The sequence below is a fragment of the Saccopteryx bilineata genome, chromosome 5 (assembly GCF_036850765.1).
Source record: "Saccopteryx bilineata isolate mSacBil1 chromosome 5, mSacBil1_pri_phased_curated, whole genome shotgun sequence".
Lineage (NCBI taxonomy): Eukaryota > Metazoa > Chordata > Mammalia > Chiroptera > Emballonuridae > Saccopteryx > Saccopteryx bilineata.
The window spans coordinates 145547075-146700507 of record NC_089494.1 but is presented as its reverse complement, the minus strand read 5'-3'; the positions used below and the strand labels follow the sequence as shown (position 1 = coordinate 146700507).

Here is a 1153433-nt window from a genome sequence, read left to right as displayed (position 1 = left end):
TAAACTCTGGGGGCCCTTATCCGTATAGACTCTTAGGAAATATAAAATCTTATCACTTGGCATAAATTCCTGAAGTTAAAATATCTTGTCCCTACTGGATTTACTTTCCCTCCTGAAATGAATGGACAAACAAAAACTGGACAAAATATACAAAATAATTTGGAGTACGTTGGCCATTAGGCATGAAGGACAGTGATGACTAAACAGAAAACAAATGAGGTGAGTCCATGATTATTGTAGTACACTTGAGAGAATTCTCGGGTGGGGTGCAGGGTGGAGGAGCCAGTGAAGAACCCAATGGGCTTTCTAAACTGCAGATACAGAGCTGAAGAAAGCTGGACCTTCCTTGGAGTGTGTAACTGTCAAACTTGCCCTCATTCTTTGTCCGTTATAGTTTAGATTTTTCTTTCCTGGCACTGGTTCTTGTGAATTTTTTTTTGGTTAAGTCATCTCTCTACGTGCCTGTCTGTCTCTATAACAGAGAGGAGAGCAGTTGGCCCTGTGAGCTGTCCTCTGGTAGATCTAAGAGGAGATACCGCTTTCAGTCTGGTAAGCCTTTTCTTGCTGTGAGATGAGAGTAATGATTCCAAAGCTGGACTAGAACCTGGAGCTCAACAATTCATCTTGCACAAATGTAAAAATCCAGAGCAGTGGAAAGAAACAATCTTTTCCATCAATTGTGCTGTGACAACAGAAAATACATAAACAAGAGAAAAACAAAACTTCTACTCATTCCTTGCACTTTATACAAGTCAATTCAAAATGGATTATAGATCAAATTTTAAACCAAAATGAATAAATCCTCTAAAAGACAACATAAGAGAATTTTTTTCTTTGCGTTAGGCAAAAATTTCTTAGATATGAGACTAAAATTGTTCCCTAAAATAAAATATTGATAAATTGGATATCATAAAAATTAAAATCCTCTACTTTTTATTAAACACTGTGAAGAAATAAGAAGATAAGCCAACAGACTAAAAGAAAATACTTGCAGTCTTAATAAATGGCTTATATCTAGATTGTATGAAGAACTCTTAAATCCCAATAGAAAAGCAGACATCTTAATTAAAAATGAAAAAGAATTTATACAGATGTTTCACAAAAAGATATACTATTGACATACAAATGTATGAAAAGTAATTAACATAATTAGTGCTTAAAGCAATGCAAATAATGTCTCAGTGAGATACCCCTACTGTCTAAGGGAATGGACAAAATAAAAAAGTGACCATAGCAAACGTTAGTAGAACTCGACAGAACTGGATCTCTTATAGACTGCTGATAGCATGTATCGCTTTGAAAAACTGACAGATTCTTGCAAAGTTAAAACATATCTACTATATAACTGAGACATTCTGCTCCTAGCCACTTAACCAAGAGAAAGAAAGCATATATCCATAGAAATACTTGTAAGTGAATGCTCATGGCAGCTTTTATTTGTAATAACCAAAAACAGAGAACAACTCAGATGTCCATCAGTTCATAGCGAATAAACAAATTATGGTGTGTACATAAAATAAAATATTACTGAGCCACAAAATAGAATGGACTATTGTTATACACTATAACATTGCTTCTTCTCAAAATAATTATGCTGAGTGAAAGAAGCCAGATTCAAAATACTATGTATATACTAGATAATTTCACTTACATAAAATTATTTTAAAAATTCAAACTAATATATAGAGATGGTACTACTAATCTATAAATCAGTAGTTGCTTGTGGGCTAGGTGGGAGACTTGGAGGAATGAGATAAAGCTGGGAGTGATGACTTGGTCAAAAGACTTTCCCTTTAAAGCCCAGCCTTTTGTTATTCCACCCCTGTGGCCTCAGCTCCAGTCCAGAGATGTCAAGGCTGGATGTTGTGGAACAGTTTGAAGAATTGTTCTACCTCAAATATTAGTAGTATCTCCGTCATGAAAAACTGCTTTTGAGTCTGAGCTGAAACATCCATTTTAATGTCACAATGCAGTCATCTATGCAATTTGAAATAAATGGAGACCACATACCATGTTCACGGATCAGAAGAATTAACACAGTTAAAGAGGCCTTATTACCTAAAACAATGTATAAATTTAATGCAATCCCCATTAAAATCCCAATGTCATTTTTTAAAGAAATAGAAGAAAAAAGTCACCAGATTTTCTATGGAACCATAAAAGACGTTGAATAGCCAAAGTAACCTTAAGAAAAAAGAATGTCAAAGGTATCACACTATACAGAGCCACAATAATCAAAACAGCATGGTACTGGCAGAATAACAGGAATATTGATCAGTGGAACAGAATAGATAGCCCAGAAACCAAACCATGTAGATATGGACAAATAATCTTTGACAAAGAAGCCAGAAACACACAATGGAGAAAAAAAAAGCCTCTTCAGTAAATGGTGCTAGAAAAATTGGCAAGCCACATGCACAAGAATGAAACTTGATTATAGTTTGTTTCCATGCACAAAAATTAATTCAAACTGGATCAAAGACCTAAATATAAGATCTAAAACAATAGATTACAGAGAGGAAAACATAGGGACTAAACTTATGGATCTTGGTTATAGAGACTATTTTATGAATTTGACCCCAAAGGCAAGGGAAATAAAAGCAAAAAATAAACAAATGGGACTACATTAAAGTAAAAAGCTCTGCATAACAATAGAAACCAACAACAACAACAACAACAAATCCAAAAATCCAAAAAGCAGTCATCCAAATGGGAGTTGATATTCACAAACAACAGCTCCAACAAGGGGTTAATATCCAATATATATAAAGAACTCACAAAACTCAATAGTAAGCAAGCAAACAATCCAATTAAAAAGTGAAAAGAGGACCTGAACAGACATTTCTCCCAAGAGGACATACAAACATCAAATAGATATATGTAAAGATGCTCATTTTTGCTAGCTACTAGAGAAATGCAAATCAAAACTACAATAAGATACTACCTCACATCTGTTAGATTGGCTATTATCAAGACAGGTAATAACAAGTGTTGGAGAGGCTGTGGAGAAAAAGGAACTCTCATTTACTGCTGGTGGGAATGTAAACTGGTACAGCCACTATGGAAGATAGTGTGGCGGTTCCTCAAAATATTAAGACCAGAACTAACATATGACCCAGAAATTCCTCTCCTGGGTATATACCCCCAAAACTAAAAAACATTGGCATGCAAAGACACATGTGCCCCCATGTTCACTGCAGCAATATTCATAGTGGCCAAGATGTGGAAACAACCAAAGTGTCCCTTGATAGAGGACTGGATAAAGAAGATGTGGTACATATATAAAATGGAGTACTACTCAGCCATAAGAAATGATGACATATTGCCATTTACAACAACATGGATGAACCTTGAGAACATTATGCTAAGTGAAATAAGTAAAGCAGAAAAAGCTAATAACTGCCGATGGGTCATAAACATGATATTCATGGACATAGATAAAAGTGAAGTGGTTGCCAGAAGGAGGGGAGTGAAGGGTGGGGATAAAGAAGGCCAAATACGTGGTGACAGAAAATGATTTGACTTTGGGTGATAGGGCGCACAATACAACCAACAGTTCAAATGCCATAAAGATGTTTACCTGATATCTATATATTCTTATTGACCAATTTCATCTCATTAAATTTAATTTCTAAAAAAAAATGACACTGAGACAATAAAATCTATTCTCAGGGAATTAGTATGGAATGTGATTCAAATGTGAATCAAATACGTTTAGAGGTTTTATTTAGGTCTAGCCCACCCTCTTCCTCCATATGATATTTTAGAGAAATTTGGTTGGACATTTAAAACCACAAAATTAAAGAAGTTGAACCATAATTAAAATTATTAATTAAAGCCTTTATTACAGTCCTTGGTGATGGTTACACAATGTTAATGCCTTATGTTTAGAACCTACTGATTTCTTCTGTGCTATTTAATTATAACATCTAATTTTTTATCCTTAGATATCAGTGTAACTCTGTACTTCACCTTCCTGCCATAAATGATTTTTTCCATGACGTACTTGCCCTAGGCCACCAAAACATTCTTGGGAACTAGGAGTAAGTAGCAAAACTTATCTGGTTTGGTATTTAAGTTTCCTCTCTTTTCTGAAAACAAATGGTGAAATGACAGAAAGGCAGGGAGAATATAATTTCCACTTTTGAAATGCTGTTTTTCTTTTAGATTTACATTTAAAATTTTGATATATATTTTTTAAAAGAATTTGTTGAATGATTGATGCTGTATCTTCAGTAGCACTAGTAACACCTGACATCTGAAGGGAAACCACTTTATTTTCTCATTTCTATAATCTGTTATTTTCTCCCCCAGCCCCCTTCTTAGTGATTAAAAGGTCTCATAAAATATAATTTTCACTTTAAGACTTTTTTCTGTTTTCTCATGACATCTGTGAAATATCACTTTTTAAGAAAATTGGACATTTTGGCCCACCTCCTTGAGAAATACTAGGTTCATAGGCATTATAACGGTTTTATGATTCACCTCCAAGTTGAAATTTAAGATGTTGAGTTTAAATGAACAATGTATGATTGGACTTTAGTTACCTTAGAAAATTGCCCTTTTCTCCTAGAGTATCAAAAAATAAGAAAGATCAGTCTGTGTGTTCTCACTACTGTTTCTGTGATCAAACTTGAGGGGAAGCAATGATAATATATACTGTTCATATTTTTGGATTTCACATCTCTTGGTTACATTGAGATAAAAAAAATTTAAAGCAGTGCAAAACTTATATTTTGAGAGTTTATCTAGGTAGGTGAGATTTAGCATGACATATTTTATCATTCAGGTCTGGCAATTGGAAAAGATAATTTTTCTCAAAAAGATATGCTTGTAGGATAACTGAATAATTTCTGTTAAAAGTATTTTTGTAGACATTTATCTGAATTATTCTGTCTGCAAGTTATAGGCTTAAATTTTTATATCTTCATTAATAAAAATGTTTATTTACATTTATACTTCTGAATGTGCTATGCTTTTAGACAATAGTGCTGACCTTCAGCCTAATAGTACAAATTTAGAGACTTGAAGAGTGTATGAAATACCTTAACATAAGTGAATTGTATAACTGTAGTCATTCAGAGCTAAATACACGTTAGAAGTGATGAGGAAGCATTGTGGTTTTTAAAAGTTTTTGGAAATGTTACTGTTCATTATACACAACAAAAAACATTTATTTCTGGATTTCTTTTGTATATGAAAGTGTGGTTTTAGCACTTTACCAGAAATAATAAAATTATGAGTGTGTAGTGAATCTTTACAACATGTCAGAATATCTTGGCCACGTTTTTGATAAAGTTTCTACTACATTATTTATTCAGTTACCGGTTTGGATATTTTTTAAAAAAAGAAACAATATGTAAACATGTTTCTGTTCCTTGTGAGAGTCATAAAGCCACATCTCCCATGCCACGGTGGACTATTTACTAAAAATGCAAATTCTTAATTTTTATTTCTAAACTTTTAAAGGAAGTATCATTCTTTTACAATGACATTTGTAAGGTAATTCTGAAAAATAAAATATATTGAGGTTTATGTTGCTTATCCTCATTTTTCTTTTAAGCTATTACTATAAAATTATAATTTTTAAAATTTATATTTTTAGCATTTCTCCCATACTTTTTACCGGTACAGAATTTTACTAATATGCACTTATAGCTAGCTGTTTTCTTTATAATGTACATTTTTATTTTATTTAATTTTACATGAGACTTCAGCAAATGTTGAAATTCTCAGTAGATTTTTTTTTGGTTTTTTATTTTTATTTTTTATTTTTCTGAATTTAGAAGCAGGGAGGAAGTCAGATAGACTCCCACATGCGCCTGACCAGAATCCACCTGGCATGCCCACCAGGGGGCGATGCTCTGCCCATCTGGTTCATTGCTCCATTGCAGTCAGAGCCATTCTAGTGCCTGAAGCGGAGGCAATGGAGCCTTCCTCAGCACCCAGGCCAACTTTGCTCCAATGGAGCCTTGGCTGCTGGAGGGGAAGAGAGAAAGAAGAAGGAGAGGGGGAAGGGTGGAGAAGCAGATGGCTGCTTCTCCTGTGTGCCCTGACTAGGAATCAAACCCAGAACTTCCACACGCTGAACCAACACTCTAACACTGAGCCAACTGGCCAGAGCCTATTGTTTTGTTTTGTTTTTAAAGAAAAATATTGTTATAGGTAATTGAGAAATATCTCTGGTCCTACCTTGGTAATAAATATAAAAATTATTATATATGTTTTATTAAATTGGTGTATTATTGGACATTTCCATAGACAGTAACAGCAGGGTTGCAGTGGTGAGTACAAATGAATTGATTATATTTGATGTCTTTCTCCTTTACCATTATTAACAATTACTTTAATACTTTCTTCGCACTTCCTCAAAATTCAGCCTCTCAATTTTAAATATTTCATTCTTGATATCCAATCTGTTCCATTCATTTTCTTTGACCTCACAGAGAACTCTAATCCAGTGATCATGCTAGTATTTCTATCGATCATTACTCCATTTTTTTAAACTTCTCTACTACTCAACACTAGATTTCAGAATCTATTATTAAACCCAGCTGTTCAACTGTTGTTTCTGCTCTGAGAAGCTAAATGTTTCTGGAGCAAATCACACACTTGATAGATTAATTTTAGTTTAACTTAATTATCATAAAACTCAAACAGGCACTCAGAACTACTCAGCAATGTTCCTATGAGGCTCACACACAATCACACATACATATATATAATTCATATATGTACATAAAATAAAGAAATCAAGAAAATGAGATTTTAGGGAAAGTATTATTTCTTTGGTATATAGAAATAGATGTTTTGTGAGAAACATAGGAGGCAAGTTGGGTTGAGGGCAAGATAATGAATTCAGTTTTGTATAGATTTCGAAGTAACTTTGTAACATCTTAGAGGAAATTTAGGCACTTGTTCTCTGTATCTGAAATGTAGAAGAGAGTTCTGTACGAAAAATGTCAATCTAGCAAATATTGGTGATGGCCCTGGCTGATTGGCTCAGTGGTAGAGTATCAGCCTGGCGTGTGGAAATCCTGGGTTCAATTCCTGGCCAGGGAACACAGGAGAAGTGACCATTTGCTCCCCCCACCCTTTTCTGTCTCTCTTCTCCATACTGCAGCCCTGGCTTGAAATGGTTTGAGCAATTGGCCCTGGGGGCTGAGTACAGCTACATGACCTTGCCTCAGGTGTTAAAATAGTAGAATTGCTGAGCATAAGAGCAGCGGCTACAGATGGGCAGAGCATGACCCGGTAGGGGGCTGCTATGTGGATCTTGGTTGGGGTGCATGCAGGAGTCTGTCTCTTTGCCTCCCTCCCTCTCACTAAAATAAAAAATGAAATAAAATAAAAAAGAAAATACTGGTGAATCTAGGAAGAGAGCATATAATGGGAAAGAAAGAAGTAGAACTGAACCTTGCTAAACTTTAACAGCTAAAGACAGTGAGAGTGGATGAGCCTGCAAAGGTGAGGTAAGAATGTAAACAAATCACTGGAACAGTGGCTTGTCATCGAAAGAATGACTTTGGAAGGCAAGAAGGTTCATCAGTGTAGAATGATGTGGAGATGTAAAATATAATAAAACTCTAATACTAAATTTTGTCTTATGGACAATTGACAGTGAGGTCATTGTTGACCTGAGGTTCAGAGTAGTTTTGATGAGCTGTGGAAGTCAGATAGAATGGGTGTAGGAATTGGAAGTGAGGAATGGAGACAGATGCAGGATGTTTTCTCAAGAAATGATGCCATGAAGGGGAAACATGAGAGAAGGTGGGGCAGTATGTAGAAAAGGCAGGGAGTTGAGATTTTTGTTCCCATTTTTACTTTAAGAGAGATTGAGCAATCAAATACAGTAATACCTCAGTTTTTGTTAACTTTGGTTACTGTCGGTTTTGGTTTTCTTCAATTGTTTTCTGTGAAAAATTTGTCTAGGTTTTCATCGGTGTGCCCATGTGACCTCGCTGCTAATTTTGCGAAAACAAAGGGTACCCCTCATGTTCTCCTGCTCAGTGTGGCATAGTTTCTCACTGTGTGAGCATCACCCCATGCATCTAGCCAAACAATTCCATTGTTTTTCAGTATTTTTGTGCTTTTTTTTATTGATTACACATGCTAATCCTACAATTACATGTATGTGATTACTGCATACAGTAATTGGATTTACATTGATTCATATGGAAATCATTGCCTTGGTTTTTATTGGTTTTGGATTTCACTGATTGTTTTTGGACAGATTGTCAACAAAAACCGAGGCATTACTGTAGAACAGGGGTCCCCAAACTTTTTACACAGGGGGCCAGTTCACTGTCCCTCAGACCGTTGGAGGGCTGGACTATAAAAAAAACTATGGCCCTAGCCGGTTGGCTCAGCGGTAGAGCGTCGGCCTAGTGTGCGGAGGACCTGGGTTCGATTCCCGGCCAGGGCACACAGGAGAAGCACCCATTTGCTTCTCCACCCCTCCGCTGCACCTTCCTCTCTGTCTCTCTCTTCCCCTCCCGCAGCCAAGGCTCCATTGGAGCAAAGATGGCCCGGGCGCTGGGGATGGCTCTGTGGCCTCTGCCTCAGGCGCTAGAGTGGCTCTGGTCGCAACATGGCAACACCCAGGATGGGCAGAGCATCGCCCCCTGGTGGGCAGAGCGTCGCCCCATGGTGGGCGTGCCGGGTGGATCCCAGTCGGGCACATGCGGGAGTCTGACTGTCTCTCCCTGTTTCCAGCTTCAGAAAAATGCAAAAAGAAAAAAAAAACGAAAAAAAAAAAACTATGAACAAATCCCTATGCACACTGCACATATCTTATTTTAAAGTAAAAAAACAAAATGGGAACAAATACAATATTTAAAATAAAAAACAAGTAAATTTAAATCAAGAAACTGACCAGTATTTCAATGGGAACTATGGGCCTGCTTTTGGCTAATGAGATGGTCAATGTGCTCCTTTCATTGACCACCAATGAAAGAGGTGCCCCTTCCGGAAGTGCAGCGGGGGCTGGATAAATGGCCTCAGGGGGCCGCATGTGGCCCGTGGGCCATAGTTTGGGGACCCCTGCTGTAGAAGCATAGCTTAATTAATAGTATCAACTCATCTGAATTCCAATTTATTATACCTTTTTTAAGTAAAAAATGTTTATGGGGATTATATTGTTCCTGACTTTTGGCTCTTTTAACTACTAATTGAGTCTTCCTAGAAACTCTAGTATTAATAAATTGGTTCAGAGGTTTGTTAATATTTACATGTTTAGTTAATTTGAATCACATTTTGAGAAACTTTTGAGTAAATTAACATAATACAGTTTGTAGAATTTACAAATAAACAAGTTATAGACTGTGGAACAAGGTGTCTGCACATAGATTTTATTGACTCAAACTAGTATATTGGTTTGGTTCATCAATTAATAAGAGAATTAAATATAATAGTTGCTTTTTTATACAGCTCTTGCCTTATGCTTTTGTGTATTGCTAAAAGAAGAAAGGCTATTATTATCATTTTTTTTACAGATAAAAGAAGGAAGGTTCAGATAATTGTGTTTAAATTTACTTTAGAAATATTAACACCAACATAGAATAAATAGTGTAAAGAAAGTTTGTGAAGCCAGATTAAAGAATTACTGATACTTGCCACTTTTGTTTCATCTGTGCTGTCTCTCCCTACATCCTCATTATATTAAAATTAAAAATTTTTCAAATAGAGTTGAAATTCAATATTTAATTAGTTTCAGATATACTCATAAAGATTTAACATTATATAACTTACAAAGCAATCCCATGATAAGTCCAGTACCTACCTGGCACCATACATAGTTATTTTAATATTCCCTATGGTTGTATTTTACATGCCCATGACTATTCTGTAACTGCCAATTTTTATTTCTTAGCCCATTTACCTTTTCACACATCCCCTAACCCCCTCCCATCTGGCAACCATTTTGTTATTGATATATATGAGCTTGTTTCTGCTTTGTTTGTTCATTTACTTTGTATTTTAAATTCTACATATGAGTAAAATCATATGGTATTTGTCTTACACTGTCTCACATATTTCACCTAGCATAATGTACCCTCTTGGCCCATCCATGTTGTTGCAAATGGTAAAATTTTATTATTTTCCATGGTCAATTAGTATTCCATTTTATATGTATACCACATCTTTATCCAATCATTTATCAGTGAACACTTAGGTTGTTTTCATATTTTGGATATTGTATATGAAATGTCCTTCTTTGTCTCTTGTTATAGTCTACACTTGATCTTAGCCAAAAGGCCGAGAAGCGATGTCTCTTGTTATATTCTCTGTTTTAAAGTTTATTTTGTCTGAGATAAGTACTGTTACCTCAGCCTTTTTGAAATTTACACTTACATGAATTATCTTTTTCCATTCATTTACTTTCAGTCTATGTGTGCCTTTTGATTTGAAGCCACCACACTTTTCATTCCTATGGTTCAGAGAATTTAAATGCCTTGTGGAAGGCTACACAATTAGCATGATTTTCAAGGCTCCCTTATGGGTGAAGTGCTAAATGAGTCACTAAGAATACAGAACAAAAAATATCTGGTCCTTTTCGATAACATCACCACCACCACTGTCACCACCAAATATTTATATATTATCTGGCATATCATTATATTAATAAATTATGTAATTAGTGATTTTCATGTGTGCACTACAGACTTAAATGGCAGTTTTGTTACTTTATAATTCAAAGGAAAGTGGATAGAAATGCAAACTTACAGCTGTGGTGCTAATAGGAAGAGGAAGAGGAAAAGAAGAAGGAAGGAAAATTAAATGAATAGGTGGTTGAATAAATATTTTCTTCATTGTTAAGAAACATGACTTTGTTTGGGGTGGAGGGTGCGTGATATGATGTGTTGATGGTGTTATATTGATTTGTATACTTAAAACCTGTGTGTTTTTGTGAGCCATGTCATCCTAATAAATTAAAAATAAATAAACTTATTAAAAAAAGAATCATTATACTTTGAATCAGACATTGGATAGTTGAAAATTATCACTTACAAATGAAATTCTTCTTAGAGTGGTCAGTTGATGTTAGAATTTGTATCTCTTGATTTCAAGTCTAGAATTGTGCAATGACATCATATTTATTTTGCCAGTTATATATTTTTTTCATAAGTGCAAGCAAAATCTTACATTTAAAGAGAATTTTGAAAGACAGTTACCTACAAGGGAGCTCTCATATGACTGCCATCTAATTTTGCAACTAAAACTTTGCAGGCCCGATGGGGGATTCACATGAAATATGCAAAGTGATGAAAAACAAGAACCTACAACTATAACTACTCTCTTTGCAGCAAAGCTGTCATTTAAAATTGAAGGAGAAATAAAGGCTTCCCAGACAAAAACAAACAACCCCCCCAAAAATACAACAACAAAAAACACTAAACAAGTTCATCACCACTAAACCAGTATAACAAGAAATGTTAAAGGGATTTCTTTAAGAAGAAAAAAGGAAAAAAAAAAAGAGGACCATAAAAATGAATATTAAAATGTCAATAACTACATACCTGTTAATAATCACTTAAGCCTGACCAGGTAGAGGCACAGTGGATAGAGCGTCAGACTGGATGTGGATGACCCAGGTTCAAAACCTTGAGTTCATCTCTGCGCCTGTGGTGGCGCAGAGGATAAAGCGTTGACCTGGAACGCTGAGGTTGCCTGTTCAGAACCCGGGGCTTGCCCAGTCAAGGCACATATGGAAGTTGATGCTTCCTGCTCCTCCCCCCTTCTCTCTCACTCCCCTCTCTCTAAAAATGAATAAATAAAAATCTAAAAAAATTTTTAAAAAAAGAAGCGCTACAAATCCTCTGTTTAAAAAAAAAAACAACCTTGAGTTCTCCAGCTTGAGCGCAGGCTCACCAGCTTGAGCGTGGGATCATAGATATGACCCCATGGTTGCTGGCGTGAGCCTAAATATCACTGGCTTGAAGCCCAAGGTTGCTGGCTTGAGCCCAAGTTCACTGGCTTGAGCAAGAGGTCACTCACTCTGTTACAGCCTCCCAATCAAGGCACATATGAGAAAGCAATCAGTAAACAACTAAGGAGACTAGAGAGCCAGAACAAAGAACTGATGCTTCTAATTTCTCTCCCTTTCTTTCTGTCTGTCCCTATCTGTCCCTCTCTCTCTCTGTCTCTGTCACAGAAAAAAAATTACTTTAAATGTAAATAATTAAATGCTCTAATTAAAAGACATAGGGTAGCTGAATGGATAAAAAAATAAGACCCATTTATATGCTGTTGACAAGACACACAATTTAGATCAAAAGACACACACAGACTGAATGTAAAGTATGGAAAACGATATAGGATGAAAAGAGATATTTCATGTAAATGGCAGCAAAAAAGTGAGGTATCAATATTTATATCAGACAAAATAGACTTTAAAACAAAGGCTGTAATAAGAGACAAAGAGAGACATTGAATAATGATATATAATTGATCCTAAAAGAAGATATAACCCTTGTAACATTTATGTACCCAACACAGAAGCATATAAATATATAAAGCAAATATTGATGGACATAAACAGAGACATTGGCAATGATACAGTCATTGTAGAAAACTTTTTTTATTTATTTTATTTTTATTGTATTTATTCATTTTAGAAAGGAGAGAGGGAGAGGGAGAGAGAGGAGAGAGATAGAGAGAGAAAGGGGGAGGAGCAGGAAGCATCAACTCCCATATGTGCCTTGATCAGGCAAGCCCAGGGTTTTGAACCGGCGACCTCAGCATTTCCAGGTTGATGCTTTATCCACTGCGCCACCACAGGTCAGGTCATTGTAGAAAACTTTAACACTCCATTTATAGATAGATCTTTCAGACAGAAAATCAACAGTGACCTTAAATGACACTTTAGCCCAGATGGATTTAATTGATATCTTCAGAGCATTTCACTTCAGAGCTGCAGAATATCCAATTTTTTTCAAGTGCATGTAGAACATTTTCCAAGATAGATCACATGTTAGGGAGAAAATAAGTCTCAATAAATATAAGAAGATTAAAATCATATCAATCATTCTAACTACAATGGTATAAAAAGATCAATTATAAGAAAAACTAAAAAACACACAAACACATGGAAGCTAAATAACATGTTACTAAATAAACAATGAGTAGGTTAGCAATGAGACCAAGGAAGAAATCTAAAGTTACCTTGAAACAAATGAAAATGAAAACATTACAGTCCTAAATATATGGGACACAGTGAAATCAGTCATAAAGAAGAAATTCACAGCAATACCAGTGTACATTGAGAAACAAACAAACAAACAAACAAACAAAGAATTTCAAACGACATGATGGTACACTTAAATAAACTAGAAATAAAACAATAAACCTTCAAGTGAGTAGAATGAAGAAAATAATAAAGATCAGGATGGAAATAAACAAAATATAATCTAAAAAAAAAATTAAAGAAACCAGGAGCTGGTTCTTTGAAAAGGTCAGCAAGATTGACAGAACTTTAACCAGACTCACCAAGAAAAAAGAGAGGACCAAAGTAATTCCAAGTGCTGGAGAGTCTGAGGAGAAAAAGGAACCCTCATCCACTGTTGGTGGGAGTGTAAAGTAGTACAACCACTATGGAAGAAAGTATGGTGGTTCCTAAAAAAACTGAGAATAGAGCCTCCATATGGCCTAGCAATCCCTCTACTGGGTATGTACCCCCAAAACTCAAAAACATGGGTACATAAAGACACATGCATCCCCTTGTTCATCACAACATTGTTCATAGTGGTCAATACATGGAAACAACCAAAAAGCCCTTCAATAGAAGATTGGATAAAGAAGATGTGGTATATATCTAGTATGGAATACTACTCAGCCATAAAAAATGATGACATAGGATCATTTATGACAACATGGATGGACCCTGATAACATTATACTCAGTGAAATAAGTAAATCAGAAAAAACTAAGAACTGTATGATTCCATACATAGATGGGACACAAAATTGAGACTCATGTACATAGATAAGAGTGCAGTAGTTACCAGGGGGAAGGGAAAGAGGGAGAGAGGGGCTTGGAAGAAGGGGGGTATAAAGAAAACCAAATGAAGGGTGATGGAGGATGAATCAATTTTGGGTGATGGGTATACAACATAATAGACTGTCCAGATGATGTGGAGTTGTTTTCTCTAAATCTGTGGACTCTGGTTGACCAATGTCACCTTGTTAAATTTAATTGTCTAAATAAATAAAAGAATAAAATAAAATAAAAAATAAAAGAGGAGAAGTAACAACTGACACCACAGAAATACAAAAGTTTTACAAAGATTGTATTGTGAACAACTATATGCAAACAAATTAGACAATATGGACAAAATAGATAAATTCCTAGAAATATTCAGTCTTCTAAAACAATCAGTAAGAATCAAAAAATTGTATAGAGTGATTACAACTAATGAAATTGAGGCAATAATAAAAAACTCTGAACATGTAGAAGTCTTGGACCAATGGCTTCACATGTAAATTTTACCAAACAGTTAACAATAACAAAAACAACAACAACAACAAAACAACTAACACCTACCCTTCTCAAACTATTCCAAAAGTTCAAGAAGAGGGAAGACTCCCAAGCTGAATTTACAAGTCCAGCATGATTCTAATTCTAAAACCTGATAAAGACATTACAAAGAAAAAAATTATAAGCCTGTATCCTTTATGAACAAAAATGTAAAACTCTTCAACAAAACATTACCAAACCAAATTCAGTAATTCATTAAAAAGAGCATACACCAAGATCCAGTGAAATTTATTTCAGGGTTGTAAGATTGGTTCAATATTTGCTAAGCAATTAATCTGATACACCACATAAACAAAATGAAAGGTAAACATTACATAAGCATATCAATAGATGCATACAAAGAACTTCACAAAATCCAAAAATCTTTTTTTTCCTTTTTTTTCTTTCTTCCATGTCCCCCTAATCACAACACAGACCAGGTAGAGAGCCAGGGTGGAGGTGTCTATGGGGTGGGTTTACTCTGCCTCCTTTCTGTACAGTCAGTGTAATAACACAGCCTGCAATAAGCACCAGGAGGTATCAAAAATCATTTTTGATAAAAATTCAGGAAAGTGGGCATTGAGGGAATAAATCATGAACATAATAAATGCTTTGTTTGGAAAACCCGTAGCTAACATTATTCTCAATTGGGAAGAACTAACAACATTTGCCTTAAGATCAGGAAACAGGAAAGGAATGTCTACTTTTATCATTCTTATTCAACATAGTATTGGTAACCCACACCACAGTGATCAAGCAAAAAGAAGACTGGAAAGAAAGAAGTAAAACTGTCATTATTTGCAGATGATATGATACCGTACATAGAGAAGCCCAAAGATTCCACCAAAAAATTACTAGAACTGATAAATGAATTCAGTAAAGTGGCAGGATACAAAATAAATATTCAGAAATTAATTTTATTTTAATACACCAATTATGACTACCAAAAAGAGAACCATAAAAAACAATCTATTTACAAATTGCATCAAAAATACCTGGAGCCTAACCTGTGGTAGTACAGTAGAAAAAGCGTTACCCTAGAATACTGAGGCCACTGGTTCAAATCCCTGAGCTTGCCCGGTCAAGGCACATACAGAAAGCAACTATTTTGAGTTGATGCTTCCTGCTTCTTTCCACTCTTTCTCCTTTCTACAAACAAACAAAAAAAACAAACAAATAAATAAATAGAAATTTAAAAAAGGAAAAAGAATATCATTTTAAAAATACTAGAAATAAATTTAACCAAGAAGGTAATAAAAACTATACTCCGAAAATTATAAGACATTGAAGAAAGAAATTGAAGAGGATACAAATAAATAGAAGCATATACCATGCTCATGGGTAAGAAGAATTAGTATTGCTAAAATGTTCATACTATCCAAAGCAATCTATAGCTTCAGAGCAACTCCTATCACAATATTATGATACCATATATTTCACAGAAGTAGAACAAATAATCTAAAATTTATGTAGTATTACAAAAGACCTTGAAGAGCTGCAGCAATCTTGGGAAAGAAGAGCAAATTGGTATGTATAACATGACTTGATATCAAACTATGACAAGGCAGTCATAATCAAAATAATATGGTGCTGGCATAAAAACAGTTATATAGATCAATAAACAGAACAGAGAAACCAGAAATAAACCTATAACTCTATGGTCAATTAGTACACAACAAAGGAAGCAAGAACATACAATGGGATAACGACAGACTATTTAATAAATGGTGCTGGGAAAATTAGACATATACATGCAAAAAAAAATTTAAAACTAGACCAGATTCTTACACCATATATAAAAATAAACTCAGAATAAATTAAAGACTTATTGTAAGACTCAGAACCATGACATTCTTAGAAGAAAACATTGACAGTAAAGTCTCTTATATTTCCTTTAGCAATATTTTTTCTGATATATTTCCTCAGGTGAAAGAAAGAAAATATGAAATAAACAAATGGGACTACACTGAAAAGTTTTTACACAGCAAGGGAAACCATTAACAGAACATAAAAACCTACTGAGTGAGAGAACATATTTGCCAATGGTATGTCTCATAAGGGGTTAATATTAAAAATTTATAAAGAACTCACAGAACTCAACATAAAAACAATCCAATTCAAAATGGGCAATTGACCTACATACATAGACAATTGAACAAAGAAGACATACAGATGGCCAAGAGACATATGAAAAGATGCTCAACATTACTAATCATCAGAGAAATGCAAATTAAAACCACAGTGAGATACCACCTCATACCTGTGAGAATGGCTATCTCAATAAATTAACAAACAAGTGTTGATGGGACTGCAGATTGGTGCAGTCACTGTGGAAAACAGTATGGAGGTTCCACAAAAATTTAAAAATGAAACTGCCTATGGTTCAGAATTCCACTTCTGGGTATATATTTAAAGTAACCCAAACACTAATTAGAAAGAATGTATGCACTCGTACGTTTACTGTAGCAGTATTTACAATAGCCAAGACCTGGAAGCAACTTAAGTGCCTATTAATAGATGAGTAGATAAAAAGTGATTGATTATATATATCTGCAATGGAATATTACTCAGCTACAAAAAGGAATAAAATATTATCATTTGCAACAGCATGGATGGACCTAGAGACGGTATTATGTTGAGTTAAATAAGTCATAGGAAGAAAAGTATCATATGATTTCACTTATATATGAAATCTAAAAACAGTATAAGTGAACAACCATAATAGAAAGAGACTCAGATACAGTGAATAGATTGATGGTTGCCAGAGGGACAAGGGGTTGGGGGGGTTGGGTGACAAAGGTGAAGGGATTGAGGAGTGGAGAATGGTAGTTATAAAATAGGCACAGGTATGTAAAAGTACAGGATAGGGAATATAGTCAAAAGTATTGTAATAGCTATGTGTGGTGCTAGGTGGGTACTGGAAATATGAGGGGATCACTTTGTAAAGTATATGATTGTCTAACCACTGTGTGTACACCTGAAACCAATACAAAATCACATTGAATGCCATCTGTAATCGAACCATAAAATAAAAAAAAAATAATAAAAAGAACACTAAGATTTTGCCCTCTGTCTACAAAAACTAACCCCTTTCTTTTAAAGAAAACAGTAGTAACAGGCTGATATATATGTTTTAAAGCTTGAATTTTAAATATGCAGTCAGCTGTGGTAGAATCATTTTCAGGAAGAAAAATGACCCATAGGTAGAATATATTTCTCATAAAACAAATAAAAAAGTATTTTATAGAGTAAATATCACTATTGTATATTAAATATAAGTCCTTCTTGAGAAATATACTCTGTTCTTAGAAATCAGTGTAATGTCACAATGAGTTCATCAGAACTTCTTTGTTTATTTACATGTTTGTTTTAATGCATGATCTTTGAAAAAAACTGTATCTTTAAGAAAAAAAAAACAACAAAACAAAACCTCTTTATGACTGACAACCAAAAGGCAGTTCCTTGGTTTGGCATTGAGAGTGTGCCAGGCGGAAATTAGGCTGCTTTTGACTGATGAGCTGTTTTAGAGGTACATTGTACTCTAAATTGCTTCCACGTTTATTTTGTAAATGGGTATGGAAGGTTATATTTCTAGGTGCTTGGCAGTCTGCTGGCTATATATACTGTTCAGCAAGAAAACCCTTTTGGTTGTTCATCAAAACAAAGTCTCATGCTCCCATTTACCTTACAAATTCTCTTTGAGCTTTAGATGGAAATAAACTAACTCTCACTGAACTCACGTTCCTATTTAAAAAAAGAAAAAAAAAAAGGAAGGAACAAAGCCTCTGTCACAATGATTCATTCCAGGCAACCGCCCATATCTCAGTTCATCTAAAGTTCATTTAAGTTCCAATTCCTTCAAATGCCAAATTCCAATAACAATGTAATCCAAAAAGTCAAGGAAATAATTTATCCCAGTAGTTTATATGCTTGTAAATGCCTTGCTAGGCTTGTGGTATACATGGTTGTGTCAGACTCATTACTATATTTGACAAGTTTATACGTTATCTTTGGGCAATAGAACTTTTACACAGTAGGAAACATACCCATTGGCCATGTGTTGGCTAGCCACACATTTGAATTCTATGTTAGTATGCATATTTTCTAGGTTTGAAATCATTCCTTTGAAGAGTTTTGCTCTTTTAGAAACTTTTAGAATTTAATTTGAAGAAAATAAATGTAAGTTCTACTTTCTAACTTTCATGCCTCTTATATTTATTATTATTATTATTATATTATTTTACAGAGACAGAGAGAGAATTAGAGAGAGGATAGATAGGGACAGACAGACAGGAACAGAGAGAGATGAGAAGCATCAATCATCAGTTTTTCGTGGCGACACTGTAGTTGTTCATTGATTGCTTTCTCATATGTGCCTTGACCATGGGCCTTCAGCAGACCAAGTAACCCCTTGCTCGAGCCAGTGACCCTGGGTCCAAGCTGGTGAACCTTGCTCAAACCAGATGAGCCTGCGCTCAAGCTGGCAACCTCGGGGTCTTGGACCTGGGTCCTCTGCATCCCAGTCTGATGCTCTATCCACTGAGCCGCCACCTGGTCAAGCTAAAATTATTTTTGAGAGGTACTATACTTCCTATGTGGCTAGTTAAAATTCAAAGAAAATGTAATATATTAAAACTTATTTTAGGCCTGACCTGTGGTGGCGTAGTGGATAAAGCGTCAACCTGGAAACTCTGAGGTTGCTGGTTCAAAACCCTGGGCTTGCCTGGTCAAGGCACATACGGGAGTTGATGCTTCCTGCTCCTCCCCCTTTCTGTTTCTCTCTCTCTCTCTCCTCTCTATAATGAATAAATAAAATCTTAAAAACAAACAAATAAACAAACAAACAAAAAAACTTATTTTATTATATGCATAGATATAAAAAACATAAGAATTAAGAAAGATAAATTTGATTCTGAGAAAAAAAGAATTATATTATTGGTGAGGGTTAATACATTAGACACTTTAATAAATAATTAACATAAAATTACATTGTATTTTTGGTTAAATATTAAATTTTAAAGAAAACTACTTGCTAGATTTGTGTTCATTTTAGATATTAAAATTGGCCTGACCTGTGGTGATGCAGTGGATAAAGCGTCAACCTGGAAATGCTGAGGTTGCCGGTTCAAAACCCTGGGCTTGCCTGGTCAAGGCACATATGGGAGTTGATGCTTCCTGCTCCTCTCCCCTTCTCTCTCTCTCTCTCTCTCTCTCTCTCTCTCTCTCTCCTCTCTATAATGAATAAATAAAAATCTTTAAAAAAAATAAAATTGTTTTTGTGATATTGTCCAATAGAATCAATTGTTAGAGAGGATGCATTTTTCCATATTAGACCCTTACTGAATAGGATTATGACTGAGTGTACCATTACAAATATTGGTTGTATTCTGAGGAAGATAAAGTTATAGTATAGAATATACAAAAGGAAAATATAAATTGCCACTTTGACATGATTATTACTATAATAAAAAGAACAAAATATATGATATTCATAAAAGTTAATTAAATATATTAAGCAATAATTTAGATTCAAAGATAAGTAAGTCATACCCTCTGTCTTTTGTCATATCTCTTCTGAGAACTATAGGATGTATTCTTTTTTTCCTTTATTTTTATTTTTTAACTTCATTTCACTTCATCTCATTTATTCCATGTAGGGCATCACTGTCTACGCCTTTTAGTTACTTTCATAAAGATATCTATGGGAAAGTAGGCAGAACTCATCTTCACCTATTTAACAACAAATATTTGCTCAATGGGTATTATGTTCCAAGCACTGTTCTTAATATTGGGGATATAACAGTGAAGAAAATAAGCAAGATTCCTGATCTCAAGGATCTTACAATTTAGTAGAGAGAATCAGATATAAACCAATAATCATATATCAGTTTATCAATAATGCTACATATCTCTATCTTAGATGGATATGAATAAACACATATTAGAAAAATAAAGCTGGGTAAAGACATATAGGGTAAAGAGGTTTACTATTTTTGCATGCTTAAGGGAGGAGACACTGATAAGAGATTTTTTTTACCAGAAGCTATAGAATGTCAGGGAGCAAACCATGTAGTTATCGGGAGGAAGCATATTCTAGGCAGAGGAACATGCCATGAAAGGAGAGTGGGCTTGGTGTGTTTGAGGATCATTGAGGAATCCAGTGCACAGGAAGGACAGACAGTAGGAGGGTAGGTCAAAGAGTAGCAGGCACCTGGTTATGTGGGGCCCTTGTAAGGCATTAGGTATTTATATTGAGAGCGATGGGGAGCCACTGAAAAATTTTGATCAGAGTGATATGATTTGACTTATATTTAAGAGGATTGTTCTCATTGCAGTGTGATAATAGAGTATAAAGGCACATGAGAGTATGAGAGAAATCAATTCAAAAGCTGCTGCAAGAATTCAGTTGAAAGACAATGTTGAAGCTGGGGAGGTGAGTGTAGTGGACCTGATGAGGGAAGGAAGAATTCTGAATGTATTTGAGTCACAGCAGGATTTGATGATGAATTGGATGTGGAGAGTAAGAAAAAGAGACTAACTTAAGACCTATCTTCTCTGATTTGCAGAACAGCATATTTTATCCTATTTTCTTTCTGTCTTGTTGTGGTGGTGGTAAGATCGAGTAGGTGGGCATGGCAGGAGATAACTATTGAGAGAGTTCAACTTTGGCTGGATTCAGCCTTTATATATGCTATTCTCATGTGTATATTTCCCAAGTTTCAGATTTTTCCTTCACTTTGGTCATTGGATTGGTTTCCTAGGATTACCACAAACTGGGTGCCTTAAAACAGCAGAAGTTTGTTCTCTCATGGTTCTGAAGACCAAAAGTCTAAAATCAAGGTGTCAGCATGGTCATACTTCTTCTAAAACTTTGGGTAGAATTCCTTTTTGACTCTATCTAGCTCCTGGTGGTGCCAGTAATCCTTAGAGTCCCTTGTCTTGTAGATTCATTTCTCCAAACTCTGCCTTTATTGTCATGTGGCTATCTTTCTGTGTGTCTCTGCCTTCTTATCTTCTTATAAGAACACCAGTCACATTAGATTAGGATCCCATCCTTCTTCAATATGACCTAATCTTAACCAATTACTTCTGAAGCAATATATTTCCAAATAAAGTCACATTCTGAAGTACTGGGGTCTACTACTTCAACCTAGCTTTTGGGGGACACAATTCAACCTATAACAGTTATGGGAAAGAAGAATCATGGTGGTGTCACTGAAAACCTGAATATCTTGTGGTTGTGTTAGCTTTTTCCCCTGAGAGTTTTTTCTTAGTATTTTTGGGTGTTTCCATCTCTCTACCCTGATAGGTTACTTTCTTTTTTTTTTTAGTTTTTTTTTTATTAATAAATTTTTATTAATGGTAATGGGATGACATTAATAAATCAGGGTACATATATTCAAAGAAAACATGTCTAGGTTATTTTGTCATTAAATTATGTTGCATACCCCTCGCCCAAAGTCAGATTGTCCTCTGCCACCCTCTATCTATTTCTCTGGTCCCCTCCCCCTCCCCCTAACTCTCTCCCTCCCTCCCTCCCATGTCCTCCCTCCCCCCACCCCTGGTAACCACCACACTCTTGTCCATGTCTCTTAGTCTCATTTTTATGTTCCACCAATGTATGGAATCATGTAGTTCTTGTTTTTTTCTGATTTACTTATTTCACTCCTTATAATGTTATCAAGATCCCACCATTTTGCTGTAAATGATCTGATGTCATCATTTCTTATGGCTGAGTAGTATTCCATAGTGTATATGTGCCACATCTTCTTTATCCAGTCTTCTATTGAAGGGCTTTTTGGTTGTTTCCATGTCTTGGCCACTGTGAACAGTGCTGCAATGAACATGGGGCTACATGTGTCTTTACGTATCAATGTTTCTGAGGTTTTGGGGTAAATACCCAGTAGAGGGATTGCTGGGTCATAAGGTAGTTCTATTTGCAGTTTTTTGAGGAACCACTATATTTTCCTCCATAATGGTTGTACTACTTTACAGTCCCACCAACAGTGTATGAGGGTTCCTTTTTCTCCACAGCCTCTCCAACATTTGCTATTACCCGTCTTGTTGATAATAGCTAATCTAACAGGGGTGAGGTGGTATCTCATTGTAGTTTTGATTTGCATTTCTCTAATAACTAATGAAGCTGAGCATCTTTTTATATATTTGTTGGCCATTTGTATCTCTTCTTGGGAGAAGTGTCTGTTCATGTCTTCTTCCCATTTTTTTATGGGATTGTTTGTTTGTTTGTTGTTGAGTTTTATGAGTTCTTTGTAAATTTTGGATATTAAGCCCTTATCTGAGCTGTTGTTTGAAAATATCATTTCCCATTTAGTTGGCTGTCTGTTTATTTTTATATCAGTTTCTCTTGCTGTGCAAAAACTTTTAATTCTGATGTAGTCCCATTCATTTATCTTTGCCTTCACTTCTCTTGCCATTGGAGTCAAGTTCATAAAATGTTCTTTAAAACCCAGGTCCATGATTTTAGTACCTATGTCTTCTTCTATGTACTTTATTGTTTCAGGTCTTATATTTAGGTCTTTGATCCATTTTGAATTAATTTTAGTACACAGGGACAGGCTAGATTGACAGTCATAATGCAATTTTAGTATTTTCTTTTTTTACCAGTAACCTTTCTAAGGGCTGGCAGTGACATTGGTGGTCACACAGAGCAGAAACTTCTGTCTTACTATCCTTGACCTACCACTCTTTGAAATCTTTTGAGCTTAAAGTATACTTACTTCTTTAGTAGATTGTTGCTACTTTTTATTAATTTCACTAGGTACCTGAGGAGGAAATATGTGGTCTAGGTTAACTTTGCTATCATTATCCAGAAATTTAATTTAAAATATTTTAGCATAACATTAAAAATATGTATTATAAACTATTGTTAAGAACTGTGTATAGTTTGAGATTTTCCCATATATGCAGTCTGAGAAGTTAGCCTGTCACAGTTTCATGATACTGCTGGAATAAGTAAGCATTTTGGGTCAGAGATAAAAGACAGTATGTTGCTAACAGCAGCAGTAGTAGCCAGAGTGTAAGCATTTTTCACCAGTTTCTCAAGCTCCAATTGCTACCAGGTGATGTGAAGAGAATAAGAATATACCTGCAGAGAGACTCCAAGATGGTAGCAGAATAGGCAGATGCACAGATTGCCACCTCCCATGATTAAACTGGATTACAAATTAATTTAAGAACAATCATCATGAAAAATTAACTTTGGACTAAAAGAACAAGACTTTAAAACCAAGGAGCACAGAAAAATCCACACCAATCCTGGTAGGGAGTGCAGGGGCATGGTGGGGGGCTTCCCTGCTCCCAAGAGGGAGTGGAGGCTGAGGTTGAGGGTCCAGGAGGGCTCCTATTGCAAGGAGAGAAACCCTGAGAGGCAAGGGTCCTCAATCTCAGGACTGGAACCCCAGCCTAGAAACCCATGGACTGGAAGAGACAGCCTGATATCATTGAGTAGGGAGAAGAATGAGAGTTCTGTCTGTGGGAAGTGGCTGGTGAAAGAAAGTGCAATCTTAAAAGGCCAGTGCAGAAAATATTACTCACAGCCACTTGCTGAGGAGGCCTGAGGGGACTGGTCTTGCATGAGGAAAGGGGGGAGACTGAGTCATGGAGACACAAATGGCGATGAAGAGAGAAGAGCCTGAGATGATCTGAGTCATTCTCTAGTGCTGAGATAGCCATAGCTGGGGGAGGAGTCGTTCCCTCTGCTCTGCATAAGCCAAGCATGGAATAAGTTGACCCACCAGCAAAAAGCTATCCAGCTCCAATCAGCATGACAGGTTGTTCAGAAAGGAGGAAGTAAAGGGCAGGGGCAGTGACTCAGCTTTCCAAGGAGACCTGAGCTACACCATCCCTTTCATACTGAGACTGTGCCCCGCCCCCAAAGAGGCACTGGCAGAACACACCTTCAGAATTTCATAGGTCACATCAATCACATTCCTGGATACAGTTTCAACTAAAAAAAAAATATGCTCACTTATCCCCTCCTAAAGCCTCCTAAAGACAGAAGCCCCCTGCTAGGATCAGCAAACATAGAAGCTCCCTGCTGTGATCAGCAAAAACAGACAGTTCCTACTGGACTCAGCAAATAAACAGCAGGGAAATTAAGACTTTTAAGTGGCTCTACTAGTTAAAAAAAATCAAAATTCAAGCAACAAGCAGAGGCTGAGGAATAAAGTCCTGGAGGAGAAGCCACATTCCATAAACCAACCTCAGACTCACAACTCTAACAAGCTTGCAAACAACACACAGAAAGAATGGGAAGACAGAGGAATGTAAACCATATGAATCAACAAGAAAAATCCCCAGAAAAAGAATAAATAAGATGGAAGTAATCAAATTACCAGATGCAGAGTTTAAAATAATGACTGTTAGGATGCTTAAGAATCTCAAGCTACATTGGCCATGGCCAGTTGGCTCAGTGGTAGAGCTTTGGCCTGGTGTGCAGGAGTCCTGGGTTTGATTCCCAGCCAGGGCACACAGGAGAAGCACCCATCTTCTTCTCCACCCCTTCCCCTCTCCTTCCTCTCTGTCTCTTTCTTCCCCTCCTGCAGCCAAGGCTCCATTGGAGCAAAGTTGGCCCGGGCACTGAGGATGGCTCTGTGGCCTCTGCCTCAGGTGCTAGAATGGCTCTGGTTGCAACAGAGCAATGCCCCAGATGGGAAGAGCATCGCCCCCTGGTGGGCATGCCTGGTGGATCCTGGTCGGGCGCATGAGGGAGTCTGTCTGACTGCCTCCCCGTTTCCAACTTCAGAAAAATACAAAAAAAAAAAAAAAAAAGAATCTCAAGCTACAATGGATGAACTTAATGAGCAACTAAATAAAGAAATTGCAATCATCAAAAAGCATATTAAAATAATAAAAAGGAATCAATCAGAAATGTCAATTACAATATCAGAAATGAAGACTACACTAGAAGGAATCAATAGCAGGCTGGATGAAGCAGAGGATCCAATCAGCAAGTTAGATGACAAGATAAATAAAAACACAGAAACAGAGCAGCAAAACAAAAAGAGGTTCAAAAAGTCTGAGGAAACTATAAAAGAACTCTGTGACAATATGAAGAGAAATAACATCTGAATCATAGGGGTTCCTGAAGTAGAAGAGAAAGAACAAGGGATACAGAGCTTGTTTAAAGAAATCATAGCTGCAAACTTTCCTAAATTGATGAAGGAAAAAGTCACACACGTTCAAGAAGCACAGAGAGTTCCAATAAAAAGAAACCCAATAAGGCCTACATCAAGACATATTATAATTAAAATACCAAAGTTAAGAGATAAAAAAAAATACTAAAGGCAGCAAGAGAAAAGAAGTCAATTACCTATAGAGGAACCCCCATTAGGATGACATCTGACTTTTTAACAGAAGCACTTGAGGCCAGAAGGGAATGGCAAGAAATATTTAAAATAATGCAAAACAAGAGCCTACAACCAAGACTTCTTTATCCAGCAAGATTATCATTTAAAATGGAAGGAGAAATAAAAAGCTTCCCAGACAAAAAAAAACAACAACAACTCAAGGAGTTCATTACAACCAAGGCAGTACCGCATAAAATGTTAAGGGGCTTGCTGTAGAAAGAGCAAAGGAAAAAAGAAAACAAGAAAAAGAGGATAATAGATCTAAAGAATAAAATGGCAATAAACAACTACATATCAATAATAACCTTAAATGTAAATGGATTAAATGATCCAATCAAAAGACATAGGGTAGCTGCATGGATAAGAAAACAGGACCTGTACATATGCTGCCTACAAGAGACACACATCAGAACAAAAGATACACATAGAGTAAAGGGATGGAAGAAAATATTTCATGCAAATGGAAAAGAAAAATAGCTGGTGTAGCAATTCTAATATCTGACAAAATAAACTTTAAAACAAAGGATATAGTAAGAGATAAAGAAGGTCACTACATAATGATAAAAGCTTTACAATAGAAAGATATATCTATTATAAATATATATGTACCTAATATAGGAACATCTAATTATACAAAGCAGATTTTGATGGACATAAAGAGCTAGATCATCAGCAATACTATAATAGTATGGGATTTTAATACCCAACTAACATCAATACATAGAACATCCAGACAGAAAATTAAAAAAGAAATGGCAACCTTAAATGATACACTAGATCAATTGGATTTAATAGATATCTCCAGAACTTTTCACCCCAAAGCAGGAGAATATACATTCTTTTCAAGTGCTCACAGTACATTCTCTAGGATAGACCACATGTTAGGACACACAAAAAAAGTCTTAATAAATTTAAGATTGAAATCATATAAGCACCTTCTCTAACCACAACAGCATGAAACTAGAAATCAACTACAATAGAAAAACTGAAAAACATTTAAACATTTGGAGCCTAAATGGCATGCTATTAAATGGATTAACAATAAGATCAAGGAAGAAATAAAAGCCTTCCTTGAAACAAATGAAAATGAACATGCAACAACTCAAAATTTATGGGACACAGCAAAAGCAGTCCTGAGAGGAAACTTGTTGCATTACAAGCATACTTTAAGAAGCTAGAAAAAGCTCAAATTAACAATTCAACCCTGCATCTAAAGGAACTAGGAAAAAAACAGCATGTAAAGCCTGGAAGAAGTAGAAAGAAAAAAAAAACAATAAGGATCAGAATGGAAATAAATTACATACAGGCAAAAAACAAACAAACAAAAAACAATACCGAAGATCAATGTAACCAAGAGCTGGTTCTTGAAAAGGTAAATAAGATAGATGAACTTTTAACCAGACTCACCAAGAAAAAAAGAGAGAGGGCTCAAATAAATAAAACTAGAAATGAGAGTGGAGAAATAACAATGAACACAGAAGAAATTCAAAGGATTGTAAGAAAATATTATGAAGAACTGAATGCCCCAAAATGGGACAACTTTGATGAAATGGATAAATTTCTTGAAAAACACAGTCATTCAAAATCAAAATGGAAAAATCAGAAAACCTAAACAAACTGATTATACCAAATGAGACTTAAATAGTTATAAAAAAAAACTCCCAACAAACAAAAGTCTTAGGCCTAATGGCTTCACAAATGAATTTTACCAAATATTCAAAGAAGAACTAAATCCTATCCTTCTCAAGCTATTTCAAAAAATTCAAGATGAGGAAAAATTTCCAAACTACTTTTATTTATTTTTATTTTTTTGTATTTTTCTGAAGCTGGAAACAGGGAGAGACAGTCAGACAGACTCCCGCATGCACCCGACCGGGATCCACCCGGCACGCCACCAGGGGTGACGCTCTGCCCACCAGGGGGCAATGCTTTGCCCCTCCGGGATGTCGCTCTGCCACGACCAGAGCCACTCTAGTGCCTGGGGCAGAGGCCAAGGAGCCATCCCCAGCGCCCAGGCCATCTTTGCTCCAATGGAGCCTTAGCTGCGGGAGGAGAAGAGAGAGACAGAGAGGAAGGAGGGGGTGGAGAAACAAATGGGCGCTTCTCCTATGTGCCCTGGCCAGGAATCAAACCCAGGTCCCCTGCATGCCAGGCCGATGCTCTACCACTGAGCCAACTGGCCAGGGCCCAAACTCCTTTTATGAAGTGAATATAATTCTTATCCAAAACAGGTAAAGACACTACAAAGAAAGAAAACTATAGGCCAACATTACTGATGAACTTAGATGCTAAAATTCTCAACAAAATATTAGCAAATTAGATCCAGCAATACATAAAAAAAATCATACATCATTATCAAGTGGGATTTATTCTAGGGAGGAAAGGTAGGTATAATATTCACAAATCAATCAACATGATTAGTCACATAAACAAAATGAAGAATAAAAATCACATGATAATATCAATAGATCAGAAAAAGCATTTGATAAAATCCAGCACCCATTCATGATCAAAACCCTCAGCAAAGTAGGAATACAGGGAACATACCTCAACCTGATAAAGGCCATCTATGACAAATCCACAGCTAACATCATACTAAATGGGAAAACACTAAAAGCAATCACCTTAAGACCAGGAACAAGGCAGGGGTGTCCCTTTTCACCACTCAACATAGTTCTGGAAGTCTTAGCTACAGAAATCATACAAGAAGAAGAAATAAAAGGCATCCAAATTGGAGAAGAAGTAGTAAAAATTTCATTATTAGCTGATGATTTGATACTGTACATAGACAACTCTAAAGTCTCAGTCAAAAAACTACTGGACCTGATAAATGAATTCAGCAAGATGGCACAATATAAAAATCAATATTCAGAAGTCAGTGGCATTTATATACACCATGAATGAACTATGAGAATGAGAAATTAAGGAAACAATCCGCTTCTCTATTTTAACAAAAAAATAAAGTACTTAGGAGTAAATTTAACCAAGGAGGTTGAAGACCTGTACTCAGAAAATTATAAAACATTGATAAAAGAAATCAAGGGAGATACAAACAAGTGGAAGCATATACCATGTTCATGAATAGGTAGAATAAACATCATTAAAATGTCTGTACTACCTAAAGGAATCTATAAATTCAATGCAATTCTTTTTAAAATACCAATGTCATACTTCAAAGATATAGAACAAATATCCTATAAATTTACACCAAAAAAGAACACGAATAGCCTCAGCAATCTTGAAAAGGAAGAATAAAGTGGGAGGTATCACACGTCCTGATATCAAGTTATACTACAAGGCCATTGTACTCAAAACAGCTTGGTACTGGTATCAGAACAGGCATATAGATCAATGGAACAGAACAGAGAACCCAGAAATAAACCCACACCTTTATGGTCAATTGATATTTGACAAAGGAGGTAAAAGCATACAATGGAGTAAAGACAGTCTCTTTAAAAAATGGTGCTGGAAAAATTGGAGAAATACATGCAAAAAAAATAAAACTAGACCACCAACTTATACCATTCACAAAAATAAACTCAAAATGGATAAAAGACTTAAATATAAGTTGGGAAAACATAAGCATCTTCAAAGAAAACATAGGCAGTAAGCTCTCTGACATTTCTCGCAGCAATATATTAGCTGATTTATCTCCATGGGCAAGTGAAATAAATGACAGGATGGACAAATGCGACTATATCAAACTAAAAAGCTTTTGCACAGCAAAAACAACATGAACAAAATAAAAAGATAACCTACACAACGGGAGAACATATTCGCCAGTATGTCCAATATGGGGTTAATAACCAAAATTTACAAAGACCTTGTAAAACTCAACACTAGAAAAGTAAAGAATTCCAATCAAAAATTTTGCAAAAGAACTGAATAGACACTTCTCCAACGAGGACATACAGATGGCCAATGGGCATATGAAAAAATGTTTAACATCACTAATCATTAGAGAAATGCAAATTAAAACCACAATGAGATACTACCTCACACCTGTCAGAATGGCACTCATTAACAAAACAACACATAACAAGTGCTGGTGAGGGTGTGGAGAAAAGGGAACCCTCCTGCACTGCTGGTGGGAATGCAGACTGGGGCAGCCACTGTGGAAAACAGTATGGAGATTCCTCAAAAAATTAAAAATCAAACTCCCTTTTTACCCAGGTATTTCACTTCTAGGAATATATCCTAAGAATAATAAATCTCCTATTCAAAAGAAGAAATGCACCCCCATGTTTATTGCAGCATTGTTTACAATAGCCAAGATCTGGAAATAGCCCAAGTGTCCATCAGTAGACAAGTGGATCAAAAAGTGCTGGTACATATACACAATGGAATATATGTGGCCATGAAAAAGAAGGAAATCTTACCCTTTGTAGCAACATGGATGGACCTGGAGGTATGCTAAGCAAAATAAGCCAGGCAAAGAAAGAAAAATATCATATGACCTCACTTATATGAGCAATTCAATGAACAATGAGAACTGAGGAATGGAAGAGGCAGAAAAAGGGTCAGAGTCTAAAGGGAAAGGAGAAGAGAGGAGAGGATTAAAGAAAGGGAAGACATTAGTGAAAGTATATAAACATAACACAGAGAGATAGAGGGTAGAAATAGTAAATTATGGAGGAAAAGGGGGAAGGTGGTGGGAGGGGCAAAAAGGGTATCAAGGAGAACAAGGGGGAGGGAGAGAGATATATTTGGGGGTACACTTTTAACTATGTAAACACTACAAATTAAAGTCATAAAAAATAAAAGTAAAAATATACATATATACTTGCAAACACAATAGATTGCATTATAGGAAAGAAACCCTAAGCTTAGAGAACCTGAACCTATATATATTGGGTTGGGGAATAAGTTCATAGCGTTTTTACCGAAGACTTTTATTTAAACAAAAAACAATAATTATATCAATAAGTTAATCAATTATATATTTGCCGTTGCTGTTTACAACCTCTTCCCACCTCTCGATCAATTTGTTGATGCTGTTCCGCCTAAAATCGCCTGGTCTGGTGTCAAAGAAGTTGTTGAGCCAGTTTTTAAGGACCTCTTTGTTATCGAAGGTAACGCCCTTCATATGGTTTGACAGGGAGCGGAAAAGATGGTAATCAGTCGGTGCAAGGTCCGGAGAATACGGCGGATGCTGAAGGACCTCCCATTCGAGCTCTTGGAGTGCGGCTTTGACGACTTGTGCAACATGGGGCCTGGCATTGTCGTGAAGGAGTATGGTTTGACCATGTCGATCAGGTCTTTTCAGTCGAATAGCCTCATTCACGCGGTGTAGCTGGGCAATGTAGAGCTCCTTGTTGACCGTGGCATTCTTTTCGAGCATTTCCTAGTTCTTCATCGAATTCAGAAGGCCTTCCGCTGCGGCACGTGTCATCGACGTCAAAGTCGCCATTTTTGAACTTTGCAAACCATTTCCGTGCTGTAGACTTGCCTATGACACCTTCTCCATACACGTCGCAAATGTCCCAAGCTGCTTAGGCAGCTTTTTGACCTCGATGAAAAGCAAAGAAGAGCAGGGTATTCCATTTCTAAGCCTCAAAACTAATAAAAAATTAAACAACTCAAAAATACAATTAACATAGTTTTATAGAGCAGAGTTTTATCGAATGAATACTTACCCTTTGCCAAACAGCAAACAAATCATTGTAAAATAAAAGAAAATATAAAAACGCTATGAACTTATTCCCCAAAACCACATTGAGATACTACCTCACACCTGAATGGCACTCATTAACAAAACAACACATAACAAGTGCTGGTGAGGGTATGGAGGAAAGGGAACCTTCCTGCACTGCCATATATATATATGATATATATATCATATATATATATTAGACAATAGGCATGCCTGCCTTTTTCTCCATAGGAAGAATTATTTTTCTTATCTTGTTTAGTAAGCATACTTGTATCTGCCTTTTGCTGTTGAGGGAGACAGTTCTCTGTCTGTCAAGGAAGCAATCTTACTTTTTGCTTCAGAGGGAGAAATTATCTCCACTTTCCAAGGTTATTTTTTTTTATACAAACATATTTGCAAGACTGCCTCACTTGCAAGATATTTCAAGGCTAAATGAGAATTTGTCTTCCCACAACTGTAATGAAGAGATATTTTCTTATAGAAAGTATTTGTAGTGATGTTGTTATATTTCTCAAAAAACGTGATAATTTGCAGAAAGTTTGCCTGACCAAGTGGTGGTGCAGTGTATAGAGCATTAGACTGGGATGCAGAGCACCAAGGTTCAAAACCCCGAGGTTGCCAGCTTAAGCGTGGGCTCATACATATGACCTCATGGTCACCAGCTTGAGCTCAAGGTTGCTGGCTTGAGCAAGTGGTCACTCACTCTGCTGTAGCGCCCCAGTCAAGGCAGATATGAGAAAGCTGTCAGTGAACAACTAAGGTGCTGCAATGAAGACGTGATGCTCCTCATCTCCTCCCTTTCTCTCTGTCCCTAACTTTCTCTCTCTCTCTCTTTCTCTGTCTCTGTCTCTGTCACACACACAAAGAAATCTGCAGAAAGTTTTATAATTACAATATATTTAAGTGCTGAACAAAAATTCCTGTACAGAACAATAACATTGTGCCATGAGCTTCATTGAGCATTTAATATATATTTTTAGAAATGGTATTGTGCCGTAGGTAAAGTAGGGGCTTTGGAGACAGACAAGGTTGATTTTTATTGCTAATTAGGCTGTGTCTTCATACATCAGTGAATAAAAGAAATTCTTTAAGATTTTTTTCTTATTCTGTTCTATTTAATCCCCGGAAAAACAGATCAAATTGGAGAGGGTTAGTATTTTTTCCCTACGTCAATGCTAAATGAAGATACTCAGGATTCAAACCAAGGTCTATCTGACTCCCAATCCTGAATTCTTATCTACTGTATAATTACAAATTCATGAAGTACCTGATATAATCAGTGTAAGGTATTTTTCCCCGCCGAGAAGGAAGGAACAGGGCTCGGAGCCACGAAGTGTGGAATAACAAAAAGGCTTTATTCAGTACAGAGTGTTCCTTGGATGAGATTCACTGGCCTGGAAGATGGAGGTCAGGAAAATCGCACACGGAGAGATAGCGTGGGTAAATTTAAAAAGGGGTCCCTCCAGGGAAGTAGGGCTAATATGACATAGAGAAATCTCACTGTCTGACAGTCAGTCGCTTTTTTCCCAAGGATTCCTAGGAAGTTTCTTTTGGCGTGCCTGACTGTGGGCAGTCCTAGCCAAAGTTCGCGGGCCTAGGTTCCCCACATGACCATCCCTCATTATCCACCAACCTTACAATCAGTAACAGGTATTTTACATCTAGCAGTCAGAATTATGAGAGAAGTTGGCCAACATAACTAGAATGTATTCCGAACTACTCCTTGGAAACAGACTAGTGGCAGTTATGTTAAGAGCAGAGAACATCCCCAGAAACAGATCTGTCGTTGTTGTAGAAGTTGTTTTAAGAAAAAAACTTGATATAAGAAAGAAATTTTCATCCATACAGACCTGGACATTTTTTATAGGCTGCTGAGATTGTTTGACTAGAATAGCCTGTAGACATGAAATATGATTTAAATTTATATATTAATTGGTTCATATGTGCCAAAACATTGGGGCAGTGTTTCAAAATATTTACTTTATTTTTCTAGTTAGACACAGAAGAATGTTTTTTACTTCATTGGCTTGGTGTTGGTGGCCAGAGCCATGCTTCAGTATTTCAGGTAAGTTATACAAATGAGATTTATATCTGCTTATGTTTTCATCTCTGTGTACTTGGCATTATCAAGTTTGTCTAAATTCTTCTACTTAGAATTTTATTTTGTTTTCATTATGTATTTCCTGGGTGTTAATAATATGAACGCAATGTAGAATTACCAATTTGATAGGGTCTCTTCTCAGTACATTTATCATAGAAATGGAAACATAAAGTGATATTTTTCTGAGATGACAGGTGTATATTTCTATTTTAGATTTAATTCCAATGATAGGACAGTAGATTCTCAAATTCTGTACAGAGTTTATCATCTGACATATTTATTTTGCTAACCTTTAAAATTTTAATTTGGTTGACTACTGTTTTTATTATTGCTGGAATTGATGCTGTTCTATTTTTCTTGCTCAATGGTATAATTGACTCTACTGCCCAGATGTTTGGATAGAGTCCTCTGCCAATAATTAGTAAATACTAATATTTAAGGCTTAGGAAATTAGCTTTGATCCTAAAATAAATGTTTACATCTGGGACATGCATTTGACTTACCATATAATGTGAGTTTCCTTTGCCCAGATTAATGCTAGAGTAAGCTTGTGAAGAAAGCCAATTAAGTACAGATTAGCCCTAGAAAACAAATGCCTTTTAAACACAGGCTGTTTACAAAGGGGCACAGCCTATTGGCAAAACATCAAAGTAGAAAGCTGAGGAATTGCATTTTAACCCATTTTAACTACTAGATGATTAATTTGGGGCAAATCTCTTAACTTTTTGGTGATCATTTACTTATTTATGATGATAATACACGGACATCTCTAAAACTGATATATGTGTATAAAATGTATCTGACTTGCACATATAAAATTTATATGTATTTATTTCTTGTTTATTTTATTTCTTTTAACTTTTGTGTAGTGTTTAAACAAGCAACATTGTAGACACAGACAACAGAGGGTGGTTACAGAGGGGAAGAGAGTGGGGCAGAATGAAGAGGGTAGTGTGGGTCTACATATGGTAACAGAGGGAGCCTAGATTCGGGGTGATGAGCAAACAGCACACTATACCAATGATATATTACACAATTATACTCCAGACACATATAATGTTCTTAATTAATGTTACCCTCATAAACTTAGTAAGTAAAAAATGTTTATGAAGTATTCTGTAAACCTCTATGTTCTAGTTCTTATTAATGTATAACTCACTCCAAAATATAGTGGCTTAAAACAACAGCAACCTTTTTTCTCCTCCTCCTTCTTCATCTGCAGTTTGAGCACAGCTTGGTGGGGTAGCTCACCTCTGCTGGATATCAGCAGGGGCTTTTTGGATGGAAGCTAGCCAATTCGTTTTCAAGATGGCTCTCTCACGTGGCTAGCAAGTTGGTACAGGCCATTTTCTGAGAACTCAGCCAGTACTGTGGGCTGGGGTCTGGTTCATCTTCATCTGAAAGGCTCTGTTGCCTGTTAGAAGTTTCTCATAGCATGGTGACTGAGTTGTCAGAGACAGGAAGTGAAAGCTGCTACTTTTATAAAGACTGGATTCAGAAACAGATATGGTGTTACTTTTGCTATTTTCTATTTTAAATTTTCACTAACCCCTGTTCAAGGGAGGAACTATAGTTACCACCTTTCAATGAAAGGTGTGTAAAAAATTTTGTTTTATGGCCACCATATTGTATAGATGATTCTTGAACTACTGGAAAATATATCATGTATCATTGTGAATAGCATCCCTAATATTTGATTAACATCTATTTTTTCCCTTGATGTTATACATCTTCCCTCACTATTAGAGTCATAGTTTATTTTATATTTTTATGTAAGTTCTAATGAAGCAAATGGGCAAAGGACTATAAAAAGAAGCAAAACACCATTTATCTGTTGCTACTTATTTCTAAAAGTAAGACTCATAAAAATATGCAAAACAACTTGAATTAAGATAATACATTTTGACCAGGTGATGGTTCGGTGGATAGAGCATTAGCCTGGGATGCAGAGGACCAAGGTTCAAAACCTCGAGGTCACTAGCTTGAGTGTGGGCTCATCCAGCTTAAGTGTGGGCTCAGCAGCTTGAGAATGGGGTTGCTGACTTGAGCGTGAGATCATAGACAAGACCCCACAGTCATTGGCTTGAGCCCAAAGTTTGCTAGCTGAAGCCCAAGGTTGCTGGCTTGAACAAAGGGTCACTTGTTCTGCTGGAGCCCCCTGGTCAAGGCACGTATGAGAAGGCAATAAATGAACAACAAAGCAGTCACAATGAAGAATTGATGCTTCTTATCTCTCTCCCTTCCTGACTGTCCTTGTCTGTCCCTGTCTCTGTCTCTGTCATAAAAAAAAGAAAAAGAAAAAGAAAAAGAAAATCCAAACACATTACTGAAGAATGCTCTTTCAATGTGACATCAATGTATCAGCAAAAGGAAAGCCTACAGCCTGACCTGTGGTGGCGCAGTGGGATAAAGCGTTGACCTGGAACACTGAGGTTGCTGGTTTGAAACCCTGAGCTTGCCTGGTCAAGGCACATATGGGAGTTTATGCTTCCTGCTCCTCCACCCCCCCCCTCTCTCCCCCTTCTCTCTAAAATTCAATAAATAAAATATTAAAAAAATAGGAAAGCCTACAGCAGAACTACTGGTCAGTTTTTTAATCATTTTTTTATTTTTCAATTACAGTTGACATACAATATTATATTAGTTTCAGGTGTACACTCCAGTGATTAGACATTATTCAACTTTCTAGATGATCATCCTGATAAATCTTGCATCCATTGACATCATATATAGTTATTAGATTATTGTTGACTATATTCCCTATGCTCTACTTTACATTCCTGTGACTATTCTGCAAAAACCAATTTGTACTTCTTAATTTATTCACCATTTTCTTCTGCCCTCAAAACCCCCTCTCATCTGGCAACCATCAAAATATTCACTGTATCTCTGAGCCTGTTTCTGTTCCGCTTGTTTATTTTGTTTTTTTAGATTCAGTTGTTGATATATATTTATTGCCATTTCTTATTCATACTTTTGATCTTTTATTATTTTTTCTTCTTAAAGAAGACCCTTTGTCATTTTGTGCAATACTGGTTTGGTGGTGATAAACTCTGTTAGCTTTTTCTTGTCAAGGAAGCTCTTTAAATTTCCTTTGATTCTAAATTATAGCTTTGCTGCATAGATTAATCTTGGTTGTGGGTCCATGCTTTTCATCACTTCAAATATTTCTTGCCACTCTCTTCTAGCCTGCAAAGTTTCTGTTGAGAAAGCAACTGACAGTCTTATGAGAGCTCCCTTGTAGGTACTAACTGCTTTTCTTTTGTGGCTTTTAAGATTCTCTCCTCATCTTTAACCTTTTGCATCTTAAATATGAAAAGTCTTGGTGTGGGCCTCTTTGGGTTCATGTTATTTGAAACTCTCTACACTTCTTGGACTGGTGTGTCTATTTCCTTTACCAGGTTAGAGAAGTTTTCTGTCATTATTATTTTTTTTTATTGTTCCTTTTTTTAATAATTTTATTTTTAATGGGGCAATATCAATAAATCAGGATACATATATTCAAAGATAACAACTCCAGGTTATCTTGTCGTTCACTTATGTTGCATACCCATCACCCAAAGTCAGATTGTCCTCTGTCACCTTCTATCTAGTTTTCTTTGTGCCCCTCCCCCTCCCCCTTCCCCTCTCCCCCCTCCCCCCGTAACCACCACACTTTTATCAATGTCTCTTAGTTTCACTTTTAAGTCCCAACTACATATGGAATAATGCAGTTCCTGGTTTTTTCTGATTTACTTATTTCACTTCGTATAATGTTATCAAGATCCCACCATTTTCCTATAAATGATCCGATGTCATCATTTCTTATGGCTGAGTAGTATTCCATAGTGTATATGTGCCACATCTTCTTTATCCAGTCATCTATTGACGGGCTTTTTGGTTGTTTCCATGTCCTGGTCACTGTGAACAATGCTGCAATGAACATGGGGCTGCATGTGTCTTTATGTATCAATGTTTCTGAGTTTTTGGGGTATATACCCAGTAGAGGGATTGCTGGGTCATAAAGTAGTTCTATTTTCAGTTTTTTGAGGAACCACCATACTTTCTTCCATAATGGTTGTACTACTTTACATTCCCACCAACAGTGTATGAGGGTTCCTTTTTCTCCACAGCCACTCCAACATTTGTTATTACCTGTCTTGTTAATAATAGCTAATCTAACAGGTGTGAGGTGGTATCTCATTGCAGTATTGATTTGCATTTCTCTAATAACAAACGAAGATGAACATCATTTCATATATCTGTTGGCCATTTGTATTTCTTCCTGGGAGAAGTGTCTGTTCATGTCGTCTTCTCATTTTTTTATTGGATTGTTTGTTTGTTGTTGAGTTTTATGAGTTTTTTTTGTATATTTTGAATATTAGGCCCTTATCTGAGCTGTTGTTTGAATATATTATTTCCCATTTAGTTGGCTGTCTGTTTATTTTGTTATCAGTTTCTCTTGCTGAGCAAAAACTTCTTAGTCTGATGTAGTCCCATTCATAAATTTTTTGCTTTCACTTCTCTTGCCATTGGAGTCAAATTCATAAAATGTTCTTTAAAACCCAGGTCCATGAGTTTAATACCTATGTCTTCTTCTATGCACTTAATTGTATCAGGTCTTATTTTTAGATCTTTGATCCATTTTGAGTTAATTTTAGTACAGGGGGACAGACTGTAGTCCAGTTTCATTTTTTTGCATGTGGCTTTCCAGTTTTCCCAGCACCATTTATTGAAGAGGCTTTCTTTTCTCCTTTGTGTGTTCTTGGCCCCGTTATCAAAAATTATTTGACTATATATATGTGGTTTTATTTCTGGGTTTTCTATTCTGTTCCATTGACCTGAGTGTCTATTTTTCTGCCAATACCATGCTGTTTTGATTGTCGTGGCCCTATAATATAGTTTGAAGTCAGGTATTGTAATGCCCCCAGCTTCATTCTTTTTCTTTAGGATTGCTTTGGCTATTCGGGGTTTTTTATACTTCCATATAAATCTGATTATTTTTTGCTCCATTTCTTTAAAAAATGTCATTGGAATTTTGATGGGAATTGCATTATATTGCTTTGGGTAATATGACCATCTTGATTATATTTATTCTTCCTAACCAAGAACAAGGTATATTCTTCCATCTCATTATATCTTTTTTGATTTCCCTTAACAATGGTTTATAGTTTTCATTATATAAGTCCTTTACATTCTTTGTTATGTTTATTCCTAAGTATTTTATTTTTTTTTGTTGCAATTGTGAAGGGGATTGTTCTTTTGAGTTCGTTCTCAGTTGTTTCATTGTTGGCATATAGAAAGGCTATTGACTTCTGTATGTCAATTTTGTATCCTGCGACCTTACTGTATTGGCTTATTGTTTCTAGTAGTCTTTTTGTGGATTCTTTGGGGTTTTCGATGTATAGGATCATATCATCTGCAAAAAGTGATACCTTTACTTCTTCTTTTCCAATATGGATGCTTTTAATTCTTTGTCTTGTCTGATTGCTATGGCTAGAACCTCTAGTACCACATTAAATAAGAGTGGAGAGAGTGGACAACCCTGTCTTGTTCCTGATTTAAGGGGGAAAGCCTTCAGTTTAGTGCCATTTAATATAATGTTAGCTGATGGTTTATCATATATAGCCTTTATCATGTTGAGATATTTTCCTTCTATACCCATTTTGTTGAGTGTCTTAAACATAAAATTGTGTTTTATTTTATCAAAAGCCTATTCTGCTTCTATTGATAAGATCATGTGGTTTTTGTTCTTTGTTTTGTTGATATGGTGTATTACGTTAACCGTTTTACATATGTTGAACCATTCTTGAGATTCTGGGATGAATCCCACTTGATCATGATGTATTATTTTTTTAATATGTTGTTGTATTCGATTTGCTAGTATTTTGTTTAGTATTTTAGCATTTGTATTCATTAGAGATATTGGTCTGTAGTTTTCTTTTTTTGTGACATCCTTGCCTGGTTTTGGTATGAGAGTTAAGTTGGCCTCATAAAATGGGTTTGGAAGTATTGCTTCTTCTTCAATTTTTTGGAAGACTTTGAGTAGAATAGGAACCAAGTCTTCTTTGAATGTTTGATAAAATTTGCTGGTATAACCATCAGGGCCTGGACTTTTATTTTTCGGGAGGTTTTTAATGTTTTTTTTCTATTTCTTCTCTACTAATAGGCCTGTTTAGGCTTTCTGCTTCTTCTTGACTCAGTCTAGGAAGGTTGTATTTTTCTAGGAATTTATCCATTTCTTCTAGGTTGTTGAATTTAGTGGCATAAATTTTTCATGTATTCTGCAATAATTCTTTGTATATCTACTGTGTCTGTGGTGATTTCTCCTCTTTCATTTTGGATTTTGTTTATATGAGTTCTTTCTCTTTTTTCCTTGGTAAGTCTTGCCAAGGGTTTGTCAATTTTGTTGATCTTTTCAAAGAACCAGCTCCTTGTTCTATTAATTTTTTCTATAGTTTTTCTGTTCTCTATTTCATTTATTTCGGCTCTGATTTTTATTTTCTCCTTTCTTCGGCTGTTTTTGGGTTGTCTTTGTTCTTCATTTTCTAGTTCCTTAAGGTGTGAAGTTAAATGGTTCATTTGGGCTCTCTCTTGTTTGTTCATATATGCCTGAAGTGATATGAACTTCCCTCTTATCACTGCTTTTGCTGCATCCCATAGATTCTGATATGTCGTATTGCCATTTTCATTAGTCTGTATATATCTTTTGATCTCTGCACTTATTTCTTCTTTGGCCCATTTATTTTTTAAAAGTATGTTGTTTAGTTTTCACATTTTCGTGAGATTTTTTTCCTCTTTTTTGCAGTTGAATTCTAGTTTCAAGGCTTTATGATGAGAAAATATGCTTGGTACAACTTCAATTTTTCTGAATTTGCTGATGTTGTTTTTGTGGCCCAACATATGGTCAATTCTTGAGAATGATCCATGTACACTGGAGAAAAATGTATACTCAGTCACTTTGGGATGAAATGTCCTATAGATGTCTATCATATCCAGGTGCTCTAGTGGTTTTTTTTTTTTTTTTTTTTTTTTTTTTTTTTTTTTTTTTCATTTTTCTGAATCTGGAAACAGGGAGAGACAGTCAAACAGACTCCCGCATGCGCCCGACCGGGATCCACCCGGCACGCCCACCAGGGGCGGTGCTCTACCCCCCAGGGGGCGATGCTCTGCCCATCCTGGGCGTCGCCATATTGCGACCAGAGCCACTCTAGCGCCTGAGGCAGAGGCCACAGAGCCATGCCCAGCGCCCGGGCCATCTTTGCTCCAATGGAGCCTTGGCTGCGGGAGGGGAAGAGAGAGACAGAGAGGAAAGCGTGGCGGAGGGGTGGAGAAGCAAATGGGCGCTTCTCCTATGTGCCCTGGCCGGGATCGAACCCGGGTCCTCCGCACGCTAGGCCGACGCTCTACCGCTGAGCCAACCGGCCAGGGCTGCTCTAGAGTTTTGTTTAAGGCCACTATATCTTTGTTGATTCTCTGTTTGGATGACCGATCTAGAGCCATCAGCGGTGTATTGAGGTCTCCAAATATGATTGTATTTTTGTCAGGTTTTGTTTTAAGGTCAATAAGTAGCTGTCTTATATATTTTGGTGCTCCTTGGTTTGGTGCATATATATTAAGAATTGTTATGTCTTCTTGATTCAGTGTCCCCTTAGCCATTATGAAATGGCCATTTTTGTCTCTGAGTATTTTTGCTGTCTTGTAGTCAGCATTATCAGATATGAGTATTGCTACACCTGCTTTTTTTTTGGATGTTATTTGCTTGGAGTATTGTTTTCCAGCCTTTCACTTTGAATTTGTTTTTATCCTTGTTACTTAGATGATTTTCCTGTAGGCAGCATACAGTTGGATTTTCTTTTTTAATCCATTCTGCTACTCTGTGCCTTTTTATTGGTGAGTTTAATCTGTTTACATATAGTGTAATTATTGACACTTGTGAGTTCCCTATTGCCATTTTATAGATTGCTTTCTGTTAGATTTGTGTCTTGTTTGATCGTTTGATCCTTCTCCTTCATTTTTCTATCTTTTGTTTTTATTTGGTTGCATTCCATACATCTTTCCTCTGTTGCTATCTTTTTTATCTCATGTCCTTCTGTGGTGGTTTTTTCAATGGTGGTTACCTTTAAGTAATGAAAAGGGTTCCTACCCTGTTCATTGTAGTGCACTATTTTGTGAGTACTTTTGGACTCCATCGTCCTTTGCTACTGTTAATCTCCATCTTTCCCCCCCCCCTTTCTTTTTGTTGTTGTCACAGTTTAAATTTGGTTTTATTGTGTTCTTCTTGGAGCTTTTACTTGTGGCTTTGTTTTTTTTTTTTTTTGTTCTTTGTATCTGATTGGAGAACCCCCTTTAGTAATTCCTGGAATGGGGGTATTTTGATGATAAATTCCCTCATCTATTCTGTATCTGTGAATGGTTTTATTTCTCCTTCATATTTAAAGGATAGCTTTGATGGGTATAGTATTAGTGGCTGAAAGTTCCTCTCTTTCAGGACTTTAAATATTGGGGTCCACTCTCTTCTAGCTTGTAAAGTTTCTGCTGAGAAATCTGATGAATAATCTAATGGGTCTTCCTTTATAGGTTGTATTCTTCTTTTCCCTGGCTGCCTTGAGAATTTTTTCTTTGCTGTTGGTTTGTGCCACTTTTATTATGATATGCCTTGCAGTAGGTTTGTTGGGGTTAAGAAAACTTGGAGTTCTGTTTGCTTCTTGAATTTGAGGCTTTAGTTCTTTCCACAGGCTTGGGAAGTTCTCATCTATTACTTGTTTGAGTATGTTCTCCATTCCATTTTCTCTCTCTTCTCCCTCTGATATACCTATTATTCTTATGTTATTCTTTCTGATGGAGTCAGATAATTCTTGTAGGGCTATCTCATTTTTTTAAATTTTTGAGTCTCTTTCTTCTTCTCTCTGTTGTGCCTCAAGTTCCTTGTCTTCTATTTCACTAACCCTTTCTTCTATCTGACCTGTTCTATTAGCTAAGCTTGTTATTTCGTTTTTTAGCTCGTGAATTGAGTTTTTCATTTCTGTTTGATTTGTTTTTATAGTTTCAATTTCCTTGGAAATATATTCTTTGTGTTCGTTGAGTTTTTTTTCTGAGCTTCCTAAATTGCCTTTCTGTGTTTTCTTGTATATCTCGGAGGATTTTTAGGATTTCTATCTTAAATTCTCTGTCATTTAGCTCCAAGGTTTCCAATATATTAAATTTTTTCTCCATAGATTTTTCATCATCTAGCTGTGTTACCTCTCTTTCTTTTGTATCCATAATATTCAATTTTCTCTTCCTTAATGGCATCTGAGGGTGGTTTTGTTGATAGTATTCATGAGATTTAATTAAGAATAAAAAGTTAAAAAAATAAAAAAGAGTTGTTTTTTTTAAAAAATTAATAATGAAATAAAGAAAAATAAAATAAAAATTAAAAAAAAAAGGAAATTATTTTTCCCCCTTATTTTATTTCTCTCCTCTCCTCTCCCCTCTTTCTTGAGAAAATCTTGTGGTGAACTGTGAATTATATTGTACTAAATAGAACAAACAATGCCTGTAATGGAGGGCCTGAATTGGGGAGAAGTAATAAAGGGGCAAAAAAGAAAAAAAAAGAAAAGAAAAGGGCGTATGGACCGACAAAAAGCAAATAAGAAAAAAATTGGGTCAAGAATAAAATAATTTGCTTTTAGGTGTTGGTTGACTAAGAGTTATGATGAGAGGAATAAGAGGGAAACAGGAAAATGGGGGGACAAATTAAAAATTACTATTGTATTTAGTGGAAAAAGAACTAGATAAAATGGAGAGCCAGAGATGGGAGCACTGCTAGTGTGTTAAAAAGGTGAAGTAAAAAAACCCCAAAATGCCACAAACATAAGTTTGAGTCCCAGATAAGTTAATGTTCATTATTGAGGTTTGAATGAGAGGAGACATAAAGGAGAAAGGAAGAAACTAATAGAGAGAGAGAAAAGAAAGAGAGAGAGAGAGAGAGAGAGAGAGAAAAGAGGTAACCACTAAAAGAAGAAAAAAGAAAAAAGAGGAGAGTGAGAGAGAGAGAGTTAAGAGTTTTGGTGTACAACACTCATAGAGAGAAAGAAAGAGGAAAGAAAAGATAATGGGAGATGTAACACTTATGGGTAGTGTAGTTCAAGGAGAGGAAAGAGTAAGACCAGCAGAGAGTTAAATGACCAAATTGGAGGAGGAATAAAAAATACCAAGAATGAAGATAAGAGAAACAAACAAACAAATATAATAAAATGGGATAGGCTATAAAGTCTGTATATTATTCTTGATTTTGAGAGGTTATCTTCTTGCTTTTTCTTTTCTCTCCCTCTTCCTGGTCGGTGACCCTGGGTTCTGCCCCTTTGGCACGCTCAGGTAGAGGTTTGCAGTTGATAAGTCTCTATGGCAATGTCGTGTATTGTGCTTCAGTCTCATTGGCAGTCGAGGCTCATTAGCATTTATAGGCTTCGCCAGTGAGAGAGTTCATGTTCCTGGAGCCTTTCTCCTAGTCTTTCCTTCCTCAATTAGTAGCCTGATAATCCAGCTATGGGGTTGCTGCTGCCTCTGCCTGGATAGTTAGAGGCTCAAAGAGCTGGCAACTCCCCACTCTATTCCCACTCAGCACAGGGCTCTGGGTAAGGCTCAGTCAGTCAGAGTTGGTAGCATAGTCAGGTGGGGCTTCTGCCCACTCAAAGACCTCTCGCTCTGCCACTTGGAAAAGTTCCGGCATTGGAATTGGCTCTCGCTCCGTCCCCGTGCACGGCTTTCCCAGGGCTCTGGGGTAGCCCGGTGATTCCACTTTCGGCCCACACAGAGGCCTCTGACTCTGCCCTTTTGTGGGGTAACACGGGCGCCCACTCCTGAGGGGCTGGGAGGAATCTCTTGCTTACTCTCTGTGCGCGCCGACCAGGATATCAGGCCAGCAGTCTCACCTGAGTGAAACCCCCACCTGCATGGAAAAGTTCCGGTGTTGGAATTGGCTCTCGCTCCGTCCCCGTGTGCGGCTTTCCCAGGGCACTGGGGTGGCCTGGAGATTCTGCTTTCGGCCCACACAAAGGCCTCTGACTCTGCCTCTCTGTGGGACAACACGGGCGCACAATCTCGGGGCTTTGGAAGGAATCTCTCTCTCACTATCTGCGTGCGCTGACCCAGAGATCGGGGAAAATGGCTGCCCCGCTTGTCTTTCTTTGTCTGGGTTTGGCGCGAGTGTTAGCTTGTATTGCCCGGGTTGCCACAGGAACAGTTTTTCCTCGGCCTGTATCTCTGTGCCACAGCCTCGTTCAGCCGTTTGTGCCGCGGCCTGGATCTATTCATCCCCTTTGCCTGCCTCAGTTTCTATATTCTCAGTTCCCAGTGAAAGCCGCCCTGTTTAGGTTAGTGAGGAAGGTGGAGCATTTCTTACTCCCTATTTCCTTCGGGGTTTGATTATATATTTAGCCAATTTTTCGCTCGACCATACCTTCGGGTGTATTGCGAAACATCTGGAGGCTCCAAGGATAGGTTTTTCTGTTTCTGGTTGAAGATCTTGTTGAGCTTTGGGGGAGATTTATCGGTATTGCTTCCTACCGTGCCATTACTCTGACGTCATCTCTGTCATTATTTTTTAAAATAGACTTTCAACGTACCTTGACTGGGATACCCATGATGCGAATGTTGTAGGTGTCCTGTAGGTTACAGTGGCACAGTTTTCCCATTCACTGGAGCTGGGAACCCTCATGTTGTAGTTGGGGCTTGATTGCTTGTGGCATGTCAGTGGGAGGAATATAACCCCAAGCTAATTGGCTGCAAAGACTGGCTGTGACCACCATGGAGGATCAGCACTTAGCTGCCCACTTCAGAAAGTAGGAACTTCAGTGGGGCTCTGGTGCCCGCTGAGTCTGCCTCTTAAATTCATCATTTTTGGAGGTGGTTGGGTAGTTTACTGATATGGTCTGGAGCTGTCCACTGGGTACACTGGCTCTGGGCCCTCCTAGATAGGGGAGGCCTGTGTCAGCCACTGCTAGTGGTCTGCTCAGGCTCCCTGGCATGAGCTACAAAGTCATCTGCTGATGGCTGTTACTTGTGCCAGGCTTGGAGTTGCCAGAAGAGGCTGAGCTGTGAACCAAGGCTGGCTGCTCCTAGTGCTGGGCTGTGGCCACTTAGTGTGTGGTACAAGGCACACTAAAGCCAGATGCTATTTGTTTGAGAAATTTAGGAAAGTCTGATGATCAGCCAAGACACAGAGGTGGATTTAACGGCGAGTGTACCAGGCATGAGCCCTGGGCCCCAACTTCTGAAGGGCCCTACAAAACTCCAACTTTACACTTTTTTCTAATGACACGTAGTTTAGTTTTATATGTGCAATTTTAATTACATACAAGTTTACAATTGGCGATAAAACCTGATAGTATGTTTATATTTGCTTATTTTCATTATTTCATTACTCTGCTGCATATTATACACATACTACACTGCATAGGCCCCGCACAGCTGTGCTACCACTCATTGGAGCAATAGAATCATATTCTCTACTTTGTACTTACAAAGGTTCCTCTGCAGTGCAGACTTACTATATACATAAATACTCAAGGATGTAAATTAGTTTGTGGATATGTACTTGTTTAATTTACTGTTTTAAAAATAGTTTTCTGTGTTTATAAATAAAAATTTAGGTAAGTTGAAGTTATATTAAAACAAAATTTATTCTTATTGTTGAAATACGTATTAAGATAAAATTTATTCCTATTGTTACATCAATGCCTGGATTTTCTTAGTTTATGAATAACTTTTAAATTTTAATTAATCATTAATTTACAGCATTATAACAAAAAAATCTCTTTTCTAGTATTCTAATCATTCAGACTATTAAATTATATATTTTTCTTTTCACTGGTAGCTAGAATAATGAAACGACATTTATCAGGGGCTGAAAAAAGATGTGAGCAAGTTGCCAAGCAACAGAAAGGAGCATTGGACAAATTTATAACTGGCCCTGGCCATTCAGGTCATCATAATTCAAGCAACAATGAAGATGAAGAACAAGGAGTTTCTATCAGTCAACAAAAAGAGTTACTTGAAGTTGAAAACCAAGGTATAAAAGAAAGCAATGATGATGAAGAACATGAAGAACCAGTCAACAGTCATCCAGGTAAAAAAAACAGTAGAAAAAAATATAGAAGAAAGTCCATTAGAAAATATTGAAATGAAAACAGAATATATTCCATTTGAAGTTCACTAAAAGATATTGCTCTCTGGCCTAATGTTTTGTCTAATAAAATGGTTGAATTTCTAATTTCAAATAAACCAAGAAGTATAGGCAATATAACTGTACTTAAATTGGTCTATAAACATGGTGAGCATATTTACTAGAGACTTGTATAAAGACCATTTTTACAGAAAAATTTCTAATGGTGAAAAAGAAGAAAGAACATAGCTAATTTTTTTCTGAAACATCCAAAACAATTTATTGTTACCCATGCAAAATGTTTTTGGGCTCAAAGCCTAAGTTGACTACAGGGTTTCAAAATTGGAAAAATAATGTAATAACTTTGTCTGATCATGAAATGTCAAAAGAACATGTCACTTCAGTATGTACATTATACAAATGCTCCTCTATGTTAAATCGCATCAGTGTTCAAAATCTGCAAATTACATTGCAAAAAGAAAATTATTGGAGAGAAATTCTGCAAGGAATCATATCCACAATATAATTCTTCACAAGTTTGAGCATTGCTTTTAGATGCTGTAATGAGAGGGCAACATTTTTGAAAAAAGGCAATTATTTGACTAGTGTGGAGTATTTGAGTGAATATAATGATTTTTTAAAGTTGCACTTACAAAAATATGTAAATCAAGGTAGTGGACTTGTAAATTATTTATTGCATCAGATGTGTAATAAACTTTTGCAAATAATTGCCAATTCTCTTATGGCATACATTGTGGAGGAAATAAAATGCACAAAATATTATAGTATTATTTTAGATTCTACACCCGATGTTCTGCATATGGATCAGCTTACTTTTGTAGTACGCTACTGATCGGCAAATGAGGATGTTAAAGAAATATTTTTAAAGTTCTTCCCTAATGCAAGATATGATGCTGAGTATCTAGAAGAGATAGTTTTATCTACCTTGCAAAATTTGCCAATAGATATAAAATATTGCTGTGTACAGTCGGACGACAATGCAGCAAATATGTTGGGTAGGTACATGGGTCTGCAAACAAGAATAAGACAACATGCTTCATCAGCAACGTTTATTCCTTGCTCTAGTCATTCACTTAATGTAGTTGCTAATGTTGCTGCAGAAAGTTGTAGTAGTGCTTCCAGATATTTTTTATTTGTGCAAATTTGTTTGTTTTTTTCTCTGAAACAATGTTTCAATGGAACATGTTATGCAATAAAGTAGCTACAAGTTCTTATATATTAAAGAAATTTTTCAGATACAAGGTGGTCTGCCAGGGCTGATGCAGTTTTAGGGTTAAAATGTGGTTACAAAAATATAAAAGAGGCATTAGATGAGTGCAATTCAACAAAAGAAAAAATTGTTGTTATTGAAACAAATCATTACTTCAAGAAATGAATAATTATGAAACTGCTGTAATGACAGTCCTATGAAATAAAATTTTGCAAAGGATCAATGCAACAAGTAAATCTTTACAATCTGTTGACTGCACAATTGTTAAAGGTGCATCATTATTAAAATATCTAGAAATTCTTATTAATAAAAACATTAGACATAATTTCAACAAAATTGAATCAAAAGTCAAACAAATAACAAATAAAACATTTGAAGATGATTGCAAGAGAACATGTACAGAAAATCCGAAGGAATTTTTTTACATAATGTACTCTATGTGATATGTGATCATTTAATAGCAGAACTGAACCAACATGGAAAAATCTATGAAAATGTTATAAGTAGTTTTAGAGTTCTTTTTGTGTTTACATTGTGTGTAGAAGAAAAGAAAAAATGCATTAATAATTTAATAGAAATGTAGAAAGATGACATTGATTCAAGTAATTTTAAAGATGATTTGGAACAGTTTTTAATCTTTTTAGATGAAGAAGACAAGTGATCAATTAATAATATATACAAAAAAACATTAGACATGAAAGCAACTTTTCCAAATGTGGAAATTATTTTGAAAATTTTGTTAACCATGCCAATTTCAAATGCATCAGAGGAATGCTCATTTTCTTGTCTAAAAAGAATACAAAATTATCTAAGAAATTCAATATCAGAGGAAAGACTTAATAATATGGCTATTTTATATAGAGAGCTATTTACTTAAAATTATTGATTGTGATGAGATAGTAAGTTTGCAAAATAAAAAGCAAAAAGACAATTTATTTGAATGTTTTCACATTTGTAATTTTAATATCAAGTAAAATTCTATGATTTTTTTGTTCAAATTTCTGACTGTTACTCCTATTATACGTATACTATCATTAATTATAATTATACTTTTACATATGTTCAACTATTAGTTCAAAACTTTATGATTATTATGCTATTATTAATTATACTATATATATACTCAAATTTTATTGGAAATACAACATTAATAGTACATATTATTATTATTTTTTCAGAGATAGAAAGTCAGAGAGAGGGATAGACAGGAACAGACAGACAGGAACAGAGAGATGAGAAGCATCAATCATTAGTATTTCATATTTCATTGTGCATTGTGAAACCTTAGTTGTTCATTGATTGCTTTCTCATATGTGCCTTGACCGTGGGCCTTCAGCAGACAGAGTAACCTCTTGCTCGAGCCAGTGACCCTTGGGTCCAATCTGGTGAGCTTTTGCTCAAACCTATGAGCCCATGCTCAAGCTGGCGACCTTGGGGGTCTCGAACCTGGGTCCGAATCAGCATCCCAGTCCGATGCTTTATCCACTGCGCCACTGCCTGGTCAGGCCATATTATTATTATTATTATTGTATTTTTCTGAAGCTGGAAATGGGGAGAGACAGTCAGACAGACTCCCGCATGCGCCTGACCGGGATCCACCCGGCACGCCCACCAGGGGCGATGCTCTGCCCACCAGGGGGCGATGCTCTGCCCCTCCAGGGCGTCGCTCTGTTGCGACCAGAGCCACTCTAGCGCCTGGGGCAGAGGCCAAGGAGCCATCCCCAGCGCCTGGGCCATCTTTGCTCCAATGGAGCCTTGGCTGTGGGAGGGGAAGAGAGAGACAGAGAGGAAGGGGCGGGGGAGCAAATGGGCGCTTCTCCTATGTGCCCTGGGCAGGAATCAAACCCGGGTCCCCCGCACGCCAGGCCGACGCTCTACCGCTGAGCCAACCAGCCAGGGCCCAGGCCATATTATTTTTGATTTATTTAAAAATATGGTTAACATGTATTTTAATTTTCCCTGTCTCTCTGTTTTTTAAGGTGTCAATATTTTCTTTTGCGCCTGAGGCCTCAAATGACCTTAATCTGCCTCTGCCAAGACATACCATCTGTATGGAAATCCACCGTAAACACTTTGAGTGGGCCGAAAGGTTGGTGAGGTGGGGTCTTAGAAAATTATCAGGGTGGGTGAACTGTGTTAGCCAGGGTGAGAGTCTGAGATATGGTACCCACCTGCCAGCTGTGTGGGGAAGAGCTCACACAGAGAACTATAGCCTCTGCCAGCACTTCTGTCCATGACAAAGCTGTCTCTCCAGCTTCAGTCTTGCTGCCGAATACTTCAGTTCTTTCCTATATGTCCCTGGTTGCTTCTGAGCTGCTGACTCAATACTGGAGCTCAGAGAGACTGAGTCCTAGTAAGTCTGTGTGCGGGCCCTTTAAGAGGAACTGCCTAGGACTCCAATGGCCCTCTGTATTACTCAGCCACAATCCCTGCTGGTTTTCACAGTCAGAGGTTATGGGGATTTCTCTTCTTGACACTGGAACTCTGGGCTGGGGAGCCTGGTGTGGGACTAGGAACCCTCACTGCTCAGGGGGATATATGCAGCTGGAATATCCATCCCAATTTTTATGTGCCACATGTGGGTGCCACAGTTACAGTCTCCACCCCCTCCTACCAGTCTCAATGTGGCTTTTTCTTTATATCCTCAGTTGTTAGTGTTATATTGGAACAGTGAGAAACAAATGTCTTGCCACACAATGAATCAATTAGCCAAAATAAGAAATTAGGAGTCTTTAATTAGCCGGTTACGTGGACCACATGGAAACCTACGTCATTCAAATCAATGTGGCCCTGACTGCAGTTTGGGGTTAGGTTTTATAGGGAGAATTACATACTGATTGAGGAGTGGGGAGGAGAGAAAGCATAGAGTAAACAAAGCAGTGAAACAAGCTTTCTTACAATGTTTATCTATATGGTTAGTTCAGGGAGAAACATTCTGAGAACATCTTCTACTTTGCAAAGCTAGTCCAAGGCCAGAGTCTGGGAAACCAGCCTCAAGGCCAATAGGGAGTAACTTAGTAAGTTCTGCTAAAAATCTTTTTGTTTTAGAGAAAGTAAGTTTGCCAAAAATTATTTATGTTTAAGAGCCAGCCTTTCCTTTCTACACTTCATTCTCTACTGGTTTTAATTAAATTTTAATCAAATCATTGACTTATTTTTATTGCTATCTTCTTGTATTGGTGTGTATTGATTTCTGATTACTATTAATTTGATAGAGTTTATCCTCTCTTGAAAAAACCTTATTATAAAATTAATCAAACATGGTCCTACTGTCAGACAAGTTAAAATCAAAGAAGACCAATTGCTGTAGATAAAAGCTATGGTGACTAATTAAACATTCTTTGGAAGTAATTCTGACCAAATTATTTTCTTCCTTTTTTCTATGTTTTCCTTAACCAATGATAGGCTTTCTATAATTATACTAGAATTATTAGCATAGAAGCAAGAAGTTTCCCTTAACGCTGCGCATAAGCTACCTTGTTGAAGGAAAAGTAAATTTAAGTCTTTTTTATTTTGTATACAAATAAACTTGAGGCATAACATTTGCTAGAATACAGAGGCTTATTCTGTTCCCTAAGCCTGTTGTGTTTTTTTTCTCTTCATACAAACTGCTTACAATCTGCACAAACCTTCTTCAACTTACATAAACTTTCTTATCTATTCAGAAATAACTAGCTTTCATAACAACTTACTTTTTCTCTTTTCTTAAAAGTAAATTTATCTTATACCTTCTATTATCAAAACTATACAATCCATTTTTAATCAGAACTCTTAATTTTTAAAGATTTTAACCTTAAGTGACAACTTAAGTTAGCAATAAATAATTTTCTCTTAAAATGTTTGTTGTTTAATTTTTGGTGGCGTCCTCCCTCTAAGTAGCTTGTCGGATACATGATTAATATTTATATGTTACTTTACAGGAGTAGCTATGAGTATATATATTTTTTATTTACTTTGTAGGTCCCTTAGTGAAGGGACCTACAACCCCCTTCTCTATGACTCATAGCAGTGCATGCATCAAATCTTAAGATGACTCGCTCTGGGCTTCTCCCAATTTGAGCTCCTCCTCCTTCCCAAAGTTCAATTATAAAGGAGTCCCACACAGTGAGGTTCCTTAAGCTTCTGTCATAAGTAGACCAGCCAGCTTCCAGTTTGTAGCTAGAGCAGGGCATGTGTCCTTATCAGGGTAAACTTACAGGGATTGGTGGGATCCGTTTGCATCGTGTCTGTCTTCGAGGGGGTCTTCAAGGGAGCCTAGGGAGAAGGGGCATCACCCTGCCTAACACAATTCTATGTGGGTTGAATTTTTCCCAATAGGGGGTGTATTTAGCTTCTAGCAAAACTAGGGGGAGTAAGTCAGTCCAGTTTTCACCAGTTTCTAAAATAAATTTAGTTAATACTTCTTCCAGAGTTTGGTTCATTCATTCAACTTGTCCCAAGCTCTGAGGCCTGTAAGCACAATGCAACTTCCAATTACTATTAAGTGCCTTTCCTACTAGCTGTGAGACCTTAGATACAAATGCAGGCCCATTGTTAGGTCTAATATTAATGAGCAAGTAAAATCTGGGAATAATTTTATATAGCAATTTCTTAACAACTGTTATTGCAGTCCCATTTCTAGTAGGAAAAACTCCTACCTATCCTGAAAAGGTGTCAGTAAAACAAATATTTATATTCCTGCGCTAGCGGCTTTATCTCAGTAAAATCTATTTCCCAATGTTCTCCTGGGAAAGCTCCTCTAGTTGGTTATAAAGAGGTGTCTCTGGCAGTAAGCATTCTGGTAAAGTCACTAAGATTTCTCAGGACCCTACTGATTTTAAAGCAACTTCTTTGGCTGCCTTATTGCTGCTGAGGAGCCACTGAGCCATTTCACCCACAGGTGTTGTAAAGTACCAAAGGCTACAGAATTAATATTAATATTTTAGGAGGCTTGGAGAACATTTTATTAATTTGGGTTAAGAGAAATTGTGAGAATAGTCTCTGTGCTGTGTGATTAGCATAACTAGGATGGCTCTTGCCATTGCATTGTAAATGAAAAGGGAAGGAAGCATGGATTCCCTGACATTCCACCACACCTGTGGGGAAAGGGGCGAATGGCTAGCCAGGTGCAGGAAGAGAAAAGCCAAAATAAACCTTTTCTTATAGCAATGAGTCATTTGCGGGCATTTGTCCCCACCGAAACTACCTCTCCTATATAAATGTGTGTGTGACTCTGGACAGAGAGATAAACACTAAATAATATAGGAATGCCTTTAATATGTAAAGAGACATCTTTCTACCATTGTGTTGGCTTGTAAACTTTGTTTTCCCCAAAATAATGTATAGCTTGCAAATTGAACGTGGTCCTATCATGTTAAAGGACATATGACTATAACCAATAGCGGTAAGGGGCTCCTAATTGCAATTTTTGCTTCTGTACTTCCCACTTACAAAACTATAAAAACTAAGTAGGACAAAGGGCCGGCGCGCTCTCCGTCAGATTTCTGTCGGAGTTCCTGCCGCTTGGCCAAGCTAGACAATAAAGCTTTAATGTGTAAACGACGGACCTTGCTTCTGTCTTCCATAATTCGGGTCCCTCCGAATTTGGATTAACAGCTGCCTGATTTTCTTTTGCCTCTGTTGAGTTCCCTTGCTGGTGTCCTGGGTGATGAATAAGGGCTACAGTTTCCAGCAACCAAATAGCTTCTAGTAAAGCTAAAATCCCTTCTTTGTTTTTAATATCCTTACCAGTAGATGTCAGGAATCCTCTCTCCTTATAGATTGCTGCATGAACATGAGCAGTAGCAAAAGCATACCTACTGTCAGTGTAAATGTTGAGCTTCTTTCTTTTGGCCCACCTCAATGCCTGGGTGAGAGCAATAAGTTCTGCCTGCTGAGCTGAGGTCCCGTGGGGCAAGGCTTGGGCTCATATGGACTCATCAGGAGTTACTACAGCTGCTTCAGCATATTGAGCCCCATCTAGGACAAAACTGCTGCCATCAGTGAAGCTGAACTTCTGCACTAAGTAGAGGTATGTCAGTATGGTCTGGTCTTGCAGTTTGAAACAGAGTCTAACACTTCAGAGCAGTCATAAAGGGGATGCTTGGTTCTTCTTCAGGCATGAGGCTTGCTGGATTGATAGCCTGCATCTGGAAGAACTTAATGCTAGGCTGATCTATGAGCAGGGCTTGATACTATGTGATTCTAGCATTAAATATCTACGTAAGCAAAGTCTCTACTGTATGTGGGGCTTTCAGGAACAGTTCTAGCTCCATGGTTAGTTTATCTGCTCCCTTCACTAGTATGGCAGTGGCTGCTATGGCTCAGAGATAGTTTGGTCATCCAGATGCAACAGGGTCCAGCCGCTTAGAGATATAAGCAATGGGCCTGCACATGGCCCTAAAGTTTGGGTCAAACTTTATTGCTATTCATTTGCTTTTATGAACAAAGAGCTGAAAAGGCTTTGTAATGTCAGGCAAAGCCAGGGCAGGGGCCTCAGTGAGGGCCTTCTTGAGGGTTTCAAAAGCTTCTTGTTCCTTATCTGTCCAGATTAACTCTTGGGTTCCTGCTGTACAGGAGTATAAAAGCATGGCTATCTCTGCAAACCTAGGGATCCACAACCTGCAATATCCAACTGCCCGAGAAATTCTCAAACTTGTCTCTTGCTAGTGGGGGTTGGTATTCGAAGGATTGCCTCTATACGACTGGAAGAGAGTGTGCTTTCCCACCTCAATGTGGTAGCCAAGATAGGTCACCTTGGAGGTGCAGAGTTGTGCCTTCTTAGCTGACACCCGGACCCCCAGGGTCTGCAGTGTTTGTAAAAGTCCCTCAGTGGCTGTGCAGCAGCTTACCTCCGTTTCCGCAGCTAGAAGCAAATCATCTGCATACTGTAGCAGCGTTCATTCTGGATGTTCCTGGCAGAAGGCGAGCAGGTCCTGATGTAATGCCTCATTGAAGAGGATCAGTGAATTCTTGAAGACCTGTGGGAATCTGGTTTAGGTTGGTTGTCCTGAAATGCCTGCTTCTGGGTCATTCTACTCGAAGAATGGGCTGACTTGCAGGGTTCAGGAGAATACTGAAGAAAGTATTTTTCAAATCTAAGACTGTGTAAAGTTTCAAGTCTGCTGACAACAGGCTTTAAAGTGTGTAAGGGCACAGTTGGGTATATTGTCTCAACCCATTTATTTACCTCCTGTAAGTCCTGGACTGGATGATAGTCTTTGGTGCCTGGCTTCTGGACAGGCAGTAAAGGAGCATTCTATTGGGATTGGCAAGGAACAAGAATACCAGCTTCTAACAGTATTTTAATATGAGTACTTGCTTCCCTGAGAGCAGTCTGAGGAGGGCAGTGAGAACAGAGCATTCTATTGGGATTGGCAAGGAACAAGAATACCAGCTTCTAACAGTATTTTAATATGAGTACTTGCTTCCCTGAGAGCAGTCTGAGGAGGGCAGTGAGAACAGAATGAGAAGCTCTAGTGCTAGTGAGGAAGTCTACCGAGTAGCCTCCTACTTGTAAAGGCTAACAGGTGTGGAGCCCTGGCCTCGTTAGTCCTCCTTTAGATTAAGGATTCTCGGGATCTGCTGTGACTTTCCTTTCAGCTTTGGATAGTCTTCCAATGTCCTTCTTCTTTATAATATGCGCACTGATTTCTGCTTAACTCAGGCTTCCTTTTCTTTTTATTCTGCTGTTCTAAAACAGCTACAACTACCTTTGTTATTTTCTTAGTCTGTTTCTCCTGAAGGGTGCCTCTGTTATTATAAACTTCCTGAGCTATTTTTAACAATTGGTAAATTACTATCCCTGAGAAGCCTTCTAATTTTTGTAGCTTCCTCCTGATATCTGAAGCGGAGTGTGACACAAAAGCTAAGTTTGCTGCCCTAGCATTCTCTGGTTCCTCAGGGTCTAGAGGTGTGTAGACCCTGTAAGCTTCTGCAGTCTCTCTAAGAAAGCTGAGGGAGTTTCCTGGGGGCCCTGGATAACCTCCGACACCTTAGATAAATTCATGGATTTCTTAGCAGCTTCCCTGATCCCCGCTAACAGAAACTGGTGAAAAGTGTTCAAAGTTTCCCATCCTGCAGTAGTGGTAGGGTCCCATTTAGGCTGGACCATGGGGAGCACCTTATCAAGGTGGTCCCGATTGTCTTCCTCAGAGCTATTGCTCCCCAGCAGGACAGTTTTTCTAGCCTCTGATTTTATTCTTTCTCCCTCTCTAGTAGTAAACAAAGTAATTAAATGTTACTGGCACTCATCCTAGGTGGGGCAATGTGTGTACAGCACAGGTTCCAACAGTCGTGTTATAGCCTGAGGCTTCTCTGCTGTGGATGGAGCTGATGGAGGAGGAAGATATGGAGGGGGAAATCCTGAACCTTCCTGATCTAGAGCCCTCCACTGATCTATATATGGAACTGGAGGCTTAGCTATTACATTCCATACAGCTCTGATATCTCTAGGATCTAATAAGCCCTGTTTTGGTCACTTTACCCCAAAGGATGGCCATTCTAGTTCACAAAGAGTTCAAAGTCTCCTTTTGCTTAGTTTTACACTATAGTTATCAGAAAATCCAATTTTGAAATTCTTAAGCATACACTCAAGAGGAGTTTGACTCTTAGTTTACCCTTCCCCCATTGTTACAAACAATATGAGTACAAATGAATTTCCCAAGATCACAAAAGGGATCATGAACCGAGGTTTCATGTGCCAGTTCTCTAAAATGTCCCCAGTTGGATCATATCCTGAAGAACCAAAGGACAAAGAACTCTCAGACAGAAAGGGAAGGGGGTGCCTGTGGAGAGCCACACACTGGAAACTCAAGCTCAGGTGCCTGAGCTCCTTGTTCACACAGTCACTCAGGGGTTTTCAACACAGAGACAGAATAGCAAAACAAAAGTGAAGAAGGAGATCTCAGCAGAAGTAAAATCAGAGAGGGGTCCTTTAAGATAAAGGTCCTCTCTCCAGAGAAGAATGCAGGAAGAAGATACTGAAGAAGGACCATCTCCAGTAGGAGATGTCTCTTAGGATATCCTGTAAAAATAAATGGAAGTGGCAAAACAGACAGAGGGCAGGAATAGGGAACCAACTCCAAATGTGTCCTGGGAAGCTTGAGGTAGGACTTAATCCCAGCAACTGTCTTCCCAAAAGCACACAAATCCCTCTTTCAGACAACACTCTGCTAACATCTTGGCCTTGGCGAGCCCATTTTGGAGTTCAATAGTGTCTAATACTCGATGACAATAGTACAGACAGCTAGCCACAGACAGACAGATTACAGATTGAGCAGATTGCAAATCTGCTCTACTTACCTTTGGAGGCTTTCTTGATGACTCCAAATGGGTGAAAGGGCATGCTGATTGTCTACAGCTGACTGTCAGACAGAAAAGACCAGTGGGGCCATGGAATGTCTCAGGTAGCACCTGCCTTGCTAGGTTTCTTCTCCTGGCAGTCAGACCAAGGAGGTCAGCTCCTTGCTTGTGTTGCAAAGACAAAAAGATAAATGAGTGCAAAGGACTCTTATCTCACTGGGGCCTCCATATGTTATATCGGAACAGTGAGAAACAAATGTCTTGCCACACAATCAATCAGGTTATATCGGAACAGTGAGAAACAAACGTCTTGCCACCCAATCAATCAGTTAGCCAAATTAAGAAATTAGGAGTCTTTAATTAGCCAGCTACAGGGACTGCATGGAAATCTAAGTCATTCCAATCAATGAGGCCCTGACTGCAGTTTGGAGTTAGGTTGTATAGGGAGAATTACATACTGATTGAGGAATGGGGAAAGGAGAAAGCATAACAGTAAAAGAAAGCACTGAAACAAGCTTTCTTACAATGTTTATCTATAGGGTTAGTTCAGGAAGAAACATTCAGAGAACACCTACTGCTTCCAAAGTTAGTCCAGGGCCAGAGTCTGGGAAAACAGCCTCAAAGCCAACAGGGAATAACTTACTTTCAGAAAAAGTAAGTTCTGCTAAAAGTCTTTTTGTTTCAGAGAAAGTAAGTTTGCCAAAAATTATTCGTGTTTAAGAGCCTTTCTTTTCTACACTTCAGTTAGGACTTCTGTTCAGCTAGATTTCAGGAGGTTCTGAATGATGGTTTTTCTATAGTTCAGTTGTGTTTTTGATGTGAGTATGAGAGGTTCTGAGAACTACTAGTCAGTTTTGATCACTTTAGAGCATAAATACATTACATCTGAGCACATTCCCACCATTCTAATCAAGGTCACTGATAAGCATTCTCAAGAAGTCATAATCAGTTTGAGAAAACACTGTACATGATGGGGTAGAGTAGACTTGGCCATGATTAGCTCAGCATGGGAACCAGGATCTCTAAGCAGCTCCAGAACAGTGAAATAAGGTGGAGACACTGAGTAAACAGAAAGGTCACAAGTCCTATAAAATACCCACTGAAGCACAATTTCAGAGATTTTTTTAGCACAGTTTTAGAACAGTTTAGTTTGGAAGATGCGTATACAATATAAAATGGGATGAGTAGGAAAACATGAGTTTCAAAAAACAAACCAACATAGTTTAAGTCAATATAAAATACTAACTAAAGCTATAATAAATTCTAAAGACTCCTGCAATAACAGGGGCATCTGTTCTGGCCCATGTCCTTCCAGGAGTTTTAAGAAGAAAGGAGATGGCCACATGACAGTTGCTTGCATCCTGGTTACCTTCTGTAAAGATTTGCCTAAGTCCTCAAGCATAGAGAAATCCTTGACACTCCTCTCCGCTCTCCTGACAGCCCTCACTTCTGATAGTGTTAGCATAAGTGGCTAGATATTATCAATAATAAAAGAGAAGGGACCCAAACTGGCTAAGCTCAATTTGACTGGAAGCTACAGCTTCACATGCTCCAGTGGATAGCTGATTGCCCTGCCAAGTGAATTAATATTCCTCCAGAACAGCCTTTCTAATCTCCCCAGGGGACAACCAGCCATTTGGTTAGCTAGGATCATGGAGGGAGAGATAAAACAATAAAGAGGAAAGTCCCCTGCTTTTTGCATGCCCAGTAAAAGCCAAGATGGCACAGGGGGAGGTGCTTCTACTTTTTTATGTTTATTTTATAGATTTTAGAGAGACGATGGGAGAGATAAAGAGAGAGAGAGAGAGAGAAGCATCAATTTATTCCTGTATGTGCACTGACCTAGGATCAAACTGGCAACCTCTGGACTTCCAGATGATGCTCTAACCAATGGAGCTATCTGGCCAGGGTGGAGGTGCTTCTACTTTGAGGCATGTGCAATAGGAAGGAGGATGACAACCATAATGGGGAGCTCTCTAGTCTGGGAAAGGGATCAAATTGGGTAGGGGAAGGGCCAACATACCAGTGAAAGATTGAAAAAGAGATTGATTAGTTTAAAAGAAAAGCCTCTCTTTTCCAAGTCAGAGGTAATATATAATCAGCTTAACAAAGGTCAATTTTTTGTTGTTATTTTTGTATTTTTCTGAAGCTGGAAATGGGAAGAGACAGTCAGACAGACTCCCGCATGCGCCCGACGGGGATCCAACCCGGCACGCCCACCAGGGGCGAAGCTCTGCCCACCAGGGGGCAATGCTCTGCCCCTCCAGGGCATCACTCTGCTGCGACCAGAGCCACTCTAGCGCCTGGGGCAGAGGCCAAGGAGCCATCCCCAGCACCCGGGCCATCTTTGCTCCAATGGAGCCTTGGCTGCGGGAGGGGGAGAGAGAGACAGAGAGGAAGGAGGGGGTGGGGGTGGAGAAGCAAATGGGCGCTTCTCCTATGTGCCCTGGCCTGGAATCGAACTCGGGTCCCCTGCATGCCAGGTCAACGCTCTACCACTGAGCCAACCGGCCAGGGCCCAAAGGCCAATTTTTGGAGCCCTCCTCTGCCTGTTGGTTTGCTCATTCTTTCACCTGTTGAGTGTTACAGCACAGTGCCAGCAGACTTGTTGCAAGGAGCAGACTAAGGTAACCAAATCCGAACAGAGATTGAACTGGACTAAGCTTTGGCATAGACTGACCTTAACTATGCCTTGCCAGTGCCCGCCAATGGCACAGAATTTCTGGAACCTAGCCCTTCTTATGGACTTGGTGAAGACAAGGCTAGACTTATTCCTCAGCAGTAGAGCTGAGCCCTGTGGTTGTGGATAAAACATGGGGCACCTGCAGGCCATCATTTATTTCTACCCTGATAAACCTTACCACTACACCTTACACTCACATGTGAATGCTCTCCTTGTGATTCCATGGGAGAACCACATTTCCATGAGCAATTATAGCACTTTTATGTTTATTACAGTTTTTTAGGTTACATGTGCTTTTCCTTTACCTAATATACCATGATACCATAATTTATGGCATGAAATAAATTATTATTCTTTGGTCGAATGTGTAGCTTTGTATTCCATTAAGCAGTACATCCCACTTTTGCACAACCTGACTCATTCTTCTTGATTGGTATAAAACCACCTCTTGGTTCTCACTGTTAAGTTTGTAGAGAAGTATTTATCTCTCAAAAGGGCCTCATGAACCAAAAACTGGTTTCTTTGATCACAGCCACACCCAGTAATAATTTAAGATTATATTTTCAACTAGTTTCTTAACACAACATCATGCACAATTAACTTAAAAGTAAATACTTTAATACTTTAATATTTTTTCCACTGAGAAGGAAGATTGAACAATGTTAAATGGTTTATGTTGGTCAAATAAGTTTGTAAATATGATATATATGTTTGCTCGCTTATAGTTTGCATTGGGTGTGGAGGACATGCTGTAAACAGGCCGGGTCATTATAGCCTAAGGCTTAGTTTTAAGACTAAGCTTTTCCCCACACCCTTGACTGATTGCATGATCTGAGTGGTGCACTCTCATAAGGAATCCCATTATGCCTCAGATAAGTGACTTTGTATCAGAGACTTCCTTGTTTGTATATTGGATTAAAGGTTTTGATTTCTATACTATAAAGTAGGACAGACCGGGAGCTTGCTCTCTCTCAGTTCCTGCTGTCACCATTGCAGGGACCTCCCTGATCCCTTGCCCTCCATGGGAAAAGCAGGTTTTCTGCTTTTCCTTTTTCTGCTTTTCCCTTGTCTTCTCTTTTGGCTTGCCTGTCTTGGTGAGACACCAATAATCAGAATGGCCCACCAGCCTCCCACTTCGCCATTTCATTACTGTCTGCCTGAATCCAATTGGAACCTGCGTGTGAATGGCCATGATGGCGGCTCCTGGTCTTACAGTTTATTTCTGTTTTACTTATATTTGTTTTTTATTGAAAAATGATACCAAATATACATATCTTACTCTCATACCTTCTTTCTTTTTTCAGTCTCTCATCTCTGTTTCTTATGATCACCTTCCAGTATATACTGCCTGCATGCAAATTCTTGCCTTAGGCTCTATGTTTTGGGAAATCTGAGCCATGATATCAGAAAAAAGGACAAAGGGAAGAAGGCTCAGGTACTGAAGTATTCCTAAACACTGGTGGGTGTTTATTCACTTGGCTGTTCACTGCTGTCTTTACATGTTGATCTCTTTTTATTTTGTTATAGAAGATATATTTTGGAGAAAAACTGTGCTGTACAACAGCCTTTCCAATCTCCATGGTAATGGTGTTGTGTAGGTATTTACAAGAAAGTATAGAAGCATATAAGAACATAATAAAAAAAAGGCTCAATTACAAATGACTTGTACTCTATTAGTATTTTTCTTTTGCCCAATTCTACATTCAAGTACACAGGTCAACTCATAAACATGGTGCTACCAATATGTAAACTTCATGTGGATTTTACTTTCCATGTTTACAGAATTGAAAAAACAAAAATTAAAAAATAAGTTAGAAACATCAATTTTTTGAGAAATTAGAAAAATATAAGAAGCAAAGTAGACACTATTCCAGCGATGTTTTGATAAAGGTGTCTACATAATGCTTGGGTTCTGCATTTTAGTAGCTTAATTGAATTTATGTATAAGGCAATTATGTACTTGCATTTTCTGCCTTATTATTGTCTTTCTTCTTCCTTGTTGAGGTGTGGCATCATTTTTAAACACCCATTTGTGATCTTTTCTCAGCTTTGAACTGGTAATAACCACGTTGATGAGATGACTGCATAGCAAACAGTAGCGCCTTTCACATTAATCATATTCAATGTATATTTCAAATTTCTTCCTAAAATTCTGGAAAATTTGGATGATTTACTAATCTTTTTGGTATCCTTGAATAATCTAGATGTTTTAGTGCATATTTTTCAATATGAAAGATTCATGTAAGCATAGGAAAGTAACTTGCTGAACCTAATGATAAAATTGCCATTGGGTCACATAATAGATTAGAACAGCAAAATGGAATATTATCTGGAGAGAAAGCAGCAGTTCTTGCTAGTGCACATGAGTGTTCTTGTTCTTTCTCCCTAGGACCACAAGATATCCTATCTCTATTTTTCCTTTATATGTTTGCTTCATTCTTTCTCTCTCTTCAAAACAGCACCAGACTTATGTGGTCTCCCACCTACATGTTCAAGAGGTACATGCTATATTTGTACTATATATCCCAGATACTTTAAGATGCACCATTCATTTATATATTACTAAGCAAACATACTGGCTATGAAATATGATGCATAAACTATTGGCAGATGCCTTGTGATTTCAGACATGCTAAATCCTACCTCTTAGCATCAGTGAATTATGATACTGGAATGGCTTGTGTCTGGTTTTTAAATTACTGGAGAGAGAAAGCCTGAGTGGTTCAGTAGTCAATGAGTTGTCTCCTTCACATTCAGGTGTCTAACTCAGATCCAATCAGCCACAGCGCAAAGTACTACTGCTGGCTAAGGGGGGAGTTCTCAGGCAAGGAGCAGGTGGGTGGAGGGAGGACAAGAATTAAAAAGGCTGTCTAATGTATACTAGTCTTAGTATTTTCTAGAGTTTTACTTTCAATATTTTTCTAGCAAAAAAAATTATATATTTATTCTTAGGTTTTCTGTTGGTTTTGAGTTACTGGGTAATATGGGTTGAAAGCTATGAGAGCAAATATGTGTATATTATGTTATTAATTTAGAAATAAAAATGCCTCTGAGTGTTTAAAGTTTTATTATGGGGGCACAGCTATAGATTTCAAATAATTTTCACTTTGTTCAGGTTTTGGGTATGACTTTACTAAAAATTAATATTTAATTATTTATTTTGAGATAACTTTAGACTTACAGAAGAGTTGCAGAAATAGTACAGAGACATCTCAGATGCCCTTCTCTCAGCTTCCCCTCAAGCCAACATCTCACAAAACCACATAGAGATGATGAAAACTAAGAAATTAACCTCAGCATGCAGAGCATTATCAGCTAACATGGAAACTTCACTGGATTGCACCAGTTTTCTGGTAATGCCATATTTTGCTCCCATGAGCCAATCCTGGTTCCGGATCACATTCAATTGTTCTGTCTCTTTGAGTCTCCTTCAGTGTCTCCTTGTCTTTGTATTGTAACATTGCCATTTTTAAAGAGTATTGGCCAGTTGTGTTGAAGAGGGTTCCTCAATCTGGCTTTAGCTGATTTCAGCTGGATAGAATGATATTATGCACAATCAGGAAGGATACCTGAGAGCTATCAGTACATACTGTCAGGGGTCCATGATGTCAATGTATTCAATATATTATTTGTGATGTTAACCTTGACCATTTGGTTAAGGTGATGTTTGTAAGGGTTTTCTATTGCAAAAGTAACTATTTTTTTCACTTGAAATTACTAGATATTTTGGGGAGATCTTTTCGTATGCCTAAAGGTCCTGTTCTGCCATCCAGATGCATTCTTACACTCTTTGATGAATACTTTTCTCTCAGCACTTTACTTTCTGATACCACAATATGCCCCTGGCTTACCTTGTGCTATTGCTGCCTCAACCTTGAAATCAACCAGAGTTCTAAGGAACCTTTGCTCCTTTATTTGGAGAATGGCATTTGGAAACTAAGATGTGAGTACTAGAGGTGTTCATTTTCACTGGAGTGTCATTTTTTCTAATGCCTTTCAGTAAACAGAGGTAGGAAATAATATGTACATATGGTAACCCATATCTACTTTTCTCTGAATCTCTGTCCCATATTTTAAAAACACCATTCCTTCTTTAATGCAATCCACACCTTCAGCTTTATTCTAAAAAAAATAGATATTTTTTCATTATGGTTGGAATATAGAATCTGTTCAATATTTATTCTTTGGAATTTATTGAGACTTCCTTATATTGAGACCTAATCCAGTAATTTACTTTAGTAAATTCTTTTCATAGGTACTTGAAAAGAATCTGTGTTCTGCTTGTTAGATACAAAATTCTTTATATAGCTAATAGCTGAGCATATTGTCCAGACATTCTATATCTCTGGTTTTTGTTTTATTTTTTCTGCTTGATATTTGATTTCAGAATGAACTTTATTACAGTAGTTCTCAGAGTGTGGTCACGGATCTGCAGCATTAGTATGTCACTGAAGAACTTGTTAGAAATGCAAATTCTTAGGTCCCCCTCTAGATGGGAATTTTACTCCTTTGTAGATGATCAACTCTTTTCTCTCTGAAATGCTTTAGAACTTTCTACTTGTATGATGTTCTTAAAATATCCCGTCATTTGTTTTCCTGTGGATTATTATTATTTTTTCTTATCTCATATTCAACACACTCTCTGATACCTTTTGGTGAGAGTCCTTTTGTCCGTTTTTAATTCTGAGAAAGTTATCTTTATTATTTCGTCAATACTTTGCCCCTTCAAATTTGTACTTTTCTTCTAGGGTTCTTATAATCTCTATCCTGGTATTATATATTTTCAAATTCTTTAGCTTTGAAAATAACTTTATTTTTATTATCTTTTTCTGCTACTTTCTCAGCTTCTCAATTTACTTTTCCAACTCATCAATGTGCTCTTAAAACAATATTCATCTTACTGCTTAATTTATGTATCATATTCATAATTTCAAATATTTTATTTTTGTAATTAGTATTACACTTGATCCTATGTGTAATTACTTTTTCTACCTTCAAATTGCAAATAACATTTTAAATATTTTTACCAAGGGTTTTAAATAGTCATTTCTTTTTTTAAATTAATTTTAATGGGGTGACATTGATCAATCAGGGTACATAGGTTTAGAGAAAACATCTCCAGGTTATTTTGACATTTGATTATGTTGCATACCCATCACCCAAAGTCAAATTGTCTTCCATCATCTTCTATCTGGTTTTCTTTGTGCCTCTCCTCTCCCCCACCCCAACAACCACCACACTTATGTCCCTGAGTCTCATTTATATGTCCCACCTATGTATGGAATCATATAGTTTTTCTTTTTTTCTGATTTACTTATTTCACTCAGTATAATATTATTAAGGTTCATCCATGTTGTTGTAACTGATCCTATATCATCATTTCATATGGCTGAGTAGTATTCCATAGTATATATGTACCACATCTTCTTTATTGAATCTTCTATTGAAGGGCTTTTTGGTTGTTTCCATGTCTTGGCCACTGTGAACAATGCTGCAATGAACATGGGGCTGCATGTATCTGTACATACCAGTGTGTTTGAGTTTTGGGGGTATATACCCAGTAGAGGAAGTTCTGGGTCATATGGTAGTTCTATTTTTAATTTTTTGAGGAACCACCATACTTTCTTCCATAATGGTTGTACTACTTTACATTCCCACCAACAGTGGATGAGGGTTCCTTATTCTCCACAGCCTCTCCAATACTAATTATTACCTGTCTTGTTGATAATAGCTGTTATAACAGGTGTGAGATGATATCCCATTATAGTCTTGATTTGTATTTCTCTAATAGCTAATGAAGATGAGCATCTTTTCATATATCTGTTGGTCATTTGTATTTCTTTCTGGAAGAAGTGTCTGTTCATGTCCTCTTCCCATTTTTTTATTGGATTGTTTGCTTGTTGTTGAGTTTTACTAGTTCTTTGTATGTTTTGGATATTAGGCCCTTATCTGTGCTATTGTTTGAAAATATCATCTCCCATTAGTTAGCTGTCTGTATGTTTTGTTGTCAGTTTCTTTTGCTGTGCAAAAACTTCTTAGTCTGATGTAGTCCCATTCATCTTTGTCTTCACTTTCCTTACTTTTGGAGTCAAATTTATAAAGTGCTCTTTATAAGCAAGGTCCATAAGTTTAGTACCTATGTTTTCTTCTATGTGATTTAGTATTTCAGGTCTTATGTTAAGGTCTTTGATCCATTTTGAATTAATTTTAGTCCAAGGAGACAAACTGTAGTCGAGTTTCATTCTTTTGCATGTGGTTTTCCAGTTTTCCCAGCACCATTTGTTGAAGAGGCTTTCTTTTCTCCATTATGTGTTGTTGGCCCCTTTATCAAAAATTATTTGACCATATACATGTGGTTTTATTTCTGGCCTTTCTATTCTGTTCCATTGGTCTGAGTGTCTATTTTTCTGCCAATGACATGCTGTTTTGATTACCATGGCTCTATAATATAATTTGAAGTCAGATATTGTAATGCCCCCAGCTTTGTTCTTTTACCTTAGGATTGCTTTGGCTATTAGAGGTTCCTTATAGTTCCATATAAACCTGATGATTTTTTTGTTCCATTTCCTTTAAAAATGACATTGGAATTTTGATGGGAATTGCATTAATTTTGTATGTCGCTTTGGGTAATGTAATCATTTTGACTATATTTATTCTTTTCCATTTTATTATATCATTTTTTATTTTCCTTAACAATGCTTTGTAGTTTTGATTATATAGGTCCTTTACATTCTTTGTTATGTTTATTCCTAGGTATTCTATTTTTTGTGTTGTTGCAACCATGAAGGGGATTATTTTTTTGAGCTTGTTGTCTGATGTTTCAATGTTGGTTTATAAGAAGGCAATGGACTTTTGTTTATTAATTTAGTATCCTGTGACCTTATTGTATTGGTTTATTGTTTCTAGTAGTCTTATTGTGGAGTCTTGGGTTTTCAATGTATAGGATCATATCATCTGCAAAAAGTGAAACCTTTACTTCTTCTTTCCCAATATGGATGCCTTTTATTTCTTTCTCTTTTCTGACAGCTCTGGCTAGAACTTTTAGCATATGTTGAATAAGAGTATAGACAGTGGGCAACATTGCCTTGTTCTTAATTTTAGATAAAAAGTCTTCAGTTTTTTGCCACTTAATATGATGTTAGCTGATGGTTTATCATAACTGGCCTTTATTATGTTGAGATATTTTCCTTCTATACCCATTTTGTTGAGTGTTTTACACATAAAATGATCTTGTATTTTATCAAATGCCTTTTCTGCATCTATTGATAAGATCATATGGTTTTTGTTCTTTGTTTTGTTGATATGATGCATTATGTTAACTGTTTTACATATGTTGAAACATCCTTGTGATTTTAGGATGAATCACACTTGATCATGATGAATAATTTTTTTAAATTTGTTGTTGTATTTGATTTGTTAGTATTTTGTTTAGTATTTTAGCTTCTATATTCATTAGAGATATTGGTCTGTAGTTTTATTTTTGTGTTGTCCTTGCCAGGTTTTGGTATGAGGGTTATGTTGGCCTCATAAAATGTGTTTGGCAGTATTGCTTCTTCTTTGTTTTTTGGAAGACTTTGAGTAGAGTAGGAACCCAGTCTTCTTTGAATGTTTGATACAATTTACTAGTATAACCATCTGACCCTGGACTTTTATTTTTGGGGAGGTTTATTTATTTATTTATTTTTTATTTTTCCGAAGCTGGAAACGGAGAGAGACAGCCAGACAGACTCCCGCATGTGCCCGACTGGGATCCACCCGGCACGCCCACCAGGAGGTGATGCTCTGCCCACCAGGGGGCAATGCTTTGCCCCTCCAGGGCATCGCTCCATCACAACCAGAGCCACTCTAGTGCCTGGGGCAGAGGCCAAGGAGCCATCCCCAGTTCCCGGGCCATCTTTGCTCCAATGGAGCCTCGCTGCGGGAGGGGAAGAGAGAGACAGAGAGGAAGGAAAGGGGGGAGGGGTGGAGAAGCAGATGGGTGCTTCTCCTGTGTGCCCTGGCCGGGAATCGTACCCGGGACCCCTGCACGCCAGGCCGACATTCCACCACTGAACCAACCGGCCAGGGCCTGGGGAAGTTTTTGATAGTTGTTTCTATTTCATTCCTGTTTATGGGTCTATTTAGGCTTTCTGCTTCTTCATGACACAGTCTGGGAAGGTTGCATTGTTCTAGAAATTTATCAGTTTCTTCTAGATTGTTAAATTTGATGGCATACAGTTTCTTATAGTATTCTACAATAATTATTTGTATATCTATGCTACCTGTGGTGATTTCTCCTCTTTCATTTTGGATTTTGCTTATATGAGTGAGTCCTTTCTCTTTTTTCCTTGGTGAGTCTTGTCAAGGGTTTGTCAATTTTGTTGATCTTTTTAAAGAACCAGCTCCTTGTTATTTTAATTTTTTTATAGTTTTTCTGTTCTCTATTTTGTTTATTTCTGCTCTGATTTTTATTATTTTCTTTCTCCTGCAGGTTTTGGGTTGTCTTGTTCTTCTTCTAGTTCCTTAAGATGTAAAGTGAAGTTGTTTACTTGGGCTCTCTCTTGTTTGTTCATATAGGCCTGTAGTGATATAAACTTCCCTTTTATTACTGCTTTTGCTGCATCCCAGAGATTCTGATTGTTATTTTTGTTTGTATGTATCTTTTGATCTCTGCTTTTATTTCTTCTTTGATCCACTCATTTTTTATAAGTATGATGCTTAGTTTCCACATTTTTGTTGATTTGTTTACCTCTTTTTTGCAGTTGAATTCTAGTTTCAAGGTTTTATAATCAGAAAATATGCTTGGTATAGTTTCAGTCTTTCTGAATTTGTTGATGTTATTTTTATTGCCTAACATATGGTCAATTCTTGAGAATGTTTCATGTACATTAAAGAAAAATGTATTCTCTGATACTTTGGAATTAAATGTCCTGTAGATGTCTATCATATCCAATTGTTGTAGTGTTTCATTTAAGGCCAATATTCTTTATTGATTTTCTGTTTGGATGAATGATCTAAAGCTGTCAGTGGTGTATTGAGGTTTCCAAGTATGATTGTATTTTTGTCAGTTTTTGTATTTAGGTCAGTCAGTAGCTGTCTTATATATTTTGGTGCTCCTTGGTTTGGTGCATATATATTAAGAAGTGTTATGTCTTCTTGATTCAATGTCTCCTTTATCATTATGAATTGACTGTATTTATCTCTGATTACCATAATTGTCTTATAGTAAGCATTGTTAGATATGAGTATTGCTACACCTGCTTATTTTGGATGTTATTTGCTTGGATTATTGTTTTCTAACCTTTCACTTTATATTTGTTTTTAACTTTGTAGCTTAGATGTGTTTTTTGTAGGCAGCACACAGTTGGATTTTCTTTTTTAATACATTCTGCTACTCTGTGTCTTTTTATTGTTGAGTTCAATCCATTTAGATATAGTGTAATTATTGACACTTGAGGGTTTCCTATTGCCACTGTATATATTTCTTTCTGATAATTTTGTATCTTGTTTCATTCTTCTTTAATTTTATCATTTGTTTTTGTTTGGTTGTAATCCAGACTTCTTTTCTCTGTTATTTCTTATTTCTAGTCATGTGCTTCTGTGGTGTTTTTTTCAGGGGTGGTTACATTAAATTATATAAAGGATACATATCATGATCATTATAGTACATTATTTCATGAGTACTTCTGCACTCCAGTCTCCTTTGCTACTGTTAATCTTTGTCCTCTCCAGTTTTTTATTTTTGTTGTCATAGATTAATCTTGTTTTTATTGTGATCTTGATGGAGCTTTTACTTGTAGTTTTGTGGGTTTTTTTGTTCTTTGTATCTGGTTGGAAAACCCCCTTTAATATTTCCTGAAGTGGCAGTTTTCTGGTGATAAATTTCCTCATCTTTTCTGTATCTGTGAATGTTTTTATTTCTCCTTTGTATTTGAAGGATAGCTTTGATGGTGTAGTATTCTTGGATGGAAGTTCCTCTCTTTCAGAACTTTAAATATTGGGGCCCATTTTCTTCTAGCTTGTAGAGTTTCTGCTGAGAAATCTGTTGATAATCTAATGAGCCTTCCTTTATATATTATATTCTTCTTTTCTCTGGCTGTGTTGAGAATTTTTTCTTTGTCATTTGTTTGTGCCAATTTTATTATGATGTGCCTTGGAGTAGGTTTGTTAGGGTTAAGAATACTTGGTGTTCTGTTTGCTTCTTGAATTCGAGACTTTAGTTAATTTCATAGGCTTTGAAAATTCTCATCTATTATTTGTTTGAATATGTTCTCCATTCTATTTTCTCTCTCTTCTTCTTCTGATATACCCATTATTCTTATGTTACTTTTTCTGAAGGAATAAGACAATTCTGTAGGGTTTTCTCATTTTTTAAATTTGTGAGTCTCTCTCCTCTTCTCTCTCTAATGCCTGTAGTTGCCTGTCTTCTATGTCACTAATTTTCTCCTCTATCTGGCCTGTTTTATTGGCTAAGCTTGTTACCTCATTTTTTGGTTCATGTATTGAGGGTTTTTTTTTTTTATCTCTGTTTGATTCATTTTCATAGTTTCAATTTCCTTGGTGATGTATTCTTTCTGTTCATTGAATTGTTTTTTGAGCTCCCTAAGTTGCTTTACTGTGTTTTTTTTATATATCCCTGAGTATTTTTAGAACTTCAATTTTAAATTCTCTGTCATTTAATTCTAAGGTTTCCTACCTATTGAAACGTTTTTCTGTAAATTATTTCTCAACTATCTGAGCTACATCTCTGTCTTTTGTATCTATGATATTTTATTTCTTTTTCCTTAGTGGCATTTGAGAGTGGTATTGTTAATATCACTAATAAGAGTTGGTAAAAAAAAAGAAAAAATTTGGAAAAATTCAGTGCAAAATTGAAAATTCAATTGTGCTAAGTGGAACAAAAATATGTAGAATAGAGGACCTGAGTTGGGCGAGATGACAATGAGGCAAAAAAAGAGGCAAGAACCCACAAAATGCCATAAGACAGAAATTTGGATCAAGAACAAAATACTTTGTTTGTAAATGATGGTTGAATGAGAGAAATAGTGTAAAAGGAGAGAAGAAAAATAAAAAGAGAAAAATATACAGTGAAAAATAAAAATTCTATTTTATTGAGTAAAACTAAAACTACATAGAATGGAGAGCCAGATTTGAGGGAAATGCTAAAGATATAATAAGTGAAGTAAAAAGCACACAAAATGCTACAATAAATTTGAATCTAGAATAAAATAATTTGTTTTATGGGTGAGATTCAAATGAGAGAAAAAGTGAAAGAGTAAAGAGGAAACAAAAAAAAGGAAAGAGAAAAAAATTGAGTTAAGTTTTTTGGAATGTAACACTCATAAAAAAATGAAAAAGTAACACCTATGGGTAATAAAGTTCAAAATGAAAAGAAAAGAATAAAATGGAAAAAGGATAAAATGACCAAGGTGGAAGAAAAAGAGAAAGATAAAAAATACAAGAAAAAGAAATAAATAATGTTATAAAGACTGTAGATTTTTTCTGGTTTAGACAAGTTGTCTTGTTCCTTTTTCTTTCTTCTCTCTCTTTCTGGCCGGTGGCACTGTTCCCCAGGTTCTGCCCCTGTGGCACTCTTAGGCTGATGTTTGTAGTTGATGTATTGCTATAGTGATGACATAAACTAGGCTTCAGTCCCATTGGTAGGTGAGGCTTGTCAGTGTTTGCAGGCTCCGACAATGGGAAAGTCCATTTTCCCTGAGCCTCTTCCCAAATCTCTCCTTTCTGAACCAGCAGCCTGGGGATCTAGCTGTGAATTTGCCCCAGCTACTGCCTGGAAAGTGCGAGGCTCTAAGAGCTGCCAAATCCCCCCTCTATCCCTGCTCAAAGTAGGGTTCTAGGTAAGGCTTTGCCAGCCAGTGCCACCAGCATAATCAGGCAGGGCTGGGAGCCAATTACTTTTCAGGTGTCTTTCGATGAGCCTCCTGGCATATCTATTATGCCTTAGCACTCCTCAGGTCTACTCTCCCCAGGCATTTTGTACTTTGTAATCCAAATCAGCTGGCTGGAAGATGCCCCAGTCAATGCCTGCAGAGCAAGAGGTCCTAAAAGCTTCCTAGTCCCTCCTCCAGGTTAGTATAAAGCACAACTCTCTATATGAAAGCTTTGTCATCCAGAGCCACCAGCTCAAGCAGGCAGGGGAGTGAGCTAATTTCTGGTTCTACTTAAATTTGCCTCAGCTCTTCATGGGTCTGCTTTCCATAGGTTTCTCCCTTGTTAGGAAGCCTACAGCCTAGCCTGCCCAAATTCCGAAGTTTTCTCTGTGGTCTGTTCTGTGGGACTGTAGTTTTTAACCTGTATTGGCTGGCTGGAAGTTGCCCCAGCCACTGCCTGTGGAGCAAGAGGCCCTGAGAACTATCAAGTCCCTCCTCTGGGTCCCCTTAAATAACAGTCCTTGGAAAGAAGGCTTTGTCAGCCAGAGCCACCAGCATAAACCCACCGGTCAGTGAGCAGACTGTGGATTAGGCTCCTTTTAGCACTCAGAGGATCTGCTCTCCAGAGGCTGTCTGCGCACCCTTCCCCCCACCTCTTTCACAGTTCTCTTTCCCGGGAATGTGCTTTGTTCACTTGTATGGCTGGCAGAGGTGCCCATAGGAAAGCTGGTTCTTTGTGCACTTCCTGCACGCTGCTATTTGGGGCACCGAGATTATACAGAGACTTTGGTCACAGCCCATGCAGAGGGCCTCTGTTAACAGTCTCTAACCCAGCACTTCTGTCCAGAAATGTGGGCGCCCATGCCTGAGGTGCTAGGTGGACCCACTCGCACACTGCCCACGCTCGCTGATTGGGAGATCGGGAGTAAACAAGGCAACTGTTTGCCCACCTCTGCTGGGGTCTGCAACTGGTATTAGCTCTGTGTTTGCTGAGCCATGGGCACACTCTCTCCTTGGCTTGAATGTCTCTGCCCTAGCCTAGCTTTTTCCATGCCCCCAGGCCTCCCTTTCTCTCAGTTCCAAGTGAAAGCAGCCCTTGCTCAGGTCAATGAGGAAAGCGGAATACTCTGTTCTCCATCTTATTTCCTTCAGAGTGGATTATATATTCAGCCACCTTTTGCCCAATCATATCTTTGTTTGATGTATGTATATTTTAGCAAATTCAACAATTAGAGACAGAAAAACAATCACAGGTGCTCTAATTGTTGAATTTGCTGAAATTTCAGGGAGAGGTTTTGGGAGCCCCCCTTACAGTGTCATTTCTCTGACATCACTTTCTTAAATAGTCATTTCTTAATCCTTCCAACTCATTAATTCTGCTGTAGATTTTATAGATTTCTAATTTGACCTCATTTATTTGAAGTCATTTCAAACCTCAGTTGTCTAGTTATTTTGTCTGTGTGTGTTTTTCTAGGGTACCCTCTGGCAATGTGAATTTGGAAAGAGCCAGAAATCTAGGCCCTAATCTCTGTCATTCTGGACATTTGTTGGGAAAGAAGACAGGCCACACATTTGATTAGGGGACACCAGTCATCACTGAACTCTACCTTGAATAACTACACCTATAACTACCTTTTGTCCTTGATGGAGAGAAACAGCACTGAGTGGGTAATGACTCCCTTAGGTTTTATTTCACCAGCCCAGGGAGTGTTGAACAGGAGTGGAGAGAAATGCAGGAGGGCCATAGTTGTACTTCGACTTCTAATAAGTCGAACTCTCCAGCAGTTTTTGTTCAGCTATAATCGCCTCCCTAACCAACCAAAAAGACCTGGGCTGTTGGTGCAAATTTCTGTGGTAGACATAATGGTTTTCCATGGTAACATAAGGGAGAGGAAAGAATAACATTTAAACAGCTTTCCTTCACACCATTCTTTTACAGCTGTTAGTCATCTTCCTACTTCCCCTCTTACATCTACATCTACACCAAGTTAAGACTGTTTCCATTCCCTTCAGGAGTTTCTCACATTTGATTCGCTTATTTGATTCAATTTTTCCTGGTTCTGGAATCCACATTTGCTTCCTGATTTTATATTTCTCTAGGGTTGGATTTTGGGAAAAGATGTTAGCAGTTCTATGCTGCATTGCCATCTTAATTTGCATTGATCTATGACTATAGACTACACTTGGACTGAACTCTTGGATACCCTCCAGTCCCAATAGCCACTGCTGCCTTGCCATTGTCCTGGAGCATGAATCATGGCTAGTGGAAGTCAGAGAACTAGCAGAGCCTGAACACTTAAAATTCCTATTCATAAATTTTCTGCCCTTCTTTAATGCTTCTTAGGGATCCACATATGGACTATGATAGGTTCAGGGACTAATCTTTTTCCTTCAACTCTCATTTTTTTCTTCTTTTTAAAAATCATATACACATGGTTTTATTAATAAATGTCACCCCAATAAATTCAATAAAAAAGCTGTAAAAATTTATAAGAGAGTAGGTCTCACATGTCCTCATTACATAAGAGAAATGGTAATTATATGACAAAACAGTGGTTTTAGCTACGGCTGCCTTGGAAATCACTTTGCAATCCATAAATGTACCAATTCAACATGTTATATACCTCAAAGTTATACAATGTTATATGTCAGTAATATGTCCATAAATCTGGAGAAAGGGTGATGTTTACAATGAAAAAAATGTACATATTTTTAACAGTAAGATAGATCAATTTTGGATATTGAACTATTTACAAATTGTATCCTATTCTGTATTTTTCTGTGACCTGCTTTTGCTAATGTTGAGTAAGTGAAATTAACAAATTCTCCTGCCAACCCAGAAAATATCTTCACAATGGTAATAGAAAAAGAAAACAATTGTATTACTGAATAAACATTAAAGCAGTGTGATGTTCATTACAGGCAAGTGGCATTACAAAATAATCCCAAGTTGTTTTCCAAAATTGTTGAATCAACTTACCTCAGTCTAAAAAAGTATTGTTGATTGTTCTATTTATTACTATTGTTTTATTTATTGCTACTTGCTAAAGTTGGGTTTTAACATTTTTGCCAATCTAGTGAGTGTAAAACACTCTCTCATGGTTTAATATTTGTATCCCTGTTTAAAAATAAGATTAGATAAAGAAGGTGCTACATTTATACAATAGCATACTACTTAACCAGAAAAAAAAATTATATACTGCTATTTGTGACAACATGGATGGACTTTGAGAATATCGTGCTAAGCACAATAAACCAGACAGAAAAGTCAAGAACCATATTATTTCACCCATATGTGAGATATAAAACTGAAACTCATAGACCTTTGTATTGATAACAGTATTTTTTTTTTGACAGAGACAGAGTCAGAGCAAGGGACAGATAGGGACAGATAGACAGAAAGGGAGAGATATGAGCAGCATCAATTCTTTGTTGCAGCATCTTAGTTGTTTGTTGATTGCTTGTTCATTGATTGCTTTCTCATCTGTACCTTGATGGTGGGGGGACTACTGCAGAGTGAGTGACCCCTTGCTCAAGCCAGTGACCTTGGACTTCAAGCCAGCAACCATTGGGCTCCAGCCAGCAACCATGGAGTCATGTCTATGATCCCATGCTCAAGCCAGTGACCCAGTACTCAAGCTGGTAAGCCTGCACTCAAGCTGAAGGAGCCCACACTCAAGCCTGTGACCTCAGGTTTTGAACCTGGGTTCTCTGCACCCTAGTCCGATGCTTTATCCACTGTGTCACTGCCTGGTTAGGCTAAACCATAGTATTGTGGTTACCAGGGGGAAGAGGACATGGGGAGTAGTAAAGGGTAAAGGATGTTAAGTATTGTATATGGTGACAAAAAAAGACTTGACTTTGAGTGGTGGGCACAAAATGCAATATACAGATTGTGTATCATAGAGTTGTACACTTGAAACCTGTATTATTTTATTAACCAATGTCATTCCAATAAATTTAATATAAAAATGGGCTACAGAATTTTTTGATTATGGACTCAAAAGACTTCTAGCCACTCCTGACATAAAAAGATGTCAAAAATTTCTCATGTCTTTTTTTTCATGTTAAATTAAGATATTACTGAAAATAGCATTCTCTACAAGCTCACCTCAATTATTTCTTGGATGATTGCTCGAAACATCCACAGCTCTTTTTGGAATTTCACTGGGGAAGTTACAGTAGACTTGTTTAAATAGCACCCTCCTTCCTCATGGAGTCAACTCAGGATGGGCTAGAATGTCCAGATAAAAGTAGGTGTTTCTCTAAATGGGAGAACTCCACAGCTTAATGGTGTTTGTATTGTTTCAATGTGCACAGCATTGACACCAACATACAAAAATAAAATTGGGCACATCTCCATTTATTTAGTAGATATTTATATTTCTTCTTTTGCCCATTTTTCAATTTGTTGTTTATTGTTTACTTTTGATATATAGGAATCATTTATGTATTTCTGATTTATGCTCTGTGAATTATAAAAATATCTTTTATGCTTAATATTTGAGTTTACATTTCTTTTTAAAATTTCTTTTAATAAAAATATATCTTACTTTTAATGGGTCAAGTGTATTTATTGTTTAATCATGGTTGATCCTTTTGGGTCTTGTTTAAAAAAGTCATACTTAATGCAGGGTCCTGAAGATACTCACCTACGTATATTTTTTAAATTAAACAACTTAGTTCTCACATTCTAAGCTTTAATTTTTTAGAATTTATCTTTCTGTGTGGTGTGTGCTGGAGGTCCCGTTTCTGTTTTATGTGTTTAATCAGTTATTATAGCATCAGTGGTTTTAAAATGCCTTTTCCAGCTTCAGTTTTTAAGATCCAGTTCATCCCTCCTGACAGAAAGCCAGATTGTGTTTCTATGATTATAAGGGTCAGCATGGCAGCTTTCTGCTTCAGAGGGCTCTATCTGGAGCCACGGGAGTTTGGGTGCAGAAACAAATAAATTGAAAATATTTGTTTTTCTACTTTTTTATTTTCTTAAAATCTGCTATTAATTCTCTTCTTTATCTTCCTGATTTACACTTTTAAGTTTTTATGACTTTTAAAGGCTCTTTTCTGAGACTGTTTCTTTGCATTTTAATATAACTATGTTGTGATTTTTCTACTAAAAAAGAAATCCTGCGTATTTCTCAGTTTTGTCATTTCTAAAAAGTTCTTAAAAATTATTCTTCAGTTTTTTGTTTTTTCTTGCTTTTTTTCCCCTCCCACTTCTGTATTCTTTCTGTCTGGAACCTCTTAAATTCTCTTGTTAATTTTGAGTGCATTTAGGTTCTTTCTTCAGATTTATCTTCTGGTTTTGTTTTATGAGCTGTTTAATTCTCCACCTGAGTCTTGAACTTCAATGCTTATTATATTTTATTTTTAGACCTTTTACTTGGTTCTTTGTCAAATTTTCTTGGTCAGTTTTTATATCTTCTTTTTTTATTGATTTTAATTTGTTGTGTTTACATAGTTACAAATGTACCCCTGAATATATCTCCCTCCCTCCTCCCATGTTCTCATGATACCCCTTTTGCCCCTCCACCACCACCTTTACCCCTTCCCTCCATGATCTACTATCCTGCCTTCCATTTCTCTGTGTTATTTGTGTATACTTTCACTAATGTCCCTCATTTGTTTGATCCTCTCCCCTCATTCCCTTTCCCACTGCTCACTTTCCCTCTGGATTCTCTTAAACCTTCTCTGCCTCCCTTCCATTCCTCTGTTCAAATTGTTCATTGGACTCCTCATACGAGTGAGGTCATATGATATTTTTCATTCTCTGTCTAGCTTATTTTGCTTACCATAATAGACTCCAGATTCATTCATGTTGTCAAAAAGAGTAAGATTCCCTTCTTTTTCAAGGCTGCATAGTATTCCATTGTGTATATGTACCACTGCTTTTTATTCCACTCGTCCACTGATGGAAACTTGGGCTGTTTCCAGATCTTGGCTATAGTAAACCATGCTGCAATAAACATGGAAGTGCATTTCTTATTTTGAATCTGTGATTTGTTATTTTTAGAATATATTCCTAGAATTGGAATAGCTGGGTCAAAAGGCAGTTCAATTTTTAATTTTTTGAGGAATCTCCATACTGTTTTCACAGTGGCTGCACCAGTCTGCATTCCCACCAGCAATGCAGGAGGGTTCCCTTTTCTCCACACCTTCACCAGCACTTGTTATGTGTTGTATTGTTAATGGATGACATTCTGACAGGTGTGAGGTAGTATCTCATTGTGGTTTTAATTTGCATTTCTCTAGTGATTAGTGATGTTGAACATTTTTTCTAATGCCCATAGGCCATCTGTATGTCCCCTTTGGAGAAATGTCTATTCAGTTCTTTTGCAAATTTTTTGATTGGATTGTTTACTTTCCTAGTGTTGACTTTTACATGATTTTGTAGATTTTGGTTATTAACTCCTTATCAGATGTTTTGACGAATGTGTTCTCCCATTGTGTGGGTTGTCTTTTTATTTTGTTCATACTGTCTTTTGCTGTGCAAAAACTTTTTAGTTTGATATAGTCCCATTTGTTAATCCTGTCCTTTATTTCATTTGCCCATTAAGTTAAATCAGCAAATATATTGCTGTGAGAGATGTCACACAGCATACTGCCTATGTTTTCTTCCAAGATGATCATTGTTTTCTGACTTACATTAAAGTCTTTTATCAATTTTGAGTTTATTTTTGTGAATGGTTAAATTGTTGATCTAATTTCATTTTTTTGCATGTATTTTTCCAATTTTCCCAACACCATTTGTAAAGAGGCTGTCTTTACTCCACTGTATGCTTTTACCTCCTTTTTAAAATATCAATTGACCATAAAGGTGTGGGTTTATTTCTGAGTTCTCTGTTCTGTTCCATTGATCTGTATGCCTGTTTTTATGCCAGTACCAAGCTATTTTGAGTACAATGTCTTGTATTATAACGAGATCAGAAAGTGTGATATCCTCTGCTTTATTTTTCTTTTTCAAGATTGCTGAGGCTATTCATGTTCTTTTTTGGTACTATATAAATTTTGAGAATATTTGTTCTATATCTTTGAAGTATTACATTGGTATTTTAATAGAAATACATTGAATTTATATATTGCTTTGGGTAGTATAGACATTTTAATGATATTTATTCTTCCTATCCATGAACATGGTATATGCTTCCACTTGTTTGTATCTTTCTTGATTTCTTTTATTAATGTTTTATCATTTTCCAAGTACAGATCTTTAACATCCTTGGTTAAATTTACTCCTAAGTACTTTATTTTTTTGTTGTTGCAATAGTGAAGGGAATGGTTTCCTTACTTTCTCTTTCTGACAGTTCATTGTTGGTGTATATAAATGTCACTAATATCTGAATATTGATTATATATTCTGCCATGTTACAGCTTTCATTTATCAATTCCAGTAGTTTATTTATTTATTTATTATGTAATTTTATTTTTTTTCTATTTTTCTGAAGTTGGAAACAGGGAGGCAGTCAGACAGACTCCCGCATGCACCCGACCGGGATCCACCCAGCATGTCCACCAGGGGGCGATGCTCTGCCCATCTGGGGCATTGCTCTGTTGCAACCAGAGCCATTCTAGTGCCTGAGGCAGAGGCCACAGAGCCATCCTCAGCACCTGGGCCAACTTTGCTCCAATGGAGCCTTGGCTGCTGGAGGGGAAGAGAGAGACAGAGAGGAAGAAGAGGGAGAGGGGTGGAGAAGCAGATGGGCATCTCTCCTGTGTGCCCTGGCCAGGAATCAAACCAGGGACTCCTGCATGCCAGGCAGACACTCTACCACTGAGCCAACCGGCCATGGCTCCAGTAGTTTTTTGACTGAGACTTTAGAGTTTTCTATGTACAGTATCAAGTCATCAGCAAATAATAATAGTTTTACTTCTTCTTTTCCAATTTGGATGCCTTTTATTTCTTCTTCTTGTCTAATTGCTGTGGCTAGGACTTCCAGAACTATGTTGAATAAGAGTGGTGACAGGGGGCACCCCTGCCTTGTTTTTATTTTTAAGAAGATTGCTTTTAATTTTTACCCATTGAGTATGATGTTGGTTATGAGTTTGTCATAGATGGCCTTTATCATGTTGAGGTATGTTCCCTGTATTCCCACTTTGCTGAGAGTTTTGGTCATAAATGTGTGCTGAATTTTATCAAATGCTTTTTCTGCATCTATTAATATTATCATGTGGTTTTTAACCTTCCTTTTGTTTATGTGTTGAATCACGTTGATTGACTTGCGAATATTGTACTAGGCTTGCATCGTCAGAATAAATCCCACTTGATAATGATGTATAATTTTTTTCATATATTTCTGGATGCAATTTGCTAATATTTTGTTGAGAATTTTAGCATCTATATTCATCAGGGATGTTGGTCAATAGTTTTTTTCCTTTGGAGTGTTATTGCCTGGTTTTGAAATGAGGATTATTTTCACCTCAAAAAAGGAGTTTGGAAGTTTTTGCTCTTCTTGAATTTTTTGAAATAGTTTGAGAAAGATAGGAGTTAGTTCTTTTTTGAATATTTGGTAAAATTCGCTTGTGAAGCCATCAGGCCCAGAACTTTTGTTGTTGGGAGTTTTTTGATAATTGTCTCAGTCTCTTTTGGTGTAATCAATGTGTTTAGGTTTTCTGATTTTTCCAGATTGATTTTTGAATGATTATATTTTTCAAGAAAGTTATCTATTTTATTGAGGATGTCCCATTTTTATTCATTCAGTTCTTTATTGTATTTTCTTACAATTCTTTGAATTTCTGCTGTCAGTTGTTACTTCTCCTCTCTCATTTTTAATTTTACTTATTTGAGCCCTCTCTTTTTTTCTTGGTGAGTCTGGTTAAAGGTCCATCAATTTTGTTGACCTTCTCAAAGAACCATTTCTTGGTTTCATTGATCTTCTGTATCTGTATTGTTTTTTTGTTTTGTTTTGCCTCAATGTCATTTATTTCTGCTCTGATCTTTATTATTTCCTTTCTTTTACTTCCTCTGGACTTTACTTGCTATTTTTATTCTAGTTCTTTTAGAAGCAGGGTTAAGTTGCTAATTTAAGCTTTTTTTTTCTTCTTCTTCTTAAGGTATGCCTGTTATGCTATGAACTTCCTCTCGGGACTGCTTTTGCTGTGTCCCATAAATTTTGAGTTGTTGTATGTTCATTTTCATTTGTTTCAGAAAGTTTTTTTATTTCTTCCTTGATTTTATTGTTAACCCATTTATTATTTAATAGCATGCCATTTAGTCTCCAAGTGTTTGAATGTTTTTCAGTTTTTCTATTGTAGTTGATTTCTAGTTTCATGCTATTGTGGTCAGAGAATGTATTTGACATGATTTCAATCTTCTTAAATTTATTAAGACTTTTTTTGTGTCCTAATATGTGGTCTATCCTATAACATGTACCATGAGCACTTGAAAAGAATGTATGTTCTCCTACTTTGTAGTGAAAAGTTCCGGAGATATCTATTAAATCCAATTGATCTATTGTGTCATTTAAAGCCACTGTTTTTTTGTTAATTTTCTGTGTGAAGGTTCTATGGATATTAGTGGGGTATTAAAATCTCCTACTGTTATAGTATTGCTGATTATCTAGTCCTTTATGTCCATCAAAATCAGCTTTATCTATTTAGGTTCTCCTATATTAGGCACATATATTTTTAATAGTTATATCTTCCAGTTGTATTGCTCCTTTTATCATTATGTAGTGACCTTTTTTATCCCTTACTATAGCCTTTGTTTTAAAGATATTTTGTCAGATATCAGTATTGATACCTCAGCTTTTTTTTCCTTTCTGTTTGCTTGAAATATTTTTTTCCATTCTTTTACTCTAAGTCTATGTGTATCTTTTGTTTTGTGATGGGTCTCTTATAGACAGCATATGTACGGGTCCAATTTTCTTACCCATGCAGCTTCCCTATGTCTTTCGATTGGAACATTTAATTCATTTACATTTAAGGTTATTATTGATATGTAGTTGTTTATTGCCATTTTATTCTTTACATCTATAATTCTCTTTTTCTGAATTTCTTTTTTTATTTGCTCTTTCTACAGTAAGCCCCTTAACATTTTTTGCAGTACTGGTTTGGTTATAATAAATTCCTTGAGTTTTTTTGTCTGGGAAGCTTTTTATTTTTCTTTCAATTTAAAAAAATAATCTTGCTGGATAAAGAAGTCTTTGTTGTAAGCTCTAGTTTTGCATTACTTTAAATATTTCTTGCCATTTTCACCTGGCCTCAAGTTTTTCTGTTGAAAAGTCGGGTGCCATCTTTATGGGAGCTCCTCTATAAGTAATTTACTTCTTTTCTCTTGCTGCTTTTAGCATTTTTTCTTATCTCTTATCTTTGGTACTTTAACTATGATGTGTCTTGATGTAGGCCTCATTGGATTCCTCTTTAATGGAACTCTCTGTGCTTCTTGAACTTGTGTGACTTTTTCCTTCATCAATTTAGGAAAGTTTTTAGCTATGATTTCTTCAAACAGGTTCTCTTCCCTTGTTCTTTCTCGTCTCCTTCAGGAACCTATATGATGTGGATATTATTTCTCCACATATTCTCACAGAATTCTCTTATTGTTTTCTCAGACTTTTTGAGCCTCCTTCCTTTTTGCTGCTCTGTTTCAGTGTTTTTATTTAACTTGTTCTCTAATTTGCTGATTTAATCCTCTGCTTCATCAAGCCTGCTGTTAAATCCTTCTAGTGTAGACTTTATTTCTGATATTGTAATTGTCATTTCTGGTTGATTATTTTTTATGATTTCAGTGTTCGTTTTGATGCTTGCAATTTCTTTATTTAGCTGCTCATTAAGTCCATTTATTGTAACTCTGAGATCCTTAAGCATCCTAATAATCAATATTTTACTCTGCATGCAGTAATTTGGTTACTTGGTCTCATTCAGTTCTTTTTCTGGGGATTTCTCTTGTTGATTTATATGGATTACATTCCTCTGTCTTTCCATTTTTTCTTTGTGCAGTTTGCATTCTTGTTAGGGTTGTGGGTCTGAGGTTGGTTTATGGAATGTGGCTTCTTCTCCAGGTCTTTATCTTACAGCCTTTGTTTATTGCTTGGATTTTAATTCTCCTTAACTAGTAGAATCACTTAAAAGTCTTAATTTTTCTTCTGTTGTTTGCTAAGCCTTGCAGGAAGCTTCTGTATTTGCAGGGTGCTTCTGTGTTTAGAATGGGGGCAATGGGCATATCTTGTTTTTTGGCCCCAGGTAAAACTCTATCCAGGAATGCGGTGGGTGAGACCTCTGAGAACCAGAAGGTGTGGTCTGTGCAGTGACTTTCTGGGGGCAGAGTGTGTTCTTCATATCAGAAGGGTGAGGTGTAGCTCAGGTATCCCCAGAAACCTGAGTCACTGCCTCTCCTCTTTACTTCCTTTTTTCCAAATGACCTTTCATGTTCATTGGAGCTGGAGAGCATTTTGGAGGTGGGTCAACTGGCTCAACACTAGGCTTGTGCTGGATGGAGGGAACAATCCCCCACCCAACTATGGCTTCCTTGGCACTGGAGAATAACTCAGCTCAGGTATTTTTCTCCCTGTGACCATTTGTGTCCCCGTGTTTTGATTTTCCCACTCTTCTCATGCAAGACCAGTCCTCTCAGCCCTCCTATCTTCCAGAGCCCCAGGCAAGTGGTTGTGAACAATATTTTCTGCACTGGACCTTTAAGGCTGCAACTTCTTCACCAGCTGTTTTCCACAGACAGAACTCCTGCTCTTCTTCCCACTCAATGTAGTCAGGCTATCTCTTCCAGTCTCTGGGTTTCTAGACAGGGGCTCTGGTTCTGGACTGAGGACCCCCACCTCTCCTGGTCTCTCTCCTCACAATGAAAAATCCTCTGGACCCTCAGCCTCCCTTTGCTCCTGGGAGCTGGGGATCCCACACCATGTTCCTGCATTTCCTACCAGGTTCGGTGTGGTTTCTTCTGTGCTCTTTTGTTCTTGAGTCTGTTCTTTTAGTCCAAAGTTGGTTTATCACAATTATTGTTCTTAAGTTAATTTTTAATCCAGTTTTGTTCTGGGAGGTGCCAGTCTATGCATCTGCCTACTCCACTGCCATCTTCTGGAGCTTCATTTTTTATATCTTCTTGATTTTTGCCTATGGTTTGGTTATTTTTTCTTTTTTCAATTAATTATGGTTGATACATAATTTAATATTAGTTTCAGGTATACAGCATAGTGATTCAATATTTATATACCTAACACAGTGATCACCATAATGTCTAGTAATTATCTATAACTGTACGTAGTTCTTACAATAACATTGATTTCATTCTCTAGGACATACATTACATCCCCATAATTCAGTTTTATAACTGGATGTTTGTACTCTAAAATTTTTATTCCAGGCCCTGGCTGGTTTGCTCAGTGGTAGAGCTTCCACCTGGCATGTGGAAGTCCCAGGTCCAATTCCCAGTCAGGGTACACAGGAGAAATGACCATCTACTTCTTCAACTCTCCCCCTCTCCCTTCTCTCTCTCTCTCTCTCTTGCTTCCCCTCTCACAGCCATGGCTTGAATGATATGACCATGTTGGCCCTGGGCACTGAGGATGGCTCCATGGCCTTGCTTCATGGGTAAAATAACTCAGTTGCCAAGCAATGGTGCAGTAGCCCCTGATGGGCAGAGCATCAGTCTCATACAGTGGCGCCAGATGCATTTTGGTAGGGGTGCATATGGGAGTCTCTCTGCCTTCCCACCTCTCACTTACTAAAAATAATAAAATTTTCTTTTCCTTTTCCAATTATTCCCCTACCCTCTCCCCTCTGGAAACCATCACTTTGTTTTCTGTATCAATTAGTTTTCTTCTGTTCTGTTTTGTTTACTTTTTCTGCTTTTTTAGATTCCACATATGTGAAAATACCTAACATTTGTGTTTCTCTGTCCAAGTTATTTCACTTAACATTAATACTCTTTAGGTCCATTTATGTTGTCACAAATGGCAAATTTCATCCTTTTTAAAGAGGATTCATATTTCATTTTATATGTGTACCGTATTTTTTCATCCAGTTGTCTGTGTATGGACACATATCTTGCCTATTGTAAACAATGCTGCAATAAACATAGGGGTACATATACATCTTTTTGAATTGTTTTTATATTCTTCCTTAATTATTTTCTCTTCTGTGCATTCTGATATTAAATCCTTGGGTATACAAATCTGTTGTTTTTGTTTCTACTGACTCTCACTCAGGATAACTTGTTTTTGCATGTGTTTGATAATTATTGTGGAGTAATATTTTATTGTGGAAAAATCCTTTGGGGGCTGACTGGAGGATGCTTTTCTCCAGAGATGTGTGTGATCATCCTGGGTCCACTTTAATTAATATTTTGGCTTCTACTTTCCAAAATCATACAGGTAATACAAAATGAAGCCCAACTCACATGTGGTGACAGGTCTATGGACAAAATATTTAATAAAAACCATTTTTCTTCTTCCTTATTACTCCCTGGAACCAAGGCTGTGATGGATGGGTGTACTTCTTAGCTTCCTTTGCCACCAGGCTGAGTTGTTTAGGCATTTTTCATTCCGGTAAAATTGTTATTTTCATGTGTGTGAGTTTATATCCAGCAGTTTTCATTCTAGCAAAGACTCTGAGTCCTTTCTTCATTTACCAGCATGGTGAGGCTTGTGACACTAAAACTCTAGACTCCTATTTTTGGCATTTGTCCCCAGAACACTTGCATCTTCATATTCCCTTTACAACTCAACTTTTAGCTTATCACCATCATCATTATTTCCTACCTTTGTAAATTTTTCAGACTTTCTTTTTAGGTTAACAATACATTTGAAAAATATAATTTTTGTAATTTATCTAATATCAATATTTTTTAAATTTTTAAAAAATTTTTATTTATTCATTTTAGAGAGGAGAGGGAGAGGCAGAGAGAGAGAGAGAGAGAGACAAAGAGAGAGGAGAGACAGAGAGAGAAGAGGGGAGGTGCTGGAAGCATCAACTCCCATATGTGTCTTGACCAGGCAAGCCCAGGGTTTCGAACCGGCAACCTCAGCATTTCCAGGTCAATGCTTTATCCACTGCACCACCACAGGTCAGACTTTAATATCAATATTTTAATGCAGTAGGTTAGAATAGTGAGTTCAGAATATTAATTTCTAAATGGCCAGAAACAAAGTTCTCATTGTGTTTTCAGAAATAGAAGGAACTGACATTTCAATTATTCTGATTCCTTGGGGAAAAAGGAAATGAAAGAAATAAATAATTGCCTTGCAATATGAGAAGGTATATTACAAATATATCAAAATTTCGGGAGGTGATGTAACTAGATATCACTAAGGGAGAACATTTTACGTTAGTCACATTTTCTGCAATGCCTACAAGGATAAAAAAAGCTGATTTATCTATTCTCTGTGTTACTGTGAAGCTATTGCTCAAAATTACTTTTAAAGGATATAGATTGTAGTCAAATACTCAAGAAGAAGACTCAATGTACAGGAAATCTCAATTGCAGTATTTCTAATAAAGTTTTCTTGATTAAATTTCTGTTCTAAGACCTTCCTTTCTGCCAGTATCTACCACATAAATGTTATCTTAGAGTTGATAAAATTACAGTATCTGCTGAATGTTCTTGTATTTAGAATGTCCTCATTATTTTAATATAAACCAAGTACTAACACTCCAAAAATTAAATTAACATGTCTTTTATAAATTTTATTTAAAATGTAAAAATCAGGAAGAATGGAAAATATGTAGTAACCCTGAAAAATTTAAATGCCCTCCTGATTTATTTTTCTTTTCTATTTGTACCACAGAGAACTATCAGAATATTTTTTTAAAGCACCAAATCTCAGTATGTGGCCCTTCCATCATTCAAGAAACTTTAATTAATTCCTAGTTCTAATTCCTTATTTGACATTTCTATATTGATGCACATTTTATAGTCAAATATTATTTATCTGAATCCTAACTTAACTATCTCATCTCATTAAATCAAGATCTGTTAAAGTATTCCCATATACTGTATTCTGTGCAAGGCAAAGTGAATCATGGATGAACTAGGCATGGTACATATCTTCCAGTTGATGTTTAGTCCAATGGGTACAAAGATGAAGGACAGAAAACATAAAAAATTCACATGGAATGGTAAGTGTTATAATGTAAGTTTATGCAAGAACCCTTTCTTTTTCTTATTTTTCATAGCATTTTATCTTTATCTTTCATATGACATTATTACTGTCACATTTTAGCATAGTTTTTTTTTTTTTGTATTTTTCTGAAGTTGGAAATGGGTAGGCAGTCTGACAGACTCCTGCATGTGCCTGACCGGGATCTACCCGGCATGCCCACCAGGGGGCGATGCTCTGCCTATCTGGGGCGTCACTCTGTTGCAACCAGAGCCATTCCAGCGCCTGAAGCAGAGGCCATGGAGCCATCCTCAGCACCCGGTCCAACTTTGCTCCAATGGAGCCTTGGCTGCGGGAGGGGAAGAGAGAGACAGAGAGGAAGGAGAGGGAGAGGGCGCTTCTCTTGTGTGCCCTGGCCAGGAATTGGACCCGGGACTTCTGCATGCCAGGCCGATGCTCTACCATTGAGCCAACCGGCCAGGGCTAGCATAGTTTTTTATAACTAATTTTTTTGAGGTGCAAGATATGTATATTATGGTTTGTGATTTTTTTAAAAACAATTTTGTAAGAGCAGTTTTAGGATCATAGGAAAACTGAAGGGATGGTATAGAAATATCTCATATACCCTCAGCCTCCACACATGCACAGCCTCTCTTATTATCAATCTCCCTCACTAGAGTGGCATTTGTTACTACTGATGAACCTTCCTAGACACATCATAATCACCCTGAGTCCATAGCTTAATTAGAGTTCATTGTTGGTGGAATACTTTCTTTGACTATGGACAATATATGATTACATGTGTCTGTCATTATAATATCATACAGAGTATTTTTACTGCCCTAACAATCCTCTGTACTCTGCTATTCATCCCACCCTCCTCCCTATGATCTTTTAAATTTATTAACACATTTAACTGAATGCTTTTCATGGAAAAATAGCAATAATATAACAACAATAAAAATATAAATTATTTAAATATTGTTAACTATGTGAGAGTCTCTATTCTAGTGTTTGAATATATGAATTTATTTAATTTATACAACTACCTTGTGAATTGGATACTATCACTATCCCTGTTCAACTGATGAAGAGACTAAGGCATAAGTTAGTTTAATTACTTGCTCAAACTCACATAGTTACTAATGCAGAGCCCAGAGCTGGATACAGTAGGTAGTCAGTAAATATATATATTGAAGACATAACAAATTAATAATAGGTAGTTGTTTAAAAAAAAACTTAAATTCAAAGACTTGGAAATTTTACATCTAATATTAATGCATTTTCCTTTGGTTTTAGGCTCTATAATATATGGAGACTATATAACTATATGTGCATTAAAGAATTTTATTCATGTTTGATGGGAAGCCCCTTAGTTTCTTTGCCCTAAGACATGAAATATTGACACATTTTACCTTTAGTAAGTCTTTGGTTTTGTTAACTTGTTTTTGAGTTAGATTGTTCTCAAAGGACAAACTTCATTGGCATGCTAAACATTTCTCATGTTTTACATGAAAACTTCCCCAATGCTCTGAATATAAATAAGCCTCACCTGCAATGCATAACAAATGACTTTGTAACTTGCATATTAATAGAACACACTGAGCTAAAAGTCATTTGGAGAGTTGGACCCTTTTTGTCTTCCTTGTTCTTTATCTTTAGGCCCTCAGATAGCTTCTCCGAGCTCAAGTTTCCCAACCATCTCCTTTTACAGACAAACAAGCTACAGTTCAGAGAGCTCTGCCTCACCTGAGACTACACCATAAGTTAAGAGAGAACAAAAATGAGAGTTTAGAGATGAGACTGACATGCACTGAAGAATCAGATTCATGATTAGAGGATAGTGTGAACTATTACCTTGAAAAAATTATATGCACCATTCCTTGTATTCAAGCAATTTACAGTTAGGAGAAGAAAATACAGGGGTACAAGGTATTACACCATAAAGCAGGCTGATAGGGTATCCACAGGTAATAGAGGCTAGATTATATGAGATTGAGGAATAATAGAGGTGCATTCTAGCTGTTGTATTCAGGAAAGCTGCCAATTCATTTATTCATTGGACACATTTTTATCTAGAATATGTTCCAAATACCATTCTACATGTTGGAGAATCAGTAGTAAACAAGGTAGACATGCTTTGTCCTCATGGAATTTGTAGCCTAATCAAGAGAGATTGTTAACAAAGCAGAAGTAAGTGAAGACCAGTGTCAACAGAGAGAATAAGCAATGACAATTTATTCAGAACTTGGGAGTCAGCTACTACCATCACTTGCATTTGGTACAGACTCAAAGACAGGCAGAGGAGTGGAAAGCTTTATAATAAAGAGAAAGGGAAGCTTTGTGTGTGCTCTTATTGGATGCTGCTGATATGGCGAAGCTGTAGGCAGTGAACACTTTATGTAATTGGTTAGGGGTATATACTGTATTTTTCACTCCATAGATGCAACTGACCATAAGACACACCAAGGGTTTTAAGGAGGAAAATAAGAAAAAAAATATTCTGAACCAAATGATGTGTTAAAATGTTTAATAAAATACTGTATTTTTTGCTCCATAAGACACATGGGCATTTGCCCCTACACATTTCTGGGGAAAAAAAGTGTGTTATGGAACAAAAAATAGGTATTTGTTTTGTTTTGTTTTGTTTTTCCCAGGTAGCCCTAAATTGGAAGAAGTCCAAAAATTAAGAAAATGCTCAGTCCTGGCCATTTAGAGCTATTTTGTTATAGGGATTATTGTTTGGCTTCCTAGAATGGTTATTAGAGATAATAGTCTAATTTGTTATAAGTTTGATTAATGATAATAGGTTGACTTCCTGGGCTGTTTCCTGCTGACTGTGGGTAAGAATTCTATTTTTACATATGAACTAGCCCCTGATTATTTGTATATCTAGTCTTTCAACAAGAAACAAACAGTGTAAATAATACAAATAGCCTGACTAGGCAGTGGCATAGTGGATAGAGCAGCAGACTGATATGCAGAAGACCCAGGTTAGAAAGCCCCAGATCTCCAGCTTGAGCACAGGCTCATTTTGCTTGAGCACGGGCTCACCAGCTTGAGTGCAGGGTTGCTGGCTTAAGTGTGGAACCATAGACATGACCCCATGGTTTCTGGCTTGAGCTGAAAGGTTGCTGGCTTGAGCCCAAGGTCCCTGGCTTGAGCAAGGGGTCACTTACTCTGCTGTAGTTTCCCGGTCAAGGCATATATGAGAAAGCAATCAAAGAACAACTAAGGTACCGCAATGAAGAACTGGTGCTTCTCATATCTCTTCTTTCTGTCTGTCCCTATTTGTCCCTTTCTGTCTCTCTCTGTGTCACACACAAAAAATAAAATAAAATAATAATAATACAAATAAATGATGTAAAAAAATTTTCAGGTAAAGGAATGAAGTGTAATTAAGAGGTGAAAAAGGTCTTATTTTAGATATGGTAGGTCAACAGGTATTCTCTGAAGAAAAAAAAATGACCATGAGTATAGAAATTTGAATTATGTGAAGGAGAATGCCATGAGACATTTGGGAAGTGGAGAAGTGAGAAAAATCTGGTGGAGGATAAAACAAGTGTAAAGGCTCAGAGCAGAAAGAGGTTCAACCTCTTTTTTCAAGTGCTGAGGGACAGCAGGAGGCCCAGGGTAGGGAATGAGCATGGTGAGTGTTGAGGGCAGCGAGGCTGGTTCAGGGAGAGATGTCAGCTGGGACTGGGTTGTTGTTTCCATGCCCTCTAGATCTTATTCTGAGGTCATTAAAAGTCACTGGCAGTGAGACGAGCTAATTGCTAAAGGTCAGTTTGGCTACCACTTGGAGAATAGTAGCTACACAATCAAATGTGGAAACATGGAGAACAGTTAGTGAGCTAATTGTGAGTGCAAGCTTGAGAATAGTTAAGGCAGAGAGGAAGGGACATTTTGATGAAGGAATGGTATCAGCAAATTAGAGGCAGTAAAGAGATATTTATGACAGGGAATGGAGAAACATTCAGGTTGACTGGAGATCTTGTGTTCCAGGCAAAGGGTGGCTGATAAATTGATACTGTAATCTAAGGCAAAATTGCGCAATGCATAGGCTTTGTTAATTAGGAAATAAGCCTCTGTTGACAGAGTAATATCATTAAAACCTTGGTTACAATACTTTATTTCTGTGTGATTTGCTTAGTGGGAGAGGGAGTTTGTTAGCAGAAACACTGGTGCTGAAGTTATCTCAATGAGACAGTCCTGAAATAGTGTGAACAGGAGGAATCAGGGAAGGAATGGATTTTGTTTTTGTTTCAAGAACTCCAAAGAACGAAGAACAAATTCTATTGGGTGGGATAGATGCAGCTTCATATGTTACAAGGCACTACTGTAGCTGTAACACAATTTTTAATTTCATCCATTAGAGCTGGGCCAAGTGTAGTTTCAAATGATAGGAAAGAATATAAAGCAATGAGATTCTAAATAATGCAAGAGCCTCAGGCAACATGGGTCTGGAAGATACAATGCCTCTGCCTAAAGCTAGGGAGGTCTAAACATCTTCACCTCACATAGTAGTAGAAAGCCTGTGTTGGAAGTCACCGTACAGACAGTGGAGGTCAGTTTCAAAGCACATTTTAGTTTCCATCCTGTCTTCCTTCTCTTTGCGTTTTTTTTTTAAATTTTTATTTATTCACTTTAGGGAGGAGAGGGAGAGACAGAGAGAGAGAGAGAGAGAGAGAGAGAGAGAGAGAGAGGAGAGACAGAAGGGGGACAGGAGCTGGAAGCATCAACTCCCATATGTGCCTTGACCAGGCAAGCCCAGGATTTCGAACTGGTGACCTCAGCATTTCCAGGTCAATGCTTTATCCACTGCGCCACCACAGGTCAGGCTCTCTTTGCGTTTTAAAGCAGCTGAGCTGGGACTGCAGATAAAATTTCTAGTCTTGTTCTTCCTGGGTAATATTAGAATTTTCCTCTAGCATAAAACTGGCAAGCATAATTTTAAAGCATATTCATGTCTTTATACGTATGCCTTTGCTAATATTTCAAATTATTCCCTGAGGAAATACTACTAGAAGAGAAATGAGGGGTCCTTTCTAGTTTGGTTTTGTTCCTAATAGCTCTTGCATTGTCCTTGAGAATGTAGGAAGGTGGTGAGTCTTTTATTATTCTTTCAAATGCAAATGTGAGAAGTTCAACATGAATTACAGAAACACATCAATGGCTGACATGGAATGAGATAGTAGTGATCACTCAAGTGACTACTGATTTGTACTTGGGTTTTCATATATCTTTAATCGTCAAAGCAGTTCTACAACACAGGCCATTTTTATTCTCACTTTGCAAGTGTGGAAACTGAGGCTGTGAGGGTTAGCCAAAGGTCTTCAAACCTCTATATTAACTCGAGAGTCTGTGCTTTTAATATGACCATGCAGACAAACAAAATGAACTAGACAATAGCTTGACCTACATACATGTTAGTCATTCCTGGTTAACCTTGGGAAGGAGCTAGTCTCTCAAGTTCTCACACTCCTTCCATCTTCTCTCTCATCTGCTTAAACTGTTCTCCTCAGAGTTTGTGCTCCCTGTCCTCTCCACTACCACTTTCCTTGCATTAGCCCTAATAACTGTAGCCACGGTGCGGTGAGGTTTTACTGCAGTGTAATTAAGGGTTCATTACCTTTGCTTATAGTTCATTCTCCAGTGTAAATTCAGTAGTTATGGAGTAGTGATTTTGTTGTTATCATAAAATTATATGTACAAAAGACTCTGAAGAACTAAACATTCTTTATTGCGACCTTTTCAAGACCTTGACCCCAGCTACTCCTCCCCACCCCTCTTGCCAAACCCAAATTGTCCATTTGGCAGCTGCTGAGCTGTCTTCTCACTTCCGGTGCCCTGACTGCACCATGGCTGAGCTGTCTTCTCACTTCTGGTGCCCTGCCTGCACCATGGCTAACCCCACCTGTTTCCTTGAACCTTCTGTAAATGTGAACAGAAACAAATTTGCAGAATAATATCGGTTGGGGCGTTTCTTTATAAAAGATTTTCTTTAGCTATTTTAGAAACATGTTTTTCAACTCAATTGACCTGATTGACATTTGATGTCACGCATTTTAGCCACAGTTTGTAAAAACCATCTGATCTTACAAGCTCATGCCTCAACAGCGATATAAAAGAATAATAAAATCACTTACTAAGCAATTACTTACTTCCAGGCTCTGAGCAATCTCCATACACTACTGTCATTTATTTCTTAGAAGAAATGCATGAGATGTAATTGATCCTGTTTTAAAAATAATGATACTGAAGTTTAGTTTAAGTAACTTCCCAATGTCACACACATAGAAGTGAGACTTTAGTTTCTAAGCCAACAGTATTGGACCCCAAAACCCAGGTTTCTAACTTCGACAGAGCCCACATCTGACTAGACAAGGCACTCCTAAAACAACTGCAGTTTCAGTTATGTTTAATTTTTTGTTACATAATCAGATCTATAAATGCACACTAAAATTTTCTCTTTGATTAACAAATTATATTGCCTGACCAGGCAGTGGTGTAGTGGATAGAACGTTGGACAGGGACGCGGAGGACCCAGGTTCAAAACTCGGAGGTCGCCGACTTGAGCGCAGGCTCATCTGGTTTGAGCAAGGCTCACCAGCTTGAGCCCAAGGTCGCTGGCTTGAGCGAGGGGTCACTCAGTCTACTGTAGCCCCCAGGTCAAGGCACATATGAGAAAGCAATCAGTGAACAACTAAGGAGCCACAACAAAGAATTGATGCTTCTCATCTCTCTCCCTTTCTGTCTGTCTGTCCCGATCTGTCCCTCTCTCTGTCTCTATCTCTGTCATACACACACAAAAAATATATTTAAATGGGTCTTTTATTGGCTCTTCTTTCTCTCACAATACTTTTCTTGTAAAAGCAAATGTGACTGCAATATATTTTCACAAACAAAAGGCAAAAGAAAGCACCTCACTGGGCTAAAAAGTCTCTTAATTTGTGCTTCAGGGATACATTTGAAGACCATAGACCAATGCTCAAGTACATATTTTTATAGTCTGAAAGGATGAAATTATGTTATTTATTTAAAATTTAAGAAAATCTTTAAGATTGCTTGACTGAGTTTATCTAAATGACATTATTTTCTGGACAATTTTTATTAAAAATCACTTTATTGATACTTTTTATTAACATTGTTATTAAATATATATATGAGCCACTTATTTAGCCATTTGTGCTTTTCCTGAGATTGAACCAGCTTACCAGGAAATGCTTAGCTGTTGGTGGCTTCTTGCTGTCTGCCTAGTCTTTAAGATCTGACAGACAGCTTTAAACAAATCCCTTGTAGTTTCCAAAGATGACTGGACAACCGTGTCATCTGTCAGTGACGTTGTTAATTATGCTTTAGACTACGAATTCTGCAGCTAAGTCCATGTCTTAGTCATCTCATTTTTTATTCAGTTTTTCTGCATGTGCAACTGCTATTGTTCAATGAAGAGGCCACAGTCTTAATCATTTGCTGGGCTATCATTACAAGGATGGATTTTCATTAAAGCTAATCAAGCTTTTTAAAAGAAAACCCTCAAATTATATATAAGATTCAATGTTATTGATTCATGGTATTGAGTAGGTCAGTCTTTTCATGACTATAAAATATTTTTTGTATGAATATGACATAATTTTCTGTTTTTCTGTTGTTGGACATTTTTGTTATTTGCAGTTATTTATTTACTTATATTTTTTGCTATTACTAAGCAAGTTGTTTGGTTCAATATACACATATCTAGATGCACACATGAAAAATTTTCTGTGGGTCATATACTTAGGTATAGAATTGCTTAATGACAAAGTATGCACATTTTCAACTGTGTAGAAATTGCCAAATTGCTATGTAAAGTGATTGTATCAATTTACATCCCATATGCAATATATAAGGACCCCATGATTTCATATTATTGTTAAAACAATATTGCTAGACTCCTTATTTTTTGCCTATTTAATGAATATAAAAGATATCTTTAGCTGGTATTAATTTACATTTTTATGATTACTGCTTATTCTCATTTCAGTGGTCTCCTGTTTATTTTTCTATGAAATCCCTGTATTTGTTTATATTTCTATTGGCTTGTGTCTTTTCTTAATTGATTTTTAGGACTTCTTCATACATTTTGGATACTAATTATTTATTGATGAAGATAATAGTGCAAGGATTTGCCTTATGCAGATCTCTTTTAATTGGTATTAGTAACATTTATAAATTTAAAAATTGAGTCTTACATTTTTTGTTGGATTTGATGCCCCCAAACTTTTATTTTTGTAGTTTGAGGAAATGTAAATTATTAAAGACATTCTTTTTGGTGGTAACAGAAGAGCTTCTAATGTTAAAAACTAAAGTTTTTTAATATAAAAGAATACAAATAAAAAGTAGAAAGTATGTAAATTATGGAGAACTCTATTGAACCTGTAATTTATAAACTATACAATGCTTCATAAATGTAAGTAATTTGTTTTTTTATGTGCATAGGAGAGTAGTTAGGAGAGAAGAAAGTTTCTAAAATAAGATTAAAATGTCCTGTTTCATATTAATTAATATTGTAACCATACTCTGTGCCTTTAACATTATGGTTTCATCTTTATTAGCTATGGTATGTATATTGGAACCATATGTTTGTTGTGTATTATGTAGGTCTGGTTTCTGTTGATTAATATAATGTTGCAATGATTCATCCAAAGTTTTGTGACTGGCTATAAGCAATTCATTTCATTTATTCTGTTATACGAATATATCCCAATCTATTCTACTTTTTGAGAAATATTTTGGTTGTTCCCATTTTCTGTTGTTGTTGTTATCATGAACAATGCCAATGTGCACGATTTTGTATATGTCTTGGTGCACACACATATGCAGCTTTATTGGATATGTACCTGAGAATGGAATTACTGGGTCATTAGAAGAGCATATGTTCCGTTTTGGTGGATAATGCCAAACAGTTTTTCATAGTGGCTATACCAGTTTTTGCTTCCCAGCACTGTTGAAAAGTTCTTATTTTTCTACAAAATATGGTACTGATGACATTTTAAAATTTAACTATTCTGGTGGGTGGCTAGTGGTATTTTATTGTAGTTTTATTTTACTGTCCCTGATGATTAATGGTGGTAAGAATGATGCTAAGTACTTTTTCTTATATTTGTTGTTCATTGGATATTTGCTTTTTGAAATGCCTTTTGTGGTTTTTGCCCATTTTTTAAGTTTGGTAAAAATGGTTTTATATCTGTATTTGAGCTATGTGTCCTATGGCAAAGGTGTTCTCCCATGCTGTGACTTGGCTTTTCATTTCTTTTTTTTTTTTACTGCTGTTGTTTATTATAAGGATGGTCTAAATTTTAATATATAGTTTAATTTTGCAATCTTATTTGTTATAGTTAGTGATCTTTTTGTTCTAAGAAATATGTTTATATTTTAAGGTCATGAATATATTCTCCTTTACTGTTGTTGATATTCTTTATGTTTTATACTTACATCTGTAATCCAATTGAAACTTTGTATGTTGAGTTTTATTTTTCTTCCCTCAAAGGATATCCACTCACCTCTACACCAGTTATTGAAAAGACCATCCTTTCCACACTAATGTACAGTGCTATCTTTTTATCTCTCAAGTGTTTGTATAAATATGAGTCTGTTTTAGAATTCTTTTCTCCATTACATTAGTTTATTAATGTGTCCTAGTGTCAACAGCATAATGCTTTAATTGTTTTAAATTTACAATACATTTTAATATTAGTATTGTGAATCTTCTCTACTTGTTTTTCCCCCTCTAAGGGCATATTATCTATCCTTGGCTGTTGCTTTGATAAAATGTTTAGAACCAATTTATTTATTTCTATAAGAAAACTATTGTATTTAATTGGTGATTGCATTTAATCTAAGAATTTATTTAGAAAAATTTGACATCTTTTAATATCAAGTTCTTACAAATTAAGTGCCCATCAGTAAATGAATGGATAAAGATGTGGTACCAATATATAATGGAATAGTACTCAGCTGTAAAAAAAAATTACAGTCTTACTATTTGTGACAATATGTATGATTCATGCTGCACAAAGTTTTAAAACATGCAATACCTGATTATTTAGTTAGGGGCATTGACCTCTTTTTCCTTAGACTTTCAATGAAAAATGACAACAGACAATACAACAGTAGCTATCCAGTGTAAAAAGGGTGAAAGGATTAAATAATAAAAGTTGTTAGTTACTCCCTGACTAGGAGGTGGCACAGAGGATAGAGTGTCTACCTGGGATGCTGATGACCCAGGCTGGGAAACTTGAGGTTGCTGGCTTGAGCTCAGGCTTATCAAGCTTGAGTGCGGGTTCATCCAGCTTGAGTGTGGACTCGCTAGCTTGAGTGCAGGGTTGCCGGCCTGAGCGTGGGATCACAAACATTATTCTATATCAATGGCTTGGCCCTAAAGGTTGATGGTTGGGAGCCCAAGGTCCTGGCTAAGGCCCAAGGTCGCTGGCTTGAGCAAGGGTTCACTGGTTCAGCTAGAGCCCACTGGTCAAAGCACATATGAGAAAGCAATCAATGAACAACTAAAATGCCTTAAGTATGAGTTGATGCTTCTCACCTCTCTGCCTGTCTGTCTGTCTCTGTCTCTCTCTCACTAAAAAAAAATAAAATTGGTAGTTATAAAATAGTCATAGGGATATATCAATGAGACATAAAGTATATAGTTAATAGCCTGACCAGGCGGTGGCGCTGTGGATAGAGCGTCGGACTAGGATGCAGAAGACCCAGGTTCGAGACCCTGAGGTCGCCAGCTTGAGTGCGGGCTCATCTGATTTGAGCAGAAGGCTCACCAGCTTGGACCCAAGGTTGCTGACTTGAGCAAGGGGTTATTCAGTCAGCTGAAGGCCCGCGGTCAAGGCACATATGAGAAAGCAATCAATGAACAACTAAGGTGTCATAATGCACAAGGAAAAACTAATGATTGATGCTTCTCATCTCTCTGTTCCTGTCTGTCTGTCCCTGTCTATCCCTCACTCTGACTCTCTCTCTGTCTCTGTAAAAAAAAAAAAAAAGAATATAGTTAATAATATTTTAGTAACTACATATGGTGCCGAGTGTGCTAGATGCATTGAAAAGATCACTTCATATATTATATAAATGTCTAACAAGTATGCTGTATACTTGAAACTAACACAAAATAATATTGAATGTCAACTGTAATTAAAAAATATATAATAAATAAAGTAAAATAAATATTGAGTCTTCCAGTCTATGGGCACAATAATTTTTTTCATTTGTTTTGGTCTTGCACAATTTCTCTCATTATTGTTTTATAGTTTTCTATGTAGATGTCTTTTATATCTTTTGCTAGATTTACTCATAAATTTCTAATTTTTGTTGCCATTCTAAGTGATTGTTATTAAAACTATCAATTGAGTTCTTTATTTAATATATTTTATTTTTCAATTTTGTTATAGAATGTTCATTTGATCTATTTTATAGATTCTAATTTTTCATTAAATTTCTTCATTCTTTTATCTATTTGATCCATATTTTCTTAATTTCACATATTAAACCTATTTTAAAATTTTTGCTAACTATATATTTTGATTATCTGTATGCTCATTTCTATTATCTTCCCCCCTTTTTTTTATTGGTAACATTTTCTTGCTTCTTCAGAGTTGCAGTAGTTTTTTATTATATGTTGAACATTTATATATGTTAGGCATATAAAGAACTATAAATATTTCTGGTTCTGTAAACTTCTACCAGAGAGGATTCTCTATTTTCTCTATTGAGCAGATAAAACGAGAATCTTGTTATCTCAATTCAGTTCAAAATTGAATTAGGTTGAAGTGGAGTTGGAGTTTTAGTTACACAGTCTACCTCTCGCTCATCTTTACTTCTAGGATTTGTCTCTCCCAGACCTCTGGCTTAGAGCCAGGATGATCTTATTTTTCTCAGGTGGGAAACCCTGTAATAGTTCCAGTTCTATGCTTGAGAGCCAATTCCTAAAAACGTGCAGCATATTTTATAGCCTGCACATTTTTAAATTTTGGCAAAAATTGAAGGAGAAACTTGACAGTATACTTGAGGTAAGTTTTTTTTCTCCTAAGCATTGAGAAACAGAGAATTTCCATCTGCCTGTATAAGACTTTGAACTGTGTCTCCTTACACCTTTATAGTCTTAGAATGCAGAAAATGCCCTTTAAATATATCAGCGATTGTTTTAGGTCCCTCAATTTTTTAATTTGTCAGACTATTTGACTATAAATACTCAAAAACTTTTCTAGTCTACATTTTCCCATTAGAGGTTCTGTGCTTATGGAAATCTGAAGCCCGAACAACCTAGTTTTTAGTCTACAACCAAAATAACCTCGGATGACGTCAGAGTAATGGCGAGGTAGGAAGCGATACCGATAAATCTCCCCCAAAACTCAACAAGATCTTCAAACAGAAACAGAAAAAGCTATACTTGGAGAATCCAGATGCTTCGCAATACACCCAAAGGTATGATTGAGTGAAAAATTGGCTAAATATATAACCAAACCCCGAAGGAAAAAGGGAGTAAGAAATGCTCCGCCTTCCTCACTAACCTAAACAGGGCGGCTTTCTCTGGTAACTGTGAATATAGAAACTGAGGCGGGCAAAGGGGGTGAATAGATCCAGGCCGCGGCACAAACGGCCGAACCAGGCTGTGGCACACAGATCCAAGCCGAGGAAAATCTGATCCTGTGGCAACCCGGGCAATACAAGCTAACACTCGCGCCAAACCCAAACAAAGAAAGACAAGCGGAGCGGCCATTTTACCCGGTCTCCTGGTTGGTGCGCAGTTAGTGGGCGAGAATTTCTTCCTAGGCCCTGAGAGTGGGTGCCCGTGTTGCCCCACGGAGAGGCAGGGTCAGAGGCCTTTCTGTGGGCCGAGGACAGAGTCTCTGGGCAGCCCCAGCGCCCTGGGAAAGCCACGCACGGGAGGGAGTGAGAACTACTACCAACGGTGGAGATTTTCCTTGCTGGTGAGGGTTTCACTCAGAGGGAACCACGGCCGGCCTCATATCCTGGTGTGCACGCGCAGATAAGGAGTGAGCGATTCCTCCGAGTGCCTCCGCAGTGCGCGCCCGTGTTATCGCAGAGAGGGGCAGAGTCAGGGGCCTTTGTGTGGGCCAAAGCGGAATCTCGAGCCGCCCCAGTGCCTTGCAAAAGCCGCGCACGGGGACGGAGCGAGACTCAATTCCAACGCTGCAACTTTTCCCTGCGGTTGGGGGTTTCACTCAGAGCGTGAGACTGCTGGCTGGATATCCTGGTCGCAGACAGTGAGTGAGAGTTTCCTCCAAGCGCCCCCCAGAAGTGGGCGCCCGCTTGTGTTACCGGACAGAGTGGCAGAGCCAGTGGTCTTTGAGTGGGCGGAAAGCCCGCCTGATTATGCTAGCAGCTCTGACTGACTGAGCCTTACCCAGAGCCCTGTGCTGAGTGGAAATAGAGTGGGGAGTTGCCAGCTCTTTGAGCCTCTTACTATCCAGGCAGAGGCAGCAGCAACCCCATAGCTGGAATATCAGGCTACTAATTGAGGAAGGAAAGACTAGGAGAAAGGCTCCAGGAACACGGACTCTCTCACTGTCGGAGCCTATAAATGCTAATGAGCCTCGACTCCCACGAGACTAAAGCACAATACATGACATTGCCATAGAGACTTATCAACTGCAAGCCTCTACCTGAGCGTGCCAAAGGGGCAGAACCCGGGGTACAGAGTCACCGACCAGGAAGAGGGAGAGAAAAGAAAAAGCAAGAAGATAACCTCTCAAAATCAAGAATAATCTGCAGACTTTATAACCTATCACATTTTATTATATTTGTTCGTTTGTTTCTCTTATCTTCATTCTTGATACTTTTTTTTCTTCCTCCAATTTGGCCGATTAACTCTCTACTGGTCTTACTCTCTCCTCTCCTTGAACTACACTACCCATAAGTGTTACATCTCCCATTATCTTTTCTCTTCTCTTCCTTTCTCTCTATGAGGGTTGCACTCCAAAACCCTTAACTCTCTCTCTCTCTCCTTTCTTTTTTCTTCTTTTAGTGGTTCCCTCTTTTTTTTCTCTTTCTCTCTTTCTTTTCTCCCTCTATATTAGTTTCTTCCTTTCTCCTTTACATCTCCTCTCATTCAAACCTCAATAACAAACAAATTATCTTATCTGGGACTCAAACCTATGTTTGTGGCATTTTGGGGGGTTTTTACTTCACCTTTTTAACTCACTAGCAGTGCTCCCATCCCTGGCTCTCCATATAATCTAGTTCTTGTTCCACTAAATACAATAGTAAGTTTTTAATTTGTCCCCCATTTTTCCGTTTTCCTCTTATTCCTCTCATCATAACTCTTAGACAACCAACACCTAAAAGCAAATCATTTTATTCTTGACCCAAATTTTTTCCTTATTTGCTTTTTGTGGGTCCATACGCTCTTTTTTTTTTCTTTTTTTTTCTTTTTTCCTTTTTTTTTTTTTTTCTTTTTTTCTTTTTTGCCCCTTTATTACTTTTCCCCAATTCAGGCCCTCCATCACAGGCATTGTTTGTTATAACTCACAGTCCACCACAAGATTTTCTCAAGAAAGAGGGGAGAGGAGAGGAGAGGAAAAAAGGAGGGGGGGAATAATTTCCTTTTTTTAAAATTTTTATTTTATTTTATTTTTCTTTATTTCATTATTAATTTTTTTTAAAAAAAACAACTCTCTTCGATTTTTTATTTTTTTTTATTTTTTTAACTTTTTATTCTTTATTAAATCTCATTAATACTATCAACAAAACCACCCTCAGATGCCATTAAGGAAGAGAAAATCGAATATCATGGATACAAAAGAAAGAGAGGTAACACAGCTAGATGAGGAAAAATCTATGGAGAAAAAATTTAATATATTGGAAACCTTGGAGCTAAATGACAGAGAATTCAAGATAGAAATCCAAAAAATTCTCCGAGATATACAAGAAAACACAGAAAGGCAATATAGGGAGCTCAGAAAACAACTCAATGAACACAAAGAATATATGTCCAAGGAAATTGAAACTATAAAAACAAATCAAACAGAGATGAAAAACTCAATTCACGAGCTGAAAAACGAAGTAACAAGCTTAGCTAATAGAACAGGTGAGATAGAAGAGAGGATTAGTGAAATAGAAGACAAGCAACTTGAGGCACAACAGAGAGAAGAAGAAAGAGACTCAAAAATTTAAAAAAATGAGATAGCCCTACAAGAATTATCTGACTCCATCAAAAAGAATAACATAAGAATAATAGGTATATCAGAGGGAGAAGAGAGAGAAAATGGAATGGAGAACATACTCAAACAAATAATAGATGAGAACTTCCCAAGCCTGTGGAAAGAACTAAAGCCTCAAGTTCAAGAAGGAAACAGAACTCCAAGTTTTCTTAACCCCAACAAACCTACTCCAAGGCATATCATAATGAAATTGACACAAACCAACAGCAAAGAAAAAATTCTCAAGGCAGCCAGGGAAAAGAAGAATACAACATATAAAGGAAGGCCCATTAGATTATCATCAGATTTCTCAGCAGAAACTCTACAAGCTAGAAGAGAGTGGACCCCAATATTTAAAGTCCTGAAAGAGAGGAACTTTCAGCCACGAATACTATACCCATCAAAGCTATCCTTCAAATACGAAGGAGAAATAAAAACATTCACAGATACAGAAAAGATGAGGGAATTTATCATCAGAAAACCCCCACTCCAGGAATTACTAAAGGGGGTTCTCCAATCAGATACAAAGAACAAAAAAAAACAGAGCCACAAGTAAAAGCTCCAAGAAGAACACAATAAAACCAAATTTAAACTGTGACAACAACAAAAAGAAAGGGGGGAGAAGATGGAGATTAACAGTAGCAAAGGACGATGGAGTGCAAAAGTACTCACAAAATAGTTCGCTACAATGAACAGGGTAGGGACCCTTTTCATTACTCAAAGGTAACCACCATTGAAAAAACCACCACAGAAGCACATGAGATAAAAAAGATAGCAACAGAGGAAAGATGTATGGAATACAACCAAATAAAAACAAAAGATAGAAAAACGAAAGAGAAGGATCAAACAAGACACGAAACTAACAGAAAGCAAGATATAAAATGGCAATAGGGAACTCACAAGTATCAATAATTACACTAAATGTAAACGGATTAAACTCACCAATAAAAAGGCACAGAGTAGCAGAATGGATTAAAAAACAAAATCCAACTGTATGCTGCCTACAGGAAACTCATCTAAGTAACAAGGATAAAAACAAATTCAAAGTGAAAGGCTGGAAAACAATACTCCAAGCAAATAACATCCAAAAAAAAGCAGGTGTAGCAATACTCATATCGGATAATGCTGACTACAAGACAGGAAAAGTACTCAGAGACAAAAATGGCCATTTCATAATGGCTAAGGGGACACTGAATCAAGAAGACATAACAATTCTTAATATATATGCACCAAACCAAGGAGCACCAAAATATATAAGACAGCTACTTATTGATCTTAAAACAAAAACTGACAAAAATACAATCATACTTGGAGACCTCAATACACCGCTGACGGCTCTAGATCGGTCATCCAAACAGAGAATCAACAAAGACATAGTGGCCTTAAACAAAACACTAGAGCACCTGGATATGATAGACATCTACAGGACATTTCATCCCAAAGTGACTGAGTATACATTTTTCTCCAGTGTACATGGATCATTCTCAAGAATTGACCATATGTTGGGCCACAAAAACAACATCAGCAAATTCAGAAAAATTGAAGTTGTACCAAGCATATTTTCTGATCATAAAGCCTTGAAACTAGAATTCAACTGCAAAAAAGAGGAAAAAAATCCCACAAAAATGTGGAAACTAAACAACATACTTTTAAAAAATGAATGGGTCAAAGAAGAAATAAGTGCAGAGATCAAAAGATATATACAGACTAATGAAAATGACAATACGACATATCAGAATCTATGGGATGCAGCAAAAGCAGTGATAAGAGGGAAGTTCATATCGCTTCAGGCATATATGAACAAACAAGAGAGAGCCCAAGTGAACCACTTAACTTCCCACCTTAAGGAACTAGAAAAAGAAGAACAAAGACAACCCAAAACCAGCCGAAGAAAGGAAATAATAAAAATCAGAGCAGAAATAAATGAATTAGAGAACAGAAAAACTATAGAAAAAATTAATAGAACAAGGAGCTGGTTCTTTGAAAAGATCAACAAAATTGACAAACCCTTGGCAAGACTTACCAAGGAAAAAAGAGAAAGAACTCATATAAACAAAATCCAAAATGAAAGAGGAGAAATCACCACGGACACTGTAGATATACAAAGAATTATTGTAGAATACTATGAAAAACTTTATGCCACTAAATTCAACAACCTAGAAGAAATGGATAAATTCCTAGAAAAATACAACCTTCCTAGACTGAGTCAAGAAGAAGCAGAAAGCCTAAACAGACCTATCAGTAGAGAAGAAATAGAAAAAACCATTAAAAACCTCCCCAAAAATAAAAGTCCAGGCCCTGACAGCTATACCAGCGAATTTTATCAAACATTCAAAGAAGACTTGGTTCCTATTCTACTCAAAGTCTTCCAAAAAATTGAAGAAGAAGCAATACTTCCAAACACATTTTATAAGGCCAACATAACCCTCATCCCAAAACCAGGCAAGGATGGCACAAAAAAAGAAAACTACAGACCAATATCTCTAATGAATACAGATGCTAAAATACTAAACAAAATACTAGCAAATCAAATACAACAACATATTAAAAAAATAATACATCATGATCAAGTGGGATTCATCCCAGAATCTCAAGGATGGTTCAACATACGTAAAACGGTTAATGTAATATACCATATCAACAAAACAAAGAACAAAAACCACATGATCTTATCAATAGATGCAGAAAAGGCTTTCGATAAAATACAACACAATTTTATGTTTAAGACTCTCAACAAAATGGGTATAGAAGGAAAATATCTCAACATGATAAAGGCCATATATGATAAACCATCAGCTAACATCATATTAAATGGCACTAAACTGAAGGCTTTCCCCCTTAAATCAGGAACAAGACAGGGTTGTCCACTCTCTCCACTCTTATTTAATGTGGTACTAGAGGTTCTCGCCACAGCAATCAGACAAGACAAAGAAATAAAAGGCATCCATATCGGAAAAGAAGAAGTAAAGGTATCACTTTTTGCAGATGATATGATCCTATACATCGAAAACCCCAAAGAATCCACAAAAAGACTACTAGAAACAATAAGCCAATACAGTAAGGTCGCAGGATACAAAATTAACATACAGAAGTCAATAGCCTTTCTATATGCCAACAATGAAACAATTGAGAAGGAACTCAAAAAAATAATCCCCTTCACGATTGCAACAAAAAAAATAAAATACTTAGGAATAAACATAACAAAGAATGTAAAGGACTTATATAATGAAAACTATAAACCATTGTTAAGGGAAATCGAAAAAGATATAATGAGATGGAAGAATATACTTTGTTCTTGGCTAGGAAGAATAAATATAATCAAGATGGCTATATTACCCAAAGCAATATACAAATTTAATGCAATTCCCATCAAACTTCCAATGACGTTTTTTAAAGAAATAGAGCAAAAAATCATCAGATTTATATGGTACTATAAAAAACCCCGAATAGCCAAAGCAATCCTAAAGAAAAAGAATGAAGCTGGGGGCATAACAATACCTGACTTCAAACTCTATTATAGGGCCACGACAATCAAAACAGCATGGTATTGGCAGAAAAATAGACACTCAGACCAATGGAACAGAATAGAAAGTCCAGAAATAAAACCACATATATATAGTCAAATAATTTTTGATAAAGGGGCCAACAACACACAATGGAGAAAAGAAAGCCTCTTCAATAAATGGTGCTGGGAAAACTGGAAAGCCACATGCAAAAGAATGAAACTGGATTACAGTCTCTCTCCCTGTACAAAAATTAACTCAAAATGGATCAAAGATCTAAACATAAGACCTGAAACAATTAAGTACATAGAAGAAGACATAGGTACTCAACTCATGGACCTGGGTTTTAAAGAGCATTTTATGAATTTGACTCCAATGGCAATAGAAGTGAAGGCAAAAATTAATGAATGGGACTACATCAGACTAAGAAGTTTTTGCTCAGCAAGAGAAACTGATAACAAAATAAACAGAAAGCCAACTAAATGGGAAATGATATTTTCAAACAACAGCTCAGATAAGGGCCTAATATCCAAAATATACAAAGAACTCATAAAACTCAGCAACAAACAAACAAACAATCCAATAAAAAAATGGGAAGAGGATATGAATAGACACTTCTCCCAGGAAGAAATACAAATGGCCAACAGATATATGAAAAGATGCTCATCTTCTTTAGCTATTAGAGAAATGCAAATCAAAACGGCAATGAGATACCACCTCACACCTGTTCGATTAGCTGTTATTAGCAAGTCAGGTAATAGCAAATGTTGGAGAGGCTGTGGAGAAAAAGGAACCCTCATACACTGTTGGTGGGAATGTAAAGTAGTACAACCATTATGGAAGAAATTATGGTGGTTCCTCAAAAAACTGCAAATAGAACTACCTTATGACCCAGCAATCCCTCTACTGGGTATATATCCCCAAAACTCAGAAACATTGATACGTAAAGACACATGCAGCCCCATGTTTATTGCAGCATTGTTCACAGTGGCCAGGAGATGGAAACAACCAAAAAGCCCATCAATAGATGACTGGATAAAGAAGATGTGGCACATATACACTATGGAATACTACTCAGCCATAAGAAATGATGACATCAGAACATTTACAGCAAAATGGTGGGATCTTGATAACATGATACGAAGCGAAATAAGTAAATCAGAAAAAACCAGGAACTGTATTATTCCATACGTAGGTGGGACATAATACTGAAACTAAGAGACATTGACAAGAGTGTGGTGGTTACGGGGGGGAGGGGGGAATGGGAGAGGGATAGGGGGTGGGGAGGGGCACAAAGACAACAAGATAGAAGGTGACAGAGGACAATCTGACTTTGGGTGGTGGGTATGCAACATAATTGAACAACAAGATAACCTGGACTTGTTATCTTTGAATATATGTATCCTGATTTATTGATGTCACCCCATTAAAAAAATAAAATTATAAAAAAAAAAAAAATTGAGACGTGAGTGTTCCAGCTTATGCCATTAGTGTTGTCCTTATGGATTACATGGGCGAACTAGTGTGGTTGTGTGCAGCAGAAGAATACACAGTATTCTTTTTCTGTGGTTTAGTTGTGTTTTTATGTTCTAGATTGTGATCTTACAATTGTATTAGGATAGGTCAGTGACTTAGGCTAGGGTGTGTTTCAACTTACACCAAAATTTGGGTTATGTCACTGTCATAGGAACCGAACTGTGTGGTAACCCCCTGACCTCTTTAATTTTATTTTTGTGACAAAATATAACATAAAACATATTAAAAAAAAATAAATAACCTCATGTTCCGTGCAAAAAATAATTGGCTGTTATTAGCTTCCCTGAGAAAGTTTCTCCCCTTACACACTTTTTAGAATTCTCCTTAGAATTTTATTTTGTCTAACCTTTTGCTTCTTTGGACTCCTAGTACCTTTAAATATGATTTTAATAATTAATTTTTCCCTAATTGGTACAGTAGCATTTGGCCTGCTGTGAAATAGCTATAACCTTGTTTGTTTGGGTTGGTTATTTTTATTTTCCTTCTTTATTGGCTTTTTAGTTATATAGTTATTTCTCTATATTTTAGTTGTTACCCTGGATTTTACAGAATAAACTCCTATTCCTTTTTCCTGGACAATAGAAGGTATTTGTACTATCTAATTTTTGGAAAAAATTACAAAACTTAATTACCTAAACCAACAATTGTTATTTCTTGTGTTTCTGTGGTGATTAGGCTGACTTGGAGAATTCTAACTTAGATTTTCTTATATGGTTCTAATTAGATGATGACTAGGGCTAGAATTATGTATATTAAGGCTCAAATGGGCTGAGTATTCTTGATGACTCACTTATATGCTTGGTAGATAATGCTGACTATTGGTTGAGAGCTCAGCTGGGATTGTCAATTAAGAACTTTTCTATGACCTACAGTCCTTTTGTATCAATAGCTTTCTCTCTTTTCCTTTTTTTCTTTCTTTCTCTTTTCCTTTTTTCTTTCTTTCTCTTTTCTTATTCTTTCTTTCCTTCTTTTTTTCTTTCCTTCTTTCTTTCTTTCCTCCTTTCAAGTGACAGGAGAGGAGACAGAGAGACAAACTCCTGCATACACTTGGACTGAGATCCACCCAAAAAGGCTCCTTACTGGGGGATGCTCTGCCCATCTAAGGCTATTGCTTGGCAACCAAGCTAATTTTAGAGCTTGAGGTAGAGGCTCCACAAAAATCCTCAGCCCCAACTTGCTATAACCAATCAAGCCCTGGATGTGGGAGGGGAAGAGAGAAGTGGGAGGGTGAGAGTTGGAGAAGCAAATGGTGGCTTCTCCTGTAGGTCCTTATTGGGAATTGAACCTGGGGCATCTACATGTCGGGCCAGTGCACTACCACTGAGTCAACTATCCAGGGCCATAAGTAGCTTTCAAAAATCCCCTCCTCAGTGAATCATGTCCCCTAATATTCACAGCATTATGCATTCTCTTAGCCTTGAGTCTGAACTGACACTGTGACTCAATTTTTAACTATAGAATATGGAAAAAGTTATGTCACTGACTACTGAAGCAATGTCATAAGAAGCCTGGCAACTTCCACTAGGGTCTCTTAGTATGTTTATCCATGAGGTGTTTCCTTATGGAATTCAGTTAGCATGATGTTCACACTCAAATTAGGTGGAAGGCCAAGGAAAAGTGCTCAGGTTGGCAGTTCCTTCTCAGTTGGTCTTTAACTTCAAGTCAAGATCTAACTTTGAGAATCTTTATAAAGCCTTACTCTTATCTGACTCTTCTGGAATTAGAAAATATTTCTGGGGGAAAATAGTTTAAAATACTAGATTCTTCTCTAGTATTCTTCATGGCTATGCATTCTTTTTTATTGCCTCATTATGGATCTTTAAAGAACTTTTCTGCAGCCTTCTAGTTTTTCTCTGAAGAGAATACTAGATTGCCATTATATAAAGAAGTATTTCCATATATGCTTTTAAAACTTTTAACATTGAATTTCTAAGAAATCTAATTAGGACAATCCTCTACCTCACTTCAGTATCATTAACCATTCAGCAGAGTGCAACTTTCATATTGAGTAGAGATAGGACACGGTGGGGATGGAGATAAAAGACAAATTTTGTTGATTCCCCCTCTCCTTGAATTACTTCTCAAATACCCTTATCTTATAGTTTATATATTTTGATTTTGGGCTTATGCCAGCAGAATGACAGATTTTTAATACCAAAATTATATGAAAATATTTCTAAGAAAACCTGGGGGGAAAATCTATCCACCCAACCATTTGTCTAGGCTTTAAGTCCTTGATGTTGTGCCTTATTTATATCTCACTGTACTTTATGACAATGCAGTGGAACCATCTACTTATGTTTCTAAGTCCATGGTAGAAAATAAAATGTCCTCAAGGATAAGAACAATTTCTATTTATCTTCTATTCATAGCACCCTAACATGACTGTCACACTGTCACAGGACTTGGCAGTGCATCTTGATCTGACCTGACAAGAGGCACAGCTGTGGTTCTAAGGATTTCAACAGTTTAGGTCTTGTAGCTTTTAGGTATGAAGAACTAAATATAAATAAAACGGAGTTTAAATATTTTGTACTTATCAAGGACAAATCATCTAGCATTTTCTGGTATAAAATAGGGCTTAATTCAATATTAAATGATCATGATGGTCATTAAGTAAAATAAAAATATCAACATTAAGTTATCAGGAAAAAAGAATCTGTCACTAAATTTCTTCGACCATCCTATTCTTTTCTTTTGCTAGATCTCTTCCTTTCTTCTCTAATTTTTAAAAATTACTAATTATCATCATATACAACTGATATTACTTGACCTTCACCTAGCACTGTTATAAATTCAAAAATAGTTTATATGTGGAAAGCAAATATTTACTGATTACTTTTCACTTGCCAGGCATTACCTGTGACTAAAGGGAGACATGGTCACGAACTAATAAGGTAAACACTGTTTTCAATTGCATAGTGAAGTGCAAAGGAAAACACAACTAATAAGCTTTTTTTTTGTTCCCCAGAGACAGAGAGAGAGTCAAAGAGAGGGATACACAGGGACAGACAGACAAGAACAGAGAGATGAGAAGCATCAATCATTAGTTTTTCCTTGTGCATTATGACACCTTAGTTATTCATTGATTGCTTTCTCAATTGTGCCTTGACTACGGGCCTTCAGCTGACTGAGTAACCCCTTGCTCGAGCCAGCGACCTTGGGTCCAAGCTGATGAGCTTCTGCTCAAACCAGATGAGCCCGCGCTCAATCTGGCAACCTCAGGGTCTCGAACCTGGGTCCTCAGCATCCCAGTCTGACACTCCATTCACTGTGCCACTGTCCAGGCAGGCACTAATAAGCTTTATAAGTTTAAAATAAGTCATCACTGCTGAAGACTGAGACTGAAGTGGTCAGGTCTCAAGGTAAACACAGAACTGGAAGAGTGGCATGGCTTTATAAGTAGAAAGATACACTGGTTAGTTAAAATCCTTAAAATTGTGTGACCTAATTGGAGATGAATAGACTGGTTTAATTCATAGTCTATAAAATAACAAATCGATAAAAATGTTTACTTTTTGAAAGACACCATTTAGACAATGAAAAGATTTACTGAGATGAAGTATTTGCAAATAAAGTGTTTGAATAAAGATCTATATTTAGAATATATAAAGAAATATCAAAACTCAATAATAAGGAAGCAAACAACCCAATTTTAAAAATGGGCCAGTTTTCCTGGCCGGTTGGCTCAGCGGTAGAGCGTCGGCCTAGCGTGCGGAGGACCGGGGTTCGATTCCCGGCCAGGGCACATAGGAGAAGCGCCCGTTTGCTTCTCCACCCCTCCGCTGCGCTTTCCTCTCTGTCTCTCTCTTCCCCTCCCGCAGCCAAGGCTCCATTGGAGCAAAGATGGCCCGGGCGCTGGGCATGGCTCTGTGGCCTCTGCCTCAGGTGCTAGAGTGGCTCTGGTCACAATATGGCGACGCCCAGGATGGGCAGAGCATCGCCCCCTGGGGGGCAGAGCACCGCCCCTGGTGGGCGTGCCGGGTGGATCCCGGTCGGGCGCATGCGGGAGTCTGTCTGACTGTCTCTCCCTGTTTCCAGCTTCAGAAAAATGAAAAAAAAAAAATTTAAAAATGGGCCAGTTTTTAAATAAAGGACATATTGATAGAAAATAAACATTTGAAAAGATGTTCATCATTCTTTGCCTTTAGGAAATGCAATTAAAAACTACAGTGGATACAACTACACACGTTTTTAAATGATTGAATACATCAAGTGCTGATAGAATGTAGGAGACCTAGACTTCTCACACACGGCTGGTGAGAATGTAATATAGTCTGACCTACTGTATGATCCTAGCCATTTTACTCCTAAGTATTTACCCGAGAGAAAATGAAGTGTAAATCCATTCAGAGACTTGCACACTAACATTCATGACATCTTTATTTGTAATAACCCAAAAGTGGAAACAATCTGAATGTCTTTTGTCAAGTGAATGGATCAATTGTGGTATATCCATATACTAGAATATTACTAAATAGTAGAATCAAAAGAACTATTGATACATCCAACAACATGGATAAATCACAAGAAGTTTTGCTGAGTGAAGAATGCTAGACAAAAGGAGTTAATACTCTGTAATATAAAATTCTAGAAAATGTAGATTACTCTAAAATGAGAACCCTGATAAGTGGTTGCCTGGTGTATTAGCTATCTTTTGTACACAACAATAGATAAATTTACTAACTTAAAACAATATATATTTAGTTTCTCATATTTTCTTGAGTTAAATGTCTGGGCACAGCTTAGGTTGGTCCTCTACAAGGCTGTGATCAAGATGTCAGTCAGGATTAGGTTCTCATTTGAGGCCAGACTGTGAGAAAAAATCAGCTTTCAAGTTCAGGTAGTTGAAGGGTCAGTTTTCAAGTTCAAGCAACTTTTCTCTGGTTTGGAGCTAGAAGCTACACTCAGTCCCTTGCATCATGGCCCTTTCCATATGGCATCTCACAAACTAACAGCTTTCTTCCTCAGAGCTAGGCAGGGACATTGCAATCCATGTACATTACCATGCCTATGTTATCACATATATCCTGTCACCTTTGCTATAGTCTATTGGTTAGAAACAAGTCACAGGTTCAACCCACACTCAAGGGGCCGACTTGGCAGGCATCAGAGCCCTGCTGAAGTGAGTCCTGCTCTGTGAGGTGGGCCCTGGCACAGCAGATCTTCTACAGTGGTCAGAGGTCAGTGATCACCGGTCATAGCCAGTCCTTGCAGCTGATTGGCCTGGGGGTAAATCCCTCCCATTAACATGCCAACAACAATCAAGGCTCAACTACAACAAGAGGGTATACACAGCCAACACTTGAGAAGGCATCTTGAGGGCCCAGCTTGGGTAATTGGGGAGGCTGTGCCACTGGACCCTACAGGACACTTACTACATTAAGCCACTCTACAAAGCCTGGGAGACATAGCTGTTCTACCTAATATATAGAAACAAACACAGGGAGGCTGCCAAATTGAAGAGACAAAGAAATATGTCTCAAATGAAAAAGCAAAACAAAACCCCATAGAATGAACTAAACAAAATGGAGACAATCACTCTACTAGATGCGGAATTCAAAACACTGGTTATAAGGCTGCTCAAGGAACTTAGTAAGAATCTCAACAGCATAAAAATGAGCCAGTCAGACATGAAGAATAGACTAACTAAAATGAAGAATAATTCACAGGGGGTCAAGAATAGAGTAGATGGAGCCAAGAATCAAATTAAAGATTTGGAATATAAGAAAGCAGAAAACACCCAATCAGAACAGGAAAAAAAAAGGAATCTATAAAAATGAAGATAGTATAAGGAGACTCTGAGATAACTTCATGACTACCAATATTCACATCATGAGATTGTGGAAAGGGGAATATAGAGAGCCAGAAATTGAAAATCTATTTGAAAAAATAATGACAGGAAACTTCTTTAACTTGTTGAATGAAATAGACATAAAAGTTTAGGAAGCACAGAGTCCCAAACAAGATGAACCCAAAGAGGTCCACATCAAGACACATCATGATTAAAATACCAAAGGTTAAAGACAAAGAAAGAATTTTAAAAGTAACAAAAGCATTTGTTACATACAAGGGAGCTCCCATAAGACTGTCAGCTGATTTCTCAATGGAAACTTGGAAAGCCAAAAGAGAGTGGCAAGAAATATTCAAAGTGATGTTAGAAAGTAATGTCCTATAGCTAAGATTGCTCTACTAAGCAATGATATCACTTAGAATCAAAGGACAGATAAAGAGCTTTCTAATGAGTGTAGTCTCCAACCCACTGGGAACTACCACTGTCACCTGGAAAAAAACCTGCTCAAGACACAAACTGATGTCAAAAGGAAAAGGGAGAGGCTGTCAACAGAGACAGTCTGAATCTTCTTCTCCCTCAGCTTTTATTGATCAGAAGCAGAACAAAGTTAACAAAATTATAGGGGAGGGAGATCAAGTGACAAGAAGAATGACTAATGTACTTCTTGCTGACATGGAAAAAGGGCTAATTTCAGATAGTACATTCTTATTCTTTTGCTAATTAACAAGCACAAAGGAAGGAGCAATCTAGAACTCTCTAGGTTAATTTCCTAAAACCCATTCACATGCATTCCTTTGAGTCTGCACAAAGGTCACTCATTTACACAGTTTCTTGGTGTTTGTATCCAAGAGATATATTCACATCACAGTTCTTAACTAAAGTTTCCCAGTCCAAGTCACAGAGCAGGGGTCCCCAAACTACAGCCCTCCATGCAGCCCCCTGAGGCCATTTATCCAGCCTCCTCTGCACTTCTGGAAGGGGCACGTCTTTCATTGGTGGTCAGTGAGAGGAGCACATTGACCATCTCATTAGCCAAAAGCAGGCCCATAGTTCCCATTGAAATACTGGTCAGTTTGTTGATTTAAATTTACTTGTTCTTTATTTTGTTGACCGAGGGCGCACCACGAAGACTCTAGACCCAAGTGTGTGGGTAAAACAGAAGAAAAAGTTTATTACACTCGCGAGCGGGCTCAAGGCAAGGAGGTAGCCAAGAGCACTCTCAGTCTTTTTGCAAGGGCTTTTATACTTTGGTAGGCAAGCAAGCAACCGTTTACAGAAGCTGAGTTGGCAGTTAGTCGTTAACCCTTATCCTATCTTTATCAGGAACACATACCTATTTGGTAAGCAGTTTCGGTTGTGGTCGAGCTGCCTCCGGTGAACTAGCTCTAAGCAAATTTCTCAGTGGTTTATGGTAGGGAGCGGTCAATTCCTGCTTTCTTTAATTTTAGTCAAAAGGTCAAGCAGAATTTTTCCACTCGCGGTTACAATTTTAAATGTTGTATTTGTTCCCATTTTGATTTTTTACTTTAAAATAAGATGTGCAGTGTGCATAAGGATTTGTTCATAGTTTTTTTTATAGTCCAGCCCTCCAATGGTCTGAAGGGCAGTGAACTGGCCCCCTGTGTAAAAGTTTGGGGACCCCTGTCATAGAGGGTTCAAAGTTAGATGGGTGATTCCCTAAAAATGAGGAAAAAGCTATAGAAGTTTATCACCACCAAACCAGTATTATATGAAAAGTTAAAGGATCTTCTTAAAGAAGAGGGAAAAAACTTAAAAATATGAACAATAAAATGAAAAAAAACAACAACACCAAGAACAATATAAATGAACAAGCAGAACAAAAACAGACTCATACATACAGAGGTTTTGATGGTTGCCAGAACAGAGGGATGTTGGAAAGAATGGTGAAGAATGTGAAGGGATTAAGAAGTACAAATTGGTAGTTACAGCATAGTCATGGGGATGTAAAGTAGAGCATAAGAAATGTACTCAACAATATTCTAAAAACTAAGTATGGTGACAGGTGGGGTCAAGATTTATCAGTATACGGCCCTGGCCAGTTGGCTCAGTGGTAGAGCCTCGGCCTGGCATGAGGGAGACCTGGGTTTGATTCCCGGCCAGGGCACATAGGAGAAGCGCCCATTTGCTTCTCCACCCCCCCCCTTCCTCTCTGTCTCTCTCTTCCCCTCCCGCAGCCAAGGCTCCATTGGAGCAAAGATGGCCCGGGCACTGGAGATGGCTCCTTGGCCACTGCCCCAGGCGCTAGAGTGGCTCTGGTCGTGGCAGAGCAACACCCCAGAGAGGCAGAGCATCGCCCCCTGGTGGGCAGAGCGTGCCCCTGGTGGGCGTGCCGGGTGGATCCCGGTCGGGCACGTGCGAGAGTCTGTCTGACTGTCTATCCCCGTTTCCAGCTTCAGAAAAATACAAAAAAAAAAAAAAAAGATTTATCAGTATGATCACTTAGTAAGATAGGTATTGTTTAATCACTGGGGCATACACCTGAATGTAATAAAATATGGCAATTGTTGGTCAGATAAGTTTGTAAATATGATATATATGTTTGTTCATTTATAGTTTGCATTGGGTGTGGGGGACAGGCTGTAAGCAGGTAGGGTCATTATAGCTTAAGGCTTAGTTTTAAGACTAAGCCTTTCCCGCCCTAAGTGACTTTGTATCACAGACTTCCTTGTTTGTATATTGGATTAAATGTTTTGATTTCTACACTATAAAATGGGGCAGACCTGAAGCTTGCTCTCTCGGTTCTTGAGATTAGCATTAGAGAGGAGAGTAGAGAAAGGAGAGCAGAGAAAGGCTATGTGGAGGAAAGGAGAAGAAGCCAAGATGGCAGAGTGCTGAAGGAGAAGCCAGTTTGTGCAGAGTTTGTGCAGAGAGAAGGAGATGGGGAACAGAGGTGAATAAGGCTGGTGAGGTAGAAACCTTTGATTCTAGGAAACTCGGGTAAGTCAGTGGCTTTGAGAGCCCTGAATGTAAAGGGAAGTGTTTTCCCACTGTGTGTATTTCTTGCCAGCAGGGTGCAAGCTAGGATTAAAGCTAATGGCCCACCCGTTTTTGGCTCCGTTGTTTCATTACCGTCTGTCCGAATCAAATGCAAACCTGCACGGGCCAGGCAGCTATGATGGTGGCCATGGCTACTGGCTTTACAGCAATTATAATTAAAAACAAAAGATGATTTTTAAAATAATAAAAATAAAGGCCTGTCAGGTTTCTAAGAAGCAGATAAATTGAACTGAATAAGGTGAAGTGTGGATTTTAATGTGGTATGTACATATAGTAAAAAATTGTTCTACACATCTGTGAAGACCAAATATTGTACTGTTAGCTGTCTGAAAAATTTCCTGGCAAATTATGAACTGTTTCTTGTTTCCATTCTAGTATCCAGTGCATGGTGAAGGTGTTGTTTTTCTGGGTGACTCTGGGGACAGAATGGAGGTCTTCTTTGATTGTTAAGGTTCTGTTGCTTCAAGTTGAATAGTGTGGACAAACTATTCCAGGTCTACTTTGTGGATAGCTAAGATGACTTGCCTAAAGGAAAGAATTGTTCTATGTAACCTTCTAGAATCCATAAAGGATTAATTAAATTATATGAAGTTTTAATTAAAGAAAGACATTTTTCTGAATCAACTTTACTCTTTTTCCCTTTTGATGCTCATGGAATAAGAATGCATTTAAAAGTGGAAGAGTAACAGGAAAAGTATAGATGTGGTGACTGTCCAGGCACATTTCTGGAAGCCTAGACCCATCAAGCCTTGGACAATTCTTCCTCAGATTGTGGAGTTGGCTTTGCATCCTAAATAAAATGGAAGCTAGAGAGATAATAGAGAGTGAAAACATGCATAATTAAATGCATAGCTCCCAAACCAGTGGTTGTAAGATTGGTCAACAGACTGGACATGAAATGCCCTTTTCCACACATGACCATGTTATATGTATACCATGAGGGTAAAATGGTTTGAAAGTACTAATTTAACTAACTGGTGTAGAAGGATAATACTCTGTGTTGTTGTTTTTTTATATATATTTGTGCCTTACCATTATATCTTTAACACAATAAGCAACCTTTTACCTTATTATATGTGCATTTGCAAAAACAAAGCATATTTATTATTCAAAAGGAAAATCAACAAGATTTAAGGTGTGCACAAGCACATGAATCAAGTACCAGGAATAACATTTCCTTTCAAATCAGACACATCTTGGGTTACTTTGTTAATGAGGGGGTCATCAAATAAATTGGAGTGATGAAGATCTGTTCTGTAGGTAAGCAGTTGAATAAAAAAAAATTACCTTCCCTTAGTTCTAATGAAAAATGCTTCAATTTAAGTGAGTGCATTTTGTAGCACTGCTCTCCATATTTAGGGAACTATAAGCTGAAAACTAAGCATTCTTTCTGGGTCAAGATATCACCTAAGATAGATAAATCAAGGTTGCTTTGTGTTTTTCTTTTTATAAGTGGTGCTGAATTGCTATTTATTTTCTCTTGTAAGGTTAATACAAATTTTTGCAGCATTCTTTTCTCCATATTTTCTACTTTAGTGACTGAAGCCACTAAATTCTTAATCCTGTAAGTCAGAAATGTGATAGTTATCTTTGATGTGTTCTTTTTTTGTCTCTCATATTGAATTAGTCAAATCTCTTTAATATTCTCTCTATTGTTTCTGCCTTAGTTTATGATCCCATGGATTATTTCACCAAATTCTTTATTGGTTTCTCAAAATTCAAACCTCTACTTTCTCTTTTGTCCATCTTCCACATTGCTACAAGAATGTTCTTCCTAAAATGCAAGTGTGCTTTTATTGATTTCTGTTTCTTGAAAGATAAAAATCAAGTTTTTTTGAATAAAGGGTTAACAAACTCTTTTCCCTTCTACCTGAGACATTAATCTTGAATTAAGTGTTTCTTTTCCTTTAAAAACTTATAAAGGTGGAATGTCAGCTGTATTACTGGGCCATATTTTTAATGGTAAAACGGGCTGTCACTGCTATATTGCATCTAGCCTAGGTGAATTGTGAGTCGGAAACCACAGCTTTGGGCTCCTTGAGTGGATTTCTGGAAGATGTTAAAGAGAAATTTTTAAACTCCCAGCCTGCCCACCAGTCTACCGGAAATTTCATGCTGGTCCCCACCCTGATGTTGTATGAATATTATGGTCCCAATGATCTTAGTTGAATTTGCTTATGCTCAGTGTTATTTCTGCCTTAACAGTCCCTGAAATAATTTTTCTATTTTCATTGGTCTCCAAATGTAAAAAGTTTGAAAACCACTGGTCCAGAGGACTGTTACAAGAGATGTTGGTTTCCATGTGGGTTATGGGGCTACTAAATTGATGCAGCTCCTATATCCCCCAATAAAATCTCACTCTTTAGCACCAGAGTGTTGGTTGGGTGGGAACAAGAAGACTAATCTCTGTGCTCTGTGACGATTTCTTCTGAACAAACATGCTTGACACTACCTTGTTGGTATGTCCATGTCCTTCTAAATTAATCCTGTGTCAAGTGTAGCCTCTTACAGTCCTGTGGGTTTGTCTGTTTAGCTAAACTCAAAGATCAACAGGAGGGGAAGTTAGAATCGTATGCCAGTTCTTGTTTCTGCTTCCCATGTTTTTCTCCAGCAACTCTCAGACTCATTTCTTACATACTGTTTTATCTGTAGTTCTCTGCCTATGATACACTCCCTCAAGCTCAGGTTACTCTGCATTTTTTCTTTCTCCTCTTTTTCTCTTCCTTTTTCTTCTCTTTCTCTCCTTCCTATCTTCCACCTTTTTCTCCAGAACATTATTATTCTGATGAATTTTAGTATTTGAAGTTTCAGCCAATAAAATTCATCTACAATGCATTCCTTAGCTATCTTAGAGTAAGGACTGGACGACCTGGGGACAGATCAGGCTTACTGTCTGTTTCCTTTATGATCTGATGCTGTGAATAACTTTTTGTTCTTTTTTTGAATAACTGAAAAAGGAAATCCAAAGAAGAATAATATTGAGACATGTAAGCATTGTATGAGAATTTCAGTGTTCATAAATAAATTTTATTAGAATGTAGCTATGTTTATTTATTTATTGTTTACATTGCCTACAGCTGCTTTTGAACCATAGTGGCAAAGTTGGGTCATTGTGACAGACTGTTGGACTCACAAAACCTAAATTATTTACTGTCAGGAATTTTTACAGACAAAATTTGCTAACCACTACTCTAGAGCAACTGTTCAAAAGAAATTTCTATGCAATGGACATGCTTAAATTTCCACTCTTCAATATGGTTGCTACTAGCCTCACATGACTATTAACATTTAGAGTAATAAAAATTAAATAAAATAAAAAACTCAGTCCCTTACCCACACTAGCCACTTGTGTCTGGTCACTAATATATAGCACTAGTCTAGAAATCTGGCTCTGTTGTGTTGGATAATCTCACAGCACTCTTGACATAACTGTTTTACTACATTTAATAAATTGTTTGATGACTTCTTATTTTTAAAAAACTTTTTTGACATAGATAGTAAATTTTCAGAAGCAATTTCCTTTAATTATACTGGACCTTTGAGTATTAGGGTCTATTATATAGTACGTGGTAAATGGCAAAACCTCAATAAAAGTTTATCTAACTGCTACATAGATACATATGGTTTATTGAGCTACTTTTTTCAGAGTCATTATAAAGACTTTAGGAATCTACTATAATATGACTAGACTTGTCAAAATGACCAACAGCATGATCACTCCTCTTTATCAACCAGGCTTTGTAATAGGCATTACTAGATTCACTAACTTAATTTGATTCCCACAAATCTGCAAAGTAAGTTATTCATTATAGTCATCATTATATAGCTAGAGAAGAAAAGATCACTCTTCTTGCACTAAGTTTCAGTCCCCGCATTTGAGGATTTCAGATTCATAAAAGGAAGATTTTTTTGACCAATTAAGTGATTCTCTAATGCAGAATTTTAATGATCCAGAATAAGTGAGATGGGATGATATTTAGAGACAGAAAAATAATCTCTAATATTTTTTTTGAAATCTCATTATATGGGTAATTATCTACTGTGTTTTTTTTTCTTTTTATTTATTTATTTATTTAGATTACTGTTGACATTCAACATTATATTAGTTTATTAGTTTTAGGTGTACAATATAGTGGTCAGAGATTTATATAAATAACAAAGGGATTACCCAATAAGTCTAGTATCCACCTGACACTATGCTTGTGTTTTTATTCATGGATTCCAAAGATGTTTAAATAATATTATTTCATTTATTCACATGGTGGGGGTAGGTATCAGAGTCACACTACCCTAAAATATGGCACCTTGGCTTGTTGAATCTTTTAAGCTAAAGGAGTTTGAGAAAACAGCAGAAGCTGTCCTTCTCTTCTCTCTCTCCTGAAACAGATCACAACACCTTCATGGGAGAGGAGCCCTTCCTATACTCAGAGGAAAGGTACGTGGTAAATGGTAAATTATTCTCTGAAGACAAATAGACATTGAGAAGGATCTACACAAACAGGGCTTGCTCAGTTTCCTACATGTACCTCATATACTTTAACTTACCATACTCTTCATGACTGCTCATTCTTCATCAATACTCGCATATATTCTGGTTGCTCCTTCAGGTCTTTATTTCCTTATGCAGGCTCCCATATCATGAAAAACTTATGGTCAATGAATTCTCATGCTTTCCTCTTGTTAATCCATCTTTGTCAGTTTAATGTCTGTAGCATCCACCGGGTACGAGATCAAATGTCGGAGACTTTCAGGAGTTAAGATGTTACTTTATTGGCCAGTTTAACCTGCGCAGGGGTGAACTCCCGAGATGTCCGGAGACACCGTGCCCACAAGGAGCTGCAAATGGGAGCCGCGCCTGGAGCTTACAGCCAAGCCCTTATATATCCTAAGTGAGCAAGCATAGGACAGAAGCAGATGTGGCAGTTTAGCTATTGGCTAGGGAGGTCACACGCAGCATAGCAACAGGGGCCGGCATAGCAACAGGGGCCGGTTTTAGCTTAGTGGCGAATTTCAAACCTAAACTTCTGATAAGGGTCTCTGACCTTCTTTGTTCTCAGCCTCACAGGAGCCATATCAGCACTTACTGTTCCTGCAATAGTTACACTCTTTGGCAGCTCCAGTACTCCCTGAATCTAACAATGTCCAGACCCAGTCAGGGACTCTATGGCGCTCGAGCCAAACTTATTTTTTCCCCTCCATATCACTCTACCTTATCCTTTGGAGTCATCTACAATCTCTGTGAGATAAATATTGCAAATGTTAATGTATGTTCTTCTAGACCAGATATTATTTTTCAAGATATTAATCAGATTTAGCTTTTACATAATACAATCATTCTATGATCATTTTTTCTGTGCACTTGCTTTTATGGCTGAATTATATATCTTTGAGATAATTATATTAGTGCATGTCTCATTAGCTATTGCCACAATAATGCTGTGTAACAAAAGCCTCCAAAACTTTATTTTTTTTAGTATTTTTCCAAAGTGAGAAGTGAGAGAAGGTAGAAAGACAGACTCTTACATGTGCCTGACCAGGATCCACCAGGCATGCTCACCAGGGGGCGATGCTAAGCCTATTTGGGGCAGTGCTCCTCTGCAACTGGAGCCATTCTAGCACCTGAGGCAGAGGTCATGGAGCCGTTCTCAGTGCCAGGGCCAACTTTGCTTCAGTAGAGCCTTGGCTGTGGGAGAGGAAGAGAGACGCAGAGAGAAAGGAGAAGGGGAGGATAGAGAAGTAGATGGGCACTTCTCCTGTGTGCCCTGGCCAAGAATTGAACCCAGGACTTCCACATGCCTGGCTGATGCTTTACCACTGAGCCAACTGCTCAGGGCCAAAAGTCCCCAAAACTTAATGACTGAAAAACAATAGTCATTTATTACTTCTAATGAGTCCATCATTTAGTTTGATAGTTCTATCCATTGGGCTGATTTCATGTGGGTTTTAATGCATCGGCTGACAAATGTGCTAGGAGCTGGCTGATCTCTACTGACCTGAGCTGGAAAACTTGGCTGTTCTCCATGTACCTCTCACATTTCTCAAAAGGCTAGCTCATGCATTTATAACCATGGAGGCAAGGAGCCAAGAGTTGGGAGGAAACATGCAAGAGGGGTGTCAAGCTTCTGTTTGCATCAAATTTGCTACTGTCCCATTGACCAAAGCATATGACAAGGGCAAACCCAGAATCAGTGTGGGAAATGAACTAACAAGGGTGTGAGAAATTAAGGCCATTAATGCAACTGATCACAATACTAATGCAGCATGATTTTAATTCTGCATAATACAATATTGTTGTACCAAAATTTATTAATATGACCCCCATAATGAACATTATGGATGCTTATAGTTTTTACTGTTATAAATATTGTTGCAAGGGATACTTTATATACAATTAATTTTTTAAAAGGGATCGATTTCAAGAAAATCTAAATTTTTATATGTCATTGAAAGGAAAATAAATGTGTTATAAAAATATTATTTATGTAAATCCAGGAAAAAGGCTGCTTCCCTAAAATTACATTACTGATTTCTGCCTTTGAAAGCAACATTTTGTGCCCATAACTTGAAATTTTGACTTACTACTGAATTGGGGAAGAACAAAGGACATTGTTTTTTCCAATTTCCTTTTGCCCGTCTGTAATGGTTTAAAGTGGATTCCAATAAGGAGAAATAGAAGTTTAGGAACTGAACAACACATAATGTCAGGTGAAACTCTATTGTATATTTACTCTTTCTTTATAGAGTATTGTTGATGTCATAACAAGTAGGGCCTTGTGTCATTTAAAAAAAATTTTTAATTAGCATATATGGTTATTTTCTTCTGGGATCTACAAATAAAAATAGTATTAATTAAAAGTGACATTGAGATCAATATAATCATTAACAATTCCATATACCTTCTTCCTGTCCTAACTACATACATGAAGCAGTGCCTAGCATTTAGTAAGTGTTTAAAAAACTTCTATTGAATAAAAGTCAAACTTTGTTTGCAACCACACTATATGTCCCTTAGAATGGAGATTAGATAACAGGATAACTGGACTGAGGTTTGAGATCTGAGAGATCTTACGCATCAGCTTCTCAAGGACAGCTTTACACAGTATGAGGATTCTGTTTTGCTTCATTGTTCATTTGGTGTCTGAGATGCTGAAAATAACAACTTTTTACCATTATGCAATTCCATTTAGTCTTAGACATGAGTCCTTAAGGTGCAACATAAAGACCAACACAATAGAAATAGATTTGTAAAGAGCCAGGGCCTTGTTTGGGGGTCATGTAATTGAAGTCAATTTTCTTAATATAATGAGAGCAGCCAAGGCCTAAAAGCTGAATTTAAAAGGAAAAGATTTATGCAAGTATGAAAAATACCAAATCATTATATAATGAAAGCAATTTTTCTCTTCTGTGATTGCATTTCCTAATAAGTCAAGGTTCAATTTATTTTACTTATAAATGAATATCTGCATTTGTTCTGCCTCCTCCCTGTTTGATTACAAGAGTTTTAGTTCAGAGATCAGGGGATAAATATGGTGCCATCAGTCGTACTTAAAGGTGGTGATTATATATAATCACCAAATTCAATTAAGAATATGGAAAACATTTTAAAAAAACATTTCCATTTAAAAAGAAGTACAATTTTATTTTTCTTGACAAGAAAAAAAATATAATCTAAAGCAGAATAACATATTAGCTATGATTTTTGTCATCCTGAAAAAAAAATAAGAGCATATTCTTTCATTAATGATAAAGATTACCACTCACGTTATGTACATTAATCTACTGAATTTGTGCTTCCAAGCAGAAAAATATGTCAAATATTTAGAAACTCTTTTGCCCTAAAAATTTAGAAGTCTCTCAGAAATAATGCCTTAACCACATTTAAATTTAGTCTTAGAAGAAAACATGTGGTACTATTGCCTAAGGCAACTTATATTTCTCCAAGTCACACAGGAGTACATGAGGTGGTATGAGGGTCCATATAGAAATACCTCAAAAACGGTCTTCTTATATTTGCTGATGAGAAAGAGAGAGAGACAGACAGGAAGGGAGAGAGATGAGAAGCATCAATTCATAGTTGTTGCACCTTAGTTGTTCATTGATTGTTTTCTCATACATGCCTTAACTGGGGGGCTTAAGCCAAGCCAGTGACCCCTTGCTCAAGCCAGCAACCTTGGGCTTCAAGCCAATGACCTTTGGGCTCAAACTGGCACCTCCACTCTCAAGCTGGATGAGCCTGCGCTCAAGCCAATGACCTAGGGATTTCAAATTTGGGTCCTCAGAATCCCTGGCCAATGCTTGGTCCACTGCACCACTGACTAGCCAGGCTATTTGCTGACTCTTAACACTAGCTGCTCACACAGAACCCCTGGAGCCCTTCCCCCATCATGTTAGTAAGTCCCCTGGGCTGTATGAGGGCAAGGCTTTCCCCATCTTACAGTGCTCATCTTCTTCACTGCAGCCCTACCTCACCAACACTGGCTGTTCGTGACATTGCTCGGGGATGATCAGCATGGCCATAGGTGGCAGCAGTCACTGGGAGAATTTATTATGCTGAGGTGGGCTGCTTCTCTTCCCAGTGACTGTCTTTGAGGTACAATAATGCCAATTTAGAGAAACCATTCTATTAAATAGTTCATTTTTTTATGAGCAAGATCAAATGCAAGTTGTGCATGACCAACATTTCTGAAGGAAGAAATTCAGGCTTCCCTACATTTAACCTAAAATTTTAAAAGATAAGTGATGGCAATGGTGGTGATTCTAGTACAATACTGTCTGCTTATATGTTTATAATTATTATTGTTATTTTCCATTTGGGTGACATCATTACCTTTCTTTGGAAGTAAAGGGCTGAATAATTTCTGTTTAGCGAAAACATTAGTGGTGTATGATAGTGTTAGTAGTTAGGCTGAAATTTGTAATTTATGTAATTCTAACACAATAATACAGTCATAAAGTTGTGAATTTTACAGTTTATTAAACTTATGTATATTATAGAATCGGACCTTCATAACAACATTGTGAATGTAGATAATGGATTGTGTCTCTAATTAAATCTCACACATGAAGAAACTGAGGCTTAAGCACTTAATTTATCTAAAGTAGTGCAGCTAGCAACTGACAAAGACAAAATTTGAAGCCAGTTCACTTGATTTAAATAAACACATTTCCTCCTTTGCTATGAGTATTTAGAGAGGCTATTACTTTCTTATAATTTATTCCAGTGGTCCCCAACCTTTATTGGGTCACGGACCGGTTTAATGTCAGAAAATATTTTCACAGACCGGCCTTTAGGGTGAGACAGATAAATGTATCACGTGACCGAGACAAGCATCAAGAGTGAGTCTTAGACAAATGTAACAGAGGGAATCTGGTCATTTTTTAAAAATAAAACATCGTTCAGACTTAAATATAAATAAAACAGAAATAATGTAAGTTATTTATTCTTTCTCTGCGGACCAGTACCAAATGGCCCACACTCCGGTACTGGTCAGCGGCCTGGGGGTTGGGGACCACTGATTTATTAAAAAAGTCGTCTGTCATTTTGTGATTCCATTTCTCACATGTGTGAATACAGATACACACATATTCCATGAGTTTGCTTTACATATTACACGTCCCCTGTATTTTTTTGCTGAGCTTCTCCTCTTTCCTCTTTTCTTCCCTTTCCCATCTAATCACCCTGATCATCCAACTCAAGTATCCAGTGCTGACAACATGTTCTTACTCTTTTCCTGTAAAATATACAGATACATGGATATCAATAATAATTACATAATAGTAAACACAGGTTTCTACATTTTGCTTTTCTCACTTAATGCAATATAAAAATCTCTCCAAATTTAAAAGTTCTGCCTGACCAGGCAGTGGCACAGTGGATAGGGCGTTGGACTGGGATGCAGAGGACCCAGGTTCGAGACCCTGAGGTCCCCAGCTTAAGCGTGGGCTCATCTGGTTTAAGCAAAAGTTCACCAGCTTGAACCCAAAGTCGTTAGCTTGAGCAAGGGGTTACTGTCTACTGAAGCCCCACGGTCAAGGTACATATGAGAAAGCAATCAATGAACAGCAAAGGTGTCACAACAAAAAACTGATGATTGATGCTTCTCATCTCTCTCTGTTCCTGTCTGTAACTTTCTATCCCTCTGACTGACTGACTCTTTGTCTCTCTCTCTCTCTCTCTTTTAATTATTTATTTTTTATTAAGTGAGAGGCAGGGAAGCAGAAATAGGCTCCCACATGTGCCCCGACTGGGATCCACCCGATGAGCTTCTACCAGGCGATGCTTTGCCGGGCTGGACTGCAGCTCCATTGCTTGGCAACTGAGCAATTTTAGCACCTGAGGTCAAGGCCATGGAGCCATCCTCAATGTCTGGGGCCAACTTTGCTCAAATCATTCGAGTCATGGCTGTAGGGAGGGGAGAGAGAGGCAGAATGGAGGGGAGGAGAAGCAGATGATCACTTCTCCTGTGTCCCCTGATAGGAAATCGAACCTAGGTCTTCCACACACCAGCTAACACTCTACAACTGAACTAACCAGCCAGGGCCTAAAACCTCTCATTCATTCCTTTTTAATTGGTTATATATTATATCATGGTTGGTCATACTATAAATTGTCCAGTGATTCTTTCATGATGGGCATTTTAGTTTATATGCAATTTTATCCCCTATCAGCAGTGTTATAATTAAGATATTATATATAAGATATTTTATATGATATTATATATATATATATGATTGTTATGTTGAAGGGGTACAGTATTCTTAATTTTAATAGTTGCTAATACATTTTTTCCCAAAGTTTCCAATTTAGGGTTGTAAGAAGCACACTTCTACAAAAAGTGTGTGAGAGTAAACTTTTCTTTAGATTCTACCTGAAAGAAATAATTTTATTATTTTTAATTTTTGCCAATCTATGGAAATAAGATGGTATTGTACAGTATATTTTTTAAGTGAGAGAAGGGGTGACAGTAAGACAAACTCTGCATGTGCCAGACTGGGATCCACCTGCAACCCTGTCTAGGGCTAATGCTTGAGTCAACAGAGCTATTTTTAGAGTCTGGGGCTGATGTGCTTGGACCAACTGAGCTATCCTCAGTGCCCATGGCCAACACTAGAACCAAATGAGCCACTGGTACAGGAGGGGAGAGAGAGAAAGAAGGGGGAGAGGGAGGAGAGAAGTAGATGGTCACTTCTCCTGTGTTCTCTGACTGGAAATTGAACTCGGGATGTCCATACATTAGGCTGATGCTCTATCTACTAAGCCAATTGGCCAGGGCCTCACAGTAACTTAAATTTGCACTTCCTTTACTGCGACTATAGTTGAACATCTTTCAAAATATATATATTTATGTCACTTAGGAGAGAGCTTTTATTAATTGCTTTTCCAAGTCCTCAGTGCATTTTGCACATGGCAATTTACCTCTTCTGTGGCTATTTGTAAGAATTTATTGTATATTACTATATTATATTTTAATTCTTCATGGTTTGCATTATGATATTTTCAAAACCTCTTACTAAAATGTTAGATTACAATATCTTCTATTATAAATTTTTTCATTAATTTTAATGGGGTGAGGTTAAGAAATCAGGGTACATATGTTCAGAGGAAACATCTCCAGGTTATTTTGATATTTAATTATGTTGCATACCCATCGCCCAAAGTCAAATTGTCTTCTATCACCTTCTATCTGGTTTTCTTTGTGCCCCTCCCCTTCCCCAACCCCACCCTCTGTAACCACCACACTCTTGTCCATGTCTCTGAGTCTCATTTTTATATCTTACCTATGTATGGAATCATATAGTTCTTAGTTTTTCCTGATTTACTTATTTCACTCAATATAATGTTATCAAGGTCCATCCATATTGTTGTAAGTGATCCTATGTCATCATTTCTTATGGCTGAGTAGTATTCCATAGTATATATGTACCATATCTTCTTTATCCAAACATCTATTGAAGGGTTTTTTGGTTGTTTTCATTTCTTGGCCACTGTGAACAATGCTGCAATGAACATGGGGCTGCATGTGTCTTTACATACTAATGTTTTTGAGTTTTGGGGGTATATACCCTGTAGAGGAATTGCTGGGTCATATGGTAGTTCTATTTTTAGTTTTTTGAGGTACCACCATACTTTCTTTCATAATGGTTGTACTACTTTACATTCCCACCAACAGTGGATGAGGGTTCCTTTTTCTCCACAGCCTCTCCAACACTTTTTATTACCTGTCTTGTTGATAATAGCTAATCTAACAGGTGTGAGGTGGTATTTCATTGTGGTTTTGCATTTTTTTAATAGCTAATGATTTTAAAAAATTTTAGAACTCAGTAAGTTTTCCTTTTTGTTTTATAGCTACTGGGTTCCTATTGGTGGCAAATAATCTAAGAAAATCTAAGAAAATTTCTTAGCTTGTATATTGTACAAAAATCTTGTTTTATGTTTTAAATGTAAATAATTTGTACTTGTAAAATTAATTTAAGTATATGATAAAAAATGGGTTTGTTTTCATTTTCTTCCAGATGCAAAGCTACTTGCTCCAGTATCATTAGTTAAATATCACAGTTTTCTACTGAATTACAATTATTCTTTAATCATGGTGATTTATCAAATACAGACTATTTCTGGATTATGTTTTGAAATTCTTTATCAGGAATTGTGAAGGCTGAGATATTATCCTATTTCTTATTTAACAAGTTAGCCTGCCATAGGTTTATAGATGCTGAAAGATAATACAAGTCTCCTGATTCAGAGGCCAAGAACAGTTTACTGATCACAATAGCAGTAGCTCTCGTTTCTAAGTTTTCTGACCCAGGTTCTCTGAGCCCTAATTCCTTCATGGTATGCAAGAAGGGCTAGGTAACACTGCTTTAGCTGTATTACTTGAATGTTGATATGCTGCAAGTTCTTTCACTCAGTTAAAAAAATTTATAATTTCCATTGTGGATTTCTTTGGCTCATGTTTTTAAATGTGTTGTTTATTTTCAAATCTGAGGATTTCTTATATTTCTTTTATTTCATTGATAATTTTTTTATTGTGGTCAGAAAACACACATTATTTTGTTTTTTTTAGTTTTTATTTATTTTTTAAAAATATTTTTTTTACTTTTTAATTACAGTTGACATATTATATTATATAAATTTCAGATGTACTACCCACTAATTAGACATTTATATAAATTACCATATTTCCCCAGGTATAAGATGGACCTTAGATTTGGGGCACTAAATTTGAAAAAAAAATGTATTACATAAAGTTATTGAACTCAAGTTGTATTCATCATAAAATTCATACAACTCCTCATCATTGTCAAAACTCCCATCTGTGTCTGATTATGAATCACTTTCTTCAACAATGAGTGCAAAACAAGTGTGAAAAAGCAAGAAATGCAAGTAAAAAAAAATCTACAACCACTGTATAAGACATATCCAGTTTTTAGACCCCCAATTTTTTTTTAAATGATGTGTCTTATACATGGGGAAATACAGTACAAAGCAACCACCCCAATAAAACCGGTACCTATCTGAAAGCATACATAGTTACTACAATGTTATTGACTATATTCTCTATGCTGTTCACTACATCTCCATGACAATTCTGTAACTACCAATTTGTACTTCTAAATTCCTTCACCTTTTTCATTCAACCATAATGTTCTCCCACTTGGCAATGTCAGAAGTTTCTCTGTATCTATAAGTCTATTTTTAGTCAGATTGTTTATTACTTTTGTGTTTTACATTCAACATATAAGTAAAAAAATGTGGCATTTCTTTTCCTTCGACTTATTTCACTTAGCACAATACTCTCTAGCTCCATCATGAGTTGCATATGGCAAAATTTCATTCTTTTTAAGAGTTGAGCCATATTCCATTGTATTATATATGTACAACATCTTCTTTATCCATTCATCTATTGATGGACACTTTGATTGATTCCATATCTTGGCTATTATAAATAATACTGCAATGAACATATGGATGTATATGTCCTTCTGAACAAGTGCTTCAAGTTTTTTTGGTATTTCATAGAATTGGCATTGCTAATCTTTCTTTATCTTTTGTTATAGCCTTTGTTTTAAAAGCTATTTTGTCTGGTAGAATTACTGCTACCTCAGCTTTTCTGTCTTTATTTGGTTTCATTTTTATAAAATATCTTTTTCTATTCCTTTTATTTTAGTCTGTATGTATTTTTAGATCTGAAGTGAGTCTCTTATAGATAACATATGTAAGGGTTTTGTTTTATACATTCAGCCACCATATATCTTTTGATTGGAACATTAAATCCATTTACATTTAAATTAATTGTTGATAGATAGGTATTTATTGATATTTTATTTTTCACATTAAAATTTTTTTTTATTAAAGAAGGCCCTGTAACATTTCTTTGTAATACTGGTTTGGTGGTGATGTACTCCTTTAACTTTTTTCTTGTCTAGAAAGCTCTTTGTTTGTCCTTTGATTCTAGATAATAGCTTTGCAGTGTAAGTGATCTTGGTTGCAGGTCCTTGCTTTTCATCACTTTGAATATTTTATACCATTTCCTTCTGGCCTGCAAAGTCTCTGCTGAGAAATCATCTGACAGTCTTATGGGAGCTTCCTTATGGGAATTAATTGCTTTTTTCTTGCTTCTTTTAAGACTCTCTTTGTCTTTAATTTTAGCATATGATTTGTGATGTGTCTTGTTGTGGGCCTCTTGGGCTTCATCTTGTTTGGGACCCTCTGCACCTATTGAACTTGTGCATGTTTTCTTCACCAGCTTAAAAAATTTTTTAGTCATTATTTTTTAAAATTGGTTCTCAATCCCTGACACCCCCTTTTCTCCTTCTGGTTCCCCTGTGATGTGGATGTTATTATGCTTAATGCTGTCCCAGAAATCCCTTTAATTACCCCCTTTAAAAATTTTTTTTTCAGCCCTGGCTGGTTGGCTCAGTGGTAGAGCGTCCACCTGGCGTGCGGAATTCCTGGGTTCGATTTCTGGCCAGGGCACACAGGAGAGGCGCCCATCTGCTTCTCCACCCCTCCCCCTCTCCTTCCTCTCTGTCTCTCTCTTCCCCTCCCACAGCTGAGGCTCCATTGGAGCAAAAGATGGCCCGGGCGCTGGGGATGGCTCCTTGGCCTCTGCCTCAGGCACTAGAGTGGCTCTGGTCACGACAGAGCAACGCCCCAGATGGGCAGAGCATCGCCCCCTGGTGGACGTGTCGGGTGGACCCTGGTCGGGCACATGCGGGAATCTGTCTGACTGCCTCCCTGTTTCCAGCTTCAGAAAAGTACAAAAAAAATTTTTTTTTTCTTGCTGCTCTGGTTGTTTTCTGCTACTTTGTCTTTTGAATAGCTGTTTCAGCCCTCTGCTTCCTCTAATCTACTGTTCATTTTTTCCCATGTATTCTCAAATTTTTTATTTATTTATTTTATTTTTTAATTCATTTTAGGAAGGAAAGACAGAAAGATAGAGAGAGCGAGAGAGAGAAGAGTAGAGGAGCAAGAAGCATAAAGTTTTTTTATGTGCCTTGACCAGGCAAGCCCAGGGTTTTGAACAGGCAACCTCAGTGTTCCAGGACAAGGCTTTATCCACTGTGCCACCACAGGTCAGGCCATATTCTCCATTTGAATTATTGTATTCTTCCTTTCTGATTTGTTCTTTTTCAATGGAATTTATGTCATTTTTATATACTGTTGAAATTCTAAGTTCCTTGAGCATCTTTATACCCATGGTTTTAAATGCTATGTCTGGTGGTTTGTTTCCTTTTATTTGGTTCTATTTCTGGAGATTTATCTTTTCTTTTCTTTTCTTTGCTTTGCTTTTCATTGGGATGTATTTCTTTGGCTTCCCATTTTGACTGTGTTTATTTCTAAATGTAAGGTAGATCTGCTATGTTTTCCAGTCTTGGTTGGGTGGCCTTATGTTGTAGGTGTCCTGTAGGGCCTGTTGGTACAATCTCCTTGCTCATTTAAGCTAGGTGCTTCCTGAGTGCCCATATGTTGAGCTGTTTGCATTCTCTTGTTACAGTTGAGCTTTGATTACTCATCCCCTCAGTTGGAGGGATTAAATTCCAGGCTAATTGGCTACAAGAACCAGCTGTGACCACAGTGGTGGAGCAGCTGTGCAGGGGCTAACTCCAGAGAGGAATCTTGCTTCATCAAGGCTCTGATGCTCACCAAGTCTGCTTCTTGAGCGTTACTCTTAGAGGTGGTTGGTGTGGTGCTGCAGTGTGGTCTAAAGCTGGCCATCAAGTATGCCTGGACATTCTGGAAGGGGCAGGTCAAGGTCAGCTGCTGCCTGTGCCCTTCCCAGGGCAACCTGACATGACCTACAACATGACCTGCAGGTTACTGCCACTTGTGCTGGATTTAGAGGTGCCTAGCAGGGGCCAAGTTCCAAATTGAGTTCAGCTGTCACTAGTGCTGGACTAAGGGCCACTTAGCAAGAGGTATGTGACATACTGAGGCCTGATGCTACTTATTTGGTGTAGTGATCCTTTGAGAGAATTTAGGAAAGGGTGCAGCATAAGCCAAGACAGGTTATTTGTATGGAAAAGCCACTGGAAGCAACTTGGGTGGTGTTGGGAAAACAGCTGTGTTAGGCTTGCTCACTTGCACTTCGCATGACTAGTGCATGATCACATGACAGAGAAACATGTGTGTATATATAGGGCTACAGGGACCTTATATAAGGCTACAGGGACCTTCCCTCAGGGCAGATCACTTGCCTGGCACTGTGAGGGGTCGTTTGGTATATACCTTGCCTTCCACTGCAATAGGCAGTTTTCCTTTGCTTATTTACTCACCTGTCTCTTAGAACCTCTAATAAATGGAAATGGCCCAATATTTTCCAGCTCTGCAGTTTCTCTACCGTCTGCCCAAATCCAAAGTGAACCTGCTTGGACTTGGCCACCAGCATTACAGGCAGGCCTGTGGGATTGGTGAAGCAGGGTCTCAGGAAATCACTAGGGCAAAGTGAACAGTGTTAGTCAGGCTGATGGAGACTCAGATACGATGTTCTCCTGCCGGCTCTGTGAGGGGAGAACTCAGCAAAGTAATAATGACTTCTTGCAGAACTTCTGTCTGAAAGAAAGCTGCCTTTTCAGTTCTCACACTGAAACCAGACAATTCAGTACCTCCCTATATGTCCATGGTGCCTTTTGAACTGCTGCTCCAGAGCTGGAGCTCAGAATGGTTTAGTATAAGTATGTTCATGTACTGGTCCTGTGAGAGGAATGCCTGCAACTCTAGCATCCCTCTAACTCAGCTGCAATTTCTCCTGGTTTTCACAGCTGGAAATTATGTGGATTTCTCTTCCTGGGACTGGAAACCTGGGTTGGGGGGCTTGATGTGGGGCTGAAATTCCTCAGAACTCAGGGGCAATCGCTATTTCTCTTGATTTTTGAACATCGTATGTGGGTGTGGCACCAGCTTATTTCACCCCTCCTTCCAATCTTCACATGGCTTCTTTATATCCTTACTTATAGGAATTCTGTTCAACTGGATTTCAAGCACTTCTTGATGATACTTGTTGCACCGTTTAGTAGTAATTTGATGTGATTTTGGGAGGATACCAGTACTGCATTTACCCAATTTACCATCTTGACTGGAAGCTGAAGCATCTATCTTATTTAAGTTCTTTAAAAATGATTGGCACTTTCTGTTTTGGATGTCTTTTATAACCTTTTCCTTGCTTAATTGCTCTGGTTAGGACTTCCAGTAATATGTTGAAAAGAAGTGGCAGGAATGAGCAACCTTATCTTGATCTTATCTTAGAGCAGTGATATTTTAACCTTTTTCATCACATGGTCCACATAAGCTAATTACTAAAATTCTGCTGCACACCCTCCCAAAATATTATATTTTTTGCTGATCTGATAAAAATGATAGGAATAATTTTGATATATTCACACTGGGCAGATATTGTGTTGGCTGTTGTCAATTTTTTAAATTTGACAGTCTAAAAGCTTCTGGCTAACTAGTCAGGTATTGCATGCTTTAAAAATTCTTGTGGCACACTGGTTGAAAATCACTGTCATAGAGAAGCTTTAAGTTTCTTTGCATTGCATGTGGTATTTTTTTTTGTGGCTTTGCCATATATGGTATTTATTATGTAAAAGTACGTTTCTTTTATAACTAATTTGTTGAGAGTTTTTATCATGAAAATATGTTGAATTTTGTCCAGTGTTCTTTCTGTAACTATTTAAATGAGTATATGATTTTTATCCTTCATTCTGTTAATGTGGTATATCATTTTATTGATTTGTATATATTGAGCCATCTTTGCATTTCAGGGGTGAAACTCACTTGATCATAATACCTGATTCTTTTTTTTTTTTTTTTTTTTCATTTTTCTGAAGCTGGAAACAGGGAGAGACAGTCAGACAGACTCCCGCATGCGCCCGACCGGGATCTACCCGGCACGCCCACCAGGGGCGACGCTCTGCCCACCAGGGGGCGATGCTCTGCCCATCCTGGGCGTCGCCATGTTGCGACCAGAGCCACTCTAGCGCCTGAGGCAGAGGCCACAGAGCCATCCCCAGTGCCCGGGCCATCTTTGCTCCAATGGAGCCTTGGCTGCGGGAGGGGAAGAGAGAGACAGAGAGGAAAGCGCGGCGGAGGGGTGGAGAAGCAAATGGGAGCTTCTCCTGTGTGCCCTGGCCGGGAATCGAACCCAGGTCCACCGCACGCTAGGCCGACGCTCTACCGCTGAGCCAACCGGCCAGGGCAATACCTGATTCTTTTAATGTACTGTAGAATTGTACTAGTTTTTGTTGAGAGTTGGGAGAAAAGGGAATCCTTGTACACTGTGGGAATTGAAATAATTATTGTCATTATAAAAAAGACAACATGGATTCATAAAAAAAATAAAAATAGAACCACCATATTAGAAATCCCATTTCTGAGTACTTATTTGAAGAAAATGAAAACAGTAACATAGAAGAATATCTGCACCCTCAAGTTCATTCCAGCATTATTTACAAAGACTAAGACATGGAACATAAAATACATTATGCTAAGGGAAATAAGCCAGACAGAGACAAACATAACATACAGGTTCCCTTTTCTCCACATCCTCGCTATCTCTAATAATTTCTTGTCTTATTGATAATAACCATTCTAACAGATGTTAGGTGATATCTCATGGTTTTGACTTGCATTTTCCTGATAATTAGTGATGTTGAGTGCCTTTTTATATGTTGGCCATCTGTATGCCTCCTTTGGAAATATGTTTATTCAAATTCTCTTCCCATGTTTTCTTTTTTTTACTACTGAGTTGTAGGAATAATTTATATATTTTGGTTATTAAACTTTTATCAGATATATGGTTTACAAATATTTTCTTCCATTCAGCAGGTTGCCTATTCATTTTATTAATGGTTTTCTTTGCTGTGCAGAAGCTTTTTAGTTTGATGTATTTCTACTTGTTTATTTTTGCTTTTGGTGTAGATTCAAAAAATCATCGCTAAGTTTGATGTCAAGTAGATTACAAACAATATTTTCTTCTAGGAGTTTTATAATTTTATGTTTTGCATTTAATTCTTCAATCCATTTTAAGTAGGTTTTTATGTATGGTATAAAATAGTGGTCCAGTTTCATCTTTTTCCATTTGGCTGTCTGGTATTTCCAGTATCATTAGCTGAATAAACTATGCCTTCTTCATTGTATATTCTAGGGTTCCTTGAATAAATTAATTGACCAAATTACTTGCTGACTGAAAATCAAGAAATGCAACATCTCTATCTTTGTTCTTCTTAAGATTGCTTTGCCTACTCGAGACCTTCTGTGGTGCCCTGCAAATTTTAGGATTTTGTTTTCTTTTGTTTCTGTGAAAAATGCTTTTAAAATTTTGATAGAAATGCTTTTTTTAATTAATTATTTTAATTTTAAAATATCTGTCCTGCCCTGCCTGAATAGCTCCATTGGTTAGAGCACCTACCTGAAGTGCAGATGTTGCTGGTTTGATCCGCAATCAAGGCACATGCAGGAACAGCTCAATGTTCCTGTTTCTCTCTCCCTTCTTTCACTGAAGTCAATAAATAAAAATAAATAATCAGACAAAAACATAAATGTATTTTTCTTTATTTATTACATTAGAATATTTCAGTTAATCTGTCATCAAGTTTGTTGTGCTCTTCATTTGAAATTTCAAATCTGCTATTAAAATTATTCAACAAAATTTTAATTTTATATGCTATAATTTTTAGTCCCATAATTTCCATTTGGTTCACTATTATAATTTCTAAATCTCTGATAACAATTTCCATCTCTTGATTTATTCAAAATACTTTTCTTTATGGTTTTGAACATGTTTTTTATAGCTGCTCTGAAGTCTGTGCTCACTACAAAATATTTGGTGATTATAGACTGGGCCTCTGTTGATCATTTTTCTCTTGACTATGGGACAATTTTTGTTCTTGTTTTGTTTTCTTTTTAATGTCAAATTTTTTTGTTGCATAATGAGCTCTATGTTTGACATATTATAAGGGCTCTGGATTTTTGTTGTCTTTCAATGTAGAATCTCAGTTTTTATTTTAGCGGGCAGTTAACTTAGCTGAACTGCAACTCTTAACTCAGTCACCTCTCAATTAGCAAGCAGATAAAATTTCTCCTTAGTTCTTGGAGCCTTCAATTATTTCTTTTCCTTCATACCCTGGAGTATGTGCAGGTCAGGGATCAATGGAGGATTTGTGTAGAATCTGCAAACAGGTTTAGTTTCTTTCTTCATGGGGGTTTTCTCTTTTAGATCTGAACTCCATCTTCTGAGTTGAATGTACTGAGCTGCTCAGACTTAGAAGTGCCCTCACAGAAAACGTGGCATGAACATAAATTTCCCCCAGTGCATTACTCTTTCCTAAGTGTTTTCTCCTTAAGTTCTGAAAGTTTTGTTGCCCTCATACCTTAACTTAGAATGTTTATAATTGTTAAATATGGGATAGTCATCCTCTTTGCCATGAAAGAGCAATCTGTACACATACTTAGTAAAATTAAAACAATCATAAATTATAAAATTTATATTACTGTATCTTGGAAAGGAAAAGTCAAAAACCATTTTGAAATCATAATTTTTTTAAATGAACAATCAATCAAACAACTGGTTTCTATTTGTAACTCATACAGTTCAGACTGTGAAATAAATCAATTGAAGATATTCTAGTTTGTTACCTAATGCAATTGTTTTCTAAACACAAGTGTGTTTATAAGAAAGCAACAAAGGTTGATCAACTAATTCTTAGAAAACCTGACCCTTGTGATTAGCACTTGTCTAATAATGGCTAGATTTATATGTAAACTTGAAAACTTCACTGATCAACAAAAACATGAAAAAAAAAGTGTCAATGGCAACATAGACTATGGAGATTCAGGACTAGGTTTGTGGAAAACCTTTTGTTTTTGAAACTACTTAATTTGGAAACTGGCCATGAGTATGAATAATAAAGGTTATTCAAAAACACCTGGTTAGAGTGACCAGCTATTTTCTCTTTCATGTTACTGAAGCCAATTAGAGTTTGGCAACAATGGATGACTGGAAGATGATGTTTTATTGTCCTTTAAATCAGACTTTCTTTGTTTTTTGTCCAAAAGGTTGCAATTTTTATAAAATCAGTTTTATAATATGTATTTGTTTAAAAATAAACTACCCAGAGTTGGGTCATTATATACTTTTCCTTACATTGAAAATATGCTTTTGTAACATATTGAAGGTAAGGAAAAATTTTTTAAAATTTTTTATTCATATATTGTAATAAATTTGTATGGGAAACAGTCAATTATTATCATATGTGGTAGACTGCAAATGGCAAAAAAGCCTTTACAAATTTGAGGCTTAGCAAAAGGCTAAGTTCTCCCCACCACCACCTCCATATTGGCTATGAGGCTGAGTATTTGCACTCGTCTCAAATCCCCACTTCACTTGCTTGCTTAAGTTGCTGGAAGCAATTTACATGCCCTTCCTCTTACCCTTTGTTCAGATGTTGGTTGATTTCACTTATGCATGGTGGGGGGATTCCTTAAGAGAGTTCTTGTTTTTGCCTCAGATGTGTGACTTTGTATCAAAGACTTTCTTATTTGCATATGGCTAGATAATGAAGCAAACTGGGGGCTATTGGCTCTCATATGTTGTCATCAGCATTGAAGAGGCCTCCCAATCCCATCCTCTTTTCTCCATGAGTCTATTTTCTTAATTCCGCAGCGTTCTCTCTCAGGACCTAGAATTACTAGCCATGCTGGTCCATGGCAATCATATCTAAGAATTTTGAATTTATATTTCTAAGTTGTGTCTTAAGGTGACTACTGTAGTTTTATGCATAAGAATAGATTGTTTAGATTATACTGTAAATACCTTGGGGATAGAACTGCATCATACTCCTTCATACTTCAGTGTCTAGCACAGTGTCTGGCACATACTAAAAAGATAAAAAATATATCTGTTTCCCAAATCATGTTTTCTATTATAAATACCTTTTTAAAGCAATGAAGAACAATTTATATCATTCAATTTTTATCATTTCAGTCGCTTTATACATTATTTAATGGTACCTAGTTTTATTTTTTATTTTTTTATAATTTTATTTTTTTTAATGGGGTGACATCAATAAATCAGGATACATATATTCAAAGATAACATGTCCAGGTTATCTTGTCAATTCAATTATGTTGCATACCCACCACCCAAAGTCAGATTGTCCTCTGTCACCTTCTATCTAGTTTTCTTTGTGCCCCTCCACCTCCCCCTTTCCCTCTCCCTCTCCCCCCTCCCCCCATAACCACCACACTCTTATCAATGTCTCTTAGTCTCACTTTTATGTACCATCTATGTATGGAATAATGCAGTTCCTGGTTTTTTCTGATTTACTTATTTCACTCCATATAATGTTATCAAGATCCCACCATTTTGCTGTAAATGACTCAATATCATCATTTCTTATGGCTGAGTAGTATTCCATAGTGTATATGTGCCACATCTTCTTTATCCAGTCATCTATTGATGGGCCTTATGACCCAGCAATCCCTCTACTGGGTATATACCCTAAAAACTCAGAAACATTGATACGTAAAGACACATGCAGCCCCATGTTCATTGCAGCATTGTTCACAGTGGCCAGGACATGGTACCTAGTTTTAATACAAACATTTTGATCTTTTAAATTTTTTCTCTTTATTGTAAAGTATAACTTATGAGGTAAGTAAAAACTTTACATTTCAGGTATTGAATTTTGAAAACAATCTAAGCTTTCTAACTTCAAAAATGAATGCCACATTTTCAAAATTTAAAATTCAAACATAGCTAGGGAGATCATTGTTTAAAGGAAAAAAATAATTAGGCTCTGAGATTCTTGAGGTGATAGGTTAGTATACAATCCTGGTTGTTTTTAGCCTACAGTAGGAAATCAATAAATGTTGCATTAATCAATGAAGAGTGAATGCTAAGGTGTTTAAATATATCATTACAATAATAACAGTGCTTTTAACATTTCTTAGCTAATAAACTGTCAGTTAAAAAAATTATAGAGTAATAGCAATCCATTATGTGTTTGTACACTAGACCAGAATTTTCAAATAAAACATTAACTCACTAACTTACCTAAGAACAAAAGTAGGTTTATAGTTGTATGTGAGAGTTTATTCCTGTATTATTTATTAATTATTGTATTATTTCCCAACAAAACTGTAATCCTATTATTCCCTGCCTTGTATTTTGGTATCTCTTTCTACCTTTATTGCAGAATTTATTATACATATGTTAATTTATTTATATTTGCTATTTATTTACTATTCCTGGAAACTATTATGCAATGTGTTGAAGAGCTCAGTGATTTACAGTTATTCTGACTGAGCAGGATTTTGGTTAAAGGAGTGCTTGTCTAGTGGGTGAATATCCACCCAAGACTGATTAGTATACAATCCTGGAGATTTGTATACTAATTTGGAGATGGATATTCTCCTTTTCAAACTTTGAATTTGGAGATGGATATTCTCTTTTTCAAACTTTATTAGAGGACATAAGCACATAAAAGTAAACTCTCTTTAATATGTTATTGAATATAAAATATAGTTAATGAAAATATGTCCATGAATATCTCCTGGAATGTTATGATGGCTTGACTAGCTTTTTAATTCTCAGAGGAAAGTTCCCTGTGTTTGTTCAGTGTTTTTTGTTGAATTGAATTAAACAATTTATGTTTTGTGACTTCATAAAGGGAGAGAAGCACTAGGTAACTAAATTAGAAGAGACTTTTCATGCAATAATTTTAGAAAATTAATTAATTTTTATACTTATTACTTTCTTTTTAGAATTTTATAGAGAAACTAGTTGATGGGATTAGGATGTATCTACTAGTTAATACTTAAAAGTGTAATATTGTATTAGACATACACTGTCACATGCAATTTATATTTACATTTTTTAATAAGTATTTGAATGTAAAGGTATGATCATTAATGAAATTTTAAGTTTCAGAGATTTTGAGAATACTTACAGAATAAAAATTGTAAATGTATTTTAAAATTATTTTTGTATAATGAAAGATTTCAAGTGTACAGAAAAGTATAGAGGATAATATGAACATCATGTCCCTACCTACTTTGCATCAGAATTTCGAAAATTTTTTAAACAGAAGAATAAAGAAAAATAAGTATACAATTTTAGTGTATAATTACAGTACCTATTTTTATGAATTATTTATAAATTTGAGTTGATTCTTTAAAGTTAATTGTCTCCAGGAATTAAAAATACTATTTTTAAATTTTATATGGCAGGAATAGTACAGTTTAGTTGTTTTAACACTTTCATACTTCATTGAATATTGTCTGTTCAACCTCCTTTACACTTAGTTTTATATTAAAAACATAAAAGTTTTTCTATCTTTGGAGAAATATCTCATTATATTTCTCTAGTTTATAGTATATGAGAAATGAAAAGTTCTATAAAAATGACTAGAACAAGATCAAAATATGTGTGTATTTGTGCACATAATATTAATACAATGCTCAATATTTTGAGCATTGTTAAGCTCATTAATGTTTCACAGAATAGTGTAGTTGGATGAAAAGATGCTCATCTTCTTTAGCTATTAGAGAAATGTAAATGAAAATGGCAATGAGATACCACCTCACACCTGTTCGATTAGCTATTATTAGCAAGACAGGTAATAGCAAATGTTGGAGGCTGTGGAGGAAAAAGGAACCCTCATACACTGTTGGTGGGAATGTAAAGTAGTACAACCATTATGGAAGAAAGTATGGTGGTTCCTCAAAAATCTGAAAATAGAACTACCTTATGACCCAGCAATCCCTCTACTGGGTATATACCCCCAAAACTCAGAAACATTGATACGTAAAGACACATGCAGCCCCATGTTTATTGCAGCATTGTTCACAGTGGCCAGGACATGGAAACAACCAAAAATCCCATCAATAGATGACTGAATAAAGAAGATGTGGCACATATACACTATGGAATACTACTCAGCCATAAGAAATGATGACATCAGAACATTTACAGCAAAATGGTGGGATCTTGATAACATGATACGAAGCAAAATAAGTAAATCAGAAAAAACCAGGAACTGCATTATTCCATACGTAGGTGGGACATAAAAGTGAAACTAAGAGACATTGATAAGAGTGTGGTGGTTACGGGGGGGGGGGGAGGGAGAAATGGGAGAGGGAAAGGGGGAGGGGGAGGGGCACAAAGAAAACAAGATAGAAGGTGACAGAGGACAATCTGACTTTGGGTGGTGGGTATGCAACATAATTGAACGACAAGATAACCTGGACTTGTTATCTTTGAATATATGTATCCTGATTTATTGATGTCACCCCATTAAAAAAATAAAATTATTAAAAAAATAATAATAATAATACAGAAAAAAAAAGAATAGTGTAGTTGGAATAAAATTATAAATATATTATTTAAACGAGGTAAAGAATTATATGGTTCTTTTCTGAGAGGAAATAAAATGTTTAATTGGGATTTTATCTTGGAAAATAAAACTGAAATTGGTAAAAATAATTTAATTAATACTTAACATTTAGGTAATAATTGTAACTACAGGCATGATACCATTATGGGTTTTTTTTAACATCTTTTTTTGTTGTTGCTGTTCATCGATTACTTTCTTTTTTATTATTATTATTAAATTTAATGCAGTGACATTGATAAATCAGGGTACATATGTTGAGAGAAAATCTCTCCAGATTATTTTGACATTTAATTGTGCTGTATTCCCCTCACCCAAAGTCAAATTGTCTTCTCTCACCTTCTATCTGGTTTTCTTTGTGCCCCTCCCTTCCCCCATCCCCTTTCTCCTTTCTTGCCCCTTCCCCCCTCCCCCCACCTTCCGCCCCTATTGCCATCACATTCTTGTTCATGTCTCTGAGTCTCATTTTTATGTCCCATCTATATATGGATTCATATAGTTCTTAGTTTGTTCTGATTTACTTATTTCACTCCGTATAATGTTATCAAGGTCCATCCATGTTATTGTAAATGATCTGATGTCATCATTTCTTATGGCTGAGTAGTATTCCATAGTATATATGTACCAAAGCTTTTTAATCCACTCGTCCTCTGATGGACACTTGGGCTGTCTCCAGATCTTTGCTATTGTGAACTATGCTGCCACAAACATGAGGGTGCATTTCTCCTTTTGGAGCTGTTCTATGTTGTTCTTGGGGTATATATATTCCTAAAAGTGGGATAGCTGGGTCAAAAGGCAGTTCGATTTTCAGTTTTTTGAGGAATCTCCATACTGTTTTCCACAGTGGCTGCACCAGTCTGCATTCCCACCAGCAGTGCAGGAGGGTTCCCTTTTCTCCACATCCTCGCCAGCACTTATTCTGTGTTGTTTTGTTGAAGAGCACCATTCTGGCTGGTGTGAGGTAATATCTCATTGTAGCTTTAATTTGCATTTCTCTAATGATTAGTGATGTTGAGCATTTTTCATATGCCTATTGGCAATCTGTATGTCCTCTTTGGAAAAGTATCTATTCATTTCTTTTTTTCATTTTTTGATTGGATTGTTTGTCTTCCTGATGTTGACATTTACAAGTTCTTTATAAATTTTGGTTATTAACCCCATATCAGATGTATTGTCAAATATGTTCTCCCATTGTGTAGTTTGTCTTTTTATTCTGTTCTTATTGTCTTTAGCTGTACAAAAGCTTTTTAGTTTGATATAGTCCCATTTGTTTATCCTGTCCTTTATTTCACTTCCCCGTGGAGATAAATCAGCAAATATATTGCTCCGAGAGATGTTGGAAAGCTTACTGCCTATGTTTTCTTCTAAGATGCTTATGGTTTCACGACCTAAATTAAGTCCTTTATCCATTTTGAGTTTATTTTTGTGAGTGGTGTAAGCTGATGATCTAGTTTCATATTTTTGCAGGTAGCTGTCCAATTTTCCCAACAATGGGAAAATTTACTCCATTGTATATCCTTACCTCCTTTGTCAAATATCAGTTGTCCATAGAGCTGTGGGTTTGTTTCTGGGTTCTCTGTTCTGTTCCATTGATCTATATGCCTCTTCTTATACCAGTACCAGGCTGTTTTGAGTACAATGGCCTTGTAATATAACTTGATATCAGGAAGTGTGATATCTCCCACTTTATTCTTCTTTTTTAAGATTGCTGAGGTTATTTGTATTCTGTTTTGGTTCCATATAAATTTTTGAAATATGTGATCTATATCTTTGAAGTATGTCATTGGTATTTTAATTGATATTGTGTTGAATTTATAGATTGCTTTGGGTAATATAGACATTTTAATGATGTTTATTCTTCCTAACCATGAGCATGGTATATGCTTCCACTTGTTTGTATCTTTCTTGATTTCTTTTATCAATGCTTTGTAATTTTTCGAGGTCAAGTCTTTAGTCTCCTTGGTTAAGTTTACTCCTAGTTACTTTATTTTTTTGGTTGTAATAGTGAAAGGGATTTTTTCCTTAATTTCTCTTTCTGACTGTTCATTGGTGGCACATAAAAATACCTCTGATTTCTGAGTATTGATTTTATATCCTGCCACTTTGCTGAATTCATTTATCAGGTCTAGTAGTTTTATAACTGAGACTTTAGGGTTTTCTATATACAATATCATATCATCTGCAAATAATGATAGTTTTACTTCTTCTTTTCCAACTTCAATGCCTTTTATTTCTTCTTCTTGTCTGATTGCTGTGGCTAGGACTTCCAGGATGATGTTAAATAAGAGTGGTGAAAGGGGGCACCCCTGCCTTGTTCCTGATCTTAAGGGGATTGCCTTTAATTTTTTCACATTGAGTATGATGTTGGCTGTGGGTTTGTTATAGATGGCTTTTATCATGTTGAGGTATGTTCCCTGTATTCCCACTTTGCTGAGAGTTCTGATCATGAATGGGTGCTGGATTTTATAAAATGCTTTTTCTGCATCTATTGAAATTACCATATGGTTTTTCTTTTTCTTTTTGTTTATGTGATGAATTATACTGATTGATTTATGAATATTGTACCAGACTTGCCTCCCCAGAATAAATCCTACTTGATTATGGTGTATGATTTTTTCCATACATTTGTTGGATCCAGTATGCTAATATTTTGTTGAGGATTTTAGCATCTAAATTCATCAGGGATATTGGCTTATAATTTTCTTTCTTTGTGTTGTCTTTGCCTGGTTTTGGAATCAGAATTATGCTCGCCTCATAAAAGGAGCTTGGAAGTCTTCCTTTCTCTTGAATTTTTAGAAATAGTTTAAGAAGGATAGGAGTTAGTTCTTCTTTGAATATTTGGTAGAATTCAGTTGTGAAGCCATCAGGCCCCGGACTTTTCTTTGTTGGGAGTTTTTTGATAACTATTTTGATCTCTTTTGGTGTAATCAATCTGTTTAGGTTTTCTAATTCTTCCAGATTGATTTTTGAAAGATTGTATGATTCAAGGAATTTGTATATTTCATCTAGGTTGTCTAGTTTTTTGGCATTCAGTTCTTTATAGTATTTTCTTACAATATTTTATATTTCTGTTGTGTCAGTTGTTATTTCTCCACTTACATTTCTAATTTTATTTATTTGAGTCCTCTCTCTCTTTTTCTTGGTGATTCTAGTTAAGGTTCATCAATCTTGTTTACCTTTTCAAAGAACCAGCTCCTAGTTTCATTGATCCTCTGTATTGTTTCTTTAGCCTCTATGTCATTTATTTCTGCTCTGATCTTTATTATTTCCTTCCTTCTACTACATTTGGGCTTTACTTGCTGTTCTTTTTCTAGTTCTTTTAGATGCAGGGTTAAGTTGTTTATTTGAGCTTTTTTTAGCTTCTTAAAGTGTGCCTGTAGTGCTATGAACTTCCCTCTCAGCACTGCTTTTGTTGTGTCCCATAAATTTTGAGTTGTTGTATGCTCATTGTCATTTATTTCCAGGAATTTTTTTATTTCTTCTTTGATCTCATTCTTAATCCATTCATTATTTAACAACACAACATGCTATCTAGTTTCATGTGTTTGATAATTTTTGAGCTTTTCTGTTGTGGTTCATTTCTAGTTTCATGCCATTGTGATCGGAGAAAGTGTTTGATATGATTTCAATATTCTTAAATTTGTTGAGACCACTTTTGTGCCACAGCATGTGGTCTATCCTAGAGAATGTATCATGAGCACTTAAAAAGAATATATATTCTGCTGCTTTAGGGTGAAAGGTTCTGAAGATATCTATTAAATCGAGTTGATCTAGTGTGTCATTTAAGGCTGCTGTTTTATTGTTAATTTTCTTTCTTGAGGATCTATCTAGTGATGTTAGTGGGGTATTGAAATCCCCTACTATTATAGTATTGCTGTTGATCTTGCCCTTTAAATCCATCAAAATCTGCTTTATATATTTAGGTGTTCCTATATTAGGTGCATAGATATTTATAATAGTTATATCTTCCTGTTGCATTACTCACTTTATCATTATGTAGTGACCTTCTTTATCTATTACTATATCCTTTGTTTTAAAGTCCAATTTGTCTGATATAAGTATTGCTACCCCAGCTTTTGTTTCATTTCCATTTGCATAAAATGTTATTTTCTATCCTTTTACCTTCTATCTATGTGTATCTTTTGTTTTAAGGTGTGTCTCTTGTAGACAGCATATGTACGGGTCCTATTTTCTTATCCATGCAGCTACCCTATGTCTTTTGATTGGGTCATTTAATCCATTTACATTTAAGATTATTATTGATATGTAGTTGTTTATTGGTATTTTATTCTTTAAAGCTGTATTCCTTTTCTACTATATTTTTTCCCACTTTGATCTGTTTACAACAGGCCCCTTCACATTTCCTACCGCATTGGTTTGGTTGTAATGAATCCCTTGAGTTGTTTTTTGTCTGGGAAGCTTTTTATTTCTCCTTCGATTTTAAACAATAGCCTTGCTGGATAAAGTAGTCTTAGTTGTTCTGCATTACTTTGAATATTTCTTGTCATTCCCTTCTGGCCTCAAGTGTTTATATTGAGAAGTTGGATGTCATCCTTATGGGGGCTCCTTTGTAGGTGATAGCTTTTTTTTCTCTTGAAGCTTTTAATATTTTCTCATTATCGCTTAGCTTTGGTATTTTAATTATGATGTGTCTTGGTGTAGGTTTCTTTGGGTTTCTCTTTAATGGAGTCCTCTGTGCTTCTTGAACTTGTGAGAGTTTCTCCTGCATTAATTTAGGAAAGTTTTCAGTTAAGATATGATCGAACAAAGTCTCTATCTCTTGTTCTTTTTCTTCTTCTTCAGGAACCCCTATGATGCAGACGTTATTTCTCTTCGTGTTGTCACAGAGCTCTCTAAGAGTTTGCTCAGACTTTTTGAGTCTCTTTTCTTTTTTCTTCTCTGCTTTCATGCCTTCATTCCAGTTGTCCTCCAACTCACTGATTCGATCCTCAGCTCTATCTATCCTGTTTTTAATTCCTTCCATTGTGGTCTTTATTTTTGATATTTATTTGTCATCTCTGACTGATTCTTTTTTATACTTGCTATTTCTTTATTTAGGTGTTCATAATGACCATCCATTGTTGTTCTAAGATCCCTAAGCATCCTTACAATCATTATTTTGAACTCTGCATCTGGAAGTTTGATTATTTCCATATCACTCAGTTCATTTCCTGAAGGTTTCATTTGGATAGCACTTTTTTGTGTTATCATTGTCTGTGTTTTGTTTGTAGAGTTGGTTGAGTCTATGCTTGGTGTTGTCTGCCTCCAGTTTTCAGTTGTGTTATTTCTAGGTCTTCTTGGGGTGGTATCAGCTATTATTTGTAATCCACTTTCGGATTTGGGCAGCTTTGAAGTCTTCATTTGTTTGTTTTCTTAACAGGTGATAGTCTTGTTTACTGATCTCAGCAAGGGGCTTCCTTGAAACTGTATCCAGGAATGCAGTGGGTGTAACCTGAGACTCTGAAGGCCTCTTCCACCAACTATTCACTTAAGTGGCAGGGTGTTTTTTCAGCTTCAGTAGGGGAAGGTGTATCTCAGATCTCCATGGAGACCTGAGTTACTGCCCCTCCTCCCCACTTCTTGTTTTCAGATGTGTCTTGCTGCACTGACTGGAGCTGGAGAGATGTCTGGAGATCTCTGATCCAGAAGCAATTCCATACTGTTTTGTGGGGAAGGATCAGTCCCTCCCCCAGCTATGGCTGCCTCCAGCATGGATGAGTCAGCTTTTTTTTAGATCATATCCTGTATTCCTTAGTTCCTCACAATCTGTCACTCTCTCTTTCCTTTCCATTTCAGAGATAAGCTGGTCTTTTCAACACACCTTGCTCCCTGGTCGCCAGGAAAGTGGCTGTGAGCAGTATTTTCTGCTATTTTCCCTGGGGTGAGAACACCTCTGGGCTCTCAGCCTCATCCCCCCTCCGTTCCTGTAAGCAGGGGAGATTCAGGCACTCCCTACCAGGTTTGTTGTGGCTTCTTCTTTGCTCCTTGACTTTTGAGAGCTGTTCTTATAGTCCAGAGTTGGTTTTTCACACTGATTTTTCCTAAATTGATTTGCATTCCAGTTTGCTGGTGAGAGCTGGGTGTATGTGTGTCCACTTACTCTGCTGCCATCTTCAGGTCCTCTCCACCGATTACTTTCTCATATTTTTTTAACATCTTTATAGAGGTATAATTAACATGTCACAAAATTTACACATTAGAAACATACAGACAATTTTTTTTAATAATTTTATTTTTTTAATGGGGTGACATCAATAAATCAGGATACATATATTCAAAGATAACAAGTCCAGGTTATCTTGTCATTCAATTATGTTGCATACCCACCACCCAAAGTCAGATTGTCATCTGTCACCTTCTATCTTGTCTTCTTTGTGCCCCTCCCCACCCCCTTTCCCTCTCCCATTCCCCCCTCCCCCCCGTAACCACAACACTCTTATCAATGTCTCTTAGTTTCAATTTTATGTCCCACCTACGTATGGAATAATGCAGTTCCTGGTTTTTTCTGATTTACTTATTTTGCTTCGTATCATGTTATCAAGATCCCACCATTTTGCTGTAAATGTTCTGATGTCATCATTTCTTATGGCTGAGTAGTATTCCATAGTGTATATGTGCCACATCTTCTTTATTCAGTCATCTATTGATGGGATTTTTGGTTGTTTCCATGTCCTGGCCACTGTGAACAATGCTGCAATAAACATGGGGCTGCATGTGTCTTTACGTATCAATGTTTCTGAGTTTTTGGGATATATACCCAGTAGAGGGATTGCTGGGTCATAAGGTAGTTCTATTTTGGGTTTTTTGAGGAACCACCATACTTTCTTCCATAATGGTTGTACTACTTTACATTCCCACCAACAGTGTATGAGGCTTCCTTTTTCTCCACAGCCTCTCCAACATTTGCTATTACCTGTCTTGCTGATAATAGCTAATCGAACAGGTGTAGGTGGTATCTCATTGCTGTTTTGATTTGCATTTCTCTAATAGCTAAAGAAGATGAGCATCTTTTCATATGTCTGTTGGCCATTTTTATTTCTTCCTGGGAGAAGTGTCTATTCATATCCTCTTCCCATTTTTTTATTGGATTGTTTGTTTGTTTGTTGTTGAGTTTTATGAGTTCTTTGTAAATTTTGAATATTATGCCCTTATCTGAGCTATTGTTTGAAAATATCATTTCCCATTTAGTTGGCTTTCTGTTTATTTTGTTATCAGTTTCTCTTGCTGAGCAAAAACTTCTTAGTCTGATGTAGTCCCATTCATTAATTTTTGCCTTCACTTCTCTTGCCTGTGGAGTCAAATTCATAAAATGCTCTTTAAAACCCAGGTCCATGAGTTGAGTACCTATGTCTTCTTCTATGTACTTAATTGTTTCAGGTCTTATGTTTAGATCTTTGATCCATTTTGAGTTAATTTTTGTACAGGGGGAGAGACTGTAGTCCAGTTTCATTCTTTTGCATGTGGCTTTCCAGTTTTCCCAGCACCATTTATTGAAGAGGCTTTCTTTTCTCCATTGTGTGTTGTTGGCCCCTTTATCAAAAATTATTTGACTATATATATGTGGTTTTATTTCTGGACTTTCTATTCTGTTCCATTTGTCTGAGTGTCTATTTTTCTGCCAATACAATGCTGTCTTGATTGTTGTGGCCATATAATACAGTTTGAAGTCAGGTATTGTAATGCCCCCAGCTTCATTCTTTTTCTTTAGGATTGCTTTTGCTATTCAGGGTTTTTTATAGTTCCATATAAATCTGATGATTTTTTGCTCTATTTCTTTAAAAAACGTCATTGGAAGTGTGATGGGAATTGCATTAAATTTGTATATTGCTTTGGGTAATATAGCCATCTTGATTATATTTATTCTTCCTAGCCAAGAACAAGGTATATTCTTCCATCTCATTATATCTTTTTCGATTTCCCTTAACAATGGTTTATAGTTTTCATTATATAAGTCCTTTACATTCTTTGTTATGTTTTTTCCTAAGTATTTTTGTTGTTGTTGTTGCAATTGTGAAGGGGATTATTCTTTTGAGTTCGTTCTCAATTGTTTCATTGTTGGCATATAGAAAGGCTATTGACTTCTGTATGTTAATTTTGTATCCTGCGACCTTACTGTATTGGCTTATTGTTTCTAGTAGTCTTTTTGTGGATTCTTTGGGGTTTTCGATGTATAGGATCATATCATCTGCACAAAGTGATACCTTTACTTCTTCTTTTCCGAAATGGATGCCATTTATTTCTTTGTCTTGTCTGATTGCTCTGGCTAGAACCTCTAGTACCACATTAAATAACAGTGGAGAGAGTGGACAACCCATTCTTGTTCCTGATTTAAGGGGAAAAGCCTTTAGTTTAGTGCCATTTAATATGATGTTAGCTGATGGTTTATCATATATGGCCTTTATCATGTTGAGATATTTTCCTTCTATACCCATTTTGTTGAGAGTCTTAAACATAAAATTGTGTTGTATTTTATCGAAAGCCTTTTCTGCGTCTATTGATAAGATCATGTGGTTTTTGTTCTTTGTTTTGTTGATATGGTGTATTACGTTAACCGTTTTACATATGTTGAACCATCCTTGAGATTCTGGGATGAATCCCATTTGATTATGATGTATTATTTTTTTAATATATTGTTGTATTCGATTTGCTAGTATTTTGTTTAGTATTTTAGCATCTGTATTCATTAGAGATATTGGTCTGTAGTTTTCTTTTTTTGTGCCATCCTTGCCTAGTTTTGGTATGAGGGTTATGTTGGCCTCATAAAATGTGTTTGGAAGTATTGCTTCTTCTTCAATTTTTTGGAAGACTTTGCGTAGAATAGGAACCAAGTCTTCTTTGAATGTTTGATAAAATTCGCTGGTATAGCCGTCAGGGCCTGGACTTTTATTTTTGGGGAGGTTTTTAATGGTTTTTTCTATTCCTTCTCTACTGATAGGTCTGTTTAGGCTTTCTGCTTCTTCTTGACTCAGTCTAGGAAGGTTGTATTTTTCTAGGAATTTATCCATTTCTTCTAGGTTGTTGAATTTAGTGGCATAAAGTTTTTCATAGTATTCTACAATAATTCTTTGTATATCTATGGTGTCCGTGGTGATTTCTCCTCTTTCATTTTGGATTTTGTTTATATGAGTTCTTTCTCTTTTTTCTTTGGTAAGTCTTGCCAAGGGTTTGTCAATTTTGTTGATCTTTTCAAAGAACCAGCTCCTTGTTCTATTAATTTTTTCTATAGTTTTTCTGTTCTCTATTTCATTTATTTCTGCTCTGATTTTTATTATCTCCTTTCTTCGGCTGGTTTTGGGTTTTCTTTGTTCTTCTTTTTCTAGTTCCTTAAGGTGTGAAGTTAAGTGGTTCACTTGGGCTCTCTCTTGTTTGTTCATATATGCCTGAAGTGACATGAACTTCCCTCTTATCACTGCTTTTGCTGCATCCCATAGATTCTGATATGTCGTATTGTCATTTTCATTAGTCTGTATATATCTTTTGATCTCTGCACTTATTTCTTCTTTGACCCATTCATTTTTTAAAAGTATGTTGTTTAGTTTCCACATTTTTGTGGGATTTTTTTCCTCTTTTTTGCAGTTGAATTCTAGTTTCAAGGCTTTATGATCAGAAAATATGCTTGGTACAACTTCAATTTTTCTGAATTTGCTGATGTTGTTTTTGTGGCCCAACATATGGTTAATTCTTGAGAATGATCCATGTACACTGGAGAAAAATGTATACTCAGTCACTTTGGGATGAAATGTCCTGTAGATGTCTATCATGTCCAGGTGCTCTAGTGTTTTGTTTAAGGCCACTATGTCTTTATTGATTCTCTGTTTGGATGACCGATCTAGAGCCGTCAGCGGTGTATTGAGGTCTCCAAGTATGATTGTGCTTTTTTCAGTTTTTGTTTTAAGATCAATAAGTAGCTGTCTTATATATTTTGGTGCTCCTTGGTTTGGTGCATATATATTAAGAAATGTTATGTCTTCTTGATTCAGTGTCTCCTTAGCCATTATGTAATGGCCATTTTTGTCTCTGAGTACTTTTCCTGTCTTGTAGTCAGCATTATCCGATATGAGTATTGCTACACCTGCTTTTTTTTGGATGTTATTTGCTTGGAGTATTGTTTTCCAGCCTTTCACTTTGAATTTGTTTTTATCCTTGTTACTTAGATGAGTTTCCTGTAGGCAGCATACAGTTGGATTTTCTTTTTTAATCCATTCTGCTACTCTGTGCCTTTTTATTGGTGAGTTTAATCCGTTTACATTTAGTGTAATTATTGATACTTGTGAGTCCCTATTGCCATTTTATATCTTGCTTTCTGTTAGTTTTGTGTCTTGTTTGATCCTTCTCTTTCGTTTTTCTATCTTTTGTTTTTATTTGGTTGTATTCCATACATCTTTCCTCTGTTGCTATCTTTTTTATCTCATGTGCTTCTGTGGTGGTTTTTTCAATGGTGGTTACCTTTGAGTAATGAAAAGGGTCCCTACCCTGTTCATTCTAGCGAACTATTTTGTGAGTACTTTTGCACTCCATCGTCCTTTGCTACTGTTAATCTCCGTCTTCTCCCCCTCTTTCTTTTTGTTGTTGTCACAGTTTAAATTTGGTTTTATTGTGTTCTTCTTGGAGCTTTTACTTGTGGCTCTGTTTTTTTTTGTTCTTTGTATCTGATTGGAGAACCCCCTTTAGTAATTCCTGGAGTGGGGGTTTTCTGATGATAAATTCCCTCATCTTTTCTGTATCTGTGAATGTTTTATTTCTCCTTCATATTTGAAGGATAGCTTTGATGGGTATAGTATTTGTGGCTGAAAGTTCCTCTCTTTCAGGACTTTAAATATTGGGGTCCACTCTCTTCTAGCTTGTAGAGTTTCTGCTGAGAAATCTGATGATAATCTAATGGGCCTTCCTTTATATGTTGTATTCTTCTTTTCCCTGGCTGCCTTGAGAATTTTTTCTTTGCTGTTCGTTTGTGTCAATTTCATTATGATATGCCTTGGAGTAGGTTTGTTGGGATTAAGAAAACTCGGAGTTCTGTTTGCTTCTTGAACTTGAGGCTTTAGTTTTTTCCACAGGCTTGGGAAGTTCTCATCTATTATTTGTTTGAGTGTGTTCTTCATTTTATTTTCTCTCTCTTTTCCCTCTGATATACCTATTATTCTTATGTTATTCTTTTTGATGGAGTCAGATAATTCTTGTAGGGCTATCTCATTTTTTTTTAATTTTTGAGTCTCTTTCTTCTTCTCTCTGTTGTACCTCAAGTTGCTTGTCTTCTATTTCACTAATCCTCTCTTCTATCTGACCTGTTCTATTAGCTAAGCTTGTTACTTCATTTTTCAGCTCGTGAATTGAGTTTTTGATCTCTGTTTGATTTGTTTTTATAGTTTCAATTTCCTTGGACATATATTCTTTGTGTTCATTGAGTTGTTTTCTGAGCTTCCTAAATTGCCTTTCTGTGTTTTCTTGTATATCTCGGAGGATTTTTAGAATTTCTCTCTTGAATTCTCTGTCATTTAGCTCCAAGGTTTCCAATATATTAAATTTTTTCTCCATAGATTTTTCCTCATCTAGCTGTATTAGCTCTCTTTCTTTTGTATCAATGATATTCGATTTTCTCTTCCTTAATGGCATCTGAGGGTGGTTTTGTTGATAGTATTAATGAGATTTAATAAAGAATAAAAAGTTAAAAAAATAAAAAATCGAAGAGTTGTTTTTTTAAAAAAATTAATAATGAAATAAAGAAAAATAAAATAAAATAAAAATTTTTTAAAAGGAAATTATTCCCCCCCTCCTTTTTTTCTCTCCTCTCCTCTCCCCTCTTTCTTGAGAAAATCTTGTGGTGAGCTGTGAATTATAACAAACAGTGCCTGTGATGGAGGGCTTGAATTGGGGAAAAGTAATAAAGGGGCAAAAAAAAAAACAAAAAAGAAAAAAAAAAGAGCACTTGGACCCACAAAAAGCAAATAAGGAAAAAATTTGGGTCAAGAATATAATGATTTGCTTTTAGGTGTTGGTTGTCTAAGAGTTATGATGAGAGGAATAAGAGGAAAATGGAAAATGGGGGGACAAATTAAAAAATTACTATTGTATTTAGTGGAACAAGAACTAGATAATATGGAGTGCCAGGGATGGGAGCACTGCTAGTGAGTTAAAAAGGTGAAGTAAAAACCCCCCAAAATGCCACAAGCATAAGTTTGAGTTCCAGATAAGATAATTTGTTTGTTATTGAGGTTTGAATGAGAGGAGATGTAAAGGAGAAAGGAAGAAACTAATATAGAGGGAGAAAAGAAAGAGAGAGAGGGAAAAAAAGAGGGAACCACTAAAAGAAGAAAAAAGAAAGGAGAGAGAGAGAAAGAGAGAGTTAAGGGTTTTGGAGTGCAAAACCTCATAGAGAGAAAGATGTAACACTTATGGGTAGTGTAGTTCAAGGAGAGGAGAGAGTAAGACCGGCAGAGAGTTAATCGGCCAAATTGGAGGAGGAAAATAAGATTCAGGAATGAAGATAAGAGAAAGAAACGAACAAATATAATAAAATGGGATAGGTTATATAGTCTGCAGATTATTCTTGATTTTGAGAGGTTATCTTCTTGCTTTTTCTTTTTTCTCCCTCTTCCTGGTCGGTGACTCTGTACCCCGGGTTCTGCCCCTTTGGCACACTCAGGTAGAGGTTTGCAGTTGATAAGTCTCTATGGCAATGTCATGTATTGTGCTTTAGTCTCGTTGGCAGTCGAGGCTCATTAGCATTTATAGGCTCCGACAGTGAGAGAGTCCGTGTTCCTGGAGCCTTTCTCCTAGTCTTTCCTTCCTCAATTAGTAGCCTGATAATCCTGTTATGGGGTTGCTGCTGCCTCTGCCTGGATAGTAAGAGGCTCAAAGAGCTGGCAACTCCCCACTCTATTTCCACTCAGCACAGGGCTCTGGGTAAGGCTCAGTCAGTCAGAGCTGCTAGCATAATCAGGCAGGCTTTCCGCCCACTGAAAGACCTCTGGCTCTGCCACTCTGTCCGGTAACACAGCTGGGCGCCCTCTTCCGGGGCATTTGGAGGAAACTCTCACTCACTGTCTGCGACCAGGATATCCGGCCAGCAGTCTCACGCTCTGAGTGAAACCCCCAACCGCAGGGAAAAGTTGCAGCGTTGGAATTGAGTCTCGCTCCGTCCCTGCGCGCGGCTTTTGTAAGGCACTTAGGCGGCCCGAGATTCTGCTTTGGCCCACACAAAGGCCCCTGACTCTGCCCCTCTGTGCGATAACACGGGCGTGCACTGCCAAGGCACTCGGAGGAATCTCTCATTCACTATCTGCGCGTGAAAACCAGGATATGAGGCCGGCCGCATTTCCCTCTGAGTGAAACCCCCACCAGCACGGAAAATCTCCACTGTTGGAATTAGTTCTCACTCTCTCCCGTGCGTGGCTTTTCCAGGGTGCTGGGGCTGCCCAGAGACTCTGCCCTCGGCCCACATAAAGGCCTCTGACCCTGCCTCTCCATGGGGCAACACGGGCACCCACTCCCTGGGCCTAGGAAGAAATCTCTCGCCCACTAACTGTGCACACGCCAACCAGGAGACCGGGTAAAATGGCTGCTCCGCTTGTCTGTCTTTGTTTGGGTTTGGCGCGAGTCTTAGCTTGTATTGCCCGGGTTGCCACAGGATCAGTTTTTCCTCGGCTTGGATCTCCGTACCACAGCCTGGTTCGGCCGTTTGTGCCGCGGCCTGGATCTATTCACCCCCTTTGCCCGCCTCAGTTTCTATATTCACAGTTACCAGAAAAAGCCGCCCTGTTTAGGTTAGTGAGGAAGGCGGAGCATTTCTTACTCCCTATTACCTTCGGGGTTTGGTTATATATTTAGCCAATTTTTCATTCAACCATACCTTTGGGTGTATTGCGAAGCATCTGGAGGCTCCAAGTATAGGTTTTTCTGTTTCTCGTTGAAGATCTTGTTGAGTTTTGGGGGAGATTTATCAGTATCGCTTCCTACCCTGCCATTACTCTGACGTCATCCGTACCACTGCTTTTTAATCCACTGGTCCACTGATGGACACTTAGACTGTTTCCAGATCTTCGCTATTGTGAACAATGCTGCCATAAACATGGGGTTGCATTTCTTTTTTTTAGTTGGTGATATAATGTCCTTGGGATATATTCCTATAAGTGCGATGGCTGGGTCAAAAGGCAGTTCCATTTCTAATTTTTTGAGGTTCTCCATACTGTTTTCCACAGTGTCTGCACCAGTCTGCATTTCCACCAACAGTGCAGGAGGGTTCCCCTTTCTCCACATCCTCATCAGCACCTATCGTGTGTTGTTTTGTTAATTATTGCCATTCTGACTGTATCTTTTATGTTGAAAATATATCTCATTTATGTTATTTTATTATCTCATTTTATATTAGATAAAGAATGTGAGATTGTATAATGAGAAAACCAGTTCTTATTTTCAACAAGACTGCAAAGATTTAATGCATGTGCTTCAAGCTTCAGTATCCTTCTAAGTAATAATTTGCTGTGTGTCTTACTTTTTCTGTTTTTCAAATGTTGGCAAAAGAATTGTGAAGTTTATAATTTTGTTCTGTTCAACTGCTTGTAACAATATTTATTGAAATGATTATAGTTTTCTATGATATTAAAAGTTATAATTCCCTACTATTTTTAATATACATTTTTAAAATTTTCAAACACATTGCAATTATGAGAGGTACCACCCAAAGAGACTCATAAAATATTTCAAACAAACTTGCAAATTCCTTATTCATAATCAAAAAATAATATCATAAAAATATATCAAGGTCTAGGCCTCTAAAGGACTTTTTTCTCTCCAATAAAATCAATGCAAAGCAAATCATTTAATGCCTATACTCTCAATGTCTTTGTCGATATTTAGGAGATGAAAGGGCCAGCTTTATGTAAATATCTCTTATATTCTGCATCTCTATGAGATTTACTTAAGTAAGAAAGGATTACTTTAAGTAAAATTATATTTTACTTATTCAGTTCCCAAACTGCATGGCCTCATGCATGTGCATGTGCACACACACACACACACACACACAATCATTTGGGCTATGTTTTCAGCCAGCCATACTTACACAAAAGAGGAAATGGAACAATGATAGTGGTACCATGAAGGAGAAGATAAAAGGGCCATCTTTATCAAACTTGCTCTTTCTGGCAGTAAAAATAGCAGGAGAATTTCAAATAGTTCTGAAAAAAAGTAGAATGGCAGTTTATGTAATACTGTGTTGAGATAAAAATGTTAAATTTGCATTTATTACAAAGAAAGATTTTCCATGTTTATTAAATTTTTCTGGATATGCATTTTGGGAACAAAATGGCTGCAATGAAGAATCACCTGGAAATCAAATCAGTCAAATGCTATTTCTTAATTGTTTGTTGCAATGCTAGGCATCTGGAAATGCTAAACAAGATGAATAATTTAATTGCAAGGATAAGACATTATACTGAATTACATAATAATGTGTATCTAGAAAGCATGGGGCAGATAGAATTAGTAATCATGCTGTTTAGTTGAAGATAAGGCCTACTAGCTAAGTGTGACGTAGAGAGTTCTAAAAGACACAGCCTAAGAGAAGCCTTATATGTGAAAATGTGTGTTACTTGTGGGAATGGGAACTAATGACACACATGCTTTTATCATTTACTTTTGACCTAATTTTTCTGAAAAGTTTAGCTCCCGTGCTGAGGGTTGAATAATGGGGCTGGGCTTGATCCACCTCCTGGTAAGGAAGACAAGCTGTTGTCCAGATAACTGATAGTAAAAAAATGTTCAGAACCTTTGTCTTGATAAGGAAAAAAAAATGCTGGAACTGAAAAAGGACTGGTGACATTTATAAAGACATATTTGTGCAAATGGGAAAATGTCCAGGTATTTATAAAGGCCCCTTTACAATGGATTAGTCCATCTATAAGTTGTAGAAAATCCTGAAGTAACCATAAAAAAATAGCTTAAACCCTGCAAAGACAGATATTTCCTGTTTTGTTGTTGGTGGTGGTGCTTTGACAAAATGAGGAAAATCCGTAACTCTTTTCCCGTGCTGGAAGTGAGTGAAGCTGCTCTTTATGTGCAGGGTTATGACATTTCCCCACTATTTCCTCCTTCTGAGTCTTCAGCCTTGAGCTCAGATTTCCTTTACTGTAAGAGTGGAAGTGCTTCCACATAGCAGACCCAGTTCTTTGATTTCCTATGCTGTCTTTATTTTAAAATGACTATAATTCAATCGATTTTTTTCATTTTGTACATTGTGTATATTTTATTCTTCTTTTGTAAAGGGTAAAAAATACAACCAATTATTCTACTTTTTTCCTTTTGATTATGCCTGATAAAAACAAGAATTTAGAAAGCTAAAAGTCAGTGATCTCAGGTGGGGGTTGAATAGGTAGGAGTAAATTACTTAAAGTCAACAGGAAATGTTTTGTTTCTGATGTTCCCAAATGTTCACATTTGTTAGATAAAGAACATGTCTCAAGCAAAGGCACTCTAAAGACATTATTTTCTTTTGAGAAAGTAGGACAACATGACTTTTAAAATAACTTTACATTTCAATCATTCAACCAGGATATAACATGTCCTTTTTAAAGGCCATATTTATTGGATTTTTATCAGTCTTTGCACATGAATTACTGACACCTGGCAGAGTGATTTATCTGGTGTTATTGACTCCCTTGGAAAGTCATATAGTACCTATTGCCATTTTTAAACATCAATGATTCTTCAGTTTATACTTATGCATTTTTAATATCCTATCTACTTATTTTCTTCCTCAAACTATCTATGCCCTATTATGTTGTTTATTATCAAGGTAGAATGGCTGTGAATAGCCAAAACCCAACACATATCCAGTCCAAAATCTGTATTTAGAAAATCATAATTGTTTTCTAGCTTTTAAATTTCCTTTTGAACTAGGATTTGGCAGTATAGATAGGTTTCAGAATTTCCTAATACAGTGTGTCCGTAAAGTCATGGTGCACTTTTGACCTGTCACAGGAAAGTAACAAAAGATGACAGAAATGTGAAATCTGCACCAAATAAAAGGAAAACCCTCCCAGTTTCTGTAGGATGATGTGGCAGCATGTGCACACGCATAACACCATGTATACAGCGGAGCAGCCCACAGCCATGCCAGTTGAGATATGGACGGTACAAAGGAAAGTTCAGTGTGTTCTGTGGCTTGCTAAATTTGAATCCATGACTAAAGTACAACATGAATATTGGTGCGTTTATAACAAAGCACCACCACATAGGAATAACATTACTCAGTGGGATAAACAGTTGAAGGAAACCGGCAGTTTGGTGGAGAAACCCCATTCTGGTAGGCCATCAGTCAGTGATGAGTCTGTAGAAGCTAAGGAGCCCTAAAAAATCTGTGTGTGAGCCCACATCAAACTGCACTGAATAGGTATGAAACTGGGAAAGTTTTCCTTTTATTTGGTGCAGATTTCACATTTCTATCATCTTTTGTTGCTTTCCTGTGACTGGTCAAAAGTGCACCATGACTTTACAGACACACTGTATTATTGATTTTAAGATTACACATGTTTGCATATTTTTTCCACTTTTACACATTTGGAAGTGTTCATAATTGAATATAGGTGGATGTAATTGTTATAAGAATAAATTTAAAGGGTTATATTATATTCAATTAAGACTTAGAATAAAATATTTTAGGAATGCATTCATATACAATGATAAATTGTTTTAGTTGAAATTTATAGAGTTGAGAGATGATGTCAGCGTAATAGCGCGGTAGGAAGTGATACCGATAAATCTCCCCCAAAACTCAACAAGATCTTCAACGAGAAACAGAAAAACCTATCCTTGGAGCCTCCAGATGTTTTGCAATACACCTGAAGGTGTATGGTTGAGTATAAAATTGGCTAAATATATAATCAAACCCCGAAGGAAATAGGGAGAAAGAAATGCTCCTCTTTCCTCACTAACCTTAACAGGGCGACTTTCACTGGGAACTGAGAACATAGAAACTGAGGCGGGTAAAGGGGGTGAATAGATCCAGGCCGCGGCACAAACGGCTGAACCAGGCTGTAGCACGGAAATCCAAGCCGAGGAAAAACTATTCCTGTGGCAACCGAGTCTATACAAGCTAAGACTCACGCCAAACCCAGACAAAGAAAGACAAGTGGGGCAGCCATTTTCCCCGATCTCCTGGTCGGTCCACGCAGTTAATGGGCAAGAGATTCCTTCCAAAGCCCAGGGAGTGGGAGCCCATGTTATCCCACAGAGAGGCAGAGTCAGAACCTTTGTGTGGGCCGAAAGCGGGATCTCTGGGCTGCCCCAATGCCCTGAGGGAGCCGCGCACGGGGAGGGAGTGAGAGCCAATTCCAATGCTGGAACTTTTCCGTGCAGGAGGGGGTTGCACTCAGAGGGTGAGGCGGCCAGCCTGATCTCCTGGTCTGCGCGTGCAGATAGTGAGCGAGAGATTCCTCCGAGTGCCTCGGCAGTGCGCGCCCGTGTTATCCCACAGAGGGGCAGAGCCAGGGGCCTTTGTGTGGGCCAAAAGCAGAATCTTGGGGCGCCCCAATGCCCTAGGGAGCTGTGCACTGGGAGAGTGCGAGAGCCAATTCCAACACTGCAACTTTTCCGTGCGGGAGAGGGTTTCACTCAAAGGATGAGACTTCCGGCCTGATATCCTGGTCTGTGTGCGCAGATAGTGAGTGAGAGTTTCCTCCAAGTGCCCCAGGAGTGGGTGCCCACCCGTGTTACCGGACAGAGTGGCAGAGCCAGAGGTCTTTGAGTGGGCAGAAGCCCCGCCTGATTACGCTAGCAGCTCTGACTGACTGAGCCTTACCCAGAGCCCTGTGGTGAGTGGGAATAGAGTGGGGAGTGGCCAGCTCTTTGAGCCTCTAACTATCCAGGCAGAGGCAGCAGCAATCCCATAGCTGGATTATCAGGCTACTAATTGAGGAAGGAAAGACTAGAAGAGAGGCTCCAGGAACACGGACTCTCTCACTGTTGGAGCCTATAAATGCTAATGAGCCTCGACTGCCAACGAGACTGAAGTACAATACATGACATCTCCATAGAGACTTATCAACTGCAAACCTCTACCTGAGCATGCCAAAGGGGCAGAACCCGGGGTACAGAGTCACCGACCAGGAAGAGGGAGAGAAAAGAAAAAGCAAGAAGATAACCTCTCAAAATCAAGAATAATCTGCAGATTTTATAACCTATCTCATTTTATTATATTTGTTCGTTTCTTTCTCTTATTTTTATTCTTGATTTTTTTTCTTTCTTTCCTCCTCCAATTTGGTCATTTAACTCTCTGCTGGTCTTACTCTCTCCTCTCCTTGAACTACACTACCCATAAGTGTTACATCTCCCATTATCTTTTCTTTCCTCTTCCTTTCTCTCTATGAGGATTGCACTCCAAAACCCTTAACTCTCTTACTCTCCTCTTTTTTCTTTTTTCTTCTTTTAGTGGTACCCTCTTTTTTTTTCTCTCTCTCTCTCTCTTTCTTTTCTCCCTTTATATTAGTTTCTTCCTTTCTCCTGTATGTCTCCTCTCATTCAAACCTCAATAAGTAACAAATTATCTTATCTGGGACTCAAACTTCTGTTTGTGGATTTTGGGGGATTTTTACTTCACCTTTTTAACTCACTAGCAGTGCTCCCATCCCTGGATCTCCATTTTATCTAGTTCTTGTTCCACGAAATACAATAGTAATTTTTTAATTTGTCCCCCCATTTTCCTGTTTCCCTCTTATTCTTCTCAACATAACTCTTAGTCAACCAACACCTAAAAACAAATCATTTTATTCTTGACCCAAATTTTTTCCTTATTTGCTTTTTGTGGGTCCATACCCCCTTTTTTTCTGGGTTTTTTTTTGCCCCTTTATTACTTCTCCCAAATTCAGGCCCTGCAATACAGGCATTGTTTGTTCTATTTAGTACAATATAATTCACAGTTCACCACAAGATTTTCTCAAGAAAGAGGGGAGAGGAGAGGGAAAAAAAGGGGGGAATAATTTCCTTTTTTTAAATTTTTAATTTTATTTTATTTTTCTTTATTTAATTTTTTTTAAAAAAACTTTGATTTTTTATTTTTATTTTTTTAACTTTCTATTCTTTATTAAATCTCATTAATACTATCAACAAAACCACCTTCAGATGCCATTAAAAAAGAGAAAATCGAATATCATGGATACGAAAGAAAGGTCACACAGATAGATGAGAAAAAATCTATGGAGAAAAAAATTTAATATATTGGAAACCTTGGAGTTAAACAACAGAGAATTTAAAATAGAAATCCTAAAAATACTCAGAGATACACAAGAAAACACAGAAAGGCAATTTAGGGAGCTCAGAAAACAACTCAATGAACATAAAGAATATATTTCCAAGGAAATTAAAACTATAAAAACAAATCAAACAGAGATGAAAACCTCAACATACGAGCTGAAAAACGAGGTAACTAGCTTAGCTAATAGAACAGGCCAGATAGAAGAGAGGATTAGTGAAATAGAAGACAAGCAACTTGAGGCAAAACAGAGAGAAGAAGAAAGAGACTCAAAAATTTAAAAAAATGAGATAGCCCTATAGGAATTATCTGACTCCATCAAAAAGAATAACATAAGAATAATAGGTATATCAGAGGGAGAAGAGAGAGAAAATGGAATGGAGAACATACTCAAACAAATAATAGATGAGAACTTCCCAAGCCTGTGGAAAGAACTAAAGCCTCAAATTCAAGAAGCAAACAGAACTCTGAGTTTTCTTAACCCCAACAAACCTATACCAAGGCACATCATCATGAAATTGGCACAAACCAACAGCAAAGAAAAAATTCTCAAGGCAGCCAGGAAAAAGAAGAATACAACATATAAAGGAAGTCCCATTAGATTATCATCCGATTTCTCAACAGAAATTCTACAAGCTAGAAGAGAGTGGACCCCAATATTTAAAGTCCTAAAAGAGAAGAACTTTCAGCCACAAATACAATACTCATCAAAGCTATCCTTCAAATATGAAGGAGAAATAAAAACATTCACAGATACAGAATAGATGAGGGAATTTATCATCAGAAAACCCCCACTCCAGGAATTACTAAAGGGGGTTCTCCAATCAGATACAAAGAACAAAAAAAAAAAAAACAACGCCACAAGTAAAAGCTCCAAGAAGAACACAATAAAACCAAATTTAAACTGTGACAACAACAAAAAGAAAGGGGGGGGAGAGGATGGAGATTAACAGTAGCAAAGGACAATGGAGTGCAAAAAAGTACTCACAAATAGTGCACTACAATGAACAGGGCAAGAGAAGTGAAGGCAAAAATTAATGAATGGGACTACATCAGACTAAGAAATTTTTGCTCAGCAAGAGAAACTGATAACAAAATAAACAGACAGCCAACTAAATGGGAAATGATATTTTCATACAGCGGCTCAGATAAGGGCCTAATATCCAAAATACACAAAGAACTCATAAAACTCAACAACAAACAAACAAACAAAGAATCCAATAAAAAAATTGGAAGAGGACATGAACAGAGACTTCTCCCAGTAAGAAATACAAATGGCCAACAGATATATGAAAAGATGCTCATCTTTTTTAGTTATTAGAGAAATGCAAATCCAAACTGCAATGAGATACCACCTCACACCTGTTAGATTAGCTATTATTAACAAGACAGGTAATAGCAAATGTTGGAGAGGCTGTGGAGAAAAAGGAACCCTCATACATGTAATGTAAATGTATGAGGTGGGAATGTAAAGTAGTACAACCATTATGGAATAAAGTATGGTGGTTCCTCAAAAAACTGAAAATAGAACTACCTTATGACCCAGCAATCCCTCTACTATACCCCAAAAACTCAAAAACATTAATACGCAAGGACACATGCAGCCCCATGTTCATTGCAACATTGTCCACAGTGGCCAGGACATGGAAACAACCAAAAAGCCCATCAATAGATGACTGGATAAAGAAGATTTGGCACATATACACTATGGAATACTACTCAGCCATAAGAAATGATGACATCGGATCATTTATAGGAAAATGGTGGGATCTTGATAACATTATACGAAGTGAGATAAGTAAATCAGAAAAAACCAGGAACTCCATTATTCCATACGTAGGTGGGACATAAAAGTGATACTAAGAGACATTGATAAGAGTGTGGTGGTTACGGGGGGAGGGGGGAGAGGGAAAAGGAAAGGGGGAGGGGCACAAAGAAAACTTAATAGAAGGTGACAGAGGACAATCTGACTTTGGGTGATGGGTTTGCAACATAATTAAACGACAAGATAACCTGGACATGTTTTCTTTGAATATATGTATCCTGATTTATTGATGTCACCCCATTAAAAAAATAAAATTATAATAAAAAAATAAATAAATAATAAAGGTCTCATAGGTGGGGCACCCAGGCCTACCCAGCTTTCCAAAAAAAAAAAAAAAAGAAATTTATAGAGTTTAATACCCTTCTTAGAAATAATTATGCTCTATCTAATTAACAGTCATTCAGGTCTTTCTTTTGGAGCTACAAGAAAATGTGATCAAAATTATTACAAATTAATAAATTCATTGTTAATGCCTTCAAGAAAGGTAGAAAATATAGTCTACTGAGGGTCACTTAACCAAAGAATAAAATTAAATAATTGGATCATTTTTCTATACTAGGAAAAGAATTAAAAAAATAGAGTGGGAAAGAAGATATGGTGTGTATATCCTGTGGCACATTATTCAACCACTGGAAAAGATGAAATATTGCCATCCATAACAACATGGATGGATCTTAAAAATATCATGCTAAGCAAAATAAGTCTGATGGAAAAAGTCAAGAACCTTATGATTTCATTCACATGTGAGATATAAAACTGAATATAGAGTGACATCAGAGAAATGGCAGTGTAAGAGATACTCCTGATCTCTCCCTTTGAAATTTCAACAAATTAAACAACTAAAATGCAGTGACAGAATCCCAGCTGGGCTCACAGGTGTGCCTAAAAGATCCGAGCACCAAATAGACTAAAGTTGTTTTTTGTTAATATTCTTAACTATACCACTCTCAAATGCCATCAAGGAAGAAGAAATCAAATACCATGGCTACACAAGACAGAGACATATTTTATTAGAACCATGAATCCAAGAAGCAAACAGTACACTGAGTTATCATAACCCAAATAAACCTACTCCAAAGCACATCATATTAAACTGTCAAGAAACCAATGACAAAGAAAGAATCCTCAAGTTAACTAGAGAAAAGAAGAACATAAAATATAAAAGAAAGCCCATTAGGTTATCATCAGAATTCTCTACAGAAAATGTACAACCTAGAACACAGTGGACCCAAACATTCAAAGCACTAAAAAAGAATTACCAGCCAAGAATATTATATCTATCAAAATCATCCTTTAAATATGAATGAAAAATAAAACCTTTACAGACATACAAAAGTTGAGGGAATTTATCAGCAGAAAACCCCCACTGCAGGAAATACTCAAGGGGGTTATTTGACCAGACACAAAGAAGAAAATAAATCAAATCTACAAGTAAAAACTCCAACAAGGTCACAATAAAAACAAGGCTAATCTGTGATAACAATAACATAAAAGAGGAGAGAATAAAGATCTGCAGTAGCACAAAAAGATAGAGTGCAGAAGCACTCACATGACAAAGAACTCTTGCACATATGAACATTTTTTTTCTATACTTAATAACAACTATCCAGAAAAAAACCACTACTGGAATACATAGCTTATAAAAGAAGAAACAGAAGAAAGAAGTATAAAATACCATCAAACAAAAACAACTGAAAGAAACAAAAAAGAGAAGAACCAAACAAGACACAAAGTTACCAGAAAACAAAACATAAAATGGCTATAAGAAATCTTCAAATACAATAATTACCCTAAATATAAATGGACTAAACTCACCCATAAAGAGGCAGAATAGCAGATTAGATCAAAAGCAAGACCCAAACATATGCTGCCTCCAAGAGAAACATCTAAGCTGCAAGGACAAAAGTAGATTCAAAGTAAAAGGTTGGAAAACAATTCTCCAAGCAAATAATATCCAAAGAAAAGCAGGTGTAGCCATACTATTTTTCTGACAATGCTGGCTTCAAGACAACAGAGGTAACCAGAGACAAAGATGGACATTTCATAATGATAAAGGGAACATTGTATCAAGAAGACACACACTTCTTAGTATATATGCACTGAACCAGGGATCACCAAAATATATGACATGTACTAACTGATATAAAAATAGAAGCCAACAAAAACATGATCACACTTGGAAATTTCAACACACAATTGACGGCTTTAGATAGATCACTCAAACAGAAAATCATTAAAGAAAGATTAGCCTTAAACAACACTCTGGACCAAATGGACATAATAGACATTTATAGGACATTTCATCCCAAAACATCACATTATACATTCCTGTCCAGTGTGCTTGACACATTCTCAAGGATAAGCCATTTGTTGGGCCGATAAACTAACATCAACAAATTCAGAAATATTGAGATTATACTATCTGTATTTTCTGATCACAAGGCATTGAAATTAGAATTCAACTATGAAAAAGAAGTAAAGAAACCTACAAAAATGTGGAAATTAGACAACATACTTCTAATAAATGACTGGGTCAAAGAAGTAATAAAAGCAGAAATCAAAAGATATATACAGACAAATGAAAATGATGACCTAACTTATCAGAATTTCTACGATGCAGTGAAAGCAGTAATAATAAGGAAGTATATATCATTACTGGCTTATATCAAGAAACAAGAGAAATCCCAAACAAATAACCTAGCATTATACCTTAAGGATCTAGAAAAAGGAGAACAAAGACAACCCAAAGTCAGCAGAAGAAAGGAAATAGTAAAAATTAGATCAGGACTAAATAAAATAAAGATCAAAAAACTATAGAAAAAATTAATATAAGAAAGAGTTGGTTCTTTGAAAAGGTCAATAAAATTGACAAACCCCTGGCTAGACTCACTAAGAAAAAAAAAGGAAGGACTCATATAAACAAAATCCAAAATGAAAGAGAGGAAATTACCATAGATACCACAGATATACAAAAGGTCATAGCAAAATATTATGAAAGATCATATGCCACCAAATTCAATAACCTAGAGGAAATGGATAAATTCCTAGAACTATATAATCTTCCTAGATTGAGCCACTAAGAGTGGAAAACCTAAATAAACTTATAAGCAGGGAGGAAATTGAAACAACTATCAAAAACCTCCACAAAAACAAGAGTACAGGACCAGGTGGTTACACTAATGAATTCTACCAAACATTCAAAGAAGATTTGGTACCTATTCTTCTCAAAATCTTCCAAAAAATAGAAGAATAAGCAATATTCCCCAACCCATTTTATGAGACCCACATAACCCTGATACCAAAACCTGGCAAAGACAACACACACACACACACACACACACACACACACACACACACACAACAAACAAACAAACAAAAAACTGCAGAAAAATATCTCTAATAAATACAGATGCAAATATTCTAAACAAAATACTAGCAAATTGAATACAACACATTAGAAAAATAACCCATCACAATCAAGCAGGATCATTTCAGGAGCACAAAGATGGTTCAACATATGGAAATTGATCAACCTAATACACCACATCAGCAAAACAAAGAATAAAAACCATATGATCCTATCAATAATGCAGAAAAAGCATGCAATAAGATATAACATCCCTTTATGTTTAAAACACCCAATAAAATTAGAATAGAAAGAATGTACCTCAACATAATAAAGGCCATATATAACATACCATCAGCTAATATCATACTAAATAATGAAAAAATGAAGGCTTTTCTCTAAAATCAGGAATGAGACAAGGCTTTCCACTTTCTCCACTCTTACTCAACAGTGTTTTGGAAGTTTTAGCCAGAGCAATCAGGCAAGAGAAGGACATAAAGGCATTAATATCAGGACAGAAAATGTAAAGGTATCACTTGCAGATGACATGATCTAGAAAAAGGTTGAAGGGTTCAAATATATGGTGATGTAAGGAGATGTGACTTTGGGTGGTAAAAACAATATATAGATGATATGTCACAGACTTGTACACTTGAAACCTATATAATTTTATTAACCAATGTCAACCCAATGAATTTAATAAAAGATAAAAAATAGAGTGGTATATGCAACATCCAAGTATTTTTCTATTCAAAAGTCAATAGCATGTTTAATCAACAAATACACTAATAATAACATGGGTATAAATTAGAGTTTCAAAATTGTAAGACAGGTATAGAAATAAAACAGAAATAAAAAACCAAAGGAAGGACAAATTTTCACTCTCCATAACCTCATTAACAGCAATGGCTTCAATTTATTCCTCTGTTTCTAAATGTATATGAGATGCTTTCACCATCTTATTGTCCCTACCCTCTGAGTAAAACATTTTTGGTCTTGGAAGTTGCACCTTGCTCCACCAGTTCCTGAAATTCACAGCTGAGTCATCTTTACTTTCTTGATATGAATTCTTTGTCTCAGCTTTCCATTTTTCTTAACACCAGCTTGCAATAGTCTAATATCTTTTTCTCTGGCCTTTGACCTGCTGCCAATATTATAAGTGTCCTTTTGCCTTTATCCCACCAACAAAACCACTTATGATAATTTAGTTGTGAACTACCTTGTACCTGATTGAAAGTTTGCCATTATTAATCAATTTATTAAATATGAAGTTTCAAGGTCTAGCCCCATAATCCCACTCCACAATTTCTCAGTATATGCTGACCTCCAAGACATTTCTTATGAGAGCTGAAAAATAGTTATTTTTATTTTATTCTATTCAACTTCTTATAATTAATTAAACTGAGCCCTACATCTTTCTACCCTTGAGCAAGAACTCTCATTTCTCTCAGAAATGTGTCCAAGTTTTTGAGGACCCCTGGGTACATGACTTTATTGATTTTTCTTTCTTAAACCATTGAACCTAGTATCCTTTGAGCAGGAATGGAGGCAAGGATTAAGAGATTATATCTAAAATTGAAAAGAAAGAAGCAATCAGCCCTGAGTTGCTCATTGCTCTACTGAAATGAAAAATGATACAAACTTTCAGAATGAATGCTTGCCTTTAAGTATCACAAAAATAACTATCACACGTGTGAAATGGACATTATTTCGTATACATTTTTAGACACATTCTACTGAGAAGTACAGTTGATATAAAAATCTAAAACAATGTGATATTTAAACAATGATGAATTGAACTGGAATCAAAATGAATTAGGACCAGACAATTGTGGGAATCCTCACCTCTGCTGATGTGATCACAGATTAGGCACAGTTATTTCTGGATTAGGAAATTTGCTAAAATATCTTCTACTAACTTTCTTCATAGTAATTTACTGCATTTCTAATTTACTTGAAGAGCTCTATACCTAAATTGTGAGATCTATTTTTTAGGATATGAATCATTATTTCTCTGATTTTAGGGTATTGTTTTCTCTCCTGAGATGCCTCCTTTATAAAGTATACAATATTAAAATTGGTTTTGTTTGGTTTGATTTTCTAGTTTTGTGTCTGGTTCATTTCTGTCACAGGAATCAAGACTTCATTTCTATAATCTAAACTGCAAGGGAACACTGGATCTTGTTGGAAATGTTAGCACTTCATGAGATTCTTTGTTTTTGAGACCAAGATACTGTGTCAGTAACTATATATATATAGAATCTGGTTAAATGTGAAAAATTCTTGGTAGTTTTACCTGATTCTGTATCCTTTTCTTTTTTACCTTTATTTTTATATTTTGCCACTGTGTGTAGTGACTACTGTGCTGAAATTTGTGTGTCAAATGCCCAAACTTCAGATCCCAGTGCTTGCAGACTACTTCCCTCCCTCCCGCCCTCCCCATTCCCTCTTTTTCTTCCTTACTTCCACAGATATTTTTGAAACAGATAACTTGTGTCAGGCTCCATGCTAATATACGGTGGGGAGCAATATAGAAAAAGTCTCCATCATCAAGACCTCATTATCTAATAAGAAGGATACAAATTTATAAAATGCAAATCATGACTATTAACAAACTAATAAAATAAAACTGTTAAGTGCTTACAAGATAAAGTATAGCTGAACTTTCTTTCACCATGTACACAGTGGTCATTTTGGGCTACTGACATAGACCAAGCTCCTGTGGTTCTCTGAGTCTTCACACAGGCTGTTTGATTTATTTTCCTGCAGAAGTCAGATTAAAATTATTCTCATCCAGAACACGAAACCACCTGGAACAGATAAGTTCCCACAATTATAAATTTTCACATTATCCTAATACTCTTTCCTAGCATTTATCTAGATGAAATTAATCATTTACTGGTGTAATTATGTTTAGTGTCTCATTCTCCATTGGCTTGCACTATGTCCATCTTGTTCAATGCTTAGAAACAGAACATGGCAGTTCTTTGATAAATGGTTTTGTTAAATCAGGGATACTGGACTATAGTGATTGCGTTCTTTCTCCAAGATATGAAATAAAAAACTTGTGTCATTGTAGTTATTTCTCAGTATCCATTCTGTTCTTTTCCCTTTATATTATAGTCAGTGATGGGATGGTGGCCCATAGAACATGGACTCCAACATCAAGGAGGAAGATACTTACAGATCTATGCCCATGGGGTAATTTGATCACTTTTGCCATTGTGGTAGGTTTAGAACTGGGAAACTTCAGCTGTTGAATTTATGACACTCACTTGGCTGGAGATTAGAGTAGTTTTTTCCTGTCTTTTTTTTAAGGCTATTATACAACTTCATGAATGTGCAGTGGTATCTCATTGCACAATATGATGCTTTTATTTTATGAACAGTTTTAACAGTTAGCTATGAAGAGGTTACTTTGTAGCATTTAAGAGTGTGGTCTTTTGAGCCAAAGTGCCATGGTAAAAATCTAAGCATTGATAACCACTAGATCCATTCACGTAACATTGGGATATTTATTCAAGTTTTCTTTGCCTCAGTCTATTTATATATAAAATGGTGATAATATTAACTGATCTCATAAGATAGTGATGTAAATAAAACAAACTTACTGATATAGTCTTGAGAGTGTTTTTCTTTGTTAGTCATTTTTTAAATCATTCATGTAATTTTCCTATCATTTCTTGTTTTATTGTCATTGCTACCCATTACTGGTATTTCATTGAATAGCTCTTTCCTCCTCATACTGTGACTCACCACTCATCCATCACCCAGTACTAACCTTGCTAACATTTTCTATACTTCCCTTAAAGTAAATACTTTTTAAATACAATTTTTATCTTCTTGGTATTTACTCAGAAGAGATGAAAATTTATGTTCACACAAAACCCTGCACACAACTGTTTATAGCAGCTTTATTCATAATTGCCAAAACTTGGAAGCAATCACAATGTTCTTTAGTAAGGAAATGGATAAATATACTGTGGTATATCCAGACAAGGGACTATTCTTCACCATTAAAAAGAAGTGAGCTATTGAGTCATGGAAAGAGAGGAAACTTATATGCATATTGTTTAGTAAGAAGCCAATCTGAAAATACTACAGACTATATGATTCCAGATATACAACACTCTGGAAAAGGCAAAAGTATAAAGACAGTAAAAAGATTAGGTTGGGGTTGAGCATGAGTAGGTACAGAGGATTTCTAGGAAAGTGAAAGTACTCTGTGTAATATTATAACAATGGATACATAATATTATATGTTTCTTCAAACCCACAGAATATATAACACCAAGTGTGAACCATAATGTAAACTATGGACTCTGGGTGACTATGATGTGATGATGTAGGTTCATCAATGTAACATACGTCTTACTGTGGTTGAAGGTATTATTAGGGAGGAAAGCATAAATGTGTGCAGACAGGATTATCTGGGAAGTCTCCATTCCTTCTGCTCAATTTTGCTGTGAGGCTGAAACTACTCTTAAAAAGTAAAGTCCTTAAAAAAAAGAAAATAAACAAAACTACTGTTTTTATAATAGAGTTGCTATGTACTACATGATGTTTCCAAATAACATGATTTTGTCAGTTTTTGCATGTTATCATGTGGTCATTGTAAATAATAAAATTAATGCATAGTATTTCACTTGATATATGGTCTAAAATATCTAGCACATATATAGCTCCTATTATGTGCCAATGCTTTTTAATGCACTTCATAGTTTCAATTTTTATTATTTTTTGAATAAAAATCATATAGTAAAAGTGAGTTTTTATGCTCATTTATGTGAATTTTGATACAGATATAGATTCATGTAACTACTACCACAATCAGGATATAGAACAGTTTCATTTTCCTCAGAATAACCTCTCTTGTGCTACTTCTTTGCCATCAAATCTAATTCCTAATCTTCACCCTTGACCACCACTGATCTGTTCTCTATCACTGTAGTTTTGTCTTTTTGATGACATCATATATATGGTACCATACAGTACATAATTTTTTGAGACTGGATTAATGCCTTTGAGTCATGCAATTTATTACAAGCATTAGTAGTTTGTTTCTTTTTAATGTTGAGTTGTATTCCATTGTATAGCTGTAACACAATTTTTTGAATCCACTCACCAGTTGAAGGACATTTGGGTTATTTCTAGTTTGGGTGGGGGTGAGAATATAAATAAGTTTCCAAACACAGTTACAGGTTTTCTTTGCAAGATAATTTTACTTTTCACCGGGAGTTGGATGGCCATGTCCATACTGAATGTTTATATTGTAAGAAACTGCCAAAATGTTTCAGAATAGCTGTACCATTTGCATTCTCACCAGCAATGCAGAGGAATTCCAGTTGTTTTCCATCGTTGCCAGCATGTAGTATCAAATATAATTTTAGTTATTCTTTTTTATTCAGTTGTGAAAGCTTTATTTTAGGTAGTATGTTTTCATCAGCATAAGAATAAATTTTTTTATAGCACTATTTTCCATTACATCTTTAAATTGCTGCATGCAGGTTTGACCTAATTTTCTTATTTTTTTCTTTTAATAATTTTATTTTTTTAATGGGGTGACATCAATAAATCAGGATACATATATTCAAAGATAACATGTCCAGGTTATCTTGTCGTTCAATTATGCTGCATACCCACCACTCAAAGTCAGATTGTCCTCTGTCACCTTCTATCTAGTTTTCTTTGTGCCCCTCCCCCTCCCCCTTTTTCTCTCCCTCTCCCCCCTCCCCCCGTAACCACCACACTCTTATCAATGTCTCTTAGTCTCACTTTTATGTCCCACCTACGTATGGAATAATGCAGTTCCTGGTTTTTTCTGATTTACTTATTCTACTTTGTATAATGTTATCAAGATCCCACCATTTTGCTGTAAATCAGGGGTCCCCAAACTTTTTACACAGGAGGCCAGTTCACTGTCCCTCAGACCGTTGGAGGGCCAGACTATAAAAAAAACTATGAACAAATCCCTATGCACACTGCACATATCTTATTTTAAAGTAAAAAAACAAAGCGGGAACAAATACAATATTTAAAATAAAGAACAAGTAAATTTAAATCAACAAACTGACCAGTATTTCAATGGGAACTATGCTCCTCTCACTGACCACCAATAAAAGAGGTACCCTTCCAGAAGTGCAGCAGGGGCCAGATAAATGGCCTCAGGGGGCCACATGTGGCCCGTGGGCTGTAGTTTGGGGACCCCTACTCTAGTATTTTGTTTAAGGCCAATATATTTTTATTGATTCTCTGTTTGGATGACCGAACAAGAACCGTCAGCGGTGTATTGAGGTCTCCAAGTTTGATTGTATTTTTGTCAGTTTTTGTTTTAAGGTCAATAAGTAGCTGTCTTATATATTTTGGTGCTCCTTGGTTTGGTGCATATATATTAAAAATTGTTATGTCTTCTTGATTCAGCTTCCCCTTAATCATTATAAAATGACCATTTTGTCTTTGAGTGCTTTTGTTGTTTTGTAGTCAGCATTATCCGATATGAGTATTGCTACGCCTGCTTTTTTTTTGGATGTTATTTGCTTGGGGTATTGTTTTTCAGCCTTTCACTTTGAATTTGTTTTCATCCTTGTTACTTAGATGAGTTTCTTGTAGGCTGCGTACAGTTGGATTTTCTTTTTTAATCCATTCTGCTACTCTGTACCTTTTTATTGGTGAGTTTAATCCATTTACATTTAATGTACTTATTGCCACTTGTGAGTTCCCTATTGCCATTTTATACATTGCTTTCTGTTAGTTTTGTGTCTTGTTTGATTCTTCTCTTTCATTTTTCTATCTTTTGTTTTTGTTTGGTTGTATTCCATACATCTTACCTCTGTTTCTATCTTTTTTAAATCATGTGCTTCTGTGGTGGTTTTTTCAATGATGGTTACCATTAAGTAATGAAAAAGGTTCCTACCCTGTTCATTGTAGCACACTATCTTGTGAGTACTTCTGAACTCCATTGTCCTTTGCTACTGTTAATCTCCGTCCTCTCCCCCCTTTTTTTTGGTTGTTGTCACAGTTTAAATTTGGTTTTATTGTGTTCTTGGTGGAGCTTTTACTTGTGTTTTTGTTTTGTTTTGTTCTTTTTATCTGGTTGGAAAACCCCATTCAGTAATTTCTGTAGTGGGGGTTTTCTGATGATAAATTCCCTCATCTTTTCTGTATCTGTGAATGTTTTTATTTCTCCTTCATATTTGAAGGATAGCTTTGATGGGTATAGTGTTCATGGCTGAAACTTCCTCTCTTTCAGGACTTTAAATATTGGGGTCCACTCTCTTCTAGCTTGTAAAGTTTCTGCTGAGAAATCTGATGATAATTTAATGGGCCTTCCTTTATATGTTGTATTTTCCCTGGCTGCCTTGAGAAGTTTTTCTTTGTCATTGGTTTTTGCCAATTTCATTATGAAGTGCCTTGGAGTAGGTTTGTTGAGGTTAATAAAACTCAGAGTTCTGTTTGCTTCTTGAATTTGAGGCTTTAGTTCTTTCCACAGGCTTGGGAAGTTCTCATCTATTATTTGTTTGAATATGTTCTCCATTCCATTTTCTCTCTCTTCTCGCTCTGATATACCTATTATTCTTATGTTATTCTTTTTGATGGAGTCAGACAATTCCTGTAGGGCTTTCTCATATTTTTAAATTTTTGAGTCTTCTTCTTTGTGTTGTGCCTCAAGTTGCTTGTCTTCTTTGTCACTAATCTTACCTTCTATCTGGCCTGTTTTATTAGCTAAGCTTGTTACCTCATTTTTCAGCTCGTGAATTGAGTTTTTCATCTGTTTGATTTGTTTTTATAGTTTCAATTTCCTTGGAAATATATTCTTTGTGTTCATTGAGTTGTTTTCTGAGATCCTTAAATTGCCTTTCTGTGTTTCATGTATATCTCTGAGTATTTTTAGGATTTCTATTTTAAATTCTCTGTTCTTTAGCTCCAAGGTTTCCAATGTATTAAATTTTTTCTCCATAGATTTTTCCTCATCTATCTGTGCTACCTCTTTGTCTTTTGTATCCATGATATTTGATTTTTTTTTCCTTAATGGCATCTGAGGGTGGTTTTGTTGATAGTATTAATGAGAATTAATAAGGAATAAAAAGTTAAAAAATAAAAATAAAAAATAAAAAAGAAGTAAAAAAATTATTATCCCCCCCCTCTTTTTTCTTCTCCTCTCTTCTTTCTTCCTTCTTGAGAAAATCTTTTGGTGAATTGTGAATTATACTGTGCTAAATAGAACAAGGACTACCTATAATGGAGGGCCTGAGTTGGGGAGAAGTGATAAAGGGGCAAAAAAGGGAGTATGGACCCACACAATGCAAAAAGGAAAAAATTTGGGTCAAGAATAAAATGATTTTCTTTTAGGTGATGGTTGACTAAGAGATATGAGAGGAATAAGAAGGAAACAGGAAAAGGGGTGAAAATTTAAAAATTACTATTGTATTTAGTGGAGCAAGAACTAGATAAAATGGAGAGCCTGGGTTGGGAGCACTGCTAATGAGTTAAAAAAGCGAAGTAAAAAAACCCCAAAGCGCCACAAAGAAAAATTTGAGTCCCAGATAAAATAGTTTGTTCATTATTGAGGATTGAATGAGAGGAAAATTAAAGGAAAAAAGAAGAAACTAATGTAGAAGGAGAAATAAAAGAAAGAGGAAAACACAAAAAGAAGAAAAAGGAATAAAAGGAGAGAGAGAGAGAGTTAAGGGTTTTGGAGTGTAACCCACATAGAGAGAAAGGAAGAAGAAAGAAATGATAATGGCAGATGTCACACTTATGGGTAGTGTAGTTCAAGGGGAGGAGAGAATAAGACTGGCAGAGAATTAAACGACCAAATTGGAAGAGAAAGAAAATATTCAAGACAAGAAGATAAGAGAAACAAACGAACAAATATAATAAAATGGGATAGGTTATAAAGTCTGCGGATTATTCTTGATTTTGAGAGGTTATCTTCTTGCTTTTTCTTTTCTCTCCCTCTTCCTGTTTGGTGACTCTAACCCAGGGTTCTGCCCCTTAGGTAGGGCACACTTAGGTAGAGGTTTGCAGTTGATAAGTCTCTATGGCTATGTCATATATTGGGCTTCAGTCTCCTTGGCAGTCGAGGCTCATTAGCATTTGTAGGCTCCACCAATGAGAGAGTCCGTGTTCCCAGAGCCTCTCTCCTAGTCTTTCCTTCCTAAATTAGTAGCCTGATGATCCAGCTGTGGGGTTGCTGCTGCCTCTGCCTTTGCATTTAGTGAGGAACTTCTGGAGGCTCCAAGGATAGATTTTTCTGTCTCTGGTGAAGATCTTGTTGAATTTTGGGGAAGATTTATTGGTATCACTCCTTAAGGCACCATTTCTCTGACATCACTCTAGTTATTCTTATAGGTAAGAAGTAGTAGCTCATCAGGATTTTAATTGGCATTTACTTCATGAATGTTGGTCAAATAAGCTTCTAAATATGATATATATATATATATTTGCTCGATTATAGTTTGCATTGGGTGTGGGGGATAGGCTGGAAGCTAGCAAAGTCATTATAGCCTAAGGCGTAGTCTTAAAACTCAGCTTTTCCCCACACCTTTGACTGTTGCATGATGTGGGGTGGTGCACTCTCATGAGAAATCCCATTATGCCTCAGATAAGTGACTTTGTATCAGAGACTTGCTTGTTTGTTTATTAGATTAAAGGTTTTGATTTCTACACTATAAAATGGGGCAGAGAAGCCCATGCTGGAGGAGAGCAGAGAAAGCCCACATGGAGGAGAGAAGAAGCAGCCAAGATAGCAGAGTGCTGAAGGAGAAGCCAGTTTATGCAGAGAGAAGGAGATGGGGAACAGAGGTGAATAAGGCTGGTGAGGTAGAAACCTTTGATTCTAGGAAACCTGGATAAGTCAGTGGTTTTGGGAGCCCTGAATGGAAAGGGAAGTGTTTTTCCACTGTGTGTATTTCTTGCCCACCAAGTGCAAGCTAGGATTAAAGATAATGGCTCACCAGTTCTTGGCTCCATTGTTTCATTACCATCTGTTGGAATCTAATGTGAACCTGCATTGGCCAAATGGCTGTGATGGTGGCCATGGCTACTGGCCATACAATGATTAATGAACATCAATTCAGGGTTTTTATCCTATCATTATATCCTCTTTTTTTTACATTTACTCTTTCATATAATTCTCAAAACAATTCTAAGAGGCTATGAGTTAGGTAATATTAGTATTCTCATTTTATCTTATTATTATTATTTTTTTGTATTTTTCTGAAGCTGGAAACGGGGAGAGACAGTCAGACAGACTCTCACATGTGCCCACCCAGGATCCACCCGGCACGCCCACCAGGGGCGACGCTCTGCCCACCAGGGGGTGATGCTCTGCCCCTCTGGGGCATTGCTCTGCTGCGACCAGAGCCACTCTAGTGCCTGGGGCAGAGGCCAAGGAGCCATCCCCAGCGCCCGGGCCATCTTTGCTCCAATGGAGCCTCGGCTGCGGGAGGGGAAGAGAGAGACAGAGAGGAAGGAGGGGGTGGGGGTGGAGAAGCAAATGGGTGCTTCTCCTATATTCCCTGGCAGGGAATCGAACCCGGGTCCCCTGCACGCCAGGCCGACGCTCTACCACTGAGCCAACTGGCCAGGGCCAGTATTCTCATTTTACAGATAAGGAAACTGAGACATGGAACAAGTGATATGTCTACAACTTATATTACACAGCTAGAAAGTGGCAGAACCAAGATTTATATGAAGGCCACTAAAAATGGAGATTTAAGCTATTTATAATTATTTTTCTCATTATAAGTATATCCAAGAAGGATGTTTTGGGTATGACATTTTCATATTATGAGATTACTAACTTAGAATTTTTCACAGAGGTAAATTTAGTGGATCAAATGACAAGAAAAAAGTTTTGAATGTCTTTGATAGTGTCAAGTTGTTTTTCTAAGGACTCCCCAAATTTATACCACTTAATAATCTGTAACATTCTTGTTCTACTTTTCTTGGGTGTCCTGCTGAAGTGTCCCAGTCTAGGTAGTTTCTTAGTTTTCACTAAAGATAACTATGGTATATTCTTAATTATTTTAATGTTGAAATGGCTATACAGTTTAAACAAATGAAAGATACGATCTATTGAGATATAGCCTTAATGCTCAAGGAACTTTCTTTGTACTTTAATTGCAGGAAGATAATACACTTGTGTGTGGAAAGATAACTGATGCTTTAAGTATCCATATGATAAGAGTAAATGAATAGCATGGACAATAAGAATCTTGGTTCTAGCATTTTTTCTTCTGTGCTGGCATTTCCGTGTCACGAGATATTGCAGAGGAAGTCAGTTCAGATTCCATCTGCTACAAGAAACTGACTACATAAAAAGAGCATCCAGGATCCTGCATCTTCATTGCCAGCTCACCAAACTCCCATCCACAGAACCAGTTAGGGCCTCTATTACTGAGAATGATTTTCTAATTTAAGCCATATTGATTGATATTTTTACTTAGGTTTGTTTTATTATTAAAAGGAATATTCTTTAGGATAGAGCTTACTCTTCATTGCTAATTACATTTTTTTAAAAATCCACTTAATTCTTGTGAAGTTTACATTTGCATAGGGAATTGGGGACATTGTAATTCAGTTTACTCTACTTCTGAATAACTATATGTAAAATATTCTTGAGAAAGAATTCATGTAATTGCTTACATATTTTTATTTTAATTGATTTTAGAGAGAGGGGAAGGTAAGAGTGTGAAAGAAAGAGAAAGAAACATTGATTTGTTGTTCCATTGATTTATACATTTATTGGTTGATTCTTATATGTGCCCTGACCAGGAATCAAAGCTACAACCTTGGCTTATCACGCTCATACTCAACCAACTAGGCCACATGGCCAGGTGTAATTGCTTTACAGAAGGCTATTTTTTTTTATATTTTACTTATTGATTTTTTAGAGAGAGAGGAGTGTGAGAGAGAGACAGAGAGAGAGAGAGAGAGAAGAGGGAGGAGCAGGAAGCATCAACTCCCATATGTGCCTTGACCAGGCAAGCTCAAGGTTTTGAACTGGCGACCTCAGTGTTCCAGGTCGACGCTTTATCCCACTGCGCCACCACAGGTCAGGCCAAGAAGGCTAATTTTCAATCTGTCTTTAATGCAAAGGTTGGTATCTTATGACTGTGTATGGTTAGACCAGAAGGCTAATGAATCAGTTTCATAGCCTGTTTTCATGTCAACAAATTATGTTTGGAAATATGCTTATAGACTGCCATGTTTAAAGGCCTTACCTAAACAATTGAATTATTTCCCCCATCAAAATTCATATGTTGAAGCCCTACCCCAAATGTGATGGCATTTGGAGATAAGGCCTTAGGGAGGGAAATAATTAGGTTTAGGTGAGTTCATGAAGGTAAGGCCCTCATGATAGGATTAGTGCCATTATAAGAAATCTCTCTCTCTCCCCACTCCAACTCTTTCTCCCTCCCTCCCTTTGGTTCTCCCCCCCCCCCTCTTTCTTTATCTCTCTTCCAGTGATGTAAGGACCAATGAAAAGTTGGTCATCAACAAGCCAGGAAGACTGCCTTCACCAGAATGCAACCACGCTGGCACCTTGATCTTGGACATGTAGCTTCCAGAACTGGGAGAAAAAAATTTCCATTGTTTAAGTCACCTAGTCTATAGTATTTTGTATGACAGCATGAACTAAAGCACCACTTTCTTGTCTAAATGTCCTGTCTTAATTGCCATTATCTACAACTCATCTGAGGGATTTCTCTCAGGTGTTCCAAGTCAGTTCACTCAGCAGTCAGGAAAATGCTGAGAAATTCACTAATGCTCTTCCTACTCTCAGCAATTCTCAACCGCTGGTGGGTGGCCTCTCTCTGGGGGATCACTCTGAGGGTGTATTCTAAGTCACTTATCACCCACAATGCTAGCAGGCATCATCAACCACAATGCAGCTTTTATTTGGCTGCTTTCACCTTGCTGTCATATCCATAGTCCCTAATGGGAATTTCCTATGCCTCCCAAGCTACTGGTACTTAAATTCTTCCTGAGGGTCTGCTTCTGTTGGAACACAAGACATGCTAAATGCTATCACCCTCCCCCCTTTTGCCATTTTGTGGAGTGATATCGCTGATTGCAATGGAAGAAATTTCTGAAATCTTGAAACACAAACTTGGACATCATCTATTATTGGAAAAATATCTAAGCACAAGCTCTAATCCTGGTGGTTTAATAATACATTTTTTCTTTCCCACAACACCCAGGCAACACATGCATGTTTGTGTGGAGTATGTATGTATTTACAGTGAGTATTTTATTATTTTTCTGCTGGTCACATAACAGGTTCTCTCTCTCTTATGAAGCATAATTCACCCAAGCAAGGGCAGGCCCTATTGAGTCACCACACTGCAAGGGGTACTGCTTATTTGGTTTGAGTGCTCTGGGTGCCATAATCTTCACTGCAGTTATTCATCAGAGATGCATATAGATTATGTAACTAAGTCATACTAGTTGTTGGATAGGCAAATACCCCTAAACTGGTTGCTAAATGTCTGCTTTCCTGATACTCCTAAGTAGCCTTTTCCCCCTCCCTCTCTCTCCAAGCTGTCCAGACCCTCCTGACTGGTCTCACCACCCAGATCTGAGAACTGAAAGGTAAATGCATACACACTCAATTTCATCCCTACGTATTAAACAACAACAAAATATATAGGATCACTTTAATGTAGAAATTTTAAAGACATTCTTATAATTAGTTTGAATGAGTGAGTCTACTCAAAATAAGCTCTACTTATTTTTACTTAAGAATTAGCTTATTATTTATTATCAGATAGCTAAAACATAAATATATATAAATGTGTGTATATATATACACACACACATGAATGTCCATTTTATGTGTTTGTGTATGTAATCATGTATACATAACAAATATCTAATGCGTTCGTAACCACTGAGTGTCACAGTGCTGCCTCTACTCTGGTCCCACTTCTATAGTCCTGTACTTATTATCCTTGGATACTCCCTCATATTGTCCTTTATTTTTGCCAACTCTTAATGCATGTAGAAGAAAGCTCAGCTTTAGCTTAACACATCTGGGCTCCTATAGCTGGATTGTGGGGTGACCCCATCAGGGTACAAAGTACTGATCCGAACAAGGGGACTTTATAAGAGTCAGCTAAAGAGTCAGCTAAACACGTCTCCTTCTTTCTGTTGATGTGAACAGGATTCTGTCTCCTTTGTTAAAGTCCCCGGTAAGTACCTGTAGCCTGTTATCCTAGGAATGGGTTTCCTTCCACTATGGAGTTTTGTCTGGTTTCTGCTCTGTGAACTCTCTAATCCTTTTGTGCCAGTGGGAGGAGTTTATAGAAGTTAGAGAAGAACAGCTTTTGGGCTTGATAATAACCTTAAAAAGTCTTGTTTGGCACACAAAATTATGATACTTCTTTTGTTTTAACAGAAAATATTTCTCCTGATGTAGTGAAGTTGTCACCTTTTGAATGCATCAAGTCCAGTAGTGAACATTGTACTTTCAAATGAATCATTGTATTTACTTTCCTCAACATCAGTATGAGTCAGGATATTGGAAATGCTTCATTGTACATTTAAAGATGAGGACACTAAAGTTCAATATTTTGTGGGCTTTATTTCACTTCACCAATATAAATGGCCACATTAATAATGGCAACAACAAGCACAGCTTGAATGCTGTGTAAGAACATTGCTTTCTTGAGTCTCCTCACATAAATGCAGACTCCTATAGCTAGAGTCAAATATAGGCAATTTGTATGAAAAAGGATGCTCATAGATTCATATTCTGGAAGTGAGTGGGTGTATGTAAAATGTGATTTTAAAAATGCTGCTAATAATTCAGTATGTGTTTCATTTCTAATCACATCCTTCTGGCTGGCTTCGTTGCTCTTTATTTTTTATTCAGTCAACATATTACCTTCTTTTCCTCATTGTGTTTCCTCTTTATTTTTGCACTGGCCTCAGACATGATCATATGCCTAAAAATCTTTATTATTTGGATTACTAGAAAGCAACCTGATAACCACAGTTCTCTTCCCCACTTTCATGTTGTTTCTGTGAGATACAGAGAAGACAATTGGAATTCCTGGGAAAGATCATAGAGATCATTTCTCAATGAAGTGACCATACTTATGCAATTTGAGTGCCCTGGAATATCTAACATGGAGTCATATGGGCATAAGGCACATGACTGTTGAATGAATGCTTGAAGTAGAGGAGAACAAGACCAGTAATAAAAATTTACACCTTTCAAAAAAAAGGAAGGGAAAAGTACAAGAGTGACCATTTTAAAAGACATTATTTATTGATTTTATAGAGAAAAGAATAGAGATAAGGACTGAGAAATATCAACTTATAGTTTAGTTGTTCATTGATTGATTACTTTTCATATGTGCCTTGACTGAGCAAGCCCAGCATTTGAATTTAGTGACCTCAGCATTAAAGGTCAATCAGACAAATTCAGGTTAGAATGATGTGACAAAATATGTCAATTTATGTTCTATATAAAAAAATCAATACATTTTTTCATAGTCATTTAGTCTAGTCATTGATGCACTCAAAAAATGAACTGCTTATTTTGTACCAGCCTTCATGACGGATGGTATGAGGGTACCATGGATACAATGGTGAGTATAAATAGATATGGCTTTTGTTATCATAGTTTATGATTTACTGGGATACAAATAATAACTGTATAATATTTATGGTTTTTCTGATTGTAAGCAGATGTAAAATCAGCCTGCCAAAGATAAAAGTGGTGGAGGTGGGTAGGAGTTTTTGGCACATATAACTGAAAGTTGGAGGTTATTATTTAGACATTATTGGACCAGGTAGCTGTCACTCACCATTTCCTCTCGTTGTTTTCTTGTTGGGCAGCTTGTTTTCAGGCGGGCTCTCTCCACAGCTTAGCCAAGGTGACTCCTTGAGCTCTAGGTTTACATGGCCTCAGCACCTGTGAGCTCAGAAGGAGGTAAATGTTCCTTTCTCTGTTGTTCCTCCTGAGATTGTTTTGTATTGGGCTGGCAATTGCTGGATGTGGAAAAACCGCTTACCCAGGTCTGTGGCTGCAGTAGGTGAAACTCTACCCTTGTGTAAACCACTTTCTCTATAAAAAGAGTGTTTGTGTTTCAGAATAAGGAAGGAGAGATAATACACAGGCAAAACTAATTATAAATATAATATATAGTAGTAACTCTACTGTACACACTAACATATCAGTACCACATTCCTTCCAAACAATAGCAAAAATATAAATATTCATTTGAAAAAATGAAATATAATACTGGAAAATAAAGTAAAAAGCAGTTAAAGTGTTTGAAAATAAAATGACAATAAAAGTTGCTTGTACATATAAAGTGCTTATTTTATGACTACAACAATCATCTTTCTCTGGCCCTGGCCGGTTTGCTCAGTGGTAGAGCGTCAGCCTGGTGTACAGGAGTCCCAGGCTTGATTCCTGGCCAAGGCACACAGGAGAGGCGCCCATCTGCTTCTCCACCCCTCCCCCTCTCCTTCATCTCTGTCTCTCTCTTCCCCTCCCGCAGCCAGGGCTCCATTGGAGCAAATTTTGCCCGGGAGCTGAGGATGGCTCTGTGGCCTCTGCCTCAGGCACTATAAGGGCTCTGATTGCAGCAGAGCAACGCCCCAGATGGGCAGAGCATCGCTCCCTGCTGGGCATGCCAGGTGGATCCTGGTCAGGTGCATGCAGGAGTCTGTCTGACTGCCTCCCTGTTTCCAGCTTCAGAAAAATGCAAAAAAAAATCATTTTTTTCTAAAAAATTTTTTTATTGATTGATCTTAGAGAGAAAGAGTGAGAGAGATCCAGAAACATTGATCTCTTCCTGTATGTGCCCTGACCAGGGATCGAAGTGACAACCTTTGTGTATCTAGACAACACTCTAACCAGCTGAGCTATTCGGCTACGGCAACAACAATCATCTTTTTTAAATGGAAAAAACATTAGCAGTATTCCTTTAAAAATCATCAAAAAGCCACATATACTGTTGCCATTATATATTATATATTCACCAATTTACTGGAGGTTTTGGCTATGTGGTTAGTCAGTAAAAAGAAATGAACAGCATAAAGATTAGAAAGGAAGAAATTCAATTATTGTTGATTTTGTTTGATATAGTTATCTGTCTAAAAATTTTTTTTAAATAATCTACTGGCAAATTATTAAAAGTTATTAGGTCTATGAAAAGATTAGCAAGAAGACTGGATATAAGATGAACATAAATAAAGGTTTTTTAAAAACACCATTTATAATAGCAAAAAACTATTATATTTATATAAATAAATCTAAAAAGATGTATAAAATCTATAATTATAACACTTTATTAAAGGCATTGAAGCATACTCAGCAAATAAAGAATCATGTCAAGTTCATGCATGTGGGTGTGGCTGTCTTGGACGATAGAACTGAGGTAATCTATGATGGTCAGCAAGATAAAGGACAAGATAAAGACACCTCTGGGGCAGTATTTAGTTAATAATTTTTTTTATTACATTGTGTATAAAAAAGGAAAAATCAAGAGGCTTAACACCCAAGAAAAGAATCCAGTGATTTATTTAGAAGGGTTTTAGTACCTTCTGAAGTCAGTTTCTCAGAAAGCCATGTGGACATTTCTTTCCTTTACAAATGCTAGAATAAATTATATCAGTGGTGTGCTGATAAACATTTAACAACTGAATTTCCAAGAAAAAGGAAATCTGATATTTAGCATTTTCTGGTTTCTGAATTGTCAATTCACCCACCATGCCATTTGAACTTACTGAAGGTGAGTACGGGAAGAGATGCATACGTTTGAATTCTTATGAGCCAGTCCCAGCACACCACAGCCTGTGTTAGTGTCTGCCTGTGAGTTTCAATGGACAGATGTGGAGCTTGAAACATGGGTGGGATGACCTCTTTTGATTTCTGTTCTTATGATATTATACCTTCAGCTTTGAGGTCCTTTAGGTAATAGAGAATATAGACACGCATTGTTATTTCAAATATATTTGACTTCCTTACCTACACTATTGAAATCTAAAATAATTTACTTAATAATTTCTAGATTGAATTTTCAACAACAAAGAGAAGAGGTAGTTTCCCCAAATAGTGAAACATGTAAAAACAGAACATCAAGTTTAGTAATTGGTCAATTACAACTCAGATAGAACAACCTAGAGACTGATAACTTTAACATGAAAGTCACTATTAATGTTCTGTTCAATTCTTTTATCTCTTACACCACTAACTCAACCCTGAACCCCACCTCGCTCTTCCCCATGGTTACAGTTAGTACTGTGGATTATTAGGCCAAGGTTCAGACACAAGGAACAAAGATAAAACAACATACATTTGAACTTTGATATGCTGCTGCTTCTCTGTAAAGGAAATTTCCTTTCACTAAGTGACAGGTGAAATGACACCAGGTAAAAGAATAGCCATGGGTCAGTGGGAGGAAGAAAAGATAAAATAACACTATTAAAAAACTTTCAGTAACTATGAAGAAAATTCAAGAAAATCTGTTAACACCATTTCAACCAAAAGATTCTTTCATTACATGTGTTAAGCGTATATATCAAAGTATAATCTGGATATGTAAAAAAGTACTATTTCAATCTTTTACAAATAAATAGTTTGTTTAAAAGAAAATGTAGAGCATTTGAAATTCTAGGTAATTTTTTACTAAAAATGAAGATATTAAATATATTCTCCCTTTTTCTCCCTGTACACCTAAGTAGCACAGGCAATTGGAAAATAGTTATAGCAGGTATTAAAATGGCTTCTGAAACCCAATATAAAGGTTTTAGTAGTTTGGTGACCTTTCTTATTTCTAAAATATAGAGTTAAGGAAAAATGATTTAATTATGGAGAGGATTGAAGTAGTTTAGAGTTGGTAATTGACCCCATGTTCCCAGTCTCAGGTGTCCATTTACTCTGTGTTCAGTCTGGATTCGGAAGAAAGAGGCAGCATTGCAGAAGCCCTCTAAGTACACCTTCAATTTCAGCTCGGAGTCTGATCTCTGGATCAGCGCTTTTCAACCTGTGTGCAGTGGCGGGCCCTCTGCAGTGCTGTAAGTGTTTTTAAAACATGCAATACCTGACTGTTTAGTTAGAGACACTGACCTCTTTTCCCTTAGATTGTCAAATAAAAAAAATGATAACAGCAAAGATGATAACTGTTCAGTGTGAATGAATCAAAATTAAACCTGTTTTTGTTTTTTGTGTGTGGTGTGTGTGTGTCAGGTTACAGAAAATATATTTTTTGGAGTGTTCCAGAATTTTTGTAATTAGTTTATGTGTACCATGAGATGAAAATATTATAAATCACTGCTCTAAATGCAATATTATGCAAATCTCATTTGGACATCAAGCACTTAGAAGCTACCATTTTAGAAAGGCCTCAAAATTTCAACCAATGTTTAATTTGCAGCATGAAATGAAATATTAATACAGAAACAGAACAAATGGCACCTAAGAAGCTAGAGTAAGAGACTATGTCATATATTAACAAACAGAATAATATACATTGTTCTGTACTGCTCACAAAAATTAGGGGATATTTCAAAATGATTATGAAGTGATAATAAAAGAAGCATTTAATTTTTTTTATTAAACAAGAACATCAGAAAAGCAAACAAGTCAAAGAAAGTTGTTTGATTATGCAAATGAGATGCAAACCCAACTTTTATTTCATTGGGAAAATGCACTGTACAAAAGGCTAGAAGTGCTGGAGTGTCTGCACGTTCCCTGATCCCCTAATGTTTGTGAGCGGCGTAGCTTCTCCAAAACGGTGTTGGAATATACAAAATGAAAAACAAACATGCTTTGTTAAAGTCTTTGAAAAAATAGCACAAAGTAATAAAGATGACCGTAGAAGTTTTTTTGTACTTATTTTTATTTACTTATTTTTTATTAAATTATTTTTATTGAATTTATTTTATTGAATGTATTGAGGTAACATGGCTTAATAAAATTTTACAGGTTTCAGGCGTACAATTCTACAACACGCCATCTGTACACTGCACTCTGTGCTCACCGCCCCAGGTCAGGTCTCCCTCCATCACCATCTCTCCCCCATCGACCCTCCTCCACCTACTTCCAATCCTCTTTCTTTCCTGAAATCCCTGCATTGTTGTTTGTGTCTCTAGGTTTTATTCTTTCCTTAATTCCTTCATCTTTTTCACCCAGCTCCCCAACTTCTAGCCCCTCAAGTAAATTTAGAACAAATAAAATACTTATTTACATAATGCATAGGAAAATAAGGACATTATAAAATGTTAATATTAATGTTAAAGTGTCATGGATAGGAGATAACATCAATCCCTATTATTCACAGGTACTATAGTGCTAATTTACTGTCATGCTAAAATTTATTTGTGACATCAAAATCAACACTCACCGTGATTTTGCAAGTATTCATGGACATGTACAGATTGGCAAACATTTTGATTCACTTGAAGCTCATGTTCCCTAATGAGGTTAAAGAAGGCAGTATTCTACCTTCTTGTTCTAGGTCTCATACTGTAAACAAGTATCCTTTTCACCGTCCATTAGTGCCATATTTTTTGCTAAGTATCACTAATCATTAGGGAAATGTAAATCAGAGCCAGAGTTGTTAGTATGGCTATTATAAAAAATATCACAAAAGAAAAAAATGTTGACAAGGATGTAGAAAAGTAAAACCCTGTACACTGTTGGGAATGCAAAATGGTAGAGCTGTTATGGAAAACAGTAAAAAGGTTCCATTTGTTTGCATTTTTTTAGGGTGATCTGTTGTTAAAATGGCCCCCAAGGATAGTGCTGAAGTACTATCTAGTGTACCTAAGAACAAGAGCCAGTGATGTGTCTTATGAAGAAAACACATGTTAGGTAAGCTTCATCAGTCATGAGTTCTGGTGCAATTGGCTGGGAGTTCAATGTTCATGAATCAACAGTATATGCAGCTAATACATATATATAATGGGAGTCTTTAATCATAAACACAGTAGAACAAGATTAACTAATGACAGTTGAGCAAAATGTTGTGACCAGAGACCACAAAAATTTAATCCTTAGGAGCAATGGTTCAGTGTTCATTAATTTCCTGTCAGAGTGACTTTATGGGACATAACTACAATGAATAAAGAGAATTTGCTATATTTAATATGTTATGCTTGGAAACTCAGCATGTTTGAAAGAAACATCCACATTTTAAGGCTGTTGATTCAGAGTACTGTGTCACGTGAAATTACTTGGAATCAGAAAAAAACTAGACTGAGTAGACTGGTCTGATACAGTAGGCGAGGTCTTTTGTTTTCAAAATATTATTTCAAAAGAGCTGATCAAATGAAGCCCAAAGTTTTGAATAATACCAACACATGGAAGTAATAGTAAGGGACAGGGCATGGGTTATGAAATTAGAAAGAGCCAGAAACTCCTTCTTTGTCTAGACATGTGACAATTTATGGGATGCCATCCATCCTCCAGATTATCACTGACTAGATGAAGATGTAGGGTTTTTTTCTTTTTGTGGATACTAGTTTTATTTTTAATTACTTCCTAATGTAATATGATAAACAATTTGACCATGCATCATTGCAAAACTTGAATTAATATTTGTAATTACTCCTTCACATACAACTGAAAAACATAGGATATAAAGTGCTTTGATGCTTTGGAAGAGAAAACTATTGATTAACTTTTTTAAACAAGTCAAAATATGCTCTTAACTTAGTGAGTCATTAATATAATATTAGTTCTTGTTGGGCAGATAAAATATATTATGCTCACTTTGTTAAAAATGGTGCTGCCCACGTGGAAGCCCATCTGCCAGGTGATTGCTTGGGATGGGCGTGATTGTATTAATGTGTGTTGGGGGCAGGCTGTGGGCAGGCAGGATCCTTGTAGCTTGGTGCTTGGTTTTGAGACTCAAGCCTTCTCACCCTTTTTGATGTGGGGTGGTGCACTCTCATGAGGAATCCCATTATGCCTCAGATAAGTGACTTTGTATCAGAGACTTCCTTATTTGTATATTGGATTAAAGGTTTTGGTTTCTACACTATAAAATGGGGCAGACCGGGAGCTTGCTCTCTCAGTTCCTGAGATTAGCATTAGAGAGGAGAGCAAAGAAGGCCATGTGGAAGAGGCCAGGAGAAGCAGCCAAGATGGCAGAATGCTAAAGGAGAAGCCAGTTTGTGTATAGTTTGTGCAGGGAGAAGGAAGGAGATGGGGAACAGAGGTGAATAAGGTTGATGAGCTAGAAACCTTTGATTCTAGGAAACTTGGATAAGTCAGTAGCTTTGTGAGCACTGAATGTGTGGGTTTTGGAGCCCAGTGTGTGTTTTTACTTGCCTGCTGGGTGCAAGCTAGGATTAAAGACGATGGCCCACCAGTTATTGGCTCCATTATTTCATTACCATCTGTCCGAATCCAATGCGAACCTGCTTTGACCAGGCTGGTGTGATGATGATCGTGGATACTGGCTTTACATTTGGCGTAGTCTGTGGCAGGATTCAATGCAGATTGGCAAGGAGCCACTACAGCTAGTGCTCTACTTATGACCACGATTGGTTCTGACAGACCGGTCATAACACAATTTGATCGTAAGTTGAGTAGGCTATATGTACAGTACTGTGAAATGATGTTATAAAAATCTTTAAGTCATATTTTACCATAATTTTCTTTCATTATTGTTATATATCATAATTTTCTTTGTTCATTTTATGCAATTTGTATAATCTCTACACCATTTTGTTTCTTATTTTTACACTCGTCAGGTTTAAGTAAAACACTTCATTACTGGTACAACTGGTTTAATATTTGCAGAGACAATTTCCTCTTGGTAGACATCTTGGGAGTGGTTTGATGAAAAATGTCCAAGATACAAAACACAAATTGCTGTACCGAGTCTGGGATAACAGTTGAAATGGTGCACGCGGAGATGGTAGTGTTGCTGGAAGCTAGTCCGCCCTGTCGTACGCCCAGCTGGACAATGCTTGCACTGCCAGATGTGGAGCAGTCGTGGCTAGTGATTGTGATTGTGGTTGTAAAGTCAAATGGTCGTAAGTTGCATAGGTCATAAGTCGATCGATATTTGTACCACCTTTGAATGGTGGAGTAGAGGACTGGCTGCTGTTATGGTTCCCCATGGCTGTCTTTTTGGGTACCATAGGCTGGCTGACTTTTACAGCCATGTGTGAGGAAACTGAGAGCTCTGTGGAAGAGACTGCCTGGGACCCGCAAACTGAGCAGTGGAAGGAGCTGGAGCAAACATGGGAGAGACAGATGCTGACACTGGAGCTGGAAGAAGCACTGGAGGCAGAGTTTTACCAGGTTTGCAAGATTCACCTGGAAATGGAGCAGACACTGGAGAAGGAATTATAGGTTCATGAGTTGCAACTTGCCCTGGACATTGTGGAGAGCCAGCAGGAGTGGGAGGAGGCCGAGGCTGAGGCCAGAGCTAGGGCTGCAAGGTCTGCAGAGCAGAAGGTGGTGGCAGCCTGGGTCTCGAGCCTGACAGTAGGAGCTAATGTTTTCATTTCCTCTTTGGAGGAAGTAAAGCCAGTATCCATGGCCACCATCACAGCCGCCTGGCCCATGGAGGTTCGCATTGGATTTGGACAGTCGGTAAAGAAACAACAGAGCCAAAAACTGGTGGGCCATCATCTTTAATCCTAGCTTGCACCTGGCGGGCAAGTAAAAACACACACTGGGCTCCAAAACCCACTCATTCAGTGCTCACAAAGCTACTGACTTATCCGAGTTCTCCTAGAACAGCAGTTCTCAACCTGTGGGTTGCGACCCTGGCTGGGGTCAAATGACCAAAACACAGGGGTCACCTAAAGCCATCAGGTTGAGAACCGCTGTCCTAGAATCAAAGGTTTCTAGTTCACCAGACTTATTCACCTCTGTTCCCCATCTCCTTCCTTCTCCCTGCACAAACTCTGCACAAACTGGCTTCTCCTTCAGCACTCCACCATCTTGGCTGCTTCTCCTGGCCTCCTCCATGTGGCCTTTCTCTGCTCTCTGCTCTGCTCTCTCTGCTCTAATGCTAACCTCAGGAACCAAGAGAGCGAGCTCCTGGTCTGCCCCACTTTATAGTGAAAAAAATCAAAACCTTTAATTCAATATACAAAATAGGGAAGTCTCTAATACAAAGTCACTTATCTGAGGCATGATGGAATTGTACCACCCCACATCAAAAAGGGCGGAAAAGGCTTAGTCCTAAAACCAAGTCCCAGGTACAAGGATCCTGCCTGCCCACAGCCTGCCCCCAACACACATTAATATCACCTGGGCAACAGACTTCCATGTGGGCAGCACCATCTTTAACAAAGTGAGCATAATATATTTTATCTGCCCAACAATCTGTGCTTACTTTACTACCCACAATCTACATCACTGGCATCCCTGTGCAAGGAAATTAGGCATATTACACAAATTACAACATGACAAATCATACAATTTCAACAATCACAAAGGTGTATTTCATCAGTCTCTGAGCACTTTGCCAAAAGCGCAAAATGTCCTCGGCCTTCTTTCTAGCCATGGGAAAAGCTTCCCGGGGCAGGGGAGTGCTTCCAGCAAAGCCGCCCCCACCCCCATCAGGGTATTTCACATTGTCCAAAATCTGTAAGTCCATCCAACAAAGGAGCCAGTGCCCACTTCAGTCATAGTCGAAGAATCAGTCCATGCACATGGGGCGTTAGCCAACCCCCTCATTCCTGCATCCTGGCAGGTCTTACACTGTCCCAAAGAGGAGCACATGGCAATGGCAGTCAGCATTTCCATCTATGCTCCAGAGAGCATGATGGCATTCACCCCTATGTCCCAAAATGTCAGCGAACCCACCAGCAGCTTAGCAAGCACTCCCTGCTGTTCCAGGGGCCACTAGGCATGCAAGCCTGGCTTCTGGGACGTCTGCTTATCCTCCTGCCACAGCTGTCGCCGTTTACCTTGTGGAGTCTGTGAATCACAACTCCGGCCCAATTCTCCTCATCCTCCAAAGATGAACTGAAAACACCAGCTTGCGCTGCCAGAATCGAGCCCTGGGCTGCTGCCACCTTCTGCTCCGCAGGCCTTGCAGCCCCAGCTCCGGCCTCAGCCCCGACCTCCTGCTGCTGCTGGCTCTCCACAACGTCCAGGGCAATCTGCAACTCACACACCCGTGAGTCCTCCTCCAGCAGCTGCTCCATTTCCAGGCAAATCTCGTGAACCTGGTCAGCTTCCTCCGGTGCTTGCTTCAGCACCAGGGTCGGCATCTCTTTCTTCTGTGTTTGCTCCAGCTCTTTCCACTGCTCGGTTTGCAGGTCCCAGGGAGCCTCTTCCACAGAGCTCTCGGTTTCCTCTCGCATGACTGTAAATGTCAGCCAGCCTATGGACCCCAAAAGGACAGTCATGGGAAACCATAACAGCAGCCAGTCCTCTACTCCACCGCTCAAAGGTGGTGGTGGTTCCTTGCCAATCTGTATCGAATCCTGCCACAGACTACGCCAAATGTGAAGCGAGTTGCCAGGGCCACTATCACAGCCGCCTGGCCCATGCAGGTTCGCATTGGATTTGGACAGTCGGTAAAGAAACAATGGAGCCAAAAACTGGTGGGCCATCATCTTTAATCCTAGCTTGCACCGGCCGGCAAGTAAAAACACACACTGGGCTCCCAAACCCACTCATTCAGTGCTCACAAAGCTACTGACTTATCCGAGTTCTCCAAGAATCAAAGGTTTCTAGTTCACCAGACTTATTCACCACTGTTCTCCATCTCCTTCCTTCTCTCGGCACAAACTGGCTTCTCCCTCAGCACTCCACCATCTTCGCTGCTTCTCCTGGCCTCCTCCATGTGGCCTTTCTCTGCTCTCCTCTCTAATGTTAATCTCAGGAACCAAGAGAGCAAGCTCCTGGTCTGCCCCACTTTGTAGTGCAGAAATCAAAACCTTTAATTCAATATACAAAATAGGGAAGTCTCTAATACAGTCACTTATCTGAGGCATGATGGAATTGTACCACCCCACATCAAAAAGAATGGGAAAGGCTTAGTCCTAAAACCAAGCCCCAGGCTACAAGGATCCTGCCTGTCCACAGCCCACCCCCAACACACATTAATATCACCTGGGTGATAGGCTTCCATGTGGGCAGTGCCATCTTTAACAAAGTGAATATAATATATTTTATCTTTCCAACAGAGGATGAGGAGAATCGGGCTGTAGTTGCAATCCGCAGTCTCCAGAAGGTGAGAGGCCAGCAGCAAGGAGTATTTATTATGCCCCTGGTAGGTCTGTGATTTTGGGACATAGGGGTGGCTGCCATCATGCTCTCCTGAGCAGAGATGGAAATGCTGACTGGCATTGCTACATGCTCCTCTTTGGGACAGTGGAAGACCTACCAGGATGGCAGGCATGAGGGGGGTGGCTAAAGCCTCATGTGCATGGACTGATTTCCTGGACTATGAATGGAGTGGGCACTGGCTTCTTTGTTGGATGGACTTAGGATTTTGGACAATGTGAAATACTCTGATGGGGGTGAGGGGCAGCTTTGCTGGAGGCTCTTCCCCTGTCCTGGGAAGCTTTTCTCATGGCTAGAGAGAAGGCAAAGGACATTTTGCGCTTTTGGCAAAGTACTCAGAGACTGGTAAAATGTACCTTTGTAATTGTTGAAATTGTATGACTTGTCATGTTGTTGTAATTTGTATAGTGTGCCTAATTTCCTTGCACAGGGATGCTGGTGGTATAGATTGTGGGTAGTAAAGTGAGCATAGGGGTGGATTGTTGGGCAGATAAAATATATTATGCTCACTTTGTTAAAGATGGTGCTGCCCACGTAGAAGCCTGTCTTCCAGGTAATTGCTTGGGATGGGCATGATTGTATTAATGTGTGTTGGGGACTGGCTGTGGGCAGTCAGGATCCTTGTAGCCTGGTGCTTGGTTTTGGAACTGAGCCTTTTCTACCCTTTTTGATGTGGGGTGATGCACTCTCATGAGGAATCTCATTATGCTTCAGATAAGTGGCTTTGTATTAGAGACTTCTTATTTGTATATTGGATTAAAGGTTTTGATTTCTACACTATAAAATGGGGGCAGACCGGGAGTTTGCTCTCTCAGTTCCTGAGGTTAGCATTAGAGAGGAGAGCAGAGAAGGCCATGTGGAGGAGGCCAGTAGAAGCAGCCAAGATGGCAGAATTCTAAAGGAGAAGCCAGTTTGTGCAGAGTTTGTGCAGGGAGAAGGAAGAAGATGGGGAACAGAGGTGAATAAGGTTGGTGAGCTAGAAACCTTAGATTCTAGGAAACTTGGATAAGTCAGTAGCTTTGTGAGCACTGAATGAGTGGGTTTTAAAGCCCAGTGTGTGTTTTTACTTGCCTGCTGGTTGCAAGCTAGGATTAAAGATGATGGCCCACCAGTTCTTGGCTCCGTTGTTTCATTACCGTCTGTTCGAATCTAATGTGAACCTGCATGGGCCAGGTGGCTGTGATAGTGGCTGCAGCAACTGGCTTTACAGTTCTGAAAATAAATTTACTATATTCTTTAAAGCTGACTTACTAGAACATTATTTTTAATTTTAAGAATCAGAGCTTTAGAACACATATGCTTGTTTTGAGAATTCTACTTCACTAGAATATTTTATATTATTGCAATCTAATTTTGTAATAAAGAACTTCATCTATGCCTTCTCTTATTGAATTTATTGGTATGACATTGGTTCACAAAACCAAACATAGTTAAGTGTACTACTCAATAAACATCATCTGCACACTTTCTCATGCACCCATTGCCCCAGTGCCCCAAGCAAAGTCTCTTTCTGTCCCGATTTCCCCCTTCTTTGGAACCTCCACCTACCCCACCCCCTAGTCTACTTTCCTTCTGGCTCTCACCACACTCTTATCTGGGTCTGTGTGTTATATTATTTTGCTTAATGCCACAGACCAGTGCAGCTCCTAATAGCGGTGCAGATTTAAGGAAACATACTCATCAAGAAAAATGGGACCAGGAGGACTCTTCAAATGCTGACCTGACGGCAATATCCAAGTGCCCCATAGCCCCAATTTGCTTTATTATATAGCCATATGCAAGCCAAGAAAGCCCTTGATACAAAGTTACACATCCGAGGGTAAAACAGGAACTCTCCAAGGCATAAACAGGAATCCCCCCACCATGCATAAGTGAAATCAACCAACATCTGAACAAACAAAGAGTAAGAGGAAGGGCATGTAAATTGCTTCCAGCAACTTAAGGAAGCAAGTGAAGTGGGTGCAAATACTCAGCTTCATAGCCAATATGGAGGTGAAGAGGGGAGAATTTAGCCTTTTGCTAAGCCTCAAATCTACAGTGGCTTTTTGCCATTTACAGTCCACAACAGCTTAATCCTTTTATCTTCTTTTATCCAGACCCCACACCCCTCCCCTCTGACTGCTGTCAGTCTGTTCCCTGTATCTGCCTCTGTCCCTATTTTGTTTCTCAGTATATTTTGTTCATTAGCGTCCACATATAAGTGAGCTCATAGAGTGTTTTTCTTTCATCTATGCCTTTAAACATGATAACATGAAATGGGCAGTGCTGCAGAGCAATTATGTTTTAGATGAGACTTCTGGCAAACAGAAAGCTAATAGTAAACTAAATCTTTCTTGCCTTATGGAGCAAATTGGAAGTGACAGTTCAGGAGTAAATGAGTGAAAGAGCAGTAGGGACTTTACTAGATGATTGTTGCTTTTGCCATTTTGTACCCATTTGTTTTTCTCTGGGAAGAGTAGTCCAGTTTTCTTCTGGAGGATCACATTCCTTCCTGTGTAGGAAAAATACTCACTGTTTTTCTTTACATTCAATACTTCTGGTCACCAAATGTGTGAGTTGTTTTTTTCTCACACTGACCATTTTTCCAAAACCACCTTCATGTCTTACAATTTGATTCCATTCTTCACTATCTACTAGAGTTCCTATAAGTTAAGGACTTAATCTCAAAGCACTACCCCACTTTCAATGCTAATTGTGAGTCTCAGGTTGTCATCCATACTTTTGACCAACTGGCTGTAAATCGGTGATCTCGGGAACCTCAAGTTTGACAATGGCTCATAGAACTCAGGAAATACTCACCTATAGTTTACCAGTTTATCATAAAGGATATAATGAAGATCCAGATGAATAAGAGTCCTGAGCACAAGAACTTCTGTGTCCTGTGGAGTTGGTGCACCTCCCTCCTGGTACACAGATTTGTTTACTAACCTGGCCGCTCGCCAAACTCCATACGTTTGAGATTTTTATGGAGGCTTTATTATGTAAGCATGATCAATTATTAACTCAATTTCCTGCTGAAAGTCCCAAGCTTCTTACCATGGCTTGGACTTTCTGTTGACCAGCCTTTCATCCAGAAACCCACTGAGCCTCCTCTCAATAGAACAAAAGATGCTTCTAATACCAAAGAAAGTACAAGAAATTTAGGGGTTCTGTGTCAGATACTCCTACAACTCAGGAAATTACAAGGGTTTTAGGAGGTCTGTGTCATAAAACAAGATCAAAGACAAAAAATGAGCAGAAATTTGGGGCAGGTACAGATTATAAACATTTATTATTATTTATTTTCACACTCATTCTTACTCTATATGCTGAATCCTTAGACCTCTAACTCAATCTTGGCTCCTTCCAGCACCACATTTCATTGGTCACAGTGATTAGTTTAATGATGGACTTAAACTAATCAGAACCAAGGACATATCTGCTGGACTTCTAGGGGAGTGAAGCATGTGCTTTCATTGACCCATTTAGCTCCCTCACATCAAGAAGGAGGCATAACTGTCTCTCTTAAGAGCCAATGATAAAATTGGAGAATGAAGCCAGCACAGAGGAAGGCAGAGTTGAGATAAAAAAAAAACTGAAGTCTGTGACAGCACTTCACACCCTAGAATGGACTGTTCAGCTTTTAAAAAATACTAGTTTTATTTAGGTTTTTCACTCTTACAACTAAAAATGCCTCAATAGCATCAGGTATCCAACTTTCACAGTCCCAAATTTTAAAGTTGATGGATGTTTTAGTGTCAAATCCCGCATTTTACCTTATGATAAAACAGAAATAAGTATGCAGCATTTATTTTTAAAGGACAAATATACCAGGCATTCTTCATAACCATGTGGAGAGTTTAACCTTTGCCCTACAGAGGCACACTGAACATAGAATATTACCAAGAATACAAATATAACAATATTAGTTTTAATATTTTCTCTGGTTGTTTAAATTTCTGTTAAAGGCTGATATTTTAAACAAAACATAGTATTTCTTCACCACATCTTAGACGATGTTGACTACAAATGCACTTCAAATTCATTCCCATTGTGTTTAAAAATTTTTTTTTATTTTAAAAAAATAAATGTTGACATCTCCACTTATTAAGTTAGAATAGGTTGATTGATTCAACCATAAAAAATGGGCATAATTCAAATGATCTTGTCTATAATATTACATTAATCATGTTAATGAGAAGGTTCAGATACAATTTCTCTTGGTTTCTAAGATACTTTGTATAAGAAAGTTGAAGATTGTGTACTTAACATTTTTCATGTACAACTATGCTCAATTGGTTCTGCTTTTTCAACTTTCATATCTGTTAGGAGATTGTAGTACTGCATTTTAAAATCTTCCTGGTAAGGCCCTGGGCAGTTGGCTCAGCAGTAGAGTGTTGGCCCAGCATGTGGAAGTCCTGCGTTTGATTCTCGGCCAGGGCACACAGGAGAAGCACCCATCTGCTTCTCCACTACCCCCTCTCCTTTTTCTCTAGCTTTCTCTTTCCTTCCCACAGCCAAGGTTCCATGAGAGCAAGGTTGACCTTGGCGCTGAGGATGGCTCCATGGCCTCCAACTCAGGCACTAGAATGGCTTCGATTGCAGTGGAGCAATGCCCCAGATGGGCAGAGCATCGCTTCCTGCTGGGCATGCTGGATGGATCCCTGTGGGGCACATGCGGGAGTCTATCTGTCTGCCTCCATCCTCCACCCCACCCCACCCCACTTCTTACTTCAAAAAAATACCAAATTAAAAAAAAAATCTTCCTGTTAAAGTGTATTCTATACAGTTGGGTTACTAATCAAAATGATTGAATCGATACATCTAGATCCTATTTGATAAAGTACACAGATGATTTGTGCCTCTAAGAGACATTTTGTAAATATGACCTTTAATGTGAAAAAGCAAATTGTGTTTATTTGATTTTGGAAAGAGTTTTGTCATAAACCAGTCAGGCTCTCTCTCTATAGTTTTAGAACAAAATTCATTTTGAAAAATACAACTATAAATTCAGTGTGTTGCAAGTCATTTAGAGCAGTGGTTCCCAACCCCCGGGCTGTGAACCAGTACCAGTTGTGGGCCATTTGGTACCGGTCCGCAATGAAAGAATAAATAATTTACATTATTTCCATTTTATTTATATTGAAGTCTGAACGATGTTTTGTTTTTTAAAAATGACCAGTTTCCCTCTGTTACATCTGTCTAAAACTCACTCTTGATGCTTGTCTCAGTCATGTGATACATTTATCTGTCCCACCCTAAAGGCCGGTCTATGAAAATACTTTTAGACATTAAACCAGTCCATGGCCCAAAAAAAGGTTGGAGACCACTGGGTTAGAGAGAATGTGGGCAAGCCCAGGAAATGAGAGGCAACAGCCTCGGTCAGCAGATTGAAGAACTCAAGCCCAGTCCCTAACCTTACTCAGATATTTATTAGCCATTACAAATAACTCAAGGAAGTAGAAAGCAGAAGTTTTCAGTGGTAAAGGACAAGGATTCAGGATTATGTTGACTCCTAATCTCTGTTCTGAGAGCCTAAACTTTTTTTGTTACTAAATCTTATCCTGCTGTTTTGCTGTTCCCAGCATGCATTGTTTCCAGTACCAGGTCAGAGAGGCCCCTGGACTCTCTTCCACTCAAGGCTCTTGCCCTAGGGCACCTTGCTGTTTCTGATTGTTATTCCACCCTCTGATAATATTGTTACTGTGATAATATTGATAACATAAATATTGTTGACAAGTGAACTACATTGCATTCAATGATAATATTTGATGTACAGCCTTGTTTTTCTTGGAAGATACTTGTCTTTTTGTGTTGTTTGTGGCATAGTTTCTGATAGAACTGTAAAACTTCTTTCAAGATATAATGCATTATGTTCTTCCCAACACATATCAGTTTATCTTTGGGCACATAAATCCTAGAGACTAGAGACTTCTACCCGTGTCCTCTAATGCAGACTGCTACTATCTAGGTCTGCTCTATAGTTGTCATGTATGATCCAGAAATTTTGCTGCTTTCTTGTGTAGATTACTACTTCAAAAGCAAAGTGTTTGTGACCTTTGTTTAAAAAGATCCTTATTTTCTCCTTACCATTGCTTTGTATTGTACATAGAATTCTAATTTTAAATTATTTTCTTTTTTTAATTGAATTTGTTGGGGTGACATTGGTTAATAAAATTATATAGGTTTCAGGTATATACAGTTCTACAAATCATCATCCATATATTGTATTGTGTGCTCACTACCCCAAGTCAAGTCTCCTAATCACCATATATTCACGCTTAACCCTCTTCTACCTCCCCCAACACCTTTCCCTCTCGTAATCACCATACTGTTTTCTGTCTATGTGTATGGTTTTTTCTTAATTTCTTGATTCTTTTTCCAGGCTCCTTACACCTCCCTCTGACAGCTGACAGCCTGCTCTCTATCTATGAGTCTGTTTCTATTTTGTTTGTTAGTTCATTAGATTCCACATATAAGTGAAATTATATGGTACTTGTCTTTCTCTGGCTTATTTCACTTAGCATAATATTCTCTAGGTCCATCCATGCTTATAGCAAAAGGTAAGATTTCCTTTTTTTATGTGAAGTAGTATTCCATTATGTAAATGTACTACAGCTTTTTAATTTTTTTAATTTTACTTTTATTTTTAAAATTTATTTTATTTTACTCTTTAAAATACTTATTTTATGAAATTTAATGGGGTAACATTGGTTAATAAGATCATATAAGTTTCAAGAGTACATTTCTATGATACAGGATCTGTATATTGCATTGTATGCCCATTACCTAAAGTCAGGCCATATTCCATCACCTTATATTTGGCTCCCTTTACCCCCCTGCCACCTGCTACCCTTTCCCTCTGGTAACCACCACACTATTATCTATGTGTATGAGTCTCATTTTTATATCCCACACATGAGTAAAATCATATAATTCTTAGCTCTCTCTGACTGACTTATTTTGCCTAGCATAATACTCTTTCTTTCTCTCTCTCTCTCTCTCTCTCTTTTTTGAGAAGCAAGGAGGCAGAGAAAAAAACTCCCACATGTGTCCCGTTGGGGATCTACCCAGAAATATCCCTATGGGGTGATGCTCTGCCCATCTGGGGAAGTTGCTCTGTTGCTTGGCAAATGAGCTATTTTAGCACCTGAGACAAGGCCATGGAGCCATCCTCAGTGCCAGGGGCCAACTTGCTCGTACCATTTGAGCCATGGCTGTGGGAGGGGAAGAGAGAAATAAAGAGAAGGGAGAGGGAAGGGATAGAAAAGCAGATGGTCACTTCTCCTGTGTACCCTGACTGGGAATTGAACGTGGGACATCCACACATGGGGCTGACACTCCACCACTGAGCAAACCACCCAGGGCAGCATAATATTCTCAAAGGCTATCCTTGTTGTCACAAATGGCAGTATTTCATCTTTTCTTATGGCTAAGTAGTATTTCATTGTATATACATACCACATCTTCTTTATCCAATCTTCTATCAAAGGATAATTTAATTGTCTCCATGTCTTGGCCATTGTGAATAATGCTGTGATGAACATGGGGTGTGTATGTCTTTGCAAAAAAGGTATTTGAGTTTTTTGGGTAGATACTCAGTGGAAGGAGTGGGGTGTTATGATAACACTACTCTTACTTCTTTGTTTCCTTTTATTTTTAAGCTATATATCTCAGTTTTGGTTTTTGTGTGGGTAGTTTCCATTGTTATTGAGAAAGAAAGCATAATGTTTAAGGTAGTCCTATAAATTTGTCTTATGAATGTTTCTGCCCTCAATTCTCCTTTGCTAATTCAGAGATTTACCTCCTCCCCTTTTATATTTTCGTTTTGACAAATGATCCCCATGTTGTAAGTTTATTGTAAATCTCACTTGTAGTTTTGTGATGTTTTATTCTTTGTTTCAGGTAGAATACTTTTTATTAGAAGAAAAACAAAGTATTTGTTTTTCTTTGTCTGACTTATTTCATTTAGTATAACACCCTCAGGTTTCATCCACGTTGATGCAAATGGTACAGTTTTCTTTTTCATGACTGAAAAATATTCCACTGTATGTATACATACCACATTTTCTTTATTCATTATCCACTGGTGGAAACGTAGGGGCTTTCCATGTTTTGATTGAATATTGTAAATAATGCTGAAGATATCTTTTTGAGACAGTGACTTAATTTCCTTCAGAAATACACCCAAAAGTAGGATTGCTAGATCATAAAGAAGTTTCTCTTTTAATATTTTGTATATATCTCCCCACTCTTTCCTGCCCTGCAAAAATCCCACTGAGAAAACATTGATAGTCCCATAGGGCTCCCTTGTTTGAGATAAGTCACTTTTGCTGCTTTTGAATTTTTTCTTTGACTTTGATTTTTGACAATTTAGTTACAATGTGCCTTTGTGTTGTACATTCTGTGTTCAATTCATTTGGGTTCCTTTGAGCCTCATGAAACTGGATGTTTGTTTCTCTCCCCAAGGTTAGGAAATTTTTATCCATTATTTATTTAAGTAGATTTTCTGTCCCTTTTCTTTCTTTTCTCCTTCTAGGATTCATATAAAAAACCCACATTGTTTCCCTATGGTGTCCTAAAAATCTTGTAGGTTTTCTTCACTCTTTTAAAATTGTTTTATTTATTTTTAATATATTAGAAAAACATTTTTCACCAAACCATACAGATTGCAAGTATACAACTCAATACAACACCGTCTGCACCCTGCATCGTGCACCCTTAGTCTTGAGCAAAGTCGCTTTCCACCCCTCGCCCACTTGCTCTCCCCTTACCCCACCTCCCTTTCTCTCTGGCTAGTGCCACCCTCTTGTCTGTTTCTATGTGTTATGTATATTTCTTTTTTTGGCTAATCCTTTCACCTTCTTTCATTCAGTCTCTCGCCCACCTCCCTTCTGACAGCTGTCTACCTGTTCCATGTGTCCATGCTTCTGTTTCTATTTTGCTCATTAGTTTATTTTGTTCATTAGATTTCACATGTAAGTGAGATCATAGGGTGTTTGTCTTTCTCTGACTGGCTTATTTCACTTAGCATGATAATCTCCAGCTTTATCCATGCTGTCCTAGAAAGTAAGATTTCCTTGTTTTTTACAGCTGTGTAGTATTTCATTGTGTAAATGTACCACAGCTTTTTTATCCACTTGTCCACTGATGGGCTGTTTCCAGATGTTGGCCATTGTAAATAATGTTCAATGAAGATGATGGTGCATATAGTCTTTCAAATTACTGTTTCAGATTTTTGGGATATATTTCCAGAAGTGGGATAGCCGGGTCAAAAATACAGATCCATTTTTAATTTTTTAAAGAAATTTCTGTACTGTTTTCTATAGAGGCTGTACGAGTCTACATTTCCACCAACAGCACAGAAATGTTCCCTTCTTTCCACATCCTTGCTAGCATTTGTTATTTGTAGATTTGTTGATGAGAGAGAGGTGTGAGGTGGTATCTCATTGTGTTTTTAATTTGCATCTTTCTGATGATTAGTAATGTTGAACATTTTTTCATATGCCCAGTAGCCACCTGTATGTCCTCTTTAGAGGGGTGTCTGTCAGGCCCTTTTCCCATTTTTAAATTGGATTGTCTTCCTGCTGTTGAGTTTTTTTTTTTTCTTTTTTTTTTTTTTTCTGAAGCTGGAAACGGGAAGAGACAGTCAGACAGACTCCCGCATGCGCCCGACCGGGATCCACCCGGCACGCCCACCAGGGGCGACGCTCTGCCCACCAGGGGGCGATGCTCTGCCCCTCTGGGGTGTCGCTCTGCCGCAACTAGAGCCACTCTAGCGCCTGGTGCAGAGGCCAAGGAGCCATCCCCAGCGCCCCGGCCATCTTTGCTCCAATGGAGCCTTGGCTGCGGGAGGGGAAGAGAGAGACAGAGAGGAAGGAGGGGGTGGGGGTGGAGAAGCAAATGGGCGCTTCTCCTATGTGCCCTGGCCGGGAATCGAACCCGGGTCCCCCGCACGCCAGGCCGACGCTCTACCGCTGAGCCAACCGGCCAGGGCCTCTGCTGTTGAGTTTTATAAATTCTTTATGAATTTTGGTTTTCAACCCCTTATCAGATGTCTCAGTGACTCTGTTCTCTCCCATACAATGGGTAATATTTTTCATTTTGTTGATAGTTTCATTTGATTATCAAAAGCTTTTTAGTTTCATGTAATTCCATTTGTTTTTTTTTTGTTTCACATGCCTGAGATTTATTGGAAAAAATATAGCTATGAGAAATGTCTGATCTTTTACTGCCTGTGTTTTATTCTAAGATTTTTATGGTTTTGAAACTTGCATTTAAGTCTTTTTTTTTTCCTTTTCATTTCGAGTTTACTCTTGTGAATAGTATAAATTGGTGGTCTGGTTTTATTTATTTATTTATTTATTATTTTGTATGCATCTTTCCAATGTACCCACCATCATTTTTTTTTTTTTTTTGTATTTTTCTGAGGTTGGAAACCACCTGGCATGCCCACCAGGAAGCGATGCTCTGCCCATCTGGGGCATTGCTCTGCCACAATCAGAGCCACTCTAGCGCCTGAGGCAGAGGCCACAGAGCCATCCTCAGTGCCCGGGCAAACTTTACTCCAATGGAGCCCTGGCTGCGGGAGGGGAAGAGAGAGACAGAGAGGAAGGAGAGGGGGAGGGGTGGAGAAGCAGATGGGCGCTTCTCTTGTGTGCCCTGGCCAGGAATTAAACCTGGTACTCCTGCACACCAGGCCGACACTCTACCCCACCACCATTTATTAAAGAGACTTTCTTTACTCTATTGTATGGTCTTGCCTTCTTTGTCAAATATTAATTGACCATAAAGGCGTGGGTTTATTTCTGGGTTCTCTGTTCTGTTTCATTGATCTGTATGCCGTTCTTATACCAGTACCAAGCTGTTCTGATTACAGTGGACTTGTAGTATAGCTTGGCATCAAGTAGTATGATACCTCCCACTTTGCTCTTCATTATTAAAATTGCTGAGCCTATTCAGGTTCTTTTTTTATTCTGTATAACATTTTGGAATATTTATTGAAATCTGTAAAGTACAGGATTGGTGTTTTAATCAGAATTTCATTGAAGCTATAGATTGTTTTGGGAAGTATAGACATTTAATGATGTTAATTCTTCCAATTCATGAACACAGTATATGCTTCCCCTTGCTTATATATTTCTTGATTTCATTTTTCTTTTTTCAATGTCTTTTAATTTTCTGAGTACAAATCTTTTACCTCCTTGGTTAAATTTATTCCTAGGTACTTTACTTTCTATTGTTGTTGCTATAGTAAATGAGATTATTTCCTTAATTACTTTTTTTTTTTTTCCATTTTTCCAAAGCTGGTAACGGGGAGGCAGTCAGACAGACTCTTGCATGCACCCAACCGGGATCCACCCAGCATGTCCACCAGGGGCGATGCTCTGCCCATCTGGGGTGTCACTCTGTTGCAACCAGAGCCATTCTAATGCCTGAGGCAGAGGCCATGGAGCCATCCTCAGCGCCCGGGCAAACTTTGCTCCAATGGAGCCTTGGCTGTGGGAGAGGAAGAGAGAGACAGAGAGGAAGGAGAGGGGGGGGGTGGAGAAGCAGATGGGCGCCTCTCCTGTGTGCCCTGGCTGGGAATTAAACCCGGGACTCCTGAATGCCAGGCCGACGCTCTACCGCCGAGCCAACCAGCCAGGGACTAATTTCTTTTTATAATAGTTCATTATTGATGTATAAAAATGTCACTGATTTCTAAATATTAATTTTATATCTTCCTACTGTGCCAAATTCATTTAGTAAGTCTAGTAGGTTTTGGTGGAGACTTTAGGGTTTTCTATGTACAGTATCATGCCATCAGCAAATAATGACAGTTTTACTCCTTCCATTCCCAATTGGATATTTTTTATTTTTTCTTCTTGTATGATTGCTGTGTCTAGGCTAGGACATTCACTACTATGTTGATTAAGAGTGGTGACATCTTTTTCTTGTTCCTGATCTTTAGGGGAATCTTTTAGTTTTTGCTCATTGAGTATGATGTTGACTCTCAGTCTGTCATATATGTATTTATTATGTTGAGGTATGGTCCCTCTATTACCACTTTGCTGAGAGTTTTGATCATAAATATATGCTGAATTTTATCAAGTGCTTTTCCCACATCTATCAATATGATCACGTAATTTTTATCCTTCATTTTGTTTATGTGATATATTACATTTACTGATTTGTGGATCTTATATTAGTCTTGCATCCCAGAATAAACACTTTATTATGGTGTATGATCTTCTTAATATTTTGTTGGATGTGGTTTGCTAATATTTTGTTGAGAATTTTAGCATCTATCTTCATCTTGGATATTGGCCTATAGGTTTAATTTTCCTTTTCAGTGTCTTTAGATAGTTTTGGAATTAATTTAATGCTTGCTTGTAAAACAAGCTTGAAAGTCTTCCTTCTTTTGAATATTTTAGACTATTTTCTTTCTTAATTAAATAATTTTTAAAAGATCTGACATCAGGTTTTCTGTTTTTTCTTCATTTTTCAAGTCCGCTGTTGAAGATCTTCAGTGAATTTTTTATTAGAAAATTTGACATGTAACATTGTATAAATTTAGGTGTACAGTGTGCTAATTTGATACATTTATATAGGGTAATTTGGTTATTAATTTACCTTCTATTGAATTTTTTAGTTCAGTTATTACATTCTTCATTTCTAGAATTTCTTTTGATGTTTTTTTATTTGTTTGCTAAACTTCTCATTCTGTTCCTAAATTGTTCTACTACTTTTGTTTAGTTGTCTTTCTGTGTGTTTTTATTGTTTGCTAAATACTTTTTAAAACATTTGATAGGCTGTAGATCTTTATATCTTTAGGGTCAGTCATTGGAGCTTTATTAGCTACCCTTAGTAGTTGTTATATTTACCCAATTCTTTATAATTCTTGTACCTTTGCATTGGTATCTATGAATCTGAGTAAGAGGTCTCTTCTTCCAGACATTGTAAGTTCATTTCAGCAGAGAAAGACCTTGATCATTAGTTCAATTTTTGTTACTATATTGGTCCTCTGGCAGCATTTGCAGGCAGACAACTCTTGCTATTAAAATCTCTAGTTGTGTGAGGCTACAGCTTATACTCTGAATTTGGGGATTGGGTGTTGTTACATGTGCTCTTTGGTTGAGTGGGACTGCTGACCAGATTTCATTTTCAAGTGGATTTAGTGGGTAGGCTTCCCAGTTGAGCGAAAATGTGGACTGTGCTCTATAATCTCACTCTTGGGTGGGTTGTGCCTTAAGCTGTATTCCTTGAATGGATGGTTCCACTGGATGAACTTCATATGTTCAAGCAGGGATACAGGTTGGACTTTATGGTCAGATGAAGCCTCAGAATATACTCCAAACTTGGGCATGGATACAGTCTGTACTTTGCAATGAGGTGGGCTATTGGCTGTGCTCCATCTTTGGTCAAAGTCATTGGTCAGATCCTTTGGCTGGGGAGGGCCTTAAATTGAACCCACCAATTAAGTGAGGCTGGAAACTGTGTTCAGCATGTGTACAGTGAAGTATTCTGAGCTCCCTTGCTTGGTAGAATTGTAGGCTGGGATCTGCATCTGTGTGGTATCATTGACTCTATGACAACATGTGCTCAGAATAGAGACAACATGGAGGAGACACACAATGGATATGTAACAGAAGCAAGAATAATAATCTTGTCTTGGTGTAAGCCATAGTATAAGTGGATAAGTGTCTTTTCTTTCTCTCTTTCTTTCTTTCTTTCTTTCTTTCTTTCTTTCTCTTTCTTTCTTTCTTTCTTTCTTTCTTCTTTCTTTCATCTTTCTTTCTCTTTCTTTCTCTCTCTCTCTTTCTTTTTCTTTTCTTTTTTAACCATGATATAACTTGATAAAAGTTGAGTGAGGTGTGAAATGGAGTTTTCTTTTTTTATTGCCTTGAGGTATGACCATTTTATTTTCATAGGTTTTAGTCCTTTTTATAAAAGTAGAAGCTCAGTACATACTTTAAACTGAATTAGTAGTTTGTAAAGTAAGTATATCATTTTTAATGAATTTGTTTCCAAGAAAGAGAAAATCAACTTAAACTGGTTTAACAGTGAGGAAAGTTCACTGACTCACATTCCAGGGAAACACAAAGGTAAAAGAGTCTTCAAGCCTGGTTTGATAGTGACTCATTCAGTTCACTAAGAACTGAATTTATCTATGTCTTTCCAATCTGCCATTGATAATGTCAGCTTTATGCTTATTTTTCCTTATTTAAATAATGATACTGCCAATTACTGCCAGGGCTATGTGTTTTCTTGTCAACACTGGGAAGAGAGAAGGGCTTTTCTACAATAGAAACTCACAGAACAGTTACACATCTTTTTTGAAAGCACAATAAACCTCTTGAATTTTAGTGATGGGAAGTGAGTCACACATATATTTCTGAAATAATAACTATAATGTATTAACCTCAGCCTCAGAATCAGATTCAACTAGGTATGGTTAGGCTATCCTTAAAAGATATGGGAAGTGAGTTTGCCCAAGGTAAAAAATACTTATATGAGCTGGACAAAATTGCAAAGAATACTATACATAAATGCAGCTTTTAAAATCAATCCTTGTATATGAATATGTTATACCTTGTATAAGATGATTTGAATTTTTGATTTTTGCTGAATATTGCTGTGCCTTTAGCATAGCCCAAGAGAAGTAGTAATTTAAGATATTGTGATCTGGTTGCTTCACCAGTGGTTGTGCAGTGGATAGAGTATTGACCTGGGACCTCATGGTTGCCAGCTTCAATGAGGGCTCAAATGGCTTGAGTGCAGGTTCACCAGCTTGAGTGTCGAATTATCAGCAAGATCCCAACCTTGCTGGTTTAAAGCCCAAGGTCGTTGACTTAAGCCCAAGGTCCCTGATTTGAGCAAGAGGTCACTGGCTCCACTTGAGCCCCTTGGTCAAGGCATATATGAAAAGTAGTCAATGAACAACTAAAGTGATGCAACTATGATTTGATACTTCTCATCCCCCTCCCCCTTCCTCTCTCTCTTTCTCTAAAAAAAAAAGACATTATGATCAGGCAAGCACAAGACCCATTTAATATGGCCCCTAGATCATTTATCCATGCAAAATCCCAAATGTGATTCCAGTTTTTATACTGTCATGTTCTCCCTTTCACTACATAGCATTCTCTCCCACCCTCTCCTTTTCCCTTTCTCTCTCTTTCTCATCTCTCTTTATAACTGATATGTAAATATATGTTTATAATCTATTTGTATCTATCTAATCTACTTATTTATTAATTATTTATTTCAAAGAAATGCTAAAATATATTAAGTTTTGTATGTCTGTTTCTTTTGATTTGTTTTATAATTACTAAGTTAATGTTGTTTTCTGAAAAATAGCTTCAAGTTTATCAAAATGTATTTCATAGCATATTATATTCCTGGAAAAGTTGCTGGATTAATACACAACCTCAAAATGAATAATCAAAATAAATTTTAATGGAACATTCTTGATTTTCCGTCTTCAGTTGAATATAGTCAAAGTAATTATAAATACTTAGGATTGTTTTATTTTATTTTCTCGTAACAATTAACAGGTGTTTGAAGCATGATATAAATTTGACCATCAAAATTTACTTAAAATTTTGATTTTTCTTCTTATTTATCTAATTCTCAAACAGAGATGGTCCAAAGATTTTGCTGAGACACCATTTTACTTTGAATAGTTGATAATCAATGTGATTTTTCTGTTGTGCTAGATGATTGACTGATCATTTATTTATTACATGTCTCAGTGTTTTTTATTTCAAAATAAAATTTTAAAGGGCATTAAATCAATTAGAATACATTTGACAATCATTGCAGATTAGTTGTATGTGGAGCCCTAACCTTTTTTATTTTGGTAAATGTGCAGTAATAAATACAACACTGAAAACTGCTAAGAATCTCATTAAATTATTTTTTTTAATTTTTTAATTTTTATTTTATTTATTCATTTTTTTAGAAAGGAGAGAGAGAGGGAGAGGGAGAGAGAGGAAAGAGTTAGAGAGAGAAGGGGGGAGGAGCAGGAAGCAGCAACTCCCATATGTGCCTTGACCAGGCAAGCCCAGTATTTTGAACCGGCGACCTCAGCATTTCCAGGTCGACGCTTTATCCACTGTGCCACCACAGGTCAGGCTCATTAAATTATTTTTTATTTTATTCATTTTAGAGGAGAGAGAGAGAGAGAGAGAGAGAGAGAGAGAGAGAGAGAAGGGGGGAGGAGCAGGAAGCATCAACTCTTATATGTGCCTTGACCGGGCAAGCCCAGGGTTTTGAACCGGCGACCTCAGCATTCTGGGTTGACGCTTTATCCACTGCACCACCCCAGGTTAGGCAAGAATCTCATTAAAATGAGAGAAAACTTTACAATAAAATTTTCCAATTTAAAAAAATCCTTTTAATGTGTCCTAAATTTTGAAGTTTCTTTTTGTAAATGCATGCATAGATTACAAACCAGCAGTTTCCTAGTTAAAATGCCTAAATTTCCTAGTTAAAATGCAATATTGAAATTAAGTCAACCTGTGATTAATATTTGCATTTTAAAAAGAGAGTATGTGTTGTAAGGCACTTGCTTTTAATTTTCTAATCACAGTATTGAAAACTTCTTTATTTGGTGGTTTCTCCCTTTCCAACCCGTAGTTATTTCTCAGTGAATCCATCAGAAAGATGCCCAGGGGATTTCAAACGCGGTAAAACCCAACTGCATATAAAGCTCAGCAGCAATGAGCGAGAAGAAGAGCAGTTCAAGTGTTTGGCTGAAAATGAAGTTTCTGAGGGATGCAGTAATATAATTTTGGGTATTAATTGGGACCAATGCCAGTGTATCCAAAGGAGGCATTTTTCTACAGTTGGGAATAGGGTGCTTGCCTTTTTGCCTGTAATTATATTCTTAGACTTTTATTCCAGGAAGGAATAAAAGGAGGGCATAAATATATTTTAAACGCATAATGGGAAAGCAATTACTTTTCATCAGGCAGAACTAAATTTTAATCCCAATAACACCTCTAGTTTTATTTGAATTTACGGAAAATTTTATCTCACCATTTTAAGATTAGGAGTCACCACTGGGTAGTAGGAAGAGTCAAGTTAAATGAGTTGACATGGGCAAGAATCAGACTTAGCTGCCACATGGTAGGGAATGGTCAGTGCCCTCCTTGCCTGCCCTCTCTTTTTTACCCACTCTTTCTTTACATTTCTCCCCCAAAAAGAGTAAGTGGGAAGGTGCGGGCAGCTGTGTTAGGCTTGCTCTCTGGCTTATCAGCTGCAGCACTTTGCCTGATTGCTCGGTAAGCGCATGGCACTGCCACGTGTGTACGGCCTATATAAGGCTATGGGTGCTTGCACTCAGGCGGATTGTGAATGGTGGTTTGTGGATTGCCTGCCTGCCACTGTGATGGGCTATTTTTTGCTGTTTTCTTTGCCTGAGAAGAAGTTTTCCCTGCTTGTTTTTTCATGCCTGTTGTGAGAATCTATTATACGGTAATGGCCCAACCTTTTTCAGCTCCACAGGTTTTCTTCCATCTGCCCAAATCCGATGTAGAGCTGCCTGGCTTGACCGTGGCGTTACACCTGGTGTAGTGGGCAGGATTTGGAGCAGATGGGTATGGAGTTACCTATACCCTTGAAGGGTGGGGTAGAGGAGTGGTCCCTGTTCTCCAGTTTATGGTTCCCTGTGGCTGTCCTTTTGGGGGCCGTAGGCTGGGTGTTTTTTACAGTCCCGTGAGAGGAAACTGAGAGCTCTGTGTGAGAGGCTGCCCAAGGTCGAGAGCTCCAGGGTGAGCTGCAGACCTAGCGGCAACTACAGCACGAGCTGGAACGGTCACTGGAGAAAGAGCTGCAGATCCAAGAACTGCAGGTCAGGCTGCAAGCTGAGAACCAGCAACAACATGAACTGGAGCAAATGCTGGAGAGGGAGGCTGACTGGGTTTATAGCTACAGTGTGAGATACAGATTGAGCACTAATGGTGCTTAGAACTGGAATGGTCTCTGGAGAAGGAGTTACAGGTTCACAAGTTGCAGTTTGCCCTGGAAGCTGAATGTTGGCAGCAACAGCTATTGGAGAAACAATGGCGGATTCAGGAGCTTGAGAGTCAGCTTCATGCCAAGAACCAGCAGCTGCAGGAGCTGAACTGGGCACAGAAGACAGAGCTGCATTCCTGCCGGAGGAGCAGCTCTGAGTTAGCAGGTGCAGGCATTTCCAACGCCACTTCTTCTGAGTGGGAGGCTCGGACTGCAACTGCTATCCACAGACTCAGAGCCCGGCCAGTGGTTGCCAAGAAGGTAAAGACCCAGCAGCCCAGAGTCCCTCTACGGCAAGCACAGCCTTCTCCACAGGTAGTGGAACAATCTTTGGTCTGATCCTACACCCAGGAAGAGCAGATGGAGTAAGTGGTGCAATTACCCACTGAGCCCCTGGCAGCCTGGTTGCTGCAGGGGTGGATGGCATCATGCTCTCAGGAACAGAGGTGGACCCTAAGGCTGTGAGGGCTGCTGCCCGTGCTGCTCCCCGACTAACAAGAGAAATAGGCCAGTAAAGATTACCCAAACACAGATGTGGGTAGATTTGATTGTGGCTGGGGCAGAGAGGGAGAAATTAGGTAGCAAACCTAATAAAGTCTTGTTGGAGCTTTGACAGCAGCTTGATCAGAACAGAGGTTCCAGCTGCTGAAAAAGTAAGGGAATCGGGTGGCTCCAGCATCTGCCAGGAAAATGGCTGGTGTTCAGGTTCAGCTGAGAACTGTCAGGGCAGCACAGGCCTTGAATGTGTTTGTCCATCAAGCCCTGTGAGCTTGGACTTCTGAGGGCTTTGGATGGAGGGTGAGGCAATGGACAGTGCACTTATGGAAAGGTGCTGAGGTCTGTTAAGATCTATATGGCTAGTTACCTGTAATGGACTTTTTACCTTGATGATTCGCACAGACAGTCGGGCTATCTATCGTGGACTGCTTTTCACCCATTTGCAGAGATGCACCAGGTTACTTTCTTCAATGGACATGGCCCTAGACGGTACAGGCCCCCTACCTATGATGAGGGGCCTTGTTGGCATCGTGGGGTAAGGGTTAGAGGTGGGCCTCCAGTTAATTCCTTGGGCAAAGTGCTCACGGAAACATTGTGAAGGGCACCTTTGTAATTGTCATTTTTGGTGTGTATGTAATGTATCTATTACGAGGTGAGCAACTCTAAATGGGTAGAATATGGGGCAGCTGCATTAGGCTTGCTTGCTGATTTACCAGCTGCAAGCCCGTTGCCTGATTAGTGTGTGAGCATGTGGCAGTGCCACGTGTGTGTGGCCTGTGTTAGGATATGGGTGCTTATGCTGAGGGGTATTGTGGATGGCAGATTGTGAGTTGCCTTCCTGTCACTGCGATGGGCCATTTTTTGCTGTTTGCTCTGCCTGAGAAGAGGTTTTCCCAGCCTGTTTTTTCATCTGCCCATTGTGAGACTATTAAGTGGTAATGGCCCAATGTGCCTTTCGGGTTCGCAGTTTTTCTATCTGCCCGAACCCAATATGGTCCTGCCTGGCCTTGGCCACCAGCATTACAGAAGGTCCCAAGATTAATGTGTAACCCCTTGTTTAGTTGTGAGCTGTCTCAGAGTGGGACAACTGTTTCTGAAATTTATGTGAAGCAGGGACTATATTTGATTTCTTACACATTAGGATATAGGTTTTTCACATCACAAAATGGTTTTAAGAATTAGGAAAATTATTATACACAAAATTATAATATGTATAATGCTCCTGGTCGAGGCCAGGCAGGGCTGCATTGAATTTGAGCAGACAGTAGAGGAACTGTGGAGCCGGAAAGCGTTCCCATTTATTGGAGGCTCACAGAGACAGGTGAACGAATAAACAAAGGAAAACCTGCTCTTTGCAGTGGATGGCAAGGGATCAGGGCCACTGCCCCTCACGGTGGCAGCTGAGAGAATCGGGGAACCACCACACCTTGCAGTGGTGGGAGAGCCATCTGGGAGAATTGTCCCCAAGGAAAAGCACCCATAGCTTTTCATAGAGACACACATGTGCTTCTGCCATGTACTCTTGTGACTAATTGTGCAAAGTGCTTATAGCCAGAAAACCAAAGAGCAAGCCTAACACAGCTGTTTTTCTCACAACATGCTATACAAGGAAGAAGCACTTTAGAATTAGAGACACCTGAACTCAAAAACAGTGGTCCTAGAGTCATGGTAAAACCCTTTATTTTCTCTGAGTTCCAGTTTCCTCTTTCTTTGATTGAGGTAAAAACAAAAATATGTGAGAGATGGTATATATGAATTCATGCAGCACAGAGCTTGGCACTTAGAAGGCTCTCAGTGAATTTTGCATCTTGGGGCTCCATTATCACAGATAAAGTAAGCTGTGCCAAGTACTCATCCAGGAACTGCCCGCTGAAAGAATTAAAAAGTCGGCTGTGTGCAGGTCCTGCCTGGGGTCTCCCTGTGCACAGCCGCTACTGATCATTGCTGAACTGCTCGGTTAGCCTGGCAGCAAGCTGTTGCTCTCAGACAACTTGTATATTGGGGAAGAGACTTCAAATGATTTCAGAGAATATACCTGGATTTCAATTCATTCTAAAAGGAATCTCAAGCAATTTGATGACCTTCGGTTTAAACTTATTTTTTTCAAATTCTTTGACATAACTTGCTCTCTTTTAAAAAAGAAAATTGATATAGGACATAATGAATTATTTTGACAGTAACAACACTCAGTGCCAATGGTGTTACATGTTGCATCAGTCAGGAAAGAAGTAAAAGTTTATTGCTTTACTTAAAACCATTAACGCTGGGCATAAGCACTAAATTAGTTTTAAATGCTTTACATTCAAAATTCATGGAACATGATTGGCCATGCTTATAAACTTAGCTGCTGCCAGCAACTGATATATAAATTTAACAGTGAGGATCAAGTTTGGGGATTATAGGTGAAGTGATTAAGATATGCATATAGAAAGGATATTAGCCTTGGCTGTGAAATTAGCTTTGGCCATGATGTGTGTAGGGAAAACAGCCGTGTTAGACTTGCTTGCTTGCACTTTGCATGATTAGTGTGTGAGCCCATGGCAGAAAGACATGTGTGTAAAGCCCGTATAAGGCTACAGGTTCTTTCCCTTGGTGCATGGATAGCTTGCCTGCAACCATGAGGAGCAGTTTGCCTGTTTGCTCACCTGTCATGAGAAAAGATTTTCCCCTGCCTATTTGCTCGCCCACTGTTGGAAGAATCTAATAAATGAGAATGGCCTAATGCTTTCGGCTCTCAGTTCCTCCACCATATTCCCGGGTTCAATGGTAACCTGCCTGGGCTCAGCTACAGCATTACAATGTGGTTTATTGAAGAGTAAGTCCATTCTTGAGCTTGTAGCAGGCCTTTGTGGACAAAAAGGGGGCCATGTCTAAACCTGACAAACTCAAGGGTGGCCTTGCATGGCAGGCAGCCTTACACACTCAGAGACTGAAAGTAACCACAAAGGATGGTCTGAAATTAAAACTAACTAAAAGCAAGTCATGACTGTTAGTCATGCCCTAGACGGGTATCTTCTCTGACAAAGGTCAGTTTTACTTATACTGAATCTGTCTATTGTCTTTCTGCATTTAGGTAACAGACCTTTGGGATGTCAGGGTGGTTTCCTTTCTCCAGACCCCTCAGGGCACAATCACGGCACCAGAGCAGGAAACCACAGAGCCCCTCACTGTTATTGTTAGTCTGTTAATTGTTAACTGTTAACCATCCTATACCCTCCAATGTAAAAGTAGTTTATATCTACCTGTTAGTTTTACTTTTTATCCAGTCTCAGATTTCTCTACTTTGCTTTCTCCCGCCTCCCTAACACCAGTGAATGTCATGTAACCCCCTTACTTCTCCTTTGATTCCGGTGTATAAAATAAATGGTACTGCCATTTCCTGGATCATCTTCTCAATCCATTGAGATTTTGCTTCCTGGCAATTGTCATCAATTTGGCTCAAAGAAACTCATAAAGAATCGCTACAGGTTTGGACTTTTCTAACACTGGCACTTTAATACCTCCCTCTCCTCCCAGTTGCTGTTTTCAATAGCTCCCATGAATAAATACACTTAGGAGGATACTTTTGGTAACAGTTGCTTCAAACTTTTCATGTCCATACATACTGTTCACAGCTTCCAAGATAATAAGCAGAAATCTTTCACTTGAAGTAGATTCTCAGTCCTACCCTGATGGAACCAGCATTATGAATTTAGATTTCAGGGAAATCTCATGAAATTTTCTTAGCTATCTGCTCCTGCTCATTAAAGTACAGAGCAGGGATTCTCAAATTGTAAGTATATCAACAATACCTGAAGGGTTTGTTAAACTCGATTACTTGGCCTCTTTTCCAGAGACTTGGATGGGTTTAGGAATCTGTATTTCTTTAATGTTTCCAGGTTGTTAGTATGGGGAACACACTTTGAGAACCACTGGTACCAGGGAAGGGCTCAAGTAGGATGATTTATGTAACAAATAATTAAATACCTGGCTAAAGTGGCTTAAACAACAGCAATTATCTTGCATTAGTAAGAAATCCAGAAATATAAAGTTTCAGAGTTAGTGTAATGGCACAAGGGTCATCAAGGGCTTACAGTACATTCTTTCCCTACTTCTGTGACATCCTCATTGTGTTGGTTATGTTTTCCTCATATCACTGGGTAGCTTGTGTTTCAGGAAGCGATAGGATTCTTTCATAGAGTCATGAGAGATGCATTTTGGGGAGCCACACTTAGGAGGACTTGAGGCAGAGTAAGATTCACTGGAGCAAAAAACGAAGGACTCTACCCAGGTGCCCGTGTCCAGTATCTCACACATGACCAGATGAGTCAGCTCCATCGCCCTGCAGGAGAATTCCAGACCCACACCTGCACCTTGGCTAAGAGGGCCAACACCCAGAGAAGCAGAACTTCTCTGTGTCTCATTTCCCCATCCAGATGTCTCCTGCCAAGGCATGATGGCACCCAGGCTGAGTGCTCTTGGACCTGTGTGGCTGCCAGGCCCACACAGCTGCTATGGACAGAGAGCATGTGTACAAATGAGACCTGGGCCTTAGTTAAACTTTGATTCTATCTCCCTGGGTTTGGGAAGGAATAAGCTTTCTTTCAAAATAACCAATCTTCTTCCTAATGCTTGTGCTGGTCTCTCTCTCTACCCAGTCCCTTCCCTGGATCTTTCAGGCTATTGTGCCCTTTTCCTCAGATTGTGCTCAGGTTAGACTCCTCCCCTCATATCACCCTTTTGGCTCCTACTGCACATGTCTCAGAAGAACGCCCCCCCCCCCCCCGTGCCATCTTGTGTTTTACTGTGCATGGGTCCGGCAAGGAATTTCCCCTTTACTGGTTCTTCCCCCAACTACCCCACCCCTGTATACTGGGGGGTATGGACTGATTCTTTCCTGGGGAGATTAGAAAAACAGCCCTTCCTCCCTACTTGGAGGAGGAAGAGATGTTAACCTCCTTGGCGGGGCAATGCGCTGTCTTCTAGAGCAGTGGTCCCCAACCTTTTTTGGGCCACGGACCGGTTTAATGTCAGAAAATATTTTCACGGACCGGTCTTTAGCGTGGGACGGATAAATGTATCACGTGGCCAAGACAAGCGTCAAGAGTGAGTCTTAGATGGATGTAACAGAGGGAATCTGGTCATTTTAAAAAAATAAAACATCGTTCAGACTTAAATATAAATAAAACGGAAATAATGTAAGTTATTTATTCTTTTTCTGCAGGATGGTACCAAATGGCCCACGAACCGGTACCGGTCCATGGCCCGGGGATTGGGGACCACTGTTCTAGAGCGTTTGGAAATGTAGCTTCCAAGTCAATCTGGCTTAGCCAGTTCAGCTCCCTTCTCTTTTGTTAACAACTGACTTAGGCCTACACTAACACGAGCATGAGGTACCGACACAACAGTATTTGGAAGCAGACAGAGAGGATAGAAGTATTTTCGGTATCTGCTATGGGAACACTCTTAGCCAGATTCCCCAAATCTACATCCTCCAGTTTATACTATTTTCACAAAAGGAAACTTCATCTTTATAGTGCTCAGGGCGACATCTGGGACTCATTCTTGATTTTGGAAATAATTCTTTAGCACAGTTTAGTAGCTTTAACTTAACAATATGTCCCAAATCTGGCCCTGGCCAGTTGCCTCAGCGGTAGAGGATTGGCCAGATGTGTGGAAGTCCTGGATTTGATTCCCAGCTAGGGCACACAGGAGAAGTGCCCATCTGCTTCTCCACCCTTCCCCTTCTTTTTTTTCTCTATCACTCTCTTCTCCTCCTGCAGCCAAGACTCAAAGGACAGCTCTATGGCCTCCAACTCAGGCACTAGAATGGCTCTGGTTGCAGTGGAGCAACCCCCAAGGTGGGCAGAGCATCGCCCCCTGGTGAGCATGCCAGGTGGATCCCAATCAGGAGCTTGCAGGAGTCTGTCTTTCTCCTCGCTTCTCACTTCAGAAAAAAAATATATATATATATACACACACACACACACACACACAAATTTGTCCCAAATCTGACGACTTCTCAAAATTTTCATAGCTGAAAACTGATACAAACCAGCATTCTCTAGGTTGTCTCTCCTCTGGATGTTCTCACTGCTCCCACCTTGGCTTTCTTAAATTTATTTCCAGCACAAGAGGTAGAATAATTCTGTTGTTTTGTTTTGTTTTAAACTAAGTGGGAGGCAGAGAGGCAGAGACAGACTCCTGCATGAGCCCTGACCAGGATCCACCTGGAAAGCTCTCCTTGGGGAGAGCTCTGCCCATCTGGGGTGTTGCTCTGTTGCTTGGCAACTGAGCTATTTTAGCACCTGAGGAGAGGTCATGGAGACTTCCTAAGCACCCAGGGCCAACTTACTTGAACCATTCGAGCCTAGGCTTTGAGAAAGGAGAAAAGAGAGGGGGGGAGGGGGAGAGAAGCAGATGGTTGCTTCTCCTGTGTGCCCTGACCAGGAACTCAGAACTTCCACATGCCAGGCTGATGTGCTACCGCTGAGCTAAGCAGCCAGGGCCAATTCTGTTCGGATATAAGTAAGATCTTGTCACCACAGTTTAAAATGCTTCAATGGACTCATATCTCATTACAATTTGAGAACCAAAGTGTTGCACTGGCCTAGAAGGTTCCTTAATAATCTGCTTCCCTCCCCACCTTACTGCCCCTAGAACATGCCAGGTGTGTTCTCACCTTGGGACATTTGCTTTTACTGTTCTTTTTCATGATCTGTTTCTTACTTTCTTTAGGCCTTCCTTATATGTTACTTCCTGACTCAGTGGAGAGCCCTTTATCACTCTATTTACAATTTCATCAATGACCCTTGTTACTCACTATTTCCCCTCTCTGTCTGCTTTTCATTTACAACACTTATGACCACATGTTATCCTTTATCTTTTACTTATTTATTGTTTATTGATTTACTAAATTAATTTATTAATTTTTAAAACTTTCTCCACTAGCATTTGACCTCTACAACAGTAGCAATGTTTGCTATTTTAATTGCTTTATCATCAGAACTTAGAAGAGGACCTGGAACATAGATATCACTAAAAGGTATTTGTTGAATAATTGAATGAATCATCATATAGTCATTTAAAATTAATATAATACTAAGCATATACAAAGTAAAGCCAATGGTATAATGAACCAGTTGTACCAATTACCCAGCTTCAACAATGATCTTTTTTTTTTTACTATTCTTAGTCTGCTTATTTATCCTTTAGTCAATGATAATTTAGTAGGCACTCAATTATATTTATTTATTTTAAGAGAGGCAGGGAGAGAGAGAGAGACAGGAACATAGAACTGCTCCTGTATGTGCCCTGACCAGGGAATTAAACTAGCAACCTCTGTGCTCCAGGATGATGCTCCAACTATCTGAGTTATCGCCAGAGCTTAATTTTTATTGATTTTTAGAGAGATGGGGAAGGGAAGCATCATTTGTTGTTCTGCTCAGTCATGCACTCATTTTTTGCTTCCCATGTGTGTCCTAACTGGGGATCAAACCTGAAATCTTGTCATTCTGGGATAACAGTAGTAACCAACGGAGCTAACAGGCCAGGGAAGTTGTTAATTTTCTAGTTAAGTCTCTTCATGAGCTATTTTTAATTCTAAAAGTTTAATTTATTGATTTTTCTCTTGTGGTTATTTCTTTTTGCTTTCTAGAAATATTTGCTTAACTTCAGGTATAATGTAATTTTGTTTTGTTTTAAAAGTATTATGATTTTTTTTCTTTATATTTAGGACTGCTTTATCTCAGAATAATTTTTGTATATGATACGTAATATGGGTAAAGGTTATTTACTAATTTTTCCATTAAGATATCCCATTGTACCATCAGTATTTGTTGAAAAGATTTTCCTTTCCCCATTTGATTTATTTGAGAGCTTTGTTAAATATCAACTATATAAATGAGGGTCTATATCTGAACTCTCTATTGTTTTTCAGTACTCTAATTACCTATCTCTATTCCAAGTCCAAATGGATACTGTGGCTTTATAGCAACCCTTCTAGACTGGTGGCACAGGATCTCCAGCTTTGTCTTTTCTTTTGCAATATTGTTTTGAGTGTTCTAGACCCTTTATATTTCTATATAAATTTTAAACATAGCTGTTCAATTGCTATAAGAATACTTTCCTGTGATTATGATTAGTATGGCTTTCTGGCTTAACATATTGTCTGCTTAACAATGTTTACATGCATTTGAAAAGAAATATATACTACAGTTTGAAGATATAGTGTCTATAAATGCCAAAGATCAAGTTGGTTGGTGTCTAATCGTTCTATCTATTACTGAGGAGGAATGAAAAATATAACCAGCTCTGATGTTCACTTTTTAATTTTATTTTATACTTCATGTAATTTGAAGCTTTATAGGTAGGTGTAAACATTAAGTGTTATGTCCTCATGATGCATGAACTCTTTTTCATGATGAAATGTCTCTCTTTATTTTTGGTAATACTTCTTGTCTGAGTGTCTATTATGTCCACTGTTAATATAGTTCACAAGTTTGCATTATACTACTTCACTTTTACAAAAGATATTAGTGCCTGTTTATGCTACCTGAAAGAAATTTGAGAAGGATTTTCATTTTAATGTGAAAAACCATTACACTACTAATGCAGGTCTTTCATAAAAGTGAAATGGTGTCTCATGGACTTTAGGATAGGAGGGTACTGTTCAGAGGCGGATTAAGGTCAGTTGAGGCCCCAGGCACAGAAGAAAATATTGGGCCCCTTAAAAAAGAGACAAAAAATAAAAAATGCATGTTAACCATGTTTTTAAATAAATAAAAAATATTATGTACTATTAATGTTAAAATTGCACATATGAAACCAAACTTGGTGTCATTAGAAAAAGGGTAAAGTTGGGGTTTTGGGGAGCCCTTCAGAAGTCGGGGCCCAGGGCTCATGTCCAGTGTGCCCTCAGTTAAATCTGCCTCTAGTACCTTTAGTTTCACGCCATTTTGACTTACAAAAGCTTTCATAGAAATGCTCTACTTTTGGATAGCAGAAGAAACCTGTGTCATTTTTAAATCCCTTTTAATTCATTTTAATTGTATCTATATTAAAGTACATCTTTTAAAGACATTATATTATATGGCCCTATTTTTTTTTATTTAGGCTGCCAACATTTGCCTTCTTGGAGGAAAGTTTAGCTCCCTTAAAATTAATGTAATTGTTGATATGGTTGGATTTAAATCTACCATTTTATTAATTGTTTTTGATTTGTCTCATCTCTTTTTAATTTTATTTTTGTTTTTTCTTTTTTTCTGTTTTCTTTAAGCAAACCAAACAATTCTAAAATATTTTATTTTGATGCTTATAGTGACATTTTAGTTCTTATGAAAATATTTAGTGGTATTCTAGGAATTTCAGCTTTTATCTTTAACTATTAACTTATTTAGAGTTAATATTGTATTAATCCATCAAAAATACAGGAAACTTTTATCAGTATAATACTGTTTGCTCCTCTCTTTCTCGTGACATCGTACCATACATTATAACTACATGTTATCACCTCTATGATATAATTTTTGTTTTAAACTTTTATACAATATAAAAAAATTAAGCTGGCCCTGGCCGGTTGGCTCAGTGGTAGAGCGTCGGCCTGGCGTGCAGCAGTCCCAGGTTCGATTCCCGGCCAGGGCACACAGGAGAGGCGCCCATCTGCCTCTCCACCCCTCCCCCTCTCCTTCCTCTCTGTCTCTCTCTTCCCCTCCCGCAGCGAGGCTCCATTGGAGCAGGGATGGCCCGGGTGCTGGGGATGGCTCCTTGGCCTCTGCCCCAGGCGCTAGAGTGGCTCTGGTCACAACAGAGCGACACCCTGGAGGGGCAGAGCATCGCCCCCTGGTGGGCAGAGCGTCGCCCCCTGGTGGGCGTGCCGGGTGGATCCCGGTCGGGCGCATGCGGGAGTCTGTCTGGCTGTCTCTCCCCGTTTCCAGCTTCAGAAAAATACAAAAAAAAAAAAAAAAAGCTATTTTGTGATTGATTCTATTTTATATTTTGTGATGGATTAAACATGGCCACAAATACTTATTTTTTGCTACTACTTCTATTGAAATGTGGAATCTAATATCCTATCCTTGTGAACTTGGAACAGACTTTAATGCTTGATCAATAATATGCAGTGAAGGTAATGTTCTCAGTCTGCCAATGTTAGCACATAGAAAACTCTGCAGCTTTTTCTGACTTTCTTGTAACATTTTCTCTTGTAACTCAGCCACCATGTGGTGAGAAGCCCAAAGACATCTGGAAAAATCTTTAGTGAGTTCCTAGCCAGGAGCCACATCAACTGCAAGCTGTAAAGGGAGTCATCTTAATGCTCCTGCTAGTTGCGTCTTTAGATGACTCCAGCCTCCACTGCCTTCTGACTACAACCGTATGTGAAAGATCCCAAGTAAGTATTGCCCGGATGATCCCAGTTAACGTACAGGCACATGAGAGAGAATAATACATTTATATATTAGGTTACTATGTTTAGGGGTGGTTTATTAGGCTGTTATATATAATACACTCATATTCTTATCATTTTACCTCCAGTTATCACCTGGTGTCATTTGCCTTTAGTCTGAGAAACTTGTATTAATATTTCTTTTTTTTTCTTTATTATTAATTTAAATGGGGTGACATTGATTAATTAGGGTACATAGATTCAGAGAAAACATCTCCAGGTCATTTTGACATTGATAATGTTGCATACCCATCACCCAAACTCAAATTGTCTTCCGTCACCTTCTATTTGGTTTTTTTTGTGCCCTTCCCAACCCCCCCACCCACCTGTTCCTTCCCCTCCCCCTGGTAAACACCACACTCTTGTTCATGTCCCTGAGTCTCATTTTCATGTCCCACCCATGTATGGAATCATATAGTTCTTAGTTTTTTCGGATTTTCTTATTTCACTCAGTATAATGTTATCAAGGTCCATCCATGTTGTAAATGATCCTATGAAATCATTTCTTATGGCTGAGTAGTATTCCATAGTATATATTTATCACATCTTCTTCATCTATTGAGGGACTTTTTGGTCATCTATTGAAGGGCTTTTTGGTTGTTTTCCTGTCATGACCACTGTGAACAGTGCTGCAGTAAACATGGGGCTGCATGTGTCTTTATGTGCCAGTGTTTTGAGTTTTAGGGGTATATACCCAGTAGAGGGATTGCTGGGTCATATGGTAGTTCTATTTTTAATTTTTTGAGGAACCACCATACTTTCTTCCATAATGGTTGTACTACTTTACATTCCCACCAACAGTGGATGAGGGTTCCTTTTTCTCCACAGCCTCTCCAACACTTATTACCTGTCTTGTTAATAATAGCTATTCTAACAGGTGTGAGGTGGTATCTCATTGTAGTTTTGATTTGCATTTCTCTAATAGCTAATGAATATGAGCATCTTTTCATATATCTGTTGGCCATTTGTATTTCTTCCTGGGAGAAGTGTCGGTTCATGTCCTCTTCCCAATTTTTATTGGATTGTTTGCTTGACTGTTGTTGAATTTTATGAGTTCTTTGTACATTTTGGATATTAGGTCCTTATCTGTGCTGTTGTTTGAAAATATCATCTCCCATTTAGTTGGCTGTTTGTTTTGTTGTCAGTTTCTCTTGTTGTGCAAAAGCTTCTTAGTCTGATGTAGTACAATTCATATATCTTTGCCTTCACTTCCCTTGCCTTTGGAGTCAAATTTATAAAGTTCTCTTTATAAGCAAGGTCCATGAGTTTAGTACCTATGTTTTCTTCTGTGTCATTTATTGTGTTGGGTCTTATATTTAGGTCTTTGATTCATTTTGAATTAATTTTAGTACAAGGAGACAAACTGTAGTCGAATTTTATTCTTTTGCATGTGGCTTTCCAGTTTTCCCAGCACCATTTGTTGAAGAGGCCTTCTTTTCTCCATTATGTGTTGTTGGCCACTTTATCAAAGATTATTTGACCATATATAAGTGGTTTTTATCTCTGAGCTCTCCATTCTGTTTCATTGGTCTGAGTGTCTATATTTCTGCCAATAACATACTGTTTTGATTATCGTGGTTCTATAATATAATTTGAATTCAGGAATTGTAATGCCCCCAGCTTTGTTTTTTTTCCTTAGGATTACTTTGGCTATTTGGGGTTTCTTATAGTTCTATATAAACCTGATGATTTTTTTTTGTTCCATTTCTTTAAGAAATGACATTGAAATTTTGATGGGAATTGCCTTAAATTTGTCCTCTTCCCAGTTTTTGGGTAATATAGTCATTTTGACTATATTTATTCTTCCTGTCCAAGAACAAAAAATATTTTTTAATTCATTGTATCTTTTTCAATTTTCCTTAACAATGCTTTGTAGTTTTCATTATATAGGTCCTTTACATTCTTTGTTATGTGTATTCCTAGGTAATTTATATTTTTTGTTGCCACTATGAAGGGGATTATTTCTTTGATTTTGTTTTCTGATTGCTCATTGTTGGCATTTAGGAAGGCAATAATAGACTTTTGTATATTAATTTTGTATCCTGTGACCTTAATGTATTGATTTATTGTTTCTAATAGTCTTTTTGTGCAGTCATTGGGGTTTTTGATGTACAGGATCATATCATCTGCCAAAAGTGAAACCTTTATTTCTTCTTTTCCAATATGAATGCCTTTTATTTCTTTCTCTTGTCTGATTGCTCTGGCTAGAACTTCCAGCACTATATTGAATAAGAGTGGAGAGAGTGGACAAAATCTTGTCTTATTCCTGATTTTAGAGGTAAAGCCCTCAGTTTTATGCCATTTAATATGATGTTAGGCTGATGGCTTATCATAAATAGCCTTTATTATGTTGAAATATTTTCCTTCTATACTCATTTTGTTGAGTGTTTTAAACATAAAATGGTCTTGAATTTTATCAAATGCCTTTTCTGCATCTATTAATAAGATTATGTGGTTTTCTTTGTTTTGTTGATATAGTGTATTACGTTAACCGTTTTATGTGTGTTAAACCATCCTTGTGATTCTGGGATGAATCCCACTTGATCATGATGAATTTTTTTTTTTTAATGTATTGTTCTATTCAATTTGCTAGTATTTTGTTTAGTATTTTAGCATCTGTATTCATTAGAGATATTGGTCTGTAGTTTGTTTTTTTTCTTTGTGTTGTCCTTGCTAGGTTTTGGTATGAGAGTTATGTTGGCCTCATAAAATGTATTTGGAAGTATTGCTTCTTCTTCAATTTTTTGGAAGACTTTGAATATAATAGGAATCAATTCAATCAAATTGAATGTTTGATAGAATTCACTAGTATAGCCATCTGGCCCTGGACTTCTATTTTTTGGTTTTTGATAGTTGTTTCTCTATCCTCTGTTCTTATGGGTCTGTTTAGGTTTTCTGCTTCTTAATGACTCAGTCTAGGAAGATTGTATTGTTCTAGAAATTTATCCATTTCTTCTAGATTGATAAATTTGGTGACGTACAGTTTTTCATAGTATTCTACAATAATTCTTTGTATATCTATGCTATCTGTGGTGATTTCTCCTCTTTGATTTTGTTTATATGAGTCCTTTTTCTTTTTTCCATTGTGAGTCTTGCTAAGGGTTTGTCAATTTTGTTGGTCTTTTTAAAGAACCAGCTCCTTGTTTTATTGATTTTTTCTATAGTTTTTCTGTTCTCTATTTCATTTATTTCTGCTCTGATTTTAATTGTCTTCTTTCTTCTGCCTTTGTTCTTCTTTTTCTCGTTCCTTAAGATGTGAACTTAAGTTGTTTAGTTGGTCTCTCTCTTGTTTTTTCATATAGGCCTGTAGTGATATAAATTTTCCTCTTATTATTGCTTTTGCTGCACCCAGAAATACTGATATGTTGTATTGTTATTTTCTTTTGTCTGTATGTATCTTCCGATCTCTGCTTTTATTTCTTCTTTGACCCACTCATTTTTTAAAAGTATGTTGTTTAATTTCCACATTTTTGTGGGTTTGTTTACTTCCTTCCTGCCAGTGGGAGGGACCAGGTTGACCAGAACTGCAAAAGTTGGCAGTTTTAATAAAAAGGTTCGCCATCACGTGTTTACTTCTTTTTTGCACTGAATTCTAGTTTCAAAGCTTTATGGACAGACAATATGCTTCATATAATTTTAATTTTTCTGAATTTTTTGTTATTTTTGTTGCCCAACACATGGTCAATTCTTGAGAAGCTTCATGTACACTGGAGATAAATGTATATTCTGGCACTTTGGGATGAAATGTCCTATAGATATCTATCATATCCAATTTTTCTAGTGCTTTGTTTAAGGCCTATATTTCTTTATTTATTTTCTGTTTGAATGAACTATCTAGAGCTTTCAGCAGTGTATTGAGGTCTTTAAATATGATTGTATTTTTGTTGGTTTTTATTTTTAGGTCAGTCAGTAGCTGTCATATATTTTGTTGTTCTTGTTTTGGTGCATATATATTAAGAAATACTATGGATTCTTAATTCAATATCCCCTTTATTATTATAAAATGACCATCTTTGTCTCTGATACCTTTGCTGTCTTCTGGTCAGCATTGTTAGATATGAGTATGGCTACACCTACTTTTGTTTGGATGTTATTTGTTTGGAGAATCGTTTTCAACCTTTCACTTTGATTTTTTTTTTTTATCCTTGCAGCTTAAATGTGTTGTTTGAAGGCAGCATGGATTTGGATTTTTTTAAAATCTATTCTGCTACTCTGTGTCTTTTTATTTGTGAGTTTAATCCATTTATACTTAGTGTAATTGTTGATACTTGAGGGTTTCCTATTGCCACTTTATATATTGCTTTCTGATAGTTTTGAATCTTGTTTGGTTCTTCTCTTTTGTTTTTTTATCATTTGTTTTTGGTTGGTTGTATTCCATACTTCTTTTCTCTGTTACTTCTTTTTTTTTTTTTTTTTTTGCAGATATAGAATATTTTTTTCTTTTTCTTTTATTTTTTTTATTTTTATTTTTGTATTTTTCTGAAGCTGGAAACAGGAAGAGACAGTCCGACAGACTCCCGCATGCACCTGACCAGAATCGACCTGGCATGCCCACCAGGGGGCAATGCTCTGCTCTTCCTGGGTGTCGCTCTGTGGCGACCAGAGCCACTCCAGCACCTGGGGAAGAGGCCAAGGAGCCATCCCCAGTGCCCGGGCCATCTTTGCTCCAATGGAGCCTCACTGCAGGAGGGGAAGAGAGAGACAGAGAGGAAGGAGAGGGGGAGGGGTGGAGAAGCAGATGGGTGCTTCTCCTGTGTGCCCTGGCCGGGAATCAAACCTGGGACTTCTGCACACCAGGCCGACGCTCTACCACTGAGCCAACCGGCCAGGGCTCTGTTACTTCTTTTTATAATTCATGTGTTTCCGAGGTGATTTTTTCAGGGGTGGTTACCGTTAAGTAATAGAAAGGATACATATCATGTTCATTGTAGTACATTATCTCATGAGTGCTTCTGCATTCCATCCTCCTTTGCTACTGTTAATCTTTGTCCTCTCCCCTTTTTTTATTTTTCTTGTCACAGATTAATCTTGTTTTTATTGTGATCTTGATGGAGCTTTTACTTGTAGTTTTGTTTTGTTTTGTTCTTTATATCTGGTAGAAAAACCCCATTTAGTATTTCCTGAAGTGGAGTTTTTCTGATGATAAATTCCCTCATCTTTTTGATATCTATGAATGTTTTTATTTCTCCTTCATATTTGAAGGATATCTTTGATGGATATAGTATTCTTGTCTGGAAGTTCATCTCTTTCAGAACTTTAAATATTGGGATCCACTCTGTTCTAGCTTGTAGAGTTTCTGCTGAGAAATCTGATGATAATCTAAGGGGCTTTCCTTTATATGTTGTATTCTTTTCCCTATCTGCCTTGAAAATTTTTTCTTTGTCATTGATTTGTGCTAATTTTATTATGATGTGCCTTGGAGTAGTTTTGTTAGGGTTAAAATAACTTGATGTTCTGTTTGCTTCTTGAATTCAAGGCTCTAATTCTTTCCATAGGCTTGGGAAGTTTTTGTCTATTATTTGTTTGAATATGTTCTCCATTCCATTTTCTCTCTCTTCTCCTTCTAATATACCCATTACTCTTATGTTGCTCTTTCTAATGGAGTTAGACAATTCCTGTAAAGCTTTCTCATTATTTTTTAAGTCGTGAGTCTCTCTCCTCTTCTCTCTGTAGTATCTTTAGTTGCCTGTGTTCTATGTCACTAACTCTCTCCTCGATCTGGCCTGTTCTATTAGCTAAGCTTGTTACCTCATTTTTCAGTTCATGAATTGAGTTTTTTACCTTTCCTTGATTCATTTTCATAGTTTCAATTTCTTTAGTGATGTATTCTTTCTGTTTATTGAATTGTTTTTTGAGCTTCCTAAATTGCCTTTCTATGCTTTCTTGTATTTCCCTGAGTATTTTTAGGACTTCAATTTTAAATTCTTTGTCATTTAACTCCAAGGTTTCCAAGCAATTGACATTTTTTTTCTATAGATTTTTCCTCATCTATCTGAGCTACATCTCTGTCTTTTGTATCTATGATATTTGATTTCTATTTTTTAATGGCATTTGATTGCTGTTTTGTTAATAACACTAATAAGAGTTTAAAAATTAAAATTTTTTGAGAAAACGGTGAGAAAATGAAAATTCTGTTGTGCTAAATGGAACAAGAACTATATATAATGGAGAGCATGAATTGGGTGGAAATGACAAATAGATTAAAAAATGAGGTAAAAAGCACACAAAATGCCACTTGGAAAAAATTTAAATTAAGAATAAAATAATTTTTTTTTGTAAATGATCAAATGAGAGAAAAAGTGAAAGAGAAAATAAGAAACAAGAAGAGAGAGAGAGAAAAATAAGAGTTATGGTTTTTGGAATGTAACCCTCATAGAAAAAGCAAAAATAAAAAATGTAAAACCTATGGGTAATGAAGCTCAAAATGAAAAGGAAGGAATAAAATGGAAAGAGGATAAAATGACCAAGGTGGAGACAAAAGATGAAAGGTACTAGAAAAAACTGGAAAAAGTTATAAAGAATGTGATTTTTTTCTTGGTTTTGAGAGGTTATCTTTTCTTTTTTCTATTTTCTTTTTCTTTTTGGCACTTTACCCCAGGTTTTGTCCCCGTGGCACTCTTAAGTAGAGATTTACAGTTGATGTGTCTCTATGGTGATGGCATAGCTAGGCCTCAGTCCCATGATAGGCAGGGCTTGTTAGGGTTTGCAGGCTCTGACAATTTGAGAGTCAATTTTCCCAGTTCCTCTCCCCAAATCTCTCCTTCTTGCGCAAGCAGCCTTGGGACCCAGCTGTGAAGTTGTTCCAGCCACTGCTTGGAGAGCAAGAGGCTCTAAGAGCTGCCAAATCCCCCCTCTAGCCCCATTCAAAGCACAGTTCTGGGTAAGGTTTTACCAGCCAGAGCCACCACTGTAAGCAGACAGGGCTGGGAGCCGATTGCTTTTCAGGTGTTTTTCTGTGAGCCTCTGGGCATGTCTAGTATGCCTCACTGCTCTGAGGGTCTACTCTCCCCAGGTTTCTTGCAGTTTGTAACCTGTATCAGCTGGTGGGAAGATGCCCCAGCCACTGCCTGCAGAACAAGAAGTCCTAAAAGCTGCCAAGTCCCTCCTCCAGGTCCGCTCAAAGCACAGTTCTGGGTAAGGCTTTGTCAACCAGAGCCACCAGCGAAAGTAGGCAGGGCAGTGAGCTGACTTCTGCCCAGGCTCCTTTCTAAGGTTCCCTGGTATGTCTAGTTAAATTTGCCTCAGTGCTTCATGGGTCTTCTCTCCCCAGATTTCTCCGTTATTGGGAAGCCTACAGCCCAGCCCAACCAACTTCCACAGTGTTCTCTGAGATCTTCTCTATAGGAATGTGCTTTGTAACCTGCATTGGCTGGCAGGAAGTTGCCCCAGCTACTACCTGTAGAGCAAGAGACCCTAAGAACTGCCAAGTCCCTTCTCCAGGTCCACTCAAAGCACAGCTCTGGGTAAGAAGGCTTTGTCAACAAGAGCCACCAGTGTAAGCAGGCAGACTGTGGGTTAGGCTCCTTTCTAAGGGTTCCAGGGTATGTCTAGTTTGCCTCAGCATTCCGCGGGTCTGATCTCCAGAAGCTTCTCCCTTGTGCCGTTTGGTAGCCTACAGGAAACTGCTTGTACGCTTTCTATCCTGTATAAGGCTGGTGGAGGTGCCTTGCCCAGACAGGTCCAGGCCTAGGGAACCCAGCTTTCTATCCTGTATAAGGCTGGTGGAGGTGCCTTGCCCAGACAGGTCCAGACCTAGGGAACCCGGCTCTTGATCACTTCCCACACTGTTGGTCAGGGAGCCAGGATTACACAGGAACTCTGGCTACAGCCCATGCAGAAGTCTGCTGCTGACAGTCTCTGGCCCAGCCCCTTCATCTGCAAATGCACGTGCCCATACCAGACGCGCCAGGTGGAACCATTCGCACACTGCCTGCAATCACAGACCAGGCGTGAACAAAGCCCAAAGCCTCTTTGGTGTCAGTCTCTGTAGGCAACCCTCTTGACCACATCTGCTGAGGTCTGCTGCTTGCGCTAGCTTTGCGTCCACAATCTCAGGCTGAGTTGCTGGTGCACTCTCTCCTCAGCTTGGAACATTTGCCCTAGCCCAGCTTCTTCCCTCTCCCCTAGCCCTCCCTTCCTCTCAGTTCCAAGTGAAAGCAGTCCTTCCTCAGGTCAGTGAGGAAAGTGGAGTACTCCATTCTCCATCTTATTTCCTTCAGAGTGGATTATATATTCAGCTACCTTTTTGCCCAATCTTACCTTTGTTTGATGTATGTGAATTTCAGACGCTCCTGTGATTTTCTGTCTCTAGTTGTTTAATTTGTTGAAATTTCAGGGAGAGATATCGGGAGCACCCCTCATGGTGCCATTTCTCTAACATTACTCCAGCATTTCTAATGATGCAGATTTGTGGTGCTAAATGTTTACATTTTATTAATAATCTGAAATGTCTGTTTTGCCTTTTATTTTAGAAGAATAGTTTTCACTGGATATACAATGCTGAGTTTACAATTTTTTTCTTCTCTAGCACTTAATCTTGTCCCATTGTTTAGCCTCTGATGCTAATTATGAGAAGTTAGCAATAAATTTTAAAATAATTGTTCTCATGCTGCTTCAATAATTTCCCTTTTCTTTTTACTTTAGCTGTTTGATTATGATGTGTCTGACTTGATGTTTATTCTGTCTGAGGCTGGGTAAACTCAAATATATAAATTAACATCTCATCAAATTTGGGAATTTGTTGGCTATTATTTTTTCAGTTTGGGTAGTTTCTTTTAACATATCCTTAAGTTCAGAGAGTCTTTCCTCATATGTCATGTTCAGTCTACTAATGAGCCTATGAAAGACATTTTTGATTTCTGTTACAGTGTTTTTGATCTCTAGTATTTTTTTTAAGTCTTAGAATCTCCATCTCTCTGCTTGCATTTTCCATCCGTTTTTGCATATTGTTTAGTTTTCCATTACATTAGATTACATAAACATTAATCACAGTTGTTTTTAAATTCAGTAAAATAATTCTAATATTTCTGCCATATCTGATTCTGGTTCTGATGCTTGTTCAATCTCTTCAAGCTGTCTGTGTGTGTTTTTTTTGTGTGTGTGTGTGTGTGTTGGTTTGTTTTGTGTGTGTGTGTGTGTGTGTGTGTGTGCATGCGCGCACGCCTTTTAGTATGCCTTTAATTTCCCTCTGATAGCCAAATATGATGTACTGGGTAAAAAAAATATCAGTAATGAAGCTGTTAGTAATGTGGTGGTAAGGAAGGAGAAAGGGGAAGCATGTCATACTCCTATAATTTGGTGTCAGTCTTTTAGTAAGCCTGTGCCTTAAGCTGTAAAAATTATAAGTGCTTCTTTATCTATCTATCTATCTATCATCTATTATCTATCATCTATCATTATTTTTTCCCTAGATGGTACAGAATGGCTAGCAAAGATGAGTTAGGTATTTCCCTCCCCCAGGTTGGTTCAGCTCTGATAAAATTTCAATAAATTAGGCTCTGATAAAATAGTTTTTCTCGAGGGCTGGCCCCTTTTAAGAAGAACAAAGTTTTCTGGTATATTTCAAATGGTTACATTCCCCACCCCTACCAGAAGTCCAGAGGGATTTTTCTTTCACTGTCACTATGAGAACCTGGTAGCGCTCCTGGAGATAAAACTCACATCAGTGAAAGTCTTCCCCTCATATTTGGGTCTCCTTAGAATTTTTAATTCTTAGACTTGTCCACACTGAGCCTTCAGCAATTTTAGACTGACTGAAGGAGGTAACCAAAATTAGATTGGTAGGAGTTTAGATGTTATTTCAAGTATGATTGGAAGTCTTTGGAAGGTTAAATAAGGAGTGATTGGATCTGATTTACAATTTAAAAATATTTTTTCCTAATTTGTGAAGACAGGAATATGATACAGTGGGTAGGACAAATGTAGAAGTTAGGAAACCAACAAGGAGGCTCTTTCAGTTTTCCAAATGAGTGTTGATAACTGAGTGCCATTATACAGCTAGATTCTATCCTGGAGCAGCTTAGAATATTTCCAAAAGCAGAAAGGACAAATTGTATGTATTCAGTGGCCTCTGAAGGCAATATGTCATTTATACTTTACTTTCAGTTTCTGGAATAAATATTGCATGCCAGAAAGCAATGGCTTTATATTAAGCCTTATTTTCATCAACTTTATAGTCCATCCCAAATAATTATTTGTCACTTCCTGAAATTATATCATATTTCCCAATTCTGTACTTCTACACATGACATTTCTTCCTGTTGGAAATGTATTCCTTATACATTTAAATATTTATTTTTGAGATCTTATTCAAATGCTACTGAGGACAGTTTTCTATTTTCTCCTCACCTCTGATGCAATTTTATTATATTTTTCAAGGTGTAAGCTATATGCTAGTGTGCACTGTAACTGCTATTTTGTAATGTCAAGTACAATAAAAACCTAATAAGTTATCTTAATTGCTTGGTACATTGGAAATTCACAATTTCATGGGTGCTGGCAAAAGACACAAGACTCCTAAGTCAGAGAGACAAAGGATTTTAATGCTTATGCCATAAAAGGCAATATGAGCTTTATGTTTTATTAGTTGTTCTTGCCCCACAAGTTCTATAAGAATAACACAGAAAAGCCCAGGAGAATTCTGTATAGTCAGAGACTTTGTGTCACACTTGAGGAACAAAAAACTTAGGAAATCTGAATATTTTATAATGCAACACAAATAAGTCTTCTAGATTTTTCTCTAGAGGGAGACATATTTTACACTGAACGATCAGCAAACCTGCCCTTTACACTCTGTCTTCCAAGATATGCATTCCATCAACATCTTTAAAGATAGCCTGGAATATAAAGGCAGTTTGCACTTCTGTTCCTAAGACATACAAAATCATAAGAGACCAATGGAGAATAGTCTCCAAATGCCATTACTACAAGGATCCAGTTCCTAAATGTCTGATATTTAGGCCACCCAGTCTATGATATATTTTTTATATAGACCAAACTTATTGAGATATATGCTTATGTCACCTATATTTTAAACAAGTGCCTCTGCATCTAGGTACTCAAGAAAATATGTATTAAGCAAAAGAAATACCTGACTATATTGCTTCTTCCTGCTGATTGCATCTATCCAAATCTTACTAATATGTATTAATACCGATTTTATATATTTATTTAAACAAAAACATTTTAAAATGTGTTTAATGTTTATAATGATGTTAGTTCAATTTTTTTTAGAGAGCACAGATTGGGGGAAATGAACTTGTCAGGTATTTTCTAAAATGTTATAGATTTAAAGGTATGAGAGATAACACAAAGAGGTTTACCTTAATCGGAATTAAGGAAATCTTGGAAAAGGCAGTTCAGAAAATGTGTCCTGGCTAAGTATCAACTTGTCAGCTTGCACAGGGAAGAGATTCTTGAGCCAGACAGCAAGCACGTACAGTGGCTCCAAAAGAGAAACCCCAAATTCCAAGGTTCTCAGTCATAACAATCAAGTAAGCTATGATACTTAGTTCTGCAGTATTTCTGAGGGGAGCACCACTGCTGTTTTCTACAGGAAAATTCTTCATGGTTAGGAGTTTCCTAATGAATTTCAGGACGTCTAACATCTCTCACTCTCAGGTCTTTTGTGTGAGCAAAACTCTCCAGGTACTATTTGCTATATATATTTGTAAAAATATACCCTGTAGCAAAACAAAATAAAACAAAACAATCTGCCCTAAAGAAATGATATAGTTCCTTATTGAGAACTACTGGGTGAGGTGTAAAGGTCACACACTAATATACTGTGTGTCAATATAAAGATAAAATCTGATGCTTTACTGTGTCAGTGACTGAAATTGTGGACACAGGCTCTTTGAGGCAAATCCTACAGATAAGTATTAAAATTCTATTTAGATGCAATCTTCCCCATATAACTAATAAATTTTCTATATCTTGTTTATACTTTTGTGTGTGTGTGTGTGTGTGTGTGTGTGACAGAGACAGAGAGAGGGACAGATAGGGACAGACAGACTGGAAGGGAGAGAGATGAGAAGCATCAGTTCTTCTTTGCAGCACCATAGTTGTTCGTTGATTGCTTTCTCATATGTGCCTTGACTGGGGGGCTACAGCAGACCAAGTGAACCTTTGCTCAAGCCAGTGACCTTGGGCTCAAACTGGTGAGCCTTGCTCAAACCAGATGAGCCCGTGCTGAAGCTGCTGACCTTGGGGTTTCAAACCTGGCTCCTTCACGTCCCAATCTGATGTTCTATCCACTGTGCCACTGCCTGGTCAGGTTTGTTTATACTTTCTTTTTTTTTTTTTTTTTTTGCTTTGTAGATAGACTGTAATTTATTTTTATTTTTTCCCCTCCCCCTCCCCCTTTCTCTCTCCCATTCCCCCCTCCCCCCGTAACCACCACACCCTTATCAATGTCTCTCAGTTTCACTTTTATGTCCCACCTACGTATGGAATAATGCAGTTCCTGGTTTTTTCTGATTTACTTATTTCGCTTCGTATCATGTTATCAAGATCCCACCATTTTGCTGTAAATGTTCTGATGTCATCATTTCTTATGGCTGAGTAGTATTCCATAGTGTATATGTGCCACATCTTCTTTATCCAGTCATCTATTGACGGGCTTTTTGGTTGTTTCCATGTCCTGGCCACTGTGAACAATGCTGCAATAAACATGGGGCTTGTTTATACTTTCTTAATCCAGCACCTTTTATTCACTTGTTTAAAATGATTGTTGGGCTGTCATGGTGTGCCAGATATAGTTTTGGTTATTAGATAAGAAAATGCTTCTGGTTTATAAAGTTTGCATTCTATTAGGAGGAGATACATAATAAAAGTATGCAATTAAAATGAGTAATCTCATATGGTATCAACTCCTTGGAGAATACAGGGCTGAAAATTGCCATGAGGAGGGGTAAGGAGAGGTTTCCTTTGATTCATAGCAATTCAGGGAAGTTGCCATAGGATGGCATAATTAAATGGATATAAAAAAGATAATAGGAGGTTAGGCCTAGGAAGAGTTGATGGGAATATGTTTCACAGGGAGGGAAGAGCAAAGGTGCTGAAGAGAAAAAATAGTGTATGTGTTTTGTACTAATTAATTATAGGATACTACCTCATGGCATCTTTTATGATCACAATAGTAACGGTTATCCTTTATCCTGTCCTTTACAGGGACTTCACATTCATTAGCTCATTTAATCCTCACAACGATCTGAGACGCATATGTAGTTACTAATTTAGAGATGTGACAACTCTGTCTTTGAGAGGTTCAGTCACTCAACAATTTGGATATAAATGCATGTCATGTTGTCTAGTTATACCTGTTTCTGACTTATTAATTTATTTTGTTTCTCTCTTGCCTTCCTAGATAGATCTTAGGTTTTATTTAAAAAAATAATGTATTTGTCAGCTTGGAATAACATAACAAAATACTGTTACTGGAACATGCTAGGATTCATGTTTCCCATCACCCTTTCAGCCAGTTTATGAGAGACAGGGACCAAGTAGGTATAAGAGTGTCTTTAATTCAAATTGCAGCAACTTGAGAAGGCTAGGGTCTAAAAACTGTATTAACAGTGCCCTGATGATGACTGTTTTTATAGGGTTTCCAGGGCTGTTAGTAATGGTGTTAGAGGCAAAAGTCCATGCAGTTAGTCATGTGACAATGTGCAGGAGGTGAGGGTTCAGGTGGCAGGCATGGCTTCCCCACAAGTTCTTCTGATGACAACACAGGCCCAATTAGCATGGTCCTCCCTGGTCTTTTTGGTAAATCTTCAAGAGAGCCAGGACCTGATGCCTCTGAGACCATCTGCCTCTGGGAATTGTCTGCATAAAAGATTCCTTGTTTTCATAGGAGACAAAGAAAAGATTTAAGATGTGTAAACTAAGTTTCTAATTAATTTATAGGCCTTAACTTTTCACAGAACATCCTGTGACTAAGCTTTTTCAAACAACTATTGTGATTTAAACTTTTCTAATCTTCAGATCAGGCCCCAAGTAAACTTTCCCACTTTTCACTGCATTTCAAAGGCCAGGGAGCCATTAAGAGAGAATAACAAACACATTAACTATTTCCTAACCCTTACATATCTCCTATTTATTACAGCTAAAAAACGACTATAATTGAAGCCAAATTTCTAACTTTTGGGCTCCCTATCAACACTATCGACTGAGTGGCTTCAAGGAGAGAAACTTATGGCTGGAAGTCCAGGCTCAAGACGATAGCTGATTGGTTCCTGTGAGAAACTTTTTCACTGTGTCCTCAACATGGTGGGGAAAGAGAGAGCTCTGGTCTCTCTTCCTCTTCTTAGAAAGACATCAATCCCAACATGGGACACCACAGTTATAATCTCATCTAGGCCTAATGAATGCCTCTCCTCTAAGTACCATTATATTGTAAGTTAGGGTTTCACCAGATGAATTTTGGGGGGACACATTCAGTTCATACTATATGGGAACCGTGTATTGTATACATTGGGCACCCTCTAAAATACTAATCAACAAAAGAGTAAAACAATATTACTAGAAAGAAAACTAACCTATTTTGCCTAATTCCAACTTGTCTTGTAGATTTCAGTGTAGCTGCTGGCTTTCCAGGACATCAGGGGTTAGCTGTGTCTCCAAAATGCTTTCCTAATATCTTACTTAGCCATTAGTGATTTCTTGTCTTTTCTCCCTGACTTTGTAAGGTCTTTGAAAACAATGACCATTTTATTCCTAGTGGGGGTACTGTACCTTGAACACAGCAGCTCAATAATGATTTCATTAAATTGATCTATCATCCTTGGCATAGTAAAAGCTTTCTATATCTTAATTTTCTCATCTATAACATATAGATAATCTATTTCATTTGGTTAAAAGAATTCTGTGAACTGACGGCTATGGAAGGATTGTTGTGGAAGACGTCCAAACCTGTATGATTTTTTATGAGTTTATTTGAGCCAAGCTGATGGCAATTGCCAGGAGGCAAAATTTCAAGAGATTGAGAAAATGCTCCAGAAAATGGCTCTTTCACTACTTATTATATACATTAGAATCAAAGGGGAAGACGTAAGGAGTTACGTGAAATCCATTGGTGATAGATTAAGGAGGCAGGAGAAAGCAATTTAGTGAAATCTCTGACATTGGACGAAAAGTAAAACAAATAGGTACATAATTCTTTTACATAGATGGGTATAGGGTAGTTAGCAGTAAACAAATAAATATGATAATAATAAGGGGATTTGTGGTCTTTGCTCTGGTACAGTGGTTGTGTCGAGGGGTTCAGAGAAAAAGAAAATTAATTTGATATTCCAAATGTATGTTATCAGGTATGTTATCTTAGGTATAAAAAGACAACAGACAGGCTAAAGTAAAGATTGAATCTTTGTTTGGGAAATATACTGCCCTGCCAAATGACTACTTGCCATGAACTGCTTTTAGTTACAAAGTTTTCATTTCAGACCATCCTGTGTGGTTACTTTCTGTCTCTGAGTTTGTAAGGCTATACCACGCAAACCTTCTCTGAGCTTGGCAGGTTTAGTATGTGGCCTCTTTTTCATCATATTTCTTTTTTTCCCCCTTGTCTCCTCATCCACCATTTATTTGTTCTCTTTTAAAGTTCTTCACTTTACTTGCAACATACCTATGATTTAGCTATCTATAAAGGTTAAGTAAACTGGAGTAGGTGATTTCAAAATGGATCTATATTTCTAAAATAATGGGTGTAGTTCTTTAAATGCCAAGACTAAAACAGCATGATGATTGTTTTGTCTGACAGTGACCTTTATCACACTAAAGATATCAGCAATAGATTTTTTCTGGTTCTCCTGTAAAAGGTTTATAATAGCACTACATTAAGTTCTTTGATATGTCTAAATTACATTAGTGATAGGTTAAAAACATAGAGGAACAATTTTCAACCAGAAAATGAGGCCACATTTTCTGGCACACATAAACATTTATCAGGGTAGTGGGACAAAACATTAGAAATTATGACTATTCTGGAAAATCTAAGGAGGTATGCACATGGGTCTAGGTAATTTTAAGGTACATTATTATTTTTATCAGAAGTTATTTATTTTACAAAGCTCCTTGAAGATAATGAAATTTATTTATAAATATATACAAATAATATAGATATAAATAGATTTAACTAAAAATGAGAAGACGTATAAGGAGTACCTGATCATTGTATTTTTATTTTTAATTAATTTTATGTTTATCAACATAATATATGCACTTGATATTAAAATGCCAAGCTTGCCGTAAATGGCAGGAGTCTGCCATCCTAATCCTTCTCAGCCTTTAATCTCTTTCTACAAAGGCAATAACTTTCTACAAAGTCTTGCTGTTTCTTTTAACATTTACATCTATATTGTTAAACAATGTGCAAATGTTATTTCTTGATTGTTGGTTTTAGACTTTGATGCCTTCCTGTTATGGTGACTGATAATGTGCTTCTCTTAGACCACTTCACTCATTGGCCACCACCACTATCATCCTGGTGTAGTTATATTCCAGTTTTTATTTACACCAATAATCAGTGCTTGCATTATCGTTATTATGTGACTACTGTTGATGATTTTCTTTCTGGCACAACCTCTTTTTTCTTTTTTCCTGGAATTAACAGAAGCTTTGTTTTTTTAAATAAAATTTTGCTTAGTATTTTCTTTACTCATTTTGATTTTCTACCAAATACTCAATAGACCAATAATTTTCCAAATATTCAAACACATCAATTAACCCACACTTTCTGTTTCCCTAGAAGCCTCCTGCTGTAACCCTCTGCCCCGCACCTGCCTGGATAGACTGCCCTTGAAGTGAGCTGCACAGCTTTCATCCTGGGACCTCACATAGTCTAGCCCCCAGTGTTAGAAAGACTATGTCTTGAATCCCATGTCTTCCTCGCTTGGTTTTCTTCCTTGTTATTCTATAACACATTTGATTGGAGGTTTCTAAGGAAAAGAACAATGATAAATGTTTGGCACTTACCTGTTTTGAAGTATCGTTTTCTTGGTAAACTTAAAAGTTGATTTACAGTTTCACTGGGTTTACAATTCTAGGTTGAAAGTAATTTTCCTTTAGAATTTTGACCCTATTGATTTATTGCTTTTACATCCCCATTGTTGCTGTTTGAGAAGTGCAGGGCCATTGTAATCTTTTGGATATAAAATGCTTCTCTTACTCAGATATATATGGCCAGATATAATTTTATATATGCTATACACATATATATGAAAACTTTTCATTTTGGAATAATATTAAAATTCCAAAAATGTTATAATAATAATACAAATAATTCTTATGTATTCTCATCCAGACTCCCTGAGTTCTTAAATTATTTTCTTAATAATTTACTTCTTTTGTATTCTCTGCTCTCTCTAAAATCTTCATTACTGTGATGTTGAATGGACTGAGTCAGTTCTTAGATTTTCTCATATTTGTCTGTTTTTAGCTTGGATCTCCTTTCTGGTATATTTTGCTTGTTCTGTCTGGCATCTCCCATTCACCTAATCCACGTGGGTGGCAGGAATTGAGTGCTTGGGTGATGCAGTCTCCGAAGCTTGGCCTCCTGGGTCACAAAACAAAATGGAGTGAGAAGCAGGGTGGTCTGGATAAACAAATGGAGAATATCTCATTCTCTGTTGTGCACTCAAAAATAATAATACAAAAAAAAACTAATTGGAGAATATAGGATTCTGTAGAGGACAATCTTTGGTCTTCTATCATATAGAGGCCTATCTTTAATTTTCTATATAATAAGAAATGGGGGAGAAAGGGAAGGACAAGGACCTACCCATGCTAGGTTACAGACAGATCTGAAAGTCTCAGATTTGTGTACTGGACTTTAACAAAATCTTAATTTTTATTTCTGTTGAGGAAGGAGACCCCTCCTTCAAATAAGAGGCTTCAAGAATATTTTATAATTCAGGCCAAGTGTTCAGAGAGAATTTGTAAATATAATTTTGTACTTGTGTAATTTACAAAAGCTCAAAATGGCTGACATATTCCTGCTTAAGAAGGGCTGTTATACAGCCCAGATTGAGGATAGGATTAGTGAAATAGAAGACAAACAACTTGAGGCACAACAGAGAGAAGAAGAAAGAGACTCAAAAATAATAAAAAATGAGAAAGCCCTACAGGAATTGTCTGACTCCATCAGAAAGAATAACATAAGAATAATAGGTATATCAGAAGGAGAAGAGAAAGAAAATGGAATGGAGAATATACTCAAACAAATAATAGACGAGAACTTCCCAAGCCTGTGGAAAGAACTAAAGCCTCAAATTCAAGAAGCAAACAGAACACCGAGTTTTCTTAACCCCAACAAACCCACTCCAAGGCACATCATAATAAAGATGACACAAACCAATGACAAAGAAAAAATTCTCAAGGCAGCCAGGGAAAAGAAGAGTACAACATATAAAGGAAGGCCTATTAGATTATCATCAGATTTCTCAGCAGAAACTCTACAAGCTAGAAGAGAGTGGACCCCAATATTTAAAGCCCTGAAAGAGAGGAACTTTCAGCCAAGAATACTATACCCATCAAAGCTATCCTTCAAGTATGAAGGAGATATAAAAACATTCACAAATACAAAAAAGATGAGAGAATTTATCAACAGAAAGCCCCCACTCCAGGAAATACTAAAGGGGGTTTTCCAACCAGATTCAAAGAACTAAAGAAAACAACACCACAAGTAACAGCTCCACCAGGAACACAATAAAACCAAACTTAAACTGTGACAACAAAGGAAAAAAAGGGGGGAGAGGATGGAGATTAACAGTAGCAAAGGACGATGAAGTGCAGAAATACTTATAAGCTAGGGTACTACAATGAATATGGTAGGTACCCTTTTCATTACTTAATGGTAACCACCCTTGAAAAAACCACAACAAAAACACTTGACTTAAAAAAGGTAGCAACAGAGGAAAGAAGTATGGAACACAAAAACAAATGATAGAAAAACAAAAGAGAAGAATCAAACTAGATCCAAAACTAACAGAAAGCAATTTATAAAATGGCAGTAGGGAACCCACAAGTGTCAATAATTACACTGAATGTAAATGGATTAAACTTACCAATAAAAAGACACAGAGTAGCAGAATGGATTAAAAAAGAAAATCCAACTATATGCTGCCTACAAGAAACACATCTAAGCAACAAGGATAAAAACAAATTCAAAGTGAAAGGCTGGAAAACAATACTCCAAGCAAACAACACCCAAAAAAAAGCAGGTGTAGCAATACTCATATCTAATGATGCTGACTACAAGACAGAAAAAGTACTCAGAGACAAAAATGGTCATTTCATAATGATTAAGGGGACACTGAATCAAGAAGACATAACAATCCTTAATATATATGCACCAAACCAAGGAGCACCAAAATATATAAGACAGCTACTTATTGACCTTAAAACAAAAACTAACAAAAATACAATCATACTTGGAGACCTCAATACACCACTGACGGCTCTAGATCGGTCATCCAAACAGAGAATCAATAAAGATATAGTGGCCTTAAACGAAATACTAGAACACCTGGATATGATAGACATCTACAGGACACTTCATCCCAAAGCGACAGAGTATACATTTTTCTCTAGTGTACATGGAACATTCTCAAGAATTGACCATATGTTGGGCCACAAAGACAATATCAGCAAATTTAGAAAAATTGAAATTGTACCAAGCATATTTTCTGATCATAAAGCCTTGAAACTAGAATTCAACTGCAAAAAAGAGGGGGAAAAACCCACAAAAATGTGGAAACTAAACAACATACTTCTAAAAAATGAATGGGTCAAAGAAGAAATAAGCGCAGAGATCAAAAGATATATACAGACAAATGAAAATGAAAATACGACATATCAGAATCTCTGGGATGCAGCAAAAGCAGTAATAAGAGGAAAGTTCATATCACTTCAGGCCTATATGAACAAACAAGAGAGAGCCGAAGTAAACCACTTAACTTCCCACCTTAAGGAACTAGAAAAAGAAGAACAAAGACAACCCAAAACCAGCCGAAGAAAGGAGATAATAAAAATCAGAGCAGAAATAAATAGAGAACAGAAAAACTATAGAAAAAAATCAATAAAACAAGGAGCTGGTTCTTTGAAAAGATCAACAAAATTGACAAACCCTTGGCAAGACTCACCAAGGAAAAAAGGCACAGGACTCAAATAAATAAAATCCAAAATGAAAGAGGAGAGATCACCACAGACATCATAGATATACAAAGAATTATTGTAGAATACTATGAAAAATTATATGCCACCAAATACAACAATCTAGAAGAAATGGATAAATTCCTAGAACAATACAACCTTCCTAGACTGAGTCATGAAGAAGCAGAAAACCTAAACAGACCAATCAGTAGGGAGGAAATAGAAAAAACTATTAAAAACCTCCCCAAAAATAAAAGTCCAGGCCCAGACGGTTATACTAGTGAATTCTATCAAACATTCAAAGAAGACTTGGTTCCTATTCTACTCAAAGTCTTCCAAAAAATTGAAGAAGAAGCAATACTTCCAAACACATTTTATGAGGCCAACATAACCCTCATACCAAAATCTGGCAAGGATGGCACAAAGAAAGAAAACTACAAACCAATATCTCTAATGAATACAGATGCTAAAATACTAAACAAAATACTGGCAAACCGAATACAACAACATATTAAAAAAATAATACATCATGATCAAGTGGGATTCATCCCAGAATCTCAAGGATGGTTCAACATACGCAAAACGGTTAACGTAATACACCATATCAACAAAACAAAGAACAAAAACCACATGATCTTATCAATAGATGCAGAAAAGGCTTTTGATAAAATACAACACAATTTTATGTTTAAGACTCTCAACAAAATGGGTATAGAAGGAAAATATCTCAACATGATAAAAGCCATATATGATAAACCATCAGCCAACATCCTATTAAACGGCATAAAACTGAGGACTTTCTACCTTAAATCAGGAACAAGACAGGGTTGTCCACTCTCTCCACTCTTATTTAACGTGGTGCTAGAAGTTCTGGCCAGAGCAATCAGACAAGGCAAAGAAATAAAAGGCATCCATATCGGAAAAGAAGAAGTACAGGTATCACTTTTTGCTGATGATATGATCCTATACATTGAAAACCCGAAGGACTCCACAAAAAGATTATTAGAAACAATAAACCAATACAGTAAGGTCGCAGGATACAAAATTAACATACAAAAGTCCATAGCCTTTCTATATGCCAACAATGAAATATTAGAAAACGAACTCAAAAAAATAATCCCCTTCATGATTGCAACAAAAAAAAATAAAATACCTAGGAATAAACATAACAAAAAATGTAAAGGACCTATATAATGAAAATTACAAAGCATTGTTAAGGGAAATCGAAAAAGATACAATGAGATGGAAAAATATTCCTTGTTCTTGGATAGGAAGAATAAATATAATCAAAATGGCCATATTACCCAAAGCAATATACAAATTTAATGCAATTCCCATCAAAATCCCTATGAGATTTTTTAAAGAAATGGAACAAAAAATCATCAGATTTATATGGAACTATAAAAAACCCCGAATAGCCAAAACAATCCTAAGGAAAAAGAATGAAGCTGGGGGCATTACAATACCTGACTTTAAACTATATTATAGGGCCACGATAATCAAAACAGCATGGTATTGGCAGAAAAATAGACACTCAGACCAATGGAACAGAATAGAAAGCCCAGAAATAAAACCACATATATATGGTCAAATAATCTTTGATAAAGGGGCCAACAACACACAATGGAGAAAAGAAAGCCTCTTCAACAAATGGTGTTGGGAAAACTGGAAAGCCACATGCAAAAGAATGAAACTCGACTACAGCCTGTCCCCGTGTACTAAAATTAATTCAAAATGGATCAAAGACCTAAATATAAGACCTGAAACAATAAAGTACATAGAAGAAGACATAGGTACTAAAATCATGGACCTGGGTTTTAAAGAACATTTTATGAACTTGACTCCAATGGCAAGAGAAGTGAAGGCAAAGATAAATGAATGGGACTACATCAGAATAAAAAGTTTTTGCTCAGCAAGAGAAACTGATATCAAAATAAACAGACAGCCAACTAAATGAGAAATGATATTTTCAAACAACAGCTCAGATAAGGGCCTAATATCCAAAATTTACAAAGAACTCATAAAACTCAACAACAAACAAACAATGCAATAAAAAAATGGGAAGAGGACATGAACAAACACTTCTCCCAGGAAGAGATACAAATGGCCAACAGATATATGAAAAGATGCTCAGCTTCATTAGTTATTAGAGAAATGAAAATCAAAACTACAATGAGATACCACCTCACCCCTGTTAGATTAGCTATTATCAACAAGATGGGTAATAGCAAATGTTGGAGAGGCTGTGGAGAAAAAGGAACCCTCATTCACTGTTGGTGGGACTGTAAAGCAGTACAACCATTATGGAGGAAAGTATGGTGGTTCCTCAAAAAACTGCAAATAGAACTACCTTATGACCCAGCAATCCCTCTACTGGGTATATACCCCAAAATTTCAGAAACATTGATACGTGAAGACACATGTAGCCCCATGTTCATTGCAGCACTGTTCACAGTGGCCAAGACATGGAAACAACCAAAAAGCCCTTCAATAGAAGACTGGATAAAGAAGATGTGGCACATATACACTATGGAATACTACTCAGCCATAAGAAATGATGACATCAGATCATTTACAGCAAAATGGTGGGATCTTGATAACATTATAAGGAGTGAAATAAGTAAATCAGAAAAAAACAAGAACTACATGATTCCATACATTGGTGGAACATAAAAATGAGACTAAGAGACATGGACAAGAGTGTGGTGGTTACCAGGGGTGGGGGGAGGGAGGACATGGGAGGGAGGGAGGGAGAGAGTTAGGGGGAGGGGCACAGAGAACTAGATAGAGGGTGTCGGAGGACAATCTGACTTTGGGCGAGGGGTACGCAACATAATTTAATGACAAAATAACCTAGACATGTCTTCTTTGAATATATGTACCCTGATTTATTAATGTCATCCCATTACCATTAATAAAAATTTATTTAAAAAAAAAAAAAAAGAAGGGCTGTTATAAATGAAGAGGTTTTCATAGTTAGAAAGTTTTGAATAGAAGGAGGAAGGAGACTTGCACCCCCTACCTTCTATACAACTGGGTGAAAGAAGGTAAAACAGCTACAAATATAGGAGGGGAAGGGATATTTGAGTAGCCCTTTCCTCTTCCCCCTTTTTTTCCTTAATAGGAGATTTACAAATGATTATCCTCTGGCATCCTATAAGCCCCCCCTCCATCCTGAAATTGTGTGATTGACAGCAAAGGAATCAGGAGACCCATGAATGTGAACTTATGTTCTGTAAAAGGTCTATAAGATGTAAGAAATCTAATTTCAGGGAGCATATGTCTTTGTAGCTATAGCCCCGTGTGCTCTGCCAGCTTAATAAATTCTTTTTCTTATAAGTTATCTGAGTGTCAATCCTCCGAGTTTTTGCTCTCCTGCAACACTAACTTAACTTTGTTTTCCAAGGCATCAGTGCCTCCGATGTTGAAATCATCAGGATTTCCATGAGACACTAATTTTTATCCTCCTCCTCTCTGCTAAAGTCATTCACAGTCTCTCCGTCTACTCTCCAGCATGCAAACCTTTGTTGAAACCTCATTTCTGCTATTAAATTTTGTATGGCCAGTAGTCACGGCCGTTGTGGCCATTCACATGCAAGTTCCCATTAGATTTGGACAGACGGTAAAGAAACAGTAGAGCCAAAAAATGGTGGGCCATTCCTTTATTCAAGTCTCGTACCAACTGATGAGCAAACACACAGGCAAAACACACTTTCCTTTCACTCAGCTCACAAAGCTACTGACACATTCTCCGTTTCCACAACCAGGAGAATCTTCTCCAGTTCCTCTGAGAATCAAAGACCTCACCAGTCTCAGCAGAGCTCACAAAAGTCCCTCTCCTCCCCATCTGCCAATATGGCTTATTACTCTCTGCAAAACTGGCTTCTCTCTTCTTCTCTCTGCAAAACATTAGCATAACAATGGCCCTTCCCAAGCAGGAAGGTAATCTGCAATTTCACAGATCCACATATACCTGATGTTGCCCAGCCTCCAATGCAAACTATAAACCAATAACCATAAAAATCATATTTTAAACTTATTTGACCAATAAATTTCTTTCATAATCTCTGTACTTTTGCATTTATAGCTTTGGGTCTTTTATCTTTATTAGTTAGTTTAGGAATCAAGGTGACTGCTATGGTTAACTAGCATTCTTAAATATTTTATAAATTGGTTCAATAAGTCTCACAAATGGAGTCAGAAAATTCAGTAAGTTAAGAGCAGTGAATAAGAGCAATTTCATCTACTAAGTAGCTTTTTTACTCTAGAAATTCATTAATGTAAAAACTATATGTACAATGGAAAATACTGTTTTATACAGTATTTAGCATATTAAGGGGTTTATTATTGTATATTGTTTTGGTCATTTTTTTTTTAAAACAGGCAAAAGAATGTGTGATGTTACTGTTTTTAATGTGGAATCATAAGCCTGGCAGGGACATATGCGTATTCACCACTTATCCTGCTTGTCCTCTGGCAAGAGTGCTCATACACTGAACTGCAGAGCATGAGGGAGAAAGAAGGAAAGGAACTGAGTTATCCCCCCTTGAATGATTGAGAGCTGGTTGCAGCAGGCACTACCAAAGGAGATATGCTCAGGGTCCATTGAATCAAACATATTTATAACTCAGTCCTTTGCATTTGTAATTTAACAATTGAATTAGTTCCATCTAGCTGGCAGCAGATGGTGTGTGATTATTGCTTTCCTAATAAAGAAGAGCCTGTCAATACTTGTTAAATATGGATTAAGCCAAGGGTTACTGCCACTTCTTGGGTTTTCATTAATGTAGTTTATTCAGTTTAAATTTGGCAATTAAAATGTGCAGAAATCTTATACATCACCTATGCATTATGCATCATGGCACCTTAACTTTAAACCGAAGTAGTTTGGTAGTGATTTCTTCTGGAAATATAACTTTTTTTTTCTATTTTAAGTTTGAAAATAAAAATGTTCCTGTGTAAATGTAGGCAGAAGTCTGCATATTTTAAAATGATTATGTTTGTGAAATGTTATCCTCAAGCCTGGGAGACTTTGCAACCTGCAGATATACTCGCCATTCTCTCTGGTTAAGAGGAAGGCAGCTTGTGAGGAACAAACACAGGCTTCCTTACAGTCCAAGTAGCCTAGTGAATTTTTTTGATTAATTTTAATGGGGTGACATTGGTAAATCAGGGTACATATGTTCAGAGAAAACATCTCCAGGTTATTTTGACATTTGGTTATGCTGCATTCCCATCACCCAAAGTCCAATTGTCTTCTGTCACTTTCTAACTAATTTTCTTCATGCCCCTCCCCTCCCTCAACCCCCTCCCTCTCCTCCCCCCCCCCACCCTGTAACCCCCACACTCTTGTCTTTGTCTCCGAGTCTCATTTTTATGTCCCACCTATGTATGGAATTATATAGTTCTTAGTTTTTTCTGATTTATTTATTTCGCTCAGTATAATGTTATCAAGGTCCATCTATGTTGTTGTAAATGATCCAATGTCATCATTTCTTATGGCTGAGTAGTATTCCATAGTGTATATGTACCAAAGCTTTTTAATCCACTCTTCCACTGATGGACACTTGGGTTGTTTCCAGATCTTCGCAATTGTGAACAATGCTGCCATAAACATGAGGGTGCACTTCTTCTTTTCAAACAGTGCTATGGTGTTCTTGGGGTATATTCCTAACAGTGGTATAGCTGGGTCAAAAGGCAGTTCGATTGTTAATTTCTTGAGGAATCTCCATACTGTTTTCCACAGTGGCTGCACCAGTCTGCATTCCCACCAGCAGTGCAGGAGGGTTCCCTTTTCTCCACATCCTCACCAGCACTTATTCTGTGTTGTTTTGTTGATGAGCGCCATTCTGACTGGTGTGAGGTGATATTTCATTGTGGTTTTAATTTGCAGCCTAGTGAATTTAAATCATATTTTTTTCTCTTCAGGAACTAAACATATTAAAAAAATAAAAAGATATATTATTATCCAGCAAGTATATAAACCTGTTCAGAATAGTTTCTTTTTTCTAATTGACTGCTTTCGCTGAAACTAAAGTTAATTTTAAAAATCATTTGGAAGTATTCAGAGTAGAACTTCCTGTGTTAGACTGAGTAGAACCCATATGTACTGAAGGCAAAATAGTGCAAATCATTTTGTCTTAGGCTTGAGGTGTGTGTGTGTGTTTGTGTGAATGTGTTTTATGATATTTTTTTCTAGGGTTTTTTGATCACTGCTGTTTGCAGGGTTTTGCCTTTCCTGCAATTCATCATTCATCCTCACGACATTTTCCGAGGAAATCTCTATTTCAGACACAGGTCCAAGCGTAGTCCCTGGTGATGTTCCTTTTTCTCCCTCCAGGGCTTCATTGATCATTCGACTTGGTGAATTCATCACTTTCCTCTCAGCTTCTGAGAGCTCATCACTCATCTGTTTTCTGACTTAGATGCCTCTTTTTTCTACTTAGAAAAATATATTTTTGCCAGAGATTTAAAAAAAAAATTATTGATTGAGAGAGAGAGAGGAAGCTAGACACACAGAGAGAAGCATCAACTCGTTGTTCCACTTAGTTGTTTCATTTAGATGTATATTCATGGATTGCCCTGATCGGGGATCAAACCTGCACCTCAGCATGTGGATGATGATGTTTTATTCACTGAGCCACACAGCCAGGGAGCCAGTTATTTATTTTTAAAGAAAGCTTTTAGATGAATGTGTATGTGTGTATGTGTGTGTATGTAGGTGTGTGCATGTGTGGATGTCATGAGGTACTAGAATAAAATAAGGATAGTTATAGAAAGAGATAGGAAACATTGCACAGGCAGATGTATCTTGTTAAGTTGAAGAAACTTGCCAATACAATCCAATAAAATCCCAGTCTATTTGCCCTAGCTGGTTGGTTCAGTGGTAGAGCGTTGGCCTGGTGTGTGGAAGTCCCAGGTTCAGTTCCTGGCCAGGGCACACAGGAGAAGTGCCCATCTGCTCCACCCTTCCCCCTCTCCTTCCTCTCTCTCTCTCTCTTCACCTCCCGTAGCCAAGGCTCCATTGGAGTAAAGTTGGCCCAGGTGCTGACAATGGCTCCATGGCCTCTGCCTCAGGCACTAGAATGGCTCCAGCTGCAACGTAGCAACGACCCAGATGGGCAGAGCATCACCCCCTAGTGGACATGCCAGGTGGATCCTGGTCAGGCACATGTGGGAGTCTGTCTCTCTGCCTCCCCTCCACTCACTGAATTTAAACAAACAAACAAACCCAATCTATTAGGGCTTTGATCCTTCATCTACAGTTGCTCGGATATAAATTAGGAGACATATAGGTCAAATCATATACAGATTTTTAGGAAATCAGCAATTTAGAGTATCAAAACATTTTAATTATGCAATGTGATATTTGAAAAAAATTTTCAGTAAGAATTAACAGGACTTGGTACCATTGTATTAGGTGTTAAGAGAGGACAGAGTTAAATAACTTGAAAAATCTTGATCTTTGGTGTTTATCTTGAATCTAAATTCATCATCATTAATATTAATATAGATAATAGCTATCACATATGAAAATAATTGTTTCAGATATAATTCCATGATAAATATTTCATATATATGTGAATGATCATCTAATAATCTATTCTATGAGGACAATTATTCTGAATTTAGTGGAGTGGGAAAGGGAGGATCAGAGAGGTTAACTAACTTACACAGATTCAACTTCCTGACTCCAGAGTCTGTCCCGTAGGCACCAAGTCCTTCATTGTGCCCGGACTGTGTCCCTTGTCCAACAGTTGTCCCTAGTGTGTTTACTTCCTCTCATGTTCTGTAAGAGCATTTTGATATGTCTTCTTTCTCCTTGAGCCCCTGGTTTTTACTACCCTCTACTAATTTTTTCAGCTCATGACTTTGCTTTCTACATCTCTAAGAAAATTAAAGCATTCCAAAAAGAACTTCCTAACACTCTACTGTTCTACTGCTCTGCCTTACAAAGACATGATTCAAATGTGGCTACCAAAGACTCAGGAAAAACTCCTGAGTCCTTTATGATATTAACTTTTATGCAACTTAATGTATGATCTCATTTGGAGATTTGGCTTACACCTACCTAAATCTGTGATTGTGTATACTTGACCTCATTGCCAGTGAATATGGATCAGCTGCCCTGCAAGCCCCTCCACCCCCCTGACACTGGGGTACATCGCCTTTCACCAACTCAAGGGTAATCCTGCAGAAGTGCCCTCCTCTTGTGCATTGTTCATATTTGCTTTTCTTCTGGGTTATTCTCATGAACCTACAAATATGTCATCACTTCCTGCTTCTTAGACAAAGAAGCTCCTTCGATCCTACATATATTTTTAGCCCCTTTTTACTGTTTTCACCTGTGATGATGAAACTCTTAGAAAAACTTACTTATAATCACTTTCTCAAATTCCTCTTTTCTCATTTGGTTTGAACTCCCAGGAAGCTCTTGCCTGCTGCTGTTGACAAGTCACCAATAACTTGACCTTGTTGCTGCGCCCATCAGTGACTCCTCTCAGCTGTCTGCTCAGCTTCATTGACATTGTTGATCACTGTCTCCCTTTTCTTTCCCTCCTTCCATTCCCTCCTCCCTCCCTCCTTCCTTCCTCCTATTAATGTACAGGGAAGGCAAAGGCAGTTTACAGTTGTTCATTTGGAAAATAATACAATGATTACTAAATAATAATACAAAAATAAATTCTGTTTGACAGCCTCACAACTGTAAACCTACTTTTGTTCCCATCCTGTATACTATACATACAATCACTTTTATTTCAGTTTTAATTTTAATTTTTTCCAAGTACAATTAACACTCAATATAATATTTGCTTCAGGTATATAACATATGATTTCACTTATATGTGGAATCTAAAAAAAACCCCAAAACACCAGAAAATAAATGAACAAACAAAACAAAAACTCACAGATGCAGAGAACTGACTGGTGGTTGCCGGATGGGAGGGCGGTCGGGGGGCTGGGTCAAAGGTGAAGGGGTTGGGAAGTACAAACTGGTAGTTACAGAAGAGTCATGGGTAGGTAGAGTACAGCATAGGGAATACAACCAGTTTCTTTTTAAATGTAGTTTGTGGAACGACCGTACTGGCTTTCATCCTACTTCGTTTTTTCTTACCTTTCTGACCCCCAGACACTGGAGTGACCCAGGAGTGCAAGTTCCTCCCTCTGCCATGGTGCTCTCCAGCCTGCAACGTGGCTTGCAATACTGTTTACATCAGCTTTTCCTGAGCAGCATTGCAGAGTCTCTTAGACTCACTTTCTTTGGTTCTCGCTCTGCATTGCCTTTGATCCACATATCTGCACTTTTGTTTTGCTGCCTCCTGTATGACATAGACCTAATGTTTGTGTCCTATCAAAATCTATATGCTGAAACCTAATCCCCAAGATAATGATATTTGGAAGTGGGGCCTTTGGGAGTGATTATGTGAGAATGAATGAAACTTATGCTTTTGTTAGACTTCAGAGTGCTCTCTGCTCCCTTCTCCCATGTGAGGACACAGAGAGAAGGTGCCATCTATGAACCAGAACGTGGATCCTCATCAGATGCCCAATCATCTTGGATGTTATATATCAATTTTTGTTTGTGGGCTGCCCAGTCTGTGGCATTCTGTTAGAGCAGCCATGTGGACTGAGACACTGATAGAGACTTCTCTAGTAATGTCATCTGGAGACCTGTCTGCATGTGCCACTCATCCATGCTTGTGTGACCCAGCAAGGCGTTAACACTGGAGGTGAGAGCCAGTGGATAAATTCTTCTGTCTTCACTTTGCAACTGTCCTGTCACAGTCAAGTTTGCCGTCCCATTCCCTAGTGCTTTTGGTTTTTTTACTCCTTCAAAATTCTTCTAAAAATGAGAGCAAGAAAAGAATACCATTCACCTATTCAGTAAAATACTCCAAAAGGAGCTTTAACAAAAATATTATGCATCTTTTTACTATATTCCAGAATTGCCCACAACAGTTATATGCCATAATCTAATTGTGGATCGTATATTCTGTGTCTATCTACTGTGTTGAATTATACTCATTGTAAATCTTTTGATTGTTTCATAAGCAATTTCTCTGTTGCTATAATGTACCACAGATAAATAAATGATGGTTTATTTTTTCCTTGCCTAATTTACTTTCTAGTTTCCAGTTAAACAATCAGAGATATCTTGCTTTCATATAGGTGCTATTCCAGTTTCTTCTTGATTTGATCTCATCTTTATCTCAGTGAATCTTTATGGCTTTTCTCCCAGTTTTCCTTGCTTTTGTTAACCATCTGCTTTGAACTATCTCTCAGTGTCTTGCTGCAAATGTCTCCGGCCCATACTTTCTCACCTCTAGCCCATATCATTCACATTTTGTGTTCTCTGACTTTGGATTTTATTCAACTATAATTCTAAGAACTTGGAACATATCTTGGCCTTTAAAAGGTTGAAGCAGAAAGTAGCTCAAGATAAAATGAAATGGTGACTAGAGAAACACCAGATGTGTCTTTGTTTACCATTGAAAAGTGAAAAAGGAAAAAAAATATTTTTATTATTCCACTTGGACATCTTCCCTTTCAAGCTTTTGAAGCTCCACTCTATGAAGTTTTATAATAATAACAAGCAGCCTGTCCTGGGGCCCCCTTCCTCTCACTCCTACGTCTGCACTCTTGCCAAAGAACAAAGGGGAAAGGGCAAGTACAAAAGCAAATGTCAAGGAACTGCATCAGCAAGATTTAATCACAACACTTGGCATATTCTGTGTCTGACTTATCTGTCTAGCTCCATCTTTAAACCTACCATGCCAGGTCTTACTTATGTTACATGGAGAGATAAGAATTTTAGTCATTTGTTAGGTAACAAAAGTAACATAATTGAAGTTTCACTCTTTTTTTCTAAATACAAACACACATGGACACATACCCATGGACACAAAATTGTTTTCTTCATTTATAATTCTGTATTTTCTGAACTGATCACCTTAACTCCAGACATCTATCCTCACTGTGATGTTGCCAAGTTGTTCAGACCTAAGTCCTTTAATTTTCCTTTTATGTGAATTGATTACTAACTTCTCTCTGTAACCTTTTTATTTGGTGCCATTCTTCTCTGGCTGCCTTTGTCAAAGCTGGCTCTCAAAACTTTACAACAAAACCTTTGGATGAATTTATTGTTCAACAGGCAAGGAAGAATATGACCTTACAAAGCTTGGCAGTGTCTCATTTGGAGATTTGGCTTAACACAGGTCTTTCATTGTAAGGACTTGTATAGAAATGGGTAATAATTATAATATGTATTACAAGAGTTCAGAATGATTGGAAACAATAGATGAGGATTTTGTGGCAGATTCAAGGAATTTGAAGGTACATTCCCAAGGATAGTTCAGGAAGAGGAAGAAATGCTGAGGAAGACAGTGAAAGACTGCAGAGCCACATAGAGGAAGGCAGTATGATACACTTTTGACTTTCACATCCAGTCTAAGTTTTGGGATTGACAGTTTGGTTTTCACCTTCTACCTTATTTCTATCCGTGAAGAACTAAAATACCTAAAAATAAATGTGCTTTTTCTGACATGCTCCTCATGAACAGAGAGATGATTATTCTCTATCCAGTGGGGGATATTTTCTAGTATGAAGTTGAAACATGCTGGTGTCTTTGGTCAACTTTTTATGTTACCAAGTTATATGTAGTGTCTGGAACAATGTAAACTTAGTCTGTTGCCATTTTTACAATGCCATTTGTGGTTGCTATAAAAAAGTCAGTACACTAAATCCCCTTCAGTAGTGTTTCAGCCTTTGGATATGGTACACCACTAAAGTCCATTTCTTGTGCTATCGGTGTTAAGAAAAAACATTTTTACATACATTAGGGTGAGAGCTATTTCCTCATGAACTGTACCTAATGGTTCTAATTGCACCTCTTGGGTTGTGTAGAATAAGGTTTAGCAATCCCATATAAATGATCTCCAAACACTGAAAACAAGAGTATGATTTTCCTTGATTCCTTTTTCCTTCTAAACTGCTTAGGACAAACATTTGGGTCAATGTACAATCTTGATCGTCCTCTTGATCTCTTCTTGAAAAGATTGTCAATATTTCTTTTAAAGCAGGACAGTCAAACCTAAATAATTCTGAAGGAGCTGTCAGACACTCTAAATTGGGAACAGAACTATCACTTGAACCCTGAACACTATTCAAAAAACAAAAAATTAAATGAACTCTTTTGGATGTCATATCACACATTAATCACATAATGTTAATGTCATAAAAGACTCAGGAGTTTTTCCTGAGTGTTTGGTAGCCACATTTGAACCATGTCTTTGTAAGGCAGAGTAGTAGAGCAATTAGACACATAGTCTTAGGAACAGCACTACTGAGCCTTTAACTCCAGCTTCATTGATTACTAGTTAGGTGAACTTGGGCAACTCGTTAACTCTCTGACTCTTAGTTTTGAAATTGAAAATAGGATTAGAAAATGATGTATCTCATTGGATACTATGAGGATCCATGTGACGTCATGTCAATTTCTACCAACAGCGCCTGGTATGGAATAAAGGGCTGATAAATAATAGCATTTACTATATTGTAGGCGTCTCTACTTTTCAAAATAAAAATAGCATTTTATTACAAAAATTAGTACATGTACATCACTTTAAAAAGCAATCTATAATGCAAGTTATAGAAAAAATATAATTTCATAATCAAATTACCACTGTCTTAATTTTACTCATTGTCTTCTACATATTTCTGTATGTATCCACATGCCTTTGAAAAATGTTATTAAATAAAATTCTACACATGCAGTCTGTGTATTATTTAATATATGAATATCTTACCATGTCATTTTTTACAGCTCTGTTTCAAGGGTCAGCAAAAATTTTCTGGAATTGGCCAAATAGTAAATATTTTATCTAACCTGCAAGTCACATGTAGTTTTTGATACATAATATTCTTTGTGGTTTTTTGTTATTGTAGTTGTTTGTTTTATAGCACTTTATTTTTTCATAAAATACTTTAATTGAGTCATTTAATGAATTCCATAAGATGCATGTGCATTTATAAGATTTTTATTTTTCAGTGCTAACATCTAAAGGTCTGATAACAGAGTCCCCAAGTCTATAGGTAGAAACATAACTCTGTGTGACTATTATTCTAGGTTCCCATTTATTTCTTGCTAACCTACCTGAATTTTTATACTGTATTTACTAACACCACAAAGTCTAACAAGTGGCAAAGTCATAAAATTTGCATTGCTGGTTTAAAAAAAACCCAGACAATTTAGAATTATTTCGAAGTTAACCAATAAACTCCAATCCATTATTTCTTTTTTGTGGGGGAAGGCTTGATGATGAATCTTTATTTTTTTATTTAAAAATAATAATTAACGTATTTTTAACTTATTGAGATGACATGGGTCATCAAACCATTTAGGTTTCGAGTGTACAACTCAATATAACACCATCTACATACCACATTGTGTACCCTTTACCCCAAGCAAAGTCTCTTTCTGTCCCCATTACCCCTCTTTGCCCTCCTCCCCACCTCCCCACCTCCCCACCTCCTCACCTCCTCACCTCCTCATCCCCCTTTTCCTCTGGCTATTGCCACTCTGTTGTCTGTTTTTCTATGTTTGTTCTGTGTATATGATTTTGGCTGATCCCTTCACTTTCTTTCATCCACTTCCCTCATGCCTCTCCCTTCTGACAGCTGTCCTTCTGTTCCTTGTGACCCTGCCTCTGTTTCTATTTTGTTCATCAGTTTACTTTGTTCATTGGATTCCAGATATAAGTGAGATCATAGCACTTTACATATATAAAAACCATTTCTTAGCTCACAGGCTGTACAATAATAGGCCATAATCAAATTTGGCCTACAACCCATAGTTTGTCAACCCCTGATTTATAAAATAACTTTTCAATAAATAATTTGTACAAGTTATAATATTTATTAAACTTTTACACTACTTTCATTTTTTCCCTTATTTAAAGAAACTGGGATAAATTTTGGTTAATTTTTTTCTATTGATTTTTAGAGAGAAAGGAGGGGGAGAGAGAGAGAAAGAGAGGTACATTGACTTGTTGTTCCATTATTGATGCATTCATTGGCTGGTTCTTGTACATGCCCTGTCCAGGGATCAAAACCACAACCTGGAAATATTGGATCAATGCTCTCACAACTGAGTGCCCTGTACAAAATTTTATACACAAGTTTTTGAACAATTTTGCTTTCTTCTCAGAGAAAATTTTAGAACTGTAATTGTTGTGTTACATTTTTAAATGCATATTAAAAATGTTATCTTAAACTTTAAGCTAAAGAAGAGTTTAAATTAGAAACCTGATTCTGTCCCCTGGATTTTGGGTATTTTCCACAGCTTTGATTACTGGAGAATGTTTTCAGAAGCCCCACTTCTAAGTCAGTGCTAAGGTCAAAGCAGAGTGGGGTGGTGTTCAATTACCTACCTACTTTTACTTTGGTATCATGCATTTTGAAATTGGAAAATTTTTGAAACAAGAACTGAATTCTATATAACTGTAGTTTTATCAAAGATACATTTTTGTCAGCTAATTCCCAATAATATTAGAGGTTATCAAAAGACTAGCAGAAATAATGATTGGTTTCTTTCTCTATGGTTCACACACTTCATTTGAACCATTCCAAAATATTTTTCTAAATTGGTACCAAACCCTAGCCTGCAGTCTGTAGAGTCTATTGTTTATTAGTTGTGAACACTTTTCTGTGGGGTTACTCTGTCATGGGTTGAGGGTATACTGATAAGCAAGATCTCATCATCTTGTCCTCAGTCCTAGTGGGGAGCAGACTAATGGGTTATTAGACTGCTCTCTGAAATTAACACGAGATACCTAGAAGTCAAGGCTTTCTTTGTGTAGTAGCCATATTCAAAACTCGACTAACTTTAAGACTGCAAAGATGACTGATGGAGTTTTTTCCCTGAGTTGTCTCAGTATCCTGGGAGATCAAAATTGAATTAGAGGCACTAATTATGTTACTTCCCTCTATCAAATGGGTGCAGAGCAAACCTTGTGAATGAATGAATGTCTTAATAATATGAATTGAACAGAAAACTAAAAATATTGACTAATCCACTTTAATTGTTAGGTTACAGTGATAGTGGTTCTGGATTCTATGACCAGAGTATGAATTTCCTGTTTTAAGAGTTACACAAATGAGAAGAATAAAAAAAGGAAAATTAGAACATTTTGGTATTAATAGAACTATTCATAAGTCATATGTCAAGAAGATTTTGAAAGCATCATTACTTTAAGAAACTCTATAATTCTTTTCATTTGTTCTGGTGAATTCCTGGTTTCAGTACCTGGTTGCGTTTTGAGGACAAAGTGAAATTTATGTCACTCAGTGGAGTTAAGCCACTCAAAAGTTTTTGAAATCAGAAAGTACTGCTGTGGGCATATTGTTATAACTGAATATATCAGTTTTTACACCAAGGAGACAAGTGAGTCCTGAACTTCAAAGATGGATTATATAAGAGTCTTGATGGGGATGAAATCAAACTTCTTTCCTGTGATCCATTTCAGTCTTTGAGACTATATTTCATCCCCTGACAATAAATCTGATGCCTTAGAAGTGTGTCCCCTGAACCAGAACCCAGAGTCTCAGTACTAACTGAGACTCAGACTTTTCTTGTTGTAGTGATTATAATTTTTTTAGCTTTTTTTTCCTTCTGTTGACAGTTTTAATCTGTTGGTGGTAGCCACAGCACTGTAACTTAATGACAGTCCTTTGCCAATAGAAACAAAAAAAGGTGCTGTCACTGACAGGATTCACTGCCTTATTTCTTTATTTCACAAATCCCTTTTCTTTTGGTAAGTGTGTCTTCTGGTGAATTCAAGTTATTCCAGTACATCACATTTTAAGCTCAAAAGTACAAACCTTTTTGGTAGCCTACAAAGCCTCAGCCATGACTCCAGCCTGCTTTCCAGATGTAGTCCCTCTGTGCCCGCTCTGTGCCAGCCACCATGCTTAAAGCCCGAACATGGCAGGCAGTTGCCTACATCTGTACATTTGCTCAAACCCTTTTTTCTGCCTTCCAATAAGAATGTCCTTCTACCAGCTTTATCTCTCACATCAACATTTTTCTGATTCTCTAAACTGACATGCTAAAGCTTTTTAAAAATTTTTTATTAATTTTATTTTATTGTTAACATGGATTCATGTGTCCCACTCAATATAACACCCTCTCCCCAACCCCTGTGTCCCTATTTAGACCCCATTTACCCCCCTCTCCTTAATTCCTTCTTCCCCTCCCCTCTGGGATTTGCTGTCCTGTTATCTGTATCTCTGTGTTATGTATATATAATTTCACTAATCCCCTTATCCCCCTTCCCTCTGACAGCTGTCCCTCTGCTCCCTGTGACCCCACCTCTGCCTCTATTCCATTCCTTAGTTCACTTTGTTCATTAAATTCCACATATAAGTGAGGTCATATGGTATTTGTCTTTCTCTGCCTGGCTTATTTCACTTAGCATAATGCTCTTGAGGTCCATCCCTGTCATCGCAAAAGGTAAGATTTCTTTCTTTTTCATGGCTGTGTAAATTCCACTGTGTATATGTACCACTGCTGTGTGTGTGTGTGTGTGTGTGTGTGTGTGTGTTACAGAGACAGAGACAGGGAGAGGGACAGACAGACAGGAAGAAAGAGAGATGAGAAGCAATAATTCTTCATTGAGGCACCAGAGTTGATTGCTTTTGACTGGGGGTCTACAAAAGACTGAGTGGCCCCTTGCTCAAAGCAGTGACCTTGGGCTCAAGCTGGTGAGCCTTGCTCAAACCAGATCGAGGTTTTGAACCTGGGTCCTCTGCATCCCAGTCTGATGCTCTATTTACTGCACCACCACCTGGTCAGGAATGTACCACTGCTTTTTAATCCACTCATCCACTGACGGCCACTTGGGCTATTTCCAGATCTTGGCTATTGTAAACATAAACAATGCTGCAATAAACATGGGGGTGCATATCTTCTCTTGAATCAGTGATTTGGTATTCTTAGTATATATTCCTAAAAGTGGGACAACGGGGTCAAAAAGCAGTTTCATTTTTAATTTTTTGAGGAATCCCCATACTGTTTTCCTCAGTGGCCGCACCAGTCTGCATTCCCACCAGCAGTGCAGGAGGGTTCCCTTTCTCCACATCCTCGCCAGCACTTATTGTGTGTTGATTTGTTAATGAGAGTCATTCTGACTGGTGTGAAGTGATATCTCATTGTGGTTTTAATTTGCATTCCTCTGATGATTAGTGACATTGAACATTTTTTATACTCCTGTTGACTGTATGTCCTCTTTGGAGAACTGTCTATTCAGTTCTTTTGCACATTTTTAAACTGGATTGTTTACATTCCTGGTGTTGAGTTTTAGAAGCTCTTTATAAATTTTGGTTATTAATCCCTTATCAGATGTATTGGCGAACATGTTCTCCCATTGTGTGGATTGTCTTTCTATTTTGTTCATGGTGTCTTTTGCTGTGCAAAAGCTTTTTTGTTTGATATAGTCCCATCTGTTTATTTTGTCCTTTATTTTACTTGCCCGTGGAGATAAACTGGCAAAAATATTGCTACAAGTGATATTGGAGAGTTTACTACCTATGTTTTCTTCCAACATGTTTATGGTTCTGTGACTTACATTTAAGTCTTTTATCCATTTTGAGTTTATTTTTGTGAATGGTGTAAGTTGGTGGTCTAGTTTCATTTTTTGCAGGTAGCTGTCCAATTTTCCCAACAACATTTATTAAAGAGACTATCTTTACTCCATTGTCTGCTATTATCTCCTTTGTCAAATATCAATTGACCATAAAGACGTGAATTATTTCTGGGTTCTCTGTTCTGTTCCATTGATCTGTATGTCTGTTCTCATGGCAGTACCAAGCTGTTTTGAGTACAATGGCCTTGTAGTAAAACTTAGTATTAGGAAGTGTGATACCTCTCATTTTCTTCTTTATTTTCAAGATTGCTGAGTCTATTCGTGTTCCTTTCTGGTTTCATATAATTTTTGGAATATTTGTTCTATTTCTTTGAAATATACCATTGGTATTCTAATAGGAATTGCATATAATTTATAGATTGCTTTGGTTAATGTTGACATTTTAATGATGTTTATTCTTCCTATCTATGAACATGTTATATGCTTTCACTTATTTGTATCTTCCTTGATTTCTTTTTTTCATGAAGTGTGTTCGTAACATGAGAAGGGACCCTCATTTGTTCATCTTGCATTTACTAGGTTCTCTGCCATCTTACTCTACCAGAGTAAATTTTGCCTTCTAAGAAAAACATTTTATTCAGCTATAAGGCTAGGTGTCCTGTGAGTTTTCAGCAAGACCATGAGAGCACTGGAGCACTGTGACATTCACAAAGTCTTCTTTTAAATAGCTTTGACATGATACTGTACATAGAAAACACTAAAGTCTCAGTCAAAAAACCTCTAGACCTGATAAATGAATTTGGCAAGGTGGCAGGATATAAAATTAATATTCAGAAATCAGTAGTATTTTTATACACCAACAATAAATTGTCTGAAAGAGAAATTAAATAAACAATCCCTTTCACTATTGCAAAAAAAAGAATGAAGTACCTAGTAGTAAATTTAACAAAGGAGGTAAAAGACTTGTACTCAGAAAAGTATAAAACATTGAAAAAAAATATTGATCTTAAAAATAAATAAATAAAGCAGATTGACCCAAAGACAGATAGCTGAAAGTGCTGGGGGGGGGGAAGTAAAATGGACAACCACCATTATTATTAGCTCATCTCTTAAGAGTTGTGAAATTGCAACCTCCCTAAAAAATTGAAGCTACATGGTTTGTTATTCAGTGTCAGTGGAAAATGGAGCCATTCTATTTTCTTGTATTTGTACAATATATTGAGTAATTGCTGTGATTTAAATTTTTTATATTCCTGGGTAGTAACTTAAGGGTACTTCTTGTACACAACACCATAAATGCCATTAATCTTATGTGCACTATAGTTAAGATGACCTCCAAACCACATATAGATAGCATCTGCTATGGAATGATAACAACTAAAGCTTACATCATTAAGCAAATTTCTGTTTGGAAAATGCTTCAAAAGATATATCTCAATGATTCGTTTAACCCAAATTAGAGTATCAATTATAACTGTTCTTTTGGATGAATATTAAAATAATTTAGACAGGTTGAATTATAATGTTTAAATATATATTTACTTTAAAGAATTTTAAATATTAAAATAAAATTATATACAATAAAACAATAAGAGCAATGAGATAAATCATTGGTTTGTTTGTAGTTTTAGAAAATATTATTAGTTTAAAATAAGCTTTGAAAAAACCAATTGAAGAGTAAGAGAGTTCTTGGAGAGATTTTAAAAATGAACTTTCCCTTAAATTTTAAATCAATATTTTACCTTATTTCTTAAATTCAAAATCAATATTAGGTAAATAAAAAAAACTGACTAGTTTGCACAAAAAGAAGAGCTGGGCCATTTCGTTTCAGAAGTATGGATTAATCAACATAGAGGCTAAATGAGCGAAGAGGTGGAACTAAATCTGAAGTTCTTGACATCTAGAGAGGGCAGAGCAGCCATGAGAGGGACGATCTGCAAGACACAGTTGAACAGTTGAGGAAGATCTCTTAGTAAGCAGCTGAAGCTCTGAGAAGAGAGAGGGGAAAGAGGCAACTCTAGAGCCTGAGAAAATGCATGTGTCCATAGTATCAGAGTAAGAATGAGGAGAGAGGGAGAAGGCATCCATTTCCAGAGCCTCTCAGTTTTTGAATTTCTCATCTATTTCCTCCATTACCAACCAAACTACCCTGTACCATCTCCTGTTTTCTAGGTCATTACTCCATTTCTATTCCTGTTCCTCTCCTACCCTTCCTCAAGCAGGAGCCACAACAACCTTTTAAAATGTAGGTCAGATGATGAAATGCTTCTGGAAAAAAAAATCTCCTAAAGGAGATTTTCTCCTTGTGTAATTAGGATCCTTCCACCTCTCTGACCTTTTTCTAGCCTCCTTCCATGTGCTCAGCTGCACTGACAAGCTGCCTGTTCCTCAAATGTGCCATGCTTTTTCTTTTATATGTCCTAGGAAACTCACATCTGTTCCTACCTCAGGTCCTTTGCACTTGCTATTCTAGTTGCTTGGAATGTGCTTCCTCCAGATTGTCCCATGAGTGACTTTAAGCCTTAGCTTAAATTGTACCTTCTCAAAAAATAGCCTCACCTCTTTCTTTCTTTCTTTCTTTCTTTCTTTCTTTCTTTCTTTCTTTCTTTCTTCTTTCTTTCTTTCTTTCTTTCTTTCTTTCTTTCTTTCTTTCTTTCTTCTTTCTTTTTTTTCCTGAAGTGAGAAGCAGGGAGGCAGAGAGACAGACTCCTGTATGTGCCTCTCCAGGCTCCACCCGGCACGCTCACTAGGGTGCGATGCTCTGCCCATCTGGGGCATTGCTCTATTGCATCCGGACCCATTCTAGTGCCTGAGGCGGAGGCCATAGATCCATCCTCAGCGCCTGGGCCAACTTTGCTCCAATAGAGCTTTGGCTGTGGGAGGAGAAGAGAGAGATAGGAGAGAAACGAGAAGGGAAAGGGTTGAGAAGCAGATGGGTGCTTCTGTGTTCCCTGGCCAGGAATCGAACCTGGCACTTCCACATGATGGACCAGTGCTCTACCACTGAGCCAACCAGCCAGGGCCTCACCAACTCGTTTCTGTTATTACTTATTGTTTCTATTTCCCATAGAACTTAAGAGTATTTGAATTTTTTCCTTGCTTTCCACCTTCCCTCCCTCCCTTCTTCTCCCCTTCCCTTCCCTTCCCTTCCCTTCCCTTCCCTTCCCTTCCCTTCCCCTCCCCTCCCCTTTCTTCCCTTCCTCTCCCCACCCTTCCCTTTCCTTCCCCTCCCCTCCCCTTTCTTCCCTTCCTCTCCCCACCCTTCCCTTCCCTTCCCTTCCCTTTCCTTCCCCTCCCCTCCCCTCCCCTCCCCTCCCCTCCCCTCCCCCTCCCCTCCCCTCCCCTCCCCTCCCCTCCCCTCCCCTCCCCTCCCCTCCCCTCCCCTCCCCTCCCTCCCTCCCTTCCTTCCTTCCTTCCTTCCTTCCTTCCTTCCTTCCTTCCTTCCTTCCATAACTGAGACTGAGAGGGTGCTAGGATCACAGGGTGCTGCAGTGAAGTAGTTTAGGTAACTAGGGGACAGAGTGGAGGAGGGAAAGGGGGGCGAGACTGCCTTCAAAATTCTAAATAGAGTTGACCTTGCACTTGTTCTGTCTCTGGGTAGTGATAGAGATGGGAGACAGGGTATCGGGAGTTTTAAGGAGAGAGGGAGATAAGGGGACCACAATAATTTAGAAGTTGAACTAGCATTCAAAGCAATTCCATCTCTCTTCCTTCTTTTCTGCTTATTCACAAGTTGACATAGACTATGGAATATTTTTCCTTGGGGCTTAGCCTTGTGGAGTTCGCACCCCCAATGCTGAGATCTGATGGGAGGGCTGAAGCCATCTAGCCCAGCTTCTGGATTTCTGGGGAGAAACTTGTGTCAGGGGTGTTGTGAGGATACAAGCTGTCTCTTTTACTGCAGAGAAAAAGTCAAGGTGTGAAATGCCCTGAGTGTCATGTGGCTGAAAACCTGAACCTTGTGCTTACAGGTATCTTGAAAAAAGATAGTCTGAACAGCTTTGGAGATCTGACTTCCTTTCCACTCTTTTTACTTACGCACAGCCAGCTCTCTCTAGCGTAGTGTTTATTTTGTGGCAGAAACCTGTAATAATACCTACTCCACTGTGGAGGAAAGCATCTGAACACGCACTTTGGGAGATCATAGAATTTTGATTACTCCAAGCCACTGGACCACTCTTCCTCAGGTGGTAATGTGGGCTGGGCTCCCGCCATGAGCTGCTTTTGGCATTTGCACTGGCTGCCCGTTCTCAAGCTGGCTGTCCCCTCACTAAATTGGCAGTGTTATGCTGTTGAAAAGTAGAGCTAGCTGCTAGAATTCATGTGAGTGCCAGAACACACCAAATAGCTCAACTTAAAACACATCTAATGCACCTTTTTTTTTTTTTTGTATTTTTCTGAAGTTGGAAACAGGAGGCAATAAGACAGACTCCCGCATGCGCCCGACCGGGATCCACCCGGCATGCCCACCAGGGGGCGATGCTCTGCCTATCCGGGGCGTTGCTCTGTTGTGACCAGAGCCATTCTAGTGCCTGAGGCAGAGGCCACAGAGCCATCCTCAGCACCTGGGCCATCTTTGCTCCAATGGAGCCTTGGATGTAAGAGGGGAAGAGAGAGACAGAGAGGAAGGAGAGGGGGAGGGGTGGAGAAGCAGATGGGCACTTTTCCTGTGTGCCCTGGCTGGGAATTGAACCTGGGACTCCAGCATGCCAGGCCAATGCTCTACCACTGAGCCAACCGGCCAGGGCCTCTAATGCACTTTTATCCCCAAGTTTCTGAGTTGATTTGTTCTCTCTCCCAGTGAGGGCAGGACAACCAGAGAAAAAGGGGGATGGGCAGGCATGTTATACCTTTACCAGTGCAAAAGTAAACAAAGACACCAAAATGGGAATAAACAGAGACAATTTTTCAGTATTTGCTATAGCAAGAGTCAGTCTCTGTTACTGCCACAGAGACTCAAAGTCAGGCAGAGAAGTAGAGAAGCTTTATAATGAAAAAAAGGAAGGAAGGCTTTGGGTGTGCCCTCATTGGACATGGTTGGCATGGAGAAGCTGGAGGTGGACTAGCTACCTGAAATGAGGCATGCTATGTAACTGATTTGGGGAGGATAGTTGATTTCCTCTTGTTGATGCAGGCTTGGACACAGCACCAAAATGGAAAGAGACTGGCGGCCATTGAGCCATAGTCTATGTTAACTTCTGAATAAGCAGAAAAGAAGGAAGAGAGATGCAATCTCTCTGGAAGAGAAACAGAATCTCTGGAAGAGATTGCAGAGAATTGGAATAATTATTTCCCTAAATGTTTGGTATTGGTAACTAGTGTTATCATCTGGGCCTGGTGCTTTCTGTTTTAAAGGTTATTAATCATCAGTTGAATTTCCTTAATAGATATGGGCCTGGCTTGAGCCAATTTTCATGTCTGGAACCCACTGATTGAAAGGCGGCCATGTCTATAGGATGAAAGACTGTACAAAATCATGAAAAATGTGCACTATATTTTCCAAGCCCTTTCCCAGAGTTCCTATGAGCATTTAGTTGGGTGTACCCTACACTGGGTGTGTTAATCCTGGTCCTTTAAGAAGTAAACATCAGGATAGAATAGTAATTGTGCAGAAGGCCACTGCACCTGGGTGCATCTGGCCTACATGCAGCTGAGAGCAGAGGAAGGGTCCTGCTCGGCCTTGAGTGACCTGGCAAGGGAAGCCACTAAAACAACTTGAAGGCTGTTCATGGCATTGATGCCAAAAGCAGGACCAGTGGTGACACAATGGATAGTGTGTCGGACTGGGATAACAAAGGACCCAGGTTTGAAGGCCCAAGAGATTTCCAGCCTGAAAACAGGCTTGGAATCATTGTGTCTCCATCAGAGCACATGTCCCACCTGACCCAAATTCTATCTATATATCTGTTTTCCTTAATCCTCCATTGCCCCCACTCAGGTCTTTACTTCCTCACGTTTGTTGTGGCACAATTGGAATCTGCCAGCTAACTCTTGAAATATCTCCTAAAGTTTACTCTTTAACTCTTGCCTAGTAGTTTGAAACCAGCTAAAAATTGATTATAAATTATTTACAGCCATTCCACTTATAGGAATATATCCCAAGGACACCATATCATCAACTGAAAAAAGAAATTCACCCCCATGTTTATGGCAGCATTGTTCACAATAGCGAAGATCTGGAAACAGCCCAAGTGTCCGTCAGTGGATGAGTGGATTAAAAAGCTGTGGTACATATATACACAATGGAAACCTATGGGGCTATGAAAAAGAAGGAAACATTACCTTTTGCAACAATATGGAGGGACCTGGAAACTATTATGTTGAGTAAAATAAGCCAGGCAGAGAAAGAAAAATATCGTATGACCTCACTCATTTGAGGAATCCAATGAACAGTGTGAACTGAGGAACGGAATTGAGACAGAGGAGGGATTAAAGGGACCAGAGGAAAAGAGGACAGAGGGAAAGGGAATGATAGGAGGGGATAAACCTGAAGGGAAGGGGGGGAGGGCGCTCTAGGGAGAGGAGCAATGGAGATGTTGAGGGGAATGGGGGGGAGGCATTCGGGGTGACCCTAGAATCTATGTAAACACAATTAATTAAATAAAAAAATTTAAAAATTTTTTCTGCCTAACTTAATAGAATATTTTTGTTTGTTGTGTGTTGCTGATCGTTAATTGACTTGTTCACAAATATGGTTGCTGACTCTATGGTATCTAGGATGGGTCATCTTGATCTGATTTAGTTTCAAAGCAGTGGAAACCCTGTCAACATGGAAGGATTAGGCACTATTTTGTGGCAAAGGTTGTACCATTTCATTTATGTTGAAATATGGATTGAGCAGTATGTTGAAGAGAACTTGGCAGACCAAGTCACTGCTGTGAAAACCATTATGGTTGATAAAGGAATACAAGGATTATACCATCGGCTGGAGGCAATTCTTAAAGAAAGAAAATTACAGACTTAGGTTATTAAATCTTTAGCCAAAGCATGGACCAGGAAATTTCAATGCTTTCCTAAATTAGCTTTTTTTTTTTTTTTTTTTTTTTTTTGCTTATGGATTGTAAAGCCAGTAGCCACAGTCTCCATCACAGCTGCCTGGCCCATGTAGATTCACAGTTAATCTGGACAGATCGTAAAGAAACTGTAGAAACAAAAACTGGTGGTCCATTTTCTCTTATTCTAGACTCATACTTGGCAAGCGAGTAAAAACACACAGTGGAAAAACACTTCCCTTTTCATTCAGGGCTCCCAAAGCCACTGACTCATCTGAGTTTTCCTAGAATCAAAAGTTTCTACCTCACTAGTCTTATTCACCTCTGTTCCCCATCTCCTTCTCCTGTACAAACTGGCTTCTCTTTCACCATTCCGCCATTTTGGCTACCTCTTCCATGTGGCCTCCCTGCTCTGCTACAACATGGGCTCCTCTTCTCTCTACCCTGGAACAACATAGTCTCCTCCTCTCTAAGAACATGGTTTCTCTCTCCCTAATGGCTTCCTAGCTCCACTTTTAAAACCTTTCGGTTAAAAGCCCCTCTCCCAACACACATTAGCATAACCAAGCTTCTTCCCAAGCAAGAAGGGCAATTAGCTGTATCACATGAAAGCATCACCATGTGAGAGCAGTGACCATCTTTAACAGAGTGAGCAAAAAATAACTTATCTGCCCTGCCTGACATGGACCAAGTCTGTTTTTGCAATTTGTTGCTTTTAAAAATGTAGTTTGAATCTATAGACTCACTAAGGCTCTTACATAAATGTCAGGGTGTTGATTATGAAAGTGTGGGACCTTCAGAATTGGAATGGCAAATTAGGGAGGGTTTGGATGACTGCAAGTAACTCTAATTCCTTCCCACCACTCCACCTGCACTCCAGCTTCCCCTGCAAAGAGAAGTAGCCCTTCCTCCTGCTGAGCCTGGTTCTACTTGCCTGGAGTTATGCAGTCACCTCATTTGGAGAAAGGACTTCACTGAGCATTCAGGTTTTTCTTCTTTCTCATTTCCACCATTCCCACCATTTCCAGAACTGTAAACAGACCTGTGAAGAGTAGACTGATACACCAAAAAGATTTTAATCTTTTGTTCACTCATATCAGTAGAAAATGGAAAATATGCATGGCGATAAAGAGGTTGAATTAGGTAAGGAAAAACATAATTTTGAACTGAGTTGAAGATTTCTTTATTTTTAAGCATCTAGAATTGGTTTTAGGTGATTGCTCAGATCAGCTGCTTGAGACCTAGTCTCTATAGAGGCTTATATTAAGTTAATTTGGGATACCCGTAATGAAGAGGTAGGAATTCAAGACTTGGGATAATAGAAATGTTGAAGCAAATATTTGGTAACCAATAACAAATGGTCACCAGTGGGATTTTTAGTATGCTTTGTTCATTCATTGCCCATTCTATATGAAGTGAATTCTAGAAGATCCCATGTAATAAAACATTTAGAAGTACTTTGATGAACAGAATATCAGTATTCTTACAAAATATTATAGTGATTAACTTATTCATATTTAATGTAAAGTGGAGATGATGGTATCTCAAAATAATGCTGGACACTAATAAAACTAAATTGTCAGAGGCAAGAGTAGCATGATTATTATAATACTCATAATAGCCAGTAAAGCCAGGCACACTACGGATCATTGGTGGTAGCTAATGGAGCTGGCTATGCAGTGAAATAAAAGAACTGTGTCACTTATTAAAATCCTATATGGTTTGATATGAAAAAAAAATTATCTGGGTCTTGTTTCTGTGCTAGTCAGTGATAATGGCTCACTAGAAAATGGGAAATAGACCCTGGTTCTAAGTTTAGGTTAACTCATTGCTATCCAGAAAATCACCCTGGTCCTATCATTCAGAGATATCAGATGGTTAGAAATAAGTAGACTTTATATACAACTCCACCTCTCAGTGGCTCATAGGTTCTGTAAAATCATGCTGTGGGTATTTTTTTTTTTCAGAGGCTGAAAGAGTAGTTTGGAATACACATACTCGGTGGTATTTTCACATTGAATCCTGGTCCAATGAATGAGTTCTATTGTGGTGCTGTGTAGTGTGGTGGTTGCCAGGGGGAGGGGAATGGGGAGGAGAGGAGGGTATAGGGGAGATAACTGGTGATGGACAGAGACTTGAGTTGGGTTGGTGAACACACAATACAGTGTACAGATGATGTGTTGTAGAATTGTGCACCTGAAACCTCTACAATTTTGTTAATGAGTGTCATCCCAATAAATTCAGTAAAAACCAGATCAGTAAAGGAGAATGACATATGGGGCAATATATGGGGAAAACCAGGGATAACTTTCCAGAAACCTCACGTTTTGGATCACACAGCACACGCTTAATTCCAGCAACACGTTGTGACAACACAGGCAAAATGACACCAACTAGCAGAGATCCTCAGATACTCAGTGGGGGCAAGTTAAGCAGGCAGATTCTGCCTGACACATCCCCAAATTCCAGACTCCCAGAGGAAACCAAGGGTCAGTATAAACCACACTTTTGTTTGTCCAAATGGTTCAGGCATAGTGAGCCACTCTTACCATTCCAAATGCTGGAAATATTCCCAGAATGGAAGTTCCCAGACATCAATCAAAGGCCAACGTTGTAAGCATGCCTTCTAAGGACAGCAGCCAGTTCCGCTATGTCCACTCTTTCCTGCACAGGTGGGAACGCACAGAGGGGACTCCACCTCAGGGGTCTGCAGGGATTGGTGCTACAGCTGGCAGTAACTCCTCTTACCCCTAATTTGATCTACCCCTTTGCCCTTTCAGAGGGTGATGGGTCTTGGACAATAATGGAAGATTATTGAAAGTATAATCAGATTATGACTCTGGAAGCAGTTACTCTTCCACATGTAGATTCTTTACTGAAACATATCAGTAAAGCCCTTATATAGCTGTCAAAGCAGTAAATGTATTAATTTTCTTTACCCTCAAAGCAGAGAATGCTAAAAATGCCTTTGTTCTCAATTAGGAGGGACAGCAATATACCTTCACTATCGTACCTCAGAACACAATCCACTCACTTGCTGTCAGTCATAATGTGGTCTGAAGATGCCTTGATGGTCTCACCAATGCACAGCACCTCATGCTCTTCCACTGTAAGTGCAGCATTCTTCTGAAGACCCTGGTAAGCATGGATGAGCAGGACACCTAACTACGGTGATGAAATCCGCATGTCACAGAGGTTGGGTGGTAAGTGCAGTGGGTATACAGGGTTCCGATACCTTCATGAAGTTCTGGGGATGTAGACAACTCTCCAAGTGAGAGGCTGTTTGCTGCATCTTACACCTGATGCCTCTAACAAAGATAGGAAATTTGGTTGGCCTATTTGAATTTTGGAAGCAAACTGTGAACCAAAGAAAGTGTAAGGCTGTGTGGTACCTAAAACAAGGCACAGTTCCTGAGTTCTTTGGAAGATCAGTATGCTTGATAAGACTATGCCCAACTGTGTGAGGGAATCGTGTTGTAGGTCCCTACAATAGTGTGGTTAAGCCAGCAAATAGCTATTCTCATGAAAATAGCTACTGAGCTCAAATTGAGACTAAATTCCTGACACTGATGATACTGCAACTTGAGCTGCTCAAGCTACATTGAGTGTAATATAATCCATTGAATCATGACAGTGAGTGGGACAGACTGCATTCCATCACCAATGGAAGCAGTTTACATGAACCAGGACTGACCAGGCTCTGAAGACTCAAATACATTCTAGAAACCCATGGCTCATACCACGGCATCTGTTCATAATACCTTATCATTTAGATATGTGTTTTTAAATTTTTTCTCCTTTTAAAAATATTTTTTCTTTTTGATTTTGCACTGAATGCCATTGCCATCAGAGAGTCATATGCATAATACTGTCTTTTAAATCTTCTGAAACTGGTTTTATGAATTCTCATTTTTTCCCCATGTATTCTTGTTGCATGCAGAACTCAAAATATAACCATTATCTGCTGTAAATAAACCCCCTCCAGTTGTTAATCATCTCAACATTTATTTTGTCCTCTATCCTGAGTAACCATATACTAAGTTTAAGTTCAATTGTATTTTTTTCCTTACCACAATGAAAATGTTATCCAGTATCTTAAATTTGTAACACATGCCATTCTCTGATTTGTTTATATTGTTGCTTTTGAGCAGTTAACTGCCAGTCTAAATAGTATTTCTTTGTAGATAACAGGTTTTGTCTCTAATTGATTTTAAAACTTCACTTTTCCTTGGAGTTCTTCAATTTAACTGTTGTGTCTAGCTGAATATTTCTTTTTAGTTAAGCTACACCTTGAATTTTAGAGTTCATGATTTTCCTCATTTCTGGAAAATGCTCACTTCAAACATTGCCTCTCCCTATTTTCTCTTTTCTCTCCCTTATAATTTACATTTGGTCACATGTTGGACTCTATCATTCTGTGTTCTAGGCTCTTATACTATATATTTTTTCATATTTATCTCCCAATTCACTAAATGCTATATTCATGATCACTTTTAAAAACTATGCCTACTCTCTTTTTTCTTGTGTTTATTTTAAAGATTTGGTGCATAATTATTTTATTTTAACTATCACATAATGCCAATGCATACATTCTAAATTTTTTCTTATAATCTATATTTTAGGATGGTCATTTAGTAATAAATGCTGGTGTGTTGTCCTTACTCCATCCTATTCTTTTTTAACTCTGGGGATTTGCTTTACATTTTTCAAGCTCAGGACTCAGTTATATATTTCAAAGTCTTTCATATTCTACTTGGTCCAATATTTAATATTTCTTTCTTTTTTTTGTAGTTTGAGAGTTGGTTTAGTTTTTAAAATGAAAATATAATCCACTATTTTCTAGCCCAAACTGGATGTAGTGTGTGAATCTTTTAAAATAAATTCCCCAGGTTGTAAATTCTTTTAAGTCGGGGACATTTTCTTTTTCTTCCTTACTTACATCCCTCCCATCTTCCTTCCCCACCCAGTGTCTAGCATAAAGTAAATGCTCAATTTTTTCTTTTTAAAAGATAAAACAATGTGGTCATTGTAAATGAGTTTGCTCTGTCAGTTTTAAATATTTTGCCTTTTGGAATCCCAGCCAGTGGCTCCTATTATTGAAAATATACAATTGACCCTTAAACAATATGGGTTTGAACTGTATGAGTCCACTTTTCCCTATAACACTATAAATGTATTTTCTCTTCTTTATGATTTTCTTAATAACCTTTCTCTAATTTACTTTATTTTAAGAATACAGTATATAATACACATAACATACAAAATATATTTAATCAACTGATTCTGTTCCAGTAAGACTTCTGGTAAGGATTAGGCTATATAGTCAGTTTTGGGGCATCAAAAGTCATACATAGATTTTTAACAGTACAGGCAGTCAGTGCCCCTAATGCTTGTGTTGTTCAAGGCTCAACTATAATTCGATAAAAAATTACATGGTTATTTTCTTTTCCTATCTTGGATTTTCATTTAATTTAATTATGTGAGCTTGGGCAGCTGAGTAATAATTTTAGAAGTAGAAGCAGGAAACAAGGCCATGGGTGTTTGAATATAATGAGACAATGTGTTTGAAACTCAGTGGTAGAGCACGGGGCACTGTAAGACTTATTTCCCTTCCTCAAAAACTGGACCAGAACAGCCTGGTTTCTATCAGTATGTTTCTTCCTTGCCCTTTTTGGTACATATAGAGAAAAAGTGATAAGGAATTTATCAGCTGAAAACAACTTTATCTTTTGGCCACAAAATATAAATTTGTTTTATAAAATATTATACTACTGAATTATACTGGTTTACTTTGGGTGCCATCCTTCTGGTACATGTCTTATTTAAGTGATGAATGGCAGGTAAAACAGTATAGGATAATGTTCTTTTTACTAGATAATTACTGTTAATAAAGGAGTTTCTCAGCAGAACTACACAATACACAACTATGACAGTAACAAAATATGTGATTTTTTTAAAAAATGAAAAATAGGGAATATATAAAATGTTACAGGACCTGTATGCAGAATCAGAATGTCAAATCGAAACATTTCTGTTCAAAACCCTTCTCTTTGTATGCTTTGCTACTCTTTTATAGTTCTCTTCCCCCTTCCCTTCTGAGAAAAACTTGAAACAGGCTTTGGCGTGATATAATCATTTAGTTATTTAGTGTGTGAGGAGTGTTGGGGTACATTTATAATGTAACACAACATTGCAATTTCAAAATCAAAAGTGCTTTTTAAAGTAACACAAGATTTAGACATGGAAATGCAACATTGACCACAGAAATGATATGTCTTTTATACAGTAGCATTTTAAAATCTTACTCATTGTGTTGAAATGATTAGAAGCCCTCATTAATTTATTTTAATTACAAAGAACCTATTTAGCAATTACTATGTGCCAGAAACTCTGCTGATACCTGGGGTTACAATAGTGAGAAAGTCATGATTCTGCTTCAATATTATAGACATGTCAGAAATCACAGAAGTAAACAGACAATGACCATATCAGACCTGTAAGTGGTAAGAAGAATGAGAACAGAAGACTGAGGAAACCCAGAAATGAAATTTAACTCAGCCTGGGAAAATGATCCACGATAGCTTAGGGAAATTCCTCTAAGTTGGAAAATCAAGAATAATTTGTATCAACCTGATAATTGGGGTAGGGAAATGATCTCAGAGCTGGAGACTGGAGACAGTATGTTCAGAGCACAGCCAGTGAAATAGTTTTGTAAATTTGTGACTGAGAAGATAAGGGAGGGTAAAATAAGCAGTAAACCTCAAATGGTAAGCTGTGTTTGTAAGCCATGCTCAGGAGTGTGACATTTATACTGATTTCGGAATGGAAACATAGAGGAGTTGATTGGTGCTTTAGAATGATTGCTCTATCTGAAGAACTGAAAATGCATTGTGGGTAAGAGAAACATCTGGTCGGGGGTGCTGCTGAGATGAGAATTAATGGGTCTTAAACTGATATATAGACTACATAAGACTTGATAATTGATAGGTAGAGTGAGTGAAAGTGGTTCAGGACCAACATACAGGTTCCTGGCTTAGAAGTTGGACCAGAAAGGTGCCATTCATTGAAATATAAAATATGGGAGTGATAGTTGATTGGCAGGGAGTAGGAAAGGGAGATGAGTTTAGTTTTTGATTATAGGAGACATGTCTTTTAGGCTGTCTTGTCTATGTCTTTGTGTGTGTGTGTGTGTGTGTGTACTCACAAGAAGACTTAATATAAATTTGCGCAACATATCACATCAGGACTGCAGATATAGATTTGTGAGACAACAATGTATATAGATAATACTTAAAATTATAAGTGTGAAGAGAAAGCCTAGAAAAAAGTGAAAAAAATGTATAATTTGCACAGAAAGGAGGACAACTGTGAAACTAAGGGTCATCAGCATTTAAGAGACATAAAGAAGAGTAGGCAAGGTATCACTCACTTACAAACCAGAGAAGTAGGGGGAACAAATATTTTTGAAGTTGGAGTGAAGCGCAGAGCAATGAAACACAAGATCACGTGGCGTGTTCAATGACAGGGCAAAATTATGGATTTTCTGCCCAGAATCCTCAATTCTCACATCTTAGAATTTTATTTTTATTGGTTCTTTTTTTTCTAGACTGTAGGGGAAATCTTACTTTCCTCACACATTTTTTAAATATGCAGGATGCATTCTCTGCTCCTGAGGTATAGTTCTTTATACTGTACCTTCTCCAATTGCTTTTTATACTCTCCCGAGCTGTCTTGGTCTCTTGCTGTTATATTGCAGAAGTTAAAAGAAAGAATTTGAAAAGGAACTTTAACATGTATTTAAATCAAATATAAGTATTCAACTTCATATAACTTCTATAATTATCCAGCTTCATAGAGTTTTATTATTAATATGTCATTGTGTTCTGAACTTTAGTACATTGCGCTTTCTGTGCATGCATCTGAAATCTTGTGTTTCACTGTAAAAGCAAATGAAAATGAACTTACTGCTGAAGAAAGAACACTGCACTCAGCAATATGATATTCGAATTCTAGCTGCTAATACCAGCTTATTACATTTTCCCATGTCTCTTAACTTTCTTTGGCCCAAGTTATGTGATTTGTAAAATAATGATCTTCAATGTCTCTTTAACTTTTAAAATCTTACTGTTCTCAATTTATATAAACAAGCAACACAAAGTCTATTCAATTATAAAGGATAAGCCTTTATTCTCACAGAGCAATTCTATTATTTGGGCCTGAAATATTTGAGTAAGTTTAGTAACCACATTAATGTTGTAAATTACATAAATTTTATTAAATAAGCATAGGAATGAATGCAGAAGATTTATTGTGGCTCCCCTCCATTTATGTGCTACTTACTCCCTTTTATTGTAAATTTTCTTTGGGGAGCTAGCATGAACATAATGGCTTACATTGTCAAACGTGGTATACATAGGGCAATAAACATGACTGTTTACCTACATATAGATATGGTGCAATTACTCAAGTTAAATATTTTTTAAAGACACTCCCCTGAAAGAGTACAGGAACTGCCTTGGGAGTCATTTGTTAGGGTTGCGGATAGTTAGCCACAGTATCTAGTCATAAGAGGCAAACCTGAAAAAGGAAAAACAGAGAAAATAAAAAGTGTTTCTAATTATGCACTCACCTGTTCCAACTGCCTGAAGTCTAATAGGCATACCCAGCAGTGTTCTTCTGCCTGGCCAGAATGTTAGCGTTCCCAGAGAAGGAGGCTGGTTGTGGCCCTGGGATTTTCTGTGCTTTCCTCTCTGCACTGCTGCTGCAGCAAGGAGCAGAGGCCTTTCAGTGTGGCAATGGGGTCTCTGTGCCGTCTGACAACGTGTGTGACTTCACAGATCACTGTGGTGACAAGAGCGATGAACAGCAATGTAAGTTCCATTCCTCTCTTTTCTCCAATTTCTGTGTCTCTTTACACCAGGGGCTGATGCGCAGACTGGGGAGATTCAGGTAGATTTATTTTATAAACCTGCAGTGTGAAGCAGAAACTAAAATATGTTTTTCATTAAAGAGGCCCATACATAAAAATTACTCTAATTAAACAATATGAAATTGTTAAGATCCTAATTAGATGGAATGTATTCTAAAACCATTTTTACTGCTATATAGAAAGAATGATGGACAGAAATGTAGCTGTTTATGTTATATTAGTGCAACAAAATTCAAGAGAAGTGCATCATGGAGCTTTAAAATTCTGTGATGGCAATGATGAGCTTAAAGTTGAATTCAGCATAAAATATTTTAAATAAATTCTAAATTAAATGAGTAGATATTATTTTTGCAGTAAGATGGTACCCACAATGAAATGATTACACAGTGACCACAACTCTCTCTCTGGCTTGTACCACTTGATCTCAGGGTGGAGGAAAGAGCAGAGGCTCACAGAGACAGGACCTCGCACTGGGTCCTGGATGAACCATCTGCTAAGTGCGTGATCTTGAACCTCCACTTTATTAAAAGAGGACTTGAAGTGAAATAAACCAACTCTCACGAGCAGGAAAGTACTCCATTGCTTCCTGGTGCAATACTAATAAAAGGAGACCATTTACCACAGGAAGACATGGGTAAAGACACGCATGTGTTTGCAGTTTCTCTTGCAACATTATCTGCTGGAGGAATACTGCATTCACCAATGGAACCAGTGCTGTTCTTACATGTGATCACCTTTCATTACACAACCTTTTTATACAATTAAATGGATTCATTGTTGATTCATAGTCAATATTAGACTCACTTGTCTGAAGGCACTCATTCTAGTATTTTAGATTATTTTACTCAAATGTATTTTCTATTTTTCCTTAGATACTATATTAATTAGTATTTACAGAATTATTTTGTTCAGATAGCTATATTAATTTGTATATATAGAATTTCTTCTGCTAAAATAACTTCTACATATTCAATTTTGCTATTGGTGGCCTTCTGTTTACATATTTAGTCATTACATTCAAACATGAAAAAAGTTTACTGAAAAATTGCTTCTCCATTGAAGAAAACAGTCTAATGATTGTTGTCCCAGAGCCAGATCTGGGATAGCTATGGTGCACTTGGTAACTATTAGATACAAAGCACAGCCAAGATAAGGATCCATTAATATCTGTTCAGTTTCACCAGAGGGGCTCCCTGTGGGCATGCTGCCCGCCCTCTCTGGCCCACAGGCCTGACTGGGAAGCCCTTGCTGGCTTCTCTGGTGAAGCACAGCCAAGATAAGGATCCATTAATATCTGTTCAGTTTCACCAGAGGGGCTCCCTGTGGGCATGCTGCCCGCCCTCTCTGGCCCACAGGCCTGACTGGGAAGCCCTTGCTGGCTTCTCTGGTGAGAAGCGGAGAGGAACCGCCCGGCTGGTCTGAGAAGTGCAAAGCCCCTTCCATTATTAATCTCCATGAAGCTTCCTTTACTCTCTTGCTGTGATAACGTGTGTGGTCCTGCTTCAGGGCCAAGGTTAATGTGAAGAAGGAGAAAGCCACTGGGTAGAAAGGGTCCCGGCTGCCTGAAAGATTCTGGTAAGTTGCAGCCATGGAGGAAAAGAAGTAACACATCAGTCGAAAAAGATTTCTTTTTAAGTGTTACATGGGGTGATCACCTTTTGCCTCTCTCGCTTTTCATTTCCATTTCTGAGAAGTTTCCCCTTTCCTTATTTCATTAAAAATGTGGACCGTACCCAGTAGATAAAATTAAGAATCACTTTAAGTGTGGGTTTCTTTTGTGTACTACACCAAGAGGGAAATACTGAGAAAGAATAATGGCCAATTTCTCTCCTGAAAATTTGTGATGCTGCATTTACCAATGAGATTTTTTTAGAAGCTAACTTTATAATGATGTTAAACTAGTCATATTTTGAAAAATAAATCAACCTGTGCTCCCTTTTAATATGATGTGATCTTTAAGAAATAGATTAATATGTTGACTTTTCTTAATGAAATTGGCGTCAGTGAAGTTGAGTTTCAGATGCAATGAGTATTATTCATAGGTTTTTAAAAATGTTCTTATTTTAAGTGATAAAACTCTTTTTAAGAATACTCAAACCATTTAACTCGGGTGTTTGTTTGTTTTTACATTAGGTTTATGGAGACTGAATTTCCCAATGGAAAATATGCTATTCGAAATAAGTAAATCAGAAAAAAACAGGAACTGTATTATTCCATACGTAGGTGGGACATAATAGTGAAACTAAGAGACATTGATAAGAGTGTGGTGGTTACGGGGGGGAGGGAGGAATGGGAGAGGGATAGGGGGTGGGAGGGGCACAAAGGAAACAAGATAGAAGGTGACAGAGGACAATCTGACTTTGGGTGGTGGGTATGCAACATAATTGAACAACAAGATAACCTGGACTTGTTATCTTTGAATATATGTATCCTGATTTATTGATGTCACCCCATTAAAAAAATAAAATTATAAAAGAAAAAAAAAAAAAAAGAAAAAAAAAAAAGAAAATATGCTATTTATACACACTATTAGCACTTACTATATATAGTGAGCAGGAAAAATCATTTTTATGTGTAACAATTATTTGGTTCTAGTGTTGACAAGAATCTGTCTTTGTTAGAATTTATTGATATTCTGAGCTAGGGAAAGAAATATGGGAAGGTCTGGATGTATTTTTTAAAAAAGAATCATATCACATGTTTTGTACTGTCTGTTTCCAAGCTGATCCCTATTTCCTGGTTTTCATTTCCTTGTATCTTGTTTATTTATTTTAACGTCAAAGTCAAGACTAAGTATAGAGATAGTCTAATGTTTCTTCTAATAATTCGCTCCAAATTATTTTATGTACAAAGGCTTTACTCTGCTTTATTTTTCTTAACAATAAAGGCAGCTGTGTTACTTATGTTGCCACCATTCAAATCCAAACCAATCAGAAAATTACAGAATGTACTATTGCTACAATGTTGAAATATATTTTATGTAATGGATCCCTATCTCTGGAATGCTTCCAGTAAATATACCTAGAAACTTAATGTTGCCTTATCTGAAGTTAGTATTAAAACTAGCCATTATATACATTCACTTTTAGAGGTAAATTTATTCTAAATTTACTGTGACTCAAAGATGAAGAAAATATATTCAGTTTATGAAATACTTTTCCCCTTACCTACATGACATGCTTAAGAAAGTTTTCATTCACTCTAGCATATTTATAAGCTGATAGGAATCTATTTTATACTTTGGCTTGATGGAACATATTATAAAGATTTGAGATTTTACAAACATTTTGAATTTAAGAACCAGAATTCTTTTTCAAAGTGTAATTATTTCATATACATCTAAATTTATATGTGAAACATGCAAAAAGTACCTTAGAGATGCATTCTCAAAATCTGAGAGGTGACAGTGTTTAATGAGGTGATATACTAAGTGAAACTTTATTTCTTCACTAGAGTGACATTAATATCAAGTACTTTTAAAAGTAATTGACTCATTAAAATACTTGAAGGTAAAGTGCTGATAGAGTGAAATTGAGGCTTCATGTGCAATATTTATTTTATAACATTGCATGCACAATTTTTATACACATTGTCATGAAGCAACTAATAAAAATACTTTAAAAATTCTATTTACCTTAGCTACATATCTTAGTTTAGCCTACCATCACATATATCATAGACTAGGTGGTTTAAACAAGAAACATTTCTTTCTCACAGTTCTAGGGCCTGGGAAATCCAAGATCAAAATGCTAGAAGAATTGATGTCCTTTGAGGGCCCTTTCATGATTTGCAGAGAGCTGTGTTCTTGCCATGTCCTCACGTGACAGAAAAAAGTTATCTCCAGTGTCTCTTCTTATAAGGGCACTGAACCCTCATGACCCAGTCACATCTCAAAGGCCTCACATCCAAATACATCACATTAGGTATTAGAGCTTAAACATGTGCATTTTAGAAGGATACCAACATTCAGTCCATAGCTCAACAGAGTTATAATATGTAAGAAATTAATAATAAATATGTAAAATTTAGCTCAGGAAAATTAGAAAATTTTCACAGATTGCAGTCTTGGCCTAAGTGAAAACCATAGTTTTGATTCCTATAATATTACCCTAATTTTGTGTAACAACTTGAGCACACTGAATTGGGTGCTCAATGAAAAATAGCAAAATATCTTTTTTATTCATTGCATTGGGCAGACTAATTAGGACCATTTTACTTTAAAATCTCTGCAGCGTTTTTGGTCTTTTCTGGCGTGTAGTCCTAACTTTAGAACCAATGTCACAGAACAGTTAAAGTCCTCAAGCTCCTTTAAGTCCAAAGCCTCATTTTGGAAATGTGATGAAGCTGAGACCTTAAGCCAAAAGGTTATTAACTCAAGGATATACGCTAATTAATGTTGCCTCAAGACTCGTACTTGAGCTCCTATCCACCTGCGTTTGATATATGAGTTACCTGAGCCTTAGAAAAGTGATTATAAAATCTGGTTTTTATGTATTGAACTTTAGAAGATATTATAAAATATATTATGTTTCTAAATGTAATTTCCCATTAGTTTCTGATGTCAGAATATCTGTATAAATCTCTTTTGAATTGTTTCCTTTCAATAAAAACTGTATACAGGCAATTAAATTTATCTATATTTATTGTCAACCCAAATACTTTCAGATCTGTTATGTATGATTTGCACCAAGTGTTGGATACTTCTGTTGAGGTGAACTGGAAGAGGAGGTGCCTGTGAGAATAGAAAATATTCTGTGGAATAGAATGAATAGAAAAATGAGATAAAATAGACAGCAATGCAGATTTTATAAAAGACAAAGACAGACTAAAACCTGAGCCCACCGAATTGCACACTGGTTTCAGTGTTTATGATGAAATTTGCCAAAAACGGCTGGTGGGGGCAAAACCAGAGGAGATAGAAGATAAGGCTTAGGGGGAGGGGAGTTCAGAATGCTGAAATTACACACTCAAGAAGGCTTGCAATATTTTATCAAAGACTGTAAGTCTTTTTGTGCAAAAAAAGATGAATTTACAAATTCCTTTTTAAAACATTTGCTTATGAAAAGTCTGAAAATTTTCCAAGCAGTGAATAACAAATGGAATTATACATATCCATTTAAACTAAGTATAAAATAGCCTGAATGCCTATTAGAGTTTTGTCATTTTATTTTAATTAAAATAAACATTAACAAGAGCTTCTACTATTTATATACTAACTTCTTAGTCAATCATTTTCTTACAAGAGAGCTAATCTTACACTTGCTCTAAAGGGTGGGCTTCAGAGAGACCTGGACTACATATTTTCTTTTGTATGTGTACTTATTAGAGTCCTTCTGCTGTATGGAAACAATCTTCATAGGACACTTTCATGTCCATAACATTAACAAGAACTCTTCTCTTTGGCAGCATTGGATGTTTCAAATGCTGCTGTGCACAGTTGTGTAACATAAATCATTTTCCTTTTTAGATTTTGATGTCTAAAATTGTTTCACAGTTGTGAGCTGTTTTTGTTCATAATGGGCAATGGAAACTTTAAGGCAAAGATGAACCACATGCCAGATGGACTGTCCTTTCATCTTTGAGTTTGTGAAAACATGTTTGTAAAAATGAGGAAGCATCCTCGGTACATGATCTGAAAATTGGCTGGACAGTGAACCTCCCTCCCAAGAGAGAGGTTAAAACATTACTGAATATTTGTCTTGATCCATCCTTCAGAGTTTCTATTACAATCCCAACAAAAGATGCCTTACAACAAATAGGGCAAACTCGAAGAGTATATATCTGGGTGTTGGTCAAATAAGTGTGTAAATATGATATATAGGTTTGCTCGCTTATAGTTTGCATTGGGTGTGGGGGACAGGCTGTAAGCAGGCAGGGTTATTATACCCTAAGGCTTAGTTTTAAGACTAAGCCTTTCCCATCCTAAGTGACTTTGTATCAGAGACTTCCTTAGTTGTATATTGAATTAAATGTTTGGATTTTTATACTATGAAATGGGGCAGACTGGGAACTCACTCTCTCTCGGTTCCTGAGGTTAGCATTAGAGAGGAGAGGAGAGAAAGGCCATGTGGAGGATAGGAGAAGCAGCCAAGATGGTGGAGTTCTAAAGGAGAAGCCAGTTTTTGCAGAAAGAAGGAGATGAGGAACAGAGATGATTAAGGCTGGTGAGGTAGAAACCTTTAATTCTAGGAAACTTGGATAAGTCAGTGGCTTTGGGAGCCCTGAATGGAAAGGGAAGTGTTTTCCCACTGTGTGTATTTCTTGCCTGCCGGGTGCAAGCTAGGATTAAAGGTAATTGCCCACCAGTTCTTGGCTCCATTGTTTCATTACTGTCTGTTCTAATCAAATGTGAACCTGCACTGGCCAGGCGGCTGTAATGGTGGCCATGGATACTGGCTTTACACCGGGTGATACTCTAAATAAAAAAGCAAGTCTTTATGAAATGATGCCACCCTTCTGGAGATACAATGTTAGCCCCATTAGTGCAGGGTGTTTATCTACATTTTCTAGAAGACTGATTACTGTAGTCAATAAGTATTTGATATACTGATTGATTACTGGGTTACTGACTGGCTGCATGCATTATTGGGGAAATTCTCAGCTGCATTTTTTTATTTTATCATGGAATTAGATAAAACTGCTCAGTCTTGCAATGCAGTCTGCTCTTGTTTTGTGACTCAAGTGTGCAAGTTGATATCAGCCAAGAAGGACATTCATTTGGTAAAATCCCTTTGAAAAGTTCAAAGACACCTCAATGATATCAAATGCTGAACTGTTTCTTTCACTAGCAAAACGTTTTCTGAAGCCAGTATCTGCATATAGATAGCTGAAGCTTGTCATCCCACATAACAACAGCTTTTCTGTTTGTCAATAAACATCATTTCTCTATGTGCATGTTGACACAAAAGGCTTGACTAGGAGTTCTGAAAGAAGACTTGAATTCTATTGTCAAAATTATCAAATTTTTGAAAGCCAGACCTTGAATTACAGCTTTTAAATAAGTTTCCATCAAAGAAATAGGAATAGAATATAATGTTCTTTTTTTTTTTTTTTTCTTTTTTCTTTTTCTTTATTCATTTTAGACAGGAGAGGGAGAGACAGAGAGAGAGGAGAGACAGAGAGAGAGAAGGGGGAGGAGCTGGAAGCATCAACTCCCATATGTGCCTTGACCAGGCAAGCCCAGGGTTTCGAACTGGCAACCTCAGCATTTCCAGGCCGACACTTTATCCACTGCGCCACCACAGGTCAGGCGAATATAATGTTCTTTACTGCCCAGAAATAATTATGACTTTCCAGTGAATAAATCTTAGAATGATTGACTGGATTTAGAAGAGAAATTTTAATTATTTTGAGAGAAATTGAAAACCCATTTAGAAAAAGAAAATGACAAGAGTTCATTTATTGTGAATTAGTTTCCTTGATGGAAAAGTTTGTACATGCAAGACATATCGTTTTCTAGTCAGAGTTCTGTATTCACCATTATAGAAACCACTAAAAAAAATCCTTAAGATCTTCTGGCCAAACTGTCTCTCTGGAACAGAATTATATGTAAACAGCTATGCAACAATTGTAGTACCTGAGTGTATACTGCTGCAAGTCAGAGGGTGTGCCTTCTCCATATTTCTGCAGAAAACACAAAACACAAACACTAGAGGCCTCCTTTGAAGGTTACTAAGCTTAAACCATGTTAAAGGCAAAACACTGCTTGATAATCCTTTTCTCATTGACATAGCTATCAACAATGATGAAATTACTGCCAAAGATATTCTGAGTAACTGGAGAATAAAGTCAACTATATGACAAGAATCCAACATAAGTAATATTGAATAATTCTGGGTGGGTTAAGGAAATGCTTATTCCATTTGCTATTGCATACCTTTGTGAACTGAGGTTATTCCTGTTTATATCCCAATGAAAATATTAAAATCAATTCAGTGTAAAATATAACAAACATTTCTTGATAAAAAACTAATTAATATTTTCAAATTGCCAGGCCAAATAATATAAATCTTTCATTGAAATCTATTTTTGGAAATAATTAGTTTTTACCTCTACTTAATTAGAATATTTGAATGTCTTCATCCTTTGTAAGAATTGGCCATTATTCTTGACAGTTAAAGAGAGTAAAGAAGATAATTATTTGCGAAATGTTTTTCTATGTTATCTACATGAAGGAAGTCATTTTCTATATAGTTGAATGAATTTTATGTAAACTTTTATGACTATGTAATTTATTGTTTTCCTTAAAAAGTAAAACACTGAATGAACTAGGAATAAAGAAAACTACTTCAACACATTGAAAGGTAAGTATAAAAAACCCACAGCTAACTTCTTACTCAGTGGTGAAAGACCGAAAGCTTTCCTTCTAAGATCAGGAATAAGAAAGGATGCCCTCTTTTGTTACTTCTATCAACACAATATTGGAAGTTCCTGCCATAGTAATTAGATAAGAAAAAGTAATAAAAGGCATTCAAATTGGAAATTATCAAGTAAAATTATTTCTGTTCACGGAAATTATGATTCTTAAACATGGAACACCATAAAGATTCTATCAGAAAATGTTAGAACAAATAAATGCATTCAGTGAAGTTGCAAGATATGAAATTAACATATAAAAGTCGGTTGCATTTTTATACACTAACAATGAACAATCTGAAAATGAAATTAAGAAAACAGTTCCATTTTCAGTAGCATCAAATAGTAATAAACCTAACCAAAGAGAAAAAAACATGTCTATGAAAAATTAGAAATTGTTGCTGAAAGAAATTAAAGAAGACACAAATAATTAGAAAGAAATCCATGTGTTCATGAATTGGAAGGATTAATACTGTTTACATGTTAATATAATTCAAAGCAATCTACAGATTTATTGTAATCTCTAAAATGTTTTTTCTTTTTTTTTTTTTTTGCAAAATAGTACAATCCATTGTAAAATGTATATGGAATTTCAAGGGGACCCAAATAACAAAAACAATCCTGCAAAATAACACAGTTATAATTCTCACACTTCCTGATTTCCAAACTTATTAGAAAATCACAATAATTAAGAGTATAAAATTTACATAAATACAGACATATGGGCTAATGGAATAGAGCACCTAACAATAAACTCTCTCAGTTATGGTCAAATAATTTTCAAAAAGTGCACCAAGACCATTCAGTGGGAAAAACCACTCTTTTCAAAAAACAGTGTAAAAAATTTGACATTCATACAAAAAGATTAAAGTTGGATCCTTATTACACCATATACAAATTTAACTCAAAATGGATTGAAGACTTAAATGTAAGAGTTAATACCACAAAATTCTTAAAGGAAAACTTAAGGAAAAAAAATGCAATATTGAGTTAGGGAATGATGTTTTTAGATATGATACTAAAGTCACAGGCAGAAAAAAAATTAGACTTAAAATAAAAATATTTTGCGCATCAAAGCACACTAGCAGAATGAAAAGACAATCAATAGAATGAGGAAAAATATTTTCAAGTCATACAACTGAATAAAAGATTGATATGCAGAATATATAAGGAACTCTTACAAGCCAACCACATTAAAACAACCTGATTTAACAAATGGTCAAAGGACTTGAATAGACATTTATACAAAGATATATAAATGTTCAGAAAATACATAAAAAGATGTTTATCTTCACTAATCATTTGGGAAATATAAGTCAAAACCACAACGAGGTACCAGGTCATACCCATTAGAATGGCTGTTATAAACAAACAGACAAAAACGCCAGAAAATAACAAGTGTTGGAAGATGGTGAGAAATTGAAATGCTTGTGCATTGTCAGTGGGAATGTAAAATCTTATTGAATCTGTGAAAACAATATGGCAAGTCCTCAAAAAAATAAAATAGAATTACCAATTGATACAGCAACTTTACTTCTGGAAATATATCCAAAAGAAATGAAAGTAGAGATTCCAACAGATATTTGTACATCCGTGTTCATAGCAGCCTTACTCATCAAAACAAAGAGGTGAAAGACACCCAAGAGTTTAGCAATGGATGAACGGATACACAAAAGGTGGTGTGTATATATATATATATATATATATATATATATATATATATATATATATATGCAATATTATTCAGCTTCAAAAAGGAAGGAAGTTTTGACACATGCTACAACATAGGTATAACTTGAGGACATTATATGGTGAAATAAACCAGTTTAAAGAACAAATTAAGTATGTTTTTACTTATCTGAGTTATCTAGAGTAGTCAAATTCATAGAGACAGAAAGTAGAATGGTGGTTCCCAGGGGATGGAGGGAGGGAGGAATGAGGAGTTATTATTTAAGGAATATGCAGTTCAGTTGGGGAAAATGTAAAAGTTCTAGATGGTGGTGATGGCTGCATAACAATATGAATGTATTTAATATCAGAACGGTGCAACTAAAATGGTAAATTTTATTTCATGTGTATTTTTGCATAATTTAAATGAAAAAAAGTGGTATTTATTACTAAGGAAAAACTACGACTGTGCTTCATAAAAGTTTTAGGAGGAAAGTAGATATGCATTATTAAGCTGGGCTCAGGTGATATAGTGGTTTGCTTTTAATACCTCCTACCTCTCCCCTTTTAGATTGCTCCTAATTGTTATATTTTTTTCTGTATTCTAAGAACATTGTAATGATCTACCTATACCATTCTTAATTAATCCTGAATTCTGCACCAATTTCTCCACTATTACTACTACTAAAACTATATTCTACTCCTTCCCATTTTCTCAGAAGCATGCCCTAACTTATTTTTAGGGATATAATTTAATATTTTTCTTCCCATTAGGGTGCTAATGATTATATCTATGACAAACTTTTTAGTGAATTTTACTGAGAATCTGCACTGCGGAAGCCAACTCAGGAGATAATTGGGCTTTCCAAGAAACCACAAATTTCAACACAGAGACATGGACTACAATGTTTCTGACCTTTGGGATAAAGTTGAAAACAAAATTATGAGTTCTACACATTCGAAAATCCCAGGAACGTGGATTCTAACAATAAGTTCCTGCACACCCTTCCTCATTGTTGCATACACTGTCCAACTGTTACAATTTAGTGATAGCTCTGGTAGCAGAAATATGCATGTAGGCAGATTTTAATGTAGCAAATAGTTTCAGATTTGAATGTAGATGTGTGGCATGTGAAATTAAAAGGTAAATCATTCACAATTCAAGAAAAAATGTTTAAATGATTTAAGAAATACAATTTTCTATTGGGAGAAATGAATACTTAGAAAATGTTCTGGTGCATTTTTGAAAAATCCACCAGTTATTAAAAGTTCATGACTACTTTTTAAATAAGAATTAGTGGAAAATGTATGCTCATTAGTTTCATTTTATAACAACACAACAACAAAATCTGTTGAGACTGGCGGGAAAATATTTTATTTAGCTATTTTTTTTCTACCACTTTCAGAAATCATCATCATTATTCTTGTGTATTAAAAAGAGCAAAGAATATTGCTCTTTTTAATAGAGCATAGACAATAGACATCAACTGGTAATTATACTATGAAGTAATTTCTTGGTACTTATAAAACATTTGACACCTATATGAGAATGTTGTACATTTCATACACAAAATTGCTAAAATATGCTAATAAAATAGTTTTAAATATTTTGTAATCACAGATCATTGTAAAAATGGCTAGGAACTAAAGGCAACTATAACAATACCTATTTATGCAGGTACATGCATAGCTATTTAAATGTACACACATATATACTGTACAACTAACTACTATATGTAATTTAGTTTACTTTTGTTCAACCAAAGTCCCTGAACCACTAGAGATCCATGGGAGTAATAATTAGGATATTCTGGCTATATCAAATGCTCAAAGGCATTATGGAGATTGTAAATTTAACCATGGTATGATTCAACCAAATTTCTTTGCTTTTGGATAGAATGACATCAATTCTTTTCTGAAAACACTAGGCTGACTAGTTCTTAGGCTGACTAGAACCTATGATACACATCTAATTCTAGGTCTTAGATAAAAATGGGACAGTTAGATCTTAGAGCTTTAAGAGCTCATGTCCTGGAGTCAAAAAGACCTGGCTCTAATCTTGATGCCAGCACTCACTGGCATTCTACCTTGGGCGAGTTACTTAATGCCTCTAACACATCGCCTATGTTTTATTATATTTAAATAAGGAAAAATGCCTGCTTCATAAGGAATAAATTAAAGCTTGCAAATAGAATATCTAACACAGAACAAACTATGATTCTAAACTGTGATTATTAAATTCCTCATTATTATTACAGAATATAGTCAGTTTGTAAAATCTTTCAAAAAGAGAATCAAGAAGTAAAACTAATAAAATAGACCATTGGTAATAAAGCAGGTTTAATTAATGTTGTTTAACAGTGATGTTTCTAAATCAGCTTTTAGTTTTGATGCAGATAATCTCAAGAACATGCATCAGATGTATTATTATTAAATAGTATTTTGTCCAAAGTATAATTAAAAATTCATTGCTTGTGAGAATGTAAACTGATATAGCCACTATGGAAAACAGCATAAAGACTCCTCAAAAAAAATTAAGAATAGAGTTACCATATGACCCAGCCAACTTTCTTCAGGTATCTACAGAAAAAAAATCAAAAACATTTATTCGTAAAGATAAATGCACCCTTATGTTCACTATAGCATTATTTATGGTAGTCAAGACAGAGACAACAAAAGTGTCCTTTGAAAGAGGAATGGATAAAGACAGTGTGGTACATATATACTATGGAATATTACTCAGCCATAAGAAAAGATAAAATACTGCCACTTGTAGGAATATCAGACTAAGCAAAATAAGTCAGAGAGAAAAACTCAAGAACAATATGATTTCACTCATATGTGGAATATAAAACTGAAAGCTAAAAATGAACAAACAATTCAGAGACCAAGACAACAATATTATGATTATCAGAGGGAAAGGGATATGGGGTGGGAGGTAGTAAAGGGCAGAGGGAGTCACATTTTGGCAACAGAAGTTTTGAGTGGGGTGATAAATACATAATGCATTATGCAGATGAGGTATTATAAAACTGTAATGATAAACCTACGTTATTTTATTAACCTTAATAAATTTTAAAAATGTTTTTAAACATTTAAAAACACATTTAATTTGTGACTAGGTTGCCAAGCAGTATATAACAACCAGCACATTTATGTCTACTATGGCTCATGCAACCAGCCAGGGCAAGAACAATCTTGTCAAAGGGAAATCTCCAGAGTTACTAAGGATTACAGCTCAGGAAGGGGTGATTTGCAATTGAGACAACTTTTTTTTTTTTTTTTTAAGGTTGAATGTCTCTTAATATATCCAGGAATTTTTTTTTTTTTTTTTTTTGGATAATGGAATAAAGCCTTACCTGAGTGTTTATTGTAAACAATCAAATGTCCCAATCTTGTTGGATCATTTATACCCTGCCCCCCATATCTTCCCTACCCCCTCCACAGAAGCCAGAAGGAGATGCCTTTTCTGTGGTAAAAGCATTCGCAATTTCAAGAACATTGAGGTTCAACAGGGAGATGCTTTGCTTAATTCCAGGGGACCATCACAGATAATATGGGTGGTTGAGTTGTGAACTGAGGATACTTGGTGATTTGATCTGTCCAAACCTGAAATTTTGATATGCCTATGAAGTTGTGTTGAACATGTAAACTTAATAATAATTCCTTATATTTTTTGGTGCCTATAAGTTGTCAAGTGTTTTTATGTACATTATGTTATTAGATCCTCACACCAATTGCTTAAGGGAGACAGGCAGGATGTCATTATTTTAATCTTACAATTGAAGAAAAGGGCTTGCACTCAGTTAAGAGACAAAACTGGTATTAGGTCCTTAGTCCTCTGCTCTTGTGTGGTCTTTCTCTCTGTCTGTACTGGTTTTTGTGTGTAATGACTTATTAGAATGTCATGTACAAAAAAGCTTTACATTAATAAAGTAAACTTAAATGTGAAAAATAATCCTTATGTTAATCTACATTTGTCATTTGTTGCTAAGCAGTTTTATTTTCTATTATTTCCTTATTTCTTAAGAAGTCAAATGGGTTGTGAAAGCTGAAGTCTTTTTTTCTCTCACTAGGCTCGAATTATGAAAGATGTGATTTTGAAGATGGGCTCTGTAATATGACACAAGATCAGAGTTTGCAACTTGGTTGGACAAACAGAAATGGAATGACTAGTCTAACAGCTCCATTTTATGATCACAATGGTGCTATATCTGGTAAATGCTTTGAATTTCTTTTCTTTTCTTTCTTTCTTTTTTTCTTTCTTTCTTTCTTTCTTTCTTCTTTCTTTTATTTCTTCCTTTTTTTGTCAAATGTTTGATTATAGCAGTAGAATCTTGAGTGATATTTAGATATGAACAAGTATAATGTCTAATTTTCTTTCATCCTTAACCATTTCAAGATATTTATTATTTTAAAATATCACACTGAATTTTTATAATTGGGTTTCTGGGATCTAGAAGGTCTAAGTAGATCATAATTGGATGTAAAACTGAAAGCAGCCTAGTGTTGGATACATTTTGACGCTTTATAGAAATTGTAAAATTTAAACAGCATAATGTTACATAGATTAATTCATCAATTTAGGTTTTGCTTTTTGTTAGACTGATTTCAGCTCTGTCCAGTAACATTTATCTCCTTGGCTGACTAGAAAGCTATGATGGGCTGCCTTTGAAATAGCTCTGGAACCAGACATTTATCAGTTTCTTTATTTGTTAACTAATGAACTTCATTCATTCATCATTTTGTACCAGGTGATTAAGATATTTTAGTGAGCAAAAATTAACTCCATGCCTGCGCTCATCTGATGGGCTTACATGTGATATGAAAACAAGTAATACATTGCCTGTCAAAACTAATTAAAGGCTAGTGATATTTTTTATAAAAGTGATATTCCTCTTAAATTTAAGTACAATAAATGTTAAATATAAGTATGTGCTGAGAGATAATTTAAAGCAAGCTAATAATCAAGCACTAGATGTTAATTGTTTGGAAATGTTTACATAATACATGTGTGCACTAGAATCCTGGCTCCATCACTTGTAAGTTGTATGATCTTGATCAATTTACTATTTTAAGCCTTGTATGTGTCCATTTTAAAGGGGGAATAATGTTGTTTAGTTCATAGACTAGTTGATTTAAAAGCTAATTGAGATAGTGTTGGTAAAACTTGTCATAAAATACTTACACTCAAGAAAGTTTATGCCTGACCAGGCACAGTGGATAGAGCGTCGGACTGGGATGCGGAGGACCCAGGTTCGAGACCCCGAGGTCACCACCTTGAGTGCTCATCTGATTTGAGCAAAGCTCACCAGCTTGGACCCAAGGTCACTGGCTCGAGCAAGGGGTTACTCAGTCTACTGAAGGCCAATAGTCAAGGCACATATGAGAAAGCAATCAATGAACAACTAAGGTGTCGCAACAAAAAATGGATGATTGATGCTTCTCATCTCTCTTTGTTCCTGTCTGTCTGTCCCTATCTATCACTCTCTCTGACTCTCTCTCTGTTTCTGTAAAAAAAAAGAAAAGTTTATATTTAGTATATTTTTGAATTATTTTGGTGTTGCTAGCTTTAACTTCTATATAAGTAACATGGAGTTTATTTTGCTTGGCTGTGATGTCAGAAATACCTGGAGATTATAATGCTAATGAAGTAAGCCAGGTAGAGAAAGACAAATACCATATGATCTCACTTATATGTGAGATCTAATGAACAAAACAGACTGATGAACGAAGTAGAAACATAGACAGGGACACATAGAACAACTGAGAGCTGTGAGAGGAGGGAGGGTGGGGTGACCGAATGAAAATGTGAAGGGATTAAGCAAACGCACACACATGGATAACATGTAGACATAGATAATAGAGTGGTAATTAGCCAGAGGAAAATGGGTAGAGGGTAGGTGGAGGTGGGCAAGGGAATAAAAATGAAAAGAGACTGCTTGGGGTGATAGGCTCACAATGCAGTGTGCAGGTGCTGTTTTACTGAGTTGTACACTTGAAACCTGTACCACAATACATTCAATAAATAAAAAATGATTTTCTTAAAATGAAGTACTGCCATTTGCAACAATGTGCATGCATTTTGAGAATATCATGCTAAGCAAAATAATACAGGAAAAAGTCAAGGACCATATGATTTCACTCATATGTAGGATGTAAAACTGAAAGCAGCAAAAGAACAAAAAAGACAAACAAAACTTACAGACCCAGAAAACAGTAATGATTACCAGAAGGAAAGGGTGTGGGCGGTTCATGAGGGTATGGGGGTAGAGTGTGTGGTGTCGAAAGGAAGTCTGGCTTTCGTATTCAGCACATAATGAAATATACAAATGCTGTACCATAGAATTGTACACTTGAAACCTATATAACTTTATTAACCAATGTCACCCCACTACAAGAGTACAAATGAAAAAATATTAAAAATTGTTTTCTAAAAATAATTTTAACAGTTGTTAGGATTAAGCTAGTTTTATCACAACAAAGAGACTAGCTTTACTAACAGGACCAATGACACACTCCAATACATAGACCTTTCATTATGGATTCGATTATGTTAGATGGTGATGTTGAATCCGGTTCCCAACAGTTAGCTATTGCAGTGCCTTATGAATTGTATGATCTCGTATTTCTCTCCTTTAAAACTTCCCCCTATTTGTTCCTCTTATTAGAAGATTTTCTACAGCATGCATTTACTCAACCTAGTCTTCTTCATGGGCAGAATACCTAATATTTTCTCTTTTTCTTGTGTGTGGCTCTTAATTTTTTTTGTTGCCTCCTCATCTTGCAATTAGACAACATCAATATCTCCATCATCATGCTTTCCTCTTTTCTTTCCTTTTTTTCCCTTCTTCTTTTTTTTCTTTTTTTCTCTTGTTTTGCCATGCTAACTTTTTGATAGCCTAGTCAAGAGATACAAAACTGAGATGTTAGCTATATAGGCAGACACCCTTTTAGCCATAACTCTTGGTTTGATTTAAAATCTCTAGAAACAAACTAAATGGGCTTGAACTTGCTAGCTATGTGGTCTCAGTTTTCTCATCTGTAAAGTGGGAATAATAATAATAATACAAGCCTCAGGGAAAATGGGGCCAATATTGCCTGGCATATAATTGAAGGCTGCTGATATTAATAATAGTGATGCATGTCTTACAACTATAGTTACATATTTTTTAAAGTGAGAAGAGGGGAGGTAGAAACAGACTCCCATATGCTCCCCAACCAGAATGCACCCAGCAATGGCAGTCTGGGGCTGATGCTTGGACCAACAGAGCTATCCTCATCACCAGCGGCACACGCTCGAACCAACTGAGCCACTGGGTGCGAGAGGGAAAGAGAAAGAGGAGGGGGAGATAGAAAAGTAGAGAAGCAGATGGTCGCTTCTCCTGTGTGCCCTGACCGGGGATAGAACTAGGGACATCCACATACTGGGCCAATGCTTTATCTCTGACAGAGCCCAATTATGTATTAAAATATGAATATTTCTCTACAGATAACTTTAAATAAGCAAATTTCTGCCTTTATATATTATGTTTGAAGTGTTGATGGAAAAACAGTCTGGTTGGAACCTTGTCTCCTTTCAAAAATCCTTATTTCATGAGTGTTAATACAATTTTTGATTACTTATTCTTGAAATAATTTGCCAGTGTTCCAAAACATTATTTTTCATAATGTAATTAATGTTTTAAAAGTTTTGAGAGCTAAATTTGAAAATCTATTAGAACATTAAGAACATCCTTGTTTCAGTACTTGAATCTGCTAAAGCTCAGGGCAGAGTGAAGAGATTACAATGTAGTCCTGATTTTAAAAAAGATCACTTTTTATGGGTATTTAAATTTAATTTAAGTGGGAATATTGGAACTTTTGTTACTTTAGTCAGTTGTTAAATTGGAGCTGAAATACATATATTATGAAATGTACACACACTATTAAACAGCATCCAATCTTTTTTGTTGTTGTTCTAAAAAAGGATGATGTTCTTATCCAAGGATTTGAGGGCCTTTGCTAGTCTCCACAACCACACCTGCAGTGACCCATTGCTGAGCATTTTTTGATCAAGTGGAATTGTTGGGCAGCAAACAATGGTTTTGAATGTTTCATCTACATTGTGTTGTCATGGCCATATTAACTTTATTTTACTTAGTAAGCTATAAGCAGGTTTATGTGCCCACTTGTTTTTTACTTGTTTAGTTTCCCCTCTTGACAGTTTATTGTAAAAATTTTTAAGCATATAAAGAAGTTGGAAAGATGTACTGTGAATAGCCATATACCCACCACTAAGCCTATACAATTCAAATAACTCTGTTTATCAAATACCTATTCATCTAACCAACCCTTTCTCCATTCATCCATCCATTGTATTTGCAAAATATTCAAAGACAGTTGCAAGAATCACTTTACCCCAAATATATTAGCATGATATCTTTAACTAGATGTGGGAATTTGCAAACCATGGCCTTGGGTCAATTTCTGGTTTCTGTAAATAAAATTTTATAGGCAAACAGACATGCTCACTAATTCACAAATTATCTATGGCTGCTTTTGTGCTACAACCTTGGAACTGAGTGACTGTGACGAGACCATATGGTCCATAAAGTCTAAATAATCTGGCTCTTTAAGAAAAGTATGTCTACTCCCACACTAGAGTCGGTATTCAGAGTTCTTTTTATTTCTTTTTCAAGTAAAACTTAAATGATATAAAGACACCAATGGTAAGTGTGTTATTTGATGAAGTCTGACAAATGAGTTCACCTGTGCAACCAATCCCTAAAAAATGTGGGACATTACTGTCACATGACCAGTACCCTCCTAGACCATCATTCTTTTACCCTTCCCTCTCAGCACAATCACTGATCCCAGCCAACACCCATAGATTGGTTTAGCCTGTTCTAGAACTTGATATAAATGAACTCATACAGTATATGCAACACAATATATACACTCTTGCATAAGGCTTTTACACTTAGCATAATGCTTTCAGATTCATCCATGTTGTATCATGTATCATTAGTCCTTTCTTTTATTGCTGGCTAGTATGTAATTGTATGGATTATTCACCCATACCCCATTGGTTGATACCTTTATTTCTTTCCTATTTTGGGCTATAATAATAAAACTGCTATGAATATTCTTGTACAAATCTTTGTGACCACATGTTTTTAAATCTCTTCGGTAAATACCTAGAAGTGAAATGCTGTGTCAATGTATGTTTAGTTTTGTGAAAAATGCCAGAACTTTTTTTAAGGGGATTGTACCATTTCACACTCTCCCAGCTAGTTATGAGATTTCTTATGTTCCACTCCTTTGTAAAGACAGTGTATTTAGTGTTGTCTATTTTTATTCTGCTAAATATATAGGAGTATCTCACTGTGATTTGAATATAAATTTTCCTGATGACTGCTAGTACTGATCACTTTGCATGAGCCATTTGGCTATATTTTGTGAACTTTCATCTCACATATTTTACCTGTTTTACTTAAAAAAATCTCTATTTTTTTTAGAATGGTTTTAGATTCACCACAACATTGAGCAGAAGTTATAGAGATGTCCCATACACCTCCTCATCCCCCACAGGCACGCAACCTCCCCCACTATGAAAATTCCACACTAGACAGGCACATTTGTCAGAATGGATGAACCAACATGGATACATACATCATTGCTACCCAAAGTCCATAGTGTATGTTCAGGTTCCCTCTTAGTGTTCTGTAATTTTGCCTTTTCCTGTGACATAGAGTTGGAATCAAACACTGTATAGCATTTTCTCTTCTTCTCTTCTCTTCTCTTCTCTTCTCTTCTCTTCTGTCTCTTCTCTTCTCCTCCCCCAGTCCCTCCATCCCTCCCTCCCTCTCTTCCTTCCTTCCTTTCTTTTTTTCCTTTTGAATTTTATTCAGTGAGAGGAGGAGAGACAGACTCCCACATGTGCCCCACCCAGGATCCACCCACCAAGTGTACTAGGAGGTGATGCTCTGCCCATCTGGGATGTTGCTCCATTGCTCAGCAACTGAGCTCTCCTTAGTGCCTGAGGCTGAGGTTATGGAGCTATCCTCCATGCCTGAGGCCTACTCGCTCCAATCGAGCTATGGCTGCAGGAAGAGGGTAGAGAGAGAGTGAGAGTGGAAAGGGTGGAGAAGCAGATGGGTGCTTCTCTAGAACTGTGTGCTTTAACTGGGAATCAAACCCAGAACATCCACATGCCAGGCCAATGCTCTACCCCTGAGCCAACCAGTCAAGGCATATAACATTTTCAAGTTGGCGTCTTTCACTAAGTAATATATATTTAAGGTTCCTCCATGTCTTCATGGCTTGATAGCCCATATCTCTATTTTTTTTTTTTTTACTAAATTTACTGGGGTGACATTGGTTGATGAAATTATATCAGTTTCAAGTGTAAAACTCTAATATACATCATTTATATATTGCATTGTGTGTTTACCACCCAGTCCATTCTCCTTTTGTGATAATATGTTTATCCCCTTTACCCTCTTCAGCCTCTCCTCACCCCCTTCTGCTCTGGTAACCACCATAATTTTGTCTATGTCTATGAGTTTGTTTATTTGTTTTGTATGTGTGTTTGTTGCTTTCAATATTATAACTTTATGACTGAAACCCTTTTCTGTCTGACTTATTTCACTTTGCATGATTCTTTCAAGATCCATCCATGTTGTTTTAAATGGCAATATTTCATCATTTCTTATTGCTAAGTAGCATTGCATTGTATATATGTATCATATCTTCTTTATCCAACACCTAATATTTTAGTACTGAATAATATTCCAATGTCTGAATATACCACAGTTTATTCACCTACTGAAGAATATCTTGGTTGCTTCCACCTTTGGCAATTATAAATAAAGCTGCTATTATATCTATGTCCAGGTTTCATATGGATCTAAGTTTTCAACTATTTTGTATAAACACCAACAAGCATAATCACTGGATCACATTGTGCAATTATGTTTATTTTTATAAGAAACTACCAAACTATCTTCCAATGTGAAGTACTGTTGTGTGTTCCTATCATCAATAAATGAGAGTTCTTTGAACTTTTTTATTTTTATTTCTTATATTTTTTTGTATTTTTCTGAAGTTGGAAATGGGGAGGCAGTCAGACAGACTCCCGCCTGCGCCCGACTGGGATCCACCTGGCACGCCCAACAGGGGGCGATGCTCTGCCCATCTGGGACGTCGCTCTATTGCAACTAGAGCCACTCTAGTGCCTGAGGGAGAGGTCATAGAGCCATCCTCAGCGTCCGGGCCAACTTTGCTCCAGTGGAGCCTTGGCTGTGGGATGGGAAGAGAGAGACAGAGAGGAAGGAGAGAGGGAAGGGTGGAGAAGCAGATGGGCACTTCTCCTGTGTGCCCGGGCCAGGAATCAAACCCAAGACTCCTGCACGCCAGGCCGATGCTCTACCACTGAGCCAATTGGCCAGGGCTCTTTGAACTTTTTATATATCTTGAAATCCCATTCTTTGTGAGATTTATGTTTAGAGATAGTTTTTTTCAAGTCTATGAAATGTAGGGCTAATCTTCTTATTGATAGTTTTTGAGTGATAGTCTTTAACTTTTATAAAATTCATTTTTTCTTGTATGTTCTATTATGTCATATCTATTGACATGAAATTGTTCTTAATAATCATTTATTCTTCCAATGTCAGTAGAATGTGTAGCAACAACCCCTTTATTCCTGCTGTTGCTTATTTGTGTTTTATCTCCTCTATTTCCTCTCTGCTTCTCTTCTATTTTGTATTTCTTTTTGCTTTTTTATTTTTCTTGCTTCCTAAGGTTGGACTTTTGATTCACTAATTTTGATATATATTTATTATTCAGTTCAAACAGTTTCTAATTTCCCTTGTGGCTTATTCTTTGACTCATGGAGTATTTAGAAGTGTGCTGACTTTCTAAATATATTATATGTGCATTTTCTACATATTATTATTGACTTTTAATTTAATTACATTTCAATTAGAGAGCATTTTTTTATTTCAACGTTTTAAAATATTTTGAGACTTTTATTAATAATACTGCACATACTCTAACTTGGTGAAGATTACCATATAAATTTGAAAATAATGTGTATTCTGCCAATACTGGGTGTGGTGGTCTATAACTATCAATTATGTCATAAAATAGAGTATAAGTCATATGCCTTTACTGATCTATTGATAAGTTGTTCTATCAATTGCTGACAGAGGGGTATGAAAATTATTGTTTTATTACTTTTCAGTTTCATCTTTTTAAAAATTTTTATTGACTTTATTGAGGTGACATTGGTTAATAAAATGAGATAGGTTTCAGTTGTACAATTCTATAGTGCTTCATCTGTATATTGTATTGTGTGTTCATTTCCCCAAGTCAAGTCTCCTTCCATCACCATTTATCCTTGCTTTACACTCTTCTACCTCTCCCACTCTCATTTTCCTCTAGTCCTTTAAAATATATTTTGCCCTTTATATCTGTCAAATTTTGTTTTATATATTTTGAAGCTCTACTATGAAATGTAAATACATATTTTAAATCATTTCTAATATGTTGGTACATTTATTATGGTAAAATGCCCCTTTTATCTCTACCAATGAAATTTGTTAAAGTCTATTAAAGCTAATATTGATATAGTCACTATTTTTTGTATTATTGTTATTTTTTTTTGTATTTTTCTGCAGTAGGAGCAGGGAGGCAGAGAGACAGACTCCTGCATGTGCCCAACTGGAATCCACCTGACAAGTCCACTAGAGGGCGATGCTCTGCCCATATGGAGAGTTGCTCTGTTGTAACTGGAGCCATTCTAGTGCCTAAGGTGGAGACCTTGGAACCATCCTCAGTACCCGGGCCAATTTTGCTCCTATGGAACCTTGGCTGCAGGAGGGGAAGAGAGACAGAGAGAAAGTAGAGGGGGCAGGGTGGAGAAGCAGATGGGTGCTTCTCCTATGTTCCCTGGCCGGGAATCAAACCTGGGACTTCCACATGTTGGGTCAAAACTCTACCACTGAGCCAACCAGCCAGGGCTTGATATAGTCACTTTCTTCTCTCCTTTTATTTGATTTCAACTGATCTGTGTCTTTTATAGACAACGTATACAGGGGTGAACAAAAGTAGGCTTACAGTTGTGTGTATGAAAATAATACACACAAATAATATGTATAATAATAAATGATAATGCAATGATAAACTTACAACTGAAAATTTATTTTTCCCACTCCTGCAGTTAAATGTTGATTTTGTGTTCATTCTGAGAATTTTCATTGGCATGCTTAATTAATTTAATTTAATAAAATTAATGGTATTGTTAGAGTTATGTTTACATTTTCTTACGTGTTTTCTATTTGAGGATTCTATTTTTGATTCTTCTGTTCCTCTTTTCTGCCTTCTTTAGGATTATTTAAATATTTTTCTTAAATTCTGTTTCAGTTGACATTTTAAGTAAATGTCTTTTTCTTAATTAATTTTAATTTATTGTGTTTACATGGATTCAAGTGTCCCATTGAATGTAACTCCCTCACCCCCCATCCCTGTGTCATTTTTTATACCTCTTTTCTCCCCCTCCCCCTAGATCTGTCCCCCCTTCCCTCTGGGACTTGTTGTCCTGTTATCTGTATCTCTGTGTTATGTATATATAATTTCACTAATCATTCACCTTCTCTAATCCCATCCCCTCATCTCCCTTCCCTCTGACTGCTGTCCCTCTGGTCCCTGTGACCCCGCCTCTGCCTCTATTTCATTTCTCAGTTCACTTTGTTCATTAGATTCCACATATAAGTGAGATCATATGGTATTTGTCTTTCTCTTCCTGGCTTATTTCACTTACCATAATAATCTCCAGGTCCATTCATACTGTCACAAAAGATAAGATTTCCTGTTTTTCATGACCATGTAGTATTCTGTTGTGAATATGTACCACAGCTTTTTAAAGCACTCGTCCCCAGATTGAACTTGGGGTGTTCCAGGATCTTGGCTATTGTAAACAATGCTGCAATAAACATGGGTGTGCATATCTTCTTTTGAATCAATGATTTAGTGTTCTTAAGATATATTCCTAAAAGTGTGGTAGCTGGGTCAAAAGGCAATTTCATTTTTAATTTTTTAAGGAATCTCCATACTGTTTTCCACAGTAGCTGCACCAGTCTGCATTCCCACCAGCAGTACAGGAAGGGTCCCTTTTCTCCATACCCTTGCCAACACTTATTGTGTGTTGTTTTGTTAATGAGTGCCATTCTGAAAGGTGTGAGATAGTATCTCATTGTGGTTTTATTTTTCACTTCTCTGATGATTAGTGACATTTAACATTTTTTCATATGCCTACTGGACATTTGTCTGTCCTCTTTGGAAAAGTGTCTGTTCATTTCTTTTACCCATTTTTTTAAAATTTTATTTAGACAATTAATTTTAACGGGGTGATATTGATCAATTAGAGTACATAGATTCAGAGAAGATGTCTCTGAATCATTTTGACATTTGATTATGCTGTATACCCATCACCCAAAGTCATATTGTCCTCTGTCACTTTTTATTTGGTTTTCTTTATGCCCCTCACCTTCCCCACCCCTCCCTCTCCTCTCTTCCCCTCCTCCTGGTAACCATTGCACTCTTATCCATGTTCATGAGCCTCAATTTTGTATCCCAACTCTGTATGGAATCATACAGTTTTCAGTTCTTTCTGATTTACTTATCTCACTCAGTATAATGTTATCAAGGTCCATCCATGTTGTAGTAAATGATCCTATGTCCTCATTTCTTATGGCTGAGTAGTATTCCATAGTATACATGTATCACATCTTTATCCATTCTTCTGTTGAAGGGCTTTTTGGTTGTTTCCATGTCTTGGCCACTGTGAACAATGTTGTAATAAACATGGGGCTGCATGTGTCTTTATGAACCAATGTTTTTGAGTTTTGGGGTTATATACCCCATAGAGGGATTGCTGGGTCAAATGGTACTTCTATTCTTAATTTTTTAAGGAACCACCATATTTTCTTCCATAATGGTTGTATTACTTTACATTCCCACCAACAATGAATGAGGGGTTCTTTTTCTCCACAACCTCTCCAACACCTGTTGTTACCTGTTTTGTTGATAATAGCTAATCTAACAAGTGTGAGGTGGTATCTCTTTGTAGTTTTGATTTGCATTTCTCTAGTAGCTAGTGAAGATGAACATCTTTTCATATATCTTTTGGCCATTTGTATATATTTCTAAAAGATGTGTCTGTTCATATCCTCTTCCCATTTTTTATTAGATTGTTGGCTTGTTTGTTGTTGAGTTTTGTGAGTTCTTTGTATATTTTGGAGTTTTGACCCTTATCTGAACTGTTGTTTGAGAATATCATCTCCCATTTAGTTGGCTTTTTGTTTTGTTGTCAGTTTATTTTGCTGTGCAAAAGCTTCTTAGTCTGATATAGTCTCATTCATTTATATTTGCCTTCACTTCCCTTGCCTTTGGAGTCAAATTCATAAAATGTTCTTTATGGCCAAGACCCATGAGTTAGGTACCTATGTGTTCTTCTATGTAATTTATTCTTTCAGGCCTTATATTTAGGTCTTTGATCCATTTTGAATTAATTTTGATACAAGAAGACAAACTGTAGTCTAGTTTCATTCTTTTGCATTCCACTCTCCAGTTTTCCCAGCACCATTTATTGAAGTGCATTTCTTTTCTCCATTGTGTATTTTTGGCTCCTTCAAAGACTATTTGACCATATACATGTAGTTTTATTTCTGGGCTTTCTATTCTGTTCCATTGGTCTGAGTGTCTGTTTTTCTGCCAATACCATTCTGTTTTGATTATCATGGCCTTATAATACAATTTGAAGTCAGGTATTATAATGCCCCCAGCTTCATTCTTTTTCCTTAGGTGATTTGGCAATTTGGTTTTTTTTATAGTTCTATATAAACCTGATGATTTTTTGTTCCATTTCTTTAAAAAATGAAATTGGAATTTTGATGGAAATTGCATTAAATTTGTATATTACTTTAGGTAATATGGTCATTTTGACAATATTTATTCTGCCTATCTAAGAACAAGAAATATTTTTCCATTTCATTGTATCTTTTTTGATTTCCCTTAACAATGTTTTGTAGTTTTCATTATATAGGTCCTTTACATTCTCTGTTATGTTTATTCCTAGGTATTTTATTTAATTTTTTGTTGCAATCATAAAAGGGATTATTTTTTGAGTTCATTTTCTGATGTTTCACTGTTGGCATATAGGAAGGCAACAGACTTCTGTATATTAATTTTGTATCCTGCAACCTTACTGTATCAGTTTATTGTTTCTAATAGTCTTTTTGTGGAGACTGGGGTGTTCTATGTACAGGATTATATCATCTGCAAAAAGCGAAACTTTACTTCTTCTTTTCCAACACGAATGCCTTTTATTTCTTTCTCTTGTCTGATTGTGTTGGCTAGAACTTCCAGCACTACGTTGAATAAGAGTGGGAAGAGTGGGCAGCTGTATCTTCTTCCTGATTTTATAGGAAATGTTTTCAGTTTTTTGCCATTTAATATGGTAATAGCTGAAGGTCTGCCAAAAATGGCCTTTATTTTGTTGAGATATTTTCTTCTTATCCCCATTTTTTAGTGTTTTTAAACATAAAATGATGTATTTTATCAAATGCCTTTTCTTTTTTTATTATTTTTATTTTTATTTTATTTATTCATTTTTTAGAAAGGAGACAGAGAGGGAGGGAGGGAGAGAGAGAGAAGAGAGAGATAGGGAGAGAAGGGGGAGGAGCAGGAAGCATCAACTCCCATATGTGCCTTGACCAGGCAAGCCCAGGGTTTCGAACCGGCAACCTCAGCATTTCCAGGTCGACGCTTTATCCACTGCGCCACCACAGGTCAGGCTCGAATGCCTTTTCTTTATCCATTGATAGGATCATATGGTTTTTATTCTTTTTTTTTTATATGATGCATTACGTTAACTGTCTTATGTATGTTGAATCATTCTTATGATTCCAGGATGAATCCCACTGGATTCTGATGAATTATTTTTTTAATGTGTTGTTGTATTCATTTACTAGTACTTTATTTAGGATTTTAGCATCTATATTTATTAAAGATATTGGTTTGTAGTTTTCTGGGTTTTGTTTTTGTTTTTTTGTTTTTGTCTGCCAGGTTTTGGTCTGAGGGTTATGTTGGTCTCGTAAAATGTGTTTGGAATTATTGCTTCTTCTTCAAATTTTTGGAAGATTTTGAGTAGAATAGGAACCAAGTCTTCTTTGAATGTTTGATAAAATTCACTCTTATAGCCGTCTGGCCCTGGACTTTTATTTTTTGGTAGGTTTTTAAAATTTTTTTTTAAATTAAATTTAATGCAGTGACATTGATAAATCAAGGTACATATGTTGAGAGGAAACATCTCCAGATTATTTTGATATTTGATTGTGCTGCATACCCCTCACCCAAAGTCAAATAGTCTTCCATCACTTTCTATCTGGTTTTCTTTGTGCTCTTCACCTCCCCCCACACCCCTCTCTTCTTCCTCGCCCCATCTCCCGCCCACACCCTCCCACGTTACAATCACATTCTTGTCTATGTCTCTGAGTCTCATTTTTATGTCCCATTTATGTATGGATTCATATAGTTCTTAGTTTTTTCTGATTTACTTATTTCACTCTGTATAATGTTATCAAGGTCCGTCCATGTTATTGTAAGTGATCCTATGTCATCATTTCTTATGGCTGAGTAGTATCCCATCGTATATATGTACCAAAGCTTTTTAATCCACTCGTCCTCTGATGGACACTTGGGCTGTTTCCAGATCTTCGCAATTATGAACAATGCTGCAACAAACATGGAGGTGCATTTCTCCTTTTGGAGTAGTTCTATGGTGTTCTTGGGGTATATTTCTAAAAGTGGCATAGCTGGGTCAAAAGGCAGTTCGATTTTCAAATTTTTGAGGAATCTCCATACTGTTTTCCACAGAGGCTGCACCAATCTGCATTCCCACCAGCAGTGCAGGAGGGTTCCCTTTTCTCCACATCCTCGCCAGCACTTATTCTGTGCTGTTTTGTTGATGAGCGCAGTTCTCACTGGTGTGAAGTGATATCACATTGTGGTTTTAATTTGCATTTCCCTAGTGATTAGTGATGTTGAGCATTTTTTCATATGCCTATTGGCCATCTGTATGTCCTCTTTGGAGAAGTGTCTATTCATTTCTTTTTTTTTTTTTTTTTTTTTTTTTTTTGCTGGATTGATACTTTATTCACTGAGCCACCTGGCCAAGGCTGGGAGAGTACTCATTATAATATGCATTTTAATGAGTAGTCACATTTTTAAGGAACAATGTTATGGACTGTTTGCTATGGCAGCATCATGAGTAAAAGGTTGTGTGCAGGAATCAGATAGGCTGGGCTCAGTCTGGCTCTGCTTTTCTTGAGTTATGTGGCCCTGGTCAGGTTTTTTTTTTTTTTTTTTCAATAATTTTATTTTTAATGGGGCAACATCGATAAATCAGAATACATATATTCAAAGATAACAAGTCCAGGTTATCTTGTCATTCAATTATGTTGCATACCCATCACCCAAAGTCAGATTGTCCTCTGTCACCTTCTATCTAGTTTTCTTTGTGCCCCTCCGCCTCCCCCTTTCCCTCTCCCTCTCCCCGCCTCCCCCCATAACCACCATACTCTTATCAATGTCTCTTAGTCTCACTTTTATGTCCCACCTACGTATGGAATAATGCAGTTCCTGGTTTTTTCTGATTTACTTATTTCGCTTCGTATCATGTTATCAAGATCCCACCATTTTGCTGTAAATGATCCGATGTCATCATTTCTTATGGCTGAGTAGTATTCCATAGTGTATATGTGCCACATCTTCTTTATCCAGTCATCTATTGACGGGTTTTTTGGTTGTTTCCATGTCCTGGCCACTGTGAACAATGCTGCAATGAACATGGGGCTGCATGTGTCTTTATGTATCAATGTTTCTGAGTTTTGGGGGTATATACCCAGTACAGGAATTGCTGGGTCATCAGGTAGTTCTATTTTCAGTTTTTTGAGGAACCACCATACATTCTTCCATAATGATTGTACTACTTTACATTCCCACCAACAATGAATGAGGGTTCTTTTTTCTCCACAGCCTCTCCAACATTTGCTATTACCTGTCTTGTTAATAATAGCTAATCTAACAGGCGTGAGGTGGTATCTCATTGCAGTTTTGATTTGCATTTCTCTAATAACTAAAAAAGATGAGCATCTTTTCATATATCTGTTGGCCATTTGTATTTCTTCCTGGGAGAAGTGTCTGTTCATGTCCTCTTCCCATTTTTTTTATTGGATTGTTTGTTTGTTGTTGAGTTTTATGAGTTCTTTGTATATTTTGCATATTAGGCCGTTATCTGAGCTGTTGTTTGAAAATATCATTTCCCATTTAATTGGCTTTCTGTTTATTTTGTTATCAGTTTCTCTTGCTGAGCAAAAACTTCTTAGTCTGATGTAGTTCCATTAATTTGTCTTTGCCTTCACTTCTCTTGCCTTTGGAGTCAAATTCATAAAATGCTCTTTAAAACCCAGGTCCATGAGTTGAGTACCTATGTCTTCTTCTATGTACTTAATTGTTTCAGGTCTTATATTTAGATCTTTGATCCATTTTGAGTTAATTTTAGTACAGGGGGACAAACTGTAGTCCAGTTTCATTCTTTTGCATGTGGCTTTCCAGTTTTCCCAGCACCATTTATTGAAGAGGCTTTCTTTTCTCCGTTGTGTGTTGTTGGCCCCTTTATTCTATTCATTTCTTTTTCTCACTTTTTGTTTGGATTGTTTGTCTTCCTGATGTTGAGATTTACAAGTTCTTTATAAAGTTTGGTTATTAACCCCTTATCAAATATATTGTCAAATATGTTCTCCCATTGTGTGGTTTGTCTTTTTATTCTGTTCTTATTGTCTTTAGCTGTGCAAAAGCTTTTTAGTTTGATATAGTCCCATTTGTTTATTCTGTCTTTTATTTCACTTGCCCGTGGAGATACATCAGCAAATATATCGCTGCGAAAGCTTACTGCCTATGTTTTCTTCTAAGATGCTTATGGTTTCACGGCTTACATTTAAGTCTTTTATCCATTTTGAGTTTATTTTTGTGAATGGTGTAAGTTGGTGGTCTAGGTTCATTTTTTGCAGGTAGCTGTCCAATTTTCCCAACATCATTTATTAAAGAGGCTGTCTTTACTCCATTGTATTTCCTTACCTCCATTGTCAAATATCAGTTGTCCATAAAAGTGTAGGTTTATTTCTGGGTTCTCTGTTCTGTTCCACTAATCTATATGCCTGTTCTTATGCCAGTATCATGCTGTTTTGATTACAATGGCCTTGTACTATAACTTGATGTCAGAAAGTGTGATACCTCCCACTTTATTCTTCTTTTTTAAGATTGCTGAGGCTATTCGTGTTCTCTTTTGGTTCCATATAAATTTTTGAAATATGTGATCTATATCTTTGAAATATGCCATTGGTATTTTAATTGGTGTTGCATTGAATTTATAGATTGCTTTGAGTAATATAGATATTTTAATGATGTTTATTCTTCCTAACCATGAGCATGGTATATGCTTCCACTTGTTTGTATCTTCCTTGATTTCTTTTATCAATGTTTTATAAATTTCCGAGTACAAGTCTTTAGTCTCCTTGGTTACTTTTACTCCTAGGTACTTTATTTTTTTGGTTGTAATAGTGAAGGGGATTGTTTCCTTAATTTCTCTATCTGACTATTCATTGTTGGCGTATAAAAATTCCTCTGATTTCTGAGTATTAATTTTATATCCTGCCACTTTCCTGAATTCATTTATCAGGTCCAGTAGTTTTTTGACTGAGACTTTAGGGTTTTCTATATACAATATCATATCATCTGCAAATAGTGATAGTTTTACTTCTTCTTTTCCAACTTGAATGCCTTTTATTTCTTCTTCTTGTCTTATTGCTGTGCTAGGACTTACAGGACTATGTTGAATAAGAGTAATGAAAAGGGGCACTCCTGTCTTGTTCCTGATCTTAAGGGGATAGCTTTTAATTTTTGCTCATTGAGTATGATGATGTTGGCTGTGGGTTTGTCATAGATGGCTTTTATCATGTTGAGGTATGTTCCCTGTATTCCCACTTTGCTGAGAGTTTTGATCCATGAATGGGTGCTGGATTTTATCAAATGCTTTTTCTGCATCTATTGAAATTATCATGTGGTTTATCTCCTTCCTTTTGTTTATGTGATGAATCATATTGATTGATTTGCAAATATTGTACCAGCCTTGCCTCTCCAGAGTAAATCTCACTTGATCATAGTGTATGATTTTTTCCATATATTGTTGGATCTGGTTTGCTAATATTTTGTTGAGGATTTTAGCATCTAAATTCATCAGGGATATTGGCCTATAATTTTCTTTCTTTGTGTTGTCTTTGACTGGTTTTGGAATCAGAATTATGCTCACCTCATAAAAGGATCTTGGAAGTCTTCCTTCCTCTTGAATTTTTTGAAATAGCTTGAGAAGGATAGGAGTTAGTTCTTCTTTGAATATTTGGTAGAATTCACTTGTGAAGCCATCAGGTCCCAGACTTTTCTTTGTTGGGAGTTTTTTGATAACTATTTTGATCTCATTTGGTATAATCGGTCTGTTTAGGTTTTCTGATTCTTCCAAATTGATTTTTGGAAGATTGTATGTTTCAAGGAATTTTTCCCTTTCATCTAGGTTGTGTAGTTTTTTGGCATACAGTTCTTCATAGTATTTTCTTACAATATTTTATATTTTTGTTGTGTCAGTTGTTATTTCTCCACTCTCATTTCTAATTTTATTTATTTGAGCAAATGGGCGCTTCTCCTATGTGCCCTGGCCGGGAATCGAACCCGGGTCCCCCGCACGCCAGGCTGACACTCTACCGCTGAGCCAACCAGCCAGGGCCTCCTTCAATTTTAAATAATAGCGTTGCTGGATAAAATAGTCTTGATTGTGCGTTCTTGTTCTGCATTACTTTGAATATTTTTTGCCATTTTCTTCTGGCCTCAAGTGTTTCTGTTGAGAAGTCAGATGTCATCCTTATTGGAGCTCCTTTGTAGGTGATAGTTTTTTTTTTCTCTTGCAGCTTTTAATATTTTCTCTTTATCACTTAGCTTTGGTATTTTAATTATGATGTGTCTTGGTGTAGGTTTCTTGGGATTCTCTTTAATGGAGTACTCTGTGCTTCTTGAACTTGTGAGAGTTTCTCCTGCATTAATTTAGGGAAGTTTTCCACTGTGATATGATTGAACAAAGTTTCTATCCCTTGTTCTTTCTCTTCTTCTTCAGGAACCCCTATGATGCAGATGTTATTTCTCTTCATGTTGTCATAGAGCTCTCTTAGAGTTTCCTCAGACTTTTTTTTTCTTATCTGCTTTCTTGCGTTCATTCAAGTTGTTCTCCAACTTGCTGATTTGATCCTCAGCTCTATCCATCCTGTTTTTAATTCCTTCCATTGTAGTCTTCATTTCTGATATTGTATTTGTCATCTCTGACTGATTCTTTTTTAATATTTCAATATTCATTTTTATACTTGCTATTTCTTTATTTAGCTGTTTGTAATGACTATTTATTGTTCTTCTAATATCCCTAAACATCCTTACAATTATTATTTTAAACTCTGAATCCGGAAGTTTGGTTATTTCCATTTCACTCAGTTCTTCTTCTTAAGATTTCTCTTGTGGTTTCATTTGGATTTCACTTCTTTGTCTTCTCATTATGTCTGTGCATTTGGGTGTTTTGTTTGTAGAGCTTGTTGAGTCTAGGCTTGGTGTTGTCTGCCTCCAGTTTTCAGTTGTGTTATTTCTATGTCTTCTTGGGTTGGTATCAGCTGTTATCTGTAATCCATTTTCAGATTTGGGCAGCTTTGATATCTTGATTTGTTTGTTTTCTTAACAGATGATAGTCTTGTTTACTGATCTCAGCAGGGGGTTTCCTTGAAACTGTATCCAGGAATGCGGTGGGTGTAACCTGAGACTCTGAAGGCCTCATCTACCAGTTAATCTCTCTGGGGGCAGGGTGTTTTCTCAGCTTCAGTAAGGGGAGGTGTATCTCAGATCATTACTGCCCCTCTTCTGCACTTCTTGTTTTCAGCTGTGTCCTGTTGCGCTGATTGGAACTGGAGAGATGTCTGGAGATCTGTGATCTGGAAGCAATTTATTCTTTTATTTTGTGGAAGCATCAGTCTTTTCTCCAGCTATGGCCACTTCCAGCACTGGATGAGTCAGCTCTTTAGGTTGTCCCCTGCATTCCTCTGCCCCTCACCATCTGTCCCTCTCTCTCCCCTTTCCTTTTGGAAGAAAAGCCAGTCCTTTCAACACACCTTGCTCCCTGGTTGCCAGGCAAGTGGCTGTGAGCAATATTTTCTGCTCTTTTCCCTGGAGTGAGATGAGAACCCCTCTGACCTCTCAGCCTCACCCCCATCTCGGTACCTGTAAGCAGGGGAGATTAAGGCACTTTCTACCAGGTTTGTTGTGGCTTCTTCTTTGCTCCTTGGTTTTTGAGAGCTGTTCTTGTAGTCCAGAGTTGGTTTTTCATGCTGAGTATTCCTCAATTGATTTGTATTCCAGTTTGGTGGTGAAAGCTGGGAGTCTGCCTATTCCACTGCCATCTTCAGGTCACCCATTTTGGTATGTTTTTGATAGTTGTTTCTATTTCCTTCCTGCTTATGGGTCTGCTTAGGCTTTCTGCTTCTTCATGACTAAGTCTAGGAAGATTGTATTTTTTTAGGAATTTATCCATTTCTTCTAGATTGTTAAATTTGGTGACATGTAGTTTTTCATAGTATTCTACAATAATTCTTTGTATATCTAAGATATCTGTGGTGATTTCTCCTCTTTCATTTTGGATGTGAGCCCTTTTTCTTTTTTCCATAGTGAGTCTTGCTAAGGGTTTGTCAATTTTTTTTTCTTTTTAAAGAATCAGCTCTTTGTTTTATTGATATTTTCTATAGTTTTTCTGTTCTCTTTTTTATTTATTTCTTCTCTGATTATTATTATTTCCCCTTTGTGCTGGTTTTGGGTTGCTTCTGTTCTTGTTTTTCTAGTTCCTTAAGATGTGATGTTAAGTTGTTTACTTGGACTCTCTCCTGTTTGTTTACCTAAGCCTGTAGTGATATGAACTTCTCTCTTATTACTGCTTTTGCTGCATCCCAGAGATTCTTATATATTGTGTTGTCATTTTCATTTGTCTGTATGTATCTCTTGATTTCTGCTTTTATTTCTTCTTTGACCCAGTCATTTTTTAGAAGTATGCTGTTTAATTTCCACATTTTTGTGTGTTTGTTTATTTCTTTTTTGCAGTGGAATTCTAGTTTCAAAGCTCTATGGTCAGAGAATATGCCTCATATAATTTCAATCTTTCTGAATTTGTTGATGTTAGTTTTGTGGCCCAACATATGGTCAATTCTTCAGAATGTTTTATGTACACTAGAAAAAAATGTAAACTCTGGTGTTTTGGGATGAAATGTTCTGTTGATGTCTATCATATCAAATTTTTCTAGTGTGTCGTTTAAGACCAATATTGCTTTATTGATTTTCAGTTTGGATGAATGATCTAGAGCCATCAGCGGTGTATAGAGGTTTCCAAGTATGATTGTAATTTTATTTTTATATCAATTAGTTGATGTCTTATATACTTTGGTGCTCCTTGTTTTGATGCATATATATTAAGAAGTGTTATGTTTTCTAGATTCAATGTCCCTTTATCATTATGAAATGATCATCTTTGTCTCTGATTACCTTTGCAGTCTTTTAGTCAGCATTGTTAGATATGAGTATGGCTACACCTGCTTTTCTTTGGATGTTATTGCTTGGAGAATTGTTTTCCAACCTTTCATTTTGAAGTTATTTTTGTCCTTGTAGCATAAATGTGTTTCTTGTAGGCAGCATACATTTGTATTTTCTTTTTGATTTACTCTGCTACTCTGTATCTTTTCATTGCTGAGTTCAATTGATTTGCATTTAATGTAATTATTGACACCTGAGGGATCCCTATTGCCATTTTATATATTGCTTTCTGATAGCTCTGTATCTTGTTTGGTTCTTCTCTTTTGTTTTTCTGTCATTTGTTTTTGTTTGGTTGTATTTCATACTACTTTCCTCTGTTTCTTCTTTTTTTTAAGCCATGTGTTTCTGTGTGATATTTTAAGGGGTAGTTACTATTAGGTAATAAAAAGGCTATGTATTATATTTATTGTAGTATATTATTTCATGAGTGCTTCTGCACTCCATCCTCCTTTGCTACTGTAAATCTTTATCCTCTCCTCTTTTTTGTTTTTGTTTTCAGAGATTAGTTCTGTTTTTATTGTGATCTTGTGCCGCTTTTACTTGTAATTTTGTTTTTTTTTTCTTTGTATCTGGTTGGATAATCCCTTTTAGTATTTCCTGAAGTGGGTGTTTTCTGGTGACAAATTCCCTCATCTTCTCTATATATGTGAATGTTCTTATTTCCCCTTTGTATTTGAAGGATAGCTTTGATGGATATAGTATTCTTGGCTGGAAGTTCCTCTCTTTCAGAACTTTAAATATTGGGTTCTACTCTCTTCTGGCTTGTAGAGTTTCTGCTGAGAAATCTGATGATAGCCTAATTGGCCTTCTTTTATATTTATATTTTTCTTTTCCTTGGCTGCCTTGAGAATTTTTTCTTTGTCATTGGTTTGTGACAATTTCATTATGATGTGCCTTCAAGTAGGTCTGTTTAGGTTAAGGTAACTCGGTGTTCTGTTTGCTTTTTGGATTCGAGGCTCTAATCTTTTCACAGTCTTGGGAAGTTCTTATCGAGTTTTTGTTTGAATATGTTCTCCGTTCCATTTTTTCTCTCTTCTCCTTATGATATACCATTATTCTTATGTTGCTCTTTCTGATGGAATCAGACACTCCCTGTAGGGCTTACTCATTTTTTTAAAATTTGTGAGTCTTCTCTCCTCTTCTCTCTGTAGTATCTCTAGTTGGCTGTCTTCTATGTCACTAATTCTCTCCTCTATCTGGTCTATTGTATTAGCTAAGCTTGTTACCTTGTTTTTCAGTTCACGTATTGAATTTTTTATCTCTGTTTGGTTACTTTTTTAAATTTCAACTTTCTTGGTATGTATAGTATTCTTTTTGTTCATTATATATTTTTTTGAGATTTCTAAATTGCCTTTCTGTGCTTTCTTGTATTTACTTGAGTATTTTTAGAACTTCATTTTTTAATTCTCTGTCATTAATTTTAAGTTTTCCAAACAAATTTTTTTTCTAGAGATTTTTTTCATCTTCTATCTGAGCTACCTCTTTGTATTTTTTACCCATGATATTTTAATTTCTTTTTCTTTAATAGCATTTGATAGTGGTATTGTTAATATGACTAATAAGAGATAATTAAAAAAATAAAATAAAAATTGAAAAGATACAGTGAAAAAATGAAAATGCTATAATGATAAGTGGAAAAACAATTACAGAGAACAGGGAGCAGGAACTTAGGAAAAATCACAAAAGAGAAAAAAAGAAGTAAAAAATATGCAAAATGCCAAAAAGAAAAGTATGAATCCAAAGTATAATAATTTTTTGATAAATGATCAAATAAGAGAATCGAAATAAAATGTAATGGTTTTTGAAATGAAACCCTCATAAAAAACAAGAATGAAAAATGTAATATCTATGAATAATTAAGTTTAAGAGGAAAAGGAAAGAATAAAAAGGAAAGAAGATAAAATGACCAAAATGGAAAAAAAAGAGAAGTTATAAAAAATGTATTTTTTTCCTGGTTTTGAGAGGTAGCTTCTTCCCCCTTTTTCTTTTTTGGTGCTATACTACAGGTTTTACCCCTGTGGGGCTCTTGAGGAGAGGTTTGCTGTTGTGTAGCTATGGCAATATGGTAGGCTGGAACTCAGTCCTGTTGGTAGGCGGGGCTTGTTAGGGCTTGGAGGCTCTGACAATGGGAGTCTCAGTTAGTTTTCTAGGTGCCTCTCCCACGTCTCTCTCACCTGAGCTAGCAGTCTGGGGACTTAGCTGTTAGGTTCACTCCAGACACAGCTTGCAGCGCAAGAGGCTCTAAGAGTAGCCAAGTCCTTCCTCCAGCACTGCTCAAAGCACAGTTTTGGGTAAGGCTTTGCCAACTAGAGCCACCAGCGAAAGCAGGCAGGGCTAGGAGCTGATTGCAGATCAAGTGCCTTTCTAAGGGCCCAGGCATGTCTAATATTCCTCAGTGCTCCACAGTTCTAATCTCCACAGGCTTCTCCCTTGTACACTGTTTGGTAGCCTGCAGCAAGCCACATGCGCACCCAGCCCCCACGAATTCAGCAGTGCACATGAAGGTCTGCTCCTGTCCAATTAGATGCACAGCACCTGTAATCTCCATCAAAGCTGGGAATGCAGGAATGTGCATTGAAACTTGTATCAACCCTGCAGAGGCACTCCGTCCAGGCAGTCCCAGGCCTAGGGATCCTGTTCCTTGCTCACTTCCCATGCTACTAGTCGCAGAGCCGGGATTAAACAAAGATGCTGGCAACAGCCCACACAGATGTCCAATGCTGATAATGTCGAGCTAAGCATTCAGCCCACGGGCACACACGCCCTTTCCAGAGGTGCCAGGTGGATCCAGTTGCACACTGCCTGTGATGGCAGAGCCAAGAGCGCACAAAGCTGCTGGCACTGATGCTAGTTTCTTCAGGTACCCCCCCCCACCAACAACTTTTGTTGGAGCCTGCCACACATGCTCACTCTGTGTCTGCGATGTCAGGCAATACCGGTGAGTTCTCTCCTCTGATTGATCATCCACCTTAACCCAGCTCCTTCCCTTTGCCCCAGACCCTTCGCTGCTTCACTTGATTCCAGACAAAAGAGGCCCTTCCTCAGATCAGTGAGGAAAGCAAAATACTCCATTCTCTGTCTTATTCTCTTCAGGTTAGATTATATATTCAGCCACCTTTTCACCCAGTCATACCTTTGTCTGGTGTGTGTATATTTCAGGTGCTCCTGAGAGTATTTCTCTGTCTTTAGTTGTTGAATCTGGTGAAATTTCAAGAGGAGATATCGAGAACACCCCTCACAGTGCCTTTTCTCTGACATTGAGTTCTTTTGCCCATTTTTAAATTGGATTGTCTACCTTCCTGGTATTAAGTTTTAGAAGTTCTTTATAAATTTTGGTTATTAACCCCTTATCAGACATATTGGGGTCTTTATGAAGAAGATGGGCTTGGTGGTACTGTCCTCTAGGCTACTTCTTTTTCTTGTTCTTGGAATGCTACTTGAGGGTACAATTTTCCCTCTTGTTGCATGTGAGTATTACATGCATTTGGTCCTTTAAGGGTACGGTTATCCCTTCAGGTTGGCTGGCTCTAAGAGTCAACCTTGATCATGTGTATTATACATTGTGCAATGTCTGTCCTGTTGGGTGTGTTTATTCTCCACAGTGTCTGGTGCCTGCTAGATTCCACCTTTGTGTGTGTTTGTGTGTTGCTTGTGTAGCTAGCTGAGTCTAGAGTTAGTGCTTTCTGCCACCCACTACCAGTAGTGTTGATTCTAGTACTTCTTGGGTTGGTGTCAGCTGTTGTTTGTAACCTGCTGTGGCTACCAGTCTGCAGCTACTGCACTTTTCACTGTTTGTGTCTGCATTTTCTGTACCTGGGTACTGTGGGAGGGGCCAACCCCTGTATAAGGATCAGCTTCCTTGTGCTTAGAGATGATAGCAGCTCTGTAAAAGCCCCAAGCTCTGTAAGATTTGTCTGTACTTTTCAGCTGCTCCTCCTCCTCTTGTAGCTTCCTGGTCTTCCCATAGAGTCTTCTGTAGAAAGACTATGGTGTGAGCCCAGACTGGCTTCGCCCAACTAACCCATTTACAGGTTGCATACTTGGTGGGCTAGGGCAGCTGAGGTTGTGAATACAAAGTTACTGAGACCCCTTACATCAAGGGTCTCTTGGTCAGGAGTTTAGTATGGGGCTTGTGGCCCTAACTCCAGAGCTTGATCCCTCAGCCACTGCTAGATATTCAAATTTTATTTCTCCCCAAAAAAGATGAGCAGCAGGTTTAGACCAAGTGTGGCTGACAGTCCCTCTGCAGAAGTTCTTTCGACTGGTGAGACCCTAGTCTCAGAGAGGAAGACTGACAGAGTCCTCTCCTGAGGCTGACTGTGCTCCTCCAGAGGGTGGCTAAGCCCCTCAACTAGATACAACAATACAATCACAAGGACCCACACATTAAATGTCCATGCTCCAAGCCTCTCTCCCTTTCTCTTTTGGAATCTAGCCCTGCAGGGCAAGATATCCACCGCTCAGGCTGGCTGACTGTGAAGCTCTACCCTATCCAATGCACATGAGTTGCTGTGCCAGTGTTGATCGCAGAGAGTGGAACTCACCTCAGCTGGGCCAGATGTGAGGTGTTTTTCCTTAGGATACCACTCTAACAAGGGTTTGTAGGTCCTGAACCAATGCTTTCCACAGCTCTGGATGTGCCAGCCCTGGGCCTCCCTGGCAGGAACCCGGCACAGACCAGTGGGAGACACTGCCTGTGATTGGCCCTATGCAACCTTCTTGGAGCTACAAGAAATTCAGATTTTATGGCTGCCTCTGCTGGGCCCAGGTATACATGGAAATACCAAACTGCACTCCTAGCTGGTTTTTACCCACACTGGTGCTGGGGAAAGGTCTGCTCAAATTGTCTAGTTTCTCTGAATCTTGCCTAGGTATATGTCTTAACATTTAATTTTAGTGGTTCATCTAGGAATTATGGAGTAAATTCTTAACTCCTTATAGTTCACTTAAAATTGACGTTATAAAATTATACAGGTGATATAGAAAACTTAGAAGCTTAGATTCATTTATTTCTTTCTCGTTGCCTTTTTATAGTGGTCACATATATTTCATCTATAATTTATACATTATAAATCTCAGAATGAATATGATAATTTTGTTTTAACAATATTAAAGAAAAATATGTTCTTTTATTATATTTACTACTTGCAATATTCTTTATTTTTTCTGACTCTAAATTATTGTTTACTGTTATTTTTCTTAAGCTAGTAGAATTTCCTTTAGTATTCTTGCAGTCTAGTTCAATAATAAATTATGTGTTTTCCTTTACTGAAATGTATTCTCATTAGAATAGCATTTCATGGAAATATTTTTTTTTTATTTTGGTGCTTTAAAGATATTTCATTTCTTTCGGCTTCTCTAGTTTCTGACATATTCACAATTATTCAAATTATTTTGTTTTTGCTATTTAATATGGCTTTATATTTTGATGTTTTGAAGATTTGATCTTTTATGTTGATTTTAAGCAATTTGGCTATGCTGTGCCTCGGCATGAGATTTTTATAATCTTACTTAAGTTAAGTAAACTTCATGAATCTGAAATTATGTTTTTTCACCAGTCTTGGAAAATATTCTTCCTTATTTATTCAGATATTATTTTCTGCCTCTTTCTTTCAATCTTTTCCTTCTTGGACTTTAGTCATTTAATATATATAAGACAACAGGTTTAACTATTGTTACTGAGTGTTCCATCATATATTTTGATATGTTTTCTCTGTTTTTCACATTGAAAAATTTTAATTGATTTATCTTTAAGTTCTGTGATAATTTCCTTTGTTATCTTGATTATTCTTATAAGCATATCCAATGATTTTTAGAACTTCAGATATTGTATTAAATTTTCATTTGTTTGTTTTTAAATTTTTAATTTCTATACTAAAATTTTCTATATATTTTCATTATGAACATATTTTTTACCTCATTGAGCATAAATATAATTTCAGTTTTAAAATTCTTGTTTGCATCACCCTAGAATTGACCTTTGTTGATTGTTTTTCACCAATATTATAGTCATACTTTCATGATTCTTTGTGTATCAAATAATTTTGGTATATCTCTTTAACAGTATGAATTTAATATTGTGGAATCTCTGGGTTCTGTTATATTCTTTAACAGAGTGCTTATGATTTAAGTGGATGGAGCCTCTTTAGGCTTAAATTGAAAACTCTGTCTAATTTGTTGTGGGCAGTAGTTCAGATATAAATTCGTCCTTTTAGCTTCCTTCACATGGATGTTTCAGTTTTTTTTTTTTGTTGTTCTTTTTTTTCCTTTTCTGCATTTTTCTGAAGCTGGAAATGGGGAGGCAGTCAGACAGACTCCTGCATGGGCCCGACCGGGATCCACCCAGCACGCCCACCAGGGGGTGATGCTCTGCCCATCCGGGGCGTAGCTCTGCTGCGACCAGAGCCACTCTAGCGCCTGAGGCAGAAGCCACAGAGCCATCCTCAGCGCCCGGGCCATCTTTTGCTCCAATGGAGCCTTGGCTGCGGGAGGGGAAGAGAGAGACAGAGAGGAAGGAGAGGGGGAGGGGTGGAGAAGCAGATGGGCACTTCTCCTGGGTGCCCTGGCCGGAAATCGAACCCGGGACTTCTGCACGCCAGGCCGAGGCTCTACCACTGAGCCAACCAACCGGCCAGGGCCGGATGTTTCAGTTTTAATGAGAGATTTGGTTAAAGTTTATTTGTAGAACATGAGTCAACCTTGCTTTTGGCTTACTTATTTCTAGAATTTTTTTGTTTACTTATGGTGGACCTGGCCATCCTAGGTCCTTTTTCTGATTCTTTGGGCCAAAGAGATAGCACCATTCTATCAAAGTTTTAGCCACTCCAGCCAGCTCCAACTGCACCCTAACCTCAGGCCAGAACCTGAGGGAATCTAACTTTTGATTTATTCCTTCAAGTCTCCATTCCCATTACATATGTACCTTCTGTTTATCTTTAAAATCTCCTGAAGTTCCAGGTTTTAGTTTTTTTAAAAAATAGAAAACATTATATTACTCCCTGCGTTTTCTAATGCTAGTGTGTCCTAAACTGCTTTATGCTGTCCTTTCTGGAGGTTGCTAGGAACCATAACCCATTTCTTAATACTTGTCAGGCTGCATTATGTGGACAGTAAATTAGATTATTTTTTTAAGGAAAACTAGCAGAAGACAAAAAATTGGGAAGAAGAAATTTACATTCTCAATCTCTAGATTATGTTTTTTCAGCCTTGATAATCTTAACATCTATTTAGTTTGGAATCAGTGAAAAATTAATGTTTATTTATTCTCTTATGTATTTATTATTTCAAAAACTTTGTATTGAGGATTTCTGTTGCTCCACATACTATTTTAGGACCTGCAGATATAATAGTTCTTGTCCCCAGTGAATTTATAATCTAGTGATGGAGACAAAAATCTCATGCCCATTCTATTCCAGAGATCTGCATATGTCTTTTTAAAGGGCCAGACTGTAAATAATTTTGGTTTTTAGGCCACACAGTCCATGTCCCAGCTACTCCGCTCTGCCACTGTATTGTGAAAGTAGGTATAAACAATACATAAGGATTAAGCTTGGCTGTGTTATAATGAAATTTTATACTTGAACACTTGAATTTATAATCCATATGATTTTTACATGCCATAAAATATTATTTTGAAAATTTTCAACCATTTAAACATGTAAAAACTTTTAGCTCCTAGACCATACAAAACCAGGTAGCAGGTGCCATTTGTCTGTGGACTGTAGTTAGTTTGCTACTTCCTAGTCTGTTTAATAAACATTGGAGTATTTTTGCATCTGACAATATGCAGTTTTGGTAGTGATACATGAGTGAAGGATAAAATCTTTCCTCTAAGTACTAACAGATAAGTTATAATCTTAACTTTAGTAGTCAGTGTTCACTTCTGTAGCAAACAGGTGAAGCCTTCCTTGATGTATGTACCCTGATTCTGTGTAAGAATCAGATTTATTATTTCTGTTATTTAAAAAGTTATCTGAATTTTTAATTAATGAAATTTTATAGCCATTAAGCCTTTTTTTGCAATAAAATATAATATTTGTGTTCACGCAGTAGAATTACAGTGTGTTATTCTATTTGTCTTGTTTTAATGTTGTAGTTACACTATTTTAAAAGTAAAAAGTAAAGATGAAAAATTTATTTTATGTTTATATACACATATTTATATAACAGTGGTGACAGTTATTCATTTTAATTCAAAAGCTTTTATTAACCCCAGTGTGTGTGAAGCATCATGATAAATCTGAATATTATAAAGACTATTAAAATATTTGTTGCATATTAGGTGTTTATGATCTCTTTGGAAACACTTTTAAGAATAATAAATTAGTCTATGGCATACCATTCTGAGCCCACCTGGTCTCACCTGATCTCAGAAGCTAAGCAGAGTCGGGCCTGGTTAGTACTTGGATGGGAGAATAATACTATTAATTACAACACAGGGAGAAATTTGAAAGGTGCTATTATGTTAGTCTGAGCAAGTTGTCCTATAATTACAAGGAAATTCTTACACTGAAAAGAAGTGGGCATTTGGGAAAAGACTTGAAAAGTGAATGGTTGTCAGTGGACAGTGAGGAAAAAGAAAAGATATCTTAAACTGAAAGAATGGTATAAGGACCATACAGAGATACTGGTTATGCTCAGGCAATAATATAGCAGTCTGCTATGATTATAGGATACTATCTCTGGAAATGAAGATTAGGCCAAAAGTGTATTTGGGAATATCAAGAATATGTCACCAAAAAGCTACTGATGTTACTCATTAATACCATGCCCTTTGCTCTTTTTCCTCCTCTACCCAAACTCCTTCACAGTTGACAATTTTCATTCTGTTGCTGTCCAAACAGGCAGCCAAAATGAGAGACAATGATGGATGTGGCGGTGGCTGAGGAGCTGCATTAGAAATTTCAAGGGCATACACATTTAGTACTTAATGATTCATTCTTCCACTAGGAGTATTTTGTGGAGAGCCTTAGTTTCTTCCACAAATTTTTTGATTATCAAGCTAATATTATCAAGGTTTTTGATATGTGCCTGCATGAGTGTGTATATTAAAGCAGTAAGCTATGTGAGTTTTCCATAATTCCTTAACAAATTTTATGCCTATTTTTATGGCATACTATAACTTGTTTATTTTTCCATTTCTTTTATTTCAAATTCAGACTAATACATCAGTCAAGGAGAGTTGACAATTTAGATGATTATTTGAATTAACTGGTATGACATCAATAAAATTTCTCCACATAAGTAGTTAAGCTGTCAAATATCTTCAAGTAAATAATAAATGTTATTTATTTAATTAGAGCTAAAATATATTCTGTAATTTATCCATAGAAATATTTTCTTATGTGTAATTTGCTTTCCTTTTCACAGGAAGGTTATCTTTGCAGGCAGATGGTTTACTTATTGGTTCAATTTATAAGGGTACATATTTTTTACATGAATTTAGTCACAAGAGAGAGAACATAAACTTAACAGAAATACACAAAGTCAAATATTAGTATGTCAAAATAAATACAATATACATTTCAAGAAATCCTTCAAACTATAATCACATTATCAGTGGACTAGATTCTGTCAAATTAAAGTGGGCAGGGAATTTTACCAATTGAAGTGACAGAACCAACTCCTGTTCTCTGCAAACCAAGTCTGGCAACTGTAATTAGCAGTCACATTGATTCATTGTGTCCTACAATGTACAGAGAGTCAACAACATTAGGCTTTATAGACTTTGGTCAACACCTTAAAAACAACAAATGGAGCAAGAGAACTAAATTAGTACCTACCTAAATATTACAGGGAGAATTCTAAAGATGCATCCTTCACCCCAAGGATTCCCATTCCCAAGTTATTCAATCAAACACTAATTGAGATATTTCTGTGAAATAACTTTGTAGGTGTCATTAATGTTATTATTGAGATAGCCTTAAAATAGGAAAGTTGTTCTGGACAATTCAAGTGGCCCTGAAACAATAACATGGTTCTTTAGGACCTTCCATATCTGTCCTTGGCAAAGAGAGATAGTCTTAATTTCTGTTCCCATTCTAGATGCCTTTTATTGGATTTCTTTGATGATTGTCTGACTAGAAACTTTAGTGCAATGTTGAGTAGAAGTGGTAATGCAGTTATCCTTATCTTACTCCTGTTAGAAACTTTTTCAATCTTTTCATTTTGTTATGATATTAACTGAGAATTTTTGGTAGACACCATTTATTAGGTAAGCACGTTCCCTTCTGTGAATATTATGTTAAGTGTTTTTATCATGAGAAAGTGTTAGACTTTGTCAAAAGTGTTTTCTGCTATCATTTACAGCAAAATGGTGGGATCTTGATAACATTATAAGGAGTGAAATAAGTAAATCAGAAAAAAACAAGAACTACATGATTCCATACATTGGTGGAACATAAAAATGAGACTAAGAGACATGGACAAGAGTGTGGTGGTTACCAGGGGTGGGGGGAGGGAGGGAGAGAGTTAGGGGGAGGGGGAGGGGCACAGAGAACTAGATAGAGGGTGGCGGAGGACAATCTGACTTTGGGCGAGGGGTACGCAACATAATTTAATGACAAAATAACCTAGACATGTTTTCTTTGAATATATGTACCCTGATTTATTAATGTCATCCCATTACCATTAATAAAAATTTATTAAAAAAAAAAAAAGTGTTTTCTGCAGCTATTGAGATGATCACGTGGTTCTTGGCCTTGATCAGTTTATAGTGATTAGTTTTCATATGTGGAATTAACTTTGCATTCTCAGTATCAATTCTACATGAATATGTTCCGTAATCCTTTTTTAGATCCTGTTCAATGAGGCTTTCTGGTATTTTCTTTAGTGTTTTTACATTTTTATTTGCCATGGATATTGATTTGTCATTTTCTTGTGATGTGTTTGGTTTTGGAATCAAGATAATAGTGCCTTCACAAAATGGGTTGGGAAATGACCTCTCCTAATTTGTGAAAAAGTTTGTGAAGTGTAGGTGTTAATTCTTCTTTAAATGTGTTGTATAATTTACTAGTTATCCTTCTTTGACTGAGAATTTCTTTGTTGAAAGCTTTTCTGTTGTTGTTAAAAAGGTTTTTTTAATGATTTCATTGCATTTACTTATAATTTATTCAGATTTTCTATTTCCTCTTTTCAAAAATATTTTTTTATTTTTTAATCACAGTTGACATACAATACTATATTTGTTTCAGGTGTATAACATTGTGATTAGACATTTATGTAACTTACAATGTCATCACCCCCAATAAATCTATTACCTGATATCATAGTTATGACAATATTATTGACTATATTACCTATACTATACTTTACATGCCCCTGTTTTATAACTTGTAATTCTTAATTCTTTCTTCTTTTTTACCCATCTCCCAACCTTTCTTCCATTTGGTAATTATCAAAATGTTCTCTGTATGTGTTTGTTTCTGTTTTGTTTATTATTTTTTGTTCACTTGTTTGTTTTAGATTCCACATATAAGTAAAATCATCTGGCATTTGTCTTTCTCTGTCTGATTTATTTCATTCAGTAAAATACCCTGTAGGTTCATACATGTTGTTGCCAATGGCAAGATGTCATTTCTTTTTATAGCTGAGGCAGATTTTTGTAGTAAATACATACCACTTTTTTTTATTCATTCATTAATTAATGGACACTTAGGTTGCTTCCATATCTTTTCCATTGTAAATAATGATGCAATAAACATATGGATACAAATGATACAGATGTCTTTTTGAATTAGTTCTTGGGTTTCTTTGGATAAATACAGTGGTGGGACCCAGCTGGTTCGCACCAGTTCTGCAGAACCGATACCTAATCTTTTGTTGAGTTGTTCAAATGGCACTTGTAATTAGGGTTCTCTCTAAGATGTGCACCTGGGCAGTTGCCCAATGTGGAAATCACAAATTTACATTCCTTACTCTTTTTTTGTGTGTTCATCTGTGCAACAGTGTATTCTAAAACACCATAGTAATGATCATTCTGTCCATAGGTGAAAAAAATTGCAAGTGAGGATGCCAATTAAGAAGCAGTATGGAAATATCTTAAATAACAGTTTTACTGTTTTTTGTCAGGTATTATTAAATATTTTTTCATTAATATTTTAAAGCTCTTTTTTATAACATAATACAGTTTTGTGTACTCTTTTGTTACTCTTTTTTTTCAAAAGTTTTTAATTTTTGTGCGTGTGTGTGTGACAGAGACAGAGAGAAAGACAGAGAGGACAGATAGGGACAGACAGGAAGGGAGAGAGATGAGAAACATCTATTCTTTGTTGCGACACCTTAGTTGTTCATTGATCGCTTTCTCATATGTGCCTTCACTGTGGGCCTTCAGCAGACTAAGTGACTCCTTGCTCCAGCCAATGACCTTGGGTTTAAGCTGGTGAGCTGTGCTCAAACCAGATGAGCTCATGCTCAAGCTGGCAACCTCGGGGGTTTAAACCTGGTGACACTGCCACCACCTCGTCAGGCTCTTTTGTTATTCTTACTTAAGTATTAAATATATGAAATAATAAACTACCTTTTAGTATATCAATTTTTTATACTTAAAATGATCATTAGGGCATAGGTCCAGTTGTTAAATTATTTGAATCCCACCACTAAATAAATACCCAGAAGAAGAATTGCTAGGTTTCCCCCTCCCATTAATCTCTTATATTGTACTGAGTGTTTACCACCCCAAGTCAAATACCTACCATCATCATTTATATCACTTTTACCCTCTACTACCTTCACCTACCTCCCTTTCCCTATCATATTCAATGTACTGTTGTTAGTCTACATTTTTTTTGGCTTAATCCTTTCACCTTTTCCACCCAGACCCTCAAAACTCTCACTGACAGCTGTCAGTCTGTTCTCTGTATTTGTGAGTCTGTTTCTATTTTGTTTGTTCTATGTTTTATTTGGTAGAATCCACATATAAATGAAATCATATGGTACTTGTCTTTTTCTGACTGGCTTATTTTACTTAGCATAATACTGTCCAAGTCCACCTGTGCTGTCACAAAAGGTAAAATTTCTTCTTTTCTACAGAGTACTCCATTGTGTAAATGTACCACAGCTTTTTTTTTATCCACTCCTGGGCACCTGAGCTGTTCCACAAATTTTGGCTATTGTAAATAATGCTGCAATAAACATAGGGGTGCATATAATCTTTCAGATTAATGTTTTGGGTGTCTTTGGATATATTCCCAGAATAGAATTGCTGGGTCATAAGGCAGTTCTATTTTTAATTTTTTGAGGTAACTCTATACTGCTTTCTACAGTGTCAACACCAATCTGCATTTCTACCAACCATACATGAGGTTTCGCTTTCTCCCACATCTTTGCAACACTTGCTGTATGTTGAATATTTGATGATAGCTATTCTGACAGATGTGAGGAGATATGTCATTGTGGTTTTCATTTGCATTTTTCTGATGTTTAGTGATGTTGGGCATTTTTTGATGTCAATTATCCTCTTTGGAAAAATATCTATTCAGGTCCTTTGTCCATTTTTTAATTGAACTGTTTGCTTTTTAATGTTTTGTTTTATAAGTTTTCAATATATTTTGGATATTAACCCCTTATTAGACATATCATTATCAAATATGTTTCTCCATTTAGTGGGTTGTCTTTTCATTTTGTTGATAATTTTATTTACAGTACAAAAACCTTTAGTGTGATGTAATCCCATTTGTTTATTTTTTTCTCCTTGCCGGAGGATATATATCAGAAAAAATAATGCTAGTGAAATTTTCAATATTTTACTGCCTATATTTCTTCTAGGATTATTATCATTTCACGTACAATATTTAATCCTCTAATCTATTTTGAATTTATTCTTGTGTGTGGTATAAAAAAGTGGTTTATTTTATTTTTTGCATGTGTCTGTACAATTTTCTCAATACCGTTTATTGAATAGTCTGTCTTTACATCTGAAGATGTTTTGAGTAATATGGACATTTTAATATGTTAATTCTTCCTATCCATGAACACAGTATATGCTTACACTTATTTGCATCTTCTTCAATTTCTTTCTTCAGTGTCTTATTAATTTCCAAGTACATCATGGGCAAAATTTATGCATAGGTATTTTATTTATTTTGAGCTTTGTGAATGAAATTCTTTTATTAGTTCATCTTTCATGTATAAAAAATGCAACTGATTCTTGTATACTTATTTTTTATTCTGTTGCTTTACTCTTCATTTATCAATTCTAGTAGTTTTTTGTTAGAATATTTAGGGTTCTCTATATTCAATATCATGTCATCTGCAAATAATGACAGTTTTACTTCCTTTCCACTTTGGATGCCTTTTATTTTTTTCTTATCTGATCACTGGGGTTAGAATATTCAGTACTAATTTGAATAAGAGTGGTGAAAGTGGGCATCCTGTCTGGCTCCTGATCTTAAGGAAAATGTTTATAGATTTTGCCCATTGAGTATGATGTTGACTGTGGGTTTGTCATGTATGGCATTGTTGAGGTATATTCTCTCTATATTAAATTTGCTGAGTTTCTTCTTCCTTCTTTTTAATAAATAGATGCTGGATTATATCAAATGCCTTTTCTGCAACTTTGATAGAAGGATATGATTTTTATCATTCATTTTGTTTATAATGTATATCATGCTTATTGATATGTGAATATTTGACTACCCCTTTATTCCTGAAATAAATCACAATTAATCATGGTGTATAATCTTTTTAATGTATTGCTGCATCTGGTTTGCTAATATTTTGTGGAGAATTTTAGCATTTATGTTTACCAGGGATATAGACCTATAATATTATTTCTTTGTAGTGCTTTATTTGTATTTGGAATTGAGATAATGCTGGCCTCATAAAATGAAGTTGGGAGTTTTTTCTTCTCTTGAGTTTTTTGGAATAGTTTGAGAAGGAGAGGTGTTAGTTCTTTGAATGTTTGGTAAATTTACCTGTGAAGCTATCCAGTTCAGGACTTTTGTTTGTTGGAAGTTTTGTTTTTTGTTTTGCTTTGTTTTGTTTGTTTTACTACTTTAATTTTACTATACTAACAAAAACTAGGGGATATTTCAAAATGAATATGAAACGATAAAATATCGCCTAATTTTTTGTGAGCAGTATAGTTGTAATCTATCTATTCTGATTCAGTTTAGGAAAATCATGTTTCTAAGAATTTATTAATTTCATCCATTTGTGCAATTTGTTGGCATATATACTGCTCACAAAAATTAGGAGATATTTCAAAATGCACTTTCAAGGTCAGGGAATGTGCAGATACTCGAGTACTTTCAACCTTTTGTATAATGCATTTTCACTAATGAAATAAGAGTTGGTTTTGCATCTCATTTGCATAATTGAACAACTTTCTTTAACTTGTTAGCTTTTCTGAAGTTTTTGTTTAATAAAAAAATCAAATGCTTCTTTTTTAAATTGCTTCATATTAATTTTGAAATATCCCCTAATTATTGTGAGCAAAATTTTTTAAACCTTTTGTATTTCTATGGTGTCAGTTTTTACTTCTTTTTCATTTCTGATTATGTGTATTTGCATCTTCTTTCTTTTTTTTAAATTAATGAGTCTGGGTGAAGTTTTGTCAATCTTGTTTATTTTTTTCAAAGAACAAGCTGTTGGTTTTATTTATCTTTTGTATTTTATTTTTAGATTCTATTTATTTCTGCTTTGATGTTTATTATTTCCTTTCTTCTACTCACTTTGGACTTTGTTTGTTGTTTTTTGTTAGTTCCTTTAACTGAAAAGTTATATTGTTTATTTGAGATTTTTCTTGATTCTTGAGGTACGCCTGTACTGCTGTGAATTTTCTTTTAAGGGCTACATTCTCTGTGTCCCACAGATTTTGGGTTCTTGTATTCTTTTTCATTTTTAAAGACATACTTTGTTTTCTTTTGTTTTTCCTTGTCATTTTTAACCCATTCATTGTGTGTTTTCAGTTTTCTTTCCTTGTGATTGATTTCTGGTTTTATACCATTATGATCAGAGAAAATGATTGATGTGATTTCAATCATCCTAAATTAACTGAGGTTTGTTTTCTGTTGTAACATGTGGTCTATATTTAAAAATGTTCCATCTCCACATGAAAAGAATGTTTATTCTGCTGCTTTAGAGTGAAATGCTCTGAAGATATCAATTGAATCTATTAGATCTAGTGTATAAGGCTCCTATTTCCTTGTTAACTTTCTGTTTATCAAGTAAATCTATCTAATCTAGTGTATCATTTGAGGTCATTGTTTCCTTATTGATTTCCTGTCTAGAAGACCTATCCCTTGATACCAGTGGGGTATTAAAAATCCCCTACTATGATGTGTTGCTGTCAATATCTCCCTTTATGTCCATCAAGATTTATTTTATATATTTAGGTGCTACTCTATTAGGCGCATAAATATTTACAAGGGTTGTATCCTCTTGTTGGATTGCTCCTCTTATCAATAGGTAGTATCCTTCTTTGTATTTTACTATAGCCTTTGTTTTAAACTCTATTATGTCAGATATAAGTATTGCTATCCCAGCTTTTACTTTCATTTCCCTTTACATGAAATGTCTATCTTTTTCCTTTTCTTTCCTTTTAGCTTGTGTGTATTTTTTGTTCTCAGGTGGGTCTCTTGTAGACAACATATGTACAGGTCTTGTTTTCTTATCTATTCAGCTGCCCTATGTCTTTTGATTGGAGCATTTAAGTAATTTCTGTTTAAAGTGATTATTGATAGATACAGACTAATTGCCAGTTTATCCTTTTTACTATGTTCTTCTGTTTCTTTTTTTTCTTCTTCTTAAAGAACCTTTAATATTCTTTGTAATACTGATTGGTATTAACAAACTTCTTTAGTTTTTCCTTATCTGGGAAGTTCTTTACTTCTCCTTCAATTTTAAATGATAGCCTTGGTTGGTAAAGTAATCTTGGTTCCAGATCTTTGCTTTTTATCAGTTTGACTATTTTGTGCCATTCTCTTCTGTCCTGAAATATTTCTCTTGAGAAGTCAGCTGACATTCCTATGGGGCCTCCTTTGTAAGTCACTAACTTTCTTTTACTGCCGTTAGGATTCTCTCTTTTTCTTTAAATTTTGCCTTTTTAATTTTGATGTATTTTGGTGTGGGCCTCTTCAGCTTCATCTTGTTTGAGACTCTCTGTACTTCCTAGACTTTTGTGTTATTTTTCTTCATCAGGTTAGGATAATTTTCAGTCATTATTTCTTAAAACAGGTTTTCAATCTCCTGTTCATTCTCTTGCCCTTAGGTATCCCAATGATGTGGATGCTCGTTCTCTTCATGTTGACCCAAAGATCCCTTAAATCATTATTATTAAATTGTTTTTTCTCTTTGTTGCTTTGATTGGATGTGTTTTGCTCTCTTGTCTTCTAAATTTCTGATTCATTCCTCTGCTTCATTCATCCTACTGTTTATTCCTTTTTAGTATATTCTTTATATCATATATTGTATTTTTCATTTCCTCTGGGTTCTTTTTTATGGTTTTATGTCCTTTTTAATGCCATTGTAGTTCTCATAAATTCCATTTAGTTCTCAATAAGTTCCTTGAGCACCCTTACAACATTTTTTAACTCTATACCTGGGAAATTGCATGCCCCCATTTCATTTAGCACTTTTTTTTCTGGAGATTTTTTTTTTGTTTTTTTCATTAGGAACATGTTTCTCTGTCTCCCCATTTTGGATGTCACTTTGTGTTTATTTTTATGTATTAGGTGGATCCTCTGTGACTCAGTCTTGGTAGGGTGAGTGGTCTTATATAGTAGGATTATGTGGGATCTAGTAGAGCAGTTTTCTTTATCTGCCTCTACCTAACCATCTGTGGGCTGTCTGTTAGGCTCAGTCACTGAAAGACATATGGTATCTGGGGACACTCAATTTGTGTGAGGTATTTTCTCAGTGATTCGCCAGGTAGGAGTGATTGTTGTTCACCAGATCTATACAGGTTCAACCTCAGTAACAGTGCTGGGTCTAGTGGTAATCAGCAAATATTCCAGTGTATGTCAAGTCTAGCTGTCACCTTCTGGGTGCATGCACACACCTTTGTGGTGTGGCAGGGTTTCAAGGAATCATCAGGGTGAGGCCAATAGAGTTTATCAGTCTCCCAAAGACCAAAACTTGGCTGTGTGAAGGAAGGCTCTGCACTGCTGTGGTGCATGAGGGAAAGTTTCCCCATTTCAGACCACACAACTCAATCTGTCTCAGATTGTACCAGGAGCCCCACTGCAGCATTGCAAAGCTGCTGGGAGTTGGGAGAAGAAAGGTAACAGTCAGGTTTGGAGGAATTTTAAGACAGTGTCTCCCATTCCAGAATCACACAACTCAGTCTGTCATGAATTCTACCCAGAATTTGGCAGGTGGAACCACCAGGAGTTGAAAAGGTGGGGCTGCTGGGATCCTGGAGAATGAAGCTAGCAAATCTCTCTCATGAGGAAGTTTTCAAGAAAGTTGGAAAAAGAACTCGTACCTCAAAGCCACATAACTCATTCATTGACACCCCCTGAGTATGCCCCAAACTCTACACCCCTGCCCTGGTAGCCCATTCTTTAACAGGGCACAAAAACTGCAGAATCGGGTGACAGAAAGTCCAGAGGGTGGAGCCATGACATTCTCCCAGACTGATGCTGCATGGAGGTGCTTGTTCTATCCAAGAAAGATGGTGCCTGTTGTATGGGAGAATGACTCTACAAAGGTCTGTTGTATGGAAAATGACTCCTGGTGGCTTTCCCCTCAGCTCTCTCTCCAGAGCAACAAAACTCAGTCCCTCTTTACACAACTACAATCTGCACTGCTGTCCTTGTGCAAGAGCCCAGGATGAGTGGCTATAAACAAGATTTTGTGTGTTGACCCTTTAAGAGTGCACCTGTGTCTCTAGCATACTCACGTCTCTCCCTGGAAGACAGAATCCCCACTGATTTTCACAGGCAAATGCTATGTGCTTGCTTCTTATTTTTTATACAATACATCAACCTTAAACTTTTAATTGGACTCTTTATCTATTTACATATAACAAAATTACAGCTGTGATAGTTCTTACCTTCCATCTGCTTTTTGTTTTCTGTCTTATGTTTTTTTGTGTGTTACACTGATATTTTCTAGTGTACCACAGTAATTCACTATTTTCACAATATATATTTGAACTATTTTTTAGTGGCTTCCCTGGGGATTAAAACAATCTAGGTTAGATTAATAACAATGTAATTATAATAGAATATGAAAACATTTTTTCTACCTAGCTCCATTCTTCCTTTATGCCTTTATTGCCATAAATTGCATCTTTATATATTGTGTATTCATCAATATTGAATTATAATTTTGATTTTTTATCATAATATCCAATTATAAGATACTGATATTTATATTGTCTTTACTGACATTCTCTATATCTGCAGAGAAAATGAATTTTATCTAAGACTATTATTTTTCTCTGTTATTTTAACTGAGGCATATTTCTGTCATAGTTGAACACACTTTTTTTTCCAAAAGTTTTGACACTTTAACCTTTGTCAGGCTTTGAACCTCATCATAGTGATTCATTCCTGCAGCCTGATATTTGAAAAATGTTCTTAAGAAGTGGTAATATTTCACTACTAAAATACTTAATTTTTTGAGATCCTTTGAACCAGTTTGTTACTCTATAGTATACAACAAGATTTATGTTTCTCCTGCTCACAATCATTTCCATTAAACTCTTAGAACTTGTGAAATGAAAGGAACACAAGATGCCTATTAACAGTTGAAGAAAGTGAGACTGAAAATTCTACCTTCTCTTTCCTGAGAACTGGTTGGTGGAATTCACTGCCACAGTTATTGGATTTAGCTCAAAACTTGATTCATTGTTTTTGTTGGCTTTATATTTTGTATTCTTTCTTTTTCTGGTTGTCTATCTTGGTTATACTTGGACTTTACTCCAACACCTACCCAGCAATTGAGAAAAGAATAGTTTTGAAAACCCTTTAACATAAACTTTTACCATCGTAAATGAAATCATGGTGTTTATGTTCTTTGTAATTTTAATAATTAACATTTTATTATAAGTTTATTTTAGTATGTTCTAAAGATATGCTATGCAGTTGCTTCTATGGAAGTGGGCTTAAATATGAATTTATGAATTGTATAAATAAGTAAATATATATATTAGAGATTAATAGGATACCTAATGAGGACAATGTTGATATGTTAAGATGCTCTTTCAAGAAGTAAGAGGGCTGTGTATAAAGAATAGTGGATACATTTTTTGTTATCAGCTTTATAATTTTTTTTTTGATGTTTAGAGCCAATAGTAGGAAGACATGTCAGATGAGGGAATCAGCCTGTGGGAAAACCTTACACTACCAAGGGTCTGCTTCTTTCTTTTATGTTCATGGAAAGTAAGAGAACTTTTTATAACACAGTATTCAGCGGTGAGATTCAGCTGGTTCACACTGGTTTAGCAGAACCAATACCTGATTTTCTGTTGAGTTTAGTGAACTAGTTGTTAAAATGGCACTTGTAATCAGGGTTCTCTCTAAGGTGGGCCCCTGGACAGCTGCCCAAAGTGGAAACCACAAATTTACATCCCTTACTCTTTTTTAACGTTCATCTGTGCAACAGCATGTTCTAAGTGCCCATAGTAATGTTCATTCCGCCCATAGGTAAAAAAGATTTGACAGAACTATGCTTGTAATATGTATTTATTCATTTCATAAAACTCATTATACCTTTGATGAAATACTGCATTTTTATCGCCTTGTGTTTGTTACTTCAGTAAAGAAATATACAACATAAAGAGAAAAAGTGCCAAACTATCTGGGGTGACAAACTGTCATTGGAAATATGTTAAATAACAGTTTTATTGTTTTTTGTTAGGTATTATTTAATATTTTTGTTAATGTGTTAAACTTTTTCTTATATTATAAGAATAGTTTTATGTACATATTTTAATGTTCTTATTTAGTATTAAATGCATGAAATAATAAACTAACTTTCAGTATATCTTTTTTTATACTTAAAATGGTCATTAAGGTCAAGAACCAGTTGTTAAATTAATTGAATCCCACCACTGATGGTATTCTCTCTAAGAAATATTTTCATCTGCAATTAAAGAAATTCTATACTCATATTATTAGGGAGCCAGGTAAAATTAAGAGTGCATTTAAAAAGATATCTATTATTTCCACTAAGTTGTAATTAAAGTCAGAAAACAGATATTGATATTGGGTTCATTTTCAACACTTTTTTTCCCCCATGAAAAGAAAGCTTATTACTAGAACAAACGTTGAAAGATCTCAAACTGTTTCTGAAGATAAGTTTTACTTTGTATGATAACCTGAACATTAACTTTTATTTAATTGCTGATGAAATACAGAATAATATACAGTGTCATAGACACAATAAATGTATAGTTTATATTTATCAAACCCCCTACTTATTTAAAAAGTATTATTTTATTTAAAACGCTGCTTTATTATTTATTAGCACAATTGAATCTGGTTTTTGACCACATGTTTTTAAGTAAACATGATTAATTTAAGTAATTTTTTTGACAAATGAAAGAAATTTTTTCTGTATATTCATGAATGCTTTGTAGTAGCTGAATATTTATAAACAATGATTTAAGGCCTGTTGGATACTATTACCCTTTGTATTGCTAATAATATTATTTAAACCTAGAACAATAATTTCATATGGATGTTTATGCCCATTTAATTACTTACTTGCTAATATTTGCTTTACCTGATGAATATGAAGTAAGAGCAAACTAATGATGGTTCTCTTGTATCACCATGATACCAGCTCTTCATCTAAATTGTATTTATATAATAATTCTAAGGAGTACATTCTCAGAACATTTTTCTGTCATTGCTGAGATGTCAATTATGCACCTGATTGTATCTGTAAGTAACATTAATGTTATTTTTTTCTGCTTAATTAGAGTATAATTTTGGAATAAGTCTAGAGAAAAAGAATTTTTTAAGTTGTCATAAGTTAACTATTGATCTTTTTCAATGATGTGACAATTAAATTTAATTAACAACCCAGCTTTAAAATACCACTGAATAGTTTGGGTAACTATATGATCATAATCATTATCAACATAATTTTTTCCATTCTTTTTGACACACAATGGCACACCAAACAGAGAGGCAGAAAATAATAGCTCCCAGATTATATACTGTAACCTTGTCAAGCACTGCAGGAAATCTCTGAAAGCCCAGGAAATGTTCTACATTTATTTTGCAGTCTTTTAAACAGTACATGGCACCATCTGTACTGTAGCACAGGAAAGAGTATCAGGGCTCAGTGTTGTTTTCCATAATCCTGGGAAAAGCTGGAACTACTTGATCAAAGTCTTTCTGGAGAAAATCACAGCAAACAATGATCTTTTTAAAAAATTTTTACTTAATTGCTTATTTTGATGGGCAGTCCTAAGATGATGTTTTCTCAGTATACCGTCTTCACAGAGTTATAACTTCCTATGTCATAGAAGGTGAATTGGGCTATGAATTGCTGCCCATAATAGTGTTATAGGACTATAATCACAACTAGTTATTTCAATAGGGGTATAATAAAGTAAAAATATCAATCAAACCATTTGCTGTTGCAAATGTGTGGCTAAATGTTTTGTTCTTTGAACAAGAATGTATTGATCTGTTGTGGAGAGAAGCCTGATTTACTGTCTGGTGTATTAACAAAGCTGACCAGCAATTCCTCTGACTCTTGTTTCTAACAGCACATTTTCTCTCACTGACCTACAAAATGGACTCTCCTTCAAGCTTAAGAAGCCGAGTCTTTCTTCCAACAACTAACCAACATGCTTGTCAGGTATTTGAATGCACATAGCATTTTAAAACTTTTCACAGTTGGGAACTTCTTTATTATGATTGTTTGGATATTAATTATTTTTCACAGATTACATTTTATTACTTCTTCAGCCATGTGAGTGGCAAATTAACAACTGGCCTTCAAACGACCTGCAGTGGTCCTATTCAGCCTTTATGGCAAAACACAGCTGGGACCCGAAATCTGTGGGAGAGAAACGTCATCAAAATCCAGTCCTCCCAGAAATTTCAGGTATGTGTGTTGTTTTTCCTATGTGTTTGAAAGAAAGATGATAAAATACACATTTTAAAAAAAATTAAGTTAAAGGCAGGGAGTCAGAGAGACAGACTACCGCATTACCCAGACCAGGGTACACCAAGGAAGCCCCCTACGAAGGAGATGCTCTGCCCAGCAGGGGCCGCTGCTCTGTTGCTTGGCAACCGAGCTATCTCAGCATTTCAGGCAAGGCCATGGAAACATCCTCAGCATCCAGGACCAACTTGCTTGAACCATTCAAGCCATTTTTCTGGGAGAGGAAGAATCAAAGAGAGAGAGAGAGAGAAAGGGGTAGAGAAGCAGATGGTCATTTCTCATGTGTGCTCTGACCACAACTGAACCCTGGGCTTCCACACATTGGGTTGATGCTCTACCTCTGAGCCAACCGGCCAGGACAGATACAGATTTTTTAATACTAGTTGAATTAAAAAAGAAATTACTAATTCTCCTAGTTGTCTGAGGACTGAGGGCTTGACCAGGACTTTCAAGTGCTGAGACCAAATAGCCCCAGAAAATTGGGGTGGCCAGTCACCTTAAAAGACATTTAAAGAAAGGTTTTAAGTTTACGTATCAAAACCAAAGTTGATATATATTACAATATATTGATATAGCATTAAAATATGACCTAATTTTCATCTTGACTTCTTGAGTCCCCCTTATTTTCTTCATTTCTCTTATTATTACACCATCCTGTTTTTTTTTATTTCTTTTTCTTTGTAATTTAAAAAAATTAATTATTGATTTGAGAGAGATAAGGAAGGAGGAAGAGAGAGAGAGAGAGATCAATTTGTTGTTCTACTGTATTTATGCATTCATTGGTTGAGTCTTGTATGTGCCCTGACCAGGTATTGAACCTGAAACCTTGGTGTATCTGTATGACACTCACAACACCTGAGCTACCTGGACAAGGCTCATTTCTTATTCTTAAGAATAACTTTCCCTTCAGACTCTTCTCATGCTTTTGAGAGAACAGGGTTATGCTGGGTGACGAGGAAAGAGAGTATTTGATTTAAATTCCAAATATGGTTGAAATGAAATAATTGTATATATATTTCATAGTTAAACTCAAATTACTCAATACAACCTTTATTTTCCAAAATGTTTTTGAGAATTAAATCCAATGCAGTCCTATAAAATATAAACTTATTTGTGAAACCTATTAAAACATATATGGTGGAAATTATAATCTAATGTTATTACAGGGGTTCTTAGAAAAGTATTACATATTTTAATATTTGGGACAGCCAAGTAAAATTTTTCCAGTTAAAAAGGGGTTCCTAAAGCATTTTATTCTGAATGAATTTGCTTTTTAAACCTAATTTGTGAGCCAATTTAATCCCCGTAGGATTCCTTTTTCATCTGTTATTAGAATAGTATAATATAATATAATATAATCTGTTATTAGAATAGTATAATATAACCGATGCTCTACTACTGAGCCAACCAACCAAGGCTAAGTTACTTTTTTATATGTATACACCACATCTTCTCTATTTATTTCTTCATCCACAAACAATTGAGTTATTTCCATGTCTTGGTTGTTGTGGATAATGCTGCAGATATGTGAGTACAGATATTTCTTTGAGATAGTGATTTCACTTTTGTTTTATCAAAACAAATTATCAATTTTATAATTTTATGAAGTACAAAATAATCTGACATGTGTTAAATTTAGAACTTTCTTAAATATATGATTTGAATTGGGTTGAACTTTAGGTACAGCTATTTTGAATGACTAAGAGAAAAGACAGGAGAATGAGTAGGATCTCTGTTATAAAAACAATTATAAGATAAAAGAATGGCACATTTCCTTAACTGAGCTGTCACAAAATCACTGAAATTTGGAGTTTTCAGACTTTTGTAAACTAAGTGGAGATTTGAAAAAGATCAAAGAAAAGCCCTTGGTAGATGGTTACATGACTCCTGAACAGATAGGACTTAAGTAGAATTGTATGGTTGGAGACATAATTGTGTCATTTTGAGACTGCACTCTATTGAAGTCAAATATCGGTGTGTATTAGGAAGTTGTTTGAAGCCATCAGGCATTTAAATTTTCCTGTGAATGACTAATTCATTTATTTAACAAAAACATATATGGGGCACTTGGGATGTACTAGGTGGGAACTAGAAAATGTTCCCAGCTCCATGTTAATGGGAAAAGATTCCCCCCCCCAGCTCTATTGAGATATAATTGATATGTAATTGTGTAAAAGGAAGAGTATATGATGATGATTTGATGCACATATATATTGTGGAACGATGACCACAATAAAGTTACTTAACACATCCATCACTTTATATAATTATATGTTGATTTGTTTTTTGGTTATTGTGTGGTGAAAACTTTTAGGATCTAGTCTCTCAGCAGCTTTCAAGTATATGTGATGGTATTATTAGCTCTGTTCACCAAACTTCATGTCAGACACCCAGAACTTATTCATCTTATAACTGGAAGTTTGTATCCTTTGGCCAACATGTCCCTATTTCCCTCACACCACAGCCCCTAACAACTACCATTCTACTCTTTGTGTGGCTTTTTTAGATTATATATATATAAGTGAGATTATATAGTATTTATTATTCTTTGTCTGACTTAATTCAATTAGTATAATACCTTCTAGGTCTATCAATGTTGTCATAAATAGTAGGAGTTTCCTTTTTTCTAAATTACTTTTTTCCTTTTTATTAAGTGAAAGATGGGGAGGCAGAGAGACAGACTTCTGCATGCGCCCCTGACCAGACCGGGATCCACCCGGCAAGCCCCCTACTGGCAGATGCTCTGTCCATCTGGGCCACTGCTCCATTGCTTGGCAACTGAGGTATTTCAGTGCCTGAGGCAAGGCCATGGAGCCATCCTCAGTGCTTGGGGCCAACTTTGCTTAAACCATTTGAGCAATGTTTGCAAGAGGAGAGGAGAGAGAGAGAAAGAAAGAGAGAGAGAGAAGAGGTAGGGTTGGAGAAGCAGATGGTCACTTCTCCTGTGTTCCTTGACCAGGAAGTGACCCCTGGATTTCTACACGCTGGACCGATGCTCTACTACTGAGCCAACCAACCAAGGCTAAATTACTTTTTATATGTATACACCACATCTTCTCTATTTATTTCTTCATCCACAAACACTTGAGTTATTTCCATGTCTTGGTTGTTGTGAATAATGCTGCAGATATGTGAGTACAGATATTTCTTTGAGATAGTGATTTCACTTTTGTTGAATATATACCCAGAAATGGAGTTACTGGATCATATGGTAGTTTTATGTATAACTTCTGAAGAAATTTCATATTGTTTTTCATAGTGGCTGCAACAATTTACACTCCCACCAACAATGCATAAGAGTTCCCCTTTCTTCACATCTTTGCCAACACATTATCTCTTGTCTTTTTGATAACAACCATTCTAACATGTGTGAAGCATATCTCATTGTGGTTTTGATTTGCATCTTCCTAATGATCAGTGATCTTGACACCTTTTCATGTACCTGTTGGCCATTTGCATAAACCTCTACCTGTTCAAGTTTTCTGCTCATATTTTTATTCTTTTTTTCCATTGAATTGTATGAGTTTCTTACATATTTTGGATAGTAACCACTTATCTGATATACAGTTAGCAAAGAGGACATTTCTGACAAGCATGAAGATGAGACAGAATGTGTTTCTAGATTTGGCAGGGAGTGGTGTGTAGAATGAGAACCCATACACCAACAATGTATCTGATTTGTTGTGGATGCTCTGGTGTTATTAACTGCTAGAAGTTTCTAGTTTAGTTCCTACATTTCATTTCATATTTCCCTGTGTCTCTCGATAATGACAAAAGCAATAATACAGAACCAGGAGTGCTTTTGAGGGCCCTGAGTCGACTAGATGTCAAAGGTGAACCTGCTGAGGTCCCTTTGGTCTGTGTGCTTCTGTGAACTTTAATGGCTGAAATGAGAATCTGTGTATGTATAAATTTTATCATTGGTTACATAGCTTTCCCCACTTTAAAACAGAGTAGATAGTGAAAGAGTCTTAAACTATCTTATGTCAAACTATCTTTAGTTCAGGGTCTTTACTAGCAAAGCAATAGATTTGGCTGTTAGGCAGATCTGGAATCTGCTGGATCTTGTAGGTTAAACCTTTTAAAATAACTTCTTTATTTTCCTTAGCTGTCCATTCCCAAATGGCACATTGTGTGGGTTGATGATCAAATATGCTGTTAATCTGAATGCTTTAAAATGCAGCAGTGGCTTCATTCAAAGCAGCGCATTCATTTTTTCCCCCCAATACAGTCACTGCTGTTATGACAAGGGTGCTCCTACCTTAAAGGCTTTGTAAAAATGAGGAAACAATATGACTCTTTGGGGATCTTTGGCTACATCAATCTTTAAGATCGCAGGTATGCGTTAGTTCTTTCCTGTCAGCAGGGGAGCAGATGTTCATTTGCTTCTGTTTAGCTGGGCAGCAGCCAAGTGCGGTGCTTGTGATCCTGCCGGTGCCCTCCACAGCACGTTCCTGAAAAACTCCACTGAGAGGCTTATTTGGGGCATTCTGTAATCACCTTCTCCAGACAGTATCTGCTGCCTCAACAATTCTCTGAGTATTATTGTTTTTTGCAATTTCCCCTCCATGCTGCCTTCTGATCATTTAAAAGTCATTCATGCTTCCTTTGGAAATACTAAGTCAGAAGGTGTAGTCCCAGTCGGGCCCTGGCTTAGCTCTAGCTTCTGACACAGCCTCTGCTGGGAGGGCCTTACACCTTCATCTGTAACATATGGAAGGTCCATCCCTCAATAAAATTGAGCGTATATTCAGTTCTGAGGTTTGTAAACAAAGAATGATGTTAATGCATTCAATCAATATAGAGGGTTGCATTTCAATAAATTCATAAAATCTTTAAGAAATTATATCAGCAACCATTTATTGAGCATTTCCTGTGTAAGGATGCTTTAGTCCTTTGTGTATATTATCATATTGATGCTTCAGAGCAGTGCTCTGCGCTAAAACTATAATTTACCCCACTGTTCACATGAGGATCATGAGCTTTAGACAGTGAAATAACCTAGTAAATTCTAACCAGATTAGAACCTAAAATAGTTTGGTTTCGAATCTCAATCATTGAGTCACTGGCCCATAATAATTTTTTCTTGTCATGCTAAAACATTATAAAGATTTATAAGATATAGAAATAATCCAACCCCCAGATTTGGACAAATTTGTTGCCTGAAACTCATTAAATATTCGCTTGTCTACTGTGATGGGGAAAACAATATTATTATGCATTGCAGGCTGCTGATTAACTGCAATCACATTTTTAAAAATTGCAGACATAAACAATTGTGCTTTTGTCCTAAAATGTTCGTGGAAGCAAAGAGTAAAACAATCTCGCCTGACCAGGCAGTGGCGCAGTGGATAGAGCGTCAGACTGGGAAGCAGAGGACCCGGTTCAAGACCTTGAGGTCGCTAACTTGAGTGCAGGCTCATCTGGTTTGAGCAAAGCTCATCAGCTTGGACCAAGGTTGCTGGCTTGAGCAAGGGGTCACTCAGTCTGCTGTAGCCCCACGGTCAAGGCACATATGAGAAAGCAATCAATGAACAGCTAAGGTACCGCAACGAAAAACTGATGAATGATACTCCTCATCTCTCTGCGTTCCCGTCTGTCTGTCCCTATCTATCCCCCTCTCTGTTTCTGAAAAAAAATAATAAAAAGAGTAAAACAATCTCAACATATAGGAGAAATTTTTTCCCAAACTCAAATGAAACCTTTCCTTATTTTCCCCTTTTTTCTGTTCTTGAAGGGAGCTGTGTATTGGTTTTATGGGTAGAAAGAAGGAAATACTATGTTACTGACTATAGTTTTCAAGTTGAATGTTTGAGTTTTTAAGGTAAATGAGCACTCAGTACCTAAATTTTAAGAAGACATGGGAGAATTTTTAATATGTTATTATTTACTTGTCATTTCTTTGATATTCCATTTAGAAGTGCCAGGGAATTTTCAGCATCCTCTCTTCCTAAAACAATAGAATTCATTAATACAAAAAATATGTTATTCATGCAAATAAATATAAGTTGTTACCTTAATTTTCATATTCCACTCTGAAAGTTTTCAAAACTATTACCTAATTATTACCTAAGACCTTTTACCTTTTAATTCAAGAATATTTACTATGTAAGCATATGATAAGGAAAAGATTATCTTTTTGTGTTTCACATATTTACTTGGGACATGATATTGAATATGTACTACTAATTGAGAAAACTCTAATATAATAAATATCATTATAAGAGTTTCCATTCATGTAGTTACTAACATATTCCAACTGGGTGCATGTCCATTATTCACGTATTGCCGAAGTTTCAGCTAAGAGTTGAAGCAAGGAGCTTGAGCGCGGAGCCCTCTGCCCCCTTCGGAGGCTGTCTTCTCTCCAAACGTTTGGGTGGAAGGAATTTGTGTCATGTTTACTATGGGATCAGAGCAGGTTGTTCTATCTTTTGTGATGTTGCCAACTCCTGACTATCATTTATGCTGTTGATTAGTTTTTATTCTGCCACCTTTTAGCTCTTTTATTATTTTCCCTAACACAGTTGAAACGAGGTGGATGTTTGGAGAGAAAAGGCTTTGCCCAAGTTTTGGAGAAAACAAGGAATGTTAGACATCACTTTCCTAAGAAATACAATGACTATACACCAACACAGCCTCTGAGCATAGGACCTGGCTTTTTAAAATCATCTTGGGATTTTATATTCTTATGTGTTCAACCCATACCTTGTTCTAGGATCCCAAAATTCCTGGAAAAATCTTTTTGTTCAAATATATTTAATTAGGTTACCTAGTATGCCTGATGGATCTTGTGTTTTATAGCTACAAAGACCCATCAGTAAATTCACCTACACTTAGAGAAATAATTCTTTCCATTAGAAAAATGGACCCTCTTGCTGAATCAGTAGGCTCCAAGGGCAACCAATTTCACACTTCAGTTACATTAAGTTCACAGTAATTTAGTTAAATTGATAAATATGTTATATGTAGCCTGATCTGTGGTGGCGCAGTGGATAAAGCATCGACCTGGAAATGCTGAGGTCGCCGGTTCGAAACCCTGGGCTTGCCTGGTCAAGGCACATATGGGAGTTGATGCTTCCAGCTCCTCCCCCTTCTCTCCCTCTGTCCCTCCTTTCTCTCTCTCTGTCTCTCCCTCTCCTCTGAAAAATGAATAAATAAAAAAAATAAATAAGTAAAAAATGAACTTAAAAAAATATGTTATATGTATTACAAACTCTGGTGAGGAGAGGATTGAAGGTAAGAGAGTTATTTAAATTTGATTTACTTTATTGGATCATGTGTAAAGATAGAGCATTGCAAAGGGCAGGGGAAGAAGAGAAGGCTTAAATAGGTCTTAACTGATTGGACAGGAGACTGGAGGAGAGAGTGGTTCTAAAGGTCCATTCGGAGTTTTGAGCATTGCAGAGTAGGTCTTCTGGGACCACGGTCAAGAGAATGAGCACTAGGTAACAGGTCCAGTTCCAGGGTAAGGACCATTCTGAATGAGAAGTGACCTGACAGCACCTGAGTAAAAGTGCCCAGCAGGCTGTGGCAGTGTGGGAGGTGAGCCCAGGAGCAAGTGGACATTTGTGACGTAAATTTGTATTTCATCAACCTGGGTAACAGCTGAAACCCTGAGGATAACTGGGTTTGGCACGAGAGTGTGGAGAAAAAGGGAAGAACCTGATGATTAGTTAACACTTATTTTCTACTTGTCTCTTTTAATATGGCTACAGTAGGTGTGTGTAAGCTCAGCTCAGCAAGAACTGGGGACTGTATCTATATAAAAAGGGTTTCAAGAAGAATAAAATATAATTCTGTAGAAAATTGATTTTTTTCTATAAACACACTCTTCATATAATAGCTCACATATTTTAATAAATTTATGTTATAATAGCTAACACATTTAAATACCAACTATATATCAAATGATGTTGTGCATATATATAACTTATTTATCCTTATATAAGCCTTATCATATAGGTAAGAACTTATTATTATTATTATTTTTGCATTTTTCCGAAGCTGGAAACAGGGAGGCAGTCAGACAGACTTCTGCATGCGCCCGACCGGGATCCACCCGGCATGCCCACCAGGGGGCGATGCTCTGCCCCTCTGGGGCATTGCTCTGTTGCATCCAGAGCCATTCTAGTGCTTGAGGCAGAGGTCACAGAGCCATCCTCAGCGTCTGGGCCATCTTTGCTCCAATGGAGCCTTGGCTGTGGGAGGGGAAGAGAGAGACAGAGAGGAAGGAGAGGGGGAGGGGTGGAGAAGCAGATGGGTGCTTCTCCTGTGTGCCCTGGCCGGGAATCGAACCAGGGACTCCTGCACGCCAGGCCAACACTCTACCACTGAGCCAACCGGCCAGGGCCAGAACTTATTATTTTTGTCAGTACCCTTTTACAAAGAAGAAAACTGAACTATAGAGATCTTGAGTAACTTCTCCAAGGTCATGTTGCTAGCGGTATGGTGTAGCTGGGTCCTGATCCCAAGTAGTGTGGTTCCAAATATACGCTTTAACTACTCTGCTATACTGCCCTCATATAAAACCATCACTACACAACAATCTTTGATAGGCCTTTTTCAACATGGTCCTTCCATGAAAGTAGTCACATGGTTGTTATGTTTAATGTGAAGGAAAGCTGACTTTCTTAGGGCTGTATGTTGACAAGATGCTTAGTAGGTTATGGATGTTTTCATATTTTTAACAGACTAGCAGATAGCAGCTGGTCTGATAGTAAATAAATAACCTGCCAGGATTGACTGAATACAGACCAGTTGTTAAGCTAAAAAGCAGTGCTGACTCTTTAAAATAAAGTCTTTATATTATAAACAAGGCTGACCAATGAACACAAATGTAAAGTATACATGAATTAAACCTCAAATGTCAGTAGTATTTAGTAAGGGTGGGATAATACTCTTTACCTACACACTTATTTCTTGTTGCTTTAAGTAATTAGAAACTGGAGAATAGTTTCTTTCTAAGTTTCTCAGACTTGTTATACTTACATATTTCTCTTGGTGCAGACTTGGTAGATTTTTAAAATGTCAGTCATTTTAACAGTAAGTCACTGAACAACCATTTCGAATCATTGCCTGCTATGTTTATTTTTTATTATTATTTTTAAATTTTGTTTGTTGACTTTATAGAGAAAAGGGAGAGAGAGAGAGAGAGAGAGAGAGAGAGAGAGAGAGAGAGAGGCTTGTGGGAGGAGTGGAAAGCATCAGTTCATAGCAGCTTCTCATATGTACCTTGACTGGGCAAATCCAGAGTTTTTGAACTGGTGACCTTAGCATTCCAGGTTGACGCCTCATCCACTGAGCCACCACAGGTCAGGTTATCCCAGCTGTGTTTTTAGATCATGACAGAAAATGTGTGACAGAAAATGTGTCTTACATCCAAGGTAATACTGTGAGTTAACTTTAGAAAAACAGAGGTAGCCTGACCTGTGGTGGCGCAGTGGATAAAGCATCGACCTGGAAATGCTGAGGTCGCCGGTTCGAAAACCTGGGCTTGCCTGGTCAAGGCACATATGGGAGTTGATGCTTCCAGCTCCTCCCCCCCCTTCTCTCTCTCTGTCTCTCCTTTCTGTCTCTCCCTCTCCTCTCTAAAATGAATAAATAAAAAATTAAAAAAAAAAAAAAAAGAAAAACAGAGGTAGAAATGGGCCAAAGTTGCAAAATGCCAAGAACTGTAGTTTAAGGTGGAGCCAGCTACAAAAGCTGGTAAATACTAAATAGTATGAACACATGGGAACCAAACACAGAATGTAACTATGAGGCAGAAGTCAGGTGAATATTGCATCTTTTCACAGACATATTACCTAGCCTGTGCTGGACATGTGAGAGAGAAATGACAGATATTTTCTTGTCCTTGAGCATACATGCTGTGATATCTTTCCACTTGGAATTGGGGTGTTCACCCAAGTGTTTCCAGGATGTGACATGTTTCTTATTGGTAGGCTTTCTACCTTAATGATGTTCTTTGCTTTGTATTTTTGTTCGGTTTTGCTTTTCTTCTGCAGGTTGTTTTACTTTCTTTTTCTTTTTTTTTTTTTAAAGATTTGCAAATAATTTTATTTCATTTTATGCAGGTTGTTTTTCAAGGTCAATTGATTTCAACTAAGGAACAGAATGAAGTTATAGCTATTGATGATATATCTTTCAGTTTAGGCTGCTTGCCTGCAAATGGTAAGAACTTTTTCTCATTTTAATCCTTATTGTGTATAATAAATTCAGTGCAATGTAAACTTTGTAATGACTTTGATCTGTTTATTTTTGCCTGATAGTTTACAATGTCTTGTTTTCCACTGTGCTAGTACATTGTATCACAATGACTAGATTTTTGCTAGAAATGAATATAGGCTATTTTTTACTGACTCCTAGAAAGAGTTAAAGGGAATAGTTTAGTTTCAGATTTGAAATCTTGTACCAATGTTTACACTGACTAGTTAAATTGTGCCAAGAGAACTCTGTGCGGTCTAGCAAACTGAAAAAACAATAACAACAACAAAAAAAAAACCCAACAAACAAAAAACACTGACCTCCATAGACTTGAAATTGGATTCTTACAGGGTTGGTGAAATTATTCCATTGACAGACACAAATAAAGATAGATATTAGCTATAATCTATTTTCTATTTAGACTGAAACAACTAGATTGATAAACCACACATATCAGATCTAAAAAAAGATCCATATTGGTCCCTTAATTATATTAACTGAAAAATATTCAGTTCCTCATTCACATTGTTCTCAATAGAAAAGTTTTATATTAAAATTTAATTTGGCTAGGCAAAATTAATGTAGTCCAATAATCAAGCAGGATTTTTATATATATCATGTAGTTGACAGATTTTCCCCTTTTTAAATTTTATTATACTGTAGCATAATTTATCAGAATAAATATAGTTATTTTTAGAGAGGATTCCAAGTTATAATTTGGTGTAAAGTTATGGTAATTGTAGTAATATTTCAAGAACAGGAGAGATGGGTTGGTCTACTTAAAAGAGACCAAGAAATCTTGATAAAGGATGTCCTTATTGTGCTTGGATTTTAAACAGCACTCCTGCACATATGATAAGAGCTTACAAGTATGTACTAACCAGACAAAGATAGGGTTTTATAGGAGCTGATGAAAACCCATCCTAATACTGGAGCATATAAAGGTCTCTTTCATCTTTGTAATATATATCTTTCATCTTTGTATATATATTGTGCTCAGTATATCTTAGGTAAGAAATCACTATATGACGAGTTGAATACAGATAAATCAAAATAGAGTACTTTAAAGGGACGAAGTGTAACTCTCTTCCATTCCTAGAAGTAAATAATTGAAGTATAAACTTCAATGTCTTTTCACTAAAAGGACATAACATTTATTAGCCTTTTCAGAAGGGATGCAATATATCAGTACAGAACACAAAGTTAACTTCAGGCAAAGCAAACTCTATTGACTATTCTGTTATTCAAATGTCCCTTAATATTCCCTCTTCTGTTACCCTGCATGATATTCCTGGGTCCACAGCACAACCAGCTAATGCTTGATTTTCAATAAGACATCTAGTTCTTGACTTTGATCACTTCATTAGTGTCTTTATATATCTCAGTTTTATAGTTTCCAGAGAAATTGAAGTCAGCCATAAAAAAGTGATTCCTAACTAGTATGAATTATTGGCCAATTTACTTAATCACCCTCAAAGGTGAACAAGACAATAAAATCAGTCATTGGCTAGACTTTCCAAACTGTTAGGAATTTAGGAACTGGCTTCTGTCAGTGAAATTTTATATTATAAATTTATACAGGAGCACACTGGGGTTGTGTTATGGAATTAAAATCACCTGTAATAAGACTCTACTTTATTTCAGACATGCACTTTCTCTCCATCTTTGGCCCTGGGAACCAGAGCCATTTCCATAATTTCCCATGATAAAAATGCTAGGTCAAAGACCAATGTTGATGAACCATAATAAATCACAAAAGATAAATGCCAGATCTTTTCGTAAGCACTTACCAGAACTATATAAAATTATTATACAAAGAAAAAAAGCAATAGTATTGGGAGCAAGAGCATCAGAAAGTTGGACATTAAAGAAAGAATTCTGGTCAAATAGAAAAACATTAGACCCTACAGTTTCTAAGACAATAGTTCTAGATAATATTATAACCATATTGTTTTTGAGGTGGTGTGACAATGAAGTTTACTAAATATGAGGCATGAGTTTTAAAGCTAAGTTATTTGCTAGACATTTTATATGGATATTAATGTGATACAAAATTGCAAGATCTGGGACTACAGAAGAGAACTTGGACATCCAAGACTAAAGTCTTTGATAACTATGGAAAGCAGACTTGTATGGACACAGGGCGATGAATTAGATATCATGAGCCAAGATGTTTTTGCACACAGAAGAGTAAATCGTTATGTAGAAGCAACAATTTGGACTTAATTTTAGGCCTTGTGTTTTATGGGACATTGGGAAAGGATGTCCACCGTTGGGAAAGGTGCAAAGGAGGTGATCTTATGGAGAAAGCCAGTATTCAGATAGGTAACATGGTGTGTTCTCTAAAGGTGAGTCTGCAGGGAGTTTTGTGTTTTGCTTCTGAAGCAGCGTGAGAATTGAGGAACTATCTCAAGTTTTGGGAGGAAAATATCACCATGAGGATTAATAATGGAGAAAAAGGATAAAGCATGATGGAATGAGATTAGCATTTCAGTGAAGTTGCATTTTGTTAAAAGTAAGAATATGAGAGATGGTAAAATGGTATAACATTGAATTTCCAAATGAGGCTCTCCAGTCAAGTTCAGGCACTAGCCTGATAGACTAAACCTAGCTAATTATTAGGATCACGTGGAGGAGCGATTGATCTGGGGTTCCACTCCAGACCTTCTGATGGGACTCACTGAGGATGGGGCCTGCATTTTAATAATGTTCTCTAGCATTCTTTGTGAAGCCAGCCCATCTCAGGTTTAAGAGCAGACCTGGCATTTGGGATGCTGGTCCATGTTGATTACTGAATCAATGACTGTCCTGGGTCAGAATCCAGCTATCCCAAATCAGTGCTTTCAGTCTCATGTCATCCTGGTGATGACGGTCCAGGGTAGCGGGCACATCTGAGACGGGTAGGCAGAGCCAACACGACATGTTCCAGAGATCTCCATCAGAAAATTGTGCTCCAAAGGAGGATAAAATTAGGAATGCATTTGGATGCAAAAAACAAATGTTTTCATAGGTGACTTAAGAAAATAGAGGAGATAGACAGTTATGGCATAGTTTCTTCAATACATCACATATTTTCTAATACTGTTAAAGTAAAAAACATTGTGTTAGGTAAAGGGAATGTTTTTGGTCCGGTCATTGGCTGAACAATTGTTACAGACTTCCATCCTCCAGCACTAACAAAATAAATTTTGTTGGTTTAAACCATCCAGTGTATGGTACAGTACTTTGTTTTGGCAGCCCAAGTAAACTGAGATGTCTACTAATGAAGATAAATAATATTTTAATACAATATAATAAAAATTAAAATTAATAAAAAATCAATTATGAACAAAATATAAAAATGTTGAATAAATGCAGAATTAGTGCTATTGAATTTTTCAGGCTCTGGTATGGATTGGCCAGGCACTAGTGTGCTATAAAACAAACTTTAAGAATTAAAAAAAAATTTTTAAATTTATTGTGTTAACATGGCTTCACGTTTCCCACTCAATATAACACCCTCCACCCACTGATTTAGCTCCCCCACCCCCATGCAAAATCTCTTTCCATCCCCATTTCACCCCATTTGCCCCCCTTTCCCTATCTTCACCCCATCTTTCCCTCTGGGACTTACTGCCCTGTTATCTGTATCTATATGTTATGTATATATAATTTGGCTAATCCTTTTATGTTCTTTGATCCCATGTCTTCATCCCTCTGCTCCCTGTGACCCTGCCTTAGTTTCTATTTTGTTCTTCGGTTTACTTTGTTCATTAGATTCCACATATAAGTGAGATCATATGATATTTCTCTCCCTTGGCTTGGCTTATTTCACTTAGCATAATTATTTCCAGGTCCATCCATGCCATTCCAAGAGGTAAGATTTCCTTCCTTTTCAAAGATGTGTAGTATTCCATTCCTGCTTTTTTATCCACTCGTCCACTGTTGGATGCTTGGGCTGTTTCCAGATTTTGGCTACTGTTAACAATGCTAAAATAAATATGAGGGTGCATATCTTCTTTTGAATTAGTGGTTTGGGAGTCTTAGGATATATTCCTAAAAGTGGGATAGCTGGGTCATATGGCAGTTTCATTTTTAATTTTTTGAGGAATCTCCATACTGTTTTCCACAGTGGCTGCACCAGTCTGCATTCCCACCAGCAGTGCAGGAGGGTTCCCTTTTCTCCACACCCTTGCCAGCACTTATTGTGTGCTGATTTGCTAATCACAGTCATTCTGGCAGGTGTGAGACTGTATCTTATTATACTTTTAATTTGCATTTCTCTGATGATTAGTGACATTGAACAGTTTTTCATATGCCTGTTGGCCATCTGTATGTCCTCTTTGGAAAGGTGTCTATTTAGTTCCTTTGCCCATTTTTTAATTGTATTATTTACCTTCCTGGTGTTGAGCTTTAGAAATTCTTTGTAAATTTTGGTTATTAACCCATTAACCTCTAATCAGATATATCAGTGAGTAGTATGTTCTCCCTTGGAGTAGGTTGTCTCTTTATTTTGTTAATGGTATCTTTTGCTGTGCAAACCTTTTTAGTTTGATATAATCCAATTTGTTTATTTTGTCTGTTATTTCTCTTGCCCACAGAGATGTATTGGACAAAATATTGCTACAAGAGATATTGGAGAATTTACTGCCTGTTTTCTTCCAAGATTTTTATGGTTTCGTGACTTACATTTAAGTCTTTTATCTATTTTGTGTTTGTGTTTTGTGAATGGTGTAAGTTGGTAGTCTAGTTTCATTTTTTTGCATGTACTTATCCACATTTCCCAATAGTATTTGTTAAAGGCACTGTCTTTATTTTATGCTCTTACCTCTTTGGTCAAATGTTAATTGACCGTATCGGCATTGGTTTATTTCTGGATTCTCTGTTCTGTTCTGTTAATTTGTATGCCTGTTTTTATGCCAGTACCAAGCTGTTTTGATTGAAATAGCCTTGTAGTATAACCTTATATCAGGAAGTGTGATACCACCCATTCTGTTTTCCATTTTCAAGATTGCAGAGGCTATTTAGGTCCTTTTTTGGTTCCACATAAACTTTGGAATATTTGTTCTACATCTTTGAAGTATACCATTGATATTTTAATAAGAATTGCATTGAATCTATAGATTACTTTGGGTAGTGTATGGTCAGTGGTCACCACTGTTGTCGCCATTCACATGCAGGTTCTCATTGAATTCAGACAGATGGTAAAGAAACAGTGGCTCCAAAAGATGGTGGACCATTTCGTTTATTTAAGTCTTGCTCTGGCCAACGAGCAAACACATAGGGAAAATACTTCTCTTTCATTCAAGGCTCCCAAAGCCCTGATGCATTCCCCAGTTCCACAGCCAGGAGAATCTTCTCCAGTTCTTCCTAGAATCAAGGCCCCCCACAATCCTCAGGAGGCCTCTCAAAGCCCCTCAGCTCTGGTTCCACATCTGCACATCTTTTCTCTCTCCGCACAACTGGCATCTTCTTCAGCACTCTGCATTCTCTCTGCTCTCCCTGCAAAACTGGCTGGGCCCACAAAGACCCCTCCTCCAGCAAACATTAGCAAAGCAATGGCCCCTCCCTATCAGAAATGCAATCCACCGTTTGCAATCAACTGCCCTGCTCTGAGGGCAAGCACACATGTGGTTGCCCAGAGCCATTTTTTAAAAATAAAAGTCAACAAACTCAAAAAGTACAAATTTTATAAACTCATTTGCCCAACACTTTACATAGACATTTTAATGTGTAAATATTCCCATCCATGAACTCGGTATATGCTTCTACTTGTTTGTGTTTTTCTTGATTTCTTTTTTCAGTGTCTTATAATTTTCTAAGTAAAAGTTTTTACCTTCCTAAATTTATTCTTAAATACAAAAATTAAAAATAAAATAGTATCTTTTTAAAGCTGGAAAAATTCTGATGGTGAGGATGTATTACATAGATTAAGTATAGTATTATTTTTAGAGAAAAAATATAACTATTCTTTTACTACATATATTTCTCTTTACTATTGAAATGTCAATTACTTCATAAAAGTGTAAGATATAGGTATTTTAATGTTTTTTGAACATTTTGCATGTTGGACAAATAAACTAAATTTTAAAAATAATATTAAAGAAATCATTTAGAATATTTTCACACCTTCAAACAATATAATTGTAATTACAGTTTAACTTAAGATATAAATATGCACTGCACATTTATTGAATAGGAATTTCTCTTCCAACTTCACCAAGGTAGCAATTATATGAGATAAAGTCAAGGTTTATGACTCTAAGTAAGAATGTGCTTAATTACTGCTTCTTGAATAACACTGATTCTTGATTAAATGCTTATTATAATTTTTATAAAGATTGCATGCTGTGGATCATATTTAGAATATTTTGACTATTCTGTGAATATTTTTAGATTGGTCTGCCAGAACGCTGCCTTTGTCAAATTTATAAAAGCCTGAAATACACATGTTATCCCTTAGTGAGTCTCAGAATGATACATACGTTTATCCAGTTAAATAACTGAGAACCTAGTTCCCTTTTTTAAAAAGATCTTACTTTTAACTACTTGTTCATATCTAATAACTGTTCACTGAAATCCATTACTAATTTATAATTTAAGAAAATTGACAGAGAGGGTCTAAAGCTGGTGGAGTCAAAAGTGGATGTTGATTATAATATTTATTGTACTGGCCTTGAGAATTGGATTTCTTTCTCTACCATCTGAGAGAATCTGGCCAATTTCACATAACCTGCTTCTACTAGATAAGATTTAAAGGATGGTAGGTACTAAATATGTGGTCTCATTGGTACAGAGATCTTAAAATGTTTGTCAAAGATTCATCCTGCTGATCATGCATCATTAATGAAGAATTTAAAAAAGTAATAATTTTCTACAGCTAGATTGTGGTGCATGTAAAAATGATAGAGAAAGAATATGAAGAGGGAGAGATAATGAATATAAATATAAATAATTGGCATTTTAAATAGTTTTAAGCTCTGGGATAAACACACTAAAATAAAAATGTTATTAGAAGATTAATTGAGTGACAACTTATACCCCCATGACATTGCTTTCATGGTTATAAGTTCTAGTTTGGAGCCAAAGGTAACAAATGTGGTTGATATTGGTGAAAAATATTTAATACCAATAAGTACAAGTTACATTTTAAATTCCATGCAATTTATACTTGACTCTTTTGTTATTCTTGTTTACAATACTTTTGTGAGGTTTTTTTGTCTTGTATAAATAGTGAAAAATTAAAAGTAATATACAACATTTAGTTGAACTATAGCCAATATTTAATTATGTAGCTCTAAGGGGGAGAAGATTTATAGCTATTATACAAATCCACAGAAATTACAGTTTGAATTGTTTCATGGTAATTGTCATTGTGCCATCATAGCTTCATTTATGGTACACACTCCCTTAGTTGCATTTGTAGTTTTATTTTCGGTGGATTTCCCATTCAGAGGGCTTTGCATATTCATTATTTGTAAGCTTCCATTAGGAGAAACTGGATTATGGATGTTATTTGTAGATCGTTTTCATAACCAATCACTTCAATTTCATTTCAAATAAAAATGTAAACAATTTATATAGAGTGTATGATATTTTAAATTTTTTTTTAATTTTATTTATTCATTTTTGGAGAGGAGAGAGAGAGGGAGAGAGAGAAACAGAGAGAGAGAAGGGGGGAGGAGCTGGAAGCATCAACTCCCATATGTGCCTTGACCAGGCAAGCCCAGGGTTTTGAACCGGCGACCTCAGCATTTCCAGGTTGATGCTTTATCCACTGCGCCACCACAGGTCAGGCGATATTTTAAATTTTGATAAATTTTTCTTAACTCTTTCATTTATCCATTAGTGAAATGAGAATATATTGAGCATATATGTTATACCAAAATTTTTTCTAGATACTGGGCAGAGTAACAAAGGAAACAAACAGTAATCACTGCATTCATGGAGCTTACATATTAGTCAGAGGGAAAAAGACTCTAAGCAAATAAACAAAGATATATTTTATGCCAAGCAGTGATATGTGCTATGGGGAACAATAAAACAGAAAACCAAGATGAGGTGAGGGTGAGATGAAGTTTTAGAGCAGTCAGTCATGGTCACGTGAAGATCATAGTTTGTAAGAAAAAAAACGAAGCTGTTGATCGAGCAAGTGATGTGTACATCGGAAGGTACTATACATGCAGAGCCTGAGGAAAGAGAAATCCAGGCCTATATGAGGATGATCATGGTGAAGACTTTTGTGTTTACTTCATGAAGGCTAGAAAGCCATAAAGTGGTTTTGAGCAGAGGAGACATGACCTGACTCACATTCTGGGACAAAGACAGAAACATAGAAGGAAAATAAGTTATTACTTAAATCCAGAAAGAATGCAGTTCCATTGAATATGAGTAGTGCAGGTGGTAGGACAGTCAGATTCTTGATGTGTTTCTAGATAAAAGAAAGACATGCTGATGGATAGTATATGTTCAATGTGAGAGACAAAAATGGCTCCAAATATCTTACCTGAACTAGGCAGATGGAGTTGTCATGATCTAAGATGGAAATGAATGTGGGAGGAGAAAGTTTGGGCAGAGACAATCAGAACATTAGTTTTGGACAATATTTCTATCGAGATGTGTGCTAGTTAGCCAGGGGAAGGGGCCAAGTCCACAGCAGGCTATCTATGTGGGAGTCCAGTAAATGGGCATAAGATCTAGTTTTATGAGTCAGTGGCATGTGAGAAATGTTTTAAAGGTGTGAGACTAGGTGAGAAAAAGAAGGTCATGACTGTAGAGAAGAGATCCAAGGACTGAGCTTTGGGAGACTAATGTGGCTTTCTGTAACCTGAGGAGGCAAGGAAAACCTCACAAAAAGACTGAGAATGAACAACTAGTAATTTAAGAAAAAAAAAACAGGAAAAAGTTATGTACAAGAATCTAGGGAAAAAACATTTCAAGAAGGGGGCTGATCAACTAGGTCCAATATTACCCATATGGCAGGTATGTAGGGAGGAAAAATTAAATACTAGAGTTAGCAACAAAGATGTCAACCTTTTCATATGCAGTTCCAGTGGAATAGTAGGGTTAAAAAAGGGAGGAAAAATTTCTTATAGATGCTACAACATGAATGATCCTTGAAAATATTATGTTTAATGGAAGAAGTCAATAATGAAAGGCTGCACATGGAATAATTCCATTCATATAGAATGTATAGAATGAGCACATCCATCCAGTAGTTTTCCACAGCCAGTCTGTGGATCGGTGCTGATCCACCAGAAATTTTGAGGCAGTTCACAAAAGAATGAACTACCCTGATGGTTGCTAGAGGCTTGTGGGATGAGGGAGGAGAGAATGAGGATTGCTGTTAATAGTTATGGGACTTTATTTTGGAATGATGAAAATGTTTTGGAATTAGCTACTGATGATGATTGTAGAACATTGTGAATGTGCTAAAAGCCATTGAATTGTATATTTACACATGATTAAAGTAGATTTAATGTTATCTGAATTTTACCTCAATAAAAATATTGACAATAACCTTATTGGAACAGGTTCAAGAGAAAACGGTGGGGGAGGGCTGGAGTGCGGTCAGAGAGAATATGAAAAACTCAGAAGAGTTAGTTGAAGAGAGTCGTAGGTTCAGGAGGCCTCCTTAAGAAGGGTGAACTTCAGCCACATTGTGTACTGGGGCCTGTTCCACGAGAACGTGCTGCTGTAAGGAGAAGAGGAAATTGCTGGAATAATTTCTGAGACAGGCAACAGGAGATGCATTTTCTATACGAATGAAAGACATGGTCTTAGAACAGAGCATGGCTCATCGATCCAGTTTCCTACACTGTGTAGGAAGATTGATGGTGGGATCTGTGAAGTTTTCTTCTGATTATTCTTATGAAATGTGAAGCAAAATGATCAGCTGAAAATGATGAGGTAGAAAGAAGAATGATAAGCTAACATGAAGGAGGAGGTAGAAATTTAAGGGAGGGGGTAAAGTTTTTTGAATAATTGTCTAGGGATAGAGGAAAAGGAAAGAATTAGAGAATGTAGTATGGGATTGCTACAATACAGTGAAGTGAGTCGTCTCAAATATGTCATTTTAATTGTCATAGTGTCAGAGTCCTCTACACTCAAGGTCTGCTGCACAGATGCAGGATGGGGTAGGTGGTGGGTTTTGTGTAGATCTGAGCCTGTCCATGGTGATGCCTTCAGCTAGGAATGCTTGGGGCATTCACTGGGGTCCTTACTACTTGTGGCAGACCCCACAACACTTTTCTGCCTGGAGCCACTATTGTGGCTGGACCAGCCCTTGAGGTGGTTCTTAAGATCCCAGCAGGCACCTCAGCAACAAACATCAGAACAGTTTGAAAAAACAAGGCTCATTACTCAGAAGTCCTAGAGGATACAGGGTTCTCCTGGGGCCAGACAACTAGGTCATGATGGAGAAAGAGAGAGAGACTGGGAGAGAGTATCAGGGTTTCTTCCATTATTGGAATAAAGGGCAGAGTTCCTAAGGTTTTATGGGTTTACTCTTTATTGGTGAATTTAAAAATAAGTGCAGGGAAGGGAAAATCAGGTTAGTCAAACAGTCAGTTATCTAGGTAACCCTGAGCTTTCTAAAATGAGAACTTCATGGGTGGGGGCTGCCTGGATCTTTATCCAGTTCTGTACCTGGCTATGTGTTTATTTGAGATGGATGCTGTATGGCCAGTAGTCGCAGCCGTTGTGGCCATTCACGTTGCAGGTTCTCATTGAATTCGGACAGATGGTAAAGAAACAGTGAAGCCAGAAAATGATGGACTATTCCTTTATTCAAGTCTTGTCTAGCTGACAAGCAAACACACAGGGCTCCCAAAGCCATGACACATTCTCTGGCTCTATAACCAGGAGAATCTTCTCCAGTTCCTCCTAGAATCAAAGGCCTCACCAGTCTCAGTGGAGCTCGTGAAGCCCCTCACCTCCGGTTCCCCATCTGCACACCTTCTCTTTCTCTGCAAACATAGCTCCTTTCCGCCTCTTCTTCTCTTTTTGAAACAGGCTGGAGGCAATCAAAATCCTCCCCCAGAAAACATTAGCAAAACAATGGTCCTTCCTAAGCAGGAAGATAATTTGCAGTTTCACAGACCACTTATACCTGGTACTGCCTAGCCCCAAATGCAAACTATAAGCAAGCAAACATAAAAATCATATTTTACAAACTTATTTGACCAACAAATGCCCTTGAAATAGGTGCTTCAGCAATCAAAAGCTTAATGTAAGGCACTTACTTGATAATTACAAAAGCTAATTGTTCAGCCCTTTGACTATATGGAGAGTTGTACTTACCAGTTTTTGCCCTTAGAGTATTGGGAAGCCTGAGAAGGGCCAGGGATGAGGGGCTATCTTACATCTATAAGAAGGGAAAGAGGACATGACAGAGGACTGAAGGAAATGGTAAGATGGTAGGACCATTAGCTGGTAGGGCATGATGCTGTAAAAAATTTTTTACAGTTGAGATACTAGAAGGAGTGAGCTGGCACAATAGGGATGAAGGTTGTGGACTAGATCACAAGGAAATGTAATCGTTAGTAGTGATAATACTCAGAGGAATGGCAGTGCCCCAGTGTCCATAGATGACTGCAACAAACTGGCTCTTTGATGTCAAGAAAATCAAAACTTCAGTATTTAGGAAAGTGAGAGTGAGAATTATCTGGAAGTATAAACTGAGGTAGGAGGGACAATTGGGAAAATGAGTTTGTAAAATTTGTATTTTCTGAGTTGCTCACTTTTATTGTTAAAAATGGCCACTGCCCACGTGAATGATGTTGTGCAGGTAAGGGTGCTAATTACCTTCCTGCTTGGGAAGGAGCTTTGTTATGCTAATGTGTGCTGGAGGAGGGGTTTTACACTAAAAGGTTTTAAGAAGAAAGGAAAAAAGAAGGAGGCCATGTTTTTGCAGAGTGAGAGCAGGGAGGAAGTGTGCTGAGGGAAGCAGCAGCCAAGATTTTAGAGTGCTGAAGGAGAAGAGAGTTTGGGCAGAGAGGTGACTTAAACTGGTGGGGGGGGCCTTTAATTCTAAAAAAAAAACAGAAAAGATTCTCCTGGTTGTGGAACGGGAGAATGTGTGAGTGGGTTTTGGTGCCCTGTGTATTTACTTGCCTGCTGGTGTGAGGCAATGGCCCACCAGTTTTTGATTCTGCTGTTTCTTTACCATCTGTCCGAATCTAATGGGAACTTGCAGATACCTGGCAGTGACGGCAGCAGTGATGGCAGCAACTATTGGCCATACAGACCACTTTGAGGGGGATGTGGGAGGGAAAACATCCATCATTAAAGAGGGCAGCAGTGAAAATAGTTTCAGGGCAGATCCAGCTTCTAGTTAAAGAGGACACCATATGTTACATTGTATGCATGAACTATTTTTCTTCTTTTAAATAATAGGTTCTTAGTTTTCACGTTAGGGCAGATTACTTATGTGGAGTTGGAAAATTTGGTTTTGGCCTTTACCACTGAGAGCTGATTAAAGTTCAGAAACATTGTCATGGTTTATTCTCTCTCTCTCTCTCTCTCTCTCTCTCTCTCTCTCTCTCTCTCCCCAAAGGGTGATGCCATCATAATGAGGTTGTAGAGCAAGTGTTCATGTTCTAAGAAATATATGTCTCCTAACTACTTCTGCATCTCACTCTTGCCAATTTAAATTTATCAGATGAAACTTTACCATGTCAGGAAGTATTGGATACTAAGAAAGAACTCTGCCATCCTGGTACAAATCTCTGCAGATCTGACTCTACAGTTGAAGAATTAAGGTGTAAGTATTAAATTGACATGTCCAATTTGTTGGCGTGTTGTCCATTCATGAGACTCATCACTAATGGGAATATCAGATACTCACTTGCCTTTTTGTAATTCATGCCCAAATGTTAGCTGCAGTGTTGCTGGCATTTTAGCTGGAATATTATTGGAATTTATTAACAAGTGAACAATATTAAATATGGCAATTTACATTGATGTTGTTTTGTAAAATAGTTCCTTTAAAAACCACTGTAGATATATATGCAATGATTCTTCTTTAAAATTTTGGTGTGATTCTGAGTAGTCAATGATGTTAAGCCTAATCTGGAGGGACCCGAAACATTGAAGACACAAACAAAGTCCGTCGATTACACACCAAAACTTTATTGTCTAGCTTGGCCAAGCGGCAGCTCCTCCAAAAGTGGTCTGAGGGAGTGCGCGCCGGCCCTTTGTTATACTTGGTTTTTATAGTTTTGTAAGTGGGAAGTACAGAAGCAAAAACTGTAATTAGGAGCCCTTTACTACTATTGGTTATAGTCATATGTCCTTTAACATGATAGGACCATGTTCAATTTGCAAGCCATACATCCTTTTGGAGAAAACAAAATTTACAAGTCAACACAATGGCAGAAACATATCTTTTTACATATTAAAAGGCATTCCCATATTATCTAGTGTTCATCTGCTATCTCTCTGTCCAGAGTCACACGTGTTAACTACACGCATTTACATAGGAGAGGTAGTTTCCGTGGGGACAAATACCCGCAAATGGCTCATAGTTAAAAGAAAAGGTTTATTTGGGCTTTTGTCTCCCTGCATCTGGCTAGCCATTCACCCCTTTCCCCACAGGTGTGGTGGAATGTCTGGGGATCCATGTTTTCCTCCCTTTTCATTTACAATACAATGCCAAGGGCCATCCTGGTTATGCCAATCACATAGTACAGAGACTATTCTCACAATTTCTCTGCACACCTTAACCCAAATTAATAAAATGTTCTCCAAGCCTCTTAAAATATTAATATTAATTCAGTAGTTTTTGGTACCTTATAACACCTGTGGGTGAAGTGGCTCAGTGGCTCCTCAAATGATATAAGCAAACTTATTTCCATAAAGTAGCCAAGGTCAGATATTATACTATTTAAAAAATCAACACCGCCTGACCAGGCGGTGGCGCAGTGGATAGAGCGTCGGACTGGGATGCGGAAGTACCCAGGTTCAAGACTCCGAGGTCGCGGGCGGGCTCATCTGGCTTGAGCAAAGAGCTCGCCAGCTTGGACCCGAGGTCGCTGGCTCCAGCAAGGGGTTACTCGGTCTGCTGAAGGCCCACGGTCAAGGCACATGTGAGAAAGCAATCAATGAACAACTAAGAAGTCGCAACACGCAACGAGAAACTGATGATTGATGCTTCTCATCTCTCTCTGTTCCTGTCTGTCTGTCCCTGTCTATCTCTGCCTCTGTAAAAAAAAAAAAAAAAATCAACACCAAAGATAGAAACTTTTCATTATTTATGGCAATGGTTCTCATTTTTGAGAATGCCAATCTAAGTCAGTTGAATAACTTGAAAAATAGAGTTGCTGGTCCACTATAAGGCTTATTTAATTAAAATGTCCAGGTATGCTTTTGTGTGTGTGTTTATATGTGTATGTATTTAAGCCTCATTGCAACACTTAACTGTGGTAGTAGCCACTCTCATAGATGATGAGAGTTCACCAAGGTCTTTCTCTCCTCTTTTCAGTGTGTCAGCCCTGTGGGTTTGAATTTGACATGTGTGACTGGGCGTCAGAAGCACCTGCTGGGCAAATTTCCTGGATGCGAACAAAAGCAAGAGAAATTCCTGCATTAGAATCTACACCTCTGCAGGATAAAAGTAGTGATGATGAAGGTAGGAAATAAGACATAATATCTTTTATATATTATTTTTAGAATTTGGTTGTATTGTTACTAGTATGAAGGCATTTATTTGGGGGTCTTCATGAATATACTGGGTATATTTTATAGAAACAATTTTATGCCATAGGTATTGAAAGTGAGAAAAATAATTTCTTTTTTTTTTATTTATTCATTTTAGAGAGGAGAGAGAGAGACAGAGAGAGAGAGAGAGAGAGAGAGAGAGAAGGGGGGAGGAGCTGGAAGCATCAACTCCCATATATGCCTTAACCAGGCAAGCCTAGGGTTTTGAACCGGCAACCTCAGCATTTCCAGGTCGAAGCTTTATCCACTGCGCCACCACAGGCCAGGCGAGAAAAATAATTTCTAACAGTATAAAGAAAAAAATACACTAGATTATTTTAATTTTTTTAAATTTTATTATTTTCTTATTAGGAGACAATAGATTTTGTGTGAACAACCAAAAAATGTTTTAGCAAATCTGTTAGCTCCATCACTGCAGTATTTATTGTCCATGAGTTTCATCCTCTTATTCTAACACTATGTTTGTGATTTCTGTGTACTTTTCTTTACGTGGCTTTGTCTTTTTCTAAAATGTTTTTGGAGGGGTATTGTTAGTCTTTTTAAAAATTTGTAATTTAAAATTTAATTCCAGCAGAAACTAATCTACTTCCATGTAGATTTTATTATATCCATAGTTTTGCCTTTTCCAGAGTATCATCTAGTTCAGCGGTTCTCAACCTGTGGGTTGCGACCCTGGCGGGGGTCAAACGACCAAAACACAGGGGTCGCTTTGGGGTCACGACCCACAGGTTGAGAACCACTGATCTAGTTGGAGTCACATATATAATATAGCTTTTTCAGATTAACTCCTTAGTAATATGTATTTAAGGTTTCTCCACGTCCTTCAATGGGCTTGAGAGCTCACGTCTTTTTAACACCTGAGAGTACAGTTGTCCCTTGCCATATCATGGTTCACTTTTTACGGTCTCACTGTATCGTGGATTTTTAAATTGTATATATCTAATTTTGTATCATGGATTTTTCATTATGTCACAGGATTTCGCAGTATATAGATATTTTATATATTTATTATTTTAATTATTTTTGCTGTAAAATAAGCACAGGAAGTGTTTATGAATGTGAGAAAGGTTTATAAGAGTGTGGGGAGAGTATATAAGTCTTAAAATATATATAAATAATAAAAAAATATAAGGTCGCTACTTCACAGATTTTTGCCTATTGCGGGGTGTTCTGTAACCTAACACCTGTGATAGACAAGGGACCACTGTGTTCCAATGTCTGGATGTACTATAATTTATCCACTCACCTATGAATAAAGCTACTCTGAATATACATGTGCCTGTTTTTATGTGGATCTAAGTCTTCAGCTCCTTTGAGTAAATACCATGAAAGATGATTACTGAATCATTTGCTAAAAGCATGTTTAATTTTCTAAGAAACCTCCAAACTGTCTTCCAAAGTGTGTACCATATTGTTGTGTTTCTCAACAGAAATGAATAAAATTTCTGTTGCCCCTCATTCTCTCCAAAATTTGGTGTTGTCAGTGTTTTGGATTTTGGCCATTTTATGAGGTGTGTCATGACATCTTATTGTTTTAATTTTCTTTCTTTTTTTTTTTATTTTGACAGAAACAGTCAGAGAGAGGAACAGATAGGGACAGACAGACAGCAAGGGAGAGAGATGAGAAGTATCAATTCTTCGTTACAGCACCTTAGTTGTTCATTGATTACTTTCTCATATGTACCTTGACCAGGGGGCCACAGCAGACCGAATCACCCCTTTCTCAAGCCAGCGACCTTGGACTCAAGGTGGTGAGCCTTGCTCAAACCAGATAAGCCTGTGCTCAAGCTGGCAACCTCGGGGTTTTGAATCTGGGTCCTCTGTATCCCTGTATGATGATTTATCCACTGTGCCACCACTTGGTCAGGCTAATTTTCATTTTCTTAATGACATATTAGTTGGAGCTCTTTTCATATACATACTTTGCACCTGTATATCTTCTTCAGTTAGATGTCTGTTAAGGTATTTGGTTGTTCTTTTATTTAAATTTTTTTCTCACTGGCTTAGATGCTTTAATTTATATATTTTATATTTTAATGGCTATTTAATATTTTTAACATATAGCTTTAATATTAAATTTATTTAACAAAACCTAAATTGCTTCAGTATATTTGTCTCTGAAATGAAAGGAACTTGACATAATTTAATTATCATTTTAACACCTTTTTTTGGACTTGAATTATAGTTTAATATTTTCAAAAACACTTTTAAATAAATATATTTTGAAGCTATTATATTTTCAATTATTACAATGATATATTTTCTTATTTTCTCTACTCACTGTTCTTTCTTTTATTTCATCCTCTCAAAGTTTTTTTTTTTTTTTTAATTTTATTTACTGATATTCAGAGAGAGAGGAAGGTGGGGGAGAGAGAGACAGGAGCATTGATCTGCTCCTGTATGTGCCTGACTGGGTTGATCCAGCAACCTCTGCTCTCAGGATGATGCTCTAACCAATGAAGCCATCTGCCCAGGGCTCATCCTAGCCTTTTCCTTTTCCTTCTTGCAAAGGTTCACTTTTTAAACTAAAAGTTCTTTTATTTATAAAAGATCTGTGGTGATGAACTAGCTCAGTATTTATAAACTTCAAACATTTTTTAATTGGCCTCACACCTAAATAATAAGCTGCCTGGTCATACAATTTTAGAATAAAAGTCTGTTTATTTCATTTTTAACTACATGGAGATAGTCCTTTGTCTTTTTTTTTAATGTGACAGAGACATAGAGAGACAGAGAGAGGGACAGATAAGGACAGACAGACAGGAAGGGAGAGAGATGAGAAGCATCAAGTCATTGCAGCACCTTAGTTCATTGATTGCTTTCTCATATGTGGCCTTGACCGGGGGCTACAACAGACTGAGTGACCCCTTGCTCAAGCCACAACCTTGGGCTCAAACTGGTGAGCCTTGCTAAAACCAGCAACCTCAAGGTTTCTAACCTGGGTCTTCCACGTCTCAGTCTGATGCTCTATCCACTGTGCCACCGCCTGGTCAGGCCTTCATCTTCTGATATCTACTGTAGACTTATGCTTTCTTTACCCTTCCTCCATTCTTGCCTGATTTTTTCTTTGTACCTACCTCCTTACTCTGTGATTTTGTTGTAGCATTACTTAGCTCTCCAATACCTTATCTGAATAACAATACTAAATTAGTGTTTCTTATTTCATGGCAATGCTTGGAGTTTTACACATCCTGTCTCATAGCCATCCATAGCCTGAAATGGTGACCATAGGCATATTTTCCACCTCAGTTTATAAGCAGAGTTCCCATCCCTGGTCATGGAATGGATTGTTCTCCAGCTTTTCTAAAATTTAAATTAGTTAAAAGTCAAGCTACCACCACCTGTTTCTCATTCCAAAGCCCAAGTTCTGTGTTTTCAGCGCAGCTCATCACTTAGAATATCGGTTCTTCCTTCTCTCTCAAGATGGCATTTGATCTGTCTCTGCTTTTGTAAAAATGCATTTTACATTTATTATTACTTGTGTATAGGTCAGATGCCAAGTATTTACTTACTGTGCTATTTTGATTAAAGTCTAACATTTCTGGTAAATAACAGTTCACTTAATTTAAACTTACAGTTTTTAGAAGCTGCAAGAATATTTACTAATTTATAAAAAATAAAGTATTTGAAATACTTTATTTTTAAAAATTAAGGTTGTAAATTTATAAAAATATCATTGTATCTTTGCACTGTTTATATTGTTGAGTTAAAGAATCCAAATTGGTTGTAAGCATCAGATGAGAAAAAGCTTTTGACAATATTTTTATGTACTGCAAAATTCACAGGTATAGTTTAGTACGACTGTAGATGTTTGATGATTCCATTTAATTTGGCTAAAAAAAGAAGGCTTTTTAATTTATATTCTGTCAAACTATAAAGGTTTTTCTATGAAAGATAGAAAAATAATCAAAGGGAAAAGAATTTTGGGAGGATGAGAAATTCTTGATTAAAAAAAGATTGCATTGACATATTTAAAAGGAAATGATAATTTGGTGGTATAAAGATTTCTTTTTCTTTGTTTTTCAAGTGAGAGAGTGAGAGGCAGACAGACTCTGCATGCACCCTGACCAGAACCCACCGGCCAACCTCCATCTGGAGCCCAGGCTCTTCCCATCTGGGGCTGCTGGCCACCAAGCTATTCTTACCGCCTGAGGCAGAGGCTCCAAGAAACCATCCTTAGTGCCCAGTCGATGTGCTTAAACTAATCGAGCCATGGCTGTGGGAAAAGAAGAGAGAGAAGAGGGAGAAAGGGGGGTGGAGAAGCATATGGTTGCTTCTCCTATGTGTCCTGACCAGAAATTGAACCCAGGACATCCACATGCCCAGCCAACACTCTACCACTGAGCCATCCAGCCAGGGCCAGTATAGAGATTTTTATACCAGTTTTTTATAAAACTATTGGTTTTTCAGATGGAGGGCATTATCAAACTTTTATTTCAGAAATTAGGAGCAGATTTTGATACATTTTAGAGAGCACACGTGGAAATGAAAATATCATTTGTAATTGATGTAATTATTACAAACTATCGTATCTTTTTAAATAAAATATTTGTGATTCACATCTGATTTTGAAAACTTTAGAAATAATTTTGTTCAAACAGAAAATAGCTATTTTTCTCTAAATTTCTTTTTTCTTTATTTTTCAGGTTACTATATGTGGCTAGGGGCTAAGCATGCTTCTACTCTTAGCCGTTTAGACAGCAAGGTTTATCTGAATAGCTCTATGTGTCGCTGCTTAGGCAAAAGCTGCCATCTTCAGTTTTATTACACTCTGGAAAGCAGTGTTCTGAGCGTAGGTCTATACAATAATAAGGTAAAAAATTACATTTATTTTAAAACGTTTGAATAAATGAAATTTCTATTCTTGACAACTTGTGTTTCTATTTTTCAGTTGTGTAGGCTTTATGTATTTAACTTGACTTTATTTAGCATGCCTTTAAAAAAGAAATATTAACAAGTTAGTTTAGGAGGAAACATTGTCATGTACAAAAGCTAATGTGATAACTGCACTGTGTATTTCCTAAAACTCTTAAAATTCATGAAAGCCTATTAAAGAAATGATAGGTCTAATACAATGAGCTATCTGGGAATCTTTCGTTATCTCTGTATGGAAGCTCTGACGTGATCTGTTTTGAATTTTAGATCTACATGCCATTAATGCTGTAAATATGATGGAAGCAAATTACTTGTTCTGGTCTATAGATACAATTTCAAAGGCTGGCAATTACTGATTAAATACAGATAAATAATTTGAATTTAAAAAATGATACCCTAGGCAGAGTGTAAGTTATAGTGTTAATACTTATAAGTAAAACGAATCTAAACCTTTTTTTTTAAAAAAAAATTACTTGAACAAAAAACTATACAAGTGGGCAAGTATTTAAGCCACTGAGAATTTATTTTGTGAAGAACAATTTACTTATAAATAGATGTAAAGAAATCATAGGGTTAAAGAGTGGTCATTTTAGAAATGGGAAACATTTGACAATAGTTGCAGGAATTCTGACATTAAAAAAAGGAAGACAGTGAAAGCATCCGAATTCATTTTCCTTGGCTCAGGATGCTTTGGGTAAATCCAGCTGAAACTCGCACATGACATCAACTATACTCATTTTTTTTAACAAAGGGTTACTTATCAATTGCCACTAACTATCTATCAGTAGCATTTTCTTCTGAAGCTTGAAGTACCATTATAATTAATCCTCAAGGGTCAGAATGCTGATTAGCAAGATACCTGAAAATTAAAGAAAAGTTTGTTTTCTTCCTAGGTCTATTACATCACCTTTACCTTTTCCTTTTATGTCATTTTCATCATGCCCAGCCTTTTTCTTTATAGTTTACTTCTCAAAGACAGTCACAGAGTTCTAAAGCATAAAGTTGGATGAATACTCTCATCAGATAGCCTAATACATTTTCTTTTGCTATACGAATGAGACACAATTTCTAGCAATCTGTAACTATGTTATAGTTTTTAGTACTGCATATTTTGCAGTAGGATTTGGAAGCGTAATGCCCTGTAAACTATTTGATCTATTTAATCTAATTTGGTTAAGTGTGCTGGGTGGAGGGGTTAAAACATCTCCCTGCCCTTTCTGTAGTTCACCAAAATTCCTAGATATATGGGAGCAATATTACCAAAAAAAAAAAAAAAAAAGTTTAAACTTTACTGATATATGTTGTAATACTTATATCTTAAGTATCTTTCAGTTATTACCTGTGCCATGTAAACCAAGCCCAGGGAGCCTCTCTGCAAATTGCAACCCTGTATAATTTCCAACTTCCTTTTTCAACAAAGAAACTCTAGAATAATTTTGTTATGCTTATGTTATAGTTTAAGATGCTTAAAAATATATGGTCCTATGATAGTGCTTTCACATGGCAAATAATTAATATTCAGTAAATGTTGAATAAGTTATTAACCTAAATTTAAGGAGAAATTTGTATCATATATGTTCTAATTCGGGGGGGGGTATTTTAATCTATCCTGAACACCAGTGACAGATTTTTTTTTAAATTTTATTTATTCATTTTAGAGAGGAGAGAGAAAGGGAGAGAGAGAGACAGAGATGGAGAGAGAGGGGAGAGAGACAAAGAGAGAAGGTGGGGAGGAGCTGGAAGCATCAACTCCCATATGTGCCTTGACCAGGCAAGCCCAGGGTTTTGAACCGGCGACCTCAGCATTTCCAGATCGACGCTTTATCCACTGCGCCACCACAGGTCAGGCAGTGACAGATTTTTAAAGTTTCAATATATGTCAAATAGAGTTAGCAATTACTAAAAATGAGCAATATCACTTTTCTGATGGCTTTGGGATGATACAAGAAAAGAGTGAAACACATTGGTTTTAGATACTACCTCATACAATAAGAAAAGAGTAATCAACAATCTATTTCCCACATTATGAGAAAGAAGTTAATCATTGAGAACTGATGTGGTATATTAATTGAACCACTAAGTATACATCATAGTGTTGACTGATGTTTGATTCATTAGTTTACCTAGTATTCTGCAAGACAGTGTTCTATCTCTTTTGACATTTAATGTGCTATTCTTTATACATGTAACATGTATGTCACTAATGCAAAATCTGCCTCAGCCTGACCAGGCAGTGGCGCAGTGGATAGAGTGTCGGACTGGGACGTGGAGGACCCAGGAACGAGATCCCGACATCGCCAGCTTGAGTGCCAGCTCATTGGGTTTGAGCAAGGCTCACTAGCTTGAGCCCAAGGTCACTGGCTCAGGCAAGACATCACTCAGTCTGCTGTAGCCCCCAGGTCAAGGCACATATGAGAAATCAATCAATGAACTAAGGAACTGCAACAAAGAATTGATGCTTCTCATCTCTCTCCCTTCCTGTCTGTCCCTATCTGTCCCTATCTCTGACTCTCTCTGTCTCTGCCACAAAAGGGAAAAAAAAATCTGCCTCAAAGTACAGGTCGATGTTTTTTATCACAAACTTAAAAATTATCCCAAATCTATTATTTACAAAATAGCTCTTGATGAAATGATCATTTACCTCTTCCATGAATCTAATGAAGGAAAAACCCTTACAATATGTGCAAGTAAATCAAGAAATACCTAGTGAGAATACTGAGACATTTTCTTTATATTAAAAGAACATTAGAACTTGAGAAATAAAATACACAGGCGAGAGTCAAGTTGTAAATCATTGACTCAGATTCAAGTCAGTTTATGGGTATAGAAGTTCTAGTTTGTGCCATCTAACAGTTGTTGGAATTAAGTCTCTGTTCATTATATATTAAGGCAATAATCATAGCAACAGCCTTTTCTTTGAGAGAGAGAGAGATAGGAAGAGAGATGAGAAGCATGAAGTTGTAGTTGCATCACTTTAGTTGTTCATTGATTGCTTCTCATATGTGCCAAGCCAGTGACCTTGGGCTTCAATCCAGCAACCATGGGATTATGTCCATGATTCTACACTGAAGTAGGGAACCCCATGCTCAAGCCAGCAACCTCGGCATTCCAGTTTGATGCTCTATCCATTCTGACACCACTGGTCAGGCACAACAGCCAATTTTTTTTTTATCCTAAGGAGTGTTTCCTTGTTACTGAGCCAAGAACAGTGCCCAGACTGTGGTCCTCTTATATATTTTCTAACTTCCTGCTGGCAAGTGGGAAGAAAACAGTAAAGACAGGAAAGACAATGCCTTAGAAAGTTTCTTTTATTGTATATTACAGTTCTTAAAACCATAATTACCTTTTCTTGATGGAAAGTCTTTACCCAAGTACATGATCCTATCACTGCATGCAATCAAAAGTAGTTAAAAGTGAATAAGGTAAAACCTTAAATTGTTAACTTTGATTGAATTCACAGGAAGAGGGAAAGATAAGCTGAGATCTCTAAGATATTTAGTAATAAATATTTTTCTTGGGTGGTAAAATGGCATTGTTGGTGCTCAACCAGGGGAGTAAGGAAGGGCATTTTTAAAGTTTTTACTTATTGATTCAGATACTCATCAATTAGAACATCACTTGAAGGGCTTTTCTGAGCTGAGGGTCTCTTTTATATTGACAGCTGTTCAAGGTAAGTTGGTAAGAGTCTGTGAGGACAAATAAAAGCTGATTTTATTTAGTTGGGGCTAATTAGGTTTTTTTTTTTCCATTGCTGTGTCATGAGACAGGAAAAGTGGTAGAAAAATCTAGATTTCATACACAATATACCATTAACTTAAGTGTATAAAAGCCAATTAAGTTTAGAAAATATTCTGTTCACTTTTCAAAAAAATGTAAATGTATTGTTCTTTCAATAGAACAGAGTTAGTCATTGTGAAAAAAGAGCACAGTTGTACTCAACTATTCTCATAAAATGAAAGTGAGGGGAAATGATAAATGCAACTTGTTAGGCACCGTTACTAAAAGCAGGTGTGGAGGAGACAAGCATCTTGTTGCAAAACGACTGAAGTTATATAGGAAATAGTTGGAAGAAAAACTAGTTGTATGTCTCAACTTTAAATAATTCCAATTCATCTTGATGTGACCTGGAAGCTATCAGCTGAAAATATACTGCTCACTAAATTTAGGAGATATTTCAAAATGAATATGAAGCTATAACCCCCTAATTTTTGTGAGCAGAATATGTCTACCACATATATTTCTATCTGGTAGGAGTCTTAAGGGTCAATAAAAATAAGTAATATAATGAAGTGCATTTTAATAGATTTAGACTATCTTTTGAAACAGTTCAGACTTGGAAAGTGGAGTAGTCATCAGAGGTTAGGAGACTAAGTTGAAAGTAGATTATTTTTTTTAAAAATTGCAGGTATGAATCAAATAACTGAAGCCAAGTGAGGAGATAAATGCTTATAAGAGTTTGAAAAATATGAGTGTCATGTGTCATTACAACTCGAGGCCACTTTCCCGGGCTGCTGCCTGGTGTCACAGTAAAAGGAGGACACAGAGAAAGGCTCAAGCTCAACCTAAGACATATTTATGCTAAGTTCTGCATTTTCATTATTTTGATATATGAAGAATTAATGCATCCTATTGGTAAATATTATGAGGTCCATTTCCTTATTTTTCTTTTAAAAATTCTCACATAGCTTTTTCACCAACACTTTAGATTTCTTAGCACTTAATATCATATCATACAGGTAGGGTAAACTTTATTAAAATGTAATTAGGAGAGTACATATGTAAATATGAGAGTAGGATTTGGGGAATAAATAATATTCTTTTCTTCTACTCAAAGGAAGAAGAAATATTTTGGACATATAACACATCAACTCACAATAAATGGGTGAAAGCAGATGTGTTAATACCAGAAGGACTGAAGACATTTAAGGTATAAAAGGGGAAAGCAAGTATTTTTATAAGTTTTATTATTAGCTTTGAAGTAGTGAATTTATCACCAATTGCTAAATTTAAATTACTATTTAAGTTTGAGATATCAACTTAGATGTTGGAGAGAGCGATTCTTTACTTTTCATTGTTCCTAGCCCTTCTTAAGTCAAATGTCCCCTGAGTAGAGGACACCAAGTATGACTACTCTGGTTTAAAGCTTCCTCATTTTCTATGGGCTCCCTCACGAGCATCCGAACACCATACATTACAACTAGGGAAGCAAACTGCATTATGAAGCAGATAAAAAATAAATTGGGATTGAAAAGCAGTAATTCACATCTTTATAACACATGATAATTCTACCTATACAGAGATATATTTGAAATATACATATGCTCAGTGCTTAGTGGAAAAACTGTATTTTAAAAAATTTACTTGGGGTTTTATTGAGATTGTGCAAAAAATATATATCTAAACATTTTCTTAAATTTTCATATTAAATGTTTGCCTTTCTTTTCTACTATTATGGCACTATCACAAAATATACTTAGTGGGGTAACATTTAAATATCCAGTATTATTAATTGCTATTTTGAATTTTATTTTTTAAGTACATTACTTTATTTAAGATTACATTTATTTTGTGTTGTATATAGAGTATATAAATATATTTATACTAGATGTGAGTAGAGGTATGGCTCATAAAACCAATTTTACTTTTCATGCTAATGCCATATTCATATATTTTTCTAGGTGTTAAAAAAGAGAACTCAAATTATACTGACTGATAATCATGAGATTTTTAGCATTTTGTTTACCGCTGAGTTTGGGATTTCTGAACCATTATATTTTTGCAATCTCAGTAAAGTTTAGTTTTTTATTGTAGCCTTTCAAGTTAACATCTTGACAATATTTTAATTTTTCTAAGTTAATATCTACCTTTATAACTTCTGAAAGAAGTACTAAAGGATTGGAGTTTTATTCTTTTTTACCTAGACTGAATATTAAAATGTTATTAAATTCAAAAATAAAATAAAGTAAAATATAAATACAATAATTTTGAAGTCATTCTAGATTTCCAAATACAAATTAAATGTAATTAGATTTTCTATAGTGGCAGATTTTTGAAACTTAAGTTAAAAATTTTCAATTTTGAGACTTAAGTTTAAACTCTTCAATATTTGTAAATGAAACAGATATTTTTGCATATCTGATGTCTTGCTGCTTTGGAAATATTCAGCTTTAGGTCCAATAATTTTTATAATTTTTTTTACTATGATACTCATGGAGAAAGTATACAGTAGCATACAAAATTTTATTTTATTAAATATAATTTAAATTTAATATTATTTTCTAGACTAAATCATTAAATATATTTGCAAACCAAACTTGATCTTAAGTAATTCTTAACAAACAAATATATATATGTTCTTCATGTTTTTGCTAAAAAGAAAATTTATTCAGAAACTTTAAACTGGAAGAGACAAAAGAATATTATTTTATTCCTAGTATTTTATTTACATAACAATGTCCAGATAGCACTGTTCAACAGAACTTACTGTGGTAATAGAAAAACATTGTTTTTCTTCTTTTCCAAATGAGAGGAGGGGAGATAGACTTCTGCATGTGTCCTGGCTGCGATACACCTGGCAAACATCATCTGAGACCAGTGCTTTGCCCATCTGGTGCCATGCTCACAACTGAGCTATTTTTAGTGCCTGAGGCAGAGCCTCCAGAAAGCTGTCCTCAGTGCCGGGGCCAATACGCTTGGACCAATCGAGCCATGGCAGCAAGAGAGACAGGGAGAGGGAGAGGGAAAAACAGATGGTCACTTCTCCTGTGTGCCCTACTGGGAATCGAACCCAGGACATCCACATGCTGGTCCGATGCTCTACCACTGAGCCAACCTACAAGGACCAAAAATTTTCTATATCTTTGCTCTCCAATATGGTAGCCACTAACTACATGTGGTTACTTGAACTCTTGATATGTGTCTACTATAACTGAGGAGCTGAATTTTAATGAATTTAAATTGAATAAAATATTCTTATGTAGCTAGTGGCTACCATACTAGACAGAAGACAATTGGTTATTTGCTATACAGTCAACTATTTCTATCTCTCCTTTACTCTTGTTCATAACTATTGTTCATGGTAGAACCTCAAGGAATATTAATGCTTTGACATTATCTTACATTGGACTAGCAACATATGATTGTTTTACTTGGCTAATATTGTATACATCAGAAAAGCTGACAATTTGAAGAAAATTAGCTTTAGTTCCTTTAATTTGCACTTCTTTGATATTATTAAAGATATTATGCTTAGATAAAAATAGATTTTTATATTTATTCTTTAAAATTTTGATTCTTTTGTTGCATTCCTCACTATTTGCCAGACATTTGTCTCTATGCATTTCAATACTACTTTCAGTAGTTAAAAAATCAGATGCATAGTTCTTGCTGTGTGTGTAGTGACAATACTTACTCTTTTTCTTGAATATTAAAAAAAAGAGAGAAACACAAAGATGATGATCAAGTAAAAAGTTTGCAGTCAGGGACATTGTCGATTGTTAAGTGAGATGCTGCATTGCCTGTGATCATGGTTGGGTTCTCAAAGGCCTCAGTGGATCTAATGTGCCCATCAATCTTACATGTGTGAGTTAAACTTCTCAAATAGGACCTTTGCTATCAATTGTATGTGCCTACTCTTTAAATAGGTTTTTTCTTAATAATTATATTTCTTTTATTATTAGTAGTAGTCTTTTTTAAGAGATTATGAACACATACATTTTTTCCCCCTCACTAAAGATTATTTTTGAAGGTGTTCTTTTGAGCCAGAAGAGTTTTATTGGGCTAGACCAGCTCTGGGTCTATGTCTGGGCACCAGCCCCATCCAGAAAGCCTTGCTCAGCAGATGAATTCCCTTGTGCCAGCGGCCAGTGCATTGCCCACGAATCAGTCTGTGACTCTCGGCAGGATTGTTCTGATAGGAGTGATGAAGATCCAGTGATCTGCTGTAAGTCAATCAATACATTACTCATTAACATGTTCAAAATCATGACGGTGGTTAGATTTAAAATACTAATCTTTGTTTTAAACAAGGTAAAGCTAATATGTAATAAGATGAATGAACACTTTCATTCTGAAGCCAAGAGCACTGTTCTATGTGGGGGTCTCTATGCTAATAAAATATTTTGGTAGTCACTGCTAACACTGCAAAACTCTCTGTTAAATAGATGAATAGTTTTGATTAGGGTTGTTTTTGTTTGTGTTTGTCTGTGTGTGTATAGATGTATATGTGCTTTCATTAAAAAGAAAAATGTATGGGAAAGGGAACTCTTTCTAGTTTTCCCTTGGAGACATATATTATGAATTGCTAACATTTATAAATGTAGGACTTTTTCCATGCTGACCAATTTTATAGGAAGCTGTGGGCAGAGTGTTAACAGGAGAAAGGCTGCCATTACCTCAGACTGACATGATGACTACAGAAATCATGTCACCCACAGTTGGCATTCATATTTTGGCATAAAGGCCCAACACCTTTCTGTCAGGCCTTTTATACAGAATCTTTGATAGGAGTAATGACAAATTTTATATCTATTCAATGCTAGTCATACTTAAAAGGAATATAATTTAACCACATGATGGTTCTCATATAATTTAGCAACTAAGATGTGTGTCTCTTTAGAAATGATGAATTCCGCCTGACCAGGTTTTGCACAGTGGATAGAGCATCAGACTGGGACGCAGAGGACCCAGGTTCAAAACGTCAAGGTCACCAACTTTAGTGCAGGCTCATCTGGCTTGAGCACAGGCTCACTGGCTTGAGGACAGGCTCACCAGCTTTAGCAAGGGGTTGTTGGCTTGAGCGTAGGATAATAGACATGATCCCATGGTTACTGGCTTAAGCCCAAAAGGTCACTGGATTAAAGAACAAGGTTGCTGGCATACGCCCAAGGTTGCTGGCTTGAGCAAGGGGTCACTCACTCTGCTGTAGTGCCCTGGTTAAGGCACATATGAGAAGGCAATCAATGAACAACTAAAGAGTTGCAATGAAAAATTGATGCTTCAAAAAAAAAAAAAGAAATGATGGATTTTAATTAAATGAAGCTAATTCCTATATCTCAAACAAGTGGGTTTAAAAAAAAACTATTAAAATTTGTAATTTATTTTGATGCAGTGTTTTATTTTAGTGATGTGTTTTGTTGAGCAGTAGAAAAACACTGTAACAAGGTGAACGTCACCTTTTTTATGGGAAGCTCTTTGTACCATATGCTTCTGTTGGGTAAGTAAGGGTTGTATTAAGAGCAATGAAGGAGATAGGAAAAGAAGGAAGAAATCTTCTATCAATAGCAATTCAATTAATTCCTCAAACACCTAGCTTTAAAGCATAGTTTCAAACAAAATAATCCACTTACCAGTATGATCTCAATGGAATTTTGGGGTGGCTTTCCTTTTTGAATCCCCTCCAAAAAAAATCAATGTGGGGACAATTTATTTTTTCTAATGTGAGTTTCAGATTCTTTTCTGTGCTTTATTTGAAGTTTTGTAATTCGGTTTATTTCTTTTGCAGAAATTCACCTTTCTAATGGTTTGCATTATTCTCAATTTCAATAACTGAAAGAAATATATTTGCTGACTTTTCAATTGTGTTTTTCCTATGTTCTTTTAAAACAATTCCATTTATTTGAGAGGTAGAAAGAGGAATAAGGAGAGAGAAAGAGTTGTGTTCCCATTGATTTCTCCCCTATGTGCCCTGACTGTGGATCAGCCCAGTACATGAGAAGTCCTATGTTCTTTTCAAATTGATTTTCTTATTCCAATTCCACCTGGAGTATTAGTAGATATTTTAGCATTGACTTTGGATATATTTTCCCATTTCTATTCCTATACTGAGGCTTTCTTGATTAAACTTCTGGCATTTTTCCAGGAGAGTAATTATACCATTCTGCTATGTCTTTGGTATGAATGCAGGGACAAATGTCTGTGCTAACCAGGAAATAGGTTACTTCTTAGCCTGTTAAGTTTCGCAAATAGTTTTACCTTATTTGACAAAAACAAAAACCTGTCATGTTTGCTTGACTGAGATAACTTGATATAGGGGATATGACATAACAATTTAGGCATGTTACAAAATATCTATATATTTTCATGCAATTATCCATATACTTTTATGCAAACATGAGTATTTAATGTAAATATCTGTACAATAAATTTAGTTCTGAGAAAATTATTTATATAGCAATTGAATTAAAAATGTTACACTATTTTCTGCACTAAAGTATTTATTTATGTATACATACGCATGCATATGTATAAACCACTTTAAAACATTTTACATATATTTTTATGTTTATATTTTATTTTAATTTGTAATACAGAGATGTCTTAAAATGGATGTTTCAAATGTATGAAGCACAAGAAAAATGCTTTTATATCTTCCTTTTATTCCACTTTTGTCCTAAAGATTTAGAAGTTTATACATACAGTTTGAATAGCACCAAGAATACTAATCACATTCTGGAGACTTAATAAATATTAACTTGTGAATATTGTCAGTGTACTATATACTCAGTATAATAAATATTTCTGTTTGACCCAAAAGGCATACACATTCAGGTGCTCTTTCAATTACCAAGTTCCTCTTTTAGATACTATGGTATTTTTAACAAACGTAGTTGACTGAGCCTCTAGCCCAGTGCCTTTTTAACATCAGTTGATTTTAAAGTGAAATTGGTTTTTTGCTAGAGTGTTGCTGCTATAGTGTCCCTGGTGAACCAGCATCAGTTTCACCTGGAGGCTCTTACCAAATGCAGGACCTCCAGCCCCACCCCAGTCTTACAGAGCCAAAAGTTGCATTTTTAATAATGTCTCAGGTGATTTGTAAGTATGTTAAAGTTTGAGAATCACTGTGCTAAGTAAGCCTCAGAAATAGAGACAGCTGAGGGAGAAAACAGATAGAGACTTAAGGCAAATTAGAGAACTTTCACAAAAGAAGCCAAAATCCCCAGTAACTTGTTGCATCCACTGGGTATGAGAACAAACGTCGGAGACTTTCAGGAGTTTAGATGTTACTTTATTTGCCAGTTTAACCTGCGCAGGGGTGAACTCCCAAGATGTCTGGAGACACCATACTCACAAGGAGCTGCAAAAGGGAGTTGTGCCTGGCACTTACAGCTAGGTCCTTATATATCCTAAGTGAGCAAGCGTTATACAGAAGCAGATGTGGCAATTAGCTATTCGCTAGGGAGGTCACACGCAGCATAGCAACAGGGGCTGGAGCATAGCAACGGGCCGGGTTAGCTTAGTGGCTAATTTCAAACATAAACTTCTGATAAGGGTCTCTGACCTTCTTTGTCCTCAGCCTCACAGGGATCCTATCAGCACTCCCTGTTCCTTCAATAGTTACACTCTTGGCAGCCCCAGCATATCAGTACTCCCTCAATCTAACATAACTCACTAATTCCTGCGAGCATCGCTGTACCAAACAATATATATATTTTTTAAGTTTTATCAAGGTATAATTGATATACTTAAAAAAAACAAACAAACTCTGCACATAATTAATGCATACAACTTGATGAGTTTGGACCAATACATACACCAGTGAAAACATATCTGTATACTTCACCTCCAAAAGTTTTCCTGTGCTTTTTTTTCTTCCTTTCCATTTTTTCTTCTCCCATCCTCCCTCCCTTCCCCTTGCTTTCTGCCTCATTTTTTGTAGCAGGAACACTAATGAGGTCAACCCTCTAAGTGAGCCAACCACGCTCATGGTGGCCGTGGGGGCTGAGGTGCTGGCCGGGTTACCTGTACCCGCCATTAGCCCTACTCGGCACTGCAACCCCCCTCACCGGCTGGGAAAATGAGGGTGTGGAGGCAGGCAGCTGGTAGCACCGGGGTGGGTGGGGACATCTTCCTGCTTCCTTTTTCTCCTTGTGCTCTTTCCCGGACTTCCACAGCCCTGCTGGGGGGGGAGAACTGCCTCCACCCGGCCTGCGGGCTGGGGCCCCCCACGTGGCTGCGCAGGTGCGGCTGCTGGTCTGCACAGGATGTGACCGAGGCGCTTCCCGGCCGCCCGTGGGGCCCTGTCCTGGACCTCCCGCTGGCCCCCTTCTAGGCAAGGGGCAAGCAGAACCCAGGGCGCAGAGGGAGAAAGGGGGCGGCAGCTGAGCTCTGAGCCCCGAAGGAGCAAGCGATGTGAGCAAGGGAGGTGTCCGGCCGCAGTCAGCAGGAGGACAGGCACTGGGTGCTGTGGAGTGTGCTAGGAGCCGGAGGGATAGGGCCCCCAAGGCTGTGACCCAGGGAAGCCGCGGATGTGGACAGGTCTGGCCATGGAGGGAAAGACTGAGTGGAGAGGGTGAGAAGTGCATGTGCTCCCCTTCTCAGCGCAGAAGTATGGCTGTGTGAAGCAGCTGTGTTAGGGTTGCTGGGGGTTATCAGCTGCAAGCACCTTGCATAATTGGTATATGACTGTGTCCTATATGTAAGGTATTTTTCCCCCGCTGAGAAGGAAGGAACAGGGCTCAGAGCTGCAACGTGTGGAATAATAAAAGGCTTTATTGAATACAGAGCACGCATCCCACCCGGTGAGGTTCCCTGGCCCCAAGGAAAGATGGAGGCCAGGGAAGTCGCAAGGATTAAACCGTGTGGGAGATATTTAAAGGGATCCCTTTAGGGAAGTGGAGCTACTATGACATGGTGAAATTTCACTGGCTGGCAGACGGTCACTTTTTTCCAAAGGTTTCATGTGATGCCTCCTTTGGTGCGCTTGGTTGTGGGTGGTCCTAGCCAAAGTTCGCAGGTCTGAGTTCCCCAAGTGACCATCCGCCATTATCCACCAACCTTACACTATATAAGGCTATGGCTGCTGGCGCTCACAGGAACTGTGGATGTATTGATTGTCTGTCTGCCACTGTGAGGGGCCATTTTGCTGTTTGTTTGCCTGAGGTGGTTTCACAGCCTTTGTGCTTATTTGCTGTTGTGAGACTTTATTAAACCGAATGGCCCAACTCTTCCCAGTTCCAGTTTTTCTACCGACTGCTGAAATCCAATGTGAACCAGCCTGGTGTGGGTGGAGCGCAGAGCGCATTCCTAGCAGCTGTGGCTGATGCAATGCTGTGAGAACACTCCAGCTCCCAGAACCCTCCTGGGCACACCCAGGAAGGGAGCTCGCCCGCTATAAGGAAGTGACTTAGCGCCAACCAGGCAGCTCCCTGACCTTTTCAGCCATTGGCTTTGAGGAACACGCTGTAACATCCTATTGGCTGAACCCATGTATATAACCTGGCTTACTTCCTGAATAAAGTGGATCTGCGTCACTGAACCTGGTCCCTGGAGTCGGGTCTTTGCGTCTCCGTTGTCCTCACCCCCAGCAGGACTTGTCCACAACTGGTGCCCGAACATTGGGCACGGACCTAACCGGCATCCAAAGGATGGGTGAGTGACCCTCTGCAATGGGAAACCTTCTCCCCCACTCTTGAGCCCCACACGCCCTATTGCAGCGTAGGCGAGTTAAAGTTAGTGAAAAGGGTCTCTGTACCTACTGGGAGATCCTCTCTGGTTTCAACCCTTGGTTCTGGGATGCGCCTCTCTGGGACCCCAATACTTGGGCCCAAGCTTTCCGGTGCATCCCTTCGGCAGAAGTACATGGGGGACTAACCTTCCCTCTCGGCCTCACTCCTGCCCTGCTAGCGATACACGCCTGCCTGACCAGTGCTTCTGCTGGGGACCCTCCCCTGGTGCCAAAGATATTGCAGGCTGCCTCTCTCTCTGAGGAGCCCCTACCTCCCTATTCACCCACCTCCACTGAGGAGGAAAGTACTTTAACCTCCGAGTTTGACAAAATTGTGGCTGAGCGTGCAGAAACAAAACCAACCGAACTGCTAACTGCTCCATCAGCTCAGCCCCTGGAAAAGTGGAAGTCGCTACTTCTGCATTCCCTTCCAGAGCTCAGTGCCCCACCCCAGTTTCTCAGTTGCCATTTTCTCCAACACGTGTTCCTGCTGCAGACCCATGGGCCAGCTTACATGACCCCATGTGTCTTTTTTCTTTCTGTCTGTCCTATCTATTTTTCTGTATCTCTCGCTCTCTCTGAAATGACGCTGGAACGACCAAGCCACAGCACAGTGGTGGGGACCACACCCTCTTCAAATGCAAGGGAGAGGTTATGCTTGTGTTACTCAGTCAATTTGAATCCCAGGAGCCCCCCCCAACCTGCTTGACAGGATTTCTTGGGCACCCACTAAATGGTTCAGTCTTCACCTGTCCAAAGCCACAGCCCTGGCCTTCTCCACACCGACTACACCTGAGGGAAGGAGGTCCTCAGCACTCCAGAAAAAGACCTCGTGGCCGGCGTGCGCGCCCCATCACCTGGGGGGATGTGGAGGCTTTGGTGGGTCAGGCCCAGAGAATTGCCCCTGACGGGCCCCCAGGCCCTGGTGCTCTGTTCTTATGTGTGCTGTAGTAACCGCTGACTCCCAGACACAGGTGGTGGCAGCCCAGGGCTTGAGCCCGGCAGCATGAGCTGGTGTTTTCAGTTCATCTTTGGAGGATGAGGAGAATTGGGCCAGAATTGCGATTTGCAGACTCCAGAAGGTAAATGGCAGCAGCTGTGGTGGGAGGATGAACGGAAGCCAGGCTTGCATTGCTGAGTAGCTGCTGGAATGGCAGGGAGTGCCTGCTAAGCCGCTGGTGGGTTCACTGACATTTTGGGACATAGGGGTGGGTACCATCATGCTCTCCAGAGCAGAGATGGAAATGCTGACTGCCATTGCCGCATGCTCCTCTTTGGGACAGTGTAAGACCTGCCAGGATGGCAGGAATGAGGGTGTGGCTGAGGCCTCATGTGAATGGACTTATTTCCTAGACTACAATCCGAGTGAGCACTGGCTCCTTTGTTGGATGGACTTATGGATTTTGGACAATGTGAAATACCCTGATGGGGGTGGGAGGCAGCTTTGCTGGAAGCACTCCCTGCCCCGAGAAGCTTTTCCCATGGCTAGAAAGAAGTCCGGGGACATTTTGTGCTTTTGGCAAAGTGCTCAGAGACTGGTGAAATGTACCTTTGTAATTGTTGAAATTATATGATTTGTGATGTTGTAATTAGTTTAATGTACCTTGCAACCATATGTAGTACACAGCCCATGGCAAGCCATCCATTCTGTGTTTGGACGCTGGGACCTTTGTGGGAAGGTGGCATGCATGAACCTACATCCATTTTTTACAATCAAAATGGAACTCTGTTTAACAGCACCTAGATGGTCTCTGTAACACAATGGGAAGGGAATGACATCCTGACACCTAGGAGGAATCCCCTATTTAAGACCCCCGTCCTATTTCCTAACTAGTCAAACATTACAGAAGCTTGCCTCATTGTTTAATCCAGCTAATCTATTAGCATATAGTATAATAGGTATTATAGTTGTTTTAGTTCTAGGGTTTCATTGCATAATGTTGTAGCATTCAGAAGCTACAAGAACAGCAAGCTATCATTCATCAAGTTCAATTGGCCTTAATTAAAAGAGAAGGGGGAGATGTGGGTGGAGTGCAGAGTGCATTTCTAGCAGCTGTGGATGATGCAATGCTGTGAGAACACTCCAGCTCCCAGAAGCCTCCTGGGCATACCCAGGAAGGGAGCTCGCCCACTATAAGGAAGTGACTTAGTGCCAACCACGCAGATCCCTGACCATTTCAGCCATTGGCTTTGAGGAACACGCTGTAACACCTTATAGGCTGAACCTGTGTATATAAGCTAGCTTACTTCCTGAATAAAGTGCATCTGCATCACTGAACCTGATCCCCAGAGTGGGGTCTTTGTATCTCCATCATCCTCACCCCCAGCAGGACTTGTCCACAGCCTGGCCTTGGCCACCAGCATTATATCTGGCGTAGTGGCAGGATTTGAAGCAGGTTGGTATGGAGATGCCCATACTCTTCAGGGGTGGAGTGGCTGTTCTGGTTGGGGACTGTGGGCTGGGTATTTTTTAAAATTCTGTGAGAAGAAACCAAGATCTCTGTGCAAGAAGCTGCGTGAGATAGAAAACTCCAGGATGAGCGGCAATGACTGCGTGAACTGGAGTAAGTGCTGGAGATGGAGGCCAACTGGGTTCAAGAGCTGCAGGGCACAATGGTGCCTGAAACTAGAGCAATCTTCAGGTTCACAAGTTGCAGATTGCCCTGGAAGTTGAACATTGGCAGCTGAAGTTGTTGGAGGAATGTCAGGAACTCGAGAGTCAGCTTCAGGCCCAGAGCTAGCAGCTGCAGGACCCAAAATGGGCATGTAAAATGGAACTGCATTTCTGCAGGCAGAGTTACTCTTGAGTTGGCAAGAGCAGAGTTTCCGACTCCTCTGAGGGGAAGGCTCCGGCTGCAACTGCCATCCACAGACACAGAGCCCCACCAATAAAGTCAAGACCCAGCACACTCAGGAGCAGCCACAGTCTCCTCCCCAGGTAGTACAGCACTCTCTGTTTCTGCCCTATATCCAGTCAGAGCTGATAAAGTTGGGGGTGAAATTTAGGCAGAAATCCATGGAGCTGCTGGCAGCCTGGTTATTGAGGTTGTGGTACATAGGGGTGGATGTTATCATGCTCTCTGGAACAGAGATGGAGAAATTGGCTGCCATTACCACACACTCCTCCTTGAGGCAGTATTTTCAGACCTGCTATGACAACCCAGGAGACCATACCCTATTAGAATGTGTGATAGTCTGTTGGTAAGAATGTAAAGTAGTACAACCACTATGGAAGAAAGTATGATGATTCCTCAAAAAATTAAGAATAGAACTACCATATGACCCAGCAATTCCTTTACTGGGTGTATAACTGCAAACTCAAAATCATTGGTACATAAATACACGTGCAGCCCCATGTTCATCACAGCATTGTTCAAGACATGGAAACAACCAAAAGCCCTTCAATAGAAGATTGGATAAAGAAGATGTGGTACATATACACTATGGAATACTACTCAGCCATAAGAAATGATGACAGGATCATTTACGACAACGTGGATGGACCTTGATAACATTATAATGAGTAAAATTAGTAAATCAGAAAAAAACTAAGAACTGTATGATTTCATACTTAGGTGGGACACAAAATTGAGACTTGCAGACATAGATAAGAGTGCAGTGGTTACCAGGAGGAGTTGAAGGGAGGAGACGGAGGGGATGGTGGGAGGGGAGGGGCATAAAGAAAATCAAATGAAGGGTGATGAAGGACAATTTGACTTTGGGTGATGGGTATACAACAACATAATCGAATGTCAAAATGATCTAGAGATATTTTCTCTAAATCTATGTGCTCTAGTTGTCCAATGTCACCCTATTAAAATGTCTAACTAAAACTATACTTAAAAAATAGTTACTAAATGGACAGAAGAAAAAAAATGGGTGATGGCTGCCACTCGTACAGTCTGGAAGAATGCTAGGGACTTACTGGGGGCAGTGAGTTGGTGGCAGTGCTACAGTTAGTTAGTAAAGGTCCTTTGGAAATTAGGTATGAAGAATGCTGCTTTCCACCCAGGGTCCTGTGGACCAGACGAGGAAGTGTTTATGGCCAGGATGTGGGATCTTATCCTCTGCAGCGCCCCATCAGCACTTTTTAGGTCACTAGTGGCTATCCTGGGCCCCTATGTGGGACAGCCTATCAATGCAGTTACACAGATGGCAGCAGATTTGGAGGAGCTGGAGGTAGCACAGAATCACAAAACAGTGAGAGCTGCTGCCGCTGCTGCCCACCCTCCCGCCCCCACTAACAAGAGAAATAGGCCTGTGAAAGTTACCCGAACACAGATGTGGGGAGATTTGATTGTAGCCAGGGCAGATAAAGAAAAATTAGATGGCAAGCCTAATAAAGTCTTGTTGGAGCTTTGGCAGCAGCTTGAGTCAGAGCAGAGGTTTCAACTGCTGAAAAAGCGGGTGAATCAGAGATGGTCCCAGCATCTGCCAGGAAAATGGCTAGCATTCCGGTTATAGGATCCTCAAGTCTGTTGTCCCAGTTTGAATAGGGGAAGGATGAGGGACCCATCCTACAGGAATGGACAGGAGCCAAAGGCCGCATGTGAAATTGGCAGTCCATTGGTAACCTTCTAATGTGCAGCAAGTGTTGGCATTAGAAGGTAATAGGTGGGTTGTTGTTTTTTACAGCAACAGCAGCTAAGAGAACTGTTAAGGTGACACAGGCCTTGAATGTGTTTGATCCTGCCAGGCTGTAATGCTGGTGGCCAAGGCCAGGCAGGTTCACATGGATTTGGGCAAATGGTAGAGAAACTGTGGAGCTGGGAAGTGTTGGGCCATACCCATTTATTGAAGGCTCACAAAGACAGGCGAGCAAATAACGAAAAGTGAAAAAGCTAATACACAAAGGAAAACCTGCTATTCACCTAAGGGCAAGGGAGCAAGGAAAACCACAGCTCACAATGAAGGGAGAGAGCTCTGGGAGAATTGCCATCCAGGGGGAAGCACCCACAGCTTTATACAGGCTCTGCACAGGTGCCTGTACCACGTGCTCACGCACTAATCAGGCAAAGTGCTTGCAGTCGGTAAACCTGCGAGCAAGCCTAACACAGCTGTCCCACACAGGTCCTGTGATCTTGTTGAGCAGTTTGTATGAGGCTGTGGCAGTGGTTAGCACAATATGGAAAGGTGCTGAGGTCCATTAATAAAGAGCTGTATGGCTAGTTGCCTGTAATGGACTTTTACCTTGGCGATTTGCACAGACAATTGGGTTGTCTATCATGGACTGACTCTTGGACTGTGACCAGAGGGGGACACTGACTCCCTTGTTGGATGGACATTCCACCTTTGGACAGCATGAGAGATGCTGATGGGGGCAGCAGCTCCAGTGGAGGCCCTCCTGCACCAGGAAGCTCCTCTCACCCTTTGCACAGATGCACCAAAGATAGGTTTTGCTCTCAGTGGTCATGGCTGTGGACTGTATAGGTCCCCCCTACCATGAGTGGCCTTGTTGACACCATGGGTTGGGGAGTTGGAGGTGACCTCCAGTTTGCTCCTTGGGCAAAATGCTCAAAGAGATATTGTGAAGGACACCTTTGTAATTATTTTGTTGTTGCTGTAGTCTCTGTTTGATGTCATGTAGATTGTGAAGTGAGCAACCAACCCTAAAGGGGTGGAATGTGGGGCAGCTGTGCTAGGCTTGCTTGTGCGGTTACCAGTTGCAAGCACTTTGCCTGATTGATACGTGAGTGTGTGGCTTAGCCACGTGTGTATGATCTATATACAGCTATGGGTGCTTGAGCTCCAGAGAAATAGGGGAGTGTGGATGCTGGATTGCCTGCCCGTCACTGTAAGGGACCATTTTGCTATTTGTTTGCCCGAGAGGCGGTGTCCCCCTGCCTGTGTGCTTGTTTGCCATTGTGAGACTTTATTAAATGGAATGGTTCAACCCTTTCTAACACTTTTTCTACCATCTGCCTGAATCCACTGTGAATGTGCCTGGCCTTGGCCACTGGCATTACAGACTGTTAGCACTGCAGGGATTTCACAGCCTTTAGCAAAGCATCTGTGAGTGCTATGCACACTAACGTTACTTCAGGTCACTTTGCAGAATTTGCCAGAAGTCTTATAAGCCTCCCGGCGTGGAGAGGGAGTATCAGCTGTCAGATTTGTAAACAGACTAGGTACTCCCACCCAGGAAAATTCTGCCACATCTACCCTTAAAGGCCACATAGTCAAGATTTGCGCAGGAGATGCAAAGGCAAATGTAGATCTTGTATCAGCAGTTTCAGCTTCAAAGCTTCAAATAGATCATTCAAATGATGGGGAAAAACAAGACACACACACAGTACATAAAGCGGTTCTGTGAAAGTGTGCCCTTGGAACAGATAAATGACCTATATTCTACACCCCTTTCTCATTCCTCTGCATTCTCAAACTACTCCAGGAAAAGTTGTATTTTGACAAAGGCTTTAAATAAAAGTATTGCAAAACAATGGAAAAATAAAGTGCAGAATATAGTCTTGTTGACAGTAGGCACTGTATTTTACAGCAGGTCTCTAAAACTGATTCATCTTGTGTAACTGAAATTTTATAACCACTGAACAACTCCCCGTGTTCCTGTCTCCCCAGCCCCTGATGACCCCTGTTCTATTCTCTGTTTCTGTGAGTTTGAGTATTTTAGATACCTCATATATTGGAATCAATGTATTGATACTAAATGAAATAACCAGTTAGAGAGAGACAAATACTGCATGAGTTGAAACAATAGTTTTTTGATGATTACTAAGTGATCCTATATTAAATATAGACATTTAATAAAACACAGTATTCAGTATATTTAATGTTTCTCATAAAATAAATAAAATATAATGTATAAAATATATAAAAGTATACATTAGCTAGCTGAACAATTTACATAGAAAATATGCCTAATGTTTAGACTTGCTACAACATGGATGAACCTTGAAGACATGCTAAGTAAAATAAGCTAGTCACCAAGGGCAAATAACATATAATTCTACTTATGTAAGTTACATATAGAAATCAAATTCATAGAAATAGAAGTCAGAATGATAGTTGCTGGGGTAAGGGGTGATGGGGAGTTAGTGCTTAATGAGTATGGGTTTCTCTGTGGGAAGATGAAAAAATTCTAGAGGTATATAATGGTGATGGTTGTACAGCAGTGTGAATGTATTTAATCCACTGAGCTGTACACTTAAAAATGGCTAAAAAGGTAAATTTTATGCTATGCATATTCTACAACATTAAAATTTTGAAATAATGTATATCTAATTTTCAACCATAAAAAGTATTTTAAAAATACTCTGTGTATGTGCTCCAAAAAGAATGGAAGGATACATAGATCTGTGTTTAAATCACAACAGTGAAAAGTAATATGGGGGAGAAATTCTTTTACTTTTAGAACTTGTTAGAGCATTTTTAAATGCTAATATAAGTTTTGACACTTCAAAGAAAAACTTGGAACAATATTTAAGTGAAAGAAGCTTAAATCAAGAATCCAATGCAATGTATCTAATTTTTAAAAATATTTAAAGAATTTATTGATTTTAGAGAGAAAGAAAGAGGGAGAGAGAAAGAAATATCAATTTGTTGTTCCATTTACTTATGCATTCCTTGGTTGATTTTTTTTTAATGTGCTCTGAGCAGAAATCAAACCCACAACCTTGGCATATTGGGACAATACTCTAATCATCTGATCAGGGTGCAATATATTTAATTTTCATTGAGATATTGTTTCTGGATAACTTTCATATTTAAAAAAATATATTGAATTCTAAAATAGTTCCCTAAAGCCAAGGGAAGTGTGTGTGTGTGTGTGTGTGTGTGTGTGTGTATATATATATATATATATATATATTAGTATATATATATTAGTATATATATATATATTAGTGGGAAAAAAGATTCTTGTGGTTTCTTTATAAATATTAACAGAAATGTTTATATAATGTAACCATACTAAAATCTAACATCTGCCTTTTCAATGGAACATTCCTTGTTCATTTCTGTATGTACAGTTTTCTTCTCTGATAGAACTTCTTAACTAGAGAATTCATAAATATTTTAACTTTTATGATTTAGAAGAATTTTTCTCAGCTGCTACAATTAAATTGTTTTTCTTCTGCCAATATGCTGCAGCAGTTAAATATACAACAGGAGGCTTTGTCATAAATAAAAATATTACTCTAAGTGATAAACTCAGTGAAATTTCACTAAAATTATGAACAATAGCATATCATACTCTGATCAGAGATGGTGAAGTGTATTATATAATCCAAAAATTTAAGTAACAACCACTAAATAATAAAAATCACTGTTTACAATGAATATATTTTGTTATAATATTAATAAATGATCTTTACAATTTTATCAATATATAATATTTAATATATTACATATAAGATATAAGTATAAGATATAATATTTGACCCTCCTGATTTTCTTCATATTTTTATAACTTTACTGTAAACTTTTTAAAATTATATATGGGAAATACTAATGGAATACCTTCAACTTTGGTGACTAAAATTTGACTTATATTTTGTAGTACAATTAAATTCTAGAATTTTAGCTTTCAAAAAAGTCCTTGAAGCATACTAAAACACACTCTATTGGTAGAAACAACTGAACAATTTACCACAATTTTTACAGAACTGCTTCTACCATTTTGCTTTTCTATATACTTATAGTGATGCATTTTAAAAATTATCATTTTTCAAAGGACAGTGGTGATCCATGGAAAATGCAATAAGTGGTGTTTCAATTGATAAAACATCCAGCTAATGAAAAAAAATGATTTGAACTTTTTCTTTTAAAGCCAAATTTTAATAATTATACAATCCAAAGTTATTATGTCTTGAAATCATCTCTACAGCTTTGAAGTTAAGTGTGAAAAGTCCGTTGAAGGGTTTGGTGATGCTTGGGTCACGGTGTACTTTTAATTTCACACTCATTGGTCTTCTAGCCATTTCACACCATTGCTTATTTGAGAAATAGGATGGACACTGCCATAATAGGTTACTTCAGAGGCTACCCACAGTGAATAAATTATTTGTACTTGAATCCTTTGTGTATCAATACATAATTTATTAATAGACTGTATTTAATTTATTGCTTATATAGGGATAGTTAATAGGAAAAATGAGAAGTTGTTAATTATTATGCAAGGACGACAGGCATAAACTGGAAACTGGGCATTTCTGGACAGATATGAAGTCACCCTACCGATGCAGATTTTCTACCAGGGAAATATGTCTCTTAGGAGTTGGGAATACCCTTGGGGGAAATAGAAAGATTCCTTGACTAAGTTCATAACAATGAATTTGGAACTTGTAAGCACATTTAAGAGGCCAAGTATGTATTTCAAAATTTGTTTAGCTTTGCATCTACCAACTGAGTTAGAAGAGCTGGGAGGTAGCCTAGTAGATGGCAAAGTTCATAGAAGACCAATACAGTACATCAGAAGATTTTCTGGATGCTCAGAGAGACAGGCACAGCTAGGTCATAGGTGCTTAAGGTTACATAGAAAACCAGAGTTGATTCTCCTTTGAGGAGTAAGTTTTTATCAATAGCAGTATCCTATAAACTCTTCTGGCCTGAACTGAGAGAAGAAAAACATACCCAGAAGCAGTAGATTTCCAGTTAGCTGTAAGGGTAAATGTCATTTCCTGTCATTGATTCACCATGAAGGAATGAGCACCATTTTTCATTATTATACTATAGTTAATTCATTTAGTTTTATTTTTTGGGATAACCATTTGAGAGAGAAAATATTAGCTTGTAAGGAAAACATATCCTACATCATATATCCATTATCTGGTTATCTAAATAAGCATGCTTTAAGATCTAAACATTTGATTTATCTGTACAGAAAATTCAGTGGCATTGTTATTTGCATAGTGCACTTTAGTGTTCAGAACTGACATGTTAGTGATAAAATATCTGGTCATGAAACCAGGCATTCCTGTTTAGATATTTGAAAATCCTTTGATTAAAATATATGAACTTAGTAAGGGAGGTGGAGGGATAGAGCAAAAAAGGATACACACAAAACAAAACATGGACACAGACAACAGTGTGGTGATTTCTGGGATAGGTGGTTGAGGATGGTATGGGGGCATAAATGGTGATGGTGAAGCCTTGACTTCATGGAGGGAGCAAACACAAAATACAGTGTACAGAGATGTGTCATAAAATTGGGCACCTGAAACATGTATAATTATTTTAACTAGTTTTGCCCTAATAAATTCACCTTAAAAAAAAGCCTACTTAATATACTGGTCAAATGGTCATATTATTTAAAATTGAAAATAATGGTAGGAGCAAGCATATGGTAATGGAGTCTTTTTAATTAAGAGACATGGTGCCGGGTTTAGGAAGGTTTCAAAGTGTAAGCTTTGGCATTAGGCAGTTCAAAGAATAGCAGTCCTATTTACAAAAACTTACCTTAGGCAAGTTGCGTACTGCTAAAGTTACATTTTACTTATTTTAAAAAATAATTACACTTACTGTGGAGGGTATTTGTGAAGACTAATACTATATGCAAAATACCAGGCACATACTTAGAGCCCAGTGGTAAGTCTATTGTATCGTTATTAAAATAATAGCATTATAGTCTTAGTGAGCTTGTGAAAACTATGTATTTTGTGACCAAGAATTATTTTGATATCCTTTTTGCTGTTATAAAAAAATGCATCTACATAGAGAGAAATATGTTGAAACATTTTAAAGTAATAGTAATTTATATTAAATCTACTGATTCTTATTTTAGAAAATAAGCACATAAAAACTAATATTTCAAAAGCACAAATCAACTTGTTAGAATTTCTAGTTTACTGCTCAGCCCTCTGAGATTTGCTTTATTTTTCTCACTAATTTGCTGAAAAATCTGTGGAAAAAATGCTTATGAATCGTACCCCAAATCCTGACTTTCACTAGCACTAGTTCTTCTGTGATAAATATAGACAGTTAAAGTAGTTTTAAATATTTTAGTTATGTATTAAAGGAAAAACAACAATTTGGAATATCTAATTTACCTGCAATTCCAAAATGGTAAGCCATTTTTATTTTTAGAAACTGTTAAAATAGTAAAATAGAATGAATACCAACATGCTGAACTCAACCTTTTTAGATGCTCAGAATTAATTTAAATTCCTTACCTTTATATGGATATTTTTAAACCACCATGTGAGTAGGTGAATCTTGTTCATCTTGGCCCATGAGTTAGTTATTCCCTGAAAAGTTGTAGAGTTTCACTTTGCAATTTAATATAATGGAGATGGCCAACCAAGATGAAATGTGTTAGACTTGTAGATAAATATACAATAGCAGGGTGTGCCTCACACAGCACATGGAAAACTATGTGAAATTGGAAAAGTAAAACAGTCCTGATAATCAAAAAAACATTCTTTACCAAGTAGAATGATTATTCTCACCTAAGTTGACTGACTAGTACAGGTCAGTGTTTCACTGTATGCTCCAACTTTATTTTTCCTCACCTATTCTTTACCAAGTAGAATGATTATTCTCACCTAAGTTGACTGACTAGTATAGGTCAGTGTTTCACTGTATGCTCCAACTTTATTTTTCCTCACCTGTTTTCTTTTCCATGTACAACAGCACATCATCTCCTATGTGACTTTGAGTCTGGTTTCTGTGGCTGGGAGCCATTTTTCACAGAGAAGTCACACTGGAAATTTGTGAGAGAGTTGACCAGTGGAAAGAACCATCTTCCTGAGGCTGATCACCCAGCAAACACAAATCATGGTAGGTCATTAAAAAAATAGTTGTCTTTCTTTCAGGGTGCGGAATGATGATACTACGTATTTTCATTTCTGTTTGTAGATTATGTACATGGATTTCTTGTTTGTCTTGCTTTAAACTCTCCCGATCATCTTAATAATTTTTAACTTAATAAAAATTCAAGTTAATTGAATTTCTTGTTTTAATAATCGACATTTTTGTTGATGCATTTTTGAAAAAAAGATTAGATTGAAGGCACAAAGAGAGGAGGAAAAGTCTTCTGATAATCTTCTCCACTTGCCAGGGATTATGTACGGTACGCTTGCCTCTATTTTAGACCAATCCAATTTTTGTAAAACAGTTCTCATTCTGAGAACTGAGAAAAGAAATTCAGCACAATCTTTATATCTACAAATAATTGAATGCAACTTAATCACTCTTAAGGCCTCTTTATAAAAAACACTCTTGCTTCTTCCTCATATATGTTTAACTACCATTACAATTTTTACATATCCTCTTAAAGTAGAACAACCATAACTACACATAGCATTCCAATAAAGATTTGTGAAACTTCTCCAAAAACAAAGTTTCTTCTATTTTTTTCTTTTTTGTTTAGATGCCATTGCCCAGATACATCAGTATCAAATTAACTTTAAAATAACCCAACAGTACTGTAGATCCTCTGTAATCTCCTATATCCCCATTGAACATTATTTTATATGTTTCTCTTTTGATATTTCCAAAGAAGTATGTCAAAACTAACAGTGCTGACCATATTTTAATTTTAGCCATTGTAAATTGCAGTTGGTGGGAGAGGGTAGTAGTTTATGGTAGGGAAACTTGGGCTATCCATCTATTGTCTAAAACTGTAAAACCAGCTCATTGTTTGACAGTGGAGTAAGGTCTTAATTTATGCTTTTGTGCCAATGAGTTTTATTTTTTCTTTAATATTATTTTGGAAAAAGGGATTAAATGTAAAGTTTATAATAGAAAGGAGACTATTAATCTTTGTAACTGTATATTTCCGGTATGTTTTCTCCAAACTCATATAATGCATTGTTTCCTTATCTTTTCTTAAACCAACTGTTTAGTACATACCATATACAAGATCTAGGTGTGCACCAGTGGAAGCCATGGTCTCTGCGTTGAGATCACACTCTAATAACTGAAGCAAATACATAAGGATTTGCAATAAGATATGATAAATGTTTTATAGAGGATGAATAGTGACTCCAGTGGATTTGAGATGCTTCACTGAAAGATAGGACTCCTGAAGTGAGCACTGAAGATAAATGAAAAGTACTCAGGAAGGCAGAAATAAGGGGTCAAGGAGAGGTGGCAGAACAAAGAAGAGATGGCAAGGAATGCATTTTAATTAGAGGAAACGTACTGAAGGAGAATGGGTGTATGTAGGTAGATCTAGTAGAAAGATGTGCCTGCCTGAACAAGGAGTATAGAAAAGATAACACAGGAGAGGAAGGAAGGGGACTGCAGAGGGTGCCTATTGTTATAATTTTATTTATGGTTTGGACTCGCAAGGAATAAGACACATCAGATGAAAGTAGTACAAGCAGAGGACTGAAACTCAGAAGAGGAATCTGTCCTGAGAAACTGTACACTGTGTATTTATTGAGTTCCAAAAGCCACAGCTCAGCAGATGAAACTAGAAAGCTACATGCCTTTTTTTCCCCATCCGTACCATCCCTAATCCTGCACGTCTACTGTTTCCTTCATGATCAAAGACACAAGAAGAGTCAGAGTCTCAGAGTTTATCAATCATAAAGGACATCTGGTTCTCAAAGGCATTTCTCCAAGAACCCTGTGTACTTGCATTCAAGTGACCCCAGGCCAGTCTCCTGTTATAGTTTACACTCTCCAAGATCTCTGGTCTCCAGGTAACCCCTGCTCTGAAGTTAACCATCGTTCATATTTGTGCAAGGTCTTCCCTTCATATCGCCCTTTTAGTGTAGCTCGCACCTTATGTAGTATAAGAGATAACATGGCAGATTTCTGCTATATTTTGCTTTGATGTTGATTTCCTCTTCTTCTGACTATATATAATAAAAAATATATAAAACAAATGATTAGTATAATGCCTTTTATAGTTCCTCCAGAAATCTTAAACTGTTTTAGAGGATTCAAATTCCTGATTTCATCAGAAATAGCAGTTAATAAATTTTCTCCATCAATCAATTTCAACTGATCCTTAAAAGTAGTGTCAATATGCTTTTGTAAATCTAAAATTTCCATAGTTAAATTTCCATGATTTAACAAGTGTTTTTTAACATTTTCCCAAGGGAAATTAGTATAATTCCAAGGAATAGGGGTAATACAAAAAGTAGTTACATTCCAATCACATTTTAGCTTAATTTGTCTTTGCAGACTAACAATTTGATTTCCTAACATAATCACAGTCTAAATCATTAACCTTAGCACTAATTTTGCTATCTATACATTGTCAAGAAGTCCACAGTTGTTCAGAATTTTTATGCCATTTTTGTACACAGTCCACAGTATACTTTGATGTAATGCAACTCCAGATACAGCAGCCATGGTGGTTACAGCTATTCATCCCATAATGATGGCGAGGATCCATCCAACCAGTCTCTTGGTTCACTTCAAGGACTTAACGAGATGTTGTAATAGCATAGAAGGGGAATCTTGCCACATCCAGTGCATTTGTACTGGGATTCAGACTCCTGTTCTGGCTCTTAAAATGTATAGACTTTGACTATTTTTATTAAAATGAATAGAAGAGGTAATACATGTATAAAAAGCACAGTTATTGCAAGTTATAGAATAATTTTCAGCTGTCCATTTGGTTTTACCAATAATAAACATATAAGGCAATCTAACACAAGCAGATATAAAATGTGTCTCATTCTTTTTAAAGGTTAACATAGTATGATTAGAAGGATGATTTCTCCTTTCCACACTGGCATATGTTTAAGTGCCATAGCTATTTTCCACAAATGATATTGTATAGGAACAAATTTTATGTGAGGAGCTTGAGGTGACATCCCTCCTCCATGCCATATGATAGTATGATTACCTTGACCATCAGCTGTAATTGAATCATTGTTCTTATGCCACCTTATCAGCACCCTGCCCTTTAACTCAAGCAGAACCATGAGAGTTCCAATCTATGATGTTTCCATAGGAAATATTAAGTAATACCTGAGCACTTTCACCTCTGCAATTTTCCCAATGTACTCATTCACTTAGCTGATTAACAATTGCAGTATGACAGGATGGTATATCAGGTGGAAGTTCAGGACCATGTACAGATGTATTACCTTTAAATCCATATCCTTGTAATAAAAGCAGATGTTTTTTTTCCTTCTTCTTTACTGTTATCTTTACAATAGAGAGCCAAGTGTAAGCTTCTATTTTTAAACAATGTGGCTCATATCCTATAAATGTAGGTAATCTCTCAATTCCTGTTGTATAATTTTCTAATCTTATTCCTTTTTCCGAACATACTAAGTGGCCTATATCATCAAAAGGTCCTGGAAGCCAATTAAAATCATTAACAAAAATAGGAACGGCACTATCTTACCAATGAATAGCTCTAGCTAATGGAGGATTAGGGATGTATGCCCAGTAACTAAAATTTCAGCCATACTTACCAGAGTTATTACCAGGCAATAATTGCTAAGAACAGATTAGTAGCATTTTGTTCCTTTCTAGTAGCTTGTAGCATCTTTTTTTGTGTGTGTGGTTTGTGTGTGTGTGTGTGTGTGTATGTGTGTGTAGCATCTGTTTACTCTCAAATGTCAGCTTTTTAAGTTGAGCCCAACTTGGTATTTTAGCCCTCTCAGTACTAGGCAGTAGTACCTTTAAGGTTCTTCTTCCAAGGTTCAAGGCTTCCGTCTTGGCAATGAAAGGATATGGAGAGAATCTATTTCTCTTGCTCATGTTGTTAGTTTAATTCTGTGGGCAGGGTTCCAAAGGACTTCCCTGGATTCCAAAATGACACAAGCAAACTCTCTTCCCCAATGTTGCACTACACCAGATACCCATTGAGCCAATTCATTTTTATAATGCACATGTTGTTTAATCTTAGAACTATTATTTTTTGTCCAATGTCTGCAGCAGTCACATTATCCTCTCCTGTATTTAAGAAATTTAAAGTAAATAAAGCTTTATGTAACACAATTCTAGGGGATAATTTCCTTTCTTCCTTCTCCTCCCTTTTGTTTAAGTAACCTATTTTTTAGAGCACGATTACTGTGCTCAATAATTGCCTGTCCTTGTGGATTATATGGAACTCCAGTAGTATGTTTAATATATATTGCAAAATGCTAAGACCTGGTTGTAAGTGCCCAATGGGTTGAATTATTGAATTAACTTCACAAAGATCAGTAAGCATTATCCATTTCCCAGATTTTTTCTTTATTACAAAGACTGGAGAATTCCAAGGACTTTGTGATTCCTCTATATGTCCTAATTCTAAGTGAGTCTGTACCAATATATGTAAAGCTTCAAACTTCTCTCCTTTCAGCAACCACTGCTCAACCCATATTGGTTTTTTACTTAACCATTATCAATATCAGACATTACTTCACAAGCTGGAGGACAGGAGGATTCAGAATCAGACTGTAATGTCTGCAAAGCCAAGGAAATGGAATTACAAAGAGAACAAACAGAAAGAGGAATAGTATCTCCTTGTTGATGAGCACCCCGTGAGGCTCTCATTATTTGTTTCCATGTTTTCAAACTTAAATCAGCTTTTCCTTGTGGCTGGAACCAATAGCAATGCTTCCTAACATTTTTAAAAAGTAACTTAAAATTCTTATCTTTAACAGTTATACCGGACCCCTTTAACAATGCTTGCAGTATTTTTATATACTGAGTCTCAACAGATGGATGGGGAATTCCCCATGACTCTGCCTAAAATATCCTGAAGGTTTCACTTTTGGTTCTTGAAGGCATTCCTCCAAGAATCCTGCTACTTGCATTCAAGTAACCCCAGGCCAGTCTCCTGTTATGGTAACACACTCCAAGATCTTTTGTCTCCAAGTAACCCCTGCTCTGAAGTTAACCACCGTTCATATTTGTGAAGGGTCTTTCCCTTCAGCCTATAACTGTAAAATTTATCTAGAGGATAATGGTGACTCATTAGTCATATTTAAGCATGCAACCAATCAGATTTGTTCTAGAAAGCTATTCTTGCTGAGATGAAGGTAATGGAGAGGTTGAAAGACTGGGGTAAAAAGTAACAAATGGATTAAAGTAATATCAATGAGAGGTAATATAGGCCTAAGCCAAGGCAGTGATTCATCAAAGAAAACTCACAGTGTGTGTGGCGACATTATGTGATATCTACCATAGAGGGTAGTGAGCTCACTGGCCGCCCGGGTGTTTGATGCTGCTTGCACACATTTGCTAATACCTCCGTGATTCAGAATTCTTAGCTGGAAAATAGGAAAAATAAAATACCTTCCAAGTAAAATTATTATGAGAATTAAATGAAATAATACCTCTTAGGGTTTTTCATATAGTATGAGCTCAATAAATATCAATATATATTTCTTGTCCATTCTAACAGAAATACTGGGAATACCACCAGGGCTATTACAATTCAAAAACACATTTATAATTCACAATCAGACTCTTGCCATCTTATAATTACCTGTTAATTATGATTCATGCTTAAAAAAATGATAAACCAGCTCCTTTGTTAAATATTCAAGACCCATTTTTGTTTTCCTGTGATAGAAACAATATTGAAAGGTAACAATAGATTGGTCAAACTGGAGGCAGCTGTTATAATTCAAAGGCGAGAACAAAGAAATCTTTTTCTTTTCAGAAAAGACAAAGAATTATCTCAACGAGTCAACATTTATCACCTATGATTGTGATTATACAACCTTAAGATAATCACTAACAGTCTTAAGTCAAAAATGAGGAGGAAAGGCCCTGGCCGGTTAGCTCAGCGGTAGAGCGTCGGCCTGGCGTGCAGGGGACCCAGGTTCGATTCCCGGCCAGGGCACATAGGAGAAGTGCCCATTTGCTTCTCCACCCCCCCCCTTCCTCTCTGTCTCTCTCTTCCCCTTCCGCAGCCAAGGCTCCATTGGAGCAAAGATGGCCTGGGCGCTGGGGATGGCTACTTGGCCTCTGCCCCAGGCGCTAGAGTGGCTCTATTCCGGCAGAGCAACGCCCCGGAGGGGAAGAGCATGGCCCCCCTGGTGGGCGTGCCGGGTGGATCCCAGTCGGGCGCATGCGGGAGTCTGTCTGACTGTCTCTCCTCGTTTCCAGCTTCGGAAAAATACAAAAAAAAAAAAAAATGAGGAGGAAAATAAACCAGTATGGGCAGTTCCCAGTTTCCAACATGACAGGTTCTGTAGGTTTGTTCTTAAGTTGAATTTGTGCATGAGTTGGAACAGGTACATTTACCTATTAAATGCAACTTAGGCCTGACCTGCGGTGGTGCAGTGGATCAAGCATCGACCTGGAACACTGAGGTCGCCGGTTCAAAACCCTGGGCTTGCCTGGTCAAGGCATATAAGGGAGTTGATGCTTCCTGCTCCTCCCTCCTTCTCTCTCTCTGTCTCTGTCTCTCTCTCTCTCTCTCTCCCCCTTCGTCTCTCTTCTCTAAAATGAATAAATAAATAAAAATAATTTAAATGCAACTTAGATGTTTGTCTTGACATAACATTTATTTTTATTTTTCTGTGCATTCTCAAATACAACCTTATGATTAGAAGATGGACTTGTTGGAGAGGATGGGACTGGTGTTAGAGTCAGGGTTTCATTCTGCTGCTGGAGTCAGTTTCTTGAAGTAGCATCAAGGGAGGTTTGTACAGAGCTTTTCTTTTTCTCAACATAAATGGCCCTGTAGCATCTCGGACCTTTGGTAACTATGTTAAATTTTGGTGAACCTCTCTGTATTAGGATCTGGCTCCTCTAACTTTGCCATTTCTGCTTCAATGAGATGAAACGCATCACCTCACTTTTTATACAAAAACATTTTCAGTTCTGGAGTTTCTAGGTTCCTGTTTTCTTCCCTAAATGCTATTATCTACTGCTCTGGTTTCATCATGTCTTCATTGGTTAGTTCTTTGCCATAGAGTTGAGTAACTGCAATATCATTTACACTGATAGCCAACTGTAGTTGATTACCAGTAGTCCTTATGCCACTCTGTTCCTAAGTATGAGTTGTATGTAAATCAGATGTCTACAATTCGGGGACTTAGAGTACTCAGAAGAGAATAGGAGAGAGTGAAATGGAAGTTTCTGGGGAAATGCAACAGAGTCCATCTTACAGCTTTCATATCAAAGACCACAGAGTTTCAGTTCATTTTGTTTTTAGAGCTTTGTGTTTATTGACTACAGCTTTAAAAAAGTCTAATATCCAGCATTTTTTTATACACACACAGTCCCATATGTACTTTTATATAAAAGATAAATGGGTTGACATTATGTAGCTTATTTTGTTTGAGTGAAGCCTTGATTTTCCTACTCTTCTCTTTTGATTGGCTTCTACTTTCTCATTTTTACCTGTTCTGTTAAACATCCAGCCTGTATGCATAGTATATATGTAGAAGTATTTTTGTGATTGTTTATTTCACCAAAATTGAGATCATATTATAGCTATTATCCTTGTTTTTGTCACTAAAGATAGTTCATGGCCATTCCTCCATGTCATCATTGCACATTAATATATAATTTAAATGCAGGACAATTCAACCTTTTTGGTACACAGTTCACTAAGTCTGAATAAACACGTACTATTGTGTAAACATCATAAGATGTAAAACAGCTCCATCCCCCCTCCAAAATTCTGCTATGCCATCTCTACTTCGCAGCATTCTCACCTCCAGCCACTAGCATCTGCTGATATGATTTTTGTCTATAGTTTTGCCTTCATCAAAATGTAAATGAAACCACACAATGTGTAGCTTTTTGAGCCTGGTTTCTCTCAACCCAAGCGCAATGGATTTGAGATTCATTCATGTTGTTGATGGCAGTGGTAGTTCCTTTCTTTTTTATTGCTCAGTGGTCTTTCATTGCATGTATCAACCACCGCTTGTTTTCCACTCACCAGCTGAAGGATGTTTGGGTTGTTTCTAAATGTTTGGTCATTATGAATATATTATAAAATTTGCATATAGCTTTTTGTCTGAACATAAGTTTTCATTTGACTAGAATTCTCTACCTGATGCCTATGTATAATTGTTTTTTTGTTTTTCTCTCTGGTGGTGAGAAAAGCCTATTGTAGGCTGTTTGTCACCTTTGGGACATGTTGCAGCTGCCTGTTTCATGTTTACCCCAGCCTCAGATAGTTCCCTCACCTTCATGCACTGGTCAGTGCTCATACAGAAATATGGCAGGGGCTGGAGACCTCTCTGCAGATCTCTGCAGCTCTCTTTCTGTCACCCTCTCCTTACCGCACTCTGCCTTATGAAGTTCAGCCACCTGGATGTCTCCAAAGTACCAACTTCATCAACTTGAAGAAACCACCACCTCCCTCCTGGTTTCTTGTTTTCTATGTGGCAGCTGGAAACTCTGTCTAGATGGTGTGCTGGGGTGATTGTATGGCTTAGCTCATTTGCTACCCCTCTTTCAGAGATCATTTTCCAGTGATGCTTCATTCCTATTGTCCTACATTTGAAAATTATTGTTTAGTGTGTATGTGTGTGTGTGTGTATATATATATTTTGCTGGGTTAGAACAGAAGAGTAAATCTGGTCCATGCTGCTCAACCTTGCCTGAAAATAAAGGAAGCCTGTTTCATTTTGTTTTTTTTTTCATTTCTTTGAACTGGATATGCTTATGTATCTAGTCATTCTCCATATAGATTGACAGTATCATAGCAATATTCTCAAAATTCATTCTTGTACACATTTTCTTACATAGGGTATATTTAATATTATGCAATAGTTAACTGGGTTTGAGACTTCTATATTTTCATGAAGAGATGAGTATTTATCTTTTTAATAAATATTGATAGATTACTTTCCCTACAAATTTTAATAGTTAAATTTTAACTAGCAAAATAGGAGTGAATATTTTCAATAAATAGTCATTTTATTCTTTTAAAATTTTAGTTTGTGAATATAAAATTATTTTTATAGATGTAAAATGATTTCTTATATGTAGTCATTATTTATATTTCTTTGAAAAGGATGTTTTCAAATGTTTCTAACTTCTCAATTTACTTATATCTCTTTAGTTTCTCTAAATAATATTTTATAGTTTTCAATGTATAAATTTGAAAAATCTTTTGCTGATATTTTCCTGGGCTTTTGATATTTATATTTTACCATTGCTAGTATGATAGAAAAGCAATTTTAAATATTGACCTTATATCCAATTACCTTGCTAATTTTATTTATTATAGTAAGTGTGTGTGTGTGTGTGTGTGTGTGTGTGTGTATTAAATGAGAGGGTGAGAGGCAGGGAGACAGAGAGACACACTCCTGCATGCACCCCTACCAGGATCCACCCTGCAAGTCCATTAGGGGTTGATGCTCTTATCTGGGGCTGTTGCTCTGTTGTTCAGCAACAGAGCAATTTTAGTGCCTGAGGCAAGACCATGGAGCCATTCTAAGTGCCCAGGGTCAACTTGTTTCAACTGAGCCATGGCTGGAAAGAGAGGGAGTCAGAGAGAGAGAGAGAGAGAGAGAGAGAGAGAGAGAGAGAAAGAAAGGGGGGTGGAGAAGCAGATGTTCATGCCCTGACTAGGAATCAAACCTGGGACGAGCCAACCGGCCAGGGATATGTTTTTTCTTTAGTATTTTCTAGGTTCATAATTATTTTGTCTGTAAATAACGACAGTTTATTTTCTGCTTTCTAAATCTTAATCTGTGTGTGTGTGTGTGTGTGTGTGTGTGTGTGTGTGTGTGTGTGTGATTGAGCTGTCTAGGATTTCTGAAAAAAATGCTAAAGACCCTGGGACGGGGTTCAGAGTTTATATTCTTTTTACTCTTTAGTTTCATACATACATTTTAATACCATATCATTCATTTTTCAAGTATTTGGTTAAAATTCTATTAGAATTGCATTTAGCTTCCAAATAAATTTTTACTAATAATATTCTTACATTATTATCTAAAAATACATTATAGTTTTCTTTTTATTAGAGAGTTTATAGTCTTGTACAAAGTTTTATAATATTCTTCTTATAAGTTCTGTCCCTTATTAAATTTATTTCTGTGTAATTTGCATTACTGTTAGTATAAAGAGAATATTTCTTATCATTTCTATAATTATATCTTATTGCTATAGTTAGTAAAAATAACTATAAAATATTTGTTTTCACTTACCTTATTGAATTCTTTTATTAATACTTGTCATTATTTGAAAAATAGAATTCCTGAGACATTCTACTTTTGCAATCATATTACTGGCAAAACATGAGAACCCTTTTTCTACTTTTCTATTATGTTTACTAAGTATATTATTTCCTTGATGTCTGTATTTGCATGACCTATAAGATAATATTAGTCTAAGATAATTAACATTACTTAATATTATCTCTAATTAATGACAAAAATTTCTAGTTAGTTACTCATTTTAATTAAACTATTTTTTTCCCATGGGGCTGTACATTTCTAGTAGATGTTTTAAAATCACATTTCAAGTTATCTTGTGGTATACAATTATTCAAACTCTTTTTCATCTTTCAGATTTTGGAGTTTTAATGTTTTTATGTTCCATTCTTTATTAAGTGATTATTTGAAATTGCATATACTTTTAAATGTTTGAAGGAGTAAGATCTATGAATATTCATTAATTTTTAGAATTTTGATTAGACTTTTGAAAACATTTATTGGAGTTTTACTTAAACCTGGGGATTTTAAATTTGGAATAATTTTCCAAAATTACCTTTTCCTACTCTATTCTTTATAGGGGAAATGTAGAGAACTTAATGAATTTATGTGTATGCTGTTTCTATTAGTCTTAGGTTGGAATTTGGGAATAGTAGTCTTTATCCTTCCCAGTCAGCTTTGAGATTTCAGACCATATAAACTGGGTTCTATTTTTCCCACTCAGAAGTGACATTGCTGACTAGCAACCTTGGTTATTTTGTGGTTATTTTTACAGATGTGCAAGTATCTATAAATTAATAAATTTTAATTCAGAAATCCTTTCATTTCTGTGCAGTCAGCATTGACTTTTATCTAGAAATATCACCTTCTGAATTTGGTATTTTCCAGTAAAAGTAGTTGGCTTTCCAAGGTGCCTATCACTTTGTGATTATCAGAAGGCAGAATCAGACCTGACGTTGTTTGGCATAACCTTCCTTTTAAAAATTCCAAATTCAACCACAATAACTCCCTCCTGACAGCAGTTCAGATGTGTGACCTTTTGAGCTAAGAGATGTTATCCCCTGTACACTTGTCATGAGCACATTCACTGTCCTTAAAATCATTCTGATTAGATCTTTAATTAAGCTTCCATCCCCACCAGCACACACAACAATGTCACACATGGAAGTGCCAGGAAAAACTCAACTCATTCCATAGGCTTGTATCCTTCATTACTTTATGAAGAAACTTAAAAATAAAATTCTCATGCGAGTTTCCTTAAGGCATATTGAATACCTAATTGTAAATTTATAAGTTTAATTTAACTTAATTTCAAATTCTATGTTGTGAGTTGAACCAATAAAACATTAGTTTAGAGGATTAGTTCAAGAGATTGTTTTTAATCAATTGGATTTTATTTTAGGTTGTTTAATGTTATTCATCTGAAAGCACTTTTGGTTGTCTACAGAGCTTAACAGTAAATAAATAAAAGTATAATTTTCTTTATTGACAGTTGAATGTGTGCAAGGATAAGAAATGCTAAATGTACAATAGTAGAATGTCTATCCATATGGCTTTATGTTTGTTTTTTCAGGATTGTATATTTATTTTCAGTCGCATCAATTGCCTGGAGTAGCCAAGCTTGGAAGTCCTATTATTACAAAATTACTTACTGCCTCTAACCCATGTCAGGTAATTATTGAAATTTCCATTGGTCATTCTGTGTTTGTCAAATGTTATGCTTGAGCTATTCATACCAGCAAATGTCTGCTGTTTACCACTATTTTCATGATGAACCAAGACATTTCTATGAGTTATTTCAACATGAAATGCTATGTCCTTTCAAAAGATCATTTGTGACATATAACTCACACCACTCACAGGGGGTGGTATTTAAGAATATTTCTATCATTTTATGTTCTTTCACATAATTCTTTCAATAATCTATAAACTGTGGATATATGTTGTCAAAACTGCTTTTTATTTTAGCCAATAATGTTAATTGAGTAAAATAAAATCAGTTAAATAAATGCCTGTTGTAAAAAGATGAAAGGATGAATTAAAAAAAGATAAATATGTGCAGAAAAAATAATTATATTTTCTGAAATTTTATTTTTTCAATTAATCCTCCTGGTTCTATATAAACACAGACAGGAGATTAGGATACTCAATTCATTTCAAAAGCACAATAGAGAAGAAAGCGGAGATCTGTAGTCAGGTGGACTTGGTGCAAATCTCAGCTCTGCCACTTATTGGATCTTAGTTCTTCCACAGATTCAATGCTCTCTGCGAGACTCAGTGTCTACTGCGAAGTACTCATATTAACATACCTAATTCACATCCTTGTGAGGATTAAAATGTGATTAAATAAATCACCTGGCAAAGTATCTGGCACAAAATAGGTGTTTACTAAACATAATTTCTAAAAACTAGATTAGATGTTTCTGTTCAGCTTGCCTTGTTTTCACTCCTTTGACATTTCTGACATGTCTCTAAGTCCTTAGGATTTCAGTTCATACACATATATATTTACTTATCAAAAAATAATGAAGAGATCAATACTGGCACATAATAAATTCATCACCTATAAATACAGGTTACAACACTTTACTCAGGCATTCCTGGTGATAAGCCTTCAGAGAAAGACAAGCACCATATGATTTTACTCACATGTGGAATCTAATGAACAAAATAAACTAAAAACCAAAATAGAAACAGGCTTATAGGAAAGGAAAACAGACTGACAGCTGTCAAAGGGGCTGCGTGAAAAAAAGCAATGAAATTAAGCAAAAGAAAAACTTATGGACACATACAGCAGTGTGGGGATGGCAGAGGGGAGTGGGCAGAGGAGGAGAGGGAAGAGGGGGGATAGATGGTTGGAGAGGGAGACTTGACTCAGAGTAGTGAACACACAGTGCAACGTACGGATGATGTATTGTAGAGTTGTGCACTTGAAACCTGTATAATTTTTATTGACCAATATTACCACAATAAATTGAATAAAAATCTAAAAATAAAAAAATAATTTATAAATCATTCAGAGGTATAAATATAGTTATGTTTTCAGCTTGATAGAAGTCTGAAAGTCCCCAAAATTTTTAATAGATGTCCTTCCTCCTTTTTTGTCTGTTTCATTTTGTTTTGTTTTGTTTAAGAAATCCTGGAGATTTTCCTTGTTCTTTCAAGGAAGACATTGGATACAAAGGGATAGAATGTATTAACTCTACCTCTTAAAATTTTTTTATTTATTGATGTTAGAAAGAGATGAAGGGGGTTGAAAGAGAGAGAGAAAAAGAATGAGAAAAAGAAAGAAAAGGAAAAAAAGAAAGAAAGAAAGAAGAAAAGAAAGGAAGAAAGGAAGAAAAAGAAAAAAAGAAAAAGAGAAGAAGGAAGGAAAGGAGGAAGGGAAGGAAGGGAAGGAGGGAAGGAAGGGAGGGAAGGAGGGAGGGAGGGAGGGAGGGAGGGAGGGAGGGAGGGAGGGAGGGAGGGAGGAAGATTGATTTGTTTTTCCAACTATTCGTGCATTCATTGGTTGATTGTTCTATATGCCTTGGCCAGGGATTGAAGCAACCTTGGTGTACTGGGATAATGCACTAACAAACTGAGCTACCAGGGCAGGGTCAGTTAATGATACCTCTTTTACAAACATTTGAACACAGACCTTAAGAGCTTATTACACACTTCTGAGACTCACTGAGAAATCATGTTTTTGTTTATTCTTTCTTTTTAGAGATAATTTACATTTCCCATTGTTGTACATTTGTGGTCACTGAGATTGTGTATTAATTTTAGATTATTTCTACTTGAGAATATTTTTCTCTACTGCTATTTAAATTTGAAGCTTATCTGTGGGTAGTTATTTCGGTGAGGACCCAGTGAAAGCAGTGGACAGTTTGGATGCTGCACATTTCACCTCTCTGAACCAAGTCCTCAACCTCCCAAAGCCTTAAATACTGATTTAATTGTTTGCTTTCACTTCTGGAAAAGTAAGAGTGCTTCAGAAACCCATTATAGACTGCCAGAGAGGTATTTGTTTTTTTATATTTTTTCTGCATCTGCTTTAATATTAATAATCTTTGAGTTATAGGGAGGAATATTTGGATTACTTTATGATATTTTCTAGCTTAGGAAGTAGTACTAGACTTTTAGAGAACATTTTTTTTTATAGTCTGGGATATACTTATCTAATGTTATCTCCAAAAGGAATGTTCTAACAATATATCAATAATTCTACTTTCTTATGTCTGCAGTAATGTTTGATTCTTTCATAAAATTGCAGAATAAGGGAACAAAGCAAATTCTTATCATCTTGAGTAATCAGAAAATCCAGATGATCTTCCTAACTGGAACATATTGATTATAGTTATATTCATGGAATAGCAAATGTTCTTCATTATAAAATGATAAAGTGCAACAGTGAGATAACCAGGCACTTTGTATGATCAAAGCCTTCATTATATAACATTATATGATTTTTTTCTCCTACATAATCATATGAGGCTAATACAGCTAAGAACATTTTTTAAAAGGGTTTTAAAAGAACATGAAGCTTTCTTTTGGGTGTTTTTCTTCTAACAGCAGACCTTTCAGGTTATTTTGCATTATTACCTTGTACTTTATGCATAGCCAACACATGGCATCAACATGCACAATTGTTCCTAGTTTATCATTGTTCAAGATGTGGACTTCATTTAAAAGCTTTAAACCTTCCTTCAGTCCCTGGGAGAAACTTGGCATTTTTCTCTTTAATAGCCATGAGTAAAGACAAACTGAACATGTGGAAGCCAGAAACCAGTATTTCTTACTGATATTGAAATGTGGTTACTGTTTTCAATTAACCAGGAAGTATCAAAGATGAAGGGGAGTTATGTGAGTTAATATATTATGAGTTCTCATATTTACATTACTGTACAAAAGACATAATATCTCACTTTTAGGATTTCACAATTAAATATTAGAAGATTCATACTATAAAGCTTCTGATTCTTTATATATTTTGTATATTTAAAAAATTCATAAATTAAAAAAAGTGAGGAAGCTATCAAGGCAAAGAGAGATGAAGCAAGAGATGCATTGGTGCCCACACCAAGTGTATTAGAGCCAGGCTGCCCATTTGCATTAAGTTTTTCAGCAGCCAGTGCAGAGAACACACACTAGTCATCATTTGGTTCAGATTATAGAAGGTAAAAATTAAAAAACAAAACAAAGTAAGTTCACAGACTTTTGACTTGAATGCTCACAATGATACAAATATAAACATTTTTTTATCTGATTCAGTGCACATGGAACTTACCTACTCTGTGTTGATCATAGCCCTCCATGCTGGGCCAACTTAGACACATGCTTGTCCTAACAAAAGGCAGAGCATAGTGAGGGGTACTGACAACAATTCAGCATTAGGTGCTACAAGAGAGTGAGTGTAGTAACAATAATAACCCACTTACAACAACTCTCTCAATGAGTTCTGAGAAGCCATGTCATACAGTGTTCCCCATACAAAGCGATAGACTCACACTGAGGACAAATGAAGGGAAAACAAGTAATCATGGAATAGGGCTTGGAGTAAATGGTGCAGACATGCTTTGTTTCCTGATTTTGTTTAATCCAAGGATAGATGTTAACATTTGATGGATTCTAGAGGAAGCAAAAGTTATGGGCTATATATTAAGCAGGTAAACTCTCCACTTAACTTGTATATGATCAAAACACATGGAGATTAATTGGTAAATGAGAAAAAAAGTTTATACTTTACTGAGAATTCCAAACTTCTACTTAAGCTTGTTTATAAAGACTGCACAGGCAAAAATATAATTGCTTCTAGGAGTCATTAAAATCACTACGGTAATGGTGAGGCGTGTGTGTGTGTGTGTGTGTGTGTGTGTGTGTGTGTGTGAGAGAGAGAGAGAGAGAGAGAGAGCGAGAGAGAGAGAGAGAGAGAGATCCTTTCTCAATACTGACTTATTGCCAGCAGAATTTTGAGGAGCTACAGATATTGTACTGTTTCCTTTTCTTTTCTTTCCTTTTTTTCTTGCTAGTTTTATTATTCTAGATCTTGAAGATAGAGGAGGTGTAGCAAAACAGACAGGGTCCAATTTAAAGAGGGGATGGCAGAGGTAGCTGAGCATTGGAATATGGCTGAAAAAGGGCATGAGGAGAGGACAGGCAGCTCTGAGACAGGGAAGCAGTTGGAACAAAAGACCATAGGGAAGTTTAGAAAAGAAGCAGAAAATTTGAAGAGTGGAGTTTCAATCAGAGGCCGACCAAAGGCAAATAAAATAGAAAATAGAGAAATAAGAAAGAAGTCATTTTAAGCTTCTAAAAAATGTTCTGTCCTACCCATCATAGAATTAAGTATCAGAGAACCTAATTACTCCTATGTAGAACTGTCCACTCCCCCAGGGAACATGTCAGGGCACCTTGGAAACCAAAGAGCAGGTGGCTCTGCTGAGATTATCAGCACTCCTGTTTAGTAATTCACCTGTACTCAGTAGCCAGTGAGTAAGTCACTTGATAAGACGTCCTTTCCTTTTGTAGTAAAATTGATAATTTGATATTTTTAAACATGCAAATAAGATAAAATCAGAGAATACAATTAAAAACAATAAAAATTTGACCTTTTTTTTCTCTTCAGTTTATAATGAAAGGAACTGCTTTGTTAGAAGCTTTTTTAACCACATGAAATTCTCTTGAATACAGGGATTCGTGTTTTGTATAAGTCACACTACGTATAAATGTGCCTTACTGAAAATCCAAGAGAAATAAAACCAGGCCTTTAATATTAACATTGTATTTAATTGCTTTTTAATGAATCAGGTATGAATCAAGAAAATCATATTTTAATGATAATAAGTAATATATAAATTTTAAAAGATTGGTGTAATTTTGACCTACATGCTTTGCAGCTCTCTTTAGTAGAACTTTCTGTGATGATGGAAATTTTCCTTTGCTCTGTGGACTATAGCCACTAGCTACATACAGCTACCAAGCACTTAAAATATTATAAGTATAGCTAAGAATAGGATTTTAAAATTTTGTTTAATGTTAATTATTTCACATGAAAATAACCACACTTTTTCATACCTTTGTCATTATGCACATTATACCTAATCATTCCTTTCCTTTGCACTCTCCCCCATAGAATTCTGAGGACTGTAAGGACGCCGAATGCCTTGTACCTTTTCTGACACGAAGCAGATTTTCTCCTTTCTCTCTCTCTCCCCATCTTCTTTCTTCCTCCCAGTTTCTCTCTCTCTCTTTCTCCCTTTCTCTCTTCCTCTCTCACTCCCTCTTCCACTCCCTCCCTCCAAAATTCATACTTAAGCTAATGGTCCGCTCATTCCTCCCTTTGCTCTTTCAATACTTATTAACTGAATATCTACTGAATACAAATTGCCATGATAGGTCCTGTGAGGAATCCACAACATGCATCCTGGTTTTGAGTTTCTTTCTTGTTGTTCTAATACTAGTGTGTATCAGATTGAGAGCCTCAGACCTTACACACTTGGTGAGTCCTTATCAGGAATCACGGCTGCATTAAAAACTTTGTTCTCTGCTTTCAGTCTTACAAATATTAAATGTGAAAGATTTGTAGAAGGTTTCTTGTATAATAAAGTCAAGAATTCTCTTTAAGCCTGATGTGTGGTGGCGCAGTGGATAAAGTGTCGACCTGGAAATGCTGAGGTCGCCGGTTGGAAACCCTGGGCTTGCCTGGTCAAGGGAGTTGATGGTTCCAGCTCCTCCACCCCTTCTCTTTCTCTGTCTCTCCTCTCTTTCTCTCTCTCTGTCTCTCCCTCTCCTCTCTAAAATTAATAAATTAAAAATTAAAAAAAAGAATTCTCTTTAAGTCTCTATACTGCCAATTATGTTAAAATAGTAAATTAAATATAAGTACTAAGCACTTATCCTATTGAATATGAATCGCATTGGTTCTCATTCTTAATACACTATTAAAATAAGTTGGCTCTGGTGATACACTGAGAGACAGTTTGACAGCCAAAAATTCTGATAGCACATCTCTTGTACAACTAGGTTTAAAGCTCTGTTTTGCATATTTACAAGCTTGGAACATGTTGAAATTACAGCAGGGATCTAAAATTTTATTGTAATTGAGGAAACTATGCCTTCCTTTTCCATGGAATTAAATTAAACATTTATTTGACTTTACATTTCTGCTTACCTGTCAAGGTGAGGGCATGTGAACCTGGTAGTGAAATCTAAAATGAAGTGGACAGCCAGAACGAATTATTTTTTTATCAGAGGGTGGCAATTAAGTAGACATTGAAAAAAAATTTGTACCACATTAGAACGAAAAAGACTTGATATTTTAAAATTAATATGTTTTAAAACAGAATTTAACAAGATTTTATCCACTTTCATCTCCACAGAAATTGGTATCATCAGTGAAATAAATGCGTAGCCTATACATATGCACTAATATCAGCCCATGTAACAAAATAAAAGCACAATAATGAAAGAAAAAAGAAAAAAAAATTATAACATATAGTAAAACTAAAAAGGAATCACTTTGAATCCAAAGAGAACGATTTCGTTTCTGTGGGGCCTCCTCTCTAAATGTTCTGTTTTTCCTTTAAAAATGCTGCCTTAAGATTCTGTGTCATAATGAGAAAGAGGGAAAAAAATGACCACTGTGTGTCTGAACCTGTTTTTGTGGAGGTTTAGTTGACATATTTTATAGAGTGAATTATCCAACCATTGAGGGAATTAATTTTTGCCTTCCACAGTGCCTGGTGCTTAGTCAATGGTCAGTAATATTGGTTAATAAATTGACAATGCTGAAGTCTATGTTATAGCTACTGCTATCAGCACCTAAAATAATCTTCCTTCTATATTTTCTTTACTACATAGTTAACTTGTCCAACTTTAAGATTATATCATCTTCAATGCTGAGGAGAAAGGCAAATGACTAAGGCTCCCTAATTTCAAAAGGAACAGTATTTTACTTGGATTAAATAATTAATGAGTAGTATCATATGAGGTCCAAATTTTTTTGATGTCACAACACAAAAGGGATTAATAATAAGTAGTTATAATTATCTTTTATGTGAGAAAATGATTTTTTTCTTTAAAAGTTTTTATTTATTTTAGAAAGGCAAGAGAGAGAGACAGAAAGAGAGAGAGAGAGAGATGGTGGGGAAGAGCAGGAAGCATCTACTCCCATATGTGCCCTGACCAGACAAGCCCCAGGTTTCAGATCAGAGACCTCAGTGGGCTAGGTCAACACTTGATCCACTGCACCACCACAGGTCAGGCAAGAAAACAATTTTTCAAGAAAATTTTTTCTTGGTTTGGTGTTGAGAGATCAAGGAGAATGAATAACAATCCCTGGTTTTGTAGCTGAGACAGACAAGTGCCTCCCCAGATTTATAGGAATCAACAAAGGAGGCTCCTGGAAAACTGAATGATAATGTGGACAGATACATGTGTTCACACTTGCTTTGGCAGTATGTTAATGCTCCACTTCTTTTCTTTTCTCTCTCTCTCTTTTTTGAGTGAAGCAGGGAGAGAGAGAGACAGAAACATGGAGTTGCTCCTGTATGGATGGAGAATCAAACTTACAACCTCTGTCTCTGGGAGGATGCTCCAACTGACTGAGCTATCTGGCCAGGGCTTAATTTATTATTATTATATTTTTATTTTCAGAGAGACATAGAGAGGAAGGAAAAGAGAGGGGAGGGGTAAAGGAAGCATTCATTTGTTGTTCCCTCAGTTGTACATTTATTGGTTGCTTCCCATGTGTACCCTGACCAGGGATCAAACCTACAACCATGTTGTTTTGGGACAATTCTCTTAAGAAATGAGGGTGGGCCTCACTTCTTTAGACATCTCCATGATAGGTGTTAAAAATACCAGTAGGTGCATCCACCTTGCGCCTTTACTTAAGGGGAAAATACAAAGTCTGGCAAAGGTAACACTTATATTTTCTGAGCTTAAACAGTTTGAGGAAAAGATAATTGAGAAGATTATATTTAACACCGAAGTAGTTTGGGTTATTTTTAATTGTGGAAAGCTACTTGGACAATTAAATATTCAAAAATATTTTTCCAACAGGTGCGGTTTTGGTATCAGTTGTCTCAATGTTCCCGTCTCTCAGTGTTTACAAGAACATCACTGGATGGAAATTTGCAATGGCAAGGTGATCTAATCGGACTCTCTGAATCTCAGTGGAGACAAGCAAAAATTGACCTCTATGCAAAGGCTGGAGAATCTACTTTGCCTTTTCAGGTTAGCACTTAGGAAATGAATAAAGTTCAGCAGAAGATGCCTTTTTAATGCTAATCTTCTAAGACAACAATTAACACATACTGTATTTCCCCATGTATAAGACACTTCCCATATATAAGATACACCTTAATTTTGGGGCCCAAATTTTGAAAAAAAATGTATTACATAAAGTTATTGAACTCAAGTTTTATTCATCATAAAATTCATACAACTCCTCATCTGCACAAAAAAGTGAGAAATGCAAGTAAAAAATCTACAACTACTATAGAAGATGCACCCAGATTTCAGACCCCAAATTCTTCGAAAAAGGATGAGTTTTATACATGAGAAATACAATAAATCCCATAATTTTTTTGACATCAATAAAGCAAGAACATTCACAGTTGGATAAGTAGAGAGTTTATCTTGACTGAGTCCTCAAGAATTATCTGTAGAAGGGTAGCAAACATGGAAGGAAGACTCGCCTGGGACGCCAGAGAGAAGAGTAAGTTAACAGAAAATTATTTTTTGGAGTGTAGCTGGTGGGTTATTTGAGATAGTGAAAACTTTATTTGAGCTGCACTCACAGTTTAATCTTGTTACTTTGTTTTCTGCTTCCCATTAATATTAAGGATTTTTATCAACCTTTGATGTCATTGTCTTGGTTAGTAAGAATAAAAGGAAGGCAACTATAGCTTATCAAAGGAGTACCCCAACTTCCACCATACTGAACATGGCTCTCTTCTGGATGATGTTTGAAAGGAGTCATTTTAGAAACTAGATTTAGAAACTGGGAATATTGTAGTAGAAAATATACTGCCTTTGGATTGGCTGTTCTGAGTTTTGATCTCTGCTTAGCTCATTGTTTGCTAAGTAACAAAGATGGATATAACATCTTTGAGCTTCAAATTTCCCAGTGTGAGAAACCATGGTCATGGTCAAAGCAAACTTTAGGGAACTCTGTGTATTAAAAAGAAAGTTACTACAATGGTGGCTGTGAACCATGCTCTGGAGTTCGTGGTTCAAATCCAGGTGTAGAATCACAGGGATGTTACTCAATCCCTGTGCTTTTCTGTTTCTTCCTCTGTAAATGGGATGGGGTTGACAGCATCACTGTTAGGATTTTAGGGATCCCTGATAAATAACATACCTCATCTAGTCCTCATTTTTGAACCAATTGAGAGAAGTCAGAAAGATAAAGAGCAAAATATTTTAGAAAAGGTGGCTTTAGAATCTGCTGCCATTTTTATTTCTTTTTCTCAGAGACAGGAAAGGATAGAGAGAGAGGAAGGAAAGAGAGATGAGAACCATCAACTTGTAGTTGTTTAACTTTAGTTGTTCACTGATTGCTCTTCATACATGCCTTGACTGGGAGGCTCAATCCCAGCTAGCCACCTTGAGCTCAAGCCAGTGACCTTGGGCTACTAGCCAGTGACCTTTGGACTCAAGCTAGCAAACATGAAGTCATGTGGATGATCCTGCACTCAGGATGGAAACCTTATGCTTTAACTGCCATGCCTGCTCTCAAGCTGATGAGCCCATGCTCAGCAACCTAAGGGTTTTGAACCAGGGCCCTCAGTTTCCCCAGCCAACACTCAATCCACTGCACCAGCACCTGTTGGGTTGCAGCCATATATTTAAAATAACACTCACCTTAGGATAAACAGATTCATCCAGAAAATAATTAACTCTGCTAGAGAAAAACAGATTTCACACTTTGGGGGAAACCTTTACCATTATGCAGGTTTTATAGCAGATTCCTGCCCTGAAGACAGGTTGGCTCACAAAAGGGGAACTGAATGAGAGATGAAGAGGATGAGTTGAGAAAACAGAGCCTCTTTTTCCAACATCACCAATCAGTTAAATCTTCCTCTAGGGGAAAGAGTGAAGGATCAGTAACAGCAGTGCTACTTCAGGGAATTCTCTACCCAGGGAAGCAGGGATACGAGGGAATAAGCATGGACTGCTATTAGTATCATCTGATGTCATTACTGGGAGGACTAAATGATTGGTTCATGTAAGCACATGGAAGAAATCTGGCACAGAATAAACAGATAAAGTTAGATATTATTGTTGTTGTCGTCATTACCTGGACATTGTCTGGGAATAGTAGACATACAACAGATGTTAGTATTCCTTATTTTAAGGAGTTTCCTATTGATCAGAACTCTAGCCTCAATGCTTGAGTCTTCTTCACTCTGTGAAAGTCGCCAAACTCCCTTGATTTCTGGGATTATATATTTGATTCCACTCCCATATTTAATGGATGAAAACACCATGAATCTATTAACTTTTAATTGGAAATCATTTGCTAAAGGCCAGTCATATATTCCTTTTGGTGTAAATCTCCATTACATATGAACAAAGTCAGAAAAATTTGAAATCTTTTCTCATTTATTTATAGTCTATCTAAACTTTTTATTATTATTTACTTTTAGTTAGAATGAAACTTACCATTAAAATTTTTCACAGTCTCCTATTAATTGACATAAGCAAGAAAATAGAGAATCCTCTTCTATAAAAAATATTCACATGAATTTTTATAGGCAGCTTTTTTCATAATTGTCAAAAGATGGAAGCAAGCAAGATGTTCTTGAATACATGAATGGATAAATAAACTGTGTTACATCCAGCTAATGAAGTATTATTTAATGTTAAAAACAATTGAGCTATCAAGACATGGAAGACCCCTAAAAAGCCTGTTACTAAGTGAAAGAAGCCAATGTGAAATGGCTACATACTGTGATTCCAACTATATATATGCCAATCAGGAAAAGGCAAAACTATGAAGACAATAAAAAGAACAGTGGTTGTCAGGGGTTGTGGAAGGCAGGAGGAGAGGAGGGATGAAAAGAGGGCAGTGAAAACATTATTCATGTCCTATATACATTGGTTCAAACCCATAGAACAGGCAACACTCAGAATTAACCATAATGTAAGCTATGAATGTTGGGTGATTATGAAATGCAAATGTAAGTTATTAGTTGTAACAAATGCCCTGCTGTGATGGGGATGTTGATAATGGGGAAGGCTGTGCATGTGAGGGGGAAGGGAGCATATAGAAAACTCAATCCTTTTCTCTCAATTTTGCAGTGAACCTAAAATTCTCTAAAAGTCTTAATAATGAACAAAACAAAAAGAGGAATGTCCTTTGTTAGTACTAGTTATAAGAGAAATAGTATGAGTTGAGACAAATGCCATTCTTCTCCAGGTCTGGAGGCTCTCATTAACCTATCACTATTATTGAGGACTTTCAGCATTGTATAGTTTTTGTTTCTTTAACATTTCTTTTTTTAAAACATTTTTATTAATTTTAATTTATTGTGTTAACATGGATTCAAGTGTCCCACTCAATATAACCCCATCACCCCCCACTCTGGTGTCCCCCATTAAACCCCTTGTGCACCTCTCCCTCTAACTCCCTTCCCCCCTTCCCTCTGGGATTTGCTGTCCTGTTTCTGTATCTCTGTGTTATGTATATATAACTTCACTAATTCCTTCACCTTCTTGGATCTATCTCATCCCCTTATCCCCCTTCCCTCTGACAGCTGTCCCTCTGCTCCCTGAGTCCCTGGCTCTGCCTCTGTTCTGTTCCTCAGTTCACTTTGTTTATTAGATTCCACATATAAGTGAGATCATATGATATTTGTCTTTGTCTGCCTGTCTTATTTCACTTACCATAATAATCTCCATGCCCTCCATGCTGTTGCAAAAGGAAAGATTTTCTTGTTTTTCATGGCCATGTAATATTCCATTGTGTATATGTACCACTGTTTATTAATCAACTCATTCACTGACTGATATTTGACTTTTTCAAACAATGCTACAATAAACATGGGAGTGGATATTTTCTTTTGAATCACTGACTTGGTAATCTTAGGATATATTCCTGAAAGTGGGATAGCTGGATCAAAAGGTAGTTCCATTTTTATAATTTTGAGGAAACCCCATACAGTTTTCCACAGTGGCTGCACAAAGTCTGCATTCCCACCAGCAGTGCAGGAAGGTTCCCTTTTCTCCACACCCTCGCCAGCACTTATTGTGTGTTAATTTATTAATGAATACTATTCTGAAGGTGTGAGGTGGTATCTCATTGTGGTTTTAGTTTCCATTTATTTGATAATTAGTGACATTGGACATTTTTTTATATGGCTATTGGCCATCTGTATGTCCTCTTTGTATAAGTGTCTATTCAGTTTTTTGCCCATTTTTTAATTGAATTGTTTACCTTTCTTGTGTTGAGTTTTAGAAGTTCTTTATAAAGTTTAGTTATTAACACCTTATCAGACGTATTGCTGAATATGTTCTCCCATTGTATGGATTGTATTTTTATTTATTTTTATTTATATATACTTTTTAATTTTCCTTTTTTAAATTTTTTTAAAGATTTTATTTATTAATTATAGAGAAGAGAGAGAGAGGGACAGAGACAGAGACAGAGAGAGAGAGAAGGGGGGAGGAGCAGGAAGCATCAATTCCCATATGTGCCTTGACCAGGCAAGCCCAGGGTTTTGAACCAGCGACCTCAGTGTTCCAGGTTGATGCTTGATCCACTGCACCACCACAGGTCAGGCTATTTTTATTTTGTTAATGGTGTCTTTTACTGTGTAAAAGCTTTTTAGTTTAAAATAGTCCTAATATTTATTTTGTTCTTTATTTCACTTGCCCATGGAGATAAATTGGCAAAAATATTGTTATAAGCGATATTGTAGTTTACTCTCCATGTTTTCTTTCAAGATGCTTATGGTTTCATGACTTATATTTAAGTCTTTTATCCATTTTGAGTTTATTTTTGTGAACAGTGTAAGTTGGTGGTCTAGTTTCATTTTTTTTGCATGTACCTGTCCTATTTTTCCAACACCATTTATTAAAGACACTGTCTTTTCTCCATTGTATACTCTTACCTTCTTTGTCAAATATCAATTGACCATAAATGCGTGAATTTATTTCTGGGTTTCCTGTTTTGTTCCACTGATCTGTATGCTTCTTCTTATGTCAGTACCAAGCTGTTTTGATTATAATGGCCTTGTAGTATAACATGATATCAGAAAGTGTGATACCTCCCACTTTATTCTTCATTTTCAAGATTGCTGAGGCTATTCATGTTCTTTTTTGGTTCCATATAAATTTTTGGAATATTTGTTCTATATCTTTGAAGTATATCATTGGTATTTTTCATATAGGAATTGCATTGAATTTATAGATTGCTTGGGAATATAGACATTTTAATGAAGTTTACTCTTCCGATCCATTAACATGGTATATGCTTCTACTTTTTGCATCTTCCTGGATTTTTTTTTTCAGTGTCTTATAATTTTCCAAGTATAAGTCTTTTACCTCCTTGGTTAAATTTACTCCTATGTACTTTATTTTTTGTTGTTGTTGCAACAGGAAAGGGGATTGTTTCCTTAATTTCTCTTTCAGACAGTTTTTTGTTGGTGTATATTAATGCCTCTAATTTCTGAATATTTATTTTATATCCTGCCACCTTGCCAAATTAATTTATCAGGCCTAGTAGTTTTTTGACTGAGACTTTAAGGTTTTCTATGTACAGTATCATGTCATCAGCAAATATCGACAGTTTTACTTCTACTTTTCCAATTTGAATGCCTTGTATTTCTTCTTGTTGTCTGATTGCTATGGCTAGGACTTCCAGAACTATGTTGAATAAGAGTGGTGAAAACCCCTGCCTTGTTCCTGACCTAAAGGGAATAACTTTTTTTTTTTTTTTTTTTTTTTTTTTTATAATTTTATTTTTTTAATGGGGTGACATCAATAAATCAGGATACATATATTCAAAGATAACAAGTCCAGGTTATCTTGTCGTTCAATTATGTTGCATACCCACCACCCAAAGTCAGATTATCCTCTGTCACCTTCTATCTTGTTTTCTTTGTGCCCCTCCCACCCCCTATCCCTCTCCCATTCCCCCCTCCCCCCCGTAACCACCACACTCTTATCAATGTCTCTTAGTTTCACTATTATGTCCCACCTACGTATGGAATAATACAGTTCCTGGTTTTTTCTGATTTACTTATTTCGCTTCGTATCATGTTATCAAGATCCCACCATTTTGCTGTAAATGTTCCGAAGTCATCATTTCTTATGGCTGAGTAGTATTCCATAGTGTATATGTGCCACATCTTCTTTATCCAGTCATCTATTGATAGGCTTTTTGGTTGTTTCCATGTCCTGGCCACTGTGAACAATGCTGCAATAAACATGGGGCTGCATGTGTCTTTACATATAAATGTTTCTGAGTTTTGGGGATATATACCCAGTAGAGGGATTGCTGGGTCATAAGGTAGTTCTATTTTCAGTTTTTTGAGGAACCACCATACTTTCTTCCATAATGGTTGTACTACTTTACATTCCCACCAACAGTGTATGAGGGTTCCTTTTTCTCCACAGCCTCTCCAACATTTGCTATTACCTGACTTGCTAATAACAGCTAATCGAACAGGTGTGAGGTGGTATCTCATTGCCGTTTTGATTTGCATTTCTCTAATAGCTAAAGAAGATGAGCATCTTTTCATATATCTGTTGGCCATTTGTATTTCTTCCTGGGAGAAGTGTCTATTCATATCCTCTTCCCATTTTTTTATTGGATTGTTTGTTTGTTTGTTGTTGAGTTTTATGAGTTCTTTGTATATTTTGGATATTAGGCCCTTATCTGAGCTGTTGTCTGAAAATATCATTTCCCATTTAGTTGGCTTTCTGTTTATTTTGTTATCAGTTTCCCTTGCTGAGCAAAAACTTCTTAGTCTGATGTAGTCCCATTCATTAATTTTTGCCTTCACTTCTCTTGCCATTGGAGTCAAATTCATAAAATGCTCTTTAAAACCCAGGTCCATGAGTTGAGTACCTATGTCTTCTTCTATGTACTTAATTGTTTCAGGTCTTATGTTTAGATCTTTGATCCATTTTGAGTTAATTTTTGTACAGGGGGAGAGACTGTAGTCCAGTTTCATTCTTTTGCATGTGGCTTTCCAGTTTTCCCAGCACCATTTATTGAAGAGGCTTTCTTTTCTCCATTGTGTGTTGTTGGCCCCTTTATCAAAAATTATTTGACTATATATATGTGGTTTTATTTCTGGACTTTCTATTCTGTTCCATTGGTCTGAGTGTCTATTTTTCTGCCAATACCATGCTGTTTTGATTGTCGTGGCCCTATAATAGAGTTTGAAGTCAGGTATTGTTATGCCCCCAGCTTCATTCTTTTTCTTTAGGATTGCTTTGGCTATTCGGGGTTTTTTATAGTTCCATATAAATCTGATGATTTTTTGCTCTATTTCTTTAAAAAATGTCATTGGAATTTTGATGGGAATTGCATTAAATTTGTATATTGCTTTGGGTAATATAGCCATCTTGATTATATTTATTCTTCCTAGCCAAGAACAAGGTATATTCTTCCATCTCATTATATCTTTTTTGATTTCCCTTAACAATGGTTTATAGTTTTCATTATATAAGTCCTTTACATTCTTTGTTATGTTTATTCCTAAGTATTTTATTTTTTTTGTTGCAATCGTGAAGGGGATTATTCTTTTGAGTTCCTTCTCAGTTGTTTCATTGTTGGCATATAGAAAGGCTATTGACTTCTGTATGTTAATTTTGTATCCTGCGACCTTACTGTATTGGCTTATTGTTTCTAGTAGTCTTTTTGTGGATTCTTTGGGGTTTTCGATGTATAGGATCATATCATCTGCAAAAAGTGATACCTTTACTTCTTCTTTTCCGATATGGATGCCTTTTATTTCTTTGTCTTGTCTGATTGCTCTGGCTAGAACCTCTAGTACCACATTAAATAAGAGTGGAGAGAGTGGACAACCCTGTCTTGTTCCTGATTTAAGGGGGAAAGCCTTCAGTTTAGTGCCATTTAATATGATGTTAGCTGATGGTTTATCATATATGGCCTTTATCATGTTGAGATATTTTCCTTCTATACCCATTTTGTTGAGAGTCTTAAACATAAAATTGTGTTGTATTTTATCGAAAGCCTTTTCTGCGTCTATTGATAAGATCATGTGGTTTTTGTTCTTTGTTTTGTTGATATGGTGTATTACATTAACCGTTTTACGTATGTTGAACCATCCTTGAGATTCTGGGATGAATCCCACTTGATCATGATGTATTATTTTTTTAATATGTTGTTGTATTCGATTTGCTAGTATTTTGTTTAGTATTTTAGCATCTGTATTCATTAGAGATATTGGTCTGTAGTTTTCTTTTTTTGTGCCATCCTTGCCTGGTTTTGGTATGAGGGTTATGTTGGCCTCATAAAATGTGTTTGGAAGTATTGCTTCTTCTTCAATTTTTTGGAAGACTTTGAGTAGAATAGGAACCAAGTCTTCTTTGAATGTTTGATAAAATTCGCTGGTATAGCCGTCAGGGCCTGGACTTTTATTTTTGGGGAGGTTTTTAATGGTTTTTTCTATTTCTTCTCTACTGATAGATCTGTTTAGGCTTTCTGCTTCTTCTTGACTCAGTCTAGGAAGGTTGTATTGTTCTAGGAATTTATCCATTTCTTCTAGGTTGTTGAATTTAGTGGCATAAAGTTTTTCATAGTATTCTACAATAATTCTTTGTATAGCTACGGTGTCCGTGGTGATTTCTCCTCTTTCATTTTGGATTTTGTTTATATGAGTTCTTTCTCTTTTTTCCTTGGTAAGTCTTGCCAAGGGTTTGTCAATTTTGTTGATCTTTTCAAAGAACCAGCTCCTTGTTCTATTAATTTTTTCTATAGTTTTTCTGTTCTCTAATTCATTTATTTCTGCTCTGATTTTTATTATCTCCTTTCTTCGGCTGGTTTTGGGTTGTCTTTGTTCTTCTTTTTCTAGTTCCTTAAGGTGGGAAGTTAAGTGGTTCACTTGGGCTCTCTCTTGTTTGTTCATATATGCCTGAAGCGATATGAACTTCCCTCTTATCACTGCTTTTGCTGCATCCCATAGATTCTGATATGTCGTATTGTCATTTTCATTAGTCTGTATATATCTTTTGATCTCTGCACTTATTTCTTCTTTGACCCATTCATTTTATAAAAGTATGTTGTTTAGTTTCCACATTTTTGTGGGATTTTTTTCCTCTTTTTTGCAGTTGAATTCTAGTTTCAAGGCTTTATGATCAGAAAATATGCTTGGTACAACTTCAATTTTTCTGAATTTGCTGATATTGTTTTTGTGGCCCAACATATGGTCAATTCTTGAGAATGATCCATGTACACTGGAGAAAAATGTATACTCAGTCACTTTGGGATGAAATGTCCTGTAGATGTCTATCATATCCAGGTGCTCTAGTGTTTTGTTTAAGGCCACTATGTCTTTGTTGATTCTCTGTTTGGATGACCGATCTAGAGCCTTCAGCGGTGTATTGAGGTCTCCAAGTATGATTGTATTTTTGTCAGTTTTTGTTTTAAGATCAATAAGTAGCTGTCTTATATATTTTGGTGCTCCTTGGTTTGGTGCATATATATTAAGAATTGTTATGTCTTCTTGATTCAGTGTCCCCTTAGCCATTATGAAATGACCATTTTTGTCTCTGAGTACTTTTCCTGTCTTGTAGTCAGCATTATCCGATATGAGTATTGCTACACCTGCTTTTTTTTGGATGTTATTTGCTTGGAGTATTGTTTTCCAACCTTTCACTTTGAATTTGTTTTTATCCTTGTTACTTAGATGAGTTTCCTGTAGGCAGCATACAGTTGGATTTTCTTTTTTAATCCATTCTGCTACTCTGTGCCTTTTTATTGGTGAGTTTAATCCGTTTACATTTAGTGTAATTATTGATACTTGTGAGTTCCCTATTGCCATTTTATATCTTGCTTTCTGTTAGTTTTGTGTCTTGTTTGATCCTTCTCTTTCGTTTTTCTATCTTTTGTTTTTATTTGGTTGTATTCCATACATCTTTCCTCTGTTGCTATCTTTTTTATCTCATGTGCTTCTGTGGTGGTTTTTTCAATGGTGGTTACCTTTGAGTAATGAAAAGGGTCCCTACCCTGTTCATTGTAGCGAACTATTTTGTGAGTACTTTTGCACTCCATCGTCCTTTGCTACTGTTAATCTCTGTCTTCTCCCCCTCTTTCTTTTTGTTGTTGTCACAGTTTAAATTTGGTTTTATTGTGTTCTTCTTGGAGCTTTTACTTGTGGCTCTGTTTTTTTTTTGTTCTTTGTATCTGATTGGAGAACCCCCTTTAGTAATTCCTGGAGTGGGGGTTTTCTGATGATAAATTCCCTCATCTTTTCTGTATCTGTGAATGTTTTTATTTCTCCTTCGTATTTGAAGGATAGCTTTGATGGGTATAGTATTCGTGGCTGAAAGTTCCCCTCTTTCAGGACTTTAAATATTGGGGTCCACTCTCTTCTAGCTTGTAGAGTTTCTGCTGAGAAATCTGATGATAATCTAATGGGCCTTCCTTTATATGTTGTATTCTTCTTTTCCCTGGCTGCCTTGAGAATTTTTTCTTTGCTGTTGGTTTGTGTCAATTTCATGATGATATGCCTTGGAGTAGGTTTGTTGGGGTTAAGAAAACTTGGAGTTCTGTTTGCTTCTTGAACTTGAGGCTTTAGTTCTTTCCACAGGCTTGGGAAGTTCTCATCAATTATTTGTTTAAGTATGTTCTCCATTCCATTTTCTCTCTCTTCTCCCTCTGATATACCTATTATTCTTATGTTATTCTTTTTGATGGAGTCAGATAATTCTTGTAGGGCTATCTCATTTTTTTTAATTTTTGAGTCTCTTTCTTCTTCTCTCTGTTGTGCCTCAAGTTGCTTGTCTTCTATTTCACTAATCCTCTCTTCTATCTGACCTGTTCTATTAGCTAAGCTTGTTACTTCGTTTTTCAGCTCGTGAATTGAGTTTTTCATCTCTGTTTGATTTGTTTTTATAGTTTCAATTTCCTTGGACATATATTCTTTGTGTTCATGGAGTTGTTTTCTGATTTCCCTATATTGCCTTTCTGTGTTTTCTTGTATATCTTGGAGGATTTTTAGGATTTCTATCTTGAATTCTCTGTCATTTAGCTCCAAGGTTTCCAATATATTAAATTTTTTCTCCATAGATTTTTCCTCATCTAGCTGTGTTACCTCTCTTTCTTTTGTATCCATGATATTCGATTTTCTCTTCCTTAATGGCATCTGAGGGTGGTTTTGTTGATAGTATTAATGAGATTTAATAAAGAATAAAAAGTTAAAAAAAATAAAAAAATAACAAATCGAAAAAAGTTGGTTTTTTTTTTAAAAAAAATTAATAATGAAATAAAGAAAAATAAAATAAAATAAAAATTTTTAAAAAAGGAAATTATTCCCCCCCTCTTTTTTTCCTCTCCTCTCCTCTCCCCTCTTTCTTGAGAAAATCTTGTGGTGGACTGTGAGTTATAACAAACAATGCCTGTGATGGAGGGCCTGAATTTGGGAAAAGTAATAAAGGGGCAAAAAAGAGAGAAAGAAAGAAAAAAAAAAAAAAAAAGGAAAAAAAAAAAAAAAAAAAAAAAGAGCGTATGGACCCACAAAAAGCAAATAAGGAAAAAATTTGGGTCAAGAATAAAATGATTTGCTTTTAGGTGTTGGTTTTCTAAGAGTTATGATGAGAGGAATAAGAGGAAAATGGAAAAATGGGGGGACAAATTAAAAACTTACTATTGTATTTAGTGGAACAAGAACTAGATAATATGGAGAGCCAGGGATGGGAGCACTGCTAGTGAGTTAAAAAGGTGAAGTAAAAACCCCCCAAAATGCCACAAACATAGGTTTGAGTCCCAGATAAGATAATTTGTTTGTTATTGAGGTTTGAATGAGAGGAGATATAAAGGAGAAAGGAAGAAACTAATATAGAGGGAGAAAAGAAAGAGAGAGAGAGAAAAAAAGAGGGAACCACTAAAAGAAGAAAAAAGAAAGGAGAGAGAGAGAGAGAGTTAAGGATTTTGGAGTGCAACCCTCATAGAGAGAAAGGAAGAGAAGAGAAAAGATAATGGGAGATGTAACACTTATGGGTAGTGTAGTTCAAGGAGAGTAAGACCGGTAGAGAGTTAATCGGCCAAATTGGAGGAGGAAAAAAAAGTCTCAAGAATGAAGATAAGAGAAACAAACGAACAAATATAATAAAATGGGATAGGTTATAAAGTCTGCATATTATTCTTGATTTTGAGAGGTTATCTTCTTGCTTTTTCTTTTCTCTCCCTCTTCCTGGTCGGTGACTCTGTACCCCAGGTTCTGCCCCTTTGGCACGCTCAGGTAGAGGTTTGCAGTTGATAAGTCTCTATGGCAATGTCATGTATTGTGCTTTATTCTTGTTGGGAGTCGAGGCTCATTAGCATTTATAGGCTCCGACAGTGAGAGAGTCCGTGTTCCTGGAGCCTTTCTCCTAGTCTTTCCTTCCTCAATTAGTAGCCTGATAGTCCAGGTATGGGGTTGCTGCTGCCTCTGCCTGGATAGTAAGAGGCTCAAATTGCTGGCAACTCCCCACTCTATTTCCACTCAGCACAGGGCTCTGGGTAAGGCTCAGTCAGTCAGAGCTGCTAGCATAATCAGGCGGGCTTTCCGCCCACTCGAAGACCTCTGGCTCTGCCACTCTATCCGGTAACACAAGCGGGCGCCCACTTCCGGGGCGCTTGGAGGAAACTCTCACTTACTGTCTACAACCAGGATATCCGGCCAGCAGTCTCACGCTCTGAGTGAAACCCCCAACCGCAGGGAAAAGTTGCAGCGTTGTAATTGAGTCTCGCTCCGTCCCGTGTGCGGCTTTTGCAAGCTGGGGCGGCCCGAGATTCCGCTTTGGCCCACACAAAGGCCCCTGACTCTGCTCCTCTGTGCGATAACACGGGCACGCACTGCCGAGGCACTCGGAGGAATCGCTCACTCCTTATCTGCGCGCGCAAACCAGGATATGAGGCTGGCCATGGTTCCCTCTGAGTGAAACAGCCTCCAGCACGGAAAATCTCCACCGTTGGGATTAGTTCTCACTCCCTCCCGTGCGTGGCTTTCCCAGGGCGCTGGGGCTGCCCAGAGACTCTGCCCTCAGCCCACAGAAAGGCCTCTGACCCTGCCTCTCCGTGGGGCAACACGGGCACCCACTTCCGCGGCTTAGGAAGAAATCTCTCTTCCACTAACTGCGCACCGACCAGGAGACCGGGTAAAATGGCCGCTCCGCTTGTCTTTCTTTGTTTGGGTTTGGCGCGAGTGCTAGCTTGTATTGCCCGGGTTGCCACAGGATCAGATTTTCCTCGGCTTGGATCTCTGAGCCACAGCCTGGTTCGGCCGTTTTTGCTGCGGGGGCCTGGATCTATTCACCCCCTTTGCCCGCCTCAGTTTCTATATTCACAGTTACCAGAGAAAGCCGCCCTGTTTAGGTTAGTGAGGAAGGCGGAGCATTTCTTACTCCCTATTTCCTTCGGGGTTTGGTTATATATTTAGCCAATTTTTCACTCAATCATACCTTTGGGTGTATTGCGAAGAATCTGGAAGCTCCAAGTATAGGTTTTTCTGTTTCTGGTTGAAGATCTTGTTGAGTTTTGGGGGAGATTTATCGGTATCGCTTCCTACTCCGCCATTACTCTTAGACCCTTTTTTTTAAAGTTACTATCTATCTACCACAAGTAGCTAGAAACCTAATCCACTGGGTATTTTTAATTTTTAGCCTAATAGGATTGTTACCTGTGATGTCGACTCTTGGTTCTAGAGTTCCTGTTGGAAAGATTTCAACTGAATTCAGGTGATTTTGAGAGTATGATATGTTTTTTAAAGCTGGGAACTGTGAAACAAAGGAAAGGCTTAAGATAGAAAAGACAAGATCATAGCAATGGGAGTGAGCCAAAGAAAGTCTCAGAGGCAGAAGAAGTGAGCCAACTGGGGTGTGTGAACTCAGGAAACAAGCCACAGAGGCAGAAGAAGGGCCCTTAGAGCTCAGGAGAGAGGATGCAGAGATATGCACCTAAGGAAAGAAGGAGAAGGCATAGGGTATGCTCTAGAGCAGTGGTCCCCACCCCCCGGGCCGTGGACTGGTACCGGTCCGTGGGCCATTTGGTACTGGTCCACAGAGAAAGAATAAATAACTTACATTATTTCCATTTTATTTATATTTAAGTCTGAACAATGTTTTATTTTTTAAAAATGACCAGATTCCCTCTGTTACATCCGTCTAAGACTCACTCTTGATGCTTGTCTTGGTCACGTGATACATTTATCCGTCCCACCCTAAAGGCCGGTCCATGAAAATATTTTCTGATATTAAACCTGTCTGTGGCCCAAAAAAGGTTGAGGACCACTGCTCTAGAGAGAGGGAGTATGCACTGGGTCTTTTGCCTTAAGAGTATTTATCTGTTTTCTAAAGGTAGGAATTTTAAGGGAGGTCTTAGAGGAGGATCTCAATAGAGTATTTATCAGTTTTCCAAATGTGTCCTTTCAGGGTCCTGATCTTTACTGATTGTTTGGACCCAGGGCAGGGGGTCGTTAATCAGTGCATCTGGTCATGAGGTCAGCTGTGGGGTCACTTGTCTGGTTTTGCTGCTTTTCTGTACCTGAAACACAACTGAAGCGTAAATGTTCTCTCTAGTCTGACCCAAACTCTACTCTGTGGTCAGGCTTTGTCCCTAAGATTATAGGGGTCCTCAGGTCATGAGAGTCTCAACATATGATGTTTCAAGTTTACAATGCTCACTCCCACAAAACTTAAAAAAATTGAGACGTGAGTATTTTGGCTTACTCCATTAGCATTGTACTTATAGACCGTGTGAGCAAACTAATTTGGTTGTGTGCAGAGGAAGAATATGCAGTAATGTGGCATATGAGTAATGGAGTTGGCATCCCTCAGCATGCTTACCTATGCCATTTTGCATTGTCAAAAGCGCAAGATTTCCATTTGTGTTAGGCTAGGCTGTGTTTCAACTTACACCAAAATTTTGGGTACGTCACATCATAGGAACAGTGCTGTGTCATAATCTGAGGACTTCCAGTATTTGATGATGATCAGAACATCATTGTCCTGAGAGCTTAAAATTTAAGGGAGTGGTTGTACAGGAAAGGAGACAGGTGAGTCAGGGTGCTGGATGGGGACAGTTTGAGTCAGCCAGCTGTCTCAGTTTCTCCATTTTACTTACCAAGGAATTTTCCTAACTTCTTACTATCTTGTCTCAGTAACTTTATTTCTGTAATTTAATTTTTTACTCAGTAACACATATTGAAGGTCTTCCCATATTAGCAGATAGAGGTAGATATTATTTTAAGCTGGCATAATAATCCATGGTCTATATCACCATTTATTTATTGACCATATTTGAATTGCTTCCATTGATTTGTTATCAAAACCATCATTGAAATAAACACTCCTGCATAGGCCTCCATGTTTGTGCCTATCAGTGTCTCTCTAGAGTAAAGGCTGAAAAGTAGGCTTATTTTTTTGTAGTCTATGCTATTTTTCTTTTTAATTGATGCCATCCAATTGCTCTCCAATTAGACTGAACCAATTCATGCAGTCAATCCTTTGCATCTATGTATTAGTCAATTATTTTTTTTTGTTCCCTTAAAATACAATCCTCCTATGTACGAGGGGGAAAAGATTTTCTTAACTGTTCCTCTTCAGACATGACTGGGTCTGAAAATCAAACCCATAAAACCAATCAACAGGAGAAAAGACATAGAAAATTGTTTAATGTTAGTTTTATGTGACATGTGAACATTCATAAGGACATGACCCAAAAGAAAGATTTAATTCTTAGTATTTTTGTGTGGTTCAATGATTATAGTAGGACAAGGAGTTACAAGGGAAGTATAGTAATCTAGGGAATGTTTAACAAGGACTGTTTATTCAGATTCCCCTCTGTGTCTTTCCTCTTCAGAGATAAGGATACTCCTTTCTTCCAGGTATAGAGAGGGCACCTTTCTTTCTTTTTTTCTTTTTCTTTTCTTTTCTTTTTTTTTTTTTTTTTTTTTTTTTGAGAGAGAGAGAAAGAGAGAGAGAGACCGGGGCAGAAAGACAGAAAGGAAGAAGCAAGATGAGAAGCATCAACCCATAATTGTGGCACCTTAGTTCATTGATTGCTTTCTCATATGTGCCTTGACCGGGGAGCTCCAAGCAAAGCCAGTAACTCCTTCTCAAGCCAGAGACCTTTAGGCTCAAGCCAGTGACCATGGGGTCATGCACATGATCCCATTCTCAAGCTGGTAAACATGTGCTCAAGCTGGTGAGCCCACACTCAAGCCAGATGAGACCATGCTCAAGCGGTGACCTCGGAATTTCAAACCTGAATCCTCAGTATCCCAGGCCTATGCTCTATCCACTGTGCCACCACCTGGTCCAAAGAGAGGGCACCTCTCATATGAGAATATTATAGTCTGCTTCAAGATGAGATAAAAAAATTTATTGTATACATAACCTATCTCCAGTTCCTTCAGCTTGAAATATTCAATATGACAAGATGCCATATTTTGCGGTAATGTCTCAAACCACATCATTCTATAACACCCCAAATTTCCCAAATATATCCTTGCTTTTGCTTGTAATGCTATTAGTTTCTCAATGTAACAAAAACTTAGACAGCAGTTATAACTAAGGTTTAGTATTATTCCTTCACCAAGTCTTTATTCAAAGTCTGTTTCACATTTTTGTCAGAGGAATGAGTGCTTTTCTTTGCTTATCCTAGTATATTATACATGTCTCTTGTATAGCACTTCTGGTGTAGTTTCATTGTTGATGTATTATATGAAGTAAATTGTAAGATCTTTGGAATCAGAGATCCTCCCGGGATAAGATGGAGATGCACCTGTTGGTAGTGTCCTTAACTGGTGTTCTTTCTATGCATCCTTAAGACTCTGGACATAATTTTTTTTTATTAAGGTGGTGAAATAACAACATAATAATGTGAGTGATTAGCAGGAACAAAGGAAATTATATCAGTCACTATTCATTGTTAGAATAAATTAAACTTAAATAGATGCCTCAGCGTGCTTTCGCATATGAATATTACTAACCACTTTCTACAGTTATAGATTGTATGCTTCACCTCACTAATTTCCGTATATGTATACATAATACATGTATTTATTTAAATATTTGGATATGGAAATGAATCATTGTTTCCAAAAGACCCATTACTGAATTTATATCTCAGTTAAATTGAGTTGTGAGCTCCGCAGTTGATTACCCCAAAGAGCTCATTTTAAATGCATTTGCCTCTTAATGATGCCAATGGGAAGACAACCCTTCAGTGTTGATGGATGTTACAATTTCTAATTGAAACAAGGTTACCTAAAGTATTAAGGTTATGTAAGGTGCTGTCAAAGCAGTTATGACTTTAGAAACTTGTAATCTGAATGTTCTGGTCAAAACAATTTTCTATAATTAGATTGGACGATGTGACAGATGCAAATGAACATCTTTCTATACAAAGAGATATGATTGTAAGATTTGTTTTCATGGCATATTTTTAAAAATAATTTATCTTTCTGTATTTATAGTTAATTTTAGAGGCTACTGTTTTATCATCAAATACTACCATTGCTCTAGATAACATCAGTATATCCCAGGGATGTGAAATTTCATATAAGTCACTTCCAAGTACCAACATAGTAAAAAAAGGTAAGGTTTTTTGTTTGTTTGTTTGTATTTCAATTTAAGTGATGGTGGTGGTGGGGGGGATAGACAGACTCCTTCATGTGCCCTGACCAGGATCCACCTAGCAACCCTGGCTGATGCTCGCACCTGAGCTATTTTTAGCTCCTGAGGTGGAGACTCCATGGAGCTGTCCTCAGCGTCCTAGGCCTGAACCAAGTGAGCCATGGCTATGGGATGAGAAGAGGAAGAGGGAGGCAAAGGAGGGAGGAGTGGGAATCAAACCTAGAATTTCTACATGCTGGGCGGATGCTCTAAAACTGAGCAAACCGGCCAGGGCCAAAAGTTAGTTTTTGCTCATGGTCATAGCAATTTTAAACTTTGAAATAGTTAGTTCTTGATATCAAAATATAAACTATATAACAGTCCTTCAATAATATAACTTACTAATATCTAATCCTGGGATGTAGGATAAATCACATGTCCTTAAAAACTAAAAAAATTATTTATTTATATTTTTTAATTAAAATTATTGGGGTTACATTGGTTAATAGCATTTTATAAATTTAAAGTGTACAGTTTATTTTTGTTTTGTTTTGTTTTTAGTGAGAGAGACAGAGAGAAACATCAACTTGTAGTTGTAGCAAGTTAGTTTTTATTCATTATTTCTCATATGTGCCTTGACCTGAAGGATCCAGCTGAGCCAGTGAACCCTTGCTCGAGCCAGTAACCTTCAGCTCAATCCAGTGACCATGGGCTTTAAACCAGCCACCTTTGGACTCAATACAGTGACCATGGGATCTTTCCATGATCCTACACAAAAAACAGTGACCTGCGCTCAAGCTGGTGAGCCTGTACTCAGGCTGGATGAGCCAGCACTCAAGCCAGCAACCTCAGGGTTTTGAGCCTGGGACCTCAGCAGCACAGGTTGACACTTTATTCACTGTACCACCACTGGTCAGGCTGTAAGTCTTTAAAAAATATATTGAATTTATTGGGGTGGCATTGGTTAATAAAATAATACAGGTTTCAGGTGTAAAATTCTGTAATACATCATCTGTAAATGCAATTTATGTTCACCACCCCAAGCCATATTTCTATTTATCACCATCTGTTTCCCCTCATACAATTCAGCAACAACAAAACAGTTCAGTTTAAAAAATGGACAGACCTTCTAAAACACACTTTCCCCAAGAATACATACAAATGGTGAACAGATATATGAAAAGACACTCAACTTCACTAGTTATAGGGCAAATGCAAATAAAAACCAAAATGATATACCACCTTACAGCAGTTAGATAAGAAATAACAACTGTTGGTAATGATGTGGAGAGAAAGGAACACTCATATACTCTAGTAGGAATATAAATTGGTACAGACACTATTGAAAACAATGTGAAGTTTCCTTGGGGAAAGTGTCTGTTTTGGACCATCTGTCCATTTTTTAAATTGAACTTTTTTGTTGTTGTTGAATTGTATGAGTTCTTTATATATTTTGTATATTAGCCCCTTATGGAAGATATTATTTGTAGCCCTGGCTTGTTGGCTCAGTGGATAGAGGGTTTGCCCAGCATGTGAACAACTCGGGTTCTATTCTCAATCAGGGCACACAAGAGAAGTGACCATCTGCTTCTGTCCCCCTTTTCCCCTCCTGCAGCCAGTGGCTTGATTGGTTTGGGCATCAGCCCCAGGTGCAGAGGATAGCTCTGTTGATTCGATCATTGGCCCCAGACATGGGTCAGGCATATTCTAGTCGGGGACCATGCAGAGATCTGTCTCACTATTATCCCTCCTCAAAAAGAAAAATGTTGTTTGCAAATATTTTCTCCCATTCAGGTGGTTACCTTTTGTTTTGTTGATAGTTCCTTTTTCTGTGCAGAAGACTTTTAATTTTATATAGCATATATATTGTTAAAAAGGTAAAAATATGATATATCACAGTCTATACCTTAAGCTGTCTTCCAATAATATGCTATACTTGTGGCTTAAATTGTCACATAGCAATATTTTAATTTTAAAAATATTAATTTGCATGTTTTAAAGTGCTTCTATAAAAATTAATTTCTATTTCAATTTTGTTTGTCACTTCAAATGACTATATAATAAAATTTATGTTTCAGAATCAACTTGGATTTCAAAAACAAAATCATTGTGTTTGGAAAAGTGACTTAAGGCCAGCAAAAAATTTAAATCTTGACTGTAAAATTCTCTGTTTAAATTCAAAACATAATCTTTTTACATCATAGATAGAGTTTGGCTAATTCTTTGACTTAATACTTTATAGAGAATTTAAATTAAGGGACAGGACATCATGCAAATGGATCCCAAATAGTCAAATAGGCATTTTTGAAAGTCTAATCATTATTTAAGTCCTGCAAGCTCATTGCAACAGTGTACAGCATGCCTGTGGTTACTTTGCCATTCTACCACTGATTGATATTTCCCTCTGGTCACTTCTACTCCTGGACCTCAATTAATAAACAGTATTACAAATGTTGCCTGAAAATTACCATACTTCATTTTTCTTTATCTGTATAAATAAAAAACATTTGCACCTGGATGTCAGGTGCATCATATGTTCTGAAGTTATGTTTCCTTAATCAACATAGTAAGTGGGAAACTTGCATTCTTAGAGGAGCTAAATGTACTAATCAAGGATGACATAGGAGAAAAAATTCTTGTTTGAGACCTGGATTAAAGAACTTTTAATCAAAAGGTCGTTATTAAAGACATTTTTCATTGGATAGTATAATTTTATATTCTAACTTTATATTTGGTAACATATAATTACTCTATTCTTAATGCATGTTCTGGGCTTATGATAACCCTTTCACATACTGCATGTGTGTGTGCGCGTGCCTCTGTGCATTTCTCATAGACGTTTAAGAATGCAAAGCAGCAGATTTGATGACTAATGAGTTTTTGATGGTTAACCAGCCTTACCTTGTTTCTCTTATTTAATTAAACATTTTCCTTCTTTTAATCAAATACCACATCACCCTAATTGGAGCAGTAGCATGGCCTCAAAGATGGCATTGAAGAAAATGTACTTGGGGGCAGAAGTGTGGCTAAAAGTTGTAAACTATCACAAAAGTCAACTTTACCAGAAGTATCAGAAAATTTTATCTCACAGAGGATTATTTTTGTAAATAAACTTAAAGCTCACTTATTTGTACCTCAATCCAAATACCAGCTCAGTTGATTAAAGCATAACTCTAATTAGACCAAAGCCATGTGTATTATTTCTGAAAGGTTCAATGGTTTCACACAAAAGAAATAAAAAGTGTTTTACTGTTTTTTCAAAGTTGTTCAGTAAGCAGTTATAGGCTCTCCTTTATGGAATTTAGTATTACCACCAGACAGAAGTCTAGGACCAGCACTGGAAAGGGCGTTGAAAAGATATCAAGTCCCAGTGGTAGTGGATTTAGATGTGTTTGTGGGGCAGAATGGCCAGGGTTTTACCTCAGCCTTGACTTCAGTTAATGCCTTTGAAAGCTTCAGCTGGCATTGCTAAGGACTACAACCCTTGAGAACAATTCTTAGAATTGGCCTTATGTTTACATTTGAAGCACCAGACTCATGATGGAAATAGCAAATTGTACTTGGATTTGTCCTTCTCCACAGCCTTTTTTTAAAGCATATTTAAAAAGCAGTATTCATGAAACAATTATGCATTCTTTTTACTTGTTAGAGAAACGGATGGTTTACCCTCTTATCTCTTAAATTTAAAGGAGATAAATGTGTGCCGCATGAGGATGCAGGATGCATTGCATCCAGCAAGTTCTGTGATTTTACGTCTGACTGCCCAGATGGAGCAGATGAAGCCGATTGCGGTGAGTACTTTGGTCACTTAGTCACTTTTAGTGACTTTTTATTACTTTAGTAGTCACTTGGCTAAGATTTATGTGTGTGTATTCACTCTGTGAATATAAAGTGCATACAACTCTAGAGAAGGGTGTTTAATGAAGACAGAATTGTGACTTCTCACAACTGAAATGACTTGCAGTTGGAAGCGAACCAGAATAGCCTTAAAACAGTAGCAATGAGTGAAGACATGCTACTTTCAATTTTGCTGTGTTGAAATATAAAACTTGAAATAGATGCAAGAAAGAATTCAAAAGACAAGAACAAGAGCCTATTATAAATATTCCTTTAGTAAGTTGCTTTTGCTATTTTTAGAAGCTCTGTTATCCTAACACCTCTGGAAAATTAATAAAGCTTTTGCAAAAGGATTTATATAACTACTGTTGAAGAGAATAAGGACAGATAAAAGGAAAGATTGCAGGAATATCATTATTGGACCCCATGCCTGATATAAAAGTCTAAGTAGTTTTCAGTAAAGAAAATGGTGGGGCATGGACATGTTCATGAGGTATGGAGGAGAACAGAGTTGGAGAGACTTGCAGCCAGCATGCAGAACATAGATCAGAATGATGCATTTTGATATACTGGCAAGGTTGCCATGCTGTGACTCACCACAAACCTTTCTTGAGTGTCTGCTCTGTGCCGAGAGAGCCATTAAAGAATAAAGTGTGATCATTTTCCTCAAGAAACGTTGCCTATAAGGAAGAAACATTTCAGCAATGTTTAGTAGTATTTCACTGTAATTATAACTAGAACAGAAGTGTAAGCAAAGTGCTATTTTAACTCTAAGGAGTTGGAGAATGTATTCTCTGGATGGTAGATAATTTCTCAGTGGAAATTTCTTAAAATGCTTTCTGGCTATATCAGAAGAGTGATATACTGACAGGTCAGCCAGGGATTAGTGGTTTGATCTGCCTTTGGTATACATTGACTGTTATCAAATATACCTGGCTCAGGAATTTTATCTATATAAACTCTTTTAATCATCAAAACAAGTCTAACAGGTAGGCACTATTATCATTATCCTCACTTTAAGACTCTCATCAGTTTGTGCCCGTTCATGAGAGAGAAACCACGCGAGAAATTTGAACAGGGAAGATTTAATATAAAGAATTAAAGTGTAGTAAATAAAATGGTAAAAGAGAACAGTAAAGAAGAAAGGAGTAACAAATGTGGATAGCAGCTTCTGTATCTAGGGCTGAGAAAAAGAATTCAAGGAAAGAATACATTTGCATAAGTATATATATCTTACCTCTACCCAACACTGGGATTTAGTCTTTATCAGAGAGGGTGTGACTGGAACACATTGAAGTGTGGGGACATTATGGGGGCGATATTTCACAGCTGATGGCCATAGGCCACAATGCCTGAGAAACTCACTGAAAGTCCCTCTACATTGCTGGCAGTCACAGGGCAAGAGGAAAATAGAAGTATCCTGGAACCAAAAATAGAAATTCCTTCCTCTATTATGCTTTGTGGTACCCATCCTGTTTTCTCTACTGAAAAGTCTAACATTGTGTGAACTAGTTCAAAAGAAAAATGTTTATAGGGCTCAGTTCCAGTATGTCAAACCAGGGCAAAGGGGACATTTGTAGCCGAGACACAGTAAATGTATAATTGTGTCTTACCTAACATGATGTCTAGTGTGTTAATGATGGACTCCCATTTTCAGTGCATGCAATCTGCCGTGGGAACCCATACTCTTAACCACATCACTAGCCCTTCTATCCTTTCAAGATCTTTATTAAATTGAGAATGATAGTTCTCAGAAATGAAGAGTTGCCTTTATGAGCAGTTTGAGCAACAGGAAGTTTGAAGCAAGAGATAAAGATTTCAGTTTTGGAGGTAAAATTATGCTCTTCCTAAGGTCCCTAGGAAGTCAAATAGTAACTTAGTAAATTCTGTATGGAAATTTAAACAATTAATGTACTTATAAACGACCATGAAACCAAATGAATTCTCTTTAGTAAATTGCTTCTTTAATCACATTATATTTAATAAATCTGAAATGTACTGAACTGCCCTCAATTCCTGCAGGGCATTAAAAGATTATTTTCTAGACATGAAAAGAAGATGAAGATCACTATTAGGCAATGGACCCATGACCAGAGTGCACTGGGATAAAATTAGCAAATGAACTCCAGTTCTCTAGAGTCTGTTTTCATTTCTTTGCCTGCTTTATTGCAGAACTTATTTTATATTGGGAATCTGTTTATTCATAGAAATGCTAATTCTTCATCCCATTTTTATAGACCTATGCATTAAAGATTCTGACAGTGAGTTGAGATAAAATAAAGTCGCTGGGAAGAATTTAGAGGAGTAGAGTAAGAGAAAGGAGAAAAGTGCATGGATTTTAAGCTGAGTGTCTAGCATTGAACTTGCCAGCATATTAATTTCCCCATAGAAAACAACTGCTTGAAAAAAACAGATATTTTCTGTAAGTGGAAAAAGACAATACCACCCTCAGGATTGTTATTCATAAATATAAATCTTTCTTAAAAAGAGCATTGATATTCTGGAATTTTAAATATTTAATATTTTGATGCAGTTTATTCCAATTTTCTCATTTTCATGAACATTGCTAATACAACTTGATTTCTTTTTCTTTTAGATAAAAATGAATATGGCCTACTACAGAAACAGTTATTAAACTTACTAAGAATTAGGTTATCAGTGCCTCTGAAAAATCTCCAAACCTGTTAAAAATATTTATGTTTTAACCAATTTTGATAAAAAATATTTTAAAAAGTTATTAGATTTAAAAAAAGTTTGGGAGCCATGAAGTTTATAACATTTTTTAGAACTTTGATAACCTTTGATGATAAGTGAATATTTCTATATTTTTTTATATTATAATATAAAACTACAATTATTTCCATTGCAACCTAGGTGTAAAGGTTTTCAAAGAGTTTTTTTTTTCTTCATTCCTCCCTCCCTCCCTCCCTTCCTCTCTCACTCCATCACTCCCTCTCTCCCTTCCTCCCTCTCTTACTCCATCTCTTCTTCCTTTCTTTCTTTGTTGGACAGTTAAAGATACGATACACGGATTATGATACTAAATAAGTTTCTCCAGTAGTTATTTATGGTGACTGAAGAACTGAATACCTACATAGCAGGGCAGATACAACATTGTTAGCAGAACTTGCCTTGGCTTCAGACCCTAATGGGGTAAGCTGCAGGGTAAAGCACTGATTTTTCTCTGGGCATGGTAGGAACATATCAGAAAAGTTCATGCCAGAGTGATTACTGAGTTTGTGCTGTTATTTATGAAGAACTTTCTCAAAAAATCTGTATGTCTTCATTTAAGAGAATGTCAGAGTATCTCAGCCTTCAAGTCCAACTTGGCATCAGTAGAAGAAACCCTAAAAGAGTCTGGGAGCTCAGGTGGGAAACAGAGAGCAGAGTGAGTGCCAGGGCCCAGGTGTGTGCATACAGTTCAGGGTTCTGAAAAGTCCATTTCCCATGCACAGTGTAGAAATATGCCACTGTCATCCTTTATAAGAACAGCTGTTTTATTTTTCCTAGATTAAAAGATTAAAATTGTTAATTTGTATTATTTCTTTAGGATAGGCACTAAAATTAAATTATTGACTTAAATGTTTATTTAATGACACTCAATGAATTTTGTCCTTTTTCTTTAATTTTGGCAAAGGGTTACTTTGTCAATAAATATACCAGCAAAACAGAAGGTTCCAGTTATACTGCACTTGAACTTCATTTTGATATTTGCTTTAACTTATCTGTGATCATGAAGACACTATTCAGAAGTTCCCATTTTTTTGAACAAATATTTAGTTTTCTTGAAGACTAAACTTGTAAAGACTACTTTACAGTGTTTAGTCTAGAAACTAACTGATATATTGGAGAATGAAGACTTCATGTGTCAAATAGTATCAGTGATAACATTTTTTCATTTTCTCATGTCACATTGGATGAACAGGATATATATATATATATATACACACACACACAATTTTGATCTAGTCTCTACTATGTAAAGCAAATGAGAAAGCCAATTTAGTACTTTGCAAAGATTTTTTATTTTAAAAGTTTTTTTTTTAATTTAAAAGATAAAAGGTCCTTGTCCACAAGAAACAAATTCTAACATGGAAGATAGAAAACAACCCAAAATAATGAACAGGAAAACATACTATAAGTTAGAAAGTGGTAAGTGAAAAGAACTGAGCAAGATTAAGAAGGTCTAAGAGTAAGAGGATGTGGGAGTGACAAAGGGGTAAAATTTTATTTGATTAATTTTAACGGGTGACATTGATAAATCAGGGTACATATGTTCAGAGAAAACATCTCTACGTTATTTTGACATTTGATTAAGCTGCATTCCCATCACCCAAAGTCCAATTGTCTTCCGTCACCTTCTAACTGGTTTTCTTTGTGCTCCTCCCCTCCCCCACCCCCCTCCTCCCCCCTACCCTGTAACTCCAACACTGCTGTCCATGTCTCTGAGGTTCATTTTTATGTCCCACCTCTGTATGGAATCATACAGTTCTTAGTTTTAATGATTTACTTATTTCGCTTAGTATAATGTTATCAAGGTCCATTCATGTGTTTGTAAATGATCCAATGTCATCATTTCTTATGGCTGAGTAGTATTCTATAGTATATATGTACCAAAGCCTTTTAATCCACTCGTCAACTGACAGACACTTGGGCTGTTTCCAGATCTTAGCTATTGTGAACAATGCTGCCATAAACATGGGAGTGCATTTCTCCTTTTGGAACAGTGCTATGGTGTTCTTAGGGTATATTCCTAAAAGTGGAATAAAAGTGGGATAGGTGAGTCAAAAGGCAGTTTGATTTTTAATTTTTTGAGGAATTTCCATACTGTTTTCCACAGTGGCTGCACCAGTCTTCATTCCCACCAGCAGTGCAGGAGGATTCCCTTTTCTCCACATCCTCGCCAGCACTTATTCTGTGTTGTTTTGATGATGAGCTCCATTGTGAACCAGCACTTACTCTGTGCTGTTTTGTTGATGAGCGCCATTGTGACCCCTGTGAGGTGATATCTTATTGTGGTTTTAATTTGCATTTCTATAATGATTAGTGATGTTGAACATTTTCCTATTGACCATCTGTATGTCCTCTTTGGAGAAGTGTCTATTCATTTCTTTTGCCCAATTTTTGATTGGATTGTCTTTCTGGTATTGAGTTTTACAAGTTCTTTATAATTTTTGGTTATTAACCCCTTATAAGATGTATTGTCAAATATATTCTCCCATTGTGTAGTTTGTCTTTTTATTCTGTTCTTATTGTCTTTAGCTGTGCAGAAGCTTTTTAGTCTGATATAGTCCCATTTGTTTATCTTGTCTCTTATTTCCCTTGCCCGTGGAGATAAATCGGCAAATATATTGCTGCGAGATATGTTGGAGAGTTTACTGCCTATGTTTTCTTCTAAGATACTTACAGTTTCACAACTTACATTTAAGTCTTTTATCTATTTTGAGTTTATTTTTATGAATGGTGTAAGTTGGTGGTCTAGTTTCATTTTTTGCAGGTAGCTGTCCAATTTTCCCAACACCATTTATTTAAGAGGCTGTCTTTACTCCATTGTATACTCTTACCTCCTTTGTCAAACATCAATTTGTCCATAGAGCTGTGGGTTTATTTCTGGGTTCTCTGTTATGTTCTATTGATCTATATGCCTGTTCTTATGCCAGTACCAGGCTGTTTTGAGTACAATGGCCTAATAGTATAACTTGATATCTGGAAGTGTGATACCTCCTACTTTATTCTTCCTTTTCAAGATTGCTGAGGCTATTTGTGTTCTCTTTTGGTTCCATATAAAGTTTTGGAATATGTGTTCTATATCTTTAAAGTAAGTCATTGGTATTTTAATCAGTATTGCATTGAATTTATAAATTGCTTTGAGTAATGTAGACATTTTAATGATGTTTATTCTTCCTAACCATGAGCACGGTATATGCTTCCACTTGTTTTTATCTTCCTTAATTTCATTTATCAATGTTTTATAATTTTCCTAGTACAAGTCTTTAATCTCCCTGGTTAAATTTATTCCTAGGTACTTTATTTTTTTGGTTGCAGTAGTAAAGGGGATTGCTTCCTTAATTTCTCTTTCTGACAGTTCATTGTTAGTGTATAAAAATGCCTGATTTCTGAGTATTAATTTTATATTCTGCCACCTTGCTGAATTCATTTAGCAGGTCTAGTAGTCTTTTGACTGAGACTTTAGGGTTTTCTGTATACAATATCATATCATCTGCAAATAGTGATAGTTTTACTTCTTCTTTTCCAATTTGGATGCCTTTTATTTCTTTTTCTTGTCTGATTGCTTTGGCTAGGACTTCCAGAACTATGTTGAATAAGAGTGGTAAAAAAGGACACCCCTGCCTTGTTCCTGATCTTAAGGGGATTGCTTTGAATTTTTGCCCATTGAGTATGATGTTGACTGTGGGTTTGTCATTAATGGCCTTTATCATGTTGAGGTATGTTCCCTGTATTCCCACTTTGCTGAGAGTTTTGATCATGAATGAGTGCTGGATTTTATCAAATACTTTTTCTGCATCTATTGAAATTATCATGTGGTTTTTCTCCTTCCTTTTGTTTATGTGATGAATCACATTGATTGATTTGCAAATATTGTACCAGCCTTGCCTCCCAAGAATAAATCCCACTTGATCATGGTGTATGATTTTTTTCATATATTGCTGGATCTGGTTTGCTAATATTTTGTTGAGAATTTTAGCATCTAAATTCATCAGGGATATTGGCCTATAATTTTCTTTCTTTGTGTTGTCTTTGCCTGGTTTTGGAATCAGAATTATACTTGCCTCATAAAAGGAGCTTGAAAGTCTTCCTTCCTCTTGAATTTTTTGAAATAGCTTGAGAAGGATGGGAGTTAGTTCTTTGAATATTTGGTAGAATTCACTTGTGAAGCCATCAGGCCCCAGACTTTTCTTTGTTGGGAGTTTTTTTGATAACTGTTTCAATCTCATTTGTTGTAATCAGTCTGTTTAGGTTTTCTGATTCTTCCAGATTAATTTTTGGAAGATTATATGTTTCAAGGAATTTGTGCATTTCATCTAGGCTGTCTAGTTTTTTGGCATACAGTTCTTCATAGTATTTTCTTACAATATTTTGTATTTCTGTTGTGTCAGTTGTTGTTTCTCCACTCTCATTTCTAATTTTATTTATTTGAGTCCTCTCTCTTTTTTTCTTGGTGAGTCTGGTTAAAGGTTCATTGATCTTGTTTACCTTTTCAAAGAATCATCTCCTGGTTTCATTGATCCTCTCTATTATTTCTTTAGCCTCTATGTCATTTATTTCTGCTCTGATCTTTATTATTTCCTTCCTTCTACTAGCTCTTTGCTTTACTTGCTGTTCTTTTTCTAGTTCTTTTAGATGCAGGGTCAAGTTGTTTATTTGTTTTTTCTAGCTTCTTGAGGTATGCCTATAATGCTATGAACTTCCCTCTCAGGACTGCTTTTTCTGTGTCCCATAAATTTTGAGTTGATATATACTTGTTATCATTTGTTTCTAGGAATTTTTTTATTTCTTCTTTGATCTCATTGTTAACCCATTCGTTATAACATGCTATTTAGTTCCCAAGTGTTTGAGTATTTTTCAGTTTTTCTATTGTGGTTGATTTCTAGTTTCATGCCATTGTGATCAGAGAAAGTGCTCGATATGGTTTCAATCTTTTTAAATTTGTTGAGGCCGCTTTTGTGCCCTAACATGTGGTCTATCCTAGAGAATGTACCATGAGCACTTGAAAAGAATGTATATTCTGCTGCTTTAGGGTGAAAGGTTCTGAAGATATCTATTAAATCAAATTGATCTAGTATGCCCTTTAAGTCTGCTGTTTCTTTGTTAATTTTCTTTCTTGAGGATCTATCTAATAATGTTTATGGAGTATTGAAATCCCCTACTATGATAGTATTGCTGTTGATCTCGCCCTTTAAATCCATCAAAGTCTGCTTTATATATTTAGGTGCTCCTATATTAGGTGCATAGATATTTATAACAATTATATCTTCCTGTTGGATTGCTCCCTTTATCATTAGGTAGTGACCTTCTTTATCTCTTAGTATATTCTTTGTTTTAAAGTCCATTTTGTCTGATATAAGTATTGCTTCCCCAGCTTGTTTTTCATTTTCATTTGCGTGAAATATTTTTTTTCCATTCTTTTATCTTCAGTCTATGTGCATCTTTTGTTTTAAGGTGTGTCTCTTGTAGACAGCGTACATATGGGTCCTGTTTTCTTATCCACACAGCTACTCTATGTCTTTTGTTCAGATCATTTAATCCATTTACATTTAAGGTTATTATTGATATGTAATTGTTTATTTCCATTTTATTCTTTAAAACTGTATTCCTCTTTTGCTATATTCTTTTTCTTCTTTGATATGTTTACAACAGGCCTCTTAGTATTTCTTGCAGCCTTGGTTTGGTTGTAGGGAATTTCTTGAGTTTTTTTTGGTCTGGAAAACTTTTTATTTTCCTTCCATTTTAAACAATAACCTTGCTGCATAAAGTAGTCTTGGCTGTAGGCTCTTGTTTTGCATTACTTTGAATATTTCTTGCCATTCCCTTCTGGCCTCAAGTGTTTCTGTTGAGAAGTTGGAATTCACCCATATGTGGGCTCCTTTGTAGGTGATAGTCTTTTTTTTCTCTAGCAGCTTTTAATATTTTCTTTTTATCACTTAGCTTTGGTATTTTAATTATGATGTGTCTTGGTGTAGATTTCTTTGGGTTTCTCTTTAATGGAGTTCTCTGTGCTTCTTGAACTTGTGAGACATTTTCCTGCCTTAATTGAGGGAATATTTCAGCTATGATATGTTTGAACAAAGTCTCTATCCTTTGTTCTTTCTCTTCTTCTTCAGGAACCCCTATGATGCAGATGTTATTTCTCTTCATGTTGTCACAGAGCTCTCTTAGAGTTTCCTCAGACTTTTTGAGTCTCTCTTTTTTTTCTGCTTTGCTTCTGTGCCTTCATGATAATGTTCTCTAACTTGCTGATTTGATTCTCAGCTTCATCCATCCTGCTTTTAATTCTTTCCATTGTGTTCTTCATTTCTAATATTGTATTTGTCATTTCTGACTGATTCTTTTTTATTATTTCAATGTCCTTTGTTATATTTTCTATCTCTTTAGGTGTTCATAATGACTATCTCTTGTTCTAATATCTTTGAGCATCCTAACAGTTGTTATTTTAAACTCTGCATCTTGTAATTTGGTTATATCTGACTCACTCAGATCCTTTTTCGGGGATTTCTCTTGATTCATTTTTGTTGCATTTCTCTGCTTTCTTATTTTGTCTGTGTAAAAGAAGGTTTTGACCACTGGAGTCCACTGTGTGTGTTCTCTGTGTTCCCTATGTGTGGTTTGTCTGCAGGCCACCACCCCCTCTGCTGTTGCTGCCTAGGGCGTTCAGGTATGGGCATTGTAGTGCCTTCCCACTGTTGCTGTGGTTTTCACCTCTCCTTCAAGGGAGAGGCTGTGATCACGTGCTTGGTTATACAAGTCTCGGTGGACTTGGCCTTCGCCCCACCCCCGCGGATGGCATTATGCTCGGCCCTGAGGGCAGGGGTAAGCACCTTTGCTCAGCTGTGGGTCTCTGCCTGATTCCGTGCTTTTGTCCCGCCCTTGCAGGGGAAGCCCGCTCATGGGATGGCTGCAAGCCTTGGCTCCACAGGCCAGTCGAGACTGCATGCCCAAGCTCAGTAGCTGGACTCAGCCTGTTCTGGGCTTTTGGCTCCACCCTGCGGGAGGAGGCGGCTTCCAAGTCAGGCTACAAGCCTCGGTTCCACAGGTGGTGCAGGGCTGTGCTTCTGCACCCTTGCTCAAGGGTGGGTCTCCACCCCTTCTGGGGTTCCCGCCCTTCCCCCCCCCCCACAGGCTGGATTGCAGAAGGCCCACAGCTGGGCTTGACCACATTTGCACATCCCTTCCTTCCCAGCCGGGCAAGACTGAGCTCACACCTGAGCCTCAGTGGTGGCCAGCCAGCCTCTGCCCTTGCCGACAGAACCACGCTTCTGCATCCCGCAGCCGCCCATCCTCAGTCAAGCCCTCAGCCATGTGGGTGGGGGGCACTGCAGCTCAGACCCTGAGACTCACTACTGTAGTCCCGAAATCTCCCTCCTAAACGACTCTGCTCTGAGTGCCCCGGGAGAGCTCATTTGGCTGGTGTCCTGCTTCCCTTTCCTGATATTGCTGTTTCCAGGGGAAATATTCACTTCAGATTTGGGAAGTGACTCAGCCCAGGGTTTAGGGTGGCTGTCTCTCAAAATGTTTCTCCCTGTGCCTCCTAGATTACACTCTCTTCTTGCTACTCCGGTCCTCTCCTCTCTCCTTGTACCCTGGAGCCCTGGGTGAGTGGTTGTGAGAGAGGTTTTCTGCGCAGTCCCTTTAAAAAGAATCCTGGGTCTGCAAAATCAGTCTCTTTCTCACAAACAGTATCCTGTCTTGTTTCCAGCTGAATACTGTCCATACACCTCTTCTAGGCTCTGGGGCTGCAGGCTGGGGCTTTGTTCCTGGGACTCAGGACCCTCCCCTCTCTGCTAAACTTACTTCCTACCACACGAGTCTCTCCTGGCTTTTGTTCACTCTGGGGAGCTGGGCAGCCCTCTCCACATTTCCGCTTTTCCTATCAGACTCAGTGTGCCTTCTTCAGTGTTCCTTGGTTGAAGAGTCCTCTTAGTTTAGTCCAAAATTGGTTTTTCCAGATGATGGTTCTTAAAATTAGTTTGTAATCCACTTTGGTTCTGGGAGGTGGATGTTGATACTTCCACCTACTCCAACACCATCTTGTCTCCTTTGCAAAGATATTTTAATATTCTCAAACAACATTTTTTGAACTCTATAATATATTACTATCTAAAAACTTTTTAGTCTGAAATTGATGGGCTTTTCTTTCTAAAAATAGATCTAAAGAATTTCTTATTTCCTACTAATCTCTGTGCTCATGGGAAAAACCACATAAGTCAATAATTGATATTTAAATTTAATAAAGCCTAAGCAAAGACAGGTCACATGTATAAGAAAAATAAATATTTTATAATTTTTTTGATTTACTTTTTTTTTCCTTCTTTTCCAAGTGAGAGGAGGGGAGGTAGACAGACTCCTGTCTGCACCCCAACTGGGATCCACACAAAGACCTTGATCTGGGCTGATGCTCTCTACTCATCTGTAGCAATGCTTGCAACTGAGCTATTTTTAACACCTGATGTGGAGGCTCCACAGAGACATCCTCAGCACCTGGGGCCAATGAGCTCAAACCAATCGAGCTATGGCTATAGGAGGGAGAGGGGGAGGAGAGAGAAAGAGAGAGAGAGAGAGAGAAAAGGGGGAGGAGTAGAGAAAGAGATGGTCACATCTCCTGTGTGCCCTGACCAGGAATTGATCCTGGGACATCTACATGCTGAGCTGACACTCTACCACTGAGCCAATGGCCAGGGCTCTCATTTACTTTTACAAACATAGATACTGTTGTCTGTTTTCCCCAAACTACTATATTTTCCAGAATCTTTAATGCATACATTAATAAAAATGGGGTGAATAATTAGCACCCATGAATCTATCCATGAATGAATAGATCTCCAGTATAAAATTAGTTCTGCAAAGGGCAGGCAAAAAATGAAAACAAAGCCTCAGAGATGTGGATTTCCATTTGCTAATTGTTTAAACTCATTTTACTATGGTCATGGGTCCATTGCCAAATAGTGATCTTCTTCTTCTTCTCAAGTCTTTAAAACAATCTTTTAAGTCCCTGAAACACAGTACTGTGTTTTATTGGAGGCAATTTAGTACATTTCAGGTTATGAAATGTAATGTGATTGAAGAAATAATATGTGGTTAAAAATGTGGGTTCTGGAAACAGATACCTGACTTAAAACAGAGCTCCACCAGTAACAGACTGAACAATTTTAGGTAAGTGTGCCATTTATAAATTGATTGTGTCTAAGTTCCAAATTCATCTGTTTCTTGCCCTGCTCTGAGTGAAACACTGAAATGGACTATATAAATATTTCTTTTTTGACTAGTGCACACATGTTAGGCTTTGTAAGGAGAGAGCACAGGATGTATACCGCAAAGCATAATATAGAAAGGAGCATCTCTTTTTGGTTCTAATGTACCTTTTTTTCCCTTTTGGGTGCATCCGATGGATAATTTCTTCCTTACCCTATTGGGTATTAACCAGTGTGTATATGTGTGTGTTTGTCTTCTACTTAGGGCTGCAATATTTTTCACATATTTTCTGAAAAAAAAAGTTTTTGAAAAGCAATTTTTAGGTAATATTGGATATATTTAAATTTAATTATAAAATTAAAGGCTTCTTAAACTAACGTATCTTTCTGAATTACCACAAATTACTTTTTATTTTAATAAAGATGTGAAAATAATCTGCTATTTTCTATTTTATATTGTATATGATTTTCCATAGACTTGACTACATAGAAAAAAAGTTTCTCAAAATAAACCTATATTTGTTCATTTTTGAGCATCTTACATTTTTATTACATGCATGTTGGTAAAAAGACTAGGTATTTATCATAGTAAACTGGATTCTCATTTTCTTCATATTGTTCTCAAATTATAATCTAGACATTGTTTTTCAGTCAAAAACAAAATAATCAAACAAAAACCTTCCTTAGAGGTATTTCTAAAATATTGGAATGGGAAGTTGTTTCTAGTGAAGGGTCATCATTTCTGTGATATAAAACCAAGTAGAGAAAAAGCCCATTCATTCTCATCTATGGAGGCATTGATCACTGAGGGATAAAAAGAGAAAATTATTTCTGTAGACAAATAAAATCTGGTAAATTACTCATGATATTTTGATCAGTCTCTGCCACAGATAATTATGATGTTGAATTGGTGAAATTCAGGATAGTAGATATCAAATAGATATGATAGTAGATATTTAAAAATAAAAGATTCTTCTTTTACAGTTGAAATTGTATTAAGAATATAATCTGTGTGGTTAATAAGAAAATCTTTTTCTATGATTATTTAAGATTAAATTTAATATATTATTAGTGGTATCTATGAAGAGTGAATTTTTTCTGTACAATACATTGAGCACATTTTGGCTTTTATATTTCAGCAATAGCATTGTTCTTTACTCTAAGAATTATAAATTAGATGTTGAAGTATCTTTTTTTGTTTGTAAGCTCATGTATATCAATCCTTTTTTTTCTCATATTTATTACTCTTGTATATTTTGCTGTTTTCATTTTAGTGAAGTAAGTAATGAGAAGTATAAAAAGGTATAATAATTCTGCTCTTTTCAACAATAAGTTTCCTTAGAAAGAAATGTCTCTTTGCCTTGCCAGAACTTTACTACTATTTATAGTAAAATTTACATTTTCTTTCAATGTTGATATAAATGTTTCTCTTTGGACTATGGACTTAAAGAAAGCTAAAAGACCATATGATAATAATATAAATACCCCCTAATGCACTTATAAAGCACTTATTTTGTATCTAACATTGTTTATAATATATTTATACATATTAACTAGTTTATAGCTAATAAAAGTGAAGCATAAAGAATATGAAATTCATGTCCCTTCCTATGGTCAGTCAAGTAATTTAGAGTAGAAGTCAGCATGTAAAGTGAATCTCAGAGATTGATTTTAATTTTTTCACTAAATTTTCCTGGATGATGAAAATGAAAAGATTCTCAAGTAATGTAGACTTCTTCACACCTATGGGCATTTGGAACAAAGACTTTTATTTTATTATTATTATTATTATTTTTTGTATTTTTCTGAAGTTGGAAACAGGGAGGCAGTCAGACAGACTCCCACATGTGCCCGACCAGGATCCACCCAGCATGCCCACCAGGGAGCAATGCTCTGCCCATCTGGGGCATCGCTCTGTTGCAACCAGAGCCATTCTAGCACTTGAGGCAGAGGCCATAGAGCCATCCTCAGTGCCCAGGCCAACTTTGCTCCAATGGAGCCTTGGCTGTGGGAGGGGAAGAGAGAGACAGAGAGGAAGGAGAGGGGGAGGGGTGGAGAAGCAGATGGGTGCTTCTCCTGTGTGCCCTGACCAGGAATCAAACCTGGGACTCCTGCACGCCAGGCTGACACTCTACCACTGAGCCAACTGACTAGGGCCAGAAGAAAGACTTTTAAAAATAACTGCTTAACATCTACTAAAAGGAAAGTATATATTGTATGCAAAGATGTTTAGTACAATATATTTGCTCTGCTGTGGGGTAGTTTGCAATTTATATTATAAGATACAATATATATATAAAATCATAACTAATAGAAAAAGCTAGTATAAGGAGTGTCTAGGAGAGGTAGGAATAAAACTATGAGATAAGATGCATAAGGAGGAATCTTAATGAAAATTTGAGAATAAAGCTATTTCTTGCCTTAAATTGGATTCCATAAGACAGAGGGACAGTTGGCTAGGAGTAGAGTTTTAATTACTAAAATGGAGATGTTCATAAAAAAGTTAAGTGTGAGGCAACTTGCTAGAAAAGTTTTTACTTGTGGATTTAATTTTGTATCACAGGGGTAAAGGAACAGGTATTTTGGGAGGGTGCTTGGAGAGATAGGTTAAAAACCTTGAGGTTAGTTCATTCATTCAATAGATATTTAACAAGCATGATACTTGGTTCGAAAGCTATTACAGAGTAAACAAGGCATATGTGGTTATTGCCTTCATAGAGATTCCAATCTAGTGTGGAAAACTACAATACACTAATACATACAGAATTCCAAGTTTGATGAGAGATATGTAGGAGTTACAGAATGACCGGTGATAATTATATATAATTTTGTATATATAAATAAATTTATATATATATATATAATTTACTCATTTTAGACAGAGAGAGAGATAAGAAAGGGGAAGAGCAGGAAGCATCAACTCCCATATGTGTCTTGAACAGGCAAGCCCAGGGCTTCGAACCAGTGACCTCAGCATTGCAGGTTAATGCTTTATCCACTGTGCCACCAGAGGTCAGGCCATGTGATAGTTATAGAAGCATTCTATTTTTGGCCCTAGTGTGAAGGTATTAGGATTTTTTTTAAGTATTTTTAAAATCAGACATTTTAAAGCAATTCTACATTCACAGAAAAATGGAGTGGAAGGTACAGAGATCTCCCACTTACCCCCTGTCCTCACTCATGCATAGCCTTCTCCATTGTAAACATAGCCCATCAAAATGGGAAATTTGTTATAATTGTTGAACCTACACTGACATAACATAATCACCTGAAGTACTAGATTACCTCAGAGTTCATTCTTGGTGTTGTTTGGAAAAACCCATTATTTTGGTGTCTTACAGAATATTTTCACAGCCCTAAAAACCTTTTGTGCTCTGCCTCTTTATCTCAATCTCTCCCCCAAATACAGGCACCACTCATCTCTAATGTTTCCATAGTTTGCTTTATCCAGAATTTCATATATACTGCTAACAATAATTAGAGGATATTTTCAAAATGAATATGAAGTGTAGTTGGAATCACATAGTATGTACCTTTACCTTATTGGCTCCTGCCACTTAGTAATATGAATTTATGGTTCCTACATGTCTTTTCATTGTTTGATAGATCATTTCTTATTAGGACTGAATAATAATTCCAATGTCCAATATTTTATATGAATAAAACTTCTATAACATCCATGTACAGATTCTTATGTTCATATAAGTTTTCAACTCTTTAGGGTAAGTATCAAGGAACACAATTACTATATGATATGCTAAAAGCATGTTTAGCTTTGTGAGAAACTGACAAACTGTCTTCCAGAGTGCCTGTGCCATTTTGTTTTCCCATCAGTGATGACTGTTTCTGTTGCTTCATATCCTTACCAGCATTTGATGTTCTCAGTATTTTGCATTTTGACCATTCTAATAGGGTGCGGTGATATCTTATTGTTATTTTAATTAGTATTTCTTTGATAACACTGAGGACAATTTTTTTTTTCATTTTCTGTTGCATGAAATTTTAGAACTGTTTCTATATACATCTGCATCGCTGATTCAAAATCTGAACTCTATTTTTTTGGTGCATGCTCTAGTTTTTATGCAATTTTAATTTCTTTTTGTTACAGTTAATGGCATACATTGGTTTTTAAATTGAAGTTAAAGGGCAACGACTCTTGGATTGAACATAACCACAAGGCAATTAATGTTTTACAAACATCACTTTTACATAATTGTAGTTGTTTTTAAATGTAAAAAATTATTATCTGATAAAAACACCCTCTTATTTTGTTTTAAGATTGAATTATGACTTCTTTGAGTAGGCAAAAATATAATAGTCCTGATACCTTCTGTTATATATGTGGCTGTTATATACTTCAATGTCAAAGGTGCAATATTTCATCATTTGTGACATGTGCATATATTGCCTATTTTCAAGTTCCCCTTGGCGAATACGACAAGAATTGGGCTCCTCATATTGTGTGTCATAATTGTGAGGAAATGCTTCGTGACTGGACAAAAGGAAAACTCAAAGGAATGCCTTCTGGTATTCCCATGGTTTGGCGTGAACCTAAGAATCACAGCAGTGACTGTTATTTCTGTCTGATCCATACAAAGGACATCGACAAGAAAAAATGGCATATGATTGCATATACTAATATTCCTTCAGCAATATGACCTATTCCAAACTCTGAGACACTCCCGGTTCCAGTTTTCAATGGTTTTATTTCTCCTAAGGACAAAGAAAGTGAACATGGTGATCAAGTGTATTTTGAAAAGATGAATGAGGAAATGGTTGTAGAATCTGAAGAGTCTTCTTCTGATGCCAAGAAGTCATTAACCCCTCAGCAGTTTAGCTAACCGGAATTGAATGTCTTAGAAATTTGGGCCTATCAAAGTAAGCAGCTGAGTTATTAGCCTTCAGGCTTCAAGAAAAGAGTGTACTTCACTGGTCAGTTAAAGTATAGCATTTGAGGAAGCATGAACAAATTTTTGTGGACTTTTTTCCTGAAGACAAACACTTTGTTTACTGCCATGATATCAGTAGTCTTCTCAGCCAGCTAGGTGTTGCCACTTACTGTCCAACAGAACGGCGGCTATTTCTTGACAGCTCTAAACAGGGTCTGAAATGTGTTCTCCTACACAATGGTAATTTTTATGCAGCAGTTCCAATTGGTTATTCAACTCATCTGTGAGAAGATTATAATGACATAAAAATTGTCCTCAACTTTCTGAAGTATGAGGAGCATAACTGGGTCATTTGCGTGGATCTTAAAATGGTAAATTTCCTGCTAGGACAACAGAAAGGTTTCATGAAGTATCCTTGCTTTCTGTGTTTGTTGGACAGCTGAGCTAAGGAGAAACACTGGACACAGAAGGAGTGGCCAAAACGTGAAGCTCTGGAAGTAGGGATGCAAAATATTGTGAATGAACCTGTAGTTAATCAAAACAGGATCGTTTTCCCCCCACTTCACATCAAACTTAGCTTAATGAAGCAATTTGTTCAGGCTTTGAATAGAGAAAGTGAATGCTTTCAACATATTATTTCTGCTTTTCCTGTCTTGTCTTTCAAGAAGACAGAAGCAGGTGTACTCGATGGACCTCAAATCCAAACCCTCATACATGACAAAGAATTTGCCAGGAAGATGAATAAGGAGGAGAAAGCAGCATGGCAGTCTTTTGTGGCAGTTACAAAGAACTTCCTTGGCAACAAAAAAGCAGAAAACTATGAACTTCTGGTTGAGAAGATTCTGTTGGCTTTCCATGACATTGGATGTAACATGAGCGTTAAGATTCACTTCCTGAACAGTCACCTTGATAAGTTTCCCGAAAATTTTGGAGCTGTTAGTGATGAGCAGAATACTGCTGGAGCATCAAATGAAATTGTCTTCCACAAGTACACAAACAAAGAGCTATAAATGCAAATTTTTGCCTGAATAGGGTTTAAATAAGTTTTGTGCAAATTTTATGATTAAAATAAGTGTTTTAATATGTTCTATTTTGAAATTGTAGACAAATTCTGATGCAATCATATCTTTTAGTGTATTAGTGTATTTACTGCATTAAACAAATTATATTTTCACAAAGATGATGCCCAAGAAGACATTCTACTTCATTATGTTAAACTAAATGTTGAAAATTTTACAATAAGATGAAAATCTAAAATCTTGAATTGCAAAAACTGTAGCTTACAGAGAAAATTAATGTCAGATTTGAGATCAGCACACTTGAATTAGGTAAGAACAAGTGTTTTTGTGGATGCAACAAAAATTTTGTTCCCCAGTGTGATATGTTACATGGAACATATTTCCATCTGCTTATTTGCCAGCTCTATATCTTCTTTGGTGAGGTACCTGTTCAGATTTTTGACCTACTTTCTAATCATTTAGTTTGTTTTCTTACTGTTGAGTTTTAAGAATTTCTTCTTTTGTATATTTTAGATAACAATCTTTTATCAATGTTCCTTTTGTAAGCATTTTCTCCCAGTATAGGGTTTGTATTCTCTTGACCTTGACATTGTCTTTCACAGAACAGAATTTAATTTCAATGAAGTACAGCTTATCAATTATTTCTTTCATGGATCATGCTTTGGTGCTGTATTTAAAAAATCATCACTATATCTAAAGTCATCTAGGATTTCTTCTTTGTTAACTTATGGGAGTTTTATAGTTTTGCATTTTATATTTAGGACTGTGATTCATTTTTAGTTCCTTTTGGTGAAGAATGTAAAGTCTTTGTCTAGATTAATTATTTTGCATGTGATAGTCCAGTTTTTTTTTTTATTTTGTACTTTTCTGAAGCTGGAAACGGGGAGAGACAGTCAGACAGACTCCCGCATGCGCCCGACCGGGATCCACCCAGCACGCCCACCAGGGGGGCGACGCTCTGCCCACCAGGGGCGATGCTCTGCCCCTCCGGGGCATCGCTCTGTTGCGACCAGAGCCACTCTAGCGCCTGGGGCAGAGGCCAAGGAGCCATCCCCAGCGCCCGGGCCATCATTGCTCCAATGGAGCCTCGCTGCAGGAGGGGAAGAGAGAAACTGAGAAGAAGGAGAGAGGTAGGGGTGGAGAAGCAGATGGGCACTTCTCCTGTGTGCCCTGGCCGGGAATCGAACCCGGGACTTCTGCATGCCAGGCTGACGCTTTACCACTGAGCCAACTGGCCAGGGCCAGTCCAGTTGTTACAACATTATTTGCTGGAAAGTCCATCTTTTCTTTTTTGTGTTGCCTTTGTTTCTTTGTCAGGATGAATTGACTATACTTGTGTGGGGCACATTAATTTCTAAAAGAAAAGTGATGGAATAAATTTGAATAGCTTGGTCAAAATAAATGGTATGTTCTAAAAAGAATAAATGATCTGTGACATGATGTTAAAATGGCAGAGGGATAAAGTATTCTTGATTTATTAAAGAAACAGAAATAATAAAGTTAACTTGAGCAGAAATACAAGAGGGGCCCAGAGATTGTTGGAGGTTATCTTAACCATGTTAAGAATTGGACATTATACTTAATAACAAAGAAGCCATTTAAGGATTTTTAAGCAGTATGAGATGAAGAATTAATTTTTAAGTTGTTTAAATTTTCATACTCTGGCTGCAGTGCATAGTATGATTTGAAGGAGAGAATATGACAGCAATGGTTTCAGACAGAGAATTTTGGAGTAAAGATAAGAGATTAATGTTGACTGACCTGGCATGTGGAAATACATTATAATAAAAAAATTTTTAAATTGAACCTAAAAGTAAAGAAATACTTGATTTGCAAGAAAGGGGAAAAGGATGTTCTAAATAATACTTCTAAGTTTTTACCTTAAGTTTCAGGATAGAGTGGGCAAAAGGAGGCCAGCAAGGTAGAGGGAAGAGATCATTATTGTCTATATTTTAGACAGTTGTGGAACTAACAAGAGAGCAGAGGGTTGGAGAAATAATTATTGAATTCATTAAAAAAAATAAAAGTTATTGAAGCTCTGGTGTTGGGTAGGGTTTACCAGGGAGAAAGTATAGAGTAAGACGCAGTGTTTTTAACTAAATCTCTGACACTGATGACACTACTTGAAGTTTTCTACTCCACATGATGTATGCATACTGAACTAATCCTCCTTTGAGATAATTAATATATAATTATAAATAAGGAATTATAAAGATCAAATACTGAACCTAAGGTGACAATTCAGCATTAGTGAATTATGACAAAAGAGAAACCTTTTTAAAAATTATGAATGGATGGGCTGATAAGTATGATTATATTAGGGTAGCAACTTAAGTAAGTCTAACTCTGTAATCGAACCAAAAATTAGAGGAAAAATGAGAAATAAGAAAATTTTATTTTGGAAAAAGGAAGGTCACAGATGGATGCTTGCAAAAAGTGTGTATTGAGTGCTTGCCATGTGCCAAGCATTCTTAAATACTCCACAATATGTAAAACAGACAAACATCCCTCTTCTCTTGGAACTTGCTTCCAAGTAGGAGATTGACTAAAACTATAATGAATGAGTAAATGGCATATTGTTTTATAAGGGGATATAGGTCATAGAAAAAATAAAGCAAGATAAAGGCAACAGGGGAGTAATGGAGGAAAGAACTTTGCAATTTTAGGCCAGCAGTGATATGTTACATTCTTTTTACACTTTCAATTTCTCTGAATTCTTCTACAGTGATTTGGATAATTTTTTTTTGTATTTTTTTGAAGTGAGAAGTGGGGTGGCAGAAAGACAGACTCCCACATTTTCCCCACCGGGATGCATGCTCCTGATCAGGATCCACCTGGCATGGCCACTAGGGGGTGATGCTTTGTGCATCTGGGCCATTGCTTCGTTGCAACCAGAGCCATTCTAGCACCTGAGGAGGAGGCCATGGAGCCATCCTCAGCACCCGGGCCAACTTTGCTCCAATGGAGCCTTGGCTGCAGGAGGGGAAGAGAGAGATAGAGAGAAAGAGCAGGGGAAAGGTGGAGAAACAGATAGGCACTTCTTTGTGACCTGGCAGGGAATTGAACCCAGGACTTCCACTCACTAGGTCAATGCTCTACCACTGAGCCAACTGGCCAGGGCTAAAAAATTTTTATTCTAAAGCATTTATTGATTACATTTGGCTTACCCAAATATCACCATATCTTAGGTTAATTCATTAGTAACCATGGTTACATCTGCAAAATCTGTTTGCCACTTAACAGCAGGGGACAGAGACCATGGAACTATGTTAAAATTCTGTCTACTACAGTTCTATCTCTGGTCCCCAAGATTTCTCTAATATGCAAAATATACTTACCCTCTCCCAAGGTTTCAAAGTATCTCATTCTGTTATAGCTATAATAAAAATTTTAAATGCTCAACTAAATTGTATCAGTTCAAGAGTCTAGAATAATCATCCTAATTATCTAATCAGGTTTAGGTGAAGTACAACTTCTGAGTACAATTTCTTCCATTTGTTGACTTTTGAAATGAAAGAAAAGTTACTTTCTTCCAACATTTTTAATATACAATTATGGGAAAGCCATAGTATAACAAATGACTTTTTGGTTAAAAAAGGGAAGGAGAGGCCCTAGCCGGTTGGCTCAGCAGTAGAGCATCAGCCTGGCGTGCGGGGGACCCGGGTTCGGTTCCCGGCCAGGGCACACAGGAGAAGCGCCCATTTGCTTCTCCATCACCCCCCTCCTTCCTCTCTGTCTCTCTCTTCCCCTCCCGCAGCCAAGGCTCCATTGAAGCAAAGATGGCCCAGGCACTGGGGATGGCTCCTTGGCCTCTGCCCCAGGTGCTAGAGTGGCTCTGGTCACGGCAAAGTGACGCCCCGGAGGGGCCAAGCATCGCCCCCTGGTGGGCAGAGCGTCGCCCCTGGTGGGTGTGCCGGGTGGATCCCGGTCGGGCGCATGCGGGAGTCTGTCTGACTGTCTCTCCCCGTTTCTAGCTTCGGAATTTAAAAAAAATAATAAAAAAGAGAAGGAGAATGGGAAGTAAAATGGAGTTACTGGTCCAAAACAATTTTGAAATTTAGCTGTGCAAAATTCAGCTGGAATTTCTTTATTAAGTTGTAATACTTGAGTTCTTGCTTCTGCCATCTGGACTATTGATTCTGCCATTGGGTTTCTTAGTTCCTTAGTTCCACCATATGAATAACTTTTCCTTTTTCATGAAAGGTAGTACAAGGTTTTGTTTTTTTTTTTTCTTTTTTTGCAATAACTGATACCTCTCCAACTCTACTCTAAGATCCAACTGTTTAATGACACTGTCTATTTTTCTAGCTCTCTTCCTCTAATTCCATAATTCTATCAATATATTGATGTTGCCAATACAATCTATTGATCATACCAAAGTGCCAATATTCCTCATTCCATTATATATTTACTTGACTTCTTGTGCATTTTAAATTCCATGGTCTAACATTGTGACAACTTCCTTATGCTGACCTTCAATCACCTTGCTGGGTTTTTAAAAAATATGTCATTGTCACTAAAGCACAAACTGATTAACTGTGGCTCTCAGATTACCCAGAGCCAGAATCTTCACAGCTGAAAGTATAGCTGACAAAGAAAAAAAAAAGAATATCATCTGTTCTCCTTTTAAATTAATGATCACTGTTCTAGACGGATTGTTAGTATTGCCCAGGATCCCCACTTCATTCCCTACCCAATGTCCTCAAAAAACAATCCATATTTTTCTCCCATATTTTCTAACATCTGTCTTCTATTTTTATATCCCTATTCTCAACTAACAATCTTACATCCTATTTCACTAGAAAATAAAAACAACCAAAAGAGGATTTTCATTAGCTCTGACACCTCTTCTAACTGTAAACTATACCTTTTCTCCCTTACCATGGATTAATATCACGTGCCTCACAATAGCCAACTCTTCTTCAAAGTGGAAACCATCCCTGCTTGCTCAGCAGCACTGCTCCAGGAATGTTCCTTCTCTACTAGATACTTTTTGTCAGTATAAAAACATGTTTTTATTTCTTATATCTTAAACAAATCTCTTGATCTCACTTCCGTTTCAGCTATCACAGCATTTTCTCCAGTCCTTTTCAAAGCATACTTCTCAAAAGAAATAACTATATCCACTATCTTAACTTTTCTTTTCTGAATTGCCTCTTAATTCAATCAGGGCCTTGCTGTCACCACTCAACAGAAACTGTCTCTTCAAAGTCATCAATAGTCTATTCTCAATCTTCATTTCACCCATCAACAGCATTTGACACAGATGGTAAAACCCTTCTCCTTACAATATTTACTTAACATCGCTTTTGTGTCACCAGAAACTACCCTATTGATATTTTTCTATTTGTATGCCTTATTCTTGCCAATCTGATTATTTTCTGATTTATATCTCTCTCCTGGACTTCCTACTTGAACTTCAGACTCATATATCTGGCTCTGTCCTTGACATCATCACTTGAATACCTAAAAGCAATCTCAAATATAATGTGTCCATAACTTAGGTTCTGATTTCTTACTGCATCCAAACCTGCTTTTTCACATTGCTCTCTATCTCATGGTAGCTTCATTGTTTGAAATACTGAGGTTAAGACTTTGAAATCATGTTGATTTCTTTCTTTTTCTGTTATTAGATAATTCAATAATGTCTATCTTAAGCATGCATCCAGAATGCGTCATCCTTAATTTCTTTGCTACCTTGGCTAAGATCACTATCATTTTTGTTCTGATTTTGCAATATTCTCCTGCATCTTTTCTTGTGCGTCCAACTCTAAATCTGCCTTTTCTCAATGTAATAGCCACAGTGATCATATTAAGTAAGAGCTTGTCATTCCATTGTTTGAAACATCCCAACTGTTTCCAATTACACTCAAAATTGAGTACCAAAATTTAAAGTGACTTTTCTAATTTCACCTATTACTACTCTCCTTTACTCACCATTCTGGAAATATCCTGGTGTCTGATATTTCTGGACCATGAGAGGCATGCTCTTGCCTCAAGGTTCTTGCCCTTGCTATTCCCTTTGTGTTGAGTATTCCTTGTCTACATAACCACATTCTTGGCTTTCTAACCTATCCTTCAAGAGTTTATCTAGTTGCCAACTTTTCTAGGAAGTGACTATTGATCACCATCTATAAAATTTAACCCTTCTCTATAACACTCTATTTCTTTCTTTATTTTATTTTTCTTTTTAGCCCTACTGTGACTAGTAGACTATATCATATTTATTTATCTTACTTTTCCACTATCTTCCCTAATGTTTCTACCTTTCTCCCTTCTATTAATTAAACTCCATGAAGACAGAGATAATTTTTCTATTTTATTTTCCCCTTTTTACTTTATTGTTATATTCTCAGACCCCCTACATGTGCCAACCATATGCTCAATAAATATTTGCCAAATGAATGAATAAAAAAAATGAATGAGTACATAGTCATCATGACTCTACCATAAATACCTATTTGCTTACAAATTTCCCACACTGGATTTAATCTCCTTAGTGGTGGGCACTATACATATAATATTTAATGAAGTGTGTATGTCAGTGCTGTGATGGTTCTTAAACTTTATTTATAAGCAAACAAGTTAGTTTCCCATAAATGTATCGATGCAGCAGAAGAGGTGAGACTCCTGGATCAGAGACAAAGGACTGTATTACCAGTGGTATAGCAAACAGCATAAGCGTCATGTTTGTCTTTGTTCCTCTTACCCTCTAAGCTCCAGGGGTAACATAAAGGGTCCCAGGTTTCTGTACAGAAATAGTGAGTTTGCATAAGAGCTAAAATAACCTGAGCTTATGGACCACAGACCTTTTATAATGAGTTTTAAAGAAAACTCCTGTGTCCTTGCTTTAGAAGAAGGCATTATTTTTATTATATTATATGGAATAATACATTGCTCTTGGTGGTAGATGAAGTCACTCTCTATTTTCATGACTCTTTGCTGTTTAAATATCCTTGAAGGAATGGTTTCACAGAAGTGTCTTCATTGGTCAGATCACAAGAGACTCTTAAAACTAGATGGAGACTAGGCCCTGGCCAGTTGGCTCAGTGGTAGAGCATCGGCCTGGCGTGAAGGAGTCCCAGGTTCGATTCCTGGCCAAGGCGCACAGGAGAAGTGCCCATCTGCTTCTCTACTCCTCCCCCTCTTCTTCCTCTCTGTCTCTCTCTTCCCCTCCCGCAGCCAAGGCTCCATTGGAGCAAAAGTTTGCCCGGGCGCTGAGGATGGCTCTGTGGCCTCTGCCTCAGTTGCTAGAATGGCTCTGATTGTGGCAGATTGACGACCCAGAGGGGCAGAGCATCGCCCCCTGGTGGGCATGCCGAGTGGATCCCGGTCAGGCGCATGCGGGAGTCTGTCTGACTGCCTCCCCATTTCCAACTTCAGAAAAATACAAAAAAAAAACAACAAAAAAAACTATATGGAGAATAATGTAACTAATCATTCTTATTTTAAATATAATTATTTTGCAGGTAAAATATTGGTATTTATGCACTAATATTCCTTTAAAAGTTTTCTTTATTTATATTCACTAATATAGACATCATTTAATTGCATAATACTTTTGCAAATACTCCATTACTATTAAATATTACGTTTAAATAAATGATGAAAGTTAACTATTGATGAAATCTAGAGTTTAAAAACATTAAACCATTTGAATGAGTGAAAAATGCTGAAACTCCAAGAGAGAACCCCAGGAGAAAACAGGTTCTAAAATGGGATATATAGTATTAATGCACTTGAAGCTTGTAGTAACCTCTGCTTAATCAATTAAAATACAACCTCACCAAACTTAAGCCAGCATACTAGAATTCTCCATTGACTTTTGTCCTCTGTGCAACAGGAGGGTCAAGAAATCTGGAGTAAAAATAAATAAATAAAAGTTTAAAAGAGAAAAGAGTCAATCTAGTGGATTTATAGTTATTATATAGTTTAAAATCTACTTCTAGAGTATATTCTATAATCACACATGTTTAGGTTATATATGATATTGAATTAAAAAATATAGCACAGTACCTGGCATATAACATCTGTTCAAAAGTGTTTAACTATCATTATTATATATATATTTTTTAATTACTAGGAGTAAAATAATTTTTTGAAAGCACTAGTTTTTTTTTTGTTTTTTTTTTACAGAGACAGGAGAGAGTCAGAGAGAGGGATAGATAGGAACAGACAGACAGAAACGGAGAAAGATGAGAAGCATCAATCATCAGTTTTTTGTTGCGACACCTTAGTTGTTCATTGATTGCTTTCTCATATGTGCCTTGACCATGGGGCTGCAGCAGACCGAGTAACCCCTTGCTCGAGCCAGCGACCTTGGGTCCACACTGGTGAGCTTTGCTCAAAACAGATGAGCACACACTCATGCTGGCAACCTCGGGGTCTCAAACCTGGATCCTCTGCATCCAGTCCGAAGCTCTATCCACTGCGCCACCACCTGGTCAGGCAAGCACCAGCTTTGACATCAGATCTAGAATTGTGCCAGTAATTATGAGCACTGAGAAATTATATGTTGCTCTTCTTTTAACCTTATATTTTTCATCTCTACAATGGGACAATCATATTCTCCGTATTTTATGACCATCAAATAAGATGACATACATATACTGAATGGATGTATTCTACACTAAATTTATGTTTGCTGGTTCAGATCTCTCTGTGAACTACAGTGGTGGACCTCAGCTGTGCTCTAGGTTTCTAACTCTTTGCCATTCCTACTTGCTTATTTAACCATTTCTCTTTCTTTCCCTAACCTGAGCATCGTTAGCCTTTGTGGCGAAAGCCAGGAGAAAATTTGAAGTTCAAGCATATGATGTCTGGAGACATATTTTTACCTATAAATTTTGTTTTTGATTTCTTTTTTTTAAATATAATACTTCTATTCCTTAACTATTAAGATGCTTTAAGGGCAGTTTTAGTTTCAGAGAAAAGTTGAGGGAAACGTAAAGACTTTTCCCATGTACTCCCAATCCCCACACATACATAGCCTCCCAATTATCAACATCCCCCACAAAGTGGGACATGTATTATAATTTATAAACCTACACTGATACCTCATAATTACCTAAGGTTCATAATTTATATTAGGGTTCACTCTTGGTGGTGTACCTTTTATAGGTTTGTTCAAAAGTATAAAGACACATGTCCGTCATTATGGCACCATACAAAGTAGTTTTATTGTCATGGAAACCCGGTGTGCTTCACCTATTCATCCTCCCCCTTGCACAACTGCTGACAAGCACAGACCTTTTCATTGTCTCTGTAGTTTTGCCTTTTCCAGAATGTCATAATTGCAGTCATACAGTATGTAGCCTTTTCATAATGGCTCCTTTCACTTAATCATATACATTTACATTTCTTCTGTGGCTTTTCATAGCTTGATAGCCTATTTCTTTTTAGCACTGAATAATATCCCATTGTGTGAATGTGCCACAATGTTTATTTATCCATTCATTTACTGAAAGACATCTTGGTTGCTCCCAAGTTTTGATGGTTTGTGAATAAAGCTGTTATAAACATTCATGCACAACTTTTTATGTGGACATGAGTTTTCAATGCCTTTGGATAAATGTTAAGCATCTTTCTGCAAATTTTTAAGTCTTTTTGGAAGGTCCAAATGATCAGTTTTGACTTCTCTTTTATGTACTTTGTGTTTATGCCTTACAAACAAACCTCTGTAGATGTCACTGAAACCATTAGAAGAATTCTAAGACAGTGAATATAAAATGAGACAGGGTCTGATTCTGAATTTTCTTTTTTTCCTTCACAAGCTTCCTTGGCTCCTACATGCATTAGTCTTTTGCTTATGTGGAAAGATCTAAAAAGGACACTGATAGTTCAGGATGGTAGATCTAGTTGTTTTGCACCAAATACTCCCTAACATCTTTTCCCCAAGGGTAACTAATGAATTATATCTACATAAGTAATTGAGCTCAATAGCTAACTGCTATTGAGTCACTCATTTTTCTACCCATAGCTATAAAGTTGACATGAATGACTTTTATAAATTCTGTCAGTGTCCTGTTATGAATATAATAGCCCCTAGCCCAAAGCTAGTACGCAACAATCCCTGAGTAAATGGTAACTGTGATTGTTATTGCAAATTGAGATGATTCTGGTGATGATGATAATTGAGACAGTTGATAATCATGCTCCCCAAACAGTAAAAAATCCTTAAATCTCAATTATTAAAACACACCTAGAATATTGTATTTCTGTCAGAAAAAGATATACTTAATTTTCAGAAACCATTCTAATGAGGTCTGTCTGGTTAACAGCTAACCAGAGGTTAATGTCATCTGATTATTATATACTAGTAAGCCCGGCAGTCATACGAAATGACCGCTGTTCTAGATATTATAAATTGTAATTAAAATGATTTGTGCAAAGGTGTCTGCTAATTCAAACTGAATTACCCAGGGCAGGCGGCAAGGATGCCCCTTTGCTTAGTGCCCCATGGGGTTTCCCCCTTCTACTTGCTTAATTGCTTAAAGTAGAGTGCAATGAAGGAAACCTCTGGCAGTACATTTCTTAAGAGCCACCGCTAGCTCAATAAATAAAGGTGATTTAAATAATAAAATGTTAATTCACATGTCAAAGATCTCTTTGTACACAACATTTCTTGTGTAGATCTTTCCATCGTTTTTAAGCTCGCCTTGCAGAGGACCATCAATTATTTTTAATTTTACGTCCGTTTTTTCACGAACTCTTGAACAGGCAACATAAAGTTGACCGTGTCTAAATGCAGGCTCAGGTAAAAAAAATGCCAACACGCTTAAGCGTTTGGCCCTGAGACTTATTGATGGTCATAGCAAAGGCAACTTTTACAGGAAATTGTCTATGTCTCAATTAAAACAGCAACCCTGTTTGAGATGGAGCCAAATCAATTCTTGGAATGACATGTATTTCACCTTTAGAGGAGCCAGTCAAAGACTTAGCTATTATGACATTATTTTTCAATTGGAGAACCTCAAGTCTTGTACCATTGCAAAGAACCCTTCTGGTGTTAAGATTTCTTAACAGCATAATAATTGCTCCAATCTTTAACCTCAATTTGTGAGGTGGCATGCCAGAAGGTGACGGACTATTTAAAAATTCCGTTGGAAAGTTGTTGACATTCGCTTTATTATCAGCTATAACGGAATCAACACTTAAATATGTCGTGTCATTCCCTTCTATGATATTTAAGACATCATCATTTAGTTTGTCTACATCAGAATTTTTAGGACAATATTGCCCTTTCACTAATTTCACTGATGTTTCCAGGCTGGATTTTATTACCAAAAACCCAATCCACTAAACTATCTTTGCATATCATTGACAAAGGAATCTCGACAATGTCTTCACTCAATCCATTATCATCAGAAAGAGTTCCATTTCCAAGTTTTAAAAGCCACCCACTATATTTGGGGTCATTTGACCTCATGTTCATTGTCAGTGGGAGTTTCTTAAATAAATCCCATCATTTTGCAAATTTTATGCTATTTTGTATTATTGCGGCTTGTGGAGCATAAGGCAATACTGATAGACATTGTCTAAAGTCACCTCCAAGAAGTAAAACTTTTCCTTCAAATGGATAATCATTTTTCATGATTTCTTTTAACAACCTGTCAGTTGTATCCACGGTCAAATTGATTAGTTTCTAACTTGAAGTTTAAGGACTGACAGGGTTTACATTTAATATTCATGTCACCAGAGGAATGCTCAAAAATAAAAGTTTCTCCGTTTGAAACTGTTTTAATCCTTTTTGCTTTTCGGTCAACATTACTCTGTCATTTTTTTTGCATTTCTCTCCTGCCTTTGTTCAAGGGACTCACTTTGTTGAGACAGGCTTTTTTTGTCTTGCATCTGAGGCAAGCCTTGTTTCTCTATGCTCATCAGTCTCATTTTGCTGAGAAAGACGCATTTGCTCTGCGACTGAAGCAAGCCTTGTCTTTCTCTGCTCAGTGGTTTCTTTTTGTCGAGAAAGCCGTTTTTGTGCAGCTTTAGCTCCTTTTCTCTCTTCAGTGCTGTATTTTCTAGGAGGCATTCTTAAAAGAAATTATGTTAAGACGTAATTTTTATGTAAAACAGATGATTGCCAATGCAAACAAATGTTCACCTTCCCCCGACATGCTCAATTTGCGTTCAGCCTTAAATTGTTTCAAAAGCAGATGATTGCCAATGCAAACAAATGTTCACCTTCCCTCTGACCCGCTCAATTTGTGTTCAGCTGTGGCAACTTCACCCCATTGGCTAGTACAGTTACGCAAGCAACCAGTAAGCTATTGGCGACAAACAGACACTTAAACCGCATATAATAAAGATGTAATCACTTGAGGTGAATTTTTAAATGTGTATAGAAATCTAATTATATAGGAACAAAGTATACTATAGCCTATTAGAAATTTAACAGTATAGTCATCTGTTAAAATTACAATCTTTGAAGGGCCTTATGGAAGAGAACTATAAAATTGCTGCTGTAGTTTCTTTTACTACCATATTGATATTCTTTCTTTTCCACAGCACTATCTCCCTGAATAAGATAAGGTTGCCTTTCCAAGTAACTATGGGGGATAAATTTTATACAGTAGCAATATTCTGTTTTCTTTTTATGTTTTCATAACAAGAACTCCTAGATCCTATTTTCAAAATTGTCTGAAATAGGAAACAAAAGTATTTGCTTCCTCAGTGATGGAAAAGGCTTCAACATACTTTGAAACCGGAGCAATTTATGTTCATTTATGGGTTATTGGCATATTATGTATTTACAAATAGAGATGGCCTTTAAAATGCAATCTTAAATATTCTTAACATTTATTCCCAACTAGTTATATTTATCATTCTTTTTCCCTTCAAGTGCCATTTAATTTGCTTCACCATGGAGTTCTCGATTTGAGAAATTTGTATTCTAAATATAGCAGTACTTCATTTGGCCAATTTCTATTTTTTCTATATGTTTACTAATATATCATTATCCCTTATTAAAGTTGACACAACGTTTTTAAAGTATTTATTTTAAAATATATTCATACATTTTCATTGACTTTATTTTTCAAATACAATTTATATTCCATATCATTTTTTATTGGTTTCAGGTGTACACCACATTGATTAAACAATTATATACTTTACTGAGTGGTCCCTTCCCATTGACTTTTTTTGTTTGTTTGTTTGTTTACAGGGAGAGAGTCAGAGAAGGGGTAGATAGGGACAGACAGACAGGAATGGAAATTAGTTTTTCACTGCGACACCTTAGTTGTTCATTGATTGCTTTCTCATATGTGCTCTGACCGCAGGTCTTCAGCAGACCGAGTAACCCCTTGCTCAAGCCAGTGACCTTGGGTCCAAGCTGGTGAGCTTTGCTCAAACCAGATAAACCTGGGCTCAAGCTGGCAACCTCTGGGTCTCGAACCTGGGTCCTCCGCATCCCAGTCTGACACTCTATCCATTGCGCCACCACCTGGTCAGGCCCCCATTGACCTTTGATAAAATTTGAAATACTATGCTCTCCATATTTCCAGCCAGGAAACTTGATTTAAAACAAATACATTTTAGAAATCAGATATTTATATATAAAAACTATTAAAAATTAAATTATTTTTATATTACTGTTTCTTCATATTTTTCCTTAAATAGAAGTAACATATTCAAAATTGAAAATGCTTTACAATTAAGTTAAAATACCTTTACAGTTTTATATTTTATAATCTCATTGAGTGATTTATTTTATTCTTTTATTCTATAAATTTACTCTTACTTCTTGAGTTCTTTTACAAAGGAACTCTATATCCAAGGATAAAAATAGCCAATGAACAAGAATTTCAAGGTAATATTCATCAGTGTGAGTGAACCTCACTGTGTTGGGATATAGAGTTAATAGCTGAACATCCACACTAAGCAAATTTAGATTGTGCTTTTTTTGGTTTATTCTTTTTATAATCTAATGATATTTAACAGTTATTGTCAATAGTTTCAGATAGAATATTTGACTAAGAGTCAGAATATTTGGATTCCAAACCCTCTCTACAACTTCCTAACTATATGACTTTGTTAATAACTTCACCAAACCTTCCCTATAAAATAATAATGATAATAATAATAATAATAGCTTCCTCATAATGGCTGTTACAAAAGTTAGGTCTAGATAAAGCATGCAGTAGTACAGAATTTATTACATAGGGTATTCACTGAACATTAGCTATATTAATATACTGCTATTATTATAACTTTCTTTTCTTTTCTTCCTCTTCTCTTCCTCCTGGAAGTTAATTGATTTTTCTGTATATTTACCTGAAAACTAGGTCAAATTATTCTTCCTTGTACAATTAAGCAATAAATACAAGGCTATAGGTAATATTAAAGTTCTATAAAAATGGGAAGTAAGCAACGTGGCTGAATAATGCCGCTTCTTAGAATACTTGAAAAGATTGAATTTTTAAAATTGATAAATCTGCATTATCAACATTCAGTTTGATTAGCACAACTCCAGGTTTTTTCAGATCAGAATAAACCCCTTTTTTTCTTTGAGTGTATTCCTTGATGTACTTAGATGAGCCTAACAAGGTGATTTTCATTGTATTCTACCTTTTGTAAAGTGTGTGAACACTTTGAAGAGCCACCAAAAAGTCACATGAGCAGTCAATTCTAAAATTCACATTTTTGTTCTTCAGCCTCCAAATGTGACTTTGAAGCAAATAGCTGTGGTTGGTTTGAAGCCATCAGTGGTGACCATTTTGACTGGACATGGAGCTCCAGAAGTAGCCTTTCCGCCAGTATTGAGCAGCAGGCCCCACCCCATGATCACACTCACAATACTGCTCAAGGTAAGAAGTAAGCAGAGGCTTTGGTAACTACCTCAGTTTCCCTTTGGTCAGGTCTGAGAGGAGAGAGAGAAGCAGATAACATTTCATATTGCCACAACAAATAGGGAGGTTGTACGTTATCGATTATACTTTTGTTGTCTGCATAAGAATGGAGTACAGATATATTTTTGCCTGAATTAACTAAAATTACCAGTTGCTTCTAGGCATCATTTAGACTTTCATATAGGTTATAGTTTAATATTTATAAGAGCAAAATTGACTAACAATCACTTTTATTGACTTTTAATTGTTGTATGATCCTAATTTTAGATGGACATGGAACTTATTTAGTGTAGGGTTAAAAGAGAGATGTCTCACTGTATAATCCAATAGGTTAATTTATGATTTGTTTTTGCATACCAATAGGGCATTTTCTGTTCATTCTCAAGGAAAGCAGCAGCTTGTCACAAGTTGCTAAACTCCAGAGCCCAACTTTCAGCCAGACGGGAACAGGATGCACGTTTTCTTTCTGGTAAATATCAAAAACAATGGTCAATTACCCTAGCAGCCCCACGTTGCAGGCTTACTCCTGCAGGTAGTAGACCTTATGAGTTGCCTCAGGTTTTGCTTTAAAATAATACTGCTTTAGATCCACAAAATTAGCATTTTACTTAAGTGCTCATTATCAGTGTTTGTTGTGTTCTTTCAAAAAATGAAAGGGACTCTTTCCCTCCAACAATGGGTTGTAATTTAATTAGCACTGCTTCTTCTGCTCTGGACTGAACTCCTTGAGAAAGGTGCCTGAGGTCCTGAGAGTCAGAGTATGCACATTAACAGATAAGCTTTGCAAATGCGCAGCCAGGATTACTGTAAGGAATAAAGGCATCCATTATGCTAACTAATTATTAATTGTAGACTGAGAGTCTAAAATTTAACTGTGTAGTCTGTTCCATGAATCATTTCCATTTCTCTTGTTTATGCTTCTTCAGGTTTTATAACTATGGCCTGTCAGTAGGAGCCGCTGTCCTCCAGCTGCATGTGGAAAACTCCAAAGACTCCACAGTACTCTGGAGAGTGTTATATAACCAGGGCCACCAGTGGTCACAGGCCACTGTTCAGCTTGGGCGCCTTACGCAGCCCTTCCATTTGTCACTAGAAAAAGTCAGCCTTGGCATTTATGATGGGGTCTCAGCTATTGATGACATCAGTTTTGAAAATTGTACCCTTCCACTCCCTGCTGAGAGCTGTGAAGGACCAGACCGTTTCTGGTGTGGACACACCAAGGCTTGCATACACAGACTTCAGCTCTGTGATCTGCTGGATGACTGTGGTGACCACACTGATGAGGATGACTGTGGTAAGCATCTTCTAGTTTCTATTATGTTGATAGTGGTAATATTAAGTTTCCTGTTTCTAAGTGATCAAGTCAATAAAACTAAGCATTGTTCCAGGGTTGCTGAATGTTTTGTGTGATATCATTAATCAATAGTCAAGCCATCAGTATTTATTGTGTAAATTATAAAACAAATATTCAGGATACACTGTTGGACATAACTACAGAGTCCCTGCTGTCAAGGAGCTTAAAGCCTAATTGAGGAGAGATATTATTCAAATGTTTAATAAATAAATGTAAAATAGCAACGTTGACTGGACTTACAGATAGATGTGACATGACTTCATGTAATAGCAGCATTGGACTTCTAGAGGTGATGACTTAGCTGAGATTTGAAAAATAATAAATCAAAGCTTACACGCAGAAGCTTCAGTATGTGACTGCATGGCAGACGGGAGATAGATAAAGTGTGGCTGGTGCCAGGAGAAAGGGGAAATAAGTTACAATGTAAGGATCGAGATGGAAGGGTAAGCAAGATTTGCAGGTCTTTTTTAGTCCATATAAAAGTTGTTCCTCATGTGAAGATTTTCTAGGAGGACAATATAATAAAATTGGCATATTTGAAAATGTCACTATGGATATGGTGTGTAATAAATATATTCAAGGAGAATGGATTTGGGAGATCCATTAGGAAGCCATAGCAGTAGTTAGCAGAAGAATTGGCAGCTTGTCATAGTGATAAGGATGGAGATGAAGGGATTAAAGTTTGGATAAATATCTATTTAGGAGGGGCATTTGATGATGTTTTGGCCATAGGGAGCAAAGATGAGTCTAAGTTTGTAGTTTAAATTACCAAAAAGTCTGTGTATCTGTGTATCTGTGTAGGTTTTGCAATTTAATAAACTTAGTTCCACTTAGTACTTAATGCAACTGCTCCTGAAAATACAACAGAAGCTAATAGTTGTTTTATTTTTCAATAACTGTTATAAAGTACTGCACCCCAGATTCTGAAAGGCACTGTACCTCACTTCATGGAATTCACGTAGAGACACCCAGTTCAGATAAGTTTTGAAGAGTTTAATTAAAGGAGGAGATTTATTAAATATGCCCGCCACATATGGCTGACAGAGGACAACAGACCCAAATTGTGTGTGAGCCCCCAAAATAGTTCAGGGGCTGTTTATATACCCTTGATCACACAGGGGTGGTGGAGAGCATGACGTCATGGCACAGGCTGACAAAATTTGTTTAGGGGATACACAGAAACATTAAGACTTTCAAGGTAACACAATCAAAGATGTGTACAAATCTTTCAGGGTTCATCTTCCCTCACTAGCCTAGAGGTATTTTACTCTCAAGATTCCAGGGAGGGGGAGAAATTACAGTCAATGCAAGGTGGTATGTAAATTATGCCTCCCATTGAAAGAGAAGAAGTTTTTGGTTAACCTTTATTTTAGATTTAAACTAAATGATCCATTGTTCTTGCAAACCAGAAACTTCTACATTCTTCTCCCTCCCATCCCTGAAGGAGAAACGGGACAGAAAAGCCTGACAGGAAATCCTGACCTTTCCTCCCAGAATATCAATATCAATTTTCAGCTTTTTGATACCTTACAACATTACAAAACTTTATCAGGAAAAAAATGTGTATATTTTTTCCCAGAAACAGCAGTAACACTTAAAAATCAAGGTATCTATTACTTTGGGAAGCCAATTATAAACCAAAGTAAAGCCACAGAATGCTAGGTACATCAAAGAAAACAATACATTAGGAAATTTTCATATAAATCATCGTAGAAAGTTTTGCATATCACATGTGTGATCTTTGATATAGTCAGAAATTTTATTACACAGCTGATGTTTAAGTACATATAAACAAATGATTTCAACAATGGATATTATAAGAAGTGTTGCTTATTCTACATCTAATTTATTTCTTGCAAATTCAGAAAGCCTTGTCATCTTTTTTCAAGGTCTCCAAATTCCACTCTTTAAAAAAAATGTTGCTCTACTTCCTCTGTCTCTCTCTTCCCCTCCCACAGCGAGGCTCCATTGGAGCAAAGATGGCCCGGACGCTGGGGATGGCACCTTGGCCTCTGCCCCAGGCGCTAGAGTGGCTCTGGTCGTGGCAGAGCGACGCCCCGGAGGAGCAGAGCATCGCCCCCTGGTGGGTGTGCCGGGTGGATCCCGGTCGGGTGCATGCGGGAGTCTGTCTGACTGTCTCTGCCCGTTTCCAGCTTCAGAAAAATACCAAAAAAAAAAAAAAAAATGTTGCTCTATTGCTAAAAGTAAGCAAATTATCCTCAAACATGTCAGTATTAACTTCATAAAATGGGTTATGGAAATAACAATTAGAATATAAATATACTTCTTTTGACTAAGTATTAATGAAAGGATATAGTAGTGGCATTAGTCTATCAGTTCCATCTACACAAATTACTTTATTACATAGAATACATTAGACATCCCAAATGCTCACTGTGTTTCCTGAAATATGTTTAGGGTCATGGTCTTTTTTATAAGGCGGAGCTACCTGTACTCCCTTTTGAGATGAAGATTGAAGATGTAGTCAGTATGAAAACAGACAACATACAAATCTGTTAGCATTATGTCAAAAAAAACTCAGCAGCTTGACATTCTCTTTCTGCTCTGTAGCCAGAGACTGACACCTAGAGAGCGTGCCCTGCGTCCCTAGTTCACATCACAGCTAGGCTTGATTAGTCACAACTGAGGAAATATCAGATGAAAGCACATCCTCACTTGACATTTACTCACATGGTTCCCTTTAGCTCTAAGCTCCTGGTTCCGGTTTTCAGATATCTATGATTAGTTCTTGCCTAGCTGCATTTCTTCAGATATGCTTTATCTATTGTTTGAATATTTTTTCACCTTTGATGCCATATGCAGTTATAGTAAGACAAATAAGTGATAGCTGACATTTATTTTTCAAAAATATTAAATTATGTAAATGAAGCTAAAATGTAGGAATAGTCATAAATTCTAACTCCTGTCCCTTTTGCCCAAATAATGTCAAATGTACATTTGTCCCATTTATTCTAAATAAATACTTAGTATTGACAAAATCCTCACATCTTGAAAAATGAATATGTTCCTGTGTTATCCTAGAAATTTAGGAAAGGAAGAGTCAACTCTTTATAAGTGGTTTGAATTTCTGTAGTGACTGAAGGCTTTAGAAGTTTACTTTTTATTTTTTTAAATTTATATTTAAGTCTGAATGATGTTTTATTTTTTAAAAATGACTGATTCTCTCTTATATCCATCAAAGACTCATTCTTTTTTTTTAAATTTTTATTAATTTTAATGAGGTGATATCCATAAATCAGGGTACATAGGTTCAAAGAAAACATATCCAGGTTATTTTGTCATTCAATTATGTTGCATACCCTTCACCCAAAGTCAGATTGTCCTCCATCACCTTCTATCTAGTTTTCTTTGTGCCCCTCCCCTTCCCCTTGTCTCTCGCCCTCCCCCCCCCCAACCACCACACTCATGTCCACGTCTTTTAGTCTCATTTTTATGTCCCACCTATATATGGAATCATGCAGGTTTTTTTCTGATTTACTTAATTCACTCCATATAATGTTATCAAGATCCAACCATTTTGTTGTAAATAATCTGATGTCATCATATCTTATGGCTGAGTAGTATTCCATAGTGTATACGTGCCACATCTTCTTTATCCAGTCATCTATCAAAGGGCTTTTAGGTTGTTTCCATGTCTTGGCCACTGTGAGCAGTGCTGCAATGAACATGGGGCTGCATGTGTCTTTACATATCAATGTTTCTAAGTTTTGGGGGTATATACCCAGTAGAAGGATTGCTGGGTCATAAGATAGTTCTATTTTCAGTTATTTGAGGAACCACCATACTTTCTTCCATAATGGTTGTACTACTTTACATTCCCACCAACAGTGAATGAGGGTTCTTTTTTCTCCACAACCTCTTCAACATTTGCTATAACCTGTCTTGTTGATAATAGCTAATCTAACAGGTATGAGGTGGTATCTCATTGTAGTTTTTTTGTTTGTTTGTTTTTGTTTTTTTGTATTTTTCTGAAGCTGGAAATGGGGAGAGACAGTCAGACAGACTCCCGCATGCGCCCGACCGGGATCCACCCGGCACGCCCACCAGGGGTGACGCTCTGCCCACCAGGGGGCAATGCTCTGCCATCCAGGTTGTCGCTCTGCCGCAACCAGAGCCACTCTAGCGCCTGGGGCAGAGGCCAAGGAGCCATCCCCAGTGCCCGGGCCATCTTTGCTCCAATGGAGCCTTGGCTGCGGGAGGGGAACAGAGAGACAGAGAGGAAGGAGGGGGGGTGGAGAAGCAAATGGGTGCTTCTCCTATGTGCCCTGACCGAGAATCGAACCCAGGTCCCCCACACACCAGGCCGACGCTCTACTGCTGAGCCAACAGGCCAGGGCCTCATTGTAGTTTTGATTTGCATTTCTCTAATAACTAATGAAGATGAGCATCTTTTCATATATCTGTTGGCCATTTGTATTTCTTCCTGGGAGAAGTGTCTGTTCATGTCCTCTTCCCTTTTTTTTATTGGATTGTTTGTTTGTTGTTGAGTTTTATGAGTTCCTTGTATATTTTGGATATTAGGCCCTTATCTGAACTGTTGTTTGAAAATATCATTTCCCACTTAGTTGGCTGTCTGTTTATTTTGTTGTCCATTTCTCTTGCTGAGCAAAAACTTGTAAGTCTGATGTAGTCCCATTCATTTATCTTTTCCTTCACTTCTCTTGCCTTTGGAGTCAAATTCAAAAAATGCTCTTTAAAACCAAGGTCCATGAGTTTAGAACCTATGTCTTCTTCGATGTACTTTATTGTTTCAGGTCTTATATTTAGGCCTTTGATCCATTTTGAATTAATTTTAGTACAAGAGGACAAACTGTAGTCAAGTTTCATTCTTTTGCATGTGGCTTTCCAGTTTTCCCAGCACCATTTGTTGAAGAGGCTTTCTTTTCTCTATTGTGTGTTGTGGCCCCTTTATCAAAAATTATTTGACCCTATACGTGTGGTTTTATTTCTGGGATTTTATTCTATCCATTGGACTGAGTTTCTGCTTTTCTGCCAATACCATGCTGTTTTAATTATCGTGGCTCTATAATATAGTTTGAAGTCAGGTCTTATAATGCCCCCAGCTTCGTTCTTTTTCATAGCTCTGGCTATTTGGGGTTTTTATAGTTCCATATAAGCCTGATGATTTTTTGTTCCATTTCTTTAAAAAATGACATTGGAATTTTGATGGGAATTGCATTAAATTTGTATATTGCTTTGGGTAATATGGCCATTTTGATTATATTTATTCTTCCTATCCAAGAACAAGGAATATTTTCTCAACTCATTGTATCTTTTTTGATTTCCCTTGTCTATTATTTGTTTGAATATGTTCTCCATTCCATTTTCTCTCTCTTCTCCCTCTGATATACTTGTTATTCTTATGTTAGTCTTTTTGATGGAGTCAGACAACTCCTGTAGGGCTTTTTCATTTTTTTTAGTTTTTGAGTATCTTTCTTCTTCTCTCTGTTATGCCTCAAATTGCTTGTCTTCTATTTCACTAATCCTACCTTCTACCTGGCCTGTTCTATTAGCTAAGCTTGTTATGTCGTTTTTCAGTTCATGAATTGAGTTATTCATCTCTGTTTGATTTGTTTTTATAGTTTCAATTTCCTTGGTAATATATTCTTTGTGTTCATTGAGTTGTTTTCTGAGCTCCCTAAATTGCCTTTCTGTGTTTTCTTGTATATCTCTGAGTATTTTTAGGATTTCTATTTTATTCTTTGTCATTTAGCTCCAAGGTTTCCAATATATTAAATATTTTCTCCATAGATTTTTCTCATCTATCTGTGCTATATCACTGTCTTTTGTATCCATGATATTTTATTTCCTTTTCCTTAATGGCTTCTGAGGGTGGTTTGGTTGATAACACTAATGAGAATTAATAAAGAGTAAAAAGTAAAAAATAAAAATAAAAAAATGTGGAAAAGAAGGAAATTTATTATTTCCCCTTTTTTTTCTTCCTCTTCTCTCCCCTCCTCCTTGAGAAAAAAATTGTGATGAACTGTGAATTGTATTTTGCTAACTGGAACAAAAACTACCTATAATGAAAGGCCTGAGTTGGGGAGAAGTGATAAAGGGGCAAAAAGGAGGTAGGGACCCACAAAATGCAAAAAAGGAAAAAAATTGGGCCAAGAATAAAATGATTTGCTTATAAGTAATGGTCGACTAAGAGATATAATGAGAGGGATAAGAGGGAAACAGAAAAAAGGAAAAAAAAATTAAAAATTACTTTTGTATTAAGTGGAGCAAAAACTATATAGAATAGAGAGCCGGGGTTGTTAGGAATGCTAATGAGTTAAAAAGCAAAGTAAAAAGCACCCAAAGTGCCGCAAAGAAAAATTTGACTCCCAAATAAAATAATTTGTTTGTGATTGAGGATTGAATGAGAGGAAAAGTAAAGGAGAAAAGAAGAAACTAATATAGAGGGAGAAAAAAAAGAGGAAAAGAGAAAAGAAGAAAAAAGAACAAAGAGAGAGAGAGAGAGAGAGTTAAGGGTTTCAGAGTGCAACCCTCATAGACAGAAAGGAAGAAGAAAAGAAAGAAAATGGAAATGTAACACTATGGGTAGTGTAGTTCAAGAAGAGGAAACTATAAGACGGGCAGAAAATAAAAGGACCAAGGTGGAAGAAAAAGAAAATAATCAAGACAAGAAGATGAAAGAAACAAAAAAAAAATGAAAAGAGTTATAAAGTCTGTGGATTTTTTTTTTTATTTTGAGAGGCTATCTTCTTCCTTTTTTTCCCCCTCTCCCTCTTCCTGGTCGGTGACTCTGTACCCTAGGCTCTGCCCCTGTGGCAAGCTTAGGTAGAGATTTGCAGTTCATAAGTTTCTATGGAGATGTCATATATTAGGCTTCAGTCTCGTTGGTAGGTCAAGGCTTGTTAGCATTTGCAGGCTCCGACAATGAGAGAGTCCATTTTCCCGGAGCCTCTCTCCTAGTCTCTCCTTCCTGAATTAGCAGCCTGATGATCCAGCTATGAGGTTGCCACTGCCTCTGCCTGGGGAGTAAGAGGCTCAAAGAGCTGGCAAATCCCCACTCTATCCCCACTCAATGCAGGGCTCCGGGTAAGGCTCTGTCAGTCAGAGCCGCCAGCATAGTCAGGCGGGGCTGGGAACCAATTGCTCTCAAGGTGCCTTTCTATGAGACTCCAGGCTTGTTCAGCATGCCTAGTCCTCTATGGGACCACTCTCCCCAGGCTTTTTGCACTTTGTAACCTGTTTTGGCTGAAAGGAAGATGCCCTAGTCGCTGCTTGCAGAACACGAGGTCTTAAAAGCTGCCAAGACCCTCTTTTTAACCTATAGCCCTGAGTATGAAAGCTCTGCCAATCAGAAGTTGCCCCCACCCCTACGTGCATAGCAAGAGGCACTAAAAAATATCACGCCTCTTGTCTTAGATTGCTGAACTGAGAGTGATCTTGTCAGTTAGAGCTGCATAGGTCAGTTGGGAGGTGAGCAGACTGTGGGTTAAGCTAATTTCAGCAATTGGATCTGCAGATCTGCTCCCGAGTCAGACTGCAAGCTTCTTGCGCACCGCTCTCCCTAACACTTTTGTATTTTTTTTTCCCCAGGGATGTTAGCTTGAATGGCTGGGTGAGGCACCCGCCTGCCCAGAGCAATTTGGGCGTAGGGAATTTTGCTTTCACACACTCCCCGTGCGCTGCTGTTCAGGGTGCAGGGACCACATCGAGATTCTGGTCACAGCCCACGCAAAGGCCTCTGACCCTGACCCTCTGCCTGGGAACATGGGCGCCCACTCCCGAGGCGCTAGGAGGAACCTCTCACACACTATCTGCACTCACTGACCAGGATATCGGGGCTAATGGCAGCTGCTGCTCACCGGTCTTTGACAGGGTCCAGCGCGGGCATTAGCTCGCGTTGGCTGGGTCACCACGGGCACACTCTTTCCTTGGCTTGGACGTCTGTGCTGCAGCCTGGCTCCCTCAATACCCTTAACCCCCTTTAGCCCCCACTCTCTCTCAATCCCAAGTGAAAGCCCTTGCTCAGGTTAGTGAGGAAGGCGGAGTGTTCCTATCTCCGTCTTATTTCCTTTGGGGTTGATTATATAGTTAGTTTTTTGCTCGATCATACCTTTGTTTTCAGAATGTGGGATTTTTAGACGCTCCAAGGATAGATTTTTCTGTCTCTGGTTGAAGAACTTGTTGAAATTTTGGGGAGATTTATCAGTAGCACTCCTCATGGCGCCATTTCCCTGACATCACTCGGCTTTAGAAGTTTAAAACCTCCAGTCCAAAGGAGCTACAATGCAGCAAGCTGAAAATACTACCACTGAAGAGATGCAGCTAGAATCAGCAAGGCACGTGATAGAACATTCAGCATAGAAAGGGGTGGAATGTTTAGGGCACATTGGAAAGATGGTGCTTGCTAACAGGAAGGACAAAGGGGAAATGAATTTCATTTGGGAACAGTAATGCTTGAAAGATAGCAGAGTTCAGATTTAAGTTTAGGTTAAATGAATGTATGCTCAAGGATTTTGAGTAGAGAAGAAAAATGATAAACTTTCACTGAAGGATGGTTATTCTGGCATGGAGTGAAAGGGACACTTGGAACTGGGGTTGCATGGAGCCAAGAGAAGAGTTTCTCAGAGGAAGATCTGGAAAATGTCTGCTTCATAATTATCTTGGTTACTTGGCAAAAACACAAATTTCTGGACTTCACCCTGTATCTAACAAACTAGTATTTGTATAGGCTTTAATATTGATATATAGCAATTTTGCTCTGTATATCTGATGATTCAGAAGACTGAGACCCATTTAAATATGACTCATCTCAGCAATGCATGTTAGAATCACCAAGGGAGATGATAAAATATCTTTTTTCTTTTTGTATTTTTCTGAAGTGAGAAGTGGAGAGGCAGAGAGACAGACTCTTGCATGCACCCACCCGGGATCCACCCAGCATGCCCACTAGGGGGTGTTGCTCTGCCAATCTGGGGCATTACTCCATTGCAACTGGAGCCATTCTAGCACCTGAGGTGGAGGTCATGAAGCCATCCTCAGAGCCCAGACAAACTTTGCTCCAATGAAGCGTTGGCTGTGAGAGGGGAAGAGAGAGAGAGAGAGATAGAAGGGAGAAGGGGAGGGGTGAAGAAGCAGATGGTCACTTCTCCTCTGTGCCCTGACCGGGAATCAAACCCAGGACATCCACATGCAGGGCTGACGCTCTACCACTGAGCAACCAGCGGGAATCAAACCCAGGACATCCACACGCAGGGCTGACGCTCTACCACTGAGCAACCAGCCAGTGCTAGATTATCTTGATGACTGGTTGTTTCATTTGGACCACTTAAATCAACACTTCTTGAAGATTAATTCTGGGCTTTGATGTTTCTTTTGTTTATTCTTTTAGTATTCACTGAATTATTAAATTCAGCTAAGGTTGAAATCTACTGAGCCAGAAATTTGTTGTAGTGAGCCAGCTGTTGGTTTGTGGTGGTTTGTCTAGCATTATGGTAATAGAAATGGAGAAGGATAGGCATGAATGGCATTTGGAAAATAACAGACAAAATAATTCCCCCTTCAGCCCATAGACTATTACAACCTGATGTATTATCTGGGATTTGTTCACTCTTTTATAATTTAATTGTTGCAATTTTTTAGACTAAATTGCTTACTTTGGCAGGAGTAAAATATAAACTAGTATTCTTAATCATAACTGTTTTTATCCTTACTTTTTACTATTATTTAACGCCAATTTCAGCACCTGAACTACAATGTAACTTTGAAATTGGAATTTGTAACTGGAAACAAGATACGGAAGATGATTTTGATTGGACCAGGAATCAGGGGCCAACATCGACACTTAACACAGGGCCAATGAAGGATAATACTTTGGGCACAGCAAATGGCCACTATCTCTACATAGAATCTTCAGAGCCACAGGTTTTCCAAAACTCAGCTGCTTTGCTCAGCCCAATCCTTAATGCCACTAGTACAGGACGCTGCACCTTCCGCCTCTATTACCACATGTTCGGAAAGCACATTTATAGGCTGGCCATCTACCAGCGGATCTGGAGTAACACAAGGGGGCAGTTGCTGTGGCAGATATTTGGGAATCAAGGCAACAGATGGATAAGGAAACACCTCGACATTTCCAGCAGACAGCCTTTTCAGGTATGGATAATGGGTTTCCTAATGTGTATTGGAAATGCATCCTAATGTCTAAGGAACATGAAAGGTTGCTGTGTTCTTGAATTTAAAGCAGGTGGAATTTGATAAAAGTTACTTTGGTACACATTTATCATTTAATCAAGGGTGTGCCAAAGCTTGTTAAGTTTCTTTCCTCCTTGACTACCCCCAATAATGTGTGATTAAAATCTTTAAAGATGGGCACATGGCATTGAAAACAGCTGCCAGGTCCTTTGATTTCAAGTACTCATTCTACTGAAAAATCTGGAGGGAAAAGAGATTTGGCACCATCTCTGGCCTTCTGAAAAAAGTTAAGAATCTTCTTTGTGTTGTTTGGAATAGTTTGTCTGAATTTTTCACATTTTATAGGTGAGCCGTGGGAATCCAGGAAGAGTATATGCTTTGTTGGAAAACCACACAGCCACTCAGGAGCAGAGCTACATCCAGTTCTCTGTACTCCTGGTGCAATAGCTTAATCTCACCTGCCTTCTCCTAAAAGTCCAATTTATAACAGAGAGTTCGAATGCGTCTATGACTTTCACAGACGGCATGTGTAAATGACTTTTACATAAAACTATTTATTTCTCAGCAATTCCCTGAAGTGGGTAAATTAGAGATCCCTTTTGTCAATTTTATAATTATGAAGAGAAAACTTAGAAAATATATCACTAATTTTCACAATATATAAGTCCTATAAAATTGTACTTACTTTTCCCACACTTTTTATAAATATATTTCAGAAGTCATTTCCAGATTTCCATGATGCAGAATAAAGTATGGCATGACAGCCTTATAAACATGGAGAATGTGGCCTTTAGATATTGTAATTTCTGGAAAGCCCAAGACTTTCTGAATGTGTTTGGTGCTTACAGTGCTGGTCATTCATACTAATTATAAAATAATTTACTATCCTGATACTAATAATATTCTATATTACATTATTAATTGGCACATTGCTCTTAATGAAATCGTATAAAATTCTGCAGAGAAATGGTTTGTATATGGACATGATATAGTGAGTCAAAATAATGTTTCTTTTTCCCAAAGATATTTTCTTGGATATTTTGCATTTCAACTGGTGTATTTTTGTAAGTGTGGGTCTGAGTTGAGATAGTGACTGTGAGCCTGTGATCCTGTACTAACTTTGTGGGATACATTCATGTATGACAAGCAGTGTTCCATTCATTCCAGGCACTACCTACCACCAGCATAATGTTCTAACTCTATCCTTAAATGTTTGGATCCAATACAGTTTATTGTGCATGTTTTATCCTAGACTGCCATTGGATGGCAGTCTTAAAATTTTAAATCCTGGACAGTTTGTCCATCTTTTCCTTTTGAAGAAGTCTTATTTCTTTTTCTAAGCTGGTTTGCCTACTGTGATCAATAAGACTGCTTCATTTTTAAAAAAATTATTTACAATTTCTTAGGATTCACTGCTAATTTCTTTTCCCAGCATGCTTTTTAGGTAGGAAACACCTCTCTTTCTCTCCAGTCTGTACCACCAGTGCAAAATTTCCCTGAAAAATCAATACAGCAAAACAACTCTCTATAGAGCACCTGTGTGGAGGGTCACATCAACATGTCAACAAAGGAAGGTATTTGAGCCATTTTCAATTGTAGAGACTAGTGAATAAAAATAAGAGAAGAGTCACTTTACCACAACTGTTTAAAGAAAATTTCAAGTTATAGCTTCTAAAGAGTTTTAAATTCACAATACTGATCATACTACTGACCTTATGAAAGGACAGTTTCTAATAAAAAAAAGATAATGAGTTTTTTTGTTTTTTTTTATCAGATATGGTCTTACCCACATGTCACATTTTTACTTACACTTAAATGAGGGTCTACCTATATAATGAACAATAACTATTTCACACAAGTACCTATTACCTCATGTCTTCAGCTGCCCCCTTTTTTTATTGGTGACACACTACAAATGTTATATCAGAATTATAATATTTGAGTACAATTTGAATTATTGTATTTAACATTAAAATTACTTCAAGCATTTTCTTGCTTGAATGTTTCTTTTGCAAAAACATATATTTATGTATATGGTAGATGTGGGGAGGGTAAATGTACTTTCAAAGAAAAGATTGTTTATCTAGACTTCTTTATACATCAGAACTTCCTAACTCACTCTTAAAGGATTCTATTGTGTTCTGGCAACATCCTAACAGTGGTTCTCAAAGTGTGCGCCAGGGCACACTAGGAGATTTCCAGGTGCGCCCTGTGGAATTCCAGAGAAATATGTGCCTGTTGGGGAACAAAAAACCAACAGGGTTTTTGGAGTTTAGAGTTTTGGGGTACAGAGGTGTGGGAATTGGCTGTAAGCTGACAGTCTGCCCAACCCCCCACCTCACTTGCCTGATTAGGTTGCAAAAGGCTGTTAAGCTGTGGTGCTGGATGGTTTACACTACCTTCCATATTCCCCAGAAAGACTGGAGGCAAGTTTCTTCTTTATCTGATGCAAAGTTGATATGTATGGTGGGGGTTTTCTACACTCAACACAGTTAAGAGTTAAAAGAAAGAAATTCTTCAATGTATTGATGAGGAAATGAGAGTTTGCCTTTCAAATATATGCCCAAACATTAAAAAAATTGTTAGGACACATCAGGCTCATGTTTCTCATAAACACAAGAATGAAATAACTTAACACATTCATGCCAGAACCTGCTGAATTTACTAAATCTTACTAAGAATCTATCTATCTATCTATCTATCTATCTATCTATCTATCTATCTATAAATAACTTTTTTTGTTGTTTTTATTTTTAACTCCTCTTATTTATGAATTCTAAAAAGCATAACTCTAAAAATATAACATAAAAATGTTTTTTAATGTCAGAATAAATTTAATTTTGTCATATATATTTTGGTTAATTACCATAAAGTACGCTTGGACCTAATTTTTTTTATTTAATATTTGACTTAATTAGTATAACACATTTCTCAGAAATTTGTATATAGTGTGCCTACAATTATTTGTAGGATTTTAAATGTGTCCCAACTTCAAAAAGTTTGAGAACCACTGTCCTAAGGTATAAAGAAAAAGATTTTTCCCAGGTGTATTTTGTTGTGAAAGAATTTAAAAAATCTATTCATAATCATAATTTATTTTTTCATTTGTGGAATATACCTTTACATCCTAAATGGTGCATCAGATTTCAGTACTCCTTGGAAACAATGTTTCTGAAGTTGTGTTGTAAATAAAACAGGACCATATTTAATAATGTTAAGTTGACCCCATTTTTCATAAAATTATGTACAGAAATGCTAAAAGTCTAAATTACATATGCAGCTTCATATAAAATTTTTCTTCAAAGTGTGTATAGTTGCTATAATTTGCACTGAAAAGTTTTGGATGACTGGCTTGCATCTGGTGTAACAACACTCAGATTAGTTGCTCACTGAACATACATTAAAACTTCCACAATCGGCCCTGGCCGGTTGGCTCAGTGGTAGAGCGTCGGCCTGGCGTGCAGAAGTCCTGGGTTCGATTCCCGGCCAGGGCACACAGGAGAGGCGCCCATCTGCTTCTCCACCCCTCCCCCTCTCCTTCCTCTCTGTCTCTCTCTTACCCTCCCGCAGCTGAGGCTCCATTGGAGCAAAAGATGGCCCGGGCGCTGGGGATGGCTCCTTGGCCTCTGCCCCAGGTGCTAGAGTGGCTCTGGTCGCGACAGAGCGACACCCTGGATGGCAGAGCATCGCCCCCTGGTGGGCATGCCGGGTGGATCCCGGTCGGGCGCATGCGGGAGTCTGACTGCCTCCCTGTTTCCAGCTTCAGAAAAACAAACAAACAAACAAAAACTTCCACAATCTTAGATTCTTGAATAAATCTTTCACAATCTTAAATTTCTTTCATACTATCTTCTTCAATTAGACTCAGATACAATCACAACTTATTATGTCAACTTTTTATCCAATCCTGATACAAAGTGATGAACCTGGTTTCCAGGCTGAAGAATAAGAAACTAGAAAAGGGGAGAAGAAAAGGTTAGGTGGAGGTTATTGCCACGGCATATGTACCCGAAAACAAACTTAATTTCTTTCTTCCTTTTTCCCTTTCTTTCTTTCAATTGTTTTTTTTTAAAATTTATATAGAAAATTATAATTTTCTAAATAAAATTAATTAAATTTAATTTTTGGTGACACTGATCAATAAGAGTGCCTAGGTTTCAGGTAACTATTTCTACAGTATTTGAAGTGTTGATTGTATATGTATGCCCATCACCTAAAGTAAAATCATTTACAGTTACCATATATTTTCCCTCTTTACTCCCCTTCCCCCACTTACCTCCCCCACAATCCTCTTCTCCTGGTAACATCTTCACTTTTATTTATGTCCATGAGTCTCATTTTTATATCCTACCTATGTATGAAATAATATAGTTCTTAGCTTTTTCTGACTTACTTATTTCACTTAGTAGAATGTTCTCAAGGCCCACTCATATTGTTTGAAATGGCAATACAGCTAGTGCTTGACTTAAAACCACGACTGGTTCCGACAGACCAGTCGTAACATGATTTGGTCGTAAGTTGAGTAGGCTATATGTACAGTACTGTGAAATGATGTTATAAAAATCTTTAAGTCATATTTTATTATAATTTTCTTTCACTATTGTTATATATCATAGTTTTCTTTGTTCATTTTATGCCATTTGTATCATCTTTACACCATTTTGTTTCTTATTTTTACATTTGTCAGGTTTAAGTAAAACACTGCATTACCAGTACAACTGGTTTAATATTTGCAAAGACAATTTCCTCTTGGTAGACATCTTGGGAGGGGTTTAATGAAAAATATCCAAGACACAAAACACAAATTTATATACTGAGTCTGGGATAATAGTTGAAATGGTGCACTCGGAGATGGTAGTGCTTCCAGAAGCTGGTCCTCACTGTCGTATGTCCAGCTGGGCAATGCTTGCACTGCCAGACGCAGAGCAGTCATGGCTAGAGATCGTGGTCATAAAGTCGAATGGACATAAGTTGCATAGGTTGTAAGTCAATCAATATTTGTATGTCTTCATTTCTTATGGCTGAGTATCCACTGTATATATGTACAAGATCTTCTTTTATTCAGCCTTCTATCAAAGGACATTTTGGTTGTTTCCATATCTTGGCCACTCTAAATAATGCAATAAACATGGGGTGCATGTGTCTTTGTGTACTAATGTTTTCAAGGTTTTGGTAGATACCCAGTAGAGGAATTACTGGGTCATATGGTAGTTCTAGTCTTAATTTGTTGAGGAACCACCATACTTTCTTCCATAATGGCTGTTATCAGTTTACATTTCCACCAGCAGTGAATGAGGCTTCCTTTTTCTCCACAGCTTCTCCAACACTTGTTATTACCTGTCTTGTTGATAATAGCAAATCTAACAGGTATGAGGTGGTATCTCATTTGTAGTTTTGATTTGCATTTTCCTAATAGCTAGTGAAGATGAGCATCTTTTCATATATCTGTTTGCCATTTGTATGTCTTCTTGGAAGAAGTATCTGCTCAGGTCCCCGCCCCAATTTTTATTGGGTCATTTGCTTGTTTGTGGCTGAGCTTTGTAAGTTCTTTATACATATTAGATATTAACCCCTTATCAGAGCTATTGTTTATAAATATCATCTTTCATTTGGCTGGCTTCCTTTTTGTTTTGTCATCAATTTCTTTTGCTGTGCAGAAGCTTTTTAGATTGATATAATACCATACATTTATTTTTTTCTTTCTTCCCTTGCCTTTGGTGTCAATTTCATGAAACATTCACTATGGCCAAATTTCATAAGTTTACCACCTATGTTTTCTTCTATGTAACTTCCTGTTTCAGATCTTATATTTAGGTCTTTGATTAATTTTTTAATAAATCCATTATTTAAATCTTATTCTACTTGTTGTAATTTCTATAATGCTAATATATTAACCCTCCAAAATTACAATAAAATATAATTATGGATAATTAAGCATTGGAAATATACTTTATATACACATAGGTAGGCAAAAGTAAGTTTACAGTTATGAATATGTGAGTTTATTCTTGATTATGATTTATTAATTATTTTATTATTTATTTGTGTTACAACTATAATATATACTTTTGCCCATCTCTATTATTAGTGACATATAATGTATCTTATTATAGGTCATTGAGCATTGCAAAATCATAAAAAGTAATATATATCATGGTAATATTCAAACCTTTCTATATTCCATGTTGGAAAGAAACAAAGAAAAAGTAGAAGGCAAAAAATATATAGATTTGGGTTGTGGGGTTAAATTTTTAAGAATTGCCAATGAGTTGTTGAAAAAGGATTAGAAAATTATTAAATATAAATGAATGCTTCTATTCTAGGGTGTCCTTTATCCCTTCATAGTCTATGTCCTATTTTGAAGCTTCATATAACCATAATTTTGTTTGCCCCTTTTCCCCTGGTGCTGCATATATGAATAATATGGGCACTTTCTACTCATGGATACTTCCAAATCATTTTACTCTGCCTTCTGGCTAGGTGTGGTAGAATGGACTGAGAAAACATAGACCCAGTATGGGTAGTTGCCATGTCTGATTTTGCATATTTGCCACAGAGAGGCTGTAAGCTGAGGAGCTATGAGTGGTGTTAAAATCTCAGTTGTGGAATTTATTTGCCATTTTAAATTTGCATGAAAATGCTGGATGTGCTAATAGCTGCTCTGCTGGCCTCTTCTCTGTAAGTAAGTATTTCACTACACTTGTGTGAAGCTGACATATGAAGATGTGTATTAGATTATCAGTGCTGGGTTATTTTGCTAAAAACTATACTTTTAAGTAACATACCAGATAAGAATCTTCTTATTCAGACTGTAGCTCTGTATCTGGCTATAGAAACAAAAGCAACAGTTTCTTTCCTTCTGATGTAGTGTTCTCTAGAAATAAACTCTATGAAATGGCTTTCAAATGTGGTTTTCTCTGCTGATCCAACCTTTTTTTGATCATGTGAAACACTTTAGATTTGCCTTTCCTCCATAATTTTTTAACCATGTAACATATTGAACCAAATAGTTTTGCTAGCTGATATTAATGACACAAGATTTTGGCTTTTATCTCAGGAGAAAATCAATGAGTCACAGCATTCACTAAAAAAATGTATGGGACCTCTTTGTAATTCTTTGTTAGATGATTACTTTATCTTGATTTATGCCTTTAAACTTTTTCTCCTTCAAGAGAAAATATTGTATCACCATCTTTGAGAGCAAAGCAATCTATATCGATTTATGCTCTGAGTATAGCCTCCTTCCAGGACGATTTATAGGACATATTACCTCACAAGAGATTACAGACACAATACCTTTTGTTTTCTTAAACATGGCAGATTAATGATTTTGGTTTATATCAAATTTTTATATCAAAGTTTTAGTAAAAATATTCCTTCCCAAGGTAAAAGGAGATTGTAGTATTTTTTGTTTGTTTTTATTCTAGTGCTTCCCAAAATTTTAGGGTCTAAAAAGAATTCAGTGTTCTTGGTTTTAACAGAATTGTCCTTAGAGCAGGATTGCCATTTGGAACTGCTTTAGGAGCTGTTCTGAAACTATTTTCCAAACAGCATTGTCAACTATTGCCAAATTGAAATCTGATTATGAACTTTTAAAAACTATTTTTAAATGGAATTTAAGATACTATCTTCCAAGTTATTTTTCTTAAACATAAACACACATTCTAGTTTATTTTATTATGTCATTATTTGTGTTGGAAATAATATTTTACTTTGTTACCATTTTAAATCTTTTTATTGAGCTGAAAAGTTTTTAGGTTTCCTTTGTACTTATATAGAAAAATGTTCTTTACATTTTATGAAAGAAAGCCCTTTACTAAGGGGTAAAAAGAAAAATAAGAATGAATGCAATTCTGAAATGCTTTAGGTTAAAGATGTTTATTGATTCTTGAACCAGTCTAATGGAAGGTAAGAAGGAGAGAATGAAAATGTTTAAGAGTCCTGAAAAAAGATAAAAATAAAAGTCCTTATAATCCCAAACTTATGATCTATTGGGGAATTCCATGATGTCATTAAGGCCTCTTTACTGAATATTGGACAAAAATTTTTGCTCCCAATTTCTGTAAGAGTTGCTACATATAGACATTTTATTTGCATTTGAAACAACTAAAATTTCCAGGAAAATTGGAAGGCTTATAGAAACTACTTAGGTGATTTGAAATGAAGATTATTGAAAAAATTTGGAATGGATGGATGTCCTTGTGTAAAGGATGGCCTTATCAGGGACAAGTTATTTCTACATTTCTGTGTCTCTGAATTCATTATTTTATACACATATGTACATGTACAAATACATTACTGTAATTTTTATTTGCATGTGTCATTAGTATGATTATTATTTTAACTGCAGTGTTCCTATTGCTTCAATTGCTACAGAGCAGACCTTTGCTCACCGTGTCCCTGTAGTTTTATCTAAATTAAAACACAGTCAAAAGCAATCAAAATAACTGAAGAGCACACGGGCTCTGTCTTAGGATAAAATTTATATTTTTTAATCAAATGCCATGTGTAACTACTTGTTTTGACCTCTAAGACTCTATTGCTCCTCCTATGGTATAGTTGTCCCTGGCATTCTGACCTCTGATTAGATTACATTTTAAGCTATATTCTTGCTTCTTTCTCTGTGTCTCTGATACTACTTCTCTCATTGGTAATGAAAGCTTCTTCTATCACTCGGCATTATTCTTGCTCAGATATCTGCTAAAACAGAGGTAGGTGTTTTATGTGTCAGTCTAAATAAACTGCATCCTGAGACTACAATGTGTACTTTTATATGTATATAACAAATTATAATGTTATACTATCACCATTATTTGTTATAATTTTACATTAACTTGGAACTACTATTTGGTGTAAAATGTGAGTTTATTTTATTTCATATTTTAAGGAGCTCAGATTAAAGTTGAATTTTTGGTAATATAAACTTGACCTTTCACTATATTATAGAGTATATTCAAGTTTTTGTACAAACATAGTATAGTCTTTGGAGTAAAACTGCTTAAGTTCAAATCCTGGCTCTGTCATATATAGCATGGAGCTTTAGGAAAATTATATAACCTCTGTGAGCCATGGTTTCTTTACCTATAACTGGATATAATAATAATACTTACCTTGCATAACTTTTGTAAAATGTACATATATATATATACACATAAATTCTTAGAAAAGACAAAGCATACAGTAACAACTAACAACAGCTAACAACAAATGTTAACAACAAAAACTATAATAAATATACAATAATAATAATTATACTAGGTATTATTATTAAGTTGAAAAATAAAAATTGAAAACTTTCGTTAAACTAGAATAAACATTATAGGATCTCTATGCCCTTTCTAAATGGTTGAGGACATAAAAGCCATTTGTACTATCTGTATACTCAGTTATTCTGAACAACAACAAAAAAAAGTCATTTTTTCTCTCATGGTAGCCAGACCAAAATGCCTCATATCTCTCTTACTATTCAATAGAATGATAAAAGTCATTAGTACTAAATAATAGTCATAATGACAGAGTCTACTGAAATTTAAAAGAAAAAAATTTTGCAAAGTTTACAGCAATAATTTGGACAACTTAGATGAAATGGACACAAATTACCAAAACTACTCAATAAGAAAAAGAAAATGCAAAATATCCTCTATCAGTTAAAGGAATTTCTTTCACATTTAAAACTTTACATAAGAAAAACTCCAGACCTGGTTATATCCTCTGAATCAAAGTCAAAAAGGAAAAGAAAGGAGGAAGAAACATTTCCCAACAGAGGCCCGTATTATCTTAATATCAAAAGTTGTTACAACAGAAGAAAATAAGTAACCAATATATGTTATGAACTTAGATGACATTTTTCAAAGCAATATTAAAAAATGATAATATATTATAATTAAGTGGGGTTTATCTCAGTAATACAAGATTGGATTAACAACTGAAAATCCACCATGTTAGTAGAAAAGAGGAGATAAATTCTGTGATCATCTCAATAGAGGAATAGAAAGAATTTACAAAATCTAACATCCTTTTACAATTAAAACTCTCAGCAAGCTAAGAATAGAAAGGAACCTTTGCAAACTGATAAAAATGTGCTTACCAAAAAGATCATCTACAGCTACTTAATGATGAAATACTTGATGCATTCTACATAAGACTTGGAAGAATGCAAGGATATTCGCTCTTTCCAAGTCTTTTAAATATTATACAAGAGGTCCAAACCAGCTTGACCAATCGGTGGTGCAGTGAATGGAGCGTCGGACTGGGATGCAGAAGGACCCAGGTTCGAGACCCTGAGGTCGCCAGCTTGAGCGTGGGCTCATCTGGCTTGAGCAAAAAGCTCACCAGCTTGAACCCAAGGTTGCTGGCTCCGGCAAGGGGTTACTTGGTCAGCTGAAGGCCCGTGGTCAAGGCACATATGAGAAAGCAATCAATGAACAACTAAGGTGTCACAACGAAAAACTGATGATTGATGCTTCTCATCTCTTTCTGTTTCTGCCAATCTGTCCCTCTCTCTGACTCTCTCTCTGTCCCTGTAAAAAAAAAGAAAAAGAGGTCCAAACCAGTGAATGCAAAGGGAGAGAATAAAAAAGGAGGGAATAAAGGAAGGGAGGGCAGAAGCAAAGGGAGGGAGAAAAGGAAGGAAGGAGAGGAGAGGAAAGGAGAGGAGAGGAGAGGAGAGGAGAGGAGAGGAGAGGAGAGGAGAGGAGAGGAGAGGAGAGGAGAGGAGAGGAGAGGAGAGGAGAGGAGAGGAGAGGAGAGGAGGAGAGAAGGAGAGAAGAGAAGGAAGGAAGAAAAAAGAAAAGAGGCATATATTTTGGAAAGGAAAAAAACACTATTGTCAGATGACATGAATGTATACTTAGAAAGTTTCTAAGAACATGCAGAAAGTGCTAAAAGTAATAAATGGATTTAAGTCAACTTGTAGGTAAAAGGTCAATAAATAATATTAATTGTATAACAAGCACTTTAAAAAATACATTACATAAACAACTCAACATACAATGACATTAAACATAACAAAATACTTAGGTACAAATTTAATAAAAAATGTGCAGATCTGAAATTTATAAAACAATAATGTGTGAAATTAAAATCAACATGACCAGGCTATGGCACAGTATATAGAGTGTTGGACTGGGATGCAAAGGACCCAGGTTCAAAACCCCGAGGTTGCCAGCTTGAGTGCGGGCTCATCTGGTTGGAGCAAGCCTCACCAGCTTGAGCCCAAGGTCGCTGGCTTGAGCCCAAAGTCACTGGCTTGAGCAAAGGGTCCCTCGGTCAGCTGTAGATACCTTTCCCCCCCACCCCACCCCCAGTCAAAGCACATATGAGAAAGCAATCAATGCACAACTAAGGTGCTGCAATGAAGAGTTGATGCTTCTCATCTTTCTCCCTGTCTGTCTGTCCCTATATGTCCCTCTCTCTGTCTCTTTCTGTCTCTGTCCAAAAGAAAGGAAAAAAAATCTAAATAAATGGAAATGTATATGTGAATTTCACAGATAAAATCTTAATTCTTATTAAATAATAATTTCTAAATTTATGTCTAGAATCAATGTGACTTCAATCAACCATATAGGCCTTTTTGGAAAAATTACAGAGCTGATTCTAAATTTTTATGGAAATACAGATGTCTTAGTATAACCAAAGCACTTGAAGAAGAGGAAGAGCAGGAAGAAAGAAGAGGAGGGAGAAGGAGAAGAAAAAGAAAAAAGGAGAAGAGGAAGAATAAGAATAAGAATAAGAATAAGAATAAGAAGAAGGAGGAGGAGGAGGAGGAGGAGGAGGGGAAGGAGGAGAATGAGGAGGAAGAGGAGGAGGAGGAGAAGGAGGAGGAAGAAGGAAGAATAATAATAATGAAGTTGGAGAACTTAACATTCTAGATTTCAAGAGATATTACAAAGTTGCTTTAACAGAATAAGAAGTTTAGAACAGACCCAGTCTTGTATAGCCAGTTGTAATTTTAATAGAGAAATAAAAATCTATTTTAAAATGTTTCTGTCAAAACTGAATATTAATGGAAAATATGAACTTCAACACTTCACACCATAATCTCAAAGCAACTCAAGATATACCGTATTTCCCCATGTATTATATAAGACACTCCCATGTATAAGACACACCTTAATTTTGGGGTCCAAAATTTGAAAAAAAAATATTACATAATTTTATTCATCATAAAATTCATACAACTCCTCATTATTGTCAAAACTCCCATCCATTAGTTTGTCATCATCTATGTCTGATGATGAATCACCGTCTTCAACAATGAGTGCTAAAACAAGCACAAAAAAGCAGGAAATGCAAGTAAAAAAATCTACAACCACTGTATAAGACACACCTAGTTTTTAGACCCCAAATTTTTCAAAAAAGGGTACATATATTTTATAAATATGTAAAAATAAAATTATAAAACGTGTAGAAAACACAAGAAAACCTTTGATGAGCTTGATAACTGCAGGGCATTTGGTCCTGTCCAAAATGTCCATGGAGACATTCAGTCCAAGCCAAATGGTCCTTGAAATTTTGTCCTGTTTAAAACATATATTACTAATTATTGCTCTCTAAAGATTCATAAATAAGAAAAGTAAAACATAGAAAAAGACAATATTTTAACAGTGATGATCAATATATAGATTTTAATTATTCTTTTAGTTTTAGTCACCTAACAGGATAGGTTATGTAGTTTTGATTCACTGGCTGTGAATGAACTGTGTCCACACAGTTTCTTATGAGCAGTTTGTTGTAGATACTGTTGTGCATGATGCCAGTGCTCTCTCAGAATGAAGTACTCCTCCCCCAACTGTGCCGAGTGTTGGCAGCTAATGCTTCCCTGCCGACTCTCTCTTAGAAATTGCCTTGTAGAGGGTTGACTTGTCAAGGTGTGATGCCCCCTCTTCTAAGACAGCTCAAATCGGAACAGCCAATGGAGGGTATAAAATCTCAGTATTCTTGACTCAATTTAGGGCAACTCCCCAGTTCCCTGAGGCCTTTCTTGTGACTGCATCATAGCTCAACTGCTCCCTCCATTCAGCCCTGCTGCTTTCTCTCCCCTGCAGTTATTGATTCCAAGGGAGTTGCCCAGTAAAAGTTCCGCACCCACATCTCTATCTCAGATATGTTTAACAGGGAAAAAGAACTGACACATATTTTTCCTAGGTTCTGGCCGTAATGCTAATTAGTCATGAAATGCCAAAGCCAGATATGGGAGCTTTACCTTGTGCTTTTCCTTAGACCTTCTATTTCTACCAAAGCTTTACTCTTCTAGACAAAACAAAATTAATAATTACAGTTAGTATTTATTTAATGCTTCCCTTGTGCCAGGTGCTGTGTTTTTTAAATGACCCTTTTATAATCTCCACAAAACACTAAAAGGAGGAGGGTTCTACTCTCTCATGGTGAAAATGAAGATTTTTCTGTAAAGTGTTAACATTAGGGGGCTCAGGCCCTGGCTGGTTCGCTCAGTGGTAGAGCATCGACCTGGCGTGCGGGAGTCCCGGGTTCGATTCCCAGCCAGGGCACACAGGAGAAGCGCCCATCTGCTTCTCCACCCTCCCCCTCTCCTTCCTCTCTGTCTCTCTCTTACCCTCCCGCAGCCAAGGCTCCATTGGAGCAAAGTTTGCCCGGGCACTGAGGATGGCTCTGTGGCCTCTGCCTCAGGTACTAGATGGCCCTGGTTTCAACAGAGCAACACCCCAGATCAGCAGAGCATCGCCCCCTGGTGGGCGTGCCGGGTGGATCCTGGTCGGGTGCATGCGGGAGTCTGTCTGACTGCCTCCCCGTTTCCAACTTCAGAAAAATACAAAAACAACAACAACAACAAAAAAAGTTAGGGAGCTCAGACTGAAGGACATCGAGGAGACTCCATTTTTTATTTTTGCATCTTTTCTATGAGTTTAAAATTAGGTAAAATAAAATGGTTTAAAACATTGAGTAGTGGAACTAGGTTTTTAAGATTTGCAGTCAGTGTAGAGTTTAAGTTCTAAATTCATAACCTAAGTAATACAAGTGTGTGCCCTTTTGCACAGATTGGAATGGAGTGTTTGTCCTCTCAACAGTCACTTGCAATGTCCTGCTATGGATATACGTTGTATATAAATTATCAGTTCAATATTAGCACTTTGATTATAATTACCAAAAAAAAGGGACCGACTTCTTGTGATTTTCACTGTATCAGTTAAAATTAAAAGTACATATGCAAGCTTGCAGATGAATTTTAGTGAATATAGAGTTATCAATGCCCAGGTAAATCAGTATGTGACTCCTACCCTCTTCCCACTTGCTTTTTCAGTGTTCCAATGATGCAACATAGTGGGCCATTCAGCTTGTCTCCCCACACTTTCAGTTAATAGCATTTTATCTTTAGCACTTTGTCATCTTTAAGATACAACTTATCTTTTCTCACAGACCCTAGTTCTTGCAATGCAAAAGAATCATTTATTTGAATAAGACTGTCCCATTAAAATAGCTTTCCAAGAAGCTTTTAAAAATATGATTGGAAATTAGTATTCTTCCTACTGATTTTCAACATGGTGACCCTTTGTATTTCCAGCATGTGTGAACATGAGAAATTTATTTTCTATTTTGTATAAAGCATAGTGTAATGTAATGACAAACAAAATTGTAATGGAAAATGAGTATAATTTTAAAGTCAGTTTCCTTCAACTTGAAACATTGGATTAATATGAATTAGCATATATATATTTTATCATGTTTACAAATAATTTACCTTCTTTCAAATAATCAGTTAATTGAGCCAATCAGAAGGGACTACTAGATAGATTAGTCTGTTGGCTGTGAGGAGGCCTTGTTGAAGTGGGACAATCAAAGATAAATCAGGACTTTGGTGGGAACAGCAGGAACCATTATATTAGGAGTCATCAGGTGAAATGCAGAATAAATGGGGAAAGGAAGAGAGAGGAGAGAGTTTAGGGAGAAAGATCAGCTGGTTTAAGACAGTTTAAAACTGGGAGGTTTCTGTTGGACATTAAAACAGAAATGTCCAGCTAGTGGTTGGGGGGAAAAAGCAATCTGAAGTTTAGGGTAGAAGTGTAGATTGATGAGATATTTGGGATTGGATTATGTATGGAGAGTATTTAAAGTGTGAAGAACAGAGAGCTGGTCAGAAATAGGTGCTTTTCAAGCACAAGTTTTGATCTCAGGCTTTGAGCAGTTGATGCAGATGTGATAGGACAACATTTGCCTGGATGAACATAGCTCATGGCCTCAGCAGGTGGAATATCATGCAGATGTCACTTAGGATATTCATGCAGGTGCAAGCCAGGTGTCTGGGAGAGTTTATGTCCATGGGGCCACCCATGACCAATAAAGGAGGGAGCCCTTTTCTCCTTCTAGATTGACAATTTTTAGATTATTTTATAAGGCTCCTTAGAAAATCGGTTAGGTCCCAGTGCAGCTATAACCAAGTTGACAAACCATTATTTCTTTATTTATTTTAATTTATTTTTTTGAAATTAAATCTATCGGGACGACATTGGTCAACAAGAGCACATAGCCTTTCTGTGAACATCGCTATATCCTTTAAGCTGCTTACTGTGCTATGTGCCCACCACCCAAAGTCAAGTAATTTTCTGTCACTGTATATTTGTCCTGCTTTTCACCCATCCCCCTCACCTTCTCTCCTAGGTAACCATTTTTATCTATATCCATGAGTCTCAGTTTTACATTCTTCCTGTGTATAAAATCATATAGTTCTTAGCTTTTTCTGATTTACTTATTTCACTTATTATGATATTCTCAAGGTCCATCCATATTGTTGTAAATGGCATTATGTCATCATTTCTTATGGCTGAGTAGCATTCCATTGTATATATGTGCCACATTTTCATTATCCAATCCTCTATCGAAGGACAATTTGGTTGTTTCTATGTCTCAGCTACTGTGAATAATGCTGCAACGAACAAGGTGTGCATGTGTCTTTGAATACTATTGTTTCTGAGTTTTTTAGGTAGATATCCAGTAGAGGGATTACTGGGTCATATGGAAATTCTATTCTTAATTTTCTGAGGAATCACCACATTTTCTTCCATAATGGCTGTACCAGTTTACATTCCCACCAGCTGTGAGTGAGGATTCCTTTTTCTCCACAGCCTCTCCAATACTTGTTATTACCTTTCTTGTTCATTACAGCCAATCTTACATGTGTGAAGTGGTATCTCATTGTATTTTTGATTTTCAGCTAGCAAAGATGAGCATTTTTTAATATATCAGTTGGCCATTTGTATGTCTCCTTGTAAGATGTCTGTTCAGGTTTTCTTCCTATTTTTAAATCTGATTGTTTGTTTGTTGTTAAACTTTGTGAGTTTTTTTTAATATATTTTGGATAATAGCCCCTAATCAGAGCTGTTGTTTGTGAATATTATCTCCCATTTGTTTGGCTGTCTGTTTTATTATCAGGACGAACCATGCTTTCTTTTTTCTTTTATTTATTTTTTATTCAGTGAGAGGAGGGGAGACAAAGAGACAGACTCCCACATGCACCCTGACAGGGCACCACCCAGCAAGCCCACTAGGAGGCAGGCTCTGCCCATCTGGAGCGTTGCTCTGTTGCTCAGTAACCGAGCTCTTCTTAGCACCTGAGGCAGAGGCTGTATGGAAAGCCATCCCCAGTGCCCAGGGCCAACTCATTCCAATTGAGCCATGGCTACAGGAGGGGAGAGAAAGAGAGAGAGAGAAAAAAGAAAGAGAGAAAAGTGAGGGGGGCATAGAGAAGTAGTAGATGGGCGCTTCTCCTGTGTGCCCTGACCGGGAATTGAAACTGGGACATCACATGCTGGGCTGATGCTCTACCACAGAGCCAGCTGGCCAGGGCCAAACTATTCTTTCAATGAGCCTTCTTTCCTTCCCTTCATCACTCTGACCCTCACTCTTTCCTCCTGAATTAACTCTCAAAATAAATGCTCGCTTTCCAGTATTTTCTTTCACATTAGGAAAAATATTTTGAAATTCCATTTGATATCCCACTTGATAAAAATATTTGGTGTACCATATCTCAAAAACCTAGGTGCTTACCTATAAAACACCAAAGCCACATAAAGAAGAAAATTATATAGAAAATTTGGCTTTACAGATGAAGCTGTCGATTTCTAAAATACTTTAATATGTTATCATAGATATGCCTTTCACTGTTATAAGCCTCATCTAATAGTAGAGTTCACTTAAGAGCATATTATATAACATATTTTGCATTTCAGAAGATTAGTTAGGACTCTCTTATAATTGTGAAGATCTATTGAATATAAATGTTTCTAACACATTTTCCCCCAGTTTTAGAACTACAGTGAACACAAAGCTCTTAAACTTTACTTTGATAAAAATAAAATATGGTACCTAAAAAATGCTACTTTGAACAACAGTTTAGTCTCAATTATTTAACATTTAGTGATTTGGTAAGATATTTTTATATTTTTAAATTCTTTATTTAAAAGTTAAAGATTGTGAAAGGACCTTTTAATTGTGTCATTGATCCTCACAGTCACAACAGCTTTAATCTATACCAGGCATTTGCAAACTCTTCCTGTTAAGAGCTAGGTAGTAAATATTTTAGGCTCCGTGCTCTGTTCCAATTAAAAACAAAACACAACTTATTTATTTGTAATCATCAGGCTTCTAATTAAAGAAGGAAACTTTATTTATAAGTTTGCTGATCCCTGGTTCTTATAACTAGCCACTGTGGAGTCCACCAAGAATTATATTATTTTAATATTGTAATAGCAGAATCTCTTTTCCATTTTATTTATTTATTTTTTTTTTTTGAGAGGGACAGGGAGAGAGAAAGAAGTATCAACTCACTGTTCCACTTAGCTGTGCACCAATTGATTGTACAAACAAGATTTCTGTTGTTGATCTTAGAAATCATATGTCATCCTTAGATGTATATGATCCTTAATGTTGTTTTATTTTTCTTTTATTCTGTGATATCACATTACCAATCCAAACATAACCTTTAAATGTTTTCAAACATTGCCTGACCAAGCAATGGTGCAGTAGATAGAGCGTCAGGCTGGGACGCAGAGGACCCAGATTTAAACCCTGAGGTCACCAGCTTGAATGTGGGCTCATCCAGCTTGAGTGTGGGGTTGCTGGCTTGAGCATGGGATCATAGACATGACTCCATGGTCACTGGTTTGAGCCCAAAGGTCGCTTGGCTTGAGCAAGGGGTCACTCACTCTGCTGTAGCCCCCCCCTGTCAAGGCACATATGAGAAAGCAATCAATAAACAACTAAAGTGCTGCAATGAAGAATTGATGCTTCTCATCTCTCTCCCTTCCTGTCTGTTGGTCCCTATCTGTCTCTCTCTCTGTCTCTGTCACAAAAAAATAAAAAAAGAGAGAATGTTTTCAAAAATCATAATTTGGTAAGATTTCTTTAAAGGTTACCAACCATTTCTTTAAGTGTTAAACAACCACCACTAACTGGCTTTTCTTCTCTTACTGTGGAGATAGAACAAATAATTTTTAATTAAAAGATATATTTGGAATTGAGCATCTATTTTAAGGAATATATAATAAAAACAAGCTTAGCATAGAACCTGTCTTCTGGCACCCTAGAAGGCTATAACCTAGAAGGTTCTCTGATGAGGTTGAAAATAAAATATGTTTTCAAAAACTTAATAGAATAGTTTGGAAAGAGGTCACTAACTGAAGGCTGAAGGAGATTCAAAAGAGTGTGAAAGCAAGGCTTTGAGAAGGAAGACCTTTTAACTCTAAGATTCTTATGAAATCTATAGAAGTGTGAGTGCCCTATCCTTAAATTAAGCCAAAGAAATCATTTTTACAAATCTGTATATTATCTAAAAACATGTCTTAAATGAATATCTAGTTTTCTAAGAATAGCCCTTTACCCATGCCTTAAGATGTGTTAGGTGACATTCTGTTTTATTACTATGGCGCGTCATGCTGTTTATAGATTATTTAATTTACTACATTTATTCCCCCACGGACTCTTTCCTCAGAGGCCTTACCTTTCAATGCAAGCTTAGGTAATTTTATGTAAAATTAATTTTTAAGAGATTAGTGAGAGATGAGACTTTGTTTCCATGTGATTAAAAGTTAGTAGACCTCCTAGGCTAGTGATTGTTTTTAAAAAGATTGTCACTTACATTTCTGTGGAACCAGCAGACATGTCAAAATGCAACTCAAAAACCAGGATGTTTTATATGTATACCTAGACTTTAGATTGACATAGAGACTTGATTATTGCAGAGTTCATCTGCCAGGCAAAATGTCAACTAGTGGTCCTGTATCTTGGTCTTTTTAACACATTAAAAGGGTACAGCTGTGCGTGTGCATTAAGAGCAAGGACAGCTGTCCCTGTTATGTGGATGCCTATCTGTACTTTCCACGGGGGACGGTGAGCTGAACAATAAAACAGGAGCAGTGAGAATCATATCTCAACTTACTTTAAATTTTATAATGATGTCTCATGATTTCTGTCACTAAATTTGCAGCTTTGTGCAAACACACCTTTTAAAATCCCAGGGAGGAAGAGAAAATTTAAATAAATTCTGTACTAAGTGGCTATTGTTCTTCTTTTATTTCAACTTTAAAATATTGTCATTAAAGGATATTCCTATTTCACACAAACTTAAATACCCAGAGTTCATTCTGAGATACAGTGTTATTTTCCATGTAGCATAGGGAATGATGGAGAACTAGAGAAAACAGAATAGATTTTTAAGGCCCTGTTTGGCTCAGCATTAGAGCCTCAGCCTGGTGTGTGAAAGTCCCAGATTCGAAGTCCCTGGTCAGAGCAAACAGGAGAAGTGATCATCTATTTCTCTACTCCTTCCCCTCTCTCTCACTCTCTCTCTTCCCTTCCCGCAGCCATGGCTCGAATGGTTTGAGAAAAGTTGGCCCAGGTTGCTGAGGATGGCTCCATGACTTCTGCCTCAGGTGTTAAAAAGAGATTGTTTGCTGAGCAATGGAGCAACACCTCAGATGGGCAGAGCATTGCCCCTAGTGGGCTTTCTGGATGGATACCTGTCAGTAGGGGCAGGTCTGTCTCTGCCTCCCTGCCTCTCATTTAGATGAAAAAAAAAGAATAGATTTTTAAGAAGTAGAAAATTATATTATAAGGCTCAATGTTTTACTTTAAAATTATGGTAAACAGTGTTTCCTTTTAACAAATTTTGTATCTAGGACATACTCATCTGTGTAAATACTTTAAAGTAAAATTACATAATGAATATAAATGTGCAAGAAAAAATGTGTGACAGGAAATACAGGGTGGGCAAAAGTAAGTTTATAGTTGTGAGTTCACAAAACAATTTATTCTTGTATTGTTATTTATTAATCATTGTGTTATTTTATGTATGAACCACTGTGAACATATTTTTGCCCCCCCATATTATATTAATAATATTACAGTGCTAAACACTTAGTAGATTTTATATATTTATAATCAGAATTAATAAATATCTAAATGCAAATAATTATCTAAATTGCTCTTGTATTATTTACATAGCTTGCCCTTTCATTTTACTCATATTAGTCACTATCAGATTAGCATAAAAGCTCAGAAGCATGATAAAAGTAAATATAACAAGAAAAGTAAAATTTTTGTTAAAGTATTTGGACTTTAAACCAGTCAAGTAAAAAACCATTTTTTTAGTGTTTTGGATATTATTTTGCCAACAGTCTATCTGTAGACCTTTGGGTGAATTATTTAAAGGTTCTGGTGCTCGTTTATTCAAATAAAAATAAAGCTTTTGGATTCTAAATGTTCTCTAAGTCCCATTCCATGCATAAATTATTTTTAAAAATAATTATAACATTAAAAAGTTGTTGAAAGCCTGCCTAAAACTAATATAGTTATCAAATGCAGGTAGGTAATTTAAAAGAAATCTTTCCAATAAATGCAATTTATATTTTCCAAATAGAAAGTGGTGTCAGAGAAATAGCTGAAGACTGAGAGAAGAAACTGGAAATGTAGATATAGTAAATTTAGCAGTGAAATAGGAAGAGAAGAGAGCAAAACCATACAAATACAGGTAGATATTGAATTGGAATCCAGGAACAAGGCTGTGTCACAAAGAGACATAAGGACATGATGTGTTATAAAATAGTGTACTTTAAACCTGTATACTTTTATTAACCAATGTCACCCTCAATAAATTCAACAAAAAGTGTTAAACAGAAAAAAGAAATAAGATTTCTCAATAGTTTAGATATGTAGTATGAAATACTGAGACAAATCATTATATTTTGCACCTTTTATTTTATAATCATCAAGAGAAACCTTATAAGTTTTAGTTGAAATTGGAAGTTTCATTTTCCCCTAAAATGTCACTGTGCCAGGTGCTGTGTATGCAGTACATGCCCCTCAGTGAGCCCCGTGTAGCCGTCCTGACAGTCCCAAGAGGAGGCAGACATTGTGCTGTTCAAGTACTGATATAACTTAAAAAATGGGGAAAGTTTGTAAAGCACAGTAGGTTGAACTTGAGTGATCAAGGAAAGCTTCTCTAAGGAAGTGACATCTAGACTGAGACTTGAAGTGGAATTTTTAATTCACAATGTTCACTAGTGAGTATTATAGGATATTGAATTATAGCAAAGGAGAAATGTGGATTCTTGATTGGGTTTAAATGTATGACCTGGTTTTTCTTACTTTAGGTCTGGATCAGTTTTAAGTTGCTACTTAGAAGTAGAGGTTACCCTGGCTGGATTAGCTCAGTTGATTAGAGCATTGTCCCAAAGCACAGAGGTTGCCAGTTCAATTCCCAACCAGAATACATACAGGAACAGATCAATGTTTCTGTTTCTCTCTCTCTCTCTTTCTAAAATCAGTAAGATAAATAAAAAAAGTGGGGGTAGATTTAGAGTCTCCTCCTTTCATAAGGACGATAAGGGACATAGGGTTATTTTTATAAAAAGACTTGTATATAAAATGATAAACTATAGTTTTTTTCCTTGAAATATTATCATTAGTGGTGTGAAAGATAAGAATAAGTCTGATGATTAAAAATTTTTTTAAGAACTTTAGAACTATGCTACTTTAATGAGAATTTAATTTTGGTACCTGTGAGCCAATTTGACAGTATTACATTGTATTCGATTAAAATCTTATTACTGTATACAATTCTCCACAGTGGCTGCACAAGTCTGCATTCCCACCAGTAGTGCAGGAGGATTCCTTTTTCTCTACATTCTTGCCAGCACTTGTGTGTTGTTTGGATTTCCTAAAAAAATTAAAAATGGAACTGCCTTTTGACCCAGCTATCCCACTTTTAGGAATATATCGTAAGATTATCAAATCACTGATTCAGAAGAAGAAATGCACCCCATGTTTATTTTAGCATTGTTCACAATAGCCAAGATCTGGAAACAGCTCAAGGTCTGTCAGTACATGAGTGGATTAAAATGCTGTGGTATATATACACAATGGAATACTATGTGGCTGTGAAAAAAAAAATCTTACCTTTTGTGACAGCATGGATGGACCTGGAGATTATTATGCTAAGTGAAATAAACCAGGCAGAGAAAAACAAATAGCATATGACCTCACTTATATGTGGAATCTAATGAACAAAGTGAACTGAGGAACGGAATAAGGCAGAGGTGGGGTCCAGGGAGCAGAGGGACAGCTGTCAGAGGGAAGGGGGATGAGGGATGGAGTCAGAGATGGTGAAGGGATTAGTGAAATTATATATATATAACACAGATACAGATAACAAGACAGCAAATCCCAGAGGGAACAGGGGGGGAGATGGGGGGACGGGGCAAAGGGGTGTACAAAGGGACACAGGGGTGAGGGTGAGGGAGTTATATTCAATGGGACACCTGAATTCATTTAAACACAATAAATTAAAATTAATAAAAAAAATAAAAAGAATAAAGCAGGAAGTATACAAAATTTTCTGATGCTTCAGGAAAAGTAAAAAAAACTTATTACTGTATATCTTATTGAATCATTTTAAAATCATAAATACACAATTTTCTGAGCTTTATAATCAATAGTTCTAAATCTTCTTTATTTTTCTATTGCTAAAATTGATCAGGCTCTTTTCAATTAAATGCTTCTTTGTAGCCTCCAATCAAATAGGTTCTATATGAATTTTTAGGACTGGATGAATATTTGTCCTTATTCAAATAATAGATGAATGTGAAATGTGGAATGGGTTACATGGTAGATGAGTCCCCAGAAGATGCTTTAAAATTGCATTGAGTTTGTAGAATTTCTAGTAACAAATTAGCTACAAATTGATCATCACTGTCTTCTTTTGAAATCCATTTATGTAAGTTCCAGAAAGGCACTGTTATATACTGAAGGGGGGAAACCTGCCCAGATTTGGGCCTTCCTGTATGTACGTCTGAAGTGCCATAGAAATGTAGTTGAAATAACCTTTATGATTTCACATTCCCTTAAAAACCATGGAAAGCAAATAAATATGATATGACCTGAATAGTTGAGGTGGTTTTTTTGTTTGTTTCTTTGTTTTTTATGTTTTGGCCTTTTTCATTCAAGAAGAATAACAGAAAGAATTCTATCTAAATAAAGAAACATGAATGAAATTTTGAATGACCTTATTTCTTTCACCACATTCCCCACTCCTTGATTTAAAAAAAAAAAAAAAAATCTCCACCTCAACACAGCAGAAACCCTGAAGGGAACAAATGGGTGGAAGTAAAGTTTGGCCAGCAGCATAAAGGTGGCCTTCTCTAAAAGTATTAAATAATGAAGTATTATAGAGGAGGAAAGATGGCTGCATTGTTGTGAACATTTCAGTTTACACATACCTTAAGGTTCTTTCACAAACTAAATATATCAGCCATGTAGCATCATCCAACTGTACTGTTAGGAGACAATTAAAAACTCTTTCTTTAAAGTTTTATAAGCTTTTTTATGTTTTCACTTTTTTACGTTCAATATTTATATTTTCTTTCATAACACAATTCTTTTTGGATTCTTTGTGTTCTGCACAGTTCAACCTCTGAGGAAAGGATGTATTTGAATACATCCTGGAGATAATTGCTTACATTCCCGAGTAAACACCTTCTTCCCTCCTTCTTCCGTTCTCTTCCCTTCTTTTCTCTTCCTTTCCTTTCCCTTCCTTCTCTCTTTCTGAAGATAAGCAGATGTCAAGGTTTCTCTTCTATGATACGATCCACTGCAGGTGCAGGAAAACATCTGGCCCTCATCATGTTATAGTAGTTATTGTATGTAGCATTAGTTTCTTCCTTTTTATTGCTGAGTGGTATTCCATCGTCTAGATCTACCAAAGTTTGTTTATCTATTTACCATGTAAGGAATATCTGAATTGTTTCCAAATTTTAGACATCATTAATAAAGCATTGTTAAACTTTGTAAACAGGTTTTTGTTTAGACATGTCTTCATTTCTCTTGAGTAAATGAATACCTATATAGGATTACCACATCATATGAAAGTGTGTGTTTAATTGTGTAAGAAATTGCCAAAACATTTTCCAAGGTGGCTGTACCATTTTAAATTCTCACCAGCAATGCATTGGAGTTCCTGTAGTTCAACATATGACATTTGCTTCTATAAATTTTAAAAAGAAATTTCTTTATTTTGAGACTTTCTGGAGATGTATTATATTAAATATTGATACATTATGCTAAAATTTTATATTCTTTTCCAATGCATGATGGCTAAAGTAATTCCCAATTTGAATTAATTCCATTTTTTCTATCTTATGAGTTAATAGAGCCTATAAAACACATAAACATATATATACATACATATATCTTTTAAAGCTAAGTAATTAAAGATTGGCAAATATTTTGATTAGATTGTGTGTTATATATAATAAACAATAGTTTTAAAATCATTTAAACATTTCTGGTCAATAATTTTATTTTCTTGAAGAATAAGTTCAGGTGAGTCCCTAGAGTCTATTAATATTTGAATTTTTAGTTATATTAGAACTAAAAATTTCAAGGTAGTTGACAAGGCCACTCCATCTTTACTTGAGCATGCAGTAGCCCATGAAAAGAACAACTAAGAAGAGCTAGATTAATTTATAAAATTCCAGGCCAACAATAGTTTTAATGTAAGCAGAATTGGCCTTTCTAGATAATGCAGGCCATTTAAGATGGCATTTTCAATTGCCCTTTAAATCATTCAGTAACGTACTAATGAAATTTAGTATAATTTGGCTTTCCTAATTTTTAGAATGGTGATACTATCTCACATACAATAACATTTATATTTGAATATTTTTCTATTTATTCTGGGGCAATCACCATAAGTGAAAGTAAATTTCCAGAAAAGAGACACTTAGTCTCTTTTTGTGGGATTATTTTCTTAGAACTAGGTTTTTAGGATATTTTGCAAAGTTTCTTACAAAACTAGATTAAATAACAGGATAAAAACAGAAATAAATCTCAACATTTATAACTTTTTCTCAAGATGTGACTTGTCATCAAGTAGGCTTTTTAAAAATGGCTGCCTTAAAAAAAATAAAAATAAAATAAAAATGGCTGCCTTAATTTAATATTCAAAAGAGGCTGCAACTGCAATTACATATACAGATTGATATTTTTAGTATCTCAACTTAAAACTATTGTTTGTTATTTCTCAAGGATGCTGACATTTAGAGGATTAGGAAGTTGAAGATATTTTGTTAAAAATTACTACTAAATTGTGTCTTAAAGCAAGACCCAACTGTCCTCTGCCCAGAACTATTTGTTTCTTCTCTTTGACATTGAATGCTGATAGAAGCAATATCAAAGTGCTTATCATATAATGTGAAGTAAACTCCAAAACAAATACGCCTATGGAGACAGCCTCCACTCAGAAAAGCTGCTCACCTCATGTGACCCACAAATGAGAAAATTTGTAATTTTTACAAATGGCCAATTTTTAACAAAAGAATACTTTGGAACAGTTGAGCCCACACACTCAAATGGAATTAAATATATGTATATATCCTAAAATTATCTTAAAGATATTTTTTTTGAGAGAGAGAGGATGCAGGGGAAAGAGAAAGAGAGAAGAGAGAGGAGATTTAGCTTGTTGTTCCTCTTAGTTGTGCACCCACTGACTGCTTCTTACACATGCCCTGATTGGGGCAAAAACTGGTGCCCACAAGATCAAACATGCAACCTCAGCTCTCCAGGTTGATGGTCTGTCCACTGTGCCACTGACCAAGGCATCTTACAGATATTTATATGTAACAAGCATGCTTTTTATCAACTTTGAAACAAATGCATAAACAAGAACTAAATAAACTAACAAAAACTCATAGACACAGCAGTATGGTGGTTACGAAAGGGGAGGGAGGATGGAGTCAAATATATGGTGACAGAAGATGATTTGACTTTGGGAAGTGAACACAATCCAATATACAGATGATGCATCACAAAATTGTATACTTAAAGCCTACATAATTTTATTAACCAATGTTATCCCAATAAAACTTAATTTTAAAAAGTCAACTTTTAGAATATGATATCAATGTTCTATCTCTTCTCATTAATTAACTAAGATAACCATGAATAGCATAGCCAAGTCAATGATGTTAATTCTTATATACCTTAGTTTTTCCTTTTTCTTGCATCTTGTGAGCCTTTGATTAGCATATCCTATGTGGTATTGCAGTGGGATAGATGCATAATGATCCAAGATTTTTTTTAGTAATTAATTAGTCTTTATGACATGTTTTCCATTGTTTAACCAACTACAGTCTTGTTTTCAATAAAATAAAGAATAATTTTTCATTTTTTATTAGAATTGTTTGATTTTTGTACAGTATTCTTCCTGAATTTTTGTTTTCTCTGCCTATGGTGTTACTTTGACTCCTGCTGGAGGTGAAAAGAACAGTGCCTTTTATTTGGAGCAGTCTTATGTCAAGCAACAGGACACTTCTACACACCACTGTTCAGTGTTCCTCACACAGTAGTAGGCAGACTATTTGCTCATTGGTTAGATGCGTCAACCTTTCCCATGCCAATTAATTCTCGTAGTGACAAATCAGGGAGAAATACTGCTAGTTCTCAAAGAAGACTAAAAAGTTAAAGGAAGATGTCAAAAGGTTTGAAATCATTAATCTGACCTTTGAAAATTTTCCTTTAACACATCAATAAATATTATATGAGTCAAGTTTTAATGGAGGGTAGAATTTGAAAAATTAAATAAAATTTCAACTCTCGCATATATCATTTATGAAGAAAAATAAAATGAAAACATACATCCATCTAGTAGTGGAAAAGAGAACGTGTTTTTAAAGTTTGAGTTTGCTGCCCTGGCGGGATAGCTCAGTCGATAGAGCGTCAGCCTGAGCACAACGGTTCCGGGTCAGAACCCCTGCTCAGGGCACATACAGGAACAGATCGATGTTCCTGTTTGTCTCTCTCTTTCCCTTACTCTACTTTTAAAATCAATAAATAAAATAATAAAATAAAATAAAGTTTGAGTTTGCTTGAAGTTCATTATTAAATTAGAGCAGGATTCCTAGTAAGTATGCAATATATTTGCATAAGTATTAAAATAATTCATCATGATTAATTTTATTATAGTAAATCTCAGCCCTAATCAAAATCTGCCGTATACTGCAGTGGTTTGTCAGTATTTCATATTTTACTAGAGTTTTGATGGAATTGCAGTTTCTGTAACAGCACAGACATCATCTGAGTTCACTGTGATTAATGTGGTTCTGAAGGAGATCTAATAATGATTAGCCGGTTTCATAAAGTGTTGCAGAATCAGGTCAGTGTGAGAAAAGTTGTAAAGCTCTTCCATATGTACGTTCTAGCAAGTAACTCTGGTAGCAAATTGGATTTTCTAAGGATGAAGAAGTTTAACCTTGGAAACAGATGAACTACTAGGGCAATGGTGGGAAAAGGGGACAATAATTCACCTTCAAATACTTAAAGGATGAGAAGAAAGCATGGCAAGTCTAGAAATAATGGTTGACAGTTGTAGGGAAGTAAATATCACATTGATATGGACTTCTTGACTTCAACAGGCCTGACAAGGTATGGAGTATCCTATGTGTAGGGACATACAGGTAGAGGCAAGATGCCTACTTGTGAAGACTATTGCAAAATATTTTTTAGAATGGTTCAGGAGAAAGTTCTCTTCAGGTAAATTCTGAATTCCTTTTCAGCTATGAGACTTCATATATTAGTTTTTTTATAATGACAACAAATCTTTTATATTTTTCTTAGATTTTGGTAGAGGCATCAGTGGGAGATGGCTTCACGGGAGACATTGCAATTGATGATCTGTCATTTATGGACTGTATCCTCTATCCTGGTAAGAGAACGCATTTCTATAGATGACTATTTTGGCCTGTTTACTTAAAAACCCTGCCAAAGAAATGAACATTTCATTTTAACAAGTATTCCAAATTACCCTTAATTCTATTCTCTCAAATATATGAACTCTGAAAGAGATTATTGTAAATCTTTGCTAGTAATTAAATTCAAAATCTCTGCAAAGATAGTGAAAAAGTTTGGATCAGTTGTGTTCATCATCACATGCAAAATATTAGAAAATCATGCCTGAAGTTAAACTGTAATTCCATCATATTTGAGGGGTTTTAATAACTAAATTGTTTGCCTTGTAATTGCATTGTTTTGGAGACTTTACTAACCTCCAAGTTACCTTCAATGATGTTTTATTCTCAGGATACACTTTATATATTCTTAAGGATTGTTGTCAAACATTTTCTCTCTGTTTTAAGGCTTCTCCATTAAAAAGTCAAACATGTTTCCCAGATATATGTGTGTGTGTGTGTGTGTGTGTGTGTGTGTGTGTGTGTGTGTATGCATACATAAAACTATTCTCAGCATTTCCCCTGAACTGCAGTCTTATGTACTAAACACCTACTCAACATTTCAACTTAGATTTCTAATTGGAATCTCAAAGATGACAGAAAAAATAACTTGAAATAAGCCTCAGGGGAAGCTCATTCGGCCTGTGCTATGGATCCAGTAGTCCTAGGTATCAAGCTCGTGGGGGATGATGCTGGCAGTGAGGCTTGAGGCTCTTAAAATACATGACAAGGGGGAATATAGCCTTTTTCCTGGAGTGACCAGAGGCTGGGTATTGAAAAGTCAATCACAATAATCCCTGTAGAAAGCCCTCTTGTGAACTGACAGCTCAACCGAAGCCCTGCTCCATCAGCAGCCCCTGCCCAGACATCGTCAGAGGGCTGATTCCAGTTCTTTCCCCCCAAAACAATGTGACACAGCTTTGGTTTTCTACCTCATCATCATCTGGGCAGGGTTAACCACCATCACCACTCTGTGCAGTGGAGCCCACAGAACTTGGCAGGAAACCCAATCTTTCTCTGGGAAGCCAGCAAGAAGGAAATCAGAACTGATCAAGTTTTCTCTAACTCTCAAGGTCTAAAAGTAAATTGTTGGTTTCCACATGCCCTTCAATTTTGCCTTTCTTCCATGCCTCCCTTTATCAGTAAATGACAGTTTATTTCTAGTCACTTATTCTTCATTAACAAGTCTGGTCAGCCACCAGCTTCAGGTGTATCCATAGTTCACTTCTCATGCTTTCCTTCTTCTCCTTTTGGTCCAAGCCACTATTGTCTGTTAATGGGTTCTTGCAATTGGTTTTTAAGGGCTCTGTGTACCTTTACCCTTGAACCATATAATCTGATCTCAAAACAGTAACCAGAATTATCCTTTTTAAACTTAGAGAAAGTCATGTCATCCTGTTATTAGAGTTTTCCTATGACCATCTGATCTCATTTAGAGCAAAAAATACTAAACTTCTTCTAATAACTTTCAAGGAATAAATAACTGGCTCCCTCATACATCTCTGAATTCACCTTCCACTAGAGCACCTCAAATGGACTTCTTTCAATTATAAGGCCTTTTAACTAATCCTTTACCACCCCAACCTATTTATGCCTCAGGGCTTTTATACCTGATCATCCCTCTCCCTGGAATATGCTTCTCCCAGATATCCTTTTGATTCTGTTCTTTACTTCTTTCTAATCTCTGTGCAGTTCTCCTTTAGTGAGGCCTTATCTGAACACTACACAATCAAGGGCACACACAGGCATACACACGAAGTTTCTTCTTATCTGGTGTTTTTCTTTCTTTTCCCTGTTACTTCTTTACAACACTTATCCCTCTTATAGTTAAATTCCTCTCCCCCACACAATAATGAGAGCTGTGTGAGAGCATGAATTGTACCTGTTCATTGCCTTATCCCAGCAGCTTACATAGTGTCTGGTACATAGAAGTTCCCAATAAATATTCATTGGTTAAATGGATGGGTAGAGAAATGTTTATATTGTTTATATACTTTGTTATATATTTTAGTTTATTATTATTACTAAAGTATTAAGTACTTCTACATGCAAGATATTATGTCATGTGTCAGTCAATTATTCTTAAAAGCCATATCTCAGTGACTTACAACCACAAGCATTTATTTTATATTCTTAATTTGGTTAGTATAGAACAATAACAATATGTATTTCTCACTTATAGCTCTCCATAATTCTATGTAGCTCTAAGCTATGTGTCTCTACTCTGTGTGTCCTATCTGTCTAGGTCCAAGGCTAAATGACCAAATTCTGATGGGATATGTTTTGTTGTCAAGGAGGAGGGCAGGAAAAAGAGAGCATACTTAAAGCTCCTATTGGACATGGTATGCATCATGTCTGCTCATGTCTGTTGGTCACAGCAAGTCATGCGGTCGAGCCTGAAAATGGGACAAGGAAATAGTCTCTACTGACAGGGAGCTTGGCAAGGGAATATAAAAACAGGCACCGTAGTAAACCGATCACTCATATGTATCATTTTGTATAATTTTATAACCTTTTCAGAGTCTAGAAAGGGCCTGGTCTGTTGTCGGTGAACAAATGTTGAATGGTGAATTAAATTGACCCTTTTGTTGCCCAATTTTATGGAGCAAACTGAGAAGGAGATAACTTGATATTATGAAGTGGCAGAATATGATGAATGCTTATTTGGACCATAATATTAACCGTTGTTATAAAGCTCACTAAATCTACTAATTTAGAAAAGAAGATACTACAATCTCCATTTTACAGATGTGAAAAATTAAACTTAAGGAGCATAAGTGACCGGAAGGAGAATGCACAGTTGAGGGAGAAATGAGATTTTCACCTAAGCTTGTCTGATACCAGTGGCCTAGGATTTTTTCAACTTGCCTCCCACTCTGAGGTAAAGGAGCATCACCATGACCTGAGCAGCAGAGAACATCAAAGAGTACAGTGTCTGCACTGACACTGTCGCTCCAGTTAAATCCTGTTAAATACATTCTGTGGCTGACGGTTCCAAGGTGCAGAGAGAAGAGCTGCCAGAACCATGGCAGGGATGTGGAATGTCAGTCACAGAGCATCAGTCCCTATTTTCTGGTTCAAGTATTGGAAGAAAAATATGGAATTCTCAAAACTGTCTGAACCGTGCGGTTTTAATGTTGGCTTCATAACAAAAGAAACTTTGAGTTGAAACCACAAAGCCTGTCGTAGCCATAAGTTTAAGAAATTTGAGGTGATCTTGCCATAAGATGAAAAGAAAAATAAATATTAGGTTCTTAATGAAAATAGTGTTCTTAATGAACAGTTTTACTCATGACATCAGGTTTACAGAGGTGGGGGCCATACATATAGGTTTACTTACAGACATTGATTTGCTTTCAGTATAAACTGACTATCCACATCATTTTTTTCTCCTTGGTTAATAAAACAAAACAACTAAAAAACATACATATGAATACAAAATATTGACCTGATCTCCAAAGTATGGATTTTTACATTTCCTATAATTTTTATTTTATACTAAAAGTGATTAAGAAGTAGATTATTTTATTTTTTATCTATTTTTTTAACATCAAACTTTTTCTCTCGTGCCCTCCTTGTTTCTTTTAATGGCATCAGTATTCTTAGCAACCCAGGACTGGAATTATACCATATCCTTCTACTTTTCCTTAAACAGGCCCACTTGCAAATCTAGCTGACGCCAACTTCAAAATATTTATCACATCTTTCTGTTTTTTTCCATTACCTCTGCTGTGACCCAGATTCAAAAGTATTGACTTGAATAGGCTTCTTAACTGCAAACTTTCGTTAATTTTTTCCCGATGGTGTTCATCGTATACTTAGTTTCTTTCTCCTTTGTTCTACCTAGAGCATCACTGTTTGCTCTTCCATCTCCACTCTTTCCTAGTTCTGGTTGTTTCTAACTTATTTTTTAAATTCATTTTCAATTATGGATCATATTTAATTGTAATATTTTGGTAATATTGATTCTTATTTAAAAACTGGTCCAAGAGGATACTAGAGAAAAAACTATTTAGGCAAGATTAATTACATTTCTGTGGAAGTAGGCAAATTTAACCATGTACCTGAATCCTATCATTCTTTGCCTCAGTGCATGAATATGTTGGCCATTTCCAAAGTAGATGATGATGGGAAAAGATGGCACAGTTAAATAGCTCCCCTCACGTTGAATCAGACTTTCAGAGTACATTATTAAGTAAGAATTGTTGCCAGACATTCAGATTTAAAAATGAATATCCCAAAGGAAATATCTGTTTCACATTATATTTTTTTATGTGACACGAGAAAAGCAAAAAGTATGTTTCCTTCAGCAGAACACATATGGCAGTTTACTTTTTTACATCAAGGATTATTGGGAGGTGGCTGGGTTATTTGGAAAAATGAAGCCATGACTATATGATATCACGACATACTGCTTGCAAATGGAAGAAGTAATTGCCTATGCATTTTTAAATTTAATTTAAAATTTCAGAATTCAATTTAGTTACTAGCAGTATTAATTGTTAGAAAGAATTTCACATTCAAGGTGTTTTAGTGTTTTACCTTTCTCGGGAAAATTGTTACTAAGTCAGTGGCATATCTTGCAACTTAGGATGCCTTAAAATTAAGAAAGTGTGGTGAATATTTATAGGATGCTTAACAGCGATTTTTATCATGCCCTCCCCCACCTGCTGACAGTCTTTTTGTTTTTGCTGTTGAACTGAGTGAGCTGATAGAAATTTTTGCATCCTTCTTCATTAGTTATAATATCTCAGAAGCTTTAATTTTAAATGCATGTTTCAAGTTTTCTGTTTTCCATGAAAAGCAGTTTTTACAATGTGAATAAGATGGCAAGGGAAAAAGTATGAGTGCTTTTGTCTTCACATTTAAGCTACCACCTGCAGCTTTTACCTTATTATAATAAGCTGTTTGTTGTATCTATTACATTTTTCTCAGAATAATGAATTATGTGAAAGTACTATGTTTTAAGCTTCTCTTTGTATTTTTCTAAAGGAAATATACACTTTGAAGAAAATACAAAACAATTGTAAATATTTGCAGTTTAATAAAAGATTTCAAGGCAAAAATCAAGAAATATGAGATTGAGTAATTGTGATCTTAAATATACTGGTTTTAGCATATTTGCTATTCTCATAAAATGATTTGTATATACCAAGGGAAAAAAATCACCCAAAGCCAAAGGTCAATCCAACTTAGTATTGTTATTTTTTTCTAGAGAGTAAAGATAGACAAATAACTAACTTAACCTAATTTAAATTTAAAACTTTTAAATTTTGTCACCTTTAATTGAGGGAATTGCTAACTGCAAAAAATGAAGAAGGCTGATAAAATACTAATGTTTTAGTTTTAGAATTGTCCAACTGATACTGCAGCTTACTTATAGTCACTTTTAAATTAGTACAATATCTGTAAAAATGGAAAACATCTTGTACTATCTGGACAATTGTGTTGAATACATGTATTAAAGTGAAAAATATTTCAGAAAGAGCTGATTTGATATTGAAGACAGAAACATAGGAAAGAGTGGAGATGGAAGAGCAAACAGTGATGCTCTAGGTGGAACAAAGGAGAAAGAAACTAAGTATACGATGAACACCATCGGGAAAAAATTAACAAAAGTTTGCAGTTAAGAAGCCTATTCAAGTCAATACTTTTGAATCCGGGTCACAGCAGAGGTAATGGAAAAAAACAGAAAGTTGTGATAAATATTTTGAAGTTGGTGTCAGCTAGATTTGCAAGTGGGCCTGTTTAAGGAAAAGTAGAAGGATATGGTGTAATTCCAGTCCTGGGTTGCTAAGAATACTGATGTCATTAAAAAAACAAGGAAGGCATGAGAGAAAAAGTTTGATGTTAAAAAAAATAGATAAAAAATAAAATAATCTACTTCTTAATCATGTTTAATACAAAATAAAAATTATAGGAAATGTAAAAATCCATACTTTGGAGATCAGGTCAATATTTTGTATTCATATGTATGTTTTTTAGTTTTTTTGGTTTGTGAGTATAATTCTAAGTTACTGTACTAAGTGCAGTAGGGAAAATGTATGCTTTACCATGGAGCTATACATATTTCAAATTTTTCAAGTTTCTGAAGATTATGTTTAAAGCTCAAGTAGACTTTTTAAATTACATATATTTCTTTACATCAGAGGTCACAGGAAAAACATGTGCATTGTAACCTAAAGATAGGTAAATGGCATTATCAGTCTAGTAATTCACACAATTATGATATGTCTAAAGCTGGTAATAATTTATTAAGAACTAGGGATGTTAAAATATCAATTTTATTGGTTAATTATTGTGGGAATGACTGTAAGGGGAGAAGTCTAAAATAAAACAAGTTGGAAAATCTGTTCTGTCAGAATGATTGTATTATATGTAATGTATATAGTATTTGTTACAAGGAACTTACAGAGCAAAAAGTTAGAACATTGAATCCATCTGGAGCCTGAATCATCTACACAAAATGACAGATATGCAGTTGGGTGGGTTTGCCTGTGGCTTAGGGATGATTGTAGAGGAAGATCACATCAACCAGAATAATCTCTACTTCTCAGTGAGTGCAGAATTCAGTCATTTGCATTTCACCTTTATAATTTTGTTTCATCTGCAAAGGTATCAGTGTTGTTTCTGTTCGGAAATTTAACGCTATCATTGCTACCAACTTTATCCTTTCTATGCAATTCTAGACATAATAATAATAATACCAATCTCTGCTCTGTACTGAATGTTTATGGCACATCAATTTTTATATATTGAAACTTTAATCTCCAATGTGATTACCTTGGGAGGTAGGGCCTCTGCGAGATAATTAGAGTTCAGTTAAGTCATAAACGTGCTGCCCTCATGGTAAAGTTAGTTTCTAATAAGGAGTGAAAGACAAGAGGTATCTCTGTGCACATGTACCAAAAAAAGGACATGTGAGGACTTACTAGGAATGGAACTCTCACCAAGAACCCTACTGTGCTTTCATTCTGATCTTGGACTTCCAGCCTACAAGAACTACAAGAAAGAGGTTTCTGTTGTTTAAACCATCTCTTATGTAGTATTATGTAGTGTCAGGAACCTTGCAGTTCTTGCCATGCCTTAGTCACCAAATAACGTGTTGGCTAAACCATATTCCTGGGATCTGTTTTACTTCTACCTGGCAGAGCCTAATGAATCAGCTACAACCCTATCTTCCCTCTTATAAATACCAGTATTGCCAAAGTTTGGCTCCAGAGTAAGAATCACTCTTTTCAATATGTCTTTTGGCATTCTCAAATACAAACATATTGGGATTATTTGGGTATTGAGATTTGCTTATTCTGATAGAATAGCAAAGAATAATGAGGAAAGGACAAATAATCTCATAATCTTATGATTTCTTTTTTAGAGTAGTGGTCTTTTTTTACCTATTATTCTGATCCTTTCTGAGATGAAAAATGAGTTTTATCTACTGTTCCTGAGTATTATCTCACCAATCTCCTCTTTCTAAGACCACTCATGGCCATGATTTCCTATTAAGGGGAACTGATTGCTACTTTAAATTGAAATCAAGCCCAAAGATGCAGTTAAGACTACTGATTTTAATAAGATGGAAAACCAGATAATCTGAAAACTATAATACTGACATATATCAAGAAATGTCAAATATAACATTTATTTAATTGTGTTAAGCTGATTTAGAAAAGAGAAATCCTCAGGTGAGAAAAACAAAGAGAATACTTAAAAATAGAACAGAAGGCATAATGTGACTGCCAGAGTTATGGAGTAACAGAATATGGGATGGATGAGAGTGAGGAAAAGGGTTAGGAGGGCTAGAGGGATAAAATACCATTGGGTGGGGTTCTAAAAGAAACAACTCTAAGTTATCTAGAAGTACTCTTCTATAAATAAGCTCATAATGGAGCCTCCCAGACAATTCGAGCATAATAAATTATGGTAGCCAGCTTCCAAAATCACCCAAGTGACCCCAAATCTTGGAATTTATGCCCTCTATACCATTCCCCTTTCAGATTGAGAAGGAGTGACCTGTGTAACCAATGACTCATGTGGCAAAGTCTAGTCCAAAGCTAGACTTCTACTTTCTTCTCCTGGATCATTTGCTTTGAAGGAAGTCAGATACCAAGTCAAAAAGATACTCAGGAAACCCTGTGGAGAAAATCCAGGAACTAAGGCCTCCTGCCAATCACAGTACTAACTCCGTAGGCATGTGAACAAGCTCCCTGGGAAGCAGATCCTCCAGTGCAGTTAAGCCTGCAGAGGACTTCAGCCCTGACTGACATAGTAACAAAATCCTTTTGGACACTCTATCAGGTCCTCCTAGCTAAGCCTCTGCTGCATTTCAGACTTATAAAAATTAGATATTATTAGATATTGTGCAAGATTAGATATTAGTTTAAACTTCTGAAGTTTATAGATTTGTTACTCAGATATAGAAAACTAATAAACAAATAATTTAAAATATTAAAAAATTCCAAGCCATAAGAAAATGGCATGGCACTGTTAAAACACACACACACACACACACACACACACACAATACATATATATATATATATATATATATATATATATATATATCAAACTGGCCTTCTCGATATGAGAAATAAAATCAATGAAATAAAATTTTTAGTGGATGAATTAAATAAATAAAAGGCAACATCTTTATTGCAATTAGTTAGATAGAAAATAGCTATAATAAAATTGCAGGGTACAATATATAGTTAGAAAACAGGAAAATAGGGACCGCAGAATTATTTGAAGGATGGGATCATAAAAACTAATGGAATTCCAGAGATATAAAAAGAAAATTATTGAGAAGCAATTTTCAAAGTATAATTGCTCAGAATTAATATAATACATGGATTTAAGAAGCTTAGAGGGGTGATCACATTGTAAGGTATAAAAATGTGGACTTACTATATGGTACACCTGAAAGTGATAAAACCAATAGAAGACAAATTTACCAACTATGCATAAATAAATAAAAAATAGAAAAGGAAGCTTAGTGAACCGCATGCAAACATTATAATAATAATAAATCCAGGTCTAGAGTCATGAAAATAAATTTTAAAACCTACAAAAAATATATTATAATAAAAACATTCAGAGATTAAGCCCAGAGGAAGTATAAGGAAGGAAATAATAAAGATCAGAGTGGAAATAAATGACATAGAGGCTAAGAAACAATACAGAGGATTAATAAAACCAACAGCTGGTTCTTTGAAAAGATAACCAAGATTGATGAACCTTTAATCAGACTCATCAAGAAAAAGAGAGAGAGAGAACTCAAATAAATAAAATTAGAAATGAAAGTGGAGAAGTAACAACTCACACCACAGAAATACAAAAGATTGTAAGAAAATACTATGAAGATTGATAAGCTAATAAATTGGATAACCTAGAAGAAATGGATAAATTCCTAGAAACATACACAATCTTATAAAATTCAATCTGTAACAATCAGTAAACTTAAACAGACCAATTACAATGAAATTGAAACATTTCCCAGCAAACAAAAATCCTAGACTGGATGGTTTCACAGGCAAATTTTACCAAACATTCAAAGGAGAACTAACACCTATTCTTCTCAAGCTATTTAAAAAAATACAAGTGGAGGGAAGACTTCCAAGATCCTTTTATGAGGCAAACATTATCCTCATTCCAAAATCAGGTAAAGACACTACAAAGAAAGAAAACTATAGGCCAATATCCAGCAATACATGAAAAAAATTATACATCCTGATCAAGTGGGATTTATTCTGGGGGGCAAGGCTGATACAATATTTGCAAATCAATAAATGTGATTTATTACATAAACAAAAGGAAAGATAAAAATCACATAAAAATACCAGTAGATGCAGAAAAAGCATTTGATAAAATCCAACAACCATTTATGATCAAAACTCTCAGCAAAGTGAGAAAACAGAAAACATACCTTAACATAATAAAGACCATCTATAACAAACCCACAGCCAACATCATACTCAATGGGAAAAAATTAAAAGCAATCCCCTTAAGATCATGAACAAGGCAGGGATGCCCTCTTTCACCACTTATTCAACATATTTCTGAGAGTGCTAGTCACAGCAATCAGATAAGAAGAAGAAATAAAAGATATCAAAATTGGAAAAGAAGAAGCAAAACAGTCATTATTTGCTAATGACATGATACTGAACATAGAAAACCCTTAAGTCTCCGTCAAAAGACTACTAGACCTCATAAATAAATTTGGCAAGGTGGCAGGATGTAAAATTAATATTCAGAAATCAATGGCATTTTTATACACCAACAATAAACTCTCTGAAAGAGAAATTAAGGAAGAAATTCCCTTCACAATTGCAACAAAACTAATAAAGTACCTACTAGTAAATTTAACAAGGGAGAAAAAAGACTTGTACTTGGAAAATTATAAAACATTGAACAACTAAATTAAGGAAGATACAAACAAGTGGAAGCATATGCCATGTTCATGGATAGGAAGAATAAACATCATTAAAATGTCTATATTACCCAAAGCAATCTATACATTCAATGCAATTCCTATGAAAATACCAATGGCATACTTCAAAGATATAGAACAAATATTCCAAAAATTTATATGGAACCAAAAAAGAACACAAATAGCCTCAGCAATCTTAAAAATGAAGAATAAAGTGGGAGATATCACACTTCCTTATATCAAATTATACTACAAGACCATTGTAATCAAAAGAACTTGGTACTGGCATATGAACAGGCATACAGATCAATAGAACAGATCAGAAAACCCAGAAATAAACCCACACCTTTATGGTCAATTGATATTTGACAAAGGAGGTAAGAGCAGACAATGGAGTAAAGACAGTCTCTTTAATAAATGGTGTTGGGAAAATTGGACAGGTACATGAAAAAAATAAAACATGACCACCAACTTACACCATTCACAAAAATAAACTCAAAGTAAATAAAAAGCCTAAAATGTAAGTTGTGAAACCATAAACATCTTGGAAGAAACATAGGCAGTAAACTCTTTGATATATCTTATATAAAATATAGCAATATTTTTGCTGATTTATCTTCACAAGCAGTGAAATAAAGGACAGGATGAACAAATGGGACTAAATCAGATTAAAAAACTTTTGCACAGCAAAAAACACCATTAACAAAATAAAAAGACAACCCATAATCTCCAATACACCTGATAAGTGCTTAGTAACCAAAATTTATAAAGAACTTCTAAAACTATACACCAGGAAGGTAAACAATCCAATTAAAAATGGGCAAAAGAAATGAATAGACACTTCTCCAAAGAGAACATACAGATGGCCAATAGGTGTATGAAAAAATGTTCAATGTCACTAATCTTCTAAGAAATGCAAATTAAAACCACATGAGATACCACTTTACACCTGTCAGAATGGCTCTCATTAACAAATCAACACACAGTAAGTGTTGGTGAGGGTGTGGAGAAAAGGGAACCTTGCACTGCTGGTGGGAATGCAGACTGGTGCAGCCACTGTGGATAACAGTATGTAGTTTCTTCAAAAAATTTAAAATGGAACTGCCTTTTGACCCAGCTATCCGAATTTTAGAAATATATTCTAAGAATACCAAATCACTGATTCAAAAGAAGATATGCACCCTCATGTTAATTGCAGCATTCTTTACAATAGCCAAGATCTGGAAGCAGCCCAAATATCCATGAGTGGACAAGTGGATTAAAAAGTTGTGGGACATATACACAATGGAGTACTACACAGTTGTGAAAAAGAAGGAAATATTTCCTTTTGCGATGGCAAGGATGAACCTGGAAATTATTATACTAAGTGTTAAAATAAGCCAGGCAGAGAAAGACAAATACCATATGATCTCACTTGTATGTGGAATCTAATGAACAAAGTGAACTGAGGAATGGAATAGAGGCAAAAGGCGGGTAACAGGGAGCAGAGGGACAGCTGTCGGAGGGAAGGGGGACAAGGGGATGGGATCAGAGAAGGTGAGGGGTTTAGTGAAATTATATATACATAACACAGAGATACAGATGACAGGACAGCAAATGCCAGAAAGAAGGGGGGAGGGAGTTAGGGAGAGAGTGGCAAAGGGGGTATAAATATGGACATGAGGGTGGGGATGAGGGAGTTATATTGAGTGGGACACTTGAATCCATGTTAACACAGTAAATTAAAATTAATAAAAACTTAAATAATGTAATTAATTAATGTCAATAAATAGAGATTAAAATACAATTATAAAACAACTACCAATAGACTGATAACTAACATCACAACAGCAAGAATTGAGGTGAGGTCAAAGACATTTAAATGTTGTATTCAATGTTCTGAGAAATTATAACAGTATAGAGCAAAACAAAGTTCAAGAATTAGAGTCAAAAAAGGCATTCAGAGAATAACATTCAAAACTGAACAAGAAATATCTTTATTTCTCTAGTCTTTGGTTTTACCAAATAAACTACATAAATGTGAATATCAGAAAGAGACAAAATGAACTCATCAAGAACAGATATGCAAAAGGAAAGATATAGTAAAAGAAAATGACAAACACATGGGAAAATTTAAACATACCAATGGTTAATGAGTATGTATTACAACCATAATATGCACTGCTAGGTCCTGGGCATTGGTTCAGTGGTAGAGCATCAGCCCAGCTTGTGAATATCCTGATATCCTGGGTTTGATTCCTGGTTAGGGCACACAGAGAAGCACCATCTTCTTTTCACCTCACCTCTTCTCGCTTTTCTCTCTCTCTCTCTCTCTCTCTCTCTCTCTCTCTCTTCACCTCCTGCAGCCATGGCTCTATTGGAATGAGTTGGCCCCAGGCACTGAGGATGGCTCCATGGCCTTCATTTCAGGCACTAAGAAGAGCTTGGTTGCTGAGCATGAAGCAACACCCCAGATAGGCAGAGCATTGCCCCCTAGTGGGACTTTTGGCTTGCTGAGTGGATCCTGGTCAGGGCACATGAGGAGGCTGTCTCTCTGCCTCCCTTTCTCTTACTGAAAAATAGGTATCTATATATAAACACTGCTGAGAAGTATAGAAATTGATGCAATTAGTTTGATGCACTTAATCTAGTAAAGGTGAAATTGAACATGCTCTGTGACCAAGCAATACCACTTTTAGATACAGAGGGTGAATGTATAAAATAAACAAAAAAACTCTGAAACCTACTCAACTCAAACATTAATGCCTGAACATGTGAGATAGTCATACAGTGAAATATTATACAACAGTCAAAATAATGAATTATACAAGAACATGCCTGATCACAGATGAAGTCACATGATGTTGAGTAAAACAATCAAGTAGTAAAAGATTATATACTGAATGAGACCATTCATCTAAAGTTCAAATCTTAACAAAGTTTATTTATTTAAAATGATCTACATGTTACTCACTTAATACAGTCACTATTCTAATTAGTTTTTCACATTTTATTTAATCATATAATGATGCAATGAATAAGCATAATAAAAGATTGTTTGCTATATATATTCAAATTAGCAAAATGAGTGGTAATCTCTATCATAAATTTATGGAATGGAGGTATAATGAAAGATTTTCCTGACAATTTTATCCACTAGTCTGCAAACTATTTTATTTCAATGACTGCATATTTGATTTAAATCCATTGCACCTACTATGTATTATACATGGCATAGGGTTGTTATTAATAAATGCTTATTAAATAATTTACTGTATAAATTAATCAACTTCTATGAATTTCTTTTTAATTCTGTAATTACAGGAATTATTTTTTTAATTGTTTAAATACTTCTAGATGAATACTTCTGGTATGGGTCTTTCTTACAACCTTGAATCTTGACTACATGAGGATGTGTGAGAGAAAGATGAAGAGATGTTAGATTCATGGTAGCAGTGGAAGGACAAAGTTCATTTCCTTGGTGGACTAGAAGGTTTGCTCAGACCTTGACTCTCGTTCCATATTCCAGCACCTGGAGCTCCCTTGGTTTCTGTTGATATTCTAAGCCCCATTCTTATGCCTCCTGTTTATTCAGTGAGCTCCAAATTGTTTTTCAAAAATTTCCATCTACACCTTCACATGTTTTTATAATCAAAGATATCCAGAGTTATTTGCCATTGCTAAAACCAAGAACCATAATTTATATGCTTACATAAGAAAGTTCAGTAGATTAGCAAATACTTTCAGATATTCTATGTTGAATGTGAAACATTTTTAGATAATCTTATTGTATAAAATCTGTAAGAAATGAAAAACCTGCTAAATGACACCTTAATATTTTTCCTTATCAAGGTAATTTGCCAGTGACTCTTCCAACTCCACCAGAAACTTTAATCCCAGTAACATTACCTCCACACAACTGTACAGACAATGAATTTGTCTGCAGGTCCAATGGCCAATGTGTTGAAAAAATTCAGACATGTGATTTTAGATATGACTGCTCTGACAAATCAGATGAATCATTCTGTGGTAAGTAAATTTCTAAATTTTAATTAAATATAGCCATAAAACAGATACAAAAATACCTGCATAATCTCTAAGGTACATAGCCTAAACCTAATGTCCTAGTTAGGAATTTTCAACATAGCAACTTCTTAATATAAACACTCTGTATCTGACAAATAAAATACAAGACTCAGCATGTATTCTTCCATCATGCCCAACAAGAGGTAAGTGTTCTTTAATTTATGTTTTGGATTAAAAACACTTAGTTTTCATGGACCTGAATACAGGACTTTCACACATGATTTAGGAATGCTTAGGGAGGAAGCATTATAAAACCCTCAAATTAGATGAATTTGTTCAAATTTTCTCAATGCCAAACTGCACATATAAAATGATGTCTATGCAAGATATTCAGAGTTCATGACAAACTGGTTCTAATACAGACTGGCCCTTCAACACCAATGTCCTATTGAAAGATTATTTTCATTTACCAATATCTGCCAATCCACAGATTTTCCAAAATGGATCAAAGGAAAACTATTAATTTACAAGTGACCTCAGACAAAGATAAAGTCAGAGGAGAATTATTAGTCTGTATCTGAATGGGCAAAGCACAAGATCAAGCGGAATAAACATTGTGACATTTTCCTCTCCCTGCTCTTTATTTAGTCTCAATAGTATGTGAATTTACTCTACTATCATATTCTCAAGGGTCCTGATAATATTAAAGGTTCAGGTCATATGGATAATATAGAGTTCAGCGAAAACCTAATTTGTTACCTTGTCAAGAAATTTTAGGCCTGACCTGTGGTGGTGCAGTGGATAAAGCGTCGACCTGGAAATGCTGAGGTCGCCGGTTCGAAACCCTGGGCTTACCTGGTCAAGGCACATATGGGAGTTGATGCTTCCAGCTCCTCCCCCCTTCTCTCTCTCTATCTCTTTTTTCTCTTTCTCTCTCCCTCTCCTCTCTAAAATGAATAAATTAAAAAAAAAAGAAAAAAAAAGAAATTTTAGAACTTAAAATTTTTTAAAGGTTCATATTTATTCTTTTAACACAGAAATAAAATGATTCTAAGGAAAAATTATTAATTTATTAACCCAAACTGAAAACTTCATAAAGTAAAAACTGACTTATTTTGTGAATGAGATGGGACAGTAATTAACTCAAGTGGTTATCATATTGTACATCACAGATGGAAGATTATAAACAAGTTATGGTATTCAGACTTTATCACGGGGTGACATTAAAATCCTCTTACAATCATACATAAGTTGTGAAATTTGTAAATTGTATAAAAAATCTAATTAATTATACCTAGTAAATATCTTTGGTGCATACTGACTTTCCTCTTAGTTCAATTTTATTAACAATATTTATGATTGGAAGTTAAGTTTGATAAGTTTTTAAGTGTCATGAATGATGTTTACTATTAAATTATTACTTTTAAAACAAAGGAATATTTATTTACTTTGAATAAACATGAATTATTACTATTTTATTTCTGAGTGAATTGTGCATTATTTCTTCCCTCTCTTTGAAAGATGAACTCTGATAAATATGTCTGTCCCCTAATGTCTTACATTTTCTGATGTTTTTTATTGTGCTAAGAGTATAACATGAGACCTACCATCATAACACATTTTTAAGTGTATAACACAGTATTGTTGACTACAGGTACAGTATTGTACAGCAGCTCTTCAGATCTTATTCTTTTTGCTCGACTGAAACTTTATGCCCTCAAGTAGTTCCGTTTTTAATCTATAATGTTTATCTCTTTTAATGATATGAAGGACAGAATTTTATTGAGTCCTAAATCTCTGTACAAGATAAATATAATATGATCAATATTAATATCAGAGATTAAATGACACACCTGAATGTCATTATTAAAAAAATTTTTTTGATGGACTTTTTTATCTCAGCTTTTACATTAAATCTTGAACCCAAGTTCCTAAGAAGTATAGTGGCATATCATCATTGTTTATGCCATTTAAAAGCTGAAGGCATACCAGGCTTTTTTTTTTTTTTTCTGAAGCTGGAAACGAGGAGAGACAGTCAGACAGACTCCCTCGTGCGCCCCACCGGGATCCACCCAGCACGCCCACCAGGGGCGACGCTCTGCCCACCAGGGGGCGATGCTCTGCCAAGACCAGAGCCACTCTAGCGCCTGGGGCAGAGGCCAAGGAGCCATCCCCAGCACCCGGGCCATCTTTGCTCCAATGGAGCCTCGGCTGCGGGAGGGGAAGAGAGAGACAGAGAGGAAGGAGGGGGTGGGGGTGGAGAAGCAAATGGGCGCTTCTCCTATGTGCCCTGGCCGGGAATTGAACCCCGGTCCCCCGCACACCAGGCCGACGCTCTACCACTGAGCCAACCGGCCAGGGCTTACCAGGCTTTTTATAGTATATATAAAAACTCATTGAATTGAATCTTTTATTTAATCAGTGGAGGATGTAAGACTGACAGACACATGAACACATTAAGAGAGAGAGAGGAAGGAAGAGAAAGAGAAAGAGAGAGCATTTTCACACACAACCAATGAATATAAAAAAAGACATAATTATGTGCAATATTAGAATGCACTCATTACAAGAATATTGAAGACTTTCAAGCAAAGAGATCCAATATAAAAGTTATTGTAAATCTTATTACTTTGAACCTAAGTAGTTTAAAATTTGAAACAACTCCTTCAGAGACTGAGCTAAAGTTTAGCTTTGTTAATATCATGGTGGAAAAAGAACAGACATCAGAACTTAGAGGTTATGCAAACAATGTAAGTGTTATGTTAGAAGACACTGGCAATGTTTAAATTGCTGCTGTAGGAGCTAATTAAAATCTCACTTCCTTATGAAAGCAGAATCCCCATATTTCAGTTATTATTGATATTTGCCTATAATCACTTACATTTCTTTAAAACTTCTCTAGTAATTATAAAAATTGTTTGCCTAATTATTTTAATTATGCTAAAAGTTAGACTATAATTTAAAAAAACAAGAGTTAGAAAGTGGTTGGTGATACAGGTAGAAATCACCATTTATTGACAAATTTATTTTGATTAGCTGATCCTGTCTTTGTTCTATCTTATTCAAGCAATGGAAGTTTGCAGCTTTGAAGAAGAAAGCCTGTGTGAATGGTACCAGTCAGTCCCTGAAGATTTAATTCAAGATTCAAACACATTCATGTGGGGGCTTGGTAATGGAACCAGTATTCACCAGGGGGAAGAAAACCACAGGCCATCTGTGGACCATACGAAGTAAGTGAGCACACATGTGGCACGTGTCTCTCGGGAATACCTTGCGCAGCCAGACTCCTGCCCCACCACCTTCCAGCAGGCCTGTGCTGCTGTGGAGATGGACGTTTAATTTACAGAATGGGAGGGCTTCAGTATATTCTTTCATGTGACATTGAAAAGGTTCAATTGAAAAAGGAGTGAGTGCTCTTTTGAAACACATACAAAGTAGAGAAAAGCATGAGTAAGTAGAGAAAAATAATTTGTAATATCACCACTCACTAAAAAGCACTGTGAATATGTTGTTTTAAAGTGATCTCTTTATTTCTCCCCATCAAATCCCTTTTCTCCTTCTCCTCTTCCAGCTCCTCCTTTACTTCCTTGCCACTTTCCCTCTTTTTCCAATCTTTACTTTTCATCATCATTTATTTTGACCTTTCCCATTTGCAGTACACAGATATCCTGAGTGCTCACTGTCCTGCATGATCCCAGCCTTCTTTCCTTTTAATTTTTTCAAGGAAATGTACTGAAGACAACAGGGTATTCCCCGTTTATATCACAGAGAATCTTTTCAAAACCTTTATGCCTTCACACTTATCCACTGTCAAAGCTTCATTACCCTGAGCTTCTATGGCTGGTGTTTTAAATAAAACTGGTGTGTTTGCTGCTTCCTCTGCGACTGCCTTGTACTCAGGGAGAGCCACAATGCCTGTAGTGTGCAATGATTTTCTTCTCCTGGGTGGCTTTTCGCCTTAGATTTCTGAGCTCTCTTTTGTTACTGTTTTTGTTCTATTAAAATGGTTCCATGCTATCAATTTCAGCATTGGCAGTCAAGCTGCTGAAAGTAAATAGAAAAGCAGATACCAGTACTTTTTTTTGATCACCTATGACAGCTGGCAAATAATTTTTGAAATTTCAATATACAAATTTTTCTTGGGTTATTTCTGATTTAAGGAAAAGCAAAGATTAATTTCAAAAACCTTTTCTGCCTCAGGCAGATAAACCACATCTCATTAATAATCTATATTTCCATGAAGAAAAAGGCAAATTAGAATTTCACTTCTGCCTGACTGGTGGTGACGCAGTGGTTTGAGCATGATTCAAAACCCCAAGGTTGCCATCTCGAGCGTGGACTTGCCAGGTGAATGCAGGGTTGCTGGCTTGAGCCCAAAGTCACTAGCTTAAGCAAGAGATCACTGACTCAGTTTGAGCTCTCCCCTCCCAACAAGGCACATGTGAGAAGCAATCAATTAAAAACAACTAAAGTGAGGCAACTATGAGTTGATGCTTCTCATCTCTCTCCTCCCTCTTTGTCTCTTAAAAAAAAAGGAAGAAGAATTTCACTTCTAAGTGGTAAAGGTATAGATAGAAATATGGTAACATATTAAAAGCTCAGTTACATAATTAGTTTTTAATACTTGTCTTTCACTCCATCCTCACCCCCAAGAGACTATATGTCCTGAATAGTCTCAGGGACTGTGATTTCCTATAGTATTGAATTATTTCTAAGTGACTGTATATAGAAAGCCTCCATGATTATTTGTTGAATGAATTACTTGATGATTAGAATCTATATATTTATGCTTTATGATTATAAATTACAAAGCACAAAATAATTATATTTTAAATAGGAGTACTTAATAATCAGACAACCGTTAAGAGATGTGCTCTACATGACAGTTTTTACTGGACTGAACAAAACCCAGTTGCCAGTCAAAAGGTAATTTTAAGATGATTTAATGAGAAGACACTTGATTGCTTGCCAGCTCATAAGGAACACACTGGACAGCACTCCCAGAGCAGTGTGTCCCCAAATTGGTATTTGTCTTTCTTTAGAGAAATCATGTATAAACATCATGGTGAGCTTGTCATCACATGTGTAGGTGAAAACATTTCTGAGCCTGTGCAGTTACCAAACATCCTATACATACATTACATGTTCAAAACTGGTGGAAAATCTCCACTCCTGGGAAGAGATTTTAGTATTACAGTGATGATATAATGAGAAAAGTTCATGAGGAGGTCAGCAGTAGGCCCTGCAGGCTGCTTCTGCCAACCCTGGGCGATTGGAACTGGATAAGCCCCAGTTTCTGCAAATCACTCCCCAGGTTTTCTTTAAAAGACAGGTCTGACTATTGTGAGAGTTAGGGATGGAATAGGTATGTAATGAATTTTAATTAAGTCTCAGCCCTTATGTTAAACTCTTAGCAGATTAGCATGTAGTTAGAGCACTTTATAATAATTAGAGTGATTGATCTAAGTGGGTTTACAGGTTAATCGAAGCAAAGTCATGAATTCAAATAAAAGTTAGTCTAGGCTAGGTGACCTGCAATGCTAATGCATGTACAGTACTAGGTTACACAGTGAATCATGGAGGAGGAGCTGTCCCTAAGCTCCTATCTCCTCTTGCCTTCCTCTCCCCTCTCTCTAGGCTTCAAGGAAGGTTTGATATTTTTTACTATGTAGTAAAAAATAGGTCTTCCACATCATATATCTAACCCTATGGCTTATAGTAAAACTCCAAGTTCAGTTTTCTAAGTTTTGTTTTTTATATTAAAAGGGAACTTATTCTAATTAAGAAAATGCCTTTCTCTCTCAGATGTCTGGCTCAAGAAATTTAAAAATAGGTTTTAAGACCATCACATCTGAATAGTTTTAAAGACCAGTTTTACAAATCAGAAAGCTGTGTGCCAGTTCTTTCTCTTCTCATTCCTTGGTTCCAGTTCTCCCTGAGGTGAAGAATGCTTCTGGCTCAGGTTGGTGAGCATCACCCATAAGCAAGTACAAAAGAAAGAAAGCACATGAACACATTTAAAATATTCTCTCACTTTATCCATTCAGTGAAGAATATGTAGGGAAGTTCTCATTAGTTAGTCCAGTCTTAGATGAGATCTTAACATGTGTTTTTCATCAAGAAAATGAAACAGTAAAAGCTAAATACAGTGATACCCCACTGCTCCCCCCCACATACACTTTGATGGACTAAACTTTGTACCTAAAGATGTGGAGTTAACTCTGTCATCTAAAATAAGAATTACATCTTTATTTTTTACTTTCTTATTTGTGGGAGAGTCACAACATTTCATATAGCTAGTTTATTCAGAACTTTCATATAGCTTAAAAAAATGTCATCTCTTTTTCTCTCAGGCTGGTCATATGTAGCCATGGCCTTGGCCCAGTTCTTGATGAATGGATTTTCTCTTCTCCCTGCTCAGCAGGGGCCAAATAAGGGCACCTGGCATGATTTTTTTTCAAGATTGAAATCAAAGCATATACAAATAAATATTTTTCTCAGTTTTAATCCAGTAAAATAATAAAGTGCATTTAGTGTAAATATTATCAGTTGCATTTTACGTGTTCTTTCAAGATTGGGGTTGTATGAAATTAGAATTTTCTTTAACTTATATAATAAAAAAGAACATTTAGTAGAAACATTTTTCTTAGTATTTTTGGAAAAAAAACCAATCTTGTGAAAAAGGGAAAAAACAGAAAAAAATGAGTTTATATCCATTCATTTCCAAGAAATACTGGTAAACTTGGGGAAAACATTAGTCCTACTCAGCTGAGAATATTTAAAACTTATTATTTGCTTATCATTGAATCAAGGTATTTGAATCACCTAGCATCTGAGTGTTGTAGATAATTCACATTTAAATGTTTAGTATATTATAGGTTTGGAAATATTGTGTAATTATTCTTCCAGGTATGAAATTTCATATTATCTCAGAATCCTTTACTCTGACAATCAGCAGTCAGTTTAATTGGCCACGATTTTTAGTCCAACCAGTTTTTATCATAGTATATATGCTGGTTCATAGCTACATAATATAAACTTCATAATAATATTATCTCAAACAAAAAACCTCTGTTTGACCCAATTTATTCACTTTTTACTGTGAAAAGGCAAGGAGAGCAAAGCTGAGTCCTTGGTCCTCAAATTTATTTTATTTGACTAAATTCTCATTTATTGCTTAAATAAGTTTTAATATTAAGATTTATTAGGAATATAAACTCCTCATCTCTGGCAAACTTACAATCTCCGCCCTTTATTATTCAGATGGAATGATGTTTAGTGGAACAGGTATGTATATGATAAATTAGTTGTTTCCAATGGTGCTCATAGAAGCCTTAGGGAAGTTTCCTCAAGCTGTGGACTGAAGGCTAATGAAAATTTATATATGTATATAATATATTTATAGTAATTGCAGATTTTGAAGCACTTAGATTAAAAATTTAGAGAATAAGTTTCAGAAGTTGGCGATGGAGTAGGTGGATGTTCAAAATGCTACCTCCCAAGACCAAACTGGATTACAACTTAAGAACAGTCATCTTGAAAAATCAACTTAGGACTAAACGAAGAAAACTCTATAACCAAGGTTCACAGAAGAAGCCACAACAAAACTGGTAGGAAGGGCCAGGACTTGAAGAGGGCTGCCCCACTCTTAGGAGCGAGCAAGGGGGAGGGTCTGCAAGGACCCTCACTGTGAGGAGAGTGGCACTGAGTGGTGTGGATCCTCAACCCCAAGCCTGAAGCCCCAGCTTAGAGCCCCAGAGTCTAGAAAAGGATCTGGGACAGTATTTAACAGTGAAAAAAGCCGGATTACTGTTTGCAAGAAAGAGACAGAACTTTCAGACCCAGGCTCCATTTAAAGGGCCCGCACAGAAAACTTCCTTCACAGCCACTTACCCAGGGCTCAGGTGGCAGAGAGAGCTGAGAGGACTGGATTTGTGAGAGGAGAGTGTAAACTCGAAGGCCCAGGGAGAGACACTATGGGTAAGGCCACCCCTGTGCTGAGTCATTCCCTAATACTAAGCTGGCTATTTTTCCTGGGAGAAGCAACACCAGCAAAGGGAGGCAATTACCCTGCCCACCAGAGTCTCTTTAGCTCCTCAGGGCAAAGGGTTGCTCAGAAGCAGGGGACACATCAGGGACACAGGTTTTGGGTGCTGAGGCCTGAGCCCCCACACACTATTGAGTACTCCCCGGAGGGTGGGCAGGCCAAAGGCGGGGACACACTCAGCAGTGAGCAGAACAAACCTCTGGATCTCAGAGGCCACACCCACTGAACTCCTGTGGCCACAGCCAACTGAGGCATGAAATTAAAAATAAAGAAGTCTGTATACAATGACACCTGAGGCCAAGGGACAAGCCACACCCACTACCTTTCCTAATCTCTGAATTACTGTGCTAAGCCCAACAAGCAGCCAGCAGTAAAAGGGGGCATAAGGCAGGACTCAGGGGAAATTGAACTTTTCAGCAGACTTTCCCCAGGCCAAGAGTAGTTAAAAGCCAGCTTAGGAGTACAGCTGATATTAACAATGGCACCTGGGACCAGAGGAGTTAGCCACAAACTCTGGATTACTTGGGGCTCCAAGAAAGTTATTAAGGGCCAGTCATAGGTGACCCCCACAGGTCTGTGCCAGGTTCCTGCCAGGAAGGTCCAGGGCTGGCATATCCAGCAGCCAGATGTAGGAAACCAAACAAACCTTTTTAGAGTGGTATCTTAAGAAAGGATTTCTTACAACTGACACAGTTAAGGATAGAAAATGCCAACACAAACAGCAAAAACAACAGTAGCTGCTGACAAGAAGCCCACAGTGGATTACAAACAACAGCTGATGCCAACCCAAGAAGATCTAGAAACAACACAACTGGAAGCTGGGGGCAAACACCAACCCTAGACTCAACAAGCTACACAAACAGCTCACCCAAAGGAGAAGTCTATACACAGACAAGATAGGAAGACAGAAAAATGCAATCCAAATGAATCCACAAGAGAAATCCCCAGAAAAAGAACTGAATGAGATGATAGTAACCAAACTACTGGATGCAGAGTTAAAAACAATGATTTTTAGAATGCTCAAAGATCTTAGAGCAACAATGGATGGACATAATGAGCAACTAAATAAAGAGATAGCAAGCCTCAAAACTGGCATTGAGATCATTAAAAATAAGCAGTCAGAAATAACAAGTACAATATCAGAAATAAAGACTGCACTAGAAAGAATTAACAGTGGGCTGAATAAAGCAGAGGACTGCATCAACAATTTAGAGAATAAGATAAACAAAAGCACAGAAGCAGAACAGCAAAAGGAAAAGAGGCTCAAAAAATCTGAGGAAACTCTAAGAGATCTCTGTGACAACATGAAGAGAAACATCATCTGCATCATAGGAGTTCCTGAAGGAGAAGAAAAAGGACAAAGAATAGAGAAAATGTTTGAAGAAATAGCTGATAAGTTCCCTAAATTGATGAAGGAAAAAGTCACAAGAGTTCAAGAAGCACCAAGAGTCCCAAACCCAAAGAGGACTACACCAACAAACATCATAAATTAAATACCAAATTTAAGAGACGAAGAAAGGATACTAAATGCAGTAAATTACCTACAGAGGAGCCCCCATAAGAATGACACCCAACTATCTAGGATAGACCACATGTTAGGACACAAAATGGGTCTCAATAAATTTAAGAAGATTGAAATCATATCAAGCATTTTCTCTGATCACAATGGCATGAAACTAGAAATCAACTACAATAGAAAAACTGGAAAATATTCAAACAATTTGAGGGTAAATAGCGTGTTATTAAATAAAGAATGGGTTAATGAGATCAAGGAAGAAATAAAAATTTTTTTGAAACAAAGTGAACATACAATAACAAAATCTATGGGACACAGCTAAAGCAGTCCTGAGAGGGAAGTTCATAGCATTAAGGTATACCTTAAAAACCAAGAAAAAACTCAGGTAAACAACTTAACCCTGCATTTTAAAGAATTAGAAAAAGAACAACAAATAAGGTCCAGAGGAAGTAGAAGGAAGGAAATAATAAAGATGAGAGTAGAAATAAATTACATAGAGGCTAAAAATACAATACAGGAGATCAATGAAACAAAGAGCTGGTTCTTTGAAAAGGTAAACAAAATATATGAACCATTAACCAGACTCACCAAGAAAAAAGAAAGGAGACTCAAATAAATAAAATTAAAAATAAAAGTGGAGAAACAATATCTGACACCACAGAAATACAAAGGATTGTAACAAAATACTATGAAGATCAGTATGCCAAAAAACTGGACAACCTAGATAAAATGGATAAATTTCTTGAAACATATAATCTTTCAAAAATTAATCTGGAAGAATCAGAAAACCTAAACAGGCCAATAACAACAAGTGAAATTGAAAGGGTTATCAAAAAACTCCCAACAAACAAAAGTCCTGGACCGGATGGCTTCACAGGTGAATTTTACCAAGTATTTAAAAAAGAATTAACACCTATCCTTCTCAAGCTATTTCAAAATTCAAGAAGAGGGAAGACTTCCAAACTCCTTTTAAGAGGCAAGCATAATCCTCATTCCAAAGCAAGGTAAAGACACTACAAAGTAAGAAAACTATAGACCAATATTCCTGGTGAATCTAGATGCTAAAATTCTCAGCAAAATATTAGCAAACTGAATTCAGCAATTCATGAAAAAGATCATACATTATGATCATACATTATGGGGAAGCAAGGCTAGTACAATATTTGTAAATCAATCAATGTGATTCATCACATAAACAAAAAGAAGGATAAAAATCACATGATAATATCAATAGATGCAGAAAAGGCATTTGATAAAAATCCAACACCCATTTATAGTAAAAACTATCAGCAAAGGGAACATACCTCAACATGATAAAGGCTATCTGCAATAAACCCACAGTCAACATCACACTCAATGAATAAAAATTACAAGCAGTCCCCGTAAGATCAGGAACAAGGCAGAGGAGCCCCCTTTCACCACTCTTATTCAACATAGTTCTGGAATTCTTAGCCACAGTAATCAGACAAGAAGAAGAAATAAAAGGCATCCAAATTGGAAATGAAGAAGTAAAACTGTTATTATTTGCTGGTGACATGATACTGTACATAGAAAACCTTAAATCCTCAGTCAAAAAACTACTATACCTAATAAATTTGGAAAGGTGGCAGGATATAAAATTAATACTCAGAGATAATTGGCATTTTTATACACCAGCAATAAACTATCTGAAAAAAAAGGAAGCAATCCCCTTTATTATTGCAACAAAATTAATAAAGTACCTATTAGTAAATTTAACCAACAAGGTAAAAGACTTGTACTCAGAATTATAAAACATTGATAAAAGAAATCAAGGAGGATACAAATAAGTGGAAGCATATACTGTGTTAATGGATAGGAAGAATAAACATCATTAAAATATCTATATTACCCAAAGTAATCTATACATTCAATGCAATTTCTATGAAAATATCAATAGCATACTTCAAAAATATAGACAAAATATTCCAAAAATGTATATGGAACAAAAAAAAAACAAACCCCAAACAAACCACCAATAGCCTCAGCAATCCTGAAAAAGGAGAATAAAGTGGGCGGTATCACACTTTCTGATATCAAGTTATACTACAAGGCCATTGAACTCACAATGCTTTGGTGCTGGCATAAGAAAAGATCAATGGAACAGAACAGAAAACCCAGAAATAAACAAAAACCTTTATGACCAATTGGTATTTGACAAAGGAAGTAAGAGCATAAGTGGTATAAAGACGGTCTCTTTAACAAATGGTGTTGGAAAAATTGGACAGATACATGCAAAAAAATGAAACTAGACCATCAACTTACACCATACACAAAAATAAGCTCAAAATGGATAAAAGGCTTAAATGTAAGTCATAAAACCATAAATATTTTGGAAGAAAACATAGGAGGTAAACTCTCCAACATCTCTTGTAGCAATATCTTTGCTGAGTTTTTTTCATGGGCAAGTGAAATACAGGACAGGATGAACAAATGTGACTCTATCAAGCTAAATAGCTTTTGCACAGCAAAAGACAACATAAACGAAATGAAAAGACTACCCACACAATGGGAGAACATATTCACCAGTATGTCTGATAAGAGGTTAATAACAAAAGTTTATAAAGTATTTCTAAAACTCAACACCATAAAGGTAAAGAATCGAATTTAAAAATGGGAAAAAGAACTGAACAAACAGTTATCCAAAAAGGACATACAGATGGCCAGTAGATATATGAAAAAATGTTCAACACCACTAATCATTAGAGAAATGCAAATTAAACCACAATGAGATACCACTTCACACCTGTCAGAATGGTGCTCATTAACAAAACAACACATAGTAAGTGCTGGAGAGGGTGTGGAGAAAAGGGAACCCTCCTGCACTGCTAGTGGGGATGCAGACTGTTGCAGCCACTGTGGAGAAGTGTATGGGGTTTTCTCAAAAAATTAAAAATGGAACTACCTTTTGACCCAGCTATCCCACTTTTAGAAATATATCCTAAAAACCCCAAATCACTGATTCAAAAGAAAATATGCACCCCCGTGTTTACTGTTTACAATAGCTAAGATCTGGAAACAGCCCAAGTGTCTATCAGTGGATGAGTGAATTAAAAAATGTGGTACATAGGCCTGACCTGTGGTGGCGCAGTGGATAAAGTGTCGACCTGGAAATGCTGAGGTCGCCGGTTTGAAACCCTGGGCTAGCCTGGTCAAGGCACATATGGGAGTTGAAGCTTCCTGCTCCTCCCCCCTTCTCTCTCTCTCTCGGTCTTTCTCTCCTCTCTCTGCCTCTCTCGCCTTTCTAAAAATAAAAAATAAATAAATAAATAAATAAATAAGAACTTAACTCAAAAAAAATGTGGTATATATACACAATGGAATACTATGTGGCCATGAAAAGAGGTAAATTTTACCTTTTGTGACAGCATGGATGGATCTGGAGATTATTATGCTATGTGAAATAAGTCAGGCGGAGAAAGACAAATATCATATGATCTTGCTTATATGTTGAATCTAATGAACAAAATGAACTGAGGAATGGAATAGAGGCAGAGATCGGATCAAAGGGACCATAGGAACAGCATTCAGAGAAAAGGGGGTTGGGGGATAGGATCAGAGAAGGTAAAGGGATTCTTGAAATTATATATACATAACACAGAGATATAGATAGCAGGACAGCAAATCCTAGATCCATGATGGTGAATCTTTTTATAAAAACTGCCCACTTTTGCAGTGCTGGTCAACCTGGTCCCTCCCGCCCACTAGTAGGCAGTCCAGCTTTTATGGTGGGCAGTAATGGAGCAGCCAAAGGCGCTACAAGTGGGCGGGAGGGACCAGGTTGACCAGAACTGCAAAAGTGGGCAGTTTTTATAAAAAGGTTTGCCATCACAGTCCTAGATAGAAGGGGGAGGTTGTTTAGAGAGGGGGACAAGGGTATGAAGAAGGGCATTGGTGTGAGGGGTGAGGGAGTTATATTTGGTGTACACTTGAATCCATGTAAACACAATAAATTAAAATTAATAGAAAATTTTTTAAAAATTCAGAGAATAAAATTTAGAATCTATTTTTAGTATAATTCCTGGATAGTTCTAGAACCTCTTGTTTAGGCTCCTCCACAGCAAGAAGTGGGGAAGGTATGGCTGAAAGACAGCAAGTGGCTCTCTTACCCCGATTCCAATGTTGATTAGAGCAGATTTGTTTTTTCTCAATCTAGTGAATAATTTAAAATAGTGTATAAAATATTTCAGAACAAAGAAATTTAAAAAATGTTCTAAGGTAATTAAATTTAAAAATAATATGTAATTTGTGTGCTGTAAAGTAACTATTATAATTGAGAAATAGTTTGAGAGAAAGCTCTTTACTCTGAGTAATTCTAAGAAACATCATTTCAAGATATCCTCTTTAATGCTCCATTTGTTGTATAATACCCAACATCTTTTCTGAAACCTTTTGGCCTAAGTGTTCTTTACTTTCTAATTCTAATCAAAATGACCCCTGTGATTCTGTTAGACTAAAACAAACTTACCATTCTTATGGTTATCTGGAAAAGACAAATATTTTTAAATATTTTGGAATTTAGAGTTTGATTACAGATTGTTGAGAAACTATTTGAATATGAACCATCTCATTCAACATTCTGATTAGATGAAACACAATTTCTCAAGTATTTTATTTATAAAGTGGAAGTATTTTTTCTTAGATTTTTATTTTTATGTATAATAAAAAGATCATTATCTTCCAGGTGGAAGTGAACCATAGCTCTCACTGTGGCAAAAGCACCTACATTCCTATGTATATTATGCATTCATACAAGCTTGACATCATAAACTAAAAGGCACATATTGTAGATGAGGTAAATTGTCTTTTTGACATAACTGTGCATATCATAATGTAGCTAAATTCTGGATATAAATGTGGATGAAAACTTCAGTAAAACTTAAAATATTTTAATGTTTTCTCCTCTGCAATAGTAGCAATGTTCAAAGTGTTAGTCTCTTAGTCATTAAATACCAGAATTATTGCTTTCTGAGAGCCTTCTCTGGTAAGAAGTTATGTTAATATTTTATAGGCTAATTTAAATACCTTATCACTCTTCCAACATAATTTCTAAAAGATTCAGTTTTATAAATCTTGAATAGTGGTTAAATACCAGCCTTTAGAAACACTTGCTGAAATAAAAAGTATAAATGGTCAAAATTTAAATTAACTGTTGTAATTTTCTCTTAACTCTTTTAATACCTGTGAGAAGTGGTATTTCTGGCAGTGTTACTGCAAGACTGAGTGGAAAGCATAATTTATGTCAAAAACACAAGAAAACATTGTTTTTATGTTAGTGTCCTTGAGTTAAGCACTCATCTTTATATTTGCATTCTTTATATATGCATATATACTAGTAATTAGTTTTAAGTAATTTGAATGCCTTTAGTTTTAATTTTCTTTCAATGTATTTTAGCTTGAGAAGTAACTTAAATAATTAACTACAGTGACTTGAAAACATGAAAGTTAAGAGAAATTAATGCAGGAAGTAATGCTTGTAAACTATACCTAAAATAATGTACTTAGGTATAATATTTACTATTTAAGGTAAAGTTTTAAGAATATATTTATGACTTGGTTTGTCGGTGCAATGGCAGAGTGAGAGATACCCTTGATCCCTCCCCTTGAAATTCAAACAATATAAACAGCTATAAGTCAGCAAAGGAACACCAGCTGGGCTTCAGAGAGGTGAGAAAACCAGTGTCTGGGTGTTCTTCTGCCAGGAGGAGCGGAAAGCTTGAGGGGAAATCTTGAGGAGTATTAAACCAGAGCAGTGACTGAATGTGAGGACAGGGCAGAAGATGATACTCTGGTACACTGCTGGTGTTCCCATGGTCTGCCCATGGCCTACACTTGGGACAAAGAAAAGGAAATATCATACAAAGAACCAAGCCACCCTCCCCCAATTTCCCAGATCCCACCTCTCTCCCTACAGAAACTAATAGTGGCATTCCCTAGAACTAACTCTGCAGAACCATTGGTTTCTCTGAAGAATAGGGCACTCTCTGGCTGGTCCTTCATCTTTCAGGACACATGGAAGAACATGCAGAGGCCCAGGATTGTCATTGCCATAAAGAAGAACAAAAAAGATGAAGAAGTCCTAACAGCCCACCTGCCCCCATCATCTTGTCTGTGCTATAGAGTCAGCTGGGGGATTTCACAGAGCTAAAACTTGTAATACAGCACCACCTACTGGAATAATAGAAAAACCTTTTGGAACAAACTACTAATAAAATGCCACTTAGACACAGAAGGAGTCCACTGAATACTGTGAATAACCAAGAAAGAGACATGGTTCAGAAAGAAAACAGAAAATCTTCAGAGAGCAACTTAAGTCACATGGAAACTTGGGAATTAAATGACAGAGAATTCAAAACTGAAGTTCTGAAAATACTCAAGGTGATGTGAGAAAACACTCTTAGGCAATTTGATGCACTCAGAAAACAAATTAATGAGCAAGTATTTCACCAAAGGTTGAAACTTTAAAAAAGAACCAATCAGAAAGAATAATATAAGAATATTAGGTATACTAGAGGGTGAAAAAATGGAGAAGGGAATGAAGAGACTATTCTAACAAATATTTATAATTGATGAAAACTTCCCAAACCTATAAAAAAGAGTTAGAGGTTCAAGTCCAAGAAGCCAACACACCTAGTTACCTCCACCCAAACAGGCTTACTCCAAGGCACATTGCATTAAAACTATCAAAAATCAATGACAAAGAAAGAATCCTCATGGCAGCTAAGGAAAAGAAGAAACTAAATATAAAGGAGAGCCCATCAGTTATCATCAGACCTCTCAGCTGAAATTCTACATGCCAATAGAAAGTGAACTCAAACATTCAAAGTAAGGAATTACCAGCCAAGATTACTATTTCCATCAAAACTAACTTTTAAGTACAAAGGAGAAATGCAAACTTTTCTAGATATACAAAAGCTGAGGGAATTTATCACCAGAAAACCTCCATTGCAGGAAATACTCAAGAGTGTGATTCTACCTGACAGAAATGCCAAAAAATATAAAACTACAAGTAAAAGCTCCAAGGAGCTTTCAATATAAACAAGGATAATCTATGACAACAAAAACATAAAAGAGGAGGGAATAAAGTTCTGAATTAGAAAATGAAGAATAAGGGAAGGAACATTCATAAAATTAAGAAATGTTGTATATATTAAACTTTCTTTTAATCAATAACAAAACTGAAATACATAGCTTAAAAAAGAGGAAACAGAAGAAAGAAATATGAAATACCACTAAACAAAAACAGCTGACAGAAATATAAAGGAAAAAATAAAGGACACACAGAGGTACCAGAAAACAAAACATAAAATGGCTATAGGAAATCTTCAAGCATCAATAATTACCCTAGATATAAATAGATTAAACTTGCTAAGAAAGAGGCACAAAGTAGCAGATTGGATCAAAAAACAAAACCCAACAATATACTTCCTTCAATAGATAGATACAAGTTGCCTTCACTAGACACAAGCTGCAAAAACAAAGGTAGAATCAAAGTGAAATGTTGAAAACAATTCTTCAAGTAAATAATGCCCAAAGAAAAGCGGGTATAGCCATACTTATATCTGACAGTACTTATTTCAAGACAACAAAGGTAACAAGAGACAAAGATAGACATTTAATAATGATAAAGGGGACACTATATCAAGAAGACATAATTCTTTTAATATATATACACCAGCATCAAAATATATATAATCACTAGCAGAGCTAAAAGGAGAAACAGACAAAAAAAAGTTATAGTCAGAGATCTCAATACTCTATTATAGACAGTTCTAGATAGATCCAAACAGAGAATCAACAAAGAACTATTGGCCGTAAAGGACATAATAAGCCAAATGGACATAACTGACATTTAGAGAACTTTTAATGCCAGAATATCAAATTATACATACATTCTTTTCTAGTGCACATAGAACATTTCAGGGATAGATTATATGATGGGTCACAAAATTAGCCATAACAAATTCAAGAAGACTGAAATTATACCAAGCATTTTCTCTGACAATATGCTCTGAAATTAGAATTCAACTTAAAAAGAAAGTAAAAAAAATTTTTTTAAACCCACGGAAATGTTTAAATTAAACAACATACTTCAGAAAATGACTGGCTGAAAAAAAAAAAAAGCTGAGGTCAAAAGGTATATACAGATAAATAAAAATGACAATATGACATATCAAAACTTCTGGGATGCAGTGAAAGCAGCAGTTAGAGGTAGATAGAGTTTATATTATTACAGGCCTATCTCAAGAAATAAGAGAAATCAAAAGTAAGCCACCTAACATTACATCTTAAAGGACAACAAAAAGAACAAAGGCACTTAAAGGTTAGCAGAAGAAAGAAAATAATAATAATTAGAGCAGAACTAAATGAAATTTAAAAAACTATAGAAAAAATTAATACAACAAAGAGTTGGTTCTTTGACAAGATCAATAAAATAGACAAACCCCTTGATAAGCTCACTAAGGAAAAAAAGAAATATTTATCTAAACAAAATCTGAAATAAAAGAGGAGTTACTACAGACATCATAGATACACAAAGGATCATACTAGAATACTATGAAAGAGTATATGCCTTAAAATTCAACAATTTAGAAGACATAGATAAGTTCCTAGAACTCTACAATCTTTCTAAACTGTGTCATGAAGAAGTGGAAAACCTAAATAAACCAATAATGTGAGAAACAAACCAACTATCAAAAACCTCCCCCAAAATAAAAGTCTAGGACCAGATGACTTCACTAGCAAATTCTACCAAACATTCAAGGATGTGATACCTATCTTTCTCTAAGTCTTTCAAAAAATTTAAGAGGTAATACTTTCTAACATATTTTATGAAGCCTACGTAACACTTATACTAAAACCTAGCAATGACAACACACAAAAATGACACTACAGACCAATATCTCTAATGAATACAGATACTAAAATCTTAAACAAAATGCTAGCATATCAAATACAAGAACTCATTTAAAAATAATATATCACGATCAAATGGGATTTATTCCAAGAGCACAAGGATGGCTCAGCCTATTCAAATCAATCAATCTAATACATCACATTAACAAAACAAAGAACAAAAATCATATGACTCTATGAATAGATGCAAAAAGGCATCTATAAGATACAGCATTGTTATGATTAAAACAGTCAATAAAATGCATATAGAAGGAAAGTACCTCAACATAATAAAGGCCATATGTGATAAACCATCAGCCAATATCATGCTCAATGATGAAATAGTGAAACCTTTTCCTCTAAAATCAGTACCAAGACAAGGATGCCCACTTTCTCTACTCTCTTATTCAACAGAGTTCTGGAAGGCCAAGCCAGAGAAACCAGACAAGAGAAAGAAATAAAAGGCATCCATACTGGGAAAGAAGAAGATGGCATGGTTTTGTATATAGAAAATCTTAAAGAGCACCAAAAAAACTATTAGAAACAATAAATAAATACAGTAACATTGCAGGATACAAAATCAATATACAAGTCTACTGCTTTCCTATATGCCAACAACAAACCTCAGAAAATGAATTGAAAAAAACAATTTATTTTACAATTGCAACAACGATGAAATATCTAAGAATAAACTTAACCCTTTCAATAGTGAGTTTTATTCATGCTCACTGACCCCAGGGAGGGAATCTTTTAAAAAAAATAAAATTAGTTTCAGTTACAGTTTTATTAACTTAAAATAATGTTTGTTTGATAACCAATTTATGGAAACAAGAAGAACATACATTTGCCTTTTTTTAATGTTGCCTTACACATTTTTAAAATAAACATTTTTGTTGCAATCATACTCTGGATGGCCAGGAGGCACAAGAACGTACATGAATGTTCGTACTACTCAAAGGATTAACAAAGGATGTGAAAGACCAATATACTAAAAAGTAAAAAGCATTCTTTTTGTTTGTTTGTTTGTTTTGTATTTTTTTGAAGCTAGAAACGGGGAGAGACAGTCAGACAGACTCCCGCATGCACCCAACTGGGATCCACCTAGCACACCCATCAGGGGGCGATGCTCTGCCCACCAGGGGGTAATGCTCTGCCCCTCCGGGGCGTCGCTCTGTTGCAACCAGAGCCACTCTAGCGCCTGAGGCAGAGGCCAAGGAGCCAACCCCAACACCCGGGCCATCTTTGCTCTAATGGAGCCTTGCTGCAGGAGGGGAAGAGAGAGACAGAGAGGAAGGAGAGGGGGAGGGGTGGAGAAGCAGATGGGTGCTTCTCCTGTGTGCCCTGGCCGGGGATCAAACCCGGGACTTCTGCACGCCAGGCTGACGCTCTACCACTGATCCAACCGGCCAGGGCCTACAAAGCATTCTTAAAAGAAATGGAAAAGGACACAACAGAACGGAAAAATGTTCTGTGTTTGTGGATTGGAAAACTTAACATAGTTAAAATGGCATTTTACCCAAAGCAATATAAAGATTTAATGCAATTTTCATTAAAATCTTGATGTCATTTTTTAAAGAAATAGAACAAAAGTCACCATATTTGTATGGAACCACAAAGACCCTGAATATCCAAAGCAATCCTGTGAAAAAAGAATGAAGCCAGAGGTTTGACACTACCTGACTTCAAGTTATACTACAAAGCCACAATAATCAAAACAGCATTGTATCGGCAGGAAAAGAGACATACAGATCAATGGAACAGAATCGAGAGCCCCAAAATAAAAACAACATATATATGGGCAAATAACCTTTGACAAAGGAGCCAAAAACACAATAGAGAAAAGAAAGCCTCTTCAATAAATGGTGCTGCGAAAACTGGAAAGTCACATGCAAAAGAATAAAACTTGCCTATAATTTATCTTCCTGTACAAAAATTAATTCAAAATGGATCAAAAGCATAATTATAAGATCTGAAACAATAAATTACATTGAAGAAAACATAGCTAATAAACTTATGGACCTTGAACACAGAGAATATTTTATGAATATGACCCCAAAGGCAAGGGATAAGGCAAAAATAAAGGAATGAGACTATATCAAACTAAAAAGCTTCTGCACAGCAAAAGAAACTGACAACAAAACAAAAGGTAGCCAACTAAATGGGAGATAATATTTGCATGCCATAACTGCAATAAGGAGTTAATATTCAAAATATAGAAAGAACTCACAAAGGTCAACAACAAAAAATCCTATTAAAAAATGAGAGAGGACTTGAACAGACATTTCTTTTATAAACATACAAATAAATAGATATATGAAAAGATGGTCATCTCTATTAGCTATTAGTGAAATGAAAATCTAAACTACAATGAGATACCACCTTACACCTGTTAGATTGGCTGTTATCAACAAGACACATGTGCCCTCATGTTTACTGCAGCATTATTCATAGTGGCCAAGACTTAGAAGCAACTAAAATGTCCTCTGATAGAGGGCTGTATAAAGATGTGGTGCATATATACAACTAGCTGCTATTTTGACCTGTGAAATTGAAAAATATGAATATATACAGCTAGCTGCTACTTTCTTTGACCTGTGAAATTGAAAAAGATAAATACTCACTGTTTGGCAAGCATACAAAAAATAAACACCATTATATGTACTGTTTGCAAAATGGCATATTTTAGAAAAGAACTTAAAGTTATAAATCAAATGTTTTAAAATATAATATTAATTAATATAAAAATTCTGCTCTGTTAGGATTTTTTTACACCCAGAATATAATCTATGATATGTACAAAGTTGCATGTTATTCAGTGAAGACTGAATAAATTTGGTATAATCAAAACGCAACTTATAAATCAAATAGTGAGAAACTGAATTACTGAATTATGTTGCATCAATTTAATGGGTTTCTATTGGCCTGTTATGTATTGGTAAATAGGCCCTGGCTGGTTGGCTCAGTGGTAGAGCATCAGATCTACATGTGGATGTCCCAGTTTCTATTCCTAGTCAGGAAACACAGGAGAAGCAACCATCTTCTCCACCCTTCCCACTTCTTCTTTTTCCTCTTCTTCCTTATCTCCTTCTCCTTCTCCTTCTCCTTCTCCTTCTCCTTCTCCTTCTCCTTCTCCTCCTCCTCCTCCTCCACCTACTCCTCCTTTTTCTTCTTTTTTATTCTTTTCTTATTCCTCTTCTTCTTTTCTCTCTCTCTCTCTCCCCACTATTCCTTCCTTGCAGCCATGGCTCAATTGGTTCGAGTGCATCAGCCCTGGGCACTGAGGATTGTTCTGTAGAGCAGTGGTCCCCAATCTTTTTTGGGCCACGGACCGGTTTAATGTCAGAAAATATTTTCACGGACCAGCCTTTAGGGTGGGACGGATAAATGTATCACATGACCGAGACAAGTGTCAAGAGTGAGTCTTAGATGGATGTAACAGAGGGAATCTGGTCATTTTTTAAAAGTAAAACATTGTTCAGACTTAAATATAAATAAAACGAAAATAATGTAAGTTATTTATTCTTTCTCTGCAGACCAGTACCAAATGGCCCACGGACTGGAACTGGTCCGCGGCCCGGGAGTTGGGGACCACTGCTGTAGAGCCTCCCTCTCAGGTGCTAAAGATAGCTCATATGAGAGCATGGCCCCAGACTGGGGTTGCTGGGATCCTATCAGGGTACATGCGGTAGTCTGTCTCTATCTCTTTCCTCTTCTCACTTAAAAAAAAAGTATTGGTAAATAGGTGCTTACAGATTGTATATAAAATAAAAAGTGGATTTGACAACAATGTGTCAAATTTCCCTCTGCCTTACTCTTGTAAAAACACTTGTGACTCTAGTTAGCCTCCTTCCAGAATATACAGGTTAATCACTCAAACCCAGATCGTCCGTTTTATCACATCTGCATAGGTTTTGCCATGTAAAGTAAGAGGTTTTGCAGGTTCCAGAGATTAGAACCTGGTATATAAGGGGCCATTACTGAGCCTACTATCATGAAAAATCCTGAAATCAAATAACATTAGGTTTAACCCAGATCCAGCATTCGTTAGCTCTGTGGACTTAATTGTGTAAACTCTCTGCATTTTAGTTTTGTTATCTGAAAAAATGGGCATAAGTATATATATACATCTAATATGGTTTTTCTCAGCCACAAGTAAGAAAAATCATGCAAAACAATTATCAAAGTACTTGTCTCATAAACAACTTTAAATGTGTAGTTATTACAGTGTTTTTAAGATTGGATGGACATGTTGGGTCAAATTGCAGAGAGCCTGAAATGCTATGTGTAGGGAAAACAGCTGTGTTAGGCTTACTCGCTTGCACTTTACATGATTAGTGCATGGGTACGTGGCAGCGCCATGTGTGCATAGCCTATGTAAGTAAGGCAATGGGTGCTTACCCTCAGGGTACATTGCGGATTGCTTGCCCACCACTGTAAGGGGCTGTTTTGCTGTTTGTTTGCCTAGTCCCATGAGAAGAGGTTTTTCCCTGCCTGTTTACTTGTCTGTCATTGGGAGAATATATTAAATAGGAACGGCACAAAGCTTTCCAGCTCCACAGTTCCTCTAACTTGTGCCTGAATCCAATAGTAACCTGCCTGTCCTCGGCCACCGGCATTACACTATGCTGAGGAGTTTAACATTCGCAGTAGCACAGGGGTGTGTGTGGTGGGGGGCTGTTGGGGCACACAGGAATCAATTGAGGTTTTTTTTATACAAATGAATCAGCAGATAATAGAAACAATTTAAAGTAAAATCTGATATATAAGTAAAGACAAGATTGAGGGGGAAAAAAGCTGGAAGAAAATTAGTTGAAATAATTGAGAGGGTTTTATTGACACAAACTAGAGGGAAATAGAATCTCGGAAAAGTCAAGACCTTATATGTCTTCCCTGGACCATAAGCAACGGAGGCAGTGCCATTGTTATTATCTATTTTTTACAATTTATCCTGAATGAATGACTGCCTCTCTATAGTACTAAAGATGAATTTTCTGTTCTGTTTGTAACATACACTCACCCTTAAACACTATGAATTATTGTCAGGCATAAAGGGAAAAAGATGGTTCTCTAAGAGGGGATAGAGAAATTCACAAAAATAAAGGATGCCACTTAGAAAAGATGAAAACAAGTTATCACTTTAGTAAAGAAGTGAAAGTATAATAACTTTTGTTTTTGATGTTGGCATCATATCATTGATGGCTGTAAAAGAGCGTAACAAAATATTGTGGGCAGAATATGTCTAAAAAATAGCATTACAGATTCCTGCAAAGCAATGCATATTAAAGTTAAAGGGTACTGAGTATATCAGAATTAAGTTGGATGAGAATCTTGACTAGAATTTACTGAGGATGGTGGAGAATATACTTGGCTGTGTTCAGGATGCCAGGAAGGAAATGGTTATCATTTATGGTAATGTTTGTCAAGTAAACTATTATCAAGTGGAGAGTAAGGGAGGTTGAAATGTAAAGAACTTTTATCTGTCTTTAGAGTTATAATTTGTTTCAGGAATACCCTCATGGCTATCATCACTTTTCATATATTTAGCATTAATTCCATCAATTGTTTTTTGTACATATCTATCTGGGTTAATTTTCTTTCTCCTACTAGGTTTAAGTCTCATAGGGTCCACTGGCCTTATTATATTTTTAATGTCTTTTCTAAATTCCACCACTAAGAAAAGTGCTTTGAAAATGCTTTTTTGGGAGATTGCTTCATAAAGTGTCTTCCTAGTTAGCCAAATGCATATCTTACTATAATTTGCATTGAAACATCTTAAATTTAATCTAATGAAAACACTTATTCACCTGCTTGATTTAGAACTATTTCAAATTGATACTTTAATCTTCATTTTAAACATTATTAATTTAGTTTAATATTTTCAATGACCAAGGATTACCCAAAATGTGGATCTTTAAACTTCTGTCTACTTGAAATAAATTCACTAACTTACACTTAAACTTTTCTGTGGATTTTGAGATCCTAAAATAAATTGAACAAAATTAATATGATCTACATGAGGTTCAGTATAAAAATATACAGTGATCTTTAATAGAGCAAAAAAGAAGCCTCTACTATCTCCTACATTTGTTGTCTATTCCTCTGTAAGCATAGAAATATGCATGAGGGAAGACTGCGATTTCTTTATGATGTGAAGCTTTTTGTTGAAATGAAATGCTTGTATTTTGCATTTTAAAGAGATATTTATTTATAGAATGATATTTAATGTACCTATCTAAGTGTCTCTGACTCTAAGAACATAAATAATTCTCGAGAGTTTATAAGATTTAATTCAAATTAAACTTTAAAGTAGGAGCAGAGGTAGTTTTCATTAATAATGCTATTTAGCACAGAATTTTCTCTTAAGTACTATTTACATTGATCTTACAGAGTCTATCTTTTAGAACTGCAGTCATAATGAATTCAAAATATAGTTTCTTAATCTTGTGGACTTTTTCAGTTAGGTTGCTATTTAGAACAAATAGTCCTCAAGTTCTTTGTGACATTCTTATCCAGGAAGAGTAGTTTTACCTTAATTACCAAGGGTGATCAGCAGATCAGACCAAAAAAGGAATATGTTTTTTGAGTTGTTTATATCTGTTCTGTTTAAAAGATCATGTAACCAAAGGATGGAAGAAAGATTGTGGTCAGGGTTTAACATAAGGAAGAAAATATAATAATAATTACTTTTCATTTACAAATAGGTAAATATTTCTCAAATATTTAAAATGCATCTATAAATTTATTAAAATGTTTGCTTTAAAAGTGTCTATTAAAATACATAAAATGTATTTTTTAAATCATGCATAGTCTTTCACATAATAGATACTAACACAAATGTGCTTAAAAGTCATAATCCAAATGTATGAACTTAAAGAAAATTATTATATTCATTCAATTATTTCTTCTTTAAGTCACTTTTCTTTGGAGACTTTATGTGATTTAGTTATCAGTGGTAAGTTTTAACTAGAATAAAAATAAATTATATCTCTTTTTTATACTTAAAACCTATCTTTAATTTGTTTATTTCAAAGAATAGTACTACAAGAACGCTGATAAAGAAAATTGGGAACCCCTGGTTGGTTGGCTTATGGTAGAGCATCAGCCTGGCATGGGGATGTCACGGATTTGATTCTGGTCAGCGCAAACAGGATAAGCACCCATCTGCTTTTCCACCCCTCCTCCTCACGCCTCTCTCTCTCTCTCTCTCTCTCTCTCTCTCTCTCTCTCTCTCTCTCTTCCGCTCCCACAGCCATGGCTCTATTGTTTCAAGTGCATTGTCCTTGGGTGCTGAAGATGGCTCCTTGTAGCCTCTGCCTCAGTTGCTAAAACTAGTTCAGTTGTGAGCATGGCCCCAGACAGGGGTTGCTGGGTGGATCCCTGCCAGGGTACATGTGGGAGTCTCTCTATCTCCCTTTCTCTCACTTGGAAAAGAAGAAAAAAAATTGGGGAAAATGCCAGGTTGATAAACAAATTCTGGTATTTAAGTGAGTATGTGTTTTTCAGCTTGTCCTCTGACTACACAAAACTAACAGGAAGCTCTGGTAAATGAACAGCAGTGGCTTTCACATAGTGAAGCATTCTAGAAATGAGAAGAGTCCTAATCAAGTGTTTGTTAAGTAATAGATAGACTTGCTAAGGTGTCTTCCATACATAATTATGTTAAGTCTTCCCAGTGAACTTTAGGATTTCATATAAGTATCCCTGTTTTACAAGTAAGCAAACCAAGGTTTAACAATGCTTGCCTGTGAGCACTCCATTTAGTAGCTTAAGAGCTGGGAACTGTAAATTTAAATTTTACAAATGCTCATGTGCTCTTAAATATTATTCTGATCTTGTTGTGAGTCTCTTTTTCCCTTTTTTATTTATTTTATTTATTTTTTTATATTCTGTGAGAGGAGAGGAGGCAGAGACGGACTCCCACATGCGTCCCGCCAGGGATCCACCTGGCAAGGCCACTAAGGGCCGATGTTCTGGCCACCTGGGGCATTGCTCTTTTGCTCAGCAACCGAATTCTTCGTAGTGCCTAAGGTGGAGGTCATGGAGCCATCCTCAGTGCCCAGGGCCAACTTGCTCCATCGGAGCCATGGCTGCTGGAGGGGAAGAAAGGGAGGGCTAGAGAGAGAGAGAGAGAGAAGTGAGAAGGGGAGAGGTAGAGAAGCAGATGAGCACTTCTCCCATGTTCCCTGACCAGGAATCAAACCCAGGACAGCCACATGCTGGGCTGATGCCCTACCACTGAGCCAACCAGTCAGGGCTTTGAATCTCTCTTGCTTAAAAGCCATGTGTTTGAAAGAGTTGACATGACTTGAGTGCATTTTTATACCACAAGAGATGAGGAGACAGAAAACTGATACTCTTTCAATAATTATAAAGAAAAGGAAGGAAAGATAGATGATGTACTAGTGATGGCAACCAGGAGTGAAAACAATAGCCAAGAAATGTTTAAAGCCCCAAACCATTCTTGTCTTCTTTCTTAATGTACAAAAGCCAGATTTTATTGACATTAGCCAATCAAGGTGATATCATACTGTTTTGCTGGAGATTGTTTTAGTATTTGTCATTCTCAAACACTCATCCAAATCACCTGGAAAGCTTGTTAAAACAGAAATTCTGGGCTCCCTTCAGCATTTTTTATTAGGTAGGGCTGGGGGGACCTGAAAATTTACATTTTTAACAAGTTCCCAGGTGATGCTGCTGCTGGTTTGGGAACCATACTTTGAGGGCCTGTTTGTTTAGTCAAGATCTAGTGCTCAACATTGTCAGCATGCTGGAATTACATGGAGACATTGATAAAAGATACTGAAATCCAGTGCTTATGTGGACAACCCAAAACACAAGCTCCAGGCACCATTTCTTGCCTGATTCTCAGTCAAGAATGGCTCCAAGAAATGAGCTTCTAACTTTACTTTTTCACTATCTTCAACTTCTTGTGTATGAGCTCACATGACTGGACTATTTTTTTATACCTCCCCCTCCCCAAAGATAACTATTTCCTCTTCTACAATTCCAGTTCTTTTATTTTCTAGTTATTTGTTGTTCTGAAATGCTGTACAGTTTGTAACTTGGCAACTGGGAGTCTAACTTTCCCACCTAAGAGTTTTATGTGAGGAACAAGCATGCTTTGGAATGATTTTTCCTTGCATAAGTACATGAATATTTTTTGTGCATGTTATGTTTTCCCCTGTGTTTTAACACACACACAAAAAATGTGTGTGCTGGTTTTTAAAAATAGTTAAAATATTTAATTGTCTTTTTGTTATTGCCTCAAAAATATTATTCAATTTATATGACCATTTTAGCTTTTACAGGTTTATATTAAAATATGATTTCATTTTAGCTTTTACAGGTTTATATTAAAATATGATTTCTTCTGAGGCTTTTTATCCTTTATGCAGTTTTAACTGAATTTATTGGGGTATAGATTCAGGTGTGAAACTCAATGAAACATTATCTGCATATACTGCATTGTGTGCCTGTCACCCAAGCAAAATCTCTTTGTCTCCATTTCTCCACTTTATTCATCTCTACCTACCTCTGAGCCCCCATTTTTCTCTGGCTATCACCACACTGTTGTCTGTGTCTACATGTTTTACATATATATATGTAAAACATGTAGAATATATATGATCCATTCCCCTCACCCCTTCTCCTCTGAAAGCCGTCAGTCTGTTCTATGTATCCATGCTTCGGCTTCTATTTTGTCACTCACTTTAATTTGTTCATTAAATTTCACATGTAAGTGAGGTCAGCCTCCTCTCTTTGTATAAGTCTGTTTCTATTTTGCTTGTGGGTTTAGTTCATTTTGTTCATTAGATTCCATGTATGAGTGAAATCATATAGCACTTGTCTTTCTCTGACTGGCTTATTTCACTCAGCATAAAAATTTCTAGATCTATCCATCCTGTCACAAAAGGTAAGATTTCCTTCTTATTTATGGCTGAGTAGCATTCCACATGTAAATATATCACAGTTTTTTATCTGCTTATCTACTGATGTTCACTGTTACCCAGATCTTAGCTATTGTAAATAACACTGCCATTAACATAGGGATACATTCATTTTCCAAATTAATATTTCAGGATTATTAGGATATATTCCCAGAAGTGGAATTGCTGGCCAAAATGCAGTTCCATTTTTAATTTTTTAAACTACCGATTTGATTTTGGGTGACAGGCATATAACACAATCAATAGTTTAAATGCTCTATAAATGTTTTACCTGAAACCTCTGTGCTCTTACTGATAAATGTCATGCCATTAAATTTCATTTTCTAAATAAAAAACTAATTTAAAAAAGAAACTTCATACTGTTTCCCACATTGACCACACCAACTTTCATCACACCAATAGTGTATGAGGGTTCCATTTTCTTCACATCTTTGACAATGCTTGTTGTTTGTTGATTTATTGATGAAAACCATTCAGACAGGTGTGTGGAGATATCTCATTGTCATTTTAATTTGCATCTCTCTGGTGATTAGTAATGTTGAGCATTTTTACATGGTAATTTTCCATCTGTATATCCTCTTTGGAGAAGTGTCTCTTTAGGTCCTTTGCCAATGTTTTAATTGGATTGTTTGCCTTCCTGGTGCTAAGTTGTATGAGTTCTTTATGTATTTTGGAAGTTAACCCCTAATCACATGTATCTGGCATGATTTTTTTCAATGGAGAAAATACAGAGGTCTTCATTAACTTGTGGGCAGATCTTTTGGGAATAACAAGATTATTTGAAGTTTTATTGATTTTTTTACTTCAAGGTTTTAGTATTAACAAGAATTGCCTTGAAACAAATGCTCAATATAAAGACCTGGCTGATATTTGAAAAGACCCAGCATTACGTTATGATAAATTACAATAGGTTTATAAAGGGTAAAGTTAATTATCTTACTGGTTATTCATATATTGAGTTATTGAACTAATACACCACTCACAAAAATTAGGGGATATTTCAAAATGAATATAAAGCAATAAAAAAAGAGGCATTTGATTATTTTTATTTAACAAGAACATCAGAAAAGCAAACAAGTCAAAGAAAGTTGTTCAATTATGCAAATGAGGTACAAAACTAACTTTTATTTTATTGATGAAAATATACTATATAAAAGGCTGAAAGAACTGGAGTATCTGCATGTTCCCTGATCTTGAAAGTGCACATCCAGCAATTTCCCAGCCCTTGCAATGCCCCTGCAACACAATTTGTCCAAATGCAAAGTCTGGAGGGTCATAGGACGTCTTGAAGCTGGTCAAACACAGACAATAGTGGCAACAGCACTTGGAATATCCCAAAGCATCATTAGCAGACTGTGGAATCGCTTTCAAGAGACTGGCACAGTACGAAGAACACGAGGGCAGGGTCACCCATCTACCACAACAGCAAGAGATGACTGATACTTGACCTTATTGGCAAGAAGGAACAAGTGCGGCAATGCAACAGAGCTGCCAGGACAGTTTCTTGCTGCCATTAGACGATGGATATACACCCAGACAGTACAAAATCAGTTCCATTATGTTGGACTGCATGCCCAGTGACCAATGGTAGGCATTCTGTTATCTGCTAAATGCTGTAGAACCCATAAAATGTGGGCTGATGAGCATTGTCGTTGGACTCATGATCAGTGGTCAACTGTCCTCTTCTCTGATGAGTCATGGTTCAGTCTGCAACCTGACAACCATCATGTCCTGATCTGCCGTGAACAAGAAACACAGGAGAATCTATGTTTCATGTGAGAAAAGATTCCTTCGGTGGTGGTGAAATCATGGTGTGGGCTGGCGTCAGCTTTGGTGGTCGTACCAACTGCTGCATCATCAGAAACGGATTGCTGACTGCTATCAGATATCGAGATGAGGTCCTGCACCCTATAGTGGTACTCTATTCTGGAGAAGTTGGAAGTAACTTTCTTTTCATAGTCAATAATACCAGGCCCCACTGTGCATGTCTTGTCAACAACGTGCTTCAGGAGGCAGGAATTGAATTCATGGACTGGCCTTCACGTTCTCCAGACCTGAATCCCATTGAACGTGCTGGGATGCACTGGGAAGATGTCTGGCAAACCATCCAGTGCCTCCTACAACACTTCTTGAGCTGGAGGTTGCCCTGGAGCAAGAGTGGCAGAGGATCCCACAGGAACTGCTGGACAGTCTGACCCTGTCCTGCCCCATGGCTGTCAGTATGTTTTGGCAGTTTGGGGTGACCATACATCCTACTGAATAGACGATATATGGCACTCTGGTCCAGTTTGACATGCTTCTGTTTACCCCACTTGATACTCAATCATGACAATTGAGTTTATATCTCATTTGCATAATTGCACAACTTTCTTGACTTGTTTGCTTTTCCGATGTTCTTTTCTAATAAAGAAAATCAAATGCTTCTTTTTTATCACTTCATATTCATTTTGAAATATCGCTTAATTTTGTGAGCAGTGTACATACCAATATTTGCTAAACAAAGTCACTGAATAAATAATTAGGCAAATCTTACTTTGTTTTTTCTTTATGAAGATATTTCTGAAAAATTAGATTTTAGTCTGTTATAAGTACATGATATAATTTTACTGAAAATTTGATTTAGTTTGTGTTTTTTTGAGACCCTAAATTATATTACTCTTCATGCCTTTCTGTTTGTAATCTAATATTAGTAATTCTGTGAAACATATTGAATGCATTTAAGTGATCATGTTTTATTTAGTGTCTCTTCTCTTTTTTTGGCCTTATTATTTTATATGTGTTTGTGTGTATCTGTGTCTTTTAATTTATGTTATTTATCATATGTAAATTTGTAAATAATATTTTCTAAAATAAGTTGAGATTTAAGTACAATAATAAAATTATTTTAAGGAATTGCAAGCAATATTAATGATCTCATTAAGAATGTACTGGTTTTGTGAATTCTGTTTTAGTTAGACTAATTTATTATTTACTTATAATACTTTTTATTTTTATAAAATAATTTCATTTTCTTCATTATTATACAGCATAAAATAATTTAAAAGAATTCTTAAATTTTACAATGATAAGATTAAAAGCAAAAATATATATAGATAATGTAGTTTTTAGGCAGCTAAAATATTTAGATTTTTCTGTGACATAAAACCACAATGCAGTTTCAGGGATAATAAAGTTTGAGTTTTGATTGTAGGTTTTAAAAACTATATCATCACTTCTATTTCTTTTTTTTTCTTTCTTTCTTTTCTTTTCTTTTTCGTATTTCTCTGAAGTTGGAAACAGGGAGGCAGTCAGACAGACTCCTGCATGCGCCCGACAGGGATCCACCCGGCATGCCCACCAGGGGGCGTTGCTCTGCCGCAATCAGAGCCATTCTAGCGCCTGAGGCAGAGGCCACAGAGCCAACCTCAGCGCCCGGGCAATCGCTGCTCCAATGGAGCCTTGGCTGTGGGAGGGGAAGAGAGAGACAGAGAGGAAGGAAAGGGGGAGGGGTGGAGAAGCAGATGGGCGCCTCTCCTGTGTGCCCTGGCCGGGAATCGAACCCCGGACTCCCACACGCCAGGCCGACGCTCTACCACTGAGCCAACCGGCCAGGGCCTCTATTTCTTTTTGGTCTCCATATATCTAGTCAAACATTTACTTGCTTTATAAATGTGCAAACTATATTTATAAGATCATTTATATTCCCTAGAAATATTATTTATGAAGACATGTTAAAATGCAATTTAGAGATAGTTTTGCATAGAAAAAGATAAATACCATGTAATTGCACTTGTATTTTGGTTATAAAAAATTAAGTAAATGAATATATAAAACAGAAACAAACTCATAGATACAGAGAACAAATTGATTGTTGTAAAAAGGAGGGGGGTTAGGGAAATGGATGAAAATAATAAAGGGATTAATATATACAAATTTACAGATATAAAGATAATCACAGGGATGTAAAGTATGAAATGAAGAGTATAGTTTATAATATTATAACAACTGTTGTAAATCTGAAATTAATATAATATTGTATGTCAACTGTAATTGAACAAAAAGTTTTTAAATAACATCTTTGGTTGTTTTCTGATTAGCAACCCCTGTATTAAATTTAAGTTTTAAAATAGAAAAGAGATTTCTGCATACCTGTTATGAAAAATATTTTAAGCAATAACAGAAGGGGATGAAAGAATTTTAGAATTTAAGAATACAGATAAGACAAATTTTAAAAATTTGAAATCATTTAAAACAGAATAGAAGGTCTATAAAAAAGGTACAGTTATTTGAGCAAAGAGGTGTGCAGCTTGATAGTGCACAAAATAAAGATGAACAAATAAACCACATTATGATAAAAAGTATGTTTTGGAATGGCTATAAAAAGCCACACACAGTTTCACCAAGAAACAATAAAGTGGTGGTTGTCCCCATCATGGAAGAATGATAAACATGGGTTTTATAATATAAAAATTTAATAACTCAGAGAAAGTGGATAGCTGACCAATATTTGACATCCAGATTCAGTACCTTGGTGACTGGAGGATAGGCTGTACCTCAAACAGAAATGAAGATCTCTTGAAAAGTAGATGTTCTGCAAGACAGCAGATAAGAAATACAAGGAAGGAAATTGGTACCTGAGAAAAATATTCTAGTGGGTAATATTGATTATTAAACAATATGTTCCCCATGTCCACTGGAAATCATCAGTGCCATAGGGATATGCAATCACTCAGCCATAAGACAAAAACATGACTATAGAACCTGTAAAGGTATCTTCTAGTGTAGCAGGACTAGAAAAGGGAAAGAAGGACCCCATTTACATTTGTATCAAAGTATATATATAAATACATTTAACCAAGGATGTAAAAAACCTGTATTGAGAAAATTATGAAATTGAAAAAAGAAATAGAAATTACAAACAAGTGGAAGTGTATACTATTTTCATTGATAGGAAAAATTAATATCATTAAAATGTCCAGATTACCAAAAGCAATATATAGGTTCAATGTAATTCCTATGAATATATGAATGGCATATTTTACAGAACTAGAACAAATATTCTAAAAATTTATAAGGAACCCCAAAAGACCCTAAATAGCAAACTTGAGTTAAAAGAATAATGTGGGTTTTACTTCCTGATATCAGGCTATACTATAAGGTCATACTAGTCAAAAGAGCCTGGAAGTAGCATAAAAGCACACATATCAGTAAATGGAACAGAATAAAGAGCTCAGAAATAAATCCACATCTTTATGTTAGTATTTGACAAAGAAGGCAAAACATACAATGAGGTAAGGACAGTCTATTTAATAAATGGTATTGAGAAAATTGTACAGATACATGCAAAAAATAAAATAAAACTTGTCACCTTGTTACACCATACACAGGAATAAACTCAAAATGGATTAAATACTTAAATATAAGACTTGAAACCATAAAAATCCTAGAAGAAAACATAGGTGGTAAAAATTTCAGAGATTTCTTATAGCAATATTTTTCTGATATGTTTCCACAAGCAAAAAAAAAAAAAAAAAAAGAAAGAAAAGAAAAGAAATAAACAAATGAGACTACATCAAACTAAAATGTTTTTTCATAACAAAGAAAACCATCCACAAAATGCAAAGACATTCTGAATGTGAGAATCTATTCACCAAAGATATATCTGATAAAGGGTTAATATTTAAAATACAGAAAAACTTATAAAACTCAACACCCCAAAATCAAACAATACAATTTAAAAATGGGCATAGAACCTGAATAGATACATCTCCGAGGAGGACATACAGATGTGCAACAGACATGAAAAAATGCTCAACATCACTAATCATCAGAGAAATACAAATTAAAACCAGAATGAGAAACATTTGTCAAGCTCCAAGATGGCAGCGGAGTAGGCGGACGCACAGACGCCCAGCTCTCAACACCAAACTGGAATACAAATCAATTTAGGAAAAATCAGCATGAAAAACCAACAGTGAACTGCAAAAACAGCTCTCAAAAACCAAGGAAGCCACAATAATCCTGGTAAGGAGTGCCTGAATCTCCTCTGCTTACAGGAACGAAAGGGGGGGGGGTGAGGCTGAGAGCCCAGAGAGGATTTCACAGAGGAAAAAGAGCAGAAACTACTGTTCACAGCCACTTACCTGGCAACCAGGGAGCAAGGTGGGTTGAAAAGACCAGCTTATCTCCCAAGTGGAAAGGACAGGGAGAGGGACAGACTTTGAGGAGCTAAGGAATGCAGGAAACCAAATAAAAAAGCTGACTCCTTCGTGCTGGAGGCGGCCATAGCTGGGGGAGGGACTGAACCTTTCACAAAACAGAGCTGAAGTGCTTCCGGATCAGAGATCTCCGGACATCTATCCAGCTCCAATCAGCACAACAAGACACAGCTGAAAACAAGAAGTGGGGAGGAGGGGCAGTAACTCAGGTCTCCATGGAGATCTGAGATACACCTCCCCCTACTGAAGCTGAGAAAAAACCCTGCCCCCAGTGAGTTAGTTGGTGGAAGAGACCTTCAGCGTCTCAGGTTACATCCACAGCATTCCTGGTTACAGTTTCAAAGAAGCCCCCTGCTGAGATCAGTTAACAAGACTCTCACCTGTTAAGAAAACAAACAAATCAAGACTTCAAAGCTGCGCAAATCTGAAAGTGGTTTACAAATAATAGCTGATACCAACCCAAGAAGACCTAGAAATAACACAACTTAAAACTGGAGGCAGACAACACCAAGCCTAGACTCAACCAACTCTACAAATAAAACACCATGATGAGAAGACAAAGGAGTGCAACCCAAATGAAACCACAAGAGACACCTTTGAGACATGAGCTGAGTGATATGGAAATAATCAAACTTCCAGATGTGGAGTTCAAAATAATGATTGTAAGGATGCTTAGGGGTCTTAGAACAACAATAGAGGGGCAGTTTGAAAACCTATATAAAGAAATAGCAAGTATAAAAAAGAACCAGTCGGAGATGACAAATAAAATATCAGAAATAAAGACCACAATGGAAGGAATTAAAAACAGGATAGATAGAGCAGAGGATCAGATCAGCGAGTTAGAGGACAACTGGAATGAAGGCATGAAAGCAGAGAAGAAAAGAGAAAAGAGACTCAAAAAGTCAGAGGAAACTCTTAGAGAGCTCTGTGACAACATGAAGAGAAATAACATCTGCATCATAGGGGTTCCTGAAGAAGAAGGAAAGGAACAAGGAATAGAGATGTTGTTCAATCATATCATAGCTGAAAATTTCCCTAAATTAATGCAAGAGAAACTCTCACAAGTCCAAGAAGCACAGAGGACTCCATTAAAGAGAAACCCAAAGAAACCTACACCAAGACACATCATAATTAAAATACCAAAGCTAAGCAATAAAGAGAAAATATTAAAAGCTGCAAGAGAAAAAAAAGTTATCACCTACAAAGGAGCCCCCATAAGGATGACATCCGACTTCTCAACAGAAACACTTGAGGACAGAAGGGAATGGCAAGAAATATTCAAAGTAATGCAGAACAAGAACCTACAACCAAGACTACTTTATCCAGCAAGGCTATCATTTAAAATCAAAGGAGAAATATAAAGCTTCCCAGACAAAAAAACAACTCAAGGAATTCATTACAACCAAACCAATGCTGCAGGAAATGTTAAGGGGCCTGTTGTAAACAGATCAAAGTGGGAAAAGAATATAGCAAAAAAAGGAATACACCTTTAAAGAAGAAAATGGCAATAAACAACTACATATCAATAATAACCTTAAATGTAAATGGATTAAATGATCCAATCAAAAGACATAGGGTAGCTGCGTGGATAAGAAAACAGGACCCATACATATGTTGTCTACAAGAGACACACCTTAGAACAAAAGACACACATAGATTGAAGGTAAAAGGATGGAAAAAAACATTTCATGCAAACGGGAATGAAAAAAAAGCTGGGGTAGCAATACTTATATCAGACAAATTGGACTTTAAAACAAAGGATATAGTAAGAGATAAAGAAGGCCACTACATAATGATAAAGGGAGTAATCCAACAGGAAGATATAACTATTATAAATATCTATGCACCTAACATAGGAGCACCCAAATATATAAAACAGACCTTGATGGATTTAAAGGGCGAGATCAACAGCAATACTATAATAGTAGGGGATTTCAATACCACACTAACATCACTAGATAGATTCTCAAGAAAGAAAATTAACAAAGAAACAGCAGACTTATTGGAAACACTAGATCAACTCGATTTAATAGATATCTTCAGAACCTTTCACCCTAAAGCAGCAGAATATAAATTCTTTTCAAGTGCTCATGGTACATTCTCTAGGATAGACCACAAAAGTGCTCTGAACAAATTTAAGAAGACTGAAATCATATCAAGCACTTTCTCCGATCACAACAGCATGAAACTAGAAATGAATCACAGCAGAAAAGCTCAAAAATTCTCAAACACATGGAAACTAAATAGCAGGCTGTTAAATAATGAATGGATTAAGAATGAGATCAAAGAAGAAATAAAAAAATTCCTAGAAACAAATGACAATGAGCATACAACAACTCAAAATTTATGGGACACAGCAAAAGCAGTGCTGAGAGGGAAGTTCATAGCACTACAGGCACACTTTCAGAAGCTAGAAAAAGCTCAAATAAACAACTTAACCCTTCACCTAAAAGAATTAGAAAAAAAACAGCAAGTAAAGCCCAAATATAGTAGAAGGAAGAAAATAATAAAGATCAGAGCAGAAATAAGTGACATAGAGGCTAAAGAAACAATACAGAGGATCAATGAAACTAGGAGCTGGTTCTTTGAAAAGGTAAACAAGGTTGATGAACCTTTAAGTAGACTCACCAAGAAAAAGAGAGAGAGGACTCAAATAAATAAAATTAGAAATGAGAGAGGAGAAATAACAACTGACACAACAGAAATACAAAATATTGTAAGAAAATACTATGAAGAACTGTATGCCAAAAAACTAGACAACCTAGATGAAATGGACAAATTCCTTGAAACATACAATCTTCCAAAATACAATCTGAAAGAATCAGAAAACCTAAACAGACCGATTACAACAAATGAGATCGAAACAGTTATCAAAAAACTCCCAACAAAGAAAAGTCCAGGGCCCGATGGCTTCACAACGGAATTCTACCAAATATTCAAAGAACTAACTCCTATCCTTCTCAAGCTATTTCAAAAAATTCAAGAGGAAGGAAGACTTCCAAGCTCCTTTTATGAGGCGAGCATAATTCTGATTCCAAAACCAGGCAAAGACAACACAAAGAAAGAAAATTATAGGCCAATATCTCTGATGAATATAGATGTTAAAATCCTCAACAAAATATTAGCAAACCGGATCCAACAATACATGGAAAAAATCATACCCCATGATCAAGTGGGATTTATTCTGGGGAGGCAAGGCTGGTACAATATTTGTAAATCAATCAATGTGATTCATCACATAAACAAAAAGAAGGAGAAAAACCATATGATAATTTCAATAGATGCAGAAAAAGCATTTGATAAAATCCAGCACCTATTCATGATCGAAACTCTCAGCAAAGTGGGAATACAGGGAACATACCTCAACATGATAAAAGCCATCTATGAGAAACCCACAGCCAACATCATACTCAATGGGCAAAAATTAAAAGCAATACCCTTAAGATCAGGAACAAGGCAGGGGTGCCCCCTTTCACCAATCTTATTTAACATGGTCTTGGAAGTCCTAGCCACAGCAATCAGACAAGAAGAAGAAATAAAAGGCATTCAAGTTGGAAAAGAAGAAGTAAAACTATCATTATTTGCAGATGATATGATATTGTATATAGAAAACCCTAAAGTCTCAGTCAAAAAACTACTGGACCTGATAAATAAATTCAGCAAAGTGGCAGGATATAAAATTAATACTCAGAAATCAGAAGCATTTTTATACACCAACAATGAACAGTCAGAAAGAGAAATTAAGGAAACAATCCCCTTCACAATTACAACCAAAAAAATAAAGTACCTAGGAGTAAACTTAACCAAGGAGACTAAAGACTTAGAAAAATACAAAACATTGATAAAAGAAATCAAGAAAGATACAAACAAGTGGAAGCATATACCGTGCTCATGGTTAGGAAGAATAAACATCATTAAAATGTCTATATTACTCAAAGCAATCTATAAATTCAATGCAATACCAATTAAAATACCAATGACATACTTCAAAGATATAGAACACATATTCCAAAAATTTAAATGGAACCAAAAGAGGACACGAATAGCCTCAGCAATCTTAAAAAAGAAGAATAAAGTGGGAGGTATCACACTTCCTGATATCAAGTTATACTACAAGGCCGTTGTACTCAAAACAGCCTGGTACTGGCATAAGACCAGGCATATAGATCAATGGAACAGAACAGAGAACCCAGAAATAAACCCACAGTTCTATGGACAACTGATATTTGACAAAGGAGGTAAGGAAATACAATGGAGTAAAGACAGCCTCTTTCACAAATGGTGTTGGGAAAATTGGACAGCTACCTGCAAAAAAATGAAACTAGATCACCAGCTTACACCACTCACAAAAATAAACTCAAAATGGATAAAAGACTTGAATGTAGGCCGTGAAACCATAAGCATCTTAGAAGAAAACATAGGCAGTAAGCTCTCGGACATCTCTCGGAGCAATATATTTGCTGATTTATCTCCACGGGGAAGTGAAATAAAAGACAGGATAAACAAATGGGACTATATCAAACTAAAAAGCTTTTGCACAGCTAAAGAGAACATGAACAGAATAAAAAGACAAACTACACAATGGGAGAACATATTTGACAATATGTCTGATAAGGGGTTAATAACCAAAATTTATAAAGAACTTGTAAAACTCAACACCAGGAAGACAAACAACCCAATCCAAAAATGGGCAAAAGAGATGAATAGACACTTCTCCAAAGAGGACATACAGATGGCCAATAGGCATATGAAAAAATGCTCAACATCACTAATCATTAGAGAAATGCAAATTAAAACCACAATGAGATATCACCTCACACCAGTCAGAATGGCGCTTATCAACAAAACAACACAGAATAAGTGCTGGCGAGGATGTGGAGAAAAGGGAACCCTCCTGCACTGTTGGTGGGAATGCAGACTGGTGCAGCCACTGTGGAAAACAGTATGGAGATTCCTCAAAAAACTGAAAATCAAACTGCCTTTTGACCCAGCTATCCCACTTTTAGGAATATACCCCAAGGACACCATAGAATGGCTCGAAAAGGAGAAATGCACCTGCATGTTTGTGGCAGCATTGTTCACAATAGCGAAGATCTAGAAACAGCCCAAGTGTCCATCAGAGGATGAGTGGATTAAAAAGTTTTGGTACATATATACTATGGAATACTACTCAGCCATAAGAAATGATGACATCGGATCATTTACAATAACATGGATGGACCTTGACAACATTATACGGAGTGAAATAAGTAAATCAGAAAAAAAAACTAAGATGAATCCATACATAGAAGGGACATAAAAATGAGACTCAGAGACATGAACAAGAATGTGATGGCAACAGGGGCGGGGGTTTGGGGGAGGGGGGATGGGGTGAAGAAGGAGAGAGGGGTTAGGGGAGGGGAGGGGCACAAAGAAAACCAGATAGAAGGTGACAGAAGACAATTTAACTTTGGGGGAGGGGTATACAGCACAATCAAATGTCAAAATAATCTAGAGATATTTTCTCTCAACATATGTACCCTGATTTATCAATGTCACTGCATTAAATTTAATTTTAAAAAAAAGAAAAAAAAACCCAGAATGAGATATCCCCTCACACCTGACATGATGGCCATAATTAATAAATTAACAAACAACAAGCATTGGTGAGTTTGTGGAGAAAAGAGAACCTTCCTTCACTGCTGGTAGAAATGCAGACCTGTGCAGCCACTGTGGAAAACAAAAAATTAAAAATGGAACTGCTTCTTGACCCAGTATTCTACTTCTGGAAATATATCCTAAGAATCCTGGAGTACTAATTCAAAAAAATCTATGGACCTATGTTCATAGCAGCACTATTTACAATAGCCAAGGTTTGGAAGCAGCCTTTGTGCCCATCAGTAGATGAGTGGATTAAAACAAATGGAATACTACTCAGCCTTTAAAAAAAAAAAAAAGGAATCTTACCTTTGTGATAGCGTGCATGTACCTAGAGAGTATTATACTGAGTGAAATAAGCCAGTCAGGGAAAGACAAATATCATATAATTTAATTTATATGTGGAATCGAATAAACAAAATAAACAAACAGAATGGAAACAGTCTCAAAGATACAGAGAACAGACAGCTGTCAGAGGAGAAAGGGATTGTGGGACTGGGTGAAAAGGTGAAGGGATTAAGCAAAAGAAATCTCATAGACACAGATGATAGTCTGGTTTTTACAGAGAGAAAAGGGTTGGGAGAGTGAGATTAGTGAAGGAGGGGATGAAGAGTGAGGGAAGGAAACATGACTTTGGCTGAGGAACACAATTCTATATACAGATGATGCGTTATAGAATTGTATACTTGAAACCTACATAATTTCATTAATCAATGTTACTCCAATAAATTCAATATTTTTTTTAAATGGGAAAAGAAAAGCACACAATATCTTGGCAGAGAGGCTGAGATGCTGGAAAGCATAGGATTAAGAAAAACTGCTGAGTTTGGCTTTCCCTTGGGAAGCCTAGCTCAAATCAGTTCAGTCTGTACTAGAATTAAGGTAATTTGCTGCTTGACAGTCTGTCTGCCAGAAGTAACCATTTATGTTCTGTAGAGGGATATATTATCAAGAGCCTCAAATGCCCTGCCTATTCCTATGCACAATGTATAAAAACAAACTAAGGTAAACCTGGAATTCTGTACTCAGCAAAATATTGTTCTAAAATGAAGACTCCATAAACATATTTGCAGGACACATAGTGCAATGTACAGATGATATATTACAAAATATTATTCTTAAAACCTATATAATTTTATTAACCAACGGTACTGTTATGTGTTGCACTCGCCGGGTAAAACAAACACTGGAGACGTTTGGAGAGTTTTAGACAAAGTTTTATGGCCAAGAGAAAAAGAAAAAGAGAAAAAAAAAAAAAAACCTGCGCAGGGGTGAGCTCAGGTGGCAGTCACCAGAGTCACACCGAGCGCCTACAGTCTAGGGGTTTTTATAGCGTAGCAAGCAAGCGGTTCATACAGAAGCTGGTGTGGCTGTTAGTCATTGGCTAGGGAGGTTGTGTGCAGTTACGGGGGGGGGTATTACTCAGTGGAGAATTTCAAACATAAACTTCTGATAAGGGTCTCTGACTCAATGCAGGATGTTGCTGAACTCTTTGTTCTCAGCGTCACAGGGACCTTGTACACTCTTGGCAGCCCCAGCATGTCAGTACTCCCTGAATCTAACATTCCCCCATCTCTTTTGGACATAAATCAAATCCTTGATTCTTCATCAGTGGGGAGAATGGTATAAGGCTGGGGCTCATGAGAATTTTCTACTTTAGCTGTAGCTATAAGCTAATTAGGTCAGGGGTCCTCCCTAGTATGTGCTGGCACGCTGATAGTGTCCCTTAGTACTACAAGCTTTACGGACTAATTTCTTTCTGCCTTGCATTTTTCTTCTCTGTACTAACTTCTTACAACTTGCACAAACCTTCTGCAACTTACACAAACCTTCTGCAACTTACATAAACCTTCAACTTTTATGCACTTTCTTATCCAGGAATAACTGGCCCTCATAACAACTTGCTTTTCCTTTTCTTTTCAAAAGTACCTCTACAACTTATACCTTCTATTATCAAAACCATACAATTTCTTTCTAATTTATCAGAATTCTTAATTCCTAAAAACCTTAACCTTCAGCAAGGACTAAGTTAGTACTAAGTAATCCTCTTTTAAAGATTGCTTTTTGGAGGTGTCCTTTTCATCAGTAGCCTATTGGACACATGACCAATATTCACACATTATTCTATAGTGGTAGCTATGAGCACATACATAACTTTCATTTACCTTGTAGCTTCTCTCTCAGCCAAGGGACTTACACCCCTTTCTGTATGACTCATAGCAGTACATGCATCAAACCTTAAGATGACTTACTTGGCTTTCCTTTACCTTAGTTTCTCTCCTTCCCCAAAGTCTCTATGCGTGGACCAGTTAACTTCTGGTTTGTGGCTGAAGCAGGGCATGCTGTCCTTCTCAGGGTCAGCTTACAAGGGTTGGCAGGATCAGTCTTCGCTGTCCACAAAGGTGTCTCTGCTGGGACTGCAAGCTTCAGCCGGCTGCGGTGGACCCAGGCGAGTATGCCTTCTACCTTGGCAGTAGTGGGAGTAGTCAGGATCATGGTGTCTGGACCCGTCTACGTGGGAGTCAGTCTTGGGTGGTGTACTGCTAGAAGTGCCTCTTGGACAGTCTTTGAACAGTTTGCTGAGTAACCTATAAAACCTGTAAGTACTTAGGGAAAGGGTGTTACATTTCTACACTTTGCAGTTAGAGTTTAAGTCCTAGTGACTACTGCTTCTAGCTGGAATTAGCAGCAGGTCCCAGCCTATAATAGGCATGGGGCATTGAGATAAGAGAAATAAAGGAGACACTAAACATAAAGCAATAAAACCAGACTGTCAATACCCACAATAGAGATCTTTGAGGGATAAATAAAACTTAAATATTCAAGCAAGGCATAGTAGATGGCCCTTGTGTTATTAGCTTATCTGCTACTTGGAAGAAATACCTTAGGCTCCTGAACGATGTCCTTAGGCCTTCAGTGGCAATTCCCAGCACGCTGGGCAAGGTCAGGTCACAGGTAGCTGGAGCAGGGCTAGAAGAGACTGAACCCTCCCTCCATGGAGCAAGGGGGCAGCTTACCTTCTTATGTCCCTCTTTCCATAGCATAGACGTGTCCCTTGATGGGGCCAGGAAGCCCAGCAGGCTTCAGTTCAATGACCTTTCTTTCCACTCTGGAGCAGGGCCTTGATGAAAGCTATGAAGCCCCTTAGAGCGCTGGAGCCAAAAGTTGGTATTTCCTGACTTCTTTTGGGCCTTATTTGCCTTTTCTGTTACTTCCTTGGTCATTATAGACCTTAAAAGCCATGCTCAGAAGATCTCACTGAGGGGCTTGACTAAGAGAACAAAATTGGGTATCCTGTATTTAAAGAAGCCTAAAGCAGTGGATTTAGAAGGGGCCATAATTCCCTAAATCTTCTCCTCGGGTCTGGCTCCAGATAGGAGGTGGGGATTCCCCAGAGCCAAAGCAGAGGAGGGCAGGAGCTGTAGCAAGGTGATGATAACCTCTAGCTTACAGCACTGTTATCTTTTGCCTGACTAAGCAGTGGCGCAGCCCTTGAGCCGGTGCCCAAGGGGGAGGGGCAAGTGCCTGAAACTGTGAGGGGAGCCTGCCGCTTCTCCTGCAGCCAGCTGCAGCCTGGCTGCCTTTTCTTTCTCTACCTCTGCTGCTATACTGACTGCATACTGACCATGCCACCTGCCTGCAGGTGGGTGCTGGTGATAGTATGCTAGACTCTCTATGTTTTCTATGGGTCTAGCAATCCTTGGTTTGGCCAGTCTGCTCTTAAGTTGGCCATTCCAGGAGCAGACAAACAAACCAAATATGCACACAAAACAAACAAAACTTCTAAACCAAAACCAAAGGGAGAAGGCAGCATCCTGCGTTCCCCGACCAACTGGATGAGGAGAAATCAGGTGGCGTCCCGCCTGCTCTACTACACCCTTTTCTAAGCAGAGCTCTGTTTCCAAATATTCAAAGAGGAAGCTTCCTTACCAAATCAAAACCAAAGGGAGAAGGCAGCGTCCTGCGTTCCCTGACCAACCAGGTGGGGAGAAATCAGGTGGCGTCCCACCTACTCTACTACACCCTTTTCTAACCAGAGCTCTGTTTCCAAATATTCAAAGAGGAAGCTTATTTACCAAAAGCTTCCTTAGCAAACAGTCTCAAGACTCCAAATGTTTCAAATCAGCCAAATTCCGTTTCAAACGGCAACTGCCGGGGGCTGGCCAGCTACCAAAGTCTGCTGCAGCCCACTCCGTGAGGAGGGGTCTTACACGGCCAATCTCACTGGGGGCCTCCATCTTCCTTAAATACTTTTTCAGCTTCTTGGCCGATGCGGGTTCTTTCTTCCGTTGTGAAGAGAGTGTGCAAAAGCTGCTGACAATCATCCCAAGTTGGTTGATGGGTCCTGAAAACAGTCTCAAGCAAAGAAATTAACCCCTGGGGTTTCTCTGAAAACGACGGGGTCTGCTGTTTCCAATTATAAAGGTCACTAGTAGAGAAAGGAATATAAATCATTTGGGACGGTGCGTGTGGTCCTTCATCTAGTGGGGGCAGCACCTCCCTAAGAGGTAACATTGGGGCACTTCCAGCAAAGGGAGGTTGAGCATAAGGGGTTCCCCCCCGAGTGTGGGGAGGACTCTGGACATTCTCGGGCACAGTTGAATCTGGCTCCCTGGGTTTCTGATAAGGAGGAGGATAATTTACAGGGTCTACTATATCCTCAGTAACGTCAGGAAGGACCGGATACGATTTGGGAGGCTCTTTTTCAGGTGCAGGTGGAGCGGAGGAAGGGCGAGGCTTAATGTCTGCTGCGCTCACACAAATAGCTCTCTTAACCTTTTGATTAGCTTTTATGCACCTCTTAATGTACCCAGGTTTGTCTGTAGCTATATCTATCCAAATATCTATATACACATATTGATCTGGATGAGGCACCTGATATATAATGGCTCTTACTGCAAAAACTATGGGCAGATCAAAGGTTCCTTCAGATGGCCATCCAACCTTAAGAGATGGCCACTCCACTTGGTTTAAGGTCTGGAGAGTTTCTCGATCGGGTGGAGGTCCCCCATAACCCTGAGCTCTCTTCTGAAAATCAGAGAAGTTACTTAAAATGCAATCAAGAGGGGATTTAAGTGTAGATTCTTGCTGTCCCATCTCGCGGTACTTGTTCTTCTTAGCCAGGTATGCTTCTAGTCCTACAAAGACAACACACAGGATTCCCCACCCTATAAACAGGGTGATCCAGATAGATGAATGTTGATCACACTGTACTGGCAAACAAATTAACACCAAACACAACAGTACAGCAAATCCCAGGAGGGCAATACACAAAATTTCCCACACAGTCATTCAGGCTAAACAAACAACCAGACAGTAGCGCAGCGCAAGTGAGCTCACTACTTCAAAACGATCGATCGATTTCAGACAAAAACAGAAACCTCGGCCAGCAGCATCCTGCCCTTGGCCCGAGTGTCTGGGCGGGTCACTGACAGTGTCCTGTCTGCCACCACAGACTGCAAATGCTCCGGAGCCAGATTACAGAAACAAGGAATTCCACAACAAAATACTCACCAGCTCGAGCTGTTCCGCCTGTCCCCAGCAAAAATTCCCGTAATGGGAATCCCGGGACTAGCCCCCATAAATGTTGCACTCGCCGGGTAAAACAAACACTAGAGACGTTTGGAGAGTTTTAGACAAAGTTTTATGGCCAAGAGATAAAGAAAAAGAGGAAAAAAAAAAAAAACCTGTGCAGGGGTGAGCTCAGGTGGCAGTCACCAGAGTCACACTGAGCGCCTACAGTCTAGGGGTTTTTATAGCGTAGCAAGCAAGTGGTTCATACAGAAGCTGATGTGGCTGTTAGTCATTGGCTAGGGAGGTCGTGCGCAGTTACGAGGGGGGGGGTATTACTCAGTGGAGAATTTCAAACATAAACTTCTGATAAGGGTCTCTGACTCAATGCAGGATGTTGCTGAACTCTTTGTTCTCAGCATCACAGGGACCTTGTACACTCTTGGCAGCCCCAGCATGTCAGTACTCCCTGAATCTAACATTATGAATTCAATTATTTTTTTAAAAAAAATACATTTGCCAACAAATTAAGAGAATTTGTCACCTGTGGATTCACACTAAAGGAAATAATAAAGGAAATTCTAGAGCCAAAGGAAAATAATCCTAGATAGAAATAAGGAAATAAATAGATGAAAAGCTAAAAGATAAATATATGAATTAGTGTATATGATGATTGACTATATAAAATAATAGTGTTTATGGCCTTAATATATAAAATAATATATTAATTAAAATACACAGAATTAATACCATTAAGAGCAGAAGTACCAGGCCCTTTCAGAATAGCATGGCTGGTACCTCTGGAAATCTGTGTCTCAATTAAACAGGAAAATATTACCATGTTTTTTCAGAACTCTGGGAATTATATAAAGGCAAGCAACCATCCAGGAATGTTTTTAAAAAGTGGTTTCTTTCATGTTTGTCTAACCTCATTCTAATCTATTCATAATATCTATAGTCATCTTAAAAACCACCAAACAGCCTTGTAATTTCTGTTGCTGTGAAAACTAGCAGTTTAGTAGACACTGGAGGGACAGAAAGGATTTAAATCTCCCCACAAATTCATTCCCCAGATAATTGTCACTATTTGACTGACAGATCACTGAAAAAATGTTATCCTGGTTTGTCCTATGTGTCCTGATTCACAGCTAAGAGAACAAACTTACTCTCATGGAAGTTGTTAAAAATAATCAGGTGCAATTATTTGAAGTTACCTGAGACCATTACAAACTGTGGCACACAAGAGTCTGAACAAACTACTCAAAAAAGAAACCTGGGGAATGAGGTCTATAAATGGTTTTGACATGATTCACAATATTCCTGAGAAGGCTATGGATATGCACAAGGCTGTGTCAATGCCTAGGAAATACCTGAGAAGGTCTTGTGTAAACAGAAAGTGAAGTCAAAGGCAAATGAATTACTTACTAGAGTATTGTAAACATGCCCTCAAACATACATGGAGCCCCTTAGCAAAAGCTGAGTTCCATATTGGTTCAATGCATTTAAAGAAATTTACACTCCATCATTTGACCGCAAAGCTAATGAAGCAGTCTTCAGTGGCTGCACACACTGTTGGGTAAAGATTTTAGAAAATCAGTCCATAATGTCACTTAAAATACCAACAAAAACAACAGCAAACAGAAGCAGCAACAAACCCTGGGGGAGGAGATATGATTTTCTTTTCTTTTTTTTTTTTTAATTGGATGTCTTGCAGGGTTTTCTTTTTATTTTTTATTAATTTTACTAGGGTGACATCAATAAATCATGGTACATATGTTCAAAGAAAACATGTCCAGGTTATCTAATCAATCAATTATGTTGCATACCCATCACCCAAAGTCAGATTGTCCTCTGTCACCTTCTATCTAGTTTTCTTTGTGCCCCTCCCCCTCCCCCTTTTCCTCTCCCTTCCCCCCCCAACCACCACACTCTTATCAATGTCTCTTAGTCTCATTTTTATGTCCCACCTACGTATGGAATAATGCAGTTCTTGGTTTTTTCTGATTTACTTATTTCACTCCGTATAATGTTATCAAGATCCCACCATTTTGTTGTAAATGATCCGATGTCATCATTTCTTATGGCTGAGTAGTATTCCATAATGTATATGTGCCACATCTTCTTTATCCAGTCTTCTATTGAAGGGCTTTTTGGTTGTTTCTATGTCTTGGCCACTGTGAACAATGCTGCAATGAACATGGGGCTGCATGTGTCTTTACGTATCCATGTTTCTGAGTTTTGGGGGTATATACCCAGTAGAGGGATTGCTGGGTCATAAGGTAGTTCTATTTTCAGTTTTTTGAGGAACCATCATACTTTCTTCCATAATGGTTGTACTACTTTACATTCCCACCAACAGTGAATGAGGGTTCCTTTTTCTCCACAGCTTCTCCAACATTTGCTATTACCTGTCTTGTTGATAATAGCTAATCCAGCAGGTGTGAGGTGGTAAAGAGATATGATTTTCTGAGTTTAAGAGGGTCACAGTTTGGCTCACACACAGGAAAAGAAACAGTCAAAAGAAATTTAGGAAGCCTAGACATTGAACTTACTAGACAAAGACATTAAATCAGGTATTATAAATATGTTCCAAGAACTAAAAGAATTAAAATAATTAAAAGTAATGTACAGATGCCTTACAAAATATGAAATATCAATAATATAGAAATTATCAAAAGGAACCAAATAAATTCTGGAGTTGTAAAGCTCAATAGCTAAAATGAAATATTCATTAGAAAGGAATAATAGTAATACATGTATGATGTAAATGCAGTACAATTGGGTGATTAATTGGGAATGCAAGGTAAAGAGCATCTAAAGAGACCATTAATTTTTAACTTGGAAATCTGGGATGGCAGAATTCCAATTAGAAATTTTCTGTAGAAACAGAAGGTAACCCATTTTACTTTTGAATTTTTAAATTTAGAACACCTTACAGTCTTTCCAGATAAGTGTCCTTCATCTCCTTTACTTGGTGTTAAGATTATTCCTCAGATTTATTGAGATATAATTGACATTTAACATTTTGTAAGTTTAAGTTGTACAAAGTAGTGATTCTATATGTGTATATATGGCAAAAAGGATTACAACAGTAAGGTTAGTTAGCACATTCATTATTAAGGACTTTTATTATCCAGCTAAGTTTTCTTATTTTGGCCTCGTCATTAACCCACTCTTCCATTCATCCAGTAGATCCTTTTATTCTTCAAATATGATTCTGTTACATGACAGAGTGCCTTTATTCAACAACCTCCTCAACATAATTCCGAATTTAGTTAAAAGTCAATTCTTCTGGGAACATTTTCCTGATCCCTCTCTCCAGTCTAATCCAAATAGTTCTTCTTTAGGTATTCTCTGCATTATAGCACATATTCCTGAATACCATCAATAGTAATTTACTTGACTAACTCCTTCATGATACTATCAGCATCTCAAGGAAAAGGGGCGCCTACTTGGACTGTTTTAGTCAGTATCTAGCATAGTGCTAGTTACATGCCAGGTGACTCTAAGAAAATATAGACAATATGAATGATGAAAAGATAAAAGTATCAAACATTTAATACTTTTACTAAAGTAGGATAATCCTTAAAAGATCAAGTTAAGCTGAAGGCAAAACCAAAGGAGATCATAACAATAAAATTTTAAAGATAAAATTAGTTTTCTAAATTTCCACAGATATATTATTTTTATTAATTTTGGATATTTTTACATCAGCTGTATAGTTTCTTATAAAAAAAAAGACACAGAAAAATGTCTTGAAATTTTATTTGGGGGAAATCACTAGATTTGACATTAAATATTCTCATGTTCTCCTTAAAGTAGAGAGTTAAATTTTTTGCCAAAGATTATTTTGCAGTCTCTTTTAAATTAAATACAAAGTTTTCTAACCAAACACAGTCATACTGCTAGCTAGGATGTCATAAACTCATGCTATCTGGGAATAGTATTAGTGAGGTAATTAGAAAATATAGACTTTAAAATTATTTTATTTTATTTATCATTACATCATTTTAAATTAAATTCAGTATTTTAATTTATTTGTGTGTGTAACAGAGACAAAGAAAGGGACAGATAGGGACAGACAGACAGAAAGGGAGACAAATGAAAAGCATCAATTTTTCATTGGGGCACCTTAGTTGTTCATTGATTGCTTTCTCATGTGTGCCTTGATGGGGGTAGGGCGTCGGTTAAGCATGGCGAGCGACCCTTGCTCAAGCCAGCAACCTTGGACTCAAGCTGGTGAGCCTTGCTCAGGCCAGATGAGCCCACGCTCTAGCCAGCAACCTTGGGGTTTTGAACCTGGGTCCTCTGTGTCCCAGTCTGATGCTCTATCCACTGTCTGGTCAGGCAGTAATTTAATTTTTTATCAAAAAAAAATTTTAAACATATAAACATAAATATGCAATAATTTCAGGCAATAAAATCAGCCTACCATAAAGCCTGGGGTAAAATAAAAGGACATGATAAGCTTTTTATGAAATGAAAAAATCTACTGCTAAATTATCCTGGACCAGACCTTTTTACTATTTATGTTCAAATCAAAAAGTGTTTCCTTGTAACAATAGTTACCTGTGGTAGCTTGTACATTTCTATATTTAATTACTAGGACTGGCTTCCCATAGGTTTCAGTCTAACATTTTGTACTGGTATTATTAGAAAAATAGACAATTAGCCACAAAGAACTGTGGTCTTGTCTGTTTAAGTTTCAAAATACTTCTTACATTATCTCTCTTTTTATACATTCAAAATTTAGATTGACCATTCCATCACAGGCCAGAGATACTATAAATAACAAATCATGGCTGATGAGCATAGCTGTAGAATAATGTAAAGGTCAAAGAAGGTAATTCATGATCATTCTTAACAAAGTATACAAGTCATTAAAATACTGATATTCAACTTGAACTCTGATGGCAAAGTACAGGGAAGTAATAGCACAGCATGACTCCCCTCATTTACATATGATTAGGAGGAGGTTAAGAACTAGAAGCAGTTCATCTGCTCTCTCAACAAATGTATAAATCGAACTGTCAGCTTAGTAGATAGTTTTCAACATTGTAGCTAGTACTTACTCATATTTTATTACTAATTTAATTTCCAGTTCAGTAGAATCGCTTTAAAAAATGGTGCAAAGGTGGAAGTATTTAAAATCTCAATATAGCATAGCCTGTAACATTCAACAATAACAGGAAAACAATGTTGGGCAGATAAAATGTATTATGCTCACTTTGTTAAAGATGGTGCTGCCCACGTGAGGCCGTCGCCCAGGTGATATTAATGTGTGTTGAGAATCCTTGTAGCCTGGGGCTTGGTTTTGGGATTAAGCCTTTCCCACCCGTCTTGATGTGGGGTGGTACAATCCAATCATGCCTCAGCAAAGTGACTTTGTATTAGAGACTTCCCTATTTTGTATATTGGATTAAAGGTTTGGAATCTACACTATAAAATGGGGGCAGAACAGGAGCTTGCTCTCTTGGTTCCTGAGATGATTAGCATGGGAGAGCAGAGGAAGCAGAGCAGAGAGCAGAAAGAGGCCATGTGGCCAGGAGAAGCAGCCAAGATGGCAGAGTATTGAGTGAGAGGCCAGTTTGTGCAGTTCGACGCTGGAGAAGGAAGGAGATGGGGAACTGAGGAGAATAAGGCTGGTGAGCTAGAAACCTTTGATTCTAGGAAACTCGGATAAGTCAGTGGCTTTGTGAGCACTGAATGTGAGTGGGTTTTGGAGCTCAGTGTGTGTTTTTACTTGCCCGCCAGGTGCAAGCTAGAATTAAAGACTATGGCCCACCAGTTTGTGGCTCCATTGTTTCTTTACCGACTGTCTGAATCCAATGCGAACCTGCATGGGCATGGAGGCTGCTGTGATAGTGGCCCTGGCCTTGGCTGCTGGCTTTACAAACAATAATATTTAAATACAGGAATTACTTAAATTTTGAGCATAAGATGCCTTCTTGTTTTTTCTAGTCCCTGGTAATATGGAAAAGTAAGAATCTGATTGGAAAAACCTTGACTCATGTATATTTGTAATTATCATTTACATCTGACAAGCTTATTTTACATTTACATAGACTGCTTCCTTGTATATTTCTTTTACCCCATAAAAAAGCAGTCTAACACTGACTATAGGTTATTGAATAAGCAAAACTGCTTATCAAAGGAAGGTATATCTAAAAAGTAGTCTTTTCATTATAGATATTACTTTTTTGAGACAGAGTGTAGATTTCTGCACATGCCCATTCTCCTTTTAGCTCTTATAGTCCCACAACTAAATTTACTAGTTAATAAAAGGGGGGGAGCTTAAAAATGTATTTTCTGGATCATATGTTAAGAGTATGTTTAATCACGTTAGAAAACACCATACTGTCTTCCAAAGTGGCTGTACCATTTTGCATTCCCATCAGCAATGAATGAGACTATTTATTCCCCACATCTTTCCAGGATTTGGTGGTGCTAGTGTTCTAGACTTTGACTATTCTAATAATTGTAGTGGTAACTCATTGTTTTACTTTTCACTTCTCTGATGGCATATGAATGAATGGAACATCTTTTCATATGAATATTTGCCATCTGTATATATTCTTTGGTTAGGTGTCTGTTCAGGTCTTGGTCCATTGCTTAATTGGGTAGGGTTGGTTATTAGATTTTATTTTATTGAGTTTTAAAAATTCTTTGTATATTTTGGTTAGCAGTTCTCATTAGATGTGAATGTTTATGTAAGTTTAAGACAAGTGTGTAGTTTGCTGTTGTTGAATAAAGTAATTTATAGATGTCAGTTATATACAGTTGATTAATATCATTTTGTCCAACTATGTTCTTCCTGTTCTTTTACATTCTGTATGTGTTCATTTCTGATAGGAGGGTGTTGAAGTTTCTAAGTAAGATAGTGAACTCATCTATTTCTCTATTAGTTTTTGCATCACATAGTTTGTAACACTTTTTATTTCTTACAAATTTCTAATATGTTTTCAAAGCTAGGTCAAAAAGTTTTTAGTAAAAGATATTGCTAATGTAGTGACTCTCAAAGATAAGTCATTAGTCTTGTTTTAGTCAGTCACTTGGCAAATATTTATTGACTGCTTACCATGTGACAGACTTTTTATTTTAATTTTTGGTCAAATATATTACCGGTGTGTGATTTTAAAAAAAGAACAATATAATGGACAATTTGTTATACAACCACAACATTTTTGTTAGAGACATGGATACATGGAACAGACAACAGCTGTTGAGGAGAGAAGAGGAACTGGATCAGAGAAGATAAAAGGATTAAAACAAAAAAACATATATATATATATGTATGTATATATATATATGTATGTATAACAGGTAAACACAGACAACACGTGGTGATAACCAAAGGGAAAAGGGGTATGTGGAGGTAGGCAAAGAGGGTGGGTAAATAGGGATGAAAATACTATGCTTTGGGCAATGGGCACAGGAGGCAGCATGCAGATGATGATTTATTGAGTTGCACACTGAACCTGTACCTCAATAAATTCAACTTAAAAAAGTAAATAAATATTTTTAAAAATTTGTGTGTGTAAATGTTATGCACTGTGATTCTCAAATACATTTGACTTGAATGAATTCCAACCCATACCCCTCCCAACTACCTTTTTCCATACTTTTTTTTTTACTAAAACATTTGACCTAGTTTCTATACAGTATGTAATAGCAAATAAGCTGTTTTAAATTCAAGCATCAAAATTTTGTTTTTTTCTTATTTATTTTCCCCAGAGGGTTCATTTGAAAAATAAAGCTTAAATATCTACTTCTCTAGGTATTTCTTTTGGATTGGCATTTTGATTTAGCAACTTGGAATTGTAAATACCATTTTAACTGATACTGTCAGTGGTTTCAGGCAGTGAGTCTCAATGTTTAGCATGCACCAGAATAAACTGGAGAATTTGCTAAACAGATTGCTGAGCCCTTCCTCAGAGTTTCCTTCAGCAGGTCTGATGGAGACAGGGCCCAAGAATTTGCATTTTAAACAACTTCCCAGGTGATCCTACTGGTTCAGGCACCACTCTTAGAGGACAACTAGTTTGGAGTATAAAAACATGGGGAGACAGATCAAAGTCCAGTCCTGGGTTCTATACTCATCAAGAGAATTACCACTGCAAATTATATAAAAAGTATCTTGTTTATGAAGTAGTAATGATTATAATACTACTTTCCCAGACATGTTGTGAGTGTCCAATGACAAACTATTAATATTCTCTAATTTAAAAACTGAACTAAAAACCTCCAATATGTTTTTTATATATCTCAACAGTTGGTGTTATTTTGGCTTAAAATCTATTTTATAAAGAACATACTTATATTAGTGAGACTTTTAAAATCCTGCTTTGAAAGATAAGTAAATATAACCACATGGTGTCATTTCTTAGACTTTTAAATTTTCAAGTTTTTAAAAATGTTTTTCTACTTGCCTCACAAAGACTGTTCTTTAGTGAGTGTCATATAATATTGATACAGGAACTATAGGTGCTCTTTAAAAAATAGTTTTGGTACCTTTGTCATTGAATTTTGAGCTGGTAAAACCCTCAGGTGATTATATAAAATTTCAACCAATGTACAATACTTTTTTATTTCATGAGGCTAGGGAAGAGAAATCCAAAAGTACTCTGCTAAAATTTTAAGTCCTTTTTTAAAATTGAGATGCCTTGCATTTGCAAAGAAGAGTTTTGGCATTTAAAGTATGTACTGCTTTTATTTAGCAACAGATACAAGAAATATTTATTGATTATTGATTGAGTTTAAATCATTTTAGAAGGGGTTATAGATACTATAATACATTAGTTAAAATATATGCTTTTATGTGTTAATAATATAATGGAGCATATTGTTTCATATTCAATGAATTAAAATCTAATATGGAAATCTATTTTTAAAGTTATGTATAAAATGCAACGAAATTTTTAACTAAGGTAATAAGTAAGTTTGAATTAAGGAATTTTGAATCTAGGAATCTAAGAAGGCTTGGAAATGAGACTGTTTTGATGTATGTTGTAGAGGATAAATCAAAATATTATAGAGAAAGGACTAACTGCAGGGTTTATTAGTACGCCCAGAAGACAGATTGGTATACGAAAGACAGAACAAAGGAAGTGCATGATATATTAGAGTAACTGCATGAGCATATACAATGAGTATAAATCTATGTATCTATGTTAATGTACATTAAAGTTGAAGCCAGATATTCATGTGGAAAGTTATTCCTCAGATCCCAATGAGGTGAGATTTATCCATAGAATAATGGTGAGCAAACTATGGCCTGTGGGCCAATTCTGGCTTGATCCCTGTCTTTGTAAAAATAATTTTATTGAAACACGATAAATCCATTTATTTAGGCTGTTCATGAATGCTTTTATGCTGTAAAACTGAGTTGAATCATTGTAGTAGAGACTATACAGCCCACAAAGCCTAAAATATTGACTGCATAGCCTTTTTCTTTTCTTTTTTTTTTTCATTTTTTCGAAGCTGGAAGTGGGGAGGCAGTCAGACTCCCACATGCGCCCGACCAGGATCCACCCGGCATGCTCACCAGGGGGCGATGCTCTGCCCCTCTGGGGCGTCGCTCTGTTGCATCCAGAGCCATTCTAGTGCCTGAGGCAGAGGCCACAGAGCCATCCTCAGCGCCCAGGCCATCTTTGCTCCAATGGAGCCTCGGCTGCGGGAGGGGAAGAGAGAAACAGAGAAGAAGGAGAGGGGGAGGGGTCGAGAAGCAGATGAGAGCTTCTCCTGTGTGCCCTGGCCGGCAATCGAACCCGGGACTCCTGCACGCCAGGCTGACGCTCTCTCACTGAGCCAACCAGCTAGGGCCTGCATGGCCTTTTTTGAAGACATCCTTTGAGCCTAGTTATATACCAATGCAGTATGAAATACAGTCTGTGGGTTGTTCATTATAAATACATCACTAGATGAAGAGTTTGCACTAGAATGCAAATTTACTCACTGCTTCCTTTACAAAGGAACCTCATATGAAAAATAAATATGTCAGTTGGTCTGGATAGTGTGTGTAGTGAATTGATACATATTTTATTGAAGCTTTTTATTTACCAACAGAGTTTAGCTCAAGAATCTAACTTCGAGTCATTAAAAATGTATTGAAGATTTCTCAGCAGGGTGGTAGAATCAGATGTGCATTTTAGAAAGGATCAATAAGTTCAAATATAATTGTTTTGTCTCTTCTGCAAGACTATAGCATAGTGTGGAGGGCATTGTAGAGTTTTGGAATAAAACAGAACTGGTTTCATACTTTGGGGAGTCAGCTAGCAAGGAGATTGGACGCTCAAGAAAGAATGTTTATTTTCCTTTGATTTATATTACAAAAACACTACACAAGAACTTTGATTGGTCTGGTTTAAGAAGCCTACCCCAGCAACTGATGGATCAGAAACTTTGTTTGTTATATTACACAATGGATTTTGGTGGGAGAGGTGGGGAGCTATTCCACACAGCAAGAATGGTTCACTCCATATACTAGGGTAAAACTATGGAAACCATCAGAAGAACTGTATTATCAAACACTTTGTATTTCTGCTACTTATGAAGCTGATAAAGTTCATAACAACTCTTAGTAGAAAATATTGATCAGTTATGTTAAAATAGCCTATAATATTATAATAAATCAAAAGGTATATCTCAGCCTGAAGAATAAGCCCAGAGAACATGTCCCTTGTCTGGAATATTTACAAAATCAAAGGTCAATTGACCCAACTTAAAAATATTTTAATCAGTTCATATAGAGTATATTTTTTCTTATTAATTAGAGAAAATACCTAAGATTCTCAAGTAAGAAGGGGGTGAAGATAATATTTTAATTGCTTAAGCTGTGTAATTGTAAGACTTTAAAAACCGATTACTTGTGAGACCTAGGGGACTTTCTTTAAAATAGCATGCACTGTCAATCAGATCTCTTTATAATGACTTTTTAAAAATAACTTGTATATCATTACCTAGGATCTTTACATTTACAACACCTAAGTGTGTAACACTACTTTCTTTAAAACTTTACTGCTATATGGCTTATGATATGTTTTATTAGAAAAGACATATTTCTATATAAAGCATTCTATTTCATGCCTTGCATGAGAAAAGGCAATTCGAAGGCTGGTAGAGAGATGCTGTTATTTCATGGGTGACAGCACAGTTAGGTGTGATCATTACTGCTGTACTCTTTATTAGGAAGGGTTGATTTCTTTTGCAGGTACATGGTTGAGTAATCTCACCCCAGACACAGGCAAGTGCTTGTGTAATTCTTCATTTTTCCAATAGGAATCGTACATACATCATGTGCCCAAGCAAATGCACACAAGATATACCACGATTCTGGCAGCTGTTTTTATGGTGTGAGAGAAACACACAAATGCACTTTTGTTGTTGAGAACTTTCACCTTGATCTCCTGTCCTGTCTCCCTTTTCTTCCTTGCATACGAGGAGATATTTCAGAAATATATAACTATAAAGACTTCTCTTCAATAATTTACTTTATTCTTGTGACTGAATTTTCTGGCATTACATTGTATTAGGAAAATTTTAAATTCTTATCATTTTCATTGTATACTTTCTGGGAAACCAATACAAGGACCTCAAGTTGAACCTATAGACTAGATCAGGGGTCCCCAAACTGTGGCCCCTGAGGCCATTTATCTGCCCCCACTGCACTTCTGAAAGGGGCATCTCTTTCATTGGTGGTCAGTGAGAGGAGCACAGGATGCAGACACAAAGCACGGCGTGCTCACATACAGTACTACTTCTGGTGACGCGGGACGCACGTGTCACAGCTCGGGAAGCGCATCATATCACTTGGTATGGCTAGCAGTGACAAATATGGAACCAGACATTGACCATCTCATTAGCCAAAAGCAGGCCCATAGTTCCCATTGAAATACTGGTCAGTTTGTTGATTTAAATTTACTTGTTCTTTATTTTAAATATTGTATTTGTTCCCGTTTTGTTTTTTTACTTTAAAATAAGATATGTGCAGTATGCATAGGGATTTGTTCATAGTTGGTTTTTTTTTATAGTCCGGCCCTCCAACGGTCTGAAGGACAGTGAACTAGCCCCCTGTTTAAAAAGTTTGGGGACCCCTGGACTAGATACTTTTATCATTGCCAGAATTGTAACTTTTAGTCACTTAAATCCTCTATGGTCTCCAGATATGTTAGCTTTGTTCTGTCTCTTCTGATGGTTGCTCTTTTTTACCTAGGACACATTATCAACTTTTCAAATATAATTTCACCTGAATCCACTGTTCTGTCATTTCCTTCATCTTTTATTTCCATATGTGTTCTACCCATTTTAAACACACTTGTTTATTTTATTTACCAAGTATTTTTGAAGGTCTACTATGAACCATGCATTGATTAGGAAACAAACTATACATAGCCCCCCAACACAAATATAAACATTTTGACATTTTGGAATATTTCATCCAGTTCTTGTCTGTATGTATGTTTATAGTTGCATAATATGTATATATAGCCACATACACACATACACACATATATACTGTTGACCATGTGGGATAGTGTATGTTATTTAGTTGGGAGTCGATAAGTGTTTCATTTATTAAACCTGGTATACCTGTTTTCTTTCATTCACCAGCTTTTTAATCATTGTATTGGTGTCTTTGATAAACAGAAACCCTTAATTTGAATGCAACCTCATTTTTTAATATTTCCTCTTATGGTTAGTAATTTTTATATATTGTTTAAAGAAAGTTTCTAATTCCTACATTATAAGATATTATATTAGCTTAGATAGGCTTCATTGTTTTACCTTCCACATTCCTGGTAAAATTTACTTGGAGTTTATTATTTTTGAATGGCTACCTAATTTATTTAGTCCAAATTGAAAAGATTTTCCTTTCCATCACTGCTCTGAAGAGCCTAACTTTTCATAAATCATATGTACAAATATTTGTGGATTAGTTTCAGGACTAATACATTCATTTCTCCTGCCCATTTGTCTGTCTTTACTCCAATAACACTCTGTTTTGATTGTTCTACCTTTGTATTGGATCTTGACATCTGATAGAGTAACTTCTCCACCTTTGTTCTCCTTCACAATAAAATAGGCTATACTTAGTTCTTGATTTTTCTTTATTTAAAAAAATGTTTAAAATGTAAATTGCAATTGATATTCAATATGTATTATTTTCAAGTGTATACATAGCATAGTGATTAGACATTTATATAACTTATGAGGTAATCCCCTGGGTAAGTCTAGGACCCACCAGATACCATAAATAGTTATTCTATTTGAAGCTTTGAATCAGTTGTCAGTTTCTGGGGAAAACATCTATTAAAATTGTGCTGAATCTCAATGAATATATACATCAATTAATCATTCATATATCCATCTTTGTTCTTAGTACCCCTGAGAATCTAGGATATTAAACATAAAGGAACAAAACTGGAAGTTATTATAAATTGAGACACAATTCAGAAACATTAATACAAAATCCTACCTCTTAAGAATGATCTTAATTTATATCCCCTGTGGTTTGCAGGACACTGAACTCTTTTTACCATTAGTAGCAACTAATGACATAAACATAACTGCAAATCACAGCTACCATTCATGAAATAATAACATATGCCAGCTACTGATGTGTCAGATGTTCCACTTTCTTTATTTATCATTTCTATTAAGATCATACATGGAATTATCCCATTTTACAAATGGTGCGTTGTCCCAGTAGTACATTTTATAGGGAAAAAAATCAGTCCAATACAGGATCACATATCACACCTAGTTTTTATTTCTTCTTAGTGTCTTTCAAACTGGAATGATATTTAATTATTTCCATCATTATTTTCTTCTTTTGTTTGAAACTAGTAGAGAGAAGGCATACTAAAAATTATCTACCAGCTTATTAAAATATGTTTAATTAAAACTGACCTAAATTAATAGAGAATAAATGTGAACCTGCAAGACTTCTAGACATAAGATCAGAACCCCGGGCCACTTCTCTTTCTGGTTTTTAAGTATTATATATATTTATGCCTCTTCATAAGTTATTTAGTACTTCAGGGTCTTATTCTGCCTACAGGAAAATAACCCCTACAAAGTTGATTAGAGTATTCTATGCATCATTGTAAAAATAATAAAACAAGTTATTAAAGATTAGACCTGGTAATCAGTTTTTGCCATAATTTGTACACATTATACTTGTTGATATACAGATTCAAACTCGAAATAATAGAGTAATTATTTTTGCTGAGGGCTATGAGTGATCAGCATGCTATAAAACGTTCTTATACTTTTAGGAAAAATTATAGAATGATAAAATATGATCAGTGACAAACTACATTTTATAATTTTCTTTTTTACATATAAACACATTATACTTTCCCTAGAAAAACTGCAGATGGCTGGTACCTGTACGCTGATAGTTCAAATGGAAAATTTGGTGACATGGCTGACATCCTTACTCCTCTTATTTCACTCACGGGACCAAACTGTACCCTGGTGTTCTGGACTCATATGAATGGAGCCACTGTTGGTTCTCTTCAGGTACTGCTTCGAGTATTGTATTTTTCTGAGTTTCTTATATCAAAATACATAATATATAATTTATCATTATTAAAATATAGTCTGCTAATAAATAAAAATGAACAATTTATAAATACTTCACTAGTTTTAACATGGTGTGATTGGAAAAATGTTTTAGCAAATTTAACCTGAATGGCTAGTAGGATATATATATATTTTTACTGTTGAATTTACAATTTTTGTCTTTATTCTGAGGTTGCAGCTTCTGTGTAATCCAGTTTTCCACTTGAGCTTTTTCATGTAGGTTTCAGTATCAGTGTTCTGAGAACAAATGACTATGCATTCTTTAGTGAAACTGTGTGTGCCTTCCTCATGTTGTTTTTGGTGGTCCTGGTGCTCATTCTCCCACTAGTCTTTTTTTAAATTCTTTCTTTGTAAAAAGATTACATTGTTTCAAACTTATAAAATGTTACAAGCATTTTATGGACAACAGTGCAGCCTCACTCAGAGATTCACTAGTTGCCCATTGTCCCGGTCACATATTCTATAGGAAAAAAATCAGGCTAATACAGGATCACATATCACACCTAGTTTTTACTTTTTCTTAGTGTCTTTCAAATATTCCTTAATTTTTCCTAGAATTTTATGACACTGATATTTTAAAAAATTGTTATTCAATTATTTTGTAATGTTTCTCAATTTGGATTGGTGAATGTTAACCTGCTCCCGCCCGGTAACATCAGCCATATTGCCTTCTTTACAGCGCATCCCATTGGTTAGTACATGATGTCTATTAGTTTCAGAACTTTTATTCCCCATGTTGTTAATAAATATTTTGTTAAGAAATATTTTGTGTATAAAATCATGATCTCAACTCAATTTGCCCACTTATTTTTGCATCCTTTAGAATTTTTTAATGAATTTTACTATGATGACTCTATTGTAATTTTCCAAATTCATTATTTTGTCTACTTTTGTAGGTTAGTTTTTCTTTTCTTTTCTTTTCTTTTTTTTTTATTTTTTTTTTAATTTTTCTGAAGTTGGAAACGGGGAGGCAGTCAGACAGACACTCGCATGCGCCCGACCAGGATCCACCTGGATTGCCCACCAAGGGGTGATGCTCTGCCCATCTGGGGCATTGCTCTGTTGCAACCAGAGCCATCCTCAGCACCTGGGCCAACTTTGCTCCAATGGAGCCTTGGCTGCGGGAGGGGAAGAGAGAGACAGAGAGGAAGGAGAGGGGGAGGGGTGGAGAAGCAGATGGGCGCTTTTCCTGTGTGCCCTGGCCGGGAATCGAACCTGGGACTCCTGCATGCCAGGCCGACACTCTACCACTGAGCCAACCGGCAAGGGCTGTAGGTTGGTTTTCTTATGTTAAAAAAATAAATTCCCACCCTGGCAGGTTATGCTCAGTGGTAGAGCGTCAACCTGGCGTGTGGAAGTCCCAGGTTCGATTCCCAGCAAGGGCACACAGGAGAGGCGCCCATCTGTTTCTCCACTCTTCCCCCTCTCTTTTTTCTCTATCTCTCTCTTCACCTCCCGCAGCAGCCAAGGCTCCATTGGAGCAAAGATGGCCTGTGCACTGAGGATGGCTCCATGACTTCTGCCTCAGGTGCTAGAATGACTCCAATTGCAACAGAGCAATGCCCTAGACGGGCAGAGCATCGCCCCCTAGTGGACTTGCTGGTGGATCCTGGTCAGGTGCATACAGTAGTCCGTCTGTCTGACACCTTGCTTCTCACTTCAGGAAAAAAGAAAATTATTTTTCCCCATTCTATTGATCCATTTTTTGAACATTTGTTAATATATCAGTATGGATTCATGGATTCCTATTGCACTCAATTTATCATCTATTACTTTAATTTTTTATTGATTTAAATTGTCCCAAATTTGGTCATAGGAAACCCTTTAAGCTGATTTCTTTGTTACTTTGACAATCTCATTACTCTTTGAGTATTTCTTTTTTTTTTTATGTCGAAAAAGATGTTTTAGGACAGGTTCATCTTATTTTAATCCTGTTTCATCCTGGGAATTAACTATTTCTCAAAGGGGCCCTGGTTACTTTTAGAAAACTCAGTTGTACAGGTAAACCTGAGAGAGGTCCTGGAATCCGAACACACACTCTTAGATCCTGTCTACCACATCTGAAATGCCTTACGTAGTATACAGTTTATAAGTAATATGTATACATACATCATTTACATAGAGAAGCTAACTCAGTTTTTTAAAGCATCTCCTTTTATACTCATTTTTATAGCTTATGTAATGTTTTCTAGGAAGCCATGTCTGAAGAATAAATTCCAAAATTTTAGAATTGTTTACCTTGAACAGTTTTTAGACCAGAGATATCACACTAGAAACAGCCATAGATAAAAACTGTCTTTGCCCCATCAAATAACAGTAAGATATTGACAAAAAAGTCTGTTTTTATTATATTTGCAAGGCGATTACACTTGAGTTACCTGCTGTTTTTTTCCCCAGTAAAGAAAGAGAAATAGAACACAGACGAGCTGCTAAACTACTTCTTTCCCAGTTGCTTGATCATAATTTTAATATTCGGTGTTTCTCCCTCTTCCAATTTTATTACTATCTTCGTCTAGGGTTTTTCTGGTCATGTTAAATATTTATTTTTCCAAATACATTTTTAGATAAATATAGTATTTCAAAAATGTATTTTTTAAAATTGGAAACATTAAATTGCTAGATAAAATTCAGAAGAATTGTCTTCTTTATTAAGATGAGACATTTTATCAAAACAATTTAAAAGTAAACTTGTTCATATGTGCATGTTTGGTAATCTGAAAGTATTCAAATAGTCTTGTGGATTGAAGTTGCAATTTATCACTTGTTTTACATTGTTTTTTGAAAAATAACTTTAGGCAAAATGATCAATACATTTTATTGCAGGTTTTCATTAGAAAAATAATTATTGCCTACTATATTTTGTAGTTGAGATTAATTATCTAAAATATGCTTTCATTTACTGATAAGATTTTGTATAAATAGAAAAAAATTATAAAACAGTATGAAAATTTTATATGTAATTATTAAATAGTTAAAATAGTAATACATAAAAAATAGTAATACATAAAATCTTTATTTTCATGTATGGCTGAATAACACTAACTGTTGCATTACTATGTTGCATGAATACGTTTTTTCTTAGTCATATGTATATAGAGTAATATTCGTACAAAGCATATCTGCTTCCCAGATAGTCTTTCTAGTATCCATCAATACTGATTTTTATTTTTTTGAAAATTATATTTTCATGACTTTTATAACATACTGAATTTTATAGACAAGGAATTTGGTGATATATTTGCTAGCCACATATTATTTGGTAAAACAAGACTAGAAATTCTACTACTATGAGCCTAGCCATTTGAACTTAATTTTAAAAAATACATAATGAAACCATTTAAAAGTTATCTTTACTTTAAAAAGTCAAAACCATCACAAACCCTTTACCTGAATCATTATATGATTTGTACAGATTGTATTTTTAAAAAGTATTGTTAAAAATAATTAAATAAACCATCTAAGTTGATTGTTTTAAAATGTGGAATCATTCTATTCCCTGACCCTCCTCGGTTGCTCCCTTGATGGCTCATTTTGTATCATTCTGAGAGAAGAAAAGTAATAATTTGTCTGCTGAGACTAATCTAAATTTTACCTTAGAATGAAGAGACAATACTGATGAGAATTTGTAGTTTCAAGGCTGTTGGGTAGGGAGATATTACTAGCATCACATGAGTAGGGCCTGCTCAGATCACCCATGTGTGCTGGGAAAACTGAATGTGCTCACACTGTAATGGCACCACTGTCCCCACTGAAGCCAAGAAGATGAAGAAGGCCATTTTGAAAAGAGCGTTTTAGTAAGTGATTTGTGCTTTATAGTTGACTACATGGATATTACTTAATATATAAAATTCCAATTGTTACTGCTGTTAGATTTTAAAACAGTGTAGTTAGAGTTCTTAATTAAATGGTGTCCAGATACCTTCTGGCTTGACTAACATATATTCTTGCTCACTTTTATTACACAAAGCTTGTGAGGTACCCTGGAGACACAGGGCTGTATAGAAACAAAAACATCTAATGAAAAATGTCTCAGCTTTTCTCTCAGGGACTTCCTGTTGATATTAAAAAATTTTTTAATGAGAAAATTCTACATGTTTAAAATGTATCAACACAAATCATTCAGCACTTTTTACTTGAATTATCTTTGCAGGTACTCAGCATGAAAAACAATGTTACTTCTAAATTGTGGGCTCAAAGCGGACAGCAAGGTTCACAGTGGAAAAAAGTAGAATTGTTTTTAGGCATTCATTCACAAATGCAGGTTTGTAATCCAAGTACTTGAATGAAGGAATGTTGTTTAATTTTTAAATTGAATTTTATTTGGGATGGCAGTGGTTAAAACAATTATACAGGATTCAGGTACCCAGTTCTACACCACATCTATGTACACAATATTGTGTTCACCCCAGAGTCAAGTCTTTGTCCCTTGCCATTTGTTCCCCCGTACCCTTCTCTACATGCCCCACCCCCAGCAATCACTACACTTGTCTGTGTCCATGAGTTTCTTTTCTCTCCCCTACTTCACGCCATATCCTCCCCCAGCAGTAGTCAGCATCTCTCTTGGTATAAGGAGGCTTCTAGTTTCCATATTAGTTCATTTTGTTCATTAGATTCTACATATGACCGAAATCATACAGAATTTGTCTTTCTCTAACTGGGCTATTTTACTTTGCGTAAAACACTCAAAGTCCATCCATGCTGTCACAAAAGGTGAGATTTCATTCTTTTTTATGGCCACATAGATTTCCATTATGGAAATTACCACAATTTTTTATCCACTCATCTATTGATGACACATGGGCTGTTTCGAACTCTTATAAATAATACTGCAGTGAACATGGGGGTGCATATATATTTTTTTAATTAGTGTTTCAGGATTCTTAGGATAAATTCCCAGAAGTGGGATTGCTGGGTCAAAAGGCAGTTTCATTTTTAGTTTTTAGTCTGGTTTTATTTATTTATTTATTTTGCTCTAATCTGTCTGATTTTCTCATGTGTGTCCTGACTGGGGATTGAACGCAGGACATCAGCGCATAAGGCCAAATCTCTATCCACTGAGCTAACCAGCCAGGGCCACAACCTAAATACCTATTTCCCCATAGATAAGATGCACATTTTTTCGAAAACTTTGGGGTCTAAAAACTGGGTGCATCTTATACAGTGATTGTAGTTTTTTTACTTGCATTTCTCGCTTTTTTGCGCTTGTTTGGGGGCTCATTGTTGAAGACAGTGATTCGTCATCAGACACAGATGAGGACACGCTCATGAATGGGAATTTTGACAGTGATGAGAAGTTGTATGAATTTTATGAGGAATAAAACTTGAGGTCAATAACTTTATGTAATACTTTTCTTTTCAAAATTCGGGCCCCACAATTAAGGTGCATCTTATACATAAGAGTATCTTATACATGGGGAAATACAAAATCCTATTTTAAGTGAAAAATTTTCATTTTATTTTTAGTAAATTTCACTTACTTAAATAGTAAATTTCTGACTAGGACCAAGTGTTTTTTATTATATATTCTATTGATCAGTATACCTTTTTTTAATGCTTTTTGATTAGTATGGCCTTATAGTTAGTTTGATGTCAGGTAGCATGATTATTTTTTTAATTAAGTGAGAGGCGGAGAGGCAGAGAGACAGACTCCTGCAGGCACCCTGATCAGAATCCGCCTAGCAAGCCTCCCTACCAGGAGATGCTCTGCCCATCTGGAGCTGCTGCTCTATTGCTCAGCAACTGAGGTGAGGCCATGGAGCCATCCTTAGCACCCGGAGCCAACTGTGCTTTCAAACTATTCAAGCTACGGCTGCGGGAGTGGAGAGAGAGAGAAAAAAAGAGAAGGAGGATGGAGAAGCAGATAGTCACTTTTTCTGTGTGCCCTGACAGGAAACGGAACCTGGGACTTCCACACGCCAGGCTGACGCTCTATCACTGAGCCATCCGGTCGGAGCCATGATTCTTTCAATTTTGTTCTCTCCCTCTTCTCTCTCCCTCTTCCCCTCTTGTAGCCAATGGCTCAACTGGTTGTAGCATCGGCCCTGCCACTGAGGATAGCTTGGTTGATTCAAGCATCAGCTCCAGATGGGTGTTGCCAGGTGGATCCTGGTTGCAGCGCATGTGGGAGTCCTCTCGATCTCCTCTCCCCTCACTTAAAAAAAAAAAAAAAAAAGGGTTGTAAAGAAAAATAGACATTTTGAGGTTGAAATCCTATTTTAAAAAAATATTAAAAGTATCTGTAAATAAGCTTAAAAGTTTTATGTCTTTAAATTTTTCATAACACTAAAACATTACTTCATGCTACCTTGTTTACTTAACTAAATCATCAAGTTCTTGGAAGCATTTACTCTGCCTTAGTTATGTTTTTATTTCCAGTACTCCCAATAGATAATTATACATTTGTTGAATGTATTACTAAGAAGGTCCAGTGTTTTATAAACCTAAGATTTCTTAGGGACACCTTTAAATAAATAAGATTGTAAACTTGGCTAAGGAAAAGTGTATGGCTCCTGAAGAATGAAGTCTAATATTTTCAGAGTAACCTTTGTTTTTCATGCTTGATGTCAGCCTACATTTCTAACCTGAATGGTGCCTATATATACATATGTTGTATGAATACATACAGAATTTTCCACAGAAATTTCCAATTTTCAGAATGTTCTAATTTCTCACCATTAGACAACTATGCTTCTCAGAACATTTAATTTTAATGACAACTATCCTCCTTTCCACAGTCTCCCATATATAAAGAACATATCCATTTAATTTTTTTTCTTTTTGTATTTTTCTGAAGTTGGAAATAGGGAGGCTATCAGACAGACTCCCGCGTGCGCCTGACCGGGATCCACCCGGCATGCCCACCAGGGGGCGATGCTCTACCCATCTTGGGGCATTGCTCTGCCGCAATCAGAGCCATTCCAGTGTCTGAGGCAGAGGCCACAGAGCCATCCTCAGCTCCCGGGTCAACTTTGCTCCAATGGAGCCTTGGCTGCGGGAGGGGAAGAGAGAGACAGAGAGGAAGGAGAGGGGGAGGGATGGAGAAGCAGATGGGCGCTTCTCCTATGTGCCCTGGCCAGGAATCGAACCTGGGACTCCTGCATGCCAGGCCGACACTCTACCACTGAGCCAACCGGCCAGGGCCTAAGAACACATCCATTTTATAAATATATTCTCAGAAATATAAATTATATTAATTCATTTAAAATTTGATTAAAATAACATATTTTTAAAAACATTATATTATTGAACTTTATTAGAGATAACAGATTTGCTTAATTTTAAAGTTTTTTGGGGGGGAGAAACAAAATTATGTGATGTATTTGTTTTCACCTTGATTATAATAATATTAGGAGGATAAGACCTGTATATATCTGACAATTAAAGAATAGATCCGGCCCTGGTCAGTTGACTCAGTTGGATAGAGGGTCAGCCTGGCATTTGGATGTCCCAGGTTTGATTCTCAGTAAGGGCACACAAGAGAAGCAACAAAGTGCTTCTCTCTCTCTTTCTCTCCCCCTTCTCTCCCTCTTACCCTGCTACAGCCAGTGGTTCAACTGGTTTGAACATTGGCCAGGCGTTCAGGATGGCTCAGTTGGTAAGATCAAGTCAGCCTCAGATTCTGAGAATAGCTCTGTTGATTTGAGCACCTGCCCCAGATTGGGGTTGTTGGGTGAATCCCAGTCAGGGCACATGTAGGAGTCTGTCTCATTATCTCCTCTCCTCTCTTAAAAAAATAAAAATCAATAACATAAATAAAAAAACAAAAATAAAGAACAGAACATAGATTAAAATATTAAAATGAAAAAATTACATGCCAAAATATTTGGTATGGATTTTATGTTTTTGAACTATCAGGAAATCAAGAGCTTTATGGATGTGTGTGTATTGGTTTAAAAATTTATTTTGGGCAGAATAAGAGTGTTCTTGGAAGATGAGCACAACACAATCAACTGTTCAAATGCTATAGAAATGTTAACCTAAAACTTATATACTCTTATTGATCAATGTCATCCCATTAAATATAATTTTCTAAATAAAATTTAAAAAAAATTATAGTTAAGGAACGACTATAAAACTAAATTTTATTTAAGAAAAAGAAAATGAGGAAAATATCTATTCATCTTAACTGCAAAGGGCTTAATTCTATAAATATAGAATTACAGTGGTACCTTGAGATACGAATTTAATTTGTTCTGTAACCGAGCTTGTAAGTCAGTCAACTTATGTATCAAACTGCCAATACTGGACCCGTGCGCCAACACACCAACTAGCTGCAGCTTCCCGAATCATCACTCATATCTTGGAAGTTTGCTTGAATCTCAAACAAAAATATGGACCGAGTCACAGCTCGTATCTTAAAATTCATGTTGGTCTGTTCGTATCTCAAGGTACCACTGTAGTTACTTCTAGATAGAAGATATATTGCTAATTATTACATGTACAGTCCTCTACATATGCAGCAGAAGTATCCACTGCAGTGTTTGTATCTATAGTCATGTGCTATGTCTGACAGATTAGCCCCTCTCAACTCCAGTGGAAGCACAGGCTAGGTACAGCTGTATAAAGACATTGATACAGCATTATTCCTATCTCCTTAAAATAGTAAATGTAATAAATCCTCCTATATTTTTGGTTTCTCACTAGAATCTAGGTTTTTTAAGGGTTATTAGTAGATAATTTAGGAAATGAATAAGAAGTTCAACCTGATGACATAAATATTGGAGAGCAATATAACAGCTTTGTACAACATGAGATTTATTATTGAAATGATTCTACCTGTTCAACTGCCAAGATCTTTTAACTTAGGCAAAGAATCCTCAGCAACAACATTAGAAGGTTTTACTGCTGCCAGACATAAGCTTTCCTCATCCCACCCCGTCACCAGGAAATGAAATTCTAACTAGTTTTGTTTAAGTAGAATACAGGATTGGGCTCTAGTAGGTTTACAGTTGTGAATACAAAAAACACAAAGTTTATTCTTGTATTCTTATTTATTAATTATTGTATTTTTTCTTTTTGACAGAGACAGAGAGTCAGAGGGACGAATAGATAGAGACAAACAGACAGGAAGGAAGAGAAATGAGAAGCATCAATTTTTCCTTGAGGCACTTTAGTTGTTCATTGATTGCTTTCGCATATGTGCCTTGACCATGGGGCTACAGCAGACCGAGTAACCCCTTGCTCAATCCAGCAACCTTGGGTCCCAGCTAGTGAGCTTTGCTCAAACCAGATGAACTTGCACTCAAGCTGGTGACCTCTGGGTTTCAAATCTGGGTCCTCTGTGTCCCAGCCCGACACTCTATCCACTGCGCCACCACCTGGTCAGGCTAATTATTATATTTTTTCCCATATGAACAACTGTAAACCTACTTTTGCTTCACCCTGTATTTATGTAGTACTATCATCACAGAATGACATTAAAGGGGATTTAAGCAAGAGGAATCAATTAGTAATTTAGCCTTTCCAATATTTAATTTTTAACATATTGAAATTTGATTGAAGAGAAATATACTCATGTTGTTTAAATCTTCTTTTATGTAATTTCCTGATTCTTTCAGTAAAAACTCATTAAATACCTACTATGTGCAAAGCAAAGTACCGTGTAGTGGAGCTGTAGTGATGAGCTGGCGTACTGTTTGTGATTCTTCTACTTTTACAGAATCATTTCCTTTAGTCTCAGAAAGACAAATGGCTCTAACCCTTGAGTAAAAGTATAAAACATTTTTAGAAATTACATGCTGAATTAGCACTGGGTTGTTATCAGAGTTTTATTTGGAAACCTGCACATTTAAACAGAATCTTTAATTATAATAATTTTTTTTTAACCAAAGCAATCTCACACACACACACACACACACACACACACACACACACACAACTACTAATAGCTAAGAACTACTCCAGTCATTTAAAAAACACTCCTTTAGTTTTCACAATAACTGTGTGAGGTTCATACTATTATTATCACCACATATAGATCTGAATACAAAAATACACTCTATATTTGGCCCACTTTATTCCTCCCCTTCTCCCACCCCTCTCCCTCTGGTAACCATTCACTTTTATCTTTGTCCACGAGTCTTGGTTTTATATCCCACCTATGTGTGAAATCATATATTTCTTAGATTTTTCTGATTTACTTATTTTGCTGAGCATAATATTGTCAAGGACCATCCATGTTGTTGCAGATGGCAATAGTTCATCATTTGTTCTGGCTATCTTACTCAGATTTCAGTCTAATGTCCTGTAGTTAGTGGTTGCTCTAAGTTTTGAATTCTTGATGGACAGTTCAACTGAAACTGGTCTCCCTCCCTCCCTCCCTCCCTCCCTCCCTCCCTCCCTCCCTTCCTTCCTTCCTTCCTTCCTTGTTTCCTTCCATCTCTCTCTCTTTTTTCAGATTGTTTTCAGGGCAAAACGTGGTGTCAGTTACATGGGAGATGTAGCAGTGGATGACATTTCCTTTCAAGACTGTTCTCCCCTGCTAAGCCCAGACAGAAAGTGTGCTGCTGAAGAATTCACGTGCGCCAACAAGCACTGCATTGCCCAGGAAAAGCTGTGTGATTTTGTGAATGATTGCGGTGATAATTCAGACGAGACTACCCTCATTTGCAGTAAGTGAAAATGTTCTATTTCCTTACATTCGCCTGTCTCCCACATCCTTAATGAATGTGGTGTGTTAATTGTTGAAACACACTATGTCCATATTTTGCAGCAGCCAAGGCAGGTAGGCTTATCTGACTGTTTAAATACAGTACTTTCTCCCTCTCAATACCAGAATTCATTTAAAACTTGACGATGGCCTGACCAGGCTGTGGCGCAGTGGATAGAGCGTCCAACTGGGATGCGGAAGGACCCAGGTTTGAGACCCTGAGGTTGCCGGCTTGAGCGCAGGCTCATATGGCTTGAGTAAAAAGCTCACCAGCTTGGACCCAAGGTCGCTGGCTCAAGCAAGGGGTTACTCGGTCTGCTGAAGGCCCGTGGTCATGGCACATATGAGAAAGCAATCAATGAACAGCTGAGGTGTTGCAGCGAAAAACTGATGATTGATGCTTTTCATCTCTCTCCGTTCCTGTCTATCCCTCTATCTCACTCTCTCTCTATGTCCCTGTAAAAATACAAAAAAACAAACAAAAAAAAAACAACCAAAAAAAACAACAACAACAATAAAACTTGATGATGAATTGGTGTGAATTAATTGGAGATAAATTTAAAAACAGGTATTTTCAAAAGCAAACAGAATGGAAACAAGTATTTTTCCTGTGAAAAAAAGTTTTGGAAAAAAGACAAGCAGAATATCCACAAAAAACAATTCATGTAGAGTTATCAAGCCTCTGTGCTTTGATGCATTTCATAAAGTTATCATTCTTTTGTGTAAATGATGAGATGTGATCAGTTGTTTAAACACCAAAATTGCATACCCAGATATTACATAAAATATACAAGGTGATCTCCTAAAGGAGATACATATCAGCTATGTGATAGTGTTGTGGGAGATTGACTTATAATAAACAGCACTTACTTATAATAAACAGCCTTAGCCAGATGGGCTATATGTGCTCATTCAAGTAAGTCTGTAAAATTGTGCAATACATCAGTTGCCTGATTTCATTGCAAATGAGGTGAATACAGATTGTCAAAATGAAGTTTGACAAAGTATTCCACTATACTAGTAATAATTTCTGGGCTAAAATATTATAGCTTGATATTTTATTTTGTCTGTTGAAACCAAATCTGTAATATCAAGAATAAATTTCAGTATAAGAGGAGCTCATACTTACAAAGAACTTCTGACGTTCAAAGCCCTTTTGTCTGCAAATCTTCACTGAAGCTTTAGAAAACCTTGAGGGGGTAAGTAGGACAGATATCACCAGTGCATTCCACAGATGAAGTCAGGAACAACAGTGGTTAAGACTTTGTCAAAGTTTATCAAACTGGCATTGACAGAGTTGATCCCATGAACCATTACTGTGGCCCAATTTACTGTACTACTTCTGTGTAAAACTGAATCATAAAAAAAATTGTAGATGTACAATCGTATTTATAGCATATTTACAATTGCAGATTCTTTCTTACAATATCCATTATTATCATATACAAACTGAACAAAAATGTCTGGCAAATCTCAAATTCTGTGTTAATATTTATCTCTACTTTATTAATATTTTCTGCTGTATTTATAAGCTGCAGCAAATGTTCTTACATATTTGTTATTGCCATTTTCATGTGAATATTACACAAATCTATTACATTATCAGTCAAATAGAGTGGGTATTATGCTTTTGAGTTTTATTTGTAATGTTGCCAATGCATCTCTTTCCCAAGATATAATTTAATGCAATCCTTTTAGTCCTGAAACTACAAATTATTTCTGACCAAATTTCCTTGATTCTTTGCATTTAGGAACTAACATTGTGAAATTTCTAGGAATTCATCCTCTGTGTTTAGAAAAGGATGCTGACATACTCAGAGGGTCAGAAATGTATTGAAATTTGCTGTCTTGGTAGTTCTTTAGTATGGTAAAAACAAAGGGAAAAGAAATCATGAGCCTTTGGAGGGAATGTTGAACTAGGGGTGCTCTTTGGTGAACTGATTGCTGATTCACTTTAAGTGTGAGTGGGCCTACTTCTATCAGTAATACTAGAGCAAGAAAGCTGAATTAGTCCCAGCTAATACATAGAAAAAAGAAAACTTTCTTTTAGCTTCTTAGAACAAATAAACAAACTAACAAAAAACTTGCAAGAAACTCTAAAAGTAACCCACATTTTTTTATTAGTTCTCATTACATGAGTATGAGTTCTTTTTACATAGCATTGCTTATTTTTATTATGTATTTAAAATTTATCTCATTCTACTGTTTTAAATGTTATGTTTTAATTATAGATGGCTAAAATCTGCTCTCTTATGAGTGCTGTTACTTATCCTTATAACTTTGATGTTCTAATTACACCCAGAAAAGTAGATGGGGGATGTAATTACCATAGGAACTGATCTCAGAAGTTTACCTGACAACCAACTAAGAATTTAGGCTTCAGTTCAATAATCTTCGGGTTGTTGTTGTTGTTGTTTTGAGAATTCTAAATAAAGGGTGAATAGTTACCACAATTCCAGAAAAACTTCTCAACTATCATTAGGTAGAAATATGACACGTAGAAATAGCAGAGAGAATTTAAAAACTCAAATATTTTAAAGGCTTAGACTACTTCTGGTGAAGGAAAAGAAAATACTCCTTTATAAACTAAAGTAACTGCTTTAATTTTCTATATATCAGTGTAAACTCAGAAAGTAAAATCTAGCAGAAAAATTAGAATGTTAATTATTGCTTTATAATATAAATAATGTGCCTGACCAGGCGGTGGCGCAATAGATAAAGCATCAGACTGGGATGCAGAGGACCCAGGTTCGAGACCCCGAGGTCGCCAGCTTGAGCATGGGCTCATCTGGGTTGAGCAAAAGCTCACTGGCTGGAGCAAGAGGTTACTCGGTCTGCTGAAGGCCCGCGGTCAAGGCACATATGAGAAAGCAATCAATGAACAACTAAGGTGTTGCAACACGCAATGAAAAACTAATGATTGATGCTTCTCATTTCTCTTCATTCCTGTCTGTCTGTCCCTGTCTATCCCTATCTCTGACTCACTCTCTGTCTCTGTAAAAAAAAAAAAAAAAAAAAAAAAAAAAAAAAAAATATATATATATATATATATATATATATATATATATAATGTCTAAAATATAGGACATAGTCAAAGAAGAAAGTGATTTCTGTATGAGGGAACTGTACAATCTAATTTGAATATATCTTTGTCATTGACATTGTGGCTTTTTTCCGAAAAAAAAATTTTGTTTTTCTATACATTCTAATCAGTATATTTATTGTTGATATACAGTTAAGAATATCTCAGTGGTACTCACAATAATTTAATTTGCTGTGATTAGTAAAGATGCTAAATATTTGATAAATTGATAAGTAATCTGAACCTAATGGGCAAATGTAACACTTTATTACTAATTGCAGATATCTATTCTTTTCAAGCACATACAGAAGATTTACATAAAAGTGTATATAATAAAACATTGAGCAAACTTACATAATTTTAATTGGTTAAAGTAGCATAGATTATCTCTTTTTAAATATGCTGTGAATCAATTATAAGACAAAAGCTAGAAAATACTATTGGTTAGGAGAAAGATACAGTTAATACGTGCTTCCCCCCCAAAAAAATTCTCAATATAATTAGCAAATAATAATACATAAAATCCATTAGATTTAGGTAAGTGAATACTTAGAGAAAAATTTGTAGACTTAACCTTTAAGTTAGAAACTTACTTACTTCATTCTTAGTCAATAATCATATAAAATCTAAGCAAGCATTCTGTAATTAACACTGGAACACCTGACACTGTGTTTCCATTCACTCATTTGGTAACCATTGGGGGGGCACCTCCACTATATGAAGCCCTAGAGCAAAACAAAGAAAAACAAGATCGTCTCTGATTCATTGTGAATCTCCTTGTCTAAAAAAAGTGACAAGTATGTAAACATTTACATTACAAATGAGCATTAAAGAAGTGAAAAGCATTTGGGGCGGAGTGAAGGAAAGATAATTTAGTCACATCTGAATACTAGTTCCAACATGGGCTTTCATAAATGCAACATGTCATTTTGAAAACAACTAGTATATTTTGGGTTTTTTTTATATACATACTTTGTTAACCATAAACTGTGAATAGCTTTTCTTTTCTTTGGGAGCTTTTGTTAGAAAGTAGGTCAGATATCATCATGTTAATAAACCAGGCTTCCTGTGAGGGATCAGCTGTGCTAAGCTTCAGGAATTCATTGCTGCAGGCTCTAGGTGAGTGACTGGGGGTGTAGAATGTTTCATTGTCTTTCCAAAATTACCTCACTGGTCAGGACTCCATGTTTTAGGTAACATGTTAGTATGTTTTCCAAATTCTGAAATAAGGTCCTCAGGGAAGACAAAATTATGCATGAGGGGCTTCTCTGGAACGATTTCTGCATTGTAAAATTTTAAAACGTTAATATTATGAATGAGATTTTTCCAAATTGTTCCCCAAAACCCTTTTTATATAAAAACAAATATTTGTTTTACAGAACAATTGTTCTTTAAAACAGTTTAGAAAGAATTATTTGTAGAATCTATTATTACTTCATAGAATAAGGAAATATTAAAGAAATGACTATATCACAAGTTTCTAACAATGTCACTCAATAATAATTGGAACATGGCATTAATTCTTTAAAATTTGAATTTTGAAATAATTATGGATTCATAGATAGTTACAAAGATAGTACAAAGAAATCCTGCATAACCTTTATGCAGTTTACAACTTATATAACTATAGTATCATATCAATGCCAGGAAATTGACATTCGTTTAATATGCATGTATAGTTCTGTGGCAGTTTATTGCATATGTAAATTTTTTCATCATTGCAATAAAGATAGTCCATCTCCACAAAAATCTCCTTGAACTGCTCTGTGAGAGTTACACTTACTCCCACCATCCCTAACCCTGGAAAACCATTGCTTCATTCTTCATTTCTAGTCTATCATATCAAAAAAGTTACATAAATCAACCATGCATTATGTGACTTTTTGGTACTGTTGTTTTTCATTTAGCTTAATTCTCTTGTGATCTATCCAACTTATTTTGTATATAAATTATTTGTTCTTTTTGTTACTGACTCTATTCAATGCTCTAGCTATAACATACCATAGTGCTAGTTTCCAGAGAGGCTGTGACATTTTATATTCCCGCGAATAATGTATGAGAGATCAGTTTCTCCACATCCTTGTGAATATTTGTGTATATCAGGGATCAGGAAACTTTTTGGCTGAGAGAGCCATGAATGCCACATATTTTAAAATGTAATTCTGTGAGAGCCATACAACGACCCATGTACATTACACATTATCCAATAAAAATTTGGTGTTGTCCCAGAGGACAGCTATGATTGGCTCCAGCCACCCACAACCATGAACATGAGCAGTAGGAAATGAATGGATTGTAATACATGAGAATTTTTTTTTATTCATTTTAGAAAGGAGAGAGAAAGGGAGAGAGAGAGAGGAGAGAGACAAGGGGGGGGGGGGGAGGAGCAGGAAGCATCAACTCCCATATGTGCCTTGACCAGGCAAGCCCAGGGTTTCAAACCGGCGACCTCAGCATTTCCAGGTCGATGCTTTATCCACTACGCCACCACAGGTCAGGCGAGAATGTTTTATAGTTTATTTATTTATTTATTTATTTTTTAATAATTTTATTTTTTTAATGGGGCGACATCAATAAATCAGGATACATATATTCAAAGATAATAAGTCCAGGTTATCTTGTCGTTCAATTATGTTGCATACCCATCACCCAAAGTCAGATTGTCCTCTGTCACCTTCTATCTAGTTTTCTTTGTGCCCCTCCCCCTCCCCCTTTCCCTCTCTTTTTCTCCCCTCCCCCCCCCCCCCCGTAACCACTACACTCGTATAAATGTCTCTTAGTTTCACTTTTATGTCCCACCTACGTATGGAATAATGCAGTTCCTGGTTTTTTCTGATTTACTTATTTCGCTTCGTATCATGTTATCAAGATCCCACCATTTTGCTGTAAATAATCCGATGTTATCATTTCTTATGGCTGAGTAGTATCCCATAGTGTATATGTGCTACATCTTTATCCAGTCATCTATTGACGGGCTTTTTGGTTGTTTCCATGTCCTGGCCACTGTGAACAATGCTGCAATGAACATGGGGCTGCATGTGTCTTTACGTATCAATGTTTCTGAGTTTTTGGGGTATATACCCAGTAGAGGGATTGCTGGGTCATAAGGTAGTTCTATTTTCAGTTTTTTGAGGAACCACCATACTTTCTTCCATAATGGTTGTACTACTTTACATTCCCACCAACAGTGAATGAGGGTTCCTTTTTCTCCACAGCATCTCCAACATTTGCTATTACCTGCCTTGTTTATAATAGCTAATCGAACAGGAGTGAGGTGGTATCTTATTGCAGTTGTGATGTGCATTTCTCTAATAACTAAAGAAGATGAGCACCTTTTCATATATCTGTTGGCCATTTGTATTTCTTCCTGGGAGAAGTGTCTGTTCATATCCTCTTCCCATTTTTTTATTGGATTGTTTGATTGTTTGTTTTTGAGTTTTATGAGTTCTTTGTATATTTTGGATATTAGGCCCTTATCTGAGCTGTTGTTTGAAAATATCATTTCCCATTTAGTTGGCTTCCTGTTTATTTTGTTATCAGTTTCTCTTGCTGAGCAAAAACTTCTTAGTCTGATGTAGTCCCATTCATTAATTTTTGCCTTCACTTCTTTTGCCTGTGGAGTCAAATTCATAAAAATGCTCTTTAAAACCCAGGTCCATGAGTTGAGTACCTATGTCTTCTTCTATGTACTTAATTGTTTCAGGTCTTATGTTTAGATCTTTGATCCATTTTGAGTTCATTTTAGTACAGGGGGACAAACTGTAGTCCAGTTTCATTCTTTTGCATGTGGCTTTCCAGTTTTCCCAGCACCATTTATTGAAGAGGCTTTCTTTTCTCCATTGTGTGTTCTTGCCCCTTTATCAAAAGTTATTTGACTATATATATGTGGTTTTATTTCTGGACTTTCTATTCTGTTCCATTGGTCTGAGTGTCTATTTTTCTGCCAATACCATGCTGTTTTGGTTGTCGTGGCCCTATAATATAGTTTGAAGTCAGGTATTGTAATGCCCCCAGCTTCATTCTTTATCTTCAGGATTGCTTTGGCTATTCGGGGTTTTTTATAGTCCCATATAAATCTGATGATTTTTTGCTCTATTTCTTTAAAAAATGTCATTGAAATTTTAATGGAAATTGCATTAAATTTGTATATTCCTTTGGGTAATATAGCCATCTTGATTATATTTATTCTTCCTAACCAAGAACAAGGTATATTCTTCCATCTCATTATATCTTTTTCGATTTCCCTTAACAATGGTTTATAGTTTTCATTATATAAGTCCTTTACATTCTTTGTTATGTTTATTCCTAAGTATTTTATTTTTTTTGTTGCAATCGTGAAGGGGATTATTCTTTTGAGTTTGTTCTCAATTGTTTCATTGTTGGCATATAGAAAGGCTATGGACTTCTTTATGTTAATTTTGTATCATGCGACCTTACTGTATTGGCTTATTGTTTCTAGTAGTCTTTTTGTGGATTCTTTGGGGTTTTCGATGTATAGCATCATATCATCTGCAAAACATGATACCTTTATTCTTCTTTTCCAATATGGATGCCCTTTATTTCTTTGTCTTGTCTGATTGCTCTGGCTAGAACCCCTAGTACTACATTAAAAAAGAGTGGAGAGAGTGGACAACCCTGTCTTGTTCCTGATTTAAGGGGGAAAGCCTTCAGTTTAGTGCCATTTAATATGATGTTGGCTGATGGTTTATCATATGTGGCCTTTATCATGTTAAGATATTTTCCTTCTATACCCATTTTGTTGAGAGTCTTAAACATAAAATTGTGTTGTATTTTATCAAAAGCCTTTTCTGCGTCTATTGATAAGATCATGTGGTTTTTGTTCTTTGTTTTGTTGATATGGTGTATTACGTTAACCGTTTTACGTATGTTGAACCATCCTTGAGATTGTGGGATGAATCCTACTTGATCATGATGTATTATTTTTTTAATATGTTGTTGTATTCGATTTGCTAGTATTTTGTTTAGTATTTTAGCATCTGTATTCATTAGAGATATTGGTCTGTAGTTTTCTTTTTTTGTGCCATCCTTGCCTGGTTTTGGTATGAGGGTTATGTTGGCCTCATAAAATGTGTTTGGAAGTATTGCTTCTTCTTAAATTTTTTGGAAGACTTTGAGTAGAATAGGAACCAAGTCTTCTTTGAATGTTTGATAAAATTCGCTGGTATAGCCGTCAGGGCCTGGACTTTTATTTTTGGGGAAGTTTTTAATGGTTTTTTCTATTTCTTCTCTACTAATCGGTCTGTTTAGGCTTTCTGCTTCTTCATGACTCAGTCTAGGAAGGTTGTATTGTTCTAGGAATTTATCCATTTCTTCTAGGTTGTTGAATTTAGTGGCATAAAGTTTTTCATAGTATTCTACAATAATTCTTTGTATATCTACAGTGTCCATGGTGATTTCTCCTCTTTCATTTTGGATTTTGTTATTTTGAGTTCTTTCTCTTTTTTCCTTGGTAAGTCCTGCCAAGGGTTTGTCAATTTTGTTGATCTTTTCAAAGAACCAACTCCTTGTTCTATTAATTTTTTCTATAGTTTTTCTGTTCTCTATTTCATTTATATCTGCTCTGATTTTTATTATCTCCTTTCTTCGGCTGGTTTTTTGTTGTCTTTGTTCTTCGTTTTCTAGTTCCTTAAGGTGTGAAGTTAAGTGGTTCACTTGGGCTCTCTCTTTTTTGTTCATATGTGCCTGAAGCGATATGAACTTCCCTCTTATCACTGCTTTTGCTGCATCCCATAGATTCTGATATGTCGTATTGTCATTTTCATTAGTCTGTATATATCTTTTGATCTCTGCACTTATTTCTTCTTTGACCCATTCATTTTTTAAAAGTATGTTGTTTAGTCTCCACATTTTTGTGGGATTTTTTTCCTCTTTTTTGCAGTTGAATTCTAGTTTCAAGGCTTTATGATCAGAAAATATGCTTGGTACAACTTCGATTTTTCTGAATTTGCTGATGTTGTTTTTGTGGCTCAACATATGGTCAATTCTTGAGAATGATCCATGTACACTGGAGAAAAATGTATAGTAGTCACTTTGGGATGAAATGTCCTGTAGATGTCTATCATATCCAGGTGCTCTAGTGTTTTGTTTAAGGCCCATATTTGTTTATTGATTTTCTGTTTGGATGACCAATCTAGAGCCGTGAGCAGTGTATTGAGGTCTCCAAGTATGATTGTATTTTTGTCAGTTTTTGTTTTAAGGTCAATAAGTAGCTGTCTTATATATTTTGGTGCTCCTTGGTTTGGTGCATATATATTAAGAATTGTTATGTCTTCTTGATTCAGTGTCCCCTTAGCCATTATGAAATGGCCATTTTTGTCTCTGAGTACTTTTGCTGTCTTGTAGTCAGCATTATCAGATATGAGTATTGCTATGCCTTGTTTTTTTGGATGTTATTTGCTTGGAGTATTGTTTTCCAGCCTTTCACTTTGAATTTGTTTTTATCCTTGTTACTTAGATGAGTTTCCTGTAGGCAGCATACAGTTGGATTTTCTTTTTTAATCCATTCTGCTACTCTGTTCCTTTTTATTGATGAGTTTAATCCGCTTACAGTTAGTGTAATTATTGACACTTGGGAGTTCCCTAATGCCATTTTATATCTTACTTTCTGTTAGTTTTGTGTCTTGTTTGATTCTTCTTTTTCGTTTTTCTATCTTTTGTTTTTATTTGGTTGTATTCCATACATCTTTTCTCTGTTGCTATCTTTTTTATCTCATGTGCTTCTGTGGTGGTTTTTTCAATGGTGGTTACCTTTAAGTAATGAAAAGAGTTCCTACCCTGTTCATTGTAGCAGACTATTTTGTGAGTACTTTTGCACTCCATTGTCCTTTGCTACTGTTAATCTCCATCTTCTCCCCCCCCTTTCTTTTTGTTGTTGTCACAGTTTAAATTTGGTTTTATTGTGTTCTTCATGGAGCTTTTACTTGTGGCTTTGTTTTTTTTGTTTGTTTGTTTGTTTTGTTCTTTCTTTCTGATTGGAGAACCCCCTTTAGTAATTCCTGGAATGGGGGTTTTCTGATGATAAATTCCCTCATCTTTTCTGTATCTGTGAATGTTTTTATTTCTCCTTCATATTTGAAGGATAGCTTTGATGGGTATAGTATTCGTGGCTGAAAGTTCCTCTCTTTCAGGGGTCCACTCTCTTCTAGCTTGTAGAGTTTCTGCTGAGAAATCTGATGATAATCTAATGGGTTTTCCTTTATATGTTGTATTCTTCTTTTCCCTGGCTGCCTTGAGAATTTTTTCTTTGCTGTTGGTTTGTGCCAATTTCATTATGCTATGCCTTGGAGTAGGTTTGTTGGGGCTAAGAAAACTCGGAGTTCTGTTTGCTTCTTGAATTTGAGGCTTTAGTTCTTTCCACAGGCTTGGGAAGTTCTCATCTATTATTTGTTTGACTATGTTCTCCATTCCCTTTTCTCTCTCTTCTCCCTCTGATATACTTATTATTCTTATGTTATTGTTTTTGATGGAGTCAGATAATTCTTGTAGGGCTATCTCATTTTTTTTAATTTTTGAGTCTCTTTCTTCTTCTCTCTGTTGTGCCTCAAGTTGCTTGTCTTCTATTTCACTAATCCTCTCTTCTATCTGACCTGTTCTATTAGCTAAGCTTTTTACTTCGTTTTTCAGCTCGTGAATTGAGTTTTTCATCTCTGTTTGATTTGCTTTTATAGTTTCAATTTTCTTGGAAATATATTCTTTGTGTTCATTGAGTTGTTTTCTGAGCTCCCTAAATTGCCTTTCTGTGTTTTCTTGTATATCTCGGAGGATTTTTAGGAGTTCTACCTTGAATTCTCTGTTATTTAGCTCCAAGGTTTTCAATATATTAATATTTTTCTCCATAGATTTTTTTCCTCATCTAGCTGTGTTACCTCTCTTTTTTTTGTATCCATGATATTTGATTTTCTCTTCCTTAGTGGCATCTGAGGGTGGTTTTGTTGATAGTATTAATGAGATTTAATAAAGAATAAAAAGTTAAAAAAATAAAAAATGAAAGAGTTATTTTTTAAAAAATTAATAATGAAATAAAGAAAAATAAAATAAAATAAAAATTTTTAAAAAAAGGAAATTATTTTCCCCCCTCTTTTTTTCCTCTCCTCTCCTCTCCCCTCTTTCTTGAGAAAATCTTATGGTGAACTGTGAATTATAACAAACAATGCCTGTAATGGAGGGCCTGAATTGGGGAAAAGTAATAAAGGGGCAAAAAAAAGAAAGAAAGAAAGAAAGAAAGAAAGAAAAAAAAGAACTGGGTATGGACCTACAAAAAGCAAATAAGAAAAAAATTTGGGTCAAGAATAAAATGATTTGTTTTTAGGTGTTGGCTGACTAAGAGTTATGATGAGAGGAATAAGAGGGAAACAGAAAAATGGGGGGACAAATTAAAAAAATCACTATTGTATTTAGTGGAACAAGAACTAAATAAAATAGAGAGCCAGAGATGGGAGCACTGCTAGTGAGTTAAAAAGGTGAAGTAAAAACCCCCCAAAATGCCACAAACATAAGTCCCAGATAAGATAATTTGTTTGTTATTGAAGTTTGAATGAGAAGAGATGTAAAGGAGTAAGGAAGAAACTAATATAGAGGGAGAAAAGAAAGAGAGAGAGAGAAAAAAAGAGGGAACCACTAAAAGAAGTAAAAAGAAAAAAGAGGAGAGAGAGAGTTAAGGGTTTTGGAGTGCAACCCTCATAGAGAGAAAGGAAGAGGAAAGAAAAGATAATGGGAGATGTAACACTTATGGATAGTGTAGTTCAAGGAGAGGAGAGAGTAAGACCGGCAGAGAGTTAATCGGCCAAATTGGAGGAGGAAAAAAATATATCAAGAATGAAGATAAGAGAAACAAATGAACAAATATAATAAAATGGGATAGGTTATAAAGTCTGCAGATTATTCTTGATTTTGAGAGGTTATCTTCTTGCTTTTTCTTTTCTCTTCCTCTTCCTGGTCGGTATTCTGTACCCCAGGTTCTGCCCCTTTGGCATGCTCAGGTAGAGGTTTGCAGTTGATAAGTCTCTATGGCAATGTCATGTATTGTGCTTTAGTCTCATTGGCAGTCGAGGCTCATTAGCATTTATAGGCTCCAACAGTGAGAGAGTCCATGTCCCTGGAACCTTTCTCCTAGTCTTTCCTTCCTCAATTTGTAGCCTGATAATCCAGCTACGGGGTTGCTGCTTCCTCTGCCTGGATAGTAAGAGGCTCAAAGAGCTGGCAACTCCCCACTCTATTTCCACTCAGCACAGGGCTCTGGGTAAGGCTCAGTCAGTCAGAGCTGCTAGCATAATCAGGCGGGTTTTCCACCCACTCAAAGACCTCTGGCTCTGCCACTCTGTCCAGTAACACAGGAGGGCGCCCACTCCAGGAGCGCTTGGAGGAAACTCTCGCTCACTATCTGTGTGCGCAGACCAGTATATCTGTGTGCGCAGGCCGGCAGTCTCACGCTCTGAGTGAAACCCCCAACTGCATGGCAAAATTACAGCGTTAGAATTGGCTCGCTCCGTCCCCGTGCGCGGCTTATGCAAGGCGCTGGGGCGGCCTGAGATTCCACTTTGGCCCACACAAAGGCCCCTGACTCTGCCCTTCTGTGCGGTAACACGGGTGCGCTCTGCCAAGGCACTCGGAGAAATCTCTCACTCACTATCTGCACGCGCAGACCAGGATATCAGGCCTGCCGCGTTTCCCTCTGAGTGAAACCCCCAGCAGCATGGAAAAGTTCCACCATTGGAATTAGTTCTTGCTCCCTCCGTGCACGGCTTTCCCAGGGTGCTGGGGCTGCCCAGGGATTCTGCTTTCGGCCCACACAAAGGCCTCTGACTCTGCCTCTCTGTGGGACAACACGGGCACCCATTCCCGGAGCTTTGGAAGGAATCTCTCACCCACTATCTGTGTGCGCCGACCAGGGGATCGGGGAAAATGGCTGCCCTACTTGTCTTTCTTTGTCTGGGTTTGGCGCAAGTATTAGCTTGTATTGCTGGGGTTGCCACAGGAACAGTTTTTCCTTGGCTTGGATCTCCGTGCCACAGCTTGGTTCGGCCATTTGTGTCGTGGCCTGGATCTATTCACCCCCTTTGCCCACCTCAGTTTCTACATTCACAGTTCCCAGAGAAAGCCGCCCTGTTTAGGTTAGTGAGGAAGGCAGAGCATTTCTTACTCCCTATTTCCTTCGGGGTTTGGTTATATAATTAGCCAATTTTTCGCTCAACCATACCTTCGGGTGTATTGCAAAACATCTGGAGGCTCCAAGGATAGGTTTTTCTGTTTCTGGTTGAAGATCTTGTTGAGTTTTGGGGGACATTTATTGGTATCGCTTCCTACCCCTCCATTACTCTGACATCATCTCTGTTTTATATTTTTAACATTATTATTTTTTTATTAAAGATCTGTCTGCGAGAGCTATAGGTTCTCAACCTCTATTGTATATGATAACTACTTTATTTGTATTTTTGCTGTTCTTATAGATGTAAAGCAATATCTCATCATGGCCTTAATTTGCATTTACCTAATGATGTTGAACATCTCACATATTCTTTGCCATCTGTATCCTCCTTGGTGAAATGTTTATCTCTTTTGCCTGTTTTCTAATCAGATTTTTTTATCTTTTAAATTTTGAGTTCTTATGTATTACAGATATAAATCCTTTTACAGATAAGTCAGTGGCAAATATTTACTTCTAAGCTTTAGAATGATTTTTATTCTTTTCACAGAACAAAGAGCAAACTTTTTAATGCTAATATTGATTTTTTTCTTTTAGAGATTATGCTTTTGATTACATGTCTAAGAACACCTCACCAAGACTTATGTCTTAGATTTACTTCTAATTTTTTTAAAGTTGTACATCATATTTTGCATTTAAGTCTATGATCCATTTTGTTAACTTTTGTATAAGGTTTTTATGTGAGGTTTATGTCAAGATTTTGTTTTGCCTATCCAATTGTACCAACACTATAAACAAGGTTCTCCTTCCGTAATTTAACTGTTTTGTATCTTTGTCAAAAATTAGTTGGTTGTACTTTTGTGAAGCAATTTTTGAGTTCTGTTTTCTATTCTATTGATCTAAGTGTCTATTTCTCATCAATACCACTTATTCTTGGTAACTAAAGGTACATAATATAATAATCTTGAAATCAAGTACTGTATTTCCTCCTAATTTATTATTTTTCAAAATTGTTTTAGTTATTCCAGTTCCTTAACTTCCTATATAAGTTTTAGAAAAATTATGCTTATATCTACAAAAGTGCTATACTTTTGATCATTTCATTAAGCATGTATATCAATTTGGGAGAAATATCTTTAATACATTGAGTCTTCAAATCTATGAATACAGTGTTTTTGTCCATTATTTAGATTTTCTTTTATTTCTGTCATTTCTGTTTTATAATTTTCAGCCTACAAGTCCTATATGTATTTCATAAGATTTACACCTTCATATTTCATTATTTACGAGATTGCAAATGGTATATATTTGCAATCTTGTAAATAAAATTTTTGTTTCTATGTGTTCATTGACAATATATAAATACAATTAATTTTATATGTTGATCTTATGTCCTTTGACCTTGCTGACTCATTCATCAGTTGTCAGAATTTTATAATACACTCCTTTGATTTTTCTGTGCAGACCATCAAGTCATTGAAAAATTGGAACAGTTTTAAGTCTTTCTTCCAATTTATCTAGAATTATCCAATTGGACTATCTAAACCTGGAGATTTTCAGAATTTTTAAAAATTTGAATTAGGTTTCCTTGATAGTTATAAAACAACTCAAATAATTTTGTATTATATGTTTTTGCTTTGCAAGAAATAAGTCCATTTCATCTAATTGTCAAATTTATGCATGTGGAGTTGTGAGTAGTATTCTTGTATCATCCTTTTGATATCTACAGGGTCTATGATATTTCCTGTTTCATTTCTATAATAGATAATTTGTCTCAATATTTTCTTTGATATTCATATTTATTAAAAATGTCAATTAATTAAATAAAAAGAAACAATATAGCTCCAACCCCTTTATAAATATAATATAAATAATTTTTCAAAATAAGATATAAAGTTCAAATAACTAAATAATGTAATGAATTATGGAGATGCTGAGAAAATAGAAATTAATCTAAGCTCTTTAAAACAGGGATTTTAACACTAAGACTTCTATGAAGGATTCACTTTCACTCATACATTTTGAATCTCCATTCTAGCATTTATTACATTCTATAAAATGTAAGAAAAATCCAGTAGGACATGTTTATTTATGAATCAGACCCAATAGCTAGTAAATTTCTACTGAATGAATTGAAAAATGAATCACCAATAAAGAAATTATATAACTTCCCTGACCTGGCAGACAATGAAGATGGTGATGAAGAATCATTTAATTTCTGCTTGAAAATTTTTATAAAAGGTAATACACTGCCTCACATTAAAAGCCTTTTCAACTGTCAGTCACTTCTTGCTTTAAATGTTATATTATAATATTAAATCAATGTTTCCATATTTTCACAGTATGGGTATCTGATGATAATATATTTTACTACTTGTACTTGTTCATGATAATAAAACTTTAAGTATTGGAAATAGGCACCATCATTTCTGCACATCTTTTCACAGTCCTCATTCTCATGTTTGTTATCATGATATCAATGTAAATATTGTTGAATCCTTTAATAGCATCCTTTATGCATGGTTTTAAACTTCTCTTGTCTAGTCTTTCACACATTGGATAGTTTTAATTCTCAGTTTTTTTAAAACATGGAAATTAAATTTTTAAAAAATACTACAAATAACCATGATTAGAACATCACAATATGGTCTCTTCCTGTCTACCATAACATGGTCATATAGCCTGAGAATTTTTATACTTTAGTTTTTATTCTTTTAGTTAGTCTTATGTTGTTCTTGACTAACAAGAATGAATAGGGAGTTTGTTGAATAAATCCTAACAGGTAAAGAAGGCCCTAGATGGTATGAGAGGGGCTTTACCATATTATTCTTCAGCTCTTAGCTCTTTAATTGTGTAATACTAAGAAAAGTACTATAACTCTGAACTTCAGCTTTCTCATCAATCAAAAAATAAGAATCATCACTATTGTATAGAAATGTGAGACTTAAATAAAAGATATAAAGAGAATGCTCAGGACCTGCCTGACACACACTTATTTAATACACAGTAGCCCTCTTTCCTGTCAGTTTTTCATTTTCTTAAATGTGCCTTATTTATAACATATGCTCAATAAGTGTATATTGAATGAATAAGTGAATAGAGTGGTGAAATCTTAAAATTAGGATTTGATGGTAGGATTTTAAAAAGACTTGAGTGATGCTCTTTCAAAATGATTTATTTTTTTAAACAAAACAGCCATTTCATGCTGATGAAGTTAATGATCGATAAAAAAAATTGTAGCATTTAGAAAGGCAGAAACTAGCTTAATTGATTATACAGCTGTAGACAAAGGTTATCATTTCCTTCCCGATGACACATCTGTCTGGCACTGGCATTAATCATTCCATGAAATGCCAGGAATTGGCTTCTGTACAGAAGACTACTGGCTGTTTTCTCCCCTGGTACCTGTAGGGAATAGTAAAGTTGTTCTCTCTCACCACAGCGATGAGAAATTGAAAGAACTTATACCTGCTTGTTGTATCTCTCCAGTGATACGTTAGAATTAAACTTTCTAAGGGAATGTATCCTCCAATCTCTAGTAGGTATCAAAAGAAAAAATACTATTTACATTATTGAGATTCATTTGTATGAGTTTTGAAACCAAATGTTTTTTTAGGAGCAAACATCATTCTTCATACAAATATCTTCTCTAGATGCTAGTCTATATCATAATCGAGTCCACATGGGTTACTGAATTTTCCAACACAAGAGCAACTGAATTAATTACTTCATTTTATAATGCTCAACCAAGTCCACAGTTCAGATTCTACACAAGATTCTGAGTTGGGGTTTGGTATTATTTTAATAAGATTTACCTCTCTTCAGTCCTCTGAAATAACACTTAGGAGAATGTTAATATTCTGAATTAAAGGAAGTTATAAGAATTACAGTCTATTCTAGGAAAGAGTAAACTATCAAAATAAGTTTCAAATGTAGTTTTATCACAATTAGCAGTTGGACAGAAAATACCATCCTATTCATTTGGTAACAGAGACTATGACAGAAAAAAAATTCTCATCCTGGCCAGTCAGCTCAGTGATAGAGCATTGACCTGACATGTAGAAGTCCTGGATTCTGTTCCTGGTCAGGGCACAGCACACAGGAGAAATGAACATTTGCTACTACTTCCATCTCTGTTCTCTCTCTCTCTCTCTCTCTCTCTCTTTCTCCATCCCCTTCCTGCAGCATGGCTCAATTAATTCAAGTGCATCAGCCCTGGTCACTAAGGATGATTCTGTGGAGCCTGGGCCTCAGGTGCTAAAAATAGCTTGGTTGTGAGGGACCCCAGATGGGCAGAGCATTGGTTCCAGACAGGGATAACTGGGTGGATCCTGGTCAGGGTGCATGTAGGAGTTTGTCTCACTATCTCCCCTCCTCTCACTTAAAAAATGTTTTTTCTATCCTGGAAAATATAATAAATCAGTGTTAATCTGACTGTTAAATTAAACCATTGAAAAAACCATTAGTCCTGATGCTTTCTTAAATTTTTCAATGTTTAGTTCTTTCAAAAGCTCAAAATTATCATTTTAAACCATACTTTATTGTTGGGCAAGTTCTTTACTGGAAAGTATGATTAAGTAAATTCTAATCCTCATAGTCTTACATACTTTAAAATGGTATAGAAACCATGATAAAATCTGTATGTTTTTCTCTACCTTATTGACTACAAAGAGAATAGAGATTACTTTGTATATTCAAACATGTTTACCTAATCTGTGCTAACCAGAAGAATGTATCTATAAAGAAAAACATGGTTTTGATGCCTAGCACACTTTGGAAATTCTTAATAATACTGTAATACAATAGTGATCATTTTTCATCTAGGAATTGCCATGGTTTCAGCTAGAACGTATTTCTGTCTTCCTTTGGCCTGGGTATTGAATAGCAGTTCCCTGAGAATTTTGGTGGCAAAATTGTTTCTACTCTCATTTAGATAAAATTGCCTAAAAATATTTGAACAATTGTTCAAACAAGTGTTCTTTAAGAGAGAGATCTTTATCTAAATATAGATCAGCATGTTGAAACTTGGGTTTTCCTCAAGTATTTTTAGTCTTTGGACGCCATCTCACATAAAATTATGGTTGTAATTTTCAGTTGTAATATTCAAACAAAACTTAATATAGAATTACTGTTATCTAGTAATTCTAAATAGTATATTTTATTTCTTATTATCAAATTAATCACACATTGGTTTTATGCTGTCTCATGCGTATTTGCTTAAAATAAAAACTATAAAATGTAGCCTAAACATAAAATTTTATAAGATATGATACCTCAATTACACAATGCTTGGTTTTATAATATCTTACCTTATATTATTAACCTTGTGATTTACTGTGCAGAATTCGAAAAAGATGTTTGTATAATTCCAACTATCAAGTTCTGTATCTGAGAAGCTTGGAAGTCACAACTCTGTCCTAACAAGTAAAATGCTGAACAGAGTGAAAAACCAATAGCTTTCCTGGGAGCCATAAGATTATGGGTGATGGGGGAAGTTGAAGAGGGTATAGGAGAGATAAATGGTAATGGACAAATACTTGTCTTGGTGGAGTGGGGGGTGAATACACTATACAATGTACAGAGATATGTTGCAGAATTGGGCACCTTAAACCTGTATAATTTTATTAACCAGTATCACCCGAATAAATTCAATTAAGAAATAGAAAAACACTGTAACCAAAATGAAGAATGCCTTTTATGGCCTTATTCATAGCCTGACACAACTAAGAAAAATATCTGAACTAGAGGATTTCACAACAGAAATCACCAAAACTGGAAAACAAAAAGACTGAGAAGAACACAACAAACTATATCACACTATCCAAGGACTTTAGGACAAACTATAACATATGGGTAATGAGAATTTCAGAAGAAGAAAGAGAAAAAGAACAGAAGAACTATGTGAAACAACAACTGAGAATGTTCTCAAATTAATGTTAAGCACAAAACCACAGATTCAGGAAGCTCAGAGATTATAAAGCAGAATAAATACCCTTTCCTCCCCCTGCCAAAAAAATTACACCTTCCTAAGCACATTATACTCAAAGTAAAGAAAAATCAAAGTTTCAGTAAAATTATGTAAAAATGTAATTGGAAAGAAGTACCTTACCTATAGAGGAACATAGGTAGAATTACATCTGGCTTCTTCTCAGACATCATGTAGTCAAGAAGAGAGTGGAATGTATTTAAAATGTGAGGGTGGAGAAAAGCCACTAAATGAAAATTCATGCACTGAAAAATTTTCAGTCAAAAGTGAAGGAGAGAGTAGTGACATCAGAGAAATGGCACCATGAGGCGTGCTCCCAATTTCTCCCTCTGAAATTTCAACAAATGCAACAACTAAAGACAAAGAAAAAAATCTCAGGAGCATCTAAAAGATACCCACATCAGACAAAGGTATGATTAGGTGAAAAAGTAGCTGAATATATAATCCACTCTGAAGGAAATAAGATGGAGAACGGAGTATTCTGCTTTCCTCACTGATCTGAGGAAGGGCTACATTTGTCTAGAACCAAGAGAAATGAAAGATCTGGGGTAGAGGAAGAAGTTGGGGTAGGGTGAATGATCAAGCATAGGAGAGAGCAAGTCGGCTTTGCCTTAGATTGCAGATGCGGGGCTGGGACGAGCAGCATGCTCCAACAGAGTTGCGAGTTGTGTTGCCCATGGAGGCCAGTGCTGGAGCGGCTTTCTGTGCTCCTGGTCCACAATTGTGGGTGGTGTGTGAGTGGCTCCACCTGGTGCCCTGGCAAGGGTGCATGTGCTTGCAGGCAGAAGGGCTAGGCCCAAGATTGTCAGCAGTGGACTTCTGCATGGGCCATAGCTAGCATTTCTGTGTGGTCTCGGTTCCCCGACCAACAGCACGAAGTACACAAGGGCCAGGAGCCCTAGGCCTGAACCTGTCCAGGCCGGGCACTCTGTAAGTGGATACAGATCTCAATGTGCATTCCTGCATTCCCAGCACTGACTGAGATCACAGGCATTGTGCACTAAGTGGGCAGGAGAAGACCTCCATGTGCACTGTGGAAGTCATGGGGGCTAGGTGTGCATGCGGCTTGCTGCAGGCTACCAAATGGTGCACAAGGGAGAAAAGCCTGTGGAGATTAGACCCGCGGAGAGCTGAGGTGTACAAGACATGCCTGGGGACCCTTAGAAAGCAACCTGATCTGCAATTGGCTCCCAGCCCCCCAGCATGCTGAGATCAGCTAGACCAGTCTGCTGGCCCTTAGAAAGGCACCAGACCTGCAATCAGCTCCCAGCCCTGCTTGCTTTTGCTGGGGCTCTGGTTGGCACAGCCTTACACAGAACTGCGCTTTGAGCCGGCTGCTCTTAGAGCCTCTTATTCTGCAAGTAGTGCCTGGGGCAACCTCACAGCTAGGTCCCCAGGCTGCTAGCTTAGGAGGGAGAAATGTAACGAGACATACTTTGAAAACTGATTCTCCCATTGTGAAAGCCTGCAAACCCTAATAAGACCTGCGACTATGGGCTCTGGCTGGTTGGCTCAGCGGTAGAGCATCGGCCTGGCATGCAGGGGACCTGGGTTTGATTCCCGGCCAGGGCACATAGGAGAAGCGCCCATTTGCTTCTCCACCCCCCACCCCTCCTTCCTCTCTGTCTCTCTCTTCCCCTCCCACAGCCAGGGCTCCATTGGAGCAAAGATGGCCCAGGGCTGGGGATGGCTCCTTGGCCTCTGCCCCAGGCGCTAGAGTGGCTCTGGTCACAGCAGAGCGACGCCCCGGAGGGGCAGAGCATCGCCCCCTGGTGGGCAGAGCGTTGCCCCTGGTGGGTGTGCCGGGTGGATCCCGGTTGGGCGAATGTGGGAGTCTGTCTGACTGTCTCTCCCCGTTTCCAGCTTCAGAAAAATACAAAAAAAAAAGACCTGCGACTATGGAACTGAGGTCCAGCCAAAGTCATTGCCATAGTGACACAACACCAAATCACTGCTAAACAGCCTCACAGGGGCAAATGTTAGTACAGCACCACCTGCCAGAAAAGAAGCTAACTTTTAAAAGCAGAAAAAAATTAATTTTTTATAACTTCTTTTTCTTTCTTTATTTTTCTTTTTTTCACATTGTTCATTTTATCTTCTTTCCTTTTTATTCTTTCCTTTACCATTCAAACTTAATTATTCATAGTTGTTACATTTTTCATTCTTGTTTTTTAACTTTTTTTCTTCTTTTCTCTTTTATTTCTTTTTCTTTTTCTCTCATTTGATCATTTATTAACAAATTATTCTATTTTGGATTCATATTTTTCTTTGTGGCATTTTGCATGTTTTTTATTTCATTTTCTTTATCTGTCATTATCTCTCAGTTCTGGCTTCCCATAATCTGTAGTTCTTTATCGACTTCTCATAATAGATTTTTAATTTTTTCACTGTATTCTTTCAATTTTTATTTTATAATATTTTAAATTATCTGTTATTAGTGTTACTAAAAATAGCATTCTCAAATACCATTAAAAAAAGAAATAAGAAATAATGGATACAAAAGACAGAGCAGTAGCTCAGATAGATGATGAAAAATCTCTAGAAAAAAATTTCAATTGCTTGGAAACCTTGGAGTTAAATGATAGAGAATTAAAAATTGAAGTGCTAAAAATACTCAGAGAAATACAAGAAAGCATGGAAAGGCAATTTAGAGAGCTCAAAAAACAATTCAATGAACAAAATGAATACATTACCAAGGAAATTGAATATATAAAAAGAAGTCAAAGAGAGATGATAAACTCAATACATAAACTGAAAAACAAGGTAAGAAGCTTAGCTAATAGAACAGGCCAGATAGAGGAGAGAGTTAGTGACATAGAACACAGGAAACTAGAGACACTCCAGAGAGAAGAGAGAGACTTACTAAATTTAAAAAAAAATTAGAAAACCGTACAGGAATTGTCCGACTCCATCAGAAAGAGCAACATAAGAATAATGGGTATATCAGAAGGAAAAGAGAGAGAAAATGGAATAGAGAACATAGTCAAACAAGCCTGTGAAAAGAATTAGAGCCTTGAATCCAAGAAGCAAACAGAACACTGAGTTACCTTAACTCAAACAGACCTAATCCAACACACTTGTAATGAATTTATCACAAACCAATGACAAAAATTCTCAAGGCAGCCAGGGAAAAGAAGAATACAACATATAAAAGAAGGCCCATTAGGCTATCATCAGATTTCTCAGCAGAAACTCTACAAGCCTGAAAAGAGTGGACCCCAATATTTAAAGTTTTGAAAGAGGTACTTCCAGCCAAGAATACTATATCCATCAATGCTATCCTTCAAATAAAAATATTCATAAATACAAAAAAGATAAGGGAATTTATCACCAGAAAACACCCATTTAAGGAAATACTAAAAGGGATTATTCAACCTGATACAAAGAATAAAATAAAACAAAATTACAAATAAAAGCTCCAACAAGTTCACAATAAAAACAAGAATAATCTGTGACAACAAAAACAAAATAGCAAAGTGGCAAAGATTAATAGTAGCAAAGGAGGATGGAGTAAAGAAGCACTCATGAAATAATGTACTACAATGAATATGATATATATACTTTTAATTACCTAATGGTATCCACCCCTGAAAAAACCACTACAGAAACACATGGGTTAAAGAAAAAGAAACAGCAGAAAGAAGTATGAAATACAACCAAAGAAAATCAAAGTACAGAAAAACAAAAGAGAAGAACCAAACAAGATACAGAGCTATTTATTTTATATATTAAAGCAATATATAAAATGGCAATAGGAAACCCTCAAGTGTCAATAATTACATTAAATGTGAATGGATTGGACTCACCAATAAAAAGACACCGGTAGCACAGTGGATCAAAAAAGACAATCCAACTGTATGCTGCCTTCAAGAAAGAGATCTAAGCTATAAAGATAAAAAAAAAATTCAAAGTGAAAGGTGGGAAAACAATTCTCCAAGAAAATAATATCCAAAGAAAAGCAGGTGTAGCCATACTCATATCTAACAATGCTGACTAAAGACAGCAAAGGTAATCAGAGACAAACATGGTCATTTTATAATGATAAAAGAGATATTGAATCAAGAAGACATAACACTTCTTAAAATAGTTGCACCAAAACAGGGAGCACCAAAGTATATAAGACATCTACTAACTGATCTAAAAATAAAAACAAAAAAAAATAGAGTCATAAGTGAAGACTTCAATACACCTCTGATGGCTCTAGATCATTCATCCAAACAGAAAATCAATAAACAAATATGGGCCTTAAACAAAACATTAGAACAATTGGGTATGATAGACATCTACAGGACATTTCATCCCAAGGCACCAGAGTATACATTTTTTCTCCAGGGTTCATGGAACATTCTCAAGAATTGACCATATGTTGGGCCACAAAAATAACATTAACAAATTTAGAAAGATAGAGGTTATACCAAGCATATTCTCTGATCATAAAGCTTTGAAACTAAAATTCAACTGCAAAAAAAGAAGTAAACAAACCCATGAAAATGTGGAAATTAAATAACATCTAAAAAATGAGTGGGTCAAATATATATAAAAGCAGAGATCAAAAGATACATACAGAGAAATGAAAATGACAACACAACACATCAGATTCTCTGAGATGCAGCAAAAACAGTAATAAGGGGAAGTTCTTATCACTTCAGGCTTATATGAACAAACAAAAGAGAGCCCAAGTAAACAACTAAACATCACATCCTAAGGAACTAGAAAAAGAAGAACAAAGGCAACCCAAAAACAGCAGAATAAAGGAAATAATAAAAATCAGAGCACAAATAAATGAAATAGAGAACAGAAAAATGATAGGAAAAACCAATAAATCAAGGAGCTGGTTCTTTGAAAATATCAAAAAAATTGAAAAACCCTTGGCAAGACTCACTAAGGAAAAAAGAGAAAGGACTCATATAAACAAAATCCAAAATGAAAGAGAAGAAATTACCACAGATATCATAGATATACAAAGAATTATCATAGAATACTATGAAAAACTATATAGGCTACCAAATTTAACAATCTAAAAAAAATGGAAAAATTCCTAGAACAATAAAATCTTCCTAGACTGAGTCATGAAGAAATAGATAGCCTAAACAGAACCATAAGCAGGGAGGAAATAGAAAAAACTATCAAAACCTCCCAAAAAAATAAAAGTCCAGGGCCAGATGGCTATACTAGCGAATTTTTTCAAACATTCAAAGAAGATTTGGTTCCTATTCTACTCAAAGTCTTCCAAAAAATTGAAGAGGAAGCAATACTTCTAAACACATTTTATGAGGCCAATGTAACCCTCATACCAAAACCTGGCAAGGACAATACAAAAAAGAAAACTACAGACCACTATCTCTAATGAATACAGATGCTAAATTCCTAAACAAAATACTAACAAATTGAATACAACAATATATTAAAAAATAATACATCATGACCAAGTGGGATTCATCCCGGAATAACAAGGACAGTTCAACATACATAAAACAGTTATCATAATACACTAAACAAAACAAAGAACAAAAACCATATGATTCTATCAATGGATGCAGGAAAGGCATTTGATAAAATACAACATCATGTTATGTTTAAAACACTCAACAAAATGGGGATAAAAGAAAAATATCTCAGCATAATTAAGACCATTTATGACAAACCATCAGCTAATATCATATTAAGTGGCAAAAACCTGAAGACGTTTCCTCTAAAATTAAGAACAAGGCAACGTTGCCCACTGTCTACACTCTTATTCAACATATGCTGGAAGTTCTAGCCAGAGCTGTCAGAAAAGAGAAAGAAATAAAAGGCATCCATATTGAGAAAGAGGTAAAGGTTTTACTTTTTTGTAGATGATATGATCCTATATATCGAAAACCCCAAAGACTCCACAAAAAGACTATTAGATACAATAAACCAATACAGTAAGGTCATAGGGTACCAAAATTAATATACAGAAATCTATTGCCTTCCATTATACCAAAAATGAAACATCAGGAAATGTACTAAAAAAAAAACCAATCCCCTTCATGGTTGCAAAAAAAATAAAATACCTAGTAATAAACATAAGAAAGAATGTAAAAGACCTATATATAATAAAATCTACAAAGCATTATTAAGAGAAATCAAAAAAGATACAATGAAATAGAAAAATATTCCTTGTTCTTGGATAGGAAGAATAAATATAGTCAAAATGACCATATTACCCAAAGTGATAAACAAATTTAATGCAATTCCCATCAAAATTCCAGTGACATTTTTTAAAGAAATGGAATAAAAATCATCAGGTTTATACAGAACTATAAAAAAACCCAAATAGCCAAAGTAATACCAAGGAAAAAGAATAAAGCTGGGGACAATGCAATACCTGACTTCAAATTATATTATAGAGCCATGATAATCAAAACAGCATGGTATTGGCAGAAAAATAGACTCTTAGACCAATGGAACAGAATTGAAAGTCCAGAAATAAAACCACATATATATGGTCAAATAATCTTTCATAAAGGAGCCAAAAACACACAATGGAGAAAAGAAAGCCTCTCCAATAAATGGTGCTGGGAAAACTGGAGAGCCACATGCAAAAGAATGAAACTCAACTACAATTTGTCCCCTTGTACTAAAATTAATTCAAAACGGATCAAAGACCTAAGTATAAGACTTGAAACAATAAAGTATATAGAAGAAAACATAGGTACTAACTCATGAACCTTGGCCATAAAGAGCACTTTATGAATTTGACTCCAAAGGCAAGAGAAGTGAAGGCAAAGATAAATGAATGGGACTACATCAGACTAAGAAGCTTTTGCACAGCAAAAGAAACTGACAACAAAGCAAACAGATAGCCAACTAAATGGGAGATGATATTTTCAAACAACAGCACAGATAAGGGAATAATATCCAAAATATACAAAGAACTCATAAAACTCAACAACAAACAAGCAAACAGTCCAATAAAAAAATGGGAAGAGGACATGAACAGACACTTCTCCCAGGAAGAAATACAAATGGCCAACAGATATATGAAAAGATGCTCACCTTCATTAGCTATTAGATAAATGCAAATTAAAAGTACAATGAGATACCACCTCACACCTGTTAGATTAGCTATTATCAACAGGACAGGTAACAACAAGTGTTGGAGAGGCTGTGGAGAAAAAGGAACCCTCATTCACTGTTGATGGAATGTAAAGTAGTATAACCATTATGGAAGAAAGGTTGGTGGTTCTTCAAAAAATTAAGAATAGATCTACCATATGATCCAGCAATTCCTCTACTGGGTATATACCCCCATAACTCAAAAACACTGGTATTAAAGACACATGCAGCCCCATGTTCATTGCAGCATTGTTCACAGTGGCTAAATCATGGAAACAACCAAAAAGCCCTTCAATAGATGATTGAATAAAGAAAATGTGGTACATATATACTATGGAATACTATTCAGCCATAAGAAATGATGACATAGGATCATTTACAACAACATAGATGGAACTTGATAACATTATACTGAGTGAAATAAGTAAATCAGAAAAAAAACTAAGAACTGTATGATTTCATACATAGGTGGGACACAAAATTGAGACTCATGATATGGACAAGAGTGTGGTGGTTACCAGGGGAAGGGGAAGGGAGGTGAAGGAAGGGAAGTGAGGGTGATGGTAGGGGCATAATGGAAACCAAATAAGAAGTGACAGGGGACAGTTTGACTTTGGGTGATGAGTATACAACAGAATCAAATGTCAAAATGATCTGGAGATGTTTTCTCTGAATCTATGTATATAATTAATCAATGTCACCCTGTTGAAATTAATTGTCTAAATAATTTTTTTTTAATGAAGGAGAAAGACTGCTTTAGACAAAAAGGGGGACTATTTTGCCACTAGTGGTACCTTGCAATAATGTTGTTTTTTGGTTTTGGGTTTTTTTTTCTGATTTACTTATTTCACTTCATATAATGTCATCAAGATCCCACCATTTTGTTGTAAATGATCCGATGTCATCATTTCTTATGGCTGAATAGTTTACCATAGTGTATATGTGCCACATCTTCTTTATCCAGTCTTCTATTTTTTTTTTACAGTGATTAAAGCCTTTAGCAAACTCTTGGCCCTTACAGCAAGAATCCATAAAAGAGTAGTGTCCTTAACATGTTCACCAAGTCCAAGTTGACACCAACACCATTCCAAATCCCTGAAAAATGCAACCCAACCCCAGTTCAGTCCGTTAGGAGCTGTCACAAGGAGCAGGAGTCCAGGAAAAGTCCACATCCAGGAAAAGTCCGCATGGCACTGGAATTGTTGTCACAATTCTATACTTTGCAGCTCACTTCCAAGTTCCAATGATTGCTGCTTCTAGCTGGTAATGATTCAGGTAGACTGGAAAAGCCATCTGCAGCATGTGTGGAGATGGAGCTTCTGTTCTTCTCTGCCTGGAGAGATGAGACCAGGTTAATTTTCCCTGGAGCTCTGCGACTGTGGCATGGTAAAGAGAACCTTGGGATACGCTAAGCTGGGTGGGAAATGTAAATTCATAATAGAAGTTGGCAAAAGGGGGAGAGAGAGCTCTAAATTAAGAGTAGGTCCCAGCCTGAAAAAATGAGTAGGGCATTGAGGTAGGAGGAATAAAGAAAACACTATATATTAAACAAAGCACCAGAAAATAGGACTATCAACACCCACAACAGAGATTCTTGAGGGAAAAATAAAAAACCTGACTATTCAGGCAAGACATAGTTAAGTGGCCTTTGTGCAAGTGAGAACAGTTTACCTGCTTCTTGGAAGAAATACCCTAGGCTCATCCACAGTGTCATAGATGGGGCCGATGGCCTTGGACATCTTCAGCCTTCAGTGGCAAACCCCAGCATTCTGGGCAAGGTTAGGTCATAGTTGGCTGGAGCAGGGCTGAAAGAGACTGAACATAGGAAGGTCATTGAGCTAAAGCTTGCCAGGCTTATATGCCTTTGCTGTGAAGAAAAAGGGACACTTGAAGGTAGGCTTCCCCCTCACTCCAATAATGTTAAGTTTTTCAGAGAGAAGGAAAATGATATAGACAGAAAATGTTGTATATCAGATCTGCATAAATGGAGGCCATGAATGAAGAAGGAATAAGTGAAGATAAAATAAAACATTTAATTTTTCTTATTTTTAATTGATCTACCAGATAACACTGTTCAAAATAAAATAGCAACAATGCATTTTATGTTTATTTATATCTCATATATATATTTATATATTCATATATGCTTTTATATATGATAAAAGTATTATAGCAATGGTACAAGGAATGGTAGGAAGAAATAAAGATTATATTGTTATAACATACTTACAGTACTCATGAAGGGACATAATGTTATTTGAAAGTGAATTTGTATTATTTGTAAAGGTATAATATAACACTAGGAAAATCCATAAAAAAATAATAATGTATAACTAATATGCTAAGAAAGGAGAGAAAATGCAATCAAAATATTCAATTAAAACTATAAAAAGCAGAAAAAGTTTAAAAGACAAAAATGGGATAAAAAATTAAGGGCAATGAATTGAAAATAATAAATATTTAAGATATTAATTGGGCTTTCTCAATGATCACTTTGAACATCAGTGATCTAAATCCACCAATTAAAAATAATTTTTCAGAGTGGATAAAAAAAGACCCAACTATATGTTGTCTATAAGGAACCCACTTTAAATATAAACACATGTACAAATTGAAAGTAAATATATGGAGGGATGTATATCATGGTTAAACTAAACAAAAGAAAGCTGGAGTAGCTATATTAATTTCAGACAAAGCTGACATCAAAGAAAGAAAGCTATCAAAGATAAATAAGAGTGTTACAAAACGATAAAGGGCTGAATTCTCTAAGGCATGAGAGTGTATGAGTAAGTACACAACAACAGAATGTTATGTAAGCAATGTGTGACAAAACTAATAGTCTTGCATAGAAATTATTGAAGCCATTATTATAGTTGGGAATTTCTTTACTTCTCTATCAGAAGTAGATAGATCCCTCATGCAGAAATTCAAGAAGTTAATTCAATAATTCTTAGTATCCAGGAAACGGAAGAAAAAAACTTAAACAACATTAGTAATAAGATATTTTGTAAATACTAAAGAGATAGTTGGTATTTAACTTAACATGTAATTTCTGCAACTTATAATAAATTTTCAAATCATTGAACTTTTTACCTTTTCTGCTTCACAATTTTCTATCCTTAAAATGAGGATATATTTACAAAATAATTATCATTATTAATAACTTATGCTTTAAGCAACATTTCCCAAGCCCAACCGTATTGTGAAATAATAAACTTCTTAAATTTCCTACCAAGCCTGGAGAAGCAAAGATGAAGGAAAGAAGACATGTTACTGTGAAAGGAAGGAAATCTCACCCTTTGTGTCAGCATGGATGGATTTGGAGAGCATTATGCTAAGAAATAGCTAGTCAGAGAAAGTCAAATGCCATATGATTTCATTCATATGTGGAATTTAATGAGCAAAATAAAGAGACTCAGAGAGAGAGAGAACAGGTTGACAGCTGTCTGTGGGGGATGGAACTAGGAGGGAAGCAACTGAGAGCAAAAAAAGAGAAAAACTCATGAACATGACCAACAATGTGGTGATTGCCAGGGGTGGGGTGGGGTGGAGAGTGGAATGGGAGGGAAGTAGAGGAGGGTATAGGGGGATAAGTGGTGATAGATGGAGACTTGACTTGGGGTAGTGAACATACAATACGGTATACAGATGATCTGTTGTAGAATTGAGCACCTGAAACCCGTATTATTTTGTTAGCTGGTGTCATTCCACTAAATTTCATAAAAAGAAAATAAATAAACAAATTACATTGACCAAATAGGTACTTGGTAGAGAAAATGTGTGCAATGATAAAATATTTTCTCACTGGTTTTGAGACTGGGAACCAGATTTGTGAAGAAATAAACTTACACAACCCATAGAAATAACTTTGTGTAGCAAACTAAAATACTGTTTGAATGTTGCTGTCAGGATGATATTGTAAAGTTTTTAATATTATGTGATGTGTCACGACCACTGTAGTTTTGGATTGCATGCCTTAAAATCAGATAGTTTCCTCCTTCTCTCTACCACAAATTGGGAAATGTTTTGCAGGAACCTCCAGTGGGCGCTGTGATTTTGAATTTGATCTTTGTTCCTGGGAGCAGGAGCAGGACGATGACATTGACTGGAATCTGAAAGCCAGCAGCATCCCTGCTGCAGGCACAGAGCCAGCGGCTGATCACACCTTGCAGAATGCGTCTGGTCATTACATCTTCATAAAGAGCTTGTTTCCTCAGCAGCCCATGAGAGCAGCCAGAATTTCAAGCCCAGTCATAAGTAGGAGAAGCAAAAACTGCAAGGTATGGAAAAAACAAATATTATGGTCAACTTCTGATAGAGAAAAATATGGAAAATTAAGTGGTCAGGATCAAATTGAAGATGTGTTTGAATTTATTCAACTTGGGATATGCGAGGGAGAAAGAAGGTAGGTAAGGATGAGAAGGAAGGATTGTTGGAACTTTAGGAAGAATTTATTCTGCAGATACATTTCATAAATATTAGAATTTGAAAACCATTGGAAAATTTCATAGTAGTTATCCATGGATAATAGATACTAAAGGAGTAATATACCAGTTGTTTTTCTTCAGGAAGTTTAGTACATATTGAAATTATGAAAATGCCTGACCTGTGGTGGCGCAGTGGGATAAAGCGTCAACCTGGAACACTGAGGTTGCCGGATCGAAACCCTGGGCTTGCCTGGTCAAGGCACATATGGGAGTTGATGCTTTCTGCTCCTCCCCCTTCTCTCTCTCTCTCTCTCTCTCTCTCCCCCCTCTCTCTAAAAATCAATAAATAAAATATTTAAAAAATTAAAAAAAATTTTAAAAAAAGAAATTATGAAAATATTATCATCAGAAAAAAATTAAACATATATTTAAATATATCCAAAAATTAATATTAGAGATACTTGGAGTTACAATAAAATGTTTGAAGATGTATTCATGGAAAAAGAAAGACTGAATTTGGTTGGCCCTTAAAAACATAGAATATTTTCTGTAGGCAGTAAGCAAAAATAGTTTGTTTGGTCATTATCCTGTGGAAATTTGAAGAAAATCTGTATAAAGTGTTATAACAGCTCTTAGGGTAAAACAGCCTCACAAAGTGCCTATGTATACACAATTCTTCACTTTCCTTTACCTGTTTGTTTGATGGTGTTTAGTCCACAAAAAAATTAGAATCAGTGACATTGGGAACTTAAACAACTACATATAATATAAAGTTAGCCCTCAGAAATAACTTCACAAGAATCTTGCTTTTGAGAAAATGCTATGTAAATAATTGTGCCACTTAGTTGAATTTACAATGAAAAGTTCAGTCTTCCTAAGATCTGAACACGTATATTCTGACCAGTGTGCTTCCTAATGTTGGACACTAACAGTGTGTTTCCCAAAGTTGGACACTAAAAGAAAAGCCAATTATATCCCCAAAGTTGCTAGCTGATCAGAGAAATCAGGCTAGGGGGTAATGGTATGATTTAATTTGTTACTGTCTTTAAATTCTAATGTTCTTCTGTAGCTTCCTCCACAATATTGAGAGCCCCAACCCTGGGAGGGGACATTAAATTGTTGCTCAAAGGCTCCCTTGATTGCACCTGTGCCTATTAAAGATGCTTGCTCTTGTTTCATACTTCAAACCTACCACTGGCACAGTGTTAATTAATATATGTTAAACCTTTGGTTTGTTTTAGGAGTTATTCTGTCTGAGCTTAAGTTGATTTCATAGGTAAAGTCTCAGATAGTAATCTCATCTCTCTTATCTCTTCAGGTGCATTTGATTGAACTTTTGTCATTAGATTCAGAGATTTTTTTTTGCAAGAAAGTGACATGTTCAGATCAGAGTTATAGAGAGAGTGCTCAATCAGCAGTTCAGAATTAATATAATAGATCATATGGAATTATATTAAACTTTAATTAGCCTGACAAAAAAATTGACTTTTAATCAAATATTTGGTTTGTTTTTGTTGTCTTCGAATTTATTTAATATTTTTTCAAAAATAAAGCCCAAACACACCAGATATGTTGAGTATCTATAAATCAATATATATAAATATACATATATATATTACAAATAAGTATTAATTTTAGGAAGAAAATTAAAAATTAAACATGAATTATATAAAATTCCAGTTTGACTTTACTCTGAAAATGTTCAAAAAACTTTTCTTTTCATACTGTAATAACCAAGGCTTTCATCCATCTCTATTTTTCCCTGGTCCCAGAGCTATAGTCCCTCCTGTTTTAAACATCTGTGTGAGAATAATGAAGTATGCCTAGAAGAAATGTCAAAAATTAATGATGAATGGTTTATTTTATAAATATTTATGATATAGTTTGAATACAAAGAAGTAAGGAAAGGTCATGCTGGGAATGATTGGTTCTCTCATATAAAAAATGTGTTTATTAAATAAGCAGAGTGACTTCCCAAATTTTCATGAAAATTCTGTTACTTGACCTTGTAGAATACCTTCAAACAGAAAAAAACGAATTGGAGATTTTTCTTCCTTTTGAGAAATGGGTGGTGGGAGAGATGCAGACAGAGACTGATGAGGGAAGAGATCAAACCTGTGAGCAACAAAAATTTGCAGTGAAAATGTCTCTTTAGAGTTCAGTACTTCACAGATTTTTATTCACTCAGCTGTCCTGTGAGAAAGTTATGCTTTCATCAGTTGTCTTCTGCAGAATTGAAAGTATTTAGATGTTTGTTTGCACAATAATCTGATGGCATCACTCAGAAAATGGTCTCAAGAAGATAGGAAACTATTTACTGTGATGTAAAAATATGTCTACTGTTGCTTATACACATAAGAAGACAAAAGAGACCGTGTCTATGACTAGAAGAGATCCAGGTAGACAGGTGCTGTGCCCATCAGGTTGTTTTTTTCTCTGGACTGTTCATGCTGCCAAAAAGTCTGGCCCCATTCCCTCTTTTTTCTCACTCTAATAAAGTTATGCCACCCTGGTTTTACCTGGACAAGGCACAGTGGTCATAAATCTCATGTTTCCAACATTGACTGGATTGTAGTATAATACCTGAAGGTTTCATCAGCTGGAAATTTCTTTTTAATTTTTTTTTATAAATAAATTTTTATTTTAATGAGGTGACATCAATAAATCCAGGTACATATATTCAAAGAAAACATTTCCAGGTTATCTTGTCATTTAGTTCTGTTGCATACCCATCACCCAAAGAGAGATCGTCCTTCGTCACCCTCAGCTGGAAAATTTGAGTCGAGTCATTTACATGGCTTGCGTGTTCTTGGTGATTTTTAAAGTATGCATTACATATATTGTACAATCATATCCTTTACTCTTTAAACACATCCATTTTTCTTTCTCTAGAGTGTGATATGCAATACTGCTATTGTTTCCCAAATGTCTTTTCCTGTGTGAAGATCAACTCCTATTACAGTTTTTCCTCATCCATGCAAGTGACAAAAAAAAGTTCAAAAACCCTCTGAGTTCCTGTTCTTCCTAACTTATACTGTTCTTTCTCACAATTTTTTTAATTATCCCCTTCTAGCTAACAATCATTAAAAAACTAATCAAATTCACCTTTGAAATGTTAAAATATTCATTAATTTTTACTCAGGAAAATCTCCCATAGCTGCTCTTCTAAAGCATGTTTCTAGCATTTTGAATAAAATTTAGATAATTACTGTTCCAGTGATTTTGCTATGTATAGTGGAGCCTGGAGGATTTTATAGAACTGAAAATATGTTTCAAGTACAAGAATGTGGTAGAATAAGCAAGAGAATACTCTGCTATTTGGAGAAAGTGACTCAAGTTTCATGAGATTGAAAATGATTGTCTTTAGCCCTGCTATTTCTTAATCCTGAAAAGACTTTTTATATATGCATCATTTTTAGTCATGTTTTACTCCTTTAATAGGGGATGTTAAGAGTTTATCAAGGAATTCTGCTCTTAGAAATCACATAAAGAAAGTAAACTCTTCATTTTTTCAACTAAATTTCTGTTTGATCATGATTGTAGTGTCTTCCATATATAGCAACATATGATTTAAGGCTGGTCTAACTTCACTCAGTGTAAGAGTACTCACAGAAAAATAGGACATAAAGATTTAGTTTTTAAGAGACATTGATAAGAGTGTAGTGGTTATGGGGGGAGGGGGGAAAGGGAGAGGGAAAGGGGGAGGGGGAGGGGCACAAAGAAAACTAGATAGAAGGTGACAGAGGACAATCTGACTTTGGGTGATGGGTATGCAACATAATTGAAAGACAAGATAACCTGGACTTGTTGATCTTTGAATATATGTAACCTGATTTATTGATTTCGCCCCATTAAAAAAATAAAATTATAATTAAAAAAAAGATTTAGTTTTCCTTCTAGAATCTATTAATAAAGAAGAGGGCAAGATGATATGATTAAAAATAAAATGGAATTAATTGTGCTAATTATATATAATATTCTTATTCTTGGTTACAGATAATTTTTTATTATCATATGTATGGAAAGGGTATTGGGGCACTCACCTTGATCCAAGTATCAGTCTCAAACCGAACAAAGTTCCTAGTTAACCTCACTGAAGAACAAGGCAACTTCTGGCAGCGGAAGGAGCTGTTATTGTCTGGTGATGAGGACTTCCAACTTAAATTTGAAGGTAGTGTTGGGAAAGGACACCGTGGTGATATTGCGCTGGATGACATTGTGCTTACAAAGAGTTGTCTGCCATCCCATCAATCAATGAAAGAACAGCTGGTGATGCCTCCTCCAACAGGTACATTTTAATTTGTGTTTGTTCGGTGCTTTCACAAGGTAGGAGGTGGGAAGGAAAAAAGAAAATGAAAAGAAATGACAGAAACAACTTGTAATTTACTGCTTTTGTGATAAAAAAAATTTGTATTCTAAAAAGTTACCTTTCATGTATTTTCTTAAAGAATTGTCTTCTAAATGTTCTCCAAACTTCAGTATATTTAACAGTTTCTGAGTTCTCTGTTTAATCAGCTTCATCTTAGAACAATGAAATAAGAGAAGACTCCTTTGTTGGGAGTCTGATACAGAATATAATCTTTAAAAAATATAAACTTAATAAAACATAAGAACATCAAGGGCAGAGTTATTCAATTTTTATTAGAGATTACTGTAGTTATACTGTTTACTGTATTCTTTTTAGATTGAAGAACATTTCAATTTGAGTTGCTATATTTATGTATTTAAAATAAGTTAGATGATTAAATATGTCCATATACTCTTTTTTTTTGTATTTTTCTGAAGTTGGAAACAGGGAGGCAGTCAGACAGACTCCTGCATGCACCCTACTGTGATCCAGCTGGCATGCCCACCAGGAGGTGATGCCCTGCTCATCTGGGGCATCATTCTGTTGCAACCAGAGCCATTCTAGCACCTGAGGCAGAGGCCATGGAGCCATCCTCAGCGCCCAGGCCCACTTTGCTCCAATAGAGCCTCAGCTGCGGGAGGGGAAGAGAGAGACAGAGAGGAAGGAGAAGAAGAGGGGTGGAGAAGCAGATGGGCACTTCTCTTGTGTGCTCTGGCTGGGAATCGAACCCAGGACTCCTACATGCCAGGCCAAAGCTCTACCACTGAGCCAACTGGCCAGGGCCTTTTACTTAAAATACTCTTTTACTTAAAATATCTTTTGATAATTTGTCTAAAGAAGTATATTAAAATTTTGAGTTGAAAGATGTTCAATATAAAACATGCAGTGACAATGTTGTAAGAAGTGAAAATAGCAACTACCATGAATGCAGAAATATGAGATAAAAATAAATGCAATGTGTGTGTTATTAAAATGATGAACAAATTTTGTAAGCTGATAACATGACATATCTTTATATTTAAACCCTGAGTTTAGCATCAAAAATAAAACTGTTTTTCTTTGGTAGCTAAATGATTTCTCCTGTAATAATGAAATCATAGTGTTTTAAAAAGAATGAACTTGTTTGCTTTGACTTTAAATATGATGAATGTTTAAGGAATATTGACATTTCTACCTTTATCCATCCATTTCAAAGAGAGTGTTTTAAATTGGTTACAAGAGAGCTTCTAGATAAAAGTGTTGCTGTTGAGAACTAAACAGGTTCTTATCCTACTATGAATCTGGCATTATAGGGGTTCCTAAAGAAGAAGAGAAAGAACAAGGGATAGAAACTTTGTTCAATGAAATCATACTTAAAAATTTTCCTAAATTGATGCAGGAAAACGTCACATAAGTGTGAGAGGCACAGAGAATTGCATTTAAAGAGAAACCCAAAGAAATCTACACCAAAACACATCATAATTAAAATACCAAGGCTAAGTGATAAACAGAAAATATTAAAAGCTGCTAGAGAAAAAAGGCTATCATGTACAAAGAAGCCCCCATAAGGTTGACATCTGGCTTCTTAACAGAAATACTTGAGGCTAAAAGGGAATGGCAAGAATTTTCAAAGTAATACAGAACAAGAGCCTAAAACCAAGAGTACTTTATCAGCAAGGCTATTATTTAAAATTAAGGGAGAAATAAAAAGTTTGCCAGACCAAAAAAAAAAACAAACAAAAAAAACCCCAACAACTCAAGGAATTCATTGCAACCAAGCGAATGCTATAAGAAAAGTTAAAGGGCCTGTTGTAAATATATAAAAGGGGGGAAAATATAGCAAAAGAGAAATACAGCTTTAAAAAATAAAATGGCAATAAACAACTAAATATCAATAATAACCTTAAATGTAAATGGATTAAATGATCCAATCAAAAGACATAGAGTAGCTGTGTGGCTAAGAAAACAGGACCCATACATACGCTGTCTACAAGAGACACACCTTAAAACAAGAGGTTCTTCAGAACCTTTCACCTTAAAGCAGTAGAATATACATTATTTTCAAGTGCTCATGGTATATTCTCTAAAATAGACCTCATGTTAGGGCACAAAAGCAGTCTCAACAAATTTAAGAAGATTGAAATCATATCAAGAATTTTCTCTGATCACAATGGCATGAAACTAGAAATCAACCACAACAGAAGAACTGAAAAATACTCAAACACTTGGAAACTAAATAGCATGTTATTAAATAACCAATGGGTTAACAATGAGATCAAAGAAGAAAAAAAATTCCTAGAAACGAATGATAAGGAGCATACAACAACTCAAAATTTATGGGACACAGCAAAAGCAGTACTGAGAGGGAAGTTCATAGTATTTACAGGCATACCTTAAGAAGCTAGAAAAAGCTCAAATAAACAACTTTACCCTGTATCTAAAAGAACTTGAAAAAGAACAGCAAGTAAAGACCAGAGGTGGTAGAAGGAAGGAAATAATAAAGATCAGAGCCAAATAAATGACATAGAGGCTAAAGAAACAATATAGAGGATCAATGAAACAAGGAGCTATTTCTTTGAAAAGGTAAACAAGATCAATGAACCTTTGAGCAGACTCGCCAAGAAAAAAAGAGAGAGGACTCAAATAAATAAAAGTAGAAATGAGAATGGAGAAATAAAAACTGACATAATAGAAATATAAAAGATTGTAAGAAAATACTATGAAGAACTATAGGCAAAAAATTAGACAACCTAGATGAAATGGAAATATTCCTTGAAACATAATATTTTAAAAATCAATCTGGAAGAATCAGAAAACCTAAACAGACTGATTACAGCAAATGAGATTGAAACAGTTATCAAAAAACTCCCAACACACAAAACCCCGGGCCGCAAGGCTTCACAAGTGAATTCAACCAAATATTCAAAGAACAACTAACTCCTATCCTTCTCAAGCTATTTCAAAAAAATTAAGAGGAAGAATGACTTCCAAGCTCCTTTTATGGGGTGAGTATAATTCATATTCCAAAACCAGGCAAAGACAATACAAAAAAAGAAAATTATAGGCCAATATCCCTGATGGATCTAGATGCTAAAATCCTCAACAAAATATTAACCAACCGGATCCAGCAATATATGAAAAAAATGATACACTATGATCAAGTGGGATTTATTCTGGGAAGGCAAGGCTGGTACAATATTCACAAATCAATCGATGTGATTCATCATATAAACAAAAGGAAGGAGATAATCCACATGATAATTTCAATAGATGCAGAAAAAGCATTTGATAAAATCTAGCACCCATTCATGATCAAATATCTCAGCAAAGTGGGAATACAAGGAACTTAACCTCAACATGATAAAAGCCATCTATGATAAACCCACAGCCAACATCATACTCCATGGGCAAAAATTAAAAGCAATCCTCTTAAGATCAGGAAAAAGGCAGGGGTGCCCCCTTTCACCACTCTTATTCAACATAGTCCTAGAAGTCCTAGCTACAGCAATCAGACAAGGAGAAGAAATAAAAGGCATCCAAATTGGAAAAGAAGAAGTAAAACTATCATTATTTGCAGATGATATGATATTGTAAGTAGAAAATCCTAAGGTCTCAGTCAAAAAATTACTGGACCTGATAAATAAATTCAGGAAGGTGGCAAGATATCAAATTAATACTCAGAAATCAGAGGCATTTTTATACACCAACAATGAACTGTCAGAAAGAGAAATTAAGGAAACAATCCCCTTCACAATTACAACCAAAAAAATAAAGTACCTAGGAGTAAACTTAACCAAGGAGACTAAAGACTTGTGCTTGGAAAATTATAAAACATTATTTAAAAAAATCAAGGAAGATACAAACAAGTGGAAGCATATACCATGCTCATGGTTAGGAAGAATAAACATCATTAAAATGTCTGTGTTACCCAAAGTATTTCATAAATTCAATGCAATACCAATTAAAATACCAATGACATACTTCAAAGATATAGATCACATATTCCAAAAATATATATGGAACAAAAAAGAAGTCAAATAGCCTCTGCAATCTTGAAATGGAAGAATAAAGTGGGAGGTATCACACTTCCTGATATCAAGTTATATTACAAGGCCATTGTACTTAAAACAGCTTGGTACTGCCATAAGATCAGGCATATAGATCAATGGAACAGGACAGAGAACCCAGAAATAAACCCACACCTTTATGGATAACTGATATTTGACAAAGGAGGTAAGAGCATACAATGGAATAAAGACAGCCTCTTTCACAAATGGTGTTGGGAAAATTGGACAGCTACCTGCAAAAAAATGAATCTAGACCACCAACTTACACCATTCACAAAAATAAACTCTAGAAAAGGACTCTGGTCACCCACCCAGAAAGGTGAGGTCCAAGAGTGAAGGTAGAAACAGGTAGAACTTTCTAAGAGATCCTGTCACACCCCTGGCCACAGCACTTCTATGGCCGCCCAGAGACTCAGTATATAACATAGGAGTCATTTAAAACTGGGCTCCTGACCTGAAGATGGCAGTGGAGTAGGCAGATGCACAGACTCCCAGCTCATACCACCGAACTGGATTATAAACTAATTTATGAACAATCAGCATGAAAAACCAAATCTGGACTACAAGAACAGCTTTTAAAAACCAAGGAGCAAAGAAGAAGCCACAAAAAACCTGGTAGGAAGCACCTGAATCTCCCCTGCTTACAGGAACAGCAGGGGTGAGGGGTGAGGCTGGGCTCTCACTCCAAGAAAAAGAGCAGTAAATACTGCTCACAGCTACTTGTCTGGAAACCAGGGAATGAGGTATTTTGAAAGGGCCCACTTGTCTTCCAAAAAGAAAAGAGAGAGAGAGAGAGATGGATGGTGGGGGGGGGGAGGAATATAGATGATGACATGAAAAGCTGACTCTTTCAGTACTGGAGGTGGCCATAACTGGGGGAGGGGCTGATCCTTCCACAAAACAAAATACAAAAGTATGTCCAGGTCACAGAGATACAGTCATCTCTCCAGCTCCAATCAGCACAACAAGACACAGCTGAAAAATAAACTTAAAATGGATAAGAAACTTAAATATAAGCTGTGAAACCATAAGCATCCTAGAAGGAAACATAGGCAGTAATCTCTCTGACATCTCTCACAGAAATATATTTGCCGATTTATCTCCACGGCAAGGGAAATAAAAGAAAGGATACAAAAATGGGACTATATCAAAATAAAAAGCTTTTTGCACAGCTAAAGACAATAAGAACAGATTAAAAAGACAAACTACACAATGGGAGAACATATTCAACAATATGTCTGATAAGGGGTTAATAACCAAAATTTACAAAAAACTTGTAAAACTTAACACTGGGAAGATAAACAGTCCAATCAAAAAATGGGCAAAAGAAATGAATAGACACTTCTCCAAAGAGGACATACAGATGGCCAATAGGCATATGAAAAAATGCTCAACATCACTAATCATTAGAGAAATGCAATGTAAAATCACAATGAGATATCACCTCACACCAGTCAGAATGGTGCTAATCAACAAAATATCACAGAATAAGTGCTGGCGAGGATGTGGAGAAAAGGGAACCCTCCTGCACTGCTGGTGGGAATGCAGACTGGTGCAGCCACTGTGGAAAACAGTATGAAGATTCCTCAAAAAATTAAAAATCGAACTGTCTTTTGACCCAGTTATCTCACTTTTAGGAATATACCCCAAGAACACCATACCACTATTTCAAAAGGAGAAATGTACCCCCATGTTTATGGCAGCATTGTTCACAATTTTGAAGATCTGGCAACAGTCCAAGTGTCCGTCAGTGGATGAGTGGATTAAAAAGCAGTGCTACATATATACAATGGAATACTATGGGGCCATGAAAAAGAAGGAAATCTTACCTTTTGCAACAACTTGGATTGACATGGAAACTATTATGTTAAGTGAAATAAGCCAGGCAGAAAAAGAAAAATATCATATGACCTCACTCATTTGAGGAATCCAATGAACAATGTGAACTGATGAATGGAATTGAGACAGTGGAGAGATCAAAGGGACCAGAGAAAAAAAGAACAGAGGGAAAGGGGATGATAGGAGGGGATAAACCTGAAGGGAAGTGGGGAGGGCTCCATGGGGAGGGGGGCAAGGTAGATGTTGAGGAGAATATGGGGGAGGAGGGATGCTTTTGGGGCAACACTAGAATCTATGTAAACTGAATAAATTAAAATCAATAAAAAAAAAAAAAGATGAGAATGCATCTGTTGAGGACATTTGATTTGAGACAGTTTTACCAGATGCTTCAAACTCCCTTCTCCTAGCTGTGTGCTGCATAATTTCTCACAGACACAACTTCCTCATGTATAAAGCAAAGATATTGTCACCTACTTCTTAGTTTCTTAGGTTCTTAAGAATAAAAAGTGGTAATTGCCTATATAATTTGTCTAGCCTCATGGCTGGTATATGATAGGCATTTATTCAATAAAATCATCTCATTTTATATTATTTGATATTTTGAGGCACCTTTATCAACATTCCTTAGTCAGTGTATCTGTTAGAGAGTAAGCCTTTATTATTTGCATTTTTATTAAAACATGTTTTTATCATTTGTTTTGACAAAATTATTTTTCTTGCAGAGATCACAGGTATATAATTATTTTATAGTACATTATAATCATTTAGTTCTATCATATATTGATAACATCTTTAATTATTTTGATATGTCATAAATAATGTGTATGTAAGTTTGTATCTTTGAAATGTTTAATATTTTTTTATTTCTCATTACTGAAAATATACTTAACATGGAACTTTCACCGATTAAAGAAGGGTAATTAGCATTATGTTTCAGAAATAGTGGCTTACATTTATTAACATTGTGGAAGTAACTCCAGTTCATGCAGACATTTTATCTATATTCATGTATGCAGGTTAATAACTCCATCAAGAAATCTAAAAATAGAATAGACAAGAGGAAACAAAACATGTATATTTGGGAAAATACCATTGAAGGGAATCTGAAATTAGTCATTCTAACTAGTCAAATAAGACCCAAGGCTTTATTAACAAAATTAGTCTTAAATTATTATTGTTATATTTCAGAGCTTATTTATGGTTATTTATTTATTATTTATTTATTTTTAGAAAGGAAGGCTCATTTTTTATTATTGAGTAGATTTAGTAAGGACATAAATAAGCATGAAGAAATGCATTCATAAAAATTCCTCTTTTAGATTTTTTTTTTTTTTGTATTTTCCTGAAGCAGGAAACGGGAGGAGACAGTCAGACAGACTCCCGCATGCACCGACGGGGATCCACCCGGCACGCCCACCAGGGAGTGACGCTCTGCCCACCAGGGGGCGTCGCTCTGTTGCGACCAGAGCCACTCTAGCGCCTGGGGCAGAGGCCAAGGAGCCATCCCCAGCGCCCAGGCCATCTTTGCTCCAATGGAGCCTCTGCAGGAGGGGAAGAGAGAGACGGAGAGGAAGGAGAGGGGGAGGGGTGGAGAGGCAGATGGGTGCTTCTCCTGTGTGCCCTGGCTGAGAATTGAACCAGGGACTTCTGCATGCCAGGCCGACGCTCTGCCACTGAGCGAACTGGCCAGGGCCTTCTTTTAGAAGTTTTAATTGAATTAATCATAGTGACATTGCTTAATAATATTATATAGATTTCAGATGTACAATCCTATGTGTTCACTACCCAAAGTCAAATCTTTTTCCATCACCACTTATCTCTTTTACCCTCTTCTATCTCCCCCAACCCCCTTTCTCTCTGGTAATACACCGTACTGTTGTCTGTGTCTATGAAGTTTTTTGGTTTGTTTTTTGTGGGGTTTTTTTTATAATTTTATTTTTTAATGGGGTGACATCAATAAATCAGGATACGTATTTTCAAAGAAAACATGTCCAGTTATCTTGTTGTTCAATTATGTTGCATACCCATCACCCAAAGTCAGATTGTCCTCTGTCACCTTCTATCTAGTTTTCTTTGTGCCCCTCCTCCTCCCCCTTTCCCTCTCCCTTTCCCCCCTCCCCCCCGTAACCACCACACTCTTCTCAATGTCTCTTAGTCTCACTTTTATGTCCCACCTACGTATGGAATAATGCAGTTCCTGGTTTTTTCTGATTTACTTATTTCACTTCATATAATGTTATAAGATCCCACCATTTTGCTGTAAATGATCCAATGTCATCATTTCTTATGGCTGAGTAGTATTCCATAGTATATATGGGCCACATCTTCTTTATCCAGTCATCTATGACGGGCTTTTTGGTTGTTTCCATGTCCTGGCCACTGTGAACAATGCTGCAATGAACATGGGGCTGCATGTGTCTTTACGTACCAATGTTTCTAAGTTTTGGGGGTATATACCCAGTAGAGGGATTGCTGGGTCATAAGGTAGTTCTATTTTCAGGTTTCTGAGGAACCACCATACTTTCTACTATAATGGTTGTACTACTTTACATTCCCACCAACAGTGAATGAGGGTTCCTTTTTCTCCACAGCCTCTCCAACATTTGCTATTACCTGTCTTATTAATAATAGCTAATCTAACAGGTGTGAGGTGGTATCTCATTGCAGTTTTGATTTGCATTTCTTTAATTTCTAAACAAGATGAGCATCTTTTCAAATATTTGTTGGCCATTTGTATTTCTTCCTGGGAGAAGTGTCTGTTCATGTCCTCTTCCCATTTTTTTATTGGATTGTTTGTCTGTTTGTTGTTAATTTTCATGAGTTCTTTGTATATTTTGGATATTAGGCCCTTATCTGAACTGCTGTTTGAAAATATCATTTCACATTTAGTTGCTTGTCTGTTTATTTTGTTATCAGTTTCTCTTGCTGAGCAAAAACTTCTTAGTCTGATGTAGTCCCATTCATTAATTTTTGCCTTCACTTCTCTTGCCTTTGGAGTCAAATTCATAAAATGCTCTTTAAAACCCAGGTCCAGGAGTTTAGTACCTATGTCTTCTTCTATGTACTTTTTTGTTTCAGGTCTTATGTTTAGATCTTTGATCCATTTTGAGTTCATTTTAGTACAGGGGGACAAACTGTAGTCCAGTTTCATTCTTTTGCATGTGGCTTTCCAGTTTTCCCAGCACCATTTGTTGAAGAGGTTTTCTTTTCTCCATTGTGTGTCGTTGGCCCCTTTATCAAAAGTTATTTGACTATATATGTGGTTTTATTTCTGGGTTTTCTATTCTGTTCCATTGGTCTGAGTGTCTATTTTTCTGCCAATACCATGCTATTTTGATTGTCGTGGCCCTATAATATAGTTTGAAGTCAGGTATTGTAATGCCCCCAGGTTCATTCTTTTTCTTTAGGATTGCTTTGGCTATTCGAGGTTTTTTTATAGTTCCATATAAATCTGATAATTTTTTGTTCCATTTCTTTAAAAACTGTCATTGGAATTTTGATGGAAATTGCATTAAATTTGTATATTGCTTTGGGTAATATGGTCATCTTGATTATATTTATTCTTCCTAACCAAGAACAAGGAATATTCTTCCATCTCATTATATCTTTTTTGATTTCCCTTAACAATGGTTTATAGTTTTCATTATATAAGTCATTTACAGTCTTTGTTATGTTTATTATTAGGTTTTTTTTGGGGGGGTTTGCAATCGTGAAGGGGATTATTCTTTTGAGTTTGTTCTCAAATGTTTCATTGTTGGCATATAGAAAGGCTATGGAATTCTGTATGTTAATTTTGTATCCTGTGACCTTACTGTATTGGCTTATTGTTTCTAGTAGTCTTTTTGTAGATTCTTTGGGGTTTTCGATGTATAGCATCATATCATCTGCAAAAAGTGATACCTTTACTTCTTCTTTTCCAATATGGAAGCCTTTTATTTCTTTGTCTTGTGTGATTGCTCTGGCTAGAACCTCTAGTACCACATTAAATAAGAGTGGAGAGAGTGGACAACCCTGTCTTATTCCTGATTTAAGGGAGAAAGCCTTCAGTTTAGTGCCATTTAATATGATGTTAGCTGATGGTTTATCATATATGGCCTTTATCATGTTGAGATATTTTCCTTCTATACCCATTTTTTTGAGAGTCTTGAACATAAAATTGTGTTGTATTTTATCAAAAGCTTTTCTTGCATCTATTGATAAGATCATGTGGTTTTTGTTCTTTGTTTTGTTGATATGGTGTATTATGTTAACCGTTTTACGTATGTTGAACCATCCTTGAGTTTCTGGGATAAATGCCACTTGATCATGATGTATTATTTTTTTAATATGTTGTTGTATTCGATTTGCTAGTATTTTGTTTAGTATTTTAGCATCTGTATTCATTAGAGATATCAGTCTGTAGTTTTCTTTTTTCGTGCCATCCTTGCCTGGTTTTGGTATGAGGGTTATGTTGGCCTCATAAAATGTGTTTGGAAGTATTGCTTCTTCAATTTTTTGGAAGACTTTGAGTAGAATAGGAACCAAGTCTTCTTTGAATGTTTGATAAAATTTGCTAGTATAGCCAACTGGGCCTGGACTTTTATTTTTGGGGAGGTTTTTAATGTTTTTTTTCTATTTCTTCTCTACTAATAGGTCTGTTTAGCCTTTCTGCTTCTTCTTGACTCAGTCTAGGAAGGTTGTATTGTTCTAGGAATTTATCCATTTCTTTTAGATTGTTGAATTTAGTGGCATAAAGTTTTTTATAGTATTCTACAATAATTCTTTGTATATCTACGTTGCCCTTGGTGATTTCTCCTCTTTCATTTTGGATTTTTTTTTATGAGTTCTTTCTCTTTTTTCCTTGGTAAGTCTTGCCAAGGGTTTGTCAATTTTGTTGATCTTTTCAAAGAACCAGCTCCTTGTTCTATTAATTTTTTCTATAGTTTTTCTGTTCTCTATTTCATTTGTTTCTGCTCGATTTTACTATCTCCTTTCTTGGGCTGGTTTTGGGTTGTCTTTTTCCCGTTCCTTAAGGTGTGAAGTTAAGTGGTTCACTTGGGCTCTCTCTTGTTTGTTCATATATGCCTGAAGTGATATGAACTTCCCTCTTATCACTGCTTTTGCTGCATCCCATAGATTCTGATATGTCGTATTGTCATTTTCATTTGTCTGTATATATCTTTTGATCTTTGCACTTATTTCTTATTTGACCCAATCATTTTTTAAAAGTATGTTGTTTAGTTTTCACATTTTTGTGGGATTTTTTTCTACTTTTTGCAGTTGAATTTTAGTTTCAAGGCTTTATGATCAGAAAATATGCTTGGTACAACTTCAATTTTTCTGAATTTGCTGATGTTATTTTTGTGGCCCAACATATGGTCAATTCTTGAGAATAATCCATGTACACTGGAGAAAAATGTATACTCTGGTGCATTGGGATGAAATGTCCTGTAGATGTTTATCATATCCAGGTGCTCTAGTGTTTTGTTTAAGGCCCATATTTGTTTATTGATTTTCTGTTTGAATGACTGATCTAGAGCCATCAGCAGTGTATTGAGGTCTCCAAGTATGATTGTATTTTTGTCAGTTTTTGTTTTAAGGTCAATAAGTAGCTGTCTTATATATTTTGGTGCTCCTTGGTTTGGTGCATATATATTAAGAATTGTTATGTCTTCTTGATTCAGTGTCCCCTTAGCCATTATGAAATGGCCATTTTTGTCTCTGAGTACTTTTGCTGTCTTGTAGTCAGCATTATCAGATATGAGTATTGCTATGCCTTGTTTTTTTTGGATGTTATTTGCTTGGAGTATTGTTTTCCAGCCTTTCACTTTGAATTTGTTTTTATCCTTGTTGCTTAGATAATTTTCTTGTAGGCATCATACAGTTGTATTTTCTTTTTTAATCCATTATGCTGCTCTGTGCCTTTTACTTGTGAGTTTAATCCGTTTACAGTTAGTGTAATTATTGACACTTGTGAGTTCCCTATTGCCTTTTTATATATTGCTCTCTGTTAGTTTTGTGTCTTGTTTGATCCTTCTCTTTTTTTTTCTATCTTTTGTTTTTATTTGGTTGTATTCCATATATCTTTCCTCTGTTCCTATCTTTTTTAAATCATGTGCTTCTGTGGTGGTTCTTTCAATGGTGGTTACCATTAAGTAATGAAAAGGGTTCCTACCCTGTTGATTGTAGTGCACTATCTTGTGATTACTTTTGCACTCCATCGTTTCTTGCTACTGTTAATCTCCATCCTCTCGCCCCCTTTCTTTTTGTTGTTGTCACAGTTTAAATTTGGTTTTATTATGTTCTTCATGGAGCTTTTACTTGTGGCTTTGTTTTTTTTTTTTTGTTTGTTTGTTCTTTGTATCTGATTGGGGAACCCCCTTTAGTAATTCCTGGAGTGGGGGTTTTCTGATAATAAATTCATCTTTTCTGTATCTGTGAATGTTTTTATTTCTCCTACATATTTGAAGCATAGCTTTGATGGGTATAGTATTCGTGGCTGAAAGTTCCTCTCTTTCAGTACTTTAAATATTAGGGTCCGCTCCCTTCTAGCTTGTAGAGTTTCTGTTGAGAAATCTGATGATAATCTAATGGGCCTTCCTTTATATGTTGTATTCTTCTTTTCCCTGGCTGCCTTGAGATTTTATTCTTTGCCATTGGTTTGTGCCAATTTCATTATGATGTGATTGGAATAGGTTTGTTGGGGTTAAGAAAACTCGGAGTTCTGTTTGCTTCTTGAAATTGAGGCTTTAGTTCTTTCCACAGGCTTGGAAAGTTCTCATCTATTATTTGTGTGAGTATGTTTTCCATTCCATTTTCTCTCTCTTCTCTCTCTGATACACCTATTATTCTTATGTTATACTTTTTGATGGAGACAGATAATTCCTGTAGGGCTATCTCATTTTTTTAAATTTTTGAGTCTCTTTCTTCTTCTCTCTGTTGTGCCTCAAGTTGCTTGTCTTCTATGTCACTAATTCTACCTTCTATCTGGCCTGTTCTATTAGTTAAGCTTGTTACTTCATTTTTCAGCTCGTGAATTGAGTTTTTCATCTCTGTTTGATTGGTTTTTATAGTTTCAATTTCCTTGGAAATATATTCTTTGTGTTCATTGAGTTGTTTTTTGAGCTCTCTAAATTACCTTTCTGTGTTTTCTTGTATATCTCTGAGTATTTTTAGGATTTCTATTTTAAATTCTCTGTCATTTAACTCCAAGGTTTTCAATATATTAAACTTTTTCTCCATAGATTTTTTCTCATCTATCTGTATTACCTCTCTTTCTTTTGTATCCATGATATTTGATTTTTTCTTCCTTAATGTCATCTGAGGGTGGTTTTGTTGATAGTATTAATGAGATTTAATAAAGAATAAAACATTAAAAAAATAGAAAAGAGTTTTTTTAAAAAAAAATTAAAAAGAAATAAAAATTAAATTAAAAAAAAAAGAAAATTATTCCCCCCTCTCCTTTTTTCCTCTCCTTTTTTCCTCTCCTCTCCTCTCCCCTCTTTCTTGAGAAAAATCTTGTGGTGAACTGTGAATTATATTGTACTAAATAGAACAAACAATGCCTGTAATGGAGGGCCTGAATTGGGGAGAATAATAAAGGGGCAAAAAAGGGGGTATGGACCCACAAACAGCAAATAATGATAAAATTTGTGTCAAGAATAAAATTATTTGCTTTTATGTGTTGGTTGACTAAGAGATATGATGAGAGGAATAAGAGAAAAAACAGGAAAATGGGTAGAAAATTAAAAAATTACTATTGTATTTAGTGGAATACTAACTAGATAAAATGGAGAGCCAGGGATGGGAGCACTGCTAGTGAGTTTAAAAAGTGAAGTAAACCCCCCCCAAAATGCCACAATCATAAGTTTGAGTCTAAGATAAGATAATTTGTTTTTTTATTGAAGATTGAATGAGAGGAGACATAAAGGAGAAAAGAAGAAACTAATATAGAGGGAGAAAAGAAAGAGAGGGAAAAAAACAGGGAACCACTAAAAGAAGAGAAAAGAAAAAAGAGGAGAGAGAGAGAGTGAGAGAGAGAGAGAGTTAAGGGTTTTGGAGTGCAACCCTCATAGAGAGAAAGAAGAGGAGAGAAAAGATAATGGGAGATGCAACACTTATGGGTAGTGTAGTTCAAGGAGAGGAGAGAGTAAGACTGGCAGAGAACTAAATGACCAAATTGAAGGAGGGAAAAAAAATCAAGAATGAAGAGAAACAAATGAACAAATATAATAAAATGAGTTAGGTTATAAAGTCTGTAGATTATTCTTGATTTTGAGAGGTTATCTTCTTGCTTTTTCTTTTCTCTCCCTCTTCCTGGTTGGTGACTCTGTACCCCAGGTTCTGCCCCTTTGGCATGCTCAGGTAGAGGTTTGCAGTTGATAAATCTTTATGGGGATGTCATATATTGGGCTTCAGTCTCGTTGGCAGTCGAGGCTCTTTAGCATTTATAGGCTCCGACAGTGAGAGATTTCATGTTCCTGGAGCCTCTCTCCTAGTCTTTCCTTCCTCAATTAGTAGCCTGATAATCCAGCTATGGGGTTGCTGCTGCCTCTGCCTGGATAGTATGAGGCTCAAAGAGCTGAGAACTCCCCACTCTATTCCCACTCAACACAGGGCTCTGGGTAAGGCTCAGTCAGTCAGAGCTGCTAGCATAATCAGGCAGGGCTTCCGCCCACACAAAGACCTCTGGCTCTGCCACTCTGTCCGGTAACACGGGTGGGCACCCACTCCCGGGGCACTCGGAGGAAACTCTCGCTCACTATCTGTGTGCAGACCAAGATATCACGCTGGTAGTCTCACACTCTGAGTGAAACCCCCGCCTGCACAGAAAAGTTTCAGCGTTGGAATTGGCTCTTGCTCCCTCCCCATGCGCAGCTTTTTCAGGGGGCGCTGGGGTGGTCTGAGATTCCGCTTTATGAAGTTTTTTTATTTTTATTTTTTGCTTAATCCCTTCACCTTTTCCCCCAGCTTTCCAACCCCTCTCTCCTCTAATAGTTTATTTTGGGGGCAACTCTGTTAATTGCTAAGTTATGATGGATATAAGTTGTTTAATAAATTTAAGTATGAAAAATAAAACAACCAAGATTCCTCTTCTGAATGTTCATATGCAAATTAGTCACTTTCATATTCTCAGTATTATTGGCAGATACTTAATAAAACCTCTAAGTATAATGATGTCAGGAACCAAACGTGTGTGTGTGTGTGTGTGTGTGTGTGTGTGTGTGTTGTGAGTTTTATGTCCCCACAGTTATTTCCAAATTTGAGTTATAGAACAAGTATATTGGCAATACAACATTGTAATCAACTTTTGCTTTCAAAATATATGTAAGGAATTGGGAATTGAATAGATTAGCTCCTCTTTGAATTCATTCATTTTCCTAAAATATTTGGCAGTTGCTAAAAGACTGCTACCTAATGATTAGAATGCTGTCATAGCAAATTAGTCAAGAGTCCTGAGTTAAGGAAATCTGGCTCAGTATACTTGGCTTTATAATTTAGTGAATCTTGTACACAGTGTTTGCTGCAAAGTGCATGCTTTTGATGTTTAAAAATGTATGGTATGGGTGGGAAGAGGAAAGAAGTTAAATTTTAAGTATAGACAAACTCCTCAGAATGTTTTATAAGTTAATGTTTTTTAACTAGAACACCTCTTGGTCTTAATACTTGAATTCATAGAATACACATATCACTTCTTACTCTTTCTATTTCACTAGAATACTATTTAAAGAATATATTATACTGAAAAAATTTTCAAGTTTATTACAAATACAACTGGTAGACAAAAAGGTTTTGAAAATTTCATGCAGTGGCAATACAGAGGCTGTTAATCACGGGTGTTGTTATGGTTAGGAGAAGCATCACAGCAGCAAATGCACCATGAGCCATTATTTCATTGTGCATTTGTCCTGAGTATGTTTCTCCTGTATATGTAGGACACATAGGATATTGATATGTAGCCATCGTTTTATTTAATGTAAACAATGAATGCTCCATGAAATTGAGAAAGTGTCAGAGAAAATTGAGGAAATGAAAACAATGTAAGTGATAAAGAGATTAAAATATAAGAGAAGATAAAAGGATACAACCTTTTGGCAAAGGACATCTGGCTTTGGTAAAGAGGCAGATTAAAAAATAGTTGAAGAGCCTTTATGTTATGTTACCAAGGGATTCACTACTGGATTATGTAACTGTATAATGGTAGGCTAAGGAAGATGGCCGGCAAATCCAACTGATGCACATCACTGGCTTCTCTGGCTTTGATTTTAATGGGTACTTTTTCTAGGTAATGGCAGGGAATATTTAAATTATTACTGAGTGCTGTAGACTACAAGCAACTTTTAATAGTAACAGATCCTCACTTCTTCCAAATCAGATCAAATCGTGTAAATAATACAGATGAACTCAGACAAAAAATTTACATGAAGTTTAATTGAGCAAAGACTTGAAGGAAGTTTGAAAATTGCCAATGAAATATCAAAAAGCATCAAAGTGTATAAAGGTGGAGTATCTATCCCTTGGATAGTCTGTGATATCTGATGGCTAATTCCTAAGCCTCCCTCAAGTCTTTGCTCAATAAACTGCATTACATCAATTTTTTATTGTCTGTGTTTACCTCTATTAGAAACTGTAAAATAAAACACTACACCATAATATATGTGCCTGTGTTTTTCACAAACATGGTCCTCACTGAAATGTTTATAATCAGTGGTAGTCAACCTGGTCCCTACCACCCACTAGTGGGCATTCCAGCTTTCATGGTGGGTGGTAGCGGAGCAACCAAAGTATAAATAAAAAGATAGATTTAACTATAGTACATTGTATTATAAAGATTTATTCTGCCAAACAGCGAAAATCTAACATAAAGTACTTGGTAAGTAATTATTATTATATGCTTTAACTTGCTGTAACTCTGCTTTATAAATTTTATAAAGTAAAGTTACTTCCCAACTTTATAAATCACCATTACTGTGGAACCAGTGGGCAGTTAGAAAATTTTACTACTAACAGAGATACAAAAGTGGGCGGTAGGTATAAAAAGATTGACTACTCCTGGTTTATATTATATGCAATGTTAGAAATTACTGTGTTATCTTGGTTAAAAAGATAAAATTAAACTATTTTTACTGTTTGAGATTCCAAAATACATTCTGATTAAATAAAAACAAGCAAGATCATATAATAAGCTATTTAAATCAATTCACTTAAGTGAAACACACAGTTTACATTTCTCTAGGAAGGAAAATCTGATTGTATGGAACCAAATATATTTCATGTCTTAATGAACTTAATATGTTGGAAAATATCTGCTTTACTTAAAATGCCAATTGGCTGTACCCTATTTAAATAGTAGTGGAGAGATATGCAGTTTAAAATACTTTAATTTTAAACTCTATCATTGTTCCACCAAGAAAATGTCTTTCATGTAAGGATTTTTTCCACATGTGCCATTTCTTTCACTTTGTGATAAGAATATGGAGCATTAGGATATTCATGTGCTGTTTCTTTAACTGATATTTGGGCTTTCCAATGCACGTTGTCTGCTTAAACAAACAAATGGATAAGTAATCAAAATAAAATTATCTAATTGCAATATCATTTGAAATTACAAAATGGAAGATATATAGTATTTTGCGACAAAATAAACATTGCCTCTTTTTGAAATATTTTTATCTCAAAAGATTTTAATGAAAAAAAGCTTAAAAATCTTTAGATTCAATTTGCTGATTTGTTTTTACTTTTATCTTTCTGTGATTTATTTTCTTGCTTTCTGAAATAGTCTATAAGACGTCTCTTTAATAATGATCTTTAATTTATAATTAGGTTAAGTGCTTTAGTCTTGATGTGATATTTGAAAGGCAGTTACACAGATGTGCAGGTTTGACTGGGCAGTTATTTTCTGTTAGATATTGTTGAGAGGCATTTTCCCCTGTCTCTTGGCTTCTATTCATTGTTATGATCAAGAAATCAGCTCTCAATCTAATTGCTATTTCTTTGTAAATAATGTCCCCCGTTTTTTTGCCTCTGCTTTTCTTTCTCTGGTATTCTACTAAATCATGTGATTAGATAGGGTTCTTTTTATTTCTCTTGCTTGAGGTTCAGAGAACTTTTGCAATCTGAGGATTGATGTGTTTCATGAATTCTGAAACATTCTAAGCAATTATGACTTTGAATATTGCTTTTCTCATCTGGATCTCTCCTAAGACTTATGTTTAATCTTCTCATTTTATCTTTTCCTTTTAAGAAATGAAGTGTAATTCAATATAGCAGAATGTGCAGATTTTCAGTATGCAATACAATGGATTTTAACAAATGCATACAAACATAATACAAAACACATCAAAATATGGAACATTTTTATCACCCCAGAAATTTTCCTTGTTCTTTTTGTTAGTAATATTGCCCACTATTTCATCAGTCAGAGGCAACCAATGGTGGTGTTTATCACCATAGGTTAGATTTGTGTTTCATGAGCTTCCCATTAAGGGTGTGACTGGCTCCTTTTGGTTAGCATGAGGTTTTTAAAATTCATCCACATTGTTGAGTGTATCACTATTTTGTTTCTTTTTATCTGGGACTAATATTCAATTTTATGAATATATCACAATGTGTTTATTTATTCTGTTGATGAGCAAATTATTTGTTTAAAATTATCGGATATTACAATTAAGCTGCTATGAAAATGTGTCCACATCTCTTTATAGAACTATATTTTATATCTTACATATAAATACCTGAAACTGAAATTACTTGATCCTGGAAAAGATGTATGTTTTACTTTATAAGATATAACAAAATAATATTCAAAAAAGATTATATACTGCTTATATACAGATTATAAAATAAGCTATTCTGCTCACAAAAATTAGAGGATAATTTATCTCTTCATATTCATTTTGAAATATCTCCTAATTTTTGTGAGCAGTATAGCTTATTTTATAATCCCACCAATAATGTATGAGTTTGCCAGTTGCTACTCATTCTTACCAGTATTCAGTGTGTTTGTATTTTTAATCTTAGAAAGCCTAGTGCATATAAAGTGGTATCTCATTATGGTTTCAGTTTACTATTTCCTAATGATTTTTTTATACTTGTTGGTTATCTGTATATATTGCTCAATAGAGTTTCTATTTAAACACTTTGAATACACTTGTATGTTTAATATTGAGTGATAGATATTTGTTATATACTCAGGATACAAGTATCAGCCTATGTATGTATTTTAAGCCCCTTCCTCCTCTCTCCCCACTTCCCATGCATGTCCTATTTCCTTAATGGTGCCATCTCATAATGAAAACTTCCAATTTGTAAATGTGTTATATAATGATTGCTGCTTTTTATACCTCTTTAATCTTTCTTATCCAAGGTCACAAAGATACTTCGTATTTCCTCATAAATTTTAAAAGTTTTGGCTTTACTTTTAGTTCTCTGATTCATCATGAGTTAATATCATGTATGATATTTCAACATTATTTATTGAAGTGACTTTTACTTACCTATTGATTGCCTGGAAGTTTTTGTCAAAAAAATTTTTAAATCTTATAAGTGTATAGATGAAAAAACCAGTACTTTATTCTCTTCCAATAAACTATTTGTCTAATTTTACTACCTGTTCTGTTATACACATTTTTATATAAGGTGTATAGACATGTCAAGAAAAGCTGCAGGGCCCCCTGAGATCTGCCTCCACCTGCTGGCCGCCCGTCTGGCTCAGTGCCTGAAAGTGGTTCTAGCAGTGTGTGAGTTGTGTGATGCAGGTTCTCAGTGAGTAACCAGGTAGGGGATAGTGGTGTTCACCAGAATGATACAGATTCAATCTTGACACCAGTGCTGGGTCTGAGGTCATTCAGCAAAAATCTTAGAATACATTAAGTCTGGTGGCCACCTGCCTGGGGCCTGTGAACCTTTGGTGAGGCAAGATCTCAGGGAGTTGTCAGGGTGGACCCAGTGGAGTTCGTCAGGCTAAAACAGATTAATATTTGGTTATGTGGAGGGAAGGCTAGACTCAGGAACTTTGGCACTGTTGGGGTGTACTGGAAAAAAATGCTCCTCTCCAGAGGCCACATAATTCAGTCTCTCCTTCTGTGTCTGACACCCTCTGAGTTGTCCTGGATCAAATTGAGTGTTCCTAAAGAACGATTGCAGTGAGTCCAGGCTGGCCACAACTAGCTGACTTTTCGGCTGGGCACAAGTTGTTGGGGTGGGCCACAAGGAGCCAGGAGAATGGGTATAGTGCATTTCCCCAGGCTGATGCCATAAGGAGGAAGGTGCTCCACCTGGGAAAGATGGAATCTGTGAGTGGTGTGGGGGAAGGCCTCAACACAGGAACAATGGTGGGTGTTCCTCCAGTCCCCTCCTTAAGCCATACAATCCAATTTCTCCCTGTATGACTCCCGTCCAGTGTGAGCTGCTGACCTTCTGCCAGATTTTAGAGTAAGTGCCCATGAGTGATATTTTGTGCATTGGTCCTTTAATAAGTCGCCTGGGTTTCTAGAAGTTCCCAGAATCACCCTGGTAGACAAAATCCCCACTGATTTTTTTTATAAATAAATTTTTATTTTAATGGGGTGACATCAATAAATCAGGGTTCATATATTCAAAGAAAACATTTCCAGGTTATCTTGTCATTTAGTTCTGTTGCATACCCATTACCCAAAGAGAGATCGTCCTCCGTCACCCTCTATCCAGTTTTCTTTGTACCCCTCCCCCTCCCCCTCCCCCTCTCCCTCCTTCCCTCCCCCACCCCCTGTAATCACCACACTCCTGTCCATGTCTCTTAGTCTCGCTTTTATGTCCCGCCAATGTATGGAATCCTGCAGTTCTTGTTTTTTTCTGATTCGTTTATTTCACTCTGCATAATGTTATCAAGATTCCACCATTCTGCTGTGAGTGATCTGATGTCATCATTTCTTCTAGCTGAATAGTATACCATGGTGTATATGTGCCACATCTTCTTTATCCAGTCTTCTATTTTTTTTACAGTGATTAAAAGCCTTTAAGCAAACTCTTGGCCAATACATCAAGAATCCATAAAAGAGTAGTGTCCTTAACATGTTCACCAAGTCCAAGTTGGCCCCATCACCATGCCAAATCCCTGAAAAATGCAACCCAATGACAGTTCAGTCTGTTAGGAGCTGTCACAGGGAGCAGGAGTCCAGGAAAAGTCCGCATGGCACTGGAATTGTTGTCACCATTCTATACTTTGCAGCTCATGTCCAAGTCTCAGTGACTGCTGCTTCTAGCTGGTAATGATTCAGGTAGACTGGAAAAGCCATTTGCAGCATGCGTGGATGTGGAGCTTCTGTTCTCCTCTGCCTGAAGAGATGAGACCAGGTTGCTTTTCCCTGGAGCTCTGCGACTGTGGCATGGTAAAGAGAACCTTGGGATACACTAAGCTGGGTGGCAAAGGTAGATTCATAATAGAAGTTGGCAAAAGGGGGAAAGAGAGCTCTAAATTAGGAGTAGGTCCCAGCCTGAAATGTGAGTGGGGCATTGAGGTAGGAGAGATAAAGAAAACACTATATATTAAGCAAAGCAGCAGAAAATAGGACTATCAACACCCACAACAGATATCTTTGAGGGAAGAATAAAAAACCTGACTATTCAGGCAAAACATAGTTACGTGACCTTTGTGCAAATGAGATCAGTTTACCTGCTTCTTGGAAGAAATACCCTAGGCTTGTCCACAGTGTCGTAGATGGGGCCAACAGCCCTGGGCACCTTCAGCCTTCAGTGGCAAACCGCAGCGTTCTGGGCAAGGTTAGGTCATAGGTGGCTGGAGCAGGGCTGGAAGAGACTGAACCCTCCCTTAGAGGAGCGAGGGGGAAGCCTACCTTCCAGTGTCCCTGTTTCCTCACAGCAGAGGCATGTAAGCCTGGCAGGCTTTAGCTCAATGACCTTCCTTTCCACTATTGAAGCAGGACCCAGATGGCATCCTATGAGACCCCTTTGGGGTGTTGGAGCCTTTAAGGGTGTATCCTAAAAGCTGGTAGTTCCCCTGATCTCTATTGGGCTTTTTCTGCCTCTAGGTATCTTAAAAGCCATGCTCAGAAGATCTCGCTGAGGGGTTTGAGGATCCCCATCTGCCAATATAAATCTTTTCCATATATCTGGACCCACTGATTTTTACAGCCAGATGTTATGTGGGTTGTTTCTGGCACTGGTGATCTGGGATGGGGAGCTGGACATGAGGTTAAGCCCCCTTGGTTCTTGACTGATGTGACTGGAATCTTTGCAGCTGAGATGATCCTCTGGATTCTCAACTACCACATGTGTGTGTGCATGGCCAGCCTTTTTTCACATCTCTACATTCCCTACTGCTCTGAATGTGGCTTCTTCTGCAAAACTTTAGTTAGAAACATCTGTTCAGTTAGTCTTCAGGTGATTATTCATGCTGATTGATAATTTAGTTGTAATTTCTATTTGGTCCTAGAAGGTAAATGTGACTTCTACTTTCTCTGCCACCATCTTGCATTTTACTTCTTAACCATTTTTAACAATTTATCTCAAAATATTTTTATTTTTTAGTGCTATTGTTAGTAGTACCTTTTTATTGTACTTTATTTTACAAAGGTTCATTGTTAGGATGTAAAACTATGACTATCTTTGATAATTTTATATCTTAACAGCTTTACAAAATTCACATAAATAATTATATAGTTACCTTTTCACAAATTCATTAGAGACTTAAAATCATGGAACATGTAATAAAATATAGTTTATTCTTTATTTCCAAACTTTAGGACTTTATTTTTCTTTCTGGCTTAGATATCCAGAACAGTATTTCAGCCGCCACTGCGGCTTTTATTAGTTTAAAGACATTTTATTCTTATTAACTTTTATCAAATACTATTTCTGAATGTGTGAAAAAATTATGGTCTTTCTTCTTTAATATCTAACTGTGAGTATTACATTAACTGATTTTCAAACCTTGAATAAGCCTTACATTCTTAAAATTAACCTACTTGATTAGAAAGTATTATTCTGTATATATGTTGCTAGAATTTAAATGGTAAATTTTTGTTGAAGATTTTTGCATATGTATTAATGAAAGCATTATTCTGTAACTTTCTTTTCTTGTAACTTTTCCTATAATTACTTCATTTTCTATTATACGTATCACACATATTTATATATTTATTTTGTTTTATTCTCACAGAAATTTAAATTGCATGGTGGCATTTAAAAATTGCTTTGTTTACTACCCGACACTTAGTTGCAGCTCAGTATGTAATTATTTTCTACATAAATTAATTAGAAAGGCAAAGTGAATTCCCACAGATATGTGTATGCAGGTCGTTCATAAGGCAATCAATCAATATTGGGTCAGGAGGCACAAACTGCAGAAACAATATCTTTGAGAAAACACAGAAGTGTACAATTACCTCATAGATTTGACTATACTTAAGAGGACTTCATATCTCAATTATTCAGTCAAATGAATAAAATAGAATGTAAACAAAGAAGAAATAATTTTATAAGAACTTAAATATAATCAACATGAATATATGTGGTAAAGTAAAAAATAATATTTATATAGTTATAATAATATATCAACATTGAGTATAAATGTAACCAAAAATGATAGCAACTCTTCAATATATGAGAGGAGAGAAACATATGTATTGGAGAGGGAGTCATATAAGGCTTGTACCCTTATTCCCCTTAACACAAAGGCCATAGATTATACCTACACTTGAAAAATCATGAATTAGTTTTATAAATATCTTATTTAGACACATGCAGAAAATGCCAAAGTAGAAAGAGTTAAAAATAAATTTATGCAAAGTATGACAGTCGACTTAGTGTCAGATAAGACGTAGGCTACTTGAAGTAGTATTCACCTTTTAAAACTCCATACATAAATTATTTTACTAAATAGTGAAAATTAATTTTGGTAAGAGAGGTCATTTGTAACACATAGGTTTGACTGTTCTAATTTTTAAAATAATCAGATTTATCAAGACTGGTAGTACCAATCAGGCCATATATTGTCATTCTAATTCCCATTTCATTTTGTCAATATAGTCCTTATAAATAATCTTCAGTAAGATCTTAAATAATGAAAAAAATGAATATTCTTGTGAATTAAGGTCTTGGCTAAATAGTTTATATTAGTAGACTTTCAAAGGTAAAATTCTTAGAAAATGTAAATTTATAATATTTTAGGAAAAAAATAAGCCTTTACCTAGATTTATGCTATTTCAATACATAAAACAGAAAAATAAAATCTGCTCTCATTTTCTTTCCAAAAGGCTTTCTGTTTGCATTTTAGACAATTTATAAGGTTAACAAGGCAAAGACTGAGGGAAAAGATTTCTGTAAAATGTTTAAAGAAATACATCCTCGTGTATTTCTCACACCTTTTTTTTTTTTTTTTTTTACAGAGACAGAGCGAGAGTTAGAGGGATAGATAGGGACAGACAGACAGGAATGCACAGAGATGAGAAGCATCAATTATCAGATTTTCATTTTGGCACTTTAGTTGTTCATTGATTGCTTTCTCTTATGTGCCTTGACCGTGGGGCTATAGCAGACTGAGTAACCCTTGCTCAAGCCAGCAACCTTGGATCCAAGCTAGTGAGCTTTGCTCAAACCAGATGAGCCCACACTCAAGCTGGCGACCTTGGGGTCTTGAACCTGGGTCCTCCGCATCCCAGTCTGACGCTCTATCCACTGCACCACTGCCTGGTCAAGCTATTTCTCACACTTTTATAGGTAGTTTTCTCACCTTGAATTCCCCGTGCATTTGTAGGCTAGACATTGACAATGTTTTCCTAAAAATTATAAAGGTCACTTAGCCAAGAAGCTTTGACAGTTTTCACACTGTTGTGGCTATGACCCTGACATCAAAGTGAAAATATAGGTCAGCATGGAAACTAAAAAATTGGAATTTTCTGTTGCTAGATTTGCACTGAATATATAAAAACACACATTTATTAATTCAAAAACAATTTGTGACTAGCTAGTTTCTCCCTTATGGTGCATAGTGCAAAAGCAATTGAACTGAATGAAATGCAGTTCTTTACTGCTCACTTAGCATAAATTATCCTTTGTACTGGGAAATTGTTTGAGAAGCTATTTGGAAAGGGACTTTAATTTTGGCATCTTTATTGCCTTTCCAAAGGAAGTTCATTTAAATATGTACATGCATTAGCTACTTTTTAAATGTTTTCAGTAACTTAGACTGCATATATAAACACACACAACTATTTTTAAAATGCTTTAGCTATTTACACTACATGCATAATATTTATACTACATGCCTAGTACAATAGAGTAATGATTTAGAAATCCATTTTCTTGTAATTCAGAAAAGATTTTAATATACTAGAAATTATACTGCATAATCTTACCAGCATATACAAATCAGATTTCAATTTATATTAATACTATTCCGATAAATTTAAAAAATCAAGGTAATATACATCATGATAAATGTGTACATTAAAGATGTAATAATTGGTATGAAGCTTAATAGCACAACTGGTACAGGCTGTTTTCTGCAAGCTATCAGAAATCTAGTTAGTGTGTTTCCTGAAGCTCTATGAAAATTTTTATGGCAATTACATGCTTTTATTTGGTATCACATCTTATTTCATAAGTGATATGAGAAAGCATTTAAATAACATATATTTTAAATGTATATGCACATACATGTATACATACATTTGCATATAAACATGCATCATCTTCAACTAAGGGTTTATGAATTCAAGATTCTTCCAATTCACTGTCTGACACTTATTTTTTTATTTTTTAGAAAACTTTAATCTATTTTTACTTACAGTTGACACACAATATTACATTTGTTTTAGGTGTACAACTCAGTCTTTAGACATTATGTAATTTACTAAGTGATCAACCCAGCCACTTAAAGCAATCCTCCAGAATCCTCAGAATTTATGATCTAAGACATTAGTAATAAGATTGATGAAGAGAAAGAGAAAGTGTGGACAAAAAGGTAAGGAAAATGGTTAACGAGTGTGAGTCAGTCTTCCGTTAGAAACATTTTTGGAGGTTGCCACAGAACACATGGGGGTATATGATATTGGCATGCAGTTAATCACATGATCACACTAGGGTTTTAGGAAATGGACTATTTTCTGGGCAGCCATGCATACAGCTAAGAACTGTAAAACAGAAACAGAAGATAGATACAGGCAACAAACTGTAAGACATGCCACAGTAAGAAAAGAATACATTGTGGAGTGAGAGTCACAAAGAGAAATCCGTGCCCTATAGACTATTGACATGGTAAGATAAAATATTGCATTCCACAATTTTTAGGACATGATTTTGTGTTAGTTCAAAAGAGTAAATTGCAGTATTGTTCACAAATATGTTGAGGCATAAAAAAAAACTATGCATAATGTTTGGATTTAAAATAGTTATTCAAGCACTTCAATTTCAATGCTGTTTCTATACAACTTGTTTGTTAATGTTAATGTTTGGATTTAAAATAGTTATTCAAGCACTTCAATTTCAATGCTGTTTCTATACAACTTGTTTGTTAATGTTTACAAAAGAGACAGTAAAATTAGGTCATTTTAAAATAAAAACAATTTGATATTTTATTGTGTTTACAACAAATAAGGAAAGTACATTAGCAATTTTATTATGTTAACTAAAAATGAACAAGTATATGTTTCATAAACTCAAAATAGCTTACTAAAATACATTCCAGCCCTTCAGTAAGTAGCAATATGAATAGTGAATACGATATGGATTTTAGAACTAAATTACAAAGATTTTAATCTCAGCCTGGTCCTTACTAACTGTGTGACATAGAACAAGGTACTTTTCATCTTCCATTCAGTAGTGGTTTCACCTGTAAAATGGGGTTAATGAGCCGACCTACCTATCATAGTGTTGTGATAAGCTTGAATAAGATATGTAAAACATTTTTAGGGTGATTACTAGCAATGGTAAATTCTTTACAGGTGTTAATTATTATTGTTTTGTTGTTATTGTTATTGTTATGAAAGTGATGAGTTGTCATTCATTATTTAAACATTGAAAAATAGAGACAAGTGTGTTACTATGACCACATATGGTAAAGAAAAAATACCAGGTATGATTTAACTGTGGTGATTCCAGGAAATAGTAGATTATGATTTGAGTAATTTTTGGATTTCCAGCAATCTGTAGATAAATTAATAAACCTAAAGTTGATAAAATTGAATTGATCTTTATTTTCTTTTAAGTCAGCGGAAATTCTCAACCAATTTCCTATGGCTTTAGGCGACCCCTGTGTTTTGGTCGTTCGACCCCCACCGGAGTCACGACCCACAGGTTGAGAACCGCTGCTTTAAGTGGATTTTTAAATTCTCTATGGATATGATTCTCCTACTCTATGACACTATGATAATTGCCAACAATAAAAGTACCAATACAATTTAATTTACATTTTCTTTCATTTTGTCAACCTAAGAATCATCAAGGATTTCATGATAAATGTTAACTTGCTATACAGATTTTAAAACTTAATTTGATTGATACTTTCTGTTCCTACCACCTACTACATACTTTATTATTAAATAATAGTTAATTAGCTATTTAAATGTATATACTTTATTTTTTTACCCGCAACTTCAAATTCCTGGAGGTCAAGCATTAGATTATACACTGTATGGAAGTCATTTCTGTATCCAGAACTAGAACCATAGTGAAGTTTAAATAATATGTATTGAATTAATGAAGATATTAATTAATTAGTTTTGAATTTCACAAAGTCTCACTGATCTCACTGAAGATAAGAGATTTCTCCACTATGCTTTATCAGATACACTTTATGATGATCACGGTGATGATGATGATTAAATGGAATCCACAGGTAAAAGTTGATTTGCTTGATTGAGTGCTTTCTAGACTCCCTGTACCACTGTCAGCAGATGCTTTGCATACTCAAATGGTTTGTCTCTCTAACTGACATAGAAAAGAGTACTGATTTGCACAGGCAAAGGGTTATAAAGAAATGAAAGTCCATGGTGTTCTATTGTAGTTGTTGTCATTAGAGATATAGCTCTTGCTGTGCTGTGTGCCAGGTATTTGACATGGTCATTTCCCCTCCCCACACCCTGCTCTGCATCTATCAAAAAATCAGTATGGTTATTTATATTGGTTAATAACACTGGGAAACATTTTTTTTTATTTTCTGTTGCATGAGGTTTTAGAACTATTTCTATATATTTCTGCATTGCTGATTCAAAATCTGAAATTCATTTTTTGGTGCATGCTCTAGTTCTTATGCAATTTTAATTTCTTTTTGTTACAGTTAATGGCATGCATTGGTTTTTAAACTGGAGTTAAAGGGCAATGACTCTTAGATTGAACATAACCACAAGGCAATTAATGTTTTACAAACATCACTTTTACATAATTGTAGTTGTATTTAAATGTAAAAAATTATTATCTGATAAAAACACCCTTTTAATTTGTTTTAAGATCAAATCATGGCTTCTTTGAGTAGGCGTAAATGTAAGAATAGTCCTGACATCTTCTGTTATATGTGTGGCTGTTTCACACTTCAATGTCAAAGGTGCCATATTTCATCATTTGTGACATGTGTATGTATTACCTATTTTCAAGTTCCTTTTGGTGATCAAGACAAGAATTGGGCTCCTCATATTGTGTGTCATAATTGTGAAGAAATGCTTCATGACTGGACAAAAGGAAAATGCAAAGGAATGCCTTCTGGTATTCCAATGGTCTGGCGTGAATCTTAGGATCACAGCAGTAACTGTTATTTCTGTCTGATCCATACAAAGGGCATTGGCAAGAAAAAAAGGCATATGATGCGTATCCTAATATTCCTTCAGCAATACGACCTATCCCACATTCTGAGACACTCCCAGGTCCAGTTTTCAATGGCTTTATTTCTTCTAAGGACAAAGAAAGTGAACATGGTGATCAAGTGTATTTTGAAAAGATGCATGAGGAAATGGTTGTAGAATCTGAAGGGTCTTCTTCTGATGCCAAGCAGTCATCAACCCCTCAGCAGTTTAGCCAACCCAAATTGAATGACTTAGTAAGAATGACATAAAAATTGTTCTCGACTATCTGAAGTATGAGGAGCATAACTGGATCATTTGTGTGGATCTTAAAATGGTAAATTTCCTGCTAGGACAACAGAGAGGTTTCATGAAGTATCCTTGCTTTCTGTGTTTGTGGGACAGCCGAGCTCAGGAGAAACACTGAACACAGAAGGAATGGCCAAAACGTGAAGCTCTGGAAGTAGGGATGCAAAATATTGTAAATGAACCTGCAGTTAATCAAGACAGGATCATTTTTTCCCACTTCACGTCAAACTTGGCTTAATGAAGTAGTTTGTTCAGGCTTTGAATAGAGAAAGTGAATGTTTTCAACATATTGTTTCTGCTTTTTCTGCCTTGTCTTTTGAGAAGAGAGAAGCAAGTGTATTCGATGGACCTCAAATTTGAACCCTCATATGTGACGCAGAATTTGCCAGGAAGATAAATAAAGAGGAGAAAGCAGCATGGCAGTCTTTTGTGGCAGTTACAAAGAACTTTCTTGGCAACAAAAAAGCAGAAAACTATGAACTTCTGGTACAAAGGATACTGTTGGCTTTCCGTGCCATTGGATGTAACATGAGCATTAAGATTCACTTCCTGAACAGTCACCTTGATAAGTTTCTTAAAAATCTTGGAGGTGTTAGTGATGAGCAGACTACTGCTGGAGCATCAAACGAGATAGTCCTCAACAAGTACACAAACGCAAGAGCTACAAACGCAAATTTTTGCCTGAATAGAATTTAAATGTTTTGTGCAAACTTTATGATTAAAATAAGTTTTTTAATATGTTATATTTCAAAATTGTAGACAAATTCTGATGCATTCATATTTTTAGTGTATTAGTGTATTTACTGCATTATATAAATTATGATATTTTCACAAAAATGATGCCCAAGAAGATATTCTACTTTGTTATGTTAAACTAAATGTTGAAAATTTTACAATAGATGTCTTGAATTGCAAAAAACTATAGCTTACAAAAAAAAACTAATGTCAGATTTGAGATCAGCACACTCGAATTACATAAGAACAAGTGTTTTTGTGGATGCAACAAAAATTTTGTTCTCCAGTGTAATCAAACATATTATTTATATCCTAACACAAACATTTTATTTAGCATTTTATCTTTCATGCCACTGTATTTTATTTGCTAATTTATTTAAGAATATTGTGCCTATGTTTATAGGCAATATTGATCTATCACTTTTTTATAATTCCTTTTTCTGCTTTTGGTGTTAGGATAACATTGACTTCATAAAATGAATGGGAAGCTCTCCCTTTTACTCTAAATGATGGAAGTGTGTATGTTAGATTAATAGTCTTTTTTTCCTTAGAAGTGTGGTAGAATTTACCAACTAAATTTTGTTCCAGAGTCTTCTTTGTAGGGGGGTTATTAAAAGTGCCAATGTTCCATTTGTGTTAAGCTATGGTGGGTTTTGACTTACACCAAAATTTGGGTTACATCACTGTCGTAGGAACAAAACTTTTTCTTTGCTCAAGTAAACCCCATAGTTTTCAAATGCTTTACCTCGATTTTGAGATTTTTACATCAAATTTTGGCATTACTGTTGTCATTGTTTTCTGACAATTTCTGTCCCAATTCCTTTACTCTATATTTCTTTTAACATCTTAGATTTTCCTTCTAGGATCATTTGACTTCTTGAAAAAGAACATTCTTTAGTGATTCTTTAACAGGGGTCTTTGGTGATAAGCTTACAATTTTTGTTTATCTGGCAGTGTCTTTAATAAGCCCTTATTTTTGAAGGCAGGTTTATGGGTATAAAATTCTTAAATTACGGTTATTTTATCACAGTTTGAACATGTTATTCCACTCTTTTCTGAATTCTGTAGTTAACTGTTGCCAATGTATTAATATTACTAATTAGAAATCTATATATTGAGCTTTTTCTTGCTTCTTAAGGTATGCCTATCATGCTATGAACTTCCCTCTCAGGACTGATTTGCTGTGTCCCCAAAATTTTGAGTTGTATGTTCATTTTCATTTGTTTCAAAGAAATTTTTAATTTCTTCCTTGATCTTGTTGTTAACCCATTTTGGGTGAATTTGAGTAGAATAGGAACCAAGACTTCTTTAAATGTTTGATAGAATTCACTAGTATAGTCATCTGGTCCTGGACTTTTATTTTTGTAGTGGTTTTTAATCGTTGTTTCTATTTTCTCTCTGCTTATAAAACTGTTAGGCTTTCTGCTTCTTTATTATTCAGTCTAGGAAGATTTTATTGTTCTAGGAATTTATCCATTTCTTCTAGATTGTTAAATTTGGTGGCATATAGTTTTTCCTAGTATTCTACAATAATTTTTTATATATCTATGATGTCCGTGGTGATTTCTCCTCTTTCATTTTGGATTTTGTTTTATATGAGTCCTTTCTCTTTTTTTCTTGGTGAATCTTGCCAAGGGTTTGTCAATTTTGTTGATCTTTTCAAAGAACCAGCTTCTTGTTTTATTAATTTTTTCTATAGTTTTTCTGTTCTCTATTTCATTTATTTCTGCTAGGATTTTTATTATTTCCTTTCTTCTGCAGGTTTTGGGTTGTCTTTGTTCTTCTATTTCTAGTTCCTAAAGATGTGAAGTTAGTTGGTTTATTTGGGCTCTCTCTTGTTTTTTCATATAGGCCTGTATTGATATGAACTTCCCTCTTTTTACTGCTTTTGCTGCATCCCAGAGATTCTGATATGTCATATTGTTATTTTCATTTGTCTGTATGTAACTTTTTATCTCTGCTTTTATTTATTCTTTGATGCACTCAATTTTTAAAAGTATGTTGTTTAGTTTGACATTTTTGTGGATTTGTTTACTTCCTTTTTTTCAGTTGAATTCTTGTTTCAAGGCTTTATGATCATAGAATATGCTTGGTATAATCTCAATCTTTCTGAATTTGTTGATGTTATTTTTGTGGCCCAACATATGATCAGTGCTTGAGAATGTTCCATGTACACTAGAGAAAAATGTATACTATGACACTTTGGGATGAAATATCCTGTAGATGTCTATCATATCCAATTGTTGTAGTGTTTCATTTAAGGCCAATATTTCTTTATTGATTTTCTGTTTGGATCAACAATCTAGAGCCATCAGTAGTGTATGGAGGTCTCCAAGAATGATTGTATTTTTGTTGGTTTTTGTTTTTAGGTTAGTCAGTAGCTGTTTTATATATTTTGATACTCCTTTGTTTGATGCATATATATTAAGAAGTGTTATGTCTTCCTGATCAGTGTTCTCTTTATCATTATGAAATGACCGTTTTTGTCTCTGATTACCTTTGCTATCTTGTAGTCGCATTGTTAGATATGATTATTGCTACACCTGGGTTTTTTATGATGTTATTTGCTTGGAGTACTGTTTTCCATACATTTACTTTAAATTTGTTTTTATCCTTGTAGCTTAGATGTGTTTCTTGTAGATCGTATACAGTTGGATTTGTTTTAATCCATTCTGCTACTCTGTGTCTTTTCATTGTTGAGTTCAATCCAATTACATTTAGTGTAAATGTTGACATTTGAGAGTTTCCTATTGCCATTTTATATATTGTTTTCTGATAGTTTTGTATCTTGTTTGGTTCTTCTCTTTTATTTTTCTATCATTTGTTTTTGTTTAATTGTAATCCATACTTCTTTTCTCTGTTACTTCTTTTTTCAAGCCATGTACTTCTGTGTTGGTTTTTTCAGGGGTGGTTACCATTAAGTAATGGAAAGCATACATATCATTTTCATTGTAGTACATTATCTCAGGAGTGCTTCTGCACTCCATCCTTTGCTGCTGTTAATCATTCTCCTCTCCCCTTTTTTGTTTCTCTGTCACAGATTAATCTTGTTTTTATTGTGATCTTGGTGGAGCTTTTACTTGTAGTTTTGTTTTGTTTTGTTCTTTGTGTCTTGTTGGAAAACTCCCTTTAGTATTTCCTGAAGTAGGGGTTCTCTGGTGATAAATTTCCTCATCTTTTCTGTATCTGTGAATGTTTTTATTTCTCCTTTGTATTTGACGGAAATATTTGATGGGTATAGTATTCTTGGTTGAAAGTTCCTCTCCTTCAGAACTTTAAATATTAGTGTCTACTCTCTTCTAGCTTGTAGAGTTTCTTTGAGTAATCTGTTAATAATCTAATGGGCCTTCCTTTATATATTGTTTTCCTCTTTTCCCTGGTTGCCTTGAGAATTTCTTTTTGTCATTGGTTTGTGCCAATTTCATTATGATGGGCCTTGGAGTAGGTTTGTTAGGGTTAAGATAACTCAGTGTTCTGTTTGCTTATTGAATTCGAGGTTTTAGTTGTTTCCACTGGCTTGGGAAGTTCTCGTCTATTATTTGTTTGAATATGTTCTACATTCCATTTTCTCTCTTTTCTCCTTCTGATATACCCATTATTCTTATGTTGCTCTTTCTGATGGACCTACAATTCCTATAGTGTTTTCATATTTTCTTTAATTCATGAGTCTCTCTCCTCTTTTAGATTTTTTTATTAATTTTAATGAAGTGACCTTGAAAAATCAGGGTACATATATTCAGTGAAAACATCTCCAGATTATTTTGACATTTGATTATGTTGCATACTCCTCACCCAAAATCACATTGTCTTCCGTCACCTTCTAACTGGTTTTCTTTGTGCACCTCCCCTCCCCACACCCCCTCTCTCTTTTTCCTCTCCCCCTCCCCACCTCCCCACTCCTAGTTACCATCACATTTTTGTCCATGTCTCTGAGTCTCATTTTTATGTCCCATCTATGTATGGATTCATATAGTTCTTAGTTTTTTCTGATTTACTTATTTCATTCTGTATAATGTTGTCAAAGTCCATCCATGTTATTGTAAATGACCTGATGTCATCATTTCTTATCGCTGAGCAACATTCCATAGTATATATGTACCAAAGCTTTTTAATTCACTTGTCCACTGACAGACACTTGGGCTGTTTCCAGATCTTTGCTATTGTGAACAAAGCTGCCATAAACATGGGGTTGCATTTCTCCTTTTGGAACAGTTTTATGGTGTTCTTAGGTAGTCTTTCTTCTCTTCTCTCTGTAGTACCTCTAGTTGCCTGTCTTTATGTCACTAATTCTCTCCTCTATCTGACCTGTTCTATTGGCTAAGCTTGTTACATAGTTTTCCAGTTTATGAATTCAGTTTTACATCTCTGTTTGATTCATTTTCATAGTTTCAATTTCCTTGGTTAAGTATTCTTTCTGTTCATTAAATTGTTTTTCTAGCTCCCTAAATTGCCTTTCTGTACTTTTTTGTATATCCCTGAGTATTTTTAGGACTTCAATTTTAATTTCTCTGTCATTTAAGTACAAAGTTTCTACGCTATTGAAATTATTTTCTATAGATTTTTTCTTATCTGTCTGAGCTAGATCACTGTCTTTTGTATCCATGATATTCAATTTCTTTTTTTAATGGCATTTGAAAGTGATATTGTTATAACACTAATAAGAGTTGATAAAAAGAATTTTCTTTGAGAAAATGCAGTGAAAAACTGAAAATTCTATTGTGCTAAGTTGAACAAAAGTATGTAGAGCAAAGGGCCTGGGTTTGGGGGGGAATGAAAAAGAGGCAAAAAAAATGAGGAAAGAACCCACAAAATGACACAAGGAAAAAATTAGAATCAAGACTAAAATAATTTGTTTGTAAATGATGGTCAATTGGAGAAATAGAGTAAGAGAAAAGAAAAAGAAAAAGAAAAAATATATAGTGAAAAAGAAATACTCTCTTGTATTAAGTAGCAGAAAAATTATAGAACGGAGAGCCGGAGTTGGAGTAAATGCTAAAGAGATAAAAAGTGAAGTAAAAGGCACAAATATGCCACAAAAAAATTAAATTCAGAATAAAATAATTTTTTTGTGGGTGAGATTCAAATGAGAGAAAATGTGAAAGAAAAAAGAAGAAACAAAAAGAGAGAGAGAAAAAATTGAGTTGTTTTTTGGAATGTAACACTCATAGAAAAAAAAGAATGGAAGATGTAACACCTATGGGTAATAATGTTCAAAATGAAAAGAAAAGAATAAAAAGGAAAGAGGATAAAATGACCAAGGTGGAAGAAAAAAAAGATAAATACAAGAAAAAAATGGAAAAAGTTATAAAGACTGTGGATTTTTCCAGGTTTTGAGAAGTTATCTTTTTCCTTTTTCTTTCTTCTCCTCTTTTCAGCTGATGGCACTTTACCCAAGTTTCTCCCCCTGTGGCATTCTTAGGCAGAGATTTGCTGTTGTGTCACTTTGTTGATGACATCAACTAGGGCTCTGTTCCATTGGTAGGCAGGGCTTGTTAGCATTTGCAGGCTCTGACAGTGGAAGAGTTCATTTTCCCAGAGTTTCTCCCCTAATGTCTCCTTCCTGAATCAGCAGCCTGGGACCCAGGTGTGAAGTTGCCCTAGCCACTGCCTGGAGAACAAGAGGCTCTAAGAGATGCCAAATCCCCTTATATCCCCACTTAATGCAGGGTTCTGGGTAAGGCTTTGCTAGCCAGAGCCACCAGCATAATCAGGCAGGGCTGGGAGCCGATTGCCTTTCAAGTGTCCTTCTATGAGCCTCTGGGCATGTCTAGTATGCCTCAACACTCCGCAGGTCTGCTCTCCAGAGGCTGTCTGCAAGCTACCTGCATGCCCTTCCCCCCACCACTTCCAGTTCTCTTCCTCAGGAGTGTGCTTTGTTAGCCTGTATGGCTGGCAGAGGTGCCCATGCCCAAACCAGTCTGGGTGTAGGTAAGCCAGCTTTTGTGCACTTCCCACGCGCTATTGTTTGAGAAGCCAGAATTATTTAAAAACTCTAATCACAGCCCACACAGAGGGTCACTGCTGACAGTCTCCTACTCAGCCCCCCTGTTTAGGAATGTAACCCACCCCCGAAGCGCCAGGTGGATCCACCCGCACACTGCCCCTGCTTGCCAACTAGGACATGAGGGCAAACAAGGCAATGCTTGCCCACCTCTGCAGGGGTTCGCCACCGGTGTCAGCTCCCCATGGGCTGAGCGTGGGCACATTCCGCTCTCCGCCTGAATGTCTCTGTCCTATCCCAGCCCCCTCCGCACCCCCAGCCCTTGCCCCCTCCCAGTTCCAAGTGAAAGCAGCCCCTGTTCAGATCAGTGAGAAAAGTGGAAAACTCTGTTCTCCATCTTATTTTCTTCAGAGTGGGTTATATATTCAGCCACCTCATTGCTCAATTATACCTTTGTTTGAAGCATGTGTATTTCAGAGGCTCCTGAGATTGTTTTCTGTCTCTAGTTGTTGAATTTGTTGAAATTTCAGAAAGAAGTATCGGGAGCACTCCTCATGACTCCATTTCTCTGACGTTACTCTACATTTAAGGTTATTATTCATATGTCATTGTTTATTGCCATTTTAATCTCTAAATCTATAAGCCTCTTTTTCTTGATATTTTAAAATTAATTTTAATGGGGTAACATTGATAAATCAGAGTACATATGTTCAGACAAAACATCTCCAGGTTATTTTGACATTTGATTATGCTGCATTCCCATCACCCAAAGTCACATTGTCTTCCGTCACCTTTTAACTGATTTTTTGTGCCCCTCCCCACCCCCAACCCCCTCCCTCTCCTCCACCACCCCATAACCCCCACACTCTTGTCCATGTCTCTGAGTCTCATTTTTATGTCCCACCTATGTATGGAATCCTATAGTTCTTAGTTTTTTCTGATTTACTTATTTTGCTCAGTATAATGTTATCAAGGTCCATCCATGTTGTTGTAAATGATCCGATGTCATCATTTTTTTCTGGTTGAGTAGTATTCCATAGTAAATATGTACCAAAGCTTTTTAATCCACTTGTCCACTGACAGACACTTGGGCTGTTGCCAGATCTTTGCTAATGTGAACAATGCTGCCATAAACATGGGGGTGCATTTCTTCTTTTGAAACAGTGCTGTGGTGTTCTTGGGGTATATTCCTAAAAGTAAAATAGCTGGGTTAAAAGGCAGTTTGATTTTTAAGTTTTTGAGGAATCTCCAAACTGTTTTCCACAGTGGTTGCACCAGTCTGCATTCTCACCAGCAGTGCAGGAGGGTTCCCTTTTCTCCACATCCTCGCCAGCACTTATTTTGTGTTGTTTTGTTGATAAGCGCTATTTTGACTGATGTGAGGTGATATCTCATTGTGGTTTTAATTTGCATTTCTCTAATGATTAGTAATGTTGACCATTTATTCATATGCCTATTAACCATCTGTATATCCTCTTTGGAGAAGTGTCTATTCATTTATTCCAATTTTTGATTGGATTGTTTGTCTTCTTGCTGTTGAGTTTTATAAGTTCTTTATAAATTTTGGTTATTAACCCCTTATCAGACATACTGTCAAATATGTTCTCCTATTGTGTAGTTTGTCTTTTTATTCTGTTCTTATTGTCTTTAGCTGTACAAAAGATTTTAGTTTAATGTAGTCCCATTTGTTTATCCTGTCTTTTATTTCACTTGCTCATGGAGATAAATCAGCAAATATATTGCTGTGAGAGATATCAGAGAGCTTACTGCCTATGTTTTCTTCTAAGATGCTTATGGTTTTTAGGCTTACATTTAAGTCTTTTATCCATTTTGAGTTTATTTTTGTGAATGGTGTAAGTTGGTGGCCTAGTTTCATTTTTTGCAGGTAGCTGTTCAATTTTCCCAACATCATTTGTTGAAGAGGCTGTCTTTACTCCATTGTATGCTCTTACCTCCTGTGTCAAATATCAGTTGTCCATAGGACTGTGGGTTTATTTCTGGGTTCTCTATTCTATTCCACTGACCTATATGCCTATTCTTATGCCAGTAGTAGGCTGTTTTGAGTACAGTGGCCTTGAGGTATAACTTGATATCCCGAAGTGTGATACCTCCCACTTTATTCTTTCTTTTCAAGATTGCTGAGGCTATTTGTGTTCTTTTTTGGTTCCATATAAATTTTTGGAATATGTGTCCTATATCTTTGAAGTATGTCATTGAAATTTTAATTGGTATTGTATTGAATTTATAAATTGCTTTGGGTAATATAGACATTTTAATGAAGTTTATTCTTCCTAACCTTGAGCAAGGTATATGCTTCCACTTGTTTGTATCTTCCCTGATTTCTTTTATCAATGTTTTATCATTTTCTGAGTACAAGTCTTTAATTTCCCTGGTTAAATGTATTCCTAGGTACTTTACTTTTTTGGTTTCAATGGTGAAGGGGATTGCTTCCTTAATTTCCTTTTCTAACAGTACACTGTTAGTGTATAAAAATGCCTCTGATTTCTGAGTATTAATTTTATATCCTGTCACCTTGCTGAATTCATTTATCAGGTCCAGTAGTTTTTTGACTGAGACTTTAGGATTTCCTATATCATATGAAATAATGATAGTTTTACTTCTTCTTTTTCAATTTGGATGCCTTTGATTTCTTCCTCTTGTCTGATTGCTGTGGCTAGGACTTCCAGAACTATGTTGAATAAGAGTCATGAAAGGGAGCACCCCTGCCTTGTTTCTGATCTTAAGAGGATTGCTTTTAATTTTTGCCCATTGAGTATGATGTTGGCTGTGGGTTTGTCATAGATGGCTTTTATCATGTTGAGGTATGTTCCCTGTATTCCCACTTTGCTGAGAGATTTGATCATGAATGGGTGCTAGATTTTATCAAATGCTTTTTCTGCATCTATTGAAATTATCATGTGGTTTTTCTCCTTCTTTCTGTTTATGTGATGAATCACATTGATTGATTTGCGAATATTGTACCAGCCTTGCCTTCCCAGAATAAATCCCACTTGATCATAGTATATGATTTTTTCCATATATTGTTGGATCCAGTTTGCTAATATTTTGTTGAGGATTTTAGCATCTAAATTCATCAGAGATATTGGCCTATAATTTTCTTTCTTTGTGTTGTCTTTGCCTGGTTTTGGAATCAGAATTATGCTCGCCTCATAAAATCAGCTTGGATATCTTCTTTCCTCTTGAATTTTTTGAAATAGCTTGAGAAGGATAGGAGTTAGTTCTTCTTTGAATAATTGGTAGAATTCAGTTGTTAAGCCATCAGGCCCAGGACTTTTCTTCGTTGGGAGTTTTTTGATAACTGTTTCAATCTCATTTGTTGTAATTGGTCTGTTTAGGTTTTCTGATTCTTCCAGATTATTTTTTGGAAGGGTATATGTTTTAAGAAATTTTTCCATTTTATCTAGGTTGTCTAGTTTTTTGGCATATAGTTCTTCATAGTATTTTCTTACAATACTTTGTATATCTGTTGTGTCGGTTATTATTTCTCCACTCACACTTCTACTTTTATTTATTTGAGTCCTCTCTCTTTTTTTCTTGGTGAGTCTGGTGAAAGGTTCATCAATCTTGTTTACCTTTTCAAAGAACCAGCTCCTAGTTTCATTGATTCTTTGTATTGTTTCTTTAGCCTCTATGTCATTTATTTCCACTCTGATCTTTATTATTTCCTTCCTTCTACTAGCTCTGGGCTTTACTTGCTCTTCTTTTTCTAGTTCTTTTAGATATAGGGTCATGTTGTTTATTTGAGCTTTTTTTTTAGCTTCTTAAGGTATACCTGTAATGCCCTGAATTTTCCTCTCAGGACTGCTTTTGCTCTGTGTCATCAATGAGTTATGCTCATTATCGTTCGTTTCTAGGAATTTTTTTATTTTTTATTTGATCTCATTGTTAAACCATTCGTTATTTAATAACATTATCACTAAGCTTTGGTATTTTAATTATGATGTGTCTTGGTGTAGATTTGTTTGGGTTTCTCTTTAATGGAGTTCTCTTTGCTTCTTGAATTTGTGAGATGTTTTTCTGCATTAATTTAGGGAAGTTTTCAGCTATAATATGTTTGAACAAAGTCTCTATCCCTTGTTCTTTCTCTTTGTCTTCAGGAAGCCCTATGATGCGGATGTTATTTTTATTCATGTTGTCACAGAACTCTCTTAGAGTATCCTCAAACTTTTTGAGTCTCTTTTCTTTTTTCTGCTCTGCTTCCGTGCCTTCATTTATCTTGTCCTCTAACTCACTGATTCAATTCTCAGCTTCATCCATCCTACTTTTAATTCCTTCCATTGTGTTCATTTCTGATATTGTATTTGTCATTTCTGTCTGATTCTTTTTTATTATTTCAATGTCCTTTTTTATATTTGCTATCTCTTTATTTAGGTGTTTGTAATGACCATCTATTGTTGTTCTAAGATCTTTGAGCCTCCTAAATATCGTTATTTTAAACTTTGCATCTGGTAATTTGGTTATATGTGACTCATTCAGGTCTTCTTCTGGGGATTTTTTTTTTTGATTCATTTGTGTTGCATTTCTCTGCTTTCTTATTTTGTCTGTGTAAAAGAAGGTTTTGGCCACTGGGGTCCACTATGTATGTCCTCTGAGTTTCCTAGGTGTGGTCTGTCTGCAGGCCCGCTACACCCTCTGCTGCTGCAGCCTAGGGCATTTGGGTATGGGCGTTGCCGGTGCCTGCCCACTGGGGCTGTTGCTGTGGTTTCCGCCTCTCCTTCACAGGAGTGGCTGTGATCACATGTTCGGGTGTACTATCCTCGGTGGCCTCAATCTTTGCCCCGCCCCCACGGTTGGCGTTATGCTCGGCCCTGTGGGTAGGGTTGAGCACCTTTGCTCAGCTGTGGGTCTCTGCCTGATCCCAGGCTTTTGCCCTGCCCCTGCAGGAGGAGCCCGCTTATGAGATGGTTGCAAGCCTTGGCTCCACGAGCCTGGTGGGGCTGCGTGCCCACGCTCAGTAGCAGGACTCTGCCTGTTCTGGGCTTTTCACTCCACCACTACGAGAGGAGCCGGCTTCCACGTCAGGCCTCAAGCCTCGGTTCTGCAGGCGGGGCAAGGCTGCGTTTCTGCGCCTTTGCTCAAGGGCAGGTCTCCACCCCTTCTGGGGTTCCCGCCCTTCCCCCAACAGGCTGGATTGAAGATGGCCTGCAGTTGGGCTTGTCCACTTTTGCACATCCCGTCCTCCCCAGCTGGGCAAGACCGAGCTCACACCTGGAACTCAGTTGTGGCCAGCCGGCTTCCGCCCTTGCTGACAGAACCACGCTTCCACATCCCGCTGCCACCTGCCCTCGGGCGAGCCCTCAGCCATGTGGTTGGGGGCACTGCAGCTCAGACCCTAAGACTCACTACTGTATTCCCAAAAGCTACCTCCTTCTAAGCAACTCTGCTCTGAGTGCCATGGGAGAGCTTTTTTGGCTGGTGTCCTGCTTCCCTTTGTTGATATTGCTGTTTCCAGGGGAAATATTCACTTCAGATTTAGGGAGTGACTCATCCCAGGAGTTAGGGTGGCTGTCTCTCAAAATGTTTCTCCCTGTGCCTCTTAGATTACACTTTCTTCCTGCTACTCCAATCCTCTCCTCTCTCCCCATCCCCCAGACCCCCAGGTGACTGGTTGTGAGAGAGGTTTTTTGCATGGTCCCTTTAAGAAGAATCCTGGGTCTGAAAAATCAGTCTCTTTCTCACAAACAGTATCCTGTCTTGTTTCCAGCTAAATACTGTCCATATGCCTCTTCTAGGCTCTGAGGCTGCAGGCTGGGGCTTTGTTCTTGGGACTCAGGACCCTCCCCTCTCTGCTAAACTCACTTCCCACCACAACAGTCTCTACCGGCTGCCTTTTGCTCTGGGAAGCTGGGCAGCCCTCTCCATGTTTCTGCTTTTCCTACCAGTCTTAATGTGGCTTCTTCAGTGTTCCTTGGTTGAAGAGTCCTCTTAGTTTAGTCCAAAGTTGGTTTTTCCAGATGATGGTTCTTAAAATTAGTTTGTAATCCACTTTGGTCATGGGAGGTGGAAGTTGGTACGTCCGCCAGTCCATTGCCATCTTGTCTTGAATCTTGATTTTTTTTTCCTTTGCTCTTTTTACAGCAGGCCCCTTAACATTTCTTGTAGTACTGGTTGGTTATAATGAATTTCTTGAGTTTTTTTTTTCTTTTTGTTCTGGGAAGCTTTTTATTTCTCCTTCAATTTTAACGTTTTTTGTTGTTGTTGTTTTGTTTTTTTGTTTGTTTTTTTTTGTATTTTTCCGAAGCTGGAAATGGGGAGAGACAGTCAGACAGACTCCCACATGCGCCCGACTGGGATCCACCCGGCACGCCCACCAGGGGGCGACGCCCTGCCCACCAGGGGGCGATGCTCTGCCCCTCCGGGGCATCGCTCTGTTGCGACCAGAGCCACTCTAGTGCCTGGGGCAGAGGCCAAGGAGCCATCCTCAGCACCTGGGCCATCTTTGCTCCAATGGAGCCTCGCTGCGGGAGGGGAAGAGAGAGACAGAGAGGAAGGAGAGTGGGAGGGGTGGAGAAGCAGATGGGTGCCTCTCCTATGTGCCCTGGCTGGGAATCGAACCCGGGAGTTCTGCACGCCAGGCCGACGCTCTACCGCTGAGCCAACCGGCCAGGGCTCATCTCCTTCAATTTTAAATGATACCTTGCTGGATAAAGAAGTCTTGGTTGTAGGTTCTTGCTTTGCATCACTTTCAATATTTCTTGCCAATCCCTTCTGGCCTCAAGTGTTTCTATTGAGATGTCAGATGTCATCCTAATTGGGGCTCCTCTGTAGGTAGTAATTACCAGCTTTTCTCTTGCATCTTTTAGTACTCTTTCTTTGTCTCTTAACTTTGACACTTTATTATCATGTGTCTTGCTGTAGGTCTCCTTGGCGTCCTCTTTAATGGAAATCTTTGTGCTTCTTGAACTTGTTTGGCTTTTTTCTTCATCATTTTAGGGAAGTTTTCAGCTATGATTTCTTCAAACATGTTCTCTATTCCTTGTTTGTTCTTTTCTCCTTCAGGAACCCCTGTGATGCAGATGTTATTTCTCTTCATGTTGTCACAGAGCTCTCTTAGAATTTCTTCAGACTTCTTAATCCTCTTATTTTGGCTGCTCTGCTTCTGTACTTTTTTTTGTCATGACCTCTAAATTGCTGATTAGATCCTCTTCTTTAGCCTGCTGTTAGTTCCTTTTAATTTAGTCTTCATTTCTGATATTGTATTTGTCATTTCTGACTAGTTCTTTTTTATGATTTCAATGTCCTTTTTGATACTTGCTAGCTCTTTATTTAGGTGCTCATTATGTCCATCCATTGTTGCTCTAAGATCCTTGAGCATCCTAAAAATTGTTTTAAACTCTGCATCTGGTATTTTGGTTACTTTCATCTTATTCGGTTGTTTTTTGGGGTGTTTCTCTTGTTGATTCACTTGGGTCACATTTTTCTGTCTGCCTATTTTGTCTGTGTATTAGGTAGCACTGTCTGACTTTGAAATATTTGTGAGGTCTTTGTGAAGAAGATGGGTTTGGTGGTACTGTCCTTCAGGCCACTTTTTTCCTTGTTCTAGGAATTCTTCTGGAAGGTACTATTTTTCCTCTTGTTGTATGTGAGTATTAGAGGCAGTTGGTCTTTTTGTGGGTATGTTTATCCCTTCAGGCTGGATAACTCTAAGGGTCAACCTTGATTATGTGTATTACACACTGTGGAATGTCTGTCCTATTTGGCATATTTATTCTCCACAGTGTCCTGTGCTTGCTAGACTCCACCTTTGGGTGTGCTGCTTATTTAGGTAGTTGAGTTTAGTGTTGATGCTGTCTGCCACCCACTACCAGTAGTGTTGGCTCTAATTCTTTTTGGTTTGGCATCAGCTGTTGTTTGTAACCCACTGTGGGCTACAAGTCTGCAGCTACTGTACTTTTTGCTGTTTGTGTCTGCATTTTCTGTGTCTTGATAGTGTGAGAGGGGCCAACCTTTGTATAAGGATCAGTTTACTCCTGCTTAGAGGTGACAACAGCTCCATAAAAGCCCCTGCTCTGTAATATATGTCTCCACTTTTCAACTTCTCCTCCTATTCTTGTAGGTACTTGGTCTTCCCACAGACTCTTCTTTAGTAAGATTGTAGTGTGGGCTCAGATTGGCTTCACCCAACCAACCCCTCTACAGCTTGCATACTTGGTGGGTTAGGGCAGCTGAGGTTGTGAAATCAACATTTGTGAGACTCCTTACTCCAGGAGACTCTTGGTTAGGAGCTTCGTACAGTGCTTGATCCCTTAGTTACTGCTGGATACTCAAATTTTATATCTCCCCCACCACTGGCCCCTACTCCAGTGCTTGATCCCTCAGTTACTGCTGGATACTCAAATTTTATATCTCCCCACCAAGGTGAGCAGCAGGTTCAGACTGAGTGTGGCCAATAGTTCCCTCTACAGAAGTTCTCTCAGCCAGTAAGACCACAGTCTCAGGGAGGAAGACTGAGAGAATCCTCTCCTGGGGCTGTCTGTGCACTTCCTGAAGGTGGCTAAGCCCCTCAACCAGATCAACCAGACTCACAGGGACCCACACTTTAAATGTCCATACTCCAAGCCTCTCTTCCTTTTCCATTTGGAATCTAGCCTAGCTGAACAGAATATCTATTTTAGCTGTCTTTGAAGCTCCACTCTATCTAATAATGCACATGAGCTGCTGTGCTGGTGATGATCACAGAGAGTGAAACTTGCCTCAACTGGGTCAGGTGTGAGGTGCTTTTCCTTAGGATATCATTCTAACAAGGGTTGTTAAATCCTTAACTGATGCTTTCCACAGCTGGCCCCTAGATGTGTCAGCCCTAGGCTTCCCTAGCAGAAACCCAGTACAGAGCACTGGGAGACCCTGCCCATGACTGACCCTCAGCAACCTTCTTGGAGCTTCTAAGGCCAGTAGCTGCAGCCACCATCACAGCCACCTGGCCCGTGCAGATTTGCATTTGATTCAGACAGACAGTAATGAAACAACAGAGCCAAGAACTGGTGGGCCATTACCTTTAATTATAGCTCACACCCAGCTGGCAAGAAATACACACAGAGGCAAAACACTTTTCTTTCCATTCAGGGCTCCCAAAGCCACTGACTCTTCTGAGTACTCTTAGAATCCAAGGCCTACCGGCCTTATTCACCTCTGTTCCCCATCTTCTTCTTTCTGCACAAACTCTGCATAAACTGGCTTCTCTTTCAGCATTCTGCCATCTTGGCTGCCTCTCCTCTGCAATGCTGATGGCAGAATATGAGAGTGAGTGAGAGACCCCAGTCTGCCTCATTTTATAGTGTAGAAATTAAAGCCTTTAAGCTAATATACAAATAAGAAAAATCTCTGATACAAAGACACTTATCTGAGGCATAAATGGGATTCCTCATAAGAATGCACCACTGCACATCATGTAACAGTCAAGGGTGCCAGGAGAAGCTCAGTTTTGAGAAGATTTTAATATTAAAAAGGTGGGAAAGGCTTAGTATTATAACAAAGCCTTTGGCTATAAAGACATTGTCATTCTACAGCCTGTCTCCCACACCCAATGCAAACTATAAGTGAGCAAACATATACATCATATTTATACTTATTTGACTAACAGTGCTACAAGCAATTAAGAGTTTGTGGCTGCCTCTGCTAGGCCCAGGTGTACATGGAAGTACCTAGTTGCACTCCTAGGCTGACTTTTACCCACTCTGGTCCTGGGGAAATGTCTGCTCAATGGGCCAAGTTTCCCTGAGTCCCACCTCTTACAGCCTCTGTCTGCTGACTGCTTGTTGGGCTCAGCTACTGAAAAAGCCTCTGCTAGAGTCTAAAGCCTGTGTGGAAATTCAGGGATTAGAAAGGGTGTTTGGTGTGGCTCTGCCCCTCAGCCCCAGGTGTCAGTCTGTCTATACTTTTTCCACAGACTTCTGTAGGGTGTGGCCTCTGAGACTCAGAGGTGTAGTCTGCCCACTCTGGAAAGATTCAGTGGAGTCCCTGGTGAGATGGAAGCATCAGTTATAGACTCGGGAGAGTGTTTGGGTGAGCTCAGGTCTCAACACCAGACAACTGAGTCACTGACACATCCCCTGCTTCCTGGCCTCTCAGAAGGACCTTTCGCTATCTCTGGGGTAGGAGAGACTCCCGAGGGGGAGCAGCTGCTTTTCATCAGGCTGATGCCACTCAGAGGGGATTACTCCATCCAAGAAAGATTGTGACTGCAGTATTGGAGAATGACTCAGCACTGGAGTTCTGGTTTCCTTCGTTCACAGTGTCTCTCTCTGGGCTTCCAACACTCCTCCTGCAACTCCAGTCCTCTCAGCTTTCCCGCCAGAGCCCCGGGTAAGTGTCTGAGAATGAGGTTTTCTGTAAGGGCCCTTTTTTTTTTTTTTTTTTTTTTTTTTTTACAGAGACAGAGAGAATCAGAGAGAGAGATAGATAGGGACAGACAGACAGAAACGGAGAGAGATGAGAAGCATCAATCATCAGTTTTTCATTGTGACACCTTTAGTTGTTCATTGATTGCTTTCTCATATGCGCCCTGACCGTGGGCCTTCAGCAGACCAAGTAACCCCTTGCTGAAGCCAGGGACCTTGGGTCCAAACTGGTGAGCTTTTGCTCAAACCAGATGAGCCCTTGCTCAAGCTGGCAACCGCAGGGTCTCGAACCTGGGTCTCCGCATCCCAGTCCGACGCTCTATCCACTGCACCACTGCCTGGTCAGGCTGTGCGGGCCCTTTTAAACAGAGTCTGCGTCCGAGAGGTATTTCTCTTTCTCGCAGACAGACACCCAGCTCTTTTCACAGCTAAATGCTGTGTGGGAGCCTCTTCTAGGCTCTGGGGCTCTAGGCTGGGGATCTGGGGCTGAGGACCAACACCTCTCAGGGCAACCCAGCCCACTGTGAGAGTCCCTCTGGATCCTCAGTTGCTCCTCCCTCGTGGGAGCAGGGCAGCCCTTTCCGTGTCTTCACCCTTCCTACCAGTCTCGGTGTGGCTTCTTTGGTGTTTCTTAGTTATAGATTCCTCTTAGTTTAGTCCAAAGTTGATTTTTCAAGATGATTGTTCTTAAATTAGGTTGTAATCCAATTTGGTCCCGAGAGGTGGCAGTTGAAACATTCGCCTACTTTGTTGTCATCATAGTTATGTTTTTTGAGAAATCAGAAGTCATACATGGATTTTCAGGGTAGACACCACTCCCCTCTCATTGTTCAGGGGTCAACTGTACTCTACTACAACATTAGTGTCTTCCAGTCAATTTGCTCGTCAAACACTAGGTCAATTCTCTCCTGTCAGACCACCTTAAAAAGCACCCTAAAGATGGTCTTACATACATGTGGTTGGTATACAGCAGTGCTTTCCTAAAGAGCAAGGTCATTACCTTGCCTCTTGTGAGTTTCTTGGTTTGTGAATCTTCTAGATCTTTTGAAAAGATGATCTATGATGAGTATTAATATCATGCAATCTGACTCAGCTGCCACCAAACTATCTAACCCCCTTGTCACAATTTGACTTACTATCTTTGTATCTTCCATTGTCCAAGCCCCATACAGTTTAAATTACTTAAAATATCAATATTGTAAAATATATTGTATAAATTTTTTGAAACCCAACCATTCATTATGTCTTAATCTTCATGCACTGTACAAGTAAAGTTTTGTTTTGTTCCTACACATTTTTTCTTAAAACTCATATAATTATTATCAATTAGTTTGGGCATGACCTCCCAAAAGCCTTCCATATCATATTTCTTATGGAAAGAACCCACATTGTGTGGTGTTTACTTGTGAAATGGTGACTTTTCAATAGTAATGCTAACCTCTTATTAGTAACTTAGGAAGATAATTTTGTGCTGTCCACTGTGAACAGGCCTTTGTTATTTACTAAGTACCCATAAAATACACATGTAAATTTAGTGTACACTGGCACAGTAGAATATATAGTAGTTATGTTGTAATTAATTACATTTATTTGTTATGATATAAATTGTATGGTTATATAACTTGTAATATTATAATTTCTTGTGCTGCAAAATGCCTTTTAATACCAAAACTGGATATTAGCAAGTATTTTCCACTGTCAACTATATATTTGAAAAAAAATTAAGAAAACAGAATGTACAAGATCAAAGGAGAAATGGTTTTATCTCTACTTCATATTTGGTTTAAATATTTCTTTATAAAAATATCTTATTTTTATCTGAGAGACTAATGTATGTGAAATTAGAGTTAATAAAAGAAATAATATCATATGCATATTAGGAATTGTGTTATTTTACCATAGTAAAATATTCATAAAATATGTTGATTATACCATGGCTGTGTAACTGCCATACTATTACATTAATGATTAAAGATATGTAAATAGTGTTTACATATTTTCCACAGGAGATGTGTGCACCTAGTCTGACGGAGATAATACTGAGTATATATTTTTTCATTTTTATGTTTAATTTATTGCATTGACATGGTTTCAAGTGTCCCACTCAATAAGTGCACCCTCTACACACTGCAGTGTGTGCTCCCTTAGCCCATTCAAAGACTCTTTCCAACACTTTTCCCCCTCTTTTTTGCTCCTTCTCCCCTATCTCCACCCTACTTTCCCTCTGGCTATTGCTACCCTCTTGTCTGTATATATGTGTTATGTATATATGATTTGGACTAATCCCTTCACCTTCTTTGATCATTTTCCCTCTTCCCCCTTTCCTCTGACAGCTGTCCATTTGTTCCCTATGACCCTGCCTCTGTTTCTGTTCTGTTTCTCAGTTTATTTTATTCATTAGATTCCACATATAAGTGAGATCATATAGTATTTGTCTTTCTCTGCCTGTCTTATTTCACTTACCATAATAATCTCTAAGTCCATTCGTGCTATTGCAAAAGGTAAGATTTTCTTTTTCTTCTGGTCACATAGTTTTCCACTTTGTAAATGTACCATAGCTTTTTTATCCATAATCCACAGATAGACACTTGGTCTGTTTACTGATCTTGGCTATTGCAAACAATGCTGCACTGAACAGGGGGGTGCATATCTTCTTTTGAATTAGTATTTTGGGATTCTTAGTATATATAACCAGAAGAAGAAATACTGAATCATAAAGGAGTTCTATTTTTAATTTTTTGAGGAAATGCCACAGTTTTCCACAGTGGCTGCACCAGTCTGCATTTCCACCAGCAGTGCAGGAGAGTTCCCTTTTCTCCAAACCTTCACCAATACTTGTTGCTTGTTGATTTGTTAATGAAAACCATTCTGTCAGGTGTGAGATGGTATTTCATTGTGGTTTTAATGTGCACTTATCTGATGATTAATGACATTAAGCATTTTTTCATATGCGTATTGGCCATCTCTATGTCCTCTTTGGAGAAGTGTCTACTTAGGTCCTTCACTCATTTTTAACTGAATTGTTTACCTTCCTGGTGTTGAGTTTTAATTCTTAATAAATTATGGTTATTAATCCATTATCAGACATATCAGCAAATGTTCTCCCATGGAGTAGGTTGTCTTTTTAGTTTATTAATAGTGTCTTTTGCTGTGCAAAAGCTTTTAGTTTTGATATACTTCCATTTGTTTATTTTATCCTTTATTTCCCTTGCCCGAGAAGATATATCGGCAAAAATATTGCTTCAAAAAAATGTCTGAGAGCCTACTGCCTGTTTTCTTCTAAAATTTATATGGTTTTATGACTTACATTTAAATATTTTACCTGTTTTGAGTTTATTTTTGTGAATGGGATAAGATCTAGTATCATTTTTTCACATGTGCTTGTCCAATATACTCAACAGCATTTATTAAACAGACTATATGCTCTTACCTCGTTTGTCAAATATCAATTGTCCACAAAGGTGTGTGTTTATTTCTGGGTTCTCTGTTCTGTTCCATTGATCTGTATGTCTGTTCTTATGCCACTACCAAGCTGTCTTGATCGCAGTGGCTTTGTAGTATAACTTGATATCAGGAAGTGTGATATCACCCACATTGTTCTTTATTTTCAAGATTGCTGAGGCTATAAAGGTTCTTTTTTGATTCCATATAAACTTGGAATATTTTTTCTTTATCTGTGAAGTATACCATTAATAAGAATTGCATTGGATTTATAAATTGCTTTGTATAATATGGCCATTTTAATGATGTTAATTCTTTCTATCAATGAACATAGTATATGCTTTGACATGTTTGTATCTTCTTTGATTTCTTTTTTCAAAGTCTTATAATTTTCCATGTAGTCTTTTAGCTCCTTGGATGAATTTATTCTTAGGTACTTAATTTTGTTGTTGTTATTGCAATACTAAATGGGATTGTTTCTTTAATTTCTCTTTCTGAGAGTTCATATTTGGTATATAAAAATGCCACTTTCTGAATATTAATTTTATATCCTGCTGCTTTGCTGAATTCATTTATAAGGCCTAGTAGTTTTCTGGCAGAGACTTTAAGTTTTTCTATGTATAATATTATATCATCAAAAACGACAGTTTTATTTCTTCTTTTCTAGTTTTGATGCCTTTGATTTCTTCTTCTTGTCTGACTGCTGTGGCTAGGACTTCCAGTACTATTTTAAGTAAGAGTGGTAAAAGGGGGCACCCCTGTCATGGTCCTGATCTTAACAGAATTGCTTTTAATTTTTTTCCATTGAATATAATGTTGGCTGTGGGTTTGTCACATATGGCCTTTATTATGTTGAGGTATTTCCCCTGTATTCCCACTTTGCTGAGAGTTTTAATAATAAATGGGTGCTGTATTTTATCAAATGCTTTTTTCTGGTGGTTTTTACCCTTCATTTTGTCTATGTGATGAATCACACTTATTGATTTAAGAATATTGTACCTGCCTAGCCTCCCTAAAATAAATCTCACCTGATCATGATGTATGATCTGTTTAATGTATTGCTGGATCTAGTTTGCCAATATTTTGTTGAGAATTTTGGCATCTACCTTCAGCAGGGATATTAGCCTAGAGTATTCTTTCTTTGTAGTGTCTTTTCCTGGTTTTGGAATTAGGATAATGCTAAACTTGTAAAATGAGTTTGGACATCTTTTCTCCTTTTGAATTTTTTGGAATAACTTAAGAAGGATAGGTGTTAGTTCTTTGTGTGTTTGGTAAACTTTGCCTGTGAAGCCATCCAGTCCAGAACTTCTGTTTGCTGGGCGTTTTTTTTTTTTTTTTAAGTGAGAGGTGGGAGGCAGAGAGACAAACTCCTGCATGTGCCTATACCAAGATTCACCTGAAAAGCACCCTACTCAGTGATGCTCTGCCATTCTAGAGTCATTGCTCAGCAACCAAGCAATTATAGCACCTGAAGTGAAGCCATGGAGCCATCCTCAGCACCTGGGGCCAACTTGCTCAAACCAATTAAGCCATGGCTGTGGGAGGAAAAGAGAAAGATAGATGGTGAGGTGGAGGGATGGAGAAGCAGATGGTTGCTTTTCCTATGCAGCTAGACTGAGAGTTGAATGCTGGGCGTTTTTTGATAACTGTTTCAATTTCCTTTGTTATAATTGGTCTGTTCAGGATTTCTGATTCTTTCAGATTCAGTTTTGGAAAATTAGATGTTTTTAGGAATTTATCATTTGGCCCGGTTGTTCAATTTTTTGTATATAGTTCTTCATAGTATTTTCTTACAATCCTTTCTATTTATGTTGTTGTGTTTTTTTTTAAGTGAGATGTGGGGAGATAGAGAGACAGACTCCTACCTGTGCCCTGACTGGGATCTACCTGGCAACCTCCATCTGGGGCTGATGCTCAAATCAACTAAGGTGGGGTTTTTTTAGTGCCTGAGGCTGACAAACTCAAAGCAACTAAGCTATCCTAGTTCCCAGGGCTGATGCTAGAACCAACTGAGCCAATGGCTGCTGAAGGGGAAGTGGGAGGAAGAAAGAAGCAGACAGTCACTTCCTTTGTGTGCCCTGGCCCCCAGAATTGAACCCAGGATGTCCATATGCTAGGCCGACACTTTATCCACTGAGCCAAACTGCCAGGGAGTAGGTTATAATTTTACTACAGACATTTTATTGCATGTTAAACAGGTTAAGTGAGGTAAAAACAGTTACAAAAGCACATTCTACTCCGAGCATATTCTGAAAAACACCTTGGATACTACTGCTTTCTTTCTTTCTTTCTTTTTTTTTTTTTACAGGGACAGAGAGAGAGTCAGAGAGAGGGATAGATGGGACAGAGAGACAGGAATGGAGAGAGATAAGAAGCATCAATCATCAGTTTTTTGTTGTGACACCTTAGTTGTTCATTGATTGCTTTCTCATATGTGCCTTGACCGTGGGCCTTCAGCAGACTGAGTAACCCCTTGCTCGAGCCAGCGACCTTGGGTCCAAGCTGGTGAGCTGTTTGCTCAAACCAGATGAGCCTGTGCTCAAGCTGGAGACCTCAAGGTCTCAAACCTAGATCCTTTCACATCCCAGTCCGACGCTCTATTTACTGCGCCACCACCTGGTCAGGCTACTACTGCATTCTTGATAGTCATATGTGTGTAGCTTTTTGCTGACAAACTTGCTTTGTATATAAGAAATTTCACAGATTAAGAAAAAAAAGATGGAGCCGTTTGGTAAGTGTTGACCTTTAACATATGACAAAGCATAAACACTCTTACAAAACAATGTTTTTGTATGGGTTATTTGATGAATGAAGGCATGCCAAGCTGAAAGCACACAAACAATTTACTGAAGATCAGATATAAAAGCCACAAGAATATGCTCCATACAAAACACACACATAGGAATTTAATTACCAGACTCAAGAGGCAGCCAACTTTCATAGCTATTATCTTTCATTTTTAACAATGATCTGAACCTTCCAATGAGGCCAACAAGAAATATTTTGCATCCATGCAGCAGGACCATTCAGATGTAGTCGTATGCTTCAATCTCATAACAGACATAACCGATTAAAGAAAAACTGTCAAAAATATTTATTTCTGAATGGAAATAAGATGTTGCAGACAAATATAATTCTTGTTGCAATTTTCAAGTGAGATATTCAGTTTTACAACAGATAGTTCTGTATTTTTAACCAATGTGCTTGAAATTATTCTGGAAAAACAATAGAATAAAATCAATGTTTTTTGCAGAGACTATAGAATGAGTTTGATAACATTAAGTTACTTTTACTGCCTGTCTCTTCTTTCTATATAAGTTCAATAAACATAGGCATATTGTCACAATTTAAAGTTAAGAATTCCTTTGTCAGAAAATTGTGCATAAATATGTAAATATAACATAGTTTGAAAGTGGAAAGCAAGAAAATAGGCAGAGATGAACATTTTTCTATAGCTGCAAAAACAAGAATCGAATCATGTGTTGAGATCTTAAACACATCAGTACAGAGTTACTGAGACATAGGGGGCAAAACACACACAAACACACACACACACAACACATAATTGATATCTAGTTAGTTTACATTTTTAGAGTCTTCACCAGAAATCATTGTGCTGAGTAGAAGTAGTTATTTCTAATTTGCATAAGCTTATCTTATTGAGAAGTAGAAGGAGAAGCCTCAGGAAAGCCAATGTGGGATTTTTTTTTTTTTTTTTTTTTTGAGAAGGAAGCATGGAGAGAGAAACAGGAACATAGAGCTGCTCCTGTTTGTGCCCTGACTGGGGACTCGAACGAACCACCATGCTCCGGGACGCCAATGTTGATTTTATAAATCAGATATTTTTACACATAATTATCTTCTAAAATAATACTCAGGTTAAGTTAATAGTACCATTATTGAAATAGGTTACAGAAACATGAATTTTTTCTCACCATGCATTTTTCCTCACCAGGGGAAATCTTTACTTGTGAACAGTCCTTTGCTTATTTTATTTTATTTATTTATTTTTTTTGTGGCAGAGACAGAGAGTCAGAGAGAGGGACAGATAGGGACAGACAGACAGGAAGGGAGGGAGATGAGAAACATCAATTCTTCATTCAGCTCCTTAGTTGTTCATTGATTGGTTTCTCCCATGTACCTTGACCAGGGGGCCACAGCAGAGTTACCCCCCGCTTGAGCCAACGACCTTGGGTTCAAGCTGGTGAGCCTTGCTAAAACCAGATGAGCCTGCGCTCAAGCTGGCAACCTTGGAGTCTTGAACCTGGGTCCTCCACATCCCAGTCCAACGCTCTATCCACTGTACCACCACCTGGTCAGGCAACAGTCCTTTGTTTAAATGGTATTTAGTAGTAACTGTCCATTGCGCCTCTTTTAATTAAGACCATTTTATTTGTGAAAACTCTACTGCTCTGAGGCTTAGTATATTTAACATATATCCAATATATGCTCCTTACTATATTTTTGTCTTAAAAAGAAACATATTGGTAGTTCAATTGAGCATTTTCTTTGAAAGGAAGTGAGAGGAGAAATAGAAAGAGAGAGGGCGATTAGCGCATGATACTGCCATTTTCAACTAAGACTACAGTACAGTAAAAACATCTATAAATATAATTGATAATATGAGTGTAATTCAATAGTAACCATGTAAAGCATCTTGAGCAAAGTTATTTTATTTGTTTCAAGATGCTTTCCAATATACTTATACAGTAGTTTGACATGGCATTTGTAAGATATTGAAACCAAATAACAATGATATTAATCTATTAGTTATCACGGTTACCAGAATAACAAGCCAGTTTAAATAGACCCATATACAGTTCAAGCCTTTTTAGTTAAAGTGGATACTATACTGCTCACAAAAATTAGGGGGTATTTTAAAATGAATATGTAGCTATATAATATCCCCTAATTTTTGTGAACAGTATATATGGGGACCATAAGGTTAATAGTGAGTAAGTTCCACATTAGTTATATTTTCTAGAAGAACAAAGAGATCATATTGCATTTAAGGTAGACTATAGCTGAATACTTGTGCTTAGTGAAAAAAAAAATTTAATGCAAAGAATTAAATATTCATGGACAACTATCTATACAAACACTTTTATGTTTGACTTTGATAAAAATAAAATAACTTTATTCCCTGGTATTCAGAGAACTTCCAGAAGTATTGAAAAAACACATTCTAAATATAAAAATAAATAGAGAAGAATGAGGCACAAAATTGTATAGTGCGATTAATGTGTTTTAAATGAATAAGTTTAAAAATTACAAAGGAAAATCTTTCAGATGTTTTTGCCTTGATCCCTATAATATGAATGAGGGGAAAAAGGGATATCCATGATCATTGGAAGCTGGGTTCAGGGTTCAGGCAGCATGTCCATACCATATCTGCTGAGGAATTCTAGGTACTTCAGAGAGGAATATCTGAAGAAGGGGATAGCTCATCCCATGCTTCCCACATGTGAACAAAATATTTTTTCTTTTCTTTTTTGTGACAGAGACAGCGAGAGAGACAGATAGAGGGACAGATAGAGACAGACAGGCATGAAGGAAGAGAGATGAGAAGTATCAGTTCTTTGTTGTGACTCCTTAGTCTCTTTAGTTGTTTATTGATTACTTTATCATATGTGCCTGGACTGGGGGGTGGCAGCAGAGCGAGTGACCCCTTGCTCAAGCCAGTGACCTTGGGCTCAAGCCAGTGACGGTGGGGGTCATATCATTGATCTCAATATCAAACCAGAGACCCCACACTCAAGCTGGTGAACACCTGCTCAAGCCAGCGACTTTGGGGTTTTGAACCTGGGTCCTCCACATCCCAGTCCAACGCTCTATCTGCTGCACCACTGCCTGGTCAGGCCAAAACACCTTAGGGCATAGTGGAAGAGACTGCAGAAGAAACCTGTGAACAGCTGCTAATTCCTAAAGGCTGGTGCTAGAACCAAAAGGACAGTTTGGGTATATGAGGTGTATGTGTGAATGGAGACATGAGAGGCTATACAGTGCTGTTTACAATTAACATGGACAGTCATGCTAGGACAAAATATAGGGCCACAGATAATTGGTGTTATCACATCAAAGATGGTGGAATGGGAGAGCCAAACAACCAAAACCTCTACCATACAGACTTTAAGCTTTAAATTCAACCACCTCAAAAAAGAGCTCTCTTCCATTTTCTTGTTCTCCCAGACCTGCTGACAACCTATCATCAGCCAAGGCCACTGGATCATTCATTGAAAAATCAAATAGGGGCCCATGCAATTTTTGACAGAATCTATCACAGTACCCAAACTGACCATCCTTACACTTTCTCTGGCTGGTGGACAGAGTTGTCACTGATTTGAAGAATAAAGGAGGCCAATCTGGGAAGGATTGCAGGTGGTTCGTAGAAGCAGAAGAGCAGTGCCTGGCTGATACCTCAGACCTGCAGTTCCAAGTAACTAAACTCTGTCAACACCGGAATGAGATTCCACAAATGTTTTTCCCAAAATCTCCAAAGAAAACTCAACTAGACCAAAACCTTGATTTCATGTTTGTAAAGCAGTGAACCCAGGATAGCCTTGGTCAGACTTCTAACAACCAGAACTTTGAGATAGTAAATTGATATTGTGTATGCTTTAAATATATGAGAATCTCTAACATGACAATAGAAAATTTATATGTAAATGTAGCAAAAACACTGATTTCAAGTACACATAGAATATTTAATAAGATATTGAAACCTAAAACTAGTCTTAATAAATTTAAATGAATGGAAATCATACAGAGTGTATTTTCTAAACACAATGGAATTTAATTAGGTATTAATAGGATCACATCTGGAATATTACAAATACACAAAATTAAGTCACATTCTTCTAAATAAGTCAATCATCAAAGAAGAAACATAAGAGAAAATCAAAAACATTTTGAAGTGAATCCAAATGAAAATAAATTTAATTGAAGCTAATTTTGTGATGTCAAATCACCACAATACGAGCTATTCTCATATACTGCTCAGTTTTAAATGTTAGTTTTACCTCAATTCCCTTAATTCCAATCTTTTCTGAAAATAAACTGTTTCCTGTCTCCTTTCTACATTCAGTTATTGGGAATAAGAGAACTTTCCTTTGTTGTCCTGTTAACAGCCCAGACACTGTTATTGTTGGAGGATTTGGAATGGAAGGGTCACAGAAATGAATGGCTTCTCTGCGACTTTATGCAGCACGGGGAGCACTCAAGAACTCTCCTCTACAAACTAACCACAGAGTAGTTAATCTTATACAGTAAAGCCAGCCAACAGGCTTCCAGATAAATACCTAGTTGAAATTGGGCTGCCCTTCATTTCCTTCTCTGAAAGAACCCTAAATGATGGACATGTTTATAGAGGAGACATATCTCTCTTTAGTGAGTACATAAAGAAAATAGCATTTAGCCTTATGTGCCCAGAGAACTAAGAACCATAAAGCACATCAAACACCAAAACCTTAACTGCAAAAGCTACCAAAATTAGGGAATTGGAAAATTGCAATTAATGAGTGTGCAGCTGTCTGCTAAATAAATGAGAAACAGCTCCAAAGTGGATTTTTAGGTGTTTATGGCACTACTTAAAATATCTTGTGATAGTGTGATTAGTATTCACTGTGTTTCATTTTATTCTATTTCTACCATAGTCTAACTACTCTAAGACCTACCTATTTGTATACAAACAGTTCTCTTCAAAATTGTGAGTATTCTTAGGGCCAGATTGAAGTTCAGTTTGACAAATATTTAAAGTGCCTATGTCATGCAATGCATGAGATTGCTGTAATTGCTATTAAATTCCTGATGTGCAATCATAATAATGCAATGTTGGTTTTAAATTATACATCAGAAATATTTTGTATTTACTAACTCCCCGTTTTGGTTGTGTATCAGATAGTTCTTTTTATTGATTCCATTGTAAACATATGAAACATAGAGGTTATTGTTTACTAGGTAATATGAACAAGAGGTTTAGGTGGATGCCTGTGTTTAAGTTGTTTTAGGAAGCATAAGTGTGGAAAAGGATGAAGGAAGTTTCTGTTTTCGTTGTTTGTTTATTTTTCATATTTCTTAGTGGCAAAAATGGTTTATTTTTCATATTTCTTAGTGGCAAAAAAGGTTTGTTTATTTTTCATATTTCTTAGTGGCAAAAAAGGTTTGTTTATTTTTCATATTTCTTAAGGTCGGACTTCATGTGAGGAGGGAGCCCAATAAGCTCACCTCACATATGCAGTGATTGGTTATTCTTATGGGCAAAGGAGCACATTCACATATTCTTAAAGTTTGGATTAACTTTGCATCCTTTACTAAAAAGCAGTGCCATTAAATCAACTTATTACTATCTAAAAAATTAAGACTTTTTTTCAAATTTACATATGTCTGTTTGTATTGGTTTTACTTTGACATCTCAAAATTTACCAACTTCATTACAATAGATAGTATTGAAATCCAGAAACCTAGGGTCTATCATAGCATGCATCACATATCAGTTTATTTCATTTATCATTATTTCTACAAATAATTCAACTATTACTCTTTAGTTTTAATCTATTGTTGACAAAGAGAGTATATCATGAGCCCTACTCATGTCCTTGATGAGTATGCCAAACTGTCCCTGGAGACTGAACAGTCCCTGTAGCTATTCTCAAAGGTAATTAAGCAGGTCAAGATGACCACAGAATCTATAAAATGATTGGCTCCTCCTGGGGGAGAAGAACTGGCTTGTTTGCTGCTGGTTGCAAAAGGAATGGAGCCCCAGGTCTTGAGTGTCTCAGAAATGGCACATGTCGAGCCATCTCTGTGTGTCACAATGCCTCTGTACTACTGAGAGGCTGATCTATAATTAGAGAAAGAGAAAAGTCCAAACCACTTTAGACAACAGACTGCAGAGCTTTATACCCTTGGCTGGTGCCTCTGTGAAAGAGCAAGGGAGAAAGGTCATGCTCTTAGGGGCGAATGACAGTACTGAGGCCACCTCATCATGACTTCATGCCTCAAGCCACTGAGGTTCAGCTGGCGGCAGAAGTTGCCCTACAACAAAGAATTCTACTTTGTGTTTCTGTTTCTATGACTTTATCGTAGCTTACGTGGGGACCCTTCTCCACAGCCAGTAAAATTTCACATAATCCCATAGAGGGTACTAGTCAAAGCTACTTCATTCTGCTGGATAATTTGACAGAATGACAGCCCCAATTGTGAGTTCCTCACCCAGGAAGGGATGGTAAGTTTTAAGATTGACTCCACCCACATCTCCCTAATATGGAGGATTTCACTAAATTTGTTAGTACCAGGAGGCCTTATGTAGGAGGCTATGATCATCTTGTGCCAAAAGATGCTCAGGATAAAGATAGACTTTCCCCTAAATTAGGCAAAGTTTTCAATTCAAGCCATGCAGGCAATTATGCAACTTGTTGATAAAGAAGTACTCTTGTAGAACCAAATTCTTTTATAGAGAGAAGTCTTCTTTTACTAGAAAAAGCTAGAAAAAATTAATCCTTCATCTCCTCCACTATCTTACCCTGGGCCTCCATATCCTGATTTGACAGTCTTTAAATCAGGCAGAATTGGGTGGGACTCAGGTTTTAATCTCCAGGTGAAACAGAGACTACAACACAGTCAAGGTACTCTGGGGTAGCGGCAAAACAATCATTCAGCCACACGACAGATTATCTTACTTAAGAGGACTATTTAGATATTTCATTGTGATAAACATTTATGCTCTTTGGATATCAGATTCTCTTGAGAATTGGGAGCCAGGTATTCAACCAGCTGGATTTGGAAATGGAATAAAATCAAGAAGAGAAAATCAGTAACTGCAACCTTGGGTAAGGTCATTCATTGAATTCCTTTGTGGATGCTGCTGAACATATAGTTGTCATTAATATTTTACCTGATTGTACTGTGACTGTTCATCAAGTCCAAGTGGGACTTTCCTGATTGCAAAGATTACCTTGCACTACACTAGTAGACTTGTTGACAGGTAGATCTGTTGATTGCACTAGTTCACATTATAGTGGCACTAGTGCCCATAGACCACTAAGTAGACTTCCCATGTTCCTTAAAAACCAATATCAAATTCTAAAGGAGAAAGGAAAGTAAAAATTTCCTTAATGACTTCAACACAGCAGAGCTATTTTGTTTTAAGATGCAGTATCTCCATATATCAACTTTGTGTACTGAGTTAAATGTAAATTGTTGACTATCACTAACTTAATTTAGTGTAGTATCCACCTCAGCTATTTTAGGCATTGTGACTATAACTGAGTCAAATGCACAACTGACAATACCTGTTATGCAAGCATGGCCACTGCTAATACCTTTGTCTTGATCTCTTTGGTATTAGATCAAGATCAATTTACCATAATCTGGTGGGACCTCCGAAGTATTGTACAATTACTATGCCATCCTAGAGGCATTTGAATTCTCCTGTGTGCCATCAATGGATGTATTGAGACATAGAAAATCATTCTTAAAGACTAATTGGTTTTACAACTTTGATAATATAATACTGATAGGCCTCAAAAGAAAAAGCAATAATGGTTTTAGAGCTGATACAAACTCAAACGAGACCCAGGAATGACTCATTAATCCTGGTGAGATAATAAGGACCAAACAACCAATGTTGGGAGACAGTTCTCCATGCATCTCTTTACTGCTCTTTAGATGTTTGCATAATAAACATCTTTGGAAGATAAAAACATTGTCTTTCTCCGAAGCAAAATCCAGGTTTGCTATTCTCTTTCTGAAGCAAAAGGCAGGCATACCTACTGCCTCCTACAAATATTTGGATTTCTTATATTCAGTGCTCTTCTTCTTCACTGTAACCCACTACTTGTGCCGACACCATATAGTTTTACATTACCATGTGGAGACAGAGATTCAGAAGACTAACACACAAAAAGTGATGATCCTCAAGCTCCTTCTATTACTGTGAGTAATAAACTGCCCTTTATCTCTGATCCAGGAGGTTTATGCTTTCAAATAGGAACCATATAGCAATAATAGGCTAACTTAGCAGCTATCAATAGTGCAAAATCTCAGACCCAATCACAATTCTTGATACTCAAGTCAAATTCTGAGGAACTGTACAGGCTGAGGCTCAAAGATTGATCCCTGAGACAAGAAAAGAAAACTTACTTGCTCTGTGATCCCTATGACTGAAAAGGAAATCCAGCCCCTGATCAGGCCATTTGAGAATTAGAGATAATATTTGCCTCATCTAGAACCTTTTACCATCCCCATGATGAATAATAACAGGAGATACTTTTGACTACTTTGGGACCCCACTTCCAGGAGTTTCTGAGAGCTGCTTAGACTGGGTATGATGGCTTGTCTAAACTAATGGTGTCCACTGGGTGGCAGCAGCCATCCAAACCTAATTACTGCTCTGAAAGACTCTTGCCTTAGACTGGTAATGGGCAAATCACAGTATTCATTGTTTATTTTATGTTTCATGTATGAATGTCTTATTTACTAGGAAGATTTTAAGTTCATAGAAGGCAGGGGTTAGATCATATATTTTACATATGGCTATATATATATATATATATATATATATATATATATATATATGAGAGGTACATGCCAGTACCTCTCAAAATTATCCCTCAGTTCAAGATATCTATCTCTATACATACATTTATTTATTTATTTATTTATGATTATAGCTGAACTTAAATTGAATTAAAAATTTTTAATATTTTTATTTTATATCTTGTCCCAGTGTATTTGAAACATAAACTCTAATTTATGTATGTCTTGATTTAGTTGTTCTAAAAACAATCATATAGCCACACAACAGTTTATCTTACTTAGAAGAGTATTTAGATAATTCATTGAGTGATATTTGGGCAAGATAACAAATGGTGAATTCTTATTATGTTCTGGTGCAGATGGTCTCTTGCCCCAGTCAGATACACTGAAAAAAAAGACCCAGTGTTGGCTTCTGAGGGGTGCCACATCCAAGAATCTTATTAAGCTGAATGATTCCTATTCATATCTAGTAATTATTCTTATACTTCTTTCTTCATTATTCTTAATATTATTGAGACCTATGAGACCAAATGCAACCAGAAACTATTGTAGGCATAGACTAACAGGAGTGACTTCACATGGTTTTATGTCCAGCTTCAGCACTCTATTTTGTTTTTCTTTTTTTTTTTCTTTTGTATTTATTTTTATTTTTTCTTGAAGTGAGAAGTGGGGAGGCAAAGAGACAATTCCCACGTGCACTCAACCAGGATCCACCCGGCATGCCCACCAGGAGGCGATGCTCTGCCCATCTGGGGCGTTGCTCTGTTGCAACCAGAGCCATTCTAGTGCCTGAGGCAGAGGACATGGAGCCATCCTCAGGGCCCAGGCCAACTTTGCTCCAATGGAGTCTTGGCTGTGGGAGGGGAAGAGAGAGAGAGAGAGAGAGAGAGAGAGAGAGAGAGAAAGTAGAGGGGGAAGGGTGGAGAAGCAAATGGGCGCTTCTCCTTTGTGCCCTGGCCAGGAATCGAACCAGCAGCTTCAGCCCTCTAAAGCAGTGCTTCCTTGCGAATTACGCTGGACCAGCGTAGGCTGTCCCTAGGTAATTTCCCATTATACTTTGACAAGCGGGACTGACAGGTGACACAGCTTTTTAGCATTCTGCATTAGTTCACCACCAGACTCTAAACCACAAGTAGCAATGCTATATAGTACAAAGAATATTGGACTTGATATTTAAAAAAATAAATTTTAGCCTTTTGTCTCCTCAGAGTTAAAATATCACTTTCAGTAAGTGACTTCACCTCCCTGTGTCAGTTTCCTAATCTGTCAATTATGAAATGCAAGAAACTAACTAATTGAGATCTAACTATAGATATATAGTCTCACTGCCTCTGGCCACTCCCAATTTCAATTCATTTTTTAGTTAAAAATGATTGAAATTCCTAGAACAATACTCTGACCACATCACTCATCTGCTAGGGATTCCCGAACAGCTTTCCCATGTTAACATATAAAGCTGGACATAAAACCATGTGAAGTCACTCCTGTTAGTCTATGCCTACAATAGTTTCTGGTTGCATTTGGTCTCATAGGTCTCAATAATATTAAGAATAATGAAGAAAGAAGTATAAGAATAATTACTAGATATGAATAGGAATCATTCAGCTTAATAAGATTCTTGGATGTGGCACCCCTCAGAAGCCAACACTGGGTCTTTTTTTTCAGTGTATCTGACTGGGGCAAGAGACCATCTGCACCAGAACATAATAAGAATTCACCATTTGTTATCTTGCCCAAATATCACTCAATGACAGGTATTTCACTTTGTTTCAATTAAACATTTGCTTATTGAGTGGATACAATATATATAATAATGTTCTAAGCTCTAGTGATGCAAAACTAAATACCATAAGTCTTTTGTTCTTCTGTAAGAAATTTTTAATTTAATAGGAGAGGCATCCTTGTACATGAGTAATTATTTTAAAACATATTATGTGCTATAATATTGTGATAAACATGTGTTATGAGGATCCCTTAAAGAAATAAATGATAATTAAAATAATAATAACAGCCATCATCTATAGATACTCTGCTATGTATGGTGTACCAGGGCATAGTTTGGCATTTTAAATGCATTTTTGTGTAAAATTATTCTCCTTTTATATATGATATAACTGAATGAAAATGTGCCTTACTCAAAATTACACAAAGAGAAGTGGGATTCACACTCATGTTTGCCTAATTAAAACATTTATGTCCCACTGTATTTGTTTTATATTATTTCTGTAACAAAATGCTACAAATTCAGTGGCTTTAAAAGAACATAGTAAATTATTCCACAACTCTGTAGGTCAGAACTCTGATAAGGAGTCTCATTGAGTGAAAATCAGTGACTTTAGGGGTACTTTCTTTTCTGAAGGCTCTAGGAGAGAATCTGTTTCTTCACTCATTCAGGTTGTTGGCAGAATTCAGTTCCTTTGGTTGTAGGGCTGTGGTTTCCATTTCCTTGCTGGCTATTAGCTGAGGGTCATACCCAGCTTTTAGAGGCCACCCCCATTTCTAAGTTAGTGGCCCTTTTGCTCTATCTTCAAAGTCAGTAATAATGGGTCTAGTCCATCTCATAATTTGAATCTTTTCTCCTCTTTTTTCTGTTTTTGGACTTAAATCTTCTGACTTCTTTCACTTTTAAAGGTTTACGTGATTTGTTTATGCCCACCTGGATAATGCAGGATAATATTTCATCCCATGATCATTACCTTTGGTCACATCTGCCAAAACCACATCTTCCCCGCCCCTCTATGTAAAGTAACATATTGATGGGTTCCAGAGACTTGGAAAGGGATATTTTGATGATTCATTATTCAGACTACAATACCGAATTTCTTTCCTTATCTTTTTTGCCTAAAATGAGGGATCTTATTTGGTTAGTTGTATATGATGGAATACATAGTAGCTTTTTTTTTTTTTTTTTTTCATTTTTCTGAAGCTGGAAACAGGGAGAGACAGTCAGACAGACTCCCGCATGCGCCCGACAGGGATCCATCCGGCACGCCCACCATGGGGTGACGCTCTGCCCACCAGCAGGGGGCGATGCTCTGCCCCTCCGGGGCATCGCCACGTTGCGACCAGAGCCACTCTAGCGCCTGAGGCAGAGGCCACAGAGCCATCCCCAGCGCCCGGGCCATCTTTGCTCCAATGGAGCCTTGGCTGCGGGAGGGGAAGAGAGAGACAGAGAGGAAAGCGTGGCGGAGGGGTGGAGAAGCAAATGGGCGCTTCTCCTGTGTGCCCTGGCCGGGAATCGAACCCGGGTACTCCGCACGCTAGGCCGACGCTCTACCGCTGAGCCAACCAGCCAGGGCCCATAGTAGCTTTTTAATACAGAGATAAAGTTATGCAGGCACACCTCATTTTACTGCCCTTCAAAAACTCGCTTTGTTGTGGCGTATTTGTACCTAAAGCTAGGAAGATCATGGTCAAAACCTCAGGTATGTAAAGGCCCAGGTATGTTTACAGGAATAAAGAGATAATCTGATGTGAACAAAGGGCAGATAATGTAGTGAGAACTTCAAGTAATGATGCAAGAAAGATGGGCTGGGACTAGCTGGTGAATGTCTTTGAATGCTGTGGCCAAGGAGTTTATACTAAATCTCACTGAAGATGGAAAGTGAAAAAAGTTTTGAACATGAAGCAGGCAGCGGAGTATCCTAAATAATCATATCTCCATTAATCCCCTAGATCAGGGGTCAGGAACCTATGGCTCACGAGCCAGATGTGGCTCTTTTGATGGCTGCATCTGGCTCGCAGACAAATCTTTAATAATAATAATAATATTAAAAATATAAAACATTCTGATGTATTACAATCCATTCATTTTTTACTGCTCATGTTCATTATTGCAGGTGGCTGGAGCCAGTCACAGCTGTCCTCCAGGACAACACCAAATTTTTATTGGATAATATGTAACGTACACAGGTTGTTGTATGGCTCTCATGGAATTACATTTTAAAATATGTGGCGTTCATGGCTCTCTCAGCCAAAAAGCTTCCCGACCCCTGCCCTAGATGAGTTTTGAAGTGACAGGGCATAAGTTTTGACTTCTGGCTTCAATATTACCTGGTTTATTCTCTACATAGTTGCTCTTAAAAGTTTGATGCAGAACAAGTATGATCAGAGACATGTGTGCATGCACATGTACATACACGTGTGTAAATTTCTACACAGCATACATATATGAAAGTGCTTTTGAAATTACCAAGTGCTATAAAAATCTTAGTTTGCTGTGAATGACATTTTATTATTTATGCCATTTTCAATTGCTGGAAAACCATTTTCTGTTGTCCATATTTCTTCTAGGAATCCTACCCTGCTTTTTAATACACTGAAGCACCAAATGCTCTGTGGAGCCACACTAGTGCAATTGATGTCACCAGCCTTTCATAACATTCACTATGCCATTTAGTTCTCTTACCATGTATTGAATGGCAGTGTTGGACACGTTTCGTACACCTGTATACATGGTTCTTATTTGTAAACTCCATTAGAAAGTGTTACAGACTTGTGCTTCTTGTTATTTCTTAGTTTTTTCTGTTTTAGCCCAGGATTTTATGCAATATCATAGAATGAGAAAAAAGCAGACTTCAGAGCTACATCTATTTGCGTCTAAATCCCAGATCTGTCATTAACCAGAATCATGAATTTGCACAAGTTAATTAATATTGGGGTAAAATCAAGATAAGATGTTGTTAAATACTGTGAGAGTAAGAGCTAATATGTATAAAATGTCTGGGATTGGTTAGCATTCAGTTAATTTTAGCTATCATAAAGAAAGAAATGACTATTAAAAATGAATGTTATTTTTTAACCAAAGCCAATGTGCACCTAAATTTGTTTTAATATAATTAAGTACTGATTCATTTTTTCCTAAAACATCTTATAAGCATTTATTTATATTTCAAAATGTCCTTGTGAGGTCAGTTTTAATAACTGTTTCAGAAATGGAAAAGTTTTTATAGAGAGAGGTTAGAGGAACTGATCATGACCAGACTTTAAATCACAGAAGAGCTGTGACTTGACCTGAATGTGGTGACTTTAGGCGCTGTGCTTAAGTTAATGGTTTTGCTTCCTGCAATTAGCCTTCTTTCACCAAAAGTAGAATTCATGGTGAGAAAATTATCTGGCATTTGTATACATTCATCAAAATTATTTAGCCTCTTGATTGTGCAACAAGCAATCTGAAAAGAAATATATAAAGGCTGGTATTCTGATATTTATTTGCTATTAAGTTTTTTTCTTGCATTTTTCAAAAACTTTAGAAGAAAACAATTTGTGTTTACCTTTGGTTATCTTCATTACTGTGATTCCTTTAGCCTTTGAGCCAGTTCTCAACCTTTCACAGTAATTTATGACTATTCCCTTTTATTTTTATAAATAATATTATGGTTAATAATTACACAGATAGTTGCTTATCAGCAAATTTCAAGGAAAATTCAGCATTGTTCTTTTCCAGAGAGAACAGTTGAATACAACAGTACAGATGACATTTGCCAATGCGTGAAGTGCTGTGATAATATGTCCTGGCTGATTTATACTTTGATGCCATTTATACTTCCTTCAAGCTCAGTTTTCTCATCTCTATAAAAAGGATTGTGGTCTCTGCAGCTCCCTGGGAATTGAGACAAAGGCAATCAATATAAGATAATATACATTAATGTCCTATAAATATGAGATATTTACATTTAGTATGAGAGAAATTTTTCTTTCTTGCAAATAGTAATTGAATAGAGTTTTGTTTTGCCTCAAGATTCTCCCCATGCCCTACTTGAGTAAACAGCTACATCGTTCAGTGAGTTTCTCATGCGGAGAAATTGAAAGTGACTTGGCCTCTTGCACTCTGATTATCCACCTGTAATCTATTAAGAATTTTCATGAACTTTATCTTAAAAATATTTTCTAATTTCAGCGACTTTTCACCATTAACCCTGCTCCTATAAAATATCACATCTGTTGAGCACCCACTGTGTTCCAGGCATTACTTATTTAATGCTCTTTTCTTAAATTGAATTCATTGTGATGGCATTGGTTCACAAAACCATACAGGTCAAGTGCACAACTTAAACAGCATCTGTACACCTCATCGTGTGCCCTCCACCTCAAGCAGTCTCTTTCCATCCCCATTCCCCCCACCGTTGCCCACCTCCACTGTTCTGAATACCACTATTAATACCACTATTCTGAACCTACTTCACAGCCTAAACTGGATATTATAATAGCCTCCTAACTGGTCTCCTTTTTTTTTTTTTTTTTTGTATTTTTCTGAAGTTGGAAACTGGGAGGCAGTCAGACAGACTCCTGCATGTGCCTGACCGGGATCCACCCGGCATGCCCACCAGGGGGCGATGCTCTGCCCACCTGGGGCGTTGCTCTGCCGCAACCAGAGCCATTCTAGCACCTGAGGCAGAGGCCATAGAGCCATGCCCAGCACCCAGGCCAACTTTTGCTCCAATGGAGCCTTGGCTGTGGGAAGGGAAGAGAGAGACAGAGAGGAAGGGGAGGGAGAGGGGTGGAGAAGCAGATGGGCGCTTCTCCTGTGTGCCCTGGCCAGGAATCGAACCTGGGACTCCTGCACGCCAGGCCGATGCTTAATTGGTCTCCTTTTATGAATTCATGCACTCTGTTGTCCCTTTCCATGTGCCAAGATTTTCTTTTTAAGGTTTTTGTGTGTGTGTGTGTTATCGATTATCACATGATTCTAGGCAAAAACTGCCTTGGCTCCTCACCTCAGAGTAGAGTTGAAGTCCTTACAATGGCCATCGAGCCTGCCCACTGACCCTCTCATAATCATGATAATAAGTCACATCTGTTGCTATACTCCCACAATTCAGACAAATGCTAAATACTATAAGGTTGGAAATTTCACTTTAGCTTTCTTATCCTTAATTGCCTCATTTGAAAATGGAGATAACTAATGTTTCTTGCAATATTGTTATGAGGATTAGAGATGATATTCATAAATTGCCTAGCAGAAGCACAGTATATAAAAGGTGATTAATAAATAGTAATTTGCCATTATGATGAATTTTACATTCTATTAAAAATTGATCTTCATTCCTTTTAAACTATATTTATACATATGCTAATTCTTATATGTAATATTTTGATATATACATGCATATAATACACATATGTGTGTATTTTTATACATGTAAAATATGAAATACATATATATATTGTCTGTATGGGTACACACAAGTATTTACATACACAAATACTAAAAAATAGTTTAGCCTAGTTAGATGATATATACTTTAAGAGAAGAGAGACCATAATCTAATCCCATTGTAAAGAATTTTTTACTCTACTTACTATAAATGGTATAGACAAAGTGAAAAATACATAAACTAAAGTAAATTCAAATGTAGTTTATCCCAACTAATTTTATTTCTTTTATATACAATAGTCTTTATTTTTTAATTTAATTTTTAATATTATTATTATTTTATTTTTTTAGAGAGAGGCAAGGAGAAAGCGATAGAGAGACAGGAATAGTACGTGCCCTGACCAGGGATCGAACTGGCAACCTCTGAGCTTCAGGTGATGCTCCAACCAACTGAGCAATCCAGCCAGGGCTTATTTTTATTTATTCATTTTTTTAGTTTATTAATTGATTTTTAGAGGAGAGAGAGAGGAAGGGAGACTGAGGGGGAAGAGAAGCATTCATTTGTTGTTCCACTTAAATGTGCACTCATTGGTTGTTTCTCATGTGTACCCTGACCGGGGATCAAACCCGTATCTTGTCATTTTGAGATGACACTCTTAACTAACTGAGCTAACTGGCCAGGGCCTAACTTTTCATAGTATTTTATATCAGTTTTCGGAACACCACTGTTAGGCAATCATATAATTTACAATGTGATCCTCCCGATATTTCAGGTATGCTAATGGCACCATGCACATAGTTGTTACAATATTATTGACTGTATTCCGTATTCTGTACTTTAGATCCCTGTGATTATTTAGTAATTACCAATGTGTACATCTCAATCTGTTCACCATTTTTATCCAACCACCAATGCCGCCTCTCCTTTGTCAAACATCAATTTGTTCTCTTCATTTCTGAGTCAGTTTAGTTTTGTTTGTTCATTTACTTTTCCACATATAAGTAAAATTATAAGGTATATGTCTTTGTCTCACTTATTTCACTTATCTTAATTAATTTTAAAATAAAATACTGCCCCAAAATGAGTGATGTTTAGGCGTACAAATGTTGTGGATGTGATTTGCTTTCTTTTAATAGGATTTAGCTTAGATGGTCTGTTTTCTTTTATTTTCCCCTTTGAACTAAATAATTGATTCAGTTTCATTACACAAATTTGTTTAACCAGGTCAGCAAGGTTTACAAATGAAAATGGCTTTGTTATAGCATGAATTTATGCAAAAGTAGTATCAAATTGGGATTGTGACTATAAAATTCTTTCTCGAGTATAATGGAGAAGTCTTTGCTTAAGTATTGGAAATACATATTTTGAACAAATTGATTAGTTGCTGTCATTATTCAAAACAAAAGAAAGAAACCCAGAAAAGTTTGTCATTTGCATCAGAGCAAATGGGTCTGAGATAGTCGACTCTCTTCTTCTACGACCTTCAGATTTTAGTATTTCAAAGTTTATCAATCAAAACACAGCCCTATTTTTTCATTCTTGCCCAACAACCAAAATGCCAACTGACCTTCCAGTTAACCATCAAGAAAATGCTCACTCACTAAGTGTTATGTGACTTCCTCCTGGATTTATTTATTTATTTTTTATTTATTTATTTATTTATTTATTTATTATTATTATTATTTTTTTTTTGCATTTTTCTGAAGCTGGAAACAGGGAGAGACAGACAGACAGACTCCCACATGCGCCCGACCGGGATCCACCCGGCACGCCCACCAGGGGGCGACGCTCTGCCCAACCAGGGGGCGATGCTCTGCCCATCCTGGGCGTAGCCATGTTGCGACCAGAGCCACTCTAGTGCCTGAGGCAGAGGCCACAGAGCCATCCCCAGTGCCCGAACTATCTTTGCTCCAATGGAGCCTTGGCTGTGGGAGGGGAAGAGAGAGACAGAGAGGAAGGCGTGGCGGAGGGGTGGAAAAGCAAATGGGCGCTTCTCCTGTGTGCCCTGGCCGGGAATCGAACCCGCCTCCTGGATTTATTCATTCAGTTTTTGTTTCTTTGTCCGGAAAATGTATAGTAAGCACTTTTTAATTTTTTTTATTTTTTAATTGCATTTTATGTACAATATTGTATTAGTTTCAGGTGTACCATATAGTGATTAGACATTATATAATTTATGAAGTGATCATTCCTATAAATCTAGTACCTACCTGACACCATACATAATTATTATAATATTACTTCCTAAGTAAAGCCAGTTTCTATCCCCAAATCTATGGACCCCACAGGATTGTGGTGGACAGTTGTTATGCAAATAATCAGGCAGATAAGTCCAAGTTGAATGTTATTAAAGTCCTGTGAAGAGAGAGGCATGATATGTGAAGATGCTATTGTAGAGGGAATTGAGCAATAAAAACTTCTTCTGGGAAGTGGCGATTAAAACAAGATCTACAAGATTTCCAAAGAAGGAGTTCTGGAGACAGGTGACCCATCATTTGTAAAGTATCTGTAGTTGAAGGAACTGCTAGAAGTTTGTGCTGGAGAGTTGAGAAGAAGGCTGAAAGATGAGTAGCACACAGATTTTGAATTGTTCCATGTCACGTTAACCATTAAAGACTGTGATGGGAAGCCATTAAAGACTTTCAGGCAGGGTGGCGATCCAAGTTGCATTTGGATACATCATTCTGCCTACAATGTAGGATATGCATTTCAGGAAGACCTATATAGACACAGAGCAATCATTAAGAAGCTATGTCATTAGTCAAGAAGAGAAGTGTCCCATGAGAGAAGCGAATGATTTAAGAGGTATTAAAAAGTAAAATGGATGGTGCTAGGGATTGATTGAATATGAGAAATGAGAAAGGAACGGGGATCAAAAATGACTACTGAGTTTCTCTTGAATTCTCTTTATCACTCTTCACTTTTTATATTGCTTTATCTTTTATAACTCACTCTACTATAAATTTAGCATAATTTTTCTTGTCTGAAGGGATATATCAGAAAAAAATATTGCTACAAGAAATATTTGAGATTTTACTGCCTATGTTTTCTTCTAGGATTTTTATGGGTTTTTTGTCTAATATTTAAGTCTTTAATCTATTTTGAATTTATTCTTATATATGGTATAAGAAGGTGGTCTAGTTTTTTTTTTTTTTTTGCATGTATCTGTCCAGTTTTCCCAACACAATTTATTGAATGGATTATCTTTACTCCATTGTATGTTCTAGTTTCCTTTATCAAATATGAATCAACTATAAATGTATGGGTTTATTTATGGGATCTTTATTCTGTTCCATTGATATGTATGCCTGTTTCATTCCAGTACCATGCTGTTTTGGTTACTATGGCCTTGTAGTATAGTTTGATATCAGGTAGAGTGACTCTTCCAGCTTTACTCTTCTTTCTCAAATCACTACTGCTATTTAGATTCTTTTGTGGTTCCATAATTTTTATTTATTATTTTTCTCAAGTGAGAAGTGGGGAGGAAGAGAGACAGATTCCCACATGGCATGCACCAGACTGGGACCCACTCGACATGCCCACTAGGGGACAATGCTCTGCCCATCAGGGGTGTTGCTCTGTTGCAACCGGAGCCATGTTAGTGCCTGAGGCAGAGGCCATAGAGCCATCCTCAGTGCCCGGGCCAACTTTGCTCCAATGGAGCCTTGGCAGTAAGAGGGGAAGAGAGAGACAGAGAGAAAGGAGAGGGGGAGGGGTGGAGAAGCAGATGGGCGCTGCTCCTGTGTGCTCTGACCGGAAATCGAATCCAGGACTTCCACATACCAGGCCTACACTCTATCACTGAGCCAATTAGCCAGGGCCATATAATTTTTTTAAATATTTCTTGTAAGTTTCTGAAATACATCATTGGTGTCTCAATAAGAATTGCATTGAATTGATAGATTATTTTAGTAGTATAAATCTTAGATATTTGTGCAGAAAATTTTGTTTTTTATATATTCACTTCTACACTGATATTTGGCTTTCTTTTAATTTCAACATTTCTTCCATAGCCACCTGGAGTGAGAGTGTTCTATCTTCCACTTTCCAAAGCCATGTTGTTCAGAAATTGTCAACATTATTGTAACTCATTCCAAATTAATGCTCATCCAAGCAGCTTCAGCTTGTCTTGCATTGCCCAAGTATAACTTTACTACATACTTCAAACCTTTCTTTATCATGTGAGGCTCTGTCATTCTCAGGCTTTTGGCCTAGCATCATATTGTTAGTTTTAAAGATAAAGCAAATACTTATTTAAATACACACACATACACAGTGTTACCAAAACTGAGCATAGCTTAAAAAAGTATTTTTCTTCTGACTTCTACCTTTAATGTTACTATTTCCAAAGGAGTCCTTAATTTCTTATGTATATCTTCAATGACATTTAATAAATACACCAGCATGTGCATATATTGTCTGTATATCTATTCCTCTTCTTCAATTTAAAACTTTCATTGTTTATTTGATATGCCAAAATAAATTTTAGGTGCAACAAAAATTTAAAATTTTTAAAAACTGCAATTATACATACAGTATCAAAAAAGATAAGGGAAATTTTTATTTAATATTGGAGTTTCAAACATCATAAAAGGAAAGATTGACAAGTTAGGCTGCGTGAAAGTACAAATTTATAATTTACCTAAAGTGATTTGGACCTTGAGGTTTTTTCCCTAGGTCATGTTTCCAGCTCTAGCTCTGCCTCATGGCAGCCACTCCTTCATGATGGCTTAACCCAAACCAGTTCTCCTTGAGTAGTCAAAGCCTCCAGCAGGTGCAAAAACAATTCAGTGGACTGTCTTCATGTTATTACTGGTAGTTGAATTTAAAACTTTAGAAGATAAAGATTTTCAATGATCAGACTCATTACCTTGCCTTTCTAAATATGATAACTAGAAAAAAAGGCATGCAAATTGTTCAGAAATTTCTTCCAAGTTTGAATCACTAAGGAATGTGTATTTTTACAAGTAACATTAGATTTCTTGTTTGAACGCTTTTCTATTATAGAGTTAGGATCAGTTGAAGGTTAGCATGTAATGTTCACATAACATTTTTTAAATGTCATGCAAAATGGGTAACTTAAAAATGAGGAATCAACCATTTTTTCTGGAAATATAAATGAATTTGAGTAGAAACTTTGTTAGTGTACATTTTGTCATGCAGATCAAGACAGTAGAAAGTGTGGCTGGAATACTGGGTAGCCACTTTTTGGAATATAGAAGGCAGAGACTGCAGAAACAGTATTTGGACCAGTTTGCACATTGTTTCTGGTTGGGGGCTGGGACGAGGCCTAATATTCATTGCCCAGGAAACCTATAAACACAGGAAACTGCTGTTAGCTCTGAACTAAAGCTTCAGCCATATTGGATCATGCACTACATTTAGCAAGCCACTTAGAACCACACTCGGCCTTTCTCCTTAAAGTCTGGAGGCTTCCTTTCTGCCTACACTTCTCTCCATGTTTTTCCTTTTTTCTTAATGTAAATCACAATTTTTCTACCTATATTTTGGTCAGTTCCTTAAGACTATTGTAATTTATTTCACAGAATTCCTTCTACATATTATCTTCTTTCACACTAACATTGAAAGTAGATTCTACTGCAACTTCCTAGTTTTAAGCTTTTGCTGAAAATTATTAAAGAGAAAAACCAAACAGCTTAAAAATTAACAGATATGATGGCCTTTTAAATGTTTCAAGATCTCGTGCCTGACCTGTGGTGGCGCAGTGGGATAAAGCGTCGACCTGGAACACTGAGGTCGCCGGTTCGAAACCCTGGGCTTGCCTGGTCAAGGCACATATGGGAGTTGATGCTTCCTGCTCCTCCCCCTTCTCTCTCTCTCTCTCTGTCTGTCTCTCTCACTCCTCTCTCTCTAAAAAAAAAATCAATAAATAAAAAATATTAAAAAAAAATGCCTAAATGTTTCAAGATCTCCCCAAGTAACTGGCCTGCCATTTTGTTTTCCTACAAAGCAATTAGCCAAAAGGGTTTTCTTTTCTGTTCTCTGATCATGTCTGAAGGTTAGCTGCCCCTCTGAGCTCTCTCGCCTTGTAAACAGAATGGCAAAGTGAGGTAAGTCAAGCAAGCAGTCCCTGACATCCCGCCATGGCCTCGTGCTATCGGACAGACCTTGGTGATGCTGCAAGCCACTGGTTTTTCTGTTGAATGTAAATAATTTCACAGAACTTCAATGTCGGACAAAGCCACTCTGAGAATAGGATGGATTAAGATCAAAATGAGATCACTTTTAATTGTGCCTGAATGCAAGATGTTATCTCAGCTCAAAGAGTAAGCAGCATGTTCCTATCTTGATTCATCTGAGTGAGAGATGTTTCTAACCAATTATAACTCTAACCTATTCTAGTCTTTCCTTTGTTAGATAAGAATTATTAAAATAATCTAGTTATAGAATTAGTCCTACTTCTTGATAGTACTCAATCTGGAGCACAACTTCCCAAAATAACCTAACCAAAACCCTAACCCTATGATAAGTCCTTTATACCCTGTTACTGAGCTGCCTCGTGGATCCCATGGCATTTGCTCTCAATCTCTGCAACAAGTAATGAATGAACCCAACAGTTTAGCTACAAACGTTCAGATGTGTGCTTGGTAACTTTGGCTGGGCAACAAGAAGAAGAAGAAAATGGGAGCAAGATTGTGGGGTGCTTCTTGCCCATTTTAAGGATTTAGCTTTGAATCTGAGTGAGATGTGATACCATTGGAGGATTTTATTTTTTTACATTTAAAAAAATTTGTAATAGTTTTCAATTTACAGAAACATCACAAGAACTATGCAAAGAACTTATACTTCATTCAGGTTCACAAATTATGTTTGCCCATTTGTTCTCTATATAATCCTACTTTCTTCATACTCATTTCCGAGTAAGTTGCAAATATCATAGTGCCCTTTTACCTCTAAATAATTTATAGTCTGTTTCCTATACTAAAGGGCATTCACTTACAAGTATAAGGATCAAATCAGAAAATTTAACATTGATACATATTATTATTCAATTTACGAGCCTCATTCAAACTTTACTAATTGCTCCCAAAATGTCCTTTGTGTAATTTTTGTTTTACACCTGGTTCAGGGTCCAATTAAGGATCATGTACTACATTTAGTTTTTATGTAGCTTTAGATGTCTTTAATCTACAACAGTTACTCATACTTTCTTTGTCTTTTTTAATAAATTGACACATTTGAAAAACTTAGGCCTTTTATATTTTGGAATACTCCCAATGTGTGTTTGTTGGTTTCTCCTCATAATTAGATTCAGTTTATGCATTTTTGGGAAAAATACTATATATTAACTTGCCATTATTATTGAAAATCAGTTGATCATATGTTTGTGAATCAACTTATGAGCTCTATACCCTGGTCCACTGACCAGTCTGTCTATATTGCCAATACTACACTGGGTTAATTATTATAGTTTTATATTATGCATTAAAATCAGTTACTGTAAGTCTGCCAACTATTAAGCTAATCTAGGTACTTTGCATTTCTAAATACATTTTTGGATCATTTTGTTACTATTTACTAAATCCAGCTGAAATTTTGATTGGAATTATATTTTAATTATAAATAAATCTGGAGAAAATTGAGTTCTTAACAATATTGAGGTTTACAATCATAAACCTAATTTATTTAGGGTCTCTTTTATTTTATCAATGTTTTATAATTGTTGATATAAAAGTCAGACAAGTATTTTGTTAAATTTATCCCTAGAAATTCATGATTTAAAATGCTTTTTTAAGAATTTTAAAAATATATATTAGATTCAAGTTGTTTATTTCTAGAATATGAAAATTCAATTGATTTTTGTATATTGATGATATATAGTCCTCCTGACTTACTTGTTAGAAAATAGGTTTCTTTTGATTGCATCAATTTGTAGGTGAACATATTGAGTATATTTATGATAACTACTTTAGCGTCTTTGTCTGATAATCCATCATATCTATCGTATCTGTACTGGCTTCTATTGACTAATTTTTCTTCTGATTATAGATCACATTTTCCTGCTTCTTCATATGCTAGTTGTTTTTAATTTGACACTAAACATTGTGAAGTATGTGTTGCTGAGTGCTAAAATTTGGTATATTCCTTTAAAAAGCATTGAATTTTGTTCCAGAGGCACTTGAGTTGCTTACAGTCTGTTTAGTCCTTTGATGCTCATTTTTTTTAAGTATTTGTTTAAACACAAGTTTAGAACAGAAGTCAGCAATTTTTTGTACCATTTTTTAAACTTTAGGGGAAATATATTTAATCTTCTTTTCAAAGCCATCTAATTTAAATACAAGTGTATTTAAAAGAAAAATAAGCCTGGAGAGGGAATATGTTTAGCTTTGTATGATCTTCACTGCAGCTACTTGGCTGATCATTTTAGTTTGAAAAGAACCTAACCATAGATAATATGTAAGCAAGTGAGCGTGGCTAAGTCCGAGTAAAACATTATTTACACAGGCGGTAGGCCAGATTTGGTCCTGATGCTCTAGTTTACCAATCCATATTCTAGAGTCTACTTCCTTCTCGAGTTTCTTTGCTTCATTACTAAAGTGAGCCCTTTCTGGGGTTCTGACTCAGTGCCCTGCCTATTCAGCAAGGGCTTTTCACACTGGCTGGTAGAAACTAAATGGTATCTGCCTCTATGTGAACTCTGGTAGTTTTTCAGCTTATAGGTACTCGTTATTTTACCTCTTAGAAATTGTTTCTCTCTCTCTCTCTCTCACTCTCTCTCTCACTCTCTCTCTCTTTCTCTCTCTTGTTCTTTGGATTTTACCCTATAAATATGAAAAATCAGAATTCAGCCAAAGACTTAAGCAAATTCTCCGACTATACAACTCCCTTTTCTGCACACCCTTCCTCACAAATTCTAGCTGTCCCAGACTTGGACTTCCCAACTCAGCTCAGCCTCATTTTTTGCTGGGCTGACCCTTTAGGGACTACAGCCTAGAAAGTGTCTCAAGCAGAAACCTGGAGTGATTATAGGATGCTTTTCCCTCCTTCAAGAGATCACAATCTTGTTGTTCAATTATCTGAAAACACATGTTTTGTGTATTTTCCCTAGGTTTCTAGTTGTTCATGGCTGGAGGAAAACTTCATTCCCTCTTATCCTTTCTTACTATGTCATGCTAGGAACAAAACTCTTCTCATCACTTATGCTGAGCATCGTTGTGTAGTATTTGAATTATTGTATTTTAAAATTATACAGCTATTTATGTTTATAAATGTAAGCTTAATCATTCTAAAATATTATGTATATTTATAATTAATATATTGAAATTTGTAATGTGTTTCCAAATAGAAACATATCCAAATTATTTTGTTTGTCTTCAAAGAAAGAGATTTTAGCTTGATTTAGTTAGTTTAGATAAATGTTTCCTCAAGATGAGCTTGTTTTTACTCCTCACAGAAACTGGAATCGACAGAATCAATACCAATGCCGACTTGGATAAAATTAAATAATGTAGTAATTTCTTCAGTTCTCTGTAGCCCTGTGAAAAATTATGCCGCTGGGAGTCAACACCATCGTTTTTGTTTCTTGGTGGTCTCGTGTGTTGTGATAGTCAACCTGATAACACTACTCTTGTTTTCAAGTCAATAGATTTAAAAAATAATTCTTTAGACATTAGACCTGAGTCCAAATTGCATCTCTGCTCTTGAAAAATCAGCAAGTCATTTAGAATCTGTAATCCTCGGTTTTCTCATCTATAAATGTGAGGGTTAATGTAAGCAATCTCCACAACTCTGTCACTCAAAAAATGCTTTAATGTTCTGATTTAGAGTCAAACTCTATAATTGAAACATGAGAGATCTTTCGTCTTACCCCAATCTGCTAAAACGGAACTGGGCATCTAAATGAAAATACTTTAAACCCATACTGCAAGAAAGAGTCATATTAACAGTCAACACAAAGTTTTCTTAGAGACATAATGCACAGGTGAAACTTATTTTCAAAGGCCTTGTAATTGTAAAGGCCATTTAATTCAGCAATCTTGAGCATGAAGTCCAGGAACAATTTAGTGTGCAGAATGGCTAGGAGCCTTCAGAACACCAGTCTCCTCCCCAGTGGCTTCTTCATGGCATTCCATTCACCTCCTCCCACTTCCTGCCTCTTAGCCACCTATTTACTTAAATTTGAGAAATATACAAAATATAGAAGAAGCTTCTAGATAAGATTTTATTTATTGTTTTATTTTTTATTGAATTTATTGGAGTGACATTGGTTAATAAAATTATATAGACTTCAGGTGTACAATTCTATAACACATCAACTGTATATTGTATTGTGTGTTCACCACCCCAAGTCAAGTCTCCTTTTATCACCACTTACCCCCTTTCTATTCTTTTTACCTCCCTTGTCCTCCTTATCACCATACTGTTGACTGTGTCTGTGAGGATTATTTTTTTTCTGAATCCCTTAACATTTTTTATCCAGCCCTGCAACCCCCCTTCTCTCTGACAGCTGTCAATCTGTTCTGTATCTATGAGTCACTTTCTATTTTATTTGGAATGTGCTTCCAAATGTCCCAAAATATATAAGCTCTTAGTACCCTAAAGATTTTGTTTCAGGCCTGACCAGGCAGTGGCACAGTGAATAGAGTGTCGAACTGGGATGCAGAGGACCCAGGTTCGAGACCCCGAGGTCACCAGCTTGAGCGCGGGCTCATCTGGTTTGAGCAAAAGCTCACCAGCTTGGACCCAAGGTCACTGGCTTGAGCAAGGGGTTACTCAGTCTGCTATAGCACCACAGTCAAGGCACATATGAGAAAGCAATCAGTGAACAACTAAGGTGTCGCAACAAAAAACTGATGATTGATGCTTCTCATCTCTTTCCATTCCTGTCTGTCTGTCCCTAACTCTGATTCTCTCTCTTTCTCTGTAAAAAAACAAAACAAAACAAAACAAAACAAAACAAGATTTTGTTTCAGGTTTAAAAAATGAAACAAAATGGCTTATAGATCTAATTTACATCCTTGAACACAGCTTACAAGAAATGATGTATTTGTGGATACTTGGGGTCCTTTCTATATCAATAAAGTAATATTTCTTTTTCTTCTTCTTTTTATTTTGAGTAATCCTTAGGAATGTTCTATAGGCCAGAACACTGGGGATAGTTAGGACAGATAGAAAAAGGGCCAGACAACTCAAACTCCGAAAAACACCATGTTTCTTTATATATTAAAGTGAATCCACTATTACTACCCTTTTAACTTCACAATGTGTTAGTAGTGGTTCCTCATCCATATTTTGTTTTATATTGTTTTCTGTTTTTTAGGTTACTGTCCACATGGCTATTGGGAATGTAAGAATGGCAGATGTTATAAACCAGAGCAAAGCTGTAATTTTGTAGACGACTGTGGAGATTCTACTGATGAAAATGAATGTGGGAGCTCCTGTACTTTTGAAAATGGCTGGTGTGGCTGGCAAAACTCTCTGGCTGAAAACTTTGATTGGGTTCTGGGCCTTGGCTCTCATCAAAGCCTAAGACCGCCCAAAGACCACACACTTGGAAATGAAAATGGTAGGCTCTTAGGTTGTTATGGTCACTCTAATCATATTCACCATAAGCATCACATCGTCTTCCCTGACAGTAACTGCAGAGCTCTGGAAGCACCACCATGGTGACACGGCAACTGAGCCAAACAGTTAATGAGTGTATTTATCTCCTAGGACTGCCATAACCAAGTGTCACAGACTGGAGAGTATCAGTGACAGACATTTATTGTCTCACAGTTTGGGAGGCTAAAATTCTGCCGTCAGATGTCAGAGGAACCGAATTTGAGGGCTGTGAGGGAGAACCACCTGCTCCATGGCCCTCTCCTAGCCTCTGGTGTCCTTAGCTGTTTTTTGGCTTGCAGATGGTATTCTTCTTGTGTCTTCACATTTTGTTCCCTCTGTGCATGCCTGTCTCTGTATCCAAAGTTTCCTTTGTTATTAATACACGACCATATTGTGCTAGAGCCCATTCTAAATGACCTTATTTTAACTTTATCATTGACAAAAAGCTTACTTCCAAATAAGGTCACATTTAAAGGACTGAAGTTAAGACTGCAGCATCTCTTAGGGAACACAATTTAACCCCTCACAGTGAGTAATCAAAATCTAATCTTATTGGTAATCGTAGATAGATGATAATGCATGCTGCCATAAGGTGCATTTTCCTACATGACACAGTCTGAATTCTGCCACTCATGTGATCTCTTCAGGTTCTCAAAATCCTCATCTCTCAAATGGCGATTGCAGCATTTGCCTTGTGTGCCAACAGGGTTGCAGAGGTCCAGGGAGGTGCTGTGTATGCAGGGAGAAGAGTGTGAGAGTGTGGAGGTGCTGGGCAGATGTCAGTCATCACTCTAAGATCACATATGCTAAAGGGTGGAGGAGGGCTCATTTTTGCAAAGAGGGGCTCAAGTCAAGCCTCAGACTTACTGGTGAATTGACAAAGAGCATTAGCAGAATAAAGAAGAGGTGCTGCATTCCTGGGTATGACAGAGTAAGAAAACCTGTCTAAATACTGAAGTTCCACAGGTTTATGAAAAAACAAAGCTCTATGACAGCCTGACCAAGATAGAGCACTCAACTCTATATATGTAAAATCTTTTGGATATTTGGATACACAGGTGTAAATATACAGTATCTTTCCAGTTGTGTTGCATATTATTATTCTCAGTGATTTATTTATGCACTGTACTGATGACTGAATTTTTAAAAACCCCTTATTGATATTTTATAGGTAATCTTAGAATTATTTTATAAAAACTGGATAGTTTGAGGGGTTTCATTAAATGATTTCTATAATTGTCTTGTTGATTCAATGGTATAAATTTCTTATTTTATTTACTTAAATTTTTTTTAGTTTATTGACTTTAGAGAGAGAGTAAAGGAGAGAGAGAGAGAGAGAGAGAGAGACATATATCTGCTTCTGTATGTGCCCTGACCAAAGTTCAAACCAGCAAGTTCTGTGCTTCGGTTCAACACTCTAACCAACTGAGCTATTTGACCAGGGCAATGGCATAAATATCTGGTCGATGAGTTAATCTGCATACTGTGAAGTACTTTGCTAAAAGCACGCAGTTGGAAATTGTTCTGTCAGTGACTTAGAAAAAAGGCTCTTAGATTTCCCTTTATTTCCCAATGGAAATGCATTTGGCATCTCAGATTATATGAAATATAATTAAAAACTCTAACCAGTCATCCATCTATGGACACTTAGATTGCTTCCATATCTTTGCTATTGTAAATACTGCTGTAGTGAGCATAAAAGTGCACATATCTTTTTGAATTCCTGTTTTCATTTTTTTTTAGATAAACATCCAGGAGTAGAATTGCTGGATCTTATGGTAGTTCCACTTTTAATATTTTGAGGAACCTTCATATTGTTTTCCACAGTGGCTACACCAGTTTATATTCCCATCACCGGTGCATGAGAGTTTTCTTTTCTCCGCATCCAACTAACACTTATTATTTCTTGTCTTTTTCATAAGAACCACTCTGACAGGTGTGAGTTGATATCTCATTGTGGTTTGATGTACATTTCCCTGGTGATTAGTGATGTTTAGCATCTTTTCACATATCTGTTGGCAATCCATGTCAACTATATTTTAATTTAAAAACAATTTAAAGACGAAAAGCTAAAATAATCTCCCCCTTTGCTATCTCTATCCTATCTGAAGCTTGTCCTTGTTCTTAGGGCACTTTTTGTATCTGGAGGCCACTCCCATGGGCCTTCGGGGTGAAGAGGCACACCTCAAGAGTGCTGTGTGGCAGGAGTCCAGCGTCGCCTGCACCATGAGCTTCTGGTATTTCATATCTGCAAAAGCCACAGGGTCCATTCAGATTCTCATTAAGGTAAGATCTTTGCCCATGAAGCTTCTGAGTGTAGTGAAGTTTCCTACAGGTAGCACATGACCAAAAAGGAGTTTATTACAACTCCGCTACCTGGGCCAGAGAAAGTCTCCTTTAGTTTCTACTTGTGGTTTAGATGCTCTATGAAGTTCAGTAAGCTAGAACTTAAAACCAGCTTTGAGCTCAATGTCGTCTCCTGTGACTATGATTGAATCTCAGAGACTCCTTTTATGTTATCATTAGGTCTAAGACATGCAAGTTTCTTCTTTCTATTTAGATATTTCCTTCTCTATCCTTCTTAGTAAAAGAAAGTAGATTATTTGTATATCTTAAAAAAGAATGAGCATCCATTTTAACTCATATGTGAGTGATCATTAAGGGAACTTATAATAGACATTTTGGTTCTAAGCACACCATGCAAAGTGCTGAATGGCTCAGGAGAACGATCAGGTGTGATTACATTGAACTGCTTATTGACTGTGACATAGTAATGCATTTTCTTACTGAGGATTAATTGGATGTTTCTGTCAGGCTTTAATTTAATATAATAAAGTGACAATGTTCAGAGAACAAAATAACAAAGTATATATTAATATTCATAAGACTTGGCTTATATACCTTAACCCTTTGGTAAGTTGAAACAGCCGCAAAAAGGAGATGAGCGAATGTGTGCGTGTGTGTGTATGTGTATGCATTTTAAGAATCTAGTTAGAATTTTAGGAAAGCTGTCTTGAAAACCATGCTCTAGAGGCCACTGCTGTTTGATCACGCATGAGCTTTGGTGAAGTGCCCTACACTGATGAGTGAAGCCTGACCAGAAACCCACAGCTCAGGGATCTCAAGAGCAAATAGCTACATAGTCCACATTTTACTGGAACCTAAGTTAACTTTATAATTTGAGACTCTGCTATAATAATGCAAAGAAGCTGGTCTCAACAAATACATACAGCAAATATTATAGGGGTTTATTCTTATATTTAAATAGGGAAACATTAAAATAGAATGCTTTCAGTTTTCATTGAAGTGTTTGCTAGTATCTGCTGAATGTGATACTTGATTATGTAGTGTGTCTCATGTGAAGCACTTGGTTCAGCTCTGCAGAATTTGCTTTCTTTGTTTCATTTATATTTACTTATTAGCTCATATTATAGAAACATACTTTATATTACTATAAAATGTACACTTAAACTATTTTGAGATATGTCTTTCTAACAAGTATTATTGAACTTCTATGGCTCTTCCAATGAAATCCTCTAAACATTTAACAGCAGTTTTTCTTTTAATTTTATTTATTTATTCATTTTTAGAGAGGAAAGAGAGAGAGGGTGAGGGGGGGAGAGAGAGAGAGAAGGGGGGAGGAGTTGGAAGCATCAAATCCCATATGTGCCTTGACCAGGCAAGCCCAGGGTTTCGAACCGGCGGCCTCAGCATTTCCAGGTCGAATGCTTTATCCACCGCGCCACCACAGGTCAGGCCTTAACAGCAGTTTTTAAAACCTGTCTTCCTACTATATTAAAAATAAAAACTTATTTAAGCATGACCAGGTGGTGGCACAGAAGATAGAGTGTCAACCTGGGACACTGAGAACCCAGGTTCAAAACCCCAAGATTGCCATCTTGAGCGCAGGGTCATCAGCTTGGGTATGGGATCATGTTGCTGGCTTGAGCCCAAAGGTCGCTGACTTGAAGCCCAAGGTCACTGGCTTGAGCAAGGAGTCACTGGCTCAGTGGGAGCCCCAATTCAAGGCACATATAAGAATCAATCAATGGACAACTAAAAAGTTACAACTATGAGCTGATGCTTCTCATTCTCTCTGCTTCTTGTCTCTGTCTCTGTCTTTCTCTCTCACTAAAAAAAAAAAACAAAACAAAAGACAAAACACTCATTTAAATATATGCCTATTTTTATTCAGTGATGCTTATTACAAAAAAGAACTTTTTCATAACATGTTTTGAATTTTTTAATGAATTTTAGGGCGATTGTTTTATTTTGCTAGTTAATGTGATACGTAATTTGGTCACTACTATAACGCACTCCTTAGGGTTCCGTCTGTGTGGAACCAGGCTGGATTTCATCCCAACTAGAAGGCAAAACCACAGGGCAGGGAATCTGCCTTTCACTTTTCTTCTTTGTGCCTCATATTTCTAACTAAAAAAAAATGTCCCTCACAGTTCCAAAAGTTCTTCCTGCTTACTAGCTATTCATTTATATTTATTCTACTTCAACAGATAAACTATAAAATCCTGTGGGCCAGACCTTGAGGTTTTAGTCTCTGTGTCCCTCTGCAGCTCTTCAGAGAAGGGACTGATAGATAAAGGCACTGCAGGAAAAGAGTGCTACTCTTCCAGAGCCTGCTGCCAAGCTCAGGGCAACGCTTGTTTGGGACAAAGAAATGGCTGTTAGGTATTACATACACATTAAAGTCTAATCTGGAGAATTTGTCATGTAAATCTGAAATACTGACATGCAATCAGATGCAAGAGTCACATAACCATTGAACAATAATTTAATGATGATATAGTTTTAAAGGGTAGTATTGATTATGGAGCAAAACCACAATAATGCACAAGAATAGATACATTTATCGAAATTCAACCATATACATTTTATTGAATGTCAACACATACTATTCATGTAATTTTTGGCACAACCTTCCAAGTTAAATAATACGAGCTCCATTTTATGACAGCAGGGGATAAAAGAGTCTCATAGATAGAACCCAACTATCCTATGGCTATCAGACAGTCAGTGACAGTCTGGGAGTTGGAATTCAGGGATAGTTACATCTAAAACTTATGTGTTTACTCCTCACCAACCCTAACTGGTCCTCATTGATAATAGTGAGTGTTTTGCTCTCATAATGATATGATTTTATTTTACTGAGATCCAAATTCATTGCATAGAGCTTATTTTCTTTTTTAAGAAAACAAAATGAATAATGATTCTTAGGATGGATATGTGTGATTCTTAAACTATTCTCTTAATAAAAGAGTAATTTCAGGGAAACCCCAACAAAGAAAAGCTATTTCTTTAGGAAATATTTAATAAAGAGAAGTACTATCTTACATATTGTATAGGTTATACTTCTATGTTTCTTACTTTCAGTGAGAAAGTACTGAAACTACTTTTCACTAAACAGGTATAATTGAAACAAATGTACTTTTGTGTCTTAAATCAAAGTGATAAGTGAATTACAAGATAGAAGAAGTATTCTGTTGAGAAATGAACCTTAATATTTTTATGTCCTTTGAAGTTTGCTTTAGTTATAAGTACTGTATAACAAAATATACCAGAATGAAAATCAGGATGAAATAAAGTAGTTAACTTCAAGAGAAATAACAACTAAAAAAAATACAACTAGTTTTATTGTGAGATTAAAGAGTTTCCCAGGGAGAAGAATTGTTGCCTAATATTCATGCTTAGGCCAAGCCACTTTGAGAATGAGATATATTTTTCTGCTTTTCCACTGTCTGCTCACTCCAATGTGCTAAAATATAAGTCCAAGGTTTAAGTAACTGGAGAAGCTAGGAGTTGAATTCAAGTATTATAAAAATTAAGATTAGAATGTTACACAGTCTGTTTGTTTTCTTTCTATGGAGGAAGATTGGATGTTGGTAGTGTAAATTTAAATATATAGGCAGTCTTTTTCTGAATTTAGTAATAATTCATTTTTAAAATAGTAAACATTGATCATTTTTACCGATCTTTTAAGTTATTTACATTCAGTATGTATTGCTTTACAGATCATCTAAGATTTAAAACAAAAACTAATCAAATGCTCAGGAGTAGAGTAAGAATTCTACAACATATAAGTTGATTTGTTTTTATAAGTATATTTAATTTTACTTATATTTCCAGTCACCTGTTTTCTTTTCTTTTTTTTTTTTTTTTTTGCATTTTTCCAAAGCTGGAAACTGGGAGGCAGTCAGACTCCTGCATGCGCCTAACTGGGATCCACCCGGCATGCCCACCAGGGGCATCGCTCTGTTGCATCCAGAGCCATCCTAGCGCCTGAGGCAGAGGCCACAGAGCCATCCTCAGTGCCCGGGCAAACTTTGCTCCAATGGAGCCTTGGCTGCGGGAGGGGAAGAGAGAGACAGAGAGGAAGAAGAGGAGGAGGGATGGAGAAGCAGATGGGTGCGTCTCCTGTGTGCCCTGGCTGGGAATCGAACCCGGGACTCCTGCACGCCAGGCCAGGCCGACGCTCTACCACTGAGCCAACCAGCCAGGGCCCAGTCACCTGTTTTCTGATGGGGTTAATTAATAATGAATAATACGTAGATTTTAATACACTAAAAAGTTTGGGGGGAGGGATATTTTAATTTGCCTGTGACTAACAATTTGTTGCCATGGGTATAAGTCTGTTTAGCCTCATTAAGAAACAAAACACCTAGGCTCTGGCCGGTTGGCTCAGTGGTAGGGCGTTGGCCTGGCGTGCAGAAGTCCCGGGTTTGATTCTCGGCCAGGGCACACAGGAGAAGCGCCGATTTGCTTCTCCACCCTCCCCCTCTCCTTCCTCTCTGTATCTCTCTTCCCCTCCCGCAGCTGAGGCTCCATTGGAGCAAAGATGGCCCGGGCGCTGGGGATGGCTCCTTGGCCTCTGCCCCAGGTGCTGGAGTGGCTCTGGTTGCGACAGAGCGAGGCCCCGGAGGGGCAGAGCATCGCCCCCTGGTGGGCAGAGCATTGTCCCCTGGTGGGCGTGCCAGGTGGATCCCAGTTGGGCGTATGTGGGAGTCTGTCTGACTGTCTCTCTGGGTTTCTAGCTTCAGAAAAATACAAAAAAAAAAAAAGAAACAAAACACCTTTGCATCTTTTCGGTTAGCCATTGAATAAAATGCAGGAACACCTGCTACCTGAGCAGCATTATTATGTTTTGGAACTATTCCATCTGTAATAAACTGTTATTTTAATCAAGATGGCTGTATGCTGTAGGGAATTTGAATCTCTTTGAAGGCATTCAGGGCTATCCATTATACCATCATGATAGAAAACATATTCAAGCCAAAAGTGGAAAAAAATAATGCATTTCAGGAGAGCTTTCCTGATTCTAGCAGCCTACTTATGCTGAAAGACCGTAATTGAATTAGTTTATTGCTTTATCTTGCTTAGTGATTCAGAGAATTTTAAAGCTGGTGGGGTTCTTGAAATACATTTAATCTAAGCTATTCATTTTATGGATGAGGGAACTAAGAGTATGAAGTTATATTTCTTGCCCCACCTCACATGGCATTTTAAGAAAAAAAAGTTAGATATGATTCCAATTTCTCTGACTTCTAATTTAGAGCTCTTTTACATGGCGTCCTGGAACTTCTCTGTAGAGATCTTACTGAATATGGAAATACAGATTTTTGTTCAATAGACAGTGGAAAATGTCAAAGCAACAAACAAAAGGCCAGACTCCTTTGCCTACCTAGCAGACTGTGGTGATTCTGAGTCATCTTTTACTCTCAGTGTAGGGAACAATGAGCCTCAGTTGTCAAATGGCGAAAGTGAACATTCTCCATCCTGCCAAACCCACCACTACCCTGTCCCCACACACACTCACCACACCTACGTCTGAGACGGACAACCGCTGAGGCTGCTAACACTACAAGTGTCTGAGTATTAGAGTAGGTCAGCCAGATTTTTGGATTTAAGCATATTTTGATCTCTTTGGTTTACTGAATAACTGATGTTATTTCACTCATATTGCTGGCATTTTATTTATTGTTTCAGAGAAAAGGACATAGAAAATATTGATAGAAAGGATACATAGAATCTATTTTTATATATAATCTGAAAAATTGGTTGTTTAGACTGCTATGGGGATTTGGGACTGTAAATTCATTAAATTAAACTTTTGGTATCAGAACTTTTTTTTTTTTTCAGAATTGTTTCAACATTTTAACAATTTGGTCTGCATAGTTTGAGCTCTATTGCATTCCTGACCGGGACCAAATCAAGGGAGAAAAGTTGATCTTTGCATTTCAAGCTGGCCTCACCCCTCCCCACACTAGAGTTTGATTAAATTAGCTGCCGAGAGATCACAATACTCTGACTTCTATGTACTAAGTGTTCCTTTTTATCATCCTGGAGAACATGGAAATGTTTGTTTCAGGCATATTTTTTACTGTGATATATTTTTTTGAACTTTTTGCTTCTATCTTTTCCCTCTATCTGGCGCCTCTCCTGCTCCCACTAGGACTCCTATGCAGCGAGTTCCACTGGGGTCCCTTATGTCGTGGAGAAAAGACTTCTTTAGTTTAATTGATCCCAGGAGTTTTTGCTTTACAAAAGATGCATAAGGTCAGCACTACAAAACATTCTTCTTGAGACTATAGCTGCTATTTAACTTCTGGTTTGGCTTCCACTGCTGCTACTCTTCTTTTAACTTCCAGTTATTGGCTGATTCCTTTTTTTTATACACAATGTTAAGTCTTTTATGTACATTAACTCATTTAATCTTCAAAATAAATTTGTGAGGCCCCAGCAAAGTGGCTCAGTGAATAGAGCATTGTCCCGCACACCAAGTGCACGGCCCAGTCAGGGCACATAAGAGAAGCGACCAGTGAGTGCACAACTAAATGGAACAACTAAGTGAACAACGACTTCATGCTTCTCCTCTCTCTGTCACTCCTTTCCTTTCTCCTTTCTCTCCTTCCTTTCCTCTTTCTCTTTATCCTTCAAGTCAATGGAAAAAAAATTTTTAAATAAGTAAATTTATGAGGTAGATACTTTGTCCTAATTTTACAGTTCAGGTAATTGAGACCCAGGTTACATGAATAGTAAGTAGTGTAATCAGGATTAAAATCCAATTCTAACTTCAAAATTCACACTCTTAACTACTACTTTTAGCTTCTGCTATTAGAATTTAAACCATTCTTATACCCAGGAGACAGAGATGTCACTGTCCATCAAAGTTTTCCAGTGCCTCTGAAATCATGAGATTAGAAATTTCCATCTCTACATATTAATAACCCCATAGGCCTGTTCCACACATGTTAGAGAAGAGAATTGATTATGTTCAACAACTTCTGTGTTTTATTTATTTTTCTACCTTAGCTTGCCAATGTCTATTCACAGTAATTGTATTTATCTAAATCATTCTCCCTCGTATCTAATATAATTCAAACATTTCAAAATAATAGTTAATAGCTACATTTTTATGGTGATAAGGAAGAAGTGAATTAAAAACTATGTAATTTGCTTCTTATTACAACAAAGCTAGCTAGATAAGTATCAATTAATTATATTAATTATTATTCAAACATGACATTTTTAAGACTATAACAAAATCTATTCTTTCAGATTCGTCCTCTCATATGATTAAATTGGTCAATAACAATTTTTCTCTCTTTGAAAATTGAGACATTCTAAATTAAAAGCAGAGTTCTTCATGATCTGGGGTTTGCTGTGTGTGTTTCTGTGTTTCACAATCTGATAAACTTCTGAATTATTTCTCAGAATACTGTTATAAATGTAAAAATTAAAATATTAGGCCCTGGCCGGTTGGCTCGGCAGTGGAGCGTCGGCCTGGCGTGCGGGGGACCCCGGTTCGATTCCCGGCTAGGGCACATGGGAGAGGCGCCCATTTGCTTCTCCGCCCCCACCCCCTCCTTCCTCTCTGTCTCTCTCTTCCCCTCCCGCAGCTGAAGCTCCAGTGGAGCGGGGGTGGCCCGGGCGCTGGAGATGGCTCCTTGGCCTCTGCCCCGGGTGCTGGGGTGGCTCTGGTCCCGGCGGAGCGGCGCCCACTGGTGGGCGGAGCCTCGCCCCTGGTGGGCGTGCTGGGTGGATCCCGGTTGGGCGCATGCGGGAGTCTGTCTGGCTGTCTCTCCCCGTTACCAGCTTCAGAAAAGTGAAAAGGAAAGAAAAAAAAAATTAAAATATTAGAATAATAAAAGAAACAAGTTAATACTAATTATTAAAATATTTTAAATCAGCATATGACTTAATGAATGCATGTTAAATGACAAGATCTAACAGGATAAGATACTACTAATTAAAGGAGTGATAAGCAAAAATGGTATTTTTTAGGTAGTCACTGCACTATAATGTTATATTAAATATTCATTATTATTGGTGAGAGAGTCACAGGTACTAATACCTATGATTTGTTACCTGTATTCACAATTAAAGAAAATACCAATATTTTATCTGAAGTTAGCAAAAATAAAGATGTATTTCCTCTATTCATCTTACAACCCTCTTGAAAACTAATATTTTTATACCTAAAGGGCCCTGAGAAGTTTTAACTTTATAAGGGTGTCTATTTTATATCTTTAGTGTTAAGATTCATTTATTTATTAAGAAAAATCAGTATGCCTTATCTGAGTTGTAAGCTTTAGTGTGAATCAACTCCAGTTCTCACTGATTGAAACATAAAAGTAGTGAAGATAATATTTAATCTGAAGTCATTTTAGAGCAGGCTAAATGTAAATGGACTGAGCTTCTGCCACAGCCAGGAGCTGTTTCAGTGGCGGGATATCAGCTTGCAGCCAGGCGGAGTCAGCACTTCCCAGCGGTCTGCCTCTCATTGATGTACAGAGAGGTTTGTCACCCAGATTCAGGACTGCCTTTTCAAATGCAGTAAGTAATCACGCTACTGACTTTTTGTTTAATGTAAAATCTAGGATAAGAGGAGAAGAAAAACAATGTTGTAATTGCCTAGTTTAAGATCTAGTTGACAAGTAGCTCAAATGGTTACTGGTCATTTGCCCACAGAAAATTCACAGGCACAATTGTTGTGTACAGAACTGCCCTATATAGGCATTCTGAGTGCCAATTAATTTCACTTCAACACTCGCTTATTTCTGAAAACACTTGCATTTTAACAGTTTCAAAGGAAGTTATCATGGCAAAACATTCTGTTTTTTCTTTCATTTCTTTTTTTCAGTATATTGTCTGAAAAATCATAATAGTTCTTCTCAAATGATGGTAACTATTTGGAGCTCATAAATTCTCATCAGTTAATTTTTAACACTTGCTCTGCTAATTTCCTGTGTAAGTTGCAACACGTGCTTCTACTAACAGAGGTTAAACGTGCTGCTCTGTGGGCTGATTGTTCTAACTGAACCACACCTCTGACTCAGAGTCTGCTAGGCGACTGGCAATCTTTCTCTCCTCATTGTAGAGCACAGAGTTGGAGTAGTGCAAGGCCCTATGATTCACCTTTGTATGTATCATATTATCAAATTAAATAACTAAAATCTCAGTAATATTATCAATCTTATCTTTAAAAAGATGAGTATATAACACATTTCTACTTGTAATCTTTGATGAATTTTAGTTAAAACAAATGTTTAAAACCTAAGAAATAAGCTTTAATTGATATTGTTCAAATTACTGCATTTCTCCATATCTTCTAAAGAAGTCAGGAATTTTTTTAAATAACCTATAAATCTAGGATTATGTAAAAGGATTAAATAAAGAAGAGCTGGGCAATTTAGTATATACAATTAGCTAATTTAAGTGTCTGTTGCTAATCCAGTCTCTTTAATTTAGGTCTACAACTCTCCTTTGCATAAACTGAGCTGCAGCTGAATACCAACTCTTTCCACTCCTTGCTTCTGTTCATGCATTCACACAAACCTCAGTGAGCCTATATGCTCTTGCTGGCATGGAGCTTGTGAGCTTAGACTTTTCTTCTTTTTTTTTTTTTTTCTTTTTTTCTTTTTTTTCTGAAGCTGGATACGGGGAGAAACAGACAGACTCCCGCATGCGCCCGACCGGGATCCACCCGGCACGCCCACCAGGGGCGAAGCTCTGCCCACCAGGGGGCGATGCTCTGCCCCTCCGGGGCGTCGCTCTGCCTCGACCAGAGCCACTCTAACGTCTGGGGCAGAGGCCAAGAAGCCATCCCCAGCGCCTGGGCCATCTTCGCTCCAATGGAGCTTTGGCTGCGGGAGGGGAAGAGAGAGACAGAGAGGAAGGAGGGGAGGGGTGGAGAAGCAAATGGGCGCTTCTCCTATGTGCCCTGGCCGGGAATCGAACCCGGGTCCCCTGCACGCCAGGCCAACGCTCTACCGCTGAGCCAACCGGCCAGGGCTGACTTTTCTTTTTTTTTTTAGTGAGAGTGAGAGACACAAGAAGGGAGAGAGATGAGAAGCATCAGTTGGTAGTTGCGGCACTTTAGTTGTTCATTGATTACTTTCTCATACATGGTCTAGCTGAGGCAGTGACCTCTTGCTCAAGCCAGTGACCTTGGGATTCAAGCCAGTGACCATGGGGTCATGTCTGTGATCCCACACTTAAGCCAGCGACCCTGCACTCAAGCTGGTGATCCTGTGCTCAAGCCAGATGAGCCCACACTCCAGCCGGTGACCTAGGGGTTTTGAACCTGGGTCCTCAGCAACCCAGGCTGATGCTCTATCCACTGCGCCACTGCTTGGTCAAGCTAGAGCAGACTTAAAAACTTGCAAAAGCAACAGTAAGTCAGTCAGTCTTTCTATCAGAAATAGTCACATCGTTTCTACTAGAAACTGAATGTACTTTGACATTTTATTGTCCTCTTTCCAAAATTATACTCTTTCTGAAATTATGACATTCTGTGCTGCATTTTTGAAAAAGGGAGTTTCATGGTGTAATGCTGGTAGCCGAGGCCAGGCAGGTTCACATCAGATTCGGGCAGATGGTAGAGAAACTGCAGAGCCAGAAAGGGTTGGGCCATTCCATTTAATAAAGTCTCACAAAAGGGGACAAGCACACAGGCAGGGGAAACCACCTCTCAGGCAAACCACAAAAATGACCCCTCACAGTGGTGGGCAGGTAATCCACACATCCGCAATCCCCCTGAGCGCACGCGCCCATAGCCTTATATAGGTCACACACACGGCACTGCTACTTGCTCACGCGCTAATCCATAAAGTACTTACACCTGATAATCTCGTGAGCAGGCCTAACACAACTGCCCCCCACACACTAATGGGCACACAATGGCCAACTCTTGTGATAAGATTTAATACTGAATATTAATCAAGAGGAAGTTCTCTAGAGTCATCTATTAACATTTTGTGGCACTCATCTTGCATACATTTTATGTAATTTTAAAGAACTTCATGGGGTTTTTTTTGTTTGTTTTTTACTTATTTATTTTTTTAATGGGTTGGCATTAATAAATCAGGATACATATATTCAAAGATAACATATCCAGGTTATCTTGTCGTTCAATTATGTTGCATACCCATCACCCAAAGTCAGATTGTCCTCTGTCACCTCCTATCTAGTTTTTTTTGTGCCCCTCCCCCTCCCCCTTTCCCTCTCCCTCTCCCCCCTCCCCCCATAACCACCACACTCTTATCAATGTCTCTTAGTCTCACTTTTATGTCCCACCTATGTATGGAATAATGCAGTTCCTGTTTTTTTCTGATTTACTTATTTCACTTTTTATAATGTTATCAAGATCCCACCATTTTGCTGTAAATGATCCGATGTCATCATTTCTTATGGCTGAGTAGTATTCCATAGTGTATATGTGCCACATCTTCTTTATCCAGTCATCTATTGACGGGCTTTTTGGTTGTTTCCATGTCCTGGCCACTGTGAACAATGCTGCAATAAACATGGGGCTGCATGTGTCTTTACGTATCATTGTTTCTGAGTTTTTGGGGTATATACCCAGTAGAGGGATTGCTGGGTCATAAGGTAGTTCTATTTTCAGTTTTTTGAGGAACCACCATACTTTCTTCCATAATGGTTGTACTACTTTACATTCCCACCAACAGTGTATGAGGGTTCCTTTTTCTCCACAGCCTCTCCAACATTTGCTATTACCTGTCTTATTAATAAAAGCTAATATAACAGGTGTTAGATGGTATCTCATTGCAGTTTTGATTTGCATTTCTCTAATAACTAAAGAAGATGAGCATCTTTTCATATATCTGTTGGCCATTTGTATTTCTTCCTGGGAGAAGTGTCTAAGAACTTCATGTTAATGCTGCTCATGTGATACAAAAAAAAAAAAAAAAAGAAAGAAAGAAAAAAATAAGTAGGAAAGAACAAGATTTTTCTGGATAATGTTGAGCTTTGGAAGGCCACAAACCATTGATATATCTAGGATTTGACTCCCCAAAAAAGAAATGTTTGGGTCCCATTAAAAACAGACATTACACCCTCCTTCTTGCCTCTCTTTAAGTGCCATCTGTGCTGTTCTGAAATCCCTTTTCTCTTTTGGGGGACATCATTATTCATCTTTCCCAAGGCAAGCTTTCCAACTTAATATTCTTGCTAAATTGAGTATTTCCCTTAAAATATTTCTCACTAAGCAATTATAACCATATTATCTATACATATTCTTTTCTATGTTCACATTCATGCCTTTTAATTATTCATGACTTTTTAAAAACTTATGTCTTGACCTGGTTCAGTAATTCAGTGGTTGGAGCATGGTTCAGATATGCTCGATGTTGTGGGTTCAATCCCATTAGGCCACATTCAAGAATCAACCAGTGAATGCATAAGTGGAACAACAATTCAATCTCTCTCCCTCCTGCCCCAAATCAATCAATAAATATTTTTTAAAAATAAAAATCTATGTCTTTTTCTATAGTCTTCCAGAATTTGTCCCTTTCTACTGCTATCTTAAAGATAAATATAGGTACAATTTATTTTTTGTGACCTCCATAATAAATGGCATGTTGTAAGCATATATAATATTTACTAGAAAAAAATAAGAGGTTCCCAATATCTCAAACTTAAATGTAAACAAGGATAATAATATATACACAGAAATTTATGAAATAGAAGACTTGGTGGGAAATTTTGAGCAAAAACTGAATATGGAATTACCTAAGCAGTCTAGACAGATTTTTCTTTCTATATAAAGCCATGGTTTTGTGGACCTAATTCAAAACTTATATTATGTTATGGTTGATATTACTCTGTCAAGAATGAAAAAAAAACAGAAAGATATTAAAAATGGACTTGGCTGAATTACTGTTTTTTTAATAAATTAGACCACCTACTTATGGATTTACTTTATGGATCAGACCATACATATGAAAGATTTCACATTCAAATTTCTGAGAATGACTCATTAAAGACTTTGTTATGAGTTACAAGTACTAATTAATTTTATTTTCCACTCAAGATAAGCCATTTACTACATCCCACAGCTGGTCATTATACATTGCTTGTCCTCTTTTATGCTAACCTGTTGGTGGCAAGAGAGCTTACTTAGTTCTTCAGTTTTATAAGCTGAGGGATTATTATTCTGAGTGCTAGCAATTGAAGGGACATGGAGATTTGAGGTTAAATAGAAGGGTAAAATAATATTTTCTGTGAATTCATGGATTTCTTTTCATCAGTATTCATGAACCCTAAGGATTTTAGAGGTCATATTTTTAATGTTCTCTTGACTCTTTTCAACTTCACTGGGTATCATTCATTAAATAAAGTCTCACCAAAGTTAGAGGTTCATATGTCTCCTAAATGATGACAGAATTGTAATAAAACTCTTTAGGTTAAAGGAGGAGGACTTCATTTGAGAGGTAGTGTTATTTAAATAATTTTTGAGAAAATCTCTAAATGAGGTAGAATGTTGAAATTAGTGACTTTATTAGCTTCGTTTGGATCAGAGCTAACTTTTCTTTCTGGTTAAAAGAACATGCATACATACACAGGCACATAAATTTCAAAGTAGAAAATGATACTCCAAATGGCATTAAACAAGCTAAGCTATTGAAAAGCAATTTTATTCCTTTTGAGTTATTTTTTTCAAAAAATGTCAAACTAGAAGATAAATTAAGAAAAAAATGTCAAAATTAGAAGAATTTTTAAAATCCTCTCTCTTCATGAGCACAGAATATAATGGGAATGCAAAAATGCATATTTTAAAAAATTTTTATTGTTGATCCTGGCCAGTTGGCTCAGTGGTAGCATGTTGACCCTGTGTGTGGATGTCCCAGGTTCGATTCCCAGTCAGGGCACACAGGAGAAATGACCATCTGCCTCTCCACTCCTCTCTCTCTCACTTCTCTCTCTGTCTCTCTCTCTCTCTCTCTCTCCATCCTGCAGCCATGGCTCGATTGGAGTGAGTTGGCCCCAGGCACTGAGGATGGTTCCATAGCCCTCTGCCTCAGGCACTAAGAAGAGCTTGGTTGCTGAGCAATAGAGCAATGCCCCAGATGGGCTGAATATTACCCCTAGTGGGCTTTCCAGGTAGATCCCAGTCAGAGCACATGTGGGAGTCTGTCTCTGCCTGCCCTCTTCTCACTGAATAAAAACACTTTTTTATTTATTTACTTAGATGTGGAGAGGTTATGAACAGTTTTATTTTTACAGATATATAGTTAGAGTGCACTTAGGCTTTCTTGTTACTACTCTATGCATGCAGTAATACACCTCACTTGAAAAAACTCATACAACACCTTTAAACAGTTATCTCAGTACTTGAAAAATGTTTTTATATTTTGTGAAATGATTAAATACACAGTATTGACCTGGATGTACAGATAATTCTTTTCTAGATAATGTATCTTTAGTCAAGATGTACTACCTTGTATTTCAAATCAGATTTTTTTTTGCTATATCCTACTTACTTGAAAATCTCCCATTTTTTCCCTTCAAACTTTCTAGACATATAATTGGGCTTATACTGCATAGGTGAGGTACTATTAAATTTTTAAAAAAACATTTTGAAGGCAAACATAGTAAGTCAGTGAACTAGAACCAACTACATGGCAGTGCATGGTTCCAAATGACTGACAGATGACCGACCATAGCTTCACTTAGTTTTCATAGATCTCTGAGGAACAAAGCTCCATATTACATTTTATTTTGTACACACATAATGTAAATTAATTCATTTATAAGTCAGAACTTTGTAAAAGTTTGTTAAATTTAATAACTGCAATGAATTGGTAGAATCAAAATCATTATACAAGACAAAGAACTCAATTTCTCTACCTGTACCTTCTCATATATGATAACTGCTCTGAAAATAAATAAAATTATATGCACAGAGAACAGAAAGCAAATTTAATAATTTTTTCTTGTAATATTCTATAAGTATATTCATGTAAATAAAAGGTCTATATATGTATCCAATAAGATAATTAGCATTTTATTCAAAAGGTATTTCATACGAGACCAAAAAATAAATCTTGTAAAAGGGCTGTGTGGAAAAATCTGCAATTTGAAGTAAGGCAGTAGTAGTCTTTTGCATATATTAACATTATTTAATTTTTTTAATATTTTTTAATTTTATAAGAAATCATGAAACATTTCCTTGTTATTTTTGATGAAAGAAATGAAAACTAGTAGAATGTAGAAGGAACTGTAAGAACAAAATCACTACTTTTATAGAAATTAATGTTCAACAAGAAGGACCATCTTTTCTACCCCTTTGAAGGTCACCATTATCTCATATTTTGAAATTATTTTATCATTCACCACTGAGTTATCAAGAAACTGCTTCTCAGCAGTGTGTACTTTTACTTGCATATATTTCTAGCCATTGATTGTTTTGTTCCAGTTGCTGTCTGGGGCTCTGAGACCCTTGGCTTGATACCCTGCTACAATTTCCTTGCTATTTTCAATGAAGAAAGAAAACCACATTTCCTTTTGAGTCAATCCATTAACAGAAAACTACCAACCCCAGGCTTACATGTCTGCAAGATTTTACAGAAGAGTTCTATCTAATAGAATTTTAGTATTTAGGAAAAGAAACAAAAGTAGTTCCCAGTCTTACTCCTTTGCTTCACTTTGACCCTTGAACTTTTCAAGGATTCACATGACCTATACTTCCAGTACAAAATAGACTCCTGCTTCAGATAACACCACCCCAAAACATTGTAACTGATCTTAACCTTCGATGTATTTCTTCCTTTCTTTATTAAATATATCAGAGTCATAATAGTTAACATAATTATACATATTTCAGATGTGCAACTCTATAGCACATCTCTGTACGCTGTATTGTGTGTTCACTGCCCCCTCCAGTGAAATCTTCTTCCATCACCATTTATGCCCCACACCCTCTTCACCTTCCCTCCTCTCAGCAGTCACCACACAGTTGTCTCTATCCATAAGCTTCTTTATTTTTTGTCCTTTTTTGCTCTCACCTTCTCTACCTCTCTCACCCAGTTTCCCCCTGCCCCCAGGGGTTCTCTATGTATGAGTCTATCTTTATTTTGCTTGTCAATTCATTTTGTTTATTAGATTCCACAGATAAGTAAAATTATAAGGTACTTGCCTCTCTATTATTATTATTTTTTTGTCAGAACAATCATAAGAAGCAGTGACCTTAATCAACTCATTTCCTAAAATGTGGGATTTGGGGCCGGCAGAAAGAATACTACAGTAGGCTTCTGGAAATGACAGATCATTGGACATGCAACCAGAAACAGAGAGATTTATATTTAAGTCCCAGCTCAACCACTTATTATTCATGACCTGGGGCAAATCGCTTAGCATCTATAACTTATCCTCTCTCTTACTCTTAAAAAAGATGGTCATAATATGAGTTAAAATAGTTTTAGGATCATCAAATGCTATAATAGTGGGTGAGTGAACTTCAAAAACTATAAAGCATTTAACAAGTTTTAGGTCATTTTTTTTTATTAATTGCTAATGAAAAGTGAGCATAGGAAAAGGAAAAAGTAACATTCAGAATATGTATTTTTGTTAAAAAATAAATTTAACTGTATTTAAATATGTATCATCTAAAAATGGATAATTCTTTACTATTCTAATTGGAAGATCTGGTATTGTTTCCATTTAAGTGTCCTTCTCTTTGATGCCAGAACTCATTATCTTGTTTGTTCTCACACATTGTCTATTTGGATGCTGTGCATAGTACTTTGTGCCTGTGTTCACTGATAGCTGAGCCATGAAGAGATTCTGTCAGGCATTAGGCTTCGAACACAAGCTGTTATTGTTTGCTTCCCATGACCTGGCTGAGGATGTCTGTCATTTAAGAGATAATATAAAAAATGCAGAATGCTGTCATGGGGTGGGTTATTCAGGACAAATAAATACTCAGATAAAATTAAGATGTTTGTTTTAAAGAAAAGGAAGAGCATTGAGATATGTCAACATAACCCATTAGAAAAACATCATTCCTCTTCTCTCACATGACAAATGTTCAAAGAGTCACCATATCTCACAGATAAAGGAGGATTAACATGACATAGTGCCACAGAAAACCCATTTAGTAGCTCTGTCCAGGAGGGGGAGGGATACAAAGCCCACAGTTTGCCGGCAAAGAGCCAGTTCTCCATAAAAGCACTAAATTGAAGAGGCTAATCTAACAATTGATATGATTTTAGATGATTCTGTCAGATTTCCATGTACAAACCATGTACCCACCTTCTACCTCCAAACACACATTTAGCTTTGTAAATGAGGAGTCCTCCCATCAAATGATGAAAGGGGATCCCTCCCCTCTGGTATGGATTATATCCATCCTGGACTCTGGCTTGACATGAGCCTGGATTAACTCAACATTTAAGTTCTAGAATCTGCACTTTTAACACTATACAATATTTTCTCTATAAATAAAGACCTCTAAAAATTGCTAAAGCATAGCCACATGAGCAAAAGACACAAAAAGGTGATCCACCTTTAAGAAAGTACAAATAAATGGTCACTGAACATGTAAAGATGCTTTGCCACTGTAATTAGGAATCAAGATTATGCAAATCAAAATACAAGCAGATATTATTTTATACCCGGTGGTTGAGCAAACATTTTAAAGGAAATACCAAGTATTTCCAAGAATGTACAATAAGCAATAAAATCTTTTATACAGTTTGGGAGTGGGAATGTAAATTGGTATAATAATTCTGAAAAATAACTTGGCAGTAGTAAGTAAATTGAAGCTATCCATAATCCTGTTATCCAGCTATATTTTTCCTCTGTGTATTTTCTGAGAAATACTGTACTTTGTTGTGTGTTCAGAAGTATAAAGCCAGTAGCCACGGCCACCATCACAGCCGCCTGGCCCATGCAGGTTCACATTAGATTTGGACAGATGGTAATGAAACAACAGAGCCAGGAACTGGTGGGCCATTAGCTTTAATCCTAGCTTGCACCCAGCAGGCAAGTAAAAGCATACACTGGGATCCAAAACCCACTCATTCAGTGCTCGAAAAGCTATTGACTTATCCGAGTTTCCTAGAATCAAAGGTTTCTAGCTCACCAGCCTTATTCACTTCTGTCCCCCATCTCCTTCTCTCTGCACAAACTTTGCAAAAAACTGGCTTCTAACTCAGCATTCCTCCATCTTGGCTGCTTCTCCTCTCCTCCACATGGCCTTTCTCTGCTCTCCTACAGCATGGGCTTCTCTAGAACATAATCATTCCTTCTCTGGAACAATGTGATCTCTCTTCCTTTTAAAACCTTTTGGTGCAAAAGCCCTCCCCCAACACATATTAACATAATCACACCCATCCCAAGCAATCATCTGGGCAACAGGCTTCCTCATGGGCAGCGCCATCTTTAACAAAGTGAGCATAATATATTTTATCTGCCCAACCAGAAGTCATTAACATTTTTTAACATTTTATAAAAGCTCTAAGCTAGAGGCAACCCAAATATCAGTCTATAGGAGAGTGACTGACTATTCCTGTAGCACAAAAGGAAAAAACAAATATCAAACTTTCTGTTTTCTATTCAAGGAATCACAGTCCTTCCTTCTAATGCATAGACTCCACTAAATAATGTGTAATGTGTTCAAACAGTGAAAATCATAGGTTAGTAAAATGCATTGAAAAATAAAATATTAAACAATTAAACAGCCTGACCAGGTGGTGGTGCAGTGGATAGAGCGTCAGACTGGGATGTGAAGGACCAGGTTTGAGACCTCAAGGTCGCCACCTTGAGCGCAGGTTCATCTGGTTTGAGCAAGGCTCACCAGCTTGAGCCCAAGGTCGCTGACTTGAGCAAGGGATCACTCGGTCTGCTATAGCCCCCATCAAGGCACATATGAGAAAGCAATAAATGAACAACTAAGGAGCCACAATGAAGAATTGATGTTTCTCATCTCTCTCCCTTTCTGTCTGTCCCTCTCTCTGATTTTCTCTGTCTCTGTCACTACAAAAAAATAAAAAATTAAACATGCTACTTAATTAGATAATGGAAAAAAGACAGGTGGCAAAAAAAATTATAAAAAGGTTTTTAACATTATTAGCTATTAGGGAAACACAAGTTAAATCTACAACAAAATATCACGACACAGCTATGTATCGGGCTAGAGTAAAAATAAAGAATGTTGACACCAAAAGCTGAAAAACATGTAGAGACACTGGGTCATTCATATATTGCTGAAATAATGTAAAGTGGAGAATCCACTCTGGAATACAATTTGGCAGTTTCTTAAAAACAAACAAAAACTAAACATGCAACTAACATAAAATCTAGTCATTGAACTGTCAGGTATTCATCCCAGAGGAAGGAAGACATGTTCATACAACAATTTGTACACAAATGTTTATATCCCTATTATTTGTTACAGTCCAAAACTAGAAACAACCCATTTTCCTGTCAGGGGGTGAATGGTTAAATGAATCATGGTATATCCTTACCATGGAATGCTAACCCAGCAATAAAAAAGAATAAATTATTGATATAGTAGCAACCTGGCAGACTTTAGAGAATAATGCTGAGTGAAAGATGGTCCCAAAAGTTTATGAACTGTATGATTCCATTTATATAGTATTCTGGCAATAGCAAAATTATATAAAATGAATAACAGATTGTCAGTTGTTAACGAGCAAAGGAGGAGATGAAATTTGGGTAGAAGTTTGTGTAGCTCTAAGAAGACAATGACAGAAAGAAGTGGTTCCCATGAAAGGTTCTGTATTATTGTCAGTGTCCTAAAGATGGTATTTACTGTGGTTTTATAAGACATTAATACTGGGGGAACTGGGTAAAGAGTTTTGTTGCTGTATTATTTCTTAAAACTGTATGTGATTCTATAATTACTTCAAAACAAGCAGTTTAAAAATAATCACATTTTACATTTAAATCCCAGTGATGGTTTCATTTCATCTCTACCCAGCTTAAGTTTCTCTGCAATTTATACAATCTGAAAGTTCGCCTTCTTCATAATTATTATGTCATATTTAGCTTTGTAGAATCTGTACTTCCAGATTTTGCTACAAATGGAACATAATAATCTTAGTTTATGATAATACATATTTTAGTGAATTGGTAGCTTGCTCTGTTTCTGTTCAAGCCATGTCTTGTCATTAATACACAGATAATATCCCTGGCTATTTCTAGCTTCTACTGAATTTTACCCTTATTCCAGAAATTCTTATTTCCAAATGTATTATTTTCACACTTTCTGTTTTTCATATTATCTATATCAGCCCACGTCAAGTTTTAGATTTTAGCTGTATGATAAATGATTTTTAATATTTTCTACCAAGTTCAGTTTAGATTATTTTTTACCTCATTACAAATCACTCTAAAGAAACCTCAAAGCAGTCTTCATGAGTGTCAACATTAGAAAACAGACACTTTTTTCACTACTTTAAAGTCTAGGTAAAATAATTCATATTTTGGGCTATAGCGGAGGTCATAGTCAAGTATTTCAAATCAAAAGAATTACATAGTACAGCTCACCCAACCTTTGGAAATCAAAATTAAATCAACTAAGTGTGAACACTGTGCACTTCAGGAAATAAACTCAGGGATAGTGGAGCAGACAGGAACTAGTGAACTGCTCCCTCTCTCTCCCTTATCCCTTCCTTTCTTCCTTCCTCCTTCTGTCCCTCCCTCCCTTCTTGCCTTCCTTCCTTCCTTCCTTTCTTCTTTCCTTCCATCCTTCCTTCCTGTGTTTAATTAGGACCTACTTTAAGCCAGGCACAGTGGGAATAAATGTTGCATGATGCAACACATAGATGATTAATTTAAGTCTAAGAATTGCATTTTGCTTGTAGGATAGTTTAGCGGTTACAAACTTGAACACACACTGTCAAAAATGGAATTTGTATAAAAGAACATACAAATTAATCTTCTTGATTTAATGTTTCCTAGCAACATAGTCTCTCTTGATAAGTTATTTGACCATAAGGTTTTTTTCCCCAAGTTTGGTTCATTAATGCTCTCTCTTCACTGGGCTTTTTTTTTTTGGTAAATGTATTACAATTTCATTTTCAGAAAATTGCCAACTCAGTACATGATTTAGTATGGTATCGTGTTGAATAGTTTTTTTTTTTCTATTATGAATTTGAATATTGGGCCATTCTCTTAGCAATAGTAAAAGAAAGACAAATGTCTTCAAATTATGCTATAACAATTGTTTGTGATGATGTGTAGGCCAACCCTAAATGTATAAATTTGAGCTGAAAACAGTATACTATTTATGCTCCATCATCTCACCCTTTTAAGCAACATTAGTATGTGAACAGCTCATTTAAAATAAGTAGGTTTATGAATAGATACAGCTGCTGCTGCTAAGGGCTCTCTAATACCAGCATTGCCCAAATATCACCTAACATGTCATTGACAATAGATAAGGGCATTAAGCAATGAAACAATGAATGGTAGCCAAGTCTTATTCATCTTTTCTATTAAACATTCTTTTAACTAAATACGATACAGTGTTTTTAGTTTTATTCTTATAATAACTGTATTATACTCTTATTATTATTAGGATCTTAATCAAATGAGTAACTAAGTTGCAGAGTAATCATAACTTGCTAAAGTTAGTAAGTGGTTGAGCTAGAATAGAAATCTAGACAGCCCAACTCCAAGATTCAAGCTCGTAACCTCCCATCAGGCTGCCTCTGAAGTTGTAGGATTTAGAGATATACAAATGCGACACACAGCTTTCCTTCAACATCTAGCAGGCAACCCACCAGGGACATTAGCACTTTCTTAGAATTTGTTAAGCATAAGAGTCATTTGGAGTGTTTTATGGAACATTTAATTTAATTTATGTTTTTATATTCAGTTAGAGAACTGTGTTAAGGACTTTTTTAAAAAAAAAAAGAGTATGAGCTTTGTAGGAGAACTGAATGTTACACATTTTCTGATATCTTTACACATTGATCATTGCATAATAAATTGCATAATACACAACCATATTAAAAATTTTAGAACAGAGTCTACCCTTTTAAAGAAGAGCAAATGAGTTTGGCTCATTTAAATTACCCTCACAATTGAATCAATCAATCAATAATTGTACTGGAAAAACTCTATCAACGAGCAAGGAATAAAAATAAAAATGTTTGACATCTTTCAGGAGTCTTGTGGGGGGCTGAAATATCTCTGAAATAACTTGAAACCCCAATTTTTAAAAGTGCTTCAGTGGGAAATATGGTCTTCGTGGCAAGACATACTGGGCTATGAAATTAGTATTAGAACAAATATAGGTCAACTTTTACCTTTAGGGCTGAACTTGAAGGCTTACGGGACACAGTCACAACTGGACACACACAATCTGGAAATGATGAACTCACAGTGAAAATGGCAAACCTACACAGGAAATAAGCCACCAGGCTGACTGAGCCACCATAAGACTGAAAGGTTGTGTCACTCCCAAGTTTATATCTTGTCATTTTTCTCCGTGAAAATCTGACTTATCTTTAGAGAATTCATGAGTTGTGAGTCACTTTTCCTTCTCATAGTACTGTTAAGTGAGGACCGTGCATTGAGAACACTAAATTACGATATTACTATGTAGATCAAGCATTTCATTTTACAGAAAAGAAAAAGAGGCATTACTATATAATGTATTTTAGAAGATAATTGTATTCTTATATCTTTTTTTTCTTCTTCTGAAGCTGGAAACGGGGAGAGATAGTCAGACAGACTCCCGCATGCGCCCGACCGGGATCCACCCGGCACGCCCACCAGAGGCGATGCTCTGCCCACCAGGGGGCAATGCTCTGCCCCGGCCAGAGGCGACGCTCTGCCCACCAGGGGGCAATGCTCTGCCCCTCCGGGGCGTCGCTCTGCCACGGCCAGAGCCACTTTAGCGCCTGGGGCACCCAGCGCCCGGTCCATCTTTGCTCCAATGGAGCCTTGGCTGTGGGAGGGGAAGAGAGAGACAGAGAGGAAGGAGGGGGGAGGTGGAGAAGCAAATGGGCGCTTCTCCTATGTGCCCTGGCCGGGAATCGAACCCGGGTCCCCCGCACGCCAGGCCGATGCTCTACCGCTGAGCCAACCGGCCAGGGCCTGTATTCTTATATCTTGAACTCACTTGATGCACCTGGATTTAAATATTTGAAAAGATAGTGATGGTAAACACTATCGTTCTATGGTTTATGTTCTATATACAGGGACACCATATACCTGTTGTGTTATAAGTCTCTCAGAAGTATTATGAAATAGTTATAACTCCATTTGAAAAGTGAAGAACCAAGAGTCAAAGACTTAAAGACTGACTTCATAACCCTCAATAAGAGTGAACAACTACTACTAAATAATTTTGAAATTTGAGAGCTATTAATAATTATACACCAGCATTTTGAAAGATGCCTTTACCATTTTATCATTTTGTAATAATACTTCAAATTTGTGACTGAGACTTTGATAGATTTATGTTCCCAGGGAAAGCACGATAGCACTCTAATAATACTACTACTCAGTTTACCTGCTTTCCTTATGTTTCTTTGGCCAATTTCCTGCTTTCTATTGAATTGATCTTGACCGATTTTCTTCAGTCATAATTTTTTATATAGTGCCCTGGCCGGTTGGCTAAGTGGATAGAGTATCAACCCCACATGTGGATGGGTTGATTCCCAGTCAGGGCACACAGGGGAGGAGACCATTCGCTTCTCCACCCCTACCCTTTCTCTTTCTTCTTTCTCTCTCTCCACCCCCCCATTCCTGGGGCCATGACTCCATTGGTTCGAGTGCATCAGCCAGGGTGCTGAGAATGGCTCTGTGGAGCTTCCACCTCAGGTGTTAAAAATAGCTCAGTTGTGAGCATAGCCCCAGATTGGCAGAGCATCAGCCCCAGATGGGGGCTGCCAGGTGGATCCCAATCGGGATGCATGTGGAAGTCTATCTCTCTATCTCCCCTCCTCTCACTTGAAAAAAAAAAGAAAATTATGTAATAAATTTATATTTATTTATTGGACACAAATTAATTGGACTCTTTCTCTTAATCATGAAAAAATATATTAGAAACATTTTAGAAAACATTATTCTCTTGTTTCACCATACAGCCAGTAAATGGTTTTGTTTTGTTTTTTTAGTTGTTTGCCAATTTCTTTCCTCATTGTTGCTTCTCATTCTTTCCAAGTTCAATTTATTTTTACATGTAGTAAATAATTTAATAGTTTTCTGGTAAAGGTCTGCTAGTTTTGGACCCCACAGACTTTCATATGATAACATATTATGTTCCATAATCAAACTTCTCAATAAATAATCTCTACACTTTTTCCAGAAAGTTGTTATAATGGTAGCACATAGAATGCACGAGAAAGAGTAAATCCATTCATGTATAATTTAAAACTGTCTTAAAGTAATAATTGATAAACCATTTTGTCACAAATAGGATGGAAACTATGTGATAATATTTTAAAAACACATTGTTAAGTGGTTTGTGACTTGGAATTGGGAAAAATAGGTATAAAAACTTTAAGTTTTTAATTTGAATGATTGGTATAAAAATTGTAACTAGAAAGTAAGGGAAGTCCAGAAGAGGATCCATTTCATTTAGGGGAAGAAGCTGATGAATTAGTTTTGGTTGTGTTTTATTGCTTACAGACACACAACTTATAATTTGAATCATGCAGCTATGGCCAGAAAGACGTTGGAGTTGGAAGATGGGAAAGTTTCATATTCACTCTCAGAAAGGAGTGAAATTTGGGAGAGAGGATGTAACCATCATTTCAGCATGTAGGGAAATGTAAGGAGGCCTTAATGACAGCTACTGGTAATCAGTATTGTAATCAGCATCATCTGAGTTACTTATTCCCCCCAAATTTCATAGGTTAGCAATGTTCTGGTCAGTTGGGGAACAGTTCTTGGAAATTTTATAAATGCTTAGGTTTTTTACATAAACATAAAGCAAGCAGGGAGTATTTTGAATATACAGTGCTATAACTTTTGCCTGCCAGCCAAACTGTCCCCTATCAATCATAAACAGCCCGAAATGTGTGAATGATTTATTTTCCAAGCAATCACCTAAAGCAGCTGAATATATAGAACCCTACTGAAACTGTAATGTAGCTCTAGCTCTGAAATTAAAATAATAGGTATAAAACACAGTTTTTTCTTTCTTTTAAACACCAAAATATAATTAAGTACATTAAACAGGCAAAATCTTCTTCAGTAGATACAAAGGTTTTTAAATGTGTTCAGAGATAACTAAACCAAATGAAAAATATACCCTGAGTAAAATGGGTCTTTTGATATACTTCAGGATATTAGAAGTTGAAAAATATTAAATTTATTTTTGGAATGATGAAAGAGATGGAGAGATGTGAAGGCTAAAGAAAATTCATGGGAAATTTCAAAGTTCTTGAACATTTATTGTACTTTTCTGTTTATTATATTTTAAACCTTTTTCCCCTCACTCCCTTGGGATTGGTATATTGCCCACAGCACTGTTTATGTTCATTTTATTTATTTTTTTATTTATTTGCATTATAATTGAAGCAAATACTTTTATTTGAAAGCACCAAACTTTTCTAACTGTCTGATTTCCCTAATTCTTCAGGGTTAAAATTACATTTTATTCTCCCTTGAATTCATTTTGCCTATCCTACTTTATTATAGTTTTTTTTCTATTTTTTTTCTTTTGTGTGTGTGTGTGTGTGAGAGAGAGAGAGAGAGACAGAGACAGAGACAGAGACAGAGAGAGACAGGGATAAGAACAGATAGGGACAGACAGACAGGAAGGGAGAAAGATGAGAAGCATCAGTTCTTCTTCGTTGCAGTACCTTACTTGTTCATTAATTGCTTTCTCATATATGCCTTGACCAGGGGGCTACAGCAGATCAAGTGACCCCTTGCTCAAGTCAGCAACCTTGTGCTCAAGCTGGTGAGCCTTGCTCAAACCAGATGAGTCTTTACTCAAGCTGGTGACCTTGGGGTTTCAAGCCTGGGTCCTCCGCATCCAGACCAATGCTCTATCTACTGCGCCACAGCCTGGTCAGGCTTTTTCATTTTTTTGTTGTTACAGTTTTCTTATCTTTTTGTTTTCTCCCTCAGCGGAGGATCCCTTCTTACTTATCAGTCTTTTCCTTTTCTCTTTTATGTATTTGTTGGTTTGTTCTGCTTTGTGTCTCTGGCTAAAACTCAGTCTAGCCAGAAGATATCTGAGCTCAGAGTCCTAGGTCTTCACACTGATGTCACTGCCTCTTTAATTGTCAGGTGTCCCTCCAAAGAAACTCAGATTCCCAGTACTTCCCAGTCCCATGTTTGAGTTCTTTAAGCACAGAGATATAAACTAAGTAAATCACAGGACTTAAGATAGTATGGAGGCTTTAGTAACCTGCTGTTAAGGCATTAGTCATGAAGTACTATAGACATAAAAATATTACATCATATCTTTAAAACCAAAGACATAGGATTGGAATGGGTAGAAGACCTCCAGATCAGGTACTGTGGGCATCAAGGGAGGCTTGCCCAGTCCTCTGTGTCAAACAGCTAAACTTAAAGGATGTCCTACAGGAGCAGCGAAGGGTGGACAGGACTTGGGTAGAGATAATAAGTGCCTCAATAGCCACCCAGATAGACTGTCAGTGAGCTAAATACACCTACTAATAAGATACAGCCATAAAAGGATTTTTCTCTTTGGGCATTGCTCATGCCTCCAGATCGGTATAAGATCCATATTCATTTAAATGACAATTGTTTATGTAAACTTTTGAAAATATAGCTAATGGTATTGGAATTCCCCCTTCTGAGTTATTAGACAAAATCAATAATTTAAATATATAACTTCAATTTTTGAGAATCTGTTAGTTAAGATGATTTATATTTTCATAAATAATGTATTATTATACTGTCTTTAGAGCTAATTGAGTTAATTAGCATATTTAAATATGATAAATAGCAATCACAAGTCATTTCTACATGTAGACTAGATAGGAAAGCAGGATTTTAAAAAATAGGACATATACAAATTACCAATTTTAATAGTTAGATATTTTTAGATTTATAAATGTGCTCTTTTAAGAAATAGATTCTAGAGAATAGGTCATTTCTACAACCTTCCACAAAATAAATATTTTTTAAAAAATATCCTAAGATAGTTTTCATATTTAATAGGGGTAATGTAGAATACTATGTGTAATACTGCCAATAGAAAAGGGTGTGATTATGGTCATTAAGATCTCTGGGCAATAAACCATTTTGAAGTGATTAGAGTTTTTGTCTGTTTTGTTCACAGACTAATTCCAAGCATTAAGAATTGGGCTTGATAGAGAGGCACTTAAATATTTATTTAATAAATGAAATGGGCTTTAGAAAAAATATAAGTAAGAGCAGTTTTGTAGGTTGTTTCTGGATATAAACAAATTATGTTGTTTGCCTGACCAGGCGGTGGTGCAGTGGATAGAGCATCAGACTGAGATGCGGAGGACCCAGGTTCGAGACCCTGAGGTCACCAACTTGAGTGCGGACTCATCTGGTTTGAGCAAAAAAAAAAAAAAAAAAAAAAAAAACACAAAAGCTCAGCAGCTTGGACTCAAGGTCTCTGGCTTGAGCAAGGGGTTACTCGGTCTGCTGTAGCCCCACAGTCAAGACACATATGAGAAAACAATCAATGAACAACTGAAGTGCCACAACGAAAAACTGATAATTGATGCTTCTCATCTCTCTCCATTCCTTCCTAACTGTCCCTGTCTGTCCCTTTCTCTGACTTTCTGACTCTCTCTCTCTGTAAAAAAAAACAACAACAAAAAAACAAAAAACTATGTTTGTAAAGAGAAAGTGCTGGTTGAAAACAAACTACTTGCATGTTTATTAACAAACTGTGTGTCAATCAATACGCCCAAGGGAGCAAGGCAGAAGTCAGAATGTCTATACAACCTAGCTTCAGAAGTCACACCTGTCATTTCCACAATTACCTACTGGTTACATAGACTAGCACTATTTAATGTGCAAAGGTCTACGAAGATTTCTCAGGCCAGAAGTCTGAATACAGGCCAGAAGTCAGTGAATACCAGCTTGTAGAGGGAGATTAGGGGCTATTATAGAGGTTGCCTGCTACAGGCATATCCTGATAATCACTACCAACTTATCTTTATTGATATAAATTCTAACAGTTCTTTTTTGCTCTTATATATTCAGCAGTTTCTCATTTCCAGCTTAAAAAATAAAATTCAAACCTGTAATCCTTGCATATTATTCTCATCACACCGGCACAAATCAACTCTGCATCCTCATCTCTTACTTGTCCGGGCGCAGCTGTATGTGCTCTGTATTGTGACCCCTCTTCCATTCTCCCATGCTTGCTTCCTTTATGATACCCCTTCTCTTCTGTTTTTAGTTCACTTTTTCATTGCCTTATGCAAACATCTTCTAAAAATCTTACATCTATCTCATTTCTTGCTTCAGTTACCACCTCTTTACTGGCCTTCCCATTCACCATAAAATATATTAAAAAGTAGTTATTCTTGCTCTCACTTCTCCAACTTGTATTCACTCCTCAGTCAACTTGTATTCAACTCTCAAGACTCCGCTGAATCTTCTCTTGTAAAGGGTACCAGTTTCATCCCACCAAAGCCAATTAACACTTTTCTGTGTGCTAATTGTTTGGCTGCTCAGCAGTATTTGACATCTGTGGCCATCCCTACACAGAAACACTGTCTTAATATTTTGGCTATGGGAGACCAGACCTTCGTGGTTTTCTTTTAACTATTATGTCTCCTTTTCATATCCTTTTCCAATTCTTCTGTCTCTGTGCTGCCTGTAAAATACTTGATGACCTCAGGACTGATCTTTGCCTCTATTGCTCTCTTTGCAATGCCTTATGGTATTTTGTCCTTTCGTATAGTTTAAATGTCTGCTGTTTTGTTTCTTGTATCACATCAAACTGCTTAATGAATTGGATTTCTAATAATTTTAGCATGCCAATTAAACTTTGATTTTGGTGCATGCTCTTTAAGTTCCTTATTTTTATAATAGCTTCATGTATATAGCACTTTCTATTTCTCAGAGTGGTTGAAATGTCAGGTCACACTTTTATATTTTTTATGACACATAATATGATGATGCTTAAACTATTTGATGCTTAAAATGTATTGAATTCAACTATCATAAATATAGAAGGGCAAATATAAACTATAAAATAAGTACAGTATCAACTCTAATCAGTGGAACAAATTTACTTGTAAATTAACTTGTTTATTAACCTTACTATAATACTTTATACAAGCAGAAATATCTAAAATTTTATCTTAAGCATAGGTAATATTTTAAAGGGGTGGAATATACTTTAAAAATATGCTTCATTAATAAAATATGGTTTTCCTAAACTGATATACTTTATTTTTGTGTATGTCATGTGTAGTTATGTTCTATTTTTATTCATTACTTCACTGCAGTGTCAACTGTAGATTTCACAATTCAGAATAACAATATGTGTGTGCATATATCTTATATATCTAATATGCTATATATTGCATTATATATCACATTATATAAATATCTGATGTAGAAAAACACCACTTTCTTATCTTTTTTTTTTTTTTTTTACAGAGATAGAGAGTCAGAGAGAGGGATAGATAGGGACAGACAGACAGGAACAGAGAGAGATGACAAGCATCAATGATTAGTTTTTCATTGCGACATCTTAGTTGTTCATTGATTGCTTTCTCATATGTGCCTTGATTGTGGGCTACAGCAGACCGAGTAACACCTTGCTTGAGCCAGTGACCTTGGGTCCAAGCTGGTGAGCTTTGCTCAAACCAGATGAGCCCGCGCTCAAGCCGGCGACCTCCGGGTCTTGAACCTGGGTCTCCTGCATCCCAGTTCGACATTCTATCCACTGCGCCACCACCTAGTCAGGCCATTTTCTTATCTTTTGACAAATTTTTGCTGTACCTGACACTAAGTTTGTAACAGCAAACACATACAATCCCTTGTCCTCTGGATTAATATCTTTTACGGCGAATAGATTTACCTATGAAAGGTCATAACAACTTTATGTTCATAAATTCTTATAAATATTATCATCACAAAGAATGCAAACTTTCAGCATAAACATAGATCTCCATAAATAACTATACTGATAAACTATCATTATAGCTATGCATAAGAAATAAGTATGTTCAGCTACCTAGCTAGTAAATAAATAAAATACACACCAATCCCCTCCACACACACATACATATTACTTTCAAGCATAAATACCATGTTTTAGAAGATTCTTTTAGTATTATTATTATTATTATTATTATTATTATTATTATTATTCAGTGAGAGGAGGGGAGGCAGAGAGACAGACTTCTGCATGTGCCTGGACCAGGATCCACCTGGCCTGCCCACTGGGGGATCATGTTCTGCCCATCCGGGCTGTTGCTCTGTTGCTCAGCAACCAAGTTTTTTCTTAGCACCAAGGAGTAGGCCATGTAGCCATCCTCAGTACCTCCAGCCAACTTGCTCCAATCAAGCCATGTATGCAGGAAGGGAAGAGAAAGAGAAAGAGAGAGAGAGAGAAAGAGAGAGAGAGAGAGAGAGGCAAGAGGGGGAGGGTTGGAGAAGCAGATGGGTGCTTCTCCTGTGTGCCCTGACCAAGAACTGAACCTGAAACATCTACATGCAGGGCCAATGCTCTACCACTGAGCCAACTGGCCAGGGCCAGAAGATTCTATACTGAAAAATTTTTAAAAGATTATATATTTCAACTTAACTACTTTTAGTATAACTTTAGGAATTGAATAATACATTTTTTTAGTTGGTGGACAAGGAGATATTTTCTCCAAGTCACTCTGAAAAGAAGCTTTTGATTTTGTTTAATATGTTGAATATGAGGTCCTTACTCTGCATTAATTTTGATAATCAGAAATATATCTGTGTTACATTCACTGTAAATGGAAAAACTAAATTTATATATCTGTTGTTATCTTTTTCTGTCACCATAGATGTTTCTATTGCTTGTGTGTGTATGTATATGTGCGTGTGTGTTTTAAACCTAAAATTTGTTACACACTATGTTTCACAAATACTGCTAATGAGAATCAATATTTGAACCTATGTTTTCTGATACATTTTGGTTCTAAGGACTGACACTATAATGCTGGCTTTGGAACTTGTAAGAAACTCACTGACTGGGCTCCCCAGTCATCTTAGCAGTTGTTCTTGTTTGGGAGCCAATCCCCCTCTAAAACAAGAAGATGATGGCCACAAAGAAGATGAAAAAGTTGATAGTCAATCAACTCTAGGCTCCAACTTGTTATGAAAAATGAAAAGTATGTGCTGGGTTACACAAGCAGACTCTGAAGATGATCAGACAAGGCAAAACAAAACTGGTCATCTTTGCCAACAACTGTCCAGCTTTGAGGAAATCTGAAATAGAGTACTATGCCATGTTAGCCAAGACTGGAGTCCATCACTACAATGGCAATAAGATTGAATTGGGCAGAGCGTGTAGAACATACTGCAGAGTATGCACACTGGCTGTCATTAGTCCAGGTGATTCTGATATCATTAAAAGCATGCCAGAACAGACTGGTGGAAAGTGAATCATGCAAAATTGTTCTTTAATAAAAGTGGCCAGAGCTTGGTTTAAAAACCAGTGGCTCAGCTGGTTAGATTGTCATCCCAATATGCCAAGGGTGTGGATGTAACTATTGGTAAGGCACACACAAGTCAACCAGTGGATGCATAAGTAAATGGAGCTGCGAAGTGCTGCTTCTCTCACTTGCTCTCTCCCCCCTCTCTATAAAATCAATCAATATTTTTAAAAAAACAACAAACTCACTAACTTAAATAGGGAATAAAAAAGTAATACCTAATCACTGGAGGTCATTGTACAATAGAACAGGACAAGCAATGTCAAGAGGGCATTTTTAACTGTGGTTAAGGCCACAGTGAAATAAGTTAGTCATAGACACAAAGCCTATAATTACGGTGTCCCTGGCTAATTACTCCAGGGCTAGAGAATCTTCAAAAGTTTTACACACTGAAGAGTGTAAGAAATAAATACATTTTATGTTTGCACATTGGACCAAGTATAACAATAATTAATTACTATTCTGGTTAACATGTTCTGTGTATCCCATTCAGTTAGTATAATTAAAAATATTATCTAAGATATTTTCACTATCATCGTGGCTTGTCAGTAGTCCACAAAGAAGATTTTGATAATTCATCATATCCTTCTCCAGTCTTCAAAGGCAGAGTGTTATTGCCTTTTTTTCTTTACCAGGACTGGGTTAAAACCCGTAACTTGAAAGACATGTTGAGAGTTTAGCATTGGTACAGGAATTTCAAAGACCAGAGCCAAAGTGTGTTTGTGCCAGGAAAAAGGATGGAAGGATCACATGACTGGACCCATCTGTAGCAAACTGCCTTTGATGATGCAACAGCAACAAAAATAAATAAAGCACAACCAAGAACAGTGAAGGATTCTAGTAATGAACAGAATTCTTTCGAAGAAAGATATCGATACTGGTGCAGTAAAATAGCATTTCTTTCAGGAAGAAATTTTTAAAAGAAAAACCCTTTCCTTAAAATCTAAAGGTGTCTTACTGCTTCTATTTGGGCTCTTGTCCCATTTATATTCTTTCCTAACTTCATGTTGGCACTAATAATAGTTAGTAAAATAGACTATGGAGCCCTGAGATGAGATAGCAGTACACAATATTTTTGCAATCTTACGATCAATAAAATATCATTATACAGAACATAGTAATCAATGTTTGAGAAATGAATTACAAACAAAGCAGTAATAAAAATTAAAGCAATATACATATCTTTTAGATGCTACTAATGCTGTATACAGACAACAAATGTAGAAACACATGAACTAAAACCAGAGTTCTTCAGTTGTTTGGAGAAACCATAAGAGAAGGACTTAGGTCTTTCTAAGGCTTTTCATGCTAGAGAGAATTCAATAATGACAAAGATAATTGCTACCCCATAATATTTTTGCATAGAGTGAAAGTTGCCTTCTGGCTGCAGAGACACAGATTTAGAGTGAAATTTAACAAGTGAGAATTTTATGTTTATACCTAATGATAAAATGTAGAATTCTCAGAGAAAGGTCCAAGATGGCAGTGGAGTAGGCAGACGCACAGACGCACAGCTCTCACCACCAAACTAGAATACAAATCAATTTAGGAAAAATCAGCATGAAAAACCAACTCTGAACTGCAAGAACAGCTCTCAAAAACCATGGAGCAAAGAAGAAGCCACAACAAACCTGGTAGGGAGGGCATGAACCTCCTCTGCTTACAGGAACGGGGGGGGGGGTGTGTGTGAGGCTGAGAGCCCAGAGAGGATTTCACAGAGGGAAAAAGAGTAGAACCTACTGCTCACAGCCACTTACCTGGCGACCAGGGAGCAAGGTGCGTTGAAAAGACCAGCTTATCTCCCAAGGGGAAAGGTCAGGGAGAGGGACAGACTGTGAGGGGCTAAGGAATGCAGGAAACGAACTAAAAAAGCTGACTCATTCGTGCTGGAGGCGGCTATAGCTGGGGGAGGGACTGAACCTTTCACAAAACAGAGCTGAAGTACTTCCAGATCAGAGATCTCTGGACATCTATCCAGCTCCAATTAGCACAACAAGACACAGCTGAAAACAAGAAGTGGGAGGAGGGGCAGTAACTCAGGTCTCCATGGAGATCTGAGATACACCTCCCCCTACTGAAGCTGAGAAAAAGCCCTGCCTTCAGTGATATTAGTTGGTGGAAGAGACTTTCATTTTTTTTTTTTAATAAATTTTTATTAATGTTAATGGGATGACATTAATAATTCAGGGTACATATATTCAAAGAAAACATGTCTAGGTTATCTTCTCATTAAATTATGTTGCATACCCCTCGCCCAGAGTCAGATTGTCCTCCGCCACCCTCTATCTAGTTCTCTGTGCCCCTCCCCCTCCCCCTAAATCTCTCCCTCCCTCCCTCCTGCGTCCTCCCTCCCCCCACCCCTGGTAACCACCACACTCTTGTCCATGTCTCTTAGTCTCGTTTTTATGTTCCACCAATGTATGAAATCATGTAGTTCTTGTTTTTTTCTGATTTACTTATTTCACTCCGTATAATGTTATCAAAATCCCACCATTTTGCTATAAATGATCTAATGTCATCATTTCTTATGGCTGAGTAGTATTCCATAGTGTATATGTGCCACATCTTCTTTATCCAATCTTCTATTGAAGGGCTTTTTGGTTGTTTCCATGTCTTGGCCACTGTGAACAGTGCTGCTATGAACATGGGGCTACATGTGTCTTTACGTATCAATGATTCTGAGGTTTTGGGATATATACCCAGTAGAGGGATTGCTGGGTCATAAGGTAGTTCTATTTGCAGTTTTTTGAGGAACCACCATACTTTCCTCCATAATGGTTGTACTACTTTACATTCCCACCAACAGTGTATGAGGGTTCCTTTTTCTCCACAGCCTCTCCAACATTTGTTATTACCCGTCTTGTTGATAATAGCTAATCTAACAGGGGTGAGGTGGTATCTCATTGTAGTCTTGATCTGCATTTCTCTAATAACTAATGAAGCTGAGCATCTTTTCATATATCTGTTGGCCATTTGTATTTCTTCCTGGGAGAAGTGTCTGTTCATGTCCTCTTCCCATTTTTTTATTGGATTGTTTGTTTGTTTGTTGTTGAGTTCTATGAGTTCTTTGTAAATTTTGGATATTAGGCTTTTATCTGAGCTGTCGTTTGAAAATATCAGTTCCCATTTAGTTGGCTGTCTGTTTATTTTGATATCAGTTTCTCTTGCTGAGCAAAAACTTTTAATTCTGATGTAGTCCCATTCATTTATCTTTGCCTTCACTTCTCTTGCCATTGGAGTCATGTTCATAAAATGTTCTTTAAAACCCAGATCCATGAGTTTAGTACCTATGTCTTCTTCTATGTACTTTATTGTTTCAGATCTTATATTTAGGTCTTTGATCCATTTTGAATTAATTTTAGTACACGGGGACAGGCTGTAGTCGAGTTTCATTCTTTTGCATGTGGCTTTCCAGTTTTCCCAACACTATTTGTTGAAGAGGCTTTCTTTTCTCCATTGTGTGTTGTTGGCCCCTTTATCAAAGATTATTTGACCATATATACGTGGTTTTATTTCTGGGCTTTCTATTCTGTTCCATTGGTCTGAGTGTCTATTTTTCTGCCAATACCATGCAGTTTTGATTATCATGGCCCTATAATATAGTTTAAAGTCAGGTATTGTAATGCCCCCAGCTTCATTCTTTTTCCTTAGGATTTCTTTGGCTATTCGGGGTTTTTTATAGTTCCATATAAATCTGATGATTTTTTGTTCCATTTCTTTAAAAAATGTCATAGGAATTTTGATGGGAATTGCATTAAATTTGTATATTGCTTTGGGTAATATGGCCATTTTGATTATATTTATTCTTCCTATCCAAGAACAAGGAATATTTTTCCATCTCATTGTGTCTTTTTCTATTTCTCTTAGCAATGCCTTGTAGTTTTCTTTATATAGGTCCTTTACATTCTTTGTTATGTTTATTCCTAGGTATTTTATTTTTTTTGTTGCAATCGTGAAGGGGATTATTTTTTTGAGTTCATTTTCTAATATTTCATTGTTGGCATATAGCAAGGCTATGGAGGAAGAGACTTTCAGAGTCTCAGGTTGCACCCACAGCATTCCTGGATACAGTTTCAAGGAAGCCCCCTGCTGAGATCAGTTAACAAGACTATCACCTGTTAAGAAAACAAACAAATCAAGACTTTCAAAGATGCCCAAATCCGAAAGTGGATTACAAATAATAGCTGATACCAACCCAAGAAGACCTAGAAATAACACAACTGAAAACTGGAGGCAGACAACACCAAGCCTAGACTCAACCAAATCTACAAACAAAACACCAAAAATGAGAAGACATAAAAGTGCAATCCAAATGAAACCTTCAGGAGACGAACTGAGTGATATGGAAATAATCAAACTTCCAAATGCAGAGTTCAAAATAATGATTGTAAGGATGCTTAGGGATCTTAGAACAACAATGGATGGTCACTATAAACACCTAAATAAAGAAATAGCAAGTATAAAAATGAATCAGTCGGAGATGACAAATACAATATCAGAAATAAAGACCACAATGGAAGGAATTAAAAACAGGATAGATAGAGCAGAGGATCGAATCAGCGAGTTAGAGGACAACTGGAATGAAGGCATGAAACAGAGAAGAAAACAGAAAAGAGACTCAAAAAGTCAGAGGAAACTCTTAGAGAGCTCTGTGACAACATGAAGAGAAATAACATCCGCATCATAGGGGTTCCTGAAGAAGAAGAAAAGGAACAAAGAATAGAGGTGTTCTTCAATCATATCACAGCTGAAAATTTCCCTAAATTAATGCAAGAGAAACTCTCACAAGTCAAAAAGCACAGAGGACTCCATTAAAGAGAAACCCAAAGAAACCTACACCAAGACATATCATAATTAAAATACCAAAGCTAAGCAATAAAGAGAAAATATTAAAAGCTGCAAGAGAAAAAAAGTTATCACCTACAAAGGAGCCCCCATAAGGATGACATCTGACTTCTCAACAGAAACACTTGAGGCCAGAAGGGAATGGCAAGAAATATTCAAAGTAATGCAGAACAAGAACCTACAACCAAGACTACTTTATCCAGCAAGGCTATCGTTTAAAATCGAAGGAGAAATATAAAGCTTCCCAGACAAAAAACAACTCAAGGAATTCATTACAACCAAACCAATGCTGCAGGAAATGTTAAGAGGGGTGTTGTAAACAGATCAAAGTGGGAAAAGAATATAACAAAAAAAAAGGAATACACCTTTAAAGAAGAAAATGGCAATGAACAACTACATATCAATAATAACCTTAAATGTAAATGGATTAAATGATCCAATCAAAAGACATAGGGTAGCTGCGTGGATAAGAAAACAGGACCCATACATATGTTGTCTACAAGAGAAACACCTTAGAACAAAAGACACACATAGATTGAAGGTAAAAGGATGGAAAAAAACATTTCATGGAAACGGAAATGAAAAAAAAGCTGGGGTAGCAATACTTATATCAGACAAATTGGACTTTAAAACAAAGGATATAGTAAGAGATAAAGAAGGCCACTGCATAATGATAAAGGGAGTAATCCAACAGGAAGATATAACTATTATAAATATCTATGCACCTAATATAAGAGCACCCAAATATATAAAACAGACTTTGATGGATTTAAAGGGTGAGATCAACAGTAATACTATAATAGTAGGGGATTTCAATACCCCACTAACATCACTAGATAGACCCTCAAGAAAGCAAATTAACAAAGAAACAGCAGACTTAAAGGACACATTAGATCAACTCGATTTAATAGATATCTTCAGAACCTTTCACCCTAAAGCAGCAGAATATACATTCTTTTCAATTGTTCATGGTACATTCTCTAGGATAGACCCCATGTTAGAGCACAAAAGTGTTCTCAACAAATTTAAGAAGACTGAAATCATATCAAGCACTTTCTCCAATCACAACAGCATGAAACTAGAAATGAATCACAGCAGAAAAGCTCAAAAATTCTCAAACATATGGAAACTAAATAGCAGGCTGTTAAATAATGAATGGATTAAAAATGAGATCAATTTTTGAAATAAAAAAATTCCTAGAAACGAATGACAATGAGCATACAACAACTCAAAATTTATCGGACACAGCAAAAGCAGTGCTGAGAGGGAAGTTCATAGCACTACAGGCACACTTTCAGAAGCTAGAAAAAGCTCAAATAAACAACTTAACCCTGCATCTAAAAGAATTAGAAAAAGAACAGCAAGTAAAGCCCAAATGTAGTAGAAGGAAGGAAATAATAAAGATCAGAGCAGAAATAAATGACATAGGAGCTAAAGAAACAATACAGAGGATCAATGAAACCAGGAGCTGGTTCTTTGAAAAGGTAAACAAGATTGATGAACCTTTCACCAGACTCACCAAGAAAAAGAGAGAGAGGACTCAAATAAAATTAGAAATGAGAGTGGAGAAATAACAACTGACACAACAGAAATACAAAATATTGTAAGAACATACTATGAAGAACTGTATGCCAAAAAACTAGACAACCTAGATGGAATGGACAAATTCCTTGAAACATACAATCTTCCAAAAATCAATCTGGAAGAATCAGAAAACCTAAACAGACCGATTACAACAAATGAGATTGAAACAGTTATCAAAAAACTCACAACAAAGAAAAGTCCGGGGCCCGATGGCTTCACAACGGAATTCTACCAAATATTCAAAGAAGAACTAACTCCTGTCCTTCTCAAGCTATTTCAAAAAATCCAAGAGGAAGGAAGACTTCCAAGCTCCTTTTATGAGACGAGCATAATTCTGATTCCAAAACCAGGCAAAGACAACACAAAGAAAGAAAATTATAGGCCAATATCTCTGATGAATATAGATGCTAAAATCCTCAACAAAATATTAGCAAACCGGATCCAACAATATATGGAAAAAATCATACACTATGATCAAGTGGGATTTATTCTGAGGAGGCAAGGCTGGTACAATATTCGTAAATCAATCAATGTGATTCATCATATAAACAAAAAGAAGGAGAAAAACCATATGATAATTTCAATAGATGCAGAAAAAGCATTTGATAAAATCCAGTACCAATTCATGATCAAAACTCTCAGCAAAGTGGGAATACAGGGAACATACCTCAACATGATAAAAGCCATTTATAACAAACCCACAGCCAACATCATACTCAATGGGAAAAAATTAAAAGCAATACCCTTAAGATCAGGAACAAGGCAGGGGTGCCCCTTTTCACCACTCTTACTTAACATGGTCTTGGAAGTCCTAGCCACAGCAATCAGACAAGAAGAAGAAATAAAAGGCATTCAAGTTGGAAAAGAAGAAGTAAAACTATCATTATTTGCAGATGATATGATATTGTATATAAAAAACTCTAAAGTCTCAGTCAAAAAGCTACTGGACCTGATAAATGAATTCAGCAAAGTGGCAGGATATAAAATCAATACTCAGAAATCAGAGGCATTTTTTATACCAACAAGGAACAGTCAGAAAGAGAAATTAAGGAAACAATCCCCTTCACAATTACAACCAAAAAATAAAGTACTAGGAATAAACTTAACCAAGGAGACTAAAGACTTGTACTCAGAAAATTAAAAAGCATTGATAAAAGAAATCAAGGAAGATACAAACAAGTGGAAGCATATACCGTGCTCATGGTTAGGAAGAATAAACATCATTAAAATGTCTATATTACCCAAAACAATTTATAAATTCAATGCAATACCAATTAAAATACCAATGACATACTTCAAAGATATAGACCATATATTCCAAAAATTTATATGGAACCAAAAGAGAACACGAATAGCCTCAGCAATCTTAAAAAAGAAGAATAAAGTGGGAGGTATCACACTTCCTGATATCAAGTTATACTATAAGGCTGTTGTACTCAAAACAGCCTGGTACTGGCATAAGAACAGGCATATAGACCAATGGAACAGAACAGAGAACCCAGAAATAAACCCACAGTCCTATGGACAACTGATATTTGACAAAGGAGGTAAGGAAATACAATGGAGTAAAGACAGCCTCTTCAACAAATGGTGTTGGGAAAATTGGACAGCTACCTGCAAAAAAATGAAAGTAGATCACCAGCTTATACCACTCACAAAAATAAACTCAAAATGGATAAAAGACTTAAATGTAGGCCATGAAACCATAAGCATCTTAGAAGAAAACATAGGCAGTAAGCTCTCGGACATCTCTCGGAGCAATATATTTGCTGATTTATCTCCACGGGGAAGTGAAATAAAAGACAGGATAAACAAATGGAACTATATCAAAAAAGCTTTTGCACAGCTAAAGACAACAAGAACAGAATAAAAAGACAAACTACACAATGGGAGAACATATTTGATAATACGTCTGATAAGGGGTTAATAACTAAAATTTATAAAGAACTTGTAAAACTCAACACCAGGAAGACAAACAATCCAATCAAAAATGGGCAAAAGAGATGAATAGACACTTCTCCAAAGAGGACATACAGATGGCCAATAGGCATATGAAAAAATGCTCAACATCACTAATCATTAGAGAAATGCAAATTAAAACCACAATGAGATATCACCTCACACCAGTCAGAATGGCGCTTATCAACAAAACAACACAGAATAAGTGCTGGCGAGGATGTGGAGAAAAGGGAACCCTCCTGCACTGCTGGTGGGAATGCAGACTGGTGCAACCACTGTGGAAAACAGTATGGAGATTCCTCAAAAAACTGAAAATCGAACTGCCTTTTGACCCAGCTATCCCACTTTTAGGAATATACCCCAAAGACACCATAGAACGGCTCGAAAAGGAGAAATGCACCCGTAGGTTTGTGGCAGCATTGTTCACAATAGCGAAGATCTGGAAACAGCCCAAGTGTCCGTCAGAGGACGAGTGGATTAAAAAGTTTTGGTACATATATACTATGGAATACTACTCAGCCATAAGAAATGATGACATTGGATCATTTACAATAACATGGATGGACCTTGACAACATTATACGGAGTGAAATAAGTAAATCAGAAAAAAACTAAGATGAATCCATACATAGAAGGGACATAAAAATGAGACTCAGAGACATGAACAAGAGTGTGATGGCAACAGGGGTGGGGGTTGGGGGAGGGGGGATGGGGTGAAGAAGGACAGAGGGGTTGGGGGAGGGGATGGGCATAAAGAAAACCAGATAGAAGGTGACAGAAGACAATTTAACTTTGGGGGAGGGGTATACAGCACAATCAAATGTCAAAATAATCTAGAGATGTTTTCTCTCAACATATGTACCCTGATTTATCAATGTCACTGCATTAAATTTAATTTAAAAAAAGGTAGAATTCTCTGGATCTATGGTTTATTAGAACAATGTAAAATATTACTACATTATATTACCTTCTAAGTCAGATTTTTTTTTTCTATCTAGAATTCTTTCCTGAAGTCTATTTGTCTGAGTTTTCATTTTCCCTACAATATAGTAAATTATGAAGCCTTTACTAATTGGCCTGGAAATTTCTATGAGAAATTCAAGTGGTGGAATAATGACAGCATTTTCATTCTTTATGCCTATGCTTCTAGGATGCTTCCTCAAATTAGTTTGAGTGCAGTCTTTGTCTCACATTGGGGCACTCCCCTCATTAAACAGTCTCTGCTCTCAGTTGCAGTGATTATAACTAACCTAAGCAATGAAGCTCCCAGTGAGTTTCTTGTGCTTTAAAACTGTGCTCACTCTGTTCTCAAGGCTGCCTGGGTTATGTGGTCAGGTTGGAAGTTGTCTCTTCAAATGGAAAGACTGAGATTCAACCAAAAAGAAAAAAAAAAGTGCTTACTCTGATCAGAGAAATTTTTTTAAACTTAGTAATTGCTATATGGGGTGTAGCCAAATCTAACTTAGAAGATTTTATAAAATTGCAATTGTTTGTATTATCCCAACAAACCACAGCTCTAGACACTGTACATGCTCACCAGTCTATATTAAAGTACAATCCTATTTGATAAGTTTTACTCTAAATCTGTTTATTTTGGCAGTGGTCTCCAACCTTTTTTGGGCCACGGACTGGTTTAATGTCAAAATATTTTCATGAACCGGCATTTAGGGTGAGACAAATAAATGTACAAAATAAAATTATGCGACTGGCCTAAAAACTGTGGTATTTTTAAATATAATTGTCAAATTTACAAGACAAGCATCAAGAGTGAGTCTTAGACGGATGTAACAGGGAATTTGGTCATTTTTTAAAAAATAAAATATCGTTCAGATTTAAATATAAATAAAACAGAAATAATGTAAGTTATTTATTCTTTCTCTGCGGACCAGTACCAAATGGCCCATGGACCGCTACCGGGCCACAGCCCAAGGATTGGGGACCACTGTCTTTAGGGACAGAAATTTACTAATACTTCATTAAAAAATATCATAATAATCATTTTTATTCTAAGGCAGTTTATTTAACTTAAGTGATCATAACTTAAGAATAGTAATAGTCTTTAAAGTTAATATGATACAAAAATGACCAAAATAAACAAACAGCCTATCATGTGCATTTACTCCATGCAAATGATGATGCTGAAATTTAAACTCAATGCAATAAGCTATGAGTCACGCTGTTGCACTTGAATGCAGGGGAAAATCTCAGCATATTGAGGGACCCCAGTGGCAGTTCAGCATGTGTGTGAAGAGCTGAGACAACCGACCCTGCGTCTAGTAATGAAGAGAGAAGAAATCAAGGAATTGAGGCCCTGGGAGGATTGTTATGTGTTCCTCCCTGACACAGTGCCCAGAGCCTAACTATTAACAGGGCTGAAAAAGATACTGGTTAATTGGCAGCTTTGTGTCACCCTTAAGCACATGTGTCTGCTGTTCTTGAAGGTTAGGATGCAATAGGGCATCTGATTTCATTCATGTAAGTTTGACTATTCTAATATTGAACACGATTTGAGATAAGAACAAACTGACAATCTAACAAAATGAAATAAGATAATTATGTCATATAGATCATTTATGCTGGGCATTAATCTGACAGGATAAAATATAAAAATATAAAGAAAATCAATCGCAAAAGAGAGAGATCTAACATGGACAGCTAAAATAAGAAAGACCAAAGAAAAAGATAAAAACGAAAAATGCTTTGTTTAGAACGTATATATAATTAAATTAATTGAACCAATAGTTTGGTTCATGTCTCTGAAATTATGCCAATTATTCCTTAACATAATCGTAACTAATTTCAACTGAAACAGAAAAAAAAAAAGAGAGAGGGAGAGAGTGAGAGGTTACTGACTGCTCTACACAAAAACATGTACTATCATGAGATTTTCTTCTTTTCATTGGGCATTTCAAAAGTCAGAGCTAAAGTCATTTTCAATACTATAATCAAAAATATTACAGCCTAATGAGGCAGTGGCACAGTGGATAGAGCATCAGACTGGGATGCAGGAAGACCCAGGTTCGAGACCCCAAAGTCACCAGCTTGAGCGCGGGCTCATCTAGCTTGAGCAAAAAGCTCACCAGCTTGAACCCAAGGTCGCTGGCTCGAGCAAGGAGTTACTCGGTCTGCTGAAGGCCCGTGGTCAAGGCATATATGAGAAAGCAATCAATGAACAACTAAGGTGTCGCAACGAAAAACTGATGATTGATGCTTCTCATCTCTCTCTGTTCCTGTCTGTCTGTCCCTATCTCTGACTCTCTTTCTGTCCCTGTTAAAAAAAAATACAGAAATATGTTAGTTGCTGGTATGAAATAGACACTTCACTGTTACTTGATTTTATGTTCAGAATCTCCTCCAATTGTGTTTGTTGTTAAGTATTAAAACTCTTAAAATCACATTAGTTCTTGTTCTCTAAGTCTTGAACTAGTCTTTGTCAAAAAGTGATAAGATTCTGATCTGAGTTTGCTTGGCAACAGTACCAGCAACCAGATTAACATCAGGTACCATAGAATTGTGGGCCTCTTGCTAACAAAGGGTGGCTCTTTAAAATTGAACATCAGCCTGACCTGTGGTGGCGTAGTGGATAAAGCGTCGACCTGGAAATGCTGAGGTCGCCGGTTCAAAACCCTAGGCTTGATGCTTCCAGCTCCTCCCTCCTTCTCTCTCTCTGTCTCTCTTTCCTCTCTCTCTCTCTGTCTCTTTCTCTCCCTCTCTCTCTCATTTCTAAAAATGAATAAATAAATAAATAAAATAAAATTGAACATCAATAGGTTCAAAGAAAACAGTAAAAAGAATATTGTCACAAAGGAAAAAAGAATAAGATTAGAGCGGGTGGCCCACTTTTCATAAAGCATCTTAATGGTTGCCATGAATTATTTCTGGATTAATTTTTAACATATTTTAGCTATATATTTAATTACATCACTAAAAATGTTTGGGCGCATTTCCTCCCTATCTGCTTGTCTGCCAAAGTGGCTTTCCAAGACAGTGGTTATCTTCCCTCAAACAACTAGTGAATAACAGTGTGAAGTCAACCCCAACCCTTTCTATTAGTCTTAAAAAAAATCAGTCTTTTTCTCTACTCTTAGCCTTAATACTAAAGTTTTGGTTGTTTATATAGATTCTTAACTCAGTTTGGTCTTTAAGTGTTAGTCATGATTTCTCCCTTTTTTCCTTTCTTCATCATGGGTGACTCCTCCCTGTGAAAAAAACAAATAGCTTCTAGTGACCCCCAAGAAACATTAGCATCGACTAGGTTACGACAGATATGCATATGCGTGCATATCTGTGTGTGTGTGCATGTGTGTGTGTGTATATATATACAGATACATACAGAATGGTAGTAGATATGCATACATATGTGTGTAGATATACACAGTGTGGTGTGTATATATGTGTGTGTAAATGTATACATAGATACTTACACAAATTTTGTTTTTTTACTGGATCCTGGCTAGTGTGGAATTGGAGGACAAATAGATTTAATGTGGAGACCTTTCTGGTCCAGAAAATTGTGGAAAAGTTTCCTTTGGGCCAAGCTACCAATGTGTTCATTAATCTCCCCACCACTGCCACCAAATCCCATTAATCTAATCCTTGAGAATAAATATACTTTTTTTTCTAATTTTTATTTTATTTACATTACTCTCCCAGTACATTTAAGTGGAAAGAAAATAGAATATGGGATGATACTGTTTAAATAATTGTGATTTGTATTATAGAAATACATTTTAAATTTGTGATTTTATTAATCAATGTTTGTTAGGAACATATATTGGTAAATTGTTAATATTTTCTACATCAGATGTCCTGTTAGAAACTTCAAATAGTTGATTTTAAGGCTTCATAAAAGACTTCAAGGTGAATACAACAGTTTTCACTTTCTGGATGTGAAAAATTAAGGTTATAGTGGTTAAAAAACTTGCCTAATTAGTAGAGATATGAGTTATTTCCATTAGACTCTATTGAGCTCAAACTAAAATATAGATGAGTCAAGTTGGAAAATACTGGCAGATTGTAGCTCATTTATCACTTACCACACAGTTGAAGCAATGGGAAATAGGTGTGAAAAGCAGCCCTGTGTTTCCATCCAAGTCTGACGGAAGACATCACTAACTGCTCAGGACGTTTTGTCTGAGTCCACCTGCAGCGGGGAATTGTTGGTCTGTAGAAAGCAGAGGAAACTCTGGGGTATCAAGTCTAAGGCTAGAACTTTAAATCTTCTTTATTCTTTTTAATATGTTCTAACATTTTTCTATCTTCCTGTTTTTATTATTTTTTTTTCTTTCATTTTTCTGAAGCAGGAAACAGGGAGAGACAGTCAGACAGACTCCCGCATGCGCCCAACCGGGATCCACCTGGCACGCCCACCATGGGGCTACGCTCTGCCCACCAGGGGGCGATGCTCTGCCCCTCTGGGGCGTCGCCATGTTGCGACCAGAGCCACTCTAGCGCCTGAGGCAGAGGCCACAGAGCCATCCCCAGCGCCCGGGCCATCTTTGCTCCAATGGAGCCTTAGCTGCGGGAGGGGAAGAGAGAGACAGAGAGGAAAGCGCGGCGGAGGGGTGGAGAAGCAAATGGGCGCTTCTCCTGTGTGCCCTGGCCGGGAATCGAACCCGGGTCCTCAGCACGCTAGGCCGGCGCTCTACCGCTGAGCCAACCAGCCAGGGCTATCTTCCTGTTTTTAATCATACATACGTGTGTACGTGTGAGTGTGTGTGTGTGTGTGTGTGTGTGTGTTTGCAGGTTCTTTTTACTAATGAATGTGACTATGAGGAATGTCTTTGGCTGACATCTAGGTCAGTATATTCGATTTGCCTAATTTTTACTCTATGAGTTTTCTCTTAAATATAGTTTTATCACTTAGTTTTATAATATACTTTAGTATCTTCATTTTTAATCCTTGGAACAAAAACACGACTAAATTATTCAGTTGTATACCTGAACCCTATATGATTCTGTAAACTAATGTCACCCCTATATATTTAATTAAAAACTAAAAAGGAAATGCAATCATTATTTATTCCATATAATTATTGTCCTTAGTAAACTTCTTACCATTTACTGTTGAGTAATCAGTGGACATTTGGATCTTTATGTGATTGCCAGAGTTTTTCAGGGACAGAAATGGCTCTTTTATGATATTAAACCTTAATGAGCATGAATCTCATATTTTTATATACATAATAAATGGAAAGGCTAAAACAAATCAAACTTTCATTTTTTAGTTCTTATTCTGGTATTTCAACAGTTAAATTGTACAGATAATAAGTTATAGAGTGATTGTTGTTATTACCATTTTAAAGAAAAATCTTAGACCTGCATAGAAAGGACTGAATCCATGCTTTGCAGAAGGCCTCTTGTTGTATAGCTCTCTGATGCCAGATAGTTGGCAGCAGCATGGGCATTAGACTCAGAGAAATCTGAATTGTATCTCTGCTCTACTATATTTCTTGATATGTGTTCTCAGCTTCAAGTATTCTCACTAATAAGCTTCAGTTTTATTATTTATAAAAGGGATTAATAATAGGTACTTTAAGGCCTGACTTGTGGTGGTGTAGTGGATAAAGCATCAACCTGAAACACTGAAGTCGCTAGGTCAAAACCCTGCACTTGCCTGGTCAAGGCACATATGGGAGTTGATGCTTCCTGCTCCTCCCCCTTCTCTCTTTCTTCTCTAAAATAAATAAATAAAGTCTTAAAAATTTAAAAAGAAAAAAATAGGTACTTTCAGAGTTGTTATTGGCATTAAATAGACTGTATTAAGACCCCAGAATAATTACAAATATTAGTATGTTAATATTACTATAATTTATATTTACAGTGTGTCTGTAAAGTCATGGTGCACTTTTGACTTGTCACAGGAAAGCAACAAAAGACAATAGAAATGTGAAATCTGCACCAAATAAAATGAAAAATCTCCCAGTTTCATACCTATTCAGTGCAGTTCGATGTGGGCTCATGCACAGATTTTTTAGTGCTCCTTAGTTAGCTATCCCATATATCCTCTACAGACTCATCACTGACTGATGGCCTACCAGAACGGGGTTTCTCCACCAAACTGCCGATTTCCTTCAACTGCTTATCCCACCGAGTAATGTTATTCCTATGTGGTGACGCTTTGTTATAAACGCATCGATATTCACGTTGCACTTTGGTCACGGATTCGAATTTCGCAAGCCACAGAACAGTACCGTCCACATCTCGACTGGCATGGCTGTGGGCTGCTCCACTGTATATACTGTGTTACATCATCATCTGCGCATGCGCACATGCTGCCACATCATCTTACAGAAACTAGGAGGGTTTTCCTTTTATTTGGTGCAGATTTCACATTTCTATCATCTTTTGTTGCTTTCCTGTGACCAACTTTACAAACACACTGTAGTATTACATCATGAAAGCTGAAAAATGTTTTTATTATTTAAAATTTATTGTACACATTCTTTATAGGACATATTGTACTAGGCACCTTTGATAGAGAAACACAAAGAAATAAGACATGGAATTTCCCAAGAAAAAAATTCATTCTAATAAGACACATATGTATACTACATACTATAATGTATACATTTAAACAAGCAGATGGAATATCCAATCACATGCAATGATTTCCTCAATTAGAAACATAAAATTCTGTGGACACTTAACCTCTTTTTCATCACCTGTCCAGAACTCTGACCAGCATCCACTGGTCTAGGTCAACGTCCCCACCTTGTGGAGAGAATAATGAACAGTTTGACCAAATATCACTTTTCCTCACTAACTTCATGTCTTCTTAGGGTAAGGAGAGAAAAAGGCTAGTGATTGGGAGGTGAGGAAATCGTCATTGAAGGTATACCTAGCTTATTCTTTCACTGCTTGTTCTACACTCGGTTAGTTTCATCAGAGTTCTTCCTTCTTTATTCAGCACAAACCTATATTTCCTTCTTCTTCTTTTCCTTTCTTCCAAACTTCCACCTAAGCTACTGCTGAAAAACAATAACAACAACAACAAAAAACATTTCTTTACTTGAAATTGCTCTAACTCTAAATTATTTAACTCTGCAATTCTAATCTCTGAATACTTCCTTTTGTTATTTTATTTCTCAAATTACTAAACATTATTTTCTGTGTCAGTGTGATCCCACATCCTTTATTCTTCTATCTGCCTCTTTTCTCCATCGTGATCACCAGCGTCATCCTCATTGTAAAAACTACTGCATGTTTCCCATAGGCAGGTGATCTTCAAAATCTTTCATAAATATTATCATTTCTTCACAACCCTGCGTATCAGGTGCTACAGGTCCACACACTGCCCTAGTTATAAATTCAAAGTTCAAAAAGCTATGAAGATGAAAAAATAAATTCAACTCAAATCAGAACCTGACAGAAACTGACATGAGGCTTTTTGTAGTCTTTTATTTATTACAGACTTACTAGGTATTCACTTAATATGTATACTCATATCTTTCTAAAATTTGAAAAATACTGAATTAAAAAACACATTTGATTGCAAAGGTTTGAAGTAAAATACTGTGAATAAATATTGCTGTCATCTCTATTTTATATCTAAAAAATAAGAGGCCAAAATAAATTGTGACTTACCCAAAGTCAAACATTAGTAAGTAACATAACTAAGATTCAAAAAGAATTACTCTGTACCCAGAACCTGGGCTCCAGGCATGTGGCTTCTTCTGATAATTGCTGTAGCCCTAAACTTTCTCAACTCTGACCTATATATTTTACTTCCATATTTTTAACAATCTTTGTTATAATTTCTAGTTTTTTCCTTTTTTATTTCATTTAGAAAATTAAATTTAATGGATAACATTAATAAGAGTACATAGGTTTAAGGTAAACACTTCTATAACATTTGAACAATTGATTGGGTTGTGTGCCCATCACCCAAAGTCAGATTATTTTCTGTCACTCTATATTTGTTCCCCTTTCTTTACTCCTCATCTTTCCACACTCGCCACGCCCCCAAGCACTTCCATCCAGTCACCACTTCACTTTTATCTATGTCCATGAGTCTCAGTTTTATATCCTACCTATGTGTGAAATCATATAGTTCTTAGCTTTTTCTGATTTACCTATTTCACTTAGTATAATGTTCTCAAGGTCCATCCATGTTGTCATAAATAGCACTATGTCATCATTTCTTATGGCTGAGTAGTATTCCATTGTATATATGTACCACATCATTTTTATCCAATCCTCTATCAAGGAACACTTTGTCTCCATGTCTTGGCCACTGTATATAATGCTGTGATGAACATGGTGGTGCATATGTCTTTGCATACCAATGTTTTCGAGTATTTTGGGTAGATACCCAGTAGAGGGATTGCTGAGTCATATGATAGTTTCTAGTCTTAATTTCTTGAGAACCACCATGCTTTCTTCCATAATTGCCATACTAGTTTACATTCCCACCAGCAATAAATGTGGCTTTTTTTCCCACACAGCCTCTCCAACACTTGTTATTACCTATCTTGTTGATTACAGCCAGTCTAACAAGTGTGAGGTGGTATCTTATTGTCGTTTAGATTTGCATTTCTTAAATAGCTAGCAAAGATGAACCTCTCTTCATATATCTGTTGGTCATTTGTATGTCCTCTTGGGAGAAGTATCTTTTCATGTCCTCTCCCCATTTTTTAATTGGATTGTTCACTTATTTATCACTGAGCATTGTAAGTTCTTTATATATTTTGGATATTAACCCCTTATTAGAGCTGTTGTTTGTAATATCATCGCCCATTTAGTTGGATGCCTTTTTGTTTTGTTGTCAGTTTCTTTTGCTAGTCTCATTCATTTATTTTTTTCTTTTACTTTCCTTGCTTTTGGGGTCAAATTCATAAATTTGACCAAGGTCCATAGTTTAGTACCTATATTGTCTTCAATGTAATTTATTGTTTCAGATCTTACATTTAGGTCTTTGATCCATTTTGAATTAATTTTTGTGCTAGGGGACAAACTGCGTCAAGTTTTCATTCTTTTGCATGTGGCTTTCCAGTTTTCCCAGCACCATTCATTGAAGAGATATTCATTTATCCATTGTGTGCTTTTGGCTCCTTTGTCAAAGATTATTTGTTTATATAGATGTGATTTTATTTCTGGGCTCTCTATTCTGTTCCACTGGTCTGGATGTCTTTTTTTTTTTTTTTTTTTTTTTTGCCACTATTATGCTGTTTTGACCACCTTGGCTCTAGTATAATTTGAAGTCAGGTAATGTGATGTCTCTGGCTTCATTCCTTTTTCTCAGGATTGCTTTAGCTGTTCAGAGTTTTTTACGTTTCCACACAAGCCTGGTGCTTTTTTGTTCTATTTCTTTAAAAAATGACATTGTGATTTTGATGAGGATTGCATTAAATTTGTATATTGCTTTGGGTAATATGACTATTTTAACTTTGTTGATTCTTCCAACCCATGAATTGGAATTTTTTCCATTTCATTGTATCTTTTTCAATTTCTTTCAATAATGCTTTGCAGTTTTCAGTATATAGGTTCTTCACATTCTTTGTTAAGTTTATTCCTAGGTATTTTATATTTTTGTTGCAATTGTAAAGGAATTGATTGTTTAGTTCATTTTCTGAAATTTCATTGCTGGCATATAGGAAAGCTGTAGATTTCTGTGTATTAATTTTGTTTCCTGTGACTTTACTGTATTGGTTTATTATTTTCTAATAATTTTTCTAGTTCTTGATTTTGACCTACTGAGAAAGCCATGTACTTTATACTGATCACTTTCATTTTGAACTTATGACTTCCAATTTTAACTAGAGCTTCAATACAGCCCCTCAAGTCTCCCATTAATTCTAAAAGTAATATTTACTCTCAAGGACCTCAGCCTTTGTTCCAAAATTTTACACATTCTTGGTGGTGCTACCCTCTCCCAACCTAGTTGTACACTGTGTCCATATTTTCCTTCATAACTCTGTGATTAACTCCTATAAATTCATCCAACTCAGTATCTTCAGTTCTTTCTCCTAAAGATCTGATCTTTCAAAACAGACCTGGTCAACATAGTCCCTAACTTAACAATTGTCATTGGCTTCTAATTGGTTATATGAATGAGTCTTAAATCCTGAAGATAGGATGTACACTCTCCATAATGCGGCCTTGGTCTGTAAGTTTAGTCTTAACTCCTCAATCCTTTGGATATATTAAGCACATCAGACTATACAGGGCTTCCAAAATCCATAAACGTTTTCATACCCCAGTGCCTTTAATCACATGGATTTCTTTGCTAGATTTCTTTTGCTCATATATTTTATGCACTTGGTGATATCCTGTTCCGTTTTTAAAGCCCAATTCAAATGTTACATTCCTTTTGTTTTTCCAGAGACAGAGAGAGAGTCAGAGAGAGGGATAGATAGGGACAGACAGACAGGAATAGAGAGAGATTAGAAGCATCAATCATCAGTTTTTTGTTGCGACACATTAGTTTTTCATTGATTGCTTTCTCATATGTGCCTTGACCTTGGGGCTATAGCAGACCAAGTAACCCCTTGCTCGAGCCAGCGACCTTAGGTCTAAGCTGGTGAGCTTTGCTCAAACCAGCTGAGCCCGCACTCAAGCTGGCAACCTTGGGGTCTCGAACCTGGGTCCTCTGCATCCCAGTCAGACGCTCTATCCACTGCGCCACCACCTGGTCAGTCAAACATTATATTCTTTATTGCAACTTCCTACCTTCACATAGGCTCTTCATTTTATTGCAGCCTCACAAAAACACTATACCTTTTTTTAATAATATAATAGGATCTCCTCACACTCAAGTGTAATAGTTACATGGTGTTTTTGCTTGCATTTATTTGTGAGTCCTTAAACATAACTTCTAACTTTTCTTTTGACAACCAGCTTAATTAATGACATACAAAAGACATATAATTATAACTGATTTAAATTAAAATACTACACTCATGTGAATCCGATGTATTCTTTTCTTTTCTTTTTAATTGATTTTAGTGAGAGAGGAAGGAAGAGAGGGAGAGAGAGAGACAGGAACATAGATTTATTCCTGTATGTGCCCTGACTAGGGATCGAACCAGCAACCTCTGAGCTTTGGGATGATGCTCTAACCAACTGAGCTATTCCACCAGGGCAATCCTTGTATTCTTATTGCATTGCTTGTTCTCACCTGCATTAGGGAATATTAAAATGTAGTAAAAAATTAAACATGCCTCCTTTGAGTTTATGTAAAACAATCTTCATGTTAAATGTTGTTTCTGTTATTATAACATATTATCATCAAGTAGAAGGATGCCTGACTTAGACTTGATGCTCAATATATGTATACGGAAGTATAAAAATAAATAAGTTCATTTTGACATGTTAAGGCCTTAATCTTTAATTAAAAACCACTGTTTATCCTACTTTATTTCTATCATATATGAATAGATGGCTATCTTTACCCCTTTTGTTATCAACATGATTGTCCTACTAATGTTGCCTTTTCATCTTTACGCTATATATTATGTTAGTGATCCTTTTTTCAGTGCATCTCTTTATTTCATTAACATATTGGAGAGTAAAAGTTTGTATATTTTTTGTCTATTAAATACCTTTCTGTTTTGGTGACTCCAATGATGTATGCAAGCAAGAAAATCTTCCCATTCTTTATGCATATCTAATATATACTTCTATGGTTAGTAACACCTTTTCACATTTCATTTTATTTCTATCATTAGTGGGTATTGGTTTTCAGAGGATTTTGAATTGAAAGTATTACCTGTAATACTCTACTGAAAGTTTTTTTTATTTATATTTTATAAGCAATGTACACCAGTGTTCCCTTTGGAAGAAAAATTAGAAGGTCTTAGCTTCAAATTTGCTATTCACTTGAAGTTGTTTGCTGTTTCACTCACATATATTTGTTTTCTTTCTCATTATTCTCCACTCCTGGAGGAAGAGAGTGAGCTTAATTATGTCCAATAATTTTGTCATTAAATGCTGCTCTTCTGTTTCAATCAAATGGTTATCAACCCTCAGGAATAGCAGCATGCCAACAGACAGATACAATCATTCATGACTGACATTTTGCTCCAGACCTTCCTGTCTCCTCTTATTATTCTTCCTGTCAGATACTTCCTAGGACTTCTCATTTTTATTTCTCCCCAACATTGTTCTTATATATTTAAGCATATGAATGTCTTTCTCCTTCAAGAACCAAATGTAGTGTGAAAGACAGTAGAGACCAGGCATCAATGCCTAAGTAGAAAATAACCTTGAATATCACGGGTTGAGAATTTTAATTGGGTTAGTGAGCCTTTTTCATAGAGTGTAATAAAGACCTTTCAAGAATCATTTTGAATATAACATTGTAAGAATTACCATAGCCTTTTCCTTATTATGCCTACTTCTTACTCATTTTTGTATCACCTAAGATTTAGAACAATTAAAATATACCTCAGAAAGTTATCTATATAAATGTAGTACATTTATTAAACCAGTGACCTCAGAATTCCAGGTTGACACTTTATCCATTTATTAAATATTAAACTAAATATTTAGAGAACATACTTTTAGTGAGTTTTTAAATATTTACTACAAGTTATGCAATTTAAATTTATTAAATTTAGTTTTACCTATATCAAAGAAAGAATCTGAAATCTAGTCAAAGTTTTATAGGGAAGCTTTAAGTCAATTTTCAGCCAGTTCTTTTCCTTTTTTTTTTGTCAGATAGACAAAAAATATAATTTTGTTGTGCCACAAAATTTTAGTAGTTTGTATGCAACAAGATGAAAAAGATTGAAAATTACTGGGATAACCCACAATTTTTTAAATTTTATTCATAAAATTAAATTTAATGGGGCTACATTGATAAATAAGAATGTATAGAGGTGACATCAGAGAAATGGCACCGTGAGGAGGGCCCTGATTTCTCTCCCTGAAATTTCAACAAATCCAATAACTAGAGAGAGAAAAACAATCCCAGGAGCATCTGAAATACACATACACCAAACAAAGGTGAAAAGGTGGCTGAATATATAAACCACTCTGAAGGAAATAAGACAGAGAACAGAGTATTCCGCTGCCCTCACTGACCTGAGCAAGGTCTGCTTTCACTTGGAACTGAGAGGCAGGGGGCTAGGGTGGAGATGGTGGGCTGGCTGGAGCAGAGATGTTTGGGCTGAGAAGACAATGATCCCGGGGCTCGGCCAATGTGGAGCTAACACCAGAAGCAGGCCCCAGCAGAGGTGGGCGAGTGACTTGCCTGCGGATTGGACTTTGATTACTACCAGTCTCCCATTTGGTGAGCGTGGGCAGTGTACGAGCTTTTACTCCTGGCATATCAGGCATAGTTGCCCACAATCCCGGACTAAGGGGCTGGGTTGGAGACTGTCAGCAGTGGCCTTCTGCGGGAGTATCTGTGTGGTCCCTGCTCTTCAAACAACAGCATGCGGGGAGTGTGCAAAAGCTGCTTCTCTATACCCAGACCTCCTGGGGTGCAGTACCTCCACCAGCCATACAGATTAACAAAACACATTCCCGGGGAAGAAAAATACAGAAGTGCTGGCAGGAGGGGCATGCAGGCAGCTTGCAGTCTCTGGAGAGCAGATCCGTGGATTGGATTGCTGAAAGGAGCCTAACCTGCAGTCTGCTCACTGCCCAGCTGGCTTATGCCGGTAGCGGCTCTGGCTGACAAGGTCTTCTTTCCTATGTCTGCGATTTAAGAGAACCCAGAGGAGAGACTTGATAGTTTTTAGTGCCTCTTGCACTGCAAGCAGTGGCTGGGGCAACTTCTTGCCAAATGATACTGGTTAAAAAACACATTCTTACAGAGCAGAAGTAGGGCAGTCTAGGCTATAGGCTTCCTAACAAGGGAGAAGCCTGTGGAGAGCAGTCCCACAGAGCACTAAGGCAAATTTAACCAGACATACCCAGGGAACCTTAGAAAAGAACCTGACCAGAAGTCAGCTCACTCCCCTGCCTGCTTAAACTGGTGACTCTGGTCAGCAGAGCTTTCATACACAGGGCTGTGCTTTAAAAGGACCTGCAGGAGGGATATGGTAGCTTTTAAGACTCCTGTTCTGCAGGCAGTGACTAGGACATCTTCCTTCCAGCTGATACAGGTTTCAAAGTACAAAAAACCTGGGGGAGAGTGGTCCTGCAGAGTGCTAAAGCATACTAGACATGCCTGAAGGCTCATAGAAAGACACCTGAGGAGGAATTGGCTCTCAGCTCTGCATGATTATGCTGGCGACTCTGACTTGCAAAGCTTTACCCAGAACCCTGCATTGAGTGGGGATAGAGGGGAGAATTGGCAGATCTTAGAGCCTCTTGCTCTCCAGGCAGTGGAAGAGTCAACTTCACAGCTGGGTCCTCGGCTACTGGCTCAAGAAGGAGAGACTTGGGGAGAAGCTCTGGGAAAACAGACTCTCCCATTGTTGGAGCCTGCAAATGCTAACAAGCCCTAACTAACAATGGGACTGAGGCCTAATTCATGTCATCAACATAGCGACACATCAACTACAAATCTCAAACTAAGAGTGCCACAGGGGAAGAACCTGGGGTACAGTGCTGCTGGCCAAAAAGAGAGAGAAAGATGAAAAAGAAAAAAGATAACCTCTCAAAATCAAGAAAATCCAGTCTTTATAACTTGTTCCATATTTTTTCTCTTTCATTATTTATCTTTTTTTCTTCTACCTTCATCATTTTATCCTCATTCCAGTTTTTTTTTTTTTCATTTTGAACTTCATTACCCATAGGTGTTATATTTTCCATTCTTTTTTTCCCTCTCTATGAGGGTTATATTCCAAAAACCTTAACTCCTTTTTTTTTCCTCCCTTTCTTTTTGTTTCTTTTTTTCTCTTTCACTTTTCCTCTCACTCAATCCTCACTCACAAATTATTTTAATTTGGATTTAAATTTTAGCATTTTGTGTGTCGTTACCTCGTTTTTTGCCTCTTTCTCACTTCTCCCAAACTCAGTCCCTTCATTCTATAAACAGTGTGTCCATAAAGTCATGGTGCACTTTTGACCAGTCAAAAGTGCACCATGACTTTACAGACACAGTGTAGTTTTTGTTCCATTTAGCACAATATAATTTTCAGTTTTTCACTGCATTTTCTCAAAAAAGTTTTTTTTAATTTTTATATTTTCTTTAATTTTTATTTTTTTATTTTAGTTTTATCAATTTTTATTAGTGTTATTAGCAAAACTACCCTCAAATGCCATTAAGGAAAAAGAAATCGAATATCATGGATACAAATCAGAGATGTAGCACAGATAGATGAGGAAAAATGTATAGAAAAAATTTCAATAGCTTGAAAACCTTGGAGTTAAATTACAGAGAATTTAAAATAGAAATCCTAAAAATACTCAGGGATATACAAGAAAGCACAGAAAGGCAATTTAGGGAGCTCAAAAAACAATTCAATAAACAAAAAGAATATATCACCAAGGAAATTGAAACTATGAAAACAAATCAAATGGAGATGAGAAATGCAATTCATGAACTGAAAAATGAGGTAACAAGCTTAGCTAATAGAACAAGCCAGATAGAGGAGAGAATTAGTGACATAAAAGACAGGCAACTAGAGACATAAGAGTAAAGAGGAGAGAAACTCATGAATTAAAAAAAAATGAGAAAGCCCTACAGGAATTGTCTGACTCCATCAAAAAGAGCAACATAAGAATAATAGGTATATCAGAAGGAGAAAAGAGAGAAAATGGAATGGAGAACATATTCAAACAAATAATAGATGAGAACTTCCCAAGCCTGTGGAAAGAACTAAAGCCTAAATTCAAGAAGCAAACAGAACACCAAGTTTTCTTAACCCTAATGAACCTACTCCAAGGCACATCATAATGAAATTAACACAAACCAATGACAAAGAAAAAATTCTCAAGGCAGCCAGGGAAAAGAAGAATAGAACATATAAAGGAAGGCCTGTTAGATTATCACCAGATTTCTCAGCAGAAACTCTACAAGCTAGAAGAGAGTGGACCCCAATATATAAAGTTCTAAAAGAGAGGAACTTCTTGTCAAGGATACTATACCCATTAAATCTACCATACAAATACAAAGGAGAAATAAAAACATTCACAGATACAGAAAAAATGAGGGAATATATCACCAGAAAACCCCCACTTCAGGATATACTAAAGGGGGTAATCCAACCAGATATAAAGAACAAAACAAAACAAACACAAATAAAAAGTCCATCAAGAACACAATAAAATCAAATTTAATCTGTAACAACAACATAAAAAAGGGGAAAGCACGAAGATTAACAGAAGCGAAAGAGGATGGAATATAGAACCACTCATGCAATAATGTACTACAATGAAAATCATTGGCACCCATTCCATTCCTTAATGCTAACCTCCCCTGAAAAAACCAGCACAGAAGCACATGACTTGAAAAAAGAAGTAACGGAGGAAAGAAGTATGGATTACAACCAAACAAAAACAAATGATAGAAAAATAAAAGAGAAGAATCAAACAAGATACAAAACTAACAGAATGCAATATATAAAATGGCAATAGGAAACCCTCAAGTGTCAATAATTACACTAAATGTAAATGGATTGAACTCATCAATAAAAAGACACAATGTAGCAGAATGAATTAAAAAAGAAAATCCAACTCTATGCTGCCTATAAGAAACACATATCAGCTACAAGGTTAAAAAACAAATTCAAAGTGAAAAGCTGAAAAACAATACTCCAAGCAAATAACATCCAAAGAAAAAGCAGGTGTAGCAATACTGATATCTAACAATGCTGACTACAAGACTGCTAAGTAATCAGAGACAAAAACAGTCATTTCATAATGATAAAGGGGACATTGAATCAAGAAGACATACCATTTCTTAATATATACATATATGCACCAAACAAAGGAGTACCAAAATATATAAGACAGCTGCTGACTGACCTAAAAACAAAAACTGACAAAAATACAATCTTACTTGGAGACTTCAATACACTGCTGACGGCTCTAGATCGGTCATCCAAACAGAAAATCAACAAAGAAATATTGGTCTTAAATGAAACACTAGAACAATTGGATATAATAAACATCTACAGAATATTTCATCCCAAAGTGCCAGAGTATACATTTTTCTCTAGTGTACATGGAACATTCTCAAGAATTGATCATATGTTGGCCACAAAAATAACATCAACATATTCAGAATAATTAAGATTATAACAAGCATATTCTCTGATCATAAAGCTTTGGAACTAGAATTCAACTCCAAAAAAGAGGTAAACAAACCCACAGAAATGCGGAAACTAAACAATGTACTTTTAAAAATTGAGTGAGTCAAAGAAGAAATTAAAGCAGAGATCAAAATTTACATACAGACAAATGAAAATAACAATACGACATATCAGAATCTCTGGGATACAGCAAAAGCAGTAATAAGAGGGAAGTTCATATCACTTCAGGCCTATATGAACAAACAAGAGAAAGCTCAAGTTAACAACTTAATTTCACACCTTAAGGAACTAGCAAAAGAAGAACAAAGACAACCCAAAACCAGCAGAAGAAATGAAATAATAAAAATCAGAGCAGAAATAAATGAAATAGAAAACAGAAAAACTATAGAAAAAATTAATAAAACAAAGAGCTAGTTCTTTGAAAAAAATTAACAAAATTGGCAAACCCTTGGCAAGAATCAAAAAGGAAAAAAGAAAGGATTCATATAAACAAAATAAAAATGAAAGAGGAGAAATCACCACAGATATCATAGATATACAAAGAATTATTATAGAATATTATGAAAAACTATATACCACCAAATTTAACAATCTAGAAGATATGGATAAATTCCTAGAATAATACAATCTTCCTAGACTGTGTCATAAAGAAGCAGAAAGCCTAAACAGACCCATAAGCATGGAGGAAATAGAAACAACTATCAAAAACCTCCCCAAAAATAAAAGTCCAGGGCCAGACTGCTATACTAGTAAATTCTATCAAACATTCAAAGAAGACTTGGTTCCTATTCTACTCTAAGTCTTCTAAAAAATTGATGAAGAAGCAATACTTCCAAACACATTTTATGAGGCCAACATAACCCTCATACCAAAAACTGGCAAGGACAACACAAAAAAAGAAAACTACAAACCAATATCTCTAATGAATACAGATGCTGAAATACTAAATAAAATACTTGCAAATCGAATACAACAACACATTAAAAAAATAAGTCATCACGATAAAGTGGGATTCATTCCAGAATCACAAGGATGGTTCAGCATACGTAAAATGGTTAACATAATACACCATATCAACAAAACAAAGAACAAAAAACACAAGACCCTATCAATAGATGCAGAAAAGGCATTCGATAAAATACAACACAATTTTATGTTTAAAACACTCAAAAAATGTCTATAGAAGTTAAATATCACAACATAATAAAGGCCATTTATGATAAACCATCAGCTAACATCATATTAAATGGCATAACACTGAGGACTTACCCGTAAAATCAGGAAAAAGACAAGGTTGTCCACTCTCTCCATTCTTATTTAACGTAGTGCTGGAAGTTCTAGCTAGAGCAATCAGACAAGAAAAAGAAATAAAAGGCATTTTTATTGGAAAAGAAGAAGTAAAGTTTTCAATTTTTGAGATGATATGATCCTATATATAGAAAACCCCAAAGACTCCACAAAAAGACTACTATAAACAATAAACCAATACAGTAAGGTCGCAGAATACAAAATTAATATACAAAAGTCAATTGACTTTCTATATGCTAACAATGAAATATCAGAAAACGAGCTCAAAAACAATCCCCTTCATAGTTGCAACAATAAATAAAATAAAATACCTAGGAATAAACATAACAAAGAACATAAAGTACCTATACAATGAAAACTACAAAGCATTGTTAAAGGAAATTGAAAAAGATACAATAAAATGAAAAAATATTCCTTGTTTCTGGTTTGGAAGAATAAATATAGTCAAAATGACTATATTACCCAAAGCTATATACAAATTTAATGCAATTCCCATCAAAATTCCAATGTCATTTTTTAAAGAAAAGGAACAAAAAACCATCAGGTTTATATGGAACTATAAAAAACTCTGAATAGCCAAAGTGATCCTAAGGAAAAATAACAAATCTGGGGCATCACAAAACCTGACTTCAAATTATATTATAGAGCCATGACAATCAAAACAGCATGGTATTGGCAGAAAAACAAACACACACACCAATGGAACAGAATAGAAAGCCCAGAAATAAAACCACATATATATGGTCAAATAATATTCGATAAAGGAGCCAACAACACACAATGGAGAAAAGAAAGCCTCTTCAACAAATGGTGCTGGGAAAACTGGAAAGCCACATTCAAAAGAATGAAACTCAACTACAGTTTGTCCCTTTGTACTAAAATTAATTCAAAATGGATCAAAACCTAAATATAAGACCTGAAACAAATTACATTGAAGAAAACATAGGTACTAAACTCATGGACCTGGGTTACAAAGAGCACTTTATGAATTTGACTCCAAAGGCATGGGAAGTGAAGGTAAAGATAAATGAATGGGAGCACATCAGACTGAGAAGTTTTTGCACAGCAAGAGAAACTGACAACAAAACAGACAACCAACTAAATGGGAGATGAAATTTTCAAACAACAGCTTAAATAAGGGCCTAATATCCAAAATATGCAAAGAACTTATTAAACTCAACAACAAACAAACAAACAATCCAATAAATAAATGGGAAGAGGACATGAACAGACACTCTCCTAGGAAGAAATACAAATGGCCAACTGATATATCAAAAGATATTCATCTTCATTAGCTATTAGAGAAACGCAAATCAAAAGTACAATGAGATCCCACCTCACACCTGTTAGATTAGCTATTATCAACAAGACAGGTAATAGCAAGTGTTGCAGAGGTTGTGGAGAAAAAGGAACCCTCATCTACTGTTGGTGGGAATGTAAAGTAGTACAACCACTTTGGAAGAACATATGGTGGTTCCTCAAAAAAATTAAAAATAGAACTTCCATATGACCCAGCAATCCCATAATGGGAATCTACCCCCAAAACTCAAAAACATTGGTACATAAAGACACATGAAGCCTCATGTTCATTGCAGCATTGTCCATAGTGGCCAAGACATGGAAACAAAAGCCCTTCAATAGATGATTGGATAAAGAAGATGTGGTACATTTATACTATGGAGAAATGATGACATCGGATCATTTACAACATGGATGAACCTTGATAATATTATATTGCGTGAAATAAGTAAATCAGAAAAAACTAAGAACTATATCATTCCATTACTAGGTGGGATATAAAAATGAGACTCACAAGAGTGTGGTGGTTACTGTGGGGCAGGGGGGAGGGAGGAGAAGCAGGAGGTGGGGGGAGAGGCACAAAGAAAACCTGATAGAAGGTGTTCGAAGACATTTTGAGTTTGGGTGATGGGTATGCAATATAATCAAATGTCAAAATAACCTGGAGATGTTTTCTCTGAACTTATGTACCCTGATTTATCAATGTCACCCCATTAAAATTAATTTAAAAAAGAATATATAGGTTCCAGGTAAACATCTCTATAGCAAGTGAACTGTTGATTGTGTTGTGTGCTTATCACCCAAAGTCAAATTATTTTTTATCACCATATATTTTTCCCTCTTTACTCCCCTCCCCTAAATCCCTTTCCTCTTGTGACCACTTCACTTTTATCTATGTCTATGAGTCTCAATTTTATATCCCACCTATATGTGAAATCATACAGTTCTTGACTTTTTAAAATTTACTTATGTTGCTTAGTATAACGTTCTGAAGGTCCATCCATGTTGTCATAAATGAAAATAGGTCATCATTTCTTATGGTTGAGTAGTAATTCCATTGTATATATGTACCACATCTTCTTTATCTAATCCTCTACTCAGGGAAATTTTGTTTTTTTTCCATGTCTTGGCCACTGTGAATAATGCTGCAATAAACATTGGGGTGCATGTGTCTTTGAATATCAGTGTTTTAGAGTTTTTGGGGTAGATACCCAGTAGAGAGATTTCTGGGTCATATGGTAGTTTTAGTCTTAATTTTTTGAGAAACCACCATACTTTCTTTCATAATGGATGCACCAGTTTATATTTCCACCAGCAGTGAATGAGAGTTCCTTTTTCTCCACAGTCTTTCTAACATTTGTTATTACCCATCTTGTTGATAATAACCAGGGTAACAGTGATGAGGTGGTTTCTCATTGCAGTTTAGCTTCTCATTTCTCTAATAGCTAGCAAAAATGAACATATATCCATTGGCCATTTGTATGTCTTCTTGGAAGGAGTGTCTATTCAGGTCCTCACCCCATTTTTTTAAATTTTAGGACAGGAGGGGAGGCAGAGAGAGACTCCCACATACAATTTGACTGGGATTCACCTGGCAAGCCCATGATGGGGCGATGCTCTGCTCATCTGGGGCCCTTGCTCTGTTGCAACTGGAGCCACTTTTTAGCACCTGAGGCAGAGGCCATGGAGCCATCCTCAGTGCCCAGGACCAACTCCCCCCGATTGAGCTATGGCTGCAGGAGGGGAGGAGAAGAGAGAGAGAGAAGCAAGAGAGAGGTGTTTGGAGAAGTAGATGGGCGCTTCTGCTGTGTGCCCTGACCAGGAATCAAACCTGGGACATCCACACGCCTGGCCAATGCTCCACCACTGAGTGAACTGGCAAGGGCTTATCTCCCCATTTTTGATTGGATTGTTTGCTTGTTTGTTGCTGAGCTTTGTGAGTTCTTTATTTATCTTGTATAATAACACCTTATCAGAGCTGTGTTGGTAAGTATCATCTCCTGTTCATTCAGCCAGTTTTAACAATTCCTTGAAACATCTTAATTCACCAAGTTGAAATTCAATATTCATTCATTAAATAAACAAATACATTTTTAGTGCCAACGCAATGCGAAGCTCAGTTTTGGGATGTGAAATTCAGAAGTGAATAAGATAGAGAAAGTCCTTATCTTCATGAACTTAAAATTGCAGTGGGAAGAAAAACAATGAAAATTATTGAAATAATTAAAATATAAGATGAAAATAGAAAATGAGAAGTGAAAGGTGCTATAAACATTAAAGTGGGCTGAAAGATATGAGTGAGAATAGGCACCTCCCTGGAGGTCCTGGGAAGGCTTTTGCAAGATGACATTTAAAGAGAAAAAGATCATCACAACTTATTGCAATCCTGTTATTCCACTAATTGCATTTGTGATATGGTCTTGTCTTTCTTCCCCAAACTCCCAATATCCTATGCTTCAAAAACAGTTTGAAAAGAAAATTGAAATATTTGGGGTACTTTATAATAAATGTATGTTCAGATTACAATTTTTATATTGCATACATATTTAGTAACAATTAAATAATGCACTTTTATTTTCTCTTCATATAAATATGTATATGTAAACATATGCATTTCATTTTAGTTATTTATTGAGCACCTTAATATCGTCAAGGCTCTGGGCTGGTTACTATTGATTGATTTTATCCAAAATTATGCTTTGTTTATCTGAAGGAAAAGAGAAATGTTTATCAAGTTATCACACTAGTAAAGACTATACAATTACAAGTGTGCTAAGTGCTATGGAAGAAAAATACATAGTGATCTGAAAGCCCATGATAAGGAAGTATGACTTACTTGAGATCAATGAGGCTGCATGAGGCAGTGATAATTCCACTGAAACATGAGTGGGAATTAACTAGATTGAAAAGGGGAAAGAAAAGGATCACTTCATATAAATGTGCTGAGATGGGAAGAAGTTGGGCCATTGGAGGACTGAACAAGTGTGGGCATAGTTGGAGCAAGATAAATTAAAAGATAACTGGTAGGAAATGAGTTAATGAGAGGGCCTCTGAGTCCCTTTAACATGAGATTGTGTTGTCTTCTCATTGAGAGGTAGCCACCTCCTGTCATAATATGGACATTAATTTTATAGGATCACTTAAGAGAACCAAATTATGTCTAATAGTGTGTCAGCCATATTGCTTATTGAATATTCACAGTGCTTATTCAGATATGATTTACTCTATCACTATAACAGATGTGTCTGTGCAATAGTTATCGTACAAGATGATGATCCAGTAACTCATGCTTTCCTGGTTAAACATCTTAATGATACATTTAATAGATGATAAAATGATTAAAGATCAGGTATGCTATGGCACCCTTGATGTCCAGACCCAACAACTTATGACCATCGACTTTAGGCCATCAAAGTGGGGAAATTCTTTAACTCTGCTAATTATATTTGAAGACCTAAAGATAGCTGTCAGATATTGCTTTATTAAGCATGGAAGCAAATGACCATGTGAACATGGAGAAAAACATTAGAATCTGTGTGGAAAATGAAAAGACTTAAATGAGAGTCATGGGTGGGGTTTTATAACCACTGTATAAACAGAAAAGAAGCAAACAATTCATGAACCTTCTGGACTATGTGCTAAGATATTGATGAACCTTCTGGACTGTGTGCTAAGATGTGGCTCTTAATCTTAAAGGAAGATTATTGAAGGCTTTCATCAGCAGTGATATGGCAAAAACTCATGCTTGTGTGTGTGTGTGTGTGTGTGCGTGTGTGTGTGTAGAAAGATAGACAATCAGTTCTATGTGTTTATAGGAATGAAAGAGAAACTAGACTTTCTAATAATGCAAATGAGTTTATATTCTGTAGTTGGAAACTCTGGAAAAAGGAAAGATTGGTAAAAATTAATATAATTATAAGAAATTAATTATACAACTTCAGTCTCATTCATCTCTAACTTTTGCATAAAACTATCTATCTCACTTGAGAGGCACATATTCGTTGCCTAGATTTTTAAATAAAATTGCTTAAAAAATATTTTGGATTAAAGGAACATTATTCTAGCAAAAAAATGTGAGGATGTTCCGTCTGTTTAAATGATTTTAAAAATAAATGTCCATCTAAAACCTCATATATCTACCCAATGAGTATATTGATCTAACCTTCAAAATTATTTTCTTGGGGCAGAAGACTTTCTGTAAACACAGGAATCACTTACTTAGAGATCTTACTCCAGGTGTAATAGCAATGTGCAAGATATTTCTGGGGAAGAGATTTTTTTTTTTTCTGAAGCTGGAAACGGGGAGAGACAGACAGACTCCCGCATGCGCCCCACGGGGATCCACCGGGCACGCCCACCAGGGGGCGACGCTCTGCCCACCAGGGGGCGATGCTCTGCCCCTCCGGGGTGTCGCTCTGCCGTGACCAGAGCCACTCTAGCGCCTGGGGCAGAGGCCAAGGAGCCATCCCCAGCGCCCGGGGCAATCTCTGCTCCAATGGAGCCTTGGCTGCAGAGGGGAAGAGAGAGACAGAGAGGAAGGAGGGGGGGTGGAGAAGCAAATGGGCGCTTCTCCTATGTGCCCTGGCCGGGAATCGAACCCGGGTCCCCTGCACGCCAGGCCGACGCTCTACCGCTGAGCCAACCGGCCAGGGCCCAATTTCATTCTTTTTGAAAATTCAACATAGCATTAACTAATATATAAAATAATAAATATTTTAATATGTTCGCAGTTTTATTTTTTTATTTTTTTTAACAGGGACAGAGAGAGAGAGTCAGAGAGAGAGACAAACAGGAATGGAGAGAGATGATAAGCATCAATCACCAGTTTTTCGTTACAACACCTTAGTTGTTCACTGATTGCTTTCTCATATGTGCCTTGACTGCAGGCCTTCAGCAGACCGAGTAACCCCTTGCTCGAGCCAGCGACCTTGGGTCCAAGCTGGTGAGCTTTGCTCAAACCAGATGAGCCCATGCTCAAGCTGGCGACCTTGGTGTCTTGAACCTAGGTCTTCTGTATCCCAGTCCGACACTCTATTCACTCTGCCACCACCTGGTCAGGCAATGTGTTTGCAGTTTTAAAGATTACTGATAGTTTTAAATATTTAATATTTTAGATTATTTAAATAATTATATAAGTTTATCTGCTAGATATAGATATTCTAAATCCTAGCCACTCCTGTTCATTTGTTAAAAAGTATTTTTAAAATATTTTATTATAACTATGGAAGCTTTTAATGCCAGTTAAATCATCCATGTGGCTTCAAATAATCAATGTTTTAGTCTTGTGTAGAGGGAGAAGACAAAATTAAGCTACCATGACAGTAATATGGGCCAACTAGAAATTAAATTATTTTTTTTGTTTTTAGGTTCAAAATGATTTCTGTATGGCACTTTATCTCTTTTATATATCACATCAATTTCTTATGAGCACTATTTATTTAAAAACGTGTTTTTATTTTTTTAATTGATTAAAAAATGTTATAATAAACAATAAAAGGCTTTTTTCAAATTAGAATATTTGGAAGAATGCATTCTCTATTATCTTAAAAATGAGTAAAGGTCAAATAGATCTGATACTTTCCTTTTTCTTGTTTTCTCAGATTTGATTTGATAAAGTCTAGTTATTCATTGGAATTATGTAAAAGATAATTATTTAAATTACATAGAAAGATAAATAAACCAATATTGTACATAAATCATAACTAAAGTCCATGTTTTTTTTCAGATTTCCTGTTTTTTCTTAATACCATTTTTCTGTTGCAGTAGTCATGACTTTTTAGCTTCCTTTTGATTGTGTTAGTTTCCGACTTCCCTTTTTTTTTTTTCTTTGATAACATTGTTGACTTTGAAAAGTATTTTTCAAGGATTTTGTAAAATATCTGTCAATCAGTATTTAATCTAGTGTTTTTTTATAATTAGACCAGGGGCAATATGTTATGGGAAGTAAGACCACAGAGGTAATAATATACCATTCTTATCATGTCATATCAAAAATACATATGAAAATGTGATATAATTCCGATAGTAACCTAGATCATGTGGTTTGAGATAGTGTTTGTTGTGTTCCTCCACTGTTCAATTACTCTTTACCCAACTTTTTATATGGTACTTTTTGGAAGAAAGTTATGCTCCTTAAAGGTGGTGTATCTACAATAATCTTTAGAATTCTTCAGTGAGACAGACTTGCCTATTCTCATATATTTATTCAACCATTTATTTATATCAAGATGGACTCATTGATATATATTTCATACTGTAATTTGTAATCCAGTATTTTCTTATTTATTTTGTTCTTCAACATTGTTCCAACTTTGGGCTTTGGGCACTTTTTCTGTTGGCACCCTTGTCCCTTTGATATGCCCCTATCATAACGAGTGTTTATTCTTTAAGCACTTTCTCACTTTATGATGCTGTAAGATGCCTGAGGCTCATGTTGTATATTTTCTGAACCACTCTCAGAATCAACCATTTTCTCTGAGGAATCCTGATTCCTTTCATGGAGGAATAGTATTATAAACCAGATCTGCTCCAGATGTGCTCCTTGCCAATGGAGTCTTATTGCTTGTATGATCTGTCCACTGACAGAGCTAGAATATATGTGTATGTGTGTATATACAAACCTATGTAAATACACATATTATACATATATCTGTATAATCATTTGTCTATATTAATCTAAATACAAGCTTATCATTTTTTTTACTGTAATCTATTACCACATAGATTATTCTAGCTTTACCCCTCACTTGTCTGTAATCTCTCACTCCAAAGATATCAAACCTGGCTCCCACTATTCTCTATGCATTTAATTAATCTATCTGTTGTAGAATACATGCATAGTAGTAGTTTAGTTGTTTAGGCATACTGTGATGGGGGGCCACTTTACTAGACTGCAGTGCTTTTTGCCATTCCTTTTGTCTCTAGTCTAAAGACTCCACTTATTTCTAAATTTACTTAAATCAAAACCTTATTCCTCCATTTCCAAAGTGAGAGTGTTTCATACTTTTGAAATACATTTAGACTGTTTTGTCACAATTCACATTCCTTCCTGAGGTATTTCACTCTCCTAATTTTTAAAAAATTGCATAACTTAAGGTTTTTAGCTACCTTAATAGGTCACATATATTACACCTTAAAAGTGAATAACTAATTTTTGTAAAGTTTGGCAATCATTGTTAGAAGCAATGAGGAAGAAAGACATGACTTTACAGAGCTCCCCTACAACCCACACTCTTACAGCTCCCTTTTTACTAGACTGTAGCAATTTTCTCCCACCCCCAAGACACTGATGTTCAAGACAACATATAACTTCCAAGGTGTTTTTCAGTTTCTCTTGTGTGTGTGTGTGTGTGTGTGTGTGTGTGTGTGTGTGTGTGTGTGTGTGTGTCAGAGAGAGAGAGAGAGAGAGAGACAGACAGACAGACAGACAGGAAAGGAGAGAGGTGAGAAGCATCAATTCTTTGTTTCAGCACCTTAGTTGTTTATTGATTGCTTTCTCATATGTGCCTTGACCAGAGGGGCTACAGCAGACTGAATGACCCTTTCCTCAAGCCAGAGACCTTGGGCTCAAGCTGATGAGCCTTGCTCAAACTGGATGAGCCCGCACTCATGCTGGCGACCTCAGGGTTTCAAACCTGGGTCCTCCGTGTCCCAGTCTGACGCTCTAACCACTGCTCAACCGCCTGGTCAGGCTCTGCTTTTTTCTTTCTTTATTTCTTTTCCTGTTCCTCAAACTGGTCTTTCCTAATAGTTCACATAGTATTTCAGAATTGATATTGGGTGAGGGAGGCATCAACTATTGCTAGTTTTCCATCCCGACAGTATGATTGTTTATGTTATTAATAGCAAAGAATAACAGAGAAGTAACTCAGTAACTCATTCAGCATTGTAACACACATTGTAATATATCTAGAAATAAATTTTGTAATAGGTATGTAAGTTATTTATTTAAAAACACTATTTTAGTCAGTGGCATAAAAAGAAGCCAACATCTCAAAGAACAAATGATATCTAATGTCACAGAGATAGCAACTACTTGAAGACCAGATGGAATGCATCAAGGGACATAGGGGAGACCACCTCACAATCCCCTGAACAGGTTTTGTGAGACTGGCCCCGACCCTCAGTTCCTAAGGCTATTTTATTGATACACAAAAATAGAAGCAGAGATGAGAATGAGGAAGTCAGGAAGGGGAACTTCATTAGAGCAAGCAAAAGGGTTAGGGAAGTAGCTCACTTTTGAAATATCTACCTCAAATATTTGTTTCACACACTCTGGTGTTTTATTTATTTAATTATCTAATTTTAATCCATTCTAAATTGAGATCAAAGAATCTCTCAATTCAAATTAATTGATTAATCAAAATTACTAATTCTATCCTGATTGTTCTGTGATTAGCCAGGTCTATGTTGAATACTTTCTGTCAGTGATGACACTGTGGCTTTTGCATCAGGTCACTGAAGTTTGTCCCTGTTCTATGTTCTTATTCAGGGTCTCTACAATCTCATGGTTAAGTAATTTAATATTTAAATGTTTCAGTATCAATTAAATTATTCTAAAATTCATTTGGAAGAATGAATGTATGAGAAAACCAAAAGGCAAAATAATATTAAGGATAAAAATTTGACCTATTAAAATGTAACATTAAGATTTAACTGACTCAGGTGTAGAAACTACCTTTTTTTTAATGTGTATTTACTTTCTGTTCAAAGGCATTACTTAAGCCATTTATTTAGGGTAGGACTATTGGAGACAAATTTTTTTATTTTTCTTTGTTTTGAAAATGTCTAGGGAAAAGGATGTGCAGAAAAGGGAACCCTTATGCACTGTTGGTGGGAATGCGGCTTGGTGTACCCACTGTAGAAAACAGTATGAAGTTACCTCAAAAAATTAAAATAAAACTGCCTATGACCCAGAAATTCCACTTTTGGGAATTTATCAAAAAAAAAAAACACTCAGAATCACTAATTCAAAAGAATATATGCACCTCTGTGTTCATTGCAGCATTATTTACAATAGCCAAGATTTGGAAGCAGTCCAAGTGTCTATCTGGAGATGAGTGATAAGTGTATTAAAAGGCTTTGGTACATTTACACAGTGGAATACCACTTGGCCATAAAAAAAGAAATCTTATACTTTTCGACAACATGGATGGACCTGGAGAATATTATGCTAAATGAAATAAGCCAGTCAGAAAAAGACAAATAATGTATGATTTCATTTAAATGTGTAATCTAATAAACAAAATGAATTAACAAGCAAAACAGAGATAGACTCATAGATAGAGAGCAGGCTGACAGCTATTGAGGGTTCTGGATAAGGGTGATTGAGGAATTGAGCAAAAAAGAATAAAAGAGGAAAAAAGTCATGGACATGGACAACAGTGTGGTGATTGCCAGGTTGCCAGGGAAAAGGATACACAGAGGGAGGTAGAAAAAGATATAGGGGATATAAATAGTGGTAGATGAAGACTTAACTTGAGGTGGTGAACATATAATACAGTGTAAAGATGATATATTGTAAAAAACGTGCACCTGAAACCTGTTTAATTTTGTTTACCAGTGTCACTTCAATAAATTTAATAAAAAGGAAAAAAATCAAATAACATAAACTAAATATAATGTCTAGGGGTTTTATATATCTTTATCAGAAGGAATATGGAAAATAATTTTACTCAGAGCTTCCTAGAAAAAAATATAATGACTTAATAAGTATGACATTGATGGAAGAATATAGATTAGAGACTGATATGGAAACTCTATAAACTGGTTCAAAATACAATAAAGAGAAAAAAAAAGGTAGAGGAAAGAGTTGTTGATCAATTGGTTTTGGAAAAAATGGCTAATAATTTTAGTAAAAGTTATATATTCAACTCAAACATATGAAACAGAAATTCTAAGTGACTATCTAGTACCTTATTAATGTATGTCTACAACTTGAAATGTCTCTTATCTTTTTGTATTTCTTATTGCTGCTATTTACATGATGCAAAAGGGAAAAACTAGAAAAAGTATGAAGACAAACACACTGTCAAAACAACTAAGCATCATACAAGATGAAAGGGTTATTATGCATAATAAATGGAAATTCCAAGTTGTGTGAAAATTTGTTTTAAGAAGAGAGTATTTTCTCAATGTCCATAATTTAAACATTATTGTATTAATGTCTACTTTTAATTATTATTAGTGTGGTTAATCACTTTTAATATGTGTATTGGCTTGTGTTCCTGAATTTAATATCCACATGGATACATGGGATATATTCTTAGACAGTGGCAAAGACATTAATTTGAATTGAGAGATTCTTTTATCTCAATTTAGAATGGATTAAAATTAGATAATTAAATAAATAAAACACCAGAGTATGTGAAACAAATATTTGAGGATTGATATAAAACCACTTTATAAAAAGTTGCTCTGTTTATATTTCTATAATTATTTTTATAGTAATTTACTTTTATGTTTCTCTCATATTAGATTATTTGCATTACTAGTAGGCACCCTTTCTATTCAGCTTTTAATTCCTGGTGTGGCCTGACCTGTGGTAGTACAGTGGGTAAAACATTGACCTGGAATGCTGAGGTCACTGGTTCGAAACCCCGGGCTTGCCTAGTCAAGGCACATATGGGAGTTGATGCTTCCTGCTTTTCCCCCTGTCCTCTCTATTTCTTTCCTCTCTCTCTCTCCTCTCTCTCTAATAAAAATGAATAAGTAAAAAAATAATAATAAACATTCCTGGTGTGTAGCATATATTGTGGGACTGTGTGAGAATTAAATATCCACTAAATAAATGAATGACTGGATAGAAAGTAAATTAATAAATAAATCTACGTTGCTCATTTGGATGAATGCTTTTGCTAATTATGGTGATAAGATCTGAAACGTAAAGTGGAAGAATAGCAAATATATTAGAATGATATTCTACAATAACACATCACTAGATTGATCCATGGTTGGTTTTCAAAAGAATTCACCCTTGTTTTCTTTTCCTATCACATAAAATGACAACAAATATATTATTCAAATATATTTTTACTTAAAAACCTGTGGTAAGATTTAAGAAATGAGATGACATCAGAGTAATGGTGACATGCTGCTTCTTATCTCTCCCCTTGAAATTTCAACAAATTGAACTGCTATAGTGCAGTGAAGCAACCCTAGATGGGCTTGCAGGTGCACCTGAAAAATCCACACACCAAATTAACTAAAAGTGGGAAGGGTAGAGAAGGGGGGAAGAAAATAAGATGTACTTGTGGTCAGTTCCAAAGAGGAGAGAGGCCTGGACTGTCCAGGATTTTGTCCACTGGGGCTATGGAGAGCAGGGTGCCTGGAGTGTCTGGTGTACAGAGAGGAAAGAAGCCTGGAGTGACTGGATCTCCACTGCAGGGAGGAATAGTGAAATTGAGCTTCAAAGGGGGATATATTAAACCAAAGTGATTTAGGTGTCATGGCTAGTGTTCCTGGGAACTACCTACATCCAGCACTCAGCTCAAAGACAGAAAAAAACAAAATGTGCCCCCCCAGCCACCCAGATCCCACCTCCCCTTGCAGGTACAGAGACTGGCAGAGACAGACCCCACAGCTAACTCTCCAGAGCCACTCTTTCCCCTGAAAAACAGAGGGGCTCCATATTTAGTGCCCTGGTCTGTTGAGACAAGGGGAGGAGCACCCAAAGTCCTGAGAACACCATTGCTAAAGCCATAAAGCTGTAAAGCCCTCACAACATACCCAACCCACCAACATTACTGAGGCCCTACCTACATCATTAAGACAGCAACATCAACCCAGGAATTCCACAAAGCTAAAACTTGTAACACATCAGCACCTACTGGAAGAAAACAGAAAAACCTTTCAAAACTGAAATATTTCTCTTCTTTATTTTCCCCTTTTTCTTTTTTGAATTTCATTTTATTTAATATTTATATTTTTATTCTTATTTTTGTGAGCATTTTGTTTTTGGGTTTTTTTGTGGTTTTTCTTTTTTATTTGTCTTTATCTTTCAATTTTTTATATTTTCCATTGTATTTTTCACTTTTACTTTCATTTTCTTAGTTTTTTTTATTAAGGTTGTTAACAATACCACTCTTAAATGCCATCAAGAGAAAAGAAATCAAATACCATTGCTACACAAGAAAGAGACATAGTTTAGAAAGAAAATAAAAAAATCTCCAGAAAGCAAACTCAATCACATGGAATCATTGAAGGTAAACAAAAGAGAACTCAAAATTGAAGTTCTAAAAATACTCAATGAGATTCAAGAAAACACTGATGGACAATTAAATGATCTCAAAAGCAAATCAATGAAAAAATTAGTACTTCACCAAGGAGAATGAAACTTTAGAAACAAAGACAAAGAACTCATTACATGAATTGAAAACTGAGGTAGCAAGTTTAGCTAATAGAATAGGTCAGAGAAAAGAGAAAATCAGTAACATTGAAGACAGGCAACTGGAGATGCTACAGAGAGAAGAGAGAGACAGATTTTTTTTAAAAAAAATGAGAGAGCTCTACAAGAATTGGATAACTTCATCAGAAAGAGCAATGTAAGAATAATTTGTATATCAGAAGAAGAGAGGGAGAAAGAAATGGCAAGCCTAGTCAAGCAAATAATTGACGAGAACTTCCCAAGCCTATGGAAAGAGTTAGGCTTCAAATCCAGGTAGAACACAAAGTTACTTAAACACAAACGGACCTTCTTTAAGGACCATGGTAATAAAATTGTCAAAAATCAATGACAAAAAAGGAATCCTCAAGGCAGCTAAGTAAAAGAAAAACATAACATATAAAGAAAGGCCCATTAAGTTATCATCAGACTTCTCAGAATAAACTCTATAAGCCAGAAGAGAGTAGACCCAAAATTTCAAAGTACTGAAAGAGAGGAATTACCAGCCAAGAATACCTTATGCATCAAAACTATTCTTCAAATGTGAAGGAGAAATAAAAACTTTGCAGACATACAGAAACTGAGGGATTTATCAACAGAAAACTTCCTCTGCGGGAAATACTCAAGGAGGTTATTCAACCAGATACAAAGAATAAATCAAAACTACAAGTAAAAGCTCCAACAAGATCACAAAAAACAAGGATAATCTGTGACAACAGTAACATAAAAGGAGAGAGGATAAAGAGCAGCTGTAGCAAAGAAGGATGCAGTGCAGAAGCAGGCATAAGACAAAAAAACTCTTGCACATATGACTATTTTTCTCTTAGAAGCCTATTGGTAACCACGCATGAAAAAGTCACTATTAAACACATAGCTTAAAAAAACAAAAACCAAGGAAAAAATGTATGGAATACCACCAAAGAAAATCAACTGACAGAACACAGAAGAGCCAAAGGAGACACAGAGCTACCAGAAAATAATACATAAAATGGCTATAAGAAATTCTTAAGCATCAAATTTACCCTAAATGTAAATAGACTGAACTCACCAATAGAGGCACAGAGTAGCATATTGAATCAAAAAGCAAAACTCAACCATATGCTGTGCTGCCTTCAAGAGATGTGTCTAAGCTACAAGGACAAAAGTAGACTCAAAGTAAAAGGTTGGAAAATGATCCTCTAAACAAATAGTACCCAAAGAAAAGCAGGTATAGCCATACTAATAACTGACAATGCTCACTACGAGACAACAAAGGTAATAAGACACAAAGATGGACTATCAGAATGATAAAGGGGGCATGATATCAAGAAGATATAACACTTCACTATATATATGCACCAAATCAGGGAGCACCAAAATATATAAGGCTCCTAACTGATCTAAAAATAGAAACAAACAAAAACAGTCATATTTGGAGATCTCAACAAGATGTGGTACCTATATAAAATGGAATGCTCCTCAACCATAAGAAATGATGACATTGGATCATTTACAGCAACATGGATGGACGTTGAAAACATTATACTGAGTGAAATAAGTAAATCAGAAAAAGCTAAGACCTATATTATTTCAGACAAAAGTGGGATATAAAACTGAGACTCCTGGACATAGATAAAAGTAAAGTGGTTACCAGGGTGAGGAAGTTGTGGGGGAAGGGGGGGAGGAAGAAGGTAAAGAGGGACAAATATATGAGACAGAAAATGATTTGACTTTGAGTGATGGCCACACAACCCAATTAACAGTTCAAATGCTATAGAAATGTACTCTTATTGATCAATGTCACCCCATTAAATCTAATTTTCTAAATGAAATTTTTAAAAAAGATACAAGAAATGCTTCTCATTATATTGACTAAGGTGATCACATAACCTTCTTTGGTGATTTTTCTTAAAAATTCTTTGAGGTTTGGCATAGTTGATGAGTGGCTCTATAAACTGCAGAAGCAGATTAAAAAGAAGAATTAGCAAATGAATGAAGTTTGTAAATGAAGCGCCCATCTGCTTCTCCACCCCTCTCCCTCTGATTTCCTCTCTGTCTCTCTCTTCCCCTCCCGCAGCCAAGGCTCTATTGGAGCAAAGTTGGCCCGGGCACTGAGGATGGCTCTATGGCCTCTGCCTCAGGCGCTATAATGGCTCTGATTGCAACAGAGCAACGCCCCAGATGGGCAGAGCATCACCCCCTGATGGGCATGCCGGGTGGATCCCATTCGGGCGCATGCGGGAGTCTGTCTGACTGCCTCCCCGTTTCCAACTTCAGAAAAATACAAAAAAAAAAAAAAAAAAAAAAAAGACAGACTTGATTAATATCCATGCCTGTTATAAAGCTATGAGTCAGCCTGACCTGGTGGTGGCGCAGTGGATAGAGCGTCGGACTGGGATGTGGAAGGACCCAGGTTTGAGACCCCAAGGTCGCCAGCTTGAGTGCGGGCTCATCTGGTTTAAGTGAGGCTCGCCAGCTTGGACCCAAGGTCTCTGGCTCCAGCAAGGGGTTGCTCAGCCTGCTGAAGGCCTGCGGTCAAGGCACATGTGAGAAAGCAATCAATGAACAACTAAGGTGTTGCAATGCGCAATGAAAAACTAATGATTGATGCTTCTCATCTCTCTCTGTTACTGTCTGTCTGTCCCTGTCTAACCCTCTCTTTGACTCACTCTCTGTCTCTGTAAAAAATAAATAAATAAATAAATAAATAAAGCTATGAGTCAGACAGACCCTTTCTATGTTAATCTATTCAATATAAATTAAGTAACCATTCCTTTGATTCCAAATCCCCAGAACATCACTAAGAGTCAAAGACTAAACTTGAAATAAGCTTCTCTTCTTCAGTCGTCTCAAAAGTATAAAACTCCTTTAATTAGGTGTTTTTCATCATCTTAATGCAGAAGTTAAACAAGTCTCTGATTGTAAAGATTTATGGTTATTTTGGAAAAGAAGTTGACAAACCTATCTTAGTTGTTTCATAAAGTAAGTTTTAGATGAACTGATACATAGTTGCACTTTCTCTCTGTAATTCCACAGAGAAAGAACTACTTGATTGATTTGTGTTCTCCCTCACAAGGGTCAGCCATATTTACTAGCAGCATTCCCTAAAAACATGAAACTGTAAATGCTTACCTCCTTTAGATATCTTTTTCAAACATTTCCCTTTGTTCTTTAGACTACATATTTTTTAACCTGTAAATTTTGTATTTCAGAGTTGTATGCTATAAATCTGTTGGAATATCTTTCTTATTTTTGGATGCTATTACACTAAATATTCCCCTTTTCTCCACTGTTTGAATACAAATTTCAGAGACAATTTTTCCAGTGAAAGCAGTACTGAACACTGAGATATTAACTATTTCGGGCTAACCATAAACACAATGTAATGTATGTATGTATGTATTATATATATGTATGTATGTATGTATTTTACTTTCTTGAATTTGTGATGATTTATTAAACTTCTAATTCCCAGAATTTGTTTAAAATAGCCAAGAAGAATGTAGACAATATAAGCCTTGTTCTTGTTCTCAATTGGCTTATATTCTGTTTTACTGTAGGTAAAACAGATCATTTTTATTTGATCATTAGATTTATATTATATGTCATGTTATGTTGTAGTATACTGTGACTATTCATATATCATAAAACTGCAATACTCGTAGACCTACCTTAGACATTCAGAGGAGATATTTACATAATTTTTTAGAAAAATAATTTTTCTCTTTTAAATGAATTTGCTCCATAAATAGTTATAGTTAATGCTCATATAATAATCATATATTACAGTTTTAAGTAGTCAACATAATAGAATAATAGAACTTTTGAACTCTGACTGAATTTAGAAATTGTCACTTTCTGTCTATGCTCAATTCACTTCACAATTCCTTTGTCATATTTATCAGATATGTGGTTTTCCCCACATGTTCCTCCTTTTGTCTCACTTTTCACTTTCCTACTCTAAGTTATTTCATTTCTTTAAAGGAAGGTGTAATTTCAATAACTAAAGCATAGAGGGAATATCCAGAGCTATAAACCCAGGATTTCTGTAAACTGTTCAGATTCCTTCAGATACAGAAAACTTTGTGTCCATACAGGGAGAGGTGAATTGAACTGAGTAGGGTATTTTTAATAATGGTGTCTCTGGAAATATCAAAGTAAGTTTATTGTGACTCCTGCTAGTATTGCTTTGGGAAAACAGTTCAGTAGATTAGTATGTCTTTTTGATTATATAAAGCATATCATAGTTAAACATAGTCTCAATTTTTTTAATCAGTTTTCACTGATCAAATGTTTCTCCTCCAAATGACTGGTTGTTTTCTTCTTTTTCCTTTGTGTTTAATCATTGCCCTAATACAATATTTTTTTACTTCCAGACAAAAAAAGGACTATCAAAAGTATGGCAGAAAAGCAAGCCGAATTCTGGTGATCATTGGCAAAAGACTGTCATCCTGCTAGGAAAATTAAGAAATTTTGAAGTGATATTTCAAGGTATCAGAACAAGGGATCTAGGAGGAGGGGCTGCAATTGATGACATTGAATTTCAAAATTGCATGACTGGTAAGTTTCTAGAACACATTTCCATTTGGAAGCACACTTATAATCTAGCTTTTTTATTCTTGTGTTTAAAAAATGTTCTGCTTTGATATATTCTGTACATATATAAAAACCAATTGAAAGATAATTTTATAACTGTTGAACCTACGCTTACATAAGAGAGTATTTTTTTCGTCTGCCAGTTGCACAGTAATGTCGCTCTCCCTTTCATACCATCCCCTTTTTAACATGCAAAAGTGTTCTCCTTTGAATTATTTATTTTCAACACAATTTAAAGTGTAGACTAATGTTTATACACATTTCTCTACTTCAGATTAATTAAAAATGAACCAGTAAAAGAGGGTTAGAAAGCCAGCCGTTAGTAAGTATATGAGAAATAAGTTCAACCAGGTATAATTCAAGTAGAACTTGGATTGAGCACTATATTTAGGAGATTTAAGTTGCAAGTGAACAGCAATTTGAACTTTGCTATTTATCATATTTCTAAATGTGAAGTCTAACTACACTTAAATTTTCTTACAAAAACACCTAGAAAATATCAAAAATAATTATAAATCCTTTTGTGCATTTTCACAATTGGCATAGTTCTTTCTGAGCAATTATTTTATCTGCTTTCCAAAATAGCCCTGTGAGAGATACACTGCCAGTGACAGATAAGCCTTCTGTGATTTTCTGCACTAAGTTACCTGGAAACAAGCCCCTGGGACTGAGAGCAAAATGTGGATGTTGTTTAATTTTATGGTTGCTCTCATATTAAAATATGACTTCAAGAGGCAGTTAAAATTGTGACTGGTTTTTGGTGATGTTATAGCATCTGCTCTTTTTATGACCAGGCTTCTTCAAAGGATTCTGCTTGGAAGACAGTTTCTTTAGTTTGATTTTCCCCACTATCTTTCCAGGAACATGTTACATGCAATCAGAATTCATGTGTCCCAGATGATCTAGGGAACACGAAGCTCCAGGTGTCTATGTCAAGCAGGAGACAGGACTTAGGCTTAGAGAAGTTGGGGAGATAGTGCCAGGACAACAGAAGGAGAGTTCTGAACGTACAATCATGAGAAGGTATCTTCGAAGTCAGAATGTGCTGCTTCTGTTCTTTCCTAGTAACTTTCCTAGTAATGTGGTAAATTTCTATTATAGTTAATCTAGAAATACTTCTAGCAACTTAACATTATTATTAAAGCTTTTTCTAATGTTTTTGGGAAAAAAGAAGCTTCTACTAAACAAGAGAGATTCCTTCTTTTCAAAGGAAGCAAAATAATTCCTACATAGTTTGATTCAGGACAGAATAAAAGTGAAAATTATTCCAACTTTGCCAGATTCCATGTAGAGTTGTACTGTTTCTTCCCCTTCTTATATTGAAGTCCTGTGAAATTTTACATGATTGTAGTTAATTTTGTTCAGTTCAACCCAATGCTCAGCTTACTGAGTAATAGTTTAATGTCTTATATTTACTAATAAATGATTACAGTTCCTTCTATGTCATAAATAACAAAGAGGTAAGTTGTGGTTAATTGTATATTAAATGTATTTTAGGAAAATCTCACCATTGTTTTTAATAGCCCATCTTGCTACAATAAATGAGAATTTTCAAATTTTATTTTAGTCGATATAGAAAGCAAAAGAAAAGCATTATAAAAAAGTTTTAAAAAACTATGTATGGTACTAAAATAACAATGACCCCTCAGTTTTAAATTATATACAAATATATTGCCAGTGCTGGGAAATATGGGTAATGAGAAAGAGTTTATCTTATAAGGTACCCTATATTTTTTTCTACTATTGCAATTTAGAAGAAAAGAATAGTTGACAAAACATCTAAAAAGCAGACAGGCACTATAGAATAGTGGTTAAGAACAAGGAGTCTTGAGTCAAACTATCTGAATATGGGATCTAACTCTACTTCTGTCTAGCTTAGATAACTTTCTTTATTTCACTTTGGCTCAGTTTTCTCATTAATGAAATGGGGATAATAATAACAATGGTTCTTCTGTCATAGATTTCTATGAATATTGAGTATGTCAATGTATACGCAGTGTTTAGAATAATCTTGGCACATAGTAAAAATTTTGTAGCACATTTTATTGCTATAATAATCACTATTGACTATGCCATCTTCTCAAATGTTCTATTACCCTGCATTGGGAATCCAACTTCAAATCATATGCAAATAATTTGCCATAAAAATCTATCATGTAATTATTGCTGGTCTCCATTTCAGATGAAATTTTTTAAAAATGACTTAATGTTTATTTCTTTGTCACATCCTGCCAATAGCAAAAGACCACATATTGTATGATACTATTTTTAAGAAATGTCTGGATTAGTAGATGTGTCATGATTGAGAGTAGATTAGTGGATACTCTGGGCTGAAGAAATGTGGGTCTGGAGAGTAACTCTTATTGAATATGGGGTTTTTTATAGGGTGATGAAAATATTCTAATTTTCTGTGGTGATCAGTGCACCATTTCTTAAATATACTAAAACCATTAGATTTCAAACCTCATATGGATTAACTTAATGAAATGTAAATTTTAAATTATAAATCAATAAAGCTATTGAAAATAAGAAAGAAATGAAGGAAAATTACGGAGAGATGGTGGTGGTGGTGTTAGAATAGCTTTTGGGTTTTCCAAAGTTCTCACATCAAAACACGCAGAGCATCTAGTTAGCAAAGTCAACAAGCCATGAAAAGCATACACAACAAAACTGAATGTAAATTCATACCTTCAAAATCTATAGGCTAATGAAAACAAACTGGCAACATCCACAAGACCTGTGTAGTATTTATGTCTATAAGAGAGAAGGCAGGAGAATCACAACAGAACCAACAGATATATAGTTACTGAAATGCCAGTCAGGTGGTTTGAGAATGCAGCTAAAACTGGGAGGGGTTTTACCCACTTTGAATATGTGGGCCCAAGTGGTCTGTGACAGGTCTGTGGGACATCCTAACAGTCTAGACATCCTAATGTCTCAAAGTGAATCCACCAGGATTCCTTTCTAGGACAACAAGCAGCCCATGTTCCAAACCAATAAAAAAAAATGAACAACCAAATAAAAACACCACTGTGAATGAAATTAAAATCAAGTGGACCAAGGACAGATGAAGGAAAGAGAAGACCAGATCAAAGTGAGTCAGGAACTCTCAAAAAGAAAGTCACCATATTTTCATAGACTTTTTAAGATTCTACAGACATCACCCTTTTCAGGGTTTTGGCACTAAGCGCCTAACATTGGTCATGTCATTTTAGAGCCTCAGTTTTTTCATTTGTAAAATGACAGGACTGTAATAGACCATCTCTGAGATTTTAATAGGACTATCTGACAACTTTGCAACCAATATGTAATTTTTAAATTACACCACTTTGCTAAAAATATATTGTTTGCCACAATGAGAATACAATTCATTTATTATTTTTTAAAATAAATTTTTAAATAAATTCAGTGGGGTGATTCAGTTAATAAAATTATACAGGTTTGAAGTATATAATTCTATGATACATCATCTATATTGCCTTGTGTGTCCACCACCCAGAGTCAAATCTTATTCTGTCACCATAAACTTGGCTGCCCTCTGCCCTCTATTATCCCCCTTACCCCCCTTCCCTCTAGAGAGCACCATACTGCTGGCTGTGTCTATGAATTATTGTTTGCTTTTCTTGTTTGTTTATTTGATGCTTTCAGTTTTATATCTCACATATGAGTGAAATCATATGGCTCTTAAATTTCCTGTCTGCACCTGGATGCACTAGAAGGAAACAGAGAGAGAGTAAGGCCTCACCGTGCAGCACTTTGTCATCAGAAATCCTGCTCTGCAGGTGGCATCCTCTCAGCACAGCATTAAGGAGGCTCAGGAGTTATTCTTCTTAGGTTTAAAGCTTGATTCTGCCACTTATTTGTTTTGTGACCTTAAATAAATACTTATCAACTGGGTACCTAAGTTTCATTATAGCAATAAATATAGAAAGTAGCTTATACGATAATTGTGAAGATTTATATATATGCCGGGTGCTTTGAACAGTAACTCATCGTGGTAATTATTCAATAAACGTTAGATAAGATTATCACTGTCATCATGACAGCAACAATTAATTTAATCCTTAGTACAACTTTGAAAAACAGATACTAAGAGGTTACACTAAATAATGCCAGCCAGGCTTACTGATGCCTAATGGTGCTGAAACTTAGCCATGTTTAGTCATAACAGCAACAAACACTGCTAAAATCATGACTAGTTTGGAAGTAAAAGCAATCACATAATACCTGCCACACCTGGTTTATCAATAATATCAAGTGCTCTTGAAAGAAAACAGAACTATTGCTAGTATTCCTAACAGTGGAATGTTTTAATAATGCTAGTTGAAATATTTTAAAACATTGTAAATCCTGTTTCCTAAAAATGTAATGTTCAACAATTTTCATTTTTATGGACTTCCTTCATTTTGGATTAGAAAAGTTTTCAGTAAAGAAGAGGAGGGAAAGAAAACAAATCTATGTACCAATGTTATAGAACTTGAACCCAATCCAGGTTACAGTAGTTTCTTTATCTTATTATATACAACTATTTTTATTCTGTTTTCTTATAAACTTCAATGAACCTTTTATATCTAGAGCTGAAACCTTCTGCCAAAACTTGGTTATTTTTTGTCATATAATCTAGATCCTAACTAAAACACCATGTAATTTCCTATATTACATAGAGGAATATTATTCATAATTAGGGCTACTATAGATTTATGCTTTATATAGGTAGAGTTGTACTTGACATTGGGTTGTCCAGCACTGTAACATAAGAATCAAATATATTTGTTGTCTTTAAGAATACATTATAAAGATTGTGGTTGCTTAATTAATAACCAAAAAGAAATCACAACCAAGGTCCTGGCTGGATAGCTCAGTTGGTTAAAGCATCATTTTGATACTCCAAGTTTGCAGGTTTGCCAAGGTTGCAGGTTCAATCCCTGGTCAGAGCACATACAAGAATCAAACAACAAATGTATAAGTAAGTGGAACAACAAATCTATGTTTCTCTGTCTTGTTCTCTCTCTCTAAAATTCAATAAATAAATAAAAAAGAAGAAAGAAATCACAACCGAGATATCAACCCTTTGCAGGCTCTTTTTAAACTAGAGATGTAAGAGAGAAGCATATTTATTTTTTAGATTCTGATACTCTAAATACATTAAAGAAGAGCTCCAGCCTTGTTGGGAAAGAGGTCAGGGAAATAAAGTTGACACTAAACAAACTCAAAACCAGGAAGTGGAGAGAATCCTTGTAGCATCAACCCTCTACTGCCATTCATTGCTATTGATTTCCCTCTTTTTGCTTTATTGATTGAATTTATTTGAGACAGGCCTCAGGCAAGAAGTCTCATTGTCATGGTCAATATATTCTTTCTACATTAAGACTTAGAGCCAAGTTATTTGCTACTTGTTAATCAGAGGTTAGATACTCAATCTTCATCCCATGCCCATATTTTAAACAATAGGACTATGTAATTAAGTTTTTATTATATTTTTAATCAGCTATTTTATTTTATTTTATATATCTTATTTTTGTTTCTGTGACAGGGACAGAAAGAGAGACAGAGAGAAGGACAGATAGGGACAGACAGGAAGGGAGAGAGATGAGAAGCATCAACTCATTGTAGCACTTTAGTTCATTCATTGCTTTCTCATATGTGCCTTGACCAGGGGGCTCCAGCAGACCAAGTACCCCCTTGCTCAAGCCAGCGACCTTGGGCTCAAACTGGTGATCCTTGCTCAAACCAGAGGAGCCCGCACTCAAGCTGGAGACCTCTGGGTTTTGTACCTGGGTCCTCTGTGTCCCAGTCTAACGCTCTATCCACTGTACCACCTCCTGGTCAGGCTAATCAGCTATTTTAAATTAAAAAATTAAAGCCTTGGATGGATCTAATTACTTTATTGTATTTCAGTTAACCATTTATTACACACCTAGAAAATATTAGCTATTACCTCATCTTTCAAAAAATTAATAAAATTAACATTTAAATGTCAAAATGGTCTATATTTAAAGTTGTCATTATAATATAATGATAAACTGAATATTATAGTCAATGTTATACTTAATTATAATCCACACACAATAACATCACTATGTTAATTCATAATATTAAATAAAAATGATTACTTCAGCATGCATTTTAGTAAGCCTTAAATAGCCTTTAAAATATTCTTAATGAAGGTTACTATAAATCTGAATATTAACATTATCTTCAGTTTAAATAAGTTCTAATTAGAATTTATTTCAATTACAGTGAACATTTTCACAATTATTATCTGGGTCAAAAGGATCATTGCATAGGAAATTTGTGACAATATGGCATTTCAACTTTTATTACACTGTATTTTACTATTTTTTTATTCAAAATTAATACTTATCAATAAGACTTTCACTTTATACTTATGATATGTATTTTTTTATTTTCATTACACAGTTGAAGGATATGCTTCTCAGTCCTGAAACAAATGTATATGACATATAAGTTACAGGTGTACTTAACATGAGTAGTTGTAGAACTAAAGAAATTTATATCCCATTGCATCAAACATGAAGAAATTGGTTTTGGTAAAATATTCAAGTATTTATACATGCACAAATACTAAGCCAGGGCCAGAAACCAATTTTCCTGTTTATTGCATATGATAGAATATATGAGTTTCTGAAAAGTCTTGTTTTGAATAATCACAAAAGAAAAGGGCTAATGGAAAAATAGAGTTGAGGCAAGCCACAGTGAGCATAGGTAACTGAGTTGTACAGTGCTAATATAAAGAACACAACCATAATAAAAATAATGGCACATTTTAAAATATTTTAAGATTCTAATAGATAAACTTTTCAGTAAAATAGTACTTTACCTAAAAAGGGAGATGGGGTAGGGTGGTAAGCAAGGAATCTTTATGGAAAGGTGCTATAAAAAATTTCAGAGCTGTTGAATTATGGAGACCAAGGAATAGTGACCAAAAATTGAAAAAAAAATGTAGGACAAATAAATACATCTAAAAGAGAGCATGTGGTGGAGGATCAGCAGTCACCACTGGGTGAAACAATACTCAACAGCCCTACATTCTACTGCAGCTGTCAGGCTCAGCTGACTTACTGTTTTTATCTGCTGGGCCATAATAGCACAAAACGTTATTGTAGGGAAAATCATGTAGGAATCAACACAACTTCTGTGTTATATTGACCCAATTTCTTCATTACTCAGTGACATACCCACCTCATGTTTTATGGCAATGTGGTTTGGATACCTGATGACCAAGACAAAAGGGAACTAATATATATTGAACTCCTAATGGGTATCAGGATCAAACTAGATCTGGCACATACCTTATCTCCTTTAAGGAGAGAATGTTGTTTTATACAGGATGGACTCTTGAAGGGTTTGAGCAAAATGAGAGCACATAAATTATCTGGAAATTTGCCTCAGAGGATTTGCAAAATAGTTTTTTAAGTATTGATTAAAAGGTCAGGAAAGAACTCCCCCCCAAAAAAACAAAAACAAGCATAATTTGGATTTATGTTAACCAGTTTACTTTACTTTTTGTGTGTGTGTTTGCTTTTATACATTCTCATGATAATTTTTAAGAAATCTATAGTTTAATTATGTCTAGTATGATTGCCAATATCATTGAACATAATGGGAGTTTATGTAAGGATACAAGTAAAGGAGGATTAAGGTCGGTTGAGGCCCCAGGGGCAGAAGAAAATACTGGGGGCCTTACATTAGAAAAAAGTATAAAGTTGGGATTTGCGAGTCCCTTCAGAAGTTGGGGCCCAGAGTGTACACCCAGTGTACCCGCCATTGAATTTGCCTCTGGATACGAGGACTCTCACCAAGGTCAGGAAAATAGTCTAGCTTCAGGAAGGTACTGAAGCCAGGAATATATTTTATAATTGCTTTTCTCTACACATGTATTTCAGTTCCCTTGCTCCATGGAACCAGCTTTCTCTGCTTCAGCACACATAGGTAGAACCATGACTGCACCACAGAATTCAAGAGTTTTTAACACATTGTTGCAGAAACTGATTAGTTACATTTCTAAATATTATGATAGGTGTCTCTGATAGACCTGTCTTAGGTCAAATAGCCACCCTGGAACAAATCAATCGTAGTCATATGGCAGAGACATGCTGTACAAACATGCCTACTGGGACCCCACCTTGATGATCTTATGGATGAGGAGAGTCCTTGGATGAAGGGAGTAGGATAAACAAGTTCACTATTGGTTCATTAAAAATGTATTCTTAGAATGGTAATTATTGTACAAATCCTCATATAGTACCTCCATAACCAAGTATATTGAAGGGAATGATTCAGTGAGTTGATTGTCCCAATAAATGGCTAGTCTAATGGTGTAGGTAAAGAGTAATGAATTGCTTTAGCCAGAGGCAGATTAAGATCGACTGAGGCCCCAGGCACAGAAGAAAATATTGGGCCCCTTGACATTAAAAAAAAAGTGTAAAGTTGGGGTTTTGGGGGCCCTTCAGAAGTCAGGACCCAGGGCACACTCCCACTACGCCCACTGCACCCACCATTATGTCCATCTCCAGATCTAGCTTATTCAGTAGTAAGAGAGATGAGACTCTGGGTATTTGAAATATTGTGGGGAGATGATTGGGTGATTCAGAATGGGTGATTTAGCTCTAGACAAGTCTCCTTTCCTGCTGGCAGGAAAAACAACAAGGCAGGGAAAGAGGCAAAGAGCACATAACTTTAAAAAATTTCTTTGAAGCTACTGAATATGCGTTTGACTTATAACTAATTATAAAAAATTTTGTTTTGCATGATCAAATCAAAAGGAAATCTTGGAAATATGTTCATTCTAAACTAAGGTAGAGGAAGGAAATGGATATTTGTTTAGAGCTACTACAAGTTCCTTCTAGGCAATTTCTCAGCCTAAGAGTATACAACATTATCGATTTAATATATATTGTCAATTAAGAATGAGTATAAACATCTAAATTTCCACTGACAATCTTCACCCACTGTTTTTAATATGTTTCTCTCTACATGCTCTCTTTTAACATTGCTTATTGCTTAGTTCTCTTGTATTTTGGGGCATCCTTCCTTCTCTCCATAATTCATCACCTTAAATTTATCTTAAACCCTCATATTTCCATCAAGATCACTTTCCCTTTATATCTTTATTTATTTATTTATTTACTTTTAAATTTTTAATTGGTTTATCTACCATTTATATATTCTTGACTTGAATAAATCAATATTTACATATGAACATGGGAAAATATTCTGAAACATATGAAAAGATAAAAAACAATACACCTTCTCACACCCTACTCCTCAATCACCAGGACCTCTTTTGAAAGGACCCCTTTATTCTGTTTCTTATACATTCTTTTAGTTATAGTTTATACATATCTAAATTTGGTAGACAATTATTTTATTTTTTATTGATTTTAATTGATTGTGTTTACATAGATTCAAGTGTCCCACCAAATATATCTGGCCCCCAACCCCGTGTTCCCCTCGACATCCCCCTTGCCCTCTCCCCCCAATGCTTTCCTCCATTCCCTCCAGGATTTGCTCTCCTAATCTCTATAATGCTGAGTTATGTATGTACAATTTCATTAATCTCTTTTCTTTCCCTGATCCCATCCTCTCATCCCCTTTCCCACTGACCACTTTCCCTCTGGTCCCTTTGATACCACCTCTGCCTCTATTCCATTTCTCAGTTCACATTGTTCATTAGATTCATCAAATAAGTGAGATCATATGATATTTTTCTTTCTCTGCCTGGATTATTTCACTTAGCATAATAGTTTCCAGGTACATCCATGTTGTTGCAAAAGGAAAGATTTCTCCTTTTTCATGTCGTGTAGTACTCCATTTTGTAGATGTACCACTGCTTTTTAATCCCCTCTTCCACTGATGTACACTTCGGCTGTTTCCACATCTTGGCTATTGTAAACAATGCTGCAGTAACATGGGGGTGCATTTCTTCTTTTGAATCATTAATATAGTGTTCTTAGGGCATATTCCTAGAAGTAGGATAGGTGGGTCAAAAGGCAGTTCCATTTTTAATTTTTTGAGGAATTTTCACACTGTTTTCCACAGTGGCTGCACCAGTCTGCATTCCCACCAGCAGTGCAGGAGGGCTCCCTTTTCTCCACATCCTCACCCGTACTTACTATGTGTTGTTTTGTTGATGAGCACCATTCTGAAAGGTGTGAGGTGATATCTCCATAGTGCTTTTAATCTGCATTTCTGTAGTGATTAGTGATGTTGAACATTTTTTAATCCGCTTATTGGCCATTTGTAGGTCCTCTTTGTGGAAGTGTCTATTCAGTTATTTTGCCCATTTTTTGATTGGATTGTTTACCTTCCTGGTGTTGAGTTTTACAAGTTCTTTATAAATTTTGGTTATTAACCCCTTATCAGAAGAATTGGCGAATATGTTTTCCCATTGTATGGTTTGTCTGTTTATTTTGTTCATATTGTCTTTAGCTGTACAAAAGCTTTTTAGTTTGATACAGTCCCATTAGTTCATCCTGTCCTTTATTTCACTTGCCCATGGAGATAAATCAGCAAAAATATTGCTGTGAGAAATGTTGGAGAGCTTACTGCCTATATTTTCTTCTAAGATGCTTATGGTTTCACAACTTACATTAAAGTTTTATCCATATTGAGTTTATTTTTGTAAATGGTATAAGTGGGTGGTCTAGTTTCATTTTTTTGCAAGTACCTCTCCAATTTTCTCAACACCATTTGTTAAAAAGACTGCCTTTACTCCATTGTATGTTCTTACCTCCTTTGTCAAATATCAATTGTCCATAAAGGTGTGGGGTTATTTCTTGGTTCTCTGTTCTGTTCAATTGATCTATATGCCTGTTCTTATGTCAGAGCTTAGCTGTTTTGAATACAATGGCCTTGTAGTATAACTTGATAACAGGAAGTGTGATACCACCCACTTTATTCTTCTTTTTCAAGATTGCTGAGGCAGGCCCTGGCCGGTTGGCTCAGTGGTAGAGCAACGGCCTGGCGTGCAGAAGTCCCGGGTTCGATTCCCAGCCAGGGCACACAGGAGAAGTGCCCATCTGCTTCTCCACCACTCCCCCTCTCCTTACTCTCTGTCTCTCTCTTCCCCTCCCGCAGCAAGGCTCTATTGGAGCGGAGTTGGCCCGGGCGCTGGGGATGGCTCCTTGGCCTCTGCCCCAGGCACTGGAGTGGCTCTGGTTGCAACAGAGCAACACCCCGGAGGGGCAGAGCATCGCCCCCTGGTGGGTGTGCCAGGTGGATCCCAGTCGGGTGCATGTGGGAGTTTGTCTGACTGTCTCTCCCCGTTTCCAGCTTCAGAAAAATAAAAAATAAAATAAAAAAGATTGCTGAGGCTATTCGTGTTCTCTTGTGATTCCAAAAATATTTTTGAAGTATTTGTTGCATATCTTTGAATTATGCCATTGGTATTTCAATAAGAATTGCATTGATTTATAAATTGCTTTGGGTAATATAGACATTTTAATGATGTTTATTCTTTCTATCCATGAACCTGGTATATGCTTCCACTTGTTTGTATCTTTCTTGATTTCTTTTATCAATATTTTATAATTTCCTGAGTATAACTATTTTACCTCCTTGGTTAAATTTACTCCTACGTACCTTTTTTTTTTTTTTTTTTTGCTGCAATAGTGAGGGGAATTATTTTCTTAATTTCTCTTACATACATTTTATTGTTAGTGTATAAAACTGCCTCTGATTTCTGAATATTAATTTTATATCCTGCCATCTTGCTGAATTCATTTATCAGGTCCAGTAGTGTTTTGACTGAGACTTTTGGGTTTTCCATGTACATTATCATATCATTAGCAAATAATGATAGTTTTAATTCTTCTTTTCCAATTTGGATACCTTTTATTTTTTCTTCTTGTCTGATTGCTGTTGCTAGGACTTCCAGAACTATGCTGAATAAGAGTGGTAAAAGGAGGCACCTTTGCCTTGTTCCTGATCTTAAGGAGATTGCTTTTAATTTTTGTCCATTGAGTATGATGTTGGCTGTGGGTTTCTCATAGATGGCTTTTATCATGTTGAAGTATGTTCCCTATATTTCCACTTTGCTGAGAATTTTGATCATAAACAGGTGCTAGATTTTATCAAATACTTTTTCTGCATCTATTGAAATTATCATGTTGTTTTTTTCTTTCTTTTTTCTATGTGATGAATCACATTGATTGATTTGCAAATATTATAGCAACCTTGCCTCCCCAGAATACATTCCACTTGATCATGGTGTATGATTTTTTTTCATATATTGCTGGATCCGGTTTGCTAATATTTTGTTGTGGATTTTAGCATCTAAATTCATCAGAGATATTGGCCTATAATTTTCTTTCCTTGTGTTATCTTTGCTTGGTTTTGGAATCAGAATTATGCCTGCCTCATACAAGGAGTGTGGAAGTCTTCCTTCCTCTTGAATTTTATGAAATAGCTTGAGAAGGATAGGATTTAGTTCTTCTTTGAATATTTGGTAGAATTCCTCTGTGAAGCCATCATGCCCAGGACTTTTGTTTGTGGGGAGTTTTTTGATTACTGTTTTGATCTCATTTGATGTAACTGGTCTGTTTATGTTTTCTGATTCTTCCATATAGATTTTTGAAGGATGATGTGTTTCAAGGAATTTGTCCATTTCATCTAAGTTGTCTAATTTTTTGGCATACACTTCTTTATAGTATTTTCTTACAATCCTTTGTGTTTCTGTTGTGTCAGTTCTTATTGCTCCACTCTCATTTCTAATTTTATTTATTTGAGTCCTCTCTCTTTTTTTTCTTGGTGAGTCTGGTTAAAGGTTCATCGATCTTACTTACCTTTTCAAAGAACCAGCTCCTTGTTTCATTAATCCTCTGTATTGTTTCTTTAGCCTCTATGTCATTTATTTCCACTCTGATCTTTATTATTTCCTTCCTTCTACTACCTCTGGGCTTTAGTTGCTGTTTTTTTTTTCTTCTAGTTCTTTTAGATGCAGGGTTAAGTTGTTTATTTGAGCTTTTTCGAGCTTCTTAAAGAATGCTTGTAATGCTATAAACTTCCCTCTTAGTACTGCTTTTGCTGTTTCCCATAAATTTTGAGTTGTTGTATGCTCACTATCATTCGTTTCTAGGAATTTTTTTTATTTCTTTTTTTATCTCATTGTTAACCCATTAGTTATTTAATAACATGCTATTTAATTTCCAAGTGTTTGAGTATTTTTCAGTTCTTCTGTTGTGGTTGATTTCTAGTTTCATGCCATTGTGATCAGAGAAAAATGCTTGATATGATTTCAATCTTCTTAAATTTGTTGAGTCCACTTTTGTGCCTTAACATGTGGTCTATCCTAGAGAATGTACCATGAGCACTTGAAAAGAATGTATATTCTGCTGCTTTAGGGTGAGAGGTTCTGAAGATATTTATTAAATCTAGTTGATCTAGTGTGTCCTTTAAGTCTGCTGTTTCTTTGTTAATTTGCTTTCTTGAGGATCTATCTAGTGATGTTAGTGGGTATTGAAATTCCCTACTATTATAGTATTGCTGTTAGTTTCACCCCTTATATCCATCAAAGTCTGCTTTCTATATTTAGGTGCTCCTCTATTAGGTGCGTTGAAATTTATAATGGTTATATCTTCTGTTGGATTGCTCCCTTTATCACTATGTAGTGATCTTGTTTATATCTTACTATAGCCTCTGTTTTAAAGTCCATTTTTTCTGATTTAAGTATTGCTACCCCAGCTTTTTTTTCATTTCCATTTGCATAAAATATTTTTTTCTATCCTTTTACATTCAGTCTATGTGCATCTTTAGTTTTAAGGTGTGTCTTTTGTAGATAGCATATGTTTGGGTCCTGTTTTCTTACCTAAGCAGTTACCCTGTTTCTCTTGATTGGATCATTTAATCTATTTACATTTAAGGTTATTATCAACATGTAGTTGTTTGTTGCCATTTTATTCTTTAAAGCTGTATTCTTCTTTTGCTATATTCTTTTCCCCCTTTGATCTGTTTATGACAGGTCTCTTAATTTTTTGCAGCATTGGTTTGGTTGTAATGAATTCCTTGAGAGTTTTTTTGGGTTTTTTTGTTTGTTTGTTTTTTTGTCTGGGAAGCTTTTTATTTCTCCTTCAATTTTAGCCAATAATCTTGCTGGACAAAGAAATCTTGGCTGTAGGGTCTTGTTCTGCATTACTTTGAATATTTCTTGCCATTCCCTTCTGGCCTCAAGTGCTTCTATTGAAAAGTTAGATGTCATCCTTATTGGAGCTCCTTTGTAGGTGATTGACTTTCTCTTGAAGCTTTTATATTTTTTCTTTATCTCTTAACTTTGGTATTTTAATTATGATGTGTCTTGGTATAATTCTCTTTGGGTTCCTCTGTAATAAGATTCTCTGTGCTTTTTGAATGTGTGTGACTTTTTCCTTCAATTTAGGGAAGTTTTCAGCTATGATTTCTTCAATTGAATTCTTTTATTCCCTGTTCTTTCTTTTCTCCTTCAAGAACACCTATTAGGCGAATGTTGTTTCTCTTCATGTTGTCACAGAGCTCTCTTAGAGTTTCCTCAGACTTTTGGATCCTCTTTTCTTTTTGCTGTTCTGCTTCCATGCTTTCATTTATCTTGTCCTGTAAATCACTGATTCAATCCTGTGCTTCATGCAGCCTATTTTAATTCCTTCTAGTGTTGTCTTTATTTCTGATATTGTATCTTTTTATTTCTGTCTAATTCTTTTTTATGATTTCAATGTCTTTTTTGATGCTTGCTATCTCTTTATTTAGGTGCACATTATGCTGTCCATTGTTGCTCTAAGATCCTTGAGCATCCTAACAATTATTATTTTAAACTCTGCATCTGGTATCTTGGTTATTTACATCTCATTCAGTTCTTTTTCTGAGGATTTCTTTTCTTGATTCATTTGGATTGCATTTCTCTGTCTTCCGTTTTTGTCTGTGTATAGGCTGCTTCTTTGGGTGTGCTGTGTGTAGTTAGCTGAGTATAGGGTTAGTGTTGTCTGCCTCCAGCTTCCAGTTGTGTTGATTCTAGATCTTCTTGGGTTCACCTCAGCTATTGTTTGTAATCTGCCGTGGGCTACTTGTCTGATGCTACTGCTCTTTTTGCTATTGTGTCAGCATTTTCTATACATTAGCTGGGTCAGGTGTGAGGAGCTCTTCTTTAAGGTACCACTCTAACTAGGGTTGTTAGGTCCTAAGCTGATGCTCTTCTTATCTGGCTGCTGGATGTGCCAGCCCTGGACCTCCCTGGCCAAAACCTGGTGCTGACCAGTGGTCATCATTGCTTATGACTGGCCCTTAGCAACCTTCTTGGAGCTACAGGTGATCCAGAATTTGCGACTGCCTCTGCTGGGTCCAGATGCCATTGTAAATATGAGCTGCTCTCCTAGGCTGGCTTTTATCTACTCTTGGACAGTGAGTGTGACCTCTCTATTCTCGAGGTGTGGTCTGTCCACCAGCCTGCTGTCATTGCCATGTGGGGCTGCCTCACTGGGTACCACCCCCGCTGCCACGAGCACACAAACACAACCTCAGCCCAGCTCACCCTTCTGAGGGTACTCAGCAGCATGGGCGGGGTGTAGCCCAGACATAGGAAAACCTATGTTCCTGATGTGCCCCCTGCTTCTTCTAAGCGACTTTTGCTCTCAATAGAGTAAGAGAGCCTCTGGTGATTGGGGTAACTGCTTCCCTTTGCTGGCATTGCTTCTCCCAGAAAAAATGGCCGCTTTAGATTTGGGGAGTGATCCAGAACAAGGGTTAGGATGGCTGTCTCCCACTGTTTCTCCCTGTTCCCCAAAACTACTCTCTCCTTTTGCAACTCCAGTCCTCTCAGCACTCCCTGCTCTTAGAGCTTTAGATAAATGGCTATGAATGAGGTTTTCTGCACGGTTCCTTGAAGATGGAATCTGGGTCAGAAGGTTCTGTCTCCCTATTGCAAACAGTAACCCAGCTCTTCTTTCAGCTAAATACTATCTTTACACCTCTTCTAGTCTCTGGGGCTCTAGGTTGGAGCTCCAGTCCTGGGGTTGAGGACCCACAACTCTCCAGGCAACCCACCCTACCGTGAGATATCCTCTGTGCTGCCGTTCGCTCCTAGGAACACTTTTCATGTCTCCAGCCTTCCTACCAGTCTCAATGTGGTTTCTTTGGTGATGCTTAGTTATAGATTCTTCTTAGTTTAGTCCAAAGTTGGTGTTTCAAGATGATTGTTTCCAAGTTAAGTTGTCATCCACTTTGGTTGTGAGGTGGAAGTTATAACCTCCACCTACTCTGTTGCCATCTTCTCCCCCACTTTCTCATTTTAGTTTAGGTAAATGTAAATTAATTCATCCTTTTTTTTTCTTTACATTTTCACCAACATCAATTTTCTTTAAATTTTTATAAGGAAATTTTCCTAATTTGATAATAAGGTTAATTTTTTTTAAGAAAACATATGTTTGTTTTGGTCATTCACATTTCTTCTTTTGCAAATAACCCATTTATTTCCTTGCCAAAAAGTTTTGTTATAATATTTTTTTCTTCTATTAATTTGTACATGCTCTTTCTTTACTAATAATATAAATATTACTTTATAATATGTTTAAATATATCTTTCTTGATTTTTATTTTCTTTTCATATTTTTATAAAAAACATTCTAATTCAATTTAATATAATGTGTTACTTTATAGTTTTGCCTTTATCACTAGACTTAAGAACTACTCTGAGATTAAATAAATATTATTTATATTTTTTCCACCTTTACTTTTTAGTACTAATATTTTAATGTCTTTGAGCCATATATGTTTCCACCTTACCAGATTTTGTTTAATTTTAGTAATATTTTACATTTTTGGTTGTTCTTTCACCAAAGTTCTTTATCAAAATAATTTACCATAAGGTTGTTTTGTGATTTATTTTTACATGTTGGCACATTTTACTTTCTTAGTATTGTTATCTACTAATTTCTACTTCATTCTATTGTACAGTGCACTGAGGGAACAGCCTGGATTTATTTTAGTTGTTTATTTCTTAGTAGTTAATTATAATTCTCTTAATTATCTCACTCTGGTAGAAACTAAAATGTGAAATTAAATGATTACCCTGATTATCAAAGACTCATAGGAATTCATTTGGCAGAGAAAACTTTCATTTTCTTTACTGCGTTAAGTATAAGCATAGTCCAAAGTATAGAAAGGTTATTTTAATGTATATAAAAGCTAAATGTGTTGTTTGAGCTAAGAAAAGAAAAAGTAAGAAAATATTAAGAAATTAATAATTTAATTATTCACTAATGGATGTTTTACATGTTATTATGTTCCTAGACCATCTTTAATATGAGTATTTTATGCCTAGATATATTTTTATGAGTTGAGTCATTGACTGAAAGTTATCTCAATTGTTCTTAAGTATTGTAAGCACATTGAAATAAAGTTGAGTGGGATACAACCTTCTTTGGGCTCTGGATGCAATTACCCAATAAACTGTGGAATGTCCACCAAAAACCATGAGAATGTGACTTGGTAAGGCATATGAAGGCCTTCAACAATAGATAAACTATAGCCTCAGTGTTTAAATGATCTGAAATAACTGGGTTCTCTAGTTTTTCAGGATTCAAGAAAGCCCATTACTGGAAACCGATCCAAACCTTGCTGGAGTTTTTTTGTTTGTTTGTTTGTTTGTTTGTTTGTGGCAGAGACAGAGAGAGTCAGAGAGAGGGACAAATAGGGACAAACAGACAGGAAGGGAGAGAGATGAGAAAAATCAATTCTTCGATGCAGCTCCTTAGTTATTCATTGATTGATTTCTCATATGTGCATTGACCTGGGGGCTACAGCAGACTGAGTGACCCCTTGCTCAAGCCAGCGACCTTGGGCTCAAGCTGGTGAGCCTTGCTCAAACCAGATGAACCTGTGCTCAAGCTGGTGACCTCTGGGTCTCGAACCTGGGTCCTCCATATCCCAGTCTGACGCTCTACCTACTGTGCCACCACCTGGTAAGGTGCAAACTTTGCCAGATTTTATACACTCTCTTTTCTCATTGGTTCTGACACTTATGGTACCCATAACCTACTATGACAAATGTATTTTTCTGAAGGGTTAAAATTGTTTTTCTTTCTTATGCCCCTCCTCAGTCTCTCCTTCCCTCACTCTTTCTTTGTCTCTCTTTTTTTTTCTTTTCTCTTGTAAAAATAAGAAAACAATAATGTTTACTCCTTTTGTGAAATGTATCAGTGATTGTAGTTCTCAGCCTTGACCATACATTAACAGTTCCTGGGGGGTTTAAAATGATATATAAATTGTGATGACATGCACAAAACATAAAGTTTACATTGTTGTGCAACCTTCACCAGCAACTAAGACCTCTTTTCATGTTGCAAAACTGAAACTTTGTGTCCATTAAAGTATAACTTCTCATTTCCCCCTACCCCAAATCCCTGGCCACCACCATTTTACTTTCTGTGTCTATGAATTTGACTATTTTAGATACCTCATAAAAGTGGAATCATACAGTGTTTGTCCTTTTGTGACTGGCTTAGTTCACTTAGCACACTATCTTCCAAGTTCATCCATATTATAGCATATATATATATATATATATATATATATATATATATATATATATGAATTTCTTTCTAAAGCTAAATAATATATTATTGTATATATATATTCATTTTTTTATTCCTCTGCTGTCTTATGGCTATCAGAAATAATACTACTGTAAACATAAGTGTACAAATGTTGAGTCATGCTGATGATCCCTTTTTTGGGGGGGTGGGGAGAAAGAGTAAAAAAATAGGAAGAGATAGAGGAAAGAAGAGAGATGAGAAACATCAAATCATAGTTGTGGCACATTAGTTGTTCATTGTTGCTTTTTCATATGTGCCTTGACTTAGAGGCTCCAGCTGAGCCAGTGACCCCTTGAGCAAGCCAGTGTCCTTGGGCTCAAACCAGTGACCATGGGGTCATGTCTATGATCCCACACTCAAGCCAGTGACCCTGCGCAACTTTTTGCCAAATTAAAATTGCTGGATCATATATAATTATATTTTTAGGGTATTCTAATTTCTCATTTTCTCACCCAAACTCTGTTTATTTTTGTTTGGTTGGTTTGGTTTGTTTTTTGTTTTTATTATTTTTTTATAGTAGCCCTCATAATAGGTGTAAGGTGGCATCTCACTTGGTTTTGATTTGCATTTCCTTAATTTATATTAGTGATGATGAATATCATTTCATGTGCTTATGGGCCACTTGGATATATTCTTTGGAGAAACAGCTGTTCAAGTTTTTTTTTCCATTTTTTTAAATTGGATTGTTTGTCTGTTTTGTGCTGTTGATTTTTTAAGCCAATATTTTTAAAATGAGTACACAGGTAAAGATAAGCAATAAGGCCATCCTTTGCTTTGTCATTGAGCAGCTGCATCAGAAAATATAAATATATATGTAATATTAATATACAAACATTCATAAATATGCCCCATTTCTATTGTAAGTTCAAATATACTGTGTAAAACTGCCTAAATTCAGCAATCTTTTCCTTGCTTGCTATAATCTCAGTAGTAACGTAATTTTTTTTGTTCAAAGGCATAGATTTTTTTATTGTTGTTAATCTATCATAATTTTTGATAAAATCTGTCAAACAGTGGCTTCTGCCATTATATTCATTCCTCAAGCACAGTGATGCCATTACAGGGAATCAGTATCTTTGGCTATCCTTGGGTGTTGAAATAAACATTTCACTCATAGCTACTAACAGTACATCAGCTGCTGTTATTTTCCCAACTGTGTGTATGCTTCCTTACTCCTCACTATGAACAATGCTAATTTGTATCAAAATTCCAAAAACAACTTTGAGAAGAGCTTAAAAATATAAAACTTAATTACATTTGTACTTGTATATTTAGCTTTTTTAATTTAAGAAAACATCTTTATTTTTAGTTATGGATGTCTTGATAGGAAATAACATTGTGTGATAAATGGTTTCATGCTATGTTTTTATTTTATCTCATAAAGCTCTCCATCTGGATAAATCATTCTTTGAAAATAGTCAAATAATTAAAAATGTGAGACTGTAAATAAGCTACTGCCACAACGTGCCCATACATATTTTAGAATGCCAAATAGAGGGAAAGATGCAAAGCTCTGTCTTCTAGAAAGTGTGAGTACAGGTGTGCAAAGGAGAAGCAGAATGGTCAGACATAATTTCTCAGGAACATCAATTTTAGAAAGCTTCATATTGAAAATGGAGAGCTAGAAATTGATTTCCTTGTAACTATGTGCCTTTATCCCCCTTGGCAAATCTCTATATCCTCTCTGATGTGCCCTTAACTCAGCCTGAAGATTGCTGATCGTTATAATTGGTTTATTCTTCCCTTCCAACATGCACGCCAAGTCTGCCAAAAATCAAAATTTTAAATACATGAGTTTCAGTTCTAAGTCTTCTATTATGTCTCTATAGTGGATTAGTCTGTGTCTTTGCCATTCCACTTTATTTATTTATTGTAATTTATCAAAATGTTTAGATAAGTTTTATTATCTAAAGTATATACTCTCTTGATTTTGATCTTTCTTATGAATGTCTTGGTCCTTGTTAATCTTTTGTTATTTTGTATATATTTTAGTTCTTTTTCTTCAGGTGATATATGTTTAATTTCCACTACTTCTGAGAGACAGGCTTATTTCACATTTACTTTAATACAGGAAGTATAAAACTATTAGTTTCCATTTTTGTGGGAACCTTCAATAAATTCTCTGCCCTGGGTGAGCCCTAGGCCAACAAAGGTATCTAAAGATTTCAACAGAAATTACTTGTTGGCTGAATTTATATCATTTCTGGGTTTTAAATAGTATTGAATTTAAAATATGTTTCAATATTTAATTATACATTGTAGATATTTCCTCTCAGATTAGGTGACTTAAATCTCACATTGCCAAAAATAAAAGTAATAAATGGTTTTTCATCTATAATATTTAAAAATGTAAAATATATTATTAACATAAAGGTGTTTTGGAATGGCTTACAGCATATGTTATGGAAAATTATACCATAATTACTTGAATGTTTAGCCACTTAAAATGTATATCTTCTTTCAACATATCCATCCTGCCTTTTTCTTTAGGACATAATGCACTGTTAGGTGAGATTATCTTTAAAATAATTTATACAACCTATTAAGCAACTTGTATATTATTATCAGTTTGGCAATGAATCCAATGAGCTTTCAGATGTTTCTAATCTAAAAATATACCAAGACCTCTACTTTTAAATCTTTTAACCATTTTCAGAGTGTCTTAAAAGTATAGAACACACACTTTAATTAAATTTCTTCATCACCATTTTGAATGGCAAGCAATATCTTAGAGGTTGTGTAACAATAGGATTTGCAATCATTATCTCAGTTTGAATTTTAACTGTACTATTTCTCAGCTGTGTTACCTGGGGCAAGTAACTTAACCTCTCTATACCTCTTCTATACAATTAAACTATTGTTAAAATCTATTGATTTAATCCTTGTACAGTGATTAAGCAAGTGTCAAGCCCATAAGTCAATAATTAATAAATCTATTAATACTGATATTCTTAAGTATATTTAGAAAATAAATAACATAAAATATTATTGACATTTCCTTCAAGTATTATTTTGTTGTAAAAGGAATGCTGGTTTAGGATGAATGCAAGGAGTTTCACCAGCTTTATGTATTTTATCTTCAAGAAAAAAATTGGAATAACAAACATTAATAGAACATGTACTAAGTGTCAAGTATATACTGAAAACATACATTTTTATAGTTGGCGTTTACACAACTCTATTATTCATAAAGGAACTTTACTATTTCCATTTGACAGGAGAGAAATCTGAGCTTAAAAAAGTTTGATTAATTAAACCAAATCACATAAAATGTTAAGATTTTGCTCAAAGAAATTTTAAGATTTTGTTTAAAAATACTTTACATTTTTCTAAGCTATTTGCTAACAATTATAAAGTACATCTAAATACTTATCTTGAGTCCCAGTTTCAATGACATACTATATTGAAAACAAAGTGTAGATTAATTTTTATACATCTCACTAATATGAAAGAGTCAATGGAAAACATTTAAAGATAATATTATATTGCATATATTTTATGCAGAAAACTCTAACTTGACCATTGTTTGACTGTGAAATTTGCACATAAATTGAAAATTATGTAACAGTATTCTGTAGTGACCTTACTACATAAATAGTAGACAACTTGGGTTAATTAAAAAGTCTGAATCAGACTGTCCAGCATTTCAAATTACTTATTCTTTATTAAAGCCCATTAATGGGATTGACATCAAAGAGGTTTGAGAACCTTAAATTTTTAGGAAGGCTATATATTTCCTTGAACATAGGTGTGATTGTTTTTTCTTTATTACACATATAATTGATTATTATTGTAGCCTTCCTACTTCTACAGTTGGGCCAATTTAGATAAATAATAGATGCAGTTAATAGCTTATATCATTTTAGTGCATGTACTAAAAATCAACCTTTCAACCTTACATAAATCAAGGTCATTTTTGTTAATGATTCTGGGATGCATCAGAAAACTGAAGAAACAGTTATGCTTGGGGAGAATCAGTTTCAAGGACCGAAGCAACAAGGCTCATGAAAATTTGCTCCAGTGAAGTGCCCATTAGACACCTGTGTCCCCCAAACATACTGTTTTTGTGTGTCTTAGTGCAACATTCAGTGTCAATGGAATAATTCTGTTGGCCTGTCTTTAATCAACTGTTTAACCTGAGATCAATCAGCCATTTAGTACCACCTTGAAATTCTTGGCAATGAGTATTAGAGGGTTGGGTTCTGTTCTGTCCATCCTCAGGCTACACTCCTCCCCAGGTAGCAAGGGGTCTGTCAAGAGCTAAAGAACATGTCGACTCCGAACTCATGTTCCCTGTTCTAAATCTGGGATCTCAGATTTCTCTGATTATGCAACTTTGAACTGGTTTCAGAGGCTATTGCAGGAACCTTCCCCACTTCGGTCCTCCGTGGATGAACTGGACTGCTGGTATGCATACCCTGAGCTGCAAGGTTAGCTAAGAAATGACTATGGAGATGAGGGTGAGATTGTACCTACAAACTGGGTTGTTTGCTATAGAACAGGGGCCCCCAAACTTTTTACACAGGGGGCCAGTTCACTGTCCCTCAGACCGTTGGAGGGCCGGACTATAAAAAAAACTATGAACAAATCCCTATTCACACTGCACATATCTTATTTTAAAGTAAAAAACAAAACGGGAACAAATACAATATTTAAAATAAAGAACAAGTAAATTTAAATCAACAAACTGACCAGTATTTCAATGGGAACTATGCTCCTCTCACTGACCACCAATGAAAGAAGTGCCCCTTCCAGAAGTGCGGCGGGGGCCGGATAAATGGCCTCAGGGGACCGCATGTGGCCCGCGGGCCGTAGTTTGGGGACCCCTGCTATAGAACCTGTGTGTGTTAAAGGGGTACCTTAAGCCATAGCCTGAGCAATCACCTTGAACCAGAAAATGCATTTATCTTTTGTTTATTTTGAACATAAGTCCCAGCTGCACATAACAGCACTTATTTTATAATACTGTGTTCATGTTTTTTATCCATGTGATATGTTCTCACACATTAATCATTGAAGAATCATGACCTTGGGAGTATATATACTTCAGAAATAGATATCTATTTCAATCTGTACTTCCAAACTCTCCATGTCCTTAGCCTAAGTTCTTCGCCTAAATTTTCAAAAGTATGTTGTACTAAAAAATGTTAGTGATTTGGTTTTATTCAGTTATCCTCGCATCTTAGTTTTATAGAATCATTGCTAATAAAATGTTAGGCTTTATGTAACTTTTAATTTCTCCATTTTAGTGGAACTTTACATGCTGTAGTGGGAATGCCTACAACTTGAAACAGCCTACAAGAGTAATTTTTAACTCTATAATGCCCAACAATTTTAATAGAATTTTGATTTTACAAATTACCTCATAAGAGAAATGTCATTTTGGACAGCTGAAAATGATAATTGTAGATTACTTGTTACATTTTTGTACTTGCATTTATATCTTAAGAAAACAGAAATTTTTTAGTATATTAAGACTGTGTTCCCTAATATTTAATATTTTATAGAATTTTAGAGGGGAAATATTATATCAATATAGGATCTTTGAATAATTGTATTTCAAGTTACTTTGGATTTTTACAAATATAAAAACAGAAATATGACTTATTGACTATCGGTTTAGTGATTATTCTATCATTCCATGGTTGTTGTAAAAGAAAAAGAAATAAACATGGTAATTGCTGACTTGGTTAGTAAAATATAAAAAAAGTTGTTTTCAATTTTATCAAAATGAATCAACTATTTACTACATAATATATTATGTATTAATATTTTGAAACAATCAACAAATGCTTCAGTATAAATTCTGTTCAAAAGTTACTGGAGCAAAGGTAAAAGCAATAGTATTCTGAGACAAAAGCTAAGTAAGCAGTTCGACCTTTCTCCTTGGACAGTCCCTATCAGGTGCATTTGACATTGTGCTTTAGTGTGGCACTCTCCTCTTACACCTCACTCCAGTGAAGTGGAGATAAACCTTGAGCAAAGTACATATTCCCCTCTTACTATAGAAGTTAGAAAATTTTAATTACGTCTGCACACATGACATCTTCCATCCATTATGGGTCTTCCTCAGTTAGTGGTTGATTGTAGCATCTAAACATATATTTTTAATGACTGGGCTACTAGTTAATAATGATTAGAATTTTCCCAAGTACTGTTTTTCTTTTCTTACAATTTACATCTCATACTAAATCTATTCTTTTCAAAAAAAAAAGCCTTTATTATCTTAATGCTCTGTTGTTGCCTTGGCCCACTCCTCTGTAGACTGTCTTTCCTTTCTGCCTCATATCATCACACACCGTGAGCCTCCTTGTCTGGGTAGCAAGCAGTAAATCACATCATTAGCCATGTTTATATGCACTATCAAACTCACAGACTCTATTACATCCCAGAAATTATCTTAGGCTGTGACAATAATTACACATAGCCCATTTATCCTCTGAACAGTTTTCAGTAGTTGACAGTTTTTATAATTATTTGTAACTACAAGGTTTTGTAATAATGACTTTTGTCTAATGTATTTTAAATTTGTTAAATGCAATTCTAAGTTCTTAGTACTCATAATATGCTTTCAATTCATTTTAAATTTAAATAGCCAACTATTCTGATTGCACTGGTAAAGTCCAGCCAGCTTTACCAAATTCAAACACAGTTTGGCAACTATTACTCACCTGAAAGGAGCCTGGCCTCTATGCTATGTTTTAGGAATATAGCAATAAATATAGTATAATTGCTTCCTTTAAGGATTCCCCCATATTTTTTCAGAAGGATTATGTCTAGTTTGTCCATTGTGTAGTCGGTAAATCCAACAGAAAGTGTATCAAGGTACTATAGTTCAATACCATCTGATATAACTGAAATTAGCTAGGGCAGTGAGAGAGTTGAATGGATAAAATAGGCCTTGGTAAAAACAACACTTAAATTGTGGCTTATAGGATTAGATTTTTGAGCAGGAGGAAAAAGGCTGGAGTTTACAGGTTAAAAATAAAGACTGCGGACCTAGCTGGTTTGCTCAGTGGATAGAGTGACATCCTGGCATATGAACATCCAGGGTTTGATTCCCAGTCAGCGCACACAAGAGAAGTGACCATCTGCTTCTCTTCCCCTCCCACTACTCCTTCTCTCTCTCTTCCCCTCTTGCAGCCAGTGGCTTGATTGGTTGGCGTGTGGCCCCGTGCTGTAAGGATGGCTTGGTTGGTCCAGAGGAGGTCAGTTTCAGGCACTAAAAATAGCTTGGTTGATTTGAGCATGGCCCCAGGAGGATTCTATCTCAGGTTACAACAGTCTTGACATAAGACATTTCGAGTTCATAACACTCACTCCCAAAAAAACTTTAAAAAATTGGGATGTAAATGTTTTGGCTTACCCCATTACCACCATACTTACAGACTATGTGGGTGAACTAGTTTGGTTGCACGGCAGAATATGCAGTGACGCAGCTTATGAATGAGGGAGTTGGCGTCCCCCAGTACACTTACCTACACCATTTTGTACTGTTAAAAGTGCCAGTGTTCCATTTGTGTTGCTTTGTTTGACAACATTTTGGCTCTTATCATGGCTCTTAAATGAAAGTCAGAGTCTCCAGCTGGTAATGCTCTGAAGAAGAAAAAAAGCCATCAAGATGGATATGAAATTAGTCATTGTAAAGAAATCAGAAAAAGGAGAATCAATGACAAACATCAGCCCACATGCTAGGTCTTAGTCACTCTACTGTCACAATTATCAAGGATAAAGACTATACCCTAGGCGAGCATGGAAAGGGTCCACCTTTATTAGTGACCCTCACATCTCTAGCCAACAAGGAGAGGAGAAAGCATGACAAGGAGTTGTTGAAGTTTGTATGGTTTCACTTGGAAATGGTGCATATCACTTCTACTCGCACACGATGGGATAGCACACACCCCAGTGGCCCCACTGAGTGGCAAATATAACTGAGAAATAAAGTGTCTGGCTGAGCAGTCACTAACAAAGAGCAACTGCACACTTTACAGATTTGAGCATATGTTGTAAATAGCCAGCCATTCTACCACATGGATGAGGAAGGATGAGGGCATAAAACATAAATGAAGGCAAAATTAAGTAAGAAAAGATATGTATCTTTGGTCTATACAATGATAGCTGCTTTGAGGTATATTGTGAGGCAAGAAGTAGAGAAATATAAAGTAAAAAGGAAAAGAAAGTGTGTACATTTTTGGTTATGTTTAGTGTTTCTGATATGATGCATAGAAATCCAATAGAAAATGTAAAATCAGAAAAAGTTTCAGATTGGAATGTAGCTATTGTGACATCAGCACCCAGTTGGTAGATAAAACCATGACAGTAAATATGTTGCCCAAGGAAAAACAAAGGTAAATGAATCAGGAATCAGGGTCACCAGCACTTAAAGGCCTGGATTGGATCAGGAGCCAAGAAAGGAGAAGGAAGGTTAAGAGAAGGAGGAATAGCAGGAATGTGAGGACAAGGAGCTAATGAAGGCTACAAAAAAGAAGGAATTGTTGGCATATCTGATGCAGTAGTAAACTTCACAATGGAAAGGATTGATATATCTTCTTAAAATGGTAATTAGGAAACTGCCAGATAATTGAGCAAATGTTGTTTTGGTGGAGTGTTAAGACTTGACAGGAGCTGAGAAGTCCATAAGGACTTCTGAAACATTAAACCCCTAAATATATTTCTTCATACTTCTAAGTGTAGTGCTCTCTGTAAGTTATACCTGTTCTGAGTTTTGTTGCTGGTGTGATTTTATTTTCTTAATATATCTGCTGTCTTCTTCCTGGACCTAAGAATTATTTTTTATAAGACAATCACTGATATATACATAGCTTAAAGCTTAGCCATCTGTTGTCCTTAAATTACATGAAAAATCATTAAGAAACTATGTTAAACTATATCCATATCTATAAAATTAAAGGTAGAAATCTGTGTTTCATCTCTGAAAAGAGAGGTTGGTGTATGTAGCTTTCTTTCAGAAAAATACAGAAATATACAGTTTATAAGGCCACCTTTTATTTTGAAAACATAAAAAGTTGATCTTTAAAATATTTTCCACTTTGCAGGCTCCTTACCTCTGGGTGTCACAAGTGGAATCGCATTTTAGATGATTCTCGGAATTCTTGCTTTCCAGTAACTCCAATAACACTTCTGATCATTTGACACAAACTGAGCTTTGCTGTCACTGAGATCACTGAGGTCACAGTTTCAGATGTGTTGCTATCGATTTTCTGATTTGTACACTGAACTTCTTGATACAGTAATTTTTCTAACAAAAGATAGATTTAAAAGCTCATGGAGAATAGAAATTATGAATCACATTTTTGTTACTTTCTGGACATTTGAAAATGTCATGTGAGATTAAGATTTCAGCAGTGTCGAGATTTTTTTTTATTTTTCATTTAATTTGGGGAAGTTTTTCATTTTTATTTACTTTTTTCATTGAGGTTATTGGTGTGACATTGGTTAATAAAAGTATATAGGCTTCAAGTATACAGTTCTATAATACATCTGTATCTTGTATTCTGTGTTCACCACCCAAGTCAAATCTCATTCCATCAGTATATATCCAGCGTCTATCTCTTTGCCTACCTCTTCCAACCCATTTCCCCTATGGTCTTGTCTGTATCTATGAGTTTTGCTTTTTGTTTTGTTTTTTGCTTAATCTCTTCACCTTTTTCACCAGCCTCACAAGGCCCCTCTCCTCTGACAGCTGTTAGTCAGTTCCGTATGAGTATTGCTATTTTCTTTCTCAGTTTATTTTGTTTATGAGATTCCACATATAAGTGAAATCATATGGTATTTATCTGTCTCTGATTGGCTTATTTCACTTAGCATCATACTCTACAAATCTATCCATGCTGTTGCAAAGGGTAAGATTTCTGTCTTTTTTTTTTTTACAACTGAGTAGTATTCCATTTTGTAAATATACCATACTTTTTTTTTTTTATCCATTCATCTGTTGATGGACAGTAGGGCTCCTTCTAAATCTTAGTTATTATACTACTGCAAAGAATATAGGGGTTCATATATTCTTTCTTTTTTTTTTTGGATTCTACTTTATTTTTTTTAATTATAATTTTATTTTTTTAATGGGGCAACATCAATAAATCAGGTTACATATATTCAAAGATCAACAAGTCCACGTTATCTTGTCTTTCAATTATGTTGCATACCCATCACCCAAAGTCAGATTGTCCTCTGTCACCTTCTATCTAGTTTTCTTTGTGCCCCTCCCCCTCACCCTTTCCCTCTCCCTTTCCCCCCTTCCCCCATAACCACCACACTCTTATCAATGTCTCTTAGTTTCACTTTTATGTCCCACCTACGTATGGAATAATGCAGTTCCTGGTTTTTTCTGATTTACTTATTTCACTTTGTATAATGTTATCAAGATCCCACCATTTTGCTGTAAATGATCCGATGTCATCATTTCTTATGGCTGAGTAGTATTCCATAGTGTATATGTGCCACATCTTCTTTATCCAGTCGTCTATGGATGAGCTTTTTGGTTGTTTCCATGTCCTGGCCACTGTGAACAATGCTGCAATGAACATGGGGCTGCATGTGTCTTTACGTATCATTGTTTCTGAGTTTTTGTTGTATATACCCAGTAGAGGGATTACTGGGTCATAAGGTAGTTCTATTTTCAGTTTTTTGAGGAACCACCATACTTTCTTCCATAATGGTTGTACTACATTACATTCCCACCAACAGTGTATGAGGGTTCCTTTTTCACCACAGCCTCTCCAACATTTGCTATTAACTGTCTTGTTAATAATAGCTAATCTAACAGGTGTGAGGTGGTATTTCATTGCAGTTTTGATTTGCATTTCTCTAATAACTAAAGAAGATGAGCATCTTTTCATATATCTGTTGGCCATTTGTACTTCCTCCTGGGAGAAGTGTCTGTTCATGTCCTCTTCCCATTTTTTTATTGGATTGTTTGTTTGTTTGTTGTTGAGTTTTATGAGTTCTTTGTATATTTTGGATATTAGGCCTTTATCTGAGCTGTTGTTTGAAAATATCATTTCCCATTTAGTTGGCTTTCTGTTTATTTTGTTACCAGTTTCTCTTGCTGAGGAAAAACTTCTTAGTCTGATGTAGTCCCATTCATTAATTTTTGTCTTCACTTCTCTTGCCATTGGAGTCAAAGTCATAAAATGCTCTTTAAAACCCAGGTCCATGAGTTTATGTCTTCTTCTATGTACTTTATTGTTTCAGGTCTTATGTTTAGACCTTTGATCCATTTTGAGTTAATTTTAGTACAGGGGGACAAACTGTAGTCCAGTTTCATTCTTTTGCATGTGGCTTTTCAGTTTTCCCAGCACCATTTATTGAAGAGGCTTTCTTTTCTCCATTGTGTATTGTTGGCCCCGTTATCAAAAATTATTTGACTATATATATGTGGTTTTATTTCTGGACTTTCTATTCTATTCCATTGGTCTGAGTGTCTATTTTTCTGCCAATACCATGCTGTTTTGATTGTCGTGGCCCTATAATATAGTTTGAAGTCAGGTATTGTAATGCCCCCAGCTTCATTCTTTTTCTTTAGGATTGCTTTCACTATTAGGGGTTTTTTATACTTCCATATAAATCTGATGATTTTTTGCTCTATTTCATTAAAAAATGTCATTGGAATTTTGATGGGAATTGCATTAAATTTGTATATTGCTTTAGGTAATATAGCCATCTTGATTATATTTATTCTTCCTAACCAAGAACAAGGAATATTCTTCCATCTCATTATATCTTTCTCGATTTCCCTTAACAATGGTTTATAGTTTTCATTATATAAGTCCTTTACATTCTTTGTTATGTTTATTCCTAAGTATTTTTTTGTTGTTGTTGCAATTGTGAAGGAGATTATTCTTTTGAGTTCCTTCTCAGTTGTTTCATTGTTGGCATATAGAAAGGCTATTGACTTCTGTATGTTAATTTTGTATCCTGCGACCTTACTGTATTGGCTTATTGTTTCTAGTAGTCTTTTTTGTGGATTCTTTGGGGTTTTCGATGTATAGGATCATATCATCTGCAAAAAGTGATACCTTTACTTCTTCTTTTCCGATATGGATGCCTTTTATTTCTTTTTCTTGTCTGATTACTCTGGCTAGAACCTCTAGTACCACATTAAATAAGAGTGGAGAGAGTGGACAACCCTGTCTTGTTCCTGATTTAAGGGGGAAAGCCTTCAGTTTGGTGCCATTTAATATGATGTTAGCTGATGGTTTATCATATATGGCCTTTATCATGTTGAGATATTTTCCTTCTATACCCATTTTGTTGAGAGTCTTAAACATAAAATTGTGTTGTATTTTATCGAAAGCCTTTTCTGCGTCTATTGATAAGATCATGTGGTTTTTGTTCTTTGTTTTGTTGATATGGTGTATTATGTTAACCGTTTTACGTATGTTGAACCATCCTTGAGATTCTGGGATGAATCCCACTGGATCATGATGTATTATTTTTTTAATATGTTGTTGTATTCGATTTGCTAGTATTTTGCTTAGTATTTTAGCATCTGTATTCATTAGAGATATTGGTCTGTAGTTTTCTTTTTTTGTGCCATCCTTGCCTGGTTTTGGTATGAGAGTTATGTTGGCCTCATAAAATGTGTTTGAAAGTATTGCTTCTTCTTCAATTTTTTGGAAGACTTTGAGTAGAATAGGAACCAAGTCTTCTTTGAATGTTTGATAAAATTTGCTGGTTTAGCCATCAGGGCCTGGACTTTTATTTTTGGGGAGGTTTTTAATGGTTTTTTCTATTTCTTCTCTACTAATCGGTCTGTTTAGGCTTTCTGCTTCTTCTTGACTCAGTCTAGGAAGGTTGTATTGTTCTAGGAATTTATCCATTTCTTCTAGGTTGTTGAATTTAGTGGCATAAAATTTTTCATAGTATTCTACAATAATTCTTTGTATATCTACGTTGTCCGTGGTGATTTCTCCTCTTTCATTTTGGATTTTGTTTATATGAGTTCTTTCTCTTTTTTCCTTTGTAAGTCTTGCCAAGGGTTTGTCAATTTTATTGATCTTTTCAAAGAACCAGCTCTTTGTTCTATTAATTTTTTCTATAGTTTTACTGTTCTCTATTTCATTTATTTCTGCTCTGATTTTTATTATCTCCTTTCTTCGGCTGGTTTTGGGTTGTCTTTGTTCTTCTTTTTCTAGTTCCTTAAGGTGTGAAGTTAAGTGGTTCACTTGGGCTCTCTCTTGTTTGTTCATATATGCCTGAACTGATATGAACTTCCCTCTTATCACTGCTTTTGCTGCATCCCATAGATTCCGATATGTCATATTGTCATTTTCATTAGTCTGTATATATCTTTTTATCTCTGCACTTATTTCTTCTTTGACCCATTCATTTTTTAAAAGTATGTTGTTTAGTTTCCACATTTTTGTGGTATTTTTTTTCTCCTTTTTGCAGTTGAATTCTAGTTTCAAGGCTTTATGATCAGAAAATATGCTTGGTAAAACTTCGATTTTTCTGAATTTGCTGATGTTGTTTTTGTGGTCCAACACATAGTCAATTCTTGAGAATGATCCATGTACACTGGAGAAAAATGTATACTCAGTCACTTTGGGATGAAATGTCCTGTAGATGTCTATCATATCCAGGTGCTCTAGTGTTTTGTTTAAGGCCACTATATCTTTGTTGATTCTCTGTTTGGATAACTGATCTAGAGCCGTCAGCGGTGTATTGAGGTCTCCAAGTATGATTGTATTTTTGTCAGTTTTTATTTTAAGGTCAATAAGTAGCTGTCTTATATATTTTGGTGCTCCTTGGTTTGGTGCATATATATTAAGAATTGTTATGTCTTCTTGATTCAGTGTCCCCTTAGCCATTATGAAATGGCCATTTTTGTCTCTGAGTACTTTTGTTGTCTTTTAGTCAGCATTATCAGATATGAGTATTGCTACGCCTGCTTTTTTTTGGATGTTATTTGCTTGGAGTATTGTTTTCCAGCCTTTCACTTTGAATTTGTTTTTATCCTTGTTACTTAGATGAGTTTCCTGTAGGCAGCATACAGTTGGATTTTCTTTTTTAATCCATTCTGCTACTCTGTGTCTTTTTATTGGTGAGTTTAATTCGTTTACATTTAGTGTAATTATTGACACTTGTGGGTTCCCTATTGCCATTTTATAGATTGCTTTCTGTTAGTTTTGTGTCTTGTTTGATCCTTCTCTTTCGTTTTTCTATCTTTTGTTTTTATTTGGTTGTATTCCATACATCTTTCCACTGTTGCTATCTTTTTTATCTCATGTGCTTCTGTGGTGGTTTTTTCAATGGTGGTTACCTTTAGGTAATGAAAAGGGTTCCTACCCTGTTCATTGTAGCACACTATTTTGTGAGTACTTTTGTACTCCATCGTCCTTTGCTACTGTTAATCTCCATCCTCTCCCCCCTTTCTTTTTGTTGTTGTCACAGTTTAAGTTTGGTTTTATTGTGTTCTTCATGGAGCTTTTACTTGTGGCTTTATTTTTTTTTGTTCTTTGTATCTGATTGGAAAACCCCCTTTAGTAATTCCTGGAGTGGGGTTTTTCTGATGATAAATTCCCTCATCTTTTCTGTATCTGTGAATGTTTTTATTTCTCCTTCATATTTGAAGGATAGCTTTGATGGGTATAGTATTTGTGGCTGAAAGTTCCTCTCTTTCAGGACTTTAAATATTGGGAACCACTTTCTTCTAACTTGTAGAGTTTCTGCTGAGAAATCTGATGATAATCTAATGGGCCTTCCTTTATATGTTGTATTCTTCTTTTCCCTGGCTGCCTTGAGAATTTTTTCTTTGCCGTTGGTTTGTGCCAATTTCATTATGATGTGCCTTGGAGTAGGTTTGCTGGGGTTAAGAAAACTCAGAGTTCTGTTTGCTTCATGAATTTGAGGCTTTAGTTTTTTCCACAGGCTTGGGAAGTTCTCATCTATTATTTGTTTGAGTATGTTCTCCATTTCATTTTCTCTCTCTTCTCCCTCTGATATACCTATTATTCTTATGTTATTCTTTCTGATGGAGTCAGATAATTCTTGTAGGGCTATCTCATTTTTTTTAATTTTTGAGTCTCTTTCTTCCTCTCTCTGTTGTGCCTCAAGTTGCTTGTCTTCTATTTCATTAATCCTCTCTTCTAACTGGCCTGTTCTATTAGCCAAGCTTGTTACCTCATTTTTCAGCTCGTGAATTGAGTTTTTCAGCTCTGTTTGATTTGTTTTTATAGTTTCAATTTCCTTGGACATATATTCTTTCTGTTCATTGAGTTGTTTTCTGAGCTCCCTAAATTGCCTTTCTGTGTTTTCTTGTATATCTCTGAGTATTTTTAGGATTTCTATCTTGAATTCTCTGTCATTTAACTCCAAGGTTTCCAATATATTAAATTTTTTCTCCATAGATTTTTCCTCATCTATCTGTGTTACCTCTCTTTCTTTTGTATCCATAATATTTGATTTTCTCTTCCTTAATGGCATCTGAGGGTGGTTTTGTTGATAGTATTAATGAGATGTAATAAAAAATAAAAAGTTAAAAAAATTAAAAATCGAAAAAAGTTGTGGTTTTTTAAAAATTAATAATGAAATAAAGAAAAATAAAATAAAATAAAAATTTAAAAAAAGGAAATTATCCCCCCCTCCTTTTTTTCTCTCCTCTCCTCTCCCCTCTTTCTTGAGAAAATCTTGTGGTGAACTGTGAATTATATTGTATTTAGTAGAACAAACAATGCCTGTAATGGAGAGCCTGAATTGGGGAAAAGTAATAAAGGGGCAAGAAAAAAAATAAAAAATAAAATAAAATAAAAAATAAAAAAGGGGGTATGGACCCACAAAAAGCAAATAATGAAAAAATTTGGATCAAGAATAAAATGATTTGTGTTTAGGTGTTGGTTGACTAAGAGTTATGATGAGAGGAGTAAGAGGGAAACAGGAAAATGGGGGGACAAATTAAAAAAAATTACTATTGTATTTAGTGGAACAAGAGCTTGATAAAATGGAGAGCCAGGGATGGGAGCACTGCTAGTTAGTTAAAAAGGTGAAGTAAACCCCCCCCCAAAATGCCAAAAACATAAGTTTGAGTCCCAGATAAAATAATTTGTTCATTATTGAGGTTTGACTGAGAGGAGATGTAAAGGAGAAAGGAAGAAACTAATATAGAGGGAGAAAAGAAAGAGAGAGAGAGAGAGAGAACAGGGAACCACTAAAAGAAGAAAAATGAAAAAGAGGAGAGAGAGAGAGAGAGAGTTAAGGGTTTTGGAGTGCAACCCTCATAGAGAGAAAGGAAGAGGAAAGAAAAGATAATGGGAGATGTAACACTTATGGGTAGTGTAGTTCAAGGAGAGGAGAGAGTAAGACCGGCAGAGAGTTAAACGACCAAATTGGAGGAGGCAAAAGAAAAGAAAAAAATCAAGGATGAAGATAAGAGAAACAAATGAACAAATATAATAAAATGGGATAGGTTATAAAGTCTGCGGATTATTCTGATTTTGAGAGGTTATCTTCTTGCTTTTTCTTTTCTCTCCCTCTTCCTGGTTGGTGATTCTGTACCTCAGATTCTGCCCCTTTGGCATGCTCAGGTAGAGGTTTGCAGTTGATAAGTCTCTATGGCGATGTCATGTATTGTGCTTCAGTCTCGTTGGCAGTCGAGGCTCATTAGCATTTATAGGCTCCTACAGTGAGAGAGTCTGTGTTCCTGGAGCCTCTCTCCTAGTCTTTCCTTCCTCAATTAGTAGCCTGATAATCCATCTATGGGGTTGCTGCTGCCTCTGTCTGGATAGTAAGAGGCTCAAAGAGCTGGGAACTTCCCTCTCTATTCCCACTCAGCACAGGGCTCTGGGTAAGGCTCAGTCAGTCAGAGCCGTAAGCATAATCAGCTGGGGCTTCCGCCTACTCAAAGACCTCTGGCTCTGCCACTCTGTCTGGTAACACGCGTGGGCACCCACTCCCGGGGCACTTGGAGGAAACTTTTGTTCACTATCTGTGCGCGTGCAGACCAGGATGTTAGACCGGAAGTCTCGCCCTCTGAGTGAAAACCCCCGCCCGCACTGAAAAGTTCCAGTGTTGGAATTGGCTCTCGCTCCGTCCCCATGTGCGCTGGGGTGGCCTGTGATTCTGCCCTCGGCCCACACAAAGGCCCCCGACTCTGTCCCTCCGTGGAAAGCCAATTGAGCCATAGCTATGGGAGGATGGAGAGAGAGAGAAAGAGGGAGAGAGAGAAGATGGGGAGAGGTGGAGAAACAGATGGTCACTTCTCCTGTGTACCCTGACTGGGAATCAATCTTGGAATATTTACATTCTGGGCTGACACTCTACCTCTGAGCCAACAGTCCAGTGCCTTAAATATTAAATTTATTCTAAAAGTTAGGCTACAGAAGAATTTTCAAATTGTTTCATAAGATATGCTTTTCATTTATTAAAACATAAAAATATTTTAAAGCACTTATTAATGCTCTAAACTGAAACTTGAAAAACAAAATCTGCTAGTTCTAGAACCAAAGGGGAATCAAAATGTAGATCACAGGTGGAAGCTGTCTTCCCAGTGGCCTAAAAGATGTGGAGACCAGATTTTCTTATCCTCTACTAGAAGAGGAGAGCTAGACATGACCCTTCCCACAAAGCTTAGTTTTTTTAGGGAAGGCTCAAAGAAATGTGGTTGTTTGTCCAGGGGCTTGTACAAAATGAAAGAAAGACAAACAAATAAAGCAGTACGTCCCTGCACAAAACCAAAGCCCTAAACTTGTACCACACCACATATAGGCTAGTACATGATGTGAGAATGAGAATTTCAATATAACTTAATATTGAAATTTTAGCCCTGGTGAGTTGGCTCATTGGTAGAGCGTTGGCTCAGTCTGTGGATATTCTGGATTTTTCTTCACTCCTTCACCTTTCACTTTTTGCTCTCTCTCTCCACTCCTCTTCCCCTCCAGAAGCCATGGCTCAACTGGAGTGAGTAGGCCCTGGGCACTAAGGATGGCTCCATGGGCTCTGCCTCAGGCTCTTAGAAGAGCTTGGTTGCTGAGCAAGGGAGCAACACCCCAGATGAGCAGACCACTGGCATTAGACAAGGTTTGCCTGGTAGATCCCAGCCGGGGCACATGCGGGAGTCTGTCTCTCTGTCTCCCCTCCTCTCACTTGGAAAAAGAAGAAGAAAAATAAAAAGAGAAAACAACATTGTGGATAAAATGAGTAAATCAAATGCTTTTCAAATGAAAAACTCATAAGTAGAGAACAGAGACTTAAGGAAAGACATGACTTAAAGAAATAATATTGATCATTTTCTAAATTAAAAGTGGCATGATGTTTCAAGTTATCATAGCATAGAAAAAAATAACATCTCAGTACCAAGAAGCAAGCTGGTACCTAGATTTTGGTTTCTAATAGCATTCTCCAATAAAAGAAATGAGCACTCCTTGGAGAAATGGCTGATGACTGATTCTATGACTGAGTCAGGGAATATACAAGATCACCCTGAGCAACTAAAAGTGGTAGAATATAAGGCCATGTCTAAAAGAAAAGCCTACATTGATGGGGGTTCTTCAAAGGAAAACAGAAACCAACTTAAAGAGCTTCCCTTGGCCAAAGCTGGAACAATTTAAGTAAAAAAATAAAAGTAGCATGAACTCTGTGTATAAAACTATATAAATCCAGGGTAGAGAAAGATGGTGATTGAGTAGACAATCATTCCAACTGCCACCTCCCAAGACCAAATTAATTTAAGAACAATCATCTTGAAAAACCAACTTTGGACTAAGAGAAATCCATAACCAAGGATCACCAAAGAAGCCACACCGAGACTGATAGGAAGGGCAGAGATGCGGAAAGGGCTGCCCCACTTCCAAAAGCGGAAACGTCTGATGATCCAGAGGCACTCTCATGGTGGGATGGGTTGCCCTGAGAGTTGTGGGTCCTCAGCCCCAAGCCTGTAGCCCCAGCCTAGAACCCCAGAGTCTTGAAGAGCCACTCAGACTATATTTAGCTCTGAAAAGAGCCAGGTGTCTGTCCGCAAGAAAAAGAAACACCTCTCAGATGCAGACTCTGTTTTCAAGGTCCTGCACAGAAAACCTCATTTTTAGCCACTTACCAGGGCTCAGGTGGGGGAGAGCTGAGAGGACTGAAGTTGCAGGAAGAGAGTTTCAAGTTGGAGGCCCATGGAGAGACACTGTGGAGAACAGCAACCAGAGCCCCTGTGCTGAATCATTCTCCAGTACTACAGTAGCCATCTCCCTTGAGTGGAGCATCCCCTTTGAGTGGCACCAGCCTGGGGAAAAGCAGCTGCTCTGCCCTCGGGAGTCTCTCCTATCCCAGTCATGGCGATGGGTTGTTCTGAGAGGCCAAGATGCAGGGGGAGTGTAAATGACTCAGTTTTCTGGTGTTGAGCTTTGAGCTCCCCTCCACACTCTACTGAATCTATGACTGATGCTTCAACCTCACAAGAGACTTAGCTGAAACTGTCCAGAAAGGAGGAAAACCACATTTCTGGGTCTCAGAGGCTACACCCTACTGAGTTCTGTGAAAAATGTCTGGAGAGACTGACACCTGGGGCCAAGGGGCGGAGCCACACCCACCACCCTGACTAATCGCTGAATTGTCACATGCTCTAGACTCTAGCAGAGGTTTTTTCAGCAGCAGAGCCCAACAAGCAGCCAGCAGACAGATTGTAGGAGGCGAGACTCACGGAAACTTGGCCGTTTGAGTGGACTTTCCTCCAGGACCAGAGTGGGTTAAAGCCAGCCTAGGAGTGGAGCTTGGTATTTCCATGTACAACTGGACCCAGAAGAGGCAGCCACAAACTCTGAATTGCTTGTAGCTCCAAGAAAGTTGCTGTGGGCCAGTTATGGGCAGTGTCTCCCACTGGTCTGTGCTTGGTTCCTGCTTGGGAGGCTCAGCACTGAAATATCCAGAGGCCAGCTGTGGAAAGCATTGGTTCAAGACCTAACAACCCTTACTAGAGTGGTATCCTAAGGTAAACTTCGTCACACCAAGCCCAATTGAGGCAAGTTCTACTCTCTCTGATCAGCACCGGCACAGCAGCTCATGTGCATTGGATAGAGTGTAGCTTCACAGTCAGCCAGCTTAGGCAATAGATATTCTGTCCAGATAGGCTATATTCCACAGGGGGAAGGGAGAGAGGCTTGGAGCATGAACATTTGAGTGTGGGTCCCTGTGAGTCTATTGTAGGATCTGGTTGAGGGGCTCAGCCACCTTCGATAGGGGCACAGTCAGCCCCAGGAGAGGATTCTCTCTGTCTTCTTTCCTGAGACTGAGGTCTCACCAACTGAAAGAACTTCTGCAGAGGGAACTGTCAGCCACACTGAGTCAAAAACGGCTGCTTATCTTTTTGGGGAGAAATAAAATTTGAGTATTCAGCAGTGGCTGAGGGATCAAGCACTGGAGTAGGGGCCACATTCCCTGTACTGAACTGCTGACCAAGAGACTCCTGATGTAAAGGGTCTCACAAATGTTGTATTCCCAACTTCAGATGCCATAACCCACCAAGCGTGCAACCTATAGAAACATTGGTTAGGTGAGACCAATCTGAGCCCACACTACAGTCTTACTATAGAAGACTCTGTGGGAAGACCAGGCCACTGCAAGAGAAGGAAGAGCAGATGAAAAGTGGAGACAAATATTACAGAGTTTGGGGCTTTTATGGAGCTGTTGTCATGTCTAAACAGGAGGAAGCTGATCCTTATACAAAAGTTGGCCCCTCCCACACTACCCAGACACATAAAATGTAGACACAAACAATGGAAAGTGCAGTAACTGCAGACTGTTAGCCCACAACGGGTTACAAACAACAGCTGATGCCAAACAAAGAAGAACTAGAGCCAACACTACAGGTAGTGGGTGGCAGATAGCAACAGCCCTAGCCTCAACTACCTACACAAAGAGCACACTCAAAGGTGGAGTCTATCAGACACCAGACACTGTGGAGAATAAATACACTCAACAGGACAGACATTGCACAGTGTGTAATACACATAATCAAGATTGACCCATAGAGCCAGCCGGCCTGAAGGGATAAATATACCCATGAAAAGACCAACTGCATCTAATACTCACATAGAACAAGAGGGAAAATAGTACCCTCAAGAATCATTCCTAAACAAGGAAAACAAGTGGCCTAGAGGACAGTACCATGAAGCCCATCTACTTCATAAAGACCTCACAGAAATTTCAAAGTCAGACAGTGCTACCTAATACACAGACAAAATGGGCAGATACAGAAATGTGACCCAAATGAATCAACAAAAGAAATCCCCAGAAAAGGAACTGAATGAGATGGAAGTAACCAAAATACCAGATGCAGAGTTTAAAACAGTGATTTTTAGGATGCTCAAGGATATTAAAACAATAATGGATGGATATAACAAGCACTAAAATAAAGAGATAGCAAGCATCAAAAAGGACATTGAAATAAAAAAGAACCAGTCAGAAATGACAAATACAATATCAGAAATAAAGACTGTACTAGAAGGAATTAACAGCAGGCCACATGAACCAAAGGGTCAAATCAATGATTTAGAGGACAAGATAAACAAAAGCACAGAAGCAGAGAAGCACAAAGAAAAGAGGCTAAAAAAGTCTGAGGAAACTCTAAGAGAACTCTGTGACAGCATGAAGAGAAACAATATCCTCATCATAGGGGTTCCTGAAGGAGAAGAGAACAAACAAGGAATAGAGAACCTGTTTGAAGAAATCATATTGAAAAATTTCCCTAAATTGATGAAGGAAAAAGTCACACAAGTTCAAGAAGCACAGAGATTTCTATTAAAGAGGAACCCAAGGAGGCCTACAGCAAGACATATCATTAAAGTGTCAAATAGACAAAGAAATAATACAAAAAACTGAAAGAGAAAAGCAATTAATTACTTACAGAGGAGCCCCCATAGAAATGACATCCAACTTCTCAACAGAAACACTTGAAGCCAGAAGGTATTGGCAAAAATATTCAAAGTGATGCTAAGTGAGCACCTACAACCAAGATATCTTTATTCAGCAAGGCTGTCACTTAAAATTGAAGGAGAAATAAAAACCTTTCCAGACCAAAAAAAAAAAAAAAAGACTCAAGGAATTTATTACAACAAAACCAGTACTGAAAGAAATGTTAAGGGGCCTGCAGTAAAAAAAGCAAAGAAAACAAATTGAGAAAAATAGGCAATATCTAAAGAAAATATGGCAATAAACAACTACATATCAATATTACCTTAAATGTAAATGGATTAAATGCTCCAATCAAAAGACATAAGGTAGCTGCATGGATAAGAAAATAGGACCCATACATATGCTGTCTATAAGAGAACCAGCTCGTACAATAGATACACATAGACTAAAAGTGAAGGGATGGAAACAAGTATTTCACACAAATGGAAATAAAAAAAAAGTTGGCATAGCAATACTTATATCTGACAAAATAGACTTTAAAACAAAGGCTATATAGTAAGGGATGAAGAAAGTCACTACATAATGATAAAGGGAGAAATCCAACAAGATAATATAACTATTGTAAATATCTGTGCACCTAATATAGAAGCACCTAAATATATAAAGCAGATTTTGATATAAAGTGCAAGATCAACAACAATGCTATAATAGTAGTGGATTTTAATGCCACACTAATTACCAATCTATCAATGGATATATCCTCTAGACAAAAAGTGAACAAACAGTGGCCTTAAATGAAACACTAGATCTACTCAGTTTAATAGATATCTTCAGAACTTTTCACCCCAAAGCAGCAGAATATACATTCTTTTCAAGTGCTCATGGTACATTGTCTAGGATAGACCACATGTTAGGACACAAAAAAGTCTCAATAAATTTAAGAAGATTGAAATCAATCAAGCATCTTCTCTGATCACAAAGGCATGAAACTAGAAATCAATTACAATAGAAAAATTGAAAAACATATAAAACACTTAGGGGCTAAATAGCATGTTATTAAATAACAAGCGGGTTAACAACCAGTTCAAGGAAGAAATAAAAAATTTCCTTGAAACAAATGAAAATGAACATATAACAACTCAAAATTAATGGGACACAGCAAAAGCAGTCCTGAGAGAAAAGGTCATAGCATTATAGGCATTCCTTAAGAAGCAAAAAAAAAAAAAAAAAAAAAAAAAAAAGCTTAAATAAACAACTTAACCCTGCATTTAAAAGAACTAGAAAAAGAACAACAAATAAAGCCAAGAGGAAATAGAAGGAAGGAAATAATAAAGATCAGAGTGGAAATAAATGACATAGAGACTAAAAAAAAAAAAAAAAAAAAAAACAGTACAGAAGATCACTGAAGCCAAGAGAGGGTTTTTTGAAAAGGTAAAGAAGATTGATAAACCTTTAATCAGACTCATCAAGGAAAAAGAGAGAGAGATGGAGTGACATCAGAGAAATGGCACTGTGAGGAGCGCTCTCGATACCTCTCCCCAAAATTTCAACAAGTTCTTCAACCAGTGACATAAAAATCTATCCTTGGAACATCTGGAAGCCCCACACACTGAACACGAAGGTATAATCGAGCAAAAAAATGACTAAATATATAATCAACCCTGTAGGAAATAATATTGGAGAAAGGAACACTCCGCCTTCCTCACTGACCTGAGCAAAGGCTGCTTTCACTTGGAACTGAGATAGAGTGAGGGCTGAGGGCATGGAGGGAGCCGAGCTGCAACACAGACATCCAAGCTGAGGAAAGGGTGTGCCTGTGGTGACTCAGCCCACACGAGCTAATGCCGGCACCAGACTCCAGCAAAGGTGGGTGAGCAGCAGCCGCCATTAGCCCTGATATCCTGGTTGGTGAGTGCAGAGTGTGTGAGAGGTTCCTCCTAGCACCCCGAGAGTGGGCGCTTGCATTCCTGGACAGAGGGGCAGGGTCAGAGGCCTCTGGGTGGGCTGTGACCTGTGTTGGGCAGATAAAATATATTATGCTCACTTTGTTAAAGATGGCACTGCCCACATGGAAGCCTGTTGCCCAGGTGATATTAGTGTGTGTTGGGGGCGGGCTGTGGGCAAGCAGGATCCTTGTAGCCTGGGACTTGGTTTTAGGACTAAGCCTTTCCCACCCTTTTTGATGTGGGTGGGAAAGGCATGTGCAATCCCATCATGCCTCAGATAAGTGGCTTTGTATTAGAGATTTCCCTATTTTGTATATTGGATTAAAGGTTATGAATCTACACTATAAAGTGGGGGCAGAACGGGAGCTTGTTCTCTTGGTTCCTGAGATTAACATTAGAACAAAGAGCAGAGAAGAGAGCAGAAAGAGGCCATATGGAGTAGGCCAGGAGAAGCAGCCAAGATGGCGGAGTGTTGAGTGAGAAGCCAGTTTGTGCAGAGTTTGTGCAGGGAGAAGGAAGGAGATGAGAAACAGAGGTGAATAAGTCTGGTGAGCTAGAAACCTTTGATTCTTGGAAACCCGGATAAGTCGGTAGCTTTGTGAGCACTGAATGAGTGGGTTTTGGAGCCCAGTGTGTGTTTTTACTTGCCCTCCAGGTGCAAGCTAGGATTAAAGATGATGGCCCATCAGTTTTTGGCTCCGTTGTTTTTTTACCAAATGTCCGAATCCAATGTGAACCTGCATGGTCAGGCTGCTGTGGTAGTGGCCTTGGCCACTGGCTTTACAACCAGAGTCTCGGTGTGGTTCCTGCACCCTGAACAGCAGCACACGGGGAGTGCGTGGAAGCAAACTTCCCTACACCCAGACTTCTGGCAGTCGGGGCGCCTCACCCAGCCATTCAGGCTAACATCCCAGGGAAGAAAAAGATATGGAAGCACTAGGGGGAGGGGCACGCAAGCAGCTTGCAGTCTGTCTCTGGAGCAGATCTGCAGATCCAATCGCTGAAATGAGCTTAACCCACAGTCTGCTCACTTCCTAACTGACTTACGCAGCTCTAACTGACAAGATCTCTCTTAGTTCAGCGATCTAAGACAAGAGGCGTGATATTTTTTAGTGCCTCTTGCTATGCACATAGTGGCAGGGGCAATTTCCTGTCAGCTGATACAGGGTGAAAAACACATTCCCACAGAACAAACCTGAGAGTACACTGCAGAGGTTAGACAGACTAGGCTGTAGGCTTTTTAACAAGGAAGAAACCTGCAGAAAGCAATAACATGGAACACTAAGGCAAATTTAAATAGATATACCTGGGGATCTGAACAGAAGTCAACATGCCCCCCCCACCTGATTAAGCTGGTGGCTCTGATTGGCAGAGCTTTCATACTCAGGGTTATATGTTAAAAAGAGAGACTTGGCAGCTTTTAAATCCTCCTGTTCTGCAGGCAGCAACTAGGGCATCTTCTTCCCAGCACAAACAGCTTACAAAGTGTAAAAAGCCTGGAGAGAGTGGTCCCACAGATTTCTGAGGCATACTGGAAATGCCTGGAGGCTCATAGAAAGGCACCTTGAGAGCAATTGACTCCCAGCCCCGCCTGATTATGCTGGTGGCTCTGACTGACAGAGACTTACAAAGAGCCATGCACTGAGTAGGGATAGAGTGGGGATCTGCTAGCTCTTTGAGCTTCTTACTCTCTAGGCAGAGGCAGTGACAACCTCATAGCGGGATCATCAGGCTGCTAATTCAGGAAGGAGAGACTAGAAGAGAGGCTCTAGGAAAACGGACTCTCTCATTGTCGGAGCCTGCAAATGCTAACGAGCCCCAGTTACCAACAAGACGGAAGCCTAATATATGACATCGTCATAGAGACTCATCAACTGCAAATCTCTACCTAAGCATGCCAAAGGGGCAGACCCTGGGGTACAGAGCCACTGACCAAGAAGAGGGAGAGGAAAGAAAAAGAAAGAAGATAACCTCTCAAAATCAAGAAAAATCCACAGACTTTATGACTTTTTCCACTTTTTTTTTGTTTCTTTCATCTTTATTATTATTTTTTCTTCCACCTTGGTCCTTTTATTCTCTGCCCATCTTATTCTTTCCTCTTCTTGAACTACACTACCCATAAGTGTTACATATCCCATTTTATTTCTTTTCTTCTTCCTTTTTCTCTATGAGGGTTACATTCCAAAACCCTTAACTCTTTCTCTCTTTTTTCTTTTTTCTTCTTTTCTTTTTTCCCTTTTTCTTTTCTCTCCCTCTCTATTAGTTTCTTCTTTTCTCTTTTACTTTTCCTCTCATTCAATCCTTACTCACAAATAAATTATTTTATTAGGGACTCAGTTTTTTCTTTGTGACATTTTGGGTGCTTTTTACTTCACTTTTTAACTCATTAGCATTCCCCCCAACCCCGGCTCTCCATTCTATCTAGTTTTTGTTCCACTTAATATAATAGTATTTTTTTTCTTTTTCCTGTTTTCCTCTTATCCCTCCCATTAATCTCTCAGTCAACCATCACTTACAAGCAAATCATTTAATTCTTGACCCAAATTTTTCCTTTTTTTCATTTTGTGGGTCCCTACCTCCTTTTTTGCCCCTTTATCACTTCTCCCCAACTCAGGCCCTCCATTATAGGTAGTTTTTGTTCCATTTAGCACAATATAATTCACAGTTTTTCACAGTATTTTCTCAAGGAGAAGAGGTAAAGAGGGAAAAAAAGAAATAATTTTTTTTCTTTTTTTACTTTTTATTCTTTATTAATTCTCATTAGTGCAACTAACAAAACCACCCTCAGATGCCATTAAGGAAAAGGAAATCAAATATCATGGATACAAAAGAGATGTAGCACAGATAGATGAGGAAAAATCTATGGAGAAAAAATTTAATATATTGGAAACCTTGGAGATAAATGACAGAGAATTTAAAATAGAAATCCTAAAAATACTCAGAGATATACAAGAAAACACAGAAAGGCAATTTAGGGAGCTCAAAAAACAACTCAATGAACCCAAAGAATATATTACCAAGAAAATTGAAACTATAAAAACAAATCAAACAGAGATGAAAAACTCAATTCATGAACTGAAAAACGAGGTAACAAGCTTAGCTAATAGAACAGGCCAGATAGAAGATAGGATTAGTGACAAAGAAGACAAGCAACTTGAGGCACAACAGAGAGAAGAAGAGAGAGACTCAAAAATTTTAAAAAATGAGAAAGCCCTACAGGAATTATCTGACTCCATCAAAAAGACTAACATAAGAATAATAGGTATGTCAGAAGGAGAAGAGAGAGAAAATGGAATGGAGAGTATAGTTAAACAAATAATAGACAAGAACTTCCCAAGCCTGTGGAAAGAACTAAAGCCTCAAATTCAAGAAGCAAACAATACACTGAGTTTTATTAATCCCAACAAACCTACTCCAATGCACATCATAATGAATTTGGCACAAACCAATGGCAAAGAAAAAATTCTCAAGGCAGCCAGGGAAAAGAAGAACACAACATATAAAGGAAGGCCTACTAGATTACCATCGTATTTCTCAGCAGAAACTCTACAAGCTAAAAAAGAGTGTACCCCAATATTTAAAGTTCTGAAAGAGAGGAACTTTCAGCCAAGAATACTATACCCATCAAAGCTATCCTTCAAATACAAAGGAGAAATAAAAACATTCAGAGATACAGAAAAGATGAGGGAATTTATCATCAGAAAACCCCCACTCCAGGAAATACTCTAGGGGGTTTTCCAACCAGATACAAAGAACAAAACAAAACAAAATTATAAGTAAAAGCTCCACCAAGAACACAATAAAACCAAATTTAAACTGTGACAACAACAAAAAGAAAGGGGGGAGAGGATGGAGATTAACAGTAGCAAAGGACGATGGAGTGCAGAAACACTCATAAGATAGTGTACTACAAAGAAAAAAGAGAGAGGACTCAAATAAATAAAATTAGAAATGAAAGTGGAGAAGTAACAACTGACACCACAGAAAAACAAAGGATTGTAAGAAAATACTATGATCATCTGTATGCCAAAAAATTGGACAAACTAGGTGAAATGGATAAATTTCTAGAAACATATAATCTTCCACAACTCAATCTGGAAGAATCAGAAGACCTAAACAGACAGATTACAACAAATGAAAGTGAAACAGTTATTAAAAACCTCCCAGCATACAAAAGTCCTGGACCAGATGGCTTCACAGATTAATTTTTTCAAATATTCAAAGAACAAATAACACCTATTCTTCTCAAGCTATATCAAAAAATTCAAGAAGAGGGAAGACTTCCAAATTCCTTTTATGAGGCAAGGATAACCCTCCTTCTGAAACCAGGTAAAGACACTACAAAGAAATAAAAATTTAGGCCAATATCCCTGATCAACATAGATGCTAAAATTCTCAACAAAATATTAGGAAACTGGATTCAGCAATACATGAAAAAAATTATACATCAGGATCAAGTGGGATTTGTTCTGGGGAGGCAAGGCTGTTACAATATTTGCAAATCAATCAATGTGATTCAACAAATAAACAAAAGGAAGCATAAAACTCACATGATATTTACTCAATAGATACGGAAAAAGTATTTGATAAAATCCAGCACCCATTTATAATCAAAATTCTCAGCAAAGTGGGAATACAGGGAACATACCTCAACATGATAAAGGCCATCTATGAGAAACCCACAGCCAACATCATACTCAATGGGCAAAAATTAAAACCAATCCCCTTAAGATCAGGAACAAGGCAGGAGTGTCGCCTTTCACCACTCTTATGCAACATAGTTCTGGAAGCCCTAGCCACAACAATCAGGCAAAAGAAGAAATAAAAGGCATCCAAATTGGACAAAAAGTAAACTATCATTATTTACTGATGACATGATTCTATAACTAGAAAACCCTAAAGTCTCAGTCAAAAAACTACTAGACCTGATAAATGAATTCAGCAATGTGGCAGGATATAAAATTAATACTCAGAAATCAGTGGCATTTTTATACACCAACAATAAACTGTCTGAAAAAGAAATTAAGGAAACAATCCCTTCACTATTGCAACAAAAGATATAAAGTACCTAAGAGTAAACTTAACCAAGAAAGTAAAGAACTTGTATTTGGAAAATTATAAAACATTGATACAAGAAATCAAGGAAGATACAAATAAGTGGAGGCATATACCATGTTCATGGTTAGGAAGAATAAATATTAAAATGTCTATTATACAAAACAATCTATAAATTTAATGCAATTCCTATTAAAACACCAATAGCATACTTTAAAGATATAGAACAAATATTCCAAAAATGTATATGGAACCAAAAAAGAACACAAATAGCCTCAGCAATCTTGAAAATAAAGAATAAAGTGGGAGGTATTACACTTTTTTTTTTTTGTATTTTTCTGAAGCTGGAAATGGGGAGAGACAGTCAGACAGACTCCTGTATGCAACCGACCGGGATCCACCCGGCACGCCCACCAGGGACGATGCTCTGCCCACCAGGGGGCGATGCTCTGCCCCTCGGGGGCATTGCTCTGTCACGACCAGAGCCACTCTAGTGCCTGAGGCAGAGGCCAAGGAGCCATCCCCAGCGCCCGGGCCATCTTTGCTCCAATGGAGCCTCGGCTGCGGGAGGGGAAGAGAGAGACAGAGAGGAAGGAGAGGGGGAGGGGTGGAGAAGCAGATGGGTGCTTCTCCTGTGTGCCCTGGCCGAGAATTGAACCTGGGACTTCTGCACACCAGACCGACACTCTACCACTGAGCCAACCAGCCAGGGTGGTATTACACTTTTTGATATGAATTTATACTACAAGGCCATTGTACTCAAAACAGCTTGGTACTGGCATAAGATCAGGCATACAGATAAATGGAACAGAATAGAGAACCCAGAAATAAACCCACACCTTTATGGTCTATTGATATTTCAGAAAGGAGATAAGAGCATACAATGGAGTAAAGACAGTCTCTTTTATAAATGGTGTTGGGAAAATTGGATAAGTACATGAAAAAAAAATGAAACTAGACCACCAACTTATACCATTCACAAAAGTAAACTCAAAATGGATAAAAGACTTTAATGTAAGTCATGAAACCATAAACATCTTGATAGAAAACATAAGCGATAAACTATTTGATATCTCCCGTAGCAGTATTTTTGCCTATTTTTCTCCATGAGCAAGTGAAATAAAGGACAGGATGAACAAATGGAACTATTATCAAACTGAAAAGCTTTTCACAGCAAAAGACACCATGAACAAAATAAAAGGACAACCCACACAATGGGAGAACATATTTGCCAATACATCTGATAAGAGATTAATAACCAAAATTTATAAAGAACTTCTAAAACTCTATACAAGGAAGGTAAACAATCCAATTAAAAAATGGGCAAATAATTGAATAGACACTTCTCCAAAGAGGATATACAAATGGCCAATAGACATATGAAAAATGTTCAATGTCACTAATCATCAGAGAAATGCAAATTAAAACTACAATGAGATACCACCTTACACCTGTCAGAATGACATTCATTAACAGAACAACATACAATAAGTGCTGGTGAGGGTGTGAAGAAAAGGGAACCCTCTTGCACTGCTGGTGGGAATGCAGACAGGTGCAGCCACTGTGGAGAACTGAATGGGATTTCCTCAAAAAATTAAAAATGGAACTGCCTTTTGACCCAGCCATCCCACTTTTAGGAATATATCCTAAGAATCCCAAATCACTGATTCTAAAGAATATATGCACCCCCATGTTTACTGCAGCATTGTTTACAATAGCCAAGATCTGGAAACAGCCCAAGTGTCCATTAATGGACGAGTAGATTAAAAAGCAGTGGTACATATACACAATGGAATACTACATGCTGTGAAAAAGAAGGAAATCTTACCTTTTGTGACAGCATGGATAGACCTGGATATTATAATGCTAAGTGATATAGGCCAGGAGAGAAAGACAAATATCATATGATCTCACTTATATGTGAAATCCAATGAACTGAGTGAACAGAATAGAGGCAGAGATGGGGTCACAAGGAGCAGATGGACAGCAGTCAGAGGGAAGGGGGAGGAGTGAATGGGATCAGAGAAGGTGAAAGGATTAGTGAAATTATATATACATGACACAGAGATATAGATAATAGGACAGCAAATCCTAGAGGGAAGGGAAGAGGGAGTTGGGGGTAGGGGGCCAAAGGGGATATAACAAGGGATACAGGGTGGGAAATGAAGGAGACACTTGAATTCATGTAATCACAATAAATTAAAAAATAATGTTTTAAAAAATTATATAAATCTAAATAAAATTTATAGAATCAATGACACTTTTCCTTTAAATTCTGTTTCAAAGCAGAATATAGCCAATTTTTAACTGGTGTTCCATTCAGGATGGTGACATTTTGTTCAAATGCAGACTGAAATAGTCCTATATATACTTCATGCTTTCATTGGGTTAAATATTTCTTATAGCTCATTATTTGCAGGCCTTTTTTTCAAACATTTTTCAATTTATCATGCTTTAGTTTTAGTTCTTTAGGTCTCTATCAACTTTATTTTGCTAAAATAAATATTTAGGTTTTTTTATATGTTATATTCTGCCAGCCAGGTTATCTTCAACTCTTTATTATGAGCACCAATGTTCTTTTCATTCTCATATCATTAACTTTAGGATACATGAATTTATTTTATTTTTTATACTTTCCAAGTTTATCAGATCTGGATCCAGAGTTTATCATTTTGACTGAATGGAGAAACTGCAACTGGTTAAACAAATGAAACATTTTCACTCAATCTAATTTTTCTATTTACCATAATATTTTTGCTAACAACAGTCTGCTAACAACAGGTTATTCTTCTCTTAAAATTCACTTGTCTCAAAATTTCAGGCTTTTTAGTATTTTTCTTAGTATAATTCACATACCATAGAAATTCTAGCAATTGCTTGGTTTACTGCATTTCAAAGCATTGCATTGGTTTCTCTTCATGTCTTTGCTATTCTATATACTGTTAAGGAAATAAGCCTCATTTAGTGCTGTAGTTATTTTAGTCATATTTTTTTTTAAAACTCAATTTCCAATTATTTAGATTATGAGTTAAGTCATTCCCTTTGAGGAGTAATTTTATGACTCTATAGCTTATGGTATCGAAAAATGAAATAATCTTCAATGCATAGGCTTGCATACTAAATAATGTCTACATATTGCTTTGGGAAACTCTAAATTCTCACTGGTGTTAATTAAAATTATTTGGCAAAGATTCTAAACTATTCAATGCATATGTCCTTGAATTCTTCATTTTACTGATGCCCATAGTTGAAATATTGGCTATTGTCTTAAATGCCTTTTCTTCAATCTTCAATTTTGAACTACATGTTACTGGTAAATTATTTCTGCAATTTTTCAGATTTTTGCTTTTGTGTGTGGGGATGATTCATAGTCTATGAAAATGCACTTTTATCAAATTTTTGGAATTTTACCATTTTCCTTTGTAGAAACACGATTTAACCTTGACAAAGTTACCCCCACCTCAGGCACAACAACCTGAAATTATAGTCTATGTATCAAAGGTATTACTGACCTCTATTTAATTTGTTGAATTTGATAAAAATAATTTTAAACCTTTAATATATATCATTTTAAAGCTGTAAAAAATTATCATAAGACTTTATATCAGTTCAAAAAGTATTCAGATATGTGATTGTCTTTGAAAATTCTGTCAATTCATTCTTTTTAGTTTCCTTTGTATGAAACCATTATACCTTCAATTACTAAAACTAGCATTTATTAAGCACAAACTATATAGTAGGTGCCATATTAGCCCCAAGAGAATACAGTAAAAACTCCTCCCACTAAGGGGCTCTTAAATGAAGTGCTGAATATTTACCATAGGAATAAAAGGGGTCTTTGGTGGCATGAAGATGGGATCATCTGGTCTGGGAATTGGATGATAAAGATTTGTAATGCCTTAATTAGAAGTTTAGGTTCATGTCATAGCCAGTGGTCAGCCCTTTATTGTTTAAAAGATATTTTGAAAGTATAGTCTATATAACTTGCTGAACAATAGAGACAGAACTGAAAAAGGGGGAGTTATCTAGACATCTACCTTGGACAACTATTAAAATCACCAGCTTATTTAATAGTGTGAAATCTATAAAATGATTAAAAGGGGTATTCAAATTTAATAAAAAAATATCACAAGTAATGCTTCTGCTTGTTATTTTCTTTTTCCCCAGTGGGAGAGACTTCTAAGATTTGCCCAGAAGCCACTGATTTTTTGTGCCACAACAAGAAGTGTATTGCATCCCACCTCGTCTGTGACTATAAACCAGACTGCTCTGACAGGTCTGATGAAGCTCACTGTGGTAAGTGATTTTGCCTGTTCTAATGCTGCCAACTGAACACAGACTTTGACTTTATTAGTCGAGAAACATACTGGCATTGATAACTAAAACGATGTTTTTTTCATACACTAGAGTAGATTTAGAATAGCCAAAATACTTTTGCAACGTCTGTTTGAAAGTGCACAGATAGCAGTCCTCTCGTTCTCCTTGCTCCCACACTAAAAACTGCAACAAATCTACAGGAAATCATGTTTCCATCACGTCATTATATAGAATAGAACTGTGAGTAGAGTAAGCATGAACATTGTCAAACTCTTAACTAGCAGTCTCCATTTCTTTCTTTTCATTACTGTTCCCATTTTTTTTTCTAAAAACTTATTGTTTTTATAGATGATGGTAAAAATTAGCACTTGGAATAAATATAGATTTAATGAAAGTTTTATCACTTACATTGCACTGTAAAAAGCAGTATTGTAGAATGAATGAGAGAGATGCGCACAATCAAACATGATTTTAACTTTGGGGATGAGATGCGATTAGGCCTCAGGAGTGAAGTGGTGATATTTTATGAAAATACTCTCAGAAAGCCCGCAAATTTTCTATAAAAATTTTTTATAAAAATATATGAAAGCTGTATTTGTTATATATTTGGTGTCCATTTTAACAGCAAGTTTTTCTTTTGATGAAGTTTCTCTATGCGTACATTAGTTTTATGGTAAGAAAAAGTTATTATCAAAAAACCAACTGAAAAAGAAATGATAAAAATAACACAAACTTCACCTTTTTAAAAAAGGAAAAGCCAATGACAATCTCAGTTGCTTCATACTGATTCAGTCACCCAATAATTCATTCTGTCTGCACAACACAGTTTTTATAGCGAATGTTCCAATATCATAACTGCTGTGCAAAAAAAAGAAAAAGAAAAGCAGATACCAAGGTGTTATGATGGCACTTTTCACATGTGACTAGTTATTATCTCTACTAGTTATTATCCCAACACGCTCAATTATTATCTTGTAATTTTTTATTGTGAATAAGTTAATTTTTAATGGTTATTAATCAATACTTAGAGAAGAGAACTTCTCTTATTATTTACTGACTAGCTCTGGAATGTTTACGTGGGTGATTGGTATGCCAAAAGGCTTTGTGTCCATACCATTTTTACTATTTCTTCCAAAAACAACTTCTCTTCAGTAACTGATTTTGCCTCTCTAAGGGTCCGTGCTGTTCAAACACCAGAGAAAGCAGAGCAACTGCTTAAATATTTGGACAATTGAAACTATTGATTTTTTCAACCTGAATTATCAGTATTAATATAATATTATGTTCACTGTTTATGTGTAAATACAGTTTCATCTATGATCAATTAAGTATTAGTCAATCCATATAGCTTTTTAATGGATAAATGAAAATACTGATGCACTACTTCCAGACCCTGTGATAAAAAACTGGTATATCAATAGGTACAAATGTCCAGGTTCTATAAATTTATTTATAAAGAATTAGAATACATATATACAATGGAATAGTATGGGGCCATGAAAAAGAAGGAAATCTTACCTTTTGCGACAACATGAATGGACCTGGAATACCATGGGGCCATGTAAAAGAAGGAAATCTTACCTTTTGTGACAACATAGATGGACCTCTTATGTTAAGTGAAATAAGCCAGGCAGAAAGAGAAAAATATCATATGACCTCACTCATTTGAGGAATCCAATGAACAATGTGACGTGAGGAACAGCATTGATACAGAGGAGAGATCAAAGGGACCGGAGGAAAAGAGGACAGAGGAAAGGGGGTATTAGGATGGGATAATCCTGAAGGGAAGGGGGGAGGGGGCTGTGGGGAGGGGGGGAAGGGAGATGTTGAGGAGAATACGGCGGAGGGGGGATGCATTTGGGCAACACTAGAATCTATGTAAACACAATAAATTAAAATCAATTAAAAAAAAGAATGTAGAGATACTAATTAAAATCATCTCTAATGCAGGATAATATCAAGTACGATAGAGATTTCCAGAACATTTCATTAAAATTTTTGTTTCCATAGGCCAATACACAGCTACAACAGGAAGCTGCAATTTTGAATCAACTATAGGGAACTGGACCACAGCCTGCAGTCTTACTCAAGACTCTGAAGATGACTTGGACTGGGCCATTGGTAACAGAATTCCCATTGAAGCATTGAGTGCAGATTCTGATCATACACCAGGTAAGTCTGCTAAAGATACACAGGCCAAATAATAAATTTTTGGAAACCTGCTTCAACTATTTGATTGAACGTCAGAGTGTGTCCCTTCTATTTTTGGGGAGAAGGGATTAGAGATCTATTGGCCTTATGGAAAGAAAGTTAATGCTTTCTATTTAATCTCTGAATTACTGAATAGAGTCAGAATTGGCTTTGCTGCAACAGAGAAATACATGTTTTTAAGAGACTCACAGATTTTGTTTCCTATACCCTAAATGCATCCTTAAATCCCCAATCAAGACAAGGGAAAGTAGGAGGCAATTAATCCCTGGTTAGACAAAGGTATATAATAACAATGGTAAGGGTTCTTATAATGCCGCAATGGCCAGAAGCTGATCACCAATTTTATTGCATTCCCTCTGAAGTACTGGAACACAGATGTAAAAAGTAGGTGGTGATAGAAGGAATGAGCGTATACAAAGTATTGACAGGTTTTGCTTTGTGCCCTGTGATTTGAGATTAATGTAATCTTTTTATTGGATTTATTGGAGTGACATTGGTTAATAAAATTATAATGGTTTCAGGTGTACAATTCAATAATACATCATCTGTCTATTGTATTCTGTGTTCACCACCCAAAGTCAGATCTCCTTCCATCACTATTTATAGCCTCCTTACCCTCTTCTACTTCTCTCCAGCCTGCTTTCCCTCCTATAATTTTTAATGGTTTTACAGTTTATAAAGTCAGAATATATGAAGGCTTGTACTTTATTTACTTTGACTCTGAAATCTTGCCTAGTCATAATTCTCCTTTTTTCAGAATCAACTTATCCTAGGGATAAAAAATAACTGTTTTTACAGATAAATTTTCTTAAGAATAAAAAACAGGAAGTTTGTAGTGGTTAATTTTATGTATCAACTTAAAGGGTCTTATTAGATGAATTTAACATATTTTTTTGCATTCAGTATTAATTTGTATTAGTTTTAGGTGTGCAGCATAATAGTTAGACATTCATACAATCTACAAGCTCTTCCTCATGATAATTCTAGCAACAAGTGACATGGTGCACAGTCATTATAACATTACTGACTATATTTTCTATGCTGTTCTTTACATCCCCATGACTATTTTGTAACTATCAATCTGTACCTCTCAGTCCCTTCAACTTTTCCACTCAGTTCCCTAATCACCCTCCCATCTGACAACTGTCAGTCTGTTCTCTGTATCTATAAGTCTGTTTCTGGTTTGTTTGTTCATTTATATTGTTCTTTAGATTCCGCATATAAGTGAAATCACATGGTATTTGTTTTTCTCTGAATTATTTCACTAAGCATAATACTTTCTAGGTTTATGCTGCTACAAATGGGAAGATTTCATTCTTTTTAATGGCTGAGTAATATTTCATTGTATATATACCACCATAGCTTTTTATCCACCCATCTATTGATAGGCACTTGAGTTGCTTCCAGATCTTTGCTATATAAATAACACTGCAGTGAACATAAGGGTCATATAGTCTTTCAAATGAGTGTTTTGGGTTCTTTGGATTATATTCCCAAAGTTAAATGGCTAGATAATAAGGAAATTCTATTTTTAATTTTTTAAAGAAACTGCATACTGTTTTCCATAGTAGTCGCACCAATCCCCCTTCTCAGCAACAGTGCATGAGAGTTCTCTTGTCAGCACATTTTTACCAACACATTTGTTTGTTGATTTATTGATAATAGCCATCCTGACAGGTGTGTGGTGACATTTCATTGTGGTTTTAATTTGAACTTCTCTGATCCTTAGTGATGTTGAGCACATTTTTATGTTTTTGGCCATCTGTATGTCATGAGGTTAATATTTAAATCAGTAAAGTTTGAGAGGATTGCCCTTTATAATGTGGGTAGACCTCATTCAATCAGTTGATGACCTAAATAGAAGGTAATTTCTCCAAAAGACTACCTTTAAACTTCAACTGTACCATTGGTTCTCCTGTTTCTCTAGCCTGTTGGTCAATACAGCAGATTTGAGGCTTACCAGCATCCATAATCATGTGAGCCATTTACTCGTGTTAAATATAATTTTATATTTATATACATTCTATCAGGTCTGCTATTCTGGAGAAGCCTACTTAATAAAATAATACTCAAAAGAATGGAAGCATAAGCAAAATAAAAAAGAACAAGATTATATGGAATTAAAATAACTTTTCATAGAAAAATATATGAAGTTAGCCAGTCATTTTATGACTATTAAGGAAAAAACAATAGTTTTATTTTTATTTTTAGGTGGATTGAAAAATATCATGGTGTTTAATTACAGCATGTGTGCTCATTCTTATTTTAAAGTTTTTCCCTAGTTTATCTTCAGATTGAATGCTATTAATTCTTTTGACCTTCCAAGTTTTACTTCTTCTTTCTTTTACTGTTTGTTTTTCCATGAAAAACATGAAGTTAGTATCACTGGGTTATATGTTAATAGAACAGAATAGAGAATCAAGACACTAAGGTCATTATTATGCTAAATAAAATAAGCCACTCAGAGAAAGACAAGTACCATTTAACTTTATTTATATGTGAAATCTAATGAATAAAATAAAAGAGCAAACAAAATAGAAACAGTCTCAGAAAAAGAGAACCAACTGATGGCTGTTAGAGGGGAGGGGTTGGGAGCTTGGTGAAGTAATTAGGCAAAGAAAACCTCATAGACTCAGTATTATGCTAAGTGAAATAAGCCAGGTAGAGAAAGACAAATATCATATGATATTACTTATATATGAAATCTAATGAACAAAAGTGAACTGAGGAATGGAATAGAGGCAGAGGCGGGGTCACAGGGAGCAGAGGGACAGCTGTCAGAGGGAAGGGGGATGAGGGGATGGGATCAGAGAAGGTGAAGGGATTAGTGAAATTGTATGTACGGAACACATAGATACAGATAACAAGACAGCAAATCCCAAAGGGAAGGGGGGATGAGTGGGCAATGGGGGACAAAGGGTAGGGGTGAGGGAATTATATTAAGACACTTGAATTCATGTTAACACAATAAATTAAAATTTAAAAAAAGTCATAGACACAGACAAGAATATGGTGATGGAAGGAGACCTGACCTGAGGTGGTAAACACATAGTACAGTGTACAGATGATGTGTTGTACAATCATACACTTGAAACCTGTATAATTTTATTAACCAATGCCACCCCAATCAATCCAATGTAAAAAAAAGGCACTGAGGTCAGTCATTAGGATTATTTAATATATAACAAAGGTTAATTCAGTGAAAAAAAGATGTATTGTTTAATATGGTGCTGGTATATCAGGTTACTCATCTGGAAAGAAATTAAACTCATTTTTCTTCTGTAAATTCCATATACAGAAATATAGTACAGATTGATTAAGGATTGAAATGTAACAACTAGTAGCAATACAATTCTTGCAAGAAAACAGGGAGTGAAAGATGTGCGATTTATTTATTTTTTATTTTCTTAAGTGAGAACTGAGGAGGTAGAGAGACAGATTCCTGTGTGTATCCCAGGATCCACCCTCAAGCCCCCTATGGGACAATGCTCTGCCCATCTGGTCTGTTGCTTTGTTGCTCAGCAACCAAGCTATATTAGGCCTGAGGCGAGGCCATGGAATGATCCTCAGCTTCTGGGGTCAACTTGCTCAAACCCAGCCAAGGCTGTAGGAGGAGAAGAGAGAGAATAAGAGAGAGAAATGGAGAGAAGGAAGGGTGGAGAAGCAGAAGGTCACCTCTCCTGTGTGCCCTAACTGGAAATCAAACCTGGGACATCCACACACTGGGCCAATGCACTACTGCTGAGCCAAACAGCTAGGGCACAATGTGCAATTTAAAAGCAGGATCTAAGTTCCAAAGGTCAGAAACTACAAAAGGAAAGATGTACATATTCATTAAATGAAATTATAACTGTGATGTAAGAATTCTATAAACAAAGTCAACTGGAACATTTTAGGTTCGAAAAATTTTTCTTACTGATTACAAGTAAGATTTTCTATATATATGTATATGTCTATGTATAAATAAAATATATATTATATATATAAACTTTTACAAACTTACTAAAAATGACAGTTTTAACAACCAGAAAAGATTTGCATAACCAATTTACAGATGATCTAATAAATTATGCTCAAGTTCACAAGTCATTGAAAAATACAAACTAATTAACAAAGAGACAGAAAAAGTTTTTCAAAAACCACCTAGAGATGACTAACAGATGGAGTGAGCGGAGCAGGAGAAGGATACTCATATGTGGTGATGAGCAATTTTCCATTTTGGAAAGCATTCTGGCCATGTAGAAATGAAAAGACCAATGCATAAGGACATGTATATAAGGATATTTATTTCTGCATTATTTGTAGTTGAAAAAAAATGGGAAATAAAGTGAATGCCCATTATTCATGCAACCATTTATCTGTTCCTTTGTTGTTTTCTGTTGTTTTATTAGTTTATTGAATGCTAGGCACAGTTCTAACTCTTAAGAATACATTAGTGCAGGGGTCCCCGAACTACAGCCAGCAGGCCACCTGTGGCCCCTGAGGCCATTTATCCGGCCCCCGCCGCACTTTCGGAAGGGGCACCTCTTTCATTGGTGGTCAGTGAGAGCAGCATAGTTCCTATTGAAATACTGGTCAGTTTATTGATTTAAATTTACTTGTTCTCTATTTTAAATATTGTATTTGTTTCCGTTTTGATTTTTACTTTAAAATAAGATGTGTGCAGTATGCATAAGGATTTGTTCATAGTTTTTTTTTATAGTCCGGCCCTCCTACAGTCTGAGGGACAGTGACCTGGCCCCCTGTATAAAAAGTTTGGGGACCCCTGCATTAGTGAATAAAACAGACAAAAATTGCTGCTGATGCGATTTTTCTACATTCTCCAAAGAGAGGAAAGATAATGAGCAAACATAATAATTAAAGAGATTATATGGACTGTTAGAAGGTAAGGAGAAAAAATGAGTAAGTAGGACTGGAAAGGATGGTTGTGTCCATTGTAGTGGGGGGGGGGGGGGGCACTGCACTTAAAATAGGCTAATCAAAGGAGGCTGCACTGAGAAAATGCCATTCAGAAAAAGACTTGAAAACAGTGAGGGTGTGAGCATGTGGATACCTACAGGAAGTGTTCCAGCAAAGTCACAGCCAGCACCAGATGCTCTGTGATCAGAGCACTCCTAATGGCATCTCATCATGAGCCCTAGTGATGGTCTGGATCATCAAGCTCACTGCTGTGGGGCTGCCTAGTACAGTGTAGGTTATTTAGCAGTTTTCCTGATCTCTACCCGCTAGTTCCAGTAGCACTCCTCTCCTAGCCTTGACAACTCGAAATGTCCTTAGAAATTGCCCGCAGTTCCCTGGGAACCCAAATCACCACCCTTCAACCCCAACCCCACTTCTGCTGTGAATCTAAAGGAACAACCTGGTCGTCAGTGGATCTTGTTAAATGCACAGCATGCAATATCACAGAGCCACGAAAACGGAGTTTAGTGCTATACAGTTGATGTACAGGGATTTCCAAGATATTTTTAAGGAGTAAAGCAATATACAAAATGATTAATGATTATATAGTATGATCTAGTTTTTCTAGAGCAAAGTATGACTAACACTCCTTATTTGTACATATGAATAAATATGTAAGTAGATATTTCTATGGATAACTATATGAGCATGGGGGAAATGATGATAAAAATGTATACCCAGCCGTGGCCAGTTGGCTCAGTGGTGGAGCGTCAGCCTGGTGTACAGGAGTTCTGGGTTTGATTCCTGGCCAGGGCACACAGGAGAAGCACCCACCTGCTTCTCCACCCCTCCCCCTCTCCTTCCTCTCTGTTTCTCTCTTCCCCTCCCCGCAGTCAAGGCTCCATTGGAGCAAAAGTTTGCCTGGGTGCTGAGGTTGGCTCTGTGGCCTCTGCCTCAGGCACTAGAATGGCTCTGGTTGCAACAGAGCGAGGCCCCAGATGGGCAGAGCGTGGCCCCCTGATGGGCATGCCGGGTGGATCCTGGTGGGGCGCATGCGGGAGTCTGTCTGACTGCCTCCTCGTTTCCAGCTTCAGAAAAATACAAAAAAAAAAAATGTATACCCATTCATTAACATGGATTACTATTTGGAGGTGATAAGGTTGGAGTAAAGGAAAGAGGGAATAAATCCAAAATGAAAAAAAAAAAGAAAATAAGTGAATAAAAACAGGAATTGCATCTCATAAATAAGTCTAATTAATATATGTAATGGTAGAATATTTACTTGCTGTTCATTTTTTTAATATTTATTTTTCTTCAGTATTTCTTTTTATCAATTTTACATTACTAAAGATTACATCTTTTTCTAAGATTGTTGAATTATAAGCAGAAAAAAAAACTTCTCTAGTAATAAAGTGATATAATCTATAAGTTTTATATTTAGTACCTTACAAAATATGTGAATAAGTTCTATGTTATAGAATAGTTTTAGCAATTTAGTTTTAGTTATAGCATAATATTTTACATTTTGAATATATAATAATTTATAAAATTATTTAATGTCAAAGCTAACTTATTTTTTTAACATATTTACTATAATAAAGATCAATAATCAATATATATCTGGATGAGTATTTATTGTAGTTGTGATACATCACAACAGTGAATATACATTTCTTTATTTTCATAATTATTCCTAAGAATAAGTATGTTTCTTTACTTAAGAAGTTATGAGAACCCAATTTTTACTTTTACTATGAAGATTCAGACAGTAATATCTAGACACAAATGCCTATAAATTCTTTTCTCTAATTTAAAAAAAATTTAATTACAGGTGACATTTAATATGATATTAGTTTCAGGTATACAGCACTGTGGTTAGACATTTATATGATTTAAGAAGTGATGCTCCCAAAAATTCTAGTACACACCTCGCACCATAGTTATTACAATATTATTGACCATAGTCCCTATGGAGTATTTTCCATCCTCATGACAATTTCATATTTTGTATCCCCATGATTATTTTGTAACTAAAAATTGTAGTTCTTAATCCCTTCAATTCTTTTATCCCTTCTGTCTTTAGTTTATTTCCTGTATCTATGAGTTTGGTTTTGTTTTATTGGTGAATTTTATAGCTAATACTTAGAGCATTTTGTTTTCTTAAGACGATATTTGAAAACTACAGAGCAAGTCTGCTAGTATAATGCTACACATGGTACAAAAAGTATTTTAGTTCAGTTTAGGAGAAGATAAAAATATAATCAATGGACATTAGGTTTCATGCATGTTCAAAAAAACAAACATAAGTGACCAATGGATAGCATGTAATGGAACAATTAAAGACTGTTAATGACAATATTTACTTTTTTGAACTTTTATAACTGTGAATTCATTAAAGACCACATAAAAAGGTTGGGTCTGGTTATTTATGCAATATTGTACACAAAGAATGTTGCCCAGAGATAAGGAAAAGTAATCATTCGGACAGAATACTTTCTTTTTTTCCTTGTTAATCACTGCTTGATTGTGGGTTTCTACAGTGTTCTCCAAAGCAGCCTGATTATATCATCCTTGAAGCACTAACACAGCTCACTGAACTTGTCTGAGCTTCTCTGAGACAATGGGCTGCTAAATAAATTGTAAGGACATTAATTAATTTTGACCCTCTGGGAAGAAACAAAATTCTTTCTAAGAAGGCCAACAGATTAGAGAGCCTACGGTCTATTTCTAAGCATCGCAACATTGCTGTTAATTAAAACTGTGTTTATGGATCTTTTCAGTTATTGTTACTAAGATGAAGTATTGGATACATAAGAAGGACATTTGCAATGCCCATCACAGGCCTATTTATTAGTCTTGTTGGAGCCATTGCTGAAATTGCAGAAAGAAACTACAAACATTAATTTACTCTCTAGTCTGCACATGAATAGTGTTTAGACTTATACGTACAGGATTTAATTGCAAGAGTGACATTAGTGTGACATGAATTAACAAAGGTATAATGGAGATGTCTGCTGTCTTTTTGTCCCCTCCCTTTATAACTTTTTTTTATGGTGTCATTGACCATCTCCACAATTAGACTATAAACTCCAGTAGGGCAGGGGACACATCCTTTGCTATTTTTATATTCACTCCAGCATTTAAGATTGAATAGCACTTGATATCTCTGTAGGTCTTATGTTACTTAGACCTTTCTCCTGTATTTTTTAACGGCAAAGTATTTTGAATTAATTAATGTGAAAAACATTTCTTGAATGTTTATTAAATACCATACACAACTGAGGATGTTTGTAAAGTAACCCGAATGGAATATGCTGCTTGATATAACCCACATGCTTACTGTTGTGCAATTCTATATTCACAACTCAAGGTCAAACATTACCCCCAATCTTAGTGCTGCTTATGTCTAATGTGTATAATAGCAGTTTATGACATCAAGTGTTCAACAAATATAACTTACTTTGTAAACAGAGCCCTGCAAGGTAGGTAAATAATGGCACTTCCTGTTCAGAAAACAAGACAGACATTATTTCTACATTATAAATGGTGAAAACACTAAATGACTTCTCTAAGCCTGAACCCCTGGTGAATGAGACCTAATTCAAGCCGTTCTCCAGGACTCCATCATGGCATATGATGTCCTTATTCACAGCTCTGCCAAATCTTCATACTTGGGGCCACTTAACCTTTATTTCTTTCAGGCTTATGTCAACATTTTACCCTGGTCTCTGATACTTGGTAAAGGGAGATTCCCATATTCATTTGCTTGGGACGGTTGGTACTAGGTCAGCGATATGGAGTTAGATAGAGAAAAGTCAAATGACACTGAGAAATATCAAAGAATATGACTTGTAAATCCTGCTTTTGTTTTACCTGTTCCTTATTAACATATTGGAATTTATTATGATATAAGTTCAGAGCAGATTTCTGTTTAAGATTAAGTGTTTTTTGGATACTTCAAGAGGATTTCACTACTAATGTACCACTACTAAAAATAATGAGATTAAAGTCTGAGAAGAATGCTGAAGTATTAAAGGGAAACAACTACAACTTGTATGATATTTCAGCCACCACTTTAAAAAATACAGGAGGGGCCAAAGTAGTTTTACAGTTTTCAAATGGATAAGAATACAATAATTAGTAAATATAAGGTCTAGCGGAAAGTTCTGTCCATTTCTATCACAAGTTTCGACACGTAAGCACATGTTTATTTGGTGCATGTGTGCCTCTCTATTTTTATCACTTAATGTATACATACTGACGTAGCAAATTAACTAAAACAAAGTTGATTCACGTTAGTCTTATGTGTGAAGCGATAGTGTACCCATGGCTACTGATAAAGTTCATTTATGCCACTGTAATTTTTACAAATTTCAACAAGGAAGAAATGCTACAGAAGCATGTAGAAATTTATTGAAAGTGTTTGGTGAAGGAATAATACCGACTATCACTTGTTTTTGTCCTTACAAAATTTTTTGAAGGGAAAAAAATTCAAAAATGAAGAAGATATCAAATAAGCACTGGTTCAATTTTTCGCATCAAAAGATAAAACATTTTTCAAAAATTTTTCAGCGTGAGGGCAAATATACAAATTGCCCTCACGCTGGCAAGAAATCATTAATAATAATGGCAATTATATTATTTAATAAAGTTTATTGACGGTAAGAAAAAATTGTATTTTGTTTTATTCCAAAAACGGACAGAACTTTCCATTAGACCTTATAATAACAAGAATAAACTTTCACGTGTTTACAACCATAAACCTACTTTGCCACACCCACTACATTTGACTAAATAGAAATTTCTACTGGCAAGCATTATAGAAAATGATATATATTGCAATGGTTAAAAAGACAAGTTATTCCATATTCATTTATTCAAGAAATATTTGTTGAGCTTATCTAGGTGCACATACGTGTTAAACACATCAGAGAAGAAGCTCTAACATCATGTGGCTGAACTGTAGCAGAAAGAGATAAAAAATCAATATCAAATATTATAAACAAAAATTCTGTATAGTTTTTTTGGAAGTTGATTAGTACCATGGGGCAAAAAAAGAGGTGGAGCAGTAAAACAGAGATCAGTCAGGAACCAGTAGGGAGTAGTAGCTCAAGAATAAAAAGGGGTGGATCGATTAGGTTAAAAAAATAGTCCTGTAGCTATTGGAATGAGGATGCCCACATTACTGTTTCCAGTTTTATAAAGTATTGTGGATAGATGATAAATAGTTGTTCTTCTTTTCTATTCACATAACTCTAAACGAAAGAACATTTACTATTCTTTTTCCAAACAAAATAAGGAGACATCTCAAGGGATTCAGAAGACAAGAGCTAGCATTTGTTAAATATTTCCTAAGAGGAAGAGACTATAAAAGAAGATTTGCATATGTTATCTCATTGAATTCTCTTGAAACCTTGTGGTGTAGAAGATACCTACCAAGTTTTTGAAGGACTAAATAACTAGGCCCACGCATTGTCTGGCATGTGAATGTCCCGGGTTTGATACCCAGTCAGGGCACAAAGGAGAAGTGACCATATGCTTCTCTACTGCTCCCCCGCCCCCTTCTTTTTCTCTCTTCCCCTTCTGCAGCCATGGTTCAATTGGTTCAAGTGCATTGGCCTGGGTGCCGAGGATGGGTCTGTGGAGCCTGCAGGTGCTAAAAATAGCTCGTTGGGAGCATGGCTCCAGATGGCAGATCATTGGCCCCAGATGGGAGTTGCCAGGTGGTTCCCTGTCAGGGTGCACACAGGAGTCTGTCTCTATATCTACCCTCCTATCACTTGAAAAAAAACTGGACCAAAACACAGGGGTGAATGGGCACTGGGATTGGAATACCAAACTTGGACTCCAAAGGCTCCCCTTTATAGCGTACAGTGTCTAAGATGTAGCCACCAGGTAAGGAACTGTTGAGCCATTGAAATGTGGCTGGTCCAGACTGAGAGGTGCTAAAGTAATATATAACATAAATATAAATGCACACTGGCATGTGAATGTGCATTTATATTTATGTTATATATTACTTTAGCACCTCTAAAGTGTAATAACACTTTTTTTTGAAGATGTAGTACAAAAAAAGAGAAAAAACCCAGAATATAAAATTTATCTCACTAATAATTTATACATTGATTATATGTTAATTTAAAGCATTATGTGTACATTTGATTAAATAAAGTATACTACTAAAATTCATCTCATTTATTTTTTTACTTTTTAAATGTTTCTACTAAAAAGTCTAAAGCTCCATCTATGGCTCACAGTATGTTTTTAGTGAACAGCCCTATTCTATATTTCACTGCAGACATAGGAAAGGCTTTCTGATTTATCATTTGAATAAAGCGCTTGAATTGACTAAAGAAATACTGAAAAGTGCCTATCTCTGCATATCTTGGAAGATGAGCAATCCTTTGTAATTAATTTACACACTTGCAGCTAAGACTGCTAAGATGACCTATTTAACTTCTACTACTTTCAGTGAAAGGAACTTAAAAAAAAAGAACATATAAAAAGCAAAATGGTATAATTATAATCTAATCTGTTATATTATCTTCATAATATTATACTATATATACACTACTACATCTTAATCCCAATAATTAAATATTATCATGCACTTTTCTTATGTCCAAAGATAACACTTCCTGAATTATTGTCCAAATATGGTAGTTCCTGGAGACTAAAAGAAAGATCAGTCAGGAGCTAGTGGGGAGCAGCTCAGGAATATGAAAGGATGGGGTAGCCATTGGAATGAGGGCACCTGCATTAATGTTTCCAGTTTCAAGTTCCTCAAAGAGAAGAACTAATTTTATTACTTCCATATTTACTTTCTTTTCTTTTATGTTTTTCTTTTTTTAATATATAGTCACAATTCAGAGGTAATACTTTATTGCTTTTATGAAATTAGAGAGGCTCTGACCTGTTGGACAATATTTATGACTGTGTAAAAACATTCCTATGAAGGTAGGGATGTTATCACACATCCCTAATTAATTATCTCTATAATTAAATATACAAACATTCCAGATATATATGTATATATTTTGTATTAATTTTTATAGAATTTGCATTTTTAGGTAACAGCTTTAAAAGGTTTTCAAAAGTACTATAATGCAATAATTCTTGTCAGCAGAGTAATGCTTTCTTTAAATAAATGTTTAGCTCTTTCACTAGTAGACAATCATATTCTGAAGTTTCTGAATAGGAAGAGCCTTGCCTCACTACATAACTGGGCTGAAGTGTAATGACAATCACTACATCAGGAATCTCATACAACGTGACTACTACCAGTATCACTGCAATTATGACCGTTAGCGGTGGCCCTGCCACCTGAGTCATTACTGGTCTTTGAAATCGATTTGCTTTGGATACTTTGCTTTGACAATGACTTAGACAGCATTACCCTCAGAGCCTTATCTGGTATGATGTGGAATCTCATTTTGTAACCACATCTGAATTTACCTCAGATTATTTTAAAAGCTTTCTCAGTTTTTCTTAATTGTAAGAGCTGTTGATTTCTTTGACTTGCCATACATAGATCCCTTAATGTTTAGCATAACTACAAAAATGTTTATACATGTACTCTAATTTTCATTTATTGCCAATATTTCTCTAAAGTATGCTGAAGTTATGCATGACAGCATGATGTTCATTGTGAATATTAGTATTTTTCTCATTCTCTCCCCTATTTGTACTTCTTTTCCTTCCTTCTTTACTTGTTTTATGATACAAGCTTTAGGTAAAGGAGAGATTACATATAATTACAGGAAAAATTACATATAATATAGAATAAAATAACCAATAATAAGTGTACAATATTTTTCTGACTTTATTATATCTTTTGATAACTTTTAATATTATCTTTTAAAAGTAATTTGGCTCTGATATTATCTAAGTAATATATTAGTTCAATCATTAGAATAAAAGACTACCAAATGATCTTCTTATAGTGCTGATGAAAATGTTTTTTATTGCTATTCTTTATTCTTTTTTCAAGAAATGATATTCTACTAAAATTAAATAATAGCATGTCTAACTAAATAGAGCAGTCTTGTCATCAAAAACTGATATAACTATTTACAGCTACCATTCACTGATGGCAAATCACTGTTTTTGGCTTTATTCAAGCTTTCTTATTTAATCCTCACATTTACCTTGAGGCTCTTTCAGAAGAAGAAATTGATGCACAGAGCAGGTAAATAATTTGCCCCTTGCTATGTAAAAGTCACTCGAATCTATCATTGGGACCCACGACTCTGGAGCAAAAGCCTGTATTTGTAACTATCAATTTCCACAGCTCAATAGGACATTCTCAAAACTTCCTGATTGTACAAATACTAAACACTTGATAGTTTCTCTTCTAAAACATACAAATGTCGGAAGTGATATTTTCCTATATTAAAAAGGTGGCATTTAATCAATAACGAATGGCTCAAAACAAACAGTATGTTTTTTTACATTTCTTATTTATTCTAGTTGCCATTTTCTTTTGCAGTTCAGTATCATTTCTACTTTCTCTGTCTTGTGTTATTTTTTAGAAACACAAATCTTCCATTCCAATTACACAACAATGCCAAGGAATAAAACCAAGAGAATTTTAGCTAATAAGTCTCAGAATACATCTTGAAGATTTAGTTTTCTCCCTGCAGAAAGGTAACAAAAGATATGCATCATTTATTTGTTTACCAGAATTAGAATAAAAGCAGTGCTCTTCATGAAATCATAGTGAGTGTAGAGACGATGCCCATTCTGTTCCACATTATTCTCTGAGACAGAATTAACTTGACTTTAGTGGTGATTAGGCAACAAGAACAAGCCCAGATCATGTATAACTCTTTTTCTTTAGCAATTCACATGATCGGACACTGATTTCCATTTCGTTACCAAAAAGCAATTCTTGTCTCAAACCATAAACCTTTTCCAATCATCTACATGTGCCATTTGAATCAATATCCCATCCAATTTGTATCAAAATTTTCTTCCTCTGGAGAGAAAAATAATTTTAATTTCTATTATTCTTTCCTTTTTCTTGGTTTATTTTACTACATACTAGAACCCAGATAATGCTTTCTTTTTTTCAAAATGCCAAAAGATATCATCTGTGAAACATGGTACTCATTGAAAAGCATGTGATGAACCACTTTTTTTAAAATCCTGGAGGACAAGATTTTCATATTATTCTTGAGTGAATAATCTGAAAATCTTTAGGTTAATTTTTTTTTTATCATTTTGCAAGTAACCGAGCATCTTTATTTCTCTAAAAGGAATTTGCTAAATGCATATATATTGGCTTACTTTACTTTTCAGTAAAATAATGAATCATTGAACATATATATATCCCTTGTTATCTTCTCAAATCCCTACCTGTTTGTATGTCTTCCTTTTGTAAAGTATCCTTATACTGCTCCGCTATTACGACTGCATATGTTTTGGCTTCAAGCATTAAAATTCTCCATTTCTTTAAAAAAATAACAAAAGAAAGAAAATAAAATATCTAACCTTTATTTTCCTCCCGAGTATTGGTTTTCATTCTTATATCTCAAACTACCATTCTCACTCGTTTGTATTCTCTACCTCACTATACATACCTTCTTCAGTTCCCTACAATCTGTCTTCTGCAAATAATAATTGGTCACCCACAGTTGGTCACTGGTCTAGACACTGCAGTGATACTACAAATAGAGCCCCAGCCCTCACAGAACTTATATTATAGGGCTCTTTGAGGACCTTATTGATTACATAATCATAATAACCTGATTCATTTTGTGAATGTATTTGATACTACTGACCAGTCCACACTCGCTGAGTTTTCATCTGTGTTTTTACTACAGTAGACAGTGTTTTTTTCCTAATTCTATTTCTGACTTTGATGCTTTTTTCTTCCTCCTTCTAACACCTAAATGTGTCATATCCCATATTTTGATTTTACTTTTTTTAGTTCTTTCTATACTTTTGCTTGTTCAGAGTTTTATTCTTCCATTGCTCAAATTTTCTAATTCCTGCATGTTTCTAGTTCCTATTTCCACATTCCAGTCTCACATTGTCAAGTGCAGCTGAGCAGTTTCCTTATCTCCAGGTCACACAGCCAAACGCAAACTTACCTTCTTTTCAGAAGGAGACTCCTCCATCATATCCTAATACTTATTACTGATATTATCATGGCTAACAATTCTCTCTCAATTTCAAATTCTGTCCACTCTTTATTCTCAATTTAGATGTTTTCCTTTTTTTGCCTTTCCACTTCTATTGCCTTAATTCACTCTTGGGCTATTGCAAATGTCAAAGAAACTGATCTCCAATGCAAATATTCTCCTAAACCAGGCCATTCTTCGTGCTGATGCAGGATTATTATCCCTAAATGGTGGCTTCCAGTCCTCCAAATCATCAGATGCCTGTCACTGCTCTTTAGTTTGTCCCTAACGTCTCCTTTGCTTTTCTCCAAATTGCATTTCTGACATTAGTTCTTATGTTATTCTGCTACGAACTCTGTGTTCTTTTTCCTCAGATATATTTTGGGTGTTACAAACATCAATGAACTTTTGGTCATATTGTTGTTTTAACATGATGTCATTTCTGTTGACAGAGGGCACAATATGCTGGGTAAAAGAAACTTTGGTAAACAGGCCATTAAGTTTTTATCTAGCTTAGAGTAAGGTTGAGTTTACTGTTCGCTGTAAAGGTCAGAAGGTAATATTTCCTCTAATGACCTTGTTTTTGTCTCTCTTGTTTTATTTTGATTTCCCTAGAGACTTCTTAAATAAGGTCAGAAAGAAAAAGTTCTTTCAGTCCCAGTCCCCTGCTAACACACAGGAGCCCTATTGATGTGCAGTAAGCCGTAAAGGTGTCGGGTGGTAAAGTCAGAGGAAGGGAAGCACTCTAGACTCCTGTGATTTAATTGCAGTCTTTTAGTAAACCTTTCATTGTGACTTTCATCAGTGCTTCTCAGTTTTCCTCTCCCCTTATCCGAGAAAGGACGTCTAGACCTGGCTTAGAAACATAGGCACCCTTCAGAATGGCTATTTTCCCATATGCCTGTAAAAAGCAAAGATCTTTCTCGTCTTCAGTGTGAGAACTTGTTAGAGCTTTTTGAGATAAAACTTTGACAGTGCCCCTAAGATTTGACCCCCTGGAGTGCCCATCCCTAGCTTCTCCACATTGAGCCTCCAGCAACTTGGTAAGTATAGCTGACATGTTCCTGGCCCAGGATGGGCTCCATCCGTGGCTCCTGCTCCTGGACTCTGCCCCACTACACTGTGTCTGTCTGTCTCTCCGTTTTTGGGTGGCAGCAGTTTGCCTTGTGACCTCTACTTTATTCTCTGATGGATCAAAGAAGAGTCTTTAGTTTTCAGTTTGTTCAACCTTTTTGTTGTGAAGATGAAACAGATGCCTTCCAAGCTCCTTTCATGCTGAACTAGAAACCAGATGTCTCCTCACATTTCTTTTTTTTTTTTTTAGAATGATCTTTGCCACCCTAAGCTGGTTTATTTGCCTGCTACCACTATTTTCTTTAATATGCTGATTTAATGACATACATTTTAAGAGTATTTCCTCAGTCACCAAATTTAAGCCATCATTTATCTGTTGAACAATACAGCATAGGATCTATATCGATATTTGGTATTATAGATTCACAACAATCTCATTGAGCTGTTGGTTATTGCTACTACTACTACTAATAGTAGTAGTAACAGTAGTGGTATTCCCCAGTTGATAGGTGACGAGTATGAGACAGGGTGAGGATTTAATTATTTTCCCAAAATCAAAGGCAAGTCTCAGAATTTGGGTTTTAACTCAGTCTGATCTAGAGCTTGTCTTCTCCACACTACATAATGACAGCTTTTATTGTTAGATTCTTGGGTTACATTTCATATTTCCCAGCCAAGATTTGCCCATCTCCCTAACCTCCAAATGCAAAACATATTGCCATCTATATATAGTAGTTATCCAATCAATAACTTGTGATTGATAGTCTCTTACTACTGCTAAAATAATCTTTCTATTTTCTAAATTCCCCAGGAGAACAGCATTAATTTGCAACTGTGTTCTAAGCACTTTATATAGAGTGTATCATTTAATTTTACCACAACCCTATGAGGCTAAAATACTTACTTTAATTATATCTTATTGCTTCGGAGTCCTAAAGAATTTAAATAGGTTGCCCAAGGTCACAAACATAATAAGTGGTAGAGTCAAGATTTGAATTGAAACCCACAGCTTCAGTGCCTACAGGCTTCACTGGTAGACAGTCCTGCCCACAGTTTCTGCTTATTATATATTCATTAAAATAATCTGATAATACTGTTTTATGTTTCAATGCAAACAAATATCCTTCTGTTATTTGCTTTCCATATTTTCAGTTTAAATGGATATCAACTCTAAAAGTCAAAGCTCTCATCATTTATTATCTATCCTAAAGAAAGAAGTTTATAATTCATTAGTTCTTTCTTCATACATTACTAGGAAACAAGTTTCCTTTTTAATCTCAATTTGGCAAATGAAATCAAGTTTCAGAAATGCTATGAAGCCAGTGAATGTTTCCAAAAGCATCATGACAAGAAAATCACACATAAAGAGGTTCTTCTGGGTTCTTTTAATATGAGATAAAGAGATTCAGAGTTCTTTGTCTTGACCTAAGTTTATAGGAAGTGCAAACCAATCCCATCCATATATCATTGTCATGTGACTGAGAGAGATGCTGTTGCTGTGTAATTAGAACCTTTCAAAATAAGATGAACCTACCCTGTGTTGGCATGTCATAATTAAAAGCTTCATTTTTATATCAGATCAATGTACTCAGAGAGAAAAAATTTAATGGTACCAAATTTGATAATAGCATTTTAAAACAGGGGTCCCCAAACTACAGCCCGCAGGCCGCATGCAGCCCCCTGAGGCCATTTATCCGACCCCCGCTGCACTTCCGGAAGGGGCACCTATTTCATTGGTGGTCAGTAAGAGGAGCATAGTTCTCATTGAAATACTGGCCAGTTTGTTGATTTAAATTTACTTGTTTTTTATTTTAAATATTGTATTTGTTTCCGTTTTGTTTTGTTTTTTGTTTTTTTACTTTATAATAAGATATGTGCAGTGTGCATAGGGATTTGTTCATAGTTCTTTTTATAGTCTGGTCTGAGGGACAGTGAACTGGCCTCCTGTGTAAAAAGTTTGGGGACCCCTGTTTTAAAACAAGATATTCTGCTAAAAACTTTTTTTCAATAGGTAATAATTACTCTCAAGAAAGAATAATGCCTGAAAAAGAAACTGTTGGAAAGGCAGAAATAAAGAAATGCCAAATCTATTCATTATATAGTCCTTTAAAAAGCAAATGCAAGTGATGTAACGATAGACATTTCTATCAAATACCATAAGAAAATTTCATTTGATTAGAGTCACTCTGCAGTTGCCATTTTGGAAGCTTTGATAAAACTTTTGTTGTCTCTCTTAGTGTGCTTACGGTTTCACAACCTTTAAGACTTGCAGACGCAAATAGCCAGCACCTTGAAAATATGGGGGGGAAATAAAAGAGATTGAGGGCATTTCATGGATAGTTATTATGCCCCCTTTTATTTTAGAGCGAGGGACAGGCAGAGATGACAAAGGATGTGGTGCCAAGCTTAAGTAAGTCTGTCTCTGAAGAAGGGAGCATTTTGCTGTTTTGAAAGAGAGGCATATTGCATTGCACTTTTAAAAAGCTGTTAGGCAGCTTTCTTTTATCAGCAAGAAAAAAATAACAGACCAAAATTACCTACAGTTTAAAAGCAAGGAATGAACTTAGATCATGAGAATGGGAAATTGCCTTTTATGATATGACCCTAGTGAAATGAGTGTGATTCTACTGAGGGCATTGGAGCTGTAAAAATAGTCCTGTCTTTTAAAAGTATTAACTGAATTTTTTAAAAAAGAAATGTCAGATTTATTACCATGTAGCATAATAACTCAAGAAAATATTTTCAAAATCCCAAGATTGTAGTTAATAACATCTAAAAGACAAATTAGAATCTTTACTCTCTGCCAATACCAAAATGAAAAACAGCATCCACAAAGCATGGTAATGGATTGTGAATGTGGCTAACACATTTTGGCATTCTGTTGTCAAGTAACAATGGTCATTTATACAACGTACACTTGGATGCTGAGTTTTTACTATTGGACACTAAGTAGACCCCAGTTTTCAAAAATCTGTGCAATTCTTCAAAGAGTTTTTAAGGTTAAAATTGAATAAAAATGAAAAACCTTGTGCCTGATTTACCTAAGAGGTAAAATATAAAATGTCTACACTAAGAATATTAAAACCTTATAATCATAAAATCTGTGCAAGCAAAACTAAAGTATTAAACTGAAACTATACAGAAAATAAGAGAAGGCAGAGAGGGTGGGGAAAGATAAAACTCAAACATGTTTAAAGAATGCCCATGTTCAGAGTACTATATCATAGCAGTACTTATGTAACATACAATAGATTTTACAAAGTTAATTGAATACATCCAATCTAAAATATGAGAGGTAAGTAACTTCTAAAATGGCCAGTAAAATCTGTAAAACAGTCCAAAATAAAGCCAACAAAATTTCCACATTAATGTTGTTGCTCATTCCACAAAGTCATATATAAATAAATATGCTGCATCAGTTGGAACTTTTAAGTTTTATTATCTGCTTTAAAAAAATATGAACTTTGAGTTAGATGCTAGAGTGACCTTCTCCAAGGTTTTTGCTAGATATATAAATAGGTAATTTTTAATGAAGCCACTGAAAGTTTATAAATGTTTAAAAGTGGGTCTAGTCTGAGCTTCCTAAATAAAGAATGAGTCTTTCTGAAAATATAATTCAATGTAAGGTTTTATATATTTGTTATACAGTAATAGTTCCTGGATAATTAATGTATTTTTAATAATTTCAAGAGGCTAAGCAACTTTCCACCTTTATGATTCTTGAGTAAAAATATGGGATTGCAACAAGTCTTTTCTCCTTACAAAGTTAAAGTTAGAAGACCCTGGCCGGTTGGCTCAGTGGTAGAGTATCTGCCTGGCTGGCAGGAGTCCCAGGTTCAATTCCTGGCCAGGGCACTCAGGAGAAGTGCCCATCTGCTTCTCCACCCCTCCCCCTCTCCTTCCTCTCGGTCTTTCTCTTCTCCTCCTGCAGCCAAGGCTCCATTGGAGCAAAGTTGGCCGGGGTGCTGAGGATGGCTCCATGGCCTCTGCCTCAGGCGCTAGAATGGCCCTGGTTGCAACAGAGCAATGCCCCAGATGGGCAGAGCATCACCCCCTGGTGGGCATGCCGGGTGGATCCTGGTCGGGCGCATGCGGAGTCTGTCTAACTGCTTCCCTGTTTCCAACTTCAGAAAAATACAAAAAAAAAAAAGTTAAAGTTAGATATGCTAAAGTTTCAGATTAAAAATCCCTAAAGATTAATTTTGCAATGGTGACTTCTAAATTGCCAGGCATGGTTTTATATTCTTAGATTTTAAAATGGATAAAACCAATGGTCAGATTCAGCCAATTCACACCGGTTTGGCTGAACCGATACCTAATTTTTTGTTAAGTTTGACAAACTGATTTTTGAAATGACAGTTGTAATCAGGGTTCTCTCTAAGGTGGGTGTCTGGGCAGCCGTCCCATGTGGAAATCATAAATTTACATTCTTTACTCTTTTTTAACATTCATCTGTGCAACAGTGTATTCTAAGTGCCCATAGTAATAATGTTCATTCAGTCCTTAGGTGAAAAAAAAATTGCAAGTGAGGATGCAAATCAAGAAGCAATATGGGCCTGACCAGGTGGTGGCGCAGTGGATAGAGCATCAGACTGGGATGCGGAGGACCCAGGTTCGAGACCCCGAGGTTGCCAGCTTGAGCGTGGGCTCATCTGGTTTGAGCAAAGCTCACCAGGTTGGACCCAAGGTCGCTGGCTTTAGCAAGGGGTTACTCAATCTGCTGAAGGTCCACGGTCAAGGCACATATGAGAAAGCAATCAATGAACAACTAAGGAGTCACAATGAAAAACTAATGATTGATGCTTCTCATCTCTCTCCATTCCTGTTTATCTGTCCCTGTCTATCCCACTCTCTTACTTTCTCTCTGTCTCTGAAAATTAAAAAAAAAAGCAATATGGAAATATCTTAAATAACAGTTATATTGCCTTTGTCAGGGAGTATTTTATATTTTTTCCTTAATATTTTAAAACTTTTTTATAACATAATCTAGTTTTTTATACCTCTTTTATTGTTCTTATTTAAGTATTTATTAAATGCATGAAATAATAAGTATATCATTTTTTTTATACTTAAAATGGACATGAGGGCAGAGAACTGCTTGTTAAATTATTTGAATCTCACCACTGGATAAAATTTCAAAATTGCATGAACTAATACATCACCCAGAAACTTATTTACTGATATTTGTGTGCAGCTGTAGGATTTTGTAAGACCAAAATTGAACATGCAAGTTCGAAGAGGTTAGGTGAAAATGTTTTGAAGACTCATCTACAAACCCTTAATTAATAATTAGAATTTCCAGCTTTGATGTTGAGCTTTAAATAACATTATTTATCTTTTACTGAGGTTAATATGCTTCAATGAAATTATGAATTATTAATATACCCAGTGGAGTATGTATTTTTTAAATTGAATTTTATAATATAGTCCTAAAATGCAAATTTCAGATTATACTACATTCTTTATAATGGTCATATCTTTGCTAAACTGGCTTTTTAGTAGTTGCTATAATAGAAGTAAATACTAGGGAAAATAAACAGAAAATAAGAAATTTGGAATAGGAAGTAAAGATGTTCAATCTAATTTATAGTTTTGACAAACTGATCACTCTCCAGTAAAAATTAATTGTGGCTATAGACATATAAAGTTGCCAACAGTTGCCAACAAATGGGACAATCTGGAAGAAAAGGATAAATTCCTAGAAGTACACAGTCTTCCATAACTGGGCCAAAAAGAAACAAAAAAATCTGAATAGACCAAAAATTACTAGCTAAACAGAATCACTAATGAAAAAACTCCCAAAAAATAGTCCTAAATTGGATGACTTCACAGATGCATTTTACCAAACCGCCAAAGGAGAATTATCAGTTATCCTCAAACTATCCTAAAAAAATCAGGAGAAGCAAAGGCTTCCAAGCTTATTTAACAAGGCCAGCTTTACTCTGGTTTCAAAACCTGAGAAAGATATTACAGAAAGAAAGAGAGAAAAAAGAATGAAAGAAGGAAGGAAGGAAAGAAGGAAGGGAGGGAGGAAGGGAGGGAGGGGAGGGAGGAAGGAAAGAAGGGCAAGGAAGGGCAAGGAAGGAAAAAAGAAAGGAAAAAAAAAGAAAATTATAAGCCAATATCCCTCATGAACACAGATGTAAAAATCTTCAACACAATATCAGCAAACCCAATTCAGCAATACAGTAAAAAAGATCAAACACCATGATCAAATGGGATTAATTCCCAGGATGTAAGTTTAGTTTAATATTTGCAAATCAATTAATGTGATATACCATATAAAATGATGGATCAATATCATATGACCATACCAGTAGATACAGAAAAGCATTTGACAAAATCCAGCACCCATTTATAATAAAAATGCTCAGCAAAGTGGGAATAAAGAAAGCACACCTTAATGTAATAAAGGCCATATATGACAAACCTACAGCTAACATTATACTTAATGAGCAAACACTAAAATTCTTTTACTGAAGATCAGGAACAAAACAAGGTGAATTTTCACTACTTTCGTTCCGCATAACATTTTAAGTCCTAACCACAGCAATCAGGCAAGAGTTAGTACTAGGATAGGAAATCCCTGATGATAACTGATGAGTTGCTGCAGCCTCAGTGTGGACAAGCATGAGAAATATCAAACATAGGGGATTTTATTATAGGGATCCTCCACGCCTTTGTAATTTTTAACTTTTAGAGCATTGCCAGTTTCCCACATGGATGATTAGAAGAAAAATCTTTCTGCTTTCAGTGGAGAGGGGGTGATGGAAGGGGGAGAAACCATTCTGAAATTTTCCTGGCACCTTCTGTTCTTAACATGGCCTTCCCTTAAGATAAACTACTATTTTACCAGAATCTTACTGACCTAGGGGAAGAGATATTCAACAGCGTTAAAAAGATGGGTGAGATTAATTGGAAATACTCTAATACATAGGTCTTGCACTACCCATAAAGTCTCACAGTTAATTTGAAAGTTGTAATTTTATATTACAAACTTAAGGTCAACCAGTAGAAAAAAGTAAAAACAAAATTTAGTATAACTGATATACTAAAAGAGGATAATTAATAAATCATATAAAATGTCCAATTAAAATCAGAGAAGAGAGAAAAAGAGTAAATGAAAAAGAGGAACAAAGAACAAGAATAGTGAATAGAAAGTAGTAAATATGGTAGATATTAATCCAACTATCTCAATAATCTCTTTAAATGTTCTTAATCTAAAATTCACCAATTAAAAGACAAACAGTGGATTTAAAGGAAAAAAATTCCAAAAATATCCTGTCAGTAAGAAATCACTTTTATTGTAGAGATGGAGAAAAATATACCACATTAACATTAATCAAAAAAGCAGGAATAGCTATGTTAATTATGGGCAAAAATAAATTCATCAGAAAAAGTATCAGGGATAAAGAGGATAAATATGTATATAATAATCAAGGGGTCATTCCTCCAAGAAGACAAAACATTCTTAACACCTAGCATCAGAACATCAAATACATAAAGTAAAACCAAGTAGAATTACAAGGAAAAATCGATGACTCTACTACTATAGTTGGAAACTTCAACCCTCCTTATTAGTAATAGTACCAGAAGGCAGAAAAACAATAATGAAATAGTTAAACTGAAAAACTCCATCAATCAACTTGAAATAATTGACTTGTATAGAATATTTCATCCAACCTCAGCTGAATGCACACTCTACTGAAGCTCACATGAAACATTCACCAAGATACACTTGTTTGGGGCCAAAAAACACATGTTAACAAATATAAAAAAATGTATAAATTATACAATATCTACTCTCAGACTCCAGTGAAATTAAGGTAGTAATCAGTAGCAGAAATATAACTGGAAAACACCAGAATACATAGAGATTACATAGCAAACTTCTAAATAACATAATAGGTCAAAGAAGAAATCTCAGGAGAAACTTTGAAATATTTTGAATTACATAAAAAAATACAACTTATACAAACATGGAGATTCAGTAAAAGCAGAGCTTAGTAGGAATATTTTAGCATATATTAGAATGCATATATTAGAAGATAAGAAAGATCTAAAATCAATCTTTCTAGAAACAAGAGCAGTTGTATCCAAAGCAAGATGAAGAAAACTAAAGAAGAAATTAATGAAATTGAAATCAGTAAATGAGCAGAGAAAATCAATAAAACCAAAAGCTGGTTATTTAAAAAGATCAATAAAATTGAAATATTTTAGCCAGGTTAACTAAAAAAAAAAAAAAAAGAACAATATAAATTAATAATAAAGGTAAAATAAAAACCATCTTTACTATCTTTACAGATCCATGGACACTCATTTCATAATACTATTATGAAAAACTATAGGCTCACAAATTTGATAACCAAAATATACCAGTTCCTTCAAAGACAATCTACCAAAACTTATACAAGAAGAAATAGATCATCTGAATATGCCTATATTTATTAAATAAATTAAATAAATATTTTAAAACATTTCAAAGCAAAAAGTACTAAGCCTAAATGGGTTACTGACTAATTCTTCCAAACATATTATACCTCAAAAAATCTTTTTTTGTTTGTAACAGATACAGAGAGAGAGACAGAGAAAGATACAGATAGGGACAGATAGACAGAAAGGGAAAGAGATGAGAAGCATCAATTCTTCATTGTGGCATCTTAGTTGTTTATTGATTGCTTTCTCATATGTGCTTTGACCAGGAGGTGAGGAGGGAGCTACAGCAGAGTGAGTGACCCCTTGCTCAAGCCAGCAACCTTGGGCTCAAGCGAGCAACCTTAGGCTTCAAGCCACCAACCTTTGGGCTCAAGCAAGCAACCATGGGGTCATGTGTATGATCCTACACTCAAGCTAGCGATCCCATGGTCACATTGTTGAGCCCGCGCTCAAGCTGGCGACCTCAGGGTTTCAAACCTGGATCCAGTCTGATGCTCTGTCCACTGCGTCACCACTCAGTCTGATGCTCCCAGTTCAATACTCTATCTACTGCGCCACCACCTGGTCAGACATCTCAAAAAATTTTGAAAAAAAAATGTTTATAGAAAACTTAAAATTAACATCAAACTTCATGGTAAGAAACTAGATGCTGTCCTGCCATAATGTCTATTCTTCTTTCCAATTTAACATCATCCTGGAAGTCTTAGTTAATTCAGTGAGACAAGTGAGGAAAATAAGACTTACAGAATGGAAAGGAGTAAATAATTTTTTTGAATGATATTATTGTCTATATAAGAATTCTGAGTGATGCAAAGAAAAACTCATGGAACTAATAAGCAATTATAACAATGTTGCAGGATACAAAGTTAAGATACAAAAGTCATTTTCTTTGTGTTATACTAACAATGAACAATTAGAATTTAAAATTAAAAACACTATAACATTACATTAGCAACAAAAAAGAAAGACACACTTAAGAACAAATCTATCTAATAAGTACAAGGTCAACTTAAAAATAGCAACAAATAAAATCAAACGCTCTCATAGATGCAGACAGCAGTATGATGGTTAGAAGCAGGGAGAGGACAATAGGAAAGGGGGTCAAGTATATGGTGATGAAAGAAGACTAGACTTTGGGTTGTGAGCACACAATGGAATACACCGATTATAAAGTTGTACACTGAAACTTAAATAATGTTATTAACCAATGGTACCCCAATAATTTTTTTCCGGTTCTTTTTATTTTATACACTTAAAGTTTATTTTCTTCTGATGTTGTAAAGTGACCAGTGAGTTCCAGAAAGACACCAAAAGGGTGTCTTTCATCAATAATTTTCGCCAATAAATTTAATTTAAAACATTACTATTAAAAAAAGGAAAGCTTCATAAAAGAAGCCTCTTGTACTATTAACTCACAATTAATGAGTTAAAAACATACATCTGTAACAAATAATACAGGAAAAATAATATTTTCAATTTGAAAATATTTTAATAGCCTCAATTTAGAAACACAAAAAATATTTAACCTAAGAAAGCATTTGTGTTAGGGTTAAGGTTAGAGTAATATATATGTATCATTCTCTCCCAGTAATGCCAAATAGGAGATATAATAAATTTTGATGATGTCTGTAGAAAAAAAGTCCAGCCATGTTTAAATGGAGAGATCTTTCCCATATTAATGTCATAATGCCATTAAGAGGAATATCAGCACTCACTATTACTGTGGTCAGAGTGAGAATCTGAACAACCAAAAATGAGATACAACATCAATCAGCCCCAATACCTGTACTACATGCAGCCTACAAAATATTTTATTTACTTAAAACTGATGCACAGTTGCACAAAATGGGACAAATACACTTGACCGTTTTATGTACAAATCACATCCCCAGGTGAATTTTGTGAATCACATAACCATAAGGACATTTTTTTGTTCCAAAGTTAAATGTTACTGACATATAACTCACAAAAAGTAAATGAATTGTGTGTGTGTGTGTGTGACAATGAAATATGTGCATGGTGTAAAAACATTCTGCTTCATGCTATAAAACATATCATTTCACTAAAAAAAGTTATATATTCATCTGTTTCAAGGTAGTGGACAGCACTTCCTGTATGTCAACTCATCTGGCCCGAAAGAAGGATACACAGCAAGAATCACTACTTCCCAATTCTTCCCCAGAAGCCTTGGAATGTGTACTGTGCGGTTCTGGTTCTACATGATCGATCCCAGGAGTATGGGAGTCTTAAAGGTACAAAAGGAAGACAGACATCTGTGTTTCACTAAAATCTTCATAGCATGTATTTAAACATTTTTGGGGGGTAGTAACACAATACTAATTCTGATTCTGTTAATTTCCCATTTCTTTCTGGGCAATAGGAGTTTGACAGTCAGTGCTGTCATTCATCTTAATCTCATCCAAGATTTATTCATTCATGGCTGCCACCTGAACTCAATTATGGTGCTTGTTATTTAAAAGATTATCAAGAGATTAAAGAGTAGGGAATATTCTAAATGTTATTTTTTAAGAACAACTTAGATTAGGGACAGTGAAGAAATGATAATAATGAAGAAGATTTTCTTCCCCAAATAAAGTAAAGGCAAAACAAATTTAAGATTTTAAGTCTATATCAGTTCCTACTAAAACAACATGCCTGCTCCATTTTTAACTAATTTAAGACAAGAATCTACACCAAACACAAATGTTTTGGGAGATATGAGTTACTGCATTTATACTTCTCATTTTCAGGGGAAAAAATCAATGAGCTTTACAATCATAATGCACCAATTTTGAAATCTTGATTTCTCATTAAAAGATTGTATATCTGAACACACATCTAGTGTTATTGCCTTAAAATTATAAAATCTTTTGTTGAAATATTTGTCTTTAACTGAAACATTGTCCCTTATGAATAATAACAATTATCATTAAGTGATTGCTATCTTTCAGGACGTGTATTATAAACTTTATATGTATTATCAGTTTTAATTCTCACATGCACCTGATGAGGTAGTATGTTTTCCACAAATTTACAATAAAGAAATTGAGACACAAAGGGACTTTGTAACTTTTCCACAATTACAAAATTAACAAGAAGTCTGAATTCAACAGTCTGATATCCCTTACCCAGCATTGTTACGTTTTGCATGGTTCCCCAAAGAACTTTTTTTTTTATAAATAAATTTTTATTTTAATGGGGTGACATCAATAAATCAGGGTACATACATTCAAAGAAAACATTTCCAGGTTATCTTGTCATTTAGTTATGTTGCATACCCATCACCCAAAGAGAGATCGTCCTCTGCCACCCTCCATCCAGTTCTCTCTGTACCCCTCCCCCTCCCCTCCCCCTCTCCCTCCTTCCCTCCCCCCACCCCCCATAGCCACCACACTCCTGTTCATGCCTCTCAGTCTCGCTTTTATGTCCCACCAATGTATGGAATCCTGCAGTTCCTATTTTTTTCTGATTTGCTTATTTCACTCCTTACAATGCTACCAAGACTCCACCATTCCGCTATAAGTGATCCGATGTCACCATTTCTCCTAGCTGAATAATATACCATGGTGTATATGTGCCCCATCTTCTTCATCCAGTCCTCTATTTTTTTTACAGTGATTAAAAGAACTTTAAGGAGACACAAGAAGAAAGAAGAGAAAAAAGCCTTATCAATTCTAGCCATTGATTGAAAAGAGAGCTCTTATCAATGTAAATATAAACATGACAGGAAAGTGAAGAAGTTATACTTGATTCTACATGGATATGAATGTTAGTTTTCCTAAAGAGAAACCAATAAAACAACAAAGGAAGAGATTCAGATGCACGTTAAAGCCTAACCAAGACAGCCAGCTACTTTAGTTACCAAGTTAAACGCCCAAAACTTTTCTCCATTTCTGTAAACAGCTGTTGAAATACAAATGTTGACCTTGGGTCTGGGTTTCTGATACATTGCTTTTGGTGGTCACGGGTGCTCCTAACTAGAGGGGAGCAGTTAAGTGTAGCAATGCATTCTCAACCCAGGCAGTCTTCAGAGAGGTCTACCGGAAAGAACAGTGGAGGGGAACTGGTAGTCAGCCTGACATCCTTTCTTTGTGGAGGACTTCCCCTCTCCTACCTCAAATTGTATTGGTAGGTTTGAATGCCACTGTGGCTTTCCGTTACCACCCCACAGATGACCCAAGCAGCACCAGGCAGTCTTCTCCAGTATTTGAAGCAGATTCTGGGAGGACTTCTCTTTCTTTGGTATTACAAATTTTAAGGATGCATCTAGATTTGAACTGTTAGAGGTGGTCTTCTTTGGCATGAGGAGAGAGGCTTCTGAGGAACAAGCTGACCCACAGGATTCAGAGCTAAAGAAAGAGGAAGAAAAGAAGGGTGTTGAAATCTGGGCCCCTACTTGCCTGAGCCAGTAAAGTTCTTCTTTTGTTTCTTGCTATTGAAAACATCATAACTTTAAGTTGGTAGAAACCCAATATAAACTGGTTTTATAAGGAATTTTATATCATTGATGGAAGATAGTAACTGGGACATGTTTGACTTTCTCAGCTATTGTTCTAGAAAATTTTGGATTACTCCCAGATTGGAAAACGTTTTGCGTGTGATACACACTGCTCACAAAAATTAGGAGATCAGGGAACGTGCAGATACTCCAGTACTATCAGCCTATAAAAAAATGCATTTTCACCAATGAAATAAAAATTGGTTCTACATCTCATTTGCATAATCAAACAACTTTCTTTGACTTGTTCGCTTTTCTGATGTTCTTGTTTAATAAAAAATATCAAATGCTTTTTTTTATTGCTTCATATTCATTTTGAAATCTCCCCTAAGTTTTGTGAGCAGTGGATTGTTATATGTGAATAAGCCTACTCTTTCTACCTACTCTTTCTACCTTTAAGTCGAGGCTTTCCAGCAAAATGCTCTTCTTTCACAGGCGGCTTTTCGTGTTATAATCTCTAACGTGGGCATATCGGTGTCATTTTCTTTCTTCTTTTTCAAGTGAAAGGAGAGAAGATAGAGAAACAGACTTCCACATGTGCCCCAACTGGGATCCATCCAGTGACCACCATCTGCGGCCAAAGTGTCATTTTTTACTACATTTTCTAGAGTAGGGGTTTTCAACAGATATTTTGCATTTGTAAGACTTGCCTATAGTTATGACATGAGGAAGTTTGGTGGACAGATCACTCCGTATAAGCAGTCTGAGAACTTAATATTTGTGTGTGTATTTTCTAAGTAAAATGAAATCTAAAGTCTAACTAATATTATCTAGAATTGTGGTGAAGAATAACCTCTTGTTTTTTGTTATTAAAAGATATTTTAACCTGACCAGGCAGTAGCACAGTGGATAGAGTGTTGGACTGGGATGCAGAGGACCCAGGTTTGAGACCCCCAAGGTCACTAGTTTGAGCACGGGCTCATCTGGTTTGAGCAAGGCTTACCAGCTTGATCTCAAGGTCGCTGACTTGAGCAAGGGTTCACTCGCTCTGCTGTAGCCCCTGGTCAAGGTACATACGAGAAAGCAATTATGAACAACTAAGGCGCTGCAACGAAGAATTGATGCTTCTCATCTCTCTCCCTTCTTATCTGTCCCTCTCTCTGACTCTCTCTGTTTCTGTCACACACACAAAAATATATTTTAAAGGAATAAAATGAATAAAAATATGCACTGTTGGTATAGATGTGGAGAAATAAATATTTTTTAAACTTTTTAGACAGACTCCCACATGCTCCCCAACCAGTATCCACCCAGCAACTCCCATCTGGGGACATGCTCACAACTGAGCTGCTTTTAGCACCTGATGTAGAGACTCCACAGAGCCATCCACAGTGCCCAGGCCGATGCACTCAAACCAGTCAAGCCATGACTGTGAGTAGTGGGGAGAGAGAGAGAAGGGGCAAGGGAAGGGGTGGAGAAGCAAATGGTCACTTCTCCTGTGTGCTCTGACTGGGAATTGAATCCAGGACATCCACATGCCAGGCCAGTGCTCTACCACTGATCAACCAGTCAGGGCCCAGTACAAAATTATTAAGAACATTTTGGCAATTAATAGCTTTGTGATTGTGTATTATTTACCAAAATATTCCACATCTAGAAATATAAGAAAATACAGACACGTATTATATGTTTTTCTAATCTCACTCTTTTTTATAATAGTAAATATTTAACACTATCTAAATGTCAAATGTTAGGAATTAGTGAAATACATTACATTCGCTTTTTCTATTAAATACCAAGGAAAAATTAATTATGTGAATGAATAAGTAGTAATAAAGAGAAGTGTTTATGGTTCATTAATAACTAAAGCAGATATTAAAACAATATGTATTCTAGAGTGCCATTTAGAACATATATCTAATTTTGAGTATATTATTGTATCTATATGTTAATCTATATAAATATCTTATTCTATATGTTAATCTATATAAATATCTACATCTATATGGGAAAAGCAAAATATGAAAGCATACACACAAAAATGATTAGAGTACTTACATCTAGATGGAGGGGGAAAAGATTTTAAAATAATTTTCATTCTTATTTATATTTTTCCCACATTAAAAATGTATTATCTTTCTAATAAAAAAATGTCTATCTAAAGGGTCTTTATAATTGAGAGGGTTGAGAGACACTGCTCTGGGATGTAACATAAACAGATGACTTCTTCAGTTTATGAAGAGCAAATGTGATTTTGGAGCACAGGGCAGAGTATAGTTGTGCTAATCTGAAACTGCTTCTTATGCTGATTACATAAAGCTTTTAGAAAGGATATGGCAAAGAAAGTACCTAAGATGAGGGTTTATAGTAGTGGGTTTATGAGGCAATAAAAATAGTGAGGCATTCCTAAAAGAAATTTCAAGTTAGATTTCTGTAGCATGCTTTCTTGCCAGCATAAATTTTATGAAATTGCATTACGTACTGTATATTCCCTACCCTTCTGTGCTCTGCTCTTGTTATAAAGTACTGTACCTCATTTCTGTGGGTTCATGTAGAGACACCAAGTCCAATATGAATTTTGAGGAGTTTTATTATGAAAAGCCAGCAGCATACACGGGGCAATCCTCCTACCCAAATCACACGGCCCTGATTACCTCTTTCAGAGACTGCTTATATACTCTTTGACCACATACAGGTGGGGGGAGGCATAACGTCATGACACAAGCTTACAACTACATACAGGTGGGGATTCACAAGACATACATTTCACAGATTCATCCAATGTCTCTCCCCTCCCTCCATTGCCTAGGGGCATGCTATTCCTAAGATTCAAAGAGGGGAAGAAAGAAAGCAATACACAAATTCTATCTCCTATTGAAAGCAAGTTCTTCAAATACCTTACTACACTCTGTATTCCAGAAAACTACACTTCTCAGGCTCCTTTGCTCTTGGGCTTCCTGGATAAGTTTGGCCAATGAAAGGCATTGGCCAAAGACCTAAAGGCTAAGTGTCTAACTGCATCTTATCTGTAACTCAGTTTCCCCCAGTTTCCCCCAGTTCTAACTCCTACCAAGGTAAGCCTGCCCAATTCTAGTTTCTTCCAGAAACTCAGTTTTGATGACTACTTTCCTTTGACCTAGTTTTAGGGGTAGAAACGTCTTCCTGTACAAACTAATCTATTGTCTTATAAGTTCTTTGGTGGTTTTGTATCTCATCAATAAACTTTGTAACCAATTTGCTATATTAAATTTCTTTTATTTTTGAAATATGTTAGTTTATCTTTTCTAACTTGCCCATCTGATATTAGTGCCTACCCCAAAGAAAATGCAAATCTTTTAAAGATATTAACTTGAAAAACAATGAAAAATTTTGTTATAGTAATATAATGTTACAGTAATTAAATATATAGAAATATAGAAAAATATAGAAGATGTATAGAAATAAGTTAGGATATAATATTAAAATCTATTAAGGCAAGTGAATAAGGCTCTGCCCTCTGAGTGGGAGCTAATCTGGTGTGTAGGGATATCATAGGCAAAACTGTGCCTTCTGCACAAGGCCCAGTTAGTCTGTATGTATGAAATTATATATAGATAAAAAGAGCTTTCTGCAAGGAACTTCCTAAAAGTGGCTTGGTGTGACAACTCTGTAGATTAACACCTCTTAGAAGGCATATGCCAGAAAGGGTACTAAAGCCGAGAGTCCCCCAGCTGCAATTAGTTGTCCAGACTCCAGCGTTGAACATGGACTGTCTCCACATTGCTCTGACCAAGGACAGCCAAGAGGAGCATGCTCACAGAGCTCCATTAAGCTGTACCCAGGCACGCCATAGGATTTGTGAGTAATAAACTGCCTGTGTGATTCTTGCAACTAACTTGTGTGTGGGTCGTGTCTTTCCTCCGGTGGCGATTGGTCTTGGTTCCAATAAGTAGAATCCTCATAGCTGCCTCAAGAGTAGTTTCAAAGAGGCCACCAGCCCTGCTGTTAAGCAGAAGTGTCCCACTGTATGAGGAAGTTGAATCAGGGATGCTTGACTGACGTAGAGCTCAGGTTCTACTGGGACAAGAAGAAATTTTAGGGCAGCAGAGCTGGAACAAAATAAGAGAGAGAGAGAGAGAGAGAGAGAGAGAGAGAGAGAGCGCAAACAGGCAGGGGCCCTCTCATGTAGGGCTTTGTAGGAATGGTGAGGTGATTATATTTTATTCTAAGGGCAACAGGATATCATTGGAGAGTGTCTTGATCAGCTTGGGTTACTATGACAAATTACCAAGGACTAAGTTGTTTAAACAACAGAAATTTATATCTCCCAGTTCTGGGGTCTAAAATGTCCAAATCAAGGAACCCACCAATTCTGTTTCTATTGTGGATCCCCTTCCTCATTTACAGAGGGCTGCTGACTCACTCTGTGCTCACCTGGCAGAGAGATTGTCTCTTGTGGGTCTCTTTTTATAGTGACATCATAGAGAAAACAGCTGTGGTTAGGCTTGCAACCTTGTTTTCCAGCTGCAAGCACTTCGCATGATTAGTACAAATTACCACATGTATGTATAGCCTATATGAGGTACTTTCCCCCAGGGTGGGTTTCCTGATCCGCTAGCCTGCCACCAGGAGCAGTGGTTTTCCCCTGCCTGTCTGCTCACCTGCAGGTAGGAGAATTCAGTGCGGTTCAGTTCTGCAGTTCTGGGGTCTGACCAAATCTAATGTAAACATGCCTGGCCTCCAGCAATGGCATTTCAGACACTAATCCTATTCATGGGGTGTTCACCCTCATGACCTAGTTATCTTGCAAAGGCCTCACCTCAAAAAAACTAAAACTTTGAAGTTGAGGAGACATAAACAGTCAATCCTAGCAGAGAGCATTAAATTGTGAAATTGGAATTATATAATCTTATTTGAAAATTTGAAAGGTTCGTCTGGCTGCTATATGCAAAAAGAATGGATACTGGTGGGCAGGAGATGGCCAGAAAGGGTAGTGAAACAAGGAGATAAGTTAGATGATTGTCAGGAGTTTGGGCAGAGAAGATATTCCTTGGTTTAGAGTGTAGCATAATGGTAAACTGCATATTTCTACAAATTAACAAGACTTAGATCTTCACGGGCATATTAAGATTGTTTTTTAAATAAAATATGCTTAATTTTATTAGTATATTGATGAAGAATATTGATTAATATATAATACTAACAGAGTCTAAGAAGACTTGTACAATTGACAAAATCAAAGTGAAATTCAATTATGATATTTTTACTACTTTTTGGAATAAAAAGCCAAACCAGATTTATCCCAGTCTGCAAAGTAAAGTCTTGCATAAAGAAGGCAAATGCTTTATAGGAAACTGGTACCCTGATGATAAATGAATAATATTCAGAATAATAAAATATTCATACAGAAATCAATATCCTTTGATTTAAATTCTAAGGAAATTATAGAACAATACTAATAGATACTTTATTTTCTAGGTCAGTTTCTTTGTCTTTCAATTACCTACCTACATATAAACTTAAAAACATAAGTTAAAATGATGCTGGTTACTTATTGATACACATTGTCAAAAGACCCCTAAATGACCCAAAGCAATTTCAAAATCAATAATGAGAATATTTGGTTCCTGTAGTTTAGCTTATTTCAATATTTAATGCTAATTCATGTGAACTACTTAATGTCTATGGAAAGAGGTCAAGTTTGACACAGGACAAAGGCATTTCTCTAAAAATGACAAATAGTCTTTAATTACCCCAGACTCATTTTTTTAAAGATACAAAAAGGAAAGCAGGTAACTTTAATAATTAATATTTTATAACATTTTTTGTAATTTATAGAAATTTCTAATTGCTCAGAGAAATAAAAATGACTGACTACCTAAAACTGTCTTCAGTGATAACAGATGAATTCATATCTCTAAGTGGGTTTGTAGAAGCCTATTATTCACATTTCAGAGCAGTCAAGCTGCCATGCTGAAATGGTGTCTATCTGAGAGTTAGGAGTTTAGACATAAGTAATTTCTGCTAAAACCTATGGAATTTAGAATGTAGTTGTTCCATTCAGCAAATCGTCATTGCTGTGGTCTGGTGCTTGTGAGATTTGCTTTATTATGTTTTGTTTTGCTTTGCTTTGTTTGTTTTTTGTTTTAGTGTGATGTTTAGGTAAATAGTAAGAGCAGGGAAAGAGCAGAGAAGAGTACCTGATGGTTGCTTTATGCCATACACTGTTTAATTTGCTTTTTATCTATTGATTGCTCTGATCCTCACATCCTCCAATGAGACAGTATTGACATTATCTATTTTTTAACAACTGAGGAAAATAAGATAGAAAATACTTCCAGAATGTGTCCAAAGTCATAGAGCTAGTAGGTGGCAGGCCTGGGTGCCCCAGAGCCACAGGCCACAGTCTGGGCTTTACTGCCTCTCAGAACTAAATGGCTATTTTTTGCCATATTTTATTTCCTTGATTTTTATTATTACAAATCACCCCTTATTTTGTACCAAAAGTTATTGAGATCTACTTCTTTAAAAATGTACTTTGCATATTTTACATCCTACATATGGTAGTTTTAAAAATAATTTAGGTTTGAATTGCATATTTTACAAAAAAATTAAAAAGTCATAATGGTAATTTGAACAGGGAGATATGCCCCAAATGAGTAGTGTATGTGAGGTGCTTGCCGGGCGCGGTAGGTTTTTGTTTTCCCTATAACTGACTAGATGACGTGCCATGTAATCCTTTTGTTCTGCTGCTTTTAACAATTAAATGGTTTGAGGGGTTTCTGTTGTTGCTTTTTAGACAGAGAGAGGGAGGGAGAGAGAGGGAGAGACAGGAAAGGAGAGAGATGAGAAGTATCAACTCATAGTTGCGGCACCTTAATTGCTCATTGATTGCTTCTCATATGTGCCTTGACCGGGGGGCTCCAGCCAAGCCAGTGACCCCTTGCTCAAGCCAGTGACCTTTGGGCTCAAGCCAGAGACCTTTGGGCTCAAGCCAGCAATCTTTGGGCTCAAACCAGTGATCTTGGGATCATGTCTATGATACCATATAAAAGCCAGTACCTCAGGGTTTCAAACCTGGACCTTAGCCTCCCACGTTGATGCTCTATTTACTGCGTCACCACCAGCCAAGCATGATTAACTGTTGAATGAACGGTTCAAGGCTAACAGCCACCGAGACTATGTCGTCTTCATTAAACTGATTAAGGCCTCCTCCGGCCAGTTTTGGAATCTCCTCAAATTTGTCATTAAACTTATAGATATCCTATTAGAAGAGTCAGACCTTTCAGGGGGTCACCTTCTGTATGCAAATGCAGGAGGAAATTCTATTAATTCCCTGTGATGCTCCCAGACCCTGAGCTTCAGAATAAAACGTTAGGCAGAAGAGGAAGAGTCTCACTCCATTTCAGCCTTGTTTCTTAAACGCAAAGTGGCCGTGGGTTTTCTGGGCATGGTGCAGAGTCACCCTGCACTAGCAATGGCCACGGGCATTAAGATATCCTAGAAGAGACATTTGATAGAGCACTCCCCTTCAGCACCTATGTATAATTATATGATAAATATTGAACAACAACAAATCAGTGAAATACAGTGCACAAACAGTTCCAAGTAATACAGGAAATATGTTTTAGATTTACATTCACTTAATTAAGGCACTATTTGCCATTTGGTAAAGTGAAGAATAACTTACAAAATGATAACCTCTGTTAACAAGTTGCCCAAGAATATCTGGTTATTACCATGAAATGTTACCACATACCATATTTTTTGCTCCATAAGACGCACTTTTTCCCCAAAAAAGTGGAGTAAAAATGCCCAGCCATCTTATGGAGCAAAAAATACAATAGGCGAGGATTGGGTCTATTTTGTAATTATCACTTGTGCAACATAAATTCCTCCAGTCACATGCTGGACAAAATAAAACTGATTTTAAAAATGTTAAGTTTCAAAAGGGAAAAAATATTGAATATTTTTAAATTACTTTTATAAAAATATGTATTTAAAAAAATGTGCTACTGGTCAGTTGACTCACTAGTAGAGCATCGGCCCAGTGTGTGGAAGTCCTGAGTTCGATTCCGGTCAGGGTACACAGTAGAAATGACCATCTGCTTCTCCACTATTCCCCCGACCCATCTCTCTCTTCCTCTTTTGCTCCTGCAGCCATGGCTCAAACGTTTGAGCAAAGTTGGCCCTGGGAGCTGAGGATGGTTTTATGGCCTTGCCTCAGTTGCTTAAGTAACTCCGTTGCTGAGTGTAAGCTGGTAGCCATTGCTGTAGTGGCCATACATGTTCTCACTGGATTCTGGCAGGCAGTAAAGGAACTATGGAGTCAGAAAATGGCAGGCCATTCCATTTATTAAAGTCTCCTAATGGTGGACGAGCAAACAGGCAGGAAAGACTGCTCCCTTTCTCTCAGGGCTCCCAAGCTCCTCAGCACTCTGGACTCACTGGACTCATTATTCTCCAGACTCACCAGATTCACAGGCCCCCACCAGCCTGAGCACTCCCCAGCCAAACAGGCCTGGCAAAATACTCCTTCTCCAGCAAACTTTGCCCCTCCCCACGGAGACAGGCAATCTGCAATTCGCAATCTGCAGCCCTGAGGGCAAGCACCAGAAGACTTCCACAGACCACACACACATGGTCCTGCCCTGTGCCAATGCAAAATACAAGCAAGCAAACCTGAACACACTTTACAAACTTGTTTGCCCAATACTGAGTAATGGAGCAGCAGCCCCAGATGGGCAGAACATTGCAGGGTAGTGGGCTTGCTAGCTGGATCCCAGTCAGGGCGCATGTGGGAGTCTGTCTCTACCTCCCCACCTCTCATTTAATAAAAAATAAATAAGTAAATAGGTCCTCCTTTGCATGGCATAATCCTTAAGGGAATTTACACTTCTGATTATTTTGTTTTATTCCTTCTTCATATTACTAATACAATTTTTATAATGTTATATTGGGAAAGTTGTTGAGAGGTACTATCAGTGTTCCATCTATCAATTTATTCTTTTTAAAAGTATATTTGTACTGATGTTTCAGAATAACCAGATCTCTTTCACTCTAGTTCATGCTAAACTTCACAGTCATTGTTTTCCCGAATGCTGGCACACTGCTTATCAAGGGCAGCTTTGGGAAAGAATAGTAGGCCTGGCCAGTTGGCTCAGTGGTAGAGCGCTGGCCTGGTGTGTGGAAGTTCCAGGTTCAATTCCTGGCCAAGGCCCACAGGAGAAGTACCCATCTATTTCTCTACCCTTCCCCCTCTCCTTTCTCTCTGTTTTTCTCTTCTCTCTTCCCCTCCCACAGCCAAGGCTCCATTTGAGCAAAGTTGGCCTAGGTGCTGAGGTTGGCTCCATGGCCTCCACCTCAAGTGCTAGAAAGGCTCTTATTGCAATGAAGCAACGCCCCAGATGAGCAGAGCATCACCCCCTAGTGGGCATGCTGGGTGGATTGTGGTCAGGCAAATGTGGGATTCTGTCTCTCTGCCTCCCTGCTTCTCACTTCAGAAAAATACAAAAAACAAACAAACAAACAAACAATAGTGGATTGTGTTTACAAGAGTAAACAATAGTATATGTAATATCCGAGGGCATAAATGGTATACATATGTGGAAGAGTAGCTGAACACACTCAGCAAATGTCTGCCCTCCAAAAGACTTCCAGAAGATCTAGATCAAGGTCCCCAAACTTTTTACACAGGGGGCCAGTTCACTGTCCCTCAGACCATTGGAGGGCCAGACTATAAAAAAAAACTATGAACAAATCCCTATGCACACTGCACGTATCTTATTTTAAAGTAAAAAAACAAAATGAGAACAAATACAATATTTAAAATAAAGAACAAGTAAATTTAAATCAACAAACTGACCAGTATTTCAATGGGAACTGTGCTCCTCTCACTGACCATCAATGAAAGAGGTGCCCCTTCTGGAAGTGCAGCAGGGCTGAATAAATGGCCTCAGGGGGCCACATATAGCTCATGGGCCATAGTTGGGGGACCCCTGATCTAGATGATACTCTAAATTGTGCATTTCATATGTTTTAAGCATAAATATGGAAAACAGTGTACTGAGACAGTAGTTCTCACCATGTCATACATACTGGTACATGGCATTCATTTGTGCAATGTAATAAATAATATACAATAAGTTAAAATGAACCAAATTACTTTTTAGTAATTTCTTCCCTTTTTGAATATAGATTCAAGGGTTTTTTGTGTGTGTGTGTTTTGTTTTGTTTTTGTTTTTTGACAGGTCAGTGTCCTATATTTTAATCTGGTCAGTCCTATTATTAACTAGAAGGGAAAGGTGAGGTTGTATCTGCTGTGCCAGGCATTTTGCTAGGCTGATTGTATGACAGAAAGGACCCTACAACCGGCTTCGCCATAGAGAGTGTGTCAAACACATGACCACCGTCTATCACAAAGTAAGAATCAAGAGCTTACGTTATAGCTTAGCAAAGGTGGATTTGTAGTTCTTGACAGCAAGTAGGTACTTTGATAGCACAGGTATAAAACCTATGCTGAGATACATTATGTATCTCCTATTGTAGAAAGTAGAAAAATAAACTTTAGGATGTTAAAAGATGCTACTGTAAATTGCTATTAAATGATAAATTAAGTAGGATGGGAAGGCACCACATGAAATGGAAAGACTGACACTCAAGGAGCTAATCTAATTTGACCTTCAAAATAGATTTTATCTTTAAAATATAATAAAAGCAGAAAAAGAAAAGTGACCTCAAGTTGAGTTATGCTGCTAATTTAAATTAAAATTATGTCACAGTTTTAATACACAGACATGGAAATTTGAAAAGGTTTCTCAAACGCCTGCCTACAAACATGCTAGTTGCAAAGTCACCTTGAGAAGGAACCAAAAACCAGCTTTGTTTAGATGTCTAGGTCCCAAGCTGATATGACATCTCAAAAAAAAAAAATCCCATATTCAGTTAAAGTTGCTTTTCCTTTGCATTTTTTATTTAATTAAATCTGTTCATCTAATTTCCTATAGATTCTGGCTTTAATACATTATTTAGAAAGTACTGTCCTGCCATTAAAAAAGAACCAAAATATTTACATTTATTTAGCGTTACACAATTTTTATTTCTACATTTAACTAATTAATCCACTTAAAATTTATTTTGTGTGTGTATGGTGAGAAGTTAGAAGCTCATAATTGTTGCCCTTTGCAAGCCAGTTCCTCCACCACCATTGATTCAGTACTGTGTCCTTCCTCTGTTGATTTGACATGTTTTCATTACTATACATTAAGTTTATATATATGTGGCCATGGCAGGTTTGCTTAGTGGTAGAGTGTCAGCCTGGCATGTGAATGTTCCTGATTTGATTCCTGGTCAGGGAACACAGGTGAAGCTATCATCTGCTTCTCTTCCTCTCCCTCTCCCCTTTCTCTCTCTCTCTCTCTCTCTCTCTCTCTCTCTCTCTCTTTCTCTCTCTTTCTTTCTCTCTCTCTATTCACCTCCTGCAGCCATGGCTTAATTGGTTTGATGCATTGGCCCTGGGCACTGAACATGGCCCCATATGGGAAGAATGTTGGCCCAAATGGGGGTTGCCAGGTGGATTCTGGCAGGGGCGCATGCAAAGGTCTGTCTCTCTAGCTCCCCTCCTCTCACTTGGAAAATAAGAAGAAAAAAAAAGTGCATATATGCATTTGTAAATTTTCTACAGATGTATGAGAGAATGATTGCTTCTCAATTGGATACAAAAATAATGTATAGAAAGATGTATAGAAAGATGACAGAAACACAGAGATATGGTACATCATCATCATCTACATGCTGACTCATTGCCATCTACCTAATTTGTCAATGTAGGAAAAAGGTGTTTTAAATTTCTCCAATATAAGTATAAAAGCCTGTCTTTTTGTCCTTATCAGTCTCAGCCCTTTATAGTTCAAAGCTATATTGTTGACTGTGCAAAAATCCAGACAGTTATATCTGCTTGGGGACTTAAAACTTTTATCAATATTAAATATCCCTCTTTATACTTTCCTTGAAATCTTTTGTCTGGTAATAACATGGATGTTCTTAGCATTTAAAAATAATTTCCATAATACTTTTTTAAACTTAGAAATTACATTTAATAGGGTGACATTGGTCCGCATTTGAACTGTTCATTACATTGTGTGGACTTCACTCAAAGTCTAATCATTTTCTGTCACTGTATATTTGGCTCTCTTTAATCTCTCCTCCCAAACCCTCCTTCTGGTAACCATTTCACTTTGTCTATGCCCACGAGTCTCAGTTTTATATTCCACCTATGTGTGAAGTCATATATTTCTTAGCCTTTTCTGATTTACTTATTTCACTTAGCATAATATTCTCAAGGTCCACTCATGTTGTTGCAAATGGTAATGTTTCATCATTTCTTATGGCTGAATAGTATTCTATTGTATATATGTACCACATCTTTTTTAGCCAATCCTCTATCAAGGGACACTGTAGTTGTTTCCATGTCTTCACCACCATGAATAATTATGTGATGAACATGGTGGTGTTTTTGCATACAAATATTTTCAAGTTTTTTAGGTAGATACTAGTAGAGAGATTGCTGGGTCATGTGATAGCTCTATTCTTAATTTTTTGAGTAGCTGCCATACTGTCTTCTATAACAGCTGTACCTATTTACATTCCCACCAGCAGTGAATGAGGATTCTCTTTTCTCCACAGCCTCTCCAGCACTTGTTATTACCTGTCTTGGTGATAACAGCCAGTCTAACAGGTGTGAGGTGGGATCTCATTGTAGTTTTTATTTGAATTTCTCTAATAGTTAGTGAAGATGAGCATTTTTTCATATATCTGTTGGCCATTTGTATGTCTTCTTGGGAGAAGTGTCTGTTCAGGTCCTTTCCCATTTGTAATTGAATTATTTGCTTGCTTGTTGTTGAGCTTTGTGAGTTCTTTATATATAATTTAGGATATCAACCCCTTGTCAGAGCTGTTGTTTGTGAATATTAACTCCCATTTGGTTGGCTGTCTTTCAGGGTTTTTTCGTTTTGTTTCTTTTTTATTTTTTTATTATTAAATTTAATGCAGTGACATTGATAAATCAGGGTACATATGTTGAGAGAAAACATCTCCAGATTATTTTGACATTTGATTATGCTGCATACCCCTTACCCAAAGTCAAATTGTCTTCCATCACCTTCTATCTGGTTTACTTTGTGCCCCTCCCCTCCCCCCCTCTCCTCCCTCACCCCATCCCCCTCCACACACACCCCAATACCATCACATTCTTGTCCATGTCTCTGAGTCTCATTTTTATGTCCCATCTATGTATGGAATCATATAGTTCTTAGTTTTTTCTTATTTACTTATTTTACTCCATATAATGTTATCAAGGTTCATCCATGTTATTGTAAATGATCCGATGTCATAATTTCTTATGGCTGATTAGTATTCTATAGTATATATGTACCAAAGCTTTTTAATCCACTCGTCCTCTGACAGACACTTGGGCTGTTTCCAGATCTTCGCTATTGTGAACTATGCTGCCACAAACATGGGGGTGCATTTCTCCTTTTGGAGCAGTTCTATGGTGTTCTTGGGGTATATTCCTAAAAGAGGGATAGCTGGGTGAAGCTGTCTTTCTGTTTTGTTATCAGTTTCTCCTGCAATACAAAAGCTTTTTAGTTTAATATAGTCCCATTCATTTATTGTTGCCTTTACTACCCTTACCCTTGGGGTCAAATTTATAAAATCTTCTCTAAGACCAAGGTCCATGAGTTTAGTACCTGTGCTTTCTTCTATGTAATATATTGTTTCAGATCTTATATTTAGGTCTTTAACTCATTTTGAATTAATTTTTGTGCAGGGGGACAAACTGTAGTCTTGTTTTATTATTTTTCACATGGCTTTACATTGTGTGTTTTTTCTCCATTGTGGGTCAAACATTTGTCCATACGTATGTGGTTTTATTTCTGTGCTCTCTATTTTTGTTCCATTTTTGTGTAAGTCCATTTTTCTGCCAATACCATGCTGTTTTGATTATTGTGGCTCTGTAGTATAACTTGAAGCCCAATAATGTGATAACTCTGGCTTCAATCTTTTTTCAGGATTGTTTTTGGCTTTTTGGGGTCCTGTGTGGTTCCATACAAACCTGGTCATTTTTTTGTTCTATTTCTTTAAAAAATAACATTGAGATTTAAATAAGTATCACATTAAATATTTATATTGCTTTGTGTAATACTGCCATTTTAACTGTATTGATTCTTCCAGTCCATGAACGTGGAATATCTTCCATTTTGTTGTGAATATTTTATGTTTCTTTTAATACTTTGTAGTTTTCAATGAATAGGTCCTCCTTCACTTTCTTTGTTAAGTTTATTCCTAGGTATTTTATTTTATTTATTTTTGTTGTTGTTGCAATTGTAAAAGGAATTGTTTTTTTCAATTTATTTTCTGTGGTTTTATTGTTGGCATATAGAAAAGCAGTAGACTTTTATATACTGATTTTGTATCCTGTGACTTTACTGTATTTGTTTATCATTTCTAATAGTTTTATGGTGGAGTATTTAGGTTTTTCTATATACAGAATCATGTCATCTGCAAAAAATGGTATCTTTACTTCTTCTTTCCTGATATAGATGCCTTTTATTTCTTTCTCTTGCCTGAGTGCTCTGGCTAAGATGTTCAGAACTATGTTGAATAAGAGTGGAAAGAGTGGGAGCCTTGTCTTGTTCCTGATTTTAGAGGAAAGGTTTTCAGTTTTCCACCATTGGATATGATATTGGCTGAGGATTTGTTATATATGTCCTTTAATATGTTGAAGTACTTTCCTTCTATACCCACTGTGTTTTAATCATAAATTGATGTTATATCTTGTTGCTAGAATCATATAATTTTTGTCCTTTGTTTTGTTGATGTTGTGTATTACATTGATTGATTTGTGTATGTAGAACCATCTTTGTGCTCCTAAAATAAATTCCAATTGGTTGTGATTACTATTTTTTAATGTATTGTTGTATTTGATTTGCTAGCATTTCGATTAGGATTTGCATCTGTATTCATTAGAGATACGGTCTGCAGTTTTCTGTGTTTGTGTGTTGTCCTTGTCAGGTTTGGTATCAGCGTTATGTTGGCTTCATAAAATGTGTTAGGAAGTATTGCTTCATCTATTTTTTGGAAGTCTTTGAGAAGGATAAATACCAAATCTTTTTTGAATGTTTGGTAGAATTCACTAGTAAAGCCATCTGGTCCTGACTATTATTTTTAGGGAGGTTTTTGATAGTTGTTTCTATGCTGCTCACAAAAATTAGGGAATATTTTACTTCTTTGTATTCATTTTGAAATATTGCCTAATTTTTGTGAGCAGTGTATTTCCTGCCAGACTATGGGTCTATTTAGGTTTTCTACTTCTTCATGACTCAGTCTAGAAAGATTATTTTCTTCATATTTTATCCATATCTTTATTTCTGATATTTCATGATACTTGGCTTTAATTATGTCAGTTATAAACAGCATATGGTGGCTCTGGCTGGTTGGCTCAGTGGTGGAGCATCGGCCTGATGTGTGGATATCCCGGATTCAATTCCCAGTCAGGGTACACAGGAGAAGTGCCCATTTGCTTCTCCCCTTCTACCCCTTTCACTTCTCTCTCTCTGTCTCCTCCCCTCCAGCAGCTATGGCTCAATAGGAGTGAGTTGACCCCACATGATGAGGATGGCTCCATGGCCTCCACCTCAGGCATTAAGAACAGCTAAGAAGAGCTTGCTGCTGAGCAATAGAGCAATGACCCAAATTGGGAGAGCAGCACCCTCTAGTGGGCTTTCCGGGTGGATCTCGGTCAGAGCGCATGAAGGAGTCTGTCTATTCCTCCCCTCCTCTCACTGAAAAATAAACAAACAAACAGCATATGGCTGGATTATTTTCCCCTATAATCTGAACTTCTAGTTTTTATATATCAATTCAGCATTATGGTTAGTTACTGTTTCATCAAAATGGAAACCTAGGGTTTGTATGTTTACTATGTGTCTTTTTTCTTGTTTTATTATTTTTCGCTTTATATGACTTTAGTTAAGTTGATTAAGTATCCTTTGTTCTTCCTTATTCCCAGTATTTATAAAATTTAATTGCTGTGTCTCTTTTTCTAAAGTAGACCATTTTTAGTAAATCCATTTAAAATATTTATCCACTATCATTGAAAATTAATTGCACACTTCCAACCTACCCACTCTTCAAATGAATGAAGACCTTTGGCAAGATTTTATTGACTGGTTTATCCTCCCAAACAGCCCTATGACTCATTAAAATTTGCTGAAATTTAAGATTCTGGGTATAAATAATTCATCTACTCTCTCAGTAATCACATTCTTTGAAATGTTTCACCAGTATATAATTATCAAATAAAACTTCTACAGGCCCTGGCTGGTTGGCTCAGTGGTAGAGCATCGGCCTGGCATGCAGAAGTCCCGGGTTCAATTCCCGGCCAGGGTACACAGGAGAAGCGCCCATCTGCTTCTCCACCCCTCCCCCTCTCCTTCCTCTGTCTCTCTCTTCCCATCCCGCAGCTGAGGCTCCATTGGAGCAAAGATGGCCTGTGCGCTGGGGATGGCTCCTTGGCCTCTGCCCCAGGCGCTAGAGTGGCTCTGGTCGCAACAGAGCGATGCCCCGGAGGGGCAGAGCGTTGCCCCCTGGTGGGCGAGCCGGGTGGATCCCGGTCGGGTGCATGCGGGAATCTGTCTGACTGTCTCTCCCTGTTTCCAGCTTTAGAAAGAAAAAACAAAACAAAAAAAAAACTTTCTACAGTTAGCTTTGCTCACTAGTCTTTATCAATTCCTATGCACTCGCTATATTGAATGATTTTTGTTTGGTGTGTGTATTAGTTTGCTACAGCTGTCATAACAAAAAACCATAGACTGCATAGCTTAAACAACAGAAATTTATTTTCTCACAATTCTGGATTCTACTGGTCAGGGTGTTAATAGGTTTAGTTTCTTCTGAGTTCTCTCTCCTTGACTTGCAGATGGTAACCTTTTCTATGACCTGGTGTGTGGATATCCCGGATTCAATTCCCAGTCAGGATACACAGGAGAAGTGCCCATTTGCTTCTCCCCTCCTACCCCTCTCACTTCTCTCTCTCTGTCTCCTCCCCTCCAGCAGCTATGGCTCAATAGGAGTGAGATGGCCCCACATGATGAGGATGGATCCATGGCCTCTATCTGTGCACATCTCTGGTATATTCCATCCTGTGTCCCTATTTTCTCTTCTTACGGGTCTTCTTCTTAGTACTCACCTTAATAGCTCATTTTAACTTAATCACTGTTTATAGGCCCTGTCTCCAAATATACTCACATTTTAAAACACTGGGGTTTAGTGTTCAACATATGAACTCTGGGCCAGGCACCTTCAGCCCATTACATGTTTTGTTCATACATATTTTGTAAATAGTGCATACGTGATTGATAAGCTTTTGAGTTCCTGATTGACTGGAGAAAACGTATTATGTACCCACACTAGAGAGATAGTTTGATTGAGTATGAACTTTTAGGTTTAAAATTATTTTTCCTAAAGGTTGATTTGTATTCTAATATCCATTATCAGCCTGCCTTAGAGGAGACAGATAGATGTCTGTCTGATTATTTCTCCTCCAGGATTTTTACATATCTTACTTTTCTATCAGGAAGTAGGTAAACCATTTTTTGATCCCTGGAATTCAGAAATTCTCCTGGAAATATGATGGGCCCTCATCATTTTTTACCACCAGGAAATTTTTATCTGTAATTTATTTTATGATGTCCTTCTGAAAAATCTATTAGATGTGTAAACTTCTGAATCTGTCCTTGTTATCCTCTAACATATATTCTCAAAACTACCATCTCTTAGTCTGTTGGCACCGTAGTCAGATCATTTAGTTCAGTTGTCCAGTTCACTATTAGGAATGTATTCTGTATTGATTCTGCTATTCAGTTCATCTCTGGGGGTTTTATTTTAGCAATCTTACTGTTAATTTCGAAGAACTCTAAATGCTTCTTTTTCTTATTATCCTGTTCTATTTTATAGATATAATGGATGCCCACATCTCTCAAGGGAATTACTTTTATTTCTTCATTTACTGTCCCATTTATTCTATTAACAATCTTCCTCAAGTAGTCTACTTATATTCTGTTTAACTTACTGTCTCTCAGAATTTTTCTCCCCTGTTTGGTTTTGTATTACTATATGTGGATGAGTCTAAATTGAATAATATTACTATATATTTTATGCCCTCCAACCAAGTAATAAATTTCATTTCCCTAACAGTGCATACAAACTCAGTCTGAATCAAGATATCTGGTTTTACATTTCTCTAATATAAAAAAGAAACTGACTTTCTAGTGTGCTTGCATTTGTGATGTAATGGTAGCTTGTATATTTGCTGAGGGAGGTGCACGTATGTTATAGTGGTCACAAGGGACACTTCCTCATTCCTCCAGTCTCAGTCTCAGTGCCACACATGGACACTCATGTGTCAGAGCTCCCACTCCAACATTATTTACCAAACTGTGTGTTCTAAGTATGAATGCTAGTCAGCAACTCCTCGCACAAGGGATCAACCTGACTTTTTATTGAGTTCTTTGATGAATTACTAGCTAGTGACCCATTAAGTTCCTTCTATATGCTCTTGACATTTTTGAATTATTCCAAACTTCTGCTGAAAACAGGCACTTTTTTGGTTGGTCTTTTCTTTACCTGTAGGTGTTTGCAAGTTCCTCGGGTTTTTTTGCATATTTTTATTGGTTTCCACTTGGTTTAAACTTCCGGACAGTCCTTAGTTGTGTGTGTGGTGACCGTGTCCTTGGTTTTCCAGGGCTTCTCTGGACTCATTTTAGTATTTTTTCTTTTTTCAGTGGAACATTCTTGAGGAGTACAGGTAAACATGTGTTTTCAGTTAGCCTATAGAACCAGAAATCCTTTCTTCAGATATTTACAATTTTCTAGAGAATGTAAAAGAAAAGTAAATAAACACACTATTTCATTACTTTATCCATTTGACGTTTTTCCATGTAAATTTTTCTTCTTTTTGAGAAGAGGTATTTTGAGGGCATTTTGAAGGTGATCTGTACAGTGATATTTTAAGCTGGGAGAAAAAACATGGAAGTTTCAGGCTAATACTGAATGCTACACAGGTCATTCTGCAATTAAGACATTTGGTTGGTGCTTTATTTCTGATTACTTTTGAATAGTCTGCCTCTTTCAAAGGATGTGAGGTTAATGTAGAGCTAAATACAAATTAGCCATTTCAACTTCCACATGCATAGTTGCTGAAATTTTTCTCAACTCTTCCTCCTCTGTCTCCACCAGTGATGTTTATTGCAAATAGAGTGCTGTTCAGAAAAGGCAATCTCCTGGAGACAGAAAACCTTTGTCCTAGATCCAGCTTCCTAAGTTACTAAAGACTAGAAACTTTGAAAAGTTCTAAAGCTCTCTAGTCTCATTCCCTTTATTTAAAGGACTCTAACAATGCTTTTGGAAAAAAACTTGAAAAATCTGATATTTCACCCTAAATTCAACAAAACTGTCAGCCCTGGTGTAAGAACTGGTATTCTTTTTTTTTTTTTTTTTTTTCATTTTTCTGAAGCTGGAAAAGGGGAGGCAGTCAGACAGACTCCCGCATGCGCCCGACCGGGATCCACCCGGCATGCCCACCAGGGGGTGATGCTCTGCCCATGTGGGGCATTGCTCTGTTGCATCCAGAGCCATTCTAGCACCTGAGGCAGAGGCCACAGAGCCATCTTCAGCGCCCGGGCCATCTTTGCTCCAATGGAGCCTTGGCTGTGGGAGGAGAAGAGAGAGACAGAGAGGAAGGAGAGGAGGAGGGGTGGAGAAGCAGATGGGCGCCTCTCCTGTGTGCCCTGGCCAGGAATCGAACCCAGGACTCCTGCACGCCAGGCCGACGTTCTACCACTGAGCCAACCGGCCAGGGCCAAGAACTGGTATTCTTATATCCCATCTCAAATAAGAAAGACAAAGAAAAAAGGGTGATCTATTTCTTCAACCTCTAAAGATAGTGCTTAAGTATAGATTGATTCATATTCTGACTGTTCTAAGGTTATATATAAATATGTGTATGGTATATATATATATATATATATATATATATATATATGAATGTGTATCAGATATATATATAAAAATTACCCATGCCTATACTTACCTACGGTAAATTTTTTATTTTAAGGCACTATAACTTATCTACTGTATAATTCAGTGACCTCCAAAGCAAGACATAAAGTTGAGATGATGTTGTACTGTGAACAAGTAATTATTTGTAAACATGGTGATTAAAGCATTAATAGCTCTTACTGAAATTCCTGAATAATGCTGATTTTTGTAAATAAATACATTGATTTTTCAAATAAAAGAAATTTGCTAAGGAATAAATTGCACAATGAGAAACATGAGCTTCTACTTCTGCTTCTATTATTGAATAGTGAATCAGTTATTCCCTCTGGTCCTCTGTGAAGGTTTTGAGTGGCAGTTCTCCAAAATCTTTTTAAAACACTAAAGTTCTTAAAAATTTTAACTTTTCCATTATTTTATTCTTTAGCAAATGTTTACTTAGCAGTGTTCCAAGTATTCAGGATACATAATTAAACAAAACAGACAAATTCCCTGCCTTCATAGAATTTAGTTTTAATGGAGGAAGGAGACAGTAAACAGGGAATGTGGTAAATGAAGAAGCTGGGTGGTAATTTTAAAGACTGTAACAAGAAAAACAAAAGAAAAAATAAACAAGGGGAACTACATTGAACTAAAAACATTTTTGTACCACAATACCATCAACAAAATGAAAGACAACCCACTGAATGGAAGAGCATGTTTGCCAATACATCTGATAAGGGCTTAATATCCAAAATTTATAAGGAACTTATAAAACTCAATACATAACACCAAAACAATCCAATTAAAAAAAGGCCAAATGGCCTGAATAGATGCTTTTCCAAAGAGGACATACAGATGGCCCAGAGATGTATGAAAGGATTATCAATGTCACTAAAATTCAGAGAGTTGAAAATTAAAAAGACAGTGAGATATTACCTCACACTTGTCAGAATGGCTATCATCAATAAATCAACAAACAAGTGTTGGCAAGGGTGTGGAGAAAATTGAACCCTGTGCACTGTTGATGGAAATGCAGATTGGTGCAGCCACTGTGGAAAGCAGTACAAAGTGACCTCAAAAAACTAGAAATGAAACTACCTTATGACCCAGTGATTCCACTTCGGGGAATATAGCCAAAGAAACTTGAAACAAGAATGTAGGCACCAAAAAAAAAAAAAATAGAATATAGGCACCCTCTATGTTTATTGTAACATTATTTATAATAGCTAAAATTTGGGAGCATCCCAAATGCCCCAGTTGATGAGTGGATAAAAAAGCAGTGGTACATTTACACAATGGAGTATTATTTGGCCATGAAAAAAAAGAAATTTTTTTCTTTTACAACAGCCTGGATGGACCTGGAGATTATTATACTTAAGTGAAATAAGTAAATGAAATAAGCCAGTCAGAGAAAGACAAGTACTATATGACTTCACTTATACATCAAATCTAATGAACAAAAAAATAAACAGACAAAATAGAAACTGACTGATAAATACAGATAGCAGACTGATAGCTGTTAGCTGAAAGAGGGATTGGAAGGCCAGGTGAAAAGGTGAAAAGATTAAGCAAACAAATAAAAAAACAAAACCTCTTAGACACAGATAATAGTAGGGCAATTACCAGAAGGTGTGGGGGAGGAAAGAGAGGGTAAAGGGGGATAAACGGTGACAGATGAGAGCTCACTTGAGGTGGTGAACACACAATGCAATACACAAACGATGTATTATAGAATTGTGCATGTGAAACTTATATAATTTTATTAACCAATGTCACCCCAATAAATACAATAGAAAATTTTAAAACAATTGTCTAACAAAGTAAAGCACAGTAAGAGAATTGTTGGAGTTGGGTAGGGCTCATTTTCAAAACCTCAGGCAGAGTGGGCTGCATTCAAAATGTCAACTTAGAGCACACACTTGAAGGAGGTGAGGGAGTGAGCCATGCCAATGTGAGCTCCAGGGGAGGACACTGTAGACACAGAGAAGAAGTAATGCAGGGCTCCAAGCTGGAGTGTCCCTGGTGTTTGGAAGGACTGACAAGGAAGCCTGTGGCTAGAGCACAGTGGGCTGTGGGGAAGAGTAATAAGATGCAGAAGAAAGAGGCAAGGCAGAGAAATCTTGAAGGCACTTTTGTAGCATTGGGAGGACATGCTTATTAACTGTGCTTGAGAGCCCAGTTTTAGAAAATTGCTATGATTAACTGAGCTCTTAAGGACCTCCTTTGATATAATGTTCCTGGTACTTTCATCGTTCTTGCCTCTGATCAGGCAAAATTGCTAGGTCTCTAAAGAGGGAATTGGGAAAAGTAGTTCACATTGGCAAAATTACACATGATGTGCCACCTGACTTTTTTAAATATCTAAAATTAAAAATAGAAAGTGTGACGGAAAGGGGGAAGGAAGGAGAGAGTGAGTAAATGTGTTTAGAAGACCAAGTGACCATTTGACTAATTGTTTAATTGCCATTGAAATGGATGAGACATTTATAGTTTCCCAACTAATTAGTCAATTGAGTGAATCAAGGCAAATAAGGAAAAGTCCATACTAGCTCTGCAACTTGTATTTTTTTGCTTGCTTTTTAATTAAAAGATTTTATTTTTAGCAGTTTTAGGTTTCCTGGAAAACTGAGTAGCACACACTGACAATTCCCATTGTCCCACGCATCACCCACCCCCAAGTTCCCGTTATTTTTTTGTTTTTTTATAAATTTTTATTAATTTTAATGGGGTGATATCAATAAATCAGGGTTCATATATTCAAAGAAAACATGTCCATGTTATCTTGTCATTCAATTATGTTGCATACCTATCACCCAAAGTCAGATTGTCCTCCGTCACCTTATCTCTGGTTTTCTTTGTGCCCCTCCCTCTCCCCCCTTCCCCCTCCCTCCTTCCCTCCCCCCCCATAACCACCACACTCTTGTCCATGTCTCTTAGTCTCGTTTTTATGTCCCACCAATGTATGGAATCATGCAGTTCTTGGTTTTTCTGATTTGCTTATTTCACCTTATATAATGTAATCAAGATTTTGTTGTAAATGATCCGATGGTCATCATTTCTTATGGCTGAGTAATATACCATAGTGTATATGTGCCACATCTTCTTTATCCAGTCATATATATATATATATATATATATATATATATATATATATATATTTTTTTTTTTTTTTTTTTTTTTTACAATGATTAAAGCCTTTAAGCAAACTCTTGGCCAATGCAACAAGAATCCATAAAAGAGTAGTGTCCTTAACATGTTCACCAAGTCCAAGTTGGCACCAACACCATTCCAAATCCCTGCGAATGCAACCCAACCCCAGTTCAGTCCATTAGGAGCTATCACAAGGAGCAGGAGTCCAGAAAAAGTCTACATCCAGGAAAAGTCCGCATGGCACTGGAATTGTGGTCACAATTCTATACTTTGCAGCTCACGTCCAAGTCCCAATGACCGCTGCTTCTAGCTGGTAATGATTCAGGTAGACTGGAAAAGCCATCTGCAGCATGTGTGGAGATGGAGCCTCTGTTCTCCTCTGCCTGGAGAGATAAGACCAGGGTGCTTTTCCCTGGAGCTCTGCAACTGTGGCGTGGTAAAGAGAACCTTGGGATACTCTAAGCTGGGTGGCAAAGGTAAATTCACAATAGAAGTTGGCAAAAGGGGAAGAGAGAGCTCTAAATTAGGAGTAGGTCCCAGCCTGAAATTTGAGTGGGGCATTGAGGTAGGAGGAATAAAGGAAACACTATATATTAAACAAAGCAGCAGAAAATAGGACTATCAACACCCACAAAAGAGATCTTTGAGGGAAGAGTAAAAAACCTAACTATTCAGGCAAGACAAAGTTAAGTGGCCCTTGTGCAAATGAGATCAGTTTACCTGCTTCTTGGAATAAATACCCTAGGCTCGTCCACAGTGTCATAGATGGGGCTGACGGCCCTGTGCACCTTTAGCCTTCAGTGGCAAACCCCAGCATTCTGGGCAAGGTTAGGTCATAGGTGGCTGAAGCAGGGCTGGAAGAGACTGAACCCTCCCTTAGAGGAGCGGGGGGGGGGGATGGGAAGCCTACCTTCCAGAGTCCTTGTTTCCTCACAGCAGAGGCATGTGAGCCTAGCAGGCTTTAGCTCAATGACCTTCCTTTTCACTATTGAAGCAGAACCCAGATGGCATCCTATGAGACCCCTTTGGGGCATTGGAGCCTTTAAGGGCATATCCTAAAAGCTGGTAGTTCACCTGATCTCTATTGGGCTTTTTCTACCTCTTGGTACCTTAAAAGCCATGCTCAGAAAATCTCGTTGAGGGGTTTGAGGATCCCCATCTGCCTATATAAACCTTTTCCGTATATCTGGAGCTATTTGGAAAAAGACAAAACAGTGTTATTAGCTGGATCAAATAAAAGAAGGTAGAAGTTTGCAGGAGAAGATTTGGCGTCTCCTGTTCATCAGCATTCAAAATAAATTTAAAATTTTTAAAGTAAAAAGCATGATATGGTAGACCTGTAGGAGTTCCAGGATATGACTCCCCCCTTTAAAATTTTTTTTAATTAACCTTAAAATATTTGCTGGGTACACTTTAATAATACCTTGACTTTAAAGATTGTAAGAAATACCCATAATTCGAAAGGTTTGACAAAATACAGTAAATGCTTTTGCTACATATGCAGGAGCATTGTCAGGTTTAATCACTTTAGGAAATCCAATAATAGAAAAATGCATACAGACAATGAGCTATAACCTGCTTAGCAGCCTCTCCTGGTCTGGAAGAGGTTACTATGTATATAAATCCAGAGTAAGTATCTACTGTAACATGGATATAGGGCTGTTTGCCAAATGAAGGTATATGAGTAACATCCATTTGCCAAAGTTGTCCTGGTAGGAGTCCTTGAGGGTTAATTCCAAATTAGGGGACACATTGTAATATAGGACACCTTGTACAGGATTTACCAATCTGCCATGCTGCTTCCCAAGAAAGTTGAAGCTGTTTACACAGGGCTGCAGCATTCTCGTGATGAATAGTATGAGACTGAATTGTTCGATCTGTCATGGTTGCTCCAAATAATTTTCTTTTGGGTAGCTTGATCAACAAGGGCATTCTCTTGTGCTAAAGCTCCAGGGAGCATGGAGGGAGCTTGAGTATGTCCTATAAAACATGGAGCTCTATGTTGACATATAAGTCTTTGAAGAAGGAGGAACTGCTGAAATAGTTCATCAGCAGTTGTCCCTAAGACAGCAGTCTTTATAGTGGAAACAACCATAAGTAAATATTTGTTGTCTGTGTATAGATTAAAGGAGGAATATGGCAAATGCTGAAAAGCCATGATAATGGCATATAATTCTAGTCTTTGAGCTGATTTTAAGTTGACTGTTTCAGTATAAAGTTGTCCATTGATTTGCAAAAGCGATTTGCCATTTAGTGGAAGTTTCCCAGAGCCATTGTTGTTGATCCTTTGAAAAAGGGAACAGCAATAATTTTGAGGCTCAAAACCTATAAGCTGTAAGGGTCACCTATGCCCCTTGATAATCAAGGAGGCAACAAGATCAAAATATGGAAGTGTATTCCATGGGCTATTAGATGGATCAATGTGCCCAAGCTGTAGCTGCTCTTGTACCAATCAAGCAGCTGCCCTAAATTTCTCCTGAGAAAGGGACCGTTGGTCTACCTTACAGGATTATCTGATTTCCAAGTAAATGGGTCTGCACAATGCATTACTAGGGTAGCAGGAGCTAACAAGATCTCTATGCTAAATTTTGATATCCTAATCCACACCTTCTGGTATTGGGTGCCATTTCTATGGGGGGTGAGAATTCCTCGCTGTTCTTTCCCTAGTCTCTTAGTGGGCAAAAATTCCTGATCAAGCCTCTGAGTACTGACTAAACCAGGGGTCCCCAAACTTTTTACACAGGGGGCCAGTTCACTGTCCCTCAGACCGTTGGAGGGCCGGACTATAAAAAAAAACTATGAACAAATCCCTATGCACACTGCACATATCTTATTTTAAAGTAAAAAAACAAAATGGGAACAAATACAATATTTAAAATAAAGAACAAGTAAATTTAAATCAACAAACTGACCAGTATTTCAATGGGAACTATAGGCCTGCTTTTGGCTAATAAGATGGTCAATGTCCGGTTCCATATTTGTCACTGCTAGCCGTAACAAGTGATATGACACACTTCTGGAGCCGTGACGCATGCGTCCCACATCACTGGAAGTAGTACTGTATGTGAGCGATGCCTCCACATACAGGACTCCAGGAGCACAGGATGCGGGTGACCACTAATGAAAGAGGTGCCCCTTCTGGAAGTGCAGCAGAGGCTGGATAAATGGCCTCAGGGGACCGCATGCAGCCTGCGGGCCGTAGTTTGGGGACCCCTGGACTAAACCATTAGGACTGACAAGCAACATTTCTGTATTTTTCAAAACATCTCTACCCCACAAATTAACTGGCCATCCAGGGAGTGCATAAGGCTTTAAAAAATCCAGAATGACCTTCTTAATCTTCCCGATGTAAAAAACTAGAACTTTGTTGAGGAGATTTACTGTGTCCTATACCTTGTAATTCTGTGGCTGCTGCATGAGTGGGCCAGGAAGGAGGCCAATGTAGCTTAGCAATAACAGATATATTAGCTCCAGTATCTAAAAGTCCTTTAAATTTATGCCCTTGTATTGTTAGTTCCATTTCAGGGCAATCCTGACCTATTTTTTTTAATCCAATTGGCAAAATCAGAGGAGCCAAAATGCCAATTTTCTTGGGGCCCCTTTTGCAGAATGTGGCCTGAGAAGCAGAATTAGCATCCTTATACTATTCTTCTAACTGCCTGAATTAGCCCTGAGACAAATTCTTTTTTTCTTTTTTCGATTAATTTTAATGGGGTGACATTGATAAATTAGGGTACATATGTTCAGAGACCCCAAGTTCCAATTATTATTGACACCTTCAATTATTATTATTATTATTTTTTTTTTTTTTTTTTTTTTTTTTTACAGAGGCAGAGATAGGGACAGACAGACAGGAATGGAGAGAGATGAGAAGCATCAATCATCAGTTTCTCTTTGCGCATTGCGACTTCTTAGTTGTTCATTGATTGCTTTCTCACATGTGCCTTGACCGTGGGCCTTCAGCGGACCAAGTAACCCCCTGCTGGAGCCAGCGACCTTGGGTCCAAGCTGGTGAGCTCTTTGCTCATGCCAGATGAGCCCGCACTCAAGCTGGCGACCTCAGGGTCTCGAACCTGGGTCCTTCCGCATCCCAGTCCGATGCTCTATCCACTGCGCCACCACCTGGTCAGGCGACACCTTCAATTATTGTAGTACATTTGTTACAACTGATGAGCCAATGTTGATGCTTTATTATTAATTAAAGTCCCTAGTTTATATTTTGGCTTACCCCTTTGATTATACATTCTGTGTTTTCACAAATGTATAATGACATATATTTAGAGAATATATACATGTATCCTCTAATTCTGCATATATGTATATATTCTATATATACAAATACAGAATAGTGTCACTGCTCTAAATTCTCCTGTGCTCAACTTTTTCATCCCTCCCTATGTTCCCCTCACTCCTGGCAACCATGGATCTCTTAATGCATTAGTAGTTTTACCTTTCCCAGAAATTCATATAGTGACTATCATACTTGGTATTTTATTTATTGTACTGTATTGGCTTGGCGGGAAGGGTCGATGGGTGGGGTATGCTGTGCCCCACTCAGGTGCCTGGTGCCTGACCAGATTCCCCAAAGTGCTGTAGCTAACCCTACACACCCAGGGAGCCTCCAAGAGCCTGACCCTCTGTCCCCCCACCCTCAGGCCAACTATTCCCTAGCCCTGGAGAAACTGCCTTCCAAAGGTCCCATCCTACTGGTGAGGGACAGGAGAAAGTGAGAAAAGGGGACCCTAGTAGAGCTGAGGCCTCTGCCAGCCCTGCTTACCCCCTGGCTTCCCAGGACAGAGCCTGTACTTGGGCCTCTTACCCACTTGACTTTGTTCCTCTGTCCCTCTGTTTGTCTTTCTGCTCCCCTGGGTCACTCCTGTCTGCCTGTTGGTCTGTTCCTGGGATGCTTATCACTTCAGGTTCTAGCAAACTTCAAGTATGTCTCATACTATTATCCATAAACTGATCTCACTAAAAAAGAAAGCAAAATCCAATGTCAGCCAGATTTTCTCCTATGTTATCTTCTAGAAGTTTTATAGCCTTTTCTGATTGCCTTCTTTCACTTAGAAATGCACACTTAAGTTTCTTCATGTCTTTTTGTGTCTTGATAGCTCGTTTTCTTTCACTACTGAATAAGATCCCAGTGTATGTACCAAATTGTGTTTATCCATTCACATGTTGAAGAACCTCTTGGTTGCTTCCAAGTTTTGACACTGTAAGTAAAGTTGCTATAAACATTCACTTGCAGGTTTTTGTATCAATGTAAGTTTTCTTATATTGATAAGTTACTTTTGAGTAAATACCGAGGGCACAATAGCTGGATCCTATGGTAAGAGTATGTTTATAAGAAAATGCACAATTGTCTTCTGAAGGGGCTGTACCAATTGGCATTCTCACTAGCAATGACAGAGACTTCCTGTTGCTCCTCATTAGCATTTGGTGTTGTCAGTGTTGTGAATTTTAGCCATTCCAGCACGTGTTTGAATTTGCATTTCCCTGATGACATATAATGTTGAGCATTTTATCGTATGTTTATTTTCCATCTGTATCACTTCTTTGCTGAAGTGTCTGTTCAGATCCTTTGTGCATTTTTTAATTGGATAATTTGTTTTCTTATTTTTGAGTTTTAGAAGTTATTTATTTTGGATTCCACTACTTTATCAGATATGTGATTTAAAATATTTCCTGCAGTCTCTGAATAGCCTCTTCATTCTCAAATCAATGTCTTTCACAGAGCAGAAATTTTTCATTGCAATGAAATCCAATACACTGATTTTTTTCATTCATGGCTCATTATTTTGGTTTTGTATCTAAAAAAATCATTGTGAAAACAAGATCACCTAGATTTTCTCCTATATTACCTTCTAGAAATGATGTAGTTTTGTGATTGAATTTTGGGCCTATGAAACATTTTGAGTTAATTTTGAGGAACTAGGGAAGCTCTCTTCCTAGAGTCCTTTTTTGCATGTGAATGTCTAGTTGTTTCAGTACCATTTGTTGAAAAGACTAATCTTCTCAATGAATTGCCTTTGTTCCTTCATAAAAGATCAGTTGACTGTATTTATGCGAGTCTGTCCTGGCTCTTTATTTAGTTACAAGGACTAACTTGTCAATTCATCAGTACCACACGGTCTTAATCAGTGCAGCTTTGTATGTGTGTTGCAGTCAGGTGGTTGTCAGTTTTCTGACTTTGTTCTTTTCCGTCAATACTATGTTGACTATTCTGAGTCTTTTGCCTTTCTGTATAAACCTTACAATGACTTTGTCAGTAGCCTCAAAATAACTTGCTGAGAATTTGAGTGACATTGAATTGAACCTATAGATCAGTTTGTGGATAACTCACACCTTGACAATATGAGTCTTCCTTGTAGAGAATAGCATCCATTTATTTAGATCTTTGTGGGGGTTTTTTCATCAGTTTTGTAGTGTTCTTCATATAGATCATGTACTTTTGGTTATATTTATACACATATTTCTTTTTTCGGTGCTAATGTAAATTGTACTGTGTTTTTAATTTTAAATCCAGTAGTTTATTGTTAGAATACAAGATAACAACTGATGTTTGTATATTGACCTCATGTCTTGCAACCTTGCTATAAACTCTTATTAGTTTCAGGAGTTGTTTATTCTTTGGATCTTCTATATAGATAATCATGTTATTTGTAAGCAAAAGCATTTTTATTTCTTCATAATCAGTATATAATCAGTTTACCTTTTATTTCCTTTTCTTCTTTTATTTCATTAGCTAGGATGTCTAGTACAATGTTGAATAAAAACAGTAAAAGCAGGCATCCTTGATTGTTCCTGATCTTAGGAAAGTATCTAGTTTCCCACAATAAAAATGAGGTTAACTGTGGGGTTTTTTTGTAGATCTTCTTCTTTATTAAGTTGAGGAAGCTCCATTTCTATTTCTAGTTTCAGAATAATTGTTACCATGAATGGGTTTTGAATTTTGTCATATGCTTTTCCTGCATCTATCCATATAATTATATGATTTTTCTTCTATATCTTGCTGAAATAATAGATTAGATTGATCAATTTTCTAATGTTTACCAACCTAATATACCTGAGACAAATCCTTCCTGGTAGTTGTATATAATTCTTTTTATACATGGTTGGATTCAGTTTGTTAATATTTTGTTGAAGATTTTTTTCCTCTATGTTCATGAAAGATATTGATGTATAGTTTTCCTTTTTGGTTATACTTTTGTCTGCTTGTAATATTAGTAAAAAATTGGCCTCATAGAATAAATCTGAAAAAGTTTCTTCTGCTTCTGTTTAATGGATACTATTGCAGAGAATTGATCATTTATTTCTTAAATATTTGCTAAAATTTACCAGTGAACCCATCAGGCCTGGTTCTTTTTATTTTGGAAGGTTATTAATAATTGATTCATTTAATTAATAGTTTAAATTATGTAATTCTCCTTGTCTGAGTTTTGGTATATGTGACTCTCAAGGAATTGGTCAAGTTCATCTAGATTATCAAATTTGCGGGCCTAAACTTGTTAATAATAATCCTTATTATCCTTTTAGGAATCAATAGTGATGGTTTCTATTTCATTTCTGATATTATATTAGTGTCTTCTTTCTTTTTCCCTTAGTATCCTGGCTAGAAGTTTAGCAACTTTGTTGCTCTTTTCAAAGAACCAGCTTAGATTATTAATTTTAGACCTTTCTTACTTTATTTATTTTTTATTTTTTGTATTTTTTTTTGAAGTTAGAAGCCAGGAGGCAGTCAGACAGACTCCGGCATGTGCCTGACCGGGACCCACCTAGCATGCCCACCAGGGGGTGATGCCTTGCCCATCTGGGGCATTGCTCCACTGCGACCTGAGCTATTCAAGCACCTGAGGCAGAGGCCATGGGGCCATCCTCAGCTCCTGAGCCAACTTTGCTCCAGTGGAGCCTTGGCTTCAGAAGGGGAAGAGAAAGACAGAGAGAAAGGAGAGGGGGAAGGGTGGAGAAGCAAATGGGCACTTCTCCTGTGTGCCCTGACTGGGAATCAAACCCAGGACTTCCACACACCAGGCCGACGCTCTACCGCTGAGCCAACCAGCCAGGGCTAGACGTTTCTTACTTCTTAATATATGCAATTAATTCTATAATATTTCCTTATAAAAACTGTTTAACAAATTTTAATAAGATGTATCCTCATTTTTATTTAGTTTGAAAAACTTTTAGTTTCTGTGTGTGTGTGTGTGTCTTTAACCCATGTTTTATTGAGAAATATGTTGTATAATTTCCAAGTATCTGGAGTTATCTTCTTGTTTTTGATCTCTTGTTAAATTACCTTGTAATCTGAGACCATATATTGTATAATTTCCATTCTTTTAAATTTGCTACAGTCCCTTTTATGGCCCAGAATGTTGTCAATCCTGATGATATTCCCTATGAGTTTAAGAAGAATGGGTATTCTGCTATTGCTGAATAAAATAGTCTATGAATATAAATTAGATCCAGTTGATAGATGCTATTAAATTCAACTATGCCCTTATTTATTTGAAGCCTTCTGATCTGTCAATTACTGATGGAAGGATATTGCAGTCTCCAACTGTATGAGTGGATTCATCTAGTTGTTGAAGTTCTACTGTTTTGCTTCATTTGACTCTATTGTTAGGTGCATACACATTCAGGATTGTTATATCATGTTAGGGAATTGACCATTATCTCATTGTGTAATATCTTTTTGTCCCTAATAATTTTTTTTCCTGAAGTCTACTTGCCCAAATTAATACAGTTTTTCCAGCTTTCTTTTCATTAACATTATTATGGTGTTTTTTCTTCATCCCTTTATTTTTATTCTATTTTTCTATTTATATTTAACTTGGGTTTCTTTTAGAAAACATATAGTTGGCTCTTGGTTTTTGTTTTTTTTCTTGTTTTTTTTTTTTTCTTTTTTTTCTGAAGCTGGAAACAGGGAGAGACAGTCAGACAGACTCCCGCATGCGCCCGACCGGGATCCACCTGGCACGCCCACCAGGGGCGACGCTCTGCCCACCAGGGGGCGATGCTCTGCCCATCCTGGGCGTCACCATGTTGTGACCAGAGCCACTCTAGCGCCTGGGGCAGAAGCCACAGAGCCATCCCCAGCGCCCGGGCTATCTTTGCTCCAATGGAGCCTTGGCTGCAGGAGAGGAAGAGAGAGACAGAGAGGGAAAGTGCGGCGGAGGGGTGGAGAAGCAAATGGGCGCTTCTCCTGTGTGCCCTGGCCGGGAATCGAACCCGGGTCCTCCGCACGCTAGGCTGACGCTCTACCACTGAGCCAACCGGCCAGGGCCGGCTCTTGTTTTTTAATCCACTCTAACAATCCCAATCTTTTAAGTGGTGTATTTACAAAATATATTTACAGTGATTATTGATCATTGAATTAAAATTTAGTATATTAGTTATGGTTTTATATTTATTGACATATTTATTTTTTTGTTTCCACTCTTTTTTTGCCTTATTTTTTTTAAGTGAGAGGAGAAGAGATAGAAAAACAGACTCCTGCATATGCCCCAACCAGAATTCATCCAGCAACCCCCATCTGGAGCCGATGCTCAAATCAACAGAGCTTTCCTCCAGGGCCCACACTTGAACCAATTGAGCCATTGGCTGTTAGAGGGGAAGAGAGAAAGTAGGGTGACTGGGAAGGAAGAGAAGCAGATGGTCACTTCTCATGTGTGCCCTGACCCAGGATTGAACCCAGGACTTCCGCATGCTGGGCTGATGCTCTATCAAGGCCATTTGCCTAACTTGTTTTAGTTGAGCATTTATATGATATCCTTTTTAGTCCTCTCTTAGCATATTAATATTTTTAATCTTATTTTATTGTTGGCTCATGAGTTTGTAATATGCATTTATCAATAATCCAAGTTCATTTTCAAATAACATTATAACACTTCATGGTAGTACAAGTACTACCTTATAAATATAGTATTCTCAATTCCTCTTTTCCACCTCTTATAACATGTTGCCATTCATTTCATTTACCCCAAAACTATAATCACTGAACATATTCTTGCTATTATTACTTTGAATCAACTGTTAGTTATTAGATCAATTAGAATAAAAAGAATAAATATTTCATTTACCTTCATTTATTTCTTCTCTAAAACTTTTTTTATATAGATCTGATTTTTTAACTGATGTCATTTTCCTTCTTTCTGAAAAATTTCTTTTAACTTTATTTACAAGGCAGATATACTAGCAAAATATACCCTCAACTTTTTTATTTTATTTTAATTTAATTTTATTTTTTTACAGAGACAGAGAGAGAGAGTGAGGGATAGACAGAGATAGACAGACAGGAACGGAGAGATGAGAAGCATCAATCATTAGTTGCGCATTGCGACACCTTAGTTGTTCATTGATTGCTTTCTCATATGTGCCTTGACCATGGGCCTTCAGCAGACCGAGTAACCCCTTGCTGGAGCCAGTGACCTTGGGTCCAAGCTGGTGAGCTTTGTTCAAACCAGATGAGCCTGCGCTCAAGCTGGAGACCTCGGGGTCTCGAACCTGGGTCTTCTGCATCCTAGTCTGACGCTCTATCCACTGTGCCACCGCCTGGTCAGGCTATCCTCAACTTTTGTTTGAGAAAATCTTTCATTTTGATCAACAATTTCGCTGAATACATAATTCCTTGTTAAAAGATTTTTTTTCTTTCAGCACTTTTAACATTTTATTTCATTATCTTCTTGCTTGCATGGCTTCTGAAAATAATTCAGATGTAATTCTTTTTTATTTTTTATTTTTTGTATTTTCCGAAGTTAGAAACGGAGACAATCAGACTCTTGCATGTGCCCTACTGGGATCCATCTGGCATGCCCACCAGGGGGCGATGCTCTGCCCATCTGGGGCGTTGCTCCATTGCGGAGGGAGCCATTCTAGTGCCTGAGGCAGAGGCCATGGAGCCATCCTCAGAACCCGGGCCAACTTTGCTCCAATGGAGCCTTTGGCTGTGGGAGGGAAAGAGAGAGAGGGAAAGGAGAGAGGGAGGGGTGGAGAAGCAAATGGATGCTTCTCCTGTGTGCCCTACCCAGGAATCAAACCCAGGACTTCCATAACCTTGGCCCATGCTCTACAGCTGAGCCAACCAGCCAGGGCCTCAGATGTAATTCTTAATCTTGATCCTCTGTAAGGTGTATTATTCCTCTGGTTTCCTTCAAGATTTTATTTTTATCTTTGAATCACTGCAGTTTGTATATCATATGCCTGGGTGTATAGATAAATACCAGTTTGATGTTTATCCTGCTTGGTGTTCTCAGATCTTCCAGGATCTGTGGCTTATTGACAATTACTAATTTTAGAAAAATATTATTCATTACCATTTTAAATATTTTCTTCTGTTGTTTCCTCTTCTGCTATTCATTTTATATATGTGAAAACCGTTGTAACTATTCCACAGTGTTTAGATATTTTGCTTATTTTCAGTTGTTTTTTGTTTTGTTTTTGTTTTGTATTTTAGTTTACATTTTTATTTGCCTATCTTTAAGATGACTGATTATTTTATTACTGTGTCCCATCTATGATATGCCCATCAAAGGCATGCTTCTTTTCTGTTAGAGTGTTTTGTTCGTAAACAACCCTTTGATTGTTTATTAGAGTTTCCAGCTCTCTGTTTATATTATCTATTCATTTTCGCATGTTTTCCACTTTTACCACTACCGCTTTTAGCTTCTTAATCATACTTACATTAAATTCCTTGTCTGATGATTTCAAAATTTCTCCCATATCTTAACCTGGTTGTTATGTTTGTTCCATCTCTTCAAACTGTATTTTTTGTCTTTCAGTGTACCTTGTAGTTTTTTGACAGCCTGACATGATGTACTGGAGAAAAAGGAATTAGACATTTAGTGTGAGTTTTTGTTTATCTTCCTAGAGATTGGGTTGTATTTACTCTTTGCTGTAACTATGGATATAAGGGGCTACACTTTACCCTGCTGTCTTTGTCTTCCCTGTTGTCTTGGGTTTCCAGAGAGATTTCTTCCAAAATAAGGGCTGCCATCTTCTGCTCTTTCAGTTGTATTTCTGTTATTACACAGAAGCCCTATGTATTGGTAAGTTGTGAGGTGAGGGAAACCTTTCTATAGAACTATGACTAGGTCTCAGTCTTTCACTGAATCTTTAATTGGCCCTTATACTTCAGATTGCCTCTCGGGATTCCCCTGACCCCGCTCCTTAGGTAAGACAGGAAGGCAATAGGTAGCTGGAATCTCTTATTTCCCTTATCTCACATGGAAAGTTACCAGAGGCTGGAGTTGAATATTTTTTCTTTCTTCAACTTGTTAAGCTCTGGTAAACTCCAGTACATCAGCCTTTCTCTAAATAGTTTGTCTTAAGGACATGTCTGGCTAAGAAGAAAAGAATGCTGAGTATATTTCAAAATGGTTTCCTTTCTCCACTTTTCCTACCAAACGGTTGCAGGAATTTTTCTCTGGTTTTACCCAAAGGTATGTTGATTTAAGTGCTGAGGAGTTGCTTCCTCAGTAATTTAACATAAATTTAATTGGATAATATGTATTTAGAAAAAATTTTATTCTATCTATGTTTTGATTTAGCAAGTTTTCTTCATTCTTGCCCTAAAAGATACATAGTTGCTTTGAGTATATCATTCTTCATATAATATAATCTTTATATATTAAAATATATAAACTTTATTTTATCTTTATTTATGTATTCTGTGAACTCACATTATTTTTTTTAAAAACTCATGATAAATTATTTTGCCATGTAAAATGTTAATTCTTACTATATTGAGTATTTCTTCAACCAAAATCCCGAAATTCAAAACACAAGTAGACAAATTATTCATCCAGTAGTTGAATTTTAGAAAACTATTTTAAATGATAAGGTATTATTGCAGGATGTATTGTCTTTTCCGTGAAATGTGCATAATGAAGTATAAAATTAGAAACAAATTAATGATACTTCTAAAAAATTAATGACAATAAATATAAAATTTTAAATTAATTACTTTTCAAGGATATTAGCTAGTTTTATTTTTCAAATAGATGTTTAAAAGTTTTAAAAATATTTTCTTGAGAGTTATCACACACACAAATTATTAAGAGACAGTAAATATTATTTCTATTGAAAGACAAGAAATGCATACTATAATTTTAGCCTTCATGGGTTTCTCATTGACCAACATTATATGGAGTCCTTAAAATGACCCTCCTAATTTTTCCATTGGCAACTGTAGATGCAGAAACACTTGACATCACATACGGTTCTTCCATTTAATACATTGGTGGCATTATAAATACACGTTTCTGTTAAAACATTCTATAAACTTGTCAAAGTCTTTGGAATTACATAGTTAGTAAAGTTGACCAGAATTTATCTGAACTATACTAAAGTGAAATATGAGATAATAGTTGATATCTATTGGAGAGTTAATGTTCATGATGGGGTGATTAGGGTGGAAGGCATTAGGGGCAGTCAGATGATGTCATGGTGAGGTTTTGAGAATGATAGTAGAAGGACACTGGCAGAAAAGAGAATTTGGCAGGAGGATTGATTGAAGATTGAAAAGACTAAATGCAGAGAATAAAATGAAGCATAAATAAAATAGATAAATTAATAAATAAAATACATATATGCTAGAAAAGAACAAAGTTGGGGGAAAAGGACAAAGTTTTAGGCTACTTTTTATATAATTGGGTTTTTTAACTGAGTTTTCCAGAAAAATAGTTACAAAATAAATAAAATAAAGCTAATTCTTTTTTTTTTTAATTTATTTTATTTTTTTAATAAATTTTTATTAATGGTAATGGGATGACATTAATAAATCAGGGTACATATATTCAAAGAAAACATGTCTAGGTTATTTTGTCATCAAATTATGTTGCAAACCCCTCGCCCAAAGTCAGATTGTCCTCCGTCACCCTCTATCTAGTTCTCTGTGCCCCTCCCCCTCCCCCTAACTCTCTCCCTCCTTCCCTCCCATGTCCTCCCTCCCCCCCACCCTTGGTAACCACCACACTCTTGTCCATGTCTCTTAGTCTCATTTTTATGTTCCACCAATGTATGGAATCATGTAGTTCTTGTTTTTTTCTGATTTGCTTATTTCACTCCTTATAATGTTATCAAGATCCCACCATTTTGCTGTAAATGATCTGATGTCATCATTTCTTATGGCTGAGTAGTATTCCATAGTGTATATGTGCCACATCTTCTTTATCCAGTCTTCTATTGAAGGGCTTTTTGGTTGTTTCCATGTCTTGGCCACTGTGAACAGTGCTGCAATGAACATGGGGCTACATGTGTCTTCACGTATCAATGTTTCTGAGGTTTTGGGGTATATACCCAGTAGAGGGATTGCTGGGTCATAAGGTAGTTCTATTTGCAGTTTTTTGAGGAACCACCATACTTTCCTCCATAATGGTTGTACTACTTTACAGTCCCACCAACAGTGAATGAGGGTTCCTTTTTCTCCACAGCCTCTCCAACATTTGCTATTACCCGTCTTGTTGATAATAGCTAATCTAACAGGAGTGAGGTGGTATGTCATTGTAGTTTTGATTTGCATTTCTCTAATAACTAATGAAGCTGAGCATCTTTTCATATATCTGTTGGCCATTTGTATCTCTTCCTGGGAGAAGTGTCTGTTCATGTCCTCTTCCCATTTTTTTATTGGATTGTTTGTTTGTTTGTTGTTGAGTTTTATGAGTTCTTTGTAAATTTTGGATATTAGGCCCTTATCTGAGCTGTCGTTTGAAAATATCAGTTCCCATATAGTTGGCTGTCTGTTTATTTTGATATCAGTTTCTCTTGCTGAGCAAAAACTTTTAATTCTGATGTAGTCCCATTCATTTATCTTTGCCTTCACTTCTCTTGCCATTGGAGTCAAGTTCATAAAATGTTCTTTAAAACCCAGGTCCATGATTTTAGTACCTATGTCTTCTTCTATGTACTTTATTGTTTCAGGTCTTATATTTAGGTCTTTGATCCATTTTGAATTAATTTTAGTACACGGGGACAGGCTGTAGTCGAGTTTCATTCTTTTGCATGTGGCTTTCCAGTTTTCCCAACACCATTTGTTGAAGAGGCTTTCTTTTCTCCATTGTGTGTTGTTGGCCCCTTTATCAAAGATTATTTGACCATATATATGTGGTTTTATTTCTGGGCTTTCTATTCTGTTCCATTGGTCTGAGTGTCTATTTTTTTGCCAATACCATGCTGTTTTGATTATCGTGGCCCTATAATATAGTTTAAAGTCAGGTATTGTAATGCCCCCAGCTTCATTCTTTTTCCTTAGGATTGTTTTGGCTATTCGGGGTTTTTTATAGTTCCATATAAATCTGATGATTTTTTGTTTCATTTCTTTAAAAAATCTCATAGGGATTTTGATGGGAATTGCATTAAATTTGTATATTGCTTTGGGTAATATGGCCATTTTGATTATATTTATTCTTCCTATCCAAGAACAAGGAATATTTTTCCATCTCATTGTATCTTTTTCGATTTCCCTTAACAATGCTTTGTAATTTTCATTATATAGGTCCTTTACGTTCTTTGTTATGTTTATTCCTAGGTATTTTATTTTTTTTGTTGCAATCGTGAAGGGGATTATTTTTTTGAGTTCGTTTTCTAATATTTCATTGTTGGCATATAGAAAGGCTATGGACTTTTGTATGTTAATTTTGTATCCTGCGACCTTACTGTATTGGTTTATTGTTTCTAATAATCTTTTTGTGGAGTCCTTCGGGTTTTTGATGTATAGGATTATATCATCAGCAAAAAGTGATAGCTTTACTTCTTCTTTTCCGATATGGATGCCTTTTATTTCTTTGTCTTGTCTGATTGCTCTGGCCAGAACTTCTAGCACCACGTTGAATAAGAGTGGAGAGAGTGGACAACCCTGTCTTGTTCCTGATTTAAGGTAGAAAGTCCTCAGTTTTATGCCGTTTAATAGGATGTTGGCTGATGGTTTATCATATATGGCCTTTATCATGTTGAGATATTTTCCTTCTATACCCATTTTGTTGAGAGTCTTAAACATAAAATTGTGTTGTATTTTATCAAAAGCCTTTTCTGCATCTATTGATAAGATCATGTGGTTTTTGTTCTTTGTTTTGTTGATATGGTGTATTACGTTAACCGTTTTGCGTATGTTGAACCATCCTTGAGATTCTGGGATGAATCCCACTTGATCATGATGTACTATTTTTTTAATATGTTGTTGTATTCGGTTTGCCAGTATTTTGTTTAGTATTTTAGCATCTGTATTCATTAGAGATATTGGTCTGTAGTTTTCTTTCTTTGTGCCATCCTTGCCAGGTTTTGGTATGAGGGTTATGTTGGCCTCATAAAATGTGTTTGGAAGTATTGCTTCTTCTTCAATTTTTTGGAAGACTTTGAGTAGAATAGGAACCAAGTCTTCTTTGAATGTTTGATAGAATTCACTAGTATAACCGTCTGGGCCTGGACTTTTATTTTTGGGGAGATTTTTAATAGTTTTTTCTATTTCCTCCCTGCTGATTGGTCTGTTTAGGCTTTCTGCTTCTTCATGACTCAGTCTAGGAAGGTTGTATTGTTCTAGGAATTTATCCATTTCTTCTAGATTGTTGTATTTGGTGGCATATAATTTTTCATAGTATTCTACAATAATTCTTTGTATTTCCATGATGTCTGTGGTGATCTCTCCTCTTTCATTTTGGATTTTATTTATTTGAGTCCTGTGTCTTTTTTCCTTGGTGAGTCTTGCCAAGGGTTTGTCAATTTTGTTGATCTTTTCAAAGAACCAGCTCCTTGTTTTATTGATTTTTTCTATAGTTTTTCTGTTCTCTATTTCATTTATTTCTGCTCTGATTTTTATTATCTCCTTTCTTCGGCTGGTTTTGGGTTGTCTTTGTTCTTCTTTTTCTAGTTCCTTAAGGTGTGAAGTTAAGTGGTTTACTTCGGCTCTCTCTTGTTTGTTCATATAGGCCTGAAGTCATATGAACTTTCCTCTTATTACTGCTTTTGCTGCATCCCAGAGATTCTGATATGTCGTATTTTCATTTTCATTTGTCTGTATATATCTTTTGATTTCTGCGCTTATTTCTTCTTTGACCCATTCATTTTTTAGAAGTATGTTGTTTAGTTTTCACATTTTTGTGGGTTTTTCCCCCTCTTTTTTGCAGTTGAATTCTAGTTTCAAGGCTTTATGATCAGAAAATATGCTTGGTACAATTTCAATTTTTCTAAATTTGCTGATATTGTCTTTGTGGCCCAACATATGGTCAATTCTTGAGAATGTTCCATGTACACTAGAGAAAAATGTATACTCTGTCGCTTTGGGATGAAGTATCCTGTAGATGTCTATCATATCCAGGTGTTCTAGTATTTCGTTTAAGGCCACTATATCTTTATTGATTCTCTGTTTGGATGACCGATCTAGAGCCGTCAGCGGTGTATTGAGGTCTCCAAGTATGATTGTATTTTTGTTAGTTTTTGTTTTAAGGTCAATAAGTAGCTGTCTTATATATTTTGGTGCTCCTTGGTTTGGTGCATATATATTAAGGATTGTTATATCTTCTTGATTCAACTTCCCCTTAATCATTATGAAATGACCATTTTTGTCTCTGAGTACTTTTTCTGTCTTGTAATCAGCATTATTAGATATGAGTATTGCTACACCTGCTTTTTTTTGGGTGTTGTTTGCTTGGAGTATTGTTTTCCAGCCTTTCACTTTGAATTTGTTTTTATCCTTGTTGCTTAGATGTGTTTCTTGTAGGCAGCATATAGTTGGATTTTCTTTTTTAATCCATTCTGCTACTCTGTGTCTTTTTATTGGTAAGTTTAATCCATTTACATTTAGTGTAATTATTGACACTTGTGGGTTCCCTAATGCCATTTTATAAATTGCTTTCTGTTAGTTTTGTATCTAGTTTGATTCTTCTCTTTTATTTTTCTATCATTTGTTTTTGTTTGTTTGTGTTCCATACTTCTTTCCTCTGTTGCTACCTTTTTTAAGTCAAGTGTTTTTGTGGTGGTTTTTTTAAGGGTGGTTACCATTAAGTAATGAAAAGGGTACCTACCATATTCATTGTAGTACCCTATCTTATAAGTATTTCTGCACTTCATCATCCTTTGCTACTGTTAATCTCCATCTTCTCCCCCCTTTTTTTCCTTTGTTGTCACAGTTTAAGTTTGGTTTTATTGTGTTCTTGGTGGAGCTGTTACTTGTGGTGTTGTTTTCTTTTGTTCTTTGAATCTGGTTGGAAAACCCCCCTTAGTATTTCCTGGAGTGGGGGCTTTCTGTTGATAAATTCTCTCATCTTTTCTGTATTTGTGAATGTTTTTATATCTCCTTCATACTTGAAGGATAGCTTTGATGGGTATAGTATTCTTGGCTGAAAGTTCCTCTCTTTCAGGGCTTTAAATATTGGGGTCCACTCTCTTCTAGCTTGTAGAGTTTCTGCTGAGAAATCTGATGATAATCTAATAGGCCTTCCTTTATATGTTGTACTCTTCTTTTCCCTGGCTGCCTTGAGAATTTTTTCTTTGTCATTGGTTTGTGTCATCTTTATTATGATGTGCCTTGGAGTGGGTTTGTTGGGGTTAAGAAAACTTGGTGTTCTGTTTGCTTCTTGAATTTGAGGCTTTAGTTCCTTCCACAGGCTTGGGAAGTTCTTGTCTATTATTTGTTTGAGTATATTCTCCATTCCATTTTCTTTCTCTTCTCCCTCTGATATACCTATTATTCTTATGTTATTCTTTCTGATGGAGTCAGACAATTCCTGTAGGGCTTTCTCATTTTTTATTATTTTTGAGTCTCTTTCTTCTTCTCTCTGTTGTGCCTCAAGTTGTTTGTCTTCTATTTCACTAATCCTATCTTCAATCTGGGCTGTTCTGTTAGCTAAGCTTGTTACCTCGTTTTTCAGCTCGTGAATTGAGTTTTTCATTTCTGTTTGATTTGTTTTTATAGTTTCAATTTCCTTGGTAATATATTCTTTGTGTTCATTGAGTTGTTTTCTGATCTCCCTATATTGCCTTTCTGTGTTTTCTTGTATATCTCTGAGTATTTTTAAGATTTCTATTTTAAATTCTCTGTCATTTAGCTCCAAGGCTTCCAATATGTTAAGTCTTTTCTCCATAGATTTTTCCACATCTATTTGTGTTACCTCTCTTTCTTTTGTATCCATAATATTCGATTTCCTCTTTCTTATCGGCATCTGAGGGTGGTCTTATTGATAGCACTAATTAGAATTAATAAAGAGTAAAAAGAAAAAAAAAAGGGTAAAACACCCCACAAAAAAAAACAGTAATAATTTATTATTTCCCCTTTTTTTTCTCTCTTCTCTTTCCCTCCTCTCCCCTCCTCAGGGAAATATCGTGCCTATAATGGAGGACCTGATTTGGAGTGAAGAGTTCAAGGGGAAAAAAAAAGGGAGTAGGGACCTACTAAATGCAAAAAAAAAAAAAAAAAAGGAAGAAAATCTTAGACAAGCATAAGATGATTTGCTTGTAAGTGATGGTCAACTAAGAGATATAATGAGAGGGATAAGAGGGAATCAGAAAAAAGGACCAAAAAAGAATAATAAAGAAGAAAAAATAAAAATAATAAGTAAAAATCTGTTGTATTAAGTGGAGCGAAGACTAAATACAATGGAGACCTTGGGTTGGGAGGACCCAAAATGCCACAAAAATAAACAAACAAGAGAAAAATAAATAAAAACAAAAGCAAAAAAGAGAAATAAAGTAAAAAAAAAGCCTTGAGTCCCAAATTAACTAATTTGTTCGTGATTGAGGATTATATGGGAGGAAAGTAAAATGAGAAAAGAAAAAACGAATAGAAAGAAAAAATAAGAAAAAGAGAAAAACGAAGGAAGAAATAAAATAGGAGGAGAAAAAAACAAAATAAAGCAAGACAAAAAAAAAACCAAAAAAAAAACAAAAGAGGAGAGAGTGAGAGTTAAGTGTTTTGGAGTATAACCTTAAAGGAGGGTGAGGATGAAGAAGAAAAATAAAATGCAACACTCATGGGTAGTGTAGTTCAAGAAAGGGGAAGCATAAGATGGGCAGAGAATAGAAGGACCGAGGTGGAGGAAATAAAGGCAAAAAGGTAGAAGAAACAAACAACAACAACAACAACAACAACAAAAAATTAGTGGATCAAGTTGTAAAGTCTGTGGGTTTTTCTTGATTTTGAGAGGTTAACTTCTTCCTTTTTCTTTTCTCTCCCTCTTCCTAGTCGGTGACTCTGTACCCCAGGCTCTGCCCCTGTGTCACTCTTAGGTAGGGATTTGCAGTTGATGGGATTCTATGGCAATGTCATATAATTGGCTTTAGTCTTGCTGGTAGTCAAGGCTTGTTGGCGTTTGCAGGGTCCAACGATGAGAGAGTTTGCTTTCCTGGATTCTCTCTCCTAGTGCCCCCTTTCTGAATTAGCAGCCTGGTGATCCAGCTATAAGGCTGCAACTGCTTCTGCCTGGGGAGTAAGAGGCTCAAAGAGCTGGGAAATCCCCACTCTATCCCCACTCAGTGCAAGGCTTTGGGAAAGGCTCTGAGAGTCAGGGCCTCCAGTGTAATCAGGCGGGGGTGGGAGTCAATTGTTGTCAAGGTGACTGTTCAGCGCCTATCATTTAGTTGGACCTCTCAACCCAGGCTTTCCACACTTTGTAGCCTGTTTTTGCAGGGAAGAAGAGGCACTAGTCTCTGCTTACGACTAGTGTAGTATAGACCTTATTATCTGCCAAGTCCTTCTTGTTAGCGTTTATCCCTGAATATGGAGGCTCTATCAATCAGAAGTTGCCCCCGCCCCTTTAGCGAGAGGCACTAAAAAATATCACGCCTCTTGTCTTGGATCACTGAACTGATAGAGATCTTATCAATTAGAACCGAGGGTGCGCAGATTTTATGGTTAAGCTAATTTCAGTGATTGGGTCGCAGCTGTGTTTCCGAAGGTATTTTAGGCTGTCTGCGCGCGCCCCTCCCCCAACGCTTGATTGTTAGCTTGAATGGCTGGGTGAGGTGCCCCGCCCACGGAGAGAATCTCCCAAGCCTCTCCCGCTCGCCCCGCCGCTGGCGGCTGGCTGGACCGCACCAGGCGCAGGATAATGGAGCCCCCTGGGTGTGCGGGCCAGCAGGGCGCCCTGGGCGCGTGGAATGCCCAAGGCACGCGCGAATGGGGCGCTCCGGGCACCGGTGGCCAGCGACCCCCACTCGCAGTGTGCGGGCCGCTGGGAACGTCAGCGGTGCTCAACCAGACCAGGCGGGCGCGCGGCGGCCTCCAGCGGGGGCCGCCGCTCGTGGTGGCGGCTCGCGGGGGCTCGCGGTGGCTCGCGGTGGCTCGAGGTTCCCAAGTATATGGGCTGACTCACCGCAGGCGCACTCCCTCGCGGCTTGAATGAGCGTCGCTGCTGCGGTAGCTTCCTCCACACCCTCGTCTCTCAGATTCAAGTGATAACAGTCCTTTTGCTTTCAGTTTGTGTGGAACTCCGGAATGCTCCGAGGATAAATTTTTCTGTTTCTAGTTGATAAATTTGTTGTGATTTAGGGGAGAGCTGTCGGGCGAGCTTCTCACGGCGCCATTTCCGTGACGTCACCAGCTAATTCTTTTTAAATCTTTGTGAAGTAACACAGGATTTATGCAAAAAGAACTCAATTTAGTAAAATTGTTCTGTTATCAAGCTGAACTAAAAGCTTTATTCCTTTTAATTTTTAAGTTTAAAATAATGGGGACAATTTGCATAAATTTTACCACTACATATCCACCACATCCTGGAGCTGAAGACTCTTTGGGCTGAGTGCTTATGTATGAGCCTGGAAACAACCAGCTGACCCCAATTTCTTTGATGTTGAGTCTTGGCATATTTTTTTTATTTAGAAATCAACATAAAAAGTTATTTTTGCTTAAGAAATGTCTGCTTTTCCAAATGTTGGTGTTAAAGTGTCACTCTCAAATTACACATGTTTTCTATTTTTCTATTTTGATTTTGATTTATCTTTGACGTTTGGCTTAACTTTAATTAACAGTGAGTTTCTGTTTTGACTTCAGATTTTTTTGTAGTGATCAACATTGACAACATGACTAATTTCTGAGTCTAGATTATTTGATAGTTTTTGGAAATATTTCTGGAATATCAATATAATATGTGTAGCAAGATGAGTGGTATCATCTCCTTATGATAGTATACATTTGAGATACATTTTTATATAATAAATTATCTATAGATAAATTTTGACACTAAGAAAAGAGAGAGTAAGATTTTTCAATAACGGAAAATGTCAATGGGTTAAAAGACAATTGTAATGGAAGAAAATATTATCCATGTATTTTCTCTGGGTTTTAGTTTTCTTATATAAAAGCAAGAGTGGTATAAGCAATTGCTAAAGTACATTACAAGCCATATACACACACACGCACACACACACACACACACACAGAGTCTAGGGAACTGATAACCATAGAAGTTCAGTAAAAAGAAAATACAAAAAATATCTTCTTAACTTCACCTTTTTTGTGGTTTAAATATAGATTTGTTTTTGAAGAGAACTATAAATGACTTGTTTTTTGAAATATTTTTACTGTTTAAAAAAATGATTAGTTTCAAATCTAACTGTATTTTTATTTTATTTCTTCTTTGTTGAGTCTGTTAGTCCTTGAATTTAAAAAATCCTGAATATTGATGTTAGATAATTTAGGCAGATTTTCTGTCAAATTTTTAAATATTTTCTGCACATTACTTTGCTTTCTGTAATTACTTGAAAATTCTCATAGTCATTTACTAGAAGGATTTTCTTTTTCTCTAGTGCCACGGCCCTAGTCAAATAAGGATGATGTTTTTTAGCAATGAGAAATTCTAGTTGTATATGAGCTTTAGTTTTTTAGATGTTTAAAACAGTTATAATTCTTTATCATGTCCAATTTGATATGTGGAAATCAACACGACAAAACTATAAGCCTTATATAACACACATAGGCTCAATTTATAACCACTGTATGTACATATAACAAATATTATAGTCAAGGCATTGAGCTGTCACAGTGCCAGATTCCATTCTTTCATTAACAACATGGATGTTAATGAAAACCAGAATCAGGATACAAACATGGGCTATCTGCCTCCAACCTTGTCCTTTGAACCACCAAGCCATGGTTTTGAGATCATAGGTTTATCACATGGCCAATTAAAGGAAGGACTAATCATATCTTAATCTGCAGCAGCTGACAGTACATTATACGGAAATAAAGCTAGTCCCCACATTTCAAAAAACTGAAAACATCGTTAGTTTAGAGTACCTTCCAGCCCTCCTTCCTTCCTAAACACTATGGAAACAAGCAAAAACAGCATGATAGTGTTTTCCATTCACATTGAAAAGATTCTATTGCTTTGGTAGAAGATACCCAATTATACTTCTAATATCCAAACCACAAAGAATTGCTTTTCTTCAGTTTTGTTTTTTTCACCCATTATTAGGTGTATATCATTGAGGAATCTGGACTAAACATCCTGGTATGGTCAGAGATTGGCAGTAGAAGGACTGGTTGGACGTATGGACATGCACATCTCTCCAGTAACAGTCCATTTAAGGTGGCATTTGAAGCTGATTTGAGTGGAGATGAAGACATCTTTATTGCTCTTGATGACATCTCCTTTACCCCAGAATGTGTATTTGGAGGTAAGTGATTTCTTCAGAAACAGGGATGTTTTTATTTTGTTTTTAATGTCTAGATACAAAAACATTGAGAATTTCTGAAGAATTGCAATTTTTTTTCAAGTTCAGTCCTACTCATATATTGAAGAGCAGACTGTGTTGTAGAAAGTAAAGTTTTCTGTTCATGACACTTCACTATGAAATTTTCATGTCATCCTGGCAACAAAAGAACTTTGACTAAAGTTCTTTAAAAAAACATGGCAGAAAAATATTTTTAATATGGCTTTACTGTCTACTTTGTTTACTTCCCAAGGGTTGTAGTACTGTCTACTTTGTGATCCCTCTGGTCACATCTCATATTTCAGACTGTTTTTTCCATCTATAATAACTTGTCCCCTTCCCTGGGCTTTACCCCTTCTCCTGTTTATACTCTACAATCTAGACTTCTTATTCTATTGCATAAAGAAAGCAAACATCTTGTCTTTAACTCCTTTCCTAAGAAATCACCCGCATACCTAAAATCTGAATTTCTGCTACTTAAGATATTTCCACTTGCATGGGTATTTGTTCTCTTATAAATTTAGTCCTCAAAATTCATTGCAAGGCAGTATGATCATTGTCTTTCTCTTCCTCAATGCCTCTTCCAATATTTTGTTATTCTAGCCATAAATCTGGGTTCTTAGTCTTTTCGTGATGTTTCTTTGGATCCTGAATTCTGGGTATTTTCTACTTTCAGGTGATTCACCTTGTGTAAACACTGACCTTCACTTCCAGTCCCCTTCATAAATATTTTTACTCATTAATGTACTTTCATAGTTACGTTCTGGACCTTATAATATCTTCTGAAATTTTAAGGTTTAAATTTTAATTTAATTCTATGTTTTCTATTTTCTTATTACTCCTCCTAAACCTGTTTTCCAACATAACTAATAAAAAAAATATCATTTTAGGTTCTCAGTGATTTATGCTTTTTTCGTAAAACATTCTACACTCTTTTTTTCACTAATAATCCCAGATGTAATGATCTAACACCTCAATTCCATTTTAACCAGCACTTCGAATTTTTTATGTCCTATTTTTTTCATTTCAACATAAATTGGGTCTTAATTCTATAAAGTAATTCTGCTAAGTACTTTGCATATATTTATCTGACCTCCCTGGAGAATAGTTAAAAGTATCTAGCTCATGTTTGGTCATAACGTCTTTAAGTCAATCTTTAAAATTGAGTTATTATGACCATTGATGTTTTGCAAACTGTTGATGATCATGCTCATTGGGACAACTAGAAAAGTTGGTTTATCACTTTAGCTAAGCCTTCAAGGGTCCTAGACACATGTGTTTGCCATTCCCTAGCACTGTTTATCTAGAAGAATTCTTAAATCCTCCAACTTCCCCCTTGAGCTTTCTTTATTCTGTCAGTGTTATTATATACTTTAAATAGAAAACAGAGCCCATTTTAAACAAAGTCCCTTAATTTTCTCTTTTCTGCCTCCAAAAGTATCTACAACCAAATTATTTTTATCAGCATTTGTCTCAGTAAAAAAAAATCTACATTTTTCCAAGAATTAATGCCTCTCCTTGGCATTTATTTTTATTTTTCACAGCTATAATTTTCCCACTAATTTTGAACTGCTCATAATAAGAGGAGCTGTGTATTTCACCTCTGGCACCTAACACAGGAACTAAAAAGTTTGGAACACAATTTAGTGGGGATTGAGATGAGTCACATGGCTGCTGCTCCCAGTACACAGATGGGTACATGGTTGGCAGAATTGTTACCAGTGATATGGGTGGGCATAGTTCCTGCTGTGTCCTCTGTTGGATGAAACTGCCTCCAGGACCACAGTCCAGCAGAGCTGGCGGATCACAGATGGCAGACCGGTTACCAGGGTTGTATGTGTGTGTGGCTCCCGCTATATCCCTGGGTGAGTGAGTCCCAGGGGATACAAGATTGCCTCTGTGACTGTCTAGAGTAGGGCTATAGATGCATCACAAGGCTGCTTGTAGATCTGCTGTTTTGTCCAAAATCATGCTGATGGGTGTGACTCTCACCACGTCCTTGGGTGGGCAGGTCTGCCTTCAGACTATGATAGAGCAGCAGTCAAGACAGGTCACAAGACTGCCTTAGGAACCACAGTTAGGTTGAGGTTGGCTGGACTATTACTAGGGCACAGATAGGCGTGTCCCCTGCCAGTTTCTGGATAAGCAGAATTGTACGTGTACCATGCAAAACAGTGTTGGAACTGAATCACAGGACGGCTTCAGGGTCTACAGCCAAGACTAATGTCAACAGTCCTGCTTCCCAGGGGCACAAACAGGTGTTTCTGACCCCTGTGTGGGCAAGAATGATGCTAGACCATCCTAGGGGGTGGTCTAGGATGGAACCCAGTCTCAGGACCGCTCCAAGATCCACAGGTGATTCCAAGGTCAGTGGGCCTATTACTGAGAGCACAAACAGGCATGGCTGCTCCCAGATCTCTTGAAAGATAGAGCTGGTAAAGAACTTCAGCTAAGCAAGGCTACACTGTGTCCACTGGGGGATAGGGCTACTTCTGGACTATCGCCAGGACCTCATTTAGCGAGCCTGCCACCAGCTCAGGGGCCTGCCTCCTCAAAGTGGCTCTCCTGGTCTTGGGCTTTAAAGGGCTTTTACAGCCTTCTACCTGGATCTTAAAGTTCTACCAAAGACACTTTGTCCATGGACAACTGCCAGATTGTTGTTTGTGGGGAGGGGATATGGGACATGAGCTAAGGACCTCCTATAAACCTGATGTCATTCTGATGTCACATACCTCATAAAGACCTCATACAGACTTGTTTAAGGCTTTCAAGAAGGAAAATACACACACACACATCAGTAACTTGGATAAAAAACAATCTTTTAAGTATTAATACTGAGCCAGGAAAACTTCATTTTTCAGTAATGCTGGACAAAAGAAGCACTGGTTTCACATAAAATTCCAATTGATCAAATATTAATACATTTTTCTCTAAATTTTCTATTTTTGTTGTATGAAAATCCCAAGAATGGGATACAATTTTCCAGTGAAATATTATTGTAAAATATGGAAAAATTCTGATAGTAAAGAATCTGCTACAATGAATGTTTATTGAACAAAGCAAGAGAAAGGAATGTAAATGGATTTTCCCAGTATTCATTTATGTGTGTTCTTCTTCACCCAGCCCTTGAACAAGGGGAAGCCTTCTATACTATCAAAACTGCTTGCTTTTCCATCTTTCCTTAGTCTGGAGTCAAATTACTAAGGTAGCTCAATTAACTTATAATATTTTTCAGATCTTATAATAAGAAATCCAGGTTTTTACATTTAGCATACCAGCTTTTTATTCCTGTTCAGATTAACATCCTATGATGAAAAATAGCTAACTCTAAACTTGATTTCAACCTCATATTAGGATTTTTATTCTTCTTTTAACTATCCTCCTCATTCTACCCCCAAAACATACACTCTCCCATAACACAAAGAAATATAGAACTATGGCATTTGTTACCACAAGTTACCTGTACTTTTTCCTCCGTTTAGAAGATTGTCCTGTAACAGTAGCCCCTCCCCAACCCAAAGACTCTGCTTTCTCTGTTATTATTTCTCCATTCTCCCTTTAATTACTTTTAGTTTCCCAGAACAACATTTCCTAAATGAAGACATTCTTGATCTAGTAAAACAAACGGTGGGATTCAGCCGGTTTGCACTGGTTCGGTAGAACTGATACCTAATTTTTTGTTGAGTTTGGTGAACCAGTTGTTCAAATGGCACTTGTAATCACGGTTCTCTCTAAGGTGGGTGCCTGGGCAGCTGCCCAATGTGGAAATCACAAATTTCCATTCCTTACTCTTTTTAACATTAATCTGTGCAACAGCGTATTCTAAGCGCCCATAGTAATGTTCATTTGGTGCATAGGTAAAAAAAACTGCAAGTAAGGATGCCAATTAAGAAGCAATATGGAAATATCTTAACAGTTTTATTGGTTTTTGTCAGGTATTATTTAATATTTTTATTTATATTTTGAAACTCTTTCTTATAACATAATCTATTTTTGTGTACCTCTTATTGTTTTTATTTAAGTATTAAATGCATGAAATAGTAAACGACCTTTTGGTATATTAGTTTTTTTATACTTAAAACAGTCATTAGGGCAGAGAACCAGTCCTTAAAATATTTGAATCCCAGCACTGAGTAAAATATCTCCAGCAATTCTGAGTCAGCAGAGAACCATGTTTATTTTCACAGAGTTTGTTTTCTCTAGGTAGAAAACAAACTACCTAGAGAAGAATTGGTAGCCAGTTGAATTCTCTAGGTAGAAGGTATTTGCTGTTTTTCTCCTACAACTTGAAACATAAAGGATAACATTCTTTTTCATGCTAAACAGACGTTTTACAAGGCTGGTAGGGCATTGCTGTTTTAGAACTATATAAGAACTTTTAAAGTATTAGAAATAACAATAGGAGAGCTATTATTATAGAATGCTTGAAGATATGTTACATTTCTACATAATTTTGTCTAATAAGTGGGCAAATACCAGTAGACACAACTAGAGGGGGAGTGATAGTGGAAGCAGATTATCTCAGCACCAGAGTTTACTGATGTCCTGGGTTAAATAGTATTTCCCCAAAACTCATGTCCTTCTCAGAACTTTAGAATGTGACCTTATTTGAAATTAAGGTCTTTGCAGATGTAATTAAGCTGTAAGTTAAGATAAGGTCACACTGGAGTAAAGTTGGCCTTAATACAAAATGACTGGTGTCCTTACAAGGAGAGGAAAAGGGACACACAAACAGGCACACAGGAAGAGGACCATATGACAAAGGAGGCAGAGACTGAGTTGATACCTCTATGAGTCAAGAAATGACAAGGATTGCAAGCAAAACCGATAGGTAAGAGAAAGGAATGGACTGAGTCCTCCTATAGAGCCTTCCTTCAGAGAGAGCACAGCTCTGCTAACCCCTTGAATTCAGACTTCTGGCCTGCAAGACTATGAGAGAATAAATAAATGCTGTTTGAAAGCACCCAGTTGGTGGTGCTTTGTTACAGCAGCCCTGGGAAACTAATATAAGTGGCAACATTGAGGTCTGCATCATAATCAAGAAATGGATCCAAGCCCTGTCCAGATAGCTCAGTTGTTAGAGCGTCATCCAAAAAGCAGAGGTTACAGGTTCAATCCCTGGTCAGGGCATATATAAGAATCAACCGAATATGGCATGAGTAAGTGGAACAACAAATCAATGTCTCTTTTATATCAGGGGTCCCCAAACTACGGCCCGCGGGCCACATGCAGCCCCCTGAGGCCATTTATCCAGCCCCCGCTGCACTTCCGGAAGGGGCACCTCTTTCATTGGTGGTCAATGAAAGGAGCACATTGACCATCTCATTAGCCAAAAGCAGGCCCATAGTTCCCATTGAAATACTGGTCAGTTTCTTGATTTAAATTTACTTGTTTTTTATTTTAAATATTGTATTTGTTCCCGTTTTGTTTTGTTTTTTTTTACTTTAAAATAAGATATGTGCAGTGTGCATAGGGATTTTTTCATAGTTTTTTTTATAGTCCGGCCCTCCAACGGTCTGAGGGACAGTGAACTGGCCCCCTGTGTAAAAAAGTTTGGGGACCCTTGCTCTATATATATATGTCTCTGTCTCATTTCCAGTCTCTCTAAAAAAATCACTTATAATAATAAAAAAAAACTGGGTTCAAGACTTCATTAAAATCCTTACTGCCTATTTGACCTGATTTTTTTCATCCATGAAATGGCTATTGTCAAGATTTAGAAAATGTGCCATGTCTAAAAGAGTTTCATTAACTACTTCAAGGCAATTAAATAATCATTAGGAAAACCTAATAATTATTAAGTAATCTAAGACATCTTGTCTTACACTGAATAACATTTCTAATTGAAAAGTGCTTATGTTCATTATATAAATATACAGTAAATAACAAGATTTGCTGCAGTATATTTAAAAGCTGAGACTCCATTTTAGAGGACTAACTTTATGAACAATTTTTCCAATTAGATTCTTTTTGTTGAATCAAAGAAAATAGATATTTAAGGAAGAAGGCAAATTGAAAAAAAGAAGAAGAGAAAGAAATACTATCCTAGGGCACCTTTTTTCTCTCCTTAAGTTGGCAAATGTGAAATGATAGCAACTAGCAAAGTAACAAACAATATAAAGAATAATGTTGATAAGGAATTCAAGGGGAGTAGGCAGCCACAAGTTTCCCTTGTTTATATTACCACTGTTAAACCATTGTTCTTACCTCACTCATGAATCAAAATTCTCATTCTTGTTTCATATTTTTGGACTTGAACAATTTGCATTCAAGAGACTACACTTGTCTTGGTACTCCAAGACAAGTGTAGTCTCTTGAACGCAAATTATTTAAATGTGGAAATGTTTGTTTTCATCATCTTCATCATTTATACCATGTTTAGTGGAGTAGTCTACTTGCCTAGAAGAGTTCCTGTTATATAGTAGATAGTCAATAAAAGTACTGTGAATAGAGAAATAAATATGTTAAGTGAAAAGATGAATAAGGAAAAGCTGTCTCCAACTGAACTTATATGGTACTGCTCTTCACTACCATCAATGAACTTACCTTCCAATCTTGTTCTCAAATACCTGTTTGGAAAGGGGGGGAGAGGAGGGAGCATTTTTATGGCTGAGTAATATTTCATTGTATAAATGAACCACAGCTTTTTTATTTATTCATCTACTGAAGGACACTTAGGTTGCTTCCAAATCTTGGCTATTGTAAATCGTGCTGCAATAAACACAGGGACGCATATATTCTTTTGAATTAATGTTCCCACTTTCTTTGGATGTATACCCAGAAGTGGAATCCCTGGGTCATAAGGCAGTTTCATTTTTTATTTTTTGAGATAAGTCCATACTGTTTCCACAGTGGCTGTACCAATCTGCATTCCCACCAACACTGCACAAGGGTTCCCTTTTCTCCTCATCCTTGCTAACACTTGTTGTTTCTTGAGACTAATTGATAATACCCATTCTGAAAGGTTTGAGGTAATATTTGATTGTGGTTTTAATTTACATTCTCTGAAGATCAGTGATGTTGAACATCTTTTTATATGTTAATTGGCCATTTGTATGTCTTCTTTGAAAAAGTGTCTATTAAATCCTTTGCCCATTTTTAAATTGGATTGTTTGCTTTCTGGTGCTGAGTTTTAGAAGTCCTTCATAAATTTTACATATTAACCCCTTATCAGATGTATATTGGCAAATATATTCTCCTATTCACTGAGTTGTATTTTTATTTTCATGATGGTTTCCTTTGCTGTGCAAGAAATTTTTAGTTTGATATAGTCCCACTTGTTCAATTTTTCTTTTGTTTCTCTTGCTCAAGGAGATATATCAGTTTGTTCTTTGAAAAACTAAAGAAGATTGACAAACCTTTAACCAGACTCATAAAAAGAAAAAAAAGAGAGAATTCAACAAAATAAAATCAGAAATAAAAGAAATTATACTAAAGAAATAGAAAGGATTGTAAAATATATATATCATGAACAACTACATGCCAACAAATTGGAGAAGCTGGATGAATGAATAAATTTCTAGAAACATATAATCTTCCAAACCTGAATCAAGATGAATCAGAGAATCTGAATAGACAGATTGCAACTAGTAAAACTGAAGCAGTAATAAAACAAAGAAATAAACAACCTCCCAATAAACCAGATAGATTCACAAGGGAATTTTTCTAAACTTTCAAAGAAATAACACCTATCCTTCTCAAACTATTCCAAAAATTTCAAGCAAAGAGGAGACTTTCAAACTTATTTTATGAGGCCAGCGCTATTTTAATTCCAAAACCAGATAAAATAACTAAAAAGAAAAAAACATTATAAGCCAATATTTTTGATGAACATAGATGCTAAAGTCCTCAACAAAATCTTAGCAAGCCAGATGCAGAAATACTTCAAAAAGATCATACACCATGATCAGCTGGGATTTATTCTGGGGATGCAAGGTTGGTAAATATCCACAAATCAATAAACATTATACACCACATAAAGTGAAGTATAAAAACCACATGATTATATTAATAGATGTAGAAAAATATTTGATAAAATTTAGCACCCATTTGTGATAAAAGCTTTCAGCAACATGGGAACAGAGATAGTATACCTCAACTCAATAAAGGCCATATATGACAAACACAGCTAACATTATACTTAGTGGGGAAAAAACAAGCATTTCTCTTATGATAGGGAACAAGATAGGGATGTCTACCTTCACCATCCTTATTCAACATGGTACTGGAATCTTAGTCATAGCAATCAGGCAAGAAGAAGAAATAAAACAGATCCAAAGTTGAAAGGAAGAAGTAAAGCTGTCATAATTTTCAGATGGCATGATACTGTATATAGAGAACCCTAACAAATCCACCAAAAAAATTTATTGGAAATGATAAATAGATTCAGTAATGTAGCATAATACAAAATAAGTATCCAGTAAACTGCATTTTTATACACCAATAATGATCATCAGAAATGATAACTTAGAAAACAATGCCATTCAAAATTGCTTCAAAAAGAATAAAATACCTAAGAATAAATTTAACCAGGATATAAAAGACCTGTACTCAGAAAATTATAACACTGAAGAAAGAAATTAAAGATACAAATAAGTAGAAGAATATGCCATGTTCGTGGACAGGAAGAATTAACATCATTAAAATGTACATACTACACAAAGCAATCTATAGATTCAATGCAATCCCCATCAAGATACAAATGATATATTTCACAGAACTAGAACAAATACTTCAAAAATTTATATGGAACCACAAAAGATCCTAAACAGCAACAGTGATCTTGAGAAAAAAGAATAAAGGAATCACACTACCTAATACCAAACTATACTACAAGGTCACAGTAATCAAAACAGTGTGGTACTGGCATAAAACAGGCATATAGATCAATGGAACAGAACAGAGCCCAGAAATCAACCCATGTCTCTATAATCAATTAATATTTGACAAAAGTGGCAAAAATATACAAAAGGTAAAGATAGTCTATTTAACAAATGATGTTGGGATAATAGGACAGATACATGCAAAAAAAAAAAAAAATGAAACTAGACCACCTTGTTACACCATACACAAGAATAAGTTCAAAATGGATTAAAAATTTAAATGTTATAATTGAAACCATAAAATACAAGAAGAAAACACAAGCAGTAAAATCTCAGCCATTTCTCATAACAATATTTTTCCTGATATATCTCCTAGTGAAAAAGAAATATGTTTGCAATTAGAGACTTGTCACTACTTCATGATTTTGTGAAGTTGAGTAAGTCAGCCTTTCATTAATTCAGTGTTTGTTTAGATTGTGCTGCCCTGGATTTAGATTTGAAAGACCAGTGTGCTGCCCTGGATTTAGATTCAAAAGACAGAAATAAATATAATTTTATCACCAGCTCTCCAGGAGTATACAGTTTATTTATTTATTTATTTATTCTTAAGTGAGAGGAGAGGAAATAGACAGTCTTCCACATGCACCTAGAGTGGGATTCACCTAATAACTCCCATCTGGGGGCCAATGCTCATAACCAATCTATTTTTAGCACCTGAGGCAGAGCCGCCAGGAAATCATCCTCAGCACTGAGGGTCAACAGGCTTAAATCAATCAAGCCATGGCTGTGGGAGGGAAAGAGAAAGAGAGAAAAGGAGAAAGGAGAGAGAGGAGAAGCAGGTGATCGCTTCTACTGTGTGCCCTGACTGGAGATTGAACCCGGGACTTTCACACACTGGGCCAACACTCTATCACTGAGCCAGTGGCCAGGGCCAGGGTTTACAATTTAAAAGGCTACTGAGATAATGATGCATACCTGGGAGTTTAAAAGTGATATACAGTATATTTGAAACTCTTTCAGCTCTAAGATCTGTCGTTCTAAGATTATTTCATTTCACTATCATCAAGTATACAGAAGTAATTTCTTGAGACATTGTTGAATATTCAGGAAAAACAGTCAGTGGTTTGCCAGTAATCTAGCTCTCTTTAAAATAAAATTAAAGAACACTTGCTGACCAGACAGTGGCACACTGGATAGAGCATTGAACTGAGATGCAGAGGACCCAGGTTTGAAACCCCAGTCACTGGCTTGAGTACGGGCTCACCAGCTTGAAGCCCAAGGTCACTGGCTTGAGCAAGGGGTCACTTGCTCTCCTGTAGCCCCTTGGTCAAGGCACATATGAGAAGATAATCAATGAACAACTAAGGAACTGCAACGAAGAATTGATACTTCTCATCTTTCTCCCTTCCTGCCTCTCTATCCCTATATGTCCTTCTCTCTGTCTCTGTCAAAAAAAAAAAAAATCAAGCCATGATTTGTAACCTTTACCTATTTTCTGGGTGTAACTAGTACTCCTGACATGGTTGACATCACTGGAGGTGGCATTGGGAAGAGACATACACAGTTGGTAGCACTGGCTGCAGCACACACTGGGTCAGAAGAGTGTGCCTCAGGAGTAGTGGTGCTGCCTCCCTCTTAGCTAGACAGTTGAATAAAAACTGAGACTGTAGTTTAAGACAGAGAATGAGCACATTTACTAGCATTATGAATCAAGATTATTGCTAGTGAAACATTCCAGAATAAGGAAATTGTATATTTTGTATAAGTTGATTAAAAACATTCTGAGAAACTTCTTGGTTATGCATAATTATGCCTTTTTAAAATTTTTCTAAATATCTATTTTAAAACCAGTTTTTTTTACTCCTTAATTTACTTACTCTAAACATACCTCAGACTACAAATTCTAAAGATTTTACCCTTTTTTTCTTCACTCAGTTTCATTTTACTGCTGGAATTCTAGTTCAGTCCTTCTTATTATTCATCAGAATCTCTATAATAGCTTTATAACTGATTTATCTATTTTATTATCAGTTATCATATATAAGTATCAAATTAATCTTCTAGTACCTATTATAGTATAAGTTCCAGAAAAGTAAATCTTATATCTATTTTCCTTATTCACCACAATAACAAAAATAATTATATTATTGCAAGCAAAAAAAAAAAACTGACTTGGGCTAACTTAAGCATAGAATAAGTTTACTGAAAGGATACTGGATAGCTCCACTGATCAAATGTAAACCTGAGAATCTGAGACGATGTAAAAGAGAAAACTGAGTGGGAAACAACTAAAATGGACTAAAACGGAGGGTAAGACTGACTAATTCCACTGCCTTTGAATAATTCTTTTGGAAGCTGAGATATCTGCTCCCTTGTCATAACTGTAAATAATCTCTATTTGTCCTCGTGTCACTTCCTCAAAATTAAAAGAGTTTTTTGGAAATATACCATAGACCAAGCCAAAGGCCTATCTATGTCCATATGTCAAAGTCTCCTTAGTTTGTTACTCTTCCATATCTAATTTCCACATCATTCATCTCTGGATGAGTCTATTCTCTCTCTCTCTCTTTTTAAATCATAATCAAGCCTAAATATTCTGGAACATACAAACCAAATTATAACGTTGACTTGCAAAACTAAATTCTCTATCTATACTGTAATATTGAGAGAGGAAATACTAGGAAAAAAATCAAAATATACAAATTCATATGTTACAAGAAAGAAGAAAATATATTTAGAGGCTCTCCATTGCCTACCAAATAGGTTTCTTTTCTTTAGTATAATTCTTGCCATATTTGTATGTGTTTGTATGCACAACAATCCCTTAAAATTGCACCTCTTACCTTTCTGTGCTAGTGCCCCATGTTCTCTTCTCTCTGTGACTCTAGTCTGTTTTCTGGCTGGGAATGTCCTGTCCTTTGCCTCCCCTTGGGTAAATCCTTTTCTACTTTTAAGAGCAGAGAAAAAGCCACCTTCTTCATGATTTTTTCTTTAATCCTCCCACAGCAAGCCAAACTCTGTTGTAGATCTAGCCTGAAGATCGCAGCTCTCTTACAATATAACATGCCTTACATGTAGCTTGTTTTCTGTCATTTTTAGTTTCTCTATATTGAAAAGTCCCCATTTTTCATTATCTTGTTTGTTTGTTTGTTTGTTTGTTTAAATTTTAGTGAGAATAAGAGATGTTTAACTTTTAGGTTGATGAAGAAAACCATAAATTTCAAGTCAGCATATGAAGTATATATCTATTTTATATCAGAAGTTATATTAAAGTAATTGTAGATAAGTTATTTAAAATGTGGTTTTAATAAAGGGGTTATTCTATAATTTTGATTCAGTTAGTGATTTGTGGACCTAATTTTAAAATGAATAGTGGTAAATGTACAAAAATGTTGAAAGGAAATGATTATTAGTAAATCCTGATTCACTTACGGGCTTGGCTTATAGAATATTTTTAGGTTTCAAATCTATTATTGCCTGACCTGTGGTGGCGCAGTGGATAAAGCGTCGACCTGGAAATGCTGAGGTCGCCGGTTCAAAACCCTGGGCTTGCCTGGTCAAGGCACATATGGGAGTTGATGCTTCCAGCTCCTCCCCTTCTCTCTCTCTGTTTCTCTCTCTTCCTCTTCTGTAAAAAAAATGAATAAATAAAAAAAAAAAAATCTATTATCATGGATTATGAAGTCCTCACCATTTGTCCAGGGGTGGGATAATTTCTCTTAACTCCTGGAAGAGATATTGAATTTAGAGGGGAAAAAAGAAAAATTAAGAACCAGAAAATGGCATTAAAAGCTCTTACCAAGCAGGCGTCCAGGACCCTGACTGGGTTCCTTCCCGACTGCACTGCAGAAGCTTACCTGTTGTACTGTGAGGTGGTTCAGACTTGGTGCTTACCTGTTGCACTGAGAAGTGGTTCAGACCTGGTTTCCTGCTGCTTCTTGGGCTGTAAGGAATTTTGTTGAACTGGGGGAAGAGATCCCAATGACAACCATGAAAAAACCAGTCCCATTAGCCTGGATTTGATAAGGGCCTTATAGTGAACTTAAACTTGAAGACAGAACATAAATCACTGTCCCAATATTCTGTCTTAAAGGTGAAAGCTTTTATGTGAGCAATGGTATTACCCACATCAGTGTGTGTACTGGTGTAACTGCATATGTAATACATATTGAATATATATCTAATATAATGTATATATAACATTAATATGGTATGATTTAGTAATTTCTTTACTGTATAGAAACAAAACCAATTCCTAAATTCCTAATAATTTTTGGAAATGATCAGAATCTTTGCTGACTCTTCTTTTCCCTCAGAAATACACAGCAGGCCAAGTGTCTTACCAGGCCAAGTGCATCTGGGTGCTTCTCATAGCCAAGGTCAATCTGACCATGTTTGGTCTTCTTGGACTCTTAGAATCCATTTTTATTATGGGTTTTCTGATTTTCTGGAAGACATATGCTGTTATCTAAAAACATTCAGACTTTATGAAAATAAGTTTATGTGTTTGTTGCCTAAGAAATAGAATAAAAAAGTGGCATTGCTTCACTGAAAAAAAAATGTTTAAAAAAAATTTTTTTTTCAGTGGAAAAACAAATGACTTCAACTGAATGACCAGTTTTTCTGATAGCATCTTATTAGCATATGAGAACATTTTACCCAGAAAACACTGGTTATTCTTTGTGTAAATAGTTGGGAATGGGAAAAATAGAAAACAAACAAAAAATTCTTGGCTTCCCAAAAAGAAAATGGGTTTACATGTATGTCTAATCACATTTATATTACATGTTCCCTAATATAAATTTGCCTAAACTAGAAAACGTAGGTCCTGGCCGGTTGGCTCAGTAGTAGAGCATTAGCCCAGCATGTGGAAGTCCCGGGTTCGATTCTCAGCCAGGACACAAAGAAACACCTATCTGCTTCTCCACCTTTCCCCCTCTCCTTTCTCTCTATCTCTCTTCTCTGCTCCCACAGCCAAGGCTCCATTGGAGCAAAGTTGGCCCAGGCGCTGAGGATGGCTCCATGGCTTCTGCTTCAGGCGCTAGATGGCTCCCATTGCAGTGGAGCAACACCCCAGAAGGGCTGAGCATTGCCCCCTGGTGGGCATGCCAGGTGGATCTCGGTCAAGTGCATGTCGGAGTCTGTCTGTCTGCCTCCCCCCTGCTTCTCACTTCTCACTTCAGAAAAATACAAAAATACAAAAAAAAAACCCAGAAAACATGAAGCTAGAAAAATAACCAGGTTTAGGTAAAAAAGGGCCCAAAGAATGACAGGCCCATGGCTGGGCCATCCTGTAAGACGGAGTAGGTAATGATCAAATAGGAGGTCAGTCCAGATATTCTTGCTTTTTGACTCTTCCACTTTTTCTGATTGTAATGTAATTGATGTAAGGATTGTTAGGCAAGTCTCCTGTAGGATTCTAAATGGTGCAAGGTAGCCCAATATACTTTAAAATAATCACTTTTAATCATTTTACTAGAAAGGCAGAAATTAATCTTAAAACGATGTGGTTTTAAAAATAATAATACATTCATATACAGCACTCCAAACTTAGGTTAAGCTACTCATCCATATTCCTCAAAAGTAGTGTTATTTAAAGATAGCTATATGTGTCCCTGTCTTTAGTGTCAACATCCTGTTAACTGGAAGTTATGTACCATAAACACCTTCTGTGTTTGGTTGGCTCTCAAAGACAGTAAAGTCATTACTGGGTGGTCCCTGAAAGTCCTCCACAAAAAACCTGAATGGTTTTCTCTGTTGCCCACCTCCTTTGACATTCCTGAGGCATGTAAAACAGGTGTTCCCAAAGTATGCATGAAATTGAACAATATTCTATCACAGTTAGATTGAAAAAAACTCTTTAGATTTCCTTCAATTTATATATTTGTTGTGTGTGATGGAACGTTAGCTTCCTGCTCTCCATTCTCAAGCCCTCTACACAAAAAGATCTAACAAGTAATTGATGACAAAAAAAAACCCCCACTTATAATTTCTGTAAGGAAAAGCCTTTCCACTCAGAGGATTGATGATGACATTCTCTTTTCTGGCCCCATCCCAGCCAGCAAAGACTATATAATGCTGCCACATCTAAAATATTCATTATTTCTTCTGCAGTTTTAGGTTTTACAGGGAGAGAGAACATAGGTGAGGCCAAAGCAGGTGTCAGGTCATTGAATACCAAGGACAACGTCAATGTCATTTAATCCGGTAAGAACAGGGGACTTAATCACATAAGTTATCAGAGAGGCATTTCTGAGCAGGATTCTTCCTTTGGGAAATGTGTACTGGAAGCGATGTGAAGCATGAATTAAAAGGGGACTATATTTCATAATACAGTCCTCAAAGTTAGAAATCATGAGTTCGGCATATAGGGAATTCTTTAACTATTTTTTTTTTTTTTTTTTTCATTTTTCTAAAGCTGGAAACAGGAAGAGACAGTCAGACAGACTCCCGCATGCGCCCGACCGGGATCCACCCGGCACGCCCACCAGGGGCGGTGCTCTGCCCCCCAGGGGGCGATGCTCTGCCCATCCTGGGCGTCGCCATATTGCGACCAGAGCCACTCTAGCGCCTGAGGCAGAGGCCACAGAGCCATGCCCAGCGCCCGGGCCATCTTTGCTCCAATGGAGCCTTGGCTGCGGGAGGGGAAGAGAGAGACAGAGAGGAAAGCGCGGCGGAGGGGTGGAGAAGCAAATGGGCGCTTCTCCTATGTGCCCTGGCCGGGAATCGAACCTGGGTCCCCTGCACGCCAGGCCGACGCTCTACCACTGAGCCAACCGGCCAGGGCTCTGAATTCTTTAACTATTAACTCAAGTTGCAGTTAATATGTAATAGAGCTATCAGTGAACAATAGCATTAAATTAGGCCAAGTATATAACCTGTCCAACTTTGCATATAGTAGAGGCCACACCAGTGTAAATATGTCAGATCTGGAACTCTAGCACCATCTGGAAATAATAAAATAGGAATGAATCTGTAACCCACTAGGGTTCTGTCTGGATTTCAGGACTCGTGGAAAAAAAGAAATGACCAGCAACCTAACATTTCATATTTTTACATATGTTTCTACATTCTCATAAGTTTTAGATTATTTTGAGTTATATAAAGGCAGAAAATTCTTTATTTATGCAATTTCAGTCACTTTGCAGTGATATCACTATTTTTAGTTAGGAAAGAAGTCTCTATAATGGTGGCAAATGTTGACGTTCAGTAACAGTGATAACTCTCTGGGAAGCCTCTTAAAACCTTCTGCTTCTTCAACTCTAATTTTCCCTGAGATGGTAAATATATATATTCTTGATTTTCTTTCATGTCTCTGTATGTGCTGAGGGAGTAAAAGAACTCTCATAATAGGTGCTCACCCCTCTACTACAATCCCATGTTTTCTCTCCCTTATGTTGTTCAATATCCACTACCTAGCCTCTCTCCTCCCCAGCAAATGCGCTGTGTGTGTACACATGTGTACAATGCAAACATACATACACAAAACATTTGCACAAGTTCACATATATACATACACAAGTACCTATATGCTTCTCTACATGCACTTTGGATCTGTCTGGTCTCTCCTATATTTGTTGTTGCGTTTTAGTCCTGCCTGGCTGGCTATAGCTATCCAATTTGAAAATAATTATCACTTTCTATTTGGCATTTGATCTCAAACACTTAATAGCTCCTGTATTGGATTCAGCTTCTGGAAACTGAGACTTTCTTTACATGGTCTCTTTGGCCGAACTTTTGACTCTCCCCTTCCGCACGGCGTTTCTGCCCAGCCCAGCACCTTCCTGACCCGGACTCCGCAGGCTCCCACACCTCATTCTGTGTCCCGGCACGTCTGCTGGGTAGAGGCCACTGACCATTTTTCAGGAATATATAAACTCTCAGATATTGAAATTAAAAAAGAAGGTCAAAATGACTCTCTTAAGACTCCACCTTAGACATGACTATTTTTTGAATTAAAAAATAAATGAAAAATTTTTATACTTTATTACAAAACTTAAGAAAAAATAAATATAAAATTGTAATTCAAAATAACTCCAAACCAGGGATTCTTAGGAATTGCACTTAAAAATGATCATTTCTCTTCTCATAGGTTTTTTTGTGATTTTTTTCTATTTAATTAATAAAATTCCTGCCAGAGACAAACAACTACTAAATTACAAGTGATATGTTATATTTTACAATGAGCATTTTACCACTTCCATCACTGAGTATGGCAGTATTTTGCAAGAGTTTAATTCCTCCTCATTAAAACGGAAAAACTTTGCATATGTTTTTTTTTCCTTCAACACAGGTAATCCATTTTGCTTTCACTAACCATATTAATCAAAAAGATAAAAATCCATCAGTGTATCCTTGGGCAATTCGGGTTTTTATTGTGTTTATATAAAATTCATGAGAATGTTTCATTGTACTTCACTGTAAATGATCAGTATGAAGTAATTTGTATTGCCTTAAGAAATATATTTCAATTGCTGCCCAAACTAAGTGAACAGTAAAGTTTAATTCATTCTGTGGGGGGACAAAGAAGTAACCAGAATGACAGGAATTATACCTGGCCATATGGCACAGAATGAGGTTAAAACGTGATGCTCAGAGGAGTTTCTTGGTTACAAGGAATGCAAAAGTTAAGTTCTTAAACTGCTTTATCTTGGGTGGGTTTTTCTTGACACATTTTTTTTCTCTCTTCTAACATTTATTACAAAACAAAAAGGCAGATTTACTTTTACACATTTATGTATAGCCTTGTTTGCAAAAGTTCTTTATGTAAAATCTCATAGAACTTCTAAAACAATTGATAAAAAGCCATAGCATCTATATCAATAACTTTTGTTACTAAATTATAGATTTATATTCAAATGTATGAAAAACTTATTTTTAAAAGCTTTATGATTTCAATTTTCCTAATCTATCCTATTTTGTGGTTTATTAAATCAATAGTCAATTAGTCAATGCATTCTTTATTTCTTTTGGTTACGTTATGTTAATCATCATAGAATGGTTAAACTACATTAACCATTGATTTATTATTGATTAAAATGAATTTATTAAACACATATCCTCAAGCATTAACTGTTGGGCAGTAAGATGTCACCATATTTTCAAAGAAAAATTAAAATTTTTCTAGCTCTGACTTGAAATGTTGAAACACAATGTGAAATCGTTGCTCTAGAATAGGTAAAGACCTGGGAAAATGCTGTTGCCATGACACAAGTGAAATTTCTGATGGCATTAACATAGCTTTGATTGTGGGATTTCCTATTGGCTTCAGAATCACTGTTCTCAAAACTAACAAACTCCCTATACAAGGGGTCCTTGGGTTACAACAGTCTCATAATATGATTCGAGTTTACAACGCCCACTCCCATAAAAACCTAAAAAAATTGAGATGGGAGTGTTTCAGCTTATGCCATTAGCATCATACTAATGGACTAGACTACATGGGCAACTACTTGGGTTGCGTGCAGTAGAAGAATAAGCAGTAATGCAGCTTATGAGTGAGGGAGCTGGCATCCCCCAGTATGCTTACCTACCTCATTTTGGACTGTTGGCGACTTTTTGGCCCTTATCAAGGCTCCCAAATGAAAGTCAGAGTCTCCAGGTAGTCATGCTTTGAAGAAGTGGAAAGCCATCATCACAATGGAAGTAAAATTAGACATTGTAAAGAGATCAGAAAAAGGAGAATCAGCAATGAACATGGGCCAGGTGCTAGACCTTAGCCGTTCTACTACACCCACAACTATCAAGGATAAAGACCATATCATATCCTGACCTGTGGTGGCGCAGTGGATAAAGCGTTGACCTGGAAATGCTGAGGTCGCCGGTTCGAAACCCTGGGCTTGCCTGGTCAAGGCACATATGGGAGTTGATGCTTCCAGCTCCTCTCCCCCCACCCCATCTCTCTCTCCTCTCTCTGTCTATCCTCTCTAAAATGAATAAATATTTTTTTAAAAAAAAAGAAAAGACCATATCCTAAAGCAGCGGTTCTCAACCCGTGTTCGACCCCCGCCAGGGTCGCGACCCACAGGTTGAGAACCGCTGTTAGAGCATGTAAAGGGATCAGCCCCTATGAAATCAACTGTGATTACTTACCAGCAAAGTGGCATAATGATTTAGATGGAGAGATTGCTAGTTTTGTGGCTGGAAGACCAGCATCAGCGGCATATACCAGTGAGGATAGGTAAGTAGCTTAGGCTAGGGTGTGTATCAACTTCCACCCAAATCCAGGTTACGTCATTGTCATAGGAATGGAACTATGTCGTAACCTGAGGACCCTCTGTACACTTAAATCAGCATATCTTAGCTATTTTCTTTTTAAGCACATGAGAGATAATGTTCATGTGTTTGTCACGCAACTTGTGCACTATAAGCAAGAAAATGATGACTTAAAACAATTTTTAGACAATAGCTACAAATCCACTTACTTATTTTTCACTGGAGAAGCATTTTTGGTGAGATACTAGTGAGTCAGCATACTGTTAGGATAGCCTTGAATCAGCTCTGATATACAAAGAGTAAATTAGTTGCAAACTACAGCATGAGATACACTTTATTGTTATCTCCACAAACTTGAGACTTGTGGTTCATTTGAGAAATCTAATATGATGCTACAGTGGTCCCTTGTCTATCACGGGGGTTAGGTTGCAAGACACCCCCACCCCGTGAAAGGCGAAAATCCGCGAAATAGTGACCTTATATTTATTTTATTATCTATATATTTTAAGGCTTTATAAACCCTTTGCACACTCTTATAAACCTTTTCTTAACTGTTATTAACTTTTCCCACACTTGTTTTGCTTATTTTACTGCAAAAATAATAAATAATAAATATGTAAAAATACCTATATACCACAAAATTCTGCAATATAGCGAAAAATCTGCAATACAAAATTAGATATATACAATTTAAAAATCCGTGATACAGTGAGACTGTGAAAGGTGAGCCACGATACATGGAGGGACAACTATATATATTAAAATGCACATGTGTGTGTGTGTTTGTGTGTGTGTGTGTGTGTAAGTGTACTAAGCTTTCATAACAGTCTCTTCTTCCTGTCCCAGCATCAGGTCTACACAGTACCCGTAATCTGATACAACCTAAGAAATGTTGAATTAACAACAATAAAGACAAAACTTCAAGTTAAATGATGAATCATTGCCAAATGGATCTGCATTTTTTTTTTGGAGTAATGTGTTTTCCTCCTCTCTCTCCTTCTGTCACAGTCACCAAAGTTCCCTAATTTCCTCCCTCTTTCCTTCTTACTTTATTCTTTCTTTCTATTCTAACAGTATCTTTGGGGTAAATGACAATGGCATTCTAAGTACTGAATGTACTATTTCAGTTTGTTTTCCTGATGTAGGTTTCACTTTTGTCCTGATCATGCTATCTGCTCTCCCACAGAGTCAGTCTCTCCTGTAAAGAACAAGAACATGCATTTCCAAGGAAGCTCACTAGAGGGCAAACTGAGGTGGTGCAATTTTCCTATGGAGTCCCTGGCCTTGACTCTCAATGCCATGGCTTTTATATAACCTGACTGAGAAGCTCAGTGGGCATGGGAAAAAAAATGTGTCAATGTGCTTGACTAGTCCACACCACATTTTAGTAAAGTATTGTGTCCTTTAAATGTTAGAATTAAAAAGGGATTTGTAGAAACTAGGATATAGAAATTTCAAAAGAAGAGTATAAAACATGAAGTACACGTTAGAAAATAGGTTCTGAGGGATATTGGTCCTGAGATTTGTATATATACCGCTCACAAAAAAATAGGGGATATTTCAAAATGGATATGAAGCAATAAGAAAAAAAAGCATTTGATTTTGTTACTAAAAAAGAACATCAGAAAAACAAAGAAGTTAAAGAAAGTTGTTTGATTATGCAAATGAGATGCAAAACCAACTTTTATTTCATTGGTGAAAATGTACTATACAAAAGGCTGAAAGTACTAGAGAATCTGCACATTCCCTGAACTTGAAAGTGCATTTTGCTGTGCAAAAGCTTTTTAGTCTGATGTACTCCCGTTTATTTATCTTTGCCTTCACTTCCCTTGCCTTTGGAGTCAAATTCATAAAATGTTCTTTATGGCCAAGGTCCTTGAGTTTAGTACCTATGTTTTCTTCTATGTAATATATTCTTTCAGGTCTTATATTTAGGTCTTTGATCCATTATGAATTAATTTTGGTACAAGGAGACAAACTGTAGTTGAGTTTCAGTCTTTTGCACATAGAAACTGACAACAAAACAAACAGGCAGCCAACTAAATGAGAGATGATATTTTCAAACAACTCAAATGAGGGCCTAATATCCAAAATATACAAAGAACTCACAAAACTCAACAACAAACAAACAAACAATCCAATAAAAAAAATGAGAAGAGGGTATAAACAGGCACTTCTCCCAGGAAGAAATACAAATGGCCAAAAGATATATGAAAAGATGCTCGGCCTGACCTGTGGTGGTGCAGTGGGATAAAGCGTCGACTTGGAACACTGAGGTCGCCGGTTCGAAACCTTGGGCTTGCCTGGTCAAGGCACATATGGGAGTTGATGTCTTCCTGCTCCTCCCCCTTCTGTCTCTCTCTCTCTCACTCCTCTCTCTCTAAAAAATCAATAAATAAAATATTTTTGCCTGACCTGTGGTGGCGCAGTGGATAAAGCGTCTATCTGGAAATGCTGAGGTTGCCGGTTTGAAACCCTGGGCTTGCCTGGTCAAGGCACATATGGGAGTTGATGCTCCTCCCCTCTTCTCTCTCTCTCTCTCCTCTCTAAAATGAATAAATAAAATAAAATAATTTAAAAAAAAAGAAAAGATGCTCATCTTTACTAGCTATTAGAGAAATGCAATTCAAAACGACAATGAGATACCACCTCACACCTGTTAGATTAGCTATTATCAACAAGACAGGTAATAACAAATGTTGGAGAGGCTGTGGAGAAAAAGGAACCCTCATTCACTGTTGGTGGGAATGTAAAGTAGTACAACCATTATGGGAGAAAGTATGGTGGTTCTTCAAAAAATTAAGAATAGAAATACCATATGACCCAGCAATCCCTCTACTGAGTATATACCCCCAAAACTCAAAAACATTGGTACATAAAGATACATGCAACCCCATGTTCATTGCAGCATTGTTCACAGTGGCCAAGACATGGAAACAACCAAAAAGCCCTTCAATAGAAGACTGGATAAAGAAGATGTGGCCCATATATACTATGGAATACTACTCAGCCATAAGAAATGATGACATAGGATCACTTAGGACAACATGGATGGACCTTGATAACATTATACTGAGTAAAATAAGTAAATAAAAAAAAACTAAGAACTATATGATTCCATACATAGGTGGGACATAAAATTGAGATCCATGGACATGGATAAGAGTACAGCGGTTACCAGGGGGAAGGGAAGGGAGGAGAAGGAGGGGGTAGGGGAGGGGAGGGGTGTAAAGGAAGCCAAATAAAAGGTGACAGAGGACAGTTTGACTTTAGGTGATGGGTATACAACATAACCAAATGTCAAAATGATTGGGAGATGTTTTCTTTGAATCCATGTACTCTAATTGATCAATGTCACCCTGTTAAAATTAATTGTCTAAATAAAATTGAAAAAAAGAAAGTGCATTTTAAAATATCCCCTAATTTTTGTGAGCAGTATATTATAAAAATATATTATATATACTTATTTTTAGAGAAGTTTTTATTTTATAACAAAATTAATTAACAATTAAAGATAGTTCCTGTATCCTCATCTCTTTCTACACTCATACCTTCTTCACACTCAACATCGCCCACCAGAGCGATACATTTATTAGAGTAGAATGGATGAACCAACATTGACACATCACTGTCACCCAAAGTCCATAGTTTAAATTCGGGTTCACTCTTGGTGTTGTAAATTCTATGAGTTTGGACAAATGTATAATGGCATGTCTAATCTGTTAAGATTTCTAAAAAGAATATCATAGTCTAGGTCAGGGGTCCCCAAACTTTTTACACAGGGGGCCAGTTCACTGTCCCTCAGACCGTTGGAGGGCCGGACTATAAAAAAAAAAACTATGAACAAATCCCTATGCACACTGCACAGTTATTTTAAAGTTAAAAAAAAAAAAAAACAGGAACAAATACAATATTTAAAATAAAGAACAAGTAAATTTAAATCAATAAGCTGACCAGTATTTCAATGGGAACTATGGGCCTGCTTTTGGCTAATGAGATGGTCAATATCCGGTTCCATATTTGTCACTGCTAGCGTAACAAGTGATATGTGCTCCTCTCATTGACCACCAATGAAAGAGATGCCCCTTCCAGAAGTGCAGCGGGGACCGGATAAATGGCCTCAGGGGGCCGCATTTGGCCCGCGGGCCGTAGTTTGGGGACCCCTGGTCTAGGTGATTTACATACAACATACATTCATTTCTCACAGTTTTTGAGGCTAAGAAGTCCAAGATCAAGGTGCCAACAGGTTTGGTGTCCAGAGAGACACTTTCCTTATAGACAGTGCCTTCTGGCTGTGTTCTCATGAGATAGAAGGAACCAGGAAGCTATCCAATAGCCACTTTTACAATGATACTAATTCTATTTATGAGGGCTTCCTCAGAACCTAATCACTTCCAAAGGGCCACCTCCAAATATCATGACATTGGGATTTAGATTTCAACTTATAAAATTTGGGGAGACACAATCAGTGTGTTGCATGGCATGTGTCCACCATTATAATATAACACCAAAGGACACTGCCCTAAATTCCCCTGAGCTTTTCATACTCAACTCTTCTTTCTCCTCAGCCCCTGGAAACCAGTGCTGGTTTTCTTCTATCCACAGTTTAGCCTCTTGCAGAATATCATATAATTGGAATCAGACAATATGTAGCCTAAAAGATTGACCTTTTTCACTTAGTAATATGCATTAAAGGTGATGTTAAGATTTTTCAGTTTATAAAATATAACAATTAATACTGTTCATTTTTTACAGAAATATGAAAAAAGATATTAACTGTAATAATTAGATAACTCCATGGGTGACATCCAAGAATAACCATGTTGATATGAAAATTTTAGGAAAATTTTGCAAATGTGCTTTTGCAAATCTAATATAAGAAAACAGTATAAAGAAGCACATGCACACACACATTTGGAATAAAGTGAGAAACTTTATTGTTGATTCTTCAAAGAGAGGGTAAAACAGAATACTTTCAATTCAAAAGGTAAACACAGTACATCTTCCAGGAGTAATCATTTTATTTGGAATGAGGAGTGGAGAAAGCTTTTATATTAAAAAGCATGTATATACAGAACTTTCATTAGATAAAACAAGAGACTTGAAAAAAAACATTGAACTTATGAAGTGCTCTGGCTAAGAGCCTACTTAAACTCCCATAGGGCTACAAGTTCATATTCCTCTTGCATTAGAAATATTTCAGTGGAAATTAGAGACGTGATTAAAAAAAAGATTTAATTTAAGACCAGATACATTTTGATGGTTGTGTAGTTTCTTAGATTGGATTCCCAGGGAAGTGGACTCTGAGGCAAAAAATCCCATGTATAAGGTTTATCAGGAATTCCCCAGGAACAAGCCCTGTGAAGGGGAGGGAGCAGGGCTGGGCAGAGGGAAGGTTGACCTGTGACGCAGCTGCAATAGGGGCCTCAGTAAGTGCCCCTGGAATTCTGGAGTTGTGTTGGCCCTCGAGGCTGTCCCGGCTTGGGTCCTCTTGTCTCCAATTCAGCAGTCAAAGAATGGTGCTGCTCCTGTGTGGCAGCATAACGTTCCAGGGAGATTTCTGGAGCCGAACTCAGATGTGAGTTGTCAGCTAGTTATGTCTCAGCAGTTAGGGGAATGAATACCTTAATCTTAATAGAAAACAGAATCTTTTATAGGTAGTACAAGCTCACCTGCTTCCTTGTAAAGAAAGCCTGGAGTACGTAACTTGTGGGTACCTGTTGATATAAATGGCTCTGAAATTTAATGACATTGCTACCTCCAGGTAAAAGAGAGAATTGTGCTTTTGCAAATCTAATATAAGGAAACAGTATAAAGAAGCACATGCATACACACATTTGGAATAAAGTGAGAAGCATAAGAAATTTGTACTTGTCTTAGAATAGAGGAAAAATTACTTCCCTCCTGTTTTTTTCAGAGAAGGTCTTAACTTAGCTAAGTAAAGGAGTGTTACTAAAGTTGGTTCTAGAGTTTCATCACGTGTAAAAAAGTAATTCAACTTTTTTAAACTTTGGTGAGTTCATAAAGATAAATGTTTAATGCATAAAATATTTTAGAAAACAACAAAAATAGGGATATCTGCCCTTTCTTAAATGTGAGATTACTGTAACAAAAAGAATGAAGAAAAACTATTTGACCATTGTTATATATATGTGTGTGTGTGTGTGTGTGTGTGTGTGTGTGTATACAAAGTCCACTTTACTTTCTAAGCTTGAATTTAAAATGTTGACATTGGAAAACTACACTTGTATATGCTGTGGTGATCTTCAACTGTTAGATAAAACCATGGTGCCAGTGTCTCCAGTGTTTACCCTCCTCTAGTTAATTATGCTGGTTTCCCTGAACAAAGACTTCCTGAGCCACCATAGAGATCTCAGCTACACAGAGTGTGAGTCTAAATACATTCTGAATATATCACCACTACTGAATGAGTGAAGAGGGAGAGGAACTTTGAAATTTCATTTTTGAAATGAATTCACAATGCCACCTTTATATATAAAACAAATCACACTCATATAATTTATATATAAAAGAAGTTTAAAATGTAAAGAACAGTCTGACCAGGCGGTGGCACAGTCATGGAGTGTTGGACTGGGATATGGAGGACCCAAGTTCGAGACCCCAAGGTTGCCAGCTTGAGCGCAGGCTCATCTGGTTTGAGCAAAGCTCACCAGCTTGGACCCAAGGTCGCTGGTTTGAGCAAAGGCTTACTCAGTCTGCTGAAGGCCCGCGGTCAAGGCACATATGAAAAAGCAATCAATGAACAACTAAGGTGTCGCAATGAAAAACTGATAATTGATGCTTCTCATCTCTCTCCATTCCTGTTTGTCTGTCCCTATCTCTGAATCTCTGTCCCTGTAAAAAAAAAAAAAAAATGTAAAGAGTCCCTGTAAAAAAAAAAAATGTAAAGAACATAAACTATTTCTTAAATAGTCCCCACTACTATCTATTTTTTCCCTTAATATACTGATGAACCCATTAACAGTTGTCACAGAGACTATATGAAGAATAACATTTTCACTAATATTTCAGCAAATTCAGAATAGATTTGAATATATAGGACTCTTTGTTCATGCTTTAAGTTTTGACTTAAGAGTTGACTTAAACCTAAACTGCAGAAGTTTCATGCAGTAAAATTTATCAATCAAACTGCATTGTATCTTTGGACACTCAAATTTTATGGACCTCAGTATCCTCATCTGTAAAAATAGTTTGTTAGGTTTGAACCACATTATCTTCACCATTCCTGCTAATACAGTATCCCGGCTTAAACTATGATTTCACCTACACATTCGTTATGGCAACACATGGCCCTGGAGCTGGACTCAAGACCCAAGGCTTGCCAAGTGCAGGGCAGCAAAACCACAGCAGATCTCTGCATCGTGATTCAACACTGACCACAGTCAGAGGAGGCAAATTCCCCAAGTGGAGGCCACTGAGAGACAGTTAATAAACCGTATACTGATATAATAACATTTCATTTAAGTTCTAAAATTGTTAGTACAATTTTCCAAAGTACCTAACTTTCTGTGTAAAAGTATATTTACTCTCAAGGAAAATCTGACTTAGTGCTCAGCTTTCAGGATCATGAATCAAAAGGTTTTCTTTAATTTGAAAGTGTCATTTTTTTTTCACGCCAATGATGCCCCTTTTAAAAATGTTGAGGATGTGGTACATATATACAGTGAAATACTACTCAGCCATAAGAAATGATGACATAGTGTCATTTACGACAACATGGATGGACCTTGATACCATTATACTGAGTGAAATAAGTAAATCAGAAAAAGCTAAGAACTGTATAATCCCATATAGGTGGGACATAAAAATGAGGCCCATTGACATAGATAAGAGTGCAGTGGTTACCAGGGGGAGGGGAAGGGAGAAGAGGAGGAAGGGGAGGAGAGGGGGAGAGGCATAAAGAGAAACAAATGTAAGGTGACAGAGGATGATTTGACTTTGGGTGATGGGTATACAGCATAATCGACTGTCCAAATGATGTGGAGATATTTTCTCTAAATCTATGTGCTCTGGTTGATCAATGTCAACCTGTTAAATTTAATTGTCTAAATAAAAATAAATAAATTTTTTAAAAATGTGTTTCTGATGTTAAAGTAAGGCATTTTCTCTAATCACATCTGTATGTTTATAGAGTTCATATTATTCCTAATTGGAAATCAATTTACTTAAAATATCAAAGTGTTTCATGTTTACTCAAGAATTAATATACCCTACAGTGTTTCAACACTAGACAGAGACATAACTCTCCAGTTGCCCAAAATGTCATGACTTGCTTTCCCTTTAGGCCCTGTCGCAACACAGCCACCACCTTGTGAAGCGGATCAATTTTCCTGTGTCTACACACTCCAGTGTGTCCCTCTCTCAGGGAAATGTGATGGACAGGAGGACTGCACAGATGGATCCGATGAAATGGACTGTTCTCTCAGCCCCCCTCCTCAGCACTGTGGTACAACGGAGTTCCAGTGCTCTGCCCAGGAGTGTATCCCATCCCTCCTGCTCTGTGATGGAGTGCCCGACTGCCACTCCAATGAAGATGAATCCGGCTGCTGTGAGTTACTTCACTGGCTTAGTATGCCAGGGAAGAAGTGCTGTTTGGGAATGATGGAGAGAGTTTGACAGATAAAACAGAGTTCTCTGGAGTCAGACCGTGATAGTATCATCAATAACAGTTGTTTGCAGAGTATTGCTAAACAAAGTATGCAGCCCTTGCTTAGCATTTCTAGAAGCATGCTACTTATGCAGTCATGCTAATCTCTGTTAAACTTATCTGATTTCCTTTTCTATATCTGAGTCACTCATAGGGGGATGGTCTTATATATTGGTTATCTTTTTAACAGATGTTTGTGGAAATACATTGAAGACATGTAATTCTCATTTCTTCCCACCGTAAATGTTCGTGAAGATGCTCAAGCGAAGTGCTATGGGCAAATATTCATTTCAATGACTATACGCAGAAGGGGTGTGACCTGGAGAACACCTGGGTGACTGTCATGTTACTAAGAGTTTATTTATATAAACCCTAAGCATTTAGGTTTGAGTCACATCCTTGTCACTCCCTGTTCAGTCTTGGGAAAGTTATTTAAGTCAGTGTCTTCATCCATGCAATACCTCCCTTACAGGGCTTTGAGGATTGGAGAAAATGCATGTAAAATTCCCAGCCCTTTACTTAGCACCTTCAATTTTTACTAAAATTGGCCTATGTCAGAGGGAAGAAAAAGTTTTAGTTAAATAATTACAAAAATTTTCAAGGGAGGCACATAACTGTGATTGAATCAAAGCACCATTCACATGTTATGTAATTATTTATTTGCTTTGCTTAGTTTTATATTATATTAAACTATATCATATTTTTGGCAGAGGCTGCGGTAATAGAACTTCATAAACCATATGTAAATGACCACATTATCTTTTTGAAATAGTAAAAAGCAATTTGGAATATAACCACAAGAGGGAAATATTGAAAGAAATATAATAATCAGTGCCCTGTTGAGTGTGGGCATCCGGAGTTATGGAAAAGATGTAAGGATGAATTAAGGAAAAGGGAGACAGCTTCTGGATGTTTAAAGGCTTCAGCCTTAATTATAAAATAAAAAAATAATCAAAAATTTCAGTCTTAAATCAGTTAACTTCTTTTCTTGAATTAAACTTAGAGACTGACTTTCTAAATCCCTGCTATTTAGTACAGGTATATTCTTTATGTAATAAAGCCAACCTATTAAGTCTTATATTTTCTTAGAGGCTAGGTAAACAAATGGAAGGGAATAAAGAAAAGAGAGCCTGACAACTTACTTATTCCTGTTCCCATCAGGGCTTTAATGTAATTTGGCTGACAGAAATCATATTAAGTTCAATATAATCATGTGATATTTGACTTGAAATAACAATGCTATTTAAAGGAAAGCTTAGGAAGGTACTGTATCCTTATACTTTAGACATTTGTTGAAAATTGGTGTTTGATAAGGTAGCAATATATGGAGTCCTGCTTCCAAAAGGAAATGAGTCCACATTAGAAATAGACTGCTATCAGGAGCGAATTCCTTCTATCCATCTCTAAAATATTTAATTGAGTTCTGACTATGTAAATTGTATGAAAATGAATAATAGACAAATGCTTTAGTAAAATTACCAAATAAAAGCATCCAATGATGGCATTTCACCAGAAAATTGAAGGTATAATATTTTTTTATCTGGGCTCACCTACTGTTTCAGAATGGTGTTTTGTAAACTCACATTCACTCATTCATTCATTCACACACTTTCAATAGGAACACCATTGATGCCACCTATTGTATTGGGCACTGATGATACAGATGGGTATGGCATTGTACCAGCTCAGTTCATAGAAACATCATATATTACTGCAGGAGATTAGTTAGTGACAGTTGGAAATTTCATGTGATAAGTTCTGTGACAGAGATAGATACAGGGTATTGAATACATAGGCTACTCTATAACTATGGAGCTAGGGAGTCTGTAAACTTTAAAAAGAGCCAAATTTGGAAAGAGAAGTAGTCACTAGGCACAGAAAGATGCTTAATTCCATTAAATAATGTTCTAAGAATAGAGAAATGGTTCTTTGAAGCACATTTTATATAATTAGAGTAGTTTGTGGTGAGAAATAAGTCTGGAAAAGAAAGCAGGGCTAGATCTTGAAGTGCCCCACCCCGTCTTGCTAGGGCTACACAACCATTTCAGGAGTACATGCAATGTATTAGAGTGGGGAAGAAGGACTAGTTAGGAGGTGTTGCAGTTAAACTATAAAAGGACTGATTAAATCATGGTCTGGGCCCTGGTCGGCAAACTGCGGCTCACGAGCCACATGCAGCTCTTTGGCTCCTTGAGTGTGGCTCTTCCATAAGATACCACGTGCAGGCACTACCTCGATAAGGAATGTACCTACCTATATAGTTTAAATTTTTAAAAATTGGCTCTCAAAAGAAATTTCAATCGTTGTACTGTTGATATTTGGCACTATTGACCAATGAGTTTGCTGAGCACTGGCTGGGGTAAAAATAGGAATAGGTTTAAGAGACATTCAGGTGAAAAGGAAGAGAAGTGATCAAATTTCTGATTTGGGCAACAGGACAACAAATTTGCCATTTTTTGAGATGGAGAAAATAGAGGAGAAGGACCTCTTAGGATAAGAGTGTGGCTTTATTTTTAAACATGTTGTGTTTGTGATATCCGCGGCACATCCACATAGCATTGTTCAGAATGTGTTTAGAAATGAGTATCTAGAGCTCAGGAAAGAGATAAACAAGGTCTATAGAGATGCATGGCCATGAGCATATGATGCTTGAAACCACATGGAGTAAAAACAGAAGGTGGCAGATAGCATCCTAAGGAACATCTGAAGGACAGTTAAGAAAACCAAACATTAAAAGACACTGAGAACCTCAGAACCACAAAAAGAGGTTCATGGTGTTAAAGGTAGAAAGTCTTAAGTATCAGAGAGTGTTCACAGGTTGGAATGCTTCCGAGAGAGAAAGACTAAAAAATATAGGTTAGGATAAGCAAAAGGTGGTTTCTGGTGATTTTTGAAGAGAGAACTTGCGGTGGAAGGGGAGAGAATTCTGAGTCAGTCTTCTGTAAAGAAAATGGGAAATGGCAAAGAGAAATCAATTATAGGCAGCTTAAGAAGTTGACATTTAGTGGGATGTAGGACAAAATAAGGGGAGTATTTGTATGGTTTGTTTGTTTTGAGAGGTTTGCACATGTTTAAATGTTGTAGGAATAGGATTCTAAGATGTTTACAATTTTATGCAGGAAAATCAATAGCAATTGATATTTGGAGGTCTCCTATTCTTGCAAAAATACAGTAAATGCTGTAGTGGTCAGAATGTTTAAACAAATATGTGAGGATTTCAATGTTTAGAAATAGTTTGTAATTAATACTGTCTTTCCATTGGAAATGTTTTAATGAATTGAGTAATACTTATTTTATCGAAAATATCCCCTCTCCCTTATAAAGTGAAAAAAAAGTGTGGTTTAATTATATGGGAATATAGCACAAAACTAGGAACATTCTTCTCACTGATAGCAATCCTCATTCTAAGAAGATTTCATAATTTCATCAATCAGTATTCTGTCAAAGAATAGATGGCACATTGGTACTGTATAATTTGAGAATGTTTTAATAAAGGGATTATTTATTAGGGAAATAGTATGCATAAGGATAGTATAAAGAGGGGATTTGATTGCACATAGACCAAAAGGATATAAGAGGAAAGAATAGTTGTTTGAACCTGGAGTCAGAGAGGTCTATTTGTAAAAAGTCATGCTTTTTGGTTAAAGGGTGATCTCACAGTCTTTCCCCTTATATTAATCTGCTGGTGTTACCCATTGGCCAACCCTTAACACAAGCCACACATAATCAAAATTAAAAGGACAGTGAAGCTTACTAGTGTGTCCTTATAGTTTAGCCTCTCTGGTCTAGTGCGAAGAGAGAAGGTAGGGAATGGCTCGAAAGTGGCAATACAAGCTATCCATCAGTGATAGACACAGCAGTGAAAACAGAAGGGGAGTGGATGATTTACCTACTGTCCAACTTTAACTTATTCCAATAGTAGCTGATGTCTCCTTTGGAGGTGAGTACCACTTCTGAATACTTGGAATAAGTCATGCTCCTAAGATTTGTAAATCAACATTTATTATCAGTGTTTTTATTATCGAACTTCAGATATATTACTTATGACCTCAAAGTCCTATGGTGATTCTCAATGATAGTGTAAAGATAATCTTCTGCGTGTGACTCCTCCCCTTCTTACAAAAGTGTCCCTTAGTTATTCAACATTAAAATCATGGTGATCAAGTCTACTTTACAGAGGTATTGGAGGATTAAATGAATTAACATGCTAAAGTGCATAATATACAGTAATAGATCATTATTATCTTTTTCCCATTAAATTATTTATACAATTTTATTTAAAATTATTTAAATTAAGATTTTTTTATTTAGAGTAGTAGCTAAGTTTAATTTCAAGATAAACTAAGTATCTGCCTTGCTTTGTGATACGTTTATTTCTGCCTTGGAGGATTGTAACTCATGGCCCAAAGATCATGATATTAGAAATGTTGATCTGCTTCATATGAGACTTTTTATTTTAATAGATATATATCCATAGTCATACATGCTTCAATTTTTGTTATATTTTTTATGAATCAGTTAAAATCTATAACAGACATTTTTGCTTTAGGAAAGTAACTCCAATGAAACATTCATGAATTATTTATCTTCAATGTATCATCCACCTTAGTGAATGAGCTAAAAGCCACACAATGCTCTTTGTTACTTAGCACGTTTAGGTAAGAAAGAGTATCAACCTCTAGGATGATGACAAATTAAAATAAGTATTTTTATAGACATTAAACCATAACATTTAAAGATACTGTGCAGAGAAACATTTTGAAATCTCAGTGTTCTATAAATTTTATTTATAGCTTATTTGGACTAATTTTGTAAATTTTCATTGATGCATATGTATTAATACTAGAAGAGAAAAAGAGTAGTAGTTCATTTGTTTTTCTATATTTTGTACAATGTCCTTTCCTGTATATGTATCAATAAATATTAATTGCATTCATAATTTGTCACCTACTTTTAAGACAAAATTGATAAACATTCATTAACTTTAATGTTATATTATTTAAAATGCCATAGAAACTATGATTTTTAGTTTTCAATTTCATAAAAGGCTAATTGTTAACTGCTTAAACTAAAAACTTTCTATAAAAAAGAAAAAAGTAAAACTTTTTATAAATTGAAACTGTTTATTTTCTTATACAGGTATATTTTATATCTTTTAATGATATTTGAGCCATAATTGAGAATTTATAACACTGATAAGCTAAAGACCTTCATTGTGTAATCATCTTGAAAATAAGCTACCAGTCCCATTGAAAACTGGGTGAAGGAATGTGGACAAATTTGTATTTCTGAGAGAAGGGTTCAAAATAATGCTTTATAAGTAGATGAGTTGTGTCTACTATCTTTGTATACAAATTTCAACTTATTATATTAAATTTATATTATATAATATTATAATATTATTTAAAACATTCAAACTATCATCTTATATTATTTCTTGGTCCCTTGTAATACAAAACAATGATAACAAAAGTATTTCCCTTTTACAGACCTCCTTACACTAAAGCAGTGGTCCTCAACCTTTTTTGGGCCACAGACCAGTTTAATATTAGAAAATATTTTCACGGACCAGTCTTTAGAGTGGGACAGATAAATGTATCACGTGACCGAGACAAGCGTCAAGAGTGATTCTTAGATGGATGTAACAGAGGGAATCTGGTCATTTTTTAAAAAATAAAACATTGTTCAGACTTAAATATAAATAAAACGGAAATAATGTAAGTTATTTATTCTTTCTCTGAGGACCGGTACCAAATGGCCCACGGACCCATACTGGTCTGCGGCCCCGGGGTTGGGGACCACTGCACTAAAGAAATCTCTTGTTTTATAGTGTTTTTCTATAGCAATGCTTTACCAGCTCAGTGTGGGCTTCTGGTGTTTCTTTTATTATGATTTTGAACTGCCAATCACTCTTGTATTGTTATCTTGCTTTTGTTGCCATGTTCTGATTTTTATTTTTTAAAATATTTCCCCTGTACTCTTGTTGAAGTTGAAGTGCTAAGCACAGTGTCTTCCATGCAGTGACAGTTTAACAATATTTATTGGTGTTGAATTGATGTCCTAGAACTTCAGGAAGGATTGCTGAATGAAGAGCATCACTTTAATTTTTCAGAGCCAACATTTTAATCAATGAAAATACATATTTTTAAAAACACTATTTTTATGTTCAACTTGAAAATAAATTTTGATAAGCAGTTCTCATACTAAACTGTGCCAAAATCCTATGATAAGTCAAATAAACAATTCCTTCCAACCTACACATATGCCTGAAGAGATATGTATTGGAACTTAACTGACAATCTGTGCAAGAACCACACACTCAGACCTTAACTCCTGTGTCATCTAGACTAGCCATTTAGCTTGAGAAGTTTGAACTTAGTTGTCTTTATTCTAGGAGAAGTAGCTTCCCAGATGAGTCCTTTTTAAATTTTTAGCAGCAGATTTGGATTAAAATGTTCAAATAATATACTTTATATGACACCATTAATAATAAAAGCAGATGTTTGTTTGTTTTAACTTGGTTGAAGCCCCAAAAAGCCCTGGCTATTCACTACTGTCTTCCACGTATCTCTGCAAAGTGCTGTAACTCAAAGGAAGAGGGTTAGAAGAACAGTGTTAACCAATGGGTTCATACTTTGATACTTTTTCTCTGTTCCAAACACATAGTAATACTACAATAGATAGAAGAACTATTACATAAAAAGCCTTGGAGACATTAAATATTGGCATAGAAAACTGAGGTAGAATTAGCAAAAATAGAGATTAGGCCTGAAACCCAAGCCTGCTGGTTTCCAGGTTCTCAAATAATCAGGAGGAGAGAGACACAGATGTCAGCCCAGACTGAAAAGTTCTGGTTCAGCCCTAACTCATAAATAGAGTCTAAAACATAGCTTACTCCTTTATAGGGACTCATAATCCTAAAGAGACTAGAGAGCCTGAGAGGGGACAGAGAAATACAGTTTAAGGACAAAGAGTGGAATCCAAGGGAGGCCAAGTACTTCGCAGACTAGATTGCCATTGAACTCTCGCATTCTTGACAGGCATCAATAGAGACATTTTTTGAAGCAATCAAAGTCTTGTGAATAAGATGTCTGCTTATTCCTGAAGTCAGGCTAACAAGAGACTCTGGGAATTGTAATATCTCTCATTATGCACTAACACAATGCTGTGAAGGCACATAAATAGTCATTGTACATTGAGCTGCTGTGACCTACACCATCACCCAGATCTAATGGGTACCTAGCGACAACTCATGACTTATATTTCAGTTGGAAATTGTTGGACTTTCAAGCAAGTTTCAGTACTTATCAGTTCAATTGTACATGATATCAGAGACATTAGGGGAGCAACAGATACCTGCCTTGATATAAACTTGCCTCTAGTCTAAAATCGATCCAGACTATATAGCACATACAATGCATTTTCTACATACATAATGCAGAGCTGAGAAATTATTCCATCAACACATTTCTTTTTAAAGAAAATTTTAATTTATTAAATTTAACATATAATTTGAATATGGGAATAGAAAAATGAAGGATAATACAACAAATTGTATTATTTCACTAGAAAAAATTATTCTTAGAAAAGATGATGATGATTGTCTTCTTTTTCTTTCAGCCAATGTCAGCTGTTCTGATGGAGCTCTGGTGTGCACCTCCTCGAACAGCTGCATCCCAGTTCATGAGCGCTGCGATGGGCTTGCCAACTGCTTGGACTTCCAGCTGGATGAGTCCAGCTGCTCAGGTACTCCATTCCCACTCAAACAGTCTTTGCAATATCAGACAGTAACTTAACCTGCAGACAATACTAACATTAATACTCAAAATTCAAATAATAGCAAGCTGGAAATAATTGCATTTCTATTATTGGTTTGAGGGCAGAAAAAATGTTGACATTTAAGTATTACAAATATATAATACCATATAATGAACTCATGCTTATTCTATATAAACATTGCTCAAAAACTATATTCTTTGTATTTTCATAAGACTACTATATCTTTGTATCTTTCAAGAAAAAACATTATCAGTGACAACAGCATGATAATTATAATCACATTTATAATCAAATTATAGTGTAGGAAATCTTAATTTTTATGCTGCTGAAAATGAATCCTCACACAGCACTGAATTTTATTAATACAAAACAAAATCAAAAGTGAGCAAATCTGGTCCTATAAAATAGGCCAACATAAATGCTCTTTATTTCTCTTTATTTCACTATACATCAGATTAGACAACCAAAAGTAAATCCTCTTGCTCTGTCTTCATAGAGTGAGACAGATATTAATGAGAAAATTCCATTATTTGAAACTTAAGACACAGTACTTAGGTCCAGTACCCAAATATATTTACATAGAAGTGAGCTTTCTTCAGGACAATTATATTGAATATATGAGAGCAGATACATTATAAGATGCTATGGTTTATTGTCTGCTTTGACCTTTAAGAACACATTCAGAAAAAGACAACCTGCCACTCATACCAAGTGATAGATACCCTGTAAGTAATAATATAGAATATGTTTTTGTTGCCCATCTATTTTAATCCTCACCAATTCATTTACAGTTCATTTACAATGTACAGGTAGGTCATAGTGCCGCAGCTTCTGGGTTACAGTGAAAAGAACTAGTGAAACTCCCTGACCAGGAGGTGGCGCAGTGGATACAGCGTCGGACTGGGATGCGGAGGACCCAGATTCGAGACCCGGATCGCCAGCTTGAGCGCGGGCTCATCTGGTTTGAGCAAAGCTCACTAGCTTTCACCCAAGGTCGCTGGCTCGAGCAAGGGGTTACTTGATCTGCTGAAGGCCCCTGGTCAAGGCACATATGAGAAAGCAATCAGTGAACAACCAAGGTGTTGCAACACGCAACGAAAAACTAATGATTGATGCTTCTCATCTCTCCGTTCCTGTCTGTCTATCCCTTTCTCTCTGTCTCTGTAAAAAACCAAAAAAAAAAACAAAAAAAAAAAACCACTAGTGAAACAGTCTTCATAAATAAAATGACTATGACTATTGTGTTATGTGTTCTCTATTTACATTTTAAATGCATTTTAGTTTCTCAAACAAGTACATAAAATCAGTGCTTCCGTTTTTAAGATGCCTTTAATGCTAATCCACCCTGATATGCATCAGTGCACATTATACTTCCCTGTTTCTTCCACATCATATTCCTTTATGGTCAGCATTTCATAGACTTTTATGAACCCAATCCTTACAGCATCCAATAATTATCCCAATGGTCATACAACAGATGGTGAGCAGCTGCTCTACCCTCACCTTGAGAAAAAGTCATTAGCAAGAACATCAAGCTCAGGCAATGTATGAGTGTTACCAGTTAAGTACATTTCAATGAGTCTGGTTCCCAAATTTCACTAAAAAGACATATTATTTTCAAATTTGACTGCTTATGCAGCAGAAAATCATTGAGCAGAATTTGTCTGATTTAATTTAAATTGAAAGTCTTCAGTAATTTGCAGTAGTATAGGTTAATAATGGTGATACTATCATTATGATAATCCCTTAATTGACGGAAAATTAGGAAAAGGCACTAAAATATAAATTTAGAGTATGGAATATTATGAATATAATTTAATATATGAAAATAATAATAAAGCAAAATACCATTTCAAAAGGTTTAAAGAAAAACCAAACAACAGCTTCTTATGCAAGTACAGTGGAGCTATTTCAAGCTTCTGAGCAACATTAATCTCTTCCACAGTCCCAGTGCTGGGAGTTCAAGATAAAGAGAACAGTCTGTGCCAAATGGGAACTGGTTTGCTGTACAAGCTTCGTGGTGGGCTCTTAAAATCCAGACAGTTGTGAAACTGCTCTGCTGTTAATTGTGTGCGTGGCCATTTCATCTGTGGCAGTACAGAAAGGCCATCTGATCCAAAGCGAGAACTGCAAGGGGTTATGGAAATTCGGAACTGAATAGCAGATCATTTGACTTTTTGAAATTGACCAGCTTTGGAGTTAGAGGACAGGAATTTAATTCAATATCCTCTGCTTCCTTGCTGTTAACTTCAGCATTAACTTATTAACTAGTTTCCTCCTCTGTAAAAAAAAAAAAAAAAAAAGATATGTACAGGATGTACCACATAGTACTCTGAAGATTAAATGAGGTAGCTTAGGACAGATTATGACATAAAGCAGGCCTTCAGTAAGTGGTAGTGGTGATCATAATGTTATAAGGGGAAGAAGAAAAGAAAGATGAGAAGTTGGAGAATGCAGTGGTAATGGATATTAGATTTCATGAGAAATTCAAAGAGCCCCAAAAATAGAGGGATGCATGAGAAAAAATATTTAATAATTTATACATACCATCCACTCTTATAGAAATATTACAAATAAATGTAATTTATCTTCCCAGTAGCCCTATAAGAAAAGTAATGTAATCCTCACTTTAAACATGAAGAACCTTAAAGTACTTAGCCCAAAGGCACACAACTTATTAACTGAGTACATATCATGGAGGAAAAATCAGGACTCACATGACTCTAAGTCTTCCCAGAAATCCACTGCTTAAGAGTTGTCATTTCCTAGTCTCTCTACACATTAAGAAAAACAACAGCAATAACAAAGATAAGTGACTTGTTGCAATTTGTTTACATTTAAGAGTTACTTTTGGTTTTATAGTGATCACTTGTTCAGTTTATAGGTGTTCCTGCTTTCCCAAAGTGATACACCACAGTGGAATCAAACTTGAATTCTTCCAAGAATGATCTTTCTACAAAGTTAGTCATGAGTTGTATTCACCGCTAGACACATGGCCATGATAACCAATCAAGAGGTTACAGGCAGTGAGATCTGAACATGGCTAAAGAGCCTGGAAACCAAGGCTGATTCTAAAATCAACCCCATGGATTCCTAGTTCCCATCTAGAGAACTATCTATATACTTCTTGACTGGAGATATATTTAGTCGCTTCATTACTAAATAGTTATATTCATCCCCTTCACTTCATCTACCCTCTGCTCTAAATTGTTTTGAGTAAATTAAAGATGAGAATACTGTGTACTATGTTTCCATTTTATGGATGAAAAACCTGATTCAAAGGCAGAAACTCATAAGAACTATTAGAGGTAATCTACAAATCTTCTGTCCCAAACTTCCAGGGTTCACTTCTTGATTTGGCCAACAGCACTCTTCTTTCCACAGTGATCCATTATTCAGTGCAAGAAAGGACATAGCTAGATTCCCACAGAATCTTTATGATGTAAAGCTAGCCTGTGTCTCACTTGCTACAAATAAAAGTAATTATTAAAAAAAAGTAATTATTAATGACCCCAATAAAAAATGGGCAACTGTGTATATTTTGATAGTTTGCATTATCAGATATCTACTGGTGCCTGACCACATGGTGGCACAGTGAATAGAGCATCAGACTGAGATGCAGACGACCCAGGTTTGAAACCCCAAGGTCACCGGCTTGAGCATGGGATCATCAGGCTTGAGCACGGGCTTATCTGGCTTGAGCACAGGGTCACTGGCTTTAGCGCAGGGTCGCTGACTTGAGCGTGGAATCATAGACGTAACCCCATGGTCACTGGCTTGAGCCCAAAGGTTGCTGGCTTGAGCAAGGGGTCACTTGCTCTGCCGTAGTCCCCCAGTCAGGACACACATGAGAAAGCAATCAAGAACAGCCAAGGTGCCACAACAAATAATTGATACTTTTCATCTCCCTTCCTGTCTGTCTGTCCCTATCTGTCCCTCTCTCTGACTCTCTCTGTCTCTGTCACAAAAAATAAAAAGAGAGAGATACTCCACTGTTTTTTTTCTAAAACAAAACTTTCATTTAAGGAAGACTAAGATGGCACTTAAGACCAAAAAATATCCATAAAATGGTTTATCTAACAAAGATTGTATCTATTTATGCCTTATCATATTGGTGGGCTATTTTTTAATCAAACCAGCTCAATTCTTGTTTACAAAGGAAATTTACATCTGTTCTATTCAGCTGAATCTGCCTCTGGCACCTGAGAAATAAAACTCTTTCCTCTTATCTTCAACACCCTGCCCCTGATTGTAATTAGTTAAAGAAGGAGGAGTAAAGGTAGGGAAGGTGGAGAATATATCCTTGGAAAAGGAAACCACAAATCCTAATCTCAGGGAGAAGAAAGTCCTCTTCTCTGGTCCACAGCTGGGCTTGACCTCATCCAGGGTAGCAGAGACCACTGAACAAGTTTGGGGGAGACAGGAAAGTAGCCTAGTAGAATCCTTATGCTTTTAGCAACTAGAAGCAATTTATTCTCAGTTAGATTTGATGCAAGGACTAACAGTAATATGATCACCTTCTTCCTAGTAATATTTATAATTAACTGGTTTTCTATGATGCTGCTTTTTAGAGTGCCCAACAACTTATTGCAGAAATGGTGGGACTTGTGTGGTGGAGAAAAATGGCCCTTTGTGTCGGTAAGGAGCATCATCTATTTTTTCTTAACACGTATTGCAATTGGTTTACTTATTTTTCTTGAAGCTGATATAATAGAGCATCAGTGAATGTGTGGTTACTGAGGTAAAAATAGTGGATAATGACATTATTTACTTATATATGTCTGAATATAAGAAAGATGTGAGTGCATTTTAGAAAAATATTAATTATTTAATATGATTTTATGTCTTTCAGAATTTTGTGTTATATGGAATATATAGTTTTAATAATAATACTCATTACTCCTTGGTTTTAATATTTATATCAGGCTGTAAAAAGATTTTTATGCAGATATCATCATATATCAGATTAACTATAACTAGTGTTTGTCTTTCCCTTACTCCCTTTTTATTTCAAATTCCATTTTTTTAAGAACAAAGGATTAAATTAATTCATAAAAATACCTACTTCTGGTTTATGCAGTTGATGTTTATGAATATCTAAAGTTAAGGTACTGATAAGAAATACCTATGCATACTTAAAATATTTTTTAATAATAAATAAAGAAAAACAGGCTCATGATTTCTTTTGGGAATTATTTATATTGTACTATATATTAAACATTGCTTGATTTTCTACTCTCATCCTTTAGGAAACTATGCAAAACAGTTTCCAAAGGAAATTATGCATAATTTATTATATTTGCATCTGTGACTTTTTAATATGGCAGACCAATGGACATATGATTACCTTGCTTATAAAAGAACTGATTGCAGGTTGATACTCAAGTATCATACAAAACATATAGCAATATCTAAAAATTATAATTAATAGTTCCTTAAATCCTTATATCCCTATGACCAACACTCATATTTTAGGAAACATTGTTTGTCCCTAAAAAAAAGCAAAATCTTTTACGAATTAAACAAAAAAAATTTTATAATGAGATATAGGTATTTAGACACTGTTTTAACATTATTGAAATTATTCCTCAAAGTGTTTCACAAATTTATTACATAATTTATATCACATCTCAACAAAATTATTCTTTTCTGTTTCTGTTATCATGGAAATTAATTTGTCATAGTATGACTTGATGGAATGATGGGATATATATATTAATATCTAAAATCTCTTGAAAGAGACAGAATGATATCACAAGTAATATATATTGACAAAGAACCCAGCTCCTGCTCTCCCTCCCAGGAGCACACCTGCGCCTTCCCCTTCTCCTCGTCTTCCCCCACAGGCATGTGTCTCCTAAACCCTAAGGGAGACTTGTAACAAGGGGACCCGTGGGCAGTGGCAGCTTGTCCCTGGCTTATCCCTTGAACCTGTCTCCATCGCCCCTTATCTCTGCTTTCCAGTGAGCTGACAGTAGCCCCAGCGTGGCTCGCTTCTTTCCTCTAACACTTCTAGAGAAGCCAAAGCAACCCCACCAAGGCTATTTCCTGTTGCTTCTTCTCTCCTAGACCCTTCCTGTTTTCACTGTCCCCGGCTTTAATAAATGTACTCTCAACATCAGTAATAAAATAATGGATGCTGAATGTCAGCTGAGTGAATAATGTCATTTAGTATCAACCGTTTATAGTAAGGAGGTTTGAATTGTTGTCCCTTCTAACCCTGATGGACAAGAAAACTCCCAGCTAGTCTCAGCTGAACAAGCAAAGAGATTTACATTCTTGGCAACATCCTCATGTACTTAAGTAAACTTTAAAAATCGAAATCCAGATAGAGAAACTCTACTCTGGGCAGAAGATTCGAGAGGAGAATTGAAAGGGGGATAAAAGACAGGAAATCAATGAAGCAAAATGTAGAAAGGAATAACTAACTGGAAAATCCATCAAATATTTTAATATATTAATTTTGATAGTAAATAATGGTTTTCAGATATCATAAATAATTATAATTACCATCAATATAAGCAAATGTTTGCAGTAGTGCCATATACAACATAGGTATGAGTAAAATGACTTTTGAAAACATTTTTACATTACAATGTGGTATTTAAAAGTGTGAACTGAAATTAAGATTATTTACTGAAGTATATTTTTAAAAATATCATAATGTAACAGACAAAAAGTAGAAATTCCAACATCCAAATCCCACTCTTTAGTAGTATGGTCTATATTTATTAAGAAATACTTCTCCCTTTCACAAGTTTTCTTAATTATTATTATATCATGCTATTTTATGCTGTGTAGCATACAGTATTTAATGTACATGTTTATTTGATCATTTAATTAACCTCATTTATCTTACTAACCATTGTTCTTAAATATTTGCTTTCACAAGTAACTTGTAGTATTACCTTTTGACTTATCCTTGCACAATTCCTTATTTTAAGCATAGTATGTCTTATTGAAATTCCAAATAATTATATAAATTATTTCTACTTACACTTTGTATCAAATTTATCTTCAAGTAAATTTAGTGTCCAGTTCATTTGTCACATTCAGGTGCTTATTTCTGGATTTAAGTTTACAGGAAGACAGTTTTAGAATATGGAGTTCAGGTACTTCAAGGGCACGAAGAGAGGTGTTGACTTGCTGCCAGACCCCACTCTCTCGTTCCCAAGTGGGAATTCATTGTCTTTGTTGCCAGAAGAAGTAAGGCCAACAGGGAAAAGCCCACTTCTCACCCAGGTCACTGTGAACACAAGGTTTTGCTGGACCCCTAAAGAGGCCTACCACTAAAGCCTTTAGATTTTCTCCTGGGATATAAATTGCCTTGAAAAAAGACCTTCAGGTTCGTAATCCCAGAAATGAGAGGCTTTACAAGAAGGTCATTGGGTTCCCAGGAGTTTATAATTATACACAAGAGTAAAAGCTGCGAGGTGAACCATGTTTCCCATTGCTGGAGAATCACTAACAAGGTGGCGTGCTTGTCTGAGGCAGAAGAAGCAGAGCAGGAGCCAAGAGCGGGAAGTTATCCTGCATCTGAGGATGTTTGATTATTATATATTTTGATCTATCAATATTTTTGTTAGATAAAATAAGACTGAGCTACAAAATATATATTCCAAATTAATATGCAGTGCAGGAAAGAGGTTACAAGAAAGAAACGAAAATCAAGTTAGCAATGTTAAAAGAAATAGGAAACAGCATAAAATTAAAACATATGTTATTTCATTGTATCTATGGAACACATTGACAATGTAGTCAAGCATTTGGCTAAAATAAAAAACCTAATAAAATCCTAGTTGGTTTTGCTCAGCCAATTTATCTAACTGTAATCTAATAAAACAAGAAATCAAAAACAGAGTGATGACAAAGAAGAAAAAAACACCTCTTGGAAATTTTAAATACCATTTCTAGGAAGCCCTTATATTAGAAAGGAACTTCAACCTGGAATTAAAAAGGCAATAAAAATGGTAATTTCTCATTTCTCACCTTCTCAAGGTGGCAGTATTTGAGGATCACTTTTTCTTCATACCTGCTTTCTGGGGCATCGCTGACCACGCCTTTCTCTTTCTTTTACTGCTTCCTTGTCTTTCCTGATGTGCAAATATGGCATGATCCAGCACTCAGTGCTTGAAACTCTCTTTTCTGCCTACCCTTACTTATTATATGATCCCATCTAAGCTTGGGCTGATTTATAGACTTTGAGTACAATTAATCAGTAGTCCAAACCTATACACTAAATTCTACATTCTTAAATTCACTTGAAAACAAGACCCAAATTTCACACTTCATTTCAATATCTAATAGGCATCACAAATGTATCTTGTGCAAAAAGACCTGTCCCGTAGACAGCCCATGTTTTTCTCTTCTTCCAAGCTTTGAACACACTGTTCCTTCCACCTAGAGTTTTCTTTTTCTATCTTATTTGCCCAAAGGATGCCTTTTAATCTTTTAGATCCCATATAGATGGCATTTCTCTAAAAAACCTATCCCAAACCAACCGAAGAGAATGGCTCATTCTTTTTTCTGAGTTCCTCTATGCTCCATCCCTTGTTATTTTACAAGTATTTGTTTTTATTAAGAACTTCTTAAATTTTTTATGTTTTCTTAATGTGCCTTATATATTCTATTAAGAATGACATTTCCAATAAAATTTTATTCTTTGTGACCATCAAAAAATTTTTTGCTAGTTTTTTTTGTTTTGTTTTTTTCTGAAGCTGGAAACGGGGAGAGACAGGCAGACAGACTCCCGCATGCGCCCGACAGGGATCCACCCAGCACGCCCACCAGGCGCGACCAGAGCCACTCTAGTGCCTAGGGCAGAGGCCAAGGAGCCATCCCCAGCGCCCGGGCCATCTTTGCTCCAATGGAGCCTTGGCTGCGGGAGGGGAAGAGAGAGACAGAGAGGAAGGAGGGGGGGGTGGAGAAGCAAATGGGCGCTTCTCCTATGTGCTCTGGCCGGGAATCAAACCCGGGTCCCCCGCACGCCAGGCCGACGCACTACCGCTGAGCCAACCGGCCAGGGCCGCTGGTTTTATTTATAAAGATAACTTTTGTACAATTATGGTTATTAAAAAATTTTAAATAGCCTGACCAGGTGGTGGTGCAGTGGATAAAGCGTCGGACTGAGATGCGGAGGACCCAGGTTCGAGACCCCGAGGTCACCAGCTTGAGCTCGGGCTCATCTGGTTTGAGCAAAGCTCACCAGCTTGGGCCCAAGGTCGCTGGCTCGAGCAAGGGGTTACTCAATCTGCTGAAGGCCCACAGTCAAGGCACATATGAGAAAGCAATCAATGAACAACTAAGGTGTCACAACAAAAAACTGATGATTGATGCTTTCATCTCTCTCTGTTCCTGTCTGACTCTTTCTCTCTGTCTATGTAAAAAAAAAAAATTTTAATAAATTATTCTTATTTTGTTGCAGAAAAGCATAATCCAAGGCTGTAGAGTATAAAATATATTAGGATAGAAATCTGTTGGAAAGGAAAATCAAAATACTAGCTTAAGGAGGAAGGAAAACAATATTTCTAACTGTTAAAAACAAATTATTTCATGTATTTTTTGTTGTGGTTGTTGGACAGTGATGAGTATTTAAACATCATGGTATTTACATTTCAGTGACTAAATTTAAAGAATGTAAGAGTTTTGTTTGCAGTAGCCGGGGGAGTATATTCTTTGCAATTGCTCAATTTAATATAAAAAAATATTTTGTCTTAATATTAAGGGAACTACAAGGTTTTTCAAACACTCTTTTAGAGAGTGTGTGGACAAAAATGTTGAAGACAGTTGTCTTATAAAATAAAGGTCATGTTTTCCATACCGTTCATAACTAGTACCTAATACATGTCTAACACTACAATACTGAATACGGCTTCAGTATTGCTGAAAGTAATAATTCATAATTGTTTGATTTACTAAAGAATATTTTTTAAAATGTTACAACTAAGGGAAGCACTGGTAATGTGGTTGCCAGTTTCTTTTTTCACATTATGGAAATCATCTCCATAGCAACCAAAAATAGTTCTTTACTAGATGGAATACAGAACAAATCGCCCAAATTTAAGATCACGCTTCTGTTATTCTTTTCAACACCTCACTCAATCACTAAGAACTAACAAATGTATTTATAATAATAGCACTTGCATTTTTCATAAATGAAAATCATTTCAGTGTATCAAAAAATTAATTTAAAGAGGAGAGCATTTATATATCTTTTATTTAGTAAGCATGAAAGGTCATGTAGATGCATTTCTTTCAAATCCAACACATGGAAGAGACAATTTCATAGGAAAATATAAATGACCAAAATTGCCCCGAGAGAGAGAGATTAAGGGTGAGCTGATTGAATGACACAGTAGAAAATTTAAAAATCAAAGATACAGTTCTTCCTTCCAAAAATTCAAATATGTATATCTATTTAAAACACTGAATGCATTTTTCCGAAAGCCAAATTAAAAAGAAAGCTCTACTAGCACTGGGATTATTCTATTTGCTCAAGATATTTTAACCAAAGGAACAAGCAAAAGAAGTAAGACTAAAAGCATTGAAAAGAAGAAACACTGATGTTATTGCAGATAGCCACAGCCAGGAAACTCAAGCAAATTAACTGTGACACTATTAGAATGATAAAAAGGGTTCGACAAGGTAGATGGATACAAGATAAATATGCAAGACTAGATAAATTTCCCTTTCACCAGTAGGCACGATAATTGAAAAAGATAATTGGAAAAGAGTTCTATTCTGAAACAGCAGTAATTATTTTCATATAAACAGGCCTACACTTAACAGTATATGTTTAAGGCCCACATAAAGAAAACTAAAAAGCTCAAATGAAGGTGAGAACACTCAAAGACCTGATTAAAGGGATAGGAAAATAATGAATGAACTTACTTTCTAGAAGCTGCAAAATTCAGTAGTGCACAAATGACAATTGACCAAAGAACCTTTTTAGTGTCCTCAATATTTGGGGTTTTTTTGAAACAGACCAATGGATTTTAATGTTTTACCTAGAAAAAAATGTATAATCTTTAAAACAAAAATTAAGGGTTGGTATTTGCTGTACTTGGAATTAAAGCTTGCTATAATATCATGGTTATAAATAGTGTGGAGCTGGGACAGAAATAGACAAATAGACTATAAGAACAGAATAAAGAGTTTACAAACAGGTTAATGTAGCTATGTGACATCAGTATTAAATTGGTGGCATTTCAAGTTGATGAGAATGGAGGTTGGAATTATGTAATAATTGGTATTAGAAAATTTTAGCCATTTATTTAAAATATAAATTATTATTGACACTATGCACAGAAATTAATCCCAGTATTTTTTTTTTTCCATTTTTTGAAGCTGGAAACAGGGAGAGACAGTCAGACAGACTCCCGCATGCGCCCGACCGGGATCCACCCGGCACGCCCACCAGGGGCGATGCTCTGCCCACCAGGGGGCGATGCTCTGCCCATCCTGGGCGTCGCCATGTTGCGACCAGAGCCACTCTAGCGCCTGAGGCAGAGGCCACAGAGCCATCCCCAGCGCCCGGGCCATCTTTGCTCCAATGGAGCCTTGGCTGCGGGAGGGGAAGAGAGAGACAGAGAGGAAAGCGCGGCGGAGGGGTGGAGAAGCAAATGGGCGCTTCTCCTGTGTGCCCTGGCCGGGAATCGAACCTGGGTCCTCCGCACGCTAGGCCGACGCTCTACCGCTGAGCCAACCGGCCAGGGCCTATCCCAGTATTATTAAAGGTATAAATAGAAAACTTTATAAATTTTTAGAGAAAATATAGAATAAAGGAATATTTAAAAATCTTGAAATATAGAAGTTATTTATAAGTTTATTAGAAACCAGAAAAGAAAAATTTAAAAGTTGACCACATAAATGGTTTTTAAACAGAATTAATACAGCAGAATGGTGAAAAACACCATAAAAAATTTTAAAAGCACAATAACAGGCCACAAAAAAGATATACAGTATATACTACAGACAAGGACTAGCTATAATACATATAGCATCCCCTCAAAGGAATAAAATGTATACAATAGAGAACTGGACAATAATTATTCACAGGACAAAATATATAAATGATCAACACGTCTGAAAAAATTCAACCTGTATTAATATATAAGTACAAAAATAAATCTTTGAAATTCCAGTTTTACCTGTCAGAATGAGAAAGAAAAAGTTTAGTGATAAACACTATTTATAAACTTACAGAAACACTAGCCCTTTTATGCATCAATTCTGGAAAAATAACTAAAGCTACTGGCATATTAACAAGAAAGGTATAGATAAATGTGTTGATTTGGGTATTTTGTAGTACTAATAGTGAAAACGAACTTAAAAGTTCAAAATAGTGTGATGGAATAGTACCTAACAATTTTTAAATGGAAAATATAATCCTTGATATAGAAAAGTATCTATATTATTTGGTGAAAAGTGCAAATTCCAAAGTAATGTTTATAGGCGGGGGAGAAGGTGTGTAAATGTGTGCGTGTGAGAGGGAAGCAAATTCACCTGATGGTACTAGCAGTCAAGTAACCTCTGCAAAAGGAACTGGCTTCCTCTTTTTGTTTCTGCATTTTCATCTTAACAAGCACTGCTTTTGTAACTTACAAATGCTTTTTAAAAGGGATCTTAATAACAGTTACAGTATTTACAAAAAAACACAATAATATCTCTTACAGTAAAAAGCAGAGCCAACTGGCTATTTTCAACAGTGGCTCTGAGATGAATGTGCCTGTCCCTCAGTTTTTTTCCCCTGTTGTCAGAAAGCATTACACACTTTCTGCCTCATGGAGAGCCAAACAAGCCAGACAGACCGGGAATGTGATTGAATATGAAGCAAATAGTCTCTCCCACCAAGCCTCCCTCCCCATCACATTCCCAAGGCTGGATTCTTCTCCAATCACATGTGCCAAAAGAGTTATGAAAATGAAAAACACAGTGGTACCTAATTTGCCTTCTCCTCCCCTTTCCCAGGAAGAAAGCCACGTGAGGTGTTTGTACATTTAACTGTTAAATTGTTTCTAGACTTTCCCTGCCAACTGTAAGCTTTCACAGCTGAAAACGGCATTGCTTTGACAATTTGGTGTGAGTGCCTCTTGAATGACCTGTTGACTCATCCAGGAAAGGCATTCTCCAAGGAAGGACATGGCCCAGATTCTGCTCACTGATCACTGCTGACAGGGATTTGTGATCCAGATATTTTCCCAAGTGTTTGGTATGACCTGACTATTAAGTAGATAATTCTCTCCTCCTGGAAGAAAAGTGGTGGGCTATTTCTGGGGCCGTATCTAATGCCAAAGGACCTGCTTTAAAAGAGAGAACAAGAGATAGCTGTCTATATTGTAAGGATCAAGAACTTTGAAAAGCCCACTACTTCACGGATCCTAAAATAGCTGAATAGGAAAATATTCCCTCTTAATCAACACAATTTTTATTCTATCACTTTTCCTAACATGTGCACTGCTGAGCTCTAGTGGAGTGGCAGTTGGTTGGATATGACATCTTTTCTTTCTTGGCTGTTTATGAAGTGTGTATATGTCTCCAATGTACTCTATTGAATGCGGGAGAAGGAGACAGCCTAGCGGAGGCGCTCAGAGACCTGAGCTTTGAAGAATGTGGACAAAAAGTCATTTCTCAGATTGAATTTCACAATTTTCCAAACCAGGCTCCCTAGTGGCACTGGAACTGCTGGCCATGCAGCTCTGCCTTGATCCTACATAGCTTTTCTTCCTGTTCAGCCAGCATGAGTTTAACTATGTCACAGTAGAATCTTTTGTGCTGTTGCTAGGTGGCTGATCTCTGCCTTACAGAAGCAGAATCTAGCAAATGAGGTAGAACTTTTTGAACTTATCCCTCTTACTAGTGAAATGTTGACAGATCTAAGGAGTTAAAAGCATTTCAATTCTAAAACCCCTGTGGGATTTTTCTTATCCTCTGAAAGCCCTAGTTTATGTTTGCCATGGCCTTAATCTGCTGTCCATTAGTAACTCTGAGATGTAGGGCATCCCTTTGTATGCTTCCTAGAAAGACAGTATTTTTTTTTCACCAGGAGGAAGAAAGAGGTAATAGCAATTGTTTGTGTCTCCAAATTTAAAATTAAATTATGATAATTATCCATGACCCTGGTTGATGGCTTAGTGGATAGAGTGTTGGCTCATATGGATGTCCTGGGTTCAATTCCTGGTCAGGGCACACAGAAGTGACCATGTGCTTCTCCCCCCTCCCTTTCCTCCTTTTTCCTCTTCCCCTCCTACAGCCAGTGGCCCCATTGATTTGAGTGTACTGGAGCACTGGGGATAGCTCTGTTGGAGCACATCAGCTTCAGGTGCTAAAAATAGCTTAGTACTCGAGCATCAGCCACAGATGGGGTTGCCAGATGGATCCCGGTCAGGGCCCATGTAGGAGTCTGCCTCACTATCTCCCCTACTCTCACCTAAATAAAATTATGACTATCCTTGATCAGTGGCTAGATTTTTATATAATCCATACGTTTATAGGTCCATATTATCCTTCTGTTTACTTACTATGTATTGAAAAATAAAAAAATCATGACTTTCATATGTGAAAACTTTAAAATATAACATACAACACAGAAAAAAAAATTTCTAGAAATTATGGTGATGGTGTTGACGGAACTACTCACCTTCTCATTTCCTGTGTGAAGGCAATGAGTGACCAGATACATTTGTTAAAGCAAACACCACAGTAGCAGAAGCAAGAAAAGAGATAATAGAAAGAGAACATGTGTTTTGGTATTGCATTTAGAAAAACGCATCCCTTTTGAACTTATTGCTTGAGGATCCAGAATAAGAGCATGTAAGATCACAGCAAAGCTTTACATTTTAGTGTCTCCATTATCTAACAATATACAGAATTCTGATTCTAAAAAAGAATTTTCTTAATGATTATATTTGTCATTTCATAGATAAAATAACAATGCTGTTTCTGATGAGAATGTATTTATTTTGAATAAAAAGTAAAATACAGGACAAAGGTTTTATATATGTATATTATTCTGTTCCATTTTGGTGGAATCAAAAATATTACAAGAATTTTATCTGTAGCAATGTAAATGATAATGCATTGCCTTTTCCTATTGGTTATGGTTTTTATAATGTTGAGAGAATACAAGTTATATACCTAAGAAATGTTATATGTTGATAAATGGTATATAACTTATTCTTTTTATAGTATATTGTTTACTAAGATAAAACACCCTACTAAACAAATATCTATCCACATTGACAAGTATTTTGCCTATGTTTCTTTATTTTAATGGCAAAGCATCAAAATATGTAAAAATTAATCATTCATTGAGTGTTAAGTATCCGAAACATTGTGAGGTGCAGAGGAGAGAAGACTGGGCATGCAATTAGATGAGCTGCCTTGATGACATTTAATAATTATATATCAGAACCAGGCGGGGACCCAACAGAAAAGTTAATTTACCACAGATGGCTAAAATAATAAAACTTTTTTCTTTTTATTTTTACAAGACAGAGAGAGGGACAGATAGGGACAGACAGACAGGAACGGAGAGAGATGAGAAGAATCAATTATCAGGTTTTCATTGCAACACCTTAGTTGTTCATTGATTGCTTTCGCGTATGTCCATTGACCGTGGGCCTTCAGCAGACCAAGTAACCCCTTGCTCAAGCCAGCAACCTTGGGTCCAAGCTGGTGAGCTTTGTTCAAACCAGATGAGCCCACACTCAAGCTGGCGACCTTGGGGTCTCAAACCTAGGTCCTCCGCATCCCAGCCCGACTATCTATCTACTATGCCACCCCTGGTCAGGCTAAAATAATAAAACTTTTAGGAACACTTACTTTCATAAAGGCATAGGCAAGGTTAAAGAAACAACAAGGAATGTTGAGATTCCAAGAGACTAGTAACAATATAAAGATTAAATTGAAGTTACAAGGAGTGGATGGTGTATCACCAGTTACCAGGAAGAGCTGAAATTGTGTGGAGGGCCACACCATAGGAACTGTTGTTGAAGGATGCACCAACTACCCTGGTAGAGAAGCTAGAGGAAACAGACAAAACATATCCAAATGATATCTCCTCTTACCCTCCAAACTCCAGCTACCATTGGCTTAATGCAGTAAAAAGCCAACAAGGAGACACAGAGAAGAATGTGATCCTTTGAGATCCTTCTCTCAGAATACAGAATATGGCATAGAAGGCGGTCCGGCCTGCAGAGTGAACTTGGTAGATCTCCCAACCTTTCTCTGCGTTAGTATATGTATCAGTTAGAAAGCCCCCTAACTTCTTTCTACTAATAGAGATCTGGTTACAGTGGCTTAAAAATGTGAGGATAAAATCATTTTTTCTGATAAAAGTTCTAGAGGAAAATGATTACTGGCATTTCACTCATTCATGAATACCAAAACCCCCTGGGCAGGTGGCTCAGTGGACAAAACGTTGTCCCAGCACACTGAGGTCACAGGTTCCCTTCCCAGTCAGGACATATAGGAGAAGCAATCAATGAGTGCACAACTAAGGAAAAGTTAATTGGAACAGTGAGTTGATGCTTCTCTCTTTCTCTGTATCTCTTTCTTTCTCTCCCTCTCTCCCCTTTCCTCTCTCTGTCTCTCGATGGAAAACTTAAAAATAAAATAATATAAAAATATAAAGAATGCCAAAACAATAGCTGTTCTTCTCCTGACGCGTTCTGGGCTAGGTGCTCCATTAGAACTCTTTTTCAGGCAACTCAAAAAAAAAAAAAAAAACAACACCAATGGAAATAAAGGACTTGACTAGAAGCACCACCTAACAATGTTCATATGTACCTCAATTTCTTAAGACATTTACATAACAGGAGGAATAAAGATCAATAATATTATCAAGTGATAAGAAATTGTGATTTTTAAACCCTTATTGCAACATTGAGACTATTAAAAATGTTGAGGGAAAAATCACAAGGTAGTAGATTATCAAGATTTTTTGGTCATGCTGAGTCCCACTTCATCCCTAAGAGAAACACACAGTGAAATGGGCTTCAAAGAGACCTCTCAGAGGGCATGTATAGGTTTCCTACAGTCAGAAAGCTCACAGGACTCTTCGTGTACATGAGATGGCGGTGGCTATTGTCTTACAGAAGGAAACCGTGGCTGGGGCATCGGAAAACAGCTGCATACTTCCCCTTAGTAGTACATCAAAAGCACACGAATCTTGGAGACAGAATATTCTACTCATATTAGTAATGTGAGCCTGGTGATTTATAACAGGGTGATTTTACCAGAAGTTAAGGGGACCCCAAAGCAAAAAGACTCTAAAACAGCCTTCTGAAGAGTTGACAGATTCTTTAAACACTTGTTATGCCCAGAGAATGGGAAACACAACTCAGATATCTTTGTCACCCTTCCCTTTCCCTTCCTCAGGTTCTGAGGCCAGATGGATAAGAAGCAGTTGGGAAAAAGAGGAGACAAGGGAGGAAAAAAGTGCCAACTCAGCTATTCTCAAAAGGTAGCCAGGCGTCCTACTAAGGGAGGAAAGGAGACACAGCTCTAAGGTTGGGGTTTGATTATCACATAAGATAGATCATTTAGATCAGTGGTCCGCAACCCCCGGGCCGCGGACCAGTACTGGTTCGTGGGCCATTTGGTACCGGTCCGCAGAGAAAAAATAAATAACTTACATTATTTCCGTTTTATTTATATTTAAGTCTGAACGATGTTTTATTTTTAAAAAATGACCAGATTCCCTCTGTTACATCCGTCTAAGACTCACTCTTGACGCTTGTCTCGTTAAGTTCAACAATTATATTTAAAAATACCACAGTTTTTTTTTCATTTATTAATTATTATTTTTAATAATGTCTGTATTATTTTGTTTGGTTTTTTTTTTTTATAATTTTATTTTTTTAATGGGGTGACATCAATAAATCAGGATACATATATTCAAAGATAACAAGTCCAGGTTATCTTGTCGTTCAATTATGTTGCATACCCACCACCCAAAGTCAGATTGTCCTCTGTCACCTTCTATCTTGTTTTCTTTGTGCCCCTCCCCACCTCCTATCCCTCTCCCATTCCCCCCTCCCCCCTGTAACCACCACACTCTTGTCAATGTCTCTTAGTTTCAGTATTATGTCCCACCTACGTATGGAATAATACAGTTCCTGGTTTTTTCTGATTTACTTATTTCGCTTCGTATCATGTTATCAAGATCCCACCATTTTGCTGTAAATGTTCCGATGTCATCATTTCTTATGGCTGAGTAGTATTCCATAGTGTATATGTGCCACATCTTCTTTATCCAGTCATCTATTGATGGGCTTTTTGGTTGTTTCCATGTCCTGGCCACTGTGAACAATGCTGCAATAAACATGGGGCTGCATGTGTCTTTACGTATCAATGTTTCTGAGTTTTGGGGATATATACCCAGTAGAGGGATTGCTGGGTCATAAGGTAGTTCTATTTTCAGTTTTTTGAGGAACCACCATACTTTCTTCCATAATGGTTGTACTACTTTACATTCCCACCAACAGTGGATGAGGGTTCCTTTTTCTCCACAGCCTCTCCAACATTTGCTATTACCTGACTTGCTAATAACAGCTAATCGAACAGGTGTGAGGTGGTATCTCATTGCCGTTTTGATTTGCATTTCTCTAATAGCTAAAGAAGATGAGCATCTTTTCATATATCTGTTGGCCATTTGTATTTCTTCCTGGGAGAAGTGTCTATTCATATCCTCTTCCCATTTTTTTATTGGATTGTTTGTTTGTTTGTTGTTGAGTTTTATGAGTTCTTTGTATATTTTGGATATTAGGCCCTTATCTGAGCTGTTGTTTGAAAATATCATTTCCCATTTAGTTGGCTTTCTGTTTATTTTGTTATCAGTTTCTCTTGCTGAGCAAAAACTTCTTAGTCTGATGTAGTCCCATTCATTAATTTTTGCCTTCACTTCTCTTGCCATTGGAGTCAAATTCATAAAATGCTCTTTAAAACCCAGGTCCATGAGTTGAGTACCTATGTCTTCTTCTATGTACTTAATTGTTTCAGGTCTTATGTTTAGATCTTTGATCCATTTTGACCTAATTTTTGTACAGGGAGAGAGACTGTAGTCCAGTTTCATTCTTTTGCATGTGGCTTTCCAGTTTTCCCAGCACCATTTATTGAAGAGGTTTTCTTTTCTCCATTGTGTGTTGTTGGCCCCTTTATCAAAAATTATTTGACTATATATATGTGGTTTTATTTCTGGATTTTCTATTCTGTTCCATTGGTCTGAGTGTCTATTTTTCTGCCAATACCATGCTGTTTTGATTGTCGTGGCCCTATAATAGAGTTTGAAGTCAGGTATTGTTATGCCCCCAGCTTCATTCTTTTTCTTTAGGATTGCTTTGGCTATTCGGGGTTTTTTATAGTTCCATATAAATCTGATGATTTTTTGCTCTATTTCTTTAAAAAACGTCATTGGAAGTTTGATGGGAATTGCATTAAATTTGTATATTGCTTTGGGTAATATAGCCATCTTGATTATATTTATTCTTCCTAGCCAAGAACAAGGTATATTCTTCCATCTCATTATATCTTTTTCGATTTCCCTTAACAATGGTTTATAGTTTTCATTATATAGGTCCTTTACATTCTTTGTTATGTTTATTCCTAAGTATTTTATTTTTTTTGTTGCAATCGTGAAGGGGATTATTCTTTTGAGTTCCTTCTCAGTTGTTTCATTGTTGGCATATAGAAAGGCTATTGACTTCTGTATGTTAATTTTGTATCCTGCGACCTTACTGTATTGGCTTATTGTTTCTAGTAGTCTTTTTGTGGATTCTTTGGGGTTTTCGATGTATAGGATCATATCATCTGCAAAAAGTGATACCTTTACTTCTTCTTTTCCGATATGGATGCCTTTTATTTCTTTGTCTTGTCTGATTGCTGTGGCGAGAACCTCTAGTACCACATTAAATAAGAGTGGAGAGAGTGGACAACCCTGTCTTGTTCCTGATTTAAGGGGGAAAGCCTTCAGTTTAGTGCCATTTAATATGATGTTAGCTGATGGTTTATCATATATGGCCTTTATCATGTTGAGATATTTTCCTTCTATACCCATTTTGTTGAGAGTCTTAAACATAAAATTGTGTTGTATTTTATCGAAAGCCTTTTCTGCATCTATTGATAAGATCATGTGGTTTTTGTTCTTTGTTTTGTTGATATGGTGTATTACGTTAACCGTTTTGCGTATGTTGAACCATCCTTGAGATTCTGGGATGAATCCCACTTGATCATGATGTATTATTTTTTTAATATGTTGTTGTATTCGATTTGCTAGTATTTTGTTTAGTATTTTAGCATCTGTATTCATTAGAGATATTGGTCTGTAGTTTTCTTTCTTTGTGCCATCCTTGCCTGGTTTTGGTATGAGGGTTATGTTGGCCTCATAAAATGTGTTTGGAAGTATTGCTTCTTCTTCAATTTTTTGGAAGACTTTGAGTAGAATAGGAACCAAGTCTTCTTTGAATGTTTGATAAAATTCGCTGGTATAGCCGTCAGGGCCTGGACTTTTATTTTTGGGGAGGTTTTTAATGGTTTTTTCTATTTCTTCTCTACTGATAGGTCTGTCTAGGCTTTCTGCTTCTTCTTGACTCAGTCTAGGAAGGTTGTATTGTTCTAGGAATTTATCCATTTCTTCTAGGTTGTTGAATTTAGTGGCATAAAGTTTTTCATAGTATTCTACAATAATTCTTTGTATATCTACAGTGTCCGTGGTGATTTCTCCTCTTTCATTTTGGATTTTGTTTATATGAGTTCTTTCTCTTTTTTCCTTGGTAAGTCTTGCCAAGGGTTTGTCAATTTTGTTGATCTTTTCAAAGAACCAGCTCCTTGTTCTATTAATTTTTTCTATAGTTTTTCTGTTCTCTAATTCATTTATTTCTGCTCTGATTTTTATTATTTCCTTTCTTCGGCTGGTTTTGGGTTGTCTTTGTTCTTCTTTTTCTAGTTCCTTAAGGTGGGAAGTTAAGTGGTTCACTTGGGCTCTCTCTTGTTTGTTCATATATGCCTGAAGCGATATGAACTTCCCTCTTATCACTGCTTTTGCTGCATCCCATAGATTCTGATATGTCGTATTGTCATTTTCATTAGTCTGTATATATCTTTTGATCTCTGCACTTATTTCTTCTTTGACCCATTCATTTTTTAAAAGTATGTTGTTTAGTTTCCACATTTTTGTGGGATTTTTTTCCTCTTTTTTGCAGTTGAATTCTAGTTTCAAGGCTTTATGATCAGAAAATATGCTTGGTACAACTTCAATTTTTCTGAATTTGCTGATGTTGTTTTTGTGGCCCAACATATGGTCAATTCTTGAGAATGATCCATGTACACTGGAGAAAAATGTATACTCAGTCACTTTGGGATGAAATGTCCTGTAGATGTCTATCATATCCAGGTGCTCTAGTGTTTTGTTTAAGGCCACTATGTCTTTGTTGATTCTCTGTTTGGATGACCGATCTAGAGCCGTCAGCGGTGTATTGAGGTCTCCAAGTATGATTGTATTTTTGTCAGTTTTTGTTTTAAGATCAATAAGTAGCTGTCTTATATATTTTGGTGCTCCTTGGTTTGGTGCATATATATTAAGAATTGTTATGTCTTCTTGATTCAGTGTCCCCTTAGCCATTATGAAATGGCCATTTTTGTCTCTGAGTACTTTTCCTGTCTTGTAGTCAGCATTATCCGATATGAGTATTGCTACACCTGCTTTTTTTTGGATGTTATTTGCTTGGAGTATTGTTTTCCAACCTTTCACTTTGAATTTGTTTTTATCCTTGTTACTTAGATGAGTTTCCTGTAGGCAGCATACAGTTGGATTTTCTTTTTTAATCCATTCTGCTACTCTGTGCCTTTTTATTGGTGAGTTTAATCCATTTACATTTAGTGTAATTATTGATACTTGTGAGTTCCCTATTGCCATTTTATATCTTGCTTTCTGTTAGTTTTGTGTCTTGTTTGATCCTTCTCTTTCGTTTTTCTATCTTTTGTTTTTATTTGGTTGTATTCCATACATCTTTCCTCTGTTGCTATCTTTTTTATCTCATGTGCTTCTGTGGTGCTTTTTTCAATGGTCTTTGAGTAATGAAAAGGGTCCCTACCCTGTTCATTGTAGCGAACTATTTTGTGAGTACTTTTGCACTCCATCGTCCTTTGCTACTGTTAATCTCCGTCTTCTCCCCCTCTTTCTTTTTGTTGTTGTCACAGTTTAAATTTGGTTTTATTGTGTTCTTCTTGGAGCTTTTACTTGTGGCTCTGTTTTTTTTTGTTCTTTGTATCTGATTGGAGAACCCCCTTTAATAATTCCTGGAGTGGGGGTTTTCTCATGATAAATTCCCTCATCTTTTCTGTATCTGTGAATGTTTTTATTTCTCCTTCGTATTTGAAGGATAGCTTTGATGGGTATAGTATTCGTGGCTGAAAGTTCCTCTCTTTCAGGACTTTAAATATTGGGGTCCACTCTCTTCTAGCTTGTAGAGTTTCTGCTGAGAAATCTGATGATAATCTAATGGGCCTTCCTTTATATGTTGTATTCTTCTTTTCCCTGGCTGCCTTGAGAATTTTTTCTTTGCTGTTGGTTTGTGTCAATTTCATTATGATATGCCTTGGAGTAGGTTTGTTGGGGTTAAGAAAACTTGGAGTTCTGTTTGCTTCTTGAACTTGAGGCTTTAGTTCTTTCCACAGGCTTGGGAAGTTCTCATCTATTATTTGTTTGAGTATGTTCTCCATTCCATTTTCTCTCTCTTCTCCCTCTGATATACCTATTATTCTTATGTTATTCTTTTTGATGGAGTCAAATAATTCTTGTAGGGCTATCTCATTTTTTTTAATTTTTGAGTCTCTTTCTTCTTCTCTCTGTTGTGCCTCAAGTTGCTTGTCTTCTATTTCACTAATCCTCTCTTCTATCTGACCTGTTCTATTAGCTAAGCTTGTTACTTCGTTTTTCAGCTCATGAATTGAGTTTTTCATCTCTGTTTGATTTGTTTTTATAGTTTCAATTTCCTTGGACATATATTCTTTGTGTTCATTGAGTTGTTTTCTGAGCTCCCTAAATTGCCTTTCTGTGTTTTCTTGTATATCTCGGAGGATTTTTAGGATTTCTATCTTGAATTTTCTCTCATTTAGCTCCATGGTTTCCAATATATTAAATTTTTTCTCCATAGATTTTTCCTCATCTAGCTGTGTTACCTCTCTTTCTTTTGTATCCATGATATTCGATTTTCTCTTCCTTAATGGCATCTGAGGGTGTTTTTGTTGATAGTATTAATGAGATTTAATAAAGAATAAAAAGTTAAAAAAAATAAAAAAATAAAAAATAGAAAAAAGTTGTTTTTTTTTAAAAAAATTAATAATGAAATAAAGAAAAAAAATAAAATAAAAATTAAAAAAAAAGGAAATTATTCCCCCCCTCTTTTTTTCCTCTCCTCTCCTCTCCTCTCTTTCTTGAGAAAATCTTGTGGTGGACTGTGAATTATAACAAACAATGCCTGTGATGGAGGGCCTGAATTGGGGAAAAGTAATAAAGGGGCAAAAAAAAAAAAAGGAAAAAAAAAGAGCGTATGGACCCACAAAAAGCAAATAAGGAAAAAATTTGGGTCAAGAATAAAATGATTTGCTTTTAGGTGTTGGTTGTCTAAGAGTTATGATGAGAGGAATAAGAGGAAAACGGAAAAATGGGGGGACAAATTAAAAACTTACTATTGTATTTAGTGGAACAAGAACTAGATAATATGGAGAGCCAGGGATGGGAGCACTGCTAGTGAGTTAAAAAGGTGAAGTAAAAACCCCCCAAAATGCCACAAACATAGGTTTGAGTCCCAGATAAGATAATTTGTTTGTTATTGAGGTTTGAATGAGAGGAGATGTAAAGGAGAAAGGAAGAAACTAATATAGAGGGAGAAAAGAAAGAGAGAGAGAAAAAAAAAAGAGGGAACCACTAAAAGAAGAAAAAAGAAAAAAGAGGAGAGAGAGAGAGAGAGAGTTAAGGGTTTTGGAGTGCAACCCTCATAGAGAGAAAGGAAGAGGAGAGAAAAGATAATGGGAGATGTAACACTTATGGGTAGTGTAGTTCAAGGAGAGGAGAGAGTAAGACCAGTAGAGAGTTAATCGGCCAAATTGGAGGAAGAGAAAAAAGGTATCAAGAATGAAGATAAGAGAAACAAACGAACAAATATAATAAAATGGGATAGGTTATAAAGTCTGCAGATTATTCTTGATTTTGAGAGGTTATCTTCTTGCTTTTTCTTTTCTCTCCCTCTTCCTGGTCGGTGACTCTGTACCCCGGGTTCTGCCCCTTTGGCACGCTCAGGTAGAGGCTTGCAGTTGATAAGTCTCTATGGCAATGTCATGTATTGTGCTTTAGTCTCGTGGGAGTCGAGGCTCATTAGCATTTATAGGCTCCGACAGTGAGAGAGTCCATGTTCCTGGAGCCTTTCTCCTAGACTTTCCTTCCTCAATTAGTAGCCTGATAATCCAGCTATGGGGTTGCTGCTGCCTCTGCCTGGATAGTAAGAGGCTCAAAGAGCTGGCAACTCCCCACTCTATTTCCACTCAGCACAGGGCTCTGGGTAAGGCTCAGTCAGTCAGAGCTGCTAGCATAATCAGGCGGGCTTTCCGCCCACTCAAAGACCACTGGCTCTGCCACTCTGTCCGGTAACACAAGCGGGCACCCACTTCTGGGGGGCTCTTGGAGGAAACTCTCACTCACTGTCTGCGACCAGGATATCCAGCCAGCAGTCTCACGCTCTGAGTGAAACCCCCAACCGCAGGGAAAAGTTGCAGCGTTGGAATTGAGTCTCGCTCCGTCCCCGTGCGCGGCTTTTGCAAGGCGCTGGGGCGGCTCGAGATTCCGCTTTGGCCCACACAAAGGCCCCTGACTCTGCCCCTCTCTGCGATAACACAGGCGCGCACTGCGGAGGCACTCGGAGGAATCGCTCACTCCTTATCTGCGCGCGCACACCAGGATATGAGGCCGGCCGCGGTTCCCTCTGAGTGAAACCCTCACCAGCACGGAAAATCTCCACCGTTGGTAGTAGTTCTCACTCCCTCCCGTGCGTGGCTTTCCCAGGGCGCTGGGGCTGCCCAGAGACTCTGTCCTCGGCCCTCAGAAAGGCCTCTGACCCTGCCTCTCCGTGGGGCAACACGGGCACCCACTCTCGGGGCCTAGGAAGAAATTCTCGCCCACTAACTGCGTACTGACCAGGAGACCGGGTAAAATGGCCGCTCCGCTTGTCTTTCTTTGTTTGGGTTTGGCGCGAGTGTTAGCTTGTATTGCCCGGGTTGCCACAGGATCAGATTTTCCTCGGCTTGGATCTGTGTGCCACAGCCTGGTTCGGCCATTTGTGCCGCGGCGGCCTGGATCTATTCACCCCCTTTGCCCGCCTCAGTTTCTATATTCACAGTTACCAGAGAAAGCCGCCCTGTTTAGGTTAGTGAGGAAGGCGGAGCATTTCTTACTCCCTTTTTCCTTCGGGGTTTGGTTATATATTTAGCCAATTTTTCACTCAGTCATACCTTTGGGTGTATTGCGAAGCATCTGGAAGCTCCAAGTATAGGTTTTTCTGTTTCTGGTTGAAGATCTTGTTGAGTTTTGGGGGATATTTATCGGTATCGCTTCCTACCCCGCCATTACTCTGACGTCATCTTCAAAATACCACAGTTTTTACACCGGTCGCATAGTTTTATTTTGTGCATTTATCCGTCCCACCCTAAAGGCCAGTCCGTGAAAATATTTTCTGACATTAAACCGGTTCGTGGCCCAAAAAAAGTTAGGGATCACTGATTTAGATCACGAAAATGAGACTAAAGTTTGTCACTTTTGTGACCATTACATTATTGATTAACAAAAAGTGAGGAGGAAAGAAATGAGGCCACCTGGAATTTGTATTTATATGTAGCAGACTGAAAGATCATGGAAGACAAAAATCAATTTTATTTTTATTATATTAAAAAAATTGTGCTTGTGTAATATATAGGTTTAATAGCTTTTCAGCTGGGAATTTTTCAAGGTTCTTTCAGTAAAGAAAGACAAAACGATATGGACTAGGTACCCAGAAGTCTCTCCCTTAAAACTTTGCTGCAAACTGAGCAGCACAAACTAAACCAGTGTCCTCAAATATAACAACACAAATATTAAAAAAAATGCTATAAAAAGTAAGTGAGCTATAAAAATTTAGTAAGAAGAATTTGATTCCAGAGACTGACTTGGCTAGAGCCAAATGAAAAAGGCAAAGTTTTCTGGACATTTGATTTTCATAGAAGAATTAGTACCAGAAGTCCTCCTAGTTTGATGGAAGAATGCATGAAATGAGGTATGCAAGAAAAATTCTGCGCTCATAAAATTAAGATTGAAAAATATTGCAATTGTAGCTTCTATGTGTACCTTTTATAAAGCCAAATGCCTACATAGAAAGGGCCAAGATTACTTTACAACTATTAACTAGACCAAACCACTCATGAGAGTAAGAACTACACACTTATGAGCTCCAGAATCATGGCAGTGCCGGGGTATTGAAACAAATAAAGACTCGACTGGACAACAGAGGGCAACCTAAGGAAAGCACCTGAACCACTACGCTGGGGAGAACCACGAGAGAGGGTGTCAATTCAACATGAGCTCACACAATAAACCTCTGAAGCATAAGAAAATCTAATGATAAGAGAAGCAGTAAACCAAATCACAAATGGGAAATAAAACTAAAAAGAAGCAATTTAAAATAAGTTAAAAATAGGTTTGTTAAAGTAGTGGATTTTATTTTAAATTTCCAGGACAATGATTCAAAAAAAAACTGAACTGAAAACTAGTCATTTTATTTTAAAATAAAATACAACTTTTAGTTGAACATGGTTAAAAGAGAATTAATAAATTAGAAGGTATTATTTAAAAACTGAATAAGATTACAACACAGAAAGGCAAAAAGATTTTAAAATATGAATGGTTATGTTATATGAAGAGTAGATTGATGAACTTTAATATACACCCCTATGATTTCTAGATAAAAAACAAATATTAGTAATTAAAAAGCAACAATGTTATACACACACACACACGTGCACAAAACAAAACAAAAAATTAAAGACTTTAATGTGTCTTTTAAAAATTGCAGGATATCAGGGAAAACAGAATATTTTTAAATCACCTAGAGAAAAGATACAAAATATTTATGAAGTTTTATAAAATTAAACTGACATTGGAATTCTCCCAAGACTATAGATACCAGATGATGACAGAATTTGGAAAATGCTGAGGAAATATTATCACACTAGAATTTTGTGCTCCAGTAAACTTTAAACTAGGTGTGAAGGAGGGTGTAATAAAGACATCATCAGTCATTCAGAGCTTAGGAATATTTACTACCCATATTCTGTCCAAAAAAAAGAAATAATTTCTTGGTAATTACCTAAGTGAAAAGAAAAACTTATCTCAAAGTGAAAATAGGGATGCACAAAACAATGATGACTAAAATAACTAGTGAACTCTTCTATAAATTTACTATTAACTCTAAAAACAAAACCCATTTTAGAAATTGTTTTAAAAGGTCAGAACTAAAATCTGGAGAGGAATAATATTGAAATGAGGAAAGAGAGTTCAGAAGGTAGTTATATGTGACTTTCATTTCAGAAGAAGATATTTTAAATTAGTTTAGGATTTGCTTGAGAAATAGTACTTACATATTTTTTCATTATTTTATTGTGGTAAAATATACATAAAACTTAACCATTTTAGTCATTTTTAAGTGTAGGATTAAGTAGTATATTCACATTGTTGTGTAACACTCACCATCATCCATTTCCAGAACACTTTTATCATATAATAGATCAAAGAATTTTGGAAAGAAGGCAAAAGTTCTAGTCCTAATGGATCAACAAAAAGCATGCCAAAGATGAATAAAGTGTTTAAAGTTAAAAGGCAGTGAGTGAAGTCACATGACAAAGACTTTTCCTTTTCTTTTGGTTTCTCTCCATAGTTATGAAAATCTGTCAAGTTTGTTAAAGGCACAAGACGAAGCAAATAAGAGTAGAGATGAAAATAGAGAAACTGCCTAAAGTGACTATAATTCATCATAAGAGTTCTGAGCACACTGTCTAAAAGTAAAAAGTGATTATGCATTAAGGGAGTAGCAGAAAATTAATTTTGGAAAAGTGATTTTAAAACAATAATTAATTGAATATGAGTGACAGAATATAAGAAAGAAGAGTGATAGATTACCCTAAGCTTTTTCAATACCTTGCAAAATGATGATATCCTAAGGAGGAACTTGAATGTCTGGAAGAGGAGTTGTTTTCAAGAGGAGAGACCTACACTTCTATTAAGCTATGCAGAAAGTATATTTTCAGCTACTTCAGGAACGTGAACCAAGCAATCCTTCACCAGAGCAAGGGTTTGTTTGCAATTATTATGGCTTTTTTTTTTAGCCTTTGCTCTCAAATTCCAGTGAAGTCACCTCCCACAGAAGATTGTAGAAGCTGAGCATTTGGCAAGACTCCTAGTGAAGGAAGCCCATACTCAAAGCATAAGAGACATGTCAGCAAGCAGTTTAACTTCCTTTCTGTCATGTGGATAACCAGAGGACCAAGAAGGCTAGGTTTTGTTTTTTGGGTTTTTTTTTAATTGAAGCCTCATGAAAACTAAATTCTTAAATTTTGCTTTGTCTGAGTCCAAAGGGAAGGGGGCTCAAAGCTTAATAAGACATACTAAAGTGAAAGTAAAAGTTAGAAAAGTTAAATATAGAGACAGATTATATAAAATGTGCAACATTTTCTCTTTCAAAAAAGTATGCTATGGCAAAGAAAAACAATTAGTCTTAAAACTGGGCTTACATTTCAGAAAAAGCATCCATCGTACCACCAAGTAGGGTTCAACTGTATACACAGATGGGTGAAATACATATGTTTAGTGTTCTCTAGAATAGTCAGCATGTAGTCAGTCATATAGTCATCTCTAAATGATCTTGATTAGGAAAATGGCTGAAAGAGAGGAGCTCAAATTCAACAGGTACATGTTTTTGATCCCCCCAAGTATCCTGTAAAATAGCCCTCTGCCTACCACACATGGAGGTTCCCAAACCTTTGAAATCAACCTTCCCCTCACACCATACATTTTGGGAAACATGCAAGAAAAATAAGAACAACAATAATACATCAGAGTCAGAGTTTGACTCTCCACAGTATGTATCTCCAAAGAAGTCACTGAAATCTCAGAGTTGCATTCCTTCAGGATGCAGGAACTGTAGTGTACATCTCCAATCTTCCTCCATAAAATCAATGTGGGAAATGATAGATACAAATTATCTTATTGGGAGACTAACAATTGAACATTAGAACTTCTTCTGATCATATTTGCAACATTTATGCCTCTGGCCAGATGCTAACCACTGTATTGTTTTCAGAATACAGATAATTTGAAGATTTTTAGACAAGTCAGGATGTAGTTGGTATCACCAGAACTGCACCTCAGAGTTGCCATTGTCTTAACAAGTCAATATACGGCTTTGTGTCTATATGTCACATATATCAGAATATATGCGATTTTTTTCAGGACTGAGGATAGTGGAATTGAAGGTAGTTTCCACAGCAAAGCTGGACAAATTAAATTAAAATTAGTTCAAGTCACCTCCGTTCCCCCCAACACATACCATCTCAGTGACTCACTATTAACTTGGTGTTCACCAGGGGGTACTGCTTCCTTGTGTTTTCCTGGGATGCTATTTCCTGCAGGCCCATCATGGTAGCCAAGAGTATCTTCAATCCTAAAAAAGCAGAAAGAAGAAAAAAAGGCGATATGTTTTAATATTTTTAAATAAATACATGTCTACAGGGTCTTTCAAAAAATGCAGTTGATATTGAACACTGAACATTTTATTGATGTTCCTTTTTACCCTAACTATATTCTGTGTCAAATATTTTACAGTGTGATAGCTCGAGACTGTTTTGGAAAATGTGGTATCCAACAACATCTAATTCTCATTTGTATCTCTCTGTGTCACTGTTACCCTGTGGTTAAAAGTTCCTTTCATTTCATTTCTTGAACTTCTCTAGTTTCCTCCTTGACCTCTTTGTGCAATCCAGAAATAACTGTGATCATGGTATTATACAGCAAAAGAGCTGAGATATGGAAATTATAGAATAAATCTTTGTTTTTCTAAGTGAAAAGTAAAAAAGGGCAAAGAAGAAATTCATCAGAAAAACAATGTTTTTGTCTTTGAAAAAAATTGGTACTACATATTTTTCTTTCTTTTTTTTTCATATCCAACTAGAAATCATGCAGGAATTGCTTTCTCTTTATATTATCATCTTAATATCATCTGTATTTATTTATATCTGACCTCCATTTTTACTAATGGTCCCATGGAAGAAAAAAAAAGGTTTAAATAAGAGAAAAAGACTAAAATTATCAGATTTCAACATCCCAAAACTATATTTATCACATATTTATCAGGTTTAAAATCCCAAGTGTAATTTTAATGTAGTATAGGATCTCTATTACAGGCGGACTACAGAATTAGATGACAGTATATATAATATAATGAATATGATAAACAGCAACTAATATATTAGGACATTCTAGACTTAACATTCAAAATTTATTGTTAGAGAAAATGGTTCAAGTGAATATAACACTAAACATATTATAAGTAAACTATACATTTCAGAGTACTAAGCATTAGTTATATGTGCATTCATTGCCTTTAGATTATTAGATGAAGGCTTTGCATGCCAAATAAAAATGTGCCTTCTGAAATACAGGAAAAATACTTTATGAAAGAGTATGGTAATTACAAGCAAAAGAGATCATTTTAAGACAAATTAATAATTTTGTTTTACTTATTTAACAGATTTTTTCCAATATAATGTTAGACTTTGTTTAGAACTTTTTTTGTGTGTGGTACTCTAGTTCTCCATTACAGATTTTAGAATCCAACAAACAAATTATGGAAAAGGTTAGACCTTCAAGGAATAATAGAAACCATTTGTGACATTCTTGCAATGAAAAGCCTTTATTGTGCAAGACTGAGCATTGTAGCACTGTTTGGCTGTTTACAATCTAATGTGAGTTTGCCATAAGTGCCTGGAAAAAAGCAGCCTGATTTAATTACAAGTATATTTTACAAAATATTTTCTAACCACTAGACATGACTTCCCCAGAGTCAAATTGTAAGTTATCTCATATATATGAAATGACAGAAGTTGTGTTATAATCTACATCTAAAACCCATTTTATTATTATTGGTAACAACAAGTAAACTCATAATAGTAGGAACTGAGCTTATCTTTCAGTAAAATAAAGATTAGCTCATACCTTTTCTCAAAGTTAAAACTAATCTTAGTAATTTATAGCAGATTTTTAAAATATATTTTCTAATAATAGTAAACCCCAAACTAAATTTATTGGAACTTTACAACATACTTCATTTTTAAGGGCTCTGTCAGCTCTATATGCATCTCCTTCTATTGGCTTGAATCTTTGAGGAAACAGGATAACAGACTATTCCAGAAAATATACTAACTGTCTTTGGGGTTAACCTCATAACTCTTCCGTGAAGGTGGATTGGACTCTGTGATCTTCACAGATAGTAAAATGGATAAATTTTTAACTGGACCTTGTGCCCCTGCTGTTGAAATCCACTTACAGGTACAAAAATTACTTGTGAATAACCAAACCAACCGTAAATATTGAGTTTCTCTATCTGAAGGTTAGCCCACCTGCATGGTTGACCCTCCTACATTGTTACTTCCAATTCCTTAGTAAAAACGAAAGATAAAAGAAAGGTAAAATAAACAATATAAAAACAAGCTAGAAATTTACTGAATAAAATGGTGGGGGGGTGATCAAATAATTAGTTCTGTAAATACACATGTAATCCAACTGGGAAAACCTATTTCTAAGGCTCAGAACAATACTTTGAAGAATGTTGACAGCTCTAAGAACAACAACAAAAAAAAAAATGCAAAATGCATAGACATCCTTAAAGTTCAATTTTTGTAACATTTCTATGAGAAGCTATGAGTCTTTCAAAAGTTGAAGTCCTAGAGTAGATAAAACTTAAGTTTGAGAATCTAGAAAGAAAGAATCAAAGAATTCTGGCATCTGTACATTACTTTCGACACTATGGAGTTGTCAGGTTAGAAGGAGGCCGGGAGGATAAGGTTTCTGATAGGCTTCAGGAGTGGTCTCAGAGGCTGCAGAATGCTCTCTCTTCTTCAGCCTCTCATTGAATTTGATTCCTAATATGACTTAGTAGGTGTAGTAATTTTGTAATTAGTTTGAACATAACTGTCTTTTCACCCTCTTGTAGGTAACAATTCCAGTTTGTTCCTGGGTTTCCTTTGGATGTATATTTCCTTTGTTGTAGAAAAAATTTGCATACCAACAAGTATGGGAAATATTGATAATTTGAGTAAAATGTAAATTGTTTAACATAAATAGGGTTTTGCTTGCTATTTGTTCATTTAGCCAGAATTGCACTTGATTAAACTGTCTAATAAATTTAACATACTTTTGTAACGTGAGCTCATATTAATTCTGACAATAGAGGGGAACAATCAACACCCATTCTTCTAATTTTAGCTTCTGCCTCCACTAGCTGATCAAATTAAATGTTTGACATAAGAATTTTTTAGAAAGAGGTTTATTGGCTCTAGCCAGTTGGCTCAGTGGATAGAGCGTCAGCCAGGACTATCGACGTCCCGGATTCAATTCCCCGTCAGGGCACACAAAAGAAGCGACCATCTACTTTTCTAGCCATCCCTCTCCCTCTTCTCTCTCTTTCCCTCTCACAATCAGTGGCTCAGTTAGTTTGAGTGTCAGTCAGCGTGCTGAGGATAGCTTGGTTGGTACAAGCATCAGCCCCACATGGGAGTTGCTGGGAGGATCGTGGTGGGGGCGCATGCAGAATTCTGTCTATATCCCCTTCCCTCACTTAAAAAAAAGAAGTTTATATACTAGTATGCAGTGTCAGCACCAGAAATACTGCACATTCTATCCCCTCCTCGCAGCATACATTTCGTTTGTCTCCACCCCATTACCTACTCTCCACCCTCTTTCCCATGCTCTGGGGCTGGCATGCTGACACCTTCCTGGACTGCATCAACTCCCTGGTCCTTTGGCTTCTAATTGAATTCAGCCAGTGGGAGGCACTGGTAGAGATCAGAAGATAGAGGGAGAAGGAGGATATTTTCCCTGGCCCCTCCTTGCAGAGCCATTGCAGTCTGACTGTGTCCTTCTAAGACCTAGCTTCTGACTGGAAGCCTTCCTCCACTTCTGGTCTCTTTCTGAACTCAGGAAAGAGCTCTCTCTCCTTTTGCCCTTTTAACATCTTACTGTTACATATCCTGGTGTGCTGACTCATCCTTTGTTGTTTTGACTAAGACCTACCTTTACTTTTTAAAAAAAATCCCTTTAATAAATCGTCCTCAATAAATTAAATTGACTATGTCGTCTGTTTTCTTCCAAAGCCCTGACTAAACCGTTTCTCTCCAAACTCTTAATTTTGAGAAAGAAGTCTCAAAAGTAGTACTCTATAGGCTTATAGATTCCCTAAGTACAGGAATCAGAGATCCTTTGGGGTACCATCTTCCTGAATTCACTTTAGATACCTGATCTGACTAAGAAGCCTCATCATTATTCATTGGAAAGGGTCATTGAACTTTGTTTCAAGTCTCAGCAGATACTCAGCACAACTACTCTATCAGCCTCTTTTGTCGCCTCCAAGTGATTTGTTTGTGGACATCAGAGATGTGCAGGAAGACGCAATGCATTCAGTAATGGGGACATTTACACTTATGTAGATATATGACCGTATGCTTATGTGCAAGGCAACATCTTATTCTAATCATCTTAAAGACTGGCATTTTCCAAGAAGATCTTATCTCATGACATGATCCCATGATAAGTCAAAACAGTTATGTTAATAGATAGTATATCATCTAGTAATATAAATGACCATCATTTTTTAATACTATTGGTCAGACACAGATGTCTCATTAAATTTTAAAGATTTATTTATTTATTTATTTATTTATTTATTTATTTATTCCTTTTAGAGAGGGAAGAGAGAGAGATAAAGTAGTGGGGAGGAGCAGGAAGCATCAACTCTCACATGTGCCTTGATCAGGCAAGCCCAGAGTTTCGAACAGGCAACCTCAGTGTTACAGGTCAATACTTTATCCACTGTGCCACCACAGGTCAGGCCATCATTTAATTTTAAAGGACAATAGTCCATGAGGATGTGTTTTCAGATAATGAACCTGACTGAGGATATTTAGTATCTTTCCCAAAGTTACTCATCTAATAAGCAGCACAATTGGAATATAAACTAAATCTTGTAAGGTATTTTTTTTCCCACCAAGAAGGAAGGAATGGGGCTCAGAGCCGCAAAGTGTGGAATAATAAACGGCTTTATTGAGTACAGGGCATCCCGCCTGGCAAGGTTCCCTGGCCCCAAAGAAAGAAAGATGGAGGAGATAGAGGCCAGGGAAGTTGCACAGATTAAACCGCGTGGGAGATATTTAAAGGGGTCCCTCTAGGGAAGTAGAGCTAACATGACGTGGTGAAACCCCACTGGCTGGTAGATGGTCGCTTTTTTCCAAACGGTTCCTGTGAAGCCTCTTTTGGCACACTTGGTTGTGGGTGGTCCTAGCCAAAGTTCGCAGGTCTGAGTTCCCCACGTGACCATCCCCCATTATCCACCAACCTTACAAATCTGTTAGACTATAAATAATATTTCATAACAATTAACCCTTATAATTACAGTCTTGGTGCATATGTAAAAACAAATAGTTCATAAAGCTATATTTTGTAATAGATCCTATAAAAATTAGTTATATTTTTATAGCAGTATATCAATAATTATCTGATACTGTTTAGAACTTGGAATACACAGTATGTATCAATTCTAATTAAAGGAAATTATCAGATAATTTTCCTCATTTTTTCTTATTTAATGGTGTCATTATACCTTGTAAAAATCAGTGATCTCTGAATTTAGTATATATGAAATGGGTAGGTATCCAATTATTTTCTTAACTACTAAATGGTAATTTAAACAACAATGCAACTTTTTTCCTACAAAAACAAATTCTGGTTTCCTTCATTTGCATTTTCTTTTGTTGACAAAAGGCAAGTTTTTAGCTCATGAAAATAAGAAGAAACAAAGTTGTGCTATGTGAAATATAGATCCCCTATCCCCCGTGTTTTTTTCTTGTCTTTTTAAAACATGACTCTCTTTCTTCTATTGTTTATTTTCTTTGAGAAGCATCCAAATGCTAGCATTTCCTTCTTAAGCAGTTCATTAGGGAGGGTACTGGCATGTAGCTGCTGGCTGGAATTATTAACAGGAAAACTCATTCCACTGTCTCATCTATTACAGTATTTCCAACATTTGGTTAACCAATGACCCAAATATTTGTAGAATATGAAATAGATTATGTTTAAAGTGGGATTTAAAGCTTTCTCTCTTAGTTTCTCAATTATTGGGCTGAAAACTGTTTATGGTTGTGTCCCTGGTACTCAGAACAATGTTTGGCACATGGGTCTTTTAAAAATAATAATAAAGCAAATAATAACAAGACATTTTTTTTCTTTTTTTTTTTCTGTATTTTTCTGAAGCAGGAAACAGGGAGAGACAGTCAGACAGACTTCCACATGAGCCCAACCGGGATCCACCCGGCACGCCCACCAGGGGGCAACGCTCTGCCCACCGGGGGGGATGCTCTGCCCCTCCGGGGCGTCGCTCTGTTGCGACCAGAGCCACTCTAGCCCCTGGGGCAGAGGCCGAGGAGCCATCCCCAGCGCCCGGGCCATCTTTGCTCCAGTGGAGCCTCCTCCGCGGGAGGGGAAGAGACAGACAGAGAGGAAGGAGAGGGGGAGGGGTGGAGAAGCAAATGGGCGCTTCTCCTGTGTGCCCTGGCCGGGAATCGAACCCAGGACTTCTGCACGCCAGGCCGACGCTCTACCGCTGAGCCAACCGGCCAGGGCCAATAACAAGACATTTTAACAGAGTTGTTTTAGGTGTTGAATGAGATAACCTATGCACAGTCTTTCACTCCCTCTGGTTCAGGAGTAAAAAGTACAGAAATATACATTGCTTTGTTTTTAAGAAATAAAATGTGATGGGTATATATGTAATCCTTAACAGAAAGCTTGTAACAATTGTGCTGAGCACTGAGTGATGAAAGACATTTGAGAGGTGACTGGGTGGACAGAAGAAAGGCACTGAGATCATTTTAAAAGTTGGATGAGATTTGAAAAATATCCTCAGGTGACCTAAAAGTTCCTCAAACTTTTGCACCAAAAGAGCACGAGCAGCTGAAAGACATAATGAATATCCCCGGGAAACTTCCAGCTGCTGCTTGGTGCAGCTCTGTGCAAGTGTGGCAACCTGATCATCTCCTGCTGTGGCTTTTATAGATTAGCAAAATCTGCCATGCCCACCTGTCGTATCTGCATTTCTCTATATAGAATAATGCTTTTCAAAAGTCTTTTTTTTTTTTGACAGAGACAGAAAGAGAGACAGAAAGAGGGACAGATAGGGACAGACAGACATGAAAGGAGAGAGATGAGAAACATCAGTTCTTCGTTGTGGCATCTTAGATGTTCATTGGTTGCTTTCTCATTTGTGCCTTGACCAGGGGCTACAGCAGACTGAGTGACCCCTTGCCCAAGCCAGCGACCTTGGGCTCAAGCTGGTGAGCCTTGGGCTCAAACCAGATGAACCCACGATCAAGCTAGTGATCTTGGGGTTTCAAACCTGGGTCCTCTGCATCCCAGTTTGATGTTCTATCCACCTCAGCACTGCCTGAGCAGGCTCAAAATTCTTTTAACATAATCGATGACTCCAAATTAGATACCTTTCTATCACATTTTACATATTTTGTAGTATACTAACTCATTCAAATAAAATCAACCTAAAGGAGTTTCACATTAAAATTATGCTATTAGAAAAATGAGGAAAAGAAACACCAATTAACAAATAAAAGGGACAGAGCCTTAAGAACCTGTTATATAATATAAAATATGAAAGGTTTTACATATTTATAGTAGGAGTCCAAGACAGAGAGAATGAGAATTGACTATATACATATTTAAGGACATAAGACCAAAAAATTACCTAATTTAGTGAAAGTTATCAACTTATAGATTCAAGGAATTCAACAAACTCTAGCCAAGCAAGATAAATATGAAAAAAAACCCATCTAAATATATCATAGTAAAACTGTTAAAACCAAACTTAAAGAGAAAAGAAAAAAATCTTAAAGCTGCTGGAGAAAAAACAATGCATGCATACAAAAAACAAGTAATACATGTGAAGCTGATTTTCTGTCAGAAACAACAAAAAAAGCAAAAGGACCAGGTGAGGTTGGCAACCAGACTAATATTGTTGTGAGTTTATTATAATTGTTAAATGGGAAATAGAAAGTTTAAGTGTGAAGACATGAGAAGTCTCCCTAATTAGAAATTGATCATTTAAGAATGCATAATTATAGCCCTAGAGCAACTGCTAAAACAATGTTAAGAGGTATAGATAAGGAAAAAAAGAAAAAAGTGTAGCTAAGAAGTTAAAGAAGAACTAAAATAGACTTCCAAAAATATTCAATTAACCTAAAGAATTCAAAAGCAGGAGTGAAGCTTCACAGAATCAAAAACGAAACAAAAGAATAAAAGGGGGGAACAAATGGAAAACAAATAGCAATAAAAAGGATTACATGAAGTTACATAAATGTAAATGGACTAAACACTCAAATTAGAAGGATGATTCTCAGAAGGAACAAAAACAAACAAACAAACCAATAAAAAACCAGCAAGACCCAAGTATATCCTGTCTACGAGATACTCACTAATTTTAAAGACACAAATCAGTTAAAAGTGACAGAATAGCGGAGGACATACTATGCTGACACTAAATATGAGAAAGCTGCTTTGGCTCTGTTAATGTCATATAAAGTAGATTTCAAGACAAAGAGTACTATAAGAAATAGAGAGGGGCATTTATAATGATAAAAAGGAAAATTAACTAAGAAAAGACCTGTTGATCTAAAATGTATGTAATTAATATCAGAGCTTCAGAGTTCATAAAGCAGAGTGGCTAAACTCTCTGAAAGGGAGAAATAGACAAATTCACAATCACAGTTGAGGATTTTAAATGGTGTTCACTCAGTAAATGATTAAACAAGTAAACTAGAATTTAGTAAGTATGAACGCTACCTGAACAACACTATCAACCACCATAACCTAAATGATATTCATAGAACATTATACCAAACAACTGCAACGCACACATTTCAAATCTACACTTCATTAAATATTAGAGAAGGACTATGTCATAACAACACGTAAAATGCTCCAGCTGAAAAGATCAACAAGTCTTCTAGGAGTCATAGAGAGGAGAGGATGCAGGGCGAACTACTGTTCCCCAGATTGGAGAGACAGACAGGTGAATAGTGGTAGTCACAGCTTCCTAGAGCAGAAACCACGACAGAAATGAGAGACAGGAGAGGAAAATTTGACTTTGGTTTGACAAATTGCTGGAGCCTCACTATGGACAAGCCCAAGAGCTGAAAACTCCACAGCATGCAGTCATTGGGAACCCACACAATATTGTGAGATTTGCCTCCTGGAGCTCAATAAAGTTTCCTCAGTAAAAATCCCCTCATGCTTCCAGCAGGAGGAAGGGAAAAAAACTCTTTTGAAATATTTAGCCATGGCCAGATAGCTCAGTTAGTGAGAATATCCTCTCAAAGCACAGGGGTTGCCAGTTTAATCCCCAGTCAGGGTATGTAGAGGAGCAGATCGATGTTCCTGTATCAATCTCCCTCTCTCCCATCCTCTCTCTCTCTCTCTAAAATCAATACAATAAACATTTTTAAAAAATATATAGGGTTCTGTTCTTCCTAAGGAGGCAGCCCTCAGACAAAACTATATAGTCAACCAGAACCTATCTGACCTGCGGGGAAGGGAAATACCTAACTCCAGCCCTTTCTAGTCCTCTGGCCCACCTGAGAGAAGAAAAAACAAACAAACAAATAGAGAAAAACACAGGTGAAGTTTACAGCCCAGAGGTATAAGCTCAGTAAAAGACTGACAATCATAGGGCTATAAAATGCTGCCCCCCACACACACCTCACTAACACATTACTAGTTTCATTTACCCAATTTATCACATCAGGCTATCAAGAAAAAATTACAAGGCATACTAAAAGGTGAGAAAAACATTTGAAGAGCTATTACAAGCATCACATCAAATACCAGACCTGGTAGGACTGTTAGCCATGTGATGGTGTTTGAATTTGAGAAAGACATTAGTTTTTTTAAAAAAATCAATTAAATATTTTAGATGTCTTTTATATATATTAAAGTACAATGTTATCACATCTGTCAGCATTAATTAAAATTTTATGTTCACATATATTTATTAGTTGCTGTTGTCAAATGTGATCATAGAACTATTTACATTTTAAACATGCTACAGAACTAAAGTATTATTTAACACTTTTTAAAATAAAAGAAGATAAACTGACTAAAGCAATATGGAAATATTGGAAAGAATAAAGTGGATATTATTGACCATTCTCTTTAGACCATCTAATGGGTAATAGAAAAATTTGAGGTGGCTTGCTAAAAGTAGCTTTTAAATTACTCTAAAGGAGAATTGACTTATTGACTTAATCTTGTCAGAACTTATTTACTTTTATTTATTTTTTACTTATTTACTTTTAAAATTGTGCCAAGCACAATCCTTATCTTAGAAATATGACAATGAATGGTAAAGTCCAACAAAGTACTTCTCCTCAAGGTGGCCTGTCATGGAGCTAGACAAATTTGTAACTGTGATACATGGTTGTAAGGTCAGTCAAATGACACTGCAAGCTCAACTAATGTCTCTGTAAGAGTTTTTTAGAATTTCTTTGTGTCCCAGATTTCCAACCAATTTACATGCATCTTTTAAGTCAGCCAGATCTCTACACACAGCCTTCTAGGTCTCCCATTAGGTGAAATCTGCACCAACACTTCGTTGTGAGAGTGAGAATTGGTGTGAGTTCACTCTGACAGTCAATCCTGACAATTGGGAGACTGTACTGAAAATTGGAGAAGACATTGGGTGTTGTTTCTAAATGCACAGAAACCCTGTCTCCCATCCTCTCTAGACTTAATGTCCCTGTCAAAGGTTAGTCTCCATTCTTGACCAAAATAGAATACTTTAAGTAAATAATGGAATTTTTTTTAAGTAAGAGGCGGAGAGACAGTAAGACAGACTCCTGCATGCTCCCTGACTGGGATCCATCCTGCAACCTCATCTGGGTGATGCTTGAATCAACTGAGCTATCCTCAGTGCTTGAGGCCGATGCTCAAGCCAATTGAGCCACTGGCTGTGGGAGGGAAAGGGAGAGGTGGAAGCAGATGGTGGAGCCTCATGTGTGACCAGGAATCAAACTCAGGATGTCCATATGCAGGGCCGATGCTCTATCCTCTGAGCCAACAGGCCAGGGACAGAATATTTTCAATAATACTATTTCTCTTCTTTTTCTCTGTTAAAAATAGACTAGTCACAAGTCCGGAGAATTCTGGCAGTGTTTTAGTTACATTAATTTTTGTTTAACTACCATGATTAGGAAATAAATTTGTTTTTTTAATTAAATTTATTGGGGTAACATTAGTTAATAAAATTATTTAGGTTTTAAATGTACAACCATCCGCATATTGATTGCATTGTGTGTTTACCACACAAAGTCAAACCCCTACTGTCGCACTCTGTCGCCCCACCCTCCTTTCCTCTGGTCACCACCACACTGTTATTTGTGTCTATGATGATATTTTTAGTTAACTGAAGGTTAGTTAATAAAATTGACTGGGACTGGGCTACCCTTGAATACACTGGGATGTCCTATGTTGGCCTATACCTTATTTAATTTCAGAAACATCTCTTACCAAATAAGCACAAGATTGTTGTTGTATCTCTCAACTATGTGTCTTGCTTAATATCGCCTGGGCGAGGCAATTAATGTTTTTAATGCAACAGAAATGACTGGTAGATCTAAGTAGAAAGGAGCTTATTTTTAAAATACTGCATAGTCTTCAGAAATACCTGGAAAATTGGAGAATAATGTTCAGGGGCTAGGAAGCCAGGAACAGTGGCCAAATTCTTGCCCCAGAACCAAGACTGAAGGGACATCACTATGGCTGCCACGGAACACAGTACTAAGCTTGTAGCACTATAGCACATCGTCCCAGAATATTGTAACAGATTATGTGAATACTAGGACAACTGACGAAACTGCCAACACTACCAGCAAAGATGCCCATGATGCATCACTAATCCTAAATTCAAAATCTAACCTCTCCTTAGCAAAGCCTAAGTCACATGCTAGCATCTTAGCTGCCTTGATTCCTGTAATGGGATGTGAGCTCTACTCTGACCTCTTATATGAAGTGCTGTTAAGGTGATGCTTCATAAACAGATGTTTACAAATAGAAAAAAAACTGTGCATTCTAAGAAGGAACCAAATATTCAAGAACATATCTTTGACCTTGCTGCTTAAGTACGTGGCCCATGTGAAAGAGGCATGGAAAGTAAAATTCTAAAAGTAGTCAGTGTCTACATCATGAAGATGCCTCAGTAGGGAGGGTAAAACTTATCCTGGGAGAAACGGGGAAGGACAGTCTTGTATTTGAATGTCATAGAAATCGCTGTGCACAATGAGAGATGCTCTGGGAATGGGTGTTGGACAGTACTACACTGAAGCAAGCAGGATCAGCTAGGCAGCTATTGAATTAAACTACGGGAATAGTGTAGATAATGGCTATGGCTGTGGAAACAAAGAGGAAGACACACAAAATGTGTAAAAAAGAAGTCAGCGAGACATAAAAACTGATCAGACATAAGGATGGAGAAAATGAGTGGCTTAAGATAACACTCATGTTGCAGATGTGTACAATGAGGTTGCTAGGAATAGTAGTCTCTGAAATGAGAAACAGAAACAGTAGAAGTTTGGCAGGATGATGTTGACTTTAACCTTGTATGTACTGAACCAGGACCTGAGGGACACACACAGAAGGCCCTCTGGCGAGCTCAGTTGGAGTGTTGAGAAAGAATCAGTATGGCTCAGTATGGCATGTGACAGAGGCGAAGCTTCTGGTGGGACTGCTTTTACTTGGAGTCGCCACCCTACTACTTATAAACTGTGTGACCTTAGCAATTTAAGTTCTTGGAACCTTAGTTTTTAGTCTAAAATGGGAATAACTGGCCTGACCTGTGGTGGCGCAGTGGATCAAGCATCGACCTGGAACGCTGAGGTCACTGGTTCAAAACCCTGCACTTGTCTGGTCAAGGCACATATGGGAGTTGATGCTTCCTGCTTCTCCCCCTTCTCTCTCTCTCTCTCTCTCTCTCTCTCTCTCTTTCTCTCCCCTCTCTAAAATGAATAAATAAAAAAATAATAAAATAAAATAAAATGGGAATAACTTCTGAACTAGATAATATATATCAATTTTAATGTATACCTGCTAAGACAGGGCTCTTAACTTTTAGAGCTGGAGGTTTTGATAAATGCAAGGAGTGGAAAGAGTGCAGGAAAGAATATAAGAAGGAGCCTGAGTGAGGTGGAGAACTGGGAGTGTTGCACTGTGGAACCCTCCGGAGGATTTCTGGAATCCTAGAGAACCTCAACCCCAGGTTTCCTTGTGAACAAGAATGCTGTCAGCAGCCTTAATTAAAACAGTCTCAGAGAATTGGTAAGGTTTATGAGATCTACGGATATGACAAGTGTTTCCAAAATAAAACTAAATAAACTAGAAGCCAATGGTGTTTCTTAAAAATTCCTTTCAGTTTAAAAATGCAAAGAATCCTCTGGCTCCCTAGCAAAAAATAAAACTAAATAATTACTGATTTTTTTCCCTCAGATTAAAGTTCCATTTTCTGGAAGTTTCAAAGCAAATCAAACAAACAAACAGAAGGGTAGCAGAAAGGAATTCTTGGGAGAGAGTTTAAATATAATTTTCCCTCTTTTATTCAAGTTTTCTTTTGTTCACTTCTAATATTTTTTATGTGTGTGCTTTTAGAAAATGTATTTCTTCATTAACTCGATGCAGATAATTCAAAGGTAATTTCTTAAAGTCTTCCCAAATTTCAGAATAGTATCTTAGTTATTCTTTGGTGGTCCATGGTGATCCATTTTCATATAATATTTCCATTGTTAATAAAAAATGTGTAAATTTTTCAGCATTGTGTTTGGCTCCTAATCATCATTACAAATATACATTTGTAAAGTTATGCAAGATGAAGGTGTCAGTTGTCTAAAGGCTTTAGCCAACTCATTTTGCTGTAACAATCTTTGAATGTTTTACAAATTAAAGACATCACTGCCTTAAACTTCTGTGCCTATCGATTCACTAAAGTCCTAACTAACCAAGAGGATAAACATTGCTTCTTTTTCAACATTTTAGCTCTCAAACGTAGTCTGTTGTTGAATTAAGTAACTAATTAACTTAATAATGGAACAAAATAGTAGAGATATAAAGACTTCTAGAGAAAGATACCTTATTGCCATTTTCTCTCTTCTCTATTTATTGAAACCTTAATGGAGAGATGATTTAAGCATTCTTTACTGCAGAGAAATGGTCCGGGATCCCGACTGTCACCCAGATAGCGAAATCCAAGTAGAACTATAATCACGTGTTAACAATTTAATTAAGCTTTTTGTTAACAATGAGCCAAGTTATCATTGATATACTGAGTGGCTTCCTGACATGAACAGCATTAAAAATAGGCAGCCGTAGACTTTATAACATAATATTGTCTCCTGTGGGAACAGATGAATTTGTGATTTTCTTGAAATGACAAAATGATTTATCACCTTCCATATGTACTGCCATCCAACAGGCAGGAGTACTGTTTCCCCTGGCAGGCTCCCTCCAGTGAGAACAAAACAACTTTGATGGATAAAAGACTAAAGCAAGATTAAAAAAAGGAAAAAAATTTATCCAAAAGTGTGAGGTATTCTATGCATCTTATTAACAAGATGTGTAGCAAAATACATTTCACCAAGCACAGTCATCATTCAAGCCTTGAAGTGAAGGTCTTTTTAATATTATCAATGCTTTGCTGCTTTATAAGTTAAGCACCAACGAAAATAGATGTAAAAGCTGTCTTTGGCGGGGACAACTAACCATTGTCAATATTTCTACAGAGATGGGCCTAAATGGAGAGTCATATTAAAGAGTGCAATTTCTTGTTCTCACCAAGTTTTTGAAAGAAAACCTTTGCTGTAACAAATGGCTGTGTTTCTTTGCTTTCCCTTACTCCCGAGTGCAAATACCTTTCCATTGAATCTAAAATTCACTGTTCTTAAAGTAAAAAGAAGTTAGGGAACAAAGTTCCCAAAAGAAACTGCCTTTGTTGTTGAATGCAGTAAAAGAGAAAATGAAAAAGCATGAAAATTGAAGCTGAAAATATCCACTTACAGAGGGGAAATCAGGAAGTGACTACCAGGAGAATCAAATGCAAGAAGGGTATGTAAGAGATAGACACAGTGGTGTGTGCTGGGGCTGAGTTCTTGAATATGCATGTCCTGTTTCAGCTTCCTGCCCACCTGCACATAACAGTCTTGTGAAGAATTGAAGTATTTTGATTCATTAGAGTAACAAACTGCAATGATTTTCCTGTTGATCTAGCAGAAAAGAATCAGTCCTTCTCCTCTGATAATAAGATTAATTTAATCACAGAATTTATGTGAAACTAAAGACTCATATTAGAAAGCAGAAAATATGACACAATTGGTCAATACTTTTCCTGTTCTTTGGGATACAAATCATAAAAAGTGGAACTTTTTTAGAACAGCACAAAACTAAAAGTTATAAAAACTTCATTTAAGATCAACTAGAAATATCAGTTTGTGTTTATGGTTGTTCTACAGTCTTCTGATCAAATTAATTTTAATAGTGAATTGCAAATAAAAGAAATTTTAAATTCTACAGTAAGACTTGGGATAAGGGTCTGTTTTTAGGAGTCTGACTTTGTATGCAGGAAGACCGGTGACCTTATAGAGCTAGGTCGGGAACCTTTTTGGCTGAGAGAGCCATGAACGCCACATTTTTTTTTGTATTTTTCCGAAGCTGGAAATGGGGAGAGACAGTCAGACAGACTCCTGCATGCGCCCGACCGGGATCCACCCGACATGCCCACCAGGGGCGATGCTCTGCCCACCAGGGGGCGATGCTCTGCCTCTACCAGAGCCACTCTAGCGCCTGGGGCAGAGGCCAAGGAGCCATCCCCAGCGCCAGGGCCATCTCCGCTCCAATGGAGCCTTGGCTGCAGGAGGGGAAGAGAGAGACAGAGAGGAAGGAGGGGAGGGGGGTGGAGAAGCAAATGGGCGCCTCTCCTATGTGCCCTGGCCGGAAATCAAACCCAGGTCCCCCGCACACCAGGCCGACGCTCTTCCACATATTTTAAAATGTAATTCTGTGAGAACCATACAATGACCTGTGTACATTACGCATTATCCAATAAAAATTTGGTGTTGTCCGGGAAGACAACTGTGATTGGCTCCAGCCACCCGCAACCATAAACATGAGCAGTAGGAAATGAATGGATTATAATACATGAGAATATTTTATATTTTTAACATTATTTTTTTTTATTAAAGATTTGTCAAAAAAAAAGAAAAAAAAAGACCCTGGCCAATTAGCTCGGTGGTAGAGTGTCGGCCTAGCATGCAGGAGTCCCGGGTTCGATTCCCGGCCAGGGCACACAGGAGAAGTGCCCATCTGCTTCTCCACCCCTCCCCCTCTCCTTCCTCTCTGTATCTCTCTTCCCCTCCCGCAGTGAAGCTCCATTGGAGCAAAGTTGGCCCTGGTGCTGAGGATGGCTCTGTGGCCTCTAGAATGGCTCTGGTTGCAACAGAGCAACACCCCAGATGGGCAGAGCATCGCCCCCTGGTGGGCATGCCGGGTGGATCCCGGTCGGGCGCATGCGGGAGTCTGTCTGACTGCCTCCCCGTTTCCAACTTCAAAAAAATACAAAAAAAAAAAGAAAGAAAGAAAGAAAGAAAGATTTGTCTGCGAGCCAGATGCAGCCATCAAAAGAGCCACATCTGGCTCACGAGCCATAGGTTCCCTACCCCTGTTATAGAGCATTTGTGGTCCAGATTTATTCCTGTTGCTTAGCACTCTGGGCCTGGCTTTCTTCAATGGTGATTTGAAGATATGCTTGATATCAAAGAACCTATAGATTCAGGATGTCAGGTGTATTTGTATAGATAAGATGATAGTGTTATCCAAAATTATTCCCATTAGAGCTGGGATAGAATGGTTTCTATGTGAGATATATATACACATAAGACATATCCATGGCTGAAGAAAAATACCAGTAGAATAAAGACAAATTTTTAAGACAGCTGTGACTCTGGTAGGAAACCCCATACCATTTCTGATTTACCTTCTCACAGTTTCCATCTAAAAGGCCCCACTTACCTTAATTGTGTACGATCTTATTTTCAAACAGTAAAATGTCATGATTAAGTATATAGAATTCAGGATTCAAGGTGTTCAAGTTGATTCCCTCTCTCTGATGATATCTGACTGCATGAATTAGAGAAGTTAATTACACTCTTTTCTGTGTTCTCATATGTAAAGTATACATTGTAACAGAACCTACCTTATAGTGTAGGTGTGAAGATTAAATGGGCTAATACTGGCTAAACAACTAAAACAATGCAAAGTACTTTGTCAGTGCTCAATTATTGTAGCTATTATAATTACTTTGGTGGACTGGCATAAGAGAAAGCTCTACCATTTCACAGAGCCTATAAAAAATCAGAATATCTGTTGTATTGAACTAAATATATTAGACCTAACACATTTTGAAATGTCTAAGGGTTCCAGGTCATATTTATATTTAATTATGCTGAGCATTTATAATCTCATATTTGGAAAATATTGATAAAAGATCAGTTATCTTATAATGCTTTCTTTGATATTGTTCATGATAGCCATTATATTATCCTTGTAATTAAAGTTTTGTGAGAACAATCATCAGACATATTCACCTAAATTTTCCAACTTACTGATTCTATAAATAAATGATTTTTAACTAAATAGAATTTAAAATACTATATTAAAGGCCAATTATTTCTTGCTGAATTGCCATCTTTCATTCTCATTATTCCTTTTACTATTGTGATTCAGGAATCTCTGGCAATATTTCTCACAGTAAACTTTGTTTTTCTGTACAACCCAAGCTAAACTTCAGCCCCGGGTATTTATCTGTCGCATCCATGTCATTCTATAAAAACTTTCCAAATAGATATATAATTGGCATTCTAGGAAATGTTTTTAAGCTATATGTGTACCTTCCGAGTAATACAATGATTTTGCAGCAACAACGATTTATTCATTAAGGTTACCCGTCAGACTGCCCAATACTGCTCTTGACCTTGTCTCCATGAAACAATTTCCTTTGGGACTCTTTTGTGACATCCTCAATCTTTTTCACTCAATTGGCTCTCCTTGCTCTGCAAACAAACACTCTATTCTATTTTGATCTATCTTTTCAGATTTTTAAAAAATTTGTAATAGCTAAAAGGATGGTTGCTACTGAATCAATATATTATATTGATGCAGCTATGAATCAAATAATATTGGTCCAAATGATTAGTGATGATTTTGTATACCTATTACCTTCCATCACCAAATATCTCTATTTATAAATTAAACTTGCTACCCTCATTCTCTCTCAATCTTTTAATTGTTTGCTTTTTATATTTTTGATGTACTGGCATAGTTTTTCAACTGCCCTCAATTGTTTAATCCAATCCTTTTTCCTTCTGACCTGCTTTCATCTTTTGCTTTGTTGTCTGATTTGTCCTTTACAGTAATTGGATTTTTTTTTCTTTTTTTTTTTCTGAAGCTGAAAACAGGGAGAGACAGTCAGACAGACTCCCGCATGCACCCGACCGGGATCCACCCAGCACGCCCACCAGGGGCGACGCTCTGCACGCCAGGGGGTGATGCTCTGCCCCTCTGGGGTGTCGCTCTGCCGCAACCAGAGCCACTCTAGCGCCTGGGGCAGAGGCCAAGGAGCCATCCCCAGCGCCCGAGCCATCTTTGCTCCAATGGAGCCTTGGCTGCGGGAGGGGAAGAGAGAGACAGAGAGGAAGGAGGGGGGGTGGAGAAGCAAATAGGGGCTTCTCCTATGTGCCCTGGCCGGGAATCGAACCTGGGTCCCCCGCACGCCAGGCGGACACTCTACCGCTGAGCCAATGGGCCAGGGCCAGTAATTGGATTTTTTTTTTTTTATTGAATTAATTTCCTTCCTCCACACCCTAACAATGTTCATTCTCCCACACAAAGCTCGGGCCTTTGCTTTTCCTTTCTTAAGGATGTAAAGTTCACAGTGGCTTCCCAGAAGAACCAGGGAAAGTATATTCTAGGGCTCACGTCAGGGCACTTCGAACTTAATTAATGAGGAGTCCTGCCCAGACACCAAGAAATGACTGCAAGGACGGGAAGGTATATTTGTTTTAATAATTTTTTTTCTTTCAAAATAAAATAATTAAGAAAAATGAATCAATTATTACATATTATACATATACAAATTCAATAATTGGTTAAGTATAACGCTAATTTCAAAATATGCACATTGGCAATTGTTAAGATCTTTCATGATCTTCTAACTAAGAGCTTAGGTGACATTCTTCTCTTCTGCTATTATTGCTTGTGAGACATCCATAAACATTGATTTATCCATCTTCAAAATGGGCTGCAGCTGTGCTCGCTTCGGCAGCACATATACAAAATGGGCTGCAGCTTTACCTTGACTGCTTCATAAGGCTGTGCTGAGAGTTGAATAAAATAATGTATATACGTGTTATCTATATATAGAAATTCTTTGAGAATTCTATTATATAGATATAATGAGATGTTAGGCTTTGACAGAGAATAAGCTGCTTCATCTATGAGGACCCAGTCTGTTTCTCTCATGGTATTCAGCTAATATTATTTGATTAAGCTCACACTAATGTTGTGGGCATTTTGATACTCAGACACAGTATAGGATATTATATTTTTTACAAAAGATCAAAATAGATTTGTGAATCTTATGCACAATCAAAATAATAGTGCTAACTTATATTGCATCTGGTCAGTTTTCAAGGGTTTTTTACAAATACTACTGATATCCTTGCCTGTTCACAATGCAACTGGGGAGCACAAACATCTTAGACACTTAATTCTGAGAGGTGGGAGTGTTGTGAACTACTGTGAATGTTAGAAGAGGTCGCTGAAATTTTCTTCTCTTTGTATTCCATTTTCAAACAAAAGACAAAACACACAGCAGTTTAGAAGATTAGAGAGATTTTAATACTGAGGGTCAAGAGTCATGGACTCTGATGGATATTCAGTCATAAGCTAGGTCATTTCTACCAAGTTAATTCACTTCTCTGATCTCTGATTTCCTTTTATGCAAACGGAATGGGTCAGCAACTTGAACCAGAATAGCAATAAGGGCCTTTTCCGTGTGAATTTTTATCACTCTGTCCTGTTTACCTACAGAGGTATTTGGCACGGCCTCCAATTTCATACAATTTACTTTACATTGTCATGTTGGCCACAGCTGAGAAACACTCAGGACTCTCTTGCTGCTTTACCTCTAAAAGTCATCATATCCCTGCACTGATTTTGTTAGAGGCCTTCCATAAAAACAATCTTTTTTTTTTTAAGAGTAAACGAAAAATCAATTGAGCCAAATGTTTACTTTGGAAGACAAACGATTTGATATCTTGTGTTTTAATTGGCAAAGTAGAAAACGGCCTGTTTGCCAAACTGACCATAAAAGTGACTCATCTGTATATTTTCTGACCATTTGCTCTTTAGCCATCAGTGTTATTCTCGGGTGGGGAGCTCTCTCCTGTCGAGTTCAATCTTTTGAATGGTATTTACTCAGCTAGTCATTTGTTGAACTTTTGATCAATATGTCAATTGCTTTAGCCTTTATACATCTAATAATTAGTAGTATACAGTGCATATATTAGGAGCCTAATAAAATATTTATCTATGATAATAATAGCTAATATTCATATAATGCTTAATATATACCAGGTACAATTATAAGCACTTGGACGTATATTGAGTTGAGCCCTAAGAGATACGTGTTATTATATTTATGTAATTTATGTAACTACTGAAGCACAACCAGATTAACTATCTTCCACATACTGGATTGGATTCAAAGTTTATTCACTACATCAATAAACTATTTTTTGAAAAGCCTTTTTGTATATTCATTTTCTCTAATATATATCTTAATTTTAATTTTTTAACTCTGTTGATTTAAATTTCTATATAATCTTTCATATTCCTTTTTATATTCATTTTTGTTTTCTTCTCTCTTCTCTTCACCATTTGTCTGTTTCCTAGGAGCCATTCTTATGGTAGATCACTCTCAGGATCTATAGGATAATGTTTCTGTCAAGTTTTTTTAACATAATTTTTAAGATGGCATATTTATTTTGCTGTGGAATGAGGCCAATAAAGAGTACATAACAAGCTATGTCCCTGCTCTGCATCTGGCAGGGCGATTTGAAGTTCATCTAAAATCCAATGGTGATGCTGTACCGCTTCAGCTCCATGTTGTGGTGCTAAGGTGGAGAACCTCCTATCCCTGCTAACAGGCTTTGGCTCCCTTGGAATGCTGGATAACAGACACTAAATTGCATAAGATAAAATGCACAGCCAGAGCTGCCATGAACATTTTCTCCCTAACTTCATCCCCCACTCAGTGACTTGAGCTGTGAGGACTTTTTCTCATAGGACATACTGTGTCCAAATCAATATGTTGGGTCATGTTACTTTGTAGGAGAGAATACCCTTGCTACCCCACCCCCCACACTGAAAAGACAAGAGATAAAGCACTTAGCGTTAACAAAATGACCCCTTGTTGTCTTCTAGGTAGGCCTAGAACTTACAAGATGTTGAAGTTTGGGTGTTTGTCTTAATCTGCCTGATTTGTAATTTGAAGAAAGTTCTACAGTCTCTGTCAGTAGAGAAAATATCAGTCTTAGTTTTGGGTTCTGTTTCTTCTCTGGATCATCACAAATAGCAATACAAGAAGTTATAAACACCCAACACAGTTTAATTTGGAAAGTATATACTGAATGGCCAGGAAGTGCCTCTTTCCCCAGCCTGCAGGTGATGCAGTAAACAAGACAAGTTTCTGCTGCTTCTCATGGGCCTTAGAGGTCAGAAGCAAAACACACTCTTAAATGTTGGCATCTATGCCTGATGAGTACATGAAAATGGAACAGTATACCAGGCCTATTTACAGTAGTCAGGTATCCTTTTGAAATACCCAAATTATTTTATAAGCTACCTCCCCTTTTCTCCATGTGGAAAAAAATAGTTTTGTTTTGTTTTTCTTTGCTTCTGAAAGCCGACAGCCATTGTAATTACTTGAAAGCATAGAATATTTTTTCACATAAGCATCAAATCAAACAAAACAATATGCTTACAAAATAATAGCATTAATTCTAGAAGATTTTTCTACTTTCTTACATTTTCATTAAAGAGAAACTTAATTGGCTACAATGATCATAGTTCCTTAAAGAACTGTTTTACAATTGGGCTTTCTTTTTTTTTTTTTTTTTTTTTCAATTTTTAATAAATTTTTATTAATGGTAATGGGATGACATTAATAAATCAGGGTACATATATTCAAAGAAAACATGTCTAGGTTATTTTGTCATCAAATTATGTTGCAAACCCCTCGCCCAAAGTCAGATTGTCCTCCGTCACCCTCTATCTAGTTCTCTGTGCCCCTCCCCCTCCCCCTAACTCTCTCCCTCCCTCCCTCCCATGTCCTCCCTCCCTCCCCACCCTTGGTAACCACCACACTCTTGTCCATGTCTCTTAGTCTCATTTTTATGTTCCACCAATGTATGGAATCATGTAGTTCTTGTTTTTTTCTGATTTGCTTATTTCACTCCTTATAATGTTATCAAGATCCCACCATTTTGCTGTAAATGATCTGATGTCATCATTTCTTATGGCTGAGTAGTATTCCATAGTGTATATGTGCCACATCTTCTTTATCCAGTCTTCTATTGAAGGGCTTTTTGGTTGTTTCCATGTCTTGGCCACTGTGAACAGTGCTGCAATGAACATGGGGCTACATGTGTCTTCACGTATCAATGTTTCTGAGGTTTTGGGGTATATACCCAGTAGAGGGATTGCTGGGTCATAAGGTAGTTCTATTTGCAGTTTTTTGAGGAACCACCATACTTTCCTCCATAATGGTTGTACTACTTTACAGTCCCACCAACAGTGAATGAGGGTTCCTTTTTCTCCACAGCCTCTCCAACATTTGCTATTACCCGTCTTGTTGATAATAGCTAATCTAACAGGAGTGAGGTGGTATGTCATTGTAGTTTTGATTTGCATTTCTCTAATAACTAATGAAGCTGAGCATCTTTTCATATATCTGTTGGCCATTTGTATCTCTTCCTGGGAGAAGTGTCTGTTCATGTCCTCTTCCCATTTTTTTATTGGATTGCTTGTTTGTTTGTTGTTGAGTTTTATGAGTTCTTTGTAAATTTTGGATATTAGGCCCTTATCTGAGCTGTCGTTTGAAAATATCAGTTCCCATATAGTTGGCTGTTTGTTTATTTTGATATCAGTTTCTCTTGCTGAGCAAAAACTTTTAATTCTGATGTAGTCCCATTCATTTATCTTTGCCTTCACTTCTCTTGCCATTGGAGTCAAGTTCATAAAATGTTCTTTAAAACCCAGGTCCATGATTTTAGTACCTATGTCTTCTTCTATGTACTTTATTGTTTCAGGTCTTATATTTAGGTCTTTGATCCATTTTGAATTAATTTTAGTACACGGGGACAGGCTGTAGTCGAGTTTCATTCTTTTGCATGTGGCTTTCCAGTTTTCCCAACACCATTTGTTGAAGAGGCTTTCTTTTCTCCATTGTGTGTTGTTGGCCCCTTTATCAAAGATTATTTGACCATATATATGTGGTTTTATTTCTGGGCTTTCTATTCTGTTCCATTGGTCTGAGTGTCTATTTTTCTGCCAATACCATGCTGTTTTGATTATCGTGGCCCTATAATATAGTTTAAAGTCAGGTATTGTAATGCCCCCAGCTTCATTCTTTTTCCTTAGGATTGTTTTGGCTATTTGGGGTTTTTTATAGTTCCATATAAATCTGATGATTTTTTGTTCCATTTCTTTAAAAAATCTCATAGGGATTTTGATGGGAATTGCATTAAATTTGTATATTGCTTTGGGTAATATGGCCATTTTGATTATATTTATTCTTCCTATCCAAGAACAAGGAATATTTTTCCATCTCATTGTATCTTTTTCGATTTCCCTTAACAATGCTTTGTAATTTTCATTATATAGGTCCTTTACGTTCTTTGTTATGTTTATTCCTAGGTATTTTATTTTTTTTGTTGCAATCGTGAAGGGGATTATTTTTTTGAGTTCGTTTTCTAATATTTCATTGTTGGCATATAGAAAGGCTATGGACTTTTGTATGTTAATTTTGTATCCTGCGACCTTACTGTATTGGTTTATTGTTTCTAATAATCTTTTTGTGGAGTCCTTCGGGTTTTCGATGTATAGGATCATATCATCAGCAAAAAGTGATAGCTTTACTTCTTCTTTTCCGATATGGATGCCTTTTATTTCTTTGTCTTGTCTGATTGCTCTGGCCAGAACTTCTAGCACCACGTTGAATAAGAGTGGAGAGAGTGGACAACCCTGTCTTGTTCCTGATTTAAGGTAGAAAGTCCTCAGTTTTATGCCGTTTAATAGGATGTTGGCTGATGGTTTATCATATATGGCCTTTATCATGTTGAGATATTTTCCTTCTATACCCATTTTGTTGAGAGTCTTAAACATAAAATTGTGTTGTATTTTATCAAAAGCCTTTTCTGCATCTATTGATAAGATCATGTGGTTTTTGTTCTTTGTTTTGTTGATATGGTGTATTACGTTAACCGTTTTGCGTATGTTGAACCATCCTTGAGATTCTGGGATGAATCCCACTTGATCATGATGTATTATTTTTTTAATATGTTGTTGTATTCGGTTTGCCAGTATTTTGTTTAGTATTTTAGCATCTGTATTCATTAGAGATATTGGTCTGTAGTTTTCTTTCTTTGTGCCATCCTTGCCAGGTTTTGGTATGAGGGTTATGTTGGCCTCATAAAATGTGTTTGGAAGTATTGCTTCTTCTTCAATTTTTTGGAAGACTTTGAGTAGAATAGGAACCAAGTCTTCTTTGAATGTTTGATAGAATTCACTAGTATAACCGTCTGGGCCTGGACTTTTATTTTTGGGGAGATTTTTAATAGTTTTTTCTATTTCCTCCCTGCTGATTGGTCTGTTTAGGCTTTCTGCTTCTTCATGACTCAGTCTAGGAAGGTTGTATTGTTCTAGGAATTTATCCATTTCTTCTAGGTTGTTGTATTTGGTGGCATATAATTTTTCATAGTATTCTACAATAATTCTTTGTATTTCCATGATGTCTGTGGTGACCTCTCCTCTTTCATTTTGGATTTTATTTATTTGAGTCCTGTGTCTTTTTTCCTTGGTGAGTCTTGCCAAGGGTTTGTCAATTTTGTTGATCTTTTCAAAGAACCAGCTCCTTGTTTTATTGATTTTTTCTATAGTTTTTCTGTTCTCTATTTCATTTATTTCTGCTCTGATTTTTATTATCTCCTTTCTTCGGCTGGTTTTGGGTTGTCTTTGTTCTTCTTTTTCTAGTTCCTTAAGGTGTGAAGTTAAGTGGTTTACTTCGGCTCTCTCTTGTTTGTTCATATAGGCCTGAAGTCATATGAACTTTCCTCTTATTACTGCTTTTGCTGCATCCCCGAGATTCTGATATGTCGTATTTTCATTTTCATTTGTCTGTATATATCTTTTGATTTCTGCACTTATTTCTTCTTTGACCCATTCATTTTTTAGAAGTATGTTGTTTAGTTTCCACATTTTTGTGGGTTTTTCCCCCTCTTTTTTGCAGTTGAATTCTAGTTTCAAGGCTTTATGATCAGAAAATATGCTTGGTACAATTTCAATTTTTCTAAATTTGCTGATATTGTCTTTGTGGCCCAACATATGGTCAATTCTTGAGAATGTTCCATGTACACTAGAGAAAAATGTATACTCTGTCGCTTTGGGATGAAGTGTCCTGTAGATGTCTATCATATCCAGGTGTTCTAGTATTTCGTTTAAGGCCACTATATCTTTATTGATTCTCTGTTTGGATGACCGATCTAGAGCCGTCAGCGGTGTATTTAGGTCTCCAAGTATGATTGTATTTTTGTTAGTTTTTGTTTTAAGGTCAATAAGTAGCTGTCTTATATATTTTGGTGCTCCTTGGTTTGGTGCATATATATTAAGGATTGTTATGTCTTCTTGATTCAACTTCCCCTTAATCATTATGAAATGACCATTTTTGTCTCTGAGTACTTTTTCTGTCTTGTAGTCAGCATTATTAGATATGAGTATTGCTACACCTGCTTTTTTTTGGGTGTTGTTTGCTTGGAGTATTGTTTTTCAGCCTTTAACTTTGAATTTTTTTTTTATCCTTATTGCTTAGATGTGTTTCTTGTAGGCAGCATATAGTTGGATTTTCTTTTTTAATCCATTCTGCTACTCTGTGTCTTTTTATTGGTAAGTTTAATCCATTTACATTTAGTGTAATTATTGACACTTGTGGGTTCCCTACTGCCATTTTATAAATTGCTTTCTGTTAGTTTTGTATCTAGTTTGATTCTTCTCTTTTGTTTTTCTATCTTTTGTTTTTGTTTGTTTGTGTTCCATACTTCTTTCCTCTGTTGCTACCTTTTTTAAGTCAAGTGTTTTTGTGGTGGTTTTTTTAAGGGTGGTTACCATTAAGTAATGAAAAGGGTACCTACCATATTCATTGTAGTACCCTATCTTATAAGTATTTCTGCACTTCATCATCCTTTGCTACTGTTAATCTCCATCTTCTCCCCCCTTTTTTTCCTTTGTTGTCACAGTTTAAGTTTGGTTTTATTGTGTTCTTGGTGGAGCTGTTACTTGTGGTGTTGTTTTCTTTTGTTCTTTGAATCTGGTTGGAAAACCCCCCTTAGTATTTCCTGGAGTGGGGGCTTTCTGTTGATAAATTCTCTCATCTTTTCTGTATTTGTGAATGTTTTTATATCTCCTTCATACTTGAAGGATAGCTTTGATGGGTATAGTATTCTTGGCTGAAAGTTTCTCTTTCAGGGCTTTAAATATTGGGGTCCACTCTCTTCTAGCTTGTAGAGTTTCTGCTGAGAAATCTGATGATAATCTAATAGGCCTTCCTTTATATGTTGTACTCTTCTTTTCCCTGGCTGCCTTGAGAATTTTTTCTTTGTCATTGGTTTGTGTCATCTTTATTATGATGTGCCTTGGAGTGGGTTTGTTGGGGTTAAGAAAACTTGGTGTTCTGTTTGCTTCTTGAATTTGAGGCTTTAGTTCCTTCCACAGGCTTGGGAAGTTCTCGTCTATTATTTGTTTGAGTATATTCTCCATTCCATTTTCTTTCTCTTCTCCCTCTGATATACCTATTATTCTTATGTTATTCTTTCTGATGGATTCAGACAATTCCTGTAGGGCTTTCTCATTTTTTATTATTTTTGAGTCTCTTTCTTCTTCTCTCTGTTGTGCCTCAAGTTGTTTGTCTTCTATTTCACTAATCCTATCTTCAATCTGGGCTGTTCTGTTAGCTAAGCTTGTTACCTCGTTTTTCAGCTCGTGAATTGAGTTTTTCATTTCTGTTTGATTTGTTTTTATAGTTTCAATTTCCTTGGTAATATATTCTTTGTGTTCATTGAGTTGTTTTCTGATCTCCCTATATTGCCTTTCTGTGTTTTCTTGTATATCTCTGAGTATTTTTAAGATTTCTATTTTAAATTCTCTGTCATTTAGCTCCAAGGCTTCCAATATGTTAAGTCTTTTCTCCATAGATTTTTCCACATCTATTTGTGTTACCTCTCTTTCTTTTGTATCCATAATATTCGATTTCCTCTTTCTTATCGGCATCTGAGGGTGGTCTTATTGATAGCACTAATTAGAATTAATAAAGAGTAAAAAGAAAAAAAAAAAGGGTAAAACACCCCACAAAAAAAAAACAGTAATAATTTATTATTTCCCCCTTTTTTCTCTCTTCTCTTTCCCTCCTCTCCCCTCCTCAGGGAAATATCGTGCCTATAATGGAGGGCCTGATTTGGGGTGAAGAGTTCAAGGGGCAAAAAAAAGGAAGTAGGGACCTACTAAATGCAAAAAAAAAAAAAAGGAAGAAAATCTTAGACAAGCATAAGATGATTTGCTTGTAAGTGATGGTCAACTAAGAGATATAATGAGAGGGATAAGAGGGAATCAGAAAAAAGGACCAAAAAAGAATAATAAAGAAGAAAAAATAAAAATAATAAGTAAAAATCTGTTGTATTAAGTGGAGCGAAGACTAAATACAATGGAGACCTTGGGTTGGGAGGACCCAAAATGCCACAAAAATAAACAAACAAGAGAAAAAAAATAAAAACAAAAGCAAAAAAGAGAAATAAAGCCAAAAAAAAGCCTTGAGTCCCAAATTAACTAATTTGTTCGTGATTGAGGATTATATGGGAGGAAAGTAAAATGAGAAAAGAAAAAACGAATAGAAAAGAAAAAATAAGAAAAAGAGAAAAACGAAGGAAGAAATAAAATAGGAGGAGAAAAAAACAAAATAAAGCAAGACAAAAAAAAAAACAAAAGAGGAGAGAGTGAGAGTTAAGTGTTTTGGAGTATAACCTTAAAGGAGGGTGAGGATGAAGAAGAAAAATAAAATGCAACACTCATGGGTAGTGTAGTTCAAGAAAGGGGAAGCATAAGATGGGCAGAGAATAGAAGGACCGAGGTGGAGGAAATAAAGGCAAAAAGGTAGAAGAAACAAACAACAACAACAACAAAAAAAAAAATTAGTGGATCAAGTTGTAAAGTCTGTGGGTTTTTCTTGATTTTGAGAGGTTAACTTCTTCCTTTTTCTTTTCTCTCCCTCTTCCTAGTCGGTGACTCTGTACCCCAGGCTCTGCCCCTTTGTCACTCTTAGGTAGGGATTTGCAGTTGATGGGATTCTATGGCAATGTCATATAATTGGCTTTAGTCTTGCTGGAAGTAAAGGCTTGTTGGCGTTTGCAGGGTCCAACGATGAGAGAGTTTGCTTTCCTGGATTCTCTCTCCTAGTCCCCCCTTTCTGAATTAGCAGCCTGGTGATCCAGCTATAAGGCTGCAACTGCTTCTGCCTGGGGAGTAAGAGGCTCAAAGAGCTGGGAAATCCCCACTCTATCCCCACTCAGTGCAAGGCTTTGGGAAAGGCTCTGAGAGTCAGGGCCTCCAGTGTAATCAGGCGGGGGTGGGAGTCAATTGTTGTCAAGGTGACTGTTCAGCGCCTATCATTTAGTTGGACCTCTCAACCCAGGCTTTCCACACTTTGTAGCCTGTTTTTGCAGGAAGAAGAGGCACTAGTCTCTGCTTACGACTAGTGTAGTATAGACCTTATTATCTGCCAAGTCCTTCTTGTTAGCGTTTATCCCTGAATATGGAGGCTCTATCAATCAGAAGTTGCCCCCGCCCCTTTAGCGAGAGGCACTAAAAAATATCACGCCTCTTGTCTTGGATCGCTGAACTGAGAGAGATCTTATCAATTAGAACCGAGGGTGCGCAGATTTTATGGGTTAAGCTAATTTCAGTGATTGGGTCGCTGCTGTGTTTCCGAAGGTATTTTAGGCTGCCTGCGCGCGCCCCTCCCCCAACGCTTGATTGTTAGCTTGAATGGCTGGGTGAGGTGCCCCGCCCACGGAGAGAATCTCCCAAGCCTCTCCCGCTCGCCCCGCCGCTGGCGGCTGGACCACACCAGGCGCAGGATAATGGAGCCCCCTGGGTGTGTGGGCCAGTAGGGTGCCCTGGGCGTGTGGAATGCCCAAGGCACGCGCGCGAATGGGGCGCTCAGGGCACCGGTGGCCGGCGACCACCACTCGCAGTGTGCGGGCCGCTGGGAACGTCAGCGGTGCTCAACCGGACCGGGCGCGCGCGCGGCGGCTCGTTGAGGCCGCTCGCGGTGGCGGTTCGCAGGGGCTCGCGGCAGCTCATGGTGGCGGTTTGCGGGGGTTCGCGGCAGCTCGCGGGGGCTCGCGGCGGCTCGCGGTCAGCCTCTCGCGGAGGCTTGCGGTTCCCAAGTATATGGGCTGACTCACCGCGGGCGCACTCCCTGGCGGCTTGAATGAGCGTCGCTGCGGTAGCTTCCTCCACACCCTCGTCTCTCAGATTCAAGTGATAACAGTCCTTTTGCTTTCAGTTTGTGTGGAACTCCGGAATGCTCCGAGGATAAATTTTTCTGTTTCTAGTTGATAAATTTGTTGTGATTTAGGGGAGAGCTGTCGGATGCGCTTCTCACGGCACCATTTCCATGACGTCACTCCAATTGGGCTTTCTTGTTAAAATCTCTTGCACGATGAGGTGGGGAAGGATTTTTGTTTCCATGTAAGAAGAGGTATAGACGATACTTTAGTTACTCCATGTCATCATTTCTATCACACTTAAGGTTTTTTTATTATTATTAAAAAGAAAAGCATCCTGACCAGGTAGTGGTACAGTGGATAGAGCATTGGACTGGGATGCGGAGGACCCAGGTTTGAGACCCCAAGGTCACCAGCTTGAGCATGGGTTCATCTGGTTTGAGCAAAGCTCACCAGCTTGGACCCAAGGTTGCTGGCTTGAGCAAGAGGTTACTCAGTCTGCTGAAGACCCACGGTCAAGGCACATATGAGAAAGCAATCAATGAATAACTAAGATGTCGCAACGAAAAACTGATGATTGATGCTTCTCATCTCTCTCCGTTCCTGTCTGTCTGTCCCTGTCTATCCCTCTCTCTGACTCTCTCTCTCTGTCTTGGTAAAAAAAAAAAAGAAAGAAAGAAAAAGAAAAGAAAAACAAATGATAGAGTGACATTAATTACAGTGTAATCACAGAGAGCAAACCAAGGAAAACAGACTTACTTGCTATCATGAGAATTCGAGGGATGTATTAAACACCATAACTTGCACCAAGATAAACAAAATAGGCGCTTCAGATGGAAATTTGAGGTTTTGAATTAACTTTCCAACATTCAAATGGGTTCCCATAGCTCCCACTCCTTCATTCTTTCTCTTTTTGACTTCATGAATCCCCCCAAAATATGTAGCATCTATGAATACAATCACACATTTCTTTAATATAAAGGAGTGTAATTAGTGCATACTGTTCTATGTCCTATGGAGAAAAAAAATAGTTGAACAAGAATTTGTCATATATTTTTGAAATTGATTAGGTATACTACCAGCCCCATATTTATAATTGAATACATGCTTATTAACTAATTAGTTGAAGCAAAGTACATACAGTAAAGGGGAATTAAAGGACCTTTAGGATGAAAGTATTCATTGCGCCTCTACCTAACTTGCTTTTTGAAGATGAGTAACAAGGCACAGCAAGTACATTTCAGGGCATCAGCTTGTAGAAGCAAAAAAGCAGAGAGAAATAGTCCTTTTTTTATCATCACTTGTTACTAAATGAAATCAAACATTACTGTTGAGTTGATATAGTATTATTCTTTTTTAAGAATTCAAAATACTTTCCCACTCTTGAAATAGTTATTTATGTGTAGCATTTCTGAAACATGGAGTATATATGCTGTGGATATATGCAGACAAAGGTATTGAGAGTTTACATAATTTTACCCAAGGTCATCTAGTTTCTCAAAGAAAAAGGAAAGTGAGATTTTAAATTTTCCAACTGCTCGTATTTTAGCACTATTTTGTGTGTTTCTGTATATAACTTGGTAAAACGGGATTCCTGATTGTGGTTCATCAATGAAGCTTTTCACCCCCATCACCTCCATCACAGGAGCAGTAAGGGTAAAGAAAGTAAGTTGAAACTATTCTGAAATCTCTGGGTGATCGCCTTTCATTTGTAGAGGAGTGGATTGAGAAGATAATTGGGTTGCTCCAGAAACACCAAGGTAAAAATCCTTTTAGCATCACCATGGCATGTTAGACCACAGGAGAGGAGTATGATCATGTCTGGGCGAGTGCGCCCCAGAGCAACACTTTTAATGGGGTTTCAGAAGAGAGAGCAAAACCCAGATACCACAGTAAGTATTTTACTCAACCCCTACTGGGTTCCTCCAACCCTCACAGAGACACCCATTCTCAAACTCTATAGATGGGAAAAAGATAAACTGCTTTTGAACAGTTGAGAAAAATCCACTGTTTCCAATAGAGAAATGAAGTTTTATTCCTGGGAGTGATCTGGACAACAGGTCGGTGTGGTTAAGAAGTTTCTGTTCTGCTGGGGCACCTTTGGCCAGTTTTATGGATGAAAGGAGCAGGTTCTGAGCAGATTTATTTACAACACCTGTGGGTGTTTGTGAGTTGTGGTCTTTTCTACTGCCCAAGCAGGGACAGGCAAGAGGCAAAGAGAAAACCGACACACAAAAGTACCAGGGACTCTCCTTAGGGGATTCCTCCATTCCTGAGCTCTCTAGCCAGTCTGCTTGAAAAAAAACAGTGACTGGTTAAATTTATCTACCTATTAGACTATTAATTTAAAGATTAATTAAATCTAATATAATTTTTGCTTTATATTGTTTTATGACAGTGGTTCCAAATGCTGTCTAATTATCAGAAAAACACCACCTCACTTCAGTAATTCTCAGGTGAAGCCATGAAGCCATGAGATCTCACTCATTCTTTTCTCACTCTTTTGTTTAGTGTGTGTGTGTGTGTGTGTGTGTCTGTGTGTGTGTCTGTGTGTGTGTGTAAAAGAGAGAGATAGAAAGAAAGAGAACTGAAGCATCAACTCATAGTTGCGGCACCTTAGTTGTTCATTGATTGCTTTCTCATATGTGCTTTGAAGGGAGAGGGGAGGGCTCCAGATCTCACTCTCTGCCCACGACCCAGTGGCCCAGCGCTCATGCTGGTGAGCCTGCACTCACGCTGGGTGACCTCTGGGTTTCAAACCTGGAACCTCAGTGTCTCAGGTTGAAGCTCTATCCACTGCACCACTGCCAGTCAGGCTGTTGTCTCTTTTTAAATAGCTTTCTTAGTGATGCTGGTGATGAATCCAGATTGGAAATCGTTGCCTTAAAATGTTCATTCAGTTTTAGAATGAAATTATCATGTCCTTTTTGTATCTCAGAATATTAGTCTGAAAGTTTTGTACAGTAACTTTTTTCAAATAAAGTAAGCCCACATCTAAGTAAAAGAGAAGATTTAATTCATGGTAGTGTGATATATTTTTATTTTTAATAATGCTAGTTGTCTCCTTTTTATAAAGAGTAATATTTTGATATATTTATTATAGAGGATTTTTAAATTCAGAAGTGCATCAAAGCAAACACCACAGAAAATATCAAAATTAATATGTTGATGTATGTTTACTTTTAAAATTAAGATCATACCATCTGTGTATTATCTGAATCCTTTTTGTACTTTCCATTTTATTATAAACATGTTTTGTATTTTATTAAAAAATTGCTTTTAAATAATATTAATTAGTCACATATCATTGAGCATTTAAATTTAAGCCAAAGGCTATGAAGAGGCTTGGTAGATAAAAGAGCACCTATTTGGGATTGATTATTTTGATTATTATATCTTGCCTCATCTTACACTACTGATCAAAGCAGTTACCCTAATTCTACCAAAATTTAGGCTTTCATGCCTTAGCTTAAACATTAATTTTTCTACATTTTTCTTTCTCAGACATTTATTATCACCAAGTGTTTTCTATTCCGTTTTTTAAAAAATGTATTTGCTTACCTAAATCAATCTTTCAGCTCTCTCCATTTTCCAAGATTTATTTCTTCTGTCCCCTTATCTCCACATGTGTGGTCAACAGACTTTCCCATAGCCTTCACACCTTCTAGGATGGTTTTCTTCACCTTCCTTGCCATAAAAGAACACGGGCTCTTCCTTCAGAACTGTGTCATCTGGGTATACCACTTGCTACTTCTCATTATTCCTGGCATCTGACTTTCCACATTTATTGAGTTTGGCTTTCAACTAAATTCATTTTCACTTGGGTAATCATTCTTAGTAACCTAAATATATCTATTCGTGTTTTTCAACAGTACTATTGGTCTTTCCCATTCGCTTTTTCCCAGTTAGCTTTCCGTCTACTCATGCAGACTTGTTTATTCTGGACATTGTCACCACCTTCATCTACATTTTTTAGATTTCAAATATCATTCTTTCCGATTTGAGTGCCCCATACTATAAGACCATATAGTCTATCTAGTATATCCACTAAGATATTCTCTGTTGTTATTCAGATTTCCAAATTGTTGACCTCAGACTTTTTCACATCCATTCTCATATGTCCTTCAGTTCTTACAGAGCTTAAATCCCATGTTTTATTATTAAACATATTTTCTTGGTAATATTTCCAACTCCCTTTCACATTTCTTTCTATATCATGTCTATTGGGGGAAACTTCACGTCTGAATGAATCCAGATCCCTGTCCTTTCTATGAATTATACTGGAGTGATTAAATGCATATGAAGATAATTACAAAAGTAGGTAGGTTGAATTTATGTTTACCCAGTTTTCTCTCCAGACCCGCCAAAACAAGAACACACACAAGAAAACAAAAGCCATATAAATTTACAAGGGTAAGGCAATGAACAATAGAAAAGAAACAATAAGAGAAGATGCTAGCATTTTAGAAGATAAGATGTAAGTGAAGGACAACATCTCTGAATGCAACAAGCTGAAATCTAAGCACCTACTGTGGGACTTCCAGTGAGGTACAGCACACTCACTCCACACACACCCAAACAGCCCAATAGCTAGAGGCACTGAGGACCCCAATGGCAGAATGGAACACTAAGTTGCAAAAGTAATTTTTGAAAGCCCGTAAGAAAGTCTTAGATATGCACCCCCCCAACTGCACCCATCCATTCAAATCTGTTCTCTGGAGAAATGTGCTAAGGACCCCACTAGAATAGCATGTTCAGTAGACATCAGCCATGAGATGTTGCTCCAATTATTACCTGTTTTTGTGTTTAATGGTGAAAACCCTATTTTCCTCAATCCTTCCATGCTCCCAGAACAAAATCTTATATCTTTCCCATGTCAAAGTCCATCCCAACACAAATTTAAATCTCTCTCAATGGAGAGGCTGAATGACACCACAATAAAGACCTACAAATTTTATAATAGAGCAGCACAAAGCAAAGGAACCTTGTTACCTTAAAATGTAGTCCATCAGTTAACCAGTTCAGCACATGCCAAAACCCAGTGACAGCCTTTTAGGGCTTTGCTCGTAAAAGGTAAGAATGACCAAATGTAAAAGGAAGCCTCTAAATATGAAAGACAGATAAACTAATAAAGCAACAAATTCATGTAGAAAAACAGAACTCAAATGAAACAGAAACAGTGTGGAGAGATGTTGAAAAATGTTTAATTGCAGTTAATGTGCTTAGAAAGTTAGGAGATATCTATGAAAAATAAGTCATTATTTAAAAAACACCTTTAGTAAACTTAAAATACAACACTTAAAAAGGTTAGACACTAATAAAAATATTGGAATATAAATTCAGAGCATCCTTCCAAAAAAATAGAATATAATGAGAAGGGAAGTGTGCAATAAAAATAAAAAAATTTAAGGACCAATTCAATAGTTTCAACATCCAAATAATAAGAGTTCCAGAAAGAAAGGACAGAGTAAATAGAGCAGAGAGAGAATTGTCAGAAGAAATAATGCAAAAAACTTGCCCAGATTGATGAAGTGTCAAGTACAGTAACTGAAAAAAGAACCATACAATGGCCCTCCATGTGGAAATTTCAGAACATGGGATGACAACACTATCTGAAAATTTAACAGTTCACATACAAGAAATGAGAGTATAATCAGAGAAGTACTGGAAACTAAAGATAATGGAGACATTTAGCAGCAAGAAGATAATGCAGATATATAGAACATAATAAATCTTCTGGTTGATTATATTATGTGATTTTCTAGGCTGAGTTCTAAAGCCAATCAAACCAAAATTTGAATCAATTTTGAGTGCAGTATTTCAAACAAAGGATCTCAAAATTTTAACATCCCTCACATACTGTGCCCCAGCAAAATGAGGAAACCAAGGAAGAAGATGATATAGGGTCCAGGAAACAGGACTCACATTGAAGAGAAGTCCTAGAAATTCTCAAAGAATAGGCCTAAAGAACAGCAGTCCAGATTGGCCCAAAGAATCAGAAGGCTTGGGACGTCCCCAAAAGAAGAAGACTGAGAGGCTATCTGATATTTTAATCAAATGGAAAATTGTACAGAGAAGGTGTTGGAGAGTTTAAGAACCACAAAGCACAGAAAATTTAGCAAATTAAAATGAATTAGGTAATTCACTCTAGGGGAAAAAAACCAAAAAGGTAAATAGATCATTAATCTTTGTACACTATTGACTTAGCAGTGAACAGCAATATTTATGTAATAATGATATCATAAACTCTGAATATTTTCTTAATTATATGGAGTGGTGGAAAGAGGCCTCTGAAAGGCAGTGCATAAGGAGTTGCTGTTTATAAAATGTAGTAAACATTTTAGCATAACAATAAAATAGCCCAATCAAAACACAACACATTGTATATTATTAATAAAAATAGAGGTTCACACTAAAATAAATGGTTAAGGAAATCAAAAGTATTTGTCTTAAAAGCTTAAGAGCAACTTGAATTTTTGAGCAATTAGCATGCAATGCTTTAATAAAAATATAAATACAGCAAAATGTCCCATTGACGAATACATACACACATTTATAACTTCAAATGGACATTCAGCCATATGTGAAAATGCTGTTGTGTGTATCTAGTTTGAGTGATTTCTGAGAGTCAAAAAATACTCCAATTTATGCTTTCTCCTCTCTTCCTCAAGTTTCAATACCACAGTACCATCTCTGCTATTTTCTTTAAAAGATTCATCATCAAAGAATCCCAAGTGATTCTAAAGCAAATAATCCATTTTCATGTTCTGTGTCTTTTCTCAGAAAATACCTGTTCCCCCATTTGCTCTGAAATCTATTGCTTCTCTTCCCAAGAATTTCTCCTATCTCACCCCTTCTATCTTTATTAGACACTAGCCTTTCTATGTCTATTGAATTAACATGCTATTGCAGCTATTCCCTTAAACACACACACACACACACACACACACAATTCTTACTTGTACCCGCTGTCTGTTCCTGCTCAGAACAAATTCATCTTCTCCATTTTATGGTAAAACTTCCCACAAGAGTTGTCCACATTCAGTTTCCAATTGTTCCTTCTATGGGCACTTCAATCTCTGTAAATCCACCATAAATAGTGACATCGTTTGTTTATTGTCTTTCTCCACACTTCCTTTACTCAGTAAAATTTACTTCATGAGGTCAAGACTTTGTCTTCTGTGTGGCTATCCCAACACTTAAGACTTCACACCACCTGGCTGGCTAACTCAGTTGGTTAGGGTATTTTCCCAATATGCCAAGGTGGCAGGTTCAGTTCCTGAACAGAACATGTATAAGACTCTACCATATTTCCCCATGTATAAGACACATACTTGTTCAAAAAATTTGGGATATAAAAATTGGGTGCATCTTATACAGTGGTTGTAGATTTTTTTTACAATACTTGCATTTTCCTCTTTTTTGTGCTTATTTTTGTGCTCATTGTTGAAGACAGTGATTCGTCATCAGACACAGATGAGGACAAGCTAATGGACGGGAGTTTTGACAGTAATGAGGAGTTGTATAAATTTTATGATGAATAAAACTTGAGTTCAATAACTTTATGAAATTTCAAATTTTAGTCCCCAAAATTAAGGTGTGTCTTATACATAAGAGTGTTTTATACATGGGGAAATGTACCAATGAAAGCATAAATAAGTGGAACAACAAAATAACAAAATGATCTTGATCTCTCTCTCAAGTCATTAGTCTTTTTTTTTTTTTTTTTTTTTTTAGTGAGAGAGAGAGAAAGAGAGTGTGAGGGGCAGACAGGGATAGACAGACAGGAAGAGAAAGAGATGAGAAGCATCAATTCGTTGTGGCATCTTAGTTGTTCATTGATTGCTTTCTCATATGTGCCTTGACTGGGAGGGCTCCATCAAAACCAGTGACCCCTTGCTCAAGCCAGTGAGTGACCTTGGGCTCAAGCCAGCAACCATGGAGTCATGTCTATGATCCCACTCAAGCCAGCAACCCCAAACTAAAGGTGGTGAGCCTGTGCTCAGGCCAGATGAGCTTGTGCTAATGCCAGTGTCCTTGGGCATCAAACCTGGGTCCTCTGCATCCCAGGCCAACGCTCTATCCACTGTGCTACCACCTGGTCAGGCAAATCAATAAATTTTTTTTTAATTTTAAAAAAACTTACCACTTAGCCCTCAATAAAAAATATTTAAGCTAATGAATCAAGTATAAATTCTTATTTCAAAAGAATACAATAATTTACTTAAAAAGATATTTAAGTATTAATTTATGGTATACAATATGGAGCATACAGTGTGACAGTTAAATGAATATTTGTTTAAATCTATGCTAAAAACCCTTTGAAATATGCTATGTGAAGCAAATAAAAATATGCTTTTCATGATTTTCACTAATCTAATTTTATATCATATATAAATATAACATGCTACAAAAATAGATAATTATTTAGTAACATAAGCACAACCAATATGTGCTACATATCAGTTTTCATTGCCTAAAAATCTGAGTTTTCAGTACATATTTATTTCTTTGCAAATGTGGTAAAGTTCTTAGAAATAATTAAAAATTTACCAGGAATTGTTTTTGTTCTGAATGTATGGTATGATAAAATCATCTAAGATCAGGCTATATTATAATAGAAACTGCTGAAACCTAAGGAGAAGATAAAGCAATGTTTCTGATAAAGAACTGTTTATATCATTGGCTGACTCATACCTTGCTTTTTATTTTTTAATTTCTCTTTCCTCCTATGCACCTATAGTATCCCAGGCCAAGTGGTTAATGATCTATCATTCTTAAAATGTATGAGATTTTTACAGCATGAAATAGCCCTTAACAAAGTCATTTTTCTTCCATTGCTGGCTGCACCACCCTAATCTTATTCCAGAGATTTCACTTCTGTGCCTACTGTACCCGTTCATCTAGAATGCCATCATCACCAGATGTTGCACATTAAGGTCCATCATTCTTCGTGTTGTCCAAGGTGTGAAGTTTTGTTGTTGTTGTTTTTACAGAGACAGAAAGAAGGACAGATAGGGACAGACAGACAGGAAGGGAGAGAGATGAAAAGCATCAATTCTTTGTTGCAACACCTTAGTTGTTCAATGACTGCTTTCTTATATGTGCCTTGACTGGGGGGTTACAGCAGAGCGAGTGATCCCTTGCTCAAGCCAGCAACCTTGAGCTCAAGCCAGCAACCTTTGGGCTCAAGCCTGTGACCGTGGGGTCATGTCTATGATCCCAAGCTCAAGCAAGTAACCAAATGCTCAAGCTGGTGAACCTGTGCTCAAACTGGATAAGCTCATATTTAAGCCAGTGACCTCAAGGTTTTGAACCTTGGTCCTCTGCATCCCAATCCAATGCTCTAGCCACTGCGCCACTGCCTGGTCAGGCCAAGGTGTGAAGTTTTAAGAGACTATCAGATAATACTGTGTAACAACAGATCTATAACAATGGGAGTACATAATTATGTATATATTTTAATAAATACTATTGTCTGCTATTTAAACTCCCTAATAGAAAACATTTTTCTGTATTTTATTTTGGAATATTGGTACGTCTTTGAATGAAATTGATCTACAACTTTCTGATTATGCTTTGGTTGATTTAGGTAGCAGATACATATATTTATTTACCTACATGTATATATACACATATGTATGTGTGTGTATGATAGAGCTTTATGAAAGAAATTAGTTTACCTTAATTAATTCATATATTTCAAGGGGTATATATAATCTGTGAATTATCTATTTATTAAATATTTGAAAGAAATCACCAGTATACAGGTATAGGCCAGGAAATATATCAGGGGATTATTTGTTAGTAACAACATACTTTTCATTTTTATTACCCATTTTATATGTTTGAAGAGTTTATGTAACTTGAAGGTTCCTTGTTCATTAAGAATTAGAGAAAAGGCATTGGTACAGTTATTGTTCTACTACAGCTTTACTTGTACCCCACAAAGTCCAGGGCTCCTTATACAGATTGATTTGTCTTTCCCTTGTGGATTATAACTATATACTGAAGGAAGAGGCAGTTTTTACTAAATCCTACAGCAAAATGTACTCTTGTTCTCGCTGTGTTGGTAATTTATTTAAGATTTTGATATCTATAAGTAACATTGTTTACAAGTTTTCTTCTGTGCATGATAGTTTTTGAGGTTCTGTTATCTGACAAACATTAGCTCCCTGCAGTAAATTGAGTAGCTTTTTATTTTCTGAATTGCCAAGTATAAGGATCATCTTTTCTTGAAACTTTAAAAGACCAAAACAGCAAAACAGTCTGGTCTTGATGCATTTGTTAAGGCTATTAAAATCACACATGTTATGGAACTACTCTGAAATTCTAGTTTTTATATAATTTTATAATTTGTATTACCATTGTAAAGTCATTTCATTGAGGTTTTCAAGTTTTCATTCATATAGCTTAATATATATTTGTATGTATATTAATATAATATGTAAGCAAATTTATTTTATATTCACTATAGGCAACATGTATATTTTTATAATTTTTTAAATTTAATTTAGAAAATGAACTTTAACAGGGTGACATTGATCAATTAGAGTACATAGCCTTCAGGTGAACATTTTTATAGCATTTGACTGTTGATTATGTTGTATACCCATCACCCAAGTCAAATAATTTTCTGTCACTCTATATTTGTCCCTCTGTACACCCTTGTGACCACCCCTTTCCTCTCCCCATTCACTCAAGTTCCCTTCCCCCTATTTTTACAAATTAACATTTATACTTACAAATATATTTTAAATATACATACACATATTATAAATGCATGTGTATGCAAGTGTATGCATAAAATTTGAGTAGTAACACGTGCAGTGAAGAAATATGATTGGGGTGAACAGATAGATTGCCAGACGGGTGAGGAAGACCTGCTAGCAGGTATATTTTACACTTGTTGACTAAGGCCCATGGGCTGGTGTAATTTGAGCCAAGATCACAATTCCATGAGAGTGCAAACTATTTCAAGATTTGGGCAAACTGCTAACTGTCAGAAAAAGCAAGAAACATAAAATCCCCCAGCCTAATGTGTTTAGGAAGAGCATCACCATTTTGTGAGGGAGTGAGTTTGGAGGCCAATAGCAAATGGTCTGAGGGACTACATTGCACCTGGAACAAGTCCTTGTGAATAGAAGGTGCTCAATAATTACTAACTGAACAAAGAGTGCAGAATTTTTTCTTAGTTTGATGTAAAATCATTAGAAGATTTCTTGTTCTGTGTTGAGCAAGTAAAAGACCTTCTTACTTTACTAACGGTCAAAGTGGGCCATAGGCACCGAAGTGGGCTCGCCTTGTGAGTACTGTGGTTATTGGAAATTCCTTCCAAAGCCCTGCATTTCACTGCTCCTTCTTTCACATTTCCAGCCTTACCATTGGGTGATTACATGCACATTTTCATGTGTATTTTTGTGTGTAAAAATAAATAAAACATTAGTAAGGCCTGAACCTATGTTTTCAAGGAACATTCTTTCATGTAGCACATGTTGGCAGAAGAAAAATTTCAAAACCCTATTTCTTGCTGGTACCATACTCCACAGAAAGTGTGATGCCTTTACCTTCTTCATCTTAGAACAGGACCAGTTTCTACTGAACTGCAGCCCCTTTTCAGTTGTCCAATTTGTGAATTATTTAATTTCCTTGCTATTTCTTCATTTTTTATTTCATGCAAAAAAAAAGAAACACAAAAAAGAAATACTTTATCCAAGAAAGTACATATCTCTTCATAACAGCTCCAAGAGTCAGAAGAAGAAAACTTAAAACATCAACTTTAGGAATTTTCTTTTTTTCCTCCTTTTTTTAGTTATATATCAGTTATACTACCACACCAACCTGTTTGAATAAAAGGAAAATGAAAGAACACTTCTTTCTGCTTTATTTCTACTCTGAAGTAAGATTAGAGACAGTTGTTTCTTTGATGCTGTAATTTGAAATAATAAATAATATATGAATGTGCTTTCTTCCTACATTTGCAATTCTGAGCAATTTAACTACCAGTTCAAGTGGAAATTGCTATAAAAGACACAGGAACATGTGATTTACATTTTCAAATTATCATCCCCTGCAAACAGAATCTGATAATGTAGGCACACACGTCTGACGAGGAGGTGGTGCAGAGGAGAGCATTGACCCGGGACGCCAAAGACCCAGAGACAAAACCACAAGGTCGCTGTCTTGAGCCGGGCTCATCCAGCTTGAGTGCAGGCTCACCAGCTTGAGTGCAGGGTTGCCAGCTTGGGTTCCATATCATGAACATGACCCCATGGTCATTGGCTTGAGCCCAAAGGTCGCTGGCTTGAAGCCCAATGTCACTGGCTTGAGCTCAAGGTTGCTGACTTGAACAAAGGATCACTAGCTCAGCTGAAGTCCCCCAGTCAAAGCACATATGAGAAGCAATCAATGAACAACTAAAGTGCCACAACTATGAGTTGATGCGTCTCTTCTCCCTCCCTGTCTTTCTAACTCTCTCACTAAAATAATTATGCAGATACTACTTTTGTGAGAAAGTTGAATATAGTATTTCATGGATATTTATATGATATGATAATAAGAACACAGCTAAGCAGGTCTAAGAACTTGAATTCACCACTGAAAAAGCCATTGTTCTCTGAGTTTCAATTTGCTCTCTGTAGATTGGGAATAATAACACACACTCAACTGGATATTCTATCCTAGTGAGTCTCAAAGTGTGGCCCAGACTAGTAGAGTGAGCGTCCTCTGAGAAATTATTAAAAGTGAAATTCTGAGGTTGCCCAGACATACTGAATGGGAAACTCCAGGGATGGGGCCAGCAACTGTGATTACAAACTTTCTAGGTGATTTTGATCCATACGAAACTTATAAATGACAGTTATATTGATTAAGTGAGATGCTAAAATTAAAAATAAAAGTGCTTTGATAACTGTAATGAATCTTCCACATGTTAACTACAATTATTGTGATGATAGTGAGTATTTTCAGTAAACCTCTATGAGCAGGATTGTGCTCATTGGAGCATTTGAGGGCACACACAAGAATCAACTAATGACTGCACAACTAAGTGGGCCAACAAATCAATGTTTCTCTTTCTCTCCCCAATTCTCTCTCTCTCTCTAATCAATAAAAAGAAATTCTAAAATATAGAAATTGTTTCTTACCTATATATAAAAAAAAACTAAATTCTTTTCTCTTTCTGGTGCTTTAAATACCATATTTCAAAATAGGATTAAGATTCCCTTTAGTTTTATAACTGTCAGAAAAAAATGCATTCAAACATGTTCTCCCCATTATTCTGAGTCAATGAAAAGCATTGAATTAGGTCACTTAATTTACATTTATAATCTCTTCTAAATTTGAATGTGTAAATATCAACATTTTAATGAAATAACCATGCCTCTGCATTAGCATTTAATTTGTCCTTTTATTACATTAGCCCTATTTGAATAGTTGAAGTAATTTTAAAAAAGAGTAAATCTCTGCCAGCTCCCACCAAATTAATCCATGAATTCATGCTTAGAAAATGTGTGGTTCTTCCTGTTTCCTGGCAATGAGACACAGGAACTGGGGTCAACATACAAATGACAATAAGGATGGGAGGAGCTTTTGTTCCGGGTGTTAGTGAATGATAAGTGGGTGTTACCAAGCACACAGAGAAATAAGTTATTTCATAACCCCTCAGTTATAATGTACTAATAGCAGAAGACCTGTTACAATTGAGGACAGAGTGGGCTCTGGCTGATAACATCTAATTATATTTTATTTCTGCCTTTCTCCTGTTTGTGTTAAGAAAACAGACTCTTAAGCATGGATAAAATAAGACATTTATCTTTCTCTCTCAGGTGAGCTCTCCCACATATTTTTAAATTTTATAAAATATGTTGGAGCTAATTAGTCAAGGAGGAAATTAGTCTAAGCACATTAATTACTGGTATTCAGTGTGGAATTTCGGTACTTTGTGGCCCGGACATTATTTAATGGGTTCTCCTGCTTTCTTGTTTTCTGTTAATTAATTTACCCAATAAGGAAGGCTTGGTAAGGGGTCCCTTGATTGTCCCACACCCTTACTGTTGGCACAGGCTCAGCATAAAGCCCTGAAAACATGTGTGAGCTGATGTTTTTACTCTAATTTGGGACAGCACTACCTCTCCCCCTTGGAGTACAGACTTCCGATGGGTAGAAACCTCAGGGCTTTGGCGGGGGGATACATTGCAGGCACTGAGCACATTCAACAACAGCTTTCTCTTCCCCACCTGTATAACTGGATCAAGAACCTTGAGGCATATCAATAGATAATTTTTAAGTAGCATAATTAATATACCATAAAAGCCAAAGCTGTGGCAATGGCTTTCTGCCACTTTATAAGTCTTAACCAATGCTCAGGTAAGGATTGAAGACTGGGCAGTTACCACATGCCAGCTCCCTGGAGGGACAGTCTGTTAAAGCACAGGTCAGCAGGGAACAGCCATGACCATGATTTCTACCAGAAAGCAAAAAAGTGAGTATTGAACAGCCTGGCACAGATAACATTTCACAGTCTACAAAGAACTTTCATATGCATTGTTCAGTTCTTATACACATCTTGTTAAGTGAGTTGTAACTGTTGCTGCTTACAATAGAAAACTGAATTCATCTGATTCTCTCATAGTTAGAAGGTTGCAATGTTTAGCCTCAAACTCAGGTACTCTGACTTCTTTTAGCACTACACCCACCTCCTCTATACTAGAGGCGTTCCCAGGGTAAAGCTTAATGAGATAGATAAATGGACATTTTCAGACCATTAAGATCAGAAATTTCTCCAGTGATCTCTCCCCACAGACAAAAATGTTAAAGTTTTCTACCATTATAAACAACCGTATTCCTATTTTGGGAAGAAATAGAAAGCAAAACCATTTAGTGCACAGAGCATTGGTTGATGACACAGAGAGATAAAATCTTATTCAGAATCCCTGGGTGACTTACTGCTCAAATTCTCTGTGCCTTTATTTCTTCAACTAAGATATGGTAAAATAACTCCTATTCTGCAACATTACTGTATTACAAATAATATACTAAAGCATTCAGAATATTGTTGAGCATATAGCAGGTATTCAATTGTAATTCCTATTGGACTGTATATATTGTAGTCTTCTGAAGCATAGAATATAATTGTATAATGATAATGGCTTCTATAAACAAAAATAATATACAGGAATTTAATAATCATAACATGTTACTATAAAATACCTAATAAAGAGAAAAGCAAGTCTACTGCTATAATGCTAAATTATAAATCTAAACTAAAATACATTCAAATGCATGCTGTTCTAAAATGACTTCTTTTCTCCATCCTTACAAACTGCAATATTGGAGTAAATACAGCTGAAAAAATACAGTGAAATAAAATTTGGGAAGTCTAGAGGTTAATTTAGGATTCCAATAACAACTTGTATTTGAACATATTTCTCTAGATCTCATCAATTATGATGATTTCTATATTCTTGGATGGTCAATTTTTTGGAGGCATTGTTATATAATACTTATCTCTAAGTACTTCATTCTTTGGAATAAATATTATTTAATATATCACCTGTTCCATAAGTGTATAGTTGAGATTGCACATTTTTCACTTTCTGGATCTGGAATTATAACTATTCATTTATTTATTTTTTAAATTTAATTAATTGTATTTACATAGATTCTAGTGTCACCCCAAATGCATCTCCCCTTTCCCCCATTCCCCTCAACATCTTCCTTGCCCCCTCTGAACAGCGCCCTTCCCCCTTCCCTTCAGGTTTATCCCCTCCTGTCATCCCCTTTCCCTCTGTCCTCTTTTCCTCTGTCCCCTTTGACCCCTCCTTTGTCTCAATGGAAATATAATTATTCTTGAAGCAATTCTTTCAACCTTTCCTTTAGCACTTTTTTTAACCTTATATTTCATATATTTTATTTTCTACTTTGTATCTGTATTTTTATAGTTTTTTTATTCTTTAAGTTTATACTTTTATAAATTCTCAAAGATATCTTGTTCATCCTTTATATATCTACTAGCATTATCTTGTACCTAACAGACATTCAACAAATATAAATAAGGAATCATTGATTTAATGAAGAGAACTGAAGGATCAAAATGAAGAGTAGAAAATCTCAAGTTGTGTATGCTTGTTCTCATAGTAGAAGAGACAGCTCAAATGGCTCAAATGATGAAAGAATTTATTGACTCGTGTAACTAAAGAGTCTAAATGCAGACCAGTCTCAGAACAAGAATTGATAGAGAAGTTTTCAGTGCCATTAAGTTGTTCCTCTATTTCTCAATGATTTTATAGGCTTGTCTTCCTATTAGTTTGTTTTATCTTCAGGTGATGTTTGTATCTAAATGGTAGCAATAGGATTGCCTGATCTTACAATACTCCATGCTTCTTGTTCACATCAGAGTTGGAGAGGGTATGCTCTTATACAAACATCTATCAAAATGTATCCCATGGTAACAGAATTCTTATTTGAGGGGTGGAAAAGCAGATAGTTGCTTCTCCTGTATGCCCTGACCAGGAATCAAACCCAGTACTCAAACCCAGGACTTCCACACACCAGGCCGATGCTCTACCTCTAAGCCAACCAGCCAAGGCCATTCTCCCTGTTTCAGTGGAGTCTGGGGATCTGACTGCCACAATTACTTTGAACACTAACTTATCTACAGAAGAGGTTTAGATGACGTCACAGTGATGGCGCGGTAGGAAGCGATACCGAAAATCTCCCCATAAACTCAACAAGTACTTCAACCAGAAACAGAAAAACCTATCCTTGGAGTCTTCAGATGCTTCACAACACACCCGAAGGTAGGATCAAGCGAAAGATTGGCTAAATATATGGTCAAACTTCGGGGGAAATAAGGAGTAAGAAATGCTCCGCCTTCCTCTCTAATCCAAACAGGATGGCTTTCACTGAGAACTGAGAATATAGAAACTAAGGCGGGCATAGGGAGTGAATAGTTCCAGGCTGCGGTACAGCCAAATCAGGCTGTGGCACGGAGATCCAAGCCGTGGAAAAACCTGGGCAATTCAAGCTAACACGCGCGCGCCAAACCCAGACAAAGAAAGACAAGTGGGGCAGCCATTTTCCGCATCTCCTGGTTGGCGTGGTTAGTGGGCAAAAGATTCCTACGAACACTTCAGGGGTGGGCACCGCCCGTGCTAACCCACAGAGAAGCAAAGTCAGAGGCCTCTGTGTGGGCAAAAAGCAGCATCTCCTAGGAGCCCCAGCGCCCTGAGGGGACCGGGCACGGGGAGGGAGCTGGAGCCAACTCCAACGGCGGAACTTTTCTGTGCGGGAGGAGGGCTTTCGCGGAGCGAGAGGCGTCCTGTGTGAACCTCATAATCTGGTCAGTGCGCACGCACGCAAAGTGGGCAGGAGATTCCTCCGAACTCCTCAGGGGTGGGTGCTAGTGTTTTCCCTCAGAGGAGCAGAATCAGAGGCCCGTGAGCGGGCCAGGAGCGGAAGCCCCAGCGCCCTGGGAAAGCCGCACGGGGACAGAGCGAAAGCCAATTCCAACCCAGTAACTTTTCCGTGTGGGCAGAGGGCTTTCTTGGAGTGAGAGGCGTCCCGGATGCCTGAGCCTCAAAATCTGGTCAGTGCGCACGCAGGAAGAGTGAACAGGAGATTCCTCCGAACTCCTCAGAGGTGGGCGCCTGTGTTTTTCCCACAGAGGAGCAGGTCTGTGAGCGGGCCAGGAGCGGAATCTCAGGCAGCCCTAGCCCCTTGGGAAAGCCGCACAAGGATAGAGCGAAAGCCAATTCCAAAGCTCGATCTTTTCCATGTGGGTAGGGATTTCACTCAAAGTGTGACCTGTCTGGCTAGAGATTCCTCCGAACGCCTCAGGAGTGGGCACTCGAGTTATCCCACAGAGGGGCAGAGCCAGAGATCTTTGAGTGAGAGGAAGCCATGCCTGATTATGCTGGCAGGTCTGACTGACTGAGCCTTACTCAGAGCCCTGTGCTGAGTGGGAATAGAGTGGGGAGTTCCCAGCTCTTTGAGACTCTTACTATCGAGGCAGAGGCAGCAGCAACCCCATAACTGGATTATCAGGCTTCTAATTGTTGAAGGAAAGACTAGGAGAGAGGCTCCAGGAACACTCTCACAGTGAGAGATCCTCTCTGTTGGAGCCTATAAACACTAATGAACCTTGGCTGCCAACGAGAATGAAGCCCAATACATGACATTGCCATAGAGAATTATCAACTGCAAACCTCTTCCAGAGCGTGCCACAGGGGCAGAACCCGGGGTACAAAGTCACCGACCAGAAAGACAGAAAAGAAAAAGCAAGACGACAACCTCTCAAAATCAAGAATAATCTGCAGATTTTATAACCTATCCCATCTTATTATATTTGTTCATCTTTGTCTCTTTTCTTCATTCTTGATTTTTTTTTCTACTCCAATTTGGTCATTTAATTCTCTCTCAGCCTTACTCTCGCCTCTCTTTGAACTACACTACCCATAAGTGTTACATCTCACATTATCTTTTCTTTCCTCCTCCTTTCTCTCTTTGAGGGTTGCAATCCAAAACCCCTAACTCTCTCTTTCTCTCCTCCTTTTTCTTTTTTCTTCTTTAAGTGGTTCCATCTTTTCTCTCTCTCTCTCTCTCTCTTTTCTCCCTCTATATTAGTCTCTTCCTCTCTCCTTTATGTCTTCTCTCATTCAAACTTCAATAATGAACAAATTATCTTATCTGGGACTCAAACTTAAGTTTGTGGCATTTTGGAGGGTTTTTACTTCACCTTTTTAACACATTAGCAGTGCTCCCATCCCCGGCTCTCCATTTTATCTAGTTCTTGTTCCACTAAATACAATAGTAATTTTTTAATTTTCCACCCTTTTTTCCTGTTTCCCTCTTATTCCTCTCATCATATCTCTGAGTCAGCCAACACCTAAAAGCAAAACATTTTATTCTTGACCCAAATTTTTTCCTAATTTGCTTTTTGTGGGTCTATACTGCTCCCCCCTTTTTTATATATAAATATTTTTTTCTTGTATTTTTTTTTCCTTTACCCCTATATTACTTCTCCCCAATTCAGGCCCTCCACTACAGGTATTGTTTGTTCTATTTAGTACAATATAATTCACAGTTCATCACAAGATTTTCTCAAAAAAGAGGGGAGAGGAGAGGAGAGGAAAAAAGGAGGGGAAGGAATTATTCCCTTTTTTTCCCCTCAAATTTTTATCTTATTTTATTTTTCTATATTTAATGATTAATTTTTTAAAAAAAACGTGCAATTTTTTATTTTTATTTTTATTTTTTTATCCTTTTATTCCTTATAAAATCTCATTAATACTATCAAGAAAATCACCCTCAGATGCCATTAAAGAAGAGAAAATCGAATATCATGTATACAAAAGATAGAGAGGTAAAACAGAGAGATGAGGAAAAATCTATGGAGAAAAAATTTAAGATATTGGAAACCTTGGAGTTAAACGACAGAGAATTTAAAATAGAAATTCTAAAAATACTCAGAGATATACAAGAAAACACAGAAAGGCAATTTAGGGAGCTCAGAAAACAACTCGATGAACACAAAGAGTATATCTCCAAGGAAATTGAAACTATAAAAACAAATCAAACAGAGATGAAAAACTCAATTCATGAGCTGAAAAATGAGGTAACAAGCTTAGCTAATAGAACAGGCCAGATAGAAGAGAGGATCAGCGAAATAGAAGACAAGCAACTTGAGGCTCAACAAAGAGAAGAAGAAAAAGATTCAAAAATAAAAAAAAATGAAATAGCCCTACAGGAATTATCTGACTCCATCAGAAAGAATAACATAAGAATAATAGGTATATCAGAGGGAGAAGAGAGAGAAAATGGAATGGAGAACATACTCAAACAAATAATAGATGAGAACTTCCCAAGCCTCTGGAAAGAACTAAAACCTCAAATTCTAGAAGCAAACAGAACTCCAAGTTTTCTTAACCCCAACAAACCTACTTCAAGGCACATCATAATAAAATTGGCACAAACCAACTGCAAAGAAAAAATTCTCAAGGCAGCCAGGGAAAAGAAGAATACAACATATAAAGGAAGACCCATTAGATTATCATCAGATTTCACAACAGAAACTCTACAAGCTAGAAGAGAGTGGACCCCAATATTTAAAGTCTTGAAAGAGAGGAACTTTCAGCCACGAATACTATACCCATCAAAGCTATCCTTCAAATATGAAGGAGAAATAAAAACATTCACAGATACAGAAAAGATGAGAGAATTTATCACCAGAAAACCCCCACTCCAGGAAATACTAAAGGGGGTTCTCCAATCAGATACAAAGAATAAAAAAACAACAACAACAAAGCCACAAGTAAAAGCTCCAAGAAGAACATAACAAAACCAACTTTAAACTGTGACAACAATAAGAAAGGGGGGGAGAGGATGAAGATTAACAGTAGCAAAGGGCGATGGAGGGCAAAAGTACTCACAAAATAGTGCACTACAATGAACAGGGTAGGAACCCTTTTCATTACTTAATGGTAACCACCATTGAAAAAACCACCACAGAAGCACATGATTTAAAAAAGATAGCAATAGAGGAAAGTTGTATGGAACACAACCAAATAAAAACAAAAGGTAGAAAAACGAAAGAGAAGAATCAAACAAGGCACAAAACTAACAGAAAGCAATCTATAAAATGGCAATGAGGAACTCACAAGTGTCAATAATTACACTAAATGTAAACGGATTAAACTCACCAATAAAAAGGCACAGAGTAGCCGAATGGATCAAAAAAGAAAATCCAACTGTATGCTGCCTACAAGAAACTCATCTAAGTAACAAGGATAAAAACAAATTCAAAGTGAAAGGCTGGAAAACAATACTCCAAGCAAATAACATCCAAAAAAAAGCAGGTGTAGCAATACTCATATCGGATAATGCTGACTACAAGACAGGAAAAGTACTCAGAGACAAAAAGGGCCATTTCATAATGGCTAAGGGGACACTGAATCAAGAAGACATAACAATTCTTAATATATATGCACCAAACCAAGGAGCACCAAAATATATAAGGCAGCTACTTATTGACCTTAAAACAAAAACTGACAAAAATACAATCATACTTGGAGACCTCAATACACCGCTGACGGCTCTAGATCGGTCATCCAAACAGAGAATCAACAAAGACATAGTGGCCTTAAACAAAACACTAGAGCACCTGGATATGATAGACATCTACAGGACATTTCATCCCAAAGTGACTGAGTATACATTTTTCTCCAGTGTACATGGATCATTCTCAAGAATTGACCATATGCTGGGCCACAAAAACAACATCAGCAAATTCAGAAAAATTGAAATTGTACCAAGCATATTTTCTGATCATAAAGCCTTGAAACTAGAATTCAACAGCAAAAAAGAGGGAAAAAATCCCACAAAAATGTGGAAACTAAACAACATACTTTTAAAGAATGAATGGGTCAAAGAAGAAATAAGTGCAGAGATCAAAAGATATATACAGACAAATGAAAATGATAATACGACATATCAGAATCTATGGGATGCAGCAAAAGCAGTGATAAGAGGGAAATTCATATCACTTCAGGCATATATGAACAAACAAGAGAGAGCCCAAGTGAACCACTTAACTTCACACCTTAAGGAACTAGAAAATGAAGAACAAAGACAACCTAAAACCAGGTGAAGAAAGGAGATAATAAAAATCAGAGCAGAAATAAATGAAATAGAGAACAGAAAAACTATAGAAAAAATTAATAAAACAAGGAGCTGGTTCTCTGAAAAAATCAACAAAATTGACAAACCCTTGGCAAGACTTACCAAGGAAAAAAGAGAAAGAACTCATATAAACAAAATCCAAAATGAAAGAGGAGAAATCACCACGGACATCGTTGATATACAAAGAATTATTGTAGAATACTATGAAAAACTTTATGCCACTAAATTCAACAACCTAGAAGAAATGGATAAATTCCTAGAACAATACAACCTTCCTAGACTGAGTCAAGAAGAAGCAGAAAGCCTAAACAGACCTATTAGTAGAGAAGAAATAGAAAAAACCATTAAAAACCTCCCCAAAAATAAAAGTCCAGGCCCAGACGGCTATACCAGTGAATTTTATCAAACCTTCAAAGAAGACTTGGTTCCTATTCTACAGAAAGTCTTCCAAAAAATTAAAGAAGAAGCAATACTTCCAAACACATTTTATGAGGCAAACATAACCCTTATACCAAAACCAGGCAAGGATGGCACAAAAAAAGAAAACTACAGACCAATATCTCTAATGAATACAGATGCTAAAATACTAAACAAAATACTAGCAAATCGAATACAACAACATATTAAAAAAATAATACATCATGATCAAGTGGGATTCATCCCAGAATCTCAAGGATGGTTCAACATACGTAAAACGGTTAACGTAATACACCATATCAACAAAACAAAGAACAAGAACCACATGATCTTATCAATAGATGCAGAAAAGGCTTTTGATAAAATACAACACAATTTTATGTTTAAGACTCTCAACAAAATGGGTATAGAAGGAAAATATCTCAACATGATAAAGGCCATATATGATAAACCATCAGCTAACATCATACTAAATGGCACAAAACTGAAGGCTTTCCCTCTTAAATCAGGAAAAGACAGGGTTGACCACTCTTTCCACTCTTATTTAATGTGGTACTAGAAGTTCTTGCCACAGCAATCAGACAAGACAAAGAAATAAAAGGCATCCATATCGGAAAAGAAGAAGTAAAGGTATCACTTTTTGCAGATGATATGATCCTATACATCGAAAACCCCAAAGAATCCACAAAAAGACTTCTAGAAAAAATAAGCCAATACAGTAAGGTCGCAGGATACAAAATTAACATACAGAAGTCAATAGCCTTTCTATATGCCAACAATGAAACAACTGAGAAGGAACTCAAAAGAATAATCCCCTTCAAGATTGCAACAAAAAAAATAAAATACCTAGGAATAAACATAACAAAGAATGTAAAGGACTTATACAATGAAAACTATAAACCATTGTTAAGGGAAATCGAAAAAGACATTATGAGACGGAAGAATATTCTTTGTTCTTGGTTAGGTAGAATAAATATAATCAAGATGACCATATTACCCAAAGCTATATACAAATTTAATGCAATTCCCATCAAAATTCCAATGACATTTTTTAAAGAAATGGAGCAAAAAATAATCAGATTTATATGGAACTATAAAAAGCCCCAAATAGCCAAAGCAATCCTAAAGAAAAGGAATGAAGCTGGGGGCATTACAATACCTGACTTCAAACTCTATTATAGGGCCACGACAATCAAAACAACATGGTATTGGCAGAAAAATAGACACTCAGACCAATGGAACAGAATAGAAAGTCCAGAAATAAAACCACATATATATAGTCAAATAATTTTTGATATAGGGGCCAACAACACTCAATGGAGAAAAGAAAGCCTCTTCAACAAATGGTGCTGGGAAAACTGGAAAGCCACATGCAAAAGAATGAAGCTGGACTACGGTTTGTCCCCCTGTACTAAAATTAACTCAAAATGGATCAAAGATCTAAACATAAGACCTGAAACAATAAAGTACATAGAAGAAGACATAGGTACCAAACTCATGGACCTGGGCTTTAAAGAGCATTTTATGAATTTGACACCACAGGCAAGAGAAGTGAAAGTAAAAATTAATGAATGGGACTACATCAGACTAAGAAGTTTTTGTTCAGCAAGAGAAATTGATAACAAGATAAACAGACAGCCAACTAATTGGGAAATGATATTTTTAAACACCTGCTCAGATAAGGGCCTAATATCCAAAATATACAAAGAACTCATAAAACTCAACGACAAACAAACAAACAATCCAATAAAAAAATGGGAAGAGGATATGAACAGACACTTCTCCCAGGAAGAAATACAAATGGCCAACAGATATATGAAAAGATGCTCATCTTCTTTAGTTATTAGAGAAATGCAAATCAAAACTGCAATGAGATATCACCTCACACCTGTTAGACTAGCTATTATTAACAAGACAGGTAATAGCAAATGTTGGAGAGGTTGTGGAGAAAAAGGAACCCTCATCCACTGTTGGTGGGAATGTAAAGTAGTACAACCATTATGGAAGAAAGTATGGTGGTTCCTCAAAAAACTGAAAATAGAACTACCTTATGACCCAGCAATCCCTCTACTGGGTATAAACCCCAAAAACTCAGAAACATTGACTTGTAAAGACACATGCAGCCCCATGTTCATTGCAGCATTGTTCACAGTGGCCAGGACATGGAAACAACCAAAAAGCCCATCAATAGATGAGTGGATAAAGAAGATGTGGCACATATACACTATGGAATACTACTCAGCCATAAGAAATGATGACATCGGATCATTTATAGCAAAATGGTGGGATCTTGACAACATTATACGGAGTGAAATAAGTAAATCAGAAAAAACCAGGAACTGCATTTTTCCATACGTAGATGGGTCATAAAACTGAGACCAAGAGACATTGACAAGAGTGTGGTGGTTACGGGGGGAGGGGGGAGAGGGAGAGGGAAGGGGGAGGGGGAGGGGCACAAAGAGAACTAGATAGAGGGTGACAGGACAATCTGACTTTGGGTGATGGGTATGCAACATAATTGAACTTTAAGATAACCTGGACATATTACCTTTGAATATATGTATCTTGATTTACTGATGTCACCCCATTAAAAATAAATAAATAAATAAATAAATAAATAAATAAATAAATAAATAAATAAATAAAAGAAGAGGTTTAATATGATGAAGAAATATAAAATGTATGTTAAAAATTCTTACTTGCTTCTTTTGGCAACACAACCCAGATAATGTTTCTCCTTAGTGAAGAGGGATGAGAAGAAAGAAAAGGCAACAATAAAACTTTGAACTAAAATAATGTATTATATGATCTGTTAATTTCTGAAGATTGAGTGTCTATATGGGTTGTTTGTATAAGGAAATCCAAGATGCATTGTTGAAAGTAACAGCCAGTTTATTACAGAGAGAAGTAGATGCTTCTAATACGATAAACACACCAACTTACATATATGTGCACACATGCAAGTGTGTGTGTTCTATGAGGGAAAAGAAATGGAAAGAGGCATGCTTGACTGTTTATATTAGTTACATTAGGAGGATAAAATTGCATATGGAGATAAAGGGTTGTGTTTTAACATACATTTGTGCATAATTGTGCATATTACTTTAAACCTTTATTATTTTTCACCTAAATGGAAAGCGAGTGATGGTTTGGGAATCAGGTTGGTGTGGAGATTACAATTTTTACCTCAAAGAATAATTTGTTATTGACTAAAATATTTTGAATTATAGCTATTACTGTATAATTTTAAATTTTAATAATTTCTATTTATATTTAAAATTAATTGATGTCTATTAAAACTCACAGATGAAAACATGTATAGAAAATGTTTGGCTTTTTTTTTTATGTGAGTGGAAGGGAGATAGAGAGACAGACTCCTGCATGTGCCCCAACAGGATCAACCCGGCAACCCCACCTGGGGAAGATGCTCAAATCAATTGAGCTATTTTTCACACCTGAGGTTGATGCTCAGACCAACTAATCTATCCTCAGTGCCCTGGACCAACACTCAAACCAGTTGAGCCACTGGCTATGAGAGAAGAAAGAGAGAAGGGGGAAAAAGGAAGAAGAAAAGAAACAAATGGTCAGTTTTCACGTGTGCCCTGATCGGAGATTGAGCCCAGGACATCCACATGCTGGACTGACTCTCCGTCCACTGAGCAAACCAGCCAGGGCCCACATTCATACTTCTTAAATTCAAAATTTCCTTAGCCAAAAGTGACTAAAAGCTTGCATGTTATGAAACTTACTTTAGCACTTAAAGTATATTCTTTTTATTACTTTTCTTATGTTAGTTGATAAAATTCTATCACTTTGATTTATTCTTTAAAATAATTGTTCCTTTGTAAATAAATAAATAAAAATTCAGCAATAAGTATATTACCTAGCAAAGGACAATTGTAAAGTGGGACCTTGTCCCCAGGGGATCTTTTCTCCTCTAGCATATCGCTGGTCTTACTGTTTAGACCCCCTGACCTTTCATACCGCTGGTCATGTAGTTTGGACGCTCCCCTGACTTCTCCCCTGGCCTGTCACTAGTCATGCAATAAATGTCTCCTATCTCCAAGCCACTCCAGTTTGTGCACATATGAAAGACTGAAATGTAGAGTCTTACTGTCACTTCAGGACTGATAGGACTACATCCTAAGTAAAGCAAAGATGATAAAATTCTAGTATCCCTAACACATCTCATGAGATTATTAACCTGATACTAAATCTATGAACTTGAAGGATTATCTGTTTTTAATGAAAAGTAAATATGCTCTATGACTTATATTTATGATAAACTATAATTTGAATCTTCTCTGCTAGTCTCTGAAAAAATTTAAATCCATTTATTATTGAAAAATGTGCTTTAGCATTGAGACAAATGATGAGTAAGGTAGTGAAAATAATACAATTTAATTTTGTTTTGACTTTGGTTTAACATTTGTGGTTTCTTATCAACATGACTCATCTTCCTGGTTATCTCATTGTTTATTGACATCTACCATTTTACCCCATGACAATACTGCTAAAATATGTTTCTACTACGTGTTTTTCTTCTATCATATTTTGTCTCACTTTCAGATGCAGCCAAGGATGGGAAGGACACCGATGCCACATCAACGTGACCCACACTACTGCAGGTTTTACGTACTCTCAGAACAGTAGGTGACGTTGTCACTGAGCAAATCACTTGATTTTTGAGTGTCTAATATTTCTGATTACATAAGTATCTTTTTCATTGCTATGAAATTCTAGATGTCTGGACTCTGCTGGGCATTGGATTAGCTCTCCTGATGACTCACATTACAGTCGCAGTCTTGTGTTTTCTTGCTAACAGAAAAGTGCCAGTAGGGTAAGTGATGCCTTTGATTGCTAAATAAAATATATAGTGGCAGACAATTTCATCAAACGTTTAATTTGCTGTTTTTCTTTCACCATTTTACATTCAGGTAGATTTAGTGTTTTCATACTTTATGGATTTTTTTTTCTGCTCAGAAAGCAGAAACTACTTAACAATAATCACTTTTTTTAAAATAAAAAGCCTTAAATTGACTTTTCAGATTATGTTAGAAGCATTTTTGATGACAACATACAAGAGAACATGGCAATGTTCACGGATTAAAAAACAGGAAAGGATAGGCATCCACTGTCTGGTAGTGCCCAGGGAAGGCAGCAGAACTGCAAAGGAAGTCCTTTCCTGGCTGCCCAGCTGGCGGAACTCTGGGTGCCAGCTTTCCAGGCCAAGGCCCCTGTTTCCTGAACAATGCACAGGACAGAGGCCAGGAGCTGCTGCACCAGGAGGACTTCTGCAGGCTGGGCACAGGCGTAACTCAGAAGACCTCACAATCTACAGTGCTGGTCAGGATGCCAGAAGCTTCCTACCTTACACTCATCGTTCATCACCTGTATGGGATACAGGTCACCCAAGTAATGAAAGTGACTGACTTTTCCATGACTGAGCAAGGTAAATGCTCAGAATAAGATTTAATAAAACTGTAAGAAATTGAAGAAACACTTCACGTCTTACATGCTGAGTTAGTCATCAGATTCAGATGAGCTGCAACATAAGATAACTTTATTGTCCTTGCTCTCAGTTGCTATATTCCAGCACTTGGTGATTCTCCAGATCTCCTCCCCACATCTTATTCATGAGCAGACACCAAACTTGATGTTATCAATTGAAGTAAAATTATTCTAGAACGATGGTGTTCATTAGAAAAAAAAAATAGGACATTTTAATCCATTACCATCAAGAAGATCTTACTGATATATTAATTCTGTAGCCATTTCTTATGTGCTTAAAATAGGCCGGACAATGTGGATATAAACATGAATGAGAAGCAATCTGGACTTAAAGAAGTTTATAATCTAGTGGGGAAAACAGACACAAAGCTACTAAGTGAAATACCGGTTCCATGCGGGAATGTGCACGTGTGTTAGTGTTCTCCAAGGAAACAGAAACAATGGCTAGTGAGCTAGATGGATAAATAGACTATTTTTTCTGTCCACATCTATGTACTGTACAACTATGTAACTATATATATAAACTATAGATAACTATATATCTATATATTACTATATTATTTATTATACAAATATTATAGTAATATATTAAAATATATACCATATTTTAATAATGTAACATTAAGATATCTTAAGAGTAACTTGTATCTATATGTAAATAATAAAATATATTAACATTATATTATCATTTAATATATCATAATAATACTGATCATATAAATTATACTTATTAGGATATTAATTAAATAAACATTATTTTAATTATATTAATTACAAGTATAATTATAATAATATTATGATTAATATAGTATCTTGAACTAGAGAAAGATTTATTGTGAGGAATTGGATCGTTCAGTTGGGGCTGGCAAGCTTAGAACTTGTTGAACAGGCTGGCAAATTACAAATTTTTGTAAAGGTTTACAGTGAATGCTTCAGTCCAAACTCAGCCAGGCTTGCTATCATGCTGGAAACATAGGGCTTTTTAGTCACAAACTTGAGGCAGAATTCCTTTTTACTTTGGACAACTCAGTCTTTGTTATTAAAACCTTTAAATGACTGAATGAGACCCACCCACATTATAGAAGGTATCTGCTTTTCTTAAAGTTGGCTGATTGTAAATGTTAATCATACCTAAAAATACCTTTACAGCAGCATCTAGACTAGTGTTTGAGCAAAGAACTGGACTCCATAGCCTACCCAACTTCTTAACACATAAATTAATATGACAGTATGTGAACAAGTTGTCATATAAACACAACCAGTGAGAGTACTCTGGAAGAACTCTAAATTTCACATGTTTTCCAGACTTACGTTAGACAACGTATGCCAGTGGGCTTTGAAGAGGCCTCTCGGCAGTGTTGGAGGCTCTCTGCCCAAGCCTGACAGGCCAGCTCTCTTCTGTCTCATTTGTCACTCTTTTTCAATATTCCCTTCCTCATCACACCTCACCTTCTTTCTTTTCCAAACTCTATTTGTTTTCTCTTTCCCTATTTTTTTTTATTTCAGTATTGATTTTTAGAAAAAGAGGAAGTGAGAGAAAGAGACAGAGAGAGAAAAAGAACATTAACCTGTTGGACTTGTTGCTCCACTTATACATGCCGTCACTGGGTGATTCTTGTATTTTACCTGACAGTGTCAAACCTGCGGCATTGGCATGTTGGGATGATGCTCTGACCAACTGAGCTACCCAACTGGGGCTCCCTATTTCTTTGTTCATCTCCTCTTAACTGTTCCTCTACTTCTGACTTAAAAAAATTTTAGTCTCTTTCCTTCTTCTCATCTGTTATTGATGGTCTTTAAGGTTTCTTCTATATGACTCCCTTCCCATTCTACTATTTTCCAGTTAAGATGTCATTTATTGCCAAGGTTTCACATTTCATCTATACAGTGATGGCTTCAAATCATCTCTCTTTTGTACTGAAATTCTGTTCCATGTTCAAGATCCATATTATGCTTCCAATTATTTGCTAAACTACATAGAAAAATTTTAGATGCATTGAGTTTAACATATGAAATATTAGTGCCCATCATTTGCAGGTCCCAGAACATAACTTTGAAATCCCCAAAATAAAGAATACCTTTATTATTTGAGATGAAGAGCTTAGATATAGCTGCTTTTATCGTCCTACCTGACCATACCAGAACTCTTATCTTACAATAACAAGCTCTGTCGCACAATATATACAAGAACTTGAGCAGAATTGGCTACATTTTACAAATAAGAGATACTCAGTACCACACATTTTAAAGAACTGCCATAGATGACCAGAAATTGCAGTGAGACACAATTTACTGAAGCTTCTAATGGAAGCAGAACCACCATCAACCAATCTTTTATTTCTTCAGGCTACATAAGGAGAGGACTGGAAAGAAAAGGAAAGGGATCCTTGAAGTCATTGTTTTTGGAGAAGTGTAGTGTTTGTAGTGGGTTTTACCTCTTTCCCAATGAAGAAAAGAGGAAGATATTAGCTCCAATACTACCCAAAGTAACATGATCAAAGGGCCCCCAGAGAATCAATAGTTAAAGGCTGGTAATGCCGAGAGGAAAAGGTAAAAATTCTGCAAAATCAGACTCCTGTGCTACATCAGAGTGCAGTGTAGAGAAAAGTTCCTAAGAGTATTTGACACTTGTACCCTTTGCAAACAGACATAAAGACAATTTTCGGTTCTCTGTTCTGAAAGTGGGCGGCCCTGGGAGCACCCTATGCCTGCTGGTCTCGAAGGACTGTGGTATAATATTCCTGGAAACAATCAGAGAGTTGGGAAGGGGTATTATACTCGATCCCAATTATACACAACCCTTAAATGTATGGAAGATAACCTGGAGTTTCCTCCTTCAGTCCATTTGAAGAAACACAGAGAACAGAGATGAACTGATGTTGTGAGGTTGGTCAGGCAGCTGCCAACTTAAGTGAGGTGATGCCCCTCCTGAAAAGGGCATTAAGGAAAGAACTGAGGTAAAAGTTGGCACAGCTTCCTTTCCTTTAAAAGGTATTCAATAATAGAAGGGGCCCAGATGAAGCTGATTCTCTCTCTCTCTCTCTCTCTCTCTCTCTCTCTCTCTCTCTCTCTCTCTCTCACACACACACACACACACACACACACAATCCATATGCTATCACCATGGAAGGCACAACAAAAGAAAAGTGAGAACCACCCATTGTGCAATGGATGGTACCTTCTAACCAGCGACAGGTAACTAGTTACTAAGAATATTCCAGCCTAGCATTCCCCCCTAATCTCTGTGTCCCCACAATAGAGCTAAGCCTTAAAAATGGCAGGGCAAGGGAGGGAGATTACTTGGAAGCCAGATCATTACCTTCACACTCGTCCTGACTGCAGCAGCAACCATGATCAGATCTCAAGTTTGAAATGGGGAAATGGCAGGCAACAAAGAGAGGTTAAAATCCGGTATTACTTGGCAGCTTTAAACTGGATTGGACTATGTTTTAAACATTAAAAACTAACTTGTAATCATTAAAAGAGACAATAATGTTATGCAATTTGTCCAAGATATATGTGAACTAGATCAAGAAGGAAGGATGATGGATAAAATATAGTAGAAATAATTGATTGCAAATGTGTATAAATACCTCAACCAATCATTACCCAAAACTTAAGTCTCATGAGAAAGCAATCAATGAACAACTAAGGTGCCGCAACGAAGAATTGATGCTTCTCATCTCTCTCCTTTTCTGTCTGTCTCTCTCTCTCTCACTAATATAGATCTGCTCACAAAAATTAGGGGATATTGGCCCTGGCCGGTTGGCTCAGCGGTAGAGCGTCGGCCTAGCGTGCGGAGGACCCGGGTTCGATTCCCGGCCAGGGCACATAGGAGAAGCGCCCATTTGCTTCTCCACCCCTCCGCCCTGCCTTCCTCTCTGTCTCTCTCTTCCCCTCCCGCAGCCAAGGCTCCATTGGAGCAGAGATGGCCCGGGCGCTGGGGATGGCTCTGTGGCCTCTGCCCCAGGCGCTAGAGTGGCTCTGGTCGCAACATGGCGACACCCAGGAGGGTCGCAACATGGCGACGCCCAGGATGGGCAGAGCATCGCCCCCTGGTGGACAGAGCGTCGCCCCTGGTGGGCGTGCCGGGTGGATCCCGGTCGGGCGCATGCGGGAGTCTGTCTGACTGTCTCTCCCTGTTTCCAGCTTCAGAAAAATGCAAAAAAAAAAAAAAAAAAAAAAAAAAAAAAAAAAAAAAAAAAAAAAAAAAAAAATTAGGGGATATTTTATAGCTTCATATTTATTTTAAAATATTCCCTAATTTTTGTGAGTAGATATGTGTGTATGTGTATATATATATATGTGTGTGTGTGTGTATATATGTGTGTATATGTGTATGTATGTATCTATATATATATCACATACATATATATAAATATGTGTGTGTATTTTAGAGAGAATGAAAGTGACCATGGTCAAAAACTACGGCACCAAGTTTAATTTTTTATTGTTCCCACCCTTGTTCACACAACCCTTGGAAAAAGCCTCACTATTCCCCCAAGGCAATGTCTTTCTGCACCATCAGCCTGGCGGAATTATTCAACCTCATATATTTTTGATGCCAGGTAAAAAAACTTCTGGCACCCATTCAGAATGTCAGAATATCAAGAAGACAGTTACAGAACTATTGTGTAGTATTATTATTTATTTCCATATTAACTAATCCTCAGTATTTTATCCCCAGTAGCTGACATTGTATGCATTTTATTAATATAATAGGTATCCAGTGTATGACTATTGAAGATTATCTACTCTTTATTGAATATTATCATTACTTCTGAGCATCATCAAAATCATTGTTTATATCTACTAATTCCATTTAAATAAAACTGTTACACATTAAATTTAAAAAAATCTGCATGAAATCATTTAAGCCATAATGCAAGCTAGAATGTTTGGCCAAGAGACGAACAAGTGAAACAACAATAAGTCACCTCAAAAATAATGCCAAAAGTTTGACATACACAGGAATTAATGTCAACTGGAAATTCTTCACCATCTCTAAATAAACCTTAACATGAAGAATTTTCATTTGATTTTCTAAAAAGAATCTATAACATAAGAGGCCCTTCAGTGACCTGTAAGAAACATTTTTTTATCAGTTTTCTTTTAAACATAGGATGCAGCACTAATGGTTAGACAAAGCCATGCACAGCAATGAGCCTCTTAATATTGTTTTTAGAGATGTAGTTTCTTGGGCTTAATTGTCCATTCTTTGATCTTCTGTTAACTACTTACCACCTGATGTATTATTGAGGACACTTTGATTACAGGTAAGGAATGTAACTCAAGCTGGCTTAATCAAAGAAAGAATTCAGTATAAAAATGCTCATGTCTTCCAGAGTTCAAGGGTAAAAATGGAAATAGTCTAGCCACAGACTGGCTTGGACCCAGTGGAATTCTCTACCTGCCTCTTGCTGCTTCTTTTTGATTCTCAGCTTGGTGATTTTTCCTGAAGACATATATCCTCTACTCACTGTCTATATAACAAAATGGTGTCACCAAGGATGGATGCTAGATACTTATTAGATCTCAAAATGTGGAAATTCTGAATAAGTATTTATCTTTTTGTTCCCATTCAGTATTCTAAAAGGAAACGTTCTGATTAGCCCACTTGTGTCAAGATCCCATTTCTGGCCCAATCCATCCTAGGTGAGATATGGGGAGAGGTCAATAGTACCCCATATCAAAGCACTGTATTGGTGGGGATGGGCCAGAAAGGGGTTCTTGTGGAAAGTCTCTGAAGGTATCCACTACCTGTCCCCATGGTACAAACTCCACCAGATTTTTGTTCTGCCATGGTACTTTAGAGGAAGTAAAAATATGACAACCTTCTAGAGTTGTGAATGGTAGTAGAAAGAGATCTGATCATCAACAGCAATACTGAGAAATCAAGACGAAAGGATAGAAATAAATAGTGGACTATTCTTTCCTTATTAGCAACTACATAATACCTACTGCTTCCTAGTTTTGACTATATCATCTTTTTAAAATTAAATTTATTGAGATGACATTGGTTAATATGATTAAATAAGTTTCAAGTGTAGATTTCTTTATGATACATGATCTGTATATTACATTGTATGTTAACTGCCCAAAGTCAAATCTCCTTCCATCGCCATACACTTGATCCCCTCCTACCTTTCACTAATCACCCACCTTTTTCCCCTCTGATAACGCCAATATTTTATCTATGTCTGTGAGTTTCACATATGATTGCAATCATATGGCTCTTAGCTTATTCTGACTGGCTTATTTGCCTTAGCTAATATTCTCAAGGTCCATCTAAGTTGATGCAAATTGCAGAATTTCACCTTTCTTATGGCTGAGTAGTATTCAGTTCTATATATGTACCACATCTTCTTTATTCAGTCCTCTACTGAAGGACACTTTGGTTGTCTCCATGTCTCTGCCACTGTGAACAGTGCTGCAGTGAACGTGGAGGTGTATATGTCTTTGCAAATAAATGTCATCAATTTTGTGGGTGTAGATACTCAGAAGAGGGGTTGCTGGGTCATATGATAATTCTATTCTTAATTTTTAAAGAAACTGCTATACTGTTTTTCATAATTGTTGCACTGATTTACATTCTCACCAACAGTGAATGAGGGTTCCTTTTTCTCCACAGCCTCTCCAACACTTACTATTGCCTGTCTTGTTGATGATAGTCATTTGACAGGTGTGAGGTGATATCTCATTATAGCTTTTATTTGCATTTTACTAATAACTAGTGAAGTTGAGCATATTTTCATATACCTGTGGGCCATTTTTTTCTTCTTGGGAGAGGTTAAGCTATATCATCTTTGCCTAGGGAAAAATTGTCAATAAATAGCTGCCTTGTGGCACTTTACTCCTGATGATTAATTTAATAAATATACTAACAAAACTTTAAAAAGCAAACATTTTAGTTATTCTGAGAAACAAGATATGCCTGTGTAAGTATTTTTGGCAAAATTTAGATGTGGAAACTTTTAAATAATTTTATAGGATTGTAAGTAAGTATGTGTAACAGTAGGAATATTGCTGAGTAGAAAATTACAAGACCTGAATGTGGTCTTGGAAATGTCTCATGATTCATTTGCACAAACATTTATGAAACCTTCCCATGTGCTAGTCTTGAGAGATCTCAAAGATATATAAAATGATATCCCTGCTTTCTGACTCATATTCAATTACAATGTCTGTTTAACTATGGTGAGTATAATGGTAGAAATGTAAACCAAAATACTTTGGGGGTAACATTGAAGGAGAAAATAATCTAAATATTTTTTATATATTTCTAATAAGAAACAGAAGAAACTAGAATCCCAAAAGCTGAACATGCTGCCCTATGTAACCACATTGGAAATACAGATGTTCTTACTGTTTGACATTCATGAATGAGTGGCTCTGACCTCTAAATAAAATATATATCTCTATAATACAATTCCTCTGCCAGAGAGTGGGTTATCTTTTCCACTGCTAACACCTTATATAATAATGTGGAGTATTGGAGACAGAAGTTTAGCTGCTCATGTAGTTTGAGATCCCTGGAGAGGTCTACCTGGGCCCAGGAATAAGTATTTATCCTTAGAAAAAACCATAACCTTGTTTCTTATATGCCTCAAGGAATCCAGCTGCTTCTGCAGCTACAGTATCACCAGGAGCTTGTCCTGGTCCCAGAAACAAAGACCTAGTCTTAGAAAACTGGAATTCCACCAGCGTTACTGGCCACTGCAGTCTTCTAATGCTGGCAAGCCCTTGCTCTCTCCACATGTGCATCTGCTCCCAGAAAGTACAGCTGTTAAGATCCAGGAACCTAAGTCCTCAGTCTCAGGCCTTTGTGCATATAATGACCATGCTCTGCCAACACTGCTAAATGTTTACTTTGAGCAAGAAAAGAGAAATTGAGAAGAGCAATTCAAAATCTTCCCCTTGGAAATGGGATTAGACCACCTGTGATGGACCTTCTCTATCTCCTCCTTCTCTCCTTTCCCTCCTTTCTCTTCCTCCTCCTTCTTCTCTTTCTCAAGAAGCCTATGCAGCTTGTTCCCTGATACTTTCCCCTTAATCCTCACCTTTCTTTTCTTGTCCTGAAGTGGTAGAAAAGGCCCATAAGAGAGGACTCAAAGGAAAACATTTGTCCCAGGCTTGTCACATTTCTGCTTCTCCCATATAAGCCTTACCACCTGCCCTGTGGCCAGGGATCTCATAAAGTCACAACTGCTCTTATTCAGAGTGGAGTGAGTGGAACACAGGGCAGACAGTTTATCACATGGAAGCAATATTCCAGAAAGCCAGCATCTGGTTGGATGGATGGATGGATGGATGGATAGATGGATGGGGCTGCAAAAGGGAGGTAGCATTTGTATTGATACTTGAACGATGATGAAACCAGGCAGAGATAAGGGAGGGGGGGTTTAAGAAACTAAAAGAAAATATGGAAGCTCGTGGTTTCAAAAATGTCTCATGTAGCTATAGAATATGGGAGGAGACACAATAAATTACACTTAGAAAAGTATGTTAAAAGAAAGCAGTTTAAAGCATTTTAAATGCCTACTAAAGAAATTTCAATTCATTAAAAAAAAAAATAGACCGGTTGGCTCAGCGGTAGAGCGTCGGCCTAGTGTGTGGAGGACCCGGGTTCGATTCCCGGCCAGGGCACACAGGAGAAGCGCCCATTTTCTTCTCCACCCCTCCGCCGCACCTTCCTCTCTGTCTCTCTCTTCCCCTCCCACAGCCAAGGCTTCACTGGAGCAAAGATGGCCCGGGCGCTGGGGATGGCTCTGTGGCCTCTGCCTCAGGTGCTAAAGTGGCTCTGGTCGCAACATGGTGACACCCCGGAGGGGGATAACAGGCCCAATGTCCCTGGCCCTGCTACTCGCCATCTTTACCATAGCTTTGCAAATTGTCACTTTATCAAGCACTCCTCAAATGTTCCAACTTGAGTATTTCAGTTATTTCCTGCTAGGGCCCTAACTGATACCACCAGGAAAAGGTTTTTAAGTGGAAGAATGACAAAATCATGTCTGTGTTTTGTTTTTTAAAGTATGAAAACCATGAGAATAAATACAAAAAGATTAAGAAAGAGATTGGCAGTCTAGGGGACACACACCTATTCAAGAAGTTTAGAGGAGCAATAAGAACATGAGGCTGAACAGTGGGGATTGACTTCATAGAGGAGGTAAGAAAAGTGCAGTGTCAAGGCGATTCCAGGGTATTATTCCTAAGCGGCTGCATGGTTGGTAATGTCACTAACATTCCAGGGTATTATTCCTAAGCGGCTGCATGGTTGGTAATGTCACTAACATTCCAGGGTATTATTCCTAAGTGGCTGCATGGTTGATAATGTCACTAACAGAGATCCAGAATTCCAGGAAGAAAGATAGATTTGGTTTGACGGTAGGGAAGAAGATTACTTTAACATTCTATATTTTCTTGAGTATAAAATGAGGAAATTTAACTGAATCAATATTTCCAAATTTCTATCATTAGTAGACTACCTCCACAATTGAAGGCTTCACTATGTATTATGTTTACTATCACTTTTATTTATCTTTAAATAGTCTAGCTTTTTTAACATAGCCTTCTCTTAAGAAATAATTATTCAAGAAGTCATGGGTTTAACGTGCCCTTATATTTTCTATTATACCGTTAATATAAAATATAACTATAAAGTTAAACTGTTTGTGTTGCCTAAATTACTCTTTCTTATAACCATTATTTTACCTACTACATACTAGGAAATGATAATTAAATTATTTTAAAGTTTTTCTTCCAAGCTCCAAAATTACATAATTCAAATAGAATATTGAGCATCATTCTCTGGGCCCTGAGTATTCCCTGGTTGTAATATAAGCTACTTTGGCTATATTAGGGTGCTTTTGATCTGATTAGTATACTACCTTTATCTTTGCATTTCAATATCCTAAGACAATTAATGCTTTTTTAAAAAAGCAAAAAGTGCCTAACTTGTAATTCACTATTAGACCGAACACTTGGCAAACCTATCTGTACAGTGGTCTTGACTACCCAACTGACTGAGGTTAAAACCAACAATGTCTGGGACTCAGTTGTAGTTCTATTCACTGACAACTCTGTGGAAAGTAGTGACAACATTGTTTGTTTATCTTACCTCTTGCCTAACACATGGGGTGTGTTTCCTAAAGAACCTGTAGGACAGATGAGAAATCAGATAGCTTGGATTTGTAAGTTAGCAATAATACATCAAAGTCTTGGAATTCAGGCTTTATCGACTGATTATGCTCAAGACGTAAATGAGTGATGCCTAATGCCACCTTTCCAAAGTGAAATGGCCAAAGGAAGGTAGACCAAATTTCCAGGAATGCTGGATTTACTTCCTCCTTCACCAAAAAAAAAAAAAAAAAACCATAGAAAGGTAAGTCTTTCACAAAGGCTAACCACGGCAGTGTGTCCTCTGCAAATCTCCCCAGGGCACTTGGAGAGAAGTAACCATGCCTGTTTCTTTCTTTTTTAAATATTTTTTATTAAGGGAGAGGCAGGGAGGCAGAGACAGACTCCCACATGTGCCTGGGCCCAGCAAGCTCCTACCAGGCCATGCTCTGCCTGCCTGACTGGACTGCCGCTTTGTTGCTCAGCAACCGAGCTATTTCAGTGCCTGAGGCTGAGGTCATGGAGCCATCCTCACCACAGGGAATGGGGCAACTTTACTTGAACCATTCCAGCCATGGCTGAGGGAAGAGAAAAGGATAGGGAGGAGCAGATGCATGCTTCTCCTGTGTGCCCCGACCCTGAATCGAACCCAGAACTTCTACACACTGGGCCAACACTCTACCACTGAGCCAACCAGTATGGGCCACCATGCCCATTTCTGAGCTTCCAAAACATTTTGTTCTCAGTTTGATTTTCACTCACCACATTGACCTTTGGTTTGATATTTTCTGTAACAGATTTTGAGTCTTTGGATGGCAATAGTCCTTGTCATATTTACATTTATATCACTAAGTTCACTAATAGCCATTAGGAACACATCTCAGCAAATATTTGTTGAATCAAATTTCTTTCTTTCTTTCTTTTTTTCTTTCTTTCTTTCTTTCTTTCTTTTTTTTTTTTTTTTTTTTTTTTTTTTTGTATTTTTCTGAAGTTGGAAATGGGGAGGCAGTCAGACAGACTCCCACATGCGCCTGACCGGGATCCACCCGGCACGCCCACCAGGGGCGATGCTCTGCCCATCTGGGGCGTTGCAACCAGAGCCATTCTAACACCTAAGGCAGAGGCCACAGAGCCATCCTCAGTGCCCAGACCAACTTTGCTCCAGTGGAGCCTCGGCTGCAGGAGGGGAAGAGAGAGACAGAGAGGAAGGAGAGGGGGAGGGGTGGAGAAGAAGATGGGCACTTCTCCTGTGTGCCCTGGCCGGGAATCGAACCCAGGACTCCTGCACGCCAGGCCGATGCTCTACCACTGTGAATCAAATTTCTTAGCCTATCTACAACAGAATGTTGGAGCCCAAATAAACAATGTATATTCCAAAGCAATCTTTTACTTGGCCTTAATTCTCCAGAACTTATTTATACTAGAATCCATGCAGATACCTCTAAAAGTTGAGATATCACTGGGCATTCCTGAAGAATTTCCACCCAGTTTGACTAAACTTCATTCCATTATGTGAAAGTTGAAAGCAAATCAAAGGACATCAAATGATGCTCCATGAATGACCATTGGCAGACTGATTATTATGGTCCATGATGGACTACAAAATCAGTCCATAATGAGAAGATTAAATAAGATCATTAACGAAAAACAATAGAGAGTACCAAAATCTGCAAATATAAACATTCAAAATCTATGTATCAAATAACCTGAGCATGTCAAAGAGGCAGGGCATTTGGTTCAAAGAGTAGCTTTGTTCGCTTTGTCTTGAGTTGTCCTCATTCATCCTAGACCATTTAACTTAAATAAACATATGTATGACAGGTTTTGTCTGAAATTTCTGAGAACATTGCTTGCTATCTGCCATCCTAATGTAATTACCAATTTTACTTATAAAGATATTATTAGTCTCATTTGATTTTCTTAGAGAAGTCATTTCCAAATCAATGTATATATGAATACTTTTCAAGAAAATAGCATTCATATTTATCAATGGAATAAAAGTAGAAATTTTATATCAGTTTCAAAATTATTTGCTATTTTTACTAAATATCTAATAGTTTTTAAACAACCAATTCTCTTATTATTTAAGAAATATATTATTTGACTAAATAAAGTTAGTTTACATGCAATGTGTCAAGAATACAAGTCTTGAATAATGCCAGCTTTGATAGGTGTGTACATGTGTGTTGTTTCAAATCTATTGTCATTGAACACAAACTCCAAATGGTCTAAGGAATAAAATCTGTCTAAAAATTTTAAAGAGCACTTTACTGTGTAACAGCCCATGTTCTAATTTTTTAATCTGAACATAGCCATGTCTTCATTTTGAAACAGGTGACTGTTTCACAGAGATAGTGCCCAGGGCCAGATTAAAGGTACTTTCCTCAGTTCAAAATTAATGTTACATAGCAAAAAGACAGAATTTCAGTCCATGATATATGTATTTCTATGTTGCACCGTTTCCTTGTATCTGGCCATTAAAATAGATCAAAGTTGTTGTAGGAAAATCAGAGTTGTTCCTTGAAAGAGTAACCTATTTAAATGAGGAAGGACAAAAAGGCGGTCAAGATAAGTAAGATGTGTATTATTAGTAAATCATATAGCTCTACCGTGACATGCAGCAAATACATTCCGCACCTTTGACTGGAGTATCAGAATTCTAAATGTTGTTCTTTATCATTGTTACTAAAGAATAAGGAATTTGGAAGGGGGAAGGATGGGAGCGACTTCATAATTTTTTATAACTGCTTTGCTATCCTCCTGATAGACTCCTTTGAGCTTTCAAATCATATTTCACACAATTTTTCCTTAAAGGCATCCTTAGGGACATTTCCACAAACTCAACAATATGTTTACTGTATTGGAATTTCTAGCTCACTAATGAACCAAAGGACAGGGTTAACAACAGAACTTAACTGAATAGCTTATTTTTACCTTTGTAAAAAAACAAAAACAAAAACCCATAAATCAGAAACTCTTAGTGATTCCTTCATGTGTTTGTTGGCAGATTTCTTAAGCATCTATTATGTGATAGGCATTGTAGTATGGGCTGGGAATATAAAAAATAATTTTACCTCTGGTAAAGTATGCCTACAGGCAGTCCCCACATTACAGACAAGACAGGTTCTGGAGGTTTGTTCTTAAGTTGAGTTTGTATGTAAGTTGGAACATCTATATTTATCTATTAAATACATCTGAGACAGATGTTTGTTTTAACACAGTATTTACTTTTACCTTTCTGTGCACATAAATACTTCACATTTTCAAATGCAACCTTAAACAATCTTGGATGATGCAGAAGAAGATGGATTTGTTGGAGAGGATGGGACTGGTGTTAGAGTCAGGGTTTGATTCTGATGCTGGAGTCAGTTTCTTGAGGTAGGCATCAGGGAGGTTTGTACAGAGCTTTTCTTTTTGTCGACATAAATGGCCCTGTGCATGTCAGGCCTTCGGTAACTGGACAGTAAATTTTGGGGAACCTCTCTGTATCAGGATCTTGCTCCACTGACTTTGCCATTCCTACTTCAATGAGACAAAAAGCATCTGCCAACTTTTGTAGAAAATATTTTCGGTTCTGGAGGTTCTAGGTCCCTGTTTTCGTCCCTAAATGCTGTCATCTACTGTTCTAGTTCCATAGGCTTTTTTGTTTTATTTTGTTTATTTTTCTGAAGCTGGAAACGGGGAGGCAGTCAGACGGACTCCCGCATGCGCCTGACCGGGATCCACCCGGCATGCCCACCAGGGGACAATGCGCTGACCATCTGGGGCATCGCTCTGTTGCAACCAGAGCCATTCTAGTGCCTGAGGCAGAGGCCACAGAGCCATCCCCAGCGCCTGGGCCAACTTTGCTCCAATGGAGCCCTGGCTGCGGGAGGGGAAGAGAGAGACAGAGAGGAAGGAGAAGGGGAGGGGTGGAGAAGCAGATGGGCGCTTCTCCTGTGTGCCCTGGCCAAGAATCAAACTGGGGACTCCTGCACGCCAGGCCGATGCTCTACCACTGAGCCAACTGGCCAGGGCCTCCATAGGGTTTCATTAGTTAATTCTTTGCCATGGGAGTCGAGTAACTCTATGATATCATTTTCACTGATGGCCAAATGCAGTTGATCACCAATTGTCCTATGGCACTCTGTTCTTAAGTACGAGTTGTACATAAGTTAGATGTTTGTAACTCAGAGACTTACTATATAGAAAAACAAATAATACCAATTTTTCAAGAAGTATATTATAATAAGCACATATAGTTGCTTCCTACTAAACACCAGAGAAACATGGATCAAAGAGAGGCTGACTTTTCTTCAGAGGTGAATATATAATATGGCGCAAAGTTGAAGAAGGATTTAGTGAGGAATAGCGAGCACTCAAGTCTGACATCTTGGGTTGAAATCCACCAGATGAAAGAGAGGAAGAGCATTCCAAGAGGACAAAAGCACTTACTTGTGTAAAGGCACAAATTCTGACAGAGAAAAACGTGGTTATTTTGAATAAAAAATAGTTCAGGTAAGATAAAAAAGAAAAGAAATATACTGGGAATCAACAAGGATAGATTATTTTGAACAAATCTACATAGAAGCCTAATTGTGTGCTTGTGAGATTATAATTTTTCTTTATGTTTTAAAAAAGGTTTTTTTTTTTTTAAATAGTAAAGAAAATACAATTTTATTGCTTTTCAAAAACTGTTATGTATTATAAACTGAACTTAATTCGTAAATCCAAAACAGCTTTAACTACAACTATTAAATTAAAAATAGAGTCTATTTAAAGGAATTTATGAATATTTTGAGAGTCATAATAAAACAAGTGTATGTTTCTAGACAGATTCTCATATAGTGTTGTCAATTTTAAAGTCATCTAACAAGGTTTAGAAAGAAGCAAGTTGCTAGGCAATTGCTAAGGGAAGTCACGAAGTATGATAATTAACTTCAACACTGCAATCAGTTTCAATCAAACAAACTATGTGTCCAAAAGAATTCAATAAGGAAATTAGAGTGAATTTTCATAGAGAGCAATTTACATGAAAACACATTTCATTCTGATCAGAGGAAGTAATATAGTTCTTGGCCCTTTCCAGCAATGGGACTTTGAGGTATCACATTCTTAAGGAGAAAGGAAGAGAAAAGCATATTTTCATAAGAGGTAGCTAGCAAAAAGTTATTAAAGGAGAAGAAGTCAGCCAAACAAAGGAGTATTTACTCATATGTGGATACCCAGTGTCTGTAGAAAAGAGTCATTCAAACTCTTTGTGGTGAAGGGCCAGCTCTATTTTGGTTTGTTGTTTTTAATCCATCACATACCAAAGCTTTTGTGAGAATTATTGAAAAAATGAAACTAAAAGATATTAAATACTAGTACAAATTTCTTATTCTTAGCCTCAACAGACATAAATTTACTTTGTCAAATTGCTACAAATGTTTTAAACACTGGTTTTCAACTTTTGTATTTATCTCATTATGAAGCAATAAACAGAATAAGACCAAACCATAAATAAGTCACACTCTGAGTGGTTCTGTAACTGAATACATGACACATTCTTGGGACTCAGCAGTAATGTTTCCTGAAGAAATGGTGAAATACAGATTTAAGCTCAGCCCAGAGGAAGTTAGAATTCAAGTAGGAGAGACATTATTGTAAATAAATAAATACAACTAAGTCCATTTTCTACACAGATTCTTACATAAGGTCTTCATTTTTCATTTTCATTTTTTTATTTATTCATTTTAGAGAGGAGAGAGAGAGAGAGAGAGAGAGAGAGAGGAGGAGGAAGCATCAACTCCCATATGTGCCTTGACCAGACAAGTGCAGGTTTAGAACCAGTGACCTCAGCGTTCCAGGTCGATGCTTGATCCACTGTGCCACCACAGGCCAGGCAGGTCTTCATTTTTAAATTGTCCAACAGACTTAAGAATGAAGCAAGTTGCTAGGTGACTTCTACTGAAAATCACAAAGACTAATTATTAACTTTAATACTGCAATCAGCTTTCAGCAAAGAGATCACATGCCTAAAAGAATTCAATAAGGAAAGTAAAGTGAGTTTTCATAAAGAACAATTTATATGGAAAATAATTTTATTCCAATTAATGAAAGTACCATATGAGTTCTGGCCAGTTAGCTCAGTTGGTTATCATCATCCAGAAAAACTAAAGTTGCCATTGGATCACCTTTTAGGGCATATAAGAGAAACGACCAATGAGTGCACAACTAAGTGGAACAAGTGAATGCCTCTCTCTCTCTCTCTCTCTCTCACTCTTTCTCGCTCTGTCTTTCTAAAATCAACCAATAAAAAGAAAAAAGAAAGAAAGTACTACATATCCTGAAAATAAAGTGCACAGGGCTTAGTGGAGTATAAAAAGAGAGAGGTTTATCTGGCTCCAGAGCTAACAATGGTTCTGGGTGATAAAAGGGGCTGTAAGAGTAAAAGCAGGACTTATGGGAAAACACGACCCCTCCAAAAACTGTAAGTAGTGCAGCAAGATTAGCAAGTAGACTTTGAGGAAATATATTAACAAGGGGGTCAGGAAAGATGGGAAAAATGAAGATCATGAAAAATGTGGATGTTTTGGATGTTCTTCTTTAGGCAAATGATTTATTTACAAGGAGCTAAGGCAGTGTGGGGTGAGGAGCTCAAGCAGGGGAAATACTTTGTGATCATTACCCAATTGTAAAATCCCAAACTCGAAATTCTGATACACAACATAATGAAAAGAATTTGGGAAATACAATGAATTCCAGGAGAATTTAACATTATATTTAACTTTATCACTCAAGTATTCATACTGTTACCATTTTGATGTATCATTTTCTCAATTTTTATCATTTGCACACACATACATATTTTTATCCTTATCTTGAAATCTGAATTATTGTCCATGAATTTTTTTATTTCCCCATGTTGATCATTCTCACATTTTTGTTCTCAAGATACCTTTATACCTTTAAAAATTATTGAGCACTCCACAGAGCTTTTTTCAATGTGGTTATAACTATCAAAATTTATTACTTAAAATATTTAAACTAAGAAATATTTAAAATTATATTTATTAATATATTTTAATAATAAATTGACATGTTAAAAACATAATAGTTATGAAACTATAATATTTTATATATAAAATACATTATATAAATATATGTAAAATTATAATAACATTTTATGAAAAATTACCTTTACCCACTGTAGGATTTTGAGGTATCACATTCAGAGGGAAAAAGAAAACAAAATAAGTATTTTCAGAAGAAGTAGGTAGCAAAAACTTATACTTAAGAAAAGTAAACAGCTTGAAAAAGTAGTTACTGATATTTAAAGACTCAGTCCTTAGTAGAGCAGACATACTCAAATTAAAATGAAATTTTAAACTAGATAATCATATCTACCTTTGCATTAAAAGCTTTGCTATATTGTTTTGACTGAAGTATATAAATTTAAAATGTTCACTTCACACAAATAAATATTTTGAAAAGTATATTTTTATAGCTTTTCAGGTAATCATGGATAATTTTTATACTACACTAAAGTTTGACATTATGGTAATTTCTTCAAGTGTAGTTGTAATGTGGAATCTGAAACTTTATCAATACAAATTTTGTAGTTACATTAGAAATGCATTGGTCTATCTTGCACTTTGAATGGATCATTTATCCATGGCTGATACTGTAATATCATGCATTTTTCACTTAGAAAATATTAGTTTGCTGAATTATGCAACTTGTGAAATTTTGAATCTTTCTTTTCTTTCTTTTTCTTTCTGTAAAACTCTTTAACTTCTTAGTTGAATTTTATTGGGAAAACACTGGTGAACATAATTACACTGCTTTCAGGAGCCCAAGCCTGCACTGTATCTCTGCACTGCATATTGTGTGTTCACCTCCCCAGTCAAGTCTTTGTCCATCACCATTTATCCCCCACCTCCTACCCTCCGCAATCATCACACTGTTATCTGTGTCCATGAGGACTTTTTTCTTTTCTTTTATTCTTTCACCTCCCTCATCCAACCCCCACCCCACCGACAGCTGTCAGCCTGCTCTCTATGTATGAGTCTGTTTCTAAGTAGCTTGTTAGTTCATTTTGTTTGTTAGATTCCACATATGAGTGAAATCATATGATACTTATTTTTCTCAGACTGGTTTATTTCACTTAGCATAATGCTCTCCAGGTTTATCCATGCTTTCACAAAAGGTAAGATTTCCTTCTTTCTTATGGCCATGTAATATTTCACTGTATAAATATGTCAGTGCTTTTTTATCCTCTCATCTACTGATGGGCACTTGGGCTGTTCCCATACCTTGGCTATTGTAAATAGTGCTGTAATTAACATTGGAGTACATATATTTTTTTGAATTGGTGTTTCAGAATTCTTAGGATATATTCCCAGAAGTGGGATCTCTGGATAAAAAGGCAGTTCCATTTTTAATTTTTTGAGATAACTCCATACTGCTTTCCACAGTGGCTATACCAGTCTGTGTTCCCACCAATAGTTCACAAGGGATTCCTTTTCTCAACACCTTGGCCATGACTTGTTGTTTGTTGATTTATTGATGAAAACCATTTTGTCAGGTGTGAGGTAATATCTCATTGTGGTTTATATTTGCATTTCTCTAATGATTAATATATTGAGCATGTTTGAGCATCTTTTAATATGTCTATTGGCCATTTTATGTCCTCTTTGAAGAAGTGTCTATTCAGGACTTTTGCCCATTTTTAAATTGGATTGTTTGTTTTTTTGTGTTGAAACTTTTTGTTATGCAATATAATAAATATCTCATCAGACAAGTCTTTAAAGTTTTGGCAAACTGGAGCTCATGGTAAACAACATAAGCTTTTTTCAAAATTCTAATTTTTGTTTGAAAGTTCAAAAATTATATTGGCAAGAGATATTGTGATATGTTTTATTTGATGTTAACTAGCCTTTCTTCATTTTTCATTAAAAAAAGTCTGCCCAACTCCCCAATATGAATGACCAGAGTTTGTCTGTCAGTCATTTTTAAAATAAAAATTTTGTTGCATGAAAAAAGTGGTTAGTTTAGCAAGCAACTCAGTCTCACAATGCTTTTCCACCTGACAGCTTACACTTCAATATGGCAGAAAGGTGTTTTATACAGACTTCCAAGAATATTAAAAAGATTTGCACTGAAGAATTTAGATTTAATATAATTAGTAACATCTCTGCTTCCTGAGGTCATTTTGAAGCGAAACTGACTTTTAACACATTTTACTGCAAACACATGGTGATGAAGAATATAATGTATAACTCAGCAGCACTGACTTGATTTCTGCTAAGATTCTGGCAGTTTTTACCCACCATACACTTGCACTATTGGTGCAAATATCAACACAGTCAAAAGCTTGTTATGATAGAATTAATTTATATAGTTTATACTTTGACTAAATCTTTCACCCCTGAGTTTTATTATGAAAACAGTTCTGAATTATATAGCCCCTAGAGATGTCTTAGGCCATCCAGTGGTCCATAGACCACACTTTGAGAAATGCTGCCTTTATACTACAAAACCATTATTTAAAAGAACTCACTAATGCTCTGTTAAGTACATGTATCATCATTTGACTATGCTCCTATTATTAGATATCCAGGTTGTATTGAATTTATCATTATCATCAGTCATTTGTGATGAGTCTCTTTCTGTGTAAATTGTGTTATTCTCTAATTATTTCCTAAAATCTGGCTCCTTAATAATTTTACTATTTGACAAAAACTTTTAAGGTGTGCTATCAAATATATTTTCGAAGGTCTCCCCCTACTCTGCATCTGTTTCATGTCAGGCAGTTGCGAAAGTGCTAACACTGCAGTCAGAAAAGGAGAAGCCCAGTGGAGTCTGCTCTCTCTGGCAGCATGAGGTCTACTTCCGGTTGAGCTACAGGACCTGGGTCCACTTTATTCACACTAATTGCATCCATACTCCTGGAAATGTTCCCATTTAAGCACTCTGCCACAACAAGATCTCATTAAACAAAGACAGGTTTTGTGGTCAGTGATACTTATTTCCTGCCTGAAAAAAAGTAGGAGGAAAATACAACAGCTGCTGTAACATGTGAATAAATTTAGTGAAATTTGGTGTCCCAGTTGTTTGGTTTTGTGACCTCGGATGATTAATCCTTTCCTTTCCCTTTTGTGGCATTTCTGGTTATGTTTGCAAACCCAATTCTTTCTGATTTTTTTTCCACTCAAATATTTGGTTCAGTTTGTTCCTTAAAGTCTTGGAAATAAAAACTTGAGCTCATGGACATTCCCTTCTGTTTTTTCAAAGTAACTTACTTCTTTTCTATCTTTCCCTTTTCCCCAGATTGTTTGTTTTGATACTTTATTTAAAAAGTCATCATCTTGCTAGAAGTAGAGACCATTATATAGCTGAATGGTCTCATTTACTACTCCGCATGTTTCCTTCCCTCTTTTCTCTAGGAGTAGTAAGACAATATATAGTATTTTACAGGCATATATAGTCAATGCGGAACATTGATTTAATAAAGTCAATTTGTTCTTTCTTATATTGCCTTATGATATCATGTAATTTGTTCTACCTATAGATTCTTATAACAGATTTAATGTACCAACTCTATGCATTCCACATTATAACCTTGATGACCTTTTTTTTTATAACCTTGGTGACTTTTTATGATAAACTCACACATGAAAATGCCCTCAAATAAAATTCTCTAAGGCACTTGTGTACTTCAAGGGTTTCATAAAATTCATTCCTTTTCTTGCTACTTCCTTCCCCTAGACAATTTTTACTAAAGCATATGTTGGCATAGTTTCAACCTGTAAGTGGAAAGATACAAGTGAACAACCTAGTGAACCACATTGGTGCTATTCTTAAAATAATGTTTTGGGGGCTTGTTACCCTGTTAGCCTAGACCAGTGGTTCTCAAAAAGTGTGCTACGGCACACTGGTTCACCCCAGAAGATTTCTAGGTGCACCCTATGGTATTCCAGAGAAATATGTGCCTGTTGGGGACCAAAAGACCAACAGGGTTTTTGGAGTTTAGATTTTTGGAGGACAGAGGTGTGGGAATTGGCTATAAGCTGACAGTCTGCATAACCCCCCACCTCACTTTCCTGATTAGGTTGCAAAAGACTGTTAAGCTGTGGTGCTGGATTGTTTACACTACCCCCCATGTTCCCTGGAAAGACTGGAGGCAAGTTTCTTCTTTGTTTGGTGTAAAGTTAAGATGATATGTATAGTGGGGATTTAGGGTTGATGATTAAACATAAGGAATTGTCTCTTGAAGCCTTTTGGATTTCTGTAAAGGAAGAATATGTGGCAATATCTAAAAAAAGCCTTGAACATTTTACTACAATTTTCAACATCTTATTTATGTGAATTAGGATTTTCTACCCTCAACACAATTAAGAGTAAAAAGAGAGAAATTCTTCAATGTATTGATGAGAAAATGAGAGTTTGCCTTTCAAATATATGTCCAAACATTGAAGAAATCGCCAGGATACATCAGGTTCATGTTTCTCATAAACATAAGAATGAAAAAATTTAACACATTTGCGTTGGGACCTGCCAAATTTACTAAATTTTACTAAAAAATGTATCTATATATATAAAAAGATAACATTTTGTTGTTTTTTTATCTTATAACCCCTCTTTTTCACAAATTCTAAAAAGCATAACTCAAAAAATGTAACATAAAGATGTTTTTTAATGTCAGAATAAATTTAATTTTGTCATTTATTTCATTTAATTACCATAAAAGCACGCCTGGACTTTATGTTTTTTTCTTTAATATTTGACTTAATTACTATCATATATTTCCCAGAAATTTGTATATAGTGAACCGACAATTATTTGTAGGATTTTAAATGTGCCCGACTTCAAAAAGTTTGAGAACCACTGGCCTAGACTATGGTAACAGGATGCATAATTTATAAGTTAAGTCTGCTCTCCTCAGTTGAAGAAGCTGTAATTCTAAGCACCTGGTTTCTTTCATTTTGAAAGTGTGACTTATGTAACTGATTGTCCTGCTTAAATTTGAATTAATGAATCTTAAAAGCAAATTTGTATCCTACATTTAATAACTATAAAGACTCTCACGATACCCATTTCATGTGCTGTCCATCTTGTCTCTTCTGGTTCCACTCTATTTTCCAGTTCTCACAGTCCCTTTCTCTAACTTCTTATCTACTTTTTATTTATTTTACAGTCTTTTATTATGCTTATCTTTACACAGTGTCATAAATCTTTCCTTATTTAAAATGGAAAAAATAGTGTCTAAATTTTAAAATGTGTGAGAACTCTGCTTAAAAACAGTCTACTCAAACAGATTAAAATTTAAACTGGAAATGATCAGAGACAATTCTTAAAATAAAACTTGTCTAAAGTTTTGAGAAAAGAAATATGGGATGTGTGAATTATGCGCCACTGACTTAGGAAGTACTGTGCACCAATCTATTACTACAAGTTCAAGGCTCACCAGCTTGAACCCAAGGTCGCTGGCTTGAGCAAGGGGTCACTCACTCTGCTGTAGCCACCCCGTCAAGGCACATATGAGAAAGCAATCAATGAACAACTAAGGTGCCACAACAAAGAATTGATGCTTCTCATCTCTCTCCCTTCCTGTCTGTCTGTCCCTATCTGTCCCTCTCTCTGTCTTTCTGTCTCTGTCACAAAAATATAAAAGAAACAAAATTTCTAAAAAGATCTCTTCTTGACAGAGACAAATATGTTTAATAGATATTAAAATTAGATATAAGTAAAAGTGGAAACCCATACATATTTTATTTTTATTAGGATTCTATAATACATTTTACTATGATCTGAAAGATTAGCACACTCATAAGGGCTTCATACAAAGTGTTAGTAGTAGAAACACTTGAAAAAACCCTAATTGAAGAATTTAAATTGACAGAGGTAGAAATGGGGAGAGAAGAATAGATATTTCTTTTCTGGGACACCCAAATTCACCATTAATCAGGCTAAGCAAAATTTAACTTAATAGGCATGATGCTCAGAATAAATGAATTCTATTTTCACCAATGAAATGCTTATATTTCATGATTTAGATAGGTCCTTTTTAAAAATATATGTTACATGTCCTTTTCCCCCAATAGTAACAAAAAAGAATACTTCATAGCCTGAAATTTATTTCAAGATCCTGATATTTATACACTGGAATTTCATGCCTCTCATTTTTCAGGGATACGTATAATATATTGTATGAATGACACAGAACTTTTTTTTTCAAATATTATGAAATGAGTTATTTGTACCCAATTATTTTTTTCTGATAAAATGACTTTTTCAGTTTCTATGTAATGGAAAGGGATGGAAGGGCTATCCCTATTTCTATTCTACTCTGCTCATCTTCAGAGAAGCCCGCAAGCTACTCCTCTGACTAATACAACTGGTTGAAAATAGAATGAAATGAGGTAGAAGGCAAAAGTTAGCTCCTGGCCCACTTAAAATCTTTTGCTAGGTGGAACAGAAAGCTAAATACAAATGTAGCTCAAAGATAACAATAGCTAAAATGGATGTCTTTTCTCCCTGGATACTGATCAAGTATATTGTTGGGAATGGCAATGAAGAAACAGAGTAGAGAGCAGGTTAGTATTCTGTTCTATCATTAAGCCTTCAGACTATATGCATTCATGAAATTGTTCTTTCTATAAACACTCAGTTAATTCCTACTACACTAGGTACTCCATTGTGTACTGAGATAGAGAGAAGAGAAAACCAGATAAAAATCCTCATATAGTCTACTGGGGGAAGAATTTCAGATATGAAAAAGGTATTAACTAAATGATTAAAATGGTACTTGCTAGCTTTAAATTAATAAATCTATTTTAAAAAAAATTATAAAGTACAGCTTGACCGGTGGTGGCAGTGTAGATAAATGTTGACACAGAATGCTGAAGTCCCCGTTTCAACCCCTGGATTGCCAGCTTGAGCACGGGGTCACTGGCTTGAAAGTAGGATCATCAACATAATCTCAAGGTCACTGGCTTGAGCCAATGTCACTGGCTTGGGCAAGGGGTAATTGGCTTAGCTTGAGCACCCCTCCACCACTGTCAAGGCATGGATGACAAGCACTCAATGAACAACTAAAGTGAAACAACTACAAGTTCATGCTTCTCATCTTTTTCCTCCCTCCCTCTCTCTTTCTTTCAAAATCAGTAAAATAAATTAAAAAATGCAAAGTACTGTAGTAATTATTATTACAAATTTTGATACTTATTTTTGTTATCCTAACATCACTTTATTAATCCCAGGCTTTGGAGTCAAGCTTAGAACTTCAAAAGGAGATATAAAAGACAAAAAGAGGAAAGAATAAGAAAAGAAGGTAGAGAGAATAGCACTCAAATATTAGTGGACATCTAGTTGTGGTAGGTATTTTATAAATATATAATTTAACCCAAAAGCCAGAAATCCCATGTCTACCACCCTCCCAAAGAAGTTCTAGAGGCAGGAGCTATATATATATTAATCAACCTTGTAAGTCTAGGACCTGATTCAGTACTTAGTATATAGTATGTATCCTAGAAATGTTGTATAAATTTAAATAAATATGAAAGATGTTAAATAACATAATCAACATTCTGTCATTATACCTTTTAACACAGGACAGTCATTTTTTGGATCTTAAAATATTCTTTAGCATTTAGAAACAACATATAGAAATCATCTTATTAGTGGAAGCATGAGAGCAATTCTTTTCTACACACACATGCCCAGAAAATATCTTTTGGTAAAAATTATGTTTATTCCTTTAAATCACCTTCATTGTTGCATTATAATTACCCCAATTTTAGATAGTGTAATAAGAAAACTTAACTAGAGCAATTAGACAAGAAGAAATAAATAAATAAAAGATATCCAAATTGGAAAGGTACAAGTAAAGTTATCTCTATTTATAAATGATATAATTGTGTATATATAGAAAATCTCAGCCTTGGCCAGTTGGCTCAGCAGTAGAGCATCGGCCTGGATTATGGAAGTCCTGGGATCAATTTCTGGTCAGGGCACACAGGAGAAGAGATCATCTGATCATCTCCTTCTCCAACCCTCCCCCTTCTCTCTTTCTCTCTTTCTCTCTTTCTGACCCCTTCCCACAGCCATGGCTCAAATGATTCAAGCAAAGTTGACCCTGGAAACTGAGGATGGCTCCATGACCTCATCTCAGGCACTAAAATAGCTCATTTACTGAGCAACAGAGCAGCAACCACAAATGGGCAAAGTATTGCCCTGGTGGAGGGCCTGCCAGTGTATCCTGGTAGGGGCACATGTGGGAGACTGGTTCTCTGCCTCCCCACCTCTCACTTAATAAAATAAAAAAGAGAAAATAAAGAAAATCTCAAAGAATCTACAAGAAAGTTATTGGAGCTAATAAATCACTCAGCAATGTTGCAATATACAAGATCAAACCACAAAAATCAGTTGTGCTCCTAAATATCAGCAACAAAAAAATCAGGAAAAGAAATTAAGAAAGCAATCATATATGACAATACCATCTAAAAGAATATAATACCAGTGAATTTAACCAGGTAGGTGAAAGATTTCTACACTTAAAACTACAAAGTGTTACTTAATGAAATTACAGAAAACCTAAATAAATGGAAAAACATTTAAAGTTTATGGATTGGAAGACAATATTATTAAGCTGTCAATGCTATCTAAAGCAATCTATCAATACAGCGCATTCCCTATAAAAACTCCAACAGCCTTTTTGCAGAAATGTAAAACTGATTCTTAAATTCACGTTGAAATGCAAGGGTACTTAAGAACCAAAACAATCTTGATAAAGGACAAAGTTGGAGAACTCATACTTCCTGATTTCAAAACTTACCATATAGCTACAGCAAACTAAATAGTGAGATATTAGCATGTGAATGGACTAGATCAGGGGTAGTCAACCTTTTTATACCTACCGCCCACTTTTGTATCTCTGTTAGTAGTAAAATTTTCTAACCACCCATCAGTTCCACAGTAATAGTGATTTATAAAGTAGGGAAGTAACTTTACTTTCTAAAATTTATAAAGCAGAGTTACAGCAAGTTAAAGCATATAATAATAATTACTTACCAAGTACTTTATGTCAGATTTTAGCTGTTTGGAAGAATAAATCTTTATAAAACAACTTACTATAGTTAAATCTATCTTTTTATTTATACTTTGGTTGCTCTGCTACCGCCCACCATGAAAGCTGGAATGCCCACTAGTGGGTGGTAGGGAACAGGTTGACTACCACTGGACTAGATCAATGGAATAGAATTGATTATCTAAATATAAACCCATATATTTATAACCAATTGATTTTTGACATGAGTACCTAGTACATTCAGTAGGGACAGAAGAGTCTCTTGAATAAATAGTGCTGGGATAACTGAATTTTCACATGCAAAAGAATGAAGTTGGCCCCCTATCACACAACATGCTCAAAAATTAACTCAAAATGGATCAAAGACCTAAATATAAGAATTAAAACCATAAAACATATAGAAGAAAACATAGGAAAAAATCTTCATGATCAGGATTTGGCAATGCATTCTTAGACACGTATGACACCCATAGCAGAAGAACAAAAGAAACAGTTACTAAATTCTTCATGCATCAAAAGACATTATCAAGAAAGTAAGAAGATAACCTACCCAACATTTGAAATTATGTACCTAGTAAGAGTAAAATACCCAGAATACATGAAAACTCCTAAACTCAATAACAGAAACCAACAATCCAATTAAAAAGATAAGCAGACTTGAACAGACTTTTCTTCAAAGAAGATTAAAAATGGCCAATACTAAAGTTGTTAGTCATTAAGAAAATGCAACTCGAAACTACAATCAAATACCACTTCACACTTGTTAGGATGGCAATAATAGTGAAAACAATAACAGAAACAGTGTTTGTGAGAATGAGAATAGAAAGCCTCATATATTATTGGTTGAAATGTAAAACAGTGCAGCTGCTATGGAAAACTGCTTGATGCTTCCTCATAAAGCTAAAATAGAATTACCATATGAACCAGCAATTCTACTCCTAGTTATAGATGCAAAAGAACAGAAATAGGGACTCAGATATTTATATGCCAACGTTCATAGCAGATTATTTACAATAGCCAAAAGATGCAACTAACTCAGGTGTCCATTATCAGAAGTACAAATACACAAAATGTATCAGATGAACAATATGGATGAACTTTGAAAGCATTATGTTAAATGAAATAAACCAGACACAAAAAGACAAAATTGTATGATTCTACTCATATGAAGTATCTAGAATAGGCAAATTCAGAGACAGAAAATAAATTAGATGTTATAGGGACTGGAAGAAGGAGAAAATGGAGAATTATTTTTTAATGGCTAAAGAGTTAGTATTTGTGGTGATGAAAATATTTTGGAAACACATAGTGATGATGGTTGCATAACACTGTGAATGTAATGAATGCCATTGAATTGTACATAAAAAATTATTAAAATGTCAAATTTTATGTTATTTTAACACAGTTTCCAAAACTAATAATTAATTAAATTAATGAAATCAATATACCTAAACCTTTAATTATATATTTTGAATGAATGAATTGTATAGTATGTAAATTACAAATCAATAAGTCAGTTAAGATACTATCTATAAAATAAATAAAATAAACATTTACCTCAAAGTTGTATTTACTGTATTCAACATAGATAAGGTTTTTGTTTTATTATTTTTAGTTTTCTTCATTGCTCATTTACAATAATTTCAGGTATCTGTTATAAACCCTTCCATATTTTTAATTAACACTATAGTGAATTCTTTTAGATGTATACATATTCTTACTAAATAAATTGGGAATTCCCATTAGGATTAGCCTATTTCTGCACTGACATATCTCTCTGTATCCCACTCAGAATTTTACTTTATACAGTATCTGCATGTATTGAATGTAGCAAGAGCATAAATAATTTAAGTGAATGCATAAATTACAGGTGGAAAACGATGTGATCCATGCAGTTTCTTTCCTTTTTGCTTGAATCTTCTAAGTCAATTCCTTGATGATACCTAGAGGTGGTTTAAATTCTTTGAAACCTCAACTCTTTCTGTACCATCTGTCTTGTCTATCTACAAATAAATAAGTTAAACATAGCATTTTTTAGCCTAATGCAGGCTTACCATTGCACCATACAGTATTAGAACCAGCATAAAACTTTATAATAAAAAACATTTTATCTTCCTCATATAAAAAGAATCCATCATTTTAAGTAAAATTGCTTATGTTTGAATATCAAACTTCAAAAAATTGATGAAGCTAGAAAACTTTATCGTTGAATATGAATGTGTAAATGTATAAGGTTGACACTAGAAATTCACTGAATGGAAGTATTGATATTTATGAGTGGTAGGGAATATTTTATCTCATAAATAGGAAAGGCATTAAGAATTGATTTCAATACTGGGAGACATCTTTTGATCAGGAAAAAAATAAAAGTTTGAGATTACTAATAAAATAATTTGAAATAAGAAGAATTAACCATTGCTCCACCTCCCACTATTCACACTATGACCCTTTCCTTTTCATTACCCTTAAGTAGCTCCCTTCCTTCAAATATTGAATAGTTACCCAAACACCAAAGGGTGTCCACTTATATTATTTTTTCATTTTAATAGAAAATTGTTTAAGATATAAAATCCTTTCAGAAGTAAACTCACTAGCTGAATTAACAGGGCTGGACATTTTACCTGACTTCTGCCTGCTAATCTAGGTCTAGGTCAACTGGGGTTGCAGCAGTCTAAAACAAAAAATAATCATTTCATATCAAAACCTTCTGTGTTGCTTTTGCCTCACTTCTATTTAATTGAGAGCCAAGCCTGTTGGTTGCCTGCCTGGTCTTTGGACCATCTGTCCTGTCTAGCCATATGGTTTGGGTTTCTTCCTGATTCCTGATTTCATGCCTGATTTCAGGCAAGATTAATTTTTCTGAGCTGTTGATATCTATGATTGTTCCATCTTTACCTACTCCCTAATTTTCATTTTGTTAGATTCTCCCCACCTCCATGTCAATCTCACGTGTATCAGCTTTTGCTTTGACATTTTGAACATTTCAATACTGCCCTTCACTTCCTACCAAGTCTCAACTTTGAGAGCTGCCCTTCTCATCCTCCAACTTTAACACTTACTGAGCTACCACTCTGAGAATTTAACATTGATGCATCTTGGAGGAAGAAAAGGCAAGGTATCAGACACCACATGTGTGATGTAATTGGAGCAAATCATAAGTATTCAACTAATATTTATTGTCTCATCATTTAAAAGTATTTTATGATGATTGTTTTTTCAAAATATAACCTACAAAAGCTGCTATTGCTCTTTTCATCAATAACCAAATTGTAGACCCAATGAAGGTGAACTGATAAGGCTATTGAATTTAAGCAAAGATACAGTGGAGGTCAGGAAGCTTAGAAGACACTGAATCCACAGGGAAAAAATACTGCCAGGCCAGATTATGCTATTGAGCTCACTCTTTTTAGAAGAGGACCATGTGGTTGGTTTGGTGGATGAAATAAGAGGTAATACCTATGATAGTTTATTGTCAAAAAGCAAATCAGCAAAAACATCTTGTTTTCCTACCTTTGCTTTTAGAATTTAAAAGAATATTGTTGACAAATTTATTGTTGTTATACTCTGATTAGGCAAAAGTATTTTTAAATATATTTTTCTTCAGTTTCCCTAAAGACACTGGCAATCATTCTGGAACTAGTCTTTTATTCTCTATTATATGTATATGTGTGTGCGCACGTGTTTTTCTGTTCCTATGATGTGCAATTTTTCTTTATCAGTTGTGAGCAATTATTCCAGGACTTGTTGTCTTCTGATAAGTCTATTGACTCTTGAGTAATTAAAGTATAAGCAGAAAATGATCTTTTAGGAGCCCAGGGAATCTGAGTAAATGATGCAGATTTAGACCAATATGTGAGATTATCAAGGACATGTTTCTTCATGATTCATATAATGAAACGTTAACATAAAGAACTCATCAAAAGAGCCATATTTAAATGTTCTGTTTAAAATATTGAAGACTGTAGAGCCATACATCTATAAGACAGACATTGTCATGGAAAATAGTCATTGGGCTGTGAGGGCGTGGTGCTTTTGAAGGCTCAGAGACTTCAGGGTGACCTTTCCTTATAACCAATAACCAGTTTGGCTTTATATTTTATTATTCTTCCTAATTTTGTATGCTTATAGTATTTAAGTAATTTTTTTTACAGGGACAGAGAGAGAGTCAGAGAGAAGGATAGATAGGGACAGACAGATGGGAACAGAGAGAGATAAGAAGCATCAATCTGATGATTGTTCATTCATTGCTATCTCATATGTGCCTTGACTGAGGGGCTACAGCAGACTGAGTAACCCTTTGCTCGAGCCAGCAAAACCTTGGGTCCAAGCTGGTGAGCTTTTTGCTCAAACCAGATGAGCCCACGCTCAAGCTGACGATGTCAGGCTCTTGAACCTGGGTCCTCCTCATCCCACTCCAAAGCTCCATCCACTGCACCACCGCCTGGTCAGGCTTAAGTAATATTTTAATAAATCAATTTTAAGACCAACTTATGCCATTTTTACCTTTGCCTGAGTTTATTTGGATATATTCAGAGGTCAAATAATATTTACTTTTCAAAATGTAGTTGCTTTGGTGTCTGTCCTCCATAAAAGTCTTTACTTATGGTAATAAACTCCTAAAAGTAAGTACTCTGGCAAGACAATGTGTCTCTCAAAGATTTCTACTAGATAATAGCCTAAAAATGCACTGTAGTATATATAATTCAATAATTTATCTCTCTCTTTCTTTTTTGTGGTCCTGTGTATTTTAAGGAAAACTAAAGGAAGTGATAATTGTGCATTTGTTAATCCAGTTTATGGGAACTGGAGCAATGCAGAGAAATCAGAGGTAAGAAGTAATGGTAAACTGTACTATTTCAGAAGCAGAAACACCCACACCCACAGTGTTGTTTGAACATGCTTTCAGTCGGAGGAATGTTCTTGTGGAGTGATTCCATTTGAGGGTGGAAAGAAGTTTCCGACTCTCTAAATGTGTTATGAGAATTTTCCAGTGCAGGACAGTTTCAATCTGCTTGTAAAATCAGTTACACTGTTAAATGGCTTTGTGGTCACTGTTTGTACTCAGAGAACTGGCAAATCTGGAAAATATCTGTTTAACCCACAGAGTGTTAGTTAGCTACTCCCAGTCATACTCATTGAATATTCATATTTTATTGTCAAAAAAAAGGGAGGATAGTGTTCTGTGTTTCCTCCCAATGTCAGTGAGGACAGTGAGGGCCTTTACCCAAAAACTCAGAAGACAAAAAAGGAAAAGTACATCATCTATCCTTCTTGACCCTTTTTAAAAAGGCTACTCCTTACCAGCATAATAACAAGTGGGCTAGAGAGAAAATGGCAAGTAAAATCTCTCTCACCCTTTTCTTAAGTAGGTAATATGAGCCATTCATTTGGGTATAAAGTGGAATTAGCCATGACACATTGCTTTCTCTCTATGTATGCTTCCTTATATCTGATTTTAGAAATATTATTATGAAATTCTTTCTCTTGTCAAAGTGAGCATATAAAAGTTTTAATTTTCCCCAATTTTTAAAAATAAAAATAGCCTATGAGCAACTGTAACCATTATTAAAAATGAGCACCATTGGGTGTCTAGTGGTTTAGAGGAGAGGCTGAAGTCTAACACAACCCTGGACTTTTTCCTGTTTTCATCAATAACAATATCATGCATGTTTTTAGTATTGCTTTGGTGGGTGTAAAAACAAGAAGTGAGATATTTCTCAGAGCACAGAGATTATTAATTTGTATGATTTGTCAAGTCAATCAAGACATTGAGTAAATGTGAAATGTAGTCCTATTTAATGGTTAATAAATAAATAAATAAATGCATATTTAAGAGACTGAATGTATCTTTTGGACAAAGTAGAAAGGTATAACACATGCCTATTTTAATTTTTACTAAAAAAATTTAATCTTTTTTATCATTAGCTTCATTTACCTTTTAATATCTAAAGACTACACATGATGTAGGGATTAAAATGTAATGTTTTAAGTTTGGCATTTTTAATTTTAACATCTGATAAACTTGCAATGATTAAATATATGCTAGGAAGGCATTGTGCGTGCTTTACATTTGCTGAGAAGACGGCCTCTCCGGGCACAGGACCCACCAGACCTACTTTTCCAAGTGTTGCTGCCAGCTGCTCTACTGTGGATGCACAGGGCAGTGCAACTGACAACTCTAAAAAACCTTGGAAGCAATTTTCTTCTATTTTCTAGTAAATATTCTAATGAAACAAATTCTTCTTTCACATTCCTTTTCCTTCCGTTAAGAAAGGCTAGGGAAGAAATCCTCTAATTGCTCTTGACCTTTGTTGCTATTTTGATTTCTATTGTTTCAGAAATAAATGCCTTTGTATTAAACTAAGTGTATATTCTCTGACATTACAACAGAGAAACAGACTTCTCCAAAATACTCTTCAATACATGCAGAAAGAATTCTCATATTCTGATTCAGAAATTGAGATAATGGTATAATGAACTGCTATGTACCCATCAGCCAAATTCCACAATTGTCAATCTGTGATCATTCTTGTTTCACTTCTACTGCCTCCCATTTCCACCACCCACCAGAGTGGTGGTGGAGTATTTTCAAATAGACTCTATTTTCTTTAGAGCAGTTTTAGGTTTGCAGCAAGACTGTGCATACTGTACAGAGAGCTCCCATATATCCCTGCCAACCCCACACATAGCCTCTTCCATTATCAACATCCTGCACCAGAATGCTATTTGTTACAATTGATGAACCTATATTAATATGTCATTATCACCCAGTGTCCATAGTTTATAGTAAGGTTCACTTTTAGTGTCAACCAGAATGTTTTTAAGTAGATCGCAACTATCATTTAATTTCACCTGTAAAGACTTTAGTTGTACTTTTAAAAAATATAATTATAGTATCTTACCTAAATATTTAACATTGATCCTGACCTGTGATGGCACAGTGAATAGAGCATTGACCTGGAATGCTGAGGACCCAGATTTTAAACCCCAAAGTTGCCAGCTTGAGCATGAGCTCACCAGCTTGAGCACGGGATAGCCGGCTTGAGTATGGAATCATAGACATGACCCCATGGTCACTGGCTTGAGCAAGGGCTCACTCACTCTGCTGTAGCCCCCAGTAGGTACATATAAGAAAGCAATCAATGAACAACTAGGATTCTGCAACGAAAAATTGATGCTTCTCATCTCTCTCCTTTCCTGTCTGTCTATTCCTATCTGTCCCTCACCCTGTCTCTGTCACACACACAAAAAAAGAAATAAAGTCGTTTGCTCTATAAAATGTTCAACATTTTAGATTTTCTAATATATACTGCAAGATATAGTTGTCCCAACTGAAAGCTATTGGTTGTTCTTATTATATTTTTTATTTTCTTTTGTTTAACCTAACTATAATAAATTACAGCAGACTTAGAGAAAGCAGCACCATAAAAAGTAGTGGTCAAGATACTGACAATTGCATTCCCCCATCCCACCAGAGATGAGGATGAGGCAGTGGCTTCTAAGCACAGAAGACAGGCGCACGCCAAGACTAGGCTTGTGTCAGAGATGCAGGCAGTGTAGACTGGGAGAGCTGGAGGAAGAATTGGGGATACTCTAGGTATTACCCAGTGGAAATTCATTAAGAACGTGCTGCATTCTGCATAATCTGAAAAGAAGTCTCTTATTTTAACCCCTAAAATTCTAACCTCTTTAATGTGTTTTTCCGTAGAGTTCTATGTACTCCTTCTCAAATCCGTTATATGGCACAACGTCAGAAAGCCTGCAGACTGTATCTAATCACCTCAAATAGAACCATCAAGATCAAGTATCATCTAGTATGTGCAGTATATAGCAAACTTCAATCTGTCAAATCTGGTAGAAATTCATGTTATGTAATAGTAAAAATAGAAGGGATTCAGATTACTACTGTAATTATTACATTTAAGAATAAACATTCTTACTGAATAGATTAAATGTTTTCATGGAATCTGAGTCAGGACCTTATCATTATTGTACAACTGAATGTTTCAATAAAATGTTCTACTTAAGTTTCTTGTTTATCTTTGATTTTACCAAGGTTATTTCTTTATTTTCCCCCAAGGTTATTTTTAAAATAATGAAACTAATTGTCTCAGATCCTGAATAAGAAGAAGTTTTAAAATGCTTACTTACATGCACAGAGCACAGAAACAAAGGTGAACTATCTTAGTATTATACAAACTCGCAGAAAGAAGAAGATGATAGTAATCCTAATCAACCTAACTATGAGTACAATTTATTTCTGAATTTTGGAGAAAAAGTGATAAAGTATTATCCTAAACTTGCCTTCATTTGAGTAATTATTTAATACATCTTAATATATAGGAAATTATTATATTACAGACTTTAATACAATGTTATATGTCAATTATATCTCAATAAAACCAGAAAAAATATAATTCTTCACTATAAAAGATAATTTGTATTCATGATCACTAAGAAATTTGAAAATCTAGATAAGAAGGAATGATTTTCTAGGGAACTGCCAGTTACAAAAATGGATTCAAGATATGACAGAAAACATGGGAAAAAAAAGAATTGACTGAGAGTATAATAGAAAAAGAATATAAAGTTCAAATCCTAATTTAGGTTATTCAATGCCAAATTATAGCAGACTTTTTATAGAACTCAACATTATAATCATATTAATATCAAGAATGATAACATTGTGTCAGTCTGGCCGCAAATTAGAAATGATTTTCCAGGTGTAGTAGAAGAAAATGTATTCATTTAAACGACATCAATTCTGACTAAGGTAAGTAGCAAAATTAAGCCCATGTATAATTCTAGCCTATGTATATACACAGGTGTCATAAGAGAGAAAAGACATGTCCTTATGTCTAGACGATGTTCAATTCAATGGAGAACTTTCTAGTGATGATGCAAACAAACCATTGATAAGAATTGAGGGCCTCAAGAACAATAATAATACAGATATAAATATAACTATAGATGCAAATGTATGTATATAGATGTACACATAGGTTGGTAAAAAGTTAGACGAACAAATGATAGATCTAGAGAGAGGGAAAGAAATCACACCATTATGGTTTGTGTCAAATCTTAGATTGAGGCCTAAATCCTTTCTTTTGATACTCTTTCTTCAGTTTGTCCAAATAGAATTAAGATAGCTTTACCATGGCTATCATGAAGAAAAGCCACCTCTCCATACCTTCCCAGGTGAGCCAAGAGAGGAAGTGCTCCTAGTGGTAAAATTCTTAAGTGACCTCCTCTATGTCTGCACAGTCCTTGGGTTTAAGGAGCTGTGCTGTTAAAGGACCCATTGTGACAGAATTGAAAGATCTTTCTCCTATAGGTAAAAAAAATACTAAAGACATATGGAGAAGCTTAACAGCAACTTCTCACAAGATTTTTCTTCTTTTTTTAATCTAAAATTGGTAGTTTACATTCTTAATAACATACCTATTAGAAAAATTTATGTTTCTGTTGTGCTTATAAAACTACAAAAATCCCCCTAGACTTTTTTTGATGTTTTATGTTTTATTTATTCTTTTATTACACTTTTTTATTTTTAATTTTAATGCAGTGACAATCAGGGTACATATGTTCAGAGAAAACATCTCCAGATTATTTTGACATTTGATTATACTACATACCCCTCACCCAAAGTCAAATTGTCTTCTATCACCTTCTATCTGGTTTTCTTTGTGCCCCTCCTCTTCCCCCACCCACTCTCTCTCCTTCCTCGCCCCCTCCCCCCCCCATTACCATCACATTCTTGTCCATGTCTCTGAGTCTCATTTTTATGTCCCATCTATGTATGGATTCATATAGTTCTTAGTTTTTTCTGATTTACTTATTTCACTCCGTATAATGTTATCAAGGTCCATCCATGTTATTGTAAATGATCCGATGTCATCATTTCTTATGGCTGAGTAGTATTCCATAGTATATATGTATGAAGGCTTTTTAATCCACTCATCCACTGATGGACACTTGGGCTGTTTTCAGATCTTTGCTATTGTGAACAATGCTGCCTTAAACATGGGGGTGCATTTCTCCTTTTGAAACAGTTCTATGGTGTTCTTGGGGTATATTCCTAAAAGTGGAATAGCTGGGTCAAAAGGCAGTTTGATTTTTAATTTTTTGAGGAATCTCCATACTGTTTTCTGATAAGGGGTTAATAACCAAAATTTATAAAGCACTTGTAAATCTCAACACCAGGAAGACAAACAATCCAATCAAAAATGGGCAAAAAAGAAATGAATAAACACTCCTCCAAAGAGGACATACAGATGGCCAATAGGCATATGAAAAAATGCTCAGCATCACTAATCACTAGAGAAATGCAAATTAAAACCACAGTGAGATATCACCTCACACCAGTCAGAATGGTGCTCATCAACAAAACAGCACAGAATAAGTGCTGGCGAGGATGTGGAGAAAAGGGAACCCTCCTGCACTGCTGGTAGGAATGCAGACTGGTGCAGCCTCTGTGGAAAACAGTATGGAGATTCCTCAAAAAATTAAAAATCGAACTGCCTTTTGACCCCCTAGATTTTAATAAATTGTACACATCTTCTATGAAATGAATCCCCTGGAAAATGTTTATTAAAAAGAGACTCTGGAGATTCACTTTCTGAGGATATATTATAATCAGAGATTTTGTATTATAAAATTAAATAGAATAAAATATTTAACATTTTCATTTAAAATGATAAATGTTAGCAGAAAAAAATGATGCAAAGTAGCCCAAGCCCTAAGTATGGAGACAAGACAAATTGTGCATGTTCCAAGGAGGATTTTCATGATGTCTGAAAATAAATTTTAAGATTCTCAAGAGCACTAGACATTTTGCTCTTAATGGATACCTATTTGGCAGAAACCCATTTGCAGTTCCCTGAAGCATTTATATTTCTCCACACTTAAGGGGCTTGCCAAATATAAATATGAAAATAAATAAATTCTAATTCAAAGGACTGCCAGTTCAGAGCTTGGTATTATACATTTCATTGCTTGATCATTTAGTATTGCCATAGTATTAAACCAATTCTTTGAAATGGAATTACTTATTTGATGTGACTTACATTAACTGCAGAACCCTCTACCACACACAGAAAAATGCATGTCCAAAAGAGAAAGAATATCTTTTCCAGGAAAGCCAGCCTCAAAATGATTATTTCTATCTGATGTTACAGAAAGAACTTCAACAATAGGCACATATCAATTCGGCACAATTCAGCTTATCCTTCTACGATGAATCCATAATAGATACTATTGTAGCTGTTCCAAGCATTCTTGTTCCTCTTCATCATTCTCTATCACACCATGACTCACATTGCTGCCTTTGAAAAGCTTTGATCTACTGCAGCATCTAGAGGCAGAAATGAAAAGAAAGGGGTATGGAAAGAAATTTCAGAAAACCAGTCCATATGCTGTTCATTCCTATGCAGAGCATAAAACCATCACCGGGCCAAAGATGAGAGTGAATGTAGTTCAATTAATGCAAGAAAAATGGTCAGCATTTGATGTGTTCCTACAGCTATAATTTGGAAGTTATAGGAAATTTTATAATAGAATTGCAAGCACAACATTTTTACATTTTATTGGAACTGAATGTGTTTAATAAAAAATGAATAGATAAATATTCTATTTTCCCTATGTCTGGGTTTTTTTTCTGTGTGTTTGTTTTTTGTATTTTTCTGAAGTTGGAAACGGGAGGCAGTCAGACAGACTCCTGCATGTGCCTGACCGGGATCCATCCTGCATGCCTACCAGGGGGCAATGCTCTGCCAATCTGGGGCATTGCTCCGTTGCAACCAGATACATTCTAGCGCCTGAGGTAGAGGCCATGGAGCCATCCTCAGCGCCTGGGCCAACTTTGCTCCAATGGAGCCTCGGCTGTAGGAGGGGAAGAGAGAGACAGAGAGGAAGGAGAGGGGGAGGGATGGAGAAGCAAATGGGTGCTTCTCCTGTGTGCCCTGGCCGGGAATCGAACCGGGGACTCCTGCACGCCAGGCCGACGCTCTACCACTGAGCCAACCAGCCAGGGCCCCCTATGTCTTTTGGATCCAAAATATCTGTGTAAGAATGAAGTAAAAAGTATGAGTAACAAATAAACACCCTTTTTTCTTTCGATTTAACACCCTTATGATTGCCTGGGGTTCTACATGGTGACTGTAGATTTTCAGTGGTATATTTGAAAAATGATGCCCTAGAAGAGGATGTTATAATGCAAGCTTATTATTTTTTTGCTACCATAGTAATGAATGGAGAGTAGAATACTTCAGCTTATTGCTTGCTGTTTAGAACAAAATTGCTTTTAAGCTTTCACTACTGTATTTGATGGTACTGATAGTATCTATAGTAGAACAAAGTATTGTCCACTAGATTCCTTGCCATATTAATCCTAGTTATTTTATATTTAAATTTGTAGATAGGCCACAGTAAGAAAAAGATAAAGTTTACCAACTGGAAAATTAAAGACATTAAAATATTTGTACAATTTATAACAAATGTTTTATAAGAGCACACTCTCTTCATTAACTATCAAGTTTCTTTTAAAGTATAACATTTAAAAAATATTTTATTTATTTTAAGTTATAGGAAATTTCTCTTTTTGAGAGAGAAAGGTGGAGAGGAAGAGTGGGAAGCACCAACTGATATGGTATGTGCTTTGACCATGTAAGCCAGGGACCTTGAACCGGCAACCTCAGCATTCCAGGTCCATGCCTTATCCACTGCGCCACCACAGGTCAGGCAAAGTGTAACACTTTTTGATCCAGAGATATTATATATTATATAGACAAGTAGTTATATTATTTTTAACAATTATGTTGGAACATAGACTATGTATCAACTTATCACAAACTTCAAATATCATTTCATGTACAATGTAAAAACCTTCCATTTTCTCCTTGATCCTATGTGAAGTTTTTGTCATACTTTTTATCATCTGTGTATGTCAAAACTACAAAATGCATTGTTACTACTTCTGCATTATTTTTTAAAGCAATTAAAATGATCATAAACTTCTACTGTTATTTACCATTATTTATACTCTTTCCACTACACTATTTCTCTAGGTAGCTCTCAATTTCCATATTTGTCTAGATAACTTCCTTTAACATTTTTATCCTTAAAATATTTCTTATGGCAATAAATTGTCTCAGCTTTTGTTTGCCTAAAAACGTATTTATTTTACATTTATTTTTTAAGAATATCTTTGCTGAATATTAAAGTCTGTGATGAAAATTTTTTCTATAGTTACTTTAAAGAATTTCACTCCATCTTATTCTGGGTTATACAGTTTCTAATAAGAAATCTGATACAATTATCATCTTTGTTCCTCTCTAAGTAATTCTTTTTGTGTATTTCCTGACTTCTTTCCAGATTTTTTCTATTATCCTTAAGTTTTAGCTGATTGACTGGAATGTGTATAGATGTGTTTGGGGAATTTATCCTGCTACAGGTTCTTTGGAATTCATGAATCTGTGGCTTCTAATCCAGCATAAATTTCAAAAAAATGTTATGACTATTACATCTCCATATTCTTTTTTTAAAGTAATTTAATGGGGTGACTAATCAATCAGGGTACATAGGTTAAGAAAAAACATCTCCAGTTTATTTTGACATTTGATTGTGTTGCATACCCCATCACCCAAAGTTATATAGTCCTCCGTCACCTTCTATCTGGTTTTCTTTGTGCCTCTCCTCTCCCATCAACCCCTCCTTTCCCCTCCCCACTCCCAGTAACCACCACACTCTTGTCCACGTCCCTGAGTCTCATTTTTATGTCCCACCTATGTATGGAATCATATAGTTCTTAGTTTTTTCTGATTTACTTATTTCAATCAGTATAATGTTATCAAGGTCCATCCATGTTGTTGTAAATGATCAGATGTCATTTCTTATGGCTGAGTAGTATTCCATAGTGTATATGTGCCACATCTTCTTTATCCAATCATCTATTGAGGGACTTTATGGTTGTTTCCATGTCTTGGCCACTGTGAACAATGCTGCAATGAACATGGGGCCACATCTGTCTTTAGGTACCAGTGTTTTTGAGTTATGGGAATATATTCCCAGTAGAGGTATTGCTGGGTCATATGGTAGTTCTGTTTTTAATTTTTTGAGGAACCACCATACTTTCTTCCATAATGGTTGTACTACTTTACAGTCCCACCAACAGTGGATGAGGGTTCCTTTTTCTCCACAGCCTCTCCAACACTTGTTATTACCTGTCTTGTTGATAACAACTAATCTAACAGGTGTGAGGTGGTATCTCATTGTAGTTTTGATTTGCATTTCTCTAATAGCTAGTGAAGATGAACATCTTTTCATATATCTGTTGGCCATTTGTATTTCGTCCTGGGAGAAGTGTCTGTTCATGTCCTCTTCTCATTTTTTTATTGGATTGTTTGCTTGTTTGTTTTCAGTTTTATAAGTTCTTTGTATATTTTGGATATTAGGCCCTTATCTGTGCTGTTGTTTGATAATATTATCTCCCATTTAGTTGGCTGTTTGTTTTGTTGTCAGTTTCTCTTGCTGTGCAAAAGCTTCTTAGTCTGATGTAATCCCATTTATTTATCTTTGCCTTCACTTCCCTTGCATTTGGAGTCAAATTCATAAAGTGCTCTTTGTAACCAAAGTCCATAAGTTTAGTACCTAAGTTTTCTTCTATTTAATTTATTGTTTCAGGTTTTATATTTAGGTCTTTGATCCATTTTGAATTAATTTTAGTACAAGGGGACAATCTGTAGTCGAATTTCATTCTTTTGCATGTGCTTTTCCAGTTTTCCCAGCACCATTTGTTGAAGAGACTTTCTTTTCTCCATTGTGTGTTCTTGGCCCATTTATCAAAAATTATTTGACCATATACATAAGGTTTTATTTCTGGGGTTTCTATTCTGTTCCATTGGTCTGAGTGTCTATTTTTCTGCCAACACCATGTTGATTGATTGTCGTGGCTTTATAATATAATTTGAAGTCAGGTATTGTAATGCCCCCAGCTTCGTTCTTTTTCCTTAGGATTGCTCTGGCTATTGGGGGATTTTTATAGCTCCATATAAACCTTCCCTTAACAATGCTTTGTAGTTTTCATTATATAGGTTCTTTACATTCTTTGTTATGTTTATTCCTAGGTATTTTTGTTGTTGTTGTTGCAACCATGAAGGGGATTGTTTTTTTAGCTCATTTTTTGATGTTTCATTGTTGGCATATAGGAAGGCAATGGACTTTTGTATATTAATTTTGTATCCTGTGACCTTACTGTATTGGTTTGTTGTTTCTAGTAGTCTTTTTGTGGAGTCTTTGGGGTTTTCAATGTACAGGATCATATCATCTGCAAAAGTAAAACCTTTACGTCTTCTTTACCAATATGAATGCCTTTTATTTTTTTCTCTTGTCTGTTTGTTCTGGCTAGAACTTCCAGCACTACATTGAGTAAGAGTGGAGAGACTGGGGCCCTGGCTGGTTGGCTCAGTGGTAGAGAGTCGGCCTGGCGTGCAGAAGTCCCGGATTCAATTCCTGGCCAGGGCACACAGGAGAAGCGCCCATTTGCTTCTCCACCCCTCCCCCTCTCCTATCTCTCTGTCTCTCTCTTCCCCTCCCTCAGCGAGGCTCCATTGGAGCAAAGATGGCCCGGGCCCTGGGGATGGCTCCTTGGCCTCTGCCCCAGGTGCTAGAGTGGCTCTGGTCGCAACAGAGCAATGCCCCGGAGGGCATCTCTCCCCGTTTCCAGCTTCAGAAAAATACAAACAAACAAACAAAAAAAAAAGAGAGTGGAGAGACTGGACAATCTTGTCTTGTTTCTGATTTTAGGGGAAAAGTCCTCAGTTTTATGCCATTTAATATGATGTCAGCTGATGGTTTATCATAGATGGCCTTTATTATGTTGAGATATTTTTCTTCTATACCCATTTTGTTAAGTGATTTAAATATAAAATGATGTTGTATTTTTTTTGTGTGTGTATTTTTCCAAAGTTGAAACGGGAAGGCAGTCAGACAGACTTCCACATGCATCCGACCGGGATCCACCCAGCACGCCCACCAGGGGGCAATGCTCTGCCAATCTGGGGCTTCTCTCTGTGCAACCAGAGCCATTCTAGCCCCTGAGGCAGATGCCACAGAGCTATCCTCAGTGCCTAGGCCAACTCTGCTCCACTAGAGCCTTGGCTGCGGGAGGGGAAGAGAGAGATAGAGAGGAAGGAGAGGGGGAGGGGTGGAGAAGCAGATGGGTGCTCCTTCTGTGTGCCCTGGCCAGGAATCGAACCCAGGACTCTTGCACACCAGGCCGATGCTCTACCACTGAGCCAACTGACCAGGGCCAAAATGATGTCGTATTTTATCGAATTCCTTTTCTGCATCTATTGATAAGATCATATGGTTTTGGTTTCTTGTTTTGTTGATATGGTGTATTACATTAACTGTTTTATGTATGTTAAAGTCCAGTGGTCCTCAACCCCCGGGCTGTGGACCAGTGCCAGTCCATGAGCCATTTGATACCTGTCCGCAGAGAAAAAAGAAATAACTTACATTATTTTTGTTTTTTTATATTTAAGTCTGAAGAATGTTTTATTTTTAAAAAATGACCAGATTCCCTCTGTTACATCTGTACAAGACTCACTCTTGATTCTTGTCTCGTAAGTTCAACAATTATATTTAAAAATACCACAGTTTTTACACCAATCGCATAATTTTATTTTGTGCATTTATCTGTCCCACCCTAGAGGCCAGTCCATGAAAATATTTTCTGACATTAAACTGATCCATAGCCCAAAAAAGGTTGGGGATCACTGTGTTAAACCATCCTTGTGATTCTGAGATGAATCTCACTTGATTGTGATGAATTATTTTTAATGTGTTTTATTTGTTTGTTTGTTTGTTAATAATTTTATTTTTTTAATGGGGCAACATCAATAAATCAGGATACATATATTCAAAGATAACATATCCAGGTTATCTTGTCATTCAACTATGTTTCATACCCATCACCCAAACTCAGATTGTCCTTTGTCACCTTCTATCTAGTTTTCTTTGTGCCCCTCCCCCTCCCCCCTTTCCCTCTCCCTCTCCTTCTCCCCCCTCCCCTCGTAACCACCACACTCTTATCAATGTCTCTTAGTCTCACTTTTATGTCCCACCTACATATGGAATAATGCAGTTCCTGTTTTTTTCTGATTTACTTATTTCACTTCGTATAATGTTATCAAGATCCCACCATTTTGCTGTAAATGATCCGATGTCATCATTTCTTATGGCTTGTATTTGATTTGCTACTATTTTCTTTACTTTTAGCATCTGTATTCATTAGAGATATTGGCATGTAGTTTTCTTTTTTTGTGTTGTCCTTGCCAGGTTTTGGTATGAGGGTTATGTTTACCTCATATAATGTGTTTGACAGTATTGCTTTTTCTTCAATTGTTTGGAGGACTTTGAGAAGTATAGGAAGCAAGTGTTCTTTGAATGTTTGATAGAATTTACTAGTATAGCCGTCTGGCTCTGGATTTTTATTGTGGGGGAAGTTTTTAATAGTTGTTTCTATTTCCTCCCTGCTTATGAGTCTGTTTAAACTTTCCACTTCTTCATGACTCAGTCTAGGAAGATTGTTTTGTTCTAGGAATTTATCCATTTCTTCTAGATTGTTAAATTTGGTGGCATATAATTTTTCATAGTATGCTACAATAATTATTTATATATCTATGATATCTGTGGTGATTTCTCCTCTTTCATTTTGGATTTTGTTTATATGAATCCTTTCTCATTTTTCTTTGGTGAGTCTTGTCAAGGGTATGTCAATTTTGTTGATCTTTTCAAGGAACCAGCTCCACATTTTATTATTTTATTATATTTTTCTATAGTTTTTCTGTTCTATATTTTGTTTATTTCTGCACTGATACACTGGGAAACAATTTTTTATTCATTATCTGTTGCATGAGGTTTATAACTGTTTCTATATACCTCTGCATCACTGATTCCAAATCTGAAATCCATTTGTTAGTGCATGCTCTAGTTTTTATGCAATTTTAATTTCTTTTTGTTACAGTTAATGGCATGCATTGGTTTTTAAATTGGAGATAAAGGGCAATGACTCTTGGATTGAACATAACCACAATGGTCTACAAACATTACTTTTACATAAGTATAGTTGTTTTTAAATGTATAAAATTATTATCTGATAAAAAAGACCCTCTTATTTTGTTTTAAGATTGAATCATGGCTTTTAGAGGAGGTGTAAATGTAAGAATAGTCCTGACACCTTCTGTTATATATGTGGCTGTTACACACTTTAATGTCAAAGGCACAATATTTCATCATTTGTGACAAGTGCATATATTGTCTATTATCAAGTTCCCCTTGGCGATCAAGACAAGAATTGGGCTCCTCATATTGTGTGTCATAATTGTGAGGAAATGCTTCATGACTGGACAAAAAGAAAATGCAAAGGAATGCCTTTTGGTATTTCCATGGTTTGGCGTGAACCTAAGGACCACAGCAGTGACTGTTATTTCTGTCTGATCCATACAAAGAGCATCAGCAAGAAAAAATGGCATATTATCACATATCCTAATATTCCTTCAGCAATACGACCTGTCCCACACTTTGAGACACTCCCAGTTCCAATTTTTAATGGTTTAATTTCTTCTAAGAATGAAGAAAGTGAATGTGGTGATCAAGTGTATTTTTATAAAATACATAAAGAAATGGTTGAAGAATATGAAGGGTCTTCTTCTGATGCCAAACAGTCATTAGCCCCTCAGCAGTTTAGCAAACCCAAATTGAATGACTTAGTAAGAATGACATAAAAATTGTCCTTGATGTTCTAAAGTATGAGGAATATAACTTTATCATTTGTGTGGATCTTAAAGTGGTAAATTTCCTGCTAGGACAACAGAGATTTTTCACAAAGTATTCTTGCTTTCTATGTTTGTGGGACAGCCAGGCCTGGAAGAAACACTGAATGCAGAAATAGTGGCCAAAACGTGAAGCTCTGGAAGTAGGGATGCAAAATATTGTGAATGAACCTGTAGTTAATCAAGACAGGATCATTTTTCTTCCACTTCACATCAAACTTGGCTTAATGAAGCTGTTTGTTCAGGCTTTGAATAGAGAAAGTGAAAGCTTTCAAAATATTATTTCTGCTTTTTCTTTCTTGTCTTTCGAGAAGATAGAAGCAGGTGTATTTGATGGACCTCAAATTTGAACCCTCATACGTGATGAAGAATTTGCCAGGAAGATGAATAACAAGGACAAAGCAGCATGGCAGTCTTTTGTGGCAGTTACAAAGAACTTTCTTGGCAACAAAAAAGCAGAAAACTCTGAATTTCTGGTTCAAAGGATGCTTGTTGTTGGCTTTCCACGACATTGGATTTAACATGTCCGTTAAGATTCACTTCCTAAACAGTCAGCTTGATAAGTTTCCCAAAAATCTTGGAGCTGTTAGTGATGAGCAGACTACTGCTGGAGCATCAAATGATATTGTCCTCAACAAGTACACAAATGTAAGAGCTACAAACACAAATTTTTGCCTGAATAGAATTTAAATAAGTTTTGCGCAAATTTTATTACTACAATAAGTGTTTTAATATGTTCTATTTTGAAATTATAGACAAATTCTGATGCAATCATATCTTTTAGTGTATTAGTGTATTTACTGCATTATATAAATTATTATATTTTCACAAAGATGATACCCAAGAAGACATTCTATTTCATTATGTTAAACTAAATGTTTAAAATTTTACAAAAAGATGAAAATATAATATCTTGAATTGCAAATAAACTATAGCTTACAGAGAAAAATCTAATGTCAGATTTGAGATCAGCACACTAGAGTTAGGTAAGAACAAGTGTTTTTGTGGATGCAACAAAAATTTTGTTCCCCAGTGTTATTATTATTTTCTTTCTTCTGCTGGTTTTGGGTTGTCTGTGTTCTTTTTCTAGTTCCTTAAGATGTGAAGTTGAGTGGTTTACTTGGGCTCTCTCTTCTTTGTTCATATAGGCCTGTAGTGATATGAACTTCCCTCTTATTACTGCTTTTGCTGCATCCCAGAGATTCTGAGATGTTGTATTGTTATTTTTGTTTGCCTGTATGTATCTTTTGATCTCTACATTTATTTCTTCTTTGACCACTCATTTTTTAAAAGTATGTTTAGTTTTCACAATTTTGTGGGTTTGTTTATCTCTTTTTTGCAGTTGAATTCTAGTTTCAAGGCTTTATAATGAGAAAATATGCTTGGTATAATTTCAATCTTTCTGAATTTGTTGAAGTTAGTTTTTTGGCCCAACATATGGTCAATTCTTGAGAAGGTTCTATGTACACTAGAGAAAAATGTATACTCTGGCACTTTGGGATCAAATGTACTGTAGATGTCTATCATATCCAATTGTTCTAGTGTTTCATTTAAGGCCAATATTTCTTTATTGATTTTCTGTTTGGATGAATGAGCTAGAGCCATCTGCGGTGTATTGGGGTCTTTAAGTATGATTGTATTTTTGTCAGTTTTTGTTTTTAGGTCAGTCAGTAGCTGTCTTATATATTTTGGTGCTCCTTGGTTTGGTGCATATATATTAAGAAGTGTTATATCTTCTTGATTAAATGTCCCCTTTATCATTATAAATGACTGTTTTTGTCTCTGATTACTTTTGCTGTCTTGTAGTCAGCATTTTTAGATATGAGTATTGCTACACCTGCTTTTTTGGGGATGTTAATTGCTTGGAGTATTGTTTTCCAACCTTTCATTTTGAATTTTTTTATCCTCGTAGCTTAGATGTGTTTTTTCTAGGCAGCATACAGTTGGATTTTCTTTTTTAATCCATTCTGCTACTCTGTGACTTTTATTGGTGAGTTCAATCCATTTATGTTTAGTAATTGACATTTGAGGGTTTTCTATTGCCATTTTATATATTGCTTTCTGATAGTTTTGTATCTTGTTTGGTTCTTCTCTTTTATTTTTTTATCATTTGTTTTTGTTTGGTTGTAATCCATACTTCTTTTCTCTGTTACTTCTTGTTTCAAGCCATGTACTTCTGTGTTGTTTTTTTCAGGGGTGATTACCATTAAGTAATGGAAAGCATGTTCCATATCAATGAACATACATATCCTGTTTATTGTAGTACATTATCTCATGAATGCTTCTGCACTCCATTGTTCTTTGCTACTCTTAATCTTTGTCCTCTCCCTTTTTTTGTTTCTTTGTCACAGATTAATCTTGTTTCTATTGCGATCTTGATGGAGCTTTTACTTGTAGTTTGTTTTGTTTTTTGTGTCTAGTCAGAAAACCCCCTTTAGTATTTTCTGAAGTTGGGATTTTCTGGTGATAAATTTCATCATCTTTTCTGTCTCTGTGAATGTTTTTATTTCTCCTTTGTATTTGAAGCTTTGATGAATATAGTATTCTTGGCTGGAAGTTCCTCTCCTTCAGAACTTTAAATATTGGGGTCCACTCTCTTCTAGCTTGTAGAGTTTCTGCTGAGAAATCTGTTGATAATCTAATGGGCCTTCCTTTATATATTGTATTCTTCTTTTCCCTGGCTGCCTTGAGAATTTTTTCTTTGTCATTGGTTTGTGCCAATTTCATTATGATGTGCCTTGGAGTAGGTTTGTTAGGGTTAAGATAACTTGGTGTTCTTCTTTTAAACAAATCTTTTTTTTTAATTTTTTTTATTTATTCATTTTAGAGAGGAGAGAGAGAGAGAGAGAGGAGAGAGAGACAGGGGGAAGGAGCTGGAAGCATCAACTCCCATATGTGCCCTGACCAGGCAAGCCCAGGGTTTCGAACCGGCGACTTCAGCATTTCTAGGTCGACGCTTTATCCACTGCGCCACCACAGGCCAGGCACTTGGTTTTCTTCTTGCTTCTTGAATTTGAGGCTTTAGATCTTTCCACAGGCTTGGGAAGTTCTCATCTATTATTTGTTTGAATATGTTCTCCATTCCATTTTCTCTCTCTCTTCTCCTTTGGATATACCCATTATTCTTTTTTTTTTAAATCATAACTTTTTATTATTTTTTATTTTATTTTTATTTTAGAGAGGAGAGGGAGAGGGAGAGAGAGAGAGAGAGAGAGAGAGAGAAGAGACAGAGAGAGAGAAGCTGGAAGCATCAACTCCCATATGTGCTTTGACCAGGCAAGCCCAGGGTTTCGAACCAGCGACCTCAGCATTTCCAGGTCGACGCTTTATCCACTGTGCCACCACAGGTCAGGCCTACCCATTATTCTTATGTTGCTCTTTCTGATGGAGTCAGACAATTCCCATAGGGCTATATTATTTTTTTTAATTTTTCTCTCTACTCTTCTTTCTGTAGTACCTCTATTTGCCTGTCTTTTATGTCACTAATTCTCTCCTCTATCTGGCCTGTTCTATTGGCTAAGCTTGTAACCTCATTTTTCAGTTCATGAATTTAGTTTTTCAACTCTGTTTGATTTGTTTTCATAGTTTCAATTTCCTTGGTGAAATATTTTTTTCTGTTCATTGAATTGGTTTCTGAGCTCCATAAATTGCCTTTCTGTGCTTTCTTGTATACCCCTGAGTATTTTTAGGACTTCAATTTTAAATTCCCTTTCATTTAACTCCAAGGTTTCTAAGCTATTGAAAATTTTTTATATAAATTTTTCCTTATCTATCTGAGCTACATCACTGTCTTTTGTATCCATGATATTCAATTTCTTTTTCTTTAATGGCATTTGAGAGTGATATTGTTAATAACACTAATAAATGTTAATAAAAAGTGTTTTGAGAAAATGCAGTAAAAAACTGAAAATTCTGTGTGCTAAGTGGAACAACAATATGTAGAACGGAGGGCCTGGGTTGTTGGGGAGTGACAAGGAGGCAAAAAAATGAGGCAAAAACCCACAAAATGCCACAAAGAAATAATTTGGATCAAGAATAAAACAATTTGTTTGTAAATGATGGTTGAATGAGAGAAATAATGTAAGAAAAAAGAAAATAAAGAAAGGAAAAAGAAAAAATACAGTGAAAAATGAAAATTCTATTGTATCACGTGGCACAAAAACTATAGAATAGAGAGCTGGAGTTGGGGTAAATGCTAAAGAGATAAAAAAGCAAAGTACAAAGCACACAAAATACCACAAAGAAAAAATTTGAATGCAGAATAAAATAATTTGTTGGTGGGTGAGATTTGAATGAGAGAAAAAGTGAAAGAGAAAAGAAGAAACAAAAAAGAGAGAGAAAAAAATTGAGTTAAGTTTTTTGGAACGTAACACTCATAGAAAAAAAAAAACATGGAAAATGTTACACTTATGAGTAATAACATTTAAATGAAAAGAAAAATATAAAAAGGAGGAGGATAAAATGACCAAGGTGGAAGAAAAAAAAAAGATAACAAATACAAGAAAAAAATGGAAAAAGTTATAAAGACTGTGGATTTTTCCTGGTTTTGAAAAGTTATCTTCTTTCTTTTTCTTTCTTTTCTCTCTTTTTGGCAGGTGGCACTGTACCCCAGGTTCTGCCCCTTTTGCACTCTTAAGCAGAGATTTACTGTTGTGTCCCTATGGTGATGACATAAACTAGGCCTCAGTCCCATTGGTAGGTGGGGCTTGTTAGCCTTTGTAGGTTCCAACAATAGGAGAGTTTGTTTTTCTGGAGCCTCTCCCCAAATCTCTCCTTCCTGAACCAGCAGCCTGGGACCCAGCTGTGAATTTTCCCCAGCCACTGACTGGAGAGCAAGAGGCTCTAAGAGCTGTGAAATCCCCCCACTATCCCCACTCAACTCAGAGTTCTGGGTAAGGCTTTGCCAGACAGAGCCGCCAGCATAATCAGGCAGGGCTGGGAGCCAATTGCCTTTCAGGTGTCTTTTTATGAGCCTCTGAGCATGTCTAGTATGCCTCAGCACTCTGTAGGTCTGCTCTCCAGAGTCTGTCTGCAAGCTGCCTGCACGCCCTTCCCCCCACCACTTCCGCAGTTCTCTTCCCCAGGAGTGTGCTTTGTTAGCCTGTATGGCTGGTGGAGATGCCACACCCAGACAGGTCTGGGTGTAGGTAAGCTGGCTTTTGTGTACTCCCTGCATGCTGTTGTTTGGGAAGCCAAGATTATTCAGAAATGCTGGTTACAGCCCACACAGAGGGCCACTACTGACAGTCTCCAACCCAGCCCCTCCATTCAGAAACGTAGGCACCCACACCCAAAGCACCAGGTGGATCCACTTGCACACTGCACATGCTCCCTGACCCAGATACCGAGAGTAAACAAGGCAACTGCTCGCCCACCTCTGCCGGAGTCTGCCGCTGGTGGTATCTCTTCATGGGCTGAGCCATGGGCACACTCCACGGCTTGAATGTCTCTGCCTTAGCCCAGCTTTTTCCTCACCCCCAGCCCTCATTTTCTCTTAGTTCTAAGTGAAAGCAGCCCTTGCTCAGGTCAATGAGGAAAGCAGAATATGCCATTCTCCGTTTTATTTCCTTCAGAGTGGATTATATATTCAGCCACCTTTTCACCCAATCATACCTTTGTTTGATGTATGTGTATTTCAGATGCTCCTGAGATTGTTTTTCTGTCTCTAGTTGTTGAATTTGTTGAAGTTTCAGGGTGAGGTATCGGGAGTACTCCTCACAGTGCCATTTCTCTGACATCACCTATCACATCTTCATATTCTTATTGTCTCATTCTTTCTCTCTTCTTTTGAGACTAAAATTATGTTAGACCATTTGATACAGTCTTAAAGGTCTTGAATACTCTCTTTTCTGTTTGGGGTGATTTTTTTCCCACTTTTTTATCTTTGAGTTACTGTTTGAATAATTTTCATTAACTTACCTGGAAATATAATTACTGTTTTCCTCAGCTGCACTTGGTCTGCTGATGAGCCCTTGGAGAAATTCACCATTTCTGATATTCTTTTATTTTAGTGTTCTCATTCGACATTTAAAAAATAGTTTTTTTTCCTGTCTGCTGAAATCCTGCATCGGCTCATACATGTTGCCACTTTTTCCACAAGATTTGTATTAATTATAGCTATTTAAAATTCTCTATTAGATCATTTCAACAACTGGGTAAATTTGAAACTGTGTCTTTTGATTAATGTACCTCTTGATTATGGATTGATTTTTATTGCTTTTTTTATCTGATAATGTTTTATTGAATGCTGGATAATATATGTGGAATATGATAGAGACTGAAGTAAATAATATTTATTATGAACTGAGCATATCTTTTCTTTACTCATGCTTTCAGTATGTGTGTTGCATGTGTGTGTGTGCGTGTGTGTGTGTGTGCATGTGTGCACACACACTTGGGGAGGGATATATTCCAATCAGGAGTTTAGCTTATTTTGGGTTTTGTTGCTGCTCTTATAACCTCCTGTTTGAAATAGATTTCAACTACTATAGCATTTGGTTATTATTACCTTGTTCTAAGAGTGGGGCCTGTAGTTCCACAGGTTGTTGTCTTTTTTTTCTTTAGTATTCCTGCTCTACCCTCATGTTCAGCAATATATGAATTATGTATTTACAAATATTTTCTGCTATTCTGGGGTGGTCTTTTCATTTTCTAAATGGTTTCCTTAGAAGCACAAAGGTTTTTAATTTTGATGATTTCAAATTGTTATTTTTAGTTTTGTCATGCCTGTTTTTCCTACCACACTTAAGCATCCATTGCCAAATTTGAGGTCGTGAAGCTTTACCTCCATGTTTTCCTTTAAGAGTTTCATAGGTTTGGCTCTTACATTTAGGTTGGGTTTTTTTTTTTTTTTTTTTTGCATAATTTTTGTATTTGATGTGAGAAAAGGGGCCAAATTCATTCTCTTGCATGTGGCTATCTAATTGTTGCAGACATTTTTGTTGAAAAGATGTTTGTTCTTCCACTGAATAGTGTTGGCATCCTTATTGGAAAGCAGTTGACCACAGAGGTACAGATTAATATCCAGACTCTGAATAAAAATTCTATTGATTGGTATGTCTATCCTGTGCCAGTACTATACTTTCCAGGTTACTCAAGCTTTATAGTAACTTTTCAAATAAGAAAGTGTGAGTTTTCTAACTTTGTTATTTTTTTTCCAAAAATGTTTGGCTATTTGAGTGCCTTGAAATTCCATATGAATTTTTAGAATCAGCTTATTAATTTCAATACAGAAGTCAGCTGGCATGTTTATGGGCATTGTGTTGTTTCTGTATATCAGTTTGAAGACTATTGCCATTTAAAAAACATTATGTATTTTGATCCATGAATGTAGAATTTTTTCAATTATAACATCTTTTTTAATATCTTTAACCATTGCTTTGCTTTGTAGGTAATATTTTTTATTGCTGATTTTCTTCCCAGTTGTATTTCACACTTTCCTGTTTCTGTGTCTATCTCAGAATTGTTGTTGGAAACAGGACAGTGTATTATAATATATTGCAGTAACTCTGAGTATTAGTTCCCACTCTGAGGCTTGCTATTATTACTTGATGGTTTATTTGTGTAGTGACCAACTAGATTACTTCAGTGAGGTCGAGTCTCACCTTCCCACCCCTCATTGTCAGCTTCTAATGTTGTTCCTCAGAATGGTACCTCCTATAGGTATGTCCAGTAACTCTGGTATAACAGTGATGCTGGTAGGAGTTTTTTTCATAGCTTTTTCCTGACTATCCCCAGTTGTTAAACTCTACCAACAACCTATTGTTTTTGATAACATTCTTGGGCATAAATTTTTCACAAGTTAATCTAATTATATGTGATTTCTTTGAAAGGATAATTTCTCAGACAAATGTTTGATTTTTGTTCTGACATCAGGAGGACTCCCCCTAGCTGTGTTATTCCCGAGTTCTCTTCTTCAAAGTAGCTGACCTACAGTTTATCCTATAGCTTGAATCTCCTCCCAATTGCCTTCATCACAACCTCTATCATTCTTCAGAGTGCTTTGAAGCTGGAATTTTTTCACTGTATTGTAAATGAAGTCAGTTCTTTTGGACAAAATTGATAGTAATGTTTTTGTTTTGTGCTTGTTTTTCTTCCCCAGAAAAAGCTCTGAGCTGAAGTTCTGGAGTTAGGTGGGAGGACAGTAGCAATCTTCTGTGAGTGGAACTCTGGTGCAGGAGCCTAGTGTTTGATGGGTGGGGACAGGAGCTTGGAGTCTTCTTGGCTTGCCCTTCCTAGAATAGAAGCACCATTTCACCAACTGGGGCAAGAGTGATCAGGTTGCTGCAGCCAAGGGAGAATTTCTATTTCCTAAATGAAGACTGGACAGAAGAAGGGAGCCCCAGCACTTCAATTGGATTCACCAAAGACATCCTCAGTAATGGGTAGCTGGGGGCAGAAATGAGACATGCTGATGTCCCACTCCTCTTTGGCAAAAAGCCCTCCCTCTAGGACCTGAGAGGAGAGGGACATCTGTGTTCACGGAGGCAATAGTGTGGAATACAGTCTCTGCCTCACTAAGCTAAGATACAATAGGAAGAGGGCAGTCTTGGTTCAAATACTAGTCTCTAACTTTTATTACTAAATTTTCATAGCAACTTTTTTTTCACTTTTTATCTGTCCTGGAGACCATTTTCAGAGTTTTAAATGTTCTGTTTGTTTGTTTGTTTTTTTAACATAGTTTTCACAAGTTTCACTGAAGAACAAAGCAGTCTAACTACTCATGTTGTCATTTGGAAGTCTATCACCTGATTTCTTCTTATCTGATTATTTGGTGACTATCTCTTCTCCTGCATATTGTAAAGTTGGAACAGTTGCTATGTCCTCTGTCCTTTGAGACATAACTAAGGAATTTAGTCTACTTGCTTTATCTTGCAGTCTCAGCTCTCTAATTGACTCCAAAAGATTATAATTTTGCAGGTTGTCTGGCTTTCTCTGATTGTTGGGTTGGGAGATACATATTCTTGATTACCTACATTCTAATAATTTATTTTTATTTTTCATATTAAAAAGCAACTGTCTATCTTTCCATTGATGCTGTAGATGGTAACACTACAATGTGTAGCTTAGAAGGCAAAATGTAAGAGAAGAAAATAACAAAATTGTCCTGAGTTTTCTATAACTAAATATTATTGAGTATACCAGACTTTATTAAAATAAAGTAGTTTCACTTTTGATCATCCTTTTCATTTCCAATGTATTCAGAAACAGACTATTAATTCAATAATTTATTTAGCAAAATTTGTTACACACTTCCATATATGATACTCTACATTGTAGTTGTCAGGAAGTAACAAAATAAATTTTAAGAGTTAGTGTCTAGGAAATGTTAGTCTACTAGAAGAAACATACATATAGACAGGGAACTAAGAAAGACTTAATAAAGGAGGTTCTATAAGCTAAGTGTGAAGAATGAATGAGAGATTTCAAGACAAGAAATGTTGGGAAAGTTTAGTGAAGTAAAAGCCAGAATAAAAGCACAGAAGTAGAGAAATGATGGATAATTTCTAGAAGAGTTTAATTAATCAGTGTAAAGCAGGCAATGTAAGATAAGACAGGAAGTAAAATAAGAAATATAACTCCATGCATATAACAAAAGACACTGTATTTTAATAAGAAGTTTGGGTTCTAGCCTCTATTTACCAGAAAACCAATAGTGGTTATTTTAGCAAGGAGTGGCATGATAACACATTTATTTTATTATTTCAGAAAAATAGCTTTGTTTTTAACATGATAGATCATTTCTGGATAAGGAATAAATGATGACAGTGAGACTGATGTAAATGCTATCATATGGACCAAAAGTTATTTGACTTGGACTAAAAACATGGCTATGTAGATAGAAAGGTTTTTGATACCCATCTTTATGGTATAATGGGCAGTGTTTTGACTATGAAGCTACAGTGGGTTAGGGGAAAAGGAAAAACTTAAAAGGACACTAGGTGTTTGGCTGAAGAAATAAAGTAGATATTGAGTGACGTCACGGAAATGGCGCAGTGAGCAGCGCGTCCGACAGATCTCCCCAAAATCTCAACAAATTTATCAACTAGAAACAGAAAAATTTATCCTCGGAGCATTCCGGAGTTCCACACACACTGAAAGCGAAAGGACTGTTATCACTTGAACCTGAGAGACGGATCAGAACTGACGGTGTGAAGGAAGCTAACTACCGCACGGACGTTCATTCAAGCCGAGGAGGGAGTATGCCTGTAGTGAGTCAACCCACTCGTGCAACTGCCCGCCCACACTCAAGGAGCGGCAGCCTGGGCGCTGGTGGCCGCCGGCGTGCCCTGAAAAACCGCTTGCGTGCCCCATGCCGCGGTCCGGAGAGTCCCCAGCCACCGGTGTGCCCTGAGAGACCGCGTGCGTGCCCCCTGCCGCAGTCCGGGAGGGGCTCCAAGGCTGTCTTCCCCATTCCGGAGATTCTCTCCGTGGGTGGGGCACCTCACCCAGCCATTCAAGCTAACAATCAAGCATTGGGGGAGGGGCACTCAGGCAGCCTGAAATACTTTCTGGAGCACAGCTGCGGATCCAATCACTGAAATTAGCTTAACCCACAAATCTGCGTACCCACAGGGCTCTAATTAATAGAATCTCTCTCAGTTCAGCGATCCAAGACAAGAGGCATGATATTTTTCAGTGCCTCTCACTAAAGGGGCGGGGGCAACTTCTGATTGACAAAGCCTCCATATTCAGGGATATACGCTAACAAGAGGGACTTGGCAGATATTAAGATCTATATAGCAAGCAGCAACTAGTGCCTCTTCTTCCCAGCCAAAATAGGTTACAAAGTGTGGAAAGCCTGGGTTGAGTGGTCCAACTGAATGCTAGGCTCTGAACAGTCACCTTGACAACAATTAACTCCCAGCCCCACCTGATTACACTGGAGGCTCTGACTGCCAGAGCCTTACCCAGAGCCTTACGCTGAGTGGGGATAGAGTGGGGATTTCCCAGCTCTTTGAGCCTCTTACTCCCAAGACAGAAGCAGTGGCAGCCTCATAACAGGATCACCAGGCTGCTAATTCAGGAAGGGGAGACTAGGAGAGAGACTCCAGGAAAGCAAACTCTCTCATTGTTGGACCCTGCAAACGCCAACAAGCCTTGACTACCAGTGAGACTAAAGCCAATTATATGACATTGCCATAGAATCCCATCAACTGCAAATCCCCACCTAAGCGTGACACAGGGGCAGAGCCTGGGGTACAGAGTCACCGACCAGGAAGAGGGAGAGAAAACAAAAAGAAAGAAGTTAACCTCTCAAAATCAAGAAAAATCCACAGACTTTATAACTTGTTCCACTAATTCTTCGTTGTTGTTGTTTCTTTCTTCTATCTTATTGCCTTTATTATTATTTCTATTTCCTCACTTCGGTCCTTTTATTCTTTGCCCATCTTATGCTTCCCTTTTCATGAACTACACTACCCATGAGTGTTACATTTTATTTCTTTTATTCATCCTTACTCTCCTTTAGGCTTACACTCCAAAACCCTTAACTCTCACTCTCTCCCCTTTTGTCTTTTTTTCTCTTCCTTTTTCTCTTCCTTCGTTTCTCTCTTTTTCTTATTTTTTCCTTTCTATTCGTTTCTTCTTTTCTCCTTTTACTTTTCCTCCCATTCAATTCTCAATCACGAACAAATTATTTAATTTGGGACTCAAGGTTTTTTTTTGTTTGGTTTTTTTTTTGTTTTTGTTTTTGTTTTTTGTTTTTCCTTTGTTTGTTTGTTTTTGTGGCATTTGGGGTACTTTTTACATTGCTTTTTAACTCACCAGCATTCCTCCCAACCCAAGGTCTCCATTGTAGTTAGTCTTCACTCCACTTAATACAACAGATTTTTACTTATTATTTTTATTTTTTTCTTCTTTCCCTACTCCCTTTTCTGCCCCTTGAACTCTTCACCCCAAATCAGGCCCTCCATTATAGGCAGTTTTTGTTCCATTTAGCATAATATAATTCACAGGTCATCACGATATTTCCCTAAGGAGGGGAGAGAAGGGGAAGAGAAGAAAGAAAAAAGGGGGAAATAATAAATTATTACTGTTTTTTTTGTGTGGGGTGTTTTCCTTTTTTTTTTCCTTTTTATTCTTTATTAATTCTAATTAATACTATCAACAAGACCACCCTCAGATGCCAATAAGAAAAAGGAAATCGAATATTATGGATACAAAAGATAGAGGTAACACAAATAGATGTGGAAAAATCTATGGAGAAAAGATTTAACATATTGGAAGCCTTGGAGCCAAATGACAGAGAATTTAAAATAGAAATCTTAAAAATACTCAGAGATATACAAGAAAACACAGAAAGGCAATTTAGAGAGATCAGGAAACAACTCAACGATCACAAAGAATATATTACCAAGGAAATTAAAACTATAAAAACAAATCAAAGAGAAATGAAAAACTCAATTCACGAGCTGAAAAATGAGGTAACAAGCTTAGCTAATAGAACAGCCCAGATAGAGGATAGGATTAGTGAAATAGAAGAAAAGCAACTTGAGGCACAACAGAGAGAAGAAGAAAGAGACTCAAAAATAATAAAAAATGAGAAAGCCCTACAGGAATTGTCTGACTCCATCAGAAAGAATAACATAAGAATAATAGGTATATCAGAAGGAGAAGAGAAAGAAAATGGAATGGAGAATATACTCAAACAAATAATAGAGGAGAACTTCCCAAGCCTGTGAAAAGAACTAAAGCTCAAATTCAAGAAGCAAACAGAACACCGAGTTTTCTTAACCCAAACAAACCCACTCCAAGGCACATCATAATGAAGATGACACAAACCAATGACAAAGAAAAAATTCTCAAGGCAGCCAGGGAAAAGAAGAGTACAACATATAAAGGAAGGCCTATTAGATTACCACCAGATTTCTCAGCAGAAACTCTACAAGCTAGAAGAGAGTGGACCCCAATATTTAAAGCCCTGAAAGAGAGGAACTTTCAGCCAAGAATACTATACCCATCAAAGCTATCCTTCAAGTATGAAGGAGATATAAAAACATTCACAAATACAGAAAAGATGAGAGAACTTATCAACAGAAAGCCCCCACTCCAGGAAATACTAAAGGGGGTTTTCCAACCAGATTCAAAGAACAAAAGAAAACAACACCACAAGTAACAGCTCCACCAAGAACACAATAAAACCAAACTTAAACTGTGACAACAAAGGAAAAAAAGGGGGGAGAGGATGGAGATTAACAGTAGCAAAGGATGATGAAGTGCAGAAATACTTATAAGATAGGGTACTACAATGAATATGGTAGGTACCCTTTTCATTACTTAATGGTAACCACCCTTGAAAAAACCACCACAAAAACACTTGACTTAAGAAAGGTAGCAACAGAGGAAAGAAGTATGGAATACAAACAAACAAAAACAAATGATAGAAAAACAAAAGAGAAGAATCAAACAAGATACAAAACTAACAGAAAGCAATTTATAAAATGGCAATAGGGAACACACAAGTGTCAATAATTACACTAAATGTAAATGGATTAAACTTACCAATAAAAAGACACAGAGTAGCAGAATGGATTAAAAAAGAAAATCCAACTGTATGCTGCCTACAAGAAACACATCTAAGCAACAAGGATAAAAACAAATTCAAAGTGAAAGGCTGGAAAACAATACTCCAAGCAAACAACACCCAAAAAAAAGCAGGTGTAGCAATACTCATATCTAATAATGCTGACTACAAGACAGAAAAAGTACTCAGAGACAAAAATGGTCATTTCATAATGATTAAGGGGAAGTTGAATCAAGAAGACATAACAATCCTTAATGTATATGCACCAAACCAAGGAGCACCAAAATATATAAGACAGCTACTTTTTGACCTTAAAACAAAAACTGACAAAAATACAATCTTACTTGGAGACCTCAATACACCGCTGACGACTCTAGATCGGTCATCCAAACAGAGAATCAATAAAGATATAGTGGCCTTAAATGAAATACTAGAACAACTGGATATGATAGACATCTACAGGACACTTCATCCCAAAGCGACAGAGTATACATTTTTCTCTAGTGTACATGAAACATTCTCAAGAATTGACCATATGTTGGGCCACAAAGACAATATCAGTAAATTTAGAAAAATTGAAATTGTACCAAGCATATTCTCTGATCATAAAGCCTTGAAACTAGAATTCAACTGTAAAAAAGAGGGGGGAAAACCCACAAAATTGTGGAAACTAAAAAACATACTTCTAAAAAATGAATGGGTCAAAGAAGAAATAAGCACAGAGATCAAAAGATATATACAGCAAATGAAAATGACAATACGACATATCAGAATCTCTGGGATGCAGCAGAGCAGTAATAAGAGGAAAGTTCATATCACTTCAGGCCTATATGAACAAACAAGAGAGAGCCAAAGTAAACAACTTAACTTCACACCTTAAGGAACTAGAAAAAGAAGAACAAAGACAACCTAAAACCAGCCAAAGAAAGGAGATAATAAAAATTAGACCAAAAATAAACGAAATAGAGAACAGAAAAACTATAGAAAAAATCAATAAAACAAGGATCTGGTTCTTTGAAAAGATCAACAAAATTGACAAACCTTTGGCAAGACTCACCAAGGAAAAAAGGCACAGGACTCAAATAAATAAAATCCAAAATGAAAGAGGAGAGATCACCACGGACACCGTAGATATACAAAGAATTATTGTAAAATACTATGAAAAACTATATGCCACCAAATACAACAATCTAGAAGAAATGGATAAATTCCTAGAACAATACAACCTTCCTAGACTGAGTCATGAAGAAACAGAAAGCCTAAACAGACCAATCAGCAGGGAGGAAATAGAAAAAACTATTAAAAACCTCCCCAAAAATAAAAGTCCAGGCCCAGACGGTTATACTAGTGAATTCTATCAAACATTCAAAGAAGACTTGGTTCCTATTCTACAGAGAGTCTTCCAAAAAATTGAAGAAGAAGCAATACTTCCAAACACATTTTATGAGGCCAACATAACCCTCATACCAAAACCTGGCAAGGATGGCACAAAGAAAGAAAACTACAGACCAATATCTCTAATGAATACAGATGCTAAAATACTAAACAAAATACTAGCAAATTGAATACAACAACATATTAAAAAAATAATACATCATGATCAAGTGAGATTCATCCCAGAATCTCAAGGATGGTTCAACATACGTAAAACGGTTAACATAATACACCATATCAACAAAACAAAGAACAAAAACCACATGATCTTATCAATAAATGCAGAAAAGGCTTTCGATAAAATACAACACAATTTTATGTTTAAGACTCTCAACAAAATGGGTATAGAAGGAAAATAACTCAACATGATAAAGGCCATATATGATAAACCATCAGCCAACATCATATTAAATGGCATAAAACTGAGGACTTTCCACCTTAAATCAAGAACAAGACAGGGTTGTCCACTCTCTCCACTCTTATTTAACATGGTGCCAAAAGTTCTGGCCAGAGCAATCAGACAAGACAAAGAAATAAAAGGCATCCATATTGGAAAAGAAGAAGTAAAGGTATCACTTTTTGCTGATGATATGATCCTATACATCGAAAACCCGAAGGACTCCACAAAAAGATTACTAGAAACAATAAACCAATACAGTAAGGTCGCAGGATACAAAATTAACATACAAAAGTCCATAGCCTTTCTATATGCCAACAATGAAATATTAGAAAACGAACTCAAAAAAATAATCCCCTTCACGACTGCAACCAAAAAAATAAAATACCTAGGAATAAACATAACAAAGAATGTAAAGGACCTATATAACAAAAACTACAAGGCATTGTTAAGAGAAATAGAAAAAGACACAATGAGATGGAAAAATATTCCTTGTTCTTGGATAGGAAGAATAAATATAATTAAAATGGCCATATTACCCAAAGCAATATATAAATTTAATGCAATTCCCATTAAAATTCCTATGACATTTTTTAAAGAAATGGAACAAAAAAATCAGATTTATATGGAACTATAAAAAACCCCGAATAGCCAAACCAATCCTAAAGAAAAAGAATGAAGCTGGGGGCATTACAATACCTGACTTTAAACTATATTATAGGGCCACGATAATCAAAACAGCATGGTATTGGCAGAAAAATAGACACTCAGACCAATGGAACAGAATAGAAAGCCCAGAAATAAAACCACATATATATGGTCAAATAATCTTTGATAAAGGGGCCAACAACACACAATGGAGAAAAGAAAGCCTCTTCAACAAATGGTGTTGGGAAAACTGGAAAGCCACATGCAAAAGAATGAAACTCGACTACAGCCTGTCCCCGTGTACTAAAATTAATTCAAAATGGATCAAAGACCTAAATATAAGACCTGAAACAATAAAGTACATAGAAGAAGACATAGGTACTAAACTCATGGACCTGGGTTTTAAAGAACATTTTATGGCCTGACCTGTGGTGGCGCAGTGGATAAAGCGTTGACCTGGAAATGCTGAGGTCGCCGGTTTGAAACCCTGGGCTTGCCTGGTCAAGGCACATATGGGAGTTGATGCTTCCAGCTCCTCCCCACCTTCTCTCTCTGTCTCTCTCTCCTCTCTCTTCCTTTCTCTCTCCTCTCTAAAAAAAAATGAATAAATAAAATAAAATAAAAAATTTAAAAAAAATCTTCAAGGGTTGTAACCATTACAACTCTGTTTAAAAAAAAAAAAAAGAACATTTTATGCACCTGACTCCAATGGCAAGAGAAGTGAAGGCAAAGATAAATGAATGGGACTACATCAGAATAAAAAGTTTTTGCTCAGCAAGAGAAACTGATATCAAAATAAACAGACAGCCAACTAAATGGGAAATGATATTTTCAAACAACAGCTCAGATAAGGGCCTAATATCCAAAATTTACAAAGAACTCATAAAACTCAACAACAAACAAACAAACAATCCAATAAAAAAATGGGAAGAGGACATGAACAGACACTTTTCCCAGGAAGAGATACAAATGGCCAACAGATATATGAAAAGATGCTCAGCTTCATTAGTTATTAGAGAAATGCAAATCAAAACTACAATGAGATACCACCTCACCCCTGTTAGATTAGCTATTATCAACAAGACGGGTAATAGCAAATGTTGGAGAGGCTGCGGAGAAAAGGGAACTCTCATCCACTGTTGGTGGAACTGTAAAGTAGTACAACCATTATGGAGGAAAGTATGGTGGTTCCTCAAAAAACTGCAAATAGAACTACCTTATGACCCAGCAATCCCTCTACTGGGTATATACCCCAAAACTCAGAAACATTGATACGTAAAGACACATGTAGCCCCATGTTCATTGTAGCACTGTTCACAGTGGCCAAGACATGGAAACAACCAAAAAGCCCTTCAATAGAAGACTGGATAAAGAAGATGTGGCACATATACACTATGGAATACTACTCAGCCATAAAAAGTGATGACATCAGATCATTTACAGCAAAATGGTGGGATCTTGATAACATTATACGGAGTGAAATAAGTAAATCAGGAAAAAACAAGAACTACATGATTCCATACATTGGTGGAACATAAAAACGAGACTAAGAGACATGGACAAGAGTGTGGTGGTTACCAGGGGTGGGGAGAGGGAGGACGCAGGAGGGAGGGAGGGAGGGAGAGAGTTAGGGGGAGGGGGAGGGGCACAGAGAAAACTAGATAGAGGGTGACGGAGGACAATCTGTCTCTGGACGAGGGGTATGCAACATAATTTAATGACAAGATAACCTGGACATGTTATCTTTGAATATATGTACCCTGATTTATTAATGTCATCCCATTAACATTAATAAAAATTTATTTAAAAAAAATAAAGTAGATATTAATATAATTAACTAACTTAGAGATGCATTCAGAGAAACGAATATGGGAAAGAAAATAATGTTTAGATTTAAACACTTTAAATTTAAATAACTTATGTATCCCAGGGAAGACTCCAATAAATAATAAGTAAATAGGTCTGCTGCTCCAGGCCAAGGTGGAAGGTGTGAAGGTGAAAACTGAAAATTTACATCTTGGTTTTCTTAAACAAGATATTTTAATGTCATTTTTAAATGCAGATAATGTTAACCTAATAGAGTTTTTAGTGGGCAAATAGATGAAATGTACACAGTGCCTCAATAAATGACAGCTCTGTTATTATTATTTTTGAAGTTATTTGGATTAAAAGAAACAAAATAAAGCAACCAGAGAAAATATGTAATGTATTTGAAGTTAAATCTAAAAACGTACTTCAACGTGTATTTTTGTGAGTTAACAAAATACTTCAACTTTAAGTCAAGTGTGATATTTTGTGTAGTATAGCAGGAGAAAATCTAAAGTTTGAGATTTGTGCAATTTTGCACCTTTCAAGGTATCATTTTATCAAATTCATAAAATCCTTTTAAGCAGCTATTATTATTCTAGTTTTATAAGGTTCATGACTTGCCTTCAACGGTCATTCACAAAGTAGAATGATGAAACTGACCTTGTAAGTTTGGCTTCTGACTCTTAGCACATAGCTCTGCCTTATCAAATCTGTCACTCGTTGAGCTCAACATTTGTCCTCTTGCTTTGGAACTTACCCTACACCTCAATAAAACAGCTCTAGGAACTACTTCATTTAAAAGGCAGCTCTGCTGCACAATCTTTTTGACTTTGAAAGCACTTTAATAGGTCATTACCCTCATTTAAAAAAATCTCCAAGAGTGAAACAAAGGTTAAAATTCTACAACCAACTTAAGGTATTTAGTACACAATTCAATTAAATGATGGAAATACAGGGGATCCTTGGGTTACAACAATTTCAACATATAAAGTTTCAAATTTATGACTTTCACTCCCACAAAAACTTTAAACAATTGAGACATGAGTGTTTTGGCTTATGCTGTTAGCATCATACTTATGGACTACATGGGCAAACTAGTTTGGTTATGTGCAGTGGAAGAACACGCAGTAATGTGGTGTACAAGTGAGAAAGTTGGCATCCCCCAGTACATTTACCTATGCCATTTGGACTGTTAAAAGCACAAGTGTTTTGTTTGTGTTGCTTTTTTTGGTGACTTTTTGGACCTTATCATGGCTCCTAAATCAAAGTTAGTCTTCAGATGGTAGTGCTTTGAAGAAGAGGAAAGCCATCCCGATGGAAGTGAAATTAGACATTGTAAAGAGATCAGAAAAAGGAGAATCAGTGACAAACATCAGCCATGCGCTAGGCCTTAGCCGTTCTACTGTAGCCACCCTTATCAAGGATAAAGACCATATCCTAGAGCATGTAAAGATATCAGCCCCTATGAAATCAACTGTGATTACTAAACAGCGAAGTAGCATAAAGATTGCTAGTTCTGTGGCTGGAATTCCAGCATCCACAGCATACACCAGTTAGTCTAATGTTGATTCAGGACAAAGCTAAATGATTGTTTGAAGCAATAAAAAGTGAAAGGGGGAAAGAGAGTGAAGAGTTTGTGGCCAGTAAGTGTTGGTTCATATGTTTCAAAGCTTGTGCCAACTTGCATAAACTTAAGGTGCAGGATGAAGCTTCTAGTGGGGATGAGAAAGTAGCGAGCAAATTTCTTAATAGGTTGTTTGAATTAATTAAAGGGCGGGCTACTGTGCTGAACAGTGTTTAATGTTAATGAGACAGGTCTTTTTTAGAAGCATATGCCTAACAAGAGCTATATCACCAAGGAGGAGAAGACAGCACCAGGCCATATAGCTGGCAAGGAGAGACTGACTTTGCTTCTTGGGGGGAATGCTGCAGGTGACTTCAAACTCAACCTCTTGGTGTACCGGGCAGAGAAGCCAAGGACACTAAAAGTCACTTGGAAGGGTTAACTGCCTGTCATCTGGAGGTCTATAAAGAAGGCATGGGTGATGCTTCAGATTTTTGAGGAGTGGTTTTCCAGCCAGTTTATGCCAGCAGTGGAGGACTACTATATTAGCAAGGGCTACCTTTCAAGGTGTTGCTAGTCCTGGACAATGCCCCGATCACCCTGCCCACTTGAATGACTTTAACCCTAATGTCAAGGTGATTTACCTTCCACCTATTACCACTTCCCTTTTACTGTCCATGGACAAAGGTATCATTGCCTCTTTCAAAGAATACTACCTCCGAAGGACATTTGCTATGGACCTTAATGCAGCCGAGAAGGACAAAAACATGACAGTCAAGATTTGGGGGCCTGACCAGGTGGTGGCGTAGTGGATAGAGCATCAGACTGGGACATGGAGGACCCAGGTTCAAGACTCTGAGGTCACTGGCTTGAGCACAGACTCATCTGGTTTGAGCAGGGCTCACCAGCTTGAGCCCAACATTGTTGGCTTGAGCAAGGGGTCACTCATTCTGCTGTAGTCCTCCAGTCAAGGCACATATGAGAAAGTAATTAATGAACAACTGAGGAGTCACAATGAAGAAGAATTGATGCTTCTCATCTCGCTCCCTTCTTGTCTGTCTGTGTCCTAGTTTGTGTGTGATTTCCATAGTTTTGAGGAGTCAGTGAAGGTTATAACAGAGAAGATTGTTTCCATGGGTAAATGGCTTAATATGGAGGTGGAGACTGAAGATGTCACAGAGCTACTGTCACCACATGGAGAGGAGCTGTCTGCTGAGGAACTCATTCAGCTGGAGAAGTAGATGATTGCAGAGAAAGAGAGAAACCTCAGAACCCGAGATATGTACTACTAAGGGTTTGGTAGAAGGCTTTCCTGTGGTAGAGAATGGGTTGGCAAAATTTCAGGCTGAGGACCCCAGCAATAACAGATTCAGTGAGGTCTACAGAGCTGTTATGGATGCCTTGAAATGCTATAGGAAGATTTTGGAAGAGAAGAAGTCATCAACCTTCCAGACTAGCCTGGAACAATTATATAAGAAGGTAGAGAGGCCTGCAACAGATCCTGTACCCTCTACATCAGCTTCTTCTCAAATGAAACACCTGTAGTGCAGGTAGAATCATCTCCAGCATCTCCTGCATGTTCCTTAGGCAATCCTGATGCACCTGACCCAGTATTTCTAACACTTTCTGTAGGTTCTCCTGCCTCTCCAGCTTCCTCCTCCAAATAGGTCATTCTCTTCCATCTTTCAATGCCCCTGCCAGTGTGCGAGCCAATTACAGGAATAAAGGTAAGAAATATTTTTTATACTCATTTTTTCTGTTACTACAGTACAGTGTACAGTACAGTATATTCATTTCCTTTTCCTTTTTCTGCAGCTTAGTTGTGTTTTTATGTTCTATTTTATTTTATTTTTATTTGCTTTTTCTTCTGAAGCTGGAAACGGGGAGAGACAGTCAGACAGACTCCCGCATGCGCCCGACCGGGATCCACCTGGCACGCCCACCAGGGGCGACGCTCTGCCCACCAGGGGGCGATGCTCTGCCCCTCCGGGGAGTCGCTCTGCCGCGACCAGAGCCACTCTAGCACCTGGGGCAGAAGCCAAGGAGCCATCCCCAGGGCCCGGACCATCTTTGCTCCAATGGAGCCTTGGCTGCGGGAGGGGAAGAGAGAGACAGAGAGGAAGGAAGGGGGTGGGGGGTGGAGAAGCAAATGGGCGCTTCTCCTATGTGCCCTGGCCGGGAATCGAACCCATGTCCTCCACACGCCAGGCCGACGATCTACCGCTGAGCCAACCAGCCAGGGCCTGTGTTTTTATGTTCTAGATTATGATTTTACAACTATGTTAGGTTAGGTAAATGGCTTAGGCTAGGGTGTGTTTTGACTTACACCAAAATTTTGGTTATGTCACTGTCATAGGAACAAAACTGTGTCATAACCTGAAGACCCCCAGCATAGGTGTGAATAATTTTTTTTAAGAGTTTGTGTGTGTGTGTGTGTGTGTGTTGAAATTCTGATACTGTTTTAACATTAAACCAATATAAATTTTAAAAGGTTTTGATTATCTCTACAAATTCAGCCACACATATTCAGTGCTGTTTTGATTAATAGTTACTCATGTAGAGAAACATACAGCATGTTAGCTCTATGCCAACATGATCAAGTTTGAAATAAAGCAGAAGAATATGCTATAGACTTTTTCTTTTACCTTTTTATCTCTTCAACACTGTTTTTTCTTGAGTATAAAAGAAAGAAATTCTTGTTTTATAAAGAAAGTTGAAGCATATGAACAGTATTTTGTTACCAAATCCATGATAAAATATTTCTTGAAAACCTACTCCTCTAGTGGCAGGCAGTATTATTATCCTGTGAACAGTTTCACCATCTGTAAAATGGAGTTTACTTTTTACATGAGTTAATGTGGCATTTGGCAGTTTTCTGTCTTTCAGGAACTTCAAAGCATTCCCAAAATGACACTTTTGTTATTATAAGAACAATTTCTCCTCAAGCTAGTTTCTATTTTACTCTCATCTTCTATGAGATAATATCCCATGACACAGGATGATTGGAACTTAATTCTGTTCAGGCACATAACTGCTCCAGTCCATGGAAAATAACAGCAATAGATCTGGAATTCATCTAAAAGGTATAATTACAGATTAAATGATCCAGTTTATGCTGGACATCTGTAGCATATCACTGTAATTAATCAAGAATGGGTAAGTGTAAAAATATTATGTATGAGAATAAGCATGCACTGTTTCTAATTTTTTTCCCTTCCAGAAGAAGAGAAAACAAACATTCTGGAAGTATAAATAAATTGAAAAAGAAGAAGAAAAAAACTTATGATGATCCAAAGAAGAAACAGAAAAAGAGAATGGAGGAGAGGCACTTTGAGGAAATTTTAGGCTAGCCACCATTCTTTGAGGAAAAGTTAAATGATCAAATATAATTTTAATATTCTGTAACTCAGTCCTAGGAAAAACTAGAAGGTATGCCAAACATCCAAGGAAAACACTCTAATAAAAGTCCCAAAACTATGTGCATTTTATAAGCATACATAGACCCAAAACAAGTAGAATTCCTGATGCTCTCATATCTTCACTGAAAAGGAATTTAATTCAGTCAACAACTGTTGAGGCACCATATTACCTGCAGTGTAGATGAGTAACATCTAGTCCCTGCCCTTAATAAGCTAAGAATCCAGGCAGTATGTACACCAACCAACTAACCAACCCTCAAAAACTATAATAAACTACTGCAACAATAAATATGAACAAATTATCACCAGGACACAGAAATAAGAGCTGCCTCTTTAGCCTAGTGGAAGCAGAAATGCAGAATAATAAATGATCTCTCAGAGGAAGTGGCACTTGAGTTGGCATTTGATAGATGAATAGTTGTTTCCAGGTAGGCCTGGGGAAGACATGCTTTGTGAGCTTTAGACACTCTCTGAAGTGCTTAATATTGTATCAAACATGTTTTAAAAGTGCTGATATCAAATATGAAATTATACTTTATAATTTATACACAATCCTATAAATTTGACTGCATTCGACAAGAGCTGTAATGCTACATTGTAAAGAATGAATTAAATGTTTATCAATTTAATTTTGTAATTTTTTTCACGTGTTTACTGCAATAGATTTAATAAGATTGCTGATTAACCCTTTGTAGATGAACTCATTTCCGCATTTGCTTAAACCAATCTACCCTGTGATCAGTATCAGCAACAAAGTTCATGAAGGTCCACTCTGAGAATTTATTTCCCTATGACTCTCTGATCATGTGTGAGCCCCTTAGCCTCTTCATCCTTTGTTTCTCTATTTACAAAATAAAAATGGCAGTATAATGTTACAAATATTATGTACAGTGTGTCCATAAAATCATGGTGCACATTTGACCAGTCACAGGAAAGCAACAAAAGACGATAGAAATGTGAAATCTGCACCAAATAAAAGGAAAACTCTCCCAGTTTCATATCTATTCAGTGCAGTTCGATGTGGGCTCACACACAGATTTTTTAGGGTTCCTTAGGTAGCTATCATGTATAGCCTCTACGGACTCATCACTGACTGATGGCCTACCAGAACTGCCAAACTGCCGGTTTCCTTCAACTGCTTATCCCACTGAGTAATGTTATTCCTATGTAGTGATGCTTCATTATAAATGCGCCGATATTCACGTTGCACGTTGGTCACAGATTTGAATTTAGCGAGCCACAGAACACACTGAACTTTCCTCTGTACCGTCCACATCTCGACTGGCATGGCCATGGGCTGCTCCACTGTATACACGGTGTTACGTCATCATCTGCGCATGCACACATGCTGGCACATCATCCTACAAAAACTGGGAGGGTTTTCCTTTTATTTGGTGCAGATTTCACATTTCTATCGTCTTTTGTTGCTTTCCTGTGACCGGTCAAAATTGCACCATGACTTTACGGACACACTGTATTTGAAGTTTGACATAGAAGACTTGCTAGAGATGGAAGGCATAAGAAGAGTCAAAATAATACAGTGCTTTTTGGCTAGCATTAAAAAAAAATCTAGTATCAAGGAATGCCAAGAGTTTTTAAAATGCTTTCTTTGCTAGAAAGACAGTATATAATACAAAGATGTGAAGGACTCCTCCCTTCTTTAAGGAAGCGTTGACAGAAAGGTATTTTGTTTGTTTGTTTCGAAGCACGGTGAAACTTTAAAAAGTCAAGGGTTCCAGGAAAGTAAGCCTGCCAGAGATACTCAGAAGTGCAAGAAGCTTGAGAAACTTCCTGCTGATGGGGTGCTCTCAACATGCATCTGACCCTGGTTACCAGTCCAGAAGGGGACGAGTGGCCCTCATAATCAATAAATAAAAATTTTAAAACTGTAAGGTATTTTTCCCCACCGAGAAGGAAGGAAGGGGCCAGAGCCACAAAGTGTGGAATAATGAAAGGCTTTATTGAGTACAGAGCGCACATCCCACCCGGCGAGGTTCCCTGGCCCCGAGGAAAGATGGAGGCCAGGGAAGTCGCAAGGAGTGACCTGTGTGAGGGATATTTAAAGGGTCCCTAGGGTGGTCGAGCTAATATGACGTGGTGAAATCTCACTGGCTGGCAGATGGTTGCTGTTTTCCAAAGGGTTCCTGGGAAGTTTCTTTTGGCGCGCTTGGTTGTGGGTGGTCCCAGCCAAAGTTTGCGGGTCTGGGTTCCCCACGTGAGCATCCCCCATTATCCACCGGCCTTACAAAAACAACTCTTTACTGACAGGGAGGAGGGTGCCTCCCCAACCCAAGCTCAGGGCCATGTCCATCCATCTTTCCCCTTTACAACAGTGTGTAAAAATATCTGTAAATATCTCCACACGGGATCACAGAACAAGTTCTGCTTGGCAGTTTCCACCTAGGAAGTGATGGGGCAGTGCAAGAATGATCAGGCAATTTCCGTCATTCAAAAGCCAGGGCACCACCAGCTGCCTCTGGTTCTCCACTCAGCATATCCTCTGCCCTCTCTTTAGGAGCTAGCTGCCGGTGCCTCCACCACCAGCGGCCTCCAGTGGCCTCCTGATCCCCCACCAGCACTTTCTGGCCAGTCCTTCTTCACTCAAGAGTATGGCGGGCAATGAAGCAGCTGAAGAAGACCTGTGTCCGGGAAGTAGATTGTGAGTGCTCTGAACCCTGGGGCCTCAAGTCTGCCTGTAGCTAGATGTGGCCCTGGGTCCCACGCAGGCAAAGCCAGCCAAGATGGCGCCCAGGGCATGGTGAACAGGAAGCGCACCAGGTCTCATGCAGAAAAGCGCCTTCTCTTTGGTTGGAGACCTAGAATCTTCAAGCTGGTCTGCAAAGGCCCGGGCTACTTCTCTTCTGCACTCAGTGTGGCACAGCTCTCTCAGTAGCCGATGCTGGCTGAGGAAAGCCAGCTCTCCAGAGAGCTCATGTGCTCAGTGTGCCTGGGCGGCAGCATGGGGAAGGCAAGCTCTCTTCAACAGGCAGAAAGACCATTGCTTGGCATGTTCAAGACCTGGATGATGGTTGAGAAAAACCATCCTTTGAGATCTGCTGCACCAAGTACTGGAATGGCCTCGACAACTTTGAAGAAGGTTGGGCTGCCGAAGCAATCAATCACAGAAGTCACCTACTATCATGGCCACAGGGAAGCCCATGTCCTTAGGGTCCACAGTCCATAACCACAGGAGCGGTGATCCGCAGCATGCCTTAGTCTTGATTCACTGCAGCCTGGTTCTGGGTTCTGGCCGATCCTGCTACGTCAGTGCTCCAGCTCTGCTCCAGCCCGCACCTGTGTTCAGAGGCCAGGTGCAATGTATAACCTGAGTTCAACCTGTAAGAAGTTGGGTTAGTGATCATCATGTGAATGTCAAGAGTGACAGCAATACAGTCTGAGGCATTTGGCCTGGGGAAAGTGGTGTTAGCTTGACAGTCAGGACCTCAAACACATGCTGAGGTTGACTTTAAATCCCAAAGCCACCAAAGAAAGGCTTGAGGCATCTGCCATCACCTGGAAGCAGGATGGAGAGGCCTGCAAAGGAGATAGTATATGTTTGATAAAATGTTGTTAAAACTTCTTTAAGTTGTTAGAGGGATGCCAGACTCTGAATATCTTTCTCCCAACTGACCTCACCTTGTTCCTCTGCCCTATTACTCACTCATCAACATTTGTTGCTTATACCATTGGTCACAACGTATTTCCTCTCAGCTTCATAGTATATTCATCTCCTTTCATGTCGTAAGTGTAGATTTCTGACTAGGCTTTCCTCTTTCTTTTCCCACTATGCACAAGAAAGACTAGAGATTGCCTCCATATTAGTCGAATATCTCCTGTAAAGACCAGGAAATGATGGAGAAAGCCTTTCTGGACACTGACTCTTCTCCCAAACTCAACCCAACAGTACATATAGTTTCCAGGATGTGTTTTATTGTTTGTTTGTTTGTTGTTTTAATTAAGTGAGAGCAGGGGAGGCCAAGAGAGAGATTGACGCATGAGCCCCAACTGGGATCCACTCTGCAAGCTCCCTATGGGATAATGCTCTGCCCATCTTGGGCCACTGCTCTGTTGCTCTGCAACCAAGCTATTTTTAGTGCCTGAGAGGCCACAAAGCCAACTTGCTCTAGCCCAGGGGTTGGGAACCTTTTTGGCTGAGAGAGCCATGAATACCACATATTTTAAAATGTAATTCCATGAGAGCCATACAATATGCTTAACACTAAATACAGGTAAATGTGTACATTTTATGTAAGACCAACACTTAAAGCACAATAAGTCTCTGAATTCTTTTTAATAACGTTGTTATGCTGTTGCTAACCAATGATGAATAAAGTACTTCTTATCATTAATGTGACTTCTGGTGCTGCATGGTTTTGCTGATGGCTTTGTAGTCTGGTTGATACGTGGTGAGGTTAAGCTTTATGCAGGCGTTGAGACTTCCATCCATTAAACGTGATCGTAGGTTGGTCTTAACATTCTTTAGATGTGAGAAAAACTGCTCACATGCATACATAGAGACAAACATTGTCAGTACAGCAATACTCACACCCTGCAGTGTGTGGTATGTGACAGGAAGCACGTTCCAAGTTTTGACAATCAGCTGGTCTGTGGGTTGAAGGTTTTTCATTTCTCCCCACTTATGTTTGCTTGCCAACTCTGCTTTCTGTCGTGCAAGTCTATCCAAGTCTTCATTCAGTGACTTGAACTTATTCACCCACATGTCTGAGGCCTTCAGGTCAGCAGCTTGTAGCTCAAAATCTCTGACGGAGACACCGGGGATGTAACTCAGGTCGGCGCTGTCCACTGCACACTTGTGTAGATGAGTGAACTTAAAAAGATGAGTGCGCTCATGAAATTCACCAAAGTGTGCTTTGAATGACTGCAGATTAGATGTGAAGCCCACTAGCTGCTGGAGATCAAGTTGTTGAGCAGGGTCACTTGCTGTGCATGCATCTTTAAACTCTCCCAGTTTTTCAAAGTGTAGTAAATGACCTGATGTCAATGTCGGAGATGAAGAGTTCCAGCTTGTTTTCAAATGCAAACACTGCTTGTTGAAGGGATAAGACTGTATTTCCAATGCCTTGCATTTTCACATTGAGCCGGTTCAGATGTTCAGTCATGTCCATGAGATAGTAGAACTTCAGGAGCCACTCAGTGTTAGCTAACTCAGGATGCTCGATGTTTTTCATTTCAAGAAAAGTCTGGATTTTGCTCAGACAAGCCGCAAAATGGCTGAGCATCTTCCCTTTTGACAACCAACGCACATTGCTGTGCAGAACTTAAAAAGTTCATCCAGCAGTGTTTTAAACTGGTGATCATTTAAAGCTTGAGCAACAATAAAATTGACCACACGAATGACCAGCAACATCACTTCACCAAGCTGCTCGCCACATATCTGAACACAAAGCGCCTCCTGATGTAGGATGCAGTGAAAACTTAGGATGGGTCTCTTTTCATGTTCATGCAGAAGCGCTATGAATCCTCTGTTTTTCCCCACCATGCACGGAGCACCATCAGTACACACCGAAATAAGTTTATCCATCGATAGATTTTTTTCTTTAGCGAACTCAGTGAAAGACTTGAATAAATCCTCCCCTCTTGTTGTCTCTTTCATAGGCAAAACAGCAAGACTTTCCTCACATAGTGTGTCACCAACAGCATACCTTGCAATCACCCTGAAGTGGGAGAAATAGCTTATGTCTGTTGACTCATCCAAAGCGAGAGAAAAGAATGGTGCTGCATTTATGGCCTTCACTTGTGTTGCCTCAGTTTGATTTGCCATCATGATGGTACAATTGTGAACAGTTCTTGCCGACAGAAGCATGTCTTTTATTTGTTTGATTATCTTGTCTTTGTCTAAAAAGTCATCAAAAAGTTCATTGGCAACATCAAGCATGAATGTTTTGTCATACTCCCCATCTGTGAATGGCTTTCTGTTTCTCACAATTGCTAAAGCACCAGCAAAGTAGCCGAATTACAGTTACCTTGTTGGGTCCAAACAGAGTTGCTGCTGACTAGCTTGCACTCTGCACAGTAGCTCTTAACATGCTTTCTTCCTGCTGTCCCCTGCTGGATATTTCAATGCAAATGTAGTATGGAGTGTGTTGAGGTGCCGCTTTATATTTGACCGTTTCATCGATGCAATTTTATCATTGTATATTAGACACACTACAGAAGGTTCCTGCTCTCTATACCAGGGGTCCCCAAACTACAGCCTGCGGGCCACATGCGGCCCCCTGAGGCCGTTTATCCAGCCCCCGCCACACTTTCGGAAGGAGCACCTCTTTCATTGGTGGTCAGTGAGAGGAGCATAATTCCCATTGAAATACTGGTCAGTTTGTTGATTTAAATTTACTTGTTCTTTATTTTATTTTATTTTATTTTTTAATTTTTTTTTTATTTATTCATTTTTAGAGAGGAGAGAGAGACCGAGAGAGAGGAGAGAAAGACAGAGAGAGAGAAGGGGGGGAGGAGCCGGAAGCATCAACTCCCATATGTACCTTGACCAGGCAAGCCCAGGGTTTCGAACCAGCGACCTCAGCATTTCCAGGTCGATGCTTTATCCACTGCGCCACCACAGGTCAGGCTGTTCTTTATTTTAAATACTGTATTTGTTCCCATTTTGTTTTTTTACTTTAAAATAAGATATGTGCAGTGTGCATAGGGATTTGTTCATAGATTTTTTTTATAGTCCGGCCCTCCAACGGTCTGAGGGACAGTGAACTGGCCCCCTGTGTAAAAAGTTTGGGGACCCCTGCTCTACACAAAGGCGAATTCCTCTGTCCATTTCTGCTGAAAAGTACGATACTCCTCATCTTTTTTTCTTTTAGCCATCTTCTTCATCAAAAGGGTTTCTGTAATTAGCTAGCTTACTACTTGATTAAAAGGAGGGAAGTTTACTTCCTGACCTCACAACAACCTATGTATGCTATGCATTATCCAATAATAACTTGGTGTTGTCCCGGAGGACAGCTGTGATTGGCTCCAGCCACCCGCAACCATGAACATGAACGGTAGGAAATTAATGGATTGTAATACATGAGAATGTTTTATATTTTTAATGTTATTTTTCTTTTATTAAAGATTTGTCTGTGAGCCATATGCAGCCATCAAAAGAGCCACATCTGGCTTGGGAGCCATAGGTTCCTGACCCCTGCTCTAGCCAATTGAGCTGTGGCTACAGGAAGGAGAAGAGAGAAAGAAAGAAAGAAAGAAAGAAAGAAAGAAAGAAAGAAAGAAAGAAAGAAAGAAAGAAAGAAAGAGGAAAAGGAGGGGTAGAGAAGCAGATTGTCACTTCTCCTGTGTGCCCTGACTGGGCATTGAACCCAGGACATCCACAACCTCAGCCCATGATCTACCACTGAACCAACTGGCCAGGGCCAGGATGTGTTTGGATTAGTTGAATCTATTTAGTTATGACTGGTCTTCTTTCTTAGGGCAAAGTTCTTAAGTCTTTGGACTGTTCTTACTCTCTGGGTTGCACAGATATAGTAATAAAAATAACAGTAATGTTAAATAACACTTATTGAGGACTCTGTAGGTGCTAAATACTGAACACTTTATTTTTAGATGTATTAATCCTGAATTAGGGTTCTGCAGAGAAATAAAACCTCAGTGTGTGTGTGTGTGTGTGTGTGTGTGTGTGTGTGTGTGTGTGTGTATCTCCTACTGTAATGTTTACATTATGAGGAATTGGGTCATGCGATTATGGAGGCTAAGAAGTGTGCTAGCTGGAAATTCAAGAAAACAGTTGTGTAATTCAGTCTGAGTCTGACGGCCTGAGAATCAAGGGCATTGATGGTAAATCCCAACCAAGGAAAGAAGAAGGTGAGATGAGATCTCCCAGCTCAAACAGTGAAACAGGAGAAAAGTGATGAGTTTTCTTTCCTCTATCTTTTGTTCTATTTGAGTCCTCAATGGATTGGATAATGCTCAGCCTAATTGGGGAAGAACATCTACTGAGTTCAAATGTTAATCTCATCAGTCATGTTTTCACAGGCAACTCAGAAATAATATTTAATCTTAGTACATTGTGGTCAGTCAGTTGGCATGTAAAATTAACCACCACAATCCCCTTAGATCTGTCAGATAAATAGTTTATTATTTCCATTTCATAGTTAATGGTGTTCAGGTCCTGAGTACTATAGAAAAATGTGCCCAAAGTCACAGTTTACAGTGTTGGAGACAAGATACAAACTCAGTTTGGTTTTAGAAATTGCATTCTAAACTGTGAGGTTGAGCTGCCTTTCATTATGTGCATTTCATAGCAATAATGATAACAAAAGACAGTATAGATAGATACCCATTGATAGACATGCACTTTGAGTAATTTTTCAATGAGTTTAATGACTGCACTCTGCTAAATCATTGACACTGTCTCCCATTGTTCCTGTGAATGGGAGCATCATTTGGGGTGGCCTCATGAAGCTGGAAGAGTAGTCTGTAGGTATGGAACACTAGAGGGGTTTTTGTTGTTGTTAAATCTAAGTTAATTATTTATTAATAGCCTCTCTAGAAACTTGCATGTTTTTAGAATATTGTTAAAACCCAGTCTACTTCAAAGAATAATTGAAGGTTCAGATGATTTCATGCTTCTTCAGTCTTATCATACAGAAGAGAAACCACTCTTTAACTGCAAGTAAAAAACCTGAAACTTATTTATAGAAAAGGAGAGCATAAAAATGCAAATTTTTCCCCTTTCCTTTGAAATCCACCTCATTCCTTTACTTGATGATCAAGCAGAATGGGTATAAGAAACTTTTTTATTTTCCTGTGCAATACTTTTTTACTTTAACAGTTGATAAATTTGAAATGTACTGAATTTTTTATAGTATTGTAGTTTTTGAGGAAGTGTTTCTTTTTTGTTTGTTTGTTTTTCTGAGAGCATTTAGAAGAAGGAAATACTATAACTTTCATTTGTTACATATTTCGTATGTATAAGACACACCTTAATTCTGGGGCCTGAAATTTGAAAAAAATGTGTTACATAAAGTTATTAAACTCATTTTATTCATCATAAAATTCATGCAATTTCTCATCACTTTCAAAACTCCCATCCATTATTAGCTTGTCCTCATCTGAGTCTGATGAGGAATATCTTCATATATTGTGTCTTCATATATTGCCTCGTCCTCAGTTCCATCTATGGCATTTGAAATGCCACACTTATACAACCACTGTATAAGGCGCACTCAGTTTTTAGATCCCAAATTTTTTGGAAAAAAATATGCATTTTATACATGGGGAAATATAGTATGTTGTAACAGTTCCTAAGCATTATAATTTATTCTTTAGAACCTATTTGTATGAAGTTGGAGAACTTATTATTTTAGGGATATTTTTAAGCTTTTCTATTTTTCTCTCCTGGTACTTTCTAAAACTTTCAAAGTTAACTTTAACATTTCATTCCTGAAATTCAGTGAAAATCACTTAGGTCTTGATTATCTCCACTAGAAACCAATTGAATGACCAACTGTACATGTTTTCACACCACCGGAAGAAAATAAATCAGAATAAGAAACTTTCCAGAAATTATGAGTTTACTAATTTAAGTATTTAAAATTTGAAAAAAATATATATAGCCAACAAACATTTCCTAGCTTTAAAAAATATATGTGAAACACAATCTAACCACTTTTGATATTTTGGTTTCAGTAGAGGTAAATATTATAGAATGCTAAAATAATAGAACCACTATGATCTTGTGGATAATATTTCTCCCTCTCACCTTAAACTCAATAAGCATATTTAATGAACACTTATAATATTAGATCTTATCCTGAGTTGCTAGGATTGTAGAAATTAATAAAACAGCCAATGTAAACTGTACTCTGATAAAAAATATAGACTATCATCAGCACCTTAGAAGCCTCCCTCACATTTTCTTTCAATCAATCTTCTTCCCAATGGTAACTACTCTCGACTATTAACTCTATGTGTTAATTATTTTGCTTTTTCATTTTTTCTTTTATTTATTTATTTGTTTATTTATTTTTAGAGAGAAGAAGGAAGGGAGGGAGAGACAGGAACATTGATCTGTACCTGTATGTGCCCTGACCAGGGATTGAACCAGCAACCCCTGTGCTTGGGGACTATGCTCTAACCCAGGGGTCCCCAAACTTTTTACACAGGGGGCTTGTTCACTGTTCCTCAGACCATTGGAGGGCTGGACTATAATAAAAACTATGAACAATCCCTATGCACACTGCACACACCTTATTTTAAAGTAAAAAAACAAAACGGGAACAAATACAATATTTAAAATAAAGAACAAGTAAATTTAAATCAACACACTCATCAGTATTTCAATGGGAACTATATTGACCATCTCATTGCTTTTGGCTAATGAGATGGTCAATATCCAGTTCCATATTTGTCACTGCTAGCAGTAACAAGTGATATGACGTGCTTCTGGAGCCGTGATGCATGCATCCCGCATTACCGGACGTAGCAATTACTGTATGTGAGCAATGGCCGCACTTTGTGCTTTGCATTAGCATCCTGTGCTCCTCTCATTGACCACCATTGAAAGAGGTGCCCCTTCTGGAAGTGCGGTGGGGCCGGATAAATAGCATCAGGGGGCCGCATGCAGCCCACGGGCCATAGTTTGGGGACCCCTGCTCTAACCAAATGAGCTATCCAGTCAGGGCTATTATGCTTTTTAAATGATAGTATATATTCTTTTAGCCTGCATTTTGTTCAACATGCTATTTGTGAGCGTCATTCATTTTGTTGGATTTTGCAGCAGTTTTCTTGTTATAAAATATTGACCACATGGATATTCCAAAAATTATCCTTTTTTTTTTTTTGTGGGCATTTTGGTCTGGTTCTAGTTTAGATAGTTTGGAGTTATATGAATAATATTGCTATAAATGTTTTTCAACATACTTTTTGTTAAACATATATATACATTTTTGTTAGCTATGTACCTAAGAATGGAAATGCTATGTATCATGAAGTTTTAATTTATGTTTTCCTGATGACTAATAAGGTCAAGACCTTTCCTTATAATTTTTGGCCATTTAATTCCACTTGCTTGTGGAGTTCTTTTTTTTTTTTTTTTTTTTTAATTTTTTATTTATTTACTTTGTTAGATTTTATTTATTCATTTTTATTAGAGAGAGAGGGAGAGATAGAGAAAGAACAGGAGGAGGAGCAGGAAGCATCAACTCTCATATGTGCCTAGACCAGGCAAGCTCAGGGTTTTGAACCGGCAACCTCAGCATTCCAGGCCGACGCTTTATCCACTGCGCCACCACAGGTCAGGCCCTTGTGGAGTTCTTAATCAGATCTCTTGCTAATTTTTCTGTTGGGTTGTCAGACTCTTTTTATTGACTTGTAAAATTAAAAATTATATTCTTTATTATAAACACATGGTTGAATATATGTGTTGCAAATACTTTTGATGAACAAAGGTTTCTAATTTTAATGTGGTCCTCTTTATCTGTCTTTTTCTTATGGCTAATGATTTTTGCATCTGATTTGAAATGTATATCTGTACCCTAATGTCATGCAGATTTTCTCCTATTTTATCTCCTAGATTTGCTTTACCTTTACATTTAGTTCTTGAATGCACATTCTATATTTTTGTGAGTTGGGTGAGACAGATGTTAAGTTTTATTTTTATTTTCCAAATGGCCCACACATTTATTGACAAAACTATGTTTCCTTCACCACTCTGCAGTGTTTCCTTTATCATCAGCTACTGAATTATGGCTTCATGTAACATTGATAAACATAAGAAAGATATTATCAAGCCAAAAAAAAAAAAAGAGCAAGTTGCAGAAGAACATAAAGATTATGAATTTACCTAAGTATATATTAAAACTTGCTTTGTTATACAGAACAGTGTTTAGGGGTCATAGTTTTGATGACACTATAAAGAAAGTGAAGATAGTATAAAAATATTCAGGATAAAGTTAACTCTGAGTGAGGAAAGGAAAGGAAAGTATTATAAGGAGCATGGAGGAGACTTTACAGACTCTTGTAAGCATTCATTTTATTATGATTATTTTCATACTATACTAACACTTAATAAATGTTATTGTATCGATTCAGTGTTTAAGTGAAAGTTTGAACAGTGATTGACAAACTACCAGGGGCAGCTATGCACTGTTAATTTCATCTTATCTTCATGGTTTGTAAGTTCCTCTTTACCCTTCTTCATTGTCTACCCTTTGGGAGTCTCCTTAGTTTCTTGTAGTTTACTTATACACTTAGCAAGGTGTTTCTTATACTTTGTCCAGCATTTCTAAGTTTTCTGTTGGGAGGCTATCCAAGATATGTGTATTACCACATCACAGAAAACGAAAGCCTTCCCATTCACTTCTTTTATTTCTCTCTAGTCCAGGCACCCCCTCCCCTCCTTCCCATTAAAATTGTTCTTGTCAGAATTCAATGTTTTCCATGAGAGCCAATCTTTTTTTTCCATGTCATGTTAGTCAGTCTTAACATTTTTATTTTTGTATTCAACTCATTCAATTCAATTCTCTATTCAGTTTGTTCAATATAATTTACAACACCCTATATCTTGGTATTTTTCATTTTTTTACCACTATGAAACCACAATCTTTGAATTCTATTACTATCTTCTTTTCTCAGCCTCACTCTCTGGTTTCTCTTCTTGTGCTGATACCTAAATATTGACAGCCCCAGGACTCAGTGCTGGGCCCTTTTCTCTTTTCTACCTGCCCTTCCTTCTTCCTACCTGATCTTATCAATGTTATGCTTAACTATCTTTATTTTTTTTAATTGGTGAGAGGAGGGAAGATAATGAGGCGGACTCCAGCATGTGCCCTGAACCAGGATTCATCTGTCAACTCCATGCTCCAATACCGAGTTACTTTTAGTATCTGAGGCTGATGCGCTCCAACAGAGCTATCCTCAGCTCCTGCGCCAGGCAGCAACAAACTGAGTCATTGGCTGTGATAAGGGAAGAGGCAGAGGACAGGGAAAGGGATGAGGGGGAGAAGCAAGTCAATTCTTATGTATGCCCTGACCAAGAATCGAACCCAGGACATCCATACGCTGGGCCAGCACTCTATCCACTAAGGAACTGGCCAGGGCTGGTTTAACTCTCTTAATGTCTCCCAAATTTTCATCTTCAGCCCTAGTCTTCCATTTTAGAACCAGATTTTTATATCCAATTGCTTACTTGATACTTGCATTTAGATGACTAATGGGTATCTCAAATTATCATTTCAAAACATAGTTCTTAATATTCAACCCCTCTTCTCAAGCCAGTTGGTTATTACTGGAGATTGAATTCAACTGCAAGGAGAAGAAAATATCAAAAATAGTGCCTTGAAAATATAAATTTTATTTTTCTTTTGTAGGAGAGAGGCCTGAAGGTCAGCGTTCAGAGCTGCTGCATGGGCTCCTTGGTCATTAGGATTTTTTTTTTGTTTCTAATTTAACATTGTAGAAAGTGCACCTTTTAGATCTCTTCATTATCCCAGTCGTGTCATGCCACCCATTGTATACAATTCTCACAATGACAGGGCAAAAGGCACATCACTGTGTCTTAAACAATCTTTCCAGAAATCTCACAAAATATTTCCAATTATATGTTATTGGTCAGAACCTTGCTAATAGGCACACACCTACCTGCAAGGAAGAGAACACACAAAAAAAGGATTTTAACTGGATCTGTTTCTATCTATATAAATAAAAATGTAAATGTTTGTTCAAAATCTTAAATCTCTGAAAGTTCATCACCAATTGCTTTGAAATTTTGATAAAACGTTGCATTCGAATGTGTGCTCTTTTTTATATACCTACTGTTATATAGTTGTAGATGTCACACCTGTGACAGGTAAAAACAATGCCATCTGTTGGGCGTAAAAGCAACAAATGCTCTGCTAAATATTTTACAATTCTATTTCAATGTTTCCAATATACGATCAATTTATGTGCAGCCAGACTTGAGGATGCACGGGTGCAAGCATGGCGATCGTGTTCTGCAGCTTCAGATCTACTTTGTTCTCAACAGATTGAACGCGACAGGCTGAGAGTGGCTGAAAGACATCAGTGAGAAACAGCAGATCAGCATCAAACACAACTTCGTGCTCAGCAATCACGCAATTACAATTGCTTTGCATTCCAGTACAACCCAGCTGATGATTATAGTTCGAGCTGGCATGTTCTCATCAGCAGTATAACTGAAGTGTGTCCTTATTGCAAGGCTCTGAAATTTAATGGAGAAATGAAAGAAATGTGTTGCACCACCAGAAAAATTAAACTGCCTCAACTTGGAGAACTGCCAGAGCCATTAAAAACTTTGCTTGCCAGATATACCACCGAATGAAAGCATTTTCTACCTAACATCAGGAAGTAGAACTCATGCTTCCAAATGACATTGTTCGGCACAGAAACTGTAACAGCTCAATTCATGCCAACTTTCAAAGTGAAAGGACAAATTTATCATAATGCCGGCTCCCTGCTTCTGTTCCCAAATGGTCAACATAAAACCCTACAAATGTATTTCATTGGTGATGGCAATGATGAATTGAATGCACACTGCAGAATTTCTACCTGCATAAAAAGGTCCACGTTTACCAACTGCAAGAGCTTCTTCACGAAAAAAACAATTTAGTGTGTTTGTTCAAAACAGCAATTGACATGATGCCATCTGATACACACAAGATTGTTATTCATGCTGACAAAACGGCTGCTGGAGAACATGTGCGAAGATTCAATGCTCCAAATATAGATGAAGTGGCAATTGTTATAGTCGGAAATCAATTCCAACCTAGAGATATTGTTCTTCATTGGAGAAATAATCAATTGACAAAATTTGCAGAAACTCATCAATGCTATGATGCCCTGCAATATCCAATCATTTTTCGGGATGGTGCCGATGGATATCACTTCAATGTTAAGATGATAAATCCAGTCAGTGGTGAAGAAACAAATATGAAATGCAGCGCAATGAACTATTATTTATACTTATTAATGATTCAAGAGAATGAAGATGATCACATTTTGAAATGCCATCAATTGTTTCACCAAAACGTCGTAGATATGTATGCAAAAATCAAAACAGAACATTTGATATTCATCCGTTTGAATCATATCAAGCTTCACTCTGAAGACTACGTTCGTTTGCGAGATGCAGTTGTAAATGACGGTAATATAACCAATGTTGGAAGACTAACGATTTTGCCATCTTCATGTGCAGGCAGTCCATGTCATATGCATGAGTGTGCTCAAGATGCAATTGTGTATGTTCGTCACTACAGGCATCCAGACCTATTCATTATATTCACATGCAATCCAGCTTGGGACGATACACAACAGCTCTTTCTTCCTGACCAATCACCGGTAGATAGGCATGACATCACAGCAAGTGTTTTCAGACAGAAGCTGAAATCGCTGATGGATTTCATGGTAAAACATGAAGTGTTTGGGTCTGTGTGCTGTAAAAATTAATGAGCAATGTCGTAGAAGCAAGAATCTTGACAGGACCTTTCAAAGGTGAAGATGTCCTTATTCCTCGCATTCCTATGATTCCAACAGATATGCCATTTCAATTTAAGATATTGCAATTCCCAATTCAATTGGCATTTGCAATCACCATCAACAAAGCTCAGGGCCAGTCTTTAGAACTGTGCGCTTTAGAGCTACACAAGGATTGCTTCTCACATGGACAAATTATATGTTACATGTTCTAGATTCAGCAAACCAGACAATCCCTATATCTGCGCAGACAATGAAACAAAAAAAAATATTGTATACCCACAAGCATTGTGAAATTATACATATTAGAAACGTGCACTTTCTCTTTTCTTTCTTTTCCATTTAACTAGACTGAGCCACAGCAATGGGTAGCCGGGTACAGCTAGTCTTTAATAAAATAAGAATTCTGTTACCAAGAAAGGAAGAGAATTGATACTGTGTGTCAGTAGAGATTTCTTCCACACTATTTCTCCTTTAATCCTTGTCATCTCAGTAAACAGAATTATTGTCTACCAGTGAATTAAACTGAAATCTTAGGGTCATTCTTGATCCTCTCCACATGCCATCTATCAGCAAATTCTCTTAGTTCTATTTCCAGAATATACCTTGAATCTATAATCTCTCCTTTTCTCCTCTGCTGACCCTCTCATATGTAAAAGCCATAGTACTCTCTCAGGTAGACACATTATTACAGTGGCCTCCTGTTGGGTCTCTTTCTTCTAGTTTTGATCTTGCATCACCCTCATAGGAGCCAGTGTGGTTTGATTAGGTTTTTGCTGTTGGCTGTGTTTTACTTGTTTGTTTGTTTTCATTTGTTGTTGTTTTAAACTAAAACCACATCAGCTCCCTACCTAGAAGTTTTCAGTGGCTTTATGTTGTAAATATAGTAAAAACTCAACTTCTTAATAGTGGCCTGCTTGAGTATCTACATATACCAATCTCATCCTTTGTTACCTTTTCTAGTCACAAAAGCTTCCTACACATCAAATTCTCTTCACTCTAAGACCTTTGTGCCGGAACACACTCCTTCCAAATGTTTTAAATGTTTGTTTTCTTTGTAGTCTGTCTGCCACCACTGGGACATAGCTCCCTGAAAACTGGGCACTCTTAGAACTCTTCACCCACCCCTGGAGCAGAGGTAGTGCTCAGGACAAGTGAATGAACAAATGCATATCTTATTTGTGAAGCTATGAGAAATGTTTTTGTTTTTATGGCTTCCATTATATTCTAAATATTCCAAATGTTCTATAACAAAAATGGATTGCTTTTGGATGTTAAAAAGGTTTATTTTAGTTAAATGATTCAGTTTAGTTAAATAAATTACAACATTAAATAATCTGTAGTATATAATTATTAAGTCTAAAGTTAACTAGTTTGAATCTGTTTTGCAGCAGCACTTACACTATGTAAGATATGGGCTAGGTAACGAACAAATGAGGCACATTATAACCTCAAGTAGCTTACAACTCAGAAATGGGAACTAAGAAATAAGTATAGCTAGCTATCATCTAACCCAGACTTTGGTAAGTACTAAAAAATAAACAAATCTGAGGTGAGTGTGCTCTACAATCCTCCCATCTCATTCAACAAGTATACTGCACTGTATAAACATGGCCTCCTATACAGCTGCTGCACAAACAAATTCAAGTTGTCTCTTGTTCTCACAGCGGAAAGGTTCTTCTATCCTATTTCATATTAGTGTCTTTATTTACTCCAAAATGAAATGGAAACAAAAATAACAAAAAACTAACAAAACAAATAATTAAACAAAGACATTTTAATTAATAAGTGATAGAGTTGAGAAAAATTTTTTCACTTATAATTCCCAATACAGTATTTTCTCAACATTATAGTAAAATAAACAAATAAGTACAAAATACTTAAAATGCACCCAACCAGAAATAGGTTTTATAAAGAACATAGGGCCTGACCAGGTGGTGGCGCAGTGGATGGAGCTTCGAACTGGGATGCGGAAGGACCCAGGTTCGAGACCCCGAGGTCGCCAGCTTGAGCGCGGGCTCATCTGGCTTGAGCAAAGAGCTCACCAGCTTGGACCCAAGGTCGCTGGCCCCAGCAGGGGGTTACTCGGTCTGCTGAAGGCCCACGGTCAAGGCACATGTGAGAAAGCAATCAATGAACAATTAAGAAGTCTCAACGCGCAACGAGAAACTGATGATTGATGCTTCTCATCTCTCTCCGTTCCTGTCTGTCTGTCCCTGTCTATCTCTGCCTCTGTAAAAAAAAAAAAAAAGAACATAGAAAAAATAAAACATTAAGTAACCTTTATATTGATAAAAAAAAAAACTATAGTTGTTTATACTGCTCAAAAGTAACTAGGGAAATAAAAGATAAAGGAATCACTAAAGTGAATTTAAAACAGCACCTTCAGATTACTAAATTTTTCAGTGCTTACTATGATATTAGTCTTGGTTCTTATAAATAAATAACTTACTGAACATCTTTCAATATCATGAAGCATTTATTCTTCAAGATAGGCTAAAGCTATTAAATGTTTCCACTTTTATTTTAATTTACTTATACTTATCTGTAGAGTTTTTAGTGGCCTCAAAATTTTTCTGCTTTGATTTTCTAATGGTGCCTATCCCTGAGGCTGTTATTAAAATAAAAAAGCAGATTAATCAGCATATATCAAGCCTGACCAGGCGGTAGGTGGTACAGTGGATAGAGCATTGGACTGGGATGTGGAGGACCCAGGTTCAAGACCGCAAGGTCACCGGCTTGAGCAGGCTCATCTGGTTTGAGCCAGGCTCACCAGCTTGAGCTCAAGGCTGCTGACTTGAGGAAGGGGTCATTCGCACTGCTGTCGTCCCCCCCCCCCCCATCAAGGCACATATGAGAAAGCAATCAATGAACAACTGCGGTGCTGCAATGAAGAACTGATGCTTCTCATCTCTCTCCCTTCCTGTCTGTCTGTCCCTATCTGTCCCTCTCTCTGTCTCTGTCACACACACACACACACACACACACACACCAGCATATATCAAGTATGCTGCTCACTTTCTCTGAAGTAACCTAAGTAGCATCTCTAAGTTAGGCCAAGTGCTGAAAAGGAATTTGTATGAGGACAGGATGGAAGGTCCTCTGGAATCTTGAACCAAGGAGATGAAAGGTAGATATTTACAGGTGATTTCTGTTTTTTATGTGTTCATCTTCCATAGATGTTTTATTTTTACAAGTTATACATCATTGTCCCAAAACAATCTTTAGGGTTCTGAATTCAGACCTTTAAAATCAGCTGACAAATATTTCAACTGTCAAGAAAAGGACTATTCCCAGGCTATAGTTCAATTTAGGTGACATCACTATGGATGTGCACCAGTTTTGTAGGTACAGATGGTTGCCAACTTGTGGAGAGTTTAATGTAGGACTTTTTAACTTTATGGGGGTATGAAAACTAGAGGCACTCAATAGATATGGGCTAGGTTTAGCTACGATGTTTGGTGGGTTAGGCGTATTAAATGCATTTTAAACTTAACAATATTTTCAATTTTACGTTAGGTTTTTCAATATGTAACCTAATGGAAAGTCAAGGAGCATTTGTATTTTATAGTATATTATTGCATTTTGTTCTTATCCCTTTTTGAAATATATGAAAACTGCAAAACAAAACAGCTGGCAAGAAGTATGGCTCCTATAAACTTAATACATTTATTTATTTTTTAATTTAAAAAAATTTCCCATTGATTTGAGAGAGAGAATAAAGGGGATGGGGTGAGGTAGAAAGCAAGAGAGGGAGAAGTATCAGCTCCGTTCCCCATAGGTGTTCCATTAGTAGTGATCTCATCGGTTGCTTCTCATATGTGCCCTGACTGGGGATTGAACCCATGACGTTGGCATATGGAGACAACATTTGATCCATTGAACACCCTGACCAGGGCCTAAACCTAATACATTTTAGATAACAGTAGAAAATGTTTACAGTGTGTCACAGATTCTCATTAGATTTAAGGAAATCAACTATGTATTTGATTGTCAAATTAAAACACAAAACAAAATTTAAGGATATATATGGAATGTTGGAATTTTCTTCCTTTTTTAAAAAAATTTTTATTAATTGTAATTTATTGTGTTAACATGAATTCAAGTGTCCCACTCAATATAACTCCCTCACCCCCACCCCCTTGTCCCTTATAGGCTCCCTCTCCCCCTTTTCCTTTGGGTTTTCCTGTCCTGTTATCTGTATCTCTGTTATGTCTATATAATTTCACTAATCCCTTCACTTTCTCTGATCCCTTCCCCTCATGGAATGTTGGAATTTTATCATTGAAGATTATATGTAACTGAATAGAGATAGCTTTACTTCCCTTTAAACTCTGGGAAGAGAAATTCTTCCTACATTTGATTATTATTTGACTACTGTACAGGAGGCTTTCACACATGTCTTCAGAAATGCAGTAAATATGGAAGTAGACCCACAAATGGAAGTATCTGGTAGCCAGTTGGTGGTGGTATTCTCACTCCTCTGCAAAGGTATCCCTCCCCTCCATTTCTCTCTTTTGCTTTCTCTGTTGCCTTTATTGTTCCTCTGAGCATCTTTGCTTCTACATTAGGCCTGCTAGTGACACCTAAAGGTGCCCACAGGCATTGCACACCTTAAGATCGCTAGAAAAGTTAAGACTGGGTTAACTCTACTGTGAATTTTAAATACTGTATTTGGAAGTTTTGGAACCTATATGCTTTTTCTCTCATGTTTTAGAATCTTGAAGAGAATATGAGGAGAAAGTTAATCTTAGAAATGTTTGGCTAGCACAGCATGGGGTAGTGGAAAATGTGTATGTGCTTGCCCCAAATTAAAAACTGGACTCTTAATTGATCAGCAGGATAACTTGAGCTCATTACTTATCCACTTAGAAAGTCAGTTTCCTCATTTATAAATGTGTTTTAAAAGATTGATAATTTTATATGTGAAGATTAGACACATATATATACTGCTAACAAAAATTAGGGGATGTTTTGTAGCTTCATATTCATTTTGAAATATACCCTAATTTTTGTGAGCAGTATATAATAGACATTAAATAAATGGTATTATTGTCATGATGCTAATTATACATGTTATTTTTCTATTTTATTGTAGTAAATTACTGTTATGTTTACATGTATACAGTTTAATGAAATTACAGGTTCTCCCTTCAAAAAAATTAAAAAAATTTTAAAAGCAAAAATGACTACCCTTCATATTTTAATTTTATCCTTAAGGAAGTGATAGTCAGCCTGAGTAGGCAGTAGTGGAGTGGATAGATTGTCAGATTGGGATGCAGAGGACACAGGTTCAAAACCCTGAGGTCACTGGCTTGAGCATGGACTCATCCAGCTTCAGTGCAGGCTCACCAGCTTGAGTGTGGGATCACTGGCTTGAGCATGGGATCATAGATATGACCCCATGGTTGCTGGCTTGAGCCCAAAGGTCATTGACTTGAAGCCCAAGGTCACTGGCTTGAGCCCAAGGGCGCTGGTTTGAGCAAAGAGTCACTCGCTCTGCTGGAGCTCCCTGGTCAAGGCACATCTGAGAAAGTAATCAGTGAAGAACTAAGGTGCTGCAATGAAGAATTGATGCTTCTCATCTCTCTCCCTTTCTGCCTATCTGTCCATATTTGTCCCTCTCTCTGTCTCTCTCTGTATCTCTATCACAAAAAAAGGAAGTGATAATCGATTTCTAAATGTCCAATAATGGAGTCTTGCAAATCATTGACAAATACTAATATAATTAAAACTGAATAAGTTAATCATTAAAGTTTACCTATTTCTTTTTTTATTATTATTTATTGCATTTACATAGATTCTAGTGTCTCCCCAAATGCATCCTCCCCTTCTTCATATTCCCCTCAACATCTCTCTTACCCCCCTCCCAACAGCTCCCTCTGCCCTTTCCTTTAGGTTTAATTCCGTTCCTCAGTTCACATTGTTCCTTGGATTCCTCAAATGAATGAGGTCATATTATATTTTTCTTTCTCTGCCTGGCTTATTTCACTCAACATAATAGTTTCCAGGCCCATCCATGTTGTTGCAAAAGGTAAGATTACCTTCTTTTTCATGGCCCCATAGTATTCCATTGTATAAATGTACCACAGCTTTTTAATCCACTCGTCCACTGGTGGACACTTGGGCTGTTTCCAGATCTTTGCTATTGTGAACAATGCTGCCATAAACATGGGGGTGCATTTCTTTTTTTGAGTCAGTGATATGGTGTTCTTGGAATATATTTCTATAAGTGGGATGGCTGGGTCAAAAGGCAGTTCCAATTTTAATTTTTTGAGAAATCTCCCACAGTGGAAAGTTGACCTATTTCTTAAGCATAAGATAATAAACAAGATGCTCATTGATTTTCTTTAACACAGAAATGCCAAAATGGAACTGAATCATGAATCCCTCATATCTTTACATAGTATAACAAAAACACTTCCCAGGAAGAATGGAATTCAAAAAAGTTATATATGGAAATGAAGCAAAGGTCAGTATTGAATCTTTGCTTCTTTTCTTATCTTGTACTATAAAGACCTTTAAATACTCCAGGGAGCATACGGGATAGCCATTAAAACTAAGAAAAACCAACATCCAAGGAAAGAATGTGAATAATTTTTTAAAATATATTTATTGCTTTCTTTAATATATTTCTTTTTCTCCAAAAATTGTATTTTCCTCCTCTGTCCTGCATAGTGGCTTCTTTTCTCAATATCTCAAACTCTTCTCTCCACTTTGTCTCTATATCCCTTCTCATGATTCTATTCATTTGTGGTCAGTCTATTGATTCTACCTATACTGTAAGATATAAGGACAGTTTGAGAATATGCTGAGCTCAGTAACAACAGTAAACAGATAAAATATGAGCTCTGAACAGAATGTCATGGACATAAAAACTGTTGGTCTTTTAAAAATCAACAGGCATAAAGGAAAGATGTCATTCTATGCTAAGGTGTCTCTCATAAAGGTGAATGGCTAGGGTCAGAAGAGAGGCTGCAATGAGGAGTTAACTGTACAAGGTGGGGCAAAAGTTGATTTACACTTGTGAGTACACAGGGCGAAGTCAGGAGAAGCTTAAGGATAGGAGTGTAGATGAAAAGTGCAGTGCGAATGATGCTGAGATACCCACAGAATAACCAGGGGCAGCTGTAGATCTTAGGAGAGTTATAGTACAAAGAAGACAGGAACTTACATGTTTCTGTGTGGAAAGCATGAACTTCATAGTTAGAGTCAGTATGCTGTTCTCTATTGTGAAAATCACAGCAAAGGTGAGTGTGAGGCAAGAAAGAGGTGAGGGCATAGATTTCTCTTCTCAAAAATCCTTGAGCCAACATCAAACTAAGAAGTCCTTAACTAGCACTAGAGTTAGAAGATTTTTGAATACCATTAAAATATATGTATTCCCCCATATAGGTAAACAAGAGCCATTCAGATCTTTAAAAAAAAGGACAGTTCAGAATTGGCACTCAATTAATATTTGTTGAGTGGATGCACATTCATGAATTTTTAAAGATCTAATTATAGATCTATGTGGAGAAAAAGAAATTTCATGGACCCCTCTTTTATATCTACTGTGGTAAAATATATATAAATATATTTAAATATTTATATATATTTATTTATATATATTATATTTATTTATTTATTTATATATATAAAATATATATAAATATTTTTAAAAGACTATTTTTACCATTTTAAAATGTATAATTTAGTAGCATAATTACATTCACAATGATGTATAGAACATTTTTATCATCCCAAGCAAAATCTCTGTTCCTACCACTAATTCTCAGCTGACTCCTCCCAGCCCCTGGTAGCCTCTAATCTATGTCTGTGTCTATTGATTTGCCTATTCTGACTATTTCTTTATATATATATATATATATATATATATATATATATATATAAATTTTTATTAATTTTAATGGGGTGACATCAATAAATCAGGGTACATATGTTCAAAGAAAGCATGTCCAGGTTATCTTGTCATTCAATTATGTTGCATACACATCACCCAAAGTCAGATTGTCCTCCGTCAACTTCTATCTAGTTTTCTTTGTGCCCCTCCATCTCCCCCTTTCCCTGTCCCTACCTCTCACCCCCCCCATAATCACCACACTCTTGTCCATGTCTCTTAGTCTTCTTTTTATGTCCCACCTATGTATGGAATCATGCAGTTCTTGGTATTTACTGATTTACTTATTTCACTCTGTATAATGTTATCAAGATCCAACCATTTTGTTGTAAATGATCTGATGTCATCATTTCTTATGGCTGAGTAGTATTCCATAGTGTACATGTGCCACATCTTCTTTATCCAATCATCTATTGAAGGGCTTTTTGGTTGTTTCCATGTCTTGGCCACTGTGAACAATGCTGCAATAAACATGGGGCTACATGTGTCTTTACGTATCAATGTTTCTGAGTTTTGAGGATATATTCCCAGTAGAGGGATTGCTGGGTCATAAGGTAGTTCTATTTGCAGTTTTTTGAGGAACCACCATATTTTCTTCCATAATGGCTGTACTACTTTACATTCTCACCAACAGTGGATGAGGGTTCCTTTTTCTCCACAGCCTCTCCAACACTTGTTATTACCTGTCTTGTTGATAACAGCTAATCTAACAGGTGTGAGGTGGTATCTCATTGTAGTTTTGATTTGCATTTCTCTAATAGCTAGTGAAGATGAGCATCTTTTCATATATCTGTTGGCCATTTGTATTTCTTCCTGGGAGAAGTGTCTGTTCGTGTCCTCTTCCCATTTTTTTATTGTGTTGTTTGTTTGTTATTGAGTTTTATGAGTTCTTTGTATATTTTGGATATTAGGCCCTTATCTGAGCTGTTGTTTGAAAATATTTCCCATTTAGTTGGCTGTCAGTTTATTTTGTTGTCAGTTTCTCTTGCTGAGCAAAAACTTCTTAGTCTGATGTAGTCCCATTCATTTATCTTTGCCTTCACTTCTCTTGCCATGTTCATTGTAGTACACTATCTTATGAGTGCTTCTGCACTCCATCATCCTTTGCTACTATTAATCTTCACCCTCTCCCCGTTTTTTTTGTTTTTGTTGTCACAGTTTAAATTTGGTTTTGTTGTGTTCTTCTTGGAGCTTTTACTTGTGGCTCTGTGTTTTTTTTTTGTTCTTTGTATCTGATTGGAAAATCCCCCTTTAGTAATTCCTGGAGTGGGAGTTTTCTGATGATAAATTTCCTCATCTTTTCTGTATTTGTGAATGTTTTTATTTCTCCTTCATATTTGAAAGATAGCTTTGATGGGTATAGTATTCTTGGCTGAAAGTTCCTTTCTTTCAAGGCTTTAAATATTGGGGTCCACTCTCTTCTAGCTTGTAGAGTTTTTGCTGAGAAATCCAATGATAATCAAATAGGCCTTCCTTTATATGTTGTATTCTTATTTTCTTTGGCTGCCTTGAGAATTTTTTCTTTGTCATTGGTTTGTGCCAATTTCATTATGATGTGCCTTGGAGTAGGTTTGTTGGAGTTAAGAAAACTTGGTATTCTATTTGCTTCTTGAATTTGAGGCTTTAGTTCTTTCCACAGGCTTGGGAAGTTCTTGTCTATTATTTGTTTGAATATGTTCTCCATTCCATTTTCTCTCTCTTCTCCCTCTGATATACCTATTATTCTTATGTTAGTCTTTTTGATGGAGTCAGACAGTTCCTGTAGGGCTTTCTTATTTTTTTAATTTTTGAGTCTCTCTCTTCTTCTCTCTGTTGTGCCTCAAGTTGCTGGTCTTCTATGTCACTAATCCTACCTTTTATCTGGCCTGTTCTATTAGCTAAGCTTGTTACCTCACTTTTCAGTTCATGAATTGAGTTTTTCATCTCTGTTTGATTTGTTTTTATAGTTTCAATTTCCTTGGTAATATATTCTTTGTGTTCATTGAGTTGTTTTCTGAGCTCCTTAAATTGCCTTTCTGTGTTTTTTTTTTTTTTTTGTATATCTCTGAGTATTTTTAGGATTTCTATTTTAAATTCTCTGTCATTTAGCTCCAAGATTTCCAATATATTAAATTGATTCTCCATTGATTTTTCCTCATCTATCTGTGCTACATCTCTGTCTTTTGTATCCATGATATTCAATTTCCTTTTCTGTAATAGAATCTGAAGGTAGTTTTGTTGATAGCACTAATGAGAATTAATAAAGAATAAAAAGTAAAAAAAAGAAAAAAAGGAAAGAAAAAAAGAGGAAAATTTATTATTTTCCTCTTTTTTTCTTCTCCTCTCTCCTCCTCCTTGAGAAAATATTGTGATGAACTGTGAATTACATTGTGCTAAATGGAACAAAAACTACCTATAACAGAGGGCCTGAGTTGGGCAGAAGTGATAAAGGGGCAAAAAAGGAGGTAGGGTCCCACAAAATGCAAAAAAGAAAAAAATTGGGGTCAAGAATAAAATGATTTGCTTGTAAGTGATGGTCGACTAAGAGATATAATGAAAGGGATAAGAGGGAAACAGGAAAAAGGAAAACAATTAATATTGTATTAAGTGGAGCAAAAACTAGATAGAATGGAGAGCTGGGGTTGGGGGGAATGCTAATGAGTTAAAAAGGGAAATCAAAAGCACCCAAAATGCCACAAAGAAAAAAAATTTGAGTCCCAAATAAAATACTTTGTTTGTGATTGAGGATTGAATGAGAGGAAAAGTAAAGGAGAAAAGAAGAAACTAATAGAAAGAGAGACAATAGAAAAAGGGAAAAAGGAAAAGAAGAAAAAAGAACAAATAGAGAGAGAGGGAGAGGGAGTTAAGGGTTTTGGAGTGTAACCCTCATAGAGAGAAAGGAAGAAGAAAAGAAATAAAATGGGATATGTAACACTTATGGGTAGTGTAGTTCAAGAAGAGGAAAGAATAAGATGGGCAGAGAATAAAAGGACTAAGGTGGAAGAGAAAAATATAATAATAAAGACAGAAGATGAAAGAGACAAAAAAAATGGAAAAAGTTATAAAGTCTGTGGATTATTCCTGATTTTGAGAGGTTATCTTCTTGCTTTTTTTTTCCTCTCCCTCTTCCTGGTCAGTGACTCTGTACCACAGGCTCTGCCCCTGTGGCACACTTAGGTAGAGATTTGCAGTTGATAAGTCTCTACGGTGATGTCATATATTAGGCTTCAGTCTCATTGGTAGTCCAGGCTTGTTAGCATTTGCAGGCTCTGACAATGAAAGAGTCTGTTTGCCCAGAGCCTCTCTCCTAGTCTCTCCTTCCTGAATTAGCAGCCTGATGATCCAGCTATGAGGTTGCCGCTGCCTCTGCCTGGAGAGTAAGAGGCTCAAAGAGCTGGCAAATCCCCAATCTGCACACGGCTCTGGGTAAGGCTCTCTCAGAGCCGCCAGCATAATCAGGCCGGCTTGGGTGCCAATTGCTCTCAAGGTGCCTTTCTATGCACCTCCAGGCATGTTCAGTATGCCTCAGCACTCTGTGGGACCACTCTCCCCAGCTTTCCACACTTTGTAACCTGTTTTGGCTAGGAAAAAGATGCCCTAGTCACTGCTTGCAGAACACGAGGTCTTAAAAGCTGCCAATTCCCTCTTTTTAATGTATAGCCCTGAGTATGAAAGCTCTGCCAACAGAAGAGCTTACCCCCACCCCTACGTGCATAGCAAGAGGCACTCAAACATATCACGCCTCTTGTTTTAGATCACTGAAATGAAAGAGATCTTGTCAGTTAGAGCCACGTAGGTCACTTGGTAGGTGAGCAGACTGTGGGTTAAGCTAACCTCAGTGATTGGATCCACAGATCTGCTCCAGAGACAGACTGCAAGCTGCTTGCATACCCCTCTTCCTAACGCTTTTATATCTTTTCTTCCCAGGATGTTAGCTTGAATGGCTGGGTGAGGCGCTCCGCCTGCCCAGAGAAGTTTGGGCATAGGGAAGTTTGCTTTCACACAGTCCCTGTGCACCGCTGTTCAGGGTGCAGGGACCACACTGAGACTCTGGTCACAGCCCACGCAAAGGCCTCTGACCCTGCCCCTCTGGCCGGGAACACGGGTGCCCACTCTCAGGGTGCTAGGAGGAACATCTCGCACACTATCTGTGCTCACCAACCAGGATATCGGGGCTAATGGTGGCTTCTGCTCCCCCATCTTTGCTGGGGTCCAGCGCAGGTGTTAGCTTGTATTGGCTAAGTCGCCGCGGGCACACTCTTTCCTCACCTTGGACATCTGTGCTGCAGCCTGGCTCCCTCCACACCCTTAGCCCTCTATCTCAGTTCCAAGTGAAAGCAGCCCTTGCTCAGGTCAGTGAGGAAGGCAGTGTGTTTCTTTCTCCATTTTATTTCCTTCAGGAGTTGATTATATATTTAGTCAATTTTTTGCTTGATCATACCTTCATTTTCAGTGTATGGGACTTCCAGACGCTCCAAGAATAGATTTTTCTGTCTCTGGTTGAAGAACTTGTTGAAATTTTGGGGAGATTTGTCGGTGGCTCTCCTCATGGTACCATTTCTCTGACATCACTTTCTATTCTGACTATTTCATCTCAATAGAATCATTAGAATCATACAATCACATCATAGAGGTTTTGGAGGTTTTTTGTTTTGTTTTCTTTTGTTTTTGTTTTTTTTTACTTTAGTGGTAAGAACACTGAAGTATGCAGTAGATTACTGTTGACTCTGGGCACAATGTTGTACAGCTGATCTCCAGAGCTTTCTTATCTTACTCAACTGAAACTTTATCTCTGTATGTTAATAATACCCCATTTCTCTCTTTAATTTGGGTTTTGTCTTTATAAACTTGATGATTTTACATACCTCATATAAGAGAAATCATGTAGTATCTGTCTTATCTGTCTCATGGCCTCCTGTTTTCTAAGGAAAAGTAATATGGAAAAAGGGCAGGCATTATTGTTACACTTAAGCTGCAGATGCTATCGACACACTTAATATCTCCAATAGAATATAATATTGTATCACTGATTGCTTTAGAGTTTGCAACATGCTTCTATATTACTTCATTTTTACAACCTTCCTATGAGGTAGGACAAGAATACAGTGGTGTCTTGAGATATGAGCAGAACAACATACAAATTTTTTTAAGATACGAGCTGCAACTCGGTCTGTATTTTCATTCAAGATCCGAGTGAAATTCTAAGATATGAGTCGTGATTCGGGAACCTGCCACTAGTTGGCATAGTGGTGCACAGGTCCAGTATCAGCAGCACAACACCAGCTTCTCGTTCTTTCTCACGTGTTACCTGCAGAATCAAGTCGAATCTCATGCACTGTACTCGTTCTGGCATCATTTTTGCATTTTTTACTAACTTTTTTTGTGTGCTATTATGGGGCTGAAGAAAGTGAGTGTAAAGGACAGTGGTGAGAAGAAAAGAGAATGATGTTGATAGATAATAGCGTGGTGTACGAGTGATTGAACTGGCAAGACTATATGACTGCAATACATCTACAATTTGTACCATCCTTAAATAAAAGGATGCCATCAAAAGTGAAAATCCAGTGAAAGGAACTACAATTCTGTCCCAATTAAGGACAAATATCCATGAAGAAATGGAGAAGCTTCTGCTGGTGTGGGTGAAAGAGAAAGAACTGGCAGGAGATATAGTGACGGAGACTGTAATATGCGAAAAGGCACGTATTATTTACGGTGACTTGAAGAAGAAAGAACCATCAACCTCAAAAGAGGCAGCAGAAGATACGTTTAAGGCAACTCATGGCTGGTTTGAAAATTTCAAGAAGAGATCTGGCATCCACTCGGTGGTGAGGCATGGTGAAGCTGCGAGTGCTGACGTTAAGGCAGCTGAGGAGTACATCACACGTTTTGCTGTGCTTATTGCAAAGGAAGGCTACATCCCAACAAGTGTTCAACTGTGACGAAACAGGATTGTTTTGGAAAAAAAATGCCCTGGAGGACTTTCATCACCGCAGAGGAGAAGAAGCTGCCAGGCCATAAATCCATGAAGGACTGTCTGACCTTTGCATTGTGTGCAAATGCTAGCAGTGACTGTAAAGTAAAGCCACTGCTAGTGTATCATTCCAAAAATCCTCGAGCCTTTAAGATCCACAAGATTCTTAAAAACTGCAGGTTATGTGGTGCACCAATGCTAGGGAATGGGTTATGTGGCAGTTTTTTATTAAATGGGTAAATCTCATCTTTGGTCCTGCAGTGAAGAAATTTATTCAAGAAAATAAACTCCCAATGAAAGCATTACTACTAATCCTTGATAATGCTCCAGCCCACCTACCTGGTCTTGAAGATGACATTCTCAATGAGTTCAAATTTGTGAAAGTTCTCTACCTCCTACCTAACACAACTCCAATATTGCAACCTCTGGATCAACAGGTTGTTTCTGACTTTAAAAAGCTTTACACAAAGCACTTGTTCTGCCGCTGCTTTAAGGTGACTGAGGATACAAATCTAACCCTTCGAGAGTTTTGGAAAGATCACTACAACATTGAAATATGTTTACGCATTATTAACTTGGCATGGCAAGAGGTTACAAGAAGAACCTTGAACTCGGCATGGAAAACGTTATGGCCTGATGTTGTTGCAGACAGGGACTTCGACGGATTCGAATCAGAGACCAAGACTGAAGTAGAAGCGTTGGAGGAGATTGTGTCCCTCAGAAAGTCGATGGGTCTGGAGGTAGATGAGGGTGACATAAACGAGCTCGCCGGGAAACATGAGGAGGAATTCTCAACTGAGGAGTTTAAGGAGCTACTGATGATTCAACATACGGAGCTTCTGCAAGAGATTAGTAGTGAGAAGGAGGTAGAGTCAGAGGAAGTGATTTCTACAAGTGAAATTAAAGACAGGCTGGCAATGTGGGAGAAGCTTTCAAGTTTCATTGAAAAGAAACACCCAGAAAAAGTTTCAACTGTTATGTTTCAGTACTTTTTAATGACACTTGTTTGTCACATTTCTATAACATTTTAAAAGGCAGGAAAAGCAAACCTCTTTGGATAGATTTTTATTCAAAAGTCCTGCAAGTGAAAATGCTGAAAGTGCAGCCAAAGAGGCAAAAAAAGGTGATGATTAAATGAAAAATACATCATGTTAAGCTTAGGTTAAGTTTAAAGTTTAAAAAGTGCATATTTTTTTTACAATTAAGTTTTGTGGTTTCATTTTAGGTAAAGAAAGTGCAGTCTTAGTTTTGTTTAAAGTAAAGAAAATGTAGTTTTAGTTTACATTTAGTGTTAAGAAAGTGCAGTTTTAGTTTACATGTCTGCAGTGCCTGCATCCCTTTCTCCCTCCCTCCTCCTCCACCATTCACCTCCATTAGCTGCACTTGTCTATCTCCAAGGTAAGAATACAGTACTAAATAACACTTTTTTCTTTTATTTTATATATTTTGTTATGCATTGGTAAAGTATATATGTGTGTTTCTTAATTAAAAACATGTCTTTTTCATAATTTAGGATGGTTTGGGGATGTTTCACAGGGCTGGAAGGGAGTGAATCTATTTCAGTTATTTTAAATGGGAGAAATTTGTTTGATATACGAGTTGACTGACTTACGAGCTCGGTTACAGAATGAATTAAACTAGTATCTCAAGGTACTACTGTAATTATCTGCATATCACAGATAAAATGAAGCTCATAGGTATGGGTAGCTTGCTCCAGAACACATAACTAATAAATTACACTTAATTTTCATGTCTTTTGATTGAAACTAGAAACATAAGAAACAAAACAAATAGTCACTAATAGTTATTTAGAAGTATCAATGATTGGGCTAAAAATGTCTAAACTTCAATATTTCTGTCATTAAGCATGGTATAATTTCCATATAAAACTATAAAATATTTCTAAATAAAAAAGTAAAAATTAATTTATCTGCTGAGTAGTTAACTAATCAGATAATGCCTTAATAACACTAATGTTATTAACTTGAAAGAATAATCAGAAATTATTTACATCTGAATGTACTAAAATTGTAGTTGATGGAATGAGCCAGAATTTGCCAACATTTCAAAATATAGATGCCCTACCAAACCTTATTTTTTTTTTTTTTTTTTTTTCTTTTTTTTTTTTTGCATTTTTCTGAAGCTGGAAACAGGGAGAGACAGTCAGACAGACTCCCGCATGCGCCCGACCGGGATCCACCCGGCACGCCCACCATGGGGCGATGCTCTGCCCATCCTGGGCGTCGCCATGTTGCGACCAGAGCCACTCTAGCGCCTGAGGCAGAGGCCATAGAGCCATCCCCAGCGCCCGGGCCATCTTTGCTCCAATGGAGCCTCGGCTGCGGGAGGGGAAGAGAGAGACAGAGAGGAAAGCGCGGCGGAGGGGTGGAGAAGCAAATGGGCGCTTCTCCTGCGTGCCCTGGCCGGGAATCGAACCCGGGTCCTCCGCACGCTAGGCCGACGCTCTACCGCTGAGCCAACCGGCCAGGGCCACCAAACCTTATTTTTAAAAAGTTCTCCAAATAATGAAAAAATGATTAATAGATTGTCTCAGAGCAAAAATACATAGAATAATGGATGACTTTTGAAAGATTACATTGCTTTCAAGTGTTTGGTGAGTATTTGAGAGGAATTGGGATTTATGTAGGGTGGGGCAAACACAATGTCTTTAATATTTGGTAATTTCAATAAAATATGAATTGTAATAGAAACGAGTAAAATCAGGTGGAGTAGTACATTGAATTCTTTGGTCTTTGTTAATCTCATCTGCGGGAAGCCTGATGATTAAGATCAGAAAGTTGAAATTGCATGTCAGCTGTTCAGTGTGTTCTGACCTGTATTCTCTGATTTTTTTAAAAAATTCAGAATGGTGCCACAGTGGAGACTTAGAGGCACCATTTCTTCTAAAACCTAGGAGTGCCTAAGCCCTTGCCGGTTGGCTCAGTGGTGGAGCGTTGGCCCGGTGTCTAGATGTCCCAGTTGCGAAACCTGGTCAGGGCACACAGGAGACTCTGTCATCTGCTTTTCCACCCTTCTCCCCTTCTTTCTCTCTCTCTCTCCTCCTCTGATAGCCATGGCTCGATTGACACGAGGGCATCACTCCCAGGTGCTGAGGATGGCTCCATGGAGCCTCTGCCTCAGGTGCTAAAAATAGTACAGTTGTGAGCATGGCCCCAGATGGGCAGAGTATTTGCCCCAGATGGGGTTGCCAGGTGGTTTCAGGTGGGGTATGTGGAGTCTCTCTCTCTCTACCTCTCTTTCTCTCACTTGGAAAAGAAGAAAAAAAATAAAGTGCCTGATATGTAGAAAGAAAATGGAAAGTACAAATTGGCAAGATTAAAACTTTTGCTTATGCATAAATGATTTTCCTGCTTAGCTTAATTTCTAAAGACATCTCTCTGTGTGCTGGCCAGTAAAACAAATGGAAAACTCCCAGACCAAAGTCACCTGATAACTCTGCCAGGACTTCATGTAACATTCTGAAGGATGTATTTCAGACAGAGGTTTATACTATGCAGTTTTAAAATGATAGTCGAAAAGAAAATAATTTTTGAGAAAGGTAATTTGCTTTGCAGTCAATTCTACCTGAATGTGTATATTTCTTACATGTGCATATGTGAAATGATACAATGTTTAAAGAGACATTTTAATTCCTTACTGTATTCTATGGCCCTTAGTTAGATTGCCATGTTGTATTTTAATGGTTTTCTTGGCACCCACAGTTAACAACTACATGCATTTGAATTAATCTCCAAAACAGCAGTAAAACAATACCCTGTAATTGGGACAAAAGTATAGGAGTGGTAAGGGTGGGGTTGGTATGTAAGGAAAGCAAGGCTAATTAATTATTTCCAGTCTAACTGCTTTTCACTTCATGTGTTTATCTCAGTCAAACTGGAAACTTAGATGCAGCTGATTTTGGCAGACAGAAATTGAAAGAAAGTTCCAACAAGGAAGAAATTGTCAACTTTACAGATGTGTCCAGTACGTAGGACAGAACCTGGCATATAATAGGATCTTGTTCATTTGTTCAACAGCTATTTATTGAGTGCTTATTATGTGCCAGGCAGTATTCAGAGAAATGCAAATATATCACTGGAACAAAACATATAGCATTCATTGTCCTTTGGAATTTATATTTCAGTAGGGGAAGACAAATAATGAACATAGTAGATAAAGCATTTGGAATACTAAAAGACAGTGTGCTATGGAACAATAACAACACCTGGTAAGAAGAATTAGGAGCGTTGAAATAAAAGGCACAGTTGAGTGGCCGGGGGTAAGACTCAGCAAGGGGAAATGTGAAGAAAGACTTGAAGAAGAGGGCTGGGAGCCACATAGCTATCTGGGGAAGAGTATTCCAGGACAGGGACTTAAGTGAAGTAGCAACAAGACTCATCTGTAGGGAGAACAATGAGCCGGAAACAAGAAAGCTAGCACAGAATGCAAGTGAAAGTAGGTTTGTTTTAATAGGTTCCATTGATTAGAGGGTGCACATGGTGTAAAATGGTGGAGGCCACCCAAAGAACCTGATTGAAGAGAGTTGGGTTTTAAACAAGAGAAACACAATCTAATTTACGTTTGAAATAGATCACTCTGGCTGCTGTGCTGTAAATAGATGGAGGCAGGAGAAGAGCAGGCTGTGAGCAGGCTATTAGAATTATTCAAGTAAGAGATGAGAGTGGCGCCTGACCAGGTGGTGGTGCAGTGGATATATCATTGGACTGGGGTGCAGAGGACCCAGGTTCGAACCCCGAGGTTGCCAGCTTGAGCACGGGCTCATCTAGTTTGAACAAGGCTCATCAGCTTGAGCCCAAGGTTGCTGGCTCAAGCAAGGGGTTACTCAGTCAGCTGTAGCCACCCAATCAAAGCACATATAACAACTAAGGTGCTGCAATGAAGAACTGATACTTCTTATCTCTCTCCCTTTCTATCTGTTCCTATTTGTCTCTCTCTCTGTCTCTGTCACATAAAAAAAGAGAGATGAATGTGGCTTAGATCAGGCTGTGAAAGCAGTGAGTTCACTCATCCAACTATTCATTTTACAAATCACAATTCAGGGAGGTATTTTGGGGGGGGGGGAGATCAGATACTGTTCTCAATATTCTAAATATTCACATGCCTTTATTTGCTTATATAATGCCCTAGGCTGATTAATGACACTCCTTAAGCCCCCACCAAAGATGTCCACATCCTAATCTCCAGAACCTGTGAATGTGCTACTTTACATGATAGAAGGGATATAGCAAATGTGATTAGTTTAAGCATCTGGAGATGGAAAAATGCCCCTGAGTTATTCCAGTGGGCAGAGTGTAATCACAAGGGTTTTTATGAGAGGCGGGAGGATCAGAGTCAGTGGCGGTTGATGTGAGGATGGAGGCAGAAGGTTGGAGTGAATGTGAGGAGGAGAGGCTCAAGAACCAATGAATGCAGAGGCCTCCAAAAGCTGAAAAAGGCAAGGAGAAGGACCCTCCCCAGAGGAAACACAGCTTTACCAACATCTTTATTGTTCTCAGTGAGTGAGACCTGTGTTAGACCTCTGACCTCTAGAACTGTAAGGTAATAAACTTGTGTTATTTTAAGCCACTAAGTTTGTAAAATTTCCAAATAAATGCATAACAATTATATGATTCTGCTAGAATTTACTTAACCACACCTGTATTGTTTAAATTTTAGATTGTTTTCATTTTTTTTATTATAAAATGCTGAAGAGACTTTTTATGCGTGAATCTTGGCACGCACTTCTGATAATTTTATTAAGTTTGGAAATAGAATAACCTACAATAATAGATTTTTGTATTTTAAAATACAGCAAGAGTATAAAGAATCGTACAACAAACACTATATTCACATACCAAGATGAACATTTATTAACATTGTTTTATGTAATAACTAAAATATAAGTGGTACAGGTTAAGTATTTCTAATGTCCTTTCCCATTTTGCCTCCCTACCCCCATCTCTTCTAACACAAAGAGCAACCAATGTGGAATGATTCACAAACATGAGCCATCTTTGCACACTGGCTATGTTCATCTCTGTGCTGTTCCAATTTTAGTATAGTGCATATCGAAAAAGTTAGTATCAGGGTTTTCTTTTAATCTTAAGAAAAACTTGAAGAAACATAGCCAATATAAAAATTATAGCTTATGACAATAACATGTTTAGATTCAAAATTATAATCTTCATAGAGAGTAAAAAGCAAATATAAGCATAAGAGAAAGAAGAATAAGAAAGAAAAAGGTTAAAATGAATAATGAACTAATCATAGCCCTTTTTATCCTGATGTGAATGTAATCTCTATCTCACATTCAAAGCATTACTATAAGTTAAACATATGAAATCTCTCAATTATGCACTTAAAAGCCATTACTAATTTTGTCACAGTTCCCAAATTAAATTGGCCTGTGATCTGAACTGAGAAGAAAAGGATATTGTTCCTTTACTGTAATTCTACTGTTTTATTAGGATGTCACAGTGCCCACTTCACAGTCTAGTTTGAGAATAGGTCCCTTTGTCAAGCTTGGTCATACTTTAGGCAAACCCTCTACTTAAGCAGAGCACAACTCAGTTATGAAGATGAAAATTCATTGATATTAGAGGATATCCCAAAACTAGAATTTTGACTTAATAGATTCACCAAATAAAAATACCTGAAATGTAAGATTTTTTTTAAGATCTATAATTTTTAAGTAGAATTCCAAATTGCATGTATGACACTTTAAGTTTATATTGAAACAATCATTTTGATTCACTTAGAAAAATACTTCTTTTACTCTGATCAATCTAAATATTCTAACACAGTTACATACTGTAATTTATGTAAGAACTACAAGATACAAATTATTACCATTGAAAAGATACACTTTTTGGATTAATTCTTGTAAAATATCTTACGTAAGCAAAAGCCCATGATGCTGTAAACTGTTAATACTTGAAACACAAGATATTTATTTCTAACATTTCACAAGAAAACTGTTATGTGCTGTCTTCTCATATAAAGCTATGAAAAATGGTTTATTTGTTTGAATAATAAAAATTATTTTGAAGAGTGGAAATGAATAATTAAATAATTGATGTCTGTATATTATATTACACATACAATGAGAGATTGTATCTGTATTTAAAAGGCTAGTATTTTTTCTACATAGAAATTTTATCTATCTTTAAAAAAATTAAAATGTATGAAAAATGAGAAGCCCCATATAGTTTTTTTTTACCTATTTTATTAATGAAACAAGGAAGGAGAGGAGTTCCCACAAATGTCTCTTAAAATCCCAGTAAGTTTCGCTATCACTTTAGAATCAAAAAGATTTAATTTCTGACTGATAATAACTCATAACCAAGCAGGATCTATTTCATAGATGGGCTTGTCCTCAACGTGACTATAATTTTCTAAATTCTGAATTATAACACCTCATTATATAAATGGATGAATTTATTCTTATAAAAATGTGCTTTATATTTAATTTTTAATGTATGCTTACTTTCTAATATGAATACTAGTGCTGAATGCAGAAATTTAGATGCTAGAGAAGGTAATTTTTAAAAATATTATGTATTATTTTATAGAAGTACCTTTCCTTTTCTATTAATATAATTTATCATGACAAAAAGAAGAACAGTAAAAAAATTGCATTTATACACACATGTACAATGAAAAGGATTTTATTGTCATGCCTTTATACCAGGGAAGTGTTTTCCAAGTGTTGTGTTAGGATGACTTGCCTTATTTAATCACTGAAAGAGCTGTTAAAAAATTAAATTCCCCATGTTCCACCCCAACTCAGAATCATTGAATCAGTCTTCTCAGGCAGGGGCATGGATCAGAAATATGCATAACAAAACAAGCATGCCTGGGGATCCAGATGGAGACAATGTCACGTTTTTTCTAAGGTTTGTTCTATAGAGCTTCCTTAAAGCCACTTTAATATAATGCCAGATGTGTATCTAGCATATATTTTATGAAGCTTATATTAGAACTAACGATTTAGGCCCTGACCAGTTGGCTCAATGGTAGAGCATTGGCCTGGCATGTAGATGTCCTGGGTTCGATTCCAGATCAAGGTACATAGGAAAGGTGATCATCAGCTTCTCCCCCTGCCAACTCTCTCTCTACCCCTCCCGCATCCATGACTTGATTGGTTGAGTGCATCTGCCAGGTGCTAAGAATGGTTCTGTGGACCCTCCCCCTCAGGCACTAAAAATAGCTCAGTTGCGAGCATGGCCCAGATGGGCAGAGCATCAGCTCCAGATGGGGGTTGCCAGTTGAATCCTGGTCGGGGCACATGTAGGAGTCTCTTTCTCTATCTCAGTTCCTCTCACTTGGAAAAGAAGAAAAAAAAACTGATGATTTATAATTTGTGGAACAGATTATGATTTTGGCAATAATTATCGATTTTTAAATATCATTAAATAAGTCTAATTTGGCTTTGACAGTAGGTTAGTCAGAACTACTCAAATGTTGACGGTGCACATACTTGACTGACAACCTTTAACTAGGCATTATGCCACACTGACATTATTTTCTGCATTATTTTATATTGTCCTTTGATAAACGTAAAAATCCACACTCCTTTCTCATGAAGATTCTGATATGACTCTCCTGGCAAGTACTCACTATGCTCCAGACTCAGTTAAGAATCATAATCTCTTTTGCATTCCCATTAGGTCAGGTGGTATTTTTTTGTAGTTTGTAGTTTGAAAAGTAGATTTCCTTTGTTTTCAAAATACAAAATTATAACATCAATTTTTTTCTGTCAACTCAGCCTTCTTTCCAGTGGTGGGATTCAGCCAGTTTTCGGGTAAACCGATACTTAATTTTTGTTGAGTTCAGTGAACTGGTTGTTAAAACACACTTGTAATCAGGGTTTTTTCTAAGGTGGGTGCCTGGGATGCCGCCCAATGTGGAAATCACAAATTTCTATTCCTTACTCTTTTTTAATGTTCATCTGCACAACAGAGTATTCTAAGCACCCAAAGTAATGTTCATTCTGTCCATAGGTGAAAAAAATTACAAGTGAGGACGCCGATCAAGAAGCAATATGGAGCTTGACTAGGTGGTGGCGCAGTGGATAGAGCCTCAGACTAGGATGCGGAGGACCTGGGTTCGAAACCCTGAGGTTGCCAGCTTGAGTGCGGGCTCATCTGGTCTGAGCAAGGCTCACCAGCTTGAGCCCAAGGTCACTGGCTCGAGCAAGGGACCATTTGTTCTTGGTCTGCTGTAGCCCCCTCTACCCCCCAACCCCGGTCAAGGCACATATGAGAAAGCAATCAATGAACAACTAAGGTGCTGCAATGAAGAATTGATGCTTCTTATCTCTCTCCTTTTCTGTCTGTCTGTCCCTCTCTCTGTCTCTGTCACACAAAAAAAAAAGAAAAAAAAAAAAGAAAAAAGAAGCAGCAGCAATATGGAAATACCTTAAATAACAATTGTATTGTTTTTTGTCAGGTATTATTTAATATTTTTTCATTAATACTTTAAATATCTTTATTATAACATAATCTAGTTTTGTGTACCTCTTTTATTGTTTAAGTATTAAATGCATGAAATAATAAACTACCTTTCGGTATATCATTGTGTTATACTTAAAATGGTCATTAGGGCAGAGAACCTGTTGTTAAATTATTTGCATCCCAACACTGCTCTTTCCCTCCAAATATCTGTTAGCCCTTCAAGAAGTACCAACATGCTCATCTCAATGAGAATCACATTTATATAAAATACTATCACGCTTAAGATGAAAATTTAGATATTGACTCAAGTTGCATTATTAATTTGGACCCAGTTTGATAGTTTACAAGACTGACTCCACATGTCACCTGGTTTGTGGATGATGCAAGGGCTCTGGGGTATCTTTTGGAATGGCTGTAACCCTGGAACTGTCCTCTGATGAAGTTTTCTTTGTATATCTTTCTGTCCTCTATCTGGAATCATTCCTTAGTGCTGTCTCCAGAAATTCTCTGTACACTATTTCCCATGTCAGTTATACATGGTCATCATTTGCTAATACACATTTCTAGACCATTCTCTATCCTCACAACTTTTCAAAGATCTACCGAGTCTTTAAATTACAACCTCCTGATTTGTACCTTTTACTGCATTTTCCTTCTCTCCAGCATGAGGTTTCTTTTCCCCTGCTATCTCCATTCATTCTCTATCTCTATATTTAGATACCACCAAGAAAACTTGTGTATGTCCTCCCTACTGTAATGCAAACATTTCTTGTGTCTGGACCTTGATCTTGGTTGAATTTCCTTAGATAAATTCAAAAGTTAATCCTCTATCCCTAAACATCTCTTTCCTTTCCATATCTCACAAAAGCAAAAGTTTAAATGATCTAAGTATTAATACAAAACACTTCATAGTTCATAAAACAAGAAAAAGAAGTAGCTAATGATTATCATCAAATCCAATATATTAGAAAACTCTTACCCCTATATGTCACAGGATTTGGGGGGTGTAGAATATTTACATGCTATATAATGACAATAAGGGGGTAAGGTTTTTTATGTGAGAAAGCTACTTATTTTATTGATGGTATTGAATAGGTATGGAAATCTAAATTTTCAAAAATTAAGTTATATTTACTGATGAAAAAAGTTAAAGCATTAAGAATAAGAAATATAAAAGTGAACTGAAACTAAAATGAAAATTAAAATGCTGTTAGAAAATTTATGCCTGACAAGGTAGTTGCTCAGTGGATAGAACCTCAAGCTGCAATGCTGAGGACCCAGGTTTGAAACCCCGAAGTTGCTGGCTTGAGCATGAAACTATAGACATGACCCCATGGTTGCTGGCTTGAGCCCACTGGTCACTGGCGTGAAGCCCAAGGTTGCTGGCTTGAGAAAGAGGTCACTGGCTTAGCTGGAGGCCCCCGAGCAAGGTACATATGAGAAAACAATCAATGAACAACTAAAGTGCTGCAACTATGAGTTGATGCATCTCATCACTCTCCCTTCTTGTCTGTCTGGCCTTGTCTGTCTGTCTAGTTCTTGCTAAAAAAAAAAAAAAAAAAAAAAAAAGAGTAATATAAGAAAGTCACTGAAGTATTTTCAAAGTAACCTATCAGAAGAGAAAATAGCAAATAGGTAAAACTGGTGAGGCAATCCCAAAAACCAATAAGGAGAAAAAGTTTTGTAAAAATGATGGATGATTTAATCCAGACAATGAGAATTAAATCGGAAGAGAATACACACAGGTAGTAGAATATGTTAAACCACAATTTGTAGAGCTAAAAAAAAATGGGTTCTTGAATTTTTTAATAATAAATGGAATACTCTAAGTACTAAAACTAGTAGATTTTCCAGTTACATGTAAAAAGCATAATAACACATTAGAAATCATTAATGTTTTTGATGCTTTAAGATATTCTAAAGCTTTCATTTGCCTTTTATTACACAAATTATACTGTTATTTCTCTGTCATGTTAAATAGGTCATAGAATACATGAATTTCTTCTTTTTTCAGAATTTTAATAAATATTGCATAATTCAATTAATCAGCTACAATGAAATCATACTGATGTTCTATCACAAAAATACAAAGGCAACAAAGTTCTATATATTTAAAATTACCTTAATATATAGATCTGTAGAAAAACTCAAAGTGGATAATAATATATTACTTGAAGATAACTTTTGTTACTCTTTTGGTTTATAGTCATAGTATTACAGTACTTCTTAAATTGACATAATATTATTCCATGTATTTCCATGAAATATCCTTTACCTCTTTCTGTCTGGCTAATTAATAAAATATTTTTAGGTATGCACTCAATATATGATAGCATTGATTGTGTTATTCTTTTGACAATCTTCTTTTCTGAAATGAACTAAAAAGTTATTTTAGATTGTCCTGGTAACTTATTATGGCATTAACAGATCTCATAACATATATCACAATATTTTTGCTATAAGTATATTGTTTTAAGTTAAAATTTTTAAATGGCACTTGGATCATTGTGACACAATGCCTTATAACTAGGAATTTGCATCTTCCTCTCTTGAAAAATGCAACTTTTTACATATTTGCCTACTAATCCTCTTCTAGTATAATAAAATTTATCTAACACTTATTTAACAGAATAGAAAGGAACAGAAACTATAAACCAAAAGAGTAACAAAAGTTATCTTCAAGTAATATATTATTATCCACTTTGAGTTTTTCTACAGATCTATATATTAAGGTAATTTTAAATATATAGAACTTTGTTGCCTTTGTATTTTTGTGATAGAACATCAGTATGATTTCATTGTAGCTGATTAACTGAATTATGCAATATTTATTAAAATTCTGAAAAAAAAGAAGAAATTAATGTATTCTATGACCTATTTAACATGACAGAGAAATAACAGTATAATCTTTAACTTTAGAAATTATTAGCTCAGGTCTTCTGAGGATCACATGTGAAGAGAATATGATCTACAAAATTTTGGGTTTATCTTTTCATTTTGACAAAAAAAAAAAAAGAAAAAGAAAAGGCAAAGTTAAGAGTCTTGGAGATGACTATGTCTGACACAACTTGTTTATATGGGTGTATAGAAACTGACTGAAGCCGTCAAATCTCAGTTGACTGAGTATACAGCTGAAAGAGTTTCACCACACCCTTTCTTGACTTCCTCAAGGTTTTGCATCACATTGCATAAGTGAGTCTGCCTCTTGTGTTTGTTGATTTTAATCATCCACATCCCATGTGAGGTTTGGCTTTCATTCCTTAATAAGGGTTGCTGTAGTTGTGATAACCTATTAACATTTCTCAAAGCATGTATTTGTAATTGTGTTCATATTAATTTTCTTTCTTAGCAATAATAGAATGTTTATAGTAAATGAGCTTCATGGTATTTTCTTATTGTGGAATTATTTTAAAAAGAGAGAAAAACTAGAAATTATAATCTTTAATGAGAAAAAAATGTAGTAGTATTTAAAGAAACAAAGGAGACCTTTTAGTGGGGAACCAGATTGCCAGGTAAATTCTGAAACTAGTGACGGAAAAACCTAGGTTAGAATAAAGAATGAAATCAGACTAGATACAAAACAAAACATGGTTATTGAAAAATTAGTGCCATAAAGGATACATACAATATTTATCAAATATTCATTAGGACTATAGGTGTATGTTATGGTTTCTGATTCTTAATGGAGAATAATTAAGAAATTAACACAGAGAATATTAACACAAAACAAATCAGGTAAATGTTAAATTTCAGCCAGCAATGGATATTGTATCCATTTCCAGATTAACATATGAAATACTCAGGTTTACCTATATACTAGCCATGTAAATGTGGCATGGTAATACATGTATGGATGTCTTGAGGGATTTATATTTATTGTGATTATTCTGACACATACATTTTTTTCAACTCAGTTTATTATTAAACATATGGCTTAATTATATATCATTGACCTGTTGAAACAGTCTCCTATGGCTGTCAGTGGATGAATGGATAAACAAAATGTGGCATCTACAAACAATAAAGCTGAGACTAAAGGCAGCTAGAGATGGTTAGGAACAAGGAAGATCCTCTCTAAGACACATTGTAATGAAACTATCAAAATCAAAGATAATCTTAAAAGTAGCAATGTAAGCTTGTCATTCCCTCTGCCATAAGGCTATAAGCAAGTTTTTCAGCAGAAATTTATAGGCCAAGACTAAATAGGACGATATATTCAAAAACTAAAGGAATAAACTTTAAACTTTATCTGGCAAAGTTGTCCTTCAGAAATAAAGGAGAGATAAAGACTTTCCTAAACAAAGCTGAATGAATTCACCACCACTAGACCTGCTTTGCAAGAATATCTGAAAGTTGTTGTTCAAACTGGAGTGAAAGGATACTAATTAGTAACATGAAAACTTGTGAAAATAGCCCTGGCCGGTTGGCTCAGCGGTAGAGCGTCGGCCTGGCGTGCAGGGGACCCGGTTACGATTCCGGGCCAGGGCACACAGGAGAAGCGCCCATTTGCTTCTCCACCCCCCCTTCCTCTCTGTCTCTCTCTTCCCCTCCCTGCCAAGGCTCCATTGGAGCAAAAATGGCCCGGGCTCTGGGATGGCTCCTTGGCCTCTGCCCCATGCGCTAGAGTGGCTCTGGTCGCAGCAGAGCGACGCCCCGGAGGGGCAGAGCATCGCCCCCTGGTGGGCAGAGCGTCGCCCCTGGTGGGCATGCCGGGTGGATCCCGGTCGGGCGCACGTGGGAATCTGTCTGACTGTCTCTCCCCGTTTCCAGCTTCAGAAAAATACAAAAAAAAAAAATAATAAAAATAAAAATAAAAAACTTGTGAATATATAAAACACATTAGTAAAGGTAAGCATATAGTTGAGTTCAGAGTACTGTAATTTGGTAGTGAGTTAATCATTTAACTCTAGTATAAAAATTAAAGAACAAAAGTATTAAAAATAGCTATAGCTACAATAAACTGTTAGTGGACACAATATAAAAAGATGTAAATTGTGATATCAGAAACAAAACATGGGGAAGGGAAGTAAAAGGGTAGATATTTTTTTATATAGGATTAAAATTAAGTTATTTTTGGCAAGTCAAAAAAGAAGACAGCATAAAAGGAACTATATTTCAGCCAGAGAACAACAAAAGGGAATTACTAAATTTTTATGTATCAATAGTTCAATAATTGCTCTAGATGAAAACGGATTGAATCCTGCAATCAAAAGGCATCAAATGCCAGAATAGATTTAAAAAATAAACACAAAAAAAACCTCAAAAAAAACAAGACCCAACTATGTGTTACCCACAAGAGACTCACTTCAGCCTCGAGAACATGAATAGGGTCAAAGTGAAAAAAAAAAATGGGAAAAGGAAAATAGTTCATCCATCAATACAGAGGAGGGGTGGGTATACTTATATTAGACAAAATGGACTTTGTGTCAAAGATTGTAATGATAGTATAATGATGAAAAGGTCAATACATCAAGTGGATATAACAATTGTAATACTTATGCACATAACATCAAAGCACCTAAATATATTAAGCAAGTACTAACATATCTTTCGGGAGAAATAGAAAACAATACAAGAATAGTTTGGTACTTCACTTTTCTTTTTTTTCTTTTTTTTCTTTTTTTGTATTTTTCTGAAGCTGGAAACGGGGAGGCAGTCAGACAGACTCCCGCATGCGCCTGACCGGGATCCACCTGGCATGCCCACCAGGGGGCGATGCTCTGCCCATCTGGGGCATTGCTCTGTTGCAACCAGAGCCACTCTAGTGCCTGAGGCAGAGGCCACAGAGCCATCCTCAGTGCTCGAGCCGACTTTGCTCCAATGGAGCCTCGGCTGCTGCGGAAGGGGAAGAGAGAGACAGAGAGGAAGGAGAGGGGGAGGTGTAGAGAAGCAGATGGGCGCTTCTCTGGTGTGCCCTGGCCGGCAATCGAACCCAGGACTCCTGCACGCCAGGCCGGCACTCTACCACTGAGCCAACCGGCCAGGGCAGTACTTCACTTTTAGTACCCCACTTTCAGCAATGAGTAGGTTATATAGACAGAAAATCAGTAAGGAAACATTGGATTTGAACTATACTTTAGATCAAATAGACCTAATAGATTCAGAACATTTATCCAACAGCAGAAGTATACACATTCTTATACACGGGCAGAATATTCTTTAGTATAGATCATATGTTAGGTCACAAAACAAGTCCCAGCAAATTTAAGGGGATTGAAATCATACCAAGTATTTTTCCTTCTACAGTGGAATAAAACAGAAATCAGTAATAGGATGACAAGTGGAAAATTAACAAATATATGGAAATTAACACACTCCTGAAGAACCAGTTGGTCAAAGAAGAAATGAAAAAGGAAGTAAAAATGTACCTTGAAACAAATGAAAATAGAAACAACCCACTGAGATTTATTGGAGGCAGGAAAAGGATTCTAACTGGGAAGTTTAGAGAGAGAAATGCCTATTAAAAAAAAAAAAAAAAAAAAAAAAAAGACCGCCTGAACAAGTGGTGGCGCAGTGGATAGAGCATTGGACTGGGACGTGGAGGACCCAGGTTCGAGACCCTGAGATCGCCAGCTTGAGCATGGGCTCATCTGGTTTGAGCAAGGCTCACCAGCTTGAGCCCAAGGTTGTTAGCTCGAGCAAGGGGTCACTCAATCTGCTGTAGCCCCCCAGTCAAGGCACATATGAAAAATCAATCAATAAACAACTAAGTTGCCTCAACAAAGAATTGATGCTTCTCATCTCTCCCTTCTTGTCTGTCTGTCCTTATCTGTCCCTATTTGTCCCTCTCTCTGACTCTCTGTCTCTGTCACAAAAATAAATAAATCATTTTTAAAAAGCAAAGAAGACCTCAAGGAACTAGAAAAGGAAGAACAAACTAATTCTAAAGTAAGTCAAAGGAAGGAAATAGCAAAAATAAAATAGAAAATAGTAAAACAATGGATAAAAATCAACAAAATAAGGCTTTTTTTAAAAAGATAAACAAAATTGACAAACTGTAGTTAGACTTACCAAGAAAATGAAATCACTCAGAAACATAAAATTATAAATGAAAGAGAAGGCATTATAAGCAATATGACAGAAATACAGAGGACATAGGAGATTATTACGAGCATTTGTATGCCAACAAATTAGACCATCTAGAAGAAAGTGATAAATCCTTAGAAACATATAACCTACCAAGTCTGAATCATGAAGAAATAAAAACTCTAAACAAACCAATAACAAGTAAAGTGATTGGATCATTAACCAAACACCTGCCAACCAAAAGAGCCCAGAAACAGATGGCTTCACTGGTGAATTCTACCAAACATTTAAAGGATTAAAGGCAGTTCTTCTCAAACTGTTACCAAATGTTGGAGAGAATGCTTCCAAACTCATTTTAAGAGAGCAGCATCTTTTGGATACCAAATGGTGACACTGATACTAAATAGAAAAGGAATAGTCTCTTGAGAAAACAATGCTGGGAAAACTGGATATTTACACTCAAAGGATGAAACTTTCACATACAGTATCTTAAAACGCTCACAAAAGTTAACTTGAAATGGATTAATGATCTAAATGTGAGACCTGAAACCATAAAACCCTTAGATGAAAGTGCAGAGAAAATCTGGGTGAGAGGAAAGGAGATAGTAGGCAGAATCCCTCATGTGTCCCAGCCAGGATTCACCAGGCAACATCATCTGAGGCCAATGCTCAAGTACTCAGCTAGTTTTAGCACCTGAGGCTGGAGCAGTTGAACCAACAAAGCTCTCCTCAGCACCCGAGGCCATGCTTGAATAAACCAAGTCACTGGCTGTAGGAGGGGAAGAGGAAGAGAAGGGAGAGAGGGAGGGAGAGAGAAGTAGATGGTCATTTCTCCTGTGTGCCCTGACCAAGAATCAAATGCAGGACATCCATACACCAGGTCAACACTCTATCCACTGAGCCACTGGCCAGGGCCGGCAATGATTTTTTTATTTGATATACAAAATACAAGCAACAAAAGGAAAAATGAACAAATGAGATTATATAAAACTGAAAAATCTCTGCACAGCACAAAAGAAACAATCAAAATAAAAACACAACCTATGGAATGGGAGAAGATAAATAAAATAGATAACTGAAAACCCATAGAGAAAGTCAGAAAAACCAAAAAGTGGTTCTGTGAATAATAAAAAATTGACAAACCTTTAGCTCAGTTGATCAAGAATAAAAGAGAAAAGACCCAAGTTAGAAATATCAGGATTGAAAAAGTGGACATTACCACCAACCTTACAGAAATTAAAAATAAATGATTATAAGAAAATATTATGAACAACAGTATGCCAACAAATTAGGTAGTGAATGAACAAATTTTGAGAAAGATACAAGATCCCAAAACAGGCTCAGAAAGAAGTAGAACCTCTGAATAGACTAATAATAAAAAGTAAAAATTACTTTCCACAAAGAAAAATCCAGACCCAAGCGGCTTCATTGGCAAATTCTATCAAATGTTTAAAGAATTAATACCAATTCTTCAAACTCTTCCAAAAAAGAGAAGAGGTGGGAATAATTACTAACTCTATATTCTATTAGCCTAGTTTTATCCTGATCTCAAAGTTGAACAAAGACATCACAAAACCAAATTTAGAGACTTTAGGATGCACTTGCACAGTGCAAAAGAGGCCCCTGAAGAAATCACACTTGCTGACATCTTTATCTTGGACTTGGCCTCCAGAACTGTGAGAAAATAAATTTATGTTGTGTAAGCCACCTCAGCATGTAGCATTTTGTTTTGTCAGCCCTAGAAAACTAATATACTAGCCATGTACAATCTAGAATGACATTAAGAAAACAATTCTATTTATAATCACATCCAAGAGAATAAAAGACTTAAGAATAAGTATAACAAAAGAAGTTCAAGGCTGATACACCAAAAACTACAAAACAATTTTGAAAAAATTTTTAAAAGACCTAGAAAAATAAAAAGGCATTCCATATAAATAGAATGAAAGATCCAATATTGTGAAGATGGCAAAACTCTCCAAATTTACCTCCAGATTAAATTTAACCTCTATATAAATTTCCACTACCATTTTTTCAGAGTAACCAAAAACAGTTTCATACTGTTACTAGGATAGTATTTAATCAGTGGGATAGTATTGAAAGTTCATATATAAACCCATAGATCTTTGGCTAATTGATTTTCAACAGTGATGCCAAATTTACTCAATGAGACCATAATAATCTTGTCAACAAATGGTTGAGACAATTGTATTTCCACATGTGCAAGAATAATTTTAGTCCCATTTTTTACACTGCACACAAATATTTTGACAAAGTGAATCAAAACCTAAATGTAAAGTTAAAAACTATAAAACTCATAGAAGAAAGCATAGGTATTACTCTTTATGACCTTGGATTAGACATGGGTTTCTTATATGACACCTAAAGCAGAAATAACCAATGAAAAAATATATCTATAAATTGGACTTAATTTTAAAAATGTGTATATACAAGGAAACTTAAGTGAAAAGACAATCCACAGAATGGAAGAAAATATTTATACTTCACATGTCTGATAAGAGCCTAGTGTCCAGTATATGTAAAGAACTGTTACAATGAAAAATAACCCAATTAAAAGGGGCAATGGGTTTGGATAGACAGTTCTCTGAAGAAGATCCTGAAGCGTTCAGTAAGCATAAGAAGAGGTTCAATATCAGCAGTAGAAAAATGTAAATTAAAACCACTGTGAGATATCACTTCACACCAATGAGGACGGCTATAATAATTTAAAAAAGGGAAAATATGTAACAAGTGTCTGTGAGGATGAGGAGAAATTGAGACCCTGATACATTGCTGATACATTAAATATAAAAATGTGCAGCCACTGTGGAAAACTAGTTTGTCATTTCCCCACAAAGTTTACTAGAGTAACTGTATCATCCGTAGGTCCACACTTGTACATGGATGTTCATAACATCATTATTTATCATAGCCAAAATGTGGGAAAAACTGATGGATATAAAAGAATGTAGTATATCCATTCAATAGAATATGATTTAACAATAAAAAGGAATACAGTACTGATGCATGGATGAACTTCTGCAACATTATGCTAAGTGAAATTAGTTAGACTCAAAAAGCTACGCATTGTACAGGAATAGACAGATCCATAGAGACAGAAAGTAGATTAGTGGTGGCCAGGGGTGGGGGCGGGTTGGGGAGAAGGGAATGGGGAGTGACTCTTAATGGTATAGGGTTTCTTTTTGGAGTGATAAAATTGTTCTGGAATTAGAGGTAGTTTTGTTTTAAAAACTTCTCCAGTAATACTAAAAAGCACTGAATTATATATACTTCAAAAGAGTGAATCTTAAGCTATGTGAATTATATATTTAAAAACTCTTAAAAGTGAAAGGGGAAATTTAAATTTTAAAAGGAGAAGAAACAAAAACAAGATGAGAGCAAGGTGAGGAGATGAGCAGTGGAAGCCATCCAGACTGCCGGTACGCCACCGTGGCGCCATGTGGCGCAGGGTGCTCTGGCAGTGAACACAGCCTCGCGATCGCGATCGGTGCGGGCAGGAAGAGCCCCCACCGAAAGCTCTGTGGAAGCACAGTTTTCGCTGGAGCTGACAAACTTAGGAAATACTGTATTTCCTGTGAGTCTGACACTTTTATCAGTTCAGAAAAATCTGGATGCGATTGAAGAAGGCTGACAATGTCCATAATCAATATTTTCAGAACTTTCCATGTGCTCCATTATTAGGCATTGTGCAACATATTCATTAACATGTTTATTTTATTAATTCATTAAGTACTTGACCATTTTCCTTCCTTGCAAACTGTAGGAGTTGAACTAGTCTTTGAGTATAATGTTGAAGAATAAGGTCTATGTTTCTGCTACACATTGTTGCTACTTGAACAGAAATATAAGATAATGCCCCACCCTTTTAAAGAGTGTACAATTCTATTTTATTTAAGATTTTTTAAAATTATGTATTCATTTTAGAGAGGAGAGAGAGAGAGAGAGAAGAGAGAGAGAGAACAGGGCTGGGGGGGGGGGGGGGAGCAGGAAGCATCAACTTCCATATGTGCCCAGGGTTTCGAACTGGCAACCTCAGCTTTCCAGGTCAATGCTTTATCCACTGTGCCACCATAGGTCAGGCCCAATTCCATTTTAATAATTTGTTTTCTACTATTTTGAGTAGCTCATTTTTGTACTAGTCAAAAGAAAAGCTTAGCTTATTAAGATTTAGAAAGAAGAGCCTGACAAGGCAGTGGCTTGGTGGGTCTGAAATGAGGTTGGACTGAAATGAGGAGGAACCAGGTTCGAAACCCCAAGGTCCTCGGCTTGAGGACAGGCTCACCAGCTTGAGCGCTGGTTCACTGGCTTGAGCAT

At 36.7% G+C, this 1153433-nt stretch overlaps 1 protein-coding gene, 1 non-coding gene and 2 pseudogenes across 7 annotated transcripts; 3 read left to right on the top strand and 1 right to left on the bottom strand.

Annotated features, from left to right (window-relative positions):
• Window positions 1–14924: 14924 nt before the first annotated feature.
• LOC136307266 (small nucleolar RNA SNORA51) lies at window positions 14925–15054 on the bottom strand. The gene has a single exon (XR_010725924.1). It is a non-coding gene; the product is annotated as a small nucleolar RNA SNORA51 (small nucleolar RNA).
• A 214369-nt stretch (window positions 15055–229423) lies between these two features.
• On the top strand, window positions 229424–261622 carry LOC136306564 (protein SPO16 homolog pseudogene; annotated as a pseudogene).
• Window positions 261623–275683: 14061 nt separating this feature from the next.
• MALRD1 (MAM and LDL receptor class A domain containing 1) lies at window positions 275684–1069709 on the top strand. Of its 6 annotated transcripts, none has more exons than XM_066232771.1 (41): window positions 275684–276024; window positions 290183–290323; window positions 333538–333629; window positions 333717–333878; window positions 344012–344108; window positions 356782–356883; window positions 358603–358749; window positions 363485–363651; window positions 368548–368640; window positions 371448–371655; window positions 388744–388890; window positions 400717–400814; window positions 409191–409364; window positions 426788–426908; window positions 430616–430717; window positions 463253–463405; window positions 463811–463916; window positions 464374–464741; window positions 474523–474935; window positions 503112–503199; window positions 517479–517655; window positions 520720–520882; window positions 577787–577943; window positions 582157–582267; window positions 588403–588616; window positions 619000–619247; window positions 623391–623682; window positions 703076–703321; window positions 705488–705645; window positions 783145–783328; window positions 834966–835094; window positions 837126–837287; window positions 863954–864111; window positions 912917–913118; window positions 940497–940760; window positions 948480–948605; window positions 953210–953276; window positions 1034574–1034632; window positions 1034748–1034844; window positions 1066435–1066510; window positions 1069391–1069709. In XM_066232771.1, exons 1-41 carry the CDS (start codon window positions 275844–275846, stop codon window positions 1069469–1069471), a joined length of 6531 nt encoding a protein of 2176 aa, XP_066088868.1. In that variant the 5' UTR covers window positions 275684–275843; the 3' UTR covers window positions 1069472–1069709. The 6 variants fall into 6 exon arrangements, with proteins under 6 accessions (XP_066088868.1, XP_066088867.1, XP_066088866.1 ...); XM_066232770.1 differs by having other exon boundaries at window positions 1034574–1034653; XM_066232769.1 differs by lacking the exon at window positions 1066435–1066510.
• Window positions 736866–737213, top strand: LOC136338591 (large ribosomal subunit protein eL30 pseudogene; annotated as a pseudogene).
• Window positions 1069710–1153433: the final 83724 nt, after the last annotated feature.

Bases quoted from the DNA above. Each gene is read 5' to 3' on its own strand.
- MALRD1 (XM_066232768.1), top strand. From the start codon at position 275,844: ATGTTAGCGTTCCCAGAGAAGGAGGCTGGTTGTGGCCCTGGGATTTTC. The intron at 464,742-474,522 runs GTAAGCATCTTC...CGCCAATTTCAG, and splicing joins CACTGATGAGGATGACTGTG to CACCTGAACTACAATGTAAC. The intron at 577,944-582,156 runs GTACTGCTTCGA...TTATCTTTGCAG, and splicing joins CCACTGTTGGTTCTCTTCAG to GTACTCAGCATGAAAAACAA.